General features: G+C 39.1%; 2 protein-coding genes and 1 pseudogene across 4 annotated transcripts; 2 read left to right on the forward strand and 1 right to left on the reverse strand.

Moving 5' to 3' along the window:
* Nucleotides 1-172,690: 172,690 nt before the first annotated feature.
* Nucleotides 172,691-177,829, reverse strand: LOC149203498 (pentatricopeptide repeat-containing protein At2g13600 pseudogene; annotated as a pseudogene).
* A 153,711-nt stretch (nt 177,830-331,540) lies between these two features.
* On the forward strand, nt 331,541-825,659 carry LOC149203499 (hydrolase family protein / HAD-superfamily protein). 3 transcript variants are annotated; one of them, XM_089403464.1, is made up of 12 exons: nt 331,541-331,886; nt 332,008-332,126; nt 444,470-444,505; nt 510,218-510,291; nt 538,399-538,439; nt 663,486-663,557; nt 663,706-663,907; nt 681,364-681,459; nt 719,470-719,537; nt 719,707-719,878; nt 720,101-720,184; nt 825,081-825,659. In XM_089403464.1, exons 1-12 carry the CDS (start codon nt 331,780-331,782, stop codon nt 825,162-825,164), a joined length of 1,155 nt encoding a protein of 384 aa, XP_089259590.1. In that variant the 5' UTR covers nt 331,541-331,779; the 3' UTR covers nt 825,165-825,659. The 3 variants fall into 3 exon arrangements, with proteins under 3 accessions (XP_089259590.1, XP_089259588.1, XP_089259589.1); XM_089403462.1 differs by having other exon boundaries at nt 331,542-331,886; nt 719,707-719,920; XM_089403463.1 differs by having other exon boundaries at nt 331,542-331,886; nt 332,014-332,126; nt 719,707-719,920.
* LOC149203500 (uncharacterized) lies at nt 757,236-818,076 on the forward strand. Its single transcript, XM_089403677.1, has 4 exons — nt 757,236-757,448; nt 798,499-798,649; nt 816,049-817,361; nt 817,486-818,076. Exons 1-4 carry the CDS (start codon nt 757,236-757,238, stop codon nt 817,687-817,689), a joined length of 1,881 nt encoding a protein of 626 aa, XP_089259803.1. The 3' UTR covers nt 817,690-818,076.
* Nucleotides 825,660-1,153,433: the final 327,774 nt, after the last annotated feature.

A 1,153,433-nucleotide genomic window follows, 5' to 3' on the forward strand; every position in this document is an offset into this window, starting at 1 on the left:
TGCAATCTGAGATAATCAAACATGTTACTATTGTGCATATGAATCAACACAATAACATTTTTTCCTTTTTATCCTTTTTGTGAAAATATGAATACTAATTCTTCTTGGTTGTATGGCAGGTGGTTTAGGTGTAGAGAGAGATGGTTGTGAAGGGTCATATGGCTTGGGAGGCAAGCAGGGGTCTTTTCCTATCTTCTTGGATGCATTTTCCACAAATCGACCTCAAAACATGCTACTACAAGTCATCCTACAGGATGTCCTAATACACCTACATGATGTTCTAATGCTCCTATAGGTTCCCCTGTATTCCTACAGAATCCGGCCGAAAGCATAAGGAGTGATTTGGAAGGTGGTATAGGACTTAGGGAAGGTGAATGATGGAAGAAATAAGGTAAGGGGGTGGCTAGGACTTCCTCAGAACTCAAACCAAAGTTTGTAAGATGGTTGGATTTGGTCAACAAACATGGAAAGTTGTTCTTATGGAATGATAAATCGGTTTATGGACTTAGTGGCTTTTGGTGATCATGGATGGATGAGGTTAGGCTGGGGTTGCTGAAATGATATCTTATTGCACTATTGAAACTCCTACAATACATACATCACTGGAATTTACCTATGAATCATGTCAAACAAGAAAAATTTCCAATCATAAGAAAACAAAATCCCATTATTTAGTTGCCTAGTTCATGCATGGAAATACCTGTAGAATATTGTGAAACACCATGAGATCTAATACAAAGCTGGAGATATCAGAAATAACAACTGAAACCTATTCTTGAAAACTAAAAAGATGTTGGCCTAATTAGCAGAAAAAACTCTAAATTCCATAAGAAATCAGATTTCTATCGTTTTGGGGCTAAATAGGAGTTTTTCCTCAAACCATTGTCCCTCAAGGGAGGAGTGAGGAAAGATCCACCTGCTATCAGCCTTTTTGGTATTCCTTTATCTCTCTAAAGCTACTGCTAAAGATATGTACAAATGGAAGAAAATTAATCAAATTCACCAATACTTGCAATGAAAAAATGCCAAAATCAATTCAACAATTAATCTATGACATAACCTAAGCATTCAAGTACAACAAGAGGAACCTTTGTTGCTAGGGTTGGGCCCTAACCCAAGAGCTTCAGCCCTCTGAGTCAACTCAGTGCTGGATCAAGGAAATTCTCATTCTCATTATCATATAATAACATTACATAACAGTGTTTTGCCACAATCCCTCAACTCGAAAATGCTTAGTGCTCTTACATAAAAAAATCTGAATCCTAATGAGACTCTAGGCCTCCTTATTTATGCAACTGAAATTTCCAACAACTTCCTTAAATATAGGGAGGCTTGGCTCCCAAACTCAAGATGAACTACTTCTTAACTATCATTGGCTCGGCTGCCAATGATCTTCATGACTTGGCTGCCTGCAACCATGGTAAATTTTAGGGGCGAATTTTAGCCCAAGGGTAAAATTTAAGGGGTTTTTCATTTTAAAGGGGCGAAATTTTTATGTAACGCCCATTTCATATATTTAGCCCAACTTTTAGTTAAAAAAGAATTATTTTTTTCATGCACATATACATATTTAATTTTAACTAATATATTAACATGGATATGTATTTTAATTTTAATTAATAAATTAATTAGAATTAAAATAATTATTAATAAATTAATTAAGATTAAAATAATAATTCATCAAACATAATAACTAGAGAGTTAAGTAATAAATAATCATGGACATGTATTTGAATTTTAACAAATTAATTAAAACTAAAACAATTGGAATTAACTAAAGAATTAATTAACATAACTAGAACTAGGGATATGTATTTTAATTTTAATTTTAATTTAAAAATTAATTAAAATTAAAATGATTAGAATAATAATTCATTAGAATAAGACAACACATCCTAAAACAAATTAAAAGTTAAAACATAAACAAATAGAATCTTAACAATCAAAATTAAAATAATTAAAACAAACAATAAATTTAAAAATCAATATAATTAAATTAAAATGGATATAATTAAAACATGAAATAATTAGGACTAATAATAAAACTAAAACTAAAATAAATAAATAAAAATAAAAAAGATAAGATAAAATAAATAAATAAAAATAAAAAAGATAAGATAAAATAAATAAATAAATAAAATTTAAAGACCTGTCGGCTAAGCATCTCATACATCTCTATATATATTTGGCAAAAAAGACCAGTCTCTTAATTAATTCTCTCACATTCTGAAGATGAACCACCGTTGCTGGTTCGAAACGTCCATCTAAAAAGAAATTGAATGCGGGAAACGTCGATCTAAAAAGAAATTGAATGCGATGGATCCGGAAGAAAATCTACACAAACATGAAACTCGCAGAAACCTCAAAGACAAAATATTTTTTCATTTTAGCCCAAAAAAGGGGCGGATAAACTATGACTCATTTGACCCAATTAGCCTAGTTTGGGAGGTTATATTCCATTACAATGGCCCGATTTTTTGCTTAGAAATGTTAAATTTGCTTGCAATCACCCATTTTCTAGTTTGGGAGGTGGTTTGGGAAGTTGTATTTGGTCCCAATAAATAAAAATATAAATAAAGTGGAGGTATGGTAAATAAATAAATTCTCTTTTTATACTTAGAGGTATAGTAAATAAATAAAACCTCTTTTTACACTTACTCCAAAGGTATGGTAAATAAATAAAAATATAAATAAACTAGAAGTATGGTAAATAAATAAAACATCTTTTTATATTTAGTCCATAACCCTCTTTCTATTTAAGAATGCTAAAAAAAGAGGTTGTATTTAAGTGAATCATATGGGCCAAATGCCATATTTATGAAAGAGGTATGTTAAATTAATAAAAATATAAATAAACGAAAGGTGTGGTAAATAATTAAAACATTTTTTTTATATTTACTCCATAAGTCACCTTATATTTACTAACACGCAAGGGTGTAAATAAATAAAAATATAAATAAAGTGGAGGTATGGTAAATAAATAAAACCTCTTTTTATACTTACTCTAAAGCTATGGTAAATAAATAAAAATATAGATATGGTAAATAAATAAAAATATAAATAAACTAGAGGTATGATAAATAAATAAAACCTCTTTTTATATTTAGTCCATAACCCTCTTTCTATTTAAGAAGGCTCAAAAAAAAGGTTTTATTTAAATGAAATCCTATGGGCCAAATACCATATTTATAGAAGAGGTATGCTAAATTAATAAAAATATAAATACATGAGAGGTATGGTAAATAAATAAAACATCTTTTTATATTTACTCCATAAGTCACCTTATATTTACAAACACTCAAAAAAATCTTTATATTTAGGTGAAGCCTATGGGCCAAATACCATGGGCCAAATTATTATTAATACCATGCAAAAAAACATTATTAGCCCTAATATTAGTATTAATAAAAATAAAGATGGCACATGGTATTCACCCATGGTATTCACGTGGAATGTATCATATTTAAAGGGGGAATTAAACCAACATAGATCCATCTTTACTGTGGATCTACTAAGCGCAAAGAGGGATCAAATATCGTGATATACAAACTAGCATAGAGTGAAAAAATATTTGATCCCTCTCAAGGATTGGTAGATCAAGAGTAAAACTGGATCTTGTAATTTAATGTCACTTAAACATTTTAACTTGGTTAATATATATATATATATATATATATATATATATATATATATATATATTACTAATAGTAGTTTTTAAGCTCTAGGTTTATGATAACCCATGGTAATACCATGGTATTCATGTGAACATAGACTATTTAAAGGGGAAATTATATCAGTTTAGATCCATCTTAATTCTAGGTCTACCAAGTGCTGAGATGGATAAATAGATTTCATCCCTCTAAGAAAGGTAGATGTGGAGTTGATGAATATAGGTTGGTTTTTATGATAATGAAGATATTAAATAGACTTAGGAAATTATATTGTAAAAAACATCTTAAGGTGAATGGTTAAAGCTACATTTAGTCACTTCACAAAATTTAGTAAAAAATACCGATATCTCCATTAATATTGGTTTTTCCGATTTAACCAAAAAAAAAAATCAAAAGAGTGAAATCTTATCACTTTCCGCATCACCCTTACAGAAGAGAGATATTCGCTACCCAAAATTTAAGGCATTGAAGTTGGATTAGTTTTTTGAAAAATATGATGGTTTATACAACCTTTCATCTTCTATATATTCTTAGTTTGTCGTAATGATCTGTGGGGGTTGGGCCACTGCACCATATTTTCCTAAAAGGCGGATATTGTGCACCAAAAAGGAAATTAAAAAATGCATGCTAATAAGCAATTTAGATTGGGAGATACGTAATTAAATTTTATTATTTAATTGAATATTGCGAATTAAAATAATAATAAATATACATTTATATATTTATATATTGATTGGAAGGCTTCTGACAACGGTCACTTCTTTCCATTAGATCCTCTTTAGGCCTTTGGGATACCTACTACTTTCTTATATTATATAGTTGGGGCTTGCTACTTGTTGGCATGTTAGGGTAAACAAACTTGATGTGTTTTTTTTTTTTTTTTTTTTTTTTTTTTTTAATCTCATAGTTGGAGTGTATGGAACAAGAAAGAAATTTGATAGCTTGACAAAAGTGGTAGAGAAAAGATTAATCTCTCCTACCTTGATAGAATGGGTGGTGAACATCAACACCTACAAGAACTTTGTTGTGGAATATTATCAAAACTAATAGAAGGATATAAAAGAATGTACAGTAAGAACCTAAACACGACCATTGAAACTTGCAACATTGTTTGTAGGAAGAAAAAATTATGTTTCTTTTTTCCAAACATGTATGTTGGTATATTACAGTTTAATGAATATGTTTTCCTATTATCATATATGGTTTCATACTTTAACAAAACATTCGCCAAGACTTCACAATGTTTTATTATCCAGTGAAATATTTGCCAAGACCTTACAAGATTTTATGATTCATTGGAAGATTCACCATGACTTTACAAGATAATATAATCTGGTGAGAGATTTGCCAAATATATATATATATATATACATACATATTATATTATTGATAAAATCACCTCCCATTTTTCCTATGTATCATGGGGATTCGCCCATTTATTATACATATAAATTTAGGGTGGTTCTTAAAATTTTCCCTGCCTGCAACTCCGAGCTAGTGTGAGTTGATTGAGGGATATTCGAATGAGTGAGGATTTAATGAAGAAGATCCATCTCTTATAATCTCTCCTTCTTGTCTCATTCAATTTCCTGTACCTTAATTAGCCAAAATTGCCATGATTTTCTCCCAAAAACCTGCAATCAATACACATTAGACCACTAGACAGAACAACTTAACTTTTACTCATCTCATTAAGTAAAATATAATTAAAACATGTAAGGAATTATGAGAAGAGTTGATTTTAGTAAGCTTGGAGGTGTATTAAGGTCCATATAGTTACCCAATGATAAGCCTCATTACTTTTAACAGGCCATAAGAAAAAAATATATTATAACAGAAATGGGTTGTTTACGCGTTATGGAAATGTTTGGTGGAAACCACCTCCGAGGATGTGGCATGTGCCACATGACAAGCAGGATGAGGTGGACATGCCTTTGGATGACATGGTGCTAAAATGAAGGGCCATGTGGGCAGCACGTGGGTTCCAAATGGCAGGGCAATGATGATGTGGTCAAGGATCACTGGGAAAATATTTAGTTGACCATAAATTTTGATCTGTATGTTCAATTGAGATAAATTTTATATCATCAAAAAGGTCTTGACAAGACAAATGTAGTGACAAGGTTTGTTTCAGTTTCTAATTTTTTTTTTTAATGATGTAAAATTTAGACCACATTTCCATAACTAGATATTGAAAGTCAGGTTATCATAGTAACTTCCTCCTTTCACCTTAGTGTGGTATATGTGTGGTAAGGGGGTATGTTACAATAGTATGGTTGTGTGTGCAATGGATCCAATGGCTGAGAATGGCTTGATCCAATGACCCATTCCATATTAGGCTCACACATGCACAGTGGTTAAAGCAAGGAATGCACCCAATCCAATATTTTGTATCATGTGGCAATAATGATGTGCTAGTAGAAACACATGGTGGATAGTAATTAATCCACCATGGCTTAACATAGCGGTCCCTGAGGTCTCAAAACTTGTGCCAGGAATGTGTTTGATAAAATTTTCCAATGTTTTTTTTTTGGCTGAAAATTTTGAAAGCCATGGTTATGAGCCTTAGTCACACAAAACCAAGGGCTCAACCCTTGTGGACCCATATTAGGGTGTCGGAGTACCAAGGTATCAAAATTAATGACGAGTGAATCTCTCTAGTATGTAATAGTATGGCGTGGTGGGAAAGTTGTTTTTAGTTGTAGTAAACATGTCTATCAGTTATAGTTTTGCCTATCGAAATGTTTTCAAATGAATTATATTGGACCAATATGGACATAAGACCAAGTTCATAGCACTTGGTCACGAGTGATTAAAAGTATAGCACTCGGAGCTAAGGAATTCAAGCAATATCTAGTATGGATACAAGGACAAGGTCACAACCTGTGGTCTTGGGTGCAAAGTGGTCTAGCACTTGGATCTAAAGGTTTCAAAGGATCTTTGGTATCCTATATGTAATTGTTAGGTCACAACGCCAGGTTACAAGGTTGAAAATTTCTAGCACTCAAAGGTTGTGAGCATAGGCACAAATTAGGTATAGTGTGGTCGGGTACGTTAAGGATACAGTCACAAACCATGGTCATGGAGAATTAAGGAGTAGTCGTTGAGGGATAATCATCGCCACACTAAGAGATGTACAAGGAAAAAGGTTCTAGTATTACAAAGCCCCCTTATGATGGGATCATGGTCACTGACATGGGAATTTGTGAAGGGAGTGACCAATAAAATGTTGGATAGAAGGGAGCTATCATTTGTATTGCACCATACAAGCAATGAGAAACATAAGCTCAACACCATGAGAAAAGAAAGGAATAGAGGGGTTTGAGGAGTAGTGTGACCCAGTAAATTCCCACGTTACCATAAGTCAATACCATGGATGAATAACCATGGTATAGTAGGAATTAATCTATAAATGCATAGAAAAATAATTGAAATTGTGAGCTGAAATGATGCATATGTAAAGAGAGAGAGAACTTAAGGAGAATAGCTAAAACCAATGAGACTAAGAGAATTGTTGCAGATCAAGTAAAGGAAGTGACATTTTGGTGATTTGAGATAGAGAGGAAGTGTGAAGAAGACTTAAGTTTGTGAGTTGAACACAAAGAAATCTAAAGATGAAGTGTGAACATCAGATGTGTAGTCTGCACGGGGAATTTGTCCAAACATAGTGCTAAAGTGGGTAATGAAGCATGTGGTATGTGAAGAACATCTAAGTCAGTAATGTTATCTTATATGTGAAATGATGTCATTTGAGGTGACAAAGATAATGATCATCCATGTTTGAAGGTGATATACGAATTGAATAGATTGAAGATATGTGAGAGGAGCAGTGTTTAATCCATGCAACTAATCAATTATGTAATGAACAAAGTGTCATCTGTAGAATTGTATGAAAATGTGTAAACTACAGAGTTAGTGTTGTATGTAGAATTGTGATGGACATAGAAAAGAGAAGTGTGCATTATTGTGAACATCAATGTTAAAGAAATGGAGAGCCATAAAATATAAAGCGGAGAGGAGTATGCATAATTATGAAGAAAAGAGAAGTGTACAAGGATTGTGAACAAAGCATAAAAAAACACATAATCATTTTTAATCAAGGGATAAGTGTCTCCTTCAAGTTGGTTATTGTAAATCAAAGGATAGGTGTCTCCTTCAAGTTGGTGTCATAAATTAGAGGATCAATGTCTCCTCCAAGTTGTTGCATGTAAATCAGGGGATGGGTGCCTTCATCTGGTTGGTACCAGTAAATTGATGTAATAGTAGGTTGTGATGAGGCCCATAAAGAAGTATCTTATATGGGTCACAATGCCATAATCCATCTTATTAAATTATCTTTTTCTCACATTTATCTACAAATTTCGTTATATTATGCTTAGTGTTAGAGTAAAAGATGTGTTGCTATGTCTTGTGGTCTAATGTGTCTTAAATGCAGGAATTGGAGCAATTTTCAATTTATTTGAGTGTAGGAACTCGGAGTAAACAAGCAAGAGAGATTCTAGGAGGTGGTCCACCTCCTTAATTCCTCCAACCAGTCGAAGATCCCCCACTCTATCTCATCAACTTGGTGTCATTAGCAGCCAAGTAGGTTGAGTTCATTGGCAGTCATGCCATTGCAAGTCAAAGAAGAGTTAGATTCACCTATTCTCAAGTTAGGGAGTCAAATATCCCTATTTTCTAGGGAGCTGTTGCTAGCCCCATTTTTGTATAAATAAATAGGCTAAGGAACTCATTAGGATTCGAAGTTTTATTGTAGCCAAGAGGCCATTGAGATGAAGCACATTTTACTGTTATTTTGATGATGTATTTGACACTTTTGGAATGATAATGAGAAGTTTTGTTTTGATCCAGTACTGAGTTGACTTAGAGGGTTGAAGCTCTTGGGTTAGGGCCCAACCCTAGCAGCAGAAGTTCCTCTCTTGTATCTATATTCTTAGTCTAGAATGTTGATTAATTGCTGAAGTTTATTCATGTTACTTTTAGCTTAGAAGATTTATTAAGTTGTTTATTATTCATGTTTCCTTTAGCTTAGAGGGTAAATTATTTTTGCAATTCAGTAGGAAAAATCCATCAAAAATCCTATGACAGTGACCCCTATCTCATCTCCCTCATGAGATCATGAGTAGAGGACCCCATTATCACAGCCCAAAAACAGAGTGTGATTTCCTATTCATTACATAGATCAAATTTTAGCATTAGTTATATAGTTGTTTATGATTTCTTGGAGAAGTTTACATTTGTTATTTTTCTTCTCATTATTGTTGTAGCTTAGAAGGGATTTCATTTCATAGATCAAGTGCTTAGCATTAGTTTGATGTTTTTTCCAAATTCAACTCATCTTTTCCACCTTGTCTTGTAATGATTTGCAAATGAAAAGAGAAACAGGTGCATGTGTTGTTGCAGGGTTGTTGGATCTGCAGGCAGGGGAACCTTTCACCAACTCCATCTAGGACCTTTCCACTCTCTTTTGATGCATGCCAACCCATGTTCTAGATCTCTGTTTTTCAGTCACCGTGAGCAACCATCTTAGCCCAAATTTGGCCTTCTTGAAGTGTTGGGCTTGGCTAAGGGTGTTGATCACCTTCCCTACACTTACGCCAACTTTCATATAGCCTTCCAACACTCCATCTCACCATTCTTACCCTCCAAACCCTCTCAGTCAACTTCCTGTAGCATTTCAGGACATCATATAACAGTACAGGAATCTTGTAAAAACATCCTGTAGCAGCTTATTTTGACCCTGTTTTGACCTGCAATCATAGCCTAGCTTATTTTAGGAGTAGTTTGACCTTGCAGCTTGGATTCCATGACTAGAAGAGCCACCTGTACCAGTCCCTTCACTCATTTTCCTTTCCTGCAATATCAGATAGCATTAGTTCTTTCATTTCTGAATTTAGCAATTAGAACTTTATTTACTCTGCAAGTGTGAATTAGATAGTCAATGCATGCATTCTTGAATTATGAAATGGTAGAATAATCTTATGTTTTCAAGAAACCCTGATAGCTAGATGATTGAGTGCAAGTTAACATAGTTTCCTTCCTACAAATTAGCATAAGGTTTGGATTCTTTCATAACATTTACAAGTTGAAATCATTCATTTCTAAGTTGAAAAGAATTTACTTTCTCTACACTAGGACTAGCCTTTACATTCTGCTTTCAGTAGTTAGTCTCCTTTCAGTTCAGTAGAGGAATGGTCTGGAACCCTAATGATCAAGTGACCTAGTTGAGGGTGGCATGAGTAGGATGATGCATCTACTGTGTATATAGTGATTGTCACCTCTAAGTTTGTATGAAACCCCGAGTTGATAAACTAAAGTTGAAGAGCCTATGGAAGTTGCAGCACTCTTGGTGAAATACTAGGGCTCACCAAGACAAATAAGTTGGTGTTGACAATGATATCCAGACAAATAAGTTGTGTGGTTTTCTCCCTTTAAGGGTTTTCAATTACATCTGGTGTTCCTATGTCTTTTTTATGTGATTCATGTGTTTGAGTGGTTTGAATTGTTTTATATTATTAAATTATAGAATTGGTCATTATATTGATTTAGTACCCCCACCCCCCCCCCCCCCCCCTTCTCAATATAATCATAATTCCAACAAAAATTTCCCTAATGGGAGATAGCTCTAGTTGAAGGTGAGTACTTTGTGTGGTTCAAAGCACTAATGTAGCTTACTTTTATTAATAATTATATTAGCTCACCTTAGTTTAGCCCGGCTTTTTTATTGTGTTTTCCAATTTTACCCTCTTTGCTTAGAAATACAAAATTATTCAATATACATGCATTAACATGAAGATGAAATGGAATTTTCTACCACATCTTATGTATTTCATGAGTGCACTAATATCTGGATAATTTTGTATACCATGTATCTAGCCTAGTCGTAACTAGGTTATGATTAAACAATGGTTGGCTTGATTTGAGTGTTTCACCCATCCATACTCTCATTTTACATTATGTATACTTCAAATAAACTCTATATAATTTGTTAGGGTTTTAAACAATGTGATGAAGTGAATAGTTTGTGAGTTGGAAATTATATTGTGTACCTAATGTTGATTCCTTGTACTATATATTAGAAAATTAAGTTATATGAACTATGATTGAATACTAAAAGTATTTGTTTTCTCATGATGGGCTCATGGTCACTTACATGGGAATTTATGAAGGGAACAAATAGTAAGAGGTTGGACAAAAGAGATACCAATTGAATTGCACCATATAGGAAATGATGAACATTAACTCAACACCATGGGCAAAGAAATAAATAGAGCGGTTTGAGGAGTAGTGCGACCCAGTAAATTCCCACGACACCAAGGGTGAATACCATGGATCAATAGTGCTCCAAGATTTCAAGCTCTGCTAAATCCACTAAGACCCTAACCTCCATTTTTCAAGCCTAATGATGTCATAGGGAAATAATATGAGCTCAGGAGATGACCATGTGGACTCCACTTTCAATGCTTTTGTTCGAGGATGGGGGGCAAAGATGAAATCATCTCAGAAATCCTCAAAATTTGTGAAGAGATCCAAAAATTATCATATAGTGGAGCTTCCTTCCAAAAATTTCTGAACCAGAACCCTCGCTCTTGCGGAAAGAGGTTTAGTAGGGTAGCTCACAGTATATGGCCCTCTCCCAAGGCTATTGAATATTAGATCGAGAAACTTGGGTAAAGCTTGTCTTAGTCCCTATTAATGTTTTTGCCAGTGATAGAGGTTTTTTCATTTTTTTATTTAGTTGTAAGGCAGACAAGGATTTGATATTCATAAATGGTCCATACTTATTGGCTTGAAAGGCCTATCTATAAACAAATGGATCCTTGACTTTGACATGGAGGTAGACATTCCATCATAGGATCTTGTGTAATCCCCCCTCCCTTGACTTCCTCTTCCTTGTTGGCATGTAAACAACCTCATCTCGATAAGAAACTCCCTTGGAAATTCTCTAGACATCTCTAAGCCAAAGGGAAATCAAATTGTGTGTGCAAGAATTTGTGTGGAATTTGATTTATAAAAAGGACTTCGAGAGAAAATCACTTTGAAAAATGGAGGCTGGACCCATGTCTAGATTATGGACTATGAGAAGATTCCCTACAAGTGTAAATTTTTCCATGAATATGGCCACTTTCCAAATATTGCAAGAGAAAACCCCCTCCTTTGGGATAGAGCCACCCCTCAAGTGATTGGCAGACTCCAAATAAATTGGCTGCTAGATTTGCTAAATTTTCTCCCTCATTCAGGAAAGTTGTTTTGGTTGAAGTTTCAAACAATCCTTCAAACCTCTATCCTTCATCCTTGAGTTAGATGACCCCTCAATTGATAATGTATGTCTTGAATTTGAAGATCCATCCCCTGAAAAAATATTGCTCACAACCCTCTCTTGCAATCTCCCTCTCTCCTTTAAGAAAGACAAAACCCCTTGTGGGTAAGGAAGCTCCTTCACTCCTCGACCCTGCTAGCTCCCAAATCATTGAAAGTGCCTCTACTACTCTTAATCATGTTGTTATATCCCAACATTCTCGACCTCCTCTCAAGGAATCTGAGGAGACTCCCCTATTTGAGTCTCATCTTAATGTTGGCTCCCTCATTCTTCACTCTATTAGGACTAACAATCTTGCTTACAAGAAGAAAAAATTAGCTTCTTGGACAGATGGAGAAGACTTGGAACAAGAAGAAAAAGGAAATAAAAATCTGGAAGAAAACCCGATAAGGAGAAAAGAGATGAAGTCACATCCATAAATAAAATCTTAGGCAAGTAGAAAACAATAGAGCAATAGTATAAGAACCAACAAAATGCAAGGAAATAATCAAATATTCATAAAGGAAATGGGGGAGGGTGGGGGAGGTTGCCCTACATAGCTCTCAATGTAAATAATTTCTTGGAACATAAGAGGTTTAGGGAACCCCATCAAAACCCTAACAATTAAGGAGATAATTAGGAGTGACAAAGTAGATGTCCTATTCCTACAGGAAACAAAATGGATGCAAGTGATTTCAAAAAAATCAAAAATCAATTTTGGGCCTTCAGCAAATGTGTAATAGCCAGTGCAAGACAGGCCTCGGGATGGTTGGATTGTTAGGATATTCCGACACATAGGAAATAGTTAAGTTCAACTTGGTCTAGTATAGAGTTAGGTATAGAGTTAGGTAAAGTGTGTTTCTTTACCGTTGTACATTTTGTAACTTACAATCCGACGGTCACGATATGTAGTGATCCGACGGTTCATTCTCTCCTCGGTATTACCGACACTTGATCCGTGGCTTGACACCCGATTGGTCCATGAGTTGTATTTAAAGCGCATGGAGGGTCATTGTTCGGGTAATCCATGCATGAGAGAAGCTTATGTAAATTTTCATTCTTTGATTAATAAATTGCCTGTAGTACCCACGTTGGGACAGGCCGTGGACTGTTTCCCTCTTTGAGGGTTTTAACCACGTCAAAAATACTGGTGTATTGATCTGTGATCTGGTTGTGAGCGGTGTCCTTTTGGTATTCTTTCTGAGGAACTTACCCTGTAAATTCCTACATGGTATCAGAGCTATTTGAGGGCCGCGTCCGTTGGTGATCCAAATCTGAAGCCGGTAGAACTGCATGCGGCTGTCGTTTCCTAGATCTGCTGTTTCTGACTGCTTTCGGGCCGAGAGGACTGATCTGTTGCGTTCGGAGCATCTGTTCCAGTGAGGAACCCCTTTCGTTTCACGCGAAAAGGTTTCCGGTAGCCCTAGCTGCGTCATTTTTCAGATCGGGAGGTATACAGTGTTTTTTGCAGTTTACTGTTATTTTCTCTCTGCTTATTTCGGTTTTGGTTTATTTAGTATTTTTTTTTTAACCGGATCTATACCTTTCATTTCTGCGTATGCTCTTTGCCCTGCGACTCTGTGCGATCTGGGCAAATCAGAAACAGAAAGGAAGGATTTTTCTCATGCGTATGCTCTTTTCCCTGCACTTTAGTGTGATCTCGGAAAATCAGAAACATTGAGAAAAATATTTAGTTTTTCGGCTAAAGCTAACTTTGAGATTTTTTTTAAAAATTTCTAGTTTTTTGGCTAAAGCTAACTTCGAGCTGCAAGGTTCGTTTTTCTTTGCATATTCGTGTTGGGTTTTGTGTTTTGTGTTTTGTAGGGAAAAAGAGCTTTCTCAAGGCAAGCACACAAACCAAGGCCCCCCCTCTCTCTCTCTCTCTCTCTCTCTCAAATTTTTTGTATAGATCAATTGGTTCAAAGCTATTTTAAGAGAGTAGAGGTATTGGGTTCAAGTCTCCATTTTGTGGGGGCGGATTTTTTCATTCCCGCACATTCGCGCACTTTGCCGACAACGTCAACAATTTTTTTTTCAAAAAGCCATAACTTCTTCATCCGGAAGCCTTTTTTAGAGCCGTTTTTTTTAAAACCGCCTATTTTTTCGAGATCTATCCATTGGAACACTTACTTTCAGCATCTTCAGCTTCAGTTTTTAAAAAAAAATGGAAAGTCCATGCCAAGTCATTCTTGACAGCACTAACTACTTCCAATGGGTAGCCTACATGGAAGATTTACTTAGAAGTAAAGGTCTCTTCAGAATAGCCACAGACCAAGAGAAGAAACCAAAAGATGAAGACAAGGCTGCAAAATGGGAAAATAGACAAGATCAAGCACGTGGTTTGATAGGGATGTCTATTTCTCCTGATCTTAGATTCCACATTGCAGAACTTGAGACTCCTCATGAAGCATTAGAAAAACTCGCTAAAGTTTTTGGGATTAAAAATGAAATTAGAGCCCATCAACTTGAAAATGAGTTGCTTACTTTGGATCCTAATAATTTTTCTTGCATTGAAGATTTCTTGTCCAAATTCAAGACCCTTAGATATCTCTTGGAAGGTGTTAAAGTTAAGAAAGAAGATGGTAACCTTATTTATTCCATCCTTACTAAGTTGGGACCAGCCTACTTTGTATTTGTTTCCACTTTCCATTCTACAAGGGAAGCTTTCATTTGTCAAGGAAAAGACTACAAGGCCCCTTCCTTTGACTCCTTTTGTGATTCCTTAATAAGAGAACAAGAAAAACTCTTACACCTTGGTCTTCTTAATCTTGGAAACTCTTCCACGAAAGTGTTAGCCGCCCAGCAGCAACCAAATTCAAAGAATCCTAAGAAGTCATATCCTCAAAAGAATGGTCCTAAACCAACTCAGCCTCAAAATGAAAGATCATTTCAGCAAAATGATAAGACCAATAAAAACAAATGGAAGAAGACTGATAGACATTGTAACTTTTGTAATCGAGATGGCCACTTAGAATCTAAATGCTTTAAGAAGATGGAAGCCTTGGAAGCCGCAATGAAGAAACATAACATCCATGTGGAGCCTACTTCAACTTCAACTTCCGGAATGGCACTTTCTGCATGTCGTTGTCAATCATCTCAGTCTGGTTATGCATTAAATGTATCTTCTTCTTCTTCTCATTCTCATGAGTGGCTCATTGATTCTGGAGCCTCTTATCACATGGCCAAAAACCAAGCCATGTTTTCTTCTTTAAATGATTGTAACACCAAAAATATATATGTTGGTGATGATAGATCTCTTAATGTTGTAGGGACTGGAACTGTTCATCTAGACAATGGTCAGTTTAATGATGTATTATGTGTTCCAACCTTATCCTGCAACCTTCTATCTGTCTATCAGATAACTCATTCAGGTGAAGGTAAAATTGTTGAATTTTCACCTCATGATGTTGTAATCAAGGATCTAAAGATCCTAAACAGATTCTAGCTACTGGTCTTGCTGATGATTCCACAAGGTTGTATAAGTTTCACAACTTTGGGTCATCCAATCTTCCCTCAGTATTTGTTGCTCATAATGATGAAGTGAGCAAACTTTGGCATGAGCGATTTGGTCACTTAAACTATCGCTCCCTTCAGCATCTATGTAAAGAAAATATGGTGACAGGTCTTCCTATGGTATCTTGCAGAGATGGTGTTTGTTCCGGATGTGTACTCGGAAAACATCATCGGGACAGTTTTGACAAACGTGCCTCTTGGCACGCCTCAGCCCCTTTACAGCTTGTGCACGGTGATTTATGTGGTCCTCTTCCTGTTGCTTCATTCTCTGGCTGCAAGTACTTCTTAACTTTCATTGATGATTTCTCCAGACGCACTTGGGTATACTTCTTAAAACTCAAGAGCGAAGTATTTAACACATTTTTGGCCTTCAAAGCCTTTGTTGAAAAACAATCTGGACATCAAATTCTTAAGCTAAGAACTGATAATGGTGGAGAATATGTTAAAAACACATTCATCAACTTTTGCACCGAAAATGGAATTCAAATGCAACATACTGTTCCATACACTCCACAACAAAATGGTGTAGCTGAAAGGAAAAATCGCACCTTAAAGGAAATGGCTAATTGTATGCTGCAATCTAAAGGACTCAGTCTTAGTTTTTGGGCCGAAGCAATTAATTGTGCAAATTATATAATCAATCGCACTCCTACTAAGGTTCTAGAGAATATCACTCCAGAAGAAGCTTGGAGTTCCATTAAACCAGATGTAAGTCACTTTCGTGTGTTTGGAAGTGAAGCATGGGCCCATATTCCAGATGAAAAGCATAAAGCTTTAGAACCTAAGAGTGAGAAATGTACTTTTGTTGGATATTCTGAAGATGTAAAAGGTTATAGACTTATTCCATTTAAGTCCAAAAATGTTATCATTAGAAGAGATGTAAAATTTGATGAAAATAAATCGGCCTGCGAGCCTAGTCCGGCGGATGTGCCACCTCTTCCTATCTCTTCTACTTTTGAAAACATTTCTTCTTCAGATGATGAAAGCGAGGATGATAATCCTCCCCCACCTTCTCAGGATCCTCAACTTCCAAGATGGGTCCGTGCTACTCGAGATGCAGCAGGTGATCTTGCCGGTGATCCTACAGATCAGCGACGTACACGTTCTCAGTTTGAAAGAGCCTCTTCTTTACTGGCTCAAGCTCCAGTAAATCATGATCCTGACACTTTTGCAGAAGCTTCAGGCCATCCACATTGGGAAGCAGCTATGAATGAAGAATATCATTCATTGATGACAAATGATACATGGGATCTTGTTCCTCTACCAAAGGGACGCAAACTTGTTAGATGTAAATGGTTTACAGAACCAAGTATGGACCAGATGGGAAAGTTGATAAACATAAAGCTCGTCTCGTTGCTAAGGGCTTTTCACAGGTTGAAGGCATTGACTACACTGAAACCTTCTCCCCTGTTGCCAAAATGAACTCTATTCGCCTTGTTCTTTCCCTTGCTGCCTCTTTAAAATGGGAAGTCCATCAGATGGATGTTAAATCTGCCTTCTTGCATGGGGACTTGCAGGAAGAAATCTATATGGAACAACCCATTGGCTTCATACAAACAGACTCCAGCCTTGTTTGTCGACTTAAGAAATCCCTTTATGGCCTCAAGCAAGCTCCTCGGGCTTGGTATGCCAAAATGGATAGCTTTCTTTTAGAATCTGGCTTTTCTAGGTGTCATTCTAACAATACTGTCTACACCAAGAAAGTGGGCAACTCTCTTATCATCCTTGTTCTTTATGTTGATGATCTTATTCTTACTGGTAGTGATCCCAACCTTATAAACCATGTGAAGTCTAGCCTTAAAAAGAAATTTGAAATGAGAGACTTAGGACACTTACACTATTTTCTCGGTCTTCAAGTCTTGCAATCCAAGGAGGGTATTTTCCTTTCCCAGTCCAAGTATGCTTGTGATATTCTTCGTCATTTTCACATGGAAGACTGTAAGCCAGCCCCTTCTCCCTTTCAGTCTGGAGTCAAACTTTCAGTCTCTTGTACTTCTCCTGAAGTTGATGCTACCTTATACCGTCAACTTGTAGGAAAACTCTTGTATTTAACCCATACTCGTCTTGATCTTTCCTTTGCTGTTAGCCTTGTTGCTCGTTTTATGCAAAACCCCCATGAAAGTCATTGGAAAGCAGCTAAAAGAATACTTTGTTATAGGTACAGTACAGTTTGGGATTCATTACAGTGCCAAAGCAGCTCCTCTGTTAGTTGGTTTCACTGATTCTGATTGGGCTGGTGACCCTGATGATCGGAAGTCTACTGCCGGTTATGTCTTCACTCTTGGTTCAGGACCTATTACATGGGCTTGTAAGAAACAGGCTGCCATTTCTCTTTCGTCAGTAGAAGCAGAGTATCGTGGTGCCGTGGAAGCTAGTAAGGAAGCCTTGTGGCTTCGTCAGATCCTATCAGAGTTTGGCTTTGAGCAGCAGCATCCAACCACACTTTGGTGTGATAATCAAAGTGCCATTCAGCTATGCAAAGATCCAGTCCAGCATCAGCGCAGCAAACACATTGAACTACACATGCACTTCATCAGAAAGCTCATTCATGACCATGTTCTTGAAGTGCAATATTGTTCAACAGATGATCAGGTTGCAGACATCTTCACAAAGGCTCTCACAGAGGCGAAGTTCACTAAACTTCGATATATGCTTGGAGTTCAGGAAGTTGTCACTAAGGGGGGATAGGCTCTAGTGCCTCCTTCCTTCTCCTATTGTGTCATATTTGTAAATCCTTCAATCCTATCCCAAGTTGTTCTTAAGGGGGGATGTTAGGATATTCCGACACATAGGAAATAGTTAAGTTCAACTTGGTCTAGTATAGAGTTAGGTATAGAGTTAGGTAAAGTGTGTTTCTTTACCGTTGTACATTTTGTAACTTACAATCCGATGGTCACGATATGTAGTGATCCGACGGTTCATTCTCTCCTCGGTATTACCGACACTTGATCCGTGGCTTGACACCCGATTGGTCCATGAGTTCTATTTAAAGCGCATGGAGGGTCATTGTTCGGGTAATCCGTGCATGAGAGAAGCTTATGTAAATTTTCATTCTTTGATTAATAAATTTCCTGTAGTACCCACGTTGGGACAGGCCATGGACTGTTTCCCTCTTTGAGGGTTTTAACCACGTCAAAAATACTGGTGTATTGATCTGTGATCTGGTTGTGAGCGGTGTCCTTTTGGTATTCTTTCTGAGGAACTTACCCTGTAAATTCCTACATGGATACCCTATGGAACCCATCTAAATTTTTGGAGATGGAAACAAAAATTAATCATTTTTGGATTCAAACAGCCTTGAAAGACCTATCCTCCTGTAAGATCTATGCAATCGACAATGTGCATTCTCCAAACATGTATGCAGAGAAGGCGAATTTATGGAATCCATTATACAACTAGAGAGGTACAAACACTTATCAAGAATTTATAATATGAGGTGATTTTAACACAACAATCTCTCCTAAGGAGAAAAAAGGAGGCAACTTAATTAGGTACCCTTACAGGGAGAACATGGAATATTTTATGACTGAGTGGGACTTGATGGATACAGTGCCAAAAAAAGGCTTATATACTTGTTCCAATAGAAGAATAGGAAAACAGTACATTGCAATTAGACTTTATAGATTCCTAGTATCGAGAAATTTATTATTAGAAGAGTTAAACATAAGCTCTGAGATGACTCAAAATGGGGTTTCACACCATAAGCCCATCTTGTTATCTCTCATAGAGAAAGAAAATATGGGCCCAATCCCCTTTAGATTCAACCTGTTATGGATGGAAGATGAAAGAGTAGTAGAATTAATACAAAGACAATGGGGAAATTATGTTGAATGGTTAGCAACATTTGTGTTGGAATCAAAACTCAAAAATGGGACAAAAAAACTTTGAAAGAGAGGGGAAAAACCACTATGCTAACCGAACCAAGAAAAATCAAAGTTATAAGTGTTATATTTGTAAATGGAAAGTAGTCTTGTTGAAGAGCATCGTAAATCTCTTGAAAAAGAGTTCACAATTAAATTTACGGCATTAATAGGAGGGAAGAAGATAAGTGGAGGATAAAATCACGAAGACTATGGTTAAAATTTGAAGATGGGAACACAAAATATTTCCATAAGCATGCTACAACAAGAGAAATGAAAAACATGATCAATAGGGAAAATTTTAGGGGTGAAATTTAGCAAATGGGCTATTTTTTAGACATTTTCTAACAAAAATATTCGCCAATTTCATTAAAAAAATTCCTATTTTTTACATATGTATGATTAAATGGATGATATTCACCAAAACTTTACTGATTTTAAGAGTAAATTACATGGTTTTTATTGAATATTCGCCTACATTCCATATGTATGAATTTTCAAACCAAAATAGTCGCCTACAATACTATATATAGGAAAAATAGTAAATCCTTAAAAAATACCCTGATGATCAAGGCAACTCAAGACTATAAAGGGAAAACAATCAAGGGATATGAGGAAATAAAGCAGGAATCTTATCAACATTTCAAAAAGAAATATTAGAAGGAACATTGTAACAATAAATAAGGTGTAGAAAGGATGCTTAACCAAATTCCATTCATCATAACTAAAGAAGACAATGATGTGTTGTGCAAACCCATATAGGAAAATGAGAGCATGGAAGCAATTTGGAGCCTAAGATCAGAGAAGGCACCTGGGCCAGATGGATTTACTATACATTTATATAAACCCTTTTGGCCCCTAATAAAATATGACTTATTTAGAATGTTGGAATGGAAAAGAAAGAAGCGAAAAGTTGGGGGAGGAACCAATTCTACCTTTTTGGCCTTGATCCCCAAATATGCCAATCCCTCCTCTTTTCCAGGTTTAGACCAATAAGCTTATGTAATTCCTCCTATAAAATTCTCTCAAAATTTATAGCTACTAGACTGAAAAAGTCATAAACAAATCGATATCAAAGAATCAAAGTGGATTTGTATACAAAAGGTAGATTATTGACAACATAATTATGATTCAAGAAGCAATTCACACTAGAAATTCATCTAATATCAAAGGTATGGCAATAAATCTAGACATAGCCTTTGCTTCTGATAGATTTGATCATGAATTTCTACTTAGAGTCCTAGAAAAAATTGGTTTCAACCCTCTATTTTTTGAATGGATAAAGGCCTACATAAGCTCACCATGGATAGTTCATCTGGTCAATGGAATACCTTCTCACTTCTTTCAATCTTCAAGGGGATTGAGACAAGGCTACCCCTTGTCCCCCCTTATCTACATCCTAATGGAAGATTCATTAAGCAGAAGACTGGAATATACTTGTTTAAATGGAGATTTGATAGGTATGCAAATCGTCTGAGTAAAAACATTGAGTTAAGCACAATTTGCAGATGACAAAATTCTACTTGGTGGAGAATCTTCAATCATTGTGAGGAGTTTCAAACAAATTCTACATGAATTCTTATCTGAAATTATGCAAGAATGCAACAAAATATAGATATACACATAAAAACAGAGATGCAATGGAAATAAAACTTCATTTCACTAATATCAAAGAACTGAAACATGCTTACATACAAAAATGGAAATAAACTAGCTCGAACGATGGTAGCTTATCTCTTAGAATATATGTGGTGGCTACATGCCTCGAAACTGTGTTACAATGAGGCTCAAAGGCCTATGTATTATTGAGAAACAATGTAAACCCCTAAAAATCCAAAAACCTAACCCTAGGAGATGAAGCGCCAAAACTGTGGGCCCCGTTTAGGTAAATTGGTACATCAACTTCCCGGGGTCGTATCTTTAGCATGCAATCTTCATTTGGCTATCATAATACCTCATTTCGAAGATATCAAAGAGGATGCTGCAAACAAACTTGTGAACCAATTTGGGACATTTATGGTTTCTCTGTTTTCCCTAAAAACATCTTTTAGTCCCTCAAAACGTCTCTGGAAGTTTAAGACCCAAAAAACTTCCAAAAATAGTAAGTTGTGCTGCAATTAAGGAAACTGAAAAGAAACAATGGTGAGGTTCTAAGTGGAATAGGCAAGCGCCCACTCATATCCACCTGGATTAGTCCTCCCCCCTTAGGAAGCAATGGTCCCCATTGCGTTGAGTGCCTCCATGAGATGGCGAAACTTCTGCTAAACTTGGTCCCTAGTGAGCCACTTGCTTTGGTGCAGGAGTTGGCAAACTTTGACAACCTGATATAGTTGGATCTTTTTTTGGCAAGTGTTCTTGATCTGTGTGCCCATGATCTGATCAGTTGTGGCATGTTCCATGCAGTCTGGGTTTAACTATGTTTTTGTGAGTTGTTCTGCAATGTCTGACGTGTCCACTAATGGTGGAAAGTATGGTCGAAGGCAGTCCACATTTAACACTGGTTGTAGGCCAAGGAATGGTGGAATGTTGAGGTCGAAAGCATTATCCCCTACATCCTTAGTGATGTTGTAAGGCCCATATCAGAGCAGGAAAAGCTTGCGGTGGGTCCCAAAAAGGCGCTCCTTTTGCAAATGTAACTAAACTTTGTCACCCACCTAGAAATTATGTGGCACTCAATTTTGATCATGACGTTTCTTGTACTTAGCATTAGCTTTGTCCAATATGTCATGGACCTGCTGGCAGATGTGTTGAATGCACTCAATGAAGTTGTTAGCCATGTCAACTTCGGACTGGACATGAGTTGAATCTTCCTGAGTAACTGCAAATGGTATGGCGACATCAATGGGACATAGTGGTTGGAACCCCAACACCACCTGAAAGGGGTTGTGGTCAGTTGAGCTATGGAGAGCTATGTTATAGTTGTGTTGGACATAGGGAGGCTTCCATCCCATGTGTGTGGATGCTTCGAGTTTTACATACACAAAATGTGTACAATCATCTTATTGACTACCTCTGTTTGACCATCAATTTGGGGGTGGAAATCCATGGACTTAGTGAGTTTGGTATCCAACATCGACCAGAGACTTGACCAAGATGTACTTAGGAACCTACTATCCCGATCTGAGATAATGAACTGTGGGATCCCAAAATGTACCCACACTCATTCAAAGAAGAGCTTACCAGTGGCTTTTGCTATGATACTCTTCTTGTAGGCCGCCAGAATGGCCATCTTAGAGAATTTTGTCGACGACCATGAAAACACAGTTGTTTCCATGCTTAGTAGAAGGAAGGCCCAACATGTAATCCATGGAGATGGATTCCCAAGGTCGACTATGAGTATGTAGAGGAGTATATAGGCCTTACTTCGTGATGGTCGGTTTGGCAATGGCACAGGTAGTGTGGGATCTAATGTACTTCCCAACATCTTGTCGAAGGTTCGGCCAATATACTTCTACAGAGCTGCCACTATTTTCTCTAACCCAAAATGTGTAGCAACCCTACTGTAGTGCACCTCCCAAATAATCTTGGCACTCTCGCTTGAAGGAACACAGAGGTGTCCCAAGTGGCATAATATTGCATCCTGGAGGTGAAAATTTGGAACTTGATTCCTTCTAGGAGCATCTAGTATGTGTTTCCAAATTTTGGATCACTCTTGTAAAGATGTGACCACCCCATAGTCTCGTGCCCACAAGAGTCGAGTACATTGGTCAGTTCCATGCCCGGTGGTCAACTGAGGTAGTCTACAACATTGTTGGTGCTACCCTTCTTGTACTTAATGTTCAAATGGAAGTGTTGCAGGTATGTGTACCATTTCTGATGGCAATCGTTCTGCAACTTCCCTTGTGTCTGTATGAATTGCAGGGGTCAGTGGTCTATGTGGAAGACCATTTCCTTCCCCATAATGCAATGTTTCCATTGTCGGTAGGCTTGCACAATGGAATACATCTCTTTTTCATATGTGGGATACTTTTGTATTGTTTCTAAATGTGTCTCACTGTGATATGGCACTGGATGCCCTTACTAAGTAAGAACTGCACCAATAGCATAGTCAAAGGCATCTGTCTCAATCTCAAATGGTTATTGTAGGTCTGGTAATGTGATCACTGGCATAGAGCAAAGGTGATGCTTCAACTTGACAAATACCTTTTCTTGGGATTTGTACCAAAAGAACTTTCTTTCACTCCCCCCTTGGTGACTTGACTTAAAGGCCAATTGATATGAGAGAACCCCAACATGAACCTGTAGTAGAAGTTGGAAAGACCCAAAAAGTTGCAGAGATCTATTAGAGTGGTTGGGGTTGGCCGATCCCAAATGACTTTTATCTTGTCTGGGTCCGCATGCACACCTCGCTCATCAATTATGTACCCCATATATTGAACCTAGGTCATACCAAAAGTGCATTTCTCCAAATTGGCACACAACATGTGTTTCCGCAGGGTTTGGAGGACCTGTCGAATATGGTGGAAATTTTCTTCCCAAATCTGGTTGAAGATCAGTACGTCATTAAAATACACCACCATGAATGAGTTGGTAAAGGGTCGCAATATGTTTTCCATCAGCCTCATGAAGGTTGTGGGGGCATTTGACAACCCGAAAGGTATGACCAGCCATTCGAACTATTTTTCCCCTTGAGCTAGTCCATAAGCTCACCAATCTATGGGATTAGATCTCTATTCCATACAATGATCTTGTTCAACACCCGATAGTCAATATAGAGTCTCCAGGTTGCATCCCTCTTCTGTACCAACACGATCAGGCTCCCACAGGGTGATGAACTTGGCCTGATGTATCATTTCTCCAGCATCTCCTAAATTTTCCTCTTGATTTCATCATTCTCCATAACATAGCACCAATAGATCAGTCCATTGGGTAGTGGCGTGCCTGGGTCAGATTGATGGAGTGCTTGCTCTGACAGTGTAGAGGTACCCATGTGGGTGAGGTGAAGATGTCCCTATACTCCTCTAAAACCTTGCCCATTTGTTGCTACCATGCGGAGGAGCCATGTCTGGAGGTTGTGGCCATAATCTTCTTCTTTCCCTAAGGGTGAATTATAAGGAAAAAAATTATCGGTCTGGTAAATGATCTTACTGCATTTCTTCGCAATGATCAAAGAAACTGTGGTAGGCGGTGCTACCTCTGGTATCCTGTACAAATTATTGCCCAAAGTAATAATAACAGTGTGAGGCTTAGATTCATACACAGCATGTCGCTTCCACAATTATGGTTGGCCTAATAAAATATCACAAACTTCAAGAGGAGCAACATCACATAATACCTCATCTATGAAGGGCTTGATGTTGTAGGGAAGGCAACATTGTTGGCTAACATGGAGATCTCTCCCTTGGTGAAGCCATCCGATGGTGTACGAATGTGGATATGGTGTGGTCGGTAGGCCCAAATTCTTCAAGACCTCTATTGAAATGAGGCTCTTTTGGCTCTCGTTGTCGACAATGAACTGCAACAGAGAACCCTTCACCCACATTTGTGATTGGAAGATTCGCTCCCCCTCATATGGATCTTCGAGCTCATCCTTCTAAATCTTGGTGGTGGCAATAGTGACACTGGGCTCTGCATCGATAATCTGCTTCCCTTTGTCATTCCTCTTGTCGATTTCTGACCTAGAGTAAGAACATGCATCTGATTCAGAAGCCTTCAGCTTAGCCACCAGTGACTGCTTGGCTCGACATTCACTTGTGTTGTGAGTGGGGCTCTTATGGAACTCACACCATTTCCTTGTGTCCTTCTTTGTCTTCATGGTGTTGTTCTTTTCTTGCGGCTTTAACAAGTTGTCTTAGGTCACCCCGCCTTGGCCTTGTCCTTTGTTCTGTGGTTTGGGGGCATCTTCCCTTGTTTCGGATTCACAGATCCAAAGTCTTGCTTGTTCTGTTTAAATTTATGCTCAATCTTGACAATGTATCGATAGTCGGTGTCAAGCAAGGATATTTATAGGAACTCCATCCCGTCATAGATGTACTTGTGTAGACAGTTGCGATACTTGAGTACCCAATGTCGCTCAGAATTCTTGATACCTAGCTTCGTGCGAAGGGTATGGAAAACATTTATGAACTCTGGCACATCTTGGTCCCTTATTTGCCGCAGTGTGGTCCACTTTATGTAGTTATATTCATAGCTCCTGACAGGGTAATATTGTTCCTTGATGGCGTCTTGGAAATGATTCCAAGTGGGTGCGGTTGAAAACAGTGAGGATCCCCTCTCATCATTTTGTTCACAATAGGTTTCCCACCAGTCCTTGACATGTGGGACGGATTTGAGGAGTGAAAAAGTAATATTTTCCCAATTGGAAAAGTCTTGAGCTGAAAAATATGCTTCTAATAGATTTAACTATCTATCTACGACATTTTCATCTATCTATCCCTCAAATATGGGAATGTCAAAGTTAACTTGTACCTTAAAAGGAGTGGTGCCTCTAGAGTGGTTGTTGGATAAAGATGTGTCACCTATGGGTAGCTGTCGAAGGATCTGGGAAAAGTTATCCATCATCACATTCCTTTGTCACTCGAGGGATTCCTTGAGCAATATTTTGAAAGGATCTCCTTCCCCCTTGTCTTTATTTTCTTCCGCCATGGGAGGTCGTTAGGGTTTGTGAGGCTAGTCTTGTAAAGGTTCAACCAATTTAGCCCTAACTCCTTACACCTTGACCTCGTTGGGGACATGCAAAGAAAAATAGAGAAAAAGTAGACCACTCTGATACTACTAATCCAGACTTATGCTGGAACACAATAAAATACATATATACACATAAACACAGAGATGGAGTAGAAATAAAACTTCATTTCATTAATATCAAAGAACTGAAATATGCTTACATATAGAAATGGAAATAAACTAGTCATGCGATGGTAGCTTATCTCTGAGAAGAGATGTGGCAGATACATGCCTCTGAATTGTGTTACAATGAGGCTCAATTGCCTATTTATTATTGAGAAACAATGGAAAACCCTAAACATCCAAAAACCTAACCCTAGGAGATGAAGCACCAAAATTGTGGGCCTTGTTTGGGTAAATTGGTACATCAACTCTCCGGGTCGTAACTTTGGCATACAATCTCTGTATGGCTATCATAATACCTCATTTTGAAGATCTTAAAGAGTAGTTCAAAAGAGAATTGGGAAATCAATTTTGGGACTATTTTGGTCTCTCTGTTTTCCCTAAAAACGTCTTTTAATCCCTCAAAACAGTTCTGGAAGTTTAAGACCTGAAAAAACTGCCAAAAATTGTAAGTTTTGATACATTTAAGGAAACTGAAAAGAGACAATGGTGGGGGTCCAAGTGGAATAAGCGGGTGGCCAACAATTTCCACCTGGATCAAATTCACTTAGGCATTATGATAACAAATCAATATTGATGAAAGAAATATTTATGGATGGAACACCCCAGATAGTAGAATGCAGAAAATTGCATATGTCCTTGGCTTCAAATGGGAGAAATTTTGGTCTGCAATCAATTACTTTGGCCTTCCCATTCCCCATAAAGGGAAAAAAATCCAAAGATTGGGTAAGCATTATTGTCAAAATCAAGAAGAAAATTAATTCTTGGGGTACAAAATGCCTTAACATAGCAAGAAGAGTAACTCTGGTAAAATCCATGTTATCCACTCTTCAAATATATCAAGCTTCAACTCTTCTAGCTCCAAAGAGTATTCTAAACAACATCAACAAAAGCACCAGAAAATTATATGGAAAGGAGGCAAAATCACAAGGAAAAAATATCACTTGGTGAACTGGGATGCAATCAAGTTGGACATTGAAGAAGGAGGTCTTAACATCAGGGAATCAATACTTCTAAATCATACATAGGAGAAAAATTATTGTGGAGAGTGAAAACAAGAGACAAATACTGGTGGACATAAGCATTGAGAAGAAAATATTTGCAAAATAAATGTAGAAATGCCAAAGCTTCTAAATTGGAAGGAGCCTGGAACTTGCATCCAAAGATTATGCCAAAAATGCATAAACTTACTAATGAATCATCTAAGTTGGACCCCTGGAAATGGAAAGAAAATCAACCTATGGGAGGAGATTAAGTGTTAATACACTTTTAAAATAAATAGGTGACATCAAATATCTGGAAAAGTGGATGAAAGGTCGTAATCTATTTTTTATCTAAGATATAGCTAAGTGGGAAGAAAAAAGCGGTCTCTGGAAAAAATGGATTATTCTCACAGTCCCAAATGAGTTGAAGACTGCCTATTCTTCTTTCCTGGGTTCTTTGAAAGGTCGTGCCCCTATAGGAAAGAAGATAGAAGACAAAAGAGGATGGACTAAAATTCACAAAGGCTTCTCTGTCAAATGCTATTATGACTTATCAAAAACAAAATCAGGAAATGCTCACATAGAGATAATCTAGAAAACAATATGGCATAGAGATGGAATACACAAGGCTAAAGTTTTATATTGGTTATTGGTGCAAGGAAAAATCCTAACAGCTGAAAACCTTCGAAAAAGAAATATAAAGGGCCCCTCAAGATGTGCACTATGCCAGAATACAAAAAAAAACATTACACATATATTCAAGGAATGTGATTACGCAAAAAAAACTTGGGAGTCATCTCTTGAAGACCTGCAAATCTTCATTCATATTCCCAAATACTGGACCTCCATGTTTCAGACCTAGTATATATATCTTCTCTAAATCTAGTTGGGAAACAGACTCTAAAAAGATAAGTTAGGGCCCTTCCAAGATACATCTGCTAGAGAATATGGTTGGCAAGAAATAAATCCTTTTTTAGCAACAATTTTCTTCGAACCTCTCTCTACTGCAAAAGAAAAATATCTTATGTTTGAAGCCTTGTTTTCAGTAGGAATACCAAATAATTTGGAGGAGAAACTCAGCATAAGGGAGATTTTATGGCTTTGAGGCTCAAACCTGGGATCAATGCCAACATAATTAGATTTATACCAAAAAGCTATCTTTCCTAGGAGTTGAGACTAAATCAAGAGGATTTCAAAAATTGGGAAACAGATAAAGGAAGCTTCTTCTTTTTTTCATGGGGCTTCTAAGAGAAACCTTGGGCCGTCGAGAGTAGGAGGTCTAATAAAAAATACTATAGGAGGCACTTTCTTGAACTTTTCCTGGGGTCTGGGCAAAAACACCAACAATGGATCATTAAAGGCCTTAGCTCTCTGGAAAGGATGACAGTTACTCCTAAGGAATGGAATTAATGAAGCCATTATCATGGGGGATTCAAAATGGGCCCTTAAACATTTTATTGATGACTCCGTGGATGAATATTTAAGTTTGATATGGAAGAGAATAGGGTAGCTATAAAAAATTGTTCAAGAGATTAGATGGATATCATGTCTTGGGAGACAAAAATCAAATAGTTGACAAAAAGGCTAATGAAGGTACTATGTTAAGTCGAGGAACCATCCAAATAAAGGATCAAATAAACATTGAATACCCTCCATAATGGTGCATAGAATCAACTTCATCAAACTTCTCCACAATATGCACCCCTCAACACAAACAATCAGCAGGTGAGTAAAGTATCAAATTATATTGATAATTGGGATGGTGAACGTGAATTTCTTACAAAGATTGCATATGGAGAGATGTTATTTGGCAAAATCATAGGCAAAAGCTAATAATATTACTACTCGATTTTTTGAGAGGAAGACTGGTGAACCTACTATAGGGAATTCGTGCCTAGAAACTCTTTTTCTTCATCTTAAAACAAAAAGGGACAGATTTCCAATGAGAATGGGTTTTCTATTATGATGTTGCTCTCTCATGGTGATTTTGTCATTGTTTGACCACGTTGGCTAGGAGAACGCATCTCGTCCTCTAAATCAATCTATGATAGATTATTCAACTTCATCAAACTTCTCGAAGGTGTGCTCCCCCTAGCATAATAAATAAATAAAATCAGCTCTTAGTGTGCAAAGTTTTACATGGGAAAATCCATGTTTCTTTGTGGAAAAAACATTATAGAATCCCTTCAAATCACTCCAAGATCAAACTAGTAAGAAATGGTATCTCTACACATGCATACCTCTCAATTTCAAGTTCAGAAATGCATTCCCAGAGCATCAACGTCAAAGAGTATGACTCAACAATTAAAGACAACATTTTCCACTCAGTGACAAGATGGTCTCCAAAGAAGAAGACAAAGAGGATTAAATAGGTAAAGAAAGGATCAATGATTTCTCTGCAAAGTCCACATAGAAGATATTCATTTGCCTCCATCTAAAAGGAAATCACTATTGATATTTTATTTGTTTTCTCATTATGTATTGCTTATTTATCTTTCTGGGTGGACATTTGTGTGCCATCTTCACCTCTAGGACTCTAATATTGTATATAATTTTAAGCAAAATTCATTGTAGCATCTCTGCCACAGTTTTGAAACTCTCTTGTAAGAGGCAGAGATTAATTACTCTTCTAAGTGTTGTAATTTTTATCTTGTTGGCTCCTTTCCAAATCTTCAAGTAATACAAAATATATGTTAATATTAAAAAAATACCATGGAACAATACCCATGGTCACAAGCAATCCTTAATATATAAATGCATAGAAAAACATGTAGAAATTTTGAATAATATGACACTTATTCACAGAGATTATCCCAATTATACACTATTGCGGAATGCATGCATAATACATAACCTCCTCTACGTTGATCATCAATTTTGCAGTATTCAGAAACAATCGCATGTGCACATTGAAGCATCAATCACACATATCAACACAGTATATCACAGGGAAAGCATACAGCTGAAACCCCCCAACTATCTATATATTATATTGATTGAGAACATGTAACAATACATAGTACAATACTCCTCACAAGTACTCAATACTATCTCCACCTGTTACACACAAACTAGCTCAGATCTGAATCAATCACAGGTTCAAATCTCCTCCACTGTCTGCATGCCTCCACTGCGCAATCCTGCATGAGAATGAATGAGTATGGCTGATCCAAACTCGTATTTCCCTTGGCTGAACCATGCAATCCTCATTGGCAATACTCAATCCATTGATTGTGCAAATCTCATGCACAACTATAGTCACAACTGACAGCAATCTCAACCTCTAACACCTGTCTCCACTGAACTGTCCATGCACTGAGTTAACTGATGTATTATTTAGTTGCTTTATGAGTTAATAATTAGTGAATTAATTAACAATTAATTCACATCACTCATCACTAGTGTATTCTGCAGTTAGACTAAATACAACTAGTTTAACCAAGTCAAACTGAACACAACTCCATCAACTCCTCAATCAACTCCACCAAACTCAACCACATGAGTTCTAACTGAAGTCCATCATGCAATAGCTCAACTAACCCACAAGAAAAGCGTATTTCCTTCTGACAGCTGCATGTGCCACATCTGTAGCTCAAACTGAAGTGCTCCAAGAGGATAAGATAATGTTTATAGTCCAAATATTATTATGAGCTAATAATATTCGACTGTTCTATTTTTAGCCTGGCAGTCTAAAAATAGAATCCACCCATATGTCTAAAAATAGAAGTCCATCTATTTTTACCAACATGACCAATCATCCACAAATAGCATCCTGCAACTCATAGACCATGATCCATATGTCTAAAAATAGACTTTGCTCCAAAAATAGCCTACGAGCCCACTTAGTGAAGGCGACTCCTTTCCACTAAGCTCCATCATCTTGTTTCATTTTCAAAACTCCCTCTCAACAAGATATGGATTATCTGCAACCCCTATCCTGCAACTCTAGAATGTTCTGCATGCAACACATTTGCTCGGTCCACTTGCTCCAACACTTGGAACAAAAACACTCCCAACTGACCACTCTGTTGGGATAGGAACATACTCTGATGTTGAAGCTCTACCTGCTGCTGACAAGTGCTCCCTCTCTGAAATTTGCGCTACTGCAACATCTCTATGCATCTCGCACCATTGCACACTTCTTTGTGCCACCTAGCACTGTGCAAAACACTTGTGCCTCTCGCATTGCTACAACCTGCTAGCTATGCGCTGTCCTGGGATTCCCTACACTATCACTCTCTCTGCCGCTCCATCCACATCTGTCTCTACCCAATCAGTCAATTCCTGCTACTCCACATCAGGGGTCCCGTAGCAAGGTCTCATCCAAGAGGTTGGGTACCTCAAGGATCCTTCCCCTCCTCCTTGGGACGATCACTCTATATCGCCCCACCTCCTACCTGGAGGTATGGATGCATGTGATCCCTCAGCCCATCTGGCTCGAAGTTTCCCCCTACTAGAGGTCTCTGCATGAGTAGATGTCTCTACTCGATCTCCTCTCATCTTCCCTTGTTGTTGCTGCTCCACAACCTCCTGAAGTTGTTGCACCAATCGTGGCTCCTCCACAATCGTCTAAGACTTCTTCTAGCTCTGCATGTTGAGAGGTAATATACGCTCCCTCTCAACCACCAAGTCTCCATCAGTTGCCTCGCTGCTGAAGGCTTTGCATGCATCTTGAACCTCAAGAGCATACAGGTTCTTGACCCGTGAACCAATCTGCTTCACCTGTCTAGTGATGATGTGTCTAAGGAAAACCTTTCCCTTACTGAAGACTACATCATAGCCTCTGTCTTCCAGCATTGCGATCGACACCAAGTTTCTCTTCAGTCCTGGTACATACTTGACATCGATCAAGGTAAGGCGAGCTCCATTCTCCCTTTGAAAAATAACCGTGCCTACACCTGAGACACTATACTTCTCATCATTACCCATTGCTATGAGTATCTGTAGATCTTTCTCCTCCAAAGTACTGAACAAACTCTTGTCACCGGTCATGTGGAAAGAAGCTCCACTGTCAAGAAACCAACCACTTCCCACCATGGATGAAACCATGCATGCGAAGAGTGTGAAATCCAACTCAAACTGTGAAGCAAGTGCCTCACCTTCAGATCCTTCCCCGGATCCCTTCTTGGATTTCTTCTTTGGGCAATTAGTAGCATAATGGCCCAACTCATGACAACGAAAGCATCGCACTTTCAATTTGTCAACCTTCTTCCCATCATTGGAAGAAATGGATTCGGAAAGAGAACCCTTCTCCTTCCCCTTCTTTGCTTTGGTAGCTAAAGCACAATTTGCTTCATCAGATGCCTTTGATGAAGATCCGTCCCTGGTATTCCGCCTAATCTCCTCTTGCACAAGATCCGACCAAAGTCTCTCCCATCCTGGCAATTTCTCCCGACCATTGACAGAGTCCTAATAGGAATGCCAACTCTTCGGAAGACCAAGGAGAGCCAAGCTCACCAAGTCCTCATCATCAACAGTCACCCCCACACTTCCCAGCTCATCCCGGCACTGGGTGAACTTCATGAGATACCTAGGCATACTGTCTCCATTCTCACACTTAATGTTTCTGAGTTTATCCTTGAGTACCAACTTCCTCTGGTCGCTCTTGCTTTGGAATAGATCTGTCAACGCTTTCCACATCAAGTATGGAGAAGCCTTTCCATGCAGGCTGGATACAATGTGATCCTTCACGCCCTCCAACAGAATCCTTCGACACTTTGTTGTCTTCTTTTGCCAAGCCACAGCTTCAGCAGCATCAGTAGGTTTTGGGACTTCAGCATCTATGAAATCCTTCAACCCATTGTCATCTAACACCGCCTCCATCCTGTCTTTCCATGCAATATAATTTGAGTTGCCTTTAAGAGCATACTCCAATCGCAATCCGTTGAAAGACATTTCAACTTTGACACCAAGAAAACACTGCTGCAAATTCGAATTCTACCAGCTCAAAACTCAACCGCTTCTGATCTAAAATTCGTGAGAACAAAGTATTTCTTGTACAGAGATTGACTGTATGGGCTTTTACCGGATATCTCACCTTCCAAAAGAAGGATGAATCTAGAGGCTACCTGGCCCGACTACAGACTCTGCCTGAAGAAATAAAATGTAAACACTTTTTGAATAATAGATCTGATGATCAACTCTGCTCTGATACCATGTAGAAATTTTGAATAATATGGCACTTATTCACAGATATTATCTTGATTATACACTATTGTGGAATGCATGCATAATACATAACCTCCTCTACGTTGATCATCAATTTTGCAGTAGTCAGAAACAATCGCATGCGCACATTGAAGCATCAATCACACATATCAACACAGTATATCACGGGGAAAGCATACAGCTGAAAACCCCCAACTATCTGTATATTATATTGATTGATAACATGTAACAATACATAGTACAATACTCCTCACAAGTACTCAGTACTATCTCCACCTGTTACACACAAACTAGCTCAGATTTGAATCAATCACAGGTTCAAATCTCCTCCACTGTCTGCCTGCCTCCACTGCGCAATCCTTCATGAGAATGAATGAGTATGGCTGATCCAAACTCGTATTTCCCTTGGCTGAACCATGCAATCCTCATTGGCAATACTCAATCCATTGATTGTGCAAATCTCATGCACAACTATAGTCACAACTGACAGCAATCTCAACCTCGAACACCTGTCTCCACTGAACTGTCCATGCACTAAGTTAACTGATGTATTCTTTAGTTGCTTTATGAGTTAATAGTTAGTGAATTAATTAACAATTAATTCACATCACTCATCACTAGTGTATTCTACAATTAGACTAAATACAACTAGTTAACCAAGTCAAATTGAACACAACTCCATCAACTCCACCAAACTCAACCACATGAGTTCTAACTGAAGTCCATCATGCAATAGCTCAACTGACCCACAAGAAAAGCGTATTTCCTTCTGACAGCTGCATGTGCCACATCTGTAGCTCAAACTGAAGTGCTCCAAGAGGATAATATAATGTTTATAGTCCAAATATTATTATGAGCTAATAATATTCGATTGTTCTATTTTTAGCCTGGCAGTATAAAAATAGAATTTGCCCATATGTCTAAAAATAGAAGTCCATCTATTTTTACCAACATGAGCAATCATCCACAAATAGCATCCTGCAACTCATAGACCATGATCCATATGTCTAAAAATAGACTTTGTGCCAAAAATAGCCTGCAGGCCCACTTAGTGAAGGTGACTCCTTTCCACTAAGCTCCATCATCTTGTTGCATTTTCAACAAAACAATTGAAATTGTGAGTCAAAAAAATGCATATGTAAAGAGAGAGAGTACTCAAGGAGAATATTTAAAACCTGTGAGACTAAGAGAGTTGTAGCAGATCAAGTAAAGGGAGTGGAAATGTGGTGATTTGAGATAGAGAGGAAGTGCGAAGAAGACCAAAGTTTGTGGGTTGAACACAAAGAAATCTAAAGATGAAAGTGCAAAGAATTTGTGTAGTCTAGAGGGAATTTATCCAAACAGAGTGACAAAGTCGATAATGAATCATGTGGTATGTGAAGAAAATATAAGTCAACAATGTTGTCTACTATGTGAAACGATGTGGTTTGAAGTGGTAAATATAAGGATAATCCATGTTTGAAGTTGATATTTGAAGTTAAAATATTGAAGATGAGTGGCAGAAGCCATGTTTAATCCATGCAACTAATTAGTTCTGTAATGAACAATGTTTCATGTGCAAAATTATGCGCAGAGGTGTAAAGAATAGAGTTAATGTTGTGTGTAGAATTGTGATGGACAAAGCAAAGAGTAGTGTGCAGTATTTTAAAGATTAATGTTAGAGATATGGGAAGAGTTGTAAAATATAGAGTAGAGAGGAGTATGCATAATTGTGAAGAAAAGAGAAGTGTAGATTAGTTGTGAACAAAGAACAACATAACACAGTATCATTGTTAATCAAGGGATAGGTGTCTCCTTCAAGTTGGCTATTGTAAATCAAGGGATAAGTGTCTCCTTCAGGTTGGTGCCATAAATAAGGGGATCAATGTCTCCTCCATGTTGTTGCATGTAAATCAGTTTCGTGAACCCACTCATATTTGAATAATTTTGTATACCATTTATCTGGCCTAATAGTAACCAAGTTACGATTACTTAACAATGGTGGTCTTGCTTTGAGTGCTTGACTCATCCATGCTCTCATTTTACATTTTGTATACTTCAAATAAACTCTATATACTTTGATAGGATTTTAAACAATGTGATAAAGTGAATGGTTTGTGAGTTGAGAATTATGTTGTGGACCTAAATGGTGATTGTTTTTATTATATATTAGAAAATGAAGTTATACAAATTAGGGTTATGATAGTGAAAGTAATTTTTTTCCTTTTTACTTTCCATTTCAAAAGTCATGACTAGCAAGAATATATAATGAAAAGTAAGAGGATCCGCACTAGGTTATGTTTCTTGTTTTAAAAGGGAAAATATATATAAGTCATTCCATATAGACCCTAGGCTCAACATTGGAATATCACATTGGGTTTTAAAGTAATGTGTAGATAATTGTCATTGGTATTTGTCACATATATATATATATATATATATATATATATATATATATATATATGAAAAATAATAAGAATCATCCTATCATATGCCATACTCATTTATTTTGACCTTATTCTATGTAGGAGATATAAGAATTGATTTTTCGTCTTGGTTCCTAACTTTGTATATGCAGTAATAACCCTCAAGTCTTGAGAACCATACTGGATTTCAGTTCTACTCTGTATTAAAAAATATATATATGTATATATATATATGTATATGGACCCTATTACAAATTGTTTTGGTATAAAATAGTGAGAACCCTCAGGATTTGAAAATAATTTTGGTATGAAGAAATAAAGGTTATATTTCTGATATGAAATAAATAGTAATCTAGATCACATTCATTCATTCATATGACCACCATTCATACATATATACATTTAAAGGAAAAGTAATGGATCTTGAATATCTTTGTTTATCTATATTGAAAGTCATTTATATAAAATATGTTTGTTTATAGGAAATCCTTGTTACAAAAAAGAAGGAATATTACTAGTATATTGATTTTCCTAATTGCAACCCCCACATTTATCATATTTAATTTCCTTATATATGCATACTCCTATTCTATTATCTACAAAACATTGTTGAAGCACTATGTTTTGGAAATTGGGAATTATATGAATACCAACGTGTCTTTGGAAAGAAAGAAAAAAATAAGAGATAACGAGATTGATATGTATTAAAAGAATATTTAAAGCTATGTATTGTGTGATTCTTTTGTTATAAAAATAGTGTATAGTTGAGTTTTCCCTTAAAAGAAATTTAAGAAAGAGATAAGGAGATTGATATGCATTAAAGGAATATTTGAAGCTATGTATTATGTGTGTTTTTTTGGTGTTTTTGTTCCAAAAGTACGGTATACTTAAGTTTTCCATGTATCATGAATCGTTTCCTTTTCATATCCTTTTTTTCTACCCTTTGCATTCTTATTTTTTATATGTTGTAACTTGGGTATTGTTAAACATATTTAACAAAATTATTGTGAAAGTATGTCTTATTATTGCATATAGTACTTCACTTCAAAATATTAATTGACTTGATGGTATTGTATATACGAGTTTCTTTAATGGAAGAAGCAGAGGAAATAAAAGAGGATGTGTTATGCGGGATTTATGACTGCAGACAAACCCTAGGTCTAGTTGCTAACCTAGAACAACAAAATGAAAAAGGACCCAATGTTTTCCTTAAAGTAAGTAGATGAGGGGATGAAACCTACTTGGAATTTGTCGTATGTTTCACTCCTCCTTTGGCTTGAATGCTCCAATCGTAGCTTGAGCTTCCAAAATTAGAACCTGCACAACCAGAAAACACAAGCCAAGAAACTACGAGATCTATGTAGCATCATCTATCTACTTTATTCAATAGATCAACATGGTATGAAATAACGACATCACATATAGGAAAACACAAGAACCCTTTGTATTGATATAAATGGAGTGAGTTACAACCATAAATAGATGTTGATCTTGTAGAAGAGCTCCTCCAAGTTGTTGACTTGTGCTTCCTTTGTCGCAAAGTGCACCTCCAATCACTGTAAATACATGAAAGGATAACTCTCACAACAGAAGCATAAGGGTAGAATCACTCTCCAAAATCCAACCCCTTGCATATGGAAGGTTGTAAATGTATAGAGGAGTGAGGTAAATTGGGAGTTCTTATCCTTTTACCAATATTGGGATTGAGATCCACCCTTGATGGGAGGATGAGATCTAAGGATAAGGGATGGAAACTCTAAGGTAGGATAGGATAGGTTTTGAGAGCTTAATCTGAGGTAAATGGTTACAATAGATCCTGGAAGCTTTTGGAAATGGAGGCTTAGTGATTCTCTCTCTTTTTCCCGGATTTATAGAACCAACATAAGTGCAAAGAAGGAAACTTGTAGGTGATGAACGCATGCCACAATGAAGAAACATGTAGGTGAACGTTGTCCATCAAGAGACCAGGGTGCGTTGGTCCTAAAACTGTCTCATGATATAATTCAGGGTAGAAACTATGGGGAATGAGAGAGTCATGCATAGGGCTTTGTGCAATGATGATGTAAAGGGGTAATAGGATGATGATTGATCCCATTAGGAGGTTTATTGATCAAGTGTGACAAAACAGCCTATAACAGGATGGGCAGGAGGCGGAATGTGGTATGGAAGGAAGGAAAAAATAAAAGAATCCACTTTTGTATTCACTTTGATGCTAATTCAAATGAATTTAACAAGCTTATCCAAACAAGGCACATAGACCTTGGTGGATAGGTAGTCTTTCCTCAACCATTTTCTTCTCTTGATGCACCTTTAAAATCTCACCTGATCATTATGGATATCCCAAAACCACAACCTCAATTTATGGATGATGGTTGGGAAGACAATCTTGTTAGACCCCCCTCTGGTATAATTCATTGGCCAACTAAACCAAAAGGTCCACCCTTGCCACCAGTTTATGCACCTAATGTTACTTATGCTCCTTCCTTTTCTTACTTCCCCCCTAAGAATGACAAGCAGTCTCTTCTTGTACATCTTAGAGACAAAGAGAAGAAGCCAAATAAAGTGCTTCAAAGTACTGACTCTTCTCAATCTACTTCTGCACATTCAAAATTGCAATTGTAAAAGACAAGAAATTAAGGGAAAATAGAAAATCCATTTAAAGACATGCATCTGAAATTTAAGTGATTTTATATTCATTTTATTTACATGATAGTATTTATATTTTGAATATTTGAGGCACCAAGTTTTGGGTTGACATTGATAATATGTTATTAAATTTTGATAAAGAATCAAATACCATTTTTTTACAAGGACAGTACAAGTTTTATTATGATGATTAGGATGATGCATTTATCAAGATATCCTTTTGTGATCTGTGCCAATTATGTTTTTAAAAAGTAGGAGTCATAAGGATATTCTATGTGTGATAAAGTTTTATCGAATAGATTCTAGCAAGACCCCACATACTATTAGTTAAAGAGTAAATTAAACCTTTGTGACATTTTCATTACTACATTTTTCTTTCCCATGAGGTTATCTAGAATAAAAAATTAAATAAGTTATTAAAAGGTGGTTGAAGTACATAATTGTTTTATACAAGTTTAAAAGAGGAGAGGAGTCACAAAGAGGAGGGAGGAAAAATTTGTGTGAAGGTATGCCCAAGCTTTGAGAGTGATTTTACTATTATTATTCAATTTTATTTTGTGTTTCTTGTAGACTAAACTATCTTGTTGATAGTAGGGATATCTTAAAAAGTGACAAGAAAAGATTGAGTAACATTGAATTGTGGTTTTCTTCAAGGTTATTTATTCTCTTTGTATTATGTTTACACTATTAAGAATTTATGCTATAATGTAGTGTTAATTAATGTAAATTTACATAGCTTTGCTTATGTTTTCACATCTCTTGAAGTGGTCAATGTCAAAATATTGTTCTTTGTTCTCTTTCTTGTGGTACTTAGTTGCCTATATATGAGTTATTATTGCATCATAGATTTATAAGGAAATCTTTGGTCTTAATCCTCATATGAATCTCAAAACACAGTCAATCTTGTGATTCAAATTGGTCTATAATAAAGTTTATTGTTGATTTTTTCTCAAATTTAGCTTACAAAAAATTTGGTATAAATTAATATTCTTTTTTACTTGTATATTTATTTCACAATTTAAAAGCTTTATATTTATAATTTGATGCACTATTATTTTATTATTTCATTCTCTTTATTCTTATACATAAAATAAAATAAAAATTGTAATCTAAAAACAAAATTCAAATTTTGAGAACTTTGTATTTTGAGATTTGGTTATAAAATTAAGGGCTATAAACCCAAGGTAATATTTTCACCTTTCTTACTTAGCCTAATAATATTTGAGATGTTCTGACAAGAAGCGTCAAAATTTCCTCATTAACAATAGTATAATTTAATTTCTCCATATAGAAGTTCATAGCATTCCATTTTAAGGGGTACATAATGATCCCAATGCACAAGGTTCTCGGAACCAAAATTCAACACCGGATCAAAATTTTCATCGAGAATACTTGCCATTCCATCCCTAAAATTTTGATAAAAAGAGGTTATTTGAAGCAAGTTTTAGCTCTAAAGGGAGACATTGGCATGAAGTACATGAGTAAAAAGGTGGCAGATACATTTTATGTTGCATGTCTCATATTTTATAATGCATGTGGGCTAAAATGATTTTTAACACCCATGCAAATGTATTCAACCTAAAATGTTGATCAGCATTGGTCTTCTCAAGCCATGGAAGCAAATTCAAGCTAGCATGTTGGAGCTAGTAAGGTGGCAAAGGCACATCCTAGGTTAAAAATTAGTCAATGTTAGGTGTTGATTATTCAAAGGTAAACATTGCCTCTAAAATCCAAGCACTTGCCTCTCTAAATAGAATACTCCTCATTTCAATTCATAGCATGGCTAGCCAAAGTACCTTAACCCACACGTGGGAGTGAAAAGGTGATTAAAACTAGTCATTTTAGGTCAAAATGCAAGATGTTGGACTAAGGAAGTGGACATTAGGGTTGTTTTTGGTCACTAGATAATGTTTCATGAATATTCCAAGAAAAATGACCTAATCTAAAGCTATCCACGGCACATTTTATGCAAATAGTGGGTCAACTTTCACGAATTAGGTGATTTCTCTTTAATCAGTAACTGCTTGTGAGTGTTTTTTACAACTTTAGATTAGGATCTTCTTCACTTAAGTTATTAATGTTCTTCTTCATCAAACAGATACCAATGCATGAACATAAATATACAAGAGACCAAGAATTTAGGCTATGAGCCATGGCCAAAACCTCTCACTCTTTGAGAGGAAAACCCGCACAAAATTCTTCTTATAGAGATTCCAATTGATGAAAACCAAGACCAAGACCCTTGACATGTTTTCCACTCCAACATCAAAACACAAGTTCTCTTGATAGTCATCCTTCTTCTTGACTCCTCCACTTTGACCTTCTTAGCATCGAGACATTGTCGCCATCGAGATCTTATCATTGTCTTCACATTGATATCTCCCTTGTTGTGAGACATCCTCACTATCATATTACCAAGACCTTACTTCTGTGATAGCACAGAGTCCTTTTTCCACGTGATAACATTGATTCCTTCTGTGGTGCACCGACACTTCTTCCTGAGCTAGCACCAAGACCTTTTTCCTGAGATAGCACTAATATCTCTCCTTTAAGATAGCACCAAGACCTTTACTGAAATTCCACTGAGATTGTATCACTATGGTGAGACTTCATTACTGTGTGTATGTTTCAAACTCTTGTTGTAGTAGCACCGAAGATAAGATCACCTACCCGAGTTCCATTTTCGAAATGTGTGTCACTGTAACTATGATTCAAATTACAAAGGTAAATGGAACTCCTTGACTCTTCACCAAACTTTAGTCTCCTTACCAAACTGTGTTTCTCTTCCTCTCTGAAATAGTCATCTGAATCTCATAGATAATCCAAACTTATGTCTCTGTGGAATAGGTCGAGGTGCCTATTTATAGTAGTCTCCTATGAATATAAGCCGACATGACCTTATGAAGGGATGTGTCTCTAATTAGGTGAGCCAACATGAGTCTTCTACTTCATTTTGAGGTCGAATTTGAAGAGGAGAACTTATGCTTATCTTTGGAGGGCTTATAGACATTTCTATATACTCATATACATTTGTAATATGCCCAAGAAGGGTTCTTCATACATGACATTGACTCTTTTTTACCTTAATGACAAATCCTAAAGGCTCTCAATGGGAGCCATCTAAAAATAAAATCTCTTGCTCATGAAACCCATGAAGCAAGCATTACAATAATAATTTTATTTTTCTCCTTTTCATCATTTACAAAAATCACAATTACATGTCATTATGAAGATCGAACCTAGTTACACTTTTCAACAACTTTCACTTCATAGGTGAGTTGAGACCTTCCCAAGCCACGTGTAGGAGACTCTTAAGCTAGATGTTGGATACTATTTGTGAAATACATCCTATTCATGGTCAAAGCAAGTTTCATGTTGGACATCTAAATGTTGGGTTGTGTTATATTCTTTCCATGACTAGGTCCCCTAGTTAATTGGGGGGTTAGAGGCAGGGCGAAGCCCCCCCTTCGTTGTGGTCACTGCACAGTGGGGGGGTCATAGGGGGGAGGCAGTCCCCCCTGTCTAGGGGGTTTGAGGGGGGGCTGGTAGCCCCCCTCTATGGGGTCCAGGGGAGTGCCCAGGGGAAAAAAAAATTGGACCATATGGTTGAGCGAACCTACCTATGGTTTTGTGCATGGTTTTGGACGCAATGGTTTTCGGTTCATGGTATTGGATGCTTCGGCATGTATAAATATGTATTGTAACATTGAAAGGAACATAATGAAAAATCAATCTGGTAGTCTCGGTTTTGGGATCCAAGGGAAAATCTTTGTGTATATGTGTTTTACGTGTTATGCTCTCGCATTGTTTATTTTCTGTGTTTTAGAATTCGTATGCAGGTAATTTCTGTATGGGGTTAAAACCTACATTTGAACAGGGTCTACCACAGGCCCAAGCGAAAACAAGTTGACCCCCTTGTGGATAGGTTTCTTCATGCATAATATTATTTTCTATTACAAAAGTGACTTAGTCTCCAACATGTGACAACTTAAATAATAATATTTTAGGATGGAGGAAACTAGTCATTATTCAAAGAAATTTCTATAAGGCTAGATCCTCCTCCCATTAGAGGTTTTTTGAACTGTGAATTCATTCATGCCATATTAATAAAAATGCTTTCGAAGTGAAAACAATTTTTGTGGATTGATTAAACTATACTCCATATTCTTAGCCTGTTGTATATAGGTGCTTTCACATTATTGCAAAGTTGTTAGTTTGATCCATTAAGGAAATGAATCACATGGAGAGGGAGAACAAGGTACTAAACCTCATCTCACCTTGTTAGCATTAGGTACCAATTAAACCCCAAGTGTTGGACAAACCCTTATAGGGGGTTCCTTCAGTGAAGATTAAATTTTATTTTGTGCCATAATTGACTCAGCGGTTGGAGACTACCACAAGGAATACACTTTTAGTAGGATTTTGAAATGTGTACCATTATTCTCAACTAGATTAGGTGTGATAGTAGCTAGACTCCAATATCATTCTCCATTCCAAAGTGCATAGCTAACAAAGAGAGGATTGTGATTGCAATCCAACATTTTGGAAGCTAAGGTAAAGACAAGATAAGACTCATTGTATAAACCATTTCATTTTTTAAAATTAAACCTCTTTTATTTTTGTCTTATAAAAGATAAAAAATAATAATAATTTCTTGTTTTATTAGCATGTGCTTAACATTTTATCTTATTAACTAATAAATCTTTGGGGTTTTTTAACATTGGATATATGGTATACCCAAATATATTTTTCCCTTTGATTTTTTACATTTAAATTTCATATTTCAAGATGGTGTTTTGAGTTTTTTTGTAGATCTGCACTTTATAACAATAAAATCTATAGAAACCCCAACAAAATCCTCATACAAAGGGCTTGGCCAAGTAAATATTTACCACCAAAAACCCTTCATCTTATTCCATATTTAAACATCATATAAAATCATTAATATTATGGAGTATAGATGTAAATATTCTAGTTGTTATAAATTTAATTTCCTTGTTGGAATAAATTTCTGGTTTTTGACCCTCGAGGGATTTAACCCCTATTTCCTGCTAGTAGTTTCCATTTTGTTGGAAACTCAAACTTTACGTATGGATCTGAAGTTTTTTTCCATATTTATTGTTGTTTACTTGCTTCCCAAGCTCTTCGACCCATAGATTTTTCATATTGTGTTAGTTCAAACTTGTGGGTGGCCCTCATTAGGCATATTAGCTTGTTGGTTTTCTACATTTTTTTACGGTTCTGCAAGTCCAAAAGTATAAAACAAAAAGGTATGTGTCTATATACATCCACTTATCCAAGGGGTAACTTAAAAGAAATAAATTATACCTAATAAAAGTATTGATCACTTACCTCTTATTGATTTTAAAGAAATATATTAAATGTTTGTGTGGTTTTTTTTTTTTTTTGTTGGTATGAGCTATTATAATTTGGTTTTTACATTAGCATTAAATTAAATTATTAACTCATATATTCACTTTAGAATTCAATGTTAGACATTGGTCTACTAAATTTGGGTGAAGTTACTTGTGTGTTTTATGGAAGCCTTCCATAGCCTTTTAGTAGGAGTTGGACTTAAAGAGTGGGAATTTGTACCAAGGTGAAAGTGGGCACTTATCCTATATGGTACTAACTTAGAAATTTGAGAGGGACTTGTTGATACCACTAAACTAGTTGATAATAGGGCTTCAATACAAATTGCTTGAAACATATAAATGGTAGCCATATCCCCACTTAGAGATAGGGAACCCATTGGAAGGCCATGTGTGGTGGTTCGAAAAGGATTATTTCTTATTCCTAGATTCATAATGACACCATTTAGGGTCTAATTCTTGGGTTTCCTTCCCTGACCATGTCTAGGTCAAAACTTACAATAAAGACTCAAAAATCCAAATGACATTCAAGTCCCCACATAAATTCCAAGGGCGTCCTCAATAGTTTGTGTGGATTATTCAATGTGACTTTTTTCAAATATGAAAATCAAGTTGGCACCATGGAAACTCTGAAGGAACTGTTATCACCCAGTATGAATATATTACTAATTATCTGTCCCCTAAACCCTACCCTTTTACCTCTCCCTTTAAGGATGATATGTCCTTAAAGCATCATTGGCTTTCACGTGATACTTTGTTCTTGATGCTTTCATAGTCGAACAAATGAGGAAATACAATTTTCGAAGTGATAAACATAATTTTTATATTTTTGAAGGGTTAGTCCACCCTATTTATATCTTCTATAGAGCTATGTGTTTATAGGGTTATTGAGTAGAATTTTTATTAATTTTGATTCCAAAAATGACTATTGTTTTGAGAGAAAATTATAGTTGGAATTGATATTCCTTGGAATATAGGTTAAATATTTTCTTTGTTCATATTGATGTTGACGCATTGGTTGGTTAAAGTGTTGGTTCCTATCTTTATCATGTCAATAAATTGTCCTTGTAACATGTTATTTCCTTATCATAACTCTAGATTTTTCTTTATTAACCTTTGGTGTTATATCTTCTTCATACACTTGTGTTGCTCTATTTATTATTATTATTTTATTAGTAGAGACACTTGGATTAGCTAAGGTTTCTATATTCTTTGTTTGTAATTTAATGTTTAAAAAATCCCTACTCCAACTATATTTGCATATTTTTTGCTTTTTATATAGATTAGATCTATATTGGTTATTTTATTTATGGTTTGGCTTTTTACATCTAATGACTTCTCTAATCAACTAAATATATCATTATTTTTTTATTTATTTATGATGTCTTTCTAGTAATTTGTTTTAACTTCTTTTATTGTTTCCTTACTAGGCTTATATGGGATTTCATAGTCATATACATCAAGCCATGGGCTCCATCTGAATAGTATGTTATTACCATGTTCTAGCAATCTATGGTTTTTTATCATCCCTACAATATGCTTTGAATTTGTTCTTACAACGAATTTGATAGGTTAAAAGAAGAACCTCAATATTGCAATAATTTTCTTGAATGCTAATATATCTTTGTTGTTTGACGGGTACTTGGTTTCTACATATTTAAATGTGCCATATGCATACATACATATTTTTCTTTTCCTAAATTTTTTTTCAAATAAATATATGTATATTCCATATGAGTATACATTTTTTGGTTCACAAGGGACTCTTGGACAACAAGGCTAGAAGCCCTTACAAGGATACACTCATTATGATCCCAAACATGTCACATAAGGAATTGAACCTAAGTGGGGAGAATAAAAAACATTTCTCCAAACCACCCAAGCTACATCCAATTGACTTTCCCTTGTCTTATCTATAATAGAACTTTTAATCATGAGATATCAAAAGCATACATTTCTCATATATAATGAAGGTTACCTTTTGGTAGGCTAAGATTTGGTAGAGTCTTTACCTTTTCTTTTATTCTATACACTACACTTATTATTTTTGTAGTCGGAGGATGACCATATTTCTTAAATATTGCATTAGGGCATGTAGCAATTCTTTGATAATTCATTACTAGATCCTTCATAAGCACACACACTTCTTGGAATGTAAAATGAAATATTCAACTTTGGTAGGAGAATATTAGCTAACAATTTACAAGAAACACAAAAAAAAAAATCAATATTCATGGTTACATCTTTATTATAGTGAATGAAAATTATCATGAGTGTAAATTTTATTCAAGCGTTTCATATCTTAGGATCTATGTGAAAAATGTGTTTGAAACACTATTGAAAACCTCCAAGTTCAACAACAACAAATGGTTGAGAGAAAACTTATCTTTGACCCTTCATGTGAGGTTTGATTTTATGGATCAAGAACATGGTTTTCATGAATCCTAGCATCATCATCCATATGTGTATCTTCATTTATAGGTGCAAAGGTGTCATGAATCAAACTATTTATCCCATCAATCACTAGTATATCATTATCATTTTTCCCATCACATTTTGGTCTTCAAGGTTGTTCTCAACAAGGACATTATGATGAACTTCAATTTCATCACTTTGACCAATATTCTTTTTGAGAACCCCATCTAGCATGTTGACCTTTGCAATTAGAATTAGAGAAATATGATTAGTATATCTCAACACACATATACATACATGCATGCATCTTAGGAAAAAACTTGCGTGGAACATCTTAATCCCATGTAAAAATATAACCCTTCTAATATATGCATGTGTTATTATTAACAATGTTTTTTAGCTACTGATATAAGAATTCTCCTAGTCTTTAATACACTTGCATTTTTCCTAGACAATAGCATTTTTAGTTAATGCAGTTTGAAGTAGTTAATTTCAACTAGGATTTTGAAATGTGGGTTAATGTTCAAATCATCATATTCATCAAAATTGATGCCACCATTCTCAACTCTAGCTCTTTTGAGGATTTCCTCAATCGTTCTCTGCATTCCTTATGCATTACCATTGCCTCCATTAGAAATTTGTTAATTTGGCTTAAGGGGGAATAATATTTTACCAAGTAGTAGATATAGTAGTAAATATAAGTACAAAATATTCCATTTTAAATAATAATAAACTAATGTTAAGGTTAGACCAAGCTAGACACCAAATTGGTGTATGATACCTCCTTGTTTGTCAGACATAGGATCCCACCTTTGTGTAGCAATTTAATTACTAATGTCTATGGAGTTGTACATACTATACCATCTTTGGATTTGAACCTATGGAATCTTACAAGAAAACACGTGTTCTTAACCATTGGGAACACTCAAGATGTACAAAATATTCCATTTTTAACTAATTTATTACGCTACTTTTCTAATATGTGCATCACACTTTTATAATATTTATAATTTCCACTTCTAACCTAAGTACCATTTTCTTTTATAATTATTATTTTTATGTAATTCCATACTAATTTTCTCTTTTTCATCAACATGGAATAATATTTTTTCAATAGTTGTAGTTCACTAGCATTATGATGTGGAAAGAATTGAATCAACATTAATATCTTGATATGTTGACATCTTAACATTGATAAAACGACATTTGCAATGCCATTGGCTAAAAGGTCATGGTACACGATAATTGGAGTTGAATAAGGAAATCACCAAATCCATCATGTTTTATGATGTTTATTAACATTGATATATTGATGTCCATGAATTTTTTTTTGCAATTGCAGCAATTTCGAGGTGGAAATGACACAAAGGATTTATGTTGAAATTAACGTCATAACAAGTGCCATTTTTTTGACCCCAAATGTATTATAGTCAAAACAATTGAAACATATTGCTTCTAGGGATTTTTAGGTAGAGCGCATATAAAAATGCATTAAGAATCAAACTTGGGCCAAGATTGGTAAACTCACACCAATTTACCACTAGACCACAACCTAATTAAGCATATATAATACAATTACCATCTTGATAAGAGTTGTAATATTAAAACAAAAACATTAGCCATAAAAACCATTTTAGCGTCAAAAACAACAAAATCAACAACTTAAGCAATAAGTGGTTTTTTCTATTGGACATTAAAAATTACAATTTTCAATCATAGCCTTAAAATATCATATTATTGTTAACAACAACACTAAACTCAAACCCTGAATCCAAAAGTGGTGGTGCCAATAACACACTTTTTTAGGGGTTGAAATTACAACTTGTTTAAAACCATAGCCTTAACACCAAAACCTTAATATCAACCCCTAAATTGTTAGGTTATTATCACCCTCCTTTTTTCACACTTAAAATTGTACATAAATAAATTGGAACCATGGCCTTCATATTATTAGCACTATTGTAATAAAATATTAAAATTGATCCCTGAATCGAAATATGGTGCTACCAATAACACCCTTCGTTTTTTCTAGCTAAAAATTGTAACATTTTTTGCAATGACCTAAAAGTTTGCATCATTGCAAAAAAAACCATAAAATAAACCATGTCCACTTACTGGTTAATGTGTGTGTGTGTGTGTGTGAGTGAGAGAGAGAGAGAGAAATATCTCTATATTCCATATGAGGAATATACATGTTTTGGTCCTTGAGGGAGTACTCAAACTCAACAACAAGGCCATTACAACAAAGCTAGTCATGTCACTTGCAGAAAATGGACCTAGGTGGGAAGGATAATAATCATTTCTCTCAACCGCCCAAAATAAAACCAATTGACATATATACACACACACACGCACGCACACACACACACACACCCTCAATCATTTTTCCCACTTACTTAAAAAATAAATAAATAACAAAAAAATAAAAATAAACTTGAATTTGGAAAGAAAAGTAAAAACATAAATAAAATAAAAAACTTCAAATTGTTTCACGATATCACCCTCTTCCTTCCTCGCTCCCCGTCCCCTTCCACTTCGACCCCCCATCCCAACACTACTCCTATGGAGGGTCGCATTCCTACCTTCTTCATTCAACCTCATTGTCATTGCATATCCCATCACCATTACTGCCACTAGATTCCCTTGATGTATCCCTATGTCACTCCTATGGAGAGGCATTCCCCCATCCCTTCCCCATTCAAACCCATTTTCACTCCACAGAAGCAATAAGGTTGAATAGGAAGAAGGGAAATTGTCACTCATATGGAACTTCCTACTCTAATAGAGTGGTGTCAAATTCAAATGGGGAGGGGTTGGGGGGCGCACTACTCCATGGGAGTGATGCAAGGAAAGGATGGGGAAGGGAGAGGGGAAGCAATGAGGGGGAATGGGATGGGAGATTTATAAGGAGGGGGGGGAGATGGGTGATTCTAGAATCATCCCCCAACCTCAGGTCCCCACTTACCTTCCTTTCCCTAAAGACATTTAATTTTTTTGGTTTTTTATTCATTTTTTCTCTTTTTTCCTTTTTTGTTGGCTAAGTGTAGAGTGTATTTTTTTCATTTTTTTCCTTTTTTTAAATTTTTCGTTAATAAAATTAATGTTTTTCCATGTTTATCTTTTGAAAAAAAGGGAGAGAGGATCAAGAGTAGATTGGGGGTTTCTATTATATTTTTTTCTTTCTCTTTTTTATCTTTTTCTATGTTTTTTCCACCACGTACACTAAAAATAAAGGTATTTTTGTCCTGCTCTAAACAATATTTTACAGTATATACAAATGTTTTATAGCCTAAATTAATGAATAATCAATAATAAATAATTAGATGAAATTTGGAACTTTGAAAGAAAAAAATGACATATGACATATTCAATAATGTTAAAAAAAATACAGCAATTTTATAATTTCTTTTTTAGCATTGGAAAAAAACACACATCATTTAAAAAATGGAAATTTTAAATAAAAATAAACAATTTAAAATAAAATAAAAATAATACTTTATAACCAAAAATACTCAAACGTCTAAAAAATACCTTAAACAAAAAGATGATTCTAAAACGCTAATACACCAAAAAAAACACTAAATATAAACTCTAAAAATATAAGAACTCTATAAGTTTCTTTCTTTCTTTCTTTCTTTCTTTTTTTTTTTTTTTTCGAAGGTGGCAAAACCTATCAAACTCAGGTGTCAAACCAACAGTGAGGACAACCATCTCTGGCTGCTATCCGCGAATGTCGATTTGACTCATCACCGTTATCAAGGAAAACCACGCCACCTGTAATAACCCGCTGGTGGTCCGTAAGGGAGCAGGCTTTCACTCCTGCCAGATGCCTCTGGGTCTTGGGCCATTAACCTGTTTCCTTACGTCCGAGGAAGACGAGCTCTTAGCCAAGCAGAAGCAGTTTTACGGCATACTCCAGGCCGAAGAACTCTATAAGTTTCTAACCAAATAAATAACTACATTATATCATTGCATATTAAAAATGCATCATTAATATTACAATTTTACTATTATTAATATATTAATATGTCAAGTTGTTTGGAGTCAAATCGTAAATCGGGTTGATATGTTAGTGTGGGTTATCTTGAGATTTTGAGTAAATAAATTCTTTTAAATTATTATATTTAACATTTTAAGAGCACGCTGCTATGTTATGGTAGGTTATCTTGTGATTGTTCCTAAATAAATGGTTTTCAATTATTATACTTGCGGTAGGTAGGCAGGTAGTTTACAATGTATTTAGTTTTGCATTGACTATTAATTAGTTGTAGTTGTGTTTGATCCAAAAAAAAATGTAAATCTTCCATAGTTTAATATTAATAATTGGATTTTATTTATTTTTTATAATATTTAAATTTATTTAATTAATAAAATGTGATTGGTTACTCATTGAAGGCTCTCATTTGGAGACAAGTCGAACGGAGGCACGATGGAAGCATGTTGAGCGAGGGTTTGGAACAGGGCTTTAGGGTTGGTAACAATGGAGGGGCAAGGAGGGGGGAGTTCTACTCCCTCCTACAGTCAGGTAGTCGCGAACAGAGACAAGGAAGGGAGTTCGTATAGATTAAAAGAACCAATGGAGGCAGGAATGGAGGAAATAAGCACAAAAATACAGAAAGAGAATCAAGAAGGAGTCAGAAGGGAGCAAGGAACAGGAGACAACAGTCAAAAAGCGGAGCACAAGGCAGGGACAGGACCCTGCAAACCCAGGGCAACCATTAAACCTAGGGTTATTCTAAATGATCCAGCGCTACAGGCACATAGGGATCACATGGCAACATATGCAGTTATTTGCAAATTTATGGGAATATGGCCAACGGAGAAAGCTTTGTACGCTTGGATTAAAAACCACTGGAAACCAAAGGGGGACATAACCCTTCACCTTGGGTCCAAGGGTTTCTTCACAGTGGTGTTCACAAACCTCGAGGATAAGGACAGAGTTTTTATGGTGGACCATATTTCTTTGCAGCTGCAGGCCTCTACATGCGACCATGGGTGATGAATTTTGTCCCAGAACGAGAGACATTCACGTCTGTACCGGTATGGATAAGACTCTACTCCCTACCTTTAGATTACTGGTTGCCAGAATCACTGAAAGCCATAGGCAATAAATTAGGTCAATTTTTAAAAATATCAGATGCGACTCTGTGAGGAAAATACACATCCTTTGCCCGCATATGCGTAGAAATGGACCTATCGGGAGCACTGCCGGATGAAATCATTCTTGAAGTCTATGATGAAGAATGGGTGCAGGCGGTCGACTATGAACATGTCCCATTTAGATGTTGTAAGTGTCATGAACATGGACACCTCTTTAGAGACTGCCCACTAAACAAACTAACGGATAATACCAAAACCAACATAGCAAAAGCCCTGCAGGATTCACTAAGGTAGGAGGCAAAGGGAAAGGAGGAAAAAAGAACCAAAAGAAAACTAATGAGGAAAATCAACCAAGTCATAACAGTTTCAAGATTTTAGAAGAAGAAGGAGTGAACAATGGAACGAACCAGGCCTCGGAGGATAATCCTGCAGAGAAGGAAAAAGATACTGGCATGGAAGATATACCTGAAAACAACATACCAAGGGAGGTTTTTCCAAGCACTATGGAACTTGGCAGGGACCATGAGAAGACCCCAAGTGAAGTTGGAACAGAGGACCATGAACTACAGGAAATCCTTGAGAGGGAGAATCTTGATCTAGAAAATTTCCTGGAGCAAGGAACTACCAAAGGAGTTGACTCTCTACCACAAGAGGAGTTTGACAGAGTGCAACAAATCGTCCTCTGGAGATCTCAAGCAAAGGGTTCTGGGGTCAAAAGAAACCATAACGGCCAGGAAAACGAAGGGATAAAATCGATGGAAGTTACATCAGGTCACTCCTCCAAGATCCCAGGCAGGAAAAGAGGAAGGAAGAGACAGAATGAAATATTGACATAATGCGAGAAACTCATGATTAACTCAAGTAAGATGAAAGATCTGACCAGTTACTCATTCACAAACCTTTCATAATGAAGCTCACAACCTAGAACATTAGGGGTCTAGGAAGTAAAAGAAAACAACGAAATCTCAGTAATAGAATAAAAGAAGAAAAACTAGATATGGTATTTATACAAGAAACTAAATGTTCAATAGAAAAAATCATAGAGATACATAGAAAATGGCTCATTAAGTAAGAAGTTAAAGCAAACAACACTGCAGGAGGGATTCTTACTCTTTGGAATCCTCAGAAACTTGGAATCCTGGATGCTGAGGCATCCAAGAACTATCTTTCGATGGTGATCCAACCTTTGGGTGATAAAGAACTATATATGATCACAAATGTCTATGGTCCCCAGAAACTTGAGGACAAAATCAAGCTTCTCACCTCACTGGAGGAGCTAAGAGAAAGACATCCTGGTATGCCCTGGATTCTAGGAGGAGACTTTAACATGATAATATCTCTCTCAAGAAAAAAATGAGGGACTAGGATACTAGGTAGGGACTCCATTGCCTTCCAGAACTTCCTAAATGACATGTGACTAGTAGATACGGAGACAATAAATGGCACTTTCACCTGGAACAATAAGAGGGGAGGGGCTTCTCAGGTTGCCTCTAAGCTAGACAGATTCATAATCTCGGAGGACCTCATTCTCACGGGCCTTGACCTAACTGCTTCAATCCTTCCTTTTGGAGGCTCGGATCACTGGCCAATCCAGCTTGAAGCTTCTTTTATAGGCACTCCAAGGAACAGACCCTTCAGGTTTGAAAATGTCTGGCTCACTCACTCTGACTTCATCAAAAACATGAGAAAATGGTGGGTGGAAGACATGCCCGTTCTATGCACAAAAATGTTCCTACTACAACAAAGATTGAAACACATCAAACACTGGCTTAAAGAAAGGAACAAGAATGAATTTGTCAATATTTTCAAAGCGAAATTGTTTAGACTTGTGGTTTAGACTTTCCATCAAGTCTGTTTATTCATTTAAGGCGCGGGCTAGTTGATCACCCAAAATCCATTATGAACCGTTAGATATGCATTGATCGGATCATTCGATTTTCGGGGTGCTCTATAATCCCACGTTTAAGGCTTGTCCTAAGTCGTTTATTGTGGTTATTTGGGCTTTGGGTTTGGTGTGCCCTCGACTTTAAACGCTGTCGGGTGCACCGTAACTCGAAACTTTTGTTTTTTAGCGGTCCCGGAAAAAACTTTAAAACCCTTTTTTTCTTATCTTTCGAGTTAAGAAGGTTGGTTTTAAAGAGTTGCTTTGCAAGGTAGTTAAGTGAATTATTCCTTGGGTAGATTTTTTGAGATTGGTAAGGGGTTGTGCTGCTGTTCATAACCCCGTTCTTTTGTACATTATGTAATTTTCGCGATTAATGGAAGGAACCATTCTTACTAGATAAAAAAAAATGTGATTGATTAATTTTTATATCTCTTATTTTGTCATCAATAATTATGTATAAATGTAATTAATAAAAAAATAATAACTAGTATGCCACGTCAAATATTAAAAATCAATATCTTATATTCTAGGCGACTTTGGGCAAGTGAGCTGGGAGCAATGGAAGGGAACACAAGGACCCCCACTTTGGTTTCTCTCCGCATTTTCGAACTAAATAATTTTATTTCTAGGCGACTTACGTTGGGCAAGTGAGCTGGGAGCAATGAAGGCAACACTACGACCAAGCCTCTTGTAGGACGTATTTCAAGTTCTAGCACGTATTTGACGGAAGGTTAAAATTTGCCCACGTCATATTTGGGAACAGTGGGTTTGCTGTTTAATTTAAAATATCAACCGTAAGAATTTATTGTACTTAAGTTACAAATCTTTGAAATTATTTATTATTCTTGACGCTGAGGTTACAAAATCTAGTGATAATATACACATCGGCGATCGGCCTGCAGCGTTTAAATAACAACATTAAATGCACCGTCGATTTCCTAATTTACCCTGTACCTCTGTTAAGCTGCATGAATCATAATACACCATCCATGAGCCAACTTCCTAGTACCTACAGGCTACAGTCCTACAGCTACGGTGCTACCATTCCTTCAAGTTCGGGGGGTTGGCAGTTAATGGGACATTATGGGAGTAAGCAACAACCATACTAACATTGATGACCGAATTTAATGCCCCAGTTATTAGTGTTGGCATGGACTCTTTTCGAAAACAACTCATTTTCAAAACAAATTTAGAATTTACCACTTTCACCTTTTCAGAAGAAAAAGCGTAATATATTCATATAAGAAGATTACATAGAGCAAATGCAAGAAGCATATGCAGTCATATAAGAAGATTACATAGAGCAAATGCATAAAGCAAATGCATAAACGTGGACCGAGCCACTTGCAAATCTGCACAAATCTGTTAAAACAGATCCCAAATAAAGCCCCGAAGGGCTAATATTGCCCCCTAGACAAGGCAACCCATCTATAAGGTGCAGAAGAGGCACCAGAAAACCAAGCAGACAAGCATCTGAAGAAAGAGCAACAAGATCTGTCCGCCCAATATGGAAGGAGAGGCACGAAATGAGGAAGAGAGCAGCAAGAGAAGCCACTCCTTCCCGCCCCCTCAAACTCTCCACCCGAATCGGACGAGAAACAGAGGAAGAACGCTGCCACAAACATCCGCATCTGCCTGCAGAAAAGACCAACGGAGACCTCCATAGAAGCGGCACGAAACAGGGCAGAAGCACCGCTGTTCCCTCAACGCTCCAAAGGATATGCCGTGGCCAGAAAAAACCTAACTGCCGCCGAGAAGGAGAAGACCCACCGGAGCAGAGGCGTCACCGGGGGCAGAGGCGGCAAGGGGAGCCACCTCGCCCCCGCTAAGAGAAAACTAAAAGACCAGAAGATGAAGCCAGAACAAAACTAACTACGCTCCTCCCCTGCTCGCCGCTCCTGCTCTCGCTCCTCCCCTGCTCGCCGCTGTTGTTCGCCCTCCTGCGCTCAAAACCCTGCTCGCCCTCCTGCTCGTGCTCCTGCTCCGCCCCTTCCGCTTCTACACTCCTCCCCTGTTAGCCGCTGCTCGCCGCTCCTCCCCTGCTCACCACTGCTTGCCGCTGCTCGCCGCGAGGGTTCTCTCCACGCTGCTCGCCGCTCCTCCCCTGCTCGCCGTTCCCTTCCCGGGTCTCAAATGCTATGGGCCGCTGCTAATAAGATTCACCAGCCCCGCACGGCAGTAGAACTTTGCTCAAATGATGGTGGCGCTCGCCTGCGACTCTGCCGTGCTTATCCACTGGAGGCAGGGCCTGAGAACGCGGTATACGCTACAGCCCTTTCGCAGGAACTCCAGATCACTCAGAGCCCGCCCCGTTTCCTCGCACCTGACTATTCTCAGACCGTTTTCTCTGCCGTTACCTGCTCGCCACTGCTTGCCACTGCTCGCTGCTCGACCGCTCCCGTTCACTCCACGCTGCTCGCCGCTCCTCCCCTGCTACAGCCCTTTCGCAGGCCGCTGCTCGCCGCTCCTCCCCTGCTACAGCCCTTTCGCAGGCCGCTGCTCGCCGCTGCTCGCCGCTCCTCCCCTGCTACAGCCCTTTCGCAGGCCGCTGCTCGACCGCTCCCGATGATCGCATCTCGTTGACATATGAATCTTCAATCTGAAATTTTCAACTAAACAGAGCAATCAACCGAAGGAATCTAATTGTTCATCCAATGCTTGAGTTGTGTGGCCGAATACTCCACCTTGGTCTGCACGTTTGAAAGAGAGACTACAGCCAATTTACCACTTTCACCTTTGGCATTTAACTATATGTAGTCCGTTGCAATCGCTCAATTTTGATGAATTATGTGTTTTGTGTAGTCCGTTGCAATCGCTCAATTTTGATGAATTATGTGTTTTGTGGTGCTACATTTGCCTCTGCCATTGCTCTTCCTTACTAATTGGGAAAATAAATAATATCGTTGCAATATATCACTTGCATCTTTTAGTTTACCCTACTGCACTGTCTAATCTGCAGCCGTCTGAATATGGCATGCTTGCTTGATCAGAGCTGGTAGTGGTATCAGGTAGCTGCTCTTTATTCACCTATGCCGCTAATCTATTGTAAAATCTGAACATACTTACAAGTTACGACCTTGATATAGTAAATCTTGATATCGTATACAACCCCTCGGGAAAGTTTGAAGCAAATTAAGACGTAATTTCTTCCAACCACTCTCGGGAGCAGCTCAAACTCAGGTTGGTAGCCTGATACGTCCTCAAATTCAAGAAAAAAATAGTTTGTGTGTTTTATTCTCTGTATTCCACTCTATTTTGTTAATATTGGTCGATGAGTTTAGAGAAATTATTTGTTAATATTGGTCGATGAGTTTAGAAAAATTATCTCAGAAATTTCTGGATATGTGTTCTTCCCTGGCGGATTGAAGTTTTGGGATTGGAATTGGAGCAGGCCTGGATACTTAACAGGTTTAACTTGCCAATGTGCCAGTAACCGGACTCACCACTTCAACTGGCTTTGCAAAGATAATTCCATAAATTTCTCAGGTTAGAACAAAATTTCCAGTCCTGTCTCTCACTAATTGAATTAATCTATAAATTTCTCAAGGCGAAAAAAATTTGCTAGTCCAATCTGTCACTAATTGAATTAATCTATAACATATCAATTATTGGGAAGCATTATGTGATCTACTCAAGTGTTTTTGAAAACTCTCTGCCAGATTCTCTCCTAAATTTTTTTCATAGGAAAGGAATTTTCACTTGGGACAAGCTAATAGATGAATGGCAGGGACCTTTCCCTCTTTGGAAAGAGGCGGACAGTATGTCGGATCTTCTAGTTCGGCAATGGAGAGATCTCATAACATTTTTGAGGAACTGTGGCATATACCGATCGTTGGATGATGATGTTCTTATTTGGAAGGACTTAAAAGGAACCTCACAAATTGGCCTAAAGAACATATATCAAAATATGATAGGGTCAAAAAATGCTCCCCCATCCCCGATTTTCTCTCAGTCTTTTGGAAATCGGGATGTCTTTCCAAGGTGATTCTATACTCCTGGCTGGTCTTCCACAATAAAAATTTAACATGGGAGAATTTGAAAAAGAGATGGGCCCCGGACTCTGTTTAATATGTAAGTCTGATGAAGAAATTTATACTATGAGATTGTTATGTCGTGCTATGTAAACCTCTGACATTTCTACACCTTCCATATGCTTGGTGCTTGAAGGACTTGGAATTTCGTTGTTAGGAATGTTCTTCATGTAATTCGGAACCGCAGTGGTCTCTTCCGCCTGGCTGCCTCTGATAGACCGATGATTGAGCTGCTGAAGAAGAGGGAGGATCCTGTGCTGAAGTAGGTCGATAGCAATGGAGAGCTGCCTTTGAATTCTAATGGATGAGGAGACGGACACATCCACTCGGCCACCAGAATACTGCGAGAGAGCAAACAAAGGATCTAATGAAGGGAAGGGCGCTGAGTAATACCATGGAGAAAGGCAGGAGGGACGAGAGTCGAACACAGGAAAAGAAGGGGAATCCGGAGAAAAGCAAAGGGAGACTTGGAAACTGCACATAAGAGTCAAAGAGTCGAGAGTATGAAGAGAGAAAGCAACGATATTGCTTAATTGGAGAAGAGCTTTGAGGGAATCTGATCTGCGCCAAATCCTTTTGCAAATAATGGTTTTGATGAATATCTGGGAAGTCTGAGACCACTTCTTTCTGTCAGGAAAAACTAAATTGATGCAAGGTAAACAGGATCGGATCATGGCACAGGTTGATGAATCTCCTCAGCGTTGCAACGTAAACTGCCCATTGTCCTTTCGCAAGCCTTGTTGGCGTGCCTGTCAGCGTGCTTATTAAGATCGCGAAGAATGTGATGATACTGTAGATTGCCCAATGTTTGGTTCAAGAGTTGGCATCTGTGAATGACCTGCTAAAGGAGGATGTTGGGAGATTCTTTTTGTTGAATCATAAGGCTAATAACAACCGAGGAATCTCCAAAAATCTTTGTTGTTCTTATCCCTAGTCTGTTGAGTTGCGTTAATCCTTGGTAGAGAGCCAACGCTTCTGCTCTGTTATTAGATAAATTCCCAAGACCCCATTTGTAATAGAGAACGCATTCCCCATTAGCATTTAGGATCAAGCCTCCTACTCCAGCTATTCCTGGGTTTGACTTAGATGCTCCGTCAAAGAACAGGTAGTAGTTGTTGCAATTTTGTAACCAGTTAGCAAACTCCTCCTCTCTTAACCTGATTTTCCATGAATGGGATTCCTGACTGCGCTGATCTTTCCCTGTATTACCTTTCTGAATGCTATTGTTTTTATCCAGAATGTAGCTAATAAAACTTCTTTCCTCAACACTGTACTTTGATACATCAATGTTACTTTGGGTTTTGACTGAAATGGTTTCGAGAGCAAGATTCTTTGCCTTATTACTTACAATTCTTGGTACCGAGTTTTTATCCTTAAATATTTTCCGGTTTCTTGCTAGCCAGATACTCCATAGCATGGTGTGGGGGAGAGTATTCCATACTCTCTTCACTATATTGCTCCTCTTATTTTCCCAAGGACAGCTCTTTTTCCAGGCAAGGATTACTTCCCTTATAGATTGTTGGGCAGTCCATGGTAACTTCTCAGTGAGGGATAATTTTTTCCAACAGTCTACAGCAAAGGAGCATTCAACAAAAAGATGGTGCATAGTTTCTTCAGCGCCACAACAGTTGGCGCAGCAAGATGGACCGTTAATACCTCTCTTTTGCAGGTTCTCAGTTGTTAAGATTTTCCCTTTTAGAAGGGCCCATGTAAATAACTTGATTTTAGGTAGCGCCTCTGATTTCCAAACTATTCTCCAGTGGTTCCACAATGTCATGGGGAAGTTGTTGTAGCAGATGTGCTGATGTCCTGCTTGGACAGAGTAATCCGATCCTGAGGGGTAACAACGAAAGCCATCCTTCTCATTCTTTTTGATGGGAGCTTTGCTGTGGAGGAGAGACTGAAGAGCGGATAGACTAAAATTAAGATCGCTAGGGATAGCAGGAAAGGACCATCCAATCCAGATATGAGACAGAGGATCCCATCTAGAGATTTGATCCAGATAAAAGATACCCATGTTGTTGAGAAAAGTAAGAATAAGAATAGCTTCATCATGCCTGTTTATTGGCTGTTGTCCCAGGATTTTATCAGCCCCAATATTTATGCTAGCTCCTCCCCTAGGCACTTTGGAAATATTCTGAGACATGAAGGGAATGGCTTTTTTGCATAATCGCCAGATTTTAGAGGAGTCCCTATTGGGGATTTCAGAATCTAGAAGCTGTTGTCTGGGGGAATTCAAATATTTAGTTTCCAGAACCCGTTTCCACTACGCAGCAGAGCCAATGATGAGCCTCCAAACGATCTTCCCTCTGAAAGCAAGATTAGAAAAGGTGGGGGACCTAATACTGAAACCTCCTCTGTCCTGGGCTTGAATGACTTGTTTCCAACTGACAAAGTTAAATTTCTTCTTGTCGTTTTTTCCTCCCTGCCAGAGAAAAAGGCGGAGAACAACTTCCATTTTGTGGAGAAAGGAAGCTGGGGCTTGGAAAAGAGAAAAGCGATAGAGAGGAAGAGAAGAGATACCTGATTTAAGAAGGATGAGACGGCCTGCTGGGTTGAGCCACATTGAACCCCATTGTTGAACTTTCCTCTTCATCTTGTCGATGATACTATCCCAAGTTCCTGCCTTCAAAGGTCCTAGGCTCACTGGCATGCCTAGGTAATGAGTCCAGTCTAAATTGCAAGGGACACCAAAAATATTTGCAATATTGTCAATGAGCTGATTTGAAGCATTCCGTCCATATATACAACTTTTTTGCTGATTGATCAAACCTCCAGAGTACCCCATAAATTGATCAAGAAGAATCTTGAACCTCCATGCTATAGTGATGGAGGCTCCTCCAATGAGCAAGGTATCATCAGCGAACTGTGAATGGTTGATATTCTTGGCTCCATTCCCGAATTTTATACCGGTGATGAGACCCACTCTACTATTGTGGTTCATAACTTGACTGAAGGATTCCGCCATAAGAATGAAAATATAGGGAGAGAGGGGGCAACCCTGTCTGAGACCCCGGGAGGATTAAAAGGCTTCACCCGGTCTTCCATTAACTAGAGGGGAGATCCATGTTCCAGAGATGCAAGAAAAGATAAGACTGATGAAGGGCGACTCAAACCCCATCTTCTTTAAAACATCAATAAGGAAGGAATGCCTAACTCTATCAAAGGCGTTGGCCAAGTCAAGTTTGAGGATGAATTCTTTCTCTTTCCTGGAGAGACTCGAATGATTGGCTTCTTGCACTAGAAGAATAGAATCAATAATTTGCTTGTTGGGCATGAACCCTCCTTGGTTATCAGAAATCAGAGAGGGGAGGAGAGGCTTGAGTCGAGATGCTAAGATTTTGGACAGGATTTTGTAGGAGGAATTGCAGAGGGATATGGGCCTAAACCGAGAGAAAGAGGTGGGTCTATTTTCTTTAGGGATGAGGGCAAGAAAAGTGGCATTGGTGTAACCACCTATCTTACCCTTCCGTTGAATCCACCTGATCATCTTGATCAGATCCTTTTTGATTAAACCCCAGAACGCCCTGTAGAAACATATGGGGAATCCATCAGGCCCGAGAGCCTTATCAGGATTCAGTGTCCAAATCGTTCTTCTTATTTCCTCTTCTTCGATTTCTTTATTCAAGTTGTCATTCATATCCTTGGTGAGACCTTTGGGTAAATATTGAAGAAGGTCAGCATAATCCTCTTCACCTTTAGTTTCAGTTAAAAGATCTCTGTAGTATTCAGTAGCAGCGTTTCTAATGGCCTCTTGGGTGTTTTGTTGGTTGCCCTCATTATCCAAGATTGAACTTACATTACTCTTGAGTTTTTGAGCTGTGTCCTGCTTATGAAAAAATGTTGTATTTTTATCTCCGCCTTGGAGCCAGAGTTGCCTAGATTTTAACTGCCATTTGGATTCTTCTTCCTTGTTTATGTGACTCAACTGAGAATAGAGGACCCTTTCTTGCTCCATACTCTGCTGGGAGAGGCCATGTTCTTCTCTCGATCTCTGAATGTTCTCTAGATCGCTCTTAACTTTCTTTTTGGTCTCCTCGGGTTCCTTATAATTAACTCTTGCCCATTCTTTGATAGCCTGCTTGGTTTTTCTTTGTTTAGTTTCCCAAATGAAGCCTGGTGATCCTTCTACATGCTGATTCCAAGTTCTCTGAACTATTTCTCTAACTGCTGGAACCCAATTCCAGAGGGGGCTGTATTTAAACGGAATGGGCCCAAGGGGACAATGAACTTCCAGCGTGAGGGTAATAGGATAATGATCAGAGGTTGACGAGGTTGGAACGTTGGCATAACCCACAGAGAAGGAGGAAAGAAATGAAATGTTGATTAGGAACCTGTCCAACCTTTCCATAATATTGCCAATGCCAAGTCTGCGGTTGCTCCAAGTGTCCTTGCGATTTTTAGGGGCAATGTCCACAAGATCGTGATCTTGAATGATTGCCTCCAACCGGCCTCTGAAGGGGTCTGGAGTAAAACTGCCTCCCTGTTTCTCGTTGGCATGAAGGATGAGATTAAAGTCGCCTGCCACTATGATATTTATGCTTAGCTCACCATCGATGCTGGCCTTAAGATCGCCCCAACAAATTTCCTTTTCTCTGTAGTGGTTGGGGGCATACACATTATAGATAATTACAGTTTGGTTGTTTGTTCTGTTGTCCAGCGCGATTCTGATCCAATGCTGATGAAGGTTAACTGAGGCGCAGTTCCACTTACTATGATCCCAGAGGGTGGCTATGCCTCCAGAAGCTCCTCTTGCATCGCTGGCGCACCCTTTGTATTGTTTTTGCTGGTCTATAATGCCTCTCATTACTTGCTGATCTTGTTTTGTCTCCTGAATCAATAAGATTTCTGGCTTTTCACTGTGGATTAAATCTCTGAGGGCGAAAATTTTGGAGGGGTGCCCTAACCCCCTACTGTTCCAAGACAGTATTTTCATCATTGGGTATTTGGCGTGCGGAGAGGTGCTCGCCTCTCTTGATCTTTGTGATTTATCTCTTTTTCTTGATGCCCCTGAATGAAAGACTCTATTGGGGTTTGAGTTCCCATGGCTATATCTTTCTGAGCGTTCTCGTCCCTATGTTGCTTAGCTGATTTTCTGCCAGGTCCAGGCCTCTTAAAGGTATCGCTGGAAGTTCCATGCTCTTTAGTGCTGCTTCTGGTATGCCTGGAAAGAGGGGGTTCTAGAGAAGCTTGCGATGAGATGTTCAGGGAGGGAGGGGGATCAGAGGGCTCGGAAAGGGTCAAGGGGGGCTAAGGAGGGTCCACGGAAGATGGATCGAGGGAAGATAAGACTAGAAAGGGATTTGAGGAAGAAGCGAGCGGCAGATCTTGGGGGGGGTGGATAGATAAAGGGGGGGAGGAAGCAGAGGGTCGAGAAGCAGAGGGAGCTGGAGGATCTGATTCCAGGGAGGGTTTAGATGATGGGGCAGACTTCTTCTTTTTGACCGTTTCCCAATGGCCCTCTTGTTTGTCGCTCTCTGCATCAATAAGTTTAGAACATCTATTGGCAAAGTGTCCGTATTCGTGACATACCTTACATTTAAAAGGGATCTGCTCGTAATCCAACTGCTGGATATGGCTCCATTCGTCCACTTTCAGTTTTATTGCTTCTGGAAGACCTTTGCCAAGATCTACTTCGACACAGATCCTTGCGCAGGCTTGCATGTTATCTTTTGGTTCACTACGATCGATGTATTTGCCCACTGCGTTCCTGATGGCACGAACAGACTCATCTCCCCAGCAGTGAAGAGGGAGGTGAGGGAGACGGACCCAAACCGGAACAGCACTGGGGACATCCAGTTCAGGATCAAAGTCTGGAGTCCATTTGTTGAGGTAGAGGCCCCTGGAGTCCATGAAATAGGGCCCATTTCTGAAGATTAAATCCTTATCCTCTTTAGATTCAAAGTGGAATGTGAAGTACCCTTTCCCATAGAACCTGATGGAGATTTTCCCTTGAATCTTATCAGACCAGTTTCTTTCAACCCATCTTTGAACAGTTCTAGGAGAAGGCCAGAGGCCTGTAAATTGTCCTATGAGACCTTTTTCAGCGAGAGACAAAGCCGCCATGCGAGGCAGAGCCAGAGGTAACTGAAATTTCTAGAGTACATCCAACTTCTTGACGAATATTGAAAGAGCAGGCCTGGGGCGTTGCGGAGGAAGGGATTTCACCAAATCAGAGAAGGCTTGCTGAGTATCGACCCCCTCTAGAGGCAGATCCGAGGGGGCCATGGCAGGAGGCCAAAGCACAGGCGGGCGCAATCAAATCTTAGGGATGCGGAGGAGGGCGCACGCGCGCAGCAGCCTGCATATGTTATACAACTTCATTAAAATACAAATATTACGTATTTAGAAGTATATATATTTTTTATTACAGTTAATGTAGTTATGATAACCACATTTTGATATATTTTCAAATTATTATTATAATAATACAATTATAGTTTCTATATATAACATTAAGTAAATACAAAATATTACATATATTTTTTATTGCATTAAATGTAGTTATGATAACTACATTTTTCTATTATATTAATTTTTTTAAGATATTTGTTTTTTTAATTATTATTTTATTTTGTTGTTTTAAAGATTATTTAGTGCAATTTAAAAATTAATGATTAGGCAAATGATTTATTAAAGTTTTGTTTTATTTTAAGTAATGATTTTTATTTATTTGTTTGGTTTGTTATTGTTGTTTTGTAGGATTGGTTTGTCCATCACCACAATTTAGAATTATAATTAATAAAATATCTCAATTTACAAATCAAAATTGGTTGGATTTTAAACTTTAACATTAATTTTAGAGTAAAAACATACTATACTAAATTTAATTATTAAAATAATAAAACATATTATAATTATAAATTTCCTTGTTAATTTAATTTTCAAACTTAATTATATATCAAAAGTATAATTTGCTTTAGTAAATCTCTATAAAAAAAAAATGATATTTTTTTGAATAAGTTAAAATTTTAAAAAAATATAACAATTTATTTAAAAATTTAGATTTCTTGAAATTATATATATATATATATATATATACTTTATTCCAATTATATTTAAATTAGAGGGTAGGTACTCGCTACTATCATAATAATACTTGTGGCAGATATATCATTCTATATCTATTAAAATGTTGTAGAATTCATACAGGGGAAGGAGATTCACTAAGATTTTTTTGGGTAGGTTTCAAAGCCTCCATCTTAGCGAGAAGTTCACATTGTTATAGACTTTTTTTTAGTATATTGGAGTAGTAAACTCACCACCCATAAGAGTAGGCGAAGGAGATTCACTAAGATCTTTTTGAGTAGGTTTCAAAGTCTCCATTTTAGCCAGAAGTTCACATTGTTATAGACTTTCTTTCTTTTTGTATATTTGAGTAGTAAACTCACCAGCCATAAGAGTAGGCTAAGGAGATTCACTAAAATCTTTTTGAGTAAGTTTCGAAGCCTCCATCTTAACGAGCAGTTCACTAGATTCACTAAAATCTTTTTGGGTAGGTTTCAAAGCCTCCATCTTAACCGGGAGTTCACATTGTTATAGACTCTTTTTTTGTTTAAGTATATTTGAGTAGTAAACTCACCACCCATAAAAGTAGAATTAAGAGTTTAAAGACTTAAAAATGTCACTATAACGTAAGCGGAGTATGATTAAGGTTGCCAAACACCCCCTAGTTGATGGAATCATTAACTTGCAGGCAAGAAGTATATTCACCAATTTGTATTGGGATATTAAGAAAGGCCTTGCTTACAATTCCCAGACTCATTAACTTGTAAGCAAGAAATATGAGTTCACATTGTTATAGACTCTTTTTTTCTTTAAGTATATTTGAGTAGTAAACTCACCACCCATAAAAGTAGGATTAAGAGTTTAAAGACTTAAAAAGGTCACTATAACGTAAGTATTGGGATATTAAGAAAGGCCTTGCTTACAATTCCCAGACTCATTAACTTGTAAGCAAGAAATATGAGTTCGCATTGTTATAGACTCTTTTTTTCTTTAAGTATATTTGAGTAGTAAACTCACCACCCATAAAAGTAGGATTAAGAGTTTAAAGACTTAAAAAGGTCACTATAACGTAAGCGGAGTAGGATTAAGGTTGCCAAACACCCCCTGGTTGATGGAATCATTAACTTGCAGGCAAGAAGTATATTCACCAATTTGTATTGGGATATTAAGAAAGGCCTTGCTTACAATTCCCAGACTCATTAGCTTGTAAGCAAGAAATATTCACCAATTTGTATTGGGATATTAAGAAAGGACTTGCTTACAATTCCCATTAAGGGCGTATTAACATATTGGCTTTTGGGATTAATTTTATAGAAGTTTTATGGGAGAGCTTTAATCTTCTCGCATGCGCTAAGTAAATGGTAGGCTCCTCTAGTCCAACTCGCACCAAGCCTTATGAAGCCTTGTAAAATTACTAGAACAATTTATTTTTTGGAAAGATAAATTATTAAGATTAAATGAATTGTTATTGTTATATACACCATTCCACAAATATAATAAGATCTAGGCAATTAAACCAAATTTTAAATCTTATTACTATACAAAAAATATTTTGAATTTAAATAATATAGACCTATCACTATTAGTATAATAATACCTAAGCAACTAACAGTGATTTTGAATTTTGAATTTTAAAAAAGTAATGTGAATGTAAATAATATGGACATATAATTATAGTAAATATAAAATTATTTTATTTATTTATTTTTAATTATTTTCAATATATTATTTTTAATTATATTTATTTTTTTTAGTTTCGGTTTCGTTTTCTATATATATTTATATAAGTTTCCATGTGGCTAAATATTCATAATTTTTTATTTTAATTTAGTTATATTTAAACTAAGCTACATGTATTCGCTACATATAACTTATTTTAGTTTATTTTTTAGCTTCTGATTAGTTAATTAGCTTGAGTTCTTATTCTCCAATAATAAATTCGACCACCGATAAAATTGATTTTATTAATTATGCTAACTCTAATATGATTACTTAATTCAAAAATATCATTACTTAATTCAAGAATAACCTACATCAACTACCAAGACATAATTTCACTTTTTATTAATTAAGCTAGCTGTAATGTTGTTATTTAATTCAAGAATAGCCTACATCAACTACCAACACAAACAAAACTAAAAAAATTCATAAAAAACAAATACCATCACTTTAAAAATACGAAAAGAAATCATTAAAAACACCAGAAATAAAAATTGGTACTTCTTCAACTATGTATCTTAAGTATTAAGAAGTACAATAATTCTTTGGAAATTGTAAACGTAACACAACAACAAGCTTCGCTCACTTTGATTGAGTTTATTAGAGCTGTCTTTTCCATCCTCCTAGAGTTTCTCCTTTTGGTTAAGTTTTTTTTGCTAATTGTCCTGTTCTTGTCCTTCTTGTATTTAAAAAAAAAAAAAATTGTCACTCATTCTAATTTTTATTACTATTTCCTTATCAGATTTTATTAATTTTATTAATCCTATTTGTTATTAAGCTTCTACCTTTACCATATAAATAAAATTAAAATTAAAATTAAAATTAATTTTAACCAATACTCATAAATAATTTATTAATTCCATAAAATCATTATTATTAAAAACCCTTTACTTATCCCTAAGGATTTAAACAATTAATTAAAAAAAATTAAATAAATAAATAAAAATAAAATAAAATCATATATATTTCTAATATGTAAACCCCCCTTTACTTATCCCTAGCCATTCAATTGATTAAATAAATTAGAATTAGGTAATTTAATATATAAATAAAATAAAATAGTATAACATTCTATTATATAAAAAACCGCTTTACTTACCCATAAAATAGTATAACATTCTATTATATAAAAAACCGCTTTACTTAGCCATTCTATTATATAACATTCTATCCTATAAAAAAACCCCTTTACTTACCCATAGTAGTTATATGATTAAATAAATTAAAAAGGAATTAAGTTAATTAATTTAATAACCTAAGAAAAATATATTAATAAAATAAAATAGAATAACTAATATATTATAATTAGTTATGAGAAGAAAATTATTTACTATAATTATAATATTATTCTATTATTATAAGTTATTACCTTTGACTTATTAACATTTTAATATTATTATATAATCTAGTCGTTTTATATAGCCGTTGATGATCAACCTAGTCAACCTAGCCGTTTGGATGATCTGCTCTCCCTATTTAATTGGCAGCCATGATCTGACTCCTCAACTTGCCCTAACGATGAACCACACTAGTTGGTTCAAAACACGTCGACAAAGATTTTCCACGTGTGATTTACGCCGAAACTCTTCTTAGAAAATATTATGGATCACAGAAGCCTCAATTCAACAATCATTGCAAATTTATCAAACTCATATTTTTGCTTTAAGTCAGAATGGGTTAAATATTTTGTACATGTTCTCATGGAGAAGGTATCTCTTACATACGCAACAATTATTTTAATTTTATGGTGTGCTCTAATGTTATTCACATATATATCTCTTATATTTGATTTTGAATTTTAATGACATTATAAATTTAAAAATCATAAAGCTTTGTGGTTTTTCCCGAAAATGATCATTTAGTCAAAAGCCTAAAGATATTTATTATTAAGTATGAAGCCAAATTCATGTAGAATTTTAGATCCTTCTAGATCAGATCTTTCTAGATCTCCACACCGCCATTAGTTTCTAGATCATTCCAAATCTCCATCTAAATCACATACAAAATTCTAGATCCTTCTTCTGCCTCTATAAATTTGTAATTTCTTTGGCCGAGGAAAGCAAGCAAAGGCCCAAGCCTGTTATGTAATGCAAAGTGATTTCTGTTCTCCAGTGATTGTTTTATCTATTCTGCTGTTTCTGATTGAGTAATTTTGTTGTTTCTCCATTTGTCTGTCTCTGTGAATTATTCTCTGTTATTGCCGTCTAAGTCTCTGAGTATAAATCCGATGTGTGTTATGTATGGTCTATTCTAACAATAGGTATCAGAGCTAGGGTCGAATATCCACTGTGCAAGCCGCTTAGTGCCATCGCCTTACTTTGGCAACGTTCATTAAAATGTTGGTTGTTACCCCTAGAGCTATTGACTGAGGAACACTGGAACTAAAAGACAGTTGCTACTTGGAAAAACAAGGTCGTGGATCTATGTTGAAACATGTTTCTTGAGTTTGAAACGTGGAGATCCGTGGAGTTTGGAGTTGAAACGTGGTGTTCATAAGTTTTGTTTCACATCAAACTTGCACGTAAGTTTTTTCTCAAACCAACATATGTATGTGTGAAGCGTGAAAAGGTTAAAACATTATATATGTTTTTATATTTATTATGAAATATATATAATTATATGTTGGAATTTTGAAAAGTATATTTTAAAAAGGAGCAAGAATTTTGAAAAGGGTATTTTAAAAGGAGGAAGGTCATTATTACTAAATTTTAAAACGTAATAGTTAAAGTTTTATTTTTAAGTGGAGTTTTTGTGTTTTGGGGCGTGAATTTGATTGAAATGGAGACAACAGCTACAGATATGTAGAAGTTGAGCGGGCCTAATTTTTCCCTATGGAAATCACAAATGGAGGATACACTGATTTTAAAGGATCAGTATTTTCCAATTGAGGGCACAACAAAGAAACCCTCATCGATGACAAATGAAGAGTGGAATAAGCTAGATAGAAAGGTGATTGCAACAATCCGCCAATATTTAGCAAAGAATGTTTATTTCAATGTGTCTAGAGAAAAGACGGCTAAAGAATTATGGAAGAAGCTCCATGATATATATGAGAAAAACACAGCATCAAACAAAGTGTTCTTGATGAAGAAGCTTTATAATCTCAAAATGAAGGAGGGTGCTTCAGTTGCTGAGCACTTGAATGCATTTAATATTATTACTAATCAACTTGCCTCTGTTAAAATCATTTTAGATGATGAAATTATAGCTATTTTGCTAATGTGTTCCATTCCAAACAGCTGGGAAAATTTAATTGTAGCTATGAGCACTTCAACAACTACAAGGACCCTGAATTTTGATGATGTCAGCGGCAGTTTAATGAATGAGGAGCTATGACACAAGTCAATTGCGGAAAACCAGGGAGTAGAGGCTCTAGCTCTAGCTGATCGTGGTAGGAGAATGGATCGAGGCCAGCAAGGGAGATCAAGATCGAGAGGCCGATCAAAATCAAGGAGAGGCAAAATCATCTGCGTTCATTGTGGCAAACCTGGGCACATGAAAAAAGAATGTTGATTCTAGAAGAAAGGACAAAAGGATCAAAGGCCATCTAATACAAATCACAAGTCATCCAACACAAATGAAGGTGAGACTACTGTTGTAGCCACAGATGGTGATGTGTTGTTTACTGTTTTAGTAGAGGATGCATGTGTATAGACATCTAGCAGTGGCTTTGATTGAATCCTTGACTCTGGGGCATCTCACCATGTAACCCCATGCAAAGATAGCTTTGTTTCATATAATCCTGGTGATTATGGTAGAGTGCATTTGGGGAATAATCATTTTTGCAGTATTGTTGGAGTGGGAGATGTCCAGATTAAGATGAAAAATGGACAAGATATATTGTTGAAACAGGTCAGGCATGTACCAGAAATGCGCATGAGTTTAATCTCTATGGGACGACTGGATGATGAAGGCTATTTGACAAGCTTTGGAAAAGGAGGCTGGAAAATTAGCAAAGGTGCATTGGTCGTGGCCAAAGGACCCACGACAGGAACATTATACACATTGAAGACACTGATAGGAAAATCAAATTTGGCTGCTATCACAAAAGAAGGAAATTTAGTAGATCTGTGGCATAAGCGTTTGGGTCACATGAGCGAGAAGAGCTTAAAAATCCTTGTTGGTAAAAATTTATTGCCAGGTTTGAAATCCTACAATCTTGATCTTTGTGAGCATTGTATATATGGTAGATAAAGAAGGGTTTCATTCCTTAGAGGTGGTCATGACAAAGAGAAAAATGTGTTAGAATTGGTACACTCAGATGTGTTTGGGCCTGTTAACATCAAATCATTAGGAGGAGCATCATATTTTGTAACATTTATAGATGATGCATCTAGGAAGGTTTGGGCATATCCTATGAAAAGTAAAAGTGAAGTGTTTGGAATATTTCAAAAATTCCATGTTGTTGTTGAAAGAGAGACTAACAAATTGTTGAAGTGTTTAAGAACAGATAATGGTGGAGAATATTTCTCAAATGCATTTAAGGAATATTGTAACAGGTTTGGCATAAAGCATGAGAAGACTGTGCTTGGTACTCCTCAACAGAATGGTGTCGCAGAAAGGATGAATCGCACCATTATGGAAAAGGTGTGAAGTATGTTGTCCAATTTCGATTTGGAGAAGAATTTTTGTGTTGAAACAGTCAGGACCACTTGCTACCTCATAAATAGATCTCCAAATGCAGCCTTGGATGGCAGTATCCCTGAAGAAGTTTGGACTGGTAAGAATTTGAATTATTCTCACTTGAAAATATTTGGATGTGAAGCATTCGTACACATTCCCAAAGAAAATAGAACTAAGCTAGATGATAAATCTATGAAATGCATTTTTTTGGGATATGCGGATGAAGATTTTGGTTATTTTCTATAGGATCCAGTCAAACATAAAATTATTAGAAGCAGGGATGTTATATTTAATGAGTCAGAAATGTTCAAGAGGACTATAGGTGAGTTGGAGGTTAAGAAGGTTATTGACAGGTTTGGAAAGCAGCAGGAAAACATACCACCAATACAAGAAAATGAACAACAAATTCAGGAGCATGAAGAACAACAAGTGGAAAATGATAAACAACAAGAAGAAGGAATCTTGCAGGAAACTTTACAAGAAATTCAACCTGATAATGCACCACCACAGTTGATTCATAGACCTTCTAGGCCTCATAAGCCTTCACAAAGGTATCCTCCTTCAAACTATATTTTGTTGACTGATGAAGGTGAACTTAATTGTTTTCAAGAAGCTTGTAAAGTCGAGCACAATAAAGAATGGAAGAAAACAATGGAAGAAGAAATGAACTCTTTGAAGGAAAATAAAACTTGGTAGTTGGTAAACCTCCCAAAAGGTAGAAAGGCTCTACAAAACAAATGGGTGTACAGGATTAAGCATGAAGGTGACAAAAAGAGGGAGAGGTATAAAGCAAGGCCAGTGGTGAAAGATTTTGCCCAAAAATAAGGTATTGACTTCACTGAAATTTTCTCACCTGTTGTTAAAATGTCATCCATTAGAGTCATTCTTGGTCTAGTTGCTGCTTTAGACCTAGAATGTGAACAGTTAGATGTAAAAACTGCATTCCTTCATGGTGAATTGAAGGAAGAAATTTATATGGAGCAGCCAGAAGGCTTCATAGAAAAAGGCAAAGAAGGCCTTGTTTGTAGGTTGAAGAAGAGTCTCTATGGGTTGAAACAGACACCTCGAAAACGGTACAAGAAATTTGATTCATTCATGCTGGAACATGGTTTTCAGAGGTTGGAAGCTGACCATTGTGTCTATATCAAGAGGTATGATCAAGGAAAGTATATCATATTATTGTTATATGTGGATGGCATGTTGATTGTTGGGCATGATAAGAATAAGATCAATAGGTTGAAGAAATATTTGGGTAGCAAATTTGCAATGAAGGATTTGGGACCAGCACAACAGATATTCGGGATGCGGATTATGCGTGACAAGAAAAACAAAAGGTTGTGGCTGACACAAGAAAAATATAACAAGAGGGTGTTTGACAAGTTTAATATGAAGGATTCCAAGCCAGTTGGTACACCCCTTGCAGCCCACTTCAAGCTGAGTACTAAATTATGTCCTAGTGATGACAAGGAGAAAGAAGAGATGAGAAAGGTTCCTTATGCTTCAACAATTGGCAGTTTGATGTATGCCATGGTATGCACACGACCAGACATTGCATATTCAGTGGGAGTAGTGAGTAGGTTCCTTGCCAATCCAGGCAAACAACATTAGCAAGCAGTAAAATGGATTTTGAGGTATCTCAAGGGTACTAGTAATTATTGTTTATGTTTTGGTCATGATGAGACTGTGCTTGAAGGATTTACAGATGCAGATATGGCTGGAGATATGGATACTAGAAAGTCCACTACAGGTTATTTGTATACATTTGTAAGTGCAGCAGTATCTTGGGTGTCAAGGCTACAAAGAATAGTAGCCCTCTCTACAATAGAAGCAGAGTACATAGCTACAACAGAAGCTTGTAAAGAGATGTTGTGGATGCAGCGATTCCTAGGAGAGATAGGAATAAAGCAGGACAAGTATGTGTTATATTGTGATAGTCAGAGTGCCATTCACTTGGTGAAAAACCCATCATTTCATTCAAAAACCAAGCACATTGACTTAAGGTACCATTGGATCCGGCATCTGTTGGAGGAAGAACAGTTATCCTTGGAAAAGATCCATACAGATAGGAACCCTGTTGATATGCTCACAAAGATTCTACCATGAAATAAACATGATTTATGTAGAGGCATGGTAGGACTCGGTGTGACTTGATGACTCTTATTTGGCTTCAAGTGGGAGAATGTTAAGTGTGAAGCCAAATTCACGCAGGATTCTAGATCCTTCTAGATTAGATCTTTCTAGATCTCCACACTGCCATTAGTTTCTAGATCATTCCAGATCTCCATCTGAATCACATACAGGATTCTAGATCCTTCTTCTGCCTCTATAAATTTGTAATTTCTCTGGCCAAGGAAAGCAAGCCAAGACCCAAGCCTATTATGTAATGCAAAGTGATTTATGTTCTCCAGTGATTGTTTTATCTATTCCGTTGTTTCTGATTGAGTAATCTTGTTGTTTCTCCATTTGTCTGTCTCTGTGAATTATTCTCTGCTATTGCTGTTTAAATCTCTGAGTATAAATCCGTTGTGTGTTATGTATGCTCTGGTCTAACATTTATAAGGAGATAATTTTTATAAAAATAGATATTTATAAAGAGATAAATTTTATAATTTTAAATAACAATCTTAAAAACAACCCAAACATATAAATAAAGAAAAAGTTTAGAAAAATAACATACAATTAAATATACTTCATGGAAATAATAATAATAATAATAATAATAAAACAACCATTACATATATCGAAAAAATTTAAATATTTTAGTTGTTACTTTTGTATTTTGAAAATAGATCTGTTCATAATTTTTATATTTTTGGTTTTTAAATTATTCCAAACACATTTTGAAATAAACAAATTGGTTAAATAAAAAAATAACAATAAATTAAATAAGTATAGAATATACTCACTTCACCATTATTGATTAAAAAAAATGAAATTTTAATAAACCATTACATGTATCGAAAAAGTTTGACTATTTGTTGATAATTTTTATATTCTTGGTTCTTAAATTATTCCAAACACATTTTGAAATAAACAAATTGGTTAAATAAAAAAAATAACAATAAAAAAATTTATTGTGGTATTTAATTTATTTTTTTATTTTATAGCTTTAAAAAAATATTTTAGAAAAAAAATAAATTATATTATATTATTTATGGTTATTTAAATTTAAAATGAATAAGTATATTATTAAGCCTATGGGTTTTGGATTGACAGTAATAAGTATATTATTAAGCCTATGGGTTTTGGATTGACAGTGAAGTTAAGACACTCTTTGTGATAGGTCACTGGTTCAAATCCCCTATGAGTGCTTACCTACCCAAAAAAAAGTATATTATTAAAACACTTCTTATAATAAATTATTAGTTTAAATTTTTCATGAATTAATAAATCAACAAATTTATTATTGCTTTATTTTTTATAGACTTCAATAATATTATTTTAATTTAAATATAGTAATAAAACAGTTAAATCTATAAAATAATAAAATAAAATTATATTTAACTATATTTCAAACAAAAGTTACCATTAACACAATGTATTCAATTGATCATCTATTTTATTAGAGAGATTGTGTGCCCACACCTCCCTAAACATAATTTATGATGATGTGTAAATTATTTAATTCGTGTAAAGTTTAATTCTCATGAAATTATTATTTCAAATCTCATGAAGAGAACTAGAAGCCAAAAACCACTTGTAAACTTACCTCACACAATCCTAATAATATAAACAAAATACTCTTCCATAAATTGATCTAATCCAAACTCACTAACAAAAACTATTTCACAAATTACACTATATGCATTAAAACCAACAACAAAAATAAATATTAACATTCACATTAAATAATATAAACCTTCTCATTCAATAATATAAATTAATATTATAAATTTAATAACAATTTCATCTCGAGCAACGTTGATGTCATAATTATCTTTATAGTTAACATATAAATATATGATTCACTAGGAAGCATGCTCAAACTTCTAGAAAGAGGAACATTGGTATTTTTAAATGGCTCTATGGTATTACTTTTCCCATAAATATTATATTGAATGTCTTGTATAAGTAAATCTTGCTCTTCTACATGGTGAATGTTTCAAGTGCACTTTGTAAATTGAGATTAGAGATTTCATTACTTCAGGTATTTTAGGAAAACAATTTCAATTAATTGCATGTCTCTATGAAATAGGGTAGTTTGAGATATGTAAGTACCCTCAGATATGATGTCATAATTATCTTTATAGTTAACATATAAATATATGATTCACTGAGAAGCATGCTCAAGCTTCTAGAAAGAGGAACATTGGTATTTTTAAATGGCTCTATGGTATTACTTTTCGCATAAATATTATATTGAATGTCATGTATAAGTAAATCTTTTGTTTCTACATGGTGAATGTTTCAAGTGCACTTTGTAAATTGAGATTAGAGATTTCATTACTTCACGTATTTTAGGAAAACGATTTCAATTAATTGCATGTCTCTATGAGATAGGGTAGTTTGAGATATGTAAGTACTTTTCACTCCACTTGATTGGCACTCACGTCGTGCATAAAGTAAGATTATGATTGGTAAGGAGGTTGTTTCATTTGGAAAGGTTGGGTCTCTATCTTTTAGTTGGGAGATGGGGAAGGAAAATGCCCCAAAAAAAACTTTATTGCTAAAGAGATTTTACATTTTAATGATGTGGGAAAGGAAATTATCACATACCATACAAATTATTAAATACCATACAAATTGTAATTCCTTTATAATACTGGGTTTTATGTATGATTTTACAGTTTTTGGTGTTTTTTTAATTCTATTTTATAAATTAACAATCTAATATTTTTCAACTTAAATAAAACACAATCATGATTCAATTCTCAAAAATATGCTATGATTTTTTTTATAAACTATATTTATTATTTTAGATTATAATAAATGTGTGTTTTTAATAACTATAATAAATTAACTTGTATTTTCAAATTATAGTTAATATTGATTTTTGAAACAAAATAATTTACCATTTCATTATGATAAGTTTTATTATTTTAGATGAGAAAGAGTCCATTTCTAAAGGTGAAAAAGGTGAAAAAAAAATCTTCCTTAAAATTAAATAATATATAAATTAATGATATTGCTATTTTCGATACCTTTCAAAGATTAATAATTAAACGAAGCCGCAGGGAATGCTAGCTATGTGGCCTTGTTACATTTAAGTCGAAGTGAGAGCTCTAGCTAGGCCTTATTACATTTAAGTCGAAGTGAGAGCCCGCTTCCTTAACAAAAGGTCATTCACAAACTAAAAAATATTAATATACTTTTGTATCAATAATAGGGTTAGATTATATATAAATGATTTTTAATATCGATATCATTTTTAGATTTATTTTTTTCCAAGGAAAAAAATAGATTAATTTTAAATTAAATGGTCGAAGAGGTTTATCTCTATAAAATTGTTGGCTAATTGTGAGAATCAATGAATGGAGGAGCAAGAACCTACTATTATTATTTAAAAAAAAAAAAAACTATGGCAAAACTAAGGATCATCAAGTCTCCTAGGTAGAATCATTTTACGTACTTGTTAAGAAAAGGAAAAAAGCATATGTATCTCTAAGCATTTATCCATACCTTAGAGTTCCCATCCTACAGCATCAGGAAAAAAATCCATAATCTTCTTTGTGAGAAAAACTTTTGCTAACTCATTGTTGAAATGGAGAGAATCTATAAGCAAAAACTTATGAAGTTTTCCCTTAGAGGGAGTCTAAGAGTTCACAATGCCTTCATGTAACTCTAGGCCATTTTGGAGAGTCTATCAACAACCATGTTTTTTTCCCTACATACATGAGCAAGACCAATGTGAGATAATGAAGATTGTAGATTCGTGATATCACAGAACATTTAGTGGAGGATGAAGTTCCTTAACACAAATTCTATTTTTAGCCATTTAATCACTAGAAGAGAGTTCCCAAGAACTTGAATTTGAGTTATTCATGTGTCGGTAGCTAAGATTTAAACCAACTTAAGAGCAACGAGTTCACTTTGATTATGCATGGACTAATAAGTACTAGATTTGAAGCTAAGGAAATGGTTATGAGAGAAGTATAAAATACCCTTGTTCCTCCTTTAAATTGATCTCCATGAGATACTCCATCAAAGAAATCCATTAGAAATCCTAATGGATTTGAGTGTCAATATTTATGTCAAAGCTCTAAGCATGATGAGGGATGATGGAAATATGGGGAAAGGCACTTAAAATACTGAGGCTTTGGAAATCACATTTGCAAGGCAAGGTGTCCATATTCTAGAAAAGTTTTGCATTTATTGCGAACCAAAATATGAGGGCCAAGTTTAAGGGTAAGGCCTTACAAGATTTTGTGTCCTTGTCATTGTGTTGTCTTTTTATTGTTGCTTCAATTGTAGCCCCTTTGATATTTGGATTTCAAGCCTATAAGATCTTTAATTTCATTCCATATCTCTCCTTTTTAGACAAATTTACTATTTAATATCAAAAGGCTATTGTATTATTAATAATATACTAACATGTCAAGTAGTTTGTTGTAAAATAATAAATCAAGTGAGGATTTTTAATAGAAGAAATTGATTCTCTAAAGTACATGTTGCCATCTTAATGTGTTCAATTATGTGTTATCTTGTGATATTTGATAATTAAATTTGAAGCTTATGTAATTCATCTTATTTTATTTTGATGCAATAAATACCTTTCAATCGTGACATATATTCTTAAAATTGAGCTCACTGCCAAAACAGAGGGCCATTTACAAACCAAAAAATAATGATAATATAGTGAACATGTAATATTTTTATGATCTTTGCTCTATGATTTTCTACATCATCTTTGTTTAAGTGTACTATGTTCTAAGGACAACCGTTATCGTCTCTTTAGGCTTTTGCAAGCTTTGGTTCTCCTAGCAAGAAATCAGTTGGAAAAGGCATATGAACATGTTGTCCCCAACATTATTTGAGTGCATATTTCTCCCATACCCATGCAACCTCCTCTTGCTTCTTCGTCATCATATAATTTTGAATTATACTCATTCAAGAATATTGTCATATCTGATATTTCTTTATGGAAAAAGGACCCTATAAAAGGAAGCTTCCTAGTGGAAAAAGAAGAGTCTCTAGTGTTGTGAATTTCAAGTAAAGGAGTTTGAGACTACATAGAATATTACAAAAACAATGTTCTAAATTGTAAGTTTAACAAACTTTGTCCTACTTACATATATCTCATAACCTAAACAAAAACCAACTAAATGAAAGAAGACTACAAGGCATTTGTGAAAGATACTTATTTATAGTTCATTTTCCTATTATGCAAGACCATAAAAATCCATGGAATAAGGGCCATGGTTCTATGATATAGCTCATGTCTTCCTAGAACCATGGTTTCCAAATTTTAACCGCACTTCATTGAAAACCTCCTCAATCCCACTATGGCTAGGATTATTGAATCCCCACTTTACTTATGGAACTTGGAAGGTCTTGAATCAATGGGTAACTCTATAGGCATCTTCTTCTTTGTCAAAATTTATATATTGAAGTAACATGAAAAAATAAATACTAGAAAAAAATCATCATTGATTGTAAAACCTCGAAAATGGTTCAAAGTCATGATCTATGTGCCTTAAAAATGATAAGAAATCAATAATTACAATCCACTTCAAGGGGGAAACCTCCTTATACAATAAATACAATGAACAAGACAATATTTGATGATCATAAGACTAGGTCTCCTTAGCATATATAGGGGAGAGAAATGATACAATTATAATAAAATGGGACCATGAGGGGTTCTAGCCTACATAACAATATAACAATAGAAATGTAATCACTCAATATCTATGGCTTAATAAGGGGTTTTTGGGTTAACATGGGGCTTATATAGGGCTTAACATGCCCCTCCCATTCAAATAAATGTTGTCCTCAACACTTGACTATTTATGGGGTGTTTCTGCATGAAACATGCATCTTCCCAGACTGCTTCTTCCATTGGTAGGTTCTTCCATTTGATGAGGTACTCAGTAATTGCTTGATTTCTCAACTGCTTAGTCCTTGTTTCCAAATTTGTTTCTAATTCTAGTATTGTTTTCCCTTCTTCAGTAATCTATGGTAAAAGATCTTGGACTGGGATATTATCATTGATGACCTTCTTTAAGCAAGAAACATGGAAGATTAGATGTACACGTGAATATAGGGCAACTTCAATTTGATATCCATACTTCCAATCCTCTGCAACACCTTATAGAGGCCATAATACCTCAAATCTAATTTATTGTCCTTCTTTTGTTGCTTGAGGGACATTTATTTATATGGTTGTAGTCTCACAAATGTGCAATCCCCCACTTCAAATCCCATTTCACAATGATGTTGATATTCTTTTTGTTTCATCCTATTTTATGACATAACCAAGTTGTCCTTCAATAGCTTGAGAACATCTAGTTAGTGTGAGATGTGGTATGCTACTACTTGAGCCTTTATATTCCCTTTCAAGGGTGATGTGATGGATGGAAGATGATATCCACAAAGTACCATAAATGGTGACATTTTTTTATTAAGTGTGGAAGGATGTGTTGTACCACCATTTTTCCAAGGGCAACCATTCGACCAATTTTTTCTATTTATCATATGCAAAGCAACATATATATCTTTATAAAAATTTATTCACAATCTCAACTTTCCCATCAGATTGAGGATGGTAAGATAAGTTGTGAGCCAATTTAGTACCCAAATAAGAAAATAATTTATTCCAAAAAATTCCAGTGAAAATTGGATCTCTATCATTTACAATAATCTTTGGTATTCCATGCAGGTATTGGATTCTTTCCATGAATTATTTTGCCACAATTTTTTCTTTAAGAGGATGAAAAAGTCAACAAAAGTAGGCATACCTTTTCATTCGATCACCCCTACCATAATGACACTCTTTCTTTCAAATTTGAGTGAACCTGTAATAAAATCCATTAGCTTGGTATAGTTGATGGTTGAAGGAACCCTGGGGCCTTGGTAGTCTCTCCTTTATTTTGATGGCATAACACACATTATGTCACAATTTTTTGCACAACTACTTAAATTAAGACCTTCCCAAAAAAATATTTCTTGATCCTATGGTATGTCTTCAAGAACCCTGAATGTCCTATAGGAGAAGTGTGTAATTCCAAGAGGACATTTTGTTCAAGTTGAGAATTCTTACATAATTATAAGCAATATTTGTACCATAACAAATCATTTTTCTATGTAAATTTGTATACTAGATATGGGTCCTCTTATGGCTATTGAATGATATTGCATAACTTATCATCATGTTTCCATTATATCCTTGCTTCTTCCACCCAGTGGGATTGTGGAATGGAAATAGCACATAGTAAACCATTTTTGTATTCCTCTTTCCTTGAGGGTGCATCTGCCACAATATTTTGTTTTCCCTTTTGTAGATAATTTCAAAGTCACGACCTAACATATTTGTTACCCATTTTTTTTTCTCTTTTGAATATAGTATTTTCTCCAGGAAATACTCCAGATTATCATGATATGTTTTTATTTTGAAGTGTTTTCCTATTAGGTATGGGCGTCATTTCTTAACTACATGTAGTATGGCCAACATTTTTTTTCATAGATGGGTTTGAGTAAGTTTTTTCCCTTTAAGTTTGCTACTTTCAAAAGCATGGGGTATTCTTTTTTGCATCAACACTGCACCAATACCATGGCCTGAGGCATCACACTCCAAAATTAATATTTTTCTAAAGTCAAGTATCGCTAAGACAGAAGTTGTACACATAGCCTCTTTAAGTTATGCAAACGCTTTGGTTGCTTATTTAGTCCAATAAAATGCTTCCTTATTCAATAATTTTGTTAGAGGTGTTGTTATTTGATCATAATTATTGAAAAATGTACAGTAATATCTTGTCAATATTAAGAATCCTCTCAGTTTCTTCAAGGTATTTGGGATTGGCCATTCCCTCATAGATTTGATTTTGTTAGGATCCACCTTGACACCATTGTGCAATACATTATGACCAAAATATTCCAGTTCTTGAACCCTAAAGGCACACTTGGAAGGATTTGCATATCGTTATTGCTCTTCTAATAGTGTCAATACCTTGTCAACATGTTGTACATCCTCTTCCCAAGATTTGTTGTAAATTAGTATGTCATCAAAAATGATAGCAAAAATTTTCTAAGGAAGTGTTTGTAAATAGAATTCATCAAGCTTTGGAATGTTGAAGCTAAATTTGTAAGTCCAAATGGCATAACTAAAAACTCATTTTTATGACCTTCATGTGTTTTAAAGGTTGTTTTGGGAATGTCTTCTTGCTTTTAGTAAAGAAAATTCTTCCATGTAATTCATCTAACAATTCATCATTGACAGTAATAGGAAACTTCTCTTTGATTTTCATTTTATTGAGTTGTCAGTAGTCTAGACACATATGCCACAAACCATCCTTTTTAATAACCATCACCACTGGTGAAGAGAAAGCATTATGTGTAGGTTGAATGATGCCTTCCTCTAACATTTATTGAACCATATGTTCAATATCACTATTTTTTGCATGTGGATATTTTTAAGGCATAATATTAGGTGGTACACTTCCAAGTTGCAAATGAATAGCATGGTCATGTACTCAGACAGGTGGAATATCCTTATGCATTTCTCCAAATACCTTGGCATGATTATTGATAACTTTTTGAAGATCCATTGGAACATAGGATAGAGAAATTTGAACATCTAATGAACACAATTATACAATTACACCTTGATGCCCCTTTTTTAGTAATTTTTCATGTTATTAGAGCTTATCACTTTACTAGGTTTCCCTTGGATACCTTTAAGCTCAAATTTCTTTTCACCTGAGAAAAATATTATGAAAATATCTTGGAAATTAAGGGTCATTGTTCTCAATGATTGTAACCATTGGACCCTTAATACAACATCAACACCACCCATTTGGATTGCAATCATGGGATTAACTAGTAAATACTCCCCCATATTCAGCTTAATCTTACTGCAGTTCCCTGAACAATTTATCTTACCTCCATCTACAATCATCACTTCAAATTTTGGTGTTGGATATACAAAGCAATTAAGAAGTTTTGTTAATTTGTAATTGATCAATTTATGGGTACTACTTGAACTAGTCAATATTGTTACCCTTTTCCCTTTGATATATCCTTCTATCTTGGGGGTTTGTGGACACTGATGTCAGTCAATGCATGACAAGAGATTATTGGAGTGGTTTCTTCTAACTTTGGATCTTGTGAAGTTTTCACTTCTTGATCTTTTTCATCTTCACATTCTATGTAGAATAATTTATTCTCACTACATTTATTCCCTTATACTTGTTTTCACAATTGAAACATGGTCCCTTTTCTCTTCTTTCATCCATTTGTTGAGGAGTCAACCTTATCAGTTTAGGAAAGGGAGCTTGATTTTCTCTATAGTTATTCATGACCAATTTTCTAGTGGCCATATTTTTATTTTCAACTTTCCTTGCCAGACTGAAAACATGCTCTAGGGATTTAAGTTCAAAGAGACAAACTTCATGTTGGGTGTTTTCCTGGAAATTACACATCAATAGGCCTAACAAGTTATCCTCTGAAATATTCTTGACTCTGAGACTCAACTTTTGGAATTGTTGAATGTGCTCTATAACATGACCTTCTTTTTCAAAGATTTACTAATTGAATAAAAAATGTATTTCTCTTAATATCCCCATAATGTGTTATCAATTCCTTGGTAAAAATGGACCAAGGTATAACAAAATTCATTTTTCTTTCACAAAGTCATTGATACCATACATGTTGGTCTTGTTTTAAAAACATGGATGCAATATTTACCTTTTGTAAAGATGCAACTTGGTGTAGATCAAAACATTGCTCCATCTAAAATATCCATGTTAGAGGATCATTACCATCAAATTTATTCATATCAATATTCAAATTGTAGTAGTTCCTTGGTGTTGACTTGAAGCTCTGATGATGTTGATTTTGTCTTGAAAATTCATAAGTATGGTTATGTGATTCAACATTTATGTTTTTCAATTGTGATAACATACTCCCCATATGATATTGATTCTCAACAGCATGCTTCTCTTTATTTTCATGATTTTCTTAGATATCCACGTCGCTTTTAGGACTCCTTTCCAAGATAACTATCATGGATTTTTGGATTTCTTCCTTATTTTCATTCATTTTCATTTCTATTCATTCTACCTTCTTTTATATTCCTTCATTATTTTTGTCCGTCTTCATTTCTATTCCTTCTAGCTTTTTTTATGTTCCTTCTTTATTTTTTTGCATCTTCTTTTACATTTCTATTTAAAGCTTTTCTTGAGAACATGGGAAATCATCCTTTTTCAACATATTACCATCCATTTCATTAACTTTCTTCTCTAATTGAGATAAAATTCTAGGTCTTCACTTTCTTCATGGGTCAAGGATGGGTCTTTAATATATTTAATTGGTGTAGTAGCTTTCTTTGGAGGCATGTTGGAAAATAATAATAGTCTTGCTCTTTGTTACAACCAAAAAAAATGGGCTCTTCTAATGAATAGTTAGGTCACTAGTAAGTTACATACCTTAATTTGGAGAATATCATAATGGTTGAAAATTTGAGATTTGAGTCCTTTTGGATCTGAAAAATCGTTCTGCAATATTATGATATGTAGTTTCTACAATTCCATAGGTTTCAACTAAATCTGATGTGCCAATTGAAAGTTATAATAACTTTCCCAAAACTTGTTGATCTTTTTTTACTCTTCCCATGAGTAACTTGTATAACATGTCGCTTGTCCAATTCTTAAAATATAATTATGGAACTTGTACTTGAGGTAATTCTATCTCATGAAATCTGTAAAGATTTCACAGTCTAAAAATTTCCAAATAAGAAGATATAGCAAAAATACTAGGGTGACATGTTTAAAACTTGTTTCATAATCGTTCACAAACCCTAACATTCATAAGGTATAACTCCCAAAGTATAGCGAACGAAATTTTGAAAATGTTCCTAGATATTCCCCGAGATTTCTTCTTAACATGATCCAAGTTTCACTTTATGAAGCCTTACAAAAAAAGTATTATAGTAAAAATTCCAACTGACCTATTTGAGACTAAATTCTGGAGCATATAGAAACCCTAAGTTCCTTGGAGCATATCTCCTAAGATATAGTGAACGAAGATATGTAACTTGGATCATATATTCACCACAATGTTCCTTCAATGTGGTCAATTTTTTATGGTTTGAGGCCTCATAGAAAAAAACTTATAGCGAAAATGTCAAACTGCCTGTTTGAGACAGAATTTAGGAGCTTTCAAAAACCCTAACTTCCTTTGACCATATTTCCAAAAATACAAAGAACTAGGATCTGAAACTTGAATCAAAGATTGATTGGGATGTCTTCTAAATCATATCTAGGTTTCATCGTCTGAAATCAAACGACAACAAAAAATCATGGTGAAAATTCTGCGATGACTTGTTTGAAGTAGCAAAGCACTATGATCAAGAGCTCTGATACCAAATGTTATGATTCTTGCACCTTTAAAATGATAAGAAATCAATAATTATAGACCACTTTGAGGGTAAAACCTCCTTATACAATAAATATAGTGAACAAGACAATGTTTCATGATCCCAAGACTAGCTCTCCTTAGTGTATATATAGGAGACAAAAGATACAATTATAATAAAATGGGACCATGAGAAGTTCCAAAATACATAACAATATAAAAATAGAAATGTAATCACTCAATATAGGGCTTAATAAGGGGTTTTTTTTGTTTAACATGGGGCTTATATAGGACTTAATATTCAGAAATTAAATTATGAGAACACAACCTTTATGTGTTGACATTGTTTAAAGGTTGGGCATCTCAAGAATTCATGTCCATGAAGGAGCCCATAGTAGGTTCAAAAAATGTTACCCATTGAGGAAAAATAAATCTTTGATTGAATCCAACATATTCAAGAAGAGAGAAGAAGAATTATGGATGGATCATCATGTGTAGTGTTAAACCAATTTGACTTACAACCTCTGGTTATCAAAAGAATCAAGAAAAAGTCTCCCATCAACATCCCTTGCTAAAGAGGAAGAGAATCCAAAAGAGGAGGGCTCAACTTTCACAGAGATGGCAAAGCAAGGATCCCCTCACATAAACTCCCAATCTCAAGCAACATAGTGATAGTGCCAAAACAAAATTCCAATAGGGAACAAGGATAAATTAGTCTCATAAATCTTAAACAAATTTTGATATATATGCAATCATGTACATATGAAATGTAGAAGAAGTTGTGTTATACTTCAAAAGCATATATATATATATATATATATATATATATATATATGAACATTTTTAATTGATGATCACACTTCTAAATTATTATATTAATCCATAAACCACCTTCGATACTCCAGTGGTTGTTTTGCCAACACACATTCACAGCTACAAAAACAATTAGAAAATGTTCAACTTCATACTTATTTATTTTTGCATTATTAATTATTCAAACAAGAAATAAAACACAGTTATCAAAATTTTTAAAAGTTACTAAGTGGGAAAACCCTTTTTCATTGAAATCCTCACTCCAATTCGATAGGAATTTTGTTAGAAGTTATAATTCCACCTTATTGATGGAAACACTAATAAAGGAATTCTCCCCTTAATGGTTTCAACTCATTCTAAGAAGACCAAAATCATCATTATTTTAAAAACGAGTGGATCAAGGTGGAACTTTGCCTCATCGATAATAATAATAAAATAACAATAATAAATGTAATAATTATTATTATTATAATTATAATTATAATACTCACCAAAAATATTGAGCATTCACTTATTATCACACTCCTTTTTTAACCATCGTAACATCAAAATAGAACTATAATAACAAAAACACACATTGGAAAAACCTAAAACAACAATACAAAAAACCAACAAAGAGTGAAGCATTGTACCATTTGCTTATATTATGGAGGCTACAATACAAATTACAAAGTTGTCCAAACTTGTTGAAAAATTAATAGACATTATGTATTTCAACAATCCGCTACAGTGTCTCTCTCTCTCTTTCTACCCTATTAGCTCCTCATCCATATTCCTAACGATGCTATGAAATAATGCGTTGCTAAAGAAAAAAGTGAACATATTTCCCTCATTTGGTCAAGTCTTTGATAGAGTTGAATAAATTTAGGTTTAGGGTTTCATAACCCTCTTAAAATATTTGTGATGCTTTTAGAATTTTCTAGTAGATCTCCATCATTACTAGTTCTTCATCAATGAGTTATGGTGAGATGGTGACATTTGTGGTCGTTAGACCTCTAGGGAATAATTGGACCCTTCCTTTGGTGAAGATATAACCTTTACATGTAGACTTCATTTAGTGAAAATTAAAGCTACCATGTAGAACAAGGTAGCAGCACTCACAGGAGAGGACCTCGACCTTAGAGAGCCAAAAATTTCACTTTTGATGCTCAAACAAAGGATTTACCAAATCATTATGATTTTCAACACCTAACCCAAAGATATCTTTTGTTAATTTTTAGGGCTTGATTTTTTTTTCTATTGAAGATAATTGCATTTTCAAAACTTTTCATCATTCACACATAACATTCACCCCATTAAATCATATCATCATTAGCAATTATGTAGAGAGAACAATAAAATCAACAATGCAACGGAACAGTAAAGAAAAATAGAAGAAAAACATGCACAATAGAGACACCATGATTTAGGTTAGAGACCAGGGCAAAACGTCATAAAGGGAAAACCCAACCAGATTCTTCTTCTATTAGAGATTCATCAAATGATCAGTTGAAATACAAAGTACAATGAGACACATATATCATATTAGGCCACCTAGGGCCAGCCAATCAAATCACTGCACTATCATACCATGCCATGTATATCACTGTTATATGAGTTTTCATACATCTCTGTCCATATACTACCATTGTCATATACACTTGAGGTCACAGTCATTTCCTTACCAACTTCCATACTGGGTTTCGCCATATCAAGGGCATTGTCACTGTTATTGTCTTTCATCACTGTTATGCAACAAGGTTACTGCCAAAAGAGGGGTACTGCTATACAAGGTTACAACTATCTCAAAGGTTATTGTCATTGCCATATATTATAACATTGTCTTATCAAGATCACTCCAAGACACAGTTATGAGATATATGAACCACATTAATGCCACATATGAATAACTGTAATGTGCCATTGAGACAGAATCACTATAGTGTGCCATCGATAATAATAATATAGAGCAAGACCACTAAAATGTTGAGAGGCCATTAATGTTGTTATTGTGATGACATTGTGCATGTAGATGTGTGTGTAGTGCATGTAGGTCATATTGATGCCACACTGTAATGATGCCACCACAGAGTCAAGCACAGAGATATTAATTTGTCATGCCATAGAGAATCCTATAGAACGATGCCACTATAATTTGCTAGCCACCATAAATCTATGTCAATCCACTGTAATATTATGAATCGATTGTGAGTTAGAGATGAATGCGGATCATTATGATATCGAGCCACCAGAGACGATGCAAATGTTGTGTATGTTAAGTGCGAGACAAAGCGAGCCACTGTTAATAGTGAATGATGCCACTGTGCCACTGAGCGATGTGATGACATTGTTGGAAAGCGAGACAATGTCACAGTGCATAACAACGAAACCATTGTGTAGAGATGTGATGCCACTTCAAATTAGGTTTTTGATCTTTTCCATTCAATCTGTGTGAGAGTAAGAGCCATGTGAATTTGAGCAGAGAACATTCGAACCATAGAGAGAACAAGCCATGGACAAATAAATGTGGTCATGTAATGCAAACCATAGAGGATATGCGTCACTGTAAATGAAACGAGAACAAGCCTCAAGATACAAGAACGAGTAACTATAAGTTTTGATGCACGCTGATGTAGAGATGTAAGTCCAGAATTTTGATCCTAAAAACTATAATCGAACCCCGGAGATACAATAGATATGTGATTCCTCGTGTGTGTCATGAGCTAAACATTTTACCTTATTATATAGTCGTTCAATGGGAGAAATAGATCCTTCAATAGAGACGTTGACTTTGTAATCTTGGAGGGAAATCCTTAAATTTGAATTTCACTTAAAATAATATTGAATATATTTTTTCATGTGCCTTAATGAGTGCTTGCCTCGAATAATTTGTTGTGCAATAAAATAATATGAAGGGTTCCCATGCATTAATAAATAATATTTATCTTTATCCAATTTGAATTTCCTCTGGGGAAAGATGGACTCCCTTTGGGTATATGGGTTTCTCGTGGGAAATTCATCCCGAAGTTGCCTAAATTTCAACATTCCCTCTTATCTAGAGAGGAATGCATCAGAAGTCTCAGTTCAAATGCCTCATCATATGTCACCTCATCTCATTTTGTCTCATAGAAGAAGAATAATCCGTAACTGACGATAGGGGAGATCAATTAGATCCTCCAAACCCTATTGGTCTTCCAGGTCAAGTTTCATGACCTTCATCTCAGCTGCATCAACAAGATGTCCATCTCATCGCAACTTGTCTCCTTTGATCATCAGTTGAACAATGATGTCTCGATCTAAAGAAGAAGAATCATCGTAGGGGAGATTTGGCTACCACCCTATACCCACAAACAATAGGGGAGATTTAATCTACCACCCTATATATCCGATCAACAATAGGTGAGATACAACTTACCATGAGAGGTAAGGATCACAGTTATCCTATTGTCCAGTGATCTTACCACCCAAGTGGTAGAACACCTACATCAAATCACTTGAGCATGATACCACTTACCATAAATAGTAAGGATCACACCCTATCTCAAATGTCCTCACCCATTGGCCAGATGGGTGGAAATCCTGACATGCCCAACTTGTGGGTAGGATGCATACTAGGGTATACTCTGTCAATTCCCAAACTTGATGGTAGGGGAGGATACCCAGCTTGCCATAAGTGACAAGGATCACACACACACCCTATAGTGACAATAGGCAAGATACAACTTACCATGGAAGGTAATGATCACAATCTATCCTATTGTCCAGATTTCCCTCAACCCCAGGAGCTCTCTGACTCAATTCCTCTCCTTGGGAACGCAAACAGGGAGAAAGAGCATAGCTCAGTGTTCTCGATCAGTCGTGACTGTTTCCGGGAGTGTCACATCCACCAATCCAAGTTTCTCTTTGAAGACCAAGAACTTCCCTTTCAGTAAATGCTTGGTGAGAATGTCAGCGACTAGTTCATCTACTGAAGCCTCAATGCTTCAATTCCACAACAAATCAATGTTGAAACCTCATTGCTCCCTCTGCACCATATCCTGGATATAGTGATAGCTAATATCATTATGCTTGTACTAATCATAAAACACGAGATTCTCTGAAAGTCAAATCCCACTCTTAATACTCCAATATATCACAGTTGTGCCCAGCACATGTTCAAATAGCTCTTCAAAGGGATTTCTCAACCACACTGCTTTAGCTATCCTCAAAGCAACAAAATTTTGTTTCCAACTTATCCAAGAATTCATGGCAGATTTCAAGCTACAATAGCACTCAAATGTGCTTTTCATGTCAACAACATTATTAGTTTCAGTCATCATTGATGTGTCCATCAAGTTTTCGGCAGCGTCTTGTGTGAAAATTCCTAGATCTAACAATCTCAGGAATCCTATTGCAACCAAATGAATCTATTTCACCTAGATCATAGATTACATTACAAACATATTTCAGATTTCTTCTTGAAACATTGAAGTAAATTACTAAAGCAACCTACACTAAATTAAATATGATTCTGAAACATAGAAACTGAGCAAGGAAATACAAACACATAGGACACCGTTATTTTGGACAAAAGTCCCCAAAAAAACCCAATGTGGGAAAACCGGTGCAACAACTCTAAGGATTTATTATTATTAAGCAGTATCAAATTTTGAATACATATTTGAATACCTCACAAGGTTATTCAGTTACAAAGAGAAATATTGGCTGAAAGAATTCACTGGAAATCCTTACTGATCCAGCCCCAAACTGATTTCCCCCGGATTTTTTCGCTGCCTTTGTGCAGTATCTGCATCAGCCCAATGTCAATCTCTCTGGGGATTGCATCACTTCTTTAGCTGGTCGATTTGTTGCCTAGGAGATTCGATTTATGCCTCTTGGTCTCACCTCGGCACCCAGCTTCTGAAACTCGAAATCCCTCTGCAAATTTCAGACTCCTCATTGGCTTCTGCGTGGTTCTGTGTCAGCCCCTCTGGCTCAACACTACCACTGTTGGATTACTCTTTGCCTCTCTCTGCTTATGATTCTCCGGCTGAGAAAATCACTCTCTCACCGAAAGTTATCCCTACCCCTCTGCTGCAAGAAATCTCCTCAATCGAATTTTCCTCCTGAGAACTTCTCACTTCATAAAATCGATTTCTTGATCTCTCTTGGTGTATTTCCAAATGACCCTAAAGCCCCTTCCTATATCTTCTTGTTGGACAACCAACGGCCTAGATTAACTCTTAATCAAAGGCTCAAATCATTTTGACTTGATCTTCATCTTTATATAGAATATTCACCCACAATTAGATTAATACCATTAATATTTTAATTTTCCTAAGGTTAGACTTAAGAACCCCATTAAAAATATTAATTATTTTAATATAATCGTCTCTAGGTGGAATTTCTCAAAACGGTTTATGAGTTCTTTGGAATGCATGTGCCCAAGCCTCCCTGCAATATTTGAGGCTTAGAGCGCATTTGATGCTACCCCAAATCAACACTCCCTCTTAGCAAGGAATGTGCTCTAACAATATACCATTACTGCATATTGATCTAACTTTGAAGCATTGTCCTCTGCGCCGCTGATGTATGACATGCTAGCCACCAACTACTATGTTGTTGTTGCAACTGCACTGTTTCCTTTAACACTGACACTACCAATGCTACATATGTACTACAGATCCCTCTCAAATGTTGCATTTGTTATGATGCTAGCACTGCCACTGTAGAGTCTCTACTTTACACCTACTTGACTATCATTTCCCTCAGTTTTTCCTCAGCTTTTCTTCACTTTTGCCTCATTTTCACTGTAAAACCACCCAAATCATTACATTAGGTGTCATTAGGCATGATCAAGTAAGTTTTGCTAATGGGTGACTGTTTGTTTAGATTTTGACATACTTGCAGGAATCCCGCAGCTATCTGATGATCCTGCAGCCTTTTTGTTAAACGCAAGGTTCCACGTGTCAGTTTGCCAGATGAGCCACATGGGCACTTAGGTATCAACGTGCTCGAGGTTCCTGTCCCATTTGTCCAGCCATCCACGTCATCTTTACCCCTGGTCAAAGCTGGTCAAGTTACGGTCAACTAAAGGCTGTTTAACGGTGATTGTGAGCTGCTAGGTCACGTCAGCTTAAACGGTGACTTGTCCACGTTTTGCAGATGGTAGGGGACATGATCCAACATGGGATTCATTGCCCATGACGACAGAAGCACCAGCTCATCCACGCAGCCGTATGATGTGTCCAGGAACCATAATTACGCATTACAGTTAGTTGTTTTTCAGTTAGTAGCTGTACGTGTTACGCTATCCTAGAAATGCCTATAAATAGCTGCGTCTGCGTACGCTCAACAGACTTTTTATCAGTTGTAATTTCTGAACTTGTGTTAATTTTAAGAGCGTTGTGAACTCTGTTTTTTTAGTGCTATTCTAGCACTCTGTTTTGTACACTTTTGCAAATGAAGGAATAGACATAGTGCTGTTTTGAAGCTTCCAGATCTCTGAGTTTTCTTGTGGCTGAATGAATAGAGGGCCCCTGTTCATCTTAGCCTCTGTAAAGTATTTTATGTTCAGTATTTACTTATTTTCTCATTCAGCATTCCTTTAAGCATGTATAGTTTCATTTATTTGATTTCTTTTCTTTCAAGCTGATCAGTATTACTTTTTTGCAGGTTTCTTTTAGCCCGGGATTTGTTTTTATGTGTGTGTGTTTGCTTTACAAACTAATGGTATTTGAAGTTGACAGATTCAAGTTGCTGCGTTTGTTTTTATAGCTGATTTTTAATCTTATTTCTCAAAGAGCTGCTAACACATGAATGATCTTCTATCATAAATTGTTATCTTTTAAGATCAAAATACCACTAACTTGCAGCTGGCTTTGAGTGCTTTTTAGACTATTCTTTCACTACTTTCTAATCATACTTTGCATAGTACATATGGCTGAAGTAGAGTGTTAGAAAGAGCAAAACGTTATCACTAGTCTTTAAAGCAGATTTTCTCATTTTTAATCACTTTTCTAATTCAACTTAAGCTACTTTCTTTCTGTGCTTTACACAGTACATGTGTTTGAAGCAGCGAGTTAGAGAGAGATAATCTTTATCTTTGGTTTTAAAAGTGACTTTCTTTTCTTTTATTTGCAGCTGCATGAATGGTGTCTAGTGCCATTGGAAGTGGTTATTTGCTTTCAAAGTTATTTCAAGATCTTTCAAGTCATTTATTTCTTTCAAGTATTTCCTTTCAAGCAAGTAGTTAAAAATCACTAATCACACACTCTCACCCATTTAGGATTCACACTACACACACACCATCACTCACTTGTTTATAAATCATCATTCCATCTTAGGAACATAATTAACCACAACAACACCCCCAACGATAAGAAAACTCTAAGAGGTTACTTAAGTACATATAGTACACCTTCACTTCATCAGCTTACGAGCCCCGGGTTGACAATTAATACTAGCAATTTAGACAACACTAAATTGACTAAACATTTTGGCGCCGTTGCCGGGGAAGTGAAATTAAGTAGCCATATTCTTAGAAAAAAAAACATAAAAAAAAAAATTCAAGGAAAGAAGTTAATAGCCTATCTAAGTATGCTCTCCTCTTGCACTTCAAAGTGATCTGGAGGATCAGAAAGGAGAAAGTTATTGATTTAGTAGTTTCTTGAGTATGCTCTCTTCTTGCACCTAGAGTGACCTGGAAGATCAGAAAAAGAACTATTAACTTGACTTGAAGAAAAATAAAAAAAATGACATGCATAGAGCTAGAGATTCTAGAGGAAGGTTTTTAGCTAGAGCTCGAAGTTCAATCTTTTCAAGTCCATCTGCTTCAAGAGAGAGACAAGAGACACCTCCCTTATCTCCAACCGAAACTCCTAGTCCTAGAATTCTTGGAATTCAAGAGCCTAGAGTTGATTCTCCTACACCTTCTATTGAGTTTGAACCAGGAAGAGACTCTTCTCTTTCTCCTACAGGAAAACCAATTGTAATTGAGGAAATAGACTCACCTGAAGAAGAAGGAGAAATCTCTTCTCATTCACCCTTTGTAGAGGAACCAGAAGATTTTGAAATCCCTAGGAGAATCATCATGGCAGAGGAAGAAGGAGGTGGTAGAGGTAGAGGTAGAGGAGGAGGAGGAAATAACAATAATAATGGAGGAGGTAGAGGTCCCATTGGAGGAGGAAATAGAGATGGGGATAATTCATTTGGGTTTCCCATTGTTAATGAGGATTCCCGAGCCACTATGAAAAACATATCACCATCCGTCCTCCCAAATTTCCATGGGTTAAGAACTGAGGACCCTGAAACATTCTTGTTTGAATTTGAAGTTTTGTGTCGAACCTATGACTATCTGGATGATACTCAGAAACTCAAGCTGTTCCCCTCAACATTAAAAGATCAAGCTTTGAAATGGTTCATGGGGTTACTTACTCAATCCATTAGGACTTGGGATGAAATGAAACAAACCTTTTTGGATAGGTATTTGGACTATTGTATGCCTACTAATCACAAGGATGAGGTATTTAAAATGATGCAAAAAGAAGATGAGAGCTTAGAAGATTTGCTTGAAAGGTTTCAATATAACTTAAAAAGAGCAAAGATGAGTAGCCTGGATGAAGAGACCTTAAAAGCCCTCTTATTAAAAGCCATTAGGGATGAATGGATAGATATCTTAAACATGATGGGGAAAGGGGATATCTCTCAACTTTCTCTCAATGATATAGCAGAACTTTGTATCCATCTCTCAAGGGGCAAATCAAAAACTCAAAAAGGGCCTAGAGATCCTTCTCTCCTTAGGGCAAATAAATCTGCAACAGGATCCGTGAGTAGGGCTGAAATCGGCAGTATGCTTGATGAATTTAAAACTGACATCTTAGGGAGTCTTAGTGAACAAATTGATACCCTTAAGATCCAAAACAAACAAAAAGCAGAAGCTGAGGCTATGACCATTTTTTGCCCGAAGTGTAGAAAGAAGCATGCTTTAAGGGAATGTCCCTTGGAAGCAAATGTTGTAGAAACATGTGTCATTTGCTCAGAAACTCATGAGACCAAGGATTGTCCTTCAATCCCTGGCCTCAAAGCAGTCTTTCAAGAGGATCCAAACACACTTGAATCTCTCTGTTTTGTTGCAAGGAGACCTTGGCAAGGACAACAGAATCAAGGGTTTAACAACTCTATGAATTCTCAATCCCAACCAAATTGGAATCCTTGGCAACAACCTTGGCCTCAACCACAAAATGCTTTTCAAGCATGGTTGCAAAGCATGCAAAATCCTTATGCGAGACTTGCTCAATTCTATCAATATCCTCCATCATTTCAGAATCAGCAAGCTCCCCAACTTCCAAATCAAGGTCAACAATTATCATTGCCATACCCTCAACAACAACAAACTCCTCCACAAAATCAAAATTCTCAACTCACCCAGCAGAAGTCAAATCAACTTCCCTCTCAGCCATTACCAAACCCAAATAATAGGAACCCTCAAAATGCTTATGTGATGGAAGGTCAACCATTCCCTACCTATATGGTTGTTCCTCTCAATGAAGTACAACTCAGATCAGGTAGAATCTTAGATCAACCTTCCACAAGTGTTCAAGAACCAAGCATTTCTGAGGAAGAATCTCTCAAAGTCAATAAAGGTTCTGAAGTATCACTTCAAACCCAAAAAGAAAAAGAATCAACTCCCTTAGTTGAGCAACCCACATCTTCAGCTACTCCTCCTTTTCCTGAAAGATTGCAAATTGACAAAGGAGTGGAGAAGCAGATTTGGTTGCCTGACTATAGCTTTCTAGATGAATTGAAAAATGTCTGTATCAAGATTCCCTTGTTAACAGCCATTAAGGAGATTCCCATTCTAGCAAAGACGATAAAGGAGTTGAGTTTGAAAAAAACAATAAAAAGAACCAGAGATACCAAAAGGATACATCTAGTTGGAAAAATTGCAGACATTATGATGGGTAAGATTACCATGCAAAAGTATGTGGATCCCGGTAGTCCTATTGTCAAAACTCATATTAATGGGGTTGAAATCCCAAATACCTTGATTGACTTAGGAGCCGCTATCAACATCATGAGTAGACAGACCATGGATCAGTTAAAGCTTCCTAACCTTCTCTTTACACCTACTTTGCTGCAACTTGCAGATAGATCAATCATTAAACCTGATGGTGTATTAGAAGACATTCCTGTCTCTCTAGATTCTTGGGAATATCCAGTTGATTTTATGATTTTAACTCCCAAGAACAATCTAGGAGGACATCCTCTTATTTTAGGAAGACCTTGGCTGGCCACAGCTGATGCTTTCATAAGTTGTAGGTCTGGGGACATGTACATATCAGATGGTAATTCTACCAAGAAATTCAACTTGTATCCTCCCGCAAAGGCAATAACAGAAATAGGAGAAGATGAGTGGATTGATGATGAGGATACCCTTCAACCTGTTCTAACCATCTCTGAGATTAGTGAGGACAGTCAAATTCTAAATACATTAGAAAATTTTGAGATACCTTTAGAATATGACTCTTCACAGTTTCAGTTAGATGCAGACATTGAATATCTCTCCTCTAGACAGATGTCTCTCTTCTCAATGGAAGAGTTTGGTAGTTTTACAGTTGAAATCTTTCCAGGAAAAACATTAAACATTAACAAGAACTTGGAAAGACTACAACAAGAAGAATTAACTAAACTGTTGCAAAAACATTCCACTGCCTTTGCATGGGAATACACTGACATGAAAGGAATCAACCCTAAGACTTGTATTCATCACATTTATATTGAAGAAAACAGCAGACCTATTAGGCAGCCACAAAGACGGATGAATCCAAATCTTAGGGAAATTGTGAAAGAAGAACTTCAGAAATTGCTCAAGGTAAACTTCATTTACCCCATTTCAGATAGCCAATGGGTTTCTCCCTTGGTTATAGTGCCCAAAAAGAATGGTAAATGGAGAGTTTGCATTGATTATCGAGAATTGAACAAAGCAACCTTAAAGGATCATTTCCCTTTACCTTTTATTGATCAGGTACTAGACACTTTAGCAGGAAAAAAGTATTTCTCATTCTTGGATGGTTTTAGTGGTTACAATCAAATTCAGGTAGCACCTGAAGATCAAGACAAAACCACATTTACTTGTCCTTGGAGAACTTTTGCCTATCGAGTACTCCCTTTTGGATTGTGCAATGCACCCGCTACATTTCAAAGGGTTGTACTAGGAATCTTTTCAGATCTGATTCATGATTGTGTAGAGGTATACATGGACGATTTCACAGTTTATGGTAATACATTTGAAGAAGCTTTGGCAAATTTGGAAAAAGTACTGGTAAGATGCAAGGAAACAAATCTTTCTTTAAGTCATGAAAAGTGTTTTATGATGTTTACTGAAGGGATTGTTTTAGGACATCATATTTCAGGAGATGGAATCAAAGTTGATAGATCTAAAGTCGAAGTCATCTCTAAGTTACCTATTCCTAATTGCCAAAGGGATGTTAGAAGTTTTCTTGGATTTACTGGTTATTATAGAAGATTTATTGAAAACTTCACTAAGATAGCATCCCCTCTTTTCAAACTCCTTACTAAAGATTGTGAATTTAAGTGGGATCCTGAATGTCAATCTGCCTTTGAAGCCTTAAAGACTAGAATATCTGAAGCACCCATTCTAAGGGGTCCAAATTGGAAACTCCCTTTTCACATTTCTACTGATGCTTCAGATACAGCTTTAGGAGCTGTTTTGGGACAAAAGGATTTGATCCCTTATGCCATTTATTACACAAGTAAGAATTTGACTCCCACTGAGTTAAATTACACTGTTACTGAAAAGGAATTTCTAGCCGTTGTTCATGCGATAAACAAGTTTAGACACTATATAACCGGCTATGAAACCTTTGTCCACACTGATCACTCTGCCATTAGATACCTCATGAACAAACCAATCACTAATGGTAGAGTTACAAGATGGCTTTTGCTTTTACAAGAATTCAACATAACTGTGTTAGATCGACCAGGTAAACAGAACACAGTAGCTGATTTCTTGTCTAGAATCCAAAACACTAATGAGGACTCTCCTGTAGAGGATAAATTTCCAGATGAGTATTTGTTTGCAGTAACTACCAAAACCCCTTGGTATGCTGATATTGCTAATTATTTAGTTACTGGAAAGTTACCTTTACATTTATTTCCTAATGAGAAAAGGAAAATCATTCAGGATAGTTCACATTATTCTTGGATTTCTAATGAATTGTTCAGAACAGGGCCAGATTTGATGATCAGAAGATGTGTACGGGAGGATGAAATGCCTGACATCCTTAAGGCATGTCATGACGAACCTTGTGGCGGACACTTTGCTGATAAGAGGACTGCTTATAAAATCCTTTCATTAGGATATTATTGGCCTTCTCTCTTTAAGGATGCAAAGCAATATGTTAAAAGGTGTGACAGTTGTCAGAGAGTTGGGAGACCAACTCTTTCAAATGAAATGCCACTACAGCCACAGGTATGCATCGAACCCTTCGAGAAATGGGCTCTAGATTTTGTTGGACCAATTAATCCGCCATCCAAGCAAAACAGATATATATTGGTTTGTACTGATTATGTTATTAAGTGGGTAGAAGCTATAGCATTGACTTCTGCTACTGAAAATTCAGTTGTTCAATTTCTTTTTAAGGATATTTTCACTCGTTTTGGTGTCCCAAGAGAAATTGTAACAGATCAGGGGAGCCAATTTACATCAAGAATGATGGAGAAGCTGATGGAGGAGTATAAGATCAAGCATAGAACATCTACTCCATACCATCCACAAGCGAATGGTCAAGTAGAATCTACAAATAAAGTTCTTGAAAGCATCATCACAAAGACTGTTCATCTTCATAGAAGAGATTGGGCGGAAAGGCTTCCTGAAGCCTTATGGGCCTATAGAACTACATGGAGGAACACCACAGGACATTCTCCCTATGAACTTGTTTATGGGAAGGAAGTCCTGTTTCCCATTGAGTTCCAAATCAAGACCTTCAAGACAGCAGTTCAATTGGGGATGAGCTTATCAGAAGCCCAGAAGCACAGAATGGACCAGTTAAATGAACTAGATGAAATGAGACAAGATGCAATTCTAAGGACCGATCTAGTTCAGCACCAAAGAAGCAAATGGCATGATCGACATATCAAAGAAAAGAAGTTTCAAAAGGGTGATTGGGCACTCTTGTTTGATTCAAAATTTAAGGACTTCAAAGGAAAATTTCAAACTCATTGGCTTGGGCCATATGAGATTGATGAAGTCTTTAATAATGGAGCAGTTAGAGTGAAGACTATTGATGAACTTCAAACTCCCTTTATTGTGAATGGCCACCGGTTGAAAATTTACCACAAGCCACTCTCAAAAGAGGAGTTTGTTAAGTTGTTCCAAGGCGATTCTGAAATGAGGCTGGTGGAGAAGAATTCTTCTCCTCCATCAGCCTAATCTCTGTTTCTTTCAATTTCAATGAAAAAAAAAAAAAAGAATAAATGTATGAGCCTGAAAACCAATCTCTGATTGGCAGTCTCATGCAGAAAACATAAGGTGAAAATCAGGGTCACCTGACACCTCATGTTTTCCAAAAAAAAAATCTCTCTCTCTCATCTCATTTCGCCATTCCATCTCATTCCATCTCACCATCCTCACTTCACCTCACTGTTTTCCACCCATTCATCCATTCATTCATTCCATTTCATTACTAAAGTTTTTTTCAGGAACTAAAGTTATTTTGTGCAGCTGAAGGACACCATTGCAGTTCCCGCAGCTATTTGGCAATTCTGCAACCATTTAGCCTTTCTGCAGCCCTCTGCACCTGCACAGAGAAACACAGTCTGTCTGAGAAATATTTACAGTTCAAAAATCATCAATGACAAGTAGGAAAGAATCATGTAATAGCAATAAAGTTGACAAAGGGTTAGTGGCAAATTATCAGAAAGCAAATCAAACGCGGATCTGAGGTACGTTTTAAATCTTAAACCTATAGTTATTTCATTACGCAGAATTTTCTGGGTTATGTCTTTTGGGCCACTAATTGTAATGATTACCCATTTTCTCTACCATGCGACCACATATCCACGAATCCTCCACGTCTATCAGTTCATGATAACCACGATTTCGAAAATCACCGTCGGCTGCTTCTGTCATTAAGGCTTTCGTACCCTAGTGACGTAACCTACCGTATTACGACTCTCTCAGTCCTCATCCCACAGCCATGTGTTAACCTACAACCGAAATCTGAGAATCTAGTCGTTTCACTCATTATTTCGAAACCCTCTACGCTTATAACACTCCATTTCACGCTGTTCCATTCTCTCATCTCCCTCATTCCGTTTCACTCACTACGATTGCCTCCATAAACCATACTCTGTTTTTCCTCTCTGCTCATTCTGAGAAACAGTGAATACGTATAGCCAATAAAGCCACTGTTTCACTATGTTCACACTGTTTGTCCACCATTTAACTCTGTTCAAGCCGTAAATTCTCTGAGTCTAAGGCTGTTGCTGAACCCATACATCCTCTGTTCCATAAAATTCTGAACAAGAGCCGAGGATTTTCTGTGTAAAGCCACCATCAAAATCGTGTTTTAAGACAGAGCCGTAGGGTCAATGGGAAAACTTTTAAGGGCTGAACCAGAAGGTTCGAAATTCTTGGAGGCATATCCTCAAGTTGAGGAGGCATTGCAAAAAGCCAATTGGCTACAGTGCATCAAGAAGTTTAAAGGCTACCACAAGGAAGTAACAAAAGCCTTTGCAAGGTCATTCAAAGATAAAGACAGTCAAGTGGAGGTGGGTGATTTAACATTTGCAGTCAGTGAGGGGAGCATAGCAAAAGCTACATCTCTTCCACAAACCGGAGAACGGTGGTTCAAAAACCGGGCAGTCCAAGATCAACAATGGAAGCAGATTTTTAAAAACCCAGGTATGGACACAAGTATCTTCACCAAAGGAATCCCTGTCTCTCATGTTAAAGAAGAATGGAAAATTTTACTGTTGTTAGTGCAAAAGTTTTTCACATGTGAAGGGAGATTTGGGGTTTTATACGTTTATCATGGTAAAATTATGCTGCAATTTCAAGGAGAACATGATATAAATCTTCCCTACTTTCTATTCCAAAGCCTTAGAAAAATGTGTTCCATGGCTCAAAAGAATCCACGAAACATTGAAGCATATCTTGGTCATCATAGTCTTGTCAAGTTGTTAGTGGAGGAACAATTAAAAGCCAAACGAGACACCTGGGAGAGATTCCTTGTGAGAAATCATTTTGAAGAAGCTGGAGAAACCTCTGTGCCTAGAAAAAGTAGAAGAAAAAGAAAAGAGGATACCCCTGAAACTGATATCTTAGAGGGAACTGTCCAAGGACAGACTGTAGAGGAAATAGAAGTACATCATCCTGAACATGAGATTGAGCTTGAACCTACTGTGGACAGTGCTCAAGAAATTATCTCAGAAACCCTCTCTGAACTTGCCAAAGAAGCTGCCAAAAAGAGAAGAGAAGATAAAAAGAAACAAAAGCAAGACAAGGGAAAATCCATAGTTCAAGAAACTTATCAGACTCCAGAGCATTCTAGTGATGAAGAGAGAGATAGCCAGCCCTTAGCACAAAGGTTAGCTAAACTCCATGAGAAAATTGCCCTCTCCAAGAAAGTAAAAGTACAAAAACCAAGGAAAAAGGCACAAAGAGAAACACAGAGTGTTGCCACTGTAAGAAGGAGTAGCAGATTGCAGAATAAAGATAAAACCACAAGGACACTTTTCATTGATCTAAGCACACCTGAGAAGGGTGCTATAAAATCAGATTTTGAAGGTAGTCCACAACATGATGAAGCTACCCCTCCAAGGGAGGACAGTCCATTTCAGCAGGAGTTTGAAACAGAAATTGAGCATGCACACAGTCCAAGAAAATCACCAATGATTGATCCAGCGCAGCAAGAAGCATACAATTATTTTGAAACATTGGAGCATACCACTGCTGGTCCAAGTAATATCCTACCTCATGAGCAGCAAATAGATGTACTCAAACAAGAGATCTTTGAACTTGAAGTGCTAAATCGCCACATTAGGCAGGAAAATGAGAAATTGAAGGAACAAGCAAACATTGACAAAATGCTTCATAATAACACCATGCTGCACCTAGCCGTCTGCAAAAAGAAAAGCAGTGAACTGAAGAAGAAATGTAGAAGGCTAAACAGAGCACTAATCAATTTGAAATTCAGATGCTTGTTCAAAAGACCAAAAGTCAATATCTCTACACAGAGGAAGAAGAGGAGGTTGGATGTCCTAGCAGAGGCATCCCAGCAGATGGATTGAGCTGTGTTTTCATTGCATGAGGACATGCAATACCCTCGTAGTGGGGGTATGTAGAGTCTCTACTTTACACCTACTTGACTATCATTTCCCTCAGTTTTTCCTCAGCTTTTCTTCACTTTTGCCTCATTTTCACTGTAAAACCACCCAGATCATTACATTAGGTGTCATTAGGCATGATCAAGTAAGTTTTGCTAATGGGTGACTGTTTGTTTAGATTTTGACATACTTGCAGGAATCCCGCAGCTATCTGATGATCCCGCAGCTATCTGATGATCCTGCAGCCTTTTTGTTAAACGCAAGGTTCCACGTGTCAGTTTGCCAGATGAGCCACATGGGCACTTAAGTATCAACGTGCTCGAGGTTCCTGTCCCATTTTTCCAGCCATCCACGTCATCTTTACCCCTGGTCAAAGCTGGTCAAGTTACGGTCAACTAAAGGCTGTTTAACGGTGATTGTGAGCTGCTAGGTCACGTCAACTTAAACGGTGACTTGTCCACGTTTTGCAGATGGTAGGGGACATGATCCAACATGGGATTCATTGCCCATGACGACAGAAGCACCAGCTCATCCACGCAGCCGTATGATGTGTCCAGGAACCATAATTACGCATTACAGTTAGTTGTTTTTCAGTTAGTAGCTGTACGTGTTAGGCTATCCTAGAAATGCCTATAAATAGCTGCGTCTGCGTACGCTCAACAGACTTTTTATCAGTTGTAATTTCTGAACTTGTGTTAATTTTAAGAGCGTTGTGAACTCTGTTTTTTTAGTGCTATTCTAGCACTCTGTTTTGTACACTTTTGCAAATGAAGGAATAGACATAGTGCTGTTTTGAAGCTTCCAGATCTCTGAGTTTTCTTGTGGCTGAATGAATAGAGGGCCCCTGTTCATCTTAGCCTCTGTAAAGTATTTTATGTTCAGTATTTACTTATTTTCTCATTCAGCATTCCTTTAAGCATGTATAGTTTCATTTATTTGATTTCTTTTCTTTCAAGCTGATCAGTATTACTTCTTTTCAGGTTTCTTTTAGCCCGGGATTTGTTTTTATGTGTGTGTGTTTGCTTTACAAACTAATGGTATTTGAAGTTGACAGATTCAAGTTGCTGCCTTTGTTTTTATAGCTGATTTTTAATCTTATTTCTCAAAGAGCTGCTAACACATGAATGATCTTCTATCATAAATTGTTATCTTTTAAGATCAAAATACCACTAACTTGCAGCTGGCTTTGAGTGCTTTTTAGACTATTCTTTCACTACTTTCTAATCATACTTTGCATAGTACATATGGCTGAAGTAGAGAGTTAGAAAGAGCAAAACGTTATCACTAGTCTTTAAAGCAGATTTTCTCATTTTTAATCACTTTTCTAATTCAACTTAAGCTACTTTCTTTCCGTGCTTTACACAGTACATGTGTTTGAAGCAGCGAGTTAGAGAGAGATAATCTTTATCTTTGGTTTTAAAAGTGACTTTCTTTTCTTTTATTTGCAGCTGCATGAATGGTGTCTAGTGCCATTGGAAGTGGTTATTTGCTTTCAAAGTTATTTCAAGATCTTTCAAGTTATTTATTTCTTTCAAGCATTTCCTTTCAAGCAAGTAGTTAAAAATCACTAATCACACACTCTCACCCATTTAGGATTCGCACTACACACACACCATCACTCACTTGTTTATAAATCATCATTCCATCTTAGGAACATAATTAACCACAACAACACCCCCAACGATAAGAAAACTCTAAGAGGTTACTTAAGTACATATAGTACACCTTCACTTCATCAGCTTACGAGCCCCGGGTTGACAATTAATACTAGCAATTTAGACAACACTAAATTGACTAAACAGCCACTGCTAATACTTCATCTGTACTACAACTCAATTGCTAAGAGAAGCAACTAAAAACACCCAAAACTGAACAAGTATCCAGTGTATACACCTCGGTGTTGAAACCCTGACTGCTGCTAGTCCTATGTTGTCCTTTGAATCCTCTGTGTTGTTGAAGCTCTGCACAGTGCCTCCACGCACTATTGCCTCTTTATTATGCACTGCTCAAGTTCTGGCACTGCTAACTACTGCATCTTTTGAATCAACACTCCATGGCACCAATTGAAAGCTCCTCCATCCCGCTACTACTGATCATGGGTTCTCGTAGCAAGGTGATGATCCAAGAGGTGGGCTCCTCAAGTATCTTGCCCATCTGTAGCTCTATCGAACTACAATTTTATTTCAGTCCACTGCCCTCCTCGAGGTACTTTAGTTGTCATGGTGAACTCGTCCTCCTATTCGATATTTGTTGCTACAACCTTAGGATCATGCTTATCATCCTTGTCCTTTTTCTTCAAAGGACACTAAGATGCATAGTGGCCCATCTCGCCACATCTGAAACATTTCACCTTGGAGACGTCTTTCTTTCGTCTATGTTGCCCCTGTTGTCCCTTTTATGCAAGCGCTGCATTATCCTCCTCCTCCACTTTGGGCTTTGACCTACTGATGTTGCTTCTCCCATCAAGTTTGACCTTCTCAGCTCTTCTTGTTTCAAAGCTACCCACATCTCATCCCAATTTGGAAATTGTTAGGTCCCTATACTACTAGTGTAACCCCTTATTGTTATTATTACAACCCGCTTATTATATTGTTGTGCCCATGTAGTCCCCATATTGTTATTATTGTGGCCCATAGAAGCCCACTATTGTTATTATTGTGCCCTTACATTATTATTGTTATGTCGGCTCTGATTATATTATGACCCCTTAGACTCATATATATAGAAAGCAGGTCTTGTCATTTGTATCATCCAAGAATTGTTCATTTGTGTAACCTAAAGGAGGTTGCCCTCTCGAAGAGGCTTATTTCTAAGGCGTTGATCTATCTATTCTATCTTTTTGTGAGCTAGTTTCATAACATTTGGTATCAAAGCCTTTGGATTCTAGGGTTTCGCTGCTTCAAACAGGTCATCGTGGCATTTTCACTATAACGTTTTTTCTATGACGTTTCATAAGCTAAAAAAAGCCATTTGAAACAACATCTTGCTGAACCTCGGGTCTGAATTTCACATCTTTTCTCGATATATTTTTGGAGATATGATCTAAGGAAGTTAGGATTTTTGCAAGCTACAAAATTCAATATCAAACAGGTCATCGTGGAATTTTCGCTATAATTGTTTTTCTACGAAGGTTTAGATTCTGAAATTAAAACCCATTTGAGCCGCAATTTTGGTGAAGCTTGGAACCGAATTTTAGATCTTGTTTCGCTATATTTTCAAAGATACAGTCCAAGACATTTATGGTTTATGCAGGCTCCCGAATTACATCCTAAACAGGTGACCTTAGGAAAATCGTCATAACTTTCTCTCTGAGCATCAGATTGAAATTTCGTAAGAAGCTGCAAAAAAATGACGGACTGTAACTTTTTGCATGTCGGTTTCAGGTCCTAAGGTTGAAACAGTGACACGTGGAATTTCGTACAAGTGCACTCTACTGAACCAATCTATAATCAAGTCATCGTGGGAGATTTGACATAACTCTTCTTTGTAGAAGCCAATCTTGATCAGACTTAAGGGGTTAGAAAGAGTACTCAGAGGGCTACTGCAGGACATAGTTTCAGAACTTAAAGATCTGAAATCACAGAGTTACAGTCGTTTCAAGATCGAGCTCCTAAAATCAAGAAAAAACAAGATGAGGAAGTTTGATGGCAAGGATTCGTTAAATTGGATACTATAGATGGAGAAATATTTTGATCTACATGGTGTATCACTATTACAAAAGGTAAGTATTGCATCTTCATATTTAGAACCGGATCAATTTTTATGGTATAAATGGCTTTGCTCTCGTAAACCACTTGTTACGTGGTCAATTTTCACGGAGGAAATGATAGCACATTATGAGGATACAAAGAGAAACACCTTCTTTAGCCAATTGATAAATCTCAAACAAAAGTGTTCAATGGAAAAGCACATTGAGGACTTTCAAAAATTGAATATAAGGGAAAATGATATTCCAGAGAAGCAAAGGATTGATGTTTCCATAGGGACTTTAAAGGATAACATTCAACATGAGGTTCATCTTTGGGAACCTGATTCATTGGAGAAGGCATTCAGGTTGGCAAGAAAAGTGGAAAGCAAAATTATGGAAACAAGGAAGTCTACCCCTCACAACTATAAAGATGGAAGTGTTGTTTCTCCTAGCCTTCCACAACCTACAAGGTTGACACCACAACAATTGGAAGAAAAAAGAGCAAAAGGACTTTGTTACAATTGTGATAACAAATACATTAAAGGTCATAAGTGTGATGAGAATAAATTATTTTACATAGATTGTGAAGAGGAGGAAGAAAAGGATCAAGAAACATCAAAAGAAGAGGATATACACCAGGAACCAACCCCAGAGAAAGAAGAAATGAATCCGACCATATCTTGTAAAGCATTGGAAAGAATTACCACTCCTCAAACTCTCAAGATAGAAGGACATATCAAGAAGAAAAAGGTTCAAGAAGTGAAAGATCACATCGAGAAAGAAGAAATGAATCCGACCATATCTTGTAATGCATTGGCTGGAATTACCACTCCTCAAACTATAAAGATAGAAGGACATATCAAGAAGAAAAAGGTAATAGTGTTGATTGATTCGGGTAGTACCCATAATTTTATTCATTGTAAGATAGCCAAGGAATTGAATTGCTTCCTATATCCAGCACCAGAGTGTCAAGTAACGGTTGTAAGTGGAGGAACCATAAATTGCTCTGGAATGTGCCATAATATCAAGATATCCATGGGAGAATATGTATTGAATAGCCCAATTCTTTCCATTCCGATGCATGGCACTAATGTTGTACTTGGTGTCCAATGGATACAATCCTTGGGTACAATAGCTTTTAATTTTCAAGAACTTCTCATAAAATTTTCTTCGGATCGAAAGGAAATTGAATTAAGGGGTATCATAGGGAAACCAAGAAAGATAATCATCGCTAATAGACTGACAAAGCTTCTAAACAAAGAAAAACAAGGAGTAATTGCACAATTATGTTCGCTAGAGGTTCCCACATCGAAATCATCTATTTCTCCAGATCTCCAAAAAGCCTTGGACAATCATTCCAAGGTATTGGAGACTCCCAAAGGCCTCCCACCTATTCGTGATCATGATAATTCTATTCATTTGATTCCAGGAAGTGTTCCTCCAAACATCATGCCTTACAAATATCCCTATGCCCAAAAGAGTAAAATTGAACATATGGTTGCAGAAATGCTAGAGGTTGGTATAATTCAACCTAGTCAAAGTTCTTTCTCTGCTCCAATAGTGTGGATGCACAAGAAGTATGGGTCATGGCACATGTGTCTGGATTATAGAGAGCTCAACAAACTCACTATTAAATATAAATTTCCCATTCTTGTCATTGATGAAGTATTGGATGAATTGCATGGATTAATTTACTTCACCAAGTTGGATCTCCATTCAGGGTATCATCAAATAAGAATGAAGACTGAAGACATTCCAAAAACAACATTGTTGAAGAAAGATGCATTTTCATGGACTCCATAAGCAACGAAAGCCTTTGAACATTTTAAAGAGGCAATGTGCCAAGCACCAATCTTAGCTACGTTGTACTTCACAAAAACCTTTATTGTGGAATATGATAAATCAAGAAATGGAATTGGTGATGTTTTAACGCAAGAAGAAAGACCCATTGCTTTTGAAAGTCGTCCAATCAAAGGAAAGTATTTACACAAAGCTATTTATGAGAAGGAAATGTTGGAAAGACTACATGCACTTAAGCAATGTCGACCTTACATAATGAGAAGATCACAGTTCAAACAATATTGCCAGAACTTGACGAGGAAGGAAAAGTCATATTGGAACCTAGAGCAGTCACAGAAACAAGAACCTGACAGCTACAAAATCGATCAATTTCAGAGTATCTCATCAAGTGGAAGAACTTACCCGCTGAAGATTCCACATGAAAGGACAAGAATTTTATACAGAAGCATCCAGAACTACTCAAGCGTTGAGGACAACACTTTTTGAAGGAGAGGGCCATGTTAGGTCCCTATACTACTAGTGTAACCCTTTAATATTATTAGTGCAACCCCCTTGTTATATTGTTGTGCCCATGTAGTACCCATATTGTTATTATTGTGCCCCATAGAAGCCCACTATTGTTATTGTTGTGCCCTTAAATTATTATTGTTATGTCGCCTTTGATTATATTATGACCCCTTAGACTCCTATATATAGAAAGGAGGTCTTGTAATTTGTATCATCCAAGAATTGTTCATTTGTGTAATGTAAAGAAGGTTTCCCCCTCGAAGAGGCTTATTTTGAAGGTGTTTATCTATCTTTTCTGTCTTTTTGTGAGTTGGTTTCATAACAGAAATGCTGCTCTACCCAGGATACTCTTGAAAAAGACTTGCCATTCATCCGAGATGGAATTTAGAGCCAATCTCACTAACTCCTAATCCTAAGGTGTGTGCCCTGCAGTGGACAACTCATCATAGGTCTCTTCAGTTTCGTGAGGAATGGATCCACAAGTTCTCCCTTTTGCATCTGCGCAAACCTCAGCTTCTACTTTAAGTACATCTTCCGTTGTTCGAAAGATCCTCGATGCAATGTGGCCAAGGAATTCCACATCTCCTTAGCAGTCCCTTTCCTAGCAACGTGGCACACCATGTGATCCTTGACTCCAACCAGGATCATCCTTTTCACCTTAGCCATCTCAGCTTTGTACTTTTTCAGTGGATCTGCATTCGCAGGGACATATGCCACACTATCAACATACGTCTTAAGGGTATGCTCATGTAGAAGGAAAGACATTCTAGCCTTCCAGATGACATAGTTGGAAATCCCATCGAACCTGTCCTGATCCCTTAAGCCACTGGTTGCCATATCCTCCAAAAAAATTCGAACAAAACCCTCTTTCTCCCTACTGCGTAGCTTCTACGCTGACTTATGCACTCCCTAATGGAGTTGATAAATTGTTTCTCCTATGTTGCTCAGCAAATGAGAAATATTGATTTCCTCGGTAAGAAATCACAGAGGAAGTATTCCCTCACTATGTGATCTACTTCTTCCTTCCGACAGCGTTTCTGCACAGCAATCAACTTGCAGAAAACTGTGTCCCTATAGCTTTGCGTAGCTCCCTCTGCCTCGGCAAATTCTCGATCCAGCAGTCTTACCTCTCTGTCGGATCACTCAGAGAGAGATACACATGAAATTATAGCCCTCCTGGCTAGACCTACGCAATCCCTCGGCGGATTTGAACAGCTGCTTGCTGCAGCAAGTTGGCCCTTGCTTTAGTGCTAGATCTTCTCTTCCCTGTTTCACATCAACTACTATGATACCATGTGAAAATTCCTAGATCTAACAATCTCATGAATCCCACTGCAACCCTGAATCTATTTCACTTAGATCATAAATTACATTACAAACTTATTTCCTATTTCTTCTTGAAACATTGAAGTAAATTACTGAAGTAGCCTACACCAAATTAAATATGATTCTGAAACATAGAAACTAAACAAGGAATACAAACACATAAGACACTGTTATTTTTGGACAAATGTCCCCAGAAAAACCAATGCGAGAAAATCGGTGTGGCAGCTCTAAGGGTTTATTGTTATTAAGCAGTAGCAAATTCTGAATACCTCATAGGGTTATTCAGTTACAGAGAAAAATATTGGCAAAAATAATTGTGAGGTTACCTCACACTATCACTAGACATCTTCACTGATCCAGCCCCAGACTAATTGCCCCCATCTTTTCTCACTGCCTCTACACAGTATCTGCATCAGCCAAGCATCAAGCTCTTTGGGGACTGTGTCACTCCTCTAGCTGGCCAATTTTCTGCCCAGGAGATTCGATTTCGGCCTCTCGGTCTCACACCCTAGCACCCGGCTTCTGAAACTCGAAATCCCTTCACAAATTTTAGACTCCTCACTGGCTTCTGTGTTGCCTCTACGTGGCTCTGTGTCAACTCCTCTAGCTCAGTGCTGCCACGGTTGGATTACTCTCTGCCTCTCTCTGTTTATGATTCTTTGGCTGAGAAAATCACTCTCTCCATAAGTTATCCCTGCCCCTCTGTAACAATAAATTTCCTCAATTGAATTTTCCTCCAGAGAACTTCTCACTTCATAAAATTGTTTTCTTGATCTCTCTTGGTGTATTTTCCAAATGACCCTCAAGCCCCTTCTTATATCTTCCTGTTGGACAACCAGCAGCCAACTCTTAATCAAAGGCTTAGATCATTTTGACTTAATCTTCATCTTTATCTAGAAGATTCACCTACAATTAGATTAATACCCATTAATATTTTAATTTTCCTAAGTTTAGACTTAGGAACTCCATTAAAAATATTAATTATTTTAATATAATCATCTCTGGGTGGAATTTCCCAAAATGGTTTATGGGTTCTTTAGAATTTTTGTGCCCAAACCTACCTGCAAAATTTTAGGCTTAGAGCACATCTGATACTACCCCAAATCAATATCTTAGTCCATGATTAATAGTTTCAGTACATATTTAGCAGTAGCCCAATATATATGTATAGGCTCTATCTGGATCAAAGTACATAATGCAAAGCAAGGATCCATCTGATGGTCTACACATCATGGGATCCATCAAATATGAATTTGAAGAGGAGTTTCTCTCAACTACTTCAGTGTAAAACATCAAGCCAAATCTTTGTTTATATACTTCTCTTGACAAGAAAGCCCTCATCATCTCAATGATACACTTCTTAATAAGTGGGTTTCCGAGGCTCAAAGGAAAACTTCCTCTAGTACTGATGAGATGATTTGATCTTGTCATAAATAAATTGTTAGCATATATAAAACCAAACATTAAGGACATGCCTTCAATCTTGAAGAGAGGTCAGGGTCTACATTAGGTGTCCATCATATTAGAAAAATTTTGCAGTAAAAAAGGGGCTTTAAAACAAAAATGTACAACCAAAATCAATTTTATAAGAACCAATAGGATTCAAGATGATGATGTCAGCCATGGGGGATGATTCACCATTTTTGGAGCAAAAAAATAAAAATATTAAAATATTAAAAAAATAAACAACTACTTTTCCAACTCGTATTTTTAACTTATCTTCCTTCAGTGTTACTCAAATTTCAAGCGGGAGCACTCATTGGATGCATAATTTAATTTCTCATCCAATGAGTACCCATATTGCATACTTTCGATGGACCGTGCTACCTGAAAAATGAGAAATACATGAAAAACGTGATTGCAATCACGTTTTTCATGTATTTCTCATTTTTCAGGTAGCAGGGTCCATCGAAAGTATGCAATATGGGTACTCATTGGATGAGAAATTAAATTCTACATCCAACGAGTGCTCCCACTTGAAATTTGAGTAAACCTTAGGGATTTAAGTTGAAAATACGTGTCGAAAAATAGTTTTTCTTTTCTTTTTTTTTCCTCTAAAATTTGATGATCTAATCTAATCTTGTTTTATTATTTCCACTATTATTTTATAATATTCCTTAGGAGGCCCATTTGGACCTCAAAATTCCCTAATGAATCGAAGTATGTCAAATCTAGGGGACTCATTAGAGTCCATATGGGGTTTTCTTCAATCTGAAATCATGATTTTTTTCTTAAGTGCCTCAAAGTCTTGAGGTAGCTCCAAGTACGCTTCTTCCTTAAGGAACCTTCCTTAAGGACGTCAACTTCACATACATCTCATAATAGTGCATATGGCAATAGGTGCTAGGATATTATCATAGTCCACTCCCTCTAAGTAGGAAGCCTCTTCAATCATAGTCATAGATGTCAAATCGAGAGACTACAATCCATCTTTCGAGGTCTAAGCTCTTGTCCATTTCCACTCTAATCATGCTCTACATCCTCCTCAATCTTGATATAGAGGACTTGGTCCTCACATTCATCTGATGTATCTATATACCCCAAAACAAAAGCAAAAGCAATAAAACAAAGTAAATAAACATACTAAATATGTAATTGATGATGAGGCAGGACTTTCTTTCTTCTCTAAATATGAGAGTGGCTCCTTGCTATAGGGTTAATTCATGGGTGGTTGTGGTTGGAATACCCTCAAGGATCTTCTCAGGATCCAAGGCAGATCGTTCAGATTAACTGCAGCTGACACAAAGAAGCATATACATTTCTATATTAATGCATGATATTCAAAGAAGGAAGAGATTACCTCAGATCTTGATGAATTTTTGCTGGAGAACCCAATGTAGTAGACCGGAAGACCTCTTTGTTAACTCCTAGATCAACCCCTGCATATAAACAAGATGGAGAGTAATACTACAACATATAAACTCTGATAATCAAAGCATCAATACATAAAGATATGAAAACGACATGCATCTAAGCTACTCATAAAACAATGGTACTAAATCAACATGTAAGCAATCACGACATTGGCACCATCGAGTAGACAACACAACAGCAGGTCTATATTATTAAGTAGGAAAGAATGATTACAACCATTTGGTGAATCAAGCTTCCCTTAATCCTCCAGCTCCTTTCTCTCTCTCTCTTCTTAAACTCTTGGTAGCAAAGCAACTATCTCATACAAAGTTTCGGTAATTAGTTGAAAATCCTTCGACCTCTTTCACAATGCCCAAGCCTCCAATATATAGATGATGAGAGGCTTATCCTTATCAACTCTCTCATGAGTTCTCTTTGGAAAAAGCTAGGATGTTTCCTTGCTTTATTGCTCTTTCCCCTTCCATTAGACTCCATTAGGAATAACAATATCTTTAGATAGGCCGGAGGTAGATGTTTCCTGCTTTTCAGGCTGACGTTTGAGTAAAAAATGGAATACTAGTCAGTCAACCCGCTCGTTTGACCTCTGGAATCTCACAAGACTTGGGTAACGTTGTCTCTTAGGCAACATAGTGAGTTACCCTAGGGACTAACACCCTTGGCTCATGCATAGGGAGTTTTCTAACTCTTCCTGCTAGTTCCTGGGGAGTGTTACCTTGGCAAATGAGCATGTGAACTAGGTCATGTCTTCAGCCAAACTTTGTTTCTCCTTTGAGCTGATGAGGAGGTCATCTTCCTGTATAAAAGATGCCCCCTAAAGTGTGAGGTCAAAGACAAAGACAATGGCAGAAATATTTTATAAATTGTTGGAAAAAAGAGAGAGAAGATCGGAGCTTCGGGACTATGGGAAACCTGATACAACCACATATGTTAAAAATCTAAAATCATGTCTTGAGTCGGGCATTCCCATGCTTAGTAGCTCTATCAAGGTGATTTCTCCAAAAAAGAGGTATGACAATCATGTCCAGTGATAAGCACAATGTGGAACTGTGTCATAATATGATCACCCTGACAAGTTGTCTCTGAAAACAATATACGTAGCTTGGGAGAGGAAACAAGGCCGAGTGATGTAAGCCTCTACCCAAGGTCTTGGTCGCAGCTTTATCTCAACAACATATTTCTCCACATGTGAATAAAGGAGTTGATGTCGAACATGTGAGAAATCATTCGATTACCAATCAATAATGAAAATTGTTAACAGACGCAAGGATGGCCAATGATAGTGATGATGTTTTCCAAGATGCGCAGTACAATCTGATGAGTGTGAATAATGACGTTGTCCTCGAACACTTGTAGAATCATTCAACTGGGAGCCAATGATAAAAACCCCCAATTAAACACAAGGTAACCTGCCACTAATGACTGCAAGTTCCAGGGTACTGATATGTTTCTGGATCTGCTTCCTAAATAGAGATTTGAAGTCGATAGCAAGAGACTTGTCGAAAGGTAGGCAATAATGTGTCATATATCAGCCAACACAAAACGGGACAAGAATGATTGTTTTTGAAGATAAATTTTGAGCAATGGATCAAATAGAGGGAGGGCATGATGGAAGTATATGAATGACAGTTGATAAAGGAAGCAGAGGATAAAGGAATCCCTTGAACAATAGAAGGCACGACACAAAGGCTTACCAGGCAACTTTAGACTCATGAACACCAAAGAGTGTTAGGATACAGGAATGCAGGAACATTAAAGTATGTAGGATAAACTCGTAGGATGGTAAGGTTCATCTGAGAGGCTGACAAAAAGGAGGTTTTGTTGAAGGAGTGCCATGTTCAAGGGAACGATTTCTGCCAAAAAATCTTTCCAAATATAGACATATAGCCATTGTGTTGTCCATTTTTTTCCCCGTCTAAATAAGTTTAACGAGTCCAGATGGGTAAACTCGGTGGTATTTTCATATTTAGAGAGTCTGAAAAGATCGTAAAGAGCAAGTCCATGGGGGTCCCTTTGTCATAGTTGATAACCGAGTGCAACAAAGGTTTAATAGTATACCCGACACAGTTCATTTTCCGTAAGTTAGTCTATTGAGTCCGGATAAAGTGATAAACCTATGCCCAATAGACGTTTGCCTCATTTTGTTACGAGTATGAGGGGATGGAGTAAACTCGATATTCTTCGTGAAATTTTAATGAGTCACGCAAAGACAAACTCAATAGATCTTCATCCAATTTTAATGAGTCAAATGAAGAAAAGTCGATATGTCTTTTTCAGTTTAATGAGCGAAGAAAAAGATAAAAAAATTGTTCATGTCTTCTTCGTAAATTTTTTACGAGTCCGAAGGAGATAACTCGAGGATTTTACAATTTAAGAAAGAGAAAAAATCCCAAAAAGAAAGTGCTCGTATCGTCTTTGTAGGAGTTTTTACAAGCCCAAAGATGGTAACTCGGGGATTTTTTGTTTCAAGAGCGAGAAAAGGTCCCAAAAAAGATCATGCTCATATGGAGTCAAATGTGGTCAATTCTGCATTTCAACACTAAAATGTCATCAGGGCATCAGCGAAATTTAACAGCATATAAAAATGGTATGTGATTAACAATCTGGGAATGAAAAACTTCAATTTTAATGACTATAAGGTGAGTCAAAACTCCAAAGTGACTATAAGAAGGGGAAAGAGCCTTCATTTTGACTGTTTTGAGTTCTGTGAGAGTGTTGTGGAGTGAAAAGGAGCAGATCTTCCACAAGCAATTGCGAGCAATCCTGGCAACCTGTTTGACGCACCGTCTATTCCAGGTAGATGGCATAACCTTTATCTTGCATTTCATTACCTTTTTCAGTTCAATTTGGGGTTAAAAATTAGTTTTTGGATAGGCCCTAAATGTCTAGCACGGCTAACATCGTCTCCCAGTCCTGGGGAGAGCACTAACTCTCTACCCATTCCACTGTGTCACGCCCCTACATTGGCGGTACTCTTCCAACCACACTATAGGAGGTGCGGCACCACCGACCACTTTTTTTTCACCAATACTTGCGATCGTGGACTACGCCTACTTTCTATACTTAGATTATTTTTCATCTTTCCAAGTATATTTTCTTTTAACATAGTGGAAACATTCACATTAACATTCATTCATCATTATTATCTTTAACATATATGCATACCAGATAATAAACCGGGAGGTGCAACTCCCTGAAATATGAGTCTGCCCAACAATATCAATACTTTATAAAATATTCAATTTTACAATCTTTGTAGGAAACCCCAAGTTTCCTTGGTACAATCTCTGCCAAGTCATGCCACCGTGTTGAGTTCACCAACTCGTCGTGCACGTCGTTCAGCTCGTGCATTCGTTGCACCGTCGTTCGGTCGGTCGTGCACAACTCACCGTTCACCAACGCCTTCGTCGCACGACTCATCCTTCATTCAGGTGTGCTCACCAACTCGCCCAACCGTTCTCCAACTCGTTGTTCACCTGGGCGCGTTCACCAACTCGCCCACTGACTCATCTTACCTCGGGCGCGTTCACCAACTCGTCCACTATTCATTCACAAGTCAACCGTGTCGTCATGTCGGGCGCACCCGCATGACTCGTTCGTCGGCACGCCCTCGCACAACCTCGAACGATTGTTCACCCGGACGCCCTACCGTGCCCTCACACGCCTTCGAATGCCTGTTCACCCGGACACCCTTCGGTGGCCTCACACGACTTCGAACGTCGTTCACTCGGATGCCTTTTTGTGCCCTTGCATGGCTTCGAATGCCCGTTCACTCGGATGCCCTGCTGCGCCCTCGCATGCCTTCGAACGCCCATTCACCTGAATGCCCTGATGTGCCCTCGCACGCCTTCGAACGTCATTCACTCGGACACCCTACCATGCCGCCTTCGAACACCCGTTCACCCGGATGCCCTATCATGCCCTCGCACGCCTTCGAACACCCGTTCACCCGAATGCCATGTCGCACCCTCGCACGCCTTCGAACGCCGTTCACTCAGATGCCCTGCCATGCCCTCGTACACCATTCAACCGTGCTAACTGACAGTTGTTCCGCCTGAACTCGCCCATTCAGCAAAACTCATGTGCGTCCACCCGTGCTAGCTGACCTGCACCCTAGCTCGCCCAGCCACACCCTCGACCTGCACTTAGCCAACACTTCTTCGTTCAGGTGTAGGTGCTTTGGCCCGTGTCCGCCTGAACCACACCTTGAGCTTCAGACCCTTCTTCGCACTTCACCTCTCGTTCCATCCTTGGACGCTATGACTGTGCGTTTATCGAATTGATGGAATGGCTCTCACCACGCCATAATACTTATACCCTTTGCTGCTGTGGAGAATCACATCAGCTCGCCCAACCAACCTCCCATTTAGCCATTATTTAACACTTTCACATGTCAACTGGTTGGTTGGGTGCCCCCACCCAGGACCATCTCGCACTATAAACCAACCGCCTTCCAACACTTAGCCGCATTTTAACTTTCAGCCCTCACGATTTCCTCCGTCGTGTTGCTGCTCCTACAGCTCGTCGCCCTCGCGCGCCCTTACTGTGTTGCCTGCAGCTCGTGGACGTTACATTCTCCCCCACTTGAAGTCATTGTTGTCCTCGACAATCTCTCATCCCAGCAACCATCTGTCACCAAGATATCCATACCAAGGTCATACAAGCCACCGGTATGTTTTCCATAAACCGGAAGTATCCTCAATCCATGATCATCAACCACATCTTGTTGCAATCTCCACATACTGCTCCACTGCAACATATCGTGTTGACCCCATCATGTATCGCCATCGTGTGAACTGCTGCCATGATACTCCGACACAATGCTAACACATCTCTATACAGTGCTCGAGCCCCATGATTTGAATTAGTCGGGTGATCAGTCCAACTGTCACACTCAAACCATAAGAATGCACATTCTTATGCCATCATCAGTCTTTCCTCCTAGCTCCTTGTCACAACATCAACTCAATCAAGAATCCATATCCATCTAGGTAAGCCATGCCCAGGTCCATAAAGTAGTCTCTATCTCGTCTGCAACATGTTGTCCATGATGTTTGGTATCAATGTGTTGCATGAAATCAGTCGCATCTAATCCAACATCATCATCCATTTGCTAAATGTCCATCTCCTCAAAATGAAGAGATCATCTCATCAAACCCGACTGTCGATGTGCCACATCTAGGTTCACGAAGCAACCTCCATCGTATCTGCAATGTGCCATCCCTCAAGTCTGCCAAGGAAACAAGTATACCTTGTCTCATCTCCCATGTATCATAAGTGGTTAAGTCTCGGCTCAAACCATGCCCAAGTGTTGCCACCAAGGCATCATCATCGCTGCAACTCCATCACTCCAAAGTGTCTCGTATTGATCCTCCACATCAAGTCACTCTTTCAAGCACACCCATACATGTACTCAAAAGTATGCACCCCATACTGCATCAAAGTCCCTGACCTCAGCTCCTCAATGCATCAGATCCTCAAAGTCCACCATAATACGAAGTCCCTAAAGTCACAACCTCATGTCATCATGAGTTCCATGAGTCATCTCCAACCGACACCCTAGCAAGCATACATGTCTCGGCCCAAAGGTCTCTGCAAGATGCCTCAACTCTCCATGTAGTAGGAATGCTCCATAGTCTTCTCACAAATCTAACCAGTCCATGGCCTTGTTGTACAAGAGTGCACAACATCTCCATCGACTCATAAGTAAAACATCTCCATGTCACATCAACTATCTACTTGCATAACATCCTTGCCTTGGCACTCCTCATTGGATGCCCATAAATGACACCTCTACATTTTCTCCTGCATAAAACTGCCATGCTCCATGTCTCCAACTCGATGTCCATGACTTAAGTTGCCCATGTTGTCCAGCTAAGTAGACCCATCACAACAATTGGTCATCCTCATTCAAGCCTGTAAATCGGTTTAGTGAACTCGGTCACCCAAACCATATCATCATCACATGAGTCTCTTCCACCATGGCTCCCCCACTGAAGGTTCCACCAAGACTCCCACTTGGTCTCGGCCATGAGAAGTCCACCCAAGTATCACCATACTCAAGTGTGTGCCCTTCTCTAATCTACCCATGAGTCATGCCGGACACTTAGCCAATTCTTCATGTGGCTAAAGCATGACCCATTCTTCTGCAATGATCATCACGTTCCTCCCTTGTCACGAGCCTTTGCACCTTCTACCATAAGGTCACAAACAACCCCAAAAAATCCTGCAACAGTCAATGGTCCTTGCTCCTCCATACAAGGTCTTATCATAGACATCCATCCTATAATCCTCCATTGCATTGGCAAACTGGTTTTGCACTTCCCTGCATATGGTCCATCTACCAAAAGCTCAAATGAAACACAAGTATAAGTACTTACTTCATCATGAGGCTCTTCCATGTGACTATCCTCATCCACCAATGTCTACACACTGCATGATCCTAATTCAACTTGAACAATTTCAAGTTCATCCTCCATCGTTGTCACATCTGCAACATCCTCAACCATCACGGCTTTCTCTCCCTTATCATCGCAATCTACAGCTTTCTTCTTATCATAAATGAAAGCTATGAACTGATTTTTCTCAAGAGTTAGCCATTCCAGTTTCTTTCTTTCGAATCAAGTTCTACCTTATTTTCAACTCCTTAAGTTCTGCATCAAACAAGTCCACTTTCCCTGCAAGTCGATAGGCTTCATCCCTATTCATATCAGAGATCCCTTCCTTGGCCAAAGCACAAAGAGCATCCCTCGTTTCGAACAAGTCCTTGCTCCATTCTGCAATTCTTTGCTCCAAAACACTTGATTCTTCAAGTAGACTTCCTTCAAATTGACTTGGCCCCGATGTGTGCCCTTGCCATTCTTCGAAGGTCATAATCCCTGTAAAACCCATTTTCTACAAAATGGACATCTTCCTCAATTCTCTGAATCACCAAAGCCCGCGGAATCCGGAGCTCTAATACCACCTAGCAGGAAGTGCAGTGGGATCAGCTCTTCTGCAAATCTAATTCTCTGAATCAGGGCTCTGATACCACCTGTCACGCTCCTACATTGGCATTACTCTTCCAACTGCACTATAGGAGGTGTGGCACCACCGACCACTTTCTTTTCACCAATACTTGCGATCGTGGATGATCCAAAATGGATTTTGGATAGATTCCTAAGTCTAAGTGTTCCTCACCGAAGAAAATGAAAGTCTAAGGAAGTTCCTGGAACTAGCCCCATTGTAGAGATCGTCTTATTATGAATCTACTGCAATTTGAATGGGCCAAAATTGATTTAGGATGCAGAAGTTATCATAAAATGAAGTTGCCATTTTTCAAAGGAAAAAGAGGCAAAATCCCCTAATATTGGTCCTAAAAACCCTCTAAGTCTTCAAAATCCTTGAAAAGGTCAAAACCATCGCAAAAGGAAAAGCTTTAGAAAATTCGGATTACACTATCGGAACCCAAAAATACGAAGAAATGGTGGAAATAAGGCATATCAGAGGCTTGAACAGTGTTTGCACAGGAGCCGTCGGATCTTGCCAATCAACGGTCCAAATCCGATCAGCAATCGCAATTGGCGGTGACAGGTGGAGGCAGTCGGAGGCATAACATGCGACGGGACCGGGCCAATGCGATACCGCGATCGTCGATATCGGCGGATCGTAGTCGACAAACACAATGGAGCGGGGCCTTATGTATATATATATATATACAATGCGATATGCCGATCGCCAATGATCAGATCAGCGAATCGGTATCGGTGATGGCCGGACCCGATAACACTTTAAAACGATCTTCCATAAACATTTCAAATCCAATATAAGGCCATATTTGTGGGATTTTAGTGTTTTTAACGTATTTTTAAAATATGAAGAGAAACCTTGGAACAGGGCCGAAGAGACTTGCGATAGCGATTTCAGGCAGACCCGATAGGATATGAAGCGCAGTTAAGAAAATTTCAAATCTTGTGAACAATGTTCTCTACGGATTTTCCCGTGTTTTATAGCGTTCTCTGTGTAAATAGAGAACGATTGCTTCTGAAGGAATTTTAAGTGCTGATGCACTCTTCCGTGACAACATAGGTGGAATTGATCCCTGGGGGTGTTTAGCAATTATTTCTAACAGTCAGAGAAGGGATTTGAACGGACTATGGCTGGAAGACAGAGAGCTCGAGAGGGAAGATGAACCAACAGCGCTGATTTGGCTTCAAAAGCCACAGAACGAAAGAGACAGGTTGTTGATGGCTGTTGAGTTGTAGTGGGTTGCTATTGTTGATCCTTGAGGGTTTTCTACTGAAGGGGAAGCCAAAAGCAGGAAGCTAAGGCAAAAGAGGTAGCGCAGAAGCCAAGGAGGCAGCGCAGAAGCAAGAAAGCAGCCAAGGGAGTCACTTGGAAGCCAAGTGGAAAGCCAAGAGGGTTGTAACTTCCTAGAGGGCAGAAAGAAGCTAGAGCGAAGAGCCAGAGCCAAAGAGCCAGAGTCAGAGCCAAGAGCCAGAACCAAGAGCCAAAACCAAGAGCCAAAGAGCCAGAGTCAGAGCCAAGAGCCAGGGGATAACATGGGGTCTGAACCCACTATTTCTGTGTAAAAACAGCAGGAGTTAAGGCAAGAGCTTGTAAAAAGGACCTATACCATAATCCCAGAGAGCCTAGTTGAGTTGACTAGAGCTCACAGAGATGTAGCCCAAGAGTTGTGGGTGAACTCCTAATTAAATTGTTGTTTTTGTGTGTGTTTTACTGCTGCATTATCTCTGTTGTTTTATTTACTGTTATATGCATTTATATATCAGTTTCAGCACATTAATTTACAACACATGAATAGTTAAAAACAAATACCAGCATACACCATCGTTTTCAAGCATTTTTAATTCCGCATTGGTTAATCAATGAGACTTGGGAATATTTAAAGCTTTGGAAGTGGGAGAGGTTCTTGTAAGTTGGACAAGAAGCCTACTAGCCCCATTTCTAGATCAGGTGGTATCAGAGCCTGAGATTTGATTGACCTCACCTTCAAAGAAGGTTATATTGGAATGCTTGATTGACAGAGCAAAGATTGCTTGTCTGAAAGGTGTTTAAACAATCAAAGGCCGATTGTATGCTTGTTTTGCAGACTGACTATTGTTTGAGTTTGCAGAGGTAAAGGGAGAGCTACTCATTGCTTAGTCCAGGAAGGAAAATAAGGAAGAAGGGTTGAAGGCATTCTTCCATCCCAAAGGGCCTCAAGGCAGTCATTAAAGCACAAGAGACTTGTTGCAAAATGTTGCTGAATAAGCTCTTTATCTATCTTGTTGAAGTTTCTTTTGTTCATTGGCATAATGACAACTTCTACAAGTGGGTCCTCAAATTCTGCTTCCTTCACAAGATTCTTTGATGAGGACATGAAGCAAGAATTGTCCACCATGATGGATATGGTGAGAGAAATGTATGAGGATGGAAAGAAGAGCAGCATGCTTAGAAAGAAGCTGAATTCCATGAAGGAAGAGAAGCAGTTGCTTACTGACAGACTGCAGGAAATGGAGAGGCAACTTCATATTGCAAATATGAACCTGAAAAGGATGCATGAGTTGGAGTCATAGCTCTTTGTTGCCAAAGAAGTCTTAATCAAGTATCAGCTTGAAGAAGAGGTAAACCATTCTAGTTTGTCTTCAAATTCCTTTGAGAATGCTTATATTGGTTCTTTTGAAAAACATACCAAAGGCATAGGTTCCAAGCTAATGTCCAAGATGGGCTATGAAGGAAAAGGCTTGGGTAGACATGCACAAGGTATTGTTGAGCCAATAATGATTGAGGAAAGGCCTAAGTATTTGGGTCTTGGCTATGGACAAGCTTATGGAGAAAGTTCCAAAGCTGCCATGAAGGCCATTGAAACAACTCCAAGAAGGGGTTGCATTGCAGAGTGTGAAGATTGTATTCAGGAGGAATGAAATAGCTTGAAACATCATTTGCAGGATGCAGGTGTTTAGAAGCACACACTTGAACCAGAGAGTTGGGGAGACTCTAACAGCCTTGAAGAGATTGATAGTGTTCCAAAGGGAGTCATTTCTTCATTTGCTTCACCTCCTCATGAAGGCAATAAAGGTGAAAAAGGCAGGTATAAATCTGGTTCTAAACATTTTCCTTTTGATTGTGCAAAGCATGATAAATTTCCACATATGTATAGGAAAAGAATTGCATTTTCCTTTTGTGGTTTGGATAACCATAATGTTTCTATATGTTGGAAGAGAATGGCCACACACAGGGAACTTTTGAAGGAAAAGAAGCAAGAAGCCAAAGGTCCATTCGACAAGGAAAATCATGCTGTGAAGAGGATGCACATGCAGTGCACTTACTGCCATAAGAAAGGACATCTTGCTGCAAAATGTTGGACTTTGAATCCAGCAATGCTTCCACAAAAGCTGAAGAAAGTGGAAAGAGAAGATGGCAGAAATGGAAGTGAAGAGTCCATGAATGATGTGTCTCAGAATGATTCACATGATGATGCTGATGTGAAAACAAAGGTAGTACCTTTGGAAGGGATTGGTAAGGAGCGGTTAGAGTTCTTATCTGATTAAAATTGCATCTCTATTGATGCATCTACATTATATTTCATTTCAGCGTCGAAAGTATAGTGTGATTAAGTGAAAGTTGAAGGATGAAATGCATGCATGAGCACGAGATGCATGAACACAAGGATGTTGATGATTTCCTTGTTTTTGAACATGTATGTGTAATTAACTTGCAGGGTTGATTGCTTTGACATGTATGTGATGCCATGTTGACTTGGAAGGAGTTAAATTGGTCTCCAAATGGAGATAATGATGAAGTGTTTCATCTTTTGAAAATGAGTCCTAATGGTCTTTTTCTACATGCTTGACTTGAAGATTCATTTGTTTAAAGACAAGTTTTGTGGGCTTGTTATCTAGTTCATCATTTGTATGCAGATGTAAGACATGGAGGTATTCACAAGATGTGAAATTTGTTTCTTTTGTTGAAGCAAGAGTTTAGTCCATCCAGTTGTTGTTTGTATGCCTGTTGTTGTTAACAAATGTTGTTGGCAGCTTCTCAAACAGGTACAAATGAAATTTTTGTGGAGCAGATGAAGTTCACATTTGTTTGAGCCACCTTGGATCAATGATCAAGGCAAAGAAGTTCAAACCACCTTCTATGACCAATATAGTAGAAGTTCTGCAGGAAGGCAAGGAGGAAGACCATCCCATCCAAGAAGGGAAGTGGTGAGATACTTTGGTTCAGAGGCACTATGCAAAGGCAAGTGTAGGGAAGTTGAAAGAAGAGGATGAGTCACTCTCATTTATTGTTCAAATCATTATATCAGTCTTTTGGAGACTAAAAGTTATTTTAGTGGGAAGGTGTGATCCAAAATGGATTTTGGATAGATTCCTAAGTCTAAGTGTTCCTCATTGAGGAAAATGAAAGTCAAGGGAAGTTCTTGGAACTAGCCCCATTGCAGAGATCGTCTTATTCTGAATCTACTGCAATTTGAATGGGCCAAAACTGACTTAGGATGCAGAAGTTATCATAAAATGAAACTGCTCCTTTTCAAAGGAAAAAGAGGCAAAATCCCCTGATAATGGGTCCTAAAAACCCTGTAAGTCTTCAAAATCCTTGAAAAGGTCAAAACCATTGCGAAAAGAGAAGCTTTGGAAAATTCGGATTACACTATTGGAACCCAAAAATACGAAGACATGGTGGAAATAAGGCATATTGGAGGCTTGAACAGTGTTTGCACAGGAGCCGTCGAATCTGGCCGATCAACGGTCCAGATCCGATCGCAATCGCAATCGGCGGTGACAGGCGGAGGCAGTTGGAGGCATAACATGCGACGGCACTGGGCCGATGCGATACCGCGATCGTCGATATCGGCGGATCGCAATCGGCAAACACAATGGAGCGGGGCCTTAGGTATATGTATATATATATATATATATATATATATATATATATATATGCAATGCAATATGTCGATCGCTGATGATTGGATCGGAAAATCGGTATCGGCGATGGCCGAACCCAATAACACTTTAAAACGATATTCCATAAACATTTCAAATCCGATATAAGGCCATATTTGTGGGATTTTAGTGTTTTTAACGTATTTTTAAAATACGAAGGGAAACCTTGAAACAGGGTCGAAGCGACTTGTGATAGCGATTTCAAGCGGACCCGATAGGATATGAAGCGCAGTTATGAAAATTTCAAATCCGGTGAACAGTGCTCTCTGCAAATTTTCCCATGTTTTACAGCGTTCTCTGTGTAAACAGAGAATGACAGTTTCTGAAGGAATTTTAAGCGCTGATGCACTCTTCCGTTACAACATAGGTGGCATCCATCCTTGATGGCGTTTAGCAATGATTGCTAATGCTCAGAGAAGGGATTTGAGCAGACTATGGCTGGAAGACAAAGAGTCCGAGAGGGAAGATGAACCAACAGTGTTGATTTGGCTTAAAAGCCCACAGAACGACAGAGACAGGTTGTTGATGGCTGTTGAGTTGTAGTGGGTCGTTGTTATTGATCCTTGAGGGTTTGCTACTGAAGGGGAAGCCAAAAGCAGGAAGCTAAGGCAAAAGAGGCAGCGTAAAAGCCAAAGAGGCAGTGCAGAAGCAAGAAAGCAGCCAAGGGAGTCACTTGGAAGCCAAGTGGAAAGCCAAGAGGGTTGTAACTTGATAGAGGGTAGAAAGAAGCCAGAGCAAAGAGCCAGAGAGCCAGAGCCAAAGAGCCAGAGTCAGAGCCAAGAGCCAAAACCAAGAGCCAAAGAGCTAGAGTCAGAGCCATAAGCCAGAACCAAGAGCTAGAGCCAAGAGCCAGAGAGCCAAAAGCCAGAGCTTCAAGAGCCAGGGGATAACATGGGGTCTGAACCCACTATTTTTGTGTAAAAAAATCAAGAGTTGAAGCAAGATCTTGTAAAAATGACCTATACCATAATCCCAGAGAGCCTAGTTGAGTTGACTAGAGCTCACAGAGATGTAGCCCAAGAGTTGTGGGTGAACTCCTAATTAAATTGTTGTTAGATATCATTTTTTGGGATTCAACTGCGTTAAGTAAGTCATTCAAACGTATGACCATTTCCATGAGAGGTAGTCGTAACTGACTAATTTCTCATGATTTTTGAATAGTTCACTTAGCACTCATTGCATCGGGTGATGCTCACAGGGGTGAAGAAGTGGGATTGAAACTAGTGAAATGTGGAGAACGAATCACATAGCATCAATCATCACTTCCGGGGCTTGCACCCGGTAACCAGGACTTCCCAGGAGGTCACCCATCCCAGAACTCCTCTGCTCAAGCGCGCTTAACTGTGGAGTTTTTCCCACAATCAAGCCCACTTAGCTTGCTACCCCATTTGCAAAACCTTAGCAAGTATTGTGCCTCATGAACCATTCAAGAAGAGATCCCTTGACTCTTTTTGAATTTAAGTATGGGGGATTTACGCAGTGCATTATATTAGATATCATTTTTTGGGATTCAACTGCGTTAAGTAAGTCATTCAAACGTATGACCATTTCCATGAGAGGTAGTCGTAACTGACTAATTTCTCATGATTTTTGAATAGTTCACTTAGCACTCCTTGCATCGGGTGATGCTCACAGGGGTGAAGAAGTGGGATTGAAACTAGTGAAATGTGGAGAACGAATCACATAGCATCAATCATCACTTCCGGGGCTTGCACCCGGTAACCAGGACTTCCCAGGAGGTCACCCATCCCAGAACTCCTCTGGATCAAGCGCGCTTAACTGTGGAGTTTTTCCCACAATCAAGCCCACTTAGCTTGCTACCCCATTTGCAAAACCTTAGCAAGTATTGTGCCTCATGAACCATTCAAGAAGAGATCCCTTGACTCTTTTTGAATTTAAGTATGGGGGATTTACGCAGTGCATTATATTAGATATCATTTTTTGGGATTCAACTGCGTTAAGTAAGTCATTCAAACGTATGACCATTTCCATGAGAGGAGTTCTGGAGGTCACCTCATGGAAATGGTCATACGTTTGAATGACTTACTTAACGCAGTTGAATCCCAAAAATGATATCTAATATAATGCACTGCGTAAATCCCCCAAGAAATTAGTCAGTTACGACTACCTCTCATGGAAATGGTCATACGTTTGAATGACTTACTTAACGCAGTTGAATCCCAAAAATGATATCTAATATAATGCACTGCGTAAATCCCCCATACTTAAATTGTTGTTTTTGTGTGTGTTTTACTGCTGCATTGTCTCTGCGATTTTATTTACTGTTATATGCATTTATATATCAGTGTCAGCACATTAATTTACAGCACATGAACAGTTAAAAACAAATACCAGCATACACCATTGTTTTCAAGCATTTTTAATTCTGCATTGATTAGTCAATAAGACTTGGGAATATTTAAAGCTTTGGAAGTGGGAGAGGTTCTTGTAAGTTGGACAAGAAGCCTACTAGCCCCGTTTCCAGATCAGTGGACTACGTCTACTTTCTATACTTATATATTTTTTGTCTTTCCAAGTATATTTTCTTTTAACACATTGGAAACATTCACATTAACATTCATTCATCATTATTATCTTTAACATATATGCATACCAGATCATAAACCGGGAGGGGCAACTCCCTGAAATATGAGTCTACCCGTTAATATCAATACTTCATAAAATATTCAGTTTTACAGTCTTTGCAGGAAACCCCAAGTTTCCTTGGTACAATCTCTGCCAAGTTGTGCCACTGTGCCGAGTTCACCAACTCGTCGTGCACGTCATTCAGCTCATGCGTTCATCGCACCATTGTTCGATCAGTCGTGCATGACTCACCGTTAACCAATGCCTTCATTGCACGACTCGTCCTTCATTCGGCCATGCTCACCAACTCGCCCAACTATTCTCCAACTCATCGTTCACCCAAGCGCATTCACCAACTCGCCTGCCAACTCATCTTACCTCGAGCACGTTCACCGACTTGTCCACCATTCATTCACAAGTCAACCGTGTCATCGTGACAAGTGCGCCCACACGACTCGTTTGTTAGCACGCCCTCGCACACCTTCGCACAATCTCGAACGACCGTTCGCACAGACGCCCTGCCACGCCTTCGAACGTCCATTCACCTGGACGCCCAGTCGCGCCCTCGCACACCTTCGAACGTTGTTCACTCGGACGCCCTGTCACGCCCTTGCACACCTTTGAACGCCCGTTCACCCAGACGCCCTCGCAAGCCTTTGAATGCCCATTCACCCGGACGCCCTGTCGCGCCCTCACACGCCTTCGAACGTTGTTCACTCGTACGCCCTGCCGCGTCCTCACACATCGTTCAACTATGCCAACTGACAATTGTTCCGCCTGATCTCGCTCGTTCAACAAAACTCGTGTGCGTCCGCCCGTGCTACGCGACCTGCGCCCTCGCTTGCCCAGCCACGCCCTCGACCTGCACTCGGCCCACACTTCTTCGTTTAGGCGTAGGTGCATTGGCCCGTGTCCACCTGCACCATGCCTTAAGCTTCAGACCCTTCTTCGCACTTCACCTCTCATTCCACCCTTGGATGCTATGACTGTGCGTTTATCGAATTGATGGAATGACTCTCACCACGCCATACTACTTGTACCCTTCACTGCCATGGAGTCATGTCGGCTTGCCCAGCCGACCTCCCATTCAGCCATTGTTTAACACTTTCACATGTCGGCTGGTTGGTTGGGCACCCCCACCCGGGACCGCCTCGCACTATAAACTAACCGCCTTCCAACACTTAGACGCATTTTAACTTTCAGCCCTCGCGTTTTCCTTCATCGTGCTACTGCTCCTACAGCTCATCGCCCTCGCAGGCCCTCACCGTGTTGCCTACAGCTCGTGGACGTTACACATTGGGTTGCGTTAGCACGCCCTGTGGACCTTAGAGGGTAGCGTTAAGCATGCTAGGCACAAATTTGAAACCCCCGGCTTGATTTTTGATACTTTTAAATGGCTGAAAGATTGATTTATGGGTGTTTTTATGCAGGTTAGGAGCCAACAGCATGAGTATGTGGTGGGAAAGAGCCCATGACAGCGAGGAACTTCAAATGCTAAATGATCCGACATGTTTAGCAGCTTTGCGAAGATGCGGTTTGCTAAAATATGCCAGACTTGACCTGATGAAGGGTCAGGAAGACCACCTCAGCTGGATTATCGAGCAGTGGGATGAACATCAGGGTGTGTTCAGGATTGGGGATCATGAGCTCTCTATCAAAAGAGACGACATTTACTTCCTCACGGGTTTATCGTGCAAAGGTGGCTGAGTAAACGTAACAGGAGGGAGAGTCGATCCTAGGACCACTGTTGATTTGGTTTGGATACCTTGTAGACCAGGCAGTGTGCTAGTGAGCAACCAAGTTCCTATTCAGCGGATCAGAACTATGCCGATGAGGGAAATTCCATGGATGATCGTATGCTTGGCAGGGTCCAAGAGCCAGCGTGTTTCTTGAAATGCTCAGTTGCTACTAGCAATAGACTGCTTACAGCCGCAGGTATTCAATTGGTGTGACGAATTCCATCGCTAGGTGAAGGCAGAATTGATAGCTCGCAAGACTCAGGCCCAAAGAGAGTTTGGGTATGGTACTTTGATATTTTCATTTTACCTTAAAAGAGTGTGTGTGTTGAGGCCTCACATTAGTCTAGACATAACCGGTCCCGGGGAGCCAAGACAAGAGCGATGGGCTTCCCTAGCACCTCATATTGGAAGGTAGCCGACTAAACATTTTTCGAGGATGACTTCCTTGAGTGGCTCAGTGGCCAGATCATCATGATAGACAATTATGCCTATGTAGGTATGGATTACACAGGAGATCCGGAGCTAATTTTTCCACCCGGCACTCAGTGGGGGCCCCAAAGTAAGAGGTTTAATCGGAGTACAAAAAGCATTTTTAGCTTTTGAAATTTATGTAATTTTTTTTATTATGGGTGAACAAGTACTGACATGAAGCATTTTCTTGACACAGATGTGGCACCAGTACGTCTTGCGGGCATACCCCGCCATGCTAGGCGAGGTGATCAGCTACCTAGAGCTAGAGCAGGTGTGGCAGCCGCCGAAGAGGGAGATGACACATAGTGTCCACGCGGTTGCTAGGAACCTAGAGGGTTTGAGCATGGGTATGCCTCCTTTCCATGAGGGAGATACCAGCTCATATGCAGCGACACACGGTGGGTGTGCCGGAGCAATTTTTGGTTCCTCTTAGGAGGTTGGCTAGAGTTGTTCTAAGTTATGTTGAGCAACAGGCTTAGCAGTAGTATGGTATAGCCAATGGGTGTGATAGAGAGGCTCAGTAAAGCCATTTTGTACTTACAAACACCCAAGTTTTGGGAATTTTTTATGTAAACAAGACTGGACTCTATATATATATATATATATTGGCGACTCATGATGTAAATGTTTGTTTTTAATTTTTGTTGTAAATTTTTAACTATGTAAAATTTTACTTTCATACATGTATCTATAATGAATGAGACAGATGTCAATCTAATACATAATTTGCTAACGAGTCAGCCACTATATTAAATTCTCGAGGAATGGATTCATATGTAATAAACTCAAATTGATGTTCCAAGATTCGTACCCTTAAATAGTGGCGTAACAAGATTGGATTGTGAATGTGATAATGATTTATCAATTGCGTAACTACTAGCTGAGAGTCTAACCTGGCCACCAAATTGGAGATGTCCCGAGATGATGCTTCAGTAAGAAGTGCGATTACAGACATATACTCAGCAATATTGTTGGTGGCAGTGCCAAGAAAAACTCCCCCGGAACTAAGTAGTTCTGACTCAGGTGTGTAAATGACCCAAGCAATTGATGCAATGTGTCGTGTGTGACAACTAGCACCATCCACATATTCTACGTATGGTAAGGGTAATGAAGACATTTGCGCAACAAGAGACATGCATGAGACAAATACTCATAAAAAGCCAAAAAAATCCAGTCACAACAAAAGAAGCAAAACTTATAAATACATAAAATTACAAAGTAAATGCCCAGTGCAATACTAGGCATAATACTTTTTCAAATATAGCCCATTGCAGGGCTCTGGGAGCAAGATTCTATCACAATTCTGAAGTTCATAAACACCTTTTGAGAGGACCTTGGTAACGACATATGGACCAATCCACAATGGTTGAAGCGTACCTGCCCCCAAGAGGTTGTGTTTTTTTAACATAAAGTAGAACAAGATCACCTTCTTGGTAAGAACGAGGCTTGACATTTTTGTCACATTGGGCCTTAACTCGATGCTTGTGGGATTCGAGGGCTAGTGTGGCATCTCGACGAGTCTCATCCAGTTGATTGAGGGATAGCAAGCACTCTTCTTTGACGGTGGTGTCGGGAAAGAGTTCAAAAACTAGTTTTAGTGAAGGAACCTAGCACTCGATAGGTAGCACTACTTCCAGGCCGTAAGCCAGTTGGAATGGAGTAAAACTTGTAGTACTTTTGACGGAGGTTCGATATGCCCACAACGCAGAATATAACATGCGGTGCCAATGGATTTTGTGATTACCTACTAACCGACCGATCATGGTTTTTAGGACGTCATTGATGACTTCCACTTGGCCATTAGCCTGGGGGTAATGTTAACACTCAGGTTGTCCTTAAGCTCCTTTAAAGGATACGGCCGAGGTAACCACAAACCAATCTTTGGATTGCGGTTTCTAGCCTACCTACAATCAGAGAGGGCTCTCTCTTTCTGATTTAGCTTTGTTGATGATGATTTTAGGCTAGTTATTGAGTTCAGGGGTTTTGTTTAAGTTTTGGTGGGAAGGATGATGCTTTCAAGTAGAGAGGCAAAGCATAGTGTGGTAAGTTTCAAACCATTGGGCATGGAGTCATGGAGTAAGACTGCTGGTGCCTTTTCTTTGTCACAAGAGGAATGAAGAGCAAGGTAGCTGCTCATGAAACAATACTCAAGCTGAATGGAGATGGATTGAAGGCTAAGGAATGAGAGGCAACAAATAATCTCTCAATCAGGTTAGCAGAGGGAAGATGAATGAGCTCTATCTAAGAGCAGCTAAGAATTCTTAGATAACAGTCATTCACATGTGAAATAGATCAAACATGAGCCATAAAAGAATTCATATTTATGCCTAAATCAAGAGGAAAACATTAAGAAGCCACAGAAACTGAGCATAGAGTGCAGCTAAGCAAATTCTAAACCAATCCTTTGTTCTGTGACTTGAGCATATATGAAATTGAAATAACAGAGGTTAGGAACACTTATTGATTCATATAGCAGCACAGGAATTCCATCATTCACTCTTTGGAACCATCAACAACACATCAAACAGTCCATTCTCCAAGCTTGTAAACAGTCTTTGATTATAGAAAATATTAGATATACAGTGCGAGTCTCTCTTGGAGTACATTAACCAACCAACCCTTTACAATGGTTCATAGGGTTGTTTAAATAGAGGAAATGTCTACGAAATATCTACAACAGTAGATCTTAAACAGATCTGAGGGAAATAAGTGCTTTTTAAATCTAAGTTATCCTGAAATAAATGCATAATGATTTCTCTAAGTGCGCTGGGGGCAACTGCCACCAAAATGAGCTGAAATCTGTCCCGGTGGCTCTGTGCTGTTCACTTGGCCATAACTGCGCCTTGGCCTCTGATCCGGCCTGGGCCTTCGGCAATGCATCATAAGGTTAACACATTATATTGCCCGACCTCCGACAGCGATATCGCGTCGGAGGGAGGGCACATGTCTTCGGAGGGTTTCCAAATATGCTTGTTATATGCCACTTCCCCCTCCCGATAGCGATATCGCATTGGAGGGGGACCAAATAGATCCTTTTCTCATCGGAGCATGCATTTTATTAAAATGCAAAGGAAAAATGAATTCGGAGGGGTAGCCTTTGGTGTTTCAGATGGATTCTAAGGCATCGGAAGGGGTCCGATAGCCATAAAGGGAGAATTTTATTATTTTTTGAAGGTTTTTCATGGTTTTCGCATGGTTTTTTGGGTTTTTCATGCCTTGGAAGGAGTCCAAAAAGCATGAGAAGATGGTTTGAGGGTGGCAATGAGGGTTCTTGCTGAGTTTCAGATAAACTTAGCAATTCCCAAGGATGTATATGGTTATTTTTCAACCAGGGGGAAGGGATAAGTATATAGGGGAGTTATATAGATAGTTTTAGTAGGGGAAGGGTAAAGAGATAGGGAGTTACATAATAAAGTTAGTAGTTAATATGATAATGATGAGAAAAAGCGCTAAGAATGAAGTCTTAGGCTATCAATGGGGGAAAATGACTGATAGAAGAAGTGTGAACATTCCTTGAGTGAAGCAGATCTCCACCAAGGCAAATGGTATGGAGAATGATAAATCTAAGAGGTATCAAGCAGATCTTGACCTCTTTAGGGGAAGTTAGTGAGTGATTTGGGGAAAGAGGAAGAAGGGGAAGTTAGACATGCATTTCTTGAAGTCCTCCAACTAAAAAACCACCTTCAACTTGTGATATGATAGATATAACACTTGACAATATGAAATGGATCACAAGCCATGATTCTGCAACCACAAAGCTACCTACCCGACCTACTCACCTAGCATTTTCTCTTCTTTTTGGTCTGGGTGCACTTGAACTAGCATACCCAGCTTTTCATTCTTTTCTTATTGTTGTTTTCCTATCTACCTCTACACTTATTTCAGCCAGGGGCTCAGATTAAGCTGTTGAGCACACTTGTTTCTCTACCTAACTACAAATCTGCCAAGATTAAGTTGTTTGGACAGATGTTCATTCTCTATATTCTACAACATGAAATTGAAACCCAGGGAAGCCAAGATTAAGCTGTTTGGCCTTCCCATGCTTTAAAACTGATCAAAATGGATTACTCATCAAGACTGGAACAAAGCAGTGGCATTTAGATTAGCTCACTTTCACGGATACTTCTCTGGCCATCTGTATCAAATATGGAGCATTGCAGCAAGCAAAGTATGACATATTTGGCATGTAAAAATGTCAATCATGAAAGATGATTAACCTGCCGCAGCAGGAGGCTAACAGTGGCTCCACTTGGGGATGGTTTTTCCATGTGACAAGCCAAGAACAGTAGGTCAGAATGCCTTGATCTTCTGTAGTTGTTGTTTAATTGAAAATTTCTTCTGTGCTAACTGCTGAATGACTGAAACTTTAACTTCTGAATGTAGCACTCCTCCTTAACTGAAACACTGTGAAAAACAAAGCATCGCCTGCTTTCTTCTGCGTTTTTGAGAATATATACAGTGTTGCCTGGGAATGCTTACTGAAATAAACACAAAAAAGGGAACAAAACTGGAGCTCTTCTTTTCTTGTCTTTGAACAGGCTGTAGATGTAATGCTAAAAAAAACTCCTCTGTTTTGATACTACTGACTGAAGAACTGGAAGCCTGAATGCAGCATTTTTAATAGAACTTGCTGTTATAAATAACAGCGATACCCTTTTGACACCGAATGTTCAGAACAGCGTTGAACTCTGCTTTGGGAAGCCATCTATCTCTTATTTGCGCATAGGTATCAAAACTGAATACTTTCTTTGAAATATTTCAAAGAACAGAGAACTGTAATGCTGCATTTTTTGCTCCTTTAACTCAAAACTGTGCTGCGTTTTTCTCCTAGCAATCGAATTGCTTTATTCAAACATAAAAAAAGAACGTTGAGTCTAAACAAAGACTAATATACAAATATATACACTGGCCTGAATTGCATTCAATAGATGGGAACATGGTAATGCTTTAATACTCGGCCATTAACCGGGCCTTCTTCAAGTGCGGAGGCATCTTCAGATTTGAGGAAATAAGTATTATTGCCTTGCACAGCGCTGATGATAAAAGGGCCTCTCCACAGAAAATCAAACTTTGCATGCTTTCCCTTGTCTTCTCTTCGCGAGTCCCACTTTAGAACCTTGTCGCCAATAACGAAATCCTCAGCTTTAGCCCTCTTGTCAAATGCCTTCTTTAGCCTTTCTTGTAACATTTGAGCTCTGTCATAAACTTGTTCTCTGGTCTGCTGAAGATGAATGGTCTGTTTGATCCTTCGTTGAATATCATTTGGTTCAGCTTGAACCTCCTGCAACAGCTTGATAACAGGAATGCCTAAAGAAGATGGGAATCTAGCTTCCATACCGTAGACAAGCTCATAAGGGCTCATCCCAATTGATTTTTTTGTTGAAAGCCTGTCTGCCCAAAGGGAATTGGTGAGCTTTTTATGCCAGTTCTTCTTGCTTTCTTCCAAGGTCTTCTTAATGATACTGATCAGGCTCTTATTAGATGACTCGGCTAAGCCATTACCTTGAAGGTAATAGGTTGTGGAATGGCTTAAAGTGATATGAAATTTATGGCAAAAATTGATCATCTCTTTGGATTTGAAAGCAGCGGCATTGTCAGTGATGATCTTCTCAGGGCAGCGAAATCTAGAGAGGATATTGCACTCAAGGAATTGGATAATGATGGTGTCATTGGCTTGCCTACATGGGATGGCCTCAATCCACTTAGTGAAATAGTCGGTGGCTGTTAAGATCCACTTATGCTGGCCTGAGGAGGAGGGATGGATTTCTCCAATGAAGTCAAGACCCCATTGTTGAAAAGGCTTCTCGGTTGAGATGGGTTTCAGAGGCAAGGGGAGCAGCTTTCTCTTGCCTTCAAAGATTTGGCAATTGTGGCATGAGGTGGCAAACTTCTTTATATCTGCAAACAAAGTAGGCCAATAGAAACCAACCCTTAAAATTTTATCAGCAGTGGACTTCCAATATAGATGTCCTCCACAGTCCCCTGCATGGAATTCTTTCATGATATTACTAGTTTCATTCTTGGTCAAGCAATTAAGCAATATGCCTTCATGATTTTTCCAAAATAATGCACCATCTAAGACACAAAATTTCAAAGCCTTCATTCTTAAAAATCTCTTCTTGGTCCTGGACAATCCTGGGGGAGCACACAGGTTTAACAATACAAAGAAAATATCAGCATACCATGGGGATTGCAAAAAGGTGTCACTGATCTGTGGAGTCGCCAGCTCCTGTTCATTGTCCAGTTGGTTGATGTCTAAGGCTTGAAAGTTTGTTTCGGACATCAGTTTAGCTAAACCTTGTCCCTTTATCAGCTTGGTTGGTTTTATCTCTATGTCATACTCAAGAATGTTAGCAATCCACTTGCCTCTTTTGCCTTCTAACCCCTCTTGGGTTAATATGTCTTTTACAATAGCATTTGGCACATAAGCAATCACATGTGAATATAAAATATAAATTCGGAATTCCTTGATTGCTTTAACAAGGGCATAGGCTTGCTTCTCCATGATTGGGTATTTCAGGGGTGCATCTCTTAAGGCTCGGCTGAAAAATGCAATTGGCTTTTCAGCTCCTTGATCATCCTTTTGCAAAAGGACAGCAGCTATAGTATTATCATATGCAAATGAAAATATGATAAAGTCCCTATCAAATTTTGGACTTGTGAGGATTGGGGCTTGAGTTAAGGCTGATTTAATGCCCTCAAATGCTTGCTTGGCCTCTAGAGACCACTTTACCTTGGCGTCTTTCTTGAGCATGTTGTTTAGCATTCTTATTAGCTCAGCCAAGTTTGGAATAAACCTCCTTAGGAAATTGATTTTCCCAAGGAATGCTTGCAATTCTTTTATATTTCTAGGATATGGGATTTGCAATATGGCTTGGATCCTTTCCGGATCAACTCTAATACCATCCTTTGAGATGATATGTCCAAGTAATTTGCCTTCTTCAAGGCCAAAGAGAGACTTCTTGGGATTCAAGGAAATGCCATATTTCCTACATGTGATGAATATTTGCCTTAGGTGTTTGAGGTGCTCTTTATCAGATTTGGAGAAAGGGGTTAAGTCATCAAGGTAGACAACTAGGAAATCATGGATTTCCTTGGCGAATGCAATGTCCATTGCCCTTTGAAAGGTGGCATCAGCGTTCTTTAGGCCGAAAGGCATTTTAACATACTTAAATGTTCCCCACGGTGTGGTAAACGCTGTCTTGTCTTGGTCATCCGGGTGAACAAGTATTTGGTTAAAACCTGACAAGACATCTAGTAAAGAGATTCTAGATGACCCCACCACCCTTTGCAAGATGTGGTCCATTTTGGGCAAAGGATAGTGGTCCTTTAGGGAGACTTGATTCAGATTTCTGAGATCTACACACAGTCTGATGTCATTTGTTTTCTTTCTTGTGGGAACTAAGTTTGACACCCATTCGGAAAACCTAATGGGTGCAATGATTCCTGCCTCATACATCCTCTTTACCTCCTTCTCAACCAAGGGAAGGAGCACGGGGTTGATTCTTCTAAGTTTTTGTTTGAAAGGCTTTTGATTTGGTTTTAAGGGAATGGTGTGTTGGATTACTGAGGTGTCATAGGACTTCAAGTCCTCATAACACCAAGCAAAGACATCTTGGAATTCTTTGAACAAATCCACATACTTTGGTTTTTGATCAGGAGGCAAAGACTTAGACAGTTTGATCATTTTGGGCTTCTCTGCTGTCCCAATGTTGTATTCTTCTATGGCAGTGTTTATAGGCTGCATTTTTGGCTTTTTGGCCACATCATTTGCATCAAATATGTCTTCTAGTGGAGTGAGGCCAACCGGGAGAAAATTGTCCTTTAGATCAATAATCTCAGTCTCTGTTTTATCTATTTCCTCCAAATGCATTTGTTTCAGCTCTTCAATGTTTGCATTGTCAAAAACTGTTGGGCTTAGGATCTGTCTGGCTGTTACAGCTTGCTGATTTTCGTTTAATGCTTGTTGTTGTGGGTCCTCCATGGTATCCTCATCAATGTTTAGGCCTGCAAATTCATGCTGTAAGGTAAGAAAATTGTTTATTTGAGCATCATCCTCAAACACTTGCCAGTCTTTAATGTTATTTGGGACAGCAGACCTATGTTTATTTCAGCGGTGAAATGGTGATTTGGCTCAAAGGGAAGCTTGCATATACTAGCGAAAGTGGCTAGGCTGTGAGCATGAATGTTACGATTTCTTGAAATCTTGGCAAGCTTGGATTCAGTGAATATATCAAGTATTGCAGTGGCAGCAGTCCTATAAGCTCTTAGCCTTCTATCATTGGTAACAAAGTTGCCTTTCATTTGTTGGATTACTAGGTCTGAGTCACCTAGAATGGAAACTTTGGCAGCTCCTAAAGCTTTGAGCAGCTTAAGGCCTAAGAGGAGAGCCTCATACTCAGCCATGTTGTTGGTGCATTTGAAATTCAGTCTATAAGCATGACCCTCTGCATGGTTTTTATGTGTGTTGTGAATCCATATTCCTGCCCCTGCTCCTAACTTGTTAATAGAGCCATCAAACTCTAAATACCATGTGATTTCTTGCTTGTGGTTAGTATTAAGAGTTTCAGTCATTTTAGGATTGGGCAGACCCGAGTCTTGTGTTTCGGGAGGTTTTTCTTGTGTGCTGGTTGCATTGGCTGTTGTGACAGTCTCATGGGTATGTGCAACCGATTCTTCATTGATGTGTGCTTGTTGTACTAAAGCCATAGGCTTATCATCAGTTGGAGGACTTGTTTCATCATTAAATAAAATAAAAGAATCCATATCAGAATGGATTGAGTAAATTGGAAAGTTTTGGGGCTTTTCCTCACTATTTACCACATACTTCATCAGTGTTTCTCTATACAGTCTCTTAGGTTGCCCAAAGACTGATATAGTGGCATAAGAGAGGTCAAATTGGAGAGATCCTTGGAGTTTTTCTCCCCAAGATCTTGATAGGAGCATGCCATACTTTGGTGGGATGTCAGCAACCACCACGTCCATTAGGATTGTCTTGTTGGGAAATTGGACTAAGGAGACACATAAGTCTTTGATTAAGCCTAAACACTTGACCTGACTTGAGTCAAAGGAGAATAGATCTTTGTAGGGTCTTTTGACATCAAGGTTTAGTTTCTCCATTACAGCTTTGGGCATAAGATTGTGTGAGGCACCTGAGTCAAACATAGCATTGTGCAAAACTTTGTCATGAATGTGCAAACTGACATAAAAGGGTGGAACAGATCCATATGTTGATTTTCCATTAACTTCAGGACCGAACAGCAGCTCAGGGGTATCATCTAAAACATTTACATCATCCTTGACCTGTGGCATTTGAAGTGATCTTTGAATTTGTTGCCTATACACATGATGTTTGGCAAGTTCTGAGAGGGGGATGGATATCTTAAGTTTTCCAATCTCTGCCTCTAAATTAAATGGCTTTTCCAATGAAGTCTTGGTGTTGATGACGGCAGTTTTTTCTTTTTCATTTGAATTATCAGCAATTTGCTCTTGTTTATCAACGTTATGGGAATTGATTGTTTGCGGTTTTTCAGTTTTAAGAGGGCTTTTTGGAATGTTGTTCAAGTTCTCTTTCGAGAAAGAAGGTGGCAGATGCTGATCAACAGAAGGCTGTATGTCTGTTATGTCCTCTACAGTCACTTGGTGCGGGTTTGGGACAGTTATATCAGCTGTTTCTGTTATAATAGCCTTGCCTCTAATCTGGTTGGGCTGTTTGCCCTCCTTTGGTTTAACCTTTTCGGGCACATCTATGGTTCTTGTCCTCAGCTTATACTGTTTGTGGACTTCATAAACAGCTGAATCATAACCTTGTTTAAAGTCAAAAGACTCACTAGACTTAGTCTGAAATTGATTTATCTCATGGTCATCTTGGTCTTCTTGGGTTAGAAAAATTTGTTGCTCACCCTTCAAATCTATTAAGTTCATGTGAGTGTCTTCTATGGGTTCATTAGAAGTGGATGCCTCTGCGTAGTTTTCTTGAAAAGGAGGTCTTATATCATGGTCTGGGCTAGACCTACCAGCGTTTGGATTTTGATTTTTCCTGAAATTCGGGTTCCTGACAGTGTTAGCTTGCTGCCCGTCCCATGATGATTTCCTCTCAACACTCTCTACTCTGTCTCCCAACCTGTGCATGCCATTGATAATAGCATCTAGCTTTTGATCTAAGGCTGAGGGCTCTTCCTTGAAGGTGGTTCTTCTCTCAGTTCTAGCTCTGTTTCTTTTGGCAATTAAATTTGCCTCCACAGTGACAGCCACATTTTTCATGTCTGCAAGGCTGTTAGGGGCTCTTTCTTTTAACTGGTAGGCCATATCTGGGTCGAATCCATCAGGGAATTCATATAAGGCAAGGTCAGGTGGGGGCCTTAAGTTTTGTGGGATAGCATTATAAACGCTATTGAACTTTGCATAATAGTCCAAGACTGTTTCTTGTGGACCTCTTTTGATTGTATCATATTCAACTAGTATGTGCAAGGGGTCTTTCTTTTTCTCCCATCTGTTGATAAATGACTGGTATAAGGCTTCTGGGTCTGCTATGGAATTAGCTGGGAGTGCTCTAAACCAAGTCCGCCTGTCAAACTTTGGACAAAAATCTTCATTCTCACACCATCATCGTCAATCTCATAGCTTTCAAAGTAATCCTGCATTTTCTTTGTATGCTGAAGGGCTGTGCAGGCACTTGTGCCATCAAAATATGTGATTTTAGTTTGGTAATCCTGAGGCATAGCCCCGAGATTTGCAAGCAGCTATAAAGGTGCATATCTATTCGCCATGTTGGCAGGGATAAGTGGAACAACAGGGATAAACGGAACAGCTAGAACAACTGGGATAATAGGAGTAGTAGTGGTAGTATGTGCAGTGAATGGAGGTGTGGAAGGAGTGCTTTGAGACGTGGATGATGAACAAGGGGAACTAGGGGTTGAACGAAATAGAACTTTGACGGGGGTTGGGCCACAGCTTGGCTGAACTATTACAGGAGTAGAATCAGCAAAATCCTCTTTTAGCTCTAATTTCCTGCGGTTTCTTTGGATCAAATTCGGATTTTCAAAAGCAGCTGTGGGATTTGGGTCTGGATTTGACCTTGTACAACGCGAATTCTTTTTGGGAGCCAGCTTCTGGCTTGTTTTTTTTTGGGGGGGGGGGGATTTTCTAAGAATATATGGGTTAGAAAGAAACTTTTGAAGGTCTGGTTCTTTCCCAGTGGAGCTTTCCACCTTGATTTGTGAAATTATCTGAGGATGTTCCCCAGTGGAGTCGCCATTATGTTAACACTCAGGTTGTCCTTAAGCTCCTTTAAAGGATACGGCCAAGGTAACCACAAACCAATCTTTGGATTGCAGGTCCTAGCCTACCTGCAATCAGAGAGGGCTCTCTCTTTCTGATTTAGCTTTGTTGATGATGATTTTAGGCTAGTTACTGAGTTCAGGGGTTTTGTTTAAGTTTTGGTGGGAAGGATGATGCTTTCAAGTAGAGAGGCAAATCATAGTGTGGTAAGTTTCAAACCGTTGGGCATGGAGTCATGGAGTAAGACTGCTGGTGCGTTTTCTTGGTCACAAGAGGAATGAGGAGCAAGGTAGCTGCTCATGAAACAATACTCAAGCTGAATGGAGATGGATTGAAGGCTAAGGAATGAGAGGCAACAAATAATCTCTCAATCAGGTTAGCAGAGGGAAGATGAATGAGCTATATCTAGGAGCAGCTAAGAATTCTTAGATAACAGCCATTCACATGTGAAATAGATCAAACATGAGCCATAAAAGAATTCATATTTATGCCTAAATCAAGAGGAAAACATTAAGAAGCCACAGAAACTGAGCATAGAGTGCAGCTAAGCAAATTCTAAACCAATCCTTTGTTCTGTGACTTGAGCATATATGAAATTGAAATAACAGAGGTTAGGAACACTTATTGATTCATATAGCAGCACAGGAATTCCATCATTCACTCTTTGGAACCATTAACAACACATCAAACAGTCCATTCTCCAAGCTTGTAAGCAGTCTTTGATTATAGAAAATATTAGATATACAGTGCGAGTCTCTCTTGGAGTACATTAACCAACCAACCCTTTACAATGGTTCATAGGGTTGTTTAAATAGAGGAAATGTCTACGAAATATCTACAACAGCAGATCTTAAACAGATCTGAGGGAAATAAGTGCTTTTTAAATCTAAGTTATCCTGAAATAAATGCATAATGATTTCTCTAAGTGCGCTGGGGGCAACTGCCACCAAAATGAGCTGAAATCTGTCCCGGTGGCTCTGTGCTGTTCACTTGGCCATAACTGCGCCTTGGTCTCTGATCCATTGCTGCTCGGTGGCTTTAAATGCTTTAACTGTGATCGGAGAGCCTTGATGGGCTTTCACCGCTTTCTTTGACTTTGTTGGAGGCCATTCAATGTTCACCTGCTTTGGGAAATAAAGATTTCCACTAAAAACACTTAACTGATACTCTTTGCCGCAACATTGATACTCTTTGACATGCATTTGGGCTTTCTCTTTCCTCTGATACTCTTTAAACTGTCCAATCACCCATTTATGGCCGTTGCTCGGCCCAAGTACCTGCTGCGAGGCGCTTTGTTACTTCTGGGTGGTTATCGGCCCTTGGCCGACTCAAAATGCTTTAGCAACACTTAAAATCACGAACTGGATGAGTAAAGGGTCATTGAAGGCCTGCCGAGGTGAAAACCCTGCGTTTGGAGCTAATCTGGGCCTGGGGCGATCGAAATTGATTAAAGAATGACCCTGTTCCCTTGAAGAAGAGGCGTGCGCGGCATATATATGAATAATATGAAAAATAGCCCCTTTTCCTTTATAACAGGCAAAATGCCCATTTACAAGCAAAAATCGCGAAAAATATGGGCGGGCGCGGCACTGTTCATTAGATTAAATGCTGGCCGTTGGATCCGGCGCGGGCCGATCCAACGGCCAAGATCTCATCGCTATATCGCATCGGGGTGGACCATTGGTCCCAAAACATAATGCCCCCGAAAAGCCTGCGGACCCGAAATGCTTTACAGGCCCCCTTTATTTTAATTCGGGTCCGACCCATCGGCCGAACCCAAATCGAAGGATTTACCATTGAAACGGGTCGATCGGACCCGAAAACCCTTAACACTGCATTTGATAACCTTTTCGGCTCCGCCATATCGGAGCAGTCCCCTTCACTGCGCAACGGGCTCCTTTCGGACCCGAAATCCTTATTGTGCCACGCTATAATTTATTTCGGCTCCGCCAGTAGGACATGGGGAGAGCCGCGAACAAATCATGACCGTTGATCTGGGAGGGCGATCCGACGGCCGGCGCTAAGTCGGAAGTTCGCTATCGGCGGGGACATGGGGGCTGCCACATAGAAACGCCGAAACCCATCGGACCCGAAAAGTTATACAGGCCCTTTATTATATGAAGTCGGGTCCGGCCCGGGCCTTCGGCAATGCATCATAAGGTTAACACATTATATTGCCCGACCTCCGACAGCGATATCGCGTCGGAGGGAGGGCACATGTCTTCGGAGGGTTTCCAAATATGCTTGTTATATGCCACTTCCCCCTCCCGATAGCGATATCGCATCGGAGGGGGACCAAATAGATCCTTTTCTCATCGGAGCATGCATTTTATTAAAATGCAAAGGAAAAATGAATTCGGAGGGGTAGCCTTTGGTGTTTCGGATGGATTCTAAGGCATCGGAAGGGGTCCGATAGCCATAAAGGGAGAATTTTATCATTTTTTGAAGGTTTTTCATGGTTTTTGCATGGTTTTTTGGGTTTTTCATGCCTTGGAAGGAGCCCAAAAGCATGAGAAGATGGTTTGAGGGTGGCAATGAGGGTTCTTGCTGAGTTTCAGACAAACTTAGCAATTTCCAAGGATGTATATGGTTATTTTTCAACCAGGGGGAAGGGATAAGTATATAGGGGAGTTATATAGATAGTTTTAGTAGGGGAAGGGTAAAGAGATAGGGAGTTACATAATAAAGTTAGTAGTTAATATGATAATGATGAGAAAAAGCGCTAAGAATGAAGTCTTAGGCTATCAATGGGGGAAAATGACTGATAGAAGTGTGAACATTCCTTGAGTGAAGCAGATCTCCACCAAGGAAAATGGTATGGAGAATGATAAATCTAAGAGGTATCAAGCAGATCTTGACCTCTTTAGGGGAAGTTAGTGAGTGATTTGGGGAAAGAGGAAGAAGGGGAAGTTAGACATGCATTTCTTGAAGTCCTCCAACTAAAAAACCACCTTCAACTTGTGATATGATAGATATAACACTTGACAATATGAAATGGATCACAAGCCATGATTCTGCAACCACAAAGTTACCTACCCGACCTACTCACCTAGCATTTTCTCTTCTTTTTGGTCTAGGTGCACTTGAACTAGCATACCCAGCTTTTCATTCTTTTCTTATTGTTGTTTTCCTATCTACCTCTACACTTATTTGAGCCAGGGGTTCAGATTAAGCTGTTGAGCACACTTGTTTCTCTACCTAACTACAAATCTCCCAAGATTAAGCTGTTTGGACAGATGTTCATTCTCTATATTCTACAACATGAAATTGAAACCCAGGGAAGCCAAGATTAAGCTGTTTGGCCTTCCCATGCTTGAAAACTGATCAAAATGGATTACTCATCAAGACTGGAACAAAGCAATGGCATTTAGATTAGCTCACTTTCACGGATACTTCTCTGGCCATCTGTATCAAATATGGAGCATTGCAGCAAGCAAAGTATGACATATTTGGCATGTAAAAATGTCGATCATGAAAGATGATTAACCTGCCACAGCAGGAGGCTAACAGGTAGTAAGAGGGAAAATGTTCTTGATTCAAACCTAGAAACGATGTTAAGTCATACATCATGTGGTTCTGAAAGTGAGAATCATGGTTTGTAACGATCGTGCAGGGCACACCGAAACAACAGATCCCCTGATTAAACAGGAATAATGTCGTGGTTTCTCCATCGGCCTGGAAAGTGGGAATGGCTTCTACCTATTTCGTAAAGTAGTCCATGGTGACAATAATGTAGTTGTGTCCATCAGAGGAAGTGTGGTTTCATGTGACGAAGTCGATGCTCCATTTGGCAAAGGGGCCGACGGAGATAACCTAGTGTAGGGGCGTCGGGGGAGCACACATTTTCGTGGTAAATATTTGGCAAGGATGACATTGTTTGACAGCCTTAATACAATATTTAAACAAGGTCGGCCAGTAGTATCCTGCGCATAGAATTTTCTAGGCAATAGCCATGCCAGAAATATGACCGCCACATGCCCCAGCATGGAAGTCGTTTAAGACGTGTTCCACCTCTTCATGAGTGAGGCGATGTCGAAGAACTGTATCAACACCACAGCAATATAAAGTATCATTTAGCACTAAATAGTGTCGAGCTTGGTGGCGGATGCGATGACGGTCACCTAACGATAGATCGGGGCAAATTGTTGCGCTTGGAGGTAGACAAGAATGTCTCAGTACCAAGGGTCAGTTGAGTCGATCAGATAGAAAAATTCATCCGGAAGAGGATCATGGGCTATCTCATTTGGATCGACTATGGGAAGATCCGACAATAATTTTGCGAAGACTAAGGATTTTTTTGCCTTGGCAGTGGCGAAAACCAAATCAAATTGTTGGAGGATAACAATCCATTTGGAATATTTTCCTCCGATGACTTGACGAGACAAAATGTGTCTCATGGGATTCTCCAAAGCGATGACGGTAGTCTGTCGCAGTAGTATATAGTGTCGGAAGCAATTGAAAGCAAAGACAACTGCCAATGATAGCTTTTCCACATGTGATTATTGGAATTTAGGCCAAGCTAGGCCTTTCGAGAGGTAATAGATCACATGCTCACTAAGATCATCGTGGGTTTGAACCAACACCATACCAATGGAGGATGGTGAGGCTGCCAGGTACAGGAGAAAGTACACGAATAGTTGGAAGCACTAAGCGGTGGGGCAGATATAAATGCCTCTTTCAAGGCATCAAATGATCGTTGGGCTTGATCATCCCACAAGTATGGTACTCCTTTCTTTAATAGGCACATAAAGTCTTTCGTCAGATCGACATAGTTCACAATGAATTGTCATAAGAAGTTTGCCTTCCTCTGCAAACGTTCGAGCTGTAAAATGGATTGTGATGCTGGAAATTGAGTAATCCCGTGTTTGGAGACAATGAAACCAAGAAGGCATCCAGACTCGACAAAGAATAAGTATTTGTGCGGATTCATACGTATGTTATAGAACCTGCACCTACGAAAAATTGCTTAGAGATGAACTAGGTGTTGCGTTCACTTCTTAGAATGGGTTGGGAGGTTGTCCAAGTAAGCTTGAACAATGTGTCTAATAGCATGGAATGTGTAGTCCATGGTCCGTTGAAAGGTTGCTCCAACATTCCTTAGACCAAATGGGAATTTTCTATATGCAAATATTCCCCAAGGGAAAATGAAGGCGGTTTTGTGTTGATCTGCAGGTTTTATGGCAATCTGGTTATAGCCTGAGAAACCATCCATAAAGGAGAAGGATTCGCAATCAGCATAATCATCGATTATCTGGTCAATGAACGGGATCAGATAATTATCTTCTGGACACGCAATGTTCAAATCTCGGTAGTCGACACAGACCCAGATGGTACCTTGTTTTTTTATCTACAGGAACCACATTGGAAATGCATTCCGTCAAAAGCACAGGGTAAATGAAACCAGCACGTAATAATTTTTCCACCTCAATCTAGATGGTTGTGGTTTTGCGGGGCTGGACTAGTTGAAGTCTTTGGCAGACACGCCTGGCATTGTCATAAACCTTGATCTCATGCTCAACGATAGATGGATCTATGTCGGGCATTTCCTCGTAATAACAAGCAAATACATCACAGAATTCCTTGAAAGGCAGGTGAAGCTTGTAATTTCCTTAGGATTGCAATCGGATCCAACCTGTATATTTTCCACGATGCTTGTCTTAACTGAGATATCAATGAGCATTGTCTTTGAAAATTACCCATGTTCCCTTCTGAATCCTAAGTTTGGATGGTTGTATAACTCAAGGGGCACAACCTCAGGTGGTTCAAAGGTCAGGATTTGTATCGGGGTCACATCTTAATCAGATATTGAAACATGATGGTAAGAGTTTTCCCAAGGTCGCTCCTCTAAACACATGATCTCTTGAATAGCTTCGTCCGAAGGTAGGACTTGATTGGGGAGATCGTTAGAGGGAGCAGTTGTGGGAGAGGAGATGTTATTGTTGGTCATGAACAAAGTGACCAGAGAATCTGATGCAGATTGAATGGCTTGATAGGCCAATTCGACTGGTGACAACGACATTTTTTCTCCATAAGAGTCAATGTCTGAAGTGGTCGGGAGGATCCAAGGATCGGTTGGGTCATGAAAAATAGTGGAGACCATAGAAACCGTTTGTGGAACCTCGCACGGCGAGGGGGAAAGCAACCCATCAAAGAAAAACCCTTCAAAAGACTGGTACCCATACTGACATAAGAGTCAGGTATGCCACCCACTAAAGGTACGATGTCGCTAGGCAACGGGGAGTAATCTGGGGTGCAGAAGGACAGTTGGTCCACTGTGATTATTCTTCCATCCAATGGAAATAGGATGATGTGGAAAACCATAGACACGATGGCAGTCATGGGATTAGTCCAAGTGCGACCCAAAAGCAGATTATAGTCGATTTTTCGATCTACAACTTCAATGTCCACCGTTACCGTTTTCCCACTCAGAGTGATGGGGTAATCGGCAAAGTAACCTTTTGGGATAAAATGTATGGCCATCAAATGCTTTAAGGGAATTCGACGGCGGAGAGAAGGTTGGAGAACCCAAGGCGACCCAACATGAAGTAGACATGACGCAGGTCAAAGCGCCTTCATCAATGATAGTTCTATGTACACCTCGGTCTTTCGAAAAAAATTTCATCTAAAACGCAAGTTGGTGGGAAAGGCGAGGTTTACATTTCTCCATGTTAAATATTGCTAGCACGGAATCCTGAGGTTCAACCGCACCAATAGCCGAAAAAAAACTTTCCGTTGTATTGGATAAGTTTGTAATACTTTGAGTGCAAACATGGCTGACGGTGCTTGTGCCAAGTCTTCTACAATATTGTAGTTATGGGTAGCACATGCAGATGTATTATGTGTTGTGTGACGAAGTGCTCCTTTTGGGGGGCGAATTACGAGATCAGCAACAAGTCTTTCGATATGACGATCATTGAGCAACGGTGGGTTTGAACTCGAGGCAGCGTCCTGAGCATTAGCCACTGGAGCTCGATAAGTTTTGGCTCGCGTTTGAAGATCAACCATTTAAAAGGTGTAAGCGTTGACGATCCTTCACCAGAGGAAGGATTATTTGAACTTTCGTTGCCCCCTTGCAGGGGTTGAGGCAGGTTCGCAATAAGATGTTGTTGCTGCTAAGCAAGGAAAGGGTTGTGTAGGACCGTAGGGCTTCAGCCAGTGTCCTTTTGAGCAAGAAGATTCGTGCATTCCTGGAGAAGCAGACATTGATGTGTCATATGGCCTTCATAAAATATTTTTCAAGGGAACTTGACAGCTTTGTCCTTTCCGCTGTCAGGTGGTGCAGCAACTTTCTACTTGGATTTGGATTGCTTTACTGGCTACCCTTCAGAAGGAGAGATCTTTTTCTTATTCTTCTTGTTCTTGCCACTGGGTTTTTGCATAAACTACACAGAGCTTACCGCGGTGGTAGGAAGAGAAGTTGATTGGGTAGAAGTAGCGGGATCAACAGACAACTAGGCAATGTGCTCGCTAAGTTGTTTTACAATAGACCCAAAGGTAGTGGCAATGATACAGTCAGCGTGTGCGTCGGGTCACTAAGTAGCGGGAGAATTGGAAATTCTGGGGGCATTGGGAATTACATCATATAATGTGTCAGACTGTGAATAAATTATATCTAAGTGTTGGGCAAGATGAATGGATTGGTCTTCAGTGACCGCACCACCTAAGGCAACATCCTTGGCGATTTGGGGAAGAAGAGATTTACGGAACCAATTTGCTAATAGATAATCCGGAATGGGGGCTTTGACTAGCCTCCGCCTTTGTCTCCCTTCATGAATGTGATCAGATATGTGGGGTGGAGGTGTCTTGGCGTAAGGTAGTAAAAAAATTCGTTCCGGTTTCGTAGTTTCATAGCATATGGGCAACTGAAAGTTCTTTAAAAATTTCATCACCAAGGTGCCAAAGGTATTAACTGACACGCATGGTAACTCAATGTACCACTTGGCGGCATTGCCAGTAAGGGTGCGGGGGAAGAGCCGGAGCCAAATACTATCATCCACCATGGAGTTTGATACACACCATAGATTATAGGTGGTGACATGTGTACCCGAATCATCCCCTTCTTTTCCTTCAAATTTCGGGATGTCGACAGGTATTTTGTGCGAGATTGGGGGCTAATGTAAGTTATGGTAGATGGGGTCATTGGTCAATTTGTACAGATCAAGGATGTCAAGTGTTGCCAAAAAAGGAAAAGTATTTGGTGCCCCCGAGTCTGACCAGGGTGATGATGAATGACTTGAGGGACCTTGGGGTCCACCCATCATATTGTTCCCAACAGGATACATAGGGTTTGTTGGATAATAGTTTTCTTGCGGTGGTGGAACAGTCATATAGGGTGGTTATCCATATGGGATGTTAGGCTGGGAGATATAAGCTTGATTTCCCCCAGGATAAAAATTTCCCCCTTGACTCAATTGAGGTTGAGAAGGGGGTGCCCAAATGGATTGAGCAGGACCGGGTTGAGGGATCCCGCCATCCACGTAGTTGGCCATAGGCACATGACTGACACTGGGGTAGTGTACATTTGGAGGATTGATGTCAATTAATGAGGGTCCAACTTGTCCTATAGACGGAGGGGGAATAGTAATGCCCCTTGTTGGTATGTGCATGTTGGGAACATTGCCCCCTGGCATTTGAGCCTAGGGGTTTGAACTAAATAGAAGATTCCAACAAAAGGGATTACTGAAGGGACCCATGCTAACAATGCTATTTGGATCGATAGTCGAAGGTTCAGCAACAAACACAAAAGCGGCAGAAATTGGTATGTACAGGGTTCCGCTCATGGTAGCTGTAACTAAGTTGCTCAGACTTTGCATAGTTTGGATAGTGGAGTAACCAATCAGTTGTGTATTACTGACTATCGGCTGGGGAAGTGAGGATGGACCAAGTTGTCCACAAAATCCCACAACCCATTAGTCGTCGAGGGAATGGTGAATGTAGGTACAGTTGAAGACATGGTAGGTACAGGTGCTACCTGAATCAATATTGGTCCCAAGGGATTAGTGAGAGGAGGATTATAAGGAGGTACAAATCCTTCAATGAAAAATTCCTCTGGCAGTGTAGTGTCTTGGGATGTATTAATTGATTCGATGTTAAATACTGGAGATTGATTACCTGAAGAGGGGCAATCCGGATCACCGAGGCTCAGCGAATCCTCTGCAGTCAACAGAGGAAGACCTTGTTGTTGTCGAGATTGACGACAAGAGTCGTATGTAGCCATGGTGATCAATATATTTTATCAAAAAGAATTATAGTGATATTGATTATAGTCTTAGTGATAACAAACCAGCACCTAAAAAATAAAAAATACTCTAAAAGTCAATCAGCAAGCAGTCAAGAGATATGGTTGTTTGATAACCATCGTTCGCTTGATATGAAACCCAATATCACAATGGCTAAAAGAGAGAGTTGGCCAAATGTATAGTTACGATTGTTCTTGAGCTTCGTCTGAACCTCAGGTTAAGGGGCCAAGTACTTTTGTGAAGACAAGAACCCTCCCAAAAACCGAAAACAAAGTAGATTCATCTGTTTAGGTATCATGGCAGCCTACCCCAGTCACCTTATGTTCATCCCTAAAAACGTCTAGCCACTATGGTTACCTCAAATCACAGAGACTACCGGGAGGGACATGGTCGTAGATAGTACGTTGTGTGGGCAGGATACCTAAGTACCCAACTCAGCTCCGATATCCCCAAAGGGATCCTCGATACACAAAATACCCAATGGAAATGCAATCGAAGGTAGGCTACCTTCTCTCACATTCCAATGTTGTCTCGCATTTAACTTCGCTTTGATTGGAGCGGTCCCGAATAGTATGAGTGGAGCGAGATTTTTCCCACTTTAATGACACTAGTCTCAATTTTACGATCTTAGGCAATTAACTCACAACTGCCTAGCCCAAGATTCTAGCCTAGACTAATATTTGTGTATACTCGAAAAAAAGTTGTTGATTGTTTTTATTATGAGATAATTTTAGAGGTACTTTATTAATGTCTTCGGAAGAGGTGTTGACGTATGGAGTTTTGTGAGACTTTGACACAAACCATGCAGAAAATGTTTTTCAATTTCAATTCGATGAATGAATTATCTCTACAATGATAAAATCATTTATACATCAATCAGCACCATGCATCCAATGTAGTAAACACTATCACAACTTACATACATGCAACGCTCTCTAACAACTAACCCAATATACAGATACAGAATATAACCAACTGAAAACAGAAAAAACTTTAAGCAAATTTTTATTTTCTTTTCATGAAAAACAAAAGTGTTTAAGCTGTTTTCCTAAAAAATTAAAAATGCTCAGGAAACAGGTAACCAAACACAAGTGCACAACTGCAAAGCCTTAAACAGACTATAGGTAGCTTCCCCAACCCAGGAATTCATAGAACTGGTTGTTGATCAAGATATTGGATGGCTAACACACTTCAAGAGAGGCTACAGAGCGTTAATGGTAGGACTAACACTTTGTTTGCAAGTCAGCAGAGCATTTTAACTCATTGGTTTGCACTACTGGGGTGCATTAGGGGGGTAGAAGTTGTAAAAAGATTCTTTTAGGGTGAGATCAAAGGCTGAGCATAGCACAAAAGGTTATGAATAGTCTTGAGTGGTCAGAAAAGGAACCAAGAAAAACAGGAAGGCCTAGAAAGAAAGAGAGATCCGGGAACTTGGAAGGAGAAAACCGAGAACTATGTGAAGTCCCCAGTGGATTCGCCAATTCTACTATAGGGATTATTGCACAGGTGGTTGTGGCCGGGATACCTTCAAGGATATTCTCGGGATCTGTTGTGGCCACAACCACCACCCTATTAAAACATACTCCGATAGCAAATTTGAATGGATCCCCTAGAAGTTTGATCTTTCACTTCTCCGGATGATCTGTTTTTATCTTCGGGATTTTAACTCTAGTCAAATCTTCAATTCTTAATGGTTAAGACCCCCCTTGAATAAATCTCTGTTGCATGGTTCATTCATGACCTAGCCCAGCCCTTCATTCATTTCCTTCATTAGGACTTTTCAATCCTCGTAAACCTTCATGGTGCTTTATGCTCACACATATAACCAACCCCCACTCTCTATTATGGTTGTATTTGGATTCAACCCACAAAACCTTTTATCACACCTTTATTCCCATTATAACTCTTTATAATGGAAATGCTTCGCAAAACATGCATAACATACCCTTTTTCGCTTATCACAATCAACATTGATACACAACGCGTACTATAAGGCACCGGACCCACCAGCATCATTAACCATAACGCATATCTATTTCGGGTCTGGATCCCATCGCAAGTCACGATCGGCGGAGCCCAGGGCTTATACATAAAGCACACTGCGATATACTAGACCCGTCGGGACTATTAAACATGACACGTATATATGTCGGGTCCGCTCTCCAATCGCAAGTCGCAATCGGCGGAACCCGAGGCCCATACACAAGGCATTCTGCCTTATGGCGGACCCGTCGATATTATTAAGCACATAATATATATATATATATATATATTTCGGGTCCGCTTTCCCCTATCGCAATCACAATCGACAGAGTCCATAGCATATACATAAAGCACGGTGCGATGTGGTGGACCTGACAATAACTTTAAGCCCGGGTACATAATATTTCGAGTCCGCCCTTATGGTCAGTCGCGGGTTTTCCCATGTATTGCGATAATACATTGTGGTCAGGGTTTTCAAAGAGAAATCTTATGTGGCAGATCCGAAGGGATTATGAACTACGGCACATATATATGTCGGGTCCACTTTCCCCTATCGCTAATCGCAATCGATAGTCGACAAAAGTGAAGCCCATGTGATATGCAAAGGGGAAATATGGCGGACCCGATGATAATTATACGCCCAGGTATATATTATTTGAAGTCCGATCTTATGGCTCGGCCGTGGGTTTTCCCTTGTTATCCTGTGTATTGCGATAAAAGGCTATGGTCTAGGTTTTCAAGGGAAAATACTGTAAAGTGAATGGTCCACTTTTGATGCATTGATTAAGCAATCCTTGAGTAAAATGAATATTATGGGCAAAGGAAATACATGTCACAGCAGGTTCGGTGGGTTGATAATCATAGTTGCTCTGCATTGTAAGATTAAATAGAAATTGTGGCTGAATGCAAGGTTTGTTTGTGAGCATGTTTATCATATTTCTCATATGAATTATTTCTGCAGGCGAGTTCGAGTGGACCGGGTAATGGATAAAGGCGAATTATATCAAGATGACACCTTTGCACCACCGGTGTCGATATCGCAGAGGCATGTTCTGCAGAAAGGGATATGAACTACCATAATGCATAATGGAGGCACGCTCCATGTCAAGAGGAAGCACATCACCGATACATCAAGATGTTATTACCTCTAAAAAAGCCTTCAATCATTCCAGATGGGAAATGATGAGCACGGTGTCTTCAGTTTCCTTCAGGAAATGATATGGAATAACATCCGCTCATTACAGGTGCGAAGGGATGACACGTAGTCATTCTCTTTTAATCAACATCCATTCATTTCCCTAGAAAAGTAAGCATCGCAGCAGATATGCCTTCTACGTGTTAGCAGTGACGCCGACTGTTCTACGTCTATGTATTCTGAAAAGTAAAAGGAAGACCGAGAGTCATTTCCAGTGGCATAAGTATTACCTCTGAATAGGAGAGGTGGACTTTTTTTGGGCAAAACAGCGTTTGATTTATTGTGAATAAAGAAGACTGTTTGGTCGAGAAAGAGCCTTTTTTCAGATCTATTTTCCTTTCTTTCATGTGTTTATAATCTCACTGTTGTCGCTAGCATAAATATAAATACGTTTTGTTTTTGTGCACATTGATAACAGATCATTCTGGACTAGTCTTGGTCATTCAAATATGATTTGGTACCATGGTTAATTCATAAAAGGTTGTTGATTCGAAACCTTGTTAAACATCAGTTGCAAGTGTTATTTGTATGGAAAGGAATGTGTATTCTTGTTTAAGAAACAAATTGCAATAAATATTTAATACAACCTTGTCCATCTATGAACCAGTAATTCATTCATTTGGACTTGGAAGCTATATATGATGTTTAATCTCTTTTGTTATGCTCCTGCATGATAGATTAGAATAGCTAGGATTAGCATAAGTAGTTAAAATTAGTGTAGATAGGATTTGATACTTAGAGGTTAGTTGTTTCTCTTTGTTGATTTAATTGAAGTCTTCCTCAAATAAGCAATCTTTCAACACATATAACAATTTACAAGATCCTTTAAAACCCGTCGCAACTAGCCATTCCAAACGAAAGCAGACCTAATTAGGGTCTGCAATCGGGTTAGTTCCCCGTGTTGGCATAGCAAAAACTTGCCCTATCAACAAATTGGCGCTAGAAGGAGGGCCTGAGCCTCCGTCCACAACGTTTTATGATTTCATCTATAAATGTCATGGATTCGAAAAGATTAATGCATAGATCATAAAGGTTGAAAAGATCCTTCCTCCCATTTGGAAAAGCCTCATTTCGAAGAAGAGACACTGTGGGAGTATCCTGTCACTCAGGAACAACCAGTTAGAGTACTTACTCGGGCTTACGCTCATTCCCTCTCTCATCTCCCCATCTTTCACTCTTTACCTTCGACAATTAAAAAAAACCAAGGATCTGTTTCATAAACGAAGAGACATCTGCAGCCCCATCCCTTGAAGATATTGTGCTAGAGTCCTTGCAAATTATCGACATTCTCTGAAGGTAATCCCTGGCTCGATTTGGAAAATCCTAATAAAGAACGCCTCGAAGAGACCTTCAACTAGAACCTCCCTATCCATAATATGGCTAACGTTCCTCTTCCAGGTGAGAATCAGCTTCAACTGGGTGGGAACCAACTCCCACCTCCTCCGGGAGCACTCCCTCCCTGGCTCACTCAGGATGCCGTAGCGGTACCTGGATAGCAGCATCCCTTACCCAAGAATGCAGAAAGAGTACTGCCTAAATTTGACTCTAAGTGAGGAGACACCACTGATAACCATATTCATTCTTTCTTCCTGGTCATGCGCATGTTGGGGGAAGCCAATGAAGATATAGTATGTCGCCTATTCCCTTTTACTCTGATTGGTGCGGCCTCCACATGGTATTTTAGCTTGAGAACAGGATCGATCACCTCGTGGGCTGCCTTTCAACAAGCCTTTTTAGACAAGTATGGTGATGACAAAACACCTGCGGCCTTAGTTTTAGAACTATCCCGTTTGAAAATGGAAACCAAAGAAAAGGTCAAGGATTTTAACATATGGTTCAATACTTTGTTCAACAAAATCTCGGCTAACGCTATACCTACTGAGGAGGTGCTCATGGAATTCTACATCACTGCTCTCCCTGTCCTTACCGCGATGTGAGTCAAAAGGAGTAACGCACAAACCTTATAGGGTGCTATCAATGAAGCAGTGAAAGTCGAGAATGAAATGATCAGTCTCACAGCATGCCATCATACGACCAGAGAAAAGAAAGCCTCTCAAGCATCCAAGAAGAATAATGGGGGTGATAACAAAGTCGCTGAAATCAAATAAAATGATACCACAGATGTGGAAAGTTTGCATTGGATCATTAAGAAGTTGACAAACACAGTCATCGATATGAAAAGGAATTCTGGAGAGAGTACAAGCAGGAATGGAGGAGATTATAACAACAAAAAACCTTTCAAACCTTTCTATCGTAAGAAGACAAAAGGTGGTCATGGTCCACTTGCACTACCTGCTCCACCCAATGAAGGGAATTTAAATATGGAAGAGTTGGCTCTTATCGGATCACTCCTTAACAACAAAGAACCTATAGTGGAGCTGGAGCCAGAACAAGAAAATGAGGAAGAATACCATGTAGAAGAGACCTTGGACGAAGAATCTCAAATCAATGTACTGTGGGATTTCTATACAAATGAGAACTATGACGATGAACGAGATAGTACGATAGAAATCCACACTAATGAAATCCACACATGAAGTAAGGGGCCACTTGAGGGCGTGATGAAGCCTGTAGACCAGACAAATAAATATGTTCGCCCTTTGAAGGCATCCGCTCCCAAAGTTCCTGTTGAGAAGGGTAGACCTAGTGGTGATTCCAAGAGTACTCCAGTTGTCAATTGTCCGCAGAGAGAATACATCTCCGACTGCAACGAAGGTGACTCAAAATGGTAAATCCCCACTTAAGAATGGAAAAACAGATATGTTTACTCTGCCCTACCATGTTTATAACATTGATTACAACATTGGGGATGATCTTAAGAAATCTAGGGCTAATATCACATACTTCGATTTGTTGAAGTTAACGCAGCAAAGAGATTTGTTGTTGAAAGCTATGAATGAATGGAATTGCAAAACCCTCATCATCCCAAGAAGCCAAACCAAGAAGTTGGTGTGCAGACCTATCAGTAGCTCCAATACATCCCAAACACCATCAACTATGGAAGCCACTCTGTCAAAAATGAATCAAACCCCCCAAGATGTCAGTGCGGCCATGATAAGAAGGAAATCAAATTCCATGACTCCACCTTTCCTTATCACATTTGAAATCTTCAACATGAATGTACATAATTGCTTGATAGATTATGGTGCTTTATCCACTGTTATGCCTTAGGCTGTTGCTAAAAGACTTCATGCATACCCGAGAAAACTGGAACTCAAATTATGCAATTGGACAGAACGAATGTGAAGGTAATTGGGGAATTGAAAGATGTGTTGATTCGGATGGCTACCAAACCACAGTGCTCACAAGTCATTGACATAGTGGTAGTTGACATACCTGAGGCTTATGGAATGTTGCATAGTATGCACTGGTCAGCGAAACTCAATGGATATTTCTCAACTGATTGGTCCCATCTCTTGCTGCCTCAGAAGGGGAAGGGTGATATGATGAGAGTTGATCAATAAAGATACATGAAGTATGTGGTGATGGAATTAAACGACCCCAATGAACTTGTAATGTTTACCAGATCTATCCTTGGGAATTATAGTTTCAATGTTTGTGCCACGAAAACCTGTTTTGGAGAATTCCATGTAGAAACAATTGAAGAAACTGTAATAAACACACAGTTGGAAGCTCTCCCCTATAGTCCAACTGATGAACCACCCTATAATATAGTAGATGATAGAACTAATTTCGTAGGAAGAAATTCAATTGATGTAACATTAGACTCTATATTTTGGACACTCTATTTTGATGGCTATAACTGCCTTGAAGGTGCAGGTGATGGGAGCATTCTCATTGACCCACAAGGGAACCAACATCTGATGGCCAGTCGGTTGGAGTTCGCATGCACCAACAACACGGCAGAATACGAAGGCTTGTTGCAAGGCTTGAAAAAGGCCATTGATATGAAGGTAAAAAATCTTAAATTTTTTGGTGACTCACAGATAATTGTGGACCAGGTAAGGAAAAGGAAACACAGCAACCTGGTGAGGTACCAACATGAGGTATGGAGCTTAATTGATTGTTTTGATTCTTTTAATATCACATACATACCTCGAGGGCAAAACCAAGATGCTGATCCTATGGCTGGCATGGTTGCTAAACTTTTGCTTGATTTTAGATTAAAGAAGAATAAATGTTATGTTGAATTGATTTTCAAACCATCTGTGCCTGATAACATCTCAAATTGGCAGGTGTTCGAAGATGCCAAGCAAATCCTTGAGTTCTTGCACTGTGAGAAGACATTCAAGAATGCAGTGATTGATGAAAAGGAGCATGATAGGCTTATGAATGAAAGGGAAGATGAGGAGAAAGATCAGTCCAATATGATTCCCAAGTCAATTGTCAAGATGGAGCACTTGTATGACCTACATGATAAATTCAAGAAGCCGACTAACTACAAAAGCATAGCTCATCCATGAAGTATGAATCTATCAACCTTGGAACCAAAGAAGACCAAAAAATTGTTAATTTGGGCTTAGGATGCTCTCCACAAGAAAGGGTTGCATCTATTAAGTTGTTTAAAGAGTACAAGGATGTCTTTGCATAGACATATGGCGACTTAAAAACCTTTGATACCAGCGTTATACAGCGTGTGATTCCGTTGGAGAAGGATGTTAAGCCATACCAACAAAAGCTTCGCAAGATACATCCAAACCTGGAACCGTTGGTGAAGAAAGAATTAAACAAAACGTTGGATGCCAAAATCATTTTTCCTGTCAAGCACACCCGCTGGGTAGCCAATCTCATGCCAGTAAGAAAGAAAAATGGAGACATCAGGTTGTGTATCAATTTCAGAAACCTGAACAAAGCATCGCAGAAAGATAACTATTCTGTCCCTTCTATGGAACACATTCTTCAGTGCGTCTCTGGGTTTGAAATGTTGTCCCTATTGGATGGTTTTTCGAAATATAATCAAGTGTTGGTGGCAAATGGAGATCAGCTCAAGACAACCTTCAACACTAAATGGGGCACTTATGCATATCGTAAAATTCCTTTTGGACTTATTAATGCGGGCGCCACATTCCAAAGAGCTATGGACATAGCTTTCCGAGGGTTGATTAACAGATCAGTAGTGGTTTACATGGATGACATTACTGTGTATTCATATCACAAAAGGGATCATATCTATATCACCTGAAATAGATTTTCGAAAGATGTCGAAGATACGGAATATCGTTGAATCCCAAGAAGAGCGTCTTCGCAGTTACAGAGGGGAAACAACTGGGTCATATCCTCTCTAAAGAATGGATTGTTATTGATCTTGAAAGAATACAGACCATCATAAAACCCCCTGCAAATAAAAAGGCAATGCAATCTTTCTTCGAGGAGATAATTTCATTAGGAAATTCGTCTCGGGTTTCATAGAAATAGTGCATCCCATGCAGCTAATGATGAAGAAAAACATCGTGTATCGGTGGAGCAACGAAGCTAAGAAATCATTTCAGCGAATTAAGGAAGCCATCGCAGAAGCTCCTGCGTTGGTCAGCCCCAATTTCGAAAAAGAATTCTTATTGTACACTTTCGCCTCTGATGTTTCACGTGCCGCAATTCTCACCCAAGAAAATGATGATGGCAATGAAGTCCCTATCTCTTATATGAGCTCTAATCTTCAGGGAGCAGAACTGAACTACCCTGACGTGGAGAAACAAGGCTTTGCGGTTTTTAAAGCCGTAAAACACTTCTGCCCTTATTTATTAAAGGTCAGGACTAAAGTAATCATTCCCCATCCTATCGTAAGAGCCCTCTTTGTGCAGAAAGAAATGGGTGAACAGAGAGGAAATTGGATAATCGTACTTCAAGAATTCGACCTCGAGATTAAGTCGGTGAAGATAGTTCGAGGGCAGGGATTGTGTAGGCTAGCAGCAGAAGCCTTGGCGGATAAAGAAGGGGCGTCTAAAGAACCAGAAGCGCAGAGCATGCAAAATGCACAAGTAGAATTTAGGGAGGAGCCCCTATGGATTAATGAGACGCTGATGTATGAGCGCGAAACGTCAGAAGCCCTTTTGGATCCTGAGTCGTGGTATTATGACATACGCTTTTATCTAACACGGGGAGCATGTCCTGAACACATGGATGCATCACGAAGGAGAGCACTCAGATTGAAATCTAATCAGTATCACTTGGCCAATGACACATTATACAGAAAAAATTATGATGGAATCTGGCTGAGGTGTTTGGAAAAGGATGATGTTGATCATGTCTTGAAAGAAATGCACAACGACCCAGTAGGTGGTCACTATGGCGGAGATACCACTGCTCACAAAATATTAAGAGCTGGATATTATTGGCCCACAGTGTTCAAAGACTCGCATGTCTACGCTTGTAAATGCAAGGTATTTCAAACTGCCACAGGACAAGAAAGAAAGCCAGTCGTTCCCCTCATGCCCGTTATGATTTATCGCCCGTTCCAACAATGGGGCCTAGATGTCATAGGCGAGATCACTCCAAACTCTTCACAACAGCATAAGTATATACTCACGGCGACCGATTACTTCACCAAATGGACCGAAGCCATCCCGCTTCGAAAGGTAAACGAAGACGAGGTAATATCATTTATCGAAAAATTTATTATCAACAGGTTTGGCATCCCTGACGCTCTCATATTTGACAATGCTTCTTACTTTTCATCACTGAAATTGACTGAATTTGCTATTGATAAATCAATTCACATAAGGTATGCATCAAACTATTACCCCCAGGGAAATGGAGTTGCAGAGTCCTCAAATAAAAACCTCATCCCAATAATCCGTAAATCTGTCGCCGACAACCAGAGGAATTGGCACAACGCCCTAACAAACGCCCTTTGGGCTAATGGAGTCACCCCAAAAGTGGCATTAGAAAACTCTACATACTTCCTCGTATATGGACAGGAAGCCATCCTGCCTCCCAACGTTACCCTTCCCTCCTTACAGCGCCCCCAAGCTTCAAGAGGGACTCCTTCAACCTTACTTCAAAAAAGGATTAACCAACTAGTGAAGTTAGAGGAATTGAGAGATAAAGCCATAGATAAATTCAGAAATCACCAAATGATTGTGAAGAGATGATTTGATCACCATCTGGCAGGAGATAAATATTACCAAGTAGGAGAGCTAGTCCTAAAATGGGACAAGTTGAATGAGCCAAAAGGTAAACACAAGAAATTCCAACACTTATGGCTGGGCCTGTTCCAAATTGAGGAGAAAATTGGTCAGGGGACTTACAGATTGAAAACTTTACAGGGAGAAACTGAAAAACTCCCTGTTAATGGCCAACATCTTAAGAGATACTTCCAGTAACCACCACATGGTGATTACCCCTTGAGTAGGTTAGGATTCATTTTTATTTTTTCTGTTAGCTTAGTTATATTTTCATCCCTTTCGTTTTTGTTATTTCCGCAGAGTTTATTTTCCCTCTGTTTTGAATTTTAGTCCTTTTCAGTGAACGGATTTCGGTCCTCCACTCTCGTTTTCACTTTTATAAACTCTCTTCAGATTTCCCTCATTCGCCACCTTCAGCTTTTGCCTCCCTCATTAACCTTTCGATGAGTCTATCGATCCTAGATTCACCGTTACCTTGCAAATCAAACAAACTTTCAATGAGCCTATGAGAACTCGAAAATCAGTTGTGGAATTCAAATCGAAGCCACTCATTAGCATCTGTTGGGAACTAGGTAAGATTTGTTGATAACCTGGATACCTGGAGCATGTAGGGGCATCTTTATAAAACGAAAAAATGTGTAACCACAGCTGGACTGGCATGGCGGAACGCTACATTTTAAAAAAAATCCCACTCAGACCTAGCCTATACTTGCCTATAAAGTTTGCAGTTATTCTCCATTGGTCCCATCCACCACACTAAGCTTTCCAATACCTGTCATCTACAAGTAAACCTCCTTTCACGGGCCAATCTCACATCATATACCCTGTGGCAAATCCAATTGTGCTCTAGTCCTTGTGCCTGAAACTGGAAGGACTTATTTAAAAGAAAATGAAATATCGAGTCTTTGTGCCAATCTGGAAGGACAGGTTGTTTGGGAAGCCGGTTGGAGTAGGGATTGTTGCTGGGCTTAGAGTACCAGTTGACACAGCAAGCCCAACCTTGCTTAAGTGGTTTAAAAATATGGCATGATCCATGACTGCGCCCCATTCAATCATGTGAAAATATAGCATTGAAATTCTTATATAAAGTGTAGATAAACATTATTATCTACATCAAGTTTGATGAGTGATAAAGAGCTGAGGTACACACCAAAACAGGTATTGGCAGACCAGTGATGGCCCCGAAAGGATTTTGAAAGTAAAAAACAGGTAAAGGAGGGTCATTAAATCCCATAATAATACCATTGAAGAATGCTTGTCAAAACCTTATCAATAAGCAGAAGCTATTTGTCTTTATCCCACCTGAAGCAATTAAAGTTGAAGTGGAACCCATGCCTGTCCATCTATACAGTTTGCATTTCAAGTTTATCTTAACACCCTGATGTTCTATTGATCCAAGGTTTATTTTGAAATAGAGATCACTGGTTCGCCCAGCAGTTCGCCATTTGTTGTGCCCACAACCACCACCCTATTAAAACATGCTCTGATAGCAAATTTGAATGGGTCCCCTAGAAGTTTGATCTTTCACTTCTCTAAATGATTTGTTTTTATCTCCGGGATTTTAACTCTGTGCCAAGTCAAATCTTCAATTCTTAATGGTCAAGACCCCCTTTGAATAAATCTCTGTTGCATGGTTCATTCATGACCCAGCCCAGCCCTTCATTCATTTCCTTCATTGGGACTTTTCAATCCCCGTAAACCTTCATGGTGCTCTATGCTCACGCATATAACCAACCCCCACTCTCTATTATGGTTGTATTTGAATTCAACCCACAAAACCTTTTATCGCACATTTATCCCCATAATAACTCTTTATAATGGAAATGCTTGCAAAACATGCATAACATACCCTTTTTCGCTTATCGCAATCAACATTGACACACAACGCGTACCATAAGGCACCGGACCCGTCGGCATCATTAACCATAGCACATATCTATTTCGGGTCCGGAGCCCATCGCAAGTCGCAATCGGCGGAGCCTGGGGCTTATACATAAAGCACATTGCGATATACCAGACCCGCCGGGACTATTAAACGTGACACATATATATGTCGGGTCTGCTCCCCAATCGCAAGTCACAATCGGCGGAACCCGAGGCCCATACACAAGGCGTTCCACGATATGGCGGACCCACCATTATTATTAAGCACATAATATAAATATATATATATTTCGGGTCCGCTTTCCCCTATCGCAATCACAATCGGCAGAGTCCATGGCATATACATAAAGCACGATGCGATGTGGCGGACCCGACGATAACTTTAGACCCGGGTGCATAATATTTCAAGTCCGGCCTTATGGTCGGCCGCGGGTTTTCCCGTGTATTCCCATGTATTGCGATAATACGTTGTGGTCGGGGTTTTCAAAGGGAAATCTTATGTGGTGGATCCGAAGGGATTATGAACTGCGGCACATATATATGTCGGGTCCGCTTTCCCCTATCGCTAATCGCAATCGGCAGTTGGCGAAAGTGAAGCCCATGCAATATGCGAAGGGGCGATATGGTGGACCCGGCGATAATTATACACCCGGGTATATATTATTTGAAGTCCAGCCTCATGGCTCAGCTGCGGGTTTTCCGTGTTTTCTTGTGTATTGCGATAAAAGGCAGTTGTCCGGGTTTTCAAGGGAAAATACCGTAAAGTGAATGATTTGCTTCTGATGCATTGATTAAGCAATCCTCGAGTAAAATGAATATTATGGACAAAGGAAATGCATGTCACAGCGAGTTTTGTGGGTTGATAACCATAGTTGCTCTGCGTTGTAAAATTAAATAGAAATTGTGGCTGAATGCAAGGTTTGTTTGTGAGCATGTTTATCATATTTCTCATATGAATTATTTCTGTAGGTAAGTTCGAGTAGACTCGGTAACGGATAAAGGAAAATTATATCAACATGACACCTTTGCACCACCGGTGTCGATATTGCAGAGGCATGTTCTGCAAAAAGGGATATGAACTACCATGCAAGGTTTGTTTGTGAGCATGTTTATCATATTTCTCACATGAATTATTTCTGTAGGTAAGTTCGAGTAGACCCAGTAACGGATAAAGAAAAATTATATCAAGATGACACCTTTGCACCACCAGTGTCGATATTGCAGAGGCATGTTCTGCAAAAAGGGATATGAACTACCATAGTGCATAATGGAGGCATGCTCCATGTCAAGAGGAAGCACAGCGCCGATACATCAAGATGTTATTACCTCCAAACAAACCTTCAATCATGCCAGATGGGGAATGATGAGCGCGATGTCTTTAGTTTCCTTCAGGAAATGATAGGGAATAACATCCGCTCAATACAGGTGCAAAGGGATGACACGCAGTCATTCTCTTTTAATCAACATCCATTCATTTCCCCAGAAAAGGAAGCATCGCAGCAGATATGCCTTCTACGTGTCAGCAGTGACATTGACTATTCTACGTCTGTGTATTCTGATTTGTATATTGAAAAGAACAGGGGGGAGGCGAAAAGTTAAAGGAAGACCGAGAGTCATTTCCAGCTGCATAAGTATTACCTCCGGATAGGAGAGGAGGACTTTTTTTGGGCAGAACAACTTTTGATTTATTGTGAATAAAGAAGATTGTTTGGTCGAGAAAGAGCCTTTTTTTAGATCTATTTTCCTTTCTTTCATGTGTTTAGAATCAGAGTGTTGTCGCTGGCATAAATATAAATATGTTTTGTTTTTGTGCACATTGATAACAGATCGTTCTAGATTAGTCTTGGTCATTCAAATATGATTTGTTACCATGGTTAATTCATGAAAGGTTGTTGATTCGAACCCTTGTTAAACATCAGTTGCAAGTTGATCCGAATTGGATCCATGAAGAATTGTCAAAAGGACCATGACTGTATCAAGTCGAGATAGACATCAAAGAATTAAGAAAACAACAGTCAAAAACACCTTTGAACAGTGGCAGTTAGCAGCCAGCGTGGAGCAACGAGGACCTCAGTCAAAGCGTGCTGACCGAGGCCCATGGAGACTGCACAGGAGGCAAAACTAGGCCCTGGGAAGCCCGGATCGGGAAACAGAGGCAATTTTTGATGCGCGATTAGCGCTTAGCATGTATCGTCGAGCAAAACCCCTCGAAATGGGAAGGCCCCGAGCGCTCGGTCGCATGGAGAGCCAGGAAAACTGTGGGGAAAAGGATAAAGAACAAGGCGGGACCCGCACTCCGAAAACTGACGGTATTGATTGGGGGCACCCTCAAGCGGTAAGCGGAATTGGGGAAAACATAGCGATTCCACTCAGCGCCCGACGCATGACAAGTGGAGGAGAGAGAAAACCGCCGCTGATCGCGCACTAACGGTCGAGCAAGTCAACCGCGCGAAACGTGCGAATGGTGTCGAATCTGGAGGCCCCAGATCTAGCGGCTAATATCGCGCCCAATGGGAAAGCAGAATCGACGGGAGATTAAGCCGCGATTTATAAGAATTTGACGTCCGATTTCACTACCAAGGTGGTAGAAGACTCATTCCACGACGTAACGGAAGAACCGAACCGACGAAGCGAGTTGGCGCAGCTGTAGGAGGACAAGTGGCCACTCTCTGTGAGCCTGATGATGACGCCGAATAGGGAACTCCAAGCAAAGTTGTAGCAGGCGATCTGACGGGAAGTGGAAGAGGAATCGAATAGCCATGGGAACGAATGGCCTTAAAGCCATGCACATGCAAAGCAGAGAACACCAAACACCGAAACCCCAAGAGGAAGACGGGAAGGAAAAAGGAAGAAGATGGTGAAGCAAAGCAAAACGGAAGACAGAGGACCGAGCTGACCCAAGGCAGCATCGAGCACCAGAGAGCTTGAGAGATTCAAGCCATCCCTGAGAGGATCTGTCCGGACTGAGCACCACATTGGACTCTCTCCATTGAAGACCAGAAAGGTCATAGAGCTGGTAAGGAAAAGAGTCTGTGTACTCTAATGGCTTGGGGCATCCAAGAACCACCCTACCAAGCAAACTCTGTTCAGGAGACTCATATTGAGCTCCTTCATTGTAATTCTCTGCTTTAAGACACAATAAAAGAAGGCCACCACTGAGAGTTGGACCAGAGACGTAGCCCTGGAGGATAGGGTGAACTCCTTATTAAATTATTGTGTTCTTACACTGCTTACTGTATTTCTCTACTGTTTACCATTTCAAGTGTCCGTGTGTTTGCAATCTGATCGATCCATCGCCTAAATAACATAGACACAGATTAGCACATGGGTCTGTAATACCTTTATTTAATGAATCTTTAACTGAAATCACTCATAGGGTGATTATCAGATCAAGTGGTATCAGAGCCCTAGGCTGTAAGGTTAGACAAGCTTGTGTTGGTTTAGCTGTTGAATGCTCACTAGATCAAAGCTTAAATTAGGAGAAGGAGAGTTGGTGGAAACTAATCCTGAAATTGGGAGAGTCTATCCTCGGAAGACAATGTCAGAGGAAGGTTCTGCGGGGCCAGACCCTTAATTCATAGAAAGTTTCCTAGCCATAAAGTCTATGGTAGAAGAAATGTATAGGGACTTTAGAAAACATAAGGCTGAAGATTCATCAGGTTCTAAACAAGATAAAGAAGAAGATGAGTCTCACTTCCACGACCACTCAAAAGGAAAAGGGAAAGAGGAAAGCTTTCTCACACCTCCTAATAGCCCTGTGCATAACAAGAAAGCATCCTTAATCAAACTAGATGTTAAATTTGATTTGTCTATATATGATGGAGAGCTAAATGCAGAAAAGTTGGACAATTGGATTAGACAAATTGATGTTTATTGCAGAGTACAGAACATCGACTCAGACAAGAGCAAGATTCAGCTGGCAAGCCTACACCTAGGAGGCACTGCCTTGGTTTGGTGGGAAGGCAGAGCTCAAGCTGACACGAAAAGACATGGTAAGACCATCTCTGTCTAGAGTGAATTTGTTTCTGCAATCAAAAAGCAGTTCTATCCATTGGCCTACATGCAACAAGCCATGATGAGTTGGCAAACTCTTCGACAGTTGAAAGGGCAAAGTGTGCAAGGGTACACTCAAGAATTTAGTAAGAGAGCATTGATTCTAAAAATCTCACTAGACTCACCAGAAACTATTTTGAAGTACATTGGTGGTCTACACAGCTACATGAAGCATACCATCCTCATTTTTAATCCCACTAGTATAGATGAGGTATCTGTACAAGCTACTCATCTAGAAGCTAGAGGAAAAAATGGAAATCCAGAAGTTGGGGGACCATCCCAACCCACTGCAAGCAAGAGCAAGGAGAAAAGAAAGCAGAAGTGGAAAGCAAGGAAGGCTAACACTACACAGAAAAGAAAAACTTCATGCACTCACTATAAAAAGGATGGGCATGATGATGAGCATTGTTGGATTCTGCATCCAAAGTTGAGACCTAAGAAGTTCGAGGGCAAGAAGAAGAAGACTGCTGCAGCTATTCAGAAAGATTTGGGGTCAAACTTGGGAGATGAGACAACCATTGCAGCCACAAGTATCAAAAGTAAGAATTCTGAAGCATCTACTAGTAATTCTGCTCAATCTATTATTGATGAAGAAAATGAGAAAAAAAAGACATGAGCTTTTCCATATTCGAGTCATTTCCAAACATCAAAAGATTGATACTTTGTTTGATAGTGGCTCACAAGTAACTTTAATTTCTGAAGCAACTATAAAGAAATTGGGATTAGCAACCACACCTCACAATAAACCATATCCATTAGGATGGTTGAATGATAAAGCACAACTACAAGTGACTAGACAGTGCAAACTCAAATTTTCTTTTGGGTCAACATTTGTAGATGAGGTGGAGTTTGACATAATTCCTTTGGATATATGTGGAATTGTTTTAGGAAGTCCTTACTTGTATGATAGAAAGGCTATTTTCTATAGAGCTGATAACAAGTATCTGCTTGTTAAAAATGGAGTCAAATACTTTGTAAGAGCTCATAAGCTAAAGAATAATTATACTCTCATAAACTCAGGGCAGATGAAAAGAATGATAAATTCATGCAAACAATTCTTACTGATGGTTGTAAAGGAAAAGAAACCTGATAAAACCAATGTATTTGAGGGTTGTAATGCTAAACAGCAAGCTGATATAGAAAAGGTTGTTTCAGAATATGATATCTTGTTTCAGGAACCTAAAGGTCTGCCACCCAAAAAGGAAATAGTACATGATATTATTTTGCAGCAAGATGTTCCATTGCCTAACATTGGGATGTACAGGTTGTCAACTTTAGAGAATGTTGAAATCAAGAAGCAGGTGCAGGGGTTGCTCGAGAAGGAGTTCATCAAGCCTAGCACATCACCATGTGGATCACCAATCGTTTTGGTGAGAAAGAAAGATGGCTCGTGGAGAATGTGCATTGATTACTGAGCACTGAATAAGGTAACAATAAAAAATCGTTATCCCCTTCCTCGCATAAATGATTTTTTAGATCAATTGAAGGAAGCTATTTATTTCACCAAGCTAGACTTGCACAGTGGATACCATCAGGGCAGAGTTGCAGAACAAGATGCATGGAAGACTGCGTTCAAAACAAAGCAGGGATTGTATGAGTGGTTGGCTATGCCTTTTGGCTTAACTAATGCTCCTGCTACTTTCATGAGATTAATGAATAATGCACTCAGACCTTTTCTTGATGATTTTGTTATTGTGTATCTGGATGACATTCTGATTTTTAGTAAAACGTGGGAAGAACATTTAAAGCATGTTAAGCAGACACTAGATGTTTTGAAAAAAGAAAAACTTTATGTTAAACTCTCAAAATGTGAATTTGGCAAAACATCTCTAAACTACTTGAGTCATATAGTAGGGGGTGGTGAATTGAAGATAGATCCCTCTAAAGTGGCAGTGATTGTAAACTGGCCCTAACCCAAGTCTGCTACAGAAGTGAGAAGCTTCTTAGGAGCAGCACAATATTGGAGGAAGTTCATTTCTAACTTTTCCTCAATTGCAGCTCTCTTACATGCTTTAACAGGATTGAACAAGGTGTTTCAATGGGGAGGCAAACATCAGAAAGCCTTTGACACCTTGAAAAAAAAGATTAGTACATCCCCTGTACTAGCACTGCCTGATATGCAAAGACCATTTGAGATCCAAACTGATGCCAGTGACTATGCCATGGGAGCAATGTTGACACAGCACGGTAAACCCATATGTTATCATTCTGAGACTTTTAATCCTGCAGTAGTTAACTATCCTACATATGATAAAGAATTGTATGCATTGGTTCAGAGTGTGAAAAAGTGGAAACATTACTAAATGGGCAAAGAGACAGTAATACATACTGATCATCAACCACTTCAATATCTACACTCCCAAACTAAGTTGCAGCAATCAAGACATTACAGATGGATGGGTTTTCTACAACAGTTTCATTTAATCATCAGATATAAAAAAGGCATACATAACAAAGTTGCAGACATGTTATCTAGACCCATTATAAATGCATCTACTATACTTAAGCATAATTTTGTGCTACATGAAAGCCACATTGAACAATATGCTCAAAATATAGACTTTAAAGATGTATATGCAGCTTTGAGTCAAGGCAAAAGAGTAGGAAAACTGGATTATCATGTAAAGGACCGACTCTTATACCATTGTGGGAAACTCTTCATTCCACAAACTGAGAGAATAAAGATAATTAGGGAAGCCCACACTTCTTTGATATCAGGTCACTTTGGGGTAAGTAAAACAGTTGCACAGCTGCAAAGGTTTTGTTATTGGCCGAAAATGAATGAGACAGTTTCTAGATATGTAAGAGGATGTACTATGTGTGCTAAAAGCAAGCCCAGCAACAGAAAACTAGGCTTGTACACTCTTTTACCAGTACCTTCTCACCCTTGGGAAAGTGTTTCCATGGATTTTGTTGGAGGACTGCCTAAATCTAGGAAAATTCATGATTATCTATATGTTGTTGTGGATAGGTTCAACAAAATGTGTATTTTGATACCTTGTAATAAACAGATTACAGCTGAACAGACTGTGTAATTATTCTTTGAACATGTACGAGTTCATTTTGGATTACCCACTTCCATTGTATCTGATCGAGACACCCGATTTGTGGGGAAAGGTCAAGTCTATGAGCACTTATGGACACCAAACTGAAGAAAAGCACAGTTTTTCAACCACAAACTGATGGCCAAACAGAAGTAGTTAACAGGACAGTGATCCAGTTACGCAGGGGGTATTGCAGCAAACATCCCAAGCTTTGGGATGAACATTTGTGTTATGTGTAGCATGCTTACAATAGAGCAAAACATTCTTCTACACAGAGATCTCCTTTTGAGACCTGTTTTGGTTTCACACCAAGGTCTCCTTTAGATTTTGTCTTTGGTAAAGATACCATGGTTGATGGACACAGTAATGTGGACAAGGCAACTAGGTTCATTGAACAAATCCAGGAGATCCACCAGGCAGTACAAGAACAGCTAGAAAAGAGCCAAGCCAAGTACAAGGCTAGGCATGACAAGCATCGGATGGAGCATAGTTTTCAAGTTGGTGACCAGGTCTGGCTATATATCAGCGAGGACAGGATGCAAGGTGAAGGTAAAAAGCTAAAGCCTATTAGGTATGGACCCTTCAAGATACTTGAGAAGATTGGTGAAAACGCTTTTCGCCTTGATCTACCAACCTACATGCACATCTACTCAGTCGTAAATGCAGATTGCTTGAGATTGTTTGAACCTTCAATGATTGAAGACCCTGAAGAGCAGAGTCGATTGCCTTCTATCGCTAACCTGCTACCTAAATATCTTAATGAATTGCATGAAGACACAGTACTGGACAGGAAGGTGAGGACGACGCGCAGGGGAGATGTGGAGTACCTTAGGATTGGGCTCAAAGGTTCGAAGTCGAGCAGTGCAAAGTGGATTGAGATTGGACAAGTGAGAAACCAATTCTCTCACTTAATCGATGCTTAAAAACCAACTTTTGGTGGTCCAAAAGCTTTTCAGTGGGAAGACCGTGATCCGAATTGGATCCATGAAGAACTGTCAGAAGGACCATGACTGTATCAAGTCGGGACAGACATCAAAGAATTAAGAAAATAGTGGTCAAAAACACCTCTGAACAGTGGTAGTTAGCAGCCAGCGTGGAGCGACAAGGACCTTGGTCAAAGCACGCTGACCGAGGCCCATGGAGACTGCGCAAGAGGTAAAACTAGCCCCTGGGAAGCCCAGATCGGGAAGCAAAGGCAGTTTTTGATGATCGATTAGTGCTTAGCGCGCATCGCTGAGCAAAACCCCTCGAAATGGGAAGGCCCCAAGCGCTCGGTCGCATGGAGAGCCAGGAAAACCGTGGGGAAAAGGCTAAAGGACAAGGCGGGACCCGTGCTCCGAAAACCAGCGGTATTGATTGGGGGCACCCTCAAGCGGTAAGCGGAATTGGCGAAAATGGAGCGATTCCACTCAATGCCCGATGCGTAGCAAGCGGAGGAGAGAAAAAATCGCCGCTGATTGCGCGCTAACGATCGAGCAAGTCAATCGTGCGAATGGCGTCAGATCTGGAGGCCCTAGATTTAACGGCTGAGATCGCGCCCGATGGGAAAGCGGAATTGACAGGGGAATTAAGCCACGATTTATAAGAATTTGATGTCCGATTTGACTGCCAAGGTGGCAGAAGACTCATTCCACGACGTAACGGAAGAACCGAACCGATGAAGCGAGTTGGCGCAGTTGCAGGAGGACAAGTGGCCACTCCCTGTGAGCCTGATGATGACGCCGAACAAGGAACTCCAAGCAAAGCTGTAGCAGGCGATCCGACGGGAAGTGGAAGAGGAATCGAACAGCCATGGGAACGAATGGCCTTAAAGCCATGCACAGGCAAAGCAGAGAACACCGAACACCGGAACCCCGAGAGGAAGACGGGAAGGAAAAAGGAAGAAGACAGAGAAAACAAAGGAAAGACAGTGAAGCAAAGCAGAACAGAAGACAGAGGGTCGAGCTGACCAAAGGCAGCATCGAGCACCAGAGAGCTTGAGAGATTCAAGCCATCCTTGAGAGGCTTTGTCCGGACTCAACAACACATTGGACTCTCTCCATTGAAAACCAGAAAGGTCACAAAAGCTGGTAAGGAAAAGAGTCTGTGTACTCCAGTGGCTTGGGGCATCCAAGAACCACCCTGCCAAGCAAACTCTATTCAGGAGACTCACATTGAACTCCTTCATTGTAATTCTCTGCTTTAAGACATAATAAAAGAAGGCCACCTCTGCTTTAAGAAATAATAAAAGAAGGCCACCACTGAGAGCTGGACCGGAGACGTAGCCCTGGAGGATAGGGTGAACTCCTTATTAAGTTCTTGTGTTTTTATACTGCTTACTGTATTTCTCTATTGTTTTCCATTTCAAGTGTCTGTGTGTTTGCAATCTGATCGATCCATTGCCTAAATAACATAGACACACACCAGCACATGGGTCTATAATACCTTTATTCAATAAATCTTTAATTGAAATCACTCGTAGGGTGGTTATCAGATCACAAGTGTTATTTGTATGGAAAGGAATGTGTATTCCTGTATAAGTAATCAGATTGCAATAAAGATTTAATACAGCCTTGTCCATCTATGAACCAGTAATTGATTCATTTGGACTTGGAATCTATATATGATATTTAATCTCTTTTGTTATGCTCCTACAGGATAGATTAGAATAGCTAGAATTAGCATAAGTAGTTAAAATTAGTGTAGATAGGATTTGATACTTATAGGTTCGCTGTTTCTCTTTGTTGATTTAATTGAAGTCTTCCTCCAAGAAGCAATCTTTCAACACATATAACATTTTATGGGATCCTTTAAAACCTGTCGGAACTAGCCATTCCAAATGAATGTAGACCTAATTGGGGTCTGCAATCGGATTAGTTCCCCTTGTTGGCATAGTGAAAACTTGCCCTGTCAACAGGATCCAAGGCAGACCGTTCGGATTAAGTGCAACTGGCACAAAGAAGCATATACATATCTATATTAATGCATGATATTCAAAGCAGGAAGGAAGAGATTACCTCATATCTTGATACAGTTTTGCTGGAGAACCCAATGTAGCAAAGCGGAAGACCTCTTTGCTAGCTCCTAGATCAACACCTGCATATAAACAAGACGGAGAGTAATACTACATTATATAAACTCTGATAATCAAATCATCAATACATAAAGATATGAAATAAGCTACTCATAAAACAATGGTACTAAATCAACATGTAAGCAATCATGACATTGGCACCATCGAGTAGACAACACAATAGCGGGTCTATATTATTAAGTAGGAAAGAATAATTACAACCATCTGGTGAATCAAGCTTACCTTAATCCTCCAGCGCCTTTCTCTCTCTCTCTTCTTAACGTCTTGGTAGCAAAGCAACTATCTCATACAAAGCTTTGGCAATTAGTTGACAATCCTTCGACCTCTTTCACAATGCCCAAGCCTCCAATATATAGATGATGAGAGGCTTATCCTTGCCAACTCTCTCATGAGTTCCCTTTGGCAAAAGTTAGGATGTTTCCTTGCTTTATTACTCTTTCCCCTTCCATTAGGAATTAGCAATATCCTTAGACAAGTCAAAGGTAGATGTTTTCTACTTTTTGGGTTGACATTTGAGTAAAAAGTGGAATACTAGTCAGTCAACCCGCTCATTTGACCTCCCAAATCTCACAAAACTTGGGTAACGTTGTCTCTTAGGCAACACAATGAGTTACCCTAGGGACTAACGCCCCTGGCTCATGCATAAGGAGCGTTCTAACTCTTCCTGCTAGTTCCTGGGGAGTGTTACATTGGCAAATAGGCCTGTGAACTAGGTCATGTCTTCAACCAAACTGTCTTTCTCCTCTGGGTTGATGAGGAGGTCATTTTCCTGTATAACACTCCTTCATTATCCTGCACTAGCTCCCTCTTGGAGCTTACTCTTATTGCACTATTCTGCATCCTAATGATTGCCAGGATCTACTTTCCTTGATCACATCCTCATCCAAGAAGTTAGTGAAAGAATTATTCGTGTATGCAGGGAGAATAAACAATAGTCTAAAACAATAAATCTAAACAAGAGCAGTGTCACAAAGAAATAACTTGAGCTTTTGAAAGAACTTATCTTTAACGAGGATTGTAGGAAGCTCTCAGCTCCCTCTTGATCTTGCCTCCAGGAGCCACCGCTATCCATCAATGTCTTCTTAAAAAGCATCCTTTTAAGCACCACCTGTATTCTCATTTCCAAACCCTTGATCTCCTTCATTAGCAGTCAATCTCAACTATTAATGTATACGATGACCATTAAATATGCATCATACCCTCTCATAGGGTTTCTCTTAATTTGTCCCAAATAACTTAATAATTGAATGGCTTCTTATTGATCACATCATATTAGGGTTTCAATATTGTAAAACTCGAGCCTTTACCATATCTAAGGCCACTCCTACGATTTCTCCCAGATCCTAGCTTCTGATTGCAAGAACAATGGTCTTCCCTAGGGTTTCCTTCAAACCCTAGCGTTAATTTAGGTCTCTCCCATCTTCATTCTTGTCATTCTGCTTTGATTATGAGCGTCATCATAAGTGTCTTCACAAGGGTGATCTTAATGACTTTTCTTCAACCCAACTCTGATGCCATGTTAATTTTTAGGGCTTGATTTTCTCTGTTGAAGTTAATTGCATTTTCAAAACTTTTTATCATTTACACATAATATTCACCCCATTACATCATATCATCATTAGCAATTATGTAGAGAGAACAATAACATCAACAATGCAACAGAACAATAAAGAATAACAAAAGAAAACATGTACAAATTGAGAGACCATGATTTAGGTCAAATACCAGGGTAAAACCCACAAGGGGGAAAACTCAACCAGATTCTTCTTCTATTAAATATTCATCAAACAATCAGCTGAGATACAATGTACAATGAGACACATCAATCATATTAGGCCACCTAGTGCTAACCAGTCAACTCACTACACTGTCATACCATGCCATGTATCATTGTTATATGAGTTGTCATACATCCTTGTCCAAATATTGCCACCGTCATATAGACGTGAGGTCACGGTCATTTCCTTACCAACTGCCATATTGGGTTTCTCATATCAAGGGTACTATCACTGTTACTGTCTTTCATCACTATTATACAACAAGGTAACTGTCAAAAGGGGGGGGTACTGCTATACAAGGTTACATCCATCTCAAAAACTATTCTCATTGCCATATACTATAACATTGTCTTATCAAGATCACTCTAAGACACAGTTATGAGATATACAAACCACATCAATGCCCCATTCGAGTCAATGCCACATACAAATCACTATAATGTGCCATTGAGATTGAATCACTATAGTGTGCTATCAATCATAATAATATAGAGCGAAACCACTGAAATGTTGAAAGGCCATTGATGTTGTTATTATGATGCCATTATGCATGTAGATGTGTGTGTAGTGCATGCAAGTCATAGTGATGCCACACTATAATGATGCCACCATAGAGTCAAGCCACAGAAATATTGATTTGTCATGCCACAGAGAATCCTATAGAACGATATCACTGTAATTTGCGAGCCACCATAAATATATGTCAATCCACTGTAATATTATGAATCAATTGCAAGTTAGAGATGAATGAAAATCACTATGATATCAAGCCACCAAAGACAATGCAAACGTTGTGTATGCTAAGTGTGAGACAAAGCAAGCCATTGTACATAGAGGATGATGCCATTGTGCCACTAAGCGATGCGATGACGTTGTTGGAAAGCGAGACAATGTCACAGTGCATAACAACGAAACCACTATGTAGAGATGCGATGCCTCATATATAATAATTATGACACCTCTATTATATAATTATGATGCCTTTGTGTATAGTGAGGCATGTAGAATGAACAAGCCATAGTAATGCATGTTTCAGATATATATAAGAACCATCAAGCCACTTCAAATTAGGTTTTTGATCTTTTGAATTCGATTCATGTGAGAGATAGAGCCATGCGAGTTTGAGCGAAGAGCATTCGAACCATAGAGAGAACAAGCCATAAACAAATACATGCAGTCCTATAATGCAAACCACAGAGGATATGTGTCACTGTAAATGAAACGAGAAAAAGCCTCGGGTTACAAGAACGAGTGACTATAAGTTTTGATGCACACCGATGTAGAGATGCAAGTCCAGAATTGTAATCCTTAGAACTATAATCGAACCTCAAAGATACAATAGAGATGTGAGTCCTTGTGTGTGTCATGAGCCATACATTTTACCTTATTATATAGTCATTCGATGGGAGAAATAGATCCTTGAATAGAGAAGTCGACTTTGTAATCTTGGAGGGAAATCCTTAAATTTGAATTTCACTTAAAATAATATTAAAAAAAAAAGCATGTGCCTTAATGAGTGCTTAACCAAATTAATTTGTCACGCAATAAAAGAATATGAAGAGTGCCTATACGTTAATAAATAATATTTATATTTGTCCAATTTGAATTTCCTCTGGGATAAGATGGGTTTCCTTGGGATATATGAGTTTCTCATGACAAATTCGTCCCAAAGCTGCCCAAATTCCAACACCTTTCTCAACTCCAAATTCAATATCTCAATTCTAAAGTGACTATCATATAATAACTATGTAAACCCATTATGAACCATATATAATCTATAAACAGCAGTTGTTTCATTTGAGATATTCTTGGTTCTTATATGAACTTTATTTTAATATTGTTTTTCTCACACAACAGTTCCTTACACACTTCATTTTAAGATTGTTGATTAAAAATTTATCCCAAATGGCCGGTTGTTGCCGCTTACATGTCACGTTGTGAAGGAGCTACTCTAGCGATTTGGAGCTAGGCTTGACTGGTCCAGGCCAACTTTGCTTGATTTTCCATCCACGACATTTGTAAGCATTCTGGGCAGTTGCCTATTTGACTTTCATATTATTTTTGGTGTGTTTCTTGGTTATATACTCAGTCAAAGACTCCTCCAAAACACAGACTCCATCATCAAAACTTTCAGTCATGATTTTCATATTCTTTTTGGTGGTTTTTTTTGGTTATGTACACTGTCAAAGACTTTTCCTATACTCCATCAAAACTTTCGGTCGATTCGTACTGCACTTCTCCAAACTCGGCAACCAAGAATAAGTTTACCTAATACAAGCAGGCCAAAATTATGTTTTACTTGTCTCTTTTTAATTTGGCATCAACAATAACCTCTGCAAGAAATAAGCAACCCCTCAGCAGCCGGTGGAGACTTCCCAATGCCTCGGTTGAAAACGTGGATGCCGGATAACCATACCGTTATCTCAGCCCTGAGAGTTGCCAGCTCAGAGCCCAAAAAACATGAGCTACTCTGAATATGATAGAACCAGTTGATATCCTTCAAAACAATAAGCCGTATGATACTCGATGGCAGTGTGACAGTCACTCCACACATCAAGATTCTTGATGATTCTGATATGTGCCCAAATGCGTTTAATAACAAGCCCAAATGAAACAGCTAGCTTCTCCCAGTAATGAAAATCATGTCAGGCATTCTCTGTTTCATAAACAAACTGTCTCCTTCATTTGCTTAGCCTGGATACCCATATGTTGCATAGATGTCATCTGTTAATGGCTGTAATCAATACCCAACTATAAACGCATGCACTTTGTTCTTGATCTCAATCCAACTACATCCTGGTTTCTTTTCAACCCCCCGGTCTTTCATTGCTTTCCGCACCTTTGCTACATCATCCCATCTGCCATGTGCAGCATAGATGTTTGATATCAGGATATAAGTTGCCTCAGTTTGTGGTTCCAACTCAAACAGGCACTCTGCTGCTTGCTCTCCAAGATGCATGTTCCCATGAATCCTGCAAGCATGGAGCAATGCCTCCCACACACTAGCATCTGGTTCAAATGGCATGTTGGAGATAAATCTTTCTGCCTCGTCAAGCTGCCCAGCACGGCCAAGAAGGTCAACCATGCAAGCATAGTGGTCTGCTTCTGCTCTAATGCCATGAACTTCACTCATTGAGTTGAAGTAATGCCAACCTTCTTCCAGTAAACCAGTATGGCTGCAGGCAGAGAGAATACCAATGAAGGTGATATGGTCTGGGCTCACACCTATCCTTTGCATCTGTTCAAAAAAATAAAGTGCCTCATTCACATACCCATTCTGGGCACACCCTGCAATTATTGCATTCCATGAGACTGCATCTCGTTCTAGCATGCTCTTGAACACATGTTCTGCATCTCCTATGCTCCCACATTTGGCATACATTGTAACAAGTGCATTACTTGCATAAATATATGATTCAATTCCAGTCTGGATAATATGGCCATGAATCTGCCTTCCATGTTCCAGAGCTGCCATGTTAGCACATGCACTTAAAACGCTACCAAATGTAAAATGGTCTGCCTTCACGCATTCTATTTGCATTTCAGCAAAAAGCTTCAAGGCCAGTTCACTTTGTCCATGTTGAGCATACCCTGCAATCATTGCAGTCCACGAGATTATATTTCGTTCAGGCATTTTAACAAACAGGTTGTAGGCATCCTCCATGCTACCATGTTTGGTACATAGTGTTACCATTGTGTTCCATGTAACAGCATTTTGCACAGGCATTTTCCAAAAAACGCATTGTGCATCTTCTACGTCACCACAACTCGCATACAAGGTTATAATTGCGTTGCCCACAGGCACACAAGTCTCAAACCCGGCCACAATCATGTGGCCATGTACCTGCCGGCCCTGTTCCAGAAGTGCAAAGCAAGCACATGCACTTATTAGACTCACAAAAGTAATGTAATCTGGTCTCATCCCAGCCTGCTGCATCTCTAGAAACAACTTCAGAGCCTCCTCCCCATGCCCATGTTGTGCGTATCCAGCGATCATCGCATTCCACGACACGGTATTTCGTTCAGGAATTCTGTCAAACACTTGGCGTGCATCGTGAATGTTTCCACATTGCACGTACGCTGTAATCATCGCAACCCGCGAAAGTACATTTCGCAGATACATTCTATCAAACACTCGGAATGCATTGTCAATGCTTCCACATTTCCCATACATTGTAACGAGAGCATTGCCCACTGATAAATTGGCCTCAAGTCCAACTTTAATGACAAGATTATGGATTTTCTTACCAGTTGCCAGTGCTTCAAGATTAGCGCAGGCACTGAGAATGCTAGTAAACGTGAAATGGTCTGGATCCATGCCAGTCCTCATCATCTGGCCGCATAAAATCAACGCCTCGTTATTATCCCCATACTCAACGTATCCTGCTATAATTGCATTCCAAGAAACCACATCTCGTTCAGGCATGCTGTCAAACAGTAAGCGGGCAACCTCCATTATTCCACATCTCATATATCCAACTATCATGCCAGTCCATGAGAACACATCTGGGTTAGACATTTTGTCAAACACTTGGCATGCATCATCCAAACTTCCACACATTGCATACATATCAAGCAGTCTGTTTTGGAGGAAATTCCGTGGCTGAAATCTATTTTTTATCATATGAGCATGAACCCTCTTGCCCTCTGGCAGAGCTTTCTCGTCAATGCAACCCTTCAAGAGAGAGGCGTAGACACTGGGCAGTACACCAATCGCTGGTTGGTTAATACACAAAAATTGTAAGGCCTCCTTCAAGCGTCCCTCCTTACAGAGCTCAACAATATCAACCCCGACGATGTTGTGGGATCCGTGTTCCTCCTGTGGGATTTCAGTGGACTTGTTGCGTTTAGCATATTGTCCAAATGCTGTGTGTAAGTTCTTCTGTTTCCAGGGACAAAAACCAAGTAGTCTTGGTTTGTACATGGATTAATGATTTTCTATTCATCATACCCAGAAATTCTCTGTTGCTTCCAAGTATAAGAGATTAAATCAAAGGAATGATAGCCAACGTTAGTTTACCAAATTTGTCATGTGAAATATTGACACGAAGACCGAAATACCGTTGGACTGGTTTTGCTTATCTTTTAAGGTTTTTGCGTTTGAAGTGGGAAAAAATCTTTGATAGTTTGGGATATCAGTGCTGATATCTCAAACGCTACTCTGATATGTAGTTATTGTTTAAAAATAAAAAGTGAACATTTGGAATAATTTAAAGGTGGATTTTGACGTGGTAGACTTCTGCCATCTGCGAAATGTCAATGGATTTTAAAATTCCAACTCCTCCCTCCTACTAAATGTTAATGAATTTTGAATTGTTAATTTGTGTTTTTTAGCATCATTTTTTTAAATATTAAGAAATGAATATTTAAACAAATAAATCAATTTATCAAATTTCGTTAAAAAAATAATGTTTAAAATTGATTTCCATTTTTTATTACTGTTAATTCCAATATCAAATTGGTGTATGAAATATTTTTGTTATAGGGATAATGCATTATTTTTATGTAGTGATACTACTTTAGTTAGAGTGGTTGGGAGCACAATGTGTTTTTTCTTGCATGGGTTACTTTCTGCAAAGGACATGTTGACATATTGTGATAAGGTCAGAAAGGTAGACGATTCCTAGATAGAGGTTCACACCCATGATGTGCCTTGGGACACCTCGGGCCTTACTAAGTCATAATTTTTTGCTACATGTTGGCTTGTGCGTTGTTAGCATTAACCTAGAGGTTATAGTGGCAACCGGACAACTTTGAACTAAAGCCTTGCCCAAGTAATCCCAAATAAGTTATGGATTCCTCTAGAACTCAAAAAACAAAGTTTAAGAGATTCATATATCTCTTATGAGAAAAAAATTATTAAATGAATTTTATTTTTGAAAATTAAAGGTTTGAATCCCCTATATATATATATATATTTGTTACATCAATGGGATCATTTGTCTTATAAACAAATAACTCTCTTGATTTTTTAAGGTGACATTTTTCATAATTTGATTGTTAACTAGTACTGAGGACAACCATCTCTCTGTTACCTACAAATGAAACTAGCTCATCACCTTTATTCAAGGAAAACCACGTCATCTGAAATGACAATCCAGTGGGCCATAAGGGGACAAACTTTCATTTTTACTAAATGTCTCTTACTCGCTCATCGCCCTTATTCAAGGAAAACCACATCATATGAAATGACATGCCAGTGGGCCATAAGGGGGCAAACTTTCATTTTTACTAAATGCCTCTTACTCGCTCATCACCCTTATTTAAGGAAAACCACACCATCTGAAATGACATGCTAGTGGACCATAAAGGGGCAAACTTTCATTTTTACTTAATGCCTCTTACTCTAAGTTGTTAACTTTTTCTTGTACGTACAAACAAGATAAGCTCTTATACAATCATACACAATTTTAGGCCTTATTCTATTATTACAAGATGGTTTCAACCTAGATAATAATAGCGGTGTTCGTTAAGACAACCTTCAATTGAGTCATGTGCTTTTTAATAGCATTTATCTTTAGTCCCATACATAATACAATATACTACTCCATTTACAATTTAAATTCAATACATCTTTACACTTTAAATTCAATACATCAAAATTCAATACATCAATATAGTTTTTGATTAACCTATGATTTTCAATTAAATAATTATTATTATTTATTAGTGTAAAAGAAATAAATATATACCACTACATAAATTTCTTAATTAGTCTCATGTAAACTTTTTAATTAGTATCATGTATTGAGGTTAAAATTCTATCATCTAATTATAATATTATTTTTATTTTTTTATAATGAATAAGTGTTTATTTTTAATAAACCAGACTAGATCCAACTAACTTTGAATCTATCATGCGCTAAGAGGGATCAAATCCCTCGAGGTGGAAACTTTCCTTTTGGAGTGCAGAATTTGAGAAAGGTTTGCACCTCAAGGGATTTGATCCCTCTCATCCCATGATAGATCCGGAGTTAGATGGATCTAGGTTGGTTCTAGTTGAGGGCAACAATGTCACATTTTTAGATTATCATTATTGTGTATATGTTTGAGACAAACTTCATACTTTATAATTTACATTATATTTTCCTTGCTTGACATACCATATCATTCTCTTCTTTAATTTAGTCTATGTTGCTTGCCTTGAATGGTTTGTACGTCTATGTTTGGATGCTTTGAGTGGTTTGTGTGCTTATGTGTTTGGATTTGGATGGTAATGTTTGTGAACGTTACAATTTTTGTGTTATATTTCTAAATGTGTATGTAATTGTTTGTTAGTAATTAGTTAGTTATGATGTTAGGTGTGGAGTCTGATTATCTTCCTGATTATTTAGAGGTTTTTTGTTTCAGCTGCATTGGATCCTTGTTCCTAACGAGGCAACAACACCACCCATTTAATCACCATCAAGGGGGTCCTATGATCCCCCCTTGGTAAGGGTTCAGGGGCAATGCCCTCGAAGCTAAAAATAGATGAATATTTGCCTTGTAAAATATTGTAATTACATAGTCAATCTTGGTCGTTCATTAGGCGGATGATCTGATGGTAGAAGTTATGTTAATTTAGGGTTTTTTTGCCCTAGAAGGCAACCCTCGGTTTATATGAGAGAATTGTATTGCGGTTGTGTATTATTATTCTGAGCGAGAAAGAGTGAGGAGACTATGTGAGAGCGAAGAGGAAATTATAGCGTGGATCTGTTGTAAGTTGTATCTTTTCATTTTGCTGGATAATATAAAATGAAGGACTCGTTGTTTCTCTGTGGAAGTAGCCCAAATTGGGCGAACCATGTATATATGTGTCTCTCTTGTTCTATGCATTTTTGTATTTGAGTTTCTGCAATATTTTATGCATTTCATTTCTCCGTTAATTAATTTCTAATAGATGAAGAAAGGAGACAATATTGTCAATAGTTTGCAGGAGGATTGATACTGCGTATCTATTTCATTTAAGTTTAGGTATCACAACTTTTGACAATTAATTAATTCTTAATAGTGTCCCTCCACGTATTACTAAATATATCTTGATGAGTAGCTTTAATAATTGTCGCGTCAAGATTACTCTTGAAATGACATATATCTTGAACAATAGTTTTAATCATTTACAACATCAAGATTACTCTTGAAATAATTTGTTTCTTTGCTAATGTTTAAAATAAATTATTTCCTTCAAGAATATTTTGATGATTTTTTTTTATCTATAGTTTGTTCTCCAAAGTCAAGAAATAATGATTTTTTTATTTATTTTTAATGAGTGGCTAGATTTACAAAATATTTACATCATATGTTTCTCCAAACAATTATCACATCTTCAGTTTCTATATATCTTAAAAATGGATCTTGAATAGCATTTTGATGAAATTTTTTGAGAGATGGTTTGTTTTGAATGTTTTAAATATGTCATTTCCTCTAATAAATATTTTGAATAAATTGTTGTATGCAATTATCTATTAATAATTTTGAATATATGTAATTTTGGATATATTTAATTGTCTATTAGTAATTAGTTGGTGATAAAGAAGGGAGGTGATCTTATCAATAATTAATTTGCACTTTGCAGGAGGATTAATTCTACACATCTAATTTAATTTTAATTCGAGGTATCGCAACTTTTGAGAGCTAATTAATTGTTAATAATGTCCCTCTAACTCCATAGTGTGGCAACTTTTGACATATTTTAGTAGTGACATTATTAGTTTTGCCATATTTTCATATGGATTAATGAAACGAGTAGTTGAAATAGTAAACCATTCAAATCTTTAACTCGAGCTATTATAGTAAACACCATACCTTGTCTATCTTGGTCTCCAATATTAATAGGTTGAATTAACAAAAAAAAACAATGTACATTGTCAATAATTTTTTTGTGCTGACACTGGAATAAATGCACATTGTTAATTCAATCACTTTAAAATTAATGTACCATCATATATTGTTAAAATTGGCAACTAGGGCCAAACTCCATGTGGGTCTTCTTATTTATGGCAGTTGATATTTTTCTTGGATTCCTCTCGTCGAGAGGTGTAGGATTGATCTAAAGATCATCCGATTCCGATATGTATTCATGGAGATATGAATTTATTTGTGTTACATGACAATTCGTCAAGGTCGGCCAGCAACCAAATTACCCCCATCTATCCTCAACGTTGCACTATAAATAGAGGTGGGTTGCAAGTCATTTTAGACACACCTCTTGTGATCTCCTCCTCTCCACTTGTTTGGGTTTTGGTGGAAGGAGAAGTCTTTAAGAGAATATGTTGTCTTTGGAAGAAGATCTATACACTTCCCTAAAAGAGATGCCCTAGACCCTAACATTGTCATGGAGTACACAACTTCTTATACAACGCCATGGAGAGCCCTAATTACACTCAGGGAGATGCCCTAGATGTGGAGGAGAAAGGGTCTTCTAGGAGTACGTACGCTGCCCTAATTTATAGTCAAATGCAGTCATGGAAATGCAGCAAGGAGAGGCTAAAAATAGGTCTATAAGAGACCCTAAGATGCTTTCCTTAAATGCCCTAAACATTGTCCTAGGAGAAGTCATCTAGACGCAGAGGAAGGAGGGTGTTGTTATGCCCTAGCCACAGAAAATAGGAGGACTAATGCATTCCTATAAACGCAGTTGAATGATTGTATAGAGGAGACCTAATTTGCTATGAAAGACAAGACTTAAATGTTGTCAAGAAAGGGGGCTCCTATATGCAGTCAGTGTATGATCTAATATGCACTTAAGGACAACCCAGATCCGCTAATGTATGAGGCTCTAAATCTGTGGTCTCAAGAGGCCTCTATGCTGCCCTAGTCACAGTCCTCAAGGGTGGCCCTTACATGCTATCTAAGGAGACTCATAACAGCTAGAGGAGGCTTCTAACCGCAACACTTTAAGGGTGCCTTAAGACGTTGTTAATGAGTGTTTTATATGTTGCAAAAGGAGGCACGTATATGCCATAAAGGGGAGGCGTTAATCCACAGTAAAAGAGAGCATCTAGCCACTATCAAGGAGACCTAAGAAGAGGCTTCTACCCACTGTCCTGAAAGTACCCTTAACGCAGGACTAGGTGAAAGCATTACTCGTTGAAAAGAGAAACCTTAGCAGCAATGAGGAGGTATGACCGCAGGCTTATGAAAGACCTATGAACTGTCTCTCATCCACAGTTAGAAGGGTTTCTAAGTCACAGCCAAAGGAAGCTTCAACATAGTTGTAGGTGACAGCTCACTGTTGTAGATGTTAGCACCATGACAAAGGATGTTCCAGGTATGGGAATGCTTACAAGTGGAAGGCTCAGTCACAAGGTAAACTTGTGTGGTGGAGGAGTCTGCACTTAGTCTTATTTCAAACCTTGTGGGGTTGCCTTCAAATGATTAGATGTTAACATTCTGAAGCATAGATGATTATAAATACAGTTACTTATGTGTTGCTATGTGCTAGGCCATAGGCCATAACATCATAGCAAGGGTTTCTTAGAGCTGCTCTATTGAATGGCTGGGAGATTATGAAGGAAGATTAGTACAGCCATAGGTGCCCTCATCATATCAACATCTCTTCACTATCAAGGGACATGCGACAGTACTATCATTGGTTGAAGATTGTCATGGAAATTCAGGATTGCATCTCAGAACTGCAATCATTAGTGGAATGACTATCTTGCTACTGCTGTCATAAATATCAGTTTTATGTATTTGTACTATCTCTCTCTCTCTCTATTGAACTATTGAAGATTATAAGAAGATTTGATCAATGGTTTCCCCACATTGGGGTTTGTCCCTGGATGGCACCACATCTTGTGTCATCTTGTCTTGGCTTGTTTTCTGATGTTTATGTTCATGTTCTATCTGCACTTTACTATCATGCTGATGTGATTGCTAATCTGGAATTTACATTGAAGTTAATATGGAAAAATTGAAGTAAATTGCTCTAAGCATAGAACATACCTAAAATTAACATGGTATCAGAGCTGAGGTGAAGACAAAACCCAAGCAAGAGTGAAAGAGAAATCACCAAAGACAATTGGAAAGGACAAAAGGCTCAACAGGTTCCTCATCCCTCTTCAAATTCACCAAGGGTGAAGTCGAAGCGAAGAAGATTATCAAAGTGGGGCAAGGGAATCATCTAGTGGCCTACCCAAAGGTCACTTCAATGGAAAGTCTGGATATAACAGTGGAAGGAAAGGTAGTTGCCTTGCTTGCGATAAGTTTGGCCATTACACGAGGGAGTGTCCAAAATAGAAGGGACACATCACATGATGATGATCACAATCATTCCAGGGGCATCTTCAATGATCGAAGGAATGACAGGTAAAATGGCAAAAGAAAAAGGAATCCAGGTCACCAAGGAAATGGCCGACTTTTCAAGAAAGCAAGGAACTCCAGGTATGAAGAATCAAATGTTAATTCTGATAAGCAAAAGGAGCATTAACTTATATTTTCCCTCTCCACTACTTCTCCTTCGAACTCTTTGGGAATATGGCTTATTGATTGTAGTTATTCAATGCACTTCATCGGATACAAGGAAGCTCTCTCTAATTTGATAGAGAAGGAGACAATCCTAGAGATTATTCTTGGAGACGATGCCACCTATCCTGGAAAGGGTGTAGGTAATTCAACCCTTTAATTTAATGAGGGTAGCACGATGCATTTACATGGATTTCTTTATGTACTTGATCTCAAGAAGAACCTAGTGTGCATGGAAGTCAAAGGTTTCAAGGTGGCATTAATCGATGGAAAGGTACATGTTTGAAAAAGGAATTTTCAATATACTTTTACTCATGGGTTCAGGGTTGGAAATTTATATCAAGTTGCAGGGAGTCCAATGGAGACCATGTTGTATGTCACATCTCTTCTATGGCATCGGAGGTTTGCCCATCTTCATTGTAAGGCCCTACCCGATGTGAGTCGGATGGTGACAGGGATGCCTGAATTCAAGGAAGAGCATGAAGGTACATGTCTGAGATGTACCGAAGGAAATATTACAAGGGGACCATTCCCCTCATGTAATAGCAAGACCACAGATTTGAAACAACCCGAGGGGTTTTGAGATTCATGTTCGGGAATCTCATGTATGCAGGTTGAAGAAAGCTCTCTATGGCTTGAAGCAAGCACCCCGGGCTTGGTATGAGAGGATTGATAGCTATCTGATGAAGTTGAGATTCACTAGGAGTGAAGCCGATCCATTGCTTTAAAGTTGTGGATGATAGACTTCTCATACTGGTACCTTATGAGGATGACCTCTTTCTGACAAGTGCAGACCCTCTCATTTGCAAAAGTAAGAGGGAGTTGGATATCGGATTTGGAATAGTGAACGACAGGCACGTGACTACCTCGATGAAGCCTAACTTTAAGAAGTTATGTGGTAGTACTACCAGACCTAATTTCGGAAATGCCTCTAAGTTTTGTCAACTCATAATAGCATTGATGTTGTTGGTGAACTCCTGTCCATATATATGTTTTGCAGTTAGCATGTTGAGCTCATATATGGTTGAGCCTCATTGGATTGGTGCCAAGAATCATTTGAGATATCTTCAGGGCACAATCTCTCATGGATTGAGATACACTGCTGGAAATGTGAAGCTGCATGATCATTTTGATGTTGATTAGGGAGGCTGTGTGGAGAATCGCAAGAGCACTTATGGGTGTTGGTTCTGCTTCGATATCCTGGATGAGTAGGAAGCAGAAGTCAGTTTTTTTTAGCACCGATGAGGCCGGATACATAGCTGTGAGTATGGCCTCTTGTGAAGTTGTCTAGTTGTGGAAGCTCTTTTGTGAGTTGTTTGGACACGTGTTGGATACCATCGTGATCTACTGTGACAACCAGAGGGGGATTCGATTGTTGAGGAATCCCATGTTCTATGATCACTCCAAGCATACAGACATCAGGTACCATTTTATCTGGGATATGGTACAACGGGGAGAAAGAAGGCTCCATCACTCTAGGATTGATGTGCAGGTTGCCACTATTTAGATGAAGCCCATGGGAAAGGTCAAATTCTTGACTTTCCAAGAACGACTAGGAGTCATGGAGAGACTCTCTCCAGAAGGTCCAGTATAATATGGACATTGAGATCTGGGATCTCCGAGGGGCTTGGGGGTACTTCTTGGAGCAATGAGCAATCATAGGGTGAGTGGTTCAACCTTCCCCTAGTGATTTGTTGTGTACAAGGTGAGTGGTTCAACCTTCCCCTGGGATACCCAATGGCGACATGTAGGCAATATGAGTGGTCCATCCTTATCCTGCTGAGATATCCTACCCATGTAGTTTGGGACTCATGGGAAGTACCTCTCCTCTGGCCAATGCATATGGAAATGAGGATAGGGACCATAGTAGAACCGATGGACACATCTTGTTAATACCGTACTCCCTATGTTAGGATGATATTGATCTGGGATCAATTGGAACTGACTTCGGGTCAGTAAGAGTGGTCTGATACATTATCTTTATTTGGAATTGATTTCGGGTCAGTAAGAGTTTTATGATACACTCTCTTTATTTGGAACTGATTTTGGATCAGTAAGAGTGGTATGATACACTCTCTTTATTTGGAACTGATTTCGGATCAGTAAGAGTGGTAGGAGACACTCTCTTTATATGGGATTGACTTCGAGTCAGTAGAGAATGGTATGATACATTCTCGATCACTTCTTCTTCTTCATAGTTTAGCAGAGCAGTGCAGGGCACTGCGTTGATGGCAAAGATAGTACAGTCTGGCAGATGGATTAGCCAACGGAGTTCTCCCTAGTTGAGAGGGAGTGTTAAAATTGGCAACTAGGGCCAAACTCCATGTGGGTCTTCTTATTTATGGCAGCTGATATTTTTCTTGGATTCCTCTCATCAAGAGGTGTAGGATTGATCTAAAGATCATCTGATTCCGATATGTATTCAATGAGAAATGAATTTATTTGTGTTATGTCACAATTCCTCAAGGTCGGCCAGCAACCAAATTACCCCCATCTATCCTCAACGTTGCACTATAAATAGAGGTGGCTTGCAAGTCATTTTAGACACACCTCTTGTGATCTCCTCCTCTCCACTTGTTTGGGTTTTGGTGGAAGGAGAAGTCTCTAAGAGAATATGTTGTCTTTGGAAGAAGATCTATACGCTTCCCTAGACCATAACACTGTCATGGAGTACACAACTTCTTATACGCTACCATGGAGAGCCCTAATTACAGTCAGGGAGAAGCCCTCGACATGGAGGAGAAAGGGTCTTCTAGGAGTACCTACGCTGCCCTAATTTACAGTCAAATGCAGTCATGGAAACACAACAAGGAGAGGCTAAACGCAGGTCTATAAGATATCCTTATACGTTGTCCTTAAATTCCCTAAACGTTGTCCTAGGAGAAGTCATCTAGATGCAGAGGAAGGAGGGTCTTGTTATGCCCTAGCCGCAGAAAATAGGAGGACTAATGCAGCCCTATAAACACAGTTGAATGACTGTATAAAGGAGACCTAATTTGCTATGGAAGACAAGCCTTAAACATCGTCAAGAAAGGGCTCCTATATGCAGTCAATGTATGATCTAATATGAACTTAAGGAGACCCCAGATCTGCTGGTGTATGAGGCTCTAAATCCGCAGTCTCAAGAGGCCTCTATGCTGCCATAGTCACAGTCCTTAAGGGTGACCCTTACATGCTATCTAAGGAGACTTATAGCAGCTAGAGGAGGCTTCTAACCATAGCACTTAAGGGTGCCCTAGGACATTGTTAATGAGTGTTTTATATGTTGCAAAAGGAGGCATGTATATGCCATAAAGGGGAGGCCTTAATCCGCAGTAAAAGGGAGCATCTAGCCACTATCAAGGAGACCTAAGAAGAGGCTCCTATATGTTATCTTGAAAGTGCCCTTAACGCAGGCCTAGGTGAAAACATTACTCGCTTAAAAGAGAAACCTTAGCATCAATGAGGAGGTCTGACCACAAGATTATGGAAGACCTATGAACTATCTATCATCCACATCTAGAAGGGTTGCTAAGTCACATCCAAAGGAAGCTTCAGCAAAGCTGTAGGTGACAACTCATTGCGATAGATGTTGGAACCATGATAAAGGTTGTTCCAGGTATGAGAATGCTTGCAAGTGGAAGGATCAGTCATAAGGTAAACTTGTGTGGTGGAGGAGTCTACACTCAGTCTTATTTCAGAGCTTGTAGGGTTGGCTTCAAATGATTTGATGCTAACATTTTGAAGCATTGATGATTATAAATACAGTTACTTATGTGTTGCTATGTGCTAGGCCATAGGCCTTAGCATCATAGCAAGGGTTTCTTAGAGCTGCTCTATTGGACGGCTGGGATATTATGAAGGAAGATTAGTACATCCACAGGTGCCCTCATCATATCAGCAGCTCTTCACTGTCAAGGGACATGCTACAGTATTATCATTGGTTGAATACTATCATGGAAATTCAAGATCGGATCTCAGAACTGTCTTCATTAGTGGAATGACTATCTTGCTATTGTTGTCATAAATATCATTTTTATGTATTTTTACTATCTCCCTCTCTGCTGAAATATTGAATATTATAAGAATATTTGATCAAGGGTTTCCCCACATTAGGGTTTGTCCCTGGCTGGCGCCACATCTTGTGTCCTCTTGTCTTGGCTTGTTTTCTGATGTTTATGTTCATGTTCTATCTACACTTTACTATCATGCTGATGTGATTGCTAATCTGGAATTTATATTGAAGTTAATATGGAAAAATTGAAGTAAATTGCTCTAAGCATAGAACATACCTAAAATTAACATATATGTAGTTACATAAAATCAGAAATCAACATCTACATTGAAATCAACGCATCTAATGCAAGCAATCAAATCAAATTAGAAAACAACGTCTACACTAAAACCAATGCATCTAGTGCAACCAATCAAATATAATTCTTAATCAACATCTACATTGAAATCAATGCATATAGTGCAAGAAATCAAATAGAATTAGAAAACATCTACACTGAAATTAATGCATCTAGTGCAAGCAATCAAATATAATTAGAAATCAACATCTACATTGAAATCAATGCATCTAGTGCAAGCAATCAAATATAATTAGAAATCAACATCTACATTGAAATCAATGCATCTAGTGCAAGCAATCAAATAAGATTAGAAAACACCATCTACATTGAAATCGATGCATCTAGTGCAATAAATCATCTTCCCTCTCTCCCCCTCCATCTATATCTATATCTCCCTCCATCTATCCTCCTTTGTCTCTCTATCTCACCCCCCCAAACACACATGCTCTCTCTCCATATCTATATATCTCTCCCTCCCTCTCTTTATCTCTCTACCCTCTTCACCTTCCATATATATATATATATATATATATATATATATATATATATATATATATATATCTACCTATGTCTCTCCTTTTTCTCTCTATATCACCCCCAAAACATACACACTCTTTCTTCATATCTATATATCTCTCCCTCTTCCTCTCCCTCTCTCTCTCTTCCCCTTCTCTCCCTCTCTCTCCATATCCCTTATCACTCTCTCCCTATCTCTCCATCTTTCTCTCTCTATGTCTTTCTTCTTACCTCCCTCTCTCTCCCCCTCTAACTCCACCTCTCACTCTCCCTTCTTCTCTCCTCTCTCTTCCTTCCTCTCTCTCTCTCTCTCTCTCTCTCTCTCTCTCTCCCCTTATCTCTTCTTCTCTCCCTGCCTTCTCTCCTTCTTTATCTCTTTATCTCAACCCCAAACATACAACACTCTCTCCATCTCTCCCTTGTCACTCCCTCTCTCTCTCTCCATATTTCTCTCTTTAAGTATTTCTTCTTCCCTCCCTATCTCCCCTTCCAAATCCATTTCTTTGTCCCTCCCTCTCTCCTCCTCTTTGTCCTTCCCTCTCTCCTCCTCTCTCTCAAGTCCTATCTCTCCCTTGCTCTACTACCTCCCCATCTCTCTCTCTCGCTCTCTCCCCTCCCTTTGCCCTCTAACCTTGTCACTATCTCCTTCCCTCTCTCCTTCTCTTTCTCCCTCTCTATTCCCCCTCCTTTGGGTTTCCCTCTCTCCCTCTCTCACTCCTCTCCTTCTCTCTCTCTTCATTCCTCCTCTCTGCTCTCCTTAATTTTATCTCCTTCAATGCAAGCAATCAAATATGATTAGAAATCATACACTAAAATCAATGCATTTAGTGCAAGAAATCGTCTTCCCTCTCTCCCACATCCATATATATCTATATCTCTCTCCATTTCTCCTTCTTTATCTCTCTATCTCACCCCCCCAAACACACACGCTCTCTCTCTCTCCATATATATTTATCTTTGCCTCCCTCCCTCCCTCTATCTCTTTCTTCTTCCCTCTCTTCCCTCTCTTCCCCTTCCATCTATATCTCTATCTCCTGTTGTATCTCCTTTGTCTCTCTATATCACCCCTAAAACATACACACTCTTTCTCCATCTCTCTCTCTCTCTCTCTCACCCCCCCTTCTATCTCTCTTCTCTCCTGCTCTCCTCTCTCCCTCTCTCCATCTCCCTTAGCACTTCCTCCCTCTCTCTCTCTCTCCACCTTTCTCTCTCTATGTCTTTCTTCTTACCTCCCTCTCTCTCTCTCCCTCCAATTCCATCTCTCTTCCTCCCTCCATCTCTCATTCTCTCTATTGTGTTCTCTCTCTCTTCCTTCCTCTCTCTCCCTTTCTCTCCCACCTCCCTCTGTCTCTACCCCTTCTCTCTCTCTCTCTCCCTTCTCTTCATCTCTCCTTATTTGTCTCTCTATTTTCCCCCAAACATACACACTCTCTCTCCATCTCTCCCTTGTCAATCCCTCTCCCTCTCTCCACTTTTCTCTCTGTCTTTATTATTCCCTCCCTCTCTCCCCTTCCAACTCCATCTCTCTATCCCTCTCTCTCTCCTCCTTTCTCTCTCTCCGTCCCTCTCTCATCCTCTCTCTCAAGTCTTCTCTCTCCCTTTCTCTCCTATCCCTCTCCCTCTCCCTTTCACTTACTCCCTCTATCTCTCCACCTCTATCAATATGTCTTTGTTCTCCACTCCCGTATATATCTAGAGTTAATATATATCATGATATATTAATATATATCATAATATAACAAATTTAATATTGTATTAATGCAAAGTTATTAAATTTAATAATATTAATATTATAATATATTAATGTTAATATTAAATTTAATGATATTTTTTACATGGCATGATAACAAATTTTATAATAAAATTACATCAAATTAATATTTTCAAATATTACAATTTTAACATGGGAATATTTATGTTTTTTAAAATTTTAATATATCCATAGGATATGGTTTTTCCTTTTAAAGATCTATTTTACAAATATAATTAAAAGAAATATTAAAAAAATTTAGATTAGGATTTTAGATTCTTTGTGTTGAATTAACCTTTTTCCTTTGATTTAACAAATGGTATTGGTTTTAGTAAAGAGTAAAGATGTTTAAAATTTTACCTAATTTAGAACTTTAATGTGGTAAAAAATCTTGTGGAAAGTAAATTTATGATCCATTCAAATTCAACTTATATAATAAAAGAACTATTAAATGCAACAGATAGTAATTTTTTTTAATCTATATATTTATCTTCATTTTTATTTAGGACCAAGTTTAATTTTTTATTTTTATTATTATTTTATTGAACAAAAATATTTACACATAACCCTCTCTCTTAGTAAAATATACAATACACCTTTCGACCTTAAAACACATACTTAATAAATCTAAAATAAAAATTAAATTTGATCCATTAATTTTAATAATTAAATATTATAAATTATAAACAAAAACCATAAAATCAAATTTTCATATTAACTATTTCTATAAATATTATTAAACCTTATTCAATATCCTCACTGAATTAAATTACCAAAACTACAACCAATTAATTTGTTCCAAAAAAAATTCTCTTATTAAAAAATAATAAAACTTACTATCATTGTAGTGAAACATATCTAAAATTACCAGGTAACCCATACATAACATATCTAATAATGAGAATCAATTTAACTACAATCATTTTACAAAGGGAAAATACCATAGTTAATATGGTGAATCTAAATAAAAATCCACGTAATTCTTCAATCCTCTACGATCATTTTACAAAGAGAAAATACCATAGTTAACAGGGTGAATCTAAATAAAAATCCACGTAATTCTTCAATACTCCTAATTACTATAAGAGATATATACTTTTGGGTTTTTAAATATTTGAAAGGAGTGATATATAAGTTGTATGAAGAGGTGAAAGTCAAAATTAGAACTTCAACATACATTTTTGAAAATTTTAGATGCGATATCAAGGTTAAACAAAGTTACCTATTGTCTCCTACTTTTTTTAATTTATATATCGACAAGCTTGTAAGGGAGTGGGCAAGTTTGTTATAAGGCTTCTTTTGTATGCAGATGACCTTATTCTGATTGCTAAATCTACTCTTGGTTTGCAAGAGCACTTACTATCCCTTGAGCATTTTTGTAGAAGGGTGGGGATGCAAGTTAATATTAGCAAAATGAAAGTAGTGGTTTTCTCTATAAAAAGAAAACATAACCAACATAAGTTCTACTTTGAAGGTAGCATTTTGGAAGAAGTTGTAGATTACAAATACCTCGGAATTGACTTCAACAATAATCTAAGTTGGGATGGTTGTAGAAAGAAAAGAACTTTAGGGGGTTGAAAATCATTTTATGCTTTTCAAAATAGGTGTAGAGACGCAGAGTTATGGGACTGGAAAACTACTCAAACTCTTTTTGGGCTTCTAGTGATTCCCATAATTCTCTATGGCTGTGAATTGTTGGCCAACAGTACATCCAACATGTAGTGGAAACAAATTGAGAAAATTTAGAAGCATTTCATTGCAAGCAAATTAAAAATTAAAAAAGTAGTTATTTATGATATCTTGTTAAGTGAAACAAACGTTGTTCCTATTGAAGCAACTGCTATGGCTCAAGCCATAAGGTATTTAAAAAAAATTGAGCAAATGGAAGAGGACAGATGGCCTAAGGTTGATTTTAATGACATATTATGCAAAAGAAGAAGACTTGGATGCAACAAAATAATAAATGGTTTAGTAAATAGGGTATTTGCTTCAACACTTGTCCCATAAATAGTAAAGTGATAAAACCTTTTGTTGTGGATAAGTTTCACAAGGGTATTTAGGATAAGGAGCTAGGGAGAAAGAAAAAGTACTATATTGAAGTGTTTAATCTCACTGGAAATCATCAACAAAAAGCGTACATAGAGGCCAATTTCTTGGAGAGCCAAAATTCTTATTGTTCAAAAAGCGTACATAGAGGCCAATTTCTTGGAGAGCCAAAATTCTTATTGCTCAGTTAAAGACTAATTATCATCAACTCCAAAAGAAGTGTGGGAAAAAAGGGTGTGTGTTTTTTGTTCTTCCAAAAAAGTGGAAACAGAAAAGCATTTCATTTTAGAAAGTGAGGCCTAAAAAGACAACAGGGAAAGTTATGCAGATTTTATGGCAACTAGTTCTTGGGATAATCTATTTAGCCAGGGGTTTATTGAGAAGTTCGAAGCGTTTATTGTGAGACTTCATAGGAAAAGGCTGAATACATCAACCAGATAAAAAAACAATTTGTCCCATAAACTATCTTTAACCTCATAAACGTTAAAATTTTTTTTTTTTACTTACTAAATTTTTTACTCTAATAAATAAAAAAAAGAGCAAATATAACGTGCTCATGTAAATGCTTCTTAGGGAGCCAAGGGTGAATTACACCGAGTAATCATAGAGAAGGCCATGAAAGGTAGTGATATACTTTACTTGGATTATTGGGTGTCTCAAGTTTAATTTGTCATTATATCACAACGAACATGGACGTCAAAGATCTTTATGGTTTGGTTTATTGTTGAGGTTAAATAAGTAAACTTTATTAAATTATTTGGTAAACAAATAAAATGAACAGTTTCACCGGTCATCTCGTGTAGCAATACATTAAAATAAGCATTGCATTACGTTAGAATTGATCATGTAAAATTAGTAAAGGTACAAAGTCTTAACATGAGTATGGGATGCTTATGAAGTTAAGTGTAAATTCATTCTAAATAATTAGTATAGCGTTAAGTATATGATGTGTATGTTTTAGTTTACAATCTCATATAACATACAACATATAGTATAAGGCAGGTTTTTATTTTTTGTTTTTGTTTTTATTTTTATTTTTAATGTTGTGGTTTACGAATATTGGGTGGTCATTACATTTACGAGGAAGGGTAGAATCTTTTAAAATTTGCCGGTCATACTAGTAGGGCCTAACCCCAAGGGCCTTGAGGAGAATTGACCTTGTGACCTTCGGATCGGCGATGCACGTAACAATGGGGACTCCGGATCAGCGAGGCATGTAACAACCAGGACTCGACTAGTTGAACTAACCCTTGGGGCTCAAATAAACTTCTTTTATATACAATGGAATGTGTTTATTTATTTTTATTATAATGGTTATATAAATAATAGGTATACAATTAACATATTATATCATTTATTTGTAATCAATTTAATGTTATAAAAATGTATATAAAAAATGGAAAAATAATTAGGGAATAAGAAATTCATATTTATGAACATCTATAAAACAAAAATAATACATGTTTATTTTATAGATTTAGATTAATTAAAGAATAATGTTTATTAATTTAGACTTTTTCAATTAATAATAATGATTTTATGTTATGATTCATGTAATAAATTGTTGAATCTATATATTGTGGGGGTGAATAGTAAACTTTTTGTTATTATTTTAAAATAATTTGCATAGCTATATAATTGATCACTAGAAAAGTCATCAATACAACATAACAAAGTATTATTATATGGCAATTATGTACTACCTTCAACAAAATATTAAAAATATATAAAGTGGATTTTTATGCATATGTGCAACTTTATAGTTTGAGTTTTGCACGATATGCATGGTTGTTCCTTCAATAATTGAACAAATCGCTTAACGTGAAGCCTCAACCACAGTGAACACAATAAATTGCAAAAACTACTATGAAGGGTACTTTTAGGGAAACATAGCAAGCTACCTCGAGCTCCATAACCATTGAAGGTTGGTCCTTTGGTGATTTTATGTCTCTTCAAGACATGAGGAACCACAATCCAAAGTGCATCATTCACATTTGGAACTAGACTTTCTAATTGAGTTTAAACGTTGCCTATAAACTGAAGGTTGTGCAATGGCATTCAAAGAGAGAAGACAAAGCAAGGTTATGATGTCTAGATGATTCTTGAGCTCCATAATCTTAAGTTATCATATATGCAAACATAGCCACTAGCTACCATTCAGCTTCTTCCCATGAACAATCCAAACACAATTCTTTGTTAGAGAGAGAGGAGAAGCCTAAAGGAGCACAAAAGAATCCTCCCAAGGAGAAAATATGAATCCATCTACTTTATCCAATATTTTAGGGCGTATCTCCAAGGAAAAAAGAAGAGTTCATCTACTCTATCAAATATTCCAAGGTGTATCTCTGAAAGCCATATACTTGTTCATTGGCAATAAGAGAGTATACTTTCTTTCACACCCTTTTGCATATTTTGTTTATTCTCATTTCTATTTCCTTACATGCTTGCCTCTTTTCTTTTTGATTGCAAGTTATCTCTTTATGGACTCACTCTAATGAATTTATGTCTATAGTATAGTAGCCTCTACTATAGCAATATTTTTTTTGCTCACGGTAGAAACAACCAAGTAGATTCGTGACTACACATAGTTTTACAACCCATAATTCACCATTTCTTCGCTATTAGAACTTCTTCTCTCATTTGCTTTGTTTTGGAGGCCACCAAATTGGCTTGCTCAAGGATTCAAACCATATTTTTAACCTTTTTATCTTAGTGGGATTCACCTTTCTGCCACACAAATATTTGTGCCAATTTTGAAAGAAAAAATGTGCAAGCCCCATGATTGTCACATTACTTATTTGTAGACTCACGTAAATATCTATGTATACAAATATTTGTGCCAATTTTGAAAGAAAAAATGTGCAAACCCCATGATTGTCACATTACTTATTTGTAGACTCACGTGAATATCTATGTATAGAGTCGTATGAATAACCTCATTCACAAGTCTTTAAAAAATTTTCAAATTTAGTTTACAATTAGGTGATAGGATTTATTTTCTACCTAAAATATCTTGCTTCAAGTTCATGTATAGTAGTCAAAATAGTTTGGTAGGAGGACAAAAAGAACCAAGTTTCATTTTTTCTTTCCACGTGGATGGTTGCTTGAGCACATGAGTTTTTATTTTGATGTTTTAAATATTATTAACTCACCATACTTTTTCATAATTGAAACAAGTCTTCCCACCCTATTATGTTATGTACCTCACACTTTGAAGTGATCTTGGTAGATCATAAATGTTGAATATGTAGATTTTTACTGTAGATTCAACAGCTTATGTTATATGCTAAAACACAATATAAGAATCTACTCTACTCTTTAGCAGAAACCAAAATTGATCGATGAAAACAATAAGTAGAAAAGGAAGAATATCAATCGCACATAACACAATATTTCTCTTGGGAAAGCAACTGCTAAAAACCCTGACTATCTATATTGCATTAACCAGAAGATCTAAGAAGAAAATACAATGCTTGTTCAACCCAAACAATTCATGCACAAGTACAATCTATCTCTCTGCTTCACAAGCCAGCTCAAGCCAACACTTAGCCAATTTTGTTGCCTGCCAAGCCCCTACTTCCTTGCACAATTCCTGAGAGAATTAGCCCATATTTAATTGGGAAATCCTCACTCCATAACTACGCAATCCATCCATAGGCCCTCAATTGATTGCATCCACCATCTGTACAACTCATAAAATTATACAACTGATAGTACATTGTCCCCGAACTCTAATCTCAATTGGGTCTTCCTCTGAATTGACATGCATGAGTTATTTATGAGTGAATCTTCAATTAACTAGTGGAGTAGTGAAGTTGCACTGGTGCCCGTCCCCACTATTAGACCTCCTACTAGTTCCTCCAACAGTTAGAACTAGTTTAACTGACTATAACTCAGTTAGACTGAGTTAATTAATTACAACTCAAAAGAACTCAACCTGGGCCCCTAAAATTTAGGGATCACTCTACATGACTCTAGATAGACTTCCAACTCGAATTTCCTAAGCCAACTAAGTCAAATTAACTTAGTTAACTATTACAAGTTGCTATGAGAATATAATTTCAATTTAATTCCTAATTTAATTCAAGGACAAATTAAATTAGGATTTCTTGTTGCTATTTTTAACACTCCCTCTCAACAAGAAAGGGATTATTTTCTACCATGATCCTACCTCTATGAAACTTGAATTTGCATCTTGACAAAGCCTTTGTCAAAATATCTGCATCCTGCTCCTCTGTGGGAATGTACTCCAACAACATAATTCTCCTCTGCACACAATCTCGAAGATGATGATACCGGATATCAATATGCTTGGATCAATCATCAAAAAATGCATTCTCAGAGAGTTTGATACAACTCTTATTGTCATAGTATATCATTGTTGGATCCATCTGTTGACCAAACAAACCAACAAGAATCTTCCTTGTCTATATAGCCTCACAAGTTGCTTGACTAGCATCCATGTACAATACTTCTGCTGAACTGAGTGCAACTGATCTTTGTTTCATGTTGGACCAAGAAGTAGTTGTTGACCCAATATTGAAGATCCCACTTGATGTGCTCTTCCCATCAGATGGACTCCCTCCCCAATCTTCATCGGTGAAGCCTTGAAGCTTCACTCCCTCTGCCTGTTTGTACCAAAGACCATACTGAGTAGTGTCTTTGAGATATCTCAACACATGTTTGGATGCCTTCCAATACGGCTTGGTTGGCTTAACCGTTGCTTGACTAAGTTGGTTAACTGCATAACACATGTTTGGTCATGTGTTCACCAAATACATGATTGAACCCACAAGTTGTCTGTAAATAATAGCCTCCACTACTTCAATGGAAGTAGAATCCTCCTTCCTCTAGTTACTAGCTAGAGGAGTCTCTATGGGTTTATTGCTCTACGTGTGGAACTTCTTCAGTATTTCATTGGCATACTTTCCCTGAGAGACAAATAGATCTTCATCTCCTTGCCATACTTCCATTCCCATAAAGTAGTGCATGAGCCCCAAGTCCTTTGTTTCGAAATCTCTTGCAAGATCCTCTTTGCAAAACTTGATCAGCATATCATCACCTATCAGAATCAAATCGTCGACATATAAAATAATAATCAACAATTTACCTTCAACCACAATATGGTAAAGGTTCATGTCTGCTTCACTTTTCGTGAAGCCCAACCCAGTGAAACAATTATCGATCCTAGTGTACCAAGCACAGGGTGCTTGTTCGAGTCCATACAAAGCTCGCTTGAGTCTGCATGCTGTTGAAGGTCTCAGATCCTTTGGGCTGCTCAATATACACCTCTTCCTCAATCATTTCATTGAGGAATGATGTCTTTACATCCATATGATGCATATTCCATCTCATCTACACTAACAGTGCTAGAATGGATTTGATTGATGAGTACCTTGCTACATGAGCAAAATTATCATCATAATCAATCCCCTCCACCATAGAAAACTCTCTGGCCACAAACCTAGCCTTGTGTTTCTCCACACTACCATATGTTGCTTGCTTTACCTTGTAAATCCATGTGGAACTCACCACTAACTTTCCTGTTAGTCTAGGGACCACATCCCAAACATTGTTCTTGACAATGGAGCCATACTCCTCAACCATGGCATCAACCCAAATTGGTTGTTGCACTGCTTCCTTAAAAGAGGATGGATCAGTCTCTACACATCCGCTCATCAGAGCCATGTAGCTAGTGTACCTCTCTGGTGACCTCCTATTCCTGCTCTGTGATGTGGGTGTTTCCACATTCTCTCTAGCATCATGTAATAGCGTGTCACCCTCTTTGGTGCACTTTCTCCCATCTCTGGAAGACTCTACATGAGTGGGTGTCTCCACTCCCTACTCCTCTGCATGTGGCTACTCCACATCATCCTGAGGTTCCTCCTTTGGAGCTAAAATCTCCTCAACCACATGTAGTTGAATATCCCTCTCAAGGGAACATCTCATGGCCTTCTCTTCATCGAATTTTACATCTTTGTGAACCACTGTCATCCTGTTTGCTGGAAAGTACACCCAATAATTGTGAGGTGTAGCAATGTACCCCACAAATATTCCCAACTCTGTTGTTGGATCAAGATTTTTCTGTGCATATTTGGTTACATGGCAGTAGACTAATGAACCAAAAATCTTGAAGTGTGCCACATCTGGTTTCTTCCCTGAAAAATCCTCTTCTGGTGTACTCATCCTGAGAATTCAATGAGGGCTTCTATTCTGCAAATAAATAGTTGTGTTGCATGCTTTAGCCCACAAGTGTAATGGTAGGCCCTGATCATGCAACATCACCCATGTCGCTCCCACAATACTCTTGTTCTTCCTTTCAACCACCCCATTCTATTGTGGGTTATGAGGTGCTATCAACTCCCGTCAAATGCCTTCTGATGCACAGAATTTTTTGAACTCATTCAACACATACTCTCCACCGTTATCACTCCTAAGAGCTTTAACGTTCCTATTATTATCTTTCTCAACAAGTGCTTTAAATTCACAAAACTTAGCAAAAGTCTGATTTTTCTTCTACGCGAAGAAGATTCAACACTTAGGAGAAAAATCATCAATTAATATCACATAATACTTGTGCTTGATCATGGATGTTGTCAGGAACAGTCCACACACATCTAAGTGAACTCTATCAAGGATCGCCTATGCTCGACTGTCTTTGTCATGAAAGGAATATTTGGTGTACTTTCCAAAATTAAACCCTTTGCATGTGTCTACATGCTCTAGTGTACCCTTGGGAAGACCGATAGAAATTTGTTGCATGATCTTCAAAGCGCCATAGTGCAAGTGACCCAATATCCTATGCCATAACTCACCGATGTCTCGACTCTATACTTTCTCTGCTTTAGTGCTCAAGGTAGCACAATCTTCTACTTCCAACTTGTAGAGGTTCTTCACTCGAACCCCTATCCTCTTCACTGATCAAGTGCTCAAAATTATGCTCAAAAATCAAAGTTTTCATAATGGCGTGGAACCTGAACGACCACTTAGTGATCATCATCTTGAATTCGGCGCAGCTCATTTCGCGTGAAACAGACACTGTATGCTCCCAGAAACACAATATGTTCACTTTGTCAAGTAGGTAAAAATTTTGCCGGTGGCTGACTGGGAATCCGTACAGCCTAGGTGGAAAAATGAATGTTCTCAAAATATTCCTAGAATATTATAAGAATATTTTATTGAGCTGGTGAAGTCCTATTGGTCCAAGTGTTTGGGTTCAAGTCAATCATGAGGTGACATGTGGGTAAGTCGGAGGCCGACATGTGTCCTCATAATGGCCAATCAAAATTTTGTATGGAAAGATAGGTCGGAGGTTGAGCTCGACCCCGCGACCTCACATTCAAGAGCACTATGCACTAACCGTTGCACTTGCACATCATGACTTAACATATTATGGATCGGGGTTATTGTTAACGTTTATCACCACCAAGGTTAGGGGCGGGTAGACTTAACCACCCCCCATGTGAACACATAATGAAGCCGTCTATGGAGACCGCAACCATCATCGTCACCGCCGAACTTCAGCATAACCACTAGTCCAAGCATCCTATGTGAACGCTCCTACAAACCGTAAACGATTACCGTAACCGTCGGAGGGAGGGGGTCAGCATCAGGGGCTAGCCCCTGGGCGCATGGCTCCCCTATGACCCAGATTTTGGTTCTAAGGCCTCGGCGGCCAAATTATTGATCCTACAAATCGCCCGAAATCCAAGGAATTTGTTGCTCCATTAGCGGAAAATGGGGCAAATTTGTAGGATGATGTCAGATTTTGTGCAAATTGTGGAGCGAATAGTGGAGAAACTAGGAGAGGTCATAACTTCTCCAGTTTTCGACCAAATTGGATGTAGAAAGAGGCTAGGTAGCCATTTTTGGACATTTTTTACTCATTAGAGCAGTTTTCAAAAGCATTTGAGAATTGTAAACACATATTTTTACACTTTTGAGCATAATAGAGAGGCCCAAGCCATTGGAAGCTGGACCAAGGAGACGTAGCCCAGGAGGGGTGAACTCCTTCATCATGTTCCTATTGTGATGTGTTTTTGGTGATGTTCTGTACATGTTTATGTTGTTGTTCAGTCTCTTATTTATGTTAAAATTGCTCATAAAATTAACATAAAAACTCATTTTTCACTTGCAAAATTCATGAATCCTTAAGCACAATGAAAGCATTTTGTTTCTAATTTGAGGAGGATCTTAGCATAAAAATCTAATATTCTAAATCAGATCATTTTGGTATCAGAGCACTAGGTTTGGTTTGTGAAAGAAGGATTTAACTGTTTGCAAGTTTATGTCATGCTTACAAGGTTAAAACTTGAAAGAGGAGAAGGGAAGCTGGTTAGAAGCCCTGAAGTTGGGTCAAGGGTAAGGAGAGCAAGGTTGCCACAATCTCCAACACTAGTTCAACCTCAAGTTGTTGTTGAGACTGCTGAGAGAATGTCTCATGAAGGAGAACCTACAAACATGACAGAATATGAGAAGACATTCAGAAAGGCTTTCTTAGATACGACAGAGATGGTGAAGGTCCTCTATGAAGAGAGGAATACCGGGTTGCAAGGGGAAAGTTCCAAACCTCCCGAAGGAGAAGGTTCTTTAGGAGGAGGTAATGGAAATGGAGATAAACCTCCACCATCTCCACCATCTTCTTCATCTTCTTCTTCACAAGCATCTTCACCATCTTTTACTAACACAACCCTTACGCATACTCATCATCATACTTCAAAAGGAACTGGTAAATCACCTTTTTTTAAATTTGATGTTAAATTTAAGCTGCCCATGTATAACGGTGAAGTGAATGCAAAGAAGCTTGATAATTGGATTCATCAGTTGGAGGTCTATTGCAGAATTCAAAACCTTCAGGAGGATGACATAAAGATTCAGTTAGCTTCCTTGGGAATGGAGGGTGCGGCACTAGTATGGTGGGAATCAAAGACCCAAGGGGAGATTAAAAAACATGGTAAGATCTCAATTTCTTGGAATGATTTCATTGCTACAATCAAAAGACAATTCTACCCTCTATATTATATGCAGAAATCCATCATGAATTGGCAGAACTTTAGACAACTTAAAGGTCAAAATGTGCAAGATTACACCCAAGAATTCAAAAAAAAGGTCTTTAATGTTAGGTGTAGATTTGCAATCATAGGACACGTTGTTGAAGTACATAGGTGGTTTACACAGTTAGGCATATGATCTTGATGTTTAATCCCAATAATATAGATGATGTGTGTGTGCAAGCCACACACCTTGAGGCAAGAGGGAAAAACACTCCATAAGAAGGCAGTAAAAAGCCATTTAAGAGTAAAGGAAAAGAAAAGGGTTTCAAAGGGAAGGGAAAGAAAAATGCATCTATCAAAAAAGAAGGAGAGAAAGTAGCATGCAAACATTGTTCCAGAGAGGGTCATGATGAAGCTCATTGTTGGAAGCTTCATCGCAAAATGAAACCAAAAAAAATCAACAACAAGCGAAAACAAAAGGCAACTACAACCACTCAACAGGATTTGGGATCCGATTCGGGCGATGAAACTAAAATCACAGCTATGGGTATAAAAGGAAAAGAATCCATTGCTAGCACTAGTTCTTCAAACTCACAAAATGAAACTCCAAATGAAAAGAAGAGAATAGAACTTTTTCACATAAGGGTAATCTCAAAACATAACAAGATCGATACAATTTTTTAAAGTGGCTCTTAAGCCAATCTTATCTCTGAAAACATTGTCAAAAGTTTAAAATTGGAAACCATTCCACATCATAAACCATATCCACTTGTATGGGTGTGTGACAATGCACAATTGCAGGTTACTAGAAAGTGTAAACTGAAATTCGCCATTATTGCAAATTTCATAGATGAAGTGGAGCTTGATGTTGTGCCATTAGATATACGTGGCATAGTTTTGGGCAGCGTGTACCTTTATGATAGAAAAATTATCTTCCATAGACATGAAAACAAATATAATTTGTTCAAAGATGGAGTAGAATATATTGTGAGAGATCATAGCAAGAAATTAAATCTTTCACTTGTTAATGCGGGGCAGATGAAAAGACTAGTGAATTCAAGCAATAATTTTGTGCTTCTAATGATCAAACCCAAGAATGATGTTGATAATGAAGCTTTTAAAGGTTGTGATTCAAAATTGAAATCTAAATTGGTTGATGTAGTTAACCAATATGATGAGATGTTTCAGGAACCAAAGGGATTACCTCCTAAGAGAGGAATCCAACATGAGAAACAGTTGCAACAATATTGTCCTCTTCCTAACATTGTCATGTACATGGTGTTAGTGATGGAAAGTGCGGAAATTAAGAAGCAAATTCAAGAGTTGTTGAATAAAGGGATAATCATACCATCTTCCTCGCCATGTGGTTCACCTATTGTCTTGGTGCCAAAGAAGGATGGAACATGGTGCATGTGTGTGAACTTTCGTGCATTGAACAAAATTACGGTAAAGAACCGTCAGCCACTTCCTAGAATAGATGATTTACTTGATCAATTGAAAGGTGAAAATTATTTTACTAAGTTGGACTTAAGGAGTGGCTGCCATCAAATTACAATAGTTGAAGAAGAAATTTTGAAGACAACATTCAAAACAAAACAAGGTTTGTTTGAATGGCTAGTTATGCCTTTTGGTTTATGTAATGCTCCTGCTACATTCATGCGTGTGATGAATGATGTGTTGAGGCCATTTCTTGATTAGTTTGTTATCGTATACTTAGATGACATCTTCATTTTCAGTAAATATCATGATGAACGTATCATGCATGTAAGAAAAGTACTTGATGTATTGAAAAAAGAACAGTTGTATCTTAAGATGTCAAAGTGTGATTTGGAAAAACTTCTTTAGTTTACTTGGGTCATATTGTTGGAGGAGGTGAGTTGAAGATAGATCCCTCCAAGGTTGATGTCATTTTGAATTGGCCAAGTCCCAAGAAAGTTACTGAGGTAAGAATTTTTTTGGGAGCATCCCAATATTGGATGAAATTCATTGCTAATTTTTCTATTATAGCAGCTCCTTTGCATGCATTGACAAGTGTGAAAAAGGTTTTTTAATGGGGAGGAAAACATAAAAAGGCCTTTGATGCATTGAAGGAAAATATCAGTTCAGCTCCAGTACTTGCACTTCCAAACTTGAGACATTCATTTGAGATTTAGACTGATGCTAGTGACTACGCCATGGGTGTAGTCCTCATGCAACATGGTAAGCCTATCTGTTTTCATTCGAAAACTTTTAATGGTGCAGTGATTAACTATCCTACATATGACAAGGAATTGTATGCATTGTTGCAAAGTGTGAAAAAGTGGAAACACTCCATGATGCGTAAGGAAACAATCATTCACACTAATCATCAACCATTGCAATACTTGCAATCTCAATCGAAGTTGCAACAATCAAGGCACTTCTAATGGATGGGTTTTCTTCAACAATTCCACTTGGTAATCAGGTATAAGAAAGGTATCTACAATAAATTTGTTGATATGATTTCTCGGCCTATTGTTAGTGCAGCTGCTTTACTCAAGCATAATTATGTTTTACATGAAAGTTATATTGAGAAATACGCATTTAATAATGGCTTTCAAGATGTTTATGCAAGCTTGAGTCAAGGTAACCAAGTAGAGGAATTGGATTATCATTTGCATGATAATTTGTTGTACCATCTTGGCAAGCTTTGTATTCCACAGGGAGAAAGAGTTAACATCATAAGAGAGGAACATACTTCTCTTATTGCTAGTCATTTCAGTGTAAGTAAGATGGTGGCACATCTATAGAGGTATTGTTATTGGCCTCGTATGCTTGAAAGTGTGTCTTGTTTTATTAAGGGATGTTCATTATGTGCAATCAGTAAGCCTAGCAATAGGAAGTTATGATTATACACTCCTCTTTCGGTTCCTTCACGGCTGTGGGAGAGTGTTTCTATGGATTTTGTAGTAGGTCTTCCATTGTCAAAAAGAGGTCATGATTATTTTTATGTAGTTGTGGATAGGTTTAGCAAAATGTGTATTTTGATGCCATGTAAAAAGCGAGTTACAGCTGAACAAACTGCTCATTTATTCTTTCAGAATGTATGGGTGCATTTTGGATTGCCCAATTCTCGTTTTGTTGGGAATTCATGGACACCAGACTGAAAAACAAAAATAAATAAATAAAATAAAATAATAATAATAATAATATGGCCACACAGAGGCCAAACAAACAGATGGCCAAACAGAGGTGGTGAACAAAAGACAACCAGGTCAAGCACTCTTCAACTCAAACATCGATACTTTCCTAAAAATCCTTTGGATTTTATTTTTGGCAAAGATGTTGCTATTGATGGTCATAGCAACATAGACAAAGAAAGAAAGTTCATTGAACAAATCCAATTGGTACACCAAAAGGTTCAAGAACAACTTGAAAAGAGCCAAGGCAAGTACAAAGCAAGGCACGACAAGCATCGTGAAGATCACAAGTTCCAAGTCGGTGATGAAGTTTGGCTTCACATTAGAAAAGAGAGGCTCCAAGGAGAAGGTAAAAAGCTAAAACCAATTAGATATGGTCCATTCAGAATTTTGGAAAAGATTGGTAACAATGCCTTCAGGTTGGATTTGCCTTCATATATGCAAATTTATGTTGTTGTTAATGTTGAGAATTTAAGGTTGTATGAGCCTCCTTTGATTGAAGATCAAGGAGAGAATATTCAAATTCCATCTATTGAATACTTTTCTCTAGAATTCCTTGATGAGCTTCAACAAGACACTATACTTGACAGAAGAATAAGGACATCAAAAAGGGGAAGTGTCGATTATCTTCGAGTGGGGCTCAAGGGTACAAATCCTTCAAAAGCCAAATGGATAGAGATTGGAAAGGTGAGGGAATTGTACCCTCACTTGCTAGACAACTGAAAGTGATCTTTTGGGGTCCAAAAGGCTTCCAGTGGGGAGGAGTGATCAGGTGCTCAAAATTATGCTCAAAACTCAAAGTTGTCAGAATGGTGTGGAACCTGAATGACCACGTAGTGCTCATCATCCTAAATCCATCACAACTCATTTCGCATGAAACAAACACTGTATGCTCCCAGAAACGCGATCTGTTCACTTTGTCAAACAGGTAAAAATTTTGCAGGTGGCTGACTAGGATGTTGACTAGGCATCTGTACAACCTAGGTGGCAAAAGTAATATTCTCAGAATATTTCGTTGAGATGGTGAAGTCCTATTGGTCCAAGCGTTTGGGTTCGGGCTAATCAGGAGGTAACACGTGACTAAGCCGGACGCCGCCATGTGTCCTCCTAATGGCCAATCAAAATTTTGTATGGAAAGACAGGTCAGAGGCTAGGCTCGACCCCACGACCTCACACTCAACAGCACCAAGCACTAACCGTTGCACCTGCACATCATGACTTAACATATTATGGATTGGGGTTATTGTTAACGTTTATCACCACCAAGGTTGGGGGGTGAGCCACCGACAGAGATCGCAACCATCATCGTGACTAACCGCCAACATAACCACCGGTCCAAGCATCCTATGTGAACACTCCTACAAACCGTAAATGATTACGTGACCACCGGAGGGAGGGTGCCAACGTTGGGGGCTAGCCCTTAGGCGCATTTCCCCCATATGACCCAGATTTTGATTTTAAGGCCTTGGCGGCCAAATTAATGATCCTACAAATCCGCTTGAAATCCAAGGAATTTGTTGCTCCATTAGCAGAAAATGGGGCGAATTTGTAGGATGATTCCGGATTTGGTGCGAATTGTGGAGCGAATAGTGGAGAAACTAGGAGAGGTCATAACTTCTCCAGTTTTCGACCAAATTGGATGAAGAAAGAGGCTAGGTAGCCATTTTTGTACATTCTTGACTCATTGGAGTAGTTTTTAGAAACATTTGAGCATTGTAAACACATATTTTTACACTTTTGAGCATAATAGAGAGACCCAAGCCATTGGAAGCTAGACCAAGGAGACGTAGCCCAAGAAGGGTGAACTCCTTCATCGTGTTCCTATTGTGATGTGTTTTTGGTGATGTTCTATACATGTTTATGTTGTTGTTTAGTCTCTTATTTATGTTAAAATTGCTCATAAAATTAACATAAAAACTCATTTTTCACTTGCAAAATTCATGAATCCTTAAGCACAATGAAAGAATTTTGTTTCTAATCTGAGGAGGATCTTAGCATAGCAATCCAATATTCTAAATCAGATCATTCTCCTATCCTTTGGCTATGTGACGAAGGAACGCCTTTCCCTTACTAAATATCACATCATAGCCTCTATCCTCCAACATGACAACAAATACCAAATTCTTCTTCAAACTAGGAACATACATAACATCTCGCAAAGTAAGGGGAGAACCCGACTCTCTTTGAAAGGTAATTGTACTGATGTTAGTAGTGTTATACCTCCCATCATCACCCATCTGGATATGCATCTGGAGATAATTCTCCTCCAAGTTACTGAAGAGCTCTTTGTTACCGGTCATGTGGAAAGAAGCTCCATTTTCCAAGTACCACACACTACCCATCATCGATGACACCATACAAGAGATGAGGGTAAATTCCATTTCTAACTGTTAAGCAAGAGCTTTACCTACTACTCCTCCTAAGGGATTCTTACCAGCCTTCTTGAGCAGACACTTTGTGGCAAAGTGTCCTAGCTCATGACAGTGAAAGCATTTGACTTTCAACATGTCCTTCTTCTTATCGCCCTGACAAGAATTTGATCTATAATGGGATGACTTCCCCTTCCCTTTCTTCGCCTTACCCGCTAAGGCACAATTCTCCTCATCATCATGATTTGATGAGGATTTGTCTCTGGTGTTCCGTTGAATCTCTTCATGTACCAAGTCAGACGATAATTGTTCCCTCTCTGGTAACTTCTCCCTCTCGTTAACTAAGTCCTGGTAACTATGTCAGCGCTTGAGAAGTCCTAAAAGTGCTAGGCTCACCAGATCATCTTCAACAACAATAATCCTGACACTTCCAAGCGCATCCCAACATTGGGTGAACTTGGTCAAGTACTTGGAATTGAGTCTCCCTTCCCCATCTTGAACTTTTTTAGTTTGTCCTTCAGTGCCAACTTCCTATGGTCACTGCTATTTTGAAACAGGTCCTTCAATTCCTTCCAAATTGCAAATGGAGTTTCCTTATTGTGGAGATTCGAGACAATGTGATCGTGAACTCCTTCTAGGATAATCCTTCTCGCTTTTGCCACACACTTTCTCCATTCATTCAAATCTTTAGCATTAGATGTTGGAGGCTTCGGAATAACATGATCTATGAATTCCTTAAGGCCATTGTCTTCCAGCATGCCTCCATCTTGTCCTTCCAAGCTATGTAATCCGAGTTTCCCTCCAGGGCATACTCAAGTCTCAAATCGTATAATGACATATTGTTGAATCTAAAGTATGAACCTGCAAATTCGATTTCACTTGCACAACAAACTCAAATTCTCCTCTTCTATATTGTCTTCAACTCCGATACCATGTAGATTTTTACTGTAGATTCAACATCTTATGTGATATGTTAAAACACAAGACAAGAATCTACTCTACTCTTCAGCGGAAACCAAAATTGATCAATGAAAACAATAAGCAGAAAAGGAAGAATATCAATCGCACATAACACAATATTTCTCTAGGGAAAGCAACTGCTAAAAACCCCGACTATCTATATTGCATTAACCAAAAGATATGAGAAGAAAATACAATGCTTTTTCAACCTGAATAATTCCTGCACAAGTACAATCTATCTCTCTGCTTCACAAGCCAGCTCAAGCCAACACTTAGCCAATTTTGTTGCCTGCCAAGCCCCTACTTCCTTGCGCAATTCCTGAGAGAATTAGCCCATATTTAATTGGGAAATCCTCACTCCATAACTACGTAATCCATCCATAGGCCCTCAACTGATTGCATGCACCATCTGTACAACTCGGAAAAGTATACAACTGATAGTACAATCTCCTTGAACTCTAATCTCAATTGGGTCTTCCTCTGAACTAACATGCATGAGTTATCTATGAGTGAATCTGCATTTAACTGGTGGAGCAGTCAAGATGCACTAGTGTTCATCCCCACTACTAGACCTCCTACTATTTCTTCCAACAGTTAGAACTAGTTTAAGTGACTATAACTCAGTTAGACTGAGTTAATTAATTACAACTCAAAAGAATTCAACTTGGACCCCTAAAATTTACGGATCACTCTACATGACTCTAAATAGACTTCCAACTCAAATTTCCTAAGCCAACTAAGTCATATTAACTTAGTTAACTATTACAAGTTGCTATGAGAATAGAATTTCAATTTAATTCCTAATTTAATTCAAGGACAAATTAAATTAGGATTTCTTGTTGCTATTTTTAACAGAATATTTCTTCCCCTCACTTCCAATTTCCAAAAAACACATTTAGGAAATTAATTAGTTGGAGTAGCATACCCATACAAGTGCACATCTTTAGTTTCTTTGCAATACAACAACCTAGGGAGTTTAAAGGATTGAAAGGACCTCAAATAGTCCATATATTTTGCAACTTAAGAAAGTTCAATTTTTTCATTATTTTCAATACAAAAACAACTAAGGAAAGGATTGAAAGGATCTCACGATGTCCACATATTGACAACCTAAGACTACTTTCTTTCCATGCAACTTCAAATTTTCATAAGGTACAATCTACAATTGGATTTAATTAGACAAGAAGTAATGAACCACATGTTGTCCATATGTCACAATTCAAACACTTGCACACACTACATAGAACACCCTTAAGGAATTTGATGTCTTGCCATATTGAGTATGCTCTTTTTTTTGCGTCCAAAACCAATTTGAGAAAGTCAGAAAGATTAAGAATTGAAAAAATCTCTTTCATCACAACCATAAACAAACAAAACTAGGCCACCACCCTCATTTAGCCTCTAGAAACAAATTTAAGTCATCCGACTAAAATCCTCCATTGATAGGTCACTAAGCAATTTTTTGGAATTGGTTAATATTTTAGGGGTAGAGATCCAAAAAAACCTCTATTATCATTATTCATTTTGAAACTTAGAAAGTTGTCTTAGGGAACTTCAAATCGTTCAAGTTCTAGTGTGTGAAAATCCAGGACAAGGTGATACACCTGAAGGAGTAAAGGCCTAGTTCTAGTTTTTTTATGCAAACCTTTTTGAGACACCCATATCTTGTGAGGTTTCCAATGTTGAAAAATGGCAACAAAAAATTGCTAAAAATAGCAGTTTGGGCATCAGTGCTGGATTGGGCAACAAGGAATGAAAAATGGAAGTGCTAAAAATAGAACTTCTATTTTTAGCAGTTCAAGTTGGATTCCTATTTTTAGATAGTCCCTGGTCTAAAATAGGAAGTAAAATTCGAATTTTTTCTTACCAACAATTTGAATATTAATTAATTATTCTCCATGAGTTAATTAGTTAAGGAAAAGCAAACTTGAAGTCTTTGTGAGAACATGCAATTATTTCTCCACTAATTGGGGAATGTGTCCTTGATTTGCTCCACTGATTGAGGAATTAAGGATGAGTTCTGTATTGAGAGGATCAATTGACTTAGTTTAACTTAGTCAAGTTTAGTTATATTAATTTAACAAGTTGTTAAATTAATGAGATATAGTTTGTTGATGCTTGTATGCATGTGACAACTATTATTTTCAGATAACTATGTATTCACTCATGGATAACTGATGCATGTCGATTCAGACAGAGACCCAGTTGAGATCAGAGAAGGGATAGTGTACTATCAGTTGGATGAATATTTTCCTATAAAGGAAGCTCATCCATGATGAGGATTTATCTCCTTCAGGTTTGTGCAATTATTTCAGAGGTCAGTGTTGTGTGTGAGGTGAGAATCACACAGGTTGCAGTTGGAGGACCCAGGAAAAACTGTGCATAGAAATAGGAGGCTTGGAGGGCAGAGGAGAAGGTTTGTGAGAATCCTTTGACTATCTATGAGCAGCAGAGGGATTGTACTGAGAGCTAGATAGCTTCTGAGCTAAGGCTTTGTGTAATCCGGACATATTTCCACTTGATTGATAATACAGTGTTGGGGTTTTAGTTGGTGCTTTCCCTAGTGATATATTTTGTGTTATGTGTGATTGATTCCTTCTTATCAGTTATATTTGTTCATGCTTGATGTTGCTCATGGTTGATTAAGCTTTCGCAAAGTTTATGGTAGATGTAGATCTAGTATTATGCTTTATTACATTGCATATATCAGTTCGATTTGCAGGTGAAATTTCTACATGATATCAGTGAGCTAGCTGATTTGTAGAGAAAATTATACATCCAAACCCATGACTAACTAGTGAAATATATAAGTCCCCTTCCAGCAATAGACAAATGTAACTTGGTGGAAAAAAGTCAGGGCATTTACAAAGGTGGTAGTTGTGACATGTGACTACACTTCAATTAGATTTTGGATGGCTAATGAGAAACATTGTTAGTTCCTTCAAAAAGTTCCCTTAACACCCCTCATAATAACTATTCCCTTTTACCTTCACTAGTTTTCATTTATCAAGTTCATGCCCCATTGTCAAAACTATTAGAAGGCCTAATTACATTATTGAGTGGAAGGAGGCTAGGTCTTAGGACTAGTTTTTTAATTATTTTTTCACATACTCATGTGAAGATATCTAATTCTATCAAAATACTTTGAGACTTAGAATTATAGTTATGCTTACATTCATATTTGCATCATTATCCTACTCTAAAGATGATACAATTTGCTTTGATTTAGAACCAGAGGGTATCTTTTGGCACCCAATTGTTCTCAAAAATGTGTTTCATCCCCCACTACTATTGGGAGGTGTTCCTAGTCTCGCCACTTCATATACTTGATCTCCCCATTCAGATTCACTTGTGAACATGAATTTTCTTATTTCATCCCTATTATTTGGATCATCCTTTTTAGGATTGACCCTACCTTACTCTACTCTTGGATGTTATTCCTCACCTAGAACCAACTCCAATTGAGGACCCAATGTTTGGTACACCAACACATATTTTATACATTGCTTCATTAAATCTCTCAAATTTTATAAAGTTAACCAATGATCCCATTTCATGTGATCTTGATTGGACACACATACCAATCAAACTTCCATTAGAGATCCCAAAATTTGAGCAAAAACCAAGCAAAGCTTGGATAATTGTGTAATGACTTTTCACCTGCTATGCTCATCCAATAGCATCATGGGAGATTCTATTCAATTAAGGATCTTTCAAATAATTTTGAATAGCTCATATGCAACCGGTATGTACATGAGAAAGAAGTTTTTCATACTAATTTTGCATTATTATCCAATGCATTTTTAACATATTTCTAACTTATAGTTAGTCATGATATTGGTTTGGAGATTCTTGTTGAATTTCTACAAAACACCCCCACACACCTTATGAGTCATATCCATGATTGGTAGCATCATCATCGTTTATGCAAGATCAAAGTCAAAGACAGACTACTCCAATACTGGTTCTTGAAATCCATCTCACTTTTCATCATAAAAACCTTGCTACCACCATGCCTCAAACTAAGTAAGAGGCCATAGTAAAATCCCAACAATTTGATTTGATTTATGCCTAATCTAGTTACCTCTACATGGTACTCCTAAATGCCCCCCACCCCTAGCCATATGGGAAAGATAAACTTGGGTCATCACATTATATGTATGGGTTGATTGGGTTCATAAACCATTTGAACCTATCATGTAATCCCCCTCCTTTATATGGTACCAATTAGTATGGTGATCACTACATAGGAGTACCCTCATATACACCTACCGCCGAAGTGCCATACACATCCAATAACATGTTAAGAAATCCATATTTTAAGACGTTAGGGGACGTTATCTAAGTACACCTTAGCTAGGACCCCACATAACCCCTCAAGGTCCTCCACCCATGCAATGGCCTCCCTTTCCAAGTTCAAACTTTGACAAATGAGCTTCTATCTAATACAACCTGATGGCCCTCAGTATTATAGAAATAATTGTGCACCTTCCAAGAGCCTCAGATTTAATTATCAACTTGGGGTTCGTAAAAACTTAAGAGAGATTATCATTATATGGGAAGCAAACATTATCTCCTTCCTCTTCTAATCCTTATGCAAGTGAGAGATGTTGGAGTGTGGGTTAGATGAACAAAAATCCAATCAAGTTGCTAGGCTAACTATTCTACATGAAAGTGAAATTGCATAAATGAAATGGCACACACCTATGTTGATTACAAGAAATGGAAATCAAACTTTGCTTGGAAATAAAAGACTTGGAAAGTAAACTTGAAACCTATGTTATAGAAGCTAAACACAACACTCATAATGCATACAGTAAAAACATATAAAGGAAACTTCATGAGATCTCTACTCTTCCAAACTCCATCTTCATCATACCAAACATGTTATGATATGTTGAGGAAACTAATTTAAGGGTTTATTTCTGAACTAGGGGAACCAAATGGACTATTTGAAAATTGTTATAGAATTCCTTGGTTTTCTACAGGAAAAAAAAACGAGTTGGAAAATTTGTTGAAATGCAATTCTAAGGTGAGAGAATGGGGTAGGAATGATTGGGAATGACGATATTTAGCTATTAAAGGCATGTAACAGCTAAACATAAGCTTTGACACTATACAACTAAACTTTGTTCATCTTCTGTAATCATAATCTTGGTTGCACAGTAAAATAGGAAATTGCAGAAATTGTAACAACAAATGAAATGAAATGGAAAAAGACTTGAAAATGCAATGATAAGCAATATGAGTGATCAAATAGTCTAATATATTATATAAATGACTTGCAAAGAAGTTTAGCACATAAAAAATCCTACTTAACCGAGCACAAAACTATCAGACTATAATTTCTAGAAAAAATTATTTTTCAAAAACTAAAAAAAGAAAATGTAAAACATTTAATTAACAAAAAAAATACAAGAGGGTTGTGAAGCTCCTGGGGGGGGCCAACCCAAGGATTCTTAGAGTCGTTGAAGAAGAACTAAGCTAAAAACTGAAATGAGGAACTACTTCCACTAACTGAAAATATGTCTTACAACGGGAATTAAATGTTGCAAAATTTGCTCAAAACTATTCAAGAGCCTAATCTATTCCTTATCTATTGCATCAAAGGCCAATTAGAATCTCTTAATTATACATCAAGTGCAGGAGAAGTCTCCTTTACAACAGGGTTTCATTCCCTCCCCCCCCTCCCAAAAAAAAAAAACCTAAAAACAAGGGATCTTTCCCTAAATCTAACTCACAACAATAGAAGGAGAAATTAAACTCCCTAGGCAAGCCGAGTTTGAGTCTTCCTATTGTAGGGAGAAAGTCCCTAGAATATCGTTAGTGTTGGATTCCTCATAATCTGCTCAATATCTTTGTAAATCCTACATAATAAACATATTAAGACACATAAAGCATGGAAACCACATTGAATCTTCTAGGAACGCGTTAAGCTAGGAAAATATGCAATTAAGTGCAAAATGTGTGGTAAAAAATTGTTTGATGTGCCTAAGAGTGGATTGATGGGCCTTATGATTTACCTATTTTGAAGGCCCACCATACCTCCCTAATGGAATTGTTTCTCATCCTTGAGAAACTCGATGTTCCTCTCTTCTTTGCTCCTATTCATTTAACTCTGTGTTCTCTACTTGATATATCAGGCTAAACTAGTTGTGGTCACCCCTGATGGATAGAACCTTGTATTCTCCTCTATGTCCTTCCACACTTGGGCATTGTCTTCTTGAATTTGATTCTCCTTTATCCCTAGCAGCGGAGGAGGATTAAATTTGAGACTTGTCCATTGAATCCCAAGACTTTGGACGGTCCTATTATAAAGATGAGTTCTTGCTAATGCTTCTTGGAGTCTATCAAGAGAGTGATACTTTGTCATCTTCATGTTGTAAGAAAAACCTTGAAATCTTCTCTAGATATATTGTGACTTCTCTTCTACCAACTTCCTTAAGGTATCCACAAAGTGTTATTTCCAAATAGTCTTTATTTTAGGGTCTTGTACAAGAATGGCATGGGCTTGAACAAGCAATAAAGGTGATGGGTGTTCCAATATGATCCATAATGGATCCTTCAACTCTCCCTCCAAGGTCCTTTTCATTTATTCCACTATAGTCTCCTTGTGTCTTAACCAGCTTGATGTTATTGCCAACAACAGTGCATCTCCCATGTAAGGATTGGGGTCCTAGGCATATGAGAGAGGAAAAGGTTTTATATATAGAATTCATCCATTTTTGCTTTTTCCTCTATGCTACACTCTTGGTAGAAGTCTATGAAGTGTTTAGTCTCTTAAAACTACATAGTTCCTCTTTGAGTTATCTGCTTGGTTTGGAATTTGCATCATTGATCCTTTAAGAATAATGAATATGCTTTGGATGGTTTCCTATAGTTGGCTCCCTCTAAGTAAATATATGCAGTGGTTCCTAATGATGTTTCCATCGTTGCATTATGAGCATCTTTTTCTCTTAACATTCTATATGCTTATTACAATTGAATCCTTAAGTATTGATTTTCTTCACCAATGTGTTCTCTTTTGTCGGCTTCTTCTATTTTTAGGAAGGCCATTTCCTCCCTTACTCTAATGACTTCTTCCTCTATACTAATGAGATCTTCCACCCCTTTATCTTGGGAAATTATTTCCACCTTTGGCTTTTTACTTTGGCTTTCTCCACCTTAATCATTAGGTGGGGTACTATATGTGTAGGCATCACTCTTCCTGTTTCCCCTACAGTTGGAGGATCAAACCTTAATGGCCAATAAATGAAGAAAGGTGGCTTCCTTGGTGCAGGTTTCTTTGTTATTTTTTATACCTCCCATAACTCTATGTGTTTTTCCTGTAGTTGGACGAACTATTCCTGTAGTTGATATGTTTCCTCGGACAGTACTACCATTTTCCTTGTTGCACCTATGTTTCTAGTTCTTGAATCTTTGGTGGGCCTTGTACTTCTCCTTGTTGATTCCATTTTTATTTAGGGCTATTTTTTTCCTCTATTGCAATATGAGTGGAAGAAGGAGGTTGGGCCTTCCCACTAAATCTCATTCTAGTGTTTTTTTCTCCTTGCATATAAAATTTGTTGGACAAGCTTACTTACTTTGGGCTTAATAGGAGTAATTAAACCTTTAAAGGTGTCTGTTATCTCCTTGTATTCCTCATCCAAGGTGTATTTCTTATTTTGTTTCTAGGATTTGGATAATACCTTCCCCTTCCTCTTTTTAGTTGTAATATTTTTAGGCCTACTGAGTTCTTCTTGTGCTTCTAGAAAGGCCTATCTATCCATGTCCACAAATTTGGCCCAAGAAATAGGATGTTGTAAGCCTTCCAGTGCATCAATTACAATTAGTTTAATTAGGCCATGATGGGCCAAGTACTTATGATTCCCCTCCTTCACTTTATTGATCATCTCCTTTAGAGATTGTAGGAGAAAGAATGAGATGCTTAGTAATTCAAAGGTTGGGAGGTGGGTTTGGAATCTTAACTGATATAGTATCCTAAATTGGCAAGCATAGAATATGCTCAACCTTCCCTCACAAGAGATGTACTTGAGGATATGGTAGGCTACCTCACCCCAGGGATAAGGCAAGTTTTCGCTCCTCACTCCTTTTTTTCCTCATCAAGCTTTTCATCTTGTAGGAAAAGCCCCTTCTCGACAGTGATGGCCTCATACCTCTCTTCCTTATTCACTAAAGTCCCTTAGGAAGAGTTGTAATTATGCTCACAAAGTCCTCATTGAATTAAATTACTACTCCCTTGACTGCAGTAACAAACTCATGCCTCTCAGGGTTCTGCAAATTCATGGAAAATTAAATTGCCACTAAATCCTCAAAACCCTTGAGTTTTTCAATGAGCCCTAACCATTAGCAATTTTCAAATATGGTAACAACCTCAAGTTGCTAGTAAATTCTTCTAGTGTTTGTGGGTTCCCTTCTATTAAAACTACCCCCCATTCTGTAAGAGACAAATTGTCCTCTCACAAGGTTACCTCAATCAGATTTTGGAAGTTAATTTCAAACCACACTCAGAAATCTCCTTCTTATAACTCCTACAAGCTTACTAGAATTAAATTATTTGTTTCTCTATGGTTATAGAAATTCTTAAAGAAGGTGAGGTTATTGTGTTGCTATAAGGTACAGGTTCTCCTATTACAACACCTTTGTGTTTTTTTAAATGGACATAGTTCCATCCAACAACATAATTTTGATCTTATACCTTCAATGAATTGGAATAAAATACACAAAAAGGGAAAAAATGAGCCACCTCTTTTTACTACCCATGGTTTGACATTATATATATATGCAAACTGTATGCCCAGTTTGACACAAAACAAACTATGTAGATTGAATATTTTATTGGAAAGAGAACTTGATAAGAAATTCAAGAGTTCTTTTGGGTGCCAACCTTTTTAACACACGTATAGAGTTGTGATGCTTGGTGAGGGAAATATAGTGTTTGCATGGTCTTATATTAGACCTTGTTGTAGTCTTATAGTTATATGAAATAGTTCCTGTAGTGGCCTATGGAAATTCGTATAGCAACCTGTGATGCACCTGTGGCCTCTTACTATAGCATGCGCTTCTTCGACGGGGAGATTATCATTGTTTTGATTTCAAATGGTAGTGATTACAAAGTATAATGCAGTTATGGGGTGGTAGGGATGGGACTCAGAGTGTAGTGCTTATTTTTCCCATTTACCACTCCACTGCCCAACATAATTCTCAGTGGTACTCTCTACTTCAACCATTATACCATAAAAAGACAATGGCCAACTTTTCAAATGACTCAAGGAGACAAAATCATTTGTCTTACTTGTCTCTTACATGTGGGAAGAGAACCTTCAAAAATGTGGGTGTTGAACTATTGGATAGATTTCAGCTGCTAGCATATTTGAACCCTGATTTGCAAAAAAGGTAATTTTCACTATGCTTTAGATGAATTCAGAGGGAGTTACAGGCTCCATACCTTGTGTTTACCTTTTGGAAGCTTGATGTTGATGAATGCCATGGTTGTAGATTTCAGAGATTGGGTTGATGTTGGTTGTTGTGTATAGTTCATCCTATAGTAGTCTATAGGGGATCATGTAGTTGCTTAAGACTTCTACAATAATCCTGGAGGTTTATTCTAGAGGTGTCGAGTTGTTGGAATTATTATAGTTCCCTCAGAGAGCTCCTTATGTGCTGAAAAAGTTTGGTTTGTAGTTTCTTGTAGCAAGCACAGAGGCCTTTCAAGCTCAGTGAGAAATCTACCTAAGTGATGCATATGACTTAATAATTCAAAAGTATGACAAAAATGTGGATGGAGAAGGTTTTGAGTTTGTATGTGATGAAAAAGTGAAGGAAATAGGATGCTACAAAGTGAAATAGGGTGAATGGAGTGAGAGAAGTACATTTGTGAAGGTTGGACATAGAAGGGAAAATTATTATGACCATGTTGGTGCTCTCATTTGGAAAAGATACTAAAAAAAACTTGGATTTGTATCATTTTTCAGAGGAAGGTATGTCTTATAAAAGTTCTAGACTTTCCTATAGCATTTCAAGAATGTTGCAGAAAACCTATGGAAAGTGAGGAATATGAGATGGATGATGTTGGGAATGATGTAAGGGAATGTAAAATGGTACAGGGATACCAATTGGGCCAACCTTGAGGCAATATGTGTTGATATATTGAAATTGGTGCCAGACTATCCTTTTTCTAAAAAAAATTGCAATATGTCCATTTTGGTTGACCTGCTTGTTGTTTATCCTTCTATTGTAGGGGAAACTATTCTTGCACAAAAATCAATGTGAGAGATCAATATGTTTTTTCTTTTTTTCTTTTTTCCTCTCCTTTTTCTCTCTTTTTTTTTTTGGGCTCATCGGATACCTCATGGAGGTTTCATCCAGCGAACTTGCTTCAGGTGCCTCGGATGAGGTTTTCACCTAGAGATTTATTACTATTCTTCTTTTTCAAACCCAATTACTACCTTGTGGAGGCTTTTAGCCAATGGTATTTTCTTAAGCACCTCAAAGGAGGTTTTTCACTTAGGACTATTATTTTTTCTTTTTCTTCTTCTTTTTTTTTCGGTTGGTTGGGAGATGAATAGATTGGGAGCACTAGTGCTCTCAATCGCATTCAGTTCCTTACTTATTGGAACTATAAATTTATCTCTAGAAAGGGGCCTCCTATAAAATTTCAGTCTATAATCATTCACTAACAGTGGGATTTTCTCCTCATCTATGGTTGGATCCTTACAAAGCCAATGTCATAGCATTTTTACACCAGGTATCGTCCCAACCATATGGACATGAGTTTTCCTTTGAATTCTTTGAACCTATAATCATGTAAGATGTTGTCCCTTAAGAAACCAATTTCTTGGTTGTGCAGAAATTGTGCCTAAGACATTAATGTTTATAATTATTGTTACTTGTTTGTCACTTAATTGTATGTTGTATTCTCAAATGAAGGACCTGAAAGACTTGGTTTTAAACCCTCAATACTTAGGTGACATGAAAATCTCAAAATTCCATTTGATTGTTGAATATAAATGATGAATGAAGAAAGCTTGAAGAAGTCATAGACAATATGTTGTTTTACATAGAATCTACTATCTGTGACACTTGGAGAAGTTAAAGATAATATGTTGTCTTACACAGAAACTACTATATGTAACTTAGAAGAATTGCAGAGGTGGGAACTTCAAGTATAGGAGCACTCTTTTAAGGGATTTTAACTTCATTTACATAAGAAAATAAAGACCTACAGCTTCATTACCATACTTAAAGGAAGAAAACATTTAATGACACATAACAGAGAAGTCACAAAATCATACCCAACAATGTGTGGAAAACTTCTGATTCTTTCATTAATCAACAGTTTTATCAAGAATACAGTGGCCTAGTCTCCAGGTTCTCCAAAGTTCAAACCTATTCTCTGTAAATTTTCCTCTTTTTATACATTATGAGACAGTTGGTAATCACCAAAACTGTCAAACTACTTAACTATTCTCCTAACTGTCTAAAGTAAAATTTATTACAAAATATTACATAGAGGGTAAAAGACACCTCATTCTCAAGAAAATAAAATAACAAGAAGTAACAAAAATTAGTAGGTAATGGCTATTTGTTGTTCGAATCGGTGGCTAGAGTATGTGGTCTGAGTGTTATTCTACAAGTTGTAACCTTGTAGATGTCCTAATGACAGTTAGACTGTTTTAACACAGCAAACTGCAACTTTACAAGAACTCCATGCATGAACTTTGGCCCACATATATATCGGGAGTGCTCTGATTGGCAGAAACACTAAGAAACCACGGAACTGAAAAGGATTTAGACTCTGGTTTGTAAACTTATCATGTTTTCCTGAGCTGTGTGCGATCACCGTCTAATCACACATTCAATAAACGGTCTGATCCTTCGGAACTCAACAAAACTTTAAACCTGTTGAACTAAACCTTATCGCATCCGCTTTTTCAATGACCCTTTGACTCCCATATGGATCCGATAAGAAATAAAACTGCTAGTTAATGATTTATCGGGTCCGATTTTAAAGATAAAACCCGATTACTTTTCGACCCGATATCCGTCGGATCCCGTCCCTTTCGATGAACGGCTGCAATTGGCCCAGACTTCAGCAGATTAAACTGTATTTCATACAGCTTCACGTCCGATCTCCGAAATAAACCCCATTCTAGTTAACTAAGTGATTGTCGCTGGATATGTGGCCTGTTGATCGAACGGCCTAGATCTTCTCGCGGGTTTCTCACATTCGCGGGGGTAAAGAATGTACGAGAGCTTCAACGAGGTTGAACCCCCGCAGTAATTTCAGGCCACACATTGCGGTCAACCATGCTAATGTCACGGTCAACTGCGGGGGTTGAACTTTAATTAATCTTCGTGCTCATTGCTTCCCCGCAGCACACCTCAACGTACTTATCAAGCTATCGCTTGATCGTGCCTCTTGAACCTGCATGACCTTTAGACAATGGGTCGGGCCCATTGTCTTTTGATTTTTTTTTAAATAATTACATACATAATATTTGATTTTGTGTTTTTTATTTATTTTTTATTTTTCTTTTTAAATATTATCAAGTAACCTCAAGTGACAATGAATGCTACAACATCTGGCTCCACCTGGGGATAGTGCTTCTACCTCAGGAGCACTAAGAACCATAGATTAGTGCCTTCACCTCGGGCATGGAGTCACATATTACTTAGCCAATTAAACTTCTATGGAATTTGTACAATGAGTTCACTCCGGTATCTACAATGATAGGATGCTTATGCTTCAGAACTGGAAGTAATGCTTGAGGTACTGCCAATTGACAGGCAGCTGTAGAGTTTCACCATCAAGATTCTTTGAATTGAACACTTGAGCATTGTCTATTATGACTTTGACAGGGCATCCAAGTCTACTAAACATGCTTTCCTCATATGTCTTGAGATCCTCATAGGACCAAGCCAAAACATCAGTGTATTTCCTGAAAAGCTTAATATATCTCTCCTTATAATTAAGTGAAACTTCCTTGAACAATTTGACCAGCTTGGGCTCCTTCTGGGTTCCAATATTGTGATCTTGAATCTGTTCATCCTGTGAAAGAAAACCATCACCTATTCCCTCTTTAGAATAGGCTCCATCAAAGAAGCACTTCCACACCCCTTCTGTTTGCAACTCTGTATTTACATAGGCTGAAGTAAGTTGCCTTTGGTTATCTTCAGCCAATTCTGCATTGTCATGCAGCATGAAGCAAGAAAATTCATCTTTTTCCTGGCTATATACAGGTGAATTACTTGCTTCGTTATTTGTGATTGTTCTAATAAATCTTGTTTCTCTGTACAGCCTCCTTTCTTTCCCACCAAAAATTGGTATGACAGCATAAGAAAAATCTAGTTTCAAAACACCACCCAATTTAGCCCCCCATGACCTAGATAGTAACATTCCAAACCTAGCAGGGATATCTACTACCACTACATCCATTACCAAACTTTTGGCTGGAATATGGGCTAGTGACACCACCATATCTTTAATGCCCCCCAGACACTTGAATTTATGTGAATCAAAAGAATACAAGTCTCTGTAAGGTTTAGTAACTTGTAGGTTTAGTTGTTTCATCACTGATAATGGCATAAGGTTATGTGAGGCTCTTGAATCAAACATACAATTGTGCAAGAACAAATCATGAACCAATAAAGAAATGTAGAAAGTAGGTATTGAAGAATCTACCTCCTCCACATGTGAACCAAAAAGCACTACTGGTTTATCTTCTTGCAAATTCATAATGTCATTTATATTCACATTCTGAGATAGATTGATAAACTCTGTAATTTCCCTTTGATAAGCTGGTGTTTTAACCAACTCTGTGAGGGGTACTTGAATTTTGGTCTTTTCTAACTCTTTGGTGAGACTAAACACATGGCTCTGTTTAGTATTCCTTTCATTCTCATCTTCACTTTTCTTCATGACTAAAATCTCTTATGGAATGGAAACACGTTTCTCTAAAGGAATTTTTTCACTTTTGTCTTAAGAGGACTCACCTTGAAGCATTTGAGTCTTGCTACTTGTATTCTGCTGCTGCTTTCCTTTATTCAATTGTTTTGCAGGCTATGGTTCTTGTTCTTGTGGAGTCGCCTTTTGTAAGGGAGCTGGAACTTGTTGCTCACCTTCATCTTCTTGACTTCTAGATCTTTTCCTTGATCTCAAATCATATTTCTTATGTATTTTTGCTTGCATAAAATCAGAAAATCGCTTCCAAGATTCATCAATTTAATTATCATCATAGATGACATGTGTTTCACTATACTCTCCTCCCTCAACACCTAGTTCATCTTCATCTACTGCATACAATGTGAAAATATGGTCATCATGATCCTTGGAATGCTCTGGTACTCCATTAGGATCTGCCTCTATATACAGTGGTGCTTGAATCTGATCTTGATATTTTCTCTCCCTCTGTAAAATTTGCAGAGGTTGTCTTCTATATTGAGGATTAAAATTTCTATTTTGTTGTACTTGTCTCTGAGAATTCTTACTCTCTAATTCCAATTTAATCAATTTATTAGACAAATTTCTAATTACATTATTCATATCCTCTAATGTTTGATCTTGAGAGGATTCTACTTTAGCCTTTCCCTTATCTTGGATAGGTTGTGCATCTAGTGTTTTACCTGCAGCCACCAGATTTGCTTCTATCTCTAATGCATCTGTTTGGATCTGATCAAGGGTTGGGGATCTCCTCTCCCTCAATGTGAATCCAAAATTTGACTCAAAAGCCCCTGCAAAAGTTATTTTTTCACCAGCAGGAGGGGGCTTAATCTCCATTGGAAGACTATTGTACAATTTATTGAACCTTTTGATGAATTCAGTGACACCTTCATCAGATTTATTCTTGATAGCATTAAACTCTGTGAGTGAATACCCATGGTCTCTTTTTTCTCCCCATCTCTGGGTGAACAGGCACTCCATCTCTTCCCATGTTGTAATAGAGTTATTAGGAAGCCCTTTAAACCATTTTCTTGCTTCTCCATCCAAGGATTGGAAAAAAAGTCTTAGAACAACATCCAGGTGTTCAACATTTAGGTTTTCTGCAAAATTACAAAATACTGATATATGATTCTCTATTGTTTGTTCATCCTCCCCTGTGAAACGAGGAAGAATCTTCAAGTATTCTTGTGGAATTTGATTCAACTGTTGTGGCAATTGAATAGGTGCATACCTATTCATCAAAAATGCAGGTGCTGCCATATTTTCTCCTGAATTTACTGAACCTTGATTACCAACAAATGTGGAACCTAACTGAGGAGTAAATGGAGTGTGCAAAGGTGGTAATGTAGTTATAGGTTCAGGCTAAATAACTATAGCAGATACTGAAAAAGAAACAGACTCTAAAGACTGTTCCTGACAGTTGGGTTCTTGGAATGAATTAGATGTAGAAGGTGACTCTTGGTCAATAAAAGATGAATGTGAAAGATGTGATGAACTGTTGCTTGGTGCAGACAGTGTAGGACTTGGTGTAAGTGGAGTTTTAGGCCTTCCAAACCTCTTGGAAACTATCCTCTCAGGATCTGAAAGGGCTTGAACTTTCTACTGTGAGGTATTTGACCTTGTATGGGGTCTCTTTGGAGCCAGAGTTATTGCTTTTGTTCAAAACAGCCAAATATTTCCTCCTCACTAAACAACCAGAGGAAACTATTGAAAACCCAGGGAAAAGTGTTCTTGTCTTCTCTCCCTGGCAATGGCGCCAATTAATGTTGTCTCTTAAGAAACCAATCTCTTGGCTGTGTAGAAATTGTGCTTAAGACATTAATGTTTATAATTATTTTTACTTGTTTTTCACTTAATTGTATGTTGTATTCTCAATGAAGGACCTGAAAGACTTGGTTTTAAACCCTCAATACTTAGGTGACATGAAAATCTCAGAATTCCATTTGATTGCTGAAAATAAATGATGAATGAAGAAAGCTTGAAGAAGTCATAGACAATATGTTGTTTTACACAGAATCTACTATATGTGGCACTTGGAGAAGTTAAAGATAATATGTTGTCTTACACAGAAACTGCTATCTGTAACTTAGAAGAATTACAGAGGTGGGAACTTTAAGTACAGGAGCACTCTTTTAAGGGATTTTAACTTCATTTACATAAGAAAATAAAGACATGCAACTTCATTACCATACTTAAAGGAAGAAAACATTTAATGACACATAACAGAGAAGTCACAAAATCATACCCAACAATGTGTGGAAAACTTCTGATTCTTTCATTAATCAACAGTTTTATCAAGAATATAGTGGCCTAGTCTCCAGGTTCTCCAAAGTTTGAACCCCTTCTCTATAAATTTTCCTCTTTTTATACATTATGAGACAGTTGGTAATCACCAAAACTGTCAAACTACTTAACTATTCTCCTAACTATCTAAAGTAAAAGTTATTACAGAATATTACATAGAGGGTAAAAGACACCTCATTCTCAAGAAAATAAAATAACAGGAAGTAACAAAAATTAGTAGGTAATGGCTATTCACTGTTCGAATCGGTGGTTAGAGTACATGGTCTGAGTGTTATTCTGCAAGCTGTAACCTTGTAGATGTCTCGATGATAGTTAGACTACTTTAACACAACAAAATGCAACTTTACAAGAACTTCGTGCATGAACTTTGGCCCACATATATATCGAGAGTGTTCTGATTGGCGGAAACACTAAGAAACCATGGAACTGAAAAGGATTTAGACTCTAGTTTGTAAACTTATCATGTCCGCCTGAGCTGTGCGCGATCACCGTCCGATCACACATTCAATAAACGGTCTGATCCTTTGGAACTCAACAAAACTTTAAACTTGTTGAACTAAACCTTATCGCGTCTGCTTTTTCAACGACCCTTTGACTCCCATACAGATCCGATAAGAAATAAAACTTCCAGTTAATGATTTATTGGGTCTGATTTTAAAGATAAAACCCGATTACTTTTCGACCCGATATCCGTCGAATCCCGTCCCTTTCGATGGACAGCTGCGATTGGCCCGGACTTCAGCGGATTAAACTGTATTTCATACAATATCGCATCCGATCTCCGAAATAAACCCCATTCTAGTTAACTAGGCAATTTCCGTTAGATATGTGGCTTGTTGATCAGACGACCCAGATCTTCTCGCAGGTTTCTCACATTCACGGGGGTAAAGAATGTACAGGAGCTTCAACGAGGTTGAACCCCCGCAGTAATTTCAGGCCACACATTGCGGTCAACCATGCTAACGTCACGGTCAACTGCAGGGGTTGAACTTTAATTAATCTTCGTGCTCATTGCTTCCCCGCAGCACACCTCAACGTACTTATCAATATATCTCTTGATCATGCCTCTTGAACCTACATGACCTTTAGACAATGGGTCGGGCCCATTGTCTTTTGATTTTTCTTTTAAATAATTACATACATAATATTTGATTTTGTGTTTTTTATTTATTTTTTATTTTTATTTTTAAATATTATCAAGTAACCTCAAGTGACAATGAATGCTACAACATAAGAGATCCCAATTTGCCTCTTGGAAGGATTTGGTTTTGATGTATCTATCATGCCAAAATTTACTTTGTGGTTGGACTACCACCGTATGCAACACAACTTGCATCTTGTACTCATCCAAGGCATTTAGTTGTTGTATCCTTTCAATTTGCACCTTGATCAAATCCATATCTGGTTTAGATTACATCCTCAAAGTGTGGTATCTAAACTCAATTGTTAACAAAGCCTTCATTCCATAAACTAGTTCATGGGGAATGAAAGCAGTGGTGGTTTTCCAAGTAGTATTATAGGCCCAAGTGGCCTCAATAAGTTTTTTTGCTCAAACTTTCTTACTACCATTGATTACCTTAGTAAGAGTGTCCTCTAAGGATTTATTAGTGACCTTTGCATTCCCATTTTCTTGGGGGTAGTGGGGAGTGGACTTCTCATGGAAGATGTGATGATGCTTCATAATTCCCTGAATCATGTTGGAAGTAAACTAGGTGCCTTGATTTGTCACTAACTCTCTTGGAAAACCAAACTTATAGAAAATATTCTCTCTTAAGAACTCATCTACCTTTTTCTCTATGGTTTTCTTTACATCTTTTACTTCGGCCCACTTAGTTAAGTAGTCAACGCATACAATGATGTACTTCTTCTTTCCCAATGGGGGGTATATAGGACCAATGAATTCCATGCCCCATTTATAAAATGGCTCAAAATACACTTGAGGTTAAAGGGATAGTTCATCCTTCCTTGTAGGCTTCCCCATTCTCTGGCACTCATCACATTGTGCAATGTATCTTTGGGCATCTTTATGAAGAGTTGGCCAAAATTATCCTTCTTGTAGGATCTTGTAGGTTATCCTTCTTGTAGTAAAATGACCTCCAAATGGTCCATCATGACAAGCTAAAAGGATATCATAGATCCCATCCTCCCTCACACATCTTCTTAAAACCTAATCAAGTCCCAACTTGAAGAGGCTTCCACCAATCCAAGTATAGGAGGCACTTTGTCTAATGATCTTGCATTTCTCCCTTGAAGACAAGTGAGGAGGGAGTTTTTCAATGGCTACATAGTTGGAAATGTTAGTAAACCACGCAGAGAGAAGTAAGAAGGAAAAAATATTCTGATTTGGAAGTTGGTCTTCAACCAACCCTTCATCTGCAGAAATGGTTAACCTTGACAAGAAATTTATAACAACTTTTTATTTCCCTAGTTTATCAACAATGGTTAAATCAAATTGTTGTAAAAGCAATAGCCACCTAATTATCCTAGCATTTACATTTGGTTTGCTCATTAAATATTCAATCGTTTCATGGTCAATATGTACAAAGACTTGGTAACTAGTTATATAGTGTCTAAACTTATTCAAAGAATGTACAACGCTGAGGAATGTACAATATTTTTCAGTTATTGTGTAATTCAATTCATCCTCTGACGAATAACTACTAATGAAGTAGATTGCATAAGGAAGTTTACCCTCAATTTGAGCTAAAGATGCTCAAATTTCCTTGTCTAATGCTTCTATGTGAATGTGAAAGGGAAAGGTCGAATTAGGACCTATAAGAACAAGTGTTGTCATTAATTTTTCCTTTATGCTTTCAACTTTTTTTTGACATGGATTTATCCAATAAAACTCAACATCTTTGATCAGCAAAAAAAATAAAGTAAAGGTAGTTTTACTAAAATCCTTTATAAACCTCCTATAATATCCCGCAAGGCCTAAGAAGATTCTAACATCTATTTATTTTTGAGGTATAGGAAGGTGTTTGATGATAACCACCTTTGTAGGATCCATTTGAATCCATTTTTAGGATAGGAAATTTCCTAGAACAATGTTATCACTCAGATTTTCCTTGAAGTTGTTAGAAGAAGGAAAGGGGTCCGAGGTAACCACAAACCAATCTTTTAAGTACAGAATCTAGCCAATATGTACTCAGAGAGGGCTCTCTCTTTATAATTTAGCTTTGTTTATGGGATATTAGGCTAGTTATGAAAGCTTGGGGGGTTTTGATTTTGTTTGGTGGTGGAATTCAGGAGCAGATGGATAGAACAAGGTATTTCAGGCCATTGGGCTATGGAGTCAACTGAAGATGGCTTAACTGGATCAGGTTGATTTAACAAAGGAGAGTTTCACAGGGCAAGATAGTTAAACAAAAGACAAATGATAGCTTAAACGAGTGAAATGGTATTGAAAATGGAGGAAGGGCAATTAAGAATCCTTCAACAAAGTTCAAGATGAGAGAAAGTGGGTACTCAATAACAAAAAGCAATTAAGTATTCTTTGCTAAATGATCACAATGATAAACTATGAAAGTAGGGAGAAATTACGAATTCCCTACCTATTATAGCTTAGAAGAAAACATTAAGAATATAAACAATAAAGACAGAATGCAGTAAAGCTCTTTCTGAAATATAAATTTTCGTTTATCATTCAAATATGAAACACATATGAATATTTAAACCAGGAAACTGTAAAAATACAGGATATGGAGTACTTATTTGTTTCTCATTTGACACATGTATCGTGTAAAAGACCTTTTCTTTATTACTTTGTTCCAGCCAGCCATACAAAAGTTGTTCAACAGCACTTCAATTCCAAAGTAAATTGTCTACAAAAATGTCTAAGAATCCACCCTTAGTACTTTGAATAAGGAAGTACTTATACAAAATTAACATCAAAATATCTCCTAACTAAGAGAGATACATTCTAGGAAAATTAAATATCTTTTACGTGAATATAGAGACAGATGGTCTCGAAAGTAGAAACTGAATGTGAACTGCTTGTTGTTGTCCCTGTTTTTGTTGAAGGAGCTGGAGGCAGGTCCAATGAATATGCATCTTGCTGTCTTGCTCGTAATTCTGTGCTGGATGATTGATTTTAGCTTTTTCACTTATACTCTTTTACCTATGACTGATACTCTTTACCTATTTTTCCATCATTCATCCCTTTTTACCAAAATTGACATATGGTAAATAATTCAATTTACTTTACTTTTTACCATGGTAAATTATAAGATGTTTGTCATGCTGGTCCACCAATCATCTCTCGGTATTCTTGTCCTTGTTAGTTTTCTGTAGATTTCATCTGCTTCTATATATTTTACAAAATTTGGTTGCACTAGAAATAAGTGTTTCACTTCATGCTCAATGTAAAAAAGGTTCTCCAAACTATCATAGAGAACTCTCCTTGTGGGCAATGCCTTGACTGTTAGCTTGTTGATGTAATTTGTTGACATAATAATTATGAAACATTAACTTGTCATTGATGATTAACGGACTTGGAAGTCCTTTACTTTGTAAGATGCCAAATTTCTCCATAAACTCATCTATGTCTTCCTGCATATTTTGACATTTGCGTTCCAGACCTTGCATTAGACTCCTTTTGGTCAAAACTTTTTTTATTTCGAGGATGGTAGCAGTCCTATCCTTAATGTTTAATTGTTCCAACTGATGCCTATTTCTACTATTTAGAAAGTTTATTAATCTGGTAGCTTCTTCAGGCTTCCCTCCTAGTTCTTCCTTGGTTTTTTCAATTTCCTGAAGAGCAAATTTCACTAAGTCAATTTGTTCAAAAATGATTTGAATTGATGACCAAATATCATTGATTGAATCAATGATATTGGTCCATAATATCTTTTTGATATCAGTCAAAGGCTTTTCAAATGTAAGATCTTTTTCCAGTGTTTTAATCTATTGGGTCAAGCCTTTGTTTTTTCTCATCTCTTCAGCAAAATTGAATTTTGATACATCATATTTTTGCTCTAAAGTAATGAATTTTTCTTTTACTTTCTGCAGTTCAGTGACTTGGAGCTTCATTTCCTCCATGGACTTGATCAACTCTTCTGTGCTCTGATTTGAGGTTCCTGCCTGTGATGTACCTGTACCTGTTACTTCTATAGTTGTAGCTGTTGCCAAAGGGACATTTGGTGCTAAAGTAGTTGCCAATGTAGAAGGGACTGTTGTAGAAACCACTAGCACTACATTTTGAGGCTGTGTGGTCGACTCACTCTACCTACTTTGTAGTGTTTTCTCTAATTCTTACTCTGTCTGTTTTAGTTGCTCATTTAGCTTAAGGACCAAGTCCATAAGCTCTTCTTCATTTTTCTTCTCAATCACTTCAGCAGTTTGAGGGTGAATGAGTGGTGGAAATTTCAATTGCTTTCTCAGTGCAGCTATATCTTCATTCTTTTTCTTTATTAGGCTCTCTGCAGCCTTGATATCCTTTGGGTTATGGCCCAACTCAATAATCAAATCCTCCAATGATTTGATTATGTTGTCCTTTGCCTGTGAGGAGGCCTTTTCTAGTTGCAATTGGGCAGTAGTGTTGTCCAGTGAATTTTGCAACCTATGTGCCATCATTGCCTTGCTTGTCAGTGTAGAATAAACCATCTCCCCTGTTTGCTTATGCAGTTCTATCTGATCTATGGGGTGGATATCTTTAGCTAAGACCTCAAAATCAGTCTTGAGGTAGTCTGCAAATGACTTGGGTTGTTGTACTGTGGGCTTTAGAAAGCTCATCTGCATTTTTCCTTCTTTGATGTCATAAGCTGACATCAATCTGGTTTGATTTGTAGGGGCCATCTTCAAGTATTGAGCATAGGCTTGGGCCTTCAGCTGCTCATTCTTGGTCTTTATCTCCTTGAATTTTCCTTTTATGTCTATGATCTTCTCAGATGAAGATCTGAAAGATGAAACTTCGGCACTCTGTTGTCTTTCAAGCTCTTGTCTTTGTGAACTGGAAGGTGTCCCACCTGTTGGGAATGTATGTAGACTATCTCCACCTTCTTTCCTCAAACTCCCTATTGTTTCCTCAAAGAATTCTTCCTCTGAATATGGATTTAGCCTGTGCCTCTTAGCACCAGGCTGGTCTGAAGGACCACTGGCAAGGGTAGCTACTTCCCTGTCTCTTTTCAAGTTCTTTTCCTCATTTAGAGGAGTCTGCACAACTGGGGGATTTCCCATATTAACCTAAGTTGGATGAGGTTGTGGTGGAGCTTGTTCTTCAGAGATTTCAGGTTGCTCTGACATCTCTGGTTGTTCTGATGCTGGAGTACTTGTTCCCTGGTCTTGTTCCTGTGGTGGTTCTGTTGGGGGAGCACTAGTTTCCTGTGTGTGCTTTTGAGAAGTCTCTGTTGTAGAGGCACTAGTTTCCTGTGTTGGCCTTTAAGTAGATTCAACTAGTACCTATTTTTAAGTGATGGGTAATGGAGTGCAGGTTCACTGGGTGCAAATGGTGGACTGGAGCGACGTCAAACTGAAAATTTCGGGGTGGCTGATGGTTGGAGTACGAGCTGGTCAACTTCTACGTTTTGGTTGCATGCATGAATTTTCAGAATAAGGACGGAACCTGTTTTAACTTTGTTTTTATGCAAAGTCAAAGCTTTTGGCAGGTTCGTGATATGGACAGGTGGCGCGAGCGGGTTTCATCGCAATGCTAGTGGAGGGTAAGTGGTATTTGGGTGAGACCGTGCGATTCCATACGCTGCTTGACACGTAGAAACGGTACAATTCATGAAACCGCTCACCATCGCACGCTAAAAGTCGACCACAGAGGTCTGTGCAATATGCGCGATGACCATCGGATCTGCGGGATCCGATCGGACGGTCGTCGGGGAGCTGAAGTGACTAGCAGATATGGAGGGCAGGCCCGATATAAATTAAAGAGATTAATCATATCGGGGGTGATTCGATTGGTTATCGAGTTATTAATTAGTTCGAATGACGTAATTAATCCTCATTAAATGGTGGCGGGGTTGGGTTCTTAATTAACTACGGATTAGTTAATTAATCTCGTTTATTTATTTGTTTTATGGTTATATTTAACTAAGGGGCGGGATATATAATGATTTGGGGTTCTGTATAATAATATAATACAGGCGTGGGTAATTTTGTTTTATAGGGGAATTATATAATAAACATTAGTGGTTAATATGACAAAAATGAATGGGAAAGCGCTAAGTCCAATGTTTTCCAAAAGTGTTTCATCGTATAACATATTACTTAGGCTAAAGTGTACAAAAGGGTTTTTATGCAGATTTGTTTCAATTTCCCTAAGTAAAATAGGATTTTACTTAGGAAAATTTTATCAAAGGAATGAGTGATCTTATGGGGGGGGCAATGTTGATGAAAGGGACTTAAGTACTCTAGGAATTTCCAATTATTGGGTCAAGGGTCTGGTCCCTCCAAAAGTCAAAGAAATGCTCTGAGCCCCTCTAACTTGATAGATACCTTAGCACTTAGTGAATTAGTGAAAATTTAGGGGAAATGAGTAGGGAAGTTAATTATTTTTTACTTTGTTTGCTTGATGTGCCTTCCATGTGATACATGCCTTTGCCTAGTGATGAAAGTAAAAGATTTAAACATTTAAACTTAACATTCACCACATATTTATTCTGCAACCATCATCAACTTACCCTACCTACTTTACGCTAGCATTTTCACTTCTTTATTAGGGTGCACTTAGACTGGCAAACCCTTATCAAACTTTCTTTTCTTTTACATATATATCCCTATCTAAATCTAATCTTATTACATCCAAGGGCTCAGGTTATATTGTTGAGCTCCTTTTTCACTTTATCTATCTACTTATCTGCCAAAATTAAATTGTTTGGTCAGATCTTTATTCTCTATTTTTACAACATGAAATTGAAAATATGAACTAGTCAAGCTTAAACTATTTGACTATTCATGAATTGTGGCACAATTTTTATTATACAAAAGTTAAAAAGTAGTGGCATTTAGACTTGCACACTTTCCTGGGCTTTTCTTTTTGTTGGGGTTCATTTTCTTTCATTTTTTGACCTCTTTTTTATTCTTTTCACTCTTTTATTCTTTTTTTAGGGTATACCCTCTTTACTTTTTTTAATTTTTTGATTTTTTTACAAATGTGGAAAAGCTTTGCAACAAGTAAAGGTATGAACATATTTCAAAGCTAAACCAAGTCAATCATGATATATGACACCTATTAGTATAGGGGCATAATAGTGGCTCCACTTGGGGATGGCTTTTTTTGGTGGAAAGTCAAGAACAGTAGATTAGTGACCTCTAAATGACTGATTGTGCCTTGCAATCTTCCTCTTGCTTGCTGCTTTATGTATATGTATGACAGTAATACTTCTGAAGCTTAGGGCCTTCTCTTCGGGCTTCAACTCCAAAATCTTATTGTCCAATCAACACTATGACATTACAAAAGATATAATATGTACTGTGAAGAACATGGTAACATTAGTAACTAGGATCAAAGTAATGCTTCAACATCCGACCATTGACTGGTCCTTCTTCTACTTCTGTACCATCTAACTCTTTAAGAAAATATGCATTGTTTCCTCTGAAAGCATAGATGATGTATGGTCCTTTCCACAGGAAGTCAAACTTCCCATGTTTCCCCTTGTCCTCTCTTCTTGAATCCCATCTTAACACTTTATCTCCAAGGTAGAAATCTTCTGCCTTGGTTCTTCTATCAAATATCTTCTTAAGTTTCTCCTGCAATACTTGGGATCTTTGGTACACCTCCTCCCTGGTTTGCTGCAAATTGATGGTCTGGTTTATCCTTCTTTGTATATCATTAGGTTCCACTTGAGCTTCTTGGAGTATTTTCATGACAGGAACCCCTAATGATGAAGGAAAAACAGCCTCCATGCCATATACTAACTCATAGGGACTGGTTCCAATGGATTTTTTGGTTGTAAGCCTGTCTGCCCACAAAGAATTGATCAATTTTTTGTTCCAAGTTTTCTTATTTTCTTCCAACAGTTTTTTGATGATATTAATTAGACTCTTGTTGGAAGATTCTGCCAGTCCATTCCCTTGAGGGTAGTAGGCTGTGGAATGGCCCAGTGTAATGTGATACTTGTTATAGAAATTAATCATTTTCTTTGACTTGAAGGTTGCAACATTATCAGTAATGATTTTAGTGGGACAACCAAATCTGGACAAAATATTGGTCTCTAGGAAACCTGTGATCATAGTGTCATTGGCTTGTCTGGAGGGAATGGCTTCTATCCATTTAGTAAAATAGTCAGTGGCAGTGAGTATCCATTTGTGTTGGCCAGAAGAGGGTGGATGAATTTCTCCAATGAAGTCAAGACCCCATTATTGAAAAGGTTTCTCGGTGGAAATGGGTTTTAAGGGTAAAGGTAACAATTTTCTTTTGCCTTCAAAGATTTGACATTTATGGCAAGAAGTTACAAATTTCTTCACATCTGCAAACAAGGTTGGCCAATAGAATCCAGCCCTTAGGATCTTGTCTACAGTTGACTTCCAATAGAGATGTCCACCACAGTCTCCTGCATGAAATTCTTGGAGAGCCTTGTTAGCTTCATCTTTTAATAAACAATTTAACAAAATTCCTTCATGATTTTTCCAAAAAAGAGTATTATCTAAGATGCAAAACTTTGAAGCTTTCATTTTCAAAAACCTATTCTTGGTTCTAGATAACCCTGGAGGAGCCTGCAGGTTTTGTAAAACATAAATTATATCAGCATACCAAGGTGAATCTGAAAAGGCCTGGTTGATTTGTGGAGTCGCCATCTCCTGCTCGTTATCCAGTTCATTTATGTCTAGGGCTTGACAATTAGTTTCTGCCATGAGTTTGGCCAATCCCTGGCCTTTTATTAGCTTGGTAGGCTTTGTCTCTATATCATACTCTAAGATGGTAGCTATCCATTTTCCTCTTTTACCATCAACTCCATCCTGAGTTAGGATGTCTTTGACTACTGCATTAGGAACATAAGCTATTACATGAGAGTATAATATGTAGACTTTGAAATCTTTAATAGCTTTTACCAGTGCAAAAGCTTGTTTCTCCATTATTTTATATTTTAATGATGCATCTTTGAGTGCTTTACTAAAAAAAGCTATAGGTTTTTCACATCCCTGATCATCCTTTTGTAATAAAACTGCAGCTATGGTGTGTTCTGATGCAAAAGAAAAAATGATGAAGTCTCTATCAAATTGTGGACTCGTGAGGATTGGTGTTCTGGTTAAGGCCATTTTGATTTCATCAAATGATTGCTTGGTCTCTATTGTCCATTTGATACTTGAATCCTTTTTTAGCAAGTTATTTAGTAATCTAATGAGTTCAGCTAAGTTAGAAATAAATGTCTTAAAAAATTTATCTTCCCTGGGAAAGCCTGAAGTTCTTTAATACTTCTTGGATGGGGTATCTGTAAAATAGCTTCGATCTTGGAAGGTTCAATTTGAATGCCATATTTGGAAATAATGTGACCTAAAAGTTTACCCTCCTCCAAACCGAACGAGGACTTCTTTGGATTCAAAGAAATACCATATTTTCTGCATTTTAAAAAGACTTGCCTGAGATGGTCCAAGTGTTGTTGATCTGATTTAGAAAAAAACAGTTCGATCATCTAGATATATAACAAGAAAATCATGAATTTCTTTAGTAAATGCAATGTCCATTGCTCTTTGGAAGGTTGCTCCTGTGTTTTTTAGTCCAAATGGCATTTTGACGTATATGAAAGTACCCCATGGTGTTGTAAAAGCAGTTTTCTCTTGGTCATCAGGATGAACCAAGATTTGGTTATATCCTGAAAACCATCTAAAAGTGAAATTCTAGAAGAACCCACTACCCTTTGCAAAATATGATCTATTTTGGGTAAAGTATAGTCATCTTTAAGAGAGACCTTATTTACCCAGATCAACACATAACTTTATTTCCCCAGTTTTCTTCCTAGTAGGTACCAAGTTAGACACCCACTCTGAAAATCTAATAGGGGCAATAATCCGTACTTCATACATGCATTTGATTTCTTTCTCAATTGATGGTAATATCACAGGGTTAATTCTTTTGAGTTTCTGTTTAAAGGGATTTTGATTTTCTTTCAGAGGTATAGTGTGCTGAATAATAGAGGTGTCATAGGACTTCAAATCTTCGTAACTGCAGGCAAAGACATCCTGGAATTCCCTCATAAGTTCAACATACTTTAGCTTCTAATCAGGAGGTAAATATTTTGACAATTTTATCATTTTTGGATTATCCTGTGTTCCTAAGTTGTACTCTTCGATATCTGCTTTTAATGGCTCCATTTTAGGTTTCTTGGGAATGTCATTGGAGTCAAACAAATCTTCTAGAGGAGTCAATCCTTTGGGTAAATGATTGTCCTTTAGGTTGATAACCTCTGTTTCTTCTTCAATTATTTCATCTAGGTCCATTTGTTTCAGGTCTTGAATTTCTTTTTGTGTGAATTTTGTGGGATGAAGCATATTTATTGAATTTTCTTCTGAAATGTTAATTTCTACCTCATTTATTTGATTAGAACTAATAACTGTATCAACATCTATGTTAATGTTAGAAAACTCTTCATCTAAAGTTAAAAAATTATTGATCTGCTTATCACTATCAAAAACCTGCCAGTTCTTCAGATTATCAGGGATGGCTGGTCTGTGCCTAATCTCAGCAGTATATTGATGATTAGGTTGAAAAGGTAATTTGCAGGTGCTGGCAAACATGGCCAGACTGTGGGCTTGCATGTTGTGTTTCCTAGCCTAGGATCCCTAGTTAAGTAAGTTCCTTTAATCTGTTTAATTATTAATTCTGAATCTCCTATGACAGACACCCTGATTGCTCCTAATTTTTTAACAAGTTTAAGACCCAACAAGAGAGCCTCATATTCTGCCATATTATTGGTGCATCTAAAATTTAATCTGTAGGCATGGCCTTCAGCATGATCATTTTCTAAATTGTACACCCAAACTCCTGCTCCTGCTCCTAGTTTATTGACTGAGCCATCAAATTCTAAATGCCAAAGGATTTCATGCTCATAATTTGTGTCTGGGGTAGTAGGAACTTGTTTAATCGTGGGATCTGGGTTTTCATTTTCATCTGACTTTTCTTTGTTATCTGATATTTCCTGAATATAAACACTTGATTTTTCTTTTTCAATTTCTTTTGGTTCTGCTGCTACAACCTCTAAAGTATTGGAAGGACTGGTTTTTGCATTGTAAAGAATGAACGAATCCATATCAGAGTGTACTGAGTAGATGGGGAAATTTTGGGGTCTTTCCTGACTACTTACTACGTATTTCATCAATGTTTCTCTGTATAGTTTCTTTGGTTGTCCAAAAATTGATATAGTGGCATATGACATATCCAATTGAAGAGATCCCTGAAGCTTAGCACCCCAGGATCTGGACAATAACATGCCATATTTGGGTGGTATATCTGCTACCACTATGTCCATTAAAATTGTTTTTGCAGGGTATTGAACCAATGAAACACACAAGTCTTTTATTAGTCCTAAACATCTCACCTGACTAGAATCAAAAGAAAACAAATCTTTGTATGGTCTAGTGATGTCTAGGTCTAGCTTTTCCATTACAGACTTGGGCATGAGATTATGAGATGCCCCAGAGTCAAACATGGCATTGTGAAGAATCTTATCATGTATGTTTAAGCTCACATAGAAGGGAGGAATTCCTCCTTCCAATGGTTTTCCATTCACTTCTGGGCCAAAGATTAATTCGGGCTAGTCATCAAAAAGATTAACTGAATCTTCAGTTCCAGTAATTTTCAGTGATCTATTGATTTGAGTTCGGTAGGCATCATGTTTAGCTAATTCAGATAATGGGACAGAAATTTTTAGCTTACCTACTTCTGTTTCCAGATTAAAGGGTTTTTCTATTTGGGCCTTTGGATTTCGAGCAGCAGTGTTCTCTCTGTTTTCTGTGTTTTCTATGTTTTTCTCCTTTTCAGGAGTAGAATCATGATTTGTTGATTCTCCTAGATCAACCTTTGGAGGTTCTTCCACAGTTTCCTTGGAAGGAAGGGAAGTGGAGGGTTGTTTATTGTTTGGTTGATTATCAGAGACATCTTCAATTATGGGGTTAGAAGGATTAGTGTTTGATCTAGAAAGAATTTGTACAGGTTTGATTACTGTCTTACCTTTTTTGGGCTGATTTGGAACCATTTGCTTGTTCGTTTCAGGGACATCAATTCTCCTACTTCTTAGATTGTATTGCTTGTGCACCTCAAAGATGGCTGAGTCATATCCTTCTCTAAAGTCGAATGATTCCCCTGATTGGGTTTGGAACTGTTTAAGTATGTGGGCCTCTTGATCATCTTGGGATAAGAAAACTTCTCCTTCATCATCAAGCCCCATCAAATTAATTTGAGTATCTTCTTCTGGGCCTTCAGAGTGGGAAGCTTCTGCATAGTTCTCCTGGAAAGGGGGTCTAATGTTTTGGTCAGGACCATTCTTTCCAGTGTTCGGGTTTTGATTTTTCCTGAAATTAGGATTTCTCCCTATATTGGCTTGCTGGCTATCCCAAGGAGATTTCCTTTCAATTGTCTCCACTCTGTCTCCTAGTCTATCCATTCCTTTAATTATGGCATCTAGCTTTTGTTCAAAGGGTGAGCTTTCTTCCTTTAATGGTATCCTCCTTTCACTCATGGCCTTGGCTCTTTTAGATAGCAGGTTGGCTTCAACACTGATTGCTATGCTTTGCATATCTTCCAAAGTAGGGGGGTTTTGTTCTCTCAGCTGGAAAGCCATATCAAAATCAAATCCATCTGGGAATTTGATTAAGGCTAAACTAGGTGGGGGTCTAAGATCTAGTGGGATGGCATTATACACACTATTGAATCTAGTGCAATAGTCCTGCACAGTTTCTTATGGTCCTCTTCTTAGGTTTTCGTATTCAGATAGAATCTGAAGGGGGTCTTTCCTTTTCTCCCACCTGTTCAGGAATTGCTGATAGAGAGTTCTTAGGCTGTCTATACTATTTGTTGTTAAGGCTCTGAACCAGGTTCTAACTTCCCCAGATAAACTTTGAACGAATATTCTCATTTGCACATCAGCAGTATCTATTTCATAAATTTCAAAATAATCAGTCATCTTCTTGGTGTGTTGCTGGGCTGTATAGGTTCTAGTGCCATCAAAAGTAGTGATCTTACTTTGGTAGTCCTGGGGCATGGCACCTAAGTTTGCTAGTAGTACCAGGGGGGCATATCTGTTGGCCATTGTTGTTGGTAATGGTGAAACAAAAGCTGGGGTTGGAATAATAGTGGATGTTTGAGTTGTGGATGGAGAGTTGGAGGTGATGGTCAGATGTGGAGTGGTTTGAGGTTGAGAGATATGAGGGAATGATAATGAGCTTGCAGAAACAGAAGTGATTACAGAGGGATTAGGGGTTCCTTCAGTGGTAAGATCATATTGTGGTGAGTTCTGCAAATATCTATCAATTGACAAATTGGCTGCTTGGATTTCTAATTCTCGGATGAACTCTAGGTCTTGGACTAGGTCTGCTAATTCAGAATCGGATGAAGTCCTAAACAAAGAGTTTCCAAAGTATTCATCAAAGGGTAGGTCTTCGAGGTAAATCCACTTAACAGGACAAGATGAGGATCTGAATGTGGGTCGAGGACTAACAGAACTTTCTTGTCTTCTAAGAATTTTGGGGATCAGATTGGGGTTCTCAAACACTTGTGGTGGATTGGGATCAGGATTAGCTCTAGTGTAACGAGTCCTTTCTGAAGCCAGATTTTTGGGTTTTGTTTTTGGTTTTCTTAACGGATATCAAAAACAACTTCTATGATTTCTTTAAGATGCTTTTAGATTTAAGGTTTAAATTTTCTTAAAGATTTGTTTTGACTAAGGAATTGTCCTTCCCCAGTGTGGTCGCCACTATGTTATCACTCAGATTTTCCTTGAAGTTGTTAGAAGAAGGAAAGGGGTCCGAGGTAACCATAAACCAATCTTTTAAGTACAGAATCTAGCCAATCTATACTCAGAGAGGGCTTTCTCTTTATACTTTAGCTTTGTTTATGGGATATTAGGCTAGTTATGAAAGCTTGGGGGCTTTTGATTTTGTTTGGTGGTGGAATTAAGGAGCAGATGGATAGAACAAGGTATTCAGGCCATTGGGCTATGGAGTCAACTGAAGATGGCTTAACTGGATCATGTTGATTTAACAAAGGAGAATTTCACAGGGAAAGATAGCTAAACAAAATACAAATGATAGCTTAAAACAGTGAAATGGTCTTGAAAAGGGAGGAAGGGCAATTAAGAATCCTTCAACAAAGTTCAAGATGAGAGAAAGTGGGTGCTCATTAACAAAAAACAATTAAGTATTCTTTGCTAAATGATCACAGTGATAAACTACGAAAGTAGGGAGAAATTAAGAATTCCCTACCTATTATAGCTTAGAAGAAAACATTAAGAATATAAACGATTTTAAAGACAGAATGCAGTAAAGCTCTTTCTGAAATATAACTTTTCATTTATCATTCAAATATGAAACACATATGAATATTTAAACCAAAAAACTATAAAAATACAGGATATTGAGTACTTATTTGTTTCTCGTTTGACACAGGTATTCTGTAAAAGTCCTTTGCTTTATTACTTTGTTCCAGCCAACCATACAAAAGTTGTTCAACAGCACTTCAATTCCAAAGTAAATTGTCTACATAAATGTCTAAGAATCCACCCTCAGTACTTTGAAAAAGGAAGTACTTATACAAAATTAACATCAAAATATCTCCTAACTAAGAGAGATACATTCTAGGAAAACTAAATATCTTTTACATGAATATAGAGACAGATGGTCTTGAAAGTAGAAATTGAATGTGAACTGCTTGTTTTTGTCCTTGTTTTTGTTGAAGGAGCTGGAGGCAGGTCCTATGAATATGCATCTTGCTGTCTTGCTCGTAATTCTATGTTGGATGATTGATTTTAGCTTTTCACTGATACTCTTTTACCTGTGACTGATACTCTTTACTTGTTTTACCATCATTCATCTTTTTTACCAAAATTGACTTATGGTAAATACTTCAATTTACTTCACTTTTTACCATGGTAAATCATAAGATGTCTGTCATGCTGGTCCACCAATCATCTCTCGGTATTCTTGTCCTTGTCAGTTTTCTATAGATTTCATCTGCTTCTGTATATTTTACAAAATTTGGTTGCACTGGAAATAAGTGCTTCACTTCATGCTCAATGTAAAAAAGGTTCTCCAAACTATCATAGAGAACTCTCCCTGTGGGCAATGCCTTGACTGCAGATGAACTGGCTTGACTATTAGCTTGTTGATGTAATTTGTTGACATAATCATTCTGAAACATTAGCTTGTCATTGATGACTAAAGGACTTGGAAGTCCTTTACTTTGTAAGATGCCAAATTTCTCCATAAACTCATCTATGTCTTCCTGCATATTTTGACATTTGCGTTCCAGGCCTTGCATTAGACTCCTTTTGGTCAATACTTTTTTTATTTCGAGGATGGTAGTAGTCCTAACCTCAATTTTTAATTGTTCCAACTGATGCTTGTTTCTACTGTTTAAAAAGTTTATTAATCTGATAGCTTCTTCAGGCTTCCCTCCTAGTTCTTCCTTGGTTTTTTCAATTTCTTGAAGAGCAACTTTCACTAAGTCAATTTGTTCAAAAATGATTTGAATGATGACCAAATATCATTGATTGAATCAATGGTATTGGTCCATAATATTTTTTTGATATCAGTCAAAGACTTTTCAAACATAAGATCTTTTTCCAGTGTTTCAATCTGTTGGGTCAAGCCTTTGTTTTTTCTCATCTCTTCAGCAAAATTGAATTTTGATACATCATATTTTTTCTCTAAAGTAATGAATTTTTCTTTTACTTTCTGCAGTTCAGTGACTTGGAGCTTCATTTCCTCCACGGACTTGATCAACTCTTCTGTGCTCTGATTTGAGGTTCATGTCTGTGATGTACTTGTACCTGTTACTTCTATAGTTACAGCTGTTGCCAAAGGGACATTTGGTGCTAAAGTAGTTGCCAATGTAAAAGGGACTGCTATAGAAACCACTGGCACTACATTTTGAGGTTGTGTGGTTGACTCACTCTGCCTGCTTTGTAGTGTTTTCTCTAATTCTTGCTCTGTCTCTTTTAGTTGCTCATTTAGCTTAAGGACCAAGTCCATAAGCTCTTCTTCATTTTTCTTCTCAATCACTTCAGCAGTCTGAGGGTGAATGAGTGGTGGAAATTTCAACTGCTTTCTCAGTGCAACTATATCTTCATTCTTTTTCTTTATTAGGCTCTTTGCAGCCTTGATATCCTTTGGGTTATGGCCCAACTCAATAATCAAATCCTCCAATGATTTGATTCTATTGTCCTTTGCTTGTGAGGAGGTCTTTTCTAGTTGCAATTGGGCAGTAGTGTTGTCCAGTGAATTTTGCAACCTATGTGCCATCATTTCCTTTCTTGTCAATATAGAATAAACCACTTCCCTTGTTTGCTTATGCAGTTTTATCTGATCTATGGGGTGGATATCTTTAGCTAAGACCTCAAAATTAGTCTTGATGTAGTTTGCAAATGACTTGGGCTACTGTACTGTGGGATTTAGAAAGCTCATTTGCATTTTGCTTTCTTTGATGTCATAAGCTGACATCAATCTGGTTTGATTTGAAGGGGCCATCTTCAAGTATTGATCATAGGCTTGGGCTTTCAGCTACTCATTCTTGGTCTTTATCTCCTTGAATTTTCCTTTTATGTTTATGATCTTCTCAAATGAAGATCTGAAAGATGAAACTTCGGCACTCTGTTGTCTTTCAAGCTCTTGTCTTTGTGAACTGGAAGGTGTCCCACTTGTTGGGAATGTATGTAGACTGTCTCCACCTTCTTTCCTCAAACTCCCTATTGTTTCCTCAAATAATTCTTCCTCTGAATATGGATTTAGCCTATGCCTCTTAGCACTAGGCTAGTCTGAAGGACCACTGGCAGGGGTAGCTACTTCCCTGTCTCTTTTCAAGTTCTTTTCCTCATTCAAAGGAGTGTGCACAACCGAGGGATTTCCCATATTAACCTGAGCTGGATGAGGCTGTGGTGGAGCTTGTTCTTCATAGATTTCAGGCTACTCTGACATCTCTAGTTGTTCTGATGCTGGGGTACTTGTTCCCTGGTCTTGTTCCTGTGGTGGTTCTGCTGGGGGAGCACTAGTTTCCTGTGAGTGCTTTTGAGAAGTCTCTGTTGTAGAGGCACTAGTTTCCTGTATTGGCCTTTGAGTAGATTCAACTGGTACCTATTTTTAAGTGACGGGAAATGGAGTGCAGGTTCACTGGATGCAAATGGTGGACTGGAGCGGTGTCGAACTACAAATTTCGGGGTGGCTGACGGTTGGAGTACGAGCTGGTCAACTTCTACGTTCTAGTTGCATGCATGAATTTTCAGAATAAGGATGGAAAATTGTTTTAACTTTGTTTTTATGCAAAGTCAAAGCTTTTGGCGGGTTTGTGATATGGACAGGTGGCGTCAGTGGGGAGGTGACTTGACGTTTTGTCTTTAGCAGGAGGCGGTAAGCAGGTTTCATCGCACCGCTAGTGGAGGGTAAGTGGTATTTGGGCGAGACCGCATGATTCCATACGCTGCTTGACACGTAGCAATGATACAATTCATGAAACCGCTCACCATCACACGCTAAAAGTCGACCACAGAGGTCCGTGCGATATGTACGATGACCATCGGATCTACGGGATCCGATCGGATGGTCGTCGGGGAGCTGAAGTGACTGGCAGATATGGAGGGCGGGCCCAATATAAATTAAAGAGATTAATCATATCGAGGGTGATTCGATTGGTTATCGAGTTATTAATTAGTCTGAATGACGTAATTAATCCTCATTAAATGGTGGCAGGGTTGGGTTCTTAATTAACTATGGATTAGTTAATTAATCCCATTTATTTATTTGTTTTATGGTTATATTTAACCGAGGGGTGGGATATATAATGATTTGGGGTTCTGTATAATAATATAATATGAGTGTGGGTAATTTTGTTTTATAGGGGAATTATATAATAAACATTAGTGGTTAATATGACAAAAATGAATGGGAAAGCGCTAAGTCCAATGTTTTCCAAAAGTGTTTCATCGTATAACATATTACTTAGGCTAAAGTGTACAAAAGGGTTTTTATGCAGATTTGTTTCAATTTCCCTAAGTAAAATAGGATTTTACTTAGGAAAAGTTTTATCAAAGGAATGAGTGATCTTATGGGGGGCAATGTTGATGAAAGGGACTTAAGTACTTTAGGCATTTCCAATTATTGGGCCGAGGGTCCGGTCCCTCCAAAAGTCAGAGAAATGCTCTGAGCCCCTCTAACTTGATAGATACCTTGGCACTTAGGGAATTAGTGAAAATTTAGGGGAAATGAGTAGGGAAGTTAATTATTTTTTACTTTGTTTGCTTGATGTGCCTTCCATGTGATACATGCCTTTTCCTAGTGATGAAAGTAAAAGATTTAAACATTTAAACTTATCATTCACCACATATTTATTCTGCAACCATCATCTACTTACCCTACCTACTTTACCCTAGCATTTTCACTTCTTTATTAGGGTGCACTTAGACTGGCAAACCCTTATCAAACTTTCTTTTCTTTTACATATAGATACCTATCTAAATCTAACCTTATTACATCCAAGGGCTCAGATTATACTGTTGAGCTCCTTTTTCACTCTACCTATCTACTTATCTGCCAAGATTAAACTGTTTGGTCAGATCTTTATTCTCTATTTCTACAACATGAAATTGAAAATATGAACTAGTCAAGCTTAAACTATTTGACTATTCATGAATTGTGGCATAGGTGACAAGCTGCACACAATTTTTATTATACAAAAGTAAAAAAGTAGTGGCATTTAGACTTGCACACTTTCCTGGTCTTTTCTTTTTGTTGGGGTTCATTTTCTTTCATTTTTTTACCTCTTTTTTATTCTTTTCACCCTTTTATTCTTTTTCTAGGGTATACCCTCTTTACATTTTTTTATTTTTTTATTTTTTTACAAATGTGGAAAACCTTTGCAACAAGTAAAGGTATGAACATATTTCAAAGCTAAACCAAGTCAATCATGATATATGACACCTATTGATATAAGGGCATAACAACAACTCCCTCATTCATTAGGCATAGGAATTTTTTATGGCTCAAGGAGAGTTTCATCTCTTCACATCTTTGCAACACCTTGCCAAGATTGAAGATAGCTTCTTGAAATTCATTTCGTAGGGGGTGAAGTAATCCATATAAATTTCTATTGAATCATGTACAAGATCATAAAAGATGCTAAGCGTGGCCCTTTGGAAAGTGGCAGGGGAATTGCATAATCCAAATGGGAGGACCTTATAAGCAAAAGCCCCCCAAGGATAAGTGAATGTTGTATTATCTTGATATTCAAGACTAGCTTGGATATGATTATATCCACTAAACCCATCTAAGAAGGAAAGTGAATTTCACCCATATGCCCTTCGTGTAGGAGGATACAAGCAATATGAAAGCAAGTCCCATCACCAACTCCAGCCTATCGAGTTTTGGTGTTTGGAATTGATTTGCAAGTAGTCCCACCAATGTTTGTTCTCGAAAAGTACATCAAGGACTTGGTCAATAAAGGGCAAGGGAAAATGATCTTTCCTTGTGGCTTTGTTAAGTTCCCTGAAATCGACACAAATTCTCCATTTGCCATTCTTCCTGGGAAAAATAACCAAAGGCAATACCCATTCACTATTTGAGATTGGATAGATAAATTCTATATCAAGTAATTTTTACAATTATTCTTTCACAATATCCTTTAAAGCAAGATTTATTTGCCTTTGAGGTTGGAAAATGAACTTGTGATCTTCTTTTATGTATATGTCATGTGTGCACACAAAAGGATGTATGCCTTTGATACCATTGTAATTCCATGCAAATGCACTAATGTGTTGCCCCAAGACAGTGAGTAGTTGTTCCTCATAATTAGATAAAAGTGAGATGTTGAATTTAACAATTTGGAGGGGTTTATTTCCACGATTTTTGTGTTGTTTTTATTAGAATCAACAGTCAATAATTCTACCCATAAACTATCTATAGAATAACTAGGTTTTCCTAGGGTTAATTCCTCTTCCAACTCATGAATTTTCATAGCAGCAAGATACTAATTTTGCATAAATTTATTAATTAAGTAATTTTCATTAGCTTGCTTGCTACTAACGGTTGTTTCTATGGTACACATAGGATAGGGTGATGATAGATTAGAATCATCTTCGTCATCTTCTACCTATGTAGGAAAATCAGATTCAATGAGAGGTTGAGCTGGGGGAAATAACATAAGTTGTTTTCGATACTTCCCATTAATAATCGTCATGTTTCCAACATTGTAGTTGATATATGTATATGTGGTAGCTGACCAATGTCTCCCTAGAATGAGAGGATAATCATTGAACTTGGTTTTAGGTTGGAGAAAAAGGAAAGCTATGGGATATTTCATGGATTCTATGGATACCATTACATCTTTGATTATGCCTTTTGGGTCTACTGTGGATCTGTCAGAAAGTTGCAATAGGATAGTGGTATTTCTCAAGGACTCTTGGAGGTTAAGCTTAAACATAGTTTCCCTAGTCATGACATTAATTGCAACTCCCAGATCAATGAGAGTGTTTGGAACTGCAATATTGTTTATATGCACATCTAGCATTGGACTTCCAGGATCTAAATATTTAGGGATGATTACTCGCCTAAGCGTCATGTAAGCTAGATGCCCAATAGCATTAATGGTATGGGAATACATTCTCTTCCTTCTATATTTTCTAGGACATTCTTCTTTAATGAAATTATTATAAATGGGAACATCCTTGATGGCTTGGGGGAGAGGTATTTTTATAGACATTTTTTTTCAGTTCTCCTAGAAGTTTAACTTCTTCTGGGGTGTGTGTTTTTTTAGTTTCCAACCTTTCGGGATAGATTTTTTTTGGTAAATGATCTGAGTCACATGTATAGAAATTCCCACTGTAGATCAATAGATTATGCAATATACTAAAGCAAAATACAAGATCTACTTCTACAACAAACTTTGCAAAAGCTTAATCAAATATGAGCAAGATCAAATAGAACACATATAACTGAGAATGAGAAATCAATCACACATGAACACAGAAGAATACTCTGGGGAAAGCCTCATCTAAAAACCTGAATCTCTGTATTATCATACAAGTGGAAATATGTTCAGATTACACAAAGGATCAGCTCACAAGCTATCTTGCTCTCTGCACAATCGAACAATGCAGCTCACAGACTGAATAGACACAAGATATGCCTTCCCTCAACCCTCCAAGCCTCCTATTTCCTTGCGCAGTTTTCCTTGGGGTCTAATGCTGCCACCTTTGTGAATTGGCCTCATCACACAATCACCAAACCCAAAAGTAACTACGCAATCTCCAAGGAATGAATTCCTTCTGCATGCAAGAGATATCCTCCAAGGAATATTCCTACAACTGGTAGTACACTATCCCATCATCTGATCTCAACTGGGTCTCTGTCTGAACTGACATGCATGAGTTATTATGAGAGAATATTCAGTTATCTGAAGTGCAGCAGTTACATGCATGCATGCATTAACTCACTAAACTCACAATTAGTTCAACAAACTATTTGAACTAATCTAACTAGACTTAACTCAGTTAACTAAGCTAACTAATTACAACTCAAATTACAACTCATCCTTATCTCTTTAACTGAGGGATAAATTCCTCAATCAATGGGATAACTATTGCATGTCCTCACATAGACTTCATGTTTGATTTTCTACAACTAATTAACTCAAGATGAATTAATTAATTATTTTACAAACAGCTGCTAAGATCAAATTCAAATTTTACTTCTCTATTTTAGTTCAAGGACTAACTAAAATAGGAAGGTATCCCAAATTGTTATTTATGTTAGTGTTATTTTTAGCACTTCTATATTTAGCATTTCTTGTTGCTATTTTCAACACTCCCTCTCAACAAGAAAGGGATTATCAGTAACCCCAATCCTGTCTCTGTGGAACTCGAACTTGCATTTTGACAATGCCTTCATCAAAATATCTACATCCTGTTCCTCGGTCGAAACATACAGCAACAACATGATCCTCTTGACCACACAGTCTCGAAGATGGTGATACCAGATATCAATGTGCTTGGACCTGTCATGAAAAACTGGATTCTCAGAGAGTTTGATACAACTCTGATTACCACAATCCAAACTGAGATGTGCCTCTGAGGTATCTCAGCACATGATTCGCTGCCTTCCAAAACAGCTTGGTAGGCTGAACCATAACTTGACTCAGCTGGTTCATCGCAAAGCATAAGTCTGGTAGTGTGTTCACCAGATACATAAGTGAACCCACAAGCTGTTGATAAACAGTAGAAACTACTACCTCACCTGAAGTAGCATCCTCCTTCCTCCAATTCCCAACTAGAGGAGTTTGCATGGGCTTGCACTTATCCATGTGAAAGCGCCTGAGTATCTCACTGGCATACTTGCCTTGAGACACAAATACTTCACCATCTTTCTGCCACACCTCCATGCCTAGAAAGTAGTGCATAAGACCCATGTCTTTCATTTCAAACTCTCTTGCAAGGTCCTCCTTGCAAGACTAGATCAGCTGATCATCACCTATCAAAATCATATCATCGACATAAAGAACAATGATCAATGGCTTACCTTCTACCATGATGTGGTAAAGGTTCGCATTTGCTTCACTCTTGGTGAAGCCCAACCCAGTGAAATAGCTGTCAATCCTGGTGTACCAAGCACGGGGTGCTTGCTTTAGCCCATACAAAGCCCTCTTGAGTTGGCACACATGTGACTCACGATCGAAGGTCTCGAAACCCTCTAGCTGCTCAATGTACACCTCCTCCTCAATCATCCCATTGAGGAATGTTGTCTTCACGCCATCTGATGGATCTTCCAACCCATCTGAGCTGATAGTACCAACATCGATCTGATAGATGAGTACCTTGCTACAGGAGCAAAGGTCTCATTGTAGTCGATCCCCTCGACCTGTGAGAAACCACGAGCAACAAACCTTGCCTTATGTTTCTCAACACTGTCATCAGCTGCTTGCTTTACCTTGTAAAGCCATCTGGAACTAACCACTGACTTGTCCTGAGGTCTTGGGACAACATCCCAAACACAATTCCGAATGATGGAGTCGTACTCCTCCACCATTGCATCAACCCAGACTAGTTTCTGCACTGCCTCCTTGAATGAAGAAGGCTCAAACTCTACACACTCCCCAACCAGGGCCATGTAACCAGTGTACCGCTCGGGCAACCTCCTCTGTCTGTGCTGAGAAGATGGCTGTCCCACATTCTCCTACGCATCTAGCATCAACCTGTCAGCTTCCCTTGAGCGTTTCCGCCCATCTTTGGAAGACTCAGCATGAGTGGATGTGTCCACTCTCGGACCCTCTGCATGTAGTTGCTCCGCATCAATCTAAGGCTCATCCTCCTTAGGAATTGAAAATTCCTCCTCTGCATGCAACTTGAGCTCCCTCTCAAGTGATACTCGCATGGCTTTCTGCTCATTGAACTTCAGATCTCTAGGTACCACTGTCCTCTGACTGGTAGGCAGGTACACCCGATAGTTGTGGGGTGAATCCGTGTACCCCACAAATATTCCCAACTCAGTTGTTGGATATAGCTTCTTCCGGGCATCTTTGGTCACATGGCAGTAAACCGATGATCCAAAGATTCGGAAGTGACTCACATCTGGTCGCTTCCCGGAAAAGGCCTCCATAGGTGTCTTCATTCCCAGTATACAACGTGGGCTTCTGTTCTAAAAGTATACTGTTGTATTGGATGCCTCAACAATGCAATGGTAGGCTTTGGTCATGCAACATCACTCGAGCTGCTCCCACAATCGATCTGTTCTTCCTTTAGGCCACCCCATTCTGTTGTGGGTTATGGGGTGTCGTCAACTCTTGTTTAATTCCTTCTGCAACGCAGAATCCCTTAAACTGTTGGGAGACATAATCTCCACCATTGTCGCTACGCAAGGCTTTTATTTTCTTTCCAGATTCTTTCTCTGCGAAGGCTTTAAACTCACAAAACCTCAAGAAGGTATGATCCTTCTTTTGCATAAAGTAGATCAAGCGTCTACGAGAAAAATCATCAATAAAAATAACATAGTACCATTGTTTAGCGGTGGAGGTTGTAGAGAATGATCCACAAACATCTGAGTGAACTCGCTCTAGGATTGCTCCAGCTCTATTGTCTCGATCCGGAAAGGAATATTTCACATACTTACCCAAAGTACAACCTTTGCATGTATTCGTCTACTCTAGTTTTCCCTTGGGTAGTCTAGTAGAAATCTGTTGCATGATCTTCAGGGCTCCATGGTGCAAGTGGCCCAATCTTCTATGCCATAGCTCACAAACATCATGGCTCTACACCATCTCAGCTTTGGAACTCAATGCAGCACAGTCATCTACCTCCATCTTGTAGAGATTCTTTACTCGAATCCCGATTCGCTTGGTCTTTCCAGTGCCGATATGCCTCAGGAATACCTTTCCTTTACTAAAGATTACATCATAGCCTTTATCTTCTAGCATAGCGATGGACACAAGATTCTTCTTCAAACCTGGTACATACTTTACATTAGTCGGGGTGAGAGGAGCTCCATGCTCCCTCTGAAACACAACCGTACCTTCACCTGAAACACGGTACTTTCCATCATCACCCATCTCGATCTGCATCTAGAGATCCTTCTCCTCCAATGTACTAAAAAGATTCTTGTCACCTGACATGTGGAATGAAGCTCCACTATCCAGGTACCACGCACATCCCACCATGGATGAAACCATGCATGTGATAAGAGAGAAATCCAACTCAAACTTTGAGGCTAGTGCCTCACCATCAAATCCCTTCGAGGATCCCTTCTTGGATTTCTTCTGTGGACAATTCGTAGCATAATGGCCCACTTCATAACAATGAAAACATCGTACTTTCAATTTGTCAAACTTCTTCCCACCATGGGAAGAACCGGATTTGGGATGGGACGCCTTCCCTTTCCCTTTCCTCGCCTTACTCGCTAAGGCTATATTTTCCTCATCATATTTCTTTGATGAGGATCCATCTCTGGTGCTTCTTCTTATCTCCTCCTGCATCAGATCTAACCAAAGTCGTTCCCAATATGGCAATTTTTCTCTTCCATTAACCGAGCCTTGGTAGCTATGCCAGCTCTTAGGAAGACTGAGGAGCGCAAGACTCACCATGTCATCATCAGCTGTCATGATCCCTACACTTCCAAGCTCATCCCTGCAGGTGGTGAGCTTGTTCAGATATGTAGAGATTATGTCGCCCTTTTCACACTTGATTTTCCGAAGCTTGTCTTTCAGCGCCAGCTTCCTCTTATCGTTGTTGTTCTGATATATATCTTTCAATGTTTTCCACATCGAAAATGGTGTCTCCTTCCCATGGAGGCTCGAGACAATGTGGTCTCGAACTCCCTCCAGGAGGATTCTCCTTGCTCTAGCCACACATTTCTTCCATTCCGCCAATTCTGTAGCATTAGCTACTGCGGGCTTGGGGACTTCTTGATCAATGAAGTCCTTTAGACCGTTATCCTCTAATACTGATTCTATGCGATCCTTCCATACTATATAATTCGAGCTGCCATCAAGGGCATACTCGAGTCTTAAACTGTTGAACACCATTAGTGAAATTGAGATGTGATAAGAACTCAATTTCTATATTCAAGAACCTCAAACTTCAAACTTCTCCCTTCTTGTATACTGTTCTTTACTTTGGTCACCTTTGCTCTGATACCACGTAGAAATTCCCACTATAGATCAACAAATTATGCAATATACTAAAGCAAAATACAAGATCTACTTCTACAACAAACTTTGCGGAAGCTTAATCGAATATGAGCAAGATCAAATAGAACACATATAACTGAGAATGAGAAATCAATCACACATGAACACAGAAGAATACTCTGGGGAAAGCCTCAGCTAAAAACCTTGGTCTCTGTATTATCACAAGCTATCCTGCTCTCTGCACAATCGAACAATGCAACTCACAGACTGAATAGACACAAGATATGCCTTCCCTCAGCCCTCCAAGCCTCTTATTTCCTTGCACAGATTTCCTTGGGGTCCAATGCTACCACCTGTGTGAATTGGCCTCATCACACACTCACCAAACCCAAAAGTAACTGCGCAATCTCCAAGGAATGAATTCCTTCTGCATGCAAGAGATATCCTCCAAGGAATATTCCTGCAACTGATAGTATACTGTCCCATCATATGATCTCAACTGGGTCTCTATCTGAACTGACATGCATGAGTTATTTATGAGAGAATATTCAGTTATTTGAACTGCAGCAGTTACATGCATGCATGCATTAACTAACTGAACTCACAATTAGTTTAACAAACTATTTGAACTAATCTAATTGGACTTAACTCAGTTAACTGAGCTAACTAATTACAAATCAAATTACAACTCATCCTTATCTCTTTAACTGAGGGATAAATTCCTCAATCAATGGGATAACTGTTGCATGTCCTCACATAGACTTCATGTTTTATTTTCTACAACTAATTAACTCAAGATTAATTAATTAATTATTTTACAAACAACTGCTAAGATCAAATTCGAATTTTACTTCTCTATTTTAGTTCAGGGACTAACTAAAATAGGAAGGTATCCCAAATGCTATTTATGGCACTGCTATTTTTAGCACTTCTATATTTAGCATTTCTTGTTGCTATTTTCAACAACATGATACTCATTCTCTTTCTAAAGATATTCATCAGGAGAAGGTGGATGGACATTTGGGAGAACCTTCCCTGACCTAAGGTTAATTTCTTAGACCTCTACAGAATAGGTAATAAGGAATCTCTCCATTGTAAACATGTTGAGTTTGCTTGTTATTAGGATTGGGGTTTGGTTGAGTAGGCATCTGGGGTTGCTTTGAAGGAACACTCTGGGGTACCTCTTGTTGTTGAGGGTGAGGCATTAAAGTAGGTGATTGGGCCACTTGAGGCCTCCATCCTTGTGATGGATTACCCCATTGAGGAGGCTGGTTGGAATATGGCTAGAAGGGAGGAACAATAGGTTGAGGAGAATATGGCCAAGGAGTGGGCATGGGCCAAGGTGAAGGATTAGGATGGTACCAAGGGTGATATTGTGCATTGTAATTGAAAGGAGAAGGGAAATTTATACCTTGCTAAAACTTTCTTAGGGCTTGTGGTCTCTTTTGATTGATGAAGCATAACTACTCCATGCTCCCTTCTATTCCTTGATAAATAACCTTCAAACCTGGTAGAGATGGACACTTGTCAGTTGAATTATTTTCTTCACATATAAAACAAAATTAATTCATTCCAAGGTGTCTCTTCATGCACTCGGCGTAAAACACAACCAATGGTTTTTTGCGTCTTCTTGTTTTTTTCTAATTTGCAAAGTATCCATCTGCATGGAAAATGTGTGTAATATTGATGTTTTCACATCTTCTAACACTCCTCTTATTTAATTTTGAATAATCATAGAAGAAGAAGGACTTGCTAAGCTCTTGCATATTCTATTGTTTTTCCTTCTAGCTCTAGAATGATTTTTAAAAACCTACTTAATCTCATCATCGATGAGTTGGTAGATATATCCATTAGCCAATAAGTTGAGAGTTTCCATGAGATCCTCTCTAACTCCCCTAAATTATACAAGATTTAACAAGTCTAGTCTCAAAGTGAAATTGTGTGCCCTTTTGTAACACAGTTGGAATCTTTCCTCGTATTCCTCTAAAGACTCATTTTCCCCTTGATTAATTTTGAAAATCTCATCCTCGGTTTCCCTTGCTCTACAAAAATATAAATACTTATTGTTAAAATCTTGTTGCATTTGACCCAAGTAGTAATACTATTACCTTCAAGACTCGTGAACCATTGAATATTTCCATCGTTCAAGGTGGAATGAAAGAGCTTGAGCTTTCTCTCATCTGCGGTGTAGTCATAAGTTCTACACATAACAACAAACTAAAACATAAAGGTGTTAGGATCTTGTATGATTAGGCCATGGGAGTGTGGAAATATAGATGGGTTAATATTTTCCATTTTTTCTTCTCCATCTATTTCTTTAATGGGGAATGCAAAAAATTCAGGTTGTATTTCTTCAACCATAGTAGTAGTGGGGGTTGAAGGATTTTCTCCCCCTACAAGCTCCTTAAAGATCCCCGCTTGCTCACTCAAAAGGGCCTCAAAGGTCAATATGGACAGTGCAAGAGGCTCATAGTCAGCTAAAAAGGGCTAGCTACTAGTAGAAGTGGGAGTTTTTGGTAAAAATTGCTTGACTTGCCCCTAATTATACGAGGCATAAAAGAAGAGAAATTCTAAAAAGAAGAAAAAAAATTGTTTTTGTATTTTCTAAAGGAATGTTAATTTTTTTTTAACAATAGACAAAATGAGGAAAAAGAGTGAATCAGTGAAAGAAAAAGGCAACACATACCTTGACACCTCCCCGATAACAACACCAAAAATTGATGACCCTCAATATTGCTATAATAATGTTGCAACTCACAAGGGTCTTAGCTTTAATTATCAACCTGAGGTTTGTACAAAATTAAGAGGGGTTGGTACTATATGTGCAACAGAAACTATCACCTTCCTCTTCTAATCCTTATGCAATTAAGAGATGTTGAGCGAGGCTAGATGAACTAAAATCCATTCAAGTTGTTGGGATGACTATGCTACATGAAAATAACTTGTAGAAATGAAATGTCACACACCTATGTTGATTGCAATAAATAGAAAGAACATTTTTCTTGGAAATAAAAAACTTAGAAAGTAAGCTTGAAACCTATGATGCAGAAGCTAAAAGCAACAATAAAAGGACATACATTAAAATCAACTAAAGGAACCTCCATGAGATCTCTACTCTTCCAAACTCCATCCTAATCATCCTAGACATGTTCTAATGTGCTAAAGAAACTATATCAAGAGTTTATTGTTGAACTGGGTGAAGAAAATAGGTTGTTTGCAGATTATTACAAGATTCCTTGATTTGTTATAGGAAAATCCAACGAGCCAACAAAATTATTGGAATGCAAGTCTAGTGTGAGAGAAGGGGATAAGAATAATGGGGAATGATGTTACTAAACTAATAAAGGCATGGAACAATTGATTCTAAACTTTAACACAATAAAACCAAACTTTTCTCATCTTCTGTAATCATAATCTTCATTGTACAATAAAACATGAAATTACAAAAATTATAACAACAAACGAAATGAAATGGCAAAAGAGTTGAAAATAGAATGATAAGTGATATGAGTGATCTAATAGGATAAGTTCTTAAGAGAGAATGTTTTTTGCGAGTTTGGTTTTCCAAGAGAGTTAGTGACAGATTAAGTCATGCGGTTTACTTCCAACTTGATTAAGGTAATAATGAAGCAACTTCACACTCTCCATCTGAAGTCTACTCCCTACTAACCCCAAGAAAATGAGCAGGTATAGGTCACTAATAGAGCCTTAGAGAACACTATTACTAAGGTAATCAGTGGCAGGAAGAAAGTCTGGGAAAAAAGGTTGGCTGAGGCCACTTGGCACATCATGGCCCGATTAAACTAATAGTAATTGATGCATTGGAAGGCATACAACATCCTATTTCTTAGGCCAAATAGGACTTTTTGGAAGCACAAGCAGAACTTAGCAGACCTAAAAAAAGGAAGGGAAAAGAAGTAGTTAGTACCTAAAAAAAAACACCTTGGAGGAGGAATAAAAGGAGATAGAAGCCACCTTAGTAGGTTTAAGTAACCCTATCAAGCCCAAAGTAAGTAACCATTTCCAACAAATTTTCTATGCAAGGATAAAAAGCACTAGAATAAGTTTTAGTGTAAATCCCCAACATCTTTCTGCCACTCCTGTTGCAATAGAGGAAACACTTATACCTAAAGAGAAAGGGCAGTAGGAAGGAGAAGTACAAGGCCTGCCAAAGGTTCAGGAAATAGAAACATAGGTGCAACTAGGAAAAATGGTAGTATTGTATGAGGAAATATATTAACTATAGGAACAATCACCCATCTATAGGAACAATACACGGAGTTATTATTGAGAAATATAGGGTTTTGAGATTAGGTGATTTATATAAATGATAACTTCTTATGAATGCTTTTTAATTCTTTAGATTAGGATCTTCTATTTGCTTAGATTATTATTGTGTTCTTTTTCATCAAACAACTAACAATGCATAAACAATAAAGAGACAAGAGACACAAAATGTAGGCGATTAGCGAGGGCCAAAACCTCTCCCACTTGAGAGGAAAACTTAAATGAATTCTTCTTCTTATAGAGACTTCAATTGACAAATACCAATACGATGACCATGACCCTTGACACAACAACCTCTCCAAGACCAAGCCACAAATCCCTTCTCCACTGCTTCTTCTTCTTGCCCAAGTCAAACTGCTTGCCTTCCTTTGTATTTTGGCTACCCTTAAGATTTTGGCCTTCCTCAATAGACCTGTAATACTCGGTTACCTGAGATCTCTGCAAGATCACACATGTGAGCAGAATTATGGACTTCTATGGGGTCTTCCTCCTTCACTTTACTTGAGAATTGTCACTTGTAACTTCTATTGGAAAAACTGATGGTAGAGAGATGTTGAAATATGGCAACAAGAATATTCCAATTTAATTTGTCCTTGAATTAAATTGTGAATTAAAATCGAATTTAGTCTTAACAGCTACTTGGAAATAATTAATTTATTTATTTTAAATTAATTAGTTGGAGAAATTCAAGTTAGAAGTCTTTCTGAAGTCATGCAAGAGTTATCCCTTAAATTAAGGAGATAAGATTGAGTTATATTTGAGTTGTAATTAGTTAACTCAGTTTACTGAGTTAAGTCCAGTTAAATTAGTTCCAAATTGTTTGAGGAAATAATAGTGAGTTAACAGTTAGTTGATGCATTAATGCACTCAACTAGTGCTACTCCAATTAACTAAAGATTCCCTCATCAGAAACTCATGCATGTCTATTATGAGAAAGAGCTAGTTGAGATTAATGTTCAAGGACAGTGTACTATCAGTTGCATGTGTTTTCTCATGGAGAAAACTCATGCATGCAATCAAGGATTCATCCTTGAGGATTGTGCAGTTTTGAAGGATTGGTTTTCCACTTGGTAAGAGAAAATCATCCACAAGGAATAGCACAAGTAAATAGGAGCTTGGAGGGCAGAGAGGAAGGTTGGAGAGAAGCCAAGATTGCCTGTGAGCATCTGTGAGGATTGTACTGAGAGCTGGATAGCTTTGAGAGCTAAGGCTTTGTATAATTCCTATGTATTTCCACCTTGTATGATAATACAATAGTGTGGGGTTTTTAGCTGAGGCTTTCCCCAAAGTATTTTCATGTGTATTGTGCCATTGATTCTTCTTCTTCTGGTTATATTGTTCAGCTCGATCTTTAAGCTTCCGCAAATTGATAGTAGAAGTATGTTATAATATTCTACTTTGATTTATATTGCATTATCGGGTTAACTTACCATCAAATTTTCTACATGGTATCAAAGCTATGAATAGTATACTAAGAAGAGAATTCGAAGTTTGAAGTTCGAGGTTGCAATTGCAAATCAAATTCATATCATACTTCAAGGTTGGCCGATGGAATTCTATGGCTTGAGACTCGAGTATGCCTTCGAAGGTAGCTTGAATTACATAGCATGGAAAGATAGAATGGAGGTTGTATTAGAAGACAATGGCTTGAAGGAATTCATTTATCAAGAAATCCTAAAGCCAGCTTCAACTAATGCACAAGAGTTGGTTGAGTGGAAGAAGTGTGTGGCGAAGGTGAGACAGATCATATTTGAGGGATTTCGAGACCATATTGTCTCAAGTCTCCATGGGAAGGATACTCCATTTTCAATGTGGAAGACATTGAAGGACCTCTACCAGAACAGTAGCGAGCAGAGGAAATTGACACTCAAGTATAAGCTTCAAAGGATCAAGATGGAGAAGGGTGATACTATTTCCACGTATCTGAACAAGCTCACCACCTGTAGAGATGAGCTTGGTAGTGTGGGAATAACTACTGCTGATGATGATATGGTGAGCCTCGCTCTCCTTAGACTTCCAAAGAGTTGGAATAACTACCAAGACTCTATGAATGGAAGGGAAAAACTGTCGGATTAGGAACGACTGTGGTCGGATCTTATGCAGGAGGAGATCAGGAGGAGCACATGAGATGGTTTTTCATCCAAGAATGATGATGAAGAAAATCTTTCCTTAGCAAGTAAGGCAAGGAAAGGGAATGGGAAGGCTTCCCATTTCAAATCGAATTCTTTTCAAGGATGGAAGAAGGGTGACATGTCTAAAGTAAGATGCTTTAATTGTCACAAGATGGGACATTATGCGACTAATTTCCCATCGAAGAAGTCCAAGAAGGGATCCTCGGAAGGATCAGAAGGTGAGGCATTAGCCTCTTAGTTCAAAATGGACTTTACCCTCATCGCATGCATGGTGTCATCGATGACGAGTTTTGTCTGGTATCTTGACAGTGGAGCCTCATTCCACATGAACGGTGATAAAAATTTATTCAGTGCCTTGGAGGGGAAAGACCTCAAGATGCGCATAGAGATGGGTGACGACGGAAGGTATAGTGTTTCGGGAGTGGGCATGGTTGCTTTTCAGAGGGAGAATGGAGCTCCTCTCACCTTGACAGATGTGATGTAAATGCCTGGACTGAAGAAGAACTTGGTATCGGTCACAATGTTGGAGTACAAAGGCTACGATGTTGTCTTCAGTAAAGGAAAGGTGTTCCTAAGACACATAGACATGAGTCAGACCAAGAGGATAGGGATTCAGGTGAAGAACCTCTATAAACTAGAGGTAGATGATTGTGCAGCATTGAGCACAAAAGCAGAATTGGTGCAAAGCCAAGACTTTGGCGAGTTGTGGCACAGGCAGTTGGGCCATTTGCATCATGGGGCTTTGAAGATAATGCAATAAATATCTACAGGACTTCCCAAAGGTAAACTTGAGCAAGTTGACACATGCAAAGGTTGTACCTTGAGAAAGTACACCAAGTCTTCCTTTCATGATCGAGACAGTTGAGCAGAGGCTATCTTAGAGCGAGTTCATACTGATTTGTGTGGACCATTCTCGACGACATCCACATCGAAGCAAAGGTATTATGTGATTTTCATTGATGACTATTCTCGTAAATGCTAGATTTATTTCATGCAGAAGAAGGACCAAACCTTCACAAAGTTTTGTGAGTTCAAAGCTTTGGTCGAGAAAGAGTCAAGGAAGAAGATCAAGGCCTTGAGAAGTGACAACGGTGGAGAATATGTCTCTCAAGAGTTTAAGGACTTCTGTGTAGTGGAAGGAATTAAACGAGAGTTGACAGCACCTCATAACCCACAGCAGAATGGGGTGGCCGAGAGGAAGAACAGAACTATTGTAGGGGCAGCACGGGCAATGCTACATGACCAAGGCCTACCACTTCACTTGTGGGCTGAGGCATGAAACACAGTGGTCTATTTTCATAATAGAAGCCTGCATTGCATACTTGGGATGAAGACACCAGAGGAAGCTTTCTCCCGTAAGAGACCAGATGTGGGTCACTTCAGGATCTTTGGCTCATCGGTATATTTCCATGTGACAAAGGATGCATGGAAGAAGCTTGAGCTGACAACAGAGTTGGGGATATTTGTGGGGTACACTAATACACCTCACAACTATTGGGTGTAATTGCCTACCAGTCGAAGGACAATGGTTCACAGAGATCTCAAGTTTGACGAGCAGAAGGCCATGCGAGTTTCCCTTGAGAGGGAGCTCCAACTACAGGTTGTGGAGGAACTATTTGTTCCTAAGGAGGAGGAGCCTTAGACACATGAGGAGCAGCCGCATGCAGAGGTTCCAGGAGTGGAGACATCCACTCAAGCAGAGTCTTCTAGAGATGGAAGGAAGTGCACAAGAGAAACTCACAGATTGTTGGAGGATGCAAGAGAGAATGTGGGAGCACCATCTTCTTAGCACAGACAAAAGAGATCACCTAAGAAGTACACTGGATACATGGCCCTTGTTGGGGAATGTGTTGAGACAGAGCCATCTTCCTTTGAGGAAGTAGTGCAGCAGCCAATTTGGGTTGATGCTATGGTGGAGGAGTATGACTCCATAGTTCGTAACAGTGTTTGGGACGTGGTTCCGAGACCAGATAACAAGTCAGTTGTGAGTTCCCGTTGGCTTTACAAGGTAAAGAAATCTGCTGATGGTAGTGTGGAGAAGCATAAGGCAAGATTTGTTGCCCGTGGTTTTTCACAAGTCGAGGGGATTGACTATGGTGAGACTTTTGCTCCTGTCGCAAGGTACTCATCTATCAGATCTACGTTGGCACTATCAGCACAAATGGGTTGGAGGATCCATTAAATGGATGTGAAGACTACATTCCTCAATGGCCAGATTGAGGAAGAGGTGTACATAGAGCAGCCAGAAGGTTTTGAGACCTTCGATCATGAGTCACATGTGTGACGACTCAAGAGAGCATTGTATTGGCCGAAGCAAGCACCTCGTGCTTGGTACACCAGGATAGACAACTACTTCACCAAGTTGGGCTTCACAGAGAGTGAAGCGGATGCGAACCTATACCACATCGTGGTGAAAGGTAAGTTGTTGATCATTGTACTTTATGTTGATGATCTCATATTGACTGGTGATGATCATTTGATCATGTCTTGCAAGGAGGACCTTGCAAGAGAATTCGAGATGAAAGACATGGGTCTCATGCATTACTTCCTTAGCATGGAAGCGTGGCAGAAGGATGGGGAGTTGTTTGTGTCTCAAGGCAAGTATGCCAACGAGATACTTAGGAGATTCCACATGGAGAAGTGTAAGCCCATGCAGACTCCTTTAGTAGGTAACTAGAGGAATGAGGTTGCTACTTCAAGAGAAGTGGTAGAGGCTACTGTGTACAGGCAACTTGTGGGTTCACTGATGTACTTAGTGAACACACGACCATATTTGTGCTATGTGGTGAACTAGCTGAGTCAAGCGATGGTTCATCCTACCAAGATGTTTTGGAAAGCAGTAAAGCATGTATTGAGATACCTCAGAGGCACATCTCAGTATGGATTATGGTACAGACGGACAGAGGGAGTGAAGCTACAGGGCTTCACTGTTGCAGATTGGGCAGGGAGTCCATCAGATCGGAAGAGCACATCAGGAGATATTTTTAACCTTGGGTCAGTGGCAATTTCTTGGTACAGCAAGAAACAGAGTCGGTTGCACTCAACTCGACAGAGGCAGAATACATGGATGCAAGTCAGGCAACATGTGAGTCCATTTGGATGCGGAAAATCCTAGTTGGTTTGTTTGATCAAAGGATGGATCCAACTGTGATCTATTGTGATAATCACAGTTGTATCAAACTCTCTGAGAATCCAGTATTTCATGATAGGTCCAAGCACATCGACATCTGGTATCATCATCTCAGAGACTGTGTAGCGAGGAGGATCATGTTGCTGGAGTATATTTCGACAGAGGAACAAGATGCTGAAATTTTGACAAAGGCATTGTAAAAGTGTAAATTCGAGTTCCATAGAGACAGGATCAGGGTGGCAGATAATCCCTTTCTTGTTGAGAGGGAGTGTTGAAATATGGCAACAAGAATATTCCAATTTAATTTTTCCTTGAATTAAATTGTGAATTAAAATCGAATTAGTCTTAACAGCTACTTGGAAATAATTAATTAATTTACTTTAAATTAATTAGTTGGAGAAATTCAAGTTAGAAGTCTTTCTGAAGTCATGCAAGAGTTATCCCTTAAATTAAGGAGATAAGATTGAGTTATATTTGAGTTGTAATTAGTTAACTCAGTTTATTTAGTTAATTCTAGTTAAATTAGTTCCAAACTGTTTGAGGAACTAATAGCAAGTTAACAGTCAGTTGATGCATTAATGCACTCAACAAGTGATACTCCAGTTAACTGAAGATTCCCTCATCAGAAACTCATGCATGTCTATTATGAGAAAGACACAATTGTGATTAATGTTCAAGGACAGTGTACTATCAGTTGCATGTGTTTTATCATGGAGAAAACTCATGCATGCAGTCAAGGATTCATCCTTGAGGATTGTGCAGTTTTGAAGGATTGGTTTTCCACTTGGTAAGAGAAAATCATCCACAAGGAACAGCGCAAGGAAATAGGAGCTTGGAGGGTAGAGAGGAAGGCTGGAGAGAAGCCAAGATTGCCTGTGAGCATCTGTGAGGATTGTACTAAGAGCTGGCTAGTTGTGAGAGCTAATGCTTTGTATAATTCCTATGTATTTCCACCTTGTATGATAATACAATAGTGTGGGGTTTTTAGCTGAGGCTTTCCCCAAAGTATTTTCATGTGTATTGTGCCATTGATTCTTCTTCTTCTGGTTATATTGTTTAGCTCGATCTTTAAGCTTCCGCAAATTGATAGTAGAAGTAGGTTATAGTATTTTGCTTTGATTTATATTGCATCATCGGGTTAACCTACCATCATATTTTCTACAAGAGACCTTTTACTTGTCATTTTTATGGGTTGATGTCAACCTATAGAAACCCTAGTTTCTGCTACACATGCGAGGAAATTCAACTAAGAAAAAACACCAAAATTATTCGTCCTCCCCTTCTTCTCACTGGTTATGGGCTACTCTCCTTAACTTTTTGCACTTGTTCTTGTTGCAGACTTGCTTGACCGAAATTCTATCTCTTAGGATGAAGGCAAAGCTACCTATTAATAGTGGTTTTCCCATGCAAATAAGTCGACTTGACTTGGAGACTATGCTGACATGCCTTTTGGAAAATATCTTCTTCTCTTTTGATAGCCAGCTTCAAGGGATGATTGTGACAAGGTCTTGGAGGGATTATCGCACAAATAAATTCTCTTTTACAATGTGTAACATACCTAAATGGGTCTTTCATCTTTGAAATTGACTCTATAGACTTTTATGACATGATGACTAATCCTAAAGGCTCACAATTGGTGCCTTAACTTGAAATAAAATTCCTTTCTCATGAAATCCATGAGACAAGTGTTACAAAAATAATTTTGTTTTCTTCATTATATCCATTACATAAAATATAATTACACATGTCACTATGAAGATCGAACCTAGTTACACTTTTCAACACTCCCTCTTAACTAGGGAGGTATTCATAATCCATACAAGGTACTTGGACATTCTCAATTTGAAGAATTATCATAAGAAGAGTCAGATTGGTAACCCATCTGTATAACATCATATAAACCAGCATTGTCACATAGCAAGGCCTTGACGAACAACTCTATCTCTCCACAAGATCAGATCATAATGCTGGCGAGACAAATGATGTATAGACACCCTCATCATTGTCTCTCTTGGAACATACCCCACCCGAGTTCTCAGGGTGTGTTCCACCGAGACTATTCTTATCTTGGATTCCCAATCCTCAAAGAATATCACTCCTCTACGACTACTCTTATCTTGGATTCCCTAACTCATCCTCAAAGACTATTGGATGCCAGATGTTCACCCAATCCTTTATTTTGTCTTCCCAAGTGAAGACAAGAATAATTTTTCTATCTCTCTCCTCATGGCCTTCACTAAGACTTATGGTTGTTAGTCCTGGTCTACTGCATGATACATGAGATAGAGAACCACAACTGTCACTCCCTTGTAACTAGGGATGGCTAACCCATCCCATAAAGGAATGTACCCAAGCTTCCTCTTAAATAGGGACTTGACCAAGCTCCCTCTTGACCAGTGACTTGCTTACAACAACTTTCTAGGTGAAGATCTTGGGACAACCAACTGCTTGTAGAACTCCTTCCTTTGATGTCATGATTTTTTCTTCTTTTTCAAGGAGTCTACACTTTACAGGACTTCTTCGTAGGGAACAAACAATCCATCACTTTCGTCATAATTTAGCCACGTTTTTATTCCTTTCATCGGAAAGTGATCCGATAGCTCATTTATGGCCTTCCTTCATGCCATGATGCCTTCTTCATGCCATGTTTCTCTTTCATCCTACGACATGGGCATCAGTGGTGGGAGATATCCATCACTCTTCCCTTGGTAGTCCTACATCAACCCATCCAGATATCATTCAAAAATAAGGAATGAATATTAAATTAAAATTACCTTTGTGGTGGTCTTTCATCATGACATGTCCTAGTTCGCATCAACATCCCGCATACATATTGACACATCTCCAAAACATATATATTTTCAAGGGTCTCTCTCTTTTTCATAATTCATCAAAGTCTTCATATCTTCTGTGGAGATATCCTAGTCAAATATCTCAATCCTTAGATGTTGATTGCCTTTTCATAGTTGCATATTTCATGATCTCTTCCTTTCTTTCTTCACAAGTTTCCTTCTCGGAACTTCCAATCATAGTTCCTCCAACTTAGTTAACTACCTCATATTCCATATGGGGACATATTATGTTGATTTCATCTAGAAAATGTGTGACCCATACCTTCACAAATCCTTTCAAAGGAGGAGATCCTTTATTTTGATCATGATCTCGAGATAGAGTATTTATCCATGTTACTTGCAACCATATGACATGACTCTACAATATCGAATATAAGCATACATACCTCATTTTTCCTTTGGGTTATCCAAACTTCCTTCAAAAGCTTCCTTGGCTGAAAGAACTCCAATCCCTTGATCTGCTTCACCTCTTTTATCATCATCCTATGAATTCCACAAGTTGGAATTTTTGATGAAACCATTTCTTCCTTTTGATTGATGAACCTTCTGATGAAGGTTCCAATATAGGATCTTGAGTATCCTCATCCAGCAAATATTTCCTTTTGACTTATGTATAATGAGCTTTGTACTATATGACTTTTTCTTCCTTTTCCCATAAGTGACACTTATGCTTATAATGAGGTTACCAAGAGCTACATCCTTCCATAGGTGACTACCATAGACTTCTATTTTTAGCTATTTTTCTCTATGATCACAAGCTTTTTCTTTCAATGATTCTATAATGTTATGATGCATCCTATCATGCTTCTAATGATTCCTATCATGATAGTTATATTCCATAACAGAAAAATAGAAAATTTAGAAGAACTAGGTGAGGAAAACTTATCTCAATAATAGTGGAGACATTTTATTTCCTCCTTCTTGGATTTCTTCTTTTCATCTTCTTCCTCTTCTTTAGTTATTTGGGATTCTTCCCTTCTTCGTTTTTTTTTGTCCTTCTTGAGAGAGGACAATCTCTCTTGAATTGCCCATATCCTTGACATCCATAGCATTGGATCAGAGACATATTGATCTTCTTCTTTTTCTAAGGACCAAACTTGCCAAATATCCCTTTGCTTCTTCACATGACATGAAATGTTTGACCCTACTCATTTGTATTACTTTTTTCCTTTAACTTGTTTTCTTCACTCTTGAATAGTGACCCACAAATTATTGAATGTGATATATTTCTCCTCTTCATAGGCCTTTGATACAAGGTTTCATTGTTCACCAATTAGAGCATTTAGAACAATGGTAATCATGTCTTTATCGGATATCATCCCTCCTAGATCTTGAAGTTGATTCCTTATTAGAGATGATTTTGTGAGACATGTCGATATCCCTTCATCCTTTGATGGTTTCAATTTTAGTAGATCAGATCTCAGTGATATGATTTTTCTTGTCGTGCAATCAGAGAATTATTCTGTTAGTTTATCCCTTTTGATGTCTCCAACTCTGCTATATATGGGATGAGGGAATACTTGATGGATTATATAAGGATCCTATGATCCCGTAGGTCCTTTTTCATATATTTAGATAGTTTTTTCCCTTCATATGGTTTGGATACCTTGCCATTGACATGATCAATAACTTCATTTTCCTTGAGGACTAAATCTATCCTCCTTTTCCATGCAAGGAAGTTTGATGACCCAACCAACTTGTTTATCTCCTTGCAAAATGAATTCATTTTACTAAATTTATAGAAATAAAGATACTTACTTGTCAAGTGAAGATGAACCCTTCAACTTGATCCCTTTGTTTATGATGATTGATGACTTCTTGATGATGAATTGATTCTTCTTGGATGATCTTCTTTAAGAATAAGGATTTCATTTTGAGATGAAATCCTTTGCTTCAGAGAGAGGGAGATTGATTTGATATCTCTAATGTTGACAACGCCTTTGATCTATCTACCCTTTAATGATCCAAGTTCTTCCTTTCTTGAGTGAAAATAAGGTATTTTTCTTTGATGATGTCTTGAGCGAGAAGCCCAGAACTTCTTTTGGTGAAGACTACTTCTTCGATCTAGGGTTTTGACACTTCTTTATATATCTTGAATTCAGGATGATCTTCTAGATTCGCTTTGATACCTTCCTCGATATTTTGTGTTTGAATGCTTGATCGTCCCTTGATGAGATTCCCTTTTTGTGATTTTGTCACCTTAGCTCTGAAACCATGTTGAGAAATCTAGGGTTTTGAGATTAGATGATTTCTTTATAATGATAACAGCTTGTGAATTCTTTTTACTTCTTTATATTAGGATATTCTCTTTACTTAGATTATTATTGTGTTATTTTTCATCAAACAACTACCAATGCATAAACAATAAAGGGACAAGAGACACATAATGTAGGAAATTAGCCAGGGCCAAAATATATTCCACTTGAGAGGAAAACCCAAATGAATCCTTCTTCTTATAGAGACTTCAATTGACGAATACCATGACCATGACCAAGACCCTTGACATAACAACCTCCCCAAGACCAAGTCACAAACCCCTTCTCCTCTACTTCTTTTTCTTGCCCAAGTCAAACTACTTGCCTTCCTTTATATTTTGGATACCCTTAAGGTTTTGGCCTTCCTCAATAGACCTACAATACTCAGCTTCCTAATATCCCTGCAAGATCACAAGTGTGAGCAGAATTATGGACTTCTATTGGGTCTTCCTCCTTCGCTTTACTTGATAACTTTCACTTGTAACTTTGGCTAGAAAAACTGATGGTAGAGAGACCTTTTACTTATCTTTTGTATGGACTAGTGTTAACCTACAAAAACCCTATTTTTTGCCACACATGCGTGGAAATTCACCCAAGAAACAACACCAAAATTGTTTAGATAGTCTTCGGCAAAATCACATAACCAATCTTTTGTCGACGCGTTTCGAACCAGCCAGTGTGGTTCATCGTCAGGACAAGTTGAAGAACCAATCCGGCTTAGCTGATTAAATAGAGTGTGCAGAGATCCCAACGGCTATATTGCTAACGGCTAATTTTGACCTAAAGATCTTAGTCAACACTAATTTAATTATTAACATTCCTATAAATAGCAAAAACAGGTAAATAAATGTATATGAATACCTAAAATTAAAATTCCTTTGATAATAATATAATATCCATATTTATTATGGTCATTATATCTCGTATAATGGTTCATATTTACCAAACAATCTATAAATACTATTTAAATGGTATTTAATTTACTATTACTCTTAGAATTTAGTTACCTTAGGTAATTTCGAGTTTATATAATTATTTAATGGTCCAAGGTAAGTTAGACTTTCTCTATTTGTTCTTTAAAATATATCATTATTATTTATTATTTAAAATAATAATTTATTATTTTAATAATAATTTAAGGTTAAATTAATAATACTAAATTATTATTTTAATTAATAAAAATATAATATATTATTTTAATATTATTTAAATGGTATTAAATTACTATTACTTTTTGGTATTACTATTACTATTACATACAATTACCTAAAAGTAATAGTAATTTAATACCATTTAAATAATATTAGAATAATATATTTAAAATAATATATTATATTTTTATTAATTAAAATAATAATTTAGTATTATTAATTTAACCCTAAATTATTATTAAAATAATAAATTATTATTTTAAATAATAAATAATAATGATATATTTTAAAGAACAAATAGAGAAAGTCTAACTTACCTTGGACCATTAAATAATTATATAAACTCGAAATTACCTAAGGTAACTAAATTCTAAGAGTAATAGTAAATTAAATACCATTTAAATAGTATTTATAGATTATTTGGTAAATATGAACCATTATACGAGATATAATGACCATAATAAATATGGATATTATATTATTATCAAAGGAATTTTAATTTTAGGTATTCATATACATTTATTTACCTGTTTTTGCTATTTATAGGAATGTTAATAATTAAATTAGTGTTGACTAAGATCTTTAGGTCAAAATTAGCCGTTAGCAATATAGCCGTTGGGATCTCTGCACACTCTATTTAATCAGCTAAGCCGGATTGGTTCTTCAACTTGTCCTTACGATGAACCACACTGGCTGGTTCGAAACGCGTCGACAAAAGATTGGTTATGTGATTTTGCCGAAGACTATCTAAACAATGTTATGGATCACAGAAGTCTAAATTCCTTGATAACACCAAAATTCTTCGTCCTCCCCTTCCTTCTTCTCACTGGTTATGAGGCTACTCTCCTTCACTTTTCGCACTTTTTCTTGTTGCATACTTGCTTGAACAAAATTATGTCACTAGGATGAAGGTTAAGTTGTCTATTAATAGTGGTTTTCCCATGAAAATAAGTCGGCTTAACTTGGAGACTAGGCCGACATGCCTTTTGGAAAACATCTTCTTCTCTTTTGAAAGTCGAATTTAAGGGATGATTGTGACAAGGTCTTGGGTGGCTTATGAATTAAATAAATTCACTTTTACAATGTGTAACATACCCAAATGGGTCTTTCATCTTTGATATTGACTCTTTAGACTTTTACGACATGATGACTAATCCTAAAGGCGCACAATGGGGAGCCTTAACTAGAAATAAAATTCCTTGCTCATGAAACCCATGAGACAAGCATTACAAAAATAATTTTATTTTCTTCGTTACATCAATTGAAAAAATCATAATTACACATGTCAATATGAAGACCGAACCTAGTTACACTTTTCAACAGTTACGGGAGGCAGAAAAAAAATTAACAAAGCATCATGCACCAAGAAAGCCACCTTCCTTTTTTTCTTGGACATTAAGGGATGATCCTCTTGTTGCAGGGACATCAGGCAAAGGGATTCCTACACATCCATTACCCCACCTAATGATTAAGGTGGAGAAAGCCAGAGTAGAAACCCAAATGTGGAAAAGAATTACCCAATATAATGGGGTGGTAAAACTTAATAACATGGAGGATGAAGTGAAAAAAGTAATGGAGGAAAATCCCTTCTTGAAAAATAGAGGAAGCCAATAAAAGAGAACACCTTGATAAAGAAAATCAATACCTAAGGAGTCAAATTCCGCAAGCACAAGGAATGTTAAGATAAAAATATGCTCAAATTGTAGCATTGAAAACATCATTAGGAACCATGGCACATCCTTCCTTAGAGGCTACCAACTGTAAGTAGCCATCCAAAGCATATTCATTATTCTTAAAGGATCAGTGGTGTAGATGCCAAATCAACTAGATAGCTCAAAGAGGTTCCATACAGTTTTAAGAGACTAAACACTTCATAAACTTTTTCCAAAAGTCTAGAAAATCTAGATGAATTCTATATGCATAACAATGTCCTCTCCAATATGCATGTTTGGGACCCTAATCCTTACTTGGAAGATGAATAATTGTTGGCATTAGCATATTGGTTAATAAATTAAGGAGATTAGAGTAGAATGAGTGAAAAGGACCTTGGAGAGAGAGTTGAATGAGCCATTGTGGATAAAACCAAAAACCCCATCTCCTTCTATTTGGAAACAAAGGCAAATAGAAGACATATTAAACTTTGAGTATACCTTCAATCTATTGGGAGAATAGATTTCAAAATATTACCAAAGAATATGACCAGGCTCGTCTTACAACATGAAGATGAGGGCGTATCACTCTCCTGAGAGACTCCAAGCAGCATTAGCAAGAACTTCTCTTTATACTAGGATCATCCAAAGGTTTGGGATTCAAGGGATAGGACTCAAATTTAATCCACATCTGCTACTAGTGATAAAGTAGCATCAAAGTCAAGAAGAGGAAGCCTAAGTGTGGAAGGACATAGAGGAGAACACAAGATTATATCCAGCCGGGACAACCACAACTAGTTCATACTAGAACATCAAGCAGACAATCAGAGAGCTAAATGAATAGGAGTAGAGAAGAGAGGAAAATTGAGTTTCTCAAGGATGAGAAACATCTCTAGTAGGGGGGTATGATGTGCGTCTAAAATAGGTAAATCATAAGGCCCATTGGTCAACTCCTAGGCACATAAAACAATGTTTGACCCCACATTTTGCACTTAATGGTATATTTTCCTAACTTAATGAGTTCTTAGAGGATTCGATGTGTTTTTCATTCTTTATGTGCCTTAATATGTTTATTGTGTAGGATTTACAAATATATTGAGCATATTCTGAGGAATTCAACATTGGAGAGATTCTAGGGACATGCTCCCTACAACAACAAAAAACTCAAACTCAGCTTGTTCAAGGCATTGTATGCCTCCTTTTTTTATGTGACTTATATCTAGGGGAAAATCCCTTCTTTTTAGGGTATTTTGGGGGAAATGCAACCCTCCTCTCAAGGATATTTCTCCCCTAACTAATGTATAATTAAAATATTCAAATCTCCCTTTGAAGTAGTAGAGAAGGAATAGATTAGGCTTTTGAATATTTCTGAGCAAGTTTTGTAGCATTGTAATTCCTGATGTAAGACAAATTTTTAATTAATGGAAGCAATTCCTCATTTTAGTTTTTAGCTTGGTTCTTCTTCAAGGATTCTATGCATCCTTAGGCTTGGTCCACCCCAAGAGCCTCAAAGCCCTCTTCTATTTATGTTGTTGTTGTTTCAAGTTTTGCATTTGCTTTGTTTTTTGAAACAACATTTCTTGAATATTATAGTCTGATAGTTTGGTGATTGGTTAAGTAGGAAATTTTATGAGCTAACCTTCTTTGCATATCATTTATACAATATGTTAGCCTCTTAGATCACTCGTATCACTTATCATTTCATTTTCAAGTATTTTACCATTTCATTTATTGTTACAAACTCTGCAATTTCCTATTTTATTATGCAACCAAAGATTATGATTACAAATATGGGCAAAGTTTGGTTTTATAGTGTTAAAGCTTATATTTATCTGAATAACATCATTTCCCATTGTTCCTACCCCATTCTCTTACCTTAGACTTGCATTTCAACAATTTTTTTGACTCGTTGGTTTTTCTTGTAGCAAAATAAGGAATCCTATAGCAATTTGAAAATAGTATATTTTCTTCACCCAACTCAACAATAAACTTGATTTAGTTTTCTTAACATATTAGAACATGTCTAGGATTATGAGGATGGAGTTTGGAAGAGTAGAGATCTCATAATTTTTCCTTTATATGCTTTTTTAGTGTTGTTTTTAGCTTCTACAACCTAGGTTTTAGGTTTACTTTCCAAGTCTTTTAGTTCAAATACAAGTGTGCTTTCCATTTCTTGCAATCATCATAGGTGTGTGTCATTTCATTTCTACAAGTTATTTCTGCAATTTCACTTTCCTTTAGCATAGTTATCCCAACAACTTGGCTGGAATTTTGTTAATCTAACCTACACTTTAACATCTTTCATTTGCATAAGAATTAGAAGAGGAAGGAGATAGTGCCTGCTACACGTATTGCGCTGACCCCTTTTAACTTTGTATGAACACGGGTTGATAATTAAAGTTGAGACTCTTGGAAGTTGGAACATTATTGTTGTAATACCGTGAACCATCAACTGGTATGTAAGTAGACCTTACCATCACTCTTAAAATAGTCATAAACTTTGTTACATAACATGTATTTTATAGATTGGAGAAAAAAATGAGAGCTATTAAAGTGAGAATTAGAATGCACAACTTACTACGCAATGGGAGACAAAACTAGTTATATATTAGATGCAGCTTCAAGTGGGATGTTCACCATATTACACTATTGATGCTTTTTTTCAAACAAACATGCAAGGAAAGGCATTCATAAATATATGGATTAAGTTAAAATTATCTTATATTCTCATGGTTTCTACAAAATTGTTCCTACCCTCCCAAGATCCCAAATAATAAGTCCTGCCCTAATGCCCTAGATTTTTTTACTTATATTATAATATCTCTTAGAATTTGCTCATCTCCTAAAATGGAGTACCAAAAGAAGGAAACAATATAGCAGTTAGACTTGTCCATATTTCTTTTGGTTCTCCTTTTCAAAAGAATCATTGCTACGCAAAAAATCTAGGGTTTTTAAAAACAAAAGGTAGGTAAAAATACAAAACTAGGGCTTTAGAAAATAAAACATGTTTTCCAACATGGTGAAAGTCTCACAGTCAAAGTCTCTATAGTTGCTTTATTCATGTTCACTTGATGTAGAAGGTTTTCGAAAATATATTGTGATTTCTTACTTCTCCTTATCACCATCCTTTCTTTGTGGATATACTTTGTAGTGTTAAAAAAAATTATGAATTGGATCAAAGTTGACTATCCAAACCAATCAATTCACCATGTAAACACCCCAAAAAAATATGAATTAAAACCTAAAGTTGTGAGTTAGGTAAGAAATGGCTAATAGGGGTGGCAAGTGGGGGAGGGCATACTCACATTGGTAGGGCCTCTCCATTGCTAAGAAAGAAGGCATACAATCCTTGTTAGTCTTAGGAGACTCAACGCTAACTATAAAAGTTGTGAAGGGTAGATCCTCCCCATGCGAAAATTAACTAAATCCTAAAATTAGCAAAGTAAAAAAATCCCTCTTGTCAATTTAAAATAATATTATTTTTTCACATAAATTGCAAGTTGAATATTAAGGCCAATTATTGGGATAAGTTACCTTCTGACCTTGTCCCAAGGTTTTCAACAAAAATGGGTTTATTAGTCATGTCTTAATCCCTTAACACGATGTATATATAAACCCTAACCTTCTCATGTTTCAAGTGGCACAAATTTCAACCAAACAAGTGGTAGAAATATGGACTAAGAGGTGAGACGTGGGTTGACCATCTCACTTACTCACTTGAATCTACCTTACCTAAGGTTGCTCAATGTTGCATTGGGCTCTTGCAAGATATTTAGGATTAGGGCTCCTTCTCAATGCATATATTCTTTGGCTATTTATATCTAGGCATTAAGTAGTATGGTTTCAAGGGATGTGACCTTAAGTGGAGTAAGTGTGGCTTTGGATTGTGCAAGTGTAGATTTTGAGCCTCCTCGTAAGGCCCTCCATGAGGGATTTTGTTCTTACGTTGGCCATGCATCCCTTCGCATCTTAGCTCTAGCATATGGATTTTTTTGTCTCAAATGGTTTTACAATTGATATTAGTTTTCATTTCCTTATTGAGGTTCTTTAATTTCCAGAGGGGAAGAATTATTATATCAGTACTTTGTTTGGTTAAAGTTTTCTCATAATTGTATTCCTAGTTCTATTTGTCTTGGGTTATTTCACTTTGTTGGGACTAAAATGGATAAAGATCAAATTCAAGAGGTTCACAAGGTTCTCTGCAAGATTAAAGAAACAATTTAGGCTATTAGAAATACTCTGATGGCAATTTTTTCCAAGTTTGTAGAGTTGGAACAAACAAGTGTCAATCATAATGCAAATGTAATGAATCTTATTCACATGCAAATTCAATGAACATAATCATTGAACGCAAAATGTATTCACTTCATAACTCTATTTATTATCCGATGGATGGATGACCTTTCTCTTGCATCCAATAATATTGAATCTGGACATTTTATGAAATTAAACCAAGCACAATACCACATTGTACAAAAAAAGTAAAAACCCAGTGTAGATTGAGGAGCCAAACACCCCTAACTATGAAGGACAAGAAGCATAGGTCAATGGCCACCCATGATTTTTCTTTTCCAAAAAGTGTGTTTTTTGGCTTAGTTTGTGAAGAAATCCACATGTAGGAAAACTTGGAACTCATGTGTGGTTAAGTATCTAGAGTACCTAATAGGCATATTAGAAGTTTTTCCAAATTTTTTTATAATCCTATAATTGTCTATATGTAATGTTGCTAGATATGGTGCAACCTTTTTTTATATATTATAATTTTTTATTTGAATGAAAAAATAAAGAAATGGTCAAAAACGCCATGAACAAGTAACAAAACCTTTAAGTATTTGTGGATTTTACTTCCAATTCAATAGTCCTTGGTTAGATACTATCAATCCAAGCTTCAATTTCAACCTCCTTCAAGGACCTTTCACAAGAAACTAAAAGAGTTATCTAGATATCATCCATTAGGATACAAATTCACCATTCGTGTAAATTGTAAAAGCATGCACACAAATAAAATCATGCCAAAAAAAACAAAATTAGTCATGAAACATAATACGAATGCAAAATGAAAACTTAGAAATACAAAAGAAAGCAAGACTTAATCCTAATAGCATTTGAAAAATTATCAAATCATAAATTAAATTAAATTTAATGTCTAATAATAAGTGTAAAACATGATTGAAGAGTGTAGGGATGTCCAAGAGAGATAGGAGGATATAGGGGCGTCCGACCACAATTGTAGCATATAGGTTGTGTTCAACCATGCTTGTAGGATATAATGGGTTTTATTAAGTAGTGTGTCCCTAGTTCCATTAGTTCTAAAACTTTGAGTAATGTTGAAGTGTAAAATCAACCCAGAGAACCTCTTTCCTCACCTAAAACCTTAAAAGGGTTAGAGGATCGATTTTTAAGATGTGGATGATGATGATTACGTTATTATCCTTGTTAAAAAAACTCCAAAATTTGAATACATCAACTAATGTAGTAGAGAATTAATTAAGAGTTGAATGGGTGTTGTTACATACTTTCAACACTATGCATGGGTTCCAAGTGCCTTATAGCCATGATACAAGGATGCAAGAAACAAATATTTTTGGGCTTATTATACTTAGATGCAATAAGTCATGCATGATATTCAAAATCATTAAACAAGTCCTATAAGGGGATTTTTTTTCTCTCGTGAGAATCTTATGAGAGCCATTATGTGATTTCAAAACCAGTTATGGGTATAAGGACCCTAACCATGCTACACAAATGGAAACAAACATATCAATTCTTGTAAGATGCATCTATGGCTCCTAGTTGACCACTCACTAGATCTGAAACCCATAACTATGTCCTATAAAGGTTATGTTTATCTTATGTGCATCATGTGGATTCCATTATAAGGTTTATTACTCCAGACATTTGTATTAAGCCTTTCATAATGGTCTAAGGATAATAGCATTCATATTGGCACTATAAGAAACATTTATGACTAGTATTTGAATTCGCAATATCATCTTATGTGCATCATGTGGATTCCATTATAAGGTTTATTACTCGAGACATTGGTATTAAGCCTTTCATAATGGTCTAAGTATAATAACATTCATATTTGGCACTATAAGAAACATTAATGACTAGTATTGGAATTTGAAATATCATGTTTAATGTATTTTTTTCTTTCTTTCATTTTCTTTTGTAACTCGTGGAATTGACAACCAAGGTGATCTTGTACCCACCTGAAATAGGGTTGTTTCTATTTACCGCCACTATAACAACTAGGTGCATCATGCTTGCCCCTAACGTGGACATGGGTTAATCAATGGTTTGAACAAAGGACCTCATATTTTTTACATAATACATTTACATGCTTTCCACGTGAGCTACCCTTGGGGGATAAAATAATTTTTAACATCAACATAATAAACAAAATTAAAGTGGTTAACAACAATGCAATTTTTTCTACATTCATTATTTTGGTGTAAAACATTAATCTTAAAGAGGTAGCTCGATAAGGATTCTAGCTTTTAGCACATGATTAATTTTTTTAATATATTTGTGTTATATAGGAGATTTTTAATGGATTTTATCATGGCAATGCCTTCTTAGTTTTTTATTCTCATGACTAGTTGAGACCTTGTCCCTAACTAGGTTATAATTATAATTTCTTACTAGATTTTAGGATATTGTTGAGCTTTTCCCAATTTGTTGAGTCGATTTCTTAATGTAAAGCTACATAAAATTGACTTATGTTTAATGGAAATTAGTCAAAGATTTGAATTCACATCATTTGTGCATAAATTTGCTCATGAGAGGATTTATTCTACATCATTGGTATTAGTCCAACTTTTTGATCCAAATGAGGTTTGGGTGTGTACTCTTTATATTTCCTTCCCATCCATAATGGGTTAGTGATATTGGTGCTTGAATTCACTGGTGTCAAGTGTTTCATTGCAAAAGTTAATTGAGTTTCTAGTTTATGCCGACTTCTACCTTACATATGCCAATTTCTACCTAGAATACATTTGTTTCTACTATATCCATTTGTAATCCTTAATTTGTGAATTGGAACCAACAATAATTTTGATCTAAAGTTTTGTTTTTAGGGATCAAGCACTTCCAACAAGAGAATTCCTTTTGTACAACATCTCCACCATGGCATGCAATCCATCTTTAAGAATTCTCAAGTATATAAGTACGACGTATGGTGAATGTTTGGATAGCAAATAAGTTGGTCAAGGAACACAATTGTCAATATGAAACAATTAATTAAATGTGTGATGCAAAAACTATGATGAGCAATAATTCAACAACCCAATTTTTAAAATTTGTATTTTCTCTATAATAGAAAATGACTAAACTTATGTATTTTTGGAGATGAGGTCTCAAGTTGCGGTGTAGGGGCATTCAACACAAGTGAAAATGGTGCAATCTTATATATTGTGATAGTGGCATAACTATAATAAGTGTTCACGTGATTCTACATATTGCGACAACATCCACAGTTAGTGAGTGCTCACTTCATTACGCATATTGTGATAGTGTCCACAACTACAATGTGTTCACACACTACCATAAATTGTATGATTTGTCAATTGGGAACATTTGTTACTACTCTATCCCCAACAATTCAATTTTTTTCCTATATTCATGCCACCATTTCTCTCTTCGATAGTGTGTTTCAATTTCAATGACATCATCTTTATGAAGAATGACTTAACACGTGATGTTTTTGCATTTTGGATTTTGATATGTGGCTCAATTGAGATTATTTGTTGTTAATTTCCCTTTTACTATCATGATGTCAACAACTATCCTCTTTTGGTAGAAAACAATTCCTATAAGGAAAGGATTTGAATCCAATCTCTTTGTGTTCTTCTTTTGGAGCAGTGTTTAGATAGATAAAATGTATATTAGCATTTTGCACACAAAAAAAAAAATCTTATAAAGTGATTGTGACCTTTGGAGTGACGAATGATCTTGTAATCTTTAGCAATCAAGCTTATTAGGATTGTTGAAGCTTTCTCTTTTTCCCTACATTTAGGATGATGAATACATGAGCCATGGAACCAATGACATTGGTCAAAAGGGTGCTGGAACTTGCCAACATAACTTCCTAATTAGCCAATGAGTTTAATTATATCTCTATTAGCAAGCCATATCCTTGGTGCACAAAATGCAAGGTTTCCATTTATAATGGATCATGCTACACACAACTGTTCAATAATCAGATATTTGACCTAGAAACATGACTTGATTATAATTTGATTCCTGAATATGAGAAGGTTATATTTTCCAAGGTGAATCTCATAGGGCTTGCTAAGATTTTAGTTGCAGAACATGTTGTGAATCCAAACACAATCACCATTTATATTAGGCTTGTGAAAGCCCTTAGTCTTGGCTTCTATCCTTCTTGTAGAAAATATGATATGAACATCAAGTATCTTTTGCTACGTCAAATATTGAACATATACTTACAAGGGAAAATCTAGTAGTTCCATCAATTGTGAATTCTTCTCAGCATCATTGATCCAATTGAAAAAATATACCTAAGTTTAAAGTGACTTATGGGAACATTTGTATCAAGAGTTGAAGTACATGGAAATCACCACCCTTGATTTTGTGTAAAAACAAACAACATGTATCCTTATCCACTATTTTTATATGTGTACCTTCAAAGTCTACATGTTCTATTATTGTAGGCTCATCATATTTTTTGCAATATTCTTCGTCTCCTTCTTCTTCTATTTTTTCTCAACATTTTAAGAAATAAGGACATGATAAGTCCAAACATTTCAAATTAAATAAGAAATTTTTGTTTTTACAATCTCCTAATGAGGAAGATGATGATGCTCCCATTGAGGTCTTTGGTGAAGACACAACTTATGAAGAGTTAATGGGGCTTAATAAATTTTCCTTGTTGCAACAATTTACATCCACCCACCTCCACCACCAACCCTCCCTCACATAAAAAAAAAAAATAATAATAAAATAAATCTAAAGATAGTATATTTATCACATCTACGTATCTCTCCCACTGGAACAATGACACATTGTCACCACAACCAAGGTCCCGTGCTCTTTATGGACTTTCACTGATGGGAGGAATCCTGGTATGATTTTTATCACTTATAATAGATATGCTAGGTATAGGGCATGAAGTGATCAAGATAGATCTCACTTGAAAGAGAGACTCAATAAACGTACAAGTGTTAAAAGAAGAAAATTGTTCTCTGAGAAAAGCCCTATAAAATAAGGCACAAGACTTAGAGTTTTGAGGTTTTCAATGGTAATAGGTATTCACAAGGTCAAGGCTAAAGAGAAAAGGCTTCTTGTGTTTTACTTCAATAAGTACTAAGCCCATACAACCTTCAAGGAAGTCCTCAAGTTGAAGGAGAAGAACCTAGGGTTTCCCTCCTAGAGTAGCACCTAGGGCAAGATATTTTATGGATTAAACTTGAGTGGATGCCCACCAAACTTGGAACATAGGCAACTTAGACCCTAATCTTGATTTTTAGGCTCTTGAATTCCAAAAAAATATCCTCCCTAAAATTTCATTGCAAGCCCTAGATTTTCTCCCTAGCCTTAAAGGACCGAGATTTAAGAGGAAAAATTATGGAAAAATTATGGAGAAAGAGAACATTTTACTACCAAGGACTTGCACTGGTTCCTTGTCCTTTGGGCATATAGAGTCTTAGGATGTTCAAGATGACCTAAATTTTCTCTAAGGAGGCTTAAAAATGATACCCTAGGTACCATGTTTAATCATTTACCCACTTCAAAGATAATAGAATTTCATGGAGAGTTCAAGAATTTCCTCCACCAGAAACATTCATTACATGCAATACATTGAATAACATATGCAATTCTCAACTAGAAAGCCTTCCAAAAATCATTTTCAGTAATTAGGGCACAATTAGCACATTCTAGACGTAACAATTTCATACATTAAACGAATTCAAGAGAAAAATCCCATCAACATTAAGCACTTACAAGATGACATGCAATATATCCATCTGAGATCCAAGAAATAGCTCCAAAGAAGAAATTTGAATTAGCTCCAAATGTTAAAATGTATTCCAAAAGATTCTCCAGTAGCCAAAGAAATAAGTGTGAGTTCTTCTCAAGAGATCCAATCCAAGTGTGATGATGATGATTAGCTCAAATGAGCTCTCATTTATTTATACGTGATCTATCAAGTCTAATTTTAGCTTAGTATCCCCTCTTAGTTTTCAAATGGAGGGAAAAACTAATTGTGGTTACAAGCCAACCACATAGCTAGTGAAAAATCATAGAGATAAACCTACAAGAGGGACGAAATGTTGATGTCATCACTAAGTGGGTCTCTTGTAAGCATGCATTGAACTCTCTCTATGCAAAAATAAGTCAAGAGGGCTCCATAAATTATCTACTAGGTGTTGGCCCCTAAGAATGCGTGCAAATCATCAAGTGGACCCTAGTTTTGTGTTTGGGGCACAAAATGGGTCTCCTAGTGATAGAATGGCCTGAATTTTCTCCATTGTTGAGGGTTCGGAGAATGGTGTTAACCCTCCCATGTCTCTGAGGGTGAGACAATCCTCATTTGGGCCTAGGTTCAACTGCTAAACCATGTGTACACTGTTAAGACGACTTGGGACATGCTGCTCCAAGTGCATCATCTCATGGATAATATAGGGCAAAGTGCAGACTGTTGTGGCATTGTAGGCACCCATGGAATGAAGTAATGGCGATATGAAAATACAAGAGTTTCATGGCTCTCAATGCTTCACCCAGAGGGTGTCATATGCTCCTATAGTGGTCTGAGGCCCCAGTTAAGTTGCCCAGCCCATGATAAAATGACCTACCAATGTTATGCAACCATATCACAAAATAGAAGAAAAGATAGATCAATGACTTGAAAATTAGCCTCTTCGAGGGGGCAACCCCCTTTACATCACATAAATGAACAATTCTTGGATGATACAAATGATAATACCTCCTTGGTATATATAGGAGTCTAAGGGATCACAATATAATCAGAGCCTACATAACAATAATAATGTAAGTTCAAAATAATAACAATAGTGGACTTCTATGGGGCACAACAATAACAATAGGAGGCTACACTAACAATAACTATAAGGGGGTTGCACTAGTATTATAGGGACCTAACATGTCCCTCTCCTTCAAAAAAGTGTTGTCCTCAATGCTTGAATAGTTCTAGATGCTTCTATATAAACTTCTCATCCTCCGATGTGGAATTTTCAGTGGGTAAGTTCTTCCACTTAATGATATACTTTGAAATTAATCACTTCCGTAGCTATTGGGTTCTTGTTTCCATGACTTCTTCAGGCTCAACATGATTTTTCCTTCTTCGCCAAGACCGTTTGAACAGGGAGTTGTAAGCATGAAATATGGAAAACTAGGTGTACTTGGGAAAATGCAAGCAGCTCCAATTCGTATGCCATAGTACCAATCTTTTGCAACACCTTCTAAGGACCATATTACTTAGGTGATAATTTATTATCCTTCTTAGCTTGCTTGAGGGACATTTGTATGTATGGTTGTAGCCGTAAAAATACCTAGTCACCTAGATCAAAACTTCTTTCACTGCGATGCTGACATGTTTGTTGTTTCATTCGATTTTGCGCCAAAGTGAGGTTATACTTTAAGAGTTAGAGAAATTGACTTTGATGCTTGATGTGATCTTCCACTACTTGAACCTTAGAATTTTATCTTAAATATCATATGATGGACGATGGATGATATCCATAAAATGCCATAAATGGGGTCTTTTTTGTTGCAGTATGGAAGGAAGTGTTATACCACCATTCAGCCAAAGGTAACCACTTGACCCATTGTGTTTGTTTATTAGATACAAAGCAACAAAGATATCCTTTAAAACATTTTTTCACTATCTTAGTTTTCCCATTAGATTGAGGATGATAAAATGAGCTATGAGATAATTGAGTACCAAGATAAGAAAATGATTTCTTCCAAAAAATTCCAGTGAAAATGGGATCTCTGTCACTTACAATAATATTTGGGTTTCCATGTAGCTTTTGAATTGTTTCCATAAATGCAGTAGCAACTGTACTGGACTTAAAAGGATGAGATAATGTATAAAAGTGTGCATACTTGGTAAGTGTATCAACTCCTACCATAATGACACTCTTTCCTTTAGACTTGGGTAAACATCTAATAAAATCCATTGAGACCTCCTCCCAACGCTGACTTGGAATGGCTAAAGGTTGTAATAGACCTAAGGTCTTAATTGTGTCAACTTTATTTTGTTGGAAAACCAAACATTTTGCCACAAACTTCTAAATATCATATTTAAGGCCACCCCAAAAAAATTCCTTCTTGACCCTGTGGTAAGTTTTTAAAAACCTTGAGTGCCCTCCTAAGGGGGAGGTGTGAAATTCCAAAAGAATCTTTTGTTTGAGTTGGGAATTCTTACATAGATATAAGTGATCTTTGTACCATAATAAATCATTTTTCCATATAAATGTATTAGATGTACTAGGATATTTCTGCAACTTTTGAATGAGTGTCCACACCTCTTCATCAGTCTTCCTTTCATCCCTTGCTTCAGTTTTCCAATCAAGTTGAATATTAGAAATGGCACAAAGCAATGCTTCCACATCCTCATCCTTTCTTGAGAGTGCATCTGCAACAACATTTTACTTTCCTTTTTTGTAGATGATTTCAAATTCATAACCCAAAATCTTTGTGACCCATTTTTTTTGCTCTTATAAAGATAATCTTTGTTCCAAAAAGTATTTAAGGCTATCATGATCTATTTTTACCTTGAAGTGTCCTCCTATTAGGTAAGGTCGCCATTGCTTTAGTGCATGTAGTATTGCCAGCATTTCCTTCTCATAAATAGGTTTCTGTAAATACTTTCCCTTGATTGGACGAATTTCAAAAGCAATGGATCTTCCTTCTTGCATTAAAACAACACCAATTCCATTTCCTGAGGAATCACATTCCACAATAAAGGTTTTTGTGAATTTTGGTGTAGCTAAGACTGGTGCTTGGCACATTTCCTCTTTAAGATGTTCAAAGGCCTTAGTTTCTTCTGGACACGAAAATTCATTTTTCTTCAGTACTGTTGTTAGAGGTGTTGTTATTCTCCCATACTTCTTAACAAACTTTCTATAATATCATGTCAACCCGAGAAATCCTCGAAGATGCTTTAGGGTTGTGGGGATTTTCCATTCCTTAATGGCTTTAATTTTTTTAGGGTCTACCTTAACACCCTTATGAGATACAATATGACCCAAATATTCCACCTCCTGCACTCCAAATAAACATTTGGAGGTTTTTACATATAATTGTTTCTCCTCCAATAGTTTGATCACCCTATCAACATGTTGAACATGATCCTTCCAAGGCTTTTTGTAGATTAGTATATCATCAAAAAATACTAACACAAGTTTTCTAAGGAAGGGTTTGAAAATTGAATTCATCAAACCTTGAAATGTGGAAGGTGCATTAGCAAGGCCAAAAGGCATGACCAAAAATTCATAATGACCTTCATGAGTTCTGAATGTTGTTTTCAGAATGTCTTCAGTCTTCATTTTAATTTGATGATATCCTGAACGAATATCCAACTTAGTGAAGTAAAATGCTCCATGTAATTCATCCAACAATTCATCAATGACAAGAATGGGAAATTTATCTTTAATAGTGAGCTTATTGAGCTTTCTATAATCTAGACACATACGCCATGATCCATCCTTCTTTTGTACCAATACTACTGGAGTAGAGAAATAACTTTGACTAGGTTGAATTATACTGGCCTCTAGCATTTTTGCAACCATACATTCAAATTCACTCTTTTGGGCATAGGGATATATATAAGGCTTGATGTTTGGAGGAACACTTCCTGGAATAAAATGAATAGTATGATCATGATCATGAATAGGTGGGAGGCCTTTGGGATTCTCAAATACCTTGGAATGATTTTCCAAAACATTTTGGAGATCTAGAGAAATAGATGATTTTGAGGTTTGAACCTCTAGTGATCATAATTTTGCAATTACTCCTTATTGTTCTTTGTTCAGAATCTTTGTCATGCCATTAGAATTTATTATCTTTCTATGGTTCCCTGTGATACCCCTTAATTCAACTTCCTTTCCTTCCAAAAAAAAAATTCAAAAAAATATTGAAAATTAAAAGCTATTGTCCCCAAATATTGTAACCATTTGACTCCTAGTACAACATCAACGTTGTTTGGTGTGTGTTATACTCTTTCCATGACTAGCCTCATGTGTGAAGAAAGGGGGCGGCCAACCCCTTACACGGGGTCCGGGGCAGTGCCTCGGGAATTTTTTTTTGGACCCTATATTAGGTGGGCGGACCATCTATGGTTTTGTGCATGGATTTCGCACATGGTTTTCGATATGATGGTTTTCTGCCCATGGTGTTTTGTAGATCCGTTCAAGGGAACTATGGTTATGTTCTAAGCCAAGGTTAATGGATTGGGGTTTATGGATGCTTCAACATGTATATATATGTATTGAAACATTGAAAGGAATATAATGAAAAATCAATCTAGTAGTCCCAGTTTTGGGATCCAGGGGAAAATCTTTGTATATATCTGTTTTATGTTTTATACTCTTGCCATTGTTTATTTCTGTTTTTTAAATTCGTATGTAGGTAATTTTTATATGGGGTTAAAAGCTACAAAAACCACGCATTGGAATGGAAAGTGTTAAACACATACATGGCAGACACAAAGGATGAATGATAAGTATGATAGTACATTTATTATTAACAAATGATGTACATTTATAATACATGGGAGTGACCATTGGATTCCATATTCCAAGGTCTCTTAGACTCCCTTTGGTTGTTCAGCTTCCACACCAACCCTTAGAGGATTAGGTGTCCAACATTCGCCCCCTTAATCTGAAGGGTTATGTATGAGTCCAAGAAGAGAGTTGTAATACAAAACGTGCAAAAATGCATGGCAGCACTAGGCTGAATGTTCTCTATGAAATGTTGGTATAAGGGAGGTGGTTTAAGGATGACCACCAACACTGGAATGCTTAATGCAATTCCTAGAAATCTTCCAGGTCTGGGAAGAAGCTGAGGTATTCTGCTAGAGGAAGTGCTCCTGATGTGTTGAAGAGGGAAACCTTCAACCATGAAAGGGAGGTCTCACCTCACATAAAAGGGAGAACCTCAACTTGAAAAGGGAGGTCTCAACCTGTGATGGTTTAAGGATGACCAACAACTTTGGAATGCTTAATGCAATTCCTGGAACTCTTCCAAAACTGGCAAGAAGCTGAAATCTTCTGCTAGAGGAAGTGTCTCTAATTATTTGAAGAGGCATCACCAACTGAAGGCTTGCTCAGGGGCATCTTTGTCTCTGTCTACAACTCTGATCTGGTATGGCAGGTTGTGGCTCAAGCTCGCTTGATGTGGCTTTGAAGCTTGTAGATGACCATCACTTCCCCCCTATCAAATACAAGGTGAGATGATGGAGAAAACTCAACTGCAAGATTGTTCGATACTCTAGAACAAGTTCTGACATATGACCAAAATATCTTCTTGGTTGTTGAGGCCCATTGCCAAGAAGCGATCCATCCAAGATGAATCTTTGTTCTTGCAGATGGCTTGTTTTTAAAGCATTTGTTTGAAGAATGACTGGTTTTATGACAATGCTTACATGGATGAAGATAAAAACAATGATCTTTCATATGGCCAACTCGGTCACAGTGTTGGCATTTCACAATCTGTTGTTGTTGTTGTGGAAGAGGAGTAGAATCTGGAACAGCTGAAGGTGAACTGTCATGAAGGAATCCAGCACTTTGAAACTGGATGGGATTTGAGTAATCTGGAATATGAAAGGAAACCTCCTTATCATATCCAAGATCTGTTTTGTGCTTGTTGTGGACAAGCTCTTCCCAAAGTATGATGATGGGCTTGGGAAGTGCAAATTGAAATTCTGCTTCTGCATGCAATTCTGCTCCTTCATTGGGTACTAGATCAACGTTATTGATTTGCTGCTGATGGAAGTTTGTCTCAATGTTACTGATTTGACCACTTTCTAGCTGTTGATGGATGTCATGATGCTTATGTTGTTGTAACTCATCTTGCTGAAGCTGAGATTCAAGCTGCAAAATATCAATCTTCTCTTGTGTATGTTGTAAGCAATTTTAAATGTCAAAAAGAGTTTCCTTGCTAATGTTGATTGTGCTTTCAGTAGTTGACATAATTAGAGTTCTTAATAACTCTAATAAATTGCCAATTTGAGTCATTTTTAAACTTCAATAGGTCAACTCAATTCATCAACAATAATCTAAAATAAATAAAACTTAGTTTGCAACCTTCAATGTTTCAAACTAGCACAGAGAGCAATGCCAAACTTTTACAATACTAATGTAGAGAATACACCTGCTAATTTACCCCAATGGACAAAGATTGAATGGGTTGATTTGGGACTGTTTGAACCCAAATTGGCACTCCAAACAAGCTGCTACAAGAATCACATCAGTCCGTCCCCTTCCAAGAATGAGCTGCTACAGGAATAGGAAATGCAGATCTGTAGTGATAGGCTGCTAGCCTGCTACAAAGATGAGAACAACTCATCTTTCTCTCAAAAAAAACTGTTACAGGTGTAAGAAATCAACTCGGACTTTGATGTATAGGTGGCTACGTACATACAAAAAGCGATCCAAGGGGCACACACAAATATGAAACTATAGGAGAACGCAAGTGATAATTAGGTGCATAAAAGAATGACTCTTCCTCCTTCACTTCCACACTGCTACAACACTTCTTCTGTTCATAAATAAGCACATCCTCTTCGATCTTCTGCTCATAAATAACTTAGTCTAAGGAAGAAATGAGGCCTGGTCTGATGGTGATATATATAAATAATTGTTGGCTCAACTCTGTGAGAAAGAAAACCCCACTCAGTCCCCTTTGGATAGAAATTTGATCCCTATGAACCAACTTCCAAAGTTTTTAGCACATACATCAAATCAGCCTCTCGAATTAGTGTAGAAACACTCCCTCCTTGTCACCAATCTTTGGACATTGATAATTGAGAAATGCAACACGGACTCTCACGTAGAGGGCATAGAGAATTGTCGATTGAGAGGGTGTTGGTGGTTCGGATTATGAAGAGGATGATAAGAGTCGGAATGTAACTGCTCGCCTTCTTGTGCCAACAAACCAAATTGGGTGCTTACTTGGAAAGGGTGGAAAGATAATTGAGAAAATGAGGAGTGACACTAGTGCACAAATTCGTATAATGTCCAAGGAACAACTACCTCCCTGTGCAATGGATACTGACGAACTTGTTCAGATATCTAGAGATCTAACGGTGGTAAAGAAGGCCTTGTATGAGATTTCTGCTCATTTGTACGAAAATCCAGCAAAACAACGCCTTTCATATAACATCAGTTCTCATTTTGGAAACAATCCTTATGGATTAGGACAACGTATGGTAGCAGTATGACCTCCAATTTAACACAAGAGTCTTACTAAAGCCTACAACACGTAAGGATTCTTCTTGCTCCAATTTCGCTGGCAACAAAGAACCGATTCATCTTGATTCCTAATCTCGATTCCTGGTCAACAATGAAGGCCAATGTCAAGCAATTCGTGGAATAATTCCTCTACATTCCTTCCCATTTGCAGTCCCTCTTGGCTCCCCTTTTCACCAAGCTAGGTGAAAACGAGTCTGTGGAGGATCTAAATCGTAGATATGACAATCACATCGAGGCACAGGATCCTGGTATCCATGTAGACGAATATGCCTATACATTTTGGGGTAGAGAGGCTCGCAAGAGCGTTGATTTACAGGATGAACTTACGCTGGAAGATTATCATATACTAGATAAAACCAGGATATGTCCCAAGACACTCCCAGAACATTTGCCCGAACAAGGTGACCGTATATTTGCAAAGACCAAAGATGGGATTCTTCCTTTGGTAGGGATTAGTCCTTTAACAAGGATCTCAGAGATAAAACGAAAACTAGAGGTTATGACAAGGATTCCTGCAGCCCACCAGCTTTTGTCTTCTGTTGGTCGAGTTATGCATGATGACTTCCATATCAAGGACTTCAAAGGTTTTCATGCAATTTATGAGGGCAGTATTATTGATCTCTATAAATTTGGACCAAGCCCGTCGTCGGATGATTGTTTTCTTGAATGTTGAGGAACAAACTTTCACTCTTTTAGTACAACCTTCTGATCTTGTTCAAAACATTATGCAGATGGTTGAATCCCGTACAGGAATCTCTTAATGGCAGGAACGTATCACATTTCTGGGAAGAGTGAAGCAAGAACTAGGTTCCGTTGTGGGAGGAGTGGTCGTGGCAGAGTATGGGAAACCACATTGGATGATATAAAAATGTAGATAGAGTATATGATAATAGAGTGGATTTAAACCATGGCAACCTATTCAAATCGGGAATGGGAGGTCAGTCGGGTGTAATTCACAACAGTAATCAAGTTTGAGCCACGAGTACAATACACAATGGTGTATTGTATATATGTATTAGAACAATGACTAGACCAAAATGAAAACTAGAGGAGTTGAGGTAGGTAGATAACTCAAGGAGTCTCTATAACACAATGCGTACCACAATGCTCCAGAGAACATAAAATTAAGGAGAAACCAAACAGTCAACAAATCAATAAGTAAAGGTTCATGCAAGATCACAAGTAATGGTCGTGCCTGCTAATGAAATGGTCATGAAAGATCACAAGTAATGGTTCTAAGAGATAGAGGGTAGATTTTCATTGCCAAACAACGCCCTATACGCTGACAAAAACAGGCTCCACTAGTGCAGCGATATTACATAATTGACAATATGTGCATGCAGAAAGAGTACCAGAAATAGTACCATGAACGATAGGAATCAATGCAGACTAAGAAACCCAACACTTAGATAGGCATTAGAGTAAGAAACCCAACGCTTAGATTAAGCAGGTCACGTGATAACCTGACAGGACGCAACAGCGCATGCATAGGAATAACATACTAAAAAATACAGTTCTGAGGGGCACCAAGGTTTTCAGGTAGAATTCAGAGCATTAGAGTAGGTGCACAGTGAGGAGGAGAATTTTTCATGCCAGGCTGAGAATGGCAGCAAAATAATAGATGGTAGAGCTGAAATGCACACTAATGCCACAAAACTAGTGGCTCACACAAGATTGAGCAGGTTAGGAAGGTACCCGCTCTGATACCATGTTAAACACATACATGGCAGACACAAAGGATGAATGATAAGCATGATAGTACATCTAATATTAACAAATGATATACGTTTATAATACATGGGAGTGACCATTGGATTCCATATTCCAAGGTATCTTGGACTCCTTTTGGTTGTTCAGCTTCCACACCAACCCTTAGAGGATTAGGTGTCCAACAGAAAGAATTGGACTATTCAATACATATTACCCCATGGTTAGCTTGATATTATGGCACTTTCTAGAGCAATTTATAGTTCCTCCATTTGCAACCATCACTTGGCACTCTGGTGCTAGATATAGAAAGAAATTCAATTCCTTGGCTATCTTACAATGAATAAAATTATGGGTACTACCTTAATCAATCAACACTATTACCTTTTTCTTCTTGATATATCCTTCTATCTTGAGAGTTTGAGGAGTGGTAATTCCCGCCAATGCATTACAATATATGGTCAGATTCATTTTTTCTTTCTATGGGGTTGGTTCCTAGTGTATATCCTCCTATTTTGAGTTATCTTGTTCATTTTCTTCCTCCTCTTCACAATCTATGTAAAATAATGTCTTTTCAGCACACTTATGACCTTTAGTGTATTTGTTATCACAACTATAACAAAACCATTTTCCCCTTTTTTCCACCAATTTTTATGGTGTCAACCTTGTAGGTTGTGGAAGACTAGGAGCAACAACACTTCCATCTTTATCGTTGTGAATGGTAGGTTTCCTTGTTGCCATAATTTTTCTTTCAACTTTTCTTGCCACCCTAAATGCCTTTTCTAATGAATCAGGTTCCCAAGGTGAACCTCATGTTGGATTTTATCCTTTAATGTCCCTATGAATACATAAATCATATGCTCCTATGGAATATTAGTTACCCTGATACTCAATTTTTGGAAGTCCTCAATGTGCTCCGCCATTGAACCCTTTTGTTTAAGATTTATCAATTGGCTAAAGAAGGTGTTGCTCTTTGTATCCTCATAATGTGTTATCACTTCGTTCGTAAAAATTGACCAAGTGACAAGTGGTTTGTGAGAAAAAATCCACTGATACCATACAAATATATTGGGTTCTACATATAAAGATGCAATGCGTACCTTGTGTGTGTGTGTGTTGCACATCATGGAGATCAAAATATTGCTCCATTTGTAGTATCCATCTTATGAGATCCTTGCCATCACACTTCCTCATATCGATCTTTGGAATGTGGTGGGTCTTAAACCCAACATTGGAGACTCTAAAATCATAATTCATATTCCTTTTGTCCTCATCATCATTTTCATGGATTACCTTGTCACCATTGGGAAGCCTTTCTTGCAGCAACTTTGTCAACCCTTCCATCTTGGCATTCATCATTGCTTCCACATCTGCCTTCAAACCTTCCATGTCCCTTTTTATTTTTACTTCTAAACCACCCATTAGTAACATTCATTATCACTTCCAATTTATTTTTGGTTACTCTTTGCGAGATCGAAATTTGTTTCACTTGGTCCCATAATTTTGATATATCATGTTGAATTTCTTCTTCTTCTTCATGTGTCATAGTAGAGTTTTCTAGTTGTTTACTATGTGTGTCCATTTTTTTTGCTTCGAGGCATTTTGGAATCACACAATGATATTTATGCTTCACTATGCCCTTTGAATCACTTCAATTTGATTTTTCAAACAAAAGTTACTCAAAAAAAAAAAAATACACACATTTTTCTTGCTTTTTAGGAGCTTGAAATTGAAACTGTTGTATATCTGTAATTTTGGCCCTTCAAGGTCTGAAATTTATTCCTTTGGTGGTCCTCTGAGTCTTGTTTCCAATGCCACAATTCATACCAAGATTGGATTCTTCAGGATAAAGTTATTCCCAATCTCGCACGATGACATGATTATGGACTGGTTCAGTAGAGTGAACTTGTAGGAAATTCCACATGTCACTATTTCAATCTTCGAAAGTGAAAATGATAAACACAAATATAAATTCCATGCAATTTCAATCGCTTTTTACAAAATTCAAATCTAATGCTCGTATATAAAGTTATGACAAATATTCCTAGGTCACTTGTTTGAGACTGAAATATGGAGCCTGAAAAAACCCTAACTTTCTTGGATCATATCTCAAAAAATATAGTGAAAAAAGATCTGAAATTCATACACAACGTTCACCAAGATTTCAGATCCACGTGGTCAAAATTTTAGCTTTGTAAGCCTTGTAAAAAAAAAAAATTATAGTGAAAATTCCAAGATGATATGTTTTAAGAAGCAAAACCCTAGAATCCAATGCTCTGAAACCAAATGTTATGCAACCAGATCACAAAATAGAAGAAAAGATTGATCAACGACTTGAAAATTAGCCTCTTCGAGGGGGAAACCTCCTTTGCATCACATAAATGAACAATTCTTGGATGATACAAATGATAAGACCTCCTTGGTATATATAGGATTCTAAGGGGTCACAAATTAACGAGAGCCTACATAACAATAATGATGTAAGGGCACAATAATAACAATAGTGGGATTTTATGGGGCACAACAATAACAATATCGGGGCTACATGGGCACAACAATAACAATAGGGGGCTGCACTAACAATAACAATAAAGGGGCTACACTAGTATTATAGTGACCTAACATCCAATCACATGTAATGTCCATTGCTACATCCTCACCATCAGGTATAATAATTCATTAGTGCATCTAAATGAACCAAGCTTGTTAATGAAGGGTGCATTGAGACTTCATATGGGGATTCCCTTCTAAATTTAGGGCTTTAATCTCGTAATAGTGTTATCCCCCTAGGTAGGAGTGGTTAATAAACAACCCAATTAGGTGTTCTTGACCCCTAAGGGGAAAGACAAGTCCCAGGTACATCCTTCAGTTAATAGGTGGCAGGTGAATGATGCTGAAATAGATGGGGACACAGGGACCTCAAGGCTAAATTCCATGGATATAATGATAGCAATGATGAGGGACGTCCACATATTGGGTATATAAATGTAGGAGGGAGCAATCGTGGATACATGAGTTAACCCAACCTTTATTTTTCCACCCCTCTTTATTTTCCTTTTTCCTCTTTCTTAGTTTTTCTTTGTATTACTGCTCGGAGCTCTAGGAAATGAGAGCATGTTGTGAATGATGAAAATTAGTTATTACCCCCTTAAGGTGAGGCAATTAATCACCCACCAAGGTTTGAGACATGCATGGGTTCCTTAATGATGTGGGGGGACTCATGGGGCCCTACGAACCGAGGTGATGGCCATGATAAGGGGTAGAAATCATGTTTGGATTTTTCCCATGTGCTATATTAAATGCCCCAACCATCTTTTGCTTTTTATAATATTCTTTTCTTTTGTTTCTTTCTTGTGGTCATGATATTATTTTAGCACTTTTTTAGCTACATCAACCTTGGGGCAACGCTTCCAAGCACGACCCAGACATGTAGACAATGGGAGGGGGAGTGCCAGTACCTTGTGGACCCATGGAAGGAAAATGATGAAATATGGCTTGTAATATGTGGAGGGGAGTAAAAATGGAACGGGAAAAGGGACCATACCATAAAAATCGAGGTTTCCCAAGTAGTGCCCTTCTTGAAGCCATGGACCAATAGGGGAAATTAGATGGGACTAGGATTGAATATTAACCCCCCATTTAAGGTAAGGGAACAAAACTGCGGTCAAATCCCTTCCCTCTTCCAAGTCACCCAATAATCCATGCCCAAAATTCCCATTGAAAACACACATAAGCACTCAATTTCACCATGAAAATCATACCTTTTGGGATGTATTTCCCACCTTCTAACATATGCTCTTGATATGTGGGAGAGGAAACATACAACTGATGTAGAGAGCAGACATAAAATGAAACACCACATCGGCTATGAGGTGGGCCTTAGAGGTTGTTGGTTGCCAACTAAAAGAGATAAATAGGAGAAAATATCTCCTAAGGGTGCCCACTTTTCGTGGGTAACATGACCCTCATCCTCATCCTTATGTACTAGGATGGAAGGATAATGGTACCTCTTCTTGAATAAAAAAACACGTGCACTATCCCATTTGCTTTTAGTCCTAAATTTAAGGATAAAATCACTTGTGATGTGATCGATATGAATTATTGTGTTATGTTTCTTAGATGACCTTATAAAATATGATCTAAAGGCCCAATATGATACAAGAAACACCACTACATTCAAACTACCAAATTAGGATGATCCTATGGTTAAGAAACATTATTCAACTTTTATCTAGCAACGTTATCCACAACATCATTCTTCTTGAATTGCAGCCCCAAGTCTAATCAATAGTTTTAGAGGACTCTTGTAAACCTCCTCCTTTAACATTTTCTTTGATTTCTCATTAACCTTAGTGGCCTCAATACACCACCTTAGGAGGACAATCTAAAAAAATGAAAGTTTCTTACATGTTACAAAATTATCTCCTTGATTGAGAGTTTATATTTGGTGGACACTTCTCACTGGTTCATAATTCAATTCAACATTTTTCATCCCCTACAACTTCCATTAAGGTTTAAAATGTTTTCCATTCTAATCTCCTGAATAAATAGAGAATCCATAATATTGTTAGCACATATCACGATTCAACATTAGATACAAAGATCCTTATTAATCATGTTGTAGATATTATTTTGGATTTCCAACTTTTGGTTATTGTAGAACAAATTTTTAACATGAATACTTGCCAAACCCCTTATGGATTTAGTACTTCCTTCCTTATCACTATGTAAGGTCAACATTTAGATCATGCTCATTCAATATAAATTACAACAATATTTTTTCTCTCCCCTAAAAATATTGGAGGCCAATGCTTCTATTGTTGGGACGAATGATATGGATTATAGTTTGTAGCATAGGATTGGTTTCTTCGTATAATTAGGTTGTGAAGGAGATTATTATTGGAATTTATTGTTTTTATGCCTTCTTGGTTTCATATTCTCATGGTTACTTGAGATCTTGTCTCTAACTTGTTGAAAAATGCAACAAGAAATTATCAATTTCATTTTGCCCAGATAAAATTGAGTAAAAATTGAATTTCCACATCAACAAACAACTTGGATGTAGTTAACTTATGTGACATGGCTTGTGTCACCTAGTTTTCTCAGTAAATTCAATTTGGAGTTAGAGTTCACTTAAGCATGTGTGATTGCTAATTTGTAGCAATTAAGGTCAGTTATCTTAAGTTGTTTTTAGTTAAACTAGTTCCAACTGTTGGAGGAACTAGTGGAAGGTCAGTTGTGCATTAGGACTTCAGTCAAACTCAATGATCATCCAATTAACTGATCAATCAACCCAAAATAGACAGTGCATGTAAAGAATTTGAATTATCCGACTGTGATGGAGATTCCAAGGCAGTGTAACATTAGTTGTAGACTAGCTTTGAGTGTAAATGTGTTGCATGCAGTTAGAAGATCAACCTTGGGAATTGCACAATCCATTTTGGAGAAATTTCTAAATAATAAGGGCCTAATTTCTCAAGGAATTGCACAAGGAAATAGGGGCTCAAGCAGAGGCATCCATTGACTAAGTCTGGATCAAAGCTTCTCAATGAGCAGAGAGATAGGTTATTCACTTACAGGTTGTGCTTAGTTGAGAAAAACAATTGTAATACATCTCTATTCATCATATTAATGCAAGTGGGCATTGGGGTTTTTAGCAGATTGCTTTACCCTGAAAAAATGTTGTGATTGATGTTCTAAATTGTGAATTGAATTCTGTAGAGCAGTAGAGTAGGTTTGTGTCTTGTGATTTTGATTAAAACTTCATGAGCAGTTGCAAATCTACACCATAATTTCTACATGGAATTGGCACACAATTCACGTTAGAGCAGGAATTTCAAATTTGTTTCTAGGAGGTTTGAATTTGTAGTTTATTGTAGCAATATCTCTTTAGAGCTAAGAAGATGACCTTCATAGAGTTGAGCCTAGAGTATGCCTTGGAAGGAAGCTCTAATTTCATCGCATGGAAGGATAACATGGAGGCGGCATTGGATGATAATGGATTGCTAGAATACATCAAGAGATATATTGAAAAACTAGAGGAATATGATGTTCATAACCTTACTTTATGGAAGAAAGATGTAGCCAATGCGAGGAGAATAATATTGGAGGGAGTATAGGACCAAATTGTGACTAATATCCATGGGAAAGAAATCCCTTATGTAATGTGGCAGGCACTGACATATTTGTTTTAGAATAGTAGTGACCATAGGAAGTTGGCGTTCAAGGATAAACTTTGAAATATCAAGATGCAGAAGAATGACATTATACCGTAGTATCTGAGCAGGTTCACACAAGTTCGTGATAAGCTTAAAGGAGTTGGTTTTACTGTTTCAGAGGATGACTTGGTAAGCCTAGCCCTTCTAGTCCTTCCCAAGAGCTGGCATAGCTATCACGATTCAGTGAACGGGAAGGAGAAACTTTGAATTGGAAACGCTTATGGTCTAATTTGGTACAGGAGTAAATAAGGAGGAATAACAAAGATGGGACTTCATCCAAGGTCGAGGATGAAGAAAAAATTACATTGGTTAGAAAGGGAAAGAAAGGAAAAGGGAAGAAATATCAAACCAAACCAGAATCCAACCAAGGGGGCATGGAGAAATATTTGTCCAAAATTAAATGCTTCCATTTTCATGAATTCAGGAACTATGCCATGAAGTTTCCACACAAAAAGGCAAACAAAAATACCTTAGGAGGAGTAGCAGCTGAAGCCTTAGCTTCACAGTTCGAGCTTGACTTTACCATTATCGCATGCATGGCCAACACTTTAATGGGGAGCGTGTGGTACTCGGACTCAGCTGCCTCATTCCATATGACAAGGTGTAGATATTTTTTCAGTGAATTGAAGGAGAAATATCTCCAGATGCACATTGAGCTGGGGGATGACGGAAGGTACAATACAATCGAGATTGGTGTAATCACCTTTCAAAGGGAGTTGGGCTCCCCTCTTAGGCTCAAGGATGTCATGTTCGTTCCGGGCCTAAAGAAAAATCTCATCTTTGTTGCAGTTTTGGAAGGTTGTGGTTATGATGTGATATCCAGTAAAGGAAAAGCATTCCTAAGACACATAGCCACGGGATAGGTGAAGTAGATCAGGGTTCATGTGAAGAACTTGTATTAGCTAGATGTGGAAGACTGGGCTGCATTAAGCACTAAGGTGGAGAAAGTGCAGGGTCACGATTTCGGTGAACTTTGGCATAGAAGATTTGGCCATTTGCATCATGGCGCCTTAAAGATTATGCAACAAATAACCACTGGCCTCCCCAAAGGAGCACTTGAGTAGCAGGATGTATGCAAAGGATGTACCTTGGGGAAGTACACAAAATTCACATTCCATGATTGGGACAACAAAGCACATGCAGTCCTAGAAAGTATCCACTCTGATGTCTATGGAACTTTCTCAATAGCCTCCACTGCCAGACACAAACATTTTGTCATTTTTATTGATGACTTCTAACGGAAGAGCAGGATCTTCTTCATGTGGAACAAAGATGATATATTCTCCAAGTTCGTAGAATTCAAGGCATTAGTTGAGAAAGAAATAGGCAAGAAGGTGAAGGTTTTCAACCCACAACCCATAACAGAATGGGGTGGCTGAGAGAAAGAACCATAGCATTGTGGGGGTAGAGAGGGTGATGTTGCATGACCAATGCCTACCTCTGCATTTTTTAGCTGAGGAATGCAACACAACAGTCTATTTACAGAACCAGAGTCCTCATTAGATTCTTGGTATGATTACATCGGAGGAGGCTTTCTCGGGGAAAAAATCGGATGTGTCGCACTTCAATACTTTTGGAGCCTCTGTTTACTGCCATGTCTCCAAAGAATCAAGGAAGAAGCTTGAGCTGACAATAGAATTGGGGGTATTTGTGTGTTACACAGAAACTCCCCACAACTACCATGTGTACTTTCTATCCCTCAAAATGATAGGTGTGCAAAGCAATGTAAAGTTTTATGAGGAGAAAGTATGTGGTTCTCTCTTGAGAGAGAACTTCAGATCCCACCAGAAGAGGAGCTTTTAGATTCAAAGGAGGAGCCTCAAGAAGTTGTGGAGCAACCACAAATTGAGCAGCAGAGAGTGGAAACATCCACTCAAGTAGAACCATCCAGATACGGCATGAAAAAGACCAAGGAAGTTGATAGACTTGTGCAGGATGCGAGGGAGAATGTGTGATCTCCTTCAAATTTGCACAGGAGAGAAGGTTACCTGAACAATACACTGGCTACATGGCTCTAATGACTGAGCTTATAAAGACTGACCCATCCTATTTCGAGGAAGCAGTAGAGTAGCCTGTATGGATTAATGCAATGGTGGATGAATATGAATCCATTGTAAAGAACAGTGATTGGGAAGTGGTCCCAAGACTAGCAGATAAATCAATAGTGGGTTTGAGATGGATCTTCAAGGTGAAGTAGGTAGCAGTCGGAAGCATAGAGAAGTATAAGGCCAGATTTGGGGCCAAGGGGTACTCTCAAGTTAAGCGAATTGACTATGAAGATACCTTTACTCCTATAGCAAAGTACTCATCCATTAGATCAATTATTGCGCTGGTTGCGCAGATGGGGTGGAAGATCCACCAGATGGATGTAAAAACAAAATTTCTCAATGGGGTTATTGAGAAGGATGTGTACATATAGAAACCAAAATGTTTTGATACATTTGATTGAGAGTTTCATGTGTGAAGACTCAAGCGAGTATTGTATGGTCTCAAACAAGCACCCTGTGCTTTGTACACTAGGATCTACAATTATCTCATAGGTTTGGGTTTCACTAAAAGTGAAATGGATGAAAACCTCTATCATATCTTGGTAGAAGATAATTACTTATTAGTGTCTTACATGTTGATGATTTGATTTTAACTAGTGATGAGAAATTGATCAGATTTTGAAAGGAGGACCTTGCGAGGGAATTTGAAATGAAGGACATGGGTCTCATGCACTACTTCATTGGGTTGGAAGTATGGCAAGGTGAGGTAGAACTATTTGTTTCTCAAGGGAAGTATGAAAATGAGATACTACAGAGAGTTTGCATGAAGAGTTGTAAACCCATGGAGACACCTCTAGTGACCAATTGGAGGAAGAAGGATGTCACTTCAGGTGAAGAAGTGGATGCTACCATTTATTGGTAATGGGTTCATTGATGTACTTGTGAACACATGACCATATATGTGTTATGCAGTCAACCAGTTGATCCAAGCTATGACGAGTCCAACCAAATTATTTTGAAAGAAAACTAAGCATGTTTTATGGTACCTCAAAGGCACTACCCAATTTGGCCTATAGTACAGACGAACAAAGGGAGTGAAGTTGTGTGGCTTCACAGATACAGATTTGGCTAGAAGTCCATCCGACCAAAAGAGTACATCAGGTGTAAATTTCAGTGTTGGGTCCACAACGGTTTCTTGGTACAGTAGGAAGCAAATATTTGTGGCACTCGGCTCAGCATAAGCAGAATAGATGGCTGCAAGTCAAGTAGCATGTGAGGCAATATGGATGAGAAATATACTTGTTGGACTATTTGGTAAAATGATGGATCCAACTATTATCTACTGTGATAATCATAGTTGCATTAATCTCTCTCAGAATCATGTATTTCACGATTGATCCAAGCATATAGATATCTAGTACCATCATTTACGGGATTGTGTGCAGAGATGGATAATGTTGTTATACTACATTATGATAGAGGAACAAGATGCTAAAATTTTGAAAAAGGTCTTATTTAGAGGGAAGTTTGAGTTCCACAGGTGCAGGATAGGGGTGGTTGATAATCCCTTTCTTGTGGAGAGGGATTGCTAAAAAATGCAACAACAATTTCTCAATTTGGTTTTTCCTTGATTAAATTGAGAAAATTCAAATTTCCACATCGGTAGACAACTTGGATGTAGTTAACTTGTGTGACATGGCTTGTGTCACCCAGTTTACTCAGCAAATTCAAGTTGGAGGAGTTAGAGTTCAATTAAGCATGTGTAATTGCTAATTTGTAGCAATCAAGGCCAGTTATATCAAGTTATTTTCAGTTAAACTAGTTCCAACTATTGGAGTAACTAGTGGAAGGTCAATTGTGTAGTAGGACTTCAGTTAAACTTAGTGATCATCTAGTTAACTGATCAATCAACCTAGAAAAGTTATTGCATGCAAAGAATTCAAGTTCCCCAACTGTGGTGGAGATTCAAAGGCACTGCATCATCAGTTGTAGACTAGTCTTGAGTGTACAGGTGTTGCATGCAGTTAGATGACCAACCTTGGGAGTTGAACAATCCATTTTGGAGAAATTCCTAAATAATAGGGGCCTGATTTCTCAAGGAATTGCGCAAGAAAATAGGGGCTCAAGTAGAGGAAGGAATTGACTAAGTCTGAGTCAGAGCTTCTAAGTGAGCAGAGAGATAGGTTATTCACTTAGAGGTTGTGCTTAGTTGAGCAAAGAAATTGTAATACATCTCTATTCATCATATTAATGCAAGCAGGCATTAGGGTTTTTAGCAAATTGCTTTCCCCTGAAAAAATACTATGTGCATGTGTGTTATTTCTCATTGCATGTTTGTGATTGATGTTCTAAATTGTGAATTGAATTCCGCAGAGTAGTATAGTAGGTTTGTGTCTTGTGATTTTGATTAAAACTTCATGATAAATTGCAAATCTACACCATAATTTCCGAATAACTATATCTATTTTCATAATTTGTTACTATTTTTTTAGGATCTTATTGAGCTTTTATCTTCTAATTTGTTGGGTTAGTTTCTTAAAGTAAAGTTATATAAGCTTGAGTTTTTCTTGATGAAAATTAGTTAGAGATTTGGATTCACATTCTATGTAGAACTTTACCCATGAGTGGATTTATTGTGTATCATAGCTAATTCTTTGGTATTATATCTCAATAATTCATTGTTTTCATATTGATTATTTCCATAATAATGGCATTAGGTATCTTAAGAGTGAAAATATGATTATTTTGCAAAATAATTATCATTGTAATGACATTAGGTATTTTAGAATTATCTTTAAAAATTTCATGCTTAATGAGTATCCCACAAGAATTTGACTTGGGGAATGCCTTCATGAGTGTGACGGAAACCTTCTCATTGTGAAGGTAACATTATCACTATTTAAAAGAGTTGCGAACAAAGAAATAAAAACTCTAGTTGATCTAAAGGAATATCAAAATTAACTTGAACCTTAAAGGGTGTCATTCATTTGAATTTACTGCTTGTTGAAGGTTCATCCATCACTATTGGGAGTTAAGAAAGAATTAGGGTGAAATTATTCATCATCTCATTACTCTATCATTTGAGGGCTTCCTAGAACAACATCTTGAAAATATCTCCTAGTTAATTGTCTTTATTTTTTTATGTCGCGTGGGGCTACTTGGGTTGGCGAGGGAGACCTTATACAAGCTCAGTAGCTCAAGGATTTCCTTCTTGTACCCTAGCCTTGTTGGGTAAATAAATAGAAAAAAGAAAGAGTAAATTGCTTTAATACTAATAATTGAAATTATTATTATTTTGAGGCTTCTGCGATTAGTACTTTGTGTGTAGTTTTCTTCCGAAGTTCTCGCATCCATAATTGTTTGATCTATCCTGATGATGATCCACGGTGGATGGCTCGAAACGTCGATTCAAACAATTATGGATACGAGAACTCCAGAAGAAAACTACACACAATTGAAATTATGTTGATAAAAAATGAAAGATAATTTTAACAAAATAATTGTAACACAAATATATGGGAGAACCAAATTTTATTGCTCAAGGAATGGGGAAAGATGTTATACATATGCAACTGCTAGAATAGTGGCATTTATTTATGGGAAGAGATAAACCTATTATGGCCATTTGCACAAAGACCATAACAAGAGGTTCAAAATATATAATATCGTAGTACCAAAACCCTAAAGGACAAAAATATCAAGATACAAGAACTTGTTGTCGCTGCTAAAACACCCTCTAAAATTATACTACATTCAAATTTTGGAACCTACATAATTTTCGCACCAAGTGTCGCTTTGGTTGTCGAGTGTCGTTTCAAGTGATTCTACATGTTTCACCTATGTTTGTTGTAAAACGACACTTTTGGTCACAATCGCACACACTTTGTTCATTGTACTTGGGGAATCTTTGAAAAAATGGCATTTTGATGTGTATTTTTCATTGTTTAAGCCTATCTAAGTCTTATTGATGAGTTGGTATGTGCTACACTTGATTTCATGTCTAGACTCATTATGTTCGCCCCTTGTTCTAGCTTCCAAACTTAGACAAATTTTGGTTGTACAAGTTAACCCATTAAGGCTAGGATCACATGGCACACTCTTAAGTATTGATCAGGACTCCTTCATTGTTTGAAAATATGCACTACGCCTTGTAAGAGTGCATAGTGCACTCATAATCCTCATTCCCCTTCCTCGTTCTGAACTATGCCCTTAAAGAATGCCCTCCTTGACCCTCTTGAGCACATGGTGCACTTGGAAAGAACGAATCCCAACCCCTTCAGCCTTCAACACTATGCCCTGCACCCTCCTTGGATCTCTTGAGTGCATGAGCACACCCCAAAGCCTCATCCCTTCATCCTTCGGACCTACGCCATCCCTGCCTCCATTGAGCACACAACACACTTGGGAAGATCTAATTCTCTTCCTTTGTCCTTCAGACCTGCACCCTCCTTGGACCTCTTGAGTGCATGAGCTCACCTCGAAGCCTCGAAGCTTCATCCCTTCAGCCTTTCACAGTGTGCCTTTTCACCCAAAAGTTCTCCTTGCTCTTCCTAAGCGCACTATTAAGTCATGAACATAAAACTTGCATGAAACATGTTAGGAAGGAGATTTTCAATCTAGTGTTTGCTTGACATGAGTGATTGTAGTTGCAGGTATTCAAAAAGGCATGGAAAGGATGCATGAAGAAATCAAACAAAGAGGTCAGTTAAAGGAAGCATTCAAGAATGAAGAGCACATTGAAATCTTGATGATCGAAATAGCCCAAAAGACTCCATGAGATCAAAGACCATTTGGAGGGTAAAGACATCAACAATCAAAGTTGCATGTAATATCAAAGACACAAGTGGCTGCCTTGTCACCTATCGAATAAAGCCCATGTCATCAGTCACCATGAGTGAACGTCATCGATGATAGTGACTTGTCATGTCCTTATCACATGATGATGTGGAAATTATGATGTAATAATGTAATTATTGTAAATACAAAGAAGTAGAAGTCCAAGAGTCATGTATCGACAAAAGATCCATGTGAAGAAGTCCAAAAGATATGTAATTCCAAGAGTCATGTGTAATTCCAAAATTCATTTGGAATTTCAAGAGTTATATAAGTCCAAAGGTCATTAGAAGTTAGAAAGTCAAGAGTCATGAGGATATGAAAGGTCACACCTCAAGTTATAAAAGGAGCCTCATTACTCAAGCAAAGAACTTTTAACCTTGGCTTCTTCCACAAGGCAATATAGAGATAGATATAACACTTTTGGGGAGCAAGTAGTGTCTCTAACGCTCCAGTATTGGAGCTAGGGATGTTCATTGTACTTATGTATCTTGGAACTTTTTCTTAATACTTGAAGCCATTCGACCAACACATTTTCATGCATGAATCATGGATGTTTTGAGACTATTCTTCTAATGTTTGTGGTTTATGTTGGCTTTCATATGTACTAAAGTAATTGAACTATTTTGGTGACTTTGGTGTTAAACTTGTTGGAAATGTGTTGTGATGATTCAACAATCGTTGCATCTATGTGAACTACTTCGCTTGATGCTTAATGATTTTTTCTTGTTTATGTGTGTGTGTGTCTCCACTAGATTAGTATTATTACTTTTCTTTTAGAGCCCCACTTCCTCTCCCTTGCAATAAAAGGACCTTGATACATCTACAATTGAACATTTCACAAGGAACATTCTCTTGCTCATTCAAAAGCACATGCACTCTACTCTCTCATGCTAATTTCTTAAGCCAAGGCAAATCTCTAAGCAAATGATAGTCAAGTTGTATTTCTGGATGGGACTCTTACGTCATATGGTATTAGGTCTAATTGGGATGCATATCGAGGAGATCTCCTATATGTTGGTGATATCTAGCACCATCAAAATTATAGCACTAGAAGGAGGGCTGCCAGCTTTTTATGGCTGATAACTCTTCACATCCCAATCATTCAGTTCCTGGACAGGGCAGTAATATCTCGAGCACTATCCCAACTATTATTTGTGAGGTAGGAGGGTCTTCTAAACCTGTTCCGGAGTTGGCTTACGAAATTACTTGTGAACAACTCTGGGAAATTCAGCCTATTACTCGTTAGTTTGTGAAAGCTATCGTTTTACTCCTCGTTGCTTATAATCTTCCTCATCATCCCAAGAAGAAATAAACAACTTGTACCGGTATATTGGTTGTATCAGTGGAAGATTTGGTCTTCGCCACTCTTGAGTATTTAGAAAAATATTTAGAAGACACAGTTCAACAAGAGCCACTTCCACTCGTTCACGAAGAGTACGAGGAAGATATTGTTCTTTCTAACAGAGAACAACCAGGAGCGGGTTTAGAGTTTAATGAAGGCCTGAACAGTGAAGGAGAAGGCTCATTAGATCCAGAAAAGGAGGAGGAGAAAAGAGACGAAGACATGGTTGATAAATACTTGGATTGGATGACCAAAGGGCCACTCGCTCTTTCAGAAAACCTTCTTAGAATGCTTAGACATCCTGAAAATTCGCTATCTAAGTTTGATCGTGACAAGAAAACAAAGGCAGAAGATCATACCAATGATTTCTACATGCATCTGTGAATGTTAGAGGTACGGTATGATGATGTTGCTTATAGGATTTTTCCTTTCACATTAGAAGGTATAACAATAGCATGGTACCATAGTCTAATTGTTAATTCAATGCATGGTTGGAGGGAGATTAAGAAATTGTTTTTGGAGAAATTTGTTGATGACAAGACTCCCGTCATGTTGTTAAAAGAGTTTGGAAATATTAAGATGGGGGAGAAGGAGAAAGTCAAATATTTTAATCAAAGGTTCAATCACATATTGAACAAGTTTCCCCCAAACATGTAGCCTCACAATTCTATCACTATAGATTATTATATAGCTACCTTGCCAACAAACATTTCTAGTTTTGTTAAAAGAGTTGCAAAAGAAACATTGGATTTAAACTTTACAGAAGTGATCCTTGTAGAGAAAGACTTGCGTGCCATTGGAGTTATTACTGATGATGATGAATCTAAACACTCCAAGGAGACTGGTTCAAAGTCTCAACCTTCCTCAAGTAAAGCTAAAGAAAAGGATTTTTTTATACCGAAAGCTTGACTAGATCCTTACAGGAACTCACCAACGAAGTTTCAAAATTAAAGAGAAAGTCAAGTGAGACCTCTACCAGTAGCAAGCCCCACAAGTATTTCCCATTCAGAAGGAATAATAGAAACAACAACCAGCTAGCTAAATCTGCTAAGAGTTTAAATGTTATGTTAAATATTGAAAGTATAGGCATGGATAAATGTTGTTCCTTCCATCATGAATGGCATTCAGAAAAAACTTGCCCACAGTGGAACCAAAACATGAATTCTTTTGCATCACATATCATTGATACTTTACTTGCAGATGAGCAGTTCGAGCAGACGAAAGAAACAAATGAACCTGCAATGGTTGAGGAAAGTACAAGTATTGGACATGCAGTTAATAATTTAGATTTTATTCTCAATAACAATAAGAAAAGTGTTGAAGCACTGCCTCAAGGTGAAGCCCCTCCTCAAAAATAAACCGATCATTATAATTTAAGGAGCAAAGGTCCCATTTCTGAATAGGAAGTGACGAGACAAGAGTTAAAGAAGCAAATGTTAAGAAGACTCTTACCACTAACTAATCCTACTTAGAATAAGCAAAATAAGTCTGGAAATGTCCCAGCCTCTACAAGTACTACCACTAGCAGTAAAACAAGTCTATCACTCTGGAAGTTTCAAATATAGCTACACCTCCAAACACTTCAGCACTACCTGCTAAAAGTGAAGTTATTGATTATAACATAGTCGAATATTTGAAGAGAGTTCATGCCAACATTTCTATTTTTGAGCTCTCAAAGATAGCAGGCTAGCGTGAACTGCTTGTCCAAGCCTTATCATAGCCTTCATTAGGTGACAAAGCTTATACTTCACAAAAGTTGTCCGGTAAGTCTTCTGGAACTATCAAATCTGTAGTAAATTTAGATGCTAACAATATTTTCCCCCCATTTTATTAACTTTCGAGATATTTAATTACAATGTCCATAATTGTTTGGTCGATTTAGGTGCATCTGTAAATGTAATGCCATTATTTGTTGCAAAGAAAATTAATGTTAAATGGGATAAAATTGATGCACAAATCATTTAGTTAGACAGATCCCTTGTCCAAGCTATTGGTGAACTCAAGAATGTTATTATCTAATTATCATCTAATCACTGGGTACACCAATGTATAAACATTGTAATTGTGGACATCCCTGAAGCCTATGGCGTACTCTTGAGTAGAGATTGGTCTAGTAAATTACAAGGGTATTTTGCTATAGATTGGTCACACTTATGGCTTCCATATAAGGGTAGAAACAACCATATTCGAGTGGAGAGTGAACCATACATGAAATATACTATGACACCACTTGAGGGTCATAATGAGCTTGTTGCCTTTGTGGGTCTTATCTTTGGAAAAAAAATTCTTGGAGATTGATCGTGGGTGTTATCAAGCACAATCATCACCCATCCCATTAGATACACAGTTGGAGCTCCTTCCTTGTACTCCAACTAGTACTAATGAATCATATAATATAGATGTACATAATTGTAATACTAGTATAGGAACCAATTTAGTCGCTGATCATATTTGGACTCTGTACTTTGATGGTTCAAAAACGCAAGATGACTTTGGATATGGTTGCATACTCATAGGCCCACACTATAAGAAGTACATCCTATCATGTCATTTAGAGTTCAAGTGTACAAATAATACTGAAGAATACAAAGCACTCATTCTTGGATTAAATAAGGCGATCAACCTGAAGTTAGAGTTGCTCAAGGTAATTGGTGACTCAGAAGTGGCCACTCATTAGGTACGAGACACTATCCACTATGTTTCACCAAATCTTAAAAACTACCAATAGGAGGTATGGCGATTGATTACTTATTTAAAGCTTTTAATATTATTTCTATTCCTAGACTTAGAAATGTTGCAGTAGATACATTAACTAATGCAGTCACTAGAATGTCACCTTTGAAAAATGGTTTTTCTATAGAGATTATATATAAACCATTTATTCCTAATAACATTACTAATTTTCGTGTTTTCAAAGACAACAAACATATAGTGCATTTTATGGCTAATGCGGATGTGTTTAAAAATGCTTCCATTGAGGAGGATGAGCACGACAAGGATTTGCAGGAAGAATCTAATGCAATGAAAGGCAACACTATGCCTAAAGGAGTAGTGACCCTGGAAAAATTATATGACCTACAAAACTGGTTCAAAGGACCAATTAACACAAATACCCAGAGCTCGAAGATGTCAATTGAAAAAGTCAATCTGGGAACTCAAGATGATTTCAAATATGTAAACCTCGGTACGTATTATTCTCCACAAGAATGACATGCATTTATTTGGTTGTTCAAACAATACCAAGATGTGTTTACATGGACTTACAACGATCTGAAGACATATGATACTCATATTATCCAACATGTCATTCCCATTAAAGAAGGGGTGAATCCTTTTCAAGAGAAGCTAAGGAAAGTTCATCCAACTTTGGAACCCCTAATTCAAAAGGAGTTGAGGAATTTGTTGGATGCTCGAATCATTTTCAAGGTGAGACATTCTACTTGGGTTTTGAATTTTGTCCCTGTTAGAAAGAAGTCTAGTGAGATAAGGTTATGTGTCGACTTTCGCAATCTCCATTATACCTCAGATAAAGACAATAACCCGATGCCATCCATGGAACAAATCCTCCAAACATTATCTAGGTATGAGATGTTCTTACTGCTAGATAGTTTTTCCAGTTACAATCAAGTGCTAGTGGTAGAACCAGGCCATCTCAAAACCACTTTCAAGACCAACTGGGGAACATTCACCTTTAAACGCATGTCATTCAGGCTTATCAATGTTGGTGTGCTACATTTCAAAGAGCAATGGACATTACTTTCAATGGCCTGATTGACCAAAGTGTAGTTTTTTTATATATATTATGTAATTGTATTCTTTAAAAGGAGATCACACTATGTGCATCATCTGAAACAAATATTTGAGCGGTGTCGCAAACATGGGATTTCTCTCAATCCCAAGAAAAGTATCTTCGATGTGTCAGAAGGAACTCTCCTAGGACACATCATTGAAAAGAGTGGAATCAAAATCAACCCCAAAAGGGTCAAAGCTATAACTCAGAGCTCATTCCCAATAAATAAGAAGGTTATGCAGTGTTTCTTAGGGAAGATTATTTCATATGCAAGTTCATCTCTGACTATGCTTAGATAGTTAAACCATTACAGGAGATGATTAAGAAATATGCAACTTATAAATGGGACAAAAAAGAGAAAGATGCTTTTGCCTAAATGAAACAATTTATTGTTGATTCACTTGCATTTTTTAGTCTTGATTATGGCAAGGATTTATTGCTTTATACTTTCGCCTTAGATTCATCTATTGCGGTCGTATTGATGCAAAAGGATACTGAAGGAAATGAACGACCTATTTATTTCATGAGTGTTGGCTTACAGGGGTTAGAGATGAATTACCCTGCCATCAATAAACATGCTTATGTTGTATATAAGGTAGTTAAACGTTTGAGGCCATATATCCTTAAATCTCACACAATCGTATATGTACCTCATCCTTTGATCACAATGCTTTTATGCAACAAAATATGGGTGAGAAGAGGGAAAATTGGATGACCTATTTACAAGAATCTGGAATTTAAACCAGTTCATACTATTAAGGGTCACAACTTCTGTTAATTAGCAGCATAAGCAAGAGATGCTCCGAAGCAAGATATTTCAATATGGGAGTAGGAAATAGAAATGTATAACGTTGAAAAAGTTCCCTAAACAAGCTCAACAACGCCATGGTATTCATACATAATACAATTCTTTGATCACAACACCTTTCCCATGCATTTATCGAATACACAAAATAGGGCAATTCGCCTTAAAGCTCTATCCTATCAACGCATTCATGGTGTTATTTTGAAAGCACCACAATGGTGTCTTCCTAATATTACTTGAGCCTAAGGATATGGAGAAGGTATTAAGAGATCTGCATGATGAACCGGCGAGTGCTCACTATGTGGGCGACACAACGGTGCATAAAGTCATGAGGGATGGTTATTATTGGCCCACCTTATTCAAAGACGCTCATGCTTATGCTCACAAATACCCAGCTTGTCAGAGATGAACTGGACGAGATCATAAGTCATCCGCCCCACTGCTACCAATAGCAGTTGAGGAACCATTCCAACAGTGGGTATTACATCTTATTGGAGAAATCTTCCCACATTCTTCAAAGTAACACCGATACATTTTAACAACGATGAATTATTTTACTTGGTGGACAAAAGAGGTTGCTTTAAGACAAGTTAATGACCAAGAAGTCATCCAATTCTTAAAGCATAATATTATAACTAGGTTTGGCATTCCAACGTCTCTTGTCTTTGATAATGCAACTTATTTTTCTTCGTTGAAACTTTATGAATTCGCATTAGAGAATGACATTGTGTTAAAACATGCATCTAACTATTATCCACATGGAAATGGTTTAGCTGAATCAACAAAAAAAAATCTCATTCGCATAATCAAGAAAACCATTTTATCTGAGCAAAGGAACTGGCACAATGCTTTGATAAATGCATTATGGGCTGACCATGTAACTCCTAATCCTTCCATCAAAACCTCATCATACTTCTTGGTATACAGTAAATAATTTATCTGCCTCCAAACTTGTCTCTTAGCCTTGCAACTCTCCCAAGAGTCCCAAGAATGACCTTAACTTCTGATTCAAAGCAGGATAGATACATTGCTCAAACTTGAGGAATAAAGGCTCAAATCCAAAGAAATATTTGTCGTCCATCAAAGTCCTATTAAGCGCTCATTCAACAAAAAATCTACAACGAATAAGAGTTTCAATGTGGATGACTTAGTATTGAAGTGGGATAAATCCCACGAAGAGAAAGGAAAACACACAAAGTTCCAATCTATGTGGATTGACCCCTATATCATCGAAGAGAAACTTAGTCATAACACTTTCAAGCTAAAATCCTTAGATGGGAGGACTGACCCTCTTCCTGTAAATGGTCAAGATTTGAAACTCTATTTTCAATAACAACTCTAAGTTGTGTTTACTGTACATTTTGCTCATTATTTATTGTTGTCTCATGTGTGTCGTGTCAAGTCGTGTCCTATCACATTTTGTGTCCTAGTCTTTGAATATAAATAAGAACTTGTGTGAAAGAGTGCATGGATCATAAGGGCTTTGTAGTGGAGTAACAAGAAAATGTGACAACCACAATGCTTGGCTATCTGTTAGGTCTTCTTATTTTATTTGGGAAGATGCCATAGGTTGCGCTAAGTTTGGAAGAAAAATATGATACATCCAAAAGGAAAACCTTGAGCAAACCTATAAGATCCACATCTATTCTAGTATCCAAACTCCTCAACTTGGTGTTAAATGTACTTGGTGGGTTACATTCTTATCCAAACTAGTAAAGAAGGATAAGGGGAAAATACAAATCGAGCAAACTAATATCATAGGTTATATAAATGCTTATCTGAAGGGGCAACCTCCTCTACTCTCAATAAGTCAATATCCTTCTTCCATGCATTGAAAATAATAAGTGTCGAAGAAAAATCCTATTAAATAAATAAACAAAGGGCGAAACAAGAGAAAGGCTTCCTGCACAGAGAGGTGAAGCAAGGGAATTCATTGGCATATTGTTTAGGCTCGCTGGCAGCGAAGCAATGCTTGTGCTCGTGTAGTGACTTAGTCAGGTTACTATCCAGGCCTGCTAACAGTGGAGCAACACAAGAGATGAAACTCATACTCTAAAAATGTTAAACTCGTTGTGCATATTATCCTTTCCTAGATTGAAACAATTGTGATATGGCATATCTTTTATGTGTTTGAACCAAGTGAAGTGAAGTGAGGTGCTATGTATATAACCGAGTTGAGAGGAGAAGTCAAGGGAGTCTAATTGGTGAATCAATACTTCATGAAGGGCTAACCCTATAACTAAAAATATATTCCTAGGTAGAGAAGTTGAAGTTTGTCCAGTGTGTCACCAAGTGTTGCTGCTACTAAAACAACCTCCAAAATTTCACTACATTCAAATTTTGGATACTACCTAACTCTCGCTTTAGTCGTCAAGTGTTGTTTCAAGTCATTCCATGTTTCAAGTGTTATTGATCATTCTTAAGTGGCATCACATTGTTTAGAACATATCTAGTGCACTTCATTGTCATAACACCTTTGTATTTTGTAAAACGACACTTTTGGTCGCAGTCACACACAATTTGTTCGTTGGACTTGGGGAGTGTTTGTAAAACTGATGTTTTGATGTGTATTTTTCATTGTTCAATCCTGTCTAAGACTTATTGATGATTTGGTATGTGTCACACTTGATTTCATGTCTAGACTCATTATGCTCGCCTCTTGTTCTATCTTCCAGACTTAGACAAATTTTGGTTGTACAAGTTAACCCAATAAGGCAAGGGGTGCATGGTGCACTTTTTGACCTTGATTGGGACTCCTTTGTTGTTCAGAAGTGCACCCTGCACCCTCCAAGAGTGCATAGTGCACTCCTAAGCCTCATTCCCCTTGCTCATTTTGAAATGTGCCCTCAAAGGATTCCCTCCTTGACCCTCTTGAGTGCATGGCGCACTTGGAAATCACAAAGTCCAATTCCTTTAGCACTACACCCTGCGCCCTCCTTAGATCTCTTGAATGCATGAGCGCACCCCGAAGCCTCATCCCTTCATCCTTTGGACCTACGCCTTGCGCCCTCCTTGTCTTCCTTGAGTGTACAATGCACTTGGGAAGCTTAAATACTCTTCCGTCGTCCTTTAGACCTCTGCCCTGCGCCCTGCTTGGACCTCTTGAGCACATGAGCTCACCTTGAAGCCTCGAAGTTGTGACCCTTCAACCTTTCATAGCGTGCCTTTGCACCCAAAATTTCTCCTTGCTCTTCCTGAGCACATTGTTAAGTCATGAACATAAAAATTGCATGAAACGTATTAGGATAGGATATTTTCAAGTTGATTTTTTGCTCGCCATGAGTGATTGCAGTTGCAAGTATTCCAAAAGGCATGACAAGAATGCATGAATAAATTGGAAAAAGAGGGAAGTTAAAGGAAACATTCAGGAACAAAGAACACATCAAAATCTTGATGATCGAAGAAGCCCAAAAAAATCCATGAGATCAAAGACCCTTTGGATGGTGAAGACATCAACAAGATGAAATTTGCATGCAAAATAGAAGACACAAGTGGCATCCTTGTCACTTATTCAATAAAGTCCATGTCATCAGTCACCATGAGTCCAAGTCATCAATGATAATGACTTGGCATGTCCTCATCAGATGATGATGTGGAAATTATGATGTAATGATGTAATTATTGTAAATACAAAGAAGGAGAAGTCCAAGAGTCATGTATCGGCAAAAGATCCATATGAAGAAGTCCAAAAGACGTAATTCCAAGAGTCATATGTAATTCCAAAAGTCATTTGGAAGTTCAAGAGTTATAGAATTCCAAAGGCCATTAGAACTTGGAAATTCAAGAGTCATGAGGATATGAAAGGTCACACCTCATGTTATAAAAGGAGCCTCATTACTCAAGCAAAGGAATTTTAACCTTGGCTTCTCCCACGGGGGATTAAAGAGATAGAGATAATACTTTTGAGGAGTGTTATCACCCCAAGAAACTCTCTTAGGTTGTAGCTCAGAGATGCTCGGGAACATTACAAATTCAACTTATTATTGCAAATGGATGAATGGAAGAGATGATGCTTGTTCAAGCCAAATAACCACTTCTACTTTTCTTGACACCAGACATGCGTGAACACCCCCAGACTACAAGGCTTTAGACCACCAATTACTCACACTTTAAGGAATGGGTGAATATGGAGAATATTGACCACACCAGCAGATGCACAAGACCATGTGATGGCCGGCTGCAACCAGTAAAGAAGTCTGTAAATCTAATTCCCCAACACACAGACAGGATGACAGCTCTCTGGCATTAGGTGAAAAGAAACCTGAATAACTCATTCACTAATACATACAAGACTTTAACACAGAGGTAGGATGATAGCTCCCCTAATGCTAAATATCAAGAGCTCAGAAATACAGCATATCAGGCACAACTTAGAGCAGAAGGAGAATGAAAAGTGAGCAATTAACAGCAAAAGAAGCTTGTATTAGCTGAAAATGAAGACGAGACGCTGCAAGTATCAAAATAGTCATAGTCTCTAGAAGTTGAACCTTACATCAAAACATCAACCATCAACCCTGATTACATCTTGTTTCTGGGTATATATAGAGTTTCATTACAAAGGCAAGTATGTAGGGCTCATAACTGACCACTGACCGCATTTAGTTGCTTGATGGAGCTTCTGAGTGTGTTTACTTGTCTCTGTGAGTGAATTTGATCTCCTCGGGTGCTCTTTTGTCCTCTTAGGTGGCTGGAGTATCGTATGGGATGAAGTCCCATAATTGTTAAATGCATTTATCTGTTCGTGCTCTGTCCTTTTCCTTCTCCGCCATACTGTTTGTTAAATGCGGTTGTTGAGGAGGAAATGCTCCTGGTACTGAAGACTGGTCACCTTCGTCCTTTCGGGAGCATGGAATGGTTAAGGTACGTGGACTGCACAATGGGTGGAATAGTCGGATGGAGGAGTGAGACTAGCCGTCGGATTAAGGGGATAGACGGCAGGGATTACTTGGTTGAGGGTATCGAGAGATATGGAAGCGGAGTGAGGGCGGGCTGTTGGATCTCGGGCGGACAGATCGAACGGCTATCAGACAGAGGAGACGCGCGGGAGTTAACGGGCGGGGACGGAGGACGGGCGGTAAGTGGTATTTGCCCGCACCGGCGTTGGGGGTTGGGTGGTAAACGTACAATGGCGTGCGATACCACTCGAAGTGTGACGCATGGCGGTGGGGAAAGGACAAAACCACTTTTCATTGCGCGTTATCATGCCGTCACTTTGTGGGCACAGGGAAAGCGATTGCCATCCGATCATGGCGGAGATGATCCGACGGTGGGGAATCAATCGAGCTGGTTTTTCGTCGGATGTGACGGGGAACCATCAGATCGAGGCGCGACGATTGATGGCCACAACTAAAAGGCGACGATGGGTTACGGAGGCGCGAGGTCATGCGAACATGGTTGTATGGGGGTTTAGGTTTTAGCGCTCGGGCTTAAGAGAAAAAGTTTTTATATGATTTTTAACAACGAGCCTGGGAAATGGAGGTGAAAGGAGGATAAGTGGGGTGAAGGAGAGGGTGAGGATGACCGGTATAAGCCTCCTTTGAGCAAAACCAAGGACTGAGCTTACTTCTGCTCCAATATGTAGCAGAGCTAACACTGGCTCCTTCTGGGGATGAGATCCTCCCTGTGAGGTCTCAAGAACTTGCAGACCAATGCCTTACCTGTGAAAACCAAATTAGCAAAATTTCCTAATGTTCCATTGCGCATGGAGTCTAACTGAGCCTACACTAAAACTGATAAGATAACATATTTACAAATTTAAGGCCAAAGTCCCTAAATAACATAAACATTAAAAAAACGCCTGTTAATTGGGCCATCAAAAACTGTCTCCCCTACCATACTTTGCAGCATGAAGGTATTGTTTTCTTGGATCTGAGAAATGATAAAAGGCCCTGTCCATAGAGCATCAAACTTCCCATGGTTGCGTTTCTTCTCTTTCAGTGCCTCCCACTTGAGAACTAAGTTTCCAATCTGAAAATTATTTGTTTTTGTCCTTCTATCAAAAGCTTCTTTGATATTCTTCTTATGTGCTGCAGACCTCTCAATCAGTTGTTCTCTTATTTGATGTACCTCTGCTAAATCAGTGATCCTTTTTGCCATGTCCTCTTCCTCATTTTGCTCTTCCTGCAAGAACTTTGCCACAGGGAGGGTCAACTGTATTAGGAATACAGCCTCAGTGCCATATACCAGCTTGAATCAAGAATTCCCTGTGGATTTCTTGGTGGTTACTCTGTCAGCCCATAATGCATACTTCAGCTTAGAATCCCAACTCTTTTTGTTGTCTTCCAACAGTTTCTTAATTATCCTTATCAGGCTCTTGTTGGAAGATTCTGCTAGGCCATTGCCTTGAGGGTAGTATGAGGTGGAATGAACCAGTTTAATGCCCATTGAGTCACACATGTCCACCAATTCTTTTGCCCTGAAGGCTGCTGCATTGTCTGTAACTAGTTTATGTGGACAACCAAACCTAGTGAAAATATTTTCATTCAAGAACTTCATGACCACATGGTGATCAGCCTTTCTAGTAGGGATTGCTTCAATCCACTTAGTGAAGTAATCAGTGGCTACTAAGATCCATCTTTGCTGGCCACTGGAATGTGGATTGATTTCTCCAATGAAATCCAAGCCCCACTGTTGGAAAGGGCCACTAGCATGTATGGGTTTTAAGGGCAGGGACTTCAATTGCTACTTCCCTTCAAATCTTTGGCACCTGTCACAAGATTTAACAAATGAAAAGACATCAGAAAATAAGGTGGGCCAATAGTACCCAGCTCTAAGGATTTTGTGGGCTATAGTTTTCCAATAATGATGTCCTCCACATATGCTGGAATGAAACTGCTGCATGACTTCCATGGATTGTTCTTTGTCCAGACACCTCAAAAGAACTCCAGAAGGGTCCCTCCAGTAGAGAAGATTGTCATGGATGCAATATTTAGCTGCCCTGAGCTTAATAGTCCTGGCTTGGCTCGAACTAAGGCCTGGAGGAACTTCTAGCTTCAACAAGAATTGAGCCATGGCAGAATACCATTCACAAGAAGCTATATTTTTTGCCAATGACTGATCTTTCCCTGGTTCAGCTGTTTCTTCTGCTGCCTATCCATCTTCTGAGACCGTGATTGTGAGATTTATGTCCAACATTCTACAGTTTTCTTCGACCATCAATCTGGCAAGGCCCTGACCTTTGACAAGCTTGGTGGGCTTCAGTTCTATGTTAAATTCAATAAGCTTTGCAATCCATTTAGCCCTTCTCCCATCAGCATCGAGCTGCGTTAGGACATCTTTTATTGAAGCAGAGGGTACATATGCAATTACCTTGGAGTGCAGAATGTAAATTCTGAAAGCTTTCAAAGATTTGATAAGAGCATATGCCTGTTTCTCAATGATATCATACCTTAGCTCGGCATCCCTTAAGGTTTTGCTGAAAAATGCCACTGGATGCTCTGAACCTTCCTCATCTGCTTGCATTAAGACTGTTGCAAGGGTGTCATCAGAGGCAAATGAAAATATATAGAACTCCTTGCTGTAATCTGGGCTGATTAAAGTAGGAGCTTCCATAATAGCCCTTTTGATGGATTCAAAAGATTTTCTTGCTGCATCAGTCCATTTGATTTCTGACCCCTTTTTTAACATGGAGGTGATGTGTTTCACAAGTTCTGCAAAATTTGGGATAAACCTCCTTACAAAATTTATCTTGCCCAGAAAGGACTGGATATCCTTCTTTGATCTCGGGACAGACAAGGCCTGTATTTCTCTAACTCTTTCCGGGTCGATCTTGACACCTGCAGCAAAAACAACATGTCCTAACAGCTTGCCCTCTTTTAAAGCAAACTGCGACTTTTTAGGATTGACTGAAATCCCAAACCTCCTGCACTTCAGGAACACTTTCTTCAAATGCTGCAAATGGTCTTGGTGGCTACTGGAGTACACTGTTATATCATCAAGGTAGACAAGGAAAAATTTATCCTTCTCTCCTACAAATGCTATATCCATAGCTCTCTGAAAGGTGGCTCCAGCATTCATCAACCCAAAAGGCATCTTAGAATACATAAAAGTGCCCCAAGGAGTAGTGAATGCAGTCTTCTCTTGGTCATCTGGATGTACAACAACCTGGTTGTACCCTGAAAATCCATCCAGGAAAGACATCACTTTGGCTCCTGAGACTTTCTGCAGCAAATGCTCCATCTTGGGTAGAGGGTAATTGTCTTTCTTAGAGCATTTGTTTAAATTTCTGAAATCAACGCAGAGCCTGATTTCACCACTTTTCTTCCTCACTACCACTAAGTTGGCTACCCATTTTGAATATCTAAGAGGGACTATGATTTTGGCAGCCAGTAATTTCTTGATTTCTTTTTCAATTAGAGGGAGGAGCAAGGGGTTTATGGGTCTCAGTTTTTGCTTGAAAGGAATGGTGTCTTTCTCTAAAGGGATTTTGTGCTGGATGATCTTTTTGTCATATGTTTTCAGGTCACTATATTCCCAGGCAAAAACATCAGCAAATTGCTTCATTAAACTGCAGTACTCAGAACTTTGGGCGGCAGACAAATGGGTGGACAGATTTATATATCTTGGTTGTTCTGGACTCCCTATATTATGCCTATGGACTGCGGATTGGTCTTATTTTTGGGCAGCCTTATAAGGCACATCATTCTGGTCAAACAGCTTTTCTAAAGGGACTAGGCCTTTAGGTATGTGATTGTTGGGCAGTTGGACAATGCTATCTTTGCCAATTTTGTTTCTAAGCCGAGGCTGGGGATTTTCTTCCAAGGCTTCATTTTCTTGATCAATTTGCATTTCAGAGAATTCATCAATGACTTGAAGAAATCTATTTACCTCATCATCATCTTCAAAAACTTTCCAATGCTGGACATTATCAGGCAAGGATGGCCTATATTTCATCTGAACTTCATAAACGTGTCTGGGAGGCATGGGAGGAATAAACATGCTAGCAAACACAGCAAGGGAATCAACAAATTGATTTCTGACTCTAGGGATATATGAGATACAAAAACTATCAAAAGAATCTTTGAGTCTCCACACCTCATCTCTATATGCTTTCAGCCTTGGGTGCTTTGCCTGAAATGTTTTGTTCACTTGCTGAATGATAAGATCAGCATCTCCGAGCACCTTTATGTTTCTAATTCCTCTATCTTTAGCTGCGTTAAGGCCCAATATCAGAGCCTCATACTCTGCTATATTGTTCGTGACTTGGAAAGCCAACTTAAAAGACAGATGTGTGCTTTCTTGTTTTGGAGATATTAGCACCACCCCTGCTCCTGCAGTCTCCCTAGAACATGCTCTATCAAATAACATTTCCCAAACCTGACTTCCTTACTCTCCCTCGGCCTGAACTGTTGGTTTCTTGATCTGCATTGAGGCCTTCTGAGATTCTTCAATTTGGAGGATACATGCTCCAAAGGCCGTGTCCACAGCATAAATGGGATGATTGGGACAATGGCATAAGATAAATCATTATGTAGTGTCCCACTTAGTCTCTTAATCCACCCTCTAGACAGCAGCATGCCAAACTTGGGAGGGACATCTGCTACCACAATGTCCATCATCATGCTCTTCATGGGCAACTGAGTTATGGTAATGGCCAGGTCTTTGATTAATCCTAGGCATTTTACCTTTCTTGAATCAAATAAGAATAAATCATGATATGGTCTAGTGATATCAAGGCCTAATTCCTCCATGATAGCTTTAGGCATCAAATTGTGGTTGGCCTCTATGTCTAGCAGGCAGTTATGGAGGGTTTTGTCATGAATGGTCAAGGAGACATAGAATGATGGGGAGCTATTATCAGCAGGTTCAGTCATGGGGCTAAGCACAACTGCGGGCTTATCATCTTGCAAATTGACATAGTGAGTGGAGGCTGATGAGGCTTTTAGCTCAAGAGTGTCAAGGATAGGCTTTCTAAAAACTTCACTCTTTACTAGCTCTATCCGGGAAGCAAAGGCCCCCTGGCAGGCATAAGAATGAAGTACTATTGCTTACCTATTTTTTTTTTTATTGTAGGGAAACTATATAAGAGGGACCTCTTACCTCTTGAGCTGGTGCTTTGAGGATGATAGGATCAACTGCCGGTCTTTTCTGTCTGATATTCTGTTGTTCTGTTGGGATAGCAGCTCTTTGGGCAAGATTCTCCTTGACATTGTTTGCTTTTGACCTCAAATTATATCTGTGCTGCTCACCAGTCTGCAGAATGGCCTCTCTGTCCCACTCCTGACTGGTTTGGTCTTGGAGTAATGATTCTTCATAGGCAACCAATGTCAAGAAAGCAACACTACCCTTATCTTCCATGCAATGAATTTCATCCTCTTCTTCAAGTTGTTCCTCTTCCATGACTACGTTTTGGAAAGGAGCCTTAACTCTTTGTTCTTCATTTGCTTCTTTACCCCTTTTAATGATTTGCAATTGTTCATTTGCTCTTCTGAAAGGATTTGGATTTCTTGGAGCAAATGTGTTTGGAAGCCTTGTCTTTCCAGAGCTCTACTCAAAATTCAGCTTAGATATCTTAGCAGCCAATGACTCTATCATTTTAGTCATTTTGTCTAGTTTAGGTTCTGAAGATGAAGCAGAGGAAGAAGAAGCCTCACCTCTCTGCCTCCTTCTATCAGCATGACTTTTGAGCTTTTCTGCAGCCATGATATTCGATTCCACCTCTAGAGCTGCATCTTGCATTTCAGCTAGAGTGGCACATCTTCTTTCTCTTAAAAGCAGGCAGAAGTCAAAGTCAAAAGCATTGGCATAAGTGAGTTTGGCAGAGGTGGGGGTAGGCTTTACTTCAGCTGGTATCTTACTATACATACGATTGAATCTTTTATTAAAATCAGGCAATGATTCCCCATTTTCCCTCTTGAGGTTTCCAAACTCGGTATGGTAGTATAGCAGGTCTTTCTTATCCCCCCATTACTTCAGAAATGCATCATCCAATGCTTCAATGTCTGCTATGGACCTAGGGGTCAATTCTCTGAACCACTTTCTAGCCTCTCCATCAAGGCTCTGGACAAACGCTCTCATCCACACATCATCTTCACTGATATCTAGGTTATCAACATAACTATAGAAAGACTCAAGGTGTTCTTCAGCTGTTACTCCCTCTGTACCAGTGAACTCAGGCATATATTTCTGATACTCTCCTGCAGGCATGGCATTCAAAGGAATAGGTAAGACCAGGGGCCCATACTTAGCAGCTATGATTCTTTCCATCTTTATGGGAGCTTGTTGGCCTGCCATGACTGGGATAGATGAAAGGATACTGGCAGGCTGAATGGTAGGAGGCAATGAAATATATGACAGGGACAAAGGAATATGATGGACTGTATAGGAGGCTTTCTTTGGACTGAGATCCAAAGGGGAACTGAACGAACAAGGAGCTTTATGAATCTCTGAAGGTATTTCTTCACTAACAACGCTAGGCTCTATATCTTCAAATCGTATATTCTCAGCTATGATCTTCTCTTGCAAAGATACATAAAATTTCTTAGGCTTACCTGATCCTGATGCTCTTTTCTGTGATTTTTTCCTTTGCTTAGCAATCTTCTCAAGGTCAAGCACTGGGTCAGCTGGTGATTTCTGAGGATTTCTCCGGGTATGCCTCACAAACTGAGCCAGAACTGTAATGTGGAGTCACCACTAGGTTGGCTCTCCAGTAGAGTCGCCAGATAGATGATTACAACCAGAAATGTGTCCAAACCTTGTCTATCATTAAAGCTGGAACTGTTTCGTTTTCCTAGGGAAGCTGAACTTCAATCTCCTCTCCCCGGAAACGGTGCCAATTAATGTTATCACCCCAAGAAACTCTCTTAGGTTGTAGCTCAGAGATGCTCGGGAACATTACAAATTCAACTTATTGTTGCAAATGGATGAATGGAAGAGTTGATGCTTGTTCAAGCCAGATAACCACTTCTACTTTGCTTGACTCCAGACATGAGTGAACACCCCCAGACTATAAGGCTTTGGACCACCAATTACTCACACTTTAAGGAATGGGTGAATATGGAGAATACTGACCACACTAGCAGATGCACAAGACCATGTGATGGCCAGCTGCAACCAATAAAGAAGTCTGTAAATCTAATTCCCCAACACACAAATAGGATGACAGCTCTCTGGAATTAGGTGAAAAGAAACCTGAATAACTCATTCACTAATACATACAAAACTTTAACACAGAGGTAGGATGATAGCTCCCCTAATGCTAAATATCAAGAGCTCAGAAATACAGCATATTAAGCACAGCTTAGAGCAGAAGGAGAATGAAACGTGAGCAATTAACAACAAAAGAAGCTTGTATTAGCTGAAAATGAAGACGAGACGCTGCAAGTATCAAAATAGTCAGTCTCCAGAAGTTGAACCTTACATCAAAACATCAATCATCAACCCTAATTACATCTTGTTTCTGGGTATATATAGAGTTTCATTACAAAGGCAAGTATGTAGGGCTCATAACTAACCACCAACCGCATTTAGTTGCCTGATGGAGCTTCTGAGTGCGTTTACTTGTCTCTGTGAGTGAATTTGATCTCCTCGGGTGCTCTGTTGTCCTCTCGGGTGGCTGGAGTATCGTATGGGATGAAGTCCCATAACTGTTAAATGCATTTATCTGTTTGTGCTCTGTCCTTTTCCTTCTCGGCCATACTGTCTGTTAAATGCGGTTGTTGAGGAGGAAATGCTCCTGGTACTGAAGACTGGTCACCTTTGTCCTTTCAGGAGCATGGAATGGTTAAGGTACGTGGACTGCACAGTGGGTGGAATAGTCAGATGGAGGAGCGAGACTAGCCGTCGGATTAAGGGGATAGATGGCGGGGATTACTTGGTTGAGGGTATCGGGAGATATGGAAGCGGAGTGAGCGTGGGCTGTTGGATCTCAGGCGGACAAATCCAATGGCTATCAGACAGAGGAGACGCACGGGAGTTAACGGGCGGGGACGGAGGACGGGCGATAAGTGGTATTTGCCCGCACCAGCGTTGGAGGTTGGGTGGTAAACGTACAATGGCGTGCGATACCAATTGAAGTGCGACGCATGACGGCTGGGAAAGGGCGAAACCACTTTTCATCATGCGTTATCGCGTCGTCACTTTGCAAGCGCGGGGAAAGCGATCGTCGTCCGATCATGGCGGAGATGATCGGACGGTGGGGAATCAATCGAGCTGGTTTTTCGTCAGATGTGACAGGGAACCGTCGGATCGAGGCGCGACAATTGACGGCCACAACTAAAAGGCGACGATGGGTTACGGAGGCGTGAGGTCATGTGAACATGGTTGTATGGGGGTTTAGGTTTTAGCGCTCGGGCTTAAGAGCAAAAGTTTTTATATGATTTTTAACAACGAGCCCGGGAAATGGAGGTGAAAGGAGGATAAGTGGGGTGAAGGAGAGGGTGAGAATGACCGGTATAAGCCTCCTTTGAGCAAAACCAAGGACCGAGCTTACTTCTGCTCCAATATGTAGCAGAGCTAACAAGGAGCAAGTAGTGGCTCTAACACTCCACTATTGGAGTTAGGGATGTTCATTGTACTTATGTATCTTGGAAATTTTTCTTAATACTTGAATCCATTCGGCCAACACATTTTCATGCATGATTCGTGGATGTTTTAATATTATTCTTCTAATGTTTGTGGTTTATGTTGGCTTTCATATGTACTAAAGTAATTTAACTATTTCAGTGAATTTGGTGCTAAACCTGTTGAAAATGTGTTGTGATGATTTAAAAATTTTTGCATCTATGTGAACTACTTCTCTTGATGCTTAACGATTCTTTCTCGTTTATGTGTGTGTGTCTCCATTAGATTAGTACTATTACTTTTCTTTTAGATGCTCACTTTCTCTCCCTTGCAGTGAAAGAACCTTGATACATCAACAATTGAACATTTCACAAGGAACAAACACTCTTTCTCATTCAAAAGAACATGCACGCTACTCTCTCATGCTAATTGCTTAAGCTAAGGAAAATCTCTAAGCTAACAACATCTAGGTCATATTTTTGGATGGGACTCTTACACTAATTTGTGTGAGGTCTAATTAGGACCTCATATTGGGGAGATCCCCTGTATGTTGGCTATATCTAGCACTGTCAAAATTTTAGCACTAGAAGGAAGGCTGCTAGATTTTTATGGCTAATAACTCTTCACATCCCAATCATTTAGTTTCTGGACAGGGCAGTAATGTCTATTGCACTATCCCAACTGCTATTCGTGAGGTAGAAGGGTCTTCTAAACCTGGTTCAAAGTTGGCTTATGAAGTTGCATGTGAACAGCTCCTAACAATTCGGCCTATTACCCGTTAGTTTCCGAAAGCTATCATTTTACTCCCCATTGCTCATAATCTTCCTCATCGTCCCAAGAAGAAATAAACAACTCGTATCGGTATATTGGTTGCATCGATGGAAGATTTGGTCTTCGCCAGTCTTGAGGATGTAGCAGAATATTTAGAAGACACAGTTTAGCAAGAGCCGCTTCCACTCATTCACGAAGAGTACAAGGAAGATATTGTTCTTTCTGACGGAGAACAACCAGGAGTGGATTTTGAGTTTAATGAAGGCCTGAACAGTTGAAGGATCATCAATTTGCGGAATTAAAAAACAATCGCATGCGCACATTGAAACATCAATCACACATATCAACACAGTGTGTAATGGGGAAAGCATACAGTTGAAAACCCCCAACTATCTGTATATTATAATGATAGAGAACATGTAAGAATACATAGTACAATACTCCTCACAAGTACTCAGTACTATCTCCACATGCTACACACAAACTAGCTCAGATCTGAACAAGTCACGGGTTCAAATCTCCTCCACTGTTTGCCTGCCTCTACTGCGCAATCCAAGTTGAGAATAGATCAGATCCAAGTTCGAATTCCCTTGGCTTGTACTGTGCAATCCTCATTGGCAATCTCAATCAATGATTGTGCAAATCTCATGCACAGCTATAGTCACAACTGATAGTAGTCTCACCCTTTCACCCACCTCTAACACTTGTCTCCACTGAACTGTCCATGCACTGAGTTAACTGATGTATTCTTTAGTTGATTTATGAGTTAATAATTAGTGAATTAATTAATAATTAATTCACATCACTCATCACTAGTGTATTTGGCAGTTAGATTAAATACAACTAGTTCAACTAAGTCAAACTGAACACAACTTCATCAACTCCTCAATCAACTCCACCAAACTCAATCACTTGAGTTCTAACTGAAGTCCATCATGCAATAGCTCAACTAACCCATAGGAAAAGCATATTTCCTTCTGGCAGTTGCATGTGCCACATCCGTAGCTTGAACTGAAGTGCTGCAAGAGGATAAGATAATGTTTATAGTCCAAATATTATTAAGAGCTAATAATATTCGACTGTTCTATTTTTTTGACTGGCAGTCTAAAAATAGACTCCGCCCATATGTCTAAAAATAGAGGTCCATCTATTTTTACCAACATGACCAATCATCCATAAATAGCATCCTGCAACTCATAGACCATGATCCATATGTCTAAAAATAGACTTTGCGCCAAAAATAGCCTGCGGGCCCACTTAGTGAAGGCGACTTCTTTTCACTAAGCTCCATCATCTTGTTGTATTTTCAACACTCCCTCTCAACAAGATATGGATTATCTGCAACCCCTATCCTGCCTCTGTGGTATTCGAATTTGCTCCTGGTGAGCGCCTTCGTCAAGATATCAGCATCCTGATCCTCCGTGGGAATGTATGAAAGTAACATGATTCTCCACTGCACACAATCTCTGATATGATGGTACTTGATGTTGATGTGCTTGGATCTATCATGAAATAATGGATTAGCCGAGAGTTTAATGCAACTCTGGTTATCACAATAAATCATAGTAGGCTCCAAGTGTGACCCGAACAACCCGACCAGGATCTTCCTCATCCATATAGCCTCGCATGCAGCCAAACTTGCTGCCATATACTCGGCCTCTGCTGAACTGAGTGCCACGGATCTCTACTTCCTGCTGTACCAAGAAATTGTTGTCGACCCGATACTAAAGATCCCTCCAAATGTGTTCTTTCTGTCCGTTTGGCTCCCTGCCCAATCTGCATCCGTGAAGCCACATAGCTTCACCTCATCATCCTGTCTGTACCACAATCCATATCCCGATGTGCCTCTGAGATAATGCAATACATGCTTGCCTGCCTTCCAGAAGAGCTTGGTTGGCTTAACCATATCTTGTGAAAGCTGGTTAACAGCATAGCATATATCGGGTCATGTATTGACCAGATACATAAGTGACCCCACCAACTGTCGATAAACAGTGGCATCCACTACCTCCGCTGAAGTAGCATCCTCCTTCCTCCAACCTCCAGGAAGAGGAGTATCAACAGGCTTGCAGCCATGCATGTTGAACTTCTCCAGTATCTCCCGGGCATACTTACCCTGAGAAACAAATAGTCCATCACTGCGCTGCCAAATTTCCAATCCCAGGAAATAATGAAGGAGGCCCAAGTCCTTCATCTCAAACTCTCTAGCAAGATCCTCCTTGCATGAAAGTATCAACAGCTCATCTCCTGTCAAAATCAAATCATCTACATAAAGTACAATGATCAGCAACTTACCCTCCACCACAATCTGGTATAGGTTAGGATCCGCCTCACTCTTGGAGAATCCAAGTCTGATGAAATAACTGTCTATCCGTGTGTACCAAGCACGAGGTGCTTGTTTCAACCCATACAACGCTCTCTTGAGCCTGCACACATGCGACTCACTGTTGAAGATCTCGAAACCTTCGGGCTGCTCTATGTACACCTCCTCCTCAATGACTCCATTGAGGAACGCAGTCTTCACATCCATCTGATGGATGTGCCAACCCATTTGCGCTGAGAGAGCAAGAATCGTCCGTATAGAAGAATACCTTGCGACAGGTGCAAAGGTCTCCTCATAATCGATCCCCTCTATCTGTGAGAAGCCTCGGGCAACAAATCTTGCCTTGTACTTCTCCACACTCCCGTCAGCTGCCTGCTTCAGTTTGTAGATACATCTCGAACCCACCACTGATTTCCCCTTCGGTCTTAGGACAATCTCCCATGCACTGTTTCTGACAATCGAATCATACTCTTCCACCATGGCATCTACCCATGCGGGATCCTGCACAGCTTCCTCGAAAGAGGATGGTTCAGTCACGACACATTTGCTCACAAGAGCCATGTATCCAGTGTACCGATTAGGTGACTGTCTCTGTCTGCGCTGTGCTGTAGGTGGTCCTACAACCTTCTCTGCATCTTGAGCCAGTCGCTCAGCTTCTGTAGTGCGCTTTCGCCCTCTGATGGTTGGCGCTGCATGAGTGGTCTCTTCCACTCCATGAACTTCATCTTGTGGCTAATCCACATCCTGAAGCTCATCCTTAGGAACTAATAGCTCCTCATCTGCATGCAAGTGTGGCTCCCTCTCAAGCGAACACTTCATGGCTTTCTCCTCCTGAAATTTGATATCCCGTCGCACAACAGTCTTGCGACTGTCTGGTAAATACACACGATAGTTGTGGGGCGTATTAGTGTACCCCACAAATATCCCAACCTATGCGGTCAGCTCCAGCTTCTTCCTGGCATCCTTCGTCACATGCATGTAAACAGGAGAACCAAAAATCCTCAAATGGGAAATATCAGGCCTCTTACCAGAATAATCCTCCTTGGGTGTACTCATGCCAAGTATCTTGTGAGGACAACGATTTTGCACATATACTGCAGTATTGCATGCCTCCGCCCACAAGTGAAGGGGTAGGCCCTGATCATGCAACATCACCCATGCAGCACCCACGATCGTTCTGTTCTTCCGCTCAACAACCTCGTTCTGCTGTGGGTTATGGGGAGCTATGAGCTCTCTTCGAATCCCTTCTGCGCTGCAGAAGTCCTTGAACTCGCTAGAGATGAATTCACCACCATTGTCGCTCCTAAGAGCCTTCACCTTCTTCCCCGATTCCTTCTCGACCAGTGCTTTGAACTCACAGAACTTTGAGTATGTCTCGCTCTTCTTCTGCATGAAGAAGATCCAACACTTTCGAGAGAAATCATCAACAAAGATCACATAGTACTTGTGCTTTGCTGTCGAAGCTACTGAGAAAGGTCCACACACGTCTATGTGAATTCTCTCAAGGATCGTTGTGGCGCGACTATCCTTCTCGTGAAAGGTGGATTTCACAAATTTTCCCAAAGTACACCCCTTGCACTGATCTGACTGCGCAAGAGTGCCTTTAGGAAGCCCAATAGAAATCTGCTGCAGTATCTTCAAGGCTCCATGGTGAAGGTGGCCCAATCTCCGGTGCCACAGCTCGCCATCATCCCGGCTCACCAATCCTTCTACCTTGCATGCCATTGCTACGCAGCCATCTACATGCAATTGATAAAGGTTCTTGACTCGAACCCCTATCTTCCGGGTTTCTCCAGTTGTCTTACTGCGCAGGAAAGCCTTTCCCTCGCTGAAGACAACATCATATCCCTTGTCTTCTAACATCACCATAGAGATAAGATTCTTCTTCAATCCCGGAACATGCATCACTTCCTTCAATACGAAGGATTTACCAGACTCCCTCTTAAAGGAAATGGTATCGATATCGGTCGCACTGTATCTACCATCATCGCCCATCTCATCCAGATCAGAAAACAAATCTCGATCTCCTGTCATGTGAAAAGATGCACTACTGTCCAAAAACCATACCGATCCCATCACACTTGATACCAAGCATGCGATCAGTGAAAAATCCAGCTCAAACTGCGAGGCTAAGGCCTCTCCCGTTGCAGATCCAGCAACTTGCTTATTTTTCTTCTTCTGCGGACAATTTGTGGCATAATGTCCATACTGGTGATAGTGAAAGCACTTCACCTTGGACATGTCCTGCTTCTTGCCTTTCACACCGGAATGAGAAGCTTTCTTGTTCTTCCCCTTCTTTGCTTTGGTAGCCAAAGCGCAATTTTCTTCATCAGATGCCTTTGATGGAGATTCGTCCCTGGTATTCTGCCTGATCTCCTCTTGCACAAGATCAGACCAATGTCTCTCTCATCCTGGCAATTTCTCCCGACCATTGACAAAGTCCTGATAGGAATGCCAACTCTTTGGAAGACCAAGGAGAGCCAAGCTCACCAAGTCCTCATCATCGACAGTCACCCCCACACTTCCCAGCTCATCCCGGCATTGGGTGAACTTTGTGAGATACTTGGGCATACTGTCTCCTTTCTCACACTTAACGTTTCTGAGTTTATCCTTGAGTGTCAACTTCCTCTGGTCGCTCTTGCTTTGGAATAAATCTATCAACGCTTTCCACATCAAGTATGGAGAAGCCTTTCCATGCAGGCTAGATACAATGTGATCCTTCACACCCTCCAACAGAATCCTTCGACACTTTGCTGTATTCTTTTGCTAAGCCTTAACTTAAGCAGCATCAGTAGGCTTTGGGACCTCAGCCTCTATGAACTCCTTCAACCCATTGTCATCTAACACCGCCTCCATCCTGTCTTTCCATGCAATATAATTCGAGCTGCCTTCAAGGGCATACTCCAATCGCAATCCGTTGAAAGACATTTCAACTTCGACACCAAGAAAACACTTTTGCAAATTCGAATTCCACCAGCTCAAAACTCAACTGCTTCTGATCTAAAATTCGTGAGAACAAAGTATTTCTCGTACAGAGATTGACTGTATGGGCATTTACCGGATATCTCACCTTCCAAAAGAAGGATGAATCCAGAGGCTACCTGGCCCAATTACAGACTCTGCTTGAAGAAATAAAAATGTAATCAATTTCTGAATAATCGATCTGATGATCAACTTCGCTCTGATACCATGTAGAAATTTGAATAATATAACACTTATTCACAGAGATTATCCTGATTATACACTATTTGCGGAATGCATGCATAATACATAACCTCCTCTACCATTGATCATCAATTTGCGGAATTAAAAAACAATCGCATGTGCACATTGAAACATCAATCACACATATCAACACAGTATGTAATGGGGAAAGCATACAGTTGAAAACCCCCAACTATCTGTATATTATAATGATAGAGAACATGTAAGAATACATAGTACAATACTCCTCACAAGTACTCAGTACTATCTCCACATGCTACACACAAACTAGCTCAGATCTGAACAAGTCACGGGTTCAAATCTCCTCCACTGTTTGCCTGCCTCTACTGCGCAATCCAATTTGAGAATAGATCAGATCCAAGTTCGAATTCCCTTGGCTTGTACTGCGCAATCCTCATTGGCAATCTCAATCAATGATTGTGCAAATCTCATGCACAACTATAGTCACAACTGATAGTAGTCTCACCCTTTCACCCACCTCTAACACTTGTCTCCACTGAACTGTCCATGCACTGAGTTAACTGATGTATTCTCTAGTTGATTTATGAGTTAATAATTAGTGAATTAATTAATAATTGATTCACATCACTCATCACTAGTGTATTTGGCAGTTAGACTAAATACAACTAGTTCAACTAAGTCAAACTGAACACAACTTCATCAAATCCTCAATCAACTCCACCAAACTCAATCACTCGAGTTCTAACTGAAGTCTATCATGCAATAACTCAACTAACCCATAGGAAAAGCGTATTTCCTTCTCGCAGTTGCATGTGCCACATTCGTAGCTCGAACTCAAGCGCTGCAAGAGGATAAGATAATGTTTATAGTCCAAATATTATTAAGAGCTAATAATATTCGACTGTATGACCAATCATCCATAAATAGCATCCTGCAACTCATAGACCATGATCCATATGTCTAAAAATAGACTTTGCGCCAAAAATAGCCTGCGGGCCCACTTAGTGAAGGCGACTTCTTTTCACTAAGCTCCATCATCTTGTTGCATTTTCAACATTCAAGGGGGGGGGGGTGTGAAGCATGGTGAGGGTGACACAATGGGGCCTTTCAAACCCCCCCCCCCCCCCCCGCCCCACCACCTGTGGGTAAAGTGGGATGGAGCTCGGGGGAGGGGGGTGAAAGCACTCCCCCGTCGTTGATCCTTGCGCAATTGATAATCACATGCCGACAATTTTTTTTTGCCCTTTTCGACTTTATAGTAAAACCCAAACTTTAGTGCCACATGCCTTATTACAAATTGTTAATCATGTTTAAATGACACGATTAATTATTATAAGCATGATTACTATTCTAAAACATATCTAATTAACCCTAAGGGCACATTTTGTCTTGTAAGCCCCTTATTTACTTTTTCTATTTTTTTCTTGGAAATAATTTGCAAAATACAATATTATTTACAATTCCATCAACTGAAAGATAATATCCAATCATCATTTGATCCTATGAATCATAGGACCCTAACAGGAGGGATTATATTTATGGTGTGACAGGAGCACAAAACCTTCTCCCTTATATCGTAAAACATTTACATTCCAGGAAAATATTCCATTTCTCCTAGATATGCAAGGTTGGGACCCCCTGCCACATTTTCTAATATGGGTGAACACAACACACCTGGACTTAAATGAAGATCTATCTGATCTCTGGGATACATTCATATCCAAATTATCTTTGGCAGACATCCCATTAGATGGAGAGGATGACTTGCTTTCTTGGTTCGACGCTACTATAGACAGACACATTTTAGTAAGAGGTTTATATAATTATATTTCCTCCTATTGCAGAGAATTGGAAGAGAAATGTGGGTTTTCCAGAGCTTGGAATTGACGATTACCAAAAGAACTCTTGCTGTTTGGAGAAATAAAATTTTTACGTGGGACAACCTATGCAAGAGAGGGTTCTAGGGCCCTAGGAGATGTTCATTATGTTATTGTACAAGTGAGAGTATCATGCACCTTTTCATTAAATGTCCAGTGCTAACGAAATTTGGAAATATGTTATGCAGATTCTGAGGATCAATACATATCAAAACTACAACCCTATTGAGCCATGTTTCAAACAATGGTTCGATGGGTGCAAGGATAGCAAAACCCTTCCTTTCTACATTTGTTAGGGAATCTAGAATGGTCAAAATGCCAAAATTTTCAAGAACAAACCCTTCAATATAGTTAGTGTTGCTACATACGTAAGTGCCTATTTTGTGGAACATATAAAACTCCCAACACACAAGCCTCCTAGGGCTATTGTATATATGGATTCCTCTCTTCCTCTCCCATTTGTTCATTTTGATGGGGCTTCACAAAATGTTATATGTGGATGCGACGTTGTGAGCAACAAAACCACAGAAGACTCTTGGAAATTTTGTTGGAATGTAGGTGGTGGTGCAAACAACAAGGCGGAGGTCATCACCCTATGGGGAGCCCTATACTGTGCCAGGTGGTTGAATCTCAATGCGGTGCACATTTATGGTGATTCTCAAGTCACAATCAATAGGACCAACACCAAAAATATTTTGTCCCTTCCCTGATGGGAAATTGGTTGTGTTATATTCTCAAGCTAAAAGGATGCTTCCAATCGGTAAATTTATCCCATATTCAACGTGAACTTAACCAATTTGCAGATGATCTTTCAAAGGAAGGACTAAATTTGACTTCGAGACACATAAACTTCCAGTTCTTTTGAGTGAGTTGTCTTTTGGACTCGGGCCATTTTCCGTTGGAATGACTTTTGACACACATTTTTGGTAGGGCGAGGGGATACAATTTTCTGGCTGGGGAGATATGTTGAGCCCAAATCTGAAACAGATGCTGACATGTTTTTTTGTTGGTTGTCTCTATTTCTTTGTTGTGCTTCAAACATATTTTTTTTCCAGTTTTTTTTGGACTAAATGTGCTGGGTTTTATGTTAATCGATGTATTTGTTTTTTCATTGAGTTGTATTCTGTGGAATTTTGAATTCTGTGGACAACGAGGAATAGAGTTGGTCGATTAGAAATTATGTAAACTTTGATATAACATTTAATCAGAGTTTGATTTTTTCTTGTTGAAAAAAAATATATGGTGAAACTTGAGAGACTACAATGATAGTTTGCTTGAGTGAAACTAGATTAGTCTATGACCGTTGAGAGATAGGCCTAAAAGATTGTGCATAAAGTCCATAAAAGAAAAGAATTAACTTGACTTTCCCATAGGTGAACTTGTCCATACAAAACTTCAAAGTTGCAAGGTAAAAATATATATATATCCAACAATAAAACTAGATTGGTCCACTAGAAAAAAATAGGATCCAGCATGACATAAGGGCATAAAATATATTTCTGGAAGTAAATAGAACTATAGAAGGGGATATCATGAGTAGAAACCATAGCTAGAAGAACCTAGAGTTAAGAATGAGATCACCAATCAACAACATCCTTGGAAAAGTGTATCATGATACAAGAGCCCTTCGAGGTCCCCATCAATGCTATTGGGATGACCTCGTGATGTTTTTGCCCTAACTAGGAGTAAAGGGAGATCAATAGGCAATTATGATTCTCTAGACCATCCAACTACAACTAAATTTCCTATTGATTAGACTCCTTTGTGAGTAGGGAATGTGCTACAAAGGTCTTAGTGTGCTAATAGAGTTCAATTGTTCAAAATAATTTGGTATTTTGCATATGCCTGGTACCTAGGTTAGGAATGTATCCTTCTACTGGTTAATTAACCATCTCATTGTCCCTGTTGGATCTCTCCACCTTGACATCCTCTTTGATAGCTTTAATGGATTCTTAGCTGGTGGGCAAAGTTAAATTTTTGAAGGCAATGGCAACATTTGTAGCGTCACTTTTTGCCTTTGTCCTACAAACAAGGGCCTTCCCTCGACGAGATTCACATGGGGCCATGCTTGCAAATAATATAACCAACACATCAATACCTAGATCTTTAAGAAGATCTAATGTCTAGACAGAAAAGTTTCAAATCGATTCATGTTTTCCAATGAAGAGGTTTGTCTTATTCTTTGCCCACCCTAGGATGCAAGGAGTTGAATCATCAAGACAAATTGCATTTGTGCGATGTTCAACGCACTTTTTTTAGACATGATTTTTGTTGATGCTGCTAACATCATTTGAATGACTCACCATCAAATACATACCCCGCTCGAGCTTAGGCATGTTCTTGTCATTTATTCCCCCCACTAAACTCACACGATAAGTGTCTTTGGTTGTCTGGCATGTGGCAGTTGGCATGTTGGTACAGTTGTGTGCTCATGCTGCTTGGCTAACATGCTACATCAAACAACTGATATAGAGAAAGCCAAATGGAACATTGATAGATTAAAATCAAAGAAATGATGGTTTTTATTAAGACAGCCATCCCTACAAGATTAAGCAAATGTGATCCTTGTTACAACATTTTCCTTTAATTTTTATGGATCCAATGATGAAATTTTAAGTACCCAAAGATATAAGCATATCCGATGTTTAAAAGAACTTAAATCTAAAACCCTAAGAAAATATAAAAATTTGGAAATTGAATGTATTAAAAGAAGAAATTATTCCATCCAAAATATGACTTTTACTCTTGTTAATCTTATTTTTGAAAACAGGAAACATTAACTCGAGATCTTTTTAATTTTTTTTAGCAATTATAATTGAAATCCATACATAAGAAAATATAATGGAAAATTAAAAAATATATAATGAACCATTTAACTTTGACTCCCTTGAGAATGAAAATCTTGTGAAGATTGCTTACTGTCCTTTTGTACCCAAATCTGTTGCTAAAACTTTCTATCGAAGTGGCAATAAGAATCGACAAAGAAATCTTATTCTCATAAAATAAGGTATTTTTGAGGTTGTGGACCAAGTGTCTTCTCACATAAATGTCTCGAAAGTAACTTATCTCTTTACGATCAAAGGCTAAGAAGGTGGTTTTGAACCAAGCACTGTTGGGAATAGTAATGTTCTGGTTGTTGCATGTTAAGTGAACTTTGTGGTTTTGAAGGAATGTTTTATTTTTTCGACATTCTAATTAAGACTTCCTTCCATGCCGCCAAAGAAGAGCACTGCTATAATCAAAGACCACCCACGCTGCCACGCATAACATCGTTGCTTCAAACCAGGCGAGCAGAGGATGCTTTGTTTGGTGGCACGGGCCATCGGGCCAAAATCTCAAAGCACTTGTCAGCTAATTCGACATTGTCAACGTCGTCATTATTCTCTGGAAACCGAAGCACAGGGGTCAGATGCTCAATCTCTATTTAAACAAAAAAAAAAAAACTCTGTTTATAAGATTAGAATGCTGCAAATTTTGATTTTGATTAAGGAATTGCAATGGAGCGTTTATTAACAATAGATATAGATGTAGGCCCACATTTGGCATTGCCTTTGATATCGATGGTGTCTTATTACGTGGACGGACACCAATTGGAAGATCTCCGCAAGCACTGCAACGCCTCTATACAGATCCCTCCAATCCCAGTAAGTCCTTACTGCTTTTCTTTCCTTGAATTTGATTAGAGTTTATTAAGTTTGACATAAAAGGTTGCGGTTATCCGCCCTGATTGCAGAACTTCTTTATTTCTACCGGTATCATTATTTTGTTGTAAAAGACTGCAAACAATAAGTAGTTCCGGGCACAATTGGGGACCATAGTGAAGTAGGTTGCGAGCGCTACGGAGTTTGAATTTCAGGCCAGTCCATGAGATTTGAACTGGTAAGTCCCTCTAGTAGGTAAAATTCAGTTGGAACCACCAGGGGAGCCAGCTGTAAGTCCTTAGTTATGTGGTCGGTGTCTTACTCGGAGAAACCTATCTCCAAAGTCTGTGATAATGAAAGGGCTGAGATTGCTTGCCGTCATGTTAGGAATGAGACTTTGTTCAATTATTCCGCTACAAACACAGTTGCATTGAAAATGACTAGAAACATGTGTATCCACATGACCTACTGGGTTTAATGTAGGGATGAATAACAGTGGTGGTTTATATGTCATGCCTCGTGGGTGGACTTTGGCTTGGATATTATGTATGTGATGTTGCAAGCAATTTTACTAAATTGGCATATAGATATCTCTATATTAGGAATTTATTCCACATTACTGCTCCCTTTCTAATTGTGTGTGCACTGTGAATAATTCCAAATGCATAACAATTGTGTGATGAAGGTGGTTTATAAGGCATTACATACACCATAAACTTTGCCATTTGAAAGCTAGTTTTTGGGGTGCAAGCCCTTGGGTTGAGGTGATAGCATCCTCCTTCACTTTGGTACTAATATAATAAGAAGTTTTGATATGATGCCTCGTTGGCTGTCTTTGGTTTGTAGTTGTTATTTAAATGATGTTGTGAGCTATTTTACCATAATGGCATATCCTTATGTCAGGATGAATGTCTTAAACGTTGAAATCAGACTTAGAACTGGTCAAAGGGTCAGATTAAATTCAAATCGGAATTTGCTGATGACTTGGTTTATGAACTAGTTGAATAAAAAGATTAGAAAATTTATTATAAAATACTAAATTTATAATTAATATATATATATATATATATAAATCCAAGATTCAAAACCATTAGGGGCTAAATATCCAAAATTTGTGCGTTTATATAATATCTAAGGGTAAATATAGCAAGATGGCGCTATGTGCAATACATACCCGAAACAAAATACAAACAAAGAGGGTCTAAATGGGAACTAGGCCATAGAAAATAACATGCTACAAGCTACTAGCCTACTATATATCGCTGATCAATTGTATTTTAGGGTTTATGAATAGGAGGGGGTAGATTTTTTGTTTATTTTTGAAGGTTGAAACCCCACACAACCGTGCCCAAATCTGTTTGGGATGGAATTGGCCATTGAACTGGTTCACGGGCTGGTTCTATACCAAACCGGTCAGTTTGGTATGGAATTGGCCCTGAACCAGTTAAATAGCCAATTTAGAGGATTTGATGTTTACGCTGGTTGGTTTTGGTTCAGTATGGGATTGGCCCTTAAATTGGTACACGGGCTGGTTTAGAGGGTTTGATGAATAGACCAGCTGAGCTGGTTTTAAAATCAGTGGTTAGAATTTTGTTTCACATTATTACTCCCTTCTAGGTTCCCAAACTAGGGCAAGGTTACCTATTGCAACAAAATCTAGCAACTTAGTGCAAAGCCTCATTAGATGACCTAGACAATGTGCAACAATTGGGATGTCACCACTGTCACCTTAGTAATGACTCCCCTCTCTTTTTTTGAAGGACATAATCCAACACAAGGGAGGTTTCCGTGGTAGGGCTTAGAGATCAAGTAACCCAAGGATCTTAAGCTAAGTGCCCCCTAAAGATCCTATAATATAAATCCATTGGATGAAGCTATAGCAAATTAAGGATCGAGTTAAATGAAGGAGTAAATTTCAGATTTGGGTTTTCGTTCAAGGGAGCTATGGGTCAATCTAAAGGCTATGGTTGGCCTAAAAAATCTCAAATAGGTTTCCCAAACACACCAAATCAAGAAAATACTCAAAGCTGCTATAAACTACAGTTTTAAATGAGCAAATTGCAACAAAACAATAATTTATAAAAACAACAAATCTAGCCATGAAAATTGTGAATGAGCTATGTGCAATAAAGGCTAGATTAGAGAGTAAACTAGGGACAATTACAACAAATTTTGACAGTGAATAAGGCACAAACAACAAATAAAACCTTGATGTCAGCTCTAGAAAATGGATGAAAAACTTTAATTTGTTTCTTTAATGCACTTTTATGCATTGTCTAACCCTATGGCATATATCAACAAGTTTTGAAATGTTGGAAATATAAGATTTTGCTGTAATTTAACCCTAATTTACAATGAAGTAAAAAGAAAAATGATTTTTATATTTAAAAAGGATGCCACAAGAGACATGGACTAGTGCCTTCTCAATCTAGGGCGTATGGAGTATAGGACACAAACAATTCGAGGGTTTCTTTGGGGTGATACTAAATCCAAACCAACTAGGGCAAATAAACAAACTTGCCCTAGAATTTGAGATTTAGGTTCTCAATTTTCGGGATGATCAAGGGAAAGATAAAACGATGTCTATTCCTCAAATCCTTGGGGAAGGGCTTAGCTCAACAAGGGACAATTAAGAAAATACTAAGTAAACTAATTTATCACAAGAACATTCACCCCATGGAACATAATACTGAGATAAAGGAAATAAACTAATTTACTTCATGGTTCACTATGCAATATGCAAGATCCACCATAAACATCCATGAATGAGATCACATTACATTACAATTCCATCCAAGAGAAGTCACTCAACTAGGCCTCCATAGTGCACAAGAGAGAAGAATCACTAATCTAGAGAATGTATGATCCAAGTGTGACAATGAATCCAAGAAACAAATTGTTCCCCTATTTATACTAGGGTAACCAAGTGATTTATCCCTAATTTAGGCTAAAAGCCCCTAAAAATGTGAAATGCATGATGCAAGGTGAATAGATCATTAAGCCGACCCCCAAATATCACCAAAACAATGAAGTAACATGAGAATAAGCCTTGGTTAGCCCACACGTGTGAGAAAGATACCCTCCAAAGGGTGATATCATCTCCAAAAGTCATGTCTCTTCATGGTGCAAAATATGGCTCATAATGCATGTCTTATCCCACAAGTCATGTCTCTACATCTCCAAAAAGGTGCCTTATCACCAAAATAGTCCTCTCGAGCCCTAACGTCACTCCCCAAAAGGCCTACGTCATCATCATTTGTAGCACATGGGTGACATCATCAAGATAGGGCGTGCCATCATCATAGTAGAAGGTGCAATATCCCCTCCAAAAGGCTCCCAAGTCATCAACACCTTCAATTATCAACCAGAGAGGAAGAACGTCGATGAAGAAGGTAAAATGCCAACCTAGGGGCATCCTGTCATGTCATGGGTACACTGTTTCTTCGAATAACGTCTAAGCCTAGAAAGCTAGTGTCCAAGGTCCTCAGATTGGGGAAGGGTCTCATCAACTGTGCCAAGTCAACCTTAAAGTCATCATTCCTAGAAAAGTGCCCAATATCCTTTGTCAAAGTGCTCTGCATCATCATCATAGTGGTTGGATATCATCTCTGAAGTGCTGGAGAAACATCATATCATCCCTTAAGGGATCTTGTATTAGATATCAATGATGATAGTTAGGCTTCAAGATTTGAAGTCCTATTAGTCCATCAAGATTCTATCAACATTTGGGAATTCCAGCATAGCAACTGATCTCTTTAACAAGCAATCAAAAATCATTTCATTGATTCATTGGGAATGTTTAGACATGAGAGTTGTTATCTTCTAGATATTGGCAGTTTTTCAAGCATATCTTCATCAAAGCTAATAATAGAAGATCATTTTATCCTTGTGTTTCCTCAAGTTTCACTAAAAGGGGGACATGGAGATCTTGTATTAGATATCAATGATGATAGTTAGGCTTCAAGATTTGAAGTCCTATTAGTCAATCAAGATTCTATCAACATTTGGGAATTCCAGCATAGCAACTGATCTCTTTAACAAGCAATCAAAAATCATTTCATTGATTCATTGGGAATGTTTAGACATGAAAGTTGTTATCTTCTAGATATTGGCGGTTTTTCAAGCATATCTTCATCAAAGCTAATAATAAAAGATCATTTTATCCTTGTGTTTCCTCAAGTTTCACTAAAAGGAGGACATGGAGAAATGTTTTTGCAGGTGTCCCCTCGTCATGGGAGCACAGGAAACATGGGGAGTGTGCCTACCACCTTAGGGGATGTGTCCCCTTGTGTTAGGCCCTTGGGCTTGATTGCGCATGAAGGCGCGCCCCAAGACGACCATGATGTTCCATGCCAACTAGAAGTGGCGAAAAATCGAAGTTGGTGGGGTTGTGCGACAAGTCGTGCAACAGGATCACCAAGATGGACACCTTACGATGATATGGGCTAGTCCTGCATGAGAGCACCGTGTGATGACCTACCTAGGTTGCACGAAACGGGGAAACGGGTACGAGTTTCCGAAACGGGAACCGATACGAAAATCGACCTCCCCAAATTTTGGAAACTAGGAAACACGAATATATATATATATATATATAGATTAGGACATTTAAGAAATACGTGCAAACATAAAGCATATATGATAAATTCTAGTTTATTACATTATGATAAAATTGTCAATTGTCAATGCATAAACTATAAGTCTCTAAATTTACATCACATTTACTTATGAATGATAACATAATGAAAATAGAAATATCCAAAATCAGCCACGAGAAATTTCTAATTTCTTGTCTCGTGCTTGATTGGGAGTCTCAATCTACATAGTCGAACGACCTTAGTGCTCTTGATTAAATACAAGTTTCATACCCTAGTACCCTACATGCTCTTGATTATTGGGAGTCTCCCCTGCATAGAGGGCTTGGTTCTCTTGATTAAATACAAGTTCCATACCCTAGTACATGATAAAATCCAATGGAAACATTGCAATCCCCCCAATCCTGAAATCCTGAAAAACAGATAAGTCTGCTGGATTTTGAGTGAGATATAAAATTCTACTTTCTCCATATGAAATCCAATGAGGGCGAAACCACTCTCAAACATCCTGAGTCATTTCATGGTACTGTTAAAAATTTAAGTAAAAGGATGAAAATGAAAAATAAAGGAGAATATCACTTTTACTTTAAGAATTTAACATTACCGTGAACTGCATATTAACACTAGGGCAAAAATTCACTTTTATAACTTTAGACAGGCATCTAGAAGCAACTAGAAGTCACTAGGATAACCTAAAATTAAAAATAAATTAGAAAACAAATTAAATTAAAAAAAAACACAAGTAAAAAGCTGAAACGTGAGTCGTACAGCCCTGAAACGCGTTTCAGGCTGTACTGGCCACGTTTCAATTTCGTGAAACGTGGCAGTACGGCCTGAAACGCGTTTCAGAGCTGTACCACACGCGTTGCAGCATTTCGTACTTGTTTTCATACAGAAACGCCCCCTTGCCCTACGTTTCCTGCAACATAGTGACATACCCATGCTAAAGGGCAAGTTGGGCGCCCAAGTATGCTTGTAACCAAAGTTTAGGTGAAGTGGTTGGATAGGACGCCTACACGAAGGCGAGCGCGCCCCACTGAACGTCATGCGAATGATGGTGATTTCGGGTGAGGTCGCCTGCACAAAGGCAAGCGTGTCCGACATGATATAAACCGTGAAGGTGTCGTGCGGTGGGATGGGTCCATGGTGGAATGAGCACCTACATGACATGGGCATATGGACCGAAGGGATGCCGAAGCATGCGTTGAGGGTGCACCCACACGGGCGAAGGTGCCAGGCGATATGCTCGCATGACGGGCGTCGTGGGCATGTCGTGCACAACACACGACCCACCATGCATGCCGGGCCGTTAGCGTGCACATGAAGGCAACCGAGGGGTATGATAGCGAAGGTCGAGTCTGCTTGAAGGTTGAATGAGGGTCGGCGCAAAGGGCGCGACTGCCCAAACCATGAGGACTTGATGCGTATAAGTAAAAGAGAGGTCGTGAGGATGGAGACATGACCAAGTAGGAAGGCAAGTGCAAGGCAAAAGGAAAGAGAGCACAGATTCACAACCATAGAAAGGAAACAAAGTCGCAGGAAGGAGGGCGCATGAGGCTCACTTAGCCGAGCCAAGAAGGTCGCACAAAGGTTTTTGGGCAGGTTGTATTTCTAAGGGTTGTGTTTTGGTTGAATGTGCAGGTCGTTAGATTGCACTAGGCTTTGGATTTCTGTGGGTTTGGGTCAAGGTGCAAGCTGGCAAGCTGTGCACAACTTGGATAAAAACTAAGTATTTGGGCAGGGCGTTGGTTTAGCCAACAACTGACATGGTTGTTGTATATTGAAGTTGAAGTTAATAAAAGAAGCGAAGGATTTTCTGTTGGGGGTTCCCCCTCCCATGTAAATCTTGTACATGTTATATGCTTCTGTTATATTGCTGTTTACTGTGACATCGCAAGATTGGTAAGTTAAAGATTGTTGAAGTAAGATAGCTGAATTGTACAAGTTAACTTGAATAATTATCTAAGTGAAAAAGATAATGAAGGGCTATTGTGTTTGAAGTTGCTAGAAAACTTAATTCCACAAAGTTAATAGTGGCTTCACTAAGAGACACATAGGCTAGAGGCATAGTCCGAGAGTAAGTAGTTGTGTGCCTTACAACGAAAACTCACTAGTGTTGCACGCCCTTGGTGGTCTAAGTGGTGCGATCATTGTGGGGTCGTGATGAATGGTATCAGAGCAATCGAGTCGAAGCTTGGGAAGTCGCTTGAAGAAAAGGCAATGGCATGATGACCGTTACCGTGAAGAGCTGCGGTTGAGGCTGTGTTGAAGAACCAAAGTTTTGGAAAAAGGAACTTGGTTTGAAGTTGGACAACGAGATGGCATGTTTTTAAGACGTTGACTCTTGGAGAGCTACGATGCAACAAAATTGTGCAAGACTGGTGTAGGTAATGAAGGATTTGAATCACATGAGGAAAGAGAAGCCGAAGTTGTAGAAAGAATTTGATGTGCTCCAAGAGAAGGTTAGGAGAGAGCTCCTCGACCTTGATTGTTTGATTGAGAAGGTTGAAGCTGCGAGATATGAAGAGGAAGTTGGTCATGCGACTTGTTACCACTCAAACTAGCAGGGGTCCTAGGAGGGGATCCTATAGAGCAACTATTAGGTCAAGGGCAACAATGGAGCAATAACCCACTGTCACCTCAGCTAAAGCTCCCTACTCTTTACGGACTTTCACTGATGGGAGGAGACCCAATATAAAGGGAAATCACTAGATGATTAGAATAATGAGAGGGCAAGGAGTGATTCCTCAGGTCTATTCACAAGAGAGATTCAATTATATGGATTTCTTGCTCAGGAAGCAAGGTGATATGCTGTCTAGGAAGGGTTGAGGATTCTCAAGGCTAGGGTTTGGGAATATATCTTGCAAAGATGATTCCTAGGCTTGGAAATCCTTATGGAGAATTGGTCTTTGTGTGGTCTTTGTGGAATTTGCGTCAATGGGTTGCGAGATCACACGGGACCAAGCAAACCCAAAATTAGGTCAAGGGTATGGAGTTGATCACTCAATGAGGGGCTTGACCTAATTAGGGAGGAGAAGAAGATCAAAGGACAAATTTTCTTTGAGATTTGAATTCAATGATCCTAATAAGGACACTAGCCAAGGGAAAACTAGGGCAAGAAATTGTCCTTGAGCTAGGGCTTGCTATCTCTCGAGATCCCACAGTTGGATTTGCTTCAAATTTGGGGGGCCTCTAGAGCAAACATCAACGCAGTTGTGAACCAAAAATTGAAGTGTTTGGATGGCTAGATTGTGAGATAATTGATGCCCTAGGTGACCTATGTAGGTTAGGCCTAGAAAAAGAGGGAGGTGAAAGAATAAGCATTGAAAATGATTACCAATGGAGGATTAGTATCTTATCCTTTGGGAGAGATGGAGTCAAGGAGAATTTATGGTTTGGGAAGAATTCACCTAATCAAGGAGGCCTTCAACAACTTCACGTGGCATTTGGAGCATGAGAAAGCTACTGCAAGGACTTTATACTTCGGTTTGCAATAAATGATGACTTATTGAGATGTATTTAATATAAATTATCTCTAGGAACATTCACCCATTCATACATGGCCCATGACATGATGCAACACTATAAAGAACAAAATTTCCCACAATTTCATATAAAGTAGTAGTAAATTTCAGACTTGTATAGCGAAAATCCTAGCAACATCCATGTGACAAAAGTAAATGACAAGAATAAACATTAAAAGAGTACTTACATGTATAAAAGAGTATATCCAATCATCAAGTTATGCCAATAATGAAGCTCCAAGACAAGAGAGATCCAAACATCAAAATTCATCCATAACATCCAAACTCATCCTTCAAAGGAATAGATTAAATTTCACAAGAGCAAATGATCGAATGCAAGTGATGATGAGAGAATGAATCACCTCTCATCTATTTATACGATGTATAATGAGTTCGATTTAGCTAATTTGGCCTAATTGAGCCCCTAAAATAAAATAATGTGCATAATAACAATACTTTTGGTGACAAGCCCACCAAATAGCTCAACAACATAATAAGAAGTCTCTCAAGAGGGTCGAATGATGAACAAAGTGAGTTGTTGGGCCTTTGAGGAGGCTTGATGAAATCCAAGGGGTGCCATGATGAAGAATTGGACTCCAAACATAGTGGACAAGGGGTTGGCCACTTGTTTTCCAAGCAAAAACTTGTGGTGCTCCCAAGTGTGGTGTGGGGGCACAAGGACATTCACATGAGTCTCCAAATGGATCGAAAAAATTCTGTAGACCATCTGTAAGGGCTAGGATGATGATAAAAGCCCTCCCTTTGCAACAGGAGACATCCTCTGGACCCTGGAACATCTGCCAAGTGTATGGTGCAAGCGTGGAGCTGGTTGGGCATGGTGAACCAGGTGCATCATCCTCATCCAAAAGGTGGAACACGAGCAACCAATGAGCGCTGTTGGGGATCCATGAAGTAATCTCTACTATGGTGGAGGCCCGTGTCTCTCAATGCTTACCTTACAAGTGCCAATGTGGCCCTTTGGAGAGCTAGGACCTCGTATGGGGCAACAAAGCCCCAAATAGAAATCCACCTACAATCCTGCATAAGATCCAATGCATCCCCTTGCCTTCCAGTACAACAAATCATCAGAATAATCAAGTAACAGAGGTTACAAGTCATGGAATCAATGGGGCACTTCATGGTGGCATACCCTTCCATAGTGGGCTTTGGCATGTACAAGTGTCTCCAAGCTCAATGGGGTTTAAGCAAGGACCCTATTAGCTGGTTTCAACCTCTAAAGGGGGTGAAATGTCCATGGTACATCCCTCAAGTGGCAGTTGGCATATGATATAGTAATGCAACAAAGTGGGATCAGGGGAAACATCTAGACCACATGTCATAGTGCAAGGGTAGCTGTAATGAGGGAAGCCCACACCTGGGTATATGGGTGTAGGAGGGAGAAAATCATGATACATGAGTTACCCCAACCTTTGTTTTTCTACCTTATTCATATGCCTTTTGTCTTTAATTGATTTTTTTCATAACTGCTCAGGGCGCCAGGGGATGAGAGCATGATGTGTAATATATAGCAGTGGATACCCCCTTAAGGTGGGGCGGTTCGTCGCCCACCAGGGGTTGGGACAATCGTGGATTCCTTAATGATGGAGGGGGCTCATCTAGGGCCCATAGGAACAAGGGTGATGGCCATGGATAAGAGGTAGAACTCATGTTTGGATTTTGCCCACGTGCTAAATTTGTATGTCCCGACCATCTTTTGCATTTTGTGGTACATTCCTGGTTGAGAGTATCCATATTATGCTTTTTATTTTCTTTTTAGTTGCATCAACCTTTGGGGCATCGTTCTAGGGCCGACCCAAGGTGTGGACAAGGTGAGGGGGAGGCTAACCCTATGTGGACCCGGATGGGAAAAGAAATGAATGGGGCTAAAATGAGTGGAAGGGGAGTAATGTAGGTGGTATTGAGAAGTAGAACCACACAACCAAAATCAAGACTTTCCATGTAGTGCCATCCCTAAAGCTAATGACCAGTAAAGGATACAAGGGTAACCACAAAATCGGGCAGTGAAGACAAGAATACAAACCTAACCCACTCTTTTTGTTGAATCCCCCCACCAATCCATTCCCAAAAGTGCCCATGAAAAGTAAACAAAATTACTCAACCAAACCAATCAAAAGTTATACCTTTGGGGTTGGGAGGCCCACCTTCAAATATACATTCATAACAGATGGGTGAGGGACCACATGATTGGCTTAGGTGGCAGAGAAAATGGCACATCGAGCTATTTGGGGGCTGCAAGGGGCTGTTGGCTGCCGGCTGAGGATCATCTAGGAGAAATTTTTTCTCCTATATACACTTCCCACAAGCGGTGAGTAACATCTAGCTCCAACTAGGACATGAGCTCTCGGAGAGGTGCATGAGAACACCAACAATCTCTTGGTACTGCAGACTTGTTATCTGCACATATCAAAGACCAAGCACACTAGGAAACATGTTTTTGTGGTGTTTTATGATCACCCATGCTTAGTATTAGGCCATAAAATCAACAGAAGTGAAATTATTTTCAATGCAATTTTAATCTAAATGCAGCTAATCTATCATGATAATATCATATGATGTTAGTTCTAATGGGAAAATTAGCATGCAATGGATCCTACCCTAACATGCCAATAGTACAATATCAATACTAAGTGATATCATAAAGCCAGTGCAACCGACATATCATCATATCAATATACATATACTTGCCAATATGATTACTCATGTAGCAAATCTCAAAGCAAATGTTGACACAATCACAAAGAGGATGAAGCGGGTGGGAGGTGGGTAAATATGATCTCCATTCAAGGTAACAAGAAGCCCAAGGAAAGTAGGTCAATCTAGAAGTGTGAGGCCTTCCATCTAAGTACACAATGGCGGAATGAATGATCACTCTCAAGAGCTCCTTATCACAATCATTGCTCATAATATTATGCTTTGTGGATGCCACAAGGTCATGATGGGACGGGAACGAAGGGTGAGGGAAGGAAGGAGTGCAACAAATAGGTTGCTCAAGGTGATGGTCACATTGGAGAGAGGAGTGATCATAATCCTGAGGGTGTGCCCAAGGAGATAAAGTATATTCAATGAGGGGCTCTTCCTTGACACTATGCTTAGAAGGGGGAAGGGCTCATGGTCACTTGAGATCATATGACAAGGGGTGAGGGAATCACTTGTGGATGACTCAAAATGATAAACAAGAAAAAAAGGCAATGGGGAAGATGAGGTATTGTATTCAATGGGGCTCCTTTCTTGAAAATCATATTTTAAAGGCTCAAGTGATTTGGACATACTCCTAGAATCACAAGGAAGGTAGGTAGGAGCAAGGGCCTCATCATTAGTATCAAAGATACGGTTTTCAACTTTTCCCAAAAAGGAGAATCAATTATTTCCAACTGCCTTCTCTCATGCAAGGGAAAATAATGATCCTCCTTCCCAAGGGTATCGATGGATATGTCATCATAAATAAAGGGAAGACTAATCCCAACCTCATCCTCCCTGTCAATATCATAAATGGGAGCACAATCGAATTGAGGACCAACAATTTCCCATTTCTCCTTTTCAATATGAAAATAATCTCCAATATCAACTTCCAAGGGGCTAATGGGATTACCTTCCCCAAGGTTCTCAAAAGAAGAGTCATCAGGAGTAGTATCTTTGAGAAAGGTAAGGTCAACCTCAACTTGACTTTCCATAGACTCATCCTCCCCAACACGTGTTCTCAAAATCATCGTTTTCATCATGTGGACCCAAGGAGGACTTGTCTTCTCGCTCATCACTTAGATTTTCAAAGTTTTGATGATGCTTGATGAAGGCTTCCTCTTGAATGCTTAATGTGGGGCATACTTGAAAATGACTAAGAAATCCATCAACGAACTCCTCAATAGATGAGATGCTCCTAGGTTCGTGATTATGCAACCATGAGTTATGACCATGGAGAGAGCTCATGAACAATAGTATAAGGACATCCTGGTGGACCTCTGTCTCCTTTGAAGCATGCACAATAAATATTACTACATGATCAATTGCAGAGAGTGGATCACCATCAAATATGGGCGACCTATGTACCATCCTTCTTGTGACATGATTAGGGTGCCCAGGGATGCTAGTGATGTCCAAAGTGGGAAAATCATCAAAGAAAGACATTCTATTGCGATATACATGTAAATTATGTAGGAGTCGCCAGGGTGAATTGAAAGATGCTTATAAAAATGCTTGCTTCACCCTACAAGCATCGACTTTAAAGTACAATGAAGAACTAGGCCTTCGTTCTTCCAATGGAGTTACCAAATGATATATCAATAATGTCGTATGGGGAACAAAACACATGTTTCATTTCCCTGACAACGACACCAAAAATGTTACCACTTAAACTAGTAGGGGTCCTATGAGGGGATCCTATAGAGCAACTACTAGGTCAAGAGCAACAATGGAGCGATAGTCCACTGTCACCTCAGCTAAAGCTCCTTGCTCTTTATAGATTTTTACCAATGGGAGGAGACCCAATATAAAGGGGAATCACTAGATGAATGGAATAATGAGAGGGCAAGGAGTGATTCCTAAGGCCTATTCACAGGGAGACTCAATTATATGGCTTTCTTGCTCGGGAATCAATGTGATATGCTCTCTAGGAAGGGCTAAGAGGATTCTCAAGGGTAGGGTTTGGGAATATATGTTGCAAAGATGATTCCTAGGCCTGGAAATCCTTATGGAGAATTGGTCTTTTTGTGTTCTTTGTGGAATTGGCGTCAATAGGTTGTGGGACCACACGGGGCCAAGCAGACCCAAAATTAGGTCAAGGGTAGCGGGGTGATCACCCAATGAGGAGCTTGACCTAATTAGGGAGGAGAAGAGGATCAAAGGACAAATTTTCGTTGAGATTTGAATTCAATGATCTTAATGAGGACACTAACCAAGGGAAAAATAGGGCAAGAAATGGTCCTTGAGCTAGGGCTTGCTATATCTCGAGATACCACAGTTGGATTTGCTTCAAATTTGGGGGGCCTCTTGAGCAAACCTCAACGCAGTTGTGAACCAAAAATCGAAGTGTTTGGATGGCTAGATTGTGAGATAATTGATGCACTAGGTGACCTATGTAGGCTAGGCCTATAAAAATCGGGAGGTGAAAGAATAAGTGTTGAAAATGATCACCAATGGAGGATTAGTACCTTGTCCTTTGGGAGAGATGGAGTCAAGGAGAATTTATGGTTTGGGAAGAATTCACCCAATCAAGGAGGCCTTCAACAACTTCGCATGGCATTTGGAGCATGAGAACAACTGCTGCAAGGACTTTATACTTTGTTTTGCAATAAATGATGACTTATCGAGATGTATTTAACATAAATTATCTCTAGGAAAATTCACCCATTCATACATGGCCCATGACATGATGCAACACTATAAAGAACAAAAATTCCCACAATTTCATATAAAGCAGTAGTAAATTTCATACTTGTATAGCGAAAATCCTAGCAACATTCATGTGACAAAAATAAATGACAAGAATAAGCATTAAAATAGTTCTTACATGTATTAAAGGGTATATCCAATCATCAAGTTATGCCAATAATGAAGCTCCAAGGCAAGAGACAGATATCCAAACATCAAAATTCATCCATAACATCCAAACTCATCCTTCAAAGGGATAGTGAAAATTTCACAAGAGTGAATAACACAATCCAAGTGATGATGAGAGAATGAATCACCTCTGATCTATTTATACAATGTCTAATGAGTTTGATTTAGCTAATTTGGCCTAATTGAGCCCCTAAAATAAAATAATGTGCATAATAACAATACTTTTGGTGACAAACCCACCAAATAGCTCAACAACATAATAATAAGCCTCTCAAGAGGGTCTAATGATAAACAAAGTGAGTTGTTGGGCCTTTGAGGAGGCCTAATGAAGTCCAAGGGGTGCCATGATGAAGAACTGGACTCCAAACATAGTGGACAAGGGGTTGACCCCTTGTTTTCCAAGCAAAAACTTGTGGTGCTCCCAAGTGTGGTGTGGGGGCACAAGGACATCCTCATGGGTCTTCAAGTGGATCAAAAAAGCCTGTAGACCATCTGTAAGGGCTAGGATGATGATAAAATCCCTCCCTCTGTAGCGGGAGACATCCTTTGGACCCCAAAACATTTGCCAAGTGTATGGTGCAAGTGTGAAGCCGACTAAGCATGGTGAACTAGGTGCATCATCCTCATCCAAAAGGTGGAACACGAGCAACCAATGAGCCTTGCTGGGAATCCATGAAGTAATCTCCGCTATGGTGGAGGCCCATGGCTCTCAATGCTTACCTTACAAGTGCCAATGTGGCCCTTTGTAGAGCTAGGACCCCGTATAGGGAGACCAAACCCCAAATGGAAACCCACCTGCAATCCTGCATAAGATCCAATGCGTCCCCTTGCTTTCCAACACAACAAATCATCGGAATAATCAAGCAACAAAGCTTACAAATCATGGAATCAATGGGGCACTTCATGGTGCCATGCCCTTCCATGGCAGGCTTTGGCATGTACAGGTGTCTCCAAGCTCAATGAGGGGGTTAACCAAGGACCCTATTAGGTGGTTTCAACCTCTAAAGGGGGTGACATGTCCATGGTACATCCCTCAAGTGGCAAGTAGCAGATGATATAGTAGGGGAACAGGATGGGGACCAGCGGAAACATCCAGACCACATGTCATGGTGCAAGGGTAGTTATAATGAGGGAAGTCCACACCTGGGTATTTGAGTGTATGAGGGAGCAAATCGTGGTATATGGATTGCCCGACTTTTTTTTTTCCACCTTCTTCATATGTCTTTTGTCTTTGATTGATTTTTCTTCATAACTGCTCGGGGCTCCAGGGGATGAGAGCATGATGTGTAATATATAGCAGTGGATACCCCCTTAAGGTGGGGCAGTTCATCGCCCACCAGGGGTTGGGACAATCATGGATTCCTTAATGATGGAGGGGGCTCATCTAGGGCCCATAGGAACCAGGGTGATGGCCATGGATAAGGGGTAGAGCTCATGTTTGGCTTTTTCCCATGTGCTAAATTTGTATGTCCCGACCATCTTTTGCATTTTGTGGTACATTTCTTGTTGAGAGTGGCCAAATTATGCTTTTTATTTTCTTTTTAGCTGCATCAACCTCTGGGCCATCGTTCTAGGCCCGACCCAAGGTGTGGACAAGGGTAGGGGGAGGCTAACCCTATGTGGACCTGGATGGGAAAAGAGATGAATGGGGCTAAAATGAGTGGAAGGGGAGTAATGTAGGTGGTATTAGGAAGCGAGACCATGCAACCAAAATCAGGATTTCCCATGTAGTGCCATCCCTAAAGCTAATGGCCAGTAAAGGAGATCCCACAGGACTAGGATACAAGGGTAACCACAAAATCGGGCAGTGGAGACAAGAATACAGACCTAACCCACTCTTTCTGCCGAATCCCCCCACCAATCCATGCCCAAAAGTTCCCATGAAAAGTAAACAAAATTACTCAACCAAACCAATGAAAAGTCATACCTTTGGGGTCGGGAGGCCCACCTTCAAACATACATTCATAATAGATGGGCGAGGGACCACATGGCTGGCTCAGGTGGCAGAGAAAATGGCACATCGAGCTATCTAGGCGCTGCAAGGGGCTGTTGGCTGCCGATTGAGGACCATTTAGGAGAAATTTTTTCTCCTATATACACTTCCCACTGGTGGTGGGTAACACGACCAAGTATGAAATAAACATTGCGAAGTTGAAGTTGAAGTCGAAAGAGGATGAACTTGGTGGAATGAATTCTATTGATGTTGGGCCAAATTCAAGCATTTCGTAGCCATGGAAGGAAGAAGCATTTCGTATTAGGATGCATGGTGTGAATGCCCGAGACAAGGGCGGTGGATGAAGATCCTTATGAAATGGATGAGTCATGATTGGCTGAATGAAGGATTGGCCAAATCTCTATCATGGCTCATGGACGAAGGCCGTTCAAGTGGAAGCACTTGGAGTGGAAGGGCACGTTAGAAGAAGATGAAATTACTTGACATAAAGCTTGGTGGATTTCTTCATTGAGGTTTTGTTGGAGCCAAGGTGAAGTTCTTGGTGAACCTTTACTGGGGGAGACTTTGATGAGGGAAGGGACTAGCTGTGAAGTAAAGCACGATGAAATTGGTTGGTGATTGTCATTGAGACTTCGTTGAAGTCAAGGCGAGTTCTTGAGGGACTGTTGATGGAATAGGAGTTTTGATGAGGATGAGCCGACCATGATCAAAGGTGTAGGCGACCGAGAGCGCTTGCATGACCGAAGTGAGAGCGAATTGTGTGACAAGTGAAGGTGGATTGTGCGATGAGCTTGGGCGAATTAGAGCGCTTTCCGATTGAAGTTGAGGGTGCAATGACTAAAGTTGGGCATGCCCAACCAAGGTAGGTGAGCCAAGCGATCGAAGTTGGGCATATTGAAGATGAGGGTGTCCAACCAAGGGTGCCCACCCAAACGAAGAAGACATGGGTGACCTGTGAAGGCATTCGTATGACGATGAGAGACAAGGACAACTTGTGATGGTGCCAATTGATTGAGACACCTAGTCAAGGGCGTTCGCTTGATTGATGCGACGATGTGGCTTAAAGGAGCTCCGATGTTGAAGGTTTGAAGGAACTTGAAGATAATTGCGATTGGTGATGGCTTCATGTTGATGGTGGTCTTGAGTATTTTTGGTTTGTTGAGGAGCTAAGGTAAGGTTTTGACTTGATTTTGATGTGGTATGGGACACATACCTTTGGACATAGTATGGGATGTGTTCATGAGGAGTGACTTGATAGATTGAGGTAGGAGTGAGATACCTTGGAGCTGAATGAGGGTTGAAGCAATGAAAGTGCCTTGGTGGAGACACTTAGGCGTGGTTTGAGTCTGATGAGACTTAGCCATTTCGAGAGGAGTTGGGATGAGCAATCGTTCCATGGAGGGCCTTCTTGAAGGAGGAGGACTTGGCCATTCGTGGAGGTTGTTGGTGTAGACCTAGGCAACACATGGATGGAGATGACGAGGCAAGTGAAAACTTGTCTTCTTCATGGAAAGATGGAAGCAACATATCTGAGATGAGATGAAGTTTCTTCATGGACCCAAATATGGGATGATGACAGTGACTTTTTGTCGAAGGACTTATGCATGATGAAGACGTGAGTTTGAGTTGCGTATGCAGAAGTGCAACACTTGGACGAGCCTGGAAGATTTGTTGATGAAGATTGATGAATGTGACGAAGTGTTGAACCAACAACTGATGAAGGCATAAGGAGTTGCATTCTCATGGATTGGACTTGATAGTTGGATTAACTACCCAACTAGTTCGATTAATGGGGGCTAGTGGTGCGCTGAGATGTGTTGGAGTTGAGTTGGAGTATGGCAGCAAGAGTTCATGAGAGATGGAGGTTTGTTAGTTGGCGCGATGGTAGTTGCGATGAGACACATTGCTGCCATGTGATGGAGGGATAACCTTCCATGATGAGATGGACCATTGTGAAGACTTGCGACACTTGTATTGATTGCTGATAACCATGAGTTCGAGAGATCTTTCCAATGAGAAGCATTGCGGAGGCAAGAGGAGTCATGAGCCTTAACGAAGGTTTGTGCAAAGGAAGTAAAGAGTTCATGCAGCAGGAACGATGGGAGATGGACGATTCTTCAATGAGGTTGGAGTTGATGACACTTGTGACAGTTTGAACTTGGCAAAAAAGTTTGTTCGGTGGAGTTTTGTCGAGGACGACAATCATTTTAGAGTGGGGGATGATGTCAGGCCCTTGGGCTTGAGTGCGCACGAATGCGCGCCCCAGGATGGCCATGGCGATCCATGCCGACAAGAATTGGCGAAAAACCGAAGTTGGTGGGGTTGTGTGACAAGTCATACAACATAATCACCAAGATGGATGCCTTGCGATGATATGGGCAAGTTGTGCACGAGAGTGCTGTGTGATGACATACCTATATTGAAGGGCGAGCTGGCCGCCCAACTAAGAAACCGGATTCGACCTTAACCCTTTGCGTGTCCCGAATCAGGTGAATTGAACACGATTCAGTGGGACACGTTTCCTCTGATCGTGTCTGATCATGTCTCGATTGTCTCTATCGTGTCCCGATTCTGGGACATGTGTCCCCTTGATTAGTGTGCCACGCGACCCATAAAGGGCGGTTTTGGGCCATTTCACCCTCACTTTTCACTGTCTCTCTTGTTGTGGGTGTGTGGGAGCGAATAACAAAGGGTTTGGGAGCATTTTGGAGGCGATTCAAGCAACAGGTAAGTGCATTTTGTTTCTATTTTTTGTTGCATTTTTATTACAACAATTTACATGTGCTTTTTTTTTACAAGTTTGTGCATTTTTTCTTTATTTTTTTACAACATTCATGGCTCAATCAAGGGCAACAGGGAAGGGGCAAAGGAAGGGGAAGAATGTCCCCATTGGAGATGCCCCTCTTATTCCAATTTCATCAGGGTCTGCAAGTGTTCCCTCTATTGGAAGTGGGCTGCAACAACTTCAAATGTTGAGGGAAGACAACAGGCTCAAGATAACAAATATCCCTTGGCGAAGTATGTCACAAGAGAGCAAGGGCTAGGCAGCAAGTTGAAGGGAGGAGGTAATGTTGCTTGGAAATGCAACTATTGCAACAATCATTTCATGAACACATATTACTGTGTGAAATCTCATTTGTTGGATTTACTAGGTTGTGGAATTGCAACATGTACACAGGTGTCTTTAGATAAGAGGAAAGAAATGGAAAAAGAGGCCAATGTTGGTATGGTAAAGGTGGCTGCAACATCTAAAAAAACATGAATGATGATCCCCTTCCATTGTAAAGGAAAAACAACAACAAATTTCCATTTGAGAGTTTTGGTGGGCGACAAGCAACAAAAAGAAAGGCAGTGGCACTTGGTCCAATGGACAAGATTTTTTAGAAAGAGAAACGGGAAGAGCTTGATCTCACCATTGCATTCTTTTTCTATCAGAACTTCATATCCTTTAATGTTGCACGCTCACCTTTATTTATTGAGATGTGTTGAGCTCTAACTCAAGGGGCTCCATCAGGGTATGTGCCTCCTGGGTCTGAGAAGCTTAGAACCACATTGTGGACTAAGGCAAAGAAAGAGGTGGATGAAATGCTTGAGCCTATTAAATCAACATGGCCAACATCTGGGGTTAGTATTGTTTCTGATGGATGGACAGATGTAGCACACCACCCACTCATCAACTTCATGGTGTCTTCCTTGAATGGTCCAGTTTTCTTGAACTTAGTGGATGCACTTGGACAATACAAGGACGCACAATATATGGGTGAGTTCATTAAAGTTATTGAAGATGTAGGTGTTGATTCTTGTGTGCAAATCATTACAGATAATGCACCTATTTGCAAGGGTGTTGGCATGATTGTGGAAGCTAAATGTCCACAAGTATTTTGGACATTTTGCATTGTCCATTCCTTGAATTTAGCACTTAAATCTATTGCTTCTGATGTGCTTTGGATTGGAAGTATTATTGAGGATGTGCCTCCTGGGTCAGAGAAGCTTAGAACCACATTGTGGACTAAGGCAAAGAAAGAGGTGGACAAAATGCTTGAGCCTATTAAATCAGCATGGCCAACATCTGGGTTTAGTATTGTTTCTGATGGATGGACAGATCTAGCACACCACCCACTCATCAACTTCATGGTGTCTTCCTTGAATGGTCCAGTTTCCTTGAACTCAGTGGATGCACTTGGACAATACAAGGATGCACAATATATGGGTGAGTTGTTCTTTAAAGTTATTGAAGATGTAGGTGTTGATTCTTGTGTGCAAATCATTACAGATAATGCACCTATTTGCAAGGCTGCTGGCATGATTATGGAAGCTAAATATCCACAAGTATTTTGGATGCCTTGCATTGCCCATTCCTTGAATTTAGCACTTAAATCTATTGCTTCTGATGTGCTTTGGATTGGAAGTATTATTGAGGATGCGCGACATATCTGCAACTTTGTACAAAATCATACAAATGCCCTCACAATCTACAAGGAGTACACCAATCTATCATTGTTGAAGATTGCAGATACATGGTTTGTCTCTTCATTCATCATGTTGAAGAGGTTGAGGGACGTCAAGGCCGCTCTTGGGGCCATGATTATTTCAGAGTTTTGGTCTTTTTGGAGAAAGACAAATCAAGTAGCCTCAAAAAGAGTGAAGGACACAGTGTTAGATGATGCTTGGTGGGAGAAGGTAGATCTACTTATTAAGATCATGGACCCTATCATTTCTTTGCTACAATTTGTAGATACAGACCTCTGACCAACCCATCCTAAGAGAGGTTTATGAGGGATGTGATTCAATGATTGAGTCTGCGAGGAACATTATTTTACAAAGTGAGTGCCCCGAGTATGAGAAAACATCAGAGGCCTTCTTCACCACCATACAGGATATTCTTGTCAGCAGATGGGACTAGAATTGCACACTTTTGCATTGTTTGGCTCACTCATTGAACCAAAAATACTACAACCATGAGTGGCTGAATGGTGGACCTTCCCGCAGATTCCCTCTTCACATGGATGGTGAAATTTCATAGGGGAGGAAGAATGCATTGAGCCGGATTTTTTAGGATAGAGCATCCCTTGATGAGGTGGAGGATGCCTTTGTAGAGTTTTCCACTGGCACTGGTCGCTTTGCAAGATATGACGTGATTAGAGATAGGGGGCTAAGAAGCCCTATTCTTGGCGGGCAATTCATGGGGCAACAAGCCCTCCTCTACCGCAGTTAGCCATGAGGCTCATCTCTTAGGTGACTTCATCTTCTTGTTGCGAGAGGAATTGGAGCACATATGGGAATTTGTATAGTGTCAAGAAGAGTAGGCTTGAGCAGTCCAAGGCAGAGACAATGGTGTATGTGCACACCAACCTTCGTCTTATTTACAGGTAGAGGGATGAGTGGTTGAAGGGAAAGACAAAGATGTGGGATGTCTTTCCTGATGATATGGGTTTGGACAACAATATTGAGTTGGCATTGGCCAACTTGGATCTTAATGAGCTAGTGCTAGAGCCTGTCACTTTTGATACTGTAGAGGGGTCATCCTCCACACTAGCAGGTGCAGAGATGACATTGGAGACAGAGGAGGAGGATGCAACATAGGAGAGCAGTGGTGACCATGATGATGACAGTGATGCTGATTTTGATGATGATGATTGATGACTCATGAGCTACCTATTGCCTTGAGGCTTGTAGTTGTTTTGTATTTGTTATTTCTATTTGCCATTGGCATTGCTACTACCTATGTAACACATTTTGATTTTGATGACTTAATGAGAAAACTACAGTATCTTGTCTTTCTCCTATTGGATCATTGATGAATATGTCACAATTGTATTTGTATGCATAATGTTACTTTGTAAAACTTACATCTAGATGAAGATCTATGTTTGAATCAATGAATTTGTATCATGAATGAGAATTTGTGTAAGAAATATCTAATTTTTAATATATATATATATATATATATATATATATATATTTTAATAAAATAATATATAATGCGTCCTGTGTGAAAATTTGGATGCCCAAATTCCTACTGCAGCAACTGATAATATTTCTCCTACTTGTTAATTTACATGAACAAGTTATTTGTAGTTTTCTACGACAAACATCGAAATACATACACTGCAGCCTACACCATTTAAATTTATAAGTGGAAACAAGAAACTGAACAGGAAACGGATACAACACAATGACACCGTTATTTTTGGACAAAAAGTCCTCGGAAAAACCCAATGCGGGAAAACCGGTGCAACAGTTTTGAGGGTTTTTATTATTAAGCAGTAGTTATTTTTGAATACAAACTCTAGATGCCTTGCTGGCTATCCAGTACAAAGAATATCACTTGGCAGAAGAAATTAGTGAGATTACCTCACTCTACACTGGAAGTCCCGACTGATATGGCAACTGAAACAACAAGTCCCCAGCTACTTTTGCTATGTCCCGACGCAATCACTGTGTGGGCTTGCATCATTGCCTCTGAGCAACTGTGTCACTTCCTCTACTGGATCGATTTGTTCTCAAGAGCCTCGACTTCAACCTTCCCGGCTTAGAACATCGAACTCCCAACTAAATTTCAGATTTCTGCACTGAAGACACTGCGCTGCTCTGTGTGAGCCCTTTGTGGCTCTATTTCTGTTGACCTAGGTTGTCATTGATGTCAATATGGCAATATTTTGGATACTAGAGGATGACGTGAAGCCAAGGGGATGTAGAGCAGATTTATGAAGAGATAGGAGCAAGGCCATCAGGATAGCCAAGCCATAAGCAAAGAGGAGTTACCTAAGGAGGCATATCAAAGCATATTACAGGATATCAGAGCAAGAGAGGCATTCATATATGCAAGGAGGTCTTGGACTAAGAGGAGCTGCAGGAGGAACCATATAGCAAGGAGGCATATCAGAGTCATCAGGAGCCATCGGAGGAGCAATGGATGCGTTTAACAGCAAACAGAGGACGTAGAGAGCCATCAGAGCAAACAGGAGTAGACAGAGCCACCAGAGGAGCAGATGGAGACGAGAGGAGCTAACAGAGCACGAAGCACCACCATCGGAGCCATAGAGGAAGCAGACAGAGCTAGAGGAGCCAAGAGGAGCACACAAGAGGAGCCAAGAGGAGCCAAGTGGAGCACACAGAGTGCTGTAACACTATCCACGGCATAAACATGCATATGGCGGCAAAGACCTGTATATGCATTTAACGCAAATAGAGCTATCGAAGGCGAAAGACTTAGACTCATATGCAAATACACTGACGGAGTGAAAAAGGCAGAGTTTATATTGTATGAGCAGAATACATTATCGGAGGAGAAAACCCATATACATATGCTTTAACACTATCGGCGGGCACATATTAAAAATTTGGAGAAAAGTTGCTGAAACACCAATTTCTCCGTTGCTGAAACACCGGTACTTGTAAAAAAGTTGCCGATACACCAGTTTCGGCATTGCTGAAACACCTCCGCGACGACATTATATTTCGGCGTTGCTGAAACACCTCCGTGACGACATTATATTTTCAGCACATCGTAAACATGAGGAAGCTGAAGCAAATGGAGGAGGGAAGCTAGAAGGTCGAGCGAGTGTTGAGGAAGCCGAAGCTCAAGCGAGCGAGGAGGAAGCCAAAGAGCCATTGAATAAGCGGAAACAAATAGACAAAGGCATGAGAATGTATAAAACAGTAAAAACAGAGAGTTGTTGCTGTTGCTGCTATTGCTGCTGCTGCTGTTGTTGTTGCTGTTGTTGCTGCTGTTGCTGTTGCTATTGTTGCTGTTGTTGCTGCTGCTGCTGCTGTTGTTGTTGTTGTTGCTGTTGTTGTTGGAGCCTTTTTTTGGTGTGGCAAAGAACCAGAATATGAGGTAGCAGAAGCAGCAGAGGTGGTTAAGCATTGTATGAAGTTGCTGGTGAACGCTGGTGAAGACTGCTGCAACTGTTGAACGTTGCTGAAATACGCTGGAGGAAATGGAGGCCATGTGAGGGTTTAACAGAACAGAAAGAGGGTGCAGCAGAACATAAAGAGGGATGAAGGACCAACAGAATAGTAGGCAGTCGAAGGGGAGAAACAGCCAGCAGAGAAACAGTCATGCTGAAGCATTCACTGTGACAATGAGAACATAAGCTTGAATAGAAAATTGTTCTTTATACAGAGTTTAGTGCAGCTAACAGAAGACTGACTAAAGCTGTGTGAAGACATTATCAGAGAGAAAAATGGCTATTGGAGACTATGTGTGGGCAGTGTGCAGAGTTGTAAAGACTCATTCTTAAGAAGACTGGTTGTCATTGATACTGTAGCCTGGAGACTACAGTGAAGCTGTAAATAGACAGAACTCAGCAGAGAAGAGTTCTGAGAGCAAAAGATTACCATCAAACAGTGCCTTGACAAGATAGGATTGGAGTCCTTGGGGCTGGTGCCTCAAAAGCAAGAAGGATTGGAGTCCTTGGGCTGGTGCCTTAGAGGTAAGTAGGATTGGAGTCCTTGGGGTTGAAGCCTCAGAAGTAGGAAGGATTGAAGTCCTTGAGAGTTTGTGCTCCTAAGTCCAAGATTGGTGTCTTGGCAAAATAGAGTTGGTGCTCTGGAGGTTGGAGCCTCACCAAAGTCCAAGTTGGAGCTTGGCAATTGATTGCAACCATCTATATATTATATCTATTTTACTGCACAATTTATATTAATAAAAGCATTTATTCTTGCTGTTTATCTTGTGTTCTGAATATATATGTTTTAACTGGTAAAACAATAGTGGGAAAAAGAAATACTGATTCACCCCCCCCTCAGTATTTCCAACAATTGGTATCAGAGCAGGTTCCTTCATTCAAAGCTTAACAGCTTGAAGGTCGACATTTAGAACACAAATGGCGAGGTCAAGGAAGAAAGTCTCCAATCCTCCTAAGGATGTGTCTCCCTGTACTACTAAAATAGAAGACAATCAATTTGATGAAGCTCCAAGGCTCAATGGAAACTTTAATTTATGGGAAGCAAGAATGAGGAATTTTTTATAGACTCAAGGGATTGAAATTTGGAAATCAGTGATTGTTGATAGCAAGATGGATGAGGAATCCAAGGATTACAATGCAAAAGCAATGAAGGCAATCTTGAATGGGCTACCTGATTCTGTAAAGAACAATCTAGGAAAATGTTCATCAGCAAAGGGCATATGGGACAAACTTCATGATCTTCACTCAAAAGGAGCACTGACCATGACCATCAATCAAGAAGGAGATCCTGAACCCGTCATAGAAGCTGAAAATGAGAATGATGACATTAAGGCTAAAACAGACTTAGAAGATGAAGAGAATGAAAAAGATTTTGTAGAAGAACTCCTCGCTAAACTTATGATTGCCATGGAAGAAATTAACAATTTGAAAGAGGAAAATGAGGAACTTAAGAAGAGAGCACTAGTTGGTAACCAAGATCAAACAAGGAAGAAATTTGACCTCATCAAGCTTCAAGTACAAGAAAGGGATGAAGAGCTTACCAAATTTAAGAAGGAATTTCATCAAAGCAAAGCAAAAGAAAGCATCATGAAGAAGTCATATCCATGACAAATCAATTGGATAAAGCAAAGAAGCAGGAAGATATCTTGTCAAGCCAACTTGAACAAAGGCACAAGAGCTTGAAGAAACTTGAAGAAGAGATTGGTCAGTACAAGGTAGAGGTCTCCTCCCTTAAGTCTCAATTACAAGAAACCAGGGAACAGGCACAAGGAGCTGAGAAGAGAATGGAAAGCAATCAAGCAAATAATGAAGAAAGCTTCAAAGTGAAGTTAGATATCATCTCCCTTAAAATAGAAGCAGATGAAGCTACTCGTATTAAGGAAGAAACTGAGGAAAAAATTGCTAAGAAGAATAATGAGTGTGGAAGATTGGAAGAAGAGATTATCTGCCTCAGAACAAAGGTTGAAAGGATGAACAAAACCTTGAAGAGCTCTCAAGCCTTGGATGACATGCTCAGCTATCACAGATGTCCATCTGATAAATCAGGTCTCGGATATGTAGGTGAATCCTCAAACAAGAATGAAAATTCTTAAAACAAAAGAGATGTGAAGAAGCTAGAAAGAAATGGTGATGCTCCCAACTCCAGCAAAGGCAAGGAGAAAAATCAAGGCTGCAATAGAACAAATCCTCTTCCAAGGAGAAAACCAGCTCCAAGAAGAAATGTAGATGATGTCAAAGATGCAAGAGGCAATGGTTATCATCAAAGGATATCAAGGCAGAAAGGCTTCAGAAGTACATCAAGGAAATCCCCATCTCCCAGGTACCAAAGTTCATTTTTTGGTTATTGTTATTCTTGTACAAACTTTGGTCACATGGCAAAAGACTGTAAAGCATATCATAGAGATAGATGTTGTAGTCTCCGACAACCTCCAAGAAACAATTTTGCAGGAAGAAATCATGAATTCTTATTCATGAACAATGTAGAATGCTTCAAGTGTCATAACATTGGTCATATGGCACGTGATTGTAACTTAACATGGGCTCTTACACAAGCTAGAACCATGCAAAAGAAGAAAGTTACACAAGTATGGAGAAGGAAGGAAATACAATCTGAAAGTCCCTTGACCTCTCCAGTCAACAGTATATGTCATTGGCCTAAATTTTGACAATCCAAGCATTTTATGAGAAGACTCTGCCAAAAGGAGATGATGCATACAGTTAGGGGGAGCCTGTAAGTCTTGATCATTATTGCTGAAGCTATTAGTGAAAAGGGTCCCGATGAAATCCTTGTTGAACTATATTAACAATCATTCTTTGATAAAGATCATTTCTCAGGGTTACTCCATTGAAATATGATCCTGTAACCATTCTTTGGACTGTTGTTAAAGAAATAGGGCAAACAACCATGGTGCTGTTATCATAGAAGTTTATGTATTAACTCAGGAATTAAATGTGAGAACAGATAAATTCTGGACACTGAAAGAGGCAGTCTTCAAACAAACAGATACAGCTGTAATGGAGTCTGAAGTAAGAGTGGCTGACAGCATATAACAAACTGAAGCATTGCAAAAGATGCAGATCTGCAATTGTATTTAAAAGATAGTCACATATTGGATATCTAAATCTGCTAAGAGGAAATAACTAGCTGAGATATGTACAAAAACACAAGGAAAGGATAGCAGTGAGTTAAGAAGAAGCACAGAGACACAAATAAATTCAGATCTGAAGAAAGACAGGATGAAAGAAAATCTCAGGGGCATTTTCTCTTGATTCGGAATATGAAAGGACAACAATATTACCTGTGGAGACAACAATATGGATTGAAGCATAAAAATCCTGGACTTGGACACTTGGTGTATGGCCATTTGCAATCTAAATGAAAGCATTAAAGTAGAGCATCCTTAAACATTGTTGAAGCCATGATAAAGCAGTTCTGAGACATGAAGAGGGAATAATGTGCAAATTGATGATAAAATATCAATCCTTCTATCTATTGTAAAAAGAAGAAGAACACTATGACAGGGGGAGTCGTAGACCCATGAAGATCTACCATTCAGGAAGAACAGAAGCAGTTTGATAGGGGGAGTCCCAGAGCACTCCTTTGCCATTGATGTCAAAGGGGGAGAGAAGAAGAATATTGCCATCAATAACAAAGGGGGAGATTGTTGACCTAGGTTGTCATTGATGTCAATATGGCAATATTCTGGATACTAGAGGATGACGTGAAGCCAAGGGGATGTAGAGTGTAATAACCCTTCCAAACCTTATATTAAAAACTGATTTGATAAACTTTATACTAAAAATAATTATGAATAAAACCTTGTTATAAATATAAAGTTTAAACTTATAACTATAAATATATAAATATTAAACCTCATGAAATTAAAGTTTATATTAAAAGGGGATATAAAATATCAAACCTTACGTAAAGAGATAACGCAAAACATGAAATAGGAGTAAAGCACAATATCTGATACTGAAATGCATGCGGAGGCGTGTCAAGAGGAAGAAGAGCGGTGGCCGTAAGCAGGAGGGTGGCCACCGCCAAGCTTGCCATTATAAAATCACTAATCTGAACCGATCAGGGGGGCGGAAAAACGGAGAATGAAGGGCAAGAGCTGAAATTAGGAATTCAGACCAGAGGACTAAGAATTACCAGTGGAAGAGCATTAACCGGCCTGAGGTTCTGGGCACGGGGGCAGTAAGCTTCTGCGAGTAGCTTACTGGGTTGAGCAGCCATCTGCTCAGTCTGGCTGGGAGGAATTGGTTTCCCGAAGATTGGATCGAAATAGCCACGACATCACCATCACCAGCAGAATCACCAGTTCAGTAGCAGAATCAGTAGCAGTTAAAGTAAGTACAAATTTAATTCTTCAGGTTTTCTGTATTTCAGATTCTCGTTACTGTGTGTCAGGTTATTACAGATGGTATCAGAGCCTGCCGTTCAAACCCTTTGGGACCTCACAGGCCCTACACAACCAAAATATATATAATTGCTCTGTTAAAATTCTACAGCGTAGTTAAAATCAGGGTTCTAGTTATTCCTGTCTTTCTGCGCATTCCTCTGTGCTGATAATACATTGGATGTGTACAAGGTTGCAACCCACAAGTCATAACGAATGAAACCGTTTGAAGGTTGTTGAATGCAAACGCACTCATAGGACACCAAGAAGATGAACCCATCGTAAAGCGGAAGCAATTTTTTTTTTTTTTTCAATGCCTAAACCTTCACCGGTAGCGGGTACAGCCTCAACCTCAGCTCCGCGTAGCTGCAGGTATGGACTATACAGTTATCCATTGCTAGAATTAATATGAAGGTCTCAGCGTTAATTTTAGCGGTGGGCAATAGAAAATTATAGATAATACGGAACCATAAGTTGCCCTAGCCAAGACTGTTGTTGTTCCTCAAAATTTTAGAGTGAATATAGAAAAAAATAAAATAAAAAAATCCATAGTACGCAACTATAGACAGCGCCGAGGTCTAATTTCATCTATCGCACTCGCTTGGCTAAAGGGAATTTATAGTTTATAGGATGGATGGAAGGAAATGAGGCGCCGGAAACGTGTGCTTGCACGAAAACTCAACGCTCATCAACGGCACGGTTTATGTGATAAAAATCAGTTCCTGGTTTTCGAATGTAGGATTAATATTGAAAGTCGGTGAATAAAGATGACACCATGGAATAATTTTAAACAATTTACCTTTTAATTAATTTTAATTTTATTATTATCCTCCCTAATCTCTGCGTCGATACCTAAAACCGTCGCATAACATATATTGTCCCTGTTGTCGCGCGGACTGACACGACAACGCTCAGACCGGGGGCTGTCACTCTGATCCCCGATCCCTCCGTTCTAGCCTGTTTCCCGCGGCTAAGGGGGGTAGTCCTTGTGAGATGATGAGGCCAACAGTCGACCAGTTGGTTGGGAAACACGAGATACGATATAAAAGGGGCTCGATGGATTTGGTTAATTTAGCAGACCAGTGCCTTAAGAGATTGTTATTAAAATGATTACTTGTTAAATGATATAAAAAGATGGACCATGAACAGCAATCATCTATCATCAGCTAAAAAAAACACAATGCTCTTAGAATGACAAAAATGATATCCAGCAATTGAAAATTTAAAAAGAGGAATGCTTTAAACCACCACGAATCATAAACCATTAATCAGATATCAACTTCGCATCTCGACTTGAAAATTTCCGATCTCAGCATGAAAGATATATCGCGAAAGCCACTGAAACTGGCAAAACGATTTTCCACAAAATTTTAATATTTTTTCAATTTTTTTTTTTTTTTATTTATTTATTTATTTTTTATTTATTTATTTTTTTTTTATATCTTTTTCAATTTTTATTTTTTTAATATTATAAAAATCAAAAAGGAAAAAATCTAAAACTAAATTCTAACCATTAAAAATAAAACTAAAAAATATATTTTTTCATTTTTTTTATTTTTTATTTTTTAAATGATTTTTAATTAAAACATTAAAACTAAAAATCTAAACTAAGGAAAATTTTAAAACTAAACTAAACAAAAAAAAATAAATTAAAATTATTTACAAACTACAAATTAAAATGAGAATCTAAAACATTTTTTTTTTATATTTTTTTTTTTATATTAATGTTCAACTATATTAAAAAAAATTTAAAATCTAAATAAGTTAAAATCCTAAGAGAAAACTAAACCAAAGTTTAAAGACTAAAAAACTATCTAATGAAATTAACATCTAACATAAAATCTATTCTAAATACAAACTACGCTATTTAAATCTAAATTCAAAAAAACTAACACTTTAAACTTAAATCTAAAATACCATATGAAACAAAACTATATAATTTTTTTTTTAAATATAAATCTAATCTAAACCTAATCTAAACCTACGCATGACTGAACGTTAAGCTAAAATGCAACCACCCAAAACGATACCAAAAATTAAATCGATGAAACGCAGTTACCTGGCCCGAGAACGATGAGAGACGGCATACATGTACCCAGCAGAACGTTACCAATTTTGCAGACGTCAAGATCGCTGAGGATTGCAAGAGACTGAAACGGTGGATGAATTTCTGAGCGTTTATGCATTGAACGATTGCTGGACCGGGTCCAAGGGAGATTTCTCCAGCGGCAGCTACAGGCCACGGTTCCAATATTTTACATTCACGATACCACCGATCCGCAGACTTTTGCAGGTTCAATCACCAGAAGGCAACGTTTTCGGCAGCAAGTTACATGGATAAGACGCCTTACGCTAAGATTTGCAGTCACATTCCTCCAGCAACGATTTATAAAACGCATGGATTTTTTTTATGAGCAATTCTGACGTTTTCATACGTTATACCTATTACGTGGAAGCTGAAGGTGCCAGGGTTTTACAAATAAATATTTCAGAACAGCATTTGGAGTGGTTTTCGCTGGTATCATAAGCATAACCAGATGCGTTCAGCGTGGATGGTTCATTGGGAAAAATTCTCACAGATTTCTTTTCTTATTTTTTGTGCAATTCGAAAGGCAGCAAGAGAACCACGCTGCTTCATTCAATAATTTTTTCTTTCTGGGTATGAACACACATTGACAATCTCCGCCTTTTCCTCTTAAACTGAATTGTGTTAACCCTGATGGCGATCCTGCAATTAAAAAAAAAAAAGACAAAACCCTAATAAAAACTGTACAAAAATTTGAAACCCTAGATCAGAGAAATTTCGAAACCCTAAGACAGCTGATTTATTTGTACAGATTTAGCTCCTTAACAGCCAGATTTAACCATAAATACAGAAATATTTCAAAGAACAGAAATTTGAACTGTGCTGTGAACAGACAGAAAATCTCTCAATGTAAAATACGAAATAAACTTTAAATGATTAACCCAGGGCGAAATCAGCTGGGCTCTGCAAAGGAAAGCCTGTGGGAGTCGGCTGGTTCAGCCTAGAACTTCCCCAAACGCCCATGATTTCCTTCAGAAAGGTTTTCCTGCACATCTCAAGCAACCATCAGCAAAGAGAGAGGGAATGCTGCTAGATCTCAGGAAATAATGGAGATACCTGCCATTATCCCAGAAACCCTAGCAACACTCAAACCCTAGCAAGTGAACAAGATACCTGTGCTCACAATACTCTAAAAACAAGCTATAACTAATGGCTGAAAACTGAAATATGCGGAAAATTAAAGATCTCACAGCAATCCCAGAGAGTAACACCAGCACGATTTAGACCCCAAAGTCTTCTTTTATTAACCAGAAATCAGATTACAAGAGAGCTTTTTTCAGTCCAGACTCACAGATCGGATGATCTCAAATGACTCCCTAAGACCCTATATAAAGGAAATGATCCCAACGGCTAGTTTTGGGTGATCCATGTAGAACTGATCTCGACCGTTGATGAGGATCAAGACATCTCTTGATCTCATCCGTCGATTTATTAACTTAAAATATTATTATTTTATTAGTTAGGGTTTTTGCTTCATTTTTTAATTTTTTATTATTTTATTATTTTTATTCAATTTTTTATTTTTTAATTCATTTTAAGATGGATCATCAAACTAAGCCGTTGGAAACATCACCTAGGACCTAGGACCTAGGACTCATGAGGGGATTAAAAACATTTCTCGACCCTCAGGACACATTACATCATGACTTTTACAAAATTACATCTTAAGGGACAAACCCATTTAATACAGACCCTCACAAAACACCCAGTTCTGCGACACAACTATAATCTAGCAGATTTAACACACTAGGATTTTCCTAAAAGTTCTAATGACAAAATCCATCCCGGCTTTGGGGTCAGGTTTGAAGGAAAACTCTGCCGATCCGTGGATCGGTGAGACAAAAAACCTTCCGGGACGTAGATTACCACTAGAAAGTTAGGTCCACCTAGGCAATTTACATACATGACTCATGTCTGCTAAGATTATTTACAATTCATATATGCAGACTGGGTTTACAATCAAAATGATTAAGCTGCTGATGATGGCAGGATGGCATGGATATGCTGATCAGGTGCTGCCCCTTTTTGCCGAGAAAAGGGGGGGTACTGCATGGGTAGTTGACCAGTAGTGGTCAACATCTGGCTCTACTTGGGGACACGTTGCTGCTTGCAGGAATGTGAGAATCCAGAATCTGCATCAATACAACACAAAAATAAGTAGCGTCCATCCAAAAATCAGCATATACATTAAGCACAGGAAAGAAAAAAGCTCTTCATTTATTAACTATCTAAAGCAGAAATGAAAATGCGGAAAAACAAGGAGTAGGGTTAGAAATACGATACAAAAGGATGCCCTACGGCATCAGATGTTTTCAATATAGTGCATACTGAGCATTTGCCTGCTTTCAGGCAAATCTGTGGGCTGCTTGTCGGATGTGCCATGTCCAATTTTGCATATGGTAGGACTTTTTCCTATCCGAAAATCAAGCTGCTCACGGCCGTCTGATGTATCAAATCTTCGTCTTATCTTCTTTCTCTTGTGCTTCTTCTTTCTGGCTGGTTGAATTACTGATGACCTGGTACTTTCTGTTTCAAAGCTATCCGATGAAGTATGTAAGATATGCGTGCTATGTCTTTCTTCATCTTGCATCTGATCCTTATCATTCTTAAGTCTGTCTGGATCACCCTCAATCAACCATCTTTCAATCGAATCAATAGCCTCCCAATAATAAGATGAATCTTGTTGCAACAAATGAGAAGGCTCCTGATCTGTTGATGTTCCCTTGTTTCTCTCATTTTCCAATTGCTGAAACCTTTGAACCTGCATTCTAATGGCATCCATCTGTCTAGAGTGTTTAACCTTTATATCATTGATTTGTCTGGCATGGTATTCTTGCATGTCTTTTATTACTTTAACATTTCCTTCCTTTATGTTCATCAAGCAGTGCTGTATGGAATTTATTTCTTCTCTGTGATTTGCTTGCATGTCAGCCAACTGATTGTTATGATTGAATGTCATGATAGTCATTTCCTCATCCATAGTGAATAACTTATTTTGCATAGAGTCAATTTCCCTATCATAATCAGCTTTCATGGTCACCATATTTTCCTCTAAGACTAACATCTTGCTATGCATGTTTCCAATTTCTGTTTCATATTTAGTTTTTATGGCCTCAATTTCTTTAGCATGGTGACTTTGCGTGACCTCAATCTCCCTAATACGTTTTTCCAGATGAGTGCATAAAGTTTTCACATCATTGACATAATTAGTTTGATTGTTTTCCATATTTCTCACCAACATCATTAGATCTAATAAAATTTTCTTTTGCTCTTCCCTTTCATTGTCATTTGCCCCTGATTTTTCATTATCATGAACTTGATCTGCAGTATTTTCGGTGGATGACACATTCTGACATGATGAATCGTCTTCAACAGCGGAATTACTTTCTTTCTGTTCAACAATTTTAGAGGTAGAAGGCAAGCTGTTCGGATAACAATATCTATCTTCAAAAGCATTGATAATATCAACCAAAGAAGTGAAAGAATCCTTAGAAAAATTGTTAAACCAATTCAAAGCATCATCTTCTAAAGAAAGGACAAATAGACGCATTTTGATATCGTCATGATTAAACTGAGGGGATCTACAATATATGATCATGATGCGAATAAACAAGTCAATATGCCTTTTAGCAGCGATTGGATCACCATCTGAAAAAATAGGTAATTCAGGAAGGGCCTCCTCCGGAAAATCATGGAGACGGTGAGTAAAACGACATGGTTTACATGAATAATCCATGATGAATAATAAAGGATGAGATGGATGATAGAACTAGATCTATGCTCAAGAAAATCAAAAGATGAAAGAAGTGGAGTCGCCACTTGAACAACAAATCTGATTCTAAGATCCGAGAAGCAATCAACAAACAGATATGCGGTAGGCTTCTTGTCTGGGAAAAATAAGAAAATGGAGTCGCCACCCAAACAAGAAACAAACCCAAGAGATGCTGCTGATATGGGATGAAAAGATGCCAAAATATTGAATCTGCCAGCTCAAATGAGAGATGAGAAGATGAGAAGATGAATGTCGATGAAAATCCAGGAACAGAAAAACTCCGTCCCCGGCAACGGCGCCAAAAATGTTGGCGTTGCCGGGCTAGACGAACGAATAGGAAGATGAACGATGAATGATGAAAAGATGATGAAATGCCGAGAAAACAAAGTCCCCGGCAACGGCGCCAAAAAATGTTGGCGTTGCCGGGCCAGATGAAAAGATAAAAATGAGAAGGAAGATTGTCGTTGAAACGCAGAGAAAAAGTATCCCCGGGTCACCTGCGTGACAGGCGGGAATACTCACCACTATCCCCGGCAACGGCGCCAAAAAAATGTTGTCGCGCGGACTGACACGACAACGCTCAGACCGGGGGCTGTCACTCTGATCCCCGATCCCTCCGTTCTAGCCTGTTTCCCGCGGCTAAGGGGGGTAGTCCCTGTGAGATGATGAGGCCAACTGTCGACCAGTTGGTTGGGAAACACGAGATACGATATAAAAGGGGCTCGATGGATTTGGTTAATTTAGCAGACCAGTGCCTTAAGAGATTGTTATTAAAATGATTACTTGTTAAATGATATAAAAAGATGGACCATGAACAGCAATCATCTATCATCAGCTAAAAAAAACACAATGCTCTTAGAATGACAAAAATGATATCCAGCAATTGAAAATTTAAAAAGAGGAATGCTTTAAACCACCACGAATCATAAACCATTAATCAGATATCAACTTCGCATCTCGACTTGAAAATTTCCGATCTCAGCATGAAAGATATATCGCGAAAGCCACTGAAACTGGCAAAACGATTTTCCACAAAATTTTAATATTTTTTCAAATTTTTTTTTTTTTATTTATTTATTTATTTTTTATTTATTTATTTATTTTTTATATCTTTTTCAATTTTTATTTTTTTAATATTATAAAAATCAAAAAGGAAAAAATCTAAAACTAAATTCTAACCATTAAAAATAAAACTAAAAAATATATTTTTTCATTTTTTTTATTTTTTATTTTTTAAATGATTTTTAATTAAAACATTAAAACTAAAAATCTAAACTAAGGAAAATTTTAAAACTAAACTAAACAAAAAAAAATAAATTAAAATTATTTACAAACTACAAATTAAAATGAGAATCTAAAACATTTTTTTTTTATATTTTTTTTTTTATATTAATGTTCAACTATATTAAAAAAAATTTAAAATCTAAATAAGTTAAAATCCTAAGAGAAAACTAAACCAAAGTTTAAAGACTAAAAAACTATCTAATGAAATTAACATCTAACATAAAATCTATTCTAAATACAAACTACGCTATTTAAATCTAAATTCTAAAAAAAACACTAACACTTTAAACTTAAATCTAAAATACCATATGAAACAAAACTATATAATTTTTTTTTTAAATTTAAATCTAATCTAAACCTAATCTAAACCTACGCATGACTGAACGTTAAGCTAAAATGCAACCACCCAAAACGATGAGCGCTCAACTTACCAAAAATTAAATCGATGAAACGCAGTTACCTGGCCCGAGAACGATGAGAGACGGCATACATGTACCCAGCAGAACGTTACCAATTTTGCAGACGTCAAGATCGCTGAGGATTGCAAGAGACTGAAACGGTGGATGAATTTCTGAGCGTTTATGCATTGAACGATTGCTGGACCGGGTCCAAGGGAGATTTCTCCAGCGGCAGCTACAGGCCACGGTTCCAATATTTTACATTCACGATACCACCGATCCGCAGACTTTTGCAGGTTCAATCACCAGAAGGCAACGTTTTCGGCAGCAAGTTACATGGATAAGACGCCTTACGCTAAGATTTGCAGTCACATTCCTCCAGCAGCGATTTATAAAACGCATGGATTTTTTTTATGAGCAATTCTGACGTTTTCATACGTTATACCTATTACGTGGAAGCTGAAGGTGCCAGGGTTTTACAAATAAATATTTTAGAACAGCATTTGGAGTGGTTTTCGCTGGTATCATAAGCATAACCAGATGCGTTCAGCGTGGATGGTTCATTGGGAAAAATTCTCACAGATTTCTTTTCTTATTTTTTGTGCAATTCGAAAGGCAGCAAGAGAACCACGCTGCTTCATTCAATAATTTTTTCTTTCTGGGTATGAACACACATTGACAATCTCCGCCTTTTCCTCTTAAACTGAATTGTGTTAACCCTGATGGCGATCCTGCAATTAAAAAAAAAAAAGACAAAACCCTAATAAAAACTGTACAAAAATTTGAAACCCTAGATCAGAGAAATTTCGAAACCCTAAGACAGCTGATTTATTTGTACAGATTTAGCCCCTTAACAGCCAGATTTAACCATAAATACAGAAATATTTCAAAGAACAGAAATTTGAACTGTGCTGTGAACAGACAGAAAATCTCTCAATGTAAAATACGAAATAAACTTTAAATGATTAACCCAGGGCGAAATCAGCTGGGCTCTGCAAAGGAAAGCCTGTGGGAGTCGGCTGGTTCAGCCTAGAACTTCCCCAAACGCCCACGATTTCCTTCAGAAAGGTTTTCCTGCACATCTCAAGCAACCATCAGCAAAGAGAGAGAGAATGCTGCTAGATCTCAGGAAATAATGGAGATACCTGCCATTATCCCAGAAACCCTAGCAACACTCAAACCCTAGCAAGTGAACAAGATACCTGTGCTCACAATACTCTAAAAACAAGCTATAACTAATGGCTGAAAACTGAAATATGCGGAAAATTAAAGATCTCACAGCAATCCCAGAGAGTAACACCAGCACGATTTAGACCCCAAAGTCTTCTTTTATTAACCATAAATCAGATTACAAGAGAGCTTTTTTCAGTCCAGACTCACAGATCAGATGATCTCAAATGACTCCCTAAGACCCTATAAAAAGGAAATGATCCCAACGGCTAGTTTTGGGTGATCCATGTAGAACTGATCTCGACCGTTGATGAGGATCAAGACATCTCTTGATCTCATCCGTCGATTTATTAACTTAAAATATTATTATTTTATTAGTTAGGGTTTTTGCTTCATTTTTTAATTTTTTATTATTTTATTATTTTTATTCAATTTTTTATTTTTTAATTCATTTTAAGATGGATCATCAAACTAAGCCGTTGGAAACATCACCTAGGACCTAGGACCTAGGACTCCTGAGGGGATTAAAAACATTTCTCGACCCTCAGGACACATTACATCATGACTTTTACAAAATTACATCTTAAGGGACAAACCCATTTAATACAGACCCTCACAAAACACCCAGTTCTGCGACACAACTATAATCTAGCAGATTTAACACACTAGGATTTTCCTAAAAGTTCTAATGACAAAATCCATCCCGGCTTTGGGGTCAGGTTTGAAGGAAAACTCTGCCGATCCGTGGATCGGTGAGACAAAAAACCTTCCGGGACGTAGATTACCACTAGAAAGTTAGGTCTACCTAGGCAATTTACATACATGACTCATGTCTGCTAAGATTATTTACAATTCATATATGCAGACTGGGTTTACAATCAAAATGATTAAGCTGCTGATGATGGCAGGATGGCATGGATATGCTGATCAGGTGCTGCCCCTTTTTGCCGAGAAAGGGGGGGGGGTACTGCATGGGTAGTTGACCAGTAGTGGTCAACAGTCCCCGTAATTCGTCACAGGTTCATCTATTTTATAGCTTAAAATTGAATTAGTTTTATCATAGCTTCTTCTATTTCGGCTTAAATTCGAGGAATTTTGTCACTGTTCAATGAAATCCTGTTTTGTGCATTCGATCTGTCTGAAATCAGTGGATATCCGGATAATTTGTCTCCGAGTGTCGATTGATTTACAGCAATATGATGATTTTAAGTCTGGAATTCGGCGTCAGTGGTTATGACCAGGAACGGGTGAGAAAACAGCCCGGAATTCGCAGGCGTTAGGGCAAAAATTTTAATTATAAAATTTAAATTTCATTATTGCGGAATGATAGTATACAGGATTTATATTATACTTAGAATGCATTTACAGGCGGATAAATATCGGTGATTGTAATAATTTATGAATTGGAGTGGGGAATATTTCATAGTTTTTTTTTTTTTTTTTGGAATATGCCTTTTATGTTTTTAGCTATTATAAATATTATAATAATTATCTAAAAATACAAACAGAAAAAAATAATAAAAATAATAAATAATTAATAAGGATTTCAAACAAGTTGTGAGTCTCTAATCCAGATTAAGTATTACCTCTTAAATTTCATATTGTACATAATATATCAAAATCCTGATATCAGATTTGTCAATTCATGCATGCATATAGAACCAATTAGTAGTTCCATCTTGAAAAAATATTGATGGTGTATAGACCAAGTATTTGAATACGCTTTCAGTACATGCTGTAGAAAAAAATGCCCTAGAGAAGGGGCAATATTTGAGTGAATATTTAAGTGATTATACCTCGTGCAATATGGTCAACTGTTAAAGGATGTTAAATCCCTTGAAATCAGAAATTAAATATATCCAACTGGCAGAGACTGAACAAACAACCAAATATAAGAAACATTCTCAGCTTTATATAGTGAGTTAGCAAGTAAACTTCTATAGCCATAGAAGATATGATACAGAATCTTCGATCTATAAATCAATAGAACCTTGGATAAAAACCCACATGCTTAGATTTTCAAATCATATCAAGACATGCAGTACAAAGAAAGATAATAATTTATCTAATATTTACAGTCAGAGGAAATATTGATGGATTAGAGTGGCATGATTATAATAACTTTTATCTTTATATAGTTTAAATATTTCTCTTCGAGTATTATGTAGGTTAGAGTGAGATGATGATGATAATTTATTCAATATTCACTTCCAGGATGAGGGTTAGGGGAAATACTGATAGTGTATGCATAAACACTATATAAGCACCTTTGAAAACTGAATCTGAAGCTAGCTTAAACATTACATATTGTCTCTACGTCCTAAAGATTCGATTCCAGATCAAATGCTATGGTGTTCGCTATATTTTATTAAGTTTCCAGCCCTATGCCTTCTGAGTTTCAGCCTCTCTATTACATGCAGCAGTATAGTTTAGTGCTTGTTCTCTGAGGGCTATGCGCTGCCCACCTGTAGCCATTTGTGCACTTGTCTGAAGTATGTCTCGATTTCCTTAAGAAGCCCTAACTAGTGTTCTTAAAAGTTCTGAAGCCTATGTTTGTACTACAATCCTAAGCAAAACTCTGATAGTTTCTAGCAGCCCTGATCTGAAGAATATAATATTAAATTGGAGGCTTGAAGATTGCTAAAAGCACAGACTTGTGAACCCAGTAAATTCAGTATACTCGCATCTCTATTACTGTCAGTTGTCACAGATTGTCAAGATCTTTAGAAGGTACTGGTGTTGTTGAGCAGAACATTAAAGAAGACATCTTTAGTAGCATTCTTATACCAGTACATCTGAGGTATGATCTGGAAGATATATCAGCGGATTGAAGGCACAGCCGAGGAGAACAAACCCCTGAAGTATCCTCAGCAATGAACCTCTGCTCGGGTTTGCATTGCAAGTATCATGATACTGTATTTCAATTTTGGTCACTACATAAGGGAAGAGCTGCCTGGGTTGGAGCAATACTTATATCATTTCTAGGAGATCTAACATTTTCATTTGGTGGATATTGTTAGGTAAATAAACTTTAGGTGCCTTACCTTAAAGGGGCTAATACCCATACACCTTTGCATTATTCATATTAGGATAGAATACCCTGCATTAGGACAAGGAGGTCGCGAGACCACCCTCCTTGACCTCGGTACCAGTAAGATCCGCCTAGCGGGTAAAAATAGCAAAACTATACCCGTTTATAAATGTGAAGTTGCAAAGAAAATTGTGTGTTAAAATTCGGTTATCCACCTCAATTTTTTTTTATATATATATAAATTTTATTTTGTGTTCAGGGACCATTACCATGGTAAGGACGTATGAGCGACGACGACGTGACCAGGCAACATCATCACCATTAATGCCGCCACCGTCGCCATCATCATCCCCATCACCTTCGTCACCACCAAGGCAACCGTCAACATCAAACGCTCCAACGCCAGAGTTGACTGTGATAATGAACTCTTTGGAAGCCTTATTGGAGACATTAAAGGAATCAACTAAGGCTAAAAACAAAGAGGAATTTCAGCATGTAGCCACCAGTTCAGCGGAACCAAATAATTTGGAGCCCAGAAGATCGAGAGAAGACATCTCTAGAGAGCTTCAGAAAATTAGACTCCCAGAATTTTCGGGAGGTCGAGCTGGTGAACGCGCTGAGGCATGGTTGGAAGGGATGAACCGGTGCTTTAGGTTAAGAGAATATTCACCTTCAGCAAAAACAAAAATTGCCGTGTTTCAACTAAAGGAAAGTGCCTTGATTTGGTGGGGAAATCTGGAAAAGCAGCTGCACCTTACATCGGATAATGTTCCTTGGGAACTATTTGAGGAAAGGTTCCGCGCAAAGTATTTACCTCCATACTTTCAACAACAGCAAGCCAGAGCCTTTCATACACTAATTCAGGGAAGTAAAACGGTGGAAGAGTACGAAATAAGGTTTATGGAGCTGGTAAAATACATTCACTACTTAGACTCTGATGAACGTCAAGCTGAACGCTTCATATTTGGGTTAAACCCTCGCATCAGAGCCTTGGTAAGTATGTGGAAACCATCATCTGTAGCCGAGGCAGTCGAATGTGGCCGTTATGCAGAAGAGCACCTTGGAATCAAAAAGGATATGGGGCCAGCAGGGCCTTTACAATCAGGATTTCCAGGGAAGGCTCCCCGGAACTTTTTCAGAGGAGGTAGCTCGAGGCCACCTTACGGTAACAGGTTTACCCCAAGTGTGGGGACAAGAGTTCCCATGGCAGTAAACACTATAGCCGCGGAATCGTCCAACACCAGACCATGGGCATCGCGAGGGACTACCGGTAGAGGAAGGAGTGCGAGAGGAATCAACATGGGAGGACGCGGCTCGTTCTCTAGAAATTCACACCTTGATTCAAGAGGATCAGCGCAGCTCAATTGTTGGGGATGTGGGGGGCCGCATATCCAGCGTAACTGCCCAGAAGCTTCATCGAATATATTGCATAGGACTGGGAAGGAGCCGATATCAGCCAATCGAAGTAATCATAGAATTCATGCAGTAGTCAACCACGACCAAGCAGCCCATCAATCCACTGTAGTGGAATCTTCAGGTATTATCAATGGCATAAAACTCAAAATCTTATTTGATACTGGTGCCACAGATAGTTTCATTTCGTCATATGCATTAAACAAATGTGGGTTGGCAGCTCGTAGACAAAATGATTTCCACCAAGTGGAAATGGCCTCAGGAGAACTCCAAACCGTGGGCTTGAGTGTGGATCAATGCAAAATTGACCTAGGGGTCTGTTCGACTAAACTAAAAGTCTATGTCACAGCCTTAGGAACGTATGATCTTATCATAGGTATGGATTGGCTGGAAGCTCACCAAGCTTGGGTGGACTGTTATGGAAAAAGGATTCTGGGCATAAACGACGAGGGAGAAGTAATCCAAATTCAAGGAATCAAGAGGGAAGTTTCTTTACGCTACATTTCGGCAATGTAGGTGAAGCGTTGTTTAAGAAAGGGTTGTCAGGCTTATGCAATTCACGAAGTAAGCCAAGAAAAAGGGCCATCCTTAGAACAATATCCGGTATTAGCCGAGTTCCCGGATGTATTTCCAAAGGAACTGCCTGGATTACCCCCGGTAAGAGAATTGGATCTCACTATTGAATTAAAGCCAGGTACCCAACCGATCTCAAAAACGCCTTATAGAATGACAGCTCCAGAACTTCAGGAATTGCAAATCCAGTTGAAGGAACTACTCGATATAGGGCATATTCGGCCCAGTACCTCACCTTGGGGCGCTCCTGTAATTTTTGTGAAGAAGAAAGATGGATCCTTAAGATTATGCATAGACTATCGAGACTTGAATCGAGCTACAGTAAAGAATCAATACCCTATGCCGCGAATCGATGATCTTTTCGATCAAATGAAAGGAGCTGCTGTCTTTTCAAAAATTGATCTTCGATCAGGGTATCATCAGCTAAGGATTTCTGAAAATGATATCTCTAAGACTGCATTCCGGACACGTTTTGGGCACTATGAATTTACTGTGGTACCATTTGGGTTAACAAATGCGCCAGCCGTATTCATGAATCTTATGAACAGTGTTTTCCGTCAATATCTTGATAAATTTGTACAAGTCTTTTTAGATGATATCCTCATCTATTCCAAGAATGAAGAAGAGCATGAAGATCATTTGCGGATAGTATTGTCCTGCCTTAGAGAACGTCAGTTATATGGAAAACTATCCAAGTGTTCTTTTTTTCAGGAAAAGATTCATTATTTGGGTCACATCATATCAGGTGAAGGGATTTCAGTAGATCCTGAGAAGGTAAAAGCGATCATGGAATGGCCAGTACCGAAAAATGCACATGAGATTCGAAGCTTTATGGGTTTAGCAGGTTATTACCGGAGATTTGTGGAGGGATTCTCCAAAATCGCAAAGCCAATCACAACCCTTCAGCGTAAAGGTGTTAAGTATGAGTGGACCGAGGAATGTAATAAAGCATTCTCTGAACTCAAAAGACTACTCACTAGTGCACCAATCCTAAGAGTCCCTGATATGGGCAAAGACTTTACGGTATGTACTGATGCATCCAAGCAAGGGCTGGGTGCAGTATTGATGCAGGATAAGGGAGTGATAGCTTATGCTTCCAGAAAGCTAAAACCTCATGAAGAACTCTATGCTACTCACGATTTAGAATTGGCCGCTGTAATGCTAGCCTTAAAGATCTGGAGACACTATCTGGTGGGACGAAATTTTACACTTAAAAGCGACCATCAAAGTCTACAATATTTGTTCACCCAAAGAGACTTAAATGCCAGGCAAAGACGATGGAGTGAATTCCTAAGTGAATATGACTTCGGAATATCATATATTAAGGGAAAAGAAAATGTAGTAGCCGATGCTTTAAGCAGGAGATCTCGGATATTTTCTCTCATACCCATTAAAGTGGACTTAAGACAACAAGTACTGGATCGTCTTATAAAAGACAGCTGGTATTTAAAGGTGAGAGCAAGTCTTGAGGGAATTAAGGCAAAAGAATCTAAATTTGAGGGTTATGAATTAGAAAACGATGGGATCCTACGATTCCATGGAAGGATGTACATTCCTGATGATAAAGATCTTCGTGATACCATCCTTGGGGAAGCCCACAAAGCAGTATATTGTGCTCATCTTGGAGTAGGGAAAATGTATGCGGATACCAAGAAACTCTTCTTTTGGGCAGGCATGAAGCGTGATATCACTCAATTTGTTGCAAAATGTTTGGAATGTCAGCAAGTAAAGGCAGATCATTGTCACCCAGCGGGCCTCTTACAACCCCACGACATTCCTATGTCTAAATGGGAGACCATTTCTATGGATTTTATCACTGGACTACCTCTTACTTCTCAAAGACACAATGCCATTCTAGTAGTGGTGGATAAATTAACAAAAAGCGCCCATTTCATTCCGGTAAGAGATACTTATGATGTTGCTGACGTAGCTCGAGTATTCATAAATGAAATTATCAGATTTCATGGAGTACCTAAGAAGATTATATCCGATAGAGATTCACGATTCACTTCCAGATTCTGGACTTGCATGCAGACAGCCTTAGGTACTCAGCTAAATTTAAGCATTGCTTACCATCCTGAGACTGATGGGCAAACTGAAAGAGTAAATCAAGTACTTGAAGACATGTTGCGAATGTATGTAATGGATCAGCAATCACACTGGGAAAAGTATTTACCCTTAGTCGAATTCGCATACAACAACAGTTACCACAGTTCGATTGGGATGCCTCCATTTGAAGCTTTATATGGCAGACCTTGCAGAACACCGTTAAGTTGGGACAGGTTAGAAGATCGAGTGATAATAGGACCAGAATTAATCCATGAAATGGAAGCGCAGGTCAGACAAATTAGACAGCGATTAAAGGAAGCCCAAGATAGACAGAAGAGTTATGCTGATGCCCATAGGACGGACAGGAACTATGAAGTAGGGGATCAGGTTTTCATCCGCATCAAGCCAAATAAAAGTACTATTCGATTTGGAAAAGGGACAAAGTTATCACCCCGATTTATTGGGCCATTTAAAGTCGTGGAAAGAGTGGGATCTGTTGCCTATCGTCTTGCCCTGCCACCTCACCTGCATAGAATTCATAATGTATTTCATGTTTCTGTATTAAGACATTATATAGCTGATCTATCCCATAACCTCCAGTGGAAAGAATTGCAGGTATCGGACGAGGGAGTCATAACGGTCGAACCGTTACGTATACTGGAACGTAGAGTTCGACAGCTGAGGAACCGTCTGGTGGACCAAGTTAAGGTCCAATGGGACAAGTATAGTCCTGGATCAGCAACTTGGGAAAATACAGAGGACATATGTCAGAGATACCCTAATTTATGTCCATTTTGAAGAACTTTACACTATGTTTAGTATATATTTACTTCACTACAGTCAGAGACTCAGAAACATTTTGAATGATTATGGATAAACATGAAACTTTATGGCATAATATATGTTTAAATTTCTGCTGGTACATGGATACCAAAATGATATATGTGGTTCGTTTTACTAAATTATAGTTGTCAAAGTAAGGTTAAAGGCCGTTAAATGATTTTACTTCTGATAGAAATTGAAACAATATAAATCTGTTTTATTTATGCATGTCAAAAATGAGTAACTGGAATGGAAGATAGGAAGTGAATACATCCTAAATAAAAGTCAAAATACATGCATAGAATATGACAAAATATGCTATGCTGTAGTATCATATGTAAATAATACATAAGTTATTTTGAATATGCTGATGCACATTTTACAAATGCATGGGTAAGTGTATGATTGCAGATAAACTTGCAGATAAACTATGATTGCAGATAAATGATCCAATTTCCGGGATGACCACGTGATGACAGAACCTCAGAACAGTTAAAGCTCAAAGTGATTCTATGATAAGGTATTAGCCCAAATTTTACTGGGAGGGGTGGAGGTGTTACCCACCGTTTATCCTTCGAACCCTGGAGTCATGGGAGGACTGTGCGAGTCACGCTCCCCTAGACGTGTGATGATGACTGCCGGATGCCTACTGAGAATCAGGTCGGTATAACCGACGCTGTCACCTTAGAGTTATGAATGGTTAGATCAGTAAAACTGACGCCACGGCATACTCCAGTAGAGGACGGATAGGATGGGAGCGGAAGAGATTAGGAAGGATAGGATGATTTTAGAATAGCTTGGGAACCTGAGTAAGAATTATCCATTTAAAATCATAAACCTAAAACGCTAATTTTATAATCTCCTGACATTAAAACAAAATTTTGAAATCTAACTTCGGGACGAAGTTTTTGAAGGGGGAGTGTATGTAATAACCCTTCCAAACCTTATATTAAAAACTGATTTGATAAACTTTATACTAAAAATAATTATGAATAAAACCTTGTTATAAATATAAAGTTTAAACTTATAACTATAAATATATAAATATTAAACCTCATGAAATTAAAGTTTATATTAAAAGGGGATATAAAATATCAAACCTTACGTAAAGAGATAACGCAAAACATGAAATAGGAGTAAAGCACAATATCTGATACTGAAATGCATGCGGAGGCGTGTCAGGAGGAAGAAGAGCGGTGGCCGTAAGCAGGAGGGTGGCCACTGCCAAGCCTGCCATTATAAAATCACTAATCTGAACCGATCAGGGGGGCGGAAAAACGGAGAATGAAGCGCAGGAGCTGAAATTAGGAATTCAGACCAGAGGACTAAGAATTACCAGTGGAAGAGCATTAACCGGCCTGAGGTTCTGGGCACGGGGGCAGTAAGCTTCTGCGAGTAGCTTACTGGGTTGAGCAGCCATCTGCTTAGTCTGGCTGGGAGGAATTGGTTTCCCGGAGATTGGATCGAAATAGCCACGACATCACCATCACCAGCAGAATCACCAGTTCAGTAGCAGAATCAGTAGCAGTTAAAGTAAGTACAAATTTAATTCTTCAGGTTTTCTGTATTTTAGATTCTCGTTACTGTGTGTCAGGTTATTACATAGAGCAGATTTATGAAGAGATAGGAGCAAGGCCATCAGGATAGCCAAGCCATAAGCAAAGAGGAGCTACCTAAGGAGGCATATCAAAGCATATTACAGGATATCAGAGCAAGAGAGGCATTCATATATGCAAAGGAGGTCTTGGACTAAGAGGCACTGCAGGAGGAACCATATAGCAAGGAGGCATATCAGAGTCATCAGGAGCCATCGGAGGAGCAATGGATGCGTTTAACAGCAAACAAAGGACGCAGAGAGCCATCAGAGCAAACAGGAGTAGACAGAGCCACCAGAGGAGTAGATGGAGACGAGAGGAGCTAATAGAGCACGAAGCACCACCATCGGAGCCATAGAGGAAGCAGACAGAGCTAGAGGAGCCAAGAGGAGCACACAAGAGGAGCCAAGAGGAGCACACAAGAGGAGCCAAGAGGAGCCAAGTGGAGCACACAGAGTGCTGTAACACTATCCACGACATAAACATGCATATGGCGGCAAAGACCTGTATATGCATTTAACGCAAACAGAGCTATCGAAGGCGAAAGACTTAGACTCATATGCAAATACACTGATGGAGTGAAAAAGGCAGAGTTTATATTGTATGAGCAGAATACATTATCGGAGGAGAAAACCCATATACATATGCTTTAACACTATCGGTGGGCACATATTAAAAAGTTGGAGAAAAGTTGCTGAAACACCAATTTCTCCGTTGCTGAAACACCGGTACTTGTAAAAAAGTTGTCGATACACCAGTTTCGGCGTTGCTGAAACACCAATTTTGGCGTTGCTGAAACACCTCCGTGACGACATTATATTTCGGCGTTGCTGAAACACCTCCGTGACGACATTATATTTTCAGCACATCGTAAACATGAGGAAGTTGAAGCGAATGGAGGAGGGAAGCCAGAAGGTCGAGCGAGTGTTGAGGAAGCCGAAGCTCAAGCGAGCGAGCAGGAAGCCAAAGAGCCATTGAGTAAGCGGAAACGAATAGACAAAGGCATGAGAATGTATAAAATAGTAAAAACAGAGAGCTGTTGCTGCTATTGCTGTTGCTGCTGCTGTTGTTGCTGCTGTTGTTGTTGCTATTGTTGCTGCTGCTGCTGTTGCTGCTGCTGTTGTTATTGTTGTTGTTGTTGCTGCTGTTGCTGCTGTTGTTGTTGGAGCCTTTTTTTGGTGTGGCAAAGAACCAAAATATGAGGTAGCAAAAGCAGCAGAGGTGGTTAAATATTGTATGAAGTTGCTGGTGAACGTTGGTGAAGAATGCTGCAGCTGTTGAACGTTGCTAAAATACGCTGGAGGAAATAGAGGCCATGTGAGGGTCCAATAGAACAGAAAGAGGGTGCAGCAGAACATAAAGAGGGATGAAGGACCAACAGAATAGTAGGCAGTCGAAGGGGAGAAACAGCCAGCAGAGAAATAGTCATGCTGAAGCATTCACTGTGACAATGAGAACATAAGCTTGAATAGAAAATTGTTCTTTATACAGAGTTTAGTGCAGCTAACAGAAGACTGACTAAAGCTGTGTGAAGACATTATCAGAGAGAAAAATGGCTATTGGAGACTGTGTGGGCAGTGTGCAGAGTTGTAAAGACTCATTCTTAAGAAGACTAGTTGTCATTGATACTGTAGCCTGGAGACTACAATGAAGCTGTAAATAGACAGAACTCAACAGAGAAGAGTTCTGAGAGCAAAAGATTACCATCAAACAGTGCCTTGACAAGATAGGATCGGAGTCCTTGGGGCTGGTGCCTCAAAAGCAAGAAGGATTGGAGTCCTTGGGCTGGTGCCTCAGAAGTAAGTAGGATTGGAGTCCTTGGGGTTGAAGCCTCAGAAGTAGGAAGGATTGAAGTCCTTGAGAGTTTGTGCTCCTAAGTCCAAGATTGGTGTCTTGGCAAAATAGAGTTGGTGCTCTGGAGGTTGGAGCCTCACCAAAGTCTAAGTTGGAGCTTGGCAACTGATTGCAACCATCTATATATTGTATCTATTTTACTGCACAATTTATATTAATAAAAGCATTTATTCTTGTTGTTCATCTTGATGTTTTAACTGGTAAAACAATAGTGGGAAAAAGAAATACTGATTCACCCCCCCTCTTAGTATTTCCAACAATGTCACCCTCACTGGGCACTGTGCTGCCTCCTCTGCGTCTTTCTCTGCCTCTCTGTTGCATATTCTTGGCTCAGGAGAAGATTCTCCAACCAAAAACTATCTCTGCCCCTCTCTACGTGATCACAACGAAATCACTGCGTTGCTCTAGCCTTAGCAGTTCAATCGGACTGATCAGCTCTCAGTGTGTTCTCCAAGTGCCCATCAAGCCTTCTCTTATAATCCTCTCGTTGATCAATCAACAATCCAAATTAGATTCTAATGAATGGCTAGGTTCATATTGACTTGATCTCTTCCTTCTTCTAGAAGTTACACCCACAGTTTAGATTAATAACCATTAATTAGTTTAATTTCCTAAGTTTAGACTTAGGGTCCCATTAAAAATAATTAATTATTTTAATACAACTGTCTCCGGGTGGAATTTCCCAAAATGATTTCTGGGTATTGGAGAATGCATGTGTCTAAGCCTCCCTGCAAATTTTGAGATATGCTACCAGAAATCAACACTCCCTCTTAGCGAGGAATGTGCTGTAGCAATGAACCTGCTGAAGCATCACTCTGTTCTATAACATCTCCTTCTGAGCTACTAATGTCTGACATCCTATCCACCAACAACTGCGCAAACGCTGCATCTGTACTACTGTTGACCCTGCCACTGCCAACTTCATCTGCACTGCAACCTTTTCCAACTGCTGCTGCTACGACATCAACAACGGAAAAGCATCCCAAATTACTGAACTGGTGTTCAGTATGAAGCATCTAACTGCTGGAGTCTGACTGGTGCTAGTCTCTGTGATGGCCCTCTGAATCCTCTGTGCTGCTGCTGACCTCTGCTCTGTGCTATCTGTATTGCTGGCAACTCTGCTCTACACCGCTCAGTCTCTAGTGCTCCTAGCCACTGCAACTGTCACTTCAACCTCCTCTGCATCATCTGACACTTAGCCCATCCTGCTACTACTTATCTGGGCTCCCGTAGCAAGGTATTGATCAGAGAGGTGGACTCCTCAAGGATCCTGCCCATCTGTAGCTCTTTCGAACTATAACTCTAAATCAGCCCACCTTCCTCCTGGAGGTATTTCGACGGTCATGGTAAACTTCTCCTCCTCGATCTTCTTGGGTGTAGCCTTCAGATCATGCTTCTCATCTTTATCCTTCTTCCTGAGAGGACACTGTGTTGCGTAGTGACCCATTTCACCACACCTGAAGCATTTAATCTTCGAAACGTCCTTCTTCCGCTTTTGCTGCTCCTGCTGCCCCTTGGATGCAAGGGCTGCATTCTCATCCTCCTCCTTGGGCTTCAACCCACTGCTGCTGCTTCTGTCGAGTTTACACTTGACCAAGTCTCTCCTCAGCGCCCCTTGCTTAAGCGTTGCCCACGTCTCATCCCAATTTGGCAAAGTCGCCCTGCCCAGGATACTCTGGACAAAGACTTGCCAATCTTCAAAAACAAAATTTAGGGCCAGTCTTACCATCTCGGACCCTTGAGGTGTAGACCCCACAGCTGCTAACTCATCTCGAGTCTCCTAAAGCTTCCTGAGGAACGGATCAATGCATTCCCCCTTCTGCATCTGTATGGATCTCATCTTTTGCTGCTCGGAAGATCCCTGATACAACGTAGACAATCCATCCCTCATCTCCTTAGCAGTCCCTCTACTAGCGATGTGACAGACTACATGATCTTTCACCCCGTCTAGGATCACCGTCTTCGTCTTTGCTATATCTCCCTTGTACTTCTTCAGCGGATCTGGATCCGCAGGCTCTGCCACCACGCTGTTGACATAGACTTTGAGAAAATGCTCATCCAGGAGGCATGACATCCTTGCCTTCCAGATCACATAGTTGGATGCCCCATCCAACCTATCTTGATCTCTTAGTCCACTGGCTGCCATCTCTGCCAAATAGAAAGTCGAATGACCTCCTCTCTCCTTTGCGCTGCTGCTGGGCTAGCCTACGCACTCCCCGCTGGAGTTAGTAGATCTGCTGCCCCTTGTTGCTGCTCAGCTCGTGAGAATTTGAATTCCTTGGCTAGGAATTCTCTGAGGAAGAAATTCCCTCAACCGTGTCTAACTCTTCCCTCTGACGTCTTTTCTGCCCAAAAATTGCCTGCAGAAAATTGGGTCCCACCAGAAAGAAAACCCCCCTCTTTGTTGGATCTGCTGCGCTGCTCCCTTTGACGCTGGCAAACTTCAATTTGGAAGTCTTACCTCTCTGTCAACTCACTGAGAGAGAGACTTACCTCGTAAATCTTTGCCCTCCAGTTTGGATTGTGCAATCCCTCTAGGGATTCGAATTGTTGCCTCTGCAGGAATTTCGAATTCCCTTCTTCCTTCAATGCTGGGTCTTCTGACTCTGTTCTTCTTGCTTCACCTACAACTCTGATACCATGTGAAAATTTGGATGCGCAAATTCCTACTGCAGCAACTGACAATATTTCTCCTACTTGTTAATTTACATGAACAAGTTATTTGCAGTTTTCTACAACAAACATTGAAATACATACACTGCAGCCTACACCATTTAAATTTATAAGCGGAAACAAGAAACTAAATAGGAAATAGATACAACACAATGACACCGTTATTTTTGGACAAAAGTTCCCGGAAAAATCCAATGCGGGAAAATCGGTGCAACAGTTATGAGGGTTTTTATTATTAAGCAGTAGTTATTTCTGAATACAAACTCTGGATGCCTTGCTAGCTATCCAGTACAGAGAATATCACTTGGCAGAAGAAATTAGTGAGATTACCTCACTCTACACTGCAAGTCCCCAACTACTTTTGCTCTGTCCCTATGTAATCACTGTGTGGGCCTGCGTCACTGCCTCTGAGGAACTGTGTCACTTCCTCTACTGGATCGATTTGCTCTCAGGAGCCTCGACTTCAGCCCTCCCGACTCAAAACATTGAATTCCCAGCTAAATTTCGGACTTCTGCATTGAAGACACTGCGTTGCTTTGCGTGAGCCCTTTGTGGCTCTACGTCACCTTCACTGGGCATTGCGCTACCTCCTTTGTGTCTTTCTCTGCCTCTTTGTTGTGTATTCTTGGCTCAGGAGAAGATTCTCCAACCAAAAAATATCTCTACCCCTTTCCACATGATCACCACGAAATCACTGTGCTGCTCTAGTCCCAACAATTCGATTTCACTGATAAACTCTCAGTGTGTTCTCCAAGTGCCCATCAAGCCTTCTTTTATAATCCTCTCGTTGATCAATTAATGACCTAGATTAGATTCTAATGAATGGCTAGGATCATATTGACTTGATCCGCCTTCTTCTAGAAGTTACACCCACTGTTTAGATTAATACCCATTAATTATTTTAATTTCCTAAGTTTAGACATAGGGTCCCATTAAAAATAATTAATTATTTTAATAAAACTGTCTCCGAGTGGAATTTCCCAAAATGATTTCTAGGTATTGGAGAATGCATGTCTAAGCCTCCCTGCAAATTTTGAGACTTAGAGCACATCCGATGCTACCAGAAATCAACATCTTTTTTCGGGGGGTCAACGTGCCCTTGTTAGACACTCGAATCTGCGTGTCCTTCATGTCCCGTGTCAGGTGACTTAGGCACCCAATTATGCTTGTAACTGAATGTAATGACCCACTTATAGTAAAGTAATATTTATGAAAATTAAATAAAATTAATTAAATTAAAAATTAAAAAAAAAAAACTTTAATTCAAAATTAAGATATGTAGATAAAATCAAATCAGATTTGATTTATAAAAATCGACACGTATCATAATTGAGACACGATGATGGAGGATGTCGGTAATGGAAATTTATAAGAAGGAAGCAACGGTTGGAGGAAAAGGGGGAGGAAGGAGGAGGAGAAAAACTGATAGACAAAGTCTGTTTATGATCAGGAAGACCTGACTTGTTTTGAGGTTTCTGGGCACGGGGGAAACAGTTTGCTTCGCTTGAGAAGTTTACTGGACTGAGTAGCAAGGTTTTGCTCAGTTTGGCTGGGTGGTTTCGGTCTTTTGGTAACTGAAGCAGGAGCAGTTGAGGCTTCATCGACCGTAAGACTACAGGTAAGTACTTTCATTGGTTCTGTTAATTAAATTTGTAAAATTTAGGAAATTTTATTACAGGATCATGATCTGTAATTTCGAAAACTTTACTGTCTCTGCATCTATTCTTTTCTTATTCTGTTCATAAGGAAAAGTTATTAAAATAATTCACAGTTCTTACATTGAAGTTTAGGCGAAGTGGTGGGATGAGATGCCTGAACCAAGGTGAGCGCGCCCCACCAAACAACATGCAAAAGATGGTGATTTTAGGTGAGGTTGCTTGCATGAAGGTAGGCGCACTCGACATGATATAGACCATGAAGGCGTTGTGCGTGGAACGGGCCCATGGTGGAATGAGCACACGCATGACGTGGGCATGTGGATTGAAGGGATTTCAAGGACCACATGGGCAAAGGTGTTGGGCGATATGCTCGCATGACGGGTGCCGTGGGCTTGTCGTGCACAACATGCAATCCACCAAGCATGCTAGGCATGCTAGCGTGTGCACAAAGGAAACCAAGGGGTGCGCCAACAAAGGTCAAGTTGGCTTTAAGGTTGAATGAGGGTCGGCCCAAAGGGCATGACGCCAAGACCATGAGGGCTTGACGTGTATAAGTAAAAGAGAGGTTGTGAGGATGGAGACACGACCAAGTGGGAAGCCAAGTTGCAAGACAAAAGGACAAAGAGAACAAATTCACAACTACAAAAAGGAAACAAAGTCATAGGATGGAGGGCACATGCGACTCGCTTAACCGAGCCAAGAAGGTCACATGAAGGTTTCTGGGCAGGTTGTGTTTCTAAGGGTTGGGTTTTGGCTGATCGTGCAAGTCTTTGGACTACACTAGTCTTTAGCTTTTTGTGAGTCTGGGTCAAAGTGCAAGCTGCCAAGCTGTGCATGACTTGGATAAAAAGTAATTATTTGGGCAGGGCATTGGTTTAGCCAACCACTGACCTGGCTATTGTATATTGAAGTTGAAGTTAATAAAAGAAGGGGAGGATTTTCTGTTGGGAGCCCCCCATCCCATGTAAAGCTTGTACATGTTTTATGCTTTTGTTATATTGTTGTTTACTGTGATATCGCAAGATTGTTAAGTTAAGGATTGTTGAAGTAAGATAGCTGAATTGTACAAGTAAACTTGAATAATTGTCTAAGTGCAAAAGACAACAAAGGCCTATTGTGTTTGAAGTTGCTAGAAAACTTAATTCCGCAAAGGCGTAGTTCAGGAGTAAGTAGTTGTGTGCCTTGTTACCCACCGCCTGTGGGTAGCATATATAGGAGAATTTTTTTCCTAGATGGTCCTCAGCTGGCAGCCGCAACCCCTTGTAGCCCCAGATAGCTCGATGTGCCATTTTCTCCGCCACCTGAGCCAGTGATGTGGTCCCTCGCCCATCTGTTATGAATGTATATTTGAAGGTGGGCCTCCCAACACCAAAGGTATGACTTTTCATTGGTATAGTTGAGTAGTTTTCCGTACTTGTCATTTGCACTTTTGGGCATGAATTGGTGGGGGGATTCGGCGGAAAGAGTGGGTTAGGTTCATATTATTGTCTCCATTGCCCAATTTCGTGGTTACCCTATATCCTAGTCCCGTGGGATCTCCTTTACTGGCCATTAGCTTTAGGATTGGCAATCCCGATTTTGGTTGCATCGCCTCGCTTCCCAACACCACCTACATTACTCCCTTTCCACTCATTTGAGTGCCATTCATCTCTTTTCCCGTCCGGGTCCACATGTGTCCATTGGGTCCACATAGGGTTAGCCTCGCCCTCCCCTCATCCACACCTTGGGTTGGGCCTGGAACGATGCCCCAAAGGTTGATGTTGCTGAAAAGAAAGTAAAAAGCATAATTTGGCCACTCTCAATAGGAAATGTACTACAAAATCCAAAAGATGGCTAAGACATACAAATTTAGCACAAACTCGAGCATCAACTCTACCCCCTTTTCATGGCCATCACCCTGGTTCCTATGGGCCCTAGATGAGCCCCTTCCATCATTAAGGAACCCATGATTGTCCCAACCCCTCGTGGGCGATGAATTGCCCCACCTCAAGGGGGTATCTGCTGCTACATTTGACACATCATGCTCCTCATCCCCTAGAGCCCCGAGTAGTTATGAAGAAAAATCAATCAAAGGCAAAAGGAATATGAAGAAGGGTGGAAAAACAAAGGCTGGGGTAACTCATGTATCATGATTTACTCCCTCCTACACTCATATACCCAGGTGTGGGCTTCCCTTGTTATAGCTACCCATGTACCTTGACATGTGGTCTGGATGTTTCCCTTGATCCCCCACTCCATTCCATCATCATATCGTTTGCCACCTACCTATTAAAGGATGTACTATGGACATGCCATCCCCTTTAGTGGTTGAAGCCGCTTAATAGGGTCCTTGGTTAACCCCCTTTTGAGCTTGGAGACACTTGTACTTGCCAAAGCCCACTATGGAAGGGCATGCCACCATGAAGTGCCCCCTTGATCCCATAACGTGTAAGCATTATTACTTGATTATTCTAATGATTTGTTGTATTGGAGGGCAAGGGGACGCATTGAATCTCATGCAGGATTGCAAGTGGGTTTTTATTTGGGGCTTGGTCTCCTTATACGGGGTCTTAGCCCTCCAGAGGGCCACATTGGCACTTGTAGGGTGAGCATGGACAGCCATGGGCCTCCACCATAGTAGATATCACTTCATGGATCCCCAACAATGTTCATTGATGGCTCGTGTTCCACCTTTTGGATGAGGATGATGCACCTAGTCCACCATGCCCAACCGGCTCCATAGTTGCACCACACACTTGGCAGATGTTCCAGGATGCCTCCCGCTGCAGATGGATAATTTATGTCACCACTTCAACCCTTATAGATGGTCTACAGGGGTAACACCCTCCTCCCACATCTACCTAAGTTACTGACCAATCGGGGTAAACATGTGACGAGAAGTTACTATGATATGACACGACCTCCTAGGTGACCTTAAGGAAGTGGAATCGACGGAAACCCACAACACATACCTTCTGTACCTTCTATAGGACTCCCAAAATGCATCCTAGTCATTCCCCTGACCAACCCCCGGTCCCACTGACCTTTTAGACCACTAAAACCCTCAGACGCTCCCTTGATATGGACAAGGGTGCATCTGGAAACCTCCAGACGCATGCACAACATGGGTATGCATGTGTCTGGGGACTTTTCTCCTCAGACTTGTGCCTGTGACTCTGGGATTTGTGCCACTTTTCAAGCCCAGAATCCAGGTCATTGCCCAGAAACCCCTGTAGCTTTCAGAATCCATAAATTACATGACCACAAGAATTACAAATCAAAAACTAACTCCAAGACTAGGCCTGACCATCCCCAACTGGGACTGACATTCTGTCAAACACTTGGCATCAATGCAATCTACAGGAAATGAATACAAGGCAGAGCATAAATGACTGATAACTCATATGAGACTTGACAAGAAGGATCACCACCCTCTTCCCTTAACTGTTTTGACATCAATTAGGTCTTGCATCCATTATCCTTTCAGTTACAAGTAAATACATGAAATAACCATAACAATAACCAGTCATATAACCATGCTTATAACCAACATTAAATCATGTAAATAACAATGAGATAATGACCATTAAAGCCACATATTAATGTTGATTTGGGGTAGCATCGGATGTGCTTTAGCCATGAAAATTGGTGGAGAGGCTAAAGCACATGAGATCTCCAAGACCCAGAAATGGTTTGGGTAGATTCTAACCGGTTTGGGAGATACTAAAATAATTAATATTTTTAATGGAGTTCCTAAGTCTAAATTTAGGAAAAATAAGATATTAAAATAATTAATATTTTTAATGGAGTTCCTAAGTCTAAATTTAGGAAAAATAAAATATTAATGGGTATTAATATAAAACTGAGTTAGAAGGTTCCAAAAGTCATGGATCAAGCCAAATCTAATATTAGCCATTGATTAGAGATTTAATCTCGGTCATTGATGGACCAACGAGAAAAGTATAAGAGGCTTGAGGGTCAGTTGGAGGACACACTAGAGTGATCAGTCATTCATTTTGCTCGAGCGGGTTTGCTAAACAAAGTTGAATCAGTGATTAGTAGCGAGGGGCAGTGAGTATGAGGCAGAGAGGTAGAGACGATACTGAGAGACCAGCGCAGAAGCAGAGACAACAAGAGCAACAACTAGTCCAGGCTACGCAGAGCCTAGCAGAGGCAGCGCAAAGCCCAGAGAGACTACGTCATCCACGCAGAGGGCAGAGGGAGTGACGCAGAAGCCTTCAGAGGCTGCGTAGTGCCTCAGAGGGTTGACACAAAGGGTCCTGGGGCTGATGCAGTGGCCAAAAGGGCCAACGCTGTGCTTCGATTGTGCCAGAGAGGGTTTCGTGGGACATGTTTTCTGAATACTTGTTTCTAGATATAGAGATATTGCTTCCATGTTTTTTCTCTGCCGGGTGAGCTGGTTTAGGCACTCAGATGTACTCTGATAAACTGCATAATAATAAAACCCTCTGAACAGCTGCACCTGTTTTCCCGCATTGGGTTTTTCCGGGGACATTGGTCCAAAAATAACGGTGTCACTTGTGTGCTTGTTTTCTTTCAGTTGATGATCTGTAGATGTTGATACTATACTTGTGTTTATTTTCAGTATTTACATGGTAAATAACTTGTTAAGTAATTAAACAAGTAGGAAGAAATAAACCAGATAGTACAGGAAGAATTTCTAACGGGTTAAACTTAGAAATTCCAACATGGTATCAGAGCGTGGTTGCAGATCACAAGAAAACTGAAGGCATCAGCCGAGCAGAGCATTTGCAGCAGATTCAGCTGTCCCGAGTGACAGAGCTGATCCTTGCAGAAGGCGATAGAGGAAGGAGTGACGCAGAGGGACTGCATCATCATTTTGGGCCAGAGAAAGGCAGTGCAGAGGCTAAGGGAGGCAGTATCAGGCTCACACAGAGCCACGCAAAGGCCAGGAGGGCTAACGCAGTTGGCTGGGGGAGTTGATTTTCCGGTGCCGGGATTGCGCAGAGCCAAGTGGCTCAATCCTTCAGTTGTTGGGGTATAGGAGGCTGTGGGTAATTTGCGGAGCAAAGCTGGTGGGGTACTGTGGTCAGAACAGTACCTAACAGGGAAAGACCAAGGTGGAGGGAGTTGCTGCCGAGGCAGATTTCTAGCCAAGGAATCTGGATTAGTAGATGATTGGAGTGGGGAAACTTGACGTTGGCAGAGGGATTTCCAGAAGGGAAATCAAGACTTGGAGTCGAACTGAGAACTTCCAGACGAGAAGTTGAGAGACTTAGCAAGAGTCAAACAGAGGACTTCTAGGAGGGAAGTAGAGAGACTCGGAGGAGTCGAAAGAAGAGCAACGAGATGGCCGTGAATGGGCTAAGAGATCAGGATAGGCTAGACAGAGCATCCAACTTTGTGGTTTGGAAGGCCGGGATCTTGTTTATTGTAGACAGACATCGCCTCAAGGGCTTCGTCACAAGAGTGATAGCTGTCCTAGTTGACTCAGTAGCTAATAAAAGGTACGAGGAGGCAATGGCGAAGGCGAAGTGCATCATCCTTGATGGGGTCAAGGATCATGTGGTACCACATATTGCTGAGAAGGAAACGACAAAGGAGATGTGGGATGCCTTGAAGACATTGTACCAACATACTTCTGTGCAGAGGAAGATGCTCCTGGAGAATCAGCTAAGGGCATACCAGATGTAGAAGGGAGAGCAGATAGATGTCTTCCTCGATTGCTTGAAGGAGATTCGTGACCAACTAACTTCCATAGGGGCCACACTGGATGTGGAATTGATGGTGAGGACCGCACTAAACGCAGTTTCTGAGGATTGGGAGGTATTTGTCCAGAGCATACTAGGCAGGACGAGTCTTCCAGATTGGGAAGAACTGTGGGCGGCTCTTCGTCAAGAAGAGATCAGATGGCTGACCAAGGCGGGGAGTAGCGGCAAAGGGGTTAGAATCAAGAAGGAGGAAGAAGAGGATGCGGCTCTAGCATCTGCGGGAAAGCTGGAGAAGAGGAAGAAGAAGGACCTCTCTAAGGTTAAGTGCTTCCATTGTGGGGAACTGGGTCATTTTGCAAACCGGTGTCCTAGGAAGAAGAGCAAGGGAGAGGCTTCGGACTTGAAGGCAATGCCTGCAAAGGCGGAGAAAGAAGTCGAGGATGAGGACGATTGTGCCATGAGTGCTCATGTGCCACTTGAGAAGAAGTGGGGAGACATTGAGCTGTAGTCAGGAGGACTACAGGCGATGAGGGGCAGGATCCTCGAGGTACCCAACCTCTTGGATTATACCTTGCTACGGGAGCCCCGAAGAGGAGTAGCAAGACTGGCGGATGTCGGTAGAGACAGATGCGGATGGAGCGGAAGAGAGTGCTACAGTGCAGGAGTCTTGGGACAACGCGAGGCTAGTAGGCTGCAACAGTGCGAGAGGCAAGGGAGTGTTGCACTAGTGCAAGATGGCACAGAAAGGTGTGCAACGGTGCGAGATGCAAGGAGTTGTTGCGACAACACAGAGGTCAGTAGATGGAGCGCTTGTTAGCGACAAAGGGAGCTTCAGCATGGGGAGTGTTTCTAGCCTGACAGGGATGTCACAGTTGGGTGGATCAGTTACTTACTTCTCAGTGACTGAGTTGCAGTGCAGTAGTAGTATGTAGTAGCACGATGCAGCATGATGAGAGGGGATGCAGTGCAAATGCAGTGTTGGGAGGATGGACTAGCAGTAGCACGGATGCAGAGGGAGCTGTCGTATGGATGTAGCAGTGGAAGAGGCAGGGCCATGGGCAACAGTACAGGATGCAGCAGTGCAGAGGATGTTGGGCGGGGAGGCCTGACATCAACACAGGGACCGGTGCCAGATGATCGGGGTAATGCTAAGTGTGGAGTATTACTAAAGCACATTCTTCGCTAAAAGGGAGTGTTGATTTGGGGTAGCATTGGATGTGATCTAGCCATGAAAAATGGTGGAGAGGCTAAAGCACATGAGATCTCTAAGACCCAGAAATGGTTTGGGCAAATTCTAACTGGTTTGGGAGATATTAAAATAATTAATATTTTTAATGGAGTTCCTAAGTCTAAACTTAGGAAAAATAAAATATTAATGGGTATTAATATAAAACTGGGTTAGAAGGTTCCAAAAGTCATGGATCAAGCCAAATTTAATCTTAGCTGTTGATTAGAGATTTAATCTCGGCTGTTGATTGACCAAAGAGAAAAGTATAAGAGGCTTGAGGGTTAGTTGGAGGACACACCAGAGTGATCAGTAATTCATTTTGCTAGAGCGGGTTTGCTAAGCAAAGTTGAATCAATGATTAGCAGCGAGGGGCAGTGAGTATGAGGTAGAGAGGCATAGACGATACTAAGAGACCAGCGCAAAAGCAGAGACAACAAGAGCAGAGCCAGTCCAGACTACGCAGAGCCCAGCAGAGGCAACACAGAGCCTAGGGAGACTGCGTCATCCACGTAGAGGGTAGAGGGAGTGACGCAGAAGCCTCCAGAGGCCGGGCAGTGCCTCAGAGGGCTGGCACAAACGGTCCTGGGGCTGACGCAGTGGCCAGAAGGGACAACGTTGTGCTTTGATTGTGTCGGAGAGGATTTTGTGGGACAGGTTTTTTGAATACCTGTTTCCAGATATAGAGGTATTGCTCCCGTGTATTTTTTCTCTGTCACGTGAACCGGTTTAGGCACCTAGAGGTACTCTGATAAACTATATAATAATAAAACCCTCTGAATAGCTGCACGGTTTTCCCGCATCGGGGTTTTCTGGGGACATTGGTCCAAAAACAACGATGTCACTTGTGTGCTTGTTTTCTTTCAGTTGATGATTTGTAGATGTTGATACTATACTTGTGTTTATTTTCAGTATTTACATGGTAAATAACTTGTTAAGAAATTAAGCAAGTAGGAAGAAATAAACCAGATAGTATAGGAAGAATTTCTAACAGGTTAAACTTAGAAATTCCAACATGGTATCAGAGCGTGGTTGCAGATCACAGGAAAATTGAAGGCATCAGCTGAGCAGAGCATTTGCAGTAGATTCAACTGTCCCGAGTGACAGAGTTGATCCTTGCAGAAGGCGACAGAGGAAGGAGTGACGCAGAGGGACTACGTCATCATTTTGGGCTAGAGAAAGGCAACGCAGAGGCAAAGGGAGGCAGTATCAGGCTCACACAGAGGCCAGGAGGGCTAACGCAGTTGGCTGGGGGAGCTGATTTTCTGGTGCCGAGATTGTGCAGAGCCAAGTGGCTCAATCCTTTAGTTGCTGGGGTATAAGAGGCTGTGGGTAATTTGTGGAGCAAAGTTGGTGGGTACTGTGGTCAGAACAATACCTAACAGGGCAAGACCAAGTTGGAGGGAGTTGCTGCCGAGGTGGATTTCTAGCCAAGGAATCCGGATCAGTAGATGATTGGAGTGGGGCAACTTGACATTGGCAGGGATTTCCAAAAGGGAAATCGAGACTCAGAGGGAGTCGAATTGAGAACTTCCAGACGGGAAGTTGAGAGACTCAGCAGGAGTCGAACAGAGAACTTCTAGGAGGGAAGTAGAGAGACTCGGAGGAGTCGAAAGAAGAGCAATGAGATCACCGTGAATGGGCTGAGAGATCAGGATAGGCTGGACGAAGCATCCAACTTTGTGGTCTGGAAGGCCAGGATCTTGCTCATTCTAGACAGACATTGCCTTAAGGGCTTCGTCACGAGAGTGATAGCTGTCCCAGTTGACTCGATAGCTAATGAAAGGTACTTGGAGGCAATGGCAAAGGTGAAGTGCATCATCCTTGATGGGGTCAAGGATCATGTGGTACGACATATTGCCGAGAAGGAAACGACAAAGGAGATGTGGGATGCCTTGAAGACATTGTACCAACATACTTCCGTGCAGAGGAAGATGCTCTTGGAGAATCAGCTAAGGGCATACCAGATGCAGAAGGGAGAGCAAATAGATGTCTTCCTCGGTCGCTTGAAGGAGATCCGTGACCAGCTAACTTCCATAGGGGCCACGCTGGATGAGGAATTGATGGTGAGGACCGCACTGAACGCAATTTCTGAGGATTGGGAGGTATTTGTCCAAAGCATACTGGGCAGGACAAGTCTTCCAGATTGGGAAGAACTGTGGGCGGCTCTTCGTCAAGAAGAGATCAGATGGCTGACCAAGGCGGGGAGTAGCGGCAAAGGGGTCAGAATCAAGAAGGAGGAAGAAGAGGATGCGGCTCTAGCATCTGCGGGAAAGCAGGAGAAGAGGAAGAAGAAGGACCTCTCCAAGGTCAAGTGCTTCCATTGTGGGGAACTGGGTCATTTTGCGAACTAGTGTCCTAGGAAGAAGAGCAAGGGAGAGGCTTCGGACTCGAAGGCAGCGCCTGCAAAGGCAGAGAAAGAAGTCAAGGAGGAGGACGATTGTGCCATGAGTGCTCATGTGCCACTTGAGAAGAAGTGGGGAGACATCGATCTATAGTCAGGAGGACTATAGGCGATGAGGGGCAGGATCCTCGAGGTACCCAGCCTCTTGGATTATACCGTGCTACGAGAGCCTCGAAGAAGAGTAGCAGGACTGGCGGATGTCAATAGAGACGGATGCGGATGGAGTGGCAGAGAGTGCTACAGTGCAGGAGTCCCGGGACAACGCGAGGTTAGCAGGCTGCACCAGTGCAGGATGGCACAAAAAGGTGTGCAAGGGTGCGAGATACAGGGAGTTGTTGCAGCAGCGCAGAGGTCAGTAGAGGAAGCACTTGTTAGCGGTAGAGGGAGCTTCAACATCGGGAGTGTTTCTAGCCTGACAGGGGTGTCAAACTTGGGTGGATCAGTTACTTACTTCTCAGTAACTAAGTTGCAGTGCAGTAGCAGTATGTAGTAGCACGATATAGCATGATGAGAGGGGATGCAGTGCAGATGCAGTGTTGGGAGGATGGACCAACAACAACACGGATGCAGAGGGAGTTGCCGTATGAATGCAACAGTGGAAGTGGCAGGGCCATGCGCAGCAGTATAGGATGCAGCAGTGCAAAGGATGTTGGGCGGGGAGGCCTAACATCCGCACAGGGACCGGCGCTAGATGATCGGGGTAATGCTCAGTGTGGAGTATTACTAGAGCACAGTCCTCGCTAAGAGGGAGTGTTGATTTGAGGTAGCATCAGATGTGCTCTAGCCATAGAAAATGGTGGAGAGGCTAAATCACATGAGATCTCCAAGACCCAGAAATGGTTTGGGCAGATTCTAACCGGTTTGGGAGATATTAAAATAATTAATATTTTTAATTGAGTTCTTAAGTCTAAACTTCAGAAAAATAAAATATTAATGGGTATTAATATCAAACTGGGTTAGAAGGTTCCAAAAGTCATGGATCAAGCCAAATCTAATCTTAGCCATTGATTAGAGATTTAATCTCGGCCGTTGATGTACCAATGAGAAAAGTATAAGAAGAGGCTTGGGGGTCAGTTGGAGGACACACCAGAGTGATGAGTGATTCATTTTGCTAGAGCGGGTTTGCTAAACAAAGTTGAATCAGTGATTAGCAGCGAGGGGCAGTGAGTACGAGGCAGAGACGATACTGAGAGACTAGCACAAAAACAAAGACAACAAGACCAGCAACTAGTCCAGTTTACGTAGAGCCCAGCAGAAGCAGCGCAAAGCCCAGAGAGACTGCATCATCCACGCAAAGGGCAGAGGGAGTGACGCAGAAGTCTCCAGAGGTTGCGTAGTGCCTTAGAACGCTGACGCAGAGGGTCTTGGGGCTGATGTAGGTCAACAGAGGGTTGATGCAGTGGCCAGAAGGGCCAATGCTGTGCTTCGATTGTGCCGGAGAGGGTTTCGTGGGACAGGTTTTCTGAATACCTGTTTTCGGATATAGAGGTATTGCTGATGTGTATTTTTTCTCTATCAGGTGAGCCGGTTTAGGCACCCAAATGTACTCTGATAAACTGCATAATAATAAAACCCTCTGAATAGCTGCACCGATTTTCCTGCATTGGGTTTTTCTGGGGACATTGGTCCAAAAATAACGATGTCACTTGTGTGCTTGTTTTCTTTCAGTTGATGATCTGTAGATGTTGATACTGTACTTGTGTTTATTTTCAGTATTTACATGGTAAATAACTTGTTAAGAAATTAAGCAAGTAGGAAGAAATAAATCAGACAGTACAGGAAGAATTTCTAACGGGTTAAACTTAGATATTCCAACAATTAATATGTACAAAAGCAAGAGAACTTAGCTTTTATTCAACATAGGCAAAGCCGACCAGGTTCAGGACTTCCACGTACCACCCAACTGTAGACACGCCTGAACCAAATCTTTCTTTCAGCCAGTCACCCTCGTGCCATATTCCAAGAATGAATGTGGGATCTCATGGTTAAACCAATAAAAAACAAACAAGGGAATCCAGAGGTTAAACCACCTCCACCCTCACCGAACTGTGATCTCACCAAAACGACACCGAGATCACAAAACCAAACCGAGCTTGGAATGCCTCCAGACTCTATCACTATCCTCAAGGAATTGTCTGTCTCATTGTCTCTTAGGCTTTACTGCAATCCACACCGGGTCACTAGGCCCTAAACTGAAACACCAGTCTCTCGGGCTTTACCACAATCTACACCGGATCACTAGGCCCTAAACTGAGACTCCACCCTTAGGCTTTACCGTGTATCCCACCAAAACTGGTCAAGGGATTCCTAGGCCTTTGGGAATTTTCCTGAGACCACCTCTGCCCTGGATTCCGAAACCATCCGGTAATTCCGAAGCTCACAACCGAGAAAACAATCCCATCATACCATGGCTATTCGGAAAAAGGCAAGGAAAGGCTGAAAACCACTGTTATAACCCGACAAAACCATGCCACTTAAGCCATGCATGTCAAAACCAGTTAGGAAATCACACATGCAATATGTTACCTGCAAGTATTCCTGCTGAAGCTGCTTGATCCTGCTCCTTGCTTTCTCTTTCCTTTCCTTTCCTTTCCTTGTCCTTCCTTTGCTTGCTTTTCTCTTCCTTGCTCCAAAGCTAGAATGCTTCAAGAAAACTCTAAGTGTCCAAGAGTGAGAGGGAGAGAATAATGAGAGAGCTCCAAAACTGAATTGACCAAAAAACCATGAACTGATTCTTAGAAGCCTTTTTATTAATGAGGCCTCTATTTTCATCATTTTCCATTATTTTCCTTCAATTTCCTATTCACATGCAAGCTGTGACCTTTCACCTCCATTTTCTCCTATTTTCCTTTATTTTCATAAATAAATGTGCCAAAAATACCTTTTTTCCTTTTTAATGCCTTTGCCATTGCCTTTGCAAATTTCCCTTAGCCATAAACACATCCAGTGATGTCCACTAGGATATCTTTGCCCAACATTCAACTTGGAATAAATGTCCCTTAACCGTGGTCTTATTTGCCTTTATTAACTTTTATTACATGAATTTTTAACCAGGGGCTGTTATAGACCTCTCCCCCTTGGGGAACATCGTCCTTGGTGTTAAACCACACCAAGACCTCAACAAAACTGTTGAAAAGTAAACATACTGTACATGGAGCTTTATAACTTTGCTCGTTGCAGTATTTACAATGAATGACCTACTCAAAAACAAAACATCATGAAAACATGACAAGATAACAACCATACCGCTTATTGGAGCTTTATAACACAACTGGTTGCGGTGTTTACATCCATATACATATGTACATATATCAAAACATCAACAAAACATATGCCAAACACATACCAAACATCAAACCAACATTGCACGAAGCGGGGACGTGGAAGCGTCATTTCCCAAAATTCTAGGAAGTAAGCGTCTCGAAAGCATCTACTATATATATATTTATATTTTTTTGCATTTATATTAAAAAAAACATCCAAAATACCAAATTAGTTGTAGAAGACATGAAAACATGCATATTTTTACATAAATCAAGATAGATATGGCATCCATTGTACATCATTGATTAATTATTCCAGCATCAACCTTCTAGAATCTAGATTCCTCCTCTTGTCTAGCCTTTGCCTCTACTTCAATTCTATAGGGATATTAGTCAACATTGCCTAATTTTGATCAAATAGATTAATCCAAGCCTTATAATATGGTAGAGAAACCTTAGCATGCCTGATCAATGATTTTGACTTGAGTGAAGGGTACATAATTGCTACGGCCATGACAAAGGGGTTCAACAATCAACAACACCAACACTGGGGTACATATAGGGCTTGGTTCTCTTGATTAAATGCCAATCACATGCCCTCATACATGATATAATCCGATGAATCGCCACAATCCCATTGATCTTGAAAACTATTAAGTCTGTTGAATTTTGAATGGGATATGAAATTTCATTTTCTCCATATGAAGTCTAATGAGGTTGGAACCACTCTCAAACATCTTGAGTCATTTCATAGTAATGTTAAAAATTTAAGTAAAATGATGGAAATGAAAGATAAAGGAGAATGTCACTTTCATTCTAAGAATTTAACATTACCATTAGGGAGCATCTAGGAAGTGTCTAGGGAGTATCAAAGGGCACCTTGGGAGTATTTGGAAAGTGTATTTCCTCACAAAACAATTCGAAATTTGCAAAAAAAAAAAAAAAAAAGCCCCGAGGAACTGTGTGAACCGTCCACCTTCTCTCGGATCCGCTCGCGATACACGCCTGAACCTCCATAGATCCGTACTCGATCATTTCTGGATCCGCGGATCGACCCCCCATGGATCCAAATTTCTAGGAATCACCAAAAAAGGCGGATCCGATTTTCGGATCTGCAGTTCCGTCGTAGGATCGATGGCAGATCCGTACGGGACGTGGTTCTGCTTCCAGATTCTTGGGGGGGGGACGGTTCCTACAACATTGCATCAAACCAAAACTGCTTTGCCTCCATTGGCAAACAAAGAAGGATACATGGCCCGCATCTGATCCGCCATCTCCCATGTAGCTTTTTTGGGCCCAAAGTGCTTCCACTGCACTTTAACTTGCTCTATGGCTCTGTTCTTGAGCATGAGCTGCTTCCGCTGCAATATGAACTGAGACTCTGATTGTAATTCCCGTTTTTTCTCCACTTGCAATACAGACCAATCAATAACATGATCAACATCCTTTATATACCTTTTAAGCAATGAAACATGGAAAACATCATGGAATTTCACTGTTGGAGGCAGTGCAAGTCGATAGGCCACTGGTCCAATCCTCTCAAGGATCTCAAAAGGCCTGCAATACTGTGGTGCCAACTTGGCACATGATCCAATCCTCAAAGATCTCTTCTTGGGCTTGATGCACAAATACACATGCTCCCCAACCTGAAACTCCTTGAATGCCCTGTGCTGGTCCGCATAACTCTTCTGTCTATCCTGTGCTGCCTTTAGATTCTTCTTTATAACCTGCATTTCCTGTTCCATGTCTGCCAACATATCCGGTCCAATAAGTACCCTATTCACTGGATCACTCCAGCTGATGGGAGTATTACAACTCCGCCCATATAGTGCCTTGAAAGGACTCATCCTCAATGACTCTTGATAACCATTTTTGTATGCAAACTCAACCAATGGAAGATACTCCTCCCATCTTCTTTGTTGGTGCATCACATACATCCTCAGCATATCCTCCAAGATCTTGTTGACCCTCTTTGTTTGTCCATCTGTCTGCAGATGATAGGCTGTACTGAAGGCCAAATCTGTACCCAAACCTGCAAATAGTTCCTTCCAAAACTTGAAAGTGAACTTCGCATCCCTATATGACATGATATTCTTCGGAGCACCATGTAATCTCACGTTCTCCCTGATGAAAACTTGTGCCACTTCACTGGCTGAATATTTAGTATTTACAGGAATGAAGTGAGCTACCTTGCTCAACCTATCGACCACGACCATGATAGAATCATGCTGTCTCGCTGTCCTTGGAAGACCTATAATGAAATCCATGGAAATGACCTCCCATTTTCATTCTAGAATCAAAGTAGGCTATAGTAGACCACCTGGATGCTTACATTCCGCCTTCACTTGCTGATAATCCAAACATCTAGCCACGAACTCCGCCACTTCCTTCTTCAGATTCGGCCAATATTAGAATTTCTTTACCACCGTCAATGTCTTCTAATATCCTGGGTGACTTGAGTATGGCTTCACGTGAAACTCTCTCAAGACAAGCTTCTTGAGATCACTGTAATTTGGCACATAGATCTTGTCCCTGAATCTCACCAAACCATCTGCCGTGAGACGATAGTCTGCATCCTGATCACCTGTACCTGTACTCTGTTGTAACATGTGCATAATTTCCATGTACCTGTTATCCCGCTGTCCTACCTGCAAAATCCCATCTTGTAACTCTGTCCCATAAGAGCTCATAGGTGCTATATGATTCACCTATACCTTCCTGCTAAGAGCATCTTCTCATTTCCCTTAATTTATCTGATCTCGAAGTCAAATTCACTAAGGGTAGCCAACCATCTAGCTTGCCTGGCATTTAGATTCGGCTGGTCAAACAAGTATCTCAACCCACTGTGATCGCTCATCAATACAAATCTCCTACCAAGAAGATAATGCCTCCACATCTTCAAGGCGTGAATAATAGTTGCCAACTCAAGATCATGAGTCACGTAGTTCTACTTGTGCTCATTCAACTTCCTGGACTCATAGCACACCACCTGTCCCTCCTGCATAAGGACCCCACCAAGTCCTTTTTTACATGCATCTGTACACACTACAAACTCTTTATCTGGATCTACAATCTTAAGGACTAGAGCATTGGTCAACAACTGCTTCAATTGCTCAAAACTAGCTGCACATTCTTCTGTCCATTCGAACTTCTTACCTTTCCTCTGCAAGGATGTCATAGGATATGCAATGCATGAGAAGTTCCTGATAACTCCCTATAGTAACCTGCCAATCCATGAATGATCTCACCTCATCCACATTCTTAGGAGTTGCCCACTCCATGATGGCCCTTATTTTTTCTGGATCTATTGCTATGCCTTCCTTGGAAACAACATGTCCCAAGTAATGCACCTCTGTCTGAAAGAAGCTGCACTTGCTAAGCTTGGTATACAACTGATGCTTTCTTAACAATTTCAACACTTCTGATAAATGCTCGACATCTTCTTCTTCATTCTTGGAGTATATCAAGATGTCATCAATGAATACAATAACAAACTTGTCCAAATAAAGACGCAACTATTCATCAAACACATAAATGTAGCTGGGGCATTAGTCAAACCGAATGGAATTACAACAAACTGTTAATTTTAGGTATGTTCTATGCTAGAGCAATTTATTTAAATTTTCACAGTTAGCAATCACATCAGCGTTAAGATAAACTGCAGATAGAACATAAATATAAATCGCAGAAGACAAGCCAAGACAAGAGGACACAAGATGTGGTGCTAGCTAGGGACAAACCCCACAATGTGTGGGGAAACCCTTGATCAATTCTTCTTTTATGTTCTTCAAAGTTCAACAGAGAGAGAGAGAGAGAGAGATAATACATTTACAACAGAAGTCAACACTTTAACTGATCTAGCATAGATCATTTCGTATAATGATGAGATCAGTTGAAGACATTCTACTTCAACTGATTCTCCAAGGTGACTCCTTCACCTATCATCGCGCCGCATCTCGTTCATTTGCTGCACCTCACCATGTAGCACCATCATGCTGCATCATGCATTATCATGCTGCTCATGATCTCATACATCACTAAGCTACCCATACATCATGCTGCCCATGATTTACATTAAGCCCATAATCTACATTATGCCTATGATCTACATTACGCTGTCCATGATCTACTCACTATGCTGCTCATACATCATGAAGTTGCTGCTATACTTTTGTTGCTTCATCATAGAGCCATATGTATATCAGCCTTAGCTGCTTGCTATGGCTTGCAGCATAGCAAAGCAGCTAGGCTATAGTTCCAGATTCCTAGATCCAAGGTAGCAGCTTAGCCCTCTTCGTATCTCATCCAAGTTACTGTCATATACAGTCATATTAAGGATCACTTTAAAATCCTTGTCATATAACCATATGTCTCTGCCATACGAACATTCATAACTGCTGCCATACGAATATTCATAACTGAATTCGAATCCATTGTAGTGTAATGCAATGTCAGATATCTCAGAGATCATTAGCGTGCCACTGTAATTTAACAGAGTCTTGGAGATATTCGAGTCATAGACCCTGATCTACGCTTTCCAGGGCTGAGAACATCACTGCAGAGATGGCTCCCTTAACTGCAGCTCCTTTCATACTTGTGACTGCGGCTAGGTTTCCATGAACAGCGTATTACTCCATGACCAGCGTATTATTGTTTCCATAATCTGCGTGTGAATGACTTCATGAACAACGTGTTACTGTTTCCTTAATCTGCGTGAATGAATATTGACTGCGTTGAATTATATTATGGTTCCATATGACAGCGTTCCATTTAATAGCATCATGACTGCGTTCCAATATATATATCTTTATTTCCATATTGCGTATTTATATTATCGTTCCATACCCATACATATGACAGTGTTCTATTTCTAGACAACGTATATATATATGTGTTTCCCATATTGCGTATTTCTGAACAGCGCATATATATACATGTCCACGTATCTCACACTGCGAGATCTAGGGTATGACAACGTTTCATACAACCACGCTGCCAGATCTAGGGTATGACAGCGTTCCATGTTGTGTATATACCTGACTACCCAGCGTATAACCAAGACTGCGTTGCCTCTTCATCACTGCGGCTCAGCTTTATGCACTTGCTGTGTGTATTGCCGGCGTATTATATCATTGCCTGCGTCCTGATCATGAACAGCGTGTAGATATTACCACTGCGTATATTATTGCCTTCTCTTGGTGTCTCACTCTTTCTCCAAAAACCCAGGACGTGGAGAGGAGGAGATCACTCAAGAGTTGTGTGCAAATGACATCAAAAACCTCTTATATTTATACTAAAATGTATATGATGAATAAGCATGACGTTTGGGCTTCTAGAGCCTACATAAGCGCTGGTTGGCTTGATAATAATTACATAAACAAAATAAATTCATATCTCCATAAATACTTATCGGAATCAGATGATATTTGGATCAATCCTACACCTCTCGACAAGAGGGTTCCAATAAAAATATCAGCTGCCATAAATAAGCCGACCCACATGGAGTTTGGCCCTAGTTGACAATTTAACACTCCCTCTCAACTAGGGAGAACTCCATTCGTTGATCCATAAGTCCGACTGTACTATCTTTGCCATCAATGCCCTGCACTGCTCTGCCTAGCTTTGCTCAACTCTGCTGGCTCTGCTCAGCTCTACTAGCTCTGCTTTGCTTTTCTCAGCTCTGCTGGCACTGCTTTGCTTTGCTCAGCTCTGCTGGCACTGCTATGCTCTGCTCAGCTCTGCTTTGCTCTACTCATCTCTGTTGAACTATGAAGAAGAAGAATTGATCGAGAATGTCTCGTACCATTCTCCACTGACCCGAAGTCAGTCTCAGAGTGCGTACCACTGGTCCCAGACCAGTCTCAACCGACCCAAAGTCAGCGTCATAGTGGGTACCACTCCTACCACTTGTCCTAGACCAGTATCGCAGTCTCAGAGAGTGTACCACTGGTCCCAGACCAGTCTCAACCGACCCGAAGTCAGCGTCATAGTATGTACCACTCCCACTGGTCCCAGACCAGTACTGCACTGACACGAAGTTAGTCTCAGAGTATGTACCACTGGTCCCAGACTAGTCTCAACCGACCCAAAGTCAGCGTCATAGTAGGTACAACTCCTACCACTGGTCCCAGACCAGTATCGTAGTCTCAAAGAGTGTACCATTGGTCCCAGACCAGTCTCAACCGACTCGAAGTCAGCATCATAGTATGTACCACTTTCACTGGTCCCAGACCAGTACTGCACTGACACGAAGTTAGTCTTAGAGTATGTACCACTGGTCCCAGACCAGTCTCAACCGACCCGAATTTAGTGTCATAGTATGGTACAACTCCTACCACTGGTCCCAGACCAGTATCATAGTGTCAGAGAGTGTACCACTGGTCCCAGAGTAGTCTCAACCGACCCGAAGTCAGCGTCATAGTATGTACCACTCTCACCGGTCCCAGACCAGTACTGCACTGACACGAAATCAGTCTCAGAGTATGTACCACTGGTCCCAGACCAGTCTCAACCGACCCGAAGTCAGTGTCATAGTATGGTACAACTCCTACCACTGGTCCCAGACCAGTATCATTGATCCCAGATCAATGGAGGTCATCCTAGCGTAGGGAGTACGGTAGATACAACGATGCATCCATTGGTACTACTATGGTCCCTAACTTCATTTCCCTGCTCATTGATCATATGAGAGGTAATTCCCATGAGTCCCAGACTGCATGGGTAGGATGCCTCGACAGGAGAACTAATCAATCCTGTCCTCACAGGAGAACACATCAATCCTGCTACAATCGCCATGGAGAACACATCGATGCAGGCCTCACATGAGAACACATCAATCCTGCTACAATTGCCATGGAGAACACATCAATCCAGGCCTCATAGGAGAACTAATCATCCTGCTACACAAGAGAGCGAATCATCCTGTTCCACAAGAGAGCGAATCATCTTGTCCCACAAGAGAGCGAATCATCTTGTCCCAGTGCGCACCACCAGGGGAGGGTGAGTCACCCTGTGGTCGTATGTTGCTCCAGTAAGAATCGCAAGCCCCCAGAGCTCCTAGAGCTCAATTTATGCAACATGCAGGACCCTTTTACAAGGGTCTCTCGATGACTCCAAGTCGTACGGGAAAATCACAGATTTGATCTTTCCCCAGGGCTTTGTCAAAATGTCAGTGACTTGTACATCAGTCTCAATGCGATGGAGCCTCCTTGCTCATCGACTTACCATATCCCAGATAAGGCAGTATCTGATGTCTATCTGCTGGAGCAATCGTCGAATACGGGATTCCTCAATAATCAAATCCCACCTCTGGTTGTCACAGAGAATCACAGTGGTATTCATCATGTGTACAAACAGCTCACTGAAGAGCTTCCGCAACCAAACTGCCTCACAGGAGGCCATACTAGCAGCAATGTATTCTGCCTTGGCGGTGCTCAGAGCCACCGACTTCTGCTTCTTGCTCATCCAGGATATCGAGGCAGATTCCAAAGAGAAACAACACTGAGAAGTGCTCTAGTGATCCTCCACACTGCCTGCCCACTCATCATTCGAATAATCATGTGGTTTCATATTTCCGGCAGTGTATCTCAATCCATGAGAGATTGTGCCCTGAAGATATCTCAGAAGATTCTTGGCACCAATCCAGTGAGGCTCAACCAAATATGAGCTCACCATGCTAACTGCAACCCATATGTCTGGACGGAGGTTCTCCAAGAACATTAACGCGAATGAGTTTATGAAACTCAGAGGCATTTCCCAAATCTGGTCTGACATCACTACCATATAACTTCTTGAAAGTTAAGATCCTCGAGGTAGTCACAGGATTGCAGTTTATCTTTCCACATTCGGAATCCAACTCCCTCTGTCTCTTATAAATGAGAGGGTCTGCACCTGTCAGACATAGGTGCCGGTATGAGAGGTTTTTCATCCACAACCTTCAAGTAATGGTTTGGATCGATTTCACTCCTAGTGAATCTTAGTTGCATTAGACAGCTATCAATCCTTTCATACTACGTTCGGGGTGTTTTGCTTCAAGCCATAGAGGGCTTTCTTCCACCTGTATACATGAGATTCCTGTACATGAATCCCAAACTCCATAGGTTGTTTCAAACCTGTGGACCTGCTACATGAGGGGAATGGTCCCCTTGTAAGATTTTCCTTTGGTACATCTCAGTCATGTACTTTCATGCTCTTTTGAATTCAGGCTTTCCTGTCACCATCTGACTTACAGACCTCAGGTGCTATGTGTCAATGGACATGGTCCCCAGTGGACTTCCTGTAACTTAATACAACCCTGAACTCAAAAGCATCTTTGAAAATTCTATTTCAAACACGTACCTTTCCATCGATGAGTGCCACCCTTAAACCTTTGACTTCCATTTTCGAGATGGACACTAGGTTCTTTTTGCGATTAGGTACATAAAAGTGATCTGGGGTTTCCTTGCTTTCTTGAAGAGACGACTGTGTCCTTGATGACCTGCTTCTCTGCCATTCGGACACTCCTTCGCATAAGGGCTGAACTTATTGTAACCAAGGCATCTGCCTTTCCTTCCATCCTTAGATCCGAACTTCCTAATGAAGTGATCTTTAGGTAGGCCATCAGAAATTTCTGTTGCGCCAGTCTGATAACATTTTTTGCTTCGACTTCACCCTGGGTGAATTATGAGGAACCCATTGATCCTTTTGTCTTGTCCCAACTGTCTTCAGTGATTGCTCTTTCACTCTTTCTTGGGCATTGTCTTTGCCTTAGCTCTGATACCATGTTAATTTTAGGTATGTTCTATGCTAGAGCAATTTATTTAAATTTTCACAGTTAGCAATCACATCAGCATTAAAATAAACTGCAGATAGAACATAAATATAAATCGCAGAAGACAAGCCAAGACAAGAGGACACAAGATGTGGCGCTAGCTAGGGACAAACCCCACAATGTGTGGGGAAACCCTTGATCAATTCTTCTTTTATGTTCTTCAAAGTTCAGCAAAGAAATAGAGAGAGAGAGATAGTACATTTACAACAGAAGTCAACACTTTGACTTATCTAGATCTAGCATAGATCATTTCGTATAACGATGAGATCAGTTGAAGAAATTTTGCTTCAACTGATTCTCCAAGGTGACTTCTTCACCTATCATCGTGCTGCATCCCGTCCATTTGCTGCACCTTACCGCGTAGCACCATCATACTGCATCATGCATTATCATGCTGCTCATGATCTCATACATCACTAAGCTGCCCATACATCATGCTGCCCATGTTCTATATCATGCCCATGATCTACATTACGCTGCCCATGATCTACTCACTATGCTGCTCATACATCATGAAGTTGCTGCTATACTTTTGTTGCTTCATCATAGAGCCATATGTATATCAGCCTTAGCTGCTTGCTATGGCTTGCAGCATAGCAAAGCAGCTAGGCTATAGTTCCAGATTCCTAGATCCAAGGTAGCAACTTAGCCCTCTTCGTATCTCATCCAAGTTACTGTCATATACAGTCATATTAAGGATCACTTTGAAATCCTTGTCATATAACCATATGTCTCTGCCATACGAACATTCATAACTGCTGCCATACGAATATTCATAACTGAATTCGAATCCACTGTAGTGTAATGCAATGTCAGATATCTCAGAGATCATTAGCGTGCCACTGTAATTTAACAGAGTCTTGGAGATATTCGAGTCATAGACCTTGATCTACACTTGCCAGATCTGAGAACATCACTGCAAAGATGGCTCCCTTAACTGCGGCTCCTTTCATACTTGTGACTGCGGCTAGGTTTCCATGAACAACGTATTACTCCATGACCAACATATTATTGTTTCCATAATCTGCGTGTGAATGAATTCATAAACAACGTGTTACTGTTTCCTTAATCTGCGTGAATGAATATTGATGCATTGAATTATATTATGGTTCCATATGACAACGTTCCATTTAATAGCATCATGACTGCGTTCCAATATATATATCTTTATTTCCATATTGCATATTTATATTGTCGTTCCATACCCATACATATGACAACGTTCTATTTCTGGACAGCGTATATATATGTGTGTGTGTGTGTGTTTCCCATATTGCGTATTTCTGAACAACGTATATATATATGTGTGTATGTGTGTCCACATATCTCACACTGCCAGATCTAGGGTATGACAGCATTTCATACAGCCACACTGCCAGATCTAGGGTATGACAACGTTCCATGTTGTGGATATACCTGACTGCCCAGCGTATAATCGAGACTGCGTTGCCTCTTCATCACTGCGGCTCAGCTTTATGCACTTGCTGTGTGTATTGCCGACATCCTGATCATGAACAATGTGTAGATATTACCACTGCGTATATTATTGCCTTCTCTTGGTGTCTCACTCTTTCTCCAAAAACCCAAGATGTGGAGAGGAGGAGATCACTCTAGAGTTGTGTGCAAATGACATCAAATCCTCTTATATTTATACTAAAACGTATATGATGAATAGACATGACGTTTGGGCTTCTAGAGCCTACATAAGAGCTGGTCGGCTTGATAATAATTACATAAACAAAATAAAGTCATATCTTCATAAATACTTATCGGAATCGGATGATCTTTGGATCAATCCTACACCTCTCGACGAGAGGGTTCCAATAAAAATATCAATTGCCATAAATAAGCCGACCCACATGGAGTTTGGCCCTCGTTGCCAATTTAACACAAATTCATAATTCCCATACCTGCTCTTGAAAGCAGTCTTGTAGATATCCTCTTCCTTGATGCGTACATGATGGTATCCATATCTCAAGTCGATCTTAGAGAACACTGCTGCTTCCTTCAACTGATCAAACAAACCATCAATCCTCAACAATGGGTACCTGTTCTTGATCGTCACCTTGTTCAACTGCCTGTAATCAATGCACAATCTGGAAGTACCATCTTTCTTCTTTACGAATAACACTGGTGCACCCCAAGGTGATACACTTGTCCTATTGTATCTCTTGTCAAGCATCTCCTTTAACTACAATTTCAACTCCACTAGCTCTGGGGTACTCATCCTGTAAGGTGCCTTTGATGCTGGTGCTGGCCCTAGCACCAACTCAATAGAGAAATCTACTCCCCTGTTAGGAGGTAACTTTGTAATCTCTACTGGAAACACATCTTGATACTGCTGTAATACAGGGTATCTCTTGAAGATTTCTGCATCCTCAACATCTTTACCCTTGTCACTAGATATATGCACTGCAAACATCACACAACCTTTTCTGCAACTATGCTTAACTTGCATAGTGGTAACCATCCTCACTGATGTAAGCTTCTTTTTTCCTTGCAAAATTCTCTTTTCCCTGTTGAAAAGTGTAACTAGGTTCGGTCTTCATAATGACATGCAATTATGATTTTATGTAATGAGATGTAAATAAGAAAAATAAAATTATTATATTGACTTGCTTCATGGGTTTCATGAGCAAGGGATTTTGTTTTTGAGTCAAGACTCCCATTGAGAGTCTTTAGGATTTATTTATCATCTAGTCATAAAATGTTAGAGTCATTGTCATGTAAATGAAGTCATGTTACACTTTGTAAAAGGTCAATCTTGTCTATGTAAAGTATCCTCCAAGAACTTGTCACCTAACCTCTTCAAGTCGGCCTACAAATGATGAAGAAACTGCTAGATAAAGTCGACCTAAAGACCCAATGAAGAGGTGTATAAATAGAAGAACTCGACCTCCATTCAAAGCAAGCAATTTGATCTAAATTCAGTCTAAGAGAAGTGCGAAGTAAGGACAATGAAAGGGTTTCTTCTAGGGTTGCGAAAGTCATTCTTTTGGGACAACGAAGAAGGGATCTTCTGGATCAACGAAAGAGGCATTCTTCTGGGGTAGTAAACAAGATTCTTTTGGGCATACGAAGAAGAATTCTTCTGGGACCTGCGAAGTAGGGTTTCTTCTGGGATAGCAAAGGAAGGTATCTTCTGGGGCAACAAAAGAAGACTCTTCTGGGTAATCGAAGTAGAGACTGAGTTTCTCTAGAAGACCTAGAGACCGAGATTCTCTAGGGAAGTTGTGAAGGAGCAGTGGAAAAGATAGAGACCGAGTTTCTCTAGAAGGAGCTGAGGAGAAGCAGTTCAAGATCAAGAAGAAAGGTGAAGGAAGGAAGAGGTAGAGCATCAAGGTTAGTGACAAGGTTCTTGAGAGGATACTAGAGTCAAGGGTCTGTGTCATGGTCTTGGTACTTATCAATTGAAGATCTAGAAGAAGAATTTTGATCGGGTTTTCCTCTCAAGAGGTGAGAGGTTTTGGCCCTGGTTGAAGAAGCCTACATACTGTGTCACTTGTCTTTTATGCATATTGGTAATTGTCTTGATGAAAGAACACATTAATAAGCTAACAAAGAAAAGACTATAAGATTAAGAAGTAAAAGTGCATCACAAGCAATTATCAAGCAGAGAAATTGTTATCTTTGAATGCCCTAGATTTCTCAACATTCCCCATTATTATCCAAGCACTCAATGGCCTTGTTGAAGCAATCCACTTTGGTCCTATGAAGGTATAGCCAATCCATACCCAAAAGCATGCTATATGATCCCAATGGTAGTACATTCAAATGTGCTGCTGTAGGCATACCATTAAACTCAAATGCACAAGCTCTTACCCAATGGTGAACTCTCTTCTTTGTACCTGTAGCCAACTGTACCAACCAAGATTCTGCATGCACTTCTTTTCTCAAACCACACTTATCCACCAGGTTAGGATTAATATAACTATAATTAGATCCAGGATCAATCAAAATAGAAACAACTTGATCACAAAGCTTACCGTCCATTTCAATGATAGATGCCTGATGATCTGCCTTCCTGTTGTCCACAGTTGCATAAATCCGAGGAATGCTATGACCAACATCCCCAACTGTATGCGCCTCCTGAGCACTATAGATCTGGGGTCTACCACCTTGATACTGCGGACAATCCCTCTTACGATGATCCTTGCCACATATCCAACACTGCAACGGTGCTCTACCATCGCCTCTAGTCTGTTGCTCTCCATGTCCCTTCTCAACTGTATTGAACTTCTTGTAAGGGACTACATTTTCTTTCTCACCTGCATCTTGAGGTCTTCCTCGCTTTGGTGGTCATTTTCCTTTAACTTTCTCATTTCCTTTCAAGTCACACTTATGCTCAACTTTGCGCTTCGACTGCTCATAACAATGTTTCAGCTTTCGGATGGCCTCCTCCAATGATCTAGGCTCATCGAACTCAATTCGGTCTCTGTATGCTACTGGCAGTCCACTGATGAATCTTTGAACCTTGGCCTTCTCCTCCTTGAGGTAAGGCACATATCTCAACAACTCCAAGAACCTGCTAGTATACTCATCATCTGTCATGGAACCCATTTGCAACTCATAAAAATCCTTAGCTCTGTCATCATAGTACCTTTCCGACAAATACTTCTTCTTGAAGAGCCTCTCAAACTCATTCCAAGTCAAGTCATCCTCCTGAATACCTTTAACATTCTTCACATCCTCCCACCAGATATCTGCCTTCCCTTTAAGACTGAAAGTGGCTATCTTTGCTTTCATGTTCTCTGAATAATTGTGCAATCTGAAGAACTTCCTCATACCAAGCAACCATGCCTCTGCATCCTGTGATTTCTTCATCTCTCCATCGAATGTAGGTGGCTTTGCTTTCTTAAACTCATTCGACAAATATCCCTTGTCACTCCTCCTGTAAGGATGATAACGATGACGATCATAATGCTTGTCAGAACTAGAACTAGAATAGTACCTGTGTCTATCACCCCTCCTATCCGAAGTATCCAAGGACCTGCCATCTCTGATCGTGTCCTCTCTATCTGACCTGTACTCACCATGAGACCTGCTGCCATATGCCCCGTTAGTTCTGTCCTCCTGCTCATGGCTGATCCGAAGTGGTCCCTGTCGCTGCAATTCTGACAAACTCTGAAGTATCACTGCATTTACCTCTGCTTGTTTCTCCTATGCCTGTATGATTCTATCATTGTCTGCCTTACAACTCCTTATTTCTGCCTTTAAGCTTCTCAGTGTCTTTGCCAAATTAGAAGAGTGCCCAAGACCACGCTGCTCATTTGATCCATAGGGAGAGTCTTCGGAAATGTAGTCGACCATCTTGCTAGTCATCTTTGATATTCTTCCTTCAAGGTATATCATGTTAGCGAAACTAAATCACAATGAACCAACATATGTTAGCATAATTCGAGGAGGATACCTCGTCTGCAGGATCAACAAATTAGCGTAATACCATAATCATGACAATATATAGAAATATAACACATAAGAATATAAGCATATAACCATCATTCTAGCTAGAGTCCAGTCATCAATGCATGACCATATCAACCACACATACCATGACCTCATGCATGACAATAACAACCATATCAATGCACACTTGACCACATGTAAGCACTGCCACGCATAGTAATGCATAACCAATCATACACTACTGACGATACCTAAGTTGCAGGAAACGTTAAGGGTCTGTTTCCGGCCGGAAAAGAAACGGAAACGAGGAAACTCGTACCGTACGGCCTGGAAACTCGTTTCCACCCATACTGGCCCGTTTTTCGAGGAGGAAACGTGGCCAGTACGACCGGAAATGCATTTCTAGGCCGTATGGTGGAGTTTCCTCTTCTAACTTGACTTTTTCTTGTATTTTTTTTTAATTTTTTCACTTCGAATTTTTTATTTGGCAACTAAAATATCTTATGGATGCTTCTCCTTTATTTTTCATTTTCATCATTTTACTTAAATTTTTAACATTACCATGAAATGACTCAAGATGTTTGAGAGTGGTTTCGCCCTCATTGGATTTCATATGGAGAAAGTAGAATTTTAGATTTCACTCAAAATCCAACAGACTTATCTTTTTTTCAGGATTTCAGGATTGGGGGGATTGCAGTGTTTCCATTGGATTTTGTCATGTACTGGGATATGGAACTTGTATTTAATCAAGAGAACCAAGCCCTCTATGCAGGGGAGACTCCCAATAATCAAGAGCACGTAGGGTACTAGGGTATGGAACTTGTATTTAATCAAGAGCACTAAGGTCGTTCGACTATGTAGGAGGAGACTCCAAATCAAGCACGAGACAAGAAATTAGAATTTTCTCCTCGCTGATTTTGGATATTGCTATTTTCATTATGTGATCATTCATGAGTAAATGTGATGTAAATTTAGAAACTTATAGTTTATGCATTGACAATTGACAATTTAATCATAATGCAATAAATTAGAATGTACCATATATGCTTTATGATTGCACAAAATTTGGGGGGTTCGCGTTTCGTACCCGTGCCCATTTTGGAAACTTGTACCCGTTTCCCCGTTTCGTGCAACTTAGGACGATACACTTCACAACAACAACATCCTCTTTCACATGGCGACATCACTACAACCATGACCGACACCATGTATATGCAACAAGCATATAGACCACAAGGATGATTAACACATGTGCAATTGACATGAATGCATGACCAACACACAACCCATCCAGTCCGAGGGGTGAACCATGCTTTGATACCATTCTGTAACACACTCCTCCCACATCTACCCAAGTAAATGACCAACCAGGGTAAACATGTGACAAGAAGTTACTATGATATGATTCGACCTCCTAGGTGACCTTAGGGAAGTGGAATCGACGGAAACCCACAACACAGACCTTCTGTGCCTGCTACAGGACTCCCATAATGCATCCCAATCGTTCCCTTGACCAGCCCCTAGGTCCCTCTGAGCTTTTAGACCGCTAAAACCCTCATTCACTCCCTTGATATGGACAAGGGTGCGTCTGGAAACCTCTGGACGCATGCACAACATGGGTATGCATGTGTCTGGGGACTTTTCTTCTTAGACTTGTGCCTGTGACTTTGGGATTTGTGCCACTTTTCAAGCCTAGAATCCAGGTCAGTGCCCAGAAACCCCTGTAGCTTTCAGAATCCATAAATTACATGACCACAAGAATTACAAATAAAAAACTAACTCCAGGACTAGGTCTGACCATCCCCAACCGGGACTGACATTTTGTCAAACACTTGGCATCAATGCAATCTACAGGAAATGAATACAAGACAAAGCATAAATGACTGATAATTCATACGAGATTTGATAAGAAGGATCACCACCCTCTTCCCTTAACTGTTTTGACATCAATTAGGTCTTGCATCCATTATCCTTTCAGTTACAAGTAAATACATGAAATAACCATAACAATAATCAGTGATATAACCATGCTTGTAACCAACATTAAACCATGTAAATAACAATGAGATAACAACCATTAAAGCCACATATTATAAGTAGAAAAGCAAGAGAATTTAACTTTTATTAAACATAGACAAAGCCGACCCGGTTTGGGACTTCCACATACCACCCGACCATAGACATGGCTGAACCAAATATTTCTTTCAGCCAATCACCCCTGCGCCATATTCCAAGAATGAATGTGGGATCTCATGGTTAAACCAATCCAAAAACAACCAAGGGAATCCGGAGGTTAAACCACCTCCACCCTCACCAAACCATGATCTCACCAAAACCAGCACTGAGATCACAAAACCAAATCGAGCTTGGAATGCCTCCGGACTCCATCACTGCCCTTGGGGAATAATCCGTCCTCATGTCTCTCAGGATTTACTGCAATCCACACCGGATCACTAGGTCCTAAACCGAGACACCAGTGTCTCAGGCTTTACCGCAATCCACACTACATCACTAGGCCCTAAACTGATACTCCACCCTCAGACTTTACCGTGTATCCCGCCAAAACCGGTTAAGGGATTCCTAGGCCTGTGGGAATTTTCATGAGGCGACCTTCGCCTTGGATTCCGAAACCATTCGGCAATTCCAAAGCTCAAAACCGAGAAAACAATCCCATCACACCATGGCTATCCAGAAAAAGGCAAGGCAAGGCTGAAAACCACTGTCATAACCCGACAAAACCATGCCATCGACAACAAGAGAACCATATACCAACATGCAAAGCCATGCATGTCAAAACCAACTAGGAAATCACACATGCAATATGTTACTTGCAAGTATTCCTGCTGAAGCTGCTTGATCCTGCTCCTCCTTGCTTTCTCTTTGCTGTGCTTTCCTTTGCTTGCTTTTCCCTTCCTTGCTCCAAAGCTAGAATGCTCCAAGAAAACTCTAAGTGTCCAAGAGTGAGAGAGAGAGAGAATAATGAGAGAGCTCCAAAACTGAACTAACCAAAAGCCATGAACTGATCCTTAGAAGCCTTTTTATTAATGAGGTTTCTATTTTCTTCATTTTCCATTATTTTCTTTCAATTTCCTCCTCACATGCAACTTGTGACCTTTCACCTCCCTTTTCTCCTATTTGACTTTATTTTCATAAATAAATGTGCAAAAAATACCTTTTTTCCTTTTTAATGCCTTTGCCATTGCCTTTGCAAATTTCCTTTAGCCATAAACACATCCATTGATGCCCACTAGGATATCTTTGCCCAACATTCAATTTGGAATAAGTGTCCCTTAACCATGGCCTTATTTTGCCTTTATTAACTCTTATTACATGAACTTTTAACCAGGGCTGTTACAATAAACATATTTGATCCATTTGGAGACCCATGAGGATGTTCTTGTGCCCCCACACCCATTTGGGAGCACCACAGGTTCGTGATTGGATTACAAGGGGCCAACCCCTTGTCGACTATATTTGGAGTCCTTTTCTTCATCGTGGCATCCCTTGGACTTCATTAGGCCTCCTCAAAGGCCCAACTACTCACTTTGGACTTCATTAGGCCTCCTCAAAGGCCCAACTACTCACTTTGATGATCATTTGACCCTCTTGAGAGGCTTATTCATGTATTGTTGAGCTATTTGGTGGGCTTGTCACCAAATGTTATTGTTATTTTGTGTTGAAAAGTGTAACTAGGTTCGATCTTCATAATGACATGTGCAATTGCGATTTTATGTAATTGATGAAAAGAAGAAAAATAAAATTATTATTGTAATGCTTGTCTCATGGGTTTCATGAGCAAGGAATTTATTTTTAGCGATGGCTCCCATTGTGAGCCTTTAGGATTTGTCATCTAGTCATAAAAATCAATTTGAGTCTATGTCATGTATGAAGTACCCTTCTTGTACATGTTACATATTGTATGAGTCATTAAAGTAAGTATGAAATCCCTCCAAGACAAGCACAATACCTTTCCTTCAAGTCGGCTCAAGATGAAAGTAAGGTAATCTCCAAAAGGCATGTCAGCCTTGTTTCCAAGTCACGTCGGCTAATTAGCATGGGCAAACTACTATTTATAGGCAACTCAACTTTCATTCTAGGCACTGAATTTCGGTCATGCATCTGAGGTACAACAAAAAGTGCGAAAAGGAGAAATAGAAGCCTTTCATTCAACACAAGAAGAAGAAGTAGAATGTGAGTCATTCAGCCACTGTTTTGGTTACCTTTTCCTCACATGTGTGGCATATATTAAGGGTTTTGCAGTAAGGTTTATCAGTGAGCAAAGAAGCCCAGGAAAAGATCACTATATTAGCATATATCACAGCCGAGGTCAAAAGATTGAGTCTCCTAGTTAAGCAAAGAAGGAAGATACCTCCAAACAACTCACACATGAGAATTGTAGGGGTATAAGATAAGCCAAGGTTGCAGTTCTGTGGATGAAACCAAAATTGCAGAAGTGCAGACAGTTGACTTGCATTGACCATAGGAGAAGGAAAGAGCAACGAGTTTGTTTCAAGAAGGATTTCATCAAGGAAGATTTGTGACTTGGTCTTGGAGTGGCAAAAAGGTCTAGGGTCTTTGTCTTGTTATTCATCGATTGGAATCTTTATAAGAAGAAGAATTTGTTCGGATTTTCCTGTCAAGGGTGAGGGGTTTTGGCCCTAGCTGATAGCCTATATTCTGTGTCTCTTGTCTCTTTATGGTTTATGCTTGGTAGCTGTTTGATGAAGAATAACATTATAATAACATAAATAAAAGAAGATCCTAATCAAGAAGTAAAAAGCATTCACAAGCAGTTATCTAACTAAGAGAAATCACCTAATCTCAATGCCCTAGATTTCTTAACATGGTATTAGAGCTAAGGTGAGAAAGTCAAGGAAGGGCATCTTATAAAGGGACACTCAAGGATCAAATCTCGAAGAAGGCATCAAAGCAAAGATCATCTTTATGACAAGATCTACAAAGGAATCATTATAACCCTAGATTGAAGGAGTCAAAAAAGAAGTCTTGGGATCATCATCAAGAAAAGAAGGCCAAGTTGAAGAGATCTACGAATCAAAGTCCTTACCATTGAAGACATCACCAAGTGTTGGAATTTCTAAGTCTAACTGTTAGAAACCCTTCATGTACTTTCTGATTTATTCCTTCCTACTTGTTCTGATTAATTAACAAGTTATTTACAAAGTAAATAAACACAAGGACATGCTCAACACATTACATATCATCAACTGAAGGAAACAAAAATAAGCACACAAATGACCCCATTATTTTTGACTAATCTCCCTGGAAAAACCCAATGCGGGAAAACCGGTGCAGTGATCTGAGGGTTTGATTTATTAAGCAGTTTTAGAATACAATTTGGTTGCCAAATCCGACTCACCCAACAAAGAAAAATCTCGGCAGTAGCACCTCTCAATCTGAGACAAATGTTCCAGCTGAAACCCCAGATAAACACTCCAGTATCTCCTCAGCTCCAATCTGCCCCATGAAAAACCCCAGCATTAGCCTTTACGGACTGCATCAGCCTCTTTTGCCCTTTGCGTCAGCTTTCCTGGCAGTTCCGGCAATTCTCAGCAGTTTCGGCTGTTCCCGACAGTTCCGACTTCTGCCCTCTGTGTCAGCTTTCCCGGCAGTTCTCGGCAGTTTCGGGCAGTTCCGGCTTCTGCCCTCTGAGTTAGCTTTCCTAACTGTTCCCGGCAGTTCCGGCTTCTGCCCTCTGCGTTAGCTTTCCTAGCTGTTCCCGGCAGTTCCGACTTCTGCCCTCTGCGTCAGCATTCTTGGCTGTTTCGACAGTTCTCGGCTATGCTGATCCTCCTGACACTATCTTTGCCTCTCTGCTTCTGTATTCACTGCACCTCAGCTGCAACTCTGATCACTCTCTCAAATTTCTCAGCAAACCCAGCCCTAGAAAGTTGAAATCTTGATCTCTTGGTGTGTTCTCCAAGTGACCCTCAAGCCTCCTCTTATACTTTTCTCGTTGACAAATCAACTACCGAGATTAAGTCCCTAATCAACGACTAAGATTAGATCTGGCTTGATCCATGACTTTTGGACCATTCTAACACAATTTTACATTAATTCACATTAATATTTTAATTTCCCTAAGTTTAGACTTAGGGACTCCATTAAAAATATTAATTATTTTAATATCTCCCAAACTATTTAGAATCTGCCCAAACCCTTTCTGGGTATGGGAGATCTCATGTGCCTTAGCCTGTCCACCAAATTTCATGGCTAGAGCACATCCGATGCTACCCCAAATCAACACTAAGAAGTCATCATTGATCTTCATCAAAGGATCCAAAGAGATCTCAGTGTCTGTGAGATCAAGGATCATTCTTGAAGAAAACTACATTCATCAAGGAGAAGTTTTCTATCCTCTATATCATCATAAACAACAAAGAAGCAACAAGGAGAAGGAGCATCCTATCAAGTAAGTATATTTATGTCCACATCTGAATCTCTCAAAATGTCTTTTTCCAAAGAAAGCAACAAATTGGTTGGGGCTTTAAACTATCTTGCATGGAAGAAAGGACAGATCTGAATCTCATTGAAAATGAGGTTATGGAACATGTGAAACGATCTATCACTAAACCAAGAAAGAAAAATGTTCAAGCTCTTGCAAAGTATATGAAAAGGGAAGTTAGGGCTCAAAGGATTCTCATAGAATCTATCAAGGATCCCCTCATCCCATATGTATCAAAACTCGAAACTTCAAAAGAAATCTATGACAAATTGGTAGAGTTGTATTCTGTAAGAACTGTCGGAGAATTCATCTCATTAAGACAAGAACTCTACAAGCTGAAGATGTCAAGGGAAGACGGAGTAACCTCATACTTTATGGGGATATCTGAAATCCGAGATCAACTACAAGATCTGAGTCATGTTTGATAGAGAAATGACTACAGTTGTTCTAAATGCACTACTGGAGGAGTGGGGTAACTTTACTTAAAGTATTTATGGAAAGAAAGAAGCTACTCCTTTCCAGGATCTATGGTCACTATGCAAGATTGAAGAATCTAGAATAAAGGCCAAATCTGATGTGGGAGCAAGTGAACAAAATCAAGCTTATGCTACAAAGACAAGAAGAAAAGGAAAATTTGGGAAGTCTGATTCTCGGAAAAAGAAAAGGGACATGGCTAAGATCTAATGCTATGGGTGTCAAGAATATGGACACTACAAAAGAGATTGTCCTAAGACCAAGAGGGACAATAACAAAAGAGGAAGAGAGGAATCCCATATCACCAAAGAATTAGAGGATGTTGAAAAGAAGAAGTCCAAGAAAGAGGAAGTAAAAGATCTCTATTACTGAGATAGTCTTCCTCACATAAGTTTTTTTCAAGTTCCTAAGTCTTCTGTTGTAAGATATGCATATCATGATTCACTAAGTAAAATAATGGGATGCATCAAGGCATCATAGAAGCATTGAAAGCAAGAGCTCGAGACATCATCATAAAGAAGCATGAAAGATGGTTAGAATCTATGGAAGTCAAGGATATAGCTCTTGGGAATCTCATTGGAAAAGAAAAAGGTCATCTAGGTCAAAACTCATCATACATTAGTCAAAAGGAAACATCTTCTAGATGGGGATACTCTAGATCCTCAAGATTCTCTAATGGAATCTTCATTGAAAGGTTCATCGATGAAGAGAGGAAGCAAGTGTTTCATCAAGAATTCCAAACTTGTGGAATTCATGGGATGATGATGTGATGACATAAAAGAAGAAGAGCAAGGGATTGAAGCTTTCAATAAAGGGAGTTGCTACAGGAAGTCTGGATGACCCAAAGGAAAAATGAGGTATGTATGCTTACATTCGATATTGTAAAGTCATGTCAATGGTTGTAGGTAACATGGATCAATGCTTTATTTTGAGAGCATAATCAAAAGGAAGGATATCCTCTCTCGAAGGGACACAGGAATGCATGGGTCACACATTCACTAGATGAAATCAACATAATATGTCCTCATATGGAGTATGAGGTTGTTAACATTAATTGGAGGAACTCTGGTTGGAAGTTCCTGGGAATGAAATGTGTGAAGAAAGGAAGGAAGAGACCATGGGATATGCAACCATGGAAAAAGGTAATCAACATCCAAAGACCAAGAATATTTGACTAGGATATCTCCATGAAAGATATGAAGATTCTATTGGAGTTTGGAAAAAGAAAGAGACCCTTGACAATATGTATATATCTTTGGGAGATGTGTCGATATGTATGCAGGATGCTGATGCAAACTAGAAGATGTCATGATGAGAGACCATCACAAAGGTAATTTTGATTTAATGTTCATTTCTTTGTTTTTGAACAATGATCTGGATGGACCTATGCAAAGCTGGAGAGGGAAGATCTATGATATCTTCCACCATTGATGCCCATGTAGTAGGATAAAATATCCTTAAGGAAACATGGCATGAAGAAGGCAACAGGGCATGAAGGAAGGCCAAATATGAACATATGGATCGCTTTTCAATGATGACATGACTAATTCATGGATAAAAGTGATGGATGGTCTGTGCCCTATGAAGAAGTCCCAACCATGAAAACTCTTAAATAACGAAAAGAAGTTCATGACATCATGAGGAGTTCTTCAAGAAACTGGTTGTCCCATCATCTCCTCTTAAGGAGCTGTTGTAGGTCCCTAATTAAGAGGGAGCCTGGAAACAAGTTTCTTACTTGGTAGAAACTTGGAAGCAAAAAATCCTAAGCCAAGAGGGAGCTTAGGTACATTCTTTCTGTAGGAATGAGTACATTCCTTTATTGGAATAGATATGTCCTCCCTAATTAAGAGGGAGAGATAGACACATCATTCTTGTCTTCACTTGGGAAGACAGAATGGAGGATTGGGTAAACATCTGGCATCTGATACTCTTTGAGGATGAGTTAGGGCATCCAAGATAAGAGTAGTCATAGAGGACCGATATTCTTTGAGGACTGGGAATCCAAGATAAGAATAGTCTTGGTGGAACACACCCTGAGAACCCGGGTGGGGTATGTTCCGAGAGAGACAATGATGAGGGTGTCTATACATCATTGGTCTTGCCAGCATTGTGCTCAGATCTTGTGGAGAGATAGAGCTGTTAGTCAAGGCCTTGTTATGTGACAATGCTGGTTGATATGATGCTAAACAGATGGGTTACCAATCCGACTCTTCTTATGAGAAATTCTTCAGATTGAGAATGACCAAGTACCATTATGAATACCTCCCTAGTTAAGAGGGAGTGTGAAAAGTGTAACTAGGTTCGGTCTTCATAATGACGTGCAATTGTGATTTTATGTAATTGATGAAAAGAAGAAAAATACAATTATTATTGTGATGCTTGTCTCATGGGTTTCATGGGCAAGGAATTTATTTTTAGTGATGGCTTCCATTGCGAGCCTTTAGGACTTGTCATCTAGTCATAAAAGTCGATTTGAGTCTATGTCATGTATGAAGGACCCTGTGAAAATTCCTAGACTTGAGGAACCCCTACTGCAACAAGTTTGAATCTACTTCACCTACTTGATTTTTAAATTACATTCATCAAGTTATTCTTCTGAATACTGAAGCACATTACTTTTGCAGCCTACACTAATTAAATATTTGATCTCTTGAAACAGAAAACAGAGCAAACAACTAGATACATAGGACTCACTTATTTTTGGACACAATAGTCGCTGGAAAAATCTAATGCGGGAAAACCAATGCAGTAGCTTTGAGGGTTTATTATTATGCAGGAGAAATATCTGAATGCAAATCTAGGATGCTCATCTAACAATCCTTTAGAAAATACTGACGGAAAATCTGAGTGATTTTTACCTCACTTCACCTAGCAGGATTCCGGTTGATCTGGCAGAAGACTGGCCAACCTTGGCTATTTTTGCGCTGGCCCTGCGTCACCTTCTCTGCTCTTTGTGTCAGCTCTCCCGACTGATCCGACAGTTCCCGACAGTTTCGGTTGTTCCAACAGTTCGGGATTCTGCGTGACAGGTAGCTTTTCTGCGTTAGCTCTCCTAGCTACTGTGCTACCTTTGCGTTAGCTCTTCCGGCTGTTTTGGCAGTGCCCGACAGTTCTGGATTCTGCGTGACAGGCAACTTTTCTGTGTCAGCTCTCCTAGCTACTGCACTGCCTCTCTGCAAGCTCTCTCCACCTCTCTGTCAGTATAGTCCGGAAAGTCTTTCCGGATTCTCTCTGCCCCTCCACTGTAAGATCTCCCCAATCGATTTTCCTCCTGAGAAAATCGATTTCCTTAATGTCTGTGTGTGCGTTTCCAAATGAACTCCAAGCCTCCATTTTATACTTTTCCTGTTGAGTCTGCAACGACCGAGATTAAGTCTCTAATCAACGACTAAGATTAAAACATGACTTGATCTGCCTTCTAGACCATTCTCACCCATATTTTGATTAATACCCATTAATATTTTAATTTCCCTAAGTTTGGACTTAGGAACTCCATTAAAAATATTAATTATTTTAATAAAATACAATACGGGTGGAATTTCACCAAACAATTTCTGGGTTCTTTAGAACTCATGTGCCTTAGCCTCTCCACCAATTTTCAAGGCTAGAGCACTTCCGATGCTACCAAAAACTAATAGACCCTTCTTGGACATGTTACATTTTGTATGAGTCATTAAAGTAAGTATGAAAGCCCTCCAAGACAAGCACAAGACCTCTCCTTCAAGTCGGCTCAAGATGAAAGTAAGATAATCTCCAAAAGGCATGTCGGCCTTGTCTCCAAGTCATGTCAGCTAATTAGCATGTGCAAACTACTATTTATAAGCAACTCAACTTTCATTCTAGGCACTGAATTTCGGTCATGCCTCTGAGGTATGATAGAAAGTGCGAAAAGGAGAAATAGAAGCCTTTCATTTAGCATAAGAAGAAGGAGAATCCGAGTCATGCAGCCACTGTTTTGGTTACCTTTTCCACGTGTGGCATATATTAAGGGTTCTGCAGTAAGGTTTATCAGTCAGCGAAGAAGCCCAGAAAAAGATCTCTATATCAACATATATCACAACCGAGGTCATAAGATTGAGTCTCCTAGTTAAGCGAGGAAGGAAGATACCTCCAAATAGATCACACATGAGAATTGCAGGGGTATAACATAAGTCGAGGTTGCAGATCTGTGGATGAAACCGAAATTGCAAAAGTGCAGATAGTTTGAATTGCGTTGACCATAGGAGAAGGAAAGAGCAACAAGTTTGTTTCAAGAAGGATTTCATCAAGGAAGGTTTGTGACTTGGTCTTGGAGTGGCAAAAAGGTCTAGGGTCTTGGTCTTGGTATTCATCAATTGGAATCTCTATAAGAAGAAGAATTTGTTCGGGTTTTCCTCTCAAGAGTGAGAGGTTTTGGCCATGGCTGATAGCCTATATTCTGTGTCTCTTGTCTCTTTATGGTTTATGCTTGGTAGCTGTTTGATGAAGAATAACATTATAATAACATAAATAAAAAAAGATCCTAATCAAGAAGTAAAAAGCATTCACAAGCAGTTATCTAACTAAGAGAAATCACCTAATCTCAATGCCCTAAATTTCTCAACATTTTGCACATTATTTTATTCTAGGGGCTAAATTAGGCCAAAATTAGCCAAATCGGATTCATTAGACATTGTCTAAATAGATGATGAGTTGATTCCTTCTCTCATCATCACTTGGATTGGATCATATTCTCTTGTGAGATTTTCGCTATTCTCTTTGGAGGACGAAATTGGATAGATGGATGAATTTTGATGTTTGGATCGCTTCATTTTTGTCTTGGAGCTTCTATATTGGCATATGATGATGATTGGATATACGTGTTCTCACATGTAAGTTCTCTTTTAATGCTATTTTATTATTTTCTTATGTCACATGCATGTTGTTGGGGAATTTCGCTATACTAGGATGAAATTTGCTGCTTTTCTTGTGTGAAATGGTGGAAATTTGTCTTTTGATAGCGTTGCATCATGTCACGGGCCATGTTTGAATAAGTGAATGTTCCTAAAGATATTTTTATCTTGATAAGTCATCACATATTGCACATCGAAGTATAAAGACCTTGAAGCAATTGTCCCATGCCCTAATTTCCATTTGAAATTGTTCTAAAGGCCTCCTTGATGAAGTGAAACCATACCAAGCATTGGAATCATCTCGACTCTATTTATCCCAAAGGATTAGGCACTGGTCCTGCATAGGCGATCACCCTAAAGCATATTTTTTCACCTTTCGCTCTTTCTTTCTAGGTCTGGCCTACATAGGTCACCTAGGGCATCAATTATCTCACAATCTAGCGAACCAAACACTTAGATTTTTGGTCCACAATTGCATTGAAGTTTGCTATAAAGGCCCTCCAAATTTGAAGCAAATTCGACAGCGCGATCTCGAAATATTGCAAGCCCTAGCTCGAGGACCATTTCTTGCCCTAGGTTTCCCTTTTCTAGTGACCTCATTTGGATCATTGCATTCTATTCCAAGAATATTTGTCCATTGATCCTCTTTTCTTCCACAATTAGGTCAAGCCCCTTCTTGAGTGACCAATCCCTCTTACTTGACCTAATTTTGGGTCCACTTGGTCCCGTGTGGTCCCACAACTTTTTCGAATATAATCTCACAAAGACCATTTGGAAACCAAGTCTTCACAAGGGTTTTTAGGACTAGGTCCCTCCTTTACAAAGCTTATTTGCAAAACCTAGCCCTTGAAACTCTCTTGACTCTCTTTAGAGAGCCTTACACCTTGCTTCCCAAGCAAGAAAACCATACAGTTGAGTCTCTCTCATGAATAGGCCTTAGGAATCACTCCTTATCTCTTCATTGATTCATCTTTCTAGTGATTCCCTTTATATCGGGCATCCTCCCATCAGTGAAAGTCTGTAAAGAGCAGGGAGCTTTAGCTGAGGTGACAGTGGGTTATTGCTCCATTGTTGCCCTTGACCTAGTAGTTGCCCTTTAGGATCCCCTCCTAGGACCCTTGTGTTGAAGGAAATGTAACTAGGCTAGGTCTTCATAAATGTAATTTTGATATTTGTATTTATTCAAGAAAAGAGAAATTATTTTGATATTATTTGTCAATGAGTTTCTTGCTCATTGAAAATAGGTCAAGCACATTTTAAAGTGATTCTAGAGAGTCAAAGTCAAAGTGTAATTATGATGAGACCCTTTGAGGGCATGTTACCTCATGTATGTCAACATACAAGGTCATGGGAACACCTCCAAGCCAAGTCAAATCCTCTCCTAGCATCAACGAAGTCTCCAAGCAGCCAAATAATGAATAAAAGATGAATTATGATGAAAATGTCAAGTCGGCCTGCAGAGGAGGGACAAACCTCTATTTATAGAGGCTGTCCACTCCTTTGAATCTGCAAGAGAAAGAGGAGGAGAAGTATAATGAAGGAAGCCGAGAAAAAGAAATCTTCTAGGGCAGCGAAGCAAAGGAGAAAGAAGTCGAGGTTGAAGGCACTGTGTTTTTAGAGTCAACACAGTCACATGTGCGAGAAAGAAAGGGTCTGTCTGCAGTCATTACAACAGGAAATCATAGTGACAAATACCTCTGTTTTGGGCTAATAAACAAGGCCTATAAGGCCTTCCCATCCAGCGAAGAAGCGAGGAAAAGACAACGAAGATAAGGGGACTGTTTTTAGGGTTTCTGTCCACACGTGCGAAGATCTCAGCAGTGAACTTTTGCGGATTTTACAGTAGGTGAAAGCAGCACATTTAGAAGCCTCATTCGGATGTATAACTAGGTCTACAAGGTCTCCTAAGGAAAGCGAAGAAGGTTCTCTCTATAACGAAGTAAAGAAGCCCTAATGGTCTAGGTTTTCTTCTAAGAAGAAGAGAAGTCAGACTTATATAAGCATCAGAAGAAGGACGAAGGACTAAGGAGCAAAGTGCCGGAAGCAAGAAGTCCATGTGCCGAAAGTTATAGTGCAGAAAGAGGAAGGATTTGACTTATGCTTGGAGGATATCCTAGTCAAGGGTCTAGGGTTTGGCAGTTGTTCAAATAAGAAGCTTCAATAAGAGAAAACTTACCAAGGGTTTTCCTCTCAAGAGTGGAGAGGTTTTGTCCCTGGCAGAGAGCCAAACTTTGTGTTCTTGTTATTTTGTTTTGGTAGCAGTTTGATGAAACACACACACTAATAAGAAGAAGAAGATAAATTGTCAAAGTGCATCACAAATTGTTATCAAGTAATGAAGAATCACACTACACTACTTTGCCCTAGATTCTTCAACATGGTATCAGAGCTAAGGTGACACATCAAGGAAAGGGCAACTCAATAACACTCATCAAGGAGAAGCATCTACAAAGTTGAAGCATCAAGTCTAGAAGTCTCAATCACTTCAAGGACAAGAAGGGTATAGAATCCATCAATCATCAAGGAGGTCTACAAAACTAGAAGAAGAGACTTAAATAAAGGCACCTACAAAGAAGAGCAGATTGAAGCAGGACCTACATCAAGCTACCAGTCTTCAAGCAAATATCATCTCCAAGCAAGTCCACTTGGAGAAGGCAACTTGAAGAATATCAAGATCAAGGGAAGACAAGCCATCAAGCCTTCAAGGAGGAAGCAAATCCATTACATCTCAAAATCTATCAAGTAAGTACATGTCCCCTTCTGAATATATTTCAATGTCTTTTTGCAAGGAAAGCAATAAATTGGTAGGTACCAATAACTTTCTTGCATGGAAGAAGAGGACTGATCTACTACTCAAGGAGAATGAACTCCTAGAGCATGTCAAAGGGAATATTGCTATCCTTGCTAAGGAACAGATTCAAGCCTTAGTCAAGTACAATAAGGATGAGACAAGAGCTCAAAGGATTCTGATAGAATCAATCAAAGACTATTAAAATTGGCAACTAGGGCCTGTTGACCTCTACTGGTCAACTACCCATGCAGTACACCCCCCTTTTCTTTGCAAAAAGGGGTAGCACCTGATCAGCGTGTCCGTGCCATCCAGCAGTCATCAGCAGCTTGATCTTCTTGCTTGTAAACCCAGTCTGCATGTATGAATTGTAAATAATCTAAGCAGATCAGAGTCATGTATGTAAAATTGCCTAGGTGGACCTAACTTTCTATGATAATCTATGTCCCGGAAGGTTTTTCGTCTCACCGATCCACGGATCGGCAGAGTTTTCCTTCAAACCTGACCCCAAAGCCGGGATGGATTTTGTCATTGGAACTTTAGGAGAATCCTAGTGTGTTAATCTGCTAGATTATCGTTGTGTCGCAGAGCTGGGTGTTTTGTGAGGGTCTGTATTAAGTGGGTTTGTCCCCTTGAGATGAAAATTGTAAAAAGTCATCTTGAAATGTGTCTTGAGGGTTGAAAATGGTTTAAATCCCCTCGTGAGTCCTAAGTCCTAGGTCCTAGGTGATGTTTCCAAAGGCTTAGTTCGATGATCCATTTAAAAAATGAAATAAATAAAAAATAATAAAAAATTTAAAAATTTAAAAATTTAAAAAATAAAATAAAATAATAAATAATAAAAAAATTTAAAAAATTTAAGGGAATAAATCGACGGATGAGATCAAGAGATGTCTTGATCCTCATCAACGGTCGAGATCATTTCTACATGGATCAACCGAACTAGCCGTTGGAGTCATTTCTTTTAAATAGGGTGCTAGGAGTCATTGTCGATTCATTCGATCTGTGAGTCAGTACTGAAAAAGCTCTCGTGTAATCTGATTTTCTGGTTAATAAAAGAAGACTTTGGGGTCCAAATTGTGCTGGTGTTACTCTCTGGAATTGCTGTGAGATCTTAAAATTTTCTGCATTATTTCAGTTTTCAGCCATTAATCATAGCTTGTTTTTTTTGAGTAGTGTGAGCACAGGTATCTTGTTCACCTGCTAGGGTTTCTGAAATAATGGCAGGTATCTCCATTATTTTCTGAGATCTAGCAGTTTTCCTTCTCTCTGTGCTGATGGTTGCTTGAGATGTGCAGGAAAACCTGTTGATAGAGAATATTGGTGGGCGTTTGGGGAAGTTCTAGGCTGAACCAGCCGACTCCCACAGGCTTTTCTGTGCAGAGCCTAGCTGATTTTGGCCCTGGGTTTATCATTTAAAATTTCTTTTCTGGTTTACATGAGAGATTTCTGAAGCATTATCTGATACACTGAAATATTTCTGTGCCCATTGTTTAAGTCAGGCTTTTAAAGAGCCAAAATCTGTAAATTAATCAGTTGTCTTAGGGTTTCAATTTTCTCTGATCTAGGGTTTCAAATTTTTTGCTTTATGCAGTTTTTATCAGGGTTTAGGGTTTTTAGGTTTCATTTTATCACATAAAAAATTTGGAAAATCATTTTTGCCAGTTTCAGTTGTTTTTCATGTTATATCTTAAGATCTGAATTTTTCAAGTCGAGATGCGAATATGATATCTAGTTAATGGTCTAGGATTCTCGTGGTGGTTTAAAGCATTTATCTTTTTTCAAAATTCTCAGTCGCTGGATATCGTTTGGTTATGTGATTTCGTTGATACCTTTTGATGACAAATGATTGTTGTTCACGGTTTATTTTTCTATATCTAACAAGTAATCATTTTAACAATAATCTCTTAAGGCACTGGTCTGCTCAATTAATCAAATCATTTTAGTGCTTTTTATATCGTATCTCGTGTCTCCCAACCAACTGGTCGACAGTTGGTCTCATCATCTCACAGGGACTACCCCCCTTAGCCGCGGGAGACAGGCTTAAACGGAGGGATCGGGGATCAGAGTGACAGCCCCCGGTCTGAGCGTTGTCGTGTCAATCCGCGCGACAACATTTTTTGGCGCCGTTGCCGGGGACAGAGTTTTTCTGTCCTTGGTGTTTCAACGACTTTTTCATCATTCATCGCTCATCTTTCTATCATTCGTTTGAGCCGGCAACGACAACATTTTTTGGCGCCGTTGCCGGGGATACTTTTTCTCGGTGTTTTCAAACGACAATCATTTTTCTCATTTCTTATCTTTTCATCTGGCCTGGCAACGCCAACATTTTTGGCGCCGTTGCCGGCGACAGAGCTTTTCTGTTCCTGGAGTTTCATCGACATTCACCTTCTCATCTTTCTCATCTCTCATTTTGAGCTGGCAAATTCAACCTTTTGGGTTATCAATTGGATCTTTTATTGCTTTATTTTTCGCCATATCAGTAGCATCTCTTCGGTCTGTTTCTTGTTTGGGTGGCGACTCCACTTTCTCATTTTTCCCAGACAAGAAGCTTTCTTCATATCTGCTTGTGGTTACTTTTTGGATCCTAGAATCAGATTCATTGTTCAAGTGGCGACTCCACTTCTTTCATCTTTTGATTTTCTTGAGCAAAGAGCTAGTTCTATCATCCATCTGATCCCTTATTGTTCATCATGGATTATTCATTTAAACCATGTCATTTTACTGATAATCTCCATGATCTTCCGAAAGAGGCCGTTGGTAAATTATTTAAGTTCTCGGGTGGTGATTCGGTCACTGTTGAACAGCATTTAAACAGGTTTACTTGTGTAATGATCTTATATTGTAGATTTCCTCAATATAATCATGAAGATTTCAAGATGCGTCTATTTGTCCATTCTTTAGAGGGTGATGCCTTGAATTGGTTTAATAATTTTCCTAATGATTTCTTCACTTCTTTACAAGACATTCTCAATGCTTTTAAAGATAGATATGATAGTCCAAACAGCTTGCCTTCTACCTCTAAAATTGTGCAACAAAATGAAAGTAATTTGATAAGAGGTCCAGCTGAAAGATCCCAAGACGATTCATCATGTCAGAATGTGTCATCCACCGAAAATATTGCAGATCAAGTTCATGATAGTGAAAAATCAGGGACAAATGACAATGAAAAAGAAGAGCAAAAGCAAATTATACGAGATCTAATGATGCTGGTAAGAAATATGGAAATCAATCAAACTAATTATGTCAATGATGTGAAAACTTTATGCACTCACCTGGAGAAACGTAATAGAGAGATTGAGGTCACGCAAAATCAGCATGCTAAGGAAATCGAGGCCATAAAAACTAATTATGAAACAGAAATTAGAATCATGCAAAGCAGGTTGTCAGTCTTAGAGGAAAATATGGTGACCATGAAAGCTGATCATGATAGGGAAATTGACTCTATGCAAAACAAGCTATTAACCATGGATGAGGAAATGACCATCATGACGTTCAACCATAATAATCAAATGGCTGACATGCAAGCGAACCATAAAGAAGAAATAAATTTTATGCAGCATTGCTTGATGGACATAAAGGAAAAGAATGTCAAAGTAATAAAAGACATGCAAGAACACCATGCCAGACAAATCAGTGATATAAAGGTTCAACATTCTAGTCAGATGGATGCCATTAGAATACAAGTTCAAAGGTTTCAGCAATTGGAAAATGAGAGAAACCAGGAAACATCAACAGACCAGGAGCCTTCTCATTTAGCTCCATCTTATTATGAGGAGGTTATTGATTCGATTGAAAGATGGTTAATTGAAGGTGACTCGGACAGACTTAAGAATGATAAAGATCAGATGCGGGCTAAAGAAAGACATATCATGCATACTTCATCTGATAGTTTTGAAACAGAAAGTTCCAGGTCATCAGTAATTAAACCAGCCAGAAAGAAAAAGCGCAAGAGAAGGAAAATGAGAAGAAGATTTGACGCATCAGACGGCCGTGAGCAGCTTGATTTTCGGATAGGAAAGAGTCCTACCATATGCAGAATTGGACATGGCACATCCGACAAGCAGCCGACAGATTTGCCTGAAAGCAGGCAAATGCTCAGTATGCACTATATTGAACACATCTGATGTCGTAGGGCATCCTTTGTATCGTATTTCTAACCCTACTTCTTGTCTTTTCAGCATTTCATTTCTGTTTTTAGGATTAGATTTACTTTTCATGTTATTAGTTAGTTAATAAATGAAGAGCTTTTATCTTTCCTGTGCTTAATGTATATGATGATTTTGGGCGGACGCTACTTATATTTTGTTGTGTGTTGCATGGATGCAGATTCTGGATTCTCACATTCCTGCAAGCAGCAACGTGTCCCCAAGTAGAGCCAGATGTTGACCTCTACTGGTCAACTACCCATGCAGTACACCCCCCTTTTCTTTGCAAAAAGGGGTAGCACCTGATCAGCGTGTCCGTGCCATCCAGCAGTCATCAGCAGCTTGATCTTCTTGCTTGTAAACCCAGTCTGCATGTATGAATTGTAAATAATCTAAGCAGATCAGAGTCATGTATGTAAAATTGCCTAGGTGGACCTAACTTTCTATGATAATCTATGTCCCGGAAGGTTTTTCGTCTCACCGATCCACGGATCGGCAGAGTTTTCCTTCAAACCTGACCCCAAAGCCGGGATGGATTTTGTCATTGGAACTTTAGGAGAATCCTAGTGTGTTAATCTGCTAGATTATCGTTGTGTCGCAGAGCTGGGTGTTTTGTGAGGGTCTGTATTAAGTGGGTTTGTCCCCTTGAGATGAAAATTGTAAAAAGTCATCTTGAAATGTGTCTTGAGGGTTGAAAATGGTTTAAATCCCCTCGTGAGTCCTAAGTCCTAGGTCCTAGGTGATGTTTCCAAAGGCTTAGTTCGATGATCCATTTAAAAAATGAAATAAATAAAAAATAATAAAAAATTTAAAAATTTAAAAATTTAAAAAATAAAATAAAATAATAAATAATAAAAAAATTTAAAAAATTTAAGGGAATAAATCGACGGATGAGATCAAGAGATGTCTTGATCCTCATCAACGGTCGAGATCATTTCTACATGGATCAACCGAACTAGCCGTTGGAGTCATTTCCTTTAAATAGGGTGCTAGGAGTCATTGTCGATTCATTCGATCTGTGAGTCAGTACTGAAAAAGCTCTCGTGTAATCTGATTTTCTGGTTAATAAAAGAAGACTTTGGGGTCCAAATTGTGCTGGTGTTACTCTCTGGAATTGCTGTGAGATCTTAAAATTTTCTGCATTATTTCAGTTTTCAGCCATTAATCATAGCTTGTTTTTTTTGAGTAGTGTGAGCACAGGTATCTTGTTCACCTGCTAGGGTTTCTGAAATAATGGCAGGTATCTCCATTATTTTCTGAGATCTAGCAGTTTTCCTTCTCTCTGTGCTGATGGTTGCTTGAGATGTGCAGGAAAACCTGTTGATAGAGAATATTGGTGGGCGTTTGGGGAAGTTCTAGGCTGAACCAGCCGACTCCCACAGGCTTTTCTGTGCAGAGCCTAGCTGATTTTGGCCCTGGGTTTATCATTTAAAATTTCTTTTCTGGTTTACATGAGAGATTTCTGAAGCATTATCTGATACACTGAAATATTTCTGTGCCCATTGTTTAAGTCAGGCTTTTAAAGAGCCAAAATTTGTAAATTAATCAGTTGTCTTAGGGTTTCAATTTTCTCTGATCTAGGGTTTCAAATTTTTTGCTTTATGCAGTTTTTATCAGGGTTTAGGGTTTTTAGGTTTCATTTTATCACATAAAAAATTTGGAAAATCATTTTTGCCAGTTTCAGTTGTTTTTCATGTTATATCTTAAGATCTGAATTTTTCAAGTCGAGATGCGAATATGATATCTAGTTAATGGTCTAGGATTCTCGTGGTGGTTTAAAGCATTTATCTTTTTTCAAAATTCTCAGTCGCTGGATATCGTTTGGTTATGTGATTTCGTTGATACCTTTTGATGACAAATGATTGTTGTTCACGGTTTATTTTTCTATATCTAACAAGTAATCATTTTAACAATAATCTCTTAAGGCACTGGTCTGCTCAATTAATCAAATCATTTTAGTGCTTTTTATATCGTATCTCGTGTCTCCCAACCAACTGGTCGACAGTTGGTCTCATCATCTCACAGGGACTACCCCCCTTAGCCGCGGGAGACAGGCTTAAACGGAGGGATCGGGGATCAGAGTGACAGCCCCCGGTCTGAGCGTTGTCGTGTCAATCCGCGCGACAACAGGGCCAAACTCCATGTGGGTCATCTTATTTATGGCAATTCATATTTTTCTTGGATCCCTCTCATCGAGAGGTGTAGGATTGATCTAAAGATCATCCGATTCCGATAAGTATTCATGGAGTTATGAATTTATTTGTGTTATAAGACAATTCGTCAAGGTCGGCTAGCAACCAAATAAACCCCACATGTACTCAACATTTTAGTATAAAAGGAGATGACTTGAGAGTAATTTCACACACACCTCTATCTTGATTTCTTTCCACTTGTCTTGGGTTTTAGTGGAAGAGAAATCTAGGAGTGGAAGCCTTAGATGTTGGAGGAAAAGAGGCTGCCCTAGCCGCAGTCAAGAAGAAGAAATACGCTGCCCTATTCTAGAAGACGCAGTCATGAAGAGAAGCCCTAACGCTATCAAGAAGGAGCCCTAAACCTAAATGCTGGTCCCTACTATAACGTAGACCTAAAGGCTGCCCTAACGCAGACCAAAAGGCTTCTCTAACACAGACCTAAAGGCAACACAAACGCAGATCTGAAGGCAACCTTAACGCTATCAAAGAAGGAGCCCTAACCTAACCTAGAGGCTGCAGTCATACCCCAATCCTCCACGCTGTCTCAAAGGTAATGAGGAGGAGGATATAGTAATATACGCTGCCCTAATAGGTCTTAGCCGCAGAAAAAGCCATGGGTCTTTTGGAGGACTGAGCTGCTGTTAGGAGGGCCGGTATGCTAGGCTAGAAGGCTGCAATACAAGGTCTACTTCAACAAAAGAAGAGGGGACGTTAAGGTCACCCTTGTGACTGTTGGAGAGCAAAGGAAAGGAGTTGGGATTTGCTCCTTGAGGACTGTGTGAACGCTGCCCTCATAGAAGGTTGTTTTGGATGATGGGACAATAATGGACAGCAACAACACAATGATGGGACAACAATGGACAGTAGCAGCACAATGATAGGACAACAATGACATTATGGAGAACAACATGTTGGGACAACACAATGATGTGACAACAATGTCATTATGGACAACAACATGTTGGGACAACACAATTGGGATAGCATGGCTGTTAGGGATAGTAGCTACAACAATATAACTAGGCAGCAATGGCAAGCATGAAGCTGCAAGGGACAGTTGCATGATAAATAGGACAGCAATGACATTGTGCAACAATGACACAATGGGATAGCAACGACGACAAGATGCAACAAGCAAATGGGACAACTAGGCATGGTGCTTAGTACAGTATGGCACATGGGACCACTGTGGCAGCATGGTGCAACAATGGCACATGGGACAACTGTGGCAGCATGGTGCAACAATGGCACATGGGACAACAGTGCAGCAGTATGATGTGTACAACATGGTCATGAGGTCCAGCATTGTGATGATGGGTGCAACATGGTGCAACACGATGAGGTGTAGCATGATGACGAGATGTAGCACAATGATAGGTGAAGGAGTCACCTTGGAGAATCAGTTGAAGCAACATGTCTTCAAATGATCTCATGTATCATCTTCTTAGAGATGATCTATGCTCTCATCTAGATAAGTCAAAGCGTTGAATTCTGTTGTAAATGTACTCTCTCTCTCTGCTGAACTATTGAAGAACATATAAGAAGAATTGATCAAGGGTTTCCCCACATTGGGGTTTGTCCCTGGCTAGCGCCACATCTTGTGTCCTCTTGTCTTGGCTTGTCTTCTGCTAGTCATGTTTATGTTCTATCTGCAGTTTACTTTAATGCTGATGTGATTGCTAATCTGGAAAAGATATTGAGCTAATTGTGAAAATTGAAATAAATTGCTCTAAGCATAGAACATACCTAAAATTAACATGGTATCAGAGCTGAGTTGAAGACAAAGCCCAAGCAAGAGTGAAAGAGCAATCACCGAAGACAGTTGGGAAAGGACAAAAGGATCAAGGATTCCTCATCCCTCTTCAAATTCACCAAGAGTGAAGTTGAAGCAAAGTATATTATCAGAATGGCGCAACGGAAGCTTCTGATGGCCTACCTAAAAATCACTTCAATGGGAAGTCTGTATCTAAGGGTGGAAGGAAAGGCAGATGCCTTGCTTGCAATAAGTTCGGCCATTATGTGAAGGAGTGTCCGAATGGCAGGGACACATCTCTTGATGAAGATAACATTCATTCCAGGGACATCTTCAATGATCAGAGGAATGACAGGTAATGCAGGTCATCAAGGAAACGACCGACTCTTCAAAGAAAGCAAGGAACCCTAGGTATGAAGAATCAAATGTTGTTTTTGATAAGATAAAGAAGCGTTATCTTGTATTGGCCCTCTCCTTCAGATTTTGTGGGAATCTGACTTATTGATTGTAGTACTTCAAGGCACTTCATCAGATAGAAGGGTGATCTCTCTAATTTGGTAAAGATGGAAACAATCGTGGGATTATACTTGGAGTCGATGCCACCTATCCTAGAAAGGGTGTAGGGAATGTTACCCCTCAATTGAATGAGGGTAACTCGATTCATTTACAGAATCTCTTTTATGTACTTGATCACAAGAAGAACCTGGTGTGCATTTCGGCAATGGAAGTCAAAGGTTTTAGGGTGGCATTCATCGATGGAAAGGTACGTGTTTGAAAATAAAATTTTCAAAGATGTTTTTCCTCATGGGTTCAAGGTTGGAAATTTGTATCAAGTTGCAAGATGGTCCATTGGGGATCATGTCAATTGACATATCTCATCTATAACACTAGACATCTACTTATGGGGCCCTACCTGATGTGAGTCAAATGGTGACAGGGATATCTGAATTCAAGAAGAGCATGAAGGTACATGTTTGAGATGTACCGATGGAAAATCTTACAAGGGGACCATTCCCCTCATGTAGCAGGTCCACAGGTTTGGAACAACCCGAGGAGTTTGAGATTCATGATCAAGAATATCATGTATACAGGTGGAAGAAAGCCCTCTATGGCTTGAAGCAAAACACCCGGGGCTTAGTATGAGAGGATTGATAGTTGTCTGATGAAGCTGAGATTTACTAAGAGTGAAGCCGATCCAAACCATTGCTCGAAGGTTGTGGATAATAGACCTCTCATACCGGCACCTTCTGAGGACGACTTATTTCTGACAGGTGCAGACCCTATCATTTGCAGAAGTAAGAGGGAGTTGGATTCCGGATGTGGAATGGTAAACTGCAAACCGTGACTACCTCGAGGATCTTATCTTTCAGAAGTTATATACTAGTGATGCCAAACCAGATTTGGGAAATGCCTCTTAGTTTCATAAACTCACTCTCGGTGATGTTCTTGGTGAACTTCCGTCCGAACATATGTTTTGCAGTTAGCATGATGAGCTCATATATGGTTGAGCCTTGTTAAAATTGGCAACTAGGGCCAAACTCCATGTGGGTCAGCTTATTTATGGCCGCTGATATTTTTATTGGATCCCTCTCGTTAAGAGGTGTAGGATTGATCTAAAGATCATCCGATTCCGATAAGTATTTATGGAGATATGAATTTATTTTGATTATGGAATTATTATCAAGCCGACCAGCAACTTGGGTAGGCTCAGAAGCCCAATAGTTATGTCTATTCAACCTGTATGTTTTAGTATAAATAAAAGAGGACTTCAAGTCATTTCTACACACACTTGGATCTCTTCCTCTCTCTACTTGTCTTTGGGTTTTAGTAGGAGGAGAGATCCTAAGGAAAAGCCGGAAAAGCTGGAACTATCGGAAAAGCCAGAACTGTCGGAAAAGCTAGAAAAGCTGGAACTGTCGGAAAAGCCGGAAAAACCGGAAAAGCTTAAGCCGGAACTGTCGGAAATGCCAGAAAAGCTGGAAATACTGGAAAAGCTAGAAAAGCTAGAAAAGCCGGAATTGCGGAACTGCCGGAAAAGCTGGAACTGCCAGAAAAGCCAGAACTACCAGGAACTGCCGAAACAGGCAGAGCATCTGTCTTTGAAGGAAGGCAGCATGATGTATGAGATCATGGGCAACATAATAAGCAGCATTATGATATGATGTATGGGCAGCATAGTGAGTGGATCATCGACAACATGATAGATGAGATCATGGGCAACATGGTGCATGGGTAGCATGATGTATGAGATCATGGGCAGCTCAGTGATGTATGAGATCATGAGCAACATGATGATGAATGATGCAGCATGATGGTACTACACGATAAGGTGCAGCAAATGGATGAGATGTAGCACTATGATGGGTGAAGGAATCACCTTAGAGAATCAGTTGAAGCAATATGTCTTCAACTGATCTCTGCCGATATCAAAAGTCAAAGTGTTGAATTCTATTGTAAATGTACTCTCTCTCTCTGTGTGCTGAACTTTGAAGAACATAAAAGAAGAATTGATCAAGGGTTTCCCCACATTGGGGTTTGTCCCTGGCTAGCGCCACATCTTGTGTCCTCTTGTCTTGGCTTGTCTTCTGCGATTTATATTTATGTTCTATCTGCAGTTTACTTTATGCTGATGTGATTGTTAATGTGGAAAAGAAATTGAAATAAATTGCTCTAGCATAGAACATACCTAAAATTAACAAGCCTCACTGGATTGGTGCCAAGAATCTTCTGAGATATCTTCGGGGCACAATCTCTCATGAATTGAGATACACTGTCAGAAATGTGAAGCTGCATGATTATTCGAATGCTGACTAGGCAAGCAGTGTGGAGGATCGCAAGAGCACTTCTGAGTGCTGGTTCTTTTTGGATTCTGCCTCGATATCATGGATGAGCAGGAAGAAAAAGTCGGTTGCTATAAGCACCACTGAGACTGAATACATAGCTATGAGTATGATCTCGTGCGAAGCTGCCTGGTTGTGGAAGCTCTTCAGCGAGCTGTTTGTACACATGATGGATACCACCGTAATCCTTTGTGTCAACCAGGGGGGATTCGATTGTTGAGGAATCCCGTAGTTTATAATTGCTCTAGCATATAGACATCAGATACTACCTTATTTGGGATATGGTACGTTGATGAGCGAGGAGGCTCCATTGCATTGAGACTGATGTACAGGTCACAGACATTCTGTCTAAGCCCCAAGGAAAGGTCAAATTTGTGACTTTCCCGAGCAACTTGGAGTCGTTGAGAGACCTTCTTATGAGGGTCCTACATGATGCATGCATTGAGCTCTGGGAGGTCCGGGGGTCTTGGCGTACTGCTTGGAGCAACAAGTGACCATAGGACGACTCACCCTCCCCTATTGCTGTGCTGTGTACAGGGTGAATGGTTCAGCCTTCCCCTGTGATACCCCATGGCGACATAGGGACATGATGAGTGGTTCTCCTGTCGAGGCATCCTGCCCATGCAGTCTGGGACTCATGGGAAGTACCTCTCATCTGGCCCATGTGCAGGGAAATGGGGTTAGGGACCATAGTAGTACTATCGATGGACGCATTGTTGTATCTACCGTACTCCCTATGCTAGGACGACCTCCATTGGTCTGGGATCAGTATGAGTGGTTTGAGACACTCTCTTGTGATATTGATTTGGGATCAATAAAATTGACTTTAGGTCAGTAAGAGTGATATGACTCACTCTCTTGAAACTGATCTGGGATCAGTATGAGTGGTTTGAGACACTCTCTTGTGATATTGATTTGGGATCAATAAAATTGACTTCGAGTCAGTAAGAGTGATATGACTCACTCTCTTGGAACTGACTTAAGGTCAGTAGAGAATGGTATGAGACATTCTCGATCAATTCTTCTTCTTCATGGTTCAGCAGAGTAGTGCAGGGAACTGATGGCAGAGATAGTACAGTAGGACAGATGGATTAGTGGATGGAGTTCTCCCTAGTTGAGAGGGAGTGTTAAAATTGGCAACTAGGGCCAAACTCCATGTGGGTCATCTTATTTATGGCAGCTCATATTTTTCTTGGATCCCTCTCATCGAGAGGTGTAGGATTGATCTAAAGATCATCCGATTCCGATAAGTATTCATGGAGTTATGGATTTATTTGTGTTATAAGACAATTCGTTAAGGTCGACCAGCAAACAAATAAACCCCACATGTGCTCAACGTTTTAGTATAAAAGGAGATGACTTGGGGGTCATTTCATACACACTTCTATCTTGATTTCTCTCCACTTGTCTTGGGTTTTAGTGAAAGAGAAATCTAGGAGTGGAAGCCCTAGATGCTGGAGGAAAAGAGGCTGCCCTAGCCGCAGTCAAGAAGAATAAATATGCTACCCTAATCTAGATTACGCAGTCATGAAGAGAAGCCCTAACACTATCAAGAAGGAGCCCTAAACCTATATGCTGGTCCCTACTAAACATAGACCTAAAGTTTGCCCTAACGCAGACCAAAAGGTTGCCCTAACGCAGACCTAAAGGTAGCCCTAACGCAGATCTGAAGGCAGCCCTAACGCAGATCTGAAGGCAGCCCTAACGCTATCAAAGAAGGAGCCCTAACCTAACCTAGAGGACGCAGTCATACCCCAATCCTCCACGTTGTCTCAAAGGTAATCAAGAGGAGGATATACGCTGCCCTAATAGGTCTTAGCCGCAGCAAAAGCCATGTGTCTTTTGCAGGACCGAGGTGCTGTTAGGAGGGCTGCAATTCAAGGTCTACTTCAGCAAAAGAAGAGGGGACGTTAAGGTCACCCTTGTGACTGTTGGAGAGCAAAGGAAAGGAGCTAGGATTTGCTCCTTGAGTACTGTGTGAAGAGGCAGCAAGGTCTGTGTGAAGGCTGCCCTCATAGAAGGTTGTTTTGGATGATGGGAGAGCAATGGACAACAACATCACAATGATGGGACAACAATGGACAACATCAGTGCAATGATGGGACAACAATGGACAGCAGCAGCACAATGATGGGACATCAATGACATTATGGACAACAGCATGTTGGGACAACACAATGATGGGACAACAATGTCATTATGGACAACAACATGTTGGGACAACACAATTGGGATAGCATGATTGTTAGGGACAGTAGCTACAACAATATAACTAGGCAACAGTGGCAAGTATGAAGTTGCAAGGGACAGTTGCATGATAAATAGGACAACAATGACACAACAATGACACAATGGGATAGTAGCAACGGCAAGATGCAACAAGCAAATGGGATAGCTAGGCATGGTGCTTAGTACAATATGGCACATGGGACAATTGTGGCAACATGGTGCAACAATGGCACATGGGACAACAGTGCAGCATAAGGCGCAACAGTATGATGTGTACAACATGGTCATGAGGTCCAACATTATGATGATGGGTGCAACATGGTGCAACACGGTGAGGTGTAGCATGATGACGAGATGTAGCACAATGATAGGTGAAGGAGTCACATTGGAGAATTAGTTGAAGCAACATGTCTTCAAATGATCTCATGTATCATCTTCTTAGAGCTGATCTATGCTCTCATCTAGATAAGACAAAGCATTGAATTCTGTTGTAAATGTACTCTCTTTCTCTCTGTCTGCTGAACTATTGAAGAACGTATAAGAAGAATTGACCAAGGGTTTCCCCACATTGGGGTTTGTCCCTGGCTAGCGCCACATCTTGTGTCCTCTTGTCTTGGCTTGTCTTCTGCTATTTATGTCTATGTTCTATCAACAATTTACTTTAATGCTGATGTGATTGCTAATATGGAAAAGATATTGAGCTAACTGTGAAAATTGAAATAAATTGCTCTAAGCATAGAACGTACCTAAAATTAACAAAGACTCCCTCATTATGTCTCCAAGTTTGAGACATCGAAATAAAGCTATGATAAGCTAGTAGAGCTATTCTCGGTATCTACAACTGGAGAAGTAATATCTCTACGGAATGAATTATACAAGATGAAGATAACAGAGGAAGGGATAGCTCCCTACTAAATGAAAATCTCTGAAATGAGAGATCAACTTCAAGAGCTTGGGGAAGTCATGTCCGATAGAGAGATGACAACTGTAGTACTCAATGCTCTACTTGAGGAGTGGGGAAACTTTACATCAAGCATATATGCCAAGAAGGAAGCAACCACTCTAAGTGAAATGTGGTCTCTATGCAGAACATAGGAAACTAGACTTAAGGCAAAAGAAGATGTGGGATGAAAGGAGCAAGCATTTGCTACCATGGCCAAAAGAATGGGTAAATTTGGCAAGTTTGGTCCATGAAGAACAAGCAACAAAGACATGTCCAAAATCCAATGTTTTGGATGCCAAGAATATGGACACTACAAAAGGAATTGTCCTAAGCTTAAGAAGGACAACAATAACAAAAGGAAGAGGGAAGAAGCTCATATAACTCAAGAGATGAAAGAAGAAGGAAAGAAACAAAAGAAGGAAGATCCTCCGGATCTTTACTATGACTAGGTCAAATTCTTTACTTCTAGATTTCTTTCAACGTTTTGAGTAGGATAGGAGCATGTAGGAATAAATTAAAATTGCATGGCTAGAAACATGCCTTAGAATCTAGAAGCATGATGTACATAGAGTTCTAGATACCCATGAAGATGTAGCATTTAATAATGAGAATAAAAATGCATGGGTAGAAATATCTTCTAAAATATAGGAGCATGGTAGCATATAGAAGGAGCATACCTAGTATAGAACCTCATCCATGATAAAAGAAAAATTTGATCATGATTAAGTATCTTAGAAGACCTCCATCATCAAAGGAAAAAAACATTTGCAAGGCAAGGATCTTTAAGATCCTATGATGGAATCTTCAAAAGAAGGTTCATGTATCAAGGCATATGTCTCTTTTGGGAATCCCATTCATGGGATTCAAGAAAAGGATGATATACAGGCAAGCTAAGATGAAGCAAGAAGGGCCACACCAAAGGATGATCAAAGGAGAATCAAGATGAGGTATGTATGCATTAATGTTTAGTCATGTTATCATTTGGATAGTTCTATAACATGATCACGCATGAAAGAATCTCTTTCACCAAGAACATGCTCGAAGGCATGTACCACAATGCAATGAAGGTCAACAAAAGATTATGCTCACATAAGGAGTATAAGATTGTTGACTAAGAAGCAATCAATGAAGGAATGCTCTCATAAGAAGCATTAGATGGTTGACCTATCTATCGAATAAGAAGCAGATGAAGAAAGAGATCAAGTATGTGGAAGAACACCATGATCACCGAGAATCACTATTTGACAAGATTCTTTGAAGATATCTCCTAAAAGAAGGCAAGACAACTCTGATAAAGAAAGAAAGGACCCTTGACACCTATGAAGGCCTCAGAGATATAAAAGATGCAGATAATTGATCCTACTCTACGAAGTTGTCGTGATGAAGAAACCATCCAACAAAAAGCAATGTTGAAGCAATATCAAGATAAAGTCATGATGGGCTACTAGGTCGAAGCATGTAAACAAGAAAGTACAACGAAGCATCCATGAGAAGAATATTTCGAAGCATGGACAAGATGACAAAGGAGTAGCCAAGATGACAAGAAAACCTGATGTATGACATGAAAGCCACTTTCCTCGAAGGAAGCAATGACATGACAAACCAGGGAGGAAAGTGATCGATGGATGGTGCCCTACCTAGAAGAAGTTCGAACAAAGACTTCATGACATCAAGAAAGGAAGGAGATCAAGCAGCTAAAGGACCCACGAAGAAGAAGCTGCTGATGAAGGAAAGAGTCCCTAGTTAAGAGGGAGCTCTAACAGGTCCCTGATCAAGAGGGAGTTTTGGATCACCCCTGATTACAAAGGAGTGACAATTGTGTTTTCCATTTCATGGGTCATGCACTAGACCAGGACTAACAACCGTAAGTCTAGATGAAGGCCATGAATGGAAATGTAGACACAAGATAGACACAACATTCTTGTCTTCACTTGGGAAGAAAGAATGGGAGGATTGAGTAATCATCTGGCATCCGATACTCTTTGAGGATGTGTAGGGCATCCAAGACAAGAGTAGGCACGAGGACCGATATTCTTTGAGGGCTGAGAACCCAAGATAAGAATAGTCCTAAAAGGTCATACTTGGAGAACACCCGGGTTGGTATGTACCTTGAGAGACAATGATGAAGATGTCTATAAATCATTGGTCTCGCCAACATTGTAGCTCATGGTCTCGTAAAGAGATGGAGCTGTTAGTCAAGGCCTTGCACTATGACAATGCTGATGGATATGATGCTATAACAGATGGATTGCTAATCCGATTTCTCTTATGTGAATTCTTCAAGATTGAAAATTGCCAAACACCTTGTAATGTTGTATGAATACCTCCCTAGTTAAGAGGGAGTGTTGAAGGAAATGTAACTAGGCTAGGTCTTCATAAATGTAATTTTGATATTTGTATTTATTCAAGAAAAGAGAAATTATTTTGATATTATTTGTCAATGAGTTTCTTGCTCATTGAAAATAGGTCAAGCACATTTTAAAGTGCTTCTAGAGAGTCAAAGTCAAAATGTAATTATGATGAGACCCTTTAAAGGCATGTTACATCATGTATGTCAACATACAAGGTCATGGGAACACCTCCAAGCCAAGTCAAATCCTCTCCTAGCATCAACGAAGTCTCCAAGCAGCCAAATAATGAATAAAAGATGAATTATGATGAAACAGTCAAGTCGGCCTGAAGAGGAGGGACAAACCTCTATTTGTAGAGGCTGTCCACTCCTCATTTGATATCATTTGAGCTCTGAAATCCGCAAGAGAAAGAGGAGAAGTATAATGAAGTTGAGAAAAAGAAATCTTCTAGGGCAGCGAAGCAAAGGAGAAAGAAGTCGAGGTTGAAGGGACTGTGTTTTTAGAGTCAACACAGTCACATGTGCGAGAAAGAAAGGGTCTGCTTGCGGTCATTACAACAGGAAATCACGGTGACAAATATCTCAGTTTTGGGCTAATAAATAAGGTCTATAAGGCCTCCCCATCCAGCGAAGAAGCAAGGAAAAGACAACGAAGATAAGGGGACTGTTTTTAGGGTTTCTGTCCACATGAGCGAAGATCTCAGTAGTGAACTTTTGCGGATTTTACAGCAGGTGAAGGCAGCACATTTAGAAGCCTCATTTGGATGTATAACTAGGTCTACAAGGTCTCCTAAGGAAAGAAAAGAAGGTTCTCTCTATTGCGAAGTAAAGAAGCCCTAATGTTCTAGGTTTTCTCCTAAGAAGAAGAGAAGTCAGACTTAGATAGCAGCAGAAGAAGGACGAAGGACTAAGGAGCAAAGTGCTAAAAGCAAGAAAAGAAGAAAAGAAGTCAAACTTAGATAAGTAGCAGAAGAAGGAAGAAGGACTAAGGAGCAAAGTTCCGGAAGTTACAGTGCAGAAAGAGGAAGGATTTGACTTATGCTTGGAAGATATCCTAGTCAAGGGTCTAGGGTTTGGTATTTGTTCAAATAAGAAGCTTCAATAAGAGAAAACTTACCAAGGGTTTTCCTCTCAAGAGTGGAGAGGTTTTGTCCCTGGTAGAGAGCCAAACTTTGTGTTCTTGTTATTTTGTTTTGGTAGCAGTTTGATGAAACACACACACTAATAAGAAGAAGAAGATAAATTGTCATAGTGCATCACAAATTGTTATCAAGTAACAAAGAATCACACTACACTACTTTGCCCTAGATTCTTCAACACCCTGCTAGTTTGAGTGGTAACATGCCTTACAGCGAAAACTCGCCAATGCGACATGCCGTCGGTGGTCTAAGTGATGCAATCACTATGGAGTTGTGACACCCTAGAACACTAGACAAATCACAAGGAATTTGTTTGACTTGAGATTCGCCATCCAGTTTTAAATTCAGTGAACTTGAATAAACAAATTTGAACTGGCTTGAAGTTTGATGAACTTTGAACTTGAAATATTGATTTTTTCTAACATGGTAACTTATTTTATATACAATTCATATTTCTTTATTTTGTTTTTAAAAAATAAATGTGACTGTACAGTATAAAATAAGTAAACTCTCACATAGGTCCTGCAAAAATGCTTCTCCATCGTGATTGCCTTCTATTTGGTGCGGATTCAATTGATTTATTTCTCATATAATTTTGAAGGCAATGTTATAATGAAAACATAGTTGAGGCCACCGATAGGTTTTAGGTTTTGCTCTTATTTTTAATTAACTTATGTTGAATTATCTTAATCATTGAGCTGGATGGCTACGTGAAGAAAGCTGTCTTGTTCTCGTTCTTTTGATCTACATTTTGAGGTGCATGAATTGGTAAACTTCATCTTGTATGATTTTTGAAATGATTTTTAGGTTCATTGCATTGTCACACTCATCATTGGCTTTCATCTTTTATTGGGGTAAAATGTTTCCTTTTGATTATGTGTTTGAGATGGTAGACCAAAGCATTCACCTGTAGCAATTCCATCTTAATATTATCTAGCTCTTTACTTATGTCTTACAGTTTTTATATGTAAGTTCTTCACTTTCATTTGAACATAAATGTAAAAATTCTTAAATGCTTGTTTTGTTGTGGATGCAGCTGAACTACGAGTGCCTTTTGTGTTTTTGACAAATGGTAAGATTTCACATCTTTTGAAACCCTCAAAGTATGGAATTGTAATGCAAGGCAACTATTTTTTCCCATTGTAATCAATGGCCAGATTAAAATGATTGAAACTTATGTTTTGTTGAGTCTATGGGATGGGGAGTTGGGAAACACAGGAATGAATTTGGTAGATGAGGGGAGAATTGGATCAAATCTCATTGGATAGCACAAGTGATATTGCAATAAAGTATCTAAAGGACATAGAAAAATTGGGAAATTAAATATGTAAAAGCGCCAAATAATGATTTGTACATTGTATTGATGAAGTAATAAACACTGTCATGTTTACTTAGATGATTAAAAATTGTAAAGTGATTATAGTGGCTGACCCAAAGGAATTGCGAAACAGTTACACAGGTCTTTAGATGTAGAAATGACAGATCAATTGCTATAGCACTCGAGTTATATTGAATTTTATGGGTATGAAATTCTACATATGAGTATTTCTCCAAAATAAAATATTAGTCATGCCTTTACAGTGTTGGATATTCTTCTTGTTCGCTTGTCCAAGATGCAGCAAAATGCAACTAAGTTTATGATTACTTGATTAAAGTTAGTTAGTATAGTTTTCAGTATTTCAAATATTTAGAGTTGTCTATTTTTAAAGTGATTTTCCCCCATAAAGGTAGACACATCCTTTTTGAGTAGGGGATGTACAAGTATCTCTTAGTGATTTCGGTGAGGACATCACCACGGAAAGGGGGATGTTTTCCAATATCCTTGTTTTCTTAAGGACTGCAGAACTATAGGAATGTGTCCTGATTCTACACAGATTGAAACTAATGATGGCTTGTTTTCTTTCTTCATTGCTTTATTTTTGTTGCTGGTTTGCATTGAAGTATAAAAGCATTTAGGGTATTCAAAACAACATATGTAGAACTTTCTCTTTCATTGACAAAGATAGATGTCACTCATATCTTGAACAGATCTCCCTTAAAATAATATCAAATAAAATCACCTTAGGTTGCCAATAGATGAATTTTTTTTAGACACATATATAGTCTAGAAAACAACATTCAATATATAGCAAACCGTGCTCCAAATAGATTATTTCATATACAATGAACTATGACTTCTATGATTTCTTATAACCTAAGTTGCCAAGTTACTTGGGTTTGTGGATGGGGATGGGGGTGACACTTTTTGAAACATGAGGCTTTGTTTAGTTAGGTGTATACACAAATTTTAATATATAAATTTTTTTTTATCAAAAAAATTTAAAAAACACAATTGGAATTTTTGTAAATCAACGATGTTCATAATATCATTCGCAACAAGTAGCAATGAAACCTGGCCAAGGAGAGCAGGATTTTGAGGATGTTTCCAGACCAGATGTCAGGGAAGGCTTCTAGTTCAAAGGGAGTAGCCATGGCAGCAAAGGCAGTTCTAGGATTGAAGTCAATTCTAGGTGGCAAAAGTACCTCCCTCGCTAAGAGGGAGTGTTGAGAATTGTAGCTTGGGTAGGTACTTTTGCACAGGCTTAGGTGTTTAGGCATGAAAAAGTAGCCAACAGATCTCCTTAGACACTTTCTCTAGTTTGAGCAAGTTGTATTTGTAACTTAGCCTAAGTCTAACTTAGGAAAAGCACATAATTATTATGTTCGCTTATTGAGCTAAAGAAAACTCGGGAAGAGTAATTTAATTACTTTAGTGATTATGTTTTAATCTCAACCCTTGATCTCAAGTGGGGTGGGATCTAATCTCGGTCTTCAATCACTTTGGGGATTAGGGTTAGGGATTTAGCTAAATGTAAAGTTATAAAAGCAAGGCTAAAGAGTGGGAGAAGACATGCCATACAACAACACAAGATTGAGAGAGGCATTTCAGTGAGTGTGTTGGGTCCGAGAAAGGGGGAAACAAGGAGATCTAGATTGACCAAGGAGGGCTTGATCAACTGGTTAGATCTAATTGTTGTATGTATTCCTCAGTTGGGCCATTTTACAAGGACGGGAGCCCAAGTAAGTTCTAAAAGTTAGTGAAGAACTTTGATTGGGTAAGAATCTATTGTGTTAGTTTATGAGATTGGTATATTTTGCTTCCGCCAAATTTTTGTGTTAATGAACCTAGCTATGCAATTAATCAGTAAATCTGTAATTTGCTAGGAATCAAGTGCCATGTAATCTTCTGCCTCTGCACTGATCTCCCGTCTTTCTGTTCCGTACTTGCTGCCTCCTGACTGCTCTCCAGACCACTGGTTCAATTTCTCAGCAAACCCTGCTCCAGAAATTGAACTGACTGGTCTCCCTCAGTGTGTTCTCCAAGAGACCCTCAAGCCTCCTCTCATACTTTTCTCATTGACAAATCAACGACCGAGATTAAGTCCTTAATCAATGGCTAAGATTAGATTTGGCTTGATCCATGTCTTTTGGACCATTCTAACACAGTTTCATATTAATACACATTAATATTTTATTTTCCCCAAGTTTAGACTTAGGGACTCATTAAAAATATTAATTATTTTAATATCTCCTGAACTGTTTAGAATCTGCCCAAACCCTTTCTGGGTATGGGAGATCTCATGTGCCCCAACCTCTCCGCCAAATTTCGTGGCTAGAGCACATTCGATGCTACCCCAAATCAACACTCTTCTCCTTCCATGGTCATCACCCTAGTTCCTAAAGGCCCTAGATGAGTCTCCATCATTCAGGAACCCATGATTGTCCCAACCCCTGGTGGGCGATGAACTGCCTCACCTTAAAAAGGGGTATCCACTGCTATACTTTGCACATCATGCTCTCATTCCTTTGAGCCTTGAGCAGTTAACCAAAGAAAATCATAAAAGGAATAAGGCATTCGAAGACGGGTGGAAAAGCCAAGGCCATGGTAACTCATGTACCATGATTTCCCTCCTACACATTATTTACCCAAGTGTGGGCTTCCCTTTTATTAGCTACCCTTATGCCATGGGATGTGACCCAGGTTGTTCCCCTTTGTCCCCTACTCCATTCCATCATTATATCACATGCCACCACCATTTAACGGATGTACCATGAACATATCACCCCCTTTAGAAGAAGAAACCACCTAATAGGATGATTAGTTAACCCCTCTTGGAGACATTAGCGCATGCCAAAGCCCACTATTGAAGGGCATGCCATTATGAAGTGCCCACTTGTTTTCCATTGTTTGTAAATTCTTTTAATTTATTGCTTTAATGACTTGATATGTTGGAAGGTATGAGGACGCATGGGATCTTATGCAGGATTGCAGATGGTTTTTATTTTGGGTTTGGTCTCCCTATACGGGGCCTTAACCCTCTAGAGGGCTACACTGGCACATGTAGGGCGTGTAGAGAGCCATGGGCCTCCACATCAGCAAGTACCATTCCATGGATCCCTAGAGTCATTCAAAGATCGCTTATGGTTCACCTATTGGACAAGGAAGATGCACCTGGTTCACCATGCCCAACCGGCCCCACAGTCACATTATGCACTTGGCAGATGACCCATGACTTGTATGGTGATGTGGCATCACTTATACCATCACCCGAGCCCTTGCAAATGGTCTACAAGCATCTTCAATTTGTTTGGAGATCCATGAGGACAATTATGTGCCCCCACACCCACTTGGGAGCACCATAGGTTTATTACTTGGAGAAGGGGCCACCCCCTTGTCCACTGCTTTGGGAGTCCTATTTCATATTTTGGCACCTATGGACTTCATTAGGCCTCCTCTAAGGTCCAACGACATGCATTATTGATCATTTGACCTCTTCAAAGGCTTATTCTTTTATTTTGAGCTAGTTTGGTGGGCTTGTCACCAAAAGTTAGTTATCTTGTACATTATTTTATTTTAGGGGCTCAATTAGGCCTTATTAGGAAAATCAAATTCATTTGGACATGTATAAATACAAGTGATGTGATTTCATTTTAGCATCATCATTTTGGATTAGATCTCTTCTCTCTCTTGAGAATTTCACACTTCTTCTTGGAGCATGAATTGGAGTTTTATGAATGAATTTTGATGTGTGGATTTGGTTTATCTTGTCTTGGAGCTTCTCTATTGTCAAATTGTGGATGGTTGGATATACTCTATTACATGTAAGTACATTCTTTTAATGCTATTCTTGTTTACTTTTTCATATACATTGTACTGGGATTTTCGCTATTTTTAGGGCTAATTGCTGCATGCATTTACTGCTTAAATTTTGGAATTTTGTCTCTATATAGCATCTCTCAATGTATGGGCTATGTAATGTGAATGAAATCTCCTAGGGGTAATTCTATCAACGAATTTATCTTGACAAGCCATCACCTTTTGCACATCGAAGTATAAAAGTTGCATGATTGCATCTCTTTGACTTAGAAGGCTAGCGAAGTAGTCTTGAAGCCTCCTTGACTAGGAACCAAAGGTCCTCACTCATATTTATCATAGACTCCATTCTCCCAAGACTAAGGCACTGATCTACCAAAAGGTGGTCACCTAAAATCAACTTCTTTTCACCTTTTCCTAGGTCTAGCCAAGTTGGGTCACCTAGGGCATCATTTTTCCGGCAAACTATCCATCCAGAAAGTTCGATCTCCTAGCCTCTCCTGCGCTGGTGTCCCTTAAAGACCTCCACATTTGATGCCATTCTGACAGTGGAGTTGTGAGAAAAGCCAAGCCCTAGCTTCGAGATCAAACTTTGCCCTAATATCCCCAAGGCTAGTGCCTCATAGGATCAATTCAACACCTTTGAGTGAATATTCTTTCTTTGATCCTTTCCCCCACTTTGTCTAGGTTTGGAGCATCATTGATGCTAAACTCTCACCTCCTAACCTAGGTTGGGTCCATTTGGTTCTGTGTGGTCCTGTTCCTTTGAAAAGACAATTCTTCAAGAACCATTTGGGATACCAATTTCAATAAGGATTTTAGGGATTGAGAAATTCTGCACGACTCATATCCCTTAAACCTAACCCTCAAATCCTCTCATTCCTCTCCTAGAAAACATTGTACCTTGCTTAGAAAGAAAGCAAACTATATCCTTCAAACTCTTTTGGAAAGGGAATCATTTTGGTCACTCCACATCCACTCATTAATTTATCCTTCTTTAGTGTCTCCATAATATAACGAGTCTCCTCCCTTTAGTGAAAGTCCATAAATAGTAGGGAGCCTTAGTTGAGGTGATAGTGGGCTAAGTCTCCATTTGTTGCCCATTTGCCCTTTAGGTCCCCTGCTAGTTTGAGTGGTAACAGGGACTGCCCCCCTCAGCCTGCATTTAAGAGATATCTTAAATGAAGAGGGCAGTGATCAAAGTGATAGCCCCTGTGTTGGAAAATGTAACTAGGTTCGGTCTTCATTAATGTATTTGAGTCATCATAAAATGTACTTGTCAAAAAAATAAAGAAAATAATTTTTACTATTGTATCAATGACTTATTAAAGCATGGGTTTCATGCTTGGGTCATCATTATATTAGTCAAAGTCCCCATTGTGGACTCCTAGGATTAATATTGAGTTTATAGAGTCATTGTACATTCAAAGAGACCCTTCTTGTGCTTTTGAATCATGTAAAAAGGTTTACTATTGAGTCGAATATAATTTATGTAACCTCCACATTAAATCGACCAAGAAGCATTGTCACATAGGAAGGCCTTGACTAACAACCTTATCTCTCCACAAGATCAAAGCACAACGTTGGCGAGACCAATGATTTATAGACACCATCATCATTGTCTCTCAAGGTACATACTCCACCCGGGTGTTCACCGAGTATGACCTTCTTTGGACTATTCTTATCTTGGATAGCCAGTCCTCAAAGAATATCGGTCCACAACTACTCTTGTCTTGGATGCCCTACCACATCCTCAAAGAGTATCGAATGCCAGATGGTTACCCAATCCTCCATTCTTTCTTCCCAAGTGAAGACAAGAATGTAGTGTCTATCTCTCCCTCTCAATTAGGGAGGATACATCAACCAAGCCAAGCTTGTCTCTCAAGTACACAAGCTTCTTGTTCGAAAGAGATTTTGTCAATATGTCAGCTACCTGGTCACCAGTAGAGATATACTATCGCTGTATCACCATTTTATACTAGCTCTCGAATATAGTGATACTTGTTGTTTATATGCTTTGTCTTTCCATGAAAAACTGGGTCTTCAGACAAACGTATACAATTGGTGTTATCAGAAAGTATCATTGTAGGGTTCATCGGTCCTTCATACAGGTCAGATAACAACTTCCTCAACCAGACTGCTTCTCTGCTTACTTCACAAGTTGCAACATATTCAGCCTCAACACTACTTAATGCAACTATGTCTTGTTTCCGTCTCATCCATGAGATCATGGAGGATCCTAAACTGAAACATCCTCCAGTAGTGCTTCTACCATCTTGTTCACTACCTCCCTAGTCGGAATCTATATATCCTATCAAGTGGACATTATTTCTTCTGTCATATTTCAGGCAATAATGAATGGTTCCTCGTAGATATCTCAGAATATGCTTTGCTTCTATCCAATGATCATGCCTTGGCTCCACTTGGAATTGACTAAGAATATTTACTGCAAAACATGTCTGGTTGAGTATTCACCAAGTACATTAGTGAGCCAATTAGTTGTCTATACTTGGAAGGATCCACATGGCTTGATTTAGAACTCCTTAGTCTTTTCAAGTTTGTGATCATTGGAGTGGTCATAGGTTTGCAGTCCATCATGTCAAACCTCTCCAACATCTTGATCACGTACTTTTCTTGACCCAAATAAACCTCATTAGGTCCTTGCCAGACGTCTAGTCTTAAATAGTAATGCATCAACCCTAGATCCTTCATGTCAAATTCTGCTGCTAGTTGCTTCTTACATTCTTCAATTCGACCTTCTACACCTGTCAAGAGAAGATCATCTACATACAAAAGAATGATTACAGGTTCTCCATCTACAACCTTGATATAAAGGTTTGGATCAGCAGAACTTTTTGTGAAGCCTATTCTTTGTAGGTATGCATCCATTCTAGCATACCATGCCCTTGGTGCTTGCTTGAGGCCATATAATGCTTTCTTCAATCTGCAAACATATGCCTTCCTGTCTTTAACTTCAAATCCCAAGGGTTGCTCTATATAGACTTCTTCATCTATTGTGCCATTCAGAAATGCAGTCTTGACATCCATTTGATGGATGTTCCATCCCATTGATGCTGCCAGAGAGACTAATGAACGAATCGTCATATATCTTGCTGTTGGAGCAAATGTCTCTTCGTAGTCGATGCCTTCTTGTTGAGAGAAACCCCTAGCAAATCTTGCCTTATACTTATCTATACTTCCATCTGCGCATGTTTGATCTTATAGATCCACTTGGAAGTTACCACAGATTTGTCTTCGGGCCTAGGTATGACCTCCCACACTCCATTCTTCATTATAGATTGATACTCTTCATTCATGGCATCTTTCCATTCCTGATGATTGACAACCTCTTCAAAAGTGGATGGTTCTGCTTCTATTAGTTTTGTCATGTATGCAACATACCCAAAATATCTTTTGGGTTTCTTGCTTTCTCTAAATGAGCCTTTCGCTGCCCCATGACCTTCTGCATCAAGTAATGTAGATTTCAACCAATTAGGTCTTTTCCTTGTTTCTGGGATGACCATGGGTTGAATAGGTTCACTAGGACCTTCTTCTTCATGGTGAGATTCTTCTTCTTCCCTGTCAACTTCTTCCTCAAATACTGGAAGTTCTTCATCATCAGAGTCTACGGGAAGTTCCTTTGATTTCTTGAATGCTATACTTTCATCAAATATGACATCTTGACTGACTTCTATGTGATGTCCTTTTATGTAGATCCTATAGGCCTTCGATGAGTTGCTGTACCCAACAAATGTTCCCTTCATCCCTGATGCATTCAACTTCTTTCTTTTGTCCTTTGGTATGTGGATATATACAGGACACCCAAAGTTCCGAAGATGATCTATAGATGGCTTCTTTTCAGTGAACGCTTCCTTCGGGGTTTTGTTGTCTAGGGATTTGTGGGGACTTCAATTTTGAATGTAAAAAACTGTCTTCGTGGCTTCTCCCCACAGAAACTTTGGTAGATCCTGATCGTGTAACATAGCTTTTACACTTTCTTCAATGGATCTATTCTTCCGTTCTATAACTGCATTTTGTTTGGGATTATATGGGACTATCAGCTCCCTCTTAATCCCAAACTCCTTACATAATGCTATAATCTCCTTGGATGTATATTGCCCTCCATTATCATATCTTAGTATCTTGATTCTTCTTTCTGTAAGGTTCTCCACTTCAACTTTGAATTCTTGAAATTTTGTAAATACTTCATCCTTGGTTTTCATTAAGTAAACCCAAGTCTTTCTTGAATGATCATCTATAAATGTAACATAATATAGATGACCTCCAAGTGATTTAGGAGCCATAGGGCCACATACATCAGAGTGAGATCCAAGATTTCTGTTGACCGTGAAGCACTGCTTCCAAATGGTCTCTTGGTATTCTTACCCAATGCACATCTCTTACATACTCTTTCATGATCTTCTTTCATAGTAGGTATTCCATCTACTATGGAACTTAGAGTTGGAAGGATTTTGAAATGTAGATGACCAAATCTTCTATGCCAAAGTTCACATGGGCTAATTTCAATGTGAACTAGGGCTTGGGCTAAAGGAGATATCAGTTTGTAAAGTCTTCCTTCTCGAATGCCAATGACTTTAGCTTTTTCTATACTTGAGTCTTTACTCCATACAACAACCTTTCCATCAATGAAAGCTACTCTATCACCCTTATCTTCTAAGCTTGAAATGGAAAGTAAGTTCTTATGCAAACCTGGAACAAATAGAATGTTGTTGAGGTGGATGTTGCTTCCATTCTCCAACTTTATAGAGGTCGATCCAATACCCCTTACGGGATAGCTCTTGTTATCTCCAAGTTCCACTGAATAAGTGGATTTACCTTTTGATAAGGTCTTCAATTGTTTGGGATGGCCAGTCATGTGTCTTGATGCACCACTATCAATTACCCAAATGTTTTCATCTTGGAATGTACTAGAGAGAGACGAGAAGAGACCCTCATCACTTTCTTTGATTGATGCCTTCTTTGAAGAAAATAAGAGACTCCATGCTTTCTTGATACCTTTATTAAGATGGCTTGCTATCTTGGAACACTTCTTGATGAACTTCTTCACTATAGAGGAGATCTTTATGATGCCCTTAGCTAAGCTTAGCTCCGATACCATGTTGAGAATTCAATAGGGCAATGAATATGTTAATTCTCTTCAACTTGATAATTGTTTGTGTTACCTTTTTACTTTATTAGCTTTGTTCCTTATTATTATATTGCGAGAAACATCAAACAATTACCAAAACAATAAGAAGTAAGAACAATGACACAGTATATATGTTGCAAGCCAGGGCCAAAACCCCACCTCTTGAGGGGAAAACCGTTAAATCTCCTCTCTTCTTATGGATCTTTCAATTGACGAATACCAACACCTTATGACTTAGACCAATATCCTCCAAGATCAAGGTCAATCACTTGAGATAATGTGCAAACCTTGTACTAGACAAACCCAGGTAAATCTCTTCCAATTGCACCAACTCAGCCTTTTGCTGCAAGAACTTTGACCTCTTACTGCAGATCTGGAATTTTGACTTCCCAGCAACTGCTGCTGACACATGTGGGAACTTCGATCTTCTTCCTAGAGCCTTCTTCTATCCTTTGCTTGCCTTTCCTTGTGACTTAGGGCTTGAGAAATACCCTTAGTAGCCTTCGCTTGCCTTCTTTCCTTCCTTCGTTCCAAGATCGAACTAGATGAGACCTGTTGTCGCACAGATTGACACGACAACACTTAGACCGGGGGGTTGTCACTCTGATCCCCGATCTCTCCGTTTAAGCCTGTCTCCCGCGGCTAAGGGGGGTAGACCCTATGAGGTGATGAAGACCAACTATTGACCAGTTTGGTTGGGAGACACGAAGAAACAAGCACTAAATTGATTTTGTTAAGTTTAATAGACCAGTGCCTTGCGGATTTAATGTTTAAACGATTAATTATCAGATGCTGCAGAAATATAAACCATGTAGAGCAACCATTCAAACAAAAATTAATTTTTATCAAACGCGAGAAAATGCTTGAATGATACTTCAGCAATTGAAATTTCGAAAGGTAAAGTGCTTTGAACAATCACGTAAAATATTAACCAGAGATCACATTCATGCAGTTAATCCTCAGATGAACATTGAATCATATTAAACACTAATTCCCACGTCAAAAATTTTAGCCTCAGCATAAAAGATGAAACCTAAGAAATTTCCGAGCCAAGACTGAAATTGGCAATATATTTCCAAAATATTTTTATGATTTTCAGACAAAAATTTAAAACAAAAATTCAAACTAAATGCAACTTAAAAATCTAAATCTATACTTTAAAAGAAAAGAAAGTCCCTTTTTTTATAATTTTTATAAATTTTTATTTGATTTTAAAATTTTAATTTTTTTTTTTTATTTATTTTTCTTTAAAACTTAAAACTTAAAACCTAAAAATAAAATCCTATCTAATCTATTCTAACACTAAACTAAGAAAAAATTAAATCTAAAGTCTAATAAAAAAGGAATTTTTTATCTCTTTTTTATATTTTATAATTTTTTTTTTTTTTTTTTTAAGTAAAAACAAAACAAAGCTAGATTTAAAAGAAAATGAAACTCAAATTTATTCTAAACTAAACTAAACAAAACAAAATTTTAATTTATTTATTTATTTATTTTTTTAAACTATAGAGAAAGTAAAATTAAATTTAAATCTAGAACTAAAATAAAAATTTATTAAATCTAGAACTAAAATCTATTTAAAAGAGGATTTTTTTTTTATTTATTAATTTTTAAACTAACTAATTTAAAAGATAAAGATTAAACTAAATGAAACTAAAAGTCAGATTAAAATTAAATCTAATCTAAATCCTAAACCAAAATTTAATAAGTTTAAAGTTAAATTAAGCTAATCATAAAAATCAAATCTAAATATAAAACTAACTATGCTAACTAAAGCCTAAAGAATAAATTTAAAAATAAATCAAAAAATCAATCTAATACATGAAAACAAAGCCTAAAACTAAAAGAAAAAAAAAAAATGAAAATCGAATTTTTTACTTTATTTTTTATAAACCTAAAACTAAGAAAACAGACCTACGTTAACTCTAGCAACGCATATTGAAATTCTTTTTTTTTTTTTTTTTATGTTTTTTGCTGTTAAATTAACACACATGCTATAAACGCTAACCTAGCTTACGTTAGTTAAGCATATCGTTTTTTTTTGGTTGAGTACGCAGGCCAGCAAGGGGAAAATCGCAGCTAGAGAACTGAGAATGCGTGGACTGCGATGCGGTGAGAAGAGCAAGGTGGATGACAACAGCGTGGAGTTTGCAGCAACGTGGAGATCGAACCTTGCGTGAGGCCCCCTTTTTTTTTGGATGTGTTTTGCAGGGAGAGAGGCAGCGTTGAAGGCTGCGGGAATGATTTGAAACCACGTCTGTTCTGAGCTTTCGTTTGCAGATATGAGCTGACAACGATTCATCTACAAGTTTTTAACAATTCGTTTGCAGCAAATAAAGCCGCCAGTTGAGGATTGGACGCATAAGGGACCGGGATCTGCAGCGTTTTGGTGGTATGGAAAATAAAAAAACGCGTGGAGGAGTTCGACGGGCAGAGGATTGAAGGGATGCACGCAGGGTGATAACAATGGGAACGTAGAGATGAGAGAAAGCATAGAACGTAGGCCTGGCAGCTCGAACGAGTTTGGGAAAGAGCAAGGTGAAACGAAATGTGACAGTGTATCGCTGGACGGCGGCTGAAGGAAATTGATGCAAGGTTATGGTGGCAGCGTAATAATTTTGCAGACTTTGGCAGCGTACAGGAGTTGGAATTTGATGGGGAGCACATAAAAATAAACTTCCTGCAAATAATGAAATCCCAGATCTAAAAACAACTGATATCTGAAACCCTTGGACAACAAAACGACGCAGATAAACCTTGGAAATCTTCAGAAACCCTGCAACCTGGAATGAAAAATCACCCAAAAATGATATGTGCATAAAACAAAAACTGAAAACCCTAAACCCAACAAAAATTTACAGTATTTACAAACTGAAAGCTCTTAAGAAGCCAGATTTATCAATAATCACAACAATATTATCAGAATTTAATTTTAATGTAAAACGCTTCAGAAAACCCTGCATGCATTCATAAAAAATATTTCGAATGATAAGCCCGGGATTAAGAACTGGCTGGGCTCTTTCAGAAAACACAACCCGAGAGTTGGCTGGTTCAGCCGAGAACTTCCCCTAACGCCTGGTAATCTGAAAAATGATTCCTTGCACAGCTTAAAATCAACCATTAACATAGAAGGAGAAAACAATAGTGAAACCTCGATCAAATGGAGATACCTGCCACTATATTTCAGAATCTAGACTATCATTCAAACCCCAAAGATCAGACAAGATACCTGTGCCTAGATCAATCTTCATTAAGCTATCATCAATGGCTGAAAATAAAATTATGCAGAAAGAAATAAAACAATCTTACAACATTTTCAGAAAAGTAACACCAGCAAGATTTTTAACCCCAAAGTCTTCTTTATTGCACAAAAATGACTACAAGAGAGCTTTCTTTAGCACCAGACTCTCAGATCGAATCTTCTCAAATGACCCCTAGCATCCTATTTAAAGGAAAGATTCCCAACAGCTAGTTCGAGTGATCCACGTCAAAATGATCTCGACTGTCGATGAGGATCAAGATATCTCTTAATCTCATCCGTCGAATTTTTAATGTATTAAAAAATTGAAATTCTGCATTTATTTACTCAAAATATTATTATTTTATTATTTTTAGGTTTTTTTACTTTATTATTTTTTATTTTTATTATTATCTTTTATTATTTTTTAATTATTTTTTAATTTTTTAAATTTATTTTAAATTGATCCTCGAACTTAGCTTTTGGAAAAATCACCTAGGACCTAGGACTTAAGACTTATGAGGGGATTAAAACATTTCTTAACCCTCAAGACACTTTACATCATGACTTTTACAACTTTACATCCCAAAGGGGGAAACCCCTTTGACATAGACCCTCATAAACCACCCAGTTCTGCGACACAATTATAATCCAGCAAATTAACACACTAGGATTCTCCTAAGATTCTAATGACAAAATCCATTCCAGCTTTGGGGTTAGGCTGAAGGAAAACTCTGTCGATCATGGATCGGTGAGACGAAAAACCTTCCGGAACGTAGATTATCACTTAGAAAATTAGGTCCACCTAGGCAATTTACATACATGACTCATATCTGCTAAGATTATTTACAATTTATACATGCAGACTGGGTTTACAACATAAATTGATCAAGCTGTCGATGACTGTAGAATGGCACAGACATGTTGATCAAGCGCTACCCTTTTTGCAAAGAAAAGGGGGTGTACTGCTATGGGCAGTTGACCGGTAGTGGTCAACATCTGGCTCTACTTGGGGACACGTTGCTGCACTGTAGGAATGTGAGAATCCGGAATTTGCATCCACGCAACACACGACAGAAATAAGTAGTGTCCATTCAAAAATCATCATATAACATTTAAGCACATAAAAGATAGAAGCTCTTTAACGATGAAAAGTAAATCTAATCTAAAACAGAAATGAAACGCTGAAATGACAATGAGTAGGGTTAGAAATACAATACAAAGGATGCCCCATGGCATCAGATGTGTTCAATATAGTGTATACTGAGCATTTGCCTGCTTTCAGGCAAATCTGTCGGCTGCTTGTCAGATGTGCCATGTCCAATTCTGCATATGGTAGGACTTCTTCCTATCCGAAAATGAAGCTTCTCGCGACCGTCTAATGCATCAAATCTTCTTCTCATTTTCTTCCTCTTGCGCTTTTTCTTCCTGGTAGGCTGTATTATTGATGACGTGGAACTTTCTGCTTCAAAGCTCTTAGATGAAGTATGTAAGATATGTGTGACATGTCTTTCTTTATCCTGCATCTGATCTTTATCATTTTTAATTCTATCTGGATCACCTTCAATTAACTACCTTTCAATCGAACCAATGACCTCCTCATAGTAAGATGCTTGTTGCAGCGGATGAGAAGGCTCTTGATCTATTGATTTTTCCTGGTTTCCTTCATCTTCCGACTGCTGTTGAAATTTCTGAAACTGTATTTTAATGGCGTCTATCTGACTAGAGTGTTCAACCCTTATAGCACTGATTTCCCTGGCATGGTCTTCTTCCATGGTCATCAAGCAATGCTGCATAGAGTTTATCTCTTTCTTATGATTTGCTTGCATGGTCGTCATATTTTCCTCTAAGCCTGACATCTTGCTTTGCATAAAACTAATTTCTGTGTCATGATTAATCTTCATGGCTTCAATTTCCTTACTATGTTGATTTTGCATGATCTTCATCTCCCTATTACGCTTTTCCAGGTGACTGCATAAAGTTCTCACATCATTGGCGTAATTAGTTTGATTTATCTCCATATTTCTTACCAGTAGCAATAGATCTTGTATAATTTGCTTATGATCTTCCTTTTCATTGTCAACACTACTATGATCTGCAATGGTACAAGTGGATGGCACATTCTGATATGAAGAATTGTCTTGGACAGCTGGACCTTTTACAAGATTACTTTCATTTTGTTGCACAATTTTAGGGGCACAAGGCGAGCTATCTGGATCACCATATCTATCTTTAAAAGCATCGACAATGTCTTGCAAAGAAATGAAGGAATCTTCAGGACAACTATTAAACCAGTTCAAAGCATCACCCTTTAAAGAATGGACAAATAGACGCATCTTGACATCTTCATGATTATATTGAGGAAGTCTACAATATATGATCATTACACAAGTAAACCTGTTTAAATGCTGTCTAACAGCGACTGAATCACCACCTGAGAACTTAAATAATTTAGAAATGGCCTCTTTCGGAAAATCATGGAGATTATCAGTAAAATGACATGGTTTAAATGAATAATCCATGATGAATAATAAGGGATCAAATGGATGATAGAAAGAGATTTCTGCTCAAGAAAATTAAGAGATGAAAGAAGTGGAGTCGCCACTTGAACAATGAATCTAATTCTAAGATCCAAAAAGCAACCAACAAGTAGATATGAGGGAGGCTTCTTGTCTGGGAAAAATAAGAAAATGGAGTCGCCACCCAAACAAGAAACAAATCGAAGAGAAGTTGCTGATATGACGAAAGATAAGGTGATGAAAGAGATCCAAATGATGCCAAAAAATGTTGAATCTGCCAGCTCAAACGCGAGATGAGAAAGAATGATGAGAAATGAGAATATGAATGTCGTTGAAACGCCAGGGACAGAAAAACTCTGTCCCCGGCAACGGCGCCAAAAAATGTTGTCGCACAGATTGACACGACAACGCTCAGACCGGGGGGTTGTCACTCTGATCCCCGATCTCTCCGTTTAAGCCTGTCTCCCGCAGCTAAGGGGGGTAGACCCTATGAGGTGATGAAGACCAACTATTGACCAGTTGGGTTGGGAGACACGAATAAACAAGCACTAAATTGATTTTGTTAAGTTTAATAGACCAGTGCCTTGCGGATTTAATGTTTAAACGATTAATTATCAGATGCTGCAGAAATATAAACCATGTAGAGCAACCATTCAAACAAAAATTAATTTTTATCAAACGCGAGAAAACGCTTGAATGATACTTCAGCAATTGAAATTTCGAAAGGTAAAGTGCTTTGAACAATCACGTAAAATATTAACCAGAGATCACATTCATGCAGTTAATCCTCAGATGAACATTGAATCATATTAAACACTAATTCCCATGTCAAAAATTTTAGCCTCAGCATAAAGAATGAAATCTAAGAAATTTCCGAGCTAAGACTGAAATTGGCAATATATTTCCAAAATATTTTTTATGATTTTCAGACGAAAATTTAAAACAAAAATTCAAACTAAATGCAACTTAAAAATCTAAATCTATACTTTAAAAGAAAAGAAAGTCCCTTTTTTTATAATTTTTATAAATTTTTATTTGATTTTAATTTTTTTTTTTTTTTGTTTTTTGTTTTTTTCTTTAAAACTTAAAACTTAAAACCTAAAAATAAAATCCTATCTAATATATTCTAACACTAAACTAAGAAAAAATTAAATCTAAAGTCTAATAAAAAAGGAATTTTTTATGTCTTTTTTATATTTTATAATTTTTATGATTTTTTTAAATTTTTTTTTAAAGTAAAAGCAAAACAAAGCTAGACTTAAAAGAAAATGAAACTCAAATTTATTCTAAACTAAACTAAACAAAACATTTTTTTTTTTTTTTAAACTATAGAGAGTAAAATTAAATTTAAATCTAGAACTAAAATAAAAATTTATTAAATCTAGAACTAAAATCTATTTAAAACAGGATTTTTATTTTTTTTTTATTTTTTTTTTATTTTTTTAAACTAACTAATTTAAAAGATAAAGATTAAACTAAATGAAACTAAAAGTCAGATTTAAATTAAATCTAATCTAAATCCTAAACCAAAATTTAATAAGTTTAAAGTTAAATTAAGCTAATCATAAAAATCAAATCTAAATATAAAGCTAACTATGCTAACTAAAGCCTAAAGAATAAATTTAAAACTAAATAAAAAAATCAATCTAATACATGAAAACAAAGCCTAAAACTAAAAAAAAAAAAAAAAGAGAATCGAATTTTTTACTTTATTTTTTTATAAACCTAAAACTAAGAAAATAGACCTACGTTAACTCTAGCAACGCATATTGAAATTCTTTTTTTTTTTTTTTTTAATGTTTTTTGCTGTTAAATTAACACACATGCTATAAACGCTAACCTAGCTTACGTTAGTTAAGCATATCGTTTTTTTTTTTGGTTGAGTATGCAGGCCAGCAAGGGGAAAATCTCAGCTAGAGAACTGAGAATGCGTGGACTGCAATGCGGTGAGAAGAGCAAAGTGGATGACAACAGCGTGGAGTTTGTAGCGACGTGGAGATCGAACCTTGCGTGAGGCCCCCTTTTTTTTGGATGTGTTTTGCAGGGAGAGAGGCAGCGTTGAAGGCTGCGGGAATGATTTGAAACCACGTCTGTTCTGAGCTTTCGTTTGCAGATATGAGGTGACAACGATTCATCTGCAAGTTTTTAACAATTCGTTTGCAGAAAATAAAGCCGCCAGTTGAGGATTGGACGCATAAGGGACCAGGATCTGCAGCGTTTTGGTGGTATGGAAAATAAAAAAACGCATGGAGGAGTTCGACGGGCAGAGGATTGAAGGGATGCACGCAGGGTGATAACAATGGGAACGTAGAGATGAGAGAAAGCGTAGAACGCAGGCCTGGCAGCTCGAACGAGTTTGGGAAAGAGCAAGGTGAAACGAAATGTGACAGTGTATAGCTGGACGGCGGCTGAAGGAAATCGATGCAAGGTTATGGTGGCAGCGTAATAATTTTGCAGACTTTGGCAGCGTACAGGAGTTGGAATTTGATGGGGAGCACATAAAAATAAACTTCCTGCAAATAATGAAACCCCAGATCTGAAAACAACTGATATCTGAAACCCTTGGACAGCAAAACGACACAGATAAACCTTGGAAATCTTCAGAAACCCTGCAACCTGGAATGAAAAATCACCCAAAAATGATATGTGCATAAAACAAAAACTAAAAACCCTAAACCCAGCAAAAATTTACAGTATTTACAAACTGAAAGCTCTTAAGAAGCCAAATTTATCAATAATCACAGCAATATTATCAGAATTTAATTTTAATGTAAAACGCTTCAGAAAACCCTGCATGCATTCATAAAAAATATTTCGAATGATAAGCCCGGGATTAAGAACTGGCTGGGCTCTTTCAGAAAACACCACCTGGGAGTGGGCTGGTTCAGCCGAGAACTTCCCCTAACGCCCGGTAATCTGAAAAAAGGATTCCCTGCACAGCTTAAAATCAACCATTAACATAGAAGGAGAAAACAATAGTGAAACCTCGATCAAATGGAGATACTTGCCACAATATTTCATAATCTAAACTATCATTCAAACCCCAAAGATCAGACAAGATACCTGTGCCTAAATCAATCTTCATTAAGCTATCATCAATGGCTGAAAATAAAATTATGCAGAAAGAAATAAAACAATCTTACAGCATTTTCAGAAGAGTAACACCAGCAAGATTTTTAACCCCAAAGTCTTCTTTATTGCACAAAAATGACTACAAGAGAGCTTTCTTTAGCACCATACTCTCAGATCGAATCTTCTCAAATGACCCCTAGCACCCTATTTAAAGGAAAGATTTCCAACAGCTAGTTCGAGTGATCCATGTCAAAATAATCTCGACCGTCGATGAGGATCAAGATATCTCTTAATCTTATCCGTCGAATTTTTAATGTATTAAAAAATTGAAATTCTGCATTTATTTACTCAAAATATTATTATTTTATTATTTTTAGGTTTTTTTACTTTATTATTTTTTATTTTTTTATTATTTTTTATTTTTATTATTATTTTTTATTATTTTTTAATTTTTTAATTTTTTAAATTTATTTTAAATGGATCCTCGAACTTAGCTTTTGGAAAAATCACCTAGGACCTAGGACTTAAGACTTATGAGGGGATTAAAACATTTCTTAACCCTCAAGACACTTTACATCATGACTTTTACAACTTTACATCCCAAAGGGGGAAAACCCCTTTGACATAGACCCTCATAAACCACCCAGTTCTGCGACACAACTATAATCTAGTAGATTAACACACTAGGATTCTCCTAAGATTCTAATGACAAAATCCATTCCGGCTTTGGGGTTAGGCTGAAGGAAAACTCTGCCGATCATGGATCGGTGGGACGAAAAACCTTACGGAACGTAGATTATCACTTAGAAAATTAGGTCCACCTAGGCAATTTACATACATGACTCATATCTGCTAAGATTATTTACAATTTATACATGCAGACTGAGTTTACAACATAAATTGATCAAGCTGTCGATGACTGTAGAATGGCACGGACATGTTGATCAAGCGCTACCCTTTTTGCAAAGAAAAGGGGGTGTACTGCTATGGGCAGTTGACGGTAGTGGTCAACAAGACCCTTGCGCAAAAACCCTAGCTCTCTAGCACGTGAGAGAGAGAACTAGCCCAAAACACTTTGTCCTTCTTTGACCTCTTCTTTGTCCTTCTTTTCGACCTCTTCTTTGTCCTCTTCTTCGCATAGAATGAGAGATGAGTGAGTGAGTCTTTGGAGGACAAGTTCCTCTCCTTATATAGGCTTCTTCAAGGGGTAGATGTGGCTCTTCAATTAGGCCGACTTGACAGCTTCTAGGCCGACTTGATCTTGGAGGGTATTCCGACTCTTTAAAGACAAAAATAATTTTCTTTACAAGTTACAATGTGCCCATTGGGGTCTTCAATATATGACAATGACTCTTTTGACTTCTAGACCTAGGACAAACCCTAGAAGCACTCAATGGGTGCTTGACCTATAAAAGAACTTGAGCATGAAACCCATGCTCCAATAATAATAACAGTTGCTTTTGATTTTATAATTTACAAAAGGTACATTTCATACTTATGAAGACCGAACCTAGTTACACATTTTTCAACAATAGGATCCTTGATTTATCTCCCTATTGAGCTTAGGGACACGTGTACATTCTAAAGCCCATTTGGAAGGGCATGCCACTATGAAGTGTCTACTTGGGCCTCTGATTTGTAAGCTTATTTATTGAATTACATTAATGAATTGTTGTACTGGAAGGTGAGTAGACACATTTGATCTGATACAAGATTGCAGGTGGGTCTTCACCTTGGGTTTGGCCTTCCTATATGGGATCCAAGCCCTCTAAAGGGTCATGATCACACTTGTAGGGTGAGCATTGAGAGCCATGGGCCTCCTCCATAGCAGAGCATTGATTGCCACACCATGGCATCCTTCAACACCACATTTAGCTTGCTCTTGCCCCACTCATGTAGAGATGATGATGCCCTTGGACCACATTGCCGAGCCGTCTACATACATGCACTAAAAATTTGGTAGTTGATCTAGGGCCCAGATGGGGTTTTGTCTCACCTAGGGAGACATGGGAGGGCTTGTATCATCATTCTAGCCCTCATGGATGGAGTATCGACATATTGATCTAGTTGGAGACCCATGAGACCATTTATTGTGCCCCCACAACCACTTGGGAGCACCACAAATGTTTTGCTTGGAAACCAAGGGGCCAACCCCTTGGTCATCATCATGAGAGCCCTCCTCTTCGATTTGGCACATGGAGGACTTGTTTAGGCCTTCCAACGACCCATTTGCACTATTATTCTATCATTTCAGCCCTCTTGAGAGACTTGTCATTCATCTTTGGAGCTATTTGGTGGGCTTGTCACCAATTGTATTGTTATTTTGCACATTAGAGTCACTTTTAGGGGCTCATTAGGCTAATTTGACCAATTTGAATTGTTGGAGGCTCACATAAATTGGAAATGAGTCTCATTTGTAACTCATCATCACTTGGGATTTTCGCTAGCTCTTCTTGAGAATTTCGACCTGCAATTTGTGGAGTGATTTGGATGGAATAAATGCATTTTGACATTTGGAAATCTTCGCTATCTTTTCTTGGAGCTTCTTGTTGCAATATTGTGGATGGATATATTCTTCATTGTCTTGTAAGTGCCCTTTCAATGTTATATTTCTGTAACACTGATTGTCTAATGCATGGAATTTCTTTCGTATGGTTATTATTATGCCCTAATTCATGAAAAAATGTTTTAGGCCTTGATGGTATTGGAAAATTTTGCATGAGTTACTCATAAGATGATGAATGAATGAATGTTCCTAGGGGTTCATTTGCATGTGCATCCTTGAAAATCCATAATATTTTCCATTGAAGTGGAAATGTCTAAAATTGTCGTGTAGCTGCATCTGTAGATAGTGAAGCTGCTACTTTAGGTCTTCTTGAAGAGCGAGGGTGATAAAGTCATGATCATTTTGACTCCAATCCTCCCAATAGCTAGGCACTGGTCTTAAATCCTAGTTTGATCACATCAAATTTCTTCTTTTCTCTCCCTCTCCCATTTTCTACCCTAACCCTAGAGGGTCTCCTAGGGCCTAGTGCAAATTGCATTAGGGTGGTCATCTTGAAGTGCTAATTGGCAAGCTACTGCGCTAGGGTTTTCTCTAGGTGCCCTCCAATTTTGAAGCAAATCCCGCGGTTAGATTTGGAGAAAATTCAAGCCCTAGCTCCAACATCATTTCCTTCCCCTAGGCTTCTTTGGTTAGCGACTTTTCTTGGGTCATTTGTTCCTAAAACTCATTGGAAGTTAATCATTCGTTGACCCTTGTCATCCTTGCTTGACCTAGGCATCTTATTCTCATTGAAATTTGCAAACCCTAGGCCTTGCTCGGATCCTCTTAGGCCTTCCTTGTGGTCCCAAGCCTTCATATGATAGCCATCTCGCAAAACACTAAGAGAGGTCCTTCTTCTTCTTTAGGAAGCCTTGATCTAGGCATATCTACCATATTAATTTATCCCTATTGCTTAGGTCTTAGCCTCCTAACAATAAGCCTTTCTTGGAGAGTCGCTATCTTGCTTTTGAGGCAAGCAAGCCTTCATTTGAGTCTCTCTTTTGAATGGGATTTTGGGAATCACATCATATCTAATCATTAGCCTTATCTCTCTAGTGATTTCCTCCATACCTTTCTCCTCCCATCGGTGAAAGTCTGTAAAGAGCAGGGGATATCAATTGAGGTGATAGTGGGTCCTTTTCCCATTGTTGTCATTTGGTCTTGGTTGTTTTTTAGGTACCCCTCCTAGGGCTCTACTAGATTGTGTGGTAACAATAACAACAACTAAAAATAGCGAACGAACTAGCCTTTTATAATCTCCCTTAGTAATAGCTATTTGGACCTCACTCTAAATCACTTGTCATTCACAACTTGATGATTAAGCAAATTTAATAGAAAATATTTTATTACAATGATTGCCCACAAAGGAGAGTTCAACTTGGCTTGATTGACCTTTGAAAGTGCAACATTCCCTTTGATTTGACTTTGGAAAGACATGGAATGAAGAATAGTAGCCTTAGAATTCCCAACGTCCAACTGAAGATGACCCAATGACTTCATTAGGTGGCTTGACTTGGTCCATGAGATTTTCGACTTGGTCCTTGAAAGTTTGCTTCGGTGGAAAGAAGATGACTTCACTTTGCAATGGCTATATTTTTTCCCACGAGGGGTCCAACGGTCCATTTGACCCATTAACCAATTCAACGTTCCATTTCTTGACCTCCAATGGTTAGTAAAAGGGGGTCGATTTGGTATAGGATCCTATATCTCCATTGCCTTAGCTCCTTTTGATTTTAATGCTTTGACTAAACATTGGATCATTAACCATCTTCAATGTTCCACTGGCATCAATGGCTAATTTGATCTTTGTGCCATCATTCTTGACCCCCATGTGGCATCTAATTAGGATGTCATCATGTAATGAATGTGGATCTCCAATGCCTAGGGGATTTAGGAATTTTGCCCTTGGGTTTTGTCCAACCAATTTTGAAAAGAACTTTTGACTAATGCATGTATCATTTGGTCAAAATTGACTCTATTTTGTCACCTAGAACCCTGTGTGTCACTATACCATCTTTGACTACCATTTGCTGGATGATGCCTTCATGTTTTGAAAAAATTTCTCTGTGGCATGTCATCTAAATTTTATTTCGAGCAATTTGAGACCAAGTTGATTTTTTGACTTTTGGGACCACATGCCTCATGAAGTTGCATTTCCTCAGGAGTTGTGAACTGTGAGATTGCCATGTTGAGAACTGACTAATAAATAGTACACCAAGGCCAAGGATGCATACATATTATAGACTCTATGACACATGACCATGTGGTAGACGGTAGGACATAGGTGCACACAACATGGGTTGGATTGGCCCCTACAACTTTGATTATCCCTACATAACCAGATGCTTTCATAAACCATGAGTCCTAATGTGATCCACTCCAAGTCTTCCAATCCTATCTAGGGCGAAAGGAGCTAAGAGCGAGAACCAAAGGGCCCAACCATGGCTAACTATAACAGGCCTAAGACATCTCATTACAAAGACTCACGTGGCCTACAAGGCTTTCACTTACATCCTTGGGCTTACAATGTTGTTATGCAAAGAGAAAAAAAATCTGCATGTATCCTTGTTGAAATGAGGGGTAACATGGCCCACATAGTATTCTTGGACTCCTTTACCTCTCTTATAAATAGAGGAAGGAGAGAGTCTTTCCACAACATTTTCATTTACTCACTTGTGTTTACTCTTGTGATGAGATGTAACTAAGTGAAATGACAAAATTGAGAAGTTTAAAAATGACACCATTCAGGATGCGATATGTGTCCTAAAACAACATGTGTCCGAAAACAAGACATGTGCCAAACACATGTGGTACATGTTACAACAAAATCTTGCACTTCTCATGATAAAGTCCTAAAGCTCAAGTGCGAAACCCACTATACTTAAGAGGGGGCCATTATCACCTCACCAACCCTTTTTTCACTTTTGGTTCGCTCTCATCCATCTCAAGAGAGGTTTCTCCTTAAGATAGGATTGCTAGGGTTTTGAGGCTTTGAAGGTAATCTTAAGATCTGAGTTCAAAGGGAAATATCCCCAAACACACACAATCGAGAAATTATAAGGTGATTTTGAAGAGTAAACTCCGACAAAACTATATGAAGGATTTTGTCTTAGCTTGCTAATGTCTTTTTGGGGCTCAATAGGGTCAAGGATCAACTCGCTTGAAGAAGATTGAAGTAGATTTAGGTTCACAAGGCTGGGGGAAGTCCAAACACTATCCCTAGGCACTTAATCTCCAAGGACAAGATAAGGGAATGAAGCCACTTTGTCATGTCCCTTCCCAAATAAATTTGTAACAAGTTTTGGTCTCTCCACAATTTTGCATAAATTTTGATAAGTAAAAGAACCCAACAATTTTGACTTAGGAACTTAGGAGAAAGGAAGGCTGAATTAGATTTCTAGTGGAAGGTGGGGGCCACCCACATGGAAAAATGCACTTGGACAATGTATTTCATGTCTCATGCCTTAAAAAGGTGCTGGGACAACAGGTGACAACAATAGCTAATTTACCCCCACTGGATGATGAGGGCCACTTGGTTTTGGAACCCGAGGCCATCTTGGAGTGCAGGGAAAGGAAACTGAGGAGCAGGACCATCAGGGAGTCCTTGGTGCGTTGGAAGAACTTGCCAGATGAGGATGCCACTTGGGAGGGTGAGCACATTTTGGAGCAACCAGCTTTAAGGTTGCTTGATGGCAAGCAACATTTGGGAGGGGAGGACTGTCATGTCCCTTCTCAAATACATTTGTAACAGGGTGTTGCTACACAATTTTCCACAATTTTGGCTAAGGAAGAGAACCTAACATTTTCGACTTAGGGACATAGGAGGCCATTCGACTTTATTTGGCTTCTAGTGGAATGTGGGGGCCACCCACATGAGAATTCGGACTGGGCCATTCGAATGGCTTGGAGGGAATTCGAATAGCTGGATGGAGGGGCCCACATGAGGCAAGGAATGCCCAAGGAGTTATAAGGAGGAAGAAGCCCTCATTTTTTGATTCATTCTTACACCTTGCAAACAAAATTATTTGATTGTTCGCTCTGCTGTTTAGTTGAGTCAACCGACTGTTTAGCCACGAATTTCTTGAGCGAGAGATTCAACCCTTCCTTCGAGGGACCTTCCGTGCCGCCCTAGGGAGGCCGTTCCATAGTCATTTTACGAGATCTGGGAGTGTGTTGCAACATTCTCATTCAACCACAAACAAAGAGTGCGTGTTTCTGGCTAGTTGGAGAATACGTAGGCAGAGTTGGAGCTATTAGTGATCGACCATTTGCCATGAGAGTTAGATGATGGGGAGAGCAGCAGAGCCAACATTCCTTGCGAGTTTTGGAGCCAACATCCCAGAAATTCGAATTACTGGGCTTGGGGACAGCGCAGAGGGCCAGTCCAGCGTTTTCGTGGAGCTTAGGAGCAGGTGCCATAGGCTGGAAGCCCATCCGGGAAGTCAGGGGATTGATAGTAGGGGTCAACCCAACACTTTGGGACCATTTCTGCGAGGATTTACAGGCAGATTCCAACAAGCCGAGCTTTGCAGTTGCAGCTGAAGTTGGGTTGCAAGGTTGTCGAATTTCAAAAGTCTAAACTAGCCAAATTCCTTCTTGGGTTTGTCTGGGTTTACGCCAAGGAGTTCGGGGTTAAAAGCATATAATTTTCTGGGCATAAGAAGTGGACCTTTCAGCCATTCAAACCTAGCAGAAAGGCAATTTTCTGGGCAGCGTAGTGCAGATTGGTGCAACAGTTGGAGCAGTCATCGGAGCAATTATTTTCTCACCTGGGTTTGGTCATGCTTGTCCACTGAGACAAGCCCAGGTGCACCATTCTATTATCATTTGTATTTTTCCTTCAAAGAAGTAATAAAATGGCTCAGCAGTTCCATATTTGCAGCATTTCTATGGGTTGTTGAATTGAGGCTTCTGTGATCCATAATATTTATAAGTAGAACTTCGGCGTAAATCACATAAAGAGAGACATTTGTCGACGCGTTTCGAACCAACCAGTGTGGCTCATCGTCAGGACAAGTTGAAGAAATAGATCTAGCCTATGCATGTTAAATAGTCTGAGCAGAGCCTCCAACGGCTATCTTGATCAACGGCTAACTTTGACTTAGGGATAGTAGTTAAAAAGTCAAAATGATAATTTAAATGGAGTTAGTTAGATTATAGATGTTGATTACGTTAATAGTTTAATAAAATCGTGACTTGTATGGGAATTAGTTAGATTAAAGACCTGACTTTTATATATATATATATATATATGTATTAAATATATAAATATAAAAGTTAGTTAGATTAAGGACCTGACTTATATATATATATTAAATATATAAAAATTAGTTGATGGTTTGATTTAAAAATAAAGCAAGGGGAATTAGTTATGATAAAGACCAATATAAAGTTAATATTAAAAAATAAATAAAAGTTAGTTGAAAGGTATAAATCTAAAAATAAATTAAGGGGAATTAGTTATAATAAAGACCAATATATATATATATATATATATATATAAGAGTTAGGTTAGTTAGTTAAATTACTAGAAAAGAAGAAATAGTATTATTTTATATGGTGATTACTTATTGGTAGGTTAAAATTTTATTTTCCACTGTATTTTTTTTATTATTATTTATTTATTTATTTATCTATTTTATTTTTATTAATTTTCAACAGAAATTATTTAGATAAATGTATAAGTAATATAATTCAAGGTGATGGTTATAGTAATTATAAATTACTAATATGCTTAAAAAATAAAAAAATAAAAAAAATAAAAAAATAAAAAAATAAAATAATAATAATAATAATAATACTAATATTTACGATCATATTTATATATAAAGAAAAAAAATATTTTATCAGAAAGAAGCAAATAGAAAGAGCGCTAGAAAAGAAGGAGAAGAACCAAAAAAAAAGCCTTAAAACAAGAAGGACAAACACTAACGACAGCAAAGAAGAAGAAAAAAGAGGGGGAGGGGAGAGGAAGAGAAAGACTAGGATGAAAGGGCGGGGATCCAACATCTACTGATCTTCCAGCCGTCATCCCTATTGAGATTGTTTGGCCTTATTTCAATCTCAATAGCTTCCCTGAATTTACGATGATGGAAATGAGCAACTTTGGCAACAACCTTGGCCTCCTCTATACACACCTGATGCTTGGTCTTTTCTACATGCTCCGCCAAAGCTGAAGACTTGGATCTCCCATGTCTTAGGTCGGCTGCATGTTCGCTGATCCTCTGATGGATGGAGCGCCCCGTTTCCCCAATATAGGGGGTCCCACAAGAACAAGGGATCAAGTAGACACCCTTCATGTCCTTGGGGTTAATGGGATCTTTCACCGATCGGAGGGAATTGCGAATGGTGTTGAGGGGCCTAAAGGTTGAGGGAATCTCATACCTCTTAAGGATCCGAGCAATCTTGTCCGTGGTTCCTTGGACATAGGGAAGATGGACACCTAGACGACGCTCTTTAGGCTCTTTCTTAATTAACATATTTTTAGAGGCTTTACGGAAAGCCTTCTGACCTAGGCGCCTACTATATCCATTCTCCACAAAGACATCAAGGAGATGGGATCTCTCCTTATCAAAGCTCTCACTATCAGAAATCCTAAGGGCACGAGTAGCGAGGGTGTTGAGAACACCCATCTTCTGAGCGGGGAAATGATGGGAATCCGCATGAAGATACTGCTCAGTATGCGTTTTCTTTCGGAACACAGAGTGGGAGAGATAGCCATCCTTATTCTTGGATATAAGAATATCCAGGAAAGGGAGGCTACCATTGACCTCTTTTTCCATGGTGAACTTAATGGCAGAGGACTGGCTATTGAGGTGATTAAAGAAAAGTTCCAGCTCCTCTGGGCCATGGGGCCAGATGACATTAGTGTCATCTACATACCTTTTCCAAAGCTTGGGAAGGAGACGAGCCGAGGCTAAAGCTTTGGCTTCGAAATCTTCCATAAAAAGATTCGCAACAACAGGGGAAAGAGGGGAACCCATGGCAACACCACAAGTCTGTTCAAAAAACTCACCCTCAAAACAGAAGAAAGTGGAAGTGAGACAGATCTCCACCAGATGAGCGGTATCGGGATCTGTTAGGCGAAAGATCACTTCCAAGGCCTCCTTTATAGGGATGCAAGTATAAAGGGAGACCACATCAAAGCTGACGAGAATGTCATCAGGGCTAAGCTTAATATCCTTAAGCTCATTAATGAAGGATGCAGAGTCTTTCACGAAGGACTCAGTGCGGCCAACCAGGGGCTTAAGTTTGAGGGCAAGGAACTTAGCCAGAAGATAGGTTGGACCACCAATGGTGTTGACGATAGGCCTCAGAGGAGCCCCTTCCTTGTGAATCTTCGGCAGCCCATAGATCCTAGGAGCAATGGGATTGCTTTCAATGAGCTTGTGGCACAGGGAACTCACCGAGTTATTCGATTTGATGGCGAGAGCCACTGTCCTAGAAATCTTCTTCAGAGGGTTCTTGGACAGTTTTTTATAACTGCCACTATTGTGAAGATGATCTAACATCTTCCTACGGTAATCATCCTTGTTAAGGATGACCGTAGCTCCTCCTTTGTCCGCTTTCAGAACTACAATATCTTCGTTCTGATTTAGGGATTTTAGGGCAGAGAATTCCTCATTGCTGAGGTTCTTCCGAGGGGGCTTAGCCTTTCTAAGGACGACAGCACAATCCTGCCTAATGGTGTCCTTGATCTTATCTGGAAGATCTCTAATCCCGTACTCCACGCCGCAAATAATGTCATCCACCGGGATATTTCTAGGGGAAAGGGCAAAGTTTAAACCCTTGCTTAAAAGGCTAAAGACATAAGGGGAGAACGAGAAGCTAGAAAGGTTAATAACTTTATTATTCCTGGAAGAAGGGGGAAGAATAACAGGATCCCCACCAAAAACCTTATGTTTATGGTTATCAGAAACATAACTGTTAATGTTAGGAGAATTTTTGCCATCTTGGGATAAATTATTATTATTAGTATCATAAAAGTTGGTATTATTATTATTATCAGAACAAAAATTATCTACAATGCTATTCATATTATATAAATTCCTATCATTATTAATATTATTATTATAAGGATGATTATTATTATTAATATCATTAATGTGATTATTAAAACTAATGTAATTATCATTATTCACAGCGGAACAATTATTATCGATATCCTTATTATCATTCTCATGGGTACTATTATTATTAATAATATTATAACTCCTATTATTATAATTAAGCTTATGTGAATTATTATTCATAATACCTTCTAAACTGTTCTTATAACGACTATCGAAACAATTCATATAACGACTATTATAAAACATCAACGAGTTCTGATCGTTAACGTTAAACCCTCCATTGCTAACCGACTGCCATTGGCACGCGGATCGATCCGGCTCAAATGAAACTGAGATCGAACCACCTACCTGGTCTGCAACAGCACAGCTCCGGTCCTGAATCAGATAATCATCATTAAGATCAACCGCGCCATTCTTCAGGTCGATCGAGCCAAGCAGATCACGCGGATGAGAAACCAAACTGTCTCCCTGGTCAGCAGCATCCATACACTGGTTGATCGAGCAGCAACGTATAGGATGAAACGGGGACAAACGCGCTGAGGGAGTGACAGAACCATCACTTCAGTGCGAAGCCTCACTACTGCGTTCGAGCTCGATTGGGGAGCCTGACGGAGCCGCGAACTCAGGAACCCGAGCGCAGATTGACTTGATTGCTGTCATCGAAACCTGAGCATTCGAACGAGGAAGCTCAGACACGTCAGATCTCTGGATGACAGGCTGATCAGCAGGAGAAACATCATAAACTTCTGCACAAACCGGAGATGGGGCAGGCCCCTGACCGCGAACAGAAGGAGAATATAACGAGCAGCCTATAGCCTGCTGCCTGGGAAGAGGTGCAGGTCCAATCGAGCACTCCCCAGAGATCTTGGGAACTGCTCCGGGTGAGGAGAGAACCCAAGAGCGGAGGGCTGATTTTTGACCAGCTGAAATGCGGCTCCGGGAAGCATCATGCACCGACTCACCTCCTGCAGATTTTCGAGATAAAATCTGGAACTTGGCTGCTTGCTTCTGTCCCCTGATCTCCTCCAAGCGCAAAGATTTTAATGCAGAGCATGCATCTATTCTGGACCACAGGGAGGGGGAGATCAAGTTCGACAGTTCCAAGTGCAACCATAGAAGATCTTGAGAGAATCGGCAGAGGTCTCTCCTGACCCTAATAATTTCAGACCTTAAAAGCGCTAGATTGGCCTTTACGAACACCCCATGGTTAGAAGGAGTGTGGAGGCGATGGCTGATCTGAGCGAAGACCGGGATAACAACGGAATCTCTGCATCTTTTCAGAAAAGCTAGATCTGTCTTCAACTTCGAGACCTGCAAGCGTGCCCGTTCAAAATGATGAACCTTAGATGCAATGGCTCTACCGTGCAGGGAATCAATTGTTGAATTGAGGCTTCTATGATCCATAATATTTATAAGTAGAACTTGGACGTAAATCACATAAAGAGAGACATTTGTTGACGCGTTTTGAACCAACCAGTGTGGCTCATCGTCAGGACAAGTTGAAGAAACAGATCTAGCCTATGCATGTTAAATAGTCTGAGCAGAGCCTATGTTTAATGTGTATTTCGTTTTTATATTTTGCTGCACAAATTATTTGCTTTATATTACGTGTATTCCTATTTAAGAACATTACAGTGGTATCAGAGCCTAGTTATTGGCTTAGTTGTGGGGATTGTCTCCTATGAGAGAAGGGGACCAGCAGAACATCCCTTACCGAAGGCAGAGGTACCGGGGCAGAGAAAAGTAGTTGGAGATTACTCCTAACATGGAGGACAGAGGGAAAGCAATGGTAGAACAAGAGGACATGGTGGAACCCAAGAGCAGGGAAGAGATGGATTTCGACAACCTCCTGAGAGCCCTAAACGACTTAGCCAAGGGTAAGAAAGATATGTTGGAAGAGATAAAGTCGCAAAACAGAGAGAGGACCACTCCTAGAGGGTTTATGTTTGGGGAAACTTTTGCGGCCTCTAAGCCATTCGATCATCCCTCACCAGTAGCGCATCACCCATCAGCTAGTGGGCCAACTCGTGTCACGCTGCCTTCTTTTGTAGCAGTGGCACAAATCGAACCTGCAAGGGGTGAAGACCCCATTTAGATGGGAGACTATTTCAGAGAGTGGTAGTCTATTGATGCAGACTTTAGGGAAGCACTCTCTTTCAGATATTGTTGCAAGCTCAAGTAGAGTGAGAAGAATAAGGGTTATGGAGGACAGGGAACCCAAAACTACAAGTTGCAGAGGAACATAGGGAGGATGTACTTCCCTACTTTCGATGGCATTGCTAAGTGCGAGGCTAGGGCTTCAGTTGAGAAGATGGACACCTACTTCCAACTCAATCGGATGACAAAACAGGAAGCCATCAAGATGGCCACGCTACACATGGAGGGGGAAGCCCATGCCTAGTGGTCTCATGGCTTGGCCACCCTAGGGCATGCCAATGTGGCTTCTTATGAGGACTTCACCAGGAGGGTGGTGGAGCGTTTTGACCAGAGAGATCCAGAGGCCCATTTCAGAGAGCTGACCGATTTGCGCAAGCAACCTGGAGCAGTACATCTCAGAGTTTCTGCGAGTATTAGTGATGGTTTCGGATTTATCAGAGGCTAGGAGGGTGTACACCTTCATTGAGGGCTTACTTGAGCCCCTGTGTGGACTGGTGAAGTCACATAGACCCTCCACGCTGCAGGAGGCAGTTTTGTGCACTAGAGATCTACAGGGGGCCATCCCCAAGACTAGAGCACCTTTTCTTGCACGGACCCCTTTTCCACAAAAGGGGCATGAGACTAGACCTCCACCTCAGAGGACCACACAGGGGCGGGGACAGCTAGATGATGAGACACAAAAGGACCTCAGGAGGAGGAAGTTGTGCTTCACATGCAGGGAGCCCTGGGCACCATGTCATTGGTGCACTGCTGGTAGAGCACACTATATTGAGGTTTTTTCTGACAGTGATTAGGAGGACGAGATGGAGCAGGAGTGTGGTGTGGGAGATGGTGAGAGTCCGGCAGATAGAGGGCCACCACCACCACCTCCACAGGGAGGGGCATCCCTTACCTCGTCTAGGGGAGTCCTTGGTTCCTTATGCGAGATTCCCAAATTTTTGACATTGAGTATCAGAGGCACTATACAGGGGCAAAAGGTGTCAGTCCTAGTTGACAGTGGGGCTACCCACAATTTCATAGATGCCCAGTTGGTTCAGAGGAGGGGCCTCACCACGACTGAGTTCAAGGGCTTTTCAGTCCTAGTACCAGGTGACTGTACCATACAATGCACTCGATATGTGCCTTCCTTGATAGTAGTTATGGGGAACTACTCGATGACAGACCATTTCTTTGTGGCCGATGTGCCAGATACCAACGTGGTGATGGGTGTCCAGTGGTTGTATTCTCTTGGGCGAGTCACGACAGATTGGAGGAAACCAGAGATGGAGTTCATTGGGCCGGATGGCAAACTGGTAGTTTTGAGAGGCATGTAGTCTTATCCACCTCAGATAGTCTCGACCCACAGGATGGAGGCAGATCTGCGACATGGGGACATTGCATGGGTAGTAGAGCTAAGGATTTCAGAGGTTGGGGGACAGGCTCAGCCACCACCACCAGACATACAGGCTTTGCTGGACAGATACGCAATTGTGTTTGGGGACATTCCACCAGGGCAGCCACCAGACAGGGGATTTGAGCACACTATTGAGTTGGAGCTAGGTGTGCAGGCAGTGATCACCACCCCTTATAGGCATCCCAAGGCCTATAAGGATGAGGTAGAGAAGGCCATTCAGGAGCTATTAGCATTGGGCCATATCAGGCCAAGTTCTAGTTGCTTTGCTTCTTCAGTAGTATTGGTGAAGAAGAAGGATGGAACCCTTCGTATGTGCATTTACTATTGGGCCCTCACTGAAGAACTAGTACCCCATTCCCCGCATAAATGAGCTGATGGATGAGCTAAGAGGAGCCAAGTACTTCTCTAAGATCGATCTGTGTTCATGGTACCACCAGATCAGGATATCCCTAAGATAGCTTTTCGGTGCCACTATGGGCACTTTGAGTTCCTGGTCATGCCATTTGGGCTGACCAACGCTTCGACCACTTTCCAGTCATATGCATGAACCATGTCTTCCGAGGACAGTTGAAGAGGTTTGTGCTGGTTTTCTTCAATGACATTCTGATTTACAGCGAGACATGGGAGGAGCATCTCCAACACTTGGAGGAGGTACTACGCATCCTGGAGGAGCAACAATTTTATGCCAAGCTGTCCAAGTGCGAGTTTGGTTTGACAAAGATGCTCTACCTACGGCATATCATCGGTGCTAATGGTGTGAAGGTCCATGAGGAGAAGATACGGGCCATCCAGAATTGGCCAGTACCCCGAGATGTGACTGTGCTGAGGGGCTTCTTGGGAATTTTCACCTACTACAGGAAGTTTTTCAAGGGGTTTCTCACAGCTAGCAACACTCTTGTCTGATTTGACCAAGAGAGGGGCTTTCACATGGACCGATGGAGCTCAGGTTGCCTTCGATCATCTCAAGGAGGTGATGAGCAGTTGCTCGGTCTTGGCACTTCTGAATTTTTCCCAGCCTTTCACCGTGGAGTGTGATGCATCCCAGGTGGGAGTTGGAGCAGTTTTGTCACAGAAGGGGCATCCCATAGCTTTCGAGAGTCAGAAGCTCTTACCACATGAGTTACCATATTCCATATATGACAAAGAGATGTTGGCCATCATGCATGCATTGGCCAAATTCCGACAGTACTTGGTGGGCAACAGGTTTCGAGTGAAGACTGATCACAATAGTCTTCGTCACTTCATGGGGCAGCAGGGCCTCAATGACAGGCAGCATATATGGGTCAGCAAGGTGCAGGCCTATGTCTTCGACATATAGAATGTGCGGGGAAAGCACAATGTGGTGGTCGATGCTCTATCTCGAAGACCATCTGGGTTATCCCTCATGAGCATCTGCCATGATTGGAAGGCTCAACAATTGGTGGAGTACTCCAAGGACAGGAGGGCATGCGAGGTTTTGGAGGGTACCCATGCAGATGAGTGTTATTGAAAGATGGATGAGGTCATCTATTACAAGGGGCGCATTTTCCTAGTACTCAACTCGCAGTTGAGAGAGATGGTGCTCCAGGCAGCCCATGACTCACCATTATCCGGGCACCAGGGGTTCTGGAAAACATATATGGCAGTCAGGGAGAGATTCACGTGGAAGGGCCTTAGGGGGGACGTGCTGAAACACGTACATGAGTGTGAGGCATGTCAGAGGAACAGGGGGAGCTGATCCACCCTTCAGAATTGCTACAACCACTTCCCATCCCTGAGGGGAAATGGGAAAGTATCTCCATGGATTTCATCATAGGGCTCCCCATAGTGTAGGGGAAGGACTGCATCTACATAGTGGTCGACAGATTGGCCAAATATGCCCACTTCTTCGCCATCCCCACTAGATACACAGCTGCACAGGTTGCAAAACTATTCTTTCGGGAGATTTTCAGATTACATGGGCTCCCCAAGAATATTGTGAGTGACAGGGACAATAGGTTCATGGGAGGCTTTTGGCAGGAACTTTTCAAATTGGTAGGGACCGAGCTCACTCCTAGCACCAACTACCATCCTCAGACAGATGGCCAGACCGAGAGGGTTAATCAATGGCTGGAGGGGTACCTGAGGAACTACGTGACTGGTCAGTAGAGGGCTTGGATTCGGTGGTTGCATCTGGGCGAGTACTGCTACAACACCACTCACCACATGTCCATTGGTATGACTCCTTTCCGTGCTTTATATGGATATGATGCATTATCTTTTGCTAACATTGTTTTTGGAGACAGTCGGGCCCCAAAGGCCAAACACTGGGTCCAAGAGAGCCAAGACATCCTCAAGGCTCTCAAGGATAAGTTGGTGACAACCCAAAATCAGCAGAAGGTGTACGTAGACCGACACAGGATGGAGAGGCATTTCGAGGAGGGGGACTTGGTGTACCTCTGGCTATAGCCTTACAGGCAGTCCACGCTGAAGCAGAAGGGGGCCGAGAAGCTACAACCATGCTTCTATGGGCCCTACCGGGTGATTAGACGAGTGGGAGAGGTGGCCTATGAGCTAGAGCTGCCTCAGGGGAGCAGGATCCACAATGTATTTCATGTCTCATGCCTTAAAAAGGTTATGGGATAACAAGTGACAGCAATAGCTGATTTACCCCCACTGGATGATGAGGGCCACTTGGTTTTGGAACTTGAGGCCATCTTGGAGAGCACGGAAAGGAAACTGAGGAGCAGGACCATTAGGGAGTTCTTGGTGCGTTGGAAGAACTTGCCAGATGAGGATGCCACCTGGGAGGGTGAGCACATTTTGGAGCACCCAACTTTGAGGTTGCTTGAGGGCAAGCAACATTTGGGAGGGGAGGACTGTCATGTCCCTTCTCAAATACATTTGTAACAGGGTGTTGCTACACAATTTTCCACAATTTTGGCTAAGGAAGAGAACCCAACATTTTCGACTTAGGGACTTAGGAGGCAATTCGACTTTATTTGGCTACTAGTGGAATGTGGGGGCCACCCACATGAGAATTCGGACTGGGCCATTCGAATGGCTTGGAGGGAAGTCGAATCGTTGGATGGAGGGGTCCACATGAGGCAAGGAAGGCCCAAGGAGTTATAAGGATTTGTATTCATTCTTACACCTTGCAAACAAAATTACTTGACTGTTCGCTTTGCTGTTTAGCCGAGTCAACCGGCTGTTTAGCCACGAATTTCTCGAGCGAAAGATCAAACCTTTCCTTTGGCGGACCTTCCGTGTCTGTCCTAGGGAGGCAGTTCCATAGTCATTTCAGGATATCTGGGAGTGTGTTGCAGTATTCTCATTCAACCACAAACAGGGAGTGCATATTTCTAGCTAGCTGGAGAATATGCAGGAGGAGTTAGAGTTATCAATGATCAACCATTTTCCGCGAGAGTTAGAGGATGGGTGAGCAGCAGCAGGCCAACAATCCTTGTGAGTTTTGTAGCCAGCAGAGCCAACATCCCAGCAGTTTTAATTACTAGGCTTGGAGACAGTGCAGAGGGCCCGTCCAACATTTTTGTGGAGCTTAGGAGCAGGTGCCATAGGCCGGAAGCCCATCTAGGAAGTTAGGGGATTGATAGTAGGGGTCAGCCTAGCACTTTGGGACCATTTTCGGGAGGATTTACAGGCAGATTCCAGCAAGCCAAGTTTTGCAGTTGTAACTGCAGTTGGGCTCCAAGGTGGTCAATTTTCAGAAGTTTAAACCAGCCAAATTCCTTCGTGGGTTTTTTTGGGTTTAGGCCAAGGAGTCCAGGGTTAAAAGCATATAATGTTCTGGGCATAAGAAGTGGACCTTTCAGCCATTCAAGCCTAGCAGAAAGGCGATTTTCTGGGGCAGTGTAGTGTAGATTGGTGCAACAGTTGGAGCAGTCATCGGATCAGCCATTTTCTCACCTAGGTTTGGTCATACTTGTCCACTGAGACAAGCCCGGGTGCACCATTCTATTATCATTTGTGTTTTGCCCTCAAAGAAGTAATAGAATTTCTCAACAGTTCCATATTAGCAGCATTTCTATGGGTGTTTAATGTGTGTTTTGTTTTTAGATTTTGCTACACAGATTATTTGCTTTATATCACTTGTATTCCTATTTAGGAACATTACAGCCTTGGAGGGGAATCAAACGACTTGGAGAGGGGCCCACATGAGGGAAGGAAGGCCCACAAAGATATAAGGAGGAAGAGCTCCTCAATAGAGGGATTCATTCATTCTTGCACATCGAACTTACTTGTGTTTGCTCGAGCTGCTTAGCCGAGTCAACTGGCTGTTTAGCCACGAGTCTCTCAGGCGGGAGATTCAACCTTACCTTCAGCGGACTACGAGTGCCACCCTAGGAAGCTAAGTTGCACGAAACGGGGAAACAGGTACGAGTTTCCGAAACGGGCACGGGTATGAAACATGACCCCCCCAAATTTTGGAAACAGGGAAACGCAATATATATATATATATATATATATTAGGACATTTAAGAAATATGTGCTATCATAAAGCATATATGATACATTCTAATTTATTACGTTATGATTAAATTGTCAATTGTCAATGCATAAACTATAAGTCTCTAAATTTACATCACATTTACTCATGAATGATCACATAATGAAAATAGGAATATCCAAAATCAGCCACGAGAAATTTCTAATTTCTTGTCTCGTGCTTGACTGGGAGTATCCTCCTACACAGTCGAACGACCTTAGTGCTCTTGATTAAATACACGTTTCATACCCTAGTACCCTACATGCTCTTGATTATTGGGAGTCTCCCCTGCATAGAGGGCTTAGTTCTCTTGATTAAATACAAGTTCCATGCTAGTACATGACAAAATCCAATGGAAACATTGCAATCCCCCCAATTCTGAAATCCTGAAAAATAGATAAGTTCGCTGGATTTTGAGTGGGATCTAAAATTCTACTTTCTCCATATGAAATCCAATGAGGGCGAAACCACTCTCAAACATCCCGAGTCATTTCATGGTAATGTTAAAAATTTAAGTAAAAGGATGAAAATAAAAAATAAAGGAGAATATCACTTTTACATTACCATGAACTGCATATCAACACTAGGGCCATAGGCTTGAACATTCGGCTGCCCCACTCAAAAAAAATCCTTTTTTTTTTTTATAACTTGAGAGACATCTAGAAGCATCTAGAGGATATTTGAGTTGCCCAATAAAAAATTAGAAGCGAAAAATAAAAATAAAAATACAAGAAAAAGTCAAGTTACAAGAGGAAACTCCGACGTACGGCCTGGAAACTCGTTTTCGGTTGTACTGGCCACGTTTCCTCCTCGAGAAACAGGCCAGTACGGCCGGAAACGAGTTTCCGGGCCGTACTGTACGGGTTTCCCCGTTTCTGTATGGAAACATACCCTGGACCCACGTTTCTTGCAACTTAGCTAGGAAGGCATTTCAGATTACCTTGAGGAGCACCAGGGAATATTTGTGGTCATACCACTCAGCCCACAAACCAGTAGAGCGTATTTCTGGAATACGCAGAGGTGATTGGGGGTTCATCTAGGCAACACTTGCCGGGAAAGCTTGGAGAGTTGGAGTACATCAGAGGACCAACCTTTGGGAGGAGTTTTGGAGCAGGAGGTTGCTGCATTTGAGCAGTTCGATATACAGTTTTGGTGGATTGAACAGAGGGGTAGACTGGGCTCACGTGGGAGTTGGGGGAGAGAGCTACAGAGCTGGGATCAGTTGGGAGAAGGGTGGAAATCCATAGGGGACAACATCTCAGTGTTTGGGGGCAGATTTGGAGAGCTTTCCCAGCCCATTTTAGACAGGCTGAGTTTGCCAGCGTGAGGAGGAGGACGTGCTCCTTGGAGGTCGATTTTCAGGGGTCTGAACTAGGCCAAACCCTTCCTGGGTTTTGGTGGGTTTTGGTTGAGGATCCGAGAGTTGAAGTTGCAAAATTTTTTGAGCAAGGGAAGCATGGGTTTCAGCTCATCCTTTCTAGCAGGCAACGCAGTTTCTGGGCATCGTACATCACTTCTGCAACAACAGTTGGGCAACCCTCAGATCATCATTTGCTCACTTGAGTTTTGTCACGCTTGCCCTTGGAGACAAGCCTAGGTGCACCATTCCATCACTGTTGTATTTGCTCCATGAAGATTTAATAAAATGGCTCAGAAGTTCTCTATTTCCAACGTTTTCATGGGTGTTTATTGATTGCATCTCATTTCTGGATATTGGTTTGTTTGTTTGCTTTGTTTATCACTGAATTTCCTAGTTAGGAACATTATAGTGGTATCAGAGCCCAGATCTTGGCTCAGTCGTGGGGAGTTTCTCCTGTGAGAGAAAGGGACCAACAGAATATTACATACAGGAGGCAGAGGTACCAAAGCAGAGAAAGAGAGCCGGAGATCACTCCAGACACGGAGGATAGGGGAAAGGTAGCAGTAGTAGAGGAAGACATGGGAGAGCCCAAGAGCAGGGAGGAGATGGCCTTTGATAGCCTCTTGAAGGCTCTAAATGATTTAGCAAAGGGTTAGAAGGAAATGCTAGAGGAGATTAAAATGCAGAACCGGGAGAGAAGCACTCCTAGGGATTTCTATTTGGGGAAACTTCGGGGGCCTCTCAACAATTCGACCATCCTTCACCCGCAACACAACCTCCATTAGCGAGTGGGCCAACTCGAGCTACACTGCCCTCTTTCGTGCCTTTGGCACAGAATGAACCAGTAGGGGCCGAAGATCCTTCATAGATGGGAGAGCACTTCAGAGAATGGCAGTCCATGGGAGTAGACTTCAGGGAAGCACTCTCTTTCAGAGATTTCTGCAAGCTCAAGCAGAATGAGAAGAGCAAGGGCTATGGAGGACAGGGCACGCAAAGCTATGAGTTGCAGAGGACAATAGGGAGAATGTACTTCCCCACATACGATGGCACTGCCAAGTGCACTGCTTGGGCCTGGGTTGAGAAGATGGACACTTATTTCCAGCTCAACTAGATGACAGAGCTGGAGGCCATCAAGATGGCCACGTTGCATGCCAATGTGACTTCGTATGAGGATTTCACCAGAGGGTGGTGGAGTGTTTTGACCAGAGGGATTCAGAGTCTCACTTCAGGGAGCTAACACAACTTCGACAAACATGCAACCTAGAACAATACATATCAGAGTACTTGAGAGTCTTAGTGATGGTGCCGGACCTATCAGATGCTCAGAGGGTGTACACCTTCATAGAGGGCTTACTCGAACCCCTGTGTGGACTGGTGAAGTCACGCAAACCCTCCACGCTGCAGGAAGCAGTTACATGTGCCAGAGATTTATAGGGGGCTATCCCTAAGACACAAGCACCCTTTCCTGTAGGTACCCCCAACCCCTAAAAGGGGAGTGATACTAGACCCCCACAACAGAGAAACGCCCAGGGATGGGGGCAGCTGGATGATGAGACACGAAAGGACCTCAGGAAGAGGAAGTTGTGATTTACTTGTCGGGAGCCCTGGGCACTTGGCCATCAGTGCACAGCGGCCAAAGCCCACTACATCGGGGTCTTCTCAGATAGTGACTAGGAGGACGAGGTGGAGCAGGGGTGTGGTGTGGGAGACAGTGAGAGTTCAACAGAGAGGGGACCACCACCACCACCTCCACAGGGGGGGCATCCTTTGCCCCATCAGGGGGATGTTGGTTTGGGGTAGAATCAGATGTGCTCTGGGCCTCAAATTTTGTAGGGAGACTTGGGCACATGTATTCCAAAGAACCCAGAAAGCGTTTTTGGACATTCCACCTAGAAACAATTTTATTAAATTAATTAATATTTTTTAATAGGACCCTAAGTCTAAACTTAGGAAATTAAAAATATTAATGGGTATTAATCTAATTGTGGGTGTAACTTCTAGAAGAAGACAAGGATCAAGCTAAAATGATCTTAGCCATTGATTAGCTTTTAATCTGGGCTGTTGAATGTCAACGAGAAGATTATTTAAGGGAGCTTGAGGATCATTTGGAAAACACACTGAGAGATCAAGAGATCGAATTTATGAAGTGAGAAGTTCTTAGGAGGAAATCCTGATCGAGGAGATTTCTTGTAGTTGAGGGGCAGGGATAGCATCCAAAGAGAGAGATTTTCTTAGCCAGAGATTCTTCAGCAGAGAGAGGGAGAGAGTGATCGAGCAACCCAGATGCAAGGCCACGAATGGCCACGCAGAGGCAACGCAAAGGGTGAGAGAGAGTTTGAGGTTTTGCTCGACAGAGTGAGTTTCAGAAGCCGGGAGCTGGGGTGTGAGCCTGGGAGGCTGAGAGCAGAGACTCTAGGTAGCAAATTGATCAGCAAACTGGGTGACGCAATGCCTAGAGAGGTTGACGCAGGGACTATGTGAGGACTGCAGCGCAGGGCTTGCCAGAGGCACTTCATCCAGTGTCCAGATCAATCGAGATTTTCTCAGTGATTGTGTGAGGTAATCTCACAAATCTTTCTACCAGTATTTCTCTCTGTAACTGAATAACCCAAGAGGTATTCAAAGATGTATTCAAAATTTGCTACTGCTTAATAATAATAAACCCTCAAATTTGCTGCATTGGTTTTCCCGCATTGGGTTTTTCCGGGGACATTTGTCCAAAAATAACTGTGTTTATTTTGTTTTCTTTTCTTTCTTGCTAAGTCTCTTGTTTCTGCATAATATTTAATTAAGTGAAGGCTGCAGTGTATGTATCACGATATTTGCCGTAGGAAACTGCAAGTAATTTGTTTAAAGGAATTTAACAAATAGGAGTAATATCATCAGTTGCCACAGTAGGAATTCCCGTTGAGGAATTTTCACAGGGGAGTCCTTGCTTCTTTATGCGGGGCCCACAAATTTCTGACATTGAGGATCAGAGGCACGATACAGGGGCAACGGGTGTCAGTCTTATTTGACAGTGGGGCTACCCACAACTTCATAGATGCCTAGTTGGTTCAGAGGAGGGGCCTCACCACGACCGAGTTTGAGGGCTTTTCAGTCCTGGTGTCGGGTGACCGGACCATGCAGTGCACTCGGTATGTGCCCACCTTGATGGTGACCATGGGGAACTACTCCATGATAGACTATTTCTTTGTGTTTGATGTTCCAGACACCAATGCGGTGATGGGTGTTCAGTGGCTGTACTCCCTTGGATGAGTTACCACTGATTGGAAGAAGCTGGAGATGGAGTTCACCGACCCGGATGGCAAGATGGTTGTCCTTAGAGGCATGCATTCGTACCGACCATAGACAGTCTCAGCGCATAGGATGGAGGTAGACCTGCGACATGGAGACATAGCATGGGTATTATAGCTTAGGGTTTCAGAGGTTAGGGGACAAGCCCAACCACCACTTCCAGACATAGAGGCCTTGCTAGACAGGTACTGAGTGGTATTTGGAGACATTCCCCCAGGGCAGCCACCAGATAGGGGATTCGAGCACACCATCGAGCTGGGGCCTAGTGTGCAGGTAGTGATTACCACCCATTATAGGCATCCTAAGGCCTATAAGGACGAGATTGAGCAGGTCATCAAAGAACTGTTGGCATTGGGCCACATCAGGCCAGGTTCCAACCCCTTCGCTTCTTCAGTGGTGCTGGTGAAGAAGAAGGATGGAACCTTGCACATGTGCATTGACTACCAGGCCCTCAATAGGATGACATTGAAGAATTGATACCCCATTCCTTGCATCGATGAGTTGATGGATGAGATTAGAGGAGCCAAGTACTTCTCTAAGATAGATCTACATTCGGGGTACCATCAGATCAGAGTGAGGGATTAGGATATCCCCAAGACAGCCTTTCGATGCCATTATGGGCACTTCGAGTTCCTGGTCATGCCCTTTGGGTTGACCAATGCCCCAACTACCTTTCAGTCATGTATGAACCATGTGTTCCGGAGGCAGTTGAGGAGGTTTGTATTGGTGTTTTTTGATGACATATTGATATACAACAGAACTTGGGAGGAGCATCTCCAGCACTTGGAGGAGGTGTTGCGTATTTTGGAGGAACAACAGTTCTATGCCAAGCTGTCCAAGTGTGAGTTTGGCCTGACCGAGATGCTCTACTTGGGGCATATCATTGGCGTAGATGGGGTGAAGGTACATGAGGAGAAAATACGAGCTATCCGTGATTGGCCGGTACCCAGAGATGTGACAACGTTGAGGGGCTTCTTGGGCATTTGCATGTATTACCAGAAGTTCGTCAAGGGGTTTTCGTAGTTAGGAACTCCCCTCACAGATTTGATTAAGAGAGGGGATTTTGCATGGACAGATGGGGCACAATCAGCTTTTGACCGCCTCAAGGAGGTGATGAGCAGTTGTCCAGTATTGGCACTTCTGGACTTCTCCTAGCCCTTCACCGTGGAGTGTGATGCATCCGGGGAGGGAGTTGAGGCAGTGTTATCTCAGGATGGGCACCCCATTGCTTTCGATAGTCGGAATCTCTTACCCCATGAAAGGTCATATTCTATATTTGACAAGGGGATGCTGGCCAGCATGCATGCCTTGGCCAAATTTCGGCAGTATTTGGTGGGTAACAGATTCCAATTGAACACTGATCACAACAATGTTCGTGACTTCATGGGGCAGCAGGGCCTCAATGACAGACAACAGAGATGGATCAGCAAGGTGCAGGCCTATGATTTTGGCATAGATTATGTGTGGGGGAAACACAATGTAGTGGATGATGCCCTATCTAGGAGACCCGCAGGCCTCTCACTTATGAGCATTTTCCATGATTGGAAGGCCCAGTTGTTGGAGTATTCCAAGGATAGGAGGGCATGCGAGATTTTGGAGGGGACCCACGCAGATGAGCACTACCGGGTGATGGACGAGGTCATCTATTATAAGGGGCGCATATTTCTGGTTCCCAAGTCGCAGTTGAGGTAGAGAGTGCTCTAGACAACACATGACTTGCCATTGTCAGGGCATCAGGGGTTCAGAAAAACATACATGGTAGTCAGGGAGCATTTCACATGGACGGGCCTCAAGGGGTGTTGAAATTTCTAAGTCTAACCTGTTAGAAATTTTCTTGCACTATCTGGTTTATTTCTCTTACTTGTTTAATTATTGAACAAGTTATTTAACCATATAAATACTGAAATAAACACAATGCAATCTCAACCATTTACAGATCATCAACTGAAAGAAATAGACAAACACACAAAGGATGCTGTTATTTTTGGCCAATCTTCCTCGGAAAAACCCAACTTGGGAAAATCGGTGCAACAGTTCTGAGGGTTTTATTGTTAAGCAACTTTTCTTGAATACAACTGGGTGCCAACTTGGCTCACTCGACAGAGAAATTAATCTGGCAGTAATACCTCTCTTCGAAAGCAGATATTCTGAAATTATGCTCCACGAAACTCTCTAACACCTCTCTGCGGCACTGCGTCAACCCTCCTGTCCTCTACGTCAGCCTTCTGATGCTCTGCAAAGGCTCTCTGGCCCTTTGCGTCACTCACGCAGGCCCTCTGGCCCTTTGCGCAGTCACTCTGGCCCTCTGTGTAACTTCTGTTGGCTTTGTGTTTGCCTCTCTACCTTTGCACTCATCTTCCAGCACTATCTCTGCCTCTCTGCCCCTCGCTGCAACTCTGATCATTGGTTCGATTTTTCTTAGCAAACCCTGCTCTAGAAAATCGAACTGACTGATCAATCTTGTTGTATCTCCAACTGACCCTCAATCCTCCTCTCATACTTTTTCTGTTGAGTCTTCAACGGTCGAGATTACATCTCTAATCAACGGCTAGGGGATCCATGTTATTTAGAACCTTCTAACCCAATTTTATATTAATATCCATTAATATTTTTATTTTCCTAAGTTTAGACTTAGGAACTCATCAAAAATATTAATTATTTTAATATCTCTCTCACCGGGCATAATTTCCCCAAACCATTTCTGGGTCTTGGAGGTCTCATGTGCTTTGGCCTCTCCACCAATTTTCATGGCTAGAGCACATCCGATGCTACCCCAAATCAACACTCCCTCTTAGCGAGGAATGTGCTCTAGTAATGCTCCACCACTGAACATCACCCTGATCATCTGGCATCGGTACCTGTGTTGATGTTTGGCCTTGCTGTCCAATATCCTCTGCATTGCTGCACCCTGTACTGCTGCCCATGGCTCTACAACTGCCACTGCTACATCTGTACGACAGCTGTCTCTGCCTCTGTGCTGCTGTTAGTCCTTCCTTCCAACACTGCATCTACAATGTAGCCCTCTCTTCTCATGCTGCATCGTGCTGCCTATAACACTACCACTGCTACTGCTGCACTGCAACTCAGTTACTGAGATGATGGTAACTAATCTACCCAACTACTGACATCCTTGTCAGGATAGAAACACTCCTGATGCTGAAGCTCTCTCTGCTACTATCCTGTGCTCCCTCTGCTGCAACAACTCTGTGCCTCTCGCACCACTGCAAACACCTTTGTGCCTTCCTGCACTGCTGTAACCTCCTCTGTGCCTCTCGCACTGTTGCAACTTCCACTACGCTGCTCCAAATCCCTGCACTCTAGCACTCTCTGCTGCTCCATCCGCATCTGCTTCTATCGACATTCGCCATCCTGCTACTATCACTTCGGGGCTCCCATAGCCGAATATGATCCAAGAGTTTGGGTACCTCAAGGATCCCGCTCCACATCTCCTGTAGTCCTCCTGACTACAGCGCGACGTCTCCCCACCTCTTCTCTAGAGGTACATGAGCACTCATGGCACAATCGTCATCATCCTCTACCTCCTTCTCTGCCTTAGCTGGCGCTGCCTTGGAGTCAGACACCGCTCCCTTATTCTTCTTCATCGGACACTGGGTTGCATAGTGGCCCAACTCTCCACAGTTGAAGCACTTAATCTCGGTGAGGTCCTTTTTCTTTCTCTTCCCTTGCTGCCCTGCAGATGCCAGAGCCGCATCCTCTTCCTCCTCTTTCTTGACCCAGGCTCCTTTGCCACTACTTCCCGCCTTGGTCAGCCATCTGATCTCTTCTTGGCGAAGAGCTGCCCACAATTCTTCCCATCCTGGAAGATTCACTCTACCCAAAATGCTTTGGACAAATGTCTCCCACTCCTCGGAGACTGCGTTCATGGCAGTCCTCATAATTAACTCTTGATCTGACGTGGCCCTTATGGAAGTCAGTTGGTCTCGGATCTCCTCCGACCTGCTAAGGAAGTGATCTATCTGCTCCCCCTTCTGCATCTGATACGACCACAACTGATTCTCCAATAGCATCTTCCTCTGCACGAAAGTGCCTTGATACAACGTTGTTAAGGTATCCCACATTTCCTTTACCGTATTCTTCTCGGCAATATGCTGGACTACATGATCCTTGACCCCATCAAGGATTATGCACTTTACCTTGGCCATCACATCCTCATACTTTTCGTTATCAGCTGGGTCGACTGGGATAGCCACGGTTCTCAAGACGAAGGCCTTGATGCGATGTCTATCCAGAACGTACAGGATCCTGGCCTTCCAAATGACAAAGTTGGATGATCCGTCCAACTTGTCCTGATCCCTTAGTCCATTCATTGCCATCTCTGCTCTTCTTTTCGACTCCTCTGAGTCTCTACTTCCCTCTTGGAAATTCTCTCTTCGACTCCCTCTAAGTCTCTACTTCCCTCTTGGAAGTTCTCTTCTAGACTCCCTTTGAGTCTCAATTTCCTTCTTGGAAATCCATTTCTGCCAACAGTCGAATCGCACCTCTCCAATCTCCTTTTCTCCTGCAACACTGATTTGGATTTCTTGTCTAGAAATCCGCCTAGGTAGCAACTCCCTCTACCTTGGTTTTGTCCCATTAGGTGTTGTTCTGCTTCGACAGCAATAGCACCCCACCAGCTTCACACTCTATAATCTACCCACAACTCCCTATGCCCCAGCAGCTGAAGAAACTGAGCCTCTTTGCTCTGCGCAATCCCGACAGTGGCTGAATTGCTCCTCTGGCCAACTGCGTCACTCCTGCTTGGCTGAGCAAGATGACGTGGCTCTTCGTGAGCCTCTTCTGCCTCTCACTGCTTCTGCGCTGACCCTTTCTCTCGCTCTAGATGATGACGCAGGCCCTTTGCGTCACTCCTTCTCTACTGCTTTTTGCTTAGGAACAACTTATGTCTCTCAGGACAATGGTTTTTGCTGCAAATTCTCTGATTCAGCTGGTGCTTTCAGCTCTCCAGTGATCTGTAATGCTCTGATACCATGTTGAAATTTCTAATTCTAACCCATTAGAAATTTCCCTGCATTATCTGGTTTATTTCTCCGACTTGTTTAATTATTGAACAAGTTATTTAACCATATAAACACTGTAATAAACACAATGCAGTCTCAACCATTCACAGATCATCAACTGAAAGAAATAGACAAACACACAAGGGACACCATTATTTTTGGACAATCGTCCCCAGAAAAACCCAACTTGGGAAAACCGGTGCGGTAGTTCTGAGCGTTTTATTATTAAGCAGCTTTTCTTGAGTACAACTAGGTGCCAAACTAGCTCACCCGACAGAGAAATTAATCTGGCAGTAATACCTCTCTTCGGAAGCAGATATTCTGAAAGTCTACTCCATGAAACTCTCTAACGCCTCTCTGAGGCACTGCGTCAACCCTCCTGGCCTCTGCTTTAGCCTTCGATGCTCTATGTAGGCTATCTGGCCCTCTGCGTAGCTTCTACTGGCTCTGCGTTTGTCTCTCTGCCTTTGCGCTGGTCTTAATCTGGGACCTACAAGGGGGGCGTGTTGAGGCACCTGCAGGAGGTGAGGCATGTTAGAGGAACAAAGGGAAATTGATTCACCCCGTCGGTTTATTGCAGCCACTCCCTATCCCTGAGGGGAAATGGGAGAGTATCTCCATGGACTTCATCACTGGGCTCCCCACAGTACAGGGCAAGGATTGCATCTATGTAGTAGTTGATCGGTTGACTAAGTATGCCCACTTTTTCGCCATCTTGACCCGGTATTCGGCTTCACAGGTTGCAGAGCTGTTCTTCAGGGAGGTTTTCTGGTTGCATGGGCTTCCTAAGAACATCGTGAGTGATCGATGCAGTAGGTTCATGGGAGGATTCTGGCAGGAGCTCTTCAGATTGGTTGGTACTGAGCTCACCCCTAGCACGAGCTACCACCCCCAAACAAATGGCCAGACCGAGCGAGTTAATCAGTGGTTGGAGGGGTACCTTAGGAACTACGTGACTGGGCAACAAAGGGCTTGGATTTGGTGGTTGCACTTGGGCGAGTATAGCTACAACACCACTCATCACATGCCCATTGGTATGACTCCTTTTCGTGCCTTGTATGGTTATGATGCATTATCTTTCGCTGACATTGTTTTTGGAGACAACCGAGCCCCAAAGGCCAAACACTGGATCCTGGAGAGCCAAGACATCTTCAAGGCTCTCAAGGACAACTTAGTGACAACACAATCAACAGAAGGTGTACGTTGACAGGCATCGAACTGAGAGACACTTTGAGGAGGGGGATTTGGTGTATCTTCGGTTACAGCCATACAAACAGTCCACCTTGAAGAAAAATGGGCTGAGAAGCTACAACCATGTTTTTATGGGTCGTATAGGGTGGTCAGACGAGTTGGAGAGGTGGCCTACGAGTCAAAGTTACCTCAGGGGAGCAAAATTCACAACATCTTCCATGTCTCATGCCTCAAAAAGGTGTTGGGACAACAGGTGACAGCAGCAGTAGAGTTACCCCCACTGGATGATGAGGGCCATTTGGTTTTGGAGCCTGAGGCCATTTTGGAGACCCGGGAGAGGAAGCTGAGGAGCAGGACCATTAGGGAGTTTTTGGTGCGTTGGAAGAACTTGCTGGATGAGGATGCCACATGGGAGGGTGAGCACATTCTGGAGCACCCAACACTGAAGTTGCTTGAGGGCAAGCAACATTTGGGAGGGGAGGACTGTCATGTCCCTTCCCAAATAAATTTGTAACAGGTTTTGGTCTCTCCACAATTTTGCATAAATTTTGATAAGTAAAAGAACCCAACAATTTTGACTTAGGAACTTAGGAGAAAGGAAGGTTGAATTAGATTGCTAGTGGAAGGTGGGGGCCACCCACATGGAAAAACGCACTTGGGCAATTTGAATTGCCTTGGAGGGGAATCAAATGACTTGGAGAGGGGCCCACATGAGGGAAGGAAGGCCCACGAAGATATAAGGAGGAAGAGCTCCTCAATTGAGGGATTCATTCATTCTTGCACATCGAACTTACTTGTGTTTGCTCGAGCTGCTTAGCCACGAGTCTCTCAGGCAGGAGATTCAACCTTACCTTTGGGGGACTACGAGTGCCACCCTAGGAAGGCATTTCAGATTACCTTGAGGAGCACCGAGGGAGATTTGTGGCCATACCACTCAGCCACAGACCAGTAGAGCGTATTTCTGGAACACACAGAGAGGGAAACACACAGAGGTGGTTGGGGGTTCATCTGGACAACACTTGCCGAGAAAGCTTGGAGAGTTGGAGTACATCAGAGGACCAGCCTTTAGGAGGAGTTTTGGAGCAGGAGGTTGTTGCATTTGAGCAGTTCGATTTACAACCTTGGTGGACTGCGCAGAGGGCCAAACTGGGCTCATGTGGGAGTTGGGGGAGAGAGCTATAGAGTTGGGATCAGTTGGGAGAAGGGTGGAAATCCATAGGGGACAACATCTCAGTGTTTGGGGGCAGATTTGGAGTGCCTTCCTAGCCCATTTCGGACAGGTCGAGTTTGCCAGTGTGAGGAGGAGGATGTGCTCCTTGGAGGTCGATTTTCAAGCATCTAAATTAGGCCAAACCCTTACTGGGTTTTGGTTGAGGATCCAGGAGCTGAAGTTACAAAATTTTCTGAGAAAGGGAAGCAGGAGTTTCAGCTCATCCTTTCCAGTAGGCAACGCAGTTTTTGGGCCTTCTGGAGCAACAATTGGGCAGCCCTCAAATCATCATTTGCTCACCTGGGTTTTGTCACGCTTGTCCTTGGAGACAAGCCCAAGTGCACCATTCCATCACTGTTGTATTTGCTCCATGAAGATTTAATAAAATGGCTCAGAATTTCTCTATTTCCAGCGTTTTCATGGGTGTTTATTGATTGCATCTCATTTTTGGATATTGGTTTGTCTGTTTGCTTCGTTTATCACTGAATTTCTTAGTTAGGAACATCACAAACTTGCTATTTCCTCAAAGACTTGGAAGAAGGGTTTGTGTAAGAGGAGCAATGAGAATGAAATACGACGCCCACTTTCTTAATACTAAATTACCATCATCCATAAACACAATCAAGACAAAATAAGTCCACTTGGATTGCCATTCGTTGATCCAAACTTTGTCAATATTCATCCAAGAGAAGAGTGAAATCCACATCAACAAGCCCTCTCCAAGAGGTTGCTCTACTTAACCATCCATATCCAAATTTTAGAAGATACATTTTCAGAAATTTCAGACTTGCTAAGGGATTTCTCCCCTAATGCAACCATGAGAAAATGAGAGGAAGTGCACCTCTATTTAAAGAGGAGATTTTGAACTTCTTTTACAATTAAAATATTAAGTTTTGAGGCTAAAGCCCCTAATCTATCCTATGGAGGGGCAAAAAGTTGTCCACTATAATTAATTAATCAACAATACAAAATTAAAGGGATTTTATGTCACATGTACAATTCTAAAGGGGCAAAAATTCTCTAGGGTGACCCATCTCCATAAATGAGGAGTATCGAGGGGCTTTTGATGCAATCTCTAGCCTTCAAAGGCCCTTCAATTGTGTACTTTCTTCAATCAACCTTCAAACTTGCCACCAACCATGTAATGTCCCCAATTTTGATTCTTTGCATTAGAGATGATTTTGGAAAGAGGAGACGTTTCCAGCTTTGGGACTTGAGAGGAAAAAAGGAAAATCACAACCTTAGTGGAATGTGGGGCCACAAGGAGAGAGAGTTTGACCCAAAGGAGGCAACTTGCACTAGTGAGAAGAGGAGGAGAGAGGAGGTGCAAATTTGGAGAGAGGGGCCACCAAGAGAAAAGGGGTGCGAATTAGGAGAGAGAGAGTGGGGACCACAAAGGAGAGAAGAGGCCAACAAATTATAAATAAAGCTTGATGACCTCACTCTTGGCAATAGTTCCATTGAGTTGCTTAGCCAAGACAACCGGTGCTTTCAGTACAAGGAATTTCCGAGCGGGAATTCCACCTCTACCTTTGGTGAACTTCAAGTGTCACCCTAGGAGAGAAATTGGAAAGTCCATCCTGGGCTTTCATTGAGCCAAAATTGTAGATCATCTTCAGTTGGTGCGTGCTTCACCCCAGGCGCAGAAGCAGTTCTAATTGCTTGTGTGGAGACCAATTACCGAGGAGTAGTACACCGAAGGAATTGTAGGGATTTCCCTCATTTATAGCCAGATATTTTGCTGTGTTATTGTAGGATTGGGAGAGAGGCATTTCAGAGCGCTGGAGTGCTCCATGTCTAGCATGCACATGGGGGGTTTACTGGAGAGGTTGCGTAGACATAGAGAGGATAGAAGTTGAGGGGAGTTGGGCTAGGAGAAATAAGGGTTTTCTAGAGGAGTTTATACAAGAATTGGATGTTGATCTAGATTGTCATTGATGTCAATATGGAAATATTTTGGGATACTAAATGATGATGTGAAGCCATTGGAAATCAAGAAAAAGAGCTATCAGAGCAAGAGAAACCACAGGAAAACCAAGTCAAGAGTAAGAGTCGAAGAAAACATTGGAGGAGCATTGCGGATTTTGTTACAATTCGCCTTTATTGAACTATCGCATATGCCCAAGAGAAAAAGCCAAAAGGAAAGGACAGTCAACATATCGGAGAAATTAACAGCGCATCGGAGTTAATATATCAGTGGTTCTATTATATGCCACTGCTCAAAACCCTCGATGCGATATGCATTACGAACCCGATGGTTCCATCACAATACGCCCTATTGTTATATCGCATTTGCCGTATCGGAACCTTCGCAAGTTATGAAGGCTTGTTACATTCAAAAACGTCGATTGCGATATCATTGCGGACCCACTACACCATTATAATGCACTTTAATGAAATATCGCATCCACCTATCGGAAGTTATGTATCGCAAAATCTTAAAGGAATGTCACACTAAAACAACGATTGCGATATTATATGTAGACCCGAACAGTTTATAGTAACAACCCTAATATAATATCGCATCCGTCGCATATCACAAGTCATAAAGGGATGTTACATTCAACAACTCCGATTGCGATAAGGTTGTGGACCCGACGGAGTTATCAAAAATAGTTTAATGTCACATCGCATCCGCTCCGTCGGTAGTAGGGTATCGGCAATGTTATATCAGTAATATTGAATGTTGCGATTGCGATTAAAGGTGATGACATGGATGTGGGACCTCATGTGGGTACGACCTTCTCCTATGAAATTTCTGAAAATAAACAAGTTTACAATATATTTTGTAATGTGCAATAAGTCAGCTTCTCCCTCCAAATGAACGTGTCCTTTGGGTATTGGTGAAACCCGTATAAATACAAGCTAAACGCCTCACCTCAAGTATTGATCTCAGGGATCAATCACAGAGAAGGTGAGATAGTTCACAACTCGTGAACTTGAAGAAATAACAGGAAGCCGAAGGTCCAACGGGAAGGAAGGAAGCCAAAGGTCCAGCAGGAAGGAAGGAAGTCGAAGGTCCAGCGGGAAGGAAGGAAGCTGAAGGTCGAAGGAAGCCGAAGACTGAGTGGGAAAACAAAATCTTTTGACTGGGTTAATCTTGAAAGGCTTAGACCTGAAATAAATCTGTAGTGCAGACCGCGACCTGTTACAAAGACTACAAGGACAGGGCTTAGTGAAGAAGACCTTGGGAGCAGTGTAATACAATCAAACATTTCTTGACAAAGTAAAAATATAGGGTTAGAGCCCTTGGGGTTGGTGCCTCAGAATTGAAAGGATTGGTGTCCTTGGAGTTGGTGCTCCTAAATTCAAGGTTGGTGCCTTGATAAGATAGGGTCGAAGCCCTAGAGGTTGGAGCCTCATCAAAGTCCAAGTTGGTGCTTGGCAAAATTCATTAGATATTGTATTCAATTCTTTTCTATATATAATAAAATAATTTTTTTGTTTAAAATTGTAAAGAATCTAAACTGGTAATAATAACAATTGAAAAGAAATACTGATTCACCCCCCTCTCAGTATTTCCAACATTGGAGAGAGCATTCCAATTGAGATTTTTGGGGCATTCTTTAGCAGTTATTTCTCCTGTAGCTCGTGCTAGTTGGCTATTAGAGCCACACACACTTGTTGGGGTCACTGAGGGTTAGTGGATTCAGCCCAAACCCTTTCTAAGTTTTTGTGGGTTTGGTGAGAGGAGTCCAGGATTAATTTTACAGAATTTTCTTAGCACTGCCAAGGGCAAAAATTCTAGATTTGTTCCAGTAGCAGCAATAATATTCCGGAGTAGGTCATAGTTATTTGGGAGAGCCATTCTACCACTTGGGTCCATGAGATTTTTCTGGGTTTTGTTGGGTTTTTGGCGTGGAGGCGACTTGCAAATTTTCAGCTTATTCCGTGCACTCTTCAGGGCAGACATTCCAGTTTCATTCAACACAAAAAAGCAAAATTACTAGGGGCAGTGCACAATTCTAGATTGGGCCAGTATTTCATTCGGATCAGAGTTGTACCCCCTAGGCTTTGCATAGCAAGCCCAAGTCCCGTTGTTCCTACCTACTTATGTACTCTTTTTTATCATTATTAATAAAATGGCTCAACTTTTTAGCTTTATTTTCTCGTTGTTTTGATGTGTATATGTGGTATTTCTTTATGGTTGTTGTTTCCTTGTATATCTCTCTGTTTATTGTTGTTAATTACAATTTGGAACATTACAAACCATCCTCTAAGTTCCTTCAAATGTGGGTGCACAAGTCCCTAATGGTCATGACCTCTCATCCATGTTGATTTCTAGTAGCATTGGATGTGCTCTAAGCCTCAAAACTGGCAGGGAGGCTAGGACACATGTATTCCACAATACGCTTAATCGTCTTGGGAGATTCCACCCGAAGACGTTTTATTAAAATAATTAATTTATTTTTAATGGGTGCCTAAGTCTAACTTAGGAAATTATATTAATTAAATGGTATTAATTAAACTGAGGATGAAACTTCTAGAAGAATACGAAGATCGAGTCCAAATGATCTGAGCCATTGATTAGAATCTAATCTGGGTCATTGATTACTCAACTGGAGGATTATAAGAAGGACTTCGATGGGCATTTGGAAAACACATCAAAGAGAGATCAAGAGATCGAATTTCTCAGAGAGGGCAACGCAACAGTTGCTAGAGAATCGATCAAGGAGATTTCTTGCAGTGAGGGGCAGGGATAGTTTTCTGAGGGAAGTTTTCCTAATCCGGAGAGTACAAGGCAGAGAGGGTAGAAAGACGTCCAGAGAGGCTGATGCAAGGCCATGCAGAGCTTCAGAGGAAGATCGAAAATCTGTTGAGGAACAATCAAGATTTAGTGCCGGAGTTAGGGTGTGAGACCGGGAGGCCAGAGAGCCGAAGTTTCCAGCCAACAGAGGATCAGAAGGAGGTGCAGCGCAGTCCCAACTGTAGTGACGCAGTGATTGTGTAGGAGTGACACAGAACTCTGCAGACGCAGTGCAGAGGCTCATCTCCAACGCAGATCAGTGCCGGTTCTTCTAGTGACAGGGTGAGATCTTATCACTATTTTTTTGCCTAGTTTCTCTCTATATTGGATAGCCAGTATGGCATCCAACGAATTGTATTAAAAAAACTACTACTTAATAATACAAACCCTCAGCTGCTGCACCGGTTTTCTTGCATTAGGTTTTTCCGGGGACATTTGTCCAAAAATAACGATGTCATGTGTTGTGTATTTCTTTCTTGCTCAGTTTCTTGTTTCCACATTTGATTTATTTGGTGAAGGCTGTAGTGTATTAGTTTCGGTATTTACTGTAGGATGCAATAAATAATTTGTTTAGTATTTAACAAATAGAAGATACTTAATAAGTTGCTGTAGTAGAAATTTGGGTCTCCAAATTTTCACATGGTACCAGAGCAGAGGTAAAGCAAGGGAGCAGATCGGAAGAGCTAGTGTTGAAGAGAAGGAGGGAGATTGAAGTGCTGCATAGGCAGCAGATCGAATCCCCAGAGGGATTGCGCAATCCAAGCTAGTAGGGCAAGATTTTTGTGGAAGATCTCTCTCTGAGTGAGTCAACAGAGAGGTAAGATTTCCAGATCGAGATTTGTCAGTGGTAGAGGGAGAAACGTAGCAGAAGCTTCAGCATAGAGCAGTTTCTGTGGAGATGCAGTTTTTTGCAGCAGTTGTTGTGGCAGAAAAACGTCAGAAGAAGGAAGGAGACACTTGAGGGAATTTCTTCCTCAGAGAATTCTTAGCCATGGAATTCGATTTCTCAAGTGTTGAGCAACAATAGAGAGAAGCAGATATACTAACTCCAGCAGGGAGTGCATAGGCTAGCCTAGTGCTGCGCAGAGGAGAGAGGAGGCAGTTCGACATTTCGTTGGCAGAGATGGCAGCTAATGGGTTGTGAGATTAGGATCGGTTGGATGGTGCATCCAACTATGTGATCTGGAAGGCAAGGATCTCATGTCTTCTAGATGAGCACAATCTCAAAACCTATGTCGACAGTGTGGTAGTTGTACCCGCGGATCCAGATCTGCTCAAGAAGTACAAGGGTGAGATGGCAAAGGCCAAGCGATTGATCCTCGACAGAGTGAGAGATCACGTAGTGTGTCACATTGTCGACAAGGACACTGCCCGACAGATGTGGGAAGCATTGGCTATGCTATACAAAGGATCTTCCGAGCAACGAAAGATGTACTTGGAGCAGAAGATGAGATCCACACAGATGCAGAAGGGGGAACAGATTGATCCGTTCCTGACAAGGCTTAGGAAATCCGAGACTCGTTGGAAGCTGTGGGGTCAACACCTCAGCCTACCGAGATGGTGAGGCTGGCCCTGAATTCTGTTTCAGAAGAATGGCAAGTATTTGTCCAGAGCATCCTGGGCAGAGAGAGATTTCTAGATTGGGAAGGGATGTGGGCCGCTCTTCAGCAGGAAGAGATGAGGAGAGACTTAGTCAAGTGCAAACTTGATAACAGCAACAGTAGTGGGACGAAGCCATAGGAGGAGGAAGAGAATGCCGCCCTTGCATCTAAGGGGCAGTGGAGGCAGAAGAAAGACGTCTCACTGATCAAGTGTTTCCGGTGTGGTGAATTTTGTCACTACACTACACAGTGTCCTTTCAAGAAGAAGGATAAGGACGAGAAGCATGATCCGAAGGCTGCATCTGCAAAGATCGAGGAGGAGGAGTTTGCCATGGTTGCCTAGATACCTCCAGGGGAGAGGTGGGGTGATCTAGTACTGTAGTTTGAAATAACTGCAGATGGGCAGGATCCTTGAGGAGTCCACCTCTTGGATCAATACCTTGCTACGAGACCCCATATTAGAAGTATCATGATGGACCAGGATCAATTGATGTAGAGGAGTGTTAGAGTGACAGTTGTAGTGGCTAGGAGTGCCAAAGACTGAGCAACGCAGAGCAGAGTTGGCAGTAGTGCAGTTGGCACAACACAGAATCAACAGCAAAGCAGAGGCTTCAGAGGGTTAGCGTAGAGACTAGAGAGGTGGGGTGATCTAGTACTGTAGTTTGAATTAACTGCAGATGGGCAGGATCCTTGAGGAGTCCACCTCTTGGATCAATACCTTGCTACGAGACCCCATATTAGAAGTATCATGATGGACCAGGATCAATTGATGCAGAGGAGTGTTAGAGTGACAGTTGTAGTGGCTAGGAGTGCCAAAGACTGAGCAACGCAGAGCAGAGTTGGCAGTAGTGCAGTTGGCACAACGCAGAATCAACAACAAAGCAGAGGCTTCAGAGGGTCAGCGTAGAGACTAGTAGCAGTTAGAACTGCAACAACAAATGCATCATGTTGAACACCTGTTCAGTAATTTTGGATGCTTTTCTGTTGCTAATGCAGTAGCAGCAACAATTGGAGAAGGTTGCAGTGTAGTTGCAGTGTTGGCAGTGGTAGTGCTAGTAGTAGCACAAATGTGGAACTTATGAGGGTTGCAATACAGATGCAATGTTAGCAGTGGCAGGGTCAATAACAATACAGATGCAACATTTGCGCAGTAGTCGATGGGCAATGATGTCAGAGATCAACAACATAGAGGGAGATGTTACAGAGTCTAGGTGATGCTTCAACAGGTTGCATTACTAGAGCACATTCCTCACTAAGAGGGAGTGTTGATTTATGGTAGCATTGGATGTGCTCTAAGCCTCAAAATTGGCAGGGAGGCTAGGACACATGTATTCCACAATACCCAGAAATCGTTTTGGGAAATTCCTCCCGAAGACAATTTTATTAAAATAATTAATTATTTTTAATGGGTGCCTAAGTCTAAACAGAGGAAATTAAAATAATTAAAGGGTATTAATCAAGCGGAGGGTGAAACTTCTAGAAGAAGACGAAGATTGAGTCCAAATGATCTGAACCTTTGATTAGAATCTAATCTGGGCTGTTGATTACTCAACTGAAGGATGACTTCGATGGGCATTTGGAAAACACATTAGAGAGAGATCAAGAGATCGAATTTCTCAGAGAGGGCAGCGCAACAGTTGCTAGATAATTGATCGAGGAGATTTCTTGCAGTGAGGGGCAAGGATAGTTTCTGGAGGGAAGTTTTCCTGGTCCGGAGAGTAGAAGGTAGAGAGGGCGAAAGACGTCCAGAGAGGCTGATGTAGGGCCATGCAGAGCTACGTTGTGGCAGTGCAAAGCTTGAGAGGGAGATCGAAATTCTGCTGAGGAACAATCAAGATTTAGTGCTAGAGCCGAGGTGTGAGACCGGGAGGCCAGAGAGCTGAAGTTTCCAGCCAGCAGAGGATCAGAAGGAGGTGCAGCACAGTCCCAGCTGCAGTGACGCAGTGGCTATGTAGGAGTGACGCAGAACTGCGTAGAGGCTCATCTCCAGCGCAGATCAGTGCTGGTTCTTCCAGTGATAGGGTGAGATCATTTCACTATTTTTTTGCCCAGTTTCTCTCTATATTGGATAGCCAGTTGGGCATCCAACGAATTGTATTCAGAAAACTACTTCTTAATAATACAAACCCTTAGCTGCGGCACCGGTTTTCCCGCATTGGGTTTTTCCGGGGACATTTGTCCAAAAATAACGGTGTCCTGTGTTGTATATTTCTTTCTTGCTCAGTTTCTTGTTTCCGCATTTAATTTAATTGGTGACGACTGCAGTGTATTAATTTCTGTATTTACTGTAGGATGCAGTAAATAATTTGTTCAGTAATTTAACAAATAAAAGATAATCAGTTGCTGCAGTAGAAATTTGGGTCTCCAAATTTTCACACTCCAAGTGTGGGGAGATGGATTTTAAAGCACCATAGTGGCCTCCAAAGGAGCTACAAATGCTTTGTTTCTTCCACAAATTCAGTGTGTACAGTGTCCAATAATGGTCAAAAGAAATCCTGTCTTTTTATGCGTGGACATGGGCTTCCAAGTGCAGTGCTCTTTTTATTTTGATTAAAATTCTCTAAAAGTGAAAGTCAGTCTCATGCTTTATATTGTTATATAGGTCGACTTCCCCATTGTACAACAACATTAGGGTCCAAATAGGTTGGACCTAAGTATATAAATTATTTCAACTTCAATGTAAGGTCATCCCAGCTAAGTTTTAAACTTTTAACGCTGCCCATCACAATTTTAAAAACAGATTTAAGTCGGCCCTGTCCTCATATCCAAAAGCAAGTCGGCTTGAATCAACAATTTATTTCCATGCTCACACATATATAGAACCGACACCTATATCTGCCACAGATCTGTTCAATGTTGAGCTCTGCCCTGCTCTGTAATTTTTGTTCAGATTTATGCTCCAAGGATATTGTTGATTTACATAGACCACATATTATGATAGTCCATGTGTAAACATTTGGTGCTATTCTTCCATCAGTCAGCAATTCCAAGGCTGCTGTTACACCAGGCCACTGCTGTTCATCCCATTTAGAGTAATGAATCATTTCATCACCCAACATGGCTGAGAATCATAGTTTCGCTTTGCTTCAGATGGTGGTATAACATAGAGAAACTCATAACAGAGTACCATAAATTCTGAACTGTCCATACATATGAAATAAACATGTCCCTGATCAGAATTTGTTCACACAGGTAAGTAGGTTTGGATGTCTCTTGCTTCTGTATGTCAATTAAAAAATCTTTTAACCATGCTGGTTTCATCATTAATATTGGACATGCACATACACAGTACCAATAGGATAGCCACTATGCATCTCATTCACTCCAGGAGAATCACAAATGCAAGTTAAGTCTTCAAAAGGTTCCCAACCTGATCAATAAGCAAGCAGGACCAGCTAATCCAGCAGCAGACCTGGTGTCATTTGCAGCAGTGTTGCAAACATCCTGATTTTATCATGAAATCTTTTTGAAATCATGATTTTTTGGCCTAGCCGATGTTTGCCAATTTTTACCAATAATTACTCAAGTTTTACGATTTTTTGGTTTTCTGGACCCTTGCTGATTTTATCCCGATGCCTATGTTTGCAACATTGATTTGTAGTCACTACCATCTGCTAAAGAGATCTGGAGTTCTTCTTTATTGTGTTTGTTAAAGCTGTGGGATTGTAAAGGTGACCCACGGAATTATCGTACTGATGGCTGTTAACCAACAATATTATTCCATCAATAATAATGGTCATCCAATAGTAATGCCCTTAGGAAACTACCAGGGCCCTAGACAAAGTAGTGGCCCTTGGGGAATAAGACACATCCCCTAAATGTGTCTGGACATGTCAGACACGTAGGCATGAAAAATGAAGATATGTGTTTCCTGATGATATGGCTTTGGACAACAGTGTTGAGTTGGCCAACTTTGATCTTAATGAACCAGTGCTAGAACCGATTATTTTTGATGATGGTGATCCTCTTAACACACCAAAAAATAAATCTTGGATTGGATATCGAGGAGGAGGAGGAGAAAGCAATGACAATTGTGGTAATTTTGATGATTCTGAGATGGAGGACTATTGACAGCTAAGTCACATGACACGAGGACACGAGACACGGAGGACACGTAAATACGAGGTATTCAATACGAAACGCAGCGACCTGGAAACAGGACACGGGGGACACGTTTTATATATATTTAATAAAAAAAATATATATATATACCGAAATATAATTTTTTATCCATATTAAATTGCAGGTTGCAGCTTATCTAATCAAATTAAAATATAATTACTTCTCAAAGTTCATAGTTCACTTTAAAAAAATAAATAGAATCAAAATTTACAACTTACAAGCACATAAGAAACTAAGTAGTAAGTACTTACTACTAATTATAAATTTAGAACTTAGATATTAAAACCATAAAATGCAGATTTTCCATTAAGTCATCAAAATCAAAATGTATCACTGTTCGGTGTTTACAATGTACATAGATAGATCATAGACTATAGTAGATACTGACTCCTGAGAGAATGCCAATGGAAAATACAAAAGAGTAGATACTAGATACAAAATAAGTAGGAATATCATAGCTCGGTACTGGTCCATGAGTCATGAGTCATGACTCTATCAATAGTCCATGTCCTCTATGTCATAGTCACCATCACTGCCACTGCCATCTGACTGTACTCCATCCTCCTCCTCTATGCCCAATCCAGGATCTGCTGCTGTGGAGGATGACCCCTCAAGATGCTGTGTCTCATCATCAAAAGTCACTGGCTCTAGCACTGGGTCATTAAGATCCATGTTGGCTAATGCCAACTCAATACTGTCGTCCAAGCCCATATCATCAGGAAACACATCCCACATCTTTGTTTTTCCCTTCAACCACTCCTGTCTCTGCCTGTAAATAAGACGAAGGTTGGTGTGCACATACACCATTGTCTCCGCCCTGGATTGCTCAAGCCTGCTCTTTTTCAAACTATATAGATTCCCGTAAGTGCTCCAATTCCTCTCACAACAAGAAGATGAAGTAATTTGAGAGAGGACCCTCAAGGCTAACTGTTGTAGAATAGGGCATGCTGCCCCATGAGTTGCCCACCATGCATAGGCACTTTTGACCCCCCTATCTCCAAGTACATCATACGCCCCAAATCTCCTGGTGCCAGTGGAGAACTCTACAAAGCCTTCCTCCACCTCAAGAAAAGATGTGTTATCCTGAAACATCCTTCTGAATGCTATCTTCCTCCCTTGTGAAATCTCTCCATCCATGTGAGGAGGGTATCTGTGTGAGGTCCCACCATGGAGCCACTCTTGACTGTAGTACTTGGGATTCAAAGAGTGAGCTAAGCAATGCAAAGGTGTGCAATTCTTATCCCACCTAGAGATAAGAATATCCTGTATGGTGGACCATAAGCTCTCTGCTGATGTCTCATATGCAGGGCACTCATTCTCCATAACAATAGTCTTCACAGACTCAATCATGGAATCCCAACCCTCATAAACCTCTCCTAAGATGTGCTGGTCCGTGTCTGCAAACCGCAAGAAAGAAATGATAGGGTTCATGATCTTTATGGTAAGATCCACCCTTTCCCACCAACCATCATCTAACACTATGTCCTTTACCTTTTTTGAAGCTGTTTGATCCGTCTTTCTCCAAAAAGACCAAAGATCTGAAATAACCATGGCCCCAAGAGCGGCCTTCACCTCCTTCAACCTCTTAAGCATGATGAATGAGGAAGCAAACCGAGTATCTGCAATCTTCAACAAGGATAGATGTGTGTACTCTTTATATATTGTGAGGGCATTGGTATGGTTTTGCACAAAATTTCGGATATGGCGTGCATCCTCAATAAGATTGCCAATCCATGTCACATCTGAAGCAATAGATTTGAGTGCCAAATTCAAAGAGTGAACAATGCATGGTGTCCAAAATATTTGTGGATATTTAGTTTCCACAATCAAGCCAGCTGCTTTGCAAACAAGTGCATTATCTGTGATAATTTGCACACAACTTTCAATGCCTACTTCTTCAATAACTTTAATAAACAGCTCACCCATATATTGTGCATCCTTGTATTGTCCAAGAGCATCAACTGCTTTCAAGAAAACCGGTCCATTTTGAGAATATACCATGAAATTGATGAGAGGATGGCGTGCTGTATCTGTCCATCCATCAGAGACAATACTGACACCAGATGAGATCCATGATGATTTAATAGGTTGTAGAATTTTATCCACCTCCTTCCTTGCCTTCACCAACAATGTGGTTCTAAGTTTTTCTGAACTTGGAGGCACATACCCAATTGGAGCCCTATCAACTAGAGCTCGACACATCTCAATAAACATAGGAGACCGTGCAACATTAAAAGAAATGAAGTTGAGATAGAAAAAGAATGCCAATGTAAGATCAACCTCATCTCGCTGCTCACGCCGAAAAATCTTGTCCATTGGACCACTATAAGTTTGGGCTGCCCTCTTTTTTGTTGGCTGAATTTCTTTTCTCTCAAATCTACTAATATTAGAATTCCTCAAGAATGGAAGAGGATCTTCATTTTTACTAGTTTTCCTGCTTGCTGCCACCACATTCACAGAGCCAGCTGCATCCTCCCTTTCCAAATCCATTCTTTCGTCCTGACTGATAGTTTTGCATGCTCCAATTCCACAAGGAAGGCCCAACAAATGGCCCTTAACTCGAAAGTAAGTGCTCTTAAATTCACCCTTGCAGAAATTACAAGACCAATGCACATTCCCTCCTGGACCAGTCTTTGGCACTTGCTTCTTGGTTACATACTTCCAGAGAGGGTATTTTTTTAGCTGTGCTTGTTGTCTTGCTGCAGCAGCATCATATGTTAATGTTGGCTGAGAAACACCTACAGCTTCACTTGAAGCACTTGGGGCACTATGACCAGGAGAAGGTGAAACAGAAACTGAAACACTTGGAGTTGGAGGGCGGGGACCACGAAAAGCACTGCCCTTCCTTTGACCTCTGCCGGCTGCCTTGGATGATTGAGCCATTAATCTTCTCACTGTTATAAAGTCCACACACCTTCACCTACAAAAAAAACAATTAAAGTCACAATTAAAGTCTTGCTGTTTCTTACTGTTTGTAAATTGTCAATTTGTCACAAACCGCAATAATTATGAATTTGACACTCCTTTACACAGGTAAGAGGATGACTATTTAGTATTGACAGTTTATATCAGTGTGTCACTGTGTTTAGATTGCTACAGATATCTCATATGGGACTGTAACGGTGAAGTTATGAATACAGACAAACAAGCAGGGTTCCATGCCTTGAAGATGTCCTTAGAAGGTGGCAAGTTGGCAACTGATCAGAAGTGACTAGAACAGAGTATTAATTTTTAAATTTGTAACAGTTGATATGTGTCTTTAATTCTGTACATGCAAATGTGCTGTAGGATACAAAGTACAGAGTATTAAATTTGTAACAGTTGATATGTGGGCTTTAATTCTGTACATGCAAATGTGCTGTAGGATACCATATGAAGTTGGCCTCTCAGTGCAAACTGGAAATGGTATTTAAGACCTGCAATACAATCAAGCGAGTCACAAAAACCCCAACCAAAAGATAAAATAAACCCTGAACCAAGCAATTACCTGCTACAAGAAGATACAAAGGTGGATCCAAACAATAAAAGAAAAATCTAGCAAAGATCTGATCTGAAAGTCCAAAACATAAAAGAAATTTATCCCTGAACCAAACCAAGACAACACCAAAAGGGAATTTACTCCTGCATTCAACGAAAAACCTAAGTGAATCCACAACAAAAGCAAGAGAACTGGAACCACAGAACCAAACAAACAAAGCGCTGATGGCTATAACTTTTAATATTCTGAAATCTGAACATTGAGCTTCAAACTCAGAGATCCAAATTGAAATTATAGGATTGTTTCTTTACTGGGTTTTACATTTATCGTTCACATTTCGGCAACCAAAAGAAGTCTCAGCAAACAAACGTGGCACTCTGAAACATTTCTGTGATGAAAAAACCATTAAAAAAATTTAAAAACCTGTGAAACATATGTAGCAAGTTCTAACCTATTGTATTTATGAAACAAATCTTAATTATATCCATGTGGTACTGCTATGTTGCTGTGGTATTGCTTAGTGCATAATTATGATCCGGGGGGTAATAAGAATATGGTATAGGCCATTCATCTGAGATAGTCCAAGTCTCTTCTCTCTGTGGTTCAAGGTCCAAGCATTTAAGGAAGGAAAGGAAGTCCGAGCTATATTACTGTTGCAAATAATGAAAAGTTCATCATCTCTATGGTTTAGAAAGTAAACAAGTCCGAGCTACATTATGTTACAGTCCAAGTTTGTGGAAGAGTGAGAAGGTGACTATCCAAGCATTTATATCCCCGTGGAAAATTGAACAAATCTTAAGTCAACTATTTTTATGACAAATGTCTGAAGTTTGTGCAGAGACTGAGAGGACTGAGCCTCCTCTCTGTAAGATCTCTTTGGAAAATGTAAGTATGAATTCTGTGATCCAAACTAAACCTGAGAACCAAGACTAAGGTATAATCCATATCTGTGGCTTGATCTGAATCCTTTCTGCAGTGAAGATTTGAGTCCACTGTGTTGCAAACTAAGATCTTTGTAATATGAAGCTATGTTCGAGATTGCTTGAGTTTACTGTCTACGGTCGAGGACCTGGATAGCTAAGACATTATCTCAATTGACTAGCAACTAGCAAGTCGTTCACCGAATCTCACTAACCAACCGGAGTTTGTAAGCCGGAACTTCAAAGTATTGTCTGTTGTTTTTCTCGATGGGTATCGATGTAGAGACACAGTGGATATGGGGGATAAATTGATAATCATTACAAGCATAAATAATAAATATTAAATATCATTCGGCTTACTGGTTTAACGCTGGTCTTGAACGAACACTCCCGCAGCTCCACACGACAGCTCCAGACAACCGAAAATAACCCGGGGGCCGGAATAGACCGACGCTTACGTTATAAACCACGTTTTTTTTTCAATACGTATTCAAACATCGAAATACGTTAGGGCAACGTATTCTATGTACAAAATACGCGTATTCTAAATTTATGACACGAATGGAAAACGTCGAATACGTATTCGATTTTTATGACACGTTAAAAATCGTATTGGACACGTATTAGGGCCGTTTTCGTGTCCAATACGTAAAATACGGGACACGGGACCCTAGGGGACGTGTCCTGTGACTTAGATTGACAGTGACGAGCTATGAGATTCTTCCATGTACAGTTCTCATATCTACACTATTTTGTATTTGCTACTGCCATTTCCACCTATAGTATCATGGTCTCAGTACCTATGTAATACATTTTGATTTTGATGACATCAATGACCTAATGAGAGAATACAGTTCATGGTTCTAACTTATACACTTCTATTTTATGACGTGTTCTGAATATTCTAATTTCTTGTGTTTGATCATATCAGTGATGCATCAACCAGTCGTACAAATATTCTGTAAATGTTCTAATTTCTTAAAAAGTGGATCTTTATGTCTGTATTTCATTTTTGTATATGTAATTTGTAATTATTCCCGTGTCTTCTTTCCGGGGTCTTCCATGTCCCATATCGAATGCTCATATCCACATGTTCCCCATCCCCTGTGTCCCCATGTCATGGGACTTAGATTTTCAGACAAACTCCCGTAGTACATTCTTTAATTACAGGCAGATGACTGATAGTGCTCTGCAGCCATGAGGAAATCTAAACATATACCATGGTTACACATACAATGTGTATGGCAGATGTTGAATATGGACTTTTCTTAAGTAGAGTCATTGAGACACTGAAATAGATACGCATTTATCAATGTTCGGTAGTTGGGCTACACTTTATTATAATGACAATTTATTACAGATTGACTCCTAATATTATTGGATTGTTAATACTCCAAAGGTAAGGTGGCAAGACTTATCTCTCTTTATCATTTATTACATAGGTCTATCTAACTACCATCATTGATTCCATTGTCACATTTAATTTATCCCACGATGATGAACTGTAGTAGTTTTGTATTTGCTTTGATTGTTGTCTTATGCCTAAGCTGTTAAAAAATTCTCACTTTGGCCACTGTGTGATGACTGTACATCATTCAACCATTCCCATGTTAATTCTGGAATTTGTTTTTTATTGTTTCAGTCTCACATTTTTTGCAATAGTAAATTGGTTCATAGAAGTAGTTTTGAATAACAAAATTGAAAAAAATCTTGTAGGCAAAAAGAACATACCAGTCATACGTCTTTTTTGGTATTACAACTGGTAGATTGTGTGGATGATCTGTTAAGTACTCACTTCAATATGTTTCCCCATTAGTTTGTGTTCTAAGCGTAGTGTCATTACATGTTGTGCCTTACATTGGTAAGCTATTATATGCATGTTTATTATATGGGGAGAAGCACAATTTATTCAGCATATAGAATGATCATGAAATTATTTGTCATTCAATAATGAATGTCTTTCCACTGTTATCTCTTGTCATAGATATAAGAAAAATATTATGCATTATTATAAAATCGATCTTATTTTTGCTTATTACTACTTCTTGGCTTGTAAGTGTGTTTTTAAGCATTCTAATGGTATCTTTATTAACTAGGAGGTGGTGTGCGAGAATCAATAAGAGCTTCTGAATTGGGCAGTCTGTTAGGTGTGCGAGTGTTGCCTCATCAGGTAGAGGGAGTTATTTTACGGTTTACAATGGTTGAGAAATTTGTATTCAATGACCTTTTTGTGTTTCTAGTATCTAGCTCAGGTCAAAGTAGTTATTCACATGTGTGCTCTATTAGTGGTATAGTCTTTGATTTTGTCTTTTTATTTGGTTCTTTCCACATTGTTGATGGCACAATTATTCCCTTAGATATGCTTGCCCTCAAATGGCATATGTTTAGATTTTCTATCAAGTGATTAACAATAGGGATTAAATACTATGATTAAACATTCAATACAATGTTTATTAGATTCACTTGGAGTTGAGATAGAAGAATATGCTTACTTTTAACAATCAGCTTATCATAAGGTCAAGAGTCGATGTTGCTACCTCTTCAAAGGCTAAAGGGATTCCCGATAAACTTGCATCTCCTTTAGTGATTATAGGTGCAAGGCCCTATTTTTATAGATAAGATAAAATAAGAGAATTTTATTAGTGCCCAATGAATGACACATAATAGTAGGTTAATGGGATTTTGAAGTACAACCGTTGTACTAAATATATAAAATAAAATAGCAATATTGATATAAAAACCCATGTCGAACATAAGTGTGAACATCAAGGCGCATTGGAGCTAGAAGTAGAATGAGGGGTTGAAGAAGAAGTGGACTTGCCAATAGAGGCATCAATCACTAAGGAGTTGATATATTGTTTGATAATCTCCTCAAGAGAGAACCCTTGACTGAAAAGATTGATACATGTGATCCCAAATAGGAGTCGATCATTGGTTGCAACTCTACTAACATGTGAGAGAGCTGCCTAATTAATGATGACATTTGGAGGAGGATTATGATTCAAATTATGGTTGTTAGTTTTTGTAGCATTGGGATGTGTTCTAGTCACGAAACTTGGTCGAGAGGCTAAAACACATGAGATCTCCAAAACCCAGAAATCGCTTCCAGAAATTTCACCTAGAGATGGCTCAATTAGATTATTAGCCGATTTTTAAATATTTCCTAAGTCTAAACTTAGGGAATATGGTTAATTAATCAATATTAATTGACATAAGGTGAGAATTCTCTAGAAACTCACACAAATCGACAAGGAATTAATCTGAGCCCTTGATTAAGTTTTAATCTTGGCCATTGGTGCTCCAACAAAGAATTATAAGGAGTCGACGGGTATATGGAGAACACACCAGTGCAGATACTCAGTTGCCAAGGCAGTTCGATTTTCTCAGTAGCAGAGATTCAACATAGAAGATTGAGTCAAAGGGTGAGTAGCAGGTGGCAGAGGAGGTCAGCAACATTTCCAGAGGATGTCTTCCAGTTTCGGATGACGCAGTGAGAGGGAGTGTGAAATTCCCAGAGGGTCTGTGCAAGGACTGCGCAGGCACAACATTAGTCAGTTCGATCTAGCTCGAGGAGCTAGTGAGTCAACAATTGGAGGCTAGGATTTTGGTCAGACGATGCGGTGAGTCAATTCCAGAGCTAGCCAAAGAAAGAGCTAAGGGTTTCAAATATTTCTGGAGACAACTGCAGTCGGATCTATGCAAGCTTTGCGCAGAAGTTGACACAAAAGGGATTGCATGTGGATGGGGAGGCAGTTCTGGGGACAAAAATCATCTGTGGGGTGAGGAAAGGTCCTCACAATAATTTTTCCAGTATTTCTCTTGGATTTGATTGCCAACAGAGCATCCAAATTATTATACTCAGATTTTAGCTGTTGCATAATAAAATAAACCCTCATACTGCTGCATCGGTTTTCCCAAGTTGGGTTTTTCTGGGGACATTTTTCCAAAAACAACTGTGTTAATTTTTATGTGTGTGCTAGAATTTTTTAGCTTCCAACATTTTATTTTACGCAGAATTTCTATGGTGAAAATTGCAGTTTTGATTTTATTCATTATTTTCCGTAGCAAATAAATTGTCTAATTAAAATTACAATTAGGAGAATAATTTCCAGTTATTGCAATAGATGAATTTTTCACATGGTATCAAAGCGTATGTGATCAGCTGGGAAGCTCAGAAGCGGAAAGGGAATTTCGCTGTTCAGAGGGAACAACAACAGCTTAGATTTTCGTTGAGCAGATTCCTTGGTTGGACGCAGAGGGTTTTGCAGCAGTTTGAAGCAGCAGAATCAACGCCGGGTGGAAGAGGAATAGCACCAATATTGTCTTCAGTAAATTATTCAGTATGACCATTGACAGATTTGACATTCAAGGGGCTTCAAATTTATCTTCTAGGTTGGAGGATGAATTTGCTTTCCTATTAGGCTCAGCTTCACAGGGTGTCTGGTATGTAGACAATGGGGCATCAACTCACATGACAGGGGTTAGAAAATATTTCTCTAGCTACAAGGAGCAGATGGACTTTCAAATTATGATGGGAAATAGGACGAAGTGTACCTTAGTAGGGAGAGGTACCATCGATTTTTAGAGGGGGTCAGGAGCTAGTGCCAATGCTACAGATGTACTACATGTGCCAGGATTAGGTATGAACCTCATTTCAGTATCCCAATTACAGGATAAGGGATATGATATTCACTTCGTAGGGAAGAAAGTGTTTGTCAAACACTCGAGCTGGAAGAAGGTGAGATAGATTGGAGTTCGAAGCAATAGGTTGTACAGGTTGCAACTCGATTCTCCAATGGAACTAATAGGCAGTGACAACGGCAGTGGGAAGGAACTGAATGAGTTATGGCATAAGAGAATGAGACATTTACGTCATGGAGCACTCAAGATGCTCAGGGAGATAATAATAGGTGTTCTAGAACTTGGCATGGAACACGATGATGTGTGCAGAGGGTGCATGCTTGGGAAATATGCTAAAGCAACATTCCCAAGAAGTGACAACAAAGAAGATGGCGTGTTAGGACTTATACACTCAGGCATTTGTGGCCCAATGTCCACTAGATTTCTCAGTGGGGCCGAATACTTTGTCACCTTTATTGATGACCATTCCAGGAAAACCTAGATCTACTTCTTGAAGACCAAGAATGAAGTCTTCGATCATTTCAGGGAGTTTAAGGCTCTCGTAGAGAATGCAACAAGGAAGAAAATCAAGGTGCTTCGCTCAGATAATGGTGGAGAGTATATTGATAAAGACTTCACAGATTTTTGTGCAAAGGAAGGCATCAGAAGAAAGTGGACGACTCCATACAATCCATAGCAGAATAGGGTAGTGGAGCGGGAAAACATAACTATAGTTGGGGTTGCAAAAGCAATGTTAAATGACCAGGGCTTGCCCAAGTTTCTATGGGCAAAGACATGTAACACAACAATGTATATTCAGAATAGGAATCCTCAAAGTGCATTGGGGAAGAAAATGCCAGAAGGGTTCTTCACAGGGAAGAAGCCAGAAGTCAGTCACTTCAGGATCTTTGGTAGCATTTCTTATTGTCATGTGCTAGATGAGAAGTGCACCAAATTGGATCAAACTAGAGAGAAGGGATTTATCGTTTAGTATAGTGAAACTTCCAAGGCATACATGATCTACATCCCTAGCTATAGGAAGATTATAATGAGATGGGACATAAAGTTCATGGAATATCGAGCTTTCAAGAGATCTCGTGAGATGCCTGTAGGTGATCAGAATCAGCCAACTGAAACTCCATTGGTCCAACAGCAAGGGCAACCAGTGGAACTACTAGTGTGATAGTCACAGGGATCCAGTACATTGACCAGTACTAGCATTTCCTCACGAGCAGGGAATCCATTAAGATCTCAGGAGACAGAGCAATAGGGGCAGGATGAGGAGGAGCTAGTTGAACCTCCCATCACTAGTGGTCGAACCAGCAAAGAGGTTCGTCAGACATTGAGAAATGTAGAGGAGTTCATTGGAGCTCCTAGGACGAACAAGAGAGAACACAGACAACCTGACAGATATCAAGCATTGGTAGCTCAAGTTGTAGAACCTTCCAACTTTCAGGAAGCCACACAACATCAGGTGTGGGTAGATTTCATGGTAGAAGAATACAACTCTATCATGACGAATGGTGTTTGGGAGGTGGTGCCGAGGTCTGAGGACAGGTCAGTTGTAGGTTCTCAATGGACCTACAAGATCAAGTATGTTGCAGATGGCAGCGTGGAGAAGTACAAGGCTAGGTTCGTGGCAAAGGGGTATGCTCAGAAAGAAGGGATAGATTATGGGGAGACCTTCGCCCTAGTTTCCATATACACTTCTATTCGGTTAGTTATATCCCTAACAACTCAATGGGATGACAGATTCACCAGATGGATGTCAAGTCAGCATTCTTGAACAGGTTGATAGAGGAAGAGGTGTACATAGAACATCCGTAGGGCTTCGATACTCATGAGAGGCACACTCGTGTGCAGACTGAAGAAAGCTCTATACGGGCTCAAGCAGGCTCCCAGGGCATGGTCTGGTCAGATCGACAACTATTTGCAGTAGATGTTATTCGTCAAGAGTGGCGTAGATCCCAACCTTTACTATTTGATGGTAGAGGGTGAGCCACTCATCCTAGTATTGTATGCGGATGATCCCTTCTTGACAAGATCATTAAGGCTCATAGAGGACTGCAAGAGGAACCTAGTAGCAGAATTTGATATGAAAGATTTAGGTCTGATGCACTATTTCCTAGGATTGAAAGTGTGCAGAAAGACGGGGAGATCTTCCTTGGGCAGGGAAGATACGCTACAAATATTTTGAAGAGGTTCAGAATGCAGAAATTGTAGACCCATGTCTATGCTCATGATCACCAATTGGAAGAGGATAAATGCATCAGGTAACAAGGATGTTGACCCCACCTTATATAGACAACTTATCAGTTCTCTCATGTATCTGGTCAACACTAGGCCTGATATTTGCTTCATAGTCAATACCATCAGTCAATTTATGGTAGAACCAAAGAGGGTACATTGGGCAGTAGCGAGGCATATTTTGAGGTATGTATGCGACACAATCGAGTATGGGTTGAGATATCTCGAGCAATGTTGCACGAAGCGGGAGCGAAGCGGAAGCGCGGAGCGCGGAAGCGTCATTTTCCAAAAATCTAGGAAGCGAAGCGTCCGCGGAAGCGTCTGCTATATATATATATTTTTTTATATTTTTTTGCATTTATACTCAAAACAAACATCCCAAATACCAAATTAATTGTAGAAGACATGAAAACATGCATATTTTTGCATAAATCAAGATAGATATGGCATCCATGATTCCATTGTAGTTACTTACTAGTACAACAATCATCTATATTCTAGCTATTACAAACATACATCAAATTTTTAAGCATATTATAAAACATAAAACATTTAAGCATATTATAAAACATAAAACATTTAAGCATATTATAAAACATAAAACATAGAGCATATTATGATTTATCTAGCAAGTGAGCAACTGTCAACATTTGTCATGTCCAAAATTCAAATAATAATGTTTACAAAATATGTCACTTGGTCACCGCCAAGCCAAAAAGGTTCAAAATTCAAATTCACAAGTCTACAAGTCTAATGAGTAATCTATGACAAAAAGAAGTAGATTGTGAATATATCTACTAATCTCTCCTCCTTCCACCACGAATAGAACGTGATGGCGGGCCTCCACGTGGTGGCAATGAAGAAGATGGTCCCTGTGTAAGTCGTGGCACTGGAACTGATGAAGAAGAACCCCCTGCTGTTGGTGTTGAACCATGGAACCTAGGAACCAAGGGACCAGATGGGGGTGGGGGTGGTGGCATATCAACACGGTCATCATCATCCTAGAATCGCTCAAAAAATTCATGCAAAAAAAAAAAAACACTAGTTAACAAAAAAATTAAAAACATGAATTAGAGAAATGCTTTATAAGGGAAAATTGGAAAATTCATACCACAATGGACATACCTGGATAAGAGCATCCTCTAATTGCTCTAGTCGCAACACTCCATCCTCTAAATTGGGCTCCTCTGGATTCTTGTCCCAAGTCAACAAGTCTTTATTAGACTTTGCATCTTCACAGTAATGGGACAACAATCGCAAGTTGTAATGAACATAAACCAAGCTCTCTGCCCGGTCTAAATTCAACCTGTTCCTTTTAACACTGTGGATGAAAGAATAAGAGCTCCAACACCTCTCTGCAGAAGAAGTGTTTACCACCTGTGATAGCACCCGCAATGCCAAACTCTGTAGAAGTGGAGTAGCCCCTCCATGCATGTTCCACCACTCAAGAGCAGAAAAATGCTCTCGATCTTGAATTGCATGCATGCTCCCAAATGGACCAGTGTTGAGCGTATAGTTGCTCACCTGTCTCTGTACCAATGCAGCCTCCTCATTATCAGGGATTAATCTACTCAATGCAGCCATATATTTTTCGTGAACCTCTCTATCTTGGTGTGGTTTTTTCCTGCTTCCCCCCCCAGGTGCTGGTGTTGAAAGCCATGATGGATGATAGTATTTAGGTGTCAAAACATATGCTAATGCATGCAATGGAATATTTAGCATTTCCCATCGGTTTTGCACCTCTACACGAATATAATTGTACAAGGTGGTATCTCTAGGCTCAACAATGTCTTTAATCTGCCCCAACATGCTATCCATTTGCTCATACACCTCCCCAATTACTGGTCGATCTGAATCTGCAAACTTGATCATGTAATAAATTGGTTTGGTGAATTGCAAAACATATTTAACCTGTGACCAAAAGTAACTGTCAAGAACAGTGTCCTTGACTACATTAGCACCATCTGTGTCAGTGTTAATTTCATCCCATGTTTCAGCACACACCAGATTAGTTAAAGCTTGTCTCACCCTCACTAGCCGCCTAAAGGTGAGGTAATAACTAGCAAATCTTGTCTTTGCAATTTTAAGCAATTGCAACTTGGAGTAAGTGCCATAGAAGTAGTTTACCCTTGTATGCCCTGTGATGAATTTAATGAGCTGCTTCCCTTTCCTGTAAACCTCAGCAATCCACCCACAATCTTTGTGTTTCACAATATCATGCATCAAAAGGTTCAATGTGTGAACCAGGCACCCAGACCAAAAGATGTGTGGATGAGTACGCTCAATAATTTTTCCTGCTGCCTTACAATTTGCTGCATTATCTGTGATCACTTGAACCACATTATTCGGACCAACATCTTTGATTGATTTCAATAGGAGATCTGCAATGTTTTGTGCAGTTGGACTGATGGAGGAGGAGTCATGACATGCAATAAATACTGCACCACTAGAAGAAACACCAAGAACATTTATCAAATGTTGGTTTCTAATATTTGTCCACCCATCTGATACAAGGGATACCCCAGAATCCACCCACTCATGTGTAAAACGTGTCAAAGCTCTTTGAACCTTAGCTTTTTCTCTTTCTAATAACACTGTTCTAGCTTTCTCATAGTTGGGGGCCTTGTATCCTTTTGGGGCTTCATTGATGGCCTTTACCATGTCATGCCAATAGGGAGAGCGAAGCACATTGAATGGTACACCGCAAGCACAAAGAAAACGGACTATCTTTCCATCCACATCATCCCTCCCAGCAACATTAAGGAAATCCCCTATTGTTTTTCTACCTCCAGAGGTTGCAGAAGTACCATGAGGAGATGGGCAACTACCAAATTTAGAGGTTGCACTTGATTCAGAATGAGTTTTTTGTTTCTTGTTTTTTCGTTGTGCAGCCATCTCTATTTGGATGTATTTTCTTCTTTCTTCAGTTGAAATGTTTGGGCAAATTTGTACCCCCAGAGAACCCTTTTTTTCATCACTGTCCAGCACCCCACAAAGATGCCTCCTTAGACGGGTATATGAACCCGTATATGGTTTTCCTCCATGACAACCATGAGGGCACACAAATTTGTAAGATCCACCACCCTTTCCCCCATCAAGTTTGGTCACATAGTTCCACAAGGGTGTTGATGTACCTTTCCCATCTTGTGCTTCAGTGTCCCCTTCAAGTTCATCCCATTCCTCTTCAAACCCTTCCTCCTCATCATACATTGGGTCACTACTATTAGGACCAAGTTCATCCCCTTCCTCTTCCCCTCTATTCCTCACCCTTGCCATCATTAAAACCAAGAGTGGAATGATACATAGAAGCCAAAAGAACACCATCTTGGAATATGGATATAGGTGGTGGACAACCTGTAAATAAAGGAGCAAGTAGAAACAATGGGAAAGAGTAGGAGAGGGAGGAGAAAAATACAATTTTTTTTTCAAAAAAACAAGGGAGTTTGGGGTTTGAACTTACCTCTTTAGCTCTTGTAGATGAAGTCCTCCAAGCTCTTGCTCCAAGCTCCTCCTCCTTCTCCTAGCTCCTCCTTCTTCACTCCTCCAAGCTCTCCTCTCTTCTCCTCTCCTTTCCTCTCTTCTCTTCTCCTCTCCTCTCTTCTCTTCTCCAACTCTCATAAACTCAAAGTGAGAAAATGAGAAGAGAATGGGGGCTTTATTCTTTTCTAAACTCACCCTAAACTCACCCTAACCTCACCCTAACCCACCCCCTCAATGCAAACTCAAGTTAACTTTTAAAAAAAATTAAAAAAAATTCAAGTTACATTGCTGCCCGCGCGGAAATTTCCGGAAGCGCGGATTCGGAGCTCGTGAAGCGTGCGCTTCCGGGCCCGAAGCGTGGCGCTTCCAGAGGCCCGAAGCGCCCTCCGAAGCGCGGATCCGGGGCAACGCTACCCATATTCCAGGAATCGTTTCAAAAAACCGGAATCGCGCTTCATGAATTTTGGAATCGCGCTTCGCCTGGAGGTTCCAGAACGCTTCCGTACGGGACGCGATTCCGGCCTAGGATCCGGGGGGGGGGGGCGATTCCTGCAACGTTGATCTCGAGGGTATGATGTCAGACTATGTGGGTTCACAAATGCAGATTGGGCAAGCAATTCAGTGGACAGGAAAAGTACCTCTGGGTACTGCTTCAGCGTTGGATCAGGAATGGTTTCTTGGTGTAGCAGGAAGCAGAAGTCAGTAGCACTAAGCTCTGCAGAAGCAGAGTATATGGAAGCTAGCACAACTATGTGTGAATCTATATGGCTTTGGAAGCTACTGGTAAGCTTGTTCAGGCAGAGGATGGAGGCGACCAATGTTTATTGTGATAATCAGAGTTGCATCAAGCTCTATGAGAATCTAGTGTTTCATGACAGGTTGAAACACATAGATATTCGTGTTGGAATTTCTAAGTCTGACATGTTAGAAACCCTTCATTCACTTTACTGATTTATTCCTACCTACTTGTTTTGTTAATTAACAAGTTATTTATCATGTAAATACTAGAAATAAATATAAATGCATGCTCAACACATTACAGATCATCAATTGAAGGAAATAGAAACAAGAATGCAAGTGACACCGTTGTTTTTGGACTAATGTCCCCGGAAAAACCCAATACGAGAAGACCGGTGCAGCTATCTAAGGGTTTGATTTATTAAGCAATTTCAAAATACAATCTGGGTGCCAAATCCAGCTCACCCAACAGAGAAAAATATTGGCAATAATACCTCTCTACTCGAAAGTAGATATTTTGGCTGAAATCCCGGATAAACACTCTGGCAGCTCCATAGCTCCAATCTGCCCCATGAAACCCCAATGTCAGCCTCTAGGGACTGCGTCAGCCTCTCTCTGGCCTAGCGTTAGCCCAACGTCACTCTGGCTTGGCCTGCGTCAGCCTCTGGAGGCACTGCGTCAGTCCTCTGGCCCTCTGTGTCACCCACGCTGGCCCTCTGAGGCATTACGCAGCTCCTAGATGGCTCTGTGTGAGCCCTAGCTGGCTCTGCATGAACCCTTGGCTGCTTCTGCATCCCTCTCTCCGGCTACTACGTTGATCCTCTCGGTGCTATCTCTGCCTTTCAGCTTCTGTATTCACTGCCTGTCAGCTGCAACTCTGATCACTCTCTCAACTTTCTCAGCAAACCCAGCCCCAGAAAGTCGAAATCTTGATCTCTTGGTGTGTTCTCCAAGTGACCCTCAAGCCTCCTCTTATACTTTCTCGTTAACAAATCAACGGACGAGATTAAGTCCCTAATCAACCATTAAGATTAGATTTGGCTTGATCCATGACTTTTGGACCATTCTAACACAATTTTATATTAATTCACATTAATATTTTATTTTCCCTAAGTTTAGACTTAGGGACTCCATTAAAAATATTAATTATTTTAATATCTCTCAAATTGTTTAGAATCTGCCCAAACCATTTCTGGGTATTGGAGATCTCATGAGCCTTTGCCTCTTCACCAATTTTCATGGCTAGAGCACATCTGATGCTACCCCAAATCAACACTCCCTCTTAGCGAGGACAGTGCTCTAGCAATACTCCTCACTGAGTATCACCCTGATCATCCGGCATCGGTCCCTATGCTGATGCTAAGCTTGCTGCCCATCATCTGCACTGCTCCATCTAGTTTTGCTACCCATGGCCTTGCCACTACCACTGTTGAATCCATACTGCTTCCCATGGTCCTGCCACTGCTGCATCTACATTGCAACCCCTCTCATCATGCTGCATCGTGCTGCCCATAGCACTACCACTGCTAACTGCTGCACTGCAACTCAGTTACTGAGAAGTAAGTAATTGATCTCCCAACTCTGACATCTCTGTCAGGCTAGAGACACCCTCGATGCTGAAACTCCCTCTGTCGCTGACAAGTGCTCCCTCTCTGACCTTTGCCCTGCTGTAACAACTCCATGCATCTCGCACTGTTGCACACCTCTCTGTGCTGTCTTGCATTGGTGCAACACTACTGTGCTTCTTGCACTGCTGCCTCACGCTGTCCTGTGAATCCTGCACTATAGCTCCCTCTGTCGCTCCATCTGCATCCATCTCTACTGACATCCGCCAATACTGCTACTCCTCTTCGGGGCTCTCGTAGCAAGGTCTAATCCAAGAGGCTGGGTACCTCGAGGATCCTGTCCCTCATCGCTTGTAGTCCGTCTGACTACAGGTCGATGTCTCCCCACTTCCGCTCAAGTGGCGTGTGTGAACTCATGGCACAATCATTGTTTGTCTCCACTTCCTTCTCTGCCCTTGCTGGCACAACCTTGGTCTTAGAGGCCTCTCCCTTGCTCTTCTTCTTTGGACACTAGGTCGCATAATGACCCAACTCCCCACAGTGGAAGCATTTGACCTTGGAGAGATCCTTCTTCTTCCGTTTCTCTTGCTTTCCCTCAGATGCTAGGGCAGCATCCACCTCCTCCTCTTTCTTGATTCTGATCCCCTTGCTGCTGCTTCCCGCCTTGCTCAGCCTTCTGATCTCTTCTTGACGAAGAGCAACCCACATTTCCTCCCACTCTGGAAGGGTTGCCCTGCCCAATATGCTCTTGACAAACACCTCCCAGTCTTCTGAGACTGTGTTCAGGACTATTCTCACCATCAATTCTTGATCCAGCGTGGCCCCTATGGAAGTTAGCTGATCCTAGATCTCGATCAATCGATTGAGGAAGGGGTCGATCTGTTCTCCCTTCTGCATCTGGTATGATCGCAGCTGATTTTCTAGTAACATCCTTCTCTGCACAGAAGTATGCTGGTACAATTTCTTTAGGGCCTCCCACATCTCATTTGCCGTGTCCTTTTCGGCAATATGTGGTACTACATGGTCCTTGACCCTGTCAAGAATGATGCTCTTGGCCCTCGCCATTGCTTCCTCGTACTTGTCGTTATCAGCTAGGTCAACTGGGATAGCTATCGTCCTAAAGGTGAAGTGCTTGACACGATTCCTGTCTAAAACGGATTGGATTCTGGCCTTCCAGACTACGAAGTTTGAGGCTCTGTCCAGTCTGTCTTGGTCTCTTACCCCGTTCACTGCCATCTCGCTACTCCTCTACTTCCCTCCTAGAAATTCTCAGTGCGACTCCCTCTGAGCCTCTATTTCCCTCCTGGAAACCCTTAAGCCAATGTCAAGATGCCCCCACTCCGATTGCTAGTGCAGTTGCACCACTAATCCGGATTTCTCATCTAGAAATCCTCGGTAGCAACTCCCTCCTCCTTGGCCTTGCCCTATTAGGTATTGTTCTGACTACAATACCCCACCAGCTCCACTCTGCAACTTACCCACAGCCACCTAAACCCCAACAAACTGAAGGTTAGAGCTCCTAGGCTCTGCGCAATCTCGGCACCGGCAAATCAACTTCCTCAACCAACTGCGTCAGCCCTCCTGACCTCTGTGTGGCTCTGCGTGAGCTTGTCTTTGCCTCCCTCAGCCTCTGCACTGCCTCTTCTTGGCTCGAACTTGATGATGTAGGCATTGCATTGCCCCTTCCTTGCTGCTTCTCTGCTAGGAACAACTTCTGTCACTCAGGACAACTGTTTTCTGCTGTTGGTGCTCTGCTCGGCTGATGTCCTCAGTTCTCCTGTAATTTGCAATCACCCTCTGATAGCATGTTGGAATTTCTAAGTTTGACACATTAGAAACCCTTCATGCACTTTACTAATTTATTCCTACCTACTTGTTCTGTTAATTAACAAGTTATTTACCATGTAAATACTAGAAATAAATACAAATGCATGCTCAACACATTACAGATTATCAATTGAAGGAAATAGAATCAAGCACACAAATGACACTGTTGTTTTTGGACTAATGTCCCCGGAAAAACCCAATACTGGAAAATCGGTGCAGCTATCTGAGGGTTTGATTTATTAAGCATTTTCAGAATACAATATGGGTGCCAAACCTGGCTCACCCAACAGAGAAAAATCTCGGCAGTAGTACCTATCTACTTGGAAGCAGATATCTCGGTTGAAACCCCGGATAAACACTCCGACAGCTCCACAGCTCCAATCTGCCCCACGAAACCCCAACGTTAGCCTCTACGGATTGCGTCAACCTCTCTTTGGCCCAGCGTTAGCCCAACGTCACTCTGGCTTGGCCCGCGTCAGCCTCTGGAGGCACTGCGTCAGTCCTTTGGCCCTCTGTGTCACCCAGGCTGGCCCTCTAAGGCACTGTGCAGCTCCTGGATGCCTCTGCATGAGCCTTGGCTGGCTCTGCATGAACCCTTGGCTGCTTCTGCGTCCCTCCCTCTGGCTACTACGCTAATCCTCTCGGTGCTATCTCTGTTTCTCTGCTTCTGTATTCACTGCCCCTCAGCTGCAACTCTGATCTCTCTCTCAACTTTCTCAGCAAACCCAGCCCTAGAAAGTCGAAATCTTGATCTCTTGGTGTGTTCTCCAAGTGACCTTCAAGCCTCCTCTTATACTTTTCTTGTTGACAAATCAATGACCGAGATTAAGTCCCTAATCAATGACTAAGATTAGATCTGGCTTGATCCATGACTTTTGGATGATTCTAACACAGTTTTATATTAATTCACATTAATATTTTATTTTCCCTAAGTTTAGACTTAGGGACTCCATTAAAAATATTAATTATTTTAATATCTCTCAAACTGTTTAGAATCTGCCCAAACCATTTCTGGGTATTGGAGATCTCATATGCCTTAGCCTCTCCACCAATTTTTGTGGCTAGAGCACATCCGATGCTATCCCAAATCAACAATTCAGTGTCATTTCATCAAATATTGTGTGCAACATGGAGCGGTCCAACTACAGTATGTTCCCACAGAAGAGCAGGTTGCAAATATACTCACGAAAGCTTCATTTATTTCAGAGAACATATGGGTATGGTGGAGAACTTGTTTCAGTAGCAGGGACAAATTATTTTAGATGCTTCTCAGTTGCAGTTGTTGCATTTGCAACAACAACAATTGAGAGGGAGTTGTAGTGTAGATGTAGGGTTGGCAGCAACATGGCAGTGTCAGCAACAACACAGATGCAACATCAGAGTTGCGCAATGGTTGGTGGGCAACAACATAGATGCAACATCAGAGTTGCGCAGTGGTTGGTGGGCATTAGCAGTCAGACATCAACAATGTTACAGGAGATTGTATAGAGACAGGGTGTTGTGGCAGGGTGTGCAACACTAGAACATAGTCCTTGCTAAGAGGGAGTGTTAGTTTTTGTAGCATCGGATGTGTTTTAGTCACAAAACTTGGTGGAGAGGCTAAAAGACACGAGATTTTTAAAACCCAGCAATTGTTTCTGGAAATTCCACCTAGAGATGGCTTAATTAGATTATTAGCCAATTTTTAAATATTTTCGAAGTCTAAACTTAGAGAATATGGTTAATTAATCAATATTAATTGAGAAAAGGTGAGAATTCTCTAGAAACTCACACGAATCGATAGGGAATTAATTTGGGACCTTGATTAAGTTTTAATCTTGGCCGTTGGTGCTCCAACAGAGGATTATAAGGAATTGATGGGTAGATGGAGAACACACTAGTGCAGATACTCAGTTGCCAAGGCAGTTTGATTTTCTCGGTAGATGGGTAGATGTAGAACACACCAGTGCAGATACTCAGTTTCCAAGGTAGTTTGATTTTCTCGGTAGTAGAGATTCAGCAGAGAAGACTGAGTCAAATGGTGAGTAGTAGGTGGCAGAGGAGGTCAGCGACATTTCCAGAGGAAGTCTTCCAGTTCTGGACGAGGCAGTGAGAGCGAGTGCAAAATTCCCAGAGGGTTTGCGTAAGGATTGCGTAGGAACAACAACAATTAGTTCGATCTAGCTAGAGGAGTTGGTGATTCAGTAGCTGGAGACCAAGATTTTGGTCAGACGAGGCAGTGAGTCAATTCTAGAGCCAGACAGAGATAAAGCTAAGGGTTTCAGAGATTTCCGGAGACAACTGTAGCAAGATCTGCACAACCTTTGCACAAAAGTTGACGCAAAAGGGATTGCGTGTGGTTGGGGAGGCAGTTTTGGGGACATAAATCAGTTGTGCGGTGAGGAAAAATCCTCAATAATTTTGCCAGTGTTTCTCTCAAATTGGATTTCCTGCAGAGCATCCAAATTATTGTACTCAGATTTTAACTGCTACATAAAAAATAAACACTCATACCGCTGCACTGGTTTTCCCAAGTTGGTTTTTTCTGGGGACATTTGTTCAAAAACAACTGTGTTAATTTTATGTGTGCGCTAGAAATTTTCAGCTTCCAACATTTATATTTTCTGCAGAATATTTACGGTGAAAACTGCAGTTGTGATTTTATTCATTGTTTGCCATAGCAAATAAATTGTGTAATTAAAATTACAGTTAGGAGAATAATTTCCAGTTACTACAATAGATGAATTTTTCACAATGATCATATCCTTCTTTAATATTAACTACATCCAAGAAATCAACCCAACTCCTCCATGAATGAGGAAGGTGGGTAGAATGGGGGATTGAAGGCTTGTTAACAAAGGCCCCATGTAAGAGTGGAAACTAAGGTGTTTTTTGCCACTGCACCCCCTGGGGTTCTTTAGGGGGTCTCTGTGGTGGTTGGAGTTGCGTGCCACTACAAAACAAGGGAATGAACATGTTATGATTAAGTGTTTTTAGTGATGAGATGTGCTTGCTAGTAATGTTTGATACTACAAAATCTAGTATGCCTAGTGCAAAGCCCCACTAGGAAATCTAGGTCTTACAACAACAAGAGATCTTCCACCTCTGTGTTAATTTAAACTCATATTGGCCCTAATTTAATTTCACTCAACAATTTAACAATACCTAGAAAGTGTTTTACCCAAAAAATTCCAAAACTACTGAAAACTAAATATGCTAATGACGAGTAAATTTGTAGTGGAAATAAGAGAGAAATCAATGATAGGTACAACAGAAAAATTTGCCCACAAAACCCTTCCGATTGGGATCTAAGTTATCAGGATTCCCATCCAGATACGGATACAGACCCGGATTTGGATACAGATCCGCCAGTTTTTTGAAAAGCTAGGATCTGGATACGACAAGTACAAACAATATAAAATATTTTATAATTTTTAAAAATTAAATTTATATAAAAATAAAATAAAAACATATATTAATTTTTAAATATATAGTTTTTATATATAGTACCTATAAAAATATATACTACATAAATAATATCAGAATTAATATATTATTTATAAATATTAATTAAAATTAATTAAATTTGTATAAATAAAAAAATTATAACTTTTGTTTAAAATTTTAAATATAAAACTTCTATATAATACTTTTAAAATAATTATTAATTTCAGGTGAAAAAAATAATTATTAATTTAATAATATTAAAATTAATGTATCATAATATTGAAACATTAATTACTAGTTATTATATTTAAATTAAATGAACTTACTTTATGAAACTCACCTTTTTACGTTTAAAATAAACATAAAATTTAATTAGAATATCCAAACGTCCGCATCTTATAATCTTGAATTAAAGTTTATAATATGGTCAACCAAGCAAAAATTAATGAACTCCCTTGTTAATTATTCGCGCAGCTGATTTTTCCAATATCTCGTTATTCATCCACTGACATTTTCATTCTGGAATTCTGCGCTGAGATCTAATTTGGAAATATGTGCTGACGTCAAACCATTTTACACATAGACAAATGTTGGGTGGATCTTCGTGGATCCGGATCCGAATCCATCTCTGATCCGGGGATCCGTGGATCCAGCCATTGGGCCCGATGGATCCGGTAACATAGGTTGGCATAAAGTTTTTATTTCAGGCTCAGTCTACTCCTTCAAAATTAGCGAAGAGGCAAGTCAATTAATTTGAGTTCTTCTTGTGTATATTGATTTTGTTTTGGACTTGATTGGGCTTGGCCGCAGGCTTGTGAAAACTTTTTTTTTTCTTGTGTTAGGGCACATGTTTGGAACAACAAGGACCTGTTTGGGATTAGGGCTTGACCGCAACAACTATTCCTTTTTGGGATGTTAGAGTTTGTGTTGACTATTCCTTTTGACGACAATAATGAGATTGTAATCTCTTATACAGTGAGAAGGTGATCTACAGCGAGTGACATATTGACGTTGATATAATACTTGACACTTACATGACCTATTAACTTGATTCTTATATTGGAACAATGACTTTACATTTAGTTAACAAGTGTCTTGACCTTGACTTTACTTAATTATGACACTATATGACAGTGATGCATTACTATTGACTTGTTAGCTTGACATATTGTACAGTGACCTAACATAAATTGATTGGAAATAACTTGACATATGAACATGATTTGATTAAATATCATGACACCTAGATATGACATATAGACACAACACATAGACCTAACATATGGGGCTGACACTTCGATTTTTGACTTGACCAGTTGAACAACGTGCTTACATATATGCTAGTAGCTCTTTGGGGACAGAGTTTGAGAGCACTGATTGCAGGTCATCGGGATGACCTGAGGCACCTTTGTTTGTGCCATTATTTGATAGTAGTACCAGATGGTTGTAGCATCAAGTATAGCCTGATACAATGATGACAGTGGTTGTGCATTGATGACTATTCATTCATGAGCAGTGACATGCAGTGACAACCAACAATTGTGCAATGATTTGTAGTGACAATGATATACAGTGTGCAGTGACAGTGATGTGCAGTTGAACATTGATAGCTTGATGTGTAGCATTGAGTAGTGATCATTTTGTTGGAACAGTGATTAGCGGCTACCAAGATTCGACATTTATTCTATATCTTACTTACAACTATTCTACATTGATCCAGAATACAGGGGATCCAGTGTGAAAATTGTGAAACGTGATCTACCAACTCTTCTGGGTGATTGGAGTCACCTTCAGGTTGTGGCTTGAGAACACTTCAGGGTGGCAGGGTGGTGCTAGGGCAAGTTGTGGCTTGCATAGGGCGTTGTGGCGTCCATTTAGTTGTGGCTGATAAACTAACAGGGCAACGAAGCATCCTTTCTGATAACAGCTGGTAAACAGAGTGTTGGGGCACTCATCAAGTTGTGGCCTGATCTATAGGGTGTTGGGGCATCCTTCTGGTTGCAATAGGATATTAGGGTCTAGTAGCGTCCTACAGGTTGTAGCCTGTGAATTAGGGGGTTCACGCCTCCCTTAGTGGTAGTTGAAATCTTGATGTAATCAATTTTCTTTTAACAAGGAGAAGACAATTACTAAAGAAGCGTTCGGTGGTTTTTTACTCGGAGGGGGTTTTCCACCTAAAAATTGGTGTCCTCTGTTTTATTTTTCTGCATTGTTGTATGGTGTTGTCTACTATTGATTATTGTTTATGATCATCTGAAGAAGAACAATAATAATAATTGAAGATTAACTAATGCTCTGAAAAAGATTAAAAAGTGCTAATTGTTAAGAAATACTAATTCACCCCCCTGTATTTCCAACATTTTTTACTGACCCATGAGATTGTCGCTGACGCCAAGCTAAAACAACATCGAGAAATTGATTTCCTATCCACTGCACTCCCTGCCCAATCGAAATTTGTGTACCCTTGCAGTTGTACTCCCACTCTAACATACCTCAGTCTAAGGTCTACTATACCTCAAAGGTACCTCAACACATGCTTTGCAACCACCCATTGAACCTGCCTCAAGTCCACCATAAGTTGTTTGAGTGTGTTCACTGCAAAGCAAATATCTAGCCTAGTGTTGATCATATACATCAAGGACCCAATAAGCTTCTTGTACAAAGTGGTGTCCACCAACTCACACTCGAATGCATCAATCTTCCTCAAGTTGGTAATCATAAGTGTAGACATATGCCTGAAGTCCATCCTAAATCTCCTCAGGATCTCAACTGCATACTTTCCCAACCCAAGGAAAATCTCTCTTGGATGCTGCCACACCTCCAATCTCAAAAAGTTGTTCATAAGCTCAATGCCCTTCATCTCAAACTCAGAAGCAAGATCCTCCTTGCACATCCTAATGAGCCTCTCTGATCCTGTCAAGAATAAATCATCCACATACAACACCAAGATAAGTGGCTCGTCCTCAACAAGTACACAGTACAAGTTGGAGTCTGCCTTACTCTTAGTGAAGCCTAAACCAAGAAAGTACCCATCGACTTTAAGGTACCATGCGCGCAGAGCTTGCATTAGCCTGTAAAGGTCCTTCTTCACTCTGCATGCATGGGACTCCCTCCCATGCACCTCAAATCCCTGAGGCTACTCAACACACACCTTCTCCTCAATAACCCCATTGAGGAAGGCAATATCCACAACCATCTAATGTATCCTCCACCTCATCTCTGAGGCAATAGATATGATTGCCTTGATAGATACATATTTGGCAATAGGTCCAAAGACCTCCTTGTAGTCCACTCTCTCCTTCAGGGAGAACCCTCTCGCCACAAACCTCACCTTGTACTTCTTGATGCTGCCATTTGTTGCATGCTTGGTCTTATAGATCCATCAAGAAGTGACATCATACTTTCCCTCTAGCCTAGGCACTATGTCCCACACATCATTCCTCATGATGGAACTGTACTCCTCCACCATGGCATCCTTCCAGACTTGCTGATCTGCTACCTCCTTAAAAGTAGAAGGCTTGGAATCACTGATGTTGCCGACTAAGGCCATATAGTTGAAAAATATGGTGGCGGTCTACTCTATCTAAACATCTTGTTAGGAGCCTCCACATGGTCCTCTGCATCTCTCAATGTCTGCTCGGCCGATCTTGGCCTCCTCCTAGTAGAGCTAGAAGGAACATCTCGTTGCTCCTCCTGAACTGAAGGCTGTGTCCCTATTGCTGGTTTTGTTGGATCCTCTTCAACCTTTGGAGCCTCTCACTCCCTCTCCTTTACCACCATTGGCTTTGTGTTGTGAGACCTCCTAAAGGTCCTAACCTCCTTGAATTTGACATCTTGACTGACAATGACTCTTGAGTCTTGTCTGTTCTGGAATGTAGACCTTATAGGCCTTGGAGACCTCAGTGCAGCCCACAAAATCCCTATGAAGAATCTTGTTCCGTAAGTAAACAATTGTGATGTAGGCCTCTGCCCACAAGAACAGAGGTAAGTCCTGATCATTGGTCATCGCCTTCGTTGTTCCAACTATGGTCCTGTTCTTCCCTTTCATAACCCCATTCCACTGAGGGTTGTAAGGAACTATGGATTCTCTCCTGAATCCCACTTCCCTACAGAAACCCTTGAACTCATTGGAGTTATACTCACCCCTGTTATCTGATTTCAACACCTTAATCTTCATCCTAGTCTGGTTCTCCACAAGAGATTTGAACTCTTGGAACTGACTGAAGAATTCATCCTTGGTCTTTAGGAAGTAGGTCCAAGTCCTCCTAGAATAGTCATCTATGAAGGTCACAAAGTAGCCGAACCCCATGATCGACTCCACTGACATAGGACCACATACATTTAAAGGCACCAAGCCCAATAGTCCCTTGGACCTAGGAGCATGCATGCAATTAGAGATCAAGAGAATTTATCTTCTCTTGAGTGGTGGAACATGCATGGAGGTGCTACTATTGATTTTGGGTAGCATCAGATGTGCTCTAGCCACGAAATTTGGTGGAGAGGTTCGGGCACATGAGATCTCCAATACCCAGAAAGGGTTTGGGCAGATTCTAAATAGATCAGGAGATATTAAAATAATTAATATTTTTAATGGAGTCCCTAAGTCTAAACTTAGGGAAAATAAAATATTAATGTGTATTAATATGAATCTGTGTTAGAATGGTCCAAAAGACATGGATCAAGCCAGATCTAATCTTAGCCATTGATTAGGGACTTAATCTCGACCGTTGATATGTCAATAGAAAAAGTATAAGAGGAGGCTTGAGGGTCACTTGAAGAATACACCAGAGTGATCAGTCATTCTATTCTCTAGAGCAGGGTTTGCTAAGAGAGATAGAATTAGTGATTGGGAGATGCAGCTGAGGGAAACAGAAAAAGTATAAGAGGAGGCTTGAGGGTCACTTGGAGAATACACCAGAGTGATCAGTCATTCTATTCTCTAGAGCAGGGTTTTCTAAGAGAGATAGAATTAGTGATTGGGAGATGTAGCTGAGGGGCATTTGATTATAGAAAGATAGAGAGGCAGAGATAGTACCGGGAGAGCAACAGAGCAGCCAGAGAAAGTGATGCAGGGGCAACTAGTTTTCACGCAAAGGCAGCTAAGTGTTGCACAGAGCACCAGAGAGGCCAATGTAGCTGACGCAGAGGGTCAGAGAGCTGACGTAGGGCCTCCTGGGGCTGACACAGGCCAAGATAGGATGATGCAGGGCCAGCGCTGGGCTAGGAGAGGCTGACGCAGTCCAGATTGGGCAGACGCTGGGGTTTCTAGGGCAGATTGGTGCTGAGTAGCTACCGGAAGGATTATTTAGGGTTTCAGCTAGTAGATTTGTCAGAAACTGGGAGGTATTACTGACAAAGAAATTCTCTGTTGGGTAGGCCAGTTTCGACACCAATATTGTACTCTGATATTGCTTAATAAGAAAACCCTCAGATAGCTGCATCGGTTTTCCCACATTGTGTTTTTCCGGGGACATTAGTCCCAAAATAATAGTGTCATATGGTGTGTTTGTTTCTATTTCTTTTTAGTCGCTGATCTGTAATATGTTGAGCATGCACTAGTGTTTATTTTTAGTATTTACATTGTAAATAACTTGTTAAGGAAAATAACAAGTAGGTAGGAATAAATCAGATAAAGTGCATGGAGGGTTTCTAACTAAGTAAGCTTAGAAACTTCAACAACGACTCCACTTCTAAAAACTTTGGCATTGTGGGTGCTATCACAGGTGGGAAACACTTCCTCTGTAGAGAGGTGTTGGAGCTCTTATTCTTTCATCCACAGTGTTAAAAGGTGTTGACCACTACGTGTCAACTTCTCATAGCAGTACACCCCATTTTCTTCGCAAAAGGGATAGTGCTTGATTGACGTGTCCGTGCCATTCGACAGTCATCGTCGACCTAATCATGTTATGTTGTAAACCCAGTCTGCATGTGTAAATTGTAAATAATCTTAGCAGATCTAAGTCATGTATGTAAATTGCCTAGGTGGACCTAACTTTCTAGTGATAATCTACATTCCGGAAGGTTTTTTGTCTCACCGATCCATGATCGGCGGAGTTTTTCTTCAGCTTAACCCCAAAGTCGGAATGAATTTTGTCATTAGAATCTTAGGGGAATCCTAGTGCGTTGATCTGCTAGATTATATCTGTGTCGTAGAACTGGGTAGCCTATGAGGGTCTATGTCAAATGGGTTTTCCCCCTTGAGATGTAAAATTGTAAAAGTCATGATGTAAAGTGTCTTGAGGGTTAGAAAATGTTTTAATCCCCTCATAAGTCCTAAGTCCTAAGTCCTAGGTCCTAGGTAATTTTTCCAAAGGCTAAGTTCGAGGATCCAAAAAATAAAAATTAAAGAAATTAAAAAAAAATAAAAAATAAAAATAATAATAAATTTAAAAATTTAAAAAATAATAAAATAAAATAAAATTTTAAAAATAAATAAATAAAAATTAAATATATATATATATATATATATATATATATATATATATATATAAAATAATAATAAGTCAAATTTTTGAGTAAATAAATGCAGAATTTTAATTTTTTTAATATATTAAAATGCATTTAAAAATTCGATGGATGAGATTAAAAGAAATCTTGATCTTTATCGACAGTCGAGATTAGTTTGACATGGATCACTCGAACTAGCCATTAGGATTTTTTCTTTAGATAGGGTATTAGGGGTCACTTGAGATCAGATTAGATCTGAGAGTCTGGTGCTACAGAAAGCTCCCTTGTTGTCATTTTTTGTGCAATAAAGAAAGACTTTGGGGTTGAAAATCTTGCTGGTGTTACTCTTCTGGAAATGCTGTAAGATTGTTTTATTTTTCTGCATAATTTTATTTTCAGCCATTGATGATAGCTTAATGAAGATTGATCTAGGCACAGGTATCTTGTCTGATCTCTGGGGTTTGAATGATAGTTTAGATTCTGAAATATAATGGCAGGTATCTCCATTTGATCTAGATTTCACTATTGTTTTCTCCCTCTATGTTAATGGTTGATTTTAAGCTGTGCAAAAGATCATTTTTTTTAGATTAGCGGGCATTAGGGGAAGTTCTCGGCTGAACTAGCCAACTCCCGGGTTGTGTTTTCTGAAAGAGCCCAGCCAGTTCTTGATGTTGGGCTTATCATTTGAATTTTTTTTTATGAATGCATGAAGGGTTTTCTGAAGTATCTCACATTAAAATTAAATTTTGATAATATTACTGTGATTATTGACAAATATGGCTGCTTAAGAGTCGAAAATCTGTAAATACTGTAATTATTTAGTTGATTTAGGGTTTTTAGTTTTGTTTCTTGCACATATTATTTTTGGGTGTTCTGTTTTTGCCATTGCAGGTTGCAGGTATAGGTTTTAAATGTTTTTCAGGTTCTCCACCAGGCAATCTGAAGTGGGTTGATTTAAATTTTTTTTTTACATTTTGTGAAGTAATTCAAGGGTTTTCTGCTGTTGCCTGGAGGGTTTCTTTTTTGCAGAAGGATTCTGAAATTTTGTTTCAGGTGTGCACTGTTCAAGCTGCAGCACTGGCCATTCACCCTTCGGTTCTCCTACGCTGGCCATCCTTCCACACTGCTGCGTTTTCGCTGCAAAATTTCCAGAATCGCATTTTCTGCCTGTTCATTTCCACGCAAACGTTGCATCCTTCTCCTTGCTGCCGCTACCCTGCACACATCAAGCAGTAAAAAAAAAAAAAAAATCGATTTTTGCTTCCACATCCCTCACGTCCCTCTGCCTGCGTATTCCATTGTTGTTCGCTGCAGCCTTCTGCCATCTTCACACTAGCCATCACCCTCTTCACGCAAAGTCAGTCCTGGAAACACTGTGCATCTCTCTCCTCAGTTGACGCTTTCCCTATCACCTGCACACAGTAATAAAACGAATTTTATTTACCACGCTGCCTGCGATATTTCCACGCTCCATAACCCTCACGCGTCCATCATTACTGCTGTCCAAACCTGCGCAGTTTTCTTCATCCTCAATGCCTGCAAAACACTGAATACCAACGCCTTCACGCTGCTCTCCTCCATCGAGCTCCATCTTCCTCGACATCGACTTCCGCTGCCGCTGTCCTTTCCATTCCGTCTGGTCATTCTCATCCGCAGACTTGCAAAACACAACAGCAAAAAATTCGATTTTCTGTATGCGTATGGGTAAGTTAGCATAGGTATAGCGTATATATATATATATATATATATTTTTTTTTTCATATATATATATATAGTTTCATTTCAGTTAGAATTAAATTTTTCTTTTTTAATTTTAGTTTAGGATTTATTAAATTTTGTTTCAGTTTTTAGATTTAATTTTCTTTAAATTTAGATTTAGCTTTTGTTTAAATTTTAATTTTAAAAATGATATCAAAAGGTTAAAAAAAATAAAAATAAATCAATTTTCATTTTTTAGTTTAGCCCATAGTTTAGGACTTAGTTTTTTTTAGAATTAGATAGTTTTGTTTTATTAAAAAAAAAAGAAAAAAAAAAGAATTTCAATCTTCATTTTCTTTGTTATAAATGAGGTGTTAGTACTTTTATTTTGTAGTTAGCATAGTTAGTTTAAGAGTTAGATATTAGTTTTGTTGTTTTATTTGAATTCCTTTTTTTGAAAGTCACGCTTTAGTTTAGAAAATGTTTTAAAAAATAAAAAAATAAAAAATAAAAAAGAGAAGGTTCCTATAGATTAGAGTTAAGTTTCAGATTTATTTCAAATTTTTTGTTTAGTTTTAGATTTCTTTAATTAGTTTTAATTTTGTCTAAAGTTAGGTTTACATTAAAAAAAAATCATAAATTTTGAAAAAAAAATAAAAAAATAAAATTTGAGTTTCAATTTTTTTAATTTAGCTATTAGTCTTTCTTTATAAATAAATAAAACAAAATAAATTAAATAAATAAATAAAAAATTTCCCAAAAAAGCATAAAAAATAATCTTTAGGCTTCTTATTTTGTTTTATAGTTTAGATCTAAATTTAGATTTAAATTTTATTTATTTAGGATTTAGTTTTATTTTATTTTTAGAATTTAAAAAATCAAAAAATTATAAAAAAATCTAATAATAATAATGATAATAATAATAATAATAATAAATAATTTTTTTTTAAAATTTTTGAAAAAGGCTAATAAAAAATTGGAAATTCTTTTTTAAAGTCTTTTCTCTGTTGTGGTGAAGTTAAATGTGCTTAAAATGTTTATATCTGGAGATTAACTATTTGAAATCTGGTCAGCATTTAAATTTCGTGGTTGTTTAAAGCATTCATTCTTTAGAAATTTAATTGTTGGATTATTATTAAGGCATTGTGCGTTTCTTGAATATCTTACATTGCTTGGGTTATTTGATGATAAATGATTGTTTTACATGGTTTATACTTCTGCAACATTTAATAATCATTTAATCATTAACTCCATAAGGCACTGGTACATTAATTTCTAAGTCAATTAAGTGCTTGTTTTCTCTAGTGTCTCCCAACCCAACTGGTCCACAGTTGGTCATCCATTGTCCCATAGGGTCTACCCCCCTTATCCACGGGAGACAGGCTTAAACGGAGAGATCAGGGATCAGGGTGACAGCCTCCAATCTGAGCGTTGTCATGACAATCTGTGCGACAACAAAAGGAATGGGTTAAATTTAGACCAGGCGGAGAGTTTGGTTTATGTTCACTACAACTTGCGATTGTTGTCCCATTACTGTGATGATGCAAAGACTAATAAAGACCTTAAGGTTTGGGACAAAAATCCCTAGGATCCTAATTTGGAGGTTGGAGTGTTGCGATTAGAGTTATTGGAGGACACTTATCCAGGATGATGATGATTTAGTTGAGACACCACCCCCATCCGGTCCCTTAGTTCCCAGGTTCCATGCTTCAACACCAACAGCAGGGGCTTCATCTTCATCAGTTCCATTGCCACAACTTCCAAAGCCACCATCTTCACCATCTTCTTCATTGCCACCATGTGGAGGCTCATGGATTGTTCGTCATGGAAGGAGGAGAGATTAGTAGATATATTCATAGCTTACTACTTTTGTCATAGATTAGACTTGTAGTCTTGTTGTGAATTTGAACGTTCTTGTCTTACTCTTCCTATTTCAGTATGTACTTGAGTCTTGGTGGTGGCCAAGTGGCCTATTTTGTAAACATTATTATTTGAATTTTGGAAATGACTCATGTTGACAGTTGCTCACTTGCTAGATAAGTTACTTTAATGTTTGATGATTTTATATTCTAAATGTTTTATGTTTTATGATATGCTTAAAAATTTGATGTATGTTTGTAATTACTAGAATCTACAACGGAATCATGGATGCCATATATATATATATATGCATTTATATTAAAAAAACCATTGAAAATACCAAATTAGTTGTAAAAGACATGAAAACATGCATAATTTTACATAAATCAAGATATATATATATATATACATATCTATATATATATATCTATATATATATATACATATCTATATATATATATCTATATATATATATACATATCTATATATATATATCTATATATATATATATATACTAGACGCTTCCGAGACGCTTCACTTCCTAGATTTTTGGGAAATGATGCTTCTGCGTTCCTGCTTCCAAAAAACATCCCCGCTTCGTGCAACATTGCCTTGTGAAAATTTCAAAACTAAAATTTTATCGCAACAACTTGAATTTATTTTTATAATTGTTAATTATTTTAGCAAGAAATCTGCTACGGAAATTATCAAATAAATCACACTGCAACCTTGACAAATAAAATATTGTGGAAATAATAGCGCTGGAAACTAAGAAAATTCTAGCACACACACACACAATAAAATGACACCGTTAATTTTGGACAAATGTCCCTGGAAAAACCCAACTTGGGAAAACCGTTGTAGCAATTGAGGGTTTTATTATTAAGCAACAATGAAAATCTGAGTACAATATGGATGCACAAACTGGCAATCCACTACAGGAGAAACTAGCCACAAAACTTAGTGAGACAAATTTTGTCTCACCCGACACTGATCCAACTCCAAAACTTGCTCTAAATGGGCTCCATGAAACCCCTGTGTCAGTGTTTGCGTCAAGCCTGCGTGACCACTGGTACGCTTTGCCTGGAACTGGAACTGATCAAGCCGTCTCCCTAATCCAGCCTCTGAGAATGACTTGCTGATCCCTTCCGAAAATCTCCCCGGTCTTCAACAACTGAATCGACTTTGTCTGGCCAAATCGAACTGCTGCCTCTGAAGCTTCTATGCTGCCTGTGCGCAGTCTTACTGAGGAAACTCGACCCTCCTATAGGTGACTCTTCGCATCTGGAAAATCTCCTCTGGACTCACTGTCCCTGCCCCTCACTCACTGCTTCAATCTTTGGCTCTCCGACAACTGACTGTTGCTACTTTAGAAATCGATCTGCCAAGGAAATCGAATTTCTGGTGTTTTGGTGTCTCCTCTCCAAGTGCCCAACGACCAAAATTAAATCTTAATCAATGGCTAGGATCATCTTGAGGTCGATCCGTGTGAATTTCTAGATGATTCTCACCTTATCTTAATTAATACTGATGAATTAACCATATTCCCTAAATTTAGACTTATGAAATATTTAAAAAGTGGCTAATAATTTAATTGAGATACTTCTAGGTGGAATTTTCAGAAACGATTTCTGGGTTTTGGAGATCTCATGTATTCTAGCCTCTCCACCAAATTTCGTGGCTATAACACATCTGATGCTACAAAAACTAACATGCCTGATACATAGTCTCACATGATTGTTACATGGTTTTAACTTGTGACTTTGGGCTTACAGTGGTGTGAAAAATGTTGCAACGATATATAGACACCCTTTGCTAGTATAAGGGGTAACATGCCCATAACCTCGTAGTGCACTACATTTACCTTCCTTTGGCACACTTATGATTGAGACATTCTAGAATTTGGGTTTGTTTTCGTTCCATTTGATTCCCTATTTTCATTTGTGAATCTCATCATTTGTGACCAATGAAAACAAATGAACAACATCAAGTTGTTGAGATGATGTGAAGTATTGGAAGTGCCATATAATAGTTGTTTTCACAGTACTTTGAGAATGTTGTTGTATTCACATAATTTTCTCAATTGAATTCGGAAAGTTTCAGTGTTGGTTGATACGAATGACTGCACTAAATTGTACTTCTTGCTTTTGAATGCCTTTCTAGGATGTGTATGATCATTTTACAGGCATATATTTCTGGCTTTAACTCTAGATTCTATAGTAATGATCTCATTGTATGTTATTTCTGAGGTCAAGTACGAATGCATTGCGACTAAGAAAATTTGTCCAGATTTAGTTATAAAATTTGTCATATTACAGAATCTTCATTGAAGATGATTATTTAACTTTTTCCCATGTGTTATGCTTCAGGTTTTGCAGGGACACACACCATTCAAAAAGCTTTTGAACAGGTATTTTCAGTATGCAAATATGAAATTTTATAACTATGCACAGGAACTTTTTAAAATCAAACTGGATGCCCCTTTAAATCTAGGCCTTCATTTGTATCTAATTCATGTTATCGGTCCAAATGATCCCTTGGGGATTCAGTCCCAAGGGGGTTTGAGAACATGTAAATTTCTTCCTACCAGAGATAACTTTTCTTCCATTAATTAGAGATGTCCAAGTATATAGTTCTGATACAACTTCGGATCAAGCTTTCCCCAAGGAACCACAGAGGCTTAGCCAAAGGATCAATAATTGAGACCATGGTGACCTATAAAATAGGCTTGACAACAACCCTATAGACCTAAAATCTAGAAATGGAGAAGACGCCAAGCTTGAGGATAAATATGAAGGACAACAAGTGATGGATAGTTTCAATTGATTCCTTGCTCTCTACTTTATCCATGATGTTCTGCTGCAAATTTGCTTTGCTCTTCTAAAACTAGAGAACTTGTTTTTTTCAATATAACAACAATGGTTTCCTAAGAATAAGATAACTCCTTTTCTAAACTAGGAGCATTGTTTTTTCAAAATTATCAAAAGCACCCTCTCCAAAATTACAAATTTACATCTCTAAAAGTAACAATTTATTTTTGTAAAAATAGTAAAACTTCTCCACAATTGTCTACAGCAAGTAATGTAAAGCCTTATCATGTGACTGATTTATTCTTCAAATCTTGGAATAAATCAGCTTCAAGCGTGCTTGTTCACCAACAAAAGTCACTAGTGGTCTTTGAAGGCATCTTTGAGTTTATCTGAAGTGTGAGCAACCTCATGCCAATCCATCATTTTAATGAGTATGGGTCTTAGCTTAAGTTATAAACTAATCTGTCCACATGAATATTGGCACTGATACCTCTTGGAATATGGCTGATATGTGTTATAACTGTTGCCACAAAATCTATCAGTTCTAGTGAAAATCCCCACTAGGTGGAACCAGACCTTATGACAACAAGAGCAAGCATTGCCACTGTCACTGTAACAACCTTTCTCCAGCTCTGTAGTGGTATTTACCACAAGGGAGGCTTCCCCAAACTCACCTAAAAGATAGTCAATGACTATGGTTCATGGTGATAGATATGAGGTCTATATGGTGGGAAATAGTATCAACGGAGCCCATAATGTTAGTTTTGAGTAGCTCAGACATGTGTTCTAGTCTCTATTGGTGTCTATGAGGCTAAGGAACATAAGAGAATAATTATATCCAAGACCCAGAAAAAGTTTCTAAGGAAACTGCGTTAATTAGATTAATTGAGGTAAATCAATTTTGGTCTAGTGACTTCTAAAAAAGTCATTTGATAGGGTTAAGATGATCTTAGCCATTGATTGTGATTAGATCGTGGTCGTTGATTGGTCAATAAGAGATTATAAGAGCAAATTGATGGGGCTTTGGAGGTCATTGAGAGACACGCAAGGAGTTCGAAATTACCCAGTTGCAGTGAGAGCAAGGGCACAGTTTGAGCAAAGAAGACATTGACAGAAGGGTTTGAATAGAGAAGATTGAGGAGAAGATTTATGGAGGAATTTTCTCATAAGATTTCTAGATTCCAATGAGAGGAAGGAGGTTGAATTCATTAGCAGAAGAGAGGCTGAGTTTAGCAGTGCGAATGGACAGTTTGCTATTGCGTGTGACAAAGGGGCTTGATTTTGCTTCTAGTTGTTGGATCAGTTTCCCAGAGGGAGTGTGAGTACCTCCCAAGCTACAAATATCAACAACTAGTCTAGCGAGTCGTGAAGCAGTTTGGCTTCGGAAGCTACTCGCAGGATTGTTTGATCAGTTGTTGGAGACGACCGTGATATATTATGACAATCAAAGTTGTGTGAAGCTTTCGGAAAATCTAGTTTTCCATGATAGGTTGAAGCACATTGAGATCAAGTACCACTACATCCAAGACATGGTACAAAAGGGAGCAGTGAGGCTCCAATACATTTCTACAAACGAGCATGTTGCTGACATTCTCACAAAGCCTTTGTCCCAGATGAAGTTTGTATACTTCAGGGACAAGCTTGGAGTGGTTGAGAATGCCTCCCTCGTTGAGAGGGAGTGTTGATGTTGTAGCATTAGGGTAGACATTCTCCCTAGGTCAAGCATATTGATGGGTGCCATGTAATGTGGTTAGGGAGAATGGCCCAGAGAGCATCAAGGCCCAGAGTGCTCCCTTGGTCAGAAGTTTTTGACCATATTGCCAAAGGTCTTGGTTGATGTGGCTCGGACATGTGTTCTAGCCTCAGGTGGTGTCAATGAGGCTAGGAACACAAGAGCATAAAATATCTCCAAGCCCAAGTTATTATTTTGAATGGAAATGTCTTAATTAAATTAATTAATCAATTTTTAATTATTTTCCTAAGTTTTAACTTAGGGAAATAGATTAATTAATTAGTAATAATTGAGACATGGTCAATTTTCCTCTAGAGACTTCTAGTAAAGTTTCTAAGTGATCTTAGCCATCGATTAGATCATTTCAAATCTAGATCTTGGTTGTTGATTTCTCAACGAGAGATTATAAAGGAAATTGATGGGCAATCTTGGAGATCAATTCATTGTAGTGAAGAGGGCATAGTGATAGCATGGGGATTGACACCAATGAGGGTTTCAATATTTCCGGAGTTTTCTTTCATCAGTATTATTTTAGTTTCCGAGATTCGAAGGAGTAATTCTCCCAGAGTTATTCTGCAAACAAAGAGGCTGAGATTGCCAGGAGAGGCTGTACGAGATTGCTAGGAGAGGCCTTATGAGTTGCTAGTTTAGCAGATTGATATTTCCAATTGCAGGAAATCAGTGCGATTATAGGAAAAGACCGATTGCAGGAATTCATTGCAGATTGTAGGAATAGCAGTGTGAATTGCAGGAAACACCATATTAGGTTGCAAAGGGAGGTTGTGAGCCTTCTAGTGATCAGATCGACTTGTGGAGGTGAATTTTTTTTTTGGAGCTTTGTCGTAGTTTGACAAGCAGTTGTAATATTCATCAATTGCATAATTTTCTAAAGATAATAATAAAACCCTCAGATCTGAAGAATTGGTTTTCCCTTCGGAGTTTTTCCAGGGACATTTGTCCAAAAATATTGTGTCCATTTTATGATTGGTTTTCTATCAAAGTTTCCACAATTTATTCAATTGGTGAAATTTGTAGTTGTGTTTTATTCGTTATTTGCTGTGAATAATTTGTTGAGAAAAATAATATGTTTAAAGATAGGAGAATAATAACTTGATTAACTGCAAATCAATTTTTCACATGGTATTAGAGCATATTTGAAGCTCAAGGGTTTACCGAAGTAGATTATGTAGTAGAAATTATTTTCTCTCGAGGGCTTCAACAATGGCTTCAACAGGATTGAGGGATAAAGACAGTTTGGATGGTGCATCTAACTTTGGTGTCTTGAGAATTCAGTGCCTTCTTATTTTAGAAGAGTATGGACTAAAGGAGTTTGCTACGACACATATTGCTAGACCAACAAATCCTATGATGTTGCATGAGTATCGAAAAAATGTTGCCAAGGCCAGGAGTATTATTCTAGATGGAATCAAGGACCACACAGTGCGACATTTAACAGAAGAAGATACAACCAGAAGATGTGGGATGCCATCAACAAAATTTTCCAGGATAAAAATATGAATCGAAAATGATCCTAAGAGAGAAGCGCAGAAGTACTAGACAAAAATAAGGGAGAGAATGTTGTCAGTTATATCACTCACATTAGGACAATTAGAGATGAGCTAGTTGTGAAAATTCGGTGACCCGAATTCCTATTGCAACAATTGATAATATTTCTCCTACTTGTTAATTTATATGAATAAGTTATTTGCAGTTTGCTACAACAAACATTGAAATACATACACTGCGGCCTACACCATTTAAAATAATATCCCGAAACAAGAAACTGAACAATAGAGAGATACAACACAAATGACACAGTTGTTTTTGGACAAACATCCCCGACAAAACCCAATGCGGGAAAACTGGTGCAACAAATTTGAGCGTTTTTATTATTAAGTAAAAGTTATTTCTGAACACAAACTCTGTATGCCTTGCTGGCAATCCCGTACAGAGAAGATAACTCGGCAGAAGAAATTAGTGAGATTACCTCACTCTACACTACAAGTCTCGGCTGATCCAGCAGCTGAACCAATGAGTCCCTGACTACTTCTGCGTTGCCCCTACGTAGTCACTGCGTGGGCCTGTGTCACAACCTCTAAGGCCCTGCGTCACCTCTTTGTTGGATTGATTTGCTCTCAGGAGTTGACTCCAGCCCTCCCGGCTTAGAATGTCAAACCCCCAACAAATCTCGGACTTCTGCGTGAAGGCTCTACGCTGCTCTACGTGAGCCCTTCCTGGTTCTGCGTCACCCTCACTGGGCACTGCGCTGCCTCCTCTGCATGTTTCTCTGCCTCTTCGCTGAGTATTCTTGGCTTCGGAGAAGATCCTCCAACCAAAACTCTCTCTGCCTCTCTCTGCATGGTCATTACGAAATCTCTGCGCTGCTCTTTAGCCCAACAATTCGGCCTAACTGATCAACTCTCAGCGTGTCTTCCAAATGACCCTCAAGCCTCCTTAAATAATCTTCTCGTTGACATTCAATGGCCCAGATTAGAAGTTAATCAATGGCTAAGATCATTTCTACTTGATCCTTGTCTTCTTCTAGAAGTTACACCCACAGTTAGTTTGATACCCGTTAATTATTTTAATTTCCTAAGTTTAGACTTTAGGGACCCATTAAAAATAATTAATTATTTTAATAAAACTATCTTCGGATGGAATTTCCCAAAACGCTTTCTGGGTTCTTTGGAATACATGTGCCCAAGCTCCTTGCAAAATTTGAGACTTAGAGCACATTGGACGCTACGAGAAATCGGCACTCCCTCTTAGCGAGGAATGTGCTCTAGCAATGCCTCCCACTGAAGCATCACCCTGACTTCATAACATCGTCCTCTGTGCTACTGATGTCTGACATGCTGTCCACCAACTACTGCGCTTCTACTGCAACTGTATTGTTGCTGACCCTGCCACTGTCAACACTGCATTCGTACTACAACTCCCTCTGAATTTCTGCATCTGTGCTGCTGTTGGCACCACCATTGCAAACTGCTCCTGCACTGCAAACTGTTGCTGCTCCTGCAACAATGGAAAAACATCCCAAATTACTGAACAAGTGTTCAGCATAGATGCATCTCGATGTTGAAGATCTGATTGCTGCTAGTCCCACGCTATCCCTATGGCGTTCTAGCCATTTCATTTGTCGCTCCAACACTCCTCTGCACTAATTGACACCGATCCATCCTGCTACTTCTGATCTGGGCTCTCGTAGCAAGGAATTGATCCGAAAGGTGGACTCCTCAAGGATCCTGCCCATTTGTAGCTCTTTCGAACTACAACACCAAATCGGCCCACCTCCCTCCTGGAGGTATCTTGGCTGTCATGACGAACTCTTCCTCCTTGATCTTCACAGGTGTAACCTTTGGATCATGCTTCTCATCTTTGTCCTTCTTCCTGAGAGGACACTGTGTTGCATAGTGACCCATTTCACCACACCTGAAGCATTTGATCTTCGAGATGTCCTTCTTCCACCTCCGCTGCTCCTGCTATCCCTTGGATGCAAGGGCTGCATTCTCATCCTCCTCCTTGGGCTTCGACTCATTGCTATTGTTTCTGTCAAGCTTGCACTTGACTAGATCTCTCCTCAACTCTTCCTACTTGAGAGCTGCCCACATACTATCCTAGTCTGGCAAAACTTCCCTGCCCAGGATGCTCTGGACAAAGACTTGCACTCTCTGAGATTGTGTTTAGGGCCAGTCTCACCATCTTGGAACCTTGAGGAGTAGACCCCACAGCTGCTAACTCGTCCCGGGTCTCCTGAAGCTTCGTGAGGAAAGGATCTATGCTCTCCCGCTTCTGCATTTGCGCAGATCTCAGTTTCTACTCCAAGTACATCTTCCGTCGCCCAGAAGATCCTTGATACGAGGCCGAGCAGGGGTAGGAAAAGAGGCTCATTCTCGATGGGGTTTGAGATTATGTGGTCTCACACTTGCAGGGCAAGGATACAACCCAAGAGGTGTGGGAAGCCTTGTCTTCTCTGTATGAAGGCTCTTTCGAACAGTGGAAGATGTATTTGGAGCAAAAGTTGTAGCGGACTTTGATGTAGAAAGGAGAAGGGGTGAACTTCTATCTTCAGCGTCTTCAGGACACTAGAGACCTGCTTGCTATAGTGGGGTCCACTCAGCCAACCGCGATGGTGAGGATAGCCCTGAATGGAGTCTCGGATGAATGGAAAGTTTTCGTCCAAAGCATATTGGGCAGAGAAAAACTACCTTCATGGGAGGAGATGTGGGTGTCTCTTCAATAGGAGGAGTTAAGGAGGGACCTCGTAGAGGTCAACCTCAGTGGCAGCAGTGGGAGTGGCACACAGACGAAGGAGAAGGAGGAGAACGCAGCTCTAACATCGAAGGGATAACAAAAACCGAAGTGAAACAAGGACATTTCGAAGGTGAAATGTTTCAGTTGTGGCGAGATGGGCCACTATGCATCCTAATGTTCTTTGAAGAAAAAGGACAAGGATGAGAAACATGATCCTAAGGCTGCTTCAGCAAATATTGATGAGGATGAGTTTGCCATGAGTGCCCACGCATCTCTAGGCGGGAGATGGGGCGATATTGAGTTGTAATTCGGAGGACTACATGTGGGCAGGATCCTTGAGGAGTCCACCTCTTGGATCAATTCCTTGCTACGGGAGCCCAAGATTCAACAGTATCGAGATGGACTTAGTGTCAGATAATGCATTGGAGTGTTTGGAGGACAAAAGCAGTAGCTGGGGACCAAAGACTAATAAGCGCAAGACAAGCTTCACAACAGTGTAGTTGGCACAATGTAGGAGTCAGTAGTAGCGCAAAAGATTCAGAGGGTCAGAATCAACAACAGTCAGATTCCAACATTCATTGTATTATGTTGAACAAAGTTAAGTTCAACTAATTTTGGATGTTTTTCAGTTGCTTCTGTTAGCAAATGAGTTGCAGTATAGATGCAGTGTTAGCAGCATAGCATATGCAACATTTGAGAGGGAGTTGTAGTACAGATGTAGCAGTGGCAATGACAGTGTCATGGGCAACAGTACAATAGCAGCAACAACACAGTGTTGGTGGCAGTAGCAGTGCAGAAAGGAGGTGCTTCAGAAATAGAGCAACATGCAGGTGGACATTGTTGCTAGAGCACTTTCCTCGCTAAGAGGGAGTGTTAGTTTTTGGTAGCATCGGAAGTGCTCTAGCCTTGAAAATTGGTGGAGAGGCTAAGGCACATGAGTTCTAAAGAACCCATAAACCGTTTGGTGAAATTCCACCTAGATTGTATTTTATTAAAATAATTAATATTTTTAATGGAGTTCCTAAGTCTAAACTTAGGGAAATTAAAATATTAATGGGTATTAATCAAAATATGGGTGAGAATGATCTAGAAGGCGGATCAAGTCATGTTTTAATCTTAGTCGTTGATTAGAGACTTAATCTCGGCCGTTGAAGACTCAACGGGAAAAGTATAAAATGGAGGCTTGGGGTTCATTTGGAAACACACAGAGAGATTGAGGAAATCGATTTTTTGAGGTGAGAAGTTCTCAGGAGGAAAATCGATTGGGGAGATCTTGCAGTTGAGGGGCAGGGATAGCAACTTCCGAAGAGAGAGATTCTCAGTCGGAGATACATCAGCAGAAAGAGGCAGTAAGTGATCCAGAGGCCTTGACACAGAGGTTGACGCAAGGTGTTAAAAATGGCAACTAGGGCCAAACTCCATGTGGATCACCTTATTTATGGCTTCTGCTATTTTTCCTAGATTCCTCTCATCGAGAGGTGTAGGATTGATCTAAAGATCATCCGATTTCGATAAGTATTTATGAAGATATGAATTTATTTTGATTATGAACAAATTGTCAAGGTCGGCCAACGAACTTATGTAGGCTTAGAAGCCCAACAGTTACGTCTATTCATCCTCAACGTTTACATATAAATACAAGGAGCATTCTCCTCATTTGGACAATTCAATTCACTCATCTTCTCTCTCTCTCTCCTACGCATAAAATGAGCCTCTCTCTCTCTCTCACACATGTGGCTGAAAGGAAGACGTCCAAGGGCAAGGAAGACGCAGAAAGAAGGACGCTAGGGCAACAGGTCATCTCTTTGACTAGCGTTGACCTTCCAGAAGTGCGGATTTGGTGTGGTTGCCTCTCCTAAGTAGGCCGCAATTTTTGGCACAAAAACCGTGGTGATCTGACCTCTGGTTTGACCGGTGTTGACTGCCCTAGTTTAGGGCTGCAGTTGAATTCAGAAATCTGCAAATTGACTGTACTTTTGGGGCTGTTCAAGCACTGTTTCTTCAGGCTGTTCAAGGACAAGTAGACCAGAAATTGACCAAGCATTTTAGAAGTCAATTTTAGCTAGTTTGACCAAGTTTGACTTTGTTGATCTAGGGTTTGCTGCTGCTGATATAAAATTACAGAATTCAGATTTTGTACTATTTCTCTCTGCTGAACTATTGAAGATAAAAGAAGATTTGCTCAAAAGGTTTCCCCACATTGGGGTTTGTCCCTGGCTAGCTGCCACATCTTGTGTCTCTTGTCTTGGCTTGTTTTCTGTTGATCATTTAATGTTCTATCTGCACTTTACTTAATGTATATGTGATTGCTAATCTGTGGCTAATAAGAAGAAAAATAAGTAAACTGCTCTAAGCATAGAACATACCATAATTTAACATGGTATCAGAGTTGAGGTGAAGACAAAGCCCAAGTAAGTGCAAGAGCAAGAGAAATCACCGAAAAGAAGGTTGGTAAGGCTATCTTAAAGAAATCATGGGGTCCTTAACACACTTCTGTGCTGAAGACAAACTCTGTGGGAAGTCTAACTATCACAGATGGAAGATGTCTCTCGATCTAACATTAGAAGAGCAAGAAGTGTTGGACCATGTGAGAGGCGGGATTGTTGAGCCTCCATCAAATGCATCCGCTGCTGCTAGGAGCAAATGGACCAAGGGAGAAGTCGAACCAAGGAAGATCATCCGGGACTCTATCGACAAGCGCTTGGTGGCCTATGTTTTCGAGCTGAACCCCTCCAAGGAAATCTACGATAGGCTGGTGAGTTTATTTAAAGTTAATGATGCAAATCAAGTCTTGTTTCTTAGAAATAAGCTGAAGGAAATTAAGAAGGGCAAAGATGAGAGTATGCAAGCATATTTCTTAAGGATCACCGAGATCAAGAACGATCTCCTATCTATTGGGGAAGTAATTCCTAACAGGGAAATGGCACTCACAACTCTTGGAGGACTGCCAACTGAATGGTATATATTCAGGACTAGTCTTCTCAACAATAACGTAATTCTTGGATTTGAGGAATTAATGGCCAGATGCATTCAAGAAGAAACGAGGATGGAAGAGCAAGAAATGCCCATACTTAAAGGGCATCCCTCTGCCTCTTCTTCTCATATTAAAAGAAGAAACAATTTCGGGGCTAAATTCAAAGGAAAGGCTGGACCAAAGGGTGGAAGAAAAGGACGATGTTACAATTGCAATAAAATGGGTCACTATGCAAGGGAGTGCCCTGATAAAAGGGACTCACACCGGGACGATGATGAAAATCCCTCTCAAGGCAATCAAAGGAATGGCAGAGGTAAAAAAAGTGTCCGAAATCAAGGAAGAGGACAACCATTCAAGAAGGCAAGAAATTCCAGGTATGAATCTAACACTATTAACAATAAACAAGATGAATATTATCTACCAGCAGCTCTATCTACAACTGCTCCCCCGGACTTGCTGGGAAATTGGCTTATTGATAGTGGTGCCTCAAGGCACTTCACTGGTTACAAAGAAGATCTCTATAATCTGATAAAGAAGGAAACCAACGTGGAAATTATTCTTGGAGATAATTCAAAATATCCCATGAAAGGCGTAGGAAATGTCACTCTTCAATTGAATCAAGGTAATACTATCCACTTACAAGATGTATTATATGTACCTGATCTCAAAAAGAACCTGGTGTCCATTTCGGCAATGGAAGACAAAGGCTACAAGGTGGCCTTCAGCGATGGCAAGGTACGTGTATGGAAAAAGAACTTTAAAGATTCTTTTACTCTTGGGTTTCGAGTTGATTCATTATATCAGGTTAGAGGAAGTCCGCTGGGGAACATGTCTTATGACACATCTCTTCAGTACGAACTATGGCATTGGAGGTTTGATCACCTTCATTATAAAGCTCTATCCGATGTAAGAAAAATGGTGACCGGGATGCCCGAGTTCAGATTAGAGCAAGAAGGTGTATGTTCAAGATGTGCCAAAGGAAAGCTCAAAAGGGGACCATTCCCCTCAAGCCAAAGCATGACCTCCGATATATTGCAGTTGGTTCACTCAGACATATCCGGTATGATGCCTGTGAACTCCTTGGGAGGATATTTATATTACCTCACTTTTATAGATGATTATTCCCGCAAGACTTGGATATACTTCTTGAAAAAGAAGGATGAAGTGTTCGCCTGGTTTCGACACTTCAAAGCCTTGATCGAGAATCAAACCGAAAAGAAGATCAAGATCTTAAGGACTGATAATGGGACTGAATATGAATCCAATGAGTTTCGTGACTTTTGCGAAGAGGCCGGCATTAAGAGGGAGACTACTACACCATATACTCCTGAGCAGAATGGTGTGGCGGAAAGGAAGAATCGTATAATTGTGGAAGTTGTCCGTGCTATGCTCCATGATCAAAGACTTCCGAAGTTTCTATGGGCCGAAGCTACAAATACCACTGTATATGTACAAAACTGATGCCCTCATCAAGCATTGGGTTCCAAGACACCCGAAGAAATGTTCACCGATAAGAAACCTGACATATCTCTTTTTAGAATTTTTGGAAGCCCTGTATATTTTCATGTGCCTAAAGAAAAAATGAATAAATTGGGTGCATCTGGAAAGAAATGAATCTTCGTGGGCTATAGCGAAAATACTAAGGGCTATAGAATCTATGTAGCTGGTCAAAGGGAAGTCGAGATTAGTCATGATGTCACATTTGACGAAGATATGGCTTTTAGCAAGGTAGACAATCTTCCTACTTTAAGGGGATCTAAAGAAGCTGACACTGGGGAACCGAAGGAAAAGGAAGATGAGACAATGCCCAATGTGGAAGAACCTATGGATCCTATTGATCCTCCTTTGCAAGAGCCTTCCTCTTCTAGGAAGAGGCCTTCATGGCTTAGGGGGACACTTGATGATGCTGAAGGACACATTGCACCCCGAGGAACCTTCCGTGAAAGTAAGAAGTCGAACAGGTATCAGGGATACCTGACCATCATGAGCACGATCATCCAAAATGAGCCTTCATCATTCACAGATGCCATCAAGCATCAAGTATGGAAGGATGCTATGACCGAGGAATATGAGTCCATTATGAAAAACGATGTTTGGGATGTGGTCCCCAGACCCCAGGACAAAGCAATTGTCACTTCAAAATGGCTTTACAAGATAAAGCATGCAGTTGATGGAAGTGCAGAAAAGTATAAGGCTCGTTTCGTTGCTCGTGACTTCTCCCAGAAGGAAGGTATAGACTATGATGAGATATTTGTACCTGTTGCCTGATATACCACCATCCGCTCGATCATAGCCCTTACTACTTCGCAAGGATGGAACCTACATCAGATGGATGTCAAGACTGCGTTCTTACATGGTTCGATCAAGGAGGAGGTCTATGTGGAGCAACCTGAAGGATTTGAGATTTATGATCGAGAATCTCATGCGTGCAGGTTGAAGAAGGGCCTCTATGGGCTAAAGCAAGCACCTCGAGCATGGTATGAGAGGATCGATAGCTACTTGATGAAGCTGGGATTCACTAGGAGTGAAGCCGACCCTAACCTTTACTTTAAGGTTATAGATGACAAGCCTCTCATACTGGTGCTATATGTTGACGACCTCTTTCTAATAGGTGCAGACCCTCTCATTCACGAATGTAAGAGGGAGCTGGCTTTTGAGTTCGAGATGAAAGACCTAGGACTTATGCACTATTTCCTAGGACTGGAAGTCTGGCAAAAACCAGGGGAGATTTTCCTATCTCAAGGAAAATATGTGGTGAAGATATTGGAGAGATTTGGCATGGTGGACTGCAAGCCCGTAACTACCCCGATGGAGCTTGACTTCAAGAAGTTAAGCGGTAGTGCTGCCGGACCTGTTTTACGAAATGCTACCGAGTATCGTCAACTCGTCGGAGCATTAATGTTCTTGGTGAACTCTCGTCCGGATATATGCTTTGCAGTCAACACATTGAGTCAACATATGGTTGAGCCTCACCACTCACATTGGATTGGTGCCAAGAATCTGTTGAGATATCTTCATGGCACAATCACTCATGGGTTGAGATACACTGCCGGAGATGTGAGACTACTTGGGTATACTGATGTTGATTGGGCAGGCAGTGTGGTGGACCGAAAGAGCACTTCCGGGTGTTGTTTCTCTTTGGGATCTGCCTCGATATCCTGGATGAGCAGGAAGCAGAAGTCGGTGGCTTTGAGCACCGCTGAGGCAGAGTACATTGCTGCTAGCATGGCCTCCTGTGAGGCAGTCTGGTTGTGAAAGCTCTTCAATGAGCTGTTTGGATTTACATTGGATACCACTGTGATTCTGTGCAACAACTAGAGCGGGATCCGTTTATCAGAGAATCCCGTATTTCATGATTGCTCCAAGCATATCGATATCAGGTACCACTATCTTCGAGATATGGTGCAGCGAGGAGCAATAAGGCTCCAACATATCGGTATAGATGAATAGGTCGCCGACATTTTGACAAAGCCCCTAGGAAAGGTCAAATTCCTGACTTTCCGAGAACGACTTCGTGTCGTTCAGAGACCCTCTTATGAGGGTCGAATATGATGTATTGAGCTCTGAAGCTCCACGGGGGCGCGGGGTACTTCTTGGAGTGACATGTGACCACAGGGCGACTCAACGTCTGTAATTTTCCTAATTAGCCATGGCTAATTGGAATATTCAATTTTGCCTTCTATAGTTATTTATAGATAAAAAGGTGAGGAAAGGGGGGACATAACTCACTTTATGAATAAAGTCACTCCCTAGTAGCACAACATTGTAACTTAAAAAGGGAGCCAAGGGGGCCCAGGGACCACATAGAGAAGGGGCCCACGTAGACACTTGGAGGGACTGCACAGATGGAGAAGGAACACGTGGCAAGAGAGAGGCTACGTTGGAGGAGGTGGGCCTTAGGGTTTTGAGAGAGGCCAACGCTATAAAAGAGAGAGGAGCCTCCTCATTTTGATCATTCGATTAGGTTGCATTTGAGCTAGTCACTTCGACTTAGAGCACGCTGGCTGTTTAGCCTTTCTGCAGCACTGTTTAGTGCATCGAGTGTCTCCGTTCGGAGATCTCACCCTTAGCCCTGGGGGACTTCGAGTGCCTGCTTGGGCAAGGTAGTTTCAGCAGTATTTTACAGGAGGAGCAATTTCTGGAGCTGAGGAGGAACTGAGCATTTTGATGACTGCGCAGTCTTGAGAGGGAGGACGCAGTTACTTTTGGTAGGAGTTCCGAATTGAGGTTTTGCGGAGGATTTGAGCTTGGAGATTGAGCAAGGGATCAACCCTTGCATATTGGAGGATTTTGGCAGAGTTTTGGGCAAAGTTTTGGAGGATTCTCTTTAGGAGCAGTGCAGAGCCTTGAGGGATTGCGTAGATCCCCAAGGGGGTGATTTTTGGGGGTCAGCGATTTTAGAAAAGCTTTCTGGGCTTATTGAGCAGAGGCTGATTCCAAAGTTTCAGCATTTTCTGAGGAGGGGAACAACCCCAAATCCTCATTTGATTCTAGTAGTAGCAGTAGCATAGCAGTTCTCCGGCGGTTTGGACGCAGTTAAGAGAGAGGCCATTTCCTTACCATTCTGAGTGTATTTCTTCACTTGCCTTGTGCAAGTCGAGGTGCTACCTGTCTGATCACCTCTTGTACTATTTCCATTACTCAGTATAATAAAATGGCTTAGCATTTCTCTCTGCATTTCTCGAGTATCTGCTTATATTCCATGTATACATTATTGTATGTTTCACTACTGTTATTTTTGTTTTATCTCTCTGAGCATCCCAGTTACTATATTGCTTGTGTTTGAGGGTTATCTCTGATAAGGGATATTACACCATCCCCTGGTGGTGCATTATGTATAGAGTAAAGGTTCAACCTTCCCCCGTGACACCTCGTGGCGACTATGGAACAGGATGATTAATTCTCCTGTGGGCCAGGATGATTTGTTCTCCATGGCGACTGTGGAACAGGATGATTAGTCTCCGTGGCATCCACTGGACAGGATGATTCGTTCTCCTGTGGACAGGATGATTAGTTCTCTTGTCGAGGCATGCTACCCATGCAGTCTGGGACTCATGGGAAGTACCTCTCATCTGATCAATGAGCAGGGAAATGAAGATAGGGACCATAGTAGTACTATCGATGGACGCATCGCTGTATCTACTGTACTCCCTATGCTAGGATGACCTCCATCGATTTGGGATCAATGATACTGATCTGGGATCAGTGAGAGTGGTTCACACTCTGAGACTGAGTTTGGGTCAGTGGAGGATGCTATGATACATCCTCAATCATTTCTTCTTCTTCATAGTTCGAGAAGAGCAGAGTAGAGCAATGCAGAGCAGAGTAGACTGGGGTCACGCTGTACAGGACAGTGCATTTGATGGATGGATAGCAGTGACGGTTTGACAAATTGCAGATGAAGTTCTCCCTAGTTGAGAGGGAGTGTTAAAATTGGCAACTAGGGCCAAACTCCATGTGGATCACCTTATTTATGGCTTCTGATATTTTTCCTAGATTCCTCTCATCGAGAGTTGTAGGATTGATCTAAAGATTATTCGATTCCGATAAGTATTTATGGAGATATGAATTTATTTTGATTATGGACAAATTGTCAAGGTCGGCCAGCAAACTTATGTAGGCCTAGAAGCCCAACAGTCACGTCTATTCATCCTCAATGTTTGCATATAAATACAAGGAGCATTTTCCTCATTTGGACAATTCAATTCACTCATCTTCTCTCTCCTACGCATAAAAGGAGCCTCTCTCTCTCTCTCTCACACGTGTGGCTGAAAGGATGACGTCCTAGGGCAAGGAAGACGCAGAAAGATGGATGCTAGGGCAGCAGGTCATCTCTTTGACCAACGTTGACCAAGTGTTGACCTACCAGAAGTGCGGATTGGGTGTGGTTGCCTCTCCTAGCCAAACCGCAATTTTTGGCACAAAAATCAAGGTGATCTGATCTTTGGTTTGACCGGTGTGACTGCTCTAGTTTAGGGCTGCAGTTGACTTTAGAAATTTGCAAATTGACTGTACTTTTGGGGCTGTTCAAGGACAAGTTGATCGGAAATTGACCAAGCATTTTAGGGGTCAATTTCAGCTAGTTTGACCAAGTTTGACTTTGCTAATCTAGGGTTTGCTGCTGCTGATATAAAATTACAGAATTCAGATTTTGTACTATTTCTCTTTGCTGAACTATTGAAGATAAAAGAAGATTTGATCAAAGGGTTTCTCCGCATTGGGGTTTGTCCTTGGCTAGCCGCCACGTCTTGTGTCTCTTGTCTTGGCTTGTTTTCTATTGATCATTTAATGTTCTATCTGCACTTTACATAATGTATATGTGATTGCTAATCTATGGCTAATAAGAAGAAAAATAAGTAAACTGCTCTAAGCATAGAACATACCATAATCTAACACAAGGCCAGAAGGGCCACACAGAAGTGACATGGAGGCAGAGAGAGGAAGTCGAAAATCAGAGCAAGGGTCAGTTTCAGCAGCTGGAAGCCGGGGTTTGAGACCAGGAGGCTAAGAGTAGAGACTCTGGGCTTCTGATCGAATTCCGAGCTGGTTGATGCAGTGCGTGCAAGCGTTGACGATGGGACAACGTAGAGGCAGCGAGGAGCTAGCTCAGTGCGTGCCAGGGGCATCTCAATCAGTAACCAGAACATCTGGGACTTTCCCCAGTGATTGTGTGAGGTAACTCACAAAGCTTCTGCCAGTGTTTCTCTTTATAACTGAATAATTGTATTCAGTGATGTATTCAGATTTTGCTATTGCATAATAAAAAAACCCTCAGAAATGCTGCACCGATTTTCCCGCATTGGGTTTTTCCAGGGACTATTGTGTCCAAAAATAAGTGTATCCTATGTATGTTGTTCTTTGCTCTATTTTCTGTTTCATGAGATCAAATATTTAATTTGTGTAGGTTGCAGAAGTAATTTGCTTCAGTGTTCAGAAGAATAACTTGATGAATGTAATTTAAAAAAATCAAGTAGGTGAAGTAGATTCAGATTTTCTGCAGTATGGGTTCCTTGAGGATTAGGAATTTTCACACTTGCATCATTCTTCTATGTGTTTGAGAATCATTTTAGCACATTTGACTAAATTAGTTTATTACAATCACACTTGGTTTCATACTAAATCATATTGTGTCACAAAATTGGGTATGTTATTGAGGGTCCAAGTCTAAATGTGTATTTCCCCTTCCAAGGGTTGAACTTGTAATTATTGGATGTAAAATTATTTTAGTGCATGGTCCCTCGCAAACAGAAACCATGGCTAAAAATATTTGAGGGTGGAAAAATCATTAAATCCCCTTAGTGTCAATTAATTATCTTTTTTGGCTAAATTAAATAAATATCTTAAGCCAAAGAATTAATTAATTTTGAGTCAAAAAGACAATTATAGAGAAATTAATTTCTCTCCAAATGGAAAATAATCAAAAATTCGTAAGTCAAAAGAAGTCAATTTTTGGAGGCCCCACAAAGGGAAAAATGGATATTTTAAGAAAAGTTGAGCCCTTGAACCTTGGTGGTTAAGTTAAAGTTAAATTTTTGTGGAAATTAATCCGAGATATTAATTTTCTTATTAATTAAAAGTGGGTTTTAAAAAAAAATTGAATTTTTCCTCAAAATTAAAAATTCGACAATGGAAATTTAAAGATGATCAAGCTATTTTTTACGATCGAGATTATTTTGACGAAGATCAAGCCAACTAGCTGTCATTTTCCACTTTGAGGGGTTTTCTCTATATAAAGAAGCTATTGAGCTTCTATTTTCTATCTTTGGAGGATGTAATTATTGAACGTTGGTATTGAGTTGCTGCTCTGCTGAGAACATTATTTTATCATAATAGAAAGACTTTGGGGTTCATTTCATGGAGTTGTTCTATTGATTTGTGCTATTTGTTAGATATGTGTGATCCTATATTGTGTTGAATATTGTTTAAAAAAATGTTATTTCATTTGCCGGTGATATTCTATTGGTACATACTATCTTAGGTGATCTAATTCACCATATGATCTAACTGTGAAAATTCTATCACTGCAGCAACTGATTTACTTTTCCTACTTATTTCATCATAAGTTATTCATGAAATTACTTCAACAAACATTAAAATAAATACTTCTGCAGATATCACACCGTAATACAGAAACAAACATATGCACACATTGACACAGTTATTTTGGACTAACGTCCCCGAAAAAACCCAATGTGGGAAAACCGGTGCAGCAAGGGAGGATTTTATTCTTCAGCGATTTTCTAGTACAACAGGGTGCCAAACTAGCTTACCCACAGATAGACAAATTTCCAGCACTTCTTCTGAACTCAGCATAGGCCCTACTGACCTCTGCATCACCCTGAAACCCTCTGCATCAGCCTACTGAGGCTCTGCGCAGCCTCTCTGGCCTTCTGCGTCACTCCTACAGCCTCTGCGTGGATGACGCGGGCCCTTTTGGCTCTGCGCAATCTCTACTGCCTCTACGTGGCTTCCTCTAGCTCTGCGTCTGCCTCTTTTGCCTCTGCATTGATCTCCCATCACTCTGTTCTATACTTGTTGCCTCCTGACTGCTCTCCAGACCATTGGTTCAACTTCTCAGAAAACCCCGCTCCAGAAATTGAACTGACTGGTCTCCCTCAGTGTCTTCTCCAAGTGACCCTCAAGCCTCCTCTTATACTTTTCATGTTGACATATCAACGGCTGAGATTAAGTCTCTAATCAATGGCTAAGATTAGATCTGGCTTGATCCATGCCTTTCGAACCATTCTAACACAGATTCATATTAATACACATTAATATTTTATTTTCCCCAAGTTTAGACTTAGGGACTCCATTAAAAATATTAATTATTTTAATATCTCCTGATTTGTTTAGAATCTGCCCAAATCCTTTCTGGGTATTGGATATCTCATGTGCTCCAACCTCTCCACCAAATTTCGTGGCTAGAGCACATCCGATGCTACCCCAAATCAACACTCCCTCTTAGCGAGGACTATGCTATAGTAATACACCTCACTGAGTATCACCCTGATCATCCGGCATCAATCCCTGTGCTGATGTTAAGCCTCCTTGCCCAACATCCTCTGCACTATTGCATCCTGTACTGCTGCCCATGACTCTGCTACTTCCACTGCTACATCTGTACGACAACTCCCTCTGCATCCGTGCTGCTGCTGGTTTTTTCTCCCACCACTGCATCTACACTGCAACTCCCTCTGCATCTGTGCTGCTACTAGTCCTTTCTCCCAAAACTGCATCTGCACTGCAACTCCCTCTTAATTTGTGCTGCTAACACACTACTTCTGAAAGGGGTTCTTTACAATCCCCATCTTTTCCCTGAAGTAGTCAAAATTTGACTTTCCAAGGGCCTTTGTGAGGATATCTGCCACTTGTTCCCCTATAGGAGTGTAGCTCAATTGTATAGCTCCTCGTTGGACACAATCTCTGACAAAGTGACACTGAATATCAATATGCTTCGACCTATCATGGAATATTGGATTCTTAGAGAGTTTGATGCAACTCTGATTATCACACATGATCTTGATCGCCTCCATATTTCTTCTGAATAGGTTTACCAGCAGTTTTCTAAGCCATATGGCCTCACACAAAGTTGTGCTTGATGCCATATATTCTGCCTCAGACGAGCTCAGAGCCACGAACTTCTGTTTCCTACTGCACCAAGAGGTCATTCCTGATCCAATGTTGAAACAGTACCCAGAGGTACTTTTCCGATCCACTGAACTTCCTGCCCAATCTGCATTAGTAAATCCCCTCAACCTGATATCCTTCCCCTTGGTGTCTAGTAGCCCATAATCAACTGTTCCCTGTAAATACCTGAGAACATGTTTGGCTGCTGCCCAGTGAGCCTTCTTTGGTTCCACCATGAACTGACTGAGGGTGTTGACAGCGTAGCAAATATCTGGCCTGGTATTGACTAGATACATCAGGGACCCTATGAGTTGTCGATATAGCGTGGGATCGACATCCTTGTTTTCTGATGCATCAATCTTCTTCCAGTTGGTGATCATTGGCATAGCCATAGGTTTACAGTCTCCCATCCTGAACCTTTTCAGGATTTCTGTAGCATACCTCCCTTTCCCAAGGAAGAATTCTCCTTTCTGCTGCCAAACTTCCAACCCTAGGAATTAGTGCATTCGTCCTAGATCCTTCATATCGAACTCTGTGGCTAGATTCTTCTTGTAGTCCTCAATGAGTCTAGATGATTCTTTCAGGAAGAGATCATCCACATATAATACTAAGATAAGTGGCTCATTCTCTACGACTAGATAATAGAGATTTGGATCCGCGTCACTCTTGACAAACCCCATCTTCTGCAAGTAGCCATCTATTCGACCATACCACGCTCTCGGTGCCTGCTTCAGCCCATACAAGGCTTTCTTTAGTCTGCATACATAAGACTTCTTCTCATGAGTCTCAAAGCCCTCTGGTTGTTCAATGTATACCTCTTCTTCTATTACCCCGTTTAGAAATGTCGTCTTGACATCTATCTGATCGATCTCCCATCCCATCTGGGCTGCAAGAGATATCACAGTCCTAATAGATGTATACCTGGCTACCGGGGTGAAGGTTTCCTCATAGTCAATCCCTTCCTTTTGAGCATACCCCTTAGCCACAAACCTGGCCTTGTATTTTTCAACACTGCCATCCACAGCATATTTGCTCTTGTAAATCCATCTTGAACCTACCACAGATCTATCTTGAGGCCTTGACACCACCTCCCAGACATCGTTTACCATTATGGAGTTATACTCCTCCACCATCTCAGGAGGCGAATTGATCAAGGTCGATTAGCCATTAACGAATAACCCTAATTTGGGTGGATTTGGTCAAGGAGATGCAGAGATAGTACTTCAAGATCCATTACGTGTTAAATGTCTTTTATTATTCTTGGCATCTGTCATTCTGGCACAAATATTTTTGGTCCTTAAGAAGAAACAATTTGAGAAAGGCATCTAGCCAAACCTGATGCTGAGCTGCCTCCTTGAAGCTGACAAGCTTCCCATCCTGAGCTACTAACGCCTGATACATGTCTGGCTGTTTTTGCTCTCTTTTACTGTTCCTTGGCTCTCCGATGAAGTTCTCTACATCACGCAGAATCTGACAAAGTTCCCTGTTGGTTCTTCCTCTGCCAGTAGGTGCTTCTATTCGCTCCTCCCCCTCATCCTGAGAATCTTCTTGATCTAAGGAAGAATTCTTCACTTCCGTTGGTTGAAGAGGCATGACCAATGGATCCTCTTTCGACTGCTCCTCGGAAGGCATTTTGCGAGATCTTCTGAAAGCTCTGTCCTCCATGAACTTTACACATCATCGTACTACTACCTTCTTGCTTCCTGGAAGATAGATTCTGTATGCCTTAGCATTCTCGCTATATCCTACCAGATACCCCTTTTCTGCAGTCTGATCCAACTTCTTCCTCTTTTCTTCGGGTGTGCGACAATATGTTAAACTTCCAAATATCCTGAAATGACTGACTTCAAGCATCTTCCCAGTGAAGACTTTCTCTGGAGTAATCTTGCCAATGCCCGATGAGGAGTCTTGTTCTGAACGTAGACAGCTGTGTCGCATGCTTTTGCCCATAGGAATTTTGGCATATCCTGATCATACAACATGGCCCTAGCTACTTCTACAATAGTCCTGTTTTTCCTTTATGCCACCCCATTTTGCTCCAGATTGTAGGGAGCTATCCACTCTCTTTTGATGCCCTCCTTAGCGCAATAATTAGTGAATTCCTTATCGACATAGTCTCCACCATTATCTGAGCGCAAGACTTTTATTTTCTTTCTTGTCAGATTCTCCACTAAACCCTTGCACTCCTTGAATCGACAGAAAACCTCATCCTTGGTTTTCAAAAAATAGATCTAAGTTTTCCTTGAGTGGTCATCAATGAAGGTAAGGAAATACTCAGCACCACTGAGAGCTTTGACAGACATGGGTCCGCAGATATCTGAGTGTATCAATCCTAGTACACTCTTGGCCCTGTGGTTGCTCCTAGGAAATGCCGCCTTGGCATACTTTCCTAGAGCGCATCCCCCACATACATCATCTCGTTCCGTACTCAGATCCAAAACTGCTGTTACAATGCTCTTGAGAATTCTCAGAGCTCCATGGTGCAAGTGACCTATCCTTCTGTGCCATAGTTTGTTCAAGTCTTTGTCCCCATGACTGCCTATTAGTGCCATTGGAGATTCTAGTTGTAATCTATACAACCGATTACTTTTGATCCCGATCTGCACTTTCTTTTTCCAACTCGAATGTTTGACGTATACCTTTTCCTTGATGAAGTAAACGTCATAGCCTTTGCCTTGTAGTTGTGACACGGAAAGTAAGTTCATCCCCAATCCTGGTACATGCAGCACATTTGTGGCACAGAACCGTTCTCCTAATTCTGTCTGAAAAACTATGGTACCCTTTCCTACTAGAGTACACTTTGCCTTGTTCCCCATGGTGATCTGAAAATTCATTTTCTCTTCTCGATATTCCAAGAAACACTCCCTGATTCCTGTCATATGCCATGAGGCTCCACTATCTATATACCACACTTATGATGATGCAACACTAGTCATGCATGCCACTTCTTCTTCCAACCTAGAAGCCAACATAGAGAAATCGAAATCTCTCTCTCTTATACAATCTTCTGAAAATCTGTGTGAGTCCCCTGAGATGGATGCCTCTGCATCGTGGTCTCGACCCATAACTGATTTTCCCTTTCTGTCTCTGCTTACTTGCTTTGATACCATGTGAAAATTCTATCACTGCAGCAACTGATTTACTTTTCCTACTTATTTCATCATAAGTTATTCATGAAATTACTTCAACAAACATTAAAATAAATACTGCTGCAGATATCACACCGTAATACAGAAACAAACATATGCACACATTGACACAGTTATTTTGGACTAATGTCCCCGGAAAAACCCAATGTGGGAAAACCGATGCAGCAAGGGAGGATTTTATTATTCAGCAATTTTCTAGTACAACAGGGTGCCAAACTGGCTTACCCACAGATAGACAAATTTCCAGCACTTCTTCTGAACCCAACGTAGGCCCGATTGACCTCTACGTCAGCCTGAAACCCTCTGCGTCAGCCTACTGAGGCTCTGCGCAGCCTCTCTGGCCTTTTGCATCACTCTTGCAGCCTTTGCGTCGATGACATAGGCCCTTCTGGCTCTGCGCAGTCTCTGCTGCCTCTGCATGGCTTGCTCTAGCTTTGCGTTTGCCTCTTCTGCCTCTACGCTGATCTCCCGTCTCTCTGTTTCGTACTTGCTGCCTCTTGACTAATCTCCAGACCACTGGTTCAATTTCTCAGCAAACCCTGCTCCAGAAATTGAACTGACTAGTCTCCCTCAGTATCTTCTCCAAGTGACCCTCAAGCCTCCTCTTATACTTTTATTGTTGACATATCAACAACCGAGATTAAGTCCCTAATCAACGGCTAGATTAGATCTGGCTTGATCCATGTCTTTTGGACTATTCTAACACAGATTCATATTAATACACATTAATATTTTATTTTCCCGAAGTTTAGACTTAGGAACTCCATTAAAAATATTAATTACTTTAATATCTCCTTATTTGTTTAGAATCTGCCCAAATCCTTTCTGGGTATTGGAGATCTCATGTGCCCCAACCTCTCCACCAAATTTCGTGGCTAGAGCACATCCGATGCTACCCCAAATCAACACTAACAATTTTACTTTTAGAAAATTATAGAGATATATAGGTACGCTAGCTCTTGGGCTCCAAGTTCACAGAAGAGCTAACTATGTTTGGACTCTGAGATTTCATTGTGGTAATTGATTTCCAAGAGGGTTTTAGCCAATATCTTTTTTTTTGGAAATTAATTCATCCATTGTTATTTACTCAAAAAATATTTCTCCAAAATTATTATTTTGTAAATATTGTACATTTGTAAATAATTTTCTTAATCCATTTTGTTTTGTAGCACTTCGGTATTTGGGGTTTTATATTTTTGTATATATATATTTGGGGTTTGGCATTCTTTGATTCATTCTGGTAGGTGATAGCTCAAGGAATTGAAGCAATAAAAAAATTTGGGCTATTTAGCCAAGCAAGGAAGGTTGATCTAAGCCCTTGAGGGTAAGATCTAGCCTCCCCATCTTCCAACAATTCAACTCCTCACTAAAGAAGGGAAGTTGTCCAAGAATTTGGCAGTGATTTTTGGTATTTTGGGAAATTGTAGGCTTCGGAATTTTTTTTAGGCCCTAAGGCCTAGCTGTTTTCCCTCCTTTTCCATAGTCGTGATGCCTAGGGGCCTCCTAGAGCCCTCGACCATCCTACTTGTCTTGCCCGCAAGCCCTTAAGCGTTGGTCGTGACCTTTTTAGGCCTCTAGTCTAGCCATCTAGCCCTCTAGGGACCTCGGCCCCTTTCCCTTGGCTTGGCTGCAACCTTGGGCTGCCCTTTGAGGCCCACGACCCCCTTTGAAACCCTAGTCGCATGCCTAAAAGCACTTACCCTTTGGCCGCTAGCCCTTTTAGGGCCTCTTTTAGCCCAATGTTAGTCCTTTTGGGCTTGATGTCACCCCTTAGGGGCTTGTTTTCCCTTTTCGTGGCCTTCTAATGCCTCTTCTCCCTCATCGTTGCCCTTGATTGGCCTTCCTAACCCTGGCTTGGGGTTTTCCTAACCCTAGCCTCTCATTCTAGTTGTCATTTAGCCATTATTCAGTCATGTATTGAATCTTTCATTTCTAACATTTAGTTTTGCAATAATTTTAGAGCTAACTTGGTGGTTGTAGGGTCTCAAGTTCATTGAAGTCTATCTAGCCATCTACAAGGCCACTAGGCCCCTTTGGTTTGCCCTCTAACCCTCTAGTTTCATTGTTGCCCTCATCTCAATTTCAGAAGCCTTTGTGACAAAAGTATATTTAAGGGCTTAACACATTTTAAATAATCCTAGTTTCACTAATAATTCACCAAACGCATTATGAGTTAATCTTAAGTCATTTTGAGTACATATAAGTGAATATTTTTTTATTGTAAGTTAATTTCCAAATCTGATATGTTTGCTACAGCCATGTAGATTTACTTACAGCAGTAGCAAAATATCATATTTAGGCTTAATAATCAATTCACAAACATTATTTGTCATTGGAAAATCATTTCCACTCATTGGGCTTGCATTATTTGGCATTTTTCATAATTTACTGAAGGTTGTAATAATAATTTAGGTTTGATATAAAATTTACGCGATGGATGTTAGTTTCCGTAGCATCAGTTTTGTTCTAGCCACGAAATTTGGTAGAGAGGCTAGAATACATGAGATCTCCAAAACCCAGAAAGCGTTTTGGAAATTCCACCTAGAAATCACTTAATTAGATTATTAACCTAATTTTAAATATTTCTCGAGTCTAAACTTAGGGAATATGTTTAATTAATCAGAATTAATTAAGTCAAAGTGAGAATCATCTAGAAACTCACACAGATCGACTTCAAGGTGATCCTAGCCATTGATTAAGATTTAATCTTGGTCATTGGTGCTCCAACAATGGATTATAAGAGGAAGTCGATGGGCACTTGGAGAGGACACACCAGAACACCAGAAGTTCGATTTCCTTGGCAGATTGATTTCCATAGTAGTAGTAGTCAGTTGTCAGAGATCTAGAGATTGAAGCAGTGAGGGGCAGGGACAGTGAGTCCAGAGAATATTTTCCAGATTCAGAGAGTCAGTTACAGGAGGGTTAAGTTTCCTCAGTGAGGCTGTGCAGAAGCTTCAGAGGGAATAGTTCGATTTGGCTAGACAAAGAGTCGATTCAGTTGCTAAAGGCCGGGAAGATTTCCGGAAGGAATCAACGAGTCATTCTAAGAGGTTGGATTAGGTAGACGGCTTGATCAGTTCCAGTTCCAGGCAGAGCGTACCAGTGGTCGCGCAGGGTTTACACAGACGCTGATGCAGGAGTTTCATGGAACCCATTCAGAGCTAGTTTTGGAGCTAGATCAGTGTCGGGTGAGATAAAAATTGTCTCACGAATTTTTTTTTGTGGCTAGTTTCTCTTGTAGTGTATTACCAATTTGTGCATCCAGATTGTACTCATATTTTCACTACTACATAATAATAAAAACCCTCACTGCTGCATTGGTTTTCCCAAGTTGGGTTTTTCCAGGAACATTTATCCAAAAATAACAGTGTCATTTTTATTGTGTGTGTGCTAGAATTTTCTCAGCTTCCAGCGCTATTATTTCCATAGTGTTTTATTTGTGAAGGTTGCAATGTGATTTATTCAATATTTGTCATAGTAAATAAATTATTAAAAATAAATTAACAATTAGAAGAATAATTTCCAGTTGCTGCAATAGGATTTCAGTTTTGGAAGTTTCACATGGTATCAGAGCATGAGTGATCAGTCGGGAAGCTTAGAAGTGGAGAAAGAATTTCGCTGCTCAGAGGGAGCAACAGGCCGAAATTCTTGAGGCAACGTAGTGCTCAAACATGCAAGCCAAATTGTTTGGCTAACAGTTCGATTTTCAGTTGCAAGGGTGCAGAAAATTCGATTTGCCTAGGAATGTGATCCCAACAGTCAGAAGGAGCAACTGCAGCTCATTCTCGCTAAGCAAATTTCTGGTTGGACATAGAGGGTTTTTGCAACAGCAAAACCGGTGTCGAGTAGAAGAGAAAAGCACACATAGTAGAGGGAAAATTTCACTCAGAGAACTTCGAGTCCCAGAAATTCATTTTTTCCTTGCAGATTGGCAGTACTTGTGAGCAGATCTTCTCGCTCGAGAAGGGAGTGCGGGTAGCAAAGCAATAGCCAAGCAGAAGGAAAGAGAGGATTTTCAACAATTTTCGAGATGGCCACTATAGGGCTTAGTGTAATGTCCCAAATGGAGAAAATTTGGAACAAACCCTTCATATAAAATTTCTACTCATAAACAGAAGATTGCCATGTAAAATAAAACAAATAAAATCTATGCAATTCCATAACACAATAAGCATAAACAATCTCATCTTTATTATAATATATAAACTGGGGTTTTACACGCTAGAATAACAAAATAACTAAGATAGTTGGCCTCAACAGATCTATAATGCCACAATAGGCCTCCCAAAACAACTGAAAAACAAATCACTGCAACTGTGAATTTTCGCTGAATCCACCAAGGAGATGAGGTGGGTTTTCTTCCACTCTCACTAAGATCACCCGAGGGTTTCCGTCGTGGGGCTACTGCCGAAGTAGAGAACCAAGTTCTCAAACCTCTCCACAAGAAGAAATCACAAATCCAAGATGTCCTCCAATGGCCTCCTCCTCCTCTTTTATAGATTTGATGGATCCCTCTAGAACCTCCTATTTTATTATTATTTTAATCATGGAGCACTTTTCCCTCTCTTATTTTAATTAAAATATTCTTTTTAATGCGGGAAAATGATAAATTGGCCATTATGTCTCCCCAGGTCACTGAAACTCTTATCTAACCATCCCATCATGTAGATCTTCTCATTCCGGTTTCAACAAGTTATTACACTAAGGTGTTCTGCCACGTATTTCTCCTGGAATAACACCTTAAGCGTAATCAATTGAGTCAAGCCCACTAATAACTCAATTTTTTGAAATTTGTCAGAATGCGCTGAAACAAAAGGCAAATTATGTGTATGATGAAATGTACCAAGCGAATGCCATCGGACCTCATAGAAACTCCTTAAAACTCCATCGAGACCCTTGAGGACATAATCTGCTCCACTGACTTGGCCATCCCCTACCTTGGAAATCCACCATGGCTGTACTATGAAGAAGAGTAAAAATGGGGATATGAAAGTCCTCCCGCTCCAAGATCGCTTGCCCTCAAGCAATCCAAATCGGTGGACCAATCGGGTGGCCCAACGCAACTGAGACCCAATGCCTGGATCCCATATGAACCACTGGCCCATGTCACACCTCCAAGCTATCGAAACATGACTGGACCCTCCAATACCTAGATCCCACGTCCATCTCTGACTCAACCTACTACTAGTAGATCCACATGGATCCCAATGCCACCAAGAAGGAGCATCAATGCTCCAAGGCTCCTATTGTGCTATAGCCCTGGCTGTGAATGCTGCCCCACCAACTGCATATCAGCTCATCACTTCTCTCCAATCCAACGCTCGACATAAACCAAAGTCAATCTCATCATGCTGATGTTGCGCTAAAATATGAATGAGTGCCCAGACTACATCCTGCTGCCAACTAAAGGATGTAATATACCTCACCTCTAAGGGCTCCTGCAATACAATGCCTCTGACTAGGGTTGATACTCCATCAAAAGGATACCAACTCATGATCTCTCGCCAATCCATCCTATGGGAAGGATCGGATGCATAGGCACCTGTATATGTGATAAGTCCCCTATGTTGCACTGTGCCCCACTCATGCAACCCTGCCTGATCAACCAACAATATCCATCGAGAAAACCTTGCCTCTCTCCCTGTGATGGCTACAAGTGGCCAAACTGTGCTAAAAGCCCTATCTATGTACTTCGGAAGAGGACTGCTCCCTGAGAGTACTACAACTCTGCCAGCTACCTGTGCATCTACGCGTACCTCAACAGTGGGTTGGCCCAAAGATGGATGCATCACCATCTCCAACGACTCCTGCCACGTACTAGCCCCCAGCAAAACTACTTTGTCCATCTCTAGCTCCTCCTAAGGACGAGTTTTTGCAAATACTGCCTCCCTAGAGGCTGCCTGCACATCTGTCTGCTCCACGCCACTGGCTAGCCCCAAGAGTGTCTGCTCATCCTCCATCGTGGGCTCAACATGAGCCACTAGCTAATTCTCCAACACTGGCTCGTCCTACACACTAGTTGTGTCATCTATCCCCTGCTCCCTATGTTGAATTGCTAGTCGCTCATCTGCTTTCAGGTCTCCTTCCCTCCTAGGAACAATCAGTTGCTCATCATACTCCTCTACAACACATGGATGCACATCTGGGATGCTAACATCAACTCCAAATGATTGCTCGTGCTCCTTCGAGGTATCATCATATGAACCCATGGACTCGTCCAAAGAAGAGTCCTCACCTTGAAAGTCAGAAGGAATCTTCCCCTGCTCTGCCTCTATCATCTCCTCAGTGTCACTCAAGCATGAGTGATCAAGCCTCTAAGGTCCCTTGCAAATGAAGCAGAGATCCTTCCTCCTCAGCTCATTCCTGCTACATGATCCACCAAACCTGAGCAACTCCTTCCTAGTCAACTGTCTCCTGAACGACCCCATGTTTTTCTCAACCAACCTTTCAGCCAGTTCATAAGCAACTGATGAAACTAGTTGTTCTCTCCTCCAAATGGTCAACAATCTAGCCTGCAACTGTAAAAATTTCTGTTTTCCCACCCCGGTTTTCAGTTTCTCCTTATTTCTCCCATGTAGTTAAATGCCCATTCCCATAACCATACATTTAACAGACTGAAAAAAATAAATATTGCTGAAAACACAAATTCTGGAAATTTTTTCAGAATGCTGGAAATTGCAGAATTAAAAATCAGCAATCAAAAACAGCGATTAAAACACATTAAAACACTGATATTTTTGGTCAACTTGACCCTGGAAAAACCCCCTACAACTCTTGGGGAAAACCAGTTTGAGAGCTCTTCTTTATTTCTGAAAATTGCCTTTTTACAGTGAGAATTATTCAGCAAAAAAATCAGCAAGCAAATTTACAACTTATCTCCTTTCCCGTGCCTCACAGCAATCTGGAAATTACAGCAAACAGGACAGCAATAAATGCTGTACGGCCTCCGTTTTGTGTGCAGAAAAATCAGCAAACTGCTTCTCGATTTTTGTGCAAAAATCTGCCTTTCACTATGTGCTGAATCTGGTGTACAAATCTGCTCAACTGTTGCCTTGGAATGTGTGCCAAGCTGCTGTCTCCTTCTCCTCCCTGCTCAGAAATCTCTCTTGCTCTCGTGCTCTCCTTCTCCCAATCTGCTCATGAAAAGAATGAATGACCTTTTCCTCCTTTTCCTCCTTTAATATAACTCCAAGTGACTTTTGGGTGATCCAAGTGACTTTTGGGTGATCTCTAAATCCAATGGCTGAAATAGATTTAGATCAATGGCTGAGATTAAATGCTCATTTAAATCTCACTTTCTATTTTTTAATTCACCCCACTTTAATAAAGACCCACTTAGTCATTTATTTCCAAAGTCACTTTTCCTTTCTAATTTTTCATTGACTTTATAAAAGTCACTTTAAAATTAGACTTAATAACTTTATCACTTAAAGTCACTTTTCAATTAGATTTAACTTTATAAAATTATAAAGTCACTTTAGGTGAAAAATTAAATTCTTTTGGACACTTTTCCCTAGGCCAAAGATCAAAGCCTAAGGGAACCACCTGTCCTCCGGTACCAAATTTCAACACTCCCTCTTACCGAGGAAGGTGTTCCTCACCACACCCATCTTGTCCCTGAAGTAGACATGCTTGCCCCGTGGTAAGGCTTTGGTAAGGATATCTGCAACCTGCTCATCAGTGGAAATATACTCAAGCTTCACAACTCCCTTCTGAACATAGTCTCTGATGAAATGATATCTGATCCCGATATGCTTTGACCTGTCATGAAATACTGGATTCTCCGTGAGTTTAATGCAACTCTGATTATCACAGTAAATCACTGAAGGTCTCAACGGCTGACCAAATAAGCCAAACAACATCTTGCGAAGCCAGATAGCCTCACAACTAGCTAGACTGGCTACCATATACTCTGCTTCCGCTGAACTCAGTGCTACTGACTGCTGCTTCCGGCTGAACCATGACACTACTGCTGAACCCAACCCAAAACAACACCCTGAAGTGCTCTTCCTATCAGAAGCACAACCTGCCCAATCAGAATCAGTGTATCCTGCCAATCTCACTCCATCTCCCTGCCTGTAGTCCAGACCATAATCCACTGTCCCCTGCAAGTACCGCAAAATGTGTTTTGCAGCCACCCAGTGAACCTTCCTAGGCTCACACATAAACTGACTCATCGTGTTGACTGCAAAACAGATATCTGGTCTAGTGTTGACCAAATACATCAAGGAACCAATCAGCTGCCTGTACAATGTGGGATCCACCAATTCGGAATCCGAAGCATGAAGCTTCTTCCAGTTGGTGATCATCGGTGTCGACATGGGTCTACAATCCTCCATGTGGAATCTGCTAAGGATGTCCACAATATACTTCCCCTGCCCCAGGAAGAAATGCCCCTCCTCCTGCCACACCTCCAAACCCAAAAAGTAATGCATCAAGCCGATGTCCTTCATCTCAAACTCCGCCGCAAGATCTCTCTTGCAGTGCTCTATGAGTCTCTCTGCACCTGTAATGATCAAGTCATCCACATACAACACCAGAATGAGAGGCTCCTCACCAATAACAATAAAGTAAAGGTTCGGATCTGCCTCACTCTTTGTGAAACCCATCCCCTGCAAGTATGCATCTATCCTGGAGTACCAAGCTTTGGGAGCTTGCTTCAGGCCATAAAGGGCCTTCTTCAATCTGCACACATGGGACTCCTTCCCATGCACCTCAAAGCCCTGTGGCTGCTCAATGTACACCTCCTCCTGTATGAAGCCATTGAGAAATGCGGTCTTCACATCCATCTGGTGGATCTTCCAATCCATCTCTGCTGCTATCGATATAATGGAGCGAATCGAAGTATATCGAGCCACGAGAGCGAAGGTCTCCTCATAATCAACTCCCTCTACCTGGGAGAACCCTCTAGCCACAAACCTCGCTTTGAATTTCTCAATGCTGCCATCTGCAGCATGCTTTACCTTGTAAAGCCATCTGGAAGTAACCACGGATTTGCCCTCAGGCCTCGGCACCACCTCCCAAACATCATTCTTCATGATAAAAGAATACTCCTCCTGCATGGCCTCTCTCCAGACCTGCTGGCTAGCTGCCTCCTCATAGCTAGAAGGCTCAGAGTCAAGGATGCTAGTAACCATCGCCATATAGCTACAAAACCTCTCAGGTGGTCTACTCTCTCTGACCGGCCTCTTCGGCTCAGCAACAGATGTGGCATCTCTCAAGGTGTCCTGAAGCCACTTGGGCTTCCTCTTCCTTGAGCGCACTTCTCCCACCGGAGAATGAAACTCCTCCTCCTCATCATCATCAGTAGCCTGAACTCCTGACTGTCTGTCTGCTGTCCTCCTGCCTGCACCTGAACCTGTAGAAGCTGAGGTACCGTGTGAACTGTCCATCAGTGGACTCCCTAGTGAACTGCTCTGCATGCTGCCCGGAGCACCACCCCTCTGGCTCGGCGAGCCACTGCTCACTGATGGACCTGACATCCTCATGGATGTACCTCCGGATCCTCCTGATCCCTGCCCACTGGATCCCTGTGACTGACTCAACTGCTGCTGAGGGTCTGGCTGATCCAGATACTCTAACTCTCGTGACCTCCTAAAGGCCCTGTCCTCCTCGAACTTCACATCCCGTCTGACAACAACTCTCCTCTGTGCAGGGATGTAAATCCGAAAGGCCTTTGAGGTCTCACTGTAGCCCACAAAGATACCCTTCTCTGCGGTGGGCTCTAGTTTGGTCCTCTTCTCCTTGGGTATATAGGAGTATGTAATGCATCCAAAGATATGAAGATGACCAATATCAGGCTTCTTCCCAGAGAAAGCCTCCTCCGGAGTCATGTGCCCCAAGGCACGACGCGGACTCCTGTTCTGCAAGTAAACAGCTGTGTTGCAGGCCTCTGCCCACAAGAACAATGGCAACCCCTGATCATGTAACATGGTTTTGGCAGCCCCTATGATGGATCTGTTCTTCCTCTCTGCAACCCCGTTCTACTGGGGGTTGTAAGGAACAGTGAACTCCCTCCTAATGCCTGCCTCCACACAATAGTCAACAAACTCTCCAAGGGTGTACTCTCCTCCATTGTCCGACCTCAAGGACTTGATCTTTCGACCTGTCTGAGTCTCCACAAGAGCTCTGAACTCCTGAAACCGCTTGAAGACCTCACTCTTGGTCTTCAAAAAATAAATCCAAGTCATCCTGGAGTGATCATCAATGAATAAAACATAGTACTCATATCCACTCAAGGAAACATGAGACATCCGACCGCTCACATCGGAATGAATCAAATCAAGTATCCCCGTCGCTCTGCTGTCACTGCTGGGAAAAGGGGATTTGGCAAACTTGCCCATCGCACAACCTCTGCAAGTATCAAAGTGATCAGTACTGAAATTTGGCACACCTGTAGTGATCTCCCGCAATGTCCTCAAGGCTCCATGATACATATGTCCCATCCTGCGGTGCCAAATCTCACACAGCTCAGAACTGCTAGCTCTGCTGTCGGTACTACTGCTCAATGCCAAAAGGGGCTGAAATGCAAACTTGTACACCTTTGCATGGCGTACACCTATCACTCTAGCTGAATCAGCTGGAGTGCCCCTGGGATACATCAACACCTGTCCTCCCCTGAACAGTACCTCATATCCTCTGTCCTCCAAAGCTGAGACGGATATGAGGTTCTTCCTCATCCCTGGCACATAAAGAACCTCTGACACCTTCAAGGGAGGTTTGGACTCCCTCTGAAATGTCACTGTCCCCACCCCGACTGCTCTAACAACTCTGTCATCACCGAGTACTACCTCAATATCAGTGCCACTCTCTGAAAGCTCTGAGAAGTACTCACGGACTCCTGTCATATGACGTGAAGCCCCACTGTCCACATACCAGATACCTGAAGATGCTCCGTGTTGTCGTGCAGATTGACACGACAACGCTCAGACCGGGGGCTGTCACTCTGATCCCCGATCCCTCCGTTTAAGCCTGTCTCCCGCGGCTAAGGGGGGTAGTCCCTGTGAGATGATGAGGCCAACTGTCGACCAGTGGGCTGAGAGACACGAGACGCGATAAGATAAGCACTAGATGGATTTGATTAATTTAGCAGACCAGTGCCTTAAGAGATTGTGGTTAAAACGATTACTTTTTAAATGATATAAAAATATGGACCATGAACAACAACATCTATCATCAGCTAAATCACAATGCTCTTAGAATGACCAAAACGATATCCAGCAATTGAGAATTTTCAAAAAATGAAAGCTTTAAACCACCATGAATCATAAACCATTAACCAGATATCAATTTCGCATCTCGACTGACGAAGAAAAATTTCCCAATATATATATATATATATATATATATATATATATTTAATGCTTTTCAATTTTTTTTTTTTTTTATTAAAGATTAATTGAAAATTAAACTAAAACAAATTAAAACCCTAAAAAAAAAAATGAAATCTAAACTACATATGAAAAATTCTAAATTAAAATGAAAACTAATTAGAACTATTACAAAACTAAAAAAATTCATAAATAAATCTTTTTTGATTTTTTTTTTTTTTTTTTTTATACAAATTAAAAAATCTAAAAATCATGAAAATTTAAAATAAAAATCAATGTCTAACTAGAACTATGTCTGGTCCCTTTTTTATTTTTTATATCTTTATGAATCTAACATTAAATAAAAAAAATCTAAAGAACAAACTAAGAAACTATTTAAAACACTATTAGAATCTAATGAAAATTTAAATAAAAAGATTACCCTACGCAAATTCATAAAACTAAAATTTAAATACAAAGTAAAACTAAAACACTACTGCTACGTAACCCTAATAAAACGCAGAAATGAACGCGTGAGAAATCAAATTGCGGCGGAATGGAAGTCGAATTACCTATTTGCGTTGTTACCTGAGGCGCGTGACAGGGTTCGAAGGCGAGAACAAGGGTTTCGACTGATATCGAATGATTTCGTTTCGAATCGCTGCCTGATCGAAATGATGAATTACGTCGAAAGGTTGCTGAACCCTCCACGCACCACGCCACTGACCCGTCGGCCTTTGCAGCTTCAGTGACCAAGCGAAAATGCTTGGCAATTGTTAGCAGCTGATGATCATACGCCTGGACGTCTGACGGATTTGAGGATTTCGACTGAGATCGGATTCATGAATTGTTTAATCCGCAGCCATTAAAACGCCATGAAACCCTCCACGCACGGCCTTTAGCAATCCAGCGTTTACAAACTTTCGATTTGGATTGAAATCGACGAACCCTTACGCTCTCAGCACTCTATGAATTCGTCTGACTGCGTGATGGCCTGCTGCCTGACGCAGGGTTTTGATTTTTGCTTGTTTGAGACGGCTTTGAATCGTTTTGCTGCATCAATATACAGATTTCTTTTTACGCCAGAAGGCTAGGAGCCAAGACACGTGAATAAAAGGGCGTTTCGATATCAATGTCTGTCAACGGCCCAAAAAAATTTCGAAATCGATTTTAAAGAAATCAGCAGCAAGGGTTTTGCAAGAAGCCTGATTCCCTGAGCGCGGAAGGACTGCAGCTGCTAGCGAAATTGGATACGGACGAGGGGTTTTCGGAAAACTTTAACAATCCTGCAACCTGAAATAGACCTGATCATCCAAAAATAATATATACATAAAATCAAAACTGAAAACCCTAATGAAAACTGTATAAAGCAGAAATTTAAAACCCTAGACAGCTGATTAATGTACAGATTTGGCCCCTTAACAGCCAGATTTAGCAGTAAGCACAGAAATATTTTAAAGAAAAGAAATTTCAGATTGTCACTGTGAAAAACTTCAGAAAATCTCTCATGCAAACTTAGAAAAATAAACCAAATGATAGACCCAGGATCAAATCCAACTGGGCTTAGCAAAAAATGCTTGCGGGAGTTGGCTGGTTCAGCCGAGAACTTCCCCGAACGCCCACAAAATTTCCTTCAATGATGTTTTCTGCACAGCTCAAAACAACTGTCAATAAAGAGGGCAAAAATGCTGCTAGATCTCAGGAAGTAATGGAGATACCTGCGATTACTTCAGAAACCCTAACAGCACCCAAACCCCAGCAAGTGAACAAGATACCTGTGCTCACAATACTCTACAAAAAGCTATTATTAACGGCTGAAAATAACATATGCAGAAAATGAAACAATCTCACAGCATTTTAAGAGAGTAACACCAGCAAGATATGGACCCCAAAGTCTTCTTTTATTAACCAGAAACAGATTTACAAGAGAGCTTCTTCAGTCTTAGACTCACAGATCGAATGATCTGAAATGACCCCCTAAGACCCTATATAAAGGAAATGATCCCAACGGCTAGTTCGAATGATCCATGCTGGAATGATCTCGACCGTTGATGAGAATCAAGACATCTCTTGATCTCATCCGTCGAAATTGCTAACTTATTATTAAAATAATATTTTGCATGCATTCACTTAAAATATTATTATTTTATTATTTTAGGGTTTTTGCTCTATTTTATGATTTTTTTATTATTTTATTATTTTTATTTTTTAATTTTAATTTTTTTTTAATTTTTTATTATTTTATTATTTTATTAAATGGATCATCGAACTAAGCCTTCAGAAACATCACCTAGGACCTAGGACTTAGGACTCATGAGGGGATTTAAAACATTTTTCAACCCTCAAGACACATTTCATGATGACTTTTACAATTTACATCTTAAGGGGACAAACCCATTTAATACAGACCCTCACAAGTCACCCAGTTCTGCGACACAACTATAATCTAGCAGATCAACACACTAGGATTCTCCTAAAATTCCAATGACAAAATCCATCCCGGCTTTGGGGTCAGGTTTGAAGGAAAACTCTGCCGATCCATGGATCGGTGAGACGAAAAACCTTCCGGGACGTAGATTACCACTAGAAAGTTAGGTCCTCCTAGGCAATTTACATACACGACTCATATCTGCTAAGACTATTTACAATTAATTCATGCAGACTGGGTTTACAATCAAAATGATGAAACTGCTGATGACTGCAGGATGGCACGGATATGTCGATCAGGTGCTGCCCCTTTTTGCCAAGAAAAGGGTGGTGTACTGCATGGGTAGTTGACCGGTAGTGGTCAACACTCCCGCTAATCGAGGGAAAAGCATGCTCCCTCTGAACCTGTGTAGCAGGTGATCCTGCACTAGAGGACTCACACGTAGTGAACGCAAACTCTCGGTCAAAACGACCAGCAAAGTCCTCAATCTCTGCTGAAGCTGCCACGTCCTGGTTCTTCCCCTTCTTCTTCTTCTTCTCCGGACACACAACTGCATAGTGTCCCATCTTCTGACAATTCCAACACTTCACTTTGGAATAGTCCTTCTGTGTGTTACCCTGTTTACCTTTACCTTTGCCTTTGCCCCCACCACTGCTTGTGGAAGCCTGCTTCTTTCCTTTGCCTTTCTTGCCTCCTGCCACCAGTGCTACATCCTCATCCTGCTCAACTAGCTTGGCTGCCCCAAGCTGACCTTTCCTGATCTCTGTCTGAATGCAATCATCCCAAAACCTCTCCCATGTGGGAAGGGTCTCACGTGCACAAATCCCATCAGCAAAGTTCAACCATGAACGGGGGAGGCCATTCACTGCAATCCGCACCAACTCAGTGGGTGGAATGGCCTCTCCAATCGCTGCCAACTCATCTCTCACATTGGTAATCTTTGTGAGATATCCAGCTGCACTATCATTCCCCATCTTAATGTTCTTCAGCTTCTCCTTCAGGACCATCTTTCGGTTCTCATTGGTACTCTGGTAGAGATTGGACAATGCTGTCCACATCTCATGGGCATTGCTCTTTCCTCTCACATGAGGAATGCAATGGTTTTTGATTCCGTCTAGAATCAGCCTCTTACCCTTATTGTTCTTCTTTTTATACTTAGCCAACTGAGTAACATCGATGGGCACAACAACAGGGTTCTGTGCGGTATGCACCATGATATCCCAGACTTTTGCCTCCTCAAAGATACTCTGCATTCTCTCCTTCCAAACACTGTAATTTGTATGCCCATCCAACCTATCCTCCACCCTCAATCCCAATAACATCCTGCTGTCCTAAAACTGAAAAATAGCACTGCTGTAGTAAAGATAAAACTGCTGTTTATGAAAAAATCAGCTTGCTGGAATTTTCTGAGTGAAAAATCAGCAACTGTAATTTTTCCTTTTGCTGTCCCAAACTGCCCTTCAGCACTCAACCTCTGATACCATGTAAAAATTTCTGTTTTCCCACCCCGATTTTCAGTTTCTCCTTATTTCTCCCATGTAGTTAAATGCCCATTCCCATAACCATACATTTAACAGACTGAAAAAAATAAATATTGCTGAAAACACAAATTCTGGAAATTTTTTTAGAACGCTGGAAATTGCAGAATTAAAAATCAGCAATAAAAAACAGCCATTAAAACACATTAAAACACTGATATTTTTGGTCAACTTGACCCTGGAAAAACCCCCTACAACTCTTGGGGAAAACCAGTTTGAGAGCTCTTCTTTATTTCTGAAAATTGCCTTTTTACAGTGAGAATTATTCAGCAAAAAAATCAGCGAGCAAATTTACAACTTATCTCCTTTCCCGTGCCTCACAGCAATCTGGAAATTACAGCAAACAGGACAGCAATAAATGTTGTACGGCCTCCGTTTTGTGTGCAGAAAAATCAGCAAACTGCTTCTCGATTTTTGTGCAAAAATCTGCCTTTCACTATGTGCTGAATCCGCTGTACAAATCTGCTCAACTGCTGCCTTGGAATGTGTGCCAAGCTGCTGTCTCCTTCTCCTCCCTGCTCAGAAATCTCTCTTGCTCTCGTGCTCTCCTTCTCCCAATCTGCTCATGAAAAGAATGAATGACCTTTTCCTCCTTTAATATAACTCCAAGTGACTTTTGGGTGATCTCTAAATCCAATGGCTGAAATAGATTTAGATCAATGGCTGAGATTAAATGCTCATTTAAATCTTACTTTCTATTTTTTAATTCACCCCACTTTAATAAAGACCCACTTAGTCATTTATTTCCAAAGTCACTTTTCCTTTCTAATTTTTCATTGACTTTATAAGTCACTTTAAAATTAGACTTAATAACTTTATCACTTAAAGTCACTTTTAAATTAGATTTAACTTTATAAAATTATAAAGTCACTTTAGGAGAAAAATTAAATTCTTTTGGACACTTTTCCCTAGGCCAAAGATCAAAGCCTAAGGGAACCACCTGTCCTCCGGTACCAAATTTCAACAGCAACTCCCAGCAAATGGCATCACAATCTCCCATAACTAAAGACAAGATGGATAACATGTTTGTTGTGACTGTGTTAGGGTGATGATCCTTAATGCTGAAAAAGGATTGGAACATTTGACGAATCAAGTCATCACACTCTAGATCAAACATGATGTCATAGGTTCGGAGCTTGGCCATATTCTCCAAAATTCAAAGCTTTTTCCCAAAGGTAAGATCCACAGTGTTATCCAAGTCCTGAAAGGTATCTACTATCAATCTGAAAATTCTCCTCATAACATTATCACTGAAAGGAGGTATGGGTGTGGTCAACCTCATAATGTTACTAAGACATGATGCAACTGGAAGTTTGACCCCTTCACAAGGTTCCTCCAAGAACTTGGGCTGTATTAAAGCTAACATGGCTGGTTTCAAAGCCCACATCAACTTCTTCCCCTCCCACTGGTCTATCTTGGAAAGGAGTTCTTCCAACTCATCCAGTTTGAAAAGGACTTTCCATGTGAACCTCATGCATTTTAAATCTGTCCCAAGTGCAAGGATTTTGTGTCCTATTTCCTGCCCCTTCTGCAACTCCCTTGGCTTCTCTTGCTGAAGAATAGAATGGATTCCTCTTGAGAAAGGTTTGTCGTTCTGCTTGGTTTTCTGGTGTGTATCATAATCTATTGAGGTAATATTGTGTTGATTCATGAGGCGTTTTAAAGATTTCATTGTTCAACAACTTATACAAGCTATGGAAGTAATACAATGGCAATTATAGATGAGCCTTGACAGCTCAAGACTCTGACCTCTACTCAAAGTTACATGGTATCAATAGTCAGTATAACAATCTGATATAGACCCAAACTAAGACCCAAGCAACTACATGAGATAATCTTGACAAATACCAGGCTAGAAATGTCAAAATCCAGACAACATAGAACTTAATAACCTAAACTGCACTCAACTCACTGTGACTGTCAGCATAACATAACACTGGACAATTCTAATAGATTAGACAATCCACCTTTCTACATGTATTGATATGGCAACAGGAAATTCTCTACAAATAATTGGTGCACTATAATTTCCTCAAACATTTGATAAACATAGGAGAGACATCTACTTAATGGGCATGAATGGACAATCAAGTGATGGCTGATGCAATATAAGCTTGTTGAAATATTTACAATGCAAACTCTCACTGTGAACGAAAGCTCTAATTACAATCAACTAACCTAGAGATCAAAATGCACAAAGGTGAGAGGAACCTGAGTATTTCGGTTCAGTAATGGTATCCTTCAAGAGATCAGTTTATATCAGTCATAAGAAATATTTGCAACCTTTTCTCCAGCCCAGAATATGCGCACAACAACAAGGAAACTCGTGAGGCTTCCAACAAATACGTACTTATTTCAAGTGTTGGTTACCGTAGGTGACTGGTTCTTTTATCCTGGTTTTCTTGGTGTGTTCTACCTCTGTTATAGCTCCTTTAGAACCACGCAGATCATTCTGGGTAAGCAACTGTGGGAATCAAACAAGTAACTGCGCCCCTCTCTTTAAATCAGACCACTGCTAGTTATGAATGTCTCAATCATGCAACAAGAGGAAACTACAATTAATATCAAATTGTGTGCAACCCAACAGATAGAATAAAGACTCTGGTTCTCCCACAGTCGACAGCCCCTTCATAAAATATGAAACTTGTGCCCTCCAATGTGCTGCTACAAGGATTCTACAGCTTCAAGTAAATGTGAACACACTCGGCTGCCTGGGACAAATTTTGACGGATGTTTGCTTTGCTATCGCTGCTTCAAAGATGCGGCCCTCTATAAATTTGACTTTTGACAAGCCCACACTTAGCACTCCATGTGTGCACCAGAACTTTGGGCTTAAGTATGCACAAACATCCAATGCAATGCACGACCCTTAGAAGATATATATGGTGATCGCAATGTGCAACTTCGTCTTCACAACTCGTCCCCCACGAATCCACGATCACTCGATCCACTTAGCAAAGTGCACATGCACACTGGTTCTTTGCACTTCAATTCAATTCCACATGGGCTTGATCCGAACGTGAGGAATTCGGCTTTGCGTTCTCAACCGTTCTAAAGTTGCGGCCTCATCCATGTGATTTATATGAATTCTTGGCACACATATTCCTGGCTCATCCTATCACTAAGAATTTCTACCCCGATAGACAAGACACCAGCCCGATGGTGACTAAGAGCAGAATTGCTCTTGGTCAACGCAATTTCCAATTTCCAATTGCACTTTGACTGAATGTGCACTTCAAGCATCTCTTTATACCCATTCATACGTCAGCTAATTTAGCTTCAAATTACAGCTACGATCTTGATCACGTCTACGCATACCAACTACAAAGCGGCACTCAATTTCTATGATAAGCTCTGCGCACAGTTACACGGTCGCCAATCTGCATAGCCATCCGTGTTTTGTATCACTGAAATATGGAACCCATCGGCCTCCACGCACTTGTTAAACGTTCTGCATTGTGGAAATATGGAACCGGCACTAAAACTCCATGCATATTGAACGTGATCTAGAGGATTGACAAAGCCAATATTTGTTGTTAGTTCGGATTCCCACCGAACTGTCTACCACCTGTACTATAGTCAAACGACAGACCCACATTCCACCTTTTTAAAGGCCGCCCCTCTACTGAGAAGAAACGAACACCGAGCCTCCTCTATTTCGAAATAATCCCTAGGCTTTCAAAAAAAATTGGGCCCCAAAACTTTATATGATTTTGACGACCCTCTGTAAAAATAAAAATTTTTGATATAATCTAGCCGCTTAAAAACCTTGGTTAAATATGAGATATTCGGCTTTATTTTCCCTTTCTAATAAAAGGATCTTCCTTCTGCAAAATGGTGGGCACAATGGCTTTTATCATATACCCTTAATCTTCCTGAAGTTGATCCACGATTAACCCTTAGGCTGGCAGGAAACTTGGCTCTGATACCACTGTAATATCCCAAATGGAGAAAATTTGGAACAAACCCTTCATATAAAATTTCTACTCATAAACAAAAGCTTTCCATGTCAAATATAACAAATAAAATGTATGCAATTCCATAACACGATAAGCATAAACAATCTTAGCTTTATTATGATATATAAACTGGGTTTTACAACCTGGAATAACAAAATTGCTGAGATAGTTGGCCTCAACAGATCTACAATAACGCCACAATAGGCCTCCCAAAACAACTGAAAAACAAATCACTGCAACTGTGAATTCTGGCTGAATCCACCAAGGATATGAGGTGGGTTTTCGTCCACTCTCACTAAGATCACCCGAGGGTTTCCGTCCTGGGTCTACTGCTAAAGTAGAGAACCAAGTTCTCAAACCTCTCCACAAGAAGAAATCACAAATCAAAGATGTCCTCCAATGGCCTCCTCCTCCTCTTTTATAAATTTGATGGATCCTTCTAGAACCTCCTATTTTATTATTATTTTAATCGTGGAGCACTTTTCTCTCTTATTTTAATTAAAATATTCTTTTTAATGCGGGAAAATGGTAAATTGGCCATCGTGTCTCCCCAAGTCATTGAAACTCTCATCTAACCATCCCATCGTGTAGATCTCCTCATTTTAGTTCCAACAAGCTATTACACTATGGTGTTCTGCCACATATTCCTCCCGGCATGCCACCTTAAGCGTAATTAATTGAGTCAAACCCACTAATAACTCAGTTTTCTGAAAGTTGTTGGAATGCACTGAAACGAAAGGCAAATTGTGTGTATGATGAAATGTACCAAGCGAATTCCATCAGACCTCATAGAAATTCCTCAAAACTCCATTGGGACCCCTAATGACATAACCTGTTCCACTGACCTGGCCATCCCCTGCCCTGGAAATCCGCCCTGGCTATACTATGAAGAAGAATAAAAATGGGGACATGACACTTAGATATCAGGATAGGTTGGATGGATCATACAACTATGTCATTTGGAAGGCCAGGATGTCTTTCCTTCTAGATGAATATGGCATGAAAGCCTACATTGATAATGTAGTGGTAGTTCCTCAAGATGCAAACCAACTCAAGGAATATAGGAAGGAGATGGCACGGGTGAAGCGTTTGATCCTAGATGGAGTTCGAGACCATATAGTCTCACATATAGCAGCCAAGGGAACGACCAAAGAAATGTGGGATGCTCTCTCCACACTATACCAGGGTACTTCTGAGCAACAGAAGATGTTCCTGGAGGAGAAGTTGAGATGCATCAGGATGCAGAAGGGGGAAGGCATAGATCCCTTCCTCACCAGGATTCAGGAGGTCCGAGACCAACTTTCAGTTGTTGGGGCAGCGCCTCAACCTTCAGAGCTAGTATGATTGGCACTCAATAATGTCTCAGAGGATTGGCAGGTCTTCGTCTAAAGTATATTGGGCAAAGACACGCTACCAAGATGGAATAGAATGTGGGTCGATTTGTAGCAGGAGGAATTAAGATGAGCTTTGTTGAAGAGCTCCAGCAATGGAAACAGTAGCAGCAAACAAAAGGTGGTAAACGAGGAGGAGAATGTGGCCCTAGCATCTAAGGGTCCCAGTCAAGGGCAGGGGGAGCAGAGAAAGAGGACTTGTCTAAGGTCAAGTGCTTCAGGTGTGGCGAGTTCAGTCACTACAACACGCAATGTCCTCTCAGGCAGCGTCCTCGAAGATCGAAAAGTTGTCCTCCAGGTTGGAGGAAGACTTCATGATGTTGGTAGCCATACCTCCAGGGGTGAGGTGGGGTGACTTGGAGTTGTAGCCCCAGAGAGCTACAGAGATTGGGCAAGGTCTTTGAGGAGTCCACCTCATGGATCATTACCTAGCTACAAGGGCCCACAGTGTTCAGTAGTAGGATGGATCAGTGGCAGTTGATGCAGTCAGTACCAAGGTGACATTTGCAGACTAGTAGCAGTCAGATGTTGAGAAGCGCAGTGCAGTGTTGGCAGCAGAGCAGGTAGCTCAGTGCAGACATGGCAGCATCTCAAATTCTTCAATGATAGTGCAGATGCTAGTAGCAGTCAGAGACTCGGAAGACAAATGCATCATACTGAACACAGTTGATTCAATATTTTGGATGCTTCTTAGTTGCAGTTGTTGCAGTTGCAACAACAACAGATGAGATGGAGTTGCAGTGTAGATGTAGTGATGGCATCAGTATGGTAGTGTCAGGAGCAACACAAGTGCAACATCAGAGTTGCGTAGTAGTTGGTGGATAGCAGCAGCCAAAAATCAACAGCGTGACAGAGGTGATACAAAGACAGGGTGTTGTGGCAGGATGTGTGGCACTAGAGAGAGAACACAATTCTCGTTAAGAGGGAGTGTTAGTTTTTGTAGCATCGGATGTGTTTTAGTCATGAAATTTGGTGGAGGGGCTAGAAGATATCAGATCGCCAAAACCGAGAACTCGTTTTTGGAAATTCCACCAAGAAATGACATAATTAGATTATTAACCAGTTTTTAAATATTTCCTAAGTCTAAACTTAGGGAATATGGTTAATTAATCAGAATTAATTAAGTCAAGGTGAGAATCATCTAGAAACTCACACTGATCGACTTCAAGATGATCCTAGCCATTGATTAAGATTTAATCTTGGTCATTGGTGCTCCAACAGTGGATTGTAAGAGGAAGTCGATGGGCACTTGGAGAGGACACACCAAAACACCAAAAGTTCCATTTCCTTGGTAGATCGATTTCTAGAGTAGCAACAGTGAGTTGTCGGAGAGCTAGAGATTGAAGCAGTGAATGAGGGACAGGAATAATGAGTCTGGAGGAGATTTCCCAGATCCGAAGAGTCAGCTACAGGGGGTTCGAGTTTCCTTAATGAGGTTACAGAGAGGCAACGTAGAAGCTTCAGAGGCAGCAGTTCAATTTGGCTAGACAGAGGGTTGATTCAGTTGCTGAAGGCCAGGCAGATTTTCGGAAGGGGTCAGTGAGTCATTCCCAGAGGCTGGATTAGGCAAACAGCTTGATCAGTTCCAGTTCCAGGCAGAGCATACTAGTGGTCGTGCAGGGTTGATGTAGAGGTTTCTTGGAGCCCATTCAGAGCAAGTTTTGGAGTTGGATTAGTGTTGGGTGAGGAAAAATTCGTCTCACTAATTTTTTTTGTGGTCAGTTTCTCCTGTAGTGGATTGCCAATTTGTGCATCTAGATTGTACTCAGATTTTCATTGCTGCATAATAATAAAAACCCTCACTGTTGCACCGGTTTTCCCAAGTTGGGTTTTTCCATGGATATTTGTCCAAAAATAACAGTGTCATTTTTATTGTGTGTGTGTGTGTGCTAGTATTTTCTCAGTTTCCAGCGCTATTATTTCCGCAGTATTTTATTTGTGAAGGTTGCAATGTGATTTATTCAGTATTTGTCGTAGCAAATAAATTGTTAAAATTAATTAACAATTAGAAGAATAATTTCCAGTTGCTGCAATAGGATTTCAGTTTTGGAATTTTCACAATGGAAAAAAGTGTTGAAAGTCATCTAATATCACTTACCTCTTGTTCCTTGCATCTTGTGGATCTTGGATAATTGTTTAATTGTGTAATTGGGTGATTTTCTTATTGTTGCAATGATATGTCTTTTGGATGATCCATTTTTGCATCATTGGCATCTATTTGCACTCTTTCATTAACACACACAAGTGCTCTAATTTATTTGATAATTGTCTAATGAAATTGCTCTAAGTGACATTGTGACTAATGCTCTTGTTTCTCATTGCTATCATTGTCATTGGATAAGTGGATACATTGCTCATTGTTGAGTTAAATAGCTCTTGTGGATTTGTAATCTAAGTCACTCTTAAAGCACCTTAATCGAATTTAATCTTAATTGTGATAAAAGATCAAAGATCTAATTTTGTCCATAAGGATCCCTTTCTAGTATCTAATTGGCATATTGGTGGTCGATTGTTTCAATCTTGAAGGTTGTTGATTGTGTTAAGGAGCATTGATCTTGTCAACTTGATCTTGTTTATCTCTTAAGCAATTATCTATTGGTATTATTGGCAACATTTTCTAGCATCCACTTTCTCTTGTGGTGAAAATTGTCATTAATTCATGGTTTAAGTACTTCATTGTCATTAATTAAAAATCATTGTAACATGTCTTTAAGTGCTTAAGATCCATTAACAATCTCACATTAAGAGCATTCTTTCATATTTTGCATTTACATTTTAGGACTAGCCTCTTGCATTAATTAATTAACTTCCAAGCATAAGTTTGGTCAATAGAGAAATAAGCCCACCTTTCTTACCTAGCTTGTGAAGTCTAAGACCTCTTTAGTGGTTAACACAGTGATCTTGCAGTCGTCAAAGCCACAGTTTTTGCAGCGCCGGAGGCATCGGGTGGTTAGAACTCAAAGGGAGGGCTCGTTAATCAAGCCATAGTTTGCTTCCCCTTGGTTTCTCTCTCACAACCTACTCTAGAACTTGATTTCAAAACAGTGGAGAGGAAGGATACACTTAGATAGGCATATAACTTAAAATAAACCAAGATTTTGCATCTCACTTAGATTGTAGGATTTGCATTCCATATAGGATAGTGAAGCATCTTCAAAGCAACAATTGTTCATCTGGTGACTTGGTAAATAATCTATCTTAAGCAAGTAATTGACTCCATTTAAGGCACTGGTCTTCCATGATAATCTAATCAAATCATTTAACTTGCTAATTCAACCAAGTTGCTAGGCCATTCAGTTGTGTCTCCCGGACTTGTTGGTTGCCAACAAGTCTCTCATCTTCACATTTCATAGGGACTACCCCCCATAGCTTGCTGTAGGGAGACAACTAGAACGGAGAGGGCAGGGATCAGAGTGACAGCCCCCACCCTGAGCGATGTCGCATATTCCCTGTATAGTTTGTGCAACAACATGTCCAAATGAGGTTGACTTGCCTTGTATTTATATGCTTCCAAGGGTGCCCAAATTCTCTTTAAAGTCGACCTGTACTTTTGTGCACGTGTGGGTTTTCACCTTAAAAATACATTTTTCCTTAATCAAATTAAATTCTTCTAAGGGCTAGTAGGGGTCTTTCTTGATAAGGAAGGTTGTCCAAAGAAGGGAATTTGTCCCTACCAAATTAACACTCTTAGTTAGCTAGGGAGAAATTACCCACTGCAACATATGTTCCATCTCAAATATCTCGTCATCGTGAAGTCAAATGTTGTCACCGCTCATCTCTACTCATCTCTATTGAACACTCTTGAATCAAAAAGAAGAAGAATTTGACATCATAGGGGAGCTAAAGCTACCACCTTCTATCAATAGGCGAGATCTACTAACCACAAGGGCAAGGATCACACTCTGTTTTGCTGACCTGTGACAATAGGTGAGATCTACTTAAGGATCACACCTTATCCTATCGTCTAGTGACAATAGGCAAGATCGACTTAAGGATCACACTTTGTCCATTGTCCATTGATCCTCCAGCGAGACCCTTAAGAGTCAAGTGGTAGAACACCTACATCCAAGACTTGAGTGAGATCAACTTACCACATGGGTAAGGATACACACCCTATCTCAGGTCACCTCAACCCATTAGTGATATGGGGAGGTCCAATCCCAACAAGCCCAACTTGCGGGTGGGATGCCAACTAGGGTATACTTTGTCAAAGCTACAATCAAGAAGATCGAATTACCATAGGGTTAAGGATACACACCCTATCCTATTGTCCAGACTCCAAAGGTCCCTCAACCCTAGGAGCCCCTACTATTACATTCCCACCTTGGGAGCTCAAAAGGGGGGAATAGTTGATCCAGGTGGATATTAGTGGCCACCCGCCAATTCCACTTGGACCCCCACCATTGTTTCTTTCATCTTTTCAGTTTCCTTAATTATAGCACCGTTTACTATTTTTAACAGTTTTTCGGTTGCTGAACTTCCAGAGCCGTTTTGAGGCCCTAAATGACATTTTTTGGGAAAACTGGGAGCAACATGGGTCCATGGACCGATGTTGCTCTTCTCAAAGTTGTATTTCTCGGATATATCTTTCTAACGAGATATTGTGCGCGTCAAACGAAGATCGTATGCCAAGGTTACGACCCCAGGAAGTTGATGTACCAATTTACCCAAACGGGGCCCACAACTTGGCGTTTCATTTTCTAGGGTTAGGTTTTTGGATGTTTAGGGTTTTCCATTGTTTCTCAACAATAAATAAGCCTTCGAGCCTCATTGTAACATAGTTCAGAGGCATGTAGCCGCCACATCTCTTCTCAGAGATAAGCTACCATCGCCCTAGCTAGTTTATTTCCATTTCTGTTTGTAAGCATATTTCAGTATTTTACAGTAATGAAATGAAGTATTATTTTTGCTACATCTCTATATGTATGGTTATATCTGTAATCTGTTGCGTTTTGTTTAAATCCAGATCAATAGCACGCTCAGTGTTCTCGATTAGTCAGGGCCCTTACCTAGGAGGGTCACATCCATTAGTCCAAGTTGCTCTATGAAGACCAAGAACTTCCCTTTCGGCAAATCCTTGGTGAGTATATCCGTTATCTGCTCATTAGTCGAAATATAATGGAGCCTCACCGCTCCTGTTTGCACCATGTCTCGTTTATAGATCTCAATATACTTGGACTTATCATGAAATACGAGATTCTTTGCCAATCAAATCCCACTCTTGTTGTCACGGTATATCACGGTTGTACCCAGGAGCTGCTCAAACAGCTCTCCAAAGAGCTTCCTCAACCAAACGGCCTCATAGTTAGCCATGCTAGCAGCAATATATTCCACCTCGGTTGTGCTCAAAGCTACGGACTTTTGTTTCTTGCTCATCCAAGATATCATGGTGGAACCCAAACTTTAGCAGCACCTTGATGTGCTTTTCATGTCAATAGCATTTCCGACCCAGTCAACATCAATGTATCTGTGAAGTCATACATATCCAGCAGTGTATCTCAGACCAAGGTTAATCGTCCCATGCAAATATCTCAGTACATGCTTGGCAGCAATCTAGAGTGCATGAAGGGGCTCAGTCGTGAATTGACTCAAAGTGTTTGTTACCGCTCAAACTAGCAGGAGTCCTAGGGGGGGTTCTATAGAACAACTACTAGGTCAAGTGGAAACAATGGAGCAATAGCCCACTGTCACCTCAGCCAAAGCTCCATGCTTTTTACAGACTTTCATCAATGGGAGGAGTGTCGGTATGAGAAGAATCACCAGGAGAGACAAATCAATGGTAGGATGTAAAGTGATTCCAAAGGTCTATTCGTAAGAGAGGCTCAAATGACAAGCTTACTTGCTTTAGAAGCAAGATGTATGGCTCTCTAAGAAGGGCTATGAGGATACCTTGATTTAGGGTTCAGAGGTATTTCTTGATATGAAGTGTCCTAAACCAAAGAATCCTAGAAAGATAGGGTTTCTAAGCAATCCTTATGAAATTAGAATTACAAGGTTGCAAGACCACAAAGAAGCCCTAGTGGGCCCAAACGAGATCAAGGTTTTTAGGGTTGAACAACAAACTAATGGACTTAACCGACATGGGGTGGAGAACAGGATTGAAGAAATTATATTTTTATTGAGATTTGAATGCAATGACCCCAATGAAGGCACTAACCCAAGGAACCCTAGGGAGAAAAACAATCTTTGAACTAGGGCTTGCAATATCTTAAGATTCCACTGTTGGGTTGGTCTCAAATTTGGAGGACCTCTCAAAAAAACCCTAGCATAGTTCTTGACCAATTTTCAAGTATTTTGGATGGCTGGAAAGAATTTCATGCGATGCCCTAGGAGGCCTGCTAGGGTTAGGCCTTAGAAAAGAAGAAGAGGTGAAAAAGAATTTTCTTTCCATGATCACCTAGGACTAGGTCAGTGCCTAGTCTATTGGGAGAACGGAGTCTAATGAAATCAATGTTTAGAGATGCTTATTCCCAACCAAGGAGTTCCCCAACAACTTTGTATGGCTTTTAGCAGCGAGTAGATTACTTAAGGAAATTTATACTTCTTTATGCTACAAATTGATGACTTATCAAGGCAAATCATGAACAATCATGTACCCCTAGGACAATAATTCACCATACTTCACAATAATCATATGAAAAATCCCTCACAAAGACAAGATTAGCAACTTCGCATTAGCATTAGGGCAACTACAGCTTCATGAACAAAAATATTTCATAGATCATTAAATGAGACAAAGTACAAGATAAACATGAAAAAGAGTACTCACAAGTATAGCGAAATTATTCCAATCATCAAAGTGCAAGAAAATCAAAGCTCCAAGACAAGAATTAAGCTCTTCCAAACATCAAAATGCATTAAGAAACCAATTCATCCATCAAGAGGCTATAGTGAAATTCCTAGAAGAAACAATGATCCAAATCCAAGTGATGATCAAATGAAATGATCATCACATCAATATATATCCTCCCTAAGGGGTTCGATTTGCCTAATAAGGCCTAATAATGCCCCTACTAATAAAATAATGTGCAAAAATAACATCCCTTGGTGACAAGCCCACCAAGATAGCTCCATAATACAACAATAAGCCTCCCAAGAGGGAAAAATAATAGATACAATAGGTTGAAGGGCCATTGAAGAGGCCTAATGGAGTCCAATGTGTGTCAAGATGAATAAATGAGCTCCAAACATAGTGATCAAGGGGTTGGCCCCTTAATATCCAAGCAAACAACCTGTGGTGTCCCCAAGTGGCTATGGGGGCACAAAACATCCTCATGGGTCTCCAAATGGATCGAGCAAGCCTGTATCCCATCTATATAGAAGCATTCCCCATACATCTGGTATGTCGACGATTGTTATGTCCATGGTGATAGTACGGATAATTAGCCAAGGCAACTTGCAAGTCTTTAACCACACCAAGGACTTCAATCTTCTTTGAATTGATAGAGCAAATGTTTTGATAGGGCGTTGAATTTGTTAAATTTAGCTGGTCCATAACCTTTTTAGTCATGACATTGGTTGACGCCCCTGAGTCCAACATTCAATTGTAAAGAAAACGATCATTAACCTCCAAAGTTAGAAAGAAAGGCTGATTATCTTCATTCGTCATGTAACAATTTAAATCATTTAACTTAATTTTTCATCCTTTTGGTGCGTATCAGTCTTATCCTGCTGAGTCATGCCTAGAGCTTTGAAAAATGTTGCTCTTTGGGAAGGAATCTTTAAAAGTTCTAAGACTGGGACAAAATTTTTAACATTGTTTATCCATGTAGCCCAATCAATTTTCAATCGTGATTGATAGCTTTTAGATGCAACTTATTATTTATTATGACTCTAATCCTGCCCTTCTTTTGATACATATAACCTTTACTTCTAGGAATTTCCAAAATCTGCTCCTGAGATGGAGTTTCACCATACATCTGTGTGATAGGATCTTTTTCATCATTGAAGTTGTTGATGGTGAAAGATGAGGGGATCATGTTCGTGCAATGTCCTTTGAAGAATTCTGATTAACATTATTTATCTGTTCACCGGTTCCTTCATCTAGGAGTCTTCTAGCAATGACACATGAACTTTCTTCATAAAATCCTTCACAAGGTCTACAAAATGGAATATCTTGATCGACAATATTAATAGTTTCAAGTAGAGTGGGAGGCCTTTGGTCATTGAGAGGATTCCTTCTTGGCAATGGATTAATGTTACCTTTGTTATCATTATTATTTCTAGGCAGAATATTCAGAGCTTGATTTCGCTCCATTTGAATCAGTCTAGATTGCATGGCACTCATTTCTCTGGGATGCTCAATTCTCATTTCTTTAATCATTTGTGTCAATTCCTTAATTGGGTCATGCTCTACCTCCTTTATTTCCTTTCCCTTAAGTCTGATCGGACCTCTTTGAAAACCAGGAATTTCTGACTTACTAGACGCTTTCTTATCCTTTTCTAACTCTTCGGCTATAGTTTGAGCAGTAGCTAAATCAATTGGTTTTTTACGTCTAATTTCATAAGATTTATCAACACAAAAGCTTCAAGATATTTCTCTAACAGAGATTTGTGTAGAGCTTATATCCTTGATTAATTTATTTGATAATCCTGAGTAATATATATCTTTCTTCTTTCTTGTCCCCATATTTTCCCTTAAAAGTATTAATGATAGCTTGCAAAGAATCGAAGAAGTTATCAGGCTTTTGTCTAACTACCATTGCAGTGCATCATCTTCTAATGAAAGGATAAAGAGCTTCATTTTAACATCTTCATGATTGTATGCAGTCACATAAGCATGTTTTAGCAAGAAGGATGTGAACTTCTTAAGATGAGCATTAGCAGTGATTGCATTCTTTCCTTGAAATGCAGGAATCTTATCCAAACCAACATCTGGAAGAGCATGAGGATACCCTTGGATATTGGCAAAGTTGCAAGGCCTGTAAAATTCCATGATGTCCTAACTGACGGGATCAGAGAAACTAAAGTGGGTATGAGGGAGGGCTTCCTGTGTGAGAAAGATTAAATGCTTACTATAATGTAATTTGTTTAACCGAGATCTTAGAGCTTTTTCAGGATTGGGAGTGGGGTTAACCAAGCTACTAGGATTTCTCCTATTATAAGTTCTTGTGAATGGATGAATAAGTGGAGTCGTCGCCCAAATAGGAAGCTAGCCCAAACGTCCAGGTGCTAAAGGTGCAAATAGAGATGTAAAAAAAGTGATGAAAAGATTAGTGAATAAATGAAAATTGAGAGGATGAAATAATGAAGAGATGGAGGGAATGCCATGAAGACAAGGGATAGGAAAACTCTATCCCCGACAACGGCACCAGAAAAATGTTGTCACCCACACTGTACAGGGAATATGCGACAACACTCGAGGCGGGGGCTGTCACTCTGATCCCCACCCTCTTCGTTGTAGTTGTCTCCCTACATTAAGCTATGGGGGGTAGTCCCTATGAAATGTGAAGACAGGAGACCTGTTGGCAACCAACAAGTCTGGGAGACACAACTAAATGGCCTAGCAACTTGGTTGAATTAACAAGTTAAATGATTTTATTTAATTATTGTGGAAGACTAGTGCCTTAAATGGAGTCAATTACTTGCTTGAGATAGATTATTTAGCAAGTCACGAGATGAAGAGTTTTTGTTTTGAAGATTTCTCACTATCTTATATGGAATGCAAATCCTACAATCTATGTGAGATGCAGAATGTTAGTTTATTTTAAGTTATATGCCTATCTAAGTGTATCCTTCCTCTCAATTGTTTTGAAATCAGTCTCTAGAGTAGGTTGTGAGAGAGAAACCAAGGGGAAGCAAGCTATGGCTTGATTAACGATCCTCTATGTTGCCAGGAAACGTGGGTGCGGGGACGGGGACGGGGACGGCATTTTTGGAAACAGGGTGCGTGGGTTCGTTGGGTAATATAATAATATTAAATTTTAATAATTATATTTTATAAATTATAAATTTATAATTAATAATATATATGAAATTTGAATTTGTATATTTTTTCAACTTTAAACAAGAAAAATTTAATGATAATCATTTAAACATGCACATCATTGAACATTCAACATTGACATTGAAATTTCAAAATTTATCACCAAAAAACTGTTCTTTTGAATCTTTTTCGTGTAACCATGACACTGTGACAGCTATGTGAGAGAGTTCAAGGCTACTACTAACACTGAAAATTCAAAATACATACTAGGATAAATGCTAGACTCAGCTATTTTGGTGAAACTCGGGACAGATTTTGTCACACACAGGCTTTAAAATAACTATGCAGCTTAGGTTCATTTGCAAGGATGCCTATCAATGAATCAGGCTGTGGTCGTACAGACCCTTCCTCCTACACAACCAATGAGTGTTAGCATTTCTGCCTCTTGCTCTAATTTCAAGACAGCTTCTCTCCTTATTGAAATTGCTCATTCTGGCTGGAGCTTGAGCTTGTAACTTTGCTTTGAATGTTTAGTCTCCCCCATATAAAAACACAATTTTTTCATAGGAGATTCTTCTCAACCTGATAGTGGTCTAGAATTTTCTTGATGTCTAATCATCCACCTACCCCATGCATGGTGTGCTCTGTGGTAAAGCAATCCCAAAAACAGTGGCAGCCTTACCCTTCCACAAAACACGCTTATCAGTCTTTGTTTCCCAATAAAATGCACAATAGCCATCTGATGGCTTGAGGGATAGTTTGTCTTTGAGTGCGAAGCTCTGCCTGAATATTAATTATCTAAACATAAAACATCTTCGCAGTTTTTAGAGATTACTTGGTGTACAAGTCTGTAGAGACCATATATGATTTAGGCATATTTTCCTAGTTTTAATCTTAACATGATGTTATCAGAATGCTGTGAGAAATTGGCAGATTTTGATACTTAATTTAGCCATTGTCCAAAATAGCCCTTCGCCATTTAACAGCATCAGCTGATTACAACTTATGGCTGGTCTCAATCCTACTTTCTATTTGACCGAAAATGTCTGAACCTGTATGTGTGCATTTACAGTTTATAATTTGATGGTTATTTGGCTCGGGAATGGATGTTTCATTCCAAATTGATTTACAGGAATTTTTAGAAAACAAGACTTGTAAAAAACTTAAAAAACCGGGTGCGGGTACCCGTGCAACACAGATTTTGATGGTAAGGACCGTGGAAGAAAGTTTCATTCCAAATTGATTTACAAGAATTGATTTAGGGTTTTTTAGGTTTTGTTATAAGTCTTACCTTTGTTATAAGTTATTTTTTAATTTCAATAAAAAAAAATATTTGAAAATTAATTTTTTAATATAGTTTTTTTTATGAAGAACCCAAAGAACCCAAAGAACCCAACCCGAAGAACCCGAAGAACCCGAAGAACCCAAGCACTCGAAGAACCCAAGAACCCAAGAACCCGTTAAAGGAAAAGAACCCATTTTTTTTTTTGAAGAACCCAGTTCTTCATGGAAGAACCTGGTTCCTCTGGGTTCGTCTGGGAAGAACCCGTACCCGAATCCGGTACTAGGGTGCGGGAACCCCACCCCCGGGTGCGGGTACCCGTGCAACACAGACGATCCTTCCCCTTGAGTTCTAACCACTTGATGCCTTCGGCGCTGCAGAGACTATGGCTTTGACGACTGCAAGGTCACCATGTTAACCACTAAAGAGGTTCTAGACTTCGCAAACTGGGTGAGAAAGGTGGGCCTATATCTCTATCGACCAAGCTTATGCTTGGAAGTTAATTAATTAATGCAAGAGACTAGTCCTAAAATGTAAATGAAAAATATGGGAGAATGCTCTTAAGGTGAGATTGTTAAGAGATCTTAAGTACTTAAAGACAAGTTACAATGATTTTTAATTAATGACAATGAAGTACTTAAACAATGAATTAATGACAATTTTCACCACAAGAGAAAGTGCTCAAAATAAACGGTGCTAGAAAATGTTGCCAATAATACCAATAGATAATTGCTTAAGAGATAAACAAGATCAATGCTCCTTAACACAATTAGCAACCTTCAAGATTAAAACAATGGACCGCCAATATGCCAATTAGATACCAGAAAGGGCTCCTTATGGACACAATTAGATCTTTTATCACAATTAAGATTAAATTTGATTATGGTGCTTCATGAGTGACTTAGATTACAAATCCACAAGAGCTATTTAACTCAACAATGACCAATACATCCACTGATCCAATGACAATGGTAGCAATGAGAAACAAGAGCATTAGTCACAATGTCACTTAGAGCAATTTCAATAGACAATTATCAAATCAATTAGAGCATTTGCGTGCGTTAACAAAATAGTGCAAATAGATGCCAATGATGCATAAATGCATAACGGATCAGCCAAAATAAATATGATTGCAACAATAAGAAAATCACCCAATTACACAATTAAACAATTATCCAAGATCCACAAGATGCAAGGAACATCCTTAAATTATTATTACAACATCAGACCTTAAATTATTATTACAATCTTCAGTAAATGATGAAAAATGTCAGATAATGCAAATCCTATGAGTGCAAATGATTTTCCAATGACAAAATATGTTTGTGAATTGATTATAAAGCCTAAATTATGATATTTTGCTACTGTTGTAAGTAAATTTATATGGGTGTAGCAAACATATCAGATCTGGAAATTAACTTACAGTTAGAAAATATTCACTTATATGTACTCAAAATGACTTAAGATTAACTCTTAATATCGTAGGTGAATTATTAGTGAAATTAGGCTTATTTAAAATGTGTTAAGCCCTTAAATGTACTACTGCCACAAATGCTTCAAAAACTGAAATGAGGACAACGATGACATTAGAGGGTTAGAGAGCAAACCAAAGGGGCCTAGTGGCCTTGTAGATGGCTTGATAAATTTCCAATGAACTTGAGACCCTGCAACCACTAAGTTAGCTCTAAAATTGCTGCAAAACCAAATGTTAGAAATGAAAAATTAAATCAAATGACTGGATAATTGTTGAATGAGGACTAGAATGAGAAGCTAGGGTTAGGAAAGGGTTGACTTCAAGCCTAAAAGGGCTGACACTGGGCTAGAAGAGGCCCTAAAAGGGCTAGTAGCCAAGAGATAAGCCCTTTTAGGGCTACGACTAGGGCTTCAAGGGGGGCCGAGGGTCTCAAAGGGCAACCCAATGCTGTGGCCAAGCAAAGGGAAGGGGGTTGAGGCCCCTAGAGGGCTAGATGACTAGGCTAGAGGCCTAAAAATGCCACGGCCAACCCTTTAGGGCTTGCGGCCAAGCCAAGGAGGGGGGCTGAGGGCTCTAGGATGCCCCTAAGCCTCACAACTAGGGCAAAGGAGGGAAAACGGCTAGGCCTTAGGGCCTGTTGTCGCACAAAGTGTCTAGGCACAACGACAATGCTCAGAGTAAGGGTTGTCACTCTTAAATCCTTACTCACTCCGTTTAGACTCTCTCCTAGACAACTCAAGGGGGGGTAGTCCCTAGGTTAATAGATGAGGGTAGCCTGTGAAAAACAGACTTTAAGAGATTTTAATGATGGACAACCTCATGAATCTAAATGAATCTTGATTAATTCAGATGAATAGATTAAATGCTAATGTAACCAAGACACGACCACGAAATAGAAGCAATTATAGACCAGTGCCTTTATGTTCAATTAACCGTAGATTAAGTAAAACAAGTTATCTAGAACAATTTTCCAATATGTGATGAATAATGACAATCATGAATAATCAATATAAACGCCCAACTCTGTAACATGCAAAAGATTCCAGATCTAAAATGATTTTCATTAACTGCCTAGATCTAGATTCAATTAACTTTGTTCAGTAGCCAAATATGATTTAAAACATTTATTGAACCTTGACCATAGAAAAATATACATTTAATAACACTAAAGAACTTCAAATTCAAATCTTAATTATTCCTTAGGCGATAACTAAAGAAGTAAAACAAATCAATGTGTTAAAAAGTTCGAAATTTTTTAATGGGCCATAGGCCACATTAAATTTTTTAATGTTTAAGCGAAAACCCCTTTATTTCATTTTAAATCCTTAGTCACAAATTTAAAATTTTTAGAATTTTTTAATGTTTTTTTATTATTATTTTTTTTTAATTTTTAGGATTTTTAAGCTTCTTTTTAAATTTTTTAGGATTTATTGAATTTTTTAAATCAGAAATAAAAGAAAGAAAAATAAAATGTGAAAAGGTTAATTTTTTTAAAAGGTTTTAGATGTCTAAAATGTTTTTCAAATGTTTTAGATTTTTTAAAATTTTTAGAAAATTTTAATTTTTTTATGATTTTTAATGTTTAGACATTTTTCATTGTTTTTAGATTTTTTAACTTAAATAAAAAAACAATCAAAATCAAAATCATAAAAAAATGAAAACAAAATTAAATTTGAAATAAAAAAAAAACTAAGAAATCGAGCCTCAAAATGTTCTAGATTTCAAATAAATGAATCAAAATTGAAATGAAAATCAAACTATACAAACCTAAACTAAAATGAAAAATGAACTCAAAAAAAAAATAAAAAAATTCAAATGAAACTGAAAAGATTTTTTTTATACATACGCCTATTCCTAAGCTTTAACACAAATGAAATAAAAAAAAAGAAAAAAGGAACTAACCTAATCGCACTCATGAAATAAAAATCGAAGTGTTTTTTATTGTTGCTGTGCAGGTGAGACGGAGGGAGAAAGCTCAACGACGGAGAGGGAAAGCGCGAGGAGGCCGAGGGAGCTGGAATTTGCAGGCTTGGACAGCAGCGATAGGATCGCTGAAGGGATTGCGGGAGACAAGCAACGAAGGAGGGGATACGCAGGTTCAAGGCTTGGACGGCTGATGGGCGAACAACGTGGAAGAGAAAACGGGCAGAGGAATGAAGTTGCGGAAAGCTGAGAAGGATGGACTGCAGGCAGGGTAATGTAGAGGAGGCAGCATGCTGAGGGTTAGCAGCGATGAGGGGATAGGGATACGTGAGGGTTATGGAGGTCGAGTGACGGTTATGAAAACAAGTTTGCAGGTGCAGCATTTGAGGGATGAAATGAATACGCAGAGGAGTTGCGGGTGAAGAAGGAGGCTGGACGGAGCAGTGTAGGCAGCTACAAGGCAACGAGATGCAGGAAGGAGCGATATTGTAATGCCCATAAACTTAAATACGGTAATAACTAGAACAAAAATACATAAACTCAAATACGGTAATAACCAGAACAGAAATACAGTAACCGTAAGGGATTTTGAACACCTACCTGAACTGCTGCCTGCTCCGGTGTAGTTGATGACGCCGCAGTTTCTCTGATCCAATTACCAGGAAACCAATTCCTCCCAGCCAGACTGAGCAGATGGCTGCTCAATCCAGTAAGCTTCTAGCAGAAGCTCACTGCCCTCGTGCCCGGAACTTCAGACCGATTAAAGCTCTTCCACTGGTCAATCTTATTCCTCTGGTTTGTACTCCTGATTTTTTGCTCTTGGTGTTCTCCTGCCCTCCACTCTCGGTTTTTTTCCCCCGTTCTCAGTCCCATCTCAGCGGTTTTATAGCCAGGGCTATGCGGTGGCCGCCCTGTACACCTACGACTCCACCGCTTACTCCCGCGGTGACAACTTCCTCCAGCCGTGAGTCATCCTCCCGTACAGGTGATTATAGGAAGCACTTAGATTTATAACCTTAGAATTTCACTTTATAACTTTCGCCCTTTTCTAATTTTATAATATTGAGTACTTTACCATAAACTTCGTTTATGCTTGTTTTCTTTTTAATATAAACTTTAGAATTTTAGGTTAATTAATATTGATATTAATACTTGATTTTTGTTCTATTTTATAAATATCATTTTATTTATTTATTATTATATATATATTTATTTTTGTTATTTATTTATTTATTTATTTTTTTATACAGGAGCATATAATATGTGTTTTTAAGGACGGGTCGTTACATACACTCCCCCTTCAGGGAACTTCGTCCTGAAGTTAGAGTTTAGATTCAAGGTTTTAATGGGCATGACTTTCCCTATCCAGGTTCCCAAGCTATTCTAAAATCATCCTATCCTTCCTAATCTCTTCTGCTCCCATCCTATCTGTCCTCTACCAGAGTATGCCATGGCGTCAGTTTTACTGACCTAACCATTCATAAACTCTAAGGTGACAACGTCGGCTATACTGACCTGATTCCCAGTAGGCATCCGGCAGTCATCATCACACGTCTAGGGGAGCATGACTCGCACAGTCTTCCCATGACTCCAGGGTTCGGAGGATAAACGGTGGGCAACACCTCCACCCCTCCCAGTAGAACTTAGGGTTAACACCCTATCATAGAATCACTTGGAGCTTTAATTGTTCTAAGGTTCTGTCATCACGTGGTCATCCCGGTAATTGGATTTATTATCTGCAATCATACACTTACCCATGCATTTGTAAAATGTGCATCAGCATATTCAAAATAACTCATGTATTATTCAGATGTGACACTGCAGCATAACATATTTTGCCATATTCCATGCATGTCTTTTGACTTTCATCTAGAATGTATTCACTTCCTGACTTCCATTCCATTGTTCATGTTGACATGCATAAATAAAACAGATTTATAATATCTTCATTTCTATTAGAAGTAAAATCATTTAACGGTGTTTAACTTTACCTTGACAACTATAATTTAGTAAAACGAACCACATATATCGTTTTGGTATCCATGTACTAGCAGAAATTAAACATATATTAAGTCACAAAATTTCACGTTTATCTATAATCATTCAAAATGTTCCTGAGTCTCTGATTGCAGTGAAGTAAATATATACTAAACATAGTTTAAAGTTCTTCAAAATTGACATAGATTAGGGTATCTTTGACATATGTCCTTTGTATTTTCCCAAGTTGCTGATCCAGGACTATACTTGTCCCATTGGACCTTAACTTGGTCCACCAGGCGGTTCCTCAGCTGTCGAACCCTACGTTCCAGTATACGTAATGGTTTGACCGTTACGACTCCCTCGTCCGATGCCTGCAGTTCCTTCCATTGAAGGTTATGAGATAGATCAGCTATATAATGCCTTAATACGGAAACATGAAATACATTATGAATTCTATGCAGGTGAGGTGGCAGGGCAAGACGATAGGCAACAGGTCCAACTCTTTCCACGACTTTAAACGGTCCAATAAACCGGGGTGACAACTTTGTCCCTTTTCCGAATCGAATAGTACTTTTATTTGGTCTGATGCGGATGAAGACCTGATCCCCTACTTCATACCACCTATCAATTCGGTGAGCATCAGCATAACTCTTTTGTCTATCCTGTGCTTCCTTTAATCGTTGTCTAATTTGTCTTACCTGCGCTTCCATTTCATGGATTAATTCTGGTCCTATTAACACTCGATCTTCTAACCTGTCCCAACTTAACGGTGTTCTGCAAGGTCTGCCATATAAAGCTTCAAATGGAGGCATCCCAATCGAACTGTGGTAACTGTTGTTGTATGCGAATTCGACTAAGGGTAAATACTTTTCCCAGTGTGATTGCTGATCAATCACATACATTTGCAACATGTCTTCAAGTACTTGATTTACTCTTTCAGTTTGCCCATCAGTCTCAGGATGGTAAGCAGTGCTTAAATTTAGCTGAGTACCTAAGGCTGTTTGCATGCAAGTCCAGAATCTGGAAGTGAATTGCGAATCTCTATCGGATATAATCTTCTTAGGTACTCCATGAAATCTGATAATTTCATTTATGAATACTCGAGCTACGTCAGCAACATCGTAAGTATCTCTTATGGGAATGAAATGGGCGCTTTTTGTTAATTTATCCACCACTACCAGAATGGAATTGTCTTTGAGAAGTAAGAGGTAGTCCAGTGATAAAATCCATAGAAATGGTCTCCCATTTAGACATCGGAATGTCGTGGGGTTGTAAGAGGCCCATTGGGTGACAATGATCTGCCTTTACTTGCTAGCATTCCAAACATTTTGCAACAAATTGAGTGATATCGCACTTCATACCTGACCAAAAGAAGAGTTTCTTGGTGTCTCCATACATTTTCCCTACTCCAGGATGAGCACAATATACTGCTTAGTGGGCTTCCCCAAGGATGGTATCTCGAAGATTTTTATCATCAGGAATATACATCCTTCCATGGAATCGTAAGATTCATCGTTTTCTAATTCATATCCCTCAAATTTAAATTCTTTTTCCCTTTTACCCTCGAGACTCACTCTCACTTTTAAATACCAACTGTCTTTTATAAGATGATCCAGTACTCGTTGTCTTAAGTCCACTCTAATGGGTATGAGAGAAAATATCCAAGGTCTCCTGCTTAAAGCATCGGCTATACTATATTTTCTTTTCCCTTAATGTATGATATTCCGAAGTCATATTCACTTAGGAATTCACTCCATCGCCTTTGCCTGGCATTTAAGTCTCTTTGGGTGAACAATTATTGTAGACTTTGATGGTCGCTTCTAAGTGTAAAACTTCGTCCCACTAGATAGTGTCTCCAAATCTTTAAAGCTAGCACTACAGCGGCTAATTCTAAATCGTGAGTAGCGTAGAGTTCTTCATGAGGTTTTAACTTTTTGGAAGCATATGCTATCACTCCTCTATCCTGCATCAACACTGCACCCAACCCTTGTTTGGATGCATCAGTACATACCGTAAAATCTTTGTCCATGTCTGGGACTTTTAGGATTGGTGCACTTGTGAGTAGTCTTTTGAGTTCAGAGAATGCTTTATTACATTCCTCGGTCCATTCATACTTAACACCTTTACGCTGAAGGGTTGTAATTGGCTTTGCGATTTTGGAGAATCCCTCCACAAATCTTCGGTAATAACCGGCTAAACCCATAAAGCTTCGTATCTCATGTGCATTTTTCGGTATTGGCCAATCCATGATCGCTTTTACCTTCTCAGGATCTACGGAAATCCCTTCACCTGATATGATGTGACCCAAATAATGAATCCTTTCCTGAAAGAATGAACACTTGGATAGTTTTCCATACAACTGACGTTCTCTAAGGCAGGACAATACTATCCGCAAATGATCTTCATGCTCTTTCTCATTCTTGGAATAGATGAGAATATCATCTAAAAAGACTTGCACAAATTGATCAAGATATTCACGGAAAACACTGTTCATAAGATTCATGAATACGGCTGGCGCATTTGTTAACCCAAATGGCACCACAGTAAATTCATAATGTCCAAAACGTGTCCAGAATGCAGTCTTAGAAATATCATTTTCAGAAATCCTTAGCTGGTGATAGCCTGATCGAAGATCAATTTTTGAAAAGACAGCAGCTCCTTTCATTTGATCGAAAAGATCGTCGATTCGAGGCATAGGGTATTGATTCTTTACTGTAGCTCGATTCAAGTCTCGATAATCTATGCATAATCTTAAAGATCCATCTTTCTTCTTCACAAAAATTACAGGAGCGCCCCAAGGTGATGTGCTGGGCCGAATATGCCCTATATCCAATAGTTCCTTTAATTGAATTTGCAATTCCTGAAGTTCTGGAGCTGTCATTCTATAAGGCGTTTTAGAGATCGGTTGGGTACCTGGTTTTAATTCAATAGTGAGATCCAGCTCTCTTACCGGGGGTAATCCAGGTAGTTCTTTTGGAAATACATCCGGGAATTCGGCTAACACCGGATATTGTTCTAAGGATGGCCCTTTTTCTTGGCTTACTTCTTGAATTGCATAAGCCTGACAACCTTTCCTTAAACAATGCTTCATCTGCATTGCTGAAATGTAGCGTAAAGAAACTTCCCTCTTGATTCCATGAATTTGGATTACTTCTCCTTCATCATTTATGCCTAGAATCCTTTTCCCATAACAGTCTACCCAAGCTTGGTGAGCTTCTAGCCAATCCATACCTATGATAAGATCATACGTTCCTAAGGCTGTGACATAAACTTTCAGTTTAGTCGAACAGACCCCTAGGTCAATTTTGCATTGATCCACACTCAAGCCCACGGTTTGGAGTTCTCCTGAGGCCATTTCCACTTGATGGAAATCATTTTGTCTACGAGCTGCCAACCCACATTTGTTTAATGCATATGACGAAATGAAACTATCTATGGCACCAGTATCAAATAAGATTTTGAGTTTTATACCATTGATAATACCTGAAGATTCCACTACAGTGGATTGATGGGCTGCTTGGTCATGGTTGACTACTGCATGAATTCTATGATTACCTCGATTGTTTGATATCGGTTCCTTTCCAGTCCTATGCAATATATTCGATGAAGCTTTTGGGCAGTCACGCTGAAAATGCGGTCCCCCACAGCCCCAACAATTAAGCTGCGTTGATCCTCTTGAATCAGGACGTGAATTTCTAGAGAACGAGCTTCGTCCTCTCAAGTTGATTCCTCTCGAATTCCTTCCTCTACTGGCAGTCCCTCGAGATGTCCATGGACTGGTGTTTGATGATTCCGCGGCTATAGAGTTTACTGCCATGGGAGCTCTTGTCCCTATATTTCTTGGGGTAAACCTGTTACCGTAAGGTGGCCTCGAGCTATCTCCTCTGAAGAAGTTTCAGGGAGTCTTTCCTGGAAATCCTGATTGTAAAGGCCCTGCTGGCCCCATATCTTTTTTGATTCCAAGGTGCTCTTCTGCATAACGACCGCATTCGACTGCCTCGGCTACTGATGATGGTTTCCACATGCTTACCAAGGCTCTGATGCGAGGATTTAACCCAAATATGAAGTGTTCAGCTTGACGTTCATCAGAGTCTAAGTAGTGAATGTATTTTACAAGCTCCATAAACCTTATCTCGTACTCTTCCACCGTTTTATTTCCCTGAATTAATGTATGAAAGGCTCTGGCTTGCTGTTGTTGAAAGTATGGAGGTAAATACTTTGCGTGGAACCTTTCTTCAAATAGTTCCCAAGGGACATTATCCGATGTAAGGTGCAGCTGCTTTTCCAGATTTCCCCACCAAATCAAGGCACTTTCCTTCAGTTGAAACACGGCAATTTTTGTTTTTGCCGAAGAAGAATATTCCCTTAACCTAAAGCATCTGTTTATTCCTTCTAACCATGCTTCAGCGCGCTCACCTGCTCGACCTCCTGAGAATTCTGGGAGTCTAATTTTCTGAAGCTCCCGAGAAATGTCTTCTTTCGATCTTCTGGGCTCAAAATTATTTGGTTCCGCTGAACTGGTGGCTACATGTTGAAATTCCCCTTTGGTTTTGGCCTTAGTTGATTCTTTTAATGTTTCCAATAAGGCTTCCAAAGAATTCATTATCACAGTCAACTCTGGCGCTGGGGCGATTGATGTTGATGATGGTCTTGGTGGTGACGATGGTGATGGGGATGATGATGGCGACGGTGGCGGCATTAATGGTGGTGATGCTGCCTGATCACGTCGTCGTCGTTCATACGTCCTTACCATTGTAATGGTTCCTGAACACATAATAAAATTCTATAAAATTTTTGAGGTAGACAACCGAATTTAACACACAATTTTCTTTTGCAACTTCACATTCATAAACGGGTATAGTTTTGCTATTTTTATCCGCTAGGCGGATCTTACTGGTACCGAGGTCAAGGAGGGTGGTCTCGCGACCTCCTTGTCCTAATGCAGGGTATTCTATCCTAATATGAATAATGCAGAAGTGTATGTTTATTAGCTCCTAAGGTAAAACATCTAAAGTTTATTTACCAAATAACATCCATGATTGAAAAGAAAAAGAAAAAGAATACCCTCCGTACCTCAATCTAGCTATTACTGTTAAGGAAGGTCATACATATTTATATTCTGAATATATTACTTGGGTATGGATTAAATCTATAAAAGAAGGGTTGTTTTGGTTCCATATTAGTTTGACCTTTAGCCGTAAAATTTACCATAGAGATGTCACGATTAAAATCTAGAAGAGATACAGTTATATCATAAAAGTAGATTGGGTTTAAACGGAGGAAATAAATTAGGAAAAAAAAGGTGATTATGATTTCTAGAACCAGTTCTGTTTAAAAAGGTCTCCGTCAAAGGATATAATTAGTACAATTTTGTTCTAAAGGATGCTTTGGAAAGTAGTCTTTATAAATTGCACATAATACTTTGATGGTTGATGCAAAATGCAAATTGACTGCAATAGGATTCATAGAAAATTTGTGCTATCATAAGTTCAGATTTCATAATATTTGGGCAGAAAACTTTTAGCTGAAAGTTTAATGATCATATATAAAAACACTTACATTGTTTTATCTGAAACTAATTTCAGCGAAAAAAAATTTATCTACAAAATATTTACTTTAAAGCAGATCCATTTTCTACCTCTAAAGCTTGCACTTTGGATAGTAGCTACGGCCTTCTATCTATATATTAGCTAATTAGGAGGAAATATTTCACCTAATAGCCAAAATAACACAGTTGTTTAACAATTGGAAAATAAACCGCATTGTTTGTCAACACATTTAATAGATGGAATTTTCCCCAACAACAGTGACGACAACCAGTTGACCTAAACTGGGACTATTTGATAGATAACATTTAGCAAGGTGGTTTCCAGATTATTTAGGTGAGTCAATGGCTTCCAGTTTTACAAGTCATTGTTTCTTCTAAATATATGTACTGACCTAAGGGTGGGAGAGAAGCGTAGACTCCTATGTCCTTGAGATAAAAAAAAATAAAAAAATACACTGTTTAAAACTTAAAAATACACTGCTAATGACAGATTGTTTTGATTGTACCCAAACTGCTTCATATTTATGAATGATAAAACAATTTTCTCTCTGGACATCCTCTCTATGTATATAACCTTAAATGTATCGCATGGACTTCTTGTACATGTGTTTGTTTTAACATAAGAACTCTCATGAGACATTCGTGCAGCAGAACCTGAAGCTAACCCAAACTTTAAAAGCATTTTGAAGCCATGATATGATCTACATCCCCTACTAATCTTTCTTCCAATGATGGTTGAAAAAGAGAATTATTTTTATTAGCCAAATGATTCAAGGACATGGAAATAACCCCAATAACCCCTACGCTCAGCTGGTACTATCCATACGATTATTAAGAATATTCAAAAAGCATTATAAATATCAACCTTATAGACCTGAATTTTAGAATAATAAGCATCTGGAAGCAGGGGTCAATTGATTTTAATTCAGAACCACTAGTATATAGATGATAATCAGATAGAGAATGATGAAATTCATGTCTCGTTAACATCCCTATGACTTCAGTTTTCCAATTAAACACTCAAGTGATCATTTCAAGCATAAAAGCGGAAATCTGTCGACACAATCAGTTAAATGATTTAGATCAAAGTTCATGAAAAACCAATGTTCACTTGACACACAAACATTTCACAAATCCATAATTAAAGATCACTCGTCTCCCCAAATCCAACTCTTTCACTGAAAATTTTATAAGGGACTGTTTGTATCAGCAATTCTAGGTTTATTAGGATTCAACTCAAGTTGGATTATCTGTTAAAAGCTTGGGCTGTTGGCAGTGATCGGAGGCTACGCGGTGAAGGAATCTCTGACCACGTGGTGAAGGAATTGACGTGGAATCCTGTAACTAGATTCACGTGAAATAATTGTGTCCCAACAATTTGGATTAAAAAGCTTGCATTGTATGCGGGGAGGTTTCTGCGCCTGTTGCCGGGCGTAATCCCGGTTACGCTGCAGTGCACTAAGGGGAGGATCGATTCGTAGCTTCCTCTTCCTTCGTCGCCTCTCCGCAGCAGCGTCCGGTGCCGCCTGAGACATCACCACGCCCCGCATGGCCCTCCGCCCACTATTTCGACTCAGCATGAAGTGTTGTTTTGCCATCAACAGCTGTCATATTCCTAAATTTTTCCTGCATAGGAAAAGGGAAAATCTCCGTATGTCGGCAGGTTTCCATAATGCCAAACTCTGCAATTTATCGTATAATGACATTCTCATTGTCATCCGAGAATCCACTTGCCTGAGTCTGTGCCTGTGAGTGTGAGAACCGAATTCCTGAGACCCAGGGCAGTAGAGAACTGAAATTTTGCGAATAGACAGCAGGACAACAAAATACGTTGAGAGACCCCAATCGCGCAGGTGGACGTGCCGGAGTGGTTTATCGGGCATGACTAAAAATCTATCAACATGTCCGGGTGGTTAAGGAGATAGACTCGAAATCGATTGGCTTTGCCCTAAACCCTCACAGTCTCTTGAACCCCCACGATATCTGTAAAAATAGTCCAGCAACATAAATCGCATCTGGAAATTGGGCTTTTCAATGACCAGAACTTTAACAATGGTGTTGAACTGAGCTTACGATGGCTGTTTTTCACGGAATCATGGGCTATCGATCCAATTTTGCCAGCTTGGAGACAAGAACCCTGGTTTTTTTTTTTTTACTACGCTGCAGAATTTTAACAGAGCAAATATATATATATTCGGTTGTGTAGGGCCTGTGAGGTCCCGAAGGGTTTGAACGACAGGCTCTGATACCATGTGTAATGACCATAAACTTAAATACGGTAATAACCAGAACAGAAATACATAAACTCAAATACGGTAATAACCAGAACAGAAATACAGTAACCGTAAGGGATTTTGAACACCTACCTGAACTGCTGCCTGCTCCGGTGTAGTTGATGACGCCGCGGTTTCTCTGATCCAATTACCGGGAAACCAATTCCTCCCAGCCAGACTGAGCAGATGGCTGCTCAATCCAGTAAGCTTCTCGCAGAAGCTCACTGCCCCCGTGCCCAGAACCTCAGACCGATTAAAGCTCTTCCACTGGTCAATCTTATTCCTCTGGTTTGTACTCCTGATTTTCTGCTCCTGGTGTTCTCCTGCCCTCCACTCTCGGTTTTTTCCCCCGTTCTCAGTCCCATCTCGGCGGTTTTATAGCCAGGGCTAAGCGGTGGCCGCCCTGTACACCTACGACTCCACCGCTTACTCCCGCGGTGACAGCTTCCTCCAGCCGTGAGTCATCCTCCCGTACAGGTGATTATAGGAAGCACTTAGATTTATAACCTTAGAATTTCACTTTATAACTTTCGCCCTTTTCTAATTTTATAATATTGAGTACTTTACCATAAACTTCATTTATGTTTGTTTTCTTTTTAATATAAACTTTAGAATTTTAGGTTAATTAATATTGATATTAATACTTGATTTTTGTTCTATTTTATAAATATCAGTTTATTTATTTATTATTATATATATATTTATTTTTGTTATTTATTTATTTATTTATTTTTTTATATAGGGGCATATAATATGTGTTTTTAAGGATGGGTCGTGACAGATATGAAGTGCGATGAAAGGAGCTGCGTGAGGGATCGCGTATTTGTAGATGGATGTGGGTATGACTGCGTGGATGGAAGGGCAGTGTTGATGGTTGCTTGAAGGAGCAGACAGAATGATGGAAAGAGCTTTAGGTAGAAACCCAAAATTTTCCAGATCCCTAAAAAAATTTTAAAACCCAAACTCATATGAAAAAAATAAAAAAAAAATTCGAAATTTTTCTAGAAAACCCTAGGCAGCAAAGGAATTGCATCCAAAAAATGAATTTCACACCAATATGTTTTAATGCTTAGATTTATCAGTGAAACCCCTGAAAATTTCTCCAGATTAATTATTTTTTTATGGAATCCACTTGCTTCAGATTTGTTAATGAAACCCTCACGAAATTTCCAGATCTGAAAATAAATAAATTTAAACCCTTGGACTGCAAAATCTGGATATGATCCCTGCAAAAAAAATGATGCTGATGAACCCCAAAGATCCAGTTCTTATCCTCCAGGGGCTAGATCTAAACTCTGCACAGTTTTCTGCTTCAAATCTGTAGTTGCAGGACAACAAGAAACACCCAAATGATATATTCAATGACCCAAAAAACTAAAACCCAAAAAACCCAAGTCAGAAAAAGTAAAACTGAAGAAAATTATAAATCTATGTACATAAATGGCAGATCTATCAGATCTAGGGAGTGTGAGTCCGACTCCGCTCCCAGATTTGATGATCTGAGGCTCTCAACAGCCAGATCTAATAATTTAGCATAGAAAAAATTAAATTTTTTGAATTTTAAAGGAGGTACTGAGCTCAAACCCTTCATGCATCACCCATAAAAAATATCTTGTGATACGCTTGGGATCAAATTCACACTGGGCTCTTCAGAAAACACGGATTGAGAGTTGGTTGGTTCAATCGAGAACTTCCCCGAACGCCCGATGATCTGAAAACCAAGACTTTCGTGCAAAACTCAATTTAGCCATCAACATAGAGCAAGAAAACGATAATAAAATTCAAATTTAATAGAGATACCTGCTATTATATTCAAAACTTAAATTATCATTCAAACCCCAGCGACTGAGCAAGATACCTGTACTCAACTCACTCTTCAGAAAACTATATCAATGGCTAAAAATAAATCTATGCATGAAAATGACACATCTTATAGTATTTCCACGAAGAGTAACACCAATGGAAATTAACCCCAAAGTCTTTCTTTATTGCTCATAAAAAGATTACAAGAGAGCTTTTTGCTTAGTACACGATAAAAAAATGAATTGACTGACAAATAACCTCCTATTTAAAGATAAATCGTCCAACGGCTAGTTCAAGTGATCCTCGTCAAAGCAATCTCGACCATTGATGATGATCAAAATTTCTTTTAATCTCATTCGTCGAAATTTTAAATTATTGAGGAAATTCGAATTTTTCAATTAAATGCATTTTAATTAATTCAAAAATTAAATTTTTGAATTAATTTCCTCAAAATTTTGACTTTGACTTTGACTATGGACCAAAGGTTTAAAATTTCACGAAGTAATCAATTTACCTTAGTCCCTGGACCTCTTAAAATTTATTTTTTAAGGACCAACGAATTTTGCTTTCGGAGAATTTAAATTTACTTAGGACCAAGAATCAATTAAATTTCCGGTTTAGGATTTTAATTAATTTTGGCTAGAAAATTTAATTAATTAACCTATGAGGGGATAAATTATTTTTCTAACCCTCAAGGCACTTTACATCATGATTTTTACGTTTTTACATCTCAAGGGGGAAGACCCATTTGCAAAAGACCCTCACAGACTACCTAGTTCTGCGACACAAAATATAATTTAGCAGATCAAGCAATTTGTAATAAAATATTCTAACCAAATAGTTAGGATTATTTCCAAATCACTTTTACATAGACTCGATCTAGAAAACTAGGACTCCCTAAAATCCCAGTGACAAAATCCATTCCAGCTTTGGGGTAAGGCTGAAGGAAAACTCTGCCGACCATCTAAGAATGGATCGGTGAGACAAAAAACCTCTCAGAATGTAGATCGTCACCAGAAGAGTAGGTTTACCTAGGCAATTACATACACGACACTAATTTGCTGAGATTATTTACATTTTACACATGCAGAAAGGGTTTACAATATAACATGATGATCAGGTTGATGATGATAGTTGGATGGCATGAACACATCGATCATATGCAGTATCCCTTTGGCAAAAAAAAGGGGTGTATTGCTATGGGTTGTTGACACGTAGTGGTCAACAGGGCCTAAAATTTTTTCCAAAGCCTGCAATTTCCAAAAATGCCAAAAATCACTGCTAAAATGTTGGACGACTTCCCTTCTCTAGTTAGATGTTGAGTTGCTGGAAGCTGGCGAGGCTAGATTTTACCCTCAAGGGGCTAGATCAACTTTCTTTGCTTGGTTGAATAGCCAATAAAATTTTACTGCTTCAAACCCTTGAGCTATCACCTGCAAAAATGAATCAAAGAATGCCAAACCCCAAATATATATACAAAAATATTAAACTCCAAATACCCGAGTGCTACCAAACAAAGATTAAGAAAATAATTTACAAATGTACAATATTTACAAAATAATAATTTTGGAGAAATATTTTTTGAGTAAATAACAATGGATGAATTAATTTCGAAAAAAATAGATATTCGCCAAAACCCCCTTGCAAAATCAATTACCACAATTACCACAATGAAATCTCAGAGCCCAAACATACTAAGCTCTTCCCCACAGTCTGTGAACTTGGAGCCCGAGTGTTAGCGTACTTGTAAATATCTATAATTTTCTCAAAGTAAAATTGTTATATCATATGGTGAATCAGATCATCTAATATAGCATGTACCAAAAGAATGTCTTTATCACCGACAAATGAAATAACAATTTTGCAAACAATATTCAACATAATATATGATCACACATAGCTAACACATACCATATATCAATAGAGGAGAACGCCATGAATCGAACCCCAAAGTCTTTCTATTATGTTAAAATAATGTTCCTAGCATAGTAGCAACTCAATACCAATGTTCAAGAATTACATCCTCCAAAGATAGAAAATAGAAGCTCAATAGCTTCTTATAATAGAGAAAACCCCTCTGAGTGGAAAATAACGGCTAGTTGGCTTGATCCTCTTCAAAATAATCTTGAAATAACTTGATCAGCCTTTAATCTCCACCGTCGAGTTTTTTAATTTTGAGGGAAAATTCGAATTTTTCTTAAAGTCCACTTTTAATTGATCCAAAAATTAATATTTTGGATAATTTCTTCAAAAATTTACTTTGAATTAACCACCAAGGTCCAAGGGCTCAAATTTTCTTAAAATATCCATTTTTCCCTTTGTGGGGACCTAAATTGACTTCTTTTTGACCTATGAATTTTTGATTATTTTCAGAGAAATTAATTTCTCTATAATTATTTTTTTGACTCAAAATTAATTAATTTTCTAGCTTAGGATTTTTATTTAATTTAACCAAAAAAATTAATTAATTGATGTGAGAGGGGATTTAATGATTTTTCCACCCTCAAATATTTTTAGCGATGGATTTTGATTGCGAGGGACCATGCACTAAAATATTTTTACATCCAATAACTACATATTCAACCCTTGGAAGGGGAAATACACATTTAGACTTAGATCCTCAATAACCTACCCAATTCTACGACACAATATGATGTAGTATGAAACCAAGTGTGATTGTAATAAAATAATTTAGCCAAATGTGCTAAAATTATTCCCAAACACACTTTTACAATAGACTCAATATAGCACTAGGACTCACATAAGACCTTGTCAACGAATTCCACCCTAGCTTTGGGTTTTAAGCTGGAAGAAAAAGTTTGTCGATTATCCGTGTTTAGAAACACATATAATATGGTGAGGTTAAAAAATTTCCTAGGATGAAATCCTTTGCCAAAATCAGAGGCTTACCTAGCTGTTGTTATATAATTAAACAGTCATACTAGCATCATTTACAATATAGCTTGCATAAATTGGGTTTACAATGATAAAAATGTGCTAGTTGATGACTTCGAACTTTGAAAAAATTTCTTCATATCTTTGCACTCTGCTTCCTTGGGCTCTTGACAAAGTGTGGTTAATAGGACACATCACTCACACATTCATTCTTCTTCTTTTGGAGGTTTGATCTCTCTCTTCTTCGAATTGGTTCGTATAGGTCCGAAATTGTAGGGTTCGAGCTCACATGTGCGAGGAAAAGAAATTAATCTAGGGCCGCAAGGTTGGATCGAGGAAAATTTGGCTACAACCACTTAGTTGATGGGGTGCTCCCTGTGGCTGGGGGGCTACCGCTGCACTGATGGTCACTAGGTCCTTGTGGCTGATCTAAACAATTGTTGATTTTTGACTGCAGACTTGGATCAATTTTGAAGACTTTGACTTTGATCAGATTTGTCTATTGGGCTCATCTCTTGGATATTGTTTGGTTGGTTGTGTTGGATAGCCAAAGGATTGAATTTGACTCTTGATTGATGAATTGGATCATTGTACTCTCTTTGTTGAACATTTTATGAAAATCTAATAAGAAGAAGAATTTGAAAGGGCTTTCCCCTTTGCGGGGTTTTTCCTTGGTCTTTAACCAATCCTGGGGACTCTTGTTGTTGTTGTTGATTGTCTTCTATTGTACACTGCATTTACTATTCTATCTACAATTACTATTGATCATTGGGAGATTAAATTGTTTTGAAAGATTGCTAATTGAAGGTAAGAATTGGGCCAAGGTGATCGTAACAACATAAAACAGTGGAAAATTAACAAATTATATCTCTAGGAAACAAGGAGAACATCCACACCAAAGCTTTGAATTGTGAAAATTTCACTACTAAAATTCTATTACAACGACCATAATTTATTCTTCTAATTGATAAATTAACTATTCAGTTTATTGCTACAACAACAACGAATTAATCACACTGCAATCTTCACAAATAAAAATATTGCGGAAGATAGACTGGTAACTGAGAAAATATTGGCACAAACATATAAAAATTTCGACACCATTATTTTTGGGCAAAAGTCCCTGGAGAAACCCAACTTGGAAAAACCGGTGTAGCAACTGAGGGTTTTTATTATTAAGCAGTAGTGAGAAATTTTGAGTACAATAAATATCGCCAAACTGACGAATCTATCCAAGAGAAACATTGGCAAAAATTCTCTGAGGGAAATTACCTCTCTTAGAGCAATCCTGACATTTCCTCTGAAAATCTAGTTGTCCAAACATCTCTGCGCAGGACCTGCGTCACCCTAGTGCAGTTCCTGACATGCTCTACCTGAATCAACTGCCAATCTAGCCGTCCTACCTAGTGCTGATTGAGAAATTGTCTTTGCGACACTCTAGAAAATATTCTCGGCCTCTGGAATTGAGAACAAATTCTTCTTCAGCTAGATTGAATTGCTGTCTTGAGGCTTTGCGCTGCCTCTGCACAACCTCCTCCAGAAAATCTCAGGCCCTCACTATCTCTGGCTTTGCTTTCATTCTCTAGTTCAAACCCTTTCGACAACTATTGTTGCTCTTTGGAGAAATTGATCTGCCCAAGGAAATTGATCTCAAGTGTCACAAGTATATATCCCTCCAACTACCCATCGACTTCTTCATATAATCTCACTGTGGACTCCAATGACCAAGATTAAAACTTAATCAATGGTTGAGATTATTTCCTAGTCGTTTCGTGTGATTTTCTAGATAATTCTCACCTTTCTCAATTAATGCTGATTAATTAACCAGTTTTCCTAAGTCTAGACTTAGAAATATTTAAAAATTGGTTAATAATCCAATTGAGACACTTCTAGGTGGGGTTTCCAGAAATGATTTCTGGGTTATGGAGAACTCTTGCATTTTAGCCTCTCCACAAAGTCTCGAGACTAGAATACCTATGATGTTACAAAAACTAATACTCCCTATTAGCGAGGAAGGTGTTCTAGTGATGAACTATTCCAATACCCTGTCTCTGCATCACCATTTGTACGCTTCTGATGGCTGGCTAGTGTGACTTCCTGCCACTACCCACCAGTTACTGTACAACTCTGATGTTGCATTTGTGTTGCTGGCAGCTGCTGACACTGTTATACTGCTTCCAACTCTGCATCTGCAATACAACTCCCTTTCAACTATTGTTGCTGCTACTGCAACTGAGAAGCATCCGAAATGCTGAATCAATTGTGTCTCATGCTGCATCTGTCTCCTAAGTCCTGTCTGCTACTAACCTCTGCACTGTCCACTAGGAATTTGCATTCTTGCTGACTCTGCTACTGAGCCTTCTGCTCTACTGTCAACACTGTTTTGCGCTCCTTAGCACCTGACAACTAGTCTGCAATTGTCACTTAGGAATCTGTTTGCATCACTGACACTGATTTATCCTGCTACTGAATACTATGGGCCCCTGTAGCAATGTAATGATCGATCAGGACGACACCTCAATGGACCCTGCCCAAACTCTACGCAACTCTGGGACTATAACTCCATATTGCCCCACCTCTCTCCTGGAGGTCTAGCTGCAAACATAGAAAAATCTTCCTCCAACTTGGAGGACAATTTGTCTATCTTTGTGGATGTTGTTGCTTGTTCCTGCTTCTCCTGCTTGTCCTTCTTCCTGAGAGGACACTAGGTACTGTAGTGGCCAAACTCGCCACACCTGAAGCACTTGACCTTAGATAGGTCATTCTTCTTCTTCTTCTTCCCTGTCCCTGATTGGGACCTTTGGGTGGAAGGGCCACATTCTCCTCTTTCTTCTCACCCTTCTCACCCTTACTACTACTTCCGCTGATGTAGATTTTTACTAGACTTTGCCTCATTTCCTCCTGCTACAGGTCTGACCACATCTGGTCCTGCCTTGGTAATGTGTCTCGTCCCAAGATGCTTTGGACAAAGACTTGCCACTCTGAGGCACTGTTTAGGGCCAAACGTACAAGCTTTGTAGGTTGAGGCGCCTCTCCAATGGCTGCAAGCTGATCCCAAATTTCCTAAAGTCTCCCGAGGAAGGAATCTATGCCTTCACCCTTCTGCATCTTGATGTTTCTTAGCTTCTCTTGCAGGAACATCTTCCACTGCTCGGAAGGATTCTGATATAGCTGAGTGAGAGCATCCCACATCTCCTTGGTTGTATTCTTGGCTGATATATGACTATATGGTCCCAAACTCCATCAAATATCATCTGCTTCGCCTTTGCCATCTCTTTCTTGTACTCTCAGAGCTGATTTGCATCGGTCGGTACTGTCACAACATTTTCTACATAGGTCTTCAAGCTGAATTCATCCAGTAGGAAGGACATCCTCACCTTCTAGATGACATAGTTGGAGGCTCCCTCCAACCTATCCTGATCTTTAAGCCCAACTGTGACCATCTTGAAACTGGAATGGAAAACTCCCTCTTTCATTTGTTTGGTTGCTGAATCTGCTATTTGCACTTCCTTCTGAAGTGAGAAAATATGCTTGCAGCTATTGCTAATTGCAACTAGAATTTTGGATTTCTAGGCTCAAAACCCTCTGAGAGAAATTTCCCTCTGCGTTTGCTCTCTCTTCCACCTGGCGTTGATTCTGCTCTAGCAAGACTGCTGCAAAACCATTTTGTGCGCAAGCAAGGAATCTGCTTAGCGAAAATATTGATTTGCTCCATCAGAATTTGTTAAAATTGGCAACTAGGGCCAAATTCCACTTTGTACAACTCATCTGGGGAAGATAATTGCAGCATTGAATTCCTCTCTTCGAGACGACCAGACTCAATATAAATTTTGTCACATTTGGACAAATGGAAGTGTAATTTTGAATTTTTGTATTATCTCATACAAATTACTAAGGTCGGCCTCTCTTATATGTTGGCTCATCAAGCCCAATGGACACTTCTCTTGACCCCATTGAATAGTATATATATAAGTGCTCCCTCACATTATAACACGCAACTTATCTCTCTGAAATAGCTTCAAACAGAAGGTCATCTCCAGTGAAGAAGGATGGGACTGTTTGTCATTTTGGTTGGGTTACTTTATGTGCTAGGTTCCCTAGGCTGGACGCCGCATCTACTAAGGAACGTTTGGGCTTGTGAGAATTTTGTTCTGGGCTCACTTTACCCTCTACTTCAGATCCAAGTTATTCTGGAAGAAGCCGCAGACATTAGGAAGGGTTTTGTGATGTGAAAACCCTTCTTTTAATAGGCTGCAATCTCTAGGAATCTACCTCATGCCAACTGCGGGCCTTATCATGCTTCACAGATGGTCATTAGGAGGAACACAATCTCTGGTTACCCGCAGACCCTTCTTCACATCAGTTGGTTGGTTTTTAGGATTGTTTATGGGCTGGATTGAGTGTTAGGAGGAGAACAGAGTGACTACAGGAGAAGCTGCAGCAAAGGTTGTATGACAAAAGCCCTAACTTGGTGCAACAAGGGCTTATACAGAGATGTTATATCCTCCTCATTTCTGCCTCCGTATTTCTACTATGTTTGGATCATCTATTGACCTATGGGATGTATCTCTGGATGTTCTGTTGACAACTCAATCTTGACTTTCTATTGTAATCTCTCTGCTGAACATTTGATTATAATAATAAGAAGAATTGATCAAAGGTTTTCCCCATTATGGGGGTTTTCCTTGGCTTGAGTCATATTCTTGTGTTCTTCTGTCGTGGCTTGTCTTCAGCACTTATCGTTCATGTTCTTTCGTTAGTTAATGTTTAATGTGATTGCTAATGATTTAATGGGGCTCATGGTTGAATGAAATAACTAACCTAAGCAAAGAACATGTTAATCCAAAATTAACATGGTATCAGAGCTAGGTTGAGGACAAGCCCAAGAAAGAGGGAAGGCAATCTCTAAGAAATACTGACAAGTCTTCATGACCTCCTTTGATGGTTTCTAATTTTTGAGGAAAAGTCAGGTTATCAGATGAAGGAGATGTTTTTCTGGGCATGATTACAAGATCATACTTTTGCAATTAGGACGCATACCTAAGAGATTTAGGATGCAGTCCTTGACTAGAAGAGCGAAGAAATTAGAGAAGTAAAGAAACATCATTTTTGGAATCCGAGGAGCCAGGCTATAAGCTCAGTCAAGGCCGAGACCTTTGGGAGAAAAAGCGAAGGTCTGTACATAAATTATAGGGTCTGTATTGACCTCAGAAAGTCAGATTCCAAGTCATCTCATAGATCTGTAATTATGAAGTCCTATCCATTATTGAAGCTGCTGTCACTATGAACAGGAACCTAAATTCTTATGAAAGCATTTTTGAGCTGTCTACCTTTCAAGGTCGAGACATTCAAAAGGAAATCTGAAATGTTATGTCACATTTTTGGGCATGTGTTTTAGACTATATCTATGGTTATTAAGCCACAGACCTGTAGGCTGTACTACACCTTGAAGAAGGGCCGAACCCTTAATCTTTGTTTAAAATTCTATACAGTGAGCTAGAAATAGCCCTACCAGCAAGAGGAGTTAAAGATCCTCACAGAAGTATAGTTGCAGTTGTTAGAAGACTATTTATGCAAAATATTAAGGTTTTATACTGTTGAAGGAAACGAGTTCTTCAACCATTTTGGGGGACCAAGCACCATTATTTGCTGAAGTTTATGGGTTGAATTCCTCTCTGAAATAGGACCGATTTCCTTCACTATTCTCAGTTGGAGTTTTGGCCCAACTGAGCTGGTTGGGTTGGCCATAAATCTTAGGACCGAGTTACTCACCATTTGCTGGCCAAGTTTCCTGGTATCTTGGATGAGTTCACTGCCAGAGAGAGGACAAATTTATACCTTTACCAGCTGGCTCAATACACTGTGGAGAGGGGATGAGTAGCTGAACCTCAAGGTCGAGTTTTGTTGTAGCTAAAGAGGCCGAGTTCTGAGTTTACAGTGACCAAGTTTACTCACAAAGGAGGGTCGAATCTCCATTCCTGTTGCTGACCAAGTGTACTGTGGAGAGGCACTAAAAGGAGGACAAATTTCTCTCTGTGTATACTCGAGCTGTTGCAAGTATTGCTTCTGGAGCTGCGTACCATATCAAAGGAAATTTTTGGGCCGTATGGTTGGAGGTACCATTGCTAACTCAAGGAAGAGGCTGGACTGATAAACTAAGTTCATATTCTTCTATGGTATCTCTACAGTGGTATCAATATCAAGGTACCTCTACAACAACCGCATATATGGTATTCTCATTTCAGTGGTGGTATATTTGTGTCATTACATAGTGGTTAGTTCTACTGTTCAATTTGGAGTGACTTGTTTTGGCGCTTCCTCCATATAGAGGTCACACATTATTTTCTATAGCCCGCATAATAAACTCATGTTTCAGTGAGTTATTCACAGTAAATGGACATTGAATCTCATTATATGACTATGACAATAACCTCTTCATATGAAAATAACCTCAATCTTTGACCTCGATGCATGACCTTATGACAGTATATGACAATATTCATTGTTGCATGTCCTTGATCTATTTGAGAATGGTTGACCGAACACTTTATCAAATGATCGCTCTGGCATCAGAGTTGCAGATCGAATAAGGTAAAAGATCCACCTTCAAACTAAACAATTAGATCTTAAAATAAAAGCATATCATCTGAAGTAGTGTTAGAGAGATCAAGCATGAAATGTATGATGGCATCAGGCTTGCAGTCAGTCATACAGTCAGTCAGAATCAGAATAAGTATTGATATGACAGTCCAGAGGTCGTTATTTTGGCAAGTCTCTGATATATGAAAAGTCTGATCTAAGTTGATCTCAGACATCTATCTCTCTGGTCCTCTTCAAAATCAAATAAAGGAAGAAGCACAATCTTCCTGATTGCATCCATAAAGAAAAAGCAGTCTAGAAGACCCAGGACAATGAATTATTACAAACAACAAGAAGTGAAAGCATCTGATTCATTCATCTCATATAGGAATGGTCTTCCTGAAAGTTACAAGGTTACCACTCTGTAAAGATTCCTATACAGCATCAATGCTACTATGTGTAGCACAGCTCCATGTATGATATCTCAGCATCATATATGTTCTCTTTTCAGTCCAGCTTCATGTCTAATATCATTATAAGTTCAGTAGATATGACCGTGTTATAGTCTTGTTCACAAACGAAGTTGTGAACAAGACAGATGTAAACTTTGGATAACCTATTTTTATTAAAGGTCATCTACTATGAAGCTACAGGAATCTGTCAGTCACAACTTATGATAAGAAGTGCAGCTCACTTGAAGTCCTCATACTTAAAGATTAGCTTGTAACATCTCTCTGTATCTATCAGCATGCAAACAAAGGTACCTTGATGAAAGTGCATGACCTAAGCACGATTTTAGCATCTTGATTTCTCATAGATATATTGGGCAAGCTGATATACTAATAGCTGTCATCTAGTAATAAAGGATCACAGTTATATTGAGATAATCTCATGAGCAGATTTCTTCTTCCTGGGTGAAGAAAGGTTTTAGAATTTCTCTTTGAAGCTTCCTAAAAGTCTGTCTAGAACAAGACTTCAGAGGGAGCTCTTGATGAACTTGCTTTCATATCAGCTGAGTATGATGGATCAATAACAGGGTGAAGGTAGCTCAATGGTTATGACTAATGCAAAGTTACTCTCCTGATATTCAGAGGGAGTTGACTCTTAGAAGTCAAGATGTAGGACCTTGCTTTGATTCTGAACTTAAAGGTCTGATAAGATGGAAAGTTACTGATTCGGATATAGACAACTTATGGACCCTGGTGTTCTTGATAAACACCTAATCAGTCATATGTCATTCTACGGAGATTTTAAGACAACTTATGGTTATGCCTCATAAGTTGCTTATTAAGATTTATGCTACTAAGGATTGCTGGACTGGTTGTATGGTGAATGGAAAGAGCACATATAGGTGCTGGATCTCCTAGGACCTCCCCTTTACCTTGTAAGTAAATCAAGACTGAAGTCTGCTGCTCTAGGAGCACCATTGAGGCTGAATGAATAAAGATGCTAGCATACAAAAGCATTTGAGAAAGCTCTCCTGTGAGTTATTTGATCATGTGTTGGAAACCACCTTTGGACATCAGGTACCACTTTATTTAGGATATGGCTTTGTGGGGAGCAATCTAGCTCCATCATTGCAGGATGGATGTGCAGGCTATCAACATCCTCTCAAAACCCCATGATGAGGACCGGTTTAAACTTCCTTTAGAAAGAGATTGGGATTCTTGGAAAGACCTTACTATGAGGATCTCGGTTGAACATTGAGCTCTGGGAGCTCCTGGGGGGCCTGGGGTGCTTCTTTGAGTTATGAGTGACCATAGGGTGAGTGGTTCACCTTCCCCTACTGTTGATGACATATTGTTAATTTTAGGCATGTTCTATGCTAAGAGCAATTTATTTCAATTTTCATAGTTAGCTCAATATCTTTTCCAGATTAGCAATCACATCAGCATTAAAGTAAACTGCAGATAGAATATAAACATAAATCATAGAAGACAAGCCAAGACAAGAGGACACAGGATGTGGTGCTAGCCAGGGACAAACCCCAATGTGGGGAAACCCTTGATCAATTCTTCTTATATGTTCTTCAATAGTTCAACACAGAGAGAGAGAGAGAGAGAGAGAGAGAGAGAGATAGTACATTGACAACAGAAGTCAACACTTTGACTTATCTAGATAAGAGAATAGAGCATCTCTAAGAAGATGATACATGAGATCAGTTGAAGACATGCTGCTTCAACTGATTCTCCAAGGTGACTCCTTCACCTATCATTGTGCTGCATCTCGTCATCACGTTGCACCTCATTGCTCCATGTTGCACCCATCATCACAATGCTGAACCTTATGACCATGTTGTACACATCATACTGTTGCACCTTACGCTGTATTGTTGTCCCAATGTTTAGAACTGTTGTACCTTGTGCCACTGCAGCACCATGCTGTCACCCATGTGCTTGCTGCACCATTGCTGCTTAGCACACTTGCTGCACCAAGTACCATACTGCTGTCCCAATGTGCTTGCAGCACTATGCTTGCTGCACCTTGTTGTTGTTGCTGTCCCATGTACCATACTATTGCAGCACCATGAACTTGCTGCACTAAATACTAGATGTCCCATGTATCTCTATTGCACAATGTCACAATGTCATTGATCATTGTGCTGTCCCAACAAGCTGCTGTCCCATCATTGTGCTGTCCAATGAGTTTGCAGCACCATGTACCTTTGCTGCCATGTCACAATGTCATTGCTGTCCATGCATCTTTGCAGCACTATGTAGCCTTGCTGTCCATGCATCTTTGCAGCGCTATCTAGCCTTGCTGTCCATGCATCTTTGCAGCACTTATGTAGCCTTGCTATCCATGCATCTTTGCAGCACTATCTAGCCTTGTTGTCCATGCATCTTTGCAGCACTATCTAGCCTTGCTGTCCATGCATCTTTGCAGAACTATCTAGAAACAACGTTTAGGGCTGCCTTTAGGACAGCATTTAGGGCTGCCTTAGAACAATGTTTAGGGCTGCCTTTAGGACGACATTTAGGGCTGCCTTAGAACAACATTTAGGGCTTCCTTTTGGACAACGTTAGGGCTTCCTTAGGATCGGATCATAGTTAGATCAATCCTACACCTCTTGATGAGAGGAGTCCAAGAAAAATATCAGCTACCATAAATAAGATGACCCACATGGAGTTTGTCCCTAGTTGCCAATTTTAACACTCCCTCTCAACTAGGGAGAACTCTATCCGCTAATCCATTTGTCCGACTGTACTATCTCTGCCATCAGTGCCCTACACTGCTCTGGTCTACTCTGCTCTGCTGAACCATGAAGAAGAAGAATTGATCGAGAATGTCTCATACCATTCTCTACTGACCCAAAGTCAGTTCCATATGAAGAGAGTGTGTCATACCACTCTTACTGACCCGAAGTTAGTTTCATTGATCCTAGATCAATATCACAAGAGAGTGTCTCAAATCACTCATACTGATCCCAGATCAATGGAGGTCATCCTAGCATAGGGAGTACGGTAGATACAATGATGCGTCCATTGATAGTACTACTAATGGTCCCTAACCCCATTTCCCTACTCATTGATCAAATGAGAGGTACTTCCCATGAGTCCCAGACTGCATGGGTAGGATGCCTCGACAGGAGAACTAATCATCCTGTCCACAGGAGAACGAATCATCCTGTCCCACAGTCGCCATGGGAGAACTAATCATCCCGACCCACAGGAGAACTAATCATCCTGTTCCATAGTCGCCATGGGAGAACTAATCATCCCGGCCCACTGGAGAACTAATCATCTTGTTCCACAGTTGCCACGGGAGAACTAATCATCTCGGCCCATAGGAGAACTAATCATCATGTTCCACAGTCGCCACGGGATATCACAGGGAAGGCTGAGCCATTCACCCTGTACACAACGCACCATTAGGGGAGGGTGAGTTGCCCTATGGTCGCGTGTTGCTCCAGTAAGTACCCCAAGCCCCCCGGAGCTCCCAGAGCTCAATGCATGCAACATGCAGGACCCTTATAAAAAGGTCTCTCAACGACTCCAAGTCGTTCAGGAATGTCACAAATTTGACCTTTCCTCGAGGCTCTAACAAAAAGTCTGCGACTTGTACATTAGTCTCAATGCGATGGAGCTTCCTCACTCATCGACTTACCATATCCCAGATATGCTGGAGCAATCATCGAATACAGGATTCCTTGACAATCGAATCCCCCTTGGTTGTACAGAGGATCACAGTGGTATTCATCATGTGTACAAACAACTCACTGAATTGCTTCAACAACCAGGCAGCTTCATACAAGATCATACTCGTAGCTATGTATTTGGTCTCGACGGTGCTTATAGCAACCGACTTCTGCTTCCTGCTCATCCATGATATCGAAGCAGAATCCAAAGAGAACCAACACTGGGAAGTGCTCTAGTGATCCTCCACACTGTCTGCCCAGTCAACATTCGAATAATCATTTAGCTTCATATTTTCGCCAGTGTATCTGAATCCATGAGAGATTGTGCCCCGAAGATATCTCAGAAGATTCTTGGCACCAATCCAGTGAGGCTCAATCAAACATGAGCTCACCATGCTAATTGCAAAACATATATTCGGACAGAAGTTCACCAAGAACATCAATGCGAATGAGTTTATGAAACTCAGAGGCATTTCCCAAATCTGGTCTAGCATCACTACCATATAACTTCTGAAAGTTAAGATCCACGAGGTAGTCATGGGATTGCAGTTTACTATTCCACATCCAGAATCCAACTCCCTCTTACTTTTGCAAATGAGAGGGTCTGCACCTATCAGAAATAGGTCGTCCTCAGAAGGTGCCAGTATGAGAGGTCTATCATCCACAACCTTCGAGCAATGGTTTGGATCAGTTTCACTCCTAGTGAATCTCAGCTTCATCAGACAACTATCAATCCTCTCATACTACGCCCGGGGTGTTTTGCTTCAAGCCATAGAGGGCTTTCTTCCACCTATATACATTAGATTCCCGATCATGAATCTCAAACTCCTCAGGTTGTTCCAAACTTGTGGACCTGCTACATGAGGGGAATGGTCCCCTTGTAAGATTTTCTTTTGGTACATCTTGGACATGTACCTTCATGCTATTCTTGAATTCAGGCATCCCTGTGACCATTTGACTCACGTCGGGTAGGGCCCCATAATAAGTAGACCTCCAGTGTTATAGACGAGATGTGACAACTGACATGGTCCCCAATGGACCATCTTTCCATCAATGAATGCCACCCTGAAACATTGCCGAAATGGACACAAGGTTCTTCTTGCGACCAGGTACATAAAGAGATTCTCGTAAATGAATCGAGTTACCCTCATTCAATCTAGGGGTAACATTCCCTACACCCTTTCCGGGGTTGGTGGCATCGGCTCCAAGTATAATCCCACGATTGTTTCCATCTCTACTAAATTAGATAGATTACCCTTCTATCCGATGAAGTGCCTTGAAGCACTACAATCAATAAGCCAAATTTCCAAAGAATCTGAAGGAGAGGATCAATACAAGATAACGCTTCTTTATCTTGTCAAAAACAACATTTGATTCTTCATACCTGGGGTTCCTTGCTTTCTTGAAGAGTCGCACGTTTCCTAAGTCCTTAATGACCTGCATTACCTATCATTCCTTTGATCATTGAAGATGTCCTTGGAATGATTGTTATCTTCATCAAGTGATGTGTCCCTACCATTCAGAGACTCCTTCGCATAATGGCCAGACTTATTACTACCAAGGCATAGGCCTTTTCTTCCACCCTTAGATCTGAACTTCCCAATGAAGTGATCTTTAGGTAGGCCATCAGAAGCTTCTGCTGCGCCATTCTAATAATATTCTCTGCTTCGACTTCACCCTAGGTGAATTTGAAGAGGGATGAGGAATCCACTGATCCTTTAGTCCTTTCCCAATTGCCTTCGGTGATTGCTCTTTCACTCTTGCTTGGGCTTTGTCTTCACCTCAGCTCTGATACCATGTTAATTTTAGGTATGTTCTACGCTAAGAGCAATTTATTTCAATTTTCACAGTTAGCTCAATATATTTTCCAGATTAGCAATCACCTCAGAATTAAAATAAACTGCATATAGAACATAAACATAAATCGCAGAAGACAAGCCAAGCCAAGAGGACACAGGATGTGGCGCTAGCCAGGGACAAACCCCAATGTGGGACACCCTTAATCAATTTTTCTTATATGTTCTTCAAATATCAACAGAGAGAGAGAAAGAGAGAGATAGTACATTGACAACAAAGGTCAACACTTTGACTTATCTAGATAAGAGAATAGAGCATCTCTAACAAGATGATACATGAGATCAGTTGAAGACATGCTGCTTCAACTGATTCTCCAAGGTGACTCCTTCACCTATCATTGTGTTGCATCTTGTCATCACGCTGCACCTCACTGCACCATGCTGCACCCATCATCACAATGCTGGACCTTATGACCATGTTGTACACATCATACTGCTGCACCTTATGCTGCATTGTTGTCCCAGTGTTTAGCACTGTTGTACCTTGTGCCACTGCAGCACCATGCTGTCACCCATGTGCTTGCTGCACCATTGCTACTTAGCGTACTTGCTGCACCAAGTACCATACTGCTGTCCCAATGTGCTTGCAGCACTATGCTTGCTGCACTTTGTTGTTGCTGTCCCATGTACCATACTATTGCAGCACCATGAACTTGCTGCACTAAATACTAGTTGTCCCATGTATCTCTGCTGCACAATGTCACAATGTCATTGATCATTGTGCTGTCCCAACAAGCTGCTGTCCCATCATTGTGCTGTCCAATGAGTTTGCAGCACCATGTACCTTTGCTGCCATGTCACAATGTCATTGCTGTCCATGCATCTTTGCAGCACTATCTAGCCTTGCTGTCCATGCATCTTTGCAGCACTATCTAGCCTTGCTGTCCATGCATCTTTGCAGCACTAATCTAGCCTTGCTGTCCATGCATCTTTGTAGCACTATCTAGAAACAACGTTTAGGACTGCCTTTAGGACAACATTTAGGGCTGCCTTAGAACAATGTTTAGGGCTGCCTTTAGGACAGCATTTAGGGCTGCCTTAGAACAACGTTTAGGGCTTCCTTTAGGACAACGTTAGGGCTGCCTTAGAACAACGTTTAGGGCTGCCTTTAGGACAGCATTTAGGGCTGGCTTAGAACAACTTTAGGGCTGCCTTTATGACAACGTTAGGGCTGCATTAGAACAATGTTTAGGGTTGCCTTTAGGACAGCATTTAGGGCTGCCTTAGAACAACATTTAGGGCTGCCTTCTTTGTTGCGGCTAGGGCAACCTCTTTTCCTCCAACGTCTAGGGCTTCCACTCCTAGATTTCTCTTCCACTAAAACCCAAGACAAGTGGAGAGAAATCAAGATAGAAGTGTGTGTAGAAATGACTATCAAGTCATCTCCTTTTATACTAAAACATTGAGCACATGTGGGGTTTATTTGGTTGCTGGCTGACCTTGATGAATTGTTTTATAACACAAATAAATTCATAACTCCATGAATACTTATTGGAATCGGATGATCTTTAGATCAATCTTACACCTCTCGATGAGAGGAGTCCAAGAAAAATATCAGCTGCCATAAATAAGATTACCCACATGGAGTTTGACCCTAGTTGCCAATTTTAACACATGCATAGGATGAGTGGTTCACCTTTTCCTATGGCATATGAGCAGGATGAGTGGTTCACCTTCTCATGCGAATACCCCAGTGAGAGATGCATTCCGGGATTTTCTTGTGGACATGTCAGTGGGACGTGGTTCATACTTTCCCTATGATAGTTGTGATGTGTTTGTAGGATGTGGTTCATCCTTTCCCTACATATGGTTATGACACGTGTTTGTAGGATGTGGTTTTTCCTTTCCCTACATGTAATTGTGAGCACTACTGATGGATGCATCGTGTACTTCCGTACTCCCTATGTCTAGGATGTATGATGTTTCTTCAACTTGATCACTTGGGATCAAGTCCAATGGTTATGTGGATTGACTTTTGTTAGTGGAGAGTGGCAAGGTCTTGTGACTCACTCTCGATCAATTCTTCTTTATTATTCATATCAGTGTTCAACAGAGTAGAGAAGCGCAGAGATGAGATACAGAGATGGTTCATGACGACAGGATGGCATGATGATCTATGATGATGGATGGATTGGCAGGTGGAATTCTCCCTAGTTGAGAGGGAGTGTTAAAATTGGAAACTAGGGCCAAATTCCACTTTGGACAACTCCTCTGGGGAAGATAATTGCAACATTGAATTCCTCTCTTCGAGAGGACCAAAATCGATATAAAGATTGTCTCATTTGGACAAGCAGAAGTGTGATTTTGAATTTTTGTATTATCTCATACAAATTATTAAGGTCAACCTCTCCTATATGTTGGCTCATCAAGCCCAATGGACTCGTCTCTTGACCCCACTGAATAGTATATATAGAAGTGCTCCCTCATATTATAACACACAAATTATCTCTCTAAAATAGTCGCAGACAAAAGGTCATCTCCAACGATGAAAAATGGGACTGTTTGTCATTTTGTTTGGGTTACTTTATGTGTTGGGTTCCCTAGGCTGGAGGCTACATCTACTAAGGAATGTTTTGGCTTGTGATAATTCTGTTTTGGGCTCCCTTTACGCTCTACTTCAAATCTGAGTTATTCTGGAAGAAGCCACAGACATTAGGGAGGGTTTTGTGACGTTAAAACGCTTCTTTTAATAGGCCGCAATCTCTAGGAATCTACCTCATGCCAGCCGCAGGTCTTATCATGCTTCACAGATGGTCATTAGGAGGAACACAATCTCTGATTACCCACAAACCCTTCTTCATATCGGTTGGTTGGTTTTTAGGATTGTTTATGGGCTGGATTGAGCATTAGGAGAACAGAGTGATTACAAGAGAAGCCGCAACAAGTGTTGTATGACGCAAGCCCTAATTTGGTGCAACAAGGGCTTATACAGAAATGGTATATCCTCCTCATTTCTGCCTCCATATTTCTACTGTATTTGGATCATCTATTGACATATGGGATGTATCTCTGGATGTTCTATTGACAAGTCAATCTGGCTTTCTATTGTACTCTCTCTGGTGAACATTTGATTAAAATAATAAGAAGAATTGATCAAGGGTTTTCCCCATTATGGGGTTTTTCCCTGGCTTGAGCCATATTCTCGTGTTCTTTTGTCTTGGCTTGTCTTCAACACTTATTGTTCATGTTCTTTTGTTAGTTAATGTTTAATGTGATTGCTAATGATTTAATAGGCTCATGGTTGAATGAAATAACTAACCTAAGCAAAGAACACGTTTATCCAAAATTAACAGAATTACTTCTTGGTTTTACCACTGCCTGCTGTAACTGCTACTGGGCTCTGTGAATTTTTCTTGCCACTTGCACTGGAAAAATCAAACCCTTTGCCCAACAGTTCAAACTATTAAGCCAACCTCTGCGCAAATTTGGAAATCGTGCTACTAGACTCCCTCTGAATCTGGATGACGTCTGCCGTCCGCTTGATCAAAATCACTTTAATACCATGTGAGAATTTCACCACTGAAATTCTATTTTAGCAACCAAAATTAATTCTTCTAATTGATAAATTAATTATTCAATTTATTGTGACGACAACAATGAATTAATCACATTGCAATCTTCACAAATAAAAATACTCCAGAAGGTAAACTCGAAACTAAAAAAATATTGACACACACATAAAAATTTTGACATCGTTATTTTTGGACAAAAGTCCCTAGAAAAACCCAACTTGGGAAAATTGGTGTAGCGATTGAGGGTTTTAATTTTTAAGCAGCTGTGAGAAATTTTGAGTACAATAAATATTGCCAAATTGGTGAAGCTTGTTGAGAAATCAATGCTAGTATAGTTAGGATTAAATTTCTCTCTCTTGATAATTACTTGTGAATTATGTTGGCTTCTTTTACTTCTTTGTTATATTATCTTTCATCAAGCAATAACCAAATTATGTGTGTATGAAGGTTACAAAAACACATGACGCAAGATGTAGGCACTTTGCCACGGCAAAACCCCTATCTAGGGGAAAACCTAGTCAAAATCTCTTCCTTCAATAGTTTTCTTGAGACTCTTCAACCTAGACTCAAACCTCCTCCAACCACCAAGTCAGCCTCCTCTTCTAGCAACTTAGATCTAGAACTTTGACCTTGAAGCAACAACACTTTGACCCAACAAATGGCAACCGCAACAGGAACAACAATTTCGGCTTGACAAGAAAGACTTCGACCTCCTAGAGGAATCCACACGATAGAGATGTAGATAGCCCAACATTTCGATCTTTCCTTTTTCTCCCTTCTCCAACTTCACACTTCTTTTAGCCTCCTTTCCTACGCACTTTTCCAACTCTTTTTTCTGGATATCGAACTTGTGTGAGAGAGAGTGAATTCTCCAAATGAATTCGAACTGCTCTGTATATATAGCCTTCTAGTGAGGTCAAATTTCCCTTCTTGAAGCCGACTTGATCTCCTTGAGGCTGACTTGGTGTGGAGGGGATAAATTTTAATTCTTTTTACATGATTCAAAAGCCTAAGAAGGGTCTCTTTAAATAGACAATGACTATAATGGCTCATAATAAATCCTAGAAGTCCGCAATGGGGACTTTGACCTAAAACATGATGACCCAAGCATGAAACCCATACTTTAATAAGTCATAATAATAATAATAAATACCTTTTTCATTCTTTTGATAAATACATTTCATTGCGACTCATACATTTTATGAAGACCGAACCTAGTTACATTCCTCAATGCTCCCTTTTAACTAGGGAGGTATTCATACTCACATATACAAGTACATGGAAGATCTCAAAACATATGAACTATGAGGAGTTTAGGCACCACATTGCCATGGACTAGATTCCTGACCAGGCAATCTATCCAAGGTCCTTAAATAGTTTAGGCACTCATGGTGCCACAGACTAGATTCCTGACCAGGGAAATCTATTCGGGTGGAGCTAAGATGGACTAAAGCTTTCAGACTCTTTAGGTACCATTAGGCTTACTTGCTAACCATCAACCCAGGGATCCAGGTGCGTATCTGAGGTTAGAGTTCTATGACCAACGCCACCCTCCTTACTTCAGGATCTAGACATCAACACAAAGTGTCGGCCAGATGTCCTTCGAGGCAGTGTCTCACACACAAAGCCTCAACACTCAATTATTCCAATCGGTAACAAATCCTCCCCGATCAAACAGATTGGTAACAAATCTCTCTCGTGTAACCAGCATGCTATCAAACCTCTGAGAGATTTACCTGTACAAACACAACCCCAATCAGTAACAAACTTTCAAATGTACATAAGTAAACACAAACCTCCGGGGTCTTTTAGACAACTTGATGTTGCTTCTCAATTTATCACAGTAGGAATTTCAAACGAATCTTGATAGAAGATTCCTCAATCATACATTTTCCTTTCCTACTTCACATGCAACAACATATTCTACAATCAAATCCTGCTTTCCTTATCTCAGCAGCCCCTCAAAAATCCATTCTCCATTTCTTCTTTCAAGGTGTCCATCATGACTATAATATGCCCTCCCTCTTAACTAGGGAGATTTATTTTATCCAGGCTCCCTCTTAACTTAGGGAGATCAACTTCTTCTTATGACATTGGAGAATCTTTCATGGCTTCCATCCTTCTCATCAGAGTTATCATGACCATCATCATTCATATAAATTTCTTCATCATGCTTATCATATCAACTTTACTTACGAACATCTTCACCATCTTGAAGATTATGTACCTACACAACTTAGATAGCAAGTACAACCAAATCTATATAGAAGCATGAAGTTAACTATATCAGAATCATACAATAATGGAAGCATTAGACACTATGTTGCAGGAAACGTGGTGTAGAGGTCCGTTTCCGTACGGAAACAGGTACGAAACGCGGAAACGTGTTTGGTACGGCTGTGAAACGCGTTTCCGGCCGTACTGCCACGTTTCCCAAAACGAAAACGTGGCCAGTACGACCGGAAACGCGTTTCAGGGCCGTACGACCCACATTTCCTCATTAACTTGTGTTTTTTTTTTATTTTTATTTTTTTGTTTTTTAATCTGTTTTTTAATTTACTTTTAGGGTATGATAGTGACTTCTTGTTGCTTCTAGATGCATGTCTAAAGTTATAAAAGTGAATTTTTTCCCTAGTGTTGATATGCAGTTCATCAGGAAGTTTGAGGGATATGCAGTTCATGGTAATGTTAAATTCTTAAAGTAAAAGTGATATTCTCCTTTATTTTTCATTTTCATCATTTTACTTAAATTTTTAACATTACCATGAAATGACTCAGGATGTTTGAGAGTGGTTTCGCCCTCATTGGATTTCATATGGAGAAAGTAGAATTTTAGATCTCACTCAAAATCCAACAGACTTATTTGTTTTTCAGGATTTTAGGATTGGAGGGATTGCAATGTTTCCATTGGATTTTATCATGTACTAGGGTATGGAACTTGTATTTAATCAAGAGAACCAAGCCCTCTATGCAAGGGAAACTCCCAATAATCAAGATCATGTAGGGTACTAGGGTATGAAACGTGTATTTAATCAAGAGCACTAAGGTTGTTCGACTATGTAGGAGACTCCCAATACAACAATGGTCCTTCTAAAGAATGGGATGTGGATGCAGAAAATCCTAATTTGGATCTCTCTCTTGCAGCCTTATAGTCTTTATTGTACTTGCAGCCTCATATATTAATATAAATAAAGGCTGATTTTGAGATTTGGATATATAATAAAGGTTGCTTATGGATATTCTGATATTTTTATTTTCATTATGTGATCATTCATGAGTAAATGTGATGTAAATTATATCTTAATGTTTAAGTGTAATAAATTATAATGTGTCATTTATGCTTTATGATTGCACATATATATATATATTTAAATATTTTCAATATCTATATATATATATATATATATATATATATATATTCGCGTTTCCCCGTTTCCAAAATTTGGGGAGGTCGCGTTTCGTATCGCTTCCCGTTTCGGAAACTCGTACCCATTTCCCCGTTTCGTGCAACTTAGATTAGACATTGGACATCAAATACCTAAACTTAGTTAGGTTTACAAACAACAAGAAACACATACATTTATAACTATATGCCAGGCTTTTGTCATAAACTCTAGATTTCATCATCAAGACTTCGGTACCTCAATCAAGATAACAACCTTCATTATATCTAGGGCTTCAATATTTCTTCTAGAGGCATGACATACCCTATTACAATATATTTCAAACCCTAGAAGCATTTCAAACAAATGCATTTAACAACTTTAGCACTCATATGTTAGACTTCTACTAGGATTTAGTGCAAGATCCTAGATTTCATACATAAGCCATTTAACAATCAATCATAGCTCAATTTTAGATTTCAACAATCTATTATAAATCTCAGATTATCACACCATCACCATATATTAGAGAATTGAACTTCCACTAAGGTTTAGTTACAAAACCCTAGATTTCACAAACACTGTCATCCTAGAGTATCAAACTTTGACTAAGGCTTAGTTCCAAGCCCTAGAACTTATGACCATCAACAATTAGGTCAACACATATATCTAGGATTCCATCATCAAACATATCATAGCAACATATGTTAGTCAAACCTAATGATACAAACACCTTAAGACATCTAACATATTTAATTAGATGGACAAACATATGCCTATGGTTTCATTCCTAGGACTTTATCCAAAATAAGTGTCTTGCTCATAAACCCTACAAAACCTTAAAGATCTATGGTTTCAACAACAAACCCTAATTTATCAAAGGTTTGGGATTTTAGACATCACCATTCAACCCTAACAAGTTAGGGTTTTCATAACTGTACCAAAACCCCAAACATGACATCATCAAACATTTTCTTTAGACTTCATCAATAACCCTAAATAGGTTAGGGTTTCACACATTATCATCGACATACCCTCAAGTTAGGGTTTTTACAAAGAACCTTTTTAGGGTTCCATAAGAATAATCAAAGATATGAGGAGGGTAGATTTATCTAAAGATTAATCACCCGATCAAGAATCTTTATGATTCAGAAGAACTAGACACAACAATGTTAGTAATGTAGAATAAATTTCCAAAACTAATGAATATACCTTTATCATTAAGAGAACAATGTTTGTGGTTTAAGGCATACCTTTGTTTCTTAACAAACCTAGGGCCCCACCATCAAGCCACACTCTAGCTTTTGGGGTATCTATGAGTGAAAAAAACTTAGCTAGTTATTCGTCGTTAAAAAATACAAATAATTAGCTAAGTGAAAAAAAACACTCTGGAGTGGACTAACTTGATGACAAGGTCCCAAGTCGCCTAGACCTGTTACAAAGCTTCTTTCATCATGTTAGCAACATTTTTACAATTCCCCTTAGGGTTGTAGAACTGAGATATAGAATATAGAGAGAGGAGAGAGAAAGGGGCTAGAATGCCTTGCTGACTTCTGGAATTCTAAACAAGCTTTGATGTGTATTTTGTGTCTTGGGTTATGGAGTCTTCATAATATTTGCTAAGTGCAACTTAGCAGTCAACATACCTCACTGTCATAAACACAAGTATCACTGTTATACCTCACTATCATAAGCATAAGTATCACTGCTATACCTCAATGTCAAATCATAAAAGATAGGGCTTGATAACAAGCCCACTTGGCTGCCCTTAAGCTCTTCCAAAGATCATCTTTTAGAACTCCAAACCATCTGCCCTCAAACAACCCTTATTGTCCCTCACAAAAGACTATACTGAGGGATTTTCCAAGCATCTTCTTACAACCCATTACACCTGTACATAAGTTGCTATGCAAACTGTCTAAGTTGGACCATAACACGTAGAAAATTCATCAACACAAAATATAATCACATACCTCTTGAAGGATGTCATGATCTTGTCCTCAATTATACTTCGGCTAGTGCACAGATCCTTGAAATTTAGGCCTTGGTTAGGGCTTCCTGTAGCTACTACGTCAACTCTATAATTTGGCCTTCAAACCACTTCAATTACTGCACTAACCCTTCTCTTCTAACTCTGATCTCTTGCACTATACTCCAATCAAATTTGACCCTTAAACATTGATCCAACGATATATAACCTTAGACCAACTCCAAATTAGGGCTCGACCCTCTTGCAATATCACAGAATTTTTGCGGCCCAGTCACAAAGATTTGGCATGTAAGGAAATTTCCAGACTTGTCCTCTTCCATTCGGCTAGCAAGCTGCCTAACTCGGCCTATCCAAACAATGAAAAGAAGCCTACAAACTTGTCCTTTCTTCACTTGGAATTCCTCCTCTAGATCTGCGACTGCCTCAGATTGCCTCTCTCCAAAAATGTGTTGCAATTGTGTTGTTGAATGAGCCACAAAGTGGTCTAATATATAGGCATTTGATTAGGTGAAAGGGTGCCACTAATAGTGGGGATGACCTGAACTTGTGCCATGGTAAATTTGAGTAAATTATTATTTTCCACATAATTACTTGACTTGAATTCTTTGATGGGTTGTCTTGTGGATTGCTTGCTCAACATTAAATTATGTCACATTAAATAATGGTGAGAGGAGTGCCAATGAATAGTAATTTCCCTATTAACAAATTTAAATTCTCTTTGGGGCAAGATGGTTTCTCCTTGGGGTAGATGGGCTTTTCCTTGGGGTTATTGGATTTCTCTTGGGGAAATCCATCCCGAAGATGCCCCAAATTTCCACACTCCCTCTCAGCTAGGGAGGAATTTTTCACTGCACCATAAGTGTCATCTTGGATGTACATGTCTCAACATAAGAGAAGCTCATCTCATCTCATCTCATCTTATCTCAAAGAAGAAGAGTGATCCACAATCGATGGTAGGGGAGATTGATTTACCATAGCCAAGTCCATGGCAGTCACATTTGACCTTGGTAAAGATCACACACACCCTACTAGTCTCCAAGTCAAGCTCCATGACCTCATCTCAGCTAAACAATGATGAATCGATCCATAGAAGAAGAAGAATGATCCACACTGACAATAGGGGAGATCAATCTACCATAACCAAGTCCATGGCAGTCATAAATGACCTTGGTAGAGATCACACACACCCTATGTCCACTGACTAACCCTCACCCAACTTGATCCTCATTAATCAAGTGGTAGAACACCTACATCCAATACTTATGGGAGATCAATTTGCCACAACCAAGTAATGGCAGGCACGTCCGCCCTTGATAAATATCACACACACCTAAGTCTCCTCTCCCATGTGGCCAAGATGGGAGGCAATCCCAACAAGCTTAACCGAGTCCATGACCCCTTTACAAGGGTGACTTGTGGGTAGGATGCAAACTGGGGCATGTACTTAGTCAAGTCCATGGCTTTAAGGAGTACCCTCACCCAGGAGCCTCGCTGCACATCCCCCTTCACCAAGTCCATTGCTAGTCGTAAAGACCGGGGATAGCATATGCTCACTATTCCCTCTTAGGGAAGGATACATGCTCCTGCACTCCAAGCTAATCTCTGAAGAATATGAACTTCAATGGCTTGGTGAGAATGCGTGCAACCTCATCTGTTGAAGCCTCACTACAATTGTCATGGAGATCACCCCCATGTAGACAACTATGATGGATTTCTTGATCAAGTAGAGTGAAAGAGATGAAGATGTTGGAGACATAAAAGAATGTTAGGGTTTGGAGGAAACCCTAGGGAGCCCTTGTTCTTACAAATAAAGGTTAGGGTTTGGGAGAAACCCTAGGAGTGGCCTTAGATATGGAAAAGGCATGGGTTCTATAGCATTGGAACCCTAGTGTGATTCAAAATTTTCATGATATGATATGATCAGTGAGAAGCTATTGAGTTATTCAAGTACCTATGACAGATTCAGAGTAACCCTAGTTGGACTTGTCTCCTACCCAATAGGAGATGGTATGATGTAGATCCAATGGTCATCTTGTACATTGATAGTTGGGCTTGGCTGCCCATGAAGGAGATTAAGGATCTAGAAATGAGAATACAGGTGGTGCTCAAGAGGAAGCATTTCTTATTGACATATGGTTGATGGACAGTGGTGCCTCATGGCTAAGAAGGAGGTAGGATCAAGAGGGAGTTGATAGCTTCCTACAATCCTCATTAAAGATAAGTACTTTTAAGACTTATGTTATTTCTTTGTGACACTATTCTTGTTTAGATTGATTTATCTTCTTAGACTACTGTTTATTCTTCCTGCATGAGTAATTGGCTAACCAAATGCTTCTTTCCTTGACTTCTTGGATGAGGATGTGATCAAGGAAAGTAGATCCATCTTGAGGGCCATCAAGATGAAGAGTAATGTAGGAAGAGTTAGCTCCAAGAGGGAGCTGGTGCAGGAGAATGAAGGAGCCACTCTCATATCTAGAGAAGAAAGACAACAATGTCTTCTGGATGAAGCTTGCAACAGATGATGATAACAAATCAATGCTCACCACAGTCATGGCATGATCAAGGAAATAAAGACATGATCTAGCATCATAAGCTTAATCATCAATACAATGTTGATTTCTAGTAGCATCGAATGTGCTCTAAGCCTCAAAATTTGCAGGGAGGCTAGGACACATGTATTCCAGAATACCTAGAAATCGTTTTGGAAAATTCCACCCGAAGATAGTTTTATTAAAATAATTAATTATTTTTGATGGATGCCTAAGTCTAAACTTAGGAAATTAAAATAGTTAAAGGGTATTAATAAAACTGGGTGTGAAACTTGTAGAAGAAGATGAGGATCAAGTCAAAATGATTTGAGCCATTGATTAGAATCTAATCTGTGCCATTGATTATTCAACGAGAAGATTATAAGGAGGACTTCGATGGGCATTTGGAAGACACTTTGTTGATTTGTGGTAGCATCGGATGTGCTCTAGCCATGAAAATTGGTGGGGAGGCTAAGGCACATGAGATCTCCAATATCCAGAAAGGGTTTGGGCAGATTCTAAACAGTTTAGGAGATATTAAAATAATTAATATTTTTAATGGAGTCCCTAAGTCTAAATTTAGGGAAATTAAAATATTAATGTGAATTAATATAAAACTGTGTTAGAATGGTCCAAAAGTCATGGATCAAGCCAGATCCAATCTTAGCCGTTGATTAGGGACTTAATCTTGGCTGTTGATTTGTCAACGAGAAAAGTATAAGAGGAGGCTTGAGGGTCACTTGGAGAACACACCAAGAGATCAAGATTTCGACTTTCTAGGGCTGGGTTTGCTAAGAAAGTTGAGTAAGTGATCAGAGTTGCAGCTGAGGGGCAGTGAATACAGAAGCAGAGAGACAGAGATAGCACCGGGAGGATCAACGCAATAGCCAGAGAGAGGAACACAGAAGCAACCAAGGGCTCACGTAGAGGCAGCGAGGATCTGCGCAGTGCCTTAGAGGGCCAGCGTGGGTGACGCAGAGGGCCAGAGCGCTGACGCAGGCCAAGCCAAAGTGAGATTGGGCTAACGCTGGGCCAGAGAGAGGCTGACACAGTCCGTAGAGGCTGACGCTGGGGTTTCGTGGGGTAGTTTGGAGCTGTGGAGCTATCTGAGTGTTAATCCAGGGTTTCAGCCGGAATATCTGCTTCCGAGTAGAGAGGTACTACTGTCGAGATTTTTCTCTGTTGGGTGAGCCGGATTTGGCACCCAGATTGTATTATGAAACTGCTTAATAAATCAAACCCTCATATAGTTGCATCGGTTTTCCCGCGTTGGGTTTTTTCCGGGGACATTAGTCCAAAAACAACGATGTCACTTGTGTGCTTGTTTCTATTTCCTTTAGTGGATGATCTGTAATGTGTTGAACATGCATTTGTATTTATTTCCAGTATTTGTTTCTATTTATTTGCATGGTAAATAACTTGTTAATTAACAATTTAACATAATAGTAGGTAGGAATAAATCAGTAAAGTGCATGAATGGTTTCTAATGTGTCAGACTTAGAAATTCCAACATGGTATTAGAGCGTAGTAGCAGATCACAGGAGAACTGAGGACATCAGCCGAACAGAGCATCAGCAGCAGAAAACAACTGTCCTGAGTGATAGAAGTTGTTCCTAGCAGAGTAGTAGGAAGGAAGGGGTGACACAGTGCTTGCGTTATCAAGATTGAGCCAGGAAGAGGAAGTGCAGAGGCTGAGGGAGGCAAAGGCAGGCTCACGCAGAGGCCAAGAGGGCTGACGTAGTTGGTTGAGGAGGCTGATTTGCTGGTGCAAGGATTGAGTAGAGCCTAGGAGCTCTAACCTTCAGGCTGTTGGGGTTTAGGAGGTTGTGGGTAAGTTACAGAGTGGAGCTGGTGGGGTACTGTAGTTAGAACAATACCTAACAGGGCAAGACTAAGGTAGAGGGAGTTGCTGCCGAGGTGGATTTCTAGCCAAGGAATCCAGATTAGTGTTGCAGTTGCACAGATGATTGGAGAGGGGCATCTCGACATTGGCAGAAGGGTTTCCTAGAAGGAAATTGAGGCTCAGAGGAGTCATACCGAGAACTTCCAGGAGAGAAGTAGAGGAGCAGCGAAATGGCACTGCACGGAGTAAGAGACCAGGACAGACTGGACGGAGCCTCAAACTTCGTAGTCTGGAAGGCCATAATCTTATCCGTACTAGACAAGAATCGTGTCAAGCACTTCGCGTTGAGGACGATAGCTATCCTAGTTGACCCGATTGATAACGACAGATACGAAGATGCAATGGCTAGGGCTAAGAGTATCATCCTTGACGGGGTCAAGGATCATATAGTACCACATATTGCCGAGAAGAACACGACATAGGAGATGTGGGAGGCTTTGACCAACTTGTATCAACATACATTCTTGCAGAGGAAGATGTTACTAGAAAATCAATTGTGATCATACCAGATGCAGAAGGGAGAATAGATCGACCCATTCCTCGGTTGATTGAAGGAGATCCGGGATCAGCTAACTTCCATAGGGGCAACGTCAGATCCATAATTGATGGTGAGAACAACCCTGAACGCAGTCTCAGAAGACTGGGAGGTGTTTGTCTAGAGCATACTTGTAAGAACCGAAAAATAGATGCAAAGAAAAATAGTAATGGATTTATCATGAACCTGTAACATTTTCCTGGAACCTGACAAAATTAATTAATGGAACTGTTGAAACATTTTCCTGAAACCTGACAAAATCAATTAATGGAATTGTTGAGGTACCTACCTGCACTCCTGTAGTTGAAGATGCCTCCGGCTGGGCTGCTACAGTTATCGAAAGACCGAATCCACCCAACCAGACTGAGCAGAGCCTGTCTGCTCAATCTAGTAAGCTTCTTAACAGAAGCCAACTGTTCCCCCGTGCCCAGAACCTCAGAACACTCAAGCTCTTCCTGTGGATGATTTCCTTCTCCTTCACAATTCTTCCTTCTGGTTTTTGTGTCCCTCCCCAAATCCATGTCCCGTGGTTTTATTCTCTTGTTTGGCGGTGGTCGCTCTTCCATCTGCAGCCCACCGCTCAACCTGTTGATGACACGCTCCTCCGTTACCTCTTTTAAGGTTGAGGATGTATATGATATACGTTTTGAATCCATATTCTATTTTTATTAAAATATTCTTTTAATGTAAATATTATATTGTATATATCACATTATATATATTACATTTAAACATTATAAACATTATGTTTAATATATATCACCATGTTTTGTTATATATATTTTTAATATAACATTATAACTTTATACTTAGAGCTCCTTTTATTTAATTTCTTATATATGTTTTAAAAATTTATTTTATTAATTTTTTAGTATAATTTTTATCAATAATCTGGAATATATAATATATATAATCCTCTTTTAAGATCTACCCATACATTAAGCAATATTGATGAATGAGTAGAACCTCTATTCAAAGAAGTGTCATGGTATTTAGCACTTATAATCAATTTAGTATAAAATACTAGTGCGGTGTATGCGACACATGCATATGTAGCTATCATATGCATGTACCGTATACCTGCTATTATGCTTGCATTCTTTATATTTATAGATGGGTCGTTACATACACTCCCCCTTCAAAAAACTTCGACCCGAAGTTAGAGTTTTTTATCTTATCTGATTACTTATGATAGCAATTAGTACATCCTTCTTAGGTTTGTAAACCGAGGTTAAAATTCTTATTTAATATAAGGAGACTATAAAATTAGTGTTTTTGAATATTTTTAGGTTTATGATTTTAATGGTCATGCCTTGCCCTATCCAGGTTCCCAAGCTATTCTAAAATCATCCTATCCTTCCTAATCTCTTCCGCTACCATCCTATCCGTCCTCTACTGGAGTATGCCATGGCATCAGTTTTACTAACCTAACCATTCATAAACTCTAAGGTGACAACGTCGGTTATACTGACCTGATTTCCAGTAGGCATTCGACAGTCATCATCACACGTTTAGGGGAGCGTGATTCGCACAGTCCTCCCATGACTCTAGGGTTCGGAGGATAAACGGTGGGCAACACCTCCACCCCTCCCAGTAGAATTAGGGTTAATACCCTATCATAGAATCTCTTTGAGCCTTAATTGTTCTGAGGATCTGTCATCACGTGGTCATTTTGGTAACTGTTTATTATCTGCAATCATACACTTATCCATGCATTTATAAAATGTGCATTAGCATATTCAAAATAACTTATGCATAATTCACATATGTCAACTACAGTATAACATATTTTGCCATATTTTATTCATGTCATTGACTTTCATTTACAATGTAATTATTCCTTGATTTCTATTCCATCGATCATATTGACATGTATAAATAAAACAGATTTATAATATCTTAATTCCTATCAGAAGTAAAATCATTTAATTGCCTTAAACTTTACTTTGACAACTATAATTTAATAAGATCAATAACATATTCGTTTTGGTATCCATGTACCAGCAGAATTTAAACTTAGATTACGTCACAAAATTTCACATTTATATATAATCATTCAAATGGTTCTGAGTCTCTGATTTGCAGTGAAGTAAATATATACTAAACATAGTTTAAAGTTCTTCAAAATTGACACAGATTTGGGTATCTTTGACATATGTCTTCTGTATCTTCCCAATTAGCTGATCGAGGATTATACTTGTCCCATTGGACCTTAACTTGGTCTACCAGGCGATTCCTGAACTATCAAACCCTACGTTCCAGTATACGTAATGGTTCGACCGATATGATTCCCTCGTCCGATACCTGCAATTCCTTCCATTGAAGGTTATGAGATTGATTAGCTATATAATGTCTTAATACAGATACATGAAATACATTATGAATTTTATGTAGGTGAGATGGCAGGGCAAGGCGATAGGCGACAAGTCCAACTCTTTCCAGGACTTTAAATGGTCCAATAAATTGGGGTGACAACTTTGTCCCTTTTTCCGAATCGAATAGTACTTTTATTTGGTTTGATGCAGATGAAAACCTGATCCCCTACTTCATACTTCCTATCAGTTTTGTGAGCATCAGCATAACTCTTTTGTCTATCCTGTGCTTCCTTTAATCGTTGTCTAATTTGTCTTACCTGCTCTTCCATTTCTTGGATTAATTCTGGTCCTATCATCACTCGATCTTCTAACCTGTCCCAACTTAACGGTGTTCTGCAAGGTCTGCCGTATAATGCTTCAAATGGAGGCATTCCAATCGAACTGTGGTAACTGTTATTGTATGCGAATTCGACTAAGGGTAAGTACTTTTCCCAGTGTGATTGTTGATCCATAACATACATTCTCAACATGTCTTCAACTACTTGATTTACCCTTTCTGTTTGCCCATCAGTCTTAGGATGGTAAGCAGTGCTTAAATTTAGTTGAGTTCCTAAGGCTGACTGCATGCAAGTCCAGAATCTTGAAGTGAATCGCGAATCTCTATCGGATATAATCTTCTTAGGTACTCCATGAAATCTGATAATTTCATTTATGAATACTCGAGCTACGTCAGCAACTTCGTAAGTATCTTTTACGGGAATCAAATGTGTGCTTTTCGTTAACTTATCCACTACTACCAGAATGGCATTGTGTCTTTGAGAAGTAAGAGGTAGCCCAGTGATAAAATCCATAGAAATAATCTCCCGTTTGGTCATAGGAATGTCGTGAGGTTGCAAGAGACTTGCTGGATGACAATGATCTGCTTTTACTTGTTGACATTCCAAACATTTTGCAACAAATTGGGCGATATCACGTTTCATGCTTGATCAGAAGAAGGATTTCTTAGTATCCGAATACATTTTCTTCACTCCAGGATGTGCACAATATACTGCTCTGTGGGCTTCCCTAAGGATAGTGTCTCGAAGATCCTTATTATCAAGAATATATATCCTTCCATGGAATCGTAAGATTCCATCATTTTCTAGTTCATATCCTTCAAATTTAGACTCTTTTGGCTTTTTACCCTCAAGACTAGATCTCACCTTTAAATACCAGCTATCTTTTATGAGATATTCCAGTACTCGTTGTCTTAAGTTTACTTTAATAGGTATGAGAGAAAATATCCGAGGTCTTCTGCTTAAAGCATCTGCTACTACATTTTCTTTTCCCTTAATGTATGATATTCCAAAGTCATATTCACTTAGGAATTCACTCCATCACCTTTGTCTGGCATTTACGTCTCTTTGGGTGAACAAATATTGTAGACTTTGATGGTTTCTTTCAGTGTAAAACTTCGCCCCACTAGATAATGTCTCCAGATCTTTAAAGCTAGTACTACAACGGCTAACTCTAAATCGTGAGTAGCATAGAGTTCTTCATGAGGTTTTAACTTTCTGGAAGCATATGCTATCACTCCTCTATCCTGCATCAATACTGCACCCAGCCCTTGTTTGGATGCATCAGTACATACCGTAAAATCTTTGTCCATAGCGGGGACTCTTAGGATTGGTGCACTGGTGAGTAGTCTTTTGAGTTCAGAGAATGCTTTATTACATTCCTCAGTCCATTCATACTTAACACCTTTACGCTGAAGGGTTGTAATTGGCTTTGCGATTTTGGAGAATCCCTCCACAAATCTTCGGTAGTAACCGGCTAAACCCATAAAGCTTCGATCTTATGTGCGTTTTTCGGTACTGGCCATTCCATGATTGCTTTTACCTTCTCAGGGTCTACTGAAATCCCTTCACCTGATATGATATGACCTAAATAATGAATCTTTTCTTGAAAGAATGAACACTTGGATAGATTTCCATACAACTGATGTTTTCTAGGGCAGGACAATACCATCTGTAAATGATTTTCATCCTCTTTCTTATTCTTGGAATAGATGAGAATATCATTTAAAAAGACTTGTACAAATTGATCAAGATATCCGCGGAAAACACTGTTCATAAGATTCATGAATACTGCTGGTGCATTTGTTAATCCAAATGGTACCACAGTAAATTCATAATGTCCAAAACGTGTCCGAAATGCAGTCTTAGAAATATCGTTTTCAGAAATCCTTAGTTGATGATAGCCTGATCGAAGATCAATTTCTGAAAAGACAGCAGCTCCTTTCATTTGATCGAAAAGATCATCGATTCGAGGCATAGGATATTGATTCTTTACTGTAGCTCAATTCAAGTCTCGATAATCTATGCATAATCTTAAAGATCCATCTTTCTTCTTCACAAAAATTACAGGAGCGCCCTAAGGTGATATACTGGGTTGAATATGTCCTATATCCAGTTGTTCCTTCAATTGAATTTGCAATTCTTGAAGTTCTGGAGCTGTCATTCTATAAGGCGTTTTAGAGATTGGTTGGGTACCAGGTTTTAATTCAATAGTGAGGTCCAGCTCTCTTACAGGGGGTAATCCTGGTGGTTCTTTTAGAAATACATTCGGAAATTCGGCTAACACCGGATATTGTTCTAAGGATGGTCCTTTTTCTTTGCTTATTTCTTGAATTACATATGCCTGACAACCTTTCCTTAAACAACGCTTCATTTTCGTTGCTGATATGTAGCGTAAAGACCTTTCTCTTGATTCCTTGAATTTGGATTGCTTCTCCTTCATCATTTATACCTAGAATTCTTTTCCCATAACAGTCTACCCAAGCTTGATGAGCTTCTAGCCAATCCATACCTATGATAAGATCATAAGTTCCTAAGGCTGTGACATAAACTTTCAGTTTAGTCGTACAGACCCCTAGGTCAATTTTGCATTGATCCACACTTAAGCCCACGGATTGGAGTTCTCTTGAGGCCATTTCCACCTGTTTGAAATCATTTTGTCTGCGAGCTGCCAACCCACATTTGTTTAATGCATATGACGAAATGAAACTATCTGTGGCACCAATATCAAATAAGATTTTGAGTTTTATACCATTGATAATACCTGAAGATTCCACTACAGTGGATTAATGTGCTGCTTGGTCATTGCCGACTACTGCATGAATTCTATGATTACCTTGATTGTTTGATATTGGTTCCTTTCCAGTTCTATGCAATATATTTGACGAAGCTTTTGGGCAATCGCGTTGAAAATGCGGTCCTCCACATCCCCAACAATTAAGTTGCATTGATCCTCTTGAATCAGGGCGTGAATTTCTAGATAAAGAGCTTCGTCCTCTCATGTTGATTCCTCTCGAATTTCTTCCTCTACTGGCAGTTCCACGAGATGTCCATGGACTGGTGTTTGATGATTCAGCGGCTATAGTGTTTACCGCCATGGGAGCTCTTGTTCCTACATTTCTTGGGGTAAATCTATTACCATAAGGTGGCCTCGAGCTACCTCCTCTGAAGAAATTTTGGGGAGTCTTTCCTTGAAATCCTGATTGTAAAGGTTCTGCTGGCCCTACATCTTTTTTGATCCGTAGATGTTCTTCCACATAATGACAACATTCTACCGCCTCAGCGACTGATGATGGTTTCCACATGCTCACCAAGGCTCTGATGCGAGGATTTAACCCAAATATGAAGCGTTCAGCTTGACGTTCATCAGAGTCTAAGTAGTGAATGCATTTTACAAGCTCCATAAACCTTATCTCGTACTCTTCCACTGTTTTATTTGTTGGACACAGATTGTCATTGATGTCAATATGGCAATATTCAAGAGGAGGAGACAGAGCATATTGGAGCCAAGAGGAGCAAATGGACCGAGAGGAGCAGATGGAGCAAGAGGAGCCAAGAGGAGCAATATATATAGAGCCATCGGTATATGCCAAAGAGAAGGTGCACACAGAGCCATCGGTGGAGCTGCAGGAGGAACCATATAGCAAGGAAGCATATCAGAGTCAGAGCAAATAAGAGCAAACAAAGCCATCGGGAGGATTATAGTGTATATGGTATCAAAAGATAATTATATATATATAGCAGGCGGAATACACCATTGCTGAAACCGTTGTTGAACACTGTTGAAACCCCTGGAGAAAAGTTGCTGAAACACCAATTTCTCCGTTGCTGAAACACCGACACTTGTCAAAAATTTGCTGATACACCAGTTTCAGCGTTGCTGCAACACCAGTTTCGGCGTTGCTGAAACACCAGTTTCGGCGTTGCTGAAACACCTCCGCGACGACATTATATTTTTGTGACACCATCAATCGAAGGTAATCATGAGGAAGATAAAGCGAATGGAGGAGGGAAGCCGGAAGGTCAAGCGAGTGTTGAGGAAGCCGAAGCTCAAGCGAGCGAGGAGGAAGCCGAAGCTCAAGCGAGCGAGGAGGAAGCCAAAGTGCCATTGAGTAAGTGGAAATGAACGGACAAAGGCATGAGAATGGATAAAACAGTAAAAACAGGGAATTGTTGAGAGAGCTGCTATTGCTGCTGTTGCTGTTGCTGTTGTTGCTGCTGCTGCTGCTGTTGCTGCTGTTGCTGTAGCTGTTGCTGCTATTGCTGCTGTTGCTGTTGTTGCTGTTGCTGCTGTTGCTGTAGCTGCTGTTGCTGTTGCTGTAGTTGTTGTTGCGATTGCTGCTGTTGCTGCAGCTGCTGAAAGTTGCTAAAATACGCTGTGAAGGCCGTTACAATTGCTGAAAGTTGCTGAAATACGCTGGAGGAAATAGAGGCCGTATGAGGGTCCAACAGAACAGAAAGAGGGTGCAGCAAAACAGAAAGAGGGATGAAGGACCAACAGAACAGTAGGCAGTCAAAGGGGAGAAACAGCCAGCAGAGAAATAGTCATGCTGAAGCATTCATTGTGACAATGAGAACATAAGCTTGAACAGAAAATTGTTCTTTATACAGAGTTTAGTGCAGCTAACAGAAGACTGACTAAAGCTGTGTGAAGACATTATCAGAGAGCAAAATGGCTATTGGAGACTATGTGTGGGCAGTGTGCAAAGTTGTAAAGACTCTTTCATAAGAAGACCGGTTGTCATTGATACTATAGCTTGGAGACTGCAGTGAAGCTGTAAATAGATAGAACTCAGCAGAGAAGAGTTCTGAGAGCAGAAGGATTGGAGTCCTTGGGGTTGGTGCCTCAAAAGTGAGAAGGATTGAAGTCCTTGGGCTGGTGTCTCAGAAGTAAGTAGGATTGGAGTCCTTGGGGTTGAAGCCTCAGAAGTAGGAAGGATTGAAGTCCTTGAGAGTTTGTGCTCCTAAGTCCAAGATTGGTGTCTTGACAAAATAGAGTTGGTGCTCTGGAGGTTGGAGCCTCACCAAAGTCCAAGTTGGAGCTTGGCAACTAATTGCAACCATCTATATATTATATTTATTTTACTACACAGTTTACATTAATAAAAGCATTTATTCTTGTTGTTCATCTTGGGTTCTGAATATATATGTTTTAACTGGTAAAACAATAGTGGGAAAAAGAAATACTGATTCACCCCCCCTCTCAGTATTTCCAACAATTGGTATCAGAGCCGGCTTCTTCATTCTAGCCTAACAGCTTGAAGAAGGATCAGCAACCATGATGAGAAATCATGAAGCATCAGGAAAACCTCCTCTGTTTGATGGCACTAACTTTGGGTTTTGGAAGAAAAGAATGACTTACTATTTAATGTCCCTTGGACCTGAAGTCTGGCATTTTTGTCAAACTGAATACCGAGCGACTTCCACTCTTCCAACAGACCAAGACGAGAGGAAAGCCTACATTGCAAATGCAAAAGCCATGAACTCTATCACTAGTGGAATCACTGATTCTGAGTTTACAAAAATCATGCACTGTAACTCTGCCAGAGAAATGTGGGAAAGCTTCAAACTCACAGAAGACAATTTGAAAGTTTGAAGATGGAAGAGGAAGAAGATATTGCAGCATACCTCCTCCGAGTAGCTGAAGTGGTAAATTCCCTGAAAGGATTGGACGAAAAGGTTGAAGAAAGTACTATTGTACAAAAGGTATTAAGGTCCCTTCCAGACAGATTTGACTCCAAAATAAGTGCTATAGAAGAATCAAAGGATCTTGACACCCTCAAAATGGATGAACTCCATGGAATTCTCACTGCCTATGAAATGAGGAAAGGTGGACCTAGCTCCAAAGATGCAGCATTCAAGGCCTTAAAGTCAAAGAAAGGGAAAGAAAGGAATGACTGTAGTGATGAGTCAGATGTGGAATCCGAATTGGCTCAATATGTACGAAAGCTGAAGAGAGGATCTAAGCTTAAAGGCAAGTATCCTCTTATCTGTTTTAAATGTGGTAAAATAGGTCATTATGCAGCAAAATGTCCTCATAAACATGACAGTGATGATGAAAGAAATTCTAAAAGAATGACATATAAAAAGAAAGGGTTCAATAAGAAAAACCTTCTCTCTAAGCAAGATGAGTCTGATGAGGATGAGTTTATGGTATCCAAAAAGAAATCAGATGAGGAAAGCGATCATGATGAAAGCCAAGAAGCACTATTCATGGCACTCACAGATGATGATGACTCGGGGCAAGAAGGAAATGTGGATGAACTGTTAATAAGTGCCATTGAAGAGAATGAGAAACTACAAAACAAAATTATCTCTCTCAAAGTGGAAAACGAGGAAATAAGAAGGAGAGAAGATCTCTTGAAAACAAAGCTTAAGGAAAAAGAAGAGACTTGTGAAGAACGTGAGGCCGAAGTAGTATCTCTGAGAAAGGAGTTGGAGCAAATTAAAAAGGGATGTAAAAGCTCTCAAATACTTGATACTATTCTGAAAAATCAAAAACCTCAACATGATAAGTCTGGAATAGGTTTCAAGGGAGAATCCTCAAGCACTAATAATAGTGCGAAAAGCTATGCCGATGCACTTTCCTGCAACCCAAAAGATGAAAAAGTTTCTTATCAAAAGTGCATCCCAGATTCCAAGAATCAAGAAAGAGTTATTCCAAAGAAGAATGTGGAGTCGAATCATGGACACTACAGCAAATACAAACCTGTACTCCACCAAGGGCCCATCAAAAATCCAAAGGACGAGGGAGGAGTAATTATCAGAAAGGAAGGCGAATTAAACCGTGGTTGCTTCAAAACCATATTTCTTGGACACTGTTTTCACTGTAAAAACTTCGGTCACCAAGCTAGACACTGTATGGCTCGCAGAAGTGAAAAGACAACGCAAAATGACCGAGTAATCAACTCATATGCTCCCAAAAGACAGGGACAAATCAAAACCTTCAACTCATTCGATCCCTTGACTAAATTTGATTTGACTTGCTCTTTTTGCTACAATAATGGACACTATGAACAAAACTGCCCACTCAAAGGAAGAAAGACGAGCAGCAAGATCTCTGCAATGGACAAATGCGGCCTGGCTCTATTTGCGCAAAATAATGGAAACCAGTGGTTTGTGGATAGTGGGTGTTCCAGACACATGACAGGAGACAAAAGGAAATTTATCTCACTGAGCAAAAAGGAAGGGAATGTGTCCTTTGGAAGCGGAACTGGCAAAATTGCAGGAAGAGGAACAGTTACTTTGATCAATGGAAAAGGAAAAGCTCAAGATGCTCTGTTGGTTGACGGACTCAAACACAACCTTCTGAGTGTCAGCCAAATTTGTGATCAAGGACATAAGGTTGTCTTCAGCACCAAAGACTGTGAAATAAGGAACTCTGTCTCTGGAAAACTTGTGGCAAAAGGAGTAAGAACACCAGACAATATTTACATTCTGAACAAGATTCAGGAGAACAAATGCTACTTGAGTCAGGCAGATGAGAGTTGGTTGTGGCACAAGAAACTTGGACATACCAGCTTCGAAAATCTGGTCAATATCAGCAAAATCAAAGCTGTACAAGACATCCCAAGGTTGTCCAAACCAAAGCAAGCAGTGTGTGGTCCATGTCAACATGGAAAACAGACCAGAACCAGCCACAAGACAAAGGAACACTGTACATCAAAGCCCTTGGAGATCATCCATGCTGATGTGTGTGGGCCAACTAGAAATCAAGCACTCCAAGGAGAAAGGTACTTTGTGTTATTTGTTGATGATTATACTAGAATGATGTGGATATATTTCATAAAGTATAAATCTGAAACTTTTGAGTGTTTTAAGAATCTAAAAGCCCTTATAGAAAACGAAAAAAATTCAAAAATTAAGTGTCTCAGAACAGACAGAGGAGGAGAATTCACATCAAACGAGTTCAGTGAGTTCTGCAATATTCATGGAATTAAAAGGGAATTCTCGGCTGCCAGAACACCTCAGCAAAATGGGGTAGTTGAAAGACGAAACCGAACTGTCCAAGAAATGGCAAGAACCATGCTGTTAGCAGCAGACCTACAACCTAAATTCTGGAGGGAAGCAGTAGGGACAGCTGTCTATACATTGAATCGGACTCAATTAAGACCAAATTGTGATAAAACTCCTTATGAGCTATGGAAAGGGAGACCTGCTTCGGTGAAGTATTTCAAAATATTTGGAAGCAAGTGCTTCATAAAAAATAAATGATGGTTCACCTGGAAAATTTGATTCTCGGGTTGATGAGGGGATATTTCTTGGATACTCTCCACGGAGCAAGGCTTACAAATGCTACAATTTTCGACTGAAGAAAATAGTGGAAAGCATCGATGTTAAGGTTGACGAAGATCTTCCAGAAAAGGAAATTGAAGAACAGGAAGATGACTTTCTCATTGAAGAAGAAGAATCTAAAGAAGAAGAGATAGATGATGAAGAAGAAGAAGAGGAAAGAGAACCGACTTATACTCCTTCAAAGATGAAGTATGTAGAAAGATACCATCCAGAAGAACAGATCATTGGCGATAAAGATGAAGGTGTGCAGACCAGAAGAAGGATAACAACCTCACCCAAGAGAAAAGCCATTGCCCTCCTATCTATGATAGAACCAGAAACATTCACAGAAGCAAGTAAGGATCCTCATTGGGTAAAAGCAATGGAAGAAGAAATATTCCAAATTGAGAAGAACAAGACATGGGAGCTGGTACCTCGTCCGAAGGACAAAAACATAATAGGAACCAAATGGGTGTTCAAAAATAAAATGAATGAGGAAGGACAGGTTATCAGAAACAAGGCAAGACTTGTTTGCAAAGGCTATTCGCAAATTGAAGGAGTTGACTTTGAAGAGACGTTTGCACCAGTGGCCCGTATGGAAGCTATCAGGATGTTTTTAGCATTTGCTTGCTCGAAAGGATGCAAAATCTATCAAATGGACGTGAAATCAGCATTTCTAAATGGGGAACTCAAGGAGGAAGTCTACATGGAGCAGCCAGAAGGTTTTGATCTGACAGCAGGAAAGGACCTAGTCTGTAAGTTGAAAAAGGCTTTGTATGGGTTGAAACAAGCTCCTAGAGCTTGGTATGCAAGACTGGATAACTATCTCCAACAACAAGGCTTCAAAAAGGGAGTGGCTGGAAGCAATCTATACATAAAGACAAATCAAGGTAAGTTACTAGTTGCTCTTGTTTATGTCGATGATTTGATTTTTGCTAGTAATAATGATGAAATGAGCCATGAATTTTCTCAAAGCATGGCAAAGGAATTTGAGATGTCAATGATAGGAGAACTGTCCCACTTCCTTGGACTTCAAGTATCTCAAACCAGAGCAGGATTGTGTATATCTCAAGGCAAATATCTAAAAGACATGCTCAAAAAATATGGAATGGAGGACTGTGCACCCATGAGCACTCCCATGACCACAAACTGCAAACTGAGCAAAGATGATGACTCCCCTCTAGTAGATGCAACTCATTACAGGTCAATGATTGGAGCCCTTCTATACTTAACAGCTACACGACCAGACATAATGCAAGCAGTAGGAATGGTGGGAAGATTTCAATCGGCTCCCAAACAATCTCATTTATTAGCTGTAAAAAGAATTCTCAGATACCTGAAGGGAACTTCTGATTTCGGTCTTTGGTACCCAAGGAACTCAACACTGACTGTAACTGCATACACCGATGCTGATTGGGCTGGAAATATAGATGATCGGAAAAGTACTAGTGGAAATGCATTCTTCCTAGGAGACTGTTTGGTATCCTGGCTCAGCAAAAAACAGTCATCCATATCATTATCCACAACCGAAGCCGAGTATATCGCTGCAGCAGACTGTTGCTCTCAGATACTTTGGATGAAGGAAGCACTAAAAGATGTCGACATATGTACAGATCAACCAATTACCGTTTATTGTGACAACACTAGTGCTATCAGTCTCAGCAAAAATCCAGTGATGCACTCAAGAACCAAACACATACCAATCAAGTATCATTTCCTCCGTGAGCAAGTAGCTGAACAAAACATCGCTCTGGAATATATCAGTACTAAGGAGCAAATAGCTGATATTTTCACAAAACCTCTTCCTCGGGAAGCATTCGAACATCTGCGACAAAAGATGGGGGTTATTTCTTTATCATCACTCAAGTTCATTCATAAAGATGCAGCAGGACAGGGGGAGCAGCTTGACAGGGGGAGTTCGTAGCATTCCTTTGCCATTGATGTCAAAGGGGGAGAAGGCAGGAGAATATTGCCATCAATAACAAAGGGGGAGATTGTTGGACACAGATTGTCATTGATGTCAATATGGCAATATTCAAGAGGAGGAGACAGAGCATATCGGAGCCAAGAGGAGCAAATGGACCGAGAGGAGCAGATGGAGCAAGAGGAGCCAAGAGGAGCAATATATATAGAGCCATCGGTATATGCCAAAGAGAAGGTGCACACAGAGCCATCGATGGAGCTACAGGAGGAACCATATAGCAAGGAAGCATATCAGAGTCAGAGCAAATAAGAGCAAACAAAGCCATCGGGAGGATTATAGTGTATATGGTATCAAAAGATAATTATATATATATAGCAGGCGGAATACACCATTGCTGAAACCGTTGTTGAACACTGTTGAAACCCCTGGAGAAAAGTTGCTGAAACACCAATTTCTCCGTTGCTGAAACACCGACACTTGTCAAAAATTTGCTGATACACCAGTTTCAGCGTTGCTGCAACACCAGTTTCAGCGTTGCTGTAACACCAGTTTCGGCGTTGCTGAAACACCAGTGTCGGCGTTGTTGAAACACCTCCGCGACGACATTATATTTCCGCGTTGATAAAACACCTCCGTGACGACATTATATTTTTGTGACACCATCAATCGAAGGTAATCATGAGGAAGATAAAGCGAATGGAGGAGGGAAGCCGGAAGGTCAAGCGAGTGTTGAGGAAGCCGAAGCTCAAGCGAGCGAGGAGGAAGCCAAAGAGCCATTGAGTAAGTGGAAATGAACGGACAAAGGCATGAGAATGTATAAAACAGTAAAAACAGGGAATTGTTGAGAGAGCTGCTATTGCTGCTGTTGCTGTTGCTGTTGTTGCTGCTGCTGTTGCTGTTGCTGTAGCTGTTGCTGCTATTGCTGTTGCTGTTGTTGCTGCTGCTGCTGCTGTTGCTGCTGTTGCTGTAGCTGTTGTTGCTGTAGCTGCTGTTGCTGTAGTTGTTGTTGCGATTGCTGCTGTTGCTGCAGCTGCTGAAAGTTGCTAAAATACGCTGTGAAGGCCATTACAACTGCTGAAAGTTGCTGAAATACACTGGAGGAAATAGAGGCCGTATGAGGGTCCAACAGAACAGAAAGAGGGTGCAGCAAAACAGAAAGAGGGATGAAGGACCAACAGAACAGTAGGCAGTCAAAGGGGAGAAACAGCCAGCAGAGAAATAGTCATGCTGAAGCATTCATTGTGACAATGAGAACATAAGCTTGAACAGAAAATTGTTCTTTATACAGAGTTTAGTGCAGCTAACAGAAGACTGACTAAAGCTGTGTGAAGACATTATCAGAGAGCAAAATGGCTATTGGAGACTGTGTGGGCAGTGTGCAAAGTTGTAAAGACTCATTCATAAGAAGACCGGTTGTCATTGATACTGTAGCTTGGAGGCTGCAGTGAAGCTGTAAATAGATAGAACTCAGCAGAGAAGAGTTCTGAGAGCAGAAGGATTGGAGTCCTTGGGGTTGGTGCCTCAAAAGTGAGAAGGATTGAAGTCCTTGGGCTGGTGTCTCAGAAGTAAGTAGGATTGGAGTCCTTGGGGTTGAAGCCTCAGAAGTAGGAAGGATTGAAGTCCTTGAGAGTTTGTGCTCCTAAGTCCAAGATTGGTGTCTTGACAAAATAGAGTTGGTGCTCTGGAGGTTGGAGCCTCACCAAAGTCCAAGTTGGAGCTTGGCAACTAATTGCAACCATTTATATATTGTATTTATTTTACTACACAGTTTACATTAATAAAAGCATTTATTCTTGTTGTTCATCTTGGGTTCTGAATATATATGTTTTAACTGGTAAAACAATAGTGGGAAAAATAAATACTGATTCACCCCCCCTCTCAGTATTTCCAACATTATTACCCTGTACTAAGGTATGGAAGGCTCTGGCTTGCTGTTGTTGAAAGTATGGCAGTAAATACTTTGCACGGAATCTTTCCTCAAATAGTTCCCAAGGGACATTATCCGATGTAAGGTGCAGCTGCTTTTCCAGATTTCCCCACCAAATCAAGGCACTTTCCTTTAATTGAAATACAACAATTTTTGTTTTTGCCGAAAAAGAATATTCTCTTAATCTAGAGCATCTGTTTATTCCTTCTAACCATGCCTCAGCGCGTTCACCTGCTCGACCTCCTGAAATTCTGGGAGTTTAATTTTCTGGAGCTCCCTAGAAATATATTCTTTTGATCTTTTGTGCTCAAAATTCTTTGGTTCCGCTGAACTGGTAGCTAAAGGTTGACGTTCTTCTTTGGTCTTAGCCTGAGTTGATTTTTTAATGTCTCCAATAAGGCTTCCAATGAGTTCATTATCACGGTCAACTTTGGTGCTGGAGCGATTGATGTTGATAATGGTCTTGGTGGTGACGATGGTGATAATGGTGGCAATGGGGATGATGATGGTGACGGTGGTGGCATTAATGACGGTGATGCTGCCTGATCACGTCGTCGTCGCTCATATGTCTTTACCATTGTAATGTTTCCTGTGTACATAATAAAAAATCTATAAAAATTTGAGGTAGACAATTGAATTTAACATATATTTTTCTTTTTGCAATTTCACATTCATAAATGGGTATAGTTTTTTTGCTATTTTTATCTGCTAGGCAGATCTTACTGGTACCGAGGTCAAGGAGGGTGGTATCGCGACCTCCTTGTCCTAATGCAAGGTATTCTATGCTAATATGAAATAATGCAGAAGTGTATGGTTATTAGCTCCTAAGGTAGATCATCTAAAATTTATTACTAAATAACATTCACAAAATGAAGATATTAAATGCCTCGTTACAATGAATATCGTCAACATACCCATCACATCTCAAACTAGCTATTACCTTTAAAGAAGGACAAACATAGTTATAATGTTGAATATATTACTTAGATATGGATTAAACCTATAACATATATAAATGAAAGATTGTTCTAGTTCAATCTAAATCTGGAAACTCGTATGAGATTCCAAATTCGCTAACCTTTAAAATTATCTAACCAAAGTTTCTCAAAGGGCAGATTTTCAAGCATGATTTCTTTTTTTTGGAATCTAGTTAGGCATGCAAGTCCTTCACTTACTCTGGGGATAATTGATTACTGCCATACAACCGGTGATAGTATCTCCAATTCTTTCACTGGATTCCTACTCCATGCTATTTATAGCATCATCTCTCTTCTCGGTTGGAATATTTTGAATATTTTAAATAATTTGAATGTATACTTTTCATTGGTATATTGCTTAAAATTTCAAGAGAATAGTTGGGAATCAGGTCGTAATCTATAAATATTTAGATTCTCTTAATTGAATTGTCCCTTACAAAATATTAATGAAATTATTCCATATTAAAATAATTCCAATATAAATTTAAATTAGGTAAAATAAAAATTCTTACGTTTATATAAATATAGTTGAAATTCTTACATTTATATAAATAAATTAATAACGTAGTTGTAACTCATATACTTCAATTGTCTCTTACACAATATTAATGAAATTATTCCATATTAAAATAATCCCAATATAAATTTAAATTAAGTAAAATAAAAATTCTTACGTTTATTGAAATATTTATATAAATAAATTAATAATGTAGCTGTATCTCATTAACTGGGTTATTGTTAGAAAGATTAATGAAAAGTAACCTGCAATGCGGCTATTTAACTTTAGATGATCAACAAATGAAATGAATACGAACTTAATCTTTGCAACAACAAGCAGTCTGCAACACTCGCAGAAAGAATACAGGTGCCATTTGGCCACCGTACAGAAAACTATCTCGACACATGGAAATGAGCATGTCCAGGTGGTGACTGCCCACTCTAAGCGTGTGTTAGAGCGCAAGGCTCTTAACCTTGTGGTCGTGGATTCGAGCCTCACGGTGGGCGGCCTGAGCGAAGAATTTTTTTGTTTTTGTTTTTGGTATTTAACGTCTTTACTGCAATGTAAAACAAGATTCTCAATCTCTTGTTTGGGTTGTGGTTGACTTACGTGTTTCCCTTATGGAAAAGAAGGGGCTTCCTCTACGTGCCGTTAGAAACCAAGAACGGCCTGAATAACTAGATTTGGCGAGCGATAAACATAAATCCCATCATCTCAATACTCGCATCATAAACTGCTCTCATGTTACACATTCAAGTTGGTATATAAGTCTGCCATCGAGTCCTCTTTTCATCAAATTTGAGTGGTGCTACTGGTTCCTGGGTGCGGCCTGGTCACCGAAATTTCTACACGCTGGACCTCTTGAACGCGTATTCATAGGCACTGTCTGAGCTCTGGGGAATTAATTGTTGTTTTTAATGGCGTCTCTTAGAATTTAGGATGTGTAATATTATGCCTTTTGGTATTATCAACATTCTGTTATTGTTGAAGTCATTAAGCTTATCCTTTCGATTTATTTATTTATTTTTTTAAATTCCCAAAATGGTGACTGTTGTGTTCTTCTAACAATGCTTCTGGATTGCTCTCAGATAGTATTTGTTGGCCACCGCCATGCGGCAAACAGAGCACTTGTAAACGGGAACTGTCTCCAGTTCGAACCCCTTTATTAACAGCTCGCTGCGTGTTGCAGGAATCCATTAATGGGAGGGAGATCGTCTGATCCTTTTACTTGCTCCTCTAGCGGTGATAAAAGGGTTTTGCATACTCAACCTCCTCGGCTATATCATTTCTCTGTGAGATCTTCCAACCATCGCTGACTTCCACTGCTCCCTTTGGAGCAATTGGGGCACATCCAGTCGTCCAACGTCGAAGCATGCTTTGGCCTCAACTTCACGCATCCCACATGGTAACTTCGCTCACAAACATCGCACACAATGCCGCTAGTACTATTACTACCACTAATATTGCCATTAATCGCCCTGTCGCAGTAACCGCAACTAAGTTTCTGGCCTAACCCTGGTTGCTCTGCTGCGTTCCCTTGCACTGCAGGCAAAACACCGTGATATCTTATAACCAGATTTAACGGGTCCGTGGTAATGTACTGCATGGTGGTTTCTTTCGATTCTGCGTTTAGATCAATGGTTAGCTTAGGGTTCCGGATCTCCATTTTAGCTGCTGCAACAGAGAATTAATGGGTTTTTTGCTCAATTTAGCGAGTTTCTTCCTGTGTTTTTTTTTTACCAAATTTCTTATAGTTTCCCTATCCCATTTCTAACATCTACCGATGTTGCCACTGATGAGAATCGTATTTACTGTTACAGATGGCGTCCTTGTGACCGCTCCATGCAGATTTTCTTCTTCTTCTTCGTTTTTTTTTGTTTTTTTTTGAGTTTCTGGGTGGATTAAGGGCAGATGAATTGTCTGCACAGGCCAGATTATACTACACAGAAGAGTTGTGTACATAGTTACAGGAGGTTTCGGATGCGTTGTCTACATCAGAAACTTCTCAAGAATTGACCAAAGGTTTAGATTCACAGGCTGTGCAGCTTTGTGCTAGCCAGCTCACAAAAGGTTTTGATTCAAAACATGGTTGGACTTTCTACGCAGCATTTTCAACAGAATTAAAATTCACAGAGAATTACATAATGCGTAGGGCCAGTAAGGTCGAAAGGGTTTAACCTATACTCTAATACCAAATGTAAGAACCGAAAAACAGATGCAAAGAAAAACAGTAAGGGATTTATCATGAACCTGTAACATTTTCCTGAAATCTGACAAAATCAATTAACGGAACTGTTGAAACATTTTCCTGAAACCTAACAAAATCAATTAACGGAACTGTTGAGGTACCTACCTGCACTCCTGCAGTTGAAGATGCCTCTAGCTGCACTGCTACAGTTACCGAAAGACCAAATCCACCCAGCCAGACTGAGCAAAGCCTGGTTGCTCAATCCAGTAAGCTTCTTAACAGAAGCCGACTGTTCCCCTGTGCCCAGAACCTCAGAACACTCAAGCTTTTCCTGTGGATGATTTCCTTCTCCTTCACAATTCTTCCTTCTGGTTTTTGTGTCCCTCCCCAAATCCATGTCTCGTGGTTTTATTCTCTTGTTTGGCGGTGGCCGCTCTTCCATCTCTAGCCCACCGCTCAACTTGTTGATGACACGCTCCTCCCTTACGTATTCCTCCCTTATCTCTTTTAAGGTCGAGGATGTATATGATGTACGTTTTGAATCCATATTCTATTTTTATTAAAATATTCTTTTAATGTAAATATTATATTGTATATATCACATTATATATTACATTCAAACATTATAAACATTATGTTTAATATATATCACCATGTTTTGTTATATATATTTTTAATATAACATTATAACTTTATACTTAGAGCTCCTTTAAACTTTTATTTAATTTCTTATATATATTTTAAAAATTCATTTTATTAATTTTTTAATATAATTTTTATCAATAATCTGGAATATATAATATATATAGTCCTCTTTTAAGATCTACCCATACATTAAGCAATATTGATGAATGAGTAGAACCTCTATTCAAAGAAGTGTCATGGTATTTAGCACTTGTAATCAATTTAGTATAAAATACTAGTGCTGTGTATGCGACACATGCATATGTAGCTATCATATGCATGTACTGTATACCTGCTATTATGCTTGTGTTCTTTATATTTATAGATGGGTTGTTACAATACTGGGCAGGGCAACCCTTCCAGATTGGGAGGAAATGTGGGCTGCTCTTTGCCAAGAAGAGATCAGAAGGCTGAGCAAGGCGGGAAGCAGCGACAAGGGGATCAAAATCAAGAAGGAGGAGGAGGAAGATGTTGCCCTAGCATTTGAGGGAAAGGAGGAGAAACGGAAGAAGAAGGGCCTCTCCAAGGTCAAATGCTTCCATTGTGGGGAGCTGGGTCATTATGCAACTCAGTGTCCAAGGAAGAAGAGTAAGGGAGAGGACTCCGAGACCAAGGTAGCGCCAGCAAGGGCAGAGAAGGAAGTGGAGACAAATGATGGTTGTGCCATGAGTGCTCATGTACCTCTAGAGAAGAGGTGGGGAGACATCGAGCTGTAGTTAGGAAGATTACAGGCGATAAGGGGCAGGATCCTTGAGGTACCCAACCTCTTGGATTATACCTTGCTACTGGAGCCTTGAAGAGGAGTAGCAGGACTGACGGATGTTGGTAGAGACAGATGCAGATGAAGTGACAGAGAGTGCTACAGTGTAGGAGTCCCCGGGCAGCGTGAGGCTAGCAGGTTGCAACAATGCGAGAGGCATGGGAGTGTTGCAACCGTGCAGGATGGCACGGAGAGGTGTGCAACAATGTGAGATGTAGGGAGTTGTTGTAGCAACGCAGAGGTCAATAGAGGGAGCACTTGTTAGTGGTAGAGGGAGCTTCAACATCGAGAGTGTTTCTAGCTTGACAGGGATGTCAAAAGTTCGGTGGATCAATTACTTACTTCTCAGTAACTGAGTTGCAGTGCAGTAGTTAGCAGTGGTAGTGCTATGGGCAGCACGATGCAGTATGATGAGAGAGGTTGCAGTGCAGATGCAGTGGTGGCAATGGCAGGGCCATGGGCAGCAGCATAGATGCAGAGGGAGTTGCAGTACGGATGTAGCAGTGGCAGTGGCAGGGCCATGGGTAGCAGTACAGGATGCAGCAGTGTAGAGGATGTTGTGCAGCAGGCCTAGCATCAACACAGGGACTAATGTTGGATGATCGGAGTGATGCTCAGTGAGGAGTATTACTAGAGCACAGTCCTCGCTAAGAGGAAGTGTTGATTTGGGGTAGCATCGGATGTGCTCTAGCCATGAAAATTGGTGGGGAGGCTAAGTCACATGAGATCTCCAATACCTAGAAAAGGTTTGGGCAGATTCTAAACAGTTTGGGAGATATCAAAATAATTAATATTTTTAATGGAGTCCCTAAGTCTAAACTTAGGGAAATTAAAATATTAATGTGAATTAATATAAAACTGTGTTAGAATGGTCCAAAAGTCATGGATCAAGCTAGATCTAATCTTAGCCATTGATTAGGGACTTAATTTCAGCCGTTGATTTGTCAATGAGAAAAGTATAAGAGGAGGCTTGAGGGTCACTTGGAGAACACACCAAGAGATCAAGATTTCGACTTTCTGGGGTTGGGTTTGCTGAGAAAGTTGAGAGAGTGATTAGAGTTGCAGCTGAGGGGCAGTGAATACAGAAGCAGGGAGTCAGAGATAGCACTGGGAGGATCAATGCAGTAGCCAGAGTGGGGGACGCAGAAGCAGCCAAGGGCTCACGCAGAGGCAGCCAGGATCTGCGCAGTGCCTCAGAGGGCCAGCGTGGGTGACGCAGCGGGCCAGAGGGTTGACACAGGCCAAGCCAGAGCTACGTTGGGCTAACGCTGGGCCAGAGAGAGGCTAACGCAGTCCCTAGAGGCTGATGCTGGGGTTTTGTGGGGCAGATTGGAGCTGTGGAGCTGCCAGGGTGTTTATCTGGGGTTTCAGCTGGAATATCTGCTTCTGAGTAGAGAGGTACTACTGCCGAGATTTTTCTCTGTTGGGTGAGCCGGATTTGGCACCCAGATTGTATTCTGAAACTGCTTAATAAATCAAACCCTCAGATAGTTGCACCGGTTTTCCTGCATTGGGTTTTTCTGGGGACATTAGTCCAAAAACAATGGTGTCACTTGTGTGCTTGTTTCTATTTCCTTCAGTTGATGATCTGTAATGTGTTGAGCATGCATTTGTATTTATTTCCAGTATTTACATGGTAAATAACTTGTTAATTAACATAACAAGTAGGTAGGAATAAATCAGTAAAGTGCATGAAGGGTTTCTAACGTGTCAGACTTAGAAATTCCAACACACTTCGCATGAGAGATCAGAGATCGATTTTCTCAAGAGAGCAGCGTAGCAGTTGCTAGAGAGGTCATCGAGGAGATTTCTTGCAGTGAGGGGTAGGGATAGTTTTCCAGTTGGAGAGTTTCCTGATCTGGGGATACATTGCAGAGGAGGCAGAAAGAGATCCAAAAGAGGCAGCGCAGAGCCACGCTAGGCAGTGTAGAGCCACACTGAGGCAGCGTAGAGCTTGAGAGGAGATTCGAAATTTGTTGGAGAGTCGAGCTCTAGAGCTAGAAGCTGGGATGTGAGATCGAAAGGGCAGAGAGTCGAACTTCCAGAGGCAAATCGACCACCAAGAAGGGTGACGCAGAGCCTAGTAGCCGTGGCGTTGAACTGCGTAGACCGACGCAGAGGCAGTGTGGGGCTTTCCATCCAGAGCCCGATTAGTATTGAATCTCCACTGATAATTTCTCACTATTTTCTCTGCCAGTCAGATTCTCTGTATCGGATAGCTAGTAAGGCATCCAAAGATTGTATTCAGAAACTACTGCATAATAATACAAACCCTCAACTACTGCACTGGTTTTCTTGCATTGGTTTTTTCTGGGGACATTTTTCCAAAAAAAACGGTGTTAATTTTTGTCTGTGGTTATTTCTTCTTGCTCAGTTCTTGTTTCCGCATATAATTTAATTAGTGAAGGTTGTAGTCATATTTACTTCGATATCTACAGTGTAACACAGTAAATAATTTGCATGTATTAACAAGTAGGGGAAAGTAACATCAGTTTGTTGTAGTAGGGATTTGAGTCTCCAAATTTTCACAAGGTATCCGAGCGTAGGTGAAGCAAGAGAGCAGATCGAAGAGCCCAGCATTGAAGAGGAGGGAGATCGAAGTGCTGCATAGGCAACAGATTGAATCCCTTGAGGGATTGTGCAGTCTAGGCTAGGAGGGCAAGATTATTGAGGAATATCTCTCTCTGAGTGGGTTGTCAGAGAGGTAAGATTTCTAGTTCGTGATTTGTCAGTGGCAGAGTGAGCAATGCTGAGCAGTCTTCAGGTGGGACGTTATTTTCTGCAGCAGTCGCTGGGGCATAAAAATGTTAGAAGGAAGAAGACACTTTTTGAGGGAATTTCTTCCTCAGTGAATTCCGAGCCAAGGAATTCTATTTCTCAGTTGCTGAGCAACAGTAGTGAGGAGCAGATCTACTAACTTCAGCAGGGAGTGCGTAGGCCAGCCTAGTAGCTATGCAGAGGAGAGAGGGAGCAATTTGACTTTTTGTTGGCAGAAATGGCAGCTAATGGGCTGAGAGATCAAGATCGATTGGACGGAGCATCCAACTATGTGATCTGGAAGGCTAGGATCTCCTGCCTTCTAGATGAGCATGATCTCAAAACCTATGTCGATAGTGTGGTAGTTGAACCTGTCGATGCAGATCCGCTCAAGAAGTACAAGGCTGAGATGGCGAAGGCCAAGCGGTTGATCCTCGACGAAGTGAGGGATCACGTTGTATGTCACATTGCTGGCAAAGGGATGACCAAAGAGATGTGGGATGCCTTGGCTACGTTGTATCAAGGATCTTTCGAGCAGCGGAAGATGTACTTGGAGGAGAAAATGAGATCTGCAAGGATGCAGAAGGGGGAACGCATTGATCCATTCCTATCGAAGCTTCAGGAAGTCTGAGATTAGTTGGCAGCTGTAGGATCATCACCTCAGCCTACAGAGATGGTGAGGTTGGCCCTGAATTCAGTCTCAGAAGAATGGCAAGTATTTGTCCAAAGTATCCTGGGCAGAGAGAAATTGCCAGATTGGGAAGGGATGGGGGCCACTCTTCAACGGGAAGAGATGAGGCGAGACTTAGTCAAGTGCAAACTTGATAGCAGCAACAATAGTCAGATGAAGCCCAAGGAGGAGGAGGAGAATGCGGCTCTTGCATCAACGGGGCAATAAGAGTAGTGGAGGTGGAAGAAGGATGTCTCAAAGATCAAATGTTTCCGGTGTGGTGAATTTGGTCACCACGCTACACAATGTCCTCTCAAGAAGAAGGACAAGGACGAGAAACATGATCCGTAGGTTGCAACTGCAAGGATCGAGGAGGAGGAGTTTGCCATGATTGCCCAGATACCTCTAGGGGAGAGGTGGGTGATCTAGTACTATAGTTTGAAAGAACTGCAGATGGGAAGGATCCTTGAAGAATCCACCTCTTGGATCAATACCTTGCTATGGGAGCCGATATCAGAAGTAGCAAGATGGACCAATGTCAGTTGGTGTAGAGGGATGCCGAAGTGGCAGTTGCAGTGGCGAAGAGCACCAGAGACTGAGCAGCGCAGAGAAGAGTTGGCAGTAGTGCAGAGTCAGCAGCAACGCAGAGACTTTAGAGGGTTAGTGTAGAGACTAGCAGCAATCAAAACTCCAGCAACAGTTGCATCACACTAAACACCTTTGGTTCAATATTTTGGATGTTTCTTAGTTGCAGTAGCAGCAGATGGGAGGGAGTTGCAGTGTAGATGCAGTTGGCAGCAGCATGCAGAGTCAGCAGCAACATAGATGCAACAATTGTGCAGTAGTTGGTGGGCAGTGATGTAAGACATTAGTAGCGCAGAGGGAGATGTTACAGAGTCAGGGTGATGCCTCAGCAGGTTGCATTACTAGAGCACTTTCCTCGCTAAGAGGGAGTGTTGATTTCTGGCAACATCGGATGTGCTCTAAGCCTCAAAATATGTAGGGAGGCTAGGACACATATATTCTAGAATACCCATAAATCGTTTTGGGAAATTCCACCCAGAGACAGTTTTTTTAAAATAATTAATTATTTTTAATGAATGCCCAACTCTAAGCTTAGGAAATTAAAATAATTAAAGGGTATTAATTAAATTGGGTGTGAAACTTCTAGAAGAAGACGAGGATCAAGTCAAAATGATCTGAGCCATTGATTAGAATCTAATCTGGGCCATTGATTACTCAACAAGAAGATTATAAGGACTTTGATGGGCATTTGGAAGACACATTGAGTGAGAGACCAGAGATTGATTTTCTCAAGAGAGCAGTGCAGTAGTTGTCAAAGAGGTCATCAAGGAGATTTCTTGCAGTGAGGGGCATGGATAGTTTTCCGGTTGGAGAGTTTTCTGATTCGGGGATACATTGCAGAGGAGGCAGAGAGGGATCTGGAAGAGGCAGCGCAGAGCCACGCTGGGCAGTGTAGAGCCATGCTGAGGTAGCATAGAGCCTGAGAGGAGATTCGAAATTTACTAGAGAGTCGAGTTCTAGAGCCAAAAGCTGGGGTGTGAGACTGGAAGGGCAGAGAGTTGAAGTTCCAGAGGCAAATCGACCAGCAAGAAGGGTGACGCAGAGCCTAGTAGTTGTGATGCTGAACTGCGTAGGCTGACGCAGAGGCAACGCAAAGGCAGTGTGGGGCTTGCCATCCAGAGCCTGGATCAGTATTGAATCTCTAGTGATAGTGTGAGGTATTTCTCACTAATTTCTCTGCCAGTCAGATTCTCTGTATCGGATAGCCAGTAAGGCATCCAAAGATTGTATTAAAAAACTATTGCATAATAATACAAACCCTCAGCTGCTGCACCGATTTTCTTGCATTGGGTTTTTCCGGGGACATTTGTCCAAAAACAATGGTGTCAATTTTGTGTGTGGTTATTTCTTCTTGCTCAGTTCTTGTTTCCGCATATAATTTAATTAGTGAAGGCTGCAGTCGTATTTACTTTGATATTTACAGTGTAACACAGTAAATAACTTGCATGAATTAACAAGTAGGAGAAGTAATGTCAGTTTGCTGCAGTGGGGATTTGGGTCTCCAAATTTTCACATAGAGCATCATGTGTACATCATCATCATCATCACTGTGCCAAACCAACTGTGCCATGCTATCATCATCAGGAAATCATCAACGTGGGCATACCCATTTTGCAAAGGAAATCATCATGTAGCAAGCTCTTTGACATTTGTGCTCTAGAAGACAAATTGGAAGTGCTTATGAGCAAATGAACTAAAACATCATGCCACCAGGTGTGTGGTACTCATGAAAGAACTTCTAGCATGTTATGAGAATCACATGGTTACCTCTCTTATATTCTTGAGGGGTAACATTTCCTACAAAGGCGAAACATGAAGGCATCATTCTTTAATACAAATGCTTCTTCTTGCTGCTGTTAGAATCCTCCTAATTGGCTCTTCATTTAGCAATTCTTCTCTTCATTTCCAGGCATGGAAATATACTTCGAATTACAGATGTGAACTACCTGCTGTTTAGAGAACGACATGACTGCTGTAACTGCTGATCTGAGAATTTTTCCTGTGGTTGGAATGCACTGGAGAATACCTTCACCTTATAATGAACAGATCTGAAAGTATGCCAGGTTATATTTTTCTAAAATGCATGCCTGAATCCAAACATAACCTGCATTGGAGAATACCCTTCACCTTGTAATTAACAGCAGATCTGAAAGTATGCCAGGTTACACTGGTCCAAAATGTGTGACAGAATCCACAACATAACCTCCAGGATAATGAATATTTTATTGCAATCCATACCCTTTGTTGAATCCTTAAGGTATCCATTGACCTTACTGGAAAATTGCTTCCTCATATGAGGGTAAATATCCTGTGCAGTTCTTAGTGTTAAATGGAGAAGACTGAGGATTTATATGACAGTGTTATCATATCAAACCAAGTAAGCCACCCACTGTCCAAAGCTCAACAACATATAAAGGGGTAGTCAAGGGATACACTAGGGTTACCCCCTGTACAAAATGGTGGATAACAATCAGCACTTGGTAATTATAATGCAATATATGATGCCATTGCCTGTCTAGATTTAACACTTCATTTAGGGATATTTCAACGTTGATTGTCAATAGAAATGATTTCTAATTTAATACATCTATGGGGTGAATATTCTAATTTTGATATTTTATTTGGTTGAGAGTAAGCTATTCCTGGATTCTCTGAAGATTGAAGCTTTTTGAGGTTAAAAATGATGTATAGTATGGTGTCACTGACTATTTTGAAGTTTGTATTAGTTATCCATTTATTTTTGTAAATTTATATAAAGTTATATTAAATGGAAACTCATCCTCTATATTCTTATCATCGTGTATCAGCAGTGTTGATGCTTGGAAAGGACTTATTTTAGTTTGATTGGATCTCTTTAAAGCAGATTCAGTAATGAGCTGGTCCTTGCTGTAGGAAAGGGAGAACCAGCAAATGTAATGTCTGACTATGGTTTCAGGTAAAGTGCATGTCTTTGCATCATTTCTACTAAGTGCTAAACTTTTTTCCCAGTTTTTCTTGCAGATTCTAGATGCTGTTATTTAAAATATTCGCTTGCTTTCAACAGACAATAGTAACTTAGAGAGCTTATTTTTCGCAATGTGAAGGAAGGTTGTCTCCATGGATGAGTATGTAGCATACTTTGACAACATTGATCCTCTGGCTCAATATAAATCCTGGTCAAGGCAAATCCCATCCCACATTGAGAACCATCATTTGAGGTCACAAGGTCAACTTGATATTATATCAAAGCAAATAAAAGCAGCATTTGTTGTTAGCGATCCAGTTGACTGGGGCAGAGATATCCAGGTTTCTTCTATATCTGCTTTCCTATACACATGATTTGGATTTGTAGGAAGGCTGCCACAAATGTCCTTATTTTGCCTTTCTTTTTGGATGTGAGTGCAACGTTTGTCTACGGCTAAACTACCCTGCTTTATAGACTTTTGTAGAATCTAGTTGTGCTCCATGCATGTTCCCTTTTATTTCAATGCCATCTTTCTGCCATGGAGTTACTTTCTTCATCTTTTAGTTTTCAAAACATGCATCTTATATTACTTCAAATATTCAATAAGCTTACATCAATGGTAGATCAAGGGTTAAGGAACTGCTGATGTGTCTCCCTTTCCCTAAACAAGCAAGAAATGAAAACATCTCAACTTTAGTCTCAAACTCTAGAGAATTGATATCTTTCCAACAAATATTGTAATATACTAGTGGGTGACCACATAGCAGAAATTTTCTCCTAGATTCGTCTTCAGTGGACAACCAACAACCCCTAACAGCCACAAGTATAGCCGATATATTGTGCCAGTTGATCTCCACTCCCTAAGCCAGTCATATGTCCCATCGACCATTTATCGAGAGCATATGTTTGAAGGTGGGCCATCCAATGCTAAAGGTATGCCCTTCATTGTGCAATCGGGTGCTTATGCTTGTTTTTCTTTGGGCACATTGCATATGGATTATTGGGTGACTTGGAAGAAGGAAGGGTTTTGACAGTAGTCTTGTTCCCTCACCATAAATGGAGGCTTAATCCTCAACCCTAGTCCTGTGAGATCTCCCCTATTGGCATATAGCTTCAGGATGGGCATTACTTGGGAAACCCTGATTTTGCCGTTTTCCTATTTCATATTTTTCACTCCCCTCCGCACATTACATGCCCTATTTCATCATCTTCCCTCTCTGGTTCCACATGACCACTGGGTCCACAAGGCTTTGATACTTTCCCTCCCCTTGTCCACATGTTTGGGTCAAGTTTGGAATGTTTCCCCGGAGGTCGATGCAGCTAAAAAAGGGATTAAAAGCATATCATGGCCACATACAAAAAAAGGTAACATCACAAAATGCAAAAGATTGTTGGGACATTACATTAGCGCATGGGAAAAAAGCCAAACATGAGCTCTACTCCTTCATTAAGGCCATCACCCTAGTTCCTAGAGCCCCATGAGTGCCCCCTGCCTTATTATGGAACCCATGGATGTCCCAAACCATGGTGGGCGATGAACTGCCCAACCCTAAGGGGGTAATCACTGTTTATATCAAACGGAAAATGAAGAAGTGTTGAAGAAAAAACGTCGGGGTAACTCATGCACCACAATTGCTCCCTCCTACATCTATACATCCAAATGTGTGGACATCCCTCGTCATTAACACCCTTGAACCCATGGAATTTGGCCTCGAGACCCATGTTCCAATCCACCTCATCACTATCCACATGACCCCTATCACTTGAATGGTGTACCTTGGACATGTATTTCCTTTTAGGGGCTGGAAACACCTAATAGGGTTGTTTATTAGCCACTCCTACCTAGGGAGGTAACACTATTACATGCTTAGAGCCCAAAATTTAGAAAGGAAGCCCATTATGAAGTCTCATTTGTGCCCTTGATTAACAACCTTGGTTCAATTAGATGCACTAATGAATTATTGTACTTGATGGTGAGGAGACACATTGGATCTTATATGTAATTGGCAGGTGGTTTCATCATGAGATGGACAACTTAACTGGGGCCCAAACCCACTAGAGGATCATATTAACACTTATAGGGGATGCGTTGAGAGCCATGGGACTCCATACATGTGATAGAGCTATTGAAGAATCTAGGGCAAACATAAATTAGGGTGATTCTTCTTGACATGATAAAAATTTGTGAAGTGTTTTTACAATTTATCTTAGCATGATCTTCTTTTCATTATTAGTGTGAGTGATTACTTCATCAAACTGCTACCAAAAACAAAGAGACAAGAACACAAGAGATTAGGCTCTCTGCCAGGGCTAAAACCTCTCCCTCTTGGAGAGGAAAACCCGCACAAAATTCTTCTTATAGAGATTCCAATTGACGAATACCAAGACCATGACCCTTGACACATTTTGCCTCTCCAAGACCAAGACATCAATCCTCTTCTTCGTCACTGCTGGGATCATCATTTTTGCTGCACCTCTGAGATCAACACTATTGCATCACCAAGAACTTCATTACTGTTGCAATATCATTGAGAATATCATTGCTACATCACGACTGCTCCTTGAGATTATCACTGAGATAATCTCTGCACCTTCTTTGAGATCATGAAGATCATGACTGCACTTCACTGTAGGTTGAGACCACTGTGAAATCATGATCCTTGTCACTTATCCTTGCCGAGACCAACCCTCCTTGACTTGGTGATCACTGCTTCTTCCATTATGTTGAGACTGTAATAATCATGTTATTACTGCTTATGATCCTTGTCATTGTGACTGCATCTAAAATACATATTCATATTGAGATCACTAGGAGGCAGATCCGAATGTTGTGTTATCCATTGAGACCGTATGTCTCCTTTAACAGGTATGTCGAGAATCATTGTTATCACCGAAACTCATTTCATCAACATGGTTATGCTGAGACAGTAATTGAGATAGTATATATATGTCGAGACTGTATTTCTTCTTCCATAGGTATGTCGAGTACATATAGATAGGTCCACCGAGTTTGTGACACTGAGATCATTGCCTTTCATCGAGACTACAGAGAGGACTTCACTGTCATCAAGACTGCGACTTACTGTCCATCCGAATCCTTGTCTGCCTGCGGTGACATCTTGTTTGAGATCATGCTAATCTAGGTGCAGGGATATGTCTGAGGTTGCTTTTGCCTGTACCCATACGAAGTATTAGACCTGTAACCCATCCGAGGCCTGTTCCACGCCTTCCTGCACCCTATACCCATCGAAATCTCAGAGGAGAATTGCGAGATCTTAGCATGGCATTTGCGGATACCCTAGACGGGTATTTATAGTTGTTTGTGCTCCTATTTTGAGCCGACGTGAACTTGTGAACCGACATGTCTTTCATTTGAGCCGACATGTCATTTAAACATATTTAATTCAATATTTGAAGCCGACAATGATGATCTCTGATTCGTTTTGCTTGCAGACTTCTTGTGTTTGCTAATGGAGGATTGATCTTGGTCTTGGAGGGTTGCTACACACTTGTATACATTTCCATAGGCTCATGAAGAGCTTCTTTACATATGACATGACTCTTTGACATATAAATAAAATCCTAAAGACATCAAGAAGAAGTCTTTGACCTAATGACACTTCTTGCTCATGAAACCCATGTGGCAAGATTTTCTAAAAATAATTTATTCTCTTCATTACATCATTTACAAAGATCATGTCATTATGAAGACTGAACCTAGTTACACTTTCTTCAACAAGAGCGTCATTTCATGTCATGGGCACCTTGAACACCTTCAGTAGCTTGTTCATTGCCCCACATTATTTGCGAGATGATGCACTTGGACCAGCATTGCCCCAACTGACTTAGCAGCGTACACATGGTTTGGCTGCTGATCCAAGGCCTAGAGGAGGTTTGTCTCACCCTTGAGACATGGGAGGGCAAGCACCATCATTAGTACCGTCATTTGGAGCAGTCTATAGGCTTATGTTTCACCAGGAGACCATTTTTTGTGTCCCAGAGCCACTTGGAGCACCACATGATGACTTACAAGGACATTAAGGGGCCATCCCCTTGTGAGTCATTTATGGAGCCCTCTCTCTCATTTTGGCACCTTGAGGGCTCGATGTGGCCTTCCAATGGCCTCACTACATCATGACATCATCATTTCGGCCTACTATTGGATGGTTTATTCATCATTTTTTAAGCTACTTGGTGGGCTTGTCACCAAGGCCTTATTTTTACACATTAAAATAATGTTATGGGCTTTAGAATAAGAGTTCGACCTTTAAAGGTCTCATATAAATAGAACTCGCTCTCACTATGAGATAGCATCACGATCACTTGGATTTCTCTTGTAAAGTACATTCACATTTTTTCTCTTGGATGAATTGGAGGCACTCTGATGCATTTTGATATCTTTGGAAGCTAGAATTTCATTCTTCTTGGAGCTACATCTTGGTTTATGGTTGGATATATCTCATTGTCATTTTGTAAGTGCTATTTTTTTGAAGATTTCTCTTGGAATAATGTCTAATGTGTGGAATTATTGCAACTAGTTAATTCTCTTGTGCCCTAATTTGTTGAATATCATTGTAAAAGGTTATTTGGTTGTAAATTGCACATGTTACTCATGGCATGACAATTAGATGAATGTTCCTAGTGGATGGAAATTTGTTTTTCTTCCATGAAAATCCATAAATCTTGAGTAGGTAAATGTTGAAGATTGGTTGCTAGGGCATCATTCTTTAGCCTCCTTGAAGACAGTTTTGGCAAATCTTGAATCATCTTAGACTCCATAGCCAAGTGAAATAGGCATTGGTCCAAGAACATTGGTGATCACCCTCTCTTTTCCATCTCTCTCCTCAAAAAATTTTGGCCCCTCTCCACAGGACGACTAGCTAGGGCATCCTATGAATTCTACTGGAGCATTAGAGGAAATTTCAGCCTAAAAGTGCCCATGAAATTTTTATGTAATTTCCATGTCACAATATGTAAATCAATCAAAATCCTTTAAATTTAAAAAGAGGTATATGTAAATATTTTGGAGAGAAAAAAATGAAAACTACTTTTTTTAATTCTATTTTTGACTTACCTCCTTATAGGTTTACTCAAATTTCAAGTGTAGACGCTCGTTGGATGCGGAATTAAATTCCACATCCAACGAGTACCCATTATGAATACTTTTGAGAAGACCCACATTAGATGTGGAATTTAATTTTACATCCAACGAGCATATACACTTGAAATTTGAGTAAACGTATAAGTAGATAAGCCAAAAATACAATTAAAAAATGTAGTTTTCTTCATTTCCTTCCAAAATTCATAACTCTTATTTTACTATTTTATTATTTTCCTTAGGAGGCCACTTTTAGGCTGAAATTTCCTCTAATGTGAGAATTTAGGGACTTCATTTGGATAAAGTTGTTCCTTGGTGTTTTCTCTTGATCTCAATTTTGGTTGAGTTCCCATGATGAATTCTACATAAATTTTTGTGCCCTAGAAGGGAAACCTAACTTGAATTTCCTTGGATAAGTGGCCTTCTTGAGGGTTCTTGTTGCTTGTACAGGTAAATGCGACAATGACTCAAAATGGGGGTTGTCACTCTGATCCCCGCCCTCTTCGTTCTAACTATCTTCCTACAACAAGCTATGGGGGGTAGTCCCTATGAATTGAGAGGATGAAAGACTTGTCGGGAACCGACGAGTTCGGGAGACACAATTGAATGGCCTAGCAACTTGGTTAATGATGATTAGCAAGTTTAATTATTAGCACAATTTAATTAGATTATTTGAGAGACCTGTTGGCCACACTTTGTGAACAGTTCGAGAATGCAGTGTACAAGGAAGTGGAGAAAATTTTTCAACGATTAAAGTCATCAGTCAGCATGAATTCATCATTGCAAACCCAATTTTTGCAAGGTATGACCATTTAATTATGTAACAACACCTAGGTAAGCCTCTGATTTTGGTAAAAGATTTCATCCTAAGAAGTTTTTTAACCTCCCTGAATTATGTGTGTTTGTAAACACACATAATTGGCAAAGTTTTTCTTTCAGCTTAAACCACAAAGCTAGGGTGGAATTCGTTGACAAGGTCTTAAGTGAGTCTTAGTGTTTATCGAGTTTATTGTAAAAGTGTGTTTAGGAATAATTTTAGTGCATGGTCCCTCGTAATCAGAACACCATGGCTAAATTATTTTATTATAAGCACACTTGGTTTCATACTAGATCATATTGTGTCGCAGAATTGGGTAATGTCTTGAGGGTCTGGTCTAAATGTGTATTTCCCCTTCTAAGGGTTGAATTAATTGTAATATTTTGATGTAAAAATATTTTAGTGCATGGTCCCTTGCAATCAGACACCATGGCTAAAATATTTGAGGGTGGAAAAATAATTAAATCCCCTCTAGAGTCAATTAATTAATTTTTCTAGCAAAATTAAATAAAAATCCTAAGCCAGAAAATTAATTAATTTTGAGTCAAGAAAGTAATCATAGAGAAATTCATCAGTAAAAAAGAAGTCAATTTTTGGATGTCCTCCACCAAGGGAAAAATGGATATTTTAAGAAAAATTGAGCCCTTGGACCTTGGTGGTTAAGTCAAAGTCAATTTTTTAAGGAAATTAATCCAAAATATTAATTTTTGGATTAATAAAAAATGGTTTTTAAGATAAATTCGAATTTTTCCTCAAAATTAAAAATTCAACAGTGGAGATTAAAAGAAGATCAAGTTATTTTCGACAGTTGAGATTATTTTGATGAGGATCAAGCCAACTAGCCATTATTTTCCACTTGGAGGGGTTTTCTCTATATAAAGAAGTTATCTAGCTTCTATTTCCCATCTTTGGGTGGAGTAATTTTCTATTGATGTACTGAGTTTCTGCTTTGCTGGAATTATTTTTCTCATAATAGAAAGACTTTGGGGTTTCAATTCATGGTGTTCTATCTGTTGATCTGTGGTATGTGCTAGTTTATGTGTTTATACTCTATATTGTGTTGAAATATTACAACTGTTATTTCATTTGTCGGTGATAAGAACATTCTATTGGTATGAGTTATCTTAGGTGATCTGATTCACTTATGATTTAACTGTGAGAATTTCTAAACTGAAATTCTATCACTGCATCAACTGATTTATTTCACCTACTTATTATTCTGAATAAGTTATTTATGAAATTCCTTTAGCAAATATTAAAATAAATTCTACTGTAGTTATCACACAATTACCCAGAGAAAAATACATGCACAAGAATCAATCACATCGACACAGTTATTTTTGGACAATTTTCCCCGGAAAAACCCAATGTAGGAAAACTAGTGCAGTAGATGAGGGCTTTATTAATCTTCAATAGCAATTGCTTTTACAAGGAATGATTTTACAGAGAAACTGAAAGAAAACACCTGAGACTTTCCCTCTGAGACTGTCTGACGCTTTGGAGACCCTGCTCCCACTTCTGCGTCACCTTTGTGTCACTCTGATTGACCCAATGTGGCTCTGTGTCCCTCTGCGTCAGCCTGTGTAGGCTCTGCATCTCTCCTCTGGACTGTATCTCTGTTTCTGCGCTATCTTCCACTGCCCTTGTGTCACCTCCTCCTTGATCACTGCCTGCTGTTGAAGCCCTCCTCTTCCTCCACCCTGCAACTCCCTCCGAAATTGATCTCCTCTTCCTTGAGAATCGAATTTCCTTGAGATATTGAGTATCTGCCGGTGTGACTCCAAATGACCCTCAAGTCTTCTCTTATACTTTTCTTGTTGATGAATCAACAACAGAGATTAAGTCCTTAATCAACAGCTAAGATCAAAATAGACTTGATCTTCGTCTCTTAGAAGCTTCTCATCCTTATTTTTATTAATACTCATTAATATTTTTATTTTCCTACGTTTAAACTTAGGAACCCATTAAAAATATTAATTATTTTAATAACTCCTCATCCGGATGGAATTTCTCAAAATGATTTATGGGTCTTGAAGATCTCATGTGCCTTAGCCTCTCGCCCAAATTTCAAGGCTAGAGCACATCTGATGCTACCAAAATTCAACACTAACAATTATCTTTGAGATTTAATAGAGATTTACAGGTACGCTAGCCCTTGGTCTCCAAGTTCATAGATTGTGGGGAAGGGCTGACCTTGTTTGAGCTCTAAGATTTCATTTTGACGAATTATTTTGCAGGAGGGTTTTGGCTGGTCTATCTTTTGAGATTATTCATCCATGAAATTTATTTAAAAATTCTCAAAAATTTTATTTGATCCTGGGCTACAATGATTTAATTTTCTAATGAGAGCTAATATTTAATTTTATAAATATTGTAGATATTTGTAAATTAATCTAACCGTTGTTTTAGTTTTGTAGCACTTGGGGTTTTGTGGAATTTTTTTTTTATATATATTGGGGTTTTGGGAATTCTTTCTATTCTTTTGTGCAGGTGAATATTCAATCCACTAAGAGAAATTGAATTTTTCTGAAGAAGCTAGCCCTAAGGCTAGGGTTTGAAGGGTTTCACTCCTCCAAGTGAGACGTCTAGCCTTTTTGAGGACATTCATTGGGCTTTTGAGGCAGATCTAGGCCTAGGAAGGCAAGATCTAGCCTTTAGTCCTCATCCAAGCTCAACGTTCAACCAAGAAAGGAAGATGTTGGCCCTACAAGGTAAATTTTTGTGCGATTTTCTGGCAAATTTTATGTTTTTGCTAACTTCTTAGTGATTGCAGGAGTTTCACAAATTTTTTAGGCCTCCAAGGCCTAGCTGCTACCTTTTCCAGCCTTTCCATGGGCCTTCCAGTCTTCTCTCAGTGAGTTGTAGCCCTTTTAGGGCCTTCTGTGAGCCCTGGAGGGCCTTCCACCTCTGCTGCTACCCTTGTTTCCCCTTGCTGCTGGCCTAAGGGCCTTAATTTACCTTGCCGCAGGCCTTTCTAGGCCCTAATCCTTGAGTCGCAGGTCCCTTAGGGTCTCTAACCCTCTCAGCAACCCTTCTAGCCCTTGTCATGTCCTTATTGTGCTTCCTTCACCCCTGCCGCAGCCCTTAAAGGGCTTCTTTTCCCTGGCTGCAGGCCTATAGGCCTTTTCTCCCTCATCCTTAGCCTATCTAGGCCTTGAACACCTAATTGTTGCCCTTCTCTAGCCCTCATTCAGTCATTGGTTGAGTTTGCATTGGTTTGTGGTCTCTAACATCTTATCTTGCAGCGATTTTGGAGCTAATTTTGTGGTTGCAGGTGGTCAAGTTCATTGAAGAACTCTCAGAAGCCTCACTAGCCATCAAACAAGGCCATTAGGCCTAGTGGTTTGCCCTCTACCTATTTTTGTCTCATCATTGTTTTAACTTAGTTCTGAAGCATATTGTTGACAACGGTAAGTTATGACATAAACACACATAAAATAGGTCTAAACTCATAAATCCTTCACTTAAGGCAATACAGATTTATCTTGTGGTTCTATTGGTTGCATGTAAGTGAAATTTAGAAGACTGTGGTTGAATTTCTATAGTGTATTCTATAGGTCAAAAAAATGAAACACACAAGGTTGCTTCTCAATCGCACAAGTCAATAGATTGCACTGCCTTGTCACAGGTTCGAAGTATCACATTGACTTGACCAGCTATCCTTGCAGTGGTCTTCGCTGCACTTTGGCTTCCGATCAAATTAGATCCATGATATAGTAAAAAAAGTCGCTCAGCTTAGGATCAATGCGCACATATCCGGTGATCCAATTTATCCACCGTAGTCTCATTCGCATACATTAACAGAGATGCGATACACATCAAGGATCTCACTACTCGAGTGGAACTGGCCTCAAAAAAGAAAATTTAATAAATGTGGCCTCTTACACCCTTGTCCATAGCTTCCAAGATCGATTGCCCTCTTGTTGGTCCACTAACGGTTTGATTGTTGTTACTACCTCGTAACTCAACTCACATTACATTATGTTGCAGCGAATTTACAATTCCTTGTTACGCTGAAGCGACTGAGAATAGGTATCTATGTGCGCTTTGACCCACTTGTTGCTCACATTTGTGGTAACTCTAACTTCTACGTGGGCCTTCAACTGCACTAGCCCTCTCGCCATGCAACATGACCCACAACCTCTGCTACATGATTTCAAATGGGCGTTCATGCGGGGTTCACGTCGAGCAATAACGCAACCACTAATATGTCGTCACATCAGCAAACGATATTCACTGAAATATCCTTGCAATAGACTCGACCACGAATTTGTGTGACCTCAAAAATACAGATATATTCGGCTTCTTGGGAAAATAATACTCCTAGCTTTGGAATGGACTCAATATTTGGAATGAACTGACTCTGGATATAAAATGCTCTTGATTCCTTGAAGATAGTTTCGAGCAACAGCTCACTCCTTGGCAAATGGATATTACTTTAGCACCTAGAAAAAAATTATAGACTCAGCCACAACAAATTTGGCCTGGGAAAAATTTCAGCCACCACAAATTTGTCCCCCTTTCGACAGTCAATAGATCCCCATGAATTTTTCCTAGTCATGCTAGGGTTTGTACCACTGTGTCCCTTAAGCAATTCATATTGGGACTTTTTGAGAGCAATTTGGCCCTCTTTTTGTGAGCAATTTGGCCCTAGTGAGTTTTGTAACTTGTCCCTTAGCAAAATTTTCCCTCCGTGCTAGGGTTTGATGATTCCTCCTTTTCTTTGCTGAATACGAGTTTGGTCTCATAAATTTTAATAGATGCAACTCCTGCAACAATTGATAAATCTAGCCGGCCGACACAACTCCAAAAAACCTACAAACTTGTAGCATGAAACCAAATGAAAGGTTTGCAATTAAAACCCTCAAGCTGGCAAAATGCATAGCTTTGATACCACGATAATATCTCATTTATTAATTTTAATAAAATTTTGAGGATTTTGCTTTAGAAATTTATGTCGTCAATTCAACACTCGAATTATGCAAACTGTATCACGAAATTAGTGGAAAAATTAAGAAACATAAAGTTGCAACTAAAAATAAACCAGGAACACATGTAGCAAACCTCAACCTTATTTTATTAATAAGAGATCAAATATTACATGACGATACATAAATCTAGTTGGAAGATGGCTGAGATGAAAGAAGAAATGAAGCACTAGTTGCAGATTTGAATGATCCTCTCTCCAATATCGTTGAAGCTCTGTGAAACTTCTAGATGAATTCTCCTCAAGGAGTGTTGGGGTTTTGTCCAACACATAATGGAAACCCAAGGGTTTTCGTCTTAGGGCTTCTTGAAGCCGAGAAATCTGTTCTTCAAACCACTGTTGCACGAAATGCCCTCCCCCCGCGGATCAAAACCCTGAAACGCGACCCGTACGGATCCGTGGGTGATCTGCCCCCTGTAACGTGTCCCGGAAATTCTGAAACACGGACCAGGCCAGAAAGGATGCTTCCTGGCCTGTGGGAACCGTTCGGCCCAATCCGCGTTTCAGGGGGCGGATCACCAAGCCGAAATGTCGCAGATCGGGGACGCTTCCGTATGGATCGCGATCGACTTCATGAGCCACCGACCGGTTCCACGTGACCCCACTAATTCACTTTTTTTCTATTAACTTGTGGTTGGGGGTGGGTCTAAGTTGGTTTAGAGAAGGGAATGAAGGGATTAAAAGCTTCTTTCTCTTCTCATTTCCTCACTCTCGTATTTTTGGAGAGTTTGGAGAAATGAGGAGAAGAGAGCTTGGAGAAGAGAGGAGAATGAGAGGAGAGACTTGAGAAGAGCTTGGAGGAGTGAAGAAGGAGGAGCTAGGAGGAGGAGGAGGATCTTGGAGGAGTAAAGAAGGGCTTCCATCTACAAGAGCTAAAGAGGTAAGTGCAAACCCCAAACTCATTTTTTTGTCATTGTTTTTTGTATTTTTCTCCTCCCTCTCCTACCCTTTCCCATTCTTTCTTCTTGCTCATTTAATTGTAGGTTGTCCACCACCTATATTCATATTCCAAGATGGTGTTCTTTTGGCTTCTATGTATCATTCCACTTTTGGTTTTAATGATGGCAAGGGGGAGTAGGAATAGAAGGGAAGAAGAACAAGAGGATAGTGGTCCCCATATGAGTGACCCAATGTATGATGAGGGGGAAGGGTTTGAAGAGGAAGGGGATGAACTTGAAGAGAACACTGAAACACTAGAGAGGAAAGCTGCATTGACATCCTTGTGGAACTATGTGACCAAACTTGAATGGGGAAAAGGTGGTGGAAGCTACAAATTTTTGTGCCCTCATGGTTGTCATGGAGGAAAACCATATAGTGGTTCATATACCCGTGTGAGGAGGCATCTTTGTGGGGTGATGGACAGTGATGAGAAGAAGGGTGCTGTGGGGAAACAAATTTGCCCAAACATTTCAACTGAACAAAGAAGAAATTGCATCCAAATAGAGGAGGTTGCACAACAAAAAAGCAAGGAACAAAAAACTTAGTCTGAATCAAGTGCAACCTCTAGATTTGGTAGCTCATCTCCTCATGGTACTTCTGCAAGCTCTGGAGGTAGAACAATAGGGGATTTCCTTAATGTTGCTAGGAGGGATGATGTGGAAGGGAAGATAGTCTGATTTCTTTGTGCTTGCGGTGTACCATTCAATGTGCTTCGCTCTCCTTATTGGCATGATATGTTTAAGGCCATCAATGAAGCCCCAAAAGGATACGAAAGCCCCAACTATGAGAAAGCTAGAACAATGTTATTAGAAAGAGAAAAAGCAAAGGTTCAAAGAGATTTGACACATTTTACAAATGAGTGGGTGGATTGTGGGGTATCCATTGTATCAAATGGGTGGAAAAATATCAGAAACCAACATTTGATAAATGGTCTTGGTGTTTCTTCTAGTGGTGCAACATTTATTACATGTCATGACTCCTCGATCAGTGCAACTTCTCAAAATATTGCAGATCTCCTATTGCAATCAATCAGAGATGTTGGTCCTAATAATGTGGTTCAAGTGATCACTGATAATGCAACAAATTGTAAGGCAATAGGAAAAGTTATTGAGCATACTCATCCACACATCTTTTGGTTTGGGTGCTTGGTGCACACATTGAACCTTTTGATTCATGATACTGTGAACCATAGAGAATGTCAATGGATTAATGAGATTTACAAGAGAGGGAAGAAACTCATTAAATTTATCACAGGGCATACAAGGGTAAACTACTTTTATGACACTTACTCCAAGTTGTAGTTGCTTAAACTTGCAAAAACAAGATTTGCAAGTTATTACCTCACCTTTAGGCGGCTAGTGAAGGTGAGACAAGCTTTAACTAATATGGTGACCTCTGAATCATGGGAGGAAATTAACAATGATAGAGATGGGGCTAATGTAGCCAAGGACACTATTCTTGACATGTTATTTTGGTCACAGATTAAATATGTTTTGCAATTCACCAAACCAATTTATTACATGATCAAGTTTGCAGATTCAGATCGACCAATAATTGGGGAGGTGTGTGAGCAAATGGATAGCATGTTGGGGTAGATTAAAGACATTGTTGATCCTAGAGATATCACCTTGTACAATTATATTTGTGCAGAGGTGGAAAACCGATGGGATATGCTAAACATTCCATTGCATGCCTTAGCATATGTTCTGACACCTAAATACTATCATCCATCATGGCTTTCAACACCAGCACCTGGGGGTGGAGCAGGAGAAAACAACCTAGATGCAGAGGTTCTAGAGGCTTATATGAGAGCATTGAATAGATTAGTCCCTGATGAGGAGGAGTTTTCCATGGTACGGAAACAGTTGAGCAACTATACGCTTAGCACTGGTCCATTTGGGAGCATGCATGCAATTAGAGATCGAGAGACTTTTTCTTCTCTTGAGTGGTGGAACATGCATGGAGGTGCTACTCCACTTCTACAAACTTTGGCATTGCGGGTGCTATCGCAGGTGTTAAACACTTCTTCTGCAGAGAGGTGTTGGAGTTCTTATTCTTTCATCCACAATGTTAAAAGGAACAGGTTGAGTTTAGACCAAGCAAAGAGCTTGGTTTATGTTCACTAGAGCACTTAGAGCAATTAGAGGATGCTCTTATCCAGGATGATGATGACCGAGTTGAGATGCCACCCCCATCTAGTACCTTGGTTCACAGGTTCCATGCTTCAACACCAATAACAGGGGCTTCATCTTCATCAGTTTCAGTGCCACAACTTCCATAAGCACCATCTTCTTCATTGCCACCACGTGGAGGTCCACTGCCACGTACTGTTCGTGGTGGAAGGAGGGATTAGTAGATGTATTCACAATTTACTATTTTGTCATAGATTAATCATTAGACTTGTAGGCTTCTTGTGAATTTGAAATTTTTTGTCTTACTCTTCCTAGTTCAGTGTGTACTTGAGTCTTGGTGGTGGCTAAGTGGCCTATTTTGTAAACATTATTATTTGAATTTTGGACATGATTCATGTTGATAGTTGCTCACTTGCTAGATAAGTTACTTGAATGTTTGATGATTTTATCTTCTAATTGTTTTATGTTTTATGATATTCTTAAAATTTGATGTATATTTGTAATTGCTAGAATCTAGATGGTTGATGCTCAAATAATTAATCATTGATGTACAATGGAATCATGGATGCCATATCTATCTTGATTTATGTAAAAATATGCATGTTTCATGTCTTTCTACAACTAATTTGGTATTTGGGATGTTTTTTATTAATATAAATGCAATATATATATATATATATATATATATATATATATATATATATATATATATATATATAGTGTAGACACTTCCTAGATGCTTCACTTCCTAGATTTTTGGGAAAGGCGCTTCTGCCTCCCCGCTTCCAAAAAAACATCCTAGTTTCGTCTCCGCTTCGTGAAATGTTGCTCGAAACCTCACTATAACAAATGAACAACCAGACCAAGATGTCCCAAATGATCTCCTCCTCCTCCTTTTAAAGACTCAATAGTTAGATCTCCAATCTTCTAGAAGTAGCTTATTTTGATTATTTTAGTATTATTCTAGAAGCTCCCCCCCTGACTTCATCTAAGTGACTTTTAATTTAATTTTTATTTTATGTAAGTCACTTTGGCCTTTTTCCTTCAATTAATCATTTTCCCCTTCTTTCATTTAATTAAGTGACTAATGAAAGTCACTTTTAATCCAGGTTGCCCACCATACTTTCTCTGGCCGTTGGAAGTCACTTCCCATCATCCCATCTTGTAGATCTTCTCGTTCTGGTAACAATGAGCTATTATAATAATGTGTCCCATCAGATATTCCTTCTGGAATGCCACCTTAAGCATAATTAATTAGATTAGGCTTGATAATAACTTTGTTTTATGAGAATTATCAGAATGCAACAAAACCAAAAGCAATCTATGTGGAATTGGCCATGTTGATGGAATATGCCAAGCGAACACCATCGAACCCCATAAAACTCCTCAAAACCCCTCCGAGATCCCTGATGATGTGATCCTGCTCCTGTGAACTGGCCAGCGCATACCCTGGAAATCCATCATGGTTGTACTATAGAGGAAACTGAAAATGGGGACATTAAAGCCTTCAACCCTATTAAGTGCTTTCCACCCCCAAGGGGAAGGACATTTGACAGATAGACCTATCAATTAATATGTGCATGTGATAATGACAGTGAAGGAGTGGGCAAGACTTTAACGAAGATGGCCATAGCCTTCATACCATCTAGAGGGAGTCCAACATCTTCGAGTCTTATAATGAGAAGAGGGAGCAATCATGGAGGCATGAATTGCGCTTTTCCTTGGCTTGCCTTTTCCACCCTAGGGTGCACCTTTTACTTTAATGATTTTTCTTTCTTTCTTTCATAGCTTACGAGACCAATCTTGCTTTATGATTTTTCAATACCCCTTAAAGATGTAGCGATTTCTTGCTCATTAGTGTTTGGACATTGAAGAGTTCCTTTATGATGGAGCATGATATGCTAAGGAGCTGGGTGATGGCTAACGAGGGGGGTACAACTCATGCTAGGTTTTTTTCCCATGTTCTTACTATGCGCTAGCCATCTTTTGCATTTTTTTTCTTTAGTTGTGGCTTCATATCCTTTTATCATTCTTTCAACTGCGTCTACCTCTTAGGGATAATTTCCGGGCCTTGACTTAGGAATGCGAATATGAGGTGCCAATCCCAATGAAAAATGACAATCAACCCAAAGAATGAATGTGGATAATAAGGGAAACATGGAATGCGGTAAATATGGACTACTTTGAGCATGCTATTTCAATCAGTACCTCCTGTTAGTGCCCCTCCTAAGGGAAGGACCTTAGGATAGGTCACACTAGACTAGGGACAAAGGATAATCTCCTAGCTAAAGCATGGGAACAAGCGTACAATCAAGAGTGGTTAATCATCCAGCTTGGCTGTTATCTATATTAGTATGCCCCAAAACATTAAATGAAAGCACATGATTTAAAAAATGGTTAATGTACCTTCCGTTGGCTGACCTACCTTCCTTCAAGAAGCATGCTTGATCTTGGGCCTCTCCAGATTACTCTCACAAGTTACCGATTCGCCATTGTAAAAAAAGAAAATAAGAAAAAAAAAGCATGCTAGATGGGATGTAATATCGCTCTTATTTATTTGACTTAATTTCCAGACATTAATTTCAAGAAATCCACCAGAAAATTCAAGAATAAATTGCAAACACAATTCTAGAAATTGTAGATAACAATTTTGCAAACTCCAGCTATTTTATTCATTATTTGGGAGGAAATTACATTAATTAATTTGGAAGGAGACCTGATGGGAATATTTCCAGAAATTGTTGGCTTTGACTCCTTTAGCTATGCAACTCGTCCTCCATAACAAACTGTGATCTCGGCCCACCTTCAGAATTTGATTCAGCCCTCATGTGTTTTAGCAACTCGGCCCCTGAGTTTTGAACCCAGGTCTCTACATTAATATAAGCCCTATTATGTCACTGCTTGCCACTATGCCACACACGTGGGCTGGAAATTTGCTTTTAGCATTGCTGAGAATGCTTTCAAAATCTCAGGAATTATTTTTATATAGTTCTGAACAAATTTCTACACGGCTGAAAATGGAGGCAATGAGAAGGGTTATTGCATACTGATAAATTGTGACAGCTGGAGTTGTGGTAGACTGAAAGCAAAGATTAAAATCTCCAGAGGAGAGGGACATGGGGTCATTTAAAATGAGAAATTGTCTCCAAAGGGATGCTAGGTACAGAAGATAGAGCTGAAGTGTCTCTTGAAATACAAAGGTTTGCAACTATAGCTTAAAATCATGGCGATGAACTGTCCTGTCATTTGGCAAATAAGGAAACAGTAACACAGCATATGAGAGTCCATCATGTGGTATACTGTATAACATTTAAACCAAGCAACTTGCATGCTTGAGATGCAAAGTTTATGGTGGGCAAACCCTCTCTAAGAAAACATATCAAGAAGAAAAATAAAATACTGTTCGAGTGCTCAACCATGAATATATGCATTTTAAATTTTGTTTAGTGCATCAAGATGATTGCTCTGTTATATATAGCTTGAACCAGAAAACGAGTTTAAATATTTGTTTAAACTTTAGAGGCTCAATACTATATTTCTTTAGCTTAGTTGGTGTTCAAAAGAAGCCGCATGTTCTAATTCGTCTATTCTTACATAAATAAACACATTGTGCATTTACAATTGTGATTCATATACTAATATGAAAGTGGACTTCTTACCATGCCATTCCAAATATATGTAGTATCAACAATGAAATTTAATCATCAAGAAAGATTATGATATTTCTAGATTAATCTATTGATGATTTGCTGTGCATGCTATTTTCAATGATTGTTTCTATTCTATTTAAAAAGTGATAAGATTTTCAAGTAAAGTGCTTGTAGGTGCTATGTGACGTTTTAAGGTCTGGTGGTCTACCCGGAAAGAGTGATGGTCATCAACCACCCTTGTTCTTTGCAGCAGATGATCTTGAATATCAGGTTTGTAAATATATTCTTTAATCCATTTATTTTGTAAATAGTCATTCTTCACTCTGGTTTCTTGTATATCCTGACTGCAAGTCGGAGTCTGAGGGGAAAAGGAATTCATAAATATTAAGGATAAAATAACAACTGAAGTTTAACACCCCCTTGCTTCATTCAGGGAGCATGAGAATGTACACCAGTTGTGTGCTATTGAAAATTTCAGATGCTTTATTCAGGAGTACAGAGTTCCAACTGCAAACAATGCTTCAATGAAATAGAATATAAATCAGGAAATAGAAACCTGTCTCTAACTTTGTTAGCCAAAATAATTAAAGAGTTGTGTGTTATCGAAAATTTCAGATGCTTTATTCAGGAGTACAGAGTTCCAACTGCAAACAAAGCTTCAATGAAATAGAATATAAATCAGGAAATAGAAACCTGTCTCTAACTTTGTTAGCCAAAATAATTAAAGTCATTGAGAACGTGACAGAAATTTCATAAAATTTCACACTTATTTGAAAATATCCTTGGAGTGAAATGAGATTCATTTATCATTTATGTAAGAATGAATATTACAATAATGTCATTAGCACCAAAACAAAACCAACTTGATAATGACTCAAATTGCTTAACACATCCATTGACATCAATTTAGTCTATGAGAGGTGCATATTTTGAGATATTTTGTTTGTAGTCATGTTTTAATGAATGATTTCTTGTCTGTGAATCTGTGTCACAAGATGTTGTATGCCATACCCATTTTGTCTTTGTGCATTAGGTACACTATGCAACATGTTTTTGAGATAATATTCTGGAACCTGAGCTGGATATTTGCAGAAGTTCATGCTGTTCATTTTCTGTGTTCATTGTTTGTATATCTAGTGGGCTCTTCTTCAGCTTTGCCCGCCCCACCATTTCTATCTGGTTCTTTCACTTCATAGACTTTATTTTGTAGCTTCTAATTGTGTTTAATAAATTTTCTTCTATCCAATGTCATTCTCACCTTAACAAATGTTATGCTGTCCAATGTCTCTCTAATACTCAATACAGCTTGCTGGACAAAGGGTTGTGAATCATTGGTAATCTAGATCCTCTTCTCTCTTCCATTGATGTGCTCCAGCTCACTAAGAGGAGTATTAACAAAGGTATCATAACTGACGTCTACAAACCCTACTTGAAAGCCCCATGTACTGCGTTAAAGGAACCCTTAACTCCAAAACTTCATTACTACTTCCCCAAATACATACACTTCAAGGATGACCTCATCTGCACTCCTAGATATACCAGATTTTAGCTTAGTTTGATGCCCCCCTGCCCCCCCTCCTTATGTTCATTGTGAAAATTCCTAGTCCAAGGAACCCCTACTGCAGCAAATCTGAATCTACTTTACCTACTTGATTTTTTTTAAATTACATTCATCAAGTTATTCTTCTGAAAAATGAAGCAAATTACTTCTGCAGCTTACACTAATTAAATATTTGATCTCATGAAACAAAAACAGAGCAAAGAACAAGATACATATGACACACTTATTTTTGGACAAAATAGTCCCCAGAAAACCCAATGCGGGAAAACTGGGGCAACAGCTTTGAGAGTTTTATTATGATGCAAGCGAAATATCTGAATACAAATCTAGGATGCTCATCTAGCAATCCTTTATAGAGAAAATACTGACGGAAAATCTGAGTGAGTTTTACCTCACTTCACCGGGCAGAATTCCGGCTGATTCGACACAAGACTGGCTAACTCTGGCTATTTATGCATTACCTCTTTTGCCCTCTGCTTCAGCTTTCTTGGTAGTAGTGTTACTTGGGAGCGGGAGCGACCATTTTCAGAAGCTCCCGGTTTGGGAGCGAATCCGGGAGCGATTTTTTAAAAATATATATATTTTTATATTTTTGATACATATATGTCAACAAAAACATGTAGAATGATGAATTAGATATAAAAAACATAAAAAAAACATAGATTGATCATTGAACCATATCACATCAATCATCTAGATTCTAGATTCTAGAAATTATAATCTTCATCAACCATGTCCACAAGTTAGTAAAATACATATTACAACTACAACATAATGAGTCTCGTGAATCATGATTCATCAAATTCAATCTTAAAGTTTCAACTTCAAGCTTTCAAAATTGAAAATTCAATATATAACATTTATCATCATTGATCACCAAAGTTGTACTTGTAAGCTAAGTTTAACGGTTAACCATTACAAGAAGTAATATCTTAGATATTTCTAAGTCCTAACTTCTAACTGTTAACATGAAATGAAATGTTATAAAATGAAACATGAATAATGAAATGAAATGAAACAACTTTAGTCTTTCACGAAGCATCATATTCATAATTCACAATCATTACCAATGAGTTATAATTGCCAACTTCAAACTTCAAATTTTCATTGTCACAGACATATATTGTTTACAAAAAATATCATTATGATATGAAAGAGTCAAGAGTCAAGGACTCAAGACTCAACAGTCATGAAAACTAATAGAAACTAGAAAAGACAAGTAAACTGTAAATCTACATGTGGCCCTTGCCACGAGAGTCTCCAGGAGTATAAGCAGGTCGTGGTGGTCTTCTAGGAGTCTCCAGCACAGACCGACGACCAGAACTAGAAGGCACATGCCCTCCACGTGAGGGTGTAGATGGAGGTGGTGACAGCAAAGGAGCAAGACTCGGACCTCGGGCACTGCTACTGGATGGTGGAGGTGGAGGTGGCATGGCTGCTGCAGCTGCAGTTGCTTCATCTTCATCCCTTATAAGTTCCTCTTCTAGTTCTTCAAGATGCACTATACCATTCTCCAAATTGTCATCCTCTGGGTGATTGTCCCAAATTCTATATGTGGGATCCTCATAAGCCCGATCATAGTAATGACTCAACAACCTCAAGTTGTAGTGCACATAAACCAAGCTTTCTGCTCGGTTTTCATTGAGTCTGTTTCTTTTCACATTGTGTATGAAGCTGTAGGTGCTCCAACACCTCTCTGCAGAAGAAGTATTCACAACCTGTGATAGAACTTTTTTTGCCAATTTTGGCAAAAGTCCATGGCCGCCATATGTTTCCCACCATGTGAGAGCATCAAATCTGTCTCTGTCTTCCATTGCATGGAAGGTACCAAACAAACCAGTGCCACTGAAGTATTTGCCTATTTCAAGGCGCACAGCTGCACATTCCTCCCTGTCAGGTATCAACTTTTCCAATGCTTGCAAATATCCACTAGTTACCTCTGCATCTAAATGGGGTTTGGTCCTAATCCCACCCCCTGGTGCAGGTTGGCCCAACCAAGATGTAGAGTAGTATTTTGGCGTAAGGATATACACCAAGCAATGTAGTGGAAGATTAAGTTTATTCCACCGTACACACACAAAATCATGAATCATTTTGTACAAGTCGGGATCTCTGTTATGAAAAATATCTTTTATTTGCCCCAACATGGTATCCATCTGCTCATACATCTTGCCAATCACTGGTTTGTCTGTATCTGGAAACCGAATCATGTGATAAATGGGCTTGGTGAAATCCAACACTTGCCTCACACTTGTCCAAAACTGACCATCAAGAGCGGCCTCCTCCACTAGTTCAAAACCTTGCCTGTCAGTTGCATTTGTAGCCCTTTCCTTTAATACCTGCCAATGTGGACTTGATACCATGCTAGCCAATGACTCTCTTACCTTCAAAAGGCGCCTGAAGGTGAGGTAATAGCTACCAAATCTGGTCTTCGCAATCTTCAACAACTCCAATCTCGAGTGATTGCGGAAAAGGCCATGTGTATTGCTATGATTTGTAATAAATTTTATCATTTGTTTGCCTTTCTTGTACAAATCACCAATCCATTGGTATTGTGCATTTTTGTTCTTGACAACATCATGCATCAGAAGGTTCAATGTGTGAACCAAACATCCAGACCAAAATATGTTGGGGTATTTATCCTCAATAATTGCTCCCGCTGCCTTACAATTAGGAGCATTATCAGTGATGACTTGGATGACATTGTATGGCCCAATACGGTCAATTGTTTCAAGTAATGCTTCTGCAATGTTGATGCCGGTCCAGAACTTGTCTGAGTAATCATGTGCAGTTAGAAAGATGGCACCACTAACAGACATAGCAAGAACACTTATCAATGGCTTGCCTTTTACATTTGTCCATCCATCAGATACAATGGACACCCCATGGTCAGTCCAAGAACTTTTCATTGTATTCAAAGAATGTGATATTTTTGCTTTTTCATGATCAAGTCCAACAGTTCTTGCCTTGTCATACCTAGGGCTCTTGTATCCTTTAGGGGCATCATTTATGGCAGAAACCATTTTGTGCCAATAAGGTGAGCGAAGAACATTGAATGGTATCCCACATGCATAGAGAAACCTGTAAACCTTTGAATCCACATCATTCCTACACCCATCATCAAGGAAATCTTATATGGTTCTATGCCTTAAACCTGATGACCCTGTGCCTCCATATCCACTGCCTTGGGAGGATGCTGAAGGAATTCTTTGTGCTTGTGATTGTGAGCTTGGTTCAAAGAAACCCCTTGATTTTTTTGATTTGTATTGGGCTTCCTCCTCTTCCCTTATGTATTTGGCTCTGTCCACTGCTGACACCGCTGGACAAGTTTTGATTTCTATTTGTTTGTCTCCATCCCATGGCCTTTTCCCATAGAGGTGTTTTCTGGCACGGGTGTATGAACCTGTGTAATCATTGTTGCAGTGGGGGCAATGAAATTTAGTGGTTCCACCCCTTTTCCCTGCTTCAGGCTTGTTAACATATTTCCACAATGGGGTTTGGTCTTGTTTAGTTTTTTGAGTCATGTTCACCCTCCTCTAGCTCCTCCTCACCGGGGTTTTCATCAAATCCACTTTCTCCAGCTTCTTCATCCCCCTCTTCATTTTGGCCCCTCCGTTTCCTATTCTCCAGCACCATAATAACCATAAAAGCGACCAAGAAGAGGAAAATTCCAAGAAATATAGCCAGGTTCATGATGTTTGATATTGGTAGGCTTTTGAATCTGCAAATTAATTTAATTTATTTAGATTAATTAATTTAATAATTTTAATCTATTAATTTAATTTAGATTCATAATTTTTTTACTAAATCTAGTTAATAAACTAAATTAAACTACCTAAATTACTACCTAACTAAATTAAACTAACTAAACTAACTAAATTACTAAGTTACTTACCTCTATGCAGGCTTGCTCCTCGCTCCTCGGCACTTGCTCCTCGCTTCTTCTCGCTCCTTGGCACTTGCTCTCCTTTCTCTTGCTCTCATTCAAGTGATAATGAAATGTTTGTTTGCCCCATTGGGGTTTCAAAACAATTTTTTTTTTTTCTTCTTTTTTTTTTTTTTTTTTTTTTTTTTTTGTAAATTGGAATTTTTTTTCACGTCTGCGGCTTTTTTTCCGCCTAGATCGCTCCCGGCGTCCGTCGATTCGCTCCCTAAATTGGTAGGGAGCGCAAATTTTTTTGTCGGGAGCGCGCTTCCGACCCGCTCCCGAGTCGCTCTTGCCCGGAGTGCGAATTGGGAGCGGGAGCCGGGGGGGGAGCGCTCCCCAGCAACACTACTTGGCAGTTTCCGTTGTTCCGACAGTTCTGGATTCAGCATGATAGGCAACTTTTCTGTGTCAACTCTCCCGGCTACTGCACTGCCTCTTTGCAAGCTCTCTCTGCCTCTCTGTTCTGTATTTTCCGGAAAATCCTTCTCCCGGATTCTCTCTGCCCCTCAGCTGCAAGATCTCCCCAATCGATTTTCCTCCTGAGAACTTCTCACCTCAGAAAATCGATTTCCTCAATCTCTTTGTGTGTTTCCAAATGAACCCCAAGCCTCCATTTTATACTTTTCTTGTTGAGTCTTCAACGACTGAGATTAAGTCATTAATCAACAGCTAAGATTAAAACATGACTTGATCTGCCTTCTAGATCATTCTCACCCATATTTTGATTAATACCGATTAGTATTTTAATTTTCCTAAGTTTAGACTTAGGAACTCCATTAAAAATATTAATTATTTTAATAAAATACAATTCGGGTGGAATTTCACCAAACATTTTATGGGTTCTTTAGAACTCATATCCCTTAGTCTCTCCACCAATTTTCAAGGCTAGAGCACGTCCATTGCTACTAAAAACTAACACTCCCTCTTAGTGAGGAAAGTGCTCTAGCAACAATGTCCACCTGCATGCTGCTATGTTTTTGAAGCACCTCCTTTCTGCACTGTTGCTGCCACCAACACTGTGCTGCTGCTGCTACTGTACTATTGTCCATGACACTACCACTGCTGCATCTGTACTACAACTCCCTCTCAAATGTTGCATCTTCTATGCTGCTAGCACTGCCACTGTTAACACTGCATTCGTACTGCAACTCAGTTGTTGAAAGAAGCAACTGAAAAACATGCAAAATTCATTGAACTTAACTGTGTTCAACATAATACAATGAATGTTGGAATTTGAATGTTGCTGACACTCTGAATCTTCTGCACTGTGCCAACTTCACTGCTGCCAACCTTGCTCTGCGCTGATCAGTCTTTGGTCCCAAGCTACTGCATCTGTCCTCCAAACAATCCACTGCATCATCTGACACTAAGTCCATCTCTCTACTATTGAATCTTGGGCTCTTGTAGCAAGGAATTGATCTAAGAGGTGGACTCCTCAAGGATCCTGCCCACATGTAGTCCTCTCCACTACAACTCAATATCGCCTCATCTCCCGCCTGGAGATGCATGGGCACTCATGGCAAACTCATCCTCGCCAATCTTTGCTGAAGCAGCCTTAGGGTCATGTTTCTCATCCTTGTCCTTTTTCTTCAAAGGACACTCAGATGCATAGTGGCCCATCTCACCACAACTGAAGCATTTCACCTTCGAAATGTCGTTCTTCCACTTTGGCTTTTGTTGTCCCTTTGATGCTAGAGTTGCATTCTCCTCCTCCTCCTTGGTCTTCGTGCCACTCCCACTACTGCCATTGAGGTTGACCTTCACTAGGTCCCTCCTTAACTCCTCTTATTGAAGAGCCGCCCACATCTCCTCCCATTGAGGTAGTTTTTCTCTGCCCAATATGCTTTGGACGAAAACTTGCCATTCATCCGAGACTCCATTCAGGGCTATCCTCACCATCGCGGTTGATTGAGTGGACCCCACTACAACAAGTTGGTCTCTAGTGCCTTGAAGACGTTGAAGATAGAGGTTCACCCCTTCTCCTTTCTGCATCAAAGTCTGCTGCAACGTTTGCTCCAAATACATCTTTCGTTGTCCGGAAGAGCCTTCATTCAGAGACGACAAGGCTTCCCAAATCTCCCGGGCTGTATCCTTGCCTTGCAAGTGTGAGACCACATGATCTCGAACTCCATCAAGAATGAGCCTCTTTGCCTTCCCCTACTCGGCCTTGTACTTCTCCTTTTGATTGTTGTCAGCAGGAACAACTACAACACTATTGACGTAGGCCTCGAGATCACATTCCTCCAGAACAGCTAAGATTCTGGTCTTCCATATGACATAGTTGGAAGCACCTTACAACCTATCCCAATCTCTGAGCCCATGAGATGCCATCTCACCCAACTGTCGAACCGACTCCTCTAGTCACTGCTTAGCACTGCTCAACTGCTCAGCAAGTGAGAATTTCGAACTTTTTGGCGGAAAAGTTCTTGAGGAGAAAATTCCTCTTCTATGTGTCTTCGTTATTTTCCAACAGATTTCTACCCTGGCAGAAACTGCGCCCTTTAAGCACTACGATGAGGCTTTGCGTCACTCCTTCTACCTCTACAAACTCACGAACTGGAAATCGTACTCTGTCATCTCACTCAGAGAGATATTTACTCGGATTTGCTTCTCGCCAAGGACTGTGTAATCCCTTCAAGGGGATGCGAATTGCTGCCAAGTGTAGCTTTCGGCCTCACTGTTCAGCACTGGATCTGCTCTTCCTGTTTTAAAATCAATGCTTTGATACCATGTGAAAGTTCCTAGTCCAAGGAACCCCTACTGCAGCAAATTTGAATCTACTTCACCTACTTGATTTTTTTTCAAATTACATTCATCAAGTTATTCTTCTGAATACTGAAGCAAATTACTTCTGCAACCTACACTAATTAAATATTTGATCTCATGAAACAGAAAACAGAACAGAGAACAAGATACATAGGACACACTTATTTTTGGATACAATAGTCCCCAGAAAAACCCAATGAGGGAAAAATGGTGCAACAGCTTTGAGGGTTTTATTATTATGCAGGAGAAATATTTGAATACAAATCTATGATGCTCATTTAGCAATCCTTTACACAGAAAACACTCGTGGAAAATCTGAGTGAGTTTTAGCTCACTTCACTCGGCAAAATTCTAGCTGATCTGGCACAAGACTGGTTATCCCCGGCTATTTCTGTGTCACCTCTTTTGCTCTCTGCATTAGCTTTCCCGGCTGTTCTGGCAGTTCCCGGTCGTTCCAACTTCTACCCTCTGCATCAGATTTATCGATTATTCCGGTAGTTCCTGGCAGTTCTGGCTGATCCCGGTAGTTCCTGCTTCTACCCTCTGCATCAGCCTTCCTGACTGTTTTGGCAGTTCTCGGTAGTTTCGGCTGTTCCTGGCAGTTTTGGCTTCTGCCCTCTATGTCAACTTTCCCGGGTGTTCCGGCAGTTCCGATTGTTCCGGCAGTTCTGGATTCTGTGTGACAGACAACTTTTGTGCGTTAGCTTTCCCAGCTATTACGTTGCCTCTCTGCAAGCTCTCTCTACCTCTCTGTTCTGTATTTTCCGGAAATTCCTTCTCCCGGATTCTCTCTGCCCCTCAGCTGCAAGATCTCCCCAATCGATTTTCCTCCTGAGAACTTCTCACTTCAGAAAATTGATTTCCTCAATCTCTATGTGTTTCCAAATGAACCCCAAGCCTCCATTTTATACTTTTTCTGTTGAGCCTTCAATGTACGAGATTAAGTCTCTAATCAATGACTAAGATTAGAACATGACTTGATCCACCTTGTAGATCATTCTCACCAGTGTTGCACACATCGCGATCGGGATTTAATCGGCGCCGGGAAAAAAGCGGAAAAAATCGTTAAAATCGGGAAAAAATCGGAAAAAAGCGGGAAAAAATCGTTTGGCACAAAAATATTCATTTTTTTTAAAAAATTGAAAAAAATTGAAAAAAAATGAATATTTTTGTGCCAAACGATTTTTTCCCGCTTTTTTCCGATTTTTTCCCGATTTTAACGATTTTTTCCCGATTTTAACGATTTTTTCCCGATTTTAACGATTTTTTCCCGCTTTTTTCCGATTTTTTCGATAAAAATCGTTATAAAAAAAGTGGCGATTTTTATGTATAAAAATCGCGATTTGAATCGGCTAAATGAAAAAATCGCGCTTTTACGATAAAATCGCGATTTTATCGCGATTTTAACAACACTGATTCTCACCCATATTTTGATTAATACCCATTAATATTTTAATTTTCCTAAATGTAGACTTAGGAACTCCATTAAAAATATTAATTATTTTAATAAAATACAATCCAAGTGGAATTTCGCCAAATGGTTTCTGGGTTCTTTAGAACTCATGTGCCTTAGCCTCTCCACCAATTTTGAAGGCTAGAGCACTTCCGATGCTACCAAAAGCTAACATTCATGATTATCCATGTTGTGGCCATGCTACATAGATTTTGATGTATGTTAGAGTTTCACCTTTGGCATCATAGTTACCCTTACCTAGTTCTCCAATCCTCAATGCAACTCGCTGAACAGGGGGTAGAAAAGGTGAAGCTTTATATCTATTGGATGAAATATTGCTTCATCTCTTCTTCCCTTGTATTGAGGATATCTATTGGATGAACAAAGCTTCACCTCTGCTTTCCTCTCTCTGAAAACATTTGTTTCATCAAATCCTCAAGTAAAGTATCATCTAGTGTCGATGGTAATTATTGGATGAAACAATGCTTCACTTTCTCTTCGCCAGCAATCAATAGCAGAGTCATGGTAAATAGATCACATGAACACATAATTTCCAAAATGGATGAAACCACATATTTATGTAGCGAACTTGAGTGAATGATGGTTAGGATTGGCGGAGCTCCAATACAGTGGCTCTGATACCATGTTAAATTGAGAAACCAACAATGCATAGGAAAGTAGGGTCACCATCCACAAATCACATGAACATATTTTATAGTGAAGAAAACTCTTGGGTGAAAACTTCACTCACAAATATTAGGATTTATTATTGTGCCACATAGGATGATTACAATGAGGTTCAAGAATCCTATATATTATATAGCAATTATCTCAAAGGATAAACTCTATATTTATTTTGCCCTGTTGTTGCAAAATCTAGCAAGCCTTGGAGAGGGGTAGTAGTCCACTATCACCACAACTACTACCCCCTACTCTTTATGGATTTTCAACAATGGGAGGAGTCTTGGTATAAGGTCACCTACAATAGATATTCTAGGTTTTAAAGGTATGAGGTGTCTTAAAGCCTTCTAAGGGGAAAGACACAATTTAGGTACAAAGATCCAATAATGAAGAAGGTGCAATTTGCTTTGCAAGTGGAGGCTAAATTGGGGCAACACAAAACCTAGGGTTTGATAGTAGAACATCATATACACCCTTGGGCACCTCCACCACCCACAACGTTTTGGAACTTTGCCCTGCATTTGATGATTTCCGAGATGATGCACTTGGACCCATATGAAGATGGTCTCACTCCTTGAGACACGGGAGGCTAGCACCACCGTGGAAGCCCTCAACATTAGAGCAAAGATAGGAACTATGGCCATTTGGAGAACCATGAGACCATATTTTGACCCCCAAGATGCAATTTGATGTTGATTTGGTGTAGCATCGGATGTGCTCTAGCCACAAAAATTGGTGGAGAGGCTGTAGCACATGAGATCTCCAAGACCTAGAAATGGTTTGGGCAGAATCTAACCAGTTTGGGAGATATTAAAATAATTAATATTTTGAATGGAGTTCCTAAATCTAAACTTAGGAAAAATAAAATATTAATGTGAATTAATATAAAACCGAGTTAGAATGGTCCAAAAGTCATGGATCAAGCCAAATCTAATCTTAGTCGTTGATTAGAGATTTAATCTCGGCCGTTGATGGAACAACGAGAAAAGTATAAGAGGAGGCTTGAGGGTTAGTTGGAGAACACACCGAGAGAGATTAAGAACTTGATTTTCTGGGGCGGGTTTGTTGAGGAAATTGAGTGAAGTGATCTGAGTTGCAATTGAGGGGTAGTGAATACATAGCAGAGAGCCAGAGTTAGTACTGGGAGGATCAACGTAGAAGCTGGGGGACGTTGATGCAGAGCCAGCCAGAGGCCACATAGAGGCAGCCAGAGGCCACGCAGGGGCAGCCAGGAGCTGCGTAGAGCCAGTGAGGGCTAGCGTTTGAGACGCAGAGGCTCCAGAGGCTGACGCAGAGCCCCGAGAGGCTGACGCTAGGCCAAATAGGTTGACATAGGCCTTAGAGGCAACACTGGGAGATTTTCGTGGGACAGATTGGAGCTGGAGAGATGGATAGGGTGACGCAGAGCAGCAGAAGCTGTATTGTTGCTATCAGATCGTTCATTCGGTGATTTAGCCGAATATTTGTCTTCGACTGAGAGGTACTACTGCCGAGGGCATTCTTTGTTCGGTGAGCCATTTCTGGTTCCTTGGTTATATTCTGAAACTGCATAATAATAAAACCCTCTGAAGAGCTGCACCGGTTTTCCCGCAGTCCAAAAACAATGGTGTCACTTGTGTGCTTGTTTCTTTCAATTGATGAGTTGTATGTGTTGTTACTGTACTTGTATTTATTTTTAGTATTTACATGGTAAATAACTTGTTAAGTAAATGAACAAGTAGGAAGAAATAAATCAGATAATACAAGAATTTCTAACAATTAGACTTAGAAATTCCAACATTTGAGGCCCATAGTGAGATTTTGATAGAGACCTGAGGGCCAACTCTTAAGAGATGATTTTAGAGGGCTTCTACACATCACTTGGCATCCTAGGCCCTCAATGCATGCCCTAGAAGGGCCTACACATGGATGAGTCAACAAAAAGAGCCTTATGGCTCACACATGTGGGCAATCTTTTATGTTTCTTCTTGGCTAGTAAGTCAGCTTGTGACCTAACTTAATCATTGTGACATAATTTGATGTTTTAGGGGCTTTTAAATCTCAAATAGGCATTCGAACTCTTCATTTAAATAGAGGAGAGATTCATTTGTATCTCATCATTACAACTTGGAGATTTTGGCCTCTCTCAAGAAAATAATGGCCTTTCTTTCTTGTGGAGAGATTTTGATCTATGAATGCATTTTGATATTTGGAGCTACTTGCTTGTCTTTGGAGCTATTATTTTGGATCAATGGATGGGATCTCATGCATGATATCTTGTAAATGAACTTTTGCTTGATAGATCTTCTCTATGTCTAATGTAAGAAATATATTGAATCTTGGATTATCTATTGTGCCCTAATTTGTTGAAGATCTATTGGATAGAGTCTAGATATCATTATTGCATGCATTACTCATGAATAACATGTGAATGATAATCCTAGTGGTGAAATTTGATTAACTCTCCCATGAAAACCTCTTGATCCATTGCATAGGTAATCGCTAGGGTTTTTGGTGCTAGGGCACCAACTATCCTTCCTCCTTAGCAACTTTTAGCTATTTAATCAACTCATAGACTCCATCCTCCCAAGGAGCAAGGCACTTGTCCTTTTTTATGATGACTTTAACTTTAAATCCATAAAATTTTCTCTTTCTTCTCTTTGCCCTAATTCGGCCCCTTTAAGGCCAAGCAGCCAAGCTAGGGCTTGGTGTGAATTCCTAGGCAAGACGAATTTCAGTTGTTGGAAAGGCTAAATGATAAGAGTAGTGTGGTTGCCACAAAATCACCAACTTTGGTAGGCATTCATTTTAATTTCATCCATAAATTTCTTTGCCCTAGGGTAAACCCTAGTTAGGTTTTTAGCTTCAACTTGGTAGATTTTTACCGGTTTCATGTGCCTTGTCCTTGCTAAAACACTTTGGTGAAAATCCTTTCTCCTTGCCTTGACCTTTGGCCATCCCAACACTCAACCCACTAAACAAGCCCTAGTCTTGTGCCTCATTTTATAGGTTTCTATAAAGAAAATGAATTTCCTCCTATTGGAGACTTGAGCCTAAATTGTTTCTTTCTTGTAGAAGGTCTCCTTAAGTCACCTTTTACCCTAACCCTAGAATATCCATTAGGTGACGACATATACCAAAACTCCTCCCATCGGTAAAAATTCGTAAAGAGCATAGGGTTTTAGCTGTGGTGACAGTGGGTCATTACCTCATTGTTGTCTCTTGGTCTAGTAATAACCTTGTGGGGCATCCCTCTACAAGGCCTGCTAGATTTTGTGGCAACAGTTGCTAAGTGAGAAAGAGATTCTCCAATATAACACTCACCAAAATCAAAAGTAGCAAGACTAAATTCTTGAGAAATGGACTTTATCCTCGGCAACAATGTCAAAGCGTTATAGATGAAATAGCACATGAGATCCAACGTCCAAGGTTGGTGCTAGCCAATGGGCAATTCGAGAGGGATGTCATTGTCACCACATAGGTCACTTCTCACTTTAGACCGACTCTCGTCAAGTACAAGGGGAACCTAGAATATGATTTCTAATACATGGACAATAAAGGCTCAAATTGATATGAAGGGTTGTCCTAGTAAAACATAAGTTGTAGCATAGGAAAGTAGGGTGATTTTGTACTGAGACTAGTGCTTCTCTAGATTGGGTAAATGGAGTCAAAAAGGGAATCAAGAGGGATGAAATCAAGTGAATGGGAATGGTGAAAAACGTGTTGCATTTATATGCAAAATCTCACCAATTGATGCATGATTAAATTGCTGAAAATCAAGTTTTGTAGGCCCTTACGAAGGTGCTCTACTCATGCACATGCTAGGAAAATAAATAGATGATTTCATGCCATAATTAAAGATCCTATGAAGCCCTTCTATGAATTCCAAATCACAATTCTTCAATTCAGGAAATGAAACAATAAACTGACATATCCTTGTTTATGCCTTCTTCCTTAAGAGTTGGTTTTTGTACTTAAGTTTCTATTGCAACAGAATTATTACATGTTTCTAGTGATTAGAGCTAGCAAGATGAATGAAAATGGAAGCCACACATGTATAGAAACCCTTAACTTTCCACACTAACATTCAAAAGATATTCAATTACGCTCAGCGGCTCAAGGGAGTAGTTCTCCCACAAATCCAACCATGGTAAAGAGATGACGCAACTACTCATTAAATAGTCTCCAATTCATTCTCTCCCACTAAAAAATATTAATGGATACTAGATCCGCTGTTTTTCTCCAAGAAGAATCAATAAAATAATTTGGAGTCTTCTACATCCATGCGTTTCTCAAAGGAGAGCAATTTAATTCTGAAGTCTCATAACCAATTCAAATGGCAATTTAAACAATGCATAAAATAATGAGCAATAAGTGGTGTCTATGCCACATCTCATATTCGCCTTTGAAAATATCTCTCAAAGATAACCTCAAAACACACAAAGCGTTGCTCTATGTGCAAGGCATCCTCGACCATGTGTATTCATTAATTTTACTCTTCCCAAATTACCAAAATCCTCGAGCAACAATGGTGAGCTATTCTACAAAAGGTTGGTCAAAATATGTTAGTTTGTGTAATTCGAACAGGCGTTCTAGTCTCAATGATCCGTAAACTGCCGTGGATATTCCACTGAACAGTTTGTCACAACAGATCTGATAATATATATTAAAAATGTGAGATTCTACACTATTACAATTTTATTTAATTTCTAGATCTGTAAAATTAACTGTAATTAGTGCATGCATGTAAAAGTAAATCAAGAAGAAAAGTAGAGAACGAAAAAATAATCCCACACACACATAATACACAAGATATGCTCTTTGGGAAACCCTTTCGGGAGAAAACCCAACTGGAAGGTGAGGTTGCTTCGCTCTCTTTCTCTGTCTAGAAATATGGCTGTAGATACAAAGAAGTAATGTCTGTGGCCCGTGGGCTACTACAGTGCACAAATCCTCTTTGTGTGCTCTACCTCCTATCTCTCTTGGCTATCTTTGCTCAACTATGGAACAAAATGCTCTCGAAAGAATGGAATGCCTCTTCCTCTTAGTGGCCCGGTTATAACACAACCTGATAGCCTACTAGTGGTTAAGTTTGACTACATCAACTCTTAACTAGAGTTACAAAATAGACTCTTCTAGAGTCTTTTACATCACAAACACGTGGCTAGTCCCTTTTCCATGAATAATGGGGGCTGACGCGGCATCCTCCTGAACTATAGGTGTGAAAATAGGAAGGTCAACTTCTGAGTGGCATAATTTTTGCATACAGACTTTGATTGACGCGATTCTTGTTGTTTGAATGCTTTTTGTGTGTAGAATATCATGAAAAGTTGCGGCACCTAAGTGGCAAAGTTTTACCCCCAAAAAACGTCGTTTGATGCCTCAAAACGCTCCCGGAAGGTTTTAGACCTCGTTTCGCCAAACTGGGTCATGCTAGTAAAGATGGCCCCGTGAGTTGATTCCTCCACTTTTTCACTCCAAATACATCGAGATGGATGACAAAAAATATAATGATCCAATTTGGATCACTCGGAGGGTATCTATGAGGCTAAGGAACACAATGGATTAATTTTCTCCAATACCCAGAAAAAGTTTCTAAGGAAAAATGTCTTAATTAGAATCAATTAGCCAGTTTATTAATTTTCCAAAGTCTAATTTAGGGAAATGGCTTAATTAATCGAGATTAATTGAGACAAATCAATTTCTCTCTAGTGACTTCTAGAAAAGCCATTTTTAGAAGTCAAGATGATCGTAGCCATTGATTAGAGTTAGATTGTGGTCGTTGATTTCTCAACATGAGATTATAAGAGGAGATGGATGGGAATTTGGATATCACATTCGAGACACAAGTTTGTAGTGAGAGCAAAGGTCACAGTGATAGTGTGAGGGCACTAGTAGATTGAGATCGACAGTGATTGAAGACAGAGTTGTTGGAGATAATTCTTCACAACGATTTCTAATTTTTTAGAGTTAGAGGGAGATCAATTTTATCTGCAGAAGAGGTCGAGTTTCCCAGTTGTGCGAATTAATTCAGAGAGGCTGAGTTGACGGAGTAAGAAGGAATTTTCTAGTGTCATCGATTTGCACAGGAGAAGTCGAGTTTGCCAATAGAAGTCAAATTTCTAGAGGAGGTCGAGTTAATTTTCCAACCAGTGTGAGTTTTCCAAAGATGTCGAGTTTGCCAAGGCCACACGTGTGGATCAGTTCAGTGAGCCAAAGGGAGGCCGAATTGAATAAGAGGGGTTGAGTTGCTTCCAATAGGTCAAATCGACTTGCAAAAGTGAAGGAAACAATTTTCCGGCCGAATTGAATCAGAGGGACCGAGTTGCTTCCAGGAGGTCAAATCGACTTGCAAAGGTGAAGGAAACAATTTTCTGAAGGTTTGCTATAGTTGTAATATTTTCAATCACAGATTTTGCTGAAGAATAATAAAATGATCATCTACAAAATTGGTTTTCCCCACACTGGGGTTTTTCCAGGGACATTTGTCCAAAAATATCGGTGTTCGTTATTTTTTGTGTGCATATTTTCTCAAATCCTATGATTTAATTTTTGTAAAGTTGTAGTAGTGTTTTATTCAGTATTTTCCGCATATAAATTGCAAAAGAAAAATAATCTTTTCGGATATGTGAAAAATAACGACTAACTACAACAGTATTAAAAATTTCACATCGTATTAGAGAAAATTTGAGGGTAGAGGAAGGGTTTGTGCAAGCACAGGAAGAGAAAAGTCGAGGGTTTAAAACCCAATTCGTATTCTTCAGTTTATTTGGGTTTCACTATATTTCCGAGGGTTTGTAAAATGGCCTCAGCAGGTTTGAGAGATCAAGACAGATTGGATGGAGCCTCAAATTTTGGTGTCTGGAAAGCCAAAATTACCTTGTTGTTGGAAGAAAATGGTCTTAAGGAGTATGCGACCAGTGTGATTGCTATACCGACAGATCCAGCACAACTTGCAACATACAAGAAGGAAGATGCCAAAGCACGAAGGATAATCCTTGATGGAGTCAAGGACCATATAGTTTCGCATATTGTTGAGTTAGATAGAGCAAAGAAAATGTGGAACACAATTTTGAAGCTATTTCAAAATGCTACTACTAATAAGAAGTTGATTGTCAAAGAGAATCTGCGAAACACCAAGATGAACAAGAGTGAAGACGTTGTTAGCTACCTCACCAGGCTCAGATTGGTAAAGGACGAGTTAGTTGTAGTGGGAGATAAACCAGATGATAATGAGCTAGTGCATATAGCCCTGAATGGGTTTACGAAACAGTGAGATGTCTTTGTTCAAGTCATCAATTGATGAGACATCTTATGAAGTTGGGATCAATTATGGAGCGATTTCACTCAAGAGGGTCTTAGATTGAGCCTTGTCAGTGACAACATCAGTAGGAATCAGAAGAGAGGAGCAACAGGAGAACGTGGCCCTAACAAGAAAGGGGAAGGTGAAGAAGGGGTCTAGCAAAGGACCAAACCCAAAAGTTGAGAAGAAGAAGAAAGACCTTTCCAAGGTCAAATGTTATCACTGTCACGAGTTCGGCCACTATGTGAGCAATCGTCTACAAAGAAAGAAAAGTAAGAAAAGGGCAAGAAGCAGACAACAACTTCAATGAGTGTAGATGAGCTCCCTAGCAGGATGGATCAGCGATTCACACTTATTGCATGCCTATCTAACTCGATCTCACAGGGTGTTTGGTATATATATAGTGGGGCGTCATTTCACATGAAAGGAGTTAGAGAGCACTTCTCCAACTATAAGGAAGAGAACATAAGATTCTAGATCCAGATGAAGAACAAGTCCAAGTGCAATCCAATTGCAAGTGGGATTGTTTTGCTTTAGAGGGAGAATGGAAAGCCAATTCCTATTCATGATGTGTTGCATGTGCTAGGCTTGGGTATGAACCTAATTTCCATATCTATCATTCAATATAAAGGGTACGATGTACTCTTTAGAGGGGCGCAAGTGCTAATTAGGCACAAGGACTAGAAATCACCTATAGTGATTAGAGTTAAGAGTGGCTAGTTATATAGGTTGCAGATGGACACTCCTAAGACATCGGTTAGCAACAGTAATCCTAGAGATCAAGGGGAGCTATGGCATTGGTGAATGGGCCATATACATCATGGGACATTTAGATTACTTCATGAGACAGTGACAGGTGTTCCAAAGGTGAGCACAAAGCATGACGATGTTTGTAGGGGATGTGTGTTGGGGAAGTTTACAAAAACATCTTTTCCAGGGAGTGACACCAAATCTAAGGGTGTTCTTGATCAAGTGCATTCATATATATGTGGACCAATGTCGACAAAGTTTCTCAGGGGATACAAGTATTTTGTTACGTTTATCAATGATTTCTCCAGGAAGACCTTGATATACTTCCTAAAGACCAAGGATGAGGTCTTCAGTCATTTTCAGGAGTTCAAAGCCCTAATGGAGAATGTGATAGGTAAGAAGGTGAAGGTTCTTTGGTCAGACAACGGAGGTGAATACATAGGAAAAGAGTTCCAGGAGTTTTGTACTAGGGAAAGAATCGAAAGTGGGTGGTTCCTTACAACCCATAGCAAAATATGGCTGTTAGAGGAAGAATCATTCTATATTGAAGGCAACAAGGGCTATGATGTATGACCAAGATATGCCACACTACTAATGGGCAAAGGCATGCAATACGACAATTTATTTTCAGAATAGGGTTCCACATAAGGCATTGGGCAAGATTACACTAGAGAGATTTACAGGGAAGAGGTCAAATGTTAGTCATTTCAAGATATTTGGTAGCCGAGCATATTGTCACATTCCAAGAGATACATGTTCCAAGTTAGATCAGATTGCGGATAGCAGGTACTTTGTGAGGTACAATGAGACCTCAAAGGCATATCAGATGTTCATTCCAGGGGCTAGGAGCATTATTGTCAGGCACGATGTTAAGTTCATGGAGGACAAAGCATATAGGAGGTCCAAATATTGCCAGTAGGTGATGATTAGAGTGAGGAGCTAGCAGAAGCTCCAAGGGTTGAGCAGCAAGATCAGGGGCAATAGAGCACGAGTACAGTGACCAATACGAGCACAGGTTTAGTTGCAAGTGTTCCTTAGAGTTCGCGGAGTATTGAGCAACAAATGAGCGAGATGCATGAGGAGGACATAGAGGTGGATATTCCATCTTCTACATTTGGTAGGAGGAACCACGAGGTTCAACAAACACTCAAGGATGCTCATGAGTTTGTGGGAGCTCCTTGGACAAGCAATAGACAACGAAGACAACAAGAGAGGTACACTAGCTACATTGCTTTAGTCAGTCAGTTAGTTGATAATTAGCCTTTTAGCTATCAGGAGGTCGCACACTAGTAGGTGTGGTGAGATGTGATGGTTGAGTACACCTCAATCATGTAGAACGATGTGTGTTAGGTAGTACTGACATTGACAGACAAGGCGATAGTTGGATCACACTAGATCTTCAAGATCAAGCGCGATGCAGATGGCAACATCGAAAAATACAAGGTGAGGTTTGTGGTTGAGGGGTTATCTCAGAAGGAGTGTATAGACTATGAGGAGACATTTACTCTTGTGGCCAAGTATACTTCTATACGAGCAGTGATCTCACTTGCAACATAGATGGGATGGAAAATCCATCATATGGATGTCAAGACGACATTCCTTAATGGTGAGTTGGAAGAGGAGGTATACATAAAGCAACCAAAGGGCTTTGCAACACATAGCAGTAAAACTCACATGTGCAGGTTGAAGAGAGCTTTGTATGGGCTCAAGTAGGCTCCCAGGGCATGGTACGAGTGCATTTACAGATACTTGCAAGGCATGTGCTTCATGAAGAGTGAGGCAAATGTTAACTTCTACTACTTGGTGATTAGGGGTGAGATTCTCATTCTTGTTATGTATGTGGATGACTTGTTTCTAACATATTCACTGGGGCTCATAGAGGAGTGCAAGAGGGATCTTGCAATTGAGTCTGAAATGAAGAATTTGGGGCTTATGCACTACTTTCTAGGCATACAGGTGTGGTAGATAGATGGGGAGATTTTCCTAGGGCAAGGAAAATACTGCATCGAGATCTTGAGGAGGTTTGGGATGGAGGATTGCAGAGCCATGTCTACACCCATGATCACGAATTGGAGGAAGGTAGACGCATCCAAGGAGAAGGATGTAGACCCCACCTTATATAGGTAGTTGATTGGCTCTCATGTATTTGGTCAACACCAGGCTAGATATATCCTATGCAGTGAACTCCCTCAGTCAGTTCACGGTGGAACCAAAGAGAGTGCATTGGACAACAACAAAGCATGTGATGCAGTATTTGTGTGGTACAATCAAATATGGGATCATATATGCTCGAGGTGATGGTATTAGGTTGGTGGGCTATACTGACGCAGATTGGGCAAGTAATATAGTGGATCAAAAAATCACTTCAAAGTGTTGCTTCAACATGGGATCACGAGTTGTTTCTTGGTACAGTCGGAAGCAAAAGTTTGTGGCACCGAGTTTTATAGAGGCAGAGTACATAGCATCTAGCATGGCGACATGTGAGGCCATATGGATTCAAAATTTGTTAGTAGCCCTATTTGGTTAGAGGGTAGAGATAATTGTGATACACTACAACAATCAAAGTTGCATTAGGTTATTTGAGAATCTGGTGTTTGACGACAAGTCCAAGCATATAGACATCAAGTATCACTTCATCAGGGATTGTGTACAACACATGATTGTTTAGCTACAGTATATGCCTACAGATCAATAGGTAGTAGACATTTTGATGAAAGCATTGAGGAAGGTGAGATTCATCTTCTTCATAGATGTACAAATGGCCCAATAAATTCCAAGTTGATCTTCCAATTCGATATTTCTTTAAGTTTTCAAAGAACAAATGAAACTCATTAAAGTTTTTGCAAAGCTCCTTCCATAACAGATTGTTAGAAAATCGAAAAGGTAGAAATATTTTCTTATTCTTGATAATTAGTTGTGATGTTCTTGATTTGCTATTACGATTATTTATATCTTCTTTCTTTTAGTTTACCAAGCAATTACCAAAGTGAAAGCACATAAAACAATGGACACCAGATGTAGGCACTATACCAGGGCAAAACCCCCTAAGGGGAAAACCAGTCAAAATTGTCTTCCTTTCAATTGTATTTTTTGAGACTCTTCACCCTAGACAAAGACAAAACCTTCCCTCCACACCAAGTCAGCGTCCCAGATGTTTGACCTCTCTTCTAGCAACTTCGACTATGTAACAGCGTCCGGCGTCAACAAAACTTGGAAGACTTCGATCTCCTAATCTAGGGCACAAAATAGAGAGAGAGAGGCACCAAAATTTCATTTTTCTTCTTCTCCTTAGACTCCACCCAACTTGCACTTCCTTTGGCTTCCCAGCTTCCTTAGAGATATCGAACTTGCTTGAGATGAAGTGCTCCAAATGAATTCGACTTGCTTCTATTTATAGGCTTCAAGGGAGGTCGAATTGATGTCCTTAGGCCGATTTGATCTCTTCTAGGCCGACTTGATGTGGATGATACATAAATTACATTTGACTCAATACTTAACCTTTTTACATGATTCAAAAGCCCAAGAAGGGTTTCTTTAAAAGTACAAAGACTTTATTGACTCAGAATAAATGGTAGAAGTCGTCAATGGGGAATTTGACCTAGAACATGGTGACCCAAGCATGAAACCCATGCTTTAATAAGTCACAATAATAATAATAAAAATTCTTTTATTTATTCTTTTGACAAGTACATTACAAGATGACTCAAATACATTAAATGAAGACTGAACCTAGTTACATTTTCCAACACTCCCTCTTAACTAGGGAGGTATTCATCATATACAAGTACAAGGAAGATCTCAACTATATGAACCATGAAGAACTTTTAGGCACCGCAATGCCATGGACTAGATTCCTAACTAGGGCAATCTATCCATTGGTCTCTCAACAATTTAGGCACCGCAATGCCACAGACTAGATTCCTGACCAGGGCAATCTATCCAAGTGGGAATAAGGTGGACTCAAGCTTTTAGCCTCTCTAGGTACCATCAGGGTTACTTGTTAACCACCAACCCGAAGATCCAAGTGTGTATGCAAAACAAAGCTCTATAATCAACACCACCTTTTCCAACTTTAGGACCTAGACATCAACACAAAGTGTCGGCCAAATGTCCTCCCAAGCAATGCTTCACTCACAAAGCCTCAACACTCCTTGATCCAACAGATCAAGGATGACCAATCTCTCCCAATCAAACTGATTGGTAACCAGCATGCTATCAAAACCTTCGAGAGATTCACTTGTACAAACACAACCCCAATCAATAATATACTTTCATATGTACATAATCAAATACAAACCTCCGGGGTCTAGATATTGCTTCTCAACTTTTCATAGTAGGACTATCAACCGAATCTCTAACAAAAGATTCCTCAATCATACACTTTCCTTTCCTACTTCTCATCCAGCACCATATCCTCTGAAATTCATTCTGCAATCAAAACCAAGCTATGTCCTCACTCTCAACTAGGGAGCATCTCTTTATCCAGACTTCCTCTTAATCTTAGGGAGATCTCTTCTATTCATGCTTCCTCAGGGAGATCAACTTATTCTTTTCGTCATCAGAGAATATTTCGTGGCTTCCAACCATTTCATCAGAGTTATCATCATCCCCATCATGCGTATCACATCAATGGACATCTCACCATATTGAAGATTGTGTACCTACACAACTTAAATAGCAAGTACAACCAAATCTATAGAAGCATGAAGTTAGCCATATCAGAATCACGAAAGCATTTTAACTTTATACATATTAGATACCCAAACTTAATTACAAACAAGAGACATATGCTCTTCAACATCTTTCTAGGGACTTTGTCATAAACCCTAGACTACTTCATAACAAATTTCATTCCATCTAGGGTTTCAATGTTTCTTTCAAAGGTGTAACATACCCTACTACAACATATAGCAACCCTAGAAACGATTCAAACAAATATAGATCTACAAGGTATCTAACAACTTTCAGAATTCAGATGTTAGATTTTTCACTAGGAATTCATATAGATTCTACATTTCATACAAAAGAATCAATCAAAACCAATCACAACTTAGTCATTAACATGACCAACTTCCACTAGGGTTAGTTGCAAACCCTAGATTTTCAATCAAACATCAATCCCAACTAAAACTCAGATTTCAACAATCTTACACAAATCTCAAATCATCATATTGTCATCATACATCAGAGATTTTTACTTCTACTAAGGTTCAACTCCAAAACCCTAGAATTTCATTTTCACAATCTCAATTATATAAATAGCTCTCAGATTGTTATATCACACATACTAGAGAATTTAACCACTACTAGGTTTTGGTTGCAAAACCTAGATTTCCAAATATCATCCTAGAATATCAGACAAGGACTTATATTAAATCCTAAGACTTATGACCATCAATAACTAGGTCAACACATGTATCTAGGAATTCATTATCATGCATAAGCATATCATATGTCAAACAACATTAATACATTAGACATATACTGACCTAGACCAAGCTAGGGTTTCGACCAAATGGACACATCTATATATGCCTAGGGTTTCATTCCTAGGATCTTGCATTCATAACAAAGGTTTTTCTTATAGGCCCAACCAAACCCTAAAAATCTAGGGTTTCATAACATAGCAAAGAAAACCCTAATATTCCAAAAATTTCAAAGGTTCGAGATCTCAGAGAAACATCATTCAACCCTTACAAGTTAAGATACCGAAATCCCAATCATTACATCATCAAAAAGAACTTCAAATAGCATTTCACAATATCGCTAAGTAGTTTAGGGTTTCAACTTTCAGACATTCACATTCGCATACCCATAGGTTAGGGTTTTCTAGAGAACTTGTCTTAGGTTCTATAAAATAGGCTACGAATAGGAGTGGGGTAGATTTATCAAGTGATGAATCACCCAAAATAAGAATCAATATGATTCACTATAGCTAGACACAACCATGTTAGTAATTGTTTGTCAAATGAATAAGCATTTATTATAAAGAAATGAATGTTTTAAAGCATACCTTTGTTCCTTGACAAGCCTTGTCTTGAGTGGTCCTCTTTCATACTCCTTGAGAATATCGCAGATGTTTTTCCTAATGAAGACAATAGAGGGAGAATTGTGATTAATATTAATATAATCAAAACTAAATGAGTACCTGAAACCAAAAACTGAAAGGAGATGAGATACTTATCTTTGAGAGTTGTTGGGGGCTCCCTCCAAAGCTTGAGGTATACCTATAAACTTATAAAACAAAAGAAAAAGTCTTTTCCAAAAACATGTTAAAACCTATAAATCCTAAACATCAGAAATACAAAAATAGAATATCTAAGACTAAAAGCAAAGGACTTAATAGTGTAAGTCCCTTATATCAGATTCTTTGGGTTTTACTTTCTTTGGGTCTCCTTCTTCAGTAATGTTAGCATGACCTCTATCTCTTTTCTTATTCTTTGGACTGTTAGGACAATGACTCCTGTAGTGACCCTTCTTATGACATTGATAGCATTCTACCTTGGACATGTCAACTTTCTTCCTTGGTCCTTTTGATTTCTTTCCTTTATGTTGAGCAATGTAGGCATTTGATACTCCTTCAGGATTGGCAACTAGAGAGATCCCCAATTCTTCTTCACTTCAGACAATCCATAGTTCTTCAAAAGTTGGAGCTTCCTTCCAACTGTTAAGTACTGCAGCAAATGCACTCCAAGTAGGTGGCAATCCTAATAGAGTAGTGATCATGAGTTCTTTGTCTGGAACAATTTTATCAATGGCTAAAAGATCATCTCTTATTCTTGCTATATTCATAAAGAAGGAGGCCATTGTATCTTCTTTAGTCATTTTTGTGGACCTTAGTTCATTCTTCAAGCTTGCCACTTGATTGATGTTCTTAATAGTGAACAACTTTGACAAGGCTTCATACATTTCCTAAGCATGATTGATATTGGCTATAAATGGGACAATATTGTCCTTTATTCCTTCTACCATTAGAGTCATGACCACGAATTATAATTCTCTGAATTTTACTTTGTCAGCATCACTAGAGTCATCTGTAGTCTTCTTTACTTTTCCTTTGACCAAGTCAAGTACTTTGTTCTTTTCAAGGATGAGGTCAATCCTCTTCTTCCAAGACCTGTAGTTTGAGGCTCCTTCAAGTTTGTTCTCTCCCTTGATTGTGTTAGACATCTTCCTTGAATATAGTAGATTCCTTCCCTGAGATAATCCTTTTGAATGGTTCCCTGATCAAGTGCTTGAGACTGCCTTTTTCTTCTTTCTTCACCAAAGTTCTGATACCATGTTAGAAAATCGAGAAGGAAAAAATACTTTCGTATTCTTGATAATTACTTGTGATGTTTTTGATTTGTTATTACGATTCTTTATATCTTCTTTCTTTTAGTTCATCAAGCAATTACCAAAGCGAAGGCACATAAAAAATGGACACCAGATGGAGGCACTATGTTAGGGAAAAGCCCCCCTCGAGGGGAAAACCCAGTGAAAATTCTTTTCCTTTCAATAGTATTCTTTGAGACTCTTCACCTTAGACAAAGACAAAACCTTCCCTGCACACCAAGTCAGCCTCCCAGAGGTTCGACCTCTCTTCCAGCAACTTCGACTATGTAGCAACTTCCGACATCAACAAAACTTGGAAGACTTCGATCTCCCAATCTAGGGCACGAAATAGAGAGATAGAGACACCAAATTTCATTTTTCTTCTTCTCCTTAGACTCCACCCAACTCGCACTTCCTTTGGCTCCCCGACTTTGTACTTCACACTTCCTAGCTTCCTTAGAGATATCGAACTTGCTTGAGATGAAGTGCTCCAAATGAATTCAACTTGCTTCTATTTATAGGCTTCAAGGGAGGTCTAATTGGTGTCCTTAGGCCGACCTGATGTGGATTATACATAAATTACATTTGACTCAAGACTTAATCTTTTTACATGACTCAAAATACCAAGAAGGGTTTCTTTAAAAGTACAATGACTCTATTGACTTGGAATAAATCCTAGAAGTCCTCAATGGGGAATTTGTCCTAAAACATGGTGACCCAAGCATGAAACCCATGCTTTAATAAGTCGCAATAATAATAATAAAAATTCTTTTCTTTATTCCTTTGACAAGTGCATTACAAGATTACGCAAATACATTAAATGAAGACCGAACCTAGTTACATTTTCCAACACAGATATGTTGAAATTTCTAATTCTGACACATTAGAAATCCCTACTGCATTATCTGGTTTATTATCTCCTACTTGATCTTTCCATTAACAAGTTATTTATAAATATAAATACTGAAATAAACACAAATGCAACCTTAACGCATATACAGATCAACAACAGAAATAACTGAGACAATCACACAAGGGACACCATTATTTTTGAACAATCGTTCTTGAAAAAACCCAATGTGGGAAAGCTGGTGCAACAAATATGAGGGTTTTATTATTATGCAGTTTTTGAATGCAATTAGGGTGTCGGAAATGGCTCACCCTTTAGAGAATTTCCTTGGCAGAAGTACCTCTTCTTGGAGACAGATATTCCGGTTGATCAGCAACCAGATGATTGATCCCATAGCAACTTCGACAGTTCCTTAGCTGGACAACAAAAGTTGATCCAAGCTTCTCTCTGGAACTGCGTCACCCTCCAGGGACTGTGTCACCCTTTTCTGCTCTGCGTCTGCCTCTCAACTCCTAGTCTGCCCCACGAAAATCCCTCAGCGTTGCCTCTTCAGCCCAGCATTAACTCTGCTAGCCTCAGCATCAACCTCTTGGCCTTCTGCGTCAGCCTCTTGGCCCTCTTCGTCTTCTGCACTGGCCCACTCAACCTCTGCGTTAGCCTCCCAAGGCTCTGCGTTGTCTCTTCGACACTCTCTCTGCCTCTATGCTATGTATTCTCGACCTTAACCAAACTTCCCTTCGCTGCAACAGATCACTAACTCGATTTCTCAGCAAACCCTACCCCAGAAAATCGAATTCTTGATCAACTTGGTGTATCTCCAACTGACCCTCAAGCCTCATTTTATACTTTTCTTGTTGATGATTCAATGGCCGAGATTAAGTCCCTAATCAACGACTAAGATTAGATTTGGCTTGATCCTCGTTATTTAGAACTTTCTCACCCATATTATATTAGTATTTTAATTTTCCTAAGTTTAAACTTAGGGTCTCATTAAAAGTATTAATTATTTTAATATCTCTCCATCTGAGTGGATTTTTCCCAAACGATTTCTGGGTTTTGGAGATCTCATGTGCCTTAGCCTCTCCACCAATTTTCATGGCTAGAGCACATCCGATGCTACCACAAATCAACAATCCATCTTAGCGAGGAATGTGCTCTAATAATGCTTCACCACTAAAACATCACACTGATCCTTCGCACCGGTACCTGTGTTGATGCTTGGCCTGCTGCCTCACATCCTCTGCATGGCTGCTCCCTATACTACTACCCATGACACTGCCGCTGCCACTGCTACATCTGTACTGCAACACCCTCTCAATATGATGCCCGTGCTGCCCTTAGCACTGCCACTGCTAACTGTTGCACTGCAATTTAGTTACCGAGAAGTAGGTAATTGACTTCCCCAAATACTGACATCCCAGTCAGTCTGGAAGCCTCATGATGTTGAAACTGCCTCTGCTACTCCCGTGCTCCCTCTGCTGCCATTGCGCTGTTGTAAACACCTTTGTGCCTTACATTGATGCAACCTTTGCTGCATTGCTACAGACTTCTGCACTCTAGCCTTGTCTTGCTGCTCCATCACACTTTGCTCCACCCAACATCTGTCATCATTCCACTATCGTTAAGGGCTCCCGTAGCCGGATGTGATAAAAGAGTTTGGGCAACTCAAGGATCCTGCCCCTAGTATGTAGTCCTCCTGACTACAACTCGATGTCACCCCACCTCTTATCCAGAGGTGCATGAGAACTCATGGCACAATCGTCATCAGTCTCGACCTCTTTCTCCGCCGTAGCTGGAGCTGCCTTTGAATCAAAAGCCTCTCCTTTGTTTTTCTTCCTGGGACACTGGGATGCATAATGTCCCATCTCCCCACAATGGAAGCACTTAACCCTGGAGATGTCCTTCTTCTTCCTCTTCCCTTCCTATCTTGCAGATGCTAGAGCCGCATCCTCCTCCTCCTCTTTCTTGATTCAGCCTCCCTTGCCACTACTCCCCGCCTTGGTCATCCTCCAGATCTCTTCTTGGCAAAGAGCTGTCCACATCTCCTCCCAACCAAGAAGAGTAGCCCTACCCAAAATACTTTGGACAAATGTCTCCCATTCCTCAGAGACTGCATTCAAGGCAGTCTTGACCATAAATTCTGGATCCGGTGTAGACCCCAAGAAGTAAGCTGGTTGCGAATCTCCTGCAACCTGATAAGGAATGGATCTATTGTCTCTCCCTTCTGCATCTGATATGACCGTAGCTGATTCTCCAATTGCATCTTCTGCTGCACAGAAGAGCTCTGGTATAAGGTGGTCAGGGTGTCCGACATCTCCTTTGTTGTGTTCTTCTCAGCAATATGTGGTATGACATGATATTTGACCCCGTCTAGGATCACGCACTTCGCCCTTGCCGTTGCATCATCATACTTCTCGTTCTCAACTGTGTCCACTGGGATAGCCACAGTTTTCAAAGAAAAGTCCTTGATGCGATGTCAATCCAAGACTGCCAGGATCCTAGCCTTCCAGATGACAAAGTTGGAAGCCCCATCCAACCTGTTCTGATCCCTTAGTCCATTCACTACCATATCGACTCCTCTTTTGGACTCCCTCTGAGTCTCGACTCCCCTTCTAGAAATCTCCCTCTAAGTCTTGATTTCCCTTCTGGAAATCCTCTGGCCAACTGTCGAACCGCTCCTCTCCATTCCTCCTTGCAACTGCAACTCGGATTTGGATTCCTTGGCTATAAATTCGTCAAGGTAGTGACTCTCTGCCTTGGGCCTACCACCTTAGACATTGTTCTGCTTCGATAGAAACAATGTCCCACCAGCTCCTTAAATCACAGTGTACCCACAGTTTCCCAAGCTCTGACAATCGAAGAAACTAAGCCTCCCAGGCTTTGCGCAATCCTGTCAAAGGTTGAATCTGCTCCTCCTAGCCACAACATCGATCCTTCTTGGTTGAGAAAAATGACTAGGCACAACGTAGGTCTGATCTGCCCCTCTACCTCTGCGCTGACCCTCTTCCTGGCTCAAAATGATGATGCAGGCTCTGCGTCACTTCCTCTCTTGTTCCTTCTGCTCTGGAACAGAGATGTCTCTCGAGACATCCTGAATACAAGAGCTCTCATAAGAAAAGAGTCGGATTAGTTATCCATCTGTTATAGCATCATTTCAACCAACATTGTTTCCATATAGCAAGGCCTTGACTAATCGCTCTATCTTTCAATCATAGATCAAGCACAATGTTGGTGAGACCAATGAATTATAGACACACTCATCGTTGTCTCTCTTAGGGTCATACCCACCCGGGTGTTCTTCGAGTATGCCCTACTAGGACTATTCTCATCTTGGGTTCCCAGCCCTCAAGAACATTGGTCCTCTTGCCCACTCTTGTCTTGGATGCCCTACCTCATCCTCAAAGAGTGTCAGATGTCAGATGATAACTCAATCTTCCATTCTTTCTTCCAAACTGAAGACAAAAATGTCGTGTCTAACTCTCCCTCTTAACCAGGGACAAGTTCCAAGTTTCTCTTCACTGAGAAACTTGTTCGAGGTCCTTTACTCATAGGAACTTTCCAGAGCTCCCTCTTACCCAGGGACTCTATCATCAGTGCTTTATAGGGTCTTCTAGTTGACTGATGATTCAAGATCTCGATGTCATCAATTTCTTCACGTGTAGGGTTCAACCATCCATCACTTTCCTTCGTCATGTCATTCCTTCTTTCCCGGAAAGTGTCCTCCTTGGCTTTACATCTGGGGCTTCCTTCATAAGTTCATTTGTCTTCATTTTTTAACAGTGATTGCTCTGGATCACAAGGTACATAGTTGTGACATCCTTCACAACTCTCCTTTCCATGATCCTGCACACATACCCAGACTTTTCCAAGAGGTCAGACACCAAAAACAAATCACATATTACCTTTTGGTGATGGCCTTCTTTCAGTGACATCTTCTTGTAGGAATCAATCATCTTGCATCTATGTTGACACATCTCCCAATGATATCTGTTGTCAAGGGTCCTCATCTTTTTAGACTTCCATCAAAGTCTACTCATCATTTCGGGAGGTTTCCTGGTCAAGTCTTCCTGATCCTCTGGATGTTGACTGCCTTCGTCATGGTTGCATGTCTCACAATCTCTTTCATCCTCATGTCTTTCATTCCCAGGAGCTCTCAGAGTTCTTCAATTGTAGTCAACTACCTCATACTTCATATGAGGACATATTATGTTGATTTCATCTAGTTAAACTTATGTCTTTCCGCATCCTTTCAGAGGAGGAGATCTATTTCCTTTTGATCATGCTTGATCTATTTCACCTGCAACCATACATCATGACCTTACAATATTAAATATAAACATAAGCATACACCTTGTTTTACCTTCGCTGCTTCCAACAGCTTCCTTGATTGAAAAGATCTTCAATCCCTTGGTCTGCTTCATTTCTCATGTCATTGGACCATCGTCTCATGAATTCCAAAGGTTGGATTTCCTGATGAAACACTTGCTGCCTTTCCTGACTAGGGGATCCTCCACTGAGGTTTTCATCAGAGAATCTTCAAGGTCTTGTAGATCCCCATCTGGAAAATGTTTCCTTTGACTTCTTGTCCTTTCCTTTAGTGTCCAATGAGATTCCCAAGAGCTATGTCCTTCATGCTCGACTGCCATGGATTTTGTCCTTCATGATTACGAGCTCTTGTTTTCATGATGCCACGATGCATCTTATCATCATGAACATATCTGCAGGAGATTTGGAGCTTGTGATAGGACCCTTTTGTGAGGGACACCATCTCACTCATAGTAGAGGTCTATTACTTCCTCTTTCCTTCCGGCGATATGAGCTCCTTTCCATAATCTTCCCATAGCACTGAAAACTGTCTGGTTTGAGGACCAAACTTCCCTTCTCATGCTTTAGTCTTTTAACCTTCAACACTTTTGTCCACAACTTATCCATCTTTCTCAGATCTCCCAATTGAGATCTCATGAAGATGACCTTCTTTACTGCATTTCAAAGAGTACGTTTTCCAGCATTTAAATTAGGTCACTGCTGCACCATGACTGTAATCATCCTTGTTGATCCTTCACCCAGATCATCATTGTTGTACCTTTATTGCACCGAGATCTTTACTGCTGCTTCTTCATTATATCAACGAGGTCTGTTGAGATTTTCACTGTGACAATCATCATGATGACTGATTCATCATGTTTCCATAAGCACTAGGATCATCACTGTACCTTAAGATCGTATGCCAAGAGAATATGTTGAGACTGTAAGCATAACTGAGGGATCACTATGATCCTCCTTATGCCGAGACAGTGAGTCTTTTATCATCATATAAATACATCCATCGAGACAATGATAATGTTCTAGATCCTTACCCTTTTATTGATACCAAGGCAGTAATGGATATTGTGCACCGAGACTTCTGTGATTAGGACAGCGTCTTTGTTTTTCACCGAAACTGTAATCAAGTATAACATTGCACTAGGATCTACTGAGGGTATTGTAAGAACCCTGATTTCAAATTAATTTTAAATGCCAGAACATGAAAGTTTGAATACTAAATTTGAAAGATTAATCTAATGAATACCAACCTGTTTGCTCTGCTGCCAATTTGTTTGCTCTCTTGCAAATTTGTCTGCTCTGCTGCAATTCTTGTCCGACTATGTTACTAAAACAGTGAAAACCTCCCTGCCGAATTGGGTACAACCTAGGTACTCAGTCTTAGAAAGCTTTCCAATTGAAGCAATCTGATTCCCCTGTGCCCAAAACTCTAGTATAATCAAGACTCAAGTTCCCTTCATAGCTGTACCACAGTGTTCCAAAATTGTTCTCATCTCTGCTCCCTCCATAAAAATGGTTTTTCTTCCCCCCCCCCCCCCCCTCCCTTTTTCAAGATTTCCTTCCTTCTTTTATTTCCTCATCCACCACCTTCTTGTCATCTCCATGTCAATATTTTGGTTACGTGTAGCTTTTATAAATCTCATTTGATTTTGTTGATTTTTATTTGGATACGCAATTTTGATTTAATAAAGTTTATTTATTATTTTAATGAATTAATTAAATTAATTAAATTTATAATTTTAATTAATTTATATTATTATTTTATTAATTTTAAATTGTAAATTTTAATTTGTAAATTAAAATTAACATTTTCTGCTGGTTTTAAGGCTTTAATATATATGATACTCTGGTGAGGTATTAATTCATTACCCTAATTTATATCTGCTCATGTAGTAACTAGTTTTTATATAGTGCGATACATGCGGGTCCATGCATACGTAGCTATTGTATGGAGGTCTTGTATGTATGCTAATACTCGTATTTTATTTATAGGTGGGTCATTACAGGTATGCAGTGTGCACAGACACACTTATGAATATGCCGAGACTATTAGCCCAGACTTCATGCCAATGCTGTTTCCTCATTCGCAGTCCTTTCTGCTTCATCCATCCAAGATTTACTAGGTATGTCGAGAATGAGATCTCTGCTCCATTATGACAGCCATCATGACAACTGTTTCATCATACCTCCATCACTGTCCTCTAACTAAGATCATCATTATATTAACTATGATCATGTCGAGGGTGAATTCCGAGATTGTAATGATTCTTATTACCTTTCCTTATCATGCCAAGACAGTCACTCTTACCACTGTTTCACATTATGTTGAAACTGTGACTCTTGTCACTGTTAAGTCTCCTTATATTTACAAAGATGTCACCATCATCATGCGACGGCTACAGAATGCGGAGATGACTAGAGATGAACCCTTCACAGTGATAACTTCCGAGACTTACCTTATGGTGATCATGCCAAGACTGTAGAGGTATGAGCAAGAGCCTTTACTGTTATTGTAACCATGACTGCTGCTCCTTGAGCCATCCGAAGACTAGATCTATACCATCCGAATTAGCAGAGAGAAATCCGATCTACAACACCTATACGAAATTTGTCCTGCTCCTCATACACGTCAAAATTTAAGGTGAGGTCTGTACCTTCTTATCTGTGGCTTCTTTACTCGAAATTCAGAGAGAAGAGTAATGCGTAGTTCTGTGTCTCTCTTGCGGATCTTTGAGATATGATCCACCTTTATTGCGGCTCCTTAACCCTCTGATCTGCGGTTCCTCTCCTATGCGAAATTTTAGAGGTAATTAGGAGTTTTGTCTCTTGTAACCTTAACCACTGCTGTACATTGCATTAGAGATATTACTTGGATCAACCGAGGTGCTAGAAACGAGTCTTCCCACTGTGGTATACTTCATAGTGTTTACATGTCATAATCATGCCAGGTTAGCACTGCTGTAGGATATCATAGATCCTCTTTGCCACAAGAATACTGACTCTAACCCCTTTCATGGAAATGAGTACCGCTGATGAGGAGAGAATTATCACTGTGATAATTACTGCATTTGTTAAGGCCTTCTGAGATCTATGCCAACCGAGATCTTCCTTCTGCCTTTTTGCGCCGACCCATACTTGCTAATTGCTGCATGAGGGAGTTGATCTTCTTTACGCCCTTTGTTGAACCTTCCCTCTGATACCATGTTGAGAAATTTAAGGGCAATGCAATTGTTATATTTCTCTTTCTTAGATAACTGCTTGAGATATTATTTTCTTCAGATTTGATCGATATTATTACTATGTATCATTATCATCAACCAGCTATCAAAACAAGAAAATCAATCATGCACAAGTACACAAAATATTGGCACCATGCCAGGGCAAAACCTCTCCAAAACTTGAGAGGAAAAACCCTTGAACTCTTTCTTATAGAATCTTTATTGAGAAATTACATGACCCAAACTTGACCTTGAAATGCCTTCAACATCAAATGACAATACCTCAGAATATGTACCCAATAACACTGTTCAGTTCTGCAATTGAAGAATTATATCAGTCTACACCAAAACAGTTTGGATAGGCTCTCCTAGCCTCGATCTACTCTTGCTCCATATATATAATTATTATACGTTGTCACAGTTATGAATATAGCTGATGTACAAGGCTTCCACAAGATGATCCGGTTGACTGTCACCACAGTGAAGGAGGATGCCCTAGATTTCAGAGCGTATATGCATACGTGGATGGAGTTAGGGCTCTTCTAGCCTTACGGTACCCTCGCACTATCATCCGCAGTCTCCTCCTTCCTATTGAGGTCAGGACTGCCCTTCAAACCCTTCACGCAAACATGAAATGCAATATGCTAACCCAGATCCGGATGCTGAGACGAGGTGCAGGCTCGATGAGGGGACAAACTTCCTCATACGCTGCGGCTACTTCGCTACCTTGCTTCTTCGTGAGAGAAGTGTATTGAATTGCCTTGTGGAGGATCCATACGTAGCCTATATATAGGCTTGCCTTCCCATTCATTGAGCCGACGTGAACTTCGATTAGGCCGATGTTTCCTTCGATCATTTAGCTGAGCTGACGTGGTTTCATAGCCTTCCTTTGAGTGGTTTCTAGAGTAAAACTGTGGGTACACATTTGAGTATTTCTTTGATGATCTAGAAGGACTTACATTCATTACATTTACACAAATAATACATGACTGTCTTCATTTTTACATGACTTGTCTTGAGCTCTTTAATTAGAGCAAAAATAATTCTTTAAATACAAAAATACATTAATGCAAAAATAATGAAGACCGAACCTAGTTACACTATTTTCAACAAAAACCAATATTGTGAACCATACCAACACTATCTCATTTCTGCATATATAATGACTAGGGTTTCTCTTGTAGATAGGGTCTCTACATATATCTTGGAGATGCCACAGGATATTAAACATAGATGTCACTGTCTAGAGATACAAGTCTGAGATACATATACCAGAACTGTAATACCTATAATGTCATACATAAAGTTTGTAATGAGAATGATGCCATGATGCCCATGATGCCATACATACAATGCCAAAGGCACTAAGCATAGATGCCATATAACGAGTGCAATGTATATAATAAGACGATGCTACACATATATAACTGATGTTATATGCTGCCTCATGCTACTATATGATGTCACATATATAATTGCTACTATACAATGCCATATATGAATCTGATAAGATGCATTTGTGATGCCATATACATACGATGATAATGCATAGAATATAGAAGGATCTCCACAAAGGTAATGTCTAGTCGCAAGATCACTGAGCGTGTCACTGTGATTTAGAATTATTGTAATAGCAAGCTACAAAGACAAGTGTAGTGATGCCACCACCGTGTAAGACATAGGCTATGTGATAAATGCCAGCCAATCTTTTATAATATGAACCTTAGACCAAGCCTTACAGCGAGCCATAAGGATATCCATGAATACATGTGAACCCTCTAAAACGAACCTTAAAACAATATAAATGTGAGTGAGATTGAGCCACTGAAAAATTGATCCACAAAAAAACAAGTGTGGTTCATTGTTATTTGATGGGAGTTTACTGTGAAGAACCACTAGAACAATGAGCCATCAGAATATAGATCAACAACCTTAGGACCACAAAGATGAGTGAAGACACTTAGAAGCGAGGCATAGAAATGACTGCATTCATAGAGGATCTTATGTGAGCCTTACAAAGTATATGAGCGAGCCTGAAATCCATATGAGCCTCCATAGGAATAATATGAACCAAAGTAATTGAATAGTGAGCTTCAGAAATACCACATAAAAGTCTTCGATACATGAGAATCCACCAAAACCTCGGAGGCACATAAACATCTGAATTACATCAAGGTACTCCTTGTAGATCAAGAATATATATAGAGCTTCACAAATCGAATGGGTGCCTTTTTGAATTAGGCCGACATAAATAATTTGAATTTTCAAATTAATAATTTTCCCTCCAAATTTGAAGCTGAATTGAGGACCAAGAAAAATTCCTTTTATATTTCTTTATCAATTGTAGGCTAGGGAATTTCTTCCTAGCTACCAAAATTAACAAATTCAACACCTTCAATAACACATCCAGCTTCAACAAGTTGTTAGACACCAACATAGATAGGATAAATTAATCACAAGAAACTTAACTAATGTTACCAATTTATTTAAGAACATAACCAATGGGACAAACTTACCTTTGTTACATATGTCTTTGGGCTAAAACACAAAGTATTTCCCAAGTCTTCGAAGTTTGAATAAGTGGATGATGATTTTTTTTTATAAGGGGAATAAGGGATAACGTATGGATTAACTTCCAAACTCATAAAGTGTGTTGAGGGTGTAGTTCTAGTTCAACTAGCCGATTATACTGTGGCTAGGAACTTTATTTGCAAAGCCTTGTGAGAGGGAGCTCTTGCTACTTCTGCCTTCACTCACTTCCCCTTCCTTTTATTTTTTATTTTCATTTGATTTTTCAAAGTCCTCATTCTTTGGATAGGAATTCTTCTCTTAGGACTTTTGAAGGGTGGGCCATCATGTAGTAGTTTCTTTTCTTGGTTTATTTTGCACCTTACCTCCTTAGCCCTTTATTTGGCTTGATATGACTTTTGAGGCTTGCATTTTTTATTTTTTATTTTAACCCTCTTTGGATGATCTTTGGTGCATTAACCATACATTAGGGAAATTATGGATGGAATGGAAAATGAAAAGAGCTTAATGGAATGCGTTAAGTATGTAAGGGATATGAACAGGCTACCAAACTTGATTTCCTGGTGGGACCTAGTGTTCTAGCTTAATGGTATACTTATCCAAAAGTAATTATGTCCCAATGATTAGAAGTAGTAACATGGTAACATTTTTACTAGGTTAAAAGTGAAAAAGAATCTCTCTAATGCTAACATCTAAACAACAAGATGAAACCTTGGCATCATTTTCAGATGACGAGGTTAAGTAATGAAAATAAACCAACCACCAGTCAAAGCAGCACAAAACATCATATAGCACATCTGAGATCAAGGCATGGGGAAATGATACACCACTGTGAATGATCGATGAGCACCAGGAATGTAACTAATGAGTGGAGAATAGCAAGTCCAGGTGATGAGAAATCTTGTCCAAACAGCAAAAAATCACAAACTAAGTGTGTCTCGAGTTGCGTGAAAGGCAACAGTACCCAAGGAGGGAAGGGGTTGCAGTATCCCCATTTTAGGTATATGCTCAAATGGGAATTGGATGCCATGGGGAACTACTAGAATATAAATTGTAGTACTACATAGTACATAGGATGTTCCCATAGAGTACATGTGGCTTATTAAGGTAGAAATTCTATTTCTTATTAAGGTGGAAAATCACGATAAGTGCTTTCTTGCAAAGCAATTTAAGTTCATTCTATAATGCTCCCAAAGCATAAAGGACCAATCATGTATAAAACTTCTCAAAAACAAAAGGGATCCATTCGATTATTTGCAGATAGAATATAATGGTGGATATTGTATTCAGCTTTCAGGAATAGCCTTGGCACTCCCACATTATGTTTATGATTTGCTGCGTTCTATAGTTCCATTACCCTATTCTTTGGTGTCCAGTGGATATTAATAAGATCTCATCTTTTATCTAAGACTTTATATGGAATGATGAGAAAAAATGTGATTTTCAAATGATTTAAGTTAACTCTTTGAATTCATTAACCAATATTAGAAGAATATGCATGTAGCCCTTTGCATTCTCACAATGTCAAGTGCATTTTTCTATGCATTGTTAGTAATAGTTTACAGCTTTGATTATGTAGAATGGAGTTTAACGTAAGCTTTCCATTAAATTTTTTGGAAGTACAGGCAGCATTTCCTACTGAGCGGCTTGGTATGGGAGCCTTTCGTATTGCCCTTGAGAGCATTTTTAATAGGCAAGTTTTGATTCTACCAACCTATCTATCAAAATAATGAAACAGGAAAAGTAGCCATACACAGTGAACAAAGATATGCAATTTATCTTTAAACCATAATTATGGTTTGTGATTTATCATTAGTAAGTAGGGATGCTGATTATTGTTTGAAACGATATTAAATTCACAGGATTCATCACACTCCTTTGAGACACACGTCTTTTGGAAAACCAAATGCTGCTGTTTTCAAAGATGCGGAGACTGTTTTACAGAAATTGGCCATGGGCTTACCACCAATTGACCAATTTGAAACTCTAAATGAGGGAAATGGCACAGATCAGAAATTAAATATTCTTTATATGGTAGGAGACAATCCTGCTGTTGACATATATGGTGTACACCAGGTCCGGCTTCATTTTCCTCCTTGACATTCATGATAGAAAATCTTTTGTCATTTAATAAAAAAAATTATCATTTACACTGTTGAAGTTGAGTCTTCTATGCCACGGCCCTTTTCCAGCTGATATGTATATTCCCTAATGACTGCAGATTATTTAAAGAGAATCTTCTGGTGTGTATTACAGGCAGGCCCACCTTGGTTCTCTATTCTCACGAGGACTGGATGCTTCAAGATGGAAGGAAATCATGAGCGTTTTCCAGCTGATTTGGTATGTTGAAAAACTTCACTTCAAATTCAGTGGTCTGTATGATGAGAATAAATAATTTTCAACCATTGCCAATCAGGTGGGAAACTTCACAGATCAATGTTGTTGCCAGAAATTCTAACGTGTTTCATTCTGTAGCTCTTGTTTTGCTTTCTAAGGATTTGTGATGATCATGTTCTGTTATGAAAAATGAAGGGTACATTTCTTATCGTTTCATGGTCATTCTTTCAAAAGAGTGGAGATCTTTGTCAATTGTATGAGAGTTAAATTGAAATGGAAAGAAAATGTGAGTGAAGGGACAAAATATGTATTAAATAGTTAGAATTATTTTTATTTATTTTTTTGGTTTATGTCTCTTATATTAAACAGAGAAATATTTAGAAGTATTTACAATGTTCTCTCATATCCTCTTCCTCAGCATTGCTAAAGCAGAAATAAAAGAAATGCTAAGGCGCCAATTCTTGAGCATCATTAATTGAGAGAAAACCTTTAGTGGACAATTGCACGCATACAACTTCACGCCAGTTATGACAAGAAGATTGAAACAAACTGACTTTATCAGAGAAAACTTTCTTCCATCTTGTTGTCGCGCGGATTGACACGACAACGCTCAGACCGGGGGCTGTCACTCTGATCCCCAATCCCTCCGTTTAAGCCTGTCTCCCGCGGCTAAGGGGGGTAGTCCCTGTGAGATGATGAGGCCAACTGTCGACCAGTTGGTTGGGAGACACGAGATACGATTAAGATAAGCACTAAAAAGATTTAATTAATTGAGCAGACCAGTGCCTTAAGAGATTGTGGTTAAAACGATTACTTGTTAAATGATATAAAAACATGGACCATGAACAACAATCATCTATACAATGCTCTTAGAATGATGAAAACGATATCCAGCAATTGAGAATTTCGAAATATGAATGCTTTAAACCACCACGAATCACAAACCATTAACCAGATATCAATTTCGTATCTCGACTTGAAAAATTTTAGATCTCAACATGAAAGATATAACGTCCCGAAAATGACTGGATCTGACGAAGAAAATTTTCCACAAAATTTTTTTATACTTTTTTTCGAAATCTTTTTTATTTATTATTATTATTAGTATTTATTTTTTTTTTTTTTTTTTAAAATATGATTTTTTAATTAATAAAATCTAAAAATAAAAAATAAAAATTTAAAACTATTTAATCTAAAATCTAAATTTAATTTAAAAGAAAACCTAACTATAAAAATTTAAAACTAAATCTAAAGCAATTTTTTTATTTTATTTTTTATATTTTTTAAAGATTTGGAATTAAAAAAAAAATGAAAATAAAGCTAAAGAACTAAATCTAAAAAAAACTAAACATGTAAAACCATAATCTAAATCTAAATGAAAAACTAAACCTACATCTATCATGACGTAACTATTGCTAAAATCTAATTTAAACAAAACGAATAACCTCTGATGCAAAGAAAAACAAATAGTCAACAGTCCCGACGCTATTCCATAATGAAAAATTTTCGATTTATATGCTACCGTCTGCGATTAAGATGGAATCGATTTTACCTGAGCAGCTTTGAGAATACGTTTACCTTCAAATTTCGTGAAGCCGCCTGCGTCTAGAACTCGACGGCGGCAGGGAAAGAACCCGAATCAGTTCACCTGAACGCTTATGCTTATCATACCCTTGCCTCAGTCGATGGTGGCGGACGGATCTGTGTATACTGACCCTGGACGTCTGACGGATTTGAGCCGTTGAGGATTGATTCGAAACCGTGTTGATACCGAATTGAAACAACTTTGATTTGCTCGGATCAGTTACATGGCGTGTATAGTTTGTTTTCTTTGTGCATTTGCAGGTGCGATTTAGACGGCGGAGGTGAATGCTGCAGCGGATTTGAATTGGAACGACCTCAATTTGCACGCATCCTCACTGCCGCAACAAACAAACCAAGGAAATACGCTAAGCAAATCGGAAATGCTACAGGATGACGTCTCAGCTGTGCAGATGGAGTTCGATAAAAACTGGCGTCCACAGCAAAAATAATATTTGATCCTCGCTCAGTTTTAAAAGGTCGATCGGTTTTGTTTTGAATGGGTGCGATAGCTTCGTCGTAGCCGCAGGAGAAAAGAGGCACCGTAACCGTCGTTTGAAATGGCAAATGCCCACAGGATGACCAACAGCAGCGTGGAAAGATAGCTCTTTGGACAACGAAGAAATGACCCTGCAAAATTTTTTCCTCCAGATCTTATCTGTAACCTGCAAGAGAAAGAGAACTCAAGATGGAGTATGCCGGAAGCTAACCTAAAAACCCTAAGCCCTAATAAAAACTGTACAAAACAAGAATTTGAAACCCTAGATCAGAGAAAATTGAAACCCTAAGACAACTGATTAATTTACAGATTTGGCCCCTTAACAGCCAGATTTATCAATGAGCACAGAAAACAAAAAAAAAAAATTAAAATTTTAAGGTTTTCACTGTGAAGAATTTCAGAAAATCTCTCATGCAAATCAGAAAATAAAACTGAATGATAGACCCAGGATCAAATCCAACTGGGCTCAGCAAAAAATGCTTGCGGGAGTTGGCTGGTTCAGCCGAGAACTTCCCCGAACGCCCACAAAATTCCTTCAGAAAATGCTTTCTGCACAGCTCAAAACAACCATCAGTAAAGAGGGCAAAAATGCTGCTAGATCTCAAAAAGTAATGGAGATACCTGCCATTACTTCAGAAACTCTAACTGCACCCAAACCCTAGCAAGTGAACAAGATACCTGTGCTCACAATACTCTACAAGAAGCTATTATTAACGGCTGAAAATAACATATGCAGGAAATTAAACAATCTCACAGCATTTCAAGAGAGTAACACCAGCAAGATATGGACCCCAAAGTCTTCTTTTATTAACCAGAAACAGATTTACAAGAGAGCTTCTTCAGTACCAGACTCACAGATCCGAATGATCTGAAATGACCCCTAGCACCCTATTTAAAGGAAATGATCCCAACGGCTAGTTCGAGTGATCCATGTAGAAATGATCTCGACCGTTGATGAGGATCAAGACATCTCTTGATCTCATCCGTCGATTTATTCACTTAAAATATTATTATTTTATTAGTTAGGGCTTTTGCTTTATTTTTTTAATTTTTTATTATTTTTTTATTTATTTCATTTTTTAATTTTTATTTATTTTATTATTTTTATTCATTTTTTAATTTTTTAATTCATTCTAAATGGATCATCGAACTAAGCCTTCGGAAACATCACCTAGGACCTAGGACTTAGGACTCATGAGGGGATTTAAAACATTTTTCGACCCTCAGGACACATTACATCATGACTTTTACAATTTACATCTTAAGAGAGAAAACCCCTTTAACATAGACCCTCACAAATCACCCAGTTCTGCGACACAACGATAATCTAGCAGATCAACACACTAGGATTCTCCTAAAATTCCAATGACAAAATCCATCCCGGCTTTGGGGTCAGGCTTTGAAGGAAAACTTTGCCGATCCATGGATCGGTGAGACGAAAAACCTTCCGGGACGTAGATTACCGCTAGAAAGTTAGGTCCACCTAGGCAATTCACATACACGACTCATGTCTGCTAAGATTATTTACAATTCATACATGCAGGCTGGGTTTACAATCAAAATGATTAAGCTGCTGATGATGGCAGGATGGCACGGACATGCTGATCAGGTGCTGCCCCTTTCTGCCAAGAAAGGGGGGGTACTGCATGGGTAGTTGACCGGTACTGGTCAACATCTGGCTCTACTTGGGGACACGTTGCTGCTTGCAGGAATGTGAGAATCCAGAATCTGCATCCACGCGACACACAATAAAACATAAGTAGCGTCCATCCAAAAATCATCATATACATTAAGCACATGAAAGATAAAAGCTCTTCATTTATTAACTAATCTAGAATAGCAAATCTAATCCTAAAACAGAAATAAAAATGCGGAAAAAACAAGGAGTAGGGTTAGAAATATGATACAAAGGATGCCCCATGGCATCACATGTGTTCAATAAAGTGCATACTGAGCATTTGCCTGCTTTCAGGCAAATCTGTCGGCTGCTTGTCGGATGTGCCATGTCCAATTTTGCATATGGTAGGACTTTTTCCTATCCGAAAATCAAGCTGCTCGCGGCCGTCTGATGCATCAAATTTTCGCCTCATTTTCTTTCTTTGGCGCTTCTTCCTTCTGGCAGGTTGACTTACTGATGACCTGGAACTTCCTGTTCCAAAACTATCAGATGAAGTATGCATGATATGTCTTTCTTTATCCCGCATCTGATCTTTATGTCTATCCGGATCACCTTCAATTAACCCTCTTTCATTCGAACCAACGACCTTCTCATAATAAGATGGAGCTTGTTGCAGCAAATGAGAAGGCTTCTGATCTATTGACGTCCCCTGGTTTCCTTCATTTTCCAATTGCTGAAACTTTTGAACCTGTATTCTAATGGCATCCATCTGTCTAGAGTGTTCAACCTTTATAGCACTAATTTGTCTGGCATGATGTTCTTCCATGTCTTTTATTACTTTAACATTTTCTTCCTTTATGTTCATCAAGCAATGTTGTATAGAGTTTATTTCTTCTTTATGATTTGCTTGCATGGTGGCCAACTGATGATCCATAATTAATAACTTGTTTTGCATAGAATCAATTTCCCTATCATGATCAGCTTTCATGGTCGACATTTTGCTTTGCATGAATCTAATTTCTGTTTCATGATTAGTCTTCATGGCCTCAATTTCTTTAGCATGCTGATTTTGCATAATCTCTATCTCTCTATTACGTTTTTCAAGGTGGGTGCACAAAGTTCTCACGTCATTGACATAATTAGTTTGATTAGCCTCCATATTTTTTACCAGCATCATTAGTTCTTGTATAATTTGCTTTTGCTCTTCCTTTTCATTGTCATTTGTCCCTGATTTTCCACTATCATGGACTTGATCTGCATTAGTACTGGTGGATGACACATTCTGATCTTGAAATCTTTCTTCAACAGCTTGACCTTTAATATGATTACTTTCTTCCTTTTACACAATTTTAGAGGTAGAAGGCAAGCTGTTTGGACTATCATATCTAGCTTTAAAAGCATTGAGAATGTCTTGTAAAGAAGTGAAAAAATCATTAGGAAAATTATTAAACCAATTCAAGGCATCACCCTCTAAAGAATGGACAAATAGACGCATCTTGAAATCTTCATGATTATATTGAGGAAATCTACAATATAAGATCATTACACAAGTAAACATGTTTAAATGATGTCTAACAGCGACCGAATCATCACCCGAGAACTTAAATAATTTAGAAATGGCCTCTTTCGGAAGATCATGGAGATTATCAGTAAAATGACATGGTTTACATGAACAATCCATGATGAACAATAAGGGATCAAATGGATGATAGAAAGAGATTTTTGCTCAAGAAAATTAAGAGATGAAAGAAGTGGAGTCGCCACTTGAACAATGAATCTGATTCTAGGATCCAAAAAGTAACCACAAGCAGATATGAGGAAAGCTTCTTGTCTGGGAAAAATGAGAAAATGGAGTCGCCACCCAAACAAGAAACACACCGAAGAGATGCTACTGATATGGCGAAAAATAAGGCAATAAAAGATCCAAATGATAACCCAAAAGGTTGGATTTGCCAGCTCAAAATGAGAGATGAGAAAGATGAGAAGGTGAATGTCGATGAAACCTCCAGGAACAGAAAAACTTATTCCCCGGCAACGGCGCCAAAAAATGTTGGCGTTGCCGGGCCAGATGAAAAGATAAAAAAGGGAAGGAAGATTGTCGTTGAAACGCCGAGAAAACAATTTCCCCGGCAACGGCGCCAAAAAATGTTGTCGCGCGGATTGACACGACAACGCTCAGACCGGGGGCTGTCACTCTGATCCCCGATCCCTCCGTTTAAGCATGTCTCCCGCGGCTAAGGGGGGTAGTCCCTGTGAGATGATGAGGCCAACTGTCGACCAGTTGGTTGCGAGACACGAGATACGATTAAGATAAGCACTAAAAAGATTTAATTAATTGAGCAGACCAGTGCCTTAAGAGATTGTGGTTAAAACGATTACTTGTTAAATGATATAAAAACATGGACCATGAACAACAATCATCTATACAATGCTCTTAGAATGATGAAAACGATATCCAGCAATTGAGAATTTCGAAAGATGAATGCCTTAAACCACCACGAATCATAAACCATTAACCAGATATCAATTTCGTATCTCGACTTGAAAAATTTTAGATCTCAGCATGAAAGATATAACGTCCCGAAAATGACTGGATCTGACGAAGAAAATTTTCCACAAAATTTTTTTATACTTTTTTTCGAAATCTTTTTTATTTTTTATTATTATTATTATTATTATTTTTTTTTTTCAAATATGATTTTTTAATTAATAAAATCTAAAAAAAAATAAAAATTTTTTAAAACTATTTAATCTAAAATCTAAATTTAATTTAAAAGAAAACCTAACTATAAAAATTTAAAACTAAATCTAAAGAAATTTTTATATTTTTTTTTTTATATTTTTTAAAGATTTGGAATTAAAAAAAAAATGAAAATAAAGCTAAAGAACTAAATCTAAAAAAAACTAAACATGTAAAACCATAATCTAAATCTAAATGAAAAACTAAACCTACATCTATCATGACGTAACTATTGCTAAAATCTAATTTAAACAAAACGAATAACCTCTGATGCAAAGAAAAACAAATAGTCAACAGTCCCGACGCTATTCCATAATGAAAAATTTTCGATTTATATGCTACCGTCTGCGATTAAGATGGAATCGATTTTACCTGAGCAGCTTTGAGAATACGTTTACCTTCAAATTTCGTGAAGCTGCCTGCGTCTGGAACTCGACGGCGGCAGGGAAAGAACCCGAATCAGTTCACCTGAACGCTTATGCTTATCATACCCTTGCCTCAGTCGATGGTGGCGGACGGATCTGTGTATACTGACCCTGGATGTCTGACGGATTTGAGCCGTTGAGGATTGATTCGAAACCGTGTTGATACCGAATTGAAACAACTTTAATTTGCTCGGATCAGTTACATGGCGTGTATAGTTTGTTTTCTTTGTGCATTTGCAGGTGCGATTTAGACAGCGGAGGTGAATGCTGCAGCGGATTTGAATTGGAACGACCTCAATTTGCACGCATCCTCACTGCCGCAGCAAACAAACCAAGGAAATACGCTAAGCAAATTGGAAATGCTACAGGATGACGTCTCAGCTGTGCAGATGGAGTTCGATAAAAACTGGTGTCCACAGCAAAAATAATATTTGATCCTCGCTCAGTTTTAAAAGGTCGACCGGTTTTGTTTTGAATGGGTGCGATAGCTTCGTCGTAGCCGCAGGAGAAAAGAGGCACCGTAACCGTCGTTTGAAATGGCAAATGCCCACAGGATGACCAACAGCAGCGTGGAAAGATAGTTCTTTGGACAACGAAGAAATGACCCTGCAAAATTTTTTCCTCCAGATCTTATCTGTAACCTGCAAGAGAAAGAGAACTTAAGATGGAGTATGCCGGAAGCTAACCTAAAAACCCTAAGCCCTAATAAAAACTGTACAAAACAAGAATTTGAAACCCTAGATCAGAGAAAATTGAAACCCTAAGACAGCTGATTAATTTACAGATTTGGCCCCTTAACAGCCAGATTTATCAATGAGCACAGAAAACAAAAAAATAAAAAATAAAATTTAAGGTTTTCACTGTGAAGAATTTCAGAAAATCTCTCATGCAAATCAGAAAATGAAACTGAATGATAGACCCAGGATCAAATCCAACTGGGCTCAGCAAAAAATGCTTGCGGGAGTTGGCTGGTTCAGCCGAGAACTTCCCCGAACGCCCACAAAATTCCTTCAGAAAATGCTTTCTGCACAGCTCAAAACAACCATTAGTAAAGAGGGCAAAAATGCTGCTAGATCTCAAAAAGTAATGGAGATACCTGCCATTACTTCAGAAACTCTAACAACACCCAAACCCTAACAAGTGAACAAGATACCTGTGCTCACAATACTCTACAAGAAGCTATTATTAACGGCTGAAAATAACATATGCAGAAAATTAAACAATCTCACAGCATTTCAAGAGAGTAACACCAGCAAGATATGGACCCCAAAGTCTTCTTTTATTAACCAGAAACAGATTTACAAGAGAGCTTCTTCAGTACCAGACTCACAGATCCGAATGATCTGAAATGACCCCTAGCACCCTATTTAAAGGAAATGATCCCAACGGCTAGTTCGAGTGATCCATGTAGAAATGATCTCGACCGTTGATGAGGATCAAGACATCTCTTGATCTCATCCGTCGATTTATTCACTTAAAATATTATTATTTTATTAGTTAGGGCTTTTGCTTTATTTTTTTAATTTTTTATTATTTTTTTATTTATTTCATTTTTTTATTTTTATTTATTTTATTATTTTTATTCATTTTTTAATTTTTTAATTCATTCTAAATGGATCATCGAACTAAGCCTTCGGAAACATCACCTAGGACCTAGGACTTAGGACTCATGAGGGGATTTAAAACATTTTTCGACCCTCAGGACACATTACATCATGACTTTTACAATTTACATCTTAAGAGAGAAAACCCCTTTAACATAGACCCTCACAAATCACCCAGTTCTGCGACACAACGATAATCTAGCAGATCAACACACTAGGATTCTCCTAAAATGCCAATGACAAAATCCATCCCGGCTTTGGGGTCAGGCTTTGAAGGAAAACTCTGCCGATCCATGGATCGGTGAGACGAAAAACCTTCCGGGACGTAGATTACCGCTAGAAAGTTAGGTCCACCTAGGCAATTCACATACACGACTCATGTCTGCTAAGATTATTTACAATTCATACATGCAGACTGGGTTTACAATCAAAATGATTAAGCTGCTGATGATGGCAGGATGGCACGGACATGCTGATCAGGTGCTGCCCCTTTCTGCCAAGAAAGGGGGGGTACTGCATGGGTAGTTGACCGGTACTGGTCAACACATCTTAGACTCGGTTAGCCACCAAAATGCTTACCCCCCTAGGAGAAAACTTTTCTCCTATGTTGGACAGCCAGCCGGCCAGCAGCCCTACACACTAGCTTGATGATGATGTTATGCCAGCTCCTCCACCATCTGCACCAGTCACTACACCTCTCACCATCCTACATTCCTCTTGGACTATGTTGCAGGAAACGCTGGGCCAGACCCCGTTTCTAGGAAACAAACGATATGGAAACACTGAAACACATTTGGTACGGCCTTGAAACGCGTTTTAGGCCGTACTGCCATGTTTCACATGGCCCAGTACGACCTAAAACATGTTTCAAGGTCGTACAGCCACGTTTCAACGTTTAAGTGGTTTTTTTTTTCATTTTATTATTTTATTTGGCGAATAAAATCTGTTTTTTGTGCCACCTTGTTGAGGTTAAGCAGCCATTAGTTTCTATGGTGGTGAGACAACTCTGGGCTGAGTGGAGACAGATAGATTTCAGAGCAGATATATATGGTTCGTAGATTGTGCCTTGATGAGGAGTGGTGGAGCAAGATAGATTTCTTGCTAAAGTTCACAACGCCTACATTTGAACTTCTTGACACTGACCAACCTTTCTTAGGAGAGGTATATGATGGCATGGATACCATGGTTGATAAAACTATGGAAATCATTTCACAAAAGTCTCCACAACATTTATTTGTTGATGATCATTTTGATGATTTAGTCAAGAAAATCATTTTTGATAGGTGGAACAATTTCAACACTCCATTGCACACTTTAGCACATCCCTTGAACCCCAAATTTTATGATGAGAAGCTTATTGCTCAAAGCAATGGGAAGAGGAAAGCACCCCATAAGGATAGAGAGGTGGCTAATGGGGTGAAAAAAGCCCTTATGAGAATATTTTCAGCTGAGCTACACAGGGAGGTGAAGGAAGAATTTACCAGTTTTGCTGCATGATTAGATGATTATTTAGATATATCCTCTTTGGAGGAGAGAAGCACCATGAATCCAGTTAGGTTGTGGATTTGTCATTGAGCAAATGGTTTACATTTGCAAAACCTTTCCATTCACGTTTTTTCACAAATGGCAATCTCTTCATCAATAGAAAGGAATTGGAGCACCTATGGTTTTATTCATTCTATGAAGCGCAATAGGTTGGGCTTACGGAAGGTAAATGATCTTGTTTATGTGCACTCCAACCTTCGCCTTGCATCTCATAGGGGTCCAAAATATAGCAGTGGTCCTTCTAAAGAATGGGATGTGGATCCAGAAAATCCTGATTTGGAGCTCTCTCTTGCTGCCCTAAATATTGAGGACCAGGAACCTAGAAGTAGAATTGGTCAATCATCTTCTTCAGCTCCACCATCCACTGTTGAGCATGCTTCTGCTTCTATTTTTATGAGGATTATGATGATGAGCATTAGTCTTTAGTCTTTATAGTGCTTGCAGCCTCATAGTTTTTATTGTACTTGCAACCTCATATATATAATAAAGGTTGATTTTGGATATTGCTATTTTCATTATGTGATCATTCATGAGTAAATGTGATATAAATTTAGAGACTTATCGTTTATCCATTGACATTGGACAATTTAATCATAATGTAATAAATTATAATGTATCACGTATGCTTTATGATTGCACATAACATTTCTTAGATGTCTTAATATCTATCTATATATATATATATATATATATATATATCGTGTTTCCCCGTTTCCAAAATTTGGGGGGGTCACATTCCGTACCCGTACCGGTTTCAGAAACTCGTACCCGTTTCCCCGTATCATGCAACTTAGCTCTTGGATAAAGGTGGGTAATGACTCAACAAGTGATATGATCATTTTGCAATCAGGTGTTTTTACTTAATGTTTTGGGCATTTAGTATGGATAAAGGGGTGATCTAGATGATTGATTGATCTTGAATGTAAATATGTTCTCTCACCTTGCTAGAGGGGGTTAATGTAATATTCCTAATTAGCCATGGCTAATTGGAATATTCGATTTTGCTCAATTTTTTCCTTCTATAGTTATTTATAAATAAAAAGGTGAGGAAAGAGGACATAACTCACTTTTAGAATAAAAAGTCACTTCCTAGTAACACAATGTTGTGACTTAAAGGGGAGCCAAGGGGGCCAAAGGGGGGGGACGCAGAGATGGAGCCCACGCAGACACTTGGAGGGACTGCGCAGGAGGAAGAAACACGTGGCAAGAGGGGAATTACATTGGAGAAGGTGAGCCTTGGGATTGAGAGAGGCAAAGGCTATAAAAGAGAGAGAAGCCCCCTCATTTTGATCATTTAGTTATGAGCATTTGTGATAGTCATTTTGACTTAGAGCACGCTGGCTGTTTAGCTAGTTTGTAGCATTGTTTAGTGCATTGAGTGTCTCCGTTTGAAGATCTCACACCCTTAGCCCCGGGGGACTTCGAGTGCCTGCTCGTGCAAGGTATTTCTATTGGCATTTCAGCAGTAGTTTCATCAGCATTTCAGCAGCAGTTTCATCAGCGTTTGGAGGACTCCGCAACACTGAGAGGGGTGACACAGTTCTTTTTGGCAGGAGTTCTGGGTTGAGGTTTGCAATAGGATTTGTGCTAATAGATAGAGCAAGGGAACAACCCTTGCATATTGGAGAGTTTTGGCAGGGGTTTCAGGCAGATTTCTGGAGAGTTTCATTCAGTGGCAGCGCAGAGCATTGAGGCATTGCACAGAACCCCAAGGGGGTGATTTTCGGGGGTTGGCCATTTCAAAAAAGCTTTCTGGGCTTTTCTAGGTTTCTTGAGTAGAGTCTAATTCTAGAGTTTCAGCATTTTCTGAGGAGGGGAGCAACCCCAAATCCTCATTTGATTTCTAGCAGCAGCAGCAGCACGACAGTTCTCCAGCAGCTTGGACACAGTTCAAAGAGGGGCCATTTCTTTGCTATTCTGAGTGTATTTCTTCACTTGCCTTGTGCAAGTCGAGGTGCCATCTTTCTGATCACCTCCTGTACTCATTCTATTACTCAGTGTAATAAAATGGCTTAGCATTTCTCTCTGCATCACTTGAGTATCTGCTTATGGTTATATTGTTATCTGTTGCACCATTGTTATTTGTATCTCTTTGAGCATTCTCGGCTATTATACCACTGGTGTGTTTCCCTTATACTCTTAGACAGAGTCTGGAAAGGGCCAGGTAACCTCCGGATCTCGTCCTCTTTTGAGAGGCGACGTATTTGGTAAATGCCCTCCCAGTCCATCTCTGGTTGGAGTTTGCTTGTGTTTGAGGGATATTCCTGATAAGGGATATTACGATAGTATCAAAGCATAGATCTGGCTCAGCCTGTGGGGCTAGCAATCTATGACACTGGGGGAAAAACCCTACATTTGTTACAGAGGTCGGAGATACAGAGACAGTGGGCGTAGGTTGGAGAACACTTATGGAGAGGGAGACTGTGTTCCGGTGGTGGACGTAGAACAGGAGGAGCCTGTGGTGGACGCAGGACAGAGGGAGCCTATGGTGGACGCAAAGTAGGAGGATCCGATGGCAGATGACGACGGGAAGAGATTTGCGGATATGCTCCTCAAATCAGTACAGGATCTATCGAGGCAGATTGAGGTGATGGGGCAAAGATTCACGGTAGTAGAGGCCAGACAGTGTGAGAACCCACAGGTTTTCCAGGTTGGTGAGGGATCGGGCGCATCCCACCATTTGCCAGAGCAGCGTGATACTACGCAACAGGTGGCCTTACATGCCCCTACACGCTCTACCATGCCCACTTTCTTAGGAGCCGACACAGGGGCCGTAGCCCAACAGGAGGCAGAGCCCGGACATATGTGCGATTATTTTGCAGAGTACCAGGCCTATGGGCAGGAGTTCAGGGTAGCCCTCTCATTTAGAGATTTTGTTCAGCTCCAGCAGGATAGTAGACCCCGTGACCATCATAGAGGGTACTGGCATTACCATGATGGTGACACCTACCGTGCAGCGAGTAGATTCCACTTGCCTACGTTTGATGGTTCATCAAACAGTTCGGCGAAGTCTTGGGTAGAGAAGCTGGACATTTATTTCCAGCTTAACCAGAGGTTGGATACAGAGGCCATCAAGGTGGCAACATTGCACTTGGATGGTGAGGCCTAAGATTGGTGGTTTCATGGGATGGTTACACTAGGGCACTCCACAGTGACGACGTATGCCGAGTTTACCAGGAGATTGATGGAGCGATTTGATCGGAGGGATCCAGAGCAACATTTTGTTGAGCTGACGAGGCTCAAGCAGACAGGGAGCCCAGAGACCTACATTGCAGATTTCTTGAGGGTCTCCGTGATGGTGCTAGACCTATACACGACACAGAGGGTCTATATGTATGTTGAGGGTCTAGCAGAGCCACTTCGGGGTTTAGTCCGATCCACTAGACCAGGCACACTCCAAGACGCTATCAGTAGGACATGGGACTTACAGGATGTCTTACCCAGGACCCGGACACCTTACCCCCAGAGACAGACTTTTTAGTCTAAGGGGAAGGATGTGAGGATTCCACCTCCAAAGGGGAAACCAGGACGAGTATAGCTTGACGACGATGCCAGGAGGGAACTGAAGAAGAAGCGATTGTGCTTCACCTGTCAGGAGCCATGGGCACCAGGACATATATGTGCTGCTGGTAAAGCACACTTTATTGAGGTCTTCTCCGAGAGCAGTGGAGAGGAGGATGATGTGGAGGCAGGAGATAGCCATGCCGTACAGGGACCTTTGCCACCTCCACCACCAGCAGCAGGTGGTGCATCTTTTGCACCCACCGGAGGGGCTCTTGCAGTATTGCTAGGAGTTCCCAAGTATCTGACGCTATGCGTACAAGGGACAATACGTGGCCAACGAGTATCAGTTTTGGTTGACAATGGGGCAACCCACAACTTCATCGATGCACAGATGGTTGAGCGGAGAGGTATACAAACAGAGAGCTTCGATGGGTTTTCAGTCTTGGTCCCAGGAGATCAGACCATGACGTGTGCTCGTTATGTCCTAGAACTTTTAGTGACGATGGGCACCTACACATTCACTGACCACTTTTTTGTGGTCGATATTCCGGACGCCAACATGATACTGGGTGTTCAATGGCTTATCACTCTAGGGAAGGTCACGACGGATTGGAAGACCTTAGAGATGAAGTGGGATGATGAGAAGACAAGGAGGCATGAGAAGATACAGGGGCAGCACACATATCCACCTCAAACTGTTTCGGCTCATCGAATGGAGGCAGTCTTTCGGAAGGGAGACATAGATTGGGAAGTGGAGCTGCGTGCATCAGAGGCAGGGACTACAGGGCAGGTAGACATCCAGAGATACAGTCCATCCTAGATCGGTATGCCATAGTGTTTGGGGATATTCCACCAGGACAACAACCGGATCGGGGGTTTGAGCACACCATCGAGCTTGAGCAGGGCATACAGGCAGTGATTACCACCCCCTATAAACACCCCAAGGCCTATCGGGATGAGATTGAGCGGGCTATCCAGGAGTTGCTGGCTCTTGGGCACATTCGATCGAGCACAAGTCCTTTTGCTTCTTCCGTGGTGTTGGTGAAGAAGAAGGACGGTACATTGAGGATGTGCATTGACTACAGGGCCCTGAACAAGAAGACCGTGAAGAACAGGTACCCCATACCCAGGATCGATGAGTTGATAGACGAGTTGAGAGGAGCACGATTCTTCTGAAAGATTGATTTGAGATCTAAGTACCATCAGATTCGCGTGAGGGAGCAGGACATTCCCAAGACCGCCTTCAGGTGTCACTATGGGCACTTTGAGTTTTTGGTGATGCCCTTTGGGCTAACCAATGCCCTTGCTACATTTCAGTCCTGCATGAATCGCATCTTCCGTAGTTACCTGAGGAAGTTTGTCTTGGTATTCTTTGATGATATTCTCATTTACAGCAGGACTTGGGAGGGGCATCTCCAGCATGTTGAGACAGTATTGCGTATCTTACAGGAGCAGCAGTTCTATGCCAAACTCTCCAAGTGTGAGTTTGGGTTGATGGAGATGTTGTATCTGGGACACATCATAGGGGTGGACGGAGTGAAAGTCCACGAGGAGAAGATTAGGGCCATCAGAGAATGGCCGGAGCCGAGAAACGTGACAGAACTCTAGGGATTCATTGGCATTTGTACTTACTACCGGAAGTTCGTCAAGGGTTTCTCCTAGCTTGCTGCACCCCTGACAGATTTGACGAGGAAGGGGGCTTTCAGTTGGTCGGATACAGCGCAACGAGCCTTTGACAGGCTCAAGGAGGCTATGATCAGCTACCTAGTGCTTGCATTGCCAGATTTCACGCAGCCATTCGTTTTGGAGTGTGACGCGTCAGGAGAGGGGATCAACGCAGTATTGATGCAGGGAGGTCACCCTATAGCCTATGAGAGCCGGAAGCTCCTTCCGCACGAGAGGTTGTATCCTATATACGACAAGGAGATGCTGGCCATCATGCATGCATTGGCCAAGTTTCGGTAGTATTTGGTAGGTAACAGGTTCAGGGTGAGGACTGATCACAACAGCCTCAGATTCTTTTTGGATCAGAAGCAGCTACAGGAGAGGCAGCAGAAGTGGGTCAATAAGATCTAAGCATATGACTTTGACATTGAGTATGTCAAAGGTAAGAACAACATGGTAGCAGATGCCCTTCATGTAGACCAGCCACGTTGTCTCTTATGAGCTTGGATACACACTAGAGGTCTCGACTCTTAGTAGAGTACTCTAAGGACAGGTTTGCATGTGAGGTTCTGGGTGGGCAGGTGGCAGATGACAGGTATAGGGTGTTCGATGAGATCATCTATTACAGGGACTGGATCTTCTTGACTGAGGGGTCTCAGCTCAAGAAGAAGATACTACGAGCATCACATGATTCACCATTGGCAGGCCATCAGGGGTTTACCAAAACCTACAGGGCCATTAGAGAGAGGTTCTCATGGAAGGGCCTCAAGGAGGACGTACTCCAGCATATCCGGGAGTGCGATGTTTGCCAGAGGAACAAGGGAGAGATGAGCCATCCCGCGGGATTATTGCAGCCTCTTCCCATTCCGGAGGGGAAGTGGGAGATTATTTCAATGGCTTTCATCACAGGGTTGCCCATGGTATAGGGCAAGGATTGTATCTTTGTCGTCGTTGATCGACTGACGAAGTATGCACATTTTTTTGCCATATCCGCACACTATACAGCAACACAGGTGGCCGAGCTGTTCTTCAGAGAGATCTTCATGCTACATGGTCTTTCTAAGACCATCGTCAGTGATAGGGATAGCCGTTTCATGGGTGGGTTTTGGCAGGAGCTTTTTCGGTTGGTGGAGATGGAGTTGAAACCGAGTACCAGTTATCACCCATAGATAGACGGGCAAACAGAGATAGCTAACAAGTGGCTGGAGGGCTACTTGCGTAACTATGTCAATGGGCAGCAGCGAGCATGGCTGAAGTGGCTGCATCTGGGGGAGTACTGCTACAACACTACATCACATGTCCATTGGTATGTCACCATTCCATGCTTTGTATCGATATCATCCTTTATCTTTTGCTGACGTGATGTTTGGTGCTAACAAGGCTCCGAGAGCCAAGATTTGGATCTAAGAGAGTTAGGACATCCTCCGAGCTCTCAAGGATAATATGGCTACAGCGTAGAACCAGCAGAAGCTGTATGCTGACAGGTGTTAGGGTCCCACCCTAACCCCCTTATTTATGTAGTAGGATCGTGTCATAGTAGAAATTCAATAAAGCCCATATTAATAATTGTAAGTGGTTAACCCGCATTTAATGACGGGACCATAGTTAGTTGCAAATGGGCCATGGTATTAGATAGATGGTATTAATAAAAACCATGGTATTGATCCATGGTATTGCATGTATGGGTCATATATAAAGGATAGAGACTCCTTGCGAGGAGCATCGTGTCTTATTTTGTAATCGAGCTCTGCTCTATTGGAGGTTGCCCCCTCGAAGAGGCAAGTGAACATTGCTTTCTGAATAATAAAATACTTTCTCTTGTTTCTCACTATTCTATGTTCTGGTTATATTTCTTCGCATATTTGGTGTTCTGGTAATCGTCTTGCAGGTTAAGAGCATAACAAGTGGTATCAGAGCACTTTCTAGGGCAGGTGGGATCTCCATTTCTTAGCAAATTATTTTTTTTGGCTAGAGACGTGTTCCGGCATCTTTAAACCACGAGATCTGTCGTTGAGCGCATAAACCTGCGGATTTGGGAGGCATGCACGCAAGAAATACAAGAGGTGGTCACGCTTGTTGGACTCTCTTGTAACCCCTGTGGGTACCCCTTTGCGTAGTAGCGCATTAGACAGAACCGCGCACAGACTGTCTTCCAAGTACCCTCTGGATATATCGGAAGCCCCCTAGCTCCTTTGCAACCTCGCCATAGATAAACCGTCGGCCGTCTTGCTGCTACAGTACACAGAGAACAGCACTCGGAGAGATTACTCACCCGTACGATTGGGTAGTCGGGTTGTATGGCCAAGGGTACGGTTGATCCTCCTTAGTTAGAGCCCTAAAACATTGGGCCGAGTACTACTGTCAGACCCTTATGTATATTGCGATCTGTAGCACCTGACACTCCTCGAGACCATAGTTCCCTTTTCTATCTTGGGATCACGCATAATCTCTGCTAGATCAGATCTCGCAAGGGGGTTTGCAGCAGCAGTAGACATCAGTCCCGCAGTTCCGAGTTAGCAGACCAGCCATTCCGATCTATTAGATCCATCAGATCCGCAGCAGCAATCTGTTCCGCTGATCAGAGCTACCCGATCAGCCATTCAGATCTCTCAGATCCACCAGATCTGAGTAGTTGTGTGGGGTTCCTATACCGGGGCGTGATTTTCGCAGGACTTTTGGCAGCATTGACATTTTGAGGATTCGGCTACTGCAGTATTCCTAAGCAAGGAGTAAAACTCTGTTAGGAGTTTTCAAAAAAAAATAATCAGGACGACGAGCTGATCAAGGTGGTACCATTCAATTGTTAGTGAAAAATATTCGGGCGGTTCCAAATTTCAAGTACATCGGAGCAGTGCATGGTAGAAACTAGAGCTCAAGCTATGGCCAATGAGAAGATCGACAAACTTGAACAATCCTTGCAAGCCATCCAAGCTCAGCTTAACAAACTATCTTATGCACTCTCTAAGGGCAAGGAGGAAGCCTGCGAGGAGGCGTATATTGGCAATGGACACAGTGAGGGTGAGTCTAGCCACTCTCTTCACCTCTGGGGCACCCGCCAACAATCTCGTCCGCGACCTCCAAAATTGGATATGCATAAATTTGATGGTTCTCACACGGCCGCATGGGTAGCACAAATGGAGCAGTATTTCAATTTGAATAACATCTTAGATAATGAGACTTAGCTTATGGTGGGGAGCATGTACTTGGACAATGAAAGATGGCAATGGTGGGAATGGCATCAACATTGCAATGGAAGTTTTATGACTTGGGCCACCTTCAAAAAAGCTCTTACAAAGCGCTTTGACTAGGAATCTGCTTTTTTGGGTCGTCTCATTAAGCTTCGACAGACTGGCACAGTGGATGAATATGTTACAGCCTTTGAAGCCTTAGCTTTCCGCACTAGGAATCTCCCGGATGCGTTCTACACAGAATGTTTTATCAACAGTCTTAAAGAGGCCATACAAGCCTATGTCCGACTACACCACCCTCCCACATGGTCGGAGGCTTGCAAGGTAGCTCGTAATGTGGAACGTGCGTTAGCGGCCCAGTCCATTCGCCCAAATTTCACCGCCAAGGGTCGCCCCCCACAGGCTCACAGCACGACTCAAACACTTAAGGTTCAAAAGGTGTCACCTACAGAAATGGCCGAAAGAAGAAAGCAGGGATTATGTTACTACTGTGATGAAAAATACTCCCCAGGTCATAAATGCAAGGAGCCCAAATTTTTTCAAATTGATTCCACTGATTACAGCTCATCGGAGGAAGCCCCACCACTTGAGGAACCTGAGGAGGCAGAAGAGGACAACCAGAAGGACAATGTCCCTGACGAAACAGTTATTTCGCTGCATGATTTGGCAGGGATTTCTTCACCACAAACTCTCAAAACAGAGGTGTTGACCTCTACTGGTCAACTACCCATGCAGTGCACCCCGTTTTTCTTGACAGAAAGAAGCAGCACCTGATCAGCATGTCCGTGCCATCCTGCCATCAGCAGCAGCTTGATCTTTTTGATTGTAAACCCAGTCTGCATGTATTAATTGTAAATAATCTTAGCAGACATGAAGTCATGTATGTAATTTGCCTAGGTGGACCTAACTTTCTGATGATAATCTACGTCCCGGAAGGTTTTTTGTCTCACCGATCCACGGATCGGCAGAGTTTTCCTTCAAACCTGACCCCAAAGCCGGGATTGATTTTGTCATTTGAACTTTAGGAGAATCCTAGTGTGTTGATCTGCTAGATTATCGTTGTGTCGCAGAGCTGGGTGTTTTATGAGGGTCTGTATTAAATGGGTTTGTCCCTTAAGGTGTAATTTTGTAAAAGTCATGATGTAATGTGTCCTGAGGGTCGAGAAATGTTTTAAATCCCCTCATGAGTCCTAGGTCCTAGGTCCTAGGTGATGTTTCCGAAGGTTTAGTTCAGTGATCCATTTTAAAATGAATTAAAAAATTAAAAAAATGAATAAAAATAATAAAATAATGAAAAATAATAAAAAATTAAAAAAATCAAGCAAAAACCCTAACTAATAAAATAATAATATTTTAAGTGAATAAATCGACGGATGAGATCAAGAGATGTCTTGATCCTCATCAACGGTCGAGATCATTTCTACATGGATCACTCGAACTAGCCGTTAGGATCATTTCCTTTATATAGGGTCTTAGGGAGTCATTTCAAATCATTCGATCTGTGAGTCAAAGACTGAAGAAGCTCTCTTGTAAATTTGTTTCTGGTTAATAAAGAAGACTTTGGGGTCCATATCTTGCTGGTGTTACTCTCTTGAAATGCTGTGAGATTGTTTTAATTTTCTGCATATGTTATTTTCAGCTGTTAATAATAGCTTTTGTAGAGTATTGTGGGTACAGGTATCTTGCTCACTTGCTAAGGTTTGGGTGCTGTTAGGGTTTATGAAGTAATGGCAGGTATCTCCATTACTCCCTGAGATCTAGCAGCATTTTTTGCCCTCTTTATTGACGATTGTTTTGAGCTGTGCAGAATAACATTTTCTGAAGGAATTTTGTGGGCGTTCGGGGAAGTTCTCGGCTGAACCAGCCAACTCCCGCAAGCGTTTTTTTTGTTGAGCCCAGCTGGATTTGATCCTGGGTCTATCATTCGGTTTTATTTTTCTGATCTGCATGAGAAGATTTCTGAAGTTTTTTTCACAGTGACAATCTGAAGTTTCTGTTCTTTAAAATGTTTTTCCATTCTTATTGTTAAATCTGGCTGTGAAGGGGCCAAAATCTGTACATTAGTTTTTCTGATCTAGGGTTTCAAATTTTTGCTTTATGCAGTTTTCATTAGGGTTTTGTTTTCTTGTACAGGGTTTTCAGAAACAATCTGTCAGAGCGTAGCTGCAAATCAGTTTTCAAAGGCTGTCAGCGTGGGTAATATACGTGGATCTGGTCAAGAGATTCAGTGTCACAAATAACGCAGCCGTCAATCTTCTCGCCCACTGCACCTGTAATGATAAACGCCAATCCGTGGACACAAGGTTAAGTACTGGGCATTGTATGTGTTGTGCGGAAAAGCATTCAAATACTGTGCGTTTCAAAAGCTGTGCGTTTCTGTGTGTTTCAATCGTTGAAAAACAATACACGTCTCCACGCTGCTCACGGTTTGACCTGCGTACAAACAAGGCACACTATATAAAAATATAAAGATACAGCAAGCTGCTGAGATATTAGAACTTGTCCATCAACAGTTTCAGCGTGGGCGTCAATACACAAGCTTTCATTTACGCAAACGGCGTGTCCCTGTGACTGTTCTGCGCAGAAATTTCTTGGGGTCTCATAGTAAATACAATCAGGCCGAGGTTCCGTGGGCATGCCAGCTCCGCTCAGATCATAATGTCTGCGTATTTCCCTAATCCCATTGTCATCATCACTCTTAAATCAACGTGAAAGCCAGCGTAGGAGAATGAGGGTGCTTTCTGTGCGTGGGCATCAGTTTGAAGGCGCTGGTCTTTTTGCGTTTCGTGCTCATCGTATCACTGTGGTGGTTCATCCGCGTCTGCAAAAATAAAAAATAAAAATCGATCTCAAAGCAGCTTTCCGCCGTCATACTACTATTCGCGCAGATGAGTTTCGGTAATTTTCGGGATACGTTTTTGAGTTCTTCAGGTTACAGTGGCGATTTATAAAATTCATTCACGCACTGCATCAAGTCACACGCGGTAACAGGTAATCAAATTTTGTGTAAACAGGTAAATCGAAATTTTTTTGGGTTACGTCCTTTTTTAGGTTAGTTAGTAGAAGCGTATAAGCGTTTGGGTTTTTTTTTTGGTTGTTTAGTTCTGTGCGTAGATAGGGTTAGCAATAGTGTTTTTAGTTAAAATTCGATTTCATTAAAGTTTCAATTTTATTTTTTAGATTTTAATTATTTTTTTTTTTTTTTTAAAATAGTTTCATTTTGTTAGATGTAAATTATTAAAAAGATCAAAAAGTAAAAATGTGTTAGCTTTAGTTTTATGTTATAGCTAGATTTTAGATTATAATGTTTTAATTAGACTTTGATTTATGTTTTAGTTTAGTTTAGATTTTTTAAATTTTAGATTTAAGTTCTTTTTGTAATATGAAAAATTTCATTTATAAAAAAAAATATATATATATATATATATAAAAAATAAAAAATAAAATTTTAGCTTTAGCTTTGTTTCTAAATATAGTTCAATTTTTAGATTTCCTTTTTGTTTTATTTAATATTTAAAAAAAAAAAAAAAAAATTCAAAAAAAAAAAAAAATAATAATATAAAAATATTGTGGAAATTTTTTAGATTCAGTTATTTTCGGGAATTGTCATATCTTTCATGCTGAGATCTAAATTTTCCAAGTCGAGATGCGAAATTGATATCTGGTTAATGATTTATGATTCGTGGTGGTTTAAAGCATTCATCTTTCGAAATTTTCAGTTGCCGGATATCGTTTTGGTCATTGTGATTTAGCTGGTGACAAATGATTGCTATTCACAGTTCATGTTTCTATATCATCTAACAAGTAATCGTTTTAACCGCAATCTCTTAAGGCACTGGTCTGCTAAGTTAATCAAATCTATCTGGTGTTTTTCATATCGTGTCTCGTGTCTCCCAACCAACTAGTCGATAGTTGGTCTCATCATCTCACAAGGACTACCCCCCTTAGCCGCGGGAGACAGGCTTAAACGGAGGGATCGGGGATCAGAGTGACAGCCCCCGGTCTGAGCGTTGTCGTGTCAATCCGCGCGACAACATTTTTTGGCGCCGTTGCCGGGGACACTTTGTTCTCGGTGTTTCAAACGACAATCATTCATCTCCTCATCTTTCTCATCTCTCATTTGAGCTGGCGGATTCGACCTTTAAGGTTATCATTTGGATCTTTTATTGCCTTATTTTTCGCCATATCAGCAGCATCTCTTCGGTGTGTTTCTTGTTTGGGTGGCGACTCCATTTTTTATTTTTTCCCAGACAAGAAGCCTCCCGCATATCTGTTTGTTGGTTACTTCTTGGATCTTAGAATCAGTTTTATTGTTCAAGTGGCGACTCCACTTCTTTCATCTTTTGATTTTCTTGAGCAAAGAGCTAGTTCTATCATCCATCTGATCCCTTATTGTTCATCATGGAGTATTCATTTAAGCCATGTCGTTTTACTGAACGTCTCCATGATTTTCCGGAAGATGCCCTTCCTGAATTGCCTATTTTTTCAGATGGTGATCCAATCGCTGCTAAAAGGCATATTGACTTGTTTATTCGCTTCATGATCATATATTGCAGACCCCCTCAGTTTCATCATGGTGATATCAAAATGCGTCTATTTGTCCTTTCTTTAGAAGATGATGCTTTGAATTGGTTTAACAATTTTCCTAAGGATTCTTTCTCTTCTTTGGCTGATATTATCAATGCTTTTGAAGATAGATATGGTTATCCAAACAGCTTGCCTTCTTCCTCCAAAATTGTGCAACAGAATGTAAGTAATTTGATAGGAGGTCCAGCTGAAAGATCCCAGGACGATTCTTCATGTCAAAATGTGTCATCCACCGAAAATATTGCAGATCAAGTTCATGATAGTGAAAAATCAGGGACAAATGACAATGAAAAAGAAGAGCAAAAGCAAATTATACGAGATCTAATGATGCTGGTAAGAAATATGGAAATCAATCAAACTAATTATGTCAATAATGTGAAAACTTTATGCACTCACCTGGAGAAACGTAATAGAGAGATTGAGGTCACGCAAAACCAGCATGCTAAGGAAATTGAGGCCATAAAAACTAATTATGAAACAGAAATTAGAATCATGCTAAGCAGGTTGTCGATCTTAGAGGAAAATATGGTGACCATGAAAGCTGATCATGATAGGGAAATTGACTCTATGTAAAACAAGCTATTAACCATAGATGAGGAAATGACCATCATGACGTTCAACCATAATAATCAAGTGGCTGACATACAAGCGAACCATAAAGAAGAAATAAATTTTATACAGCATTGCTTGATGGACATAAAGGAAAAGAATGTTAAAGTAATAAAAGACATGCAAGAACACCATGCCAGACAAATCAGTGATATAAAGGTTCAACATTCTAGTCAGATGGATGCCATTAGAATACAAGTTCAAAGGTTTCAGCAATTGGAAGATGAGAGAAACCAGCAAACATCAACAGATCAGGAGCCTTCTCATTTGCTGCAACAAGATTCATCTTATTATTGGGAGGTTGTTGATTCGATTGAAAGACGGTTGATTGAGGGTGATCCAGACAGACTTAAGAATGATAGAGATCAGATGCAAGATGAAGAAAGACATAGCATGCATATCTTACATGCTTCATCTGATAGCTTTGAAACAGAAAGTACCAGGTCATCAGTAATTCAACCTGCCAGAAAGAAAAAGCGTAAGAGAAAGAAGATGAGACGAAGATTTGATACATCAGACGGCCGTGAGCAGCTTGATTTTCGGATAGGAAAAAGTCCTACCATATGCAAAATTGGACATGGCACATCCGACAAGCAGCCCACAGATTTGCCTGAAAGCAGGCAAATGCTCAGTATGCACTATATTGAACACATCTGATGCCGTAGGGCATCCTTTGTATCGTATTTCTAACTCTACTCCTTGTCTTTTCAGCATTTCATTTCTGTTTTTAGGATTAGATTTACTTTTCATGTTATTAGTTAGTTAATAAATGAAGAGCTTTTATCTTTCCTGTGCTTAATGTATATGATGATTTTGGACGGACGCTACTTATATTTTGTTGTGTGTTGCATGGATGCAGATTCTGGATTCTCACATTCCTACAGAGCAGCAACGTGTCCCCAAGTAGAGCCAGATGTTGACCTCTACTGGTCAACTACCCATGCAGTGCACCCCGTTTTTCTTGACAGAAAGAAGCAGCACCTGATCAGCATGTCCGTGCCATCCTGCCATCAGCAGCAGCTTGATCTTTTTGATTGTAAACCCAGTCTGCATGTATTAATTGTAAATAATCTTAGCAGACATGAAGTCATGTATGTAATTTGCCTAGGTGGACCTAACTTTCTGATGATAATCTATGTCCCGGAAGGTTTTTTGTCTCACCGATCCACGGATCGGCAGAGTTTTCCTTCAAACCTGACCCCAAAGCCGGGATTGATTTTGTCATTTGAACTTTAGGAGAATCCTAGTGTGTTGATCTGCTAGATTATCGTTGTGTCGCAGAGCTGGGTGTTTTATGAGGGTCTGTATTAAATGGGTTTGTCCCTTAAGGTGTAATTTTGTAAAAGTCATGATGTAATGTGTCCTGAGGGTCGAGAAATGTTTTAAATCCCCTCATGAGTCCTAGGTCCTAGGTCCTAGGTGATGTTTCCGAAGGTTTAGTTCAGTGATCCATTTTAAAATGAATTAAAAAATTAAAAAAATGAATAAAAATAATAAAATAATGAAAAATAATAAAAAATTAAAAAAATCAAGCAAAAACCCTAACTAATAAAATAATAATATTTTAAGTGAATAAATCGACGGATGAGATCAAGAGATGTCTTGATCCTCATCAACGGTCGAGATCATTTCTACATGGATCACTCGAACTAGCCGTTAGGATCATTTCCTTTATATAGGGTCTTAGGGGGTCATTTCAAATCATTCGATCTGTGAGTCAAAGACTGAAGAAGCTCTCTTGTAAATTTGTTTCTGGTTAATAAAGAAGACTTTGGGGTCCATATCTTGCTGGTGTTACTCTCTTGAAATGCTGTGAGATTGTTTTAATTTTCTGCATATGTTATTTTCAGCTGTTAATAATAGCTTTTGTAGAGTATTGTGGGTACAGGTATCTTGCTCACTTGCTAGGGTTTGGGTGCTGTTAGGGTTTATGAAGTAATGGCAGGTATCTCCATTACTCCCTGAGATCTAGCAGCATTTTTTGCCCTCTTTATTGACGATTGTTTTGAGCTGTGCAGAATAACATTTTCTGAAGGAATTTTGTGGGCGTTCGGGGAAGTTCTCGGCTGAACCAGCCAACTCCCGCAAGCGTTTTTTTTGTTGAGCCCAGCTGGATTTGATCTTGGGTCTATCATTCGGTTTTATTTTTCTGATCTGCATGAGAAGATTTCTGAAGTTTTTTTTCACAGTGACAATCTGAAGTTTCTGTTCTTTAAAATGTTTTTCCGTTCTTATTGTTAAATCTGGCTGTGAAGGGGCCAAAATCTGTACATTAGTTTTTCTGATCTAGGGTTTCAAATTTTTGCTTTATGCAGTTTTCATTAGGGTTTTGTTTTCTTGTACAGGGTTTTCAGAAACAATCTGTCAGAGCGTAGCTGCAAATCAGTTTTCAAAGGCTGTCAGCGTGGGTAATATACGTGGATCTGGTCAAGAGATTCAGTGTCACAAATAACGCAGCCGTCAATCTTCTCGCCCACTGCACCTGTAATGATAAACGCCAATCCGTGGACACAAGGTTAAGTACTGGGCATTGTATGTGCTGTGCGGAAAAGCATTCAAATACTGTGCGTTTCAAAAGTTGTGCGTTTCTGTGTGTTTCAATCGTTGAAAAACAATACACGTCTCCACGCTGCTCACGGTTTGACCTGCGTACAAACAAGGCACACTATATAAAAATATAAAGATACAGCAAGCTGCTGAGATATTAGAACTCGTCCATCAACAGTTTCAGCGTGGGCGTCAATACACAAGCTTTCATTTACGCAGACGGCGTGTCCCTGTGACTGTTCTGCGCAGAAATTTCTTGGGGTCTCATAGTAAATACGATCAGGCCGAGGTTCCGTGGGCATGCCAGCTCCGCTCAGATCATAATGTCTGCGTATTTCCCTAATCCCATTGTCATCATCACTCTTAAATCAACGTGAAAGCCAGCGTAGGAGAATGAGGGTGCTTTCTGTGCGTGGGCATCAGTTTGAAGGCGCTGGTCTTTTTGCGTTTCGTGCTCATCGTATCACTGTGGTGGTTCATCCGCGTCTGCAAAAATAAAAAATAAAAATCGATCTCAAAGCAGCTTTCCGCCGTCATACTACTATTCGCGCAGATGAGTTTCGGTAATTTTCTTTGAGCCAGGGATACGTTTTTGAGTTCTTCAGGTTACAGTGGCGATTTATAAAATTCATTCACGCACTGCATCAAGTCACACGCGGTAACAGGTAATCAAATTTTGTGTAAACAGGTAAATCGAAATTTTTTTGGGTTACGTCCTTTTTTAGGTTAGTTAGTAGAAGCGTATAAGCGTTTGGGTTTTTTTTTTGGTTGTTTAGTTCTGTGCGTAGATAGGGTTAGCAATAGTGTTTTTAGTTAAAATTCGATTTCATTAAAGTTTCAATTTTATTTTTTAGATTTTAATTATTTTTTTTTTTTTTTAAAATAGTTTCATTTTGTTAGATGTAAATTATTAAAAAGATCAAAAAGTAAAAATGTGTTAGCTTTAGTTTTATGTTATAGCTAGATTTTAGATTATAATGTTTTAATTAGACTTTGATTTATGTTTTAGTTTAGTTTAGATTTTTTAAATTTTAGATTTAAGTTCTTTTTGTAATATGAAAAATTTCATTTATAAAAAATATATATATATATATATAAAAAATAAAAAATAAAATTTTAGCTTTAGCTTTGTTTCTAAATATAGTTCAATTTTTAGATTTCCTTTTTGTTTTATTTAATATTTAAAAAAAAAAAAAAAAAATTCAAAAAAAAAAAAAAAAAATAATATAAAAATATTGTGGAAATTTTTTAGATTCAGTTATTTTCGGGAATTGTCATATCTTTCATGCTGAGATCTAAATTTTCCAAGTCGAGATGCGAAATTGATATCTGGTTAATGATTTATGATTCGTGGTGGTTTAAAGCATTCATCTTTCGAAATTTTCAGTTGCCGGATATCGTTTTGGTCATTGTGATTTAGCTGGTGACAAATGATTGCTATTCACAGTTCATGTTTCTATATCATCTAACAAGTAATCGTTTTAACCGCAATCTCTTAAGGCACTGGTCTGCTAAGTTAATCAAATCTATCTGGTGTTTTTCATATCGTGTCTCGTGTCTCCCAACCAACTAGTCGATAGTTGGTCTCATCATCTCACAGGGACTACCCCCCTTAGCCGCGGGAGACAGGCTTAAACGGAGGGATCGGGGATCAGAGTGACAGCCCCCGGTCTGAGCGTTGTCGTGTCAATCCGCGCGACAACAAGAGGTTTTATTAAACATCGCCCAATAGTAGTCTTGATTGATAGTGGAAGCACACATAATTTCATCCATCAAAAAGTCGCGGAAGCAGTGCATTGTTTTGTACGAGCAGTTTCTAACTTCCAAGTCCAAATTGTGAATGGGGGAACAATGAAATGTGAAGGCTGCTGTGAAAATGTGAAACTTCAAATGAGGGATTATCAGTTGAAGACCCACATGTTTGCCATACACATGGGAGGGTGCGACATTGTCCTAGGTGCTGAATGGCTTCGCACTCTTGGGCCAATCACAATGGATTTCCAGGAGTTATATATGAGCTTTAAGCAGAACAACTCCACACATACCCTCCACGGACTCCAGGCGGGAGCTCCCTCTATCATCAGCTCACATAGGATGGAAAATTGCTAAAAAAGGGCCATCATGGAGTTATAGCTCAATTTAATGCCATCCAGGCCGTCGAACCCAATTCTTTGCCGATTCATCCTGAGATGCAACATATTTTAAATAACCATTTGCCAGTCTTTGACAAGCCTCATGAGCTTCCACCCTCGAGAGGGGTGTTGACCCCTACTGGTCAACTACCCATGCAGTGCACCCCATCTTTTCTTGACAAGAAGAAGCAGCACCTGATCAGCATGTCCGTGCCATCCTGCCATCATCAGCAGTTTGATCTTTCTGATTGTAAACCCAGTCTGCATGTATTAACTGTAAATAATCTTAGCAGACATGAAGTCATGTATGTAATTTGCCTAGGTGGACCTAACTTTCTGATGATAATCTACGTCCCGGAAGGTTTTTTGTCTCACCGATCCACGGATCGGCAGAGTTTTCCTTCAAACCTGACCCCAAAGCCGGGATTGATTTTGTCATTAGAACTTTAGGAGAATCCTAGTGTGTTGATCTGCTAGATTATCGTTGTGTCGCAGAGCTGGGTGTTTCGTGAGGGTCTGTATTAAATGGGTTTGTCCCTTAAGGTGTAATTTTGTAAAAGTCATGATGTAATGTGTCTTGAGGGTCGAGAAATGTTGTAAATCCCCTCATGAGTCCTAGGTCCTAGGTCCTAGGTGATGTTTCCGAAGGTTTAGTTCAGTGATCCATTTTATTATGAATTAAAAAATTAAAAAATGAATAAAAATAATAAAATAATGAAAAATAATAAAAAATTAAAAAATCAAGGAAAAACCCTAACTAATAAAATAATAATATTTTAAGTGAATAAATCGACGGATGAGATCAAGAGATGTCTTGATCCTCATCAGCGGTCGAGATCATTTCTACATGGATCACTCGAACTAGCCGTTAGGATCATTTCCTTTATATAGGGTCTTAGGGGGTCATTTCAAGTCATCTGATCTGTGAGTCTGTACTGAAAAGCTCTCTTGTAAATCTGATTTTCTGGTTAATAAAAAGACTTTGGGGTTCAAAACTGGCTGGTGTTACTCTCCGGAATTGCTGTGAGATGATTGTTTTTTCTGCATATTTCAGTTTTCAGCAGTTAATAATAGCTGGTTTTCAGAGTATTGTGAGTACAGGTATCTTGCTCACGTGCTAGGGTTTGAATGTTGAGGGTTTCTGGAATAATGGCAGGTATCTCCATTATTCCTTGAAGTCCTGCAGCATTTCTTGCCCTCTTTACTGATGTTTGCTTGAAGTGTGCAGGAGATTTTTAGGTAAAAGGTACAGGTGGGCGTTTGGGGAAGTTCTAGGCTGAACCAGCCGACTCCCACAGGCTTTTCTGTGCAGAGCCCAGCTGATTGTGCCCTGGGTTAATCATTAAGAGTTTATTTTCTGTTTTACATTGAGAGATTTTTCTTTCTGTTCACAGTGAAGTTCAAAATTTCTGATATTCTGAAAGTATTTCTGCTCTTATTTGCCAAATCTGGCCATTAAAGGGGCCAAATCTGTACATTAATAAACTGTTCTAGGGTTTTATTTTTTCTGATTTAGGGTTTCAGATTTTTTTACAGTTTTCTTTTTTTTATTAGGGTTTTGTCTGTTTCTTTGCAATTGCAGGAACAGGGTTTCTCCAAAGGTTTCTGAACGAGAAAGACAGAAAAGTTTTGTGACCTGGCCACATAAAATCTCTTTATCCTGCAACGTATTGCCTGGCTCCTCATAGAGGCTGCCTTTTCTTTTTTTTTTATTTGTTGCATGAGCCATTCTGCTCGATCCCTTCAAGCAGTGATTCTCTACGTTCTGAAAAACCGACCTAAACACACCGCCGTCGAGGGTATCCGCAGACAGGTAAAGAGAAGCGTAGGTGGAGAACCTTTCACGTGAGTTATTTCACTCCATCAAGCGCCAGGTAATGTTCCCAAATCATAAATTATTCGAATGTCAGGTAAAATCCAAAATCCGATTCATATGAGAAGCTTATTTTTACAGCAGCGTTTTGATTCTCCTCGTGAGCAGAAATTTTCATTGTGGTTTCAGTCTGTTCTGGATTCATTTCAAAGAGCATAAGTCTGCTTGCCTTCTGACTGCAGCAGTGAGAATTTTTTCGATTGCAGCTTTCTGTGCTAAAGCCGTCAACAGAGGGAGGTTCTCTCTGCGTCCCGGTTTCCATTTCCGCTGAGGCCATGATTGCATACGATCAAAAGCATGCCAAAACACTGCCGCCTGGTGACTGAACCTGCGAAAGCTTACGGATCAGTGGCACTGTGCGTTTCAAACATCAATTTGCTCCAGTCGATTTTTTAACAATTCGGTTTCAGCTGAGCATCGAGCTCCATTCACACCGCAGCAACACGTTATTTCATCCAGCGTAAGAGGGGTCACGAAATTTGCAGGTAAACGTCAGTTGAACATTTCTCTATGCTGGCCATCCGCAGGTAAAATCGATTCACGCTGATGGTAATCTGCTAAGGTCGCAGGCCATCACGTCTTGAACCTGTCATCGCAGCCGTAGCAGGTAAATCGAATGAATTTTTGCGTTCTGTGGTCATCTGCGTAGCTTAGGGTTCAGGCATTTTCGAATTTTATATGCTTGGGTTGCGATTTTTTCATTTTTTCAATGTTTCATTTGGTATGCATCGTAGGTTTTAGGGTTATCAGCGTAGATTTAAATTTCGATTTTAATTTATTTGATTTACGTTTAGTTTAGGTTTCATTAGATTTAGATTTAAATTTTTTTTTTTAGTTTTGTTTCATATTTAAAATAGATTTAAATTTTAGATTTTAGTTCAAATTTACGTAGATTTTAAATTGATTTTAATTTATTTTTAGTTTAGGATTTATTTTAGTTAGATTTTAATGTAGTTCTGTTTAAATATAAAAAAAAAAAAAAAACAAAAAATATTTTTTAATGAGTTTTTTTTTTTTTAGTGTTTTAGATTTAGATTTAAAAATTTTTCATATTTTTTTTTATTAGATTAGATTTTAATTAGATTTCTAGATTTTAGTTTTATTTTTATTTTTTTTTATAAAAAAAAAAAAAAAAAAAAAAATTAAATTTTTTGAAAAAGTATAAAAATTTTGTGGGAAGTTATTTTTGCCAGTGTCGGGTTTTCATATTATATCTTTCATGCTGGGATCTAAGTTTTTTTTTTAAGCTGAGTTGCGAAATTGATATCTGGTTAATGGTTTATAATTCTCGTGGTATTTTAAGGCATTTATCTTTTAAAGCTTTCAGTTGCCGGATATCGTTTTGGTCACGTGATTTAGCTGATGATAGATGGTTGCTGTTCATGGTCCATGTTTCTTTATCATTTAAAAAGTAATCATTTAAGCATTAACTCCACAAGGCACTGGTCTATTAAATCTTCAAATCCATCGAGTCCTTTTCATATCGTATCTCGTGTCTCCCAGCCCAACTGTTTGGCAGTTGGCCTTCATCATTTCACAGGGTCTACCCCCCTTAGCCGCGGGAGACAGGCTTAAACGGAGGGATCGGGGATCAGAGTGACAGCCCCCGGCCCGAGCGTTGTCGTGCCAATCCGCGCGACAACAAGGGGAACATGATCATAGCATCACCTTGGTTCTAGGGGCCCAACCACCAAATATGTGCCCATACAGATATCCGTTCACCCAAAAGAATGAAATAGAAAAAATAATCAAGGAACTTTTGGAAGCAGGTGTCATTCATCCCAACATTAGTCCTTATTCATCACCGGTGGTCATGGTGCTCAAGAAAGATGGGGAATGGCGGATGTGTCCAGACTTCAGGGCCCTCAATAAGTTGACAGTCAAAGATAAATTTCCCATCACGGTTGTTGATGATTTGTTGGATGAACTCAATGGGGCTCAATTCTTCACTAGTATTAGAATTTTTAGTTATTTGATTCATTTCATTGTATATAACATTATGACTCATGAGATACATTATTATATTTTTTGTTGATATCATGAGTCAGGACTTACTATTCAAGACATGATTCACTGTTATGTGTGATGTAGCACTAGAAATGATATTAAACATCTTATATATTAGTTCTTTTATCATATTTATGTGTCAATGTATTTATTTTATGTTGTAGATGCTTTAGATATTAAAAAAATTGAAAAAAATGAATATTTTTGTATGTTACGATTTTTTCCTGATTTTTTTTCCGATTTTTTCCCCGCGTTGATTTAATCCCGATAACGATTAATGCAACATTGCTTCTGTCAAGCTTGACCTTGACTAGGCCTCTCCTCAACTCTTCTTGTTTTAGAGTTGCCCACATCTCATACAATTAGGCAATGTTGCTCTACCCAGGGTACTATGGACAAAGACTTGCCATTCATCTGAGACAGAATTTAGGGCCAGTCTCACTAACTCTGAATCCTGAGGTGGATGCCGCACAGCGGACAACACATCATGGGTCTCCATCAGCTTCGTGAGGAATGGATCCACACATTCTCCCTTTGCATCTGCGCAGATCTCAATTTTTGTTCCAAGTACATCTTTCGCTGCTTAGAAGATTCCTGATACAATGTGGCCAAAGCATCCCACATCTCCTTAGCAGTTGCTCTGCTAGCAACATGGCACACCACATGGTCCTTGACTCCATCCAGGATTATGCTCTTGGCCTTTCCCATTTCAGCTCTGTACTTTAGCGGATCTGCATCCACAGGGACAGCAACCACACTATCAACATACATCTTGAGGGCATGTTCATCTAGAAGGAAGTACATTCTAGCCTTCCAGATGACATAGTTGGAAGCTCTATCCAACTTGTCCTGATCCCTCAAGCCACTGGTTGCCATATCCTCCGAAAACTGTCGAACAACTCCCTCTTTCTCCTTACTGCGTAGCTTCTAGGCTGGCTTACGCACTCCCTGATGGAGCTAGTAAGTTTGTTGCTCCTCTGCTGCTCAGCAAATGAGAAACACTGATTTCCTCGACAAGAAATCATTGAGGAAGTATTCCCTCACTATGCGATTTGCTTCCTTCTTCCAACGGCTTTTCTGCATAGCACTCAGCTTGCAGAAAACTGTGTCCCTATAGCTCTGCGTGGCTCCCTTTGCCTTGGAAAATTCGTGATCTGACAATCTTACCTTTGTCAACTCACTCAAAGAGAGACACCCTAAAAAATATAGCCCTCCTGGCTAGAACTGCGCAATCCCTCAGGGGATTCGAACTACTGCATGCTGCAGCAAGTTGGCCCTTACTTCAGTGCTAGATCTGCTTCTCCTGTTTCACATCGACCGCTTTAATACCATGTGAAAAGTCCTAGATCTAACAATCTCAGGAATCCTACTACAACCAACTGAATCTACTTCATCTAGATCGTAAATTACGTTACAAACTTATTTCAGATTTCTTCTTGAAAAATTGAAGTAAATCACTAAAGCAACCTACACCAAATTAAATATGATTCTGAAACATAAAAACTGAGCGAGGAAATACAAACACATAGGACACCATTATTTTTGGACAAATGTCCCTGGAAAAACCCAACTTGGGAAAACCAGTACAACAGTGAGGGTTTTATTTCATTATGCAGCAATGAAATCTGAGTACATCTATGGATGCCCAACTAGCAATCCAAACAGCAAGAAAATATGGCAGAGATATTCCCTAAGCAACCCCAGCACTCGTATTTCCTGCACACGCGTTCTTGCACTTGCGCGTTCCTGCATTCGCGCCTTCCTGCACTTGCATTCCTGCACTTGCGTGTTCTTGCACTTGTGCATTCCTGCACTCGTGTTCCTGCACTCGCGCGTTCCTGCACACGTGCGTTCTTGCACTCGCGTTCCTAGACTCGTGCATTCCTGAATTTGTGTGTTCTTTCACTCACGTTCCAGCACTCGCGCGTTCCTGCACTGGGAATAACTCAACCTCTTGCTATTGCCTCTCTGGATCTGGAAATCTTCCTCTGGATCACTATCCCTGCCCCTCTACTGCAAAAGATCTCTTTGATCAGAATTTCCTCCTGAGAACTTCTCACTTTAGAAATTCAATCTCTTGATCTCTCAGTGTATTTTCCAAATGACCCTCAAGCCCCTTCTTATATCTTCCTGTTGGACAACCAACAACCTAGATTAACTCCTAATCAAAGGCTCATATCATTTTGACTTGATCTCTATCTTTATCTAGAAGATTCACCCACAATTAGATTAATACCCATTAATATTTTAATTTTCCTAAGTTTAGACTTAGGAACTCCATTAAAAATATTAATTATTTTAATATAATCATCTCTAGGTGGAATTTCCAAAAACAGTTTATGGGTTCTCTGGAATGCATGTGCCCAAGGCTCCCTGCAAAATTTGAGGCTTAGAGCACATCCAATGCTACCTACCGCAAATCAATAGTTTATTAGGGTTTGGCCGACAAAAAGGGATCTGGTCAAATGGATCCACTATAAATGGCAGCCAAAAGGTCATATAGAGCTGAAGCTGGGAGCCAAAGGCTTCTTCACATTAATCTTCTCCAATCTGGAAGACAAGGAATGAGTCTTTGGAGGAGTTCCCTACTTTTTCAACAATGCAGGTCTCTTTATGAGACGCTAGGAGGAATGTTACAACCCAGATCAAGAAAGACTCCTAGCGGCACCTATTTGGGTTTGATTATTTGCTCTGCCAGTCGACTTTTGGGGCCCAGAGATCCTTGAGGGCACTGGCAACTCCATCAGGAACTTTGTCAAGGTTTCAGACTCCACCAGAAAGGGAAGATACACTTCATATGCCCGGATCTATGTTTACATGAACATAACAGAGCCACTGTCGGAATTCATAGAGTTGGAATACCACGATGAGGTGTGGTAGCAGCCTCTGGACTACGAGCACATACCTTTTAGATGTCGCAGGTGCCACGAGTATGGACATTTGTTTCGTGCATGCCCTTTGAACAAGCAAGAACCGCTAGAAGCCTCTAACACCAATGGGGAGAACAGAGCAAAAGAAGATGCAGAGGGATTCTAGGAAGTCCAAAGAAGGAAAAGAAATTAGAAAAATTCGCAGAACCCTAACCAGGGTCCAAGTGGAAAGGGCCTCCGCAATCACAATCACTATGAGATCCTACAGGAGGACGAGGAAAGTGTCAAAAGTTGAAACCCCTTTGTCGAAGACGGGCCCAGAAACCCAACCAAACCCTCAAAGGGGAGGGAGCAACACCAAATGAAAAGCGGAAGAGGAACCGCAGGAAAAAGAAGTAACCATGCAAATAGTGGACCAAGCCAATATGGAGATCGATAGCCAAAAGGAAGACCTTAGCACGGAAGAACAAGTGATGAAACGTCTGTTGAGCGAATGGTGGCACCTTGATGAGAGATTTATCCCAGAAGATCAGAAACAATTGTACAAAGATACTTTTCAACAATATCAGGCCAAGCAGGGCATGCTAGGAGTAGATCAACTAGAGCACTTGGGATCCCAAGCAAGTCAAGTGATGGATCAAGGACCTCAAGGGAAAGGAGGGAAGAAACAAGGTAGGAAGAACTTGAGTGAGTCCATTCAAATGGTAGGGGAAATGTTGGTAAATTCTGGAAGGATGGTGTCGCTGTCAGCAGTGTTCCACCAACTCAATAAACCTTTGAAATGATAATCACATCCTGGAATGTCTGAGGCCTCAACAACAGAGGCAAACAACGGTGCCTAAAGGAGAGACTGAGAAAAGACAAGTCATAGTATCATGATACTTCAAGAGACAAAGATTGCAGAAGTTAAGCTCAAAGAAATCCTAAAGAGTTATAACCCCTATTATGAGGTAATTGCTCAAGACACAAGGGGCAGTGTTGATGGCTTGGCTATCCTTTGGAACCTAGTAGAGGTAACATTTGAGGATTGGGTTAGTCTCCTGAGGATACTATCAGGTAAATTCTGACATGTGGGATCTAGAGATTGGGTCCTCCTGACGGGGGTTTATGGGCCTCACATTCTAGGAGAAAAAGGGGTCTTCTTACAAAACCTCACCAAACTGAGGGAGGTATACCTTGAAGACCTCTGGATAGTAGGTGGAGATTTTAATATGATAACATCATTGGAAGAAAAGAGAGAAGGTATTCGTCGTACTGAGACATATATGGAAGCATTTGGGGATCTCATAGCAGACCTACACTTAGTAGACCTGCAGACGAATAATGGAGTTTACACATGGAACAATCGTCGGGGAGGAACCCATCAGATTGCCTCACAGCTGGACAGGTTTTTGGTCTCAGAGCAAGTCATTAGCAGGGACATTTTCTTCAAAGCCTCGATCCTCCCATGCATGGGCTCAGATCACTAGCCCATCCGATTGGAAATAGATTTGAAAATTGGACCGAAGAATCGCCCATTCAGATTTGAAGCCTTCTAGTTACGAGACCCCAACCTAATGAAGAAAATAGAGGAATGGTGGAGTACCAGTGAGGAGAAAGGAAGAAATTCCATGCATACCTTCCAACTGAAGTTAAAGGAGATCAAACACAAGATCAAGAAATGGAATCGAGAAGAGTTCGGCCATATCATGAAAGACCAACACTAGCTGAATAATAAAATCTAGGATTTACAACAACAGATCATCCAACATGGTCGATTAGATAGCCTCACGGTGGAAGAAGGGAAGTTAATCAATCAGCTAGAGGAAAGGAGAAAGCAAGAGGAGATTTTATGGAAGCATAAATCTAGGGTCAACTGGTTGAGGGAAGGAGAACAGAACACCCGCTTCTTCCATAAAGCAATGATTCAGCACCGGCAACAGAACCAGATCTATTCTATGAAGAACAAAGATGGAAACCAAGTAGTCCAACACAAGGAGATGGAGGATCTACTGGTTCAGCACTTCAAATCCATCCTAACGGAACCGCCTCAAGACCGCGCAGAGGCTACATAGCGGATCATGAGGAACATTCCACAACTTATCTCTAGAGAACAGAACCTAGCCCTCATGCGCGCAGTGATGCTGGAAGAGGTCGAGGAGGTAGTGAAGGGAATGGCGAAGAACAAGGCACCCAAACCAGACGGCTTCACGAAAGAATTCTATCAGGCTGCATGGAACTTTATAGGACCCGATATATTGGATGTGGTGGAAGAATCACGCTGGAACCAAAAGGTATGTCCTAGCTTAAATGCGACATTCATTGCTTTAATTATGAAATCCTCTAAATCTGAAGACCCCCAAGGCTTTAGACTCATCTCCCTCTGCAATGTCATTTACAAAATCATAACCACAGTGATTGTTAAACGCCTGAAGCCTCTGCTTCCTCATCTCATCTCCCCTGAGCAAACGGGTTTCGTTGAAGGCTGGCGGATCCTTGATGGATTTGTCACTTTCCAAGAGATAGTGCATTCTCTCAAATCTCAAAAACTCCCGGGCATGATGATCAAACTAGACCTTTCCAAGGCCTATGACCGCCTAAGTTGGGAGTACCTTAGCAATGTTCTCAAGACTTTCAAGTTCGATTAGAGATGGATTAATTGGGTCCAGGCTTTGGTGTCATCCCCTTTGTTCTCCATTCTGCTTAATGGCTCCCTCTCAAACTTTTAACCCCTCGCGTGGCCTGTGCCAGGGCAATCCCCTCTCCTCGTTTCTCTTCATTATTGTTGTTAAAGGTTTGGGCTGCTACCTTAAGACCAAAGCCAAAAATTCACAGATAATAGGCCTACGGCTATGGGGCAATGACCTCCCCATTACACATCAACAGTTCGTAGACAATATCATGCTCTTTTTTCATGTGTCGCTTCGCGAAGCTTGCCGCATCAAAGAGGTACTCCTCGTTTTCATGGAGGCATCAGGGACAATGATCAATAATGACAAATCATGCATTTTCTTTTTCAACACTCCAGGAAACATACAGTCTTATCTAGCTCGGGTCCTAGGGTTCAATATTGGATCCTTACCTTCCAAGTATCTGGGAATGCCCTTGATGGTAAACTCCCTAAAAACCTCTTGCTGGCAATCCCTGCTCCAAAAAATTACAAGCAAACTTAGTGGCTGGGCTTTTCGATGGTTAAATTTGGCGGGCCGGACAGTCCTTCTCAAAGCAATTATCCAATCTATACCAATCTATCAGCTCTCAGGGATGGCAGTGCCGAAAACCTCCTGTACAAATATGGTGGAACGTTTAAGAAGTTTTTATGGGGAAGAGCTCAGCAAATTAAAAAATGGGTGCTGGTATCCTGGCCAAACTTAACAAAGCATAATATGGTGGTGTTGGATGGGAGGTGGGACTGATCTCTAGAAACAAATATGGACGTGCAAATATAATATGCTTGTCAGAACGGAAGATATCTTAAGATAGCGGGACCCCCCCAAAGGATCAGCTATATGGAATTTGGCAGCCCAAAACAACAACCTTATTCAACAACACTTCTTCTGGGAAATTAGGAATGGGAAAACAACTTTGTTTTGGCAAGATTCCTGGCAGCAAGGGGATAAACTTCTAGGTAGACAAGACCTAAGAGATCTCTTTCTATACACAACTGGGAGGAATTTTTATATGGTGGAACAATTTTGGAAAACAGACCAAGCACGGGAAGGTTGGCGGAGATGGAAGGAGAAATCGAACTGGCCACAGGCCCTAGAATTGAATCAATGGAATCAACTAGACAAGGAGTTAGACTCAAGGAAAACATCTATCCTAAACAAACCAGATATTCTCAGATGGGGGTATACTACAAAAGGGACATTCACTATCAAAGAGGTGTATGATCAAGGGAAGGCTGAGATTTGGGAGGCCAGAACCTGATTTGGAAGAAGATATGGGGAGGGGGATGGTGGCCGAAGGTGGCCTACTTCCTTTGGCTCATTTGTAGAGGCTGCAATCTTACCTGGGATCAGCTCCAAAGAAGGGGTTTCTATGGCCTCTTGCTATGCAATACACATAGCGAGGATCTCGAACATATACTTAACACATGCCCATATGCTGAACAAAAATGGAGACAAATGGAGGACCTCTTCAGAAGAATGGATCGGGACAAACAAAGCATTCGAGAAACCATCCTCCTATGGAGAACAAGTATTTTCTCCAGCCCAGTCATAAACAGGGCATGGGGACTCGCACTGGGACTAACACTCTGGGCCATCTGGAAAGAGCAGAATCACCAAATCTTTAAGGATCAACTTCTTCCTCAAGAGGTTGTATGGGAAGGGATCATACAGAACATCAGGGAAACAATTCTGGTAGAGAAGTGGTACCCAGAGGACTAGCAGGTTCCACCCCATGAGGCTAGAATTATGCAGAGATTAAACATAGCACCGGATATGATAGCTCAGTCCTCTTGGAAGGTAACCTTGAGGGGAATAACTTCCCTTAACTATTTCACTGCCCCACCGGAGGGATTTATGAAGTGAAGCTTCGATGGAGCTTCGAAAGGAAATTTGGTCCTAGCAGGCCTAAGAGGACTATTCGAGACCCCAGAGGCAACACCACTCTGATATATGCGGATCACTGTGGGTTTGCTAGTAACAATGAAGCAGAATTTGCAACTGTAAGGCAGGGCCTACAAATAGCAACCAAAATGGGATACAAGAATATTGTAGTGGAAGGTGATTCGAGGCTCGTAATCAACACGGTGAAAAAATTAAATCAAGGAACCAAATGGGAAAATCTCAGCCACAGTTGGAGAACAACAAGGCTAATCCAAGAGATAGGAAACCTCATCATCAATTTCAACTATATAATGACTAATCACGTCAGAAGGGATGGCAATAGAGCAACAAACTTCCTTGCAAATTGGGGTTGCAGTCATCAAAATGTACCTCTTGAGAAAGTATGGCCGAATCAACCAAAAGATGATCGGTTCTGGCCCTTGAAGGAGATACTGGAGCATGACCAGAGAAATAGTGCCCAAGGCATACAGACCCCCAATCGGGGTGTGAGCTAGCGGACAGAGCCATTAAGGTTGTCATCATGAAAAGGACACCAAGGAATGGTGCCACTACCTCCCACATGCTTGAAGCGCAGGGCACAGTGGCCATCGGCATGTTTAAGGCAAGAGGGACGAGGGAAGGTGGAAATTTCATGCAACCAAGTTTACTGACCGCAAAGAAGGATAACAGTTCAGAGGTTGTAAGAGAAGAGGTGATGACAGCGAAAGTGGAGCAGAGGCTTCAGGAAGGCAGGGTGATCCAACGACTCCAACTGCTGGTTACCGGGTATGTTAATTGGTTCTGCCTATACTCCATTATGCTTCCCTACGTTTGGTCTATTAATTGGGGTTTGCATGGGGGCACGGGGTTTGTGGGTGAGAGAAATTTGGGCAGGGTGATTAGCTTGGTGGCAAAAGTCTGCGGGAATAATCCTAGTTCCATGGGTTTTGCACGGGTATCACTCCATTTCGGCATTCTACTCTCTCACATGGGGCTTATTGGGTTGGGTCGGGAGGCAGTCTGCCTGAGCGAACTCTAGTTTCTTGTCTGCTTGGAAAACCCAGGGGTTGCGGGTAGAGAGGCTACAAATGTCTATGTGTTAAGGCAAGTCTGGTTCTCGGAACACTTGGAGAATGCTGGGGAAAATTGGAAGACGTGGGCCTTGAGGGCAGGCACCAAGACCCTGAGGGGAGCTAGTAGGAGGGAGGTTGTCGTGTGACGGGGACTTCTAAAATTGGGGAATTGGCAAGAATGGAACGTTGGCCAAGCCAGCATCGACCGGCTGAAGGGAAGGGGCATGGCTAGCAACGTTTGGGCTGGATGCCTCGTGGAGGCCAGGGTTCAGATGTTAGGCTACCAGGATGGCCAGAGCACTGTTGATAATATCGGCGATATTCGGAAATATCGCGATATTTTTGGCAAAACGATATATCGCCGAGAAAATATCGCGATATTTTCTGTTTTGAAAATATCGCGATATTTTCAAAATATCGGCAAATATCGGAAAATATCGGCAAAATATCGCGATATTTTGAAAATAGCGGCAAAATATCGGCTATATTTAAAAATTTGAAAAAATTATTTTTTATGCTTGCCGATATTTGCCGATATTTTGCCGATATTGCCGATAAGATATTTTCTGGACCCTCGCCGATATTTTGCCGATACCGATATTTTCAACACTGGGCCAGAGTAAAGTCAAGCTGAAGCCAAGTCAAGGGGAATGGGGGCAGGGTAATTCAGGGGGGGGAAGGAGATGAGGGCCGTGGTTCTGTTGGCTTGGCTTCTGGACTACAGGCTATGTAGGTAGCCATGCACCTTGCTTCCAAGACTGTGGTCAAAGCGTTTGTAAGGCAGGGGTCATGCAGGGGCATCCTGGGAGTCATGGGTGGGGGCTCCTTATGCTCGGGGGTTATGCAAATGAATCATGGGTGGCAGATTTGATGCATTGGCAGAACCTTTGGGAGGCAACAATATAGAAAATAATGTTTTGGAAATTATGGTTTCTTGTTCCCGTAACAGGCCCGTCGAAAGGTAACTACCCTTGGATGAGAAGAGCATAGAGGCTAGTTTTTGGCCAACGACAGAATTTGGCTAGAAGGTACAAGGACAAAGAGGCAATGGGTCGAGCAGCGAAGGGCAAGGGATGAGGAAAGAGACTGCGAGGGAGCGAGACTGAGGCTGAGCCGAGCACTACGGGTAAACGATGAGGCAAAAAACCCATGGCCAACCTGATACAGGAAGCAATGGTTGCTTACGTGGATGGCACCAAGGAGGAAATCAAACGGCTCATAGCAGAATGGGAGGAGGATATAAATCACCAAGCGAGCGTGGAGGCAGCTGATATGGAGGATTGGAAGCTCCTGGTTCTGGATCCGGGACACACCAGAGGACGAGAGACGCAATAGAAGCAGACCCTATATCTGTATTGGCTTATGAAATGGCTCCTGGAGAAGGCCATGGAACAATTTTGGATGACTGCTCTTTAGGATTTTCCAAATTACAAAGAGGATTTTCAAAAGTTGCAAGTCAAATTGCAAAAATAGGATGACTGCCTGTGCCGTATTGAGAAACATTTCCCATCCTTGTTCTCGTAGACTGAGCTGCCAGTCTCCAACATGAAAGATCCAGCCGCGGTTACATCGGCATCCGCTGAGTAGGAGGATTAGCATGTTGGCTCTTAGTTATTTTTTGATTAGTTTTCATGCGGATAGCCTTTAGTTTATAGTTTGTAGTCATATATATATAGACAGATAGGTTATGGTTGTGGACATGACAATCAAGTTTATATAGCTTGGATAGATAGACTAAGTATTTTTTGTTACTGCATGGCTTATCATGCGGTTAGGTGGTCAACAAACTTGGTTTCTCGATGGGCAAGTTGAGACCACCTAATCAAGCTCTATGTGGTTGTAACTTGCTTATTTTATAATGAAAAAGAAGGATCTACCAACTTAACAAACAAAAAAAAATATTTTAACTCTAGCATGAAGAACATGCTTTACATTGCTCAATGTAAAATACAAAATTCGACAAAGCCCACACACTCATCTGTATGGGTGTTTCTCTGTCACAAGCCTAGCACCAAGGGCATGTGAGAGTACCTCCCGATGCTACCCAATTTCAACACTGTCTGTACACAAGCCTCATCCATCATTTTGGGTTTGAAAAGCATCATTTGTTTTTACAGATGGTTGTGTTGACCCCCAAATACTTGATGAGTACATCTAGGTTCTTGGGAGAAATACCCAACATTTTTGCCATTTTCATTAATTACATGGTGTACTCTTGTACACTTTGCCCCTATCTCTGCTTGAAGTAATGCCATCAGATCCACTGGTTCTCTACATGCTTGATAGGGTAGAACTGGGACTTTTTGATAGTTTTGAAATCCTCCCACTTAGTCACTGGAGGATCCCCCTCCAGCATTAGGGTTTCCATATGTCTTTTCCACTAGGTCAAGACATGGCCTTCTAGTTTCAAACAAGCAAAATAATTTTTTTGTTCTTCCTTTATGTGATGAAGTGATGAACACTAAAATAAACCTCTAATTGTTGCAACCAATGATTTAATTTCAAAGCATCAATCTCACCTTGATATGGCTTGATGTCAACCTTCACTTCCATCTTGAACAAGGATTGTGAATGGTTCATGGAACTCGAACTAGGTTGTTCTTTTTCAGGTTATATCTTAGCCTCCTTCTTTGGTTCTTCTCGATGCTCCAATTTTCCCTCTTATCTTACCTCCGAGTTGGAACCTTCGTCTTCTCTGATTCCAAGCTTATTTGCTAGAGTCACCATGAGAAGGATTACATTATGGTTGATATCTGCTACCTACTCTTCCAGCCTTGCGAATCTCTCCTTTGTTGGATCTTGACAGTCATTAATAGATTTGATGACCATGGTTGGGGTTTAGGACTTTCAACTTAACCGATCTAGATCCCTTATAACTCTCGACAATATACCCACCAATATCATCTTTAAACTACTATGGATATTCCACTGGACAGTTTGTCAAAAAGCATCTAATAAAATATATTGAAAATATGGAATCTATACTATGAGGGTTAATTTCTTTAGATTCCTAGATTTATTAAATTATTATTTCTGCTTATGCATGCAATATATGAAATATGAAGAATAGAGAACAGTAAAAAATTGAACACTCACAAACCACAATGGCACAAGATATTTTCTGGGAAACCCTTACTGGAGGAAATCTAGCTAGATGATTGGTCATCATAGGTGTAATCATGGACTTTTTACCTACCACCAGTGGGTGACCCCTATAGGAGAAATTTTCTCCTAGATTTGTCTTCAACCGACAACCAGCAGCCCCCTACAGCCACTTGATAGCTTGATGTGCCACCATTCTCTACCACTTAAGTCAGCCATTATGTGTCGTTGCTCATCTGTTATGATTGTATGTTTGAAGGTGGGCCATCCAACCTCGAAGGTATGATTTTTCATTATGTAATTGGGTGTTTATGCTTGCTTGTCTTTCACACAGTTGGCCATGGATTAGTGGGGGGATTCGACGAAAAGAACGGGCTTTGACTTGCACTCTTGTTCCCTTACCTCTTATTGGAAGTTAACATTGGATCTTAGTCCTCTGGGATCTCTTCTATGAGTTGTTAGCTTTAGGAGTGGCACTACATGGGAGACCCTCATTTTGGTTGTGTGGTCTAGCTTCCTGACACCATATATTTCTCTCACCTCCGCTCATTACAAGTCCTTTTTCATATTTTCCCATCTGAGTCCATATTTGTCCATTGGGTCCACAAGGTGTTAGCCCACTCTTCCCCTTGCCCACACCTTGGGTTGGGCCTAAAATGATGCCCAAAAGTTGATGTAGCTAAAAAGAAAGATAAAAGCATAATTTGGCCACATGCAATGGGAAATGTATGACAAAATGCAAAATATGGCTATGACAAAAGAATTCAGCACGTTGGCAAAAGCCAAATGTGAGCTCTACCCCCTATCATTATGGCCATCACCCTAGTTCTTAGGGCCCTTATGAGTGCCCCTTGCATCACTAAGGAACCCATGATTGTCCCAACCCCTGGTGGGTGATGCACTGCCCAACCTTAAGGGGGTATTCACGACTACATCTTACACATCATGCTCTCATCTCCTTGAGCCTCGAGCAATATAAAGAAGAATAGTCAATAAAAAGCAAAACGCATATGAAGAAGGGTGGAAAAAGAAAGGTCGAGGTAACTCATGTACCACAATTTCTCCCTCCTACATTCATACACCCAAGGTATGCGCTTCCTTTATTATAGCTACCCTTATACCATGGCATGTGGCTTGGAGCCTTCCCTTCTCCCCTCACTCCATTCCATCATTATTTCACATGACATCAGCCCTTTGATGGATGTATCATGGACTTGTGACTCCATTAGATTTTGAAACCACCTAATAGGGTCCTTCCTTAACTCCCTTATCGAGAAAGGTAACATTAGTACATGTCTAAAGCCCACTTGGAAGGGCATGTCACTATGAAGTTCCCACTTTTGCCCTTGATTAGCAAGCTTATTTACTCAATGATACTAATGGATTATTGTATTGGAAGGTGGGGAGACTCATTGGATCTTATACAGGATTGCAGATGGGTTTTCATCTTGGACTTGGCCTCCCTATACGAGCTCCAAGCCCTCCAAAGGATCATAATGGCATTTGTAGGGTGAGCGTTGAGAGCCATGGGCCTCCAGCATTGCAGAGCATTGATTTCAGAACCATGGGCTTCTTCAGCACCATCACGTTGCTTTTTCGTGCCCTAGCCATACAGAGATGATGATGCACTTGGACCATGTTGCCCGACCAACCACACATTGATCCTGACACTTGGCAACTAATGCAAGACCCAAAGGAGGTTTTGTCTCATCTAGAGAGACATGGGAAGGCATGTGTCATCTTCTAGCCCTCATTGATGGAACATTGACATGATCTTGAGCCATTTGGAGCCCACATAGCCCAAGATGCGGTTTGGAGATGTTTTGTGGCATTTGGAGGGCATCCCCCTCTTATCCATTGATTTTGAGTCCCTCACCCTCATTTTTAGCACATGAGGCCTCAATGCTAGCATTGGAAGCACTTTGCATTAATTACATGGGCTAAAGGACAAATAAAGTAATAATTAATATAAAATTATCTTGGTTGGCTTGTAACCAAGGGTTTATTACCTTGTATTAACGCATTAGGGACTTCTTCTTTCGAAACAAGGTAAGTTCCTTAGAAAGAACACCAAAGGACACCGCTCACAAACAGATCACAGACCAATACACCAGTACTCTTGATGTGGTTAAAACCCTCAAAGAGGGAAACAGTCCACGACTTGAGTCAACGTGGCCACTTCAGGCAATTTATTAATGTAAAAAAAGAAAAAAATTACATAAGCTTCTCTCATGAACGGTCACCTAACAAATGACCCTCCATGCTCTTTAAATAGAGATCATGGACCAATCGGGTGTTAAGCCATGGATCAAGTGTTGGTAATACCAAGGAGAGAATGGACTGTCAAATCACTTCATGTCTAGAACATATCATGACCATCGGATTGTAATTTACAAAAAGTATATACTAAAGAAACACACTTTACTTAACTATACAATAGACCAAGTTATACTTAATTATTTCCTATGTGTCGAAATATCTTAACATCCCCCCTTAAGAACAACTTGGGATAAGATTGAAGGATGTACAAAGATGACACTATAGGAGAATGAAGGAGGCATTAGAGCCTATCCCCCCTTAGTGACAACTTCCTGAACTCCAACCATAAACCGAAGTTTAGTAAACTTCGCCTCTGTCAGAGCCTTTGTAAAGATGTTTGCGACTTAATCATCGGTTGAACAATATTGCACTTCAAGAACATGGTCATGAATGAGCTTTCTGATGAAGTGCATGTGTAGTTCAATGTGTTTGCTGCGCTGATGTTGGACTGGATCTTTGCATAGTTGAATGGCACTTTGATTATCACACCAAAGTCTAGTCGGATGCTGCTGCTGAAAACCAAACTCTGACAGGATATGACGAAGCCACAGGGCTTCCTTACTAGCTTCAACGGTGCCACGATACTATGCTTATGCTAAAGAAAGAGAAATGGAACTTTATTTCTTGCAAGCCCATCTAATAGGTCCAGAACCAAGAGTGAAGACATAACCTGCAGTAGACCTCTGATCATCAGGGTCACCAGCCCAATCAGATTCAGTGAAACCAACCAATAGAGGAGATGCTTCTGCACTGTAATGAATCCCAGGTTGAACTGTACCTCGAACATAACAAAGTATTCTTTTAGCTGCTTTCCAATGACTTTCATGTGGGTTTTGCATAAACCGAGCAACAAGGCCAACAACAAAGGAAAGGTCAGGACGGGTATGGGTCAGATACAAAAGCTTTCCAACAAGCTGACGGTATAAGGTAGCATCAACTTCAAGGGAAATATAAGTGACTGAAAGTTTGGCTCCAAACTGAAAGGGAGAAGGGGATGGCTTACAGTCTTCCATATGAAAGTGGCGTAGAAGATCACAGGCATACCTGGACTGGCAAAGGGAAATACCTTATTTGGATTGCAAGAATTGAAGACCAAGAAAATAATGCAAGTGTCCTAAGTCTATCATTTCAAACTGCTTTTTAAGGCTGGACTTCACATGGTTTATAAGGTTGAGATCACTTCCGGTAAGGATAAGATCATCAACATAAAAAACAAGAATGATAAGAGACTTATCCACTTTCTTGGTGTAGACAGTATTGTTAGAATGACACCTAGGAAAGCCAGTATCTAAAAGAAAGCTATCCATAAAGGGATTTCTTAAGCCGACACACAAGGCTGGAGTCTGTTTGTATAAAGCCAAGAGGTTGTTCCATATAGATTTCTTCATGCAAGTCCCCATGCAAGAAGGTGGATTTGACATCCATCTAATGGACTTCCCATTTGAAAGAGACAGCAAGGGAAAGAACAAGGCGGATAGAGTTCATTTTGGCAACAAGAGTGAAGTTTTTAGTATAGTCAATGACTTCAACTTATGAAAAACCCTTAGCAACGAGACTAGCTTTATGTTTATCAACTTTTCCATCTAGTCCAAACTTGGTTTTGTAAACCCATTTGCATCTAACAAGTTTCGTCCCTTTGGAATAGGAACAAGGTCCCATGTATCATTTGCCAATAATAAACGATATTCTTAATTCATAATTGTGTCCCAATTTGGATGGCCTGAAGCTTCTGCAAAGGTTTCAGGATCATAATTCGCTGAATCTTGAGCCAGTAAAGAAGAGGCTCTATCGAACTGAAAACGTGTACGACGTTGATTTGTAGGATCACCTGCAAGAGCACCTGCTGCATCCCGAGTAGCGGGGACCCATTTTGGAAGCTGAGTTGAAAGAGGATCCCGGGAAGGTGGGGGAGGATTGCCATCCTTGCTGTTAACATCTGAAGAAAGAATATTTTTAGAAGTAGAAGGGATAGAGAGAGGTGGCACATCCACCGAACTAGGCTCGTAGGCCGATATATTTTCAGCGAACTTTACATCTCTTCTAATGATAACATTTTTGGATTTAGGTTGAAGAAGTCTATATCCTTTGACATCTTCAAAATATCCAACAAAAATACATTTTTCACTCTTAGGTTCTAAGACCTTATGTTTCTCATCTGGAATATGGGCCCATGCTTTACTTCCAAAAACACGGAAGTGACTTACATCTGGTTTAATTGAGCTCCATGCTTCTTCTGGAGTGATATTCTTTAAAACAGTAGTAGGAGTGTGATTTACTATATAATTTGCATAGTTAATTGCTTCTGCCCAAAAATTAAGACTAAGTCCTTTAGATTGAAGCATATAATTAGCCATTTCCTTTAAGGTGCGATTCTTCCTTTTAGCTACACCATTTTGCTATGGAGTATATGGAACAGTATGTTGCAATTGAATTCCATGCTCAGTGCAAAAGTTGATGAATTTGTTGTTAACATATTCTCCACCATTATCAGGTCTTAGCTTAAGAATTTGATGTCCAAATTGTTTCTCAACAAAGGCCTTAAAGGCCAAGAACATGTTAAAGACTTCACTCTTGAGTTTTAAGAAGTATACCCAAGTGCGTCTGGAAAAATCATCAATGAAAGTCAAGAAATACTTGTAGCCAGAGAATGAAACAACTGGAAGTGGACCACATAAATCACTATGCACAAGTTGTAAAAGGTTGAGGCATGCCAAGAGGCATGTTTTTCAAAACTATCCCGATGATGTTTTTTAAGTACACATCCGGAACAAACACCATATTTGCAAAATACCATAGGAAGACATGTCACCATATTTTCTTTACATAGATTTTGAAGGGAGCAATAGTTTAAGTGACCAAATCGCTCCTGCCAATGTTTGTTCACTTCATCATTATGAGCAACAAATACCAAGGGAAGAGTTGATGACCCAAAGTTGTTAAACTTATACAACCTTGTAGAATCATTACCAATGCCAGTAACTAAAATCTGTCTAGAATCACTTAGGTCCTTAATTACAACATCATGAGGTGAAAATTCAACGGCTTTACCTTCCCCTGAATGAGTTATTTGATATACAGATAGAAGGTTGCAGGATAAGGTAGGAACACATAATACATTATTAAATTGACCATTGTCTAGATGAATAGTTCCAATCCCTACAACACTAAGAGATCTATCATCACCAACATATATATTTTTGGTGTTATAGTGATTTAAAGAAAGAAAACATGGCTTTGTTTTTGGCCATGTGATAAGAAGCTCCAGAATCAATGAGTCACTAATGAGAATGAGAAGAAGAAGACACATTTAGTGCATAACCAGATCGATATGCTTGACAACCACATGCAGAAAATGTTATTCATGAAGATGATGTTGAAGTTGAAGAGTGCTCCAAATGGATGTTATGCTTCTTCATTGCTGCTTCCAAGGCTTCCATTTTCTTAAAGCATTTGGATTTTAAATGGCCATCACGGCTACAAAATTTTCAATGTCTATCAGTCTTCTTCCCTTTGTTTTTAGTTGCCTTATCATTTTGTTGAGTTGATTTTTCATTGTGAGACTGAAATTGCTTAGGACCTTTGTTTGGTTTAGGACCATTCTTTTTAGGATGCTTCTTCTTAGGATTCTTTGAACTTGGTTGTTGCTGGGTTGCTAAGGATTTCTTAGAAGAGTTTCCAGTATTAAGAAGACCCAGATGTAAGACCTTTTCTTGCTCTCTTATTAAAGATTCGTAAAAGGCATCAAAAGAGGGGGACTTGTAGTCTTGTCCTTGAGAAATAAAGGCTTCTCTTGTAGAATGGAAGGTGGAAACAAACATAGAGTAGGCTTGTCCTAACTTAGTAAGAATGGAATAGATAAGGCTACCATCTTCTTTCTTAACCTTAACACTTTCCAAGAGAAGTCCAAGGGTCTTGAACTTAGACAAAAGATCTTCAATGGAAAAAAAATTATTGGGGTCCAACGTAAGCAACTCATTTTCAAGTTGATGGGCTCTAATTTCATTTTTAATTCCAAAAACTTTATTGAGATTTTTCATTGCTTCATTGGGGGTATCAATTTCTACGATACAAAATCTAAGGTCTAGAAAAATAGACATCCCTATCAACCCACGTGCTTGATCTTGCTTATTTTCCCATTTGGCTTGCTTATCTTCATCTTGAGGTTTAGACTCTTGGCTTGAGGCTATTCTATAAAGACCTTTACTTCTAAGTAAATCCACAATGTATGATAGTCATTGGAAGTAGTTGGTGTTGTTAAGAATAAACAGGCATAGAATGTCCATTTTAAAAGAGACTAAAGTTGTATATGCTGAAACTAAGTGTTCCAAACTTCCAATGGAAAGATCTCAAAAAATTAGGCCGATTAAAAAAAAAACGGCTCTAAAAACGACTTTCGGATGAAGAAGTTATGGCTTTTTGAAAAAAAGTTGTTGAAGATGCCAACGAACCACGTGAATGTTGGGAAGTTGATGATAATGTTATATTTAAAAAGAAATTCCCCTTGTTTCCAAACTTAATCTAATTAGGTCACTTTTAAAAAGAAGATTACTTTATGTAACTCACTTTTATAAATAAGTGAAAGTCACTTTTACAATGGTACTTTATGAACTATCCACTAAATTGTAACTTAAATAAAAGATGAAGTGACTTTAGAATTATAAATGACTCATTTTTTATAATGGGTGAGAACAATTTTACATAAAGTAACTTTAAAATAAAAGTTACATGTGCTTTTTGAAAAAGTAACTCAACAAAAAGAAAGACTTGAACCCAAGACCTCTATTCTCATAAAGTAACTTTAGATCAAGTGAGCTAGTTTAAAAGGTTAGTAATTTTTGGAAAGGAGGAAGATTTTTTTTTTTATTGCTTTTTTGCTCACTGAAGCTTTAGGGTGCGTGCTTACTTGAAAAACCTTTTTTTGCCTACAAAACAAAAAACCAACCACATAGACCAAACGAACAAGCAAAAGTATCCAAGCGTTACGGCTTAAAGTTGGATTTGGTCGGAAACTATATATTTTCCTCAATGTTTTTGATTTTCCGAGATCACACTAAGGTGCAGCGGAAAAGAGCATACACATGAGAAAAATCCTTTCTTTTTGTTTCTGGTTTACCCAGATCGCATAGTCGCATGTCAAAGAGCATAGACAAAAATGAAAGGTATAGATCCAGTAATAAAAAAAACAATTTTAGATGACTACAAAACGAAATAAATAGAGAGATAAATAACTATAACTGCAATTAAAAACTGTGTACCTAAAAATCTTAAAAATGACGTAGCTAGGGCTACCGGAAACCTTTTCTCATGAAACGAAAGGGGTTCCTCACTGGAACAGATGCTCCTAACACGATAGAGCAGTCCTCTCAGCCCGGAAACGGTCAAAAATAGTAGATCTAGGAAACAATAGCCAGATGCAGTTGTATCGGCTTTGGATTTGGATCACTAATGGATGCGGCCCTCGAATAACTTTGATACCATGTAGGAATTTATAGGGTAAGTTCCTTAGATAGAACACCAAAGGACACTGCTCACAAACAGATCACAGATCAATACACTAGTATTCTTGACGTGGTTAAAACCCTCAAAGAGGAAAACAGTCCACGGCCTGAGCCAACGCGGCCACTTCAGACAATTTATTAATGTAAAAGAAAAAAAATTTACATAAGCTTCTCTCATGAACAGTGACCTAACAAATGACCCTCCATGCTCTTTAAATAGAGATCATGGACCAATCGGGTGCTAAGCCATGGATCAAGTGTCAGTAACACCAAGAAGAGAATGAATCGTCGAATCATTTCATGTCTAGAACATATCGTGACTGTCGGATTGTAAGTTACAAAATGTATATACTAAAGAAACACACTTTACCTAACTATACACTAGACCAAGTTATACTTAATTATTCCCTATGTGTCAAAATATCCTAACAAGTCGAACTCATAGAACATGTATAAATATGAGAGTCTCACTCTCATTTGAGATCATGACACTTGTGATTTTCGACTACCTCATTAGAGGATTTTTGGCCTGCAACTTGTGGAATCATTTTGGATGATTAAATGTATTTTGATGTTTGGAAAAATTTCGCTATCTCTCTTGGAGCTTCTTTTTGGCAAATTGATGGATGGATATACTCTTCTTTGTCTTGTAAGTGCCATATGATGCTATATTTTTGTTTTGATGAATGTCTAATGCATGGAATAATTCTCTTATGGTGATTAAATGTGCCCTAATTAATGTGAATTGTTTGAAGCATTGAAAACTATTGGAAATTTTTGCATGTGTTACTCATTGGACAAAGAATGAATGAATATTCCTAGGGGATTAATTGCATTTTCATCCTTGAAACTCCATTAATTCTGCCCAACGAAGTATAAAATTCTAGATTAGCCGTGAAGTTGCCTCCATTAGGGCATGCGAAGCTGCTTCTAGGTCTCCTTGAAGAGCGAAGTTCACAAAACAAGATCATTTTGACTCCAATCTTCCCAATTGCTAGGCACTAGTCCTAGATCCTTGGTGATCACATTAACTCAACGAAACATCATTCTTCTCACCTTCTTCTTCCCTCTTCTCTTCGTCCCTTTAAGGATAAAGATGTTTGAAATAATACTGAGAGGGGGGGTGAATCAGTATTATCAAGTCACTTATTTTCTTTTTCAAACCCAGATCATATACGCTACTTCAGTTAGATAAAACCGCATATATATGCAACTACAGAGAAGGAAACCCGCGTATGCAATGCAGACTTATAAATTAATTTATCTTACTGATGTTGATCATTAATCTGTGTATTAGGATCAAATAAACAGTAACCAGAAACAGTGAAACAGATCTGAAGACAATCACACACACAAGAACACAAGATATAAGGTGGAAACCCAATGTGGGTGAAAACCACCTGCTGCAATTCGCCTCTATCTTCTTTAATTAGAAACTTCTTTTTACAATGTACTGGTGCAGTCCTTTACCAGTACGCAGGCTGCAACCTGCAGAGAGCTACAACCCTCTCTCGTTCTCCAGCTTCTCCTGGAAGGGAGCTACAACCCCCTTAGCTCTTGCACTGGCCAAGATACTAGTACATAGGTGCTGACCTACAGAAAGCTACAACCTTCTCTTTCTTCCAGGGACCACATTTCATAAATTTTCAGACTGGATCCATGAACATCAATTAATCATCAAGAATTTTTGCGTCAAACAATCTTCTTTTCACCAATTAGAACTGAATCAAGTAGATACTTCTCTGACAGCTGTACCCAAAACACAGTAACAGTAACCACACACCAGATTCTGAACCCAGAACACTACAGCAATAAATAGAAGCAGCTAGATCACAACTCAAAAGATATACGCTACTTCAATAACCTGAAACCTGCGTGCATACACTTCTGTGTTTGGAGAAACCTGCGTATACGCTGTTTTTATTCACTGAACCAGTGTGTATACATGCCTTCGCTTCACTAAACCCGCGTACAGATCTATAAAGGATAACTCACTCTTTCAAATATTCAGACACTAATTAACCCAGATTATCAGATTTATAGATCAAGCATGCGCCACATATAACAGATCAAAATCATGCAAAGATATTATCATTCAAGCCTAAAGTGTTGGCATTATGGTTCAAGTGTTGTCCTTGATGGCAACTCACTCAGTGGATGGTACAGGTGCTCAGAAGTTGGTACAGGTGATGGCAACTTAATCAGAAGACAGATCTCAGTACAGCATGCCAAGGAAACTCATACACGCTGTTTCGTTAAGCCCAAGTCGCGTGTACACGCAAGTTCGATTCAGAAAAAGCGCGTGTATGTGGAAAGGTTCCTTTGGTTCATGGTGGTTAGACCTTGGAAGTTGTGCCTATGATTTCGGACCATTATGTCTCGACGGGCGTGTCGATCCCTAGTTTTAAAGTTGATGGTATTGTGTTACTATGGTTTTGGCTCTTGGTATTGAGAAAGGCCTAAGGCTATATAAGGAGAAGAAGATCATTAGGCAAAAATCATCTTTCGACAAGGCATGAATATCTAAGAGAGAAAGAGATCTGATATGCAGGTTCTGAGTTGGTTGATCTAAGCCAAGGAGAGATCACATCGGTTAATGGAAGACTAGATCTAAGGATAGATCGGGATCTAATGGTTTGAAATGCACTATCATGATATGGTTGATTATGCGTATTTCTAGATCTGCATATTGTCGCAATGTTACGTTCTGAGTCTAACTAATATCTGGTACAGCTGCAAGTTGAGAAAGTTTATTTTTAGATCTGTACGCAAGTTGGCTTCGGTAAAAGGGCGTGTATACGCGGTTTCTGCTCATTAAAGTAGCGTATATATTTTGAAGCTTGATTTTGGTTTACAGTGGGGTCTGACTGTTATTACAGAGTTCTGTAGTCTGCTCTGTGTTCTGGTAACTGGTGATTGACAGGGTTCAGTGGTTCAGTGATTCAAAGTTGGGTTGTTTTATGCTTCAATGATCTGTTGTGAAAATTGAATGAATTGTGGTCTTCAGATTGTAATGTTGTGCTTCAGGAATATCCAAGTCTGAAAATGTATGAAAAGTGATACCTGGAAGAAGGAAGATTGTAGGTCAGCACCTACGTACTAGTATCTTGGCTAGTACAAAAGCAAAGGGGGTTGGAGCTCCCTTCCAAGGAAGTTTGGAGAACGAGAGAAGGTTGAAGCCTTCTGCAGGTTGTAGCCTGCGTACTGGTATAAGGCTGCACCAGTACAAAAGATTGTAAACTGAAGTTTCATATTAAGAAAGATAGAGACAACTTGCAGCAGGTGGTTTTCACCCACATTGGGTTTCCACCTTATATCTTGGTGTTCATGTGTGTGGCTTTTTATCTGTTCTGTTATACTGCACATGTTTACTGTTAATATGATGAATAATGTCCTGATGCACTTAATTGAAGAATAAGCCAACTAAATTGTGAGTTTTCTGCTTATACGCTGTTTTACTTCGTCACAGTAGCGTGTACACGCTGGTTCACTTAACTGAAGTAGCGTATATGCTTTTGGGCATTTAAAAGTTTGATTAATCTGATAATACTGATTCACCCCCCCTCTCAGTATTATTTCCAACAATTGGTATCAGAGCAGGTCCTTCAGAGAAGCTTGATCGCTTGAAGGAAGATCATTCATCATGAGCAACTACGAGAAAGAAGCATCAATCAGGCCACCGGTTTTTGATGGAACAAATTTCAATTATTGGAAGGTAAGAGTTACTGCATATCTTCAATCTCTTGGTACAGAAGTTTGGGACATTGTAGAAAAAGGCTATGCTTTTCCTTCAGCTACTCCTACAGATCCAGATGAAAAAAAGGCATATGAAACAAATGCAAAAGCAGTCGCTACCCTATTAGGAAGTATATCTCAAACAGAATTCATGAAGGTCATGCACTTCAAATCAGCAAAAGAAATATGGGACAAAATGATCACTAGCTATGAAGGAGATGAACAGGTAAAGGAAGCTAAACTTCAAACACTCAGGATTCAATATGAGACTCTCAGGATGTATAATGATGAAAGTGTGGCTAATTATTTTCTCCGGGTAGATGAGATTGTTAATTGTATGAAAAACTTGGGTGAAGAAATAAGAGAAACTATAGTAGTTCAAAAGGTTCTAAGATCTTTATCCCCCAAGTTTGAATCTAAAGTATCTGCAATAGAAGAAAAAGAAAATCTCCGTGTTCTCACTATGTCTCAGCTACATGGAATTCTAACCGCTTATGAAATGAGAAAGGGAGGTCCATCTGACAGAAGGGAAGCTGCTTTTAAGGCATCAGGAAAAGAAGATTACTATGAAGCAAGCCATGTTCCAGAAGAAGAGGAAGAAGAATCAAATTTTGTCAGAAATCTTCAAAGGGGTTCTGGAAGGTTCAGAGGTAAGCTACCTTTCAAATGTTTTGCTTGTGGGAAAGTAGGTCATTATGCTGCAAAATGTCCTTATAAGGATAAAGGAAAAGAACCTGCTAGATGGAACAAGAAACAAAGTGCAAATAGGAAAAGCTACTACACCCATGAAGATAGTGATGGCTTATCAAACAGTGATGAAGATGAACAAGGTAATAAATATAAGCTGTTAATGGCATTTGAAGATGATGATTATGAGGATGCTATAGATGTGGATAATCTCTATAATGAAATCACTAGACTCAAGAGAAGCATAGAAGAAAGGAATGTGATTATTGATACTTTGCAATTTCAGATTGATGAAAAGGAAAAACATCTTGAAAAACTAGAAGGTGAAATTGTTGGTCTCAGAAAAGAAATTGAGAAAACAAAAACTATTAATCTTAAATTTGTCAAAGGATCTGAAACCTTGGATGAGATTATTAGTGTGCAGCGGTCTCCTCTAAACAAAACAGGTTTGGGCTATAATGGAGAAACCTCTCAAGCATCCACCTCAAAAAGTTATCTTGATGCAGCAAGAGGAAATGAGCGGAAGAACAATGAAGATAATCAGGTAAAGCAGGGACGAGTTACAAACAGAAACTATCAGGGACAATCCTCCTTAAGGATGAACAAAAGCTACAACCAACCACAGGTAAAATCTTCTCAGTTTGGCTCAAGAATAGATGAAAATAGAAATTACAATCAGTTGGCTGGTAGATTCAATAACCGCAGAAGCTTCTTCAATGGACAATGCTTTTCTTGCCACAACTTTGGTCACAGAGCAGCTCAATGTGTTGCATATAAAACAATCATGACTAGGGAAGCTCAAAAACAAAGAAGTATGACAGGGATTACAAAAAGGACCTATAACAACTTTTCGGTGCTTGAAAATGAAGTTGAATGTTCTATTTGCAATAATTTTGGTCATAAAGACTCTGAATGCAGGAGCAGGTTTCAGGAGAAAAAGGAACAAGCCACAAGCACCAAAACATGGAGAATAAAGGAACCTCAAACAGAAAGATGTGGGATAGCATTTTATGCAGAAGGACAGGAAAATCTATGGTACATTGACAGTGGATGTTCGAAACATATGACAGGTGATAAAGAAAAACTTGAATCTTATTCTACTTTAGAAAAGGGAAAGAAAGTCTCTTTTGGAAATGATACTCCTGCTACTATAAAAGGAAAAGGTATTGCTCCTTTAAAAGAAAAGGTCAAGGCTGGAAATGTTTTGTATGTTGATGGATTGAAACATAATCTTCTAAGTGTCAGCCAGATGTGTGATCAAAAAACAGAGGTTATTTTCAGATCGAATGGATGTCTTGTTCGTGATCTTGATACAGGTAAAACAGTTCTCAAAGGCAAAAGAACTCCAAATAATCTGTACATATTTGAAGAAGAACAACAACAATGCTATCTTAGCAAGGATGAAGAGCACTGGTTATGGCATCGAAGGTTGGGACATCTAAGCTTCTCACAAATAAGGAAAGCATGCAAATATCAGGCAGTTCGCGATCTTCCAGATATCAAAATTCCAGACAACACCATATGCAAATCTTGTCAGTTTGGAAAGCAGACCAGAACTAACTTTCCAGAGAAGGAAGGATCAGCTAGCTTGCCTCTTGAGCTAGTCCATACAGATGTATGTGGTCCATTTAGGAAAAGGTCACCTCGAGGAGAAGAATATCTGATATTATTCATTGATGATTTCTCAAGGTTTGTTTGGTTAGGGCTTATGAAGCACAAAGATGAAGCATTCGAAAAATTCAAATCCTTCAAAGCATTGGCCGAAAATGAATCAGGACACAAAATCAAGTGCCTCAGATCTGACAGAGGTGGGGAGTTCACATCAAATGAATTTTTTGATTTCTGCGATGAACATGGGATAAGAAGAGAATTCTCTACAGCTAGAACTCCTCAGCAAAATGGGGTTGTGGAAAGAATGAACAGAACTATCCAACAAATGGCTCGTGCTATGCTCGATGAATCAGGTACTCCTGCAACCTTCTGGGGAGAAGCCGCACATGCTGCTGTTATCATTCTTAACAAAACAAATGTCCGAGTAAACAGCACTCAAACACCTCATGAGCTTTGGAGTGGTAAAACTCCTTCCGTGAAGCATTTCAAAATCTTTGGGAGCAAATGTTATATTAAGAACACTGATGAGCAACTTGGCAAACTTGAACCTAGAGCAGATGAGGGCATTCTTCTTGGTTATTCTCCACATAGCAAAGCATACAAGTGCTACAATAAAAGACTTGGCAGAATTGTTGACAGTATTGATATAGTGGTTGATGAGAAGGGATATATTCCTAGGCAAGTTCATCATGAAGAAGATGAAGGTTACTCTCAAAGGCGAAATGATGAAGAAGAAGAACCTCAAGAAGAAGAAGAATCTCAAGAAGAACCAGAGGAGCAGACAAGAATAGAAGAGAAGACTCCATCCAGATATGTCCAAAAGAATCATCCAGAAACTCAGATTGTGGGGCAGAAAGAAGCAGGAGTACAAACAAGAAGGACACTTGCAGAAGCTTCAAGCTACTTGGCTCTACTCTCCTCCATTGAACCACAAAATGTGAAAGAAGCATGCAAAGATGAATGTTGGGTCAAAGCAATGGATGAAGAACTTGAGCAAATCGAAAGGAACAACACTTGGGAATTGGTTCCTAGACCAAAAGATAAGAATGTAATAGGAACAAAATGGGTCTTCAAGAATAAGTTAAATGAAAATGGAGAAGTAATTAGAAACAAGGCCAGACTTGTTTGTAAAGGGTATGCACAGCAAGAAGGAATAGATTTTGAAGAGACCTTTGCTCCTGTGGCAAGACTAGAGGCCATCCGAATGTTCCTTGCTCTCTCAAGCTTTCAAAACTTCAAGGTATTTCAAATGGACGTGAAATCAGCCTTCCTGAATGGAGACTTAGAAGAAGAAGTATATATTGAGCAGCCAGATGGGTTCATTCTTGGGAATGATCCAAACCTTGTATGCAGATTGAAAAAGGCTCTCTATGGGCTCAAACAAGCCCCAAGGGCTTGGTACTATCGGTTGGACAAATATCTTCACCAACAAGGCTTTTCAAAAGGATCAGCAGATAGCAATCTCTATATAAAAGTTGAAAATAACAAATTGCTAATTCTTGTTGTTTATGTAGATGATATTATTTTTGGCAGCAATGAAGAAACTATGAGTCAAAACTTTGCCTTGGTTATGCAGAAAGAGTTCGAAATGTCACTTCTTGGAGAATTGACATATTTTCTTGGATTGCAAATCCAACAAAATGAAGGAGGTATCTTCTTGTCTCAAACCAAATACCTCAAGCAGATCTTGAAGAAGTATGGCATGGAAGAGTCAAAACCAGTATGTACACCCATGGTTACAGGATGCAGCCTCAGTGCAAATGATGAATCAGCAGCAGTTCACCAACCCACTTATAGATCCATGATTGGGAGTTTGCTTTATTTGGCAGGTACTCGACCAGATATTACTCATGCAGTAGGGATGGTTGGAAGATTTCAAGCCAACCCAAAGGAAACCATCTTCAGGCAGTCAAAAGAATCTTCAAATATCTTCAAGGGACCCAAAACTATGGCTTATGGTATCCTAGAAATACAGATCTCACTCTTCATGCTTACACAGATGCAGATTGGGCTGGAAGTGTGGATGATAGGAAAAGCACAAGTGGAGGTGCTTTCTTCATGGGTTCCAGATTAGTGTCTTGGTTCAGCAAGAAGCAAAGTTCGATTGCCTTATCTACAGCTGAAGCAGAATATGTGGCTGCAGCATCTTGTTGCACACAACTTCTTTGGATGATGCAGACCTTGCAGGACTTTCAAATCACTTGCACTCCACCTGTCTCTATCTTATGTGATAATACAAGTGCAATCAGCATTTCAAAGAATCCAGTCATGCACTCAAAGACCAAGCACATACCAATCAAGTACCATTTTCTTCGGGAACAAGTGCTTGAGCAGAAGGTCAAATTGGAGTATGTTCCTTCTAAGGAGCAAGTTGCTGATATTCTCACAAAACCACTGCCCAGGGAAACTTTTGAATATCTCAGACAAAAGCTGGGAGTAGTTGATGCTTCATCCTGTTGTTGAAATTTGTTTTGTTCTACAGAAAAGTTGGTATACGCAGGTTACGGAAGGGATATGAGCGTATACACGCGGATTTATGGTGAGTAAGTCGCGTGTATGCTGGACGCTTGTTGCAGAAAGAATATCCGCGTACATACGCTGTTTTATACAGGATAAAACGCGTATATGAAGTTCTGAACAGCAAAGGAAAACTCTGAAGTTCTGAACAGCAATAGGAATGTCAGAAGTATTCAGGCACAGTTTCAGGGAGTGCAACAGGCACAGGTTCAGGGGGAGCAGCTCAAAAGTCTCATAAAGCATTGTTGGCATTCAGATGTTTTGGTTGTTGGTTTAAGAAGAAGGAGCTCAGAAAGCAATTCTAGTTGCTGATCTAACAAGATGTTTATCAGATGCTGCTGGTGTCTTTTCTAAATCTTGGTCTAGATCTGTTGTCTCTATGTCTTTCTTGTCTCTTTTATGGTGTCAAGGTCATGTAACGGCCTTTGTTGGTTTCCCCACTATGCCTGGGATGAATGATGAAATGTTCATGTATTATCATGTGTCTTCACATGGTTAGGTGGATGAGTCAATATTGGTATATCCCCACTAGATTGGGTGATGAATGTATGTTGAGTCTTTTGATGATAGGAAGGTCTTCTTTAATGTATAAGTCTTTGTTCTTCTTGAAGAACATCTTTTGCAGATCTTGCCTACAGTCAAGGGGAGCATGAACAGCACTTGGTAAGCAGGACGGATAGATTGGTACACTTTGGCATACACAAAGGGGGAGCACACTTGGAGATTTCAGCATGTACTCAGGGGGAGTATGGACAGCAGTATGGACAGCAGAAGGAATACCAAGGAAGAGAATATTTTGGTCCACCCTTTGCCCTTGATGTCAAAGGGGGAGAGTGACTTGGTGTGGTGGTTGCCATCAAGTCCAAAGGGGGAGATTGTTGGCATTATGGTTCAAGTGTTGTCCTTGATGGCAACTCACTCAGTGGATGGTACAGGTGCTCAGAAGTTGGTACAGGTGATGGCAACTTAATCAGAAGACAGATCTCAGTACAGCATGCCAAGGAAACTCATACACGCTGTTTCGTTAAGCCCAAGTCGCGTGTACACGCAAGTTCGATTCAGAAAAAGCGCGTGTATGTGGAAAGGTTCCTTTGGTTCATGGTGGTTAGACCTTGGAAGTTGTGCCTATGATTTCGGACCATTATGTCTCGACGGGCGTGTCGATCCCTAGTTTTAAAGTTGATGGTATTGTGTTACTATGGTTTTGGCTCTTGGTATTGAGAAAGGCCTAAGGCTATATAAGGAGAAGAAGATCATTAGGCAAAAATCATCTTTCGACAAGGCATGAATATCTAAGAGAGAAAGAGATCTGATATGCAGGTTCTGAGTTGGTTGATCTAAGCCAAGGAGAGATCACATCGGTTAATGGAAGACTAGATCTAAGGATAGATCGGGATCTAATGGTTTGAAATGCACTATCATGATATGGTTGATTATGCGTATTTCTAGATCTGCATATTGTCGCAATGTTACGTTCTGAGTCTAACTAATATCTGGTACAGCTGCAAGTTGAGAAAGTTTATTTTTAGATCTGTACGCAGGTTGGCTTCGGTAAAAGGGCGTGTATACGCGGTTTCTGCTCATTAAAGTAGCGTATATATTTTGAAGCTTGATTTTGGTTTACAGTGGGGTCTGACTGTTATTACAGAGTTCTGTAGTCTGCTCTGTGTTCTGGTAACTGGTGATTGACAGGGTTCAGTGGTTCAGTGATTCAAAGTTGGGTTGTTTTATGCTTCAATGATCTGTTGTGAAAATTGAATGAATTGTGGTCTTCAGATTGTAATGTTGTGCTTCAGGAATATCCAAGTCTGAAAATGTATGAAAAGTGATACCTGGAAGAAGGAAGATTGTAGGTCAGCACCTACGTACTAGTATCTTGGCTAGTACAAAAGCAAAGGGGGTTGGAGCTCCCTTCCAAGGAAGTTTGGAGAACGAGAGAAGGTTGAAGCCTTCTGCAGGTTGTAGCCTGCGTACTGGTATAAGGCTGCACCAGTACAAAAGATTGTAAACTGAAGTTTCATATTAAGAAAGATAGAGACAACTTGCAGCAGGTGGTTTTCACCCACATTGGGTTTCCACCTTATATCTTGGTGTTCATGTGTGTGGCTTTTTATCTGTTCTGTTATACTGCACATGTTTACTGTTAATATGATGAATAATGTCCTGATGCACTTAATTGAAGAATAAGCCAACTAAATTGTGAGTTTTCTGCTTATACGCTGTTTTACTTCGTCACAGTAGCGTGTACACGCTGGTTCACTTAACTGAAGTAGCGTATATGCTTTTGGGCATTTAAAAGTTTGATTAATCTGATAATACTGATTCACCCCCCCTCTCAGTATTATTTCCAACATAAAGATTATGACCCATCAATAGAACTTATCCTTCTCTTTGCGCTAAGGTTCCTCCTTAATTCAGATCCAGATCTGCACCATAACCTCAATCACCAAATAATTCAGATCTAGCATTTATTAGATATTCAATTAAATCAGATGATCCTTTGCCAAATGATCTCCTTCCTCTTTTAAAGTCTTAGGTCTTTCACAATAAGACGGTCCAAAACCATAATAAAACAATACCAAGGACCTAATACTTGGGATCAACACTTCTAACGAGATACCATGGTCCAAAACCATAGGTTCAAATACCAAGGACTAACTACCATGGACCAAAAAGTGAGTTCTCCAACATATATGCGCTTTTCCTTGCATGAAAGTGCGTGTATACACATACGCGCCTTTGTAACGTCTAACCCGCGTGTATACGCGCGTTTGTCTAGGTGAACCTGCGTATATATCTTTTTCTTCATTCTGAAAGCCTGAACTGAGATCTGGAACTGAGATCTGTCACCAGAAAGAGTTGCCATCAAGGACAACATATGTGCCATAGCTCTAAATCAGTGCCATAATGCCAACAATCTCCCCCTTTGAATTTGATGGTAACCCCAAGATCCTCAAAGTCATTCTCCCCCTTTGTCATCAAGGGCAAAGGGTTGTGCTCCCCCTGAGTACATGCTGAAATCTCTGCCCTACTGTGCTGACCATGCTCCCCCTGACTGTAGGTAAGATCTGCAAAAAGATGTTCTACAAGAAGAACCATGACTTATACATCATAAAAGACCTTCCCATCACCAAAAAAAAAAAAAAAACTCAATACATACGTCCATCACCCAACCAAGTGGGGATACATCAGAAATTTACATATGACAACCAGGTACATTACATCTTCATCCCAGGCATAGTGGGGAAACCAAAATAGGCCGTTACATGACCTTGACACCATAAAAGAGATACATGACATAGAGACGAAATATCTAGAGCAAGACTTATGAAAGTCACCAATAACTGATAGCAGCAGCATTCGTCAATCACCATTCAGATCAGCAACCGAGATTTCCTTCTGTTCTCCCTCTGCCTTTGTTCCACCTGAAACCAACAACAACTGTGAACTAGAACCAAAAGCTTTTAAGATAATGCTAACAATGCATCATTAGAAGTTTATCTGCTCCCCCTGAACCTGTGCCAGATGGTCTCTGTCAGACCCATATCAGAATATCTTCAACCAGAGCCTGTCCCTACTGATATCCATCAAGCCTCCATACGCGATTGTCTCTGCACAAACCGGCGTATGTACGCGGATCGTCCTCAGGCAACTCGCGTACACCCATTTTTCTCTGAAACAGACAAGATTTAACAGCAAGATGATGCATCAACTACTCCTAGCTTCTGTTTGAGGTATTCAAAAGTTTCCCTGGGCAGTGGTTTGGTGAGTATATCAGCAACTTGTTCCTTAGAGGGAACATACTCCAGCTTGACCTTTTGTTCCAGCACTTGTTCCCGGAGAAAATGATATTTGATAGGTATGTGCTTGGTCTTTGAATGCATGACTGGGTTCTTTGAAATGCTGATTGCACTTGTATTATCACATAAGATGGAGATAGGTGGTGTACAAGTGATTTGAAAATCCTGCAAGGTTTGCATCATCCAAAGGAGTTGAGTGCAACAAGATGCAGCAGCCACATATTCCGCTTCAGCTGTAGATAAAGCAATCGAACTCTGTTTCTTGCTGAACCAAGATACTAATCTGGAACCCATAAAGAATGCACCACCACTTGTGCTCTTTCTGTCATCCACGCTTCCAGCCCAATCTGCATCTGTATATGCATGAAGAGTGAGATCTGTATCTCTAGGATACCATAAGCCATAGCTTTGAGTTCCTTGAAGATTCTTGAAAATTCTCTTCACTGCCTGAAGATGAGTTTCCTTTGGATTTGCCTGAAATCTTCCAACTATTCCCACTGCATGCATGATGTCTGGTCGGGTACCTGTCAAATAGAGTAGACTTCCAATCATAGATCTATAGGTTGGTTGATGCACTGCTGCTGATTCATCATTTGCACTGAGGCTGCATCCTGTAACCATGGGGGTACATACAGGTTTTGCACCTTCCATGCCATATTTCTTCAAGATCTGCTTGAGATACTTGGTTTGAGACAAAAAGGTACCGCCTTCATTTTGTTGGATTTGCAATCCAAGAAAATATGTCAGTTCTCCAAGCAAAGACATTTCGAATTCTTTTTGCATCACCAAGGCAAAGCTTTGACTCATAGCTTCTTCATTGCTGCCAAAGATAATATCATCTACATACACAACAAGTATTAGCAATTTGTCATTTTCAATTTTTATATAAAGATTGCTATCTGCTGATCCTTTTGAAAAACCTTGTTGATGAAGATATTTGTCCAAACAGTAGTACCAAGCCCTTGGAGCCTATTTAAGACCATAGAGAGCCTTTTTTAGTCTGCATACAAGATTTGGATCATTCCCAAGAATGAAACCATCTGGTTGCTCAATGTACACTTCTTCTTCTAAGTCTCCATTCAGAAAGGCTGATTTCACGTCCATTTGAAATACTTTGAACTTCTGAAAGCTAGAGAGAGCAAGGAACATTCTGATGGCCTCAAGTCTAGCAACAGGAGCAAAAGTTTCTTCAAAGTCTATTCCTTCTTGTTGAGCATACCCTTTACAGACAAGTCTGGCCTTGTTTCTAATCACTTCCCCATTTTCATTCAACTTATTTTTGAAGATCCATTTTGTCCCTATGACATTCTTATCTTTTGGTCTAGGAACCAACTCCCAAGTGTTATTCTTTTCGATCTGCTCAAGTTCTTCATCCATTGCCTTGACCCAACATTCATCCTTGCATGCTTCTTTTACATTTTGTGGTTCAGTGGAGGAGAGCAAGGCCAAATAGCTTGAGGCTTCTGCAATTGTTCTTCTTGTTTGTATACATGTCTCTTTCTGCCCCAAAATTTGAGATTCTGGATGATTCTTCTGATCGTACCTGGATGGAGTCTTCTCTTCTATTCTTATCTGTTCTTCTGGTGCCTCTTGAGCTTCTTCTTCATCACAGTTCTAATTTGATGTTGAAGGATAGTCCTCATCATCTTCGAAATCTTCGGAATTCACTTGCCTAGGAATGTTTCCTTCTTCATCAACCACTACATCAATGTTGTCAACAATTCTTCCAAGTCTTTTGTTGTAACACTTATATGCTTTGCTATGGGGAGAATAACCAAGGAGAATGCCTTCATCTGCTCTAGGTTCAAACTTGCCAAGATTTTCATCATTATTTTTAATATAGCATTTGCTTCCAAAATTTTTGAAATGTTTTACTGAAGGAGTCTCACCATACCAGAGCTCATGAGGAGTTTGAGTGCTGTTCACCCAGACATTTGTCTTGTTGAAAATAACAACTACAGCAAATGCGGCTTCCCCCTAGAAAGTTGCGGGAGTTCCAGACTCATCAAGCATTGCACGAGCCATTTGTTGAACCGTTCTGTTCATCCTTTCCACTACTCCATTTTGCTGAGGAGTCCTAGTTGTAGAGAATTCCCTTCTTATTCCATGTTCTTCACAAAAATCGAAATATTCATTCGAGGTAAATTCTCCTCCTCGATCAGACCTGAGGCATTTGATTCTGAGATCTTATTCGTTCTCCACCAAGGCTTTGAATGATTTGAATTTTTCAAAGGCTTCGTCTTTGTGCTTCATAAGTCCTATCCAACACATCTTGGAATAGTCATCAATGAATAATATAAAGTATTCTTCTCCTCGAGGTGACCTTTTCCTAGTTGGTCCACATACATCAGTATGGACAAGTTCAAGCGGCCTGCTGGCTGATCCTTCCTTCTCAGGGAAGTTAGTTCTGGTTTGCTTACCAAACTGACATGATTTGCATATTGTATTATTTGGGATTCTGATGTCTGGAAAACCACGAACTGCCTGGTATTTGCATGCTTTCCTTATCTGTGAGAAACTAAGATGCCCCAATCTTCTGTGCCATAGCCAGTGTTCATCATTCTTGCTCAGATAGCATTGATGTTGTCCTTCTTTGAATATGTATAAATTATTTGGAGTCCTTACGCCTTTGATCACTGTTTTTCCTGTATCAAGATCACAAACTCTACATCCATTTGATCGAAATATTACCTCAGTTCCTTGATCACACATCTGGCTGACACTTAATAGATTATGCTTCAAGCCATCAACATACATGACATTTCCAGCTTTGACTCTTTCTTTCAACTGAACAGAACCTTTACCTTTTATGAGAGCAGGGGTGTCATTTCCAAAAGAAACCTTCTTCTCCTTCTCTAAGGCACTATATGATTGAAGTTTTTCTTTATCACCTGTCATATGTTTCGAACATCCACTGTTGATGTACCATTGATTTTCCTGCCCTTCCACATATAAGGCTATACCACATCTTTCTGGTTGAGGTTCTTTTATTCTCCACGATTTGGCACTTGAGGCTTGCTCCTTCTAAGTTGTCTGCCGAAACCTGTTTCTGCATTCAGAATCTTCATGACCGAAATTGTTACAAATAGAACATTCTATTTCATTTTCAAGAGCAGAGAAGTTGTTGTAATTCCTTTTCATGATCCCAGTCATACTCCTCTGTTTATGAGCTTCTCTAGTCATGATTGTCTTAGAGGCAACACATTGAGCTGCTTTGTGACCAAAGTTATGACAAGAAAAACATTGGCCATTGAAGAAACTCCTGTGATTATCAAATCTACCAGCCAAATGATTGTAGTTCCTATTGACATCCATTCTTGAGGCAAATTGAGAAGGTTTTACCTGTGGCTGGTTGTAGCTTCTGTTTGTCCTTAAAGTAGATTGCCCCCGATTTACCTGGTGATTTCCATTGGGTCTTTGTTCACTTCTTCTTGCAGCATCAAGATAACTCTTGGAGGTAGATGGTTTCTGCGCTTGAGTTGTTTCTTCATTATATCCCAGACCTGTCTTGATTAGTGGAGAGCACTGCACCTTGATAATCTCATCTAACATGTTAGATCCTTTAACAAATCTAAGATTAAGAGCTTTTGTTTTTTCAATCTCTTTTCTCAGTCCCACAATTTCACATTCTAACTTTTCATGATGTTTTTCCTTTTCAGCAAGTTGGAATTGTAGAGTATCTATGATCACATTCTTTTATTCTAAACAAATTTTGAGTCTAGAAATTTCTTCATAAAGACTTTCTTCATCTATAGCATCCACAAAATCATCATCTTCAAAGGCCATTAAAAGTTTATATCTATTACCTTGTTCATCTTCGTCACTATTTGAAAGTCCATCACTATCTTCATGAGTGTAATAGCTTTTCATATTTTCATTCTGTTTCTTGTTCCATCTAATAGGTTCCTTACCCTTGTCAATCTTATCCTTGTAAGGACATTTGGCAGCATAGTGACCGACTCTTCCACAAGCAAAGCATTTGAAAGGTAACTTACCTCTGAATCTTCCAGCACCCCGTTGAAGGCTCTTGACAAAATTACAAAATTTGATTCTTCCTCTTCTTCTAACACATGTCCTGGCTCATAGTGATCTCCTTTGCCTGAAGCCTTGAAAGCAGTTTCTCTCCTGTCTAATGGTCCTCCTTTCCTCATTTCATAAGCAATCAGAATTTCGTGCAACTGTGACATGGTAAGGTTTCATAGATTCTCTTTTTCTTCTATTTCAGAAACTTTAGATTCAAACCTAGGGGACAAAGATCTTAGAACCTTTTCAACCACAATAGCCTCTTTTATTTCTTCACCCAAAATTTTCATACAATTAACAATCTCATCTACACGAAGGAAATAGTTAGCCACACTTTCATCATTGTGCATTCTGAGATTTTCATACTGAATTCTGAGGGTTTGAAGTTTTGCTCGTTTTACCTGTTCATCTCCTTCATAGCTCAGAACAATCTTGTCCCATATTTCTTTTGCGGATTTATACTACATAACATTCACGAATTCTGATTGAGATAGACATCCTAATAGAGCATTGACAGCCTTTGCATTTGTTTCATATTTCTTCTTCTTAGCCGGATCTGTAGGAGTTGCTAATGGAAAAGTGTACCCTGTATCTATGATATCCCAGACTTCTGTACCAAGAGATTGCAGATAGGCTGTGACTCTTACCTTCCAATAGACAAAGTTGGTCCCATCAAAAATTGGTGCCCTGATAGATGCTTCTCTCTCGTAGTTGCTCATGATAATGGATCTTCCTTCAAACGATCAAGCTTCTTCAAAAGGACCTGCTTTGATACCAATTGTTGGAAATAATACTGAGACGGGGGGTGAATCAGTATTATCAAGTCACTTATTTACTTTTTCAAACCCAGATCATATACGCTACTTCAGTTAGATAAAACCGCGTATATACGCAACTACAGAGAAGGAAACCCGCGTATGCAATGCAGACTTATAAATTAATTTATCTTATTGATGTTGATCATTAATCTGTGTATTATGATCAAATAAACAATAACCAGAAACAGTGAAACAGATCTGAAGACAATCACACACACAAGAATACAAGATATAAGGTGGAAACCCAATGTGGGTGAAAACCACCTGCTGCAATTCGTCTCTATCTTCTTTAATTAGAAACTTCTTTTTACAATGTACTGGTGCAGTCCTTTACCAGTACGCAGGCTGCAACCTGCAGAGAGCTACAACCCTCTCTCGTTCTCCAGCTTCTCCTGGAAGGGAGCTACAACCCCCTTAGCTCTTGCACTAGCCAAGATACTAGTACGTAGGTGCTGGCCTACAGAAGGCTACAACCTTCTCTTTCTTCCAGGGACCACATTTCATAAATTTTCAGACTGGATCCATGAACATCAATCAATCATCAAGAATTTTTGCATCAAACAATCTCCTTTTCACCAATTAGAACTGAATCAAGTAGATACTTCTCTGACAGCTGTACCCAAAACACAGTAACAGTAACCACACACCAAATTCTGAACCCAGAACACTGCAGCAATAAACAGAAGCAGCTAGATCACAACTCAAAAGATATACGCTACTTCAATAACCTGAAACCTGTGTGCATACACTTCTGTGTTTGGAGAAACCTGCGTATACGTTGTTTTTATTCACTGAACCAGCGTGTATACGTGCCTTCGCTTCACTGAACCTGTGTACAGATCTATAAAGGATAATTCACTCTTTCAAATATTCAGACACTAATTAACCTAGATTATCAGATTTATAGATCAAGCATGCGCCACATATAACAGATCAAAATCATGCAAAGATATTATCATTCAAGCCTAAAGATTATGACCCATCAATAGAACTTATCCTTCTCTTTGCGCTAAGGTTCCTCCTTCATTCAGATCCAGATCTGCACCATAACCTCAATCACCAAATAATTCAGATCTAGCACTTATTAGATGTTCAATTAAATCAGATGATACTTTGCCAAATGATCTCCTTCCTCTTTTATAGTCTTAGGCCTTTCACAATACCACGGTCCAAAACCATAATAAACCAATACCAAGGACCTAATACTTGGGATCAACACTTCTGACGAGATACCATGGTCCAAAACCATAGGTTCAAATACCAAGGACTAACTACCACGGACCAAAAAGTGAGTTCTCCAACATATACGCGCTTTTCCTTGCATGAAAGTGCGTGTATACGCATACGCGCCTTTGTAACGTCTAACCCGCGTGTATACGCGCCTTTGTCTAGGTGAACCTGCGTATATATCTTTTTCTTCATTCTGAAAGCCTGAACTGAGATCTGGAACTGAGATCTGTCACCAGAAAGAGTTGCCATCAAGGACAACATCTGTGCCATAGCTCTAAATCAGTGCCATAATGCCAACAAAAGGGGCTTTCTAGGGCTTGGTGTGAAATTTTAGGAAGGAGGAATTTTGGGTTTTTGTTTAGACAAAATTCTTCCCTTGTGTCTCCTCTAGGCATCCATAAGTTTTGAACGAATTTTGGCGATGGAATTTTGATTAAATTGATGTCCTAGCTATCACACCAAGTGGGAACCCTAGGGGTTATCCTTCAACTTAGGGATTTCTTGAAGGTTTGTACTTTAGTAGCACACCATTCATAGCCTTTTATGTTGCATACCTTGACCTTGGATGTGCCTATATATAGTCATATATTTCAACCCTAGGTTTCATGTAGGATCTTTTTCAAGGGTTTTTTCTTGGAAATTCTTCCGAACTTCTCCCAAAGCTTGTATATTTATTGAACCTTTCCATTGAATGAGTCATCCTTGCCTCACTTTGAAACCTATTATAGATACACCAATCCCAAGTGAGGGACACTGGGACTCCTCCTGTCAGTGAAAATCCGAGAAGGGAAGGGGACTTAGGTTGTGGTGGCAGTGGGCCTTAGTCCCAAAGTGTTGTTGTGCCCTCTAGTTTTAGCCTACAAACAAGGCCTACTAGTTTGTGCAACAATAGGACTTGTAGTGCATCGTATTGAATCTCCTCAAAATCTAAACTATGTACTTCCCTTGTCCAAGGAAGATCTCACCAAGTCTTTGCCATACCTCCAATCTCGAGAAATAATTCATCAAGCCAAGATCCTTCATCTCAAACTCTAAAGCCAACTCCCTCTTACACCTGACAATGAGCCTCTCTGTCCCAGTAAGGAACAGATCAGGAACATACAGTACCAAGATCAAAGGATCACCATCAACAACCATGAAGTAAAGGTCAGAATCCGCATCACTCTTGGTGAAGCCCAAACTCATCAAGTATCCATTAATCCTAGAATACCATGCTTTGGGTGCCTGCTTGAGTCTATACAAAGCTTTCTTCAATCTGCAAACATGGGACTCCTTCCCATGTACCTCAAATCCCTAACGTTGCTCTATGTACACTTCTTACTCAATCACACCATTGAGGAACACGGTCTTTACATCCATCCGATCTAACCTCCAACCCTTAAGTGAAGCAAGAGAAACAACAATCCTTATAGAAGTGTACCTAGCTACTAGAGCAAAGTTATCCTCATAGTCCACTCCCTCTTTCTAAGAGAACTCTCTCGCCACAAACCTCACTTTGTACTTCTCAATGTTTCCATCTGCTACATGCTTGATCTTATAGATCCACTTGGACGTCACTATTGACTTCCCCTCTGGTCTCAGAACTATCTCCGGCACATCATTCTTCATGATGGACTGATATTTCTCTATCATGGTATCCATCCAAACTCGCTGGCCTACAACCTCCTCATGACTTGAAGGCTCAGAATCAATGTGGCTCATCAATGCCATATAACTCAAGAACCTCCATTATCGTCTGCTCTCCCTAAAAGTACCACTAGGAGCTACATGTCTCTCTGCATCCTGCAAGGTGTCACGAAACCATGCTAGCCTCTTCTTGGTCACTGCAACATCTCTAGGCAAGTCCATTGGCTCTACTGGCTCTACTGACTCCTCCTGATAGTCTAAATGATGAACAACAAGACTAGAGGGATTTGTACTTGCATCCTTTGAAGCCTCCTACTCCTCTCTATCAATCTCCATATGAGACTCTCTAAACCTCCTAAAGGCTAAATCCTCATCAAAAATAACATCCTGACTAACCTCAATCTGACATTGCCCGGAATGTAGGACTTGTAGGCCTTTGAAGTCTTGTTGTATCCCACAAAACTACCCTTCTTCCCAGAAGGTTCTAACTAATTCCTCTTCTCCTTGGGCACATGGATTCCTATTCTTAACAAAAACTATTGTGTTGGATTTCTCTGCCCATAAGAATGTGGATAAATCTCGGTCATGAATCATCGCCTTCATATTGTCCACAATGGACCTATTCTTCTTTTCTAGAACACCATTCTGTTGAGTGCTATAAGGAACTATCCACTCCCTCTTGATCCCAGCCTCCTTATGGAAATAACTGAAGTCACTAGAAGTATACTCTCCTCCATTGTCTATCATCAAAACCTTGATCTTCTTGCCTATCAAGCTCTCCACCTGTATTCTTCTTATCAAAGTTTCTTCTCATTTTTACTTTCTTCCATGTCAAGCTCTCTGCCTGTATCTTCTTATCAAAGTTTCTTCTTCCTTTTCCTTTCCGTGCATGAGTTGCAAGGGCTTGAGTTTCTTCATCTTGAGGTCTCTGAAAGTTGTTCTTGGACAACAATCTCGCCTCCTCTTGGACACAATCAATTCCACGTTAATCAAACTTGGGTTGCTCAACTCGTGCACAAATACCCTATAAAAATGGATCCCATGAAGAAGGAAATCCATTCAGAGTCATTGTAACAAGCTCTGCTTCATCATTAGTATCTCCAGTGGCCTTTAGTTGATCTCTCAACTGGGAGACTCTCATGAGATAAGTGGAAACTGAATCTAATCTAGACATCATGATACAATGAAGTTGATGCCTCAAGGACAATTTCTTGCTAGTATTCTTACTCTCGAACAATCCCACCAAGGCATCATACATCTCTTTGGCAGTCTTCAACTCAACAACATGTGGAATCAAATGGTCCTTGATGGAATCTATCAAGATCCTCTTAGCCTTTGCTTCATTCTTCTTATGCTTGGCTTTCTCCTCGGCATCTATCAGTCCTGATCAAGAATCTATCAAAATCCAAAACAAGGAGTATCTTGGTCTTCCAAGATCTAAAATTTGTAGCACCATCCAACCTGTCTTCTACTCTGAGATTGGTTACCATTTTGACAAGAGATTTGGTTTGTACAAGTTGAATATTGAAATCTAAGGCTTGTTCAATGGCTAATCCTTTCAACAAAGCTCTAATACCATGTTGAAATTCTATGGCAAGTGCAGTAGATTACAATTTTATGCCTTATAATTACTTCCTAATGGTTTTCAAACAATATTTTTTTATACCATTGTTATCATTGAATAATTATACTCAAAAAATTTCAACAATAATTGCAACAGAATAGTAAAAATCATAGAAAAATAACCATGCATAGTAGACACAAAAAATTTCACCTAGGAAACCCAACATTGGGAGAAAACCTAGCAATCTTTTGTTGAGGAGAAATTGTCTTTTAGCAAGGTTTACAAATCAGAAAATTTTGTCTAGAAATTTGTGCCAATAATCCAAGATAAATATCATTCAAACCTAATCAAATAGTAGCAAGTCAACACTGGACAAACCAGTCAAAATACTTAAAGGTCAACGTCGATCAAATAGTCAGCGTATGATCAAATTTGGCCTAGTCAAATTCAGCCTTGCGTGTTGAGAAATCAATATGCTAGTAGATTAGGGTTGATTCCTCTTACTTGATAATTACTTGTGAATATCCATTGAATTTGATCACTTTTACTATCTTCTTCATCAAGCAATTACCAAAATATAAAGTGCATGACGATCACAAAAGGCAAATAACACAAGATGTAGGCTCCAAGCCAAGGGAAAACCCAAACAACTTCTCTTTTTATAAGATCAAATCAAAGTGAGATATCCAAGACCCAAGACCAAGACCTCCACAAAGAACCAAGTCAGTTCCTGTTCAAACCTCCTCCAACCAAATCAAAGTCAACAAGAGTCAAAGTTGGTCAAACCGCTTCAAGTCTGCTCAAGCACATAATTTTGGACCTGTAATTCACAGAGTTGCCCTAGCACCTTCGCACGTGTGAACAAAAACAGGAATTTTGGCTTTGTAATTCGCAAAGTTGCCCTACACCTTCGCACGTGTGAACAGAAACAAGCAAAAGTCGAGTTTTTGTCTCTCCTTCAATTTCTTCTTCTCTCCTTGACCTTCACTCTTTTCTTCTTCTACTGGGCATGGAAATCGATGATGTGAGCTAGTGATCAAATGAGGTCAAAGTATCTTCTATTTATAGTTGTCCAGGAGGTCGAATAGGTGCCTCTTATAGGCCGACTTGGTCTAGTGGGTGACAAAATGACTCTTTTTACTCAAAAATAATTTTTTTCTTACAAATAGTCCAAATGGGACTTCGACACATCACAATTTTTCTTTTTGACTCAATAAACCCTAAAAGCACGAAGAAGATGCTTTGACTAGAAAATAATAATAATAAAAATTTATTTCCCTTCTTTTCTCTTTTTCATGAAATACATATTGATACAAGTATAATGATAATTATGAAGGCCAAATGTAGTTACATTTTTAATACTGTGGTCAATGGTCAACAATCCTCTAGTCAAAATTGGCATGTGCGGCCTGCGGTGAACTCGAACGTGCAATCAAACTCTGTGGTCAAATAGCTCTGTCAAAGGTCAATCAAACAGCTCAATCAACCTTCAATCAAACTTGGTCAAAGAAGCTCTGTCAATCCTCCGCATGTGCGGCTATCAAATCCTAGTCAAATTTGGTCTGGTTTCACACGTTCGGCCTAAACCATTAGGGAAATTTTGAGGTGAAAAATGGGCCTCAAAACAACAATGTACAACCAAAATAATTTTTATAAGAACCAATAGCATTCATGATGATTATGTCAACCATGGGGGATGATTCACCATTTTTGGAGTAAAAAAGTAAAAAGATTAAAAAAAACTACTTTTCCAACTCGTAAACTTATCTCCCTATGGTTTTATTCAAATTTCGAACAGGAGCACTTGTTGGAAGCGAGATTTAATTCCTCACCAAAGAGCACCCATGTTGCATACTTTCGATGGACCCTACTATATGAAAAATGAGAAATACATGGAAATGTGATTGCAATCATGTTTTTTTCATGTATTTCTCATTTTTCGTGTGGCAAGGTCCATCAAAACTATGCAATATGGGTAGTCCTTGGATGAGGAATTAAATTCCGCATCCAACGTGTGTTCTCACTCGAAATTTGAGTAAATCCATAGGGAGATATGTAATATTTCTAATTAGCCATGGCTAATTGGAATATTCGATTTTGTCCAAGTTTTGCCTTCTATAGTTATTTATAAATAAAAAGTGAGGAAGGGGGACATAACTCACTTTTAAAATAAAAAGTCACTTCCTAGTAGCACAACGTTGTGACTTAAAGGGGAGCCAAGGGGGACCAAAGGGGGACGCAGAGATGGATCCCACGCAGACACATGGAGGGACTGCGCAGGAGGGATGACACACGTGGCAAGAGGGGAATCACGCAGGAGGAGGTGAGCCTTGGGATTGAGAGAGGCAAAGGCTATAAATGAGAGAGGAGCCCCCTCATTTTGATCATTCTATTATGAGCATTTGTGATAGTCATTTCGACTTGGAGCACGCTGGCTGTTTAGCTAGTCTGCAGAACTGTTTAGTGCATTGAGTGTCTCCGTTCAGAGATCTCACCTTTAGCCCCGGGGGACTTCGAGTGCCTGCTCGGGCAAGGTATTCCCATTGGCATTTTAGCAGTAGTTTCATTAGCCTTTTTGCAGCAGTAGTGGCAACGTTTTGGAGGACTGCGCAGCACTAGGAGAGGAACGCAGTTCTAAAGGACTACGCAGCACTGTGAGAGGGACGCAGTTTTGGGTTGAGGGTTTGCTGGAGGTTTGGTGCTGAGAGATAGAGCAGGGGATCATCCCTTTCATATTGAGGAGTTTTGGCGGGGGTTTCAGGTAGGTTTCTAGAATATCTCATTTAGTGGTAGCACAGAGCAGTGAGGAACTACGCAGAACCCCAAGGGGGTGATTTTCGAGGGTTGGCCATTCCACGAGAGCTTTCTGGGTTTTTCTGGGTTTCTTGACTAGAGTCTGATTCCAGAGTTTTAGCCTTTTTTGAGGAGGGGAGTAGCCCCAAATCCTCACTTGATATCTAGCAGCTGCAGTAACATAGCAGTTTCCCAGCAGCTTGGACGCAGATCAGAGAGGGGCCATTCCTTCGCTATTTTGAGTGTGTTTCTTCACTTGCCTAGTGCAAGTAGAGGTGCCATCTTTCTGATCACCTCCTGTACTCATTTTATTACTAAGTATAATAAAATGGCTTAGCATTCTCTCTGCATTTCTTGTGTATCTGCTTATGGTTTATTTGATATCTATCGTATCACTATTATTTGTATCTCTTTGAGCATTTTCAGCTTTTATACCACTTGTGTGCATTTCTATTATACTCTTAGACAGAGTCTGGAAAGGGCCAGGTAGCCTCCGGATCTCGTCCTCTTTTTAGAGGCGACATATCTGGTAAATGCCCCCCCTAGTCCATCTCTGGTTGGAATTTGCTTGTGTTTGAGGTATATTTCTAATAAGGGATATTACAAGACAAGTTGAAAATATGAGTTGACAAAATACTTTTTTTCCCCTCTAAAATTTGATGATGTAATTTAATCTTATTTTATTATTTCCACTATTATTTTATAATATTTCCTAGGAGGCCCATTTTAGACCTCAAAATTTCTCTAATGAAGAGAGAGATTAAAAAAACAAAAAGAGATGAATAGATGATCACTAGCAACAGATTTCTCCTTGGACGAATTTCTCCTGCACTAGAAAAGATTCAATGAGCTTGCTATGTTGATCATTTGCCTTTCACATGTCTATTTATATAGAGCTCTAATTTTGAATAGAGACCCATAAAGGTGGCTTCTCATCACAAGAAACCACCTGACTAATTGAACCTAAATCACAAATCTGTGAGAATTTCACTACTGAAATTCTATTGCAGCAATTGAAATTAATTCCTGTAACTGTAAATTAATTTAACAATTTATTGCTACAGCAACAATGAATCAATCACACTGCAATCTTCACAAATAAAAATATTGTGGAAGATAAACTGGAAACTGAGAAAATACTGGCACACACACACAAAAATATAACTCCATTATTTTTGGACAATTGTCCCCGAAAAAACCAATGTGGGAAAACCAGTTGCAGCAGCTGAGGGTTTTTATTATTAAGCAGCAATGACAAATTTCTAAGTACAATAAATGTCACCAAATTAGCAAATCTATCCAAGAGAAATACTAGCAAAAATTTTCTGAGGGATTTTACTTCTCTCCGAGCAATCCTGGCATTGTCTAACCTCTGAAAAGCTAGTTTTCCAAGTGGTTTGTGTAAGCTCTGCGTCACCCTAGCGTTTCTTACCACACGCACTGCTTGAATCAACTGCCAATCTAGCCGTCCTGTTTGGATGCTGACTAGGAAAATGCTTCTCCGCCCGCTAGAAAATCTTGCCGGCTTCTAGAACTAAAAACGTCTTCCTCTTCAGTTGGATCAAACTGCTCTTCTGAAGCAACTGCACAATCCCTGTACTGCTTCCTGGAGAATACCTCGGCCTCCTCTTTTTGACTCCCCGAAACTGGAAAACTTCCTCCAGACTCGCTGTGTCTGCCTCTCTCTGTCTCTGCTTTCCTTCTCTAGCTCGAACTCTTTCGGAAAACTACAGCTGCTCTCTAGAATCAATGGCTGAGATTATTTCCTAGTCGATCCTTGTGATTTTCTAAAGAAATCTCACCTCCTCAATTAATTATTGTTAATCAATCGTTTTCCCAAAGTTAGACTTACGAAAAATTTAATTACTGATTAATGAACTTAATTAAGGCATCTGAAGGTTGATTTTCCTAAAATGTTTTTTGGGTTATGGAGTCCTAGTGTTTCTTGCTTCTCTGACAACCAGTGAAACAGGAATCATTGATTTTGCCGATTACTTGCGATTCATACTCTGCTCGCCAGTGAAAAGTTTTGATCCGAAACTCTGCGAGTCAAATTGCGTTGACCGAGTTTTGACTCGTGGTCAATGCGAGTTTGACTCGCGAGTCTGCGGATTTTTCCGATTTACACGAGTTTGCTGATTTTTCCAAGTCCCGCCAGATTTCGGTTTAGGGTTTATCAGGGTTCAGGTTGTTGTTTTATCGGACCACCATCGACGTGCAGAGCCATTCCACTACGCCGCAGAGCTTCCACCATCGATGCCACAGAGCTTCCACCATCGATGCCACAGAGTTTCCACCGTCCATGACTCGCAGACTCGCAGACACACCGAAGCTTCAGCCTTCAGGTAACGATTGTCCCTGATTGCTGACTCGATAATGCTGAACCATTGAATAGGAACATGGTGATTGCTACCCACGTTATTGCCCCACTGGACAAGAAGTTGAGTTAGCAGTTGTTGGTTCAGCTGCCATTGAGCAGCATTTTGTCTGGTCTTTTCCCAAGACTACTGCCAATCCTCCATTGAAGACTTCCCTGACGATCCTGGGTTATTGAAGCATGATCGCTGACTCAATTACGATATCTCGAATTAGAATATAAACTGTTGAACATTCATATATCGATATCTCGATATCTCGAATGGCCATTTGGCAGATCCTCTTTAAATAGACTAACTCTTGGATGAGCTATAACATGCAATAAATTGTAAATGGGCAATAAGTATGATGTTTCTGAATGTTACATCTATAGGTTTACCATTTAATGGTAAATACATTGTTTAACCAGTGCCTTTAGATACCACCTGTTCTTACTTGGACAGTGTTGTTCTCGTCAATCTCCAGCCTTCTCTCATTTCCCTTTCCGTAATAAGCATTGAAGTTTGCACCTCATCATTTTTGTAGTAAATCTATATATTAAGATATAAAAGAGGATGAAAATTTTTACCGTTGCATGAACTCAGCAAGTTTGCATAAAATGTAAGAATTTTGAAGAACAGAACTGTGTTATTTTGGACTAGAAATGTTGCTGAAGAAAATTGTCTACACAATTGTACAAGATTACTATAGGGTACTTCTGAAAGTCCTCTCTTACTTCTCTGTGCCATTCATGAAAATCGCTTTTTGATCTTCATTCTCTATAGAATTGTCCTTGATTTTAGACACCTTTTGATAACAATGATCCCTATTTTTATAACAGTGATCCTCACAGAGTCACACCTATCTATCTCCTAGACTCCTAGTACATTAGAATACTGCTCCATAACAGTGATCCTCACTCGCCTTTTGCATAGTCTCTATAATATATATGTTTAGTTGTTTACTGACATCTGTCTTCATTTAATTTTTTAGATTTCTAGCATATTTTAAATTTTTGGATCATTTTTAAATTTGATTTTTTGTTGTCTTTCACAGGAGCCACAAATCAAATAGAAGCCACGACTCCAAATCTTAACAGAAGCACAACTTAAACACAAGTTCAAAGCAACAACAATGTCGAGGGAGAAGGACTTTGCTTGGGCTTATTGTGACAAGACTCCCGGAGAACCCAGGCTCCTTTGTAAATTTTGCAAAACAAAATATAGTGGAGGCATTTATAGATTCAAGTTCCACCTTGCACAAATACCTGGCCATGATATAGGTCTTTGCAGCAAGGTTGACGATAATGTCAAACACCAAGCAACCTTGGCCCTTGATATGTTGAGTCAGCATAATGCCAAGAAAGCAAAGCAAAATACTGAAATAGGAACTCTTGGAGTTGATGGTTTTTCTACCACTAGCCCCATGTCACCTCACTCTGTTGAATCCTCAATGCCATTCCCAAGTTTCCCACACATGCCTCCAAGGCCAAGTCAAACTCAAGGCCAAACGAGTCCTTCGACTCCGTCCTTCAACACTAGAGGTGGAAACATAAACACCTTTTTTGCTCCCCGCACAAAACCCGGTTCCCAACCTACCTTGGATGCCACTGGTTGGAAAAAAAATATCCATAGTCAAGCAAGGAAGGCCATTGCTAACTTTTGGTACTATTCTGACATACCTTTCCACTGTGCCAGAAGTCCTTATTGGCAAGCTATGATTGATGCAATTGCTATTGTAGGTCCAGGGTTCAAAGCCCCTACATCAGAGAGCCTTAGGACAGATATGTTGTTAGAGAGTGTTGAAGATGTCATGCTTGTGCTAACTGAGTTTCGTGCATCATGGGTAGAAACAAGGTGCACCATCATGAGTGATGGATGGACAGATCAGAGGAATAGAACTTTAATAAATTTCCTTGTACCTTGTCCCGCAAGCACAATGTTTCTCAAATCAGTGGATGCTTCAGACAAGGTTAAGACTGCCCAACTTATCTATGAAATGATGGAGGAAGTCATTCAAGAAGTGGGAGAAGAACATGTTGTACAAATTGTCACCGATAATGCAGCTAATTATATGGTTGCTGGTAGACTTTTTGAGATTAGGCACCCCACTATTTTTTGGACCTCTTGTGCTGCCCATTCCATAGATTTAATGCTTGAGGACATTGGTAAACTTCATTGGATACATGAGGTTGTGGAGAAGGCAAAATCCATAACCAAATACCTATACAACCACACTATTGTCCTAAACACTACGAGAAAATACACTGAAGGTAAAGAAGTTGTTCGACCTCCAGTGACTAGATTTGCAACAAATTTCATATCTTTGCAATTTGTGGTTGAGCAAAAGATAAATCTGAAGAGGTTATTCTTGGGACCTAAGTGGATGGGATCTAAACACTCCAAGACCCTTGAAGGCATCGAAATTGTTGCACTTGTGTTTAATGATGGTTTTTGGAAAGATGCCGAAGAGATTATTGCTGTGACGGAGTCCCTTGTTGGAGTTCTCAGGTACTTCAAGTCTTTTAACTTTTTCATTTTTTAAATTTCATTTCAAGCTTCTTTTTATTTACAATGTTTCATATTTCTTTAAATTTGAATGCTTGAACTTTCAGGATGGTTGATGGTGACAAACCCGCTATGGGTTACATTTATGAGGCGATGGATCTCGCAAAGGAGGCCATCAAAAGAAGATATGGGGATGATGAGACAAAGTATATGCCTCTTTGGGAAATTATAGATGCACGTTGGGATAGGCAATTGCATTCCCCCTTACATGCTGCTGGGTACTTCTTCAACCCACAATATTTTTATGATAAGAGCAAATTTAATGAGGATGGGGAGGTTGGCAGAGGACTTATGACATGCATGGAAAGGTGCTTCCTTGATCCAGAACGTCAAAGTCGTGTCTTTTCCCAACTACAAGATTATAGGGTGCCATCTAAATTGTTTGCCTATACCAGTGCTATAAGAGAAAGGTCTAATATGTTGCCAGGTACCCAGCTTGAAGGCTTCATCAATTCATTAAATTTGTTTAAACTTTATTTTGTATGTTAAATGTTTTATTAAATTTTATTTTCTTTTTAAGTTTTTACTACTTAGTACTTCTACTCACAAACCCTTACCACTTGCTAGGTCTTTGGTGGCAAAACTTTGGTAGTGATACACCAGATTTGAAGAGATTTTCCATTCGAATCTTAAACCAAGCATGCAGTGCTTCAGGTTGTGAATGCAACTGGAGCATGTTTGAGAAAATACACTCTAAGAAGTGCAACCGATTGACACAAAAACGCTTGAATGACCTTGTATTTATCCATTACAATCTACGACTTCACAACAAACAAATACTAGGTGAGACTTGAGAGCTTGAATTTGAAGGTTTCATAATCTAGTTCGTACTTTAATTCACATCTCAATGTCTCATGATAATGACAGGTATGGATCATTCACCAAGCGACCTTGAAGAGATAGATTTGCAAACTACAAATGCGGCAGATTGGGTTCAATTAGTGGAGCCTCCTCTTTTAAGCCTTCATGACTTGGAGAACTTTGAGAGTCAAGCAAGCGAAGGAGTGGAAGGAATCACTTCTAGTTCTCACTCTTAAGAGTCTTAGACTCTTTGTTGCTGATTTTTTTCTGATTAGTATGCAGTTTTTTGTAAACTTTTAGAAGCATATGCTTCTAAGTTCTGGTTCTATGTACTATGTAGTCATTGGTTAGAACTTAGGACTCAGGAGTCAAGACTCAAGACTCAGTGCTTTGGATCATGTTTGGACTCATAACATATATGAGATACTTATTCATTCATGATATTTTGGACATCTATTGATATTATGCATTGTTTGGACATGCCTTTACCAAATATTAATGAAATTTTTTATTTTTTTTTTAATTCAATATATGTGTATATTTTTATTTAATGAATTCAGCGATTTTTTGCTGATTTTTTGCCGATTTTTTCCCGATCCGATTAAAACTCTTCGCTCTTTTGCCTCGCCGATTTATTGCCGATTCTGAGTCGAGTAACATTACTGACAACTATTGAGACTAGAACACTATCCGATGCTACAAAAACTAACACTCCCTCTTAGCGAGAAAAGTGTTCTAGTGTTGAACTGCTACAACACCTTGTCTCTGCATCATCCTTCATACACGTTGCTGATGTCTGGCCACTGTGACTGCTTGCCACTACCCACCAACCACTACGCAACTCTGATGCTGCATCTGTGTTGTTGTTGTTGACACTGCTATACTACTGCCAACTCTACATCTGCACTGCAACTCCCTCTTATTTGTTGTTGATGTTACTGCAACTAAGAAGCATTTGAAATACTGAATCAACTGTCTCTATGTTGCATATGCCTCTTGAGCACCTTACTGCTACTAGCCACTGCACTGTCTACTGAAGAATATGCGTTACTGCTTACTTTGCCACTGAGTCTCCTGCTTTGCTATCAATACTGCTCTGCGCTCCTCAACAATTGACTGCTACTAGTCTACAACTATCACTGTGGAATCTGACTGCATCAACTGACACTAATCCATCCTACCACTGAATATTGTGGGCACCTATATCAAGGTAATGATCCATGAGGAAGACACCTGAATCGTCCTTGCCCAAACCTCTATGCAACTCTAGTACTATAACTCCATATCGCCCCACCTCACTCCTGGAGGTATAACTGCAAACATGGCGAAGTCTTCCTCCAGCCTGGAGGACAATTTGTCTATCTCTGTGGATGTTGCCGCCTAATCCTGCTTCTCCTACTTGTCCTTCTTCCTTTGAGGACACTAAGTACTGTAGTGGCCAAACTCGCCACACCTGAAGCACTTGACCTTAGATAGGTCCTTATTTTTCTTCTTCTCCCCTTGTCCCTGACTGGGACCCTTTGATGCAAGGGTCACATTCTCTTCCTCCTTCTCACCCTTCAAGCCCTTATTGTTGCTTCCTTTGATGGAGGTCTTCACTAGAGCTCGTCTCATCTCTTCCTGTTGCAGATCTGACCACATCTTGTCCCACTCTGGTAATGTATCTCATCCCAAAATGCCTTGGACGAAGATTTCCCACTCCTATAAGACATTGTTCAGGGCCAAACACATAAGCTCTGTAGTTTGAGGTGCCTCCCCAACTGCTGCAAGTTGATCCCGAGTTTCCTGAATTCTGGTGAGGAAGGGATCAATGCCTTCACCCTTATGCATCTTGGGGTTTCTCAGCTTCTCCTTTAGGAACATGTTCCATTGCTCGGAAGGATTCTGATATAGCTAAGGAAGAGCGTCCCACATCTCCTTGGTTGTATTCTTGCCAAGCGTATGTAAAACTATATGGTCCCAGACTCCATCCAGGATCATTTGCTTCGCCTTAGCCATCTCTTTCCTGTACTCTCGGAGTTGATCTGCATCAGTTGGTACTACCACAACATTCTCTGCATAGGTCTTTGGGTCGAATTCATTTAACAAGGAGGACATCCTAGCCTTCCAAATGACATAGTTGGAGGCTCCCTCCAACCTATCTTGATCTCTAAGCCTAGTTGTGGCCATCTCTGAAAGTGAAATGGAAAAATCCCTCTTTCACATGCTCAGCTATTCAATCTGTTGTTCACACTCCCTTCTGGACTGGGAAAATCTGCTTGTAGCCATTGCCGATTGCAACTGGAATTTTGGATATCTAGGCTATAAACCCTTTGAGAGAAAATTTCCTCTGTGTGTGCAATTTCTCTTCCACACAGCACTGATTCTACTCTAGCAACTCCTACAAAACCCTTTTGTGCGCAAACAAGGAATTTTCCCAACGAAAACACTGAACTATTGCTCCCTCTGCCTGTTGGAATCACCCTTTTTGGCAAGCCTATTTTTTTTGCCAACCCTGCACTGAAAAAATTGAACTTCCTAGCAATTGGCATTGCTTAGCTAGGAATTGCGTAGCCCCCCAGAAAATTTGTCTTGCTGCTGCCTCTAAACACCGAATTTTCCTTCCTCCGCCTCTAAGATTCTTGTCTATCAAACTCGCTCTAATACCATGTGAAAATTTCACTACTGAAATTCTATTGCAACAACTGGAATTAATTCTTCTAACTGTAAATTAATTTAACAATTTATTGCTACGACAACAATGAATCAATCACACTGCAATCTTCACAAATAAAAATACTACAAAAGATAAATTGGAAACTGAGAAAATACTGGCACACACAAAAATATAACATCGTTATTTTTGGACAATTGTCCTCGGAAAAACCCAATGTGGGAAAACAAGAGTCAGCAACTGAGGGTTTTTATTATTAAGCAGCAGTGAGAAAATTTTGAGTACAATTAATGTCGTGAAACTGGCGAACCTATCCAAGAGACACTGGCAAAAATTTTCTAAGGGATTTTATCCTCTCTCTGAGCAATCTTGACATTGTCTGACCTCTGAAAAGCTAGCTGTCCAAGTGGTTTGTGCAGGCTCTACGTCACCCTAGTGCTGCCTGCCACATGCACTGCATGAATCAACTGCCAATCTAGTCGTCTTGCTTACTGCTGATTGGAAAAATGCTTCTCCACCCCCTGGAAATCTTCCCTATGTCTGGAGCTGAAAATGTCTTCCTCTTTAGCTGGATTGAATTGCTCTTCTGAAGCCACTATGCAGTCCATGTGCTGCTTCCTGGAGAAAACCTCGGCCTCCTCTTTCTGACTCTCTGGAACTAGAAAACTTCCTCCAGACTCACTGTCTCTGCCTCTCTGACAATTGTCGAGACTAGAACACCATTTGATGGTACAAAAACTAACAAAATCAACATTAGACTAGAATTGTTTACCCCACTGATGGATGCAAAACTCCAATCAATAAACAATTCAAACCTGCTCTATAAAAAATAGATCACTTCATCCCGAAGCACAGTGTGAGCATTGTGGGCCATTCACTGCTAGCCAAATCAGCATGGCCCCATGGGTCAATGTATCAGTTTCCCCTAGTCAAATTAGCATGACCCCATGGGAGAAAGTTTTCCTCTGGACCATTTACCCCTAGCCAAATCAGCATGGCTTGATGGGTAAATGTATCTTTTCCCCACTAGTCAAATCTGCATGACCCCGTGGTATGCATGATTATGCAAAAACATCAACATACTAGTGGTTAAGTTTGACTCCATCTCTTAACTAGAGTTACAATATTGACCTTCTAGAATCTTCTTCATCATGTTCACATGTTTAACTAATGGGGCTGATGTGGCATCCTCTCAATTCATGGTGGTCAAAAACAAGAAGGTCCATTTCTAGGTCGCATTTTTGCATACAGACTCTGTTTGAGGTCTTTATTGCATTGTTGGAAAGGTATCTAAGTGTAGAACAACACCAGGGGCTCTAGCACAACAGAGTTTTTGGACCCCAAAAAGCTTCGGGAAATGCTTCAAATAACCTCTAAAAGGTTTATGTTAAAATTGGCAACAAGGGCCAAACTCCACATGGGTCATCTTATTTATGAAGGCTGATATTTTTCTTGGATTCCTCTCTCCGAGAGATGTACGATTGATCTAAATATAATATGATTCTGACATGTACAAATGAAGTTATGAATTTATTTTGAATATGGTCAAATTGTCAAGGTCGGCCAGCAAACTTATGTAGGTTCAGAAACCTAACAGTCACATCTATTCATCCTCAACGTTGCATATAAATAGAAACTGACTTAGCTTCATTTGGACACACTCATCTTCACACTTCTCTCTCTCTCTCCCCTCATTGATTGGGTACAGATTTCTCGGCCTCTCTCTCTCCACACGTCCGAAACTCCAAACGTCCAAAATTTTAGGAGAGCGAAGTCCGAAACTCCACACGTGTGAAATTTCAGGAGGCCGAAATTTCAAGAGAGCGAAATTTAAAGGGGGCAAAATTTCAGTTGACCGAAATTTCAAGAGACCAACATTTCAGGAGACCGAATTTCTAGACAATTTGACCAAGCGTTGACCAGCATGCATTGACCTCCTTTGACTGTGTTTTTGTGAGGGCTATCTCTGTTTGGATAGGCCGCATTTTTTAGCACAAAAATCGAGGCTAAACATTGACTATTGACAAGCGTTGACTGTAGTTAGGGCTGACTGCAGGTGGTTTGTTTGACCAGACTTTGACTGGGCTGAATTTGACTATTTTGAGGGCTATTTTATCTCGTTGTTTGGAGGCCAAAGTTGACTGAAGCTGACCCATTTGCTGAGGATCAAATCTTCCCTATTAACCAGTGTTGACTTTTCTGGTTAGGGCTCTTTTGTTGCTGTTATAAATTATCAGATTTGTAAATTATACTATCTCTCTCTGCTGAACTATTGAAGACTAAAAGAAGATTTGATCAAGGGTTTCCCCACATTGGGTTTTGTCCCTGGCTGGTGCCACATCTTGTGTCCTCTTGTCTTGGCTTATCTTCTACTGTTTATGTTTATGTTCTATCTGCATTTTACTATCATGTTGATGTGATTTCTAATCTGAATATTAATACTAGGCTAATAAAGAAATTGAAGTAAAATTGCTCTAAAGCATAGAACATACCATTGTTGCCTAAAATTAACATGGTATCAAAGTCGAGGTGAAGACAAAGCCCAAGCAAGAGTGAATGAGCAATCACCAAAGAAAGTTGGTCAAGGACAAAAGGTTCAATGGGTTCCTCATCCTACTTCCCAGCGGAAGACAAGATCCATGATAAATCTAACTATCATGGATGGAAGATGTCCCTTGGTTTGACCTTGGAAGAAAAAGAAGTGATGGATTATGTGTCGGGTAAAATCCCTAAACCTCCTTCAAATGCACCGGCTGTTGCAAAGACCAAGTACAATAGGCTAAAGTCAAAGCAAAGATGATTATCAGGGATTCCATGACAAGCATTTGGTGGCCTATATCTCCTAATTAAAGACCTCCAAAGAGATCTACGATAGGTTGGTCAACATGTTCAAGGTTAGTAATGCGAATCAAATTCTATTTCTCAAGAATAAGTTGAAGGATATTAATAAGGGCAAGGACGAGGACATTCAATCCTATTTCTTGAGGATTACTGAGATCAAGAATGGTCTACTCTCGATTAGAGAAGTCATTCCTGACAGGGAACTTACTCTCACCACCCTTGGAGGACTTCCACCTGAGTGGTATGTATTTAGAACCACTATACTCAACAATGATTGAATTCCAGGGTTTGAAGAATTGTTGTCGAGATGCATTCAAGAAGAAATTGGAATGGTGGAGCAAGAAATGCCTTCTAATAGAAGCAACCCCACTGCATTCTCCTCTCATGCCAAGAGGAAGAATAATGCAGGGTCTACAGGTCATTTCCATGGAAAGCCTGGATCTAAGGGAGGAAGGAAGGGAAAGTGCTTTGTTTGCAATACGCTTGGCCACTATGCAAGGGAGTGTCCAATTAGAAGGGACACATTGCATGATGATGATCACAATCATTCCAGGGGCAACTTCAACAACAACGATTAAAGGAATGGCAAAGGAAAAAGGAATGCGAGACATCAAGGAAATGGTCGACCCTCCAAGAAATCAAGGAACTCTGGGTATGAAGAATCAAATGTTGTTAACAATAAGCAAAAAGAGTACTATCTTATATCGGCCCTCTCCACTGCTTCTCCTCTGGACACTTTGGGAAATTGGCTGATTGATAGTGGTGCCTCAAGGCACTTCACTGGATACAAGGAAGCCCTCTCTAATCTGATAGAAAAGGGGACAAACTTGGAGATCATCGTTGGAGATGATGCCACCTATCCCATGAGGGAGTAGGGAATGTTACCCTTCAATTGAATCAAGGTAACATTATTCATTTGCAAGAAGTACTATATGTACCTGATCTCAAGAAAAACCCGGTGTCCATTTCAGCCATGGAGGATAAAGGATTCAAGGTGGCATTCATCGATGGAAAGGTATGTGTTTGGGAAATAAATTTTAAAGATGCTTTTACTCTTGGGTTCAGGGTTGACACTTTGTATCAAGTTAGAGGAAGTCCATTAGGAGCCATGTCTTGCGACACATGTCTACAATCTGAACTATGGCACCGAAGGTTTGCCCATCTTCAATATAAGGCCCTACCTGATGTGAGACAGATGGTGAAAGGTATTCCCGATTTCAAAGTAGAGCATGAAGGTGTATGTCCGGGATGTGCCAAAGGAAAACTTACAAGGGAACCATTCCCCTCAAGTAATAGCAAGACCACAGATATATTGCAATTGATCCACTCCGACATATCTGGTATGATGCCCATAAACTCTTTGGGAGGATACTTATATTATCTCACCTTTGCAGATAATTATTCTCGCAAGACCTGGATCTACTTCTTAAAGAAGAAGGATGAAGTGTTCACCTGGTTCGGACACTTCAAAGCCTTGATCGAAAACCAATCCGAGAAGAAAATCAAGATATTGAGGACTGATAATGGGAACGAGTGCGAATCCAATGAATTCCAATATTATTGCAGAGAAGTTGGCATTAAGAGGGAGACTACAATGCTATACACTCTAAAACAGAATGGTGTGGCTGAAAGGAAGAATCGCTCTATTGTAGAAGCAGTTCGTGCCATGCTTCATGATCAAGGCCTTTCGAAGTTTCTATGGGTTGAAGCTGCAAATACCGCCGTGTATGTTCAAAACCGATGCCCTCATCAAGCATTGGACTCCAAGACTCCCGAAGAAATGTTCACTGGTAAGAAACCTGATGTCTCTCATTTTAGAATTTTTGGAAGTCCCGTATATTTTCATGTGCCGAAAGAGAAAAGAAGCAAATTGGGTGCATCTGGGAAGAAAGGAATCTTTGTGGGCTATAGTGAAAATTCTAAGGGATATAGAATTTATGTGGTTGGTCAAAAGGAAGTTGAAATAAGTCATGATGTCACCTTCGACGAAGATATGGCCCTCAGGAAGATCAACAACCTTCCTATCCTAAGGAAGGAAAAAGAAACTGAAACCGGAAATCAGGGTGAAAAAGAAGACAAAATGATGCTTCATGTTGATGAACCTATGGATCTTATTGATCCTCCTCCTCATGAGCCCTCCTCCTCCAAAAGGAGACTCGCATGGCTTAGGGAGACTCTCGAAGATGCTAAGAGACATATTGCACCAAGGGGGGCTTTCCATGAAAGCAAGAAGCCGAACAGGTATCAAGGATATTTGACTGCCATGAGCACTATCATTCAAAATGAGCCTTCATCATTCGAAGAAGCCGTGAAGCATCAAGTATGGAAGGATGCTATGAATGAAGAATACGAGTCAATTATGAAGAATGATGTCTGGGATGTGGTCCCTAGACCCCAAGACAAATCAGTTGTCACCTCTAAGTGGCTCTACAAAATCAAGCATGGAGCTGATGGAAGTGCAAAAAAGTTCAAGGCTCACTTTGTTGCTCGAGGCTTCTCTCAAAAGGAAGGTGTAGATTACAATGAGATATTTGCACCTGTTGCCCGATACACCACCATCCGCTCGATCATAGCCCTTGCTGCCTCGTAAGGATGGAACCTACATCAGATGGATGTCAAGACCGCTTTCTTGCATGGTTCGGTCAAAGAGGAATTCTATGTGGAACAACCCGAGGGGTTTGAGGTTCATGATCGGGAATCTCATGTATCTAGGTTGAAGAAAGCTCTCTATGGATTGAAGCAAGCACCCTGGGCTTGGTATGAGAGAATCGATAGCTATCTGATGAAGTTGGGATTCACTAAAAGTGAAGTCGATCTGAACCTTTACTTTAAGGTTGAAAATGATAAACCTCTCATTCTGGTACTTTATGTGGACGACCTCTTTCTGACAGGTGCAGAGCCTCTCATTCACAAATGTAAGAGGGAGTTGGCTTTCGAATTTTTGATGAAGGACCTAGGACCAATGCACTACTTCCTAGGGTTGGAGGTCTGGAAAAAGCCAGGTGAAATTTTCCTATCTCAAGGAAAATATGTTGTGAAGATATTGGAAAGATTTGGGATGGTGGACTGCAAGCCTATGACTACCCCAATGGAACTTAACTTTAAGAAGTTATGTGGTAGTGTTGTTGGACTTGAATTGGGAAATGCTTTTGAGTATCGTCAACTCATAGGAGCACTGATGTTCTTGGTGAACTATCGTCCAGACATTTGTTTTGCAGTTAACACATTGAGCCAATACATGGTTGAGCCTCATCATATACATTGGATTGTTGCCAAGAATCTTTTGAGATATCTTCAGGGCACAATCACTCATGTACTGAGATACACTACCGGAAATGTGAGGCTGCATGGTTATTCTGATGCTGATTTGGGCTGGCAGTGTGGTGGATCGCAAGAGCACTTATGGATGTTGTTTTTCTTTGGGCTCTGCTTTGATATCTTGGATGAGCAAGAAAGAAATCGGTTGCCTTGAGCACCTTCGAGGTCGAATACATAGCTGCTAGTATGGCCTCCTGTGAAGCTGTCTTGTTGAGGAAGCTCTTCAGTGAACTGTTTGGACTTGTGTTGGATACCACCGTGATCCTCTGCAACAACCAGAGTAGGATCTGATTATCAGAGAATCCCGTGTTTCATGATCGCTCCAAGCATATATATATCAGGGACCACGTTATCCGGGATATGGTACAACGAGGAGAAATAAGGCTCCATCACATTGGTACTGATGAGCAGGTCGCCGATATTCTGACAAAGCCCCTGTGGAAGGTCAAGTTCTTGGCCTTCTCAGAACGACTTGGAGTCATGGAGAGACCCTCTTAGGAGGGTCCTGCATGAGATGGACATTGAGCTCTGGGAGCTCTGGGGGGCTTGGGGTACTTCAGCCTTCCCCTAGTGGTTTGTTGTGTACAAGGTGAGCGGTTCAGCCTTCCCTTGCAATACCCCTTGGCGACATGTAGGCAGGATAAGTGGTTCATCCTTCTCCTGTTGAGACATCCTACCCATGCAGTCTGGGACTCATGGGAAGTACCTCTTATCTGGCCAATGAGGATAGGTACCATAGTACTACCGATGGCCGCATCGTGTACTACCATACTCCCTATGCTAGGATGATCGATATTGATCTGGGATCAATTGGAACTGACTTCAGGTCAGTAAGAGTAGTATGAGACACTCTCTTTTGATTGGGACTAACTTCGGGTCAATAGAGAATGGTATGATACATTCTCAATCACTTCTTCTTCATAGTTCAGCAGAGCAGAACAGTGCATTGATGGTAGAGATAGTACAGATTGGCAGGTGGATTAGTAGATGGAGTTCTCCCTAGTTGAGAGGGAGTGTTAAAATTGGCAACTAGGGCCAAACTCCACATGGGTCATCTTATTTATGACAACTGATATTTTTCTTGGATTCTTCTCTCTGAGAGGTGTTGGATTGATCTAAATATCATCTAATTCTGACATGTACAAATGAAGTTATGAATTTATTTTGATTATGGTGAAATTGTCAAGGTCGGCCAACAAACCTATGTAGGCTCAGAAGCCCAATAGTCACATCTATTCATCCTCAACGTTGCATATAAATAGAAGGTGATTAGCCTCATTTGGACACACTCATCTTCACACTTCTCTCTCTCTCTCTCTCTCCCCTTATTGATTGGGTACAGATTTCTGGGCTTCTGTCTCTCTCCACACCTCTGAAATTTCAGGATAGCAAAATTTCAAGAGGCCGAAATTTCAGGAGAGTGAAATTCAGGAGGCTGAAATTTCAGGAGACCGAATTTCTGGACAGTTTGACCAGGTGTTGACTAGCATGCATTGACCTCCTTTGGCTGTGTTTTTGTGAGGGCTATCTCTGTTTGGGTAGGTCGCATTTTTGGGCACAAAAATCGAGGCTAAACGTTGATTGTTGACCAACGTTGACTGCAGCTAGGGCTGACGCAAGTGGCCTGTTTGACCAAACTTTGACTGGGCTGAATTTCACTGTGTTGAGGGTTGTTTTATCTTGTTGTTTGGAGGCTAAAGTTGATTGATTTGCTAAGGGTCAAATATGCCCTGTTGACCAGCATTGACTTTTCTGGTTAGGGCTCTTTTGCTGCTATTATAAATTATCATATTTGTAAATTGTACTATCTCTCTCTACTGAACTATTGAAGACTAAAAGGAGATTTGATCATGGGTTTCCCCACATTGGGGTTTGTCCCTGGCTGGTGCCACATCTTGTGTCCTCTTGTCTTGGCTTGTCTTCTACTGTTTATGTTTATGTTCTATCTGCATTTTACTATCATGTAGATGTGATTGCTAATCTGAATATTGATACTGGGCTAGTAAAGAAATTGAAGTAAAATTGCTCTAAAGCATAGAACATACAATTGTTGCCTAAAATTAATAGTTTAAAACCTCAATTCACCAAACTAGGACCCACTAGTAAAAATGGTAGTATGAGCTAATTCCTCTAACTTTTCCACTTTGAAAACATCAAGATGAATGGCATATAATATAATGATCCAATCGATTTCACTCCCTGCAAAATATCATATGAATTGATGGATGATTAAAAACAATGACAACTCTATTCTAGCTAACAAAGATCTTATAAACGGGGCTAATCTTATGCTTTGATAATAAAACATTTTAAGGTGGGAGCCAATGGAGTGTACATAACGTAATATATGAATGACTTAAGTGTTGAGAAATCAGGTTAGTTGTACATTAAGGTAGATTTCACTTCTATGATAATTGCTTGTGAATGTTGTTGGCTTCTTATTAATGTTTATTATGTTCTCTTCATCAAACAATCACCAAACGTATGAAACATGAAGATCACAAGAAACAAAGAACACATGATATAGGCTCCAAGCCAAGGCGAAAACTCCACAAGGGGGAAAACCCAGAAAAAAATTTCTTATAAAATCAGATCAAAGTGAGATATCCAAGACCCATGACCATAAAAAGACTCCAACCCTCAAGATGCCAAGTCAAGCCCTCCTTCCACATAGCAAATCCATCAACATCAAGAGACCAGCAACATGTACAGCATCAGGAACAATCCTTCAACAAGAAATGTGTCAAGACAAAACTTCCACAAATCTAAGCTCAAGAAAAACCCTTCTTTACACTTGTCAATTTTAGACTTCGGCCGTCCTTTCTTCGCTATCCTTCTCTATGATATTTCATAACAAATCATGTGAATTGATTGTCTCCAAATGAGCTCAATTCACCCTTTATTTATATTGTCTAGAGGGGTTCTAATAGATGTGTCTTCTGGGGTAGGGTGATTTGATAGGCAGGGCTGACTTGGCATCTAGAGATGACTTTGACTAAAGTTACAATTTGAAAAAAAAATGAGCCTATAAATAAGTCTTTGAATTAGACCAATATAATAATAATAAGCATGAAGATCATCCTAGATTAAAATAATAATTTGAGCATGAAACCCATGCTTGAAAAATATAATTTCTTTTTCTTTTTTCTTCTTTTTGTTTTTACATAAGTGCAATGATAATATGAAGATCGAACCTAGTTATTTTTTCCAAAACTCCATCTTAACTAGGGAGGTATTCATATTTACATAATCGGTACAAGGATACTCTCAAATTGAAATATTCTCAAAAGAAGAGTCGGATTGATAAGCCATCTTTAATCATCAACATCATAACCAACATTGTCAAATTGCAATATAACAAGGCCTTGACTAACAAGCTCTAACTCTCCACTAGATTAGAGCACAATGTTGGGAAGCATACATTTGGACACCACCACAACTGTCTCTCAAGGCACATACCCTATCTGGACGTTCACCAAGTATGTCCTTATAGGACTATTCTTATCTTGGAATCCCCATCCTCAAGGAATATCGGTTCTCTTTGACCACTCTTATCTTGGATACCCTGTCTAATCTTAAAGTGTCAATACACGGGACTACTTCTATCTTGGATTCCCAATCCTCAAGATGTATCAATCCCAGATGCTTATCCAATCTTCCATTATCCCTACCAGTGCCTTCACTGGACTTACATATGTTAGTCCTGGCCTAGTGCATGACACATGGAGAATATGGTGTCCATCGTCACTCCCTCTCAACCAGGGAGGAGATCCTTACTCCCTCTCAACCAGGGAGACATAAGCACAATCCTTAGCTGGTCTCATCAACGTTGCAGGAATCGCCCCCCCCCGGATCCTAGGCCGGAATCGCGTCCCGTACGGAAGCGTTCCGGAACCTCCAGGCGAAGCGCGATTCCAAAATTCATGAAGCGCGATTCCGGTTTTTTGAAACGATTCCTGGAATATGGGTTGCGTTGCCCCGGATCCGCGCTTCGGAGGGCGCTTCGGGCCTCCGGAAGCGCCACGCTTCGGGCCCGGAAGCGCACGCTTCACGAGCTCCGGATCCGCGCTTCCGGAAATTTCCGCGCGGGCAGCAATGTAACTTGAATTTTTTTTAATTTTTTTTAAAAGTTAACTTGAGTTTGCATTGAGGGGGTGGGTTAGGGTGAGGTTAGGGTGAGTTTAGGGTGAGTTTAGAAAAGAATAAAGCCCCCATTCTCTTCTCATTTTCTCACTTTGAGTTTATGAGAGTTGGAGAAGAGAAGAGAGGAGAGGAGAAGAGAAGAGAGGAAAGGAGAGGAGAAGAGAGGAGAGCTTGGAGGAGTGAAGAAGGAGGAGCTAGGAGAAGGAGGAGGAGCTTGGAGGACTTCATCTACAAGAGCTAAAGAGGTAAGTTCAAACCCCAAACTCCCTTGTTTTTTTGAAAAAAAAATTGTATTTTTCTCCTCCCTCTCCTACTCTTTCCCATTGTTTCTACTTGCTCCTTTATTTACAGGTTGTCCACCACCTATATCCATATTCCAAGATGGTGTTCTTTTGGCTTCTATGTATCATTCCACTCTTGGTTTTAATGATGGCAAGGGTGAGGAATAGAGGGGAAGAGGAAGGGGATGAACTTGGTCCTAATAGTAGTGACCCAATGTATGATGAGGAGGAAGGGTTTGAAGAGGAAGGGGATGAACTTGAAGGGGACACTGAAGCACAAGATGGGAAAGGTACATCAACACCCTTGTGGAACTATGTGACCAAACTTGATGGGGGAAAGGGTGGTGGATCTTACAAATTTGTGTGCCCTCATGGTTGTCATGGAGGAAAACCATATACGGGTTCATATACCCGTCTGAGGAGGCATCTTTGTGGGGTGCTGGACAGTGATGAAAAAAAGGGTTCTGTGGGGGTACAAATTTGCCCAAACATTTCAACTGAAGAAAGAAGAAAATACATCCAAATAGAGATGGCTGCACAACGAAAAAACAAGAAACAAAAAACTCATTCTGAATCAAGTGCAACCTCTAAATTTGGTAGTTGCCCATCTCCTCATGGTACTTCTGCAACCTCTGGAGGTAGAAAAACAATAGGGGATTTCCTTAATGTTGCTGGGAGGGATGATGTGGATGGAAAGATAGTCCGTTTTCTTTGTGCTTGCGGTGTAGCATTCAATGTGCTTCGCTCTCCCTATTGGCATGACATGGTAAAGGCCATCAATGAAGCCCCAAAAGGATACAAGGCCCCCAACTATGAGAAAGCTAGAACAGTGTTATTAGAAAGAGAAAAAGCTAAGGTTCAAAGAGCTTTGACATGTTTTACACATGAGTGGGTGGATTCTGGGGTATCCATTGTATCAGATGGGTGGACAAATATTAGAAACCAACATTTGATAAATGTTCTTGGTGTTTCTTCTAGTGGTGCAGTATTTATTGCATGTCATGACTCCTCCTCCATCAGTGCAACTGCACAAAACATTGCAGATCTCCTATTGAAATCAATCAAAGATGTTGGTCCGAATAATGTGGTTCAAGTGATCACAGATAATGCAGCAAATTGTAAGGCAGCAGGAAAAATTATTGAGCGTACTCATCCACACATCTTTTGGTCTGGGTGCCTGGTTCACACATTGAACCTTTTGATGCATGATATTGTGAAACACAAAGATTGTGGGTGGATTGCTGAGGTTTACAGGAAAGGGAAGCAGCTCATTAAATTCATCACAGGGCATACAAGGGTAAACTACTTCTATGGCACTTACTCCAAGTTGCAATTGCTTAAAATTGCAAAGACAAGATTTGCTAGTTATTACCTCACCTTTAGGCGGCTAGTGAGGGTGAGACAAGCTTTAACTAATCTGGTGTGTGCTGAAACATGGGATGAAATTAACACTGACACAGATGGTGCTAATGTAGTCAAGGACACTGTTCTTGACAGTTACTTTTGGTCACAGGTTAAATATGTTTTGCAATTCACCAAACCAATTTATTACATGATCAAGTTTGCAGATTCAGATCGACCAGTAATTGGGGAGGTGTATGAGCAAATGGATAGCATGTTGGGGCAGATTAAAGACATTGTTGAGCCTAGAGATACCACCTTGTACAATTATATTCGTGTAGAGGTGCAAAACCGATGGGAAATGCTAAATATTCCATTGCATGCATTAGCATATGTTTTGACACCTAAATACTATCATCCATCATGGCTTTCAACACCAGCACCTGGGGGGGGAAGCAGGAAAAAACCACACCAAGATAGAGAGGTTCACGAAAAATATATGGCTGCATTGAGTAGATTAATCCCTGATAATGAGGAGGCTGCATTGGTACGGAGACAGGTGAGCAACTATACGCTCAACACTGGTCCATTTGGGAGCATGCATGCAATTCAAGATCGAGAGCATTTTTCTGCTCTTGAGTGGTGGAACATGCATGGAGGGGCTACTCCACTTCTACAGAGTTTGGCATTGCGGGTGCTATCACAGGTGGTAAACACTTCTTCTGCAAAGAGGTGTTGGAGCTCTTATTCTTTCATCCACAGTGTTAAAAGGAACAGGTTGAATTTAGACCGGGCAGAGAGCTTGGTTTATGTTCATTACAACTTGCGATTGTTGTCCCATTACTGTGAAGATGCAAAGTCTAATAAAGACTTGTTGACTTGGGACAAGAATCCAGAGGAGCCCAATTTGGAGGATGGAGTGTTGCGACTAGAGCAATTAGAGGATGCTCTTATCCAGGTATGTCCATTGTGGTATGAATTTTCCAATTTTCCCTTATAAAGCATTTCTCTAATTCATGTTTTTAATTTTTTTGTTAACTAGTGTTTTTTTTTTTTTGCATGAATTTTTTGAGCGATTCTAGGATGATGATGACCGTGTTGATATGCCACCACCCCCACCCCCATCTGGTCCCTTGGTTCCTAGGTTCCATGGTTCAACACCAACAGCAGGGGGTTCTTCTTCATCAGTTCCAGTGCCACGACTTACACAGGGACCATCTTCTTCATTGCCACCACGTGGAGGCCCGCCATCACATTCTATTCGTGGTGGAAGGAGGAGAGATTAGTAGATATATTCACAATCTACTTCTTTTTGTCATAGATTACTCATTAGACTTGTAGACTTGTGAATTTGAATTTTGAACCTTTTTGGCTTGGCGGTGACCAAGTGACATATTTTGTAAACATTATTATTTGAATTTTGGACATGACAAATGTTGACAGTTGCTCACTTGCTAGATAAATCATAATATGCTCTATGTTTTATGTTTTATAATATGCTTAAATGTTTTATGTTTTATAATATGCTTAAAAATTTGATGTATGTTTGTAATAGCTAGAATATAGATGATTGTTGTACTAGTAAGTAACTACAATGGAATCATGGATGCCATATCTATCTTGATTTATGCAAAAATATGCATGTTTTCATGTCTTCTACAATTAATTTGGTATTTGGGATGTTTGTTTTGAGTATAAATGCAAAAAAATATAAAAATATATATATATATATAGCAGACGCTTCCGCGGACGCTTCGCTTCCTAGATTTTTGGAAAATGACGCTTCCGCGCTCCGCGCTTCCGCTTCGCTCCCGCTTCGTGCAACATTGGGTCTCATACTTCATCAATACATCAGCGACTTGTTCTTCTGTGGAGATCTTGGTAGTAGCTGCCAAGGCTCCTTTTCTGACATCATCATAATACCTAAGCTTCGATCTTCCTAGATGTCAAACATTTTATGGAGCCAAATTCTTTCACATTCTATCTTCATGGTAGGGTTTCTCGGCTCCTAACAACATCACAACATGTCAAACTTCGACCTTTCTTGATCTTTACAATCTTCATGCAACTTTGTCATCAAACTGTTCAACTATCATCTTCAAAGAGTCGAGCTTCCTCATAGCTGCTAGCACATGCCTTCTTCCTTACAAAACATAATTATTCCCTCATGTTATTCCAAGCCATCATCAGTGTTGTCCACTCAATCCATGTGCTCTCAAATTGAATTAAACAGTTGTCAGTACAGTGTCATCAAACAAGCTATCTTTCCATCCTCTTCACATATTTCAATTTTCTACAATGTCTTTCCAAGGAGCCAAATCATATCCCAAATCATCAATATCAGAGTTACTGAATCATAATAGTCTCTAGTCAAGGTGTGGGATTCGTTATAACAAATTCTACTGCTTTCTCCCTCTAAGATCAACATTTCTTCGCATGGTTTATCCTCATATTGCAACAGAGTTCTTCTTCAAGTTCTTCAATCATCAATCAATGTGTTTTTGGAATGAACCAATTAGTTGTTGGTACAACAATATCAGAACTCTTCAACTTCTTAGAATATTGCTCTAGATCAATCATCATCTCGTCAATTGTATCTAACGGTATTTACAGGTATTTTCCGTCTGAGGTATGTAATATTCTAGTCATCTAATAGTCTTCTTTGATGCATACATCAAACTGCTCCTTCCTTCACAGTCTTCATGCTATGCCATGTTTCTTTAAATCTTTCATCTGCTCAGTCAAGCTTTAGATAGAACTTGCCTTGACTTGTAACTTTGGTTAGAAGACTTATGAAAGAACAGGGAGAAAAATATAAAGACAATAGCATTAGTAATAAGATGTTAAATACTTATCTCTTGAGGAAGATTGACTCCCTCTTAAGCTTGGACCCTTTTTCATCAAACCTTGTCTTCTCATCAACATGATATAATAGCTATCATTCTTAAAAACTATGTTCCTTTTCCTTACACAACGGAAAAAATCAGTTATGGTTTCTATTTCAAGGGTTTCTCCTTATATTCTATACTTTACTAGGGTTTACAAACCCTAGATGCCAAGAACTATAACTTACAAACTGTAAATTTATACAACCACACAAGCGAGTTAGTTACAAAACCCTATATTTTTAAGGTCTTCAAGATTTGTCATGATAGGAATTGCAAACTCTATGCAAACCCTAGAAACTTTATTGACAAGTTTCCTATGGCAGAGATTCCATTATTTGACCATAGAACCTTGTCCTAAGATGCAGAAGAATGCTTCAAATACTATGACAGTCTTTAACATGTCTTCTTAACACTAAATTTCAAAAGGAGCATAAGATCAATAATCATGATCTAGAATACTTATCTATGCACAATAACTAAGAACTATGCATACCACTTTTGATCTTACCTAGTTCATGCAAAGATAACTGTCATGTCTTACTTTCATTAAGGATGCCTCGAACCTCAGAGAGAAAGTCCTTTGTCTTTCATTGCTACAGTATCAAACAAGTTGGCTTCATGGTGAAATTCATCCTTCTTATATGAATAGAGAAGACGTCTCATGGTTGTTGTCACAATCCATCGCTGGTATGAGGACATTATGTCATAGTGTCATTTTTCCATAGAAACTTATCACAACCCTATCACTTGTCAGCATATGTAATTGCCATAGGTCACTGTCACACTATTATGTGGGTCATTATCTCTCTGCAATTTAAATTGCTATCATATAAAACTCTATCTCATCATCAAATATACATCAAGGTTATTGTTAGGAAATAGGGCCATTGTCAAGTCTTCATGTAACTGTAACCATGGCACATAGAGATATGATCCACATACAATGCGAGCCATAGTAATAAATATGAGCCACTAAAAAATCACATGCATGCAACAGAGACAAATGTGATCTTCAAAAAAATGTGAGTTATTGTGTATAGAATGTGAGCCACAAGGTCACTGTTCTTGCTAATTATAGAGTCATTGTGCGGTTGAGCCATATGCAAGTAATTGGTAATGATACAAATTTTACACAGATTTGCAATGCCATATGAGCCATATAGCAATGATGCTTAGAGTATAGTAATAATGTTGATCCTCAAATGCGATGTCACAGTTGACTTACAAGAGCCATGAAACATTTATATACAAGCCCTTGTCGCAAAATCCGAGTTATAGAGATACCATATGCGAATCACAACAAGAAGAGCGAGCCATTGTAATGTATACATATCTTATGAATACATAACAAGAAATCGTGTCACAAAAATAGCAAGTCATAGTTTAATGAGAGTATGTGACTCACTATAACTGCAAGCCACAAATAACAATATAACGATAGCAATGCGAGCCCAACAGTTATGTTATGTGATCTATTCGTATGAGCTACAGTAACATGGAGATGAAAAGCCACTTTAGAACATGAAATCCACAGTTATTTAAATCGAGCCACAGATATATATAAGAAGTGTGGACTGTTGGAGAGAGTGTGAATCGTCACATGGAGTAGATGCGAGCCTCAAGTGCGAGTCCTCAAGATAAGTATGATGGCTTTAGTGGTTTGAATCATAGTGTTTATCCTCGGAAGATTCAAATATCCATAGATTCAGCCTTCAAAATTAGTACAAAGTTCTTGTATCATAACTTTAGACTTCCGAATCTCTTTGATTATCATATACAATGCAGATCACGGGATCAGATTTCTTGACTAGGGTTACCACAGAGTCTTCATATTACAATGCTCATGCAATAGATCTTCGATATAAATAGATGCCATAGATTAAGACTGATCATACCTTTTTGGCTCAGATTCAAACAGAGAGTATATGTTGGAATGATAAGTTTCGTATCTTCATTGAATCTTTGTCCTTCTTCAAAAGCCAACAGAGAGTGATCTTTAATTTGCCATCCTTCTACCTTAGCTCTTAGATCATGTTGAGAAATCAGGTTGACTGTACATTAGGGTAGATTTCTCTTCTTTGATAATTGCTTGTGAATGTTGTTGGCTTCTTATTAATGTTTATTATGTTCCCTTCATCAAATAATTACCAAACGTACAAAACCTGAAGATTACAAGAAACAAAGAACACAAGATATAGGCTCGAAGCTAGGGAAAAAACCCCATAAAGGGGAAAATCCAAAAAAAAAAAAAAAATCTCTTATAGAATCAGATCAAAGTGAGATATCCAAGACCCATGACCATAAAAAGACTCCAACCCTCAAAATGCCAAGTCAAGCCCTCCTTCCAAATAGCAAATCCATCAACAACAAGAGACCGGCAACATGTACAGCATTAGGAACAAGCCTTCAACAAGAGATGTGTCAAGACAGAACTTCCACAAATCCGAACTCAAGAAAACCCTTCTTTAAACTTGTCAATTCAGACTTCGGCCCTCCTTTCTTCACTATCCTTCTCTACGATATTTCAAAGTAGATCATGCGAATTGATTGTCTCCAAATGAGCTCAATTCACCCTTTATTTATACTGTCCAAAGGGGTTCAAATAAATGTGTCTTTTGGCACAGGGCCAACATGGCATATAGGGATGACTTTGAGTCAAATTACAATTTCTTTTTTTTTTTCCTTTTTTTGTTTCAAGCTATAAATAATCCTTTGACTTTGACCGGTGCAATAATAATAAGCATGAAGAACATGCTAGAATAAAATAATAATTTGAGCATGAAACCCATTCTTGAAATATATATATATTTGTTACATAAGTACTATAATAATTATGAAGACCGACCTAGTTACCTTTTCCAACATTAAGTTGGTCCATATTTGGGCCTACATGAGGACTGATGTGTGAAAATTCCAAACCGGAATCCTATGGCAGCTATTGGAAATTATTATCCTAATTGTTAATTTAATTTAACAATTTATTTGTTGTTTGCTATGACAAATACTGAATAAATCACACTGCAATCTACACAAATAAAGATGCAAAAGAATAAACGCTGGAAGAAATGCTAGCACACACACATAAAAATAACACAATTATTTTTGGACAAAAGTCCCAGGAAAAACCCAACTTGGGAAAATCAGTGCAACAAATGAGGGTTTTAATATTAAGTAGCAGTGAAATAATCTGAGTACAATATGGATGTCGAATATTGACAATCCTACAGAGAAAATACTAGGTAAAATCTAGTGAGGAATTTTCCTCACCCCATAGGCAAATCCGAGCTCTAACTACAGCTCCAAGTGAGTCGTCCAAACTACCTTTGCGCAGCTACTGCATCACCCTAGCGCAGTCCCTTCTGCACTCAATCTGAATCAGCCTCTACTCAAGCCGTCTAGTCTGCTGTTGTCTGGGAAAATGTCTCTCCTAACCTCCGGAACCTTTGTCTAGCTTTTGGCACTGAAATTCGTCTTTCCCCAACATAATCGAAACTGCCTTTAGAGGCTACTGAGTTGCCCTAGTGTCAGCCTCTCTATGGCTCTTCTACCTCTCTGCAAATGTACTTGCCGGATTTGGAAATCTTCCTCTAGCTTCACTATCTTTGCCCCTCTCTTACTACTTCGATCTCTAGCTCTCTCTCCGGAAACTGGCTGCTGCTACTCTAGAAATTGATTTGCTCAGAAATCGAATCTCACTAGTGTATTCTCCATCACCACATTGACCTCCTCTTATAATCTTCTGTTGGAGCACCAACTGTTGGAATTTCTAAGTCTATCTGTCAGAAATTCTTCATGTACTATCTGATTTATTTCTTCCTACTTGTTCATTTACTTAACAAGTTATTTACCATGTAAATACTGAAAATAAATACAAGTACAGTATCAACACATACAGATCATCCACTAAAATAAACAAGAACACAAGTGACAGTTATTTTTGAACTAATGTCCCCGCAAAAGCACAATGTGGGGAAACCGATGCAACTATCAGAGGGTTTTATTATTAAGCAGTTTCAGAATACAATATGGGTGCCAGAAATGGCTCACCCAACAGAGAATGCCCTCGGCAATAGTACCTCTCAGTCGGAGACAGATATCAGCCCCAATCTGCCCCCCGAAATCTCCCAGCGTTAGCCTCTAGGGTTTGCGTCAGCCTCTCTGGCCCAGCGTTAGCCTCTCGGGGCTCTGTGTCAGCCTCTGTGTCTCCCACACTGGCCCTCCTCAGGCTCTGTGCAGCTCTTGGTTGCCTCTACGTGGCCTCTAGCTGGCTCTGCGTCAACCCTCTCTCTGCGTCTGCGCTGATGCTCCCGGTACTATCTCTGCCTTTCTGGTACTGTATTCACTGCCCCTCAACTGCAACTCTGATCACTTCTTCGATTTCCTCAGCAAACCCTGCCCTAGAAAATCGAATTTTTGATCAATTCAATGTGTTCTCCAACTAACCCTCAAGCCTTTTCTTATACTTTTCTCGTTGACAATTCAACGGCCGAGATTAGCTCCCTAATCAATGGTTAAGATTAGATCTAGCTTGATCCATGACTTTTGAACCATTCTAACTCAATTTTATATTAATTCACGTTAATATTTTATTTTCCCTAAGTCTAGACTTAGGGACTCCATTAAAAATATTAATTATTTTAATATCTCCCAAACTGATTAGATTTTGCCCAAACCATTTCTGGGTCTTGGAGATCTCATGTGTTTTAGCCTCTCCACCAATTTTCAAGGCTAGAGCACATCCGATGCTACCCCAAATCAACACCAACAACCAAGATTAAAACATAATCGATGGCGAGGATCATCTTTGGATCGATCTGTGTGAGTTTCTAGATGATTCTTGCCTTGACTTAATTAATATTGATGAATTAACCATATTCCCTAAGTTTAGACTTAGGAAATATTTAAAAATTGGTCAATAATCTAATTACATCATTTCTAGGCCAAATTTCCATAAACGATTTCTGGGTTCTGGAGATCTCGTGTATTCTGGCCTCTCCACCAAATTTCGTGGTTAAAACACATCTGATGCTACAAAAACTGACATGATGAAGAATAAATATGCATAGAAGATAATGGCACTCATTACACACATGATATGATTATTTGATGTTATTATCTTTTGGATTTTTGCAATTATTCTTATTTGGTTGGGTTCATTGTGCAACTTGTAATCATTATTATACTTGGGAGTTGTGTTTGATTCCCCAATTGAAGTTTTTGTGTATTTCTAGCAATATGATTCATGCTAGTTTCATACTAGATAAGATCTTATGACACTATTTCTCTTATTTGTGTTCTCTATTGATAAAGTCCTTCGTGCTATAGAATTTAATACTTGCATCTCAACATTTTTTTGGGTGTCCTAGATTTGAAATGTTTTAAGTGATATGCGTGACTAAGATATCCTTGCAACAATCAATAATGTTTTAAATATATTATTTCTTAAAACCCAAAATAGCCAATGTTCACATCTAACGCATTTAGCTAGGAATGTTCATTTTGATTCTTATAGACATGCAGATCTTGACATCTGACTTTAGGTACTTGTCTATCGATATATTCAATGCTTCCAATCATTTTAAACCTCCCACCATAGTTGCTTGGAATTATAACGTCATCACTTTGCTTTCCATGTTTCCTTTTTTTACTTTTTGTCCACTATGGTTAGAGGGAATTACAAGACCTTTCATTTACCTAGAACTTTTGTGTTTCTGGGTTTCAGACATAGTAAACACACAATACACTGTTTTATGTAACATATAACATTGTTTATGTTTCTGGTTGTCTAGGTTGTTAACACCGTTGAAGATGCAGTGGACTATATTTTGAACAAACATTCAAGAGAGCACTTAGAAGTGTTAAAGGTTGTATGAATTCAAAATCTCTCAGAAGATTGATTTGTGTTTTTTGTAACTTGAAGGTATTAAATCTCTCATTTTTTTCAGTCCTTAGCATGAGCTATGCAATTTGAATATAGAGCTAGATTATTATTGGCTCTTTTCTTCATCTAAGAAATTTCTGAGATCAATAACTTGTCTACAAGCTTTTACAATTGGTGAAAGTGTAAGTTCCTCTTATAAGACTCTAGATTTTGAATACAGCCATAAAACGAGTCAGTAGAAAATGATTTTCCTATATTGAAGATTTGCATTATGTTCATAGAATACTGGCTTCATCTTCTTGAGTGGACATTGGATTCCACCATATCTCTAAAAGACAACTCGCTAGTGACAAACTACTTATCATTGGAGATGCCATCAACTTTTTTGCAGGATCTTAATGTTGTGTTAACGTGGACATAATTGCAAGCATATTGTATATTATAACACCCATAATGGTTTAAATACTTGCAAGGATGAAGAAAGAAATTGAAGTACACATACATTCGTTATAATTTTTCTTATGAAAATAGTTTTTTCAAATATCTACCAAATGTGACTTTGAAAACGCCAAAGTATGCATACTTTCAAAACATTTTGTAAATTATTCTGAAATTCTACATAATCGTAAAAAGTTACATGGCATATTCTTTTAATTAGGTGTATATGTTAAGTAAGGTCAACAATTGGCAAATCAGCTTTGATATAACAATAATTTGTGCCATTCACCCTCATGATGCCTGAAATAGAATAAAAATACTCATAAATGAGACATCTATAAAGAAAAAAGAAACCGAATAGAATGATCCAGAGAAAAAAGCAAATGTTTCTGCTGCCTTTGTGTGACAACTTTCCACTGCCTCCTCTAGCATTTCACTCGGTGAGATTTGTTAAGTAGGCCTTAAAATTTCCTGCAGCCCCATCTTTTGGCCCTCAAGCACTGAAAAACAACCAAATCTTTTTGTGGCTACAACTCGACCAGCAAGATCAAGTTGTCATGCTGCTATTTTGACCTTTTGTGATGAAGGATTTTTGAAAAGAAGACTGCCAATATTTCATTCAATTCAATCTTTCGAACTGGAGAATATGACAATATATCGAGCTTTATGAAAGAAATTCAATGGATAAGTTTCCAGTTTACTGCTTTGATTATCGTTTCAATAGCTTTCTTGGTTGTTAAAAGGTAGAAAATGTTGAAACTGCAGCTCTATTTTTGTTCCTAGATCTTTCAGGTTTCCAGTTTTGATAGTTTTTGAACCATGATACATTGAGTTTTGTAACCAAGTTTTCTTCTATTATTTTAAGCTTATTTTATCCCCAAAAGGAGAAGATCACAAAAGAGAAGAAACATCTAAAGTAATATAAGTGGTAGAATTTACAATTCGTCTTCTTATACTATGACTCTTGTCCTGGTACGACAGGGGAACAAACTGCATTATAGAGGGGAAGAATTAGTGAAACTGCATTATAAAATGGAGTTAGTGATGGGAAATGTATAATGCGTCATGGGTTTTATAGATTGCCAAATCTGCATAAATATGTGAGACGGTTACATAACAGAAGATAAATAAAATATTTGTTAACTTCATACCTAGATGAAATATTTATATTTATATGTTTGCAGCAGTAAAAGCATAAATCCACCTCAATGGCTTGAAATAGTAATTGTCCCAAATGGTACAACTTAATGAGCTTGTCATTTTTATTTTGTGAGTATGAAAATGAACATAAAAAATAGATTGGTGTTTTTATAAGTGAAGCTTAATGCAATATGTGCATTTTATGAGGAAATTGAGTCATTTAGAGTTTTTAGATGATTTGAGGAAATTTTGTTTGCCCTTTCTCAATTTATAGGTGATTTTCTGTCATCAATATTAATGTATTTTATTATGATGTACCATGTCAATCTTCGTTAAAGTTTTTCTTAAATGTTAGACCATGAGTTGTTCCTTTAGGCAAAAGAATGATTTGTTAAGATATATAAACCACACTATTAGATTATCAACTCATCAAGATGTTGTTCTTGTTTAAAGAACAATCTAAAATTTTATGTGGTTTTATATATCACAACCATGACACCAATGCCCTTGATATTAAGTGTGCCAATGGTATTTCGACTCACAATCTTAGTCTAACAAGTGCTTAAATTCGTTGGTTTTTAAGGCATTCATAGAAGTACAAAATTGAGTAATATCATATTAGATATAGACAATTAGCAACAAAGAAAGTGCATGTGCTCAATGATATTCCAAGAATATTTGTACATTATACTCTTTTTATAAGGCTCTGTTATGAAGTACCACATCTTTAAAACTATTAGGGTCAAATCTGAATTTACCATTACACAAATATGGTAATTCCAGTGTTGGATTAGAAGCTAGATTAACTTCTCATACACACTTAAATTGGAAACTAGTTCAACTTGTATATACTCACATTACAATCTCTTGTTGGACTAGAATCTAGAAGGCCAAATAATAGGCTTAAGATTCCTACGGTGTTTCGCTTCTACTTAACTAATCTTTTGCATATTTGTAACTTTATGAGTGTTTTGTATTTCATCTTACAAATTTTAATGATCCCCCATCCGAAGATGTGTAGGTTTAGACCATCCATGACCTCGTGGGTGTGGTTCTAGAAATTATTCAATTGTCTTGGAATTTTCGAGTTGTGGATCTTAACCAACTTTGTAATCTAATATTGTAGGCTATATGTTTTTGCAACTTAATCCTAGATCATGTTCTGAGATCAGATTGGATGATACCTACATTTCTTGAGTTTCTATGGTCCTACAATTGAACTATATAAGGTTGTGCTTTCTTATCTAAATTATGCTTTACTCAATAGTATAATGTCCCTCTTGCGAGATCCGTGTAGGGCTACAACTTACCCATCACCCGTCTAGGGCCACATTATTTTTTCTTGTGGCCTTTGTAAATCCACCATGGAAGGTCATTACATTTAATACCAAAATATTTTTTGGCATGGACTCCAAAGGTTCATAACTTATCTTTGCAATATTCTATAATATAACATTTTTCAACTCATAATTTATAGCACGAGTTTTTTTAGGCTTCTATGACCTTGCAAAGTTTACATTGGTATCTAACATAGATAAAACATTTCCCATTTCATGTTGATAGTCCATACCAGTGTTGTGAACATCGCGATCGGGATTAAATCAGCGAGGGAAAAAAATCGGTAAAAAACATAAAAACATCGGCAACATTTAAAAAAAAACAAAAAAAAAAAAAAATCAATTTTTTAAGTATCTACGATTTTTTGACGATTTTTATGATTTATTGGATTTTATAGTGATTTTTCATTTTGGGAAAAAGCTTGACGATTTTTTGGCGATTTTTACGATTTTTGGGCGATTTTTTCAAAATGAAAAAATTGTTGATTAAATGAGCCGATTAAATCGCCATGCCAAAAAAATCGCGATTTAATTGCAATTTTTGCAACACTGGTCCATACCAATTTTCAGCTGAGAGAATTTTGCATGTACTTGTTGTCATATGTACTTTCTATTGGATAATGTGTGGTGTTTTTGCCACCTAGTACACACACCTAAGTTAGTGAGAAAAAACCTTTAACCCCACAAGGTGTGGCTTGGTAGAAAAACTAAGAGATGGGGTTGTCACCTATTCCCAACTCTCTCAATTAAAACTCTCTCCTAGGTAAGCTAAGGGGGGTGGTCCCTAATGAAAAGTTAGATGAAAATGATATGAGTTTCTAAGAGATTTTAAAGTCAATAGGACTTGTTGCACCTATTTTGTCACAAGTCCAAGGAAGTAGTTGTGTGAATTTTTCGAAGTTCCAAATCATCAGCGATCGAGTTCTTATTTCAATGTAAACACAAATTCAGTAAATTGTAATGTAAATGATGCTAGTACAACCATTTAATTATGTAACAACCTAGGTAAGCCTATGATTTTGGTGATGAATTTCAGTTTATGAGGTTTTTCGTGTCATCGCATTGTGTGTTTCTAAACACAGATAATCAACAGATATTTTCCCTCCAACTTAAACCCCAAAGCTAGAATGGAATTTATTATGGAAGTCCTAGATGAGTCATAGTGTTCTTAGTCGAGTCTATTGTAAAAGTGATTTGGGAATAATTTAAGTTATTTGGCTAAATTATTTTATTACAGATCACTTAATCTATTAAATCATATTGTGTCACGGAATTGGGTAAAAAATATGAGGGTCTATAACAAAAGGGTATTCCCCCTTTAAGACTTGAATATGTAATTATTTGATGTAAAAATATTTTAGTGCATGGTCACTTACAATCAGACACCATGTCTAAAGTATTTGACAGTGAAAAAATAATTAATTCCCTCTGGTGTCAATTAATTGATTTTTCTAGAAAAGATAAAATTAAAAGCTAAGCTAGAAAATTAATTAATTTAAAGTCAAAAAAAGTTCTAGAGAAATTAATTTCTTCAAGTGGAAAATAACCAAAACATTTGTGGGTTAAAAAGAAATTAAATTTTGGAGGTCCCTCGCCAAGGAAAAAATGGATATTTTAAGAAAATTTAAGCACTCAAACCTTGGTTGTTAAGTCAAAGTCAATTTTTTAATAAAATTAATTCAAAACAATTATTTTTGGATTAATAAAAAAAATTATGAGAAATTCAAAAATTCCTCAAAAACAATATTTTTGACAGTAGAGATTAAAATATGATCAAATATTTTTCAACCGTCGAGATTACTTTGATGCGGATCAGAGCAACTAGCCATTATTTTCCACTTGGAGGGATGTCTATATAAATAGAAAGCATTCTGTTTTATTCATCATCTTTGAGCTTATGTAAACTTTGTAAAGCTGGTGTGAAGCCATTGTTTTGCTGGGAACATTGGATTTTCATAATAAAAGATTTTGGGGTACAGTGTATGGTGTCTTTGTCTCATTGATCTGTGATATGTGTTGGGTATGCACTTTCCTATATTGTGCTTAAAATTTTAATAAGCTTGTTATTCATTAGATGGGGATAAGAACATTCTATTGGTAGATTTTGGGTCTATTTTAGGTGATTTGATTCACCATATGTCTAACAAGTTTTCTTGAAGAAAACATATAGAGTTCGCAAGTTCCTCGACCCTTGGGCTCTAATTTCATAGACTGTGGACATCGGCTGACCTTGTTTGGACTTTAGAAAATTTATGTGATTTTCTTACTTTTCTAAGATTGTGGTTAATATCTATCTTTCGAAATATATCAAGTCATTTTCCTTGTTATAGAAATTATTCCTCCAAAAATATTTTCAAGCATCGTATATTTGTATATAACTTTTAATTTTATTTTTTGTAGAATAAATTTTGTAAATATAATTTTCTAACCCTTGTCATGCAGTCAATTAGGGTTTTGGGGTTTATTTTAAATTTTTTGTATACACTGGGATTTGGGCACTTGCATTTTCATTTGTGCAAGTGAGAAACAAGAAGATTTATTAGGTTGGAGCTAGATGTATGCCCTTGAGGGTAAGATCTAGTATCTAGAATTTTTGCAGGGCCAGCATTAAGGAATTTTACAGTGATTTTGAAAATCTGAAGCAAAATAATGTTTTGAGCAAGGGTTCCAATTTTTTTAGGGCCTTTCGGCCCATCGTCCTCCTCCTAGCCTAGTTGCTACCCTTCTTTTCCCTAGTCACAAACCAATTTTAACCTCTCTCCCTTAGTTGTGGGTCTAGTTGCCCTAGCCGTCAAGCCCTGGGGGCTTTTCCACTTGGTCACAGACCTTCCAAGCCTTGCGACAACCCTTCCTTGGCCTTTAAGGCCTGGCCGTGGGCCTTATGACCCTCCTCCCAACCCTTCATCCTCTTCTCCAACCCTCGACTTGCCTCCTAATCCCTTTGTTGCCCTCTTTTCTTCCTCCTCTTCCTCTGCCATGGGCTCCTAGCCCCTCCTCGGCCCTTTGTCCCCAAGCCACAACCTTCTTTGGCTTGTAGCAAGCCTCTAGGGCCTTATTTTCCCTAGCCGTGAGGCTTATCAAGCTTCTTGGCCTTAGCCGCAGACCTAATAGGCCTTGTGGCCTTTCCTTCTAGCCCTTTTCTTGACCTCTTATTTCCCTCATTATCTATGTTGGTAAGTATAAATTTTCTGAGCTAATTGTTGATGTATCTTTGTGTTTTTAGGTTATCTAGCTATTGGAATATTTGTGGGCAAGCTTCTAGCCTCCTTCAAGGTCTTAAGGGCCTAAGGGTTTGATCTCTAAACCCTCCATTCCTCATTGTTTTACTACAGCAAGATAACTCTTTGATAACGATGGTAAAACACACATTAAATTGGCATAAAATCAATTCACACATTATCTAATGCATTGATAAGTCAATTGGATAAATTGAGCATTTATCATTTGGCATGAAGTTACAATTTTTGGTGACCGTCATCTCTGCATCATAGGTCTGATATAACAATGTCATTTGCATCATTAAAAGACCTAATACATTTAGAAATTGGTGATTTGAAAGTGGTTTTGATAGTAGGTTATTTCACTTGCAATTGGCATCTCACATTGTGCATCTAAAGTGCTCTAAAAGTAATTTAACTTACTGTTGTCCTAAATCACCTTATTGTTGTCCTAATCACTCATTTATTGTTCATTTGGATGATATTCGATCACAAGTAACATAATGTTTCTATTGTTCATGCTTTAATAAGTTCATTGTGAAAAAGATTTGCTTCATTGATTAAGGCGCCATTGTTTTCTAGCATTTGTAATATTGGATGAGAACACTAACATTGGTTGTCTTTTTAGCTCCATAATTCCAAATTTGCACTAATAAGCTCACTCTCTAAAGCACTTTAATATTTTGGCATTGTGTTGAATGATTTAAGTTACTTGGGCATCTTGTGTTACATCACTTGTCTCTTGAGATCTAATTGGCATTAAAGTGTCTTGTCCCAATTGTATTTAAATAATATCATTGAATGTCTCTTGAGTAATTTGTAATCTTGGCTAATTGAGAATCTAATAATCATGGTGATATTAGCATCTAAGATCTAAGTGTTCTTAAACTTGAAGATTGGTGAATCTAATTGCATATCTTGAAGAGACTAATTGTTGAGAAACATTGGCTAAGAACATTTGCAACCTTATTGTCTCTTTTGGATAATTGTCATTGGCATCTCATGTTGTCTCATTTGCTAATAAGTGGATAAAGTGATCTATTGTTTATCTATTGTAGATCTTTGGTTGTTAAGGATGTGTATCTTGATGGCACTTGTTAATTTGGCACATATTCTTGTAATGGAAACTGTTTTTTCCATTGATAAGTACTTATTGTCATAATTTAATATTAATCATAACTAAGTACTTAAAGCTAAGCAATCTTAACTCAAGAAGCACTCAACAATCTTACTTTAAGCATCCTAAGTTAGTCATGCATTAATAACGTACCTCCAAGCATAAGCTTGGTTGATAGAAAATATGACTATTTTTCTCATCTAGATTGAGGAACCTAGCACCTCTTTAGTGGTTAACACGGTGACCTTGCAGTTGTCAGAGCCACAGTCTCTGTAGCGCTAGAGGCACCAGGTGGTTTATACCTAAGGGTAGGTATCGTTAATCAAACCTATATTTGTTTCCCCTTGGCCTCTTTCTCACAACCTACTCTAGAGACTAACTTCAAAATAGTTAAGAGGAAGGATGCACCTAGAATAGGATTTAATTAAAAGTAACCAAGATCCTTGCATCACACCTAAGTCTTAGGATTTGTATAGCATATAGGATAGTTAAGCATTCAAGCAATGGTTATTCATCCGATTACTTGGTCTTTAATCGAGATAAAGAAAAAAATTAACTCCATAAGCCATTGTCTCACATCCAAATCTAATCTAATCTATAAATCTTGTTAAATCAACGAAGTGACTAGGCCATTCAATCGTGTCTCCCAGACTCGTTAGTTTCCAACGAGTCTTGCATTTCTATTTTCCATAGGGACTATCCCCCATAGCATTTTGTTGGGAGATAGCTAGAATGGAGAAATCGGGGTTCAAAGTGACAACCCTCGACCTGAGTCGTTGTTGTATCGTGCATGCACAATCTTAGTGACAATATGACTAATTTGAAATTTATGAGCAAGCTTAGTGAACATGATGAGAAAAACAAGACATGGATTTAATAAACAAAGATATTCTTAATGATCATCAACACATCATTCAAAAGATAAACAAGTAAAACTAGTTCTTTAATTATTGCTTCAAAAATAATAATGACTTGCTCAAATGTAAATACTCAAAATGAGATAACAAGTAGTCCTGCAAAAATATCAATGTTAGATAAAGAGATATCAATATGCAAGATATAAATTGCACTTTTAAAAAATGCTTTAAGCCAAGATATTATCATTCATGAGCATGTAAAGTAGCAATTAAAAGACAATGGCTTGTAAAATGAAATCAAATGAACCAAAAATTTACTTGCAAAAGAAAGATATTACACTTGCTCAATGATAACTTCAATGGATGTTCACCATAACACATACATGATATAAACTTGTAAGTAAAATAAAGTGAGTTAAAATGATATGCATTTAGCTAAGGTGAAATGCAATTATCTTAGTAAGTTTTTAGACTAAATGTTTATTCTAGGTGGGAGATTCTCTTTTCAACCTATTACCAAAGGGTAAAGATTGGAGTGATTGCAATGAAGAGGGGTTAAGGAAGCTCTTGTCTTTGTTAACAATACCCTTCCCTTAATCCTTACAAACCATGTGTGTTTTTGTTCATACAAGGGGACAATGCCACCTTCATAACTGCAGGGTCACACACTTTACCTTACTCCGTACTAGTTGGAAGAACTCTCCAAGAAAATCTTGGTCCTAATATTTCTATTCAACCAAGCTTATGCTTGGAGGTAAATTTTAGGAAATGCAATTTATACTAATATGCTTGAATGAGATTCAAGTTTTTTCCCAAAAGAAATGTTAATTGCAATGCTTCAAAGTAAGACAATGAGAAAGTGTTCAACATAAAATTGCAATAATGATTTCAATTGGAGAAATAGAGTGGAAATTAGCTCACAAGTGTTTCATGTGCTTCACTAATTGATTGAAAGTAGATAAGCTAAATGAAATGAGACAAGTAAATTGCTTAAGGTAAAATTGTTTCAAGTGAAACGTAATGCTCCAATAGTCACCAAAACATGTAGCATAAATTGACACAATAATGAAGCATGTATTCAAATAATTATGGAACAATTTAAATAAGTTGAGTGCAAATGAAGTAAATCAAAGCTTGTCAACAAAAGTAAAGTGCTTGCACATAAATGAAATTGCTCAAGAAGCAAATTTTCAATGTTGAAACTCAGGCATGTAAGACATTAGATAGTAAAATTAGTAAATGAAATGTGATGTGAGGTTGTGTTGATTCTCAATTAAACATGCAAATGAAATAAGTACAAAAACTATGAAAATAAGATGCAAGTCAATCCAACCAAAAAGTCCTCCCTCTAAATGAGGAGGGGGAATGCCATGGGTAAAATCCCAAGCTCCCACAAGAAAATTTGATCTTTTATTAATTTGTTACAATGAGTAGAAAGTATTTTAGAAGGCTGCCCAAAATATGAAGGGAAACTTTTACAAAATAGGAGCTATAGGGACTAGAGTCTCCTTCCAAAAATTGGCAATCACAATGGCCAATGGAGTTCTCTCAAAATCTGAGAATTACAAGGACTAAAATTAGCCCCAAAGTCCCACGGCCTAGCTAATTTGTAGTTGTACTCTAATGCTCATGGCCTTCTTAAAATTGGTTTTCAAATGTGTGGGAGATCCTGCAAAAAATAGTTAGATGTTTCCAAGATTTCTTTTCAAGACTCCAGTTCCCAAAAGTTCAGACTATGGGATGTAAAACAAAAGAGAGTATTAGTGTGGAGAGAATGGTAGAGAAACAAAATTTAGTACATACTAATATACAAGAAACCAAACTAAGTAATGGGAGTGCACCCTGATACATGCTTAGCTTAAAGAATTGCTTTTGAGTAGCTTATGTAATCTTGAAAGCTCTAGATCAAAGAAAAGTGTAATTTAAATAAATGAATGATTCAAGTAGATAATGAGAAAGGTAAAATCCCCTCTTTCTCCTCTTTGTATGAAAGACTTGGAGTGAAAATTGGTGACTCTTGAGCCACTTTGAATTCGGGAGTGAGTTGATCTATGTGAGACTTCTCCCATGCCCAAATGGATTCCTACACACAAATTCAAATAGATTTCTCTCTACACACTTAAAACAAATATGAACTTGCAAATGGGTTAGAGCAACACAATGGATGATATAGACCAAATATTCCTCCAAAAATAAATTAGCAAGCTCACTCCTAGAATGCTACTCTAAATCAAAGATATATGCAAGATAGTTTGCACATATCAATCCAAAATATATGGAAAATATAAGCTAACAACATTCAAATATGCAAGAAAATTGAAACATAATCATAAGGTTATGGAAGTATATCATCTCAAAATATCAAGAGAACACCACCAAAATTTCCCCAACCTTTTATTATATTAGCAAATTATAAGTACAAAATGGCATATTTTCCTCAAACATAATAGCTTATAACATGAATACATAGTGAGAGTCCATTGCTCACTTAAATAGAATCTTGGGAGCTAATCCCAAGGCAAATGGTAACAATCGTAAAGAAAATGGGTGACAATCTCAATGTTCTTCCATGCAATTTCGAATTTCCCAAGTGGCAACTCGATTTCTTCCTTAGAGGCCCACACAATTTTTTATGAGACTTTGTTGAGATGAGGAGACATGTGAGAGAGTGAAGTGGAGTGGTAGGAGACCACTGTCCACCTCACTCAAGTGAACTCCAACCTAATCTCAAGCCAACTCATGATATCTCCTTGAAGCTTGAGTTAACCTCCTCAAATTGTGGATCTTGTCACTTAAAACTCGTTTTCCTTCTCCAAGAAATACGATTTCCCTTTTTGTCACTTGTTTCTCCTTGATTCTTGGTCCATGGTGGAGTCTGCATTACTCTTTAATTCTTTTATGATTTTCCACCTCATTTCCACATCATTTAACATGTGTGGATATTTATTTTCTCAAATTTATTTACTTGTTGAGCTAATTTATTGCCACATTTTCCATAAAACTTGGGAAAAGTGGGTTTTGAGGGTCTATAACTTATTTTTTACCCATAAAAGTATGTCTTAGTAGAAATTTGGTGAGGAGAAGTGTAATTTTGAGCACATATACCCCATACAACTTCTCTAAATATCACTTATTACATTTTACATCCAGATTTTATTAAAATTTCCACCCTACGAGAAATTTAAAAAATTAAAAAAATGACCCCTTGACCTAATTAAATTCCATGAAATTTTAAGAGCGATTTAGTATGGTAATATACAATGACTTTAAACACTAAAATTCACCCAAGGTCTTATCATCAAGCCTCACTTCGGCTTTGGGGTTATTGCTTGCAGGAAAAAAATAAATGCTAGAAAGTACCAATAATTAACCAAGTAAAAAAATCACCCAGAGTAAACTCATTTGATGACAATGTCCCAAGTTACTTTGGCCTGTTACATGACTCAATTAATCAAATTAACATCACTTTACAACATCCCAATAGGGCTTGTGGAATCTGAGAACAATTCACAAGAAGATGAGAAGAAGAAGGTAGAGTTAAAAAACTCTGATGGTACATAAGGCCTCTGACATATCCTCGGGCATGGAGTCTTCAAAAAAGTTCAAGTGCAACTTCAATGGTCAATATGTGGCACATATATATTGTTTTCATTGTTGCACAATTTGATTTCATTGTACTTGGTGGACTTGGTTCTCTTTGCGATATTTGATTCTGTTATTATTGTCTGTGAAAATGTGAAATAAGTCAATGAGGGTTTGGCTAGTAGTCAAAGTTGTTTTTCTTTGTTAAACAATAACAATGAAGATTTTATATTAAAATGGTTGTGGATAAACTTTATAATTTAGTGCTTAGAAAATTGGGAGGTACTTCTAGAAACCTAGCCCTTGGTTCATCCATTATTGATGTCCTTTCAAAAACCATATGTATACAAATCCATAAGTGTATTGTTGAACATGTTAGTATAATAGAACACAAGATCCCAAACCATTATCTAATACTAGAACTAAAGTTGAAATTTAAAAAGACTAAAAGCAAGCTTTAGTATGCAAGTCCAAATGTTGCATTGGTTCATCAAGTGCCCTTGCCACAATGCTTGTGTTGTTGGCATTTGTCCCAACTAGAGGTCCAATAGTATTGATGGAGTGGTCCTAGAGGATCTAGAAAAATGCATGATAGAAAATGGGAGGATCCACAAATTTATTAGGTAGGTTTGATGAAGCCAATTCATAGAAGTGTCTAATGTACTAGGTGTGGGAGATGCCATGACAACAAGGGGGACGTTGAAGTAAGCCACTAGGTGTCTAACTAGAGCTTGGATAAATAATGGAGGCCATATCCACTGATTCCCCCCTAAGTATCATCATGGATGTGGGATATTCCAACTCCCATTCTCTCATATTAGAATGTTCCCCCTTGTCTTAATTATGCATTGATCATCAATCCTATTCTTCTCTTTAAATTCCTCTCTCCTTCAATTTTGTTGCAAATCCGATCAAGTGACATTACAATTTGTTTCCATCTCATCTTTTTCACATTTCTTACCGTTTTATAGGTCCTTTAAGTCTCAAAGGACACAACGTCGATGGTTGCAATGGTAGTGTGCCATGACCATGTACATGGGAGAATTAGAGTTACCCAAGGCCAAAATTCCCAGCATTGGTTGGGTTCCTAGTCTCTCCACCTATATACAAACAATATCCTTGATCTCCAATGTAACCAAACTTAAAAAGCCCATCCACTAATCCATACCTAATGCAAGAAATGTCCCTACCTTCATACCATTCATTATTGCGCCATATGAAGGGTGATGAAGATATGAGGTAAGCCATTCTTGAACACTTGATTTTCTTTAATTTTTTTGCATGCTAGGTTGCAGTTGTAGTGAGAATATCCCCTTTTAATACAAGTCATAGTAGTGGACATGTGGTAAGTGATTGGATGTCCCCCTTATTTTTTCTTAGTTGTCGCACACCCAGGAGAACCCTCACATTATCTTATTTATCAACCTTCAAGTTTGAGTTTCAAAAGATATAGTGAAAGCCTATTGTATTAAATTCCTATACAATAGATACTAGTTGTTGTTAAACCCTAGCCAAGGGTAGATTGAGATGGAGAGTCTATTGTCATAGAGCTCTTATGAGTATCATGAAGTTCCCAATCAATGTGACTTTAGGAACGCCTTTAATTCTTATGCAACACATACTAGTCGTTGTTAAACCCTAGCCAAGGGTAGATTGAGATGGAGAGTCTATTTTCATAGAGCTCTTATGAGTATCATGAAATTAGAAATCAATGTGACTATAGGAACACATTTTTATTTAAGAGTAATGAGGTCATGCAAAATTGTGATCCCTCAAGCCTCCTTCTTCATGGTGATGCCAAATCCATGAGCATATTTTAAGTATTTTCTTCCTTTAGGGGTGTAGATGAAAACCCCCAATGCTAACCGCCACCCCATGCCCACATACACATGCAGCTACCACCCAAGGATTTCCCTTTGATGCTTCATTAAAGAATATTGTGTTGGTTTTGTTGGTTTGCCAAATTCTAGGGCTTTCAATTTGATCTACCATTGCTTATCTTTCACAAGTTTTTTGATTTTGGTTAGAGTAAGGTGAGGGAAATGTGAAGAGATTCTTGAGCTAATGTTTTTCCTATAGCTAATGAGGGATCAATGGGATTTTTTGAATTATCTTGGTAAGTATTGCCTCTTCCATGAGTCTTTATCCCTTATTTGTTATTTTTTGAGGAGATGGCAATTCTTGGTAGAATATAACATGACTTTTGGCCACCAGATTTTCCAGCAAAGATTTTTGGGATTGTTATACATGCCCTTTCCAATAATGCTTTTTGGCAAGACTTCCAACATATGGTTTTTTTCCATGACAATCATGTACCTCTAGTATATGGGTATGTCCATCTAGTTGCCAAGGTTTTTACATGTTTCCAAATGTTAGCTTTCAAGGTTACTCTGAAATCCTTTACACCATGATTGGGGGGTGCTTCATGTTATGTGGGGTGCATGGTGTGTTCATTACCCTTGGTTCTATTATGAACACACGCATTGGTGATGTCGGGTGCTTTTTCATGGATCATTAGCCCTTGACTTGATATCTGTGTAGCATTTTTTTCTTGTAGAATCAAAGGCCTATGTCGCTTAGTGGCTTTCTTCATTGGGCATGCACCTAGTAGTTAGTTGGTTGCTTGGGAAGATAAATTACCTTGGAGGACATTGAACCATAGATGGCACGCATGGAGGCTTGTACTTGAGTATTAAGGAGTGATCATGCAGGTGTGGCAAACCTGGAGATACACATGGCATAGGAGGTGGTGTTGAGCTTTGGAGGATTATGAGGTGGAGTGTTGGATGTGCATGCCTAGGAGCTTGACATGTGTCACTTGAGGTAATCCACATGTGGACCTACTTAAGTGATCAAATAGGTTGTTTGTTGTGGTGGACTTGATCCACGTTATGATTGTTGCCCTCCCTTATAATAGCCCCTAGTTGATTTTCTATCTAAATAAAATCATACCAAGGTCATGGGACATGTATTCTAAGCTTAATGTTGAGAAAAACATAGTGATGGGTATCATTGGTGATTAATTAATGGATATGGAAATTAACAAAGGCATTAGCAAAGGCAAAGTGCAAATAATTGGCATTTATTTATGAAATAAAGGAAAATATGAGAAAAGGAATATTAAAAGACACATAATTGCATGAGAGGGAATTTGAAGGAAAATGAAGAAAATAGAGGCCTCAATGATAAAAAGGCTTCTAAGGATCATTTCACAGCTTTTATCAGTTCAGTCTTGGAGCTCTCATTTCATTCTCGCATTCTCTCACACTCTTTCACACTTAGAGTATACTTGGAGCATTTTTGGAGCACTTTGGCATACGTTGGTTTTGGAAAAAGAAGGCAAAGGAATGTAGGAAAGTGCAAGGGAATAATTTGATCATTAGCTACAGACGGATTGCTTGACAGGTAATAGGTTTCATGTGTGATTTCCTTGCTAATTTCTAGATGCATGGTATATGCATGTGATTTTTTGGTTATATGTTGTCATTGGCATGGAGATTTGTCTAGATTGACAGTGGTTTTATCCTTGCATTTCCATTTCTTGGATAGTCATGGCATTGTGGTTTTTTCCACTTGATTGTTTTCTGGTTGGCGCTCATAATTCCTTATGGATGTGGGTTGGAACAAACGCTCTGGAAGCCTTGGAACATCTTGGGTTGAGTTACTAGACCTGGAGCTAGGTTGGAACAAACTCTATGGAGCCCTTAGTGGGTTGAGTTACTAGTCCATGAAGCTAGCTTGGACAAACACTCTGGAGCCTTGGAAGGTTGTGGGTTGAGTTACTAGTTCTTGAAGCTTTGACATGTTTGTATTGGTATTGGAGCACTTTGACATGGGAGTCTGTGTTGGTATTGGTTTTTCCTACCCTGGATAGCTCGGGTAGAGACTGATATGGTTGGTGTTAATGATGTCTGACCATGGAGGTGGAATCATTGTGGTTAACGGTTGAGGTGATTTGGCCTTTGGAATCCCTGGTTTGGTTTGTTTTGGTTTAATCCATGAAATCTCACATTCATGCTTGGAATATGGCGCGGGGATGATTGGATGAAAGAGAGATTTGGTTAAGCCCAGTCTATGGTTGGGTGGTACGATGAAGTCCCTGACTTGGTTGGTATTTTCACATGTTAATATGAGACATTTTCCTATTACGTTCTATGATAATTTGTAGTGTTTATGTTGATGGTATTATGGTTGAGTTTCCATGGTTTCTATGGTGGTTTTTTTATGGTTATATGTCGGTTATATGATGGGTATTTTCTATGGAACTTGTCATGAATCATTTATTTATTGATTGGTTGATGAATGTATGGACTAATTAGTGTTGTTTCAGCTATATGGAGAGGGCATAGGTCCTTCTTGGTGATTCTCAGATGAGTCTCTGGCTGTTATGATCCAATATGCATTCATGACCTATAACTTACATATATGCCATATGTTTGATGACATGTCTAGTGTGTTCTAAGCAGTCTAGGTCAAGTTATTGATTCGAGTTTGAATGTTTAGCTTTGTACTCATGTCAATAATGATTATGGAAAGTATCAAGCAATTTTGGGCCGTGGTATGGAGGCTGCCCTAGAATTGTGGCTCAGATCTCGGGACCGCACCCTCTGAACTTGGCAAGTTGGGTCACAATCGCATGGAGACAATGTTGTGCATGTGGTTGGAGACCTATAACCGCACCTAGGCCTTTTCATGCATGCAATTAGAGGTATATGTCAGTGAAAAAGAGCCCCATCTCAAGGTTTGGTCACCTAGGGTGCTCCTTTAGCCCTTGAGTGTCTTGTAGCCCTAAGGGATGTTGTGAGTTGTCAGTTTGTGGTCAGCTTGTAGGCCCCACTTCCTTTATTGGAGCTTGGATGTCGAGTCATGTCATACTAGACTCTTCGTCTCATGTTTACCCTCACAGGGCGATGAAATTGGGTAAATGTGGGAGGGGTGGTTATAGTGTGATATCAGAGCGAGGTTGCAGCATTGGACCTCAGGCTAGATTTGATTGTTATGTATGATTGTCCAATTTTTGTGTGTTTATGATGCATGCATGTTGGTTATTTCTCGTGATTATCATTTCTACAGTTGTGTCATCATGTTGAGGTTGATGATGTTGATGTTGAGACGATTGATATGTTGATTTTATTATATATACATATGTTGTGATAATCTAGATTGAATGTACAGATGAGATAGCCTCCCCTGAACTTCACTTAGATATGTTGATTATGTTTATCTTTGGTTTAACTGACATGGTATGTTGGCATGAAGTAGAAGATCAACGATGACAAGAAAAATGGTGGATTACAGTTCACGTGACTCTCCATATAGATCAGATGAGCATCACAGAGATGAGTACTCTCCTAACATGGAAAATGCTTTGTGAAGTTTAAAGGCAAAAATCAGAAGTTGTAAGGTAGAGAATGACAGGATCATTCAGTCACAGGAAATAATTGTCGGAGTACAGGAAAAGCAAGAAGAGGTCAATCTAGCAATCCTTCATATTTTATCAGATCTGCAAAGACGGGGATAGACACGGATAAACTATGGATAAGAGGAAAGGATAATGGGGCATGTGGTAGTAGGTCTCCTATAGTACAAAGGTCGAACAAGGATGACACGGTCAAAGGTGGTAGATGGATGGATACACCTGACAAGAGAGGTAGTGGTTATGGGTTCTATTCTAGTTTTGGATCAGAGAGACAACATGGTCATCATCATTATCATCCTTATAGGAGGAGTGAGAAGTAGTACTTATTGAATGAGTTCAAAAAAGCCAAACCTTGTACCTTTGATGGATAGTTGAAGAAACCGAAAGATGCGGAAGCATGGTTACTTAGGATGAAGAATATATTTGAGATACATGATTATACATAGAATATGAAAGCCGGGATATCCATTTTTAGTCTCAAAGGAAGAGAGGACATCTAGTGGGAATATTTGAATCTTGTCAGAGGCATCAGGATAGAGTTGAGTTGGCATGAATTCAAAAGAATTTTCAGAAAGAAGTGTTTGTCAGAGAGATACTATGATGGTAAGGCTAAGGAGTTCTACGAGTTGAATATGGGTTCTATGACAGACTAAGAGTATACGACTAAGTTCTTGGAGTTATTAAGGTATTACCATATCTTAAGGATGAGAAAACGAAAGTTCAAAGATATGTTAGCAGATTTCCTTTAGAATTTAAAGATCATATTGAGTATAATGAGCCTCAGACATTAAAGGAAGTAATTGGGAAGTTGAAACATTGTTATGAGCAATCTAAGCATAAGCCGGAGCCTAAGCAATGTTGGAAAGGTAATGACAAGACTAAGGGAAAGTGGGACAAGAAGCGAGGAAGACTTAAGGATGCAAGTAACGAGGAGAATGCAACATTGTACAAAAAATTCATTGCAGTTGATAGAGGACAAGGCAAGGATCATTGCAGGAAATATTGTCCACAACATCAGGGTGGAATACCTCAAATGTATAGAGCTCAATATGCACACACAGTTGGGGATGTTGGATAGAGTATTACTCCAATTTATACAGCATTGGATAATAGGAAAGCTTATCATCAAGAATCTATTATTGAGATGGAAGGTAAGCTTTGTGATAAGTTGTTTCTATTTTGATTGAACTTGGATATAACTATAGTTATATCATTCTTGACCTGGTGGATAAGTGTTGGAATTAAGAAGTGCACGCAGAGTCTTGGTTGGTGTAGTTGGCTACAGGTACCAAGAAAAGAGTTCATCATTGGGTAAGATCTTGTGCAGTTGATCTGAACAGTATGTCTACATCAACGCATCTAAATATGCTTTCGTTGGGATCATACAATATGTTTTTGGGTATGGATTGGTTTTACATTCATGGGACTAAGGTAGATTGCTATGATAAGGCTATTAAGTGCTTGGATGATGATGGAGAGAGGACAACCTTGCAAGGAAAAAATAAGCTTACATCAATGAGAGTGGTTACAGCTATGCAGGAAAAGCGTTGTAGTAGGAAAGGGTGTGTCTTGTTTTTGGTTCATATTTCTAGTGATAAAGCAAAGGATGTTGAAGATGTTGAAGTCTTGAAGAGTTATCTGATTTTGCAACAGTTTTGGGATGTCTTTCCAGCAGAGATTTCAGAGTCACCATCTCGTAGGGAAGTGGAATTTTCTATTAAGTTGATGTCAGGAGCAACACCAGCATCAAATATGCCTTACATGATGAGCACTTCAGAATTAGTGGAATTAAAATTGAAACTTAAGGAAATGCTTGACAAGGGATACATTTATAGAGTTGAGGCTTCTGTGATCCATATCAAGTTTGTGAGAGATTTTTCGACGAAAATCACATGGAATACCATTTGTCCAGGTGTGTCACCTTGGGGTGCACCAATGTTGTTTGTAAAAAATAATTATGGTACTCTCAGGTTATGTATTGATTATAGGTAGTTGAACAAGGTGACTATCAAGAATAGGTATCTTTTGTTGTAGATTGATGACTTCTTTAATCAATTGAAGGGAGCAGCAATGTTCTCGAATATTGAATTGAGATCGAGATATCATCAGGTACACATCAAAGAAGAGGAAATCTACAAGACCACATTTTGTACTAGGTATGGGCATTATGAGTTTGTAGTAGTTCCTTTTGGTCTTACTAATGCTCCAACTACTTTCATGTGTTTGATGAATAGTGTAATCATTGTTATTTGGACAAGTTTGTGATAGTGTTCATTGATGACATATTGATATATTCTAAGAATGAGGAAGAACATGAAAAGCACCTGGCAATAGTGTTAAAATTATTAAGAGAGCATTAGTTGCATGTCAAGCTTATTAAGTGTAGTTTATTTCAGACATAAGTTCATTACTTGGGACATGTTGTTTCCAAGGAGTGTATAGCAGTGAACCCGAAAAAGACCAAAGATATCATGGAGTGGGAAACTCTTAGGAATGAGGATGAAGTCAAATCATTCATGGGATTAGAATGTTATTACCAGCAATTCATCAGGAACTTCTCATGGATTGTCTATCCTATTACATCTTTGCAGAGAAAAGGGAAGAAGTTTGAATAGACTGAGGAGTGTGCAACTAGTTTTGAGAAATTGAAGCATTTGCCTACAAATGCTCGAATCTTAAATATTGCAAATCCTGACAAAGAGTTTTTGGTATGTACAAATGCTTGCAAGAGAGGACTTGGTGGAGTCCTGATGTAGGAAGGACAAGTGGTATGCTATGAGTCAAGGAATTTGAATGAGCATGAGCAGAAGTATGTGATTCACGATCTTGAGTTGGAAGCTACCATTCATGCCTTGAAGACGTGGATACATTATCTTCTTGGTTGGAAGTTCATCTTTATAAGTGATCAAAGTGGATTGAGCTACTTATTTGACCAACCTAATCTGAATGCCAGGCAAGCTAGATGGTTAGTTACTCTTAGTGAGTTTCATTTCTAGATTAGGTACATCAAGGGAAAGGAGAACTGGGTTGCAAATGCTCTTAGTAGAAGAGTGCAAGTGAATCTCATTGCAGCAATGAGTTCTTATGGGACATACTTACAAGAGAAGATCTTGCATGCAAGGCAGCATGATGATAGGTACTGGTAGCTTAAGCACATGTTACAACAGAAGGGTGAAAGTAATAGGGAAGTGGATAATCACCTCACAATAGATGGCTAATCATATTCAAGAAGAAGATTTATGTATCAGATGACAATGAGCTCAAGAATCTTATCTTGAGCGAGCTTCGTGTTAAGTCGTACTTAGGTCTTCCAGGATATCAAAATACATTGACAATAGTTAAAAAGTTCTATCATTAGTCGAACTTGAAGAAAGAGGTGGTTGAGCTTGTTGCAAGATGTTTGGATTGTCAGTAGGTAAAAGCAGAGTGTAAACATTCAGGTGGTTTATTACAGTTGATTATGATTCCAGAATGGAAATGGGAGATCATTTACATGGACTAAATTACAGGTTTGACGAGGAAATCGAGACAACATGATTCCATCATGGTTGTGGTTTGAAGTTTAAGTAAGGCCGCCCATTTCATTGCAGTTGAGTCTACTAATTCAGCGAGTGAGATAGCTCATTTTTTCACCGGTGAGATTGCATAGTGTTCCTAAGAAGATTGTATTTGACATAGATGCCAAGTTCACTTTCAAGTTTTGGAATGAGCTATCTGTAGGTTCGGGGACAAAGTTGGCTTTTAGTACAACTTATCATCCGCAGACAGATGAACAAACAGAGAGGGTTAACAAGATTCTTGAGGACATGTTTAGGATGTATGTCATGCATCAACAGAGTAAGTGGGAAGAGTATCTTCCACTGGTTGAGTTTGCTTATAATAATGGGTATCAAGAGTCCTTTAGGATGAGTCCATTTGAGGCTCTTTATGGGAGAGTTGCAATACTCCTATCAGCTGGTGTGATCCAATGAAAATGGTACTGATTGGACTAGACATATTAGCAAAGATGGAATAGAAAATGCAGGTTATTAAGAGGAATTTGAAGGCAACATAGGATAGGCAAAAGAGTTATGCAAATTAGCACAGGGTATTTAAGGAGTTTTAGGTTGGGGAACATGTGTACTTACGCATCAAGCCCAAGAAGAGTTCCTTGAGGATTGGCTCTTGTGCCAAGCTTGCATTGCGGTATTATGGGCCTTTCAAGATCCTTGAGAGGATTTGACCAGTGGCCTACAAACTTATGCTGCCTCCGACAACGAAAGTCCACAATTTTTTTCATGTTTCATTTCTTAAGTGTTGGTGAGAAAATTTCCCTAAGGAAAGGGTTGAAAACCTCAATAGAGAAAGATAAAAAAATAAAAAAAGAGCACTCAATCAAGCATGATAAACATTCAAATTATCAAATTTGGACTTAGAGACATACCGAGGGTCCTATGTTTGAAGATGTTCCTGTAGGGTCCAAACCCTCTACTTCCTCCAAGATGTGCAGCCTGCAAATCAATTACAGAAGCATATACATAATATATAATTCGACGTGCATGCATAAGAATATGTTATATCATCATATATAACAATTCATACTATCATTCATAAGATGAAAACATTTATAGGGAACAATACATGAGCTTCCTTATTGATTAACAATAGTAAATACAAGATAGATATAACCTGATCCGGGAAAAAGGCACTGACGAAGCCTTTGTCTAGATCCGTCCAGCACGAACCACGAAGAAAACATCTCTAATAGGTGCAAGAAGATGCTAGATAAGGAGGTTGAGCATCTCTGCATAGGAAACCAAGGTTTCGTAGAGACTGGGAGTGCAGGAGGCATGGGAAAATAATACTTGATATGGGGGAAATTAATTATAATGTCAATAGCTAACTTCTATTATGAATTAGGCCTACCCAAGGGGTGTATATATACCACCTCAAATTGGTTATTTCAGTTAGGCCACGGGCTCCTATAGATGGGATCTCGATAAAACCTGTAAACCCTGCTCGAAAAGTAGCATTTTATTTTATTTTTTCATATTTAATAATGTATACGTAGGTATAGTATTATGGGATCCACGTATGTACGCGTTTTTGTGTGGGCATAGTCGCATATGGAATTTGAAATACAGTTTTTTAGTATAAATTCAAGTTTGCATGGGTAAAGGGACTGCCCAGGGCCATAAAAGAGCATCAAGTCTACAAGAGTGTTGAATGATGCTATAAGAGATGCCCCCTAATATATGAGGTCAAAGAGAAACATGATGGCCGAAATATATTAAGTATAGAAGGATGAGTCATTCAAAAACTTGGGAGGAGATCACCAGATTCTAGCCCATCATATACCTATGGAAGGAGTCAGAGATAAAACTCATGTCTGAGGCAGACATACCCATGCTCATAAGTAGTAAAGCATGTCTGTTGATCAAGTATAATGTGGATCAGGAATGTATACATAAGTGTACCAAATGAGTTGAAGAATACATAGTGGATCATCAGATCATAGCTATGAAAGAACACAATGGAGTTATGTATCAATATCACATAGAAGAATGTCTAAAAAATGATGTTGCATAACCGATACTCATAAAGTACCAATTTATATAGGTGGAATAGTGGTACTGCATAAACTCAAGTGTCAACATATAAGATGCTACTCAGAAATTCTGCAACATATATAGTTGAGAGGTGTCACTGGAAAAAACCTAAAGGAGCTATCAAGTGAACCAAGATGTCGACACAACCTGAGGTCTTCACTGACCGTAGATGGTACATTTCTACACTATGGGAATAAATGAGTTGAATTCGACCATATGAGAAATCGTTTGATTACTGGTCATTGATGTATATCATTAACAAACGTGATAAAACTCACCAATAATGATAATGAGTGTCAAGGGACCCTAGTACAATCTAACAAGTGTGAATAGATGTGTTGAAGTTGAACACTTGAAAGAATCTATCAATCATGAGACGTTGATGTATTCTCACTGCTGATAAGGAAGGTGTCTGTCACTGATGACTGTAAAGCCTAAGGTACAGAAAAAATAAATGTAGACTTTGTTCCCAGGGAAATAAGTTGAAGTCGATGGGAAAATATCTATTGGAAGGAAGGAATTAAGGCATCACACATCAACCAGCGTGAGTGTAACTCGCAAGCCAATAATTTGGAATAACTCAGATGAATAAAGATGAAGTAACCATTCTGAAGTACATTTCTAGCATGCATAAAATTTGCTTAGCGCACAAACAAAATCCTCTAAACCAAGCAATAATGAAAGCTGACACAGAGGCAAGGAATCCACCAATAGGTTCAAATGGAAACCAAGGTACTGCAAAAATCCCAATGTGTGATAATGTAAGTTGAACACAAGGGAAACCACTCCGTCAAAGACCCATAATATTGATTGATGTTGAGCATAATGTCACCTAGCAATTATGTAAATAAAGCCAGGGTGTGACTCTAGGTCTACTATCAGAGAAATTTTCTGGATTCGATAAGAGAAGATGCGCTAGCAAGAAGTCAATGAGGACCTTCTTAACTAGCATGAGTAAAGGACCAAGTCGCTGATGTGATATTGAGAATAAATGGATAGACTGGGTATGGTCGATAGAAATGAGTCAAGAGACACCTCAGAATGGCTGACAATAGGTTGACTTCCCTTGAACAAAATCACGGCTTGATGTGACTTTATGGCAGCATAAAATAACTTTGTACAAGTTTGCAATGTAGGAGGCATCAACAAACTCTCCATATGATTGGAAGAGTTAACCAATCGGTGGAGGACTGACTCAAGAACAAGGTTTTGGATTTCCTAAAGTCAAACTAAGTCCCATCCTAATGGAGGAAAGACTCATTTTAAGTGATTTGTTCAAGGGCGACATGAATGACACTTGCTGCCATCAAATGATGAAGAAATTGTCTCGTTCCTGCTATTTTTTTGTAAAAAAAAAAAATTCTTTTTCATATTATAAAGCTTGAAAAATTAATAAAAGAATGCCTATAGTACAGTGGAGAGAACGAGTGTCAAGGGAAAGTGCACTAGTTCCTAGGTCTGGAACATTCATATGTCTAATGCAAGGTGGCAGATACTGGTCATCAACACTCGGGGGGTGTTCCCTCCACGGAAAAAAGGGTGTCAAGTCACAAAGGCTAATGAATGCATGGTTTGATCTTGCAGAAAATTCATGGTCAAAAGTGACTTATACACGAGTCAAATGAAGCTAACTTAAGGCAAAAAAGGGTGCAAGTGGTCAATATGAAATGCAATAGTACAACTCAACACATGGGAGCCTCTAGGGTATAGAGCTAGAATAAAATAAAAGAAGAAGCATGAGGCTTCAACGCGAAGTCATGGCAAGACTAAAGATGACTCCCAAGCCTACACAATATTTGTAGCATGGGAAACATATGCTAGTGAGGTTCTAACTAGGAAGCACATGGAAGGAAAGGTTCTACCACTATGTTATGGTTTTGCAAAACGATGAGGGAGAGCGGTTAAAAATCACAACATAGTGGGGTCGACCTTGTGGCTAAGTATCGCAGTATGAGGTCAAGATGCAAAATTAAACGAAAAAGTGATATGTCTTAACCTATATGCCAGTTTAGAGTACAATACCTGCCACGATAAAGCGATCATGGAATCAAAACAACAGGAAAACATCACTAAGTGATAAGAGAATCTTCATCAACCTAAAAAAGGCCCTTCCCAACACTTCAAGCAAAGGTCAAAAGTTCACAAAATTAAAATAATAAATTTAAAAATAAACTTTAGAAAAGTGGTTTTAAGTTTTAATTATAAAATAAAGTTTTGAACTCACCCAATTTCATTCTTACCATCCAAGTGTTGAGGAGAGAGCTTTTGGAGCAAATTTGAGCAAGCTAATCCAACCAATTCCACCAACGAATTTGGAAACCACGAACTCTAGGTAATTCATAACCCTAATCTATTTAATTTAAATCAAAAATTTCATTGATCAGATCGATTTTTGAGTGAATATTTTAAAATGTAAAACCAGTTCTACATATACGTGAGTTTGGAATTATCAGGCCAAATATAGAAAGCCCTATATGTGAGTTATCAAAGGGAAAGTCGCATGTATATGCGATTGTCTCTTACAGAAGTCGCGTACACGTAGGACCAAGTTTGTAATTCAGTTTCTAATGGTGAAATCACTCAATTTTTCCAAGATGGCGGTCATTTGGAGAGAGAGAGAGAGAACACATTGATGTGGATAATGAAGTCTTGGAAGACCAAGAATCGTTGGATGGATTAAAAAATTATGGTTTTCTCAAATTCTTCATGATGCCAAATATGAGAGCTCAAACTCAATTATTGGAAATGTTGATTAATTATTGGGACCCAGAGTAAGAGAAATTTTTCATAGACTCAATGCCTTTGCAAATTGAAGTGGAAGACATCTACTTCATTACAGGTCTCTCCAGAAGGGGATAAGGGGAAAAGTAGTCAATTTGAAAGGCAGGGCCAGCAGGGGCCTTAACATTGATGATTATATTGTTGTGTACTATGCACCAAACACTAACAAAGTTGGGTCACAAGTCCCAATCAAATAAATCATGAACCTACCTATCAAGATCATACTTTTCACTATTGCTAGGATATCAGGTTCAACTTCTTTACACCAGGCCTCACGACCAACTATGTTTCTAGCAGTGGAATGCTTGAAACCAATAGTGTATGATTGGTGTACAACACTCCTGGCCAATATGAAGAAGCAACTCACATCAGTCAGATAGGGGAAGACAAAGAACTTCGGTTATGGTACCATTCTTTGCTCATTTCTCTTTGAGCGGATTCTTGCACTATAAGGAGACTTGATGGAGGCAAAGTCATTCAGGCGGCCTTTGATGACGAGTTCTTCCAATGGTGGGAGCAACAATTCGTGTCCATAGAGGATTACCCTTTTGCGGGACTAAAATTCAGAGAGGACCCAAAGTTAGTACTTCACGAGGGGGTTGCATGGGGCAACGAAGTTGCTGAAAAACATGAACTGTTGTTAAATATAATTTCTCAATGTGGGAATATCAAAGTTCAGGACCAACTAAGCCATAAATTAGATAATAAATCACATGTTCTCTAAGGGCATCATCTTCCTGAACCAGAACCATACCGATGGTTGATTCTGTCATCATGAGGTACAAAAGGAAATCTCTGCTATAATTAGGTGGACTCAAAAGGGGAGCAGAGGTCAATTCCTTTTTCAAAGCATCGAATGAGCATTGAGAAAATTCGTCCCAAACAAATGGAACTCCTTTCTTAAGTAAATGCATAAAACCTTTTTTGATCTCAGCGTAGTTCACGATAAACCTCCTTAAAAAATTGGATTTTCCTTAGAGACTTTGAAGTTGATGAATACTAGATGGGGGAGGCAACTGAAGTATTGCCTCAACCTTGAAAGGATCAAACCAAATCCCTTCATTAGAAACAATGAATCCCAACAACTGACTAGATGTAACAACGAAAACACACTTATTAGGGTTCAACTAGATTTTATAATAACGACATCTTTCAAAAATTAGACAAAGATGCTTTAGATGTTCCATTCTCTTACAAGAGCAGGATGCTAAATCATCCAAATAAGCTTCGATTATGTGTTTGATGTCATGGAAAGCATATGACATAGCCCACTGAAAAGTAGCTCCAACATTTTTAAGGCTAAAAGGAATTTTCCTATATGCAAATGTACCCCAAGGCAAATAAACGATGTCTTATGTTGATCTTTAGGATGAAATGTTATTTGATCATACCCATAAAATCTATCCACGAAGGAAAAAAAATTCATTTCCAACACACTCATCAATAATCTAATCTATAAATGGAGTGGGGAAATTGTCTTTTGGACAGGATTTATTTAAATCCCTGAAATCAATGCATACACAGATTGTTCCTTGTTTTTTGTCCATAGGGATTGGATTCAAAACACATTTAGTAAGAGGAACATGGTATATGAAACTTGATTTAAGCAATTTTTCTACTTATACCTTGATAGCCACAACTTTCCTAGGATTAATTGGCTGAAGCTTTTGACACACAGGCTTTGCATTTTCGTAAGTCTTGATCTCATGTTGAACTATAATAAGATCAATATCAGGCATTTCCTCATAAGATCAAGTGAATATATATCTAAACTCTTTAAAGAGATCGATGTAAATTTTAACCTCTTCAAGGGAACAATTAGCTTTGATGAAGATAGTTTCAATAATGTTGGGATTCTTGGAAATGTTCACCGGAATAGTTTCTAAAATTTTAGCCATATTACCTTCAGAAAATATATGTGCTAGATCTGAACGTTTTAAAATTTTGTGAACACTTCCATGAGAAAGAGGACTAGATAAACTTAATTCGACTTTATGCAAGTCAAGGAGAAAATAGTACAAGTGATGAAAATCATCCCACGGTCTCTCTACACCAGTGATTTCTTCTATAATTTCCTCCTCATATGGTAAAATGATATCAAGGAAATCCATAACCAAAGTGGAATCAATTATCCAGACCGACTCCACATCATCATCCACACTCTTTGATGTAACAGGGATGGGATCATAATCTACAGAATTGACAATGGATTGATATGAATTTTCTGCTGCAAATATAGGATAAGCCATTCCACCCATTTCCCTTCTTCTAATGTGGTTATAGGAGGGGGAAAGGTCCAAGGATCTGAAAAATAATGAGCTCTAAAAGAAGACATCGAGGGACCACCGTAGAGGATGAGATGACATTGATGTAAGCAACATGAGGTGGAAGATAAAAACTACCCATTAATGAGGAATGCATTCCAACTCCTAAATTATGAATAGGTTGCTTGATATTCTTCACCAAGGGGATAGTGGATTCAACATATGTGTTTGGGTCATTGGGAGAATAGGCTAACTGATCTATCGTAACAATTATCCCTTCATGAAGAAAACGTAGGATGAGAAATAAAGATGAGTCTATAGCATCCATCGCATAAACCCAGTTTTGGCCCAAAAAAAGATTATAATCAAGATTAGCATCGACTATCTCTACTTCCACATTAACAACCTTTCCCCCTACACAAATAGGGAAGGCAGGTAGAATCGCTAAGGCCTATGAGAATGACCATCGAATGCGGTTAAAATAGTAGGAGAGAGAACAGCTTCAAGAGACCCATTAGATTTCCAACATGACATAGACATGACACATGTGGAAGCCCCTTCGTCAACTACGGTATGAAAGATGGTATTGTTATGATGCATATATTTAATTTGAAAATCCACATGATGAGGGAGTCTCTTTTTAACATTTGACATATCAAACGTAATCACCAGAGAGTTTGTCGGGTCAACTACTCTAATCACATTGAGAAAATCACTCCTTTGCGCAAGACACGATTGGAGTATCTATAATGTCAACATAGCACACAGGATTTGAGCTAAATCTTCAACAATGGAATAGTTTTGAGCATCCCTAGTGTTTTGATTATAAGTCGAATGTTTTGAGGAGCCTTTCAACATCCGAGGCATAGGTTCAACTGTAGGCCTCTCTATATGAATAGGTTCTTGAGTATCGGAAGTAGTTTTAGCCTTAGAAGATTTTGACTCTCCATAATCATGAGCTCTAGTTGAAATATCAACATGATTCTTAACCATATACACATTCAATGTGAATTCCCCTTCTTGGTTTCCCTTGTAGGGGCTCCAGTATTAGCATTCATGCCAATGAGTAATTATTTCCCATGGGGAAAGGGTTAGTAAGCACATCTTGGGAACTAGAAGAACCTTGCTAGGCTAAAAAGCGTTGAGCATATTGAATATTGGGGAAAATATGAATAAGATGATCCCCACTGCATAACTTGCGAGGGAATTTAACCTTCTTTTTAGTTTCCTTCTTGCCTTCACCAGTGTCTTCACTAGGTTTATTCACATTCCCATTCCCTCCCTTATCTTTCTTTTTCCCACGTCCTTTCTTCTTCCCATCAGATTGTTGATTTCCTTTGGGATTCAAGGACTAAACAACATTAACCACTAAAGGTTGATAAGGAGATGACAATGACGGCATAGTCTGTGTTGCAGAAGCAGATTGTAATGACAATTGTTGTAATTGATTTAACAAGCTAGTCGTATTAGTATCACTCGATCCTACAACTCCATCAGCATGGGGGATTGGTTTCAGTTTGGTAAGATCGATTTTATATCTAGGAGTATCAGGCAATATCTTATAGAGGACTCCAAACTGGGAATAAATAAGCTCTAATTTTTTGGCTCTAAAGATAGCATGTTCTTCTGTGAACACTCTTGAAAGTGACACATCCTTAGATATCTTAGGTCAATGTAATGATTTCAAAAACCACTCGAGAAGAAATTCATCAGGGATATAAGCCTTGATCAATCTCTTCCTTCTGTACCAGTCTTGAATGTGGTCAGAAATATGGGTGGCCTTGTCCTGCTCAAAATTGGCCAGAAGTTCAGTTCTGACATCATAACAGACATGCAACTGAAAATGGTTGAGAAACATTGTAGCCAACTCACCAAATGTAGAAAACGACCCACCCTTTAATTTGATATACCATTTTTTTCAGTTCCAGTTAAGGTACATTGAAAGAATCTCAACCTAATTGAATCATCAATCAAGGAGTTTGATGAGCACCATAAGTGAAAAGTGGTTACATGGTCAGTTGGATCCTCACCAAACTTCCCTTCAAATTTTGGTATATCAGATGGAAGTTTGGTAGGGACTGGGGGCCAAGCCGACTTGTATCAGATCAGATCATTACTCAATTTTGAAAGATCTAGCGAATTGAGAGTTACCAAAAATGGTAAGAACAGAGAGACTGCAGAATTCCAAGCTCCAAGATTAGAATTCCCAACATTTGAAAGAGAGTATTCTGGATTTTGAGAGGCACTAGATTTCCAAGGTTTACTCGTAGAAGCAAATGAACTATATTGAAAACCTTGTAGTTCAGGGGTATATGGATGTTATCCACTTCCTACTACATTATTAATAGTCATAGGAAAATTTCCTCCAGGCGGAACATTATATGAAGGGGAGAGCCCTTGGTAAGGGTTCTAAGCAGTAGACAAAGGAGGAAAAACATGTTAATTACTAACAGTAAGGAAGGGCATACTCCCTTGCTAACCAAATAAATGAGAGAGATTCCCAGACCCAAAACCACTAACAGAAGGATATACCAAGCCCTATCTCCCTTGAAAAGGATTAATATTTTGAACATAGCCAGAGAAAGACATTGATCCTACATTCAACAATGGATTGGAAGGAGGAACATGTCCACTTCCAAATGAAAAACCTTGTAAATATGTTGAACCAATAGCCATCAAAGTCATATATACAGAATCAGTAGAGGGTAAATTTGATGAAACTAAGGGAATCCCACTAGATGACATTCCAAAAGGATAAGCACCAGTGAAAGGAGCAGAAGGTTGGGTACCCCCACTCAAACCTGGGATGGAGGTAGAGCCAACAACTACCATACTAGGTGTAATAGTAGAGATAGAAATAGTACCTCCTCCTATAGTTGAAGAAGGAGTATGTACACTAGTCGTATCGACAACCACACTTGTGCCACTAACATTGGCCATTAAGAAAAAGGAGAGTGAACAGGGTTAGTCGATCTATGAGTTGGAGTACCCACATATGATACAACGTAAGGAAGATGAGAAGGAAGAGGTTCTATAGGAGTCCTAAGGGACTCTGAAACGTCTTCAATTTCTACTTTGTCTTCTGATTGGAAGAGTAGTCTAGCAAGAACCGAAGCGTTTCCACTCAGATTATGGACTAGACTAGGTTCTCCCTGTGAAATAAGAGCCCTTGGTGAAGGATTTTTCTATGTTGCGTTAACTTGTACTAGTTCAAAAGAACCAATAAAACTACTCATACACCTTCTTGGTGAAGGCTCGACACTCGTAGGTGAAAGCCCACGAATCCTTCTAGACCAACAAATTGGTCGATTAAACACCTCTATATATAAAGAAAAATTAAAGACTCAAATCACCTAAGGCAAGCTAGGAGAGCTAAGCACTCTCTAAAAAATTACTAAAGGTACAACCAAGCAAACAACTTCCAAGTATTTCCTCTTTAGTTGATTAGGACAGGACACCAAAATATAAGAAAGTGAAGAAAAGGGCCTACCAAAGGTAGTTTTGGATGATAAGGACCCAAGCCGACCAATGAAGGTATCAAAAGCAATTACGTTGACCTCCAGACAATAGCCTTTGTTGGTGCAAGTACCCAAGCTTCGCAAGGGAACCCTCTAGAGGTACTATGAAAGTGACACAATGTCTGCCTCAGGTACCATGGGATTTCCCCCCCATAGTCACCTATGTGGTCCCTAGGAAAGGAAACTATGGTCACCAACTCATGATCAGAAGTCATGCAGAACAATCGTGGACATGTGATCCAACAAGTAGGAGATGGGCTATCTCTCTTTCCTTATCTTCACACATCCTCATGTTTGATTCTTGTGTTATAGGAGCTTTCCCTGACAGCTTACGACACTAGATTTCCACTCGTTAATAAAATTCGGTACTTTTTAGTTTAAGTGGCCTTTGAGAGTACTCTCCACACAACTATTCCAAGGCCCTAAAATGACCTAGACTAGTTGATGTTGCTATGACAAAAAGAAAAAGTCTAGTTTATTTTAATTTGAGCGCTCATTTTAGTTGCTTGTTGTTTAAGACAAGTGAAACAGAAGTGCAACTGATGTTGTTTTTACACAAAAGAAATCAATAGAAAACCCAGGCTACATGAGAATGAAACACTTCTTTTTCTTCAATGAAATAGATTTCTACAAGGGTTCTACAAGAAACCTAATAAAGCAAAAAATCTTTTTATTTTTCAATTTAGCACTCACACATTCAAAACCTAACAAAAAGAAATAAATGATGTCTAAAATGCATCTAACCTAATGCACACTAGCATGTAAATGCAATATTCAAAGAGAGACTTAAAGGTAAACAAATGTGATAAAAAAGGTAAAGGCCAATTCAAACAACAAAGAGAAGCAAATATCAAATTAAGAGCACCCCTTAATGAAAAAAAGATTTTTAACCTTATAATAACAATTCACACATTTGGAGCCCCAAGGGTTAGCTCAGTTGGTCAAAAACCGTGCCTCTCCATCGGGAGGTCACAGGGTCGAATCCACCCAAAGCCCTTGGGGTCAAGTCTTGCAGTAGGCTGAGGGGCGATTTACCCCAGCTATCACCCAGATTTTTCCGTGGACGTAGCGATCACTCACTGACCAGGGTGCTCGTGAACCACATGCAAAAAAAAAACAATTCACACATTTGCTAAAAACCCAAAAGACTACAAAACCAAGCAACAAAAGAAAAGAAAGCAACAAATAAAATGTTTTTCTTTTTCTTTTAAAGATTTAAAAAACTAAAAATTCAAAAAGGGAAGACAATAAAAAATCTTAAGACTAAAGGCATTAATAAGTCTCAAATCCACCTAGTCATAAATTATCACAAAGATTAAAATACTAGTGCAAATGAGAGACTTAACACTTCAAGAATTTGGCTAGAAAGATATAAAAGACTCTGAAAATCAGAAAGACTCTAAAGAATTGAAATCTCTCACTCATCCAAGAATCACAAACCCCTTTCGAAAACAAGAAAGAGAAAGCAAAAGAGCCAACTTCTAGGTCACAAGGGAAGCAAATCAAAGACTGGGTTATCAACAAGTTCAAGAGAAACAAATATTTGTTCCATAGCCACAAAATAGCCAGATACCTCACAAAGAAGATCTGAAACCCAAATTCGGACACAAAAATCTTTAAAAACTGAAAACTTTAGGTTGGCATAAGCATTTCTTTAACATTATGAAAGACATTAATAGCAACAATCATCAAGGTGATTCTAAGCTTCATAAAGATAAATAAAGCATAAACAAATTTGGTCAAAGCCTCAACAAAACCAAGAAATGAAATTTTTTAATTTTTCATATTTGTACATGATTGTTAAAATACAGTTTAACATATTTATGCAACTGTATGTGAAGCAACACACGTATATGTAGGTTTATTTGGAAGAAACAATGTACAATACACAACTGTTTATAATAAAATACACATATAAAGAGAAAACTGAGGAAAAATAAAAAGAAATCCCAGATTTGAAAGATCAGGCTAAATGATCAAATTACTTAAGACTTAAGAATACAAGAAAAAACCAAGAAATAGCAAACTAAACCTAGATCAAAGAAAAACAACCATTTTAGGAAATACTTGATGGTATTCCCAAGTGAACACGCCAATTTTGTTGGTGGGAAAAGTTCCCTAAGGTAAGGGTTGAAATCCTCAAGAGAGAAAGATAAAACAATTAACAAAGAACACTCAAGCAAGCATGCCAAACTTTCGAATTATCAAATTTGGACTTAGAGACATACCCAAGGGTCATATGTTTGAAGATGTTCACATAGGGTCTAAACCCTTTGCTTCCTCCAAGATGCGCAGACCTACAAATAAATTACAAAAGCATATACATAATATATAATTCAACATGCATGCATAAAAATATGTTAGATTATCATATATAACAATTCAAACTATCATCCATAAGATGACAACATATGTCGGGAACAAGACATGAGCTTCTTTATTGATTGAAAACAGTAAGTACATGATAAATGCAACCTGATCCAGGACAAAGGCACTGATGAAGCATTCCTACATATTTTTCCAGCCTGAGTCACGAAGACAACCTATCTAATAGGTGCAAGAAGATGCTAGATAAGGAGGCTGAGCATCTCTGCAAAGGAAACCAGGGTTTCCTAAAGACTAGGTTGCAGGAGACATGAGAAACACAGGCTTGATCTAGGGGAAATCAAGTATATTGTCGATATCTATCTTCTCTTATGAATTAGGCTTACCCAAGGGGTGTATATATACCACCTCAAAATAGTTATTTAAGTTAGGCCACGAGCTCCTGTAGCTGGGTTGTCGGTAAAACATGTAAACCCCGCCCAAAAAATAGCATTTTATTTTATTTTTTCATATTTAAAATGCATACGTGGGTATAGTGTTTTGGGACCCACATATGTACACATTTTTGTGTGGGTAGAGTCGTGTATGTAATTTGAAATATATATTTTTTAGTATAAAGTCAAGTCTGCATGGGTAAATTGACTGTCCAGAGCTATAAAAAAGCATAAAGTCTACAAGAGTGCTTAATGATGCTATAACATTGAGAAGTATGTCCAAGATGTTGATCATGTGATTGAATGGTGTGCATTGCAGGTGGAACCAGAGGGATAATTCCAGCCATAACCACAATGAATATTGCAGCGCAAATAACTTGTGCTCCAGAACAAAGTAATCGAGCATGTTAAAGTGCAGTGGAAGCACTTTGGGCTCGATTAAGCTACATGGGAGATGGTTGATCAGATACGGGCTATGTATCCTTCATTATTTGTTCATTCGAGAAAATGGTTTTTTGGTATATGTATATGTATATATGGATGTTTTTGAAGATACTGCAATGAGTTGCATTATAAAGCTCCAATAAGTGGTATAGTTGTCATGTTTGTTATGTTGGTCCTGGTTTGTAGTAGTTTTTCATTGTAAATACTACATCAAGATATGTTATAAAGCTCCATGGGTAGTATGTGGTTTTTTTTTTTTGTTCAGTGGTTTGATGGTCATAGGTGTCATAGAACACCGAGGGCAATGTTCCCCCAAGGGCGAGGGGGGGAGGGGTTGTAACAACCCCTGGTTGATTTTTATGTAAATAAAATAAGACCAAGGTCGTGCCAAGGTCATGGGACATGTATTCCAAGATAAATGTTGGGAAAACCTAGCGATCGGTATCAATGGTGATTAATTAATGGCTATGAAAATTGGAAAAGGATTTGGCAAAGGCAAAGTGGCAATAATTGGAATTTATTTATGAAATAAAGGAAAATAGGAGAAACGGAAGATGAAGAAACAAAAAATTACATGAGAGGTAAATTGAAGGAAAAATGAAGGGAAATTAAGGAAATAGAGGCCTCAATGATAAGAAGGCTTATGAGGATCAGTTCACAATGTTTGTCAGTTCAATATTGGAGTTATTATATCATACTCTCATTCCCTGACACTATTTCACACTTAAAGTATGCATGGAACAATCTTGGAGCACTTTGGCATACATTGGATTTGGAAAAAGAAGGCAAAGGAAAGCAAGCAAGCGCAAGGGAATAGTTGGATCAGCAACTAAAACTAGATTGTTTGGTAGGTAACAGGTTGCGTGTGTTATTTCCTTGTTGATTTCTGAATGCATGGTATATGCATGTGATTTTCTAGTTATATGTTGTCATTAGCATGGATATTTTCTTGGATTAACAGTGGTTTTATCCTTTCCTTTCCATTTCCTAAATAGCCATGGTGCTGTGGATTTTTACACTTGATTTTTTTTCTAGTTGGTGCTCATAATTCCTTATGGTTGTGGGTTGGAATAAATGTTGTGGAAGCCCTGGAAAAACTTCGATTGAGTTACTATTCCTAGATCCTAGGTTGGGAAAAACACTCTGGAGCCCCTGATGTATTGATTTACTAGTCCCTAGATCTGGGTCGAACAAACACTCTGGAGCCCTTTAAGGTTGTGGGTTGAGTTACTAGTTCCTTGAGCCCTAGGAAACTTGGGTCGATACCGAATTGGTTGGTGTTATTGATGTCCGATCGTGGAGGTGGAATCACTATGGTTGATGGTTGAGGTGATTTGGCATCTGGAATCCCTAGTTTGGTTTGGTTTAATCAATGATATCCCACATTCATTCCTGGAATATGTTGCGAGGGTGATTGGATGAAAGAGAGGTTTGTTTCAACCTAATATATGGTCAGGTGGTATGTGTAATTCCCCGACTTGGTTGGTATTTTCACATGTTAATATGAGACATTTTCCTCTTATGGTCTATGAGCATTTGTATTGCTTATGTTGATGGTATTATGGCTGAGTTTTTATGGTTTCTATGTTGGTCATTTTCTGGTTATATGATGAGTATTATTTATTGCTCTTGTCATGAATTGTTTAGCTATTGATTGGTTGATGAATGTATGGACCAATAAGTGTTGTTGCATCTATGTGGAGAGGGCATAGGGCCTTCTTGGTGTTTCTCAAATGAATCTTAGATTATTATTTGATAAGATATGCATTCATGACCTATAGCTTACATGTTTTCCACGTGTTTAACGAAATGTCTAGTGTGTTCTAGGAAATCTAGGTCAAGTTCTTGATTCTAGTTTGAACGTTTAGCTGTGTTCTCATGTCAATAATGATTCTGAAAAATCTCAGGTAGTTTTGGGCAGTGGTCTGGAGGGTGGCCTTGAATTGTGGCTCATATCTCAGGACCACACCCTCTGCACTAGGAAAATTGGGTCACAATTACATGGAGATAGTTTTGTGCATGTGGATGGAGACCTATAAATGCACCCAGACCTTGTCATGCATGCAGTTTGTGGTTTAGGTCAGTGCAAAATAGCCCTACATCAGGGCTTGGTCACCTAGGGAGGTCCTTTGGCCCCTAAGTGTCCTGTAGCCCTGAGGGATGTTGTGTGTTGTCATTTTGTGGTCAGTTTGTAGGCTCCACTTCCTTAAATGGAGCTTGGAGGTCGGGTCATGTCATAGTATTAAACTCTTCGTCTACTGTTTACCCTCACAGGCCGATGAAATTGGGTAAATGTGGGAGGGGTGGTTACATCCCTCACCTTTCATATAAATAAAGGCAAGAGAGGGTATTTTAATCACTTTTACTTGTTTTCTCATGTAATCAGATACTTGTGTTAGAAATGTAAGGGTTAGAGAAAACTTATCTACATATTCTTTTCTTCATTTGTGTCTTCTCTCTTTGCCAGGAGTGTTATGGTTCTTGGAGGAATTTCAAGGAAATATTAGGGTTAGTGTTTTTCCCTAAGGAGAAAAAAAAGATTGGGATTTGGAGCAAACCCGTAAGGAGTAAAGGAGGTGTTTTATCTAGTAGCAACTCTTTTGAAAGAAGAAAACTACGGTTTTGTGCGTTTGGAGACACTAGTGCTACTTGGTGTGCTTGTTGTAGATAAGAGAGAAGAAGATGTTTTCTTACACTAATGGGATGTAAATGTGGGTGCCAAGGAGGACTTTCCATTGTTGATCCTAGTTTATTGATATTTTTTAATGGACGGATTAACTTTGGTTATCAATGATTCAAAGCTACGAAGAGTTGGTGGCTAGGGATTTCTTATGGTTTCTCTATATATGCTTTGGAGAGCTTGACATGTACCATTTGTGATAAGGTGTTGGTATGTACATGTACTTCATTAGAAAATTGTTCAAACTATACTTGCATATTTGAATTTCATCTTATGTTATCTCCATGATTAGGTAGATTCTAGCATTTGTTGTGCATGTCAATTTGAAATAACATAGATCTAAAAATTTTAAGTTATTTAATGTATGTGTAGAAGATAAAGGAGTACATACATTATTGTTATAATATTTTGTAATAAGGAATTTCACATATGTTATATTCTTGGAAAAGTGTGCCTTAAGGGATACATATTTGTGGTATTGAAGTAAACTTGCTTGGTATATATTTTTCTTGGGCTACATTATGAAATTATGTTGAAGAGAAGTGGATTATAGTTGTTGTAAATTCATATTTCAAATTCATAGTTGAGTTGAAAGTTGAGGCGAAAATTTTGAATTTGCATTAATTTTTCAATTCATAAAATTTATATATCACTTGTTTTGTGATAGGGAAATCCAAAACTAAATGATTGGTTGTTTCTTCTTGTTGGAAAATTGGGAGGCCTATTGATTAATTTAGATTTTCATTTCCATATTAATTGATTGTGAATTAATTTGTTTCTTTATTAACCTTTAATTTTGAATCTGTCATCAAACAATTACCATAACATTAACATGAATATTGTAGAAACAAAAGAACACAAGATATAGGCTCCAAGCTAAGGAAAAACCCCTCCAAGGGGAAACCCATAAAATTATCTTCTTAGAATAAGATCAAATTAGATATTCAAGGCCCATAACCACAAAAACTTTCCACATCTAGATGCCAAGTCACGCTGTTATAGTCCATTTTGTCACATCTAGTCAATAGGCTGGCAAACCGGATCAATCCACATCTGTGAACATGTTGTCATCATCCCTACATAAAACCCTAAGCATGACCTTTCTAAAAAGTCTGAGTTTCTAGGATTAACTGCTCAAAATAAAGGTTTTAAGCCCCAACGCACCCGACCCCTTTAGATACCTACTTTTAGTGTTGGTATCTTCCTTCTACACCTATGTTGGTCAGCAACAACTTGCTCCTTGTTGGTGGTGCGTTAATTCTAGAAATTCGGGAAAATTAAAAATATTTCTAAAGCTTCCTCTTCCAGAAGCTTCCAAGGGTTGTTTTAACCATTTACCTTGGATAAGAAACTCAATTCTTATCTAATCATACCTTGGATATTTCACCTCTTATCCCTTGAGCTCATCCTCCCATCTTAAGTGGATCTCAAGCCTAGATTGGTAAATGGATAACAATTCTTAAACTACCATCCCTTTCCTATAAATTTACTGTCATCCACAACATCATGGTTGGATTTTGGACATTGATCATGCCCTCATGTTGTTGCCTTGAATCTAAGATAGTCATCATATTAATTCATTAGGGTGACATTAAAGTATGCATTGTCACAAGGAAATACAAGTCAACTTGGGGAGATATCTACAATATCAACTACAATTCTTGGTTGTTAACTATCTCCTATTTCTATTAATACAAAGAGTATCATGTTTTCCTATACATGTTATGTTACATTTACATTCATGTATTTCAATTCCTTGTTGATTCATTGAATGGAGTAATTGAATTATGCTACGTAGATGTTGTGGATCCTTGGATTTTTTTGTTTGCATGTGCAAGTTCTAATTATATCGCTCAGAGCTACGATTGGAGCTTACAAGCCAGGAGGGAAGTAAGGCTTGTAATGGATTCCAAGTAAGTCTCTTTCCCATTCTTCAATTTATCTAAGGGTAACTCTATATTCTTTTCTTTTTTTTTGTTCTAGACTAGTCCACTAGGTCTAGGGAAGATACTTTTGTTTGCAATCTTAAATTCTACATAACAAATTGGTGACTCCACAGGAGATTATTTCTTTCCTTTAGTATTTTCCTTGACCTTAGCAATTGTTTCACCTCTTGAATTGAGCTTTGTTGGCTCACACAGATCTTGATTGACCCTAGGAAAACCTTTCTCTAAGCATGATTTAATTTTGTGTGTGGTAATCTGGTAGGATTTGCATCAGCGCTCCCCTTAGTTTGGAGAAAGAGTGCCCCAATGCACCTTCTACTTCTCTACACCTGTGCTGCAGAGCACTGGTGCCCATTATGCACTTGTGTTGATCCCTATTAGATACAAAAAACTGCCTCTTGTGTCTTGCTCTCTGATATGATTTGTTCTAGTTGGTTTTCCTTCTATCCCTAAGTGTGTCTTGTCTCTGAAAAGCCTTCACTTTGTTTGTTTTTGGTTTTTGTAGCCTTTGATAATATTTTTTTGGATTTTGCTTTGTTCTTGTCAATTAGGTCATTAGTAAATTGTTGCTTGATCATTTATTATTTGAAATAATTGATATTACAATCATAATTATGTATAGTTTTTTTATCGGTGATTTAGAAAACATCTTATTTTTCATTTCAATTGGAAATTAAGTGGATTGAAAAGAAAAATCTCATCATTCTGCATTTTTCATTTCATTTAGGGTTTTTTGTGTGAAATTGGAAATTGGAACAGTTGCATTAGGGGAATTGACTTAACAAACTTTGTTTGTTGCATCTTGTATGTTGCATTAATCTTTGTTCTCTTCCCTCTTGTAAATAGATTTTCATTGAAAAGAAAATTTTCATTTTGTCATGCTAGATTGCATCTCTAGGATATTTAGGTGAAATTCATGGTAAGCCTTGAAAATTGAAACATAATTCAAGATAAACTTTAAAATTTGTTGAATCAATCTTAAGGAGCATTTGAAACATTAATGCAAACATCTAGAGGTCTAGGCTAGAGACGTGTTCCGACATCTATAAATATAGGAGTTATCATTTTGTACTAGTGTTGCATTTTGGTGGTGATATCTCATTCCACGTACGTACGTGTGTCATACCATTCTCCATGTACCTTCGGGTATATCGGATGACACTCCACACATGAAAATTATATGGGAACACTCTCATCATACGGTTACACATTAGACAACACTAACACGGATTGCACTTCCATGTACTGTCAAGTACATTTTGGAAGTCCACAGTAGGTTTCTATCCTCACCTTAGGAAACCAAGTCGACCACCTTGTATACTATGATACACTGAACACAACATTCAAGGATATTTCTTATCTGTACATAAATCCTTAGTTGTCCAAGGTGGTATATTGCAGTTCATAGTTGTTTGGTAAAACCTTTTTCCTATATTACCCTTTTGGGTTTTTTTTGTTAATTTTTAAAATTTGTTAAACTAACATGGAAGAACAACATCCTCCACTCTTTTTTTCACGTAGAATGAAAAATAAGCCTCCTCTTCTACCTAAGGCAACTCCTTGCCATCATTGTAAGAACAAAAATATCTCGACTACCGAATCTAGTACATTGGGAGCTACTAATTTTGGTCCTCCACCTAAAATAGATCTACCATAATCATCCTTTCCTATGAGTATTGAACCCAAGATTACTTCTTCATTTTTTTGTGAATATGACATAGTCAAAATAGAAGCACCTAAAATTTCATTACCTAAGGTTATTGAACCTAATTATATTGAATAACCTGAGGTTATACAACCTGAAGCACCTAAATTATCTCCACTTGTTACTTCAAGACCTTCTTCTTCTCTTCCTTTGTCTCAAACCCAACCACAACCTATATATCTTAGACCCAACGGTGAACCACTTCCACCTGGCCTTGTGAGAATTGAAGATATTCCTCAAGAATAGCCTCAGCCCTCCTCTCCTATCCATTTGGGAGGGACTCATTTTTATTAGGCCCACCCTTTTCCTTCTCCTCATACTCCATAACAAGCTCCTTTGTCTGGTTCATTTCCTGTCACCTCACCCTCGAGTGTCACTCAAAAATCCTCTTTGGGATAGTTAACCATGACTCAATTTGCTATGGTTTCTCAGCCTGTATCTACCACTTTGGCCGAGACAACCCATTTTGCAACTTCATCCATGTTTGTGACATCGATAGAGACACATTTGTATGGTGGCTAGTCTATCTTGCCTTATTTCTAATCATTGTCTGGTATCTTGTATAGTACAAAATATAGTCCATGGGCTTCTCCCATGTCATCCTCTTCTGGAATTCTATATGTCACTTCTTTGATGAGTGCTACACAGTTTTCTCTTTCTCCTCCATCTACACCTATAATTCAGTAGCAGACTGGTCCTTATGTCAATGGGTATGGACACCTACAACAACCCTATCCACTTCCTATTGGGAACAATCCTCTTGGGGGGAATTTGCCTTCATATTCCCCTCCACTTTCGACAGGGGGGAACTTGTTGGGGGAATATTTCCATATCCTCACCAATAGTGCTCAGCCTTATTCGAGTCCTCCACATTCAGGAATGGATGCTAATTTTTGGCAACCTACATTTCCTGTTCAGCCTGGTTCGGTTGTGGCTTCATCTCTAATCTCTCAACCTGTTCCATCTTCATCTTATATTCCTACTCATCAACCTATACCCCAACCTATTCAAGATCCAATTAATGTAATCCAACCTTCATAAGCTGCATCTTCAACTCAACCTATTATACTGATATCTGGTGCCTCTCAAGCCCCATTTACCCAACCTTTTCAAGGTATCTTACAACCTTCATCGCTTGGTCAGACCATTCCTCAAATTCACGTGGGTTAGAATGTATATAGTACGGCGCAGACACAAGCTAACCAACTGTATGTTGGGATGATGCAAAATCCCATAGGGAAACCATATAAACTGTATGAAGGTATACCTCATACACCTTACTAAGGTCGGAAAATCCAAACCTGACCATTTCAACCTTTACAAGGTTATCCTAGAGGTGGGCAGCAAGGTCATGTGTATCTCGGTTATCAAAATCCTCCCTATCCTAGAGTACAAATACCTATTGCTTAAGCCATTCCATCTTACCCATGGTATCCTCCACTGGACCTCTATAGGAAGTTGTCATTTGTAGCAACTCTTAGATTGCTAGATCTGACCCAACTTATCAATGATTCCATTTCTCATTCTCCTTGGTGACTGGTTATTCCCAAAAAATTTCCCAGTGATATCCCTAAATTCAATGGAAATCCTAGAGAAGACCCATCTACATATGTTATGACTTATCATTTGTGGTTTTCTTCAAACTCTCTCGATGATTACTCTATCTGTTTATGTCTTTTCCAGTGCACACTTACTGGTACAACAAAAAATGGTATACTGAACTACCACAAGCTTCGTTCAATAATTTCAATGCCTTAGCTACCACATTCTTAACGCATTTTTAGATACACATTCAATATGACATTGGAACTAAAATTTTAACCAATTTCAAACAATTTGATTCCACTCACATTTTTTATCACATTCATGGGTGGTGACACCGCCGTTGTTTGTGTAAAACTTTTGTTCTTGATCAATTGTTAGCCAAAAGGTTTGTTAAGTCCTTGTTACCATCCATAACAGAAGACGTCGCTAAAGGCAGAGTTGTGACCGAAGAGAAAGTAATTGCTCGTGCCCAATATCTTGATCTTATTTATACCCAATTTGTCATGCTCTATGATAAAATACCAAATGCTTCGTTACCTTCCAATATTTTTCCTCAACTTCCCAGTAAATAATCACATGCCGCTAATGGCGTGATAGGTTCTGCTAGCCATTGGGTAGTGAGTAAACCATCTAGTTCAACTCTTGATGTGGCTTCCCAAAACACTCCTTCCACTACTCATGTTGCTTCTACTTCGGAGATCAATGTCGTTCAATCCTCCAAAGGCAAATATCAGCAACCAAGAAGTAAGAAGAAAGGCAAAGGTAAAAAGAAGAAAGATAATCCTCCGTAGGATAAAAAAAAAGAATCAGTCTTCTGAAGTAAAGCAAAAACCTTGTTATCCATGAATAATTTGTAATGAGGAGCATTTCACTCGTGACTGTCCACATTGGGCAGAAGTAAATCAGTCACTTAAGTCATCTATTGCACCCACTGTGTTGACAAATTTGTTTCTGAATTAGAAGACTAATATGGTTTCTCGGGATTCGGATTCCTCTAACTCAATTGTGATTCTTTCCTCCACCAAGCCGAAAAATGACATTATGGTGGTCACCATGAATAAATACTATGGTAATGTGAATCCATCAAATGGTCAGGTTATTAGTCAACCTGCTAGTTCTACTACATCTCCATCGGATCCTACTCCAAACGTGTTTCCTATCAAATTGACAATTAAGCCTCCCAAAGTCATCATCCATAAATCTGCATTCAAACCTCGTGCAAGAGTTGCTTAGAATTATAACATAGTTGAGGATCTAGCTCAAGCTCCTTCAGCTATGTCAACTCTTGAGGTGTTGCAAAATTTTCCTGCCCAAAAGAAGGCTTTACTTTCCGCAATTGGATGTATTGATCCCTCAGATTCTAACCTTGTAGTTTTTAACCATGAGAATTATATCCCTCGACTTCCGGCCCAATTAGCTTTCATGATTCAAGTTGTCGTTTGAAGTAAGACCATCCATCACTCCATTGTTGATGAAGGAGCTTCAACCTGTATAATTTCACTTTCTTGCTGGAAGTCCATTGGTTCTCCCCAATTAAATCAGTCACCAACTACTCTAAAGGATTTTAGTGGAAGAGGATTTAAGCCTTGTGGAATTTTAAATTCGTTACAAGTAGAATTAGGCAGCAAGATGATGTCAGTTGAAGTTGAAGTTATCGATGGAACATTAGATTATAACCTTCTACTGGTTCGTACATGGGTTTATGCTATGGTTGCTATTGTTTCGACATATTTTAGGATGATCACTTTCCCTCATAAGGGAGGTGTAGTAGCCATTGATCAACTCACTTTCTTTGCAACCAATTCTCAAGTTACTGGAAGCATCTCTCATGTGAGAGAAACCCCACATCCATATCATGTCAGGGTGGGATTGCTTAAAGATTATTCCCTCATTGAAACCATTTCTCTCCCTCCTCCTTCTCTCAACGACTCTAATCTGATTTCCTATGTCAACATGATATCTTCTTGCACTACCCCATCTAGTCCTTGGATAGTGCCAAATGAATCTAACATTGACACTTTTGGTGACCACATGTCACTCAATCCCATTGAGCTCGACTATGAAGCCATCTATTTGGCTTGTGAGACGCATTCTACTCTCTCATCTTCGATCAATTGGGTTGATCATTCCTTAGATTATGACACATCCTCTGATCCCTTCTCTTGTACATTTTCTACTGATGAGAGCATCATGGAGATCATGATGCTGGATGATGCGTCGTGGGACAACCATCATCATTGTTCCTCCTTTCCAGATTCCTCCAAGGATAATATTAGTAAACACCATTGGCTTAATGTCGTTGAGATGTTTGTGAATTTTGTATCCATCCATGATATTGATTTTGAGAAAAAATTGTCGAATATTGAAGAGACCATCCCTCTCGATATTTTGATCAAACTCGAAATTTTCGAGAACATATATATCATTGTGTATTGCTCCCTGATGAGATCAAGACTTACAAAGTACTTTTCTAGGAGTTTCGAGACGTTTTTGGATGGTCTTATGAAGATATGTCAGGTATTGATCTGGTTGTTTTACATGAAATCAAAGACATATCCTAATGCTTAACCATTTTGGCAGTGCCTCTATCTAGTGCATCTCAAGAATGTTGATGCTATTAAAGTCGAATTTGAAAAAATTCTATGTACTGGTGTCATCTACCCAGTACCTCTAACTAATTGGGTATCCAACGTTGTTCCTGTCATGAAGAAACAGGTAATAATTCATGTGTGTCTCAAATACTGGGACATTAATCGTGCTTTTCCTAAGGATAATTATCCTTCCCTGTTCATCGACCAAATTGTTGATGACTGTGCTCGTTGTGAAATATTTTCGTTTATGGATGGATTTTTCGGCTACAATCATATCAACATTCTCCCATCGAACCAACATAATACCATATTTATTTTTCCATCGGTCACATTTGCATATCAAAAGCTCCCTTTCATATTGAAAAATGTTGGGGCTACTTTTCATAGGGCAATGAATTATGCCTTCCATGACATTAAAGGCATTGTACAACCATATATGAATGACCTACCTGCTCACTTAAAACATCATGTTGATCATTCAATGCATCTTATGGCTATATTTTTACGTTGTCGGCACTATAAAATTAGGCTCAATCTGCACAAGTGTGTGTTTTGTTTTAACTGTGGTTGACTTCTTGGTTTTGTTGTATCGAAAAATGAAATTCATATTGACCCATTGAAAGTCCAGGCGATCCTAGATATGCCTACTCCTTCCTCTCTTCTTCAACTTCAACGACTCTAATGGAAGGCTAACTTTCTATGGATATTTGTTCCCAACTATGCCGAATTAACCAAAGGAGTTACTCACTTGTTAAAGAAATGAGTTCCCTTCCATTGGGATGAAACTCCCCAAAATTTGTTTGATGCCTTGCGATATTTTCTTATCCAGGCATCCTTGTTCTATACCCCAGATTACCAACGTGATTACTTCTTATACCTCGTCCCTGTAGTTACTACCATCACTATGGTATTGTTCCAAGAGGACAATGTAGGGACTGAACATCCTATTTATTATTTGAGTCGAAACTTAAATGATACTGAGATCAAATATACTCACGTCGAAAAGTTAGCTTTGGCGGTTGTCCAGGTTGTCCAAAGGTTTCGTCACTATATCCTACTTTGCAAGACTATGGCTGTTTCCAAATAGAACCCCTTGACATACATCTTGTCACAACAATTGTTGGGGGGAAAGTACTCCAAATGGATTGTCATCCTCCAGGAGTTCGAATTGGAGTTCATCGAATCCAAGTCGAAGAAATCCTTAGTTTTTGTTGAGTTAATCTGCAACCTTCCCATTGTCGAAAGTAAAACAATGTCTAACAATTATATTCTAGAGGAGTAATTATTCCTGGTAGCGTCATCTGGCCTATTGTATGCATACATTATTGTATATCTCCAAACTCAGAATTTCTGGTCTGATACCTCTCACTCTGACCAGCGACATATCTGATATCAAGCTAAAATTTATATTATAATTGGTGACACCCTTTATTTTCATGGTATCGATATGATTTTTTGAAGGTGCCTTACTCATGAAGAGGTCAAGAAATCCCCGAATGAATGCCATCCTGGGGCATGTGGTGGACATATGTCCGGTTATGCCACCGCACCCTAGATTTTTCGTGTTGGTTTCTTTTCGCCTACTATGTTTCGTGATTGCATCGTCACTGTCCAAAAGTGTCATGCCTACCAGATATATGATCGTAAAACTCATGCTCGACCCACTCCTTTACACCCCTTTATCATCATTGGTATTTTTTTGAAATGGGGCATTGACTTCATGATATGTAACCCTCACTCGGTTGGGGGGCATGGCTACATCATTGTGGTAGTAGACTATTTTACCAAGTGGTCTAAGGCAATGCCTACATACAATAACACCAGCAAAACAACTACTATCTTCCTTTTTAATCATGTCATTACAAGGTTTGGTGTAACACAGGCTATATTTACAGACCATGGGAAACATTTCCGTAACCACATGATGTCTAAGCTGACTACCAAGTTGGGCCTCTCCCATCAAAGCTCAACTCCCTACTACCCTCAAGTGAATGGGAAAGTTGAGGCCATCAATAAAGTTCTCAAAACAATGCTTCAACGCATGATAGGGATCCACAGATCTGATTGGCATATTATCCTTTATGCAACCTTGTGGGAATATCGAACCTCTATTCGGACTGCTACCGGATTCACACCATTTCAATTGGTATACGGTATGGAAGCAATCCTTCCTATTGAGTGTGAAATTCCATCTCTAAAACTTGTTGTCGAGCTCCTCCCTTCCACTTCTGTAGAAGAAGAGCGTCTCTTACATCTGACACCCTTAGATGAAGCTCAGTGTGATTTCTTGATGGCTAATGAGTCCCATAAGAAATGCATTAAGGTGTAATACGACAAGAATGTCAAGCCTCATGTCTTATCGGAAGGTGACATTATCTTGTATTATGATCAAGAGTCTGAAAATTTAGGATTAGGGAAGTTCGATCCAATGTGACTAGGCCCATACAATGTTAAACATGTTATTGTTAAAGCGGCCTACGAGCTTGTTGATTTCAATGGAGTTCCATTGGCGCAACCTAGAAATGGGTTGTACTTTAAAAAATACTATGCTTAAGTGATTTTTGCGTAGTTCACTGTGTACATGTTGTATATAGGTGTGTTGAGTGCGTTTGCAGTGTTCCCTTCAGAGTTTCTTACAGTTTTTGTTAATCATGTTTACATTTGATTTGCAGATGTCAACATCCCTTCAACCATATGTTGGTTATGCTGATGGCGTTAGTCATAGTACTCATAACCTTTCTTGCGAAACATGGGATATATATTCTTCGAATGACAAGTTAGTGAGTTTACAAGGGATTTGTATCAGTCACTCTAAAAATAATATCATTGAGTATAGCACAATGATCGAGCTATTTTCTGATGCTATTTCTCATGGTATTCGTCGTATAGTTATCAGACTTGACTCACAACTTGTAGTACTACAGTTGACTAATGTCTATTCAGTTAGGAGTCCAACTATGCTTCATATGTTCTTAAGGGTTCGCCTTCTAGAAAGACATTTTGATTATATCCAATATCAACACATTTCTAGAAGTCTAAACACATTGACAGATGCATTGGAAAATCATGTTTTAGATAGAAATTTGTGACATATGTAAATTCAATTCAATTCACATCACATACATTGAACAAGATAATAGAATGCATAAGAAACACCAATAGTGTATATATGTATAAAAGTCGTGTGGCCATATGTGTCTCAGGCACAAGTTTTTATAGAACGAAACTTTGATATCTATATCTATATATATATATATATATATATATATATATATATATATATATATATATATATATATATATATATATATATATATATATATATATATATATATATATATATATATATATAAACTTGTGCCTGAGACACATATGGCCACACGACCTGTCATATCAAAGAATATACATGCAATTAAAATATGGCTATATAGCCTCGTAGTAGACTAGTCTTAATGATGCTCATGATAGCAAGCCACTGTGCAAGCCATATTGCATGGTAGTTGATTGATACGGCTAGGCACACCAATAGTATGACGTTGCAGTGTCATAGGGATATGATCGACCCTAGTCTTGATTATACCCTCGGTTAATCCTCCATGTGTCACTCAACCTCTGCAAGAGTCTCGGTCACATTGATATCTTGCAATACGTCTCGTCCCCTAGTAGCAATCTGTACTCCAACTGGTGCCTATTGTGGGTCTCCATCATGTTGAAGATAGGATGAACCGACAGGTTGAATGGGTCCAACATCTGCATGTAAAAATCGATAGTTAGTCTCAGATACATAGAAACTACAAAAAAAATATGTAAAACTTAAAACTCAGAAAATGATCAATTTTTTTTTTACCTATGGCACTCTATCGCTTGTCATTAGGATGCACGAGCTCCAAATCTCCACGTAAATCCATCCCTACATATGGATAGTCTTCAATCATAATAAGTTGCATGTGCAACCATCAAAAGAAGATTGGTGTGAAGCTCATAGATGATGAACCTTCATGTCTGGACATGAGATCAAACCATCTCCTCATCTGTGGGATTCTTGGATCTGCAGGCTCGAACGAGATATACTTTGGTCGGAGTAATGGAATCCACTTTAAGGCAAATTGAATCAAAATCGAACCATACCCAAAGTTCTTTAACCATCCATCCTTTACCTTGGTAAGTTGTTCTTTAATGTTTGCTAGTACCCCCTTGCTCCAGTTGAACATTATTGACTCTATGCACTCTAAAGCATACTACATTTGGGACCTTTTGGCCAAATGCAGGGTATCAATGCCGACCAATCTAGCAATGATAAATAGTATTTTCCTCAAAGGTAAACGAACCACATCCTTTATCTCAATTTTCCCATCCTTGGTCGATTGGTTTCGAGGTCTACAGTGTGTACTGATATAATCCTTGATTGTCTATCCATCCCTCCTCAAACTAGATAACGAGACAAGGAAACATCTCCTCAATAAACATTTCAGGAAATATATATCTTTCACTTGTATACTAAGCATATGTGCTCCAATGTGCTTGAACATCCCATGCTCTAACAAGATACTCTAACAGCTCCATCTGTTGCCTCATTCTAGGAACCCAGAATAATTTCAGAAGCCCATAGTTTCTTAATGCCTGAATAGTGGCTAGATCAGTATAAAAATACATGTCTTGTTCTTCATGTTCTCTTTCCCACCATATCAGATCCATTTTGTTCCAATGGAAACTTGAAGCATGACAAGAAGAATCATTAGAGTGAATCTCATGCAAAAAAATTGAGAGAATTTTGAGTGAAACAAGCAAAACAACTTTTCGAAATGCGCCCAACGCACTCTACCAAAGGGAGACAATGTGTTGCAACGCCCTTGCAGTGTAAATTTTTCCTACCCAGTGCACCTTCCAAAATTTTCAGGGTGCGTTCGAGCTAAGGTGAAAAATTAAAGCCCTAAGTCACCCAAAAATGGAAAAAGTATGCATGATATGTAAAATCAAAACCGTAAAAAGAAAGAGCAAGGTGAGATATCCTACATGGAAGTGATGAAACTCAAAATGATCTACGGTATTGGTCGCAATCAACGACAAAATATTGGGGGCAAAAAACACTCAGAGCTCACTCACCAAGAGGTAAAATGTAAAATGGTAAAAATGAATTACTTTTTGCCTATTTATGGTCATTTTCATGATTATTTTATTAATATTTTATTATTTTGACCTAAATATGACTTAATTTGATCATGAATTAGGTATTTTTAATCTTTTGGTGATGTTCTGAGCAACTTAATAATTGTTTGACATATTTGATGATGTCTAGATCGAAACAAATCATTTTGACCAAAGAGCATACTTTATCACTTTTTCGGGCTCTTTAAACTTACGAAAAAGGAACCCCTTGGAGTCCTCTTTCAACTCCTTTTATACTCCCAAAACATGAAAATATTATTGAGCACTTGTTTTTTCGAACGCGTTAAAGTAAATGAAAAAATGTCTACCCAGTATAAGTTTAACCCTTTTCCGAACTGAGATAGACTATTTACGAAAAAGGAATACCTTAATCTAACATGGATAAGAGGTTCTCATGAGTATTGTTTTCTGCCTTTTCGAACTCAAGAGATAAATTTATGAAAAGGAACCTTTGGAGTTTTATTTTTTGCCTATTTTTCAAAATCTCTAGACATGAAAAAGGATTTGAGTTTTGTCTTCACTAGACTCGTGAAAGCATCAAACAATGGTGGACTCATCGAACATGACGGAACCGAACCACTCCTTCTCAAGGTTCATTAAAATATTCAGATGGATTCATCTTAAGGATGAAGTTACAAATCAAGAATATTTTATCCTCCTCAAGCTTGTTAAAAAAAATAAAGAGGTACTGACTAGAAATGGTTAAGGAAATTGGGAAACAGGGTACTCTACCTATTAATGGTAGCAGTTCACTCTTGAACATGACAATATTCCACTTCATCTACGTGGCTATTGGCTTGGGAAATTTGTTTGTCTTTATGGTTCATCATACCATATCAAAGCCTTCGATTTTGGTTTTGGGTCAATGTTACCAACTCCATTCAGTGTCATTGATATGTTCAAGAGAAGTCATTCATTTGATATTTGATATGATACTCTTAAGCCTTCATTTCATGTCTGGAATTCCTGAACCAGTTCCACATCAGCATCATTCTGCCTCAAATCTTGATACCTTTTTCGTGTCGTTGATGGGGGATACATTAAGGCCCTCCTGCGACATGTCACTTCCTGTGACATTAGCTCATTATCCAGGGAGTTGACTTATAAACTCTTTTCGGTACCTTGGAGCTTTCATACATCAATGACAAGTTTCCTCGCTCTCAACGATAGGTTTTCATCATTGGCCTTCGATCGAAAGATTTTTTATGGTGTTCGACTACAACTCATTCGTTCACACCATTGTGCCTTGAGAGCCATTAACAACATCAGTGTTTTCTCTCGCATTTGTTAACGACTTACATCATTGGTCAGTAATCAGATGGTGTATGCCATGTTCGACTCCAGTTCCTTTATAGGTTAGACTCATACATTGAACGATTGAGTGAACAAGATAGAAGACCCTGGATCTATTCCCATCCATCTGGGTTGTGATTTTAGGATTAATAAAATGTTACAAAATATGATGGCTATGGTCATACATATAGTCATCCAAGCATGGGTCCACTTTTTGTCATCAGTGGATGAGATTTCTTGATCATTATACATGTAATGTTAGCTTATGTGTTGAGCATAGGTATGCCTCCCTCAGTAGTGACATCATGATGAAAATGTATTATAACAGATGATGGTCTCGAATGGTTGTTCTTGATCCAAACTTGCCACAATGTAAAGCACTTCAGACATCAACTATCATTTATGACTTTTCGCTGTAGGGGGAAATTTGTTATAGGCCATTTTGTTGCATCTGGTCAATAGGCCTACAAACCAGATCAATCCATATCCACGAACATGTTGTCATCATCCCTACACAAAGCCCTAAGCATGAACTTTCCAAAAATTCTGAGTTTTTGGGATTAACTACTCAAAATAAAACTTTTAAGCCCCAATGCACCCTGCCGCTTTAGATACCTACATACATCGTTGGTTTCTTCCTTCTACACCAATGTAATTCAATAGTAGCTTGCTCCTTGTTGGGGGTTGATTCCAGAAATTCAGGAAAATTAAAAAGATTTTAGAAACTTCCTCTTTCAGAAGCTTCCAAGGGTTATTTTAACCATTTAACCTGGAAAAGAAGCTTGAGCCCTATCTGATCTTACCTTGGAGACTTCACCTCTTATCCCTTGAGCTCATCCTCCCATCTTGAGTGGATCTCAAGCCTAGATTGGTAAATGGATAAGAATTCCTAAACTACCATCCCTATCCTATAAATTTACTTCCATCCACAACATTAGGGTTGGATTTTAGACACTGTTCATGCCTTCATGTTGTTGCCTTGAATCTAAGAGAGTATTTATCTTCATGCATTAGGGTGACATTGAGGTGTTCTTTGTGATAAGTAAGTACAATTCAAATTGGGGAAATCTCTACAAGATAAGCTACGATTCTTGGTTGTAAACTCTCTCATGTTTCTATTAATACAAAGAGTATATTGTTTTCTTATATGTGATATGTTACATTTACATTCATGTATTTCAATGCCTCGTTGATTCATTAAATAGAGTAACTGAATTATACAACGTAGATGTTGTGGATCCTTGGCTTATTTTGTTTACATGTTCACGTTCTAATTATATTGCTCGGATCTATGATTGGAGCTTACAAGCTAGGAGGAAAGTAAAGCTTGCGATGGATTCCAAGAAAGCCTCTTTCCTATTCTTCAAGTTCTCTAAGGGAAACCCTATATTCTTTGCTTTCTATTTTTCTATACCAATCCACTAGGTCTAGAGAAGATACTTTTGTCCCCAATCATAAATTTAGCATAACACACGCCTTCCTTCTTTCCAGTAGATTCGTCAACAAGAGATGTACCAAGGAAAATCTTCCACAAATCATAGCTCAAGAAGAGATCATTTCTTTCAAACTTCGACCATTCACTATTTATTTTCCCTCTCTACGATATTTCAAACCATGATCAATCAAGTGTTCTCCAAATGAGCTCCATCTTCTCTCTATTTATATAGTTCAGAGGGATATGAATAGACATGTCCATTGGGGCAGAGCCAACTTAACATGTAGGCTGACTTGGCACCTAGACGGGATTTTGACAAAAATTAAATATCCAAAAAAAATCATTTATCTTTACAATAGGTCCAAATAGGACTTAAACATTTTTGAATAAAAAGCCTAGAAGCATGAAGAACATGCTTATCTAGAAAAATAATAATATTTTTTCTTTTTCTTTTTTTACATAAAATACATAATGGTACAAATTATGAAGATCGAGAATAGTTATATTCTCCAACACTCCCTCTTAACTAGGGATGTGTTCATAATTGTACACCTAGTGCATGGATACTCACAAACTAAAATATTCTCATAAGAAGAGCCAGCTTGATAAGTCATCTTTAAGCATCAACATCATAAACAACATTGTCAACATAATAAGGCCTTATTTGACAAATATTCATATATCAAAGCATAATGTTGGGAGGCTTTATGTGGGACACCACACTACCTCTTAAGGGGCATATCCAATCCAAATGTTTAGTAGGTATGTCCTTTTAGGACTATTCTTATCTTGGATTACCTATCATCAAATAATTATAGTCCTCTTCGACCACTCTTCTCTTGGATACCTATCTAATCCTCAAAGAGTGTTGATTCACTTCCTATATTTCATTCTCTATCCTCAAGGTCCAGTATCAATCTTAAAACCTTATTCAGTCCTTTGAACCCCATTCTTCCTCCATGGCCTTCACTAGACGTATAACTGTTAGTCATGGCCTAGTGCATGACACATGAAGAAGATAATATAATTTCCATCATCATTCCCTCTCAACCAGAGAGAATATATTCATTCCCTCTTGACCAGGGAATAGATCCTTGCTCCTTTTCAAACATTTAAGGAGACTTCTTACTCCCTCTCAAGCATAAAGGATATTCCTTACTTCCTTTTAATTGGGAAGTCCTAACCACAAGTTCTTTTAGTGTGTCTTCATCAATCCACCAACTACTAGTTCTTTATGGAGATATTTTAGTAGTTTCATGGCTTCTCCATCCTTTAGTATCTCATCGTATAGAGCTTTTATATTTATAGAGCCAATATGTGACAAGGTTCAAACCATAAATATTTCATATCACTTTTTTCCAGTCATTATCAGTAGAGGGATTATATTGAGCCAATTGAAGTAGAGCTAGACATAGCTTCTTCTAATCATGAAAGTGATCTTCATCGTCATATAAACATCAAGTTACCTTTTTGTACTACTAAATTTCCACCCCAAGATGATATAGACATCTTGACCACATAATCCATCCACTCAATCCATGTATTCAATGAATTGATTTAAAAACAAACACTTGTCTCAACTACCATTATGCATTTCCACAGCATCCTTCCAGGTAGCAAAACCATATACCAACCAGATAACAAATACCAAAAAAAATAATATCATAATTACCTCAACATGATGGCATTTTGTCAAGATATTAGATTCTTGTTTCTTGTTTCATTTGATATCAACATCCTTTCTCTTATTGTACAAACATCCTTCTCCATGCTTTTCACTTTTCAATCAAAGTTCCCATGGAATGAACCAATCAACAAGATATAATACCTTATTCCTTGGAGTTGTCATTGATAACTCTCTACCTTTCTTCGGTATACCATACATGATTTTTGATCAATACCATCATACAAACTCTCCATCCAACTTCTTCACATACTCTTGCAATATGTCCTACCAGGGAGCTAAGTCATATCCCAAGCAGATCACCAATATCAAAGTTGCCAAATTATAATAACCTCTTAGGCAAGATGTTAGATTATGTTATTTTCTCCCTATGAAGTCAACAATTATTTGCACACTTTATCTTCATATTGCAAAAATATTTTGCTTCATATTTCAATCATCAGTGTGTTCCCAGATGATCTCATCAGCTGAAAATTTGAACATAGTTTCCATTATGGTCCTTACAATTCCCTCTTTCCATCATGCTCATCATTTTCATGGAGTCATCAACAAGCAAGAGTGTTGCTTTGCTTTTGGTCTTCCATCTTTCTCATCTTGCTTCCTTTATTATGTACCTACAATTTTCACCAACAAGTACAACCAAACAAAATATACAAAGACAAGAGCATGATGTGAATTTTGGCAATCTAGGATATCCATGGTTTCTCAGAGGGTCTACTTCTAGGTTTCTTGCTACAAACCCTATATTTATCGATTTAACTCTTATTAGGATTTTAGCGGAAACACCTTCCTTAGGGTTTTTATTTTAAGCTCTAGTTTTCATTTTTACTTCAACCCCTGTTAGGGTTTTACCATATTCCTTAGAATATACTTTCAAATTTAGATTTACAAACCCTAGATGATATTTCCAAAGAGCCAGGGTTTCCTTAGAGGGAATAATGAAATAGGGTAAGGCTTTTCGCTCCTAGGGTTAATTCAATCTAAACTAGGGATTAGAAATCCTAATTACTAAGAATATTCAAGACTTCATAATGTACAAGTCTTATAAACCCTAGAGACTTCGTGGTGATCAAGACTTACAAGGAATTTGCAAAATCATAACTGCAAAAACCTAGAGACCCTTTATATCCATATCTAAGTGGACCCTTTCAAATGATCACAAAACACATAGAAATCATACATACCTTTTGTAACCTTACCTTACCTCTTATTTTGCAAAGATCTGACCCTGAACAACTTTCTTCAAGTCAGCTTTGTTGACATCATCCTTTCATCATACTACTTAAATATGATTTAGCCTACTATCGTTACCATTGTCTTATTAAGTCCATCCAATTACTATTACATTAATTTTCTTATTGTTATATAGATCACTCTTATTTTGTGATAGTCTTTGGTTCTTTCACTACGAGCCATAACAAGGTAGAAGAATTTAGTTTGAATTTACCAGGGCATCAAACTATTGTTTCAATATCATATCAAAATCATATTAGATCTCTGTCATATATTATGTTTTTTCAAAACTCTAGGCTAGATTAACTTATACATAATTTTTTATATATTACATCTCCTACTTGCACTTCTCACAAGAAAAACACATGACCTAATTTTTTACTTTCCTCATAATGCCACTGAGATTTCTTGTCATAATAGGTTCATATTCAAACTCTCAGTCTTTCTTTTACATACGTCATAGACTATGCGAAACCAACTCCCAAAAATTCAAAAGGATGTTGTTGAGTTATATGTTGGCATATGAACCATATTTGTTTCACATTATTTGTGTATCAAAGTCATTGCCACATACTAGTCATCAAGACTGAATCACCATCGATCTCTATAAAGCGTGATGTGTTAGGATATTCTGACACATAGGAAATAGTTAAGTATAACTTGGTATAGTGTAGAGTTAGGTAAAGTGTGTTTCTTTACTATGTACTTTTGTAACTTACAATCTGACGGTCACAAAATGTAGTGATCTGACAGTTCATTCTCTCTTCGGTATTACCAACACTTGATTCGTGGCTTAACACCCAATTGGTCCATGATCTCTATTTAAAGAGCATGGAGGGTCATTTGTAGTGTAACCATTCATGAAAGAAGCTTATGTAAATTTTCATTCTTTTATTAATAAATTGCCTGAAGTGGTTGCGTTGGCTCAGGCCGTGGACTGTTTCCCTCTTTGAGGGTTTTAACCACGTCAAGAACATTGTTGTATTGATATGTGATCTGTTTGTGAGTGGTGACCTTTAGTGTTCTATCTGAGGAACTTACCCTATGAATTCCTACATGGTAGCAGAGCTATTTGAGGGCCGCATCCGTTGGTGATCCAAATCTGAAGCCGGTAGAACTGCATCCGACTGTCATTTCCTAGATCTATTGTTTCTGACTACTTTCGGGCCGAGACGACTACTCTATTGTGTTAGGAGCACCTGTTCCAGTGAGGGACCCCTTTCGTTTCACGCGAAAATGTTTCCGGTAGCCCTAGCTACATCATTTTTAAGATCTTGAGGTATATAATGTTTATTTGTAGTTTTTAGTTATTTTCTCTCTGTTTATTTCGGTTTATTTATCTCTTTGTTTTTTTACTACCGGATCGATACCTTTCATTTCTGCTATTCTCTTTGCCCCACGACTCTGTGTGATTTGGGAAAACTAGAAACAGAAAGGAAGGATTTTTCTCATGCGTATGCTCTTTTCCAGTGTGCCTTAGTCTGATCTTGGAAAATTAGAAACATTGAGGAAAATATTTAGTTTTCAGAGCCGTTTTTTTTAATCAGCCTAATTTTTTGAGATATTTCCATTGGAACACTTAGTTTTAGCATTTACAGCTTCAGTTTCTGTTAAAATGGAAAATCCATGCCAAGTTATTCTTGATAGGACCAACTACTTCCAATGGTGGTCCTGCATTGTGGATTTACTTAGAAGTAAAGGTCTTTACAAAATAGCCTCAGGCCAAGAAACCAAACCTCAAGATGAAGATAAGGTAGACAAATAAGAAAATAGGCAAGATTAAGTACGTGGGTTGATAGGGATGTCTATTTCTCCATACCTTAGATTCCATATCGCAGAACTTGATACTCCTAATGAAGCAATGAAACAGCCCACTAAAGTTATTGGAATTAAAAATGAAATTAGAGCCCATCAACTCAAAAATGAGTTGCTTACATTGGACCCCAATAATTCTTCTTCCATTGAAGATTTTTTGTCCAAGTTCAATACCCTTAGACTTCACTTGGAAGCTGTTAAGGGTAAGAAAGAAGATGGTAGCCTTATCTATTCCATTCTTATTAAGTTGGGACCAGCCTACTTTTTGTTTATTTCCACCTTCCATTCTACTAAAGAAGCCTTTATTTCTCATGGACAAGACTACAAGTCCCCCTCTTTTGATGCCTTTTGTGATTCTTTAATAAGAGAACAAGAAAAGCTCTTATATCTTGGTCTTATTAGTCTTGGAAACTCTTCTAAGAAATCCTTAGCTGCCCAGAAACAACCAAATTCAAAGAATCCTAAGAAGCAGTATCCTAAAAAGAATGGTCCTAAACCAAACAAGGGTCCTAAGCAATTTCAATCTCAAAAAGAAAAATCATTTCAACAAAATGATAAGGAAAATAAAAACAAAGGGAAGAAGACTAATAGACATTGCCACTTTTGTAATCGAGATGGCCACTTAGAATCCAAATGCTTTCAGAAGATGGAAGCCTTGGAAGCAGCATTGAAGAAGCATAACATCCATTTGGAGCACTCTTCAACTTGAACTTCATCTTTAGGAATGGCACTTTTTGCATGTGGTTGTCAAGCATCTCGGTCTGGTTATGCACTAAATGTATCTTCTTCTTCTCATTCTCATGAGTGGCTCATTGATTCTGGAGCTTTTTATCACATGGCCAAAAACAAAGCCATGTTTTCTTCTTTAAATGATTGTAACACCAAAAATATATATGTTGGTGATGATATATCTCTTAGTGTTGTAGGGACTAGAACTGTTCATCTAGACAATGGTCAATTTAATGATGTGTTATGTGTTCCAACCTCATCCTGCAACCTTCTATTTGTATATCAGATAACTCATTCAGATGAAGGTAAAATCATTGAATTTTCACCTCATGATGTTGTAGTTAAGGACCTAAGAGATCCTAGACAGATTTTAGCTACTGGCATTGATGATGATTCTACAAGGTTGTATAAATTTAACAGCTTTGGGTCATCAAATCTTCCCTCAGTATTTGTTTCTCATAATGATGAAGTGAGAAAACTTTAGCATGAGCGATTTGGTCACTTAAACTATCGCTCCCTTCAGAATCTATGTAAAGAAAATATGGTGACAGGTCTTCCAATGGTATCTTGGGGAGATGGTGTTTATTCTAGATGTGTACTTGGAAAACATCATTGGGATAGTTTTGAAAAACGTGCCTCTTGGCACACCTTATCCCCTTTATAGCTTGTGCATAATGATTTATGTGGTACACTTCTAGTTGTTTCATTCTCTGGCTACAAGTATTTCTTATCTTTGATTGATGATTTCTCCAGACGCACTCGGGTATACTTCTTAAAACTCAAGAGTGAAGTATTTAACATGTTCTTAGCCTTTAAGGGCTTTGTTGAAAAACAATCTGGACATCAAATTCTTAAGCTAAGATCTGATAATGGAGGAGAATATGTTAACAACAAATTCATCAACTTTTGCACTGAGAATGGAATTCAAATGCAACATACTATTCCATATACTCCACAACAAAATGGTGTAGTTGAAAGGAAGAATCGCACCTTAAAGTAAATGGTTAATTGTATGCTTCAATCTAAAGGACTTAGTCTTAATTTTTGGGTAGAAGCAATTAACTATGCAAATTACATAGTAAATCGCACTCCTACTAAGGTTTTAAATAATATCACTCTAGAAGAAGCATGGAGCTCAATTAAACCAGATGTAAGTCACTTTCATGTTTTTGGAAGTGAAGCATGGGCCCATATTCCAGATGAGAAACATAAAGCTTTAGAACCTAAGAGTGAAAAATGTACTTTTGTTGGATATTTTGAAGATGTCAAAGGATATAAAATTATTCTATTTAAGTCCAAAAATGTTATCATTAGAAGGGATGTAAAGTTTACTGAAAATATATCGGCCTACGAGCCTAGTTCGGTGAATGTGCCACCTCTCTCTATCCCTTCTGAAAATATTTCTTCTTCAGATGATGACAGCGAGGATAACAATCCTCCCCCACCTTCTTAGGATCCTCCTTCAGCTCCTTAGCTTCCAAAATGGGTCTATGCTAGTCGGGATGCAGCAGGTGCTCTTGTCGGTGATCCTACAGGTCAACAACATACACGTTCTCAATTCGATAGATCCTCTTCTTTACTAGCTCAAGCTTCAGCGAATTATGATCCTGACACCTTTGCAGAAGCTTCAGGCCATCCAGATTGGGATGCAACTATGAATGAAGAATATCACTCCTTATTGGCAAATGATACGTGGGATCTTGTTCCTCTTCCAAATGGATGAAAACTTGTTAGATGCAAATGGGTTTACAGAACCAAGTATGGACTAGATGGAAAAGTTGATAAACATAAAGCTCGTCTTGTTGCTAAGGGTTTTTCACAAGTTGAAGGCATTGACTATACTAAAAATTTCTCCCCTGTTGCCAAAATGAACTCTATCCACCTTGTTCTTTCCCTTGCTACCTCTTTCAAATGGGAAGTCTATCATATGGATGTTAAATCTGCCTTATTGCATGGGAACTTGCATGAAGAAATATATATGGAACAACCTACTGGCTTTATACAAACAGAATCCAACCTTGTATGTCAGCTTAAGAAATCCCTTTATGGTCTCAAGCAAGCCCCTTGGGCTTGGTATGCCAAAATGGATAGCTTTCATTTAGAAACTGGCTTTTCTAGGACAATACTGTCTACACCAAGAAAGTGGGCAAGTCTCATATCATTCTTGTTATTTATGTTGGTGATCTTATCCTTACTAGTAGTGATCCAGACCTTATAAACCATGTGAAGTCCAACCTTAAAAAGAAGTTTGAAATGACAAACTTAGGACACTTGCATTATTTTCTTGTTCTTTAATTCTTGCAATTCAAAGAAGGTATTTCCCTTTCCCAGTCCAAGTATGCCTGAGATCTTCTACGCCATTTTTACATGGAAGACTGTAAGCCAGCCCCTTATCCCTTTCAGTCTAGAGCCAAACTTTCAGTCACTTGTACTTCCCCTGAAGTTGATGCTACCTTATACCATCAACTTGTAGGAAAAATTTTGTATTTTACCCATACTCGTCATGACCTTTCCTTTGTTGTTGGCCTTATTGCTCGGATTATGCAAAACCCACATGAAAGTCATTGGAAAGTAGCTAAAAGAATAATTCGTTATGTTTGAGGCATAGTTCAGTTTGGGATTCATTACAATGTAGAAGCATCTCCTCTATTGGTTGGTTTCACTAATTCTGATTGGGCTAGTGACCCTAATGATTGGTAGTCTACTGCAGGTTATGTGTTCACTCTTGGTTCAGGACCTATTACATGGGCTTGCAAGAAACAAAGTGTCATTTCTCTTTCTTCAGCAGAAGCAGAGTATCGTGGTGTCGTAGAAGCTAGTAAGGAATCCATGTGGTTTTGTTAGATCCTGTTAGAGTTTGGCTTTCAGCAGCAGCATCCGACTACACTTTGGTGTGATAATCAAAGTGCCATTCAACTATGCAAAGATCTAGTCCAACATCAGCACAGAAAACACATTGAACTGCACATGCACTTCATCAGAAAGCTCATTCATGACCATGTTCTTGAAGTGCAATATTGTTCAACAGATGATCAAGTTGCAGACATCTTTAGAAAGGCTCTCACAGAGGCAAATTTTACTAAACTTTGATTTATGCTTGGAGTTCAGGAAGTTGTCACTAAGCAAGGATAGGCTCTAATACCTCCTTCTTTCTCCTATTGTGTCAACTTGTACATCCTTCAATCCTATCCCAAGTTTTTCTTAAGGGGGGATGTTAGGATATTCCGACACATAAGAAATAGTTAAGTATAACTTGGTCTAGTGTATAGTTAGGTAAAGTGTGTTTCTTTACTATGTGCTTTTGTAACTTACAATCCGACGGTTCATTATCTCCTCGGTATTACTGACACTTGATCTGTGGCTTAACACCTGATTGGTCCATGATCTCTATTTAAAGAGCATGGAGGATCATTTGTAGTGTAACCATTCATGAGAGAAGCTTATGTAAATTTTCATTCTTTTATGAATAAATTGCCTGAAGTGGCCGCGTTGGCTTAGGCCGTGGACTGTTTCCCTCTTTGAGGGTTTTAACCACGTCAAGAATACTACTGTATTGATATGTGTTTTGCTTGTGAGTGGTGTCCTTTGGTGTTCTGTCTGAGGAACTTACCCTCTAAATTCCTACATGATGCCACTCAGAGAAAAAATTATTGTTAGTGTATTATGATGCCTTTAAATAGATCGATGCCACTTTTTTATGCTACAATCATTGCAGTTTCAATTCCAAAACAATATACTTTCAGTGGTGTGTTGCGGTGTTATTATCGAATGGACGAAAATTACCCAATTTTGAGCCACCGTATTGTTATGAACCAATGTGTATAAGTCATTGTTGACTATTGCATGTTGTTGTTGATAAGCAGGATCCATAAAGAAATACCATTGTAATGTGATTCATAATACAAAATCCTCACGTCACTGTAATATGTACAATGTGATCCAAATCGTGCGATGCATGAGCCTTCAATTAAGCGATTTCATTACGGTCATTTTTGCCACTGTTTATTGAGTTGTCATAGTAATTTCAATTGTGTTGCCTGTTACATAGTATTTTGTCACACCTCCTGTTCACTTCTTGTTCCACATCCTGAAGTGCCGAAACATTGACAACTGCGCAGCATATCAATCATGATATACATACCAAAACCTCCCTGAAGAATCAAAGGAAAACTTCCTTGAGTCAATTCTGAAGAAGGTTAACTAAAAACCTAATTTTCAGGGCCAGGGAATTTTGCTACACTGCCTGCCTGTGGTGATGGTAGTGTCACACGGAATCTGTCAAGGGTGCGGACACGACTGACCTTCCTAGAAGTCTAAGACATTCTAATGACAAACAAGACAAAATGGAGTAATCTTTCTCTAAATACACCTTTTACAACATGAAAACTACAAGTGTTTAGGCTTACCTTATTCCAAAACGCTGTTGTTGAAGTCCGTTCTTGACGATCCGGATGAGCTCCTCCTTCAAGTCAATTCCTGCAACCACAAACAATCAAACAATTACCAAGCACTTGTTTCATATAATAAAACATATATTCAACATGCAGACCAAGGAACACATGAAATAACTCATTAACACAAGCTATTGAGAAAAATAAACCAGTTTGTATTAATAACGAAACAAAGAAACTCTTACAACCTGGCCTTGGTGTTGTGCAAGTTCCTCCCAGGGTCCATCAAGGGTTTTCCTCTACTTTGACAAAGCTCACCCTCTCCCAAGTAGAATCAAGTGAAGACAATCTCTCCTCACAAAGGCTCTAATGGAAGACCTAAATCCTGCAGCATTTACCCAAAGAAAATGTATAGCTCCAACCTCCTCTCCTTCTGGCTCAATGCCTTTATTTATAGTGCTGTAAAGAGGTTATTCAGGTCCACTATCAATGGGATCATCCCCCTCTATGGGTGGGATAGCTCCCTTATTGATGGGATAAGTTCCCCCTTAATAGAGATACATGAACCAACTGGAGGCGCATCCATTTCATCAAACCGACCTCTAGAATGTTCTAGAAGTAACCACAAGTAACTTTTTCAAGATAAAACTCGCGCATTTTGCCTTTTACAGAGGGACGCACCTGTCCCTTAACATACAGAGCGTCCATGGACGCAGATTTTGTGAACATGGTCAGCGTCCCCGCAGGTAAGGCTAGAGAGAACCTGCGACCCCAGAGATAAACATGATTTTTACAAGACTTTCTCTCTTCTTTGAGTTTGAGATGGATAACAGAGGCATGAGACTTGCCTAAGAGGGTAGCATGACTGTTGATTTGAGCCATACTAACTGTAAGTAGTCAAGGTGACATTTTTTAGTGTAACAGATTGCCCCCTAAAGTGCGAAGCCTGGAATAGAATAGGGTTTTGTAATTCTAGGAAGGGTGAAGCGCTTTATCATTTCAAGGATTGCCTTGTGGATGGCCTGGTTGGAACCTGCAATTTTCAACACAAAATACATGGATAAGATTATATCATCACTGAGGTAGGCATTCCCATACTCAGATTCAAAACTTTAACTAATGGACTAACTATTCTGATACAGGAATGATCTTGCAGTACATCATTTTTATAGACTTTTGTAGACACAGTATGGACGCAGCCATCTGTTTATGATTAGTCTACATAGACAATGAATACAAAACTCCTCGCAGCCTGGATGGTAGAAACTAGATCCAGGGTCTTCACTTCTACTTCCCGAATTGGTACGATTCTAGCCATGTGATTAAATGATTCGATGTCGAACATGGTAGAAACCACTTGATTACCAGTCAATGATGTAAACTGTTAACAAGCGTGAGAGAAACCACCAGTAATGTCAATGGTCCTCAAAGTACCAAGCACAACCCGTGAAATGTGAATAGATGTTTTGATGTCGAACACTTCACGGAATCCTCTGATCGAAAGTCAATGATGTAAACTGACGTCAAAGGCGAGAAACCTGCCATTGATGCATGCAGACTTCAAGGTACTGTCGATTCCTAAGTCATCTTTCTAGATAATGTGTCGATGTCGATAGAAAGCGACCCGTTGCAGGCAAGCCCGCAACACGAAATCATTGTTCAAGTTGAAGAAATGTTGCTGTAAGGACTGACTCAGGGATGGTCAAATGGATGACAAGTATTTTGCAGATGAAAGTTTTGCTTGCAGACCTCTTGAACACATAACGACACAACAGATGGTTTGGTGACGAATAACTCAAAGTTGATCCCTGAACCCGGTTAAAGATTTTCAAAGTGATTTGGTCAACTGTGAGGTAAAAGATTTCCCAACCCAGGTGAATGAAAAGTGTCGTGTTCAAGAGCGGTAATAAAGTTTCTTCTGAGACAAAAGGTGACAAATAGGTTCATTCTTCTCTTTTTTCCCCCACCATTTCTGGCAAGTACCTCTTTATTTTTAACAAGCTTGAGGAGGATAACATATGCTTGATTATAAGCTCATCCTTCGGACGAGTCCAACCTAGTTTAAATTCGAACCCTAGGAAGGAGTGGTTCGTTCCTGTTTGTAATTGAACAGGTCCTTTACTGTAAAAGTTTAACGAGCCCAGTATAGGAGAAACTCGGCGTTTTTCATTTTTAGAGAGTCTGAAAAACTTAAGGAAACTCCACGTTGAACTTTTTCGTATATTTGTGTCCCTCAAGCCCGAAAAAGTATAAAATAATACCTGGGGGAACCGCTTGATCTTGCGACCAAGGAGTACTTTCATAATAGTGTCGTTGACCTGAAAAGTAAAAAGCGATCAAGGACACGTCGTTTTATTTCCTTATCGAGTTTGAAACGACAAAAACCCGGCAATCTTTTCCTGATTTTGCGGTCAGAAAAGAGCTAAAAGGGGACCGTCTTTTAATTCCGTTTTAACGAGTGAAAAAGAAACACTCGGCGATCTTTTCATGTTTTAGGAGTCAGAAAAGGGCTTAAAAGATGACTCTGAAATTTTGTTTGTGAAAAATTACAATTTCCCTCGAAATCCCTTCGTCCTGCACAAAAGCGACACATTACTCATACCTGTTTAAAATAGGCAAAAATACATTCGAAAACATCTTTTCATGGTAAAAAATGAACTAATTCATCCAAAAAACCTATAAAAAGACCTTTTACCATGTCATTTTTACCGTTTCACTGTTGAGGTTGAAAAAGGAGCTTTTGACAAGAAACTTCCCGTGGTTGCTGCGGAAAATCTGACCGTCGGAATCGAACGCCGCTTCACCGAGGTATTTTACACATCCCACTCTTCATTTTTATCCGTTTAGTTTTTTGTTTTTGGTCTCTGTTTCATTTTTTGGGGGGGTTTTGGGTTCAAAATGCGCCCCTCGGCGGACGCAGGTGCCCTTCGGGTGACCCGCGTCCCCCGACTTTTTCTCACACGGGAAAAAGGTCGGGGACGCAGTCCGCCTTCAGGCGAGCTGCGTCCGGACGCCCTGTGCTACAAAGCCGGGGTGCGTCTTCCGCAAAGGGCGCATTTCAAAACCCTAACTCTCTCAAAAAACCACCAAATTTCTCAAATTAATTTCTAATTGACTCTTTTGATGTGCAGGACCTAAAACATGTTAGACTGGAGAGAGAGAGAGCACGTAGAGGACGATGAAGCTGCGATTAACCACCAACCCTCTCTGGATGCCTTAAGAACATGTGGATTGTACAAATATTGGACCATACCGGGCATGAGGGGCCAGGTAAGATTTTTGGAATGGCTGGTTGAGCGATGGAACGTTCAAGATCAATGTTTTTACATTGGAGGGCACCAGCTCGAGATAGAGCCCTCGGATGTATACTTTCTCACTGGCTTGCCAAACAGAGGTGAGCAACTCAACCTTGCGGGGACCAGGCCGGGTGGCCAATCCCTTGATGATCTCCGCGAGGAGTGGTGCAGACCAGGGACTCGCCATAAAAAAGGCGTGGAGATAAAGCACATCGCTCTGGCGGAACTTAGAGTTATTGCATTTACGGTCACTAGGATTTGTGGCGCGGCCGCCTTGCACATTGCTTCCGGATCCCAAATGCGGATGGCAGTTGACTGTTACCAAGGCACCATCTTCAACTGGTGCGAAGCTGTGTCGGCTCATATGAAGAGCCAACTAACCAAGGCAAAGAACGGACGACTAAAGACTTTTGGATATGGGCCTATAGTCGTGAGCTTTGCCTTGGAGAGAGTTCCTATGCTGATCCCTCAGCAACTCACTGTTGATGACTTGGGTCCTCGGGAGCCAAAGCTTGTTCGATGGGTTGCGGTGATGGCCCGGCATCCTGACGAGGGTGCTGCAGTGGTTCGATTCTCAGACAGTTACTTCGACTGGCTAGAGGGCCAGCTTTTTGTGATACAAGACTTTCCATATGCCGGAATGGATTTCAGAGGTGATCCGGACATGGTTCTTCCACAGGGAGAACAATGGGATGACAGAGGTACTTTCATTTTCACAAGTTTTCTAATTATGTATTTTTTATTTTTCATATATATCGTCTCAAAGTAACAGTAAAATTTTAAAAATGCAGATGTTGGACCACAGCGTCCAGCCAATCTCCGGCCTTACGACAGACGACATCCAGCTGCACCGGCACCGGCCCTACAGGATGCGACAGCAGAAGTACTAGCTGATTTGGAGCATGATCTAGAGCGTCTCACGGCAGATATACCTGAGACTACTATGGATGATATTCCTATGAGGCTTCAGCGCTTCGTAGTCGCGGTCCCTGGACCGTTTAGGAGATTTTGCGCAAGGTAGCCCGCGCAGTGGTGTCGTACAGAGAGCACCACCAGTGATTGACTAGTCACTTTTGTAGTCACATGTGACATTTTTGACTTTTTGTACTATCATTTTGCCGATCATAAGGTGTGTTAAACCTATGATCGAAGACGATGTATATATTTTTGGACACACTTCTATCTATATCTATATATCACTATTACCGGCTTATCTTGTTTAACATGTATGATGAAATGTCTTTAAATTTACTTGCATGATTATTATAAATGTCTGTCCAACACTCGAGAAGCAATTGCATCTGCTAATGTATTCAAAGACCTTGGAATATGTTGATATTCAATGTAATCAAATTCACGTTCCAAGAGACGCACTCTCAAAAACAACCTTAATAACACAGGATTTCTAATGGCATAAACTCTATTAAGCTGTAATACAACAAGTTCAGAATCTAACCTCACTATCAAACGTCGAATTCCAAATGAAATAGATTCGGATAATAATTCAACCACTGCACTGTATTCTGCAATGTTATTCGTTGTTTGACCGAGGCTTACCCCATGCATAGAAACTAACTCGTCAGAGGGCGAATAGATAACCCAAGCTGCGGAAGAGATATTCCGTGTACTACGACAAGCACCATCAGCAAATCCAATGTATGTTTGGAGAGGCGTCGACATCTACAATATCAAGAGTAAAACCAAGATGAGCCAAAATAATGACGAAAAACCACACTTGCTAAGCTAAGCACACTGACTAAACTAACACACTTGCTAGCTAGAAAGGAAATCTAACCTATCTAAAAATTTCTCCATCCATCATTTTAAGCATAATACCTCTTTAGGTAAAGTCCATTTCTGGGTTTGCCCAAAGAGTCCCCATCAAAATCAACTAACTCATAAGCCCCTTTTGCTAGCTTTCGCTTTACAATGTAGGGCCCATGCCACATGGGAACGAATTTTCCGGCACCTAGCTTATCGTTAGCTTGATCATATAATAGTACTAGGTCTCCTTCCGAAAAACTTCGAGGGGTTACATTTTTATCGTACTGAGCTTTCATTCGTTTCGCGTGAGTCTCGATAGCTAAAGTAGCGTCACGTCGAGTCTCATCTAATTTAGCTAAGTATAACAACCGTTTCTCCTCTTCGGAAGTAGCTGGAAGTAATTCGACAGCCATTTGAAGTGATGGGATTTCGCACTCAATAGGTAACACAGCTTCTAAGCCATAAACTAGCTGAAAAGGGGTGAAACCTGTTGAATTTTTCACTGAAGTTCGATATGCCCATAGCGCCGAAAATAACATGTTATGCCAATTCGTTCGATGGATACCAATGATCCGTCGAATCATGACGACTAGAACTTTGTTGATTGACTCAACCAAACCGTTGGCTTGCGGATAATAAGGTGTAGAGCTATCGTGGCGCAAACCAAGCTGGCTTGTAAGCTCAGTCATCATGACGTTTCGAAAATGGCTTCCATGGTCCGTAATGATTGCTTGTGGGACACCAAACCTAGTTATGATATGATTGAATACGAAAAGTGCAGCTGTCTTGCCGCTTGCGTCGAATGTAGGCATCGCCTCGGCCCACTTAGTAAAATAATCAACCGCAAGGATGATATACGCATGCCCCCCGGCCGAGTGAGGGTTACAAGTAATAAAGTCAATGCCCCATTTGGCGAATGGACCAGCGGCAATTATAGGGTGGAGAGGAGCAGGTGGAGCGCGCATCTTGCGATCAAACACTTGACAGTTGTGGCATTTTCTGACGGCAAGGATACAATCTTTAAACATAGACGGCCAGAAATAGCCAGCGCGCAACACCTTCTGAGCTGTGGCATACCCAGACATATGACCGCCACATGCTCCAGAGTGACAATCATTCAAAACTCTCTCAGCCTCATCGTGAGTTAAACAACGTCGAAAAACTAAGTCTGCCCCCAGGCGATAAAGTGTATCTCCAATAATTCTGTATTGCTGGGATTGAAACCGAATTTTTCGACGGTTTTCCTTGGAAGCTTCAGGCCGAAAGGTTTGGGTTTGGAGATAGATGATTATATCCCCATACCACGGATCTACAGTGCTAATAAGAAACAAAGATTCGTCCGCAATGGACTCCTCTGCCACAGTCTCTGTGTCAGCACTCGGGAAATCACACATCAATTCCGCGAAGACTAAAGATTTCTTAGACTTGGACTTCTCAAACTCCAAGTCGAACTCTTGCAGGATGACGATCCATTTAGAGTACTTGCCCCCTAGCAGTTGTTTTGTCAAGATATAAATCATAGGGTTGCAATCCGAAATAACAGTAGTTTTGCGGAGAAGAATGTAGTGACGAAAACGCTGGACAGCTTGAACGGCTGCCAGGGCCAATTTCTCCACATGTGAATATTTTAACTCAGTTGGATTTAAGGTTCTGCTAAGGTAATATATCACATGCTCTGCCTTGAATTCATCTTCTTGAACTAACACCATTCCAATGGTGGAATGCGAAGCTGCGAGGTATAAGAAGTAGTCCTGGTTGTAGTTGGGAGGATGCAATAACGGTGCATGGGTCAACGCGTGTTTCAGTGCATCAAAAGATTGTTGGGCAATCTCGTCCCAAAAGAATTGTACGTTCTGTTTCAACAACCGTGTAAAACCTTTAGTGACCTCGGCGTAGTTAGGGATGAATCGGCGTAAAAAGTTCGCTTTCCCTTGCAAACTTTGGAGTTGGCGCAAACTCGAAGGAGGAGGCAATTGGATGATAGCCTCGACTTTCGAGGGATCGACGCGAATGCCGGTTTTGGAAACAACAAATCCCAGCAATCGACCTGTTTCTATACAGAAAACACACTTGTGGGGATTCAACCGAATTCGATAATGCCTACACCTCATAAAGATTGCTCGTAAATGGACAAGGTGATCAGCTCGGTGTAAAGAATGAGCAGGCAAATCATCGAGATAGGGTTGCACAATGTGCTTGATGTCATGAAATGCATAAGACATGGCCCGTTGAAAAGTAGCACCGGCATTCTTAAGGCCAAAAGGTAATTTGCAATAAGCAAATGTCCCCCATGGACAAATGAATGCCGTTTTTGGTTGATCGGCAGGTAGAATATTGATTTGATTATAACCTGAGAAACCATCCATGAAGGAAAACATCTCACTTCCGGCACAATCATCAATAATTTGATCGATATAAGGCGTAGGATAGTTGTCTTTTGGACAAGCTCGATTGATATCCCTATAATCGATACAGATTCTTATTGTTCCTTGTTTTTTATTGACGGGAACAATATTCGATACCCAATCCGTTAACGGGATCGGATAAATGAAACCTGCTTTCAACAGCTTTTCGACTTCGGCTTTGATTGCAGCTGCTTTTCGAGGGTGAATCTGACGCAACCGTTGCCGAATGGGTTTAGCATCCGGGTAGGTTTTGATTTCATGAACAACAATGGCAGGATCGATTCCTGGCATTTCTTCGTAGGACCAGGCAAACACGTCGCGGAATTCTTGGAATAGGGCCTTGTAAGTTTGGATTTCTTCTTCAGTACATGCGGCACCTATATGAATGTTCTCCTCGATTCCGGGCTTCACTGAAATATCAATGGGAATAGTACGAGAAATATTCCCTAAATTCAGCTCTGAATCAGAATGTTTCGTTGGATCCTGAGCGTCTTTGACATATTCAGCGGTAAAGATAGATGAAAAATCATTTTCAAATGCATCATCCTTAGGTAAAAACGAAGATCTGTGATGGAGATCTTCCCATGGTAGATCATCTACACTTAGGATTTCGCGAAGTTGTTCGTCAGATGACACTTCTTCGGGAAACGTTATCCGTTCTAAGGGTGAGGTGAAAAGTGACTCTTCACTGACCACATTCATTTGGTCGGTTGAATGAAAGTCGGTAAAAGACATAAGAGCTTCATAAGCAATCTCATACGGACTCAACGGCATAACATCACCGAGTGAGTCTAGCTCAGAGTCAGAGGGAACATACCAAGGATCATCATAAATAATGTTTTCTGACGTGATCATATGAATTGTTGCAAACGAAGGGTCTGCATTGAGTGGAGGGAGAGGAAAAGTTCCCAGTAAACCGGAATCCTTAACTAAACCTACACCAATGTCCCTATAAGGGATTGTCGTTTTACCAACATGCTGGATAGTTTCTAAAGAGGTTGGGTCGGATGAAAAGTATGTCAGCTGATCAATAGTCACGATCTTACCGTTATGTGGAAACTTAATGACTCTGAAGACCGATGAAACGACCGCTGTCATAGCATATGACCAACTTCGACCCAAAAGAAGGTTGTAGTCTAGAGGGGCATCAACCACTTCCACATCCAGACTAACGGTTTTACCTTCGACCCCTATAGGCAATTCTTGTAGAATACCAAACGGACGGAACCCACGGCCATCAAAGGCCTTAAGGATGGTGGGGGATTGGTTCAACGAAGGAGAACCAAGCGATCTCCAACATTGAATCGACATAATACACGTAGAAGCTCCCTCATCAATCACAGTCCGATGAATAGGCCTGTTTTTGACTATCACTGGAATTTGGAAAGCCATTTGATGGGGGAGACGCGGTGTACTACTTTCTAGATCAAAGATCATTAGGTTCGGGTCCTGAACATCGACAGCTCCAATAGCCGACAAAAGCAATTTTCGTTGCGCTGGACATGATTGCAGCACTTCGAGTGCCGACATTGCTGAAGGTGAAACAGCTAAGTCTTCAACAATGTTGTAATTCTGGGCTGCTCTCGCATGTGGATTGAAAGCAGACCTTCGAAGTACACCCTTGGCGGGCGGCTTAATCACTAAGTCTGGGTTAGGTTTTTCGATCTGTAGTGGATCGGAACCAGGAGCTGAGGTTGATGGGTTAGAGTGAGAAGATTCTGCTTCTTTACCATCAACAGGAGCCTTACTACCATAATCTTGCGATCGAGTCGCAATCCTGACATGAGACATCATCAAAATGGGTTCTTCACTGGCATTCGAAGAAGAACCTATCATCTTATTTTCCTGCTCGGGAAATGGATTCTTTAACACAGCAGGAGTCGGAGAACCTTTGACTATTTTCACTACCTCGGCCCGATGAGGGCAGTCTCTCGTAAAATGATCTTCTTCACAAATGAGACAAGGATAACGAGGTTTGCGCTTTTCGTCATTGGTTTCCGACTTTTCCGTTTTCTCCTTTGGAGCCTTGTCTGCTTTAGCCTTCTTCTTTCCTTTCTTCTTTCCACCGTTTTTGGATTTGGCCGTAGATGACTCTACAGCGTGAATGTCGGCGGTAAGTTCAGGAGGAGAAGACTCTCCTGTCGGAGAATCAGGCAAAGTGATAATTGGAGTATTGGAGGTCTTGGAAGACTTCTTCTTACTCTTCGTAGTCACGATACCGATCATACCATCAGCGGCATGAGATCCCGAAGGAGCAGCAGCGATTTGGTTTGACTTTGGAAGATCCGGAATTTTCTCGTGTAACGTACCCGACTGAGTGTAAACTAAGTCAAGGTATTGTGCCTGAGCAATGACTTGCTCCTCAGTAACTACGCCGGCCTTAGCTACATCTTCAGTAATTCTTGGTAATAATGATTTTACAAACCATTCAGCTAAAATTTGGTCCGGGATAAAAACTTTCACTAATCTTCTTCGACGTCTCCACTCATGGATGTGATCAGAAATGTACGTGGATGTCGATTGTTTTAGCGAAGTTAATAATTCTGTACCATTATCGTATCTGACTGGTAACTGAAAATGAGTTAAGAATGAAGTAGCTAACTGGCTAAAGTTGTAAAAAGAAGCCCGTGGCAACTCAATGTACCACTTGGCTGCGAGACCAATGAGTGTACGCTGGAAAAGACGTAAGCGGATAGAATCATCTGAGATGGAATTTGATGCACACCAGAGGTGGTAAGTCATCACGTGATTAGACGGATCCTCTCCAGACTTACCTTCGAACTTGGGTATATCGCTGGGCAACTTATTTGGCATTGGCGGCCAGAACGGAAGATATTGAATTGGATCGTTCGTTAGGCGCGTCAAGTCGGGTAAATCTAAAGTCGCAATAAATGGTAACTGCCGGTTAGGATCTCTAAAACTCTGAGTCACAATACCAGCCCCAGGAGGAGGATATCCAGGATAACTAGGAACAGGATTCGCATTGGGGATATTATATCCTCCTGGAAAACCAGGATTAACCGGACCGTACTGGGGTTGCTGAGGTGGTTGATAAGTGTACCCAGGATACGGTTGATACTGGTAAACCGGTTGTTGGGCAGCTTGCCCAGGTTGATACTGTCCCTGGTACGGAGGTTGAACAAATTGAGGTTGAGTAGTAACAACCGTACTTGTACCAGGTTGACCTGCAGGCATCTGGACTGTGGTTTGAACCGTGGGTCCAGACAACGGTACAGATGTCTGAGGAGCGGTTACAGGGACAGTAGAAACCGGAGCTGCCGATACTCCAGAAGTAAGCATGGTAGATGAAGCGGTAGTTGCTGCAGCCGTGTGAGGTGGAGTACTAGGTGCAATTGGCGGCTGAGTAACTACAGAAGTTACAGGGGTCTGAACACTTGACTGGACAGGTTGCGGTTGCTGGGGTGGACCAGGAACTGCAGGTTGTCCTGCTTGAGGTACCGACTGTATACTTGGTTGCGACATCTGTTGACCCTGTGACGGATCCCATGTTAACATTCCAGGGTATTGACTCGTAACAGGTTGAGGATACTGAGATCCATAGCCGTATTGAGGATAGGGTTGATAACTGTAAGGTGTAGTCCCATATGATTGCCCTTGAGGTGGTTGATAACCTTGACCAGGGTATTGACCCGTAGGTTGATAACCTTGAGGTAAATACGAATACTGGGGTTGACCTTGACCTTGAGGTTGGTATCCTTGAGGTTGATACCCTTGGGGTTGATACCCTTGGGGTTGCCATCCTTGAGGTTGCCATCCTTGAGGTTGATACTGATACTGAGGTTGACTTTGGGGTACATATTGAGGCTGGGGTTGATACCCTTGGGGTTGATACCCTTGAGGTTGCCCCCCAGTCACAAATGAAGTACCTTGAGGTTGCCCCCCAGGCATTAACGAAGGTTGCCCCCCAGGCGGTAATTGGCCACCTTGAGGTTGGTTAATGGGAGTTGAACCTGACATCATATAAACTTCACCTATACTCAATGGTACATTACCACTGTTTCCAACTAATAACCCATGATCAACAGGTTGAGGAGATGCTCCCGCAAAGGTACCAGAAAGTGATTGATACCCAGTAGGAACAGAAGGACCGCCATGTAAAAATGATTCAGGACTTTGTGAAAACACAGATGACTGACCAGACATATTTACAGGAGAATGAATTCCTCTAGGTGGAACCGGAGTACGAGGTGTAGAAAAACCTACTGAGTTGTCTAAAAAATTGGTTAATGCAAGGTACCAAGATTCACTTCTAGGAGGACTGTAAAAGATGGATTCACGCTCCCTTAGATCAAGGGTAATTAGATCTTCAGAATCAGAAACGCCTATTTCTTCCTCTGGAACAAGTTCTTCTATAGCAATTAATCCAACAGGAAGATTTTCGGTGATAATTCTTTCTATTCTTGGTGAATCAGGAACACTAGGAGTTGGAGTAACAGGTTCTGAAATTTCAGGTTCTTCGCCTGTTTCACTGGCAGATGAAAAACTACCAGCAAGCTCGGAAACTGTAACAGCTTCGGGATTGTAACCTGTTTCTAATCTTTGGTAATCTGGATGGACTACCAAAGAAGATTCTCCTTCTTCAGGTGAACCTACTCTACTGCCACTAGGAGTTACAAGGACCTTTAAACCCTCTAAATAACTGGGGTCGTCTCGAGGAGGTGAACCCCTAAGTTCACGGGATCTTCTCAACAATTCGGCCACAGAAACAACTTCAGGAGACTGGCCCGCAATGCGACGGGACCTTCTCGGTAATTCCGCCACAATTAAAGATTTTAACTACAACACACGAAATCAAAGTAAAAAATTTCAAATCAAACCACCTAAAGTCTTCTAAAGAACCAATCAAATTTGAAGCACACGCCTAAATAATCTAGAGCGTCAAACCACACACAAACAGTAGTCTTCCGGACCAAAAGCGCTAGTTGGTGATTAGGCCCAACCTCGCAGGATTCAGTACAGAAATAGTGGGTGGAACAGTTACCCCGGCAACCTGCTTAATGAATAGACTGGACCAAGTTCCTCCACTTTAACCGTCTCGAAGTGAAGCGAACCCCCCAGAAAATCCAAGTGAGTATAACCGACGTCTGCTCCAGGTACAGTGGGACCTTCCCTCCACCGTCACCTTGGGTAGAATCCTAGATATTATGGCCACTAAGGTTACCAATCACAACAATTACACCTGGGGGAACAGTCTAAACTCCGACAGCACGCAAGGGCAGAGTAGCAAGCTCCAATCCCCTTACCGGCTCCTTGACAACAATCCAAGGTTTACCGATAAGTGACCCCTGGCTCCTCGACAATGGTTAATCCGAGGTTTACCGTTTGTAATACGTACTGCCTGGCGTCGTTCCCAACGAGGGAGGAATGATCCCCTCACTGGTTCGGACACGAGCTCGTGTTTCTCCTTTAAGAGGAGCTTTCCCAGAATGTAACTGAAACAATTGGATTTGTTCTACTCAAGATAGACTATCTGTTTGGTTTTGTAGTCTTGGAGAGTTAAGTACTCACCTACTCCAAGACCCTAGCCTAAGCTATGTTGGTGCTTCAGAGCCCTAGAAAAATAAAGATTACTAGATTGATTTTAATTTAAGCGTTACTTTTAAGGTTGTTTCTTAAGTCAAAAGGTGATGGAAGTGAAACTAGTGGTGTGTTGACTCGACTCGAAACCACTACAAAATGCACCTAAAATGATTTATCCACTACTTTACTTTTTCGATGAATTGCTTAACTAAAAAGTTGAGAGAATGCAATCTTTATAAAAGCAACTTCTTAATTGAAGACAATCAAAGAAACAATTCGTTTTTCTTTTCCAAGCATAAAAACATAACTTCTCTTTACATGCACGAAAAAACTCTTTTCTTCTTTTGAAAACAAAAAGCTACTTGAAACAAGACTTTTTAAGAAGATGTTTTTGTATTTTTCTTTTAATAAAGCAAATAAATCTAATATAACCAAAAATCAATCTTAACAACTCTTAAAATCTATGAAAATGCACTCATAAGCAAACTAAAGGCAAATTTACTCTAAGCAATCTTAACGAGGCCAAAACTAACAATGATTATTTCTAAGGTGTTTTACTTGATCACAATCAAATCAAGGACTAGCTTATTGCAGAATCAAAAACTAGCCAAAACAAAACTCTAATCTTTTTGTTCTTTTTGTAAAATGGAAATCAATACTTTATAAACAAGTAATTCGAAATTTGACCCAAAACAACTCAAATGACAAGTTGCTCAAACAAGGAGACTTTACGACAGGCTCAACTTCTAAGAAGGTTGACTAACCAGAGATATCTAAGGCTGGACAACTTTCTACTATCAAAGTCACTACAAAGCCTTTCCAAAAATCAAACCCTAGGTCTAAACTTCGTTGAAAACCACTAAAACACTCAAAGCTCACAAAACTAGTTCAGGTGAGAATTCTTGACAGGGTACTAAAGGATCTGGGCAGAAAACACTAAGAAAAAACAAAATCTAAAAGTAATTTAAGCAAAAATGGAATTTTCTTAACTTTTACAGGAAGACGCAGGCCACCCGTTGTCACAGGTGCGGCCCCGCACTGTGCAGTCGACAACAGCGCGTCCAAGGACGCACTGTGCAGCACACAGAGACTGCGTCCTTCTGGAAAAAGGAAGAAAAACTAAAGCCAACTAAATCTAAAGCTAAGCCACCCAAATACTAATTCTCACAGTCAAAAACCAGAAAATAAAAATGATTTTCTCAAAGCAAAGTTCATATAAAGGAAAAGACTCTCTCATTAATGGATTCCCCAGCGGAGTCGCCAATTTGTCACACGGAATCTGTCAAGGGTGCGGACACGACTGACCTTCCTAGAAGTCTAAGACATTCTAATGACAAACAAGACAAAATGGAGTGATCTTTCTCTAAATACACCTTTTACAACATGAAAACTACAAGTGTTTAGGCTTACCTTATTCCAAAACGCTGTTGTTGAAGTCCGTTCTTGACGATCCGGATGAGCTCCTCCTTCAAGTCAATTCCTGCAACCACAAACAATCAAACAATTACCAAGCACTTGCATTTCATATAATAAAACATATATTCAACATGCAGACCAAGGAACACATGAAATAACTCATTAACACAAGCTATTGAGAAAAATAAACCAGTTTGTATTAATAACGAAACAAAGAAACTCTTACAACCTGGCCTTGGTGTTGTGCAAGTTCCTCCCAGGGTCCATCAAGGGTTTTCCTCTACTTTGACAAAGCTCACCCTCTCCCAAGTAGAATCAAGTGAAGACAATCTCTCCTCACAAAGGCTCTAATGGAAGACCTAAATCCTGCAGCATTTACCCAAAGAAAATGTATAGCTCCAACCTCCTCTCCTTTGGCTCAATGCCTTTATTTATAGTGCTGTAAAGAGGTTATTCAGGTCCACTATCAATGGGATCATCCCCCTCTATGGGTGGGATAGCTCCCTTATTGATGGGATAAGTTCCCCCTTAATAGAGATACATGAACCAACTGGAGGCGCATCCATTTCATCAAACCGACCTCTAGAATGTTCTAGAAGTAACCACAAGTAACTTTTTCAAGATAAAACTCGCGCATTTTGCCTTTTACAGAGGGACGCACCTGTCCCTTAACATACAGAGCGTCCATGGACGCAGATTTTGTGAACATGGTCAGCGTCCCCGCAGGTAAGGCTAGAGAGAACCTGCGACCCCAGAGATAAACATGATTTTTACAAGACTTTCTCTCTTCTTTGAGTTTGAGATGGATAACAGAGGCATGAGACTTGCCTAAGAGGGTAGCATGACTGTTGATTTGAGCCATACTAACTGTAAGTAGTCAAGGTGACATTTTTTAGTGTAACAGGTAGGTTGCACTGTTCTACCCTAGCACTACCAGCATGGGTTTTGATATGGAAAACCACGTTGAACCTCTTCTGACAGGTTTTCCCACACTAGAGGAGAAGCTTCATGCACTAGCACCTTCGAGAATGACGAGCTAGATATTGGTTGTTGTTGATATGGTCGAGCTCTCCCATTTGGACCTCTTGATCTTATCATCATGGGATTTCCCCTTGAGATGTGCACCTTCCTCCCTCTTTTATGGATCCCTAACTCCCTCTTCCTTCCTATTAAATCAACTCCCTTCCATCCCCAAATGGTTGGTCATTGATCAATGCATTCCTACGCTGAGATTATGCTTACATGCTTCCCATTCTAACTTGGAGAAGGAGTGATCGAAGAGTCCTTGCTTGGACTTGGAAATCCACCAAAAGGAGGTCTCCAACATCAAGGCATATGTTGTATGCTTCCATTTTTAACTTATTAATATATACATATTATGTTCACTTTCCATAATTGTGTAAATGTTTATGCTTTTAGCTTAATACTCCTTGATCTATTAAGTAGTTTATGTTTGATGTATGACATATATGCTCTTGTATCTTTCATAGCTCTTTGATCTTCCTTGCAGGTACTTAGACATGAAGAAAAAGTAAGAAGCGAGCCTAGAAAAAAAGGATTCAAAGTCATCTCCAAAGGATAAAACATATGAGGTTAATGTCATTCAGGCTACCGCGACAGACAAAATCTCAACAGGTAAAAAGAAGGGTAAAGGAAAAGCCAAATTTGATACCCCGAAACAGGATCCTCCGTAATCATCTGTTGATGATACATCTAAATGTAAGCCCAAATATCCTTCCCTTGTTTGTGAGGAAGGTCACTATACCAAGGATTGTCCCTGTTGTGCTGAAGTTAGTCATTTATTAAAAGGCACTCAAAGGACACTGACTATACTAAAAGAACCTTTTCCATCACAACAAACCCAATTGGTAGAACAACCACAATCTTCTACATCTTCGGGTTCTCAGGTTTATATGAGTGGAATGACACCTATTTCTGTTTCCACTTAGTCAAAAGACTATCTGACTCCTCCCAAGTAGGTTGTAGAGAAATAAGTTACTAATACACCTTCCACTTCTACTCCACCTAATGTTGGTCCTCTTCATATTGAGAGACCTAGTAATGACTCTGTTATCCGACCACCTCCTAAGGGTGTCCTTCAAAAATCATCTTACAATACAAATGTGTGAGCTGCCTAGTGTTACAATATTGTAGAAGCTTTAGCTCAAGCAAATTAGGCGATGTATACCTTGGAAGTTCTCCAGAGTTCTCCATCGCAGTGGAAAGAATTTCTATTTGCTATACGGGGAATTGACCCTACTGATTCAAGTCTGATCACCTTTGACCTAGAGAATCATGTTCCACATCTTCCACATCAACTTTCCTTTTTAATCAAAGTCATTATCAATGGGAAGATGATTCATCAAACCATGGTTGATGAGGGTGCTTCGACCTACATTATGTTTGTCTCATGCTGGAAAGCTATTGGCTCTCCCCTCTCAACTAGTCTCCTAACACCTCAGAAGCCTTTTATGGTAGAGGATCTTGTCCATACAATATTCTCACAAACTTGCCCATAACATTGGAAGGGAAAATTGTTAACTTAGAAGTAGAATTCGTTGATGCAAATTTGAATTATAACCTTCTACTTGGTCGAAGTTGGACTCATGCTATGTTTTGCATGTTTTCTAAGTTGTTCCAGGTGCTCCATTTTCCTCGTGAGGGGAAAATAGTCACCGTTGATCAGTTAGCTTTTTTCTCTTCTAGATCTTTGAATGGAAATGTGCCATATGTGGGAAACACTGACATCCCTTATGAGAGTGTTGGGGCGGGTCTTTTTAAAGACTTTTCTCTTATGGGAACTTTCTCCCTCCCACCTCCAAATATCTCTTCCATCAACATGATCCCCACTTCACAAAATGGCGACTAGCATGATCCTTGGATTGTTCCTCATCCCGATCAAGTTGATTCTTTTGGCAATGTCATGCTGCTTAGCCCAACAGAACAAGCATATCAAGATGTTTGGCTTCAACAGTCACTTCTAAAAGTAATGCTAATCTTAGTATGCATCTAGACGCGTACTCACAATCCCCTTGGCTTGGTTCTTGGGATTCTCCGGATCCCTTGAACGAGACATTTCCCACTGACGAGAGTATCACCAAGGTTATGTCTCTTGAAGAAACTCCCTGGAATGATGCCCATCATCATTCCTCATTTCTCCCGAGTCTTGGAGAGATTTCATCATGTTTAGATACCTTTGTTTCCCGTGCACCAACTCATCCACTTCAAACGCCTATTTTGGTGCATGAAGTTTTGTCTAAGGGAAACATGGGGAATATTACTGCTACGATGCCTATCGACATTTCTGTTAAACCAAGAATTGTCGAAAACATCCATGTCAGGGTTTCTTGTTCTCTAGATGAGATCAAGATTTACACTGCCCTTTTTAAGGAATTCCACGATGTCTTTTCCTGGTCATATGAAGAAATGCTTGGCATAGATCTGAGTATAGTTGTGCACGAAATACCTACTTATCCAAATGTGAAGCCTGTTCGTCAGCGTCTTCGCCCAATGCACCCTAGAAAGGCAGCCACTATAAAGGGAGAAGTTGAAAAACTTCTTAAGGTTGGTTTCATTTACCCCATTCCATTGACAGATTGGGTTTCAAATATTGTCCCTGTGACTAAAAAACAAGGGACTATTTGCGTTTGTGTTGATTATCATGATATCAATAAGGCATGTCCGAAAGACAATTATTCAAGTCCGTTTATAGTCTAGATCATTGATGAATGTGTTGGGAGTGAGATTTTTCCTTTTATGGATAGTTTTTCTGGCTACAACCAGATTAACATTCTTCCCACCGATCAACATAAAACTACTTTTATCTGTCCATGGGGAACCTTTGCCTACAAAAAACTCCCTTTTGGTCTAAAAAGTGTTGGCGCTACCTTCCAACGAGTGATGTCTTATGCTTTCCATGACATTAAACACATCGTTCAATCATATCTTGACGACTTACTGACACATTCTGCTAAGCATCATCACCATCCTGACCACCTTCGAGTAATTTTTCTTCACTGTAGACACTACAATATTTGTTTAAATCTGCATAAGTGTGTCTTTTGCATTGAATCTGGTCGTCTCCTAGTGTTTTTTGTATCTAAAGAAGGCATACAGATTGACCCCTTCAAAGTTGATGCCATTGTGAATTTACCCCCTCCATCATCTTTACACTAGTTACTGAGCTTGCAAGGGAAAGCTAATTTCCTTCGTCATTTTGTGCCCAATTATGTTGAACTTGCCAAGAGATTTACTCATTTTCTGAAAAAGGGGACCCCATTTATTTTGGATTAAATCACTGAAAGGTCTTTCGATGCATTAAATAATGCCCTCATTAGTGGTCCTTTACTGCATCCCCCAAATTACCACCACGATTACTTCTTAGACTTGGCCATTACCAATAATACTATTGCCATGGTACTAGTAGAAGATGATGATGATGGAAATGAACACGGGATTTACTACTTAAGCCAAAATCTTATTGATATTGAAACTCGATATGCCCATGTTGAGAAACTAGCTTTAACATTTGTTCATGATGTTCAACGCTTTTGACACTATATTCTCTTACAGAAAATTGTTGTGATTTCTGACTGCAACCCCATGACCTACATTCTGACTTGTCAGTTTCTGGGGGGCAAGTATTCTAAGTGGATTGTTATCCTTCAAGAGTTTGATTTGGAATTTTCTATAGCCAAATCAAAGAAATCACTGGTTTTCACCGAGTTAATTTGTGACCTTCCCTCCGCAACCACATCTATGGATTTTGATGAGCTAATTCTTGATGAAAATCTCTTTCTCATCAGCACTCTTGACCCATGGTACGGGGATATCATTGTTTATCTCAAAACCCAAACTTTTCGATCAGAGTTGTCCAATTTTGAACGTCATTGCATTTGACATCAGTCCCAACCCTATCGAATCATTGGCGATACTTTGTACCGTGTTGGTGTCGATTCTATCCTTTGTAGATGTTTGACACTTGAAGAAGTTGAGAGAGTCCTAAATGATTGTCACTCTGGGGCTTGTGGTGGTCATATGTCAAGATATGCTACTACTCAAAAAATCCTTTGCACTAGTTATTTATGGCCTTCAATCTTTAAAGATTGCATTTTAGCAGTCCAAAAATGTCATGCTTGCCAGATTTACAACCGTAAACAACGTGCCCCACCCGCACCCCTACACCTAATTGTTACCATTGGCCCCTTTTATAAATGGGGTATTCATTTCATGATATGTAAATCTCACTTGACCGAGGGGCATGGTTATATCATCATTGCCATTGATTATTTCACTAAATGGGTCGAGGCGATGCCCACATGTGCTGTTGACAGTAAAACTTCCACTCAATTTCTTTTCAACCATGTCATAGCTCGATTTGGTGTCCCTCAAGCCATCATTATTGATCATGGATCTCATTTCTAACATTACATGATGGTAGAGCTCACTGCTCAGTTGGGTTTGCATCACGACAACTCAACTCCTTATTATCCACAGGCCAATGGCCAAGTTGAGGCAGTCAACAAAGTCTTGGTTACCATGCTTCAACGCACCATTGGGATGCATAAATCAAATTGGCATCTCATGCTATTTTCAGATCTTTGGTCTTACCAAACCGCAGCTAAGACCGCCACTAGATTCACACCCTTTCAACTAGTGTATGGTCTAGAGGCAACTCTTCCGATTGAGTGTGAAATTCCTTCACTGAAACTAGCTGTCGAATTACTCCCTGATACCTCACCTGAGGAGGAACATTTACTTTACCTCGAAAGGCTCGATGAAACTCGTCGTATTGCAACATTAGTAATTGAAGCCCAGAATAAACGAGTTAAGGCTCAATACGATAGAATTATTTATCCCCGCATTTTTTCTTAAGGTGACTTGGTGTTGTTATATGATAAAGCCAATGACAAATTAGGAGCTGGGAAATTCGAACCAATGCGGCATGGGCCTTAAATTGTTAAACGATTTTTACAAAAAGGTGTCTATGAGTTAGTAGATTATGAAGGAGATTCTTCAGCAAAGCCCCAAAACGGGCTTTACCTAAAGAAGTATTATGCGTGATTTTTTGTGTAAATACTTTTATACATTAGTGTGTTTTCTTTAGTGTGCAGTGTGGTTTTGGTGTGTTAGTTTTCTTTTGCAAATGTTTTCCTCTTCTTACCTAGTGCTCTACTTGGTTTGTAGATGTCATCCAACCATTATGTTGGTTTTTCTAACGGTGCTTGTCATAGCACACGGAATCTATCTTCCTTTGCATGGGCAATCTATGACCCTAATGGTGAGTTAGTGAATTTACAAGGTATATGTTTAGTTTGTACGACTAATAACATTGTCGAATATAGTGCGGTCATCGAGATTTTGTCAGAAGCTATCGCTCTTGACATTAGAGAGTTAATCGTGAAAGATGATTCCCAACTCATTGTACTACAGCTTAATGGACAATATTCAATTAGAAACATTCAAATTCTGAAAATGTATTTGCGAGTTCATATCTTGGAACGAGACTTTTATTTTATTACTTATCATCACATTCCAAGATGCATGAACACATTAACAGATGCATTGGCTAACTATGTGTTAGATAGACATTTATGAAACATGTAAATCATAAAGAATCACATAATAGACATGGTAAACAGAAAAACATATATATATATATATAGAGAGAGAGAGAGTGTGTGTGTGTGTGTGTTTGCAAAAGAGTTTGCTACATCAAAATGACAAAATCTGTTTTTTGAGACACATGGCTTTGTAAGCCTACATTACTGCACAAAGTAAACTAGAGCTGTCTATTCACCTACATGATGCTCATGATAGCACGAAATTTCCCTAATGACTAGGCCCAACATCTAACACAATATGGCAGAAACCCCTACAGTCTGTCTCTGGTACCCCAATGGCACCTCATCTATCGAGGCGTACTCTAGAATGCCCCTGGTTAAATCTTCCAGGTTACGCTCTACCTCAACAATCAGATCAGATCCCTCCTCATAAGGAGCCTCCTCAATTTGGTGTGACACTAGTCTAGCTATCGGAGAAAACCCTGGAGATCTCTTGTCGCACATCTGTAAAACATCATAAGTCAAATCTCAGTACACATACAAAAAAAATCAAAAACTTCAAAAACTTTAAAAAATAGTTTTTACCTTCATCAGTGCACTGTGCGCCTGGCAGATTGGAAGATCTGGATCTCCTCATAAATATTTTCCTGCATATGCCCACTAATTGACCATGATTAGCTGCTAACGCAGCCATCAAAAAAATGCCGGAGGGAATGAAATTTGTTGGCCGCCTCCATGTCGAGGCATCAACTCACCCCATCTGAGTAATTGTGGATCTCTGGGTGCTGGTGCATCCACTTCTATCCACTAATAACGAAATAATGGCACACATTCTAGAAGAACATCACCAAAATGGATGCAAAACCAAATTTTTTCAGACTCCCTGACTTGCACTTGGTAAGTTGGCACTTCAGGCAAACCAAAAAACCCTCACTCCAATTGAATACCATGGGATTTAGAAACTCGATTGATTAATGGAAATGGGACTTGGTTGCCTCATGAAATGCTTAAGCCCCAGCTATTCGGGCCATAGTGTGCAGGATTGTCTGTAGTGGGAGATTTGTGATGGTATTTATGTCAATTTTCCCACTTTTGGTGTTTTTAGTCCTTCAACAATTCCTTGCAATCAGAGTGACTGTGCTCTCTCCTCCAGTGCATGAACTAGACAACTGAATCTATTTTCCCTTTCTAGATAATCCAATAATGAACTAAATGTCTGCAACACTTATTTCGAGTTCTTGATCCTTGATCATGAATAGTTGGCGATCCATGTCCCACCAACTAATCAGATGTTGCAATAACTCAGGTTGGGACCTAATCCCAGGAATCCTGAAGAACATGAGCAATCTGCATGCCTGTAGGGCATCAATACAATCTTGATCCTGAATGGCTTGATGGTCTTCGACTTTATGTCATCTTTCTTTCCATTCAACCACCATTTTGGACTAATTATCCTGTGGAAAACCAATAAAACAACATTTCATGAGCTTCCATAGAGACAAAATCCAACAAAAACCATTTAACATGGAGGATTTCACACAAAAATTTTACCTCGGCACCAGCATGACTATGTGTGAATTTTCACGCGCTACCAGTGCGAGGGTCTAATTTACCATAGGGTGAGTAGTGCGGGTCTGATGGGTAAAACCCTCGTTGGTCACCCTCAACATAAAAAATTTCAAGTCTATGGATGAAAATGCATGAAGTGAGTACCCAAATGAAGGGAAGAGACAGATCTCATACCTGGAACAAGCAGCTCGACGAATGGTGTTTGGGATTCATCATACTCATTGCCTAGAAATCAAGGTCAAATGAGGTAAAATGCTCTCAGAATTGCAAATTGGTAAAATAGTGAAAATGATTTACTTTTTGGCCTTTTATAAGTTTAAAATAATATTTTTTACCTAATTAGGGTATGTTTCACTCATTTTGTAATATTTTTCCTCAAAATCAATAATGTGTGTTTCCTTGTGTAGCGATAGGTCATACATTCTTGGTGATGGTGATTTATCTTGACTGATTCAATGAGTTTTATTTTATCACTTTTTCGTACTTGTCAAAAATAAACGAAAAAGTGACCCCCTAGAGTCATCTTTAAGCTCTTTTTCTACTCTCGAAAAATGAAAATATTGTCAAGTACTTGTCATTTCAAACTTGCTAAAGTAAATGAAATGATGTCTACTTAGTATAAGTTTAACCATTTTCCGGACTGATATAGCCTATTGTACGAAAAAGGAATACCTTAGTCGAACATAGCTAAGAGGTTCTCTTGGACATTGTTTTCTACTTATTCGGATTTAAGAGATGATTTACAAAAAAGGTACCTTTTGGAGTTTTCTTTTCCGCTTCTTTTTCAAACACTCTAAACATGAAAAAGATGCAGAGTTTCTCCTCCATCGGACTCATAAAAATTAAACAACACAGGATTTGTCACCATTATGAGAATGAGTATCTCCTTCTTAGGACTCATAAAAACTACTAGGATATATTCATCCGAAGGATGAACTTATATGGCAAGCATATGTTATCCCCTTCAATCTTGCGATAAAAAATATATGGGGTACTCGCCAAAAATGGTGGGGGAAAAAATAAAGCGATCATCTCTTGTATTCTTTAAAGGAAACATGTTGCTCTTGAACATGGCATTCCTATGTTGCTCGTGTCGGGTTTGGGACATCCTCACTTAGTCACTTGCCTTCCTGGGTTTGGGAAATCCATTTTGCCTCTCATCTGATTATACCATTTCGTCATCATGACCTATGATCTTATGTTGAGTCAAATGTTTCCAAAATCTGGAGTCGTGTTGCTGATATGTTCAAGAGAAGTCCTATCTGTAGTTCTTTACCACTTATACATTGTCTGACTTTATGCCATAGTCTTGGATCACTTATTTACTCTACTACATCCTTTTGTTTCATTTCAATTATGGGATTCATTATGGCCCTCCTTTGACGGATCACTTCTCCACAAAACCTATATAAGGAAGGAAACTCTCCTCATTTAATCATCTTTGGCATGTCGAATTTCTCTTTGGTTGCTCGAGCTGCTTAGTCGAGTCACTTGCTATTTAGCAAGAGTTCTACAAGTGAAGAGATCACCCTTTCTTCTGGGGACTTCGAGTGTCACCCTAGGAAGGTTTTTCTTCATTTTTTCAAGAGGATGATCTCGTTGTGATTTCCAGCGATTGCATTCATCTCTGGGTGGTGCATATTACTGGAGGGTGCAGTGAAGAGGAGGTTGATTTTGCTTGTGGTGTCTTGCAGTGGATTTTGGGTGAGAGATTTTCTGGAGAGGAGGCATTGAAGGATTGTTGGTATTTGGGAGATTTTTTTAGGTGGAGGAGTGTGCTACCTTGTAGGGTGATTTTCGCACTTCCTGGGCCAGTGCAAAGGCAAAACCGGGTGCTCACGTGGAGGGTAGAGTATCAATATTTGAGGCTGAACTTCATCATAGAGGTTAAGGAAAATATTTGGAGAGGTGATTGCTACATTTTTGGAGCTTGGAGGAGGATTTCGCTATTGTTCCTTGCAGGTTGTATTCCTTGAGTAGTTTGGAGGGCGTATGGCCTATTGGAGGCCGAATTTGGAAGTTCAAAATCCGGCCAAACCATTTATGGGTTTTTCTGGGTTTTTGGAAAGGATCCTAGATATAAAGTTTTAGAATTTTTTGAGAAATGGAAGTGGGATTTCTAGTCGTATCTTTGTAGCATACATTGTCAAATTGTTGGGGATTGCACAGTGCCTTTGGGGGTTAATTTTTAGAGGTAAAAATTGGGCCAAACCATTTCTGGGTTTTTGTGGGTTTTGGTCAATGAGATTGGGGTTAAATTTTCAACATTTTCTGAGCATTGGAGGTGGAGTTTCTTGCAGTCCCTTTCCAGCCAACAGTGTAGTTTTCTGGGTAGCACAGAGCATCAGAGAAGCAATCATTTCCAACATTTGAGATCATTGTATTAGCACCTGGGTTCTGTCACGCTTGCCATTGAAGCAAGCCTAAGTTCATTCCTCCATACTATTTTACTTGCTGCATTGATTAATAAAATGGCTCAGCTAGTTCTTACTTTTGGAGTTTTTATGAGCATTTGTTGATTGTTTAAAATTTATGTGTTGTAAATCCTTTTTCTTTGCATATCACTATTTATTTAAGTTAGGAAAATTATATTTTTTGAACTAATGTCGTTCTTCATAATTGGATTTGATGTAAAGAAAGAAAAATAAATTTTATTGTAAAATAAATTAACTTATTAAAGCATGGATTTCATGCTTGGGTTAATGATTTTTAGTTCAAGGCCTTCATTGAAAGCTTCTAGGTTTTGTCTTGAGTCAATAGAGTCATTTTCAATTTTATTAGACCCTTCTTGGGCTTTTGTATCATGTAAAAGGAATTATTTTTAGTCAAAAAAGTCATTTGTCACCTCCACACCAAGTCGACCTTGTCATCATGAAGTCGGCTTGGATTAGGGCTATTCGACCCAGCAGAAAGGTTATATATAGAGGCAACTTGCCTCATTTGAAGCACACACTCAACAAAGTTCGATATACAAGATAAAGAGGCAGAAAAGATGAGCAAAGTTGTAAGAAAAGGAATAAAGAAGATGGGAAGACTAAAATCGAGTTCTTGGGCATCTCTCTCTCACACATGTGAATTTTTTGGGCTGAAGCTGGGGCTGAAAATTATGAACTTACTGCAGGTCCAAAATTTTGAAGTTGAGGGACAAAATCATTGATTGAAGCTACATCTGAGAAGTTGACGCTTGGAGACTTTGGTAGGGATCATCTACTGGAAGGAAGGGTTGATTTGGTGACTAGAGGAGGTCTTTGTCTAGGTCTAAAGGGTCTTGGATTGTCTCATCTTAATTTGAATATGCTAGTGGAAGAGTTGAACTAGGTTTTGCCCAGGGCCAAAATCATTGATTGAAGCTACATCTAAGAAGTTGATGCTTGGAGACTTTGGTTGGGATCATCTACTGGAAGGAAGGGTTGATTTGGTGACTAGAGGAGGTCTTTGTCTAGGTCTAAAGGGTCTTGGATTGTCTCATCTTAATTTGAATATTCTAGTGGAAGAGTTGAACTAGGTTTTCCCCTTGGAGGGGCTTTTCCCTTGCTGAGTGCCTACATATTGTTTCTCTTGTTCTTGTGGTCTTCATATACATTTAATTTGGTAATTGCATAATGAAATAGAAACTAAAAAATAAGTAAAATAATCCAACATAAATGACAAGTAATTATCAAGAAAGAGGAATCAAACCCTAATTCTTATAAAGCATTAATTTCTCAACATGGTATCAGAGCTAAGTTGAAAGAAGGACTAGTTGAAGATCACTTGGTTGGCCATCAATTGAAGGAAGGAAAAGCAATCTTGGAAGAAAAGGTCACTCCCTCAATGGCAAGTTATTTGAATATGGGACTCAATATCATGAAAATTGTAGGAAGTTGGGTTAGAAGGATCTTTTACAATCTACCTTGGAGAGCTAAGAATGAAGGATTCTTGGTTGCACTTATAGGTACACTTGATGATGAAAATGCATGGATTATTGATAGTGGAACCTAAGTTATGACACGTGACAGGAGAAAGTGCAAAACTTCATACTCTATCAAGAGAATCATCATCACATGCAATGGAGCTAGGAGACAACAACAACTATGCAGTCAAGGGCCTTGGATCTACATCATTGAAGCTAGAAAGTGAATCAAAGCTACACAGTAACAACGTCCTCTATGTTTTGGGTTTGAAAAAGAATTTACTTTCCATTTCTTGTTTAAAAGATAAAGAAGATAGGGTTGCTTTTGTAGATGGTAATTTTTTGGTTTGGGGATTCAAGTATTGAAAAGGAAAAGGTTATTGGATTTCGTGAAGGAATACTATATAGAGTTATAATACCATCTCCTCAAGCCCTAGTTCACCTAGATATCAATCCTATTGAACTTTGGCATAGACGATATGGGCATATTCATTACAAGATAATATCCTCTCTATTTCAAATGGTAAAGGACACTCCCAACATCAAGGAAGACCATGAAGGAGTATGGAAGGGACGTGCTTTGTGAAAGAACACTAGGAAACCTTTTACAAGAATGTGACACAAGTTCTAAGGATATATTAGACCTCATTCATTATGATGTTTGTGGGCCCATGTCTAATAAATCTCTTGGAGGTCATCTTTACTATGTGACCTTCATTGATGATCACTCAAGAAATACATGGCTCTATCTTCTACATACAAAGGACGAATTTAGATCCGAAGATGAGGAATTAACGAAAAGAAAGATAAAGACTTTGAGATCCAACAATGGAGGTGAATACACTTAAAAAGAACTTATAGCATATTTCAGATTTAAGATTTATGGGCATGTTCATTAGTTTTAATTTGTTTTCCGGATCCATCCCATTAAAGGGGCAAGTATTAAGAGGGAGCTCATTGTTCCCTACAACCCCGAACAAAATGAAGTAGCAGAAAGGAAGAATAGAACCATTGAAGAATGAATAAGGACTATGATATTTGATCAAGATCTACCAAAATACCAAAATTTCTATGGGGAGAAGCATCCATGACAACAATATACATACAAATAGAAGTCCTCATAGAATCCTTAATAATATGACATTGGAAGAAGCATTCATAGGGAAGAAGCCATGTGTAGACCATCTCTTAATATTTGGGTGTCTGGCATACATTCATGTTCCTAAAGACAAGAGAAATAAGTTAGAGTCTACAAGTATAAAAGGTATCTTCGTTAGTTATAGTCTTTGATCAAAGGCTTGTAGAATCTACATCAAATAAGGAAGACAAATTGAAGTTAGCAAGGATGCTATATTTAATGAAAACCATGCCTACAAAAGATCCAAGGGATATATCAATCGAATTTGATGAAGAAGATATACCTCTATTTAAAGAAGAAGAGAAACATGACAAGACACCTACAAACCAAGAAGAAGAAGGACAAAGTGAGCCTATTCAACCTATAATCATTCCCGAATCAAAGAAGAGGCCAAATTGTTAAAAACTACACTTGAAGATGCCAAAGGACATGGAGCTACTAAAGGAACTTTTAGATAAAGAAAAAGACCAAAAAATACTCATGATATGCATCATACATGAATAAGTTAATTGAAGCATAACCAACTACCTTTGAAGAAGTCGCTCATCAAGAAGAATGGAATAAAGTGATGGAAGAAGAATATCGATCTATCATGAATAATGAGGTTTTGGAAATCATTCCTAAGCCTAGTGACAAATCCATTGTCACTTCCGAATTGATTTACAAAATTAAACGTGCCATTGATGGAAGCATAGACAAATACAAAGAAAGATTTGATGCAAGGGTTTTCTCTCAAAAGGAAGGAATTATGAAGAAACCTTTGCTCCCACTGCTAGGTACATTACTACTAGATATTTGTTTTTTCTAGTTGTTATTATGGGATGGAATATCCATCAAATAGATGTCAAAACAACGTTTCTAAATGCAACCATTGATGAAGAAGTATATATTGAACAACCAGAAGGCTTTGAGATAAATAGTAGGGATACTCATGTTTGCAGACTAAAGAAATCTCTATATGTGAACATTTCTAAATAGAAATCCAATTGTAGTGATTAATATTATTTCTTCTACTTATTATCTCATAAATAAGTTATTCACAATTTTCTTATAGAAAATATTGAAATATATTCTACTACAGCCTTCACGATTAAAATATTGTAGAAAGTAAATGCAAAGAAAAAAACTAGCATAAATACAATCACAATGACACAGTTATTTTTGGACAGTCATCCCCAAAAAAACCCAATGTGGGAAAACCAGTGTAGTTGATGAGGGTTTCTTTATTATTCTTCAGCAAAATATCATGTACAAGTTACAACCAGCAAAACAGAAGTGATAAAATTTACAAACACTTCCTGACAAGTCTCTAATCTAGGAGAGGTACTCCTCTTCCCTCTGAGTCCTTTTGTGTTCCTTTGCGCCAATTTTTCCACGTTGACCCAACGTCAAATTTCCCACGCAATCCCAACCTTTGTGTTACCTCTTTCCGCGTTGCCTCTCCCTGCTTTTTGTCTTCTTACCTTGTACTCTCGAAAGATGTTGATGCCCTCTCTTCCTTTCTCACCTACAACTCTCCCTCTGATTCAATTTTCTCTTTCTGAACTTCGACCAGTAAGAAAATCGACCTTACTCGAGTAACTGAGTATCTTCCTCTGGTGTGTTCTCCAAGTGCCCATCAAGTATTTTCTTATAATCCTCTTGTTGATCAATCAACAGCCCAGATTAGATCCTAATCAATGGCTAGGATCATATTTACTTGATCTCTGCCTTCTTCTAGAAGTTTCACCCATAGTTTAGATTAATACCCATTAATTATTTTAATTTCCTAAGTTTAGACTTAGGGTCCCATTAAAAATAATTAATTATTTTAATAAAAATGTCTCCAGGTGTAATTTCCCAAAATTATTTTTGGGTATTGGAGAATGCATGTGTCTAAACCTCCCTACAAAATTTGATACTTAGAGCACATCTAATGCTACCAAAAATCAACACTCCCTCTTAGTGAGGAATATGCTCTAGCAATGCAACCTGCTGAAGCATCACTCTGTTTTGTAACATCTCCCTCTTCATTGCTAATGTTTGACATGCTCTCCACCAACCACTGTGCAAATAATGGACTTGTACTGTTTTTGACCCTGCCACTATCAACACTACATTCGTGTTGCAACTCCCTTTGCCACTGTAACTAAGAAATCACTTGTTTCTGCTACAGAAATGGATTCTCTACCACACCCATCTGCTTTCTGAAGTGAATGAACTTAGCTCTTCCTAGAGCCTTTGTGAGTATGTATGTTACCTAATCTCCTGTGGGGACATATTGTAGCTTTACTACCCCACACTGAACACAGTATCTGATAATGTGACATATGATATCAATGTGTTTCGACCAATCATGAAATACTGGATTCTCGAAGAGTTTGATACAACTATGATTATGACAGTAAACCACGGTCACTTCCATCGTTTTTCTAAACAAGATCACAAGCAATTTTCTAATCCATATAGCTTCACACGTTGTTGTGTTGGCTACCATATATTATGATTTTGGTGAGCTCAAAGCTACTGAATTTTTCTTCCTATTACACCAAGATATCATCCCTAATCAAACACTGAAGTAGTACCCTGAGGTAATCTTTCGATCTACTAAACTACCTGCCCAATCTACATCTATGAACCCATTCAATCTGACATCCTCCCCTTGGGAGTATTTCAACCCATATCCGACTATTCCACGCACATACCTTATAATGTGTCTAGTTGCCGCCCAACGCACCCTTTTTGGTTCCACCATGAACTAATTAAGAGTGTTCACAATAAAGAAAATGTTTGGCCTAGTATTTACCAGATACATGAGTGACCCAATGAGTTGTTTGTACAAGGTGGGGTCCACTTTCTTGTCTCTTGATGCATCTATTTTCTTCTAGTTGGTGATCATGGGAGTATCCATGGGTCGACAATCCTGCATTCTAAATCTCTTCAGAATATTTGTAGCATATCTTCCTTGCCCAAGGAAGATCTCCCCATTCTTCTACCAAACTTCTAACCCTAGAAAATAATGCATCAACCCCATGTCCTTCATGTCAAATTCAACTTCAAGATTCTTCTTGCAATCCTGTATGAGCCTGGATTAACCCTGTTAAAAACCATTCATCCACATATAATACCAAAATAAGTGACTCATTCTCTAACATTAAGTAGTATATATTGGGATAAGCATCACTTTTGATAAATCCCAACTGCTGCAAGTAACTATCAATCTGACCATACCATGCTCTTGGTGCTTGCTTGAGCCCATATAGGGATTTCTTTAGTCTACAAAATTGAGTTCTCTTTTCATGAGTTTTGAAGCCTTCAGGTTGTTCTATATACACCTCCTCTTCTATCACCTCATTCAAGAATGTTGTCTTCACATCCATTTAGTGAATCACCCATCCCACTTAAGATGCTAGGGATATAACATATCTGATAGAGGTGTATCAAGCAACTAAGGCAAAGGTATCTTCATACTCTATTCCTACTTTCTAAGCATACCCCTTTGCCACGAACCTAGCCTTGTACTTCTCTATACTTCCATCTGCAACATACTTGATCTTGTAGATCCATCGTGATCCTACAACTAATCTATCCTCTGGTCTAGGTACTACTTCCCAGACATCATTCATCATAATAGAGTTATACTCTTCTACCATGGCATCCACCCACACTTGGTGTTGAACAACTTCATGAAAGATAGAGGGTTATTAAACCTGAGTTACCAATGCCTGGTATCTGTTAGGTTGTCTACGATGTCTTTTCTCGGTTCTAGGAGTTCCAACAAACTCCTTTACGTCCCTCAGTGTCTGCCATACTTCTCTACTGGTTCTACCAGTGGTGGTGGGACACTCAATCAATTCCTCCTCCTAATCCTATTGATCCATCTGCTGAGAACTATCTGGATTTCCTCCTTTTGAGGAAATACTGGTACTAGTCACTGTACTCGATCCAAGTGTCTGTCCTCCTACCTGTCCACCTTGATGCTCCTAGACTAGTGGAACATCTCCTAACTGATCTTCTACTGGAATCTATCGATATTTCCTGAAAGATCTATCCTCCATGAAATTTGCATCTCGTCTCACTACAATCTTTCTACTGCTACAAATGTAGATTTTGTATTTCTTTAAGGTCTCGTTGTATCCTACAAGATACTCCTTTTCTGCAGTTTGATCCAATTTACTGTGCTTCTTGTCTCGAATGTGACAATATGCCACACTTCTGAATATCCTGAGATGACTGACTTCTGGCTTCTTCCCTGTGAATACTCCTTCAAGTGTTTTCTTCCCCAATGATCTATGAGTAATTCTATTCTGGATATACACAATTATGTTGCAAGCTTCTGCCCATAAATACCTAGGTAGATCCTGATCATACAACATAGCTTTGGCTTCCCGAACAATAGTTCCATTTTTCCATTCTGCTACATTTTTCTCCAGGTTATATGGAGTTTTCCACTCTCTTTTGATGCCCTCCTTTGCGCATAAATCTATGAAGTCTTTGTCTGTATATTCTCCACCATTATCTGAATGTAATACCTTTATCTTTTCCCTGTCATATTTTCAACGAGAGCCTTAAACTCTCTAAATCGATCAAAAAGCTCATCCTTGTTTTTAAGAAATAGATCCAGGTTTTTCTAGAGTGATCATCAATAAAAGTGACGAAGTATTCACCACCACTAATAGCTCTTGTGGACATTGGACCACAGATATCTGTGTGCATCAATTCTAATACACATTCTTCTCTATTATTACTTCTGGAAAAATTTGCTTTAGTGTACTTCCCTAGCATGCATCCTCGGCATAATTCATCATGCTCACTACTAATTGTTGGTACTCCTATAATAGTCTCTCTGAGCATCCTTAGTGCTCCATGGTGTAAGTGTCCCATTTGCCTGTGCCATAATTCATTTCTTTCATTTTCACCATTATAGTTGCTACCTATCAGTGCCATTGGCGACTCAATCTGCAGCCTATACAATTTGTTGCTTCGAATCACAATTTGTCTCTTCTTCTTCCAGCTTGGATGCTTGACGTATACTTTCTTTCCTATGAAGTATACATCGTATCCCTTGTCCTGTAACTGGAACATTGAAATCAAGTTCATTCCTAATCTTGGCACATGCAGAACATTGGTGGCTCAGATGCTGGTCCATGCTTCCATCTGAAATGCTATGTTTCCTCTCCCTACTGGAGTACATTTCATTATGTTTCCCATGGTCATCTAGAAGTCCATTTGTTCTTATTGATAGGTCGAGAAATTTTCTTGTACTCTAGTCATATGAGCTGAAGCCCCGCTATCAATGTACCAAACATTTGCTAACGTTGAATTTGATAGGCATGCAAATTCTTCTAATATGGTAGACAACTCTGAGACACTTTGAGTATCCATCTTGTGTTATTTTCAACTGATTTATGACGCTATCTTGCCCTAGCAACTGCTGAAGAAAAAAAATTGCATCCCACTTGAGAAAACCCCTCTTCGCTGAATCTTATGCTGTGTTGTTCCTTCTGCTACTGAAAGATTTTGATTAGGAAAAATTACCTCTTTGTTGACTCACTCAAAGAGAGTTTTACGAAGAAAATCTAATCCTCCTTGCTTGAACTGCACAAACCCCTTGGAGATTCGAATTACTACCCCTACAGGAATTTCGAATTCCTTTTTTCCTTCAATGTTGGGTCTTCCAGTTCTTTTCTTCTGCTTTACCTCAGCTTTGATACCATGTGAAAATTTCTAAATATAAATTCGACGGCAGTGATTAATATTATTTCTTCTACTTATTATCTCAGAAAAAATTTATTCACAATGTTCTTACAACAAATATCGAAATATTATACTGCAACCTTCACAATTAAAGTATTGCAGAAAGTAAATGCAAAGAAAAATATTGGCACAAATACAATCACAATGACACTGTTATTTTTGGACAATTGTCCTCGAAAAACACAATGTGGGAAAACCGGTGTAGTAGATGAGGGTTTCTTTATTATTCTTCAAAAAAATCTCATGTACAAGTTACAACCAGCAAAACAGAAGGGAGAAAATTTGCAGATGCTTCCTGACAAGTCTCTGATCCAGGAGAGGTACTCCTCTTCCCCCTAAGTCCTTCTGCGTCAATTTTTCCATGATGGCCCTGCGTCAAACTGCCCACGTAGTCACAGCCTCTACACTACCTCTTTCTGCATCAACCTTCTTCTGCATTGTCTCTCCTTGCTCTGTATCTCCTTGCCTTGCACTCTCGAAAGATGTTGATGCCATCTCTTCCTTTCTCACCTACAACTCTCCCTCTAATTCGATTTTCTCTTTCCGAACTTTGACCAGTGAGAAAATCAATCTTACTCGGGTAACTGAGTATCTGCCTCTAGTGTGTTCTCAAAGTGCTCATCAAGTCTTCTCTTATAATCCTCTTGTTGATCAATCAACAGCCTAGATTAGATCCTAATCAATGGCTAGGATAATATTGACTTGATCTCCACCTTCTTCTAAAACATTCACCCATAGTTTAGATTAATACACATTAATTATTTTAATTTCCTAAGTTTATACTTAGGGTCCCATTAAAAATAATTAATTATTTTAATAAAACTATCTCTGAGTAGAAAATGCATGTGTCTAACCCTCCTTGCAAAATTTTAGACGTAGATCACATCTAATGCTACCGTAAATCAATGATATATGGCTTTGAGCAAGCTCCTAGGGCTTGGTATGCAAGGATGGATGCATATCTTGTAAGGATTGGTTTTGTCAAAAGTTATGTTGATGCAAGCCTCTACATCAAGACAGTAAATAATGAAATATTTATTATACTTTTATATGTGGATGATTTATTTATGATAGGTGTGGAGTGTATAATTCTAGAATGCAAGAAAATGTTGGCAGCAAAATTTGAAATGAAAGATCTGGGATTCATGCATTACTACTTGGGCTTGGAAGTTTGGCATAAACTAAGTGAGATATATCTTGGTCAAGGAAATTACATAATCAATATGTTACAAAAGTTTGGGATGATGGATTCCAAGCTTATGACTACTCCCATGATCACAAATCAAGAATTTGAGAAGCTCTGACTCTAGTCTTATTTATCCTACGAGTTATCGTAAGTTGGTGGGCTCTTCGATGTACTTGCTAAATACTAGACCTGACATATGCTTTGTTGTAAACAATCTTAGTCAATTTCAGTTGGAGCCTTGTCATGACGATTGGATAGTTGCCAACATATCTTGAGATACCTATGTGTAACAATTCATCGCTACCTGAAGTATGATGGAAAGGAAGTTAAGTTAATAGGTTTTACTGACTTCGATTGGGGTGGTAGTGAGATTGATGGAAGAAGCAAAACCGGTGGTTGTTTCAATTTGGGATCTGAAATGATTTCATGGATGAGTAGAAAACAAGATCATGTTATGTTAAGTAGTGTTGAAGTTGAATATGGTGTTGCATGTGAAGTAGGAAAAGAAGCAGTTTGGTTAAGAAAACTCTTGTGATATTTGTTTGGAAAACCTCTATATCCTACAGTGATAAATTGTGATAATCAAAGCATCATCAATATGTATGAAGACCCTGTATTTCATGGGAGGATGAAGTATATCAATAACAATTACCATTACATTATAAGTTTTGTACAACATGGGGCCATCAAGCTAAATATATTTTGACAGACGAATAGGTAGTTAATGTGTTGACAAAATATCTTCAAAATAAGAAGTTTGAATATTTCAGAAGCATGCTTGGATTGGTCAATGTTGCGGATTTAGTTTATGGGGAGAGATGAAACATCTTATGGAAGTAAGATGCTTGGGAGGACATCTGGCTTACCTATGTGTTGATATATAGATCTCGAAGTAGGAAGGGTGGCATTGGTCATGGAGCTCCAACCTTGGATACACACCTAGATCACTCGGTTGGTGTTAGAGCTTAAAATCTTGATGGTACCTAGAGTGGCTAAAGCTTCAGTGCAACTTAGTCCCACCCAATTAGAGTACGTTGGTCAGGTATCTAATCTGTAGCTTTACGTGTACTAGAACTCTTCATAGTTCATATCATTTAGATATCTTCCATGTACCTATATATGTATGTAATTATTACTACCTCTCTAGTTAAGAGGGAGTATTGAAGAATGTAACTAGTGCCAATCTTCATAATTGTATATGATGAAAAGAAAGAAAAATAAATTGACTTATTAAGGCATGGGTTCCATGCTTAGGTCAATGATTTTTAGGTCAAAGCCTCCATTGAAGGCTTCTAGGTTTTGCCTTGAGCCAATAGAGTCGTTGTCATTTTTATTAGACCCTTGGGCTTTTGCATCATGTCAAAATAATCATTTTTGAGTCAAAAGAGTCATTTGTCACCTCCACACCAAGTCAGACCTGTCCTCATGAAGTTGGAATGGATTAGGGCTATTCGACCCATCAAAAGAGTTATATATAGAGGCATCTCGACTCATTTAAAGCACACACTCAACAAGTTTTTTCTACAAGAGAAAGAAGCAGAAAAGAAGATTGACGTTGCAGGAGAAGGAAGGAAGAAGTTGGGAAGACTAAAATTGAGTTTTTAGACATCTCTCTCTCACGTGTGAATTTTCTGGGTTGAAGTTGGGGCCGAAATTTCTGAACTTATTACAGATCTAAAATTTTGAAGTTGGGGGTCAAAATTTTGGATTGAATCTACATCTGAGAAGTTGAAACTTAAAGAATTTGGCAGTGATCATATGTTGGGAGGAAGGGCTGAATTGGATAATGGAGGAGGTCTTTGTCTTGGTCTAAAGGGTCTTGGATTATCTCAGCTTGATTTGAATCTACTAGTGGAAGAGTTGGACTAGGATTTCCCCTTGGAGCGGTTTTTCCCTAACAGAGTCCCTACATCTTGTGTCTCTTGTTCTTGTGGTATTCATATACATTTAATTTGGTAATTTCGTGATGAAAGATAAACTAAAAAATAAGTAAAATAAGCCAACATAAATCACAAGTAATTATTAAGAAAAAGGAATCAAACCCTAATTCCTATAAAGCATTAATTTCTCAACATGAACTTCAAGATGTAGCATGAACCAAATACAATTTCTAGAGAAAGTGAATTATTGTTTCAACGAAATTATTGGATATCCATGTTTTTTGCCTTAAACATCAATGTAGACTTATTCACAGGATTAAATTCTAGGGTTACCTCAAAGAATTCAATAATGTGATCATCTGACCTCCTTACTCAACCTTAGCTTTGATACCATGTTGGAAAATCAGAAGGCCTATAGATTAGTTTAGATTTTCCTTTCCATAGTAATTTCCTGTGAATTAATTTGCTTCTATATTATTTTTTAATTATCAATATTTCATCAAAAAATTACCATAACATGAACATGAAGATCACAAAAACAAAAGAACACAAGATATAGGCTCCAAGCCAAAGAAAAGCCCCTCTAAGGGGAAAAGCCCCTCTAAGGAGAAAACCAAGAAAATTATCTTATTATAAAATCATATCAAATGATATATCCAAGACCCATAACCATAGAAAATTTCCACCTCTAGATGCCAAGTCACTCCTTCCTTCTTTCCAACAGATCCATCAGCAAGAGACCAGAAACAAGAGATTTACCAAGGAAAATCTTCAACAAATCCTAGCGTAAGAAGAAATCCTTTCTTTCAGACTTCGACCCTTCACTATTTATTTTCCCTCTGTAAGATATTTTAGACCATGATCCATCAAGTGTGTATCTCTGAATGAGCTCCATATTCCCTATATTTATATAGTTCAGAGGGGTGTGAATAGACATGTCCATTGGGGTAGCGCTGACTTAACATGTAGGAAGACTTCGCAACTAGAGGTGTTTCTGACCAAAATTACATATTTAAAAATTATTTTTCCTTTTTCTTTACAATAGGTCCAAATAGGACTTGGATTATTTTGGCTCAAAAACATAGAAGCATGAAGAACATACTTATCTAGAAAAATAATAATAATCTTTCTTTTTCTTTTCTTTTTCTATTTTTTACATAAAATACATAATGGTACAAATTATGAAGACCAAAACTAGTTATATTCTCCAACACTCCCTCTTAACTAGGGAGGTATTCATATTTGTACACCTGGTACACGACTACACTCAAACTAAAATATTCTCATAAGAAGAGTCGAATTGATAAGTTGCCATTAAGAATCAACATCATAAACAACATTGTAAATGTAGTAAGGCCTTAACTGACAAACTCTTCTTATATCAAAAGATAATGTTGGGAGGCTTTATGTGAGACACTAGACTACCTAGTAAGGCACATACCCCATTCGGATGTTCACTAGGTATGTCCTCTTAGGAATATTATTATCTTGGATTACCCATCCTCAAAAAAATTCTAGTCCTCTTCGACCACTCTTATCTTGGATACTTGTCCAATCCTCAAAGAGTGTTGATTCACTTCCTATCTTGGATTCTCTATCCTCAAGGAGTATCAATATGAGAAGCTTATCCAATCCTCTAAACCCCATTCTTCCTCCATGGCCTTCACTAGATGCACGAATGTCCGTCCTAGTCTAGTGCATGACACATGAAAAAGAGAATATAATGTCCATCATCGCTCCCTCTCAACCAGAGAGAAGATATTCATTCCATCTTGATCACGGAATAGATACTTGATCATTTTCAAACATTTAAGGAGACTTCTTACTTTCTCTCAAGTATAAAGGAGATTCCTTCCTTTTAATTGGGAATTCATAGCCACAAGTTCTTTTAGTATGTCTTCATCAATCCATTAGCTACTATTTCTTCATTAAGATCTTCGAGTAGCTACATGAATCCTCCACCCCTTAGTATATCATCATATAGATATTTTATCTTTATGGAGCTAATATGTGACAAGGTTTAGGCCATAAATCTTTCATATCACTTTCCTCCAGCCATTATCAACAGAGGCATTATATTGAGCCAATCGAAGTAGAGCTAAGCATAACTTCTTCTAATCATGAAAGTGATCTTCATCATCATATACACATCAGGTTATTTTTTTGTATTTTTATATTTCCATTCCAAGATGATATTGACATCTTGACCACATAATCATTCAAGGATTACCAAACACATCCACTCAATCCATGCATTCAATGAATTGAGTTCAAAACAAATACTTCTCTCAACTGCCATTATGCATTTTTGCAGCATCCTTCCTGATAGAAAAACCATATACCAACCAGATAACCAATACCAAAAACGTCAATATCATAATTACCTCAACATGATGACCTTTCGTCAAGATATCATATTCTTGCTTGCTTTTTTCCTTGGAGATCAACATCCTTTTGCATATTGTATAAACATCCTTCTCCATGACTTTCACTTTTCAATAAAAGTTCCCATGGAACGAACTAATCAAGAAACTATAATACCTTATTTCTTGGAGTTGTCAATGATAACTCTCTTTCTTCAAGATACCATATCTGATGTTTGATCAATATCATCAAACAGATTGTCCTTCTAGCCTCTTCACATACTTTTGCAATATGTCCTACTAGGGAGCCAAGTCATATCACAAGTAGATCACTAATATCAAAATTGTCAAATTATAATACCCTCTTAGACAAGATGTCAAATTTTGTTATTTTATCCCTATGAAGTCAACATTTCTTTACACGATTTATCTTCATATTGCAACAATATTTTTCTTCATATTTCAATCATCATTGTGTTCCTAGAATGAGCTCATCAACTAGAAGTTTCAACATAATTTCCATCAGGGTCCTTACAGTTCCCTCTTTCCATCATTCTCATCGTTTTCAAGAGGTCATCAATAAGAATTATTGTTGCTTTTCCTTTGTTCTTTCATCCTCCTCACCTTGCTTCCTTTATTATGTACCTATAATTTTCACTGAGAAATACAACCAAGAAAAATATATAAAGATGAGCATGATGTCAGTTTTGTCAATCTATGGTTTCCATGGTTTATCAAAGGGTGTACTTCTAGGGTTCTTGTTACAAACACTATATTTATTGATTTAACCCTTATTAGGGTTTTAGCAAAAAATTCAACCTTAGGGTTTTGATTTCAAGTCCTAATTTTCATTTTTACTTCAACCCTTGTTAGAGTTTTATCATATACCATAGATTATCCTTTCAAAATTTAGAAATGCAAACCCTGGATGATATTTCCAAAGATCTAGAGTTTTCTTAAGAAGTAACAATCAAATAGGATAAGGTTTTTCACTCCTAGGGTTAATTCTATCTAAATTAGGGTTTAAAAACTTGTTGACGATGCTTGACCCGCCAACATGTCAAGGGGATCTCCCCGGTAAGAAGTCCCAATTAGACCTCAGACTGTTTGGTGTATGTTAGGCCCCTATACTACTAGTGTAACCCCTTATTGTTATTAGTACAACCCACTTATTATATTGATGTACCCATGTAGTGCCCATATTGTTACTATTGTACCCCATAGAAGCCCACTATTGTTATTATTGTGCCCTTACATCATTATTGTTATGTCGGCTCTGATTATGTTATGACCCCTTAGACTCCTATATATAGAAAGGAGGTCTTTTCATTTGTATCATCCAAGAATTGTTCATTTATGTAATGTAAAGGAGGTTGCCCCCTCGAAGAGGCTGAATTCTAAGGCGTTGATCTATCTTTTCTATCTTCTCTTGAGCTGCTTTCATAAAATTTGGTATCGGAGCTTTGGATTCTAGGGTTTCGCTGCTCCAAACAGGTCATCGTGGCATTTTCACTATAACTTTTTTTCTGTGACGTTTCAGAAGTCACAAAAAAACCCATTTGAGAATAAATCGCGCTAAACCTTGGGTCCGAATTTCAGAGCTTTTCGTGCGATATTTGCAGAGATATGATCTGAGGAAGTTGGTCTTTTTGCAGACTCCTGAATTACATTCAAAACAGGTGACCTGGGGAAAATCGTTCAATTTCAGAGTATCTTATCAAGTGGAAGAACTTATCCACTGAATATTCCACATGGGAGGACAAGAATTTTATACAGAAGCATCAAGAACTACTCAAGCATTGAGGAAAACGCTTTTTGAAGGAGAGGGGCATGTTAGGCCCCTATACTACTAGTGTAACCCCTTATTGTTATTAGTACAACCCACTTATTATATTGATGTACCCATGTAGTGCCCATATTGTTACTATTGTACCCCATAGAAGCCCACTATTGTTATTATTGTGCCCTTACATCATTATGTTATGTCGGCTCTGATTATGTTATGACCCCTTAGACTCCTATATATAGAAAGGAGGTCTTTTCATTTGTATCATCCAAGAATTGTTCATTTATGTAATGTAAAGGAGGTTGCCCCCTCGAAGAGGCTAAATTCTAAGGCGTTGATCTATCTTTTCTATCTTCTCTTGAGCTGGTTTCATAACAGTGTAGGAGTCCCAGCAGTGGGTCATAAGGTAATGCCTTGACCGCGATGTCGCACAGAGGCAAGTAAGCTAACTCTATTAGTAGCAAGGGTGTGACCATTGTAGTGAGTCAAGGAAGGTGAATGAGAGGTTCTAACACATGGGGGGTGAGTTGAGTGCGCCCCTTGGAAACCTGTAGCAGTACTCAGCTGAGAAGGGAACACACGAGCGAAGATGCATCACAGGCTGGAAAGAAAATCAATCGGAAATCCAAATTGATGGTTAAACTAACATCACATCTGCATTCATATAATCACATACGAAGCAATTCATACACAACTACGTAAGTTAAATAAAATATATTGCTAAGCAACCGGAGCAGTCCAACTACAATAACAACATATGCATGAAAATGTGTTGGCTCTTATTATATAAAGAAGTGTAAGTCCAAATCATACAATACATCCATGTAAACCTTCTAGCCCCAATAGTGGAACGTTACAACCACATCTGTCTACTCCTCCAAAGAGATGAACTAGCTCCGTGTAGTGGAGAAGCCAAGTCGTGTTACAATATTGTCCAAGATTTCTCCAAGATAGTCTTATCAGAACCAAAAGCCCTTACAATGAGTTATGAGGGACTATTTATAGAAAAGGGTGGGGTGACCCTTGACATTCCCCTTTGTGGCAGTTCAACTACCCTCATGACTCTTCACCTACTCTATGACGGTTACATCCAACTATTGACACTTTACTTACACTTGACATGACTCAACATTACAATGCACATGTACTCATGTGAGACAACATGGCTTGAGCAAGCCATGCAAGACATCACTGACACTCGGTCCACTGTGATGAGACCAACTCTTTGACATGCTTGTGATGGTGAAGGTGGTGAGCTAATGCCAAGCTTGGTCGTCCATGATGGTGTGCATGCACCTCATGGTGACATCTTTCTGAAGCGAACTCTTGCCTCCATTGCAACTGGTGAATTGGTTCAACTCCTTCATCCAACTCGTCTGCTAACATGCACATGGTCTTCTTAGGTGTGGTTGAACGGAAACACACTGATACATAGTGTCTGTGATGATCTTCAAGTGTGTTTTTGTCGTCATGCGCATCAACTTGCCGAAGTATATGTTCAGCTCCAGTTGGACTTGCTTCTTCTCTTCGCCTTGGTTAGTGTGCTGAATGGGTTGGATTGCATGCATGCGCACAATGACATGCATGTTGTTGAATCTCTTGCATTGTGATCAAAAACATTGCTCACCATGTCTGCTCCGTGTCAGCAACTAGGATGGATCTTTAACTCGTGTTGGCGCAATTTCATCTGTGAGTGTATGTTGCGCCCACTGTTGTTCATGTTCCTGCTGCAATTCATTCATCTGTCTGTACAGCGTCATGTTCTTCTTGAGTTGTTGCTTTAGCACATGCAACTCCTTCTTTGTTCCATTCTCTGTCTTTGCGCGATCTTCATGTCGCGTCATCACCTCATAGCCTGAGTCTCCAAAGTTTCTTTCATTATCAGTGTATCTGCTTGATCTTGCAACTTTGTTCTACCTATGTGTTTTCAAAAACCTTCCTCTTGCATTCATTGTATTCACTGTATTTTTTGCGTTCGATATGATGCCTTCAACTATTGTTCATGATGTTGCTTGTTGTGATATCTTGATGTTCTTGTCTACGAACAACTTGATATCTTCGTGAGTAGGCAAGCTCATAGAAATTTGATCGACTACATCTCTAGGCATGCTCTGAATGGTGTCTTCGACTCTGCCTTCTTGGAAACCATTGTACCTACACTGCTGAGAGGCAGATGAACACCTGCAATACCTGGAGACATGGCAACACTCATGGCAAGCAATTTGTCAGTTGAAAACCAAACTGAACTTGAGAACTGACTTGCAACATACCTATGTGACTGATCATGAAGGTTGCGCAATTTCGGCCGGGAGGTCAGGACACTGACTGCTAAGACTGCACGAGGCATATTTTGGGCTACTGGGAGACTGGCTAACTATTGGAACTGTGCAATGCAAAGTTAAGTATGGATGTTGACTGCTGAAATTGTGCAATGCGCAATCTTAGCTGGCAATGGTTGCAGGCTCAGTGACTGCATTGCGCAATTTTCTGGGCCAAGAGTCACTGTCCCTCATGATTGCACAAACTAGGCCTAGGAAACAGCTGCTAGGTAGAAATGTGCATTTCTAGAGAGGAAGGCAAAGCCTTCCCTCTCAGTATTGCGCAATGTTGTCTAGTGAGGCAGAGTCCGGGCCAAGGTTGGCTAGACTTGCCGATGGGAAACTGAACGTGAATGTGAATGTGAATGCATGGTGATACTGAGTGTAAGCATAAGTGAATGATCATGCATGCAAACAGTGAATGACAGATTCAGAAAATGGAACAACATGCATGTGGGTGAGGCGAGTTTCCGAATCGATGACCGTTTAATGAAAAAAAGTTTCATGCATGCAACAGCAGTGAGACAGCAACGAAAACTGAAATAGTGCTAGGAAAAGCTAATATACATGTAAACGACAGCAAGCACTCAAAGAAAAAAAGCAAACAATACTCATACAAGCGAAAACACAAAAAGTGACAGAAATGCAACACAAGTCATGGAAAGTGGGCTTACCCCAAAATAGCTAAGCTGAATGTGCTGACAACTCCTAGATGTGATGTGGGATGTCAGTGTTGCAAGGTTGATGTGAGGAACGAGCTCTGCAACGTTCGGTTGATGATTTTTGATAACATCGAGGTTGTGACATGCATGCCACAAATCTAGGGAAAGAGACACTTTGTGGGAGGTTTTTGAACTGATCCTTGCATGTAACCTCCAACAGCTAAAAATAGATCCCTGAAACGAGGGATGCCTTTGCATGCTGCCTTTTGCTATTTCGGGAAGAGAAATTCATGCATGCATGCAAGTCAAGTTTCCTTGGTCCCAGGTGGAACTGGTCAACCGGATTGCTCATGCATGTAGCTGCTCAACTGCTTGAGAAAAATGTGCATTTCTGGCTTGGATCTGAGCTGATTGCCTAGAAGTTTTGTGAAATTTCTAGGTAAATAAACTAACTGTGTCCCATATTTGCACAAATTATAGGCCGAACAGACCTGTTAGGGAAATTTGTGCAATTTCTGTTGGGAGTGTTGGCTAGCAAAATTGCGCAGTTTTGGAGCCTAGTAGGCTGCCAGACAAAATTGCGCAATTTTTGGAGGGAAGGATGGTTGCCCTCCAGAAATGCACAATTTTCATGGGGAAGATGCTCAACCTGTAGCTGGTCCAAGTCTGGGTGAATAGCTTGTGAGGGGAATGCATCAAGTTGTGCTCGACAGGCTGCCTTCGTGCATGAAAAAAACTAAAGCTTGTGTACTTGATGAAGCAAGACAAGGTGTTGTGAAAAGTTGGTAGGGAGGCTCCAAAATGGGCAAAGGAAGAAATTTGGAGGGTGGTTGTAGCTGCTACAACACTTGGCGATACAATGGTAGAACTCCAGCTCTCTGAATGGAACTTTTTTGTGAAAAGCAAGTCTAACACCTCCAAAAGTATTGTTCAATTCTCAGCTCATCTTAGTTCACAATAGCTTGATTGAAAGATGTAGTATCTGCCAAGCTCTTGGTCGATTGACACACATTCCAAGCCAAGGAAACATAGTTGTTTCGATTGTGGTTGAGGGATATATAGGTGCACAAGCAGTATAGTCATTAGATTCTTAGTTTCATCTCTGGTGTTGCTCCACTACTAGTAGGCTTGGACAGTACCCCGGTGGAGTCACATAGGAACACAAGCATGGCTCCACTTCCATCGAGCCTAGTCAGTACCCTGGTGGAGTTACTTGCATCACCTCCCTACACAGGAAGCCTTTCTCTTCTTTCGCTTATTCATTTTCATTTTTGAATTTTTTGACTTTTCATATTTTCATTTTCATTTTTTTTAACTGTGCATAACACTTATTCATTTCATAGGCGAAAGAGGGATCCTGACTTATTGAGAGCAGAAGAGTTTGTTCCAGCAGAGAAGTAGTTTATGGTATCTCTAACGTGCCCGTTAAGGTTTTTCCCCTCACCTTACTCTACTTGATTGAGCTGACAAGGGTTAACCCAAAAACAACCGATTGGAGAAGACAACACTAGTTAGTGCGCAAGTGTTGTGTTTTCACCAGGGTTCACTTCAAACAGTACGTATTTTCCTTCGACGTATCATGGACTAAAAGTAACAAGCTCATCATACAGATGCAAGATGACAAATAACCAAGTAGTGATAGTTGTACAAGCCCTCTTGTACTTCACCGAGCTTGTTTCAAGAGTCATACATTGTTTCATGCAAAACTAACCTACGAACAAAACAAACGAACTAAAAAACATCAAAGCAAATCAAAAGTAGAAGAAAAAGTGAAAGAAAAGCAAGTAAGCAAACAAGCAAGTAGACAAACAAGCAAACAAAGTGAATAAACAAATAAGCATGAAGTGATATTTCCAATGCATCCACCGGCACATTGGTTGACCCATGTTGGTGAAGGCTTGGTCCGCGAGAAACCCAGTTGTGCGAACTAGCAAGCAAGAAAGTGTTATGAAACCAGCTCACAAAAAGATAGAAAAGATAGATCAATGCCTTAGAATTCAGCCTCTTCGAGGTGACAACCTCCTTTACATTACACAAATGAACAATTCTTGGATGATACAAATGACAAGACCTCCTTTCTATATATAGGAGTCTAAGGGGTCATAATATAATCAGAGTCGACATAACAATAATAATGTAAGGGCACAATAATAACAATATGGGGACTACATGGGTGTTGAAAATGGCAACAAGAAATGCTAAAAATAGCACTGCTATAAATAGCAGTTTGGGTACCAGTGTTGGATTGGGCAACAGGGAATTAAAAATGGGAGTGCTAAAAATAGCAATTAATCAGAGTCGACATAACAATAATAATGTAAGGGCACAATAATAACAATATGGGGACTACATGAGTGTTGAAAATGGCAACAAGAAATGCTAAAAATAGCACTGCTATAAATAGCAGTTTGGGTACCAGTGTTGGATTGGGCAACAGGGAATTAAAAATGGGAGTGCTAAAAATAGCATTCTATTTTCAGCAGTTCAGGATGGATTTCTATTTTTAGTCAGTCCCTAGACTAAAATAGGAAGTAAAATTCGAATTTGATATTAACAGCAATTTGTAAATTAATTAATTAATTCATCTTGAGTTAATTAGTTAAGGAAAAACAAACTTGAAGTCTATGTGAGGACATGCAACAGTTTATCTATTAATTGAGGAATTTATCCATCAATTAAAGAGATAAGGATGAGTTGTAATCTTGAGTTGTAATTAGTTGGCTCAGTTAACTGAGTCAAGTCCAGCTAGATTAATTTAACAGGTTGTTAAATTAATGAGAGTTCAATCGGTTAATGCTTGCATGCATGTAACTATTGTATTTCAGATAACTGAGTATTCACTCATGGATAACTCATGCATGTCAGTTCAGACAGACCCAATTGAGATCAAAGAAGGGACAATGTACTATTAGTTGGATGAATATTTTTCCTATAAAGGAAGCTCATCCATGATGAGGATTTATCTCCTTCAGGACTGCGTAGTTGGATCAGAGGTTAGTGAGTGTGTGAAGAGGCCAATTCACACAAGTGGCTGCACTGGACCCCAATCAAAATTGCGCAAAGAAATAGGAGGCTTGGAGGGCAGACCAGAGGTTAGATAGAGGCCTTTGACTGTCTATGAGCAGCAGAGGTATTGCAGAGAGAGCAAGATAGCTTTTGAGCTGATTCTTTTTGTAATACTAGCTATATTTCCACTTGTATGATAATACAGAGTTGGGGTTTTAGGCTGAGGCTTTCCCCAAGTAAATTCTTATGTGTTATGTGTGATTGATTTCTCCATATCAGTTATATGTGTTCTTATTGATGTTGCTCATGTTCGATTAAGCTTCCGCTAAATTGTTTGTAGAAGTAGATCAAGTATTTTGCTTTAGTATATTGCATTATCAGGTGATCTATAGGTGGGAATTTCTACATGGTATTAGAACAAAGGTGATCAAAGGAGAGAACAGTATACTGAGAGGAGACTTCAAAGTTTTGAGTTTTGGGCCAAGAGTTTGTAGAGCAGATCTGAAAATTTTTGTACAAATTCTTTTGAAACAAATAGCATATTTGGATTCCTTGTGGAAAAATACCCAAAATAAAAAAATAAAATAAAAAAAATCGGTTGAATCAGAGTTCGGATGAGGGATATATCGCTGATTTAAAATCAGCTCTTTTTCTAGAAAATTTCGTGACGGCGGGAAATATGAAACATATTGGTCTGCTAACCAAGAACTTGTATGCACTTGAGGTACAAGATGCATGCAAATCCTTGAGGAGCAAGGAAATGGTTAGATACTTGGTGGTTGAGAGGGAGAGTACATTCCATTTCAACATGTAGTGCCAAAAGAAGTCTCAGACAATTTTGGAGGAGCCACGATTGGTGCAGCAGCTTCAAGAGGTTGTGGAGCAGCCACAATAGGGGAAGCTGAGAGGAGATCGAGTAGAGACATCTACTCATGCAAAGACCTCCAGTTGGGGGAAACTTTGAGCTAGGTGGGCAGAGGTATCAAATGAAGCCATACCTCCAAGTAGGAGGTGGGGCGATGTGGAGTGATCGTCCCAAGGAGGAGGGGCAGGATCCTTGAGGTACCCAACCTCTTTGATTCGACTTTGCTACAGGAGCCCGGATGAGGAGTAGCAGGACTGATTGATTGGGTAGAAACAGATGCGGATGGAGGGGTAGAGAGAGCTACAGTGCAGAAATCCCAAGACAGCGCAAAGCTAACAGGTTGCAGCAATGCGAGAGCCACAAGTGTGTTGCACCAATGTAGGATGGCACAGAGATGTTGCAATAGCGTAGAGGTCAAAAAGGGAGCACTTGTCAGCAGTAGGTAGAGCTTCAGCATCAGAGTATGTTTCTAGCCCAACAAAGAGGCCAGTTGGGAGTTTTTTTTGTTCTGAGAGTTGCTAGAGCAACCACACTTGGTAGAAGCGTTGCATGCAAAACATTCTGAAGGTACAGGATCGGGTTCGAGAGGAAGCCTTTCTTGTTGAGAGGGAGTGTTGAAAGTGAAAAAAAGAAATGCTAAAAATAGAAGTGCTAAAAATAGCATTGCTATAAATAACAGTTTGGGTACCAGTGTTGGATTGGGCAATAGGGAATGAAAAATGGAAGTGCCAAAAATAACATTTTATTTTTAGCAGTTTAGGATGGATTCCTATTTTTAGTCAATCCCTAGACTAAAATAGGAAGTAAAATTCGAATTTGATATTAACAGAAGTTTGTAAATTAATTAATTAATTCATCTTGAGTTAATTAGTTAAGGAAAAACAAACTTGAAGTCTATGTGAGGACATGCAATAGTTTATCTATTAATTGAGGAATTTATCCATCAGTTGAAGAGACAAGGATGAGTTGTAATTAGTTGGCTCAGTTAACTGAGTCAAGTCCAGTTAGATTAATTTAACAGGTTGTTAAATTAATGAGAGTTTAGTTAGTTAATGCTTGCATGCATGTAACTATTGTATTTCAGATAACTGAGTATTCACTCATGGATAACTCATGCATGTTAGTTCAGACAGAGACCCAGTTGAGATCAGAGAAGGGATAGTGTACTATCAGTTGGATGAATATTTTTCCTATAAAGGAAGCTCATCCATGATGAGGATTTATCTCCTTCAGGACTGCGTAGTTGGATTAGAGGTTGGTGAGTGTGTGAAGAGGCCAATTCACACAAGTGGTTGCACTGGACCCCAATCAAAATTGCGCAAAGAAATTGGAGGCTTGGAGGGCAGACTAGAGCTTATATAGAGGCCTTTGACTGTCTATGAGCAGCAGAGGTATTGCAGAGAGGGCAAGATAGCTTTTGAGCTGATTCTTTTTGTAATACTGGCTATATTTCCACTTGTATGATAATACAGAGTTGGAGTTTTAGGCTGAGGCTTTCCCCGGGTAAATTATTATGTTTTATGTGTGATTGGTTTCTCCATATCAGTTATATGTGTTATTATTGATGTTGTTCATGTTCGATTAAGCTTCTGCTAAATTGGTTGTAGAAGTAGATCAAGTATTTTGCTTTAGTATATTGCATTATCAGGTAATCTACAGGTGGGAATTTCTACAATGGGCACAATAATATAATAAGGGGGCTGTACTAACAACAATAAGGGGTTACATTAGTAGTATAGGGACCTAACATGCCCCTCTCCTTAAAAAAGTGTTGTCCTCAACGCTTGAGTAGTTCTTGATGCTTATGAACAAAATTCTTGTCCTCCCATGTGGAATCTTCAGTAGGTAAGTTCTTCCACTATATGAGATACTCTGAAATTGATCGATTTCATAGCTGTTGGGTTCTTGTTTCTATGACTGCTCCAAGTTCCAATATGATTTTTCCTTCCTTGCCAAGTTCTGGAAATATTGTTTGAACTGGTATCTTCTACAACTTTTGAATGACTAGCCATACTTTTTCATCCTTCTTCCCTTCATCCCTTGCTTCGTTTATCCAATCTGGTTGGATAATAGAAATAACACAAAACAATGCTTCCACATACTCATCTTTTCTTGAGAGTGCATCTGCCACAAAATTTTGCTTCCCTTTTTTGTAGATGATTTCAAAGTCATAACCCAACATCTTTGTGACCCATTTTTGTTGCTCTTCAAAGGATAATCTTTGTTCTAAAAAGTATTTAAGACTATCATGATCCGTTTTTACCTTGAAGTGTCTTCCCATTAGGTAGGGTCGCCATTTCTTAAGTGCATGTAGTATTGCCAACATTTCCTTCTCATAAATAGCTTTGTGTAAATACTTTCCTTTGATTGGATGACTTTCGAAAGCAATGGGTCTTTCATCTTGCATTAAAACAACACCAATTCCATTTCTTGAAGCATCACATTCCACAATAAAGGTTTTTGTGAAGTTCGGCGTAGCTAAGACCCGTGCTTGTCACATTGCCTCTTTACTATGTTTGAAGGCCTTTGTTGCTTCTGGAGTCCATGAAAATGCATCTTTCTTCAATAATGTTGTTAGAGGTGTTGCTATTCTACCATAATTCTTAACAAACTTGTGATAATACCTTGTCAACCCGATATATCCTCACAGATTATTTATGGATGTGGGGATTTTCCATTCCTTAATGGCTTTAATTTTGCTAAGGTCTACCTTAACACCTTCATGAGGTACAATATGACCCAAATATTCCACCTCTTGTACTCCAAAGAAACATTTGGAGCTTTTTGCATATAATTGTTTCTCCTCCAATAGTTTGAGCACCCTGTCAACATGTTGAACATGATCCTTCCAAGACTTGTTGTAGATTAGTATATCATCAAAAAATACTAACACAAATTTTCTATGGAAGGGTTTGAAAATGGAATTCATCAAACCTTGAAATGTAGAAGGTGCATTGGTAAGGCCAAAAGGCATGACCAAAAATTCATAATGACTCTCTTGAGTTCTAAATGTTGTTTTTGGAATGTCTTTAGTCTTCATTCTAATTTGATGATATCCTGAACAAAGATCCAACTTGGTGAAGTAAATTGATCCATGTAATTCATCCAATAATTGATAGGAATGGGAAATTCATCTTTAATAGTGAGCTTGTTGAGGTCCCTATAATCTAGACACATGTTCCATGATCCATCCTTTTTGTGCACCAATATTACTGGAGCAGAGAAAGAACTTTGACTAGGTTGAATTATACCAGCCTCTAGCATTTCTACAACTATACATTCAATTTCACTCTTTTGGGCATAGGGATATTTGTACAGTCTGATGTTTGGAGGAACACTTCTTAGAATCAAATGAATAGCATGATCATGATCACGATTAGGTGGGAGGTCTTTGGGAGTATCAAATACCTTGGAATGATTGTCCAAGATTTTTGGAGATCCGAAGTGATAGATGATTTCTATGTGGGAACGTCTAGCAAACATAATTGTGAAATTACGCCTCGTTGTTCCTTCTTTAGAAGCTTTTTCATATCATTAGAGCTGATTATCTTACTCGATTTCCCTGCAATACCCCTTAATTCAACTTTCTTTCCTTCCACACAAAATTTCTTGAAAAGTTCTTGAAAATTAAAAGCTATTGTAGCCATTGGACTCCTAGTACAACATCAGCACCACCCATTGGAATGGAAAGCATTGGGTTATTCAATACATATTCTCCCATGGATAGCTTGATATTATGGCACTTTCCAGAGAAATTTATGGTTCCTCCACTTGCAACCATTATAGGAAACAATTCAATTCCTTGGCTATCTTACAATGAATAAAATTATGGGTACTTCCCGAATCAATCAACGCTATTACCTTTTTCTTCTTGATATGTCCTTCTATCTTGATAGTTTGAGGAGTGGTAATTCCAGCCAATGCATCACAATATATGGTTGGATTCATTTATTCTTTATCTATGGTTTCTTCCTGGAGTATATCCTCTTCTCTTGACATTTCTTGTTCCTTTTCTTCCTCCTCTTCACAATCTATGTAGAATAATTTCTTCTTAGCACACTTATGACCTTTAGTGTATTTTCTATCACAACTGTAACAAATCCCTTTTGCTCCTTTTTCTTCCAATTTTTGTGATGTCAACCTTGTAGGTTGTGGAAAGCTAGGGGAAACAACACTTCCATCTTTATAGTTGTGAGTGGCAGGCTTCCTAGTTGCCATAATTTTGCTTTCCATTTTTCTTGCTAACCTGAATGCCTTCTCCAATGAATCAAGTTCCCAAAGGTGAACCTCATGTTTGATATTATCCTTTAAAGTCCCTATGAACACATCAATCCTATGCTCCTCTCGAATATCCTTTAGCCTTATGTTCAATTTTTGGAAGTCCTCAATATGCCCCATCATTGAAACCTTTTGTTTGAGATTTATCAATTGGCTAAAAAAAGTGTTGCTTTTTGTATCGTCATAATGTGCTATCATTTCTTCCATAAAAATTGCCCAAGTGACAATTTGTTTACGAGAGCAAAGCCATCGATACCATACAAACTTATTTGGTTCCAAATATAAAGTTGCAATTGTTGAAATATGGAAACAAGAACATTCCAATTTAATTTGTCCTTGAATTAAATTGTGAATTAAAATCAAATTTAGTCTTAACAACTACTTGGAAATAATTAATTAATTTATTTTAAACTAATTAGTTGGAGAAATTCAAGTTAGAAGTCTTTCTGAAGTCATGCAATAGTTATCCATTAAATTAAGGAGATAAGATTGAATTATATTTGAGTTGTAATTAGTTAACTCAGTTTACTGAGTTATGTATAGTTAAATTAGTTCCAAACTATTTGAGAAACTAATAGTGAGTTAACAGTCAGTTGATGCATTAATGCACTCAACTAGTGCTACTCCAGTTAACTGAAGATTCCCTCATCAGAAACTCATGCATGTCTATTTTGAGAAAGATCCAGTTGAGATTAATGTTCAAGGACAATGTACTAACAGTTGCATGTGTTTTCTCATGGAGAAAACTCATGCATGAAGTCAAGCATTCATCCTTGAGGATTGCGCAGTTTTGAAGGCTTGGTTTTCCACTTGGTAATGGGATAATCATCCACAAGGAACAACGTAAGGAAATAGGAGCTTGGAGGACAGAGAGGAAGGTTGGAGAGAGGCCAAGATTGCCTGTGAGCATCTGTGAGGATTGTACTGAGAGCTGGCTAGCTGTGAGAGCTAAGGCTTTGTATAATTACTATGTATTTCCACCATGTATGATAAGACAATAGTGTGGGGTTTTATTCTGAGGATTTCTCCAAAGTATTTTCATGTGTTTTGTGCCATTGGTTCTTCTTCTTCTGGTTATATTGTTCAACTCAATCTTTAAGCTTCCACAAATTGATAGTAGAAGTAGGTTATAATATTCTACTTTGATTTATATTGCATTATCGGGTTAACCTATCACAGATTTTCTACATGGTATCAGAGGTGTGAATAATTTACTGAGAAGATAATTCGAAGTTTGAAGTTCGGGGTTGCAAGTGCAAATCGAATTCATATCATACTTCAAGGTTGGCCAATGGCGTTTTATGGCTTGAGACTCGAGTATGCCTTGGAAGGTAGCTCGAATTATATAGCATGGAAAGATAGAATGGAGGTTGTATTAGAAGACAATGGCTTGAAGGAATTCATTGATCAAGAAATCCCAAAGCCAGCTTCAACTAATGCACAAGAGTTGGCTGAGTGGAAGAAATGTGTGGCGAAGGTGAGATGGATCATCCTTAAGGGAGTTTGAGACCATATTGTCTCAAGTCTCCATGGGAAGGATACTCCATTTGCAATGTGGAAGACATTGAAGGACCTCTACCTGAACAGTAGCGACCAGAGGAAATTGGCACTCAAGGATAAGCTTCGAAGAATCAAGATGGAGAAGAGTGATACTATTTCCACATATCTGAACAAGCTCACCACCTGCAAAGATGAGCTTGGCAATGAGAAAATAACTATTGTCGATGATGATATGGTGAGCCTTGCTCTCCTTGGCCTTCCAAAGAGTTGGAATAGCTACTAGGACTCTGTGAATGGAAGAGAGAAATGTTGGATTGGGAGCGACTGTGGTTAGATCTTATGCAAGAAGAGATTGGGAGGAGCACACGAGATGGTTCTTCATCCAAGAATGATGATGAATAAAATCTGGCCTTAGCAAGTAAGGCAAGGAAAGGGAAGGGGAAGGATTCTCATTTCAAATCGAATTCTTCTCATGGAGGGAAGAAGGGTGACATGTCTAAAGTAAGATGCTTTAATTTTCACAACATGGGACATTATGTGACTAATTGCCCATCAAAGAAATCCAAGAAGGGATCCTCGGAAGGATTGGAAGGTGAGGCATTAGCCTCTTAGTTCGAAATGGACTTTACCTTCATTGCATGCATGGTGTCATCGATGATGGGTTGTGTTTGGTATCTTGACAGTGGAGCTTCATTCCACATGACCGGTGATAAAAATCTATTCAGTGCCTTCGAGGAGAAAGACCTCAAGATGTGCATAGAGATGGGTGACGACGGAAGGTATAGTGTTTCAAGAGTGGGCACGGTTTCTTTTCAGAGGGAGCATGGAGCTCCTCTCACCTTGACAGATGTGATGTATGTTCTTAGACTAAAGAATAACTTAGTATCGATCGCGATGTTGGAGGAAAAAGGCTACGATGTTGTATTCAGTAAAGGAAAGGCGTTCCTAAGACACATAGCCATGGGTCAGACCAAGAGGACAGGGATTCAGGTGAAGAATATTTATAAACTAGAGGTAGATGATTGTGCAGGATTGAGTACGAAAGCAGAATTGGTGTAAAGCCAAGAAATTGGTGAGTTGTGGCATAGGCGATTGGGCCATTTGCATCATGGGGCTTTGAAGATAATGCAGCAGATATCTACAGGACTTCCCAAAGGAAAACTTGAGTAAGTTGACACATGCAAAGGTTGTACCTTGGGAAAGTACACCAAGTATTCCTTTCATGATCGAGACATTTGAGCAGAGGTTATCTTAGAGTGAGTTCATACTGATTTGTGTGGACCATTCACGACGGCATCCATAGTGAGCCAAAGGAATTATGTGATTTTCATTAATGACTATTCTCGTAAATGTTGGATTTATTTCATGCAGAAGGACCAAACTTTCACAAAGTTTTGTGAGTTAAAAGCTTCGATCGAGAAAAAGCCAGGGAAGAAGATGAAGGCCTTGAGAAGTGACAACGGTGTATATTATATCTCTCAAGAGCTTAAGGACTTCTATGCAGCGTAAGGAAATAAACAAGATTTGATGGCACCTCATAACCCACAGTAGAATGGGGTGTCCGAGAGGAATAACAGAACTATTTTAGGGGCAGCACGGGTAATGTTTCATGACCAAGGCCTACCATTTCACTTGTGGGCTAAGGCATGCAACACAGTGGTCTATTTTCAGAATAGAAGCCCGCATCGCATACTTGGGATGAAGACATCAGAGGAAGCTTTCTCTGGTAAGAGACCAGATGTGGGTCACTTCAGGATCTTTGGCTCATCGGTATATTGCCATGTGACAAAGGATGCATGGAAGAAGCTTGAGATGACAACAGATTTGGGGATATTTGTGGGGCACACTGATACACCTCACAACTATCGAGTGTACTTGCCTACTAGTCGGAGGACAGTGGTTCGTAGAGATCTCAAGTTTGATGAGCAGAAGGCCATGTGAGTTTCCCTTGAGATGGAGCTCCAACTACAGGATGTGGAGGAACTATTGGTTCTTAAGGAGGAGGAGCTTCAGACTGATGTGAAGCAGCCACATGCAGAGGTTCCAGGAGTGGAGATATCCACTCAAGCAGAGTCTTCCAGAGATGGACAGAAGCGCACAAGAGAAGCTGACAGATTGTTGGAGGATGCGAGAGAGAATGTGGGAGCACCATTTGCTCAGCGTAGACAGAGGAGGTCACCTGAGAGGTACACTAGATACATGGCCCTTGTTGGGGAATGTGTTGAGACTGGGCCATCTTCCTTTGAGGAAGCAGTGCAACAACCGATTTTGGTTGATGGTATGGTGGAGGAGTATGACTCCATAGTTCGTAACAGTGTAGCGAGGAGGATCATGTTGCTGCAGTATATTTCGACAGAGGAGAAAGATGCTAACATTTTGACAAAGGCATTTTCAAAGTGTAAATTCGAGTTCCATAGAGACAGGATTGGGGTGGCAGATAATCCCTTTCTTGTTGAGAGGGAGTGTTGAAATATGGCAACAAGAATATTCCAATTTAATTTGTCCTTGAATTAAATTGTGAATTAAAATCGAATTTAGTCTTAACAGCTACTTGGAAATAATTAATTAATTTATTTTAAAATAATTAGTTGGAGAAATTCAAGTTAGAAGTCTTTCTAAAGTCATGCAAGAGTTATCCCTTAAATTAAGGAGATAAGATTGAGTTATATTTGAGTTGTAATTAGTTAACTCAGTTTATTGAGTTAAGTCCAGTTAAATTAGTTCCAAACTATTTGAGGAACTAATAGTGAGTTAACAGTCAATTGATGCATTAATGCACTCAACTAGTGCTACTCCAGTTAACTGAAGATTCCCTCATCAGAAACTCATGCATGTCTATTATGAGAAAGACCCAATTGAGATTAATATTAAGGACAATGTACTATCAGTTGTATGCATTTTCTCATGGAGAAAAATCATGCATGTAATCAAGGATTCATCCTTGAGGATCGCACATTTTTGAAGGCTTGATTTTCCACTTGGTAATGGGCTAATCATCCACAAGGAACAACGCAAGGAAATAAGAGCTTGGAGGGCAGAGAGGAACGCTGGAGAGAAGCCAAGATTTCTTGTGAGCATCTGTGAGGATTGTACTGAGAGTTGGCTAGTTGTTAGAGCTAAGGATTTGTATAATTCCTATGTATTTCCACCATGTAGATAATACAATAGTGTGGGGTTTTTATCTAAGGATTCCCCAAAGTATTTTCATGTGTATTGTGCCATTGATTCTTCTTCTTCTAGTTATATTTTTTGGCTCAATATTTAAGCTTCCGCAATTTGATACCAGAAGTAGGTTATAGTGTTCTTCTTTGATTTATCTTGCATTATCGGGTTAACCTATCACAGATTTTCTATAGCAATACGTACCTTTTGTGTGTTTTGCACATTATTGAGATCGAAAAATTGCTTCATCTGTAGTATCCATGTTTCGGGATCCTTGCCATCAAACTTCCTCATATCAATTTTTGGAACATAGTGGGTCTTCAATCCAACATTAGAGTCTATGAAATCATGATTAACAAATCTTTTGTTCTCATCAGGAGTTTCCTTTACTACCCTTTCACCATTAGTAACCATTTCTTGTAGCAACTTATTCAAATTTATCTTCAATTCTTCCATCTTAGCGTCCATGCAATTCATTTCAGCATCCATGCCATTCATCTTAGCTTCCATGATATCCATCTTAGCTTCCACACCATCCATCTTAACTTGCACGCCATTCATATTAGCTTCCACGCCATTCATCTTGGCTTCAGTTACCTTTTGTGAGAGTGAAATTTGTTGTACTTGGTCTTGTAATTTTGATATATCATGTTGCATTTCTTCCTCTTCTTCACGAGTCATGCTAGAGCTTTCAGGTTTCTTACTAGGTGTTTCCATTTTATTTTTTTGGGGCATCAATTAATACTAATAATTCTTCACTATTCCCTTTGAATTCCTTCAAATTAATTTTTCAAACCAATCTTATGCAAAATTTAACAAAAAAAAAAACTACACACCTTTTTTTTCACTTTGTAAGAACTCGATATTGAATCTATTGTATCTCTGTAACTGCGGATCTAGAATATCTAAAATCACGTCCTACAGTAGCCCTTTGAGTCCTCTTTCTCACCCCACAAGTATGATCAACATTGGGTTCTCCAAGGAAGAGTTATGCCAAATATCCCACGGTGACCTGATTATAGACTAATTCAGTAGAGCGAACTTGTACAAAGTTCCACGTGTTACTGTTTCGACCTTAGTACCCGAAACTGATATACAAAAAACTATAGGTCATACTGTTTTTTAAACTTCTTACAAAATTTCAATCTGATGCTCAGAACAAAAGTTATGACGGTTTTCCCCAGGTCACCTGTTTGGATTGTAATTTGGGAGTCTGCAAAAACCCTAACTTCCTCAGATCGTATCTCTGAAAATATAGTGAGACAAGCTCTGAAATTATGACCTGAAGTTTAGAACGATTTCGACTCAAATGAGTTAGTTTTTTAGCTTCTGAAACGTTGTAGAAACAAAGTTATAGTGAAAATTCCACAATGTCTTGTTTGGAGCAGCGAAACCCTAGAATCTAAACCTCTGATACCAAATGTTATGAAACCGGCTCACAAAAAGATAGAAAAGATAGATCAATGCCTTAGAATTCAGCCTCTTCGAGGAGGAAACCTCCTTTACACTACACAAATGAACAATTTTTGGATGATACAAATGACAAGACCTCCTTTCTATATATAGGAGTCCAAGGGGTCATAATATAATCAAAGCCGACATAACAATAATAACGTAAGGGCACAACAATAACAATGGTGGGCTTCTATGGGGCACAATAATAACAATATGGAGACTACATGGGCACAATAATACAATAAGGGGGTTGTACTAATAACAATAAGGGGTTACACTAGAGCATAGGGACCTAACAGAAAGATATAACAATGAAGACAACCACACTTCGTGTCTTATAGTGCCCACAGGACATAAGTGAGTGCAAGTGCATGGCGAGCAGTCCGTGGACTTATCATGGTGTTGTGTGACACTACGTGCAACCTGGAAGCACAAGCATACTCTTGACTGAGACATGCAAGCAAACTAAAGAAACAAAGATAACTTGCGTCGTACATGTGTGCTTGCAATGTAAGATTCCTCCAATGCATGAGCAATGGGATTGTGCAATTCGAGTGGAGGAGATGTGATCTGTGTGAGATGGATCTTAAATGTGTACAGATGAGTGATGAGGAGCCTTGGGTGATTGAAGAGTTTCATGATTGGAAGTGAGACTAACCCCAAGAGAGTGAGGACCTGACATAACCATCAGCTTGGGCTGAAGTGCCTCGACAATTTTGTGTGTTTCAACTTCATCATCAGGTAGATCATCATAAACGGGTGGCTTCGAAATATCAATTGTGATAGGGTCATGATCGTGATCAAATATGGAAACAAATGGATCATGACCACCACATTCAGAAAAACCAATGATTTCATCGGTATCCTCACGATTAGATGAATCAAACAGAGGGGTAGATGAAAAGAGAACAAACTCATCCTCTATGTTTTCGGAAAAGACAGATGAAAGATCAAGTGGATTTTCAAAAAATAGCTTATCCTCCCCATTGTCGAATGATGGACTGACATCTGGTGAGTCTTGCGAGTGATCAACAATGGGTGCATCCATGGATGAATACACGCATGTGAAATCGTGGATGGAAGGTTCACCAAAAATGTTAGGAAAGAACGGAGGGGGCTCAGACATAAGGGAGTCATCCTTCGTCGAGTGTTGATACTCAAGCTCCCACTCATACTCTTCATGAATGACAGTGCATGTTGGTTGTGCAACACCAAATCCGTTAATGGGTTGTTCCTCGTTCACAACAAGTGAAGAGTTTGGAATGGACGAACACAAGACATCATCATCCGGAGGAACACCCAAGTGCGAAGATGGAGGTCATAGAATAGAATGCATATGAGAAATCAAAGGACTCACAACCAAATCTGTGCGAAAATTGAGTGAAGTGATGTTGGGAGAATGTGAAAGATGAACAGGTGTGTGAGCATGATCTTCGACATCACTCGGCAATGGTGGAGCAGTTGAATGAGAGGGAGGCGGAAAATCAGTCGAGACAGTGCCCGCATCCACATGAGATTACGCAGCTCCATCAATGAAAAATGTTGAGCAAGGCTTGATCTCAAGCTTCTTCTTGGGATGGGAGATTTCTTAAGGAAACACTCAAAACAGTCCCAAAGATAAGCAAATTTCATCTGGCTCCTCGAAGCTTGAAACTGTAAGTCACGGAAGTGTTGCCAAAAATCAATAACCTACTCATGTGGAGCCTTCCGTTGTTACAACAGTTTTTGGTCAAGATGATCTAGATCAAAATGATAGAAAGTGTCTTCAATAAGATCACAGAAGTGCTCAAGTGAGTGCACGCAGTCTGCCAGTAGGTTGAGTAACCACCTACGTGGAGATTCGCGAAGTGTGTGTGCAAGCAGTAAGCTAGCATGTTCGTCGAAACACCCATCTTCCTCATGAAGCATGGAAATAAAGGCATGTAATTACTCAAGTCAGGCCACTTCACCTTCACCATCATATGTGAAAGTGGACAAGAGATTGAAAAACTCCCCCATGATGGAGACATCTTCACGATTCGAAAAACACCTTGGGGGGAGAAGAGTGCAAGAATCCATGAAAGGTATGCAAAGGTTCAAAACTGTATGAGAGGACACAACTTGTCATCTAGCCCTCCTTCTAGTGCCAGAAATGTTGACAGTGCTGGACCCGCCAACATGTCAAGGGTATCTCCCCGGTAAGAAGTCTCAATTAGACCTCAGACTGTTTGGTGTAGGAGTCCTCGCAGTGGGTTGTCAGGTAATTCCTTGACCGCGATGTCACACAGAGGCAAGCAAGAGAACTCTATCAGTAGCAAGGGTGTGACAACTGCAGTGAGTCAAGGAAGGTGAATGAGAGGTTCTAACACATGGGGGGTGAGATTAGTGCACCCCTTGGGAACCTGTAGCAATACTTAGATAAGAAGGGAACAAACAAACGAAGATGCATCACAATATGGAAAGTAGATCAGTCGGAAATCAAAAGTGATGGTTAAACCAACAACACATCTACAGCAAGATTCATATAATCTCATATGAAGAAGTTCATACACAACTATGTAAGTTAAACAACATATATTTCTAAGCAACAGGAGCAGTCCAATTACAATAACAAAATATGCATGAAAATGTGTTGGCTCTTATTATATAAAGAAGTGTAAGTCCCAATCATACAATACATCCATGTAAACTTGCTAGACCCAACAGTGGAACGTTACAACCACATTCGTCTCCTCCTCCAAAGAGATGAACTAGCTTCATGCAATGGAGAAGCCAAGGCATGTTACAGTACTATCCAAGCTTTTTCCAAGATAGTTGTATCAGAAGCTTGGTTGACCAAAAGTGCTTACAATGAGTTATGAGGGACTATTTATAGCAAAGGGTGGGGTGACCCTTGACATTCCCCTTTGTGACAGTTCAACTACCCTCATGACTCTTCACCTATTCTATGACTGTTACATCAAGTTATTGACACTTGAATTACACTTTACATGACTCAACATTACAATGCACATGTACTCATGTGAGACAACATGGCTTGAGCAAGTCATGCAAGACATCACTGACACTCTGTCCACTTTGATGAGACCAACTCTTTGACATGCTTGTGATGGTGAAGGTGGTGAGCTGATGCCAAGCTTGGTCATCCGTGATGGTGTGCATGCACCTCATGGTGATATCTTGCTGAAGCGAACTCTTGCCTCCGTTGCAATCGATGCATTGGTTTGGCTCCTTCATCCAACTCATTTTCTAACATGCACATGGTCTTCTTGGGTGCAGTTGAACCGGAAACACACTGATGCATAGTGTCCATGTTGATCTTCAAGTGTGTGTCGGTGGTCATGCGCATCAACTTACCGAAGTACATGTTTGGCTCTAGTTCGACTTGCTTCTTGTCTTCAACTTGGTAAGTGTGTTGAATGGGTTGGATTGCATGCGTGTGCACAATGACATGCATGCTTCTGAATTTCTTGCATGCAATCAAAAACACTGCTCACCATGTCTACTGTGTGTCAGCTACTGGGATGGATCTTTAACTCGTATGGGCGCAGTTTCATCCGTGAGTGCATGTTGTGCCCACTGTTGTTTATGTTCTTGCTGTAATTCATTCATCTGTCTATGCAACTTCATGTTCTTCCTGAGTTGCTACTTCAGCACATGCAACTCCTTTTTTGTTCCATTCTCTGTCTTTGCGCGATCTTCATGTCGCGTCATCACCTCATAGCTTGAGTCTCCAAAGTTGCTTTCATTATCAGTGGATCTGCTTGATCTTGCAACTTTGTTCCGCCTACGTGTTGTCAACAACCTTCCTCTTGCGTTCATTGTATTCAATGTATTTGCTGCATTTTGTATGCTGCCTTCAGCAGTTATTCATGATGCTACTTGTTTTGATATCTTGATGTTCTTGTCTAGGAATAACTTGATATCTTCGTGAGTAGGCAAGCTCATAGACATTTGATTGACTGCATCTCCAGGCGTGCTCTGAACGGTGTCTTCGACTCTGCCTTCTTGGAAACCATTGTACCTGCACTACTGAGAGGCAGATGCACACCTGCAATACCTGGAGACATGGCAACAATCATGGCAAGCAATCTATCAGTTGAAAACCAAATTGAACTTGAGAACTGACTCACAACATACATGTGTGACTGATCATGAAGTTTGCTAAATTTCGGCTGGGAGGTCGAGAAACTAACTACCAAGACTGGACAAGGCACAATTTGGGCTATTGGGAGACTAACTGACTGCTTGAACTACACAATGCATAATCCAGTCTGGCTATTGGCTGTTGGAATTACGCAATGCATAATCTCAGCTGGTAATGGTTGCAGGCTGAGTGACTGCATTGCACAATTTTCTGGGCCAAGAGTCATTGTCCCTCAAGATTTTGCAAATCAGGCCTAGGGAATAGCTTCTGGGCAGAAATTTGCATTTATGGAGAGGAAGGTAGAGCCTTCCCTCTCAGGATTGTGCAATGCTGTCTAGTGAGGTAGAGTCCGAGCCAAGGTTGACCAGACTCGCTGACGGGCAACTGAATTTGAATGTGAATGCAAATGCATGGTGATACTGAGTGTAAGCATAAGTGAATGATGATGTATGCAAACGGTGAATGACAGATTCAAAAAACGGAACAACATGCATGTGAGTGAGGCGAGTCACCGAATCAGCGACCTTTCGTTAAAAACAATTTCCTGCATGCGACAACAGTGAGATAGCAACGAAAACTGAAACAGTGCTAGGGAAAGCTAATTTACGTGTAAACGACAGAAAGCACTCAAAGGAAACAAGCAAACAATACTCATACAAGTGAAAACACAAAAAGCGACAGAAATGCATCACAAGTCATGGAAAGCGGGCTTACCCCAAAACCGTTGATCTGAATGTGCCAACAGCTCCTAGATGTGATGTGGGATGTCAATGTTGCAAGTTTCATGTGAGGAATGAGCTTTGCAATGTCCGATTGATGTAACATCGAGGTTGTGACTCGCATGCCACAAATCTATGGAAAACGACACTTGGTGGGAGGTTTCTGAACTGATCTTTGCATATAACCTCCAACAGCTAAAAATAGACCCCTAAAACAAGGGATTCTTTTGCACGCTGCCTTTTTCTATTCCGGGAAGAGCAATTCATGCATGCATGCAAGTCAAGTTTCCTTCGTCCTAGGTGGAACTGGTCAACCAGAGTGCTCATGCATGCAACTACTCAACTGCTTGAGAAAAATGCGCATTTCTGGTTGGGAGATGGGCTGACTGCCTAGGAGATTTGCACAATTTCTGGGCAGAGCAGCTGACTACTGCCCAGATTTGTGCAAATTCTGTGCTGAGCAGCCTTGCTGGGGAAATTTGTGCAATTTCTGTTGGAAGTGTTGGCTGGTAGAATTGCGCAATTATGGAGCCTAGCAGGCTGCTAGACAGAATTGCGCAATTTCTGGAGGGAATGTTGGTTTCCCTCCATAAATGCGCAATTTTGATGGGGAAGATGCTCAGCCTACAGCTGGACCAAGTCCGGGTGAACAACCTATGAAAGGAATGCATTAAGCTGTGCTCGACAGGGTACCTCCATGCATGAAAAACACTAAAGCTTTTGTACTTGATGAAGCAAGACAAAGTGTTGTGAAAAGTTGGTAGGGAAGCTCCAAAACGAGCTAAATAAAAATTTTGGAAGGTGGTTGTAGCTGCTACAACAAAACCTTAAGTACCAAGAATATTCAAAACTTCACAATGTACAAGTCTTATAAACCCTAGAAACATCTTGGTGATCAAGACCTACACAGAATTTGCAAAATCATATAGCTAAATGCAAAAACCTAAAGACCCTTTATATCTATATCTAAGTGGACCCTTTCCAGTGATCACAAAACATATAGAAATCATACATACCATTTGTAACCTTATCTTATGTCTTTTTTTTACAGAGATCTGAACTTGAACAACTTTCTTCAAGTTAGTTTTTTCACATCATTCTTTCATAATACTACTTAAAGATAATTCAACTTACTATGAAGACCATCTGATGATTACTTTTACAGTGATTTTTAGGCCGATAGGCCTTTCCTATGCATCAACTTTTCGTCAACACTTTTACTTTGATCCGTTAGATCAGATGAAACACTTTCAACCATTGATCTAAACCAGAAAACAAAACAATGGAAAATCAAGAAAGCACGGAAAGTCAAGAAAGCACAAAAGCTCAAAAAAGATTCTATGCAAAAAAAATCAAGAAAGCACCAAAAAGATCATAAAAATCAAAGATTGAAAGAAAAAAGCTCAGAAAAGCAAAGATTTTTGAGGATTTTTATTTTTTAAATGCAATGTATTATTAATTTATTTTTATAATTTAATTGAAATATAAATTTTAAATTTTAAATTTAAAAATTAGTTTAGATTTATTTTTAGTTGTAAGTTTATTATGTGTTAAGAGGGATTTTTTTTTGAGGTATTGATTTTTTAAGAGTGAAAGAGATTTGATTTTTTTTGGCATTTGGTAGATGTAGAGTTAAAATGAATTTAGATTAGTTTAAATATTAACCTTTAAATAACTCACATTAGAGAAAAATACCATGGGAAAAAACCATAGATTAAAAATATGATAAGGAAAAACCATGGGTTGGAAAATTTTATATTTTATATTTTAATTTTAATTTGACTAAGTCAAAATGTTAAACATTGTAACATCTCTCTAAAATAATTAAATTCAATTTAATTCCATGCTAGCTCCCATCATTTTCCTGCTCAAAAGATAGGCGTTCTCAACACCTTAGCTACTTCGGCGGGCGTTGCAAGTTTATGACGAAAATCACCTTGAAGATGAGAAAACTGACCTCCTGGAAGTTTTTAATAAGAATGGTTATAGTAGATCTCAAGGTCTTAAGGCTTTTCAAAATGCTGAAAAGGGTCCTAAGAGTAAGATTGACCCCAAGGATTGGTCTTCCGGTGTTCATCTTCCCTTTATTCAAGGGACCACGGATAAAATTGCTAGGATCTTGAGGAAGCATGAGATTCATTCTTCTTTTAGACCTCTTAACACTATATGAAGTTCTCTTCATTTTGTTAAGGACCCGATTAACCCCAAGGATTAGAAGGGTGTTTATATCATTCCCTGTTCTTGTCGAGCTCCTTATATTGGTGAGACCGGTCAATCCATTAACCAAAGGATTTGTGAACATGCTGCCGACATCAGGCATGGAAGGTCTCGCTCCTCCGCTTTGGTAGAGCATGCAGAAAAAACCAATCATCACATCTCCATTGAAGAAGCTAAGGTCATTGCGAGGATTGACCATTTTCATTATCGTAAATTTAGAGAGGCCTTAGAAATTGAAAAAAAAGACTTGTTAATTTAAATAGAGATGATCGCTGGAGTATCAACAGATGCTAGATTCTTGCGCTTTCTTCCTAAAAAATTATTTTTATTTATTTATAGATTAATTAATTAATTTTTTTTGTTAATCTCCATATTGCTTAGTTTATGACTCTCTTAAATTATTTTTGGTAATATGAATAGGATTAAACCTTAATATTAATATAATATTATATATAATAATATTCATTAATAAGATTATATAGGGTTATGAATCCTTTCTCACTTGAGGGGGGATGTGAAAAAGAGAGCGATGAGGGTTCTGTCGGCCAGAGGACTCGAACCAGGGCAGCCTAGGCCATCGGCCTAGGGTATTGCAGACTAGACCTCATTTTGGATGACGAAGACTAGGAGGTACAGGGTGGGTCAACAGGTTTTCTGTGGAGATGGTCCATACAATGGCCATGTAGGCTGTGGGTTGGATCCAGGGTGCTCAATCTGCAAGGATCCCAAGGAATATGTTTACAGGGACAAATTTCATCCAACTGAGAGGGTACAGTGGATGATTGCAAAGGAGGTTTTGGGCGGGGATTCTTCCTTCGTTTCTCCCATGAATCTCAGAGGCTTGATCCAGTACACAAACCCCACCCCCCCTTCCCCCTTTGATCCTTTGTTTACGTAATAGATTATACCCTAAATTATTCATTAATCGAGCATGTCCAAAGGTATGAATCAACAATCCAACTGTATATATTTGTGATGCTTACTAGTGCAAATTTTCATTTTTTCACAAATGCGTAATAGCGAATAGATTTACCTTAAATTATTCAACGTCCAAAGATATCAATCAACAATCCAGCTGTATAGGTATATGTGTGACATTTACTGGTGCAAATTTTAATTTTTCACAAAAGCAGAATCGTTGTCAGGGTTTACCGGGAAGAGTTGTGGCAGTGTAGGGAACCAGGCTGATTGAACCAATATCTCTTGTAAAAAAATTCAACAATTCCAATTTAATAATCCTATCGGCCTCTATTTGTACCTTTTGGGACAATTGCTAGTCTTACTATTATATAGATCACTCTTGTTTTGCGATAGTCTTCGATTCTTTCACTTCGAACAATAATAGGGTAGCAAACTTCAGGTCGACTTTACTTGGTCATCAAACTATTGTTTCAATATCATATCAGATCCCTACCATATATCATCTTCTTTCAAAGCTCCAGGTCAACTTAATCGATACATCCTTTGTTTACATATTACATCTTCTCCTACTTGTGCTTCTCGCAAGAAAAACTCGTCACCTAATTTTGGACTCTCCTCATAATACCACAGAGATTCCTTGTCATAACAAGTTCGTAGTCAAAGTCTTGGTCTTTTTTTACATACATCATCGACTACGGGCCACCAATTCTCGTAATTTAAAAAGGATGTTATTTAGTTATATGTTGGCATACGAACCATATACCAAAGATGTCGCAGTAAATTTGTTCCACATGATTTGCGTATCAGAGTCATTTCCACATACTAGTCATCAAGATCGAATGACCTTCGAGAAATTTATTGTTGGCGTATTACAATAACTTTACATAGGTGGACGCCAAGTGCTGAAGCCATTATTATTACAATTGCAATATCACAACGATATATTTAAATAATGATATTAGTTTATTAATTTATTAAAAATATTAATAAGTAAAAGGTATATTACACAGGTAGTTTTTGAGAAATAATATTTAAATTAATTTATTAAAAATAAATAATAATCAAAATCAAAATCCTAATCGAGAAAGATCATTTAATAAATAAAATAATTAATGGAAATAAAATAAACTAAATTTAAAATAATTAATGGAAAAATAAACAAAATAAAACAAAAATATACCCAAGTCAAAAGAAATATATATATATATATATATATATATATATATATATAAAGAAAATAATCAATAAATAATATTATAACTTATTTGAGATCATATACAACTTGACCTCTTTTCAATGGAGTACTAAAATTGTAATATATTTCAATTATTGTTTACAAAATCATCATTAATATACATAAAACCAAAATTCATTTAAAAAAAAACAAAAGAAAGAATTGTTGAATTGAGGCTTGTGATCCATATTAAATTTAAGAGAAAAAGTTTTTCAATGTAAATCACATGATACTACATTTGTCGACGTGATTCGAACCAACAAGTGTGGTTCATCATCAGAACAAGTTGAAGAATCAGATCATGGCTACATATTAAATAGGGATAGTAGATCTTCCAACGACTAAGTTTGAAAATGGCTATATTAAATTGGACAGGACAATTGACCCACAAATGGCTACATTTGACTATTCAAATTGTTTATTATAATAATATTCATCATGTTTTATTTTAAGTAAAATGTTAAGCCTTAGTAATTAGCATTATTAACGTAGTATTTTTTACCTTAATAAAAGAATTTTAAAGAATGATGTCAATTATCCCATTTAAAATTTACTATAAGTTAATGAATATTCATTCTTGGATTTAACTAATTAGAAATTGCCATCTTCTTTCTAAGTAGTTCCTTAATAACCATAAAATAATTTTTAATTAAGAAATTTCCCCTTTTCAATTCTGTTAGACCCTTCATTTTAGTATTGAGTCAACTTTCTAACTAACTAAGTAGGCTAACCTTATAAAAAAAACAAAAAAAATCTTAGTATTTCCTTTAATATTAATAATATTAATGTGTATTTGTATAGCTTCAGCATTAATAATAAATCTATTATTTATACTTATTAATATATAAAGTTATAATGGGAACATCATTCCTTAAATTTTTCTTTATTAAGATAAAACTTATTATATTAATTATGACATTATAATAATAATTAACTAAGTCTTAACTTTAATATAAATTAATAAGAACTAATAAATTTAAAATAAGTTTACTCTTACTGAGTAGATTAGCCTTTAATAAACAATTTTAATTTATTTAATAATATTAACTTCTATTCTTTTATATAGCTTTAATAATAAGTCTATTATTAGTTTATTCTCATTAAATACAAAGAGTTATAGTAATAAATTTAACAAAACTAACTTTTGAATAAATTGAATTTCCCTATCCCTATCCCTATCCATCGGTCCAGTATGGTTTCTTGGTCAAATATAGCCGTTTCCTGGTCAGATATAGCCATCTGCTCTCTCTATTTAAACTATTGCCATGGTCTGGTTCTTCAACTTGTCTTGAGGATGAACCACACTTCACACTTGGTTCGAAATGCGTTGACAAATGAATTATGATATGATTTTCGCCGAAAAATCTTCTTAATACTGATATAGATCATAAAAGCTTCAACTCAACAACAACAAAAAAAGATGTAATTAAAAAAAATTAATTAAAAATATGAGAATTTAAGTTTTATTTTTTAAAAACAAATTAAATAATAATAATAAAATGTTTTTTGAATTATATATAATAATAATAATAATAATTAAAACCAAAAATTTAATTTACCTTAAACAATTATATAAAAAACAATAATAAATCAAATAAAATTTAAAAATACATAAATATCAAAATGAAAAAAATAAAGTAATAAATAAAAACCTAATGAAAAAATTTAAAAATTTTACAACAATCTTTATAAAAATAATTTAATTAAACTTTTTGAAAAAAAACATGGTTATGTGTGGGAAGGGACCTCTCCCACATGACACGTAGTGAAGGAATTGACAACACGACCGTTGCAACTATAATACCAATTAATTGGTAATTTTCATCCCAAAAATAAAATAAAAGTTAGACAAAATTGAAAAACACTTAAAATCATTGAGTGTAAATTTTCACAATTGTTCATATTATAGTAGACTTTTGGAGTTGAACTATGTAACTAGGCTAAAATGCTCGATGTTTTAGGCAGACACTCTACCCATCCATAGGGACAAAAGCAACTTTTTGAATAACAATGCTTCTTTAAAAATCTTCTTTCATCCCTAAAGATGGGAAAAGTGTCTTCTCAAAACGTCGAACATCTCATCCTACCAGTTGAACTCTGGAAGTATACTTCAAAACACTTAAAAAACAAACATTTAAAAAACATAGAAAGGTAAACATGTTTTTTTTTCACAAGGTAATGTGAGTCCTAGGATGATTGGCACACCTAACCTATGGCTTGAGTAGTTGCAACTGATGGGCATCTACACCATCAAAATCACCCATGGATTGCACCCATCCTGGGCCACACCAACCTTTAGCATGGTTGATTCTTTTCCCATAGAGTTTTGAAGCAGTGACCTTTACACCATGTAGTTCCTTAAGAGAACACCTTTTCACCATCTACTCCACACCCCATTGGCAGAAAGATGGACAAATTTCAAGCTTTGAGTTTTTCATAGTCATGATATTTGGTATTTAATCATTCATGATTGAAAAATATTTGAATTTTGACTGTTAAAAGAGAGAGAGAGAGAGAGGTGACGTTGCATCACCACTCTTGCATTTTAGTGTGGTTTTTCATGTCTTTCATAATAATCATATTTGGTTTTAAATGCCATGATTAAAAATGTTAAAATTTTAAACCTGAAATAAAAAAAAAAGTGGTGTTGCATCACCACATTTCAAAATCAACAAGAAAATCATGATTTGATGTGACCTCCCAAAAAAAAGAGCTCAATAAAGTTCTTGTTAAGTTGGTAACATTGTTATGGACCTTGTGCACCTTTTTTACAAATATTTTGTAACATTAGAATCTTATTTTGTACCAATGGCTGGTGAAATAAGTGAATTTTCAGGAACTCGTCCCCTTTCCAAAAACACTTCTAGAATATAGATGTTGGAGGAAGTAATTGGGATGCAAGGATGGCTTAATGTCCTATTTTAAATATGTATGCTTCTTACTCTTACCCCCATCCCCTATTTCCCTTGGATATTTTGTTAACTAGAGTTGCTCCTTGTAGAATGTTAAATATTTCACAAAGGGCTATATTAATTCCTCCCAGGGTTGAAGATTTTTTCCATTTAGATATTTCTCATCCTCTTTCAATTCCTTGTGGGAGAGATAATATAACCATGTTTTGAGCTTTGCAAGGTTCTAAGTTTGAGAGAGTGATTGTGGTTTGAGGATCCTCTCATCCCACAAATAAATACATTTCCATTTCTAGGGATTGGATGTAGACTCTTGTGAAGGATTAGATTCAATGCTTAGTGAAATCACCACATGCCCCCACTCCCACCCACCTTCCACGCAAACCTTTATCATCATTAGACCCTTCCCTAGTTGTTCACTTGACAGTCATTGTGTGGACACCACCCAAACCCTCAGTACCACTCCCATGTGCCAAATCACATTGATCAACAACCATTAGTATCAAGGAGAATATGAACTATCGAATCACTTTATGTCTAAAATATATTGTGACCATTGGATTACAGTTCAAATAATGCATACTAAAGAAATACACTTTTACATAATAGACACACTAGACCAAGTAGAACTTAACTAACTCCTAAGTGTCTAAATATCCTAACAATTTTAGTTCTAATCTACTAGGCTTTGTTGAAAAATGTAGCAAGAAATTCTCAATTTGATTTTGCCTTGATTAAGTTGAGAAAAAATGAATTTCCACATCAGCAAATAACTTGGATGCAGTTAACTTGTGTGACATGGCTTGTGTCACCCAATTTACTCAGTAAATTTGAGTTGGAGGAGTTAGAGTTCGGTTAAGCATGTGTGATTGTTAATTTGTAGCAATCAAAGTCAGTTATCTCAAGTTTTTTTTAGTTAAACTAGTTCTAACTATTGATAGAACTAGTGGAAGGTTAGTTGTGTAGTGGGACAACATCCTAACTCAGTGATCATCCAACTAACTGATCAATCAGCCCAAAATAGTTAGTGCATGCAAAGAATTTGAGTTCTCCAGCTGTGGTGGAGATTCCAAGGTAGTGTAACATTAGTTGTAGACTAGTCTTGAGTGTACAGGTGTTGCATGCAGTCAAATGATCAACCTTGGGAATTGTGTAATCCATTTTGGATAAATTCCTAAATAATATAGGCCTAATTTCTAAGGAATTTTGCAAGGAAATAGGGGCTCAAGCAGAGGCAAAAGTTGACTAAGTCTAGGTCAAAACTTCTTAATGAGCAAAGAGATAGGTTATTCACTTTTAGGTTGAGCTCAATTGAGCAAAAAAATTGTAATACATCTTTATTCATCATATTAATGCAAGCATGCATTGGGGTTTTTAGCATATTTCTTCCCCTAGGAAAAATATTGTGTGCATGTGTGTTATTTCTTATTACATGTGTGAATTTTTTGTTTTAAATTGCGTATTAACTTCTGCAGAGCACTAGAGTAGGTTTGTGTCTTATGTTTTTTATTAAAAAATCATGAGCAATTGCAAATCTACACCATAATTTCTACATGGTATTAGAGAAGGATTCACATTAGAGCAGGAATTTCAAAGTTGTTTGTCAAGAGGATCAAATTTGAAGTTTAGTGCAGTTGGATATCTTCAGAGCTGAGAAGATGGCCTTCAATGGACTGAGGCTAGAGTATACCTTGGAAGGCAACTCTAATTTCATTGCAAGGAAGGATCGCATGGAGGCAATGTTGGACGACAATGGATTGCTAGAATACATCAAATTTTTTTTTGCAAAACCAATGGAATCTGATGCCCATAGCCTTGCTCAGATGAAGAAATATGTAGCCAAGGTGAGGAGAATAATCTTGGAGGGGGTACGATATCACATTGTCTCAATTCTCCATGGAAAAGAAACTTCATTCGCAACATGGAAAGCACTGATAGAATTGTTTGAGAATATTAATGACCATAGGAATTTGGCACTCAAGGATAAACTTTGAAGTATCAAGATGCAGAAAAATGACACTATTATGCAATATTTGAGCAGGTTCACACAATGTCATGATGAACTTGGCGAGATTGGTGTTAATTTTCTAGAATATGACTTGGTAAGCATAGCCCTTCTAGGCCTTCTCAAGAGTTGGCATGTCTACTCAGATTCGGTGAATGAGAGGGAGAAACTACCGAATTGGAAACGCTTATGGTCTGATTTGGTACAGGAGAAAATAAGGTGGAATACCATAAATGGGACTTCATCTAAGGGCGACCGATGAAGAAAAATTTTCATTGTTTGGAAAGGGAAAGAAGCAAAAAGGGAAGAAATCTCAATCTAAACCAGATTCCAGCCAAGGGGGAAAGAGGAAAGATTTATCCAAAATTAAATGCTTCCATTGTTATGAATTTGAGCACTATGCCACGAAGTGTCCACACAAAAGGTCAAGAACGAAGACATGAGGAGGAGGAGCAGGTGAAACCTTGGATTCATAGTTTGAGCTCGACTTTACCCTTATCATATGAATGTCCAACATAGTGATGGGGAGCGTGTGGTACTTGGACTCAAGTGCATTGTTCCACATGACAAGGTGTAGATACTTTTTTATTGACGTGGAGGAGAAATATTTGCAAATGCACATCAAGCTAGGAGATGATGGAAGGTACAATGCGACTGAGGTTTTCATAGTCACCTTTCAGAGGGAGTCGGGCTTCCCTCTCAGACTCAAGGATCTCATGTTCATTTCATGCCTAAAGAAAAATCTCATATCTGTTGCAGTTTTGGAATATTGTGGTTATGATGTGATCTTCAACAAAGGAAAATCATTCCTAAGAAACATAGCCATGGGATAGGTGAAGCATATCAGGGTTTGTGTGAAGAACCTATATAAAGTAGATGTGGAAGATTATGCTAAATTAATAAATAACGCCGAGAAGGTAAAGAGTCGCGATGTCAGTGAACTTTGGCACAGAATACTTGGCCAGTTGCATCATGGTGCCATGAATATTATGCAACAAATAACCACACACCTCCCCAAAGGAGCACTTGAGCAGCAAAATGTATGCAAAGGATGTACTTTGGGGAAGTACACAAAATACACATTCCATGATTGGGACAACAAAGAACATGCAGTCCTGGAAAGGATCCACTCTAATATATATGGACCTTTCTTGATAGCCTCCACATCTAGACACAGTGACTTCTCATGGAAGTGTTGGATCTTCTTCATGTGGAAGAAAGATGATACATTCTCCAAGTTCATAGAATTGAAGGCATTGGTTGAGAAAGAAACCAGTAAGAAGGTGAAGGATCTCATGATTGATAATGGAGGTGAGTACGTGTCAAATGAATTCAAAAATTTCTATGAAAAAGAATTCATTCGATGAGATTTGACAGTACACCACAACCCACAGTAGAATGGGGTATCTAAGAGAAAGAATCGTAGCATTGTGGTAGAAGCGAGGGTGATGTTGCATGACCAAGGCCTACCTCTGCATTTGTGGGTTGAAGCATGAAACACAACAGTCCATTTGTAGAACTGGAGTCCTCATCGAAATTTGGGCATGATTATACTGGAGGAGGATTTCTCAAGGAGGAAACCGGATGTGTTGCACTTCAAAAATTTTGGAGCCTTTGTTTAATGCTATGTCTCCATAGAATCAAGAAAGAAGCTTTAACTTACAGTAGAATTGGGGCTATTTCTGGGTTACATAAAAACTTCCCACAACTACCATGTGTACTTCCCATCCCTCAAAATGACAATTGTGCGAAGGGATGTAAAATTTGATGAGGATAAAGGTATGTGGTGCTCTCTTGAGAGGGTGCTTCAAATCCCACCAAAAGAGGAGCTTTTAGCTCCAAAGAAGGAACCTTAGGAAGTTGTGAAGCAGCCACAAATTGATGAGGAGAGAGTGGAGACATCCAATAAAGCAGAACCATTCAGAGAAGGCAGAAAAAGAATGAGGTAAGTCGATAGACTTCTGTAGGATGTGAGGGAGAATGTGGGTGCTCCTTCAAATTTGCGCAGGAAGAGAAGATCACCTGATCGGCACACAAGCTACATGGCTCTAATGACTGAGTTTGTAGAGACTGAGCCATCCTCTTTCGAGGAAGCAGTAGAGAAACCTATATGGGTTGATTCAGTGGTGGAGGAATATGAATCCATTGTAACGAACAGTGTTCGGGAAGTGGTCCCAAGACCAACAAATAAATCGTTTATGGGTTCGAGATGGATATTCAAGGTAAAGAAGGAAGCAGATGGAAGCATAGAGACGTATAAGGCCAGGTTCATGGCCAAGGGGTACTCATAAGTTGAGGGAATTGAATATGAGGAGATATTTGCTCTTGTAGCAAGGTACTCATCCATTAGATCAATTCTTGCACTGGTTCCGCAGATGGGGTGGAAGATCCACTAGATGGATGTAAAAACAATATTTCTCTATGGGGTTATTGAGGAGGAGGTGTACATCAAGAAACCAGAAGGTTTTGAGACATTTAATCGAGGGTCTCATGTGTGAAGAATCAAGTGAGAGTTATACTGTCTCAAATAAGCACCATGTGCTTGGTACACCAGGATCGATAGTTATCTCACCAGTTTGGGCTTCAACAAAAGTGAACCGAATGAAAACCTCTATCACATATTAGTAGAAGGTAAATTGCTTTTTATTGTCTTATATGTTGATGACTTGATTTTAACTGGTGATGAGCACTACTTCCTTAGGTTGGAAGTATGGCAAGGTGATGGAGAACTAATTGTCTCTCAAGGAAAGTATGCAAATGATATATTATAAAAATTTTGCATGGAGAGTTGCAAACCCATGGAGACACCTCTAGTGACTAACTGGAGGAAGGAGGATGCCACTTTAGGTGAAGAAGTGAATGTTACCATTTATCGGCATCTAAAGGGTTCATTCATGTATCTTGTGAACACACAACCATATATGTGTTATGCAGTCAATCAGCTGAGGCAAGATATGGTTAGGCCAACTAAATTATTTTGGAAGGAATCTAAGCATGTTTTACGCTACCTTAGAGGCACTACCCAGTTTGGATTATGGAACATATGGACAGAGGGAGTGAAGTTGTGTGGATTCACAGATGCAATTTGGGCAGGAGTCCATTTGACCGAAATATTAGATTAGGTTGAATTTTCAGCTTTCGATCCACAATGGTTTCCTAGTACAATAGGAAGCAAAGATTTGTGGTGCTCAGCTCGGCAGAAGAAGAACAATACTTGTTGGATTTTTTGGTCAGATGAGGGATCCAACTATGATCTACTATGATAATCACATTTTCATCAATCTCTATGAGAATCATGTTTTTCACAATCGATCCAAGCATATAGATATCTGGTATCACCATTTGCTAGACTTGGTGCAGAGGCAGATAATGTTGCTACAATACATTCCAAATGAGGAACAAGATGCTGACATTTTGAAAAAGGCCTTATCAAGAGGGAAGTTTGAGTTCCACATGTGCAAGATAGGGGTAGTTGACAATCCCTTTATTGCCAAGGGGGAGTGTTGAAAAATGCAGCAAGAAATTATCAATTTGATTTTTCATTGATTAAATTGAGAAAATTTGAAATTCCACATCAGCAGATGACTTGGATGTAGTTAACTTGTGTGACATGTCTTGTGTCACCAGATATACTCAGTGAATTCAAGCTGGAGGAGTTAGATTTCAATTAAGCATGTGTGATTGTTAATTTGTAGCAATCAAAGTCAGTTGTCTCAAGTTGTTTTTTATTAAAGTAGTTTTAATTGCTGATAGAACTAATTGAAGGTCATTTTTTTAGTGGGACAACAATCTAACCCAGTGATCATCCAGTTAAAAGATCAATCAACCTAAAATAGCTAGTGCATACAGAGAATTAGAGTTCCCCAGTTGTGGTGGAGATTCCAAGGCATTGTAACATCAGTTGTAGACTAGTCTTGAGTGTACAGGTGTTGCATACAAATAGATGATCAACCTTGGTAACTGCGCAATCCATTTTGGAGAAATTCCTAAATAATAGGGGCCTAATTTCTCAAGAATTGCGTAAGGAAATAGGGGCTCAAGCAGAGGAAAAAATTGACTAAGTCTGGCTTAGAGCTTCTCAGTGAGTAGAGAGATACGTTATTCACTTACAGGTTGAGCTTAGTTGAGCAAAGAAATTGTAATACATCTCTATTCATCATACTAATGCAAGCAAGCATTGGGGTTTTTAGCAAATTTGCTTTCCCTAGGAAAAATATTGTGTGCATGTGTGTTATTTCTTATTGCATGTCTGAAATTTTTGTTCTAAGTTGTGAATTAACTTTCGCAAATCAGTAGAGTAGGTTTTTGACTTGTGACTTTGATTAAAACTTCATGAGTAGTTGCAAATATACACCATAATTTATATAGGCTTAAGCAAGAATGCAATAATTCTATTGTGCATGATTCTGCAATAAATGAAAGCTATTGGATATAAAATAAGTAATGATGGCAAACAACCAATATACAAAAAGGAACTAAAACATTATACATATATATTGACATAGAACTATACCTCAAGCGAGGGCCTCCAAGGGCATGGCATGTTCGTTATCTACAATGTGACCTAAGTAAACTTAATTTACAACCTAATGCAAGGATCTTATATTCAACATAAATATTGAGAAATATTTTTAGAACAACAATTATTTACACTCCCACTTGTTTTCTGCCGCCTGGAGGGTGACTTGATATTTCTATGAGAACAAAGCATATACTTGCTTCAATAATGGAGTGACAAGGACCCTTTAGTTTGAGGAATATAGTTTCCAATACAGTGGATAACAAGATTATGTGATCTCTATTGAAGAAAGTGTAACTAGGTTCGGTTTTCATAACAACTTGTAATTATGATTTTATTTAAAGAAGAAACAAATATATTTGTTGTATTCCTTGCATCATGGGTTTCATGAGCAAGAAGTGTTTTTCATAGGTCAAAGACTTCTTCTTGATGTATTTAGGGATTTATTATCTTGTCATAAATATATAATTCAGAGTCTATGAAGCATTGTTACACTTGTAAAAGTCCTCCAGAATAGACAAGCACATTCATCCTCACGACATCAATATATATATATATGCTCAAACTTCATGTCAGCTTCAATAAATGGAGACACAACCTTTGGATAATGTCATATATATATATATATATATATATATATATATATATATATATATATATATATATATATATATATGTATATATGTATATATGTATATATGTATATATGTATATATGTATACATATATATGTATATATGTATATATGTATATGTATATGTATATATGTACATATATACATATATACATATATACATATATACATATATACATACATATATATATATATATATATATATATATATATATATATATATATATATATATATATATATATATATATATATATATATATATATATATATATATATATATATATATGAAATGTCAGCTCAGCAAAACTAACACGTTCATTCATAAGGACAGGTTGGCTTAAATGCATGATGCAACAACTATAAATGGGAGTTTGTACCTTTGCATTTCTATAGTAAAAAGACGACATGTCTTTGAAACTTCGGATGGGTACAGGGAATAAAAATGTGAATTATACACAGAAACCTTCTCGGCATATTCTCTGAGTTTCTTGGTGATCTAGGAAGAAAGAAGATCGATTATTGTAGTGATCACAGTGTGGATTTTTTTGGGGTAATATTATAGTGATATGATCAGTGATGCAAGGTACTACATGATGCTACCAAATGTTACATGATGAAGGAATGAGGAGGCCAAAGTTCAGGGATAGATCACAACGTAGGAATATTGTAGTGATCATGTTTTAGTGCCATGAAGTAATCGAACAATCAAGAGAAGAAGGATGACTGTGTCTTGCTTTAGGAATGTAAGTATAGGTCAAGGGTCTTGCTTCCAGTTTTTTTCAATTGGAATCTCTATAAGAATAATTTGTGTGGGTTTTCCTCTCAAAGAGTGAGAGGTTTTGGCCCTGGAAGAATGCCAACATCTTGTGTTTTTGTCTCTTTGTTTTTGGTAGCTATTTGATGAACTAATGAATACGCACTCTAATAATATCAAATGGAAGATTGTGCTAACAAGAATAAGTTGAAACACCTCAAAAATAGTTATCATGCTAAGAAGAATCTCATTAATTCAATTTTCCCTAGATTCTTCAACATGGTATTAGAGGTAAGGTGTTGAAGTCAAATGAAGGGTAGAAAAAGAGACATACAAGGATCTATCTTCAAGGACATCAAAGCAAGTTGAAAGGATTAAATGAGAAAGTATACAACAAGAAGGTCTACAGCAGTCATGGAGTATCAACTTCAATAATTACAGTAATGCACTCAACTCATGCACAGTTTGATGGAGTATATTAATGATCATCACTTCTTGACCACTAAACTTTCTATGTGCCTAATAAAATATAGTCTCAGGTGTATATATATCTATATCTATATATATATATATATATATATATATATATATATATATATATATATATATATATATATATATATATATATATATATATCTAATGATCATCACTTCTTGACCAATAAACTTTCTATGTGCCTAATAAAATATAGTCTCAGGTGTGTATATATATATATATATATATATATTGCAGAATTAATCCAAGGAATGCCTCTCACAATCCATCATTACATCATTGTCTCAGTATAGTCATTGCATCAAAGCAATTTTTGTGATGAGATAGTCCATCTATACAGTGCCACCCATAGTTTAGTTATTGACAAGTTTGGGCTCTCAATACATTGTCTCTCTACACAACGCACATAGACATCACTTTGTAGTGCCATATCAATATACTTGTCACAGTCTTGAATTATGTATATGATTATGATCTCAATAGCATGGTGTTCTGATCAAAACATAGTATCACTAACATGGCAATAATATGTTGAAGTCAAAATCACCTTAAAATGAATTGGTAAGGTCATGAAGCAGTCTTGGTGATTTCAAGACCACCGATGTCATGGTGGTAGAAGGCCTCCAAGGAAGTCGTGATGAAAGGATAATAATGATGGGCAACTCAAGCAAAATAAGCATCAAGGTGAAGATCTCCTCTTCACACACCAAGTAAGTATCTTTCAATTTTATAATCAGATTTGGTTAAATTATTTCATGATTGCAAGGGGATTTACAAATCTGTTAGATAATCAAAAGTCCTTGCATATAATAAGGAGGATTATCATAATCCTCATAGAAAAGTGAAATCATTGATATCTATGAAAGGGTCTATGAAGGACAAGCATTGTTTGAATCCATCAATAGATTCATAGGATTCATATGATATCACTCAAAATTCCTCTCATACCTAAATAGCAGAAGAGGAGACATAAAAAAGAGATATATGAAATGCTAGATATACTCTCGGAAATTAAAGTAAAGAAGGACACTTAGCCCTATACAATAGTAAAGGTATCAAATAATGAAGGAATAACTTCATGAAGATCTAGGAAAGAATATAAGAATGTAGTCATTATTGATGAGCAAGGTAACAAATATCAATGAACAAAGAAGGTTACCTCACCCGAAAATTTGTGGTCTCTATGATAGATAGAGAAAGACAATTTGCAATCTATAGTATTAAAGGATAAAATAATTCAACCATGTTCAAAAAGGAAAGGCAAGGTTGGTCCTCAAGAAAAGACAAAAATAATTATAGTTAAGATTCAATGCTATAGAAAGATTTTTGGAAGCTCATATCACTGAAAGATGGAGGGAGGTGAAGAAAATGGCCAAGGAAAGAGGGAGTAACAAATCTCTCCTATGAGTAAGATAATATCCCTCACAAAAAGGGTCCTATCATAAGCTCCTAAATCTTGTGTTATAAGATATGACAATGATAATAAGATGCATCATGGCATCATGGAAGTATTATAAACAAGGGCTTGTAACATCTCCATGAGGATCATGACGGACAAAAATCCATGGCAGACAACATTTAGGATATATAGCTCTTGGGAACCTTAGTGGACATTGAAAGAAATAAAGGATTCATCTAAGGCTCATCATACAACAAGTCAAAAATGAAACATCTGCCAGTTGGGGATATACAATATCCTCAAAATTCTTTGATTGAATCCTCATCATAGGGTTCACTAATCTAGAGAGGAAGCAAGTGTTTCAATAAGAACTCCAACGTATATAATCCATGAGATGATGATATGACATGAAGAAAATCAAGGGATTGAAGATATTTTCAATCAAGGAAGCTCCTAGAAGAAGCCTCGATGACCTAAAGGTAAAATAAGGTATATATTCTTGTGTTTAATATTATAATGTCATGTCGTATGGTTCCAAGTAATATGGATCCTTTCTTATATATTAAGAAGCATGATCAAGAGAAAAATGATCTCTTCCTCTAAAAAGATGATGGGAGGAATAAGTTACACTAGATGAAATCAACATAATATGTCCTCATATGAAGTATGAGGTTATTGGCTACAATAAAGAAACTCTGATTGAAAGCTATGAAATGTGTGAGGAAGGAAAGAAATCATGAGATATGCAAACATGATGAAGGAAATCAACATCCAAAATACCAAGAATATTTTACTAAGAAATCTCCCAGAAAGATATGAATACTCTGATGAAAGTCTGAAAAGAATGAAGACCCTTAATAATGGATATCTTTGGGAGATGTTTCAACATGTATGTTGGATGATAACACCTACATAAATATGTCATGATGAAGAGCCATCTCATAAGGTATGATTTGATGTAATATGGTGTTTTTATTTCTTGAATAATCTCTGGATAATGCAGGGCAACTCGAACAAGACTTATAAGTACAAGTGCGACCAATATTCATGTGATGGATGGAAACACCTGAAAGAAGCATGGATAGAAATGAAATAGCCATATGAAGAAGGTTCCATATATGTACCATGAAGGCAACTTTGCATGAACAAAGGAATGACATGAAGGAATAAGAAGGAAAGTGATCAATGGTTTTTGTCCTACAAGGAAGAAGCTCAGCTAAATTTCATGACATCAAGGAGAGAAGTTGATAAATCAACTAAAGGACCCACAAAGAAAAAAATTTGTTGATATATAGAAGAGTCCTAGCTAAGAGGAAGCTCTAACATGTCCTTGATCAAGAGGTATTTTGAATTAAGATCACCCCTGATTACACAGGAGTGACAATTGTGTTTTTCCATGTCATGTCTCATGCACTAGACCAGGACTGTTAGCGATAACTCTAGATGAAGGCCATGAATGGAAATGTAGACACGTGATAGACACAACATTCTTGTCTTCACTTGGGAAGAAATAATGGGAGGATTCGGTAATCATCTGGCATCCGATACTCTTTGAGGATGTGTAGGGCATCCAAGACAAGAGTAGGCAAGAGGACCAATATTCTTTGAGGGATGGGAACCCAAGATAAGAATAGTCCTAGAAGACCATACTCAGTGAACACCTGGGTGGGTATGTACCTTGAGATACAATGGTGAAGGTGTATATAAATCATTGGTATCGCCAGCATTGTAGCTCATGGTCTCGTGGAGAGATAGAGTTGTAGTCAAGGCCTTTCACTATGACAATGTTCATTGATATGATGTTATACAAATGGGATTACCAATATGATTCTGTCATGTGGAAAGAGTCGATAGTGTAGACACAACCAACCTCCCTAGAAGCTTAAGGCTTTCTAGTGACAAACAAGACAATTAAGAGCAATCCTTCTCTAAATATGCATTTATCATACAAGAAATCAAGTGTTTAGATCCTACCTGTAACCCAACGCTGTTGTAGTAGTCCAGCCTCGTCGATCCGGATGAGCTCCTCCTTCTCTTCGAAACCTGCATTCACTAACAATCAAACGATTAAATAGCACCTGAATATCTCATAAAACAAAACATATTTAACATACAGACCAAGGAGTATATGAAACAACTCATAAATAACAAATTGTTGAGAAGAATGGACTTATTTGTATTAATAGGAAACAAAGGAAACCATTACAACCTGAGCCTTGGTGTTGTGCAGGTCCCTCCCAGGGTCCAGCAAGAGTTTTCTTTTACTTTGATAAGCTCACCCACTTCCAAATGAAACAAGAAAGGATGGGAATCTCTCCTCACAAGCTTTTACAAGGAAGTCCTAATTCCAGCAGCATCTACCCTTAGGAATGTTCAGCTTTCAACCTCTCCTCCCTCTGGCCCAATGCCTGTATTTATAGTGCTGTGGAGGAAGTTAATCAGGTCCACCATGAATGGGATAAGCCCCTCTTTCAATGGGATAACTCCCCTCTTCATGGGATAAGTTCGTCTTACATAGGGATGCATGAACCATCTGAAGGTGCCCAATCCACGTCAAACCATCTTCTAGAAGGCTCTAGAAATGACCACAAGTAACTTTTTTGAAGTGAAACTTGCGCCTTTTGACCTTTACAGGAGTACGCACCGAGACCTTTACATACAGAGCGTACAAGTACACAGGTATTGTGAACTTGGGATGCGTACACGCAGGTAAGGCTAAGAGAAACTGCGTACCCAGAGTTATTTGACTTTTTAAGGACTTTCTCTCTTTCTTGGAGTTTGACATGAGGAGCAGAGGTATAAGACTTGCCAAGGAGGATAGTATGATAGTTGATGGAGCCATACTAACTGCAAATAGTCATGGTGACAAATTTTAGTGTAACAGATTGCCCCCTAAAGTGCGAAGCCTGTAGTAGATTAGGGTTTCATATCATCTAGGAAGGGCGAAGTACTTTATCATTTCAAGGATTATCTTGTGGAGAGCCCAGTCGGAACCTGCAAGTATTCAACACAAAATACATGTATGAGATCATATAATCGCTGAGGTAGGCATTCCCATACTCAGATAAAAAAACTTTAACTAACAGACTAACTACTGCTCTGATACAGGAATGATTTCCCAGTACATCATAATCATAGACTATTGTAGACACAGTATGGACGCAGCCATCTGTTTATAGTTAGTCTACTATATAATGAATACAAAACTCCTCGCAGCCTAGATGGTGGAAACTAGATCCAGGGTCTTCATTTCTACTTCCCGAAATAGTACGATTCTATCCATGCGAATAAATGAGTTGATGTCGAGCATGGTAGAAACCACTTGATTACCAGTCAATGATGTAAACTGTTAACAAGTGTGAGAGAGACCACTAGTGATGTCAATGGTTCTCAAAGTACCCAGTACAATCCATGAGATGCGAATGAATGGGTTGATGTCGAATATGTCACGAAATCCTTCGATCGAAAGTCAATGATGTAAACTGTCGTCGAAGGCGAGAAACCTGCCATTGATGCATGCAGACTTCAAGGTACTAACGATTTCTAAGTCATCTCTCTAGATAATGTGCTGATGTCGATAGAAAGCGACCCGTTGCAGGCAAACCCACAACCCGAAATCATAGTTCAAGTTGAAGAAATGTTGCTGTAAGGACTGACTCAGGGATGGTCAAAATGGATGACAAGTATTTTGCATATGAATGGTTTATTTGCAGAGACCTCTTGAACACATAACGACACGACAGATGGCTTGGCGACGATTGACCCAAAGTTAATACCCAGAAACGGTTGAAGACTTTCAAAGTGGTTTAATCAACTTTAAGACAAAGGATTTCCCAACCCAGGTGAATGAAAAGTGTCGTGTTCAAGAGCGGTAATAAGGTTTTCTCTGTGACAAAGGATAACAAATAGGCTCATTCTTCCCTCTTTTCCCCCACCATTTCTGGCAAGTACCTCTTTATTTTTTACAAGCTTGAGGAGGATAACATATGCTTGATTATAAGCTCATCCTTCGGATGAGTCCAACTTAGTTTTGATTCAAACCCTAAGAAGGAGTGGTCCGTTCCTGTTTGTAATCGAACAGGTCCTTTACTGTGAAATTTTAACGAGTCCAGTATAGGAGAAACTCGGCGTTTTTCAATTTTAGAGAGTCTGAAAAACTTAAGAAGACTCCAAGGTTGACCTTTTTCGTAAATTTGTGTCTCCCAAGCCCGAAAAAGTATAAAATAATACTTGAGAGAACCGCTTGGTATTTACGACCAAGGAGTACTTTCATGATTAGTGTCTTTGACCTGAAAAGTAAAAAGCGATCAAGGACACGTCGTTTTATTTCCAATATCGAATTTGAAACGACAAAAATTCGGCAATCTTTTCATGTTTTTACGATCAGAAAAGGGCTATAAGAGGACCGTCTTTTAATTCCGTTTTAACGAGTGTAAAAGAAACGCTCGGCAATCTTTTCATGTTTTAAGAGTCTGAAAAGGGCTTAAAAGAGAACTCCAAGGTTTCACTTTTTCGTAAGTTTTAACGAGTTTGAAAAAATGATAAAAATGTACTCGTGTTTTTCATTTTTTCGTAAGTTTTAATGAGTTCGAAAAAATGATAAAAAATGTACTCATATGGCCGACTTTCAATTTAATTTACGAGTAAGAAAAGACGGAAAGAACTCGGCATTTTCATTTGTTTTACGAGAATGAAAGATAGCAAAATAATCTCGGTATTTTCATGAGTTTAACGAGTCTTGAAAATAACTGAAATTGACTCAAAATAGGTTTCATTTTTACAAAAGCTTGAAACAGAGAAAAACTATGCTTCAAAGTAGTTTCATTTTTACATAAGCTTGAAACAGAGAGAAAACTGTGCTTGAAAGTAGTTTCATTTTTACACAAGCTTGAAACAGAGAGAAAACTGTGCTTGATGCCCCCTAAGCGTAACTGCTAGAGCGCATGCCCCCCAGCTTCATTTCATTCAACTAAGTACAAGCTGGATGGAATGAAGGTTCATGTACGAGATTATTTGAAAGACTCGACCTAAAACTGTAAGAAAATTATGCAAAACACTGAAATAACTAACCTAAATATACAACTTAACATTTATGAGATCTAGTCAAACTCTTGACTCAAGTAGAGGAGGATTTGTTTCATTTTTTAACGAGCTTGACACAGGAAAAGAACTATGCTCGGATTCGGTTTCATGTTTACACAAGCTTGAAACGAAAAACTATGCTTGTTATAAGTTCACATGCCCCCAGCATAATGACGCAAAACGAGGTACATGCCCCCCAAGCTTCAGTGCATTCAATGAGGTGGATGGAATGAAGCTTTACTTTCAAGGTCTTGGAAATACTTGTGGGAGTTGTTTCATTTTTTAGTGAGGTTGACACAGGAAAAGAACTATCCTCAAAACTCTTGTTTCATTTTTAAAACGAGCTTGACACAAGATAAGGAACTATGCTCGTAACTACTCTCTACAATCTACCTAACAAAAACTTTACTCTAAAAACCTTGATTCATTTTTTGACGAGCTTGACACAAGACAAGGAACTATGCTCATGACTCCTTGTTTCATTTTTAAACGAGCTTGACACAAGATAAGGAACTATGCTCATAACTAACTGATTCATTTTTTAATGAGGTTGACACAGGAAAAGAACTATCCTCAAACCCTTGCTTCATTTTTTAAACGAGCTTGACACAAGAAAAGGAACTATGCTCATAACTGATTCATTTTTTAACGAAGTTGACTCAGTAACAGGAACTATCCTCAAAACCCTACTTTCTACGATCTACCTACATATCCTTAAATCTACCTGATCCATTTTTTAATGAGGTTGACTCAGTAAAAGAACTATCCTCATGCTAGTCTGTTTCATTTTTTAACGAGGTTGATACAGGAAAAAACTATCCTCATACACACTGATTCATTTTTTAACGAGGTTGACACAGTAAAAGGAACTTTCCTCACACACACTGATTCATTTTTTAATGAGGTTGACACAGTAAAAGGAACTTTCCTCACCACATTGATCATGGCTTCCAACTGGAAGAAAGACATGTCAATGGACACACCTTGATCATGGCTTCCAAGAGGTCTTCATCAGAAGGAAGAATAATTCTCTGGAAGGAACACATGTCAAGGGACTCAAAAGGGATAAGAACATCGTGTTCAAGTAATCCCATAGAGTTCTCCATGTCAATTACCGGATATAAATCAAAGGAATATGAGCAAACATTGAGAGGCTCACTTACATCGGTAACTGAAAACATGGGACCAGTTGCCACATAATTAACCCGTGGCAGGGTAGATACCACTTTAGAATCAGGAACGTTTAGGGGTGTCATATTATTGGTAGTCGAAACAAGACTAGGGAATGAAAGCTGGTCTACAGTCACAATACTGCCATTGTGAGGGAAAGACATCACGCGAAAGAGTGTCGATATGACAGCTTTCATTGCATAAACATAGTCTCGTCCAAGGAGTAAATTGAAATCCAAGGGACCTCGAACTACCATAAGATCAATACAGATAGTTTTACCTTCCAAGGTAATAGAAAACTTAGGAAGGATCCCTAAAGGTTCACTAATGGTTCTGTTAAAAGCTTTCAGATTCTGCGTAATAGGCGCAAGTTGAGGGGAACCCAAATCTTTCCAAACAGTTGAGGATAAAATACTGACAGGAGCACCTTCATCTATCTGAGTACGATGTATGTCCCTACTACCAGCCTTGACAATGATTTGGAAAGGGATGGAGGAAGGAAGACGAGGTTCTGTCAGCCTATTCCAATCAAAGGAAAAGACCTCAGTGCTTGGAGGGGGTTCTATAGAAACAGGTGAAATGCCCCCCGGCATAGAAGAATTTGATGTAACAAAAAGAACCTCAGCGGTATGAAGTTCACTCTTTAAAGGGAAAGTGGGATCGACTCTTTGTGAAATTGAATCGACCACTTGATCAACTAATGGATCATCAACCTGAGTGACATGAGTTTCACTCTCCAATGGAAGAGTGTGATCGACTGTACTTGAATTTAGATCAATCACTCCATCAGTTGATGGTAGGTTGGGAGAAAGTTTACGGTAACCAGTTGGAAATTCTTGCTGTGGAACAGTAAGTTTTTCCAACAATTTTGAGGCTTCATCCATGTGAGGGCAAATGTGAGTTTGATGACTCCCTTTGCATAACTTACAAGGAAACCTAACTTTACCCTTTTTCCCAGGAACCTGACTATCACTGGTTGATGGATCAATGGAAAGTTGATGAGATTTTTCTGACCATACTTCCAAGACCTTTGGAATACTAGGACAATTGATAAGGAAGTGGTCACCCTTACAAAGCCTGCAAGGGTATTTGGGTTTACGATGCATGTCGGAGTTTTCCTCAACACAACTAACACTTACAGTCGTGGTTGGTTGGTTGACTTCTTTCTTATCTTGCTTCTTCTTCTTCTTCTTCTTCTTCTTCCCTTTCTTCTTCTTCTTAGACACCTGGTTACTAGCATCAAGGCTTTTACCAAGCGAAGAGGAAGAAATGGAGGAAGAAAAATTAGGCGAAGAAGGTAAAGGGTCAACAGAAGGTTGGTGATGTTGAGATGGTGAACTCTGTTGAGGTGAAGCATTCGGTTGAGGTGGAACAATTGGAGTATTTTGGGCCAACGAAGTTGAAAATAACCATATCGGTAAACCTATTGTAAATCCAGGTAATGACAAAGTAGCCATATAAGGAGGACCAACATTTCCAAAGTAAGGAAAAGTACTAGGATTCTTGTTAGGAGGGGTTCCTAGGTTGGTAAATTCCGGAACATTTGCCATTATATTCAACTTCAGTGAATTTTATTAACAATTTATAACTAAAATTAACAATTCACAATTCACACCTAACAATTAAAATTCACAATTCACACCTATGGTCTCTAAAAGTAAAAACAAACAAATTAACACGCGCTATCAAATCTAGGAGTCAAACTACACACAAACAGTAACTTTCCGGACCGAAAACACTAGTTGGTGATGAAATCCAACATCGCAGAATTCAGTACAGAAATGGCAGGTGGAACAGTTATCCCGGAAACCTGCTTAATGAATAGACTGGACCAAGTTCCTCCACTTTAACCGTCTCGAGTGAAGTGAACCCCCCAGAAAATCCAAGTGAGTCTAGCCGACGTCTGCTCCAGGTACAGTGGGATCTTCCCTCCACCGTCACCTTGGGTAGAATCCTAAAGATAATGGTCACTAAGGTTACCAACAGCAACAAATATACCTGGGGGAACAGTCTACGACCCGATAGCACGCAAGGGCAGAGTAACAAGCTCAATCCCCTTGCCGGCTCCTTGAGAATAATCCAAGGTTTACCGACAAGTGACCCCAGGCTCCTCGACAATAATCCGAGGTTTACCGTTTGTAGTACATGTGTATCTGGCGTCTTTCCCAATGAAGGAGGATTGATCCCCTCACTGGTTCGGACACGGTCTCGTGCTTCTCCTTTAAGAGGAGCTTTCCCAGAGTACAAATGAAACAGTTGGATTTATCCTACCACAAGATGAGCTACTTGTTTGGTTTTGCTGTCTTGGAGAGTTAATTACAACCTATTCCAAGACACTAGCCTAAACTAGATTGGTGGAAAGAGCCCTAAAAATGTAAAAATTACAAGATGAATTTTAATTAAGCGCTGTGTTATTTAGGCTGTTATTACTCAAATGGGTAAATGGATATGAAACCAATGGTGTTATGACCCGACTCAACTGAATGCAATCGAATATGATAATGTAATCCTTTCAATTCGATGAATCCTAACTAAAGTAAGGAGAGAGTTTCCATTCACTTCCAACAATGCAAAAAATTGATCACTAAGAGAAAATATAAAAAATTCTCTAATGCACTAATTTCATCAAGAAAAACTAATGCAAATCAATTCCAAAATATATTTTTTTATTTTTATTTTTGTGTAAATTCAAATCAAAGAAAACTGATCTAAACCTACAATTGATTTTTCAAAATGTAAACTATGCAATTGTAATCTATGCACAATTCACTTGAAAAGTATGCAAATGTAATCTATGCACATGTTTCATTAATATTCTGAAAATGAGAATTCTAATTATGCAAATGTGATCTATGCAAGAGAATTCTCAGACACAAGATGATTCTAATGTAATCTAAGAACCAATCAAGTGCAAGTCGAGAAAATTGGGTGAGAGTTCCAAAGATCAAAAAATAAAAACACTCAAAGGCGATTAACACTCATACACAATTTTGCAAAAACAAAAGCAAAAAGATGCAAAATTGTGAAAGGACTGAGACCAACCTCCAAGTAATGACCAAAGGAAATCAAATTTAGAATTTCTCAAAAAAAGAGACTCAAAAACACCCAATTGATGAAAGCTTAAAGTAGGAATGCCAATGAAATTAACCAAGGAAAGTTTTTGACAGGTAACCAGTGGATCTGGGCAGCAAAAACAAGCTATAAACAAAATATAAAAGATAAAAAAGAAAAAATTGAAATTGTCTAGGCTTTTGACAGGGGTACGCAGGCAGCCTGTTTGCACAGGTGCGTGTACGCTCTGTGTACAAAGCTTCAGTGCGTACAGGTACGCACTGTGCTCAACGCAGAGGCTGTGTACTTCTAGCAAAACCAAGAAAAACTAAAATCTAATTTAACCCTAAGCTATCCCACCCAAATGCATAGTCAAATAGCCAAAAACCAGAAAACAAACGACTTTTCTCAAATCAAAGTTTCACACAAAGGAAAAATCATTCACATCAATGGATTCCCCAGTGGAGTCGCCATTTTGTCATGCGGAAAGAGTCGATAGTGCGGACACAACCAACCTCCCTAGAAGCTTAAGGCTTTCTAGTGACAAACAAGACAATTAAGAGCAATCCTTCTCTAAATATGCATTTATCATACAAGAAATCAAGTGTTTAGATCCTACCTGTAACCCAACGCTGTTGTAGTAGTCCAGCCTCGTCGATCCGGATGAGCTCCTCCTTCTCTTCGAAACCTGCATTCACTAACAATCAAACGATTAAATAGCACCTAAATATCTTATAAAACAAAACATATTTAACATACAGACCAAGGAGTATATGAAACAACTCATAAATAACAAATTGTTGAGAAGAATGGACTTATTTGTATTAATAGGAAACAAAAGAAACCATTACAACCTGAGCCTTGGTGTTGTGCAGGTCCCTCCCAGGGTCCAGCAAGAGTTTTCCTTTACTTTGATAAGCTCACCCACTTCCAAATGAAACAAGAAAGGATGGGAATCTCTCCTCACAAGCTTTTACAAGGAAGTCCTAATTCCAGCAGCATCTACCCTTAGGAATGTTCAGCTTTCAACCTCTCCTCCCTCTGGCCCAATGCCTGTATTTATAGTGCTGTGGAGGAAGTTAATCAGGTCCACCATGAATGGGATAAGCCCCTCTTTCAATGGGATAGCTCCCCTCTTCATGGAATAAGTTCCTCTTACATAGGGATGCATGAACCATCTGAAGGCGCCCAATCCACGTCAAACCATCTTCTAGAAGGCTCTAGAAATGACCACAAGTAACTTTTTTGAAGTGAAACTTGCGCCTTTTGACCTTTACAGGAGTACGCACCGAGACCTTTACATACAGAGCATACAAGTATGCAGGTATTGTGAACTTGGGATGCGTACACGCAGGTAAGGCTAAGAGAAACTGCGTACCCAGAGTTATTTGACTTTTTAAGGACTTTCTCTCTTTCTTGGAGTTTGACATGAGGAGCAGAGGTATAAGACTTGCCAAGGAGGATAGTATGACAGTTGATGGAGCCATACTAACTGCAAATAGTCATGGTGACAAATTTTAGTGTAACAGATTCTTCTTATGAGAAATTCTTCAAATTGAGAATGACCAAGTACCATTATGAATACCTCCCTAGTTAAGAGGGAGTGTTAAATAAAGTGTAACTAAGTTCAGTCTTCATAACCACTGGTAATTACGATTTTATGTAAAGAAGAAACAAATATATTAATTGTATTCCTTAGATCATGGGTTTCATGTGAAAGAAGTGTTTTTCATAGGTCTTGATGTCATTAGGGATTTGTCATCTTGTCATAAATATATAATTTAGAGTCTATGAAGTGTTGTTACAATTGTAAGAGTCCTCCAGAATAGATAAGCACATTCATCCTCACGACATCTATATATATATATATATATATATATATATATATATATATATATATGACATGTTGGCTTAGCAAAAATGACACATTGGTTCATAAGGACATGTCGACTTAAATGTATGACACAACAACTATAAATAGGAGCATGTACCTTCACATTTCTACAGTAAAAAGACTCGACATATCTCTGAAACTTTGGATGGATACGGGAAAGAAAAATGTGAATTATACACAGAAACCTTCTCGGCATATTCTTTGAGTTTCTCGGTGATCTAGGTAGCAAGAAGATCGATTATTGTAGTGATCACAGTGTGGATTGTTTTGGGGTAATATTACAGTGATATTCTCCTCACTGTATCAGGATTATACTCACTAAAATGTGGATGAATAGTGGTGTTCAGTGATGTTCGATAATAGCAAGTGTTATAGTGATATGATCAGTGATGCAAGGTACTACATGATGCTGCTAAATGTTACATGATGAAGGAATGATGAGGCCAAAGTTCACAGATAGATCACAACGCATGAATATTGCAGTGATCATGTTTTGGTGCCATGAAATAATCGAACAATCAAGAGAAGAAGGATGAATGTGCCTTGGTCTAGGAATGGAAGTATAGGTCAAGGGTATTGGTTCTGGTCTTCATGAATTGGAATCTCTATAAGAAGAATTTGTGTGGGTTTTCCTCTCAAAGAATGAGAGTTTTTGGCCCTGGCAGAATGTCAACATCTTGTGTTCTTGTCTCTTTTTTTTTTGGTATCTATTTGATGAACTAATGAAGACACAATATAATAATATCAAAAGGAAGATTGTGCTAACAATAATAAGTTGAAACACCTCACAAATAGTTATCATGCTAAGAATAATCTCATTAATTCAATTTTCCCTAGATTCTTTAACAATCTCTAGTTGGATCATAGATACTAAGCACACTTATAAAAAAATGGTTGTTGGTTGTTCAACATGTTGAAACATTGAGTAATATCTACCCACCATCATGAGGAAGGGTTGAATCTAGTGTTAAAATTTGTTATGTGTTGGGTCATGTATTCAAAGGCCATTATGATGGCATTGAAATTAATTATACTACTATCAATTGGTTGAATCAGTGCCCTGTATGGTACTCTATCATGGCCATGTGAAAAACATAGAGGTATCTCATGTGAGGGATGGAATAGGTAGGTGCTAAAACATATTGGAATATATCGATTTGAAATCCCCTCAATTTGACCTAGAATAGGCATGTTATAAAAAACCTTATGATGACTTGGAGGATGATATTCTTCATAGGTAAGATCAGCAACATTTATTTAAAATCAAACTTTATAGATGCACCATGATCTATTGTAACAACATAAGAAATCTCTATACATCCTAAATTAACTATGCCGGAAACAAAAAGAGAGAAAATGTCAAATCATTATTACCTTTGAGAAAAGTTATAACAAGAATATGATAATTACTTTGTTTGTGACAAAGGAGGAAAAATTAGTATTAGATTAGGGATCAAAAAGCGATGTTTTCTTGTCAAAAGGGTTCCAAAATTATGTCTCTTCTGTCTCTCTAGATTCCTATCCTAAATAGCTTAAAAAATATGGCATGTTACATCCTATATTATTGAAATGTTATGGACTTATATGAAATCCTAAATACATATTATAGGATTTGGTCTTTTAAATGATTACAAAATCAAAATTTGATTTAATTTCCTTTATAGCCCAACCCTTAAGTGACCCCTTATGAAGAACTATTGAGACAAGTATGGCAAGTTGGACACACCAAGGATTTAGGTATCACTAAGGAGAGACTCCAATGATAGATACCCTATAGGGATCTTACTTCAATGATACTTATCTATAGGAGTCTTTTGCAACATTGTACTGATTAATATAAAATGGATAATATGATAGAAGGTTTAGTTAAGTTTGTTTTTTTGCTTTAGCAACATTTATCAAACTATTAAATGCTTCATTTGAGTGTCTTTGCAATGGATTGATTATGAGTTGATTGAGAGAGGTAAATAGTGAGATAAATGTTCTTCCAATATAGGTGTGGCTTATTGGTTTCTAATAGAAGTGGAATTTCTATTTGTAATATGAGTTTTTATTGTGAATTTAAATGCACCAAGGAAATTTAAAACAAAACAATGCAATTCAATTCAAGATGTTTTATCATCACTAGATAGATTGAAGTTGAAGGAGAGGTCTTCTTTTAAGGTGTTGGATATCATATGAAAGTAGGGCTCTTCTACCAAGGTCTTGGAGGATTTTTTCTAAGAGAATATCCATGAATGTTTTGAAGTGATAGGGTGAGGATTTGATGGACATCACCTCTCCTGTCATTAACAACATACGTATTCAATATAGTAAAGCTACAAAGAGAAATGTTAGATGTCCATTTTCCATTTTGCTGAAATTTTCTTCATAGGGTTGGATAGAATTACATTTGAAAGATGAATGGTAGTATACTTAATCCAACTAGAGTAAGGGATACAATTATAGGATAGCAATGATAATATATGCATAAATGCATTTAGTTAGCTTATTTTGGCTCCCATCTAGGAAAACAATTCATATTTAATGATAGGGTTTTATTCTAAACATTGTTTCTTGTATCAATAACTTTATGTTGTGCTCAATCATTGGGGATATTGGCAAGGGAGAATAGGTTTTTAGAGATGGCTAAATCTATATCTTTATTTCGGTAGGTTATGTTGTTATAAATCATTCTTTTTCAATTTTTTCTTTGCAATCAAATTAACCATTGAGAAATGTTATAATGGTTTCAAAACTTGCCATTGATAAAGGTTTTAACCATTTATTTTAGCGAGCTATGTTATTAGAAAGAATTCTATTTCAAGTTTTTTTTGTAATCAAATTCACCATTGAGAAAGGTTTAATCATTTCAAAACTCAAACAGTTGAGGAAACTAGCTATATATATGGCTATTATATCATAAGACTCAAGCCATGACTACACCATTCTCCATAATAAATCAAGCTCAACATGTAGAAATTTTGAATAATTAAACACTTATTCACAGAGATTATCCCGATTATACACTATTTTGGAATGCATGCATAATACATAACCTCCTCTACGTTGATCATCAATCTTGCAGTAGTAAAAACAATGAAACATCAATCACATGCACACATTAACACAATATGTAACCCGGGGAAAGCATACAGTTGAAAACCCCACTATATGTATATTATAATGATTGAGGACATGTAAGAATACATAGTACAATACTCCTCACAAGTACTCAGTGCTATGTCCACCTGTTACACACAAAACTAGCTCAGATCTGAATCAATCACAGGTTCAAATCTCCTCAACTGCTTGCCTACCTCCACTACGCAATCCAGCATGAGAATAGATGAGAATGGCTGAAGCAAACTCATATTTCCTTGGATGAACCACGCAATCCTCATTGGCATTACTCAATCCATTGATTGTGCAAGATCTCATGCACAACTATAGTCACAACTGATAGCAATCTCAACCTCTAACACCTGTCTCCACTGAACTGTCCGTGCACTGAGTTAACTGATGTATTCTTTAGTTGCTTTATGATTTAATAATTAGTGAATTAATTAACAATTAATTCACATCACTCATCACTAGTGTATTTGCAGTTAAACTAAATACAACTAGTTCAACCAAGTCAAACTGAACACAACTCCATCAACTCCTCAATCAACTCCACCAAACTCAACCACTTGAGTTCTAACTGAAGTCCACCATGCAATAGCTCAACTGACCCATAAGAAAAGCGTATTTCCTTCTGACAGCTGCATGTGCCACATCTGTAGCTCAAAATGAAGTGATCCAAGAGGATAAGGTAATGTTTATAGTCCAAATATTATTATGAGCTAATAATATTCGACTGTTCTATTTTTAGCCTGGCAGTCTAAAAATAGAAACCGCCCATATGTCTAAAAATAGAAGTCCATATATTTTTACCAACATGACCAATCATCTACAAATAGCATCTTGCAACTCATAGACCATGATCCATATGTCTAAAAATAGACATAGTCTAAAAATAGACTCTGCGCCAAAAATAGCCTACGAGCCCACTTAGTGAAGGCAACTTCTTTCCACTAAGCTCCATCATCTTGTTGCATTCTCAACACTCCCTCTCAACAAGATATGGATTATCAGCAACCCCTATCCTGCCTCGGTGGTATTTGAATTTGCTGCTGGTGAGCACCTTTGTCAAGATATCAGCGTCCTGATCCTCCGTTGGAATATATGAAAGTAACATGATTCTCCGCTGCACACAATCTCTGATATGATGGTACCTGATGTCAATGTGCTTAGATCTATCATGAAATACTAGATTAGCTGAGAGTTTAATGCAACTCTGGTTATCACAATAAATCACAGTAGGCTCCAAGCATGAATCGAACAACCCGACCAAGATCTTCCTCATCCATATAGCCTTGCATGCAGCCAAACTTGCTGCCATATACTTGGCCTCTGCTAAACTAAGTGCCATGGATCTCTGCTTCCTGCTGTACCAAGAAACTGCTGTCGAACCGATACTGAAAATCCCTCCAGATGTGCTCTTTCTGCCCATTGGGCTCCCTGCCCAATCTGTATCCGTGAAGCCACATAGCTTCACCTCATCCTCCTGTCTGTACCACAATCCATATCCTGATGTGCCTCTGAGATAACGCAATACATGCTTTCCTGCCTTCCAGAAGAGCTTGGTTGTCTTAACCATAGCTTGTGAAAGCTGGTTAACAGCATAGCATATATCGGGTCATGTATTGACCAGATACATAAGCGACCCCACCAACTGTCGATAAACAGTGGCATCCACTACTTCTGCTGAAGTAGCATCCTCCTTCCTCCAACCTCTAGGAAGAGGAGTATCAACAGGCTTGCAGCCATGCATGTTGAACTTTTCCAGTATCTCCCGAGCATACTTACCCTGAGAAACAAATAGTCCATTACTGCGCTGCCAAATTTCTAATCCCAGGAAATAATGAAGGAGGCCCAAGTCCTTCATCTCAAACTCCTTAGCAAGATCATCCTTGCATGAAAGTATCAACAACTCATCACCTGTTAGAATCAAATCATCTACATAATGTACAATGATAAGCAACTTACCCTCCACGACAATCTGGTATGGGTTAGGATCCGCCTCACTCTTGGAGAATCCAAGTCTGGTGAAATAACTGTCTATCTGTGTGTACCAAGCACGTGGTGCTTGTTTCAACCCATACAATGCTCTCTTGAGCCTGCACACATGCGAATCGCTGTTGAAGATCTCGAAACCTTCAGGCTGCTCTATGTACACCTCCTCCTCAATGAATCCGTTGAGGAACGCAGTCTTCACATCCATCTGATGAATGTGCCACCCCATCTGCGCTGAGAGAGCAAGAATCGTCCGTATGGAAGAATACCTTGTGACAGGTGCAAAGGTCTCCTCATAATCAATCCCCTCTATCTGTGAAAAGCCTCAGGCAACAAATCTTACCTTTTACTTCTCCACACTCCCGTCAGCTGCTTGCTTCACTTTGTAGATCCATCTCGAACCCACCACTGATTTCCCTTCCGGTCTTGGGACAATCTCCCATGCACTGTTTCTGACAATCGAATCATACTCTTCCACCATGGCATCTACCCATGTGGGATCCTCCACAGCTTCCTCAAAAGAGGATGGCTCAGTCACAACACATTTGCTCACAAGAGCCATGTATCTAGTGTACCTATCAGGTGACTGTCTCTGCCTACGTTGAGCTGTAGGTGTTCCTACAACCTTCTCTACATCTTGAGCCAGTTGCTCAGCTTCTGTAATGCGCTTTCGCCTTCTGATGGTTGGCGCTGCATGAGTGGTCTCTTCCACTCCATGAACTTCATCCTGTGGCTGATCCACATCCTGAAGCTCATCCTTAGGAACTAATAGCTCCTCGTCTGCATGCAAGTGTGGCTCCCTCTCAAGCGAACACTTCATGGCTTTCTCCTCCTGAAATTTTATATCCCGTCGCACAACAGTCTTGCGACTGTCTCACAAATACACACGATAGTTGTGGGGCGTATTAGTGTACCCCACAAATATCCCAACCTCTGCGGTCGGCTCCAGCTTCTTCCTGGCATCCTTTGTCACATGCATGTAAACATTAGTACCAAAAATCCATAAATGAGAAATATCAGGCCTCTTACCAGAATAAGCCTCCTCAGGTGTACTCATGCCAAGTATCCTGTGAGGACAACGGTTCTGCACATATACTGTAGTATTGCATGCTTCTGCCCACAAGTGAAGGGGTAGGCCCTGATCATGCAACATCGCCCGTGTAGCACCCACGATCATTATATTCTTCCGCTCAGCAACCCCGTTCTACTGTGGGTTATGGGGAGCTATGAGCTCTCTTCGAATCCCTTCTGCACTGCAGAAGTCCTTGAACTCGCCAGAGATGAATTCATCACCATTGTCGCTCCTAAGAGCCTTCACCTTCTTCCCCGATTCCTTCTCGACCAGTGCTTTGAACTCACGGAACATTGAGTATGTCTCGCTCTTCTTCTGCATGAAGAAGATCCAGCACTTTCGAGAGAAATCATCAACAAAGATCACATAGTACCTGTGCTTTGCTATCGAAGCTACTGAGAAAGGTCCACACACGTCTATGTGAATTCTCTCAAGGATTTTCGTGGCGCGACTATCCTTCTCATGAAAGGTGGATTTCACAAATTTTCCCAAAGTACACCCCTTGCACTGATCTGACTGCGCAAGAGTTCCTTTAGGAAGCCCAGTAGTAATCTACTGCAGTATCTTCAAGGCTCCATGGTGAAGGTGGCCCAATCTCCCGTGCCACAGCTTGCCATCATCCTGGCTCACCAATCCTTCTGCCTTGCATGCCATTGCTGCGCAACCATCTACATGCAACTGATAAAGGTTCCTGACTTGAACCCCTTTCTTCTGGGTTTCTCCAGTTGTCTTACTGCGCAGGAAAGCCTTTCCCTCGATGAAAACAATATCATATCCCTTGTATTCTAACATCGCCACAGAGATAAGATTCTTCTTCAATCCTGGAACATGCATCACTTCCTTCAATATGAAGGGTTTACCAGACTCCCTCTCAAAGGAAATGGCACCGATACCGGTAGCACTGTATCTACCATCATCGCCCATCTCGATGTGCACTCCAAGATCTTTCTCCTCCAAATTAGAAAACAAATCTTGATCTCCTGTCATGTGAAAAGACACACCACTGTCCAAGAACCATACCGATCCCATCACACTTGATACCAAGCATGCGATCAATGAAAAATCAAGCTCAAACTGTGAGGCTAAGGCCTCTCCCACTGCAGATCCAGAAGCTTGCTTATTTTTCTTCTTCTGCAGACAATTTATGGCATAGTGTCCGTGCTGGTGACAGTGAAAGCACTTCACCTTGGACATGTCCTACTTCTTGCCTTTCGCACCAGAATGAGAAGCTTTCTTGTTCTTCCCCTTCTTTTCTTTGGCAGCCAAAGCGCAATTTTCTTCATCAATTGCCTTTGATGAAGATCCATCCCTAGTATTCTGCTTGATCTCCTCCTGCACAAGATCTGACCAAAGTCTCTCCCATCCTAGTAATTTCTCCCAACCATTGATAGAGTCCTGATAGGAATGCAAACTCTTTGGAAGACCAAGGAGAGCCAATCTCACCAAGTCCTCATCATCGACAATCACCCCCACACTTCCCAACTCATCCCTGCACTGAGTGAACTTCGTGAGATACTTGGGCATGCTGTCTCCCTTCTCGCACTTAATGTTTCTAAGTTTATCCTTGAGCGCCAACTTCCTCTGGTCGCTCTTTCTTTGGAAGAGATCTGTCAACACTTTCCACATCAAGTATGGAGAAGCCTTTCCATGCAGGCTGGACACAATGTGATCCTTCACGCCCTCCAACAGAATCCTTCGACACTTTGCTGTCTTCTTTTTCCAAGCATCAACTTGATCAGTATCAGTAGGCTTTGGGACCTCAGCCTCTATGAACTCCTTCAGCTCATTGTCATCTAACACCACCTCCATCCTATCTTTCCATGCAATATAATTCGAGCTGTCCTCAAGAGCATACTCCAATCGCAATCCGTTGAAAGACATTGCAACGTTGACACCAAGAAAACACTGCTGCAAATTCGAATTCCACCAGCTCAAAACTCAACCGCTTCTGATCTAAAATTCGTGAGAACAAAGTATTTCTCATACAGAGATTGACTGTATGGGATTTTACCAGATATCTCACCTTCCAAAGGAAGGATGAATCCAGAGGCTACCTGGCCCGATTACAGACTCTGCCTGAAGAAATAAAATGTAAACACTTTCTGAATAATAGATCTGATGATCAACAACTCTGATACCATGTAGAAATTTTGAATAATTAAACACTTATTCACAAAGATTATCCCAATTATACACTATTGCGGAATGCATGCATAATACATAACCTCCTCTACGTTGATCATCAATCTTGCAGCATTAAAAACAATGAAACATCAATCGCATGCACACATTAACACAGTATGTAACCCGGGGAAAGCATACAGCTGAAAACCCCACACTATTTGTATATTATAATGATTGAGAACATGTAACAATATATAGTACAATACTCCTCACAAGTACTCAGTACTGTCTCCACTTGTTACACACAAAACTAGCTCAGATCTGAATCAATCACAGGTTCAAATCTCCTCCACTGCTTGCCTGCCTCCACTGTGCAATCCTGCATGAGAATAGATGAGAATGGCTGAAGCAAACTTGTATTTCCTTGGCTGAACCACGCAATCCTCATTGGCATTACTCAATCCATTGATTGTGCAAGATCTCATGCACAACTATAGTCACAACTGATAGCAATCTCAACCTCTAACACCTGTCTCCACTGAACTGTCCATGCACTGAGTTAACTGATGTATTCTTTAGTTGCTTTATGAGTTAATAATTAGTGAATTAATTAACAATTAATTCACATCACTCATCACTAGTGTATTTGCAGTTAAACTAAATACAACTAGTTCAACCAAGTCAAACTGAACACAACTCCATCAACTCCTCAATCAACTCCACCAAACTCAACCACTTGAGTTCTAACTGAATTCCACCATGCAATAGCTCAACTAACCCATAAGAAAAGCGTATTTCATTCTGATAGCTGCATGTGCCACATCTGTAGCTCAATCTGAAGTGCTCCAAGAGGATAAGATAATGTTTATAGTCCAAATATTATTAAGAGCTAATAATATTTGACCATTCTATTTTTAGCCTGGCAGTCTAAAAATAGAAACCGCCCGTATGTCTAAAAATAGAAGTCCATCTATTTTTACCAACATGACCAATCATCCACAAATAGCCTCCTGCAACTCATAGACCATGATCCATATGTCTAAAAATAGACTTTGCGCCAAAAATAGCCTGTGGGCCCACTTAGTGAAGGCGACTTCTTTCCATTAAGCTCCATCATCTTGTTGCATTCTCAACACAACATGCACATAAAATGTTCTATGCATACAATTTCTCATGTGCCTTAAGGGTGGAAACCTTGCTCTGATACTATATGTGAAATCCAACATGATAAAAAGCAACATAACTGAACTCATTAGCATAATTTTTAAAATAAGCATACAAGCATCAACATCATCCAATTACTTATTGCACAATTAATTTATGGCAGCATGGTGTAGATTCATGCACAAGAGAATTTGCAAAGAAACCTACTTATAATCAATGTGTCAACACATCAGTTATACTCATCCACTCACTCCCATCATCAGTAACCATATAGGAAACCAAGTGTGGGAGGTGTTGACGGTGCTGGACCCGCTAACATGTCAAAGGGATCTCCCCGGTAAGCAATCCCAATTAGACCTCATATTGTTTGGTGTAGGAGTCCCAACAGTGGGGCGTATGGTAATGCCTTGACTGCGATGTCGCAAAGAGGCAAGTAAGATAACTCTATTAGTAGCAAGGGTGTGACTGATGTAGTGAGTCAAGGGATGAGAATGAGAGGTTCCAAAACTTCAAAGGGGGAGGAAGGTGAAGGTGAGTTCCCAGTTGAAAGGGATCAGTCCCAACTCGGCTAGGAACACACAACACAAAGGACATGCACAGCTTCCAGCATATCAGTTGACATGGATGTGATAGTCCCAACATACAACGTAAGATAACATGAACAACACTCACAGATCAGTCTCAGATGAGTGTAACGATTGATATAACAAGGTTTAGAGAAAGGTTTGTCTGATGTCCAGCAGAGCAGTCGACACGAACGGTGACAGCATTAACACCATATCCAACACATTAACAACAAGATTCATCTAATTACATGTGAATCAGTTCATACACAAGTACGTAAGTTAAACAACATATATCATTAAGGCAACTAGAGCAGTCCAACTACAATAACAACATATGCATGAAAATGTGATGGCTTTTATTATATAAAGAAGTGTAAGTCAAAATCATACAATACACCATGTAAACCTGCTAGCCCTATCAATAGAATGTTATAGCCACATCTGCCTGCTCCTCCAAAGAGATGTACTAGCTCCGTGCAGTGGAGAAGCCAAGGCACGTTACAATACTATCCAAGCCTTCTTCAAGATAGTCTTAGTAGAAGCTTGGCTGACCAAAATCCCATACAATGAGTTATGAGGGACTATTTATAGCAATTGGTGGGGTGACCCTTGACATTCCCCTTTGTGTCAGTTCAACTACCCTCATGACTATTCACCTACTCTATGACTGTTACATCCAACTGTTGACACTTGAATTACACTTAACATGAATCAACATTACAATGCACATGTACTCATGTGAGACAACATGGCTTGAGAAAGCCTTGCAAGACATCACTGGCACTCGATTCATTGTGGTGAGAACAACTCTTTGACATGCTTGTGATGGTGAAGATGGTGAGCTGATGCCAAGCTTGGTCGTCCATGATGGCATGCATGCACCTCATGGTGACATCTTGCTGAAGTGAACTCTTGCCTCCATTGCAACCGGTGCATCAGTTCAGCCCCTTCATCCAACTCATTTGCTAACATGCGCATGGTCTTCTTGGGTATGGTTGAACCGGAAACACACTAATGCATAGTGTCCATGATGATCTTCAAGTGTTTGTTGGTGGTCATGCGCATCAACTTGCTGAAGGGCATGTTTAGCCCCAGTTGGACTTGTTTCTTGTCTTTGCCTTGATGAGTGTGTTGAATGGGTTGGATTGCATGTGTGCACTCAACGACATGCATGTTGTTGGATCCACTGCATGCGATCAACAACACTACTCACCATGTTTGCTTTGTGTCCACTGTTGGGATGGATCCTTAACTTGTATTGGCGTGGTTTAATTCGTGAGTGCATGTTGCGCCCACTGTTGTTCATGCTGTAACTCATTGGATAGTCTGTGCAGCTTTATGTTTCTCCTGAGTAGATGCTTCAACACATGCAACTCCTTCTTTGTTCCATCTTCTGCCTTCACGCGATATTCATGTCACACCGTCACTTCATAGCCTAAGTCTCCAAAGTTTCTTTCATTATTAGAGGATCTATTTGATCTTGCAACTTTGCTCCACCTCTATGTTGTTAACAACCTTCCTCTTGCATCCGTTGTGTTCATTGCGTTCACTACATTCAGTATGCTTCCTTCAGCTGTTGTTCATGATGTTGCTCGTTGTGATGCTTTTTCTTGATGTCCTTGTCCATGAACAACTTGATGTCTTTGTGAGTGGGTAAGCCCATGGACACTTGATCGACTACATCCCCAAGCATGCTCTAAATAGTGTCTTCCTCTCTACTCTCTTGGAAACCATTGTACATGTACTGCTAAGAAGCAGATGAACACTTGTGATACCTGGAGACATGGCAACACTCATAGCAAGTAATCTGTCAGTCGAAAACTAAAATGAACATGAGAACTGACCTGCAACATACCTGGGTGAATGATCGTGAAGGTTGCACAATTTCGTCAGGGAGGTCGGGAGACCGACTGCCAAGACTGCACAAGGAACAGTTTGGGCTGCTGGGAGACTAACTGACTAGTCGAACTGTAAAATGTGCAATCCAGTTGGGCAGTTGGCTGTTGGGATTGCGAAATGCGTGATTCTAGCCAAGAAAGACTGCTAGCCTAGGGACATATTTGCACAAATTTTTGGGCCAAGCAACCACTAACCTCTAGAAATGCACAATTCAGTCCAAGAGGTCAGTGTTGGGCTAGATTGCGCAAATCTGGAGAGGAAGGTGAGCCTTCCTTCTCCATATTGAGCAACGCATCCTTGGTGAAGACAGAGAGTGGGCAAAGGTTGGACCAACTCGTCGATGAGCAACTGATAGCAAATAAGTCGATGAAATTCATGGTGACACTAAGTGATAGCAGAAGTGATAAACAGTGCATGCAAAACATGAATGGAGGATTGAGAAAATAGATCAACATGCATGTGGGTGAGGTCGTTCGTCGGTTAGGCAAATGTCCGTGCAAAACAGTTTCATGCATGCGACAACAATGAGATAGCAACGAAAATTGAAATAGAGCTAGGAAAAGCTAGAATATATGTATATGACAATAGGAATTCAAAGAATCAAGCAAACAACACTCACACAAGTGAATACACAAAAAGTGACAAAAATGCAGCACAAGGCATGGGAAGCGAGCTTACCCCAAAACAGCTGAGCTGAATGTGCCAACTACTCCTAGATGTGATGTGGGATGTTAGAGCTACAAGATTGATGTGAGGAATGAGCTCTGTAGCGTCCAGTTGATGAGTTTTGATAACATCGAGGTTATGACACTCATGCCACAAATCTAGGAGGAAGCGACACTTGGAGGGAGGTTTCGAAATTACTCCTTGCATGTAACCTCCAACTGCTAAACATAGATCCCTGAAACAAGGGATGCCTTTGCATGTTGCCTTGGGAGAAGTAGCGTATGAATGCAAGTCTATTTTTCTTGGTCCGGAGAGAACTGGTCAACTCGACTGCATATGCAAGCGACTGCTCGACTACTGGAGAAAAATGCGCATTTCTGACTATAAGATGGGTTGACTGCCCAAGGGGATTGCACAATTTTTGGGCCCAGCAGCTAACTGTTCCCCAAATTTGTGTAAATGCACAATTCCTGCTAGGAGGGTTGGTTGGCAAGATTACGCAATCCTGGAGCCCAGCAGGCTATCAGAGGGAATTACATAATTCCTATATGGAATCTGGTTTCCCTCCAGAAGTGTGAAAATTTGACTGGGAAGTTTCTCAGCCTACAGTTGGAGAAAGTCTGGGTGAGTAGCCCATGAAGGGAAAATATCAAACTGTGATCGACAGGCTGCCTTTGAGCAAGAAATTCACTGAAGCTTGATGACTTGACGAAGCAAGGCAAGCTGTTGTGAAGGTTGTAGGGAGGCTCCAAAAAAGGCTAAGGAAAAACTTTGGATGGTAGTTGTAGCCGCTACAACACTTGGAGACACACTGGTAGAACTCCAGCTCTTTGAATGGACCTTGTTCGTGAAAATCAAGTCTAACACCTCTGGAAGTATTGTTCAGTTTTTGGCTCATCTTGGTCTCACACTAACTTGATTTTAATATGTAGCGTCTTCCAGACTCTTGGTCGATTGACATACATTCCAAGCTAAGAAACAGAGTTGTTTAGATTGGGGTTAAGGGATATATATGTGCACAAGCAGTATAGTTGTCAGAGTCTTAGTTTCATCTCTAATGTTGCTCCACTGCCAACAGGCCTGGACAGTACCCAGGTGGATTCACATAGGAACACAAGCATGGCTCCGCTACCAATGAGCCTGGTCAGTACCCCGGTGGAGTTACTTGCATCACCTCCCTGCACAAGAAGTGTTTCTCTTCTTTTGCCTTATTCATTTTTCATTTTGAATTTTTTGACTTTTCATTTTTCATTTTTTCATTTTTACCGTGCATAGCACTTATTCATTTCAGAGGTGGAAGAGGGATCCCAACTTATTGAGAGCAGAGGAGATTGTTCCAGTAGAGAAGTAGTTTATTACATCTCTAATGTGCCTATTAAGTTTTTCCCCCTCACCTTACTCTACTTGACTGAGCTGACAAGGGTTAACCCAAAAACCATCGACTAGAGAAGGTGACACTAGTTAGTGCGCAAGTGTTTTGTTTACACCAAGGTTCACTTCAAACAGTACGTATTTTCCTTCGACATATCATGGAATAAGAGTAACAAGTTCATCATACAGAGGAAAGATGAGAGATAACCAAGTATCGATAGCAGCAAAAACCCTCTTGTACTTTACCCAACTTGTTTCATGAGTCACACATGGTTTCATGCAAACTAACCTACGAACGAACGAAATAAACAAAAAAACAAAGCAAGAGTAGAAGTAAAATTAAAAGAAAAACATGTAAGCAAAAAAGCAAAAGTAAACAAGCATGCAAGAAAACAACTGAAAGCAAGAACTACTCCTACTCCTATACTAATAGTGCATGGGCGTGATCACATGAAGTGATACTTCCAATGCAACCACCGACGCACTGGTAGACCCATGTGGGTGGAAGCTTGGTCTGCGAGTAACCCAGTTGTGTGGACCAACATACAAGAAAGACATGATAGTGAAGATGCCACACTTCATGTTTCAAAGTGCCCACAGGACATAAGTGAGTGCATGTGCATGACAAACAGTCTATGGACTTATCATGGTGTTGTGTGACACTGCGTGCAACTTTGAAGCAAAATCACACTATTGACTAAGACATGAAAGCAAACGAAAGAAACAAAGATAACGTGTGTCACGCATGAGTTCTTGCAATTTAAGACTCCTCCAATGCATGAGCAATGGGATCGTGCAGTTCGAGTGGAGGAAGTGTGATCTGTGTGAGATGGATCTTCAATGTATACAAATGAGTGGTGAGGAGCCTTGGGTGATTGAACAGTTCCATGATCGGAAGTGAGACTAACCCCAAGAGAGCAAGGACCTGACATAACCATTAGCTAGGGCTGAAGTACCTCGACAGTCTTAGGTGACTCAACTTCATCATTAGGTAGATCATCATAAACCGGTGGCTTCGAAAGATCAACTGTGATAGATTCATGATTGTAATAAAAAATGGAAGCAAATGGATCATGACGGCCACAATAAAAAAAATCAATGAATTCTTCAGCATCCTCATGATCAGATGAATCAAACAAAGGGGTAGATGAAAAGCGAAAGAACTCATCCTCTGTGTTTCCAGAAGAGACAGCTGAAGGATCAAGTGGTTCTTCAATGAATAACTTATCCTCTCCGTTATCGAATGATGGACTAGCATCTGGTGAGTCCTGCGAGTGATCAACAGTGGGTGCATCTGCAGATGAAGACACGCATACAAAATCATGGATGGAAGGTTCACCAAAGAAGCTAGGAAGTAACGGAGGGGGCTCAGATGTAAGGGAGTCATCCTTCACCAAGTGTTGATGTTCAAGCTCCCACTCATACTCTTCATGAATGACTTCACATATTAGTTGTGCAACACCAACTCCGTTATTGGGTTTTTCCTCATTCACAACAAGTGAAGAGTCTGGAATGGACAAACACAAGACATCATCATCCGGAGGAAAACCTGGGTTCGAAGATGGAGGTCGAAGAAAATAATGCATATGGGAACTTGAAGGACTAACAACCAACTCTGTTGAAAATTAAGTGGAGTGATGTTGGAAGCGTGTGAAGGATGAACAGATGTGTGTACATGATCCTCGACATCACTAGGCGATGGTGGAACTATTGAATGAGAGGGAGGCAAAAAATCTGTTGAGACAGTGCCTGCTCCCACATGGGATTGCGTAGTTCCATCAACGAAGAAGGTTGAGCGAGGCTTGAAATCAAGCTTTCTCTTGGGATGGGCAGATTTCTTAAGACAATACTCGAACCGGTCCCAAAGATAAGCAAAATTCATTTGGCTCTTCGGAGCTTGAAACTGTAAGTCACTGAAGCACTGCCAAAAATCAATAACAGATTCATGCGGGGCCTTCTGTTGCTGTAACAATTTTCGATCAAGATGGTCTGGATCAAAATGATGGAACGTGTCTTCAATAATATCATAGAAGTGCTCACATGATTGCACTGTGTCAACTGGTAGGCTGAGCACCCAATGAAATGGGGATTCGTGGAGTGTGAATGCAAGCAGCAGACTAGCCTGTTTGTCAATAAACTCATCTTCCTTGTAAATCATGGAAAGGAAGTTATGTAAGTGATCAGGCCAGGCCACTTTTCCTTCACCATTGTATGTCTGAGTGGACAAGAGATTGAAAAGCTTCCCCAAGATGGAGACATCTTCACAATTCGAAAAACACCTCGGGGGAAGAAGAATACAAGATTCCATGAAAGATATGCAAAGGTTCAAAACTAGATGAGAGGACACTGCTTGTCATCCAACCCTCCTTCTAGCGCCAAAAATGTTGACAGTGCTAGACCTGCCAACATGTCAAGGGGATCTCCCTGGTAAGAAGTCCCAATTAGACCTCATACCGTTTGGTGTAGGAGTCCCAATAGTGGGTCATAAGGTAATGCCTTGACCGCGATGTCGCAAAGAGGCAACTAAGATAACTTTATTAGTAGCAAGGGTGTGACTGATGCAGTAGTCAAGGAATGGGTATGAGAGGTTCCAACGCTTGAAAGGGGGAGGAAGGTGAAGGTGAGTTCCAAGTTGAAAGGGATCAGTCCCAAGTCAGCTAGGAACACACAACACAAATGACATGCATAGCTTCCGACAGAGTAGTCAACACGGATGTGGCAGTCCCAACATAAAAGGTAAGATAACATGAACAAAACTCACGGATCAGTCCGAGAGGAGTGTGACAGTTCATATAACAAGGATCAAAGAAAGGTTTGTCTGATGTCTGGCAGAGCAGTCAAAAACGGACGGTGACAACATTAAGAACATATGCATCACATTAAAAACAAGATTCATATAATTTCGTGTGAATCAGTTCATACACAAGTACGTAAGTTAAACAACATATATCATTAAGGCAACCAGAGCAGTCCAACTAAAATAACAACATATGCATGAGAATGTGATGGCTTTTATTATATAAAGAAGTGTAAGCCACAATCATACAATACACCATATAAACCTATTAGCCCTATCAAAAAAATGTTATAGCCACATCCGCCTACTCCTCCAAAGAGATGTACTAGCTCCATGCAGTGGAGAAGCCAAGGCACGTTACAATATTGTCCAAGCCTTCTTCAAGATAGTCTTAGTAGAATCTTGGCTAACCAAAAGCCCATACAATGAGTTATGAGGGACTATTTATAGCAAAGGGTGGGGTGACCCTTGACATTCCCCTTTGTGTCAGTTCAACTACCCTCATGACTCTTCACCTACTCTATGACTGTTACATCCAACTGTTGACACTTGACTTACACTTGACATGACTCAACATTACAATGCACATGTACTCATGTGAGACAACATGGCTTGAGAAAGCCTTGCAAAACATCACTGACACTCAGTCCACTATGGTGAGACCAACTCTTTGACATGCTTGTGATGGTGAAGCTGGTGATTTGATGCCAAGCTTGGTTGTCCATGATGGTGTGCATGCACCTCATGGTGACATCTTGCTGAATCAAACTCTTGCCTCCGTTGCAACCGGTGCATTGGTTCAACCCCTTCATCCAACTCGTTTGCTAACATGCACATGGTCTTCTTGGGTATGGTTGAACCGGCAACATACTAATGCATAATTTTTGTGCTGATCTTCAAGTGTTTGTTGGTGGTCATGTGCATCAACTTGTCGAAGGGAATGTTCAGCCCCAGTTGGACTTGTTTCTTGTCTTCGCCTTGGTGAGTGTGTTGAATGGGTTGGATTGCATGCGTGTGCTAAACGACATGCATGTTGTTGGATCCTTTACATGTGATCAATAACACTGCTCACCATGTTTTCTCTATGTCCATTGTTGGGATGGTTCCTTAACTTGTACTGGTGCAGTTTCATTCGTGAGTGCATGTTGCGCCCACTATTGTTCCTGTTGCAACTCATCAGAAAGTCTATGTATATTTATGTTCTTCCTTAGTTGCTGCTTCAGTGCATGCAACTCCTTCTTTGTTCCATCTTTTGCCTTCACACGATCTTCATCTCGTGTCGTTGCTTCATAGCCTGAGTCTCCAAAGTTGCTTTCATTATCAGCAGATCTACTTGATCTTACAACTTTGCTCCATCTCTATGTTGTTAACAACCTTCCTCTTGCATCCGCTACATTCGTTGTGTTCACTGCATTCGGTATGCTGCCTTTAGTTGTTGTTCATGATGATGTTCGTTTTGATGTTGTTGGTTGATGTCCTTGTCCATGAACAACTTGATGTCTTCGTGAGTAGGTAAGCCCATGGACACTTGATCGATTGCATCCACAAGCATGCTCTAAACGGTGTCTTAATCTCTTCTCTCTTGGAAACCATTGTACCTATACTGATGAGAGGCAGATGAACACCTGTGATACCTGGAGACATGGAAACACTCATAGAAAGAAATTTGTTAGTCAAAAACCAAAATGAACATGAGAACTGACCTGCAACATACCTGGGTGAATGATCGTGAAGGTTGCACAATTTCGGCCAGGAGGTCTGGGGAACGGCTGCCAGGACTACCAAAGGCATAGTCCGAGCTACTAGGAGACTAACTGACTACTGGAATTGCAAAATGCACAATCCATTTGGGAATTTGGTTGCTAGGATTATGGAATGCGTGATTCCAGCTAGGAAAGATTGTTGGCCCAGGGACAGAATTGCACAAATTTTTGGGCCAAGCAACCATTGACCTCCAAAAATGCACAATTCAATCCAAGAGTCCAATGTTTGGCCAGATTGTGCACATCTGTAGAGGAAGGTGAGCCTTACTTCTCTAGATTGTGCAATGCAGCCTTGGTGAAGACAGAGATCGGGCCAAGGTTGGCCCGACTCACCGACGGGCAACTGAAGGCAAGTAAGTCGATGAAATGCATGGTGACACTAAGTGATAGCAAAAGTGATAAACAGTGCATGCAAAACATGAATGGAGGATTGAGAAAACAGATCAACATGCATGTGGGTGAGGTTGTTCACCGGTTGAGCGAATGTCCGTGCAAAACAGTTTCATGTATGCGACAGCAGTGAGATAGAAATGAAAATTGAAATAGAGCTAGGACAAGCTAGAATATATGTAAATGATAGCAAGTGTTCAAAGAAATCAAGAAAACAACACTCACACAATCGAATACACAAAAAGAGACAGAAATGCAGCACAAGGCATGGGAAGCGAGCTTACCCCAAAACAGTTGAGTTGAATGTGCCAACTGCTCCTAGATGTGATGTGGGATGTCAGAGCTACAAGGTTGATGTGAGGAATGAGATCTGCAGTGTCTAGTTGATAAGTTTTGATAACATCGAGGTTATGATGCTCATGCCAGAAATCTAGGAGGAAGCGACACCTAGAGGGACGTTTTGGAATTACTCCTTGCATGTAACCTCCAACTGCTAAACATAGATCCCTAAAACAATGGATTCCTTTGCATGCTGCCTTGGGAAAAGTAGCCCATGCATGCAAGTCTGTTTTGCTCGGTCTCGGAGGGAATCAATCAACTCAGCTACACACGCAAGAGACTTCTCGACTGCTGGAGAAAAATGCACATTTTTTTACTGTAAGCTGGGCTGACTGCCCAAGGGGATTGTGCAATTTCTAGGCCCAACAGTTGACTGCTGCCCAAATTTGCGCAAATCCTCGGCTGAACTACCTATTGATGTGAAAAATTTCACAATTTCGGCTAGGAGGGTTGGCTGGTAGGATTGCGCAATCCTGGAGCCCAGTTGGCTGTTAGAGGGAATTGCGCAATTCCTGGAGGGAATGGATGGTTTCCCTCCAGAAATGCACAAATTTCACTGGGAAGCTGCTAAGCCTGAAACTGGAGCAAGTCTGGGTGAGAAGCCCGTGAAGGTAAAATATCAAACTGTGATTGATAGGCTCCCTTTGAGCAAGAACGACACTGAAGCTTGAGGACTTGACGAAGCAAGGCAAGCTGCTGTGAAGGTTGGTAGGGAGGCTCCGAAACAGGCTAAGGAAAAATTTTGGAGGGTGGTTGTAGCTACTACAACAAGAGGACAAATTGCTTCCCAACCAAAATCTCAGTAAAAAAAATGAGAGCCCATTAAGCCCTCAATCAATATCCTACTAGCTTTTACTACCCTTTCTTATCAAACCTAATGCCAAAGAAAACCTTCAGAGGTTAACATGCTCCAAGTAAAAGAAAAAAATGACTTCACCACCTTCTCTACATCCATTAAATAGTTATTCTTCACATACGTCCATCCAAAAATCCCCATGTGTAGGCTATACTCGTCATAAACCTATTTAAACTTTTATCTTTAATCATGTAACTCTTAGTTAGTATTTTCTTTATTTATCTTTTGCCTTAACTTAATTTAGTAATTTCTCTCCATTTTACTTTTTCTGTTATAATAAATAGATTAATTTATTATAGTTACTATTAATATTGCTATCATTATTATTATTTATTAATATTATCATTGTTATCATTATTATTATTACTTCTTATTTTTATTTTTGATACCATTTATTTACTTCCATCATCAAGTATAGGATTAATTAAAAATAAGGGACATTAATCTTACATATATAGATGTAGTCAATTGGGTCAAGTTTGGGTGGCTAAGAACAAAATTTGTTACTGGATATCCCTTCCAAATCAAGTGTCATAATTAGAGTTGATGGGTTTACACTAAGGGTCCATCCATGAAATGCAGAAAAGCACTTATGGGTTTCCCCAAGGTTTTCCTTGGAATATATATATATATATATATATATATATATATATATATATATATATATATATATATATATATATATATATATAAACCTCATCGAGGAACCCAAGGGATGTTTTCATGCATTCATGAATGGAATCCTTAGTGAACTTTGTGGGTGTAGTCTATGGTGTGTAACCATGCATATATTAGCATAGAACTAGCCAAATAACTAAGAATCTTTTCAATAACTATCTAAGCTAACCCACTGGGATAAAATTATTTGGAACAACTCATCCCAACCTCATGAACTTACGCAAGATAGAAATTGAGGGTACCTTTCCATGTCCAACCAACCCACAAGCGGAAACCATGTCACAAATAGGATTTGAACCTAGATGAGGAGGATAACAACTTCTCCTCTTAACCATTCAAGCTTGGCCCAATTCACACACAACACACCCCTCTTTTTATGGTTTTGCTTCAGATAAGGAACTCTTAAGAATACCATATTTCACTATTTTCATATAAGTATGGGATGTGGATGTGCACACGCAGATTCCTGTGCATGCAATGCCTCATCTCTAATGGTTATTTCAATTAGTAGATAATTTTTTGTGAAATTCACAAAGATATCATGATCAAATCTCAATGAATCCCTTAGGGTTACCATCTATTATTTTGGTTAACACTTACTTTTTTTTCATTACAAAAATATGAAAGGCTCGGGGGAACTTGTAGAGGGTTGGCAAGGTAACATGGTCCTCACTTGGAATGTTAATATGTGGGCTCATGAAGGACTATCTTTATCTAGGAAAAATGTTGATTTGGGGTAGCATCAGATCTGCTTTAGCCATGAAATTTGGTGGAGAGTTTGGGGCACATGAGATCTCCAATACCCAGAAAGGGTTTGGGAAGATTCTAAATAGATCGGGAGATATAAAATAATTAATATTTTTAATGGAGTCCCTAAGTCTAAACTTAGGGAAAATAAAATATTAATGTGTATTAATATGAATCTATGTTAGAATCGTCCAAAAGACATGGATCAAGCCAGATCTAATCTTAGCCATTGATTAGGGACTTAATCTCAGCCGTTGAGATGTCAACAGGAAAAGTATAAGAGGAGGCTTGAGGGTCACTTGGAAAGCACACCAGATGATCAGTCATTCTATTCTCTAGAGCAGGGTTTGCTAAGAGAGATAGAATCATTGATCGGGAGAACAACTAAGGGGAATTGAGTATAGATAAATAGAGAAGGCATAGATTGTGCCAGGAGAGCAGCACAAGAGTGAAGGAGGGTGACACAGAGCAAGCAAGGGCTCACGCACGGCCATGCAAAGGCAGCCAAGTGCTACGTAGAGCACCAAAGGGGCCAACGTAGTTGACGCAGAGGCTCCCAGAGCTGACACAGGGCTTCCTGGGGCTAACGTAGTCCTAGAAAGGCTGACACAGGGCTAGCGTGAGACGGAGAGGGGCGGACGCAGTCTACTTTGGGCAGACGCTGGGGTTGCAGAGCAGTTTTGTGTTGAGGAACTACCAGAAGGGTTTTTATGGGGTTTCAGCCAAGATATTTCTCTCAAACTATGAGGTATAGCTGCTAAGGAAATTCTCTATTGGGTAGGCCATTTTTGGCACCCAGATTGTACTCTGATATTGCTTAATAAGAAAACCCTCAGATAGCTACACCGGTTTTCCCGCATTGGGTTTTTTCAGGGACATTAGTCCAAAAATAATGGTGTCATGTGGTGTGTTTGTTATTGTTTCTTTTTGTTGTTGATCTGTAATATGTTGTGCATGCACTGGTGTTTATTTTCAGTATTTACTTTGTAAATAACTTGTTAAAGAAAAATAACAAGTAGGTAGGAATAAATCAGAAAAAGTGCATGAAGGGTTTCTAAACTAAGTAAAGTTAGAAACTTCAACATGGTATCAGAGTGTGATTTCAGATCATAGGAGGACTAAAAGACATTAGCTAAGTGTAGCAATAGCAGCAGAAAAAAGATGTCCAAAGGTGACAGAAGTTGTTTCTAGCAGCACAGAAGCCAAGAAGTGAGCCAGCCAGAGCCACGCTAAAGAAGTCGGGAACTGCGCAGAGCCTCAGAGAGGCTAGTATTACTGATGTAGAGGGCCAGAGGGTTGACGTAGGGCATCCCAAGGCTGACGCAGACCCATCTAGGGTGACGCAGAGCCAGTGTGAGGCAGAGAGGGGCTGACGCACTTCACAGAGAGGTAGTTCTTGGAGTCTAGAAGGCTGCAAAAATATTGCAGAGTGAGCTGGTGAGGTACTGTAGTCAGAGCAATACCTGACAAAGTAGGGCCAGAGGAGTTGTTACTGAGGGTTTCTAGTCGAGGAACCTGGATCAACAGTGCAGTTGCACAAGATGATCAGAGTAGGGGGCATCTCGATAAGCGGCAGAAGGATTTCTAGGAGGGAAATCAGGACTCAGAGGGAGTCTAGAAGAGAACTTCCAAATGGGAAGTAGAGACTCAGAGGAGTCGAATAGAGAACTTCCAGGAGGGAAGTAGAGGAGTTTCATGGCATTACACGAGGTAAGAGACTAGGATAGACTAGACGGAGCATCGAACTTCGCAGTTTGGAAGGCCAGAATCTTATCAATGCTTGACATGAATTGTGTCAAGAACTTTGCCTTGAAGGTTATAGCTGTCCCAGTCGACCCCAATGAAAATGAAAGGTACGAAAAGGTGATGGTGAGGGCCAAGTACATTATCCTTGACGGGGTCAAGGATCATGTGGTACCACATATAGCCAAGAAGGAAATGGAAGTTGAGATGTGGGAGGCTCTCAAGAACTTGTACTAGCATACTTCTGTGCAGAGAAGAGTGTTGATCGAGAACCAGATGAGGTCACAGATGAAGAAGGGTCAATCGATTGACACCTTCCTTGGAGAACTGAATGAGATCTGAGACAAGTTGACTGCTATAGGAGTGACATCGGATCAGGAGCTTATGGTGAGGACAACCCTAAATGTTGTCTCAGAAGATTGGGAAGTGTTTGTCCAGAGTATCCTAGGCAGAACGACTCTCCTACCTTGGGACGAGATGTAGGCAGCTCTTCACCAGGAAGAGATCAGACGATAGTCGAAGGCAAGTAGCAGCAACAAAGGGATCAAAGTTCAACAGGAGGAGGAGGATGTGGCCCTAGCAAATGAGGGAAAGTAGGAGAAGCAGAAGAAGAAAGATCTCTCCAAGATCAAGTGCTTCCGCTGTGGGAAGATGGGTCATTATGCGACCCACTGCCCAAGGAAGAAGAGTAAGGCAGAGTCTTCCGAGACTAAGGCAGTGTCAGCACAGGCATACAAGGAAGTTTTGACAGACGATGATTGTGCCATGAGTGCACATGCACCACTTGAGCGGAAGTGGGGAGACATCGAGCTGTAGTCAGGTAGACTGTAGGCGATGAGGGGTAGGATCCTTGAGGTACCCAGTATCTTGGATTAGACCTTGCTATGAGAGCCTCGACGAGGAGTATCAAGATTGACTGAGTAGGTAGAGACAGCTACGGATGGAGTGGTAGAGAGAGCTACAGTGCAAGAGTCCCGAGACAGTGCAGAGCTAGCAAGCTGCAACAGTGCAAGAGGCAGAGGAGTGTTGCACCAGTGTAGAAAGGCACAGAGAGGTGTGCAATGGTGCGATATGCAGGGAGTTGTTGTAGCAGCGCAAAGGTCAGAGAGAGGGAGCACTTGTCAGTGGCAAAGGGAGCTTCAGCATCAGTGGGATTTTCTAGCCCAACAAGGAGGTCGGTTGGGACATCAGTTACTTACTTCTTAGTAATTGAGTTACAATGCAGTAGTGGGAAGCACGATGCAGCTTGATGAGATGAGGTGCAGTGCGGATGCAGTGCTTGGAGAAAGGACCAGCAGCAACACGGATGCAGAGGGAGTTGTCATACAGATGCAGCAGTGGCAGTGGAAGAGCCATGGGTGACAGTACAGGAGGCAGTAGTGTAGAGGATGTTGGGCAGGAAGGCCTAGCATCAGCACAGGTACCGATGCCGGATGACAAAGTAATACTCAGTGAGGAGTATTGCTAGAGCATAATCCTCACTAAGAGAGAGCGTTGATTTGGGGTAGCATCGGATGTGCTTTAGCCACGAAATTTGGTGGAGAGGTTGGGGCACACATGATCTCCAATACCCAGAAAGGGTTTGGGTAGATTCTAAATAGATCAGGAGATATTAAAATATTTAATATTTTTAATCAAGTCCCTAAGTCTAAACTTAGGGAAAATAAAATATTAACGTGTATTAATATGAATCTGTGTTAGAATGGTCCAAAAGACATGGATCAAGCCAGATATAATCTTGGCCGTTGATTAGGGACTTAATCTCGGCCGTTGAGATGTCAACAGGAAAAGTATAAGAGGAGGCTTGAGGGTCACTTGGAGAGCACACGAGATGATCAGTCATTCTATTCTCTATAGCGGGGTTTGATAAGAGAGATAATGTAGGTTTTAACCCCATGCATAAATTACCTGCATACAAATTCTAAAACACATAAAATAAACAATGCGAGAGCATAACACATAAAACACATATACACCAAGATTTTCCCCTGGATCCCAAAACTGGGACTATTAGCTTGATTTTTCATTATGTTCCTTTCAATGTTATAATACATATTTATACATGCCGAAGCATCCAATACCATGGACCGAAAACCATCGCATCCAAAAACATGTGCGAAAATCATGCACAAAACCATAGGTGGGTCCACCCAACCTAACATAGGTTCCAAAACCAAAATTTTCACCCCTCAAACCCCCTATGGCCCCCCCGCTACGCAATCGGTGCAATGAAGGGGGGGCTCCGCCCCCCCTCCAATCCCCTGGTTAACTACATGGGCTAGTCTTGGAAAGAATATAACACAACCCAAAAGATAGAATCAGTAATCAGGAGAGCAGCTGAGGGAAATTTAGTACAGAGAAACAGAGAAGGCTGAGATTGTGCAGGGAGAGTAGCATAGTAGCCAAGGAGGGTGACGCAAATCCAACAAGGGCTCACACAGGGCCACACAGAAGCATCCAAGTGCTGCGCAGAGCACCAAAGGGGCCAACGTAGCTGACGCAGAGGCTACTAGAGTTGACGCAGGGCCTCCTGGGGCTGACGTAGTCCTAGAAAGGCTAACACAGGGCCAGCGTGAGACACAGAGGGGTTGACGCAGTCTAGTTTGGGCAGACGCTGGGGTTGCAAAGCAATTTTGTGCTGAGGAAATGCCGGAAGGGTTTCTCCGAGGTTTCAACGAGGAGATTTCTCTCAAACTATGAGGTATAGCTGCTAAGGAAATTCTCTGTTGGGTAGACCAATTTCGGCACCCAGATTGTACTCTGATATTTCTTAATAAGAAAACCCTCAGATAGCTGCACCGGTTTTCCCACATTGGGTTTCTTCGGGGACATTGGACCAAAAATAATGGTGTCATGTGGTGTGTTTGTTCTTGTTTCTTTTAGTTGATGATTTGTAATATGTTGAGCATGCACTAGTGTTTATTTTCAGTATTTACTTTGTAAATAACTTGTTAAAGAAAAATAACAAGTAGGTAGGAATAAATCAGAAAAAGTGCATGAAGGGTTTCTAAACTAAGTAAAGTTAGAAACTTCAACAAAAAAGAGTATATTCAATGGTTCAATATGAAATTATATATATATATATCTATATATCTATATATATATATATATATATTGTTAATATTGTGTGAGTAAAAAACAAGTTAAATTAAGGCTTCGAAACTTCAAGGGATCACCTGAGCTTTAAGCCTCTAACATATTTTTAGATTGGAGGATTGGGATTATATGAGTGAAAAAAGACTCAAAGCACATAGTGTCTATTATGGGTAAAACACTTGAGACAAGATGAATTCAAATACATAAGTTATTTCATAGTTATAAGTTAGTTAGTGTTGTACATTTTATATTAAATTATTAAGAAAAATCTTTATAGATATTAAGAGTCTAAAATATCAAAATAGTTTTTTTTTTTCTTCGTTATTCCATCATATGATTTTGTGATTTTAATTATCATTATTATTGATGTGTTTTCTTATCACCCATCAACTAGAGTGATTTCCAATCACATTTAATCAATGAGAGATCAAATTTTAATATTTGATCAATGTTAGACAATTCTCACTTATTAATCATAAAGATATGGGAAGTATTTAAGTATTCATTTAGATGTTGCAGTTCTTATTCAACAAGGCCAATGAAGATAATTTTTCTTTTCAAAAATAAAAAGAATACCAAAAGGAAGGAAATTTTTTATGATCATCCTCTCATTAGATATACCTATTTGTCAACTTTGTTCAACATTTTACAAAATAAAAAACAGAGGGCATATACCTAAGATATGAACATTATACCCACTTCTATTTGTATATATTTCCAATTGTCATTATTTCCAATATTATTTTTGTTACCTATTTCATTTATACATTTTCTTGTCCATTTCTTTGTATTATCATTTTCCCCACCCATTTTTATATTTTTCAACAAGTGTTATTTTCATGTGCAACTACTCTACCCCTGCATTACTTACCTTACTTTCACTTCGTTTTTACTTAATCATTTTCCCGCACATATTCTTATCCATTTTTCACAAAAACATGTTGTGGTAAGGTATTTCATCTATTTTCATGCTCGCAAATCTCTGCCACACAAAATGCACCAACATTTTTGCAATCACCAAATTGCACCCTATGTCACTTAAATTGCACCTCCATGACTTACCTTGTTTTTACCATTTTCCATAGTCATTTTTCATGCATCCACATTATCCACATTATTCTCTAGACTTCCATTATTTTCATGCATTCCCTTATCCTAAGTTCCTCCCCACCCAATTTTTCTTTGGGACACCTCCAAATGACAAATGGAAGCAATGATCCAAGTGGATGTAAGTGAATCACCACAGCTAATAATTGTTTTCTATTGTTGGTGGTTTAAAATCCCACGGTTTTGGTAAACCATGGTATCCACCCATGGTATTTGAAATGTGGAAGAGAAACAAATATAAATCTACTTCTACAAATAGCTTTTACCATATACAATCGTTCACTAGATTTTACCATAGTGATTTATGGTATTCACCCATGCTTTTGTTTAACCCGTGGTATTTAAAATATAAAGAAAGTGTCTTACTCTAGGTGAAAAGGCACCTGTAAATAATATAAATATGGGAATTCACCATTGTAAAAGTGATGAATTTTCTCATGGTATAGTCTTGTGACATTTTTACCATTTAATAAAATTAAGTAAGTTATTTTCATATTATTTTTCCTATATATTATTTATTTTATGCACTTGTGACATTTTCTATTTTCAACATTTAGTCTCATTCCTTAGACAACCCAAATTAGTGGTACCAAAGCAATATCTCCTTGTCATTTCCCAATGAGGTCAAGGCATAGAGAGTTAAATTTCAAGTTAGTTTCGCTTGAGGAAAACCACTCTCGCCAACCCAAGCAACCTCAAATGGCAAAAAAAAAATATAAGTGTTAGAGCAAGAGATCCTATCAAGTTAGTGTTCGAAGAAGCACTAACATGATAAAGGAATGATACGATGGGTAATTTCACCTAGTACCTTTGATTACTGCTAACAGTGACAAAGGCACCTTTAATAAGTAGAAATGTTGGAGGTGCAACACCCTTCAAGGTGTACGCTAAATTTGATATCCCCTTATTTGAAGGCCAAATACATGCATATGCTTTAGTGAAATGGCTAACTTTATTAGAGGGTTATTACTTTGTCCAAAAATTATCTAACAATGAGATCACTTTCATGCTAGTGAGATCCCTTCCCCATGTCAAAGATTGGTGGGAAGGTTACTAGGAGAGATATAACAAAGAATATTGTAGGATATTCAATGCAGACCCCACTTGAGCCGCTAGTGTTGAGGCCCTCAAGGTGAAATTATCCATTGTAGGGAAATATGATGACTTGTATATATTATGGACAACTTTGCGACAAGGGAGAGACTAGATAGCGCCAAAGTACACCAATATTTTCCATACCTTTATCTCAAAGTTAGGTATCAAAGAATTTGAGTGGCACTTGGTTTTGAAGTATTGTAGTGGCATACATAGGCATATCCAAAAATAGATGGTTTTCCTAGACATCTCCTCACTAGGATTCAGTTATCAATATGTTGTAAAACTAGATATGAAATTGACACAAAGGAATTCAAAAGGAGATTGGATCTGCAAATCCACTGCAACAGAAGCCTCGAAAAGGATGACCTAACCCATAAAAAAAGTGATAAAGAAAGGATAGGAAATCTCAAGACAACCAACCCAAGGCACAGGAAAAGAAGAACATTGGAAAGTGATGTGATTTCCCTAAAATCCCCTCACACAACATTAATCAGTGTCACTTGAAATAATCATTCTTGGCTAAGCTTAAAGAGAAAGAAAAAAAGATGGCTCAAATTCTAATTTATAACTGGATAAAGGAAAGTGTATCATCAATGCAGAACCCAATGCTACCATTGTGACCATAAATATCCAACCAAAAGATTCAAAGGGACTTGAGGAGGGGGACCGCCTATTCCATTAACAAATGTGGGTGAAGGGGACTTCACTACATTTCATTGTTAACAATGGGAGCCAGAAAAACCTAATCTCAAGTGATGTTATCAAGATATTGAAGCTACCAATAGTCATGAGGGCTTCACCAGGGGAGAAATTCCATACCATGTGAGTTCATATTGGGGGATATATATTGAGGAAAAAATGACATACTATATTGAGCATATAATAGGGGGTAAAGGGTTTTTATATTGGCGGGTATAAAAAATGGAGCTCAAAGTTAATGAAAAATATAAAAGGGTATAAAAAATGTTAATGAAAAAATGGATACCTACAATATCTAGTGAAAGTAGGGGTTTTTTAAATTGGGAATGTGTATTAGGTTTATATTGGTAGGGAGTTAAATAATGTGATTTTTAGAGTTATTTTCCAATATGTAGTCAAATTAGGGGTATTGTTTAGTATGCCACATACGCACGTGATATGTTAGAGGTTCATTGAGCGAATTCCCCATGCTAATAATGCCAAACCCCCAACCATAAACCATTGGTTGGTTGAGTCAGGACAAGACATATTTGTCAACCAATAATGTCACCTATCCTATGGTATCAAGCCCTTCAAAGATGATGTACTATGTGATGTTGCTCCACTCAAAGTTTGTGATCTTCTTCTAGGAAAATCTTATATATGGGAATTTTAAGTTGTTTATGATTCTCAACCTTATAGTGTCATTGTTACTATGGGGGATTAGCATTATTCTCAATGCAAAAAAGGTAGCGTCTCATAGTTTGAATTTTGGCTTCCCCATGGTTAAGTCATAAGATGAACAACAAGTCACTGCAACCACCACAGCTTCAACATGATGTCTCTCTACAGAAAACAAGCTGGTGGAAAAACTTGTAGAAGGTTATAGAGACATACTCACCTCACTTACAAGGGTGCCTCCACACTTGTAGGTCAAACATCCACATACATTATATTATAGAGTTACATACGATCATGATGGCAATGATAGAGCTCTCCATAACTTTATTGGCCACAACAATTTTCGAACATTCTCAAGGTTCTAGATAGTAACCCTCGTGGATGTTACTCTTATCACTGCATCTTCACCAATGAATTCCTCACATGCTTAGGTTGAAGTAGATCAAGCAACCAAACTTGTTGAAAGGATATGAAGCTTCCAACAATAGGTTCATGATCTCCGACAAAATGCCAATGCCAAGTACAAATAGCGACATGACCAACACTAAGTTCTACACAAGTTTTAGGTTACATTGGATTGAATCATGGAAACCAAGACAAAGGATATCCTCTAGTAGAGCATACAAACCTACCAATTTTTTAAAGCAAGGTATCTTCTCACTAAGGAAAGTGGGCCACCAGGAGCAAAATTCATCAAAAGTTTCCCAATCTGATAAGGGAACTTGACACAATGCATGCCATTGCTTCCTAAAGAGGGAGGATTGATCTAGATGCATTTCAATGAATCACCACAGTCAATAATTATTCTATACTTTTGGTGGTTTACAAGCCCATGGTTTTGATAGGTCATGGTATCCATCCATGGTATTTGAAAGATAGAGTAGAAAAAAATAAAAATCTAGTTATACAATTAACTTTTACCATATACAACCATTCGTTAATTTTTACCATAGTGGTTTATGGTAATGACCCATGGTTTTTTGTAACTCATGGTATTTACCCATGGTATTTGAAATATAATGAAAGTGCATGACTCTAGGTGCAAAGGAATTTGTAAATAATATAATATGGGACTTCACCACTGTAAAAATGATGAAGTTTCTCATGGTGTAGTCTTATGAAATTTAATAATATAATATGGGACTTCACCACTATAAAAATGATGAAGTTTCTCATGGTGTAGTCTTATGAAATTTTTACCAGTTAATAAAATTAATTAAGCTCTTTTCATATTATTTTTTTCTTCTACATTATTTCTTTTATGCAAGTTTTGTGACATTTTATATTATCAATATTTAATGTCATTCCTGAGACAACCTGGATCAAGCAAGGTGGTTCTATCTCTGACTAACACTTTCAAGGTATGAATTGGACAAAGATGATTGGGAAATAACTTGGCATGATGACTTGGAACTGAGGTGGTGACCAAAAGTTCAAAATACACACAAGCTATGTAAGGTTCCATGGATCTCTTTTTTTCCCCAAGGAAAAATCACAAGTTTCATTAAGATCTGAAAATTACATGATGTAGATGCTTAAAAGCATATGTTGTATAGGTGGTTTCCCACTATCACTATGACAATAAAAAATAATATACAATCCCAGTTTGGGATACTGATAAGTGTGTCTATCAAAAATAAATATCAAATAAATATATACATGAAAAGTTGTAAATATATGTCATCACGGTGATATTTTTAGAAAGGCATATAATTAGGGCCTGTTTTCCTCGCGTTGTTGCATATCTTCATAGGGTCTGTGATAATATATGTAGTGTTCCTAATCAATCTGCTCCTGAATCATCCATAGCGCCCATGGCTGGTGTGAGGCCTCCTTGGATAATCTGTCAGAAACCTGGTTGTGCTCCCTATATATGTGATGACAAAAGATATAATCAAATTGTGTTTTTAGAAGCATAGTCTCATCCAAAATGTTCTGAAGTGTGTGCAGGTTACATGCAGATTGTTGGTTAAACCAATTTATAATTAGTTTTAAGTTGCCAAAAATCTGAATGCGACGACATCCCTTCTCTAATGCAAAGTATAGTAAATGTATGAGAGTGATGAGTTCTGCAAAATTATTGATTCCATCTCCCAGACACATCTGAATTCTATAAGAATGATGTTTAGTGATATGGAGTAAAACCCCTCCCCCACATCCATAACCTTGCGCAGAACCATCGAATAAATCCCAAGGGATGTTCCTATCAATATTCTCAATTGTGATATTGCGGATAGAGTGTGGATGATCGTCATCAGGTATACTGTTATAAATGGTAATGAGATGAGAAGATGCATGTGGACAAAGTGGAACAGAACCCTGAAATATACATTTGTTTCTTTGCAACCAAATACATCGGCATGTCAGGAGGGATAGGTTTCTTAACTTGGTCAGGTGTGCTACAAACCACCACAATTTCCAAGCTTCCCTAATATTAGCACCATGCCAACGATTGGGGAGGTGAAGTCTTTCCAGTACATTATGCCATAATGAAGTGGTGGTAGGACATAATATAAATAAATTCTCAATGGTTTACGATGCTTCTTGCACAATATACACCAGGCTGGTCCAAAGTAGGATTACTTCTAAAGATTGTCCCCTGTAGGGGATTTAATGCAGAGTATACACCACATGAAGAGTTTGGTTCTAGGAGGTACCTTAAGCTTCCAGAGAGTACTCCACCACTAGTTAGTTTCAGGAAGCTTGTGAACAGAGTAGATGTGAGGATGTCCTTCCTTGGGAGTGTACGTTCCATGCTAAGAGTGTGCCCATATAAGCTCATCCTCCCCATTTGTGATCCGAACATGTGATTCGGAGAGTGCACTAATGTAGTTTTTCCAATCATTATACCAGATATTAGGGATGACTAGATGATCAATTGTTTTCCATGCTTGATAGAAGATGGAAGAATTGTCTGGATCAGCTATGTGAGAAAGTTTGTTGATACCCGTGGTCAAGAGGAAGTGTAGCAGCTCAGGAGAAAGTTGGTATGCATTCCCGCATCTTGACCAAGGATCAATGCCGATATGAACCAAATTACCATTACCAATCCTCCAGGTTAATCCATCACGGATGAAAGATAGTGAGTTCAATACAACTCTCCAAACTATAGATATATGTGCTTGGTTCCATGTAGGTCACCTGATCCAATCAAGTATATGAAGTGGATTAATTTACTTCTAAATGACCACCTCAATCCAAATATTCTTTGAAATAAGAACATGCCAACCCATTTTGGCAGCTAAAGCTTTTGTAAAGGCATCTAAATTCTTCATGCCCCATCCTCCCCACTTCTTTGGAAGATCAATGTGATCCCATCTTACCCATGCATATGTGTGGCCCTCGTTTTTTCCTTTCCATAAGAATATGCAGCATAACTGTTGAATTCTATGTAAAATGCCTCTTGGGATCCATGCCAAAGACATCCAGTACACCGGAGTAACTTCTAATGCAGATTTGATAAGAGTGAGTCGACTAGCCCTAGAGAGCCATCTGTGGTGCCATATATTCAATCGCTGCTCATTTTTTTCCACTAGCCATACCCAATCAACAATCTTATATTGTACAGGCTTGAGTCGAAAACCCGAATATTTTAGACCATCATCAAATTGTAGTATGGTAAATGGAAATCATTGATGTCTTGTGAGAGTTTGATTATGAGAACAACCAACAACAGTCATAGTCGATTTGATTTTATTGAGTTCCATACTAGTGGAAAAACAGAAAGATATGAGGATAGAAGAAAAATTTGTGGTATCACCAATCGATTCATTGAGGAAAATAAGGACATCATCAACAAACATAAGATGGGTGAGAATGCAACTATTGGTAATTTTGATCCCTTGAAGTCTACCCTGTCTTTTTTCATCAGATATATACCAACTCAAGCCTTCCATAACCAGTAAGAAAAGAAGGTGAGAGAGGGGGCACATTTTCTAAGTCCTCGTACAGCATGGAAGAAAGATGATGCAGATCCATTGATAAGTACACTAAAAGAGACATTGGTTATACAACACATGATCCATTGAATGAAATCTAAGGGAAAACCCAAATGAATCAATAGCATTCTTAGGTAAAGCCAGCTAGTACGATCAAAAGCCTTTTCTAAATCTATCTTTAGGATCATACCTTTGAGCCTCTTGATCTTGATAGAATGGAGGACCTCAAGTTCAATACCAACAACTTCATGTATCTGACGATGATTGAGGAAGGAAAATTGTTCTGGAGAGATGTCCTCAAATAATATAAGTTTGAGAAGGTTGGCAATAATTTCGACAATGATCTTATAGATGTTGTTGGAAAGAGAGATGGTCCGGAAATAATTGAAAATTTGAGGAGCATCGAATTTGGGTATGAGAGAAATGAAGGTTGAATTAAAAGCATCATACATTCGGCCACTTACCTGGCATTCTTCTATGACCTGTAACAGGTCATTACCAAGTAATTCAAAAAAATCAAGATAAAATTCCATCGACCATCTGTCTAGTCCCGGGCTCTTGTCTTTCTTGAACCATTTGAGGGTACCTTCTAGTTCACCCATAGTTACAGGTCTGACAAGGTTCTCTACATCTTCATGATTGACAAATCTAGGGAACAACCCTGCCACTTTGATAATTTCAGCGAGTGTAGCATCTTGTGGTGCTTTATAGAGCTAGCTGAAATGAGTATTACCAAGAGTGGCCAATTGATTGAATGAATGTACCTGATGTCCAAAATCATCCTCCAAATTCCAGATAGTATTAATGGCCCACCACCCATTTGCAAATTGATGATAGAATTTTGTATTATCATCCCCAAATTGAAGCCAAATGGCTTGACTCCTTAGACACCAAGTTTCCTCTCTATCCTTTAAGATTCTGGACCGATCTGCTTCAAGTTTGATAAGACGATCTTTTGTTTCAATTGATTCAAAACCATGACCATCCGCACCAACCAGGTTTGCAAGTTCATTTTCAATATCATTAAGGAGGTGATCATCCCTAGCTCTTTTTTTTCTGGCCCAATTAATAGTTTTGTGCTTGAGACAATGAAGATTTTTAGCAAAATATTCAGTGAGAGTCTGTCCATTAGTAGGGGGAAGTGTTTTCCAGTAATCAGTCACCATCTTGATATACTCCTCATCTTTGAGCCAGGTCGAGTTGAACTTAAAAGGTGCTTTTGGCTTGCAATCTGCACTTGCAATTTCAAGTTAGATGGGAGAGTGATCATATAACCCTCCCAATCCCACCCATTACATGAACATGGATAATCAACCTAAGATCGCTTCTTTGATGAGGAAACGATCCAGCCTTCTGGCAAGCATAGCCTCCCATTATGCATACTTTTGAAAAACCCCATATTGATAAAAAGTGAAAAAAAAAAAACATTAAAAAAATGTGTTGAACATATTTTTTTAATGTATTTTCATTTTTTTAATCAATGTGGGCCTTCTTAAAAGTATGCATAATGGGTACTCATTGGATGTAAAATTTAATTATGCATCCAACGAATGTTTACAATTTAAATTTGAGTAACCTTATAAGGAGATAAGCCAAAAATACAATTAAAAAAAATAGTTTTCTTCTTTTCCCTCCAAAATTCATAACTCTTATTTTATTATTTTAACTATTATTTTATTATTTGTTTTCTTAAGAGGCCACTTTTAAATTGAAATTTACTTTAATAAGATTTGTTGTTTGGCACTCACCCATTACATTTATACAAAGAAATACAAAATAAACATCCATATATGAAGAAAAGTGTACCACCTCTATAAAAAAAAGAGGAAAGTCTTCCATGTTCTTTACAATATTTTCTCTTATTTAACTCTTTTCCCTTCTTAAAAATATAATCAATAAAAAATTTGTTTTATATATATATATATATATATATATATATATATATATAATTAATTTATGATTTAAATTTATAGTTTTTTTTACCATCCTTTTATAAATGATCATCGTCATAACCTAAATTTTATAATATAAAAACTAAATTATCAAAATATGGTCCAACATGTAACAATCATGACTATGTAAATGTTATATAAATCATATATCAATATCTAATTTCTTATTAAATTAATTTAGATATTGAACAGTGTATAAATTTATATAAACCTAAACGGAAGGTTAATACAATTTTTTTATCATCATAAATTTTGTATTTTACAAACAAGGGTAAACATTTATTTTTTATATTTACTATTTTTATATATTTATATATATATATAAAAGTATTATCTTTGGGCTTGGCATATGCCTAAAACTTCTTTTGTTTGGCTAAGAGCTCGTTTTTCTTTTTTGTAAAGAAACAAGTTAACATCCCAAGACATAGAGGCATTTGGCAAGAGCGAAAGCCTACCCCCTTATGAATCACTAGCGAATAATTTCAGAGGGTGTGGTTTTCTTTAAATAACAGTGACGAGTCACCCTACTTTTAGGATAGCAGTCAATGATGGTCATCCTCACTGTTCGTTTGAAAAATAAGCTATCATAAGTTTTCCCACTGCAAAAAAATAAATAAACAAAATAAAATACTATCTAATTCATTTTTAAAATGTCTTCATAAATATTATGTAATTTTAAAAATATTTTTAATATTGTTTTATTTTTTTAACCAGATAGTATTAAAAAATGTAATAATAACTTTGTATATATATAATTAATATCAATCACTTTTTTTAATTTCTTTCATATAATAACTGTATATTTTTTAATTATAAATTTATTATGATTAGTACCATTTTATTCAAGTTATATGAAAGAGCCCATGGGGCGTAGAATAAACGATGATGGGGTGTTTGAAATTTCATGGGCAAAAATCTAGTCATGTTAAGGGCTAGTGTGTCCTAGGCTGGGTGTGATCCCCAAGTGATTTTGATAGATTAGATGGCCCTCAGTCACAATTTCTTAAGCCACAAGTCAAGCTTGATGTAATCTATAATGAACTCAGACCACTTAACAAACAGACAAAAAATTTATATGAAATAATTTTGGAAAAGAAAATTAACATATGGCTAAAAAATCATGGGAAAAAAATATTAAAGGTCAGTTCAGATTTAAAGGTTATAATGTCATTATGAACCACCTTGTCACACTTAGGATCATTACTAAGGAATGCCACAACAATAAAACCAATTTCCTTTGTTGTTTCATTGACTTTAGAAAAAAATTTAACATAACACCCAAGACTCATCTTTGGAATAGGCTAGAAGAGCTAAAATTTCATTTCAATTTGAGATATAGTGTAATAAGGTTGTACAAGAATATTATTACCAAGTTTAGAGACATCAAGGGTTAGTTAAAAGAAACTAATTGTAATAGGACTAAAGCAAGGGTGTCCCTTGTCCCCTAGCCTTTTTGGCATATACATTGTCAAGTTTGAAGATTGTTTGGAAGATGCAAGTTGTTTTGGTCATGCTCTCATCAGTATAGTCATCGTCCTTCTTCTTTACATTAATGATATTGTTCTTATGGAAAGGAATCCCTATGAACTTGGTAAGAAACTAAGAATCCTTAAGGACTTCTCCTGTGGTACATATATGACTATGAGAATTAATAAAGGTTACGATAATTAAATCCAAAAATATTACCTATGATACATTTGTATATGAGAAAAATTATTTGGAGGAAGTGTCTTCATACAACATCTTGGAATCGATATCCATCACAAACTCAATTGGAACTATAACATTGAGAAAAGGATATATGTAGAGTGTAAATTTAATTATGGGCTTGAAAAAAAATGTAAATTAGTGGACCTTTGTCTATAGGATAAGAAAAATCCTCTTCGAGACTCTTGCCACTCATATTTTCTTATATGGTTGTGAAGCTAGGGATGTAAATATATATCTAGAGAATCTTGTAAAAATGTGGAGAAAATCCAAAAGAATTTTATAATTTATAATCTTAAAAGTAAAGGCACTACACCTTAACATGTCCTCCTCATAGAAGTGAGTCTTTCCACCATTGAGAGCACAACTATGATTAACAACATGAATGGCAAGAGGCTCCCAAAAATTTCTTCAAACGCTAGTCATAACCACAATGACTCAAGTGGAGATGGAAATGGGAAGCCAAGTCTTGACTAAATCATTGGGATATACAAGAAGAAATCATTTTGTAAAATATTGATAATATTAAAAATATTATTACATCTAAATTTAAATAAAATATGTGGTTTGATAAAAAAAAATTAAAGAACAAAAGAAAATTAATGTATTACAAGGAGGTGTTCAACCCTAAACTACAAAATTGAAAATAACTCGAGCTTCACTAACACAAAGAAGAAATAAATGTTAATAAAATAAGAACTAACTCTCATGGAATGGGGCATTAGACAATTTGCAGAATACCAAGGGATGAAAGAACATGTTGTCTTTGTGACAATAAGAGGATTGATGATAAAAAAAATTGTCTTTTACAGTGCCTAGATGTACCCAAATTAAATCTCAATTTCAAAATATTTGTTACAATATCAACCTCTATAACCTTCTAAGTCATCAAAAGTATGGTGATCTTAAAACACTTCACTTAAATTTTTTTAATATAATAAAATTTTAAAAAAATCTAAGTAATCTTTTACCTTTATTGAGGTTTAATAAACTAATTCTAATCTTAATGGATTTTTGTTTTTGAAGAAATTCCTTTGTATTTCCTGAGAACAAAGTTTTGCATTCTAATTCTCTGAGGCTTGTTTTGGTCGGCCACTAGGAAGACCTATGCAGACACATAACTTCAACTTCTTCACAAATGCAGAAGATAAGATGTTATCCATCGTTTTTTAGACCAAAATGCCTAAACTATTTTTTGGGACTACTAGGCCATTTTCAAACTGAAAATTACATAAATGAAACATAAAAGAGTTTAAAACAAAGAAAATAAAAGACATCTAAGTTGATTTATCTAAATCAGAGGCTTCGATGAGAATGGGCTCCTTGTTGCGACCATTGGAGCAACTTGGTTCAGGAGGGATGCCCATGTGCTTCTTCATATGGCCTAGCCTTTGATCCATAGTTGTCATGTGTTGTTGTGTCTAATCTAAAGACAAAAGAATGTCATCAATGCCCTCATTTTTTTCCACCAAAGCTTTGTCGAGGAGGAACTTTAGATTCCAATAAATTTCTAGTATGTACATGTATTGATTATAACATCCTCTAGTATACCCTATATCTAGAACCCAATCAGATACTTCTGTTAGCACTTTAGTATCCGTGGGGGTGTGTTTTTCATCTACTAGTTCCCTCTTTACCTCTACAATTTCATCATGGACTAGTTGGAAAGTAAGTTCTCTATATTGAGTCATTGAACTTTCAACTCTCCGTTGAGCTCAAGTGCACCGCTTTTCCTAATAATATGTTGTCCCATGGTGCACTCGAGCTCTCTCATGTGGCATAATGGGATCCCCGGGTATGTTTTAGGCCCAATGGTAGACATAATCCCCCCTTGGTCTGGAGAAATCATCCAAAGAATACTTACTCTTAGTAGTGTTGTAGATGAGTAGGGCCTCTTCCACTAGAGGGTGCTAAAGTCTCTTTTCTAATTTCAATATTTTGATGACTTCGTCACCATGTAACCTTCCCTTGAGTCCAGTAGGTTTTTTTCCTATAAGGTCAAAGAATGACTAAAACAATTGCATTCAAATAGGTACCGGTTTCCTCCCCAACTCCATCCATACTAATTGAAAAATCAATAGAATCCTAGAGTTTAGTTGGATTGTATGGGGGGTGAGGGAAGCAATACTTTTGTGCATGATTTTCTTATGCAACCCCTTAGTGGAGATACTTGTGAGGACTGAGACCCATAATAAAAATGAGTCAGAGTGTTGGAAAGGAATGATTGATATCTATTGCAATAAAATAATAAGAAGCTCCTACCATGGTTGAGTTGAAGGATCCCCTTCCCCATGTTATTGCCTCGTGAATCGACCTTGATCAGTGAACCATGATGGGAATGATGTGAAATAATTCCTCATATTCGAGTATTGAAGCTACTCCTTGCCACTTGGAAACTTTTGAATGTCATCTTAATGAGCTGAGATTGAATGGCAGGCTTGTTGGGTGAGCAAATATCCTCATTGCATTTGTTTCTAGATCAATTTTTATATATTTCCATTTTCCTCCTGTTGCAATGCCTGATAAGATTTGCAGTGCAGTTCACCAATAGGTGGCTCAGGGGGCTCCCCTATGCCCTCTACATGTGCATATATAAACAATTATGGAGATGTGTTTCCATGTCCCATTGGCATGTGGAACGATAAGATGACAGAAGCCCACCCCACCACCTCGTGTCTTGAGCACCCCATTTGAGATAATCTTAACAAATGTTACTCCTCATCATCATTATCAAAATAAATTAATATATGAATTCTTTAAACTTTTTATCAAATAAAAAATATTATTAATTAAGTTTCTCACATATATATTTAAAAAATAAAATGAAAATTATCATTAAATTAATATATTTCTTTAATGTATATCTTTAAAAATTTATAATATTAACAATATATATGTGTTTTTAATTTATTTACTAATTTAACCTATCTCAAAATAATTTTGAAACCTCGTGTTTCCATTGGAAAAATAAAAGAAACCTTCTTTTTTATTGAAAGAAACATTAATTTATGTAAATAAACAAGAGCTACATATTAGCTAGTACCTATTGCTTAGTTTAAATATAGCTCAATCAAACTAAAAAACAATAAACAAAAAAAATATAACAACTAATAAAATATTGTATTGTTAAATGTCATGACTAAAAATTAAGAAATATGGTTAACTAATATTGTTTATATTAACATATATACACTTTAATATATATGTTTATTATCTATGTGTGTGCGCTTTTTTTAATATATATATATATATATATATATATATATATATATATATATATATATAATTAAATTTATTAAAATATGTTTTTAATATAATAATAAGTCATCTTAAATTGAAAATATGGAGAAAAAATTATAAGTCATGAAAATGGAAATAATAGAAAAAAGAAAAAAAATATATATATATATATGAAAATTAAATAAAAATAAAATAAAATAAAAATGAAAAATTAGTAACTAACAGAAATGGAAGTTACTAAACAACCTATAATAAGACCTCAACCAATCACCTTACAAATAAATAAATTTAAATAACAATAAAAATAACAAAAATTGAATTCCTAATGTTAAACTATGGATAAGCAGCATAATTTTTTGGTCAAAGGCAAACTAATATGCAGTCAAATGCAAAACATACCATGCCTATAATAAATAAACAAGAGCTACATAGTAGCTAGTACCTACTCCTTAGTTTAAATATAGCTTAATTAAATTAAAAAATAAAACAACTGATAAAATATTGTATTGTTAAATGTCATGAGGAAAAATTAAGAAATATGATTAACTAATATTTTTATATTAACATATATACACTTTAATATATGTGTTTATTATATGTATGTGTTATATATATATATATATATATAATTAACAAAAATTGAATTCTTAATGTTAAGCTATGGATGAGCAGCATACTTTTTTGGTCAAAGGCAAACTAATACGCTGTCAAATGCAAAACTAAATGTGTAATACCATGCCTGCGACACTTATAATAAATAAACAAGAGCTACATAGTAGCTAATACCCATCGCTTAGTTTAAATATAGCTTAATTAAACTAAGAAATAATAAACATAAAATAAAAATAAAAACTAATAAAATATTGTATTTAAAATATTAAGAAATATGATTAACTAATAGCGTTGATATTAACATATATACACTTTAATATATATGTTTATTTTAAATATATATATATATATATATATATATATATATATATATATATATAATTTTTTTATAATTAAATTTAAAATATGTTTTTTATATAATTATAAGTCACGAAAAAAAGAGTTAAATAAAAATAAAATGAAATAAAAATGAAAAATTAGTAACTAACCAAAATGGAAGTTACTAAACAATCTATAATAAGATTGCAACCAATCATCTTACAAATAAATAAATTTAAATAATAATAATAAATAACAAAAATTGAATTCCTAATATTAAACTATAGATAAGCAGCGTAAATATTTGGTTAAATGCAAACTAATATATAGTCAAATGCAATAATATACCATACATGCATAATAAAACTCAATTTTTAAATTTACAGTAATAAAATAATCAAATTTTTTTTTTTTCCACCAAACACGATAGGATTTTTTTTGTTTAAGGAATAGTAAGTATAATTTAATTGACCATGGAAGGATATATGGAAACTTACTAATATATATCATCTTATCTTTTAAAGGGGCATTGATTAGTTCAAACTAGAATGTTTTAAAAATAATATTTTAATTTAATATATAATTGTAGTTTGTTATAACAATGGAGGGTAGAAATATATTAATAAATTATTCTAAATTTTGTTTAATTTTTTTACCATTGGGATATATAATAGTTTTTTTTTAAGTGGCGTGAGTTTTTAGATGTTGATTGTTTAACTTTTGGTTTGAGAAACCGTGAATCAAGGGTATCTAAGTCATCAAAACCATTTTGGGATTACATCTAGGTCACACTAGCCCTTGACATGGCTAGATTTTTTCCCATGGAGTTTCAAACCAGTGACCTTCACATCACAAAGATTCTTAATAGTACACCTCATCACCATCTATATCACTATTAGATTTCTTCCCATGGAGTTTCAAACCGGTGACCTTCACATCACATAGTGCCTTAATAGTACACCTCATCACCATCTATTCTATGTCTTGCAGAAAGATATTAATAAATTACAGTAAACTTTGTTTTATTTTTTTGAATGATGGTTAATTAATTTAGCTAATTTTTTTGAAATGATTTAGTATCTAAATTGTTTTAATTGTTTTTTTAAATAATATTGATTAGGATATAATAATTTAATTGAGGTTTATATTTATACATCATAATTAATAATAATTATTTTTATAGTTAATTAATAAGTAAAATGTATCTAAATAGAGGCTTCTGTGAGTAAAGTTTTTTTTTTTAGTTAAGATTAACCTAAGTACCCACAGGGGATTTGAACCGGTGACCTATCGCAAGGAGTGCCTTAACAGCGCACCCATTCACCATCAATCCAAAGCCCCATGGGCCTTCTATGAGTAAAGTTATTTACAAATCTCTCTTTTAAATTCATCACATAAATGTTAATATTGACATGTTTTTAACCAACTAATATGGTTTTATCTTCAAAATGAAGAGATATTGATCCAACAAAAACATAAAAGAGAAAAGAATTCTAAAAACTAAAAAAATTAGATAAAAAATAAAAAAAACTTAATTTTATATAATAAATTTAATATAAAATTAAAATAAGCTCATAATTCAATATTAATAAATATAAGTAATTATAATAAGAGAATTAGTTTATAATAATAATAATAACATTAAAGATAATTGAGGGTCGAAAAAAATTAGAACTAAATATATAATAATTTAAATAATAATAATTTATTATAAATAAAATAAAAAAATATTATAAATATTTATTTATTTATACCTTAAATAACAAATTATATAAATATTATAATTATATGAATATTTATTTACATATTGATCTAATAGATAACCATTTATATAGTTATGTAAATATTTATTTACTTATTTATATAATAAATAATAGTCTATGTAATAAATAAATAAATATAATGTATTAAGGATAATAATATTATTAAGAGTCAAATAAAACTAGACAAAATATTTAAATAATAATAATTTATTATAAATAAAATGTTATTAAATAAATATATACTGAAACATATTTTTGTTTTAAATTTCACATTAGTTTAATAAGGAGATTCATCAAGCCTACCTTAAATTATAGCTGAGACATTACACAAGTGTCTTTAAGTCAGTTATGGCATAACACTCTCACAATTCTAAACACTTTATTTATTTTACTAAGCTAAAAACTTTTTATCGATACCTTATCATTCAGGAAAATATAGAAATAGAAAAATACCTTAATAATAGCTCAACTAATTATCGAAGCCCACTATGCATCATCTTATTCAATAAACTTATTCCCTCTTTCTTATTTTGTGCCACCCACACCACCCCACCCCACCCTTGGCGTTCTCCTTCCCCTTGCATGCTTGAATTTTTATCTCGTTTTTAATTCTTCCTTAGTTTCTCCTCAAATATTTTCCTTTCATGTTCTCTTATCTTGCTTCCAATGTCCAATTAAAAGGATATTATTCTCTCTAACCTCTTCTGGCACTTCTTTCTTCCATTTTCATGATATTCCCCAACACTCTATCCTAGTCCTTCCTCTTTTTTCTTCTTAGTCACTCATGATTAGTTATTTCCATGTTTCCCCTATTCATCTCCATTTTTCAAGTTAACCTTCCATGACTGCTTTTTACTTTTCTAACCACTTATTCTATTTTTATTTATTTACTATTTTGATGATTATACATTGTTTTACTAAAATCCTAAAACTATAAATTGTGTGTAGGTTTTCATGGTTGGACATAGTAATGTAAGAGATTTTTGGAACTTGAATTATGTGTGAGTTTACAAAACATCTGACATTTCAAGTGGACACTCCATTCATCATCAAGGACATCAGTGATAAAATGATAAAAAACAGTAAGCTAAGGTAATTTAAATAGTATATAGATTGTGATAGTTATTAGGAAAAATATTGGGGGGTTGGTGATTCAGTATTTTTAATTCACTTTAACTTTTCGTTTCATATTCTGATGCTAATCTTATCTATGCAACCAACATGTGTACACGACTTCATTGTAGGAAAACAAGGTATATCCAGTTTACTTATTTTTTATACTTTCCATTTGATGTTTAACTTTACCATTGCATTATTAATTTCATCAGTCATTTAGTATGCAGTAAAGAGCAAATAAATTACAACACATAAGCAACACGTCAACACATATGAACAACATGGCTTTAGATGGACACCCAATGTGGGAGAAAAACATTGTTGTAGTAGTCTATGTCTTCTTCTTTTATTATAAAGAAAAAAATCATTACATTTTTTACTGGCACGTACTCTTACTATTGATTTGGGTAGCATCAGATGTGCTATAGCCACGAAATTTGGTGGAGAGGTTGGGGCACATGAGATCTCCAATACCCAGAAAGGGTTTGGGCGGATTCTAAACAGATCAGGAGATATTAAAATAATTAATATTTTTAATGGAGTCCCTGAGTCTAAACTTAGGGAAAATAAAATATTAATGTGTATTAATATGAATATGTGTTAGAGTGGTCCAAAAGACATGGATCAAGCCATATCTCATCTTAGTCATTGATTAGGGACTTAATCTCAGTCGTTGAGATGTCAACAAGAAAAGTATAAGAGGAGGCTTGAGGGTCACTTGGTGAACACACCAGAGTGATCAGTGATTCTATTCTCTAGAGCGGGGTTTGCTAAGAGAGATAGAATTAGTGATCGGGAGAGCAGTTGAGGGGCATTGAGTACAAAGAGACAGAGAGGAAGAGATAGTGTTGGGATAACAGCAGAGCAGCCAGAGAGACAGAGGCAGGAGCAGCCAGTTCTTACGCAAGGCCACACAGAGGTAGCTAAGTGTTGTGCAAAGCACTAGAGGGGCTAGCGTAGCTAAGGCAGAGGCTTAGAGAGCTGACACAAGGCCTTCTAGGGCTGATGCAGGCCAAGATAGGCTGACGCAGTGCCAGCGCTAGGCTAGGAGAGGCTAACGCAGTCCAGATTGGGCAGATGCTAGGGTTTCTGGGGCAGATTGGTGTTGAGTAGCTGCCGAAAGGATTATCCGGGGTCTCAACCAGTGGATTTGTCAGAAATCGAGAGGTATTACTGCTAAGGAAATTCTCTGTTGGTTAGCCTAGTTTCGGCACCCAGATTGTACTATGATATTACTTAATAAGAAAACCCTCAGATAGTTGCACCAGTTTTCCTGCATTGGGTTTTTCCAAGGACATTAGTCCAAAAATAATGGTGTCATATGGTGTGTTTGTTCTTGTTTCTTTTAGTTGTTTATCTGTAATATGTTGAGCATGCACTAGTGTTTATTTTCAATATTTACATTGTAAATAACTTGTTAAGGAAAAATAACAAGTAGGTAGGAATAAATCAGATAAAGTGCATGGAGGGTTTCTAACTTAGTAAACTTAGAAACTTCAACACTTACCAGCATGTAGGAACCCACCTGCAGGAGGCTACATCCTCCCCTCGTTCTCAAGCACCCACCAGAAGGGAGATGCAACCCCATGATCTCATTTACCAGCTCCTACTAGAAGGGAGAACCTACCCCATAAACAAATTTACCAGCTACCATTGGAAGGAAGATTTGACTCCCTTACTCAAGGCTCCAACCCTCAACACCCTTTGTGCAACATGTTTCATGATATTTCAGACTGGATCCACCTATCTCAAAACATCAAAACCTATAGGCCACCTTTCATCATATTTTCAAACTAGACCCACACCCAACAATATGCTCAATACCAATTAACCATTCTAAAACCAAAATCATCCAATAATTGAATAAACCAAAATACCATACTGAATCAAATAATAATGAATCAATGTTGAATCGTCATAACCTAATCATAACAACCCATACATTGTTAGTCTTTACAGAAACAAAGTGATGTCACTACAAACCCTAATCAAATTTAACTTCAAATTTATATGTTATTGTTCTGAATAATTCTCGCGTATATACACACTTCCTCTGTATAACACCCAGTCACACTTCTACAACATTAATATTGGTCAATATTTCAATCCATAACTAAATCAACCCAATCAACACTGACAGATAGCAACAAGTAGAACATACATCATCAACAATCAACATCAAGCAACAATTCAAACCCTAGTACATATATGTGACTTCCACAATATAGATAAGTGCATGTACACGATTACCATGCACAACACCCACGTATATCTTTAAACACACTAAATAAATTATCATAAAATTTATAGGCAACAATACTGAAACATGTCTACGTATGTATGCGACTAACCAGAGACAAACCAACGTACAAATCTTAAATTATTGAATCATACCATCGTTGAAAACACAACTCTCTTTGCACATACCTTACTGTCAAATCAAAAGTCACTTCAGACTCATTCAAATATATCTTGCATCATTAGATACTTAAACATAGACAAGTCATTCAAGTAAACTTTAGTACTCAATGTACTTTCAAATCTCTCATATATGAGCCTCCTCCATGCTCCATGGTGCACATCTGTTTTAGATCAAATCACACATGAATAAACCATTTACTTACACACTCAACACCTTGATCTCCATATCCTTATATATATTTTTTTCTTTAGTAAATACCTTAGGTAAATCCCTCAGTAATTTTGTTAGTATTCTTTGACAGGATCAATAAACGTTGTCACCCCAATTACTATGGGAAAATACCATGGTAATGACCCCTGGTATCCATATTTCCATGTTTCGGATTATGTACATGACTTTTTCTCACAAGACATGTGTATGTACATGACCCTTCTTCAGAGGAACCATGCATACTTTCTCAAAAATTCAGTTTTGTAATTCATTTATATTTGAACTATCATTGCTTTGTCCAAATTATATGTAGCATCGGTACCAATCCATATTAGTCCCATAGTCATAAATGTTGACATCAAGTACATCTTTATCAAGCATGTTTCCATCAAGGACAACACATTAGCCATAATGCCAATAATCTCCCCCTTTGTACTTGATGACAACCACTTTGGTGTTTGGACACCACCTGCAAACACCAAGTCTTCTCTCTAAACAACAAGACTTCTCTCCCCCTTTGACATCAAGTGCAAAGGGTTGAACCAGGTTGAATGAAGTACTTCCTTTTTATTTTTGTAAGTTGGATTTGTTGATATGAACCATGAACTCTGCAAATTGACCATGCTCCCCCTGAGCACATGCTGGACTTTCTGAAGATATGCAATAAAGTACAAGGATTTATGACTCAAACAAATATGACATTCCATATCAGCAATGACTTTATGCTCCATGATTACTGTTGATTTTGGGTAGCATCGGATGTTCTCTAGCCTTGAAAATTGGTGGAGAGGCTAAGGCATATGAGATCTCCAAGACCCATAAATCGTTTGGATAAATTCCACACAGATGAGGAGTTATTAAAATAATTAATACTTTTAAGGGGTTCCTAAGTCTAAACTTAGGAAAATAAAAATATTAATGTGTATTAATAAAATATGGGTGAGAAAGTTCTAAGTGATGAGGATCAAGCCAATTCTAATCTTAGTCGTTGATTAGGGACTTAATCTCGGCCATTGAAGACTCAACAGGAAAAGTATAAGAGGAGGCTTGAGGGTTAGTTGGAGATACACTAAGTGATCAAAGAATTCAATTTTCTGGGGCGAGGTTTGCTGAGGAAAACGATTTAGTGATCAAAGTTGTAGTGAGGGGAATTTTAGCAAGGAATTTTCAACCAAGGCTGAAGAATACGTAGCAGAGAGGCAGTGCAGTGTTGGGAGAGATAGCACAGGCTTAAGAAGGGATGTTGCAAAGGTCGTAGGAGCTGACGCAGAGGAAACAAAGGGCCGTAGAGGCTGACATAGAAGCCATAGAGGCTAACGCAGAAGCTGTAGATGTCTTCAGAGGAAGCATTGGGAGATTTTGTGGGGTAGACTGGGAGAATATCAGCAGATTCTGAGCAAGGAAAGGGTGACACATATATTGAAGGTGTGACGCAGTTCTAGAGCAGTTCTTGGAGCAGCTTTCGTTGTCCAGCATAAGGAATTGTCGGAGTCGTTGTGGGGTTTGATCATCCGGTCGTTGATTTACCAGAATATATATCTCTGGATAGAGGTACTACTGCCGAAGATATTCTCTGTTGGGTGAGCCATTTTTGGCACCCTATTTGTATTCACAAAATCTGCTTAATAATACAAACCCTTTGTATGTCGCACCGGTTTTCCTGAATTGGGTTTTTCTGGGGATGATTGTCCAAAAATAATGATGTCCCTTGTGTTATTGTCTCAGTTTATTTACTGCATGATCTGTATATTTGTGAAGGCTACAATATTGTTTACTTCGATGTTTATGAAATTAAATAACTTGTTAATGTAAAGAACAAGTAGGAGATTGTAAACCAATAATTGTAGTAGGGTTTCTAATGTGTTAGATTCAGGAATTTTGACATGGTATCAGAGTGATTGCAAATCATAGGCGACTGAAGACACCAGTTGAGAAATCTGATAATTTGCAGTAGAGAAGCAGTTGTCTTGAAAGACAACGTTTTTCCAGAGCTAAAGAAGCAAGAGGAGGAGTGACGCAGTGCAAAGAGTGTGACGTAGAGGCTCATGCAGTGCCTACGTCAACATTCTGAGCGAGGAGAGGAAGACGCAGTAGCTGGGAGGAGCCCACGTAGTAGCTTCGTCAGCCATCAGGGCCAGCACGGAGGTAGAGGCAGGTAGAACAAGCTCACGCAGATCCATGTCATCCTTCTAAGCCAGGAAGGATTGACGCAGTTGGCCGAGAGGAACAGATTCAACCCACACAGAGATTGCGCAGAGCTTGAAGAGCTTAGATCCTTTGAGTTACCAAAGCTAAGGGAGCTATGAAGATTTTGCTTTGTGGAGCTGGTGGGACGTTGTTTCTGCAAGTGCAAAATAGTGTCTAAGGAGACTGAACCAAGGTATAGGGAAGCACTACCTCGATAGATTTCTAGCCAAGAAATCCAGATCTGGGTTGCAACGATAAAGGAGGATTAGAGAGGAGTGATTAAACAGTTGGCCAAAGGATTTCCAAGAGGGAAATCGGGACTCAGAGGGAGTCCAGAGAAGAGGAGTAGAGATGGCAGTAAACAAATTGAGGGATCAGGACAGATTGGATGGGGCTTCCAATTTTGTCATCTAGAAGGCCAGGATCCCGACAATCCTGGATAAACATCGCATCAAGGACTATGCCTTGAGAGTAGTAGTTGTCCTAGTTGACCCTGATGTAAATGAGAAGTATGAGGAGGCCCAGGAAAAGGAGAAATGCATGATCTAAGATGGGATCAAGGATCATGTAATGCCACATATTGCTGAGAAGAAGACAGCAAGGGAGATGTGGCAGATGTTGACCACCTTATACCAAGGATCTTCCGTGCAGCAGAAGATGTTATTAGAGAATCAACTGAGGTCCTATCATATGCAGAAAGGAGAGGAGATAGATCCATTCCTTCTAAGGTTGCAAGGAATTTGTGACCAACTTACTTCCGTGGGGTTTACACCAGATCCAGAGTTCATGGTCAGGACTACCCTGAATGCAATCTCCGAGGAGTGGGAGACGTTTTTCCAAAGTATTTTGGGCAGAGAAACTCTCCCCAGTTGGGAGGAGATGTGGGCAGCTCTTCAACAGGAAGAGCTCAGGAGATTGACCAAGGCGGGGAGTAGCGGTAAGGGAGTTCGAATCAAGAAGGAGGAGGAGGAGGATGTAGCTCTCGCATCAATGGGACAATAGGGGCTACAAAAGAGGAAGAAGAAAGACATATCCAAGGTCAAGTGCTTCAACTGAGGGGAGCTAGGACATTCTGCCTCTCAGTGCCCCATGAAGAAAGGAAAGGGAGAAGCTTCTGACTCAAAGGCTGCTCTAGCGAAGGCGAAGAAGGATGTCGAGACTGATGGTGATTGTGCCACGAGTGCTCATGCACCTCTAGAGAAGAGGGGGTGAGACTTGGAGCTATAATCGAGAGGACTACAGAAGAGGGGCATCGTCCTTGAGGTTCCCAAACTCTTGGATCACATGCGCCTATGGGAGCCCTTAACAACAATAGCATGATGACAAGTGTTGGCTAGAGCAAGGTGTGATGGAGCAACAGTGGCAGAGCTAGAGTGTCAAAATCTGAGGCAACGCAGTGGAGGTTGCAGTAGTGCAAGAGGCATAGAGGTGTTTGCAGCAGCGCAGTGGAAGTAGAGGGAGAAAAGGATAGCAGCAAAGGTAGCTTCAGCATCACGAGGCTTGCAAACTGACCAAGACATCAGTGTTTGGGTTAAGTTAATTACTTACTTCTCAGTAACTAAGTCGCAATGCAACAATTAGTAGTGGCAATGTTATGGGTAGCATGAGGCAACATTTTCAGAGGGAGTTGCAATACATATGTAGTAGTGGTAGTGGCAGTGTCATGGGAAGCAATAACGGAAGTAGCAGTGTAGTAGATGTGGGGCAACAGGCCAAGCATCAGCATAGAGGACCGATGTAGAATATCAGTGTGATGCTTCTATGGTGAAGCATTGATAGAGCACATTCCTCACTAAGAGGGACTATTGATTTTGGGTAGCATAGGATGTGCCCTAGCCTTGAAAATTGGTGGAGAGGCTAAGGCACATGAGATCTACAAGGCCCAGAAATCATTTGGAGAAATTCCACTCAGATGAGGAGTTATTAAAATAATTATTATTTTTAATGGGTTCCAAAGTCTAAACTTGGGAAAATAAAAATATTAATGTGTATTAATAAAATATGGGTGAGAAAGTTCTAAGTGATGAGGATCAATCCAATTCTAATCTTAGATATTGATCAGGGACTTAATATCGGTTGTTAAAGACTCAACAGGAAAAGTATAAGAGGAGGCTTGAGGGTCAGTTCGAGATACACCAAGTGATAAAAAATTTCAATTCTTTGGGGCGACGTTTGCTGAGGAAATCAAGTTAGTGATCGTAGTTGTAGTGAGGGGCAGTTCAACAAGGGATTTTCATCCAAGGCTGAAGAATACATAGCAGACAGGTAGCACAATGCCATGAGAGACAGCACAGGCCCAAGAAGGGATGACACAGAGGATGCAGAGGGTCGTGATGAGCCCCGAATTGGGTAACTTATTGGGCTCATTTTGCCTAATTGTACTTGTTCAATCCTCCATTTTTCATAGATTATAAATGTTTTTCTAGTATGTTTATGTTATTTGAACGAATAAGGGTGGTCACTCTACCAAGGAGGCAAATACGTGGTCATTTCAGGTTTTTTTGGACAAATTTTGGAGCAAAACCAAGCAATTATGGCCCAGGTGACAACCAAGCTTGAGGTGAGGATTCGTAGGGAGGTTTTTTGTCGCATTAAATGGCCCTTCCTCGAAATCTCCACCCTCAACTCCGAGCTCAACAGGCCACCAAAACGAGTTCTAAAGGCAGCCAAGCAGCTTTGGGAAGAGTGATTGTTTACTAGCAGTTGGAACAGCTGAGTCCCTTGAATCTAGGAGGGCTACTAGCCCCCTCGTATTGTATAAATAAGAAGGCCTCAGCCTTCGTAGTTTACTTTTTGGAACTATTGGTATTTGCACTATAGTGCTGTCCTTTTCCAGCTCGTTTTTCTTAGCTACTGTTGTACAACTTTCTTGTGATGATTATTTTTTAGTAATGAGAAGCAGCTTTACTTGGCATCAGATCTGAGTTCTTTATAGGAGCCTGCAACTCTTGGGGTTGGGCCCAACCTGAGTGCTAAGGCCTCCTTTATGTATTGTTATTTGGTCTTTATGCATTTGCAAAATCATTTCTGTTAAGTAGATCAAATCTTGCTGATTAACTAGGTCACTGTTAATGGTTAGAAAGACTTTTGATGCTCATATTTAGTTGATAGGTTGTTAACAGGGAAAAGCTTCAAAAAAGGGCCATCAAACATCTCTGGTTTCACCTCTCCCTCAGTGGGATCAGGAGATGGGATCAGGGTGACCTTGTTGCCCACAAAAACACTGATTTTTCTTTGCCATGTAATCACTAGTGTTTGATTTTCATTTGTAGAAGTTGGTTACCGGTTCAGACTTTTGCTTGCTTAGTTGCATGAGTTAGTATACATGGTTTCATTGCAGTTCAAACTTCTGTTCATTCTTTTTACTGACAGCTAGATCAGATTAGGTCAACGTAACTAGGTTTTTTATTTTACAAGTCTTCGTCGGTTCAGTTGGAAAAGCGACTTGCAGAGCACTTGTACCACTTCTCTACTTGCCCATACTCCATCAAGCCCATCTGCTCCATCTCTCAGCTCAGCTTCTAGCCTTACATTTTCCATTTGCTCACATAACCCTAGTTTTTGTGCATCATTGCTTCAGTCCTCCTTGAACAAATCTAGCCATCTACATCTGTCCTCAACTCCATCCACCAAGTCCTGGACCACCTTCAACCATTATCCTACCTCCATACCCACTCCTTCATCTTTCTCCATCCATCCATCCTCCAAAATCCCATTTCTGAACATCCTGTAGAAAAATTCCAGACATCCTGTAGAAAATCACAGACATCCTGTAGAACCCCTGCAGACTTCCTGTAGAAGCTCATGAATGAGGTTTCTTGATAGAAAAACTCTTTGAAACTCTCTGGATTGTGTTAGGGACCCCTTATGCCCTCTCTGAACCTTCCCGACCTCATCCAAGCATTTCCTCTCGCCAATCCACCTCTGCACAGTCAAAACAGTCAAATCGCATGCATAATAATTCTGGAAACTTATTCAAAGATACAAAAAGATGTTTTTTCCAGATGTTACTATAGAAGTAGCTTAGATACATGTATTTACCTTCCTAGAAGTCAATGGCATTTCTTTCAGTAGCTTGCATCCTCTTTCTTGCATCGGTAGGGATAGCTGGTAAAATTAGGGTTTGCTAGGGTTTACGTTTCCTTTCAGCTTTCCAGTTTCTTTCTGCAAGTAGATCAGCCTTATTTAAGTTAGCTTTCGTCCATCAGTTAAAAAGCTTCTTCTCAGAGCTCATAGAAGTTGGCTTAAGCTCCTAGCGGACTTGTGCTAGCTGACAAAGTGACAACTGTGGCAAGAGCTAGTACTTGTGCATACAACACCATCGCTTCCAAGTTTGTTACGAACTACCGGGTTGATAAAAGTAAAGAAGGGAGTCCCAGGAGTTGCAGCATTATTGCTGCAATACTGGAGCTCACCACTCTTTTGGCGTCGTTGCCGGGGAAGCGTCAAAGTATTTGTGATTTCTGCTTTTCTTCTATTTTCCTATTCTAACCTTCTACTAAGTAGTTTATTTCAGTTCCATTCTGCAATTTCATTTCTGCAAAAGTAAATTAGACATTTCCTACTTTCATAGATTAGCCTTTCAATTCCACAATTTCAATTCTGCAAGTGTAGTCTAGCATTTAATTCTCGCAATTTGATTTCAGCAAAGTAGATTAGTCCTTTCCTGCTTTCATTTCAATTCCGTATTTTCATTTCTGCAAGATAGATTTTAGTTAGTTGCAATTCCATCTGTTTCAGTTTTGCAGGTACAAGCAGAGAAAAAAGCAAAAACAACCAAAAATCCTTTCATGCGTTGTAGGAATAGAGATAATACCGGAAAATACCTGCCCAACACCCCCACCACTTCACTGAGTCACCCTTCTCTCTTCTTTGGTGGCAGTTGTTAGTGTCAGTCTTTGCAGCCTTCCTCCAGTGATCAAAAATGCTCTTACAAAGTGATTTTAAAGTGTCAAGGTCAAATTTTGTCATTTCAGTGAGTCTTCAAGCAAAATTTGGTCACTAGGCATTAGGTCTAGGGTTTGATTTTACTCTTGTCAAAGTTGTCCAAATGTCGTTCCATGTCATCATTCAGCTGAGTGTACCATCATTCAGAGAGTTTTCATTATCATGTCAAGTCCCACTGGGTCATTTTACACCTTGTTCATGCTTCAGTTGCACCTAGGTAAGGTCATTTCCCTCTCCTATGGTTTTGAAGGCAATTTCTCTTGGACGGCCAAATCATCAGCAAAAATTGTATCCTAATGTTTATACACCTTCCCCTAATCCTTAAAGTACCTTATCAAACACTTCCCATCATTGAAATCCCCCAAATTCCTCATTTTCGCACAAACCCTAGTTTCTTGCTACAACCTGGCAAGTTTCTAGGTTGGACCTGTGTTTTGCCTTTTTGGACCCCTTCCCCTCACTCAATCTCTGAGATTACACTTTCCCCTACTTCCTAACATCCCTCCCTACCTCCCAAAATTTCCTCAAGAATTTAGAAACTCCTTATCCCCTTCATTTCACTTCATTTCGACAAATCCCTTGTTCCACACATCAAGATAGGTTTCACTCAAATGAGGTTTTTGAGCAATAAAAGATGAATTTGGGAAAACTGAGAGAGTTTTTTGTCCAAAACATGCCAAGGAAGAAAAAACTCCTTCACTTTTTACACAGGTGTCATGGTTTTGGAGAAATGTCAAAAATATAGTTGCCTTGGGAGAATTGATGCACCTCTGAAGTGACCTTGGGAAAATCAAATTTTCTCCTAGCTTAGTTGGCCAAATGACTTTCTTGATGATTCAAATGATAACTAGACACAAATATATTTCCAATGAGCTATCATGAGCTCAATTTGGAGTTGAGGAAGGCATTCAAAAGTTGACTGTAACAGCACTCTACCTTTAGGCAGCCTCATTTGGCACATTTTTACCAGTCTTGGGAGATTTGATTTTTGATAGGGAAAATGAACTCCAAATTGAAAAATTCCAATTGGGTTGGAAATTAGACTCAAAGACCTTTCCAACGAGCTATCATGTGCCCAATTTTGACACCGGGAAGGCCTCCAAAAGTCTTCTGGAAAAATCACGATGCACAGGAGGAGGAGCGCGGCGCACATAGAGAGCGCGGCGCACTGGGAGGAATTGCCCAGTGTTAATTTGAACGGGCGTGACGCACATGGAGAGCGCGGCGCAATGGGTTCTTAGCATAACTCCTTTGAGTACTCGATTTCCATTCCTACGTGAACCAATTATTTTTATATTTTTTGACATATTAATCATTATGAGTTCAGTTCAAAAAATGCATATCGAAATCGGCGCATATAGCCTCAAGCGCCAAAATTGCTAGAAACTTCACCAAATTGCTCATACTTTGCGTAGATTTGCTAGGTAGGCTTGCTATCTTGCTGTTGCATCAAATTTTATGATAAGAGACGATGGTTTATGGGTGATAGTGGTTGCAACAAAAATTATCAAAACCTACTTCTAAAGATCCTCAAGCCAATTGCTGCCAGGGTTTAAAAACTCATTGTTTTCTCCAAACATTGTGGAAGGGTCCAAGACTACATCAGGAGAACAAGGATCACCATCACAACATAAGGCACCTTTGCAAGATGAGGCGCAATTCCATCTTTACACTGATATAGTAAACTTGAATGTTAATGAATAGCATAAGATAGTAGACTAGGTCATCATGGAGAAAGATGCTAAGATCAAAGAGCTTAGGGACAATTTTTCTAAGGCCAATTTCATGGTTTGATTCCTAGAGGAGGATAATGAGAAATTGAAGGTAAATCAACTACTCTTGAATAAGCATAAGGTTGATTTTAGCAAAGAAGATTTAAAAGGAAAATAATTAGTTGACACAGATGATTCAGATGAGCATCAAGAGCAAGTGACAAGGAAGAGTCCAAAGACTAGAGGACGCAAAAGGGAACTTTAGCAACAAAGGGAGCAGATGTCTTCAGTTGACCTAATTGCAGGAGAAATCAATGAAAATATGGAGTTTCTTGACAAAGTAAATTTCCATTTAAACAATCTTCTTAAGAGGGCCAAAAGAGACAACAAATTTCAAAGACACATGGCTACTCATTGCTACACAAGGAATCAGGTCTCCAAAGTCAAAATCAAGTAGTTGAAGAAAATACTCCAGGAAACCCTAATTAGGAAAAAAGAGAAGGTTAAGTTGGATTTGCTTGTTGATGCTTCCCTCAGAGCAATACAAGACAAGGACAAGAAAGCCTATGCATGACGAGAGGCCATCAGGTGAAATAGGAGGCTGATTTCATCCTCATTCAGGATGATGATGCAGATGTGGAGAGCGCCCGACTTAGGATGACTATTCAGGAGCATAACACGGATATCCAAGACTTGTCACTCAATTTGGAGAGGGTCAAATGCATCATCAAGTATTTGGAGCAGAGAAACAAGCAGCATGAGGACCAGCATGAGATCATGGAGCTGCAAAACATCCGTGATAATCGACAAGCTGCCCAACAAAGGAGGATCGAGCTCACTACCTTGGAGCAAGAAATCAACAATGACCGTGAGTCCTGGCTAGAGCGGATCAACATCCACCTGGAGAGGCTGCTAGACAAGGCCGACAAGGACCTTGCTTTACTGAGACACATGGTTTTTCATTACAGGGCACGAAACATGAGTGCAAAGGCCCGAATAAAGAGTTTGAAGGCAAAATTGAGGAAAGCAACAAGAAAGGAAAAAGAGGGAAAAGAGAAAGATCGGCTTCGAATCTTGGCTGAGGCTTCCTTGGCACATCATAGCACCCCATAGAGAACCTCCAGCCCAAATTTGAAGAAATTTGGGGAAATTTTGGTCAGATGACAAATTTTTGGGAAAAACATAGGGTTTTTCTCCAGTGGCGCGGCGCTAAAAATCTAGAGCTCCAAATGAGGAATGGTTTGCATTTTTGGATTCAGCATGGAAAATCACGACTACTGGTGCCCAGAAAAGAAATTTGGGCAAGATCTGAGTCTCCAGGAGGTCAAAAACACCCAAAAAATGGCCTCTCTACCCCTTTTTTGACACACAGGAAGCAGTCTTGGGAGAATGAATATTTGGAGGGGAAAATGAGCACCAAATTCAGAAATTCCAGTTGGGTTAGAAAGTAGACAGGACAAGATTTCCAACAAGCCCACTTGGGCACATTTTGGACACCTGAAAGTGCCCCAAAACAGTCCCCAAATTAGCGCGATGCACATAGAAAATGGCGCGGCGCACAGAGGAAAATTTGCCAAATTTGCTTCCATTTCGCGAATTTTCGATTCGCGACTTCTCCAAGTGGGCCCGCTCATCTACACTTCAGTTTTTTGGCACCAAAGGCGGAATTTAAAGTATTTTTTCCCAAAATTGGCTTCTATCCAAGTGGCAAAGGAAGGCAAACGGTCACCCAAGCCATTTGTCATGTTTGTAACGCTGCACCTGTAGCTGATGGTTGGCTCTTCATCTCCATTTTGTAATGATTCGAGTAACTCCCCAACCCTTGGGCATTCTATCTCTTCATGGCACATTCTATATATTGTATGCAAGCTATTTGCAAAGGGTTGGTCAGTTTGTAACTTTTGGGAGACTGTGGGAAAGAAACTCTGTTTCTTCACTGTGTATTTTTGACAGAGAATTAATGAAAGGCAGCGGCTCTGTTTCATGAGATTCTTGTGGTTGTGAGTGTAGCAAATGTGTCTCTTATGTTTTCATATGTATTTCGTTATGTTTCATAATTCAATTCATGTTCATTTCCAGTGAAATTTTCTGAGTGAGATTAGGTAGAATTCAATTTTATTGCTCTGCCTGTGGGAAAATTTCATGTTCAGTGTTCTTCTTCTGTTGAAAAGGATTCATGTTTCCTATGCCCTTTTCACACTCCTCAGCAATCTCTCTGTTCCGCATTTTTCCAAAATAAATTGCCACACTTTCCACCTGCCTTGCCTCATGAAGTAATCTGTGCCTTTGTATTAAATTATCTGTTCTTTGCTGACCGTTGGTCCCATACTATCCCAGAAGCTCGGTCATTCATAAAAATTGTTTCTTGTATACATATTCACTTACTAGCCTAAGATCAATATTTCATTGTAAGTCATCTCAGACTGTTTTTTGCTTATCTATTCACTGAGTGTGACTTGGAGAGAGCCCTCTCCTGTTCTGGTAGGGCTAGCTACCAGACTGAGCGTGGTTTGTGGTTACCCTAAATTTTGCCTTCTTTCAGCCTAGGGCAGATTTAGGTGCTAACATAGTGGCGACTCCACTGGGGAAGGAAAATGGTTTGCTTGAAGATTGTTTTGCCCCAGTACATCTATCAAGCTCAAATCTGATGGTTGATGGTGAACGACGCTCAGACATAAGAAGACGGCTGAAATCATTCACCTGGCGACTCCATTCATTGAAGAATCCAGCAATCGGTGCTTCATGGTGACTCCACTAGAGCACTAACTTTTTCTCTGCGAAAATGGAAGGATCTTACACAAAGTTCGGGTATCCAAAGTGGAATGGTATTCAGGACCTACTCTGCTTCCTTGTGAATTACTTCTTTGTTGTTCTTGAAGCTGCCCTGAAATTTTTTCAGAACTTGTTGTATGATAAAGGTGATCAGAATCTTCACTCGACCTATTCAAAAAGTGTAAATATTAAGTTCCCCTTAGATCCTGGCCTCCTTACTTTTCCCACATCTTATGATGCCTCTCTTTAGAGTGATGAGCCTAAAGAAAACAAACTTGATCCCATCGCTCTTGTACATATTCCTACAGCTGTTATAATCCCAAATAGGTATAAACCTCTTGTTTTACCTTCTGTTCTTCATGCTTTCCCCAAAAATTATCATCTATACTTGCCAAGATTTGACAGTGAATGTAAGAATGTCAATGTTGAGCAACATGTGCAGAATTTTGAGACTTTTCTAGACCTTTTTGAAATTGATGAAGAAGATGTCAGTATAAGGCTTTTTGCTCTTTCTTTGCAAGGCAAAGTCAAGAGTTGGTTCAAATCCCTGCCGGATGTGAGCATCACAGATTTACAACAGTTCATCAAAGTTTTTCTTGATAGATGGAGGATCGGACAGAACATTTTCCTTATCGTAGAAGAGTATAATCAGCTGAAAAGATTTCCAGGGGAGGCAGTACAATAGTTTTCAGCCAGATTTAATCAAGTTTATTATTCAATGCTGGTTGATATAAGACCCCCTCCTGGATCTGCTTTCTTGCACTACCCGGGTGCCTTTGATCTAGAAATAGAGTTTCAACTGAGAGAAAAGAATGTCGCAACACTTGAAGAGATGCATAACAATGCAGTAAATGTAGAGGCTCATTTGCTGATCATAAGGGCAAGGTTGAAAGAAGAAGAGATCAAAAATGTGGATCTAGAGAAAACTACACCTGCAAAGGAAAATCTTGACATTTTGGTGAGTGTAGTAGAAGAGATGGTGAGGAAAATGATTGCAAAAGATGAAAATGACGTTCATGAACAAGTGGCTGATCCAAAACATTTTGTTTCTTATCTCTGTAGCCATAAGGATTGTTTTGTAGATCATATTGGAGAAGAAAGACCTATTGATATGACATGTATGCTTGATGACATGTTTTATACTGACGATTTGCCTCAGTTTGATCAATATGATGATGATGATTATGCTCTCCAAACATAAGCTAATCTTGCAGACAAATCAGCAGCTAGTTTATGGGGTGAGGAAGTTCGCTTACAGCAGCTCGACTATAGTGCTCAGCCGAGGCATATCAGCTATGGAAATGATGGGGAAAGTGCAGCAGATTTTGAAGTTAGTGAAGGATCTTTGCCTTTGTGCTTTGATTCATGTCAGTTCATCAGAGATAATTTCCATGCAATTAGACATCAGCTATCGACAAATCTTGATTTGGATCCTCTTGAGGGAGATGAAAACTTTGTTCCAGACTTCTTATATTCAGAGTTCCAGCCCCCAAATTCCATTAATAGTCAGGTTGCACATGAAGACATAGAAGTTGGCTTATATGATCAAACGATACAAGAAGATTCCTTACCTTTATGTTTTGAATCATTTCAATTTTTGCGAGGTAAATTGCATAGTAAATCTGCAAATGAAAAGCTTGTAGGAAATCAACAATCTCTCAGTTTTAATGTTGAAGATGAGACAGATGGCGAAATTTTTGAGCAGGTCGTTAATCAGAAATCTTCCCCTGAAATGATTGATGAAATCATTTTGGATACAGAACCAGATTTGCAGCCACCAAACACAATTCAAGGTCAGATTATAGATGAAGGTGATGCAGCCAAAATACATGATTTAATGATGCAAGAGGATTCTGTACCCTTGTGTTACAAAGCATTTCAGTTTATAAGGCAGAATCTTCGTAATATCTCTAAAGAAAAGGATGAACAGCCAATAGAATGTCATACAGTTTCAATAGATACATCACAACAGTCTCCTCAAGTTTTTGATGATCCTTTTTCTCATGTGTTAGATTTTGTTTGCGGTAAAACTTCTTCTCCATCAGCCAACCAGGAGACAAAAGAGAATGTTGATAATCATCTGTTTCAAGGGTCACCTTCATTGTCTTGTTTAATAGATTGTTCATTTCATAGCCCATACCAAAGTTTGCAGTCATATGAGGAGATTGATAAAGGAGGCTTTGGTTCTGTTTGGAAGCAACAACAGAGCTTGGTTCTTCACGAAATTCAGGATCCTTTTGACCGCTTGCTACAATCATCAGAGAAAGACAGTGTAGATGTGAGGAAAAGTTTAATATCCAGCTGTGAAGATTACTTGGACCAAAGCAATAATGTGTTAATGGAAATCAATGGCGATGCTTATGAAGATCCTTTTGCAGTATTCTTGAAGTCATCCATCCAATTCATGCTTTGCAAGTTTGTTAGCAGTGAACTTGATTCCAAGTTTCCATGGGAGTTGCCTTTCGATTCTTCCCTTTTCCTGTGCATTAGAAAGCATTTGGGAAGAAATCAAATATCAGCCATAATGCTTACATGGTTGCATTGGCTGTTCCATCTCACTTGACCGAGTGGTGGAAAGAGTAATTAGGGTAGGTTTGCTGAATAAGCTCAAATATGAGCATCTTTCCAGTTTGTTAGTTAGGATTTAGTCATGTATGGTTTTATTATGGTTTTCAGTTTGATTCTTTAGACAAAGTTCGTCTGCATAATGTCAGTTTCCGTGTTTTGACTCCATAGCCCGATGGACGAAGGCACTGTCTGCTCACCCAAAGATCTGTAGTTCTTGGCACCTCCAAGGAGCTGGAGCTGCCATCCCTATTGGAGCCAATGTTAGTGTCAGTCTTTGCAGCCTTCCTCCAGTGATAAAAAATTCTCTTACAAAGTGATTTTAAAGTGTCAAGGTCAAATTTTGTCATTTAAGTGAGTCTTCAAGCAAAATTTGGTCACTAGGCATTAGGTCTAGGGTTTGATTTTACCCTTGTCAAAGTTGTCCAAATGTCGGTCCATGTCACCGCTCAGCTGAGTGTACCATCATTCAGAGAGTTGTCATTATCATGTCAAATCCCATTGGGTCATTTTACACCTTGTTCATGCTTCAATTGTGCCTAGGTAAGGTCATTTCCCTCTCCTATGGTTTTGAAGGCAATTTCTCTTGGACGGCCAAATCGTCGGAAAAACTTGTATCCTAATGTTCATACACCTTCCCCTATCCTTAAAGTATCTTATCAAACACTTCCCATCACTTAAATCCCCCAAATTCCTCATTTTCGCACAAACCCTAGTTTCTTGCTACAACCTGGCAATTTTCTAGGTTGGACCTGTGTTTTGCCTTTTTGGACCCCTTCCCCTCACTCAATATCTGAGATTAAACTTTCCCCTACTTCCTAACATCCCTCCCTACTTAACAGAATTTCCTCAAGAATTTAGAAACTCCCTATCCCTTTCATTTCGCTTCATTTCGACAAATCCCTTGTTCCACACATCGAGATAGGTTTCACTCAAATGAGGTTTTTGAGCAATAAAAGATGAATTTGGGAAAACTGAGAGAGGTTTTTGTCCAACACATGCCAAGGACGAAAATCCTCCTTCCCTTTTTACACAAGTGTCATGGTTTTGGAGAAATGTCAAAAATATAGTTTCCTCGGGAGAATTGATGCACCTCTGAAGTGACCTTGGGAAAATCAAATTTTCTCCTAGCTCAGTTGGCCAAATGACTTATTTGATGAGTAAAATGATAACTAGATACAAATATATTTCCAATGAGCTATCATGATCTCAATTTGGAGTTGAGGAATGCATTCAAAAGTTGACTGTAACAGCACTCTGCCTTTAGGCAACCTCATTTGGCACATTTTGACCAGTCTTGGGAGATTTAACTTTTGATAGGGTAAATGAACTCAAAATTGAAAAATTATGATTGGGTTGGAAACTAGACTCAAATACCTTTCCACAGAGCTATCCTGTGCCCAATTTGGACACCGGAAACGCCTCCAAAAGTCTTCCAGAAAAATCACGACACACAGGAGGAGGAGCGCGGTGCACATAGAGAGAGCGACGCACTGGGAGGAATTGCCCAGTGTTAATTTGAACGGGCGCGACGCACATGGAGAGCGCAGCGCACTGGGTTCTTAGCATGGTGCATATAGCCTCAAGCACGAAAATTTCTAGAAACTTCACCAAATTGCTCATACTTTGCGTAGATTTGCTAGGTAGGCTTGCTATCTTGTTGTTGCATCAAATTTTATGATAAGAGACGATGGTTTATGGGTGATAGTGGTTGCAACAAAAATTCTCAAAACCTACTTCTAAATATCCTCAAGCCAATTGCTGCCAGGGTTTAAAAACTCATTGTTTTCTCCAAACATTGTGGAAGGGTCCAAGCCTACATCAGCAGAACAAGGATCACCATCACAACATAAGGCACCTTTGCAAGATGAGGAGCAATTCCATATTTACACTGATATAGTAAACTTGAATGTTAATGAATAGCATAAGATAGTAGATTAGGTCATCATGGAGAAAGATGCTAAGATCAAAGAGCTTAGGGACAATTTTTCTAAGGCCAATTTCATGGTTTGATTCCTAGAGCAGGATAATGAGCAATTGAAGGTAAATCAACTACTCTTGAATAAGCATAAGGTTGATGTTAGCAAAGAATATGTAAAGGGAAAATAATTAGTTGACACATATGATTCAGATGAGCATCAAGAGCAAGTGACAAGGAAGATTCCAAAGACTAGAGGAATCAAAAGGGAACTTCAGCAACAAAGGGAGCAGATGTCTTCAGTTGACCTAATTGCAGGAGAAATCAATGAAAATAGGGAGTTTTGGCTTGAAAAAGTAAAATTCCATTTAAACAATCTTCTTAAGAGGTCCAAAAGAGACAACAAATTTCAAAGACACATGGCTACTCATTGCTACACAAGGAATCACGTCTCCAAAGTCAAAATCAAGTAGTTGAAGAAAATACTCCAGGAAACCCTAATCAGGAAAAAAGAGAAGGTTAAGTTGGATTTGCTTGCTCATGCTTCCCTCAGAGCAATACAGGACAAGGAAAAGAAAGCCTATGCATGACGAGAGGCCATTAGGTTAAATAGGAGGCCGATTTCATCCTCATTCAGGATGATGATGCAGATGTGGAGAGCGCCCGACTTAGGATGACTATTCAGGAGCATAACACGGAGATCCAAGACTTGTCACTCAATGTGGAGAGGGCCAAATGGATCATCAAGTATTTGGAGCAGAGAAACAAGTAGCTTGAGGACCAGCATGAGATCATGGAGCTGCAAAACATCCGTGAGAATCGACAAGCTGCCCAACAAAGGAGGATCGAGCTCACTACCTTGGAGCAAGAAATCAACAATGACCGTGAGTCCTGGCTAGAGCGGATCAACATCCACCTGGAGAGGCTGCTGGACAAGGCCGACAAGGAAATTAATTTACTAAGACACATGGCTTTTCATTACAGGGCACGAAACATGAGTGCAAAGGCCCGAATAAAGAGTTTGAAGGCAAAATTGAGGAAAGCAACAAGAAAGGAAAAAGAGGCAAAAGAGCAAGATCGGCTTCGAATCTTGGCTGAGGCTTCCTTGGCACATCATAGCATCCCATAGAGAACCTCCAGCCCAAATTTCAAGAAATTTGGGGAAATTTTGGTCACATGACAAATTTTTGGGCAAAACACAGGGTTTTTCTCCCTCGCTAAAAATCTAGAGCTCCAAATGAGGAATGGTTTGCATTTTTGGATTCAGCATGAAAAATCACGACTACTGGTGCCCGGACAAGAAATTTGGGCAAGATCTGAGTCTCCAGGAGGTCAAAAACACCCAAAAAATGGCCTCTCTACCCCTTTTTTGACACACAGGAAGCAGTCTTGGGAGAATGAATATTTGGAGGGGCAAATGAGCACCAAATTTAGAAATTCCAGTTGGGTTAGAAAGTAGACAGGATAACCTTTCCAACAAGCCCACTTGGGCACATTTTGGACACTTTCAAGTGCCCCAAAATAGGCCCCAAATTAGCGCGACGCACAGAGAAAATGGTGCGGCATACAAAGGAAAAATTGACAAATTTGCTTCTGTTTCGCGAATTTTCGATTCGCGACTTCTCCAAGTGTGCCTGCTCATCTACACTTAGGTTTTTTAACACCAAAGGTGGCATTTAAAGTATTTTTTCCCCAGATTGGCTTCTATCCAAGTGGCGAAGGAAGGCAAATGGTCACCCAAGCCATTTGTCATGTTTGTAACGCTGCACCTGTAGCTGATGGTTGGCTCTTCATCTCCATTTTGTAATGATTCGAATAAATCCCCAACCCTTGGGCATTCTATCTCTTCATGGCACATTCTATAGATTGTATGCAAGCTATTTGCAAAGGGTTGGTCAGTTTGTAACTTCTGGGAGACTGTGGGAAAGAAACTTTGTTTCTTCACTGTGTACTTTTGACAGAGAATTAATGAAAGGCAGTGGCTCTATTTCATAAGATTCTTGTGGTTGTGAGTGTAGCGAATGTGTCTCTTATGTTTTCATATGTATTTCATTATGTTTCATAAGTCAATTCATGTTCATTTCTAGTGAAATTTTCTGAGTGAGATTAGGTAGAATTCAATTTTATTGCTCTGCCTGTGGGAAAATTTCATGTTCAGTGTTCTTCTTCTGTTGAAAAGGATTCATGTTTCCTATTCCCTTTTCACACTCCTCAGCAATCTCTCCATTCCGCGTTATTGCAAACTAAATTGCCACACTTTCTGCCTGCCTTGCCTCACGAAGTAATCTGTGCCTTTGTATTAAATTCTCTGTTCTTTGCTGACCGTTGGTCCCATACCATCCCAGAAGCTCGGTCATTCATAAAAATTGTTTCTTGTATACATATTCACTTACTAGCCTAAGATCAATATTTCATTGTAAGTCATCTCAGACCGTTTTTTGCTTATCTATTCACTGAGCGTGACTCGGAGAGAGCCCTCTCCTGTTCTGGTAGGGCTAGCTACTAGACTGAGCATGGTTTGTGGTTACCCTAAATTTTGCCTTCCTTCAGCCTAGGGCAGATTTAGGTGCTAACAGCAGTGATCCAGAAGAACCTATAGGTGAACCTCCTGAGATATACGAAGATCCTATAATAGAAGAAGAGAAAGAAAACATTCCTTTTGAGACCATGGCTGACAACAGAAATGGTAGAGACGATGACGAGAGAATAGAAGGTACCTTCCCCATCCGAGAGACCAATGGGGACATGAAAATGAAGAACATAAGTCCCTCAGCCTTACCTCATTTCCATGGATTGACCACTGAAGACCCTGATACCTTCCTGTTTGAGTTTGTTGTCCTTTGTCGAACTTATGACTATACAGAAGATGAGCAAAAGTTGAAACTCTTTCCCTCTACCCTCAAGGATGCAGCATTATGTTGGTTCATGGGGTTACCTGGAAACAGTATCACTACTTGGGCTCAGATGCAGCAAGCCTTTAACAACAAATACCGGGATTACTGTAGGTCAAAGGAAACTAAGGGAGAAATCTTTCGGATGACCATGGGAAATGATGAGTCTTTAGAAGACTACGAGGAAAGGTTCCAACTTAGCTATAAACGGGCCAGGTGCACACTTGACCCTGAATCTCTAAAGCTGGTTCTACTCTGAGGAGTCCCTGAAGACCTTATAGATACCCTTCACATGCTAGCTGGGGGAGACATTTACAAACTACCTTATGAGGACATAAAGACTGTGTTTAGAAACCACTCTAGGGCAGCCCGGAAAAGAGGTAGGGGGAATCCACTTACAGCTAGTACTACCTTCTCCAAGCATGAGTTTGCTAATCAGATGGAAGACCTCAAAAGTGAGATGAGACAGACCATTGCCATGCAACTTGATACTTTCCGAATCCAACAAAAGAAAGAGGAAGCTAAGAGGGCTTTGGCCATTTTTTGTCCCAGATGTACGAGGAAGCACCCTAAGAACGAGTGTCCATTGCACTCAGTAGAGGTATGTTTCATTTGTGAGGAGAACTACCCCACAAACCAATGCCCAACCTCACCCGGATTCAAAGCCATGTACCAAGGCACTGAGGCACCCACTGAACCTCTCTACTTCCTCAACCAAAGGAGGCTCCATGGACCCAGACCTTACCAGCAGGGGATGCAAGGGACATCCCAATCTTATTACAGCCCCAACCAATCTGCTCACATGCCTTCTTGGGGTCCCCCTGCTCATTCTTCCTGGTCTGCACCTCCTCCGTGGTCTTATCCACCTCAATACCATACTCAACCCACTGCTCATTCGTTTCACTCACATGTCCAGCCACAGCCTTAGTGGAATGCACCTCAACCGGGGTGGAGGCCCCAATACAACTCTCCTCCCGCCATTCTGCCTCCACCACCGGCTCAACCACAACCATTACCTCCTGCTCCTCCAAGACAACCCCAGATGCCTACTCAACCGAACCCGAACCCCAACAACCGACAGGCCCAACAGGTATACACTGGGGAGACGACATGTCCTACCTATGCTGTGGAGATCTAGGAGATCAACTTGCGATTCGGGAAGACCCTTCCAGATCGCCAACCTCCTCCCCCAGAGGACGAGGAAGAGAAACAGGAAAGTGAACCCAAAGCCATTCCACCCTTTCCTGAGCGACTAACAGTAACCACGCAACCAAACCCAGAGGAGACTGAACTTCTGGGAGAACTGAAATAGTTGTGTGTGAAAATACCACTTCTCCAGGCCATCAAAGATGTACCGATATACAAAAAATTGATTAAGGAGAAGTGTTTCATGCACCTAGGCAGGCGAAAGAGAGATGCCTCGATTATCAATGTCATCGGACAACTGTCCGATCTAATGTTGGGGCAAGTAATCTGTCCAAAGTATTTGGACCCTGGGAGTCCTGTAGTTGATGTCCACATCAATGGCACCATAATTCCCCATACCTTGATTGATCTAGGGGCAGCCATTAATTTGATGACCAGGGACACCATGCTTAAACTCAACCTTCAGAATTCCTTAAGGAAGACCTCGACAGTCCTGTAGTTGGCAGATCGCTCCACCGTGACTCCCGAAGGGATTGTGGAAGATGTCTTGGTCTCTGTTGACTCTTGTGAGTACCCTGCGGACTTCTTGGTCCTTCAACCAAAGGCAAAGCTCACTGGATACCCCCTCATTTTGGGAAGGCCTTGGTTAGCCACTGCGGATGCTTACATTAGTTGTCGAGCTAGAAGCATGACCATCAAGAATGGGCCTATGTCCAAGTAGCTAGTCCTATATCCTCCTGCCCAACCTCTACTAGAACATGACTTACCACTTTGGTTGGAAGAAGGAGATGAGGATGAGGTCTACTCTGCACCATTGTGCACAGTAGAAACCACTAGGGGATGTCCTCAAACCGAGGATTTTGATTGAGACTTTGATTCAAAATCCACCTCCCTGTGCACTGTCCTTAGAGGAATTAGTGGATGATACCCAAGCCAGCACCTTAGTGGACCTCTGTGTGACTGATCCAACCTCTCCCAGAGTTAAGAATGTGGAGTTTGGTCCCGAAAGAACTTTAAAGATCAACTCCTCCCTATCTCCTTCCCACGAGAAGGAGCTATGTAGCTTACTGAACAGTCATTTAGATGCTTTCACTTGGAGCTATAAGGAGATGAAAGGAGTCCATCCTTCGGTTTGTACCCATCTCATCTACATTAAAGAAGATTGTAAACCAGTCAGGCAGCCTCAGAGGAGAATGAATCCAGCCCTTAAAGACATTGTCAAAGAAGAATTGCAAAAATTATTGGATGCAGGATTCATCTACCCTATCTCCAATAGTGAGTGGGTCTCACCTCTAGTGTTGGTGCCCAAAAAGAACGGGAAGTGGAGAATCTGTGTAGATTATCGAGAACTTAACAAATCCACCAAGAAAGACCATTTCCCTTTGCCTTTCATAGATTAGGTGTTGGATGGACTGGTAGGGAAGAAGTTCTTATCTTTCCTAGATGGGTTCAGTGGCTATAACCAAATCCAAATCAGCCTGGAAGACCAATGTCCTTGGGGTACCTTTGCCTACCGAGTCCTTCCCTTTGGGCTATGCAACGCTCCTGCCACTTTCCAGAGAGCAGTATTGAGCATCTTTTCTGAGTTGGTCCATGATTCGGTAGAAATCTATATGGATGACTTTACTCCTTATGGGTCCAACTTCCAAGAAGCATTGACTAATCTGGGAAAAGTTCTAACCAAGTGCATTGAGATGAACCTGTCCCTCAGTCCTGAAAAATGTGAATTCCTGATGACTGAAGGGACCATGCTAGGTCATACCATTTCTCGGCAAGGATTACAGGTGGACCCTAATAAGATTGCTATCATCCAAAAGGTCCCACCTCCTCAAAAGGTAAGAGATGTTCGGAGTTTCCTAGGCTTAGCAGGATATTATTGAAGATTCATTAAAGACTTCAGCAAGCTAGCCTCGCCATTGTTTGGCCTCTTAGGGAAAGATGTTGAGTTTAAATGGACTGACAACTGTCAAGGGGCACTGGATGAGTTGAAAGATAAGCTGGTGTCCGCCTTGATCTTGAGAGGTCCAAACTGGGCCCTACCTTTCCACATCAACACTGATGCCTCGAACAAAGCCATAGGGGCAGCCTTAGGACAAGTTGAGGAGAAACTCCCGTATTCCATATACTTCGTCAGCAAAAACCTGTCCAAGGCAGAAATGAACTATACTGTAACCGAGAAAGAGTTCCTGGCTGTAGTCCATTCCCTAAACAAGTTCAGACACTACATCACTGGTTATCAAACATTTGTACACACTGATCATGCTGCGATTAGATATTTAATGTAAAATCCTGATGTCAATGCTCGTATCATTAGATGGTTACTTTTGTTGCAGCAATTTGATTTGATGATTGTTGACAAGCCATGTAAGGAAAATGTTGTTGCTGACTTCTTGTCTAGATTGGACTTGCCTGCAGGTGAAGAAGGAACAGTGGATGACCAGATGCCCAATGAACATATGTTTGCTATCTCAGTACTCTCTCCATGGTTTGCTGATATAGAAAATTACTTGGTCTCAGCACAGTTCCCTCTACATCTATCCTCAAAGGAGAAGAGCAGAATTGTAAGGAAGAGTGCCCCGTTCACTTGGATCGGGGGCAACTTGTTTAAACTTGGCCCAGATTTGATCTTGAGACATTGTGTTAGGGAGGAGGAAGTCCTTGACATCCTCCTAACCTGTCATGACGGACCTTGTGGGGGCCACTTTGCAGCAAAAAGGACTGCCTTCAAAATTCTACAGGCAGGCTACTATTGGCCTACTCTTCATCAAGATGTCAGAAGATACATCAGCCAGTGTGACCGATGTCAAAGGATGGGGAAACCGACCCCAAGGGATGAAATGCCTCTCCAACCTCAAGCGACCTTCGAGCCATTTGAGAAGTGGGGCATGGATTTTGTGGGTCCTATCAGCCCTCCTTCAAAGCAACGGTCTTACATCATTGTGTGCACTGACTATCTTACCAAGTGGGCAGAAACGAAGACAATCAAAAGCAGCAACAGAAGAAAAGGTAGCTGAGTTTCTGAGGGAAAATATCTTCTACAAGTATGGTTACCCAAGAGAGTTAGTCACAGATCAAGGAAGCCAGTTCACCTCCAACTTGATTGAAGATTTGGTCGCTCATCACAAGATCAAGCACAAGACTTCCACCCCCTATCATCCTCAAGCAAATGGGAAGGTGGAAGTCACTAATAGAGCATTGGAAGGGATTTTGACTAGGGTTATGAGCAGCAGCAGAAAGGATTGGGCAGATCGCCTGGTTGAGGCCACCTGGGCCTACAACACCACTTGGAAGACTACAACCAGTTTCACACCTTATGAGTTGGTCTACGGGAAGAAATCTTTGTTGTCCATAGAGTTCGAGTACAATACATTAAGCGTGGTAGTTCAACTGGACCTAGATCTCAGCCATGCTCAACGTGAAAGATTATTGCAGCTGAATGGATTATATGAACAAAGAATGCAGGCCCTCCTCCACTCAGAAGTAGTTCAACTCTAGAGGAAGATATGGCATGACCAGCACCTTAATGAAAAGCAATTCCAGCCGGGAGATTGGGCGCTGCTGTATGACTCAAGATACAAGGATTTCAAAGGAAAGCTGAGGACAAGATGGTTAGGACCATATACAGTGGAGAAATGCAATGAAAATGGTTCAGTCCTTATTAGGACCATTGATGAAGAAGCCATCCCCATGCTTGTCAATGGGCATCGATTGAAAATCTACAAGAAACCCCTTTCAAGGCAGGAGTTCATTGAAACTGTGGAAAAATCAGTGCTGGTAGTAGAGCAGGGTTCTGCCTCTATTCCGGCCACACCTTGATCATCATCAAAAAAAAAAAAAGGGAATAAAAAGATCTCGAGGTGAAAACCTCGCTGAGGCGCCCAAGGCAGACAGTGAGGGTGAAAACCTCATGGAGGTGCCCCAGTTGTCTCTCAGAAAATAAAGAAATGGAATAAAAAAGATCCTTGGGCGAAAACCTCTCTGAGGCGCCCAGGGCAGATAGTGGGGGTGAAAACCTCATGGAGGCACCCCTGCTGTCTCTCAAAAAGAAAAAGAAAAAAAGAAAAAAGAAAAAGAAACAGGTCTAATCTCTGGAATTATTGCAGGTTGCAGGGAATACAATGCAAATAAATAAGGTCGTGCAAAACGAGGACAGGGGTCCATACCAAGCTACCAGACATCCTCACAGACACCCCCTCCATGGCCACTCACTTTTTCCAGGATTTGAACACATTCGGGTCGAGATTCAACCTCCTACAGGAAGTTCTGAGCTTTCTATAGGAAGTTTTGGGGCTTTCTACAGGAAGTTTCAGATTTATACAGGAAACATCCTATAGAACCTTCGGGTAGGCCAAAGTCGATTCTAGAAAGGGATTTAAAGCTTAAAATCTGTTGATGAGATTTGCAGCCACTCCTCTCTTCCATCCATCACCGATTTCATCTCTTTCCACCGTCATTACCACAATCTGGTCCTGTATTCCTACACAGTCATGCAAAAAGTCCTGTTTTCCTCAGATTGCAATTTTTTTCAAGGGACAAATCAAGTACATGAAGGCCCGCACACTCTACCTATTAAAGCTCCATCAGGACCCTTCAATCGTGAATGCAACCCTGCTCGTTTCAGCATGCAGCCCAGGAGGAGAAGCAGCTATAGGATGTCCTACAAGAATCCTGTAGCAGCTGATCCACCTGGAATACACACTATGGAGTCAATAGTAGTTGAAATCAACGCAGGAGGCATGTAACCAGCTCCGCTTGAACGTGAACACCTCCTCGACAGCTGAGAAAAGACAGAGTTGTGCATGCAACGTTCACCACTAGTGGATCGGGTCCCGAAGCCTTGCATGCAGCATCAACCAATGAACGAAGGAATTCCAGTGCCTGTGCATGAAGCAGCAGTGAGCAAAGCCATCGTTCCACATCTGGAAACCTGCAGAGCACGTCCACGGCCACACAGGTAAGTGCCTAACCTTATTTCATCAAATTGCATAGACTATACTATGAAAATTGCATGTCTGTGAATGGCGCGGATTGAACAAATTTGGTGGCCAGTCAATTGCCCACCCACAGTCAGTCGAATGGCCTCGTGGGAAGTGTCCAATCGAGGAAAATCGGTGGATTTGCAGTGAAATCGGCGGATGGGCAGTGATGACAGCGAGTAATGGCAGAGATATAAAAATGGTGGTCAGAGACACGCCGGAGAATGATGGTCGTGACGTTGGCCAACGGATCGGCCTGGAAACCTCACCCCCGCGCCATGAATTGTGCCATAATTCAAAATCCTTCAGCCATAACACTCACATTAACCTTTGTCATTTACTATTGCAACCGGTTTTCAGCAACGTACGCGTCCTCCTCCTCTGCAATTCATTAGCCCGAGCTTCTCGACCTGTTTCAAACTCCTCCCGTGTCCCAGGCTTGCTCAGAAGCGCCGTGACATCTTCCAGAAGCCGAAAAAGCTCTCTACAAGAAGGAGCTCTACAGGAAGCACAGCATAGCCTCCCAGAGTAGAGAAATCCAGATCTTCTGCATCGGAATTGGAGTTTCGAAGAGAGGTAGGCTTGAAAAATGCCATACCCATGCATGATATTTCAAAAGGTGGTAAATTAAACTGTTTGGAGTAGGGAAAGTTAAAACAAGTCTGCCTGTGGGTCAAGAATGGTGGTCTGCTTGTATGATACATGGAATTTCTTTCAAATGATGTTGCGTCACATTCTCCTCCACGGTTGTTTTTAATGAATTCCTCCTGTAGAAACGATAAACCTCTGTAAGGACTGATCTGTGCATAAAAAAATGTGACTTGTATATGATTGGCATGAAAATTAAGCTCTGCACTCTGTCTGTGAGAGCCTAATTTTCTTTTGACAGTCAAGTTTTGGGCAGTAGCAGTATTATAACCAAGGAATTGGTGAAAAGGGAGATACAAACATTTGAGAAACCCTGTCCTGAGAATCAAAGGGGGAAACCATACACAGAATTCCCTTTCTGATCAGAACGCAAGCCAAAACAGGGAATTTTCACCATGCCATGAGGGTTTATCAGAAAGGAACCCTCGGATTCTAGGAAATTGCAAGAAAACCCCGAGGTGGTAGACCTATTTACCCGTGCCAATTGGATGACCTTCTGTGATAGAATTCAAGGTCATGATGATGAGGTAACAGAAGAGTTCTTAATGTCTCTACAGCCCAAATTCAAGATACTGGCCACTGTTAATTTCAGAGGATTGGCCTTAAAACTCATCCCACAACTCATTAGTCGGGTCACTGATTTGCCATTGGGGATACCCTGGGATAAAGAGGAAAGGAAATTGGGCCAGAAGGCCAAAAAGGAATTCTTCCTACCAGAAGAACAGTTTTCAGAGGATAAGAATGGGGTCCGGAGAGCCAGCCTTCAGCCATTTTGGAGCGAGGTCAACCTTCAGATTATGAAATACATTACTTGTGAGGGGCGATTCAATATTGTATATGGTTATCACTTCCGGCTGCTAACTAAACTCAGACATAAGATGGATTTACTCACAGAACAAAAGCTAAGCATCCCCTACTTCCTCCTATAGTCATTGATTGAGTGTGGCAAAAAACTGAAGGAAGGGACACCAGACCAGCTGGCTCATCATGGGCTTATCAAACGTCTAGTAGAAGATGCCCTCCATACTTATACTGTCCCTCTCTCCTGGGAGATTTTTCGCAATATGTCCAAGGATGATGATATCCGAATTCTGGTCGAAGAACTCACTTCATCCAACAGTGAGGAAAGGGAGCATATTGAGGCAGAGAAGAAAACTAAGGGTAAAGAAACCCAGGACAGACCACCATGGGGAGAGCAAGAAGAGAAACGAGAAAAAGGCCAAGCTACTAAGGCCAAAGCTATGGGCGGAATAAAAGCACAAACGCCAAGGGAGAAACGGTTGCAAATCAAGGCAGAAAGGACTGAAAAGGTCCAAGCAAGTGAGGGCACATCCAAGGAAACCACAGCAAAATTGAAGGAGAAGACACCCCCAGCCAAGCAGGCCAAAACAGTGAAAACTGTTTCTATAGGAAGCCCTAAAACTGCTTCTACAGGAAGATAGAAAACAGCCAGCACAGGACTTTCTACAGGAAGTCTGAAGACAAAGCAACAAAGGGAAAAATCACCGGAAATTTTAGCTAGGGAGGCAGCAGCTGTGCTGGCCACCCTAAGCACATCTCCCAAGCAGAAGGGAAAGTGAAAGAGGGAGCCTCTCCTGTATTTTAAGGCAAGAAGGAGTGTGAGGATTAAGACTGGCAGACCCCAGCCACCATCAAAAAAACCAATCACAATTATAGACACCCCTACCACACAAAAGGAGAGGTCCCCCTCCAAGGCATCCATCACTTATGAATAGGGAAGCCCGAAGACATCCACCTGGAAAGAAAGAATGAAAATGTTGGACACAAAGGCCTCTCTACAAGATGCTGAGACTATTCTACAGGAAACACTAGCTAGGCTTAAGGAGACTGAAGCAATGGAAGGTGGGGCAACTAAATCACCACAGGAGGAAGAAAAGGCGGGGAACATTGTGGAACCTAGCCCCCAGCCCAGCTTGGGCTCCTATTATAACTTCTTAGAGGCTGGAAATATCATTCCTCAAAAATTCACAGTGCCACTTTTCCTTGCACTAGAAGAAGAGAGAGTGAGGACCCACACTTGGATGAAAATCACTAAGTCCAAGGGTGTGGCTGATATAGGTCCTCTGGAGGAACAACTCAAAGAGGTAAGGAGGGACTTGGCTATGGTACGACATGTGGAGAGCAGCTAGTGGGTCAAGCTACAGGAACAAAATGAGCTGCTTAGATAGCAGCTACAATTACAGGGACAGAGGAAGGAAGATAGGCTTCATATCTTGGGAGAACAATAGCAACACGAGGAGCCCACAATAGCCAAATATACCCCTGATGAACAGAAGAGAAAGGAAAGGAAGTAGACTGAAATTGAGACACTAAATCGACAGCTACATGAAAAAGAATTGGAGACACAGTCTCTGAAACAACAGGTACAAGAAAAGGAGGCCCAACTAGCCTGCATGGCCAGCTGGGCAATGGAAGCTCTGCAGTGTAGGTAGCCTGCCAAATCCTATTCCCTATACCTCAAGGATTAGTGGTTACAGTTTCAGATCAATACCTTGGCCCAAAGGGGCATCACCCCATTCCAAAATTATCATCAGTTTGCAGCTCTATGTGGCAATAGTTCATCTGAGGATAGGGCAAAATTATCAGAGTTCTACTTGCACAACTTCGCCCTTCCGAACATGAATGCATGGGATCCCAAAACGGTGATAGGAGATGTCCAGCTTATGGCCATGGCCTCTTGGATGAGCCATGAGGAGAAGAGAGCAGCAGAGGTCCGCAGTATCATAGGCAGAGAGCTCAGTGAGCCTCTCATGATCCAGAGCAGAGATGGATGACCCATCAACAGTGATATGCGCCCACTAGCACTTGGCCAACAATCCTCAGGATCTACCGGAATACATTGAGCAGCAGGCTCAAGCCATTGCCCACTTTGAGGACATGGAGAGACTGTTGGAAGAAAACTGCATGCATGTCTGCACAAGGCGGTGGAACACACTGCCTCACAGCCTGAAGATAAAAGAATACCACTCTCCCACCAGGATGAGGGAAGCCTTGGCAAGGGTACCTCTCTACAAACAGTTGATGCAGAATTTGCAGGCCAATTGGATTGGCTTGAAATTCGGTCCTCCTTTACTTTTGGGATTGCTAGAAGGAGTGAAGGAAGAGGAAGAAGGTAGAAAATGGGAGGAAGTGGAAAGGAAGGCAAGATTCCATGACTAGGAAGAGGATATCATAGCAGAGGCCTGGGACATGAGGGAGGCGATCAAAGCCATAAAGGATGATGAGTTGGACTAGTTGCTCAGAGGATGAGCAACCCATTTAGCAGGGGGGTGATGATGAGCCCCGAATTGGGTAACTTATTGGGCTCATTTTGCCTAATTGTCCTTGTTCAATCCTCCATTTTTCATAGATTATGCATGTTTTTCTAGTATGTTTATGTTATTTGAATGAATAAGGGTGGTCACTCTACCAAGGAGGCTAATACGTGGTCATTTCAGGTTTTTTTGGACAAATTTTGGAGCAAAACCAAGCAATTATGGCCCAGGTGACAGCCAAGCTTGAGGTGAGGATTCATAGGGAGGTTGTCTGTGGCATTAAATGACCCTTCCTCGAAATATCCACCCTCAACTCCGAGCTCAACAGGCCACCAAAACGAGTTCTAAAGGCAGCCAAGTAGCTTTGGGAAGAGTGACTGTTTACTAGCAGTTGGAACAGCCAAGTCCCTTGAATCTAGGAGGGCTGCTAGCCCCCTCGTATTGTATAAATAAGAAGGCATCAACCTTCGTAGTTTACTTTTTGGAACTGTTGGTATTTGCACTATAGTGTTGTCCTTTTTCAGCTCGTTTTTCTTAGCTACTGTTGTACAACTTTCTTGTGATGATTATTTTTTAGTAATGAGAAGCAGCTTTACTTGGCATCAAATCTAATTTCTTTATAGGAGCCTGCAGCTCTTGGGGTTAGGCCCAACCAGAGTGCTAAGGCCTCCTTTATGTATTGTTATTTGTTCTTTATGCATTTGCAAAATCATTTCTGTTAAGTAGATCAAATCTCGTTGATTAACTAGGTCACTGTTAATGGTTAGAAAGACTTTTGATGCTCAGATTTAGTTGATAGGTTGTTAACAAGGAAAAGCTTTAAAAAAGGGCCATCAAACATCTCTGGTTTCACCTCTCCCTCAGTGGGATCAGGAGCTGGGATCAGGGTGACCTTACTGCCCACAAAAACACTGATTTTGCTTTGCCATGCAATCACTAGTGTTTGATTTTCATTTGTAGAAGTTGGTTACCGGTTCAGACTTTTGCTTGCTTAGTTGCATGAGTTAGTATACATGGTTTCATTGCAATTCAAACTTCTGTTCATTCTTTTTACTGACAACTAGATCAGATTAGGTCAACGTAACTAGGTTTTTGATTTTACAAGTCTTCGTCGGTTTAGTTGGAAAAGCGACTTGTAGAGCACCTGTACCACTTCTCTACCTACCCATACTCCATCAAGCCCATTTGCTCCATCCCTCAACTCAGCTTCTAGCCTTATGTTTGCCATTTGCTCACATAACCCTAGTTTTTGTGCATCATTGCTTCAGTCCTCCTTGAACAAATCCAACCATCTACATCTGTCCTAAACTCCATCCACCAAGTCCTGGACCACCTCCAACCCTTATCCTACCTCCATACCCACTCCTTCATCTTTCTCCATCCATCCATCCTCCAAAATCCCATTTCTGAACATCCTGTAGAAAAATTCCAAACATCATGTAGAACCCTTGCAAACTTCCTGTATAAGCTCACGAATGAGGTTTCTTGATAGCCAAACTCTGTGAAACTCTCTGGAAGGGTGTTAGGGACCCCTTAGGCCCTCTCTGAACCTTAAAAACCTCATCCAAGCATTTCCTCTCGCCAATCCACCTCTGCACAGTCAAAACAGTCAAATCACATGCATAATAATTCTAGCAACTTATTAAAAAATACAACAAGATGTTTTTTCCAGATGTTACTGTAGAAGTAGCTTAGATACATGTATTTACCTTCCTAGAAGTCAATGGCATTTCTTTCAGTAGCTTGCATCCTATTTCTTGCATCGGTAGGGATAGTTGGTAAAATTAGGGTTTGCTAGGGTTTACGTTTTCTTTCAACTTTCTAGTTTCTTTCTGCAAGTAGATCAGCCTTCTTTAAGTTAGCTTTTGTCCATCAGTTAAAAAGATTCTTCTCAGAGCTCATAGAAGTTGGCTTAAGCTCCTAGCGGACTTGTGCCAGCTGACCAAGTGAAAACTGCGGCAAAAGCTAGTACTTGTGCATACAGCACCGTCGCTTCCAAGTTTGTTACGAACTATCGGGTTGATAAAAGTAAAGAAGGGAGTCCCAAGAGTTGCAGCATTATTACTGCAATACTGGAGCTCACCAGGCCATAGAGGCTGACACAAAAGCCGTAGAGGCCGACGCAGAAGTCATAGACGACTTCAGAGGCAGTGCTGGGAGATTCTATGGGGTAGACTAGGAGAAGATCAACAAATTTTGAGCCAGGAAAGGGTGACGCAGATCCTGAAGGAGTGACGCAGTTCCAGAGCAGTGCTTGGAGCAACTTTTGTTGTCCAGCATAGGGAACAACCGGAGTCATTATGGGGTTTGATCATCCAGTTGCTGATTTTTTGGAATATATGTCTCTATATAGAGGTACTACTGCCGAGGATATTCTCTGTTGGGTGAGTCATTTCTGGCACCCTAGTCATATTCACGAAATCTACTTAATAATACAAACCCTCTATATGCTGCACCGGTTTTCCCAAATTGGGTTTTTCCAGGGAAGATTGTCCAAAAATAATGGTCTCCCTTGTGTTATTGTCTCATTTTATTTCAGTGCATGATTTGTATATTTGTGAAGGCTGAAATAGTGTTTACTTCAATGTTTATCCAATTAAATAACTTTTTCATGTAAAGAACAAGTAGGAGATTGTAAACCAGTAATCGCAGTAGGGGTTTCTGATGTGTTAGATTCAGGGATTTTCACAATTACATCAATCACCCCTCATATTGGGTTAACATATTGGACCCAAATTTTACACCAAAGTCCCAAAAGAATGGGATTCATACATGACATGACTTGATCCCAATAGCTCATACATGATTGAATGTTACGATGATTTACAACATGGGTTGTTTCATGACCTTTACATCAAGATACATATAAGACACCTATAACCAAAAATAGGGACCTCATCAATGAAGTATCAAGACCATGATATTCATCAACAACCACCATGCACCATATAGGAGTCTGCAACATAGACATCTGATAGTAGCAACATCGATACCAGCATGAACATCCTTAATGTGTAATATAAGACAGTGTAGGCATCAATATCTCCAAAAAAATGTGACCAAGTATGAAATATCACCAATCAACTGTAATAGAAGCATAGGATTATGTAATAAAGCTTTGCCTTCCCCTTTACCTCATGTCATCAATGTCAACACACTATCTTCATATATAGGAAGAGCCACAATCAACAAGCATAAATATCAATCTCTTGAACCACAATACCATAGGTAGGATTCATATGTGCAAACAAAAAGTACTTCCAGCATCACAAATCATTGAGTATAATAGAATTGATCAACAAAATCATCAACCAACATCTTTAACGACCATAGCATATATATCTTCCTTATCAAGTGTATTAAGCAGGGTTAGGACACCATTAACTTCACCAACTATGAATAGGCATCATCCATGACTTCACTACATGCATTCCATGCATCATTGATATAACATAATGACAACAAAATATGTATCTTCAGTAGTAACAACAGTAATAACCATACATGCATATAACTAGCAATAATGTGTACTCATTATAATGAAACATCACCCAACGAGGAGTGCTCAAGGAAGCATAATACCAACAATGAACAATTAGAAGCATAGAAGAAGATCCCCCTAAACCTATGCCAAGTTTTTGACCATCAACTCTGATCACATCCATCTCATCAATAAGAAAATGCACCAAAGAGCCATATAAACTACAACAATAGCATGATATTTGCAACGACTCATAAACTCATCATGAACCAACATCTAAGCAACATATGGGAACATTATCAGTCTGCAATAAGTTAATATCAAAACTAGAATGCTAATAATGAACAAATGAAAGCATATGAGAAGTTCCCCTTGAATCTGTGCCACTCCTTTTTCATTACTAAGAGGCATATGTGACTGTCTAAATCAAAAACCGTGCATACACATGACTTTATTTCATAATATCCGCGTACATAATGTAAATTGATGAATTTTCATAACCACAACTCCCCCTGAACATGTCATGTTTGTTCATGTTCACTATTACTTCATTAAATGTAATGTCAGTAATATAAATATCACCAAAAAATATCAAAACAACATGGGGAATCATCATCTGGATACATATGCGCTCCCCCTGAGATCCTACATCATTGATCCTGTGGACCTGATAATTATCACATGTTCTTCATGAGGCTATGTACCTCACATTCACTTCCACAGTCACTGTTAGAAGTATACTTTTAAGAACAAGAGATTGCATTAGGGATGATCTTCCTTACATCTCTCACTGATGTTCCGTCTTCCTCCAAATCTCTTGTAATTTATAATCATGTGCTCAAACTTATGGAACTTATCCCTTCTTTTGATTCCAATCCAAATTCTTGACCTAGAATCAACGACCTTATGCCCAAATGGGTTACAAGAAAAAAAATATCCATGAAACCATCCTTTATACCTAGGGGCTAATCTTGACTTTGATCTAGGTGATTTCCTTTTAGATGTGTGACTTAATTTAGATTTCTTTTGAAAAACCTTATGTTAGTTGTTCCTCTCATTACACTATGAATATGAAGCCATGTGGTTGGTTGTTGATTTACCCTTTTCTCATCTCAAAATCTGTCAGGATTCCATGGAGTTGTTCCACAGTGAGATTCTTAAAATCCTGAATTTCTTTAATGGAAGAGACTTTGGAGTCGAGCTTTGGGGTTAGTGATCTCAAAATATTTTCAACAACAGTAGCATCCTTTATTTAATCTCCAATATTTTTTATTGAGTTAACAATCTGGTCTAATCTAAGGAAAAAGCTTGCAATACTTTCACCATCATTAGTTCTAAGATTATCATACTAAATCCTATATGTTTGAAGTTTAGCACTTTTTACCTTAGTGTCACCTTTATAGCTTTAGAGAAACTTATCCCATATTTCCTTTGCAGTGTTTAGCTACATGAATTTCACAAACTCAAATTCATCCAAACTTCCCAATATAGCATTTACAACCTTTGCATTGATCTCATATTGGTTCTTCCATGAATTATCTATGGGAATGGAGAAGGGTTATTGATATCCACCTTCAACAATTGCCCATACGTCAACTCCTAGTGCTTGCAAATATGATCTAATTCTGACGTACCAAAATACAAAGTTAGTTCCATTAAACAAGGGTGGCCTGTTAAAAGATACTCCCTCTTGATTTCTCATTTTGATCAATCTCCCTTTATCAAGCTTTTTCTGAGGGACCTACTCTAATACAAATTGTTAGCAAAAATACTAAGGGGGGTGAATCAATATTTTTAACTCAATTTAACTTTTCATTTCATATTTTGAATTTTGTATGATATTTTTCTTTATGCAACCAACGTGTGTGCGCTACTTCAGTGAAGGAAAACAACGTATATCTAGTTTACTTATTTTTTATACTTTCCATATGATGTTTGACTTTACCGTTGCATTATTAATTTCAATAGTCATTTAGTATGTTGTAAAGAGAAAATAAATCACAACACATAATAACACATCAACACATATGAACACTACGGTTTTAAATGGAAACCCAATGTGGGAAAAAACCACTGTTGTCGTCGTCTTTGTCTTCTTCTTTTATTATAAAGAAAAAATGCATAACATTATGTATTGGCGTAGACTCTTACTAGCATGTAGGCACCCACCTGCAGGGGGCTACATCCTCCACTCATTCTCTAGAACCCACTGGAAGGGAGATACACCCCCTGATATCGTTTACTAGCTCCTACCATAAGGGAGCACCTCCCCCTACAAAAATTTACCAGCTACCACTAGAAGGAAGCTCTGACTCCCTTACTGAAGGCTTCAACCGTCAACACCCTTCGTGGACCACATTTCATAATATTTCAAACTAGATCCACTTGTCTCAAAACATCAAAACCTATAGGCCACCTTTCATCATATTTTTAAATTGCACCCATACCCAACATTATGCTCAATACCAATTAACCATTTTGAAACCAAAATCATCCAATCACTAAATAAACCAAGATACCACGCTAAATCATAGAATATTGAATCAATGTTGAATCACCATAACCAGATCATACCAATCCATACATTACTAGTCTTTAAAGAAACAAAGTGATGTCATCCTTGATCAAATTTAACTTCAAATGTATATGCTATTGTTCCGAAGAATACCCGCATATATATGCCCTTCCTCTGTATAACACCCAGTCACACTTCTATAGCATAATATTTATCGATATTTCAATCCACAAGTAAATCAACCCAATGAATATTTCCAGAAAGAGATCGGCATCATCAGGACATCATTGACAGACAACAACAAGTAGAACAGGCATCATCAATTGTCATCATCAAGTATCAATTCAAACCTTAGTACATATACGCAAGTTCCACAAGATAGATAAGTGTATGTATGTGATTACCATGCACAACAATTGCGTATATATTTCAACACACTGAATAAATTATCACAAAATTTATACGCAACAATACTGAACCACATATGTGTATGTACATGACTAACCATAAACAAAGGTCCGGCGTACATATATTGAATTATTGAATCATACCTTTGCTACAAACGCAACTCTATTTCCACATACCTTATTGCCAAATCACAGATCACTTTAGACTCATTCAAACAGATCTTGCATCATTAGATACTTAAACATAGACAAGTCAGTCAAGTCAATGTACTTTCATATCTCCCAGATATGATAATCCTCCATGCTCCCTGGTGCACACCTGTTTTAGATCAAATCACACATGAATAAACCATTTACTTTCACACTCAACACCTTGATCTCCATCTCCTTATATAGTTTTTGCCTTTGCCAATACCTCAGGTAAATCCCTTGGTAATGTTGTCAGTATTCTTTGACAAGATCAAATAAATGTTTCCGCCCAATTACTATGGGAAAATACCATGGTAATGACACATGGTATCAAGATTTCCATGGTTCGGATTATGTACTTGAATTTTTCTCACAAGTCATGTGTATGTACACGACGCTTCTTCATAGGAACCGCACATACTTTCTCAAAACCTCACTTTTGCCATTAATTTGTAACATAATGTCATTTCTCTATCCAAATCATTTATAGCATTAGTACCAATCTGTATTAGTTCCACAGTCATCAATGTTGACATCAAGTACATGTTTATCAAGCAAGTTTCCATCAAGGACAACACATTAGCCATAATTCCAACAATAGCCATTAAAGAAAACTATTAAAAATAAAAAATAGTCATTAAGGGAAAATAATGAAACTGAAAAGAATAAATTACTAAAAGGTGGGAAAATAGTAAGTAAGCTAAGGTAGGATTAAATAGTATATAGGTTGTGATAACCATTAAAGAAAAATATTAAAATAACAAAAAATAAAACTAAATAGTCATTCATGGAAAAATAGTGAAATTGAAAAGAATAAAGAAGTGAAAGGTGGAATGTAATTTAAATTTGGAAGAAGTAAAATGGGTCAAAATAATCATAAAATGAATAAAATTAGTAAATGAGAATGATAAAAAGAATGATAAAATAAAACAAACTAGAAAGGGGAGGAGGGAAATGATGGATTTAAGGATCCTAAATAAGGTAGGAAAAGAAGGGATGAATATGAAAAGGGGGGAGGGAGTTTTCAAGGAAAAGGACAAGAGAGAGAAAGCTCTTAAACATGAAAATAGGAGGAATAGATAAGAAACCAAGAAAGAGATTTGTGGAGAATGGAAAAAAGGAAAATGAATCAAGGGGAAGAGGGTCTTCCCACGAGGGTATTTCACTTGGACAAGCATGTAAAGATGTTATGTAAAGCATTATGAGGTCCTTGGATCGATCCCCTGAGCGTGGTACACATATTGGTTATAGTGGTAAAGGATGGAATTGACCCTGTGTCACGTGACTACAAGATCATCCAAGTTGTTTATTTCACTAGTTACAAAAAAGGTTGGGGCTGGTTGGCGGGTGGGGAGGATCAAGCAAGGGAAAGGAAAATATGTTTATTGACTAAGTTGATGGATAATGGACTTCCAACACTAGTTAAGCTTGTAACCATCTTCTTGATTAGAATTATTAGGGTGCTTTTTTATTTCAAAATATTTGTGAATGATACATGAGGAGTAACAAGTCGATGATGCGAGGAATTTCGCTTGGTTCAAACAAATAAGGTGTTTTGAATTATGGGAGTGTTTAACAATGTTTGAATTAGATATGTAGTTACATAATATGTGAGTGAGGTGCTCTTAATTTGGCTTTTGATTTCTCTATCTGTTTAGAAAAGTAGGGTTTATCACAAGAGAAAATTTAGTAAACTCCTTGGCCTAACATAGGGTTAGATTTATCCTTAGCAGTTCTAAAAATATTCTTGAGGATTTTATGGGGTTTAAAAATAGTTTTTATATTATTTTTAGCTAATACCTTCGAAATATGATTAGTGATTCCATGGATATAAAGAAGAGACATAAGTGTTGTAGGTGGGGTAGAGGAGCTAATATTCTTGGTTCTAGAGTGAAGGGATAAGCAAAAGTTTTTGTTGATTTGGGAGGTTGAATAGTCATTAGATATTAGGGCATTAGTGAGATGGGCTTTCACTTTTTCATAGAATTGAGGAATATATCGTCAAATGGTCTAAGTGATGAGAATTTTGAGAATGCAAAATTTTTGGGTAGGGTAGTGGTGAGAATGGGCATGCAGATGATCTATCTTTGTGTGCCTTTTTTCTATAAATTTAGTGGTTTATGGTACTATTAGGTTAACATGAGACAAGAACATCTATAAAAGGAAGAGAGTTTTCATTTTGGAATTCCAGTGAATTGAATGTGGGGAGAAATGTTGTTAATGTGGCCAAGAAAAGAATTTAGAGAAGTATGCCCATGATTCCAGACAACAAAGGTATCATCAACAAATTAATACTAACATTTAGATTTTAGATTGAAGTTGTTCAAGGCTAAAGCTTTGAAGTGTATATTGTCATTTAAAAAAATTGTGAAGAATATAATGTTATTTTTTGAGATGATGTTTCATTTTCTCTTTCTTACTCAAAGGAATATGATAATGAAGTTGATAAAAAAGCACTTAGTTTCTAGAAAATATTTAAATTAATAATACCTTTGAGATGTAAAGTATTGAAAGTAAATTCTTGTAATTAATAATTAGTATTAGTTAGTTTGCACATGGTTAATAATTGTTTAGTTGTGGACATAAGTGTTGGTTCATAACATTGAAAACCACATACAAAATTATTGCTACCTACTTTGATAAAAGTCTAAGATGCCTTGTAAAAACTAGAGGAAATGCTTCTTGGTGAATGACATCTAATTTAGGGAATTCTACAATTAGAGACTTTATAAATTTAGGTTGGTTTGAGTTGAATTTATGTCAACCTTTTCTTCATATATATATATATATATATATATATATATATATATATTTATTTATTTATTTATTTATTTATTTTTATTACTTTTAAAAAATTATTAATTTGTGTTCTTTCGTAAAGAATATGATAATAATGCTGATTTTTATCATTTATTAAAATTAATTGTGGTTTCTCAATGTTCGTAAAATTAGTAAATATTTGATTTGCTTTAATTTTTTATTTTTATGATTGAAAATAATAGAGAAACTTTTTTAACTCTTTATAACTTTTATGAGTTATGAAGATCAATAATGTTATAAATATTGTGAAATTATCAATTGGATTTATCTCAAATAGTTGGGAGGAATTATTGTTACCCCCAACTAGGTTCAATTCTTGCAAATGACATGTTGATCTCATAATGAGTATGTTATTGTAATTGCTTCAAGCCTTGTTTTTTATTGGCCTTATGCCCTGAGGATTATAGGGTTTACCCTTCACGATTTTCCTTGGCCTTTATAACCTGGATTGCACTTATTTTAAAATTACAAAGATTACATATTGATTCTTCCCATGATGTTGTAGGTCTTGTCCAACACTCTATGTGACAATAAAGTTTGTGAGAGTTTTTATTTTATTTTATTTTTAAGCAATGTTAATTTTCTTCTTTAAGCTAACTATATGGTAGAGATAATTTTGATCTTCTATTATAAGGTTAATTATTTCTTTATAGTACATTATATTTCTCTTATTATTTATTTGTTCATTACACTTCAATTTATTACTAAATTTAGTTTGATATTATTTTTAGTATTATGAGATATTTTGGTGCAAGGAAAATCATTTACGATTTTAATAGAATTAAAGTAATGGAATTCACCTAAGGGGTAGGAACTACCACAACCAACAAGGAAAAGGCTCTAGTAATATGCAAACACCTTTCTATCCTAGCAAATAAAGGAGCTCATAATGTCAATGTGATTGGCAAATCTATGATCATCACAAGGGCACTCTCCTACCATAAGCTCTCTTTACGGACAAGCTAGAGTGATAAACTTAGCAAGAACGTATCCTCACACTAGACTAATATTTGTGAGATGGTATTTTAAACTATGGTATTATATACAATAACTCTATTTGCATATGTTTATGTGTCCATGCATTACCAATTATTATGTTTTTGAAAATGCTATATCATTACCAATTATTATGTTTTTGCACATGCAGTTATATGATCTGGTATATCTTAAATGTTCTATTATGTGTTATAGGAATATTTCATTACATCATACATTTTTAATCTTTTGATAATAATTTTATGTTACTCATGATGACATGCAATTGTAGCATGTGATTATTTGTTATTCATGATGATATGATGTTGCTATATGACTTATCAATGAGTGGATTCCACTTTAAATTCTTAGTGGATTTCATTTTTTATTATTAAATGTTAAGTTCTCTCTTGAGAAAGTCCACTACATGTTAATCCACTTAGAAATTCCACTACATGTTAATCCACCTTTAGGTTACATTCTCTTTATCGTCGGTAAGTGATTAATTCACATTTCTAGAATATGTATTAAAAATGGTAATGTCAATAATTACTACTTGTCAATAATGTAATTTGTTGGTTAGTCAATTTAAGTATCATGGTTAATAGACAATAAATATCTAAATAATTGTTAATCTATATAACATATATAAACTATAAATGTTGGCCTTTAAACCTAAACATTATGTTGTTTTTATTAGTAAATTGTAACATGTTAGTAAGCTTTACATATTGTATCAATGTCAGGTTTCGTGGCTGCCACTTTTTTTATGTGTTGGATTTTGATTACGGGCTTGAAAAATATAGGTTTACCCCACTTTTTCATCATGACTAGTGATCGTATGTTATTTCATAGTTGCGTCTAGGTATTAAAGCTCTAGTTGTCAAGTGTTTCCTATTGATATACTAAGAAATAGAAAGTGCTACACTTGGATAAATTTCTTGGTTGTTTGACTTGTTCAGTTTCATATATCTTGTATGGAATTTGAAGTGAAAAGAGAATTGAGAAATATCCATTGAAAGAAAGAAATGGGACTACCTTATTGTCTCTACAAGAATTATAGTCGATGATGCCTAGGCAATTTGCAAAGGTGCAATGATGATTGCACAATGAAGAAGTAGAGAAGGAGTTTCTCCCTCTTTTTCAATTTGATGTCTTATGCATGAATGTATTAACTTGATCTTGTCATCTTATAGATTTGTTTCCTGTAATATTCATTGTATTTCTACACTTCTTTTACTTTTCTTATTATTCATAGTTAGAAAATTCTCTTATTATTGTTTTTCATGTTGGGTTTTACATTTATGTAAATAGTTCTTGATGGGCATTACACTCCATACTCTAACAATGGGTACTTTACGTAATTGAGTAACTTGAGTAGTTACCATTATTTCATGTGTATCAAAGCTAAAATATGGACACAAACACCAAGCCTATGAAGACTCAATATTTCTACCTTATGTAAGCGATTGTTTTTTTTTACTTGGATTGAAAGCATGGGAAACCCTGGAGTACTTCCACACATTTCGTGGATGGAAAACTATCGGCTTGATTACAGGGCCTCTCTCAAAGGGAATGGAAGAGAGTCAAATCTTTGATCAAAAGCAACTAGAAAAAACATCAAACAACTTCACGCCTGGCTCTAGACCACTTAAGCTTGTGAAAAGTCCTTAAATGAAATTAACTAGAAATTATTCTCCTAACTATAAACAGTTTATTTGCCTTCTGTTTATTATTAATGGAAAATAGAGAATAATTCTTAATTGCATTCTTCACCATAAAAACCTTGTGGAAATATAAAATATGGAACTAAGAAATATATGCATACACAATAAAATATATACTGTTATTTTTTGGACAAATGTCTCTGGAAAAACCCCGAAGGAAAAACTAGTGCAGCAGATGAGGGTTTTATTATTATGCAACAAAAATAAATAATTACAACTCCTAGCCTTTCTGGCCTAGCTCTGGCAATTTATCTCAACTAGAAATATACTAGGAAAACTCTTTTCCCTCACAACAAATTGATTTGGCCCTTTCTGGAAAAATCACACTTGCCTGGTAATTCACTTAGCCTCACTGGAAATGTGCATTGTTTGCCTCAGAAAAATTGTTTTTCCTTGGAAACACCTCCATACAAGTTTTCATTCCTCCCTCAACTTCTGGAATCAATTCGATCTTCCTCCTAGGAATAGATTTAGGCACTAGCTACTGAATCAATGCCCCTTCCAGTGACTCGCATTGGGAATCTAGCTAACTCACACTGCGGAATACTACCTCCTTTATTGGATAATTCAGCTTCTTGTTATGATCTTGTACCACTGGAAAATCTCCTAATAATTTATCTGAAAATTATCACTACTGCAAACCCTACTACTGACTCTTCCCTAGCTTCAACTATGCCCTTGTTGAATCCATGCAATTGGGTAGTCAAACTTCTCAAATGTTTTATGTGTCTTCTCCAAGCCCCTTCAACTTGCTCTTATAATCTCTTGTTGGAGTCTCAATGGCCATGATTTAATCACCATCCACAGCTAAGATCAATTTCACTTCATCAATAGATGCCTCTAGAGAAAAATAGATCTACCTTAATTAATTAACCGTTTTTCCTAAATTAGAATTAGTAAATATTTAAATGATGGCTAATTAATTTAATTAAGGTGTTTCCCAATTTTATCTCGTGAAAACTTTTTTTTTAAATTTTAGAGGATCTTGTATTCCTTAGCCTCTTAGACACAATCTGAAACTAGAACACTTGTCCACTACTACCAAACTCATCAAAAACTAACACTCCCTCTTAGTGAGGAAGGTGTTCTCCACCATACCCATATATTCTCTGAAGTAGGTGAACTTGGCTCTCCTTAGATCCTTCGTGAGCATATCAACCACTTTTTGGACTATGGGTACATGTTATAGTCGAATTAATACACGTAGCTTCTTATCTAACATCTATTATACCTCCTTCATTCCAATATTCAAGTTGATCTGACTCCATAACACTGGAAATCACTATGAGTAAGACAATCTAGAAAAAAATCCCCACCATGCTACTACGCATACTATGATCCTAATTCTAATCCCATAGCTAAAATCATATGATCTCACATTGTTGATGCCTTAATAATCATCTTTTGATTCTCAGATGGATCCTGGTATAACCTCACAATGACATCCCACATGTCCTTTGTTGTATTCTTGTCTGCAATATGTGGGACGATATGATCCTAAAATTCATCAAGGACCATCCTTTTGGTTGTGTCCATGTCCTTATTAAAGGTTTCCAGTTGTTGTGGATATGTTGGATCAACCATTATTGTTGTCACAAATTCCTTCAAGTTGTGCTCATCCAAAAGGAATTGCATCATAGCCTTCTAGATGCCAAAGTTGGAGGCCCCACCTAATTTGTCATGGTCTCTAAGTCTTGTTTTTACCATCTTTGTGAAACTTAAATAAATTGGAGAACTATACATTGGAAATATCCTTCTCCTTCCATAAAACTAACTTGTCCTTATTTCTACACTCGCACTCCCTACTGGAAATGCACAGTTCTACACCTACACTTACCTTTGGTGTCCTTCCCAAAAATTATTCTGCCAGCTACTCCTCCTCTGGGAAACTCACTCTACCTCTGAAATTCCTTCTCTAGTCCTCACACATGCATTGTTAACCCTAAAATACACATTGGTTGAACTGGAAAGCCTGTTATGGCCTTCTACTACTAGTAATTATGGTCTCCTTTCCTCTTATGTAAAACTGGAAGCCCTCTGAGAATTTCTGGAAATTCCCTCTATGTGCTTCTCTCTTCCTTGCCCTGCATTGATCTATTGCTGCAATGCTACAAATCATTGCACCAAATTTCTCTACGAACTTACTGATCTACTAATTCGAAACCCTCTCCAGAAATCCTACTTCTTGTTGCTACTACTCCTGAGACAAATCAAGCCATTCCTCTAAAATGGACTAGAAATACATCTTTGTCTCCGTGTAATTCACACTGTCTCACTGGCCTATGCAGATCTGAAATTATGTGCTTCATATCTCCCTATGAAATTGTACAATTTCGCTTTATTTTTCTTAAAGCCTCTAATTTGATCTTCTCTACTCTAATACCATGTGAAAATTCCTTGAATGCAATTAACTAGAAATTATTCCCCTAATTGTAAGCAGTTTATTTGTCTTTTGTTAATTATTAATTGAAAATAACGAATAATTCATAATTTCATTCTTCACCGTAAAAACACTGTGGAAATATAAAATACGAAACTAAGAAATAGAGGCACACACAATAAAATAGACACCGTTATTTTTAGACAAATGTCCCCTGAAAAACCCCAAAGTGAAAACCAATACAACAAATGAGGGTTTTATTATTATGCGGCAATAACAAAGAATTACAACTGTTATCCTTTTTTCCTAGCTCCAACAATTTATCTCAACTAGAAATATACTGGTAAAATCATTTTCCCTCACACCATCTCTTTTTGGCCCTCTCTAGAAAACTCACACTTCCATGGAATTTCGCTCAGCCTAGCTGGAAATGCATACTACTTGCTTCAAAAAAATCGTTCTGCCCTGGAACCACCCCAATACAAGTCTCCCTACCTCCCTTGACCTCTAGAATCAATTCTCATTTCCTCCTAGGAATAGATCTTAGCACTAGCTACTTAATCGATGCCATTTCTATCAACTCACGCTGGGAATCTGGATAACAAAACCAAATATGGCATCCTCTACTAGATCATTTGGCCTCCTTCCTAACCCTAGACCTTTGGAAAACCTCTTAAGAATTTCTCCTGAAATTATCATTGTTTCAAACCCCACTATTGAATCTTCCCTAACTTCAATTATGCCCTTGTTGAATACCTGCAACTGGGTAGTCGGATTGCTCAAATGTTTTATGTGTCTTCTCCAATCCCCTTTGACCTACTCTTATAATAATTTGTTGGATTCTTAACAACCAAGATTTAATCTCCATCGACGGCTAAAATTAATTTGAACTCATCAATAGAAGCCTCTATAGAAAAATTAATCTATCGTAATTAATTATCCACTTTTTCTAAGTTAGACACTGGTACAAATGGGGCCAAAATCTTATGCCTATTTGTTGGATATACAACTTATTGGTGTCAGATATCTGACACATTAATGCTCATCAAATCGTCACTGGAATTTTTTTGAATAGTCGACAGTTCAGTAATTGTTGGACATGCGAATACAAATGTCGGTTATCCAACACAAAAAAGGTTGAAATGGCCATTAAAAACCGATGTTTTGAAGTCAGTTTTGTGATGCTATAAAGCGTGAAATATCTGATGCACCAAATGTCAAATATCCGACAGGTCTCGTGTCAGTTTGTCGTTGGATATTCGACACATAATTAGTTTTGTCCAATGGGAAAAACTGACGTTTAGGCATCGGGTAATCAACGGTATAGGTAAATTATGCGAGGGGAGTTTTATCGCTTTAACGCTCCCTTTCGTTGGTCTTGAGCATCTCGTTCGATGTATATGCGTCGGATAACTGACATCAAGTTGAATTAGTTCGATGGGATTTTTGAATATCAAACACGTCGTTCTATCAGTTTGGGGCACACAGGCCGATGGTGATGCATCGTGTATTCGACGAATGAGAGTTTTGTCCTACGGGAGTGTCAAATGACCAACGCTTTTGAGTTTTGTCCTATGGGAGTGTCAAATGACCAACACTTTTGTCTTTCATTTGTGGCATCGAATATCCGATGAGTACATCAATTGATAGTAGTTGAATATTCCACGGCTAGCCTGTGCCATCAAATATTCAATGGGAGTCTACTTTTTAAAATATATATATAATTTTCACCTACTTTGATTCTTGGGTGAAGAGTAATGGGTTGTTCATAGGGTAAGTGTTATACCAACCAACTAAGCATTCATTAAGAAAGAAGCAAGTGTTTTCGAAGGCTTATCCTAGGTCTGAAGTTTAACCATCCAATGAGGTTCTCTAACCACCGACACCACATAATCCAAGCCACCATCTAGCAGTTCAATACCATAGGAGCATTCCACTATAGGTATTCCCTCGGCTAATCAAGGATCCATCCATCCGGTGTTTTATACAATCAAGTCATGGGGCATCATTCCCTCGACTAGGTTGAAGTAGTAAAGAAAGAAAATAACATATGGAGAACATGCTTGTAAGTAGTAAAGAGTGTGCCTACTAATATTGATATTAGTAAAGTGTGATAAACAAAGTGAATTCTAGCTAGCCCTGTGTGGGCATCATATGCTTCCTATAAATATCTGTTGATCCCATCCAACCTCTTTGATGGCCCATAATTGACTTGTTATCTATCTGACAATTGTTCAACTATGAAAAAAAATTATGAGTGGTTGTTATTTGTGTTGTTTTGATTTAGCTCACATATCTGAAATCAAAAGTGGCCACATTATAATTCACATATACCCTCCAAAAAGGATAAAAAATGCTAAAACGCATAATTTTAACAACTTTATTGTTTTGGAATCATAGCTCTTTTAGTTGTAATGTTTTCATAAAAGTATACCAATAGGCTAATGAAATTTCCATTTTAGCACACACACAAACCATTAGGTTCAATCTTTCAGTAGATGTGCCCAAGTTAAATTTTGGCTATGATAATGTGTAGATATATTTATATTTATTTTGTGATCTGAAAGAGTGAAAAATGGCTCTGAAGTCGTGCCGCATTTTGAACCTGCAACCCTCATGAGGCTACAGATATGCCCTATCACTCATCTATTGCTCCCCTATCCTACCACTTACCTATGTCTTATATTCTCAATCGTGACTCTACCATCACCGTCTAAGGTATTGGGCATATCTTCCACACGGATTGGCATCTGTCAGACTCAGCCTTCAGAACGGGTCAACTTCTTCAGCTGTTGAGATGGATGAAGAACTCATTGACTTCTCGAAGGACCCGGATGACTCTGCATCCATCTGTACTACGCCTCCACATTAGACAATAGCTATGCATTTATCTGCGATAGAAGGAATATCGACTCCTCAGGTAGGCATATCTAGGGTTTCCCCGAAATATGCTCCTTTTTCTCCCAATCCTCCAGATTTCGACTCCTTCCTATGGATCGAAAATGTTTCTGTGGAATACCATGTCTTCTGCAACATTGTTGACCCCACTTTGACTACCCTATGTCATCCCTCTCCTTACTTCATTTCTTGGAAACCTGCCTCGGTCTGCCTCCTCCGTCACACTCCTCTCGACATAGCTCGTCCCTTTCTTAGTTGGGAATTCCCTCAGTTCTTATTCTAACAGTGCTGATTGAATCAGGCCCCTATAGGTTTTCTCCTCAACAAATATTGAACCCTCATTTCCATCTGGTAACCTCCCCCACTCCCCACTGGTCACAACATCTCTCCCCTCCGGCTACTTTGAAGGAGGTATGATCCCTCAACCTGATATTCCCACTGATGTTCCTAGGAATAGTACTTCATATGATGCCCCATCCACTGAAGCAGTCAATACGGAAGTAGGGATCCACAAGAGGGGTGTGAGAAAATCCAAATGTATCAAGCCCAGTAACAAGGGGAGCCAATTGATTCTCGGAGAAGGCCTTCAAATGGAAGATGTCATCAACACCATGGACAGGGTTTTGGTTGGAAGGGTGCATGGTAGGAATTACACTGACCCCCGTCTGTGAAAGTGGATCATAGAGATTTGGTGCCATATCTTGGAGTATCTCCCATCCATTGTTATGATGTTGAAGGGTTGGTTTTCCCTACAATTCCTCAGGCCAAAACAAGCGGATTGGATCCTTTCAAAGTTTTGGTATATCGAATTGGCACCAGTATTGCTTAAGAGGTGGAGCCCTCTATTTTATCCTGATCAGGAATAGCTGGGTGTTGAACCAATTTGGGTCAGACTTCCCGAATTTCCCCTTCATGTCTGGTCGGATGATATCTTCAAATGGATTGGCAACACTCTGGAGACATATCTCGACCATGACAAATCCTTCCTGCAAACGGGGAATGTGGATTTCGCCCATATACTGGTCCATCTCAACACCCATGAAGGGATGGAGGAAGGTATGAATATCCTGTGGAGAAATACTACAAGAGTGTAATTGTTGGATTACGAAGGAGTACCCTTTCACTGTAGGAGATTCCACAAAGGTTGTCATCTCTGGAAAGATTGCCCACTTCTCTACAAAGTAAATCCTCCTTTGATGGCCTCGAAATATATCACTGAGAAGGTTGGGTTACCTCCTCAAAAGAATTAGAGAGCGAAGAAGGCAGGTCCAAGTAATACAAAACCACCTGCGGCTAATCTCCGGAAATTGGTTGCAACCACATTGTTGACTCAGCCGCCTTCGCCAAGGGTCACGAGAGCATGCGCAACTGCCTCGTGTACTATTTCCACCACTCCTCTCTCTTTTCCTTTTCTATCGATTGAGACATTTGCATCATATCATCCTTTCATAATGGAGGTAAATGTATCTGGTTGTCATCTCTCTCAGATTATTTTCCCCTCTATCTCTTCCCCTGATGTATTCTCCCTACCCCCTCCTTCCATCTCAACATCCCCACCTTCTTCCCCCTATTCTATGGAGATTTCCTTCGTTTCTCTTTTCGGTCACCAATACAATCTGTGATCCTGAAACAAAACATCTTCTCCTCCCGAGTATGGACTGGGCACAACCTCTCATCCGATTACCCCCAGACCTACCTGTGGAAGACACTCCAATATGTCCAAGGCCATCCACAAGGCTGGAATTGACATTGCTAAGGTAGAAAGCTATCTATTGTAGGGGCTCTTAGAGCAAGAAATGCCCCCGCGTCAGCACCCTCATGAAGTGGCTTTCCTTCAATTATCGCTGGTTGGCTAGTCCCGCCAAACGACTAGCCCTCAAGTGACTCCTAGAAATTGAGAAGGTAGATGTGATCTTACTATAGGAGACACTTGGTGATTATGAACATATTACCCCTACATTGTCAGTTATCCCTCCTGGCTAGACACTCCATGCAATTGATGCTCAAAGGTGATATGGGGGCATTGTGGTTGGGATTGATCCTAGGGCATTAAGGCTACTAAACGTTTGGGGTGGGGAGGGTGTACTCATAACAGATATTTTTTCTGAACAACTTGGGCTAGACCTCTGATTGGTTAATATATATGGCCCTTTTCATAATCAATTGGAATTTTGGGAGACTGTGTTGATATCATTATTTATGCAAGATGATAACATCATTTTGGGAGGTGACCTAAACTTTTCCATTGATCTAGAGGAATCCCGAGGTTCACATGCACAATCTGGATCCATCACTGACTCAATCGACCCCTTGTTGGAGCAACACCACTTCATCGATATCATGATGCCTCACCTCCAACCTACCTGACGAAATAGGAGAACTGTGGAAGCCATGCTGGCTAGGATGTTGGATAGATTCCTTTTTAAAGAAGCTCTTCTAGACAAATTAACCCATTACAGGCAATGGGTTGGCTCTGGTGGTATCTCTAATCACTCCCCGATATACTTAGAAATATTTGGCCCTCTTTCTAATCCCAGAGCCCCTTTCAAATTCAATTCAATTTGGCTTCAGGATGAAACTTATGTCAAGATCGTCAAGGATACCTGCCTTGTTGAACATCCTTCACCTGGTCAATCTACTTTAGCCTCCTTTGCTAATAAACTCCTATGTCTCAAAAAGAAAATGATTGAATGGGCCAAAGTCAAACGAACACAGGATGATAATGCCCTCAGAACCATTGAAGAGGAATTAGCCAGGCTTGACGATCCCAGGAGTGGAGGTTTCTCATCTATTGACTCTAAATATCAGGTCATCAAGCTGGAAGTAGACAGACTTAGGATCCTTAAGGAACAAGAAGAGACCTGGAGGCTCAGGAGCAGAGCCACATGGTTACAAGTCGGTGATGACAACACCAAAATTTTCCAGCAATATTCCAAGGGGCACAAGGCCATCAATACCATTTGGTCTCTTGAAAATGAGGAAGGCCTACCTATTACTTCTTTCCATCAACTAGCATCTTTAGGCATATCCCACTTCAGCCGACTTTTCAGAGCACCACAAGAATCCACCCTGGCTGAAATCATCAAAATTGTTGGCTTATTCCCTCATTTTTGTCGATGAAGAAGCAGCTAAGGATCTGAACAAACCTGTCTCGATGGGGGAATTAGAATTTGTGCTCAAATAGTTCAAAAAGGATAAGAGCCCTGGCCCAGATGGTTGGCTAGTTGAACTTTATTTAACCTTCTTTGAATTACTTGAACAATATATTCTTCGTGTAGTGGAAGAATCCAGAATGTATGGCCGCATGTATGATGCCTTTAACTCTACCTTCATTTCCCTCATTCCCAAATCTGATCACCTCGATCCTTCAATGACTATAGACCCATATCTCTTTGCAACTGCATCTATAAGATTATTACCAAAATCATTACCAATTGCCTTATGTCTATACTCTCCCATCACATATCACAGGAACAGTTTTCTTTTCTAGACAATCGATAAATACATGATGAAATTGGAATTTCACAGGCACTTATCCACTCCATGCATATCAAACATATTAAGGGCATGATTCTCAAAATCGACTTAGAAAAGGCCTTTGACAGATACAGGTGTTTATACATTCAGATGCTCCTAACTCACCTAGGCTTCCCTCACTTTCATCAACTAAATCATGTGTTGTATATCTATTGTGTTATACAGTATTCTCATCAATGGTTTTGCATCAAATTTCTTCTGAGTGTGGGTTCAAGCAAGGTTTCCTCTTATTGCTCCTACTCTTCTTATTGGTAATGGAAGGACTGAGTAGGCTACTAACTGATGAAATAAACAAAGACAAATTGAAGGGCATCAAAATTGCAAAAAATTGTGTACTATCCCATCTCCTATTCGTCGATGATGTTCTCATTTTCTTGAATGGGGCTATTAGTGACTCTTCGGTCTTCAATTCATTGCTAAAATTAATTTTCAAAGCCACTAGGATGTGCTGAAATCATTCCAAATCCACCTTGTCAGCGTTGCTATGCTCTTAGAATGAGCTACAATATGCCTTTAAGATATTTCCTTTTACCACCCTAACCTTTGAATATGGCCTCAAGTATCTTGGTTTTCGACTCAAACCCAATAAATACAAAATCATTGATTGGTCCTGGTTGGTGGCCAAGATTGAAAATAGACTGAACACTTGACAACACAGATGGATTTCTAGGGTTGGTCACCTAGTTCTCATCAAACCTGTCTTAGAAGTGATCGTGGTATACTTGATGTCACTTTCTTGGATACCCAAGGGCATACTCTCCATAATACAACAAATTTGTTGCAAATTGATTTAGAAAGGATCAAAATATGGATACACCTTTGCCTGGACTCGATGGGATCTTATAGAACTACCCAAGAAACGAGGTGGATGGGGTTTAAAAGACCTCCCAATATTTTCCAAAGCACTTTCTGCTAAATTGGGTTGGAAAATTCTTACTATAGACAATCTATGGAAAAAGGTGGTTATCAAAAATACATCAGTCCCCTTTGCCCCATTGAATGGATTAGGAGACAGACTCAGAACATGTTAAATATCTCTACAATGTGGTGTTCCATCATCAACTCTATATAGAACATTAGAAATGGTCTAGCCTCGAGGATTGGATCAGGTATTCAGGTTCGTATAGGGATTGACCGCTGGTCTAGAAGCATAAATGCACACATATTGTCTCTAGATCTCATTCAGTTCTTGGAACAAGATGGCATCATTACTATTAATCATATTTCTGACCTTGCAAATACCTCTATCTTCTCTCAAGCTTGGAAATCGTCACATGACCTCCACATTCTTGTACAATGGCATTAGGAATGGTCAAAATACATAGGAGGGCTAACAGAATCACATGTAAGAATTCTGGATAAAGAAGATGAACTTATTTGGGCTTGCTCACAACACGGTATATATTCCTCGAAGGATGGATACCCTATCATTTATGAATAAAATCAACCCCCTGATGCAATATGGTGGTGGTTCCCTCTCTGGAAATTAAAATTCCCCTGAAATTCCAAGCCATTTATGTGGTGTATATTGTGCAACAAGGCACCCACGGGTGACAATCTACATAAGTGATCTCTACATGGCCCCCTTCTGGTGTGTCCTTTGCAGAAATGCGGAAGAAAGAATTGATCATATTTTTTTACATTGTCCCTCTACTATCACATTCTCGCATAATATGCTTAATCTCCTTAATACAAATTTAACCTATACTAGAGAGATTGTCACATCATCCTGGGAAACGTGGTGGAATCAAGCTACCCCCACCAAGCTTCGAAATATTCCTCCTTTTATTTGTTGGGGTATTTGTATTTGCAGGAATATGATAATATTCTTTGAGAAGAATCCCCACTGGAACATTATCTCTGCGCATATACCCACCTTATATCACATGATACCTGAGGATGCACTCAAGCAATCACATAGAACTATCATAGCAGATACCATCGATAAATCTTATCCTTGGGCATTTTTTGACGAATCTGCACAAAATGATGGATGTGGAGGTGGTGCCATTTAATATATACAAGAGGATCACTACTTCAAATTAAAAATTGGACTTGGACGAGGCACTAATAACTTTGCTGAATTATCTAGCATAAAACACCTTCTCACTTTCTCAATTGAAAAAGGATGCAGGCACCTTCAGATATTTGGAGACTCTAAGCTTATCATCAATTGGTTCAATCAAAAATCATTATGTCACGTGCACACACTGTAGAACCTATTGGATGAAGTTTTATTCTTAAAATCTCAATTTTACATCATTTCATGTCATCATATTTACAAAGAGAGGAACCACCTTTCCAATCTACTTTCCAAGGAGGCAGCGCACCACCATACAACCAATGGATGATACAGGAACAAAATGCACAGGATTTCTATCAGTATTTTCATAAACCTTTCAATGATAAGCACTCACAGTAGGATGATCAGTCCTAATTATGTGATGGATATGGATTATGATAGCACTTATTTGCTTATTACAGACATATGTATTTAGATTATCATTTTCTATATTTATGGGATACATTACAGTGATGTAACATGCTTTATTTATAATATGTAGCTTGCCACTAGTTTTTGATATATGATTTTTATAAATCATCTACAACATGTAATTTTCAAAAATATTAATGAAAGTTGCGATACCCCAAAAAAAAAATGTGTAGATACTTTGAGATACCCCAAAATTAAGTATCAGACAATATGTTATAAACTTCAAATGCTAAAGTTATGACCATTCCAAGTTACAGGTAAAGAACCTTGGTGATTTCTAAAAGTTCTATGTTTAGAATTATTTTCCCCTAAGGAATTGACATGAAATGCAAATCACTATCCCTTTACATTTAAACATTATTAATAATACACAAAATTGTCAAACAACCCTCTCTACGAGTATAGATAGCACCCATAAACTAGGTTTCTTGTAACAAAATCATGGGTAGTTTCCTTATGAGGAAAAAATTCATCAATGTATGACAAAATTGATAAGGTTACCTCATAAATGCATAATTCTCCTTTTATGCTTAAATATGTAAGTCACCATTCTCTAATGTCTGAAATTTAAGACATAAAAGAGGTTGCAAAGCTGCAATGGAAGACAATTTCCTTCTATTGGAGAAATTCAACCATAAATGACCCAAAACAATGAAATATTGCCTCTAGACAATAATGTCTCACTTATCCTCAAGATTATCCTACTCTTTGATATAAGAAAACTTCAATTCAGCCCAAAGATTAGAAAACGATACAAAGATATATGGAAATGATCAATGATAATGAGGCAATGAACAAATAAGGAGAGAGTCTTAATTCTTTATACCATTTTTGTGTTAGAATCATATGACCTTATCTATGTTGACTTACTACTTATTCATTATTTCATCTAGTTGGTCTAGTATGGGGCATACTAATATGGATAGCAGGCCCCCTAATTTAGGCTGACTACCTTATTTCGTGTCTGAGTGGCATTGCCATTTAAAAGAGAGGTGCTTAAATTGTTGTGTAACTTTCTTTTGATCATAATTTAATTTTATATATTATCTTAGATGCCTAAGGACATCAATAAGAACCTATACATCAAATTAATTTCCCTTCAGTTTTTCTCTTTGACCTCATAATTGTTTAGTTACCTTGACATGATCAAAGTCAGTTTACTGTAGGTGGTTTATAGTAGCACACAATGTTAGCACTTGGTCATCTATTTCAGTGGTTTCTCGTATCCATTTTAACGTGTGTGGCTTATTGTCTCCATTGTAAAGTGCATTGAATGGCCAAATTGGCCAAGGATAATAGATATTAATTAAAGGGTTTCCAACATAAATATTGGTTGTTATGTGTGCTTTTTATTTCTACTATTTTCTCTTGTGAATTTAATAGGGTATCAAGTCCCAAGTAGACCTAGACTCTCTCACGAGAATGGTCTAAGAATGGAAGCCATGGCAAAAGTTTATGGAATTCATTAGGCTATAATTTAATGCAGAAAGCATGATGGTTTCCCAGTAGGCTGGAATGGTAAATGAAAGAGGCAAAAAATTTGTAGTTGTTGTTGTTGTGGGATCCATCCTACAGACTAAAAATGAGAAACTCTTTGTTGGATAACTTCCCACAAAATGATGACAAAATTCCAGTGGTTGAAGCAAACATTAGCATAAGCACACCGAGGCCAAGTGGGATGACATGAAAATATTGCATGTGAAGACCTTGATTCAAGGATTCATCTATTAAGGTTAATACTTTACTTTAGCTTATACAAGTAGTGGGGTTATTGTAACAATATCAAATTCCTAGATAAACTTAAAGGTGGGATTCTTAGGTTAACCTTACTTCAATCAAGGGTTAGGTTACTGTAAGTGGTTTACAATGGCACATGATATTCATGTGAAGGAGGCCTATTTAACTAGAATATTGTTTCCATTGTAAAGAGCCTCAAGTGACTAGTGTTCAGTGGATTGGCCAAGGGTAATGAATATATCTTTGTGTGGTTTTCCCTGCTATGGGTTTCCACTTTAGATTGAGTCTTTGATATATGGCCCATGGGTGCATGCTTGTGTTTATCTCTCTCTTGCAGATGTAAAATTCAATAAAAACTAGAGATGTAATAGTAGCCATCATCCTAATGAGTGTATTGAACCTAATGTTGAGATTTGTGTATATGTTCCTATAACAGAGTGGATAGGCTTGTGCCATAGTACAAGCCAACATTTTATTGTGCCATGCATGTAAGTTTTCCAAAACAAATAAAACATATCATAATTAGAAAATACATAAAAACAAATAGAATAGAATAACTATATAATTTTTTTTGCGTTGAAAAAAAATATAATCTTCACCAACAGTTGTCAATATATGACAACAATTCATGCCTCAATCTCATTTTGTATAAGTTGAATAACTTCAAGAACCAAAGAAAATAACCCAATCATTGACTTTGAACATTATTTTTTATGTGATGTATACAAACTTAACAAGTGATGTATTGTCCTAGTGAAAACAATGACATGACATTTTAGTTTGACTCATAAGACTTAACATATTAATAATACAATTACATGACCTTGACTCCTAATTGTCGATGCAATCTATTGACCAATATTATAATCTCAATGAACCTACTATATCCTACAACATGTTAAGACCTCAGTTATGTCTTATACCTACGCTCATTATTGATCAATATTATAATCTCAATGAACCTACTATATCCTACAACTTGTTAAGACCTCAGTTATGTCTTATACCTATCCTCTGAAAATGAGATCTTAAATCAATATAAAGGTATTACAGACTCATGTGCAAGAATGCCTATATTACTTAGTGCAACATAATGACAAGATTGTGAATAATATAGACAATGAGCAGTTAGAAGACATAACGGTCACACACATTAACACAACAAATAATCAAGGAGTTCACCAGACTTCCTGGCTATGTCTCCTGGTCCAGCTTTCAGTGTCGACCTCTATATTATGTCTTCAAGAGCAGATTATTAAAACTGTGAGTTCAAACCAAGTCTCAACACAACAATGACAAAACAACATGGATTTACTTGAAATACTCAAGTCTACAGAGTACACAGACTCTCCCTCTTGCTCTCTGTGTTTTTCTTTCTCTATGTCTCAGCAACTACCCTCTATCTCTACCATTGAATGGCTTTTTAAGCCTATCGGTGCTTGTTTATTCGTCTCCCCTTTCGGGCTCGCTGGCTCCCAACCACTGTCCCTTCCTTTCCTTCTAGAGCGTTTAACAATCATTGCTAAACTCCCTAAGGTATGGTGGCCACCTATTTGTAACAGAAAGGACCACTGGCACAGGTGAAATCCCAAAAACTTGTTTCTCTGTTTACACAGAAAACACTGAAAAATCCGAAAAAACACTTTTTATCGAACTTCAAATAATATTGAATCTACCCTATAATCCTATCGGGTTTGCCTTTGATCGCTATCGCAAGCCCACCGTTTATCTGCGTGATCTCCGATCCAACGGCTAATATCCATTTCAGGTGGCTTATGTGCATAGAGATTACCCACTCGAAAAGGCAGTTTTCTCCCTCTTGTGCCATGCCACATGTCAGCCAGTGTATGGGATCAAGCGGAGCCCGTCCAATACCACTTACCACCTGAGGCCCGCCTGATATCCCGCTTACCACAAAACTCAAATAGTATGCATTTATAAACCTTTCGGGTCCGGTTTTATCGCTTTGGGCCATTTCCTTTTGTATTTTGGTTCTATAATGGAAATGCATAAATACATAGAAAAACCCCAACAAACTCTTTTATATCGGAACTCAAAATTTATAGAGCCGCATTTATAAACCCCGTCGGGTCCGGCTATCGTAAGTCACATGTTGTATCAACCCCGCTCCTTTGTATCACTACAATGCGATATTGCAATGCAATATATCACAGCTGCATATTACATGGTCTTCGGGCCTCCGGTAAGTCTTCCCTTTGTGTTATAACGATGTGATATTGCGATTTGATCTGGGTCGTTGATCTGTGCACTCGATCAACGGTCCTCGTTAAATCGCATTGATTGTTATTGCAATTTCCATAGGGTTGCCTCCGATGTACTCCACTGACTTCTCTCGATTGGGATATCCTGATTTGATCTGGACCATTGATCGATCTAATCCAACGGCTCCTGTGCAACGTTACTTCCACCTTCGCTTAGCTCTGTTTTCTGCCATTCTTTCACTGTTTTTCCTTCTAATAGTGTTTTCTATAGTTAATATATATCAAGACTTAGAGGTTTTAGGATCCATTTTGGATCACACCTTCCCACTGAAAAGCTTTTGGACCACCAAAAGTTGGTTTTTAGACATCGATCAAGTGAGGATACAGCTCCCTCACTTGTTTAACTTCTATTCACCGTGCTTTGCTTGGATTTGAACCTTCGAGCCATATTCTCAGGTACTCAACATCCCCTCCACACATAGTTCTCACCTTCCTGTCTAGAATTGTATCTTCCTGTAACTCATTGAGATATTCAAGCAACATATCCTCAATAGAAGGAAACTAACTTTGCTCTTCAGGATCTTCAATCAATGAAGGTTCATACAATCTCAAGTTTTCTTCATTAACGACTGAATAGATCTACATATAAGCTGGCAAGTTAAGGCGAAAAACTTTTTCACCAATTTTATCAAGTATCTTGAAATGTCCAAACCCTATTGGTTTTAGCTTCTTACCTTCACCTTGCATTCTGTCTTTGTTGATATACAGCCAGACTTGATCACCAACTTCGAAACTATGCTCAACCTGATGCTTTCATGTCTTGCCTTGTACTTGGCTTGACTTTTTTCCAGCTGTTCCTATACTACTTGGTGAATTTCCTAGATTTTTTCAATGAAATTGGTTGCTTTGTCCACATCATTGTGTCCATCAATTGCTATGTCTTTACCAAAGACAAAATCCAAGGGATACTTTGGTATAAAACCAAAACAAGTCTCAAAAGGAGATCTCTAAGTAGAAGAGTGCTTGGCACAGTTGTAAGCATGTTGCACATAGCACAAATGCTCATCCCAAAGCTTGGGATGCTTACTGCAATAGCCTCTGAGCAACTGAATCATTGTCCTGTTGACCACCTCTATCTCGCCATCTGTTTGTGGATGAAATTTTGTGCTCTTTTTCAACTTGGTGTCCATCAACTCCCATAGATTTGACCAAAACTTCCCAACAAATCGAGAATCTCGATCAAATACAATAAAAGTGGGTAAACCAAAATGAACCCATAAATTCTGAAAGAACAACTTTTCTATTTGTTTAGCTGTAACCTGCTTGTTACAAGGTATCAAAATACACATTTTATTGAACTTATCCACAACAACATACAAATAATCATAACCTTTTATAGGTTTTGGCAATCACCCAACAAAGTCCATGGAAACACTTTCCCAAGGACGAGAAGGAATTGGAAATGGAGTGTACAAGCCTAATTTTCTATTACTTGCCTTGCTTGTAGCACACATAGTACACCCTTTGATATATCTAGAAACTATCTCATGCATTCTTGGCCAATAACAGAACCTTTGCAATTGTGCAACTATTTTACTCACACCAAAATGACCTGATATTAGAGAAGTATGTGCTTCTCGAATCATGTTAACTCTTTCAGTTTGTGGAATGCATAACTTTCCCAAATGATATAAGAGTTGGTCCTTTACATATTAATCCAATTCTTCTACTTTCTTGCCATGACTTAAAGTTGCATATACATCTTTAAAATCTACATCTTGAGCATATTGTTCCGTGTAACTTTCATGCATTACTGAGTTATGCTTAAGTATAGTAGATGCATTTATGATTGGTCTTGATAACATGTCTACAACCTTATTGTGTATGCCCTTCTTATATCTGATGACATGATGAAATTGTTGTAGAAAACCCATCCACCTATAATGTCTTGATTGCTGCAATTTAGTTTGTGAGTGTAAATATTGAAGTGGTTGATGATCTGTATGTATGATTGTTTCCTTACCCATTAGGTAATGTTTCCACTTTTTCACACTTTGTACTAATGCATACAATTCTTTATCATATGTGGGATAATTAACTACTATAGAAGTAAATGTCTCAGAATGATAACATATGGGTTTACCGTGTTGCATCAACACTACTCCCATGGCATAGTCACTGGCATCTGTCTCAATCTCAAATGGATGTGGAAGATTTGGCAGTGCTAGTATTGATGTTGTACTAATTTTTTCTTTTAAGGTGTTGAAGGCTTTCTGTTGTTTTCCTCCCCACTTAAACACCTGTTTCAATCATGTTAAAGTATGTAATGGAGCTGCAATCAATGAAAAGTTAGCAATAAACTTTCTCCAGTATTGTGTTGCCCCTAGGAAACTCCTAACCTCTGTAGCAGATTTGGGTTTAGGCCAATTCACAATGACTTCAACCTTAGAGGGATCTATCTTCAATTCACCACCCCCTACAATATGACCCAAATAATTTAAAGATGTTTTGCCAAACTCACATTTTGACAGTTTTACATAAAGATTTTCTATTTTTAAAACATCAAAGGTCTGATTTACATGCTTTACATGGTCTTCCCATGTCTTACTAAAAACAAGAATGTCATCTAAATAAACAATCACAAAATCATCAATAAAAGGTCTGAGTACATCATTCATAACTCTCATAAACGTAGCAAGAGCATTAGTTAAGCCAAAAGGCATAACCAACCATTCATACAGTCCTTGCTTTGTCTTGAAAGTAGTCTTCCATGTATCCTATTTTGCAACTCTGACCTAATGATAGCCACTTCACAAGTCTAACTTAGAAAAGTAAACTACTTCTTTCAATTGATCTAATAGATCATCAATACGAGGAAGAGGATAATAATTCTTGATCGTTATTTATTCAGTGCTCTATAATCAATCCATATTCTCCACGAACCATCTTTCTTTATCACCCGCACAATTAGAGATCCACATGGTGATGTGCTTGGTCATATAAACCCTTTTCGAGAAACTCCTATACCTGCTTCTTTATCTCTACATTCTCTAAAGCTGACAACCTGTACATTCCAATGTTAGGTAATGGAGCATCTTGCTGCAAACAAATATCATGTACTATTTCTCGCTTGGGTGGTAGACCTTTTGGTTCTTGAAATAGAACATCATACTCTGAAACAACTTTAACTAAATCAGCTTTCTGTTTAGAATCACGGCCTTCAAATGCATTGGATTTTTCAAGATCCTTTGCCTTTACAACCATTAGTAAAAACTGCTTACTTGAATTCACAATTCTTTTCATCTGTCCTGAGTTTATGAGAGAATAGTTATTTTTGAGTTTATGAGCTCTTACAATATATTATATTCCATCTTTAGTGAGTTGATACTTATTTTCAGCTCTATAGAAAATAGCTTTCCTATCATACAAGTATGGACTTCCAAAACAATACCACATATATCCAAGGGAACTATATCTAACTCAACCTCATCTACAAATGTTTATCCAATAGCAAACCTAAGTTTACATTGTCTCATTACTTGTAGATTTGTTTTATCACACACCTAACCTAATGGATATGGCTTCTCATGAGGTTTTGTTTGTAATCCAAACTTCTTTACAATTGTTTCAGAAATCAAATTTACTTGTGATCCACTATCAAACAAAGTATCAATCCTATTATGCTTGGAAATTAATCTAATACGAAAAAGCTCATTTCTTTCTCTCTCATTACTTTCATTATTAACAGATTGTGCAGAATTACTTGTGGATGCTTCAGAATCTTTACCTCTAATACCTGTGGCTGTAATTGTTGTTTCATCGCCTAAATCTGATCCCAAGTCCTGCTGAATAGCTGCAACATTCTTTCTCTCCTTACCACCGAACTTCTTGGGTTTCAGTTCTGGATGCAAAGACCAGCAGTGTGCCTCATCGTGTCCTTCTTTCTTGCAATGAGTGCATGAAGGTTTATCCTTCTTTACAATGTTTGCTTTCCTCTCCTTCCATTTCAGTTTCTTCTTTTCCTTGTTCTTGCTTACAGAATATTTAGATGTTCCCCCAACCTCTGGGTTTACATTCTTACCTCTAGCTTCTAGATGTGTTGCTTGAATTGATACATCATCTAAGCTAGTGGGATTAAACATGAGTATAGTATGCTTTAAATAACCATGCAGACCACCTATATACTTCAATAAAGTCTCAGGTGAGTCTAATGATATTCCTAGAGTTAAAGCTCTTTTCCTGAATTCCTGAGTATAACTTTGTACACTCTGACCCTTCAACTGGCGAAGAGTTTGCCAACTCATCATTGCCTGCTGCATGTAAGCTAAAGGATAGAATTGCTTTTTGATAGCAGAAACAAAGTCTTTCCAGGTAGAAAGGATTTTACCATGTTTTTGCAGATCAACTTGTGTCTTGCCTTCCCACCATACTAGTGCAGTTCCTCCAAGTCGAAGGCTAGCCAACTGAATCTTTCTCCTTTCTGAATCAATGTTCTACACCCTGTAGTATACATCAATCTATCTTATCCAATTATCTAGATTCTCTGCATTTAGTTCTCCATCATAAATTGGTAAATCAAACTTCACATCTAATTTAATCAAAGAAGTTTTCTTCTTTTTCTTATCAGGGCTAGTTTTATGCGAAGAAGATGATGAGGATGATGAAGGTGATGATGGAGGAGTTGGTGGAGGAGGCATTTCTCCTTTTCCTTTTCCTTCTAGAGAGGCAACTAGAAAAGGTTTCTCTGCTCCTTTGTCTGGTTTAGGTGTTGAGGGGCTTTCACCTCGACCCTTCTTAAATTCCAGATACATCTCTTCCACCATGGCTTGGAGTGCCTTAAAACCTTCCATAAATTGAGATTCTAATCCCAATGGAGTTTCTTCTGCCATTCTCCTTTGAGAATAGACTCTTCCAATCTCTGGATTAGCCTCAACAAGTTCTCCTTCTCCTAGTCTGAGCTTTAATCTAGTTAGCATTCAAAATCCAGCACAAGCTTGTCTAACCTTAACAAAACCAAAAGCTCTGATACCACTTGATCTGAAAATGAGATCTTAAATCAATATAAAGGTATTACAGACTCATGTGCAGGAATGCCTATATTACTTAGTGCAATGGATCGACAAGATTGCGAATAATATAGACAATGAGCAATTAGAAGACATAACAGTCACACACATTAACATAGAAAATAATCAAGGAGTTCACCAGACTTCCTAGCTACGTCTCCTGGTCCAGCTTTCAGTGTCAACCTCTATATTATGTCTTCAAGAGCAGATTATTACAAGTGTGAGCTCAAACCGAGTCTCAACACAACAGTTGCAAAACAACAGGTATTTACTTGAAATCCTCAAGTCTACAGAGTACACAGACTCTCCCTCTTGCTCTCTGTCTACAGAGTACCTTTGGACTATGTTGTAATATATAATATTGAGCTATTCAAATATGAATTGATAGACCTAACATTGATTCCTTACCATGACAAGTACTATGATGAGTTGCTTGCTTTGACTTAACTCATTTGACTATGACATTGACAGTGACAGCGTTGACAAGTAATGGGACAGCAAGTAAAATAGTCCCACTTTGTAAAATACGTGAGTTGAATACCTCCACCTTGGGAATAATGGGAGTAAGGAGATGGAGAACTTATTTCATAGTTATGATATAGGACATGTATTAGTGGTGTGTACTCCTTACTCCCCAACACTAATCCTTCCAAATTATACTTCAACTAGTACAAATGTAAGTGGACTTGTTGATATTAATTCACATAAACATTACCCACTTTTGGAGTGAAAATTAGCATATTATTATTTAATTAGGTAATTGGGAAGAATATTTATTTGGAAATATCTAAATGGTGACACATAGGGATGTTGAGTAACCCTTTGTTAAAAAATTACATTGAAAAAAAGGAAAGGATGCCACATAGGTGCTTAATAATGACTAATTTTAGGAAATTAGAAAATATAATTTTTTTATGAGGGGTTATATTGCTAGATTTATATATTTTACATATAGATGAGACCTCCATGGGATTTTTTTTGGATGGGGAAATAACATTATATATAAATACTATTGAAATTCTATTAAAGCATAGTGAAGTTTGAGTCACTACGTTAGTTAGCTCTAGATGGAGGTTGAGTAATTCAAAACTAAACTCCCTTGTAAAAGGATGAAAAGTACAGTAGGTGAGAAAAACCATCTACTAAAACATTTTCTATTGTTTGTTTTATTCTATTTATTTGTTGATCCCTCAAAACTTAGTGTTCTTAAGGGAAAAATGTTTTCACTTAGTTTGGTCGGCCAACCCATCAAGTCGGCCCCATAAGACGCACTTGAACCCCACCAAAAGTCTATATAAAGGAGAGATATTGGACCTCATTTGAGTCACACAAGTAATTTGGTATCTTCAAGAAGTCTAAGGAAAATTCAAAGTGAGAAAGAGGTGAAGGATAGCGAGGAAAGAAAGAAGGTCTATTTTTTTGGCTTATGCATCAATTCTTTGTTTGGAAAGCTCACACATATGGGAAGAAAGTTATCTATGTTTAGATTTTGAGCTAGAGAAGAGCAATAGACCGAGTTATAGAGAGAAGCATTGTTGTTTGGGTGGCTAGCCTATCACTTGGTGAGTTGTCTTGATCAAAGGTCTTGGAAGTCTTCCTTGAATTTCTATAAGAAGAGAAGTTTTTGGGTTTTTCCCCTATGGAGGGGTTTTGCCCTAGCTTGGAGCCTATTTCTAGTGTTCTTGTTTGCATTATGATCTATTTGTATTATCTTGATGATGAACACAAAATAATAATGATGATGATGAACTAACATTATATCACAAGAATTGTCAATATAACAAGAGAAAACATTATAAAAGAAACCCTAATTTTGTTTGCCCTAATTTTTCTCAACATCTATGGTCTTGGAATATTTGCAATGTAGAAATAAAAAATTGCTTGAAATCAAATGCAATGCAAAACTAAATCATGCACCTAGTGTCCAAACATTTGGTGGGATCAAATTGAGCAGTACTTCGATGAGTTTTTTCATGTATATGACTCCAATCCTAGTTCATCTTTCAAATCCAGATATGTGAATGAAAGTACCTACAAAACAAAGGAAGGAGGAGAACTTAGATGCAATAAATAATTAATAAAATATAAGAAAAATCATACCAGTGCCTTATTCCCAATTAATAGAGTAAGAGTTTCTCTTACTGCCCTGCATGAAAAATGTCAGTTTATGGTCTTTCACTCAAATACAAACACAGTTGTCAAAGAAAGACAAATACTACATGAATTTTTTTCATGGAAAAGTTTGTTATTTCTTATAAACCTTTATGTAACTCCCACTCGGCCAAGATATACAACACAAATATCAAACAATATTTGTTGTCTCACCTAAACTCTTACCATTTTGAGCTATTTTCTTTAGATAGTTGTCCCACTTCAACATTCAATTTAAAACTAGTTATCCTACACATATTCATGAGACCAATGAGGAAAACTTAGATTAAATTTGACCAAATATTAAATTTAATTGCATTCATAAATAATAATTAAAATGACTTGTGTGCATGAAAACATGAATGAGCTCCTCTCTATTTCGAGAATAAATTTTTGGAGTAGTTTAATCTTGGAGTAAACCTCCCTCCACTCGATGAAGCAACAGCGAAGTCAACATTGACTTTGTTGTTGCTTCTTTGGATTGAGGGTGTTTTGCTCCAAGATTATTCAAACCCTAATTCATTCTCTACTGAACAGGTCCAACCACATGAAGGGGGAAGCTCTCATGGCCCCTCCTACCCCCTCACATCATTCTCAATTCCCCAATACCCAGTCTATATACTATATAGGAAATAGTTGACAGCAAGACATTAAGATATATAAAAAAAACAAATAGAAAACATTAATTCATTCATAAATCCACAACATATTTCATCTCAATAAATTTTACCTTAAAAAATATGTTTACGTAATATGAAACAAGGTCATGTACATAAAGAGACATGTAGAAATTATTCATTAACATATAATATTCATTCATTAATCATAGACACAAATTGCTCCATCTCAAAAAATTTAATCATCAAAAATATGTTTTCATTATATGGTAAGTGATCTTTCTAATAATATAACTAGTACAATCATTTCTTTTTATTTATTTTTAATGGCATGTTCGTGTACTCATGACATTGTCGATGCTGCCACAAGAGGGGTGGATCATCAGCTATAACAAGAAAGAAATGTTAAATTGATATTTTGTGTTATTATTCATTAATAGAAATAGAAGTATAGTTTTCTTTACCTCGTGCACTAGTCGACATTGTTGGAATGGTTGTTATATTTTCTACTATATTTATTGTAACTAATCTATATATTAGTTGCATTTTCTAATCTATATTAGTCTAACAAAATTCTAACATATATCAGTTTCCAATTCACAATAGTTTGTTATTATGATGACAATTTAAGTACATATGAGTGTAATGTCCTGTAGGAATTTTGAATAATATGACACATATTCACAGAGCTTATCCTGATTATACACTTATAAGTGGAACATGCATAATACATAACCTCCTCTACGTTGATCATCAATTTACAGAAGCAGAAACATTCACAGGCGTACATAGAAGCATCAATCACACATATCAACACAGTATTTTCCCAGGGAAAGCATCTCGCTAAAAACCCCAGCTATCTGTATATTATAGTGATTGAATCATGTAACAATACATAGTATAATACTCATCCCCAGTACTCAGTACTATCTCCTCATGCTACACACAATACAGCTCAGATTTGATCTCCAAATCTCCCCCGCTGCTTGCCTGCCTCCACAGCTCAATACCTGCTCAAGAATTAATGAGAATGGTTTACCAAACTCGTATTTGACCTGCAAATAATCACTCACACTGTGTTGGATGTGAGCACAGGCTACAATTCTTGGTATTGGCCAATTCATTGGCATACTCAATCCCTCTGATTGTGAAAATCATCATGCACAGCTATAGTCACAACTGATAGCAATCTGATCCTCTAACACCTGTCCCTGCTGAACTGAACATGCACTGACATGCAACTAAGTTAACTGATGTATTCTATAGTTGCATTATGATTTAATAACTTGTGAATTAATTAATAACTAATTCACCCAACTCATCTTTAGTCTATTGATCAGTTAGACTAAATACAACTAGTTTAACAAAGTTAAACGGAACACAACTCCATTAACTCCACCTCCAGTTCACTAAACTCAACTCACTTGAGTTCTAACTGAAGTCATGCATGCAACAACTCAAATGACCCACAAAGAAAGCATACTTCCTTCTGACAGCTGCATGTGCCACATCTGTAGCTCAAACTAAAGTGCTCCAAGAGAATAAGATAAAGTTTATAGTCCAAATATTATTATGAGACAATAATATTTGACTTTTCTATTTTTGACAGCCAGTCTAAAAATAGACTTTGATCACTCATACTGTGATCACTCATACTTTGGTCACCCATACTGTGGTCACTCATACTATGATCACCCATACTGTGATCACCCATACTGTGATCATCCCTGCTGGGATCAAAAAAATAGAACTTGCGCCATAATTTTCCTACAGGCCCACTTTGTGAAGGCGACTCCTTTCCACTAAGCTCCATCATCTTGTTGCACACTTTTCAAAACTCCCTCTCAACAAGAAAGGCTTCCTCTCAAACCCGATCCTGTAACTCTGAAATGTTCTCCATGCAACACATCTGGCCAGTCCACTTGCTCTGTCATCAAAGTCTTTGACTGCTTTTGCCTCTGTCGACTGAAGACTCTACATCTCTGTGCTCTTCAGTATCTGACTGCTCTAGCCTCTGTCACTTTGATCTCTAACTGCATCCGTGCTGCTGCTGGTTCTATCTCCCAGCATTGCATCCGCACTGCACCTCCCAACTGACCTCCCTGTTGGGCTAGAAACACCTTCTGATACTGAAGCTCTACCTGCTGCTGACAAGTGCTCCCTCTCTGACATCTGCGCTACTGCAACATCTCCATGCATCTCGTACCATTGCACACCTCTCTGTGCCACCTAGCACTGTGCAAAACACTTGTGCCTCTCGCATTGCTGCAGCCTGCTAGCTATGCACTGTCCTGGGATTCCCTTCACTGTCGCTCTCTCTGCCGCTCCATCCGCATCTGTCTCTACCCAATCAATCAGTTCCTGCTACTACACATTGGGGCTCCCGTAGCAAGGTCTCATCCAAGAGGTTGGGTACCTCAAGGATCTTTCCCCTCCTCCTTGGGACGATCAATCCACATCACCCCACCTCCTACCTGGAGGTATGGCTGCATGCGATCCCTCAGCCCACCTGGCTCGAAGTTTCCCCCTATTGGAGTTCTCTGCATGAGTAGATGTCTCTACTTGATCTCCACACAGCTTCCCCTATTGTGGCTGCTCCAAAACCTCCTGAAGTTGTTGCACCAATCATGGCTCCTCCACAATTGTCTGAGACTTCTTCTAGCTCTGCATGTTGAGAGGTAATGTATGCTCCCTCTCAACCACCAAGTCTCCATCAGTTGCCTTGCTGCTCAAGGCTTTGCATACATCTTGAACCTCAAGAGCATACAGGTTCCTGACCCATGAACCAATCTCATGACAATGAAAGCATCTCACCTTCGACTTGTCAACCTTCTTCCCATCACTGGAAGAACTAGATTCGAAAAGAGAAACCTTCTTCTTTCCCTTCTTCACCTTACTCACTAAGGCATAGTTCTCCTCATCCTGCATGGATGAAGAACCGTCTCTGGTGCTCCGTCTAATCTCCTCTTGCACAAGATCTGACCAAAGTCTCTCCCATCCTGGCAGTTTCTCCCTTCCATTCACCGAGTCCTGGTAGCTATGCCAACTCTTAGGAAGGTCAGGGAGTGCTAGACTCACCACCCTCATCCTGACAGCCACCCCCACACTTCCCAGCTCATCCCGGCATTGGATGAACTTTGTGAGTTACCTGGGCATACTGTCTCCATTCTCACACTTAATGTTTCTGAGTTTATCTCTTGCTTTGGAATTAAATTCGAATTCCACCAACTCAAAACTCAACCGCTTCCGATCTAGAATTCATGAGAACAAAGTATTTCTTGTACAGAGATTGACTGTCTAGGAATTCACTGGATATCTCACCTTCCAAAAGAAGGATGAATCCAAAGGCTACCTGGCCCGATCACAGAATCTGCCTGAAGAAATAAAATGTAAACACTTTCTGAATAATAGATCTGATGATCAATCCTCACTTGATATCCTGTAAAAATATCTTCTACAAATCAAGCAGCTCCGATACCATGTAGAAATTTTGAATAATATGACACATATTCACAGAGATTATCCTGATTATACACTTATAAGCAGAACATGCATTATACATAACCTCCTCTACGTTGATCATCAATTTACAGAAGCAGAAACATTCACAGGCGTACATAGAAGCATCAATCACACATATCAACACAGTATTTTCCCGGGGAAAGCATCTCGCTAAAAACCCCAACTATCTGTATATTATAGTGATTGAATCATGTAACAATACACAGTACAATACTCATCCCAAGTACTCAGTACTATCTCCTCATGCTACACACAATACAGCTCAGATTTGATCTCCAAATCTCCCCCGCTGCTTGCCTACCTCCACAGCTCAATACCTGCTCAAGAATTAATGAGAATGGTTTACCAAACTCGTATTTGACCTGCAAATAATCACTCACACTGTGTTGGATGTGAGCATAGGCTACAATTCTTAGTATTGGCCAATTCATTGGCATACTCAATCCCTCTGATTGTGCAAATCATCATGCACAGCTATAGTCACAACTGATAGCAATTTGATCCTCTAACACCTGTCCCTGCTGAACTGAACATGCACTGACATGCAACTAAGTTAACTGATGTATTCTATAGTTGCATTATGAGTTAATAACTTGTGAATTAATTAATAACTAATTCACCCAACTCATCTCTAGTCTATTGATCAGTTAGACTAAATACAACTAGTTTAACAAAGTTAAATTGAACACAACTCCATTAACTCCACCTCCAGTTCACTAAACTCAACTCACTTGAGTTCTAACTGAAGTCATGCATGCAACAACTCAACTGACCCACAAAGAAAGCGTACTTCCTTCTGACAGCTGCATGTGCCACATCTGTAGCTCAAACTGAAGTGCTCCAAGAGAATAAGATAAAGTTTATAGTCCAAATATTATTATGAGACAATAATATTTGACTTTTCTATTTTTGACAGCCAGTCTAAAAATAGACTTTGATCACTCATACTGTGATCACTAATACTGTGGTCACCCATACTATGGTCACCCATACTGTGATCACCCATACTGTGATCACCCATACTGTGATCATCCCTGCTGGGATCAAAAAAATAGAACTTGCGCCATAATTTTCCTGTGGGCCCACTTAGTGAAGGCGACTCATTTCCACTAAGCTCCATCATCTTGTTGCATTCTCAACAAGCATTTCTTGTTGCACACTTTTTAACATGTCCATGATGGGATGTATTAACTGTCATCCTCTCATTTCCCATCAATGATTATAACCTTGAATGGGCTAGAACTCGTTTGACATAACCATCTCAAAATGACTTGGCAGATGAAAATTTACCATGTTTGTCATCATCACTTCACATTGTCTCATACATGACCTCTTCTACATATATGAATTTATGGTAGGCCATCCCCTCTACCTAGCCTATGATTAATTGTGATAACAACTGAAAAAATTACAATTTATAAGTAGGCGATCCTACCAACAAATATCTGTCAATTGTCCGTTATTCACTTTCTTTCACAATCAATCATAGGATAGGTAGATGGAATGGCCTTCCATAAATTCGTGAATATAATCTATAGAAAGGGTCATGCATGAGATAATGTGAAGTGATGATGATAGAAATTGTAAATTTTCATATATCGGGTCATTTTAAGATGATGAGATAGACCTGTGCTAACCCATTTAAGGTTATAATCATAGACGAGAAATTTAGGGAGGACAATTTGTACATCTCATCATGGAAATTACACATATATGTACTTAAATTATCATCATAATCACAATTTTTTGTGATTAGGCATTGAAGCAGGAGTATTTATCACCTAAATTAGGAGTGTGGTAGTGTATAGTGGAGTTGGATAGGGATACAAAGCAGTGGATGGTTGACTTATCATGGGCATGGATTATGTAAAGGCTTAGTTTAACATGAGAATTTGATTATAGTTTCTTGGTGTTTGTGACAGAGAATGACTTCTACCATGAATTTATCAGCTATATGGTATTCTAGACCCTCCTTGTATTTGAGGTTAATCAACAGGGATTATCAAGCCCTGGTGAGATAGCACATCCCTGGTGTATAGCTTAATCGTACATGTAACATGCCTCCTCCCATATCTACCCGCTTTCACTAGCTTGCCTAGGGTAGACATGAGATGAGGTTTACTATGACATGACTCAACCTCCTAGACAACCTTAAGGAAATGGAGCTAATAAAACAAGACCTTACTGACTTCTCTCGGGTGCTATAGGACCACCAGGAGCTAACCAACCACTCTAGATAACCAACCCCTAAGTTAATTTTCTTTTTCAATGAAATAGACCCCCAATTGCTCCAATGACCAGGCCTCCAAGCAATTGTAACCCTCCAGTCACTCCCACAAACTTGCTTTCGAGTGACTATAGTATTTTTCACTCAGTTTCGTGCTAGCGACCCCAATATCTGAGCCACTTTTTCAAGGCTAGGATCCATACCTCTGCCCAAAACTTATTGAAACTCCTAGAAATGATAAATAACATAGAGACAAAGCCTCTAACACAAAATTTAATCAAGGACTTGACCTAGCTTGGTCTAACCATGACAGTCATTATGTCAAACACATTGAGAACATAATATTTACAAGTTAGGAATGCATATCTGAACATAGGGATCTAAAACTTATCTAAGGTTTAACAAGAAGGACTAATTCCCTCACAATAGTTGCAATAACATCTACTAGGTAGTGCGTTCATTAACCATTCATTTATCAATCAAGCATGATAAGAGCCATGACTTGAATCTATCATAGAACCATGCTTATGACCAGCATATAACCAGATAAATAGCAATGATATAAAAACTAGTAAAACCATGTAATAAAAAGTAAATTTACTCATAAAATACAAGAGGAACTTAGCCCTTATTAACATATGTGAAAGCCAACCAAGATCGGGACTTCCATGTACCACCTAACCATAGATTGGGCTAAACCAGATCTTTATTTCAGCCATTCATCCTAGTGCCATATTCCAAGCATGAATCTGGTATCTCATGGGATAAAGTGATGCATAAGCAACCAAATGAATCCATAGGTTAAACCACCTCCAACCTCACACTATCGTGATCTCACCTAAACTGGTTCTGAGATCTCAAAACCAAACCAAGCCTAGATGCCTCATAATTCCTTCACCATCCCTTGAGGAATTTTCCTAGCTCCACCCACCAATTGAGGGATTCTCGAAGAAAACCATCTCCACCCCCAACCCTTGGGATTTTCCTAAGACCACCTCACCTAGATCCAAAACCTTCCAGCAATCTAAAGCTAAACCAAGAATGAATCCCATCACACCATGGCTATCTATAAATGGAAAGGAAAGGCTAAAACTACTGTCGAAACTCAGCAAAACCCATGCCAATGACAACAAATGAACCAAATACACACATGCATATACCGTGCATGCAAAAACCAGCTAGGAAATCATACATGCAACCAGTTACTTGCAAGTATTCTTGCTGAAGCCGCTTGATCCAACCTTTCCTTGCTTGATCCTTGATTTCCTTTTCTTTCCTTTGCTCTTTGTTTCCTTTCTTTGCTTGCTTGCTTTCATTCTTCTCTTGGTGATCTTCTCCTCTTTGAGACTATTTCCACAAAAAAACTAACAAATGGCCCCAAAGTGATGTTATGATGTCATTTTATTATTGATGCCTCTAATTTCTTCATTTTCCCTCTATTTTCCTTCAATTTCTTCCTCACATGCAACGTATGACCTTTCACCTTCCTTTTGTCCTAATTTCCTTTATTTTCATAAATAAAATTCCAATAATGCCTTTTCAAAGCCTTTTTCATTGCCTTTGTCAATTTCCTTAGCCATAAATAAACTGAAGTGACCACCCTCTAGGATGTTCTTCCCAACATTTAGCTTGGAATACATGTCCCAGGACCTTGGTTTTATTTTTCTTTTATTAACTTTATTACATGAGCTTTTAACTTGGGGGTGTTGCGAACCCCTTCCCCTTAGGGGAACACCATCCTTGTTGTTATGTGACACCTAAAACTAGAAAGACCATTGAAAACCAAAACATACTTCCCATGGATCTTTATAACACAACTCAATGTAGTATTTACAGTGACATCCTACTGAAAACATGGCAATCATGTCATTTATTGGAGCTTTATAGCATAGCTCATTATAGTATTTACAATAACAACCACATATACTTATGAAAATTTGCTTCAACCAACAAATAACCATATTGTTTATGGAGCTTTATAAATCTAGCTCAATACAATATTCACAAACAAAATATACATATGCACATTTGCTTTATCCAGCAAATAAAAGGATATGATGCCCACATCAGTCAACAAAGGAGTCTAGAGGCACCTCCACCCTCATAGTAATACCAGGATTCACCTCCTTCCTAGAAAGTTCAGAATCCACTACCAAGGTCAAACCTGCATCTAATGTCTAATGCTACAATCGTTGCGCTACATGTTCCCTCAGTGAACAATTATCGGCTCATTGTTCTAGGGAACCCTCCCAATGTGCATCTAATTCCATCTAGCAATGCTAATGACTGAAAAAATCCATTCCTTGACCTTTCCTTCTCTTCTAAGAAGTCCCTCAAGCAATTTGGTCGCCCCTTTCCGTGCATTCACTCACCTTCCAAGTTCCCCAGCATCCCCTTTCCTAGGTGATCCATCCCTAGGTAAGGTCTCCTTGCATCGAAAGATCCAAAAACTAAGGCATATCCCTACCTCAAAACCATCATATCGATCATAGCATGCTCATGGAAATAAATGGACACTATTGGGTACCATTGTCCCACAATGGCCCTACTCCTGAAGTGCTTTACCAGCGTATTGTTGCATGTTCCAATTCCTTTTGTTGCTGCCACTATTGGTAGTCAATTTCAACCACCCAAACTAGGCATTTCCCTACCTTCTTGTACCGAGCACATGATTTCCATTAGACTAAAAAGGAATTGAAACAAATTCAAAACATACCTCATTGGTGGCTTGTCAATAAGGTACACTTGCAATTCTATTTACTTCCTATCGCAACAAGTCAAACTAGCTCTTCGATCAAACTGTCATGTATAAAAATATCACATCCGATTAGTTCAAAATGAAACCATCATAAATCAAAATCATAGAACACATGTAACAATCATAAATCAGAATCATATATCACATGAATAATTGAAAACTAAAGTAAAATAATGATACTTATCTTTCCATGATTCTTTTCTTTTTCCTTTGTTTTTTATCCTTTTCGTGCACACACTGAATAATTTCCAAACCTAACAAGCACCCAGTGTATTCTCTTTAAGAAACAATGGAATCCAGAGACTAAACTGCCTCCTCCCTCAATATTAGCAACCATGGGTATCTCGAGACTGAATTACCTCAAACCTCAATAGCAACAATGGTATCCTAAGACTAAACCTCCTCAACCACCAATAGCAATAAGGGCATCCCAAGACTAAACCGTCTCAACCCTTAATATCAACAAGAAGGGCATCCAAATACTAAACCACCTAAACACTCAACAACAACAAGGGTATCCTGGGACTAAACTGCCTCAACCCCCAATATCGACAAGGGAATCCAAAGACTGAGTTGCCTCAACCCTCAATATCAACAACAAGGGCCTAGATAGTCCCAGACCTACCTGTCCCATCACATTGTACAATGCATACACATACCCTGGCAAAAATTCCATGTAATAAAAGTTAATAAAGGAAAAATAATAACCACGGTTATGGGACACTTATTCCAAGTTGAATGTTGGTCAAAACATCCTAGTGTGGGTGTTCATTTGGTTTATTATGGCGAAGGAAATTGGCAAAGGCAATGGAAAAGGCTTTGGAAAGGAAAATTGGTATTTTTGACAATTTATTTATGCAAATAATGGAAATTAGGAGAACAGGAAGGTGAAAGGTCACAAGTCGCATGTGAGGAGGAAAATGAATGAAAATAATGGAAAAATGAAGAAAATAGAGGCCACATTAATAGAAAGGCTTCTGGGGATCAGTTGGTACCTTTTGTCAGTTTAGTTTTAGAGCTTTCTCTCTATTCTCTCTCTCTCTCGCACTCTTGGACACTTAGAGTTTTATTGGAGCACTTCAACATTGGATCAAGAAAGGGAAAGAAGGCAAAAAGAAGCAAAGATAAAGCAACAAAGAGAAGTATCAAGCAGTTAAAGGGAGTTTAATTGCAGGTATCGATTTTCATGTATGATTTCCTTACTAGATTTTGCATGCATGGTTATGCATGTGTGTTATTGGTTCTCTTTATGTCATGGGCATGGGTTTTTCTAGGTGTGATAGTATCTTCAGCATTTCCTTTTGATTTCTAGATAGTCATGGTGAGATGGAGTTCTCATGTTTTGGTTGATCTGGATTTCCGTGTGGATTTGAAGCTTGGTGAGGTGGATCTCTGAATGAAAGAACACATGGCCTAGTGATCGCTGAACAGACTGCGGATTTCGGTAAAGACACTAGCCTAGTGGCCCCTGAATCAGATTGTGGGTCGTAGTAAAGCTAGGTATTGTGTGCCTCAGTGGGCCTAATAATCCTCGACTGGTGAATGGCGGGATATACGGTAAATCGTATAGGTGGTTTCCCTTGATCAGGCCTAGGAATTCTTGTCGATGATTGGCAGGATATACGATAAAGCCTAGAGTTTGGTGTCTCAATTATGTCCTAGTGACCCATAGATCAGACTCTGGGTTGCAGTAAAGCCTAGATACTAGGAGACAAAAAAATTCCTCATGGTGTAGGTGGAGAAATCTGATGGAATCCATGCTTGTTTATGGCCTAGTGATCCAGTGAGGATTGCGGTAAAGCCAAATTCTATTAATGATGATGATGCAGTTTAGCCTTGGGAAGACCTGGTTGGTTCTTTTGGTTTGAGTCCCACATTAATGCTTGGAATATGGCATGGCGGTTATTGGCTCAAGAGAGACTTGGCTCAGCCAATATACAGTTGGGTGGAACGTGGTAGTCCCATACTGAGTTGGCTTTTACATTCATTAATAAGAGTTTCTTTCCTTGGTATTCTATGAGAAAATGTACTTGATTATATGTGGAATTTATGGTTATTGTATCCTTATTATTATTTTTGTTATATGTTGGTTATGAATATGTTTTATGACAGTGAAAATGTATGGTTCTCATTATGTTTTGATTTGTAAATGATTGAGAAATTAATCTATGACCTAATAGATGATAGTGTAGCTAATGTGCTAAGGCATCAATGCTTCTTAGAAATTCTCAGATAAGTATAAGACCCCTATGCTCATATATATTGTTATGACCTGCAAAATGCATAATTGCGACATGTTTGACGAAATGCCTGTCATAGCTAGTAGGGGTCTAGTCAAGTCCTTGTTTAAGAATTTGCATTTGCATCATTCTCTCTATGTCTCTTTTCATTTTTGGGAACTCCATGAAATTATGGGCAGTGAATGGGTCCTAAACCTGAAATTTAGCCTTAAATCTCATGGGTGCTGGCATAGCAATGACAAAAAAAGGTTATAGTCACACTCAAGTAGGCTCATGGGAGCGATTGGGACCCTCAGTCACTTGGAGGGCTTGGCAAGGGAGCGACTAGGGCTCTATGTACTTGAACTGTTGAGTTGCCTAAGGGGTTGGTCACCTGGAAAGGTGGGGTAGATCCTGGAGGTTTTGTATGATGCATGGACAATTAGTTTGGTTGTGTTTTTTTGGTTCCATTTCCTTAAGGTGACCTAGGAGGTTGAATCGGATCATAATAGCCTCTCATCACATGTTTACCCTGGTTGGTCAGTTACTTAGGTAGATGTGGGAGGAGGGTGTTACAACAACACAATACATACACCTATACCCGGTGTACAACACAACACATACACCTACACCTGGTGTACAACAAAACACATACACCTATACCTGGTGTAAAACACAACACATACACCTACACCCAGTGTACAACACAACACATACACCTACACTCGGTGTAAAACACAACACATACACCTACACTCGATGTAAAACACAATACATACACCTACACTCGATGTACAACACAACGCATACACCTACACCTGATGTATAGCACAATACAAATACCATACACACCATACAATACCACGAATACACATGTCACAATACAATGACTACAAAATACCTGTAATGTTGTACCATATATACACAACACAACATCTATGGTGTGTACACAATACCACATGTACACAGTGCCACCTGCACAATGTGTACACAACACCCAATGTACACAACACCACCTGCACAACGTGTACACAACACCACATGCACGCAAAACCACATGTATCACATGTGCACAGCACCACATGCATACAACACCACATGTACAACATGTACATAGCACCATATGTACACAACACCGCATATACAACATGTACATAACACCATATGTACACATTACCACATATACAACATGTACATAGCACCATATGTACACATTACCACATATAAAACATGTACACAACACCAGTATTGCACATCTAGAGACCATATCATCTCTACCAAGAAACCTTGCTTCTAGTGTCTTTCCACATATCACACTGCTTTAATTTTGTTGATGTATCCTTCAGTGTTTCCTGTCATAGCATAAACATAGACATAGTATAAACACAATATCAATTCATATCAACATGATATTGACCTCATAGACCTGTCAAGGCTACTCTTCCACTTGATTCCTCATAAACCAAGAAACTCTTCATGGCATTCACCTATCTAAGCAATCATTCCTCCACAAGCATGATCCCTGATGACCCTATAAGACAACGACATCTATATATCTATATATATATATATATATATATATATATATATATAGATATAAACATTAACATAAATCAATCATGATCCCTAACGACCTTGTCAACAACGACATACATACATACATGTATACATATATAGACATCAACATAATCATGATCACAACATAATTACCAAATAAAATAAGGTCAAGGTTAAGAAAACTCCCTTTATCTATGCACAACATTGAGAACAACCATTCCCAACATATCCAAGGCATCTGACGCCTCATATCCATTCACTTTACCTTTCCTAATTACGTTTCTCATGAATTTTATGCCATCATCCATTTACACCAATGGACCCAACCAATCCAATTGATTGTCATATTCTTGCCTTCAATTGCCCTTACTTATGCATTGACTTCATCTAGGTCTTTCATTACCCATTGGGTACCACAGAGCTCTCCCTGAGCTCCATTAACTTTCCTCTTTCCCAACCAATTCCCAAGACCCTCAAAACATAAAAGGAAAGAACGAAAGGAAAACAAGAAAAAACCATGTAAAACCAACAACAACACAACACCAAAAATAAAGTGGCATGGCCATGCACTAGAAACAATCAAAACTACAAATCAAGCACAACCAAATCACAAAACATTGAAAGCACAAGACTTCCAATAGACAATGTGACTCAATCCCCCATGGATTCCCAATGCTTCCAAGGGAAAGCTCAACCTAAGCCTTCTTTAAGATTTCATGGCAGTCTCTTTGCCATACATTTGCCTGCATCATACTACCATGAACACATAAATGTCGGTGCATAAATAAATATAAAAATATACCATTTATCTTACCTTGTTGTGCCAAGCACATTGCCTGTAACTAAACACTTCCATGCCATCTCTCAAGGAACTCCAATTCCCTTGACAGATCCTACCATAACTGGAAACTAGTTAATATACATGTCAAATACATGTTCACTAGTATAGCCTATATCCACAAAGTCAAACAAAATCAAGGTTAAGAAGACTTCATGTTTTCATGCAAAGCACTCATTCGTTTCAAATTGCGGTTTTCAAACATAACCAAAGGAATTCTCACTCAATTCCTTTCTTGTATCTTTTTCCTTGATGCAATTGAGTCTTATTATTTGTTATCACATTACCCAACTATTAGTTATATAAAAAAATCAATTTTTACCTTGTCATGCTAAAACCAATAACGTTGCCCTGCAACTGCTCACACATGGCTGTCACATGTTCCAAAGATCAAGGCATCGTATCTATTAATTTTAAATCAACCTTTACCAATACTAACAACCATGTCATAATCAAAAATCAACTCACAGTCATCAGTAATAATAGTACAACTAGCACGCATTCACACTCAAGTGTATATCACTTGTCCATAATGTGTTAGTACAATTGTCTTAAAACAAGATCATTCCTTCATGTAATCTTATAGACATATACTCATATCGTGCAATTAATCAAACATTTAGACAACATATAAACATAACATTCTAGATAAACCAGATTGACGATGTAATCAAACTCATACCTCAATATATCTCAGGGGAGGCTACACATCTACACAAGTCAGACCATATTAGTTCAACACAATAACAAAAATATATCGACTCGTATCTGAATATCATAACCATAACCATCTACATAGGCCAATCCAGATTGGCACAATGCATGTAACATCAAAATCTTAAATGCAGTTACCATAATCATTATTCATATGACCGCAATGAATATAATAACAAGCTACTAACATTCATGACTATCTGATGCATGTGCATATGATCACACTAATAAACTAGCATCTATCATGCATGTAACCATAACTACAATAAAATGACAGGAATATACATAACCATAATGTATATAACAACCATTAACCAACATACATGCATGCCCAACATACAAACCTATATGACGATCTTCTTTTACCTCGAGGTCCGGCGTTGCAACCTCACTCTGATGATATACATCTCCTTCTCTATCTTAGCCAACACATCAACATCATACATGATATCATAAATTATGACACCGGTTATATACATGACAACCATAGCCACTATCACGCATGCACACAACCGACATGCATGCATAATAATCAAATTCCACCCATCCAGTCCAAGTATTGAACCATGCTCTAACACCACTTTGTAATGCGCATCCTCCCATATATATCCGCTTTCACTGGCTTTCCTGGGGTAAACATGAGTTAAGGGTTACTATGACATGACTCAACCTCCTAGATAACCTTAAGGAAATGGAGCTGACAAAACAAGACCTTACTGACTTCCCTCATGTGTTATAGGACCACTAGAAGCTAACCAACCACTCCAGGTGCCCAAGCCTTGATTTAACTTTCTTTTTCAGTGAACTAGACCCCTAATCACTCCCATGACAAAGCCTCCAAGCGATTGTAGCTCTCCAGTGACTCCCACAAGCCTGCTTCCCAGCGACTGCAGTATTTTTTACTCAATGTTGTGCTAGGATCCAGAACTCTTCCTAGAACTTAATGAAAATCCCAAAAATGATAAATAACATAGAGATAAATCCTCTAACACAAAACTTAATCAATGACTTGACCTATCCCAGTGTAACCATGATAGTCATTATGTCAAACACATTGAGAACATAACATCTACAGTTCATGAATTCATATATGAACGTAGGGATCTGAAATATATATGAGGTTTACCAAGAAGGACTTATGCCCTCTCACAATAGCTACAATAACATCTATTAGGTCATGCGTTCATTACCCATTCATTTATTAATAACACATTATTAGATCCATGACGTGAATCTGTCATAGAACCATGCTTATAACTAGCATATAACTAGATAAATAACAATGATAGAATAACCATTAAAGCCACATAATAACAAGTACATTTACTCATGAAATACAAGAGGAACTTAGCTCGTATTTACATATGCGAAATCCAACGAAGTTGACTTCCAAGTACCACCCGACCATAGATTGGGATGAACCAATTATTTATTTCAGCCAACCACCCCCTTGCCATATTCCAAGCATGAATGTGGAATCTCATGGGATAAATTGATGCATAAACAACCAAGGGAATCTATAAGTTAAACCACCTCCACCCTCACACTACCGTGATCTCACCTAAACCAGTCCCGAGATCACAAAACCAAACCAAGCTTGGATGCCTCATAATTCCTTCACCATCCCTTAATGAATTTTCCTATCTCTAGCCACCTATTGAGGGCTTCCCAGAGAAAACCATCTCCACCCCCAACCCTTTGGATTTGTCTGAGACCACCTCACCCAGATCAAAAACCTTTCGGAAATCCAAAGCTCAACTAAGAATGAATCCCATCACACTATGGTTATCTAGAAATGGCAAGGAAACGCTAAAACCACTATCGAAACCCAGCAAAACCCACGCCAATGATAGAAAATGAACCAAATAGGCACATGCATATGCCATGCATGCCAAAACTAGCTAGGAAATCATACATGCAACCTGTTATCTATAAGTATTCCCGTTGAAGCTGCTTGATCCAACCTTTCCTTACTTGATCCTTCCTTTCCTTCGTCTTCCTTTACTTTCTGCATTTCCTTCTCCTCTTGGTGCTCTTCTCCTCTCTAAGACTAATTCCAAAACAAAACTAACAAAAGGCCTCAAGTTGATGCTCTGATTTCTTTTTATTATTGATGCCTCTAATTTCTTCATTTTCCCTCTATTTTCCTTCAATTTTCTCCTCACATGCAACATGTGACCATTCACCTTCCTTTTCTCCTAATTTCCTTTATTTTCATATATAAAATGCCAATAATGCCTTTTCAAAGCCGTTGCTAATTTCCTTAGCCATAAATAAACTGAAATGAACACCCTCTAGGATGTTTTGCCCAAAATTCAGCTTGGAATATGTGTCCCATGACCTTGGTCTTCTTTTGTCTTTATTAACTTTATTACATGAACTTTTAACCCAAGTTTGTTACAATACCTATCTCTCTATCTGTATGGACCAAAGTGACGATCTACTGGCCAATCTATGCTAGCCAAGATGGATCAGCTATGAATATGTGATGATTGTATTGGGTTATAAATCTATGAATGACCCATCACATTGATATGTAACCAAATCCATGGAAGGATCTAAATATCAAGAAAGTTTCAAAGATTAAAGAGAAATCAAGTTAATATTTAAACTAACTCTCTACCCTAGATTTCTCAACATGCTAGCAGATCCAGGTTTTGAGGTGAGTTTAGAAAATAAGATCAACTTGGCATCATCTCATCTCAAGAAGAGTGAATTCCTTAATCTAAATTTGTGAAGACACAAAGAACAAAAATCTAGGCATAATTACTAGCCCTAATTGCAGAGATAAGGTTGATAATATACATAGAAAGGAGCAAGGGGTTTTGGAGGGATATAAGCACTTTTCTTGATGACCAAATATCTAGAAGACCTTCTCTCCCTGGACCAAACCTATCAAACAAGAAAGTGAAGTTTTGGGTTCATTCTACTAAACCTATTCTCTATGACATAACCTCATACTTACTCAAGAAGAGCTAGAGCTTAAGGACTCTAATCTGATGGATCGAAAGGCTATTTGATGAGCTTAACAAATGCCAAGCATATTGACAAAGTAAGTGAAGGTATGAGGTAATTTTACAAGATCTGAATTCTTTAAAATTTGTTTATCAAGCCTTTGTTCTAGACAAGTTTTGAGTGATCATAGTCTCAAGTTGAAAGGCATGTGCATGAGTCTCTTTTGGAATCCCTAAAAGGTTTGACATTTTCACCTTTTCAAAGGGAGAAAAAAGCACTATTGAAAGAGGATACACTTGTGCATAAAAGAGATCCAAGGTCGATGAGATCCAAGATTGATGGTATTGATGACCTCATTATGAGCTTAAGTCTTGTTGAAAGAATTCCAAAAACCATACTCTACACCTATGCATCAAGACATTGAAATTTTGAGCACGTAAAGAGACATATAGAAATTATTCATTAACATATAACATTCATTCATTCTTTCATTAATCATAGACACAAAATACTTCATCTCAAAATATTTCATCATCAAAAATATGTTTTCATAATATGGTACATGATGTTTTTAATGATATAACTAGTAAAATCATTTCTTTTTATTTTTATTTATTTTTGATGGCCTGGTCGTGTACTCATGACATTGTCAAGGCTATCACAAGAGGGGTGGATCATCAGCTGTAACAAGAAAGAAATGTTAAATTTATATTTTTTATTATTATTCATTGATAAAAAGAGCATTAGAGTTTTTTTTACCTTGTGCACTAATCGACATTGTTGGAATGGCTGCCTTGTGCTCCTCTTCTGGGTTCCCCATGGTGTGTGTATGTTGTGGTGTGATATCTGCCAAAAAATCCTATATATGAAAGAAAATGGTTTTTCGATTAGATAATGTAAACTTTAAAAAACAAACATTCATAATTGAACTTATTACTTTAAAAAATCACTTTAAAATATCTTTGAAGATGTTGGTTGAACATGTTGATCCTATCTTTAATATCATGACTTTTATTTCTAATGTGAATCAAATGAGAAAGTTATTCATTTGTTCTAACCACAAGCTTATTGAATTTTATTATTAGGTCAGGAGACATGTACAACTCATCATCATCAAACCAATCAAGTTCATTGAGCACTTCCTCAGCAACATTTGTGGGCTACTATAAGGATGGTGCCTTCCCCTTATCACCATTATTATCAAATAAGTGTAATTTTATAATTTTGTTCCACCATCATCAACTATAAACATTCAAAGGTTTGAATTTGATGAAACATTTTAGATCAATAAAAAAATTCCAATTTAATGAGTTAGCTCAACTGGATTAGGCATCATTTGGCTAAGAACCATCATGAGGTGACTGGACAATGGGCTATAATATTTTTGTTAATTTAATTGACTTGGATTAGTTCTAGATCAGGAGGCCTAGTTAGTAGTACTAAGTGATTCAATGAGAAGCATGTCTTTTGTTGATCATGATCTTTTCAAATGGATAGTTGAGTTAATTATCACATGAGTTGAAACCATTATGTAATTGAAAGGGGCACATGAAGATGAAAAATTTAATCATTGAAACTTAGAGGATTAAACCCTTAACTATTCATTTGGAAGGTTGATTGAGGCATCACAACTAAGGGAGTAGTTCAGGGAGAAGAGAAGAAAGGTATTATTCAAGGAAAGGAAGGCATAAACTCTTTTATTAACAAGAACATTAAAAGTATTGTAACAAAATATTGTGGATGGAAAATAATAAAGGTCATGTATATTTCACTATAATAATCCATTAGTCCACAAAATCAGATTTGGAGTTACTCAAATCCTTCACTAGGCAAATGTTTATAAGTATATCATCCCCAAGACTAAAATGGGTGGTTGATTTAACAAATGTTAGTACGTTAGAAACAAGTTGAATGCATGGTAGTTCTATTTATAAATCTTATGGAAACTAGTTTTATAACCTATGAAAGCTTCCTTGGTTTTCCTAGTAGTCATAAGGGTTGTACATATTTCAAAATGACTTGTATACCAAGATGTTTAAAATCCACAAAGTTTATATGAGACAAAATATTAGAATGTGTCTTTTAGATTTTTCCCCTTATTTAGTTTACATGGGTTTTGGTTGAGCCTCTATAAACAATTGCTTGCATTATAATTTAATCATAACCTCATACTAGAGTTGGATGAAGAAAAATCACAAATATATGATACCTTTAAGGGTGTCATCATTCATTCGTACATCCACAAAATATTTTATCTCAATAAATGTTATCACAAAAAATATGTTAACATAATATGAAACAAACTCGTTCTAAGTTTTTACAATGGAAAAATCATAACTTTTTATTAAGATAGTCTAAAGTTACATGTGCATGTATGTCATAAGGCATTCAACCTCTTAGTCAAAAATGTGGTACTCAAAAAAAGGGGCCCTAAACAAACAAGTGCGGTCATTTTTTATCACATTTCTTTCTCTTTTTTAATATGAAGTTAGCGAGGATGTCTTGATCTTGTCCCCTTTCAGCAGTTGTGGTATCTAGTGTAATATGTCTTGTTGTTGACCTAGTCCTATGACTATGTTGTTGCAACTGTGGTCGAGCATCAATTGCAATAAGAAAGAAATGTTAAGTTTATATTTACAGTTATTATTATTAAAAATGTTTTATTAATAAAAATAGTAGTATAGTGTTCTTTACCTGCTTTGGTAGTTGAGGGGAGCGGAATAATTTCAGATGTGGCCATATGTTCCTCCTCTTCTCTGGACACATCTTGTACATTATCTGGTGTAGAAACGAGAAAGGTTATAATTTATACACCATTTGAATTAAAATAAATTTAATTGTATTTCATACTACAATCTTTTTATAACACATGAAATACCTCCAGTACCGAGTTGAACATTAGTCTCAAGATCAGGCACTCCATTGTTAGTAGGAGCATGTGTTGTATTTACATTGCTTTCCTTCTTTTTAAAATCAAACACATTACTTTACGACCAAAAATAATAACTAATGGATTGTAAAAGTAATTATTTATAAATGTTATTCATTTCTTTTATTTGCCTAAGTGTTATGTTGGGTGATGGAAGGCTAAGAAGACGCCAAACTTGTCCTTCGTTCAACCACAGCTTGATAGGTGTACTTGAAAGTAAGATTTAGGTCTTCCTATGCGGTAGCCTCTTTGAATTGTGACCCCTGCAATTTTGCATTAGAACATGATTTTTTATTCTTTTGTGATATTAAATTAAAATCGTTAACAATTTATAATTTGGATGCAAAATATATATATATACTTATAATTTTTGTGGCTAGTTTCGAGTAACCACCTAGGCCAAGATGATGCTACCCATGTTTGGCTATTTTATCCATTATGGTTTTGGAAGTATCTGGGAGCCTATATTTAAAACATTGAAAAACTTAATTATATGTCACAATGAAAATAAATCATCATAATTACATTATTAAAAGTGCCCGATACCTTCTTGGTACAGGTGGAGTCTTACCTACTTTTCAAAGTTCCTTCTCATGTGCATCTGCCATGAGTTCTCTCCACTCCATCTATGGAATTGATGGAGGGAGCTCATGCGACCTGGCCCTTTCCAATTGAGACCTATACTAGTCCCACAAATATTTTAAATGTAGGCCTGCCTTTGAGGTAACTCCAGATTTGTTGAAGGTACCCTCACCGAATAGGCGAACCATCATATTAATAAGTTCATATTTTAACTTGGAACTTTGGGATTTCCAGTTTGTGCGAATGGTCGACCCAAATATTTCCAAGGTTATGTCATACAAACGCCTATAAAATACATCATTTCCTACAAAATGATCTTTTAATAATTTAAAAATAATCACAAACTATACGTTAATTTCATTTAGGTTGTACTTAATATTTAAAACACTTCTTAAATACCTAGAAGTTTCTCTATTTTCATGCAGACATTGTCATCACCTACCAAAAATGTGATCAATAATGATCTCGTTCTAGTAGCACGGGAAGATCCAGGAAATATCACTTCAAATTGTGCAATCAGATCATTCTATGCATCTACAACATCATATGGATCTTGACATACGTTGTTCAGGGGGTGCATATCTTGTTGTGGTTGGTTGAGTGGTTGTATCGGTCTCAATGACCAATGAATCACTCACATGTGGAGCATCAGCGCCACTACGAACGCAGAACCCCATAGTCGTAGCATGACGATCATACTTTGCCAAGAACTCTTGTAAAATAAAGAGTTTTTTAATAAAGGATAAGATAACTAAATAATGAACAAATAAATGGGATGATTAAATGAGTTTCTTGCCCCATACCAACAAACTTGTTGCAACAAGGTTATGATTTCGCCTATTATCTCATATGTATGAGGTTCAATCAGAATTGAAGAATTAAGGTTCTTGTTTTCCTTGATTTTAAGCTTCTTTATTGCTTGGATTGGATTGGTGCACATAAAAATTGCTTCATTAGTAACCTATTCCTCACGATCATTTGTGGACTATTATAGGCTGGAGCCTTCCCCTTATCACCTTGTTTATCAAATAAGTGCAATTTGCAATTCATCCACAATTAATCATGATTGTATTAATAAGAAAACTACTATTGACATATGTCTAAATTTAGATAGAAACTTCACGTTATATCATGGCCAATATAAAAGGTTCTAAATTTATAAAAATTTCATCATCTTGGAAGGCTCTTGCAAGAGGCACTATGACAGGATCAATATATATTCCATATTGTATAGAAGCAATACTTTGAAAAGGATGGAGGAATACATTTGCTCAAGTTGGTCATTGATCTGAACTTAAACAAGAATGAAATAAATTATAGAACCATAAATACATAGATGCAACAGAAATAATACTTCATTTCATTAATATCAAACTGAAATATGCTTACAAACAGAAATGGAAATAAACTAGCTCAGGCGATGGTAGCTTATCTCTGAGAAGACATGTGGTAGCTACTTGCCTATGAATTGTGTTCCAATGAGGCTCAAAGGCCTATTTATTATTGAGAAACAATGGAAAACCCTAAACATCCAAAAACCTAACCCTAGGAGATGAAGCACCAAAACTATGGGCCACGTTTGGGCAAATTGGTACATCAACTTCCCGGGGTCGTAACTTTGGCATACGATCTTCGTCTAACGTGCACAATACCTCGTTAGAAATATATATCAAAGGTATATAACTTTTGAGTGGCTGACACTAGTTTAACAACTTTGGTGACCCCAGTTTTCCCAAAAAACGTCGTTTAGGGCCTCAAAACAGCTCCGGAAATTTAGGACTCGAAAAACTACCAAAAATAGTAAATTGTGCTACAATTAAGGAAACTGGAAAAATGAAAGAGATAGTGATGGGAGTCCCAGTGGAATAGGTGGGTGGCCACCAAAATCCACTTGGATTAGTCATATGCATAGTGAATCTTTCATTTAGTTGTATGATGCCTAAAACTATCAATTTGACTTACTCTATAATGGATAAAATGATACTTGTATATATATCTCATGGTTATATTATTTTACGTACAACTACATTAATGTTTACCTATTGTGAGGTTGGTGCCCTTTGACCTTGATCAACCTAACACAATATTTTAACCATGACATATTAAAATGTTTCCTCAACTTACAAGATGTATAACAATATATTGTAGTAAATGACAATCATAACATACAATAGACATTGCTTACAAGTTGGGTAAAACTGAATACATATCGCCCCCATAATAGCAATATTTGTATTTATTCTATTCAAATTGTAATCAATGAGAAACTCTTCCCCTACAACTATTAATTCATTGGCACATATGAATACATAGTTTCATTCACGTCCCTCGAATATGCAATTGGGTTTCTTATTGGTGGTGGCAGGCCATGTACTATTTATAAACCTTGTAATATTCCCTATTGCTTTTGGCCTTCCATCAATATACATAGTTGTGAATTTATTTTCATCATTATATTTTAGTTGTATATAATTTGTAGGCACTACATATCTTCACATACTTTTTGTATATTGGACTAGCATTACCCAATAATTGTAGTTGTAACAAGGTCAGACATACTCCTTCAATTTAGTTAATCCTCCATAACATACCTTTATCCCATCCATGGAAAATAGCCCCAAACCATGTAATGACGATAGGACAGTGCGGTATATCCTTTCATTGACAGAAAAACAATGTTTATTTCAAGAAGATCCTTGGGTGCCCATTGTTTCACTAGATGTTTTTACCTCAAGGGCACCTTGATGTCACATGTGCTCTCATTATCATAAGAACATGAACCCCCTTGAGCAAGAAAAATTTCCATGCGTATATGGAATTTTCTTCTAATCTTTTCACCTCTAGTTGATCTTTGTCTACTAAACGACGTAGCGAATGTTTGGTCAATTTCTTTTATCTTACCTAAACTTTCATCACTTGACAAAGATAGATCTGACAAATACTTGTTTGGTTGAACGTCCTATAACATTCCATTAAATGAGAGGAATTTTTAGCGAGTGTTGTAAGGGATGTTGAGAAACATCTTGATGAAACCACAAGAACATTATAATAGTACAAGGAACTTAAAAGGAAGTTATTTTCATTTAAAATATTCAAATAATATTTAAAAACTTGATAATTTGAGAACCTATTCATCCTAACCAATTAAATCACTTGATAACTTGATAACTCAACATAATCTGATAGAATTTAATATTCCATTACAAAAAATTACCCACATACTTCGATATGTTGAAGAATGTAACTAGTTTCAGTCTTCATAATTGTCATTTGACTCATGTCATGATGTAATTCTTATGTATCTATCAAAAGAAGAAAGAAAATTATTTTTGTAAAGCATGGGTTTCATGCTCAAGTCACTTTGTCATTAGGTCAAGCATCCATTGAATTCTCCTAGGGTTTTTCATGAGTCAAGAGTCCTTGTCATATTGTAAAAGACCCTTTCAAGAATTTGTATCAAGGAAAGAAAATTTATTTGAAATTAGAAATGTCTAGAAGGCTCCCAAGACCAAGTCGGCTAGCCAAGGAAAAGTTGGCCTAGAGAGGGCTAATGGAGCCTCTTGGAAAGGCTATATAAATATGGATCTTTGACCTATTGAGAGACACATCAAGATTTCAAAAGTTTGTAATTTGTCTTCTAATGTTCACATGTGTGAATACCCTAGGGTTTCTAGGGTTTCCTCAAGTCCAAAATTGCAGGAGGTGTTGTAGGTTGCCTTAGTGAGCACGAAAGGCTAGAAGAGCCATCATCTTGAAGAGATCTTATTTCACTGCACTTGAAGGACTGGACAATATCATCATGCAACATATATCATGAACCATAGTTCTCTTGTTGTCATCATGTATCAAATGAAACTTTGTCCCAAACTGAGCGAGAAACTCAAAATGGAAACATAATTGGTGTTGCTCCTATGGCTTAGTTGAATCAACATGCTCCTTTATGTTAGGTGATGTAACTAGTTTTAGTGTTCATAATTGTTATTTGTCTCATATCATGATGCAATTATTATATATTGATCAAAATAAGAAAGAAAAATGTAAAAAGAAAATTTTATAAAGCATGGGTTTCATGCTTGAGTGTTTGGTCAAAATGTTAGGCATCCATTATGTGCCTATAGGATTGTCCTAAGTCAAAAGGTCATTTTCATTATGGAAAGACCAATTTGGGCACTTGTATCAAAGAAATAAAATAATTTTGTATCTTGGAAAAAAGTTTATAGCAATCCCAAGGACAAGTCAACTAGCTAGTTGAAGTTGGCCTCACATTGGGCTTAAAGATCCCTTGGAGGGATATATAAAGTAGATATTCGACCTCCTTTGATAGACATCACACATTCACTTTATTTCAAAGCAAGTCTACGGATAAGAATAAATTTGAAGTACAAAAGAAGGAGAGAAGAGATTAGTTGAGGAGCAATCTTCCCTATAGCACATTGAAGTTTTGTAACATGCGAAGTTCCTATTGAAAGTTGTAACTAGTATTGGTCTTCATAATTGTATTTGGCTCATGACATGATGTATCTCTTATGTACTTATCAAAAGAAAAAGAAAATTATTGTAAAAGAAAATTTATTTATTAAAGCATGGGTTTCATGCTCAAAGTTTTTGGTTCCTAGGTCTAAGTACCCATTTGAGTGCTCTAGGGTTTTTGTCTTGAGTCAAAGTTTATGTCATGATGTAATAGACCTGATTGGGCTCTTGTATCAAGAGAGAAAATATTATTTTGTTTTGTTTAGAAAAGTCTTACATTAATAATAACGATTAATGTGTTCTTTCTCTCTTCATTGTTGCATAGTCCATCACACATCTATGTTCACTACATTTTGACTCATGTTCTTACAACTTAATTCCATGACACATGACCCACATAAGAAGTGCTCGACATATATATTACAAAAAAATTCCATCTAATTTCTCAGGGCCAAAGAGGTGGCCTTGAGAAAGACTATTTCTTTTAAAAGAAGAACAAGCATTGGTAAGGATCAGTGATTGGAAATTATTTCTTATTAAATGGTTAATTAACTCCCAAAGGATTCAAAGCCTTCATTAGTATGGAGGGCTTTAGAGGCATAATAATCACTTTACTCTAAGCTATAATTAATTATTGATCAATGATTTTGTTTAGACATTATGTGTGAAAGTAACCATTATTTATTATGATATTCTTGAATTTTAGTTTATAATGGATATTGTTTATATATTGTTTAAGGAGAATTGGTTGTAGAATTGGGAAGAAATACGGATGTATGTCACGCCTCTACTTTTATAATAACGATTAATGTTTCATGTTAATTATGTGAAAGTAATTGTAGTTTATTTTGATATTGTTTACCTATCATATAGAATGGATATTGTTTACATATTCATTATTAATATGGAATTGATCATAGAATGTGGAATAAATTAGTATGCATATAAATGAGTCATGAATGAAAACATCACTAAAAAGTGACATGTGATATTCTAACTCATGAATAAAACACGTAATGATAAAAATGATATTTGAATGAGAGTTATGTTCAATGCATATATCTTAATTAATAATATTGGCATGTATGTGTATGTGTGTGTGTTATGAGCATGAGACTTCTAATATCAATCAAACTAAGAAAATAGAGAATATGAATAACCTACAGGAGCCCATACCTATGACAGAATGTTTGCAAGATATTTTGAATATGGATTGAGGACAATAAAGTACCTTGACTAAACCTATACTAATTAACCTAGACTTAGTGTACCACTTGAAGCTAGAAAGTTGTGCAAATTGTGGAAGGATACAAGACTTATAAATTGCCAAAATTTGAAGAGAACCTCAAAGCAATATTATGAAATTCAATCATTATTGGGATAAAGCATGAGATGAGTTGATACACCATCCCGTGAAGCATCAATATTAGTCTCAACATAGAGACTTGTTCCATGGTGAGTGAGGCTACTCACACACCATGAAGGGGGAAAATAGGGCTTGTGAGTGAATAGAGGTTGATTGGTTATTTGAGCACCAGGAAGCGATAAATTGTGCCACAAATGAAGAAATATAAAAGGAATTAAATTGGTGATTTATAAGCTTTGTTTACATTAGTAGACATTGTTGCACAATTCTCTTGTATTTCACATATTTCCATCAATAAATAAATGGTTAATCTTTATTTTCATGCATTATATAAGAATTGGTATCTTGTAATCACACAAATATATGTATGTATAACCATATGTATAATCACCTCACATTACACATAATTCCATCAATAAATAAGGAGTAATCATGATTGCATACAATGGATAGGAATTAGTGTGTACGCACATGTAACACTCTCTCTCTCTCTCTCTACACACACACATATATGCTAACTCCATATATATTTTTTTCCTAAATTTATGGAGTATAATTAAAAATTTTGGTTTTGAGAACATTGTCATTAAATGAGCTCCATTAAATGCATTGCTTGGGAAGCTCCAAAAGCCTTATAGGAATTTTTTTTCAAAGCTCGTGATATAATGAGATCCTAATAAGGCTATACTCAAATTCTAGGCTCACTCTTTCAAGCCCCAGTCAACAAATTTTGAACATAGTCAGTGAAGGAGTAATAGAGCATCACAAGCTCTAGTTTGAAGATCCGAGAAGTATACCATCAAGACCATTGAAGATTGAATCCATTGAAAGGAAGAATGAAGGTCTGGGCTATATTACAAGTGATAAGAACCTCAATCTTTCATATATGAAAATATGTTTTGATCCCTACTTCAAGGAGGTCGAAGGCCTAATTCATTAGCCATTGGAAGGCTGAGACTATTGGCAAGAAAAGTGAGCCTCTGGGCATCAAAGAGAAGGATTTTTTTCACCATCCCAAGAATTCAAACCTATAATAGTAACCATAGATATGAGATTTTGGGCATCTTCAGAGGAGACCCTAAAAGGAAGGCACAGTCTGAATTCGTTCTTGGTTGTGAAAAGAAGGATCCCAAGATCTGATCTTCTTCTGGGCATATGTGGAGCATTGAATACTTGATACTCAACTCAGTGAATAATATAATCAATTATGGGCATACTACTCTTTTAAAAGGATACAAAATCTTCATCTCAAGAGGACTGAGATCTCTCTATCTTTCTGAAAGCATTCTAAAGAATAGATCCCATCTACAAGTTGTGTCCTTGTAGCATAGCTACTCTTCATTGTTTGCAGATTCAATATAGCCAATCACATATATATTTGTTCTCTAAAGATCGAACAATCATCCAAAAAGAGTTGACCTTCAAGTGGTATTATAGAAGGATTTAATTTCTGAGAATTTAAATGAGAATTTCATTCATTGTGTACTCATGCTCTAGGTTATTCATCAAAAAGACAAGTTCTGAACATATTTGGAAAGTCATATTTGTGGAAAAGCAGTTTGAATATTGTGATCTTGAGTTCAAGAAGGAAGGCTTTGTGTTCTTAGCACTCTTGGAAAAAGAAATTTGAAAAATCTTTGTGGACATTTGTCATTCTTAAGAAGAGCAGTTGGAAAAGTAATCAAAATAAATTTTGAAAGGATTTATGCATAAATAAATAAATCTGCAAATCAAAATCAAAACTAGTAGTGTCTAACGTTAGTGGTCGGAGCATACGAGTGGGAAGTTGGCACATTTTCTTTAGATTTATTAGAGAATGGCCTTCGCATTACATAATTGGATCAAAGGTCAATGCGTGGATAGAGCATTGAGCCATCATTGGGACCCACTTCAACAAAACCAATAAATAAAATCCCATCTTTTTCGAACTCATTCCTACTCTTTCTGTGAGACAAGTTATCCCATGAGAGATTGGTCTTGATGCAGGGTCCTAAAAGTGCAGATTTTGAGGTAACTTACAAACTCAATAAAAGGGTTTCGATCTTACAATCATGGGTAAGGGTTCACCCCATTGCAGGTAAGACGAATAAATTCCTTGGGTGGAAATAGGTGGGCGACTTAGACGCAAGTAAAGTATTGAGAACGATAAGAGAGTTGGGGTTGAGATTGTAGTCATGGGTTAAGGTCCGTGAGATGGTTCTTAAAAAAATAGCAAACAAAGGAACACATTTTCATCTTACTGCCATATTGAAGACATGTTTCCAATGCTGCCCTGCTCGAATGCCCTCATGCCCACTAATCTTCCCTACTCTAATGCCCTCATGGTCATTGGTCAAATGCCCCCATGGCCTCCTCGAATGCCCTACTACCACCCTATGTAATCCCCTCGTGCTCGCTATGAGAACCTGATTATGCCATTTCCTTTGTTGTGAACCTATATACGATTTTTCCCTTTGAACTTTTGATTATAGGATTATATATCGTATTATATATAGCATATATAATGCTCTATTATATAATATAATATATATATTTTATATCTAATATATCCAATATATCTAGTATATAAAATATATATATATATATTTTATATTTTATATTTTATATTTATATTTTATAAATAATATTATTATATTATTATATATTTCCTATGAGTGGTGCAATACCCAGAAGTAGGTTTGTCCATTTTCACTTAACCGGTGGATGGAATTTAGATTGATTCCATGCTTTCTCACATTGAGTACTAAGCCAGGGGAGTTGGGTGACTGATAAGCCAACATGACCACATAGTAAAAGTGACATGCTAGTGCATGATTATTTAGTAAGTACGAATGTACCCATGTAGATATGAGACTCAAAGGAAGTTGGCATCCACTTTAGCAATCATTTATTATTCAGGGATTATCCTTGATTCGTCTGTCTAATTTCACACCAAATTGAAAGAGGTTTAGGGGAGGAAGGAAGTGAATATTCCAACATCATGAGAGTGGTGATAAATAAAATTCTAAAATTATTTCAAAAATGATCCTAGATGAAACTATGTCACACTTGCATAGGTGAGAGCACAAATTTTCACAAAAACACATGAAAAATTCCTCATATCCATTCTTAAAGAAATTTATAAAATGTGGTGCGCATTATTAATCTTAATTAAGATTTATGAATTATCTCTAAATTAATTAATAGTGATCAAACAAACTTAGATGAGTGGGTCAAAAAAATCGTAGATGATTTTTGCGAGGAGAAAACAATAGAAGAAAGGTACCCCTTGATGATGTTAAAATAAGATTTTATGAAAAATTATATGATGAGTTCCTCTACATAGTACCCATTGTAATTCACAAATTCTTGATTGGCCAAGGCATTTGGAACATTGTTGAACCCCAATCTCCACTAATAAGACTAACTAGTACCTAATAGAAAAAATGACAATCTAGGTGGGAATATTTTTTGAATGCTAGTTGAAAAATTGCTCAAGAAGCTTAGGAATACTTTAGAAATGAATGGCTAATTGTGGTACCTTTCTCAACTAGTAAAAGTAATTTTGGCTTTGTGGTGGGGGGTGACAATTTGTGAGAATGCCTAAAATGGAGTAACCTTAGTTGATACACATTGAAGAGTCATTATGTTAAGGAAAATGAGGAAGTCAACTACAAGAGAGTGAGAGTATGCACTAGATGAAGAAAAAAAGAAAAGGATGATCAAAATAATGCAATCATACAAGACAATGATTAATATCCAAACACTTGGAAGGAACAAAAGCCAAAAGAAAAACACAGAGTTGCATGATTTTAAAACCATCATCAATCCCAAAGAAAAAATCCTCAACAATGGCAAGTCATTGGAGTGCTAAATTGGTTTGATGATTATATAGATGTCACATGGGAAGAATCCTTGATGGTTCCTGAGTTGAATGAAGATATAAAGTTGGTAGAAGTAAGCATTGTCACCCTTTGATTGGTAAAGAATGTTGAACGCATAAAGGTTGAGAGTTAGTACACATGATACGTAATCATCCAAATCCTTATGTAACAAGTCAACTATGTTCAATAAGTCCTCGTATTCAAGAATTCTTTTGGGAAAATTTACAAGTATGTTCTTGATTATCATCACAATGGTATCAACTAGACGACCATGTAAATGTGAGAGATATTTTGTTCCTTGGAATACCACTGAAAAAGGGAAATTGTTTAAGTATTGAAGGGGATAATAACATACTACTCTGCATAAAAGATATTAGAACTATACCCCTTATATGATTTACTAGTTGAGGAGGATTCCTCAATATTTTTCAAACATTGCAAGGAAGTGATGCAACCATAAACAAGGCATTTTACACACTATAAATATCAAAATTGTTATATCGATGAAATAAACCTTGTAGTAAAATCAACCAAAGTTGATCAATTAAACACTAAGAAACCATTGACTATCCTATGACTAGTTCCACCTAATACAATATAGTAAAAAAACCATCCTCCTTAAACAAATGTTGCATAGGGTGATGAAGATAAAAAATCATTGGTTCATATGTGAGAAAAAAATGGGTTGTGATGGATATACCACACATAAAGCAAAGCAAATTGCAAAGTGTGTTGGAGGATTAAAGAAAAGGATGTTAACAAGCTTTATGTTTTTTAAGAAGAATTAAACAAAAACAAAAACAAAAATGGAAGTAAAGGACAATATTTTGTCATTCCTTAAAACTCAATGTGTCAAATATCTAATAGCACAAAAAGCAAAAGGCACTAATTATATGCCTTATGAACTTGTGTTGGAATACAAGAAGAGGTTTATATATCTTATTAGTCATATCCCATGTATAATCAATAAGGACTTGCTCATAGAATGGTTCATAGCATGCCTTCTATAAAATATAAGGGGTACTCTTTGAATACATGAAATAAAAACTTTCCAAGATGCCCTAAAGAAAGAATAACATATGGAATCATATGAATATTGGTCTATCCCATCATCATTTGATAGAAAAGTTGAATAAAAGCTTGAGATGCTTCAAAAATGACTTACAGACTTGACCCTTTAATGAAGTGGCCTATGGTGTACAATATGTACAAATGAAGGTCACTCTAATTAAGACTTTTGCAAATATAGAATTGACTAATAGAGACCCAAATGTTAGCCTGAGTAAAAGTTGTATATTTCTACAAGATATGCCCAAATATTACGAGTCACAAAACAAAAGATTGTCCACATAATTTAAACAATGCAAAGCCAAAGTTGTGTGCTATTTTTTGAGAGGAAACTCATTCTATTCAAGAATGTTGACAGATCACCCTGGATTAAAAAAAAATTGTGATTATAAATTTAGTGTTATAGTGTTTCTATGATAAGTTTCCTCAGAAATCGATGTGTTCATTATTTATGGCTATTTAATTTATTATATTTATGCTTACATTTGTTTATGAATTATAAGGGTATATTAATAATGTATGCTTGTGAATGCATATGGGTTGTTAAATTGGTTATATTAGGATTGGAATAATCCATATTTAGCTTATAACATGTCAAGTTTAGGAGTTTATTGAGGATGGGTATAATTTAAGATCAACATTTGGAGGGAATTCCACTTGAACTCCTAAATCCTATGGAAACTAAGTGAATCATATCAACTATGTGTGTATTTGGATAACTCCAAACAAGTTTTAGTTTGTTCAAGGAATTTGATTACTGCAAGTAATAATGAGAAGAAGTAAGTCACCTTTAAATATTTTTAATGAAACCTTGAATAAATATTCTATGTGATTAATAAAGTGAACATTATAATTAGATATAATAGGATAATACTAATAAATATTTATAAAAGGTTTCTTACCATGAAAATTTTTATGGGACCTTGTTTATCAAGTCTTAGTTTTTAAAGCTTTATTAAACCACGTCTACCCAGCCATCGTGTCGCTTGGTTCACCTATCACCCAGCTCACTTGGTACAAAGATGATGGTGATAATGATGATGGTGATGATGATGATGTTGATGATGACGATGATGAAAAATATGATGATGAAGGGTAAGGAGTTTTCTCAAATGGAAGAGTAAGGAGTTTTCTCAACCTTTGGACTATGAAGTACATTATAAGCCCGCAACTGGTAAATAGTAATAAATAATTTCATCTCCTTGAAATTTATATATGTTATAATTTTATCGTTTGATTGTCAAATTATTTCTGTGAGTCGTATTTGAGTCTCAAAACCCTCCCATATCATCAATGCATGCATCTACCATAACCATGTCAAATTTCAATGCATATGAGCACAAACTAAAAAAAATTCAATGTTGGCCCCATTCTCAAGTCATAGGCAGTCATGGGCCAACATTAGTTTTTTTTTGTGGGTGCCCCTTACCAAGTCCAGCATGAAAATTAGTGAACACAAATCATTAGCTCATCATTGACAACAAAATATTTTTGCTTTTTATTTCCATGTTGCATGATCAATCAATTATAAATCGACTTTTAACACCAAAACATTAATTTAGTCAATTTTCTAAAAATTATTATGAGACCCCCTTGTGGGAACTTTGTTCATGGGAAATCATGGGCGAACATTACTCCTTTTGTGCAAAGACCCCTTTCCAAGTCGAGATGACCCACCAACTCGTCACATGGGCGCCCCACCTTCATGCAAGCGTGCCTAGGGTGTGGGCATTCGCCCTGTTGTGCAAATCAGTGTACAAAAATCATTATATCATCAATGACAACAAAATATCGTCATTTTTTATTTCCATGTTACATGATTAATCAAATATAAACCAACTTTTAACTCCTAAATATTAATTTAGTTAATTTTCTAAAAATCGTTATGAGAGCCCCTTATGGGAACTTTTTTCATGGGTAGTCATTGACTAACATTACTTCTTTTTTGCAGGCACCCCTTACCAATTCGGGTCAACCCACCAACTCATCGCATGGGTGCCCCTTTCCAAGTCAGGTCGACTCACCAACTCGTCACACGGGCATCCCTGTCAGGTGGATGCCCTGGCGTGCCTAGCACATGACATCCCCAAGGGCACCTGGGTGCCCCTCTTTCGTGTGAGCAGTCACCCTATTGTGAAAACCAGTGAAAACAAATCATTAGTTCAATAATGACAACAAAATATTATCATTTGTTAATACGTCTATGTTGCATAATCAATCAATTATAAACCAGCTTTTAACACATAGACATTAATTTAGTAAATTTTCTAAAAATCGTTATGGTACACCCTAGTGGGAACTCAATTCATGGGCAGTCATGGGTTTACCATACTTCACACATCTGCTCGACTATCATGTCGCCTAGTTCACCCATCACCCAACTCGCCCAGTACGTCTACTTAACGAACTAAATTCAAAATTGGAAATGATGGTATAAACGTAAATGAGCTTTTCTTCGTTTCAAGAATAATATATTCTCTACTTAATAAGGCCAACCACGTAAAGGTGGAAGTTGATATGCGCCCCCCTCGCCCCACCCCCCCCACCCCACACACATCACTCTCAATTCCCTGATACTCAATCTATCTACTATAATATATTTTAAAGAAACACAATAACATTCAAACATAAAAAACTGGAAAATAAAAATTTACGGTGAACGAAAGAGAACAAACCAACTGAAAACATATAAATACTTGCCTCGTAGTTTTCAACATTTTGATATCAATAACCTTCTTCCTCATACATATGTATCATTGATTTCAAAATTCATGTACAAAGGATTCACCATATTAGCATCATCATCATCGTCTATATCATCATCTAAACATGCTCTTCTACATTTGGTTTAACTTCTTCAAGTTCTTCATCTGACACAATAGCAATATCATATAGTTCATTCAAATTAATAGTGTCTCGATTAAAATGTATTCCTTGAACTTCTTCGACGCCTTCATCTAACACTGCATGACCCCCCTGCTCCTCTACATCATATTATTCTTCAATTTCATCTTCTTTTGCTACATTATACTTTACGGGACCTCCTCTGGGATCATATCTAACAACATATGACCAATGTGCTTTACCTAGAATGTCTACATAAATTACATGTTCACATTGGATTGAAAGAACATATCGCTCTAATCTTGGTTCAAGATTTTTTGTATCAATCATGGTAAATTCGTTAGCTTCTAAATAACAGTTTATCAGGGTCATGCTCGTGGATTCATAGCCTAAACCATTTGACAGCAAATACAACTATTTTGAAGGATTCAAAGTCATGCTCAAGTATATCAGGCAGATAACCATAGTATTGATTCTCAAAGATATTTGGATGTTTATCACCTCTAGAGGAAACATTGATAACTTGAAATACTATAGTTATCCCACTATCAGAAGTTTTCATATTTTCATCCAACCTTTTGATGTGAAATTTGCAACCATTGCACCACATTTTGTTGTGGTGTTTCAACTACAATACGTTAAACACATAAAAAATTCATTGTCAATTGATAAGCATGCATATTTATACTTGCAAATTTTGAAAATTAAGAAAAATACATGCCATATGCATCAATATAATTGTAAAAAAACTTAGTATGGGTGAATATGCTTGCCTAATAATCTTTTAAACCATATGCTAAATCAATTTCCCTCTGTGTAAGATTGGTATCTCCACTACGTTGAGCTTCTTTGACCAATGTAGACATACCATACCATGATAACCTACCATTATTATCTTTTCTACATCGTTTAATTCATGCCTTCATCCAATCTTTATTGTTTGCAATGTATAAATGTATTGCATCCCACTCTTGACCGGTTGTACTAAAATAAAATAATTCACATATATATAATTACTTACCATGTTATACCTTCATAATAATGGATTATCCAGGAAGACTAAAAATTAAATAATTATGATATGCATAAAAGAAAAAAAAGTCAAATGTGTTATAAATCTCCGCTATCTACTTACATCTCACTTTGCTCATTCTACCTTCCCTAATAGGTTCTCCCCTTCAAAATCATCCATGAAGTTGACATCCCAAATGTGATCCAATACATTAATACTTTTTCCTATTTCATCCCTATGTTGATAAATATAAACCATTGTTTGATATACCATATATCCCTCTATCATAGAACCCTTAGGACATGTTCTTTATCTTACCAAAGCCTTCAATGATTTCAAGTACCTCTCAACCATCCACATTGATCTTGTGTGTACAGCTCCACACTTTTCAATCTCCTCGACTTGGTGTATGAAGTAATGTTCTTGTGCATTGAAAAGTTCCATAGGTATATACTTTTGCATTTCACACATTATACGAGGAATTTGTTTTCTCCAATACTTTATATCGTCTTTATCAATTTCTTTACATGACAATCATCTAAAAATGAAGCAAGCAAATCATAAGTTTCAATAAAAAAAGTATAATATGGTACATAATGACAAGAAAAACACATGCAGTCAAAAATATGTGACACAACAACTTATTGAACAAAATACATTTTGCACATAAATCTTCACTTACCTCATGTATTTTCCAAGATCATATATAACTTGTTTGCCATTGTTGTCAAAGTTTTCTAGGAGAGATAAAGGTAGAACATATTGTAACAAAAATAATGATCGATCACTTTTTTCCCAAATTAGTAGAAACAGAAAACACTAATTAACAAGATGTTTCACCAATATATAAAATATATATAAACCAAAATAATTACCTTAATGAACGTATGCCAATCATGAGTTTTTACCCCACATAATTAACCTTTTTTTGTTAGGATATTCTTATTTTTGAAGAAAATCCAGTTGGAAATTTAATTTTTTCAATAACCTCTTTAACATGCTTGCTTTGTTGCTCCGTCAATAACCATGGAAGGGTGCTTATATTTTGGTCATCTCCATTGTTATTTGAATGAATTTCATTTTGCAATGCATTTTCAGCCTCCTTAACGTCATTACAAATCTTGACAATTTTTTTCTTTATCTCTCTTTCCATCTAAGGTTCGCCATAAGGTCTTTGTTACACTCTTCCCGATGTGTGTTGTATCAAACAAATGAAACAAAAATTAGGTGCTCATAGTAGGGGGATTTTTTTGAATTGCTCGAAATGACTTTGCATTCCTCCTGGAAGTTCCTTTCTATTAATGCCTGGACAACCTACGATGTGAATCATAGTTAAAGATATTATAACGACAATATACCCTGTCAATTAGTGCAGTGAATAAAATGTCATAAAAAAAAGATAAAATAATCCAAATATATCATGTATATTGATACATAGACAATTCAATCCACACCTTGAGAGACTCTATTATATTGTAAATTCCATGCACGAGGTGTCATTCTCTGTGGTCTTAATCCAGTCTCTTCTTTCTCGTTGAAAAGATGTTTTTAGGTACTTCGGTACCTATGATTCTTAGAAAGGAAGTATCGATATTCATCAAAACACCTCCTTTCCTAAGCTTCTTCAATGGCGAGATTCCTCTTAGGACCACAAAGTGGATAAGAAAATTTACCCTTTGTTTGAATACCTGCAAGAAATGGAATAATTTTTATATCAATTATTTTAAGTATGTACAATGAAGGTCAAACTATTTAAAAAACATACTTGAAATGAACTTCATAAAGTTAAACATTATTAAAGTGCAGGGTAACATTATAAAATACCACAAAAATGTGTTAGCCTTGGGGCGTCGTGAATTTTCCATACACGCATTGCATGGAATACAAATTCCCTTTGTGCAACTACTCGTCTAGAGATATCATACATAGTGACATTGTTCCATAACTCCACTAACTCATTGATAAGAGGCTAGATATATGCATTCATATCTTTGACCTGGTACTTACCTAATTGACAGAACATACAATACAAGAGTAACTAAAAAATAATTATAAGACATAATTATAAGGCATAATTAAACATATATGAGTAAATTAACAAAAATATATAGGACGTAATTATGAAACAAAAAAGACAAATGAGATGTTATTGTGCTAAAAAAAATTCTTCTAAACAAATTAATACCTGGAACAATCATTGTCAACATTATGTACTCCCTCTTTATTGACTTCCATAGAGAAATGTTATTGTTGATGATAAAAACGGGCCACACCGAGCAAGTAGATTTGGGCTCTCCAAATGGAATGACATCATCAGCTGCTAATGAAAGCTTGAGATTATGAGGTTCTCTTTTAAACTCTTGACAATTTTCCTCTATATTACTAAATGCAGGTCCATCTGCAGGTATTCAAAGAACACCATCTTCACTTCTATTTGTTGCATGGTAATCCATAAGTTTTTCTATGCTTTTTCACTTGAGAAATTGTCTCAGGCGTGGAATTATGGGAATATAACAAAGAACCTTGTGAGGCACCTTTTTGTTACTTTATCAGTTTGATATCTACTCTCAATGCATTTTGGGCATTTGTATTTCAACACATGTTCTTTATAATAGAGAATATCATCATAAGGGCATGCATGAATAGCTTGATACCCCACTCCAATATCTTCCATAATGGCATGTAAATGACTATGGTAATAGAAATTCACCTAATAATCTACAACATAAAAAAAAAAAGTATTGTTTAATGTACTAAACAATATTAGGCACACACATTGCATCCAAATGTTACAAAATAATTAAAAGATGTATATCAACATGCTAACATTAAAAACAATGAAAAAAATAATTGATTTATCATGTATATATTACTAAATGTCGCAAAATATATTACATAGCTTAGGAGTTGTGTCATGCATGTGTTTGAAAAACCATTCACCACCTTTAAGTTAACCAGCAACAATACAACAAAGAGAAGAGATGTTTTTGATCCTTCATAAAGAGGTTTAGTTGCCCTCCCAAGTACAGGTAAATCAAAAGCACAGTCATCATACTGGTTGTCATCATCATCCATTCCAACATTATTAAATGTCTCCTAGATCAATATGTTTGTCCCATATTCTTCAACTATCTTATCAACATCATTATCTTCTTCCATAGGATCATTAGCTTGATCCTCAATATTAATCGCTCCATGTTCTTGAATAAGCGCTTGTACTACAACCACCTCTTCCTCGTTGAGCAATGCCCAAGGGGAGCAATACTATACAATTACAATCAATAAAATAATATTAGTATATATAGAAAATATTGAAACGTCGATATAAAAACAGTTTACAAATATAATATATAAGGAAAACAAAGACAACAAAGACAAAGAGAAAGGAATCCTAGGTGAGACCAAGAAATAAAGACAACAAATCAATGATGATGTTTGTGCAATTTATCAAGATATTTAAGAATATGTTGAAAAAATCTAAGAAAGATGTTACTTTTCTTGACATGTAGGAAGTGATACAATTTCTGAGATATATAGTCATGACCATAATAAAAAAACATATTGATCTTATTTTGCATTCATCATTATAATGTCATTGATCTATTGTTGAATGTTAGTTTTATTCTGCTAATTTCAACTTCATATTTAAAAACAAATGCTTATCAATTGCTTCATGTGCATAGGTTTCCTTATGGTGTATGTGAATGATAATAGGTAATTTTATCAAGTTTTATGTTGAATTCTTGAGCAAAATAGCATGAAAAAACAAGTGTTGAACAACAGCAATGAAATATACAACAAACCATCAAAATGAACACTTAACATGGTGTTTTGATGAAGGATTTCACCCCTCCTAGGCTACATCTCCTTGGTCCAGCTTCCATGGCTTGGGCCTCTGTATTAGCTCAATAATGGAAAAATTTTTGTTTACAATGCTCTACTGCTCCTGAAACCTGCTTCAATGTGATCAGAATGCCAAAATCAGCTAGGAACACCTTTTCCTAATCTCAATTTGGTCGAATTTTTCCAAAGTTATGACAAAAAATGTTTTCCCTAGTAAACCTCCTCTAAAACTGGAGGAACTCCAGTTAGTCCCGCTAAAACTGGAGGAATCTCTGAAATAGGGGGAACCACCAAAAACTCCGCCAAGTTAGCTGCAGATTAATTAAATGTTAAGTGGAGTTTAATTAACAATAAACTGGTGGTTATTGCTAATACTGTGTGGTCAGTGGCATCGTTATCATGCGGTTTATGTGGTAGTGGTCACATATGTAGCGTAAATGTCGCGGTTATAATTGGTGTTGCAGTTTTTGGTTAAACACTAACGTAGCCGCTAGTTTACATTGTTGTGTTCACATGGGAGGGGGCTATCCCGCGGGCTGGCTCCCTCCTAACCCCCAACCGCAAACGTATTAAACATTAAATATATATGATGACCATTGAATGTAAAGATTCATTACAGTGGTATAACGGTATGTCGTGGAGTTTACTGGGGCGAGATTGCGGGTTCGACCCTGCTGACCTGCCCAGTATTTTTCCACACTGCGCGTGATATCCAACAATTGGGGAGGGACACGTGGCAGCCTTCGGGCTTACCACTTGTCCCCTCCTCATTGGTCCATCATAAACCAATAAAAACGATCCAAATCATCAACCTGCAAACCAATAAAATTGCACCACTTAGCAAGTCCTGATTGAACATTGACCATCGTTGACTCTACCCAATCACCTGCTACGTCATCATTACGGACTGTTGACTGTGCAGTGACTATACATTTTTTTGTGCAAAATTCCATTGTTTGACAAAGCGGAAAAAATGTGATATCTTCCTCATATGAGCTCGGTTTTCAGTGAAACAAGTTGCATTGGGATCGTATCGCTGATACGGACAAGATCATTTAGGTTTTGATCGATTATGAGAACTTTGATTTTTAAGCTAAATACCGAGTACCTGATCATTCCTCCCCATTAGAAGCCTTTTGGACCCCAAAATATACTACCAATTGTTCAGCAAGTCAGGGTACAACTCCCTCACCTTCTCGATCGGCAACCATTTGGCCTTAGAAGGCTTTTGTCCCTTGAGTCCCACTCTAAGGTATTCGACATTCCCTCTCTTTGAAGTTATGGTTCTTCTGTCAAGTATGAGATATTGTTGAAGTTCATCAAGATGTTCCGGCGAGAAAACATCTATTGATGGAAGCTGAACATGCTCTCCTTGATCATCAATCAAAGGAGGCTCAAACAATCTCAAATTCTCAACATTAACAACAGAGTATATTTGCATATAAGGAGGCAAATCTAACTTAAATGCATTGTTACCAATCTTTTCCAGAATTTTAAAAGGACCATAACAGATTGGCTTAAGCTTTTTACCTTCCCCTTGAAGTCTCTCTTTGCTAATATATAACCAAAATTTGTCTCCAACTTGAAATTTATGATCGACACAGTGTTTTTCATGCCTTGCCTTGTAGCTGCTTTGACTTCTTTCAAGTTGTTCTTGCACTGTGTGATGTATCAACTAAATTTGCTCAATGAACTTCCTTGCCTTATCGATGTCACTATGACCATCGATGGTGACATCTTTCTCAAAGATGAAGTCCAATGGCAATCTTGGCAAGTACCCAAAACATGCCTCAAATGGTGATGTGTTTGTGGAAGAATGCTTTGCCCTGTTGTATGCATGTTGTATGTAATGAAATTGTTCATCCCACAACTTGGGATGTTTGTTGCAATATCCTCTAAGAAGATGAATGACTTTCTTGTTGACCACCTCGGTTTTTCCATCTATTTGCAGATGAAATGTTGTACTCTTCTTCAACTTAGTGTCCATCATGTCCCACAAATTTGACCAAAAATTCCCAACAAATCGAGAATCTCAATCACTTACAATGGAAGTAGGAAAACCAAAATGAACCCAAATATTTTGAAATGAAAGATAAGTTGTTTGTTTAGCTGTAATTTTATTTTTACATGGTGTTAGAATACACATCTTTATGAACTTGTACAACTACATACAAGTAATCATGACCTTTCCTTGACAATGGAAGACCTCCTACAAAATCCATTGGGATACTCTCCCATGGACGTGAAGGTACCGGAAGTGGAGTGTACAATTCTAGTTTCCTATTTCTAGGCTCACTTGTTTCACACAAAGAACATCCTCTAATGAAACGAGATACATTATCACATATGTGTAGCCAATAACAATACCTTTCGAGATTCGCTACTGTCTTGCCTACACCAAAGTGTCCAGCAATCAATGAAGTGTGCACCTCCCTTATGATATTGTTTCTTTCTCCCTCTGGAATACATAACTTGCCCAAATGATACAACAAATTGTTATGTACATGGCATTCTAACTCTTCAATTTGGTTTCCTTGCCTCAAGCTAGTATACACATCTCGAAAGTCATTATCATATGCATATTGTTCAATGTAAATTTCATGTAAAACAAAATTGTGCTTGAGTAAAATATATGAATTTACAATAGGTCTAGAAAGCATATCATCTACATTATTGTAGATAACCCTTTTTTACTTGATAACCAAATGAAATTGTTTTAGAAAACCCATCCATCTGAAGTGGTATGATTGTTGCAAGTTTGACTGTGACTGTAAGTATTGCAATGGTTGATGGTCGGTATGGATAATGGTCTCCTTCCCCATCAAGTAGTGTTTCTGTTTTTTGACACTTTATACCAATGTGTAAAGTTTTTTTTCATAAGTGGGATAGTTAGTCATAGCTCCATTAAAAATTTCAAAATGAAATTAAATGGGCTTACCATGCTACATAAGAGCTGCTCCCATGGCGTAATCACTAGCATCCATTTGAATCTCAAATGGATGTCTAAGATACGGAAGAGCCAATACCAGTGCTAAACTGATATTTCTCTTTAAAGCATCAAATATTTTCTATTGTACATCTCCCCAATGGAAGACTTTCTTGACACTAGTCAATGCATGTAATGGTGTTCCAATGGAAGAAAAATTAGCAATAAATTTCCTCCAATATTGTGTTTCCCCTAGAAAGATTCTTACCTCTGTAATGGTATTGGGCTTGGATCAATTCAGAATGACCTCAACCTTAGAGGGGTCTATGTTCATCCCACCTCATCCAACAATGTGTCCCAAATACACTAAAGAAGTCTTGCCAAATTCACACTTCAACATATTTAAAAATAATTGTTCTTTTCTCAAGATATCAAGTACTTTGTTCACATGCATGACATGTTCATCTTTGGAATTGATGAATATGAGAATATCATCTAATTAAACAATGAAAAATCCATCTAGAAATGGTCTCAATACATCATTCATAACTCTCATGAAAGTAGCTGGAGAATTTATAAGACCGAAAGACATAACAAGCCACTCAAACAATCCTTGTTTATTTTTAAATGTGGTTTTCCAAATGTCCTCTTCAGTTGTGCTAACTTGATGATAACCACTTCGTAAGTCTAAATTAGTGAAATACTTTGCATACCTCAATTGATCAAGCAAATCATCAATTCTTGGGAGTGGATAATGATTCTTTACCGTTATTTTGTTCAGTGCGCAAAAATACACACACATGCGCTAAGTCTCATCCTTATTTGGCACCAAGACAATAGGTGAACCACATGGAAAAGTAGATGGGCATATGATACCTTTTTTCAACAATTATTGAATTTGCTTCTTGATTTCCATACTCTCCATGATCGACATGTGATACATGCCAAAGTTTAGAAGTGGAAAATCCTACTACAGTTGTATCTCATGCTGAATTCCCCTCTTGGGAGGTAACCCCTTTGGTTCCTGAAACATCTCGCCATGCTTGCTTACCACATCAAACAAATCAGATTTTAATTTGTCATCGCAACCTTCAAAATATTCATAATCAATATCATTTTTTTTCTTGATCATGAGAAGCACAAAAGTTTTACTTGCATTCACTAGTCTCTTCATCTACCTTGCATTAACCAAATAAGTGTTCAACTTTTTGCGATGGGCTCTCACAATATACTCTACCCCATCCTTGAGCAATAGGTATTTGTTCTCATGGTGATAAAATAATTCTTTCCTATCATACAAATAAGGACTTCCCAAAATGATTCATGATATGTCAAGTGGAACTACATCTAACTCAACTTCATCAATGAATTTTTCAGTAATGGCAAACTTGAATAAGAATTTCCTTGTAACCTGTAAATTTGCATTATTGACTATCCAACCCAATGGATATGTCTTATGATGAAGTACAGTTTCAAGGTTAATATTTTTGACCAAGTCTTCTAAAATTAAGTTTGATTGTGACCCACTATCAAATAATGCATCAATTTTTGTATGATTTGAAATTACCCTTACATGAAACAACTCTATTCTTGATTCTTCATTTGGAGTGTTGTTGTGATTATGTGAGGAACTAGTGCTTGCAACAACTTCTTTTCCTTTTGTGACCATGGCTGAAATCTTGGTCTCATCACCAGAATCTGATCCAAGATCATGTTGTGTGGTAGCGGTTGTCTTTTGTTTTCCCTTATTGTTTGGTTTCTTAGGCCTTAGTTTGGGATGTAATTTCCAACAATGGGTTTCATCATTCCCAGCTTTGGAACAACATTGCCATATAGTTTTCTCCCCTTCATTCTTCACACTTGCATTCTTCTTTCCTTTCCCTTTTCCTCCCTTCTCTTTTTCCTTACCCTTGAATGGCTTCTTCTTACTACCCTCTTCCTGAATGTTCTTTCCTCTTGCCTCAAGGTGTGTGGCTTGCACAGATACCTCATCCAAATTTCTTGGATTGAACATAAGGATAGTATTTTTTAAGTAGGAATGTAAACCCCCAATATAATTCAACAGTGTATCTTGGGAATTCAAGTTTATTCCTAACAACAAAGCCCTCTTTCTAAACTCCTGGGTATAGTCTTGAATTGTTTGGACCTTGATTTGCCTAAGTTTTGCCAACTCATAATGGATTTTTGCATATATGCTAAAGGATTAAATTGTCTTTTAATTGCATAAACAAATTCAACCCAAGAAATGGATACCTTACCATGAATTCACATTTCCTCTTGAGTCTTTGCTTCCCACCAGACCAATTCTACTCCTTCTAGCCTCAATGAATCCAACTGGATCTTTATGTCATCTTCTTGAAGTTTCTGAAAACTAAAATAAACCTCCAATTGTCGAATCCAATTGTCTAACCTTTCTACATTCACCTGACCGTTGTACATGGGAAGTTCAAACTTAATGTCCAAATTGAGTAAGGGAGTTTTTTCCTTTGGGATTTTTGAATGAGTATGAATAGTTTTTGTGGTGGAAGTGGAAGATGATGTTTTTTTAGATATTGAGGGTGATGGAGATGGAGGAGGATTTCCTCCATTAACCTTTGAATCCCTCTTTTCATCTTGTTTATCTCCTAAGCTTCCCTCTCCATGTGGAGGCTTAGAACTCTCTCCAACCATTCTAGTATTCCTCTCTTCATAGAGGAATCTAACCATGTCAATTAAGTCATAGAAATGTTTCTTGAATACTTCCTCTTCTGAAAGGCCTTCAGTCTCTCTTCCTCCAGACATGATGGCTTTGGATTCGAGCTCAGCTTTTGGCACTGATTGTACCTCCTCAATCTCAATTGAAGGTAAAACTTGACGTGTTTCAAGTGCAGTTGGGATTGGAACTTTGGGTGGAGATTATGGCCTTGTTGCTCTCCTTCTCTAGGCATTACTTTAAGAGTTGCAACCAACAGTTTCCCTTCTTCTCTCTGCAACTTTAACCTTGTAAGCATCAAAAATTTGCAACCATTCAAACCCTACTTGCACAAAACTCAAGCAATCATGCAAATAATCTTTTCTCTGATACAAACTTGATCTGTTGCTGAATGTTAGTTTTGTTGTGCTAATTTCAACTGCATATTTAAAAACAAATGCTTATCAATTTCTTCATGTGCATAGGTTTCCTTATGGTGTATGTGAATGATAACATGTAATTTTATCAAGTTTTTTGTTGAATTCATGAGAAAAATAGCATGAAAAAACAAGCGTTGAATAACATAAATCAAATATACAGCAAACCATCAAAATGTACACTTAACACAACATTTTGATGAAGGAGTTCACCACTCATGGGTTACATCTCCTTGGTCCATCTTTCATGGCTTGGGCCTCTGTATTAGATCAATAATGGAAAAAGTATTTTTTACAAAGCTCCACTACTCTTGAAACATGCTTCAAAGTGCTCAAAATGCCAAAATCAACTAGGAACACCTTTTTCTGATCTCAATTTGGTCGAATTTTTCCAAAGTTATGACCAAAATTGTTTTCCCTAGTAGACCTCCTCTAAAACTGGAGGAACTCCAGTTAGTCCCACTAGAACTGGAGGAATCTCGGAAATTGGGGGAACTACCAAAAAATCCGCCAAGTTAATTGTCGATTAATTAAATGTTAATTTGAGTTTAATTAACATATAAACTGGTGGTTAGCACTAATACCGCGTGTTTAATGGCACTGTTAGCATGCGGTTTATGCAATAGTGGCCACATATGCAACACAAATGTCATGGTTATAATTGGTGTTGCGGTTTTTGGTTAGCCGTTAACCATAGCCATTGGGTTACATTGTTGTGTTCACATGGGAAGGGGTTGGCCCGTGGGTTTTCTCCCTCCTAACCCCCAACCGCAAATGTATTAAACGTTAAATATATATGATGACCATTGAATCTTAACATTCATTGCAGTGGTATAACGGTATGTCGTGGAGTTTTTTGGCGCGAGGTTGCAGGTTTGACCTCGCCGACCTGCCCATTATTTTGCCACTGTGCGCCGATAGCGAGCCTTTAGGGAGGGACACACGGTGGCCTCACATCTTGCCACTTGCCCCCTCCTCATTGTTCCATCATAAGCCAATAAAAACGCTCCAAATCATCAACCTGCAAACCAATAGAATTACTCCACTTGGCAAGTCCTTATTAAACGTTGACCACCGTTGACTCTGCCCAATCACCTGCCATATCAATAGTACAAACCGTTGATTGTACAGTGGTTTGATGGTGCTGGACCCGCCAAAATTCAAGGGATCACCCCAGTATGAAGTCCCAACTAGACCTCACACCATTTGGTGTGGGAGTCCCATCTAGTATATGGCTTGGTTGCCATTGTCTTAAGGATTTGCCTCAACTCTTGCTTGTCAGCATAGGGGAGTGGTTCGCTTTGTCTTCGAGAAGTGAGGTTCACGTGTCTAGTGAGTGTAAGTGTATTTGTGTCAATGTTTCTTTCAAGGTGAGAGGAAAAGGTGAAGATGAGTTCCAGGTTGAAAGGGATCAGTCCCAACTTGGGTAGGAACACACAAAAAAAGAACATACACAGCTTCCAACGGAGCAGTCCACTCAGATGCGATAGTCACAACATACAAGGTAAGATAACACGTACAACACCCATGAATCATTCCGAGACAAGTGCCACGGTTGTTACAGCAAGGTTCATGTGAAAGGTCTATCTGATGTCCGGCAGAGCAGTCGACACAAACAGGACAGCATAAACAGCATATATAACACATTTCCATTAATAGATTATGTATTACAACAAATGAATCAGTTCAGATGTAGAACACATGGTTAAAGCAACATGCATTACAAGTGTTAAAGATCAGTCTTACAACAAATAAAATACATGTGTGAAAACGTACTAGCCTATTGACAAGCTTCTGAATTAAGCGAAAGTTTCAAGACACATCGTTACACCATACATCACTAACCCGGTCAGCAGGGCGTTGGAGCCACCACTTACTCCTCAAAGAAAAGATTATAGACTCTCTTGTCTATGTGGGAGGAGCCGAGGTAAAAACTCCCTTCATGTACAAATGAGGGGGGTATTTATAGCCAAGGGTGAAACTGACCCTTGTGGTTGTTCGACTACCCTCATGACCATTCGACTTCAATGACTTTCTGACTTACATGACTCTATGTTCAACAAGTGGATCTCTTGGACTTCCACGTTACATTGATTGACAACAATCCCATAGTAGAGATGTGGGCAACATGACTCATAACTTGACATGACATTGCTGGTACATTTGTGTTGCTGCTGGAGTGCATGTCGAACTAGAGTGTTGCTGAGTGATGGATGTCGTCATGGTGTACCATAGCTTCACCTCTGCATGGCGAAGTGCGGAGAGTCTTTGATGGTCCTTGGTTCACTTGATGAAGCTTTAGCATGTTGTTTCTTGCTTTCATGTTGGAAGGCTTGATAGGCTCACTTGTTCGCGAAGGTGCATGTTCATCGTGTTCATCTTCTTTGCTCGTTCGTCCATTGGTGAGCATGTCCATCTGCATGTGCCCCCTTCGTTCATCCCATTCATCGCCTTGACATGTTTGTTGGTGTACCTGTACCTACAATTGCTAATTAAAACATGACATCAAATTCAAAACCTCCTAGTCTACCATGACACATGATCATTTGAATGAAAGTGACCGGGAGAGGTAGCAGGGTTGTCATGCAAGATGATGGCTCCAGGAAACTGCTCATGAAAATTGTGCAAGAGTCACTGAGAGATGGAGACAGGCGATTTGAGTCAACAGTGACTGACTGTAAGGTTTGGCTCAGATGGGAGGAAAAATTGCACAAATTTTGGGAGGAACAGTTCAGGTTGCTGGAAGACAAGGCAGGCATGCTTTCCACATTCTCTGAAATGAACAATCAACAGGGGCTATACAACCAAAATCATGCAATTTTCTAGTGGAATGATCTAGGTTGTAGGAAGGGTCAATAGGCAGGGATTGCATAGTTTTTCTGGGGAACCGCTCGGGAGACTGGTAGTCATATCTGCGCAATTCTCATAGGGAACTGTCTGTTGGCTGCTGGGGTCACTGGAAATCAGATCTGCACAATTCCTGGAGGAAACTACCAATTGGCTGCTGGGGTCACTCACAACAACATCTGCACAATTCCAAGAGGGGACTGCCAGTTGGCTACTCAATCATTGGCAGCAGAAACTGCATAATTCCTGGAGGGAACAGGCAGTCTGCTGCTGGGAGCTGCTGGCTGGGAAAATTGCATTAAGGCCAGGAGGTGACCTGCTGATCATCTTTGCGCAATTTCTGAGTTGAGCTGACTGATGGGCAACAGGAGGCCTGCTCATGAACGCTGCACAATTTCTAAGATGAACAGTCGGTCGACTGTCTGAGTGGCCAGCATGAGTGCTGATTGAATTGCTTGCAAGAATCACAGCTTGAAAGAACTAGCTTGGTGCTTCTGCACTGTTTTGGTTGAAATTCGATCGAGTCGAAAGCGGGGTGATGGTCTGGTTGTCAGTGAGGAGTCTAGTCATCAAAACTTTAGCAAAAATGACTATGTGTGTGAAGAGTTGAAAGATGCATAGGTGATCATATGGACATACACTCACATGACTTGATGACAAAACGACCAAACCATCCGGATACACATGTTCAAAATGACTCACCAACAATGCAAGCGACAAGCATGACACTCGTGATTGATCGTTCATGATCGAGACGACGCTTGCACAACAATTTATGTGACTCCATGTTAGACTCACCGAGGTTTCCAAGGTGGAACGGATGCTCATGCTATTTGGTGGATTGTTCTGCAACTTGTTGCTCACATATGTGTTCTTATTTGCCGTTGTCTTCCCAAACTTTCTTTGTGTTTGTTGCTTTGAGGTGGCTGGTGGATCAGCCTTCTTTATCAACTATCTCACTTTCTCTTGCATCTCCTCAAGTGTCAAGGGATACCCTTTACTCCTAATATTGTAGTGATCATTTTTCTTTTGGGGCTACTTCTCAGTGTTCATCTTCGAGACTACTTGCGAGCACTGATATGCATTCACCACATACCCAAAACTTTGTGCTTCATCAGGTGCAACCTCTTCGTTATCATCAGCGTCTTCTGGTTGCTCCTGTATGTCGCCATCCACATCGAGTATATGAGTACAGATAGAGGTAATAACTCGCTTCCAATCTCAGCAAGAGTTCTTGGGATGAAATTCTTCATGGAAGGAACAGTACTTAGGATCAGCGCATTGATCAAGTTGGAACATAGGCTTTTGCGTAGATTTGGAACCAAACCAGTTGTTGCTTGATGACCCGGTTAATGAATTGCTTGCTTGTCTTTGTCTGGTCGGATGACTGTTTGCGAATGTGTCTGTCTTTTGTTGCTTGAGTTCAGACATTTAGGTGGTCAAGTTCTTGACAAGGTGAGTGAGGGTCTCAATGTCAGTTGCTTCCTTGTCTCTGCCTTTGCTCATCGTTGCTTGGGGCTTTCTACTCGCATACTTGGAGTCTTTCGTTGATTCATCATCCTTGATGACTCCAATGGCACGCAAGTCTTTCTCAACAGAAATATCCTCTTCGCAGCTTTCTAACAGTGTTGGCTTCACATCTCACTTGACGAATTGTGCAATGGTGGTTGGCAGTGCAGATGTGTAATAGTCAACAATGATGGAGTCATGAGGTTTGGTGTCTATTGCAAACTTGTTCAAGATACGTGTAAACCTCTTATTGAAATATTTCACTTTCTCTTTTCCGTCCATCTTGAGGCTTCCCAATTCTTTGAGTAGCATGGCTGGAGTCTTCTCATCGGCAAAATTTTCAAGGAACATACGTTTGAAAGAACCCTAGTTCTGTATAGAGTTGGGTGGAAGGCTGTGAGGAAAAATTGCTCGGCTAGGAGGAAAAATTGCGCAAATTTTGGGAGGAAGAGTCCAGGCTACTGGAAGGCAAGGCAAGAATGCTATGTGCATTTTTCAAAATGAAAAGTGAGTAGGGGCTAGATATCCAGATTTACATAATTTTCCAAAGGAACGAGCTAGACTGTAGGAAGGGTCAGCAGGTAGGGATTGTGCAGTTTTTCTAGGGAACTGCCTGGGAGACTAGCAGCCAAATCTGCGCAATTCCCAGAGGGAAATGCCAGTTGGCTACTGGATTCATTGGCATCCAGACCTATGCAATTCCCAGAAGGAACTTCCAGTTGGCTGCTCAGTCACTGGCAGTAGAAACTGCGCAATTCCTGGAGGGAACAGGCAATCTACTGTTGGCTGGGAAAATTGCATTAAGGCCCGGAGGCTGACCTACTGATCATTTCTGTGAAATTTCTTAGCAGAGATGACTGATGGGCAGTGGGAGGCCTGCCCATGAACACTATGTAATTTCTGAGATGAATAGTCGGTCGACTGTCCAGGTGGCCAGCATCAGTGCTGATTGAATTCCTTGCGGGCAACACAGCTTGAAAGAACTAGCTTAGTGCTTTTGCGTTGTTCTAGTTAACTGTCGATCGAGTCGAAAGTAGGGTGATGATCTAGCTATTGGTGAGGAGTTTGGTCATCAAAACCTCAGCAAAAATGACTAAGTGTGTGAACGGTAGAAAGATGGATAGGTGATCATACAGCCACACACTCGCATGACTTGACAATGAAACGACTAAACCATCTGGATACACATGTTCAACAATACTGGCCGACGATGCAAGTGACAAGCAGGACACTTGTGATTGAACTTTCATGATCGAGACGATGCTTGCGTGAAAGTGAATGTGACTCTGTGTGTGAGTGTGGTAGATGCTTTCATGGCGAACACATCAAACACATACAAATAAAAGACGTTGAGCATAACCAGAACACGGTCGCAAGCATGACTTCGAGATCAACATGCAAAGACTTAATTGTTCGTGAAGGTGCATGTTCATCATGTTCGTCTGTTTCACATGCTTCTCTCATTTGTCCATTAGTGAGCCTGTCCATCTGCATGTGCTCCCTTCGTTCATCCCATTCGTCGCCTTGACATGTTTGTTGGTGTACCTGTACTTGTAGTCACTCATGATGAGACAACATCAAATCCAAAACCTCCTAGTCTACCATGACACATGATCATTCGAATGCAAGTGACCGGGAAAGGCAGTAGGGTTGTGATGTGGGATGATGGCTCTAAGAAACTGCTGATGAAAACTACGCAAGGGTCACTAAGAGATGGATACAAGCGATCTTAGTCAACAGTGACTGACTGCAAGGTCTAGCTCGACTAGGAGGAAAATTTGCGCAAATTTTTGGAGGAACAGTCTAGGCTGCTGGAAGGAAAGGCAGGCATGCTCTGTGCATTTTTCAGAATGAACAGTCAGCAGGGGATAAATAGCCGGATTTGCACAATTTTCCGGAGGAACGAGTCGGACTGCATGAAGGGTCATCAGGCAAGGATTACGCAGTTTTTCTGGGGAACTACCAGGGAGACTGGAAGCCAGATCTACGCAATTCCCAGATGGAACTACCAGTTGGCTGCTGGGGTCACTAGCAGCCAGATCTGCGCAATTCCCAGAGGGAACTGCCAGTTGGCTGCTGGGGTCACTAGCAGCCAGATCTACATAATTCCTAGAGGGAACTTCTAGTTGGTTGTTGGGGTCACTGGCAGCCAGATCTGCACAATTACCAGACGAAACTGCCAGTTCGATGCTGGGGTCACTGGCAGCTAGATCTGTGCAATTCCCAGAGAGAACTGCCAATTGGCTGCTCAGTCACTGGCAGCAGAAACTACGCAATTCCTAGAGGGAACAGGCAGTTTGCTGCTGGGAGCTGCTGGCTGGGAAAATTGCATTAAGGCCGGGAGGCCGGCCTGCTAATCATCTCTGCGCAATTTCTGAGTTGAGCTGACTGATGGGCAGCGGGAGGCCTACTCATGAACACTACACAATTTCTAAGATGATCAGCCAGTCAACTGTCAGGGTGGCCAGCATGAGTGTTGATTGAATTGCTTGCGGGCATCACAACTTGAAAGAACTAGCTTGGTGCTTCTGTGTTGTTCTGGTTGACAATCGATCGAGTCAAAAGCAAGGTGATGGTCTGGTTTTTAGTGAGGAGTCTAGTCATCAGAACTTCAGCAAAAATGACTAAGTGTGTGAATAGTCGAAATATGCATAGGTGATCATACAGACACACACTCGCATGACTTGACGACGAAATGACCAAACCTTTTGGATACACATGTTCAACATGATTGATCGACGATGCAAGCGACAAGTGCGACACTCATGATTGATCGTTCATGATCGAGACGACACTTGCGCGATAGTTTATGTGACTCCGTGTGTGAGTGTGATAGATGCTTTCATGACGAACACATCAAACACATACGAAGCAAAGACTTTGAGCATAACCATAACACGGTCGCAAGCATGACTTAGACATCAACATGCATAGACTTGAGTGTAATAAACTTGCAAGGTGAATGTAAAGACTCACACGGGCTCACGGAGTGAACCCAGGTGTGTGCAGTCATCAAGTGAAACTCTTCAAGGGAGGCTCTGAAATTGATGCAGGCCAAAATAATTTAGGGTGGTTGTAGTCACTACAACACTTGGCGACACACTAGTAGGACTCCAGCTTCTATGTTTCAGTTCATTGCTAGGACATGGCCTTGGTCTTTGGGGAAGTATTGAATCATTGTGCAGGTTACTTCAATTTCTCAATTTTCCCCATGGGCATACATGGTTCACCCTTTTCCAACTCAGTCAAATACAATCAAAAGTTCAACTTAGATCTCAGTGTTTCGAATCAGGAAGGGTAGTTTAGTTTGCGATTTGATGATTTTCAAAGTATAATTTTTCATCTCTGGTGTTGCTCTGCTACTAGTAGGCAAAGAAAGTACCCCGGCGGAGTCACGCAGGAACACACATTTCTCCACTACCAGCGAGCCTAGTCAATACCCCGGTGGAGTTACATGCTTCACCTCTCTGCATAGGAATCCTTTCTCTTCTTTCGCCTTTGTATTTTTTTAAGAGAACTATGCATAGGCACTTATTTATTTTTGGGGCGGAAGATGGATCCCGACTTTTGAGAGAAGAAGAGATTGTTCCTTCAAAGAAGCATGTACAACCTCTGACATAGGTTTTTTCATTTAAATTTTTCCCCTTCTTTGTTTCTACTAATTCGATTAGCTTCAACAAAGAGAGCAAAAGGTTGAGTACAGGCATGGGGCTTCCCAATGTGGACACAGGTTCATGGTTGGACCAAATCTTCCCTTACAGATGGTTCGTATTTTCCATCAAGACTTCATCGGCCGAAGGTTGTAACCAAGCACAGAGAAAATGGACATAAGACTAGCCAAGTGTTGTAGTGTCACAAGTCTCTTCAAATTTCAGCCACATACTCTATTCAAAAGCCAGAACGTAGTAGTTGGCAGCACTTATTTCTGGAAACAAAAATAGTAATATATCAAACAAACAAAATGCACGTGAACAAAAATAGTAATCAGAATAAAACAAAGCAAAAGCAAAGATAATAAGCAAACAAACCAAATGAAATAAGAAGCAGCAAGAAAACTAGGTATAAGGCACAGGCGCAACTCGACCTACTGAACTAATGTTTGAGGACTTGGCCATTTGATAGGAAGATCATCAATCCTCCCATTAAGTGATTTCAAATGATAGGTGTGTGAGCCAAGTTTCTTGTGGACCAATGTCAGTCCATCGGGCTCCGCTGCCGAAACCTGGTGGCATTCCAGAAAACCTTCAAGTGAAGGCAACACTACTGTCTCAGGTACTGTGTGCAGCATGGGCTCGGATGATGGCACGGGGTAATTGTTTTTACTCTAGGAAGGGTTCAAGTTTCTGAAGTCAATGCATAAGCAGATATTCCCAGATTTATTATATGGAGGATTTAAATCAAAAAACCAAGTGTGATGACGAACTTTGTAAGTAATCCAAACACTTAAAATGTTAATCAATCTATTTGGTGAAAAGAGTACAAACAACTTGTATGTGTTACATGTTCTTTGTTTTAATGGGTTGTCTTCTCCTTTACCTGGAATCTCATCTTGGATTGTTCGCATGTAGTGGGTACGCAGGTCATCATCTACTCACGTAGGCCCATCCTGGTACTGTTCGATCAAGCAGTCAATGATTGGATACTGCTACAGTGTATAACTTGTACCGAGATTAGCCATCCTTGGATCATGGTGGATCCCAAAGTTGCTCTGTTTGTTCATAGTTTTGGTCTTTCGTGTCTTCATCATGAGTGCTTCGGCATCATTGTTTGTGACTCCGAACTTCAAACAGCTTGAAATCGTGCATAGTTCCTTGTTTTGGATGACTGAGATGCACTCGGTCCTTGAGTCATCATGCGTTCCTGGTTTATCAAGACTCATGGTCCACAACTTGTATGTACATGGATTGTTTGGCATGCTAGTACTGCTGCTACTACCATTGTTGCTACTACTTCTACTAACAGAGAAACAAACTGTAAAAGTTTCATTATCATCAGTTGGGAGAGGAAGGAGTCCCAACTGCTTGTCTAATGAGGTTGGGGTTGGTTGTGTAAGATAACACTCCAATGTCATTTCCAGGAAGAATTTTCCAAACATGAGTTTTGCGAAGGCCAATGGTTCGTTCTCGTCGTCAAGGGGAGTGACATTGTGTTTCATATACCTCTCGAATAACACTTGGATTTGGTTACATTTTCCCTTGTACAGAAGCCACAGGTGAGACTAGTCTGTACCAAAGTATCCATCTAGCTCGCTAGACTAGTCTGTAGTAAAGTATCCATCTAGCTTGCTAGACCAGTCTCTATTGAGCAACAAACCATATGTTTCCAATATGTCCACAACAATTATGTTGGTTCACTGGTGGACTCGATTGTCATGGGATAGTCGGATGATCACCTCTCATAGTTCACCAATGGCTGGTACTGATGTTCTATCAAGTTGAATGATTCTCATGGATGTTTCACTCCATTGTGCATTGATCTTCTTAGCAATGGAGAGCGGCATGACATTGGCTGTCGCGATAGAATCAACCAAACAGTTGTGGACATTGTAGTTAAAAATTTCGAAAGAAAGAAGGAATGGGGGGGCAACCTGAGTTTTCTTCTTCCATACAGAGTTTATTGAGCACAGTGGATAGTGATTTGGGAGTTGTGCATGCTCCCTTGCTGGTAGACGACGTGCTGTCTGTTTCTATTTGTCCCAATGCACGCAACATGATATCTCATTGGCTCTGGACTTTGGCTAACTCAAAAAAAATGATGTTCACTCAATTTTTCTTCATGTGCTGTCATGGACAGTATGCTCGTGTTGTCTAGTGGCTTGTTCTGCAACTTGTTGCTCACAGATGTGTTCTTATCTGCCGCTGTCTTCCTGGACTTTCTTTGTGTTTGTTGATTTGAGGCATCTGGTGGATCGACCTTCTTTATCAGTTGTCTCACTTTCTCTTGCATCTCCTCAAGTGTCGGGGGATCCCCTTTACTCCTAATATTGTAGCGATCATTTTTATTTTTGGGCTGCTTCTCGGTGTTCGTCTTTGAGACTAATTATGAGCACTGATATGCATTCACCACATGCCTAGAACTTGGTGCTTCATTAAGTGCAACCTCTTCGTTATCATTAGTGTCTTTTGGTTGCTCCTGTATGTCGCCATCCACATCGAGTGTATGAGTATAGATAGAGGTAACAACTCACTTCCAATATGAACAAGAGTTCTCGAGATGAAATTCTTCATGGAAGGAACAATACTTAGGATCAGTGCATTGATCGAGTTGGAACATAGGCTTCTGCGCAGATTTGGAACCGAACCGGCTATTGCTTGATGAGTCGGTTGATGAACTGCTTGCCTATCTCTATCTAGGCAGATGACTATTCACGAATGTGTCTATCTTCTGTTTCTTGAGTTCGGACATTTTGGTCGTCAAGTTCTTGACAACGCGAGTGAGGGTCTCAATGTCAGTTGCTTCCTTGTCTCTACCTTTTCTCATCATTGCTTGGGGATTTTTGCTCGCATACTTGGAGTCTTTCGTTGATTCATCATCCTTGATGACTCCAATGGTGCGCAAGTCTTTCTCAACAGCAATAGCCTCTTCGCATTTTTCTAATAGTGTTGGCTTCGTAGCTCACTTGATGAACTATGCAATGGTGGTTGGTAGTGCAAATTTGTAATAGTCGACAGTGATGGAGTCATGAGGTTTGGTGTCTATTGCAAACTTGTTCAAGATATGTGTAAACCTATGATTGAAATCTTTCACTTTCTCTTTTCTCTCCATCTTGAGGCTTCCCAATTCTTTGATTAGCATGGTTGGAGTCTTGTCATCAGCAAACTATTCAAGGAACATATGTTTGAAAGAACCCCAGTTCTGTATAGAGTTGGGTGGAAGGTTGTGATACCAAGCAGCTGCCCAGCCGTCCAACGTACATGGAAACAATCTACATGTTACATCGTCATAATGTACCTCAAGGGTCTGCAGCTATAGGTAGAAGTTGTCTAAGTGGTCTTTTGCCTTCACAGTGCTATCAGGGTTAAACTTGATGTTCATTCTCTCCACTCACTTTGGCATCTTGTGCAGAACATCAGGGAGAGCTAATGGTCCTTGATTTATCCATTCAATATTTGGGTCAGCGATATCTTAGTCCTCTTTGGCTTCTTCCTCTCATTCAGAATCTAATGGTTTTAGATCTAAGTCTGTCGGTTTGTCTTCGCCTCCACTTCCTCCACTACCTTCCCCTTCACCTCCTATACCAGAGTTTGATCCCAAGACCACAAGAGTGCCTTGTTCATCTTCAAAGAAGATTGGAGGTTCCTCTCCATCTTAAATAGCTTCTTCCAAACCTTCAAGAGTAGCAAGGACTTCTTCTTCCACCGATGATACAACAACCCTTGTGGGAGTGGCTTTTGGCTTCTTCGATGCGTGTGGAAGATATTGTACTCCTGGGATCAGTCTGACTGCTTTCGCGAACTGGCGAGTGATAGGACAAATGGAGAAAAGGTGTTGATATGAAATCTCGTGTTTTATTTTGGGAGGTGAGGAGTAACCAACTGCTGAGTCGTGAGAGAGGGAGTGTGAGTCACTGCCTTGACAAAATTGTTGATGAGTGGGTGTGAGGGGAATTTCAACCATGTAAAACTGGCTGCCCTCCTTCTACCGCCAGAAATGTTGACGGTGTTGTACCTGCCAACATTCAAGGGATCACCCTGGTATGAAGTCCCAACTATACCTCACACCATTTGGTGTGGGAGTCCCATCCGGTATGATGGCCCAGTTGCCATTGTCTTAAGGATTTGCCTTAACTCTTGCTTGTTAGCATAGGAGAGTGGTTCGCTTTTTCTTCGAGAAGTGAGGTTCGCGTGCCTGGTGAGTGTAAGTGTACTTGTGTCAATGGTTCTTTCACTATGAGAAGAAAAGGTGAAGATGAGTTCCAGGTTGAAAGGGATCAATCCCAACTCGGCTAGGAACACACAACACAAAGGACATACACAGCTTTCAGCAGAGCAATCCACTTGGATGCGGCAGTCACAACATACAAGGTAAGATGAGATGAGTGCCACAGTTGTTACAGCAAGGTTCATGTGAACGGTCTATCTAATGTCCAACAAAGTAGTTGACACGAACGGGACAACATTAACAGCATATACAACACATTTACATTAACAGATTATGCATTACAACAAATGAATAAGTTCAGATGTAGAACACATGGTTAAAGCAACATGCATTACAAGTGTTAAAGTTCAGCCTTACAACAAATACAATACATGTGTGAAAATGTGTTGGCCTGTTGACAAGCTTCTGAATTAAGTGAAAGTTCCAAGACACATCGTTACACCATATATCACTAACCCCATCAGCGGGGCATTGGAGCCACTACTTACTCCTCAAAGAAAAGATTACAGACTCTCTTGGCTATGTGGGAGGATGTGAGGTGAAAATTCCCTTCATGTAAAAATGAGGGGGATATTTATAGCCAAGGGTGAAATTGACCCTTGTGGTTGTTCGACTACCCCCATGACCGTTCGACTTCCATGACTTTCCAACTTACATGACTCTATGTTCAACAAGTGGGTCTCTTGGACTTCCACGTTACATCACATTGATGGAAAACAAGCCCATAATAGAGATGTGGGCAGCATGACTCATGACTTGACTCGACATGACTTGACATGACATTGTTGGTACATTCATGTTGCTGTTAGAGTGCATGTTGAGCTAGAGTGTTGTTGAGTGATGGATGTCTTCATGGTGTACCATAGCTTCGCCTCTAGATGGCAAAGTGCGTGGAGTCTGTGATGGTCCTTAGTTCACTTGATGAAGCTTTAGCATATTTTTCCTTGCTTTCATGCTGGAAGGCTTGACAGGCTCAATTGTTCGCGAAGGTGCATGTTTGTCACGTCTATCCACTTCGCATGCTTATCTAATTCATCCATTGGTGATCCTGTCCATCTGCATGTGCTCCCTTCATTCATTGCGTTCGTCGCCTTGACATTTTTGTTGGTGTACCTGTACCTGCAATCACTCATGACAAGACAACATCAAATCCAAAACCTTTTAGTCTACCATGACACATGATCATTCGAATGCAAGTGACCGGGAGAGGCAGCAGGGTTGTGATGCAAGATGATGGCTCCGGGAAACTGCTGATGAGAACTACGCAAGAGTCACTGAGAGATGGAGACAAGTGATCTGAGTCAACAGTGACTGACTACAAGGTCTGGCTCGACTGGGAGGAAAATTTGCACAAATTTTGAGAGGAACAATCCAGGCTACTGGAAGGCAAGGTAGGCATGCTCTGCACATTTTCGGAATGAACAATCAACAGGGGCTAAATAGCCAGATTTGCACAATTTTCCAAAGGACTGGGTCGGACTGCAGGAAGGGTTAGCAGACAGGGATTGTGCAGTTTTTTTTGGGAACTACCCAGGAGACTAGCAACCAGATCTACACAATTCCCAGAGGGAACTTCCAGTTGGCTGTTGGGGTCACTAGCAGCAAGATCTGTGCAATTCCCAGAGGAAACTGCCAGTTGGATGCTCAGTCACTGGCAACAGAAACTGCGCAATTCCTAGAGGGAACAAGCAGTCTATTGTTGGCTGAGAAAATTGCATTAAGGCCTGGAGGCCGACCTACTGATCATTTTTGTGAAATTTCTTAGCAGAGATGACTGATGGGCAGCGGGAGGCCTGCTCATGAACACTACACAATTTATGAGATGATCAGCCGATTGACTGTCCCGGTGGCCAGAATGAGTGCTGATTGCGGGCAGCACAGCTTGAAAGAACTAGCTTGGTGCTTCTGCGTTGTTCTAGTTGACATTCGATCGAGTTGAAAGTAGGGTGATGGTCTAGTTGTCAGTGAGGAGTCTGGTCATCAAAACTTCAACAAAAATGACTAAGTGTGTGAATAATCGAAAGATGCATAGGTGATCATACGGACACACACTCGCATGACTTGACGATGAAACAACCAAACCATCTGGATACACATGTTCAACATGACTAACCGATGGTGCAAGTGACAAGCGCGACACTCATGATTGATCGTTCATGATCGAGACGACACTTGCGCGATAATGAATGTGAATCTACGTGTGAGTGCAACAGATGCTTTCATGGCAAACACATCAAACACATATGAAGCAAAGACTTTGAGCATAACCAGAACATGTTCACAAGCATGACTTCAAGATCAACATGCAAAGACTTAAGTGTAATAAACAAGTAAGGCAAATGTAAAGACTCACATGGGCTCACGGAGTGATCCCGGGTGTGTGCAGTCATAAAGTGAAACTCTTCAAGGGAGGCTCCGAAATTGAAGCACGCCAAAATTTTGGAGGCTGGTTGTAGCCGCTACAACATAGTGACTGTACATTTGTTTTGCAAAATTCCATTGTTTGGCAAAGCGGACAAAACGTGATATCTTCCTCATACGAGCTCGGTTTTTAGTGAAATGAATTGCGTTGGGATCGTATCGCTAAGACAGATGCGGTCATTCAGGTTTCGAGCGATTTTGAGAAATTTGATTTTTGAGCTAAATACTGAGCACCGGATCAGTCATATTCTTTCTTATGTATTCTTTCTTAATGTCATATTTTGCATAATATACTTTAAAAAGTTATTAATAATGCACCATAAAAACCCATGATTAATCTCTATATCCTCTAGGTTCAAATTATGAAACCAACTCACAAAAAGATAGAAAAGAAAGATCAACACCTTAGAAATCAGCCTCTTCGAGGGGGCAACCTCCTTTACATTACACAAATGAACAATTCTTGAATGATACAAATGACAAGACCTCCTTTCTATATATAGGAGTCTAAGGGGTCATAATATAATCAGAGCCGACATAACAATAATAATGTAAGGGCGTAATAATAACAATAGTGGGCTTTTATGGGGCACAATAATAACAATATGGGGACTACATGGACACGACAATATAATAAGGGGGTTGTACTAATAACAATAAGGGGTTACACTAGTAGTATAGGCACCTAACATGCCCCTCTCCTTTAAAAAGTGTTGTCCTCAACGCTTGAGTAGTTCTTGATGCTTCTGTATAAAATTCTTGTCCTCCCATGTGGAATATTCAGCGGGTAAGTTCTTCCACTTTATGAGATACTCTAAAATTGATCGATTTCATAGCTGTCTAGTTCTTGTGTTTGTGACTGCTCCAAGTTCCAATATGATTTATCCTTCCTCGTCAAGTTCTGGCAATATTGTTTGAATGGGATCTTCTGCAACTTGTGAATGAGTGGCCACACTTCTTCATCCTTCTTCCATTAATCTCTTGCTTCATTTATCCAATCTGGTTGGATAATAGAAATAGCACAAAACAATGCTTCCACATCCTCATCATTTCTTGAGAGTGCATCTGCAACAACATTTTTCTTCCTTTTTTTGTAGATGATTTCTAAGTCATAACCCAACATATTTGTGACCCATTTTTTCTGTTCTTCTAAAGATAAGCTTTGTTCTAAAAAGTATTTAAGACTATCATGATCCATTTTTACCTTGAAGTGTCTTTCCATTAGGTAAGGTCGTAATTTCTTAAGTGCGTGTAGTATTTCCAACATTTCCTTCTCATAAATAGCTTGCTTGAGATGTAGCCGTAAAAATACACAATCGCCTACATCAAAACTTATTTCACTGCGATGTTGATATGCCTGTTATTTCATTTGATTATGCACCAAAGTGGCATTATCCTTTAAAAGTTGGAGAAATTTTTGTTGATGCTTGATGTGATCTTTCAATGCTTGAATCTTTTTCTTCTTGATATGTCCTTCTATCTTGAGAGTTTGAGGAGTGGTAATTCCTTCCAATGCATTACAATATATGGTTAGATTCATTCGTTGATGCTCGATGTGATCTTCCACTTCCTGAACGTTTTTCTTCTTGATATGTCCTTCTATATTGATAGTTTGAGGAGTGGTAATTCCGGCCAATGCATTACAATATATGGTCAAATTCATTTATTCTTTCTCGATGTGATCTTTCACTTCTTGAACCTTTTTCTTCTTGATATTTCCTTCTATCTTGAGAGTTTTAGGAGTGGTAATTCTTGCCAATGCTTTACAAGATATGGTTGGATTCATTTCTTCTTTCTCTGGGATTGGTTCCTGGTGTATATCCTCTTCTTTTGATGTTTCTTGATCCCTTTCTTCCTCCTCTTAATAATCTATGTAAAATAATTTCTTCTCAACACACTTATGACCTTTAATGTATTTGTTATCACAAATGTAACAAAGCCCTTTTTCTCTTTTTTCTTCCAATTGTTGTGGTGTCAACCTTGTAGGTGGTGGAAGGCTAGGAAAAACAACACTTCCATCTTTATAGTTGTGAGGGGTAGACTTCCTTGTTGCCATAATTTTGCTTTCCAATTTTCTTGCTAACCTGAATGCCTTCTCTAATGAATCAAGTTCCCAAAGACGAACTTCATGTTGAATGTTATCCTTTAAAGTCCCTATGGAGACATCAATCCTCTACTTCTCTGGAATATCATTTTCCCTTATATTCAATTTTTGAAAGTCCTCAATGTGCTCTACCATTGAACACTTTTGTTTGAGATTTATCAATTGGCTAAAGAAGGTGTTGCTCTTTGTATCCTCATAATGTGCTATCATTTCCTCTGTGAAAATTGACCACGTAACAAGTGGTTTACGAGAACAAAGCCCTTTATACCATAAAAATTGATCCGATTATAAATATGAAGATGCAATACGTACCTTTTGTAACAGTTTCACCTCATGTAGATCAAAATATTGCTCCATCTATAGTATCCAATTTATCGGATCCTTGTCATCAAACTTCCTCATATCGCCTTTTCTTGATTTTAGGAGCTCGATATTGAAACGACTATAACTCTATAATTTTGGATCTCCAAGGTCTGAAATTGCGACCTACAGTAGCCCTCTATGTCCTCTTTCTAATTCCACCAGTATGATTGAAATTTGATTCTGCAAGAAAGAGTTATGCCCAATCTCCCAAGGTGACCTGCTTATATACTTTTTTAGTAGAGCGAACTTGTACAAAGTGCCACATGTAATTGTTTCAACCTTCAGACTTGAACACAGTACACAAAAAGGTACAATCTGTCTTATTTCTATAACTTTTACGAAATTTCTATCTGATGCTCAGAGAGAAATTTATGACGATTTTCCCCAGGTCACCTGTTTGGAATGTAATTCGGGAGTCTGCAAAAACCCTAACTTCCTCAGATCATATCTCTGAAAATATAGTGATACAAGATCTAAAATTTGGACCCGCGCTTCACCAATATTTCAGCTCCAATGGGTTTTACTTACAGAGTCTTAACCTTCGTAGAAAGACAATTATAGTGAAAATGCCACGATGACCTGTTTGAGATGGAATTTTGGAGGTTGCAAAAACCTTAACTTCCTCAGATCATATCTCCGAAAATATACCGAGAAAAGATCTAAAATTTGTATCCAATGTTCATAACGATTTCAACTCAAATGGGTTTTTGTTTTAGCTTGTGAAACTTCGTAGTGAAAAATTTATAGCGAAAATTCCACAATGACATGTTTGGAGCAGCGAAACCCTAGAATCCAAAGCTCTGATACCAAATGTTATGAAACCAGCTCACAAAAAGATAGAAAAGAAAGATCAATGCCTTAGAATTCAACCTCTTCAAGGGAGCAACCTCCTTTACATTACACAAATGAAAAATTCTTAGATGATACAAATGACAAGACCTTCTTTCTATATATAGGAGTCTAAGGGGTCATAATATAATCAGAGTTGACATAACAATAATAATGTAAGGGCATAATAATAACAATAGTGGGCTTCTATGGGGCACAATAATAATAATATGGGGACTACATGGGCACAACAATATAATAAGGGGGTTGTACTAATAACAATAAGGGGTTACACTTGTAGTATAGGGACCTAACAGTGCGACAAATGCTTTCATAGCGAACACATCAAACACATACGAAGCAAAGAATTTGAGCATAACCAGAACATGGTCGCAAGCATGACTTCGACATCAACATGCAAATACTTAAGTGTAATAAACAAGCAAGGGGAATGTAAA

Source organism: Pinus tabuliformis, chromosome 2_1 (genome assembly GCF_031772625.1).
Source record: "Pinus tabuliformis cultivar Carrire ecotype Pingquan chromosome 2_1, CPIR1, whole genome shotgun sequence".
Lineage (NCBI taxonomy): Eukaryota > Viridiplantae > Streptophyta > Pinopsida > Pinales > Pinaceae > Pinus > Pinus tabuliformis.

Excerpts from the sequence above, each read along its gene's own strand:
- LOC149203499 (XM_089403462.1), top strand. The coding sequence starts at position 331,780 with ATGCTTTGTTTGGTGGCACGGGCCATCGGGCCAAAATCTCAAAGCACT. Across the intron at positions 663,558-663,705 it reads ATGTCTGACTATGGTTTCAG|GAAGGTTGTCTCCATGGATG; the intron begins GTAAAGTGCATG and ends CGCAATGTGAAG. Across the intron at positions 681,460-719,469 it reads CAGATGATCTTGAATATCAG|GCAGCATTTCCTACTGAGCG; the intron begins GTTTGTAAATAT and ends TTGGAAGTACAG.
- LOC149203500 (XM_089403677.1), top strand. The coding sequence starts at position 757,236 with ATGAGGAACATTCCACAACTTATCTCTAGAGAACAGAACCTAGCCCTC. Across the intron at positions 757,449-798,498 it reads AATCACGCTGGAACCAAAAG|GAACATGGTGATTGCTACCC; the intron begins GTATGTCCTAGC and ends ACCATTGAATAG. Across the intron at positions 817,362-817,485 it reads TAGAGGATGCTCTTATCCAG|GATGATGATGACCGTGTTGA; the intron begins GTATGTCCATTG and ends GAGCGATTCTAG.